Source organism: Temnothorax nylanderi, unplaced genomic scaffold (genome assembly GCF_030848795.1).
Source record: "Temnothorax nylanderi isolate EJ_2023f unplaced genomic scaffold, tnyl_v1.0 TNYL_tig0051_pilon, whole genome shotgun sequence".
Taxonomy (NCBI): Eukaryota; Metazoa; Arthropoda; class Insecta; order Hymenoptera; family Formicidae; genus Temnothorax; species Temnothorax nylanderi.
In genome coordinates, this window is record NW_027249113.1 from 1 (window position 1) to 1153433 (window position 1153433).

General features: G+C 38.6%; 61 protein-coding genes, 7 long non-coding RNA genes and 2 pseudogenes across 161 annotated transcripts; 33 read left to right on the forward strand and 37 right to left on the reverse strand.

Annotated features, from left to right (window-relative positions):
* The first annotated feature begins 6617 nt into the window (after positions 1 to 6617).
* LOC139772520 (uncharacterized) lies at positions 6618 to 67288 on the forward strand. Of its 2 annotated transcripts, XR_011718155.1 has the most exons (7): positions 6618 to 7283; positions 11731 to 11866; positions 23156 to 23289; positions 54106 to 54304; positions 55949 to 56077; positions 56151 to 57217; positions 64348 to 67288. XR_011718155.1 is itself a non-coding variant. In XM_071706248.1 (5 exons), the coding sequence occupies exons 1-5, from the start codon at positions 7041 to 7043 to the stop codon at positions 64434 to 64436; spliced, it is 801 nt and encodes a 266-aa protein (XP_071562349.1). In that variant the 5' UTR covers positions 6625 to 7040; the 3' UTR covers positions 64437 to 67288. The 2 variants fall into 2 exon arrangements, 1 of the variants encoding a protein (XP_071562349.1); XM_071706248.1 differs by lacking the exons at positions 55949 to 56077; positions 56151 to 57217 and having other exon boundaries at positions 6625 to 7283.
* A 27997-nt stretch (positions 67289 to 95285) lies between these two features.
* Positions 95286 to 98611, reverse strand: LOC139772531 (uncharacterized). Its single transcript, XR_011718157.1, has 2 exons — positions 98476 to 98611; positions 95286 to 98394 (listed from the first exon to the last, which is right to left on the reverse strand). It is a non-coding gene; the product is annotated as an uncharacterized lncRNA (long non-coding RNA).
* On the forward strand, positions 98330 to 102668 carry Cnb (centriole duplication and spindle assembly protein centrobin). The gene is made up of 8 exons (XM_071706255.1): positions 98330 to 100168; positions 100258 to 100366; positions 100432 to 101124; positions 101216 to 101442; positions 101532 to 101734; positions 101827 to 102104; positions 102175 to 102336; positions 102415 to 102668. The coding sequence occupies exons 1-8, from the start codon at positions 98676 to 98678 to the stop codon at positions 102502 to 102504; spliced, it is 3255 nt and encodes a 1084-aa protein (XP_071562356.1). The 5' UTR covers positions 98330 to 98675; the 3' UTR covers positions 102505 to 102668.
* A 4750-nt stretch (positions 102669 to 107418) lies between these two features.
* On the forward strand, positions 107419 to 112140 carry Karl (lipocalin/cytosolic fatty acid-binding protein Karl). Its single transcript, XM_071706271.1, has 4 exons — positions 107419 to 107855; positions 110601 to 110829; positions 111276 to 111447; positions 111862 to 112140. Exons 1-4 carry the CDS (start codon positions 107694 to 107696, stop codon positions 112016 to 112018), a joined length of 720 nt encoding a protein of 239 aa, XP_071562372.1. The 5' UTR covers positions 107419 to 107693; the 3' UTR covers positions 112019 to 112140.
* Cask (peripheral plasma membrane protein CASK) lies at positions 112041 to 294082 on the reverse strand. 13 transcript variants are annotated; one of them, XM_071706256.1, is made up of 23 exons: positions 293338 to 294082; positions 280268 to 280380; positions 277389 to 277494; positions 276319 to 276396; positions 274374 to 274549; positions 270039 to 270110; positions 268796 to 268882; positions 263591 to 263766; positions 263311 to 263433; positions 262125 to 262311; positions 261057 to 261178; positions 258740 to 258919; positions 138798 to 138986; positions 138073 to 138237; positions 137699 to 137773; positions 125592 to 125621; positions 122004 to 122241; positions 119871 to 119927; positions 117578 to 117697; positions 117226 to 117342; positions 116969 to 117076; positions 116552 to 116727; positions 112041 to 115331 (listed from the first exon to the last, which is right to left on the reverse strand). In XM_071706256.1, the coding sequence occupies exons 1-23, from the start codon at positions 293394 to 293396 to the stop codon at positions 115152 to 115154; spliced, it is 2934 nt and encodes a 977-aa protein (XP_071562357.1). In that variant the 5' UTR covers positions 293397 to 294082; the 3' UTR covers positions 112041 to 115151. The 13 variants fall into 13 exon arrangements, with proteins under 13 accessions (XP_071562357.1, XP_071562358.1, XP_071562359.1 ...); XM_071706257.1 differs by having other exon boundaries at positions 137705 to 137773; positions 293338 to 294081; XM_071706258.1 differs by having other exon boundaries at positions 262125 to 262299; positions 293338 to 294080.
* On the forward strand, positions 285611 to 288204 carry LOC139772596 (salivary protein Tsal2A-like). The gene is made up of 3 exons (XM_071706408.1): positions 285611 to 285962; positions 286055 to 286538; positions 286857 to 288204. Exons 1-3 carry the CDS (start codon positions 285860 to 285862, stop codon positions 287524 to 287526), a joined length of 1257 nt encoding a protein of 418 aa, XP_071562509.1. The 5' UTR covers positions 285611 to 285859; the 3' UTR covers positions 287527 to 288204.
* An 840-nt stretch (positions 294083 to 294922) lies between the features above and the next one.
* Positions 294923 to 297474, reverse strand: LOC139772529 (uncharacterized). The gene is made up of 4 exons (XM_071706274.1): positions 296336 to 297474; positions 295948 to 296116; positions 295657 to 295742; positions 294923 to 295481 (listed from the first exon to the last, which is right to left on the reverse strand). The coding sequence occupies exons 1-4, from the start codon at positions 296407 to 296409 to the stop codon at positions 295286 to 295288; spliced, it is 525 nt and encodes a 174-aa protein (XP_071562375.1). The 5' UTR covers positions 296410 to 297474; the 3' UTR covers positions 294923 to 295285.
* Positions 297475 to 298796, forward strand: LOC139772530 (uncharacterized). Its single transcript, XR_011718156.1, has 2 exons — positions 297475 to 298437; positions 298596 to 298796. It is a non-coding gene; the product is annotated as an uncharacterized lncRNA (long non-coding RNA).
* LOC139772522 (SUN domain-containing ossification factor) lies at positions 298523 to 337589 on the reverse strand. Of its 3 annotated transcripts, XM_071706251.1 has the most exons (6): positions 337250 to 337589; positions 336387 to 336582; positions 336003 to 336118; positions 306933 to 307549; positions 304864 to 306800; positions 298523 to 304615 (listed from the first exon to the last, which is right to left on the reverse strand). In XM_071706251.1, exons 1-6 carry the CDS (start codon positions 337306 to 337308, stop codon positions 303314 to 303316), a joined length of 4227 nt encoding a protein of 1408 aa, XP_071562352.1. In that variant the 5' UTR covers positions 337309 to 337589; the 3' UTR covers positions 298523 to 303313. The 3 variants fall into 3 exon arrangements, with proteins under 3 accessions (XP_071562352.1, XP_071562355.1, XP_071562354.1); XM_071706254.1 differs by lacking the exons at positions 336003 to 336118; positions 336387 to 336582; positions 337250 to 337589 and adding exons at positions 308485 to 308904; positions 328162 to 328584; XM_071706253.1 differs by lacking the exons at positions 336003 to 336118; positions 336387 to 336582; positions 337250 to 337589 and adding exons at positions 308485 to 308904; positions 327981 to 328584.
* LOC139772527 (uncharacterized) lies at positions 323390 to 325990 on the forward strand. The gene is made up of 3 exons (XM_071706273.1): positions 323390 to 323653; positions 324280 to 324453; positions 324789 to 325990. The coding sequence occupies exons 1-3, from the start codon at positions 323561 to 323563 to the stop codon at positions 324990 to 324992; spliced, it is 471 nt and encodes a 156-aa protein (XP_071562374.1). The 5' UTR covers positions 323390 to 323560; the 3' UTR covers positions 324993 to 325990.
* Positions 337590 to 337795: 206 nt separating the features above from the next.
* LOC139772521 (serine/threonine-protein kinase ATR) lies at positions 337796 to 351060 on the forward strand. 2 transcript variants are annotated; one of them, XM_071706249.1, is made up of 41 exons: positions 337796 to 338147; positions 338477 to 338607; positions 338928 to 339130; positions 339202 to 339372; positions 339484 to 339635; positions 339725 to 339874; positions 339968 to 340166; positions 340256 to 340395; positions 340468 to 341039; positions 341118 to 341288; positions 341355 to 341840; positions 341948 to 342125; positions 342219 to 342464; positions 342554 to 342670; positions 342823 to 342948; positions 343028 to 343275; positions 343348 to 343566; positions 343645 to 343816; positions 343892 to 344018; positions 344103 to 344227; positions 344316 to 344476; positions 344547 to 344707; positions 344787 to 344977; positions 345059 to 345143; positions 345247 to 345392; positions 345472 to 345588; positions 345672 to 345811; positions 345888 to 346112; positions 346194 to 346454; positions 346526 to 346751; positions 347070 to 347254; positions 347333 to 347523; positions 347612 to 347784; positions 347874 to 348017; positions 348134 to 348291; positions 348374 to 348605; positions 348681 to 348819; positions 348900 to 349014; positions 349109 to 349262; positions 349495 to 349731; positions 349807 to 351060. In XM_071706249.1, the coding sequence occupies exons 2-41, from the start codon at positions 338564 to 338566 to the stop codon at positions 349987 to 349989; spliced, it is 7470 nt and encodes a 2489-aa protein (XP_071562350.1). In that variant the 5' UTR covers positions 337796 to 338147; positions 338477 to 338563; the 3' UTR covers positions 349990 to 351060. The 2 variants fall into 2 exon arrangements, with proteins under 2 accessions (XP_071562350.1, XP_071562351.1); XM_071706250.1 differs by lacking the exon at positions 337796 to 338147 and adding an exon at positions 338214 to 338381.
* On the reverse strand, positions 350293 to 352674 carry LOC139772528 (odorant receptor 13a-like; annotated as a pseudogene).
* Positions 352675 to 352954: 280 nt separating this feature from the next.
* On the reverse strand, positions 352955 to 355410 carry Bap55 (Brahma associated protein 55kD). The gene is made up of 6 exons (XM_071706270.1): positions 355236 to 355410; positions 354721 to 355070; positions 354300 to 354629; positions 353971 to 354222; positions 353695 to 353892; positions 352955 to 353619 (listed from the first exon to the last, which is right to left on the reverse strand). Exons 2-6 carry the CDS (start codon positions 355045 to 355047, stop codon positions 353404 to 353406), a joined length of 1323 nt encoding a protein of 440 aa, XP_071562371.1. The 5' UTR covers positions 355048 to 355070; positions 355236 to 355410; the 3' UTR covers positions 352955 to 353403.
* A 1026-nt stretch (positions 355411 to 356436) lies between these two features.
* Positions 356437 to 359363, forward strand: LOC139772534 (uncharacterized). Its single transcript, XM_071706278.1, has 4 exons — positions 356437 to 356686; positions 357197 to 357354; positions 357443 to 357644; positions 357890 to 359363. Exons 1-4 carry the CDS (start codon positions 356609 to 356611, stop codon positions 357929 to 357931), a joined length of 480 nt encoding a protein of 159 aa, XP_071562379.1. The 5' UTR covers positions 356437 to 356608; the 3' UTR covers positions 357932 to 359363.
* A 72-nt stretch (positions 359364 to 359435) lies between these two features.
* LOC139772599 (cuticular protein 3) lies at positions 359436 to 366269 on the forward strand. The gene is made up of 3 exons (XM_071706411.1): positions 359436 to 361809; positions 362294 to 362713; positions 365255 to 366269. Exons 1-3 carry the CDS (start codon positions 361675 to 361677, stop codon positions 366164 to 366166), a joined length of 1467 nt encoding a protein of 488 aa, XP_071562512.1. The 5' UTR covers positions 359436 to 361674; the 3' UTR covers positions 366167 to 366269.
* A 7333-nt stretch (positions 366270 to 373602) lies between these two features.
* Positions 373603 to 375122, reverse strand: LOC139772532 (cuticular protein 2). Its single transcript, XM_071706275.1, has 2 exons — positions 374839 to 375122; positions 373603 to 374537 (listed from the first exon to the last, which is right to left on the reverse strand). The coding sequence occupies exons 1-2, from the start codon at positions 374848 to 374850 to the stop codon at positions 373710 to 373712; spliced, it is 840 nt and encodes a 279-aa protein (XP_071562376.1). The 5' UTR covers positions 374851 to 375122; the 3' UTR covers positions 373603 to 373709.
* Positions 375123 to 379802: 4680 nt separating this feature from the next.
* LOC139772533 (cuticular protein 1) lies at positions 379803 to 381473 on the forward strand. The gene is made up of 2 exons (XM_071706276.1): positions 379803 to 379944; positions 380505 to 381473. Exons 1-2 carry the CDS (start codon positions 379933 to 379935, stop codon positions 381123 to 381125), a joined length of 633 nt encoding a protein of 210 aa, XP_071562377.1. The 5' UTR covers positions 379803 to 379932; the 3' UTR covers positions 381126 to 381473.
* Positions 381474 to 382452: 979 nt separating this feature from the next.
* Positions 382453 to 388708, reverse strand: LOC139772597 (structural maintenance of chromosomes protein 6-like). The gene is made up of 19 exons (XM_071706409.1): positions 388523 to 388708; positions 387586 to 387781; positions 387358 to 387510; positions 387031 to 387275; positions 386848 to 386967; positions 386640 to 386779; positions 386279 to 386476; positions 385998 to 386194; positions 385762 to 385899; positions 385496 to 385680; positions 384902 to 385212; positions 384570 to 384789; positions 384322 to 384492; positions 384042 to 384229; positions 383738 to 383903; positions 383538 to 383651; positions 383273 to 383467; positions 383056 to 383189; positions 382453 to 382898 (listed from the first exon to the last, which is right to left on the reverse strand). Exons 1-19 carry the CDS (start codon positions 388676 to 388678, stop codon positions 382865 to 382867), a joined length of 3261 nt encoding a protein of 1086 aa, XP_071562510.1. The 5' UTR covers positions 388679 to 388708; the 3' UTR covers positions 382453 to 382864.
* A 1238-nt stretch (positions 388709 to 389946) lies between these two features.
* Positions 389947 to 396662, reverse strand: LOC139772535 (structural maintenance of chromosomes protein 6-like). Its single transcript, XM_071706279.1, has 19 exons — positions 396152 to 396662; positions 395159 to 395351; positions 394924 to 395076; positions 394596 to 394840; positions 394413 to 394532; positions 394214 to 394344; positions 393857 to 394057; positions 393582 to 393778; positions 393341 to 393487; positions 393075 to 393259; positions 392446 to 392753; positions 392121 to 392340; positions 391874 to 392044; positions 391592 to 391779; positions 391289 to 391454; positions 391087 to 391200; positions 390819 to 391013; positions 390602 to 390735; positions 389947 to 390428 (listed from the first exon to the last, which is right to left on the reverse strand). The coding sequence occupies exons 1-19, from the start codon at positions 396293 to 396295 to the stop codon at positions 390392 to 390394; spliced, it is 3249 nt and encodes a 1082-aa protein (XP_071562380.1). The 5' UTR covers positions 396296 to 396662; the 3' UTR covers positions 389947 to 390391.
* Positions 396663 to 398157: 1495 nt separating this feature from the next.
* LOC139772536 (uncharacterized) lies at positions 398158 to 403364 on the forward strand. 2 transcript variants are annotated; one of them, XM_071706280.1, is made up of 5 exons: positions 398158 to 398703; positions 398792 to 399154; positions 399281 to 399409; positions 399484 to 400463; positions 400653 to 403364. In XM_071706280.1, exons 2-5 carry the CDS (start codon positions 398818 to 398820, stop codon positions 402360 to 402362), a joined length of 3156 nt encoding a protein of 1051 aa, XP_071562381.1. In that variant the 5' UTR covers positions 398158 to 398703; positions 398792 to 398817; the 3' UTR covers positions 402363 to 403364. The 2 variants fall into 2 exon arrangements, with proteins under 2 accessions (XP_071562381.1, XP_071562382.1); XM_071706281.1 differs by having other exon boundaries at positions 398680 to 399154.
* Positions 403365 to 403689: 325 nt separating this feature from the next.
* Positions 403690 to 410202, reverse strand: LOC139772539 (serine protease inhibitor 3/4-like). 3 transcript variants are annotated; one of them, XM_071706304.1, is made up of 9 exons: positions 410087 to 410202; positions 409097 to 409218; positions 408437 to 408619; positions 407891 to 408101; positions 407393 to 407607; positions 407058 to 407252; positions 406845 to 406980; positions 405233 to 405334; positions 403690 to 404139 (listed from the first exon to the last, which is right to left on the reverse strand). In XM_071706304.1, exons 2-9 carry the CDS (start codon positions 409175 to 409177, stop codon positions 403952 to 403954), a joined length of 1311 nt encoding a protein of 436 aa, XP_071562405.1. In that variant the 5' UTR covers positions 409178 to 409218; positions 410087 to 410202; the 3' UTR covers positions 403690 to 403951. The 3 variants fall into 3 exon arrangements, with proteins under 3 accessions (XP_071562405.1, XP_071562406.1, XP_071562407.1); XM_071706305.1 differs by lacking the exon at positions 410087 to 410202 and adding an exon at positions 409877 to 410053; XM_071706306.1 differs by lacking the exon at positions 405233 to 405334 and having other exon boundaries at positions 410087 to 410201.
* Positions 410203 to 411750: 1548 nt separating this feature from the next.
* On the reverse strand, positions 411751 to 455559 carry LOC139772537 (serine protease inhibitor 3/4-like). Of its 22 annotated transcripts, none has more exons than XR_011718159.1 (10): positions 455177 to 455376; positions 451729 to 451872; positions 438901 to 439031; positions 438404 to 438586; positions 437858 to 438068; positions 437368 to 437582; positions 437036 to 437230; positions 436823 to 436958; positions 414652 to 414876; positions 414035 to 414223 (listed from the first exon to the last, which is right to left on the reverse strand). XR_011718159.1 is itself a non-coding variant. In XM_071706295.1 (10 exons), the coding sequence occupies exons 1-10, from the start codon at positions 455361 to 455363 to the stop codon at positions 427160 to 427162; spliced, it is 1545 nt and encodes a 514-aa protein (XP_071562396.1). In that variant the 5' UTR covers positions 455364 to 455376; the 3' UTR covers positions 426968 to 427159. The 22 variants fall into 22 exon arrangements, 20 of the variants coding, with proteins under 20 accessions (XP_071562389.1, XP_071562393.1, XP_071562388.1 ...); XR_011718158.1 differs by lacking the exons at positions 414035 to 414223; positions 414652 to 414876 and adding exons at positions 418923 to 419453; positions 419741 to 419972; XM_071706295.1 differs by lacking the exons at positions 414035 to 414223; positions 414652 to 414876 and adding exons at positions 426968 to 427165; positions 428397 to 428533.
* Positions 455560 to 455714: 155 nt separating this feature from the next.
* LOC139772540 (uncharacterized) lies at positions 455715 to 457920 on the forward strand. Its single transcript, XR_011718160.1, has 2 exons — positions 455715 to 455764; positions 456737 to 457920. It is a non-coding gene; the product is annotated as an uncharacterized lncRNA (long non-coding RNA).
* A 492-nt stretch (positions 457921 to 458412) lies between these two features.
* Positions 458413 to 459512, forward strand: LOC139772550 (EKC/KEOPS complex subunit TPRKB). Its single transcript, XM_071706335.1, has one exon. The coding sequence runs from the start codon at positions 458835 to 458837 to the stop codon at positions 459375 to 459377; it is 543 nt and encodes a 180-aa protein (XP_071562436.1). The 5' UTR covers positions 458413 to 458834; the 3' UTR covers positions 459378 to 459512.
* Positions 459431 to 475431, reverse strand: Npl4 (nuclear protein localization 4). The gene is made up of 13 exons (XM_071706320.1): positions 475290 to 475431; positions 474584 to 474664; positions 474294 to 474498; positions 473932 to 474076; positions 473730 to 473867; positions 473313 to 473616; positions 473065 to 473202; positions 472825 to 472972; positions 472410 to 472570; positions 461004 to 461155; positions 460791 to 460929; positions 460217 to 460536; positions 459431 to 459818 (listed from the first exon to the last, which is right to left on the reverse strand). The coding sequence occupies exons 1-13, from the start codon at positions 475299 to 475301 to the stop codon at positions 459770 to 459772; spliced, it is 1992 nt and encodes a 663-aa protein (XP_071562421.1). The 5' UTR covers positions 475302 to 475431; the 3' UTR covers positions 459431 to 459769.
* LOC139772545 (uncharacterized) lies at positions 461673 to 473064 on the forward strand. Of its 9 annotated transcripts, none has more exons than XM_071706323.1 (5): positions 462012 to 462701; positions 465953 to 466015; positions 466430 to 466747; positions 467733 to 467882; positions 467962 to 473064. In XM_071706323.1, exons 2-5 carry the CDS (start codon positions 466001 to 466003, stop codon positions 469312 to 469314), a joined length of 1836 nt encoding a protein of 611 aa, XP_071562424.1. In that variant the 5' UTR covers positions 462012 to 462701; positions 465953 to 466000; the 3' UTR covers positions 469315 to 473064. The 9 variants fall into 9 exon arrangements, with proteins under 9 accessions (XP_071562430.1, XP_071562427.1, XP_071562424.1 ...); XM_071706322.1 differs by having other exon boundaries at positions 462026 to 462049; XM_071706324.1 differs by lacking the exon at positions 462012 to 462701 and adding an exon at positions 462998 to 463153.
* A 469-nt stretch (positions 475432 to 475900) lies between the features above and the next one.
* On the forward strand, positions 475901 to 493111 carry LOC139772541 (uncharacterized). 12 transcript variants are annotated; one of them, XM_071706318.1, is made up of 13 exons: positions 475930 to 475972; positions 480819 to 480915; positions 484203 to 484294; positions 488061 to 488170; positions 489054 to 489085; positions 489147 to 489269; positions 489384 to 489536; positions 489609 to 489790; positions 490023 to 490331; positions 490536 to 490726; positions 490857 to 491057; positions 491737 to 491793; positions 492301 to 493111. In XM_071706318.1, the coding sequence occupies exons 3-13, from the start codon at positions 484222 to 484224 to the stop codon at positions 492532 to 492534; spliced, it is 1665 nt and encodes a 554-aa protein (XP_071562419.1). In that variant the 5' UTR covers positions 475930 to 475972; positions 480819 to 480915; positions 484203 to 484221; the 3' UTR covers positions 492535 to 493111. The 12 variants fall into 12 exon arrangements, with proteins under 12 accessions (XP_071562412.1, XP_071562419.1, XP_071562414.1 ...); XM_071706319.1 differs by lacking the exon at positions 475930 to 475972 and adding an exon at positions 478604 to 478850; XM_071706311.1 differs by lacking the exon at positions 489054 to 489085 and having other exon boundaries at positions 475901 to 475972.
* Positions 493112 to 493237: 126 nt separating this feature from the next.
* LOC139772546 (sodium-independent sulfate anion transporter) lies at positions 493238 to 497536 on the forward strand. 2 transcript variants are annotated; one of them, XM_071706330.1, is made up of 11 exons: positions 493238 to 493803; positions 494103 to 494298; positions 494439 to 494659; positions 494734 to 494908; positions 495177 to 495341; positions 495731 to 495892; positions 496214 to 496354; positions 496433 to 496578; positions 496843 to 497004; positions 497094 to 497250; positions 497349 to 497536. In XM_071706330.1, exons 1-11 carry the CDS (start codon positions 493600 to 493602, stop codon positions 497510 to 497512), a joined length of 1893 nt encoding a protein of 630 aa, XP_071562431.1. In that variant the 5' UTR covers positions 493238 to 493599; the 3' UTR covers positions 497513 to 497536. The 2 variants fall into 2 exon arrangements, with proteins under 2 accessions (XP_071562431.1, XP_071562432.1); XM_071706331.1 differs by having other exon boundaries at positions 493672 to 493803; positions 494091 to 494298.
* A 528-nt stretch (positions 497537 to 498064) lies between these two features.
* Positions 498065 to 500401, reverse strand: LOC139772549 (farnesyl pyrophosphate synthase-like). Its single transcript, XM_071706334.1, has 7 exons — positions 500330 to 500401; positions 500022 to 500177; positions 499497 to 499637; positions 499129 to 499332; positions 498867 to 499031; positions 498569 to 498781; positions 498065 to 498484 (listed from the first exon to the last, which is right to left on the reverse strand). The coding sequence occupies exons 2-7, from the start codon at positions 500142 to 500144 to the stop codon at positions 498284 to 498286; spliced, it is 1047 nt and encodes a 348-aa protein (XP_071562435.1). The 5' UTR covers positions 500145 to 500177; positions 500330 to 500401; the 3' UTR covers positions 498065 to 498283.
* Positions 500402 to 501095: 694 nt separating this feature from the next.
* On the forward strand, positions 501096 to 502894 carry LOC139772548 (uncharacterized). The gene is made up of 7 exons (XM_071706333.1): positions 501096 to 501255; positions 501374 to 501491; positions 501585 to 501752; positions 501819 to 502015; positions 502085 to 502347; positions 502433 to 502669; positions 502738 to 502894. Exons 2-7 carry the CDS (start codon positions 501384 to 501386, stop codon positions 502887 to 502889), a joined length of 1125 nt encoding a protein of 374 aa, XP_071562434.1. The 5' UTR covers positions 501096 to 501255; positions 501374 to 501383; the 3' UTR covers positions 502890 to 502894.
* Positions 502895 to 503661: 767 nt separating this feature from the next.
* LOC139772547 (farnesyl pyrophosphate synthase-like) lies at positions 503662 to 505971 on the reverse strand. Its single transcript, XM_071706332.1, has 7 exons — positions 505864 to 505971; positions 505510 to 505665; positions 504969 to 505109; positions 504591 to 504794; positions 504329 to 504493; positions 504031 to 504243; positions 503662 to 503945 (listed from the first exon to the last, which is right to left on the reverse strand). Exons 1-7 carry the CDS (start codon positions 505945 to 505947, stop codon positions 503745 to 503747), a joined length of 1164 nt encoding a protein of 387 aa, XP_071562433.1. The 5' UTR covers positions 505948 to 505971; the 3' UTR covers positions 503662 to 503744.
* A 1724-nt stretch (positions 505972 to 507695) lies between these two features.
* On the reverse strand, positions 507696 to 510074 carry LOC139772598 (farnesyl pyrophosphate synthase-like). The gene is made up of 7 exons (XM_071706410.1): positions 510021 to 510074; positions 509654 to 509809; positions 509127 to 509267; positions 508754 to 508957; positions 508492 to 508656; positions 508194 to 508406; positions 507696 to 508105 (listed from the first exon to the last, which is right to left on the reverse strand). Exons 2-7 carry the CDS (start codon positions 509798 to 509800, stop codon positions 507905 to 507907), a joined length of 1071 nt encoding a protein of 356 aa, XP_071562511.1. The 5' UTR covers positions 509801 to 509809; positions 510021 to 510074; the 3' UTR covers positions 507696 to 507904.
* A 1756-nt stretch (positions 510075 to 511830) lies between these two features.
* Positions 511831 to 514258, reverse strand: LOC139772551 (farnesyl pyrophosphate synthase-like). The gene is made up of 7 exons (XM_071706336.1): positions 514151 to 514258; positions 513796 to 513951; positions 513255 to 513395; positions 512867 to 513070; positions 512600 to 512764; positions 512303 to 512515; positions 511831 to 512223 (listed from the first exon to the last, which is right to left on the reverse strand). Exons 1-7 carry the CDS (start codon positions 514241 to 514243, stop codon positions 512023 to 512025), a joined length of 1173 nt encoding a protein of 390 aa, XP_071562437.1. The 5' UTR covers positions 514244 to 514258; the 3' UTR covers positions 511831 to 512022.
* A 1784-nt stretch (positions 514259 to 516042) lies between these two features.
* Positions 516043 to 519150, reverse strand: LOC139772553 (farnesyl pyrophosphate synthase-like). 2 transcript variants are annotated; one of them, XM_071706338.1, is made up of 7 exons: positions 518994 to 519150; positions 518286 to 518439; positions 517711 to 517851; positions 517332 to 517535; positions 517065 to 517229; positions 516767 to 516979; positions 516043 to 516677 (listed from the first exon to the last, which is right to left on the reverse strand). In XM_071706338.1, exons 2-7 carry the CDS (start codon positions 518418 to 518420, stop codon positions 516477 to 516479), a joined length of 1059 nt encoding a protein of 352 aa, XP_071562439.1. In that variant the 5' UTR covers positions 518421 to 518439; positions 518994 to 519150; the 3' UTR covers positions 516043 to 516476. The 2 variants fall into 2 exon arrangements, with proteins under 2 accessions (XP_071562439.1, XP_071562438.1); XM_071706337.1 differs by having other exon boundaries at positions 518989 to 519147.
* A 612-nt stretch (positions 519151 to 519762) lies between these two features.
* Positions 519763 to 523268, forward strand: LOC139772554 (farnesyl pyrophosphate synthase-like). Of its 4 annotated transcripts, none has more exons than XM_071706339.1 (7): positions 519763 to 519910; positions 520460 to 520616; positions 521143 to 521280; positions 521464 to 521667; positions 521767 to 521931; positions 522017 to 522229; positions 522314 to 523268. In XM_071706339.1, exons 1-7 carry the CDS (start codon positions 519882 to 519884, stop codon positions 522512 to 522514), a joined length of 1107 nt encoding a protein of 368 aa, XP_071562440.1. In that variant the 5' UTR covers positions 519763 to 519881; the 3' UTR covers positions 522515 to 523268. The 4 variants fall into 4 exon arrangements, with proteins under 4 accessions (XP_071562440.1, XP_071562441.1, XP_071562444.1 ...); XM_071706340.1 differs by having other exon boundaries at positions 519765 to 519905; XM_071706343.1 differs by lacking the exon at positions 519763 to 519910 and having other exon boundaries at positions 520464 to 520616; positions 521234 to 521267.
* Positions 523269 to 524577: 1309 nt separating this feature from the next.
* LOC139772588 (uncharacterized) lies at positions 524578 to 525378 on the reverse strand. Its single transcript, XR_011718167.1, has 2 exons — positions 525005 to 525378; positions 524578 to 524828 (listed from the first exon to the last, which is right to left on the reverse strand). It is a non-coding gene; the product is annotated as an uncharacterized lncRNA (long non-coding RNA).
* Positions 525379 to 526417: 1039 nt separating this feature from the next.
* LOC139772574 (farnesyl pyrophosphate synthase-like) lies at positions 526418 to 536488 on the reverse strand. The gene is made up of 7 exons (XM_071706387.1): positions 535750 to 536488; positions 528546 to 528714; positions 527938 to 528078; positions 527523 to 527726; positions 527247 to 527411; positions 526946 to 527158; positions 526418 to 526865 (listed from the first exon to the last, which is right to left on the reverse strand). The coding sequence occupies exons 1-7, from the start codon at positions 535872 to 535874 to the stop codon at positions 526665 to 526667; spliced, it is 1218 nt and encodes a 405-aa protein (XP_071562488.1). The 5' UTR covers positions 535875 to 536488; the 3' UTR covers positions 526418 to 526664.
* Positions 536489 to 536636: 148 nt separating this feature from the next.
* Ndufv3 (NADH:ubiquinone oxidoreductase subunit V3) lies at positions 536637 to 537526 on the reverse strand. The gene is made up of 3 exons (XM_071706401.1): positions 537366 to 537526; positions 537146 to 537266; positions 536637 to 537054 (listed from the first exon to the last, which is right to left on the reverse strand). Exons 1-3 carry the CDS (start codon positions 537393 to 537395, stop codon positions 536909 to 536911), a joined length of 297 nt encoding a protein of 98 aa, XP_071562502.1. The 5' UTR covers positions 537396 to 537526; the 3' UTR covers positions 536637 to 536908.
* Positions 537527 to 537911: 385 nt separating this feature from the next.
* Positions 537912 to 539754, forward strand: LOC139772582 (uncharacterized). Of its 3 annotated transcripts, none has more exons than XM_071706399.1 (4): positions 537912 to 538115; positions 538231 to 538393; positions 538981 to 539277; positions 539371 to 539754. In XM_071706399.1, the coding sequence occupies exons 3-4, from the start codon at positions 538989 to 538991 to the stop codon at positions 539589 to 539591; spliced, it is 510 nt and encodes a 169-aa protein (XP_071562500.1). In that variant the 5' UTR covers positions 537912 to 538115; positions 538231 to 538393; positions 538981 to 538988; the 3' UTR covers positions 539592 to 539754. The 3 variants fall into 3 exon arrangements, with proteins under 3 accessions (XP_071562500.1, XP_071562499.1, XP_071562498.1); XM_071706398.1 differs by having other exon boundaries at positions 538231 to 538277; XM_071706397.1 differs by lacking the exon at positions 538231 to 538393 and having other exon boundaries at positions 537914 to 538115.
* On the reverse strand, positions 539693 to 540553 carry Hspc300 (haematopoietic stem/progenitor cell protein 300). Its single transcript, XM_071706403.1, has 3 exons — positions 540198 to 540553; positions 540004 to 540086; positions 539693 to 539805 (listed from the first exon to the last, which is right to left on the reverse strand). Exons 1-3 carry the CDS (start codon positions 540316 to 540318, stop codon positions 539779 to 539781), a joined length of 231 nt encoding a protein of 76 aa, XP_071562504.1. The 5' UTR covers positions 540319 to 540553; the 3' UTR covers positions 539693 to 539778.
* A 108-nt stretch (positions 540554 to 540661) lies between these two features.
* On the forward strand, positions 540662 to 542111 carry Cnpyb (protein canopy b). The gene is made up of 5 exons (XM_071706389.1): positions 540662 to 540979; positions 541163 to 541289; positions 541361 to 541495; positions 541571 to 541735; positions 541909 to 542111. Exons 1-5 carry the CDS (start codon positions 540874 to 540876, stop codon positions 542078 to 542080), a joined length of 705 nt encoding a protein of 234 aa, XP_071562490.1. The 5' UTR covers positions 540662 to 540873; the 3' UTR covers positions 542081 to 542111.
* A 406-nt stretch (positions 542112 to 542517) lies between these two features.
* Positions 542518 to 543262, reverse strand: Mrps33 (mitochondrial ribosomal protein S33). The gene is made up of 2 exons (XM_071706400.1): positions 543111 to 543262; positions 542518 to 542987 (listed from the first exon to the last, which is right to left on the reverse strand). The coding sequence occupies exon 2, from the start codon at positions 542956 to 542958 to the stop codon at positions 542617 to 542619; it is 342 nt and encodes a 113-aa protein (XP_071562501.1). The 5' UTR covers positions 542959 to 542987; positions 543111 to 543262; the 3' UTR covers positions 542518 to 542616.
* Positions 543263 to 545581: 2319 nt separating this feature from the next.
* LOC139772579 (hemolymph lipopolysaccharide-binding protein-like) lies at positions 545582 to 547280 on the forward strand. Its single transcript, XM_071706392.1, has 3 exons — positions 545582 to 545742; positions 545976 to 546194; positions 546513 to 547280. Exons 1-3 carry the CDS (start codon positions 545643 to 545645, stop codon positions 546809 to 546811), a joined length of 618 nt encoding a protein of 205 aa, XP_071562493.1. The 5' UTR covers positions 545582 to 545642; the 3' UTR covers positions 546812 to 547280.
* A 355-nt stretch (positions 547281 to 547635) lies between these two features.
* Positions 547636 to 558136, forward strand: Ggamma30a (guanine nucleotide-binding protein subunit gamma-e). Its single transcript, XM_071706404.1, has 2 exons — positions 547636 to 547874; positions 553953 to 558136. The coding sequence occupies exons 1-2, from the start codon at positions 547762 to 547764 to the stop codon at positions 554056 to 554058; spliced, it is 219 nt and encodes a 72-aa protein (XP_071562505.1). The 5' UTR covers positions 547636 to 547761; the 3' UTR covers positions 554059 to 558136.
* Positions 558137 to 558901: 765 nt separating this feature from the next.
* Cht7 (chitinase 7) lies at positions 558902 to 585502 on the forward strand. Its single transcript, XM_071706370.1, has 16 exons — positions 558902 to 559192; positions 578748 to 578829; positions 579434 to 579597; positions 580111 to 580348; positions 580521 to 580700; positions 580939 to 581062; positions 581456 to 581765; positions 582005 to 582431; positions 582616 to 582833; positions 583014 to 583168; positions 583254 to 583394; positions 583548 to 583695; positions 583771 to 583956; positions 584156 to 584278; positions 584577 to 584778; positions 584952 to 585502. The coding sequence occupies exons 1-16, from the start codon at positions 559190 to 559192 to the stop codon at positions 585158 to 585160; spliced, it is 2910 nt and encodes a 969-aa protein (XP_071562471.1). The 5' UTR covers positions 558902 to 559189; the 3' UTR covers positions 585161 to 585502.
* Positions 585503 to 585612: 110 nt separating this feature from the next.
* On the reverse strand, positions 585613 to 592362 carry LOC139772562 (chaoptin). Its single transcript, XM_071706366.1, has 10 exons — positions 592157 to 592362; positions 591562 to 591745; positions 591049 to 591196; positions 590712 to 590822; positions 589633 to 590379; positions 588882 to 589030; positions 587921 to 588703; positions 587004 to 587758; positions 586392 to 586908; positions 585613 to 586050 (listed from the first exon to the last, which is right to left on the reverse strand). The coding sequence occupies exons 2-10, from the start codon at positions 591743 to 591745 to the stop codon at positions 585728 to 585730; spliced, it is 3717 nt and encodes a 1238-aa protein (XP_071562467.1). The 5' UTR covers positions 592157 to 592362; the 3' UTR covers positions 585613 to 585727.
* Positions 592363 to 593363: 1001 nt separating this feature from the next.
* Nox (NADPH oxidase) lies at positions 593364 to 605859 on the forward strand. 2 transcript variants are annotated; one of them, XM_071706344.1, is made up of 20 exons: positions 593364 to 593523; positions 594339 to 594615; positions 598576 to 598670; positions 598787 to 598898; positions 599503 to 599600; positions 599717 to 599837; positions 600088 to 600238; positions 600511 to 600721; positions 600923 to 601149; positions 601354 to 601542; positions 601742 to 601935; positions 602082 to 602403; positions 602505 to 602649; positions 603136 to 603290; positions 603434 to 603587; positions 603789 to 604006; positions 604242 to 604432; positions 604541 to 604750; positions 605135 to 605338; positions 605498 to 605859. In XM_071706344.1, exons 2-20 carry the CDS (start codon positions 594469 to 594471, stop codon positions 605693 to 605695), a joined length of 3342 nt encoding a protein of 1113 aa, XP_071562445.1. In that variant the 5' UTR covers positions 593364 to 593523; positions 594339 to 594468; the 3' UTR covers positions 605696 to 605859. The 2 variants fall into 2 exon arrangements, with proteins under 2 accessions (XP_071562445.1, XP_071562446.1); XM_071706345.1 differs by lacking the exon at positions 593364 to 593523 and having other exon boundaries at positions 594240 to 594615.
* Positions 605860 to 606356: 497 nt separating this feature from the next.
* Dgkepsilon (diacylglycerol kinase epsilon) lies at positions 606357 to 610131 on the reverse strand. 2 transcript variants are annotated; one of them, XM_071706346.1, is made up of 11 exons: positions 609978 to 610131; positions 609264 to 609479; positions 608761 to 608932; positions 608552 to 608682; positions 608120 to 608267; positions 607802 to 608019; positions 607582 to 607727; positions 607326 to 607494; positions 607067 to 607247; positions 606867 to 607003; positions 606357 to 606791 (listed from the first exon to the last, which is right to left on the reverse strand). In XM_071706346.1, the coding sequence occupies exons 2-11, from the start codon at positions 609426 to 609428 to the stop codon at positions 606672 to 606674; spliced, it is 1587 nt and encodes a 528-aa protein (XP_071562447.1). In that variant the 5' UTR covers positions 609429 to 609479; positions 609978 to 610131; the 3' UTR covers positions 606357 to 606671. The 2 variants fall into 2 exon arrangements, with proteins under 2 accessions (XP_071562447.1, XP_071562448.1); XM_071706347.1 differs by having other exon boundaries at positions 609264 to 609476; positions 609978 to 610116.
* An 11887-nt stretch (positions 610132 to 622018) lies between these two features.
* Positions 622019 to 646161, reverse strand: LOC139772557 (growth/differentiation factor 8). The gene is made up of 3 exons (XM_071706348.1): positions 644158 to 646161; positions 625758 to 626367; positions 622019 to 624808 (listed from the first exon to the last, which is right to left on the reverse strand). The coding sequence occupies exons 1-3, from the start codon at positions 644528 to 644530 to the stop codon at positions 624589 to 624591; spliced, it is 1203 nt and encodes a 400-aa protein (XP_071562449.1). The 5' UTR covers positions 644531 to 646161; the 3' UTR covers positions 622019 to 624588.
* A 7969-nt stretch (positions 646162 to 654130) lies between these two features.
* Positions 654131 to 659498, forward strand: LOC139772561 (probable glutamate receptor). Its single transcript, XM_071706364.1, has 7 exons — positions 654131 to 654829; positions 654941 to 655035; positions 655963 to 656100; positions 656743 to 656972; positions 657239 to 657459; positions 657967 to 658232; positions 658597 to 659498. Exons 1-7 carry the CDS (start codon positions 654608 to 654610, stop codon positions 659003 to 659005), a joined length of 1581 nt encoding a protein of 526 aa, XP_071562465.1. The 5' UTR covers positions 654131 to 654607; the 3' UTR covers positions 659006 to 659498.
* Positions 659396 to 672858, reverse strand: Nep3 (Neprilysin 3). 14 transcript variants are annotated; one of them, XM_071706355.1, is made up of 15 exons: positions 671063 to 671383; positions 669777 to 670222; positions 669249 to 669674; positions 667879 to 667998; positions 667396 to 667552; positions 666866 to 667075; positions 666497 to 666777; positions 665760 to 665858; positions 665496 to 665666; positions 664953 to 665101; positions 664360 to 664582; positions 663586 to 664045; positions 663082 to 663228; positions 662862 to 663001; positions 659396 to 662711 (listed from the first exon to the last, which is right to left on the reverse strand). In XM_071706355.1, exons 4-15 carry the CDS (start codon positions 667996 to 667998, stop codon positions 662535 to 662537), a joined length of 2334 nt encoding a protein of 777 aa, XP_071562456.1. In that variant the 5' UTR covers positions 669249 to 669674; positions 669777 to 670222; positions 671063 to 671383; the 3' UTR covers positions 659396 to 662534. The 14 variants fall into 14 exon arrangements, with proteins under 14 accessions (XP_071562456.1, XP_071562459.1, XP_071562458.1 ...); XM_071706358.1 differs by lacking the exon at positions 669777 to 670222 and having other exon boundaries at positions 669249 to 669323; XM_071706357.1 differs by lacking the exon at positions 669777 to 670222 and having other exon boundaries at positions 669249 to 669338.
* A 4755-nt stretch (positions 672859 to 677613) lies between these two features.
* On the reverse strand, positions 677614 to 683339 carry LOC139772595 (phosphatidylinositol 4-kinase alpha-like; annotated as a pseudogene).
* Positions 683340 to 685763: 2424 nt separating this feature from the next.
* On the reverse strand, positions 685764 to 690416 carry LOC139772572 (uncharacterized). The gene is made up of 5 exons (XM_071706385.1): positions 690207 to 690416; positions 689764 to 689816; positions 689528 to 689608; positions 689192 to 689412; positions 685764 to 689103 (listed from the first exon to the last, which is right to left on the reverse strand). The coding sequence occupies exons 1-5, from the start codon at positions 690267 to 690269 to the stop codon at positions 687920 to 687922; spliced, it is 1602 nt and encodes a 533-aa protein (XP_071562486.1). The 5' UTR covers positions 690270 to 690416; the 3' UTR covers positions 685764 to 687919.
* Positions 690417 to 690721: 305 nt separating this feature from the next.
* On the reverse strand, positions 690722 to 697059 carry Vps11 (vacuolar protein sorting 11). The gene is made up of 16 exons (XM_071706369.1): positions 696850 to 697059; positions 696680 to 696748; positions 696387 to 696560; positions 696090 to 696286; positions 695682 to 695940; positions 695452 to 695603; positions 695141 to 695374; positions 694757 to 695057; positions 694493 to 694681; positions 694274 to 694396; positions 694040 to 694167; positions 693747 to 693959; positions 693504 to 693676; positions 693121 to 693418; positions 692707 to 693026; positions 690722 to 692454 (listed from the first exon to the last, which is right to left on the reverse strand). Exons 1-16 carry the CDS (start codon positions 696862 to 696864, stop codon positions 692024 to 692026), a joined length of 3276 nt encoding a protein of 1091 aa, XP_071562470.1. The 5' UTR covers positions 696865 to 697059; the 3' UTR covers positions 690722 to 692023.
* Positions 697060 to 699340: 2281 nt separating this feature from the next.
* On the reverse strand, positions 699341 to 861857 carry LOC139772568 (zinc finger protein rotund). Of its 3 annotated transcripts, none has more exons than XM_071706377.1 (6): positions 859909 to 861857; positions 806631 to 806882; positions 780773 to 780841; positions 780639 to 780690; positions 765557 to 765732; positions 699341 to 709903 (listed from the first exon to the last, which is right to left on the reverse strand). In XM_071706377.1, exons 1-6 carry the CDS (start codon positions 860083 to 860085, stop codon positions 708752 to 708754), a joined length of 1878 nt encoding a protein of 625 aa, XP_071562478.1. In that variant the 5' UTR covers positions 860086 to 861857; the 3' UTR covers positions 699341 to 708751. The 3 variants fall into 3 exon arrangements, with proteins under 3 accessions (XP_071562478.1, XP_071562477.1, XP_071562476.1); XM_071706376.1 differs by lacking the exon at positions 859909 to 861857 and adding an exon at positions 810516 to 812806 and having other exon boundaries at positions 780639 to 780675; XM_071706375.1 differs by lacking the exon at positions 859909 to 861857 and adding an exon at positions 810516 to 812806.
* LOC139772589 (uncharacterized) lies at positions 729721 to 793820 on the forward strand. 2 transcript variants are annotated; one of them, XR_011718169.1, is made up of 4 exons: positions 729721 to 729992; positions 730066 to 730214; positions 792238 to 792348; positions 792753 to 793820. It is a non-coding gene; the product is annotated as an uncharacterized lncRNA (long non-coding RNA). The 2 variants fall into 2 exon arrangements; XR_011718168.1 differs by lacking the exons at positions 792238 to 792348; positions 792753 to 793820 and adding an exon at positions 740666 to 740870.
* A 19992-nt stretch (positions 861858 to 881849) lies between the features above and the next one.
* Positions 881850 to 934229, reverse strand: LOC139772563 (ubiquitin carboxyl-terminal hydrolase 48). 3 transcript variants are annotated; one of them, XM_071706367.1, is made up of 18 exons: positions 934088 to 934229; positions 933257 to 933392; positions 932934 to 933137; positions 932535 to 932861; positions 932119 to 932355; positions 931787 to 932037; positions 931124 to 931674; positions 930939 to 931040; positions 930450 to 930853; positions 930007 to 930361; positions 929729 to 929913; positions 916646 to 916753; positions 914346 to 914452; positions 906503 to 906633; positions 905521 to 905640; positions 902507 to 902632; positions 887685 to 887769; positions 881850 to 882409 (listed from the first exon to the last, which is right to left on the reverse strand). In XM_071706367.1, exons 2-18 carry the CDS (start codon positions 933388 to 933390, stop codon positions 882387 to 882389), a joined length of 3450 nt encoding a protein of 1149 aa, XP_071562468.1. In that variant the 5' UTR covers positions 933391 to 933392; positions 934088 to 934229; the 3' UTR covers positions 881850 to 882386. The 3 variants fall into 3 exon arrangements, 2 of the variants coding, with proteins under 2 accessions (XP_071562468.1, XP_071562469.1); XM_071706368.1 differs by lacking the exons at positions 932934 to 933137; positions 933257 to 933392; positions 934088 to 934229 and having other exon boundaries at positions 932459 to 932677; XR_011718165.1 differs by lacking the exons at positions 881850 to 882409; positions 887685 to 887769; positions 902507 to 902632; positions 905521 to 905640 and adding an exon at positions 908121 to 908315 and having other exon boundaries at positions 906518 to 906633.
* Positions 934154 to 936965, forward strand: LOC139772580 (gamma-glutamylcyclotransferase). Of its 3 annotated transcripts, none has more exons than XM_071706393.1 (5): positions 934154 to 934278; positions 934732 to 935002; positions 936030 to 936328; positions 936428 to 936532; positions 936718 to 936965. In XM_071706393.1, the coding sequence occupies exons 2-5, from the start codon at positions 934898 to 934900 to the stop codon at positions 936737 to 936739; spliced, it is 531 nt and encodes a 176-aa protein (XP_071562494.1). In that variant the 5' UTR covers positions 934154 to 934278; positions 934732 to 934897; the 3' UTR covers positions 936740 to 936965. The 3 variants fall into 3 exon arrangements, with proteins under 3 accessions (XP_071562494.1, XP_071562496.1, XP_071562495.1); XM_071706395.1 differs by having other exon boundaries at positions 934155 to 934278; positions 934878 to 935002; XM_071706394.1 differs by lacking the exon at positions 934154 to 934278 and having other exon boundaries at positions 934391 to 934747; positions 934878 to 935002.
* Leurs-m (Leucyl-tRNA synthetase, mitochondrial) lies at positions 936558 to 940235 on the reverse strand. The gene is made up of 8 exons (XM_071706371.1): positions 940010 to 940235; positions 939578 to 939782; positions 939077 to 939470; positions 938115 to 939001; positions 937675 to 938028; positions 937357 to 937597; positions 937035 to 937272; positions 936558 to 936875 (listed from the first exon to the last, which is right to left on the reverse strand). Exons 1-8 carry the CDS (start codon positions 940109 to 940111, stop codon positions 936669 to 936671), a joined length of 2628 nt encoding a protein of 875 aa, XP_071562472.1. The 5' UTR covers positions 940112 to 940235; the 3' UTR covers positions 936558 to 936668.
* Positions 940236 to 940324: 89 nt separating this feature from the next.
* Positions 940325 to 942006, forward strand: Rpl13 (ribosomal protein L13). 2 transcript variants are annotated; one of them, XM_071706390.1, is made up of 4 exons: positions 940325 to 940447; positions 940949 to 941107; positions 941270 to 941519; positions 941671 to 942006. In XM_071706390.1, the coding sequence occupies exons 2-4, from the start codon at positions 940965 to 940967 to the stop codon at positions 941935 to 941937; spliced, it is 660 nt and encodes a 219-aa protein (XP_071562491.1). In that variant the 5' UTR covers positions 940325 to 940447; positions 940949 to 940964; the 3' UTR covers positions 941938 to 942006. The 2 variants fall into 2 exon arrangements, with proteins under 2 accessions (XP_071562491.1, XP_071562492.1); XM_071706391.1 differs by having other exon boundaries at positions 940402 to 940482.
* A 417-nt stretch (positions 942007 to 942423) lies between these two features.
* Positions 942424 to 947239, forward strand: Rassf8 (uncharacterized). Of its 2 annotated transcripts, none has more exons than XM_071706381.1 (10): positions 942424 to 942831; positions 943190 to 943342; positions 943469 to 943774; positions 943986 to 944109; positions 944309 to 944544; positions 944625 to 944786; positions 944930 to 945046; positions 945128 to 945267; positions 945400 to 945707; positions 945796 to 947239. In XM_071706381.1, the coding sequence occupies exons 1-10, from the start codon at positions 942757 to 942759 to the stop codon at positions 945894 to 945896; spliced, it is 1722 nt and encodes a 573-aa protein (XP_071562482.1). In that variant the 5' UTR covers positions 942424 to 942756; the 3' UTR covers positions 945897 to 947239. The 2 variants fall into 2 exon arrangements, with proteins under 2 accessions (XP_071562482.1, XP_071562483.1); XM_071706382.1 differs by having other exon boundaries at positions 943190 to 943300.
* Positions 947240 to 947593: 354 nt separating this feature from the next.
* On the forward strand, positions 947594 to 949877 carry Rfc38 (replication factor C subunit RfC38). The gene is made up of 5 exons (XM_071706388.1): positions 947594 to 947751; positions 948131 to 948268; positions 948442 to 948604; positions 948725 to 949043; positions 949162 to 949877. Exons 1-5 carry the CDS (start codon positions 947665 to 947667, stop codon positions 949517 to 949519), a joined length of 1065 nt encoding a protein of 354 aa, XP_071562489.1. The 5' UTR covers positions 947594 to 947664; the 3' UTR covers positions 949520 to 949877.
* On the reverse strand, positions 949848 to 951428 carry LOC139772581 (succinate dehydrogenase cytochrome b560 subunit, mitochondrial). The gene is made up of 5 exons (XM_071706396.1): positions 951227 to 951428; positions 951094 to 951150; positions 950646 to 950842; positions 950397 to 950539; positions 949848 to 950064 (listed from the first exon to the last, which is right to left on the reverse strand). The coding sequence occupies exons 1-5, from the start codon at positions 951244 to 951246 to the stop codon at positions 949960 to 949962; spliced, it is 522 nt and encodes a 173-aa protein (XP_071562497.1). The 5' UTR covers positions 951247 to 951428; the 3' UTR covers positions 949848 to 949959.
* On the forward strand, positions 950846 to 951221 carry LOC139772591 (uncharacterized). The gene is made up of 2 exons (XR_011718171.1): positions 950846 to 950955; positions 951055 to 951221. It is a non-coding gene; the product is annotated as an uncharacterized lncRNA (long non-coding RNA).
* A 176-nt stretch (positions 951429 to 951604) lies between the features above and the next one.
* Positions 951605 to 959787, reverse strand: LOC139772567 (spermatogenesis-associated protein 20). 2 transcript variants are annotated; one of them, XM_071706374.1, is made up of 13 exons: positions 959582 to 959787; positions 957013 to 957198; positions 956499 to 956880; positions 956246 to 956371; positions 955983 to 956072; positions 955639 to 955902; positions 955392 to 955571; positions 955004 to 955213; positions 954732 to 954924; positions 954461 to 954632; positions 954188 to 954393; positions 953749 to 953945; positions 951605 to 953652 (listed from the first exon to the last, which is right to left on the reverse strand). In XM_071706374.1, exons 2-13 carry the CDS (start codon positions 957156 to 957158, stop codon positions 953380 to 953382), a joined length of 2439 nt encoding a protein of 812 aa, XP_071562475.1. In that variant the 5' UTR covers positions 957159 to 957198; positions 959582 to 959787; the 3' UTR covers positions 951605 to 953379. The 2 variants fall into 2 exon arrangements, with proteins under 2 accessions (XP_071562475.1, XP_071562473.1); XM_071706372.1 differs by lacking the exon at positions 959582 to 959787 and adding an exon at positions 958666 to 958822.
* Positions 959788 to 970203: 10416 nt separating this feature from the next.
* On the reverse strand, positions 970204 to 974273 carry LOC139772571 (uncharacterized). The gene is made up of 7 exons (XM_071706384.1): positions 974114 to 974273; positions 973536 to 973714; positions 972485 to 972599; positions 972334 to 972387; positions 972053 to 972206; positions 971237 to 971396; positions 970204 to 970993 (listed from the first exon to the last, which is right to left on the reverse strand). The coding sequence occupies exons 2-7, from the start codon at positions 973702 to 973704 to the stop codon at positions 970788 to 970790; spliced, it is 858 nt and encodes a 285-aa protein (XP_071562485.1). The 5' UTR covers positions 973705 to 973714; positions 974114 to 974273; the 3' UTR covers positions 970204 to 970787.
* Positions 974274 to 978535: 4262 nt separating this feature from the next.
* Positions 978536 to 984163, reverse strand: Dbo (Kelch-like protein diablo). 3 transcript variants are annotated; one of them, XM_071706378.1, is made up of 6 exons: positions 983795 to 984163; positions 982740 to 983116; positions 982303 to 982618; positions 981523 to 982220; positions 981078 to 981420; positions 978536 to 980900 (listed from the first exon to the last, which is right to left on the reverse strand). In XM_071706378.1, the coding sequence occupies exons 2-6, from the start codon at positions 983054 to 983056 to the stop codon at positions 980709 to 980711; spliced, it is 1866 nt and encodes a 621-aa protein (XP_071562479.1). In that variant the 5' UTR covers positions 983057 to 983116; positions 983795 to 984163; the 3' UTR covers positions 978536 to 980708. The 3 variants fall into 3 exon arrangements, with proteins under 3 accessions (XP_071562479.1, XP_071562481.1, XP_071562480.1); XM_071706380.1 differs by having other exon boundaries at positions 983778 to 984163; XM_071706379.1 differs by having other exon boundaries at positions 983268 to 984163.
* Positions 984164 to 985143: 980 nt separating this feature from the next.
* Positions 985144 to 987893, forward strand: LOC139772590 (uncharacterized). The gene is made up of 6 exons (XR_011718170.1): positions 985144 to 985197; positions 985636 to 985693; positions 986193 to 986292; positions 986747 to 986873; positions 987122 to 987196; positions 987797 to 987893. It is a non-coding gene; the product is annotated as an uncharacterized lncRNA (long non-coding RNA).
* Positions 987894 to 1038682: 50789 nt separating this feature from the next.
* LOC139772573 (uncharacterized) lies at positions 1038683 to 1071002 on the reverse strand. The gene is made up of 6 exons (XM_071706386.1): positions 1070229 to 1071002; positions 1062295 to 1062606; positions 1061725 to 1061946; positions 1060195 to 1060415; positions 1054753 to 1054903; positions 1038683 to 1043059 (listed from the first exon to the last, which is right to left on the reverse strand). The coding sequence occupies exons 1-6, from the start codon at positions 1070233 to 1070235 to the stop codon at positions 1042725 to 1042727; spliced, it is 1248 nt and encodes a 415-aa protein (XP_071562487.1). The 5' UTR covers positions 1070236 to 1071002; the 3' UTR covers positions 1038683 to 1042724.
* Positions 1071003 to 1144833: 73831 nt separating this feature from the next.
* LOC139772592 (eEF1A lysine and N-terminal methyltransferase homolog) lies at positions 1144834 to 1148837 on the forward strand. Its single transcript, XM_071706405.1, has 8 exons — positions 1144834 to 1145167; positions 1145239 to 1145361; positions 1145477 to 1145693; positions 1145775 to 1145993; positions 1147122 to 1147378; positions 1147470 to 1147834; positions 1147942 to 1148123; positions 1148234 to 1148837. Exons 1-8 carry the CDS (start codon positions 1145076 to 1145078, stop codon positions 1148780 to 1148782), a joined length of 2004 nt encoding a protein of 667 aa, XP_071562506.1. The 5' UTR covers positions 1144834 to 1145075; the 3' UTR covers positions 1148783 to 1148837.
* The last annotated feature ends 4596 nt before the right edge of the window (positions 1148838 to 1153433 follow it).

A 1153433-nucleotide genomic window follows, 5' to 3' on the forward strand; every position in this document is an offset into this window, starting at 1 on the left:
ACAGTCGTATCGTGTAGGGTGCATTTAGCTAATCAAAATTATACTTATATGTGCGTATACTTAGGACGTATACGTATGTATGGTAATTGGCTGTCGCAGGACTGCTTTAGATAATTACAAACTCTCGTAATTGAAGCGAAGCGACGCGTGCATTCATGAATAAAATGTCAACTTCCTCGGTTGGCGTATGTCGTTTAATATAACCCTCCTCCTATTTATGTCATTATATAAGTAACGATTAAGTTGGCGCGCATCTTTCATCATTACGTAGACATAGAGTCCCATTTCCATTCATCCGGTTTAATATCCTCTTATTTTTGTTTGCGCGGAAGTGCAATTTGTCCCACCCAGTAATAACTTCTCAGATTGCCGACAGTCCGCCCGGGTTTCCACCAATTTCCGCTTTTCTAGCGAGTGCAGTTCCCTATTCTCAAATTTCTTCGTGCTTCATTGCGATCTGCCGCCTGTCAGCGTTTTTAACAAACTGCCCCGCCCGTCGCCGAAAGTCACATTTGAATTATTCTTGAAAAACTGAAGGCATTCTGTATCATTATCGAGTAAGTGGCAACCTTTTCGCGCACAATGCTGCGACATTAATTGAACTTTTCGTTGACACATTTCTTGTAGATTTGATATTTATTTCAACGCTCGGGCGTGTTAAATAATATAATATAACAGATGAGAAATGTGAGATTGTAAACTCTGCATTAATAATCATAAATGTATGCAGATGAAAAAAATACACATATACATATAATGTATTCTTTTAATATTATATTGATACAACATATCACGTGATAGGTAAACGTAAAATTATGTAGATCGTATTTCTTAAAATTCGAAATAAAATTAACGCAGTCTTTCTCTCTTGTTTTTAAATGTATTTGGGGAATATTATTTCTGAAATCTGATTCTCGCTGATATCGCTATATCGAAGAATCGGTAAACGCTATCGCCCGCGGACGAGAGTTGGCTGGTCGGCACGAGTGCTGGCGAAAAATCATGAATTTTCCACGCTTGTTGCCCATCACTCCAATCGAGAATTGCCAAACTTCGCGTAATAACTCAGAAAAATTCGTTAACTTGCCGCGCGTAACGTATACGCTACACGAAAATACAAGGCCGATACGCCTTCGATGCTAAATTTGTTTGTTATTTTCGCTTGATTTACTGCGGTTTACCAAGCCACTCCGTTACTCCCCGAAGTCCAAACTTTCACCCCGCATCTCTTCGCTATGCAATAACAATAAACACAGTGATGTAGTCAGCATATTCGGTGACTTTCAATAATAAAGGGATCGCGTTTAGCAGAATATTCTCAACAGAATCTTTCGCACCAGGTAGAAACGTTTTGTTAATGTCTACAACAAATAAACATTGGATTTAGTTTATCTTACTTTTCTACAGCCCAATGCGAAATATCGTTTAAAAAACTATCTGTTTTTCTGTTTTTGGCTCTTCCAAAACAAAAGAGTTGAATTAACCGAAATCGTACAGTTAATATTGATATGAACAGAGCATAACTTGCCCTTTTTTTTTTAATCCATGGCACAGAATATTTGTTGTCAGTTTCTCACAAATTTATATGCGTGTTACTCTATTTACTACTTTGCTTGCTATAGGCAAGCTAGAGAGAGTTGCAGGTTGCAAGCAGCCTTGCTAGTTTTCTCGCTTGTTTTTATTGGCGCGTCGATTATCCGGAATAATTAGAGTAGTTCACGTTTGTCACGTGTAACATTCAACGTGCAACGAAACTTTGAATAACTTGTAGGGCACAAGTAAAGATGCATCGCAATTTGTAAGACCAGCGTATAGGGAAACCGGTAACAAAATACGCTCGCTGTACCGCATGCTTCAGCATTGTTCTAACTTTAAAGCAGGTGAAAGATAGGAAAGGGAAACGAGAGAAGCTATGCGGTCGTTCTCTTCTCTTACTGAACCCGACGTTTCTCGTTTATCTGCATTACTGTATAAAGAAACGGCCGATTGCACGTACTATGACTGAAATATGTTCGTTTGTATATCTGTGAGATTACCGGCATTCCAACGTTTCATCACGCACTCGCACAGCAATATACGAATGAAAAATACTCATACGTTTCGTTGAAAAACAGGTCCGAACTACTTCTTCATTTCTTATTCTACTTTGTAGTTTGTCGCATTTCTCTTTTAGTTGGTTAAAATTTTATTTCTGCTTTTCCTCATTGGGCGTCTATTTCATGATAAAAAACTGTGATAAACATCAATCAAATGTTTTTGATGAAATAGGCATCAGGGGCGCATATTTCAAATATTAAAATATAAACCATATTCAGTTTAAATCTAATTATAAAATAAATTGCGCAATTCGAATTGCGAATTTGCTGTTATAACGACTTTTATAATAGATCTCGTTACGGAATATGGTATATTGAACGAAATAATTCAAATTCATTTAATTAAGTGCTTTACTTAATTATGTTGAATAATTAATTAATTAAATTATACAAGTGTTATTATATTATATTTAATACTTTTTATATAAATATCGTAAAATTATTTTACGTAAAACGAGTTAAACCGTCTAAGTTTTCGATCACAGATAAAATGCTTTCTACTTTTTATCATTTAGGAAAAAGAAGTTGTTAAAAAAGATATAAATTCAAATCACAAAATTTTTATTTTCAATCAAGCTTATGTTACAGCCAAGTGATTTGAGAGACAGAGATGGAGATTCAAATGCGTATAATATATCAAAATATTAGGAGAGAATTATTTTCGTGTTTAAGAGAGAAATTCTCTACATTGTCTTGTATGTAATTTAAATCAAAGTTAATTTTTTTATAAGCACTAACATAGTACGAATGTGTTAAAAAGCATGCAATACCTTTATGATTGTCACTGTTTCATTAAACATAAATCGCAATTGGCTTAGCGGTTGCATCGGAAAAATGAACCGCGTACAATCTATTATGTCGCGAATGCCTCTTTGATTTCTGTACTACGCGTAATGTGTCGCGAAGTGCATTTCGTGACGAAGCGTCTCGCAGGTTTGGCCGCATACCAGGGCGAGGGAAAAGAGACACGAGAGAAAAGAGCGTACACGGGACTTTGCAATTCTGATCGTAGCTGTTCGCAGTTACGGGGTGGAACTTAATTTGTCCGGGGCGCGTTTGCGGGCGGTGCAGTGTACAGACGCGGCGCGACGCGACGGTCCGCCCGCGACAGTAACGCTGGGGGAATCGTGTTGGAATTATACCGGGATGGCCGAGCCGCGACGCACCCAGTCCGCATTGGGCTGTCTGTACCGCAAAACTCATTGCTGAAGCCGTCGAAAACGGCTTTTCGCAAATCGCGTCGATCGTATTTAACGAAAATGGTTTTACTCGCGTTGATTGCACCGTTTAATACCCCCGCGTGAAAAAATATCATAGGTGGGATTTTACTTTTAAACGATATTTCCAGGATAATCTTTCCGTTCGGTCAAATCGACTAATTTTATTGCAATCAAATCTGTTTGCAGCGGCCGGAAAAACCCAATGTTACTTTTTCAAATGTGAGATTAGCAATGGACGTGTAACTTCACCCAATATTTTGATCAACGCTCGTATAACCAGATTTTTTAAACCGACTAAAATATCAGTTTTTGATGGAACGCTGATTAATCATAATTGATACTTTTCGAACGATAGTATAACGAGTAATCTTTAATCGATATTAATGTGAACCGGTATTTCTCACGTAAATACATTAAACTGAATACATATAAAGTTATCGCAAGTGATTGTTTACCATATAACCGGGCGTTCATTTATGACTTGTTCGCTCATCGTATCATGTTATATTACTCTGTTGATATTTTCGACAAACACGAATTTGCAAACTCTTGAATCTGAAGTTGATTATATTAGCATTATTTGAATAACAATGTTAAATAGTAGATACAAGAGATATAAATGCATAATAATAATGTAAGTAGGTATAAATTTGTTCGAAACTCGACCAGTTTTTACAAAAATTAAATTGGCTGTTGAGAGATATGTTACAATAATAATAATAATATTTAAAAAACACTGATTAATCTATTCTGAATTTGTGATATTATTCAAATGATTTGATTTTATCATTATTTAGGCATTCTCAACTGCACAAATTATCGCTATTTACCCAGAATTTTGACGTTAAAGGCTAATTGTATTCAAATTCACATTTCTCTTCGTTACGCTGCTTCCGATGTTTTCGATGGATCCCTGACTTTCTTTACTCGCAACACAAGGAAGACGAGTTGTTAAAACTTTGTTATAAATTTCGAAGTTGGGGAAAGCGGGGAAGCGATGGGGTGATGGCGGCGAACGAAAAGAACAAACGCAACCACCTCTCATCGGAAAGTCTACTTGCTAATTATTGGAAGAAAATAAAAATTATTTTATGGATTTATTATTCATGTACTATGCAGGCTATCTCGTAACATATACAAAAGCTCTTCAGTTTCAAAATATAAATCTATTATGAATATGCTTGCGTACCTTGCCGTTTCATAAGAATGTTATTTACTCGCAATTTCGCATTTACCGTTGCTATAATTTAAGTATTTCTTTCATTCAGTCTGTTTATTAAAAGCTCATTTTAAGTTATTTTTTTCTCGTAATTTAAAAATTACAAATACTAAATGTTCTATACAGCTGACATAGAATGGAGGGGGGAGGGACTGACTTTATTTACTTCATAAAATATACTACCGTCATCGTATTGGCTTCTACCGCTCGCGGAAACGAGCGCCTTTATGAAAGTATAAAAATCCATCGTCCCAATTGACGTCGGCGAGCGAGGTAATTTCGTGTTGCGTAGCGCATTTCCTTCTTTCAAAGAAAATTGCTGAAACGTTAAGTGTTTCGTTAAATTAGCTTTCTTTACGAATAATTAGTTGTAAGAAGTGGCGCTACCGGGCATAGAAACTAGTTGGGGGTCCTGAGAGTTTAAATGTAGATACGTCGGGCAATACAGCACGAAACTAACCGCGCAAGGGAAACGCGAGGGACGCGAGTATTGCGTCCTTCAAAAGAAGTCTCCGGAAACTTGAGAACTGGCATCACGTCGGTCCACATTTTTCAGGATGCCTTTCAAACGAAAATTAAGCAGGAAAAAGCTTTCTCAACTTTCCGAGTCTCATTCGTAGTAAACGTGGAAATTCGCATCTTTTTGCCATCAAGGAACTTAACTGACACTTTTCAAGACTGTATGAAAAACGCTTTGTGACGCGACGTTGTAAAATTGTTTACAAGACGATTCGAAAGTTTTATTACAAGGTCTTTTATAAGTATTCGATTTACAAGATTCGCATTGCTTTGATATTCCAATCATTTATAATTACGTATAAGTTAGAATGACAATTTTTTATATTTGGAGAAATTTATTTATTAAAAATGAATTATTATGTAAGGTTTAATACATATACACAATATTAATATACATATATGTATATAAAATTTTCTAATTTATACTTTAATAATATATATCGTACGTTCGGCTTTGTGTTAATTTTTATCATTGCTGCATTATGTTATGTTAATATTTTTTCTATGTAAACATTCTTGCTTTTATTGTGTGGCACGATTCATGTGGTACCGTCTGTTTCTTTCTCATTTCTGAGGATTCGGTGTAACATGTGCACAATATTAAACGCGGTCAACTCTTCTTATTTAAGCAAACTCATTCCGCGTATAAGCCGCTCAAAAAAATGAGTTATTTAATTACTTAATCTACTTGCACAACATAATTGTGGGCGTTTTGTAAGTTGTATACGATATTAAATTTAGGCGACGGGACGAAAATAAGCATCAGTGTTCGAAAAAAGTTCAAAACATAACGTAACTTAAAAGTCTATTTTAACTTTTTACTCATATTATTATGATTTAATGAAGAGGAAATAAACAATAAAATTATATTTGCATAAAATTTATTACGTATATAAAAGATAAAAAATATTTATTTCAAATTTATTATAATATTACAATAAACTCACTAAAATAAATTACGATAATTATAATTTTATAATAATCATATGCAGTAAAATATCACATTTTAGATAATAAATCTTTGTCCAATTTGCGAAAAATAAATGCTGTAAAATATTGAAATATACCACGCAATTTGTGGTAGCATAAAATACGCAAAAATGAGATATAAATTTACTTTGAAGACGTACAAAAAATATTAAATTTTAATGCATCGAATGAAACTGCAATCATCAATCATGTTTGAAAGCATATTTTTCCACGTTTTCGTAACAGTTAGTATTTAATACACGAAACACACAAGTACAGTAGTATTTACGAACAGGTTATCAAAATGTTATAATAAATTGAATGGATGTGACGAAAGATTTACATGTCTCGTTGACGTGTAAACACACTTCCGTGCGGGCGTGAAAACGCGCATCGTCCGCAGTAGGTAAAGTGCCATATTTTCTCTAAAATATTACGTGGCATATGTTCCTGATGCTTCTGAGGAGGGAAGTAACCCCGCCGAGTTTTGTTCCCATTCGCGGCTTGTAGACCCATACCCATTTCCGTATAGCCCGGAGGTACTACGTAATAAGAGCTTCATTCTGCACCAAGGAGTCGCAGCCTCCCCTCCCTCTTCTCCCTCTCTCATTCTGGTTTAATACAAACGCCATCCAAAGCTCGGCTTCCTTGCGGCTTAATAGGTCGAATCGTCGATAATCCTCACATAACGGAGTTTCAGCAAAAAACACCGCGTTCGTTCGAGCGTGAGGGTTAGTTTGCAGAGCACCTCGTATGGGTTACGCGAAAATGGTTCGGATACGAGAGATGGGGTTGGGGTTTAATATATGTATATGTAGATATACGTGGCCGCGCGCGTGGACGTGAGAGCTCGCGCGTGCGTGTGTTTGCGGTTGCATGCATAGTTGCGAGGGCGGTTGCGCGAGGGGAGGACGAGGGGAAATTGTCATTCGGCGGAATTGCAATTTCTCGCTGACGCGTGCTGTGCAACCTCTCGCGCGACGACTAAAAGCGAACTAATGATGCGCACTAGACTTAATGCCTTGTGTTCCTGTTCTCATTTTCCTGAAAGGTGCGAGCTGTCTGCGGGAGGTCAGCCTAGAGATGGTTCCGGAAGTGGTGCAACGTGGCGACAAGGTGATTCTGCGGTGCCATTATGATTTGGAGAATGCGCCACTCTACTCCCTCAAGTGGTACCGGGGCAAGCACGAGTTCTACCGATTCTCGCCCACCGAGGAACCATCCACCAAAGTCTTCAACATTTCTGGGATTAATGTCGACGTAAGTGACTGAACGAGATCTTCGATAACGTTTTACATTTATTTAGAATGAATTCCCGTATTGCTGACGTATTTTTAAGGCTGTAATCAATAATAGAATATATAATAGTATATATTATACCTATTTTTTAAATACAATTTTATATTGAAAAATAACGTACAAAGAGAACAATTTAATTTGTCACACATGTATATTATTATTTTCTCGAGATAAATCTGAAGTATAAAATTGTATTACGTATAAACAAACGCATGAGTACTTTTAGATTAACATTTTAAGTATTTTTAAGTAACACATTTTTGTCAAAGCTTTTGCATAATAACATTGATTACAAAGAATTAATTTTCTTTACATAGTTTTCTAAAGTTTAAAATCTGTATTTTCTAAAATATATTTGTCTTTATTTATCTCTCTTAATATATTTCATAATTCTTACAAGAAAGAGCTACATTATTTATGAGTATAATTCTTGGTTAATAAAACTGCAATAAAATTTTTTCAATTGAGGATATGAATAGAATTCATTAACGTGAAAATTTTAATAACATGAACGATGTTATGAATTCCAAATGGCAAATATTTGGCGTTTAATAAACGTTATAATAAAATATAAAATGAGTCATTTCTGTACAGATAATATATTGGTATACAATTACCAAAATGTAAATTGAAAGTGGATCGATAAGCAGTAATTTCACATATATATAGAAAATGTGATAAAATAAAATAATGTAATCCAAATATATAGATATATATAATGTGCGGGAGAATATCTGGTATAAATATATCTATATGATATATTTGTGTAATGTCTATAATATAAATAATTAAATGTGCTTGAATATTTTTTACTTATTTGTTCTTTTTCATACCAAAGAAATATTTTCATATTTTTTTCTATTATCTTGTCAATTGGTTTTACTAATTAGACATATTAAATTACATCATACCTTTTGTTTAATGCTATTCCACATATAGCAAATATTCCATGATTGAGGGATGTCTTTTGTCGAGCGTATTTTCTTCTTGGCTTAAGATTAAGTCTACTATAAATCCATTGATAAGAAAATGCAAAAGGATTTAAGAAAAGCATAATCGTGTTCCAATATATTCAGTATCAGCCCCAGTCTTTGTGTCCACATTGATAAATCATATTAATCTTCTTCTCTTCTTTTTACCCCTTTTTTCTCAACATCTGCTATAATCCTATCCCTTTAAAACATCGTGAACATGCGCATCGTTAAAAAGAAGGATGCGCCCGAGATCTTAACGACCGGCCACGGATCACTAACTGGGGGAGAGGGGGGAGGGTGGGACATTTGTTAATTGGAACACTTTTACATGTGCCCCAACGGGTCTGCGAAACTGCGGCTATCTTTTTCAGGTCGAGCCACGCAAATCGGCGGGGGTTAGCGAACAACGAAATATGCGGTTTTATCGGATCACCGTAACGCAAACCGCAGGTTGCCGGGTGGCGCCTCGTTAACAGCACCCTTGACCGCTGTAATCGCCGTAAAACAGTCGGGTCTACGGGTGCTTTTATCATCGCTCGAACATTTCCGTAGGCTGTTACACGCGTTGGGTGCGATGGTTTGCGGGATGGCGCGCGGCGACCGCCAATCCGGGGCTATGCCGCCTGCACACGCGCTGCGCCAAAAACAAGCCCCCTCGGTACCGTTGTGTTCCGGTACAGCCGAATGAACGACCTGACAAACCGTGACAACGCGCCGCACGTTCCTGTTCCCGTTTACGTTTATCGTTTCGAAACAACGGTACACGCGCGGTCGGTTCTCCGGTGACGAACGGGAAGTATAATGGCACCGCGCCGTGAGGGGTATAAAAGCTTCGATTTCGAAAAATACGTCCGCCCCGTCCCCCCCCGCCCCCCGTTTGTTTTCCCCAGAGGGAAGACTGCGAAAAAAATTGTTTTATTACTTGGCTTGTTCGGACTGATATTTGATTTGCTATGTGCATATCCTGGTCGGATATCTATATCGGAAATACGTTTGGCAGTTTTTTGATGCGTTACCTTTACGTGGTTTGTTAATATCGCAATACTCTCGCTGTTACACCGGATATGTTTTATTTAATAGACCCTTTATATTGGGGAATGAATCGTTAGCACGCTCGCGGCGACACGTGTCCGGAGGGGGTTGGAAAAAATGATTTTCACTTCGTTGTTTTTCGCCGTGCTATTATTTCGCGTTTACGCGATTACGATAACGTGAATTATCGCGTTATTATATCGTGCGCTCCCTAACAGCATGCGGAAACTTTTTGTATAACACATGCGAGTAAAGAACACACATACACAGCTATTGTTGGGATTCTGCACGTACGCGGAAATTCTACGTTACGTATGTTGAAAGTGCTAAACATCGAGTTAACCAATTCGACTCAGCGTTTGTGGAGTCAAAGCGACGAAACATTTACGCGAGTCAACAAAGCGCCGCCGCTCAGGCAGGTGTTGCAACACAGGAATATTACGCGGTATGTTAAAAGCGCGCTCATGATGAAGTATAAAGCCCAGTACTACGCATATTAATATATTAACGTGCTTCGTCATGCGTTCCATTGCATCGGACTTCGTAAATTATTGGTATTATTGATTTTCTCCTATATTCACATTAAAAACAGCAAAATTGAGTTGACTATCTGAAATTTTGTCATAGACAACGAGCGAGTGGGCTAGCGAGCAAAAAGACCGACGTACGATCTGCGAGCGTTGACCTATTATTCCACAATGCCGTGGCCCGAAGTCGCGATAGTTCGTTCCCAATATCTATTTGCAATTCTCGACCAAACCAAGTACTGACGCTCGTTCGGGAGGTATAGATATCATGCTTTCAGCATATTGACACCGTCGTAACCATTCTAGTAGGAATTCAGACAAGTATCGGACAAGTAACGATCCATAAAAAAGGCAATCTATCGCAATCGGCATGTTACCGCATGATCGAATTCTTTAGATATAAAAGAAGCCGCAAATAATGACTTTGTGTCAAAGACGTGTTCTTTAAAATTACGAATGAGAGAGGAAAATAGAGATCGTTAAAATAGTGATCGCAAGTAAATTATTATTAGCTCCGGGAAATAACAGATTTAGTTTTATAACAATTGTACTTGTATATTTTGGAGAAACGCTTTTATATAATTTTACAAAGACAAAAGAAGATAGAAAGAAGAGATCTGCTGATAAATAATTACTTTCCATGATCCATCCAATTACTATCCATGATATTCCTCTTACATTCGATACATTCGATATCTTGATTGAATAATTTTGACGCTTCATTAATTTTTCATGCATATGACGGATTGCTGGCGCTTGTCCGACAGAATTGATGTTTCGCGCGAGGTTGTTATCCTGTACATTAGTAGTCTGCGAATGATCGATTCATATACGCCACAAATATTGAATATCTTGCGCGAGAGTATCAGTGTCATCGCCAGTCGGGAGGAGAACGACAAGACGCTACACGTCGGAGATTATTCCCTAGGTGGCGTCGAGTGAGAGTGCTATGCTTTCATATTTTTTCCTCCCGTGCGGGGTGCCGGGCTTTTGTCCTTGCTTCTGTAAAGTCAGCCGGGGACTCCGCGCCCTTGTCCACATAAATCAACGAGGAGAGAGAGAGAGAGAGCGCCGCTCACTTGCCTTTCACGCTATTTCCCGTTCGTCAAAGAACTTGCAATTCACCCTTTTTCTCGCCCCGGTCACCGGCGCATCTCCGCTCGCTCGTGCTTCTTCCTCTTTCATTATATAAGCACGGCTAATTATGCATGCTTCGTTTTGCTTATTCCGATTAAACCTTTCTTTACTTGGCTCCTATCGCCGTCGCGAAATCGCTTCATCTCTACTTCCGTTACCAGCTTGGCTTTCCGGAGCCACTTTAGTCGAGTGCCGGATAATTTCCTGATAAGGTGATTGTTCCCTCAAGTGGACCAGGCATCCTTCAACGCAATGAGAGCTATATAGGATATTCATGGAATATTTGCCGGAACAAAGAACACTGCATCTTTTTAAAAGTTTTAACTTTATGTTTATGAGAAATCTAAAAAAGTAATCATTACCAATGAACTTAAGTATTTTTTTATATATTTAATCTTTACATATTTGATATTAAGTTAAAAAAATTATCACAAAATATATAAAATATAATGTAATACAAAATGTTACGAACTAATAAAATCGCTAGCGTCAAGTCTATGTTTATTAATACGATTATAGTAATTATACACAGACATTGAATCACGAAACGCGAATATATCTAATCTCTCCAACACGTGTAATGTCTTTCAACAAATGAGATGAGATTATATCGAATTACGTTACTCGCATGTAAATGACATTACGACTTCGCCGCGGCATAATAACCTAGGCCGCCGCACTTGATACGCAGGTATACTTCCATTCGCTCTGTACATCTTAAGCGGACGTGTGTTTCAGTCCGACAACTCGAACGAGAGCCAAGTAACGCTTCGCAATGTCGACTTCGGCCTCTCGGGTACATTCATCTGCGAAGTTACGGCAGACGCGCCGACCTTCTCCACGGCCTCCGTCTCGAAGAATCTCACCGTAGTATGTAAGTACATGCCCTACGGTATTATCCGGTATCACGAAACTCCGTACATGTACAAGGCAGACTGCCACTCTTCCGTTATCTAGGACGGTGGCTTTACGCACGAGCGAATTAGGCGAGAGCTTCAAAAGTCTGAAGTTTTATTTTTGTTGTACTACGTCAGATAATTCAAGCGTACAAGAACTGGTGCTTAATTGTAACGGTTCCAACATTCTCGCGATATTTTTGAGTGAGTATGTATGCGGAGGTACAAAATTAAATTTTTAGTAGAAATGGACTAATTTGTTTTACAAAGTATTAAAATATGGCTTTGTGATGAACAATTAAAAATTACACAATTTTTCCGCAAATCTTGTAAAATTTTTTGAAACTTTTAAATTTAAGTTTATTTGTATACCTATATATGCTTTTGCACAAAACTGAGACAGCGGTAATATTTTTATCTCAATTGAGTAAGCTAAAAAGCAGTATAATGTTCCAGTTTCTATATGAATATGATAATTTTATAAAATTACGGGCTATACGTAATTAGAGTTGGCGTAAATGCTCTCATATATTTTCTTTCGCGTATTTTCATGTGAAAATTTTTTCTGAGAGCAGTTAACCCATAGAAATGCTTTGTTTATTCAGTTTTATTAACCCTTAAGTACGCCAGCTTTGCATATTATGCAAAGCAACTTTTCGATGATTCGTGCACTTTCCCTTATAAACTTCGAACTGAAAACGCGTGATTTTGCACATCTGTAAAGGGTCCTTGTAGGTGAGAAAGCCCAGAAGGTTTCCATCTATAAAGGATGCAAGTTAATAAAAAAGAATTTTTTAAATATTTTTTTAAGATTTCTTAAGCAGTCATTATTTATTTAAAAACTTCTCAGAATACTATAAAAAATTGCGCATTTAAGGGTTAAAAACGAAGTTTTGTCCCGTTTTTTTGTGTCGCTTTTTTCTCGAATGAAATGAAATAAATGAGAAAATAGTTATAGTATTTTTCATGATGATATAATTCTTAATTTTTAAATTTTAACAAATAATTACTATCGTTCATCTTTATCTCGTTTATCTTTATTATAAATTGAAATATGTTGAATTTTTAGAGAATTTTATCTCTCTTATTGTGAAGCATTCTATTGTTTGAGTCGGTATGTTTGATACATTTATATGTGTAAAAAAAGTATTGCAAAATCAATTTTTAAAATCTTAGTGTGCTATACGCTTTTATTTGTAGTTTTCTGATTTCAGTATAGTTTTATTTGAAAAACAGTAATACGATAAACATTTTTTTAAATTTTTTATAACGAAAAACAGTAATACGATACATGCTTCTTTAAATTGTACAATAACAATATTGTTAAATTGTCAATATTAAAGAAACAATTCAATTTAATATATACACAATATTATATCGAGCAGTGAAATCACGCAGCGACATTATTTGTGCTAATCCTTCTGTCACAATAATTTATATTCGACGTTGCAACGTCGTAAGTTGAAGTACTCAAAGAGATATGCATATATCCCTACAATACAGCTGGCAATGAAAGTTCCCTCGTCATCGTTATTAACTCTGTCGCGTTTGATCCGTCTATTCTATTGAATCTGATCCGTGTGTCGTCCTCTTTGTCGCTGAATTGATATCAGTTTAGTCGTTCAATGCAATATATATTTGGCCAAACAGTATCTCATTCTGATCTGCATATATTGTATGTATGGGAATTCGTGATTTTTCTGTATAATTATAAATAATGATATCTAAAGTATTTGTTAAGAAAATGATATTACAATATTTATTTATATATGGTTATAAATTTGTTATACATTTCAAAAATTCGAATTTAGGACAGTATGATGAACTATAGTTGGCGAAATTTCATTTCGGACAGTCATATATGATGCGCAGAATTAGAAGTTTTGTCGTTCATTAAGGAAATTAGTTTATCATTGCGTCATCAGCAGGGATGTAATTTATCGAAATTTAAAAGTTAAACTCGCGTAATTAAAAGTATGTCGCTTTGCATTCCATTGATAATCGTGTCGCAAACTCAATAAAGTGAATTCCAAATCATTCATTTAATAACTTATAAGTGACGGATTCCATAACGCATATTAATCAAGTTGTTTACCATACAGTGTGTAAATGTTGCAAAATATTGCATATTAAAATATGACGTTATAAAAATATAATTACACGTGTTAGCTATTTATAAAATCACTTATATTATATTAAAGTAAACGTGCGTTATTTTGGTCCGATAAACAACCGATATCGATAAAAAGGAAGCGGTAAGAACCTAAGAGTTAAGTGTATAATAAATTTGATACTCATTTAATCTAATTTATTTTTCATATATTTCAATTATTCAAATATTCAAATATTTGGTAATATTTTATTTATATTCACAAGTTGAACATCTCGAATGGTATGATATATGTATAACGATGGAGTTTTCTCAAGATTCATTACATGAAATACAAAATTATCTTAAAAATTTCTTAAGCGTCTCACACACATACATGTATATATTTTAGACAGCGAATTTTGAAAAAGCAATGTTTGCTTTTAAATACTTAATTTTTTTATTTTCTTTACTTTCAATGATTAATCTTATTTCGAGATTGTATTTTTCAATTTGTCTTATTAGTTGAGAGAATCCCAGTCACTAGAATAACACATGGAGAGAATTTTCTCTTAAAATTTACCCTGAAATCATGGTAGTTGTGGGACAACATGTACCACCAAGAATTTTATGCGAGCTATTCTGATTAATATCTACCATAATAAAAGATATTAATATCTATTACATTAAAATATAAAATATGTTTGATTAATTGTACTAAAATATATCTAGGAAATTTCAATAATTTTTCAAAATTTACCAATCTGCTTGGTAATTTTTATCACGTTGTTTGTAAAATGTCTTTTGTATATTTTAAAAATTCCTTGGTTGCCAAGTTGTCCCAAGTTTGTAGTGAATTTAAGGGTAAAATATAACAAAAAATTCTCTCCGTGCACCGATTAGATTTACGAACACCTGGGAATTCTCACTTTGGTGTTTGCGATATTGGATTTAAGGACTCGCGATTTATTCAAAGATGAGCGACCGCGAGATAGTAATTTCGCCATATATCTGTCCGCTGAGCTCTTTAAATCTTCCTGCTATAAGTTACCAGCATTGTCGGAACTACCAGATGCTTTCTACAAAATCCTCTCTTTCCTGTAAACTTGCAAAAATCGAAGATTTTCACGATGCGATGTAGCATTAGGGAACGCGCGAATTGTACGTCGCGGAGAGACACATTTTGCAAGGCAAAAATCGAGACTCTCGAAGCACAGTTGAAAAACTTTCACGCGTATGTTTGCACAGTTGCATCCTTTATACTACGCATAAAGCTCGCAATGCACGGAACGTATTCTCTTGTTAGACTTTTTGTACACTGCTGCGCGTGTTACACTATTTGCTGTGGCACTGCTCTGCGCTTGTTACAAATTGTTACATAACAGAACATTATCACAGAAATGGCAAAGTCGAAATATACAGAGATACAGATTTCTCAGAACTTTTAATTCGTTATTATAATTTAATTAGTGAACCATTTACAATATATTGTTAATTGAAAGTGTCCTGTGTTATATAATATTTATACTATCACCTCTATAGGGATCGGTCTTAAATGGACGTTCGTAAAATTATTTGCAAGTTAAATATTGTTACTTAAATTTGTTCCTTTTTCGAAGTATTCAATGTCAATGTTTTAATATAATAATTATCCTTTTTTTTTTAAATAAAAATATAAATGGTGAAAATCGTAAAAAGGATTTTCTATGATATACAAAGATTGTATGAACAATCAAAACGGCGATAATAATCATATGACTTACTTTTATGCAGCCTGAAATCATTAGATATATTTCTTGTATTGGTATCTTCTATTCTTATTAAATTATTTATTATGAAGTGAACCCTTGAACATAATTTCCTTTACTATATGCATAAAAGTTTAGTTGCAAATATTTGCAAGTCTTTCTTGTATAGCTTCATCTTTCCACATTTATTTTATCAAAATTAAAAATAGCTGTGTTCTTTTTGCGCCTGCATTCTGCTTCGGTTAGCGGAAAATGATTCAATATTTTTATTATATTCAAGAATTTTATTTCCCTACGCGCTGCATACTTTTTTATTTTCTCCAGCTAGCAGGTTTAATAAACGTGGCATACGCAATTTTAGCTTTTTCACCATGTAACGAGGCTATATGTTAATTAGAAAACAGTTATTGTTTGTAAAAGGGTTTTGTTTGGTTCAATATTGCAATATATTTTACGCGTGTATTATCATACTCTGCAGGTTGTATTACACATGAAATTTATTTGCTTTCCGAAAAACCATTTAAATATACAGATGTATGACTTTTTACATTTATGGGTAACAATTTCGCCAGTATTTTTCCGCGAATATTATGCGATGAATTCGAGCGATGAAATTGACGTATTTTTTTCTTATCGCGGCTGGGCATGCTAGGAATTCAGGCGAAAAGTTATTTGAATAGAATTTATATGTCAAAATTACGAAACTATTCTTGGTATATATGTACTATCATTTCCTGCTTCGGAAGGAGAAGAATTTATCTCGCAATTCTATATATCGAAAGGATTCAATGAACGGTCTGTAACGTCTTAAAGTGCGACGGTATACGATTCTACTGCGTAGGATGCTGGAAAAATGCTTAATATCAGAAATGCTATGCTTCCTCTCGTCTCTCTTGCCCATCCTTTCCCCATAATGGAAGCAGAATGCTGAGTTCGGCAGTATATTTCACGTTCTGTAATAATACATCAATTGCGCACAATGCGCGTTGAAATTAAGAATAATTTGCATTGCGTAACGTGCTCGATGAATGCAATCGTGTCATATGATTTAGTTATTTATGCGTATAATACTTGTGTAAATTTGAATTAGTACGAGTATATAACATTGTGGCACTGTCTCTTGATAGAGTGGTATATAGCAATAGCAAAGTCGCATAAACTCGTGAACGGTATTACTGAATTACCCAACTATACGCGAGCATTGTACCGTAAGTGTACACAACATAGTGAGTAATACGGTGCGCACTCCATCACTTCATTATTTTATGTCCGAGCTATGCTATTTCTAGAGAAAGCATTCCATCAGAAAGAAATTTCTCCGGAAACCTCGTTAGGAATGAAACGTTGGATCTTTTGAAATTACATAACGCTGTCAGGCGAAGCAATTCAGACATTTTTTTTGTAATCGCGTTACGTGATAAATGTATAGATTGTTTCGGACATCGTGTCTTTCGTCTGAGTAACTTTCTAATATTTATTTAATTTGTAACGGATTTCAAATCAATGTTTTTCTAACAGTTAAGAAAGCAATATTTCTCACATAATTTCTGAATTCTTAAGACTTAATATCTTGGCAATTAAGTTTGCAAGCTAAACTTTTGCTAACAGTAAAATTTACTTGAAATTAATCTCGGAACAAGAATATCTTTGCGCTCTTGTAAACTTAATTCTCTAAACATTTTTAATTGTCAATGCTAAACATTGTTTTACGAGTCAAATTGATACATCTTTATGAAATTATTGTAGTAAACTACAAAATTAGATGAATCTATGTCACATATATTTATGCTTATTCTAATTTATGTAAATTAATTTTGACATGTATACATTACTGAATGTATAATTATTGCGTAATTAACATTACTCATGTTGGGACACATGTTGTGTCATACAAAAGTTATGATTATTATTGATATTTACTCTCTAGTTGTGACTGTATGATAGTCGTTGGTGCGTTTATGCGCTTGTAACTTTCACGAGTATTTCAAAGCAGTAAATATTTGAGATTGCAATCAGTTTTAGGAGCTAAATTTCTGCTCGTTAAATTTGAACAATTAATCCTTCGACATCAGATGGTTTAAATATCAGCGTTGATGGAAATTAAAATTCGTAAGAAAATCAAATTTATGTAGAAATTAATCGATTTCAGATTTGTCACACAACGAATACACAATTAAAAAAGATGGCAGGAATATATAGTATAAAGAGTTTATTATTACAGTATAGATAAATTCGAAACTTTTGTTTTGTTTTACATGTATTATACATATAGAATGCTTTAAATGTAGGTAACAGACTAATTTTTATTGAGTTTCTCTTAGTCAATTTGGATTTTTTTACAATAAAAATATAATATGATTTATTATTTCTTAATCATTTATTTATGACGACAATATTTCTCAGTAATACGAAATGCTACGTAAGATGTACCGTAAAACGTAATATTCCACTTAACGCAAAATCGCAACGCTTTTGGAAAATCTTGCACAATTTCATTTTATACAAGGTGAGGTTGCTTATCAAGAAAATTGCGCATGTATGTTAATAACGAAATTTCTACGTATTCGCGCTCTTACGCTCTAATATTCTCATGAATGTAAAATAGAGTCAGACCTTAATATAACGCTCGAGAATAGTGAACACTATATCGAAATCGCTTGTAATTCTGCTTAAGCACGTTCCTCTCAATGCACCGACAAATGCATGATTGAATCGTCTCACACAAATTCTCACCTCTGAATTTTCATTCAGTTTTGTTCTCGCAAATTTCCAAGATATTTTTTCCACGTAGAAACACGCGTTAAAATACGTTATTGTTGAAAAATGTTTGACTGTACTTCGTGTATAGAAATTCTATAGCAGTTCTTTCATCATAACGTCGAATAAAATATCCATTAGGAATTTGCGTTGTTACAGCATTACGTTATCCAGCGCATAATACTTTTATTGGATACGCTTAATTAAATTTTCTCTCCTTCAATAACGGTTTTTGTAAAATGTTTTAAAACAAAAATAAATTTAAATATAAAATTTATTAATTTTTTACCTTACATAATGTGCAATATTAAGTAGATTAATTTGTTATATTTATAATTAGACAGCAAATAATATTTACTGCTGAAATTGTTTTAAATTTGGAAAATAAAAGATATAGAAATATTTCTCTAACACACAGAAACATCCGATAAAATGTTACATAGATCGAAGTTTTATAACATGATCTAATTTACACTGTGTTAATGTTCATCTTTCGTGCAATATTAATTAGTTATTACATGTAAAAGGTATTTTTAAATAATATCAAAGCAAGAGTTTTACGCCAATTAACTGTTCTACCGAGGTACTATCGTCATTTTAATTGAAGATATGCGTCACGTTTAATTGGCACAGTCTTTTCATTTACGGGAACATATGGGACGGTAGTCATCAAAAATTTCTATATGTGGTAGTATGTCATTCCAACTTTGAAATTGACTTCCGATAAGCGGAGAACAAGATTGATGATCGAATGATGCGCGATGGCTGTCGAAATTTCTGGCAACCGTTGGCCATTTCAATCTACAAAATTCAAGGATCAGTCATATCATCCAATATCCCAGCCATCAAACGCAGGCGAATGCATTTATATAAAATGTTTTGAAAATGTTTCGCAGTGATAGCAAATAAAAACTTTTGTAAATATATTAATTTCGAATAACACTTATTCACAATCATTTGTGAATGAAACAATTCAGTGCATCCTTTTGTGAAGGGACCGTTCTAAATTAGTCTACTTTGAAATTTAGACTATTTGCAGATAATCTGTTTTTATATTCCGAAGCAAGGATAGAGAGGTTCTTTTTTTTCGTCACCTTTATATCAAATATTTACGGCAACGCTTTATTGATTTACTGTAATTAATTGGTTAAAAACGAGACTACGTTATATGAATTTTATCCATTTATCGCTTTATATTTACTTTCTATATATATAAATGTCCTCTAGTGTTGGAAAAATCTCCTTTTATAACTATTGCCCAGCTATTCCTATCTTTTCTTTTTAGTAGGGTAAGATACTTTGGATTTTATTTTTGTTCCGTCTATTCCCGGTGCTTCTCTGTCAAATATTTAAAGGTTTCCTCTTTTTCATCGAGTTGCTGTAAATGTATCACATCTATTTTTCAGCAGACAGAGTCTTCATAAAAAACTTGCCTCCATTGTTTTATTTTTACTCTTTATTTTAATTGTGATACTGTCTAGACTCTAGCTACATTATTCCGATCAATATTTTCCTATATATTTTTTCATCTAAGATGATTACCGAATTTTCGTGCTAGACTGATAGACACTTGGAAAGAATATTCAACGCGATGGTAGTGATCCGCGAAGAATCCATTTCTACCTTACAATCTTCCATCGATCACGATGGTGTCCGCAATTCGTTACGATTGGCAGAGACATAATATCTGCGGATCACCTTCTTTATTAGTAGCATTCGAATCCAGGCAGAGAATCTCTGGCAAAGTAGAACTATCTGCAGCTCGGACAGCATATGCATTTCATATTTTACGATAGCATCGCAAGATGCTCATAGAGTAAACGAATCTTGTCCCGGTGCAGTTTTCACGTTCTTAAAGGAAAATTGTATTCGCACTTGAATTTTCCTGAACGTTATCTCCCTTCGTTGATATCGATTTTCTCGTGTCATAACGGCAGCGTAGCATAACGTGTTAGAATTTGTACCGCGGATGGAAGCGCAGTAATAAATCGATATTAAAAAACTTAATCGAAATTTACTTAAATAGGACAAGGAAAACTCAGCACAAAATAGATAGACTTCTTTTATGTCACAGTAAAAGTTTCATCACGTATAATTCTGCGATATCTGACAGTCGCGCATTATTTTTTTTTCTCTTACTCTTCATTCTGTTACTTTTTTAATGAAAGTTCAAGGAAAAGTACAAGTCATAATTATGAATTTTTTACAACAATAGACAGTAATAAAGCTTTCGTTAATAAGAAGAAAATAAAGTTGAAAATTTCTCGCGCACGGTAATGCTACGTCATGTAATTTTCGTTATATCATAATTCATCAGGAATACTTAATATTTATATTCGAATAACGATTTAATTTACTACGAAACAAAGGGAGTTCTGAGTTCTACATTGTATTTTTTCTAAATATCTCAGATTTTCTATTTAAGCGTTTTTTTTCCTCGTACAATAAGGTCCGATATTAAATACCATTCATGAATTCTCGTTCGCATTGCGCGAGGAGAATAGCGATTGCTTCGGTATCTTTATCATGCTTCTTTATCGATTTTTGCACCTTGCTCGATACTATTCATTGACGGGACGTGGCAACGTAACCGAGATTCGATTAATCGTTCTATCGTTTTACGAGTCGTCGGTTTATCGTCGCCTCGAGCTGATCTTAGGAGACTTCACGGTTATTCCTTTCACTTGACTTACCAGCAATAGCTTCCGGTTTCATCTCAAGTATGTTGGCTTCGTGTGTGCTTCGCTGTATAAAGTACACATATACGAAGCCCGTATAGTTAAGAATGTGAGAAAAATCCAAGTTGAGAGGATACTATAACGCGTTATCGAAGTGAATCGATTGAGAATCTCGAAACATCTTCTATATTTATCATAATATTGTTATTAGAATAAAGAGACGACGGCGCTGAAAATCATTAAGATATTGGAGCCAAGTATGGAACAACTTCTAACAAATTCTCGGATTCAGCATAATGAATGAATTGACGTCCCGTTTTTTTATAGCATTACGATTTTGTTAATACCGTCAAACTTAGTTTTCATTAAATAATTTTAACTCTATAAATATATGATACGCGAGAGATATTTGCAGATTTCAGGCATGCATGTTTAATTTTCTCGCTTTAATGAGTCCAGTCTATTTATTACAGGTATTATTGAGAAATTTCTATTAATAGAAAAACATGTAATACTGAAATCTGTTTGATTCGAATTTCTAAATTATTCAGAGAATTAAATTATGTATTGTAATACGGGCTCGATGAATGTCTGACTAAATTAAAATATGATACCCACATATCCACATTAAAATATGATAATAAGCTCTTTTAATTTGGGCACAAGTTAGCCTGAATGTATGAATTGCCGATCACTGATTAGCATATGGTGAAATGAACGGCGATGATTTTCCAGCAGCATTCCATGCTTGGAAATTAATCGAGATCGACATATTACATACTTCTCACTTCATCGGCATATTTTAATTAAATAAACGCAATTAAAATGATTTTTTAAATATAATCGCCGTATAATTCTTATTATAATTTTGCTGTCATTATGCATAATGAATGCATTCTATACATGTATAATGGGCAAGTGAAGATCTTTTCCGCGGTGTAAATACGTAAAAAAACATTTGTAGAAGGTTTTTTTTATTATTTTTTTTTTTTTTTTTTTTTGAGTGAAGCATGCAGCGAACATTTAATATCTTCAGACGCTCTGGACCTTTTGATAGCTTAGTGATAAAGTTGAAGTGCTTTGTAAATTGACGATCCGTTTCCACCGCATCCAATTTCTCCAAAAGTATTTGTACAACGAACGAAATTGAAATGTGTATGTAACACGCATATGGACATTTATACGTATAAACATCAAATCGGCAATAAATTCAAATAACCGCTGTTGCGTTATACATTATTTAAGAATGACATTTATACATGTAACATGTAATTAGGAAGTATAGTGAAGATTGCGTTTAAACAAAATTGATTTTAACAAATTTACATCAACAATTTTGATGATAATTATTTTTTTTATTATTGAATTTGTAAGAGATTCTCGTTTTACAGCCGAGATACACGTATATGTTTGGAATTTTTTTTTTTAAATTAAATTACTTCGGCGTGTTACGTTCGGCGTTTCCTGTTTCAAGTATCACGACGATTAGTGAATTTCCAATACAAAGTTTGCTTTATTACTTCACACAGGTCCGTTATCTGTGCGGCGGCAATAGCCGGTTCTATTCACGCGGACACTTCATTTTGCTGCAGAACAAACAAGCTTTTAATCACAGTTTCAGTTTGCAGCTATTGTCTTTGCAGTGCAATGCCCCGCGTTTACCCGATTCGCGCTACCACCGGCAAAATCAATATCCACGTACCGCGTTTAATATTTTTCCACGGCTACGCGTTCGTAACTGCCTTCTGAGGACGGCGTCGCTGGGATTACGCAATACACGTACCCCATTGTACTCCGCGGAAGCGCATAAAGCTGGCGACATAACGGGGTCTCCTCATTGGCGCTTGAATATTGGATAAGTTCGGCGGCGAGCACGGGGAAACGGAGCGATTACGGCGCCCGCACCCCCGCGTACCGCCGTGCCGCCCGCGCCGCCGTGCTCGAGTTTCGTCGACAATGACTATAAGAGAGACCCGCGAAATTATTATGTTTCAGTTCTGCCCCGTGAAGAGCCCGTTATCGTATCGGAACGCGATCGCTACGACCCGGGAGACATGTTGAGGGCAAATTGCAGCTTGCCACCCTCCAAGCCACCGGTTCACCTCTCATTCACGCTCAACAGCAGGCCGGTAAGTGATGCCTATCGACACGATTGTCGTATTATCGAATCACGGAGTGAGAGAATATGTGTTAGCGATTGGCTTCCGGCATTATACTCGCGGTTGTATGGTACAATAGAATCGAATTTGACCTTTTCGGAGAGGAAAGCTACTGGAATAAATAACGGGCGAAATTTAAACGCGCACCGAGTTTCTTGAGAGAAAAATCTGTTGTCTTGGTTTATTTATTATCGAACGATTTATTCTACGTAAACAATCAACTTGAAAGTGTGATAACTTTTAACGATCAGTTTTGCTGCCTTAAATATCTATTACGTGGACGTTAATTCCATTTGTTTGACTCGATGGGAAATCAGCCAAGTGTAAAAACATGCAAACGTTGAAATGTACACGTTATAAAAATATTTGGAGTCGTTGTGGATCTCTTTTTTTTTCTTTTTGTCAAACGGCCCATTTAACAGCTGCACCTCTTTTTTTTTTAGCTTCATACCACTCAATCGGAATCCGCTTTTCTCACATCTTTTCGCTTGAAATGGGTCCTTTTATAAAAATTGTTAAATCGAAGACTATTTGCTCTTACCACCCTATGAAACTCGTAAGCCTCATTGAAGGTGCACAGGATTTCGATATCGATTTTCAATTTACGGAATGTATGTGTCTACATAGCTGCTATTATCATCGTCGCCAATGTTTATTGTAGTAGGAAACTCCTCTAACCGTTCGGAAAGGAGATCATTTCCGCACGTTACTATTTTCCCTTTATCGCCGAAATCACGCGCTCGAAATGGGTTCCATTTATTACCGGCTTTTAACTGATGTGCACGGGAATTTGCATAGTCCTACTACGAGGGCACATTTTAGAGCTCAATTTAGTCAGGAAATAATTCCGGCGCAAGAACGTTGAGGAATCCTGGGCGTTCGAGCTCTACGGAGAGGCGCATTGACAGACATTAAAGAGATTAAGCAAACCCTTTGTCCCGCGAAAATGTACAGTAATATGCGTATCGTCTGTTTTGGCAATCCGAGTTCTTATACCGAGATTGAGGTCCTGTACGGAATTAGAGCGCGGATGATTAAGCCTTACCCCGAACGCCTCGCGTTGTCGTCTCCGAGGGTAAAAGGTTTCATCAAACGCGTCCGCGGGATAAGGGAATTTGAATAATGCGGATAATCCGTGCAAAAGCCGCCAGGAGCACCGAACGAAATATACTAATAATTGCGATACGAGGAAAAATGTTGTCGAGTAAACTTTTGCCGAGCGAAACGCAGCGGCACGGGCACGGGCCTCCGGGCGATGCATTACCCATAATCTCCGGGGATGACGTCGCGGGGATCTCATTAGCTGATACAGCTAAATGCAAAATGAAATCACGGTCCACGGCTTGATCGTCCACGGAAATCCGAAATTCGCCATCGACTTTGATCGAGCAGCATTTCGCTGCTGACGCGTCTTATAATTATCTCGCACTTTTAAACGATAGAAACATTTCTATTCTGCTAGCGCATTTCACCGTGATTGTCATTACGCTTAAGTAAATAGAAAAATAAAACTTTCGTCTTCTAACGTAATTGACTGACGGGCGATGTTGATTATTGAATATTTTGCAATATCTAAATTACATAAATTAAATTTCTTTTACTTAGGCAAATATTCAATAATTTGGAACAATCAATTCTTTGAAGATTGTTTTCTAACATTATTCCATAAAAGTTTCTGATGCTGTTTACGCGTCATAATTATACGTCTAGATATAGGTTTATCTAACGTATTTACTTTGGTCGCTTCAATCGAGATAATCGAGATGATAGCAAATCGTAAATTTCTTTGCAAAATTGTAACGATATTATCTTCCCGGATGCACGGCGTGATAGTAAAAAGCCCCGAAAATACGAATCGTGGAGAAATCAACCGTGGGTTTCATGGGATCTGGGAAATTAGTATCGCGTATATATATATATACATATAAGTGCGAGTAACGAAGGAACAGCGCCGACGAGGGCGGCGAGGGGGTAGTAACGAATTGCCCAGGTCAGGAACAACCGGGTCGGTCTGCTAGCTTCTTACGGCTAACGTCTTGTCGAGAAACTCGTCGAATTTGCAGGGAACGTTTCTGAGAGCGTGGAAGATATCTTGTCGCGGAAACAACGGTTTCTTACGGCCGGGGCGTTGCCAGTACAAGTTTACTCGCGCCGGAAAAAGTAGTTTGCCCCCAGGAAAAACTTTTAGGGTTGTTGATCTCTTGTTGAAAAGATTTATTTTCCGATTTATTCGTCGAAAATCTTTTTAATTGTTATTTCAATTATTATTACGATATAACTTCAATATTTGTTAATAAATACAATGTATTTACCATATTTATTACTAAATAAGTAATTGTGCAAATACGTAGCATCACATTCGGTTGTAATTACGGTTGTAGTACACGACAAATTATGTTCATCTTGCGCTTTAATGCTGCTAAATTTCTTGTTGAAAAAAGAACACTGCGAGTTTAATTCTACAGAGCTCTTTTTAGTTTTCTTTTCAATTTCGTGGATAATTATATCTTGGATACATTAAAAAGCTCATCGAATTTTAATATTACTTGACAGTAATTTTATGATTAAAGATTGAAGATATATCGCAGAACAAGAAAGTGGTAATCATATAAAATAATTTTTGCTAATACATATTTAGAGTCATCTATAATTTTTTGTTTTGTAATATTATGTTTTGTAATATGATAAATATATCAAAATGTTTATTAATTATTAATTATTATTATGATACATTATAATGATAGATAATACTTGCATATATATTTGCGACACATGATATGCGTATTTCCGATATCCAATGCGGACGTTGAAAATCACGTTATCAGTAAAATATCTCGGTATATGTAATAAAATGACAACAAGACTCTTCCTGCCGATAAGTGCATTTTAAATTTTAGATGAATGAAAATAGAAAAGCGACTATAGTTGATATGCTGTTATACTTATCAGTTTCCTGTTTTTCACGATGTGACGCAAATATAGATATAACATACGCCAGAATATCTTCGATAATACGGAAATTGATAAATTACGTTTTCAATGACATGACATATACCGCAAAAGAGACAAACGGTTTAACTCTGGCTTGTAATTACGAATATTTATCATTAAATATTTATTATTTTATCATTAAGTAAAACACCGTAACACACTCGTATATCGTGTATAATAAATCTCTTTTAACTGTACTAATATTAAGCATACCGAATGCGCTTGGAAACTTTTAATTGTAATAGTTCACGCAACGTACTCGTATTTTCTGGTAACTTCATCCCAATAATAGTTGGTGTTTACATCGTGTACATTTCGCGGCTTGATATTCCCAAGGTTAATCTGCGCACCGGCACGAATAAATTTTGCGCAACCGACGTGCGCTCTTACGCAGATACCAATATATGCAGTCGTTATCCTTTAATACCTTATAGCCCGACATCGGTGCTAGATCATGCGTGATATCGCTTATTCTATTGTACATTCGCAAAGTGCACGTATGAGGCAACGAGAATGGAGTGTTCGGACACTCTCGCATTCGGTATATAAACCGATATAACTCCTATAAGGGCCAGTTTCACCAACGTCGGTTAACTGTAACCTTCGGTTAAACTCACTCTTCGTCTCTTTCTAAGGGGGCAGTTAAAAAGAGATGAAGAGTGAGTTTAACCGAAGGTTACAGTTAACCGACGTTGGTGAAATTGGCTCTAAGAGACAAGAGATATAAAAAGCGCAAAAGAAGTACAAAGGGTACTCCTTGTCTATCTTACATTCACATTATACCGATCATGTTCTCACTATGTCATGTGATATGATACCATATATTTATAGATAATCATATCAGTATATTGATTTTGAAGTCGCCACATTTGAAAGGCGCACGTCAACCGCCTGTAATCATCAACATATTAATTTTTCATATTTTCCAGGAGCTTCACGAGATCAGATTTGGTTCTATTTCCCTTCTTTAGATTTTAATAATTATTTCGTTCAGATATTTCTACGATTATGAAAGAGTTCTCTCTCCACGCTTTATTTCCACCACATCTTTCTCTTTTTTTTTTACCCCTCGCATCATCCATACGAGATTTACACGGCCGTGAAGAATAACCTATCGGAATACCATGTATTACTCGATAATATGGGCGGGATTTGTTATTTGAGTGAGATTTATTGTGGTTTTATGCGTCGCTCGACACGTATAACCGCGCTATCAAGCCTGGCAATGGCAAATTACGACCTCTCTGAAATATCTGTTTGATGCTCCCCGCTTTTTGCTCCCGTGATTTCGTTTTTAATGAATTTGTTGGATATTTTGCCGCGGAAAGATTAATGTTCGGTCTTCCCGATTTTATTCTCCGTGCGGATCAGTGCTTCAGCTTTCAACTTAAATTCGGATCTTATTTGACGTGTTAATTTGCGCTTTTACGTTTACAACTGAAGTGAAACGGTAAACATCGATGTTAAAAACGAAATAGAAATGCGTTATGAAACGAGTTGGAAAGCCAAGTTTCAAGTAATATTTTGTTCTAAAATTGTATAGTTTGCAAATATTTAATTAGCACAGGAAAAAATTTGCAAATTGTTTAATAAATGCTTACGATTTTATACGTCTTTAAAACTAACTTCTTTACAATTTGAAAATGTTATTATTTCCGACGTCAGTTTAATCTTAATTTTTCGCATTATTTTATGTTTACACGATTAAAAATTTTTTAGTTAAATGGTAAAAGGAATCGGCATCTTTCCAGGCTGTTTCCTTTTTTTAATTTTTCGAAATTTATACTACTTTAATTTATTCGATTATCGTGGAGCAGATGTAGTTTGTTTGAGTACTGCGGCGTATAATACGAACAATGTTCTTTTTGTTATTCTTTGCACAACTCGGTTTTAGCCCCCTCCCCCCCCTCCCCCCAGTTAAGAGAAGTCGCGACTTGCTCGCGTCTTAACAGGAGCGTCGCTGAACTTCACCGCGATGAAACCGAGTTCGGGGTTACCTGTGCAAACAGAATCTTCGACATCACCTCCCGCTGCGCCCTTAATCAACTTATAAACCATGGTAACTTTTACCAATCAGAAACACATCCCGCGGGAAAGAAGATCGGGATCGCAGCTGTGCCGGGAGGAGGAAAGAGGGGGTGGGGGAAAGGACAAAAACTTTATTGGATCGTAAGTCGCCACCTGAAGATAAGCGAACGCCGGCCGTTGTCCGTGCACTTACGACTTCCCAGAATGACGGCGAGTATTTTCTTTCTCTTGCTCCGAAAGGACGGAAGCGCGATCGTGTTGTTTTTGTAATCTCGCGAGGTATCCTACAGATATTATAAAACAGGATGGGAAGAACCTTAAGGACACGTAGTAAAATAACCGCCGGTAGCGCCAATGAAAACATTATCTTAAACTGCTGGCCGCGCGCTCGTTCCCTTTTTCTCTTCAATCGCGACCGATACACTTAATGATATGCACAGAAGAATTGAAGGATTCTCGAGTTCTTGTCATCAAGCTTCCTTACGGTAAATAACAGCATAGTTGAATGTTTTCCAAGAACTCGTACAGGAACATATGCAGCAGACGATTGTTCGCGCGTTAGGCATGTCTCCGCCTTAACACCGCACATTTTGCTCTTTCGACTTGGTTGTTGGCCAAGGCGGCAGTACTTTTGCATACATTTGAATACAAGTCTGGCGCTGCGACGGGGAACGACGAAATTTTAAAAAGCAGCAATATCTCCTTGCTACTACAGCTTGATTCCTCCGCAAACTGTCGTCGACAATACTTGAGTATTTTAAACCAAACGTGAATTATGTATATTATACAATGGCATTTAGTCTGTACCTATATTTACCCCATTTGTATTTCTACAAATCTTTTTGTATATTAAAATTAATTGGACATACCTAAAGAACGAAAAATACACCTCGCCTATTTCTTTTAAAATTGATCGAAGGTATTCTACCGAATACCGTACTGGCCCGAATTTCGCGCGACACCATTGAATTTACTGCATCATAAACCATAACTCCATGTATCGCCTGCAATTGCTGCACGATGCATCAAAAGCTTCGTTCAAAGTCGGCACTTTGTTACCATTTACCATTGTAACATCTGCGTCCGCATGGAATTACTACAGAGCTCTATGTGCGAACTGTCAAAAATCCGTATATCTTTGCCGTACAGAGATATTAAATGCCGCATTTTCATGGTTTTTAAAGAGTATCGTGTCCTCTTATAAATTAACTATGTTTTATGATCAGTGCGTTAAATATTGTATCTCGGGCTGAAATGAAAGTCTTATGAGTACCATACACGAAATACAGTAAAAGAGATCGACGTCGATATTTCGAACACTACGTAATTACATATTTAATCCGGCACGACACGTCAAAATAGCGTAACGAACATTTTTTTGGAACTTTATATTGAAAGCAACACGGTGTTGTACGTGATATATTCAAACGGTACTTTTTCATTCTCCATGGCAAATAGACAGGTGTCTAAATGTGATAACGGGAAAGGATTTACCGTGACGAAAGTACGTCCTTTATTTCCACTATGGCTTCGCTGGCCGGCACTGTCCGCAAACACCGGCCCATTTTCCCGCATGGCTTCGGTGTAATGAAATGCAACGCTCTTTGAGGATATAATCCGATGCAGATTAAAACCCCGGCTCTGCCGTACCTTCGCCCCACTGCCGTGAAGCAAATTGCAGCACAATGCCGCGGGTAGAGGCAAGGGCGTCGAAGCTAATCCGACACGTGGCTCGTCACGGCTTTATATCGTGGAATAAACGAAGACGTCCTCGATGGGAACAGCCCTGAAACTCGTCGAAGCTGCATTTTTAACCCTTCGCGGGGTCGGACGTTGAGCACCCACTCGACACCGAGCCTTATTGCGAAGTCAGTTTTAAGAGGATTGATATTCGACACGATGGCGCCAATATATAACATTTCCTGTCTGCAACATGCAACTCGTACTTGTTATATATACATGATTTATTTATAGGCCTATTGAATTTTCGCGTACGCGAACATGAGACTTGGTAATTAAAATTGTTTTATACGACCGCATTATGTAATGGGGGCGAAATGCGAAAAATGGCAGCACATTATGCTCGAAGCGGAACGCTATGCGCGTCGTCTCATAATATCGTCGCGGATTTCACTCACAACGTACGATGGCCAGAAATGAGAAATTGAACGACAACCTTAGCCTTCTACTCGGCCATCAACTTCTTCCCCACGCTCTCGCGATATCGCACCACCTCTCGCACCCGCCGTTGCTCTTTCCCTCCATACACATATATACACAGATACAGGCACTGGCCCATTCATTAAGTCTCGAGAACGTCCTCGCAATTTCTATAGGGTCGTCAGTAGACGTGTACACGACGTGCCGTTTGTTCTCCTCTGAAACTCGAGATGTCCTCCTCGGATAACACGATGAGACCGTGATGGCTAGTGCACACTGGCACGATCACGACATAAAGTGATAAAGAGAGAGAGAGCAAGAGAGAAAGCCGCGCCCGAAAGATAATGAAAGCCTACATCCGCGACCTACGACTACGAATGAGACGGACAATTGCGGACAAAGTCAAGACTCGGCGCGACGGCCAAGGAACTTTTTTCCGCAGAAGACGTCGCGTCTCTTCTTATCTTCAGGTGGGAATGAAGAGCTGACGCAAAAGTCTGAAATGACGAAATTTGCGTCGTCTTATTTCGTCATCACACGATGATAAGTCATATTTATTTCTCTTATAAAAATCAAAATAATTGAAGAAATAAGAATAAGAATGAAGTAATCGCGAAACGAATGTAATAACTTTGGATCCTTTCTTTATATGCATAATATATATATATTTGTGTACAGACTATATATCTCAGTTTTATATTCATTGTGTTTATTTTTCTTTGATAAATATGTTATTAAGATAGAAAATTGTACAACATACATATATATACATAAATATATAATCAATTTAATTCGATTATTTTTTATTTGAATTATATGCCAAGCAAAAAGAATTTTAACGGAGATATTGTACATGCAAAAATACAATATACAGAGAGCATTTATTCAGTTGGCCGTTACCGCATATATATTTTTCTGTAATATGCAACAAACTAAGCAGAAGTAAACGCCACTACGTTTGAAATACGCGGAATAAAGTCACTAACCGGGTTAACTATATTTTTACGGAAATATCTGCTTTTACAGATAGTTAATGCCTCTTTTATGCATATATTTTCATAACATTTGCTTGCTTCTACTGACAATAACGAATATTTTAGCATAAGCATTATTCACAAAATTTTTATTCACGCTTTTCGAGGCATTTTTAGTGACAGATAAAAGTAAAAACATTTTCTACATTTCATTCACACAATCCATCAAGTTCGCAGACACGAAGTACTCTGAAATTGGATAAAATTATAGAAATATAATCTGTATATGTGTATATGTATGTATGCAAAAGACTTTTTAAGATAATTTTTCGAGAGTGCCCAGAGTACTAGTCGTAAAAGCCTCTAAAGTTCTGCACTAAAGTATATGCACGTGATCTGTGTGCGGAGTACTAAATTGTATCGGTTATTCCGAGATGGTTAAAGTTTCAAGAATTTATTACTAATAGATAAGAATGAAGATGAGATAATTCTGCCTTAATGTAATTCACTCGTATAATTATATCACATATAATTTCATCATTTCATCAAAGAGCAAAGTGCATTATCCCTCCATTTTAATACTGAATTATTAAACACGTTTTAACATTTGAGGATATTAAAGCAAATTACATATATTCTTTTGCAAATACTTTTTGAGATAACTTTTTAACTTAAAAAAACAGTTTTTAAATATATAATTTTGTTATTACACATTTTAATATTGCTCAAGCACAGTTAGATATTTTAGTAAATAACGCTGTAAATTTGATTACGCTGGTACAATTGTAATATTATAAGCAATGGAATAGAGTATACGTTAATGAAATGCATTCTGGATATCATTAGCATGAAATTTATGATTTGCCACCGATCAATTAATGTTTTGCAAATGGCTTTACGGCGACGGCTGCGTAACATAGATATCACGCGAAAGTTATTGCCACAGGCTACGAATATATAACGGAAATTAGATACGCAGCGAATACTGAATTGTGATCAGTATATATCGTAAATATTGATGGAATCGAGGGGAATATCGATCAGAAGTTTAGATTCCGTAAATGTTATCTTCATGCAAATGGACATTTTGTACATCTTTATAATTGCAATCGATATTGACACATGCACGTATCTCCATTTGCAGATATTATTAAAGAAATATGATAAATTAAAAAGAAATGAGTACAGAAAGAAGATTTATATAAATTGAACACAGTAAAATAATACAGTTGCATGTGATTAGTTTTAGTTAGCAATACGTAATATAAACTTCATAATGTGGAAAATTATAAAGTTTATTCGTTTATTCTGACTGAAAGATGAAATAAGAGCTGAATTTTCTCATCATAATTCTTATTATTAGAACAAGACGCAAAAGAGAGTATTTTTTTTATATAAGAGAAACTGTATTTATCCATCATGTTAAAAATTTTTATTACAATCGTTTTAGACTTGTGATTGACTTTTCATACTATATTTACGAAAAAAAAAATAACAGATTTTATTTGATTTAACGAAAATCACACTATAATAGATTGAAGTAAATTTACTTCAATTTATTGAAGAATTTTTATGGTCAAATTGTTTTACCATACATATAATAATTTGTTATAAAAATACGCATAGTGAATAAAAAAAGGAAATTTAATATATTTAATATTCAGACACGCAAATAACATTACGTGTGTATTAAATAAATTTATATCCACCGTAATTAAATATTTTGCATGCATTCTGAATCTTATATTGCTGAAATAATGCAAACAGTTGTTATTTTCTACAGTACGCGCACGTGTATATCAAATAAATTTATACCCAACGTAATTAAATTTTTTGATACATATATATATTCTGAATCTTATATTGCTGAAATAACGCAAACAATCGTTATTTTCCACAGTACGCACAAGTACAATAAAACTCTTTTTACATTTGTTAGATGCCAGTGAATATACGGAAAAGCAGTAGTCAAACAAAAGCATCAGGCAGAGATTGAGGGCAGAGAGGGATTAAAAAAGGTGATTGCGTATCGTAAACACACTGAGCTTCAAAGAGTTAATGTTTCCCATTTTCATATATGGAAAGTACAAGCAACACCGATTTAATATCTTTTGTTTTCATGTCCACAACGTTCCTATGTTTATATGTTTAAGTAAAGCAGCTGGTTTATGTGTTTAAGTAAAGCAGCTTCGCCTCTCTTTTACGTGCATATACATACGACCAGAATACATATTAATATTGACAGTATATACTGAAACTGCATAGTTCTCATGCACGCAACGACAGTCATTATATATGTAAGATATTGACCGTCTAGACTAGGTAATAGATATATGTATGTACACTTGAATTATACACTTGAATTATGTTCCACATCGGTGAAGCCGTTGTCAGTCGCGAAATTTGAGAGAACCCGCATCCTTTGTAACAGATAATTAAAGATAGAGTTTGGAATAAGCAGAAAATTAAAAATTAATAATCGTTTACTTCTTGTTTTTCGGCGCGATTGCATTAGTTTATATCATTAGTTCTATTTAGTTCTGTTTATAAACATGTGACAGACTTTGTAAATCCTTCGAATACGCGCGTATAATATGACGACTGATAAAAACGCAGAATTAAATTTCTTAGATATCTCCCATCACGCGCAATCGGAATGACCCAGATCTTTTTATGTAGGGAACGACAATTGAGCGCGGAAAAATGATTGAATCTCGATTTACGTGGCTCAAAGGGGATTCGCACATAAGTTATCGGGCGCCATCCTTTGTACATCGTTGCACGGCGTTCGGTTCATCGACTCCCTAGTCATGTTCCTCTCCGACGACAGGGCTTATTGACCGTGTAGATCGATAGATTCGCGATCTTGTATTCAACGTCCGCGATCTCACCGTACGTATGTTATATTCCGTGTCATCGCAGAGCATGCACACACACATATATATATAATATATATATATACACACACAGCTATCGCACGCGCATTAGCGCGTCGCCGACGGGTGCTGCCGGTGTCGGATAGCTATTACAATTTACACGCGGTTATATGCGCCGCCGAACGAAGCTCGGGGTCCTGCTAATTGTGGTTAAGTTTAATTCGCGCGGACGTGCGGCCTGGTGGGACACGGCCGCCGCCGTAGGATGGCGAGCGCTCAGTTCCCGTTTGACGTGCGCCGTTCCGCTGCCAGTGCCGTTCCGTTGCGGCGTTGCAGCCGGTGTATCCGACGTTATACCGCTCTATATCACTGTAGGGTGCACACTGTATACACGTATATGTCCGTATAATTCCACGTCCGTCGATACCAGCAGATTATCGGCCAATAACACCGAGGAAAACCATATCTAGCTTCATGCGGCCTACCCTCGAGGCTTCGGCCCTGTCGACTTCCATTAAACGATCGTGATGCGGTAGAGAGAGAGAGAGAGATCGAGAAAGCGAGAGAGCAGATGGAGACGAGGTTACCAGGGATGAGAAGCGGATAATAAGAGAGAGGCGGAGAGGACGGGGAGGATGCGAGAAAGAGGTGGAACAGCCACTTAACGAATCATCGATAAACAAGCGGGAAACTCTCGGCGTCATATCGTCAGGATCGTCATCGTCGTCGTAATGGGAACCGATAGATGCACGCGGCGGGGGCCCATTGTTTTCCATCCAGGAAGGTCCTTTCGAAGAGATGTCGACCCCTGGACGTTCTCTCGGCTTGTCCCGTCTAACGGCCTTCTCATCTAAAATCACCGATTCTCCGCCGTTCCGTTCTTCGCCGCTCCATCAATTCCCCGGCTCACCCCCTCGTCGTCCCTTATCCCCCCCGGATTCGATCCGGGCGGCCGCTTGTGTTCCGCGCGCACGTTTCACTCCCTTTCAATCTCCCTCGTTTCCATCCGCTCGGTACACGGCTCTTTCCCTCCGCCCGTGTTTCCGCATCCACTTCGTTCCTCGTCAACCCCGTGACCGAGCTTCAGACCTGCACGGTCTAATAAAGCGTCCCTTCGTAGAGAGCGGCACGGTGCACACGCGCGTATACTTGACACGTGCACATCAATGTTCATAGACACAGCGGACGCACATACACACATTCGCAAAACCGCCAGTTTCGTTCCTCCGATAGTATGGCGCGCACGCGAGCGCGCGAGATGCTTGTCCACCTTTGCTGAAAGGAACTGTGCGCTACAGCCGACGGTAAATTGAAGCTGATACCGTATACAGTCGATTCAAACGGCTGACGAGTTTATCGGAAAGCTTAGCTAGTCACTGGGTGCTCTGCCGAGTTTAACCGAAATGCACCGTATCTACTCTCGGGGTTAGTGACTGGCGGTTAATACCAGTTCGTCGTCCCGAGTGCCGAGCATAACATCCAGGAGGCTTAAGATGGCTGTAGCGAGGCAATCGACGTATGAAACTGCCTATATAAAATGAAATGTATCGATTCAAGCGACCTGGTTACGAACTAGTTGCCGAAAAACACTACGAATATTATGAAAACTATTAACGAAGATAGAAATTTACATGAACATTATTTATTCGACTGTAAACATAAAATCATACAGGATTGTATTCCGTTTAACGCGCAAAGTTCGTTCTTCGTTTGCGGGTGCAATCTGAAAAATTTATTCGTCTTCGTCGTGCAAACGGAGAATTATATGATGAAGTGCGTCTGTAGATTACGTATTACAGGAAGGTCACGATGACGGGGACAAAAATTCAGATTAATGTACACTCGGGAAATTTGCTCCGGTAATATATTTATACGGCCGGATTTTTAACTGCCGCATAAATCTTCGCTGCTTTCGCGTTAAAAAGTCCAAAGAAACTCGGTGAGAAGTCGTCAGAATTACATCGAACACCCCGAACTCTCGCTTGAAATAGCGCGGAATTTATCCACGAGCCAAAGACGAGGATCCGAATACGCGAATTGCGCCTGGCGGTGTATAACATTCTGACGTAAACCGTTCGCCGTTACGAAGAACGAAGAAGGCGCTCGGGCTACCGTGAATGTAGATTGTGCCGTTACCACCGACGTAGCGAGGGCGGGCACGGAACGTACGTGTGCCCTGAACGACGCTCGTTGGAAGGATAATATTTTGCGGAGTTAAATTTAGCGAAGATTTTCGACCGCCGTATAATTTTCCAAGACGGCGAAGGGGTCACCGTTTCGCAGATTTTCTCAAGCTCAGCAGAAACATGCTGAATTTACTGGGAAGTTGCGCGCACACACAGACAGCGAACTAATACCGTCGACTTTAGCGTCGTCGTCTTCGACGTAACATAATCCTTCCTCGTTTTCTTTCTCTTTCTCTTTCTCTTTCTCTCAGTCAGTTTTATCCTTTGCCCAAGAAAGCTTACAGCTGGCGTCCCGCGCTCTCAAAGCGCGCTGCAAGGCGGACTTCTTTAATTGTTCGTCTTGAATAATAAATTATTTCCTCACTAATGAGTCTTGCATGCGAGGTACATCGAAAATCGCGTAGTTACATCTTTGTAGTTACAAATTCCTTAACGAATATTTTACTTTGTCGCACGTGACTATTTCAACGATAATTATTAAAAATTGCTCGACTTCGTTACATTTTACGTTATAGGTGACAATAGTTGGTCCGATTCGTGAATATATATCAAGTCGACGTGACAGCCCGGTAACTGCGGATTGTCTCCGCCTGTTGCAGCACACTCTGGTCATTATACCACTGCATGTACTGCATGTAAATTATATCACGATCATCATGTTAGTGTAGTTATGAGACTCGATCAACTTCTCCGCAATCCAGTTTTGTGTGCGTCCTCCGTAACCTATCCTATATAAAAGCTTTCAAAAGTTCGCTGACACACGGTTTTCGTGCTTCTGTTAATTATTACATTATTGCTTCACCACGTGTATACTTCGCGCATTCAGATTTGTTGAAATCACTAACATAAGCACATTCTATAATACACTGTAATATTATCACAGAATTACCGCAATCAAGAGCGTGTTATTGGCATATGTATGAAGTGTATACGTTTCCAATTAAAGGGAATAATCGTAATGTTTCGATAAACCTCGCGCGAATCGACCGCAGTAAATAAACCGAAATAGTCTTCACACCTAAGCAGTAGTGATTGGTACAATAACTGACTCTGCCATCGCTCTACGTTCTGAGTTTTCGTGATGGGAAATAAATAAGTTGAAACTTTCGTGGGCTTCTCGGAGCCCCTTGTATGAAAGCACGACGGCGTGTAGAAATTGGGCTGCACCGCCGGCAAATCGGGTATCAAATAGGACACAATAATTCGCATACGGAAGCATTAATTACCTCCATAAATCTGTACGTTAATGCACGGGCGCGTGGCTAATTGCGCGAAAGACCGTGTTGGTGTAACACGCGCTTGCAGTCTCCCCCGGAGTGGCCCCGAGGAATCTGACATCCACTCGACATTCACGAGGACCGCCGCCGCCGCCGCCGCCGCGTATCTCGCTGTCGCGTCACGGTGCGCCACGCGTACATCCCATTCTGACTCATTCGTCATGTCTCAAAAGGAAAGCTTTCACGCATTGTTCTGCGCGGCTTACCTTTGAATCAGCCTTATTTACGCCCTCCGCAACGCAATATCCCTCTCGGGCGGCAATCAAACAGATACGAATGAGTATAGAGGATGAGAACGATGATGGGAAGAAGAACGGGAATGGATCGAAGGCGATGCAGGACGCGGAATAGCTAGGTAAGGAGCGGCTTTTGTCTCGCAGTGTCTACTGTAAACCGACGATCTTATTGCGAGGGAGAGACTGGGGGGAGGCTTTGAAGTCGCGAGACGAGAGACGAGGACACGGAAACTGGGCGCGCGATGGTAGGACGAAAGGCAGCGACGAAGAAAAGGAGAGAGGATAGCTCCAGCCACCCCTTGAGCGCAATGCGAGATAGCGCGCGGCAAAGCGGGAGACCGACGAGAGAGACAAGGGTCCCCTCGGGGGCTCAATCGCCGTAGAGTATAGAGCACCGGTGGCACACACCGACGAAAGATAGAACGTCGCTTAAGCGCCGTCCTGACCAATGGCCTGGAATGCCTTTTCCTGTATCGGGCCAACGACGCGTTACACGTTGCAACCGAGTTACACGTACTCGTAATTTTTCGAAGGCCACGGGAGGGAGGGAGAGGGAAAAACGCGGCCCCGGGAAGAAGGATGTCGAGGCGCAGGAAAAGAAGAAACGGGAAGACCGCCGCGCGTGGATGCTGTTGTTCCTTCTTCTGTCGACGCGACACGCTATATCAAATCGATCTCCGCTGTTCTTCCGCACATCAGAATGTCACAAACGTATATCGGCTACCGTAACATCTGCGACCGGTTCGTTCTAGGTCACACGCGAAATCGCGACGTGGTCACGTATAGGAATATCTTCGGCACCGAGTTCCGATGACGCGACGTGTCCTCCGTTTTTATTGTTTTAATATAAGTTTGGAACTCCGACTTGTTCCCCAATATAACGCGCGCGCCTTCTTACGTAATTCCAGAATGGCGCAGCATTCGGGCAACAAATCATTTTCAAATCGCTAGAAGATGTATCACATGGCGTATACTTTCACTTGAGTTTTGACAGATAATTAAATAGTCATCTCGAATAGCGATACATGATGCTTAATTATTATCGCTGCATTATTATCGTACATATATTTCTATATTATCAGCTTTATGTACGTGTCCCATCCTCCCATTGACTATTACTTCGATATCCGTCCGATCTCCAGATCTATCCTCCGCTTCCGTCGCCACTCTCGTCATTGGTTAATACTTTACGCCCGCTGCATTTGAGAAGGAAAGAATTCCGCCTGGAAAAGTGGGTTACACCGGATGGGTCGCGATGACAGCACCGTCGTATGATTCGCGGGCGACAGTTGGGCTATATTCCGGAGATGATGCACGGGAATATACGCCCGCACACTGTGACACGCGTATCCATATATCTACGATGGAGCGAATAATATCCACAGCGGGGAATGTGTCTGCCCAGAACGATGACGACATCCAGATCGATGGACATATACACGGAAGCCAGAGTGGATAACCGCCCGCATTCATGAATCAAGCCTCGCTAAGATCTTTAACGTATGTGCGAAAAAAGAGTTCGTTTAACGTTTCTGTCACAAAGATTATAAAGCTTTATTGCTAAAAGCAGCACGGTATTTTTTGTCGAAAATTAAAATCGCGGCGTTTGTCGCTTTCATTATCGTTAGAAATCTCGTTTGTACGTTTCCCATTTAACTTATTAACTTCGTCCGTTTAATCACAGCAAAGGTGGCACTTTTGTAGCATATAAATGCAAATTTAACTCTATCTATACGTCATGTACGGACATTTTACCAGATGTGCGAAATATCGACGTACGAAATATCGATCATATGTATATGCTCGTTTCTTACTCCATTCCGAATCCGTCCGTGCACCGATTCGCTGTCACTGTACGCGCGCGAACGAGGGTGCAAAACCATATTTCAGGAACGGAACCGGTATTAATAACGATCGGGGCTGACCCGCGCAGTGCCACATTCCGCAATCAGCTTCAGGTTTCCGCGTGTTCCGCCGATCGGCCAAAAGAGAGGGACGCCCTCCGGCACTGTCCGGGACCCATAAAGTTTAATCGCCGTTATTTCGCAGGGAATACGTATCGCGCCTCTGGGTGTTCGCGGTACGTATTCCGCGGCTTCGGTGCAAATAGCTCGTGAGCTAGACCCTTTTAAATATCCCCGTCCGTTCGACACAACGCGTCGGGTATATCGATTTTTCCGCGATCGCGATGGCCATAACCCGAGGCGAAGTTCGCGAAATCCGTGGGCCATAAATTTCACGGTGGCGCGTGACGGCGGCGGCGGCGGCGGCGAGCTCCCGGGCGCCATCGATACGAAAATTAATCGAACACCCGAGAATTGAAAGTAAACGACTCCTGGGGTGGAAGTGGATCATAAATAGAGCGGCGGAATGCATTAATATACCGCGGCCGCGCGCGTCCGCCTCGCGCATTTACGACAGGCCAATGGTAATAGCGACGATCGTTTGTCCGTCGGCGTGACGTCTCCGTTTTTATTTCCCCTTTATACTATTTCGCCGTATTACAGTTCGTAAGAACTCTTCCTGCAACGAGAACAAAAAGAATTGCATTCGATATTCGCTGGCAACTATCTGGTAACTGATTTATCGAAGAACGACGGATATGTTTGTTGTATCGATGTGTTTATTGCTGCACATAGAACAGTTTTCTTTCAATTGCGCCAACAATCCCAGCGGGGGTTGGAAATTTGCAAGCTATTCCGATAGTGTAAATAACATCGTGTATTGTAAACGCACAAGTATTCGTTGCACACATCGGCCTGATTTTACTCCTTCGAAGCTGAAACTCGTACAACTAGGCGTCTCAGACTTATTTATCGCTACTCCGCTGTGCCATAACCGTCTTCTTCATCTTATAAATGATGCCGTGTAACGCGAAAGCTCCGTGACGTATCAGGAGACATATTTACTGAGACGAGTCCCATTCGGGCTATTTACTCGACGACTCTCGACAGAAGCTACCGGCGGACTAAGGTTGTTCTTACAAATGTTTGAACGCGTTTCATGTAAGGAGATAAATCGCGTACACGCACTGCTTTTCTTAAATGTAACCACTTATAATGAATTCTTTTATATTAATATGAAGAAATTCGATCCTGTTGTAAATTTAAAGTTTATGCATCATTGCAAATCATGAGATATTGATAATGCGTTATATAGTCGTTTTTAATTGGTTTGAATTATATCTAATAAAAGTTTTAGTTTTATAATTGTAAAAATATTTGCTATTGAAAATTCTTTGGCTGCTACAAGCAATAATAGTTTCTCATTAAATTTGCGTTAAAGAAAATTCGACTCGCGAAGATCTCAGGAAACCGTCATTAAAATATGTACTTAAACTAACCGTTCCATCTCTTAACCGCAAATTCTTTGATGGGTTTTCAGTCAATCCACTCTTGGGGAAAATTTGATGGAAGACCGGCAATTTGTCAAATTTCAACATTAATTATCTTAGCAATTAAACTCTTAATTAAATTTCTACTTAAGTACAAAGTAAAGCTTGCTTTGAATGAAAATTGATTGAAAAACAAGATATTAATGTCTGTGAAACAGGAGTCGTGTAAACCTCTTATGATTTTTTGCTCATGAAGCGACGATTGATTTCACGATATTATAAAACAATCGCTATTGTATTCCTAATTTCCTGTGATATTTGTGATTGAAATATAACGCAAATTCGAAACGTTTTTTATTTTAATAATTATTTCTTTGACTAATTGAAATCTATCTTTAAAAAGATTATAAATTATTCCTATATATTAGAGAACTTTCCAGAAGAAAGACTATACGTATATAAATATTTTTATGGACATCATTTACGAGAATATTTACCACACGAATATAAAAAGTTCTTTTTCTTCACGATTAATAAAATAAAATAAATATCTAGAAAGTAAATTTTCCTAAGACTTTTATTTTTGACACTGCGTTAAAAAAGAAATTCTTCAATAATGTAAAGTGCAATAATTTAAAGTTTAATGATAGCTTAAAGCTTCGAAGAGTATAAATATCTCCAACAAATTGTTTCGTTTCGATTATAAGTAACGTCTTTTAGATTTTTTATTTTTTAACTTAAAGAGCAAAAAGCGATGAGGTAACGAAAGATCTCTTAGCCTTGCGCGTACAATGTGAGCGAGCAGCTGCTTGATCAAAGTGTGCTGAAGACATTACGCTGCAAACACCACTTCGGAACTACTTCGTTAAGTATTAACGCGACCGTAGATTAGTGTATGGTACACCCCGCATATCGCTGTAATCTCCGTGCCGTTGAGAAACTGATTTCCCGACCGGGATTTTCGTAGGTGCGTTCGCTCCTCGCGAATCCAAATTTCGAGTGCCCGAATACTCGTGCATGTCGAGCGGACCGCTTGTCGGAATGCACTTAAGGGTTTTTACGCGCTCCCGCCCGAATCCTGTCCGTCAGAAAATGCGAATTGCGAGCCTTACGGATCGGCGGAGCCATAACTCGACACTCGACGATCAAGCCGAAGAGTTCGTTTTCCGAACCTCCACCGCGAGAAAGAATCCCTCTTCGTCCCTCTTCCTACCTCGTCTATCGTACTTCTTCTTCGCACCTGAGATATATCTTCGCAGATTCAGGGCTCTCGCAATCACGCTGGAGTATCTTGATTCGTATAAATCTCTGGTAACCCGCGCGGGATTCGGCGGGACGCGCGCGCGAGAGAGAGAGAGAGAGAGAGAGGCTCTTCCCTCCGTGACAAGTACATGCGTAATAGGGGGAACAGCTTCACTTCGGCGGCTCTTCGAATACGTTGTGGGGATACGACTGAACGACGCCCATGAATTCAAAACAGGCTGGGAAGATCCCGGGGAAAGGCCCCGGCTGCCGCGCGGCTAACGTAATTATGCATGCCGACGTTCGCGAATTCTCTTTAGTGCCGCGCGATCTAAAGCGCGGCGCATTGCCGCGCGTACCAACCGATTATACCTTCACGTCCTCACGAAAATCGTGTTTTATTGGCCGACCATAAAGTATGCACAGCTCTGGGGCTGTAAAAAGAAGATTGACGGTTCATAATGGACGCTGCTCCAATATTGAAACGCAAATTTCGCGATGCGACAAGAGAGATTCGTTCGGATTGCAGCGAGGAAATTACAGCCGAGTTTACAAATGTTTCTCTTCGGCGATTATTTCGGAATCAATCGAAAGTGAATACATCGAATTTTTATGTATGCTCAAAGGGAATGACATGCGTGGGTTGTAAGACAATACCAATATTCTTAAAAGAATTTAAGATATCCAAAAAATTCTTTCGCGCTTTTAGATTTTATGTCAAGATCTAAAAGATTGCGCTTGTAATAACAAAACAACTATAAGCCGATTAAAGTATTTTGCATAAAATAAGAAAGAACAGACTCAAGCATCGATTACGTTGCGATTCAAGTTGAACTGAAACTTTAAAGTGGCGCGAAAGGAGCTTTGCAACGCCTTTATAAATTTCTTGGTTTATTAACTTCGAAAGGACGGCCGTTGGTTTTCTCATGGACATCGTGCAAGATATAAATCAAAGCACGTACGATTATTTAGGAAGAACAAAAGTTAGCAAGATAATCGTGAGAGGCGAGTGATACATGTTTTATTTTAATCGAAATCCACTAGTGTGAACTGTCGCCGGTTACATTGGTACGGAAGCAGCTGTTACTAAGTCTCGAAATCGTATACTGGGATCACCGCTAACCGTAAGCTAAATCCTTTGAGGGATCAAAAGGACCTTATCCTATCGGAGTTGCTGACCTTTGTGACACGATATGCCTCTCCTATTGGGTACGGTGTCAGTAACTTCGACGTCGCGTAAGTAATCAACAGCGACGCGCATAATGCCCTCTTGTTATGGATTAGTATGCCCGATAGCACTACGTATATGGCTCTCTCGAACGCAAGTGACCATTTGAACATAGTACTTGTCTCGGTTACCTAATGGGATGTAGGTACATAATACATAGATTGCGCGTTATCTTAATGCAGTATTATCACTAACTAATAAGAGAAAAGCGCTTTTCCTTCAATTTTTCGTAAATATTCATATACACCGTGTCTCTATGCGTGTTCGAAAATTAACTTATCAGTCAAATTAATTAAACATTTACTTTCTTGCTCGTTGCGTTGCGAAAACGTAATACCGAAGTTTCACAACGAAATTCACAAAAACCACGTGAGTAAAAATTATCGTTTAACAATCGATCTAACCGTGATTTCGTACCCAAAGAAAAAAAATGTACCCACGTAACGAAAGAGAAAAAGATTTGTGATTCTGTAATTCAGCTGGGTCGTGATCTCGATAAATTTTCCCGACGCAAATGACGGGGCGACGCGCATCGGTGAAGGAATGATCGCAAGGTGTTATAAATCGCTCCTTCGCGGATCGTAATGTTCGTCGAACGAGACGCGAGGATACAATGCCTTGCTTAAATTCCGTTAGTCTTCCGCACTTGTACGGTACTCTTACGCGGCGCAATTTTCGCGAGGAGGGCAGAGAGGAGAGCTCTCGAGTAACTCACAACTCGGAAACGAGGAGTGCCGGCGCTCCGACCGTCGATCCGAAAGCACATACTTTCCCTTCCTTTCGCCCGCTACACACCCGGCTCTTTACGGTTTGCTTTCTGTACGCTCGCATATATAATTCCTACTAGCTTTCATTACATAATCGCCGTTAGTATTCTCGCCTCGTGCGAGATCGAGAGCTCCCCTACGATTCGGCGGCACGTCACGTCGTTCCTTTACGTATCTGGTAAGCACTTAAGTAGTGTGCGTGCATTGCACCCACTCTGTTAACATATTACGTGTTACAGCAGATGTGCAAGATATCCCAGGCATTGTCTCTTCCTTGCATCTAAAGGGATTTAGTCGAATTAGCTCGCGAAAACGAAATAAGTTTTAGATTGGGATGCTATCTATTGTATTTCATTTTTTTTGTGAAATTATTGGCAGATTGTTGTTTATCGTAATTTTACTTCGAATGTATCTATTAAATTCCAATATCAAATTTTAATATAATAGAGCATTTATTCCATATTTTCACAAATAAAATATCTGATTTCACAAAATAAATATATTTTTGGAAAAATTAATTTTGATAATTAACAAATAATAAATATCCACGTTAATAACTTATTTCTTTTTCTTAAGACTTGAAAAAATTTCGCCGTGAATCTCTATTCTCCAATTTTGCATAATTCTGTCGCTACTAATTTCTCGAAATTGCCGGAACCGCTGTTTTCTTGTTTGATCTGTGGTATCTGTTGTTGAAGGACATCCGGCAGGTCTGGGATACTCTGTATACTCTGCTAAATTGCATGAACAAGCGGAGTCCGAAGGACGGATATTACCACGAATATACTGTGATACCATAGTATCACACTTGAAATCGTATAGTATCTCAGTAACGTGTCGCAGTTTCCATCGTGCCTATCTTTCCGTTCCGCACATTTTCCATTGTGTTAAGAAACGCCAAGTGAAATCTCACTGTACTATATTATTACTATTACTATTAATTACGTCTCCTCTTAGAAGATAACTTGGATTAAAGTTAAAACTAGAGATATCATGCTTAATCATAAGAGTAAGTGTTCTCTGGAAACTCAGTTAATTAGTCAGGAAAGTAAGTTTGTGTGTCAGTAAAATGAGGCAAAAGTAAGGAAGCACATATACAAGAGAATTTTGTGATTAAAATCCAGTTTTGTGATTATTCTACAGTTCACACTTGTCGCTATTGCACATATTTTTTTATATTAGCGCGATAAAGGGCGATCGCGTCGAAGGTTGTCGTTCCGCTTTCCGAGATGGAAACAACGTAAGATGTCGATCGTGCTCATCAGGTCGATTCTTCACCTCGCAATTGAAGCACACGACGTCGCATCTGTTAACAGCAAGCAGCGACTGTCATTGCAGAATCATCGATCAGCGTATACAAGAGAGACGCGACGCCCGAGAGAAACTGCAAACGTTTGCCCTGGACGTTCGGCCTGTTTCGAATGGCACCCCGTGCGCGATCCGAGCTCATATTCGCCATGATTTATCGTATTCGCGTGTGCAACCGCATGTAGGCGCGTCACTCCGCGCAGTCGGTGGATCAGACCTGTCTCATAGATCATCGGCCGAACGTATGCGCGCCGAATAACACGGAAGTGAAATAAAACAGAGAGGCTCACTAGCTCTCTGAATGACTAAAAAAAAAAAAAGAGAGAGAGAGAGAGAAGAGTGTTCGGATCGGAGGAAAACGGAGATTCATTCCGATCGGTCGACATGTATGGCTAAAAATGCGACGAACGCAACGCGTTGACGAAGTTAATGCGCCTTGCATGGAGGGTATCCCCGATTCTTTTGTCCTCCGGTTGCAATGTCTTTTCGCGAGTTTCGACTCTACGAGGCTGTTTCTCTTAATTGAACGTGGAGAGCGATGCCGGACGAAGTTTTATAACACTCAGCCTGATCGAGAACACATTAAGTTTGCAAAAGTTAGTACAAAGTGTTACTGAAGACGGGAACTTTCGCCGACCCGTATATATAAGATACAATCAAAGCATGAAGAACGCAACGGCTTTTTTCAATATTGAAATAGCAACATTTCTGTTTACTATATAGAAGTAGACATTATGTGAAAAGCTTTAACCAAATTAAATCTCAATGTTGCAAATGTAACACTGTCATGCAACGTATTTGTGATTTAATTTTTTAAATGGATTTTACATCAGTGAAATTTTGAGTTTGAGTTGTAAAAATTTGCTGCTGGAGCTAAAAAAAAATTGCCGATATTGTCGAAAAGGTGACTTTTAATTAAGTATTTTAAAACTTTCTGAAGGATTTGCATATTATAGTTGAGAAAAAGTGCGCGTTTTTCGAAAACTCGACATATCTGTGTGCAGCGTGAGTCCCGTAGAGTGTAAAAATATTACGCAAACTTTTAGGATTGGATAAAAAGCAAGATTGAATGCAAAATATGTCAAACATGAAACGAAAATATATGTACATGTAAACATGTACTACACAAACGCGCGAATTTATTTTACGTATTGGGTGGCAAACATCATCAGCTGTGTGCAGGTAGAATTTCGCCCTCATTATATGTACACGGACTAGATATGCGTGAACGACAATGTCAATTACGCTCTATTATTAATCATTGTTGCAAGCCTGCATTTATGTACTGTTTTAATTACGCCACTTTGATATCGATCAAATTATGTTATCAATTACCGAGGCTAGTTATACTGAAATAATAAACGTATCCGATAATGTGAACGTAACGCGCACTTTATCTTTCACCGTGCAGACTAAGAGTGCATCAAAGAGAACATAGAATCGATATAAAACATGTACCATTCGCGAAATTGTTGAATCACAAGAAAACCGATGTCGCAGCTTCCGTGGACAGTCGATTGATTCGCAAAGTTATGCTTGAATAAATTCCGCACGAAAAGAAGATTTCTCTCTCTCTCGAATCGATCGTCGATGTTCGAGTTGTGCCTTTTGATTTCTCCTATCTGCTGGAAAACTACGATCTCTTTTTTTTTTGCACTTGTCCCTGCCTGCCTGCTTGCGAAAACGGCTGCTTTCCTCTCTCGGTCGCCCAGCATCTTTTCTTCGGCGTCGCTTTCGATAGCAATAACGAGCGCGGAGACGGGAACAAGGTCGATAGCAGTATCTCTTTCCCGGTTTCTATCGTATCGTGTATACACGATGTCCTCCGCGATATCTGCATCTAATTCAATCGCATTTCCATGCCCGGAAAGGACGGATGCTCGCTAGAGGTCGTGAGGCAAATGCGGTATTTGCGGAGCCCGCTCGTTACGGACGGGACCACAGTCCGGACACGTCCGCCTATCCTGTGCCGCGGACAAGGAAGCTTGTAAAAGGATACCGAGGGAATCCTCTATAAGAGATCGATTCGGCTTTTCGAGGCATTGCCTTTTGGCTTCTTTCTCCCGCCACACGTTTCGCCACGAGCATCGTCCCACTTGAGTCGCGCCGAACGACCCTTTTCCTCCCGTCTCTCCCGTTTGAGTCACTCGATACCCGCCATCCTCCTGCTACCCTCGCTAGTTCCCTCGCCGGCGATAAACGCCGCTTAAATACCAGTCGAATCTCGGCGCAATGTAGAAGTCGCTCGAGGAACGCAAGAAAGCGGTCGAGGGCAACTGGAGAGAAATTGGACTGCTCATGGTATCCATGGCTACGTGCATATACACGAAATTACACATACACACGTACACATATATATATATTTGCATCTAAATCCGTGTGCAGCTATCCGCACTACCATCGCGGTCAGGATTTGCATGCATGCTGCGCCAAGATCTTTCCAGGGGAACTCGGCCCATCGCGTATCTAATGCCGTCTCTTACGAAAGGAAGAAGATAGTCGTGTACGAAAATTTGCTGAATACCGGGCAAGATCGGAGATCATTTTGAAATTCCTGCAAAAATTTCGCATTGCCACGCGTCGACTTGTATTCATAACGTCGGACAGACGCTCGTCGTTTACTTTTTCATATCTGGAAATCTGGCATTTAATCTTTATTATGCGGTTTTTTATTACAATTCAAAACAATTATCATAGCATACAATTATTACGATTCAAATAACAAGCAGTAATTAAATATTCTTATCATAATATTCAAACGTAAAAATTATTTTATATTTTCAAAATTTTTTATACCATGAATTCTAAGTTCTGATATTATTTTTAAAGTTATTGGAGAAAGACAATGGTTGAAATAATGATATTATTAATATTGTACAACGTATTCTCACTCACACGAAAAAATAATGTTTTATGCATTTGGAATTCAGATTCAATAAGAGATACGCTGGTTCGGCTTACAGCGCGGAATTACTTCGAAGGTATGCCATTCAGGGAATTGCCACTAATTAGAACGAATATGTACGAGATACAAAAGATAACGGACTATTGTTCCGAAAAAGAAAGGGGAAGTAGCGCGCAGCTGGTGCAGCGGGCGGGCAAGGGTCTCCCCCGTAATACCCCCATTTCGAGACGACGCGACGTTAAAGCCTCTGGCGTAAATGAGTCAACCTACGCGCGAGCGGTCGAGGGTTATATTTCATAAGCGAGCGGTTACACCGAAAACCGCGCGACACTTCAAAGGTGCCCGGGAGAGACTTGTGAGGTTCGCACAGAATAACCGAGGTCAAAAGTATCCCGTTCCAGTTCTCATTCCCGTTCCCACGTCACGCTGCGTCGCGCCGCGCCGCATCGCGCCCGACGTGCTCGGCCGCAATTCGAGGGACAACCCGTGTCTCGTCGCAGAGGTTTCGCATGGCTACGCCCTTAGGTGCGACGTACACCTCGAACTGCCTCGGATTTCGAGGCGCATTTAAGCACGCGCGAGACGCGGGTGCACTGTGTGCTGCTGGGCGTTGCGCAGGATAAGCCGCCTGCCACGCGACGCGCCGCGCCGCGCCACGCCGTCCGTAGGTGTATGACACCGGTGGTTACGATAAGTACACGTACACTCTTACGTCATCATGGTGCACACAGTAAAACTGTGTCCTCCATGCAACTGCATTGCCGTCGTCATCGTCGACATCGCCTGAAATGTTGTCATAATTTTCTCTAATTAAACTATTCTAATTAAACTAGGATTTAATCGATGTGCATAGTTCGTGGTTTAACACAAAGTTACGCAGAAAGTTACCTTTTCGCTATTTATATCTTACAAAGTATCTCACGATTGATTCGTGACTAAAATGCGAAGGAAACTATAAGAACAGGCTGTTCTCGTATAACGGATATAAATTTTTCTATTTATTTAGGAAAATTTTTTATAAAAATTTTATTTATCCTGTGCACATCGTAGATGTTTTTTTCGATTTTCGCGTTGCTTCGGTCCCCATAGAGATAGTCGTATTTCCTCCGATACCAATCGGATTCCACGTTTGTGATATCAATCGAATATATTGATTTTCAAATACATGCGCACATTGATTCAACAAGTACTACACGTGCAATTAAATATGCATTACTGCGAGATTTCATATCTCGCTCGCGTTCGCACTGTGCGGAGCTCTGTAATGGTCCGCTGCGCAGCGGGTTTCCTGCTGTATTTCTGGTAATCTGCGCCTTGAATAGCAAGGAAAGAAAGAATTCCATTTTCAGATGACGAATAATGAAATTAGAAAATGCAAGCTGTTCCGCAAAAAAAGCTTTGAATCAACGCGGCAACGGTCTAATAGTACTTTCTCTCTCTCTCTCTCTTTTTCTTCCTCTGATGAATGTGGAAATAATTTCTCTTCTGAGATTAAAAAGTGCGATCTAATTTAGAGATTAATATTAAAAATCAAAAGATTTTGATGTAAAATTAAGCTTCAAGAAAACAAATAAACAAGTAAATGTTCTTTAGTAAATTTTAAATAAATCTTGCTTGAACAGGTTGCAATCTTGCTGAAAATTTTTCTTTACCGTAATTCATTCATTTAAAAAGTAGTTTAAAATAACATTTTACATATTATATAGGATCTCAAAAAGAATACTACGATGAAGTTTAAAGTTTATTAGAAATATCTTGTTTATTAAATATCTTATTTTCAAAATAATTGAAAGAAAAATGCTTATTATATCATTTATTTCCCTTCAATTGTTTACGTAATAGTATAAAGTTTTCTTATTGAAAGTATTTTGGATACATTTACTTTAATTCTTACTCTAAATCTGAATTTCTCGCTTGATTACTTAACTTAGATTACACGTAGTGTTAGTTACATTTATCTTAACCTATGTAGGCTTTGCGAGAATGCGGTTAAGCATGCGAAGTAAGCATCGCTAGTGTTTCTATCTCCGCATTCTTGATACGTGAGATAACTTTTGTATATTTATGTTTTCTAAACCTACCTAGGTAACACTTTACAACATTTATTTGCTTCAAATATTGTTGTTTCTTAAATAAATTGTTACTTAAATTTATGAAAATTATTATTATATATAATTGAATGTGTCCATTAAATCTTAAGTTTGTAAGAAACTATACAAGAAAAAACCGAATTAACAAGTGTTAGACCGTCGTGAGACAGGTTAGTTTTACCCTACTGATGACCAGTCATTGCGATAGTAATCCTGCTCAGTACGAGAGGAACCGCAGGTTCGGACATTTGGTTCACGCACTCGGTCGAGCGGCCGGTGGTGCGAAGCTACCATCCGTGGGATTATGCCTGAACGCCTCTAAGGCCGTATCCTCTCTAGTCAAAGGTGGCAATGATATCTCTAGGAGTCGACCAAACTGGCAGTTTAATGTATATACATACGACGTTTCGACCATTGTTTTTAGTTCTTCAAGTACACTCTAAAAACAACGAGAGATACAAGATCAAAGTAAATTTTTTTTATTTTAGTAGAATTTTAATTTGAGGCTTAGCTATATAAAAAAAAATATGTAGTATTGGAAATTAGAAGTTTCTTTAAAAAATGGTAATAAAAATCTTGATCATTAAAGAATCAACTTCAAATTTGCCAAAGAATCTTGAAAAGGTACGTGGCTTAAAAAAGCACATCCATGAAACTTTTGACGAGAGTAGGCAATTAAAAGATCGAAAAGAAAGTTTTGCGGAGATCGTACAAACGAACCGTTCGTTTGTCGAATCATGCAGTTCGATTTAAGAACAAATTGAAACACCGTCCGTTTTACGGTTTTGCACTTTTATGCAAGATCAGTCGAATTTTCTTTCAAACTCGCGTGAGGATATTATTAGATATTACATTGGAAAGATGGCGTCGCATCAAAGCTTTGATTACACCACGCGACGGTAATATTAGAGTGGATCTTTTCTTCGATAAGACTGGCGCATTTAATCTCATAATAGAAAATTTCACGATCCGTTAGGTATACTCAAACGCGCGTTCTTTCTTATTTTTTTCAATTTTTCCATCGCACGCGGGACACGAAAGTGTGCCGGTGGGAAAAAGAGATATAGCCTTCCTTTGGACGCTCACAAAGAAAATCCGGGGCGCTTAAATATGACGTAGCGACCGCCTTCTCATAATCTGTATTCAACCGCTGTAATCACTTTCGCTCGCTTCCCTCCGAGATTGAATTTCACGGTAGCTGTTTAAAAAGCGGAATTTATATTCGGCTGGACGCACTCTTAGCGCGTCGGGGGATAAGTATCAATGCTACTCGGCCATTAATCATTGGCTGAGATTCTTTTTTGCGCGTTCCGCCATATATCACACTGGATCGCGCGAATTGCATAATTCCTCAGTTGAGAAAATGTGAAGTCAGCAAGTGCTCCTATAATATTTGCATGTTTTCGCCGATATTGTTTGCAGCAACCTAACATTAAACTTGATATATCAAGCATATACATATACGATGCAATATATACGCAGATATTCGCGTCAATTCTCATTAATTATTTATTTATTCAATTATTTGTATTAAGTTATTATTGTCTAACACGGACTATGATCAAAAATTATACACTCTATACATATTTAATTAAACAATGGACTTTATGACATAATGATGAAATAATGGGAAGTCTTTTCTTTTGTACTTACGATAGTTCGTCGTTGAAAAACTTCTCAACAAAGTTAAATCAATTTGAAGTTTAGAAGAAGATCATGGATTATTACATTTTTGTAATATTATTCGTACATTGGTAGTGACTTTATTACGAAATTCATTCGATTAGTTTTATTAAGACTTCGTTTGATTGGCCGCGATTAGAAGTCTTCTAATGATTGTCTTCTACGATCCAATTCCATTGTAATATTGATTGCAGTTTGAAGAGATTAACTGGAGAGACTCTGTTGTGCTTCTCTCGTAATTATGTCTTCGCACTTGTAAGCGTTCTTATTTTCTACTTAGAAGAATTAGAGTATATTAATAAGTCCGCCGCACAGAAAGATCCATTGTTTTATTTCTATTGTCCAAATAATTTCAGAATATAGCGTTTGAAATATTAATACGCATTCTACAATCTGTTGGTTTAATAATCTATATAATATGAGATGTTCTATGTAATTTACCGTCGGTTCGACGCGAATGCTGTTAAACTTCATAACAACTATCTTCTAGAAGCATGTTGGCATCAGGTGCGCACATAACGCTTTGAATCGGGAATTATGTTATTACTGAGATTATTATCACTTAAGAAACTATTAAGCGTAAGATTACTACGGGTTAACTGACATTTGAATAGAAAGTAAGTAAGATAAATTTTATAAGTAATTAAATAAGAGAGTAAATTAAGTTTATCAGAAATAATTGTTTCAGCTTTTATTGCTGAACTATTGTATTTTTTATGAATCATGACTAACGTGTCTCCAAAAGACTGCGTTTACTCTTTCTCTTTTTGCAATTAATACAATACAATACAATACAATACAAAATACAAAGAATCGTATTGTATTAATACAATACAAAATACAAAGAATTTGTAAACATTGCGTAAAATTATTGAATATATATGTCTACAGTTCTATCGATTTGTCGTCTACATCGACGAACGGAAAGTTTAGGCAAACTTTTTACGATTCACTTACAAATTACTCTACCGTATGATTCAGTCGAATAACTTACTTTCGACGCTATCACGACTTCCGGGACAATAATGATCCATTAAGAAAGCCGGAACTCGGCCATTCTGGCCAATACTTTCGACAGGCTCGCTCCTTGCCGCCGCGGCCTGACGAGAAGCGATTTCACGCAGGAAGAGAAAAAAAGGGGGTGGAGGGACATTAATCGAGAGAACACGGGGCGGCAGGGAACGTTAGCGGGTCTTCTAACTTTTCATCGAAGTGGAAACTCTCGTCTTTGGCGCGGGTACGCTCACGTTGAACGCGCGGGATGACGAAAAGGCGGGGGGTGGGAGAGGAACAGGGCAGAAATTCACCTCCTCCCGATTCCGGGTGAACGGATATCGTTGAAAGTAGATTTACATTTCCTCTGCTCTCTCTCTTTCTCTTTTTTCAATGCCCTTACCTTACCCGTCCCGCCCTGCTCTTCAGCATTCGCGAATCCCTTTTCTCGCGACGTTCACACGTTAACACGTACCTCGACGATGGGCTCACGCTTGATTTGTCGCAGGTGGAGACGACCGCGAGGCAACAGCGGACGAAGGACGACGAGGGGACGCAGTGGAGCGAGATCAGTCTTACTCTTCAGCCGTTCCATTACACGAACGGACGTTTGAACCTACGTTGCATCGCGCACATACCCGGCATATACACAAGGCAGAGCGAGCTCCATCTCCTTTCGGGTATGCGCGAGCCAGTGCCCGAAAGAGGTAACTATAAAAATCCTTTTTTTTTTATTTCTTTCATAGCGCCCTAAAAACTGTCAGTTTTAGACGTTCTATGAGTTGCTTTCTTACTTCGGGTTCAACTTTGCGACTCGATGATTTTCACAATAGCGTATATAATTATTCAGCTCAGTCAAATCGAATGGTACAACATAAATGTCATTATAAGATGAAAGAAATTTTTAAAATTTTGCATTTAACTTGTGCCTTCAATATTTCTCTGAGCTTATCTGAGTTTAACACTCAACACTTATTACGTTACTGTACTCAGTTTATCTATAGCTAACTTGAATGATAATTTGAATTAAACTTCGAACGTAGCGGATATTCAAGATTAGCGCACATTGGATCAAATCCGTTTAGTTCAAGTTAGATTATGTTCGGTTAGAATTAAATCAACGTCTCTTAGTATACAGTATATCGCTATACACAAGCTTGTCAACGGATTTCTACAATATCTTTTGTAACGTGCCGATAATTATACCAAATGTAGTGCAGCGAAAAAATTATCGGGTGGGAAAGTGATAATGGCAGGATGATTGCTTTCTCGTGCTTTTCGTGATTCGCGATCTCGATGATTCTGCGATCAACCAACACACTCGCTCCGCGAGTAATAATCGCACACGCTCGGGCTAACCGAGCTGGAATTAGTCGGTCGGTCGCACGGACTAATAAATTCTGAGAGCGGGGTCCACCCACTCGAAATCGGTAAGGAAGCCTCCGGTGCACGCTGCGCTCGCTTTCCTGCACGCGACGTCGACGAGATTTAATTGAGCGGCTACGGGTATAACCTACGCTCCCATTACCTTCCGGCCGGCTGACCCGTCCTTTCACCCTTTGCCCGGTATACCCGCCGGCGCGGCCGTTCTAACTTTCGTCGCCGCGTATATACGTGCCGAGTCGCTAGTGCGACTCCCAATGATTCCAACGTTTTCTCCGTGGATCCCGCGTGGATGCGAAATAATTCACGACGGTCTAGGTAAGTCGGAGAGACAGATTAGCAGAGTAGTGCTTTGAATTAAAAAAAGAAGAAGTCGCGTCTGTCGCATATTTTGGAAAATATTAACATTGCTTAAGAACTTCGTTTCTTAAGATTTTATTTGCATTATTAACAATGTATATATACGCGTGCCATATAAGATCCAGAAATTTTTATAGAAACTACTTTCTGTTGTGAAGATATTTTTTCTTATGACTTGACAGACTTGACGAGAAATCGTAACCGGATTATATGAATATTAATAGAATCCCCATCTTATTCTACGATCTGTCAATTATTCATTCATTTTTTACAAGAAGTATTTACTTCTTAACGATACAAGTAATTATAAATTTTGGTTCAAATAAAAATGCTCTCACGCGTAGTTTTACTATAATCAAATATATAATTTTGACAAATTCTGTTGTATTATTATTGTATTTTGCGATTCCCTGCATCACGAACTGAGAAGAGAACTAGTTTAAAACCTAGTTTTGAATCTGCAACAGTGTGTGTCAATAGATCGCATTGATGCGATGCACGTTACCAGTGTCTCCGTTGGCAATCCCAATTTTATGATCACATTCGTGCCCCGCGGAATCGAAAAGTATCGTCCGCCGATAATCTATATCCTGGTGTTTTGAATCTAGCTCTCCAATGGATTCTGCTCAAAATACGAGTGATTGGATACTTCCGTTCGTTCGACGGTCGTCGGGAAAATACCTAATGGATTTTTGCGTATTGTGCAGTTCGTCGTTGGGGAAAAACCGGACAAATACGTAAGCCCCCATTGTACCCCATTTTTTTGTCCATTGTATATCTTGCTTATGATACGATATTTTCTGTTTTCAGAAAAAACACACGGCGCCGCACGTGAATCCTATTGTTTAGCATTATGTACCGTATTGTGTGTTGTTTATTGGCTAATAAATGCCGGTATTCCTTTTTTTCCATTGCACGATCAGATGACAGTATTTAAATTATTATTGCTGTGATCTGGCACACAACGTCAGGCTCTTTTATTTTACGTTAAACGCTTTTTCTTTTTCTGACAATAAGTATTAATTTTTTAATTAAATATATCTGAAATTTTCGAATTTTTTTACCAAACATTTTATTCTATTTTATTTTAGTAGAATGTAATTATAGCTTTTATGGATTTCTATATTTTATGCGGCAATATAAAAATTAAGTTACGTAACATCTTAAAGAAAAATATTTGAAAAATGTCTTAAATCGACTTAAGAGATTGTCAATAGAAAACACAGCTGGCACTCAAAGTATTAAGATAAATTCAACACTAAAGTGATCAAAGAATTCGTATGTGAAACACAGCACGGAAGACTTGGGACGCTAGAAATCTTAAAGATCTCATTTCTACGTTGCGAATGCAGGCTTTCGTATGCGCAGAGATATATGGAATATTTGTGTAATATGAAAGAGGAATGTTGCCCATAGACTTTTTAGTGATTTCCTTCCGCTGAAGTGAACTGAAGTTTAATATGTGGAACGCGGGTGCAAAGTAGATGGATGACTTGAAGAAATGGTTGGCAGGTGTTGTCGTGGACTCTGGTGCGAAGAATGTTCATGAATTCGCCGGCATATAGCGGCGCCCCGGAGAACTTCTTATCATAACGTTGGATAATGCTGACGAACACGTGACACATAACGCGTGTGCCGCTTTAATGCATTGAACTGATAAACTCGCGTTATTTCGATATAGCCAATCAACTATGCAGCGGTAAACCAGAGTTATTCCGAGATAGGTAATCAACTATGCTGCGGTAAACCGGAATATCACACGTAATACGAAGCTGAAGTACACAATATTACAGCATCCATTGTTAACGGCATAATGTCCATCGGCCGCCGTAAATTATAATAATATTCTCCGTGGGATCCTCCCGAAAATATTTCACGTAAGTTTCGATTCCAGACGAGACGAGACGCGGATCCATTAGTCATCACGCGCTGATAAATTCCGTCGCCGACATCGATAAAACATTTTGACACACAATGTGGGGTAATCCCTTTCCCAGCTGTCGAAGTATACGTACGTACATTCGCAATTTGTGAAAATAAAGGAAAGCCATTTGTACGCGAAACGAAATTAACGCGCGCGCATTCAATTCCGTATACGGGGTTGACCAGTTGCCAGCAGCGTGAATTTAATAAATCGCAGAGGGGCGGGGGAAGGGAACGTGGATTGCGAAACATATAAAAATTTCGATTTTAGCACATAGCAGCATTTATCAAAGGTTGTAGCGCGCGTGTTAGATATGACGATATCGTAATCACTTCTGCTAGGCTGTGTATTAGCCCCTTGACATTTTTCGTTAAATGTTATTCGCATCTGTCGACCCCTCTGTATTGTTAAGCTACCGGGGAGAGTTTGGTTCACCTCATATTTGTTTATTTTGAAAAGGCCGGTGGTCTATATTCCGGCGCGGAAGCGGTACGTTCATTTTATTTTCAATGACGTTTGCCCGATAACATTTAATAAGCGCCGGTCGCATGCAGCATTCTATAAAAGACTGTGACATTTACAGAAAATAAAAGCGACCACAAAAATAGTATTTTCCGCTACGTTCGTTTTTTTTTTTTTATCTCAATAGCTCGCGTCGTTTATATGGATCGAGTATCCGATTTATATGTGCAACATCGATATAACCGACATGGTAGAATAGCATTAAGCCTGCACGATATCTGCTAATTTGATACGACGTTATTTCAGTGTAAATTATATTTTTTCAATTATTTTTTTTTATTCATTTTTATGATATAGTTAATAGAAAGCTAGCTGCTGTTAACAATGTAGGTTTAAATGTTTTTTTGCATAAATCTTGATGTACCCTTTACAGCTATACATTTTGCAAATAGCATTTACATCAATTACTATATGATGTCCAACTGACGCATTCAACATTTTATCATCTCTCGGTATTGTACTTGCCAGAGCGCGCGTGCAACATTAATAATATTTCGGACAGAGTATAAAAATAAATAAATAATATGTAAATTGATATTTGATATAAGATTTATTTTACCACATTTATATAGTGCTGCAAATTGAAATTTGTCAAATTGATAACGATGCTTTTATACTTGCCAGCATTTTATATCTCTCAATTGAGGGTAGATACATGTAGGCATATTAAAAACATAATTGGATCCGCAAATGCGCTCGAAATAAATTACGTGCAGAAACGACAAACAACGCACAGTAATAATTGATTCACGTCGAACATTCTGCATTAATGTTTATTGACATTTGTTTTGCATTTGCGAGTTCTGCATATACAAGAATAAAATCGCGTTTCGAAACAGAAAACGCGCTCACCCGGAGAGGATGATGTCACATAATGTTCTCACGCGCATTATGCGAGATTGTCTCTCGGAGAGTTCTCGTACTCGCATAGAAAAACTCACATCGTGTACGCGGAAGTTCAACGGCGGGCTGCTGCGAAAGTCCCGTGGATCTCGATATACTCCCCCGTCCGACTCCCCCGTTTCCGTTTCTCACCATGCGCCAATGGTACGAGGCACGAAAGATTCGGTACCTCATTGGAGAAACTTGCTCGGGACAAGACGTCGGTCCTCACGGCGAAACTTCGGCTCTTCTGTCCCGTTTCCTTCTCGCTTCGTCTTCGATATCGTGTTCTCTCGACGTCCCTTCTCTCTCTTTCTCCCTCTACCCTTCTCTATTTCCCATCTCTCTACTGGCTTCGCGAATTATCCGAGTCCCGGGACGCTAATCTCACATGTACGACGACGAACGAGGCAGGAAGAAAGGGGGATCTGAACATCTTCAGGTATGAGAGATGCCATCTCGTCTGCAGTCAAAGGTTACGCCGCCGGCGCATTGTATCCGTGTGTATTTTGCGTTTGAGTACACACAGAGAAATATATAGGGCGACTTGAGACAAGATGCAATTAAGAATAATTCCCCAACGCGTCTCCGCAAATTATTTTTACTGTATGATATTTAATTAATTCGCTCATGTAATTAAATTCTTATTAGCTTCTCGTGTGAATTGTCCATTTCATAATTCAACGCTGCTACGACTACATGAAATCTTTTTAACAATTGTATTTTGACGAACATTTTTTTAGCAACCTATAAAAATTTTTCATTCCTGAATATATCAAGATCCTTTAAGTTTCGATTACATTTCTCGACCTACTCGTGAAGCTATTCTTGCTATTTTAGCTTCTAGTGCTTGGTATTTAGGTCAAGTGCCCTGACTCCTGAGACACCCTCTATACATGTCGTATGTATAATTTCGCGCCACGATCCGAGCCCGGAAGCGCGGATCATGGTAACGCAGGAGCCTCCGCGCTTTAAGAGTAGGTGTTATCAAGGCTTTGCATACCCGATTATCCGGCCCTTCTTGTTCCCATGTAAACTATCAGCCGGGGGAAAAAACGCGCGACGCTCCCCGATCGACTAACATCCTGGAAGACGCTTATCGGCTTCCCGGCTTCGCGCACAGTAGTCACAGCCATCCTCTCGTCGGACAGATATAGGGAAATATCGCGCGCTGCATGCAGGAAGCACCTACGCGAAAGCCCAAGGTGATTGATCACTGATATTATTATCATTATTGAAAATGTCTTGTAGGTGATCGTTTCAAGACCGATCAGGATAAATCTTTTCACCTTAAGCAATCTTTTTTGCGATATTTTAATCCCAATAAATGCCCTTCGAGTGCCAACATTTTGAGAAAAAATTTACAGGAAAGAAAATAATGCCCAAAGCTATTTTCTTAAAGAGATCCGAGATGTTCGAGAGACGACTCGTTTATCCGAATTGTCACAATTTTGTAAACCTCCGCTCTCTCAAAGCAGTTGAGCTTCGACTAATGGGCGATACCGTTCAAAGAAAGCTTGCGGAACGGGTGCAACACCCAAACCAAAACAGTACAGGAAATTTCCTTAGCTACGTTAAATCGGGATTCTGTTCTCAAGTTGTGCACGAACCCATCTTCAGGTGTCTGAAATTTATTGGTTCACGTCGAACTTTACTGAGTTTCTGATTACTTGTGAATATCCGATTAGTTTCGAGCGCCGGAAAATAAATGGATTACCGTAAGACATGGAAAATGAGAGCTTTTCGATTAGCGCTCATTCTTTGCGAAAATAAGTTTATTTACATTCGAAACTTTGCGCGACATATACGTTGTAAGTAACAAAATGTTTTCCACGCAAATAATATAATAATTTTATTCTCTATAGTTATATATATATTGTACGTACATTATTTTATATTCGCTGTATCTCTCTGCACTATCTTTCTGTGCATTATTTTTTTTATATAAATTAATATAGGATTTAGAGTGGCGGCAGTGTGGTCTAGTGGTAGAGCGCCAGACTCGTAATCTGAGGAACCAGGTTCGAGTCCACTAGAACCATGTAACATGGAAAGTTTTTTCCGAAAAACTGCGCCCTCCGTGCAAGATAGGCTCTTGTGCGGAGCAAACTGGGCTCCGTCTTTCGGAAAGAGACGTTAAGCCGTTGGTCCAAAGGGTTAAGTGAGAGAAGAAAGGGTAGTATTGGATGAGAATGGAATAAAGGGTTGGGAACGTCCCTACAAAACGCCTTGCAACCCTGAGGGGAGTCAATAAACGTATTTATCTTTTTTTAATATAGGATTTAGATTTTGAATTTTACTCATCTTGGTTGAATAAATTGATAACATAAAATAATTTAATTTAAGTTACATCAAGTACATTATTCATTATCTTGGAAAAACGTATAACTCGACACATTTTAACATAAAAAATGCATTTAATTATTGGGTAAGCGTTTACGACGGTCGAACTCATAAATAGTGACGGGTAGAAAATTCGCTTGTTATTGTATGCATCTTACAAGAATAATTTTTGACAATTTTGCCGCTGCATCGCGCGGAGATTTTCATATTATACGAGTGACAAAGTATGCGTGCAACTTAAAACGCACCTCGGTTGTACTCTAAGTAAATCGTTTCCCCGAAACTTTTCTGAGGACTCGTGTCACGAACTTACGAGCACCGGCTCATAAAGTTGCCTGAAGAGTTTTTACATCAAGAACCCTCTGAATTTCGTCGCGGCCCAGACTCCTCGCGCACTTTTCAGGTCGTGGCGAACGAGCCTTTCAATCCCTCTCAAAAGGCTCTTACCGAAAATCCATGAATGATGCCTCATAAGCTGTTCTTACGCACACGTCGCGCAAATTTATACACGCACATGTGAAAAATCTGACTCCGCGTTTGCGAAGTTTGTAAAAGTTTCCCTCGCCATTCGGGCGGGTTACTTTGCACACGTACACTTTGTATAAATATTATATGTATCTGGAGCAATTCTGTATAAAGTCTATTCACCATTTATTTCATGCATATTCACGCGAAGTTAATACAAAGAGAAAGTGTGTATTGCGTCTTCACATCGGATTTTCTCGATTATAAATTCTTTAGCAAACTTGGAACGGAATGGAAAATCAACTTTAAAATGGTCAAACAGCCCGCAGTCGAGAGAAACGTTTTCAATGTCTGGACCACTGGATATTCCGGTACATCAGTATTTCGTAGGATATTTAAATATGCATAAAAAAGTATTGCGTACAGCATAGCGATATCAACCGTCAGAGATGATCAGATTATACGTCGGTTTTTTTTTATGTTTGCGAGCGGAATATTCCAAAAGTAATATCAACGATCGCTATCGAGTCCGCTATCTGGGATCCGAGCGTTCGCGATTTCGTCATCGTTGGCAAAACTCTCGTACATTTTGGGATAAATGTGATGGGAGCAGACTGGGGGGGAAGAACGTATACCATAAACCCCGACGATTGATAAGCGACCAAAGGATTTTGGCTCTTCTCAATTTTCAAACCTGTCGGGGCTATATTCCACTTTAGTTCCCTTTACCGCTCCCCCCCCTCCCCCCTCCGCGCACCGCCCCGTTGCCGCCGTTACAGAAATTCGTTCTCTTCTGCGCGCCCGTAGTAATTTCATTTCGTTCACACTCGGTTTTCCGCGGGCGGCTGGTCGCTTGATTCGTACGTATTACTCCCTGGGCCGTGGTCGACAGAATTGTTTTTAGGAAATTGACTTTTCTACCCGACAGAAGGAACAATGCCCCGCGGAGGAAAATCCACTGACGTTCCACTTAATGGCACCACCCCCTCTCCCTTCCCCCCTCCCTCGCGTCAGAGTTTCTATTCCAAAAGGGATTTCAACAGTTGACACGCCGCGCCCTGCCAGAGAGATTTAATCTTGAACAGGAAGAAAAATGTCGTTTTACGCGAAATCGCTCCCCAATAACTCCATACATATATATGTCATTTCAACTTATTTTAAATATAGTCCTTTATCTGGTTGTACCGAACTAAGGAAGGATTAGAGAAACGCGATTCTTTTCCAAATATATCTTATGACAGCGAAGTTTGCGCTAATAGAATAGTTTAAAATGAAAATTATATTTATTTGAATCCCTTACAGATTTATAGCACAGGATTTAATTTCTCTTGATTTGATGGTCTTGATTATTAAAATCCTAAAATATATAAAAGACTCTGGATATGTAGATTTGTTATTAAATTATTAAAGGAATGTTATAATTATTTCAAAAGCATTTTTTAATAATTTTCTTTTTCTAATCTATCTTTTTTCTAGTCTCTTTAGTGACATTTTAGAATTTTAGATCGTGGAATTTATTTATTATAACGTGGAATTTTTGAAATAATTCGGCCATCCTTTTCCGAGTTATATGTGGAAAGCACAGAAGTGGATAAAGTGTAGTATTATTACATTATCGTGTGCGAAATATACTGATGTGGATTACAATAATATTCGCACGTGGCACATCTGTCAACGTGTCAACATTAGAATCGTGTCGAGTGTCCATGCGCGCTTAGTTTTCACGCATGTTATATTCATGATACCGATAATGTACAAACCGAACTAAAATCAACTGATTATCGGCGACACATTTCTCGATGAATTTGATATCTATTCATCAGATTTTCTGCGCATTTCGTCCGACGGAGACACGTGTCATTATCGTCGCTGTTATTGATTATAGGCTTGTCGATTTTGAATGTCGCGCAGCATAATGATGACGTTTTAATGATATGATATGAAATGTAATGCAGAATGTGTTTACCAATCAATAATCCGGTCACGCCAGGCATCATCATTCGGCTCATCTATCTCATTTTTTGCAATATACTCCGTGCAAATTTCTGTGTAAATCATTTAACGCAAAAAAGCTCTTTGCAAAAAAAAAAAGAATTAAGTTTCAACGAGGACGACACGCCGATACGTGCCATCGTTCCGTGCAAATAGAGACCACGTAGCGCATATAAATTCTGCACTGCAAAGATACTAGAAATTTGAATGCAGCGTAGAGTTTGCGGCGAAATGTTCAACTTGGAAAAGCTTTCTCTTTTTTTATTGGATCTTTTTTATTTTATAATATGATGAATAATAAAAAGCATAATCCATTTTCAATGCATAGTTTTAATTTTAGATTGTTATAGGAGAATTTCGGGAGAGTATTAAAAAAGAGATAATCTATTATATTGGATTAACTTTTTAACTTTTTTTCAACTAGATACTATAATATTACAAGAAATTTTATTATTTTTTTAAATGCAATTACATTGCACAACTTATGGTTTTTTTTTAACATATGGCATTAATAAAGTAGAATTTTGTTTCTAATTTTCATATATAATATCTAAAAGAGCTAAATGTTATTTAAAAAAGTTAGAAAGATATTTTTAAAAATTTATGAATCCATTTACGTTGTACAGAGTGGCGCACATAAAACCCAAACACAAAATATAGTTTCAAACAACTGTTTTCTATTTGTATAAAACCGCTACGAATTAATTCTTATATTTGAGTGTAATATTATAAATATTTCGATTATACAATACTTCTACTTAGTATTACAAATTATCTGTTCCCCTCTAAAAATCACTGCATGATAATTAACATTCCAGAAATGCTCGCTGTTTGACGGAATGACGAGAAATGGTAACTTCTTTTTAACATGTGTTGCAGTAACCTCAGAGAACGGAAGCGGTGGCATGCACACAATGACGTTTGTGACAATACTCTGCCTGGGCACGCTCCATCTGCTTCTGAGATAGTCACGGCACGCCTGAGACCACGAAAAGGGAGCTCACGGGCGTCGCATGATAAATAGCACACTAGTCAGCGGGAGACGAGGCTGGAGGAAGAGACGATGGAGGCAGGGTTTAAGGACCGCGTATGGACGGCGCAGAAACAAATAATATTATTAAATCAATATATGATTATATTTAAGTGTTTTCTTTTCGTTCTCTGTAGTGGATTAAGTTATTGATTTTTTCTCTCTGAACGGGTCAGGATCGTGAATTCTGCATGTTCCCTGTTTGCAACCCCCCGTTGACAGCAGCGCGGTGTCAATTTTCGGCTGGTGAACCATTTTGTAAGCACTGCCAATGATAATCAGAATCAAAAGGACACGACGTGTTTAACATGTGATACGTTTGCCGACCGTGAGATCGTCGACTGTTACCGTTATATACTTTACGACCGTGTCTTTTGTATAACTCGTTATTTTGTAAGACGGTGCCGGTACGCACGGATTGTTTTTCGTTTGTCCTTTCGGGTGGTATATGGAGGAGCAAGAGAGAACAGCGATGCTCGCGTTGTCAGTCAAGGGTGTGTCCCTATAGATACACTCTGGATTGGATCGTGACCAGTGGAGAAACAGATAATCGGATGAAGGATTGTCGTAGCCAAATCCGCCGTTGGGAGATTCGCCGTGACGCAAAATTTATACGGCAGAATCGAGAAGCGTAGCCAATTAGTCGCGTCTGATTACCGCTACGACCGTTCAAGTTGACATTTGACGAGTAATGAACCATAAAGGATTTGCCCAAAAGTAGAGCGACAGCGAGACAAAAAGGGAAGGGATAGGACTTTGAAGTCGATTGCACGTATACGTGTATAGGTGCTTGTACAGCCCGCCTCTGAAAGATTTGCGATCCTTGCCGCGAGAGAAAAAGTTTGAGAGAGGGGGAGAGAGAATGTGTGTGTATGTGTCCGCGCGTGTGTATGAGTGAGCGAGAGAGTGAGAGACGTTCTCTTCCGCTACCACTGACGAGAGAAGAGAGCCAAGCCATAGAGATCGCACAAAGGAAGAGGCACGGATAAAGCGGTGCGAAAAGTTTTCGCATACCGAGGGGGAAAGAGAGCGCGAGCTCTCTCCCGTTCCGCGAAATCGTACCGCTCTCCCGTGTACTCCGGCAACAACGCACTCGATGCGCACTCGAATATCTCCCCGTTACACTCGCCAAGGATGGCGATTCGAGTCCATTCGTCCATTGTCCAAACGCTCCCGGGCTCGGCTGCATAGGCGAATCAATGTCGCGAATTTTCGAAGCGGAGGACTCTGGACGCGCACGCGGGATCAGACTGCTAGTTCTTCTTTTTTTTCTACCTTTTTTTTTTTGCTAAGTTCTCCCGTTTTCGCGTTCTATGTACAAAGCTACGAGAGAACAACGTAGTTGCTATTACTGCCGTTGCTGTTGCTACCGCCGCGGAAGAACTCGGCCGTAGACGAGCAGTTATATGTACTTACGCCAATTGTTAGTGTTCGACCGCTCTCTAACGAGTTTGTTGTTCGCTCTTTAATGACGCCGTGCCAAAGAGATACTTCGATCGGACTGTTTTATCTTTCGTATTTTTTTAAACGCGACAAGATACGTGTTCCGTTCTCGCTGCTTTAATACTCTCCCTTCTTGGACTTTGAAAACATACCGTTGTAAACTGGACGCGTTCGTTATCGATCTCCGACGACCGCAACGCTGAATCCGCGTGTTAAAACTAGCTGCAGGTGTACGACGTCGTCGGGCATATAATCGAGAGACAGGCTCCGTTTCGAGGTCGATTTATCGAAGGAGATAGAGGAAAGCGCGGAGATAGAGGCGCGTTGGAAAAGACGGCACGAACGTTGCGTTTTTCATTCTCCCACCGCCTGCCTCTTTATTAAACGGACGATAAACCTCGTGGACGATTCCGCGCGTCTATATAAGCCGGCTATATACGCGCAGCTTGTTCCTCCATCGAACACAGAAATCGTCCGTATTAACCCCTATCCCACCCTCGGGGTAGAACGTCTCCTCCTCTCTTCCTTCCAGCTTTCGCTCCCTTCCCGCGCGCACACCGCAGCATTTGGCACGTTCGCGACCGCTTACAAATCTTCGCGAAGTAATGCGTATCGGCGTGAAACTGCACGGAAGGCATCGCGCGGAGCTACAGCCCTTATTTCTCATGCAAGCGAATTCGCCGATGGCCCCTGCCTGCCTGGTACGCTAAATCGCGCCAAATCGTAGGGTCGGACGTGCTAATATTCCGCGCGAAAATCGACACTGCCCGGTATCTTCTTGGACGAAGTGCGTTTTTTGAAAGTTGTAGAGTTAATAATTTATGGCGATAATCGTGAACGTTAAGTTTTAATTTGAATGCGGAAGCAGAGTAGATACGGTTTTTACAAGTTGTGTTATTGACATCTTGTTTTTAGATGTTTTTTTTTGTAATTTATATAGTTAGAATACGAAGAAGTATAACTCTTTGTAAATGAATGTGTCAAATGCGCTAATGGGTAATTTTGTGGAAGCTTTATTCGCGGGTAAAATATAACGTAGACAAGACAATTTTTTGGAGAACAGTTAATCTTTGCGAGCGCAGTTCGTTTTTGTAAATGAATAGACGAGGTAAAAACCCGATTTACTATAAATAGTTTGCCGATATATACAAAGAAGTTACAACTTCTTAATATAAGCTAGAAATAAGATAAATAGAATGAAATATTTTTGTTAAGTCGGATTTTAAATTCTATTTAAGTGTCTTCAATTTTAAGATCTTTTATGTCATTACAATATTGTTTTTCAGCATTACAATTTAGTTCATGTAAATACTTATTTTTAACAAGCAAAATAAACTATTGCATGAACTACTGTCTTTCAGATTGAGAACAATACCTCACTTATACAGATATTTTTATTCCGTTGTGTGTTAACAATTTCTTAATACAAACATTTAATATTTTTTTCAATTTACAGGATTAAAACAGGCGCAGTCTTGCACATCGTGCAAGTGAAGGTAAATTGGCAAAAATTGTATTTACAAGTATGTACGGTTTACGATGTGAAATTTGACAAAGACGGAATAATTTCAAGACCAACATTTGCATTTTAATTTTTGTTTGCAAATAAGAAGGTAAGAAAATTTGATTGCATACAATTTATCGACATTGCTAAAAATTAAACGGTAATTTCTTCAAACAAAATTAATTTTATTTCCTTATTTAAATATAATATGCTTAATTAACTTAATATATAACTCGAGGACGGTGAATACGAGAAACATTTCATTCGCTCATTTTCGACCCTATCCTTCAGTCTCTTCAATTATAAAATCTTTAAACTTTTGCTTTTTCAAGTTTGTGCTCTATTTAATTACTTAGATATACTTGCTTCTATCAAGCGTAAAGTATACGCCGTTACTACGAACAACTGCGGTCTTATTTGCAGCGCGTTGAAAACAGTACCTCGCTAAATGCAGACGTTTTCATTCCCCTGGCAATTGCGCTCGCAATCAGATCGAAGAATTTCCACGAGCGCGCATAAATATATCCGCTTGTCGGTGCTCACCCCCGTCCGACCTCTCGCCTCCTCGGCGTCGCGGCGCGGCACGGCGAGGCGAGGCGAGGCGATATCGCGCGCGCGCGCCTCCTAAAATTCATTGCCCGAGCACCGAGTCTATAGACGAAGCCCACAATTAACCCGAATCGAGATCTCTACGGTTCTCTGCCGCTATACAGCCCGACTGCGAGGCGAAGTCTTAGAAGGAGGAGCACGAGCGCGCCCCCGTGCAAGAGCCCGAAGTTTGCGCGACGAATACCTCGCGCGGGCAAGCAAGATACATCCAACCACCCTCCGTGAGATAGCATATACCGCACCGAGAAGCCTCGGGAATTCGGTGTTTGTGTATCCCTCCCTCCTCCTTCCCCCAGGCCGTGTAGCGCCGGCCGCGCACGTGTGCGCGGCTGTTTGTATGTACGCTATACGTGGTGACGGTTACGCGTTACGTCCGCTGGTACGCGTGCACGTCCGTACACCTCATCGAGGACAAGTTCCTTCCTCACACAGACGCGACAAAGGAAACGACGTTTCAGCTAACTGAAACGTCGTCGCCGTAACAATCACCATCGTCGACTAGACCATCCTTCGCACACTTCTCCCCGATCCGCCGCTCGCTCCCTTCATTCCCGTCTCTCGTCTCTCGTTTCGCTTGCTTCTCTCTGTTTATCCCCTTTCCCCCAACCCACCTCCGGGTCGCGCAAGCTCCGCTTCTGTCTGTCTGTGTCCGTTGAGCCGATGTTGAGAGCCGGAGCTCTGCGGTAGGAGCGTCGAACGCTGCACCGCCGACGCTCCGCGCGGCTGCTGCGGTACTCGTGGCGTTATTCGCCGGCATAGTGCGACTCCGGGGTTGCCGTGGCTGATTCAAAATAAACTTTGTTTCGCCGCTTGCTGATATCCCACCTTGCCTCGCTGGCTGGTTAGCTTGTACGACTGCTGTATACGTGATCACGCTCATTGCTGACGAAAGCTATCTTCGCCCATCCCGCGCTTCGCGCACCTGCAGGCAGCAACGCAACCCATCGTAACTCGACACTCTCTCCCGCTCGTTATTAATGTCGTTATGATGCTCCGGCATTCCTCGTGTTTCCAAATTAGATATACGCGCGGCGAATGCCGTCCTGTGCCATACATCGATACATATTGTGGATAAAATGCTGGATAACGTTCGTTTAAGATTTCAAATGCTCGAGCTGGCATATTCATTATTTTCGGATCACCATTTTGCTGATATCCGGACAATGTCCCTAGTTTCCATTCACGTGAATCTTTAATTGTATTATAAGTCGGGAACCGTATTCAATTTTTTTGCCCGGTCATAATTAATAGCATTAAGATGAATTATCCATTAATTTGATGCATTACTCGATCGTATGGAACTTTATGCTAACTTTGTTAACGTATGATAATATATAAATACGAAGGAAATTGCGTGCTTTTAGCAGAGATAGGGACAAGAAAAGCAAAGAGCTGATCCTATGTTTCTCATGAATAATCTTTCGCTTTACAAAGCATCTTTCCTCATCGATGTGATAATAGGTATTCATAACGTAGCTACATAGAATGCATCTGTAGAATTATCATTTACGAGTCATGTATACGTAATATACTTATAATTTTCGCGCAACACGAAATAAGAAAGAATATATTTTGTTATATTAGAAAAGATTTATTCTCACAAACGATATATATTTATTTATTTTTATTTTACATGCGTAGTTTATAACTTCTTTTTATAAGAACAATTGCTTTGGCTTCGAATACAAGCAAACGCTCTAACAGTTTTATTTTTATATTTCATAGTATTTCGTTTGATAAATAAAAGTAAAAGTATTTACTTCACTTTATTTGTATAGATTCGTATTTGTTTTACAATGTCTATTCTTTAAACACTATCCTTTTTTACAGTATTGTCACAGTTTCATCAGAAAAACTGTAAAAAAACGCCTTTCAATATTAAAAAATTTGAATGTTATTGCAATTTTAGTTTCTCAATTTTTAAAATCGCGTTATACCATAGTAAAAATAAAGTATTAGGTAATTTCCGCGCACATTCACATATTTCAAATAATTCATTAGCACTTTTTATTAAATCAATCATTCACGTTAACGTATCGTAACATTGTAAAGTATTATCGAAGAAACAAAATAAATCAAGAAATTTTACGAATAAAAAAACTCCAGGAACTTGACAATAGGAAAAAGTATAATAATCCTTTGTTGCGTCTTGTTATTCACAGAGCAGAAAGAATCGATGGGAAAAGTGCATTTTCATCAATAACCGGATATGACGGCGCTATTAATACGTGTAATACGCTTGTTTAAGGCAACAAATAGCCTTCGTTTATCGAGAATCCATTTTTCAAAACTTTCCCCGATCGCCCGCAATAGCCAGGAAACAATTTATAAGCCGTTTTCGTGCCCTTTAGCGGGCATTTTCGCGTGGCCATGGTGACAATACGGGTGTCTATTCAACGGTGGGAGCGCGCATTATCTTTGATAAAATACGGTATTAGGTATAACAGGGGGAACGGCCGGAATTGGGTCGCGCGCGCGATCTTCGGCGTCGGTACCGATTTACTAAGGCAGAGTAATGGAGCTCCGGTGCTTTATGCCCTCTTTACGCCGCTCGATCCGCACCAGAACGACCCTGCAGATACTTCCTGCGTAACGATTCTCCCACCAACCGTGTCCCTACCGCGGAATTGATACTACGGAAAGCAAATGTTTGCCCATACCTAGGAGAAGAAGTCGACCTGAGAAGCCTTGCCGTGGGTTGAAACGCGGTACTTCATACGGGGTTTAACGAGAAACCTCATTCGCAGCTGCAGAGAGAGACACGTTGGCACGCTACGCGTCTCGCGCGATCTCGCGTTTTATCCAAGCAAATTTCGATCTGCAGATTTTAGAGTTCGCTCAAAACGTTTACTTCGAATAAGCGCACTGTGCAGATCGAATGCATTGCTACATAAAAAGAGAATGAAAAGAGAGAGAGAAATATAGAAGATGCGAATAGTGATTCTCATCGCGTATATCATTATATCGTACAGCTATGTAGTTTTGTTTATTTAATTCAATTACATGAAATTAATTGTTATAATTATTTTTATGTGTGTGTGTGTGGAATTGATTAACAAATAGTACCTTGAAATTTGATAATTATAACTTTACGTTCTTATTTATTGTGTTAATTGTGTATTTTAAATGAATATTACCTTGAGAACCGCTTATCATTAACGAGATGATATTTGGTAGTGTATTCGATGTTGAGAGCTGTTGGAGTTGGCAACGTATGACGTCTTATGTAGTTTGAATAGGACTTAATACCATGATATGCGAGAATGGCTCTTGGGTTGTTGTTACAATAGACCATACTTACTACGGACAGTACACGTGAAAGCTATTGTTGTTAGAAACTGCTTGCTTATGAAGTATTCCGTTTAAATACGTATATAAGATGGTCTGCCAAACTATGACGTATTATTCAATTTTGAATTCTTATAAATTATGAAAATGTTCAAATAACAGGAACCTTAGTTCTTATCGAAAGAACATGTACAACGATATAAATATTTTAATAGCTTAATTTAAATATTTATCTGATTTGCAAATATTTTAAGTAATTTACGTAAAAAAAAAATATTTTAAAAGTCCGCGTCAAAGATATTTATAATACCAGGCAGTTAGATATACATTTTCTATTATAAATTGTATTAAACTTCGATAATATTTTTCGTAACATTTTTAGTAATATTTGAAAAGTAGTACATATAAACCAATTGCTATGTGTCTTTCTTTGGCAAAGAAGAAACTTTAGGTAGCACATCTGACCAGGACACACTGTAGAAACTGACCTATATGTCGTTCTCCTTGTAACAGCGCTATTAACGTGTTCGCGTAAACCGACCCTTACGTCACCACTTGCAAGGTAATTGTCACGTTTACAGGTAGCGCGTAATTTTACCTAACTATACCACTATTGCAAAATGGATGGATACAATGGAGCTTGAATTCATTTTTCCCTGCATAATATTTTTGCCCTATTCAGGTATCGTCACGCACAAGTAAATCCATTTCAGCAACCAAATCCATTTTTGCAACCAAAAATATAACTACGTGTGAGGAATAAAATTTTACTGTACTCTTTTAAAAGCGTTTCTGCTACTTTTTAAGAGCTGCTATCGCAATTCCAGAAAGCCCTGTATTAAATTATCCAGGAACCAAACGTGCCAACGTTTACGCGGACAAAAACCCGGACTCGTGATGGAATCCCCGCACGATCTTCCGTTCTTTCTTGCCGTTAAATGTTACGAGCGTAAGTGGCGCTCAATGAAAATTGGCTCGTCCCGACATTATCGCTGATATCGTCAAATTGATTTCGAAATTATCCCCGAGCGCGTTGAAGCGCCGCGGTTTAAAGCGCCGATCTCGATGGTACTCGGATCCGCGCGGAAACGGCGCGGAACATTTTCCTGTTCTTTTCACGGTCGTAAATCGGGGCGCGCGTTTCAACATGATCGCGCACCGAGAAGCACGTAGCCACGTTCCGATAACGAAATAGCGAAGTCGAACAAGCTGGCAGCTGCAGGACGGCGACCCGACACGATCCGGCTAAGTACCTGCCTATGGAAATTTAACGCGGCACTTTGCCGGCGTGTTACATTTGTAATTCATCGGGTCGCCACGTGTTACAGACAGCTTCGACATACACGCTGTTTAATGGAATGAATTGATATTGATTGCAAAATAGACGAGCCTCGAGGCGGGGGATCCGGATCCTAATTCCTACCGCGTTCTGATATATGAACCATTACCGATCGTAGATGTTCCCTGCAGAATTATCATTGTTGCTTGTTCATTATGTTTAAAATGTCCCGGGAATTTTAATGACGACTACTAATTGAATTTGTAATGTTATAATTCTCGCACAATGCGTTTAATGATTGCCGTTCCCGGATTTTGATGAATTTCAACTTTATTAATATTACAGGACATAATAAAAAGGTCGTATTTTTAATGAGCATTTTCGTTTCTATATCGCATATATTATTAATTAAGTTAATACCACAGACCACAGTACGTTTCTACGTATTTCGAAACTTAATTTTTAAAGACGTTATTCAAGTATCATTTCGAGAGAATGTGCAACGCAGTTTATTTGGTTTTTGCATTTCATCAAGATGGATTATCAACAGGAATAAAATAGATGAAATATGTGGAAAAGTATTTCTCGTGATAAATACCCCTCTCTCTCTCTCTCGCGCGCGCTCCCTCTCGTTCGTTCATTGCCCTCTCGTGTATTCCAAGATATCACCATTCCTCATCGCATCACCTCTCGCGGCTGCTCTCATCTTTCCTTTCTCGTTTCTCGCACACCGCCTCGCTCTTCATTCGTAATTGTTCGGTGTACCGAATGTGTGCGTTCATCATGCACGCTCGCACACCCTCGCGTTCGCATTCTGCGCGCACGTTCCCCGCGCCCACGCTGCTGCGCGCGGAAGAGAGGAAAAACGTAATAGGTCTTCCTCCGGATCCCCTATGTAAATTTGCACATGCTCGTAGATACCTACCCGTCGACCGCGTCCATACGCTACCCGGGCGATTGTGCGCGTCCACTTTTCCACCGACAAATTCCGAAAGATCTCTCCTCAGTTCCGTGCCGCACCACCACCACCACCGACCGCAACGAACACGAACCGCACATTGCACGTACATGACATTCCGAAGCTTACCCCACGCTCGAAAAATCTCCGCTCCGGTGGCCCATTCAGGCTCTCCGCGCCAAGCCGGTCCCGGCGATTTTCGCGGCACGTACATACGGTGCGGGAACTCGTCGGCCAATCGGTATCTCCCAAAGGTATCGGATGGCCCTCGTCCGTAATTGAAACGAATATCCGCTAGTTAAACCGCTAGAAGCCGGCGTTCGTTGAGACGTCGAAAAAACCTGGGCCGCACTCAAATTTACGAGCGAACTTAACACTCTCCCGTCTGGCACCGTTCAGAGTGCTTATCGCTCGTTGTCCGGACGCTTCAGCGAAACTCGCCCATTTATACCGAGAACGACTTTAACTTGTAACTAACGTTGCTACTTTGCGGTTACTGTCATTTAATAAACATTGATGATCGGCACTCTTGCGTTCTATTATGGAGCTCTATCGTCAATTCCCCCTGCAATTCTGCAAATTATGATTGGAATCTAGCCACCTCCGTATCATTTACATGTCTTATAACATCTTGTGACTTAATTTTTTTATAATTATTTAAATAATATAAAAGTTGTGCTGTTAAAATATTTCGAATCAATTCAAAAAATACGTTTTTTTAATCAATACAGATTGTCCAAAATATTCTACATATTATTTGAATTCAAATTATTTAAATTATTCTGATTATTCGAATATCTGTACTATTTATATCAATTACGCAGAAAAAGTAATTTTATTTTAATAATGCGAGATATATATACATGGAGTTTCAGTTGAATCATTTATAAGTTTCGTCAAATTTGAAGTTTATTAAAAATGCATTCTACCGTTTTACTGAAATAAAAAATGCCGTAGCTTTAAGAGCGTGATGTAATATGCGATCAACCAGCTATATTTACGATTGCGGCACAATGGTTAAATTAATTACAATAGCATGTCTGTCATCTAGAGGCCGACATCTGCTACAAATCTGATCAAATAGAAAGATGCCTACTAAGCTTATCCCCCCATAAGAGGCTTCACGTTGATGCAATTAGCAACGGGAATCTCATTGTGATGTCATAATTAACGTTGATTCTCTTACATAATACAATTCTCCGGCTTAGATCCGAAACGCAACAGACATTATATTAATACGAATGCACACAGTCAGGTTGCGTTAAATAAGCGCTAGATGATCATTCTATTTCCCCGCTAATTAAACGGAACGTATCTGATGTGGTGGGGCTGATTACGCGATATTCAACACACAACACGTGTCCGCTAAATATTCCGTCGATATTAAGCTGGCATGAATGATCGGAACTAAGGAAAGAAGTAAGATTGATTCAAGTTTCATCATGACCAAACGCGATATCGAGCAATATAAATCACTCTCGACATTACGATATGTTGGTTTAATTGCATCAATTTTAACATAACATCGCCATACGGTTATTTACATTTGAAAAAGGTCGTGAAGCAATGAGATATGAGATCGATAAATTCGATGAAGTCATTTTCCCTGCTCTTTTTCAATCTGCCAAATTAATCTGTAAGATTAAATAATAATATTTAATGTAAGACAGATTAGTAACTAAAGGTAAAAGAATGATAAAACTTCGAGATTTTTTATTTGTTTGGTTACAACATTTATAATTCACATAATTAGATGAATTTGTTGCATTTTTTGTATAAATTTACAATACTAGCAATAAATCATTAATAAGGTAACAAGTTGCGCTGCGAAAAGAGACATAAAATTAAATATATGATGTTACGAAAATTGTACACTTATTGTTGAAATACAGAAGTAGAAATTACTCTTTTAAAGGAACATGGAGATTTTATAATGCATGTTATTATTTCTGCATTATTATCTTTACATTAAAAACGCATTTTCATCGGTTATATATATGCGTTATTTATAGTTCATAATATAGCACATTAAAATCTTTATTTAATATATAAAGCGACTATATGATGTATATGAAAATTTCAACACAGTCTGTCTGATAATTTCGTCCTAACGTGCTTTCGTATTAAAACCTAACGATTCAAAACTTCTGCAAGCGCGAAAGTCCTTTAAATTTTAGTGTGTATGCCTTCAAGCCAGGAGTAATAACTCAGTTTCGAATCTACCATGCGAATAAGATGAGAAGTAAGTTTGTAACTTTGGTTCAACATTGCCTGTAGGGGATTTTACGAGACACTAAACTTCGAATAAAATTAAATTGACAAACATATTGAACAAGAAGCCATATATACATATTCACGTTTTGTACAATCGCATAGCAATCCAATATTTAAAAAAAGAAAAGTTTCACAATTGTCACTCTGAATTCTGAGTCACAAATAATATTTGTACATATTTATCAAAATATGACGCTCGTTAAGTTTCATTAATTTTCAGTATGCTCCGATGAGCACCACCAATGCAATTAAATTATTTGAAAGATATACACGTATATACATATAACTTCACTTGAATGGCTGGATAAAGTTTGAGCCGTCAGTAGACTCGGGTATACCGAGTTGCGACTGGAAAATTAGAAAACCCCCGCGATTGAGAGAGATGAGCTTAAGACCCCTCTCAATCTTTGAAATTTCAGTTAGCCACGTTGCCTCGCGTAAGTGATAGCCGGCGAAATCGGTATACCGCACTGTATCCTAAATTGATTCCATTTCGACCTCCAGTATCTTATATCCGCAATCGATTTGGCGATAGTGAGATTCGCGAAATCACGTAATTCCGCAAGAAGAGCCTCCCCGAGTGTGCGACAGGCGATCCGATACTCCTGACTCGATGCAGGCGCTCCTGCACACATATTTGTTACACGTACGTACACACACAGCAGACGCGCGCGCGCGCACACAACAGTCACACGATCGACACATCCCGCAGTGGGCGGCGGCGAGAGGGGGAAAGGGGGGGTAGAACCGAAGTCGCTCTTCACCCTCGATTCGGGATCGTAACGATCGTATTTCGGCGACGGCAGGAGTCGGGGGAGCAGGGCGGCGGCGGCGGCGGCGGCGGCGGCATCGTGGTGGCGAGGATATATCGTCGCTACAACGAGCTTCGATCACCTCGAGAGCTTTCCTCAATGGCCTCCGACCGACGCCACGCTTCGCCGACGGAACACGGCATAAATCGCCGGCATCCCCCTTCCTCTTCTTCGCGATGCCTTGCCTCGGCATCTTAAGCCTTAGAGTGAAAGCGCGCGACCAAGTATCTCGTCTTGCCGCAGCGTTATCCCGCTACTGCCATCCAAGAGAAAGACCCTATTCGCAGTCGTACTCCGCTCGCGGCGGTTCTCCCCGCGTATCTTCTTCAGTTGGCTTTGATTTCTGCGCATCGAGAACGAAATGAAAGGAGAGAGAGAGAGAGAGAGAGAGAGAGAGAGAGAGAGAGAGAGGGGGGGTGGGGGGAGGGATAAGGACCTTAGAAGGCTTCGTCGTTACATGCCGAGCATGAGCTGAGCTTTAATTAACCATGGATCAAAGCGGCGCTTAATGGAAGCGGACGATATCTGCGTGTGGAGCAGACCCCGGAAAAAAGGGTCAAAAGCGGACTCGTCGAGAAGTCAGAGAGTCAGAGGGAATCGCGTCGTTTGAAAAACTCGTACGCGCGCCCGTACGACTTTTCGGCCGAGTGACTTTCGCTGCATCGTTGAGAAACTCGGCGTGTTCGCGCACAAGTTTGCGATTTCGCGAGCGGATGAGCGAACGCGCGAGGGGGCAAAAAAAAATGGAAAAACAGAACGCAAGAACGACGTGACGCGCGTATCGTGCTTGTGTGCAGATGAAGCGCAGCGGGGTTTTAAACGTTCGCGTGTGCCGACTGCCGACGCGTGATCTGATGCGATCAAACCAGCTCGCGCGGTTGCGCGAATCCGGTTGAGATTGTCCGCTCGTTGTGACAAAAATCGTAAATCGTCGAGGATTCTTCGTTGATACGTAACAGAACGCGTAATATACTCCCGGTGGCTCTGCGTTGGATTTTCAGTGATACCTATCTGTGCTTTAACGCCGTCCGCGCGCCCGCTGTTTTTCAACAAATGACCGGAAAATCTCCGTATCTTTCAAGATCAATCGGATGTAGCTTTAATAAAAATGTTATTGCATTGATGTTGTCTGAATCGTGACTTTGAATATTGCATTTTAATAATTACGTATCTACACGAGTCTGCGTTCAGTTATTACATTACGTAATGTCAGAATTTATCAATGATTATTAATTTACATGTCGCAACTGCAACTAAACAAAGATAAATAATTGAATCGCGGTTGAAGTTAACTAACGCTGACGAAATTGGTTCTTCCTCTTCATTTGTGTACTTTCCTCGTTTTAAGAATATTTGTTTTATATGCAGATTTAGCTAATCAAACGGCATTCTAATAATATTACAACAGCAAATATCGAAAAAAAATCTCATGAAAATAACATTCGCCCGCATATGTGCCCCGTGATTGGCCATAACGCGGAGAAACCGTCCATCGAATTCTCGCCGAGTACGTCCGTAGATCCACTCACATCCTCCATACTTTAAGAACCGGACGCCGGTTTTATACGGGGACGAATTGTTTTTCACTGGCCGTAAAATGGGACGAGGGTAGCACTACGTAAGAATCGTAAGACTCTTTCGTTTCCAAGGAGTCGTCCCTTCTCACAGATCGACCGTTTTCGCTGGCGCTTATTACTCGCGTACTTCTTTCGCGACTCAAATCGAACTTTATCACCGAATCAGCCCTCGATCAAAAGTAATGTTTGGCGAAATCCTTTCGACTCGGGAGAATCTCTCGCACGTAACTAGAAACGCGTGAAACAAGATTTAGGAACAGGAGCGGTGTTGTGGCGGATGTATAGTAATAGACCGGCTGGAGTCTGCTGGAGTTGCGCAGGGCGCGGGTAGGTGTATCGAGATATTCGTGCGCTCGTTTATCACCATCGAAAGCTATTTTATCTTTATGATACGTTAAGCGACTACCGATGCCACGTTACACTAGAAACTTTAGCTTCCCCTCCTTACCTTCTCTCTCTCTCTCTCTCTCTCTCTCTCTCTCTCTCTCTCTCTCTCTCTCTCTCTCTCTCTCTCTCTCTCTCTCCCTCTCTCTCTCTCGTCCGCGCCGCGCAATGATCGAAAAGGAATAGATTTATGCCGGATATAGCAAGAGCACCCGTTAACGCGAGGAAATACGATTCGATATATATACGCTCGTATATTTTCCGCGATATCCATTTCGCGTCTCAAATAGCGCAGTTATTTATGAAACGCGCGTCCCGCAGTGCTTATCGTTTTTTCTCCCCCCCTTCTCGTCTGAAGTGCATGCATATTTCGGGGCGCCTTTATCTTCGGACGCCGCGACTTCCGATGTGAAAAATTGACCGTGGTCGTCGTCAACATCCGTCTTCCTTAACGTCTCTCCCCACGCGGAAGAACGTTGAAAATCGCGCGAATGCGTCCTGTCCTGTACGCTGTCATTTCCCGCGCATTTCTCAGCATTAACCTGCGCGTTTACGTTGTCATAGTCATTCATCCGTACCACCATCCATTTCTTCATGAAGCTTTCGCCGGTCTTGTTGACGGTCCCCACCATTTCCATAACGCGACCGATTCGCCAAAGTAACTCTGGTATTTCGCGTCGGAAACTGGGTTATATACACGTTTCAACCGCAGGTCACGCGCGCAACTCGCTGTTCGTCGCCGCATTCCCCCGCATAGACCCGATTAAACGTGGAAGAAACGTGTCCTAAAAATTTCAACGAGCCATCTCGCCTACGGGGTCCGTCTCCCGTATTTTTCAGGATGCACTCGTCACCCTCCGCCTCACGTCTCTCTTCTTCATTACCGATCCGACATTCTTCTCGAAACGTTGCCCGTTTCTCTATTCTCCGATGACAAGCCACTGGCGGTAAGGTATTGAAAAAGTTTTATCATCCCCGATAATTTTACCGCCTGTCTTCTCCTTTCTTCTCTTCGGCCACAGTCTAAGCCTCTCACTTCGAGCAAATATCGAGCTACTGAGCCCGACCTCGCCAGCCCCAACCGGGTTTTGTTTGTTGATTGGTTAGTTGGCGCGTAAAACGCGAACTATCGCCAGTAGGTTGGAAATAATTGGGATAAAGTGACTTCCGGAATAATAGCAAAGTTGCGACTATACCTCTCGCCACTTTCCGTTCTTTTTCATCATCGTCATCCTCCGCCTCCGTAACAGATATACCGAAAGAGGACAGAGGGGGGGGGGAGGGGATACATCGGTACGTTACGGAATCACATTGTGTAGCATCCAGGTCAACAATATATACCCTTCCCTGGTCGTAGAGCATAATGGAACATCGAATAAGTAGGTGCACGCAGCATCGCGGGGTGACGCGGCGCGGCGTGGCGCGGCGAGGGCGTACATCACGACCGGGATTTTATTTTGCAACGTCATTCGTCATGGATTATACACCCGAGTCTCGTTTCGCCCGGCGCGGCGACTCTATTCCATCGGCCCCGCCACGCGCCGCCACCACCATCACCATCACCATTGCCGCCACGCTTCCTCGTCATCTATCCCGGCGCGGCGCGCCGGTTTCTGGATTAAGTGCTATATCCGCGAGGAGCCGCCCGGTTATTATTAATGCGGCAAATTACTCAGCGAATTCCCTCGCATATCTCGTCTCCCCTTGGGCTCCGTCTCCCGAGTTTTCGCGCGGCTCTCGCCTTCCTCTTGCTCGTTCGCCGAATGAATTTACAACGCTTCGAGAAAGGGAAAGAGAGAGGGAGAGAGAAACAAATAAAGAAAGAGAGAAAAGGAAGGAGCTGAGGAGACGATCGGCCCCGGGACGAAGACGCGTTCGTAGGAGGCATTTCCGCTTTACCGCCCGTCTCGCATAGCTCGGCGCTACTCTATAGACTACGAGCCGTCTCTCGCGCCGTTCCCCATCGCTCAAACGATGACAAGTGATGCTGACTGATGTTCATCGTATAAGCGCGTGCCCATCCACCGCTGCTACCACCACCGATCTCCATCGTCTACCATCCGCTCATCCTCCACGAGGGAGCGAGCGCGTCCGCGCGAAAACGCTTGTAATGGGGCGCGATGGAAAAAAGTGACGGCTACACCCAGCCGCCGCGCCGCCGCGGCCGCCGGGGTCGGTTGCGGCGCTGTTCCCGAAACGAAGAGACAGACCAAAGAGAACGTTATTAATTCCAGGATGGAGAAGTCTCGCGCGTCGCGAGACAAGTACGGATAACGACGGAGACTTAAGCGCGCTATGGGTGACACGTGAAAATAAGACCGACGAGCGACACTTTTAGCCGCGTACGCGATTGCCGCGGAGTCCGAGTAAACAAACTGATGTTTTATGCAGCGTCGCGGGTGTAGGTATTCTGTCGCGAAGTGTAACAGATCTGTCCCCCCGTACACGCGGATCTAACGATATAAAGAACTTCCGTCGTGTCTGAGTGAATGAAAAACCCAACGAAACGAATGTCGACTTCGTACGTTCACCGAACCATTTGAGCTTTATACAGAAAATATTACGTATCCTTCATTTTATCCTTATTTGAAAAGTGTAGCATTTCTTAGAAGAAGTCTTTCTCGCATAATCATCCGAGCGCTGCGAAAAAATCTCACGTGTAACATTTTCTTTTTATACAATATAAATCAGACCCTGGTGAGATATCTACGGTAATCTGCGGAGAATAATGGAGATAGTGGCAAACGAGCTCACGTATTTAGGCATTTACTTTTTACACGGCGCTCTCGCGAGAGAGACAAGATAAGGAAAATTTTCTTCTGATTTAAAACTTGGAAGCAATCTCGGAAAGTGCAATTTCTTCGGAAGGAATTGCAGCTATTAGAGGGGGAACTTGTACAAAAGTTCTGCCGTTTAGATTTAATTCCCGCTAGCAGTATATCGCATTTATCGGCGGTAACTGCGCAACTTTTAACTCGTCTCGCTCATACGAAATTGACGAAGAGCACTGGGGCTGGCTGCTGGATGCATGGTGCTAGTGACGTAAATCAGTGCGGCAGCAGTATTTTTTTCTGCGTGTAAGAATGTCGGTACACGGATGTAGCATAAAAATGCGTAAAATAAAAAAAAAAGGAAGAGAGAGAGAGAGAGAGAGAGAGGGGGAAGAGAGGAAGAGGGTAAAACTCAGAGCTGGTAAAACTCGCCAGTTGCGGGTCGCATTTTAAATATAACGAGGCCAGAGGCGGAGCGGGTTTGGTCAACGTTGAATCATTTTATCGCTGCAGCGTCGCGCAGCGCGGGTAATGTTAAGCGACCGTTGTATTATCCATCGCGAGCGCGCGTTATTTTACGAGACGCCGAACGCGATTACGCGAAGCATCGGATAACCGTAAAGTACCGTTAGCCGCCGCTCTTGTATAATGTTTCCGTTCGCTTTAAATTAGCTATTTATACGGCAGAATCCTATCCCTTTGCTCGATTATTTTTTTTTATGAGTGCCAGCTACTGGCTTTGCCGCGATATAGGCAAATTGTTTGTTCACCGATTATGTTTCAACGTACGGTCTCGTTTCGCCGGACATTAACCATTTCGGGCCGATTGCCGATACGGCAAAATTTTCATGCGCATCTTTAATGCGCAATTCGCGCTCCTCTGTTTTTCACCGACTTCATTTATTATACTCTCATAAAGTTTCAGTATTTTTCAATCTCATGAACTTAGCTGTTTACATTCGCATCTAGCGACTCGATTTTTTTTCACTGGAATTATACAATAGCTATTTTTTTTTCATGTTTGTTCGATTCCCTTCAAATGATTATTTTGTGGTGTTATTGGAGAAACGTTGTTCGATTCTACGTCGTTCTCGATAAATAAATGCACATATGAAAACAAATATAAAAGAAATGATTTAAAGTTTATTCTGATTTTTTAAAACAAAATTATTAGTAAGGTGATCGTTTTTAACAGAGAATTAGTAATCGAGACATTTCACAAACAATGGAGTTAGTTCTTCTTTACATGTATTGTGTCCTATAAATTCCATGAATTCTATGGGACTGTAATTTTTCATATATACCTAGCAATGAAATATTGTAATTAACTAAATATATTGCAGAACGATACATATTTCGTGATATTATTTTCAAAAAGTCCGAAAATGCTTTATTCATTTCAATTTTATACATACGGCAAACGGATTGAAACAAAATTCAATTTTGGTTTGCATTGCTGTCGTTATCAGGGAAAAACTTGTGTATAATTTGACAATGATACTAATAGATTTTCGGTAATAATTTGGAATTTTTTTAATTGCCACCGTTGTGGTGATGATAATGAAACAATACAAAATTGTTAGTAGAATCCCACGTTACTCGCAAATATGTTTAAAAAATCACCCAAACCCGTGGCATTCTATTTGCACGAACACAAACGCGCCACGTTTTTATTTAAAAAAAAAAAAAAAAAAGTCGAGCATACTTGTGACAAAACTTAATATAAAATAAAAATTTATTTTTGTAATATAACGTTCTACAAATATGAGCCGTTATTAAATAGACTATATAAATGGAACGTCGTTGACTTTCTACATAAACTAATATCTGTTATTTTCAGCTTTTTCTTTAATTACTCAAACTACGATATTATCTTGTTGGTCGCTTAATCAAAGATGCAAAAGAAATGGGAGCAATTAGGTCGCTGATATCACGGTCAGGGCAAAATATTAATTAATCGATGCATTCTGGGCGATCGCTACGTCAGGCTCAAAATGTGCAGCACGTGCGAATTGAACGCATCGATTTCGTTTGATTTGTGCGCGCCGGCTGTGTGTTCCGCAACATTCCCGCACGGCAAGCGATATCGAAATATTCCGGACGAAAAAAGTTGCTGAAGTAGCGTGAAGTGGCCAATGCAGCCAAACGGTAAAAATCGGACAACAGACCGTTTCCGCTGTACCGCTTTCGTCGCGATGAGGAAATTCCTTAGCCGCGTCCATCTTCGGGGTAGACGATATGTACGGTATGAGAAGGAGAGAGGAGGGAGGGGCACACATCCGGCTTCCCGAGAATCCCAAGCGATTTTCCCTGGCCATGCTGGCCAGTTTCCTCGTCGCGATATCGGAATTCAATTCTCTTTGCCGGAGCTACGTGTACGACGCGTGTAATTCGTTTCGCGGGTCATTCATCCACGGAGCGCATTCACGGCTGATCTATATTTCTGGCGCGATATGAATTAAATCTCAGAGACTCGTTTTATTAAGCCCGCGGCGCGCTCGCGCTCGCTCGCAATCAGCAACCGGTAATTGATAGCGCGGCGAAATTAACGGGTTAAAGTCAGGATTTCTCCGGGCCGTTATGGATACGAAAAGTGCTCGCACAAGCGGAATTCGCAATTAAGACGGAATTTATAATTTCGGGAACTCGAGTACGGAGAGCATGATCGCGGCTGAGTAGAGTAGTGTATATATTTCAGTTGTTAATCGTCAACATCAATAATTGTGCGGACCAGCGCTGTTTGATCGAGCGTGTCTGACGACGCAGCAATTTCGCGTTGGTCGAGCGGGTAAATAAATTTAACATGTAATGAACGTCCCCCACCTTCCTTCCGATGACCCTTCATGCGATACTTGAATATTGCCCCATTATCGAAGTTTATTCGGCCAGTTCGCAGTCTACTTCGCTTATCCGTAATTTTTTAATCTCTCACGCGTTAAACAGTATGGTAATTAAACCATCGCTGCAAAGATACGGTTCAGCAAAAATTGATGTGGCCATTTATTCTGGGGGGAAAAAAAATCTCTGCTATCAGCCGATGCATTCATTTTCTAGAGTGTTACGTAACTCTCTCGTTATAACTCGTCAGACTACTGTATGAATGTAAAAAATAGTATACGTATCTTTGGAGATTGAATCATTAGGTTTAATTATCAAACTATTTGATGTAGTGAATCTAAACCATCTAAAGCATAGAGTTAGTCCGGCATGGTTGGCCTCAACATTAGTGGCCGTGGAGGAATTTGATTCGCGCAACTGGCTGACTGGATCATGTCTACGGATTCAGACCTGATCCCCAAGCTAGCCTTAATTGAAGGATCTGGTTCGCGGATTTTGTTCCGGGCTCGAAATCATGCATATCAGGGTGAAGTTTCGCTGATGTACTTGACTATTCATAGGTAGCTTTGAATATTACGCCTTGTTTTCTTTTAATTTCCAGTTTGTGGGAAAATTAATCTTTTATTTTAGCACGTGAATTTCTTCGTCCATGCACCGTCTCGTGGCGCAATTTCGCTCGTTCAGAGTGTGTGTTTGTAACTCCTCCTTAAGTTCACCACGACGATAAAATTCCTCGCGTTTCGAAAACTCGCGGAAGCTTCGCGCTCGCTCCGGCCCCGTCATCTATGGGTATACATATATTTAGTTGGGATTTCTAGGCGCTTCCTAAGTCGATTACAGGGCGAAAGTATTACGTCGCAGCTACGAGACGCTATAATGGTCCCGTGCTCATAGCGTACCAGCGAGAAACGCGCTTTGGTATATCGCGCACCCCGGACCCCGTTATATGCATCCCCGTAAATCAGCTTTGTCAGAAAGCGCGGAAAATATATACCAGTTTAACACGGTCCATCAGCTTTAAGCTGCCCGGTGCGGCGCCGCGCCGCGCCGGAGTGTCATCGGGACGCTCTCGAGCCGATAGCTAGGCCAAGGCATTAATACGTCCGCGTGCACACGTAATTCTGCCTCCTCCGTCGCACGTCGGTCGCGTATCGTATGCGAAATTACATTTCCAATAATCCCAGCGACGGCGGGCAGCGCACCCCGATCGCAAAACACGTTCCTTCGCGCAAATCTCCCGTTGCACTCTCCCCAGTCTCCCGTTTTTCCGTCCGCATCTTCCGCCTGCTCTCCCCTGCACACACACACACACACACACACACACACACACACACGCGCGCTCTTCCTTTTTTCGCCTTTGACACGTTCTAACGCGCGCGTGTCCTCTTATACGCTCATCCGCGCCTCTATTTCTCGTGCATACCGCGGCCATGTGTCGCGATGTTAAATTCCAGGGAAAATTCGAGGCAAAAGTGTGCACCTGCCCGCACGGCGACATGATAGCGAGCTCTGCTCTCGAACCATACGTACGTAATATAGGTACCGCGAGTGTTGCATGTTACGTCGTTATGTTGACATACATACGAGTACTGTGTCTGGGTTGATAGTTTTTTCATTCTCAAAAAACTTCTATACACATTTCCACTTTTTGTCAAGTCAGTATCTTTTGCGTTATGGTTTCGCACGAAAAGCTCCTATATATTTTTCCAATTCTTCTCAAATTTAACTGGTATAATATGTTTTTCCGTTAAAATAATTATACAAGGAAAATTTCTTCCATGCCAGAGAATAAGTCATTTTGATTTAAATAAAATAAAGCGGAACGCAGTTGATGTTTGGACACAGCGTTTTGATTCGCAATGGTAACTTTTGGAACATGCGTGAAACATATGCGTTACTTAACGGATATAAACACATAAATAAAATGAAACAGAACGTACCGTTATTAACATACATGAATGGATGTTCGAGAGTGCTTCTATCGTTTATTAATATGAATAACAATTTATACATCTGTCCATATATTTGTACTTACAGATTTGGCAATCAGTACGCACGTAAAAATTTTGATTAGAAAGACTGAAGTAAAATATGAAATATATAGTTGTTTCCGAAGAATTCAGATCGATTGAGTTATTATTATAACTATAATAATAATTACTTATTATTATGTTTTTATAAGAAATCCCACGTTTTATGAGAAGGCCACATTCTGTTGACGCAAAAATACGTAACCATCAATGCATCGTTTGCGCCGTGTATGTTTCATTACGCCTCGCGGCACTTGCAAAAATCGCGGCATAAAAAAGCGACGGCCGTCATTGAAACATCGGGCTTTTCCGCTTTTGGCGATCGTTCGCTCGCCAACGATCGTTAAACGGATTATTTAGCGCACGCATAACCATGAATCTGCACCGCTTATGCGGCTGCGGTTGCCGAGGGTATAATAGCTACGCCCAACGTGGCCTGCCAATTACGGTAATCGATATTTAACGTTTACAGTCGAGACAAAAGCCAAACAACGTGCGGATTCCGCGCTGTGGCTCGATACGCTAACTATACGCTAAGATACGTGGACACGCATCCGCTTCCGCCTGAGATCTCGTCGTGAGAACGTTCATGCGTACAGCAGATTACGTATATTTAGACGAATAATCCTGTTCGAGCGTGTTACTACAGCAAGACGCGGTATTGCGCAAATTCGGGCTGAAAGAAGAATAATACACGAGGGGCAATACGGCAAACAATACAATGAATATAAACGTTTGACATTCGTCTTATATTTGTATCGCTTTTTTTAAACGACGCTCAGAACGAGACAACGAATATGTTGATCTTCGTAGAGAGTTATAATCTTTATATTTCGTCAACTATCATTTTAACATGCAGAATTATGTTGAAAAGTGGGCCAATCGATAATGCATTTTTATAAAACCGCTTTTTAGGGATTTTTTCCTCAACGGAGAAGCAAATTATCGCGAGGGTTTAATAATTAAATATATTCTTTTTGTTGCGAAAAATAAGTTTACACGAGGTTGATTAAATATTCGCGAATACAATACGCTTTCTCCCAAAATTTTAATTGTTCTATTAAATTTTAAAACTTTATAATGGCTTCGTTACGTATCTCGCACATGAAGTCGCGAAATATCCATTTAGCAGTAGTGCTGTTAATATTACTGATAATTAATATGTCACAATTCATTGATTATCGAAGCCGGTATGCAGTACAATTAACTACTTTGATCTCACATATACATATATATAATGGGCCACGAATATCAAAATCCCCCTGTCTCATTTAACTTTGATATCTCCGTATCCAGCCAGACGCGTCGAATAATTAATGCGCGAATCATTATATGTGTGGTAACATGACTAACCGCATAACATCTAAAATCCTTTTTAGATGTACACTAAATGACATTTGTGATAATCATTTTCACACCTATAAAGAAGAACAATTAAACTACATCACTTAAACAATTGAACTTTTCAAGCATTAATGTTTCAAGTACTGTATAATTGACTATACAAGTAATTGAAGTACATGACTTTTAAAAACATGTGTTGTTGTTTATTCAATATATCAATTTTCAGTTTTCAATAATGCTAACTTTTAGTTTACACGCTAAAATTTTAATTTTCTCAATTTTTTAAACATGCGTTGCGTATGGCAACACGCATAGAAATTGTTTTAAATTTATACTATTTTAGTATAAATTTATACTAGTTTGAAAGTGCGCATTGTTATGTAAAATTCATAGAAATAAAAATCGAAATTCTAATAGGAAGGACTCTATCCAACACACTATATTATAATATTCTATTACAAAATTAAAACAAATATAGTTTTATAAGCTGTTTATTTCTTAGATAAAAGTATGTAATATCAATTTTCTCGACGATATGACGATGCTCGATGTATGTTGTGAGATCTGCCAGACCCATTCTACATTTGCAATATGAAACATCAAACTTTCACGATTTGCGGAGATTTACGTGCAACAATTCCGCTCTCTAAAAAGCTGTGCAAATTTATCTTGGCCAGTTCACATCGGATATGAATGAATACTTTCGTGCGCGGATATACGGATTCTGAATGCGATATGTAGAGATCGAACGTGCTTACTACGTGGTTTGACAAAACTATTTCCAATTTATAGCCGGTAGAATGTGGCAACCGTCTATACAGCGTAGCTACTTGGCATATTACAATGGACGAAGTGATCGTAGACGTTTGCCAACGTTACGATCATAATGGTTTGATAACTTCTTCAAACCAGTAAACGTTTCGTTGTTGCAAAAAAAATTGAATTCATGAAAATATTTCTCATATTTTATCGTGCACTAAGATTATAGCCCCCTATAAATACTCTATTCAGAAATGCAAAAATATTTTTGGCGAACACATTTTGACGATCCGATATTTTTAGGATATTTAAGAATATTTGGATGTAACTGCGATGTATTATAGATCTAATTTCGCCGACTAATTACTTTGCTACAGATTTTTTAAAATTAGAGAAAATTGGCTCATTAAAAATATGGAAGCCGTCACTCGCAATAAGTATCCTGCTGATGAAATCACCTACTTTTGAAATAATCAACAAAATTTCTCGCATTCGGATTCCGATTAAAAAGTAATAGGGAGTGTGCTGAAAGATTAATTCTTCTGAACGCCGTGAAAAGTGCAGCAAACTATAAAGCAGCTAGCAGTATAGCGCTTTTAAACGCTAAACTGTCCATTAACAGGCTACATCAACAAGCTATCCACGATTAATCCAACCGTCCCAACTTCACAGCCGAATCAATCTAACGGTGGCGCTACACACACACACACACACATACACACACACACACACACACACACACACACACACACACAAAACGTTGTAAAAATCTATTGGGGAAAATCTACAATCCTCAAACGAGCAATAACGGACTATATCCTACGATTGAGATATCATAGAGAATAGCAATTAACAGTAATGGGACTGCAGTCAACAGTGATACAGATACGCCCCGCAATATCATGATGGTACCAGCATAATCCGTACAATTGCCGTCGATCGGAAATGCGACGTGAAATACGACGTCGCGTCGATTCCAAAGCCCGGTATATTGCGAAAAAGGGCGAAAAAGGGCGTTGCGCATTACGCGTTACGTTTGCCGCCACAAAAGGGCGAGCGATCGAGCGTAAAGGATGTGTGACATTATGCAAGTGTGCCAGCGCACAAAATCCGGCCAGGCGCCCGCGTCCGGGCGTGCTAGTTCGAAAAATCCCGACGTGGCGATTTCTCCCCACACACAGGCCCCGGCCGCCACGGTGCCAAACAAGACTGACGGCGACGGCGAGGGGCGGGGGCGCAAGAGCGATATACTGCAAATACCTCGGCTCGATGCATTTCGGGAGATACGGCCCCCGTTTGAATAGGAGACAAGCACGGATCGAGTGGGGGAGGGGGGGAGGGGGGAGGGGGATGGTCGGATGCCAGGGGGCGAAGTTGGGAATCGAGGCTCGATGCGCTACGGAGACAGCGTAGCCATCGGTCTTGCCGTGGTTTTCCAAGATCCTCGAGTTTATCTCCGGGAGTTTATCTTCGGGAACGCTCCCTCTATCTCTCTCCCTCTCTCTCTCTCTCGCTCTCGCTCTCTTCCTTTCGCGCGCGCGCGACGAGGAAGTGATCTAAGTTTCATCCGGAACCGGCGGGACGTCAGAACCCACGGATACCGTACTCCGTATGGGCTATCGGAGCTGGCGGTTATCTTTCAGTGGTGTCAAGAACTCTGGCCCGCACCGCACAGCCGATAACACCTTCCTTACGTATTTATATGCGATGTAGCTTGGCGCAAGCTGCTACATAAATATCTGTACCGCAAAACATGCTACCGCTATCCGTGGACGTCGTGTCGGAAAACCGCCTGCATTAAAAGACCTGCGCGCTTAATCGTGACAGGACGTACAGTGGCATACCCCGTCTGAAATATTTCCCCCGTTGCTATTGATAGCGAACGTGAAATTATTTCAGAAAGAAATACTATGTTTCGAGTGTCGCGTGTGACAGACGAATGCGCTCGATGCAATTTATGAATTTAAAAGTCTTAAACGCGATTAATTACACATTTATCTCGAAGAACCTAACTTTATCTAGAATATCTTTTTTTATAATTATAATATAATATACGTGTGTTTATAACGATGCATTTGGTCGCGAATATTTTAATAGATTCCCTCGCCTCTGATGTCACTTTACATTAACCATTATGCCAGCTTAAGCTTTCTCTTGGCGTTTTATTCTCGTTTTCATTATTAAAATATCGTAATTGTGAATGAACTTAAATGAACTTAAATTAATTAAATATATTTTACTTATTATAATGCTAAGACGCAAATAATATTTTAAAATGGATAAAGACAAGAAGCATATGTATATAGTTGTTTATATATATGATATAGACGAAGACGGGTGTGTGTGTGTGTGTGTGTGTGTGTGTGTGTGTGTGTGTGTGTGTGTGTGTGTATGTGTTGTATATTGTAAAAAATTAACTTAAGCATTTCAGATATTGTACCAATCCAATGCCGTCACACGTTTTTAATAATTTCATCTTTCTTTAAACAAAGCGCAGATAGAATTTGAGTATATATTCTGCACTCTTTATCGATAAAAATGAAATTTCGTATCGGGAGTCACGTATGACCCAGTTATCCTTGGTAAATATATTTTGAACGTTCAGAAAAGCATATCTGTCTCAGACTGATTTTTATAGTTCATGCATGTTTTTCGTCTTCACCCATGTTTTATTAAGCGCACGTATACGTAGATGTGATAGAGACACAATTTTAAAAATAGTAAACAGAAAAAAAATTGGAAACGCAACGAAGGAGAGGAATATGCTAGAGTCACTAAGTACATAAGCAAACAAAAGCTGAAATAGTGTAAAATATAAAAATATAATTTGACACGAGAAATACCTGTGCCATTTACAAAATGCAAAGACTGTCCTTTCTGTACTCCAAATGGTTATTCGCGATGTTCGGGTGCTATTTTTAAGGATGTCTAATTTAGAGAACACGCTTTATTTAACCATACCCAAAAGTAACTTCCTTCTCCCGAAAGTTACTCTAATTTATGACCCAAGTCGGCGCAAGCATTGCAGCAATTCCGTTACCATCGAGTTCTCGACAGTGCCGTATCGACAGCGCAGACATCGAAACGAAACTCGGAATGTCGAACGCAGCACGAGAGCTCCTTCGCGTAATACTTCCGGCTGACAGCGCGCAGCTCGCCATTTTTTTCCCACGCTCTCCGAGCCCTTTGTTTTCTGTACTTGACGGTGTTTTTGCTCGTTTTACACGGAAATGCCGTTGTCGATGTCGCTCTCCCTCTCCCCCCCCCTCTCTCTCTCTCTCTCTCTCTCTCTCTCTCTCTCTCTCTCTCTCTCTCTCTCTCTCTCTCTCGTCGCTTCAGATTATTGATCGTTCGTTCGGAAGATTCCTGCCAGCTAGCGGGGTCACTGCTGCTAGACTGCTAGACTGCTAGACGAGCAGTCTCGCAGGAAGTAGTGAGCGGGGTAGAGTTATTCCCGGGAAGAGAAGAGATCGGCCAGCGGACCTATCGATTGTACTTCGAAACTCTCGTTGTCCACTCGTGAGCTGTCCTGCCTGCTGACTGTTGCACACCGCAGCCGATCGGAAGATCTTTTCGCCGCGAGCTCCTCATCGAGAGTCGTGGGGTTCCCCCGTGTTTTTCTTTTTTTTTTTTTTTCGTTCTTTTCCTCCCCGAACCTTTTCGTCCATTCGTTTCCGGCCGGTCTTTTCGCATCCTTCACGCGCGCGACGCGCTGAAAAGTATTCCAACGTCGAGCTCACGACAAATATTTTTCTTTCATGTGTATATGATTCTAGAAATATGGAGTGTATTCATTGCGTTCCGCTAGAAAAATGCCGTTCAGAGAAATATAGATTGCCTTCGACAGATAGATGTTATATCGCCATAAAATACGCATTGTATGTATTAGTGACACTTCGACGTTTGTCGCAATTATATTTATAAAGATCACACACGATTGTAAGAAGAAGCAATACCGTTGAGAATAATATTTGCGTTTATACAATGCAACTGCTAATCAAAAAGATATAACATTACGCATTAATTAAGTAAATGCTTAAAAGTTTAGTGATAATTATAAAATGTTTGTAAGGAACGTTGAATTCAGTTTGTGCAATAAATTCGATACATATTTTATTGTAATTTATATATATATATATATATAATTAAAAAATATACAATGTATTCTATTGCTTGATTGTGATAATTCATATAGAATGTACGAAAGTTGAAATCTGTATGTTAGATATATTTCGCATCGCATTATTTTTCATTTTTCGGAAATTCTGTAAACGATGCGTACGAAATGCATAGTGACATTGTTATATCGCACTTTTTTGTTTATCTACATGCGTACTTTTGATCTAACCCCGTTCAGAACAGCTATGTCTTCCTTCATTTGACAATTATATCGCAATCTAGTAAAGTAATCCCATTAATAACTACTTGCTGTTTTTGCCGATTTAGGGTCGATTCAGACACAGCCGTGCCGTACCCGTACCGTATCCGTATCGTTAACATTAGACAAGGCTGGAGACACATTAGACAAGGATGGAGACAATAGGAATCCTTGTCTAATGTTTCTGTCCGTGATACGGTACGGGTACGGCACGGCTGTGTCTGAATCGACCTTTAGAAAGTACGAAAATTATAAAACACTCTCAAACATAAAAAATTGACGGTATAAAATAAACGAGACACATTGAAATAAACGATAGCAATTATGAATAAATTAAAAGTTATAAAAAAATATATGTACATGCTTTAGCAACTGCCAAGTATATGAACAATTTGCTCAGTGAAAAGTCGAAATTGACTGATCTCCAAAATGCCATTTTCGATTAAAGAATATTCGAATCATCGTCTTTAAAAGATACGAGAGTAGGGAACAACAGGAGAGAACAATCTTTCGAATCGATGTATTCTAATCTAGTTGTTTCGCTGTAACAGTCTCGGAATGTCAATTATTTTATTTTACGCGTCCTTTGCCAATTTGGAATATCGATACGTATGATACACGTAGCACCCGTAACACCAGAAAGTTTCGCAAACTCCAACGCGGCAATAAAGCCGATAGTCGATTGCCGCACATCTCGTTATCGTATACAGTAATTACGTAAAGTGTTGTACGTTAATATGTTATTACGGCCGTCAGGGAAGCGGTGGGGAATGCAGAATGTGATTTGTACTGTATAGATATACATATATATAAATATATTTATCGGTTTTAATACGAGTAAGATTATAAAATCGTATGTCCTAAGTAGTCATCGAGTGTCCGTATCTCGGTAGTCTTATGATTGTATAGCATACAGAAGACAAGGATCCGTCGCTATACTATATCCGCCGCCGTAAATAAATCGCGGTTTCGTGAAAGTTGCAACGATTTTTAACGGTATACGATCCAACAACGCATAAATTTGGTGGCAGTCATTGATGCGCAGAATGTCCTACTGTTACCGCAAATCTTGACAACAATTGTTGATTCGATGGACTTGGAGTTCATTTTTTTTGTTAACGAAAACTTAGATTTTTTTTCTCAGAACCAATCACACATTTATTTCAATTCAGTGATCATTTATCTTGGATTTTTACGGATAAGTTTCAAATAAAGTCCTAATAATCAAAATCTCTTTGAGATCTATTAAAATAAACTATAGTCGTTCTAAAATGAATCTAACCGTGCCTGAATCTTTTAATTTTTTATCTTAAATATGTCTAATAATAAATACATAATATTAAATCACTGCAAGTTTTCGCTAAGAGAAAAGTGACTTCAATTTCGTTAAAGAATCTGCCATCACCAGCATCGGCGAAACGTAATAATTAACGTAAATACAATAGTTTACGTAAAGTATCGCGCCGATAATCATCAATTTATTTTTCCATTGTTCCCTAATGACGCGCGTGCGACGGGCTACGTATTTCGTTACCATTTAACCTTATCATTAAGTAATAAAGTTAATCAGTGTTCGCGCGCGGGAGCGTGTCGTGTTGATTGTTGTAAATCGTATCGTGATGCCAAGCCTGAATATTTACCCTGCCGACGCGCGGTTTATATGCAGGAACTTCCGCATAAGCTTCGGATACACAGCGGTGCCTCGAATGCAAACTTCATGCGAAATGCTAACACGCGTTCGGGCGCCGCGTGTCATCGCGCGCACGCACGTACATGTATACACACGCATATGCCTATATCCCTTGCGTTGTTCAAACTTGCGTCGGCTGCATTTTTCGAGTGAATCGCGAGAGCTCTCTCTCTCCGTGCACATGCTTGGAGTGTGATTATTGCCGTTAACCCCTAAGTAGAGACTTATATATGTATGACACGGAGGCACAGACCACTTGTCTCGCGAATAGCTTTATCAAATTGCAGCATTATGTATTAGCATCTTCAGCTTCTTTTTTATTAGACTAGAGCATTCCCCTAACAATTGTAACGTATTCTATAAATATCTTATCTTTTATTGCATTCTATTATATTGTATCAATATAATAATCCCTTTTTGATATCGAACCCTTTTTGTGATATATTTTATTAATTTATAAGAAGTATAGCGAATTTTTAAGTGTGCAAGGATATGTCCTACTTTAAAATCTGAGCTCTTTTTAAAACCTGATATTTTAAGGAAATTTTCATAGAATGAACACAGATTTTCAAGCGTGGCACTAATTGGTGCGCTAATTAGGAGGCTTTGCAATATCAAATATTTAAACAGCTTTTATTATTTTGTTTATAATTATAAAACTTTTTACGGAAACAAAACAAGGAAAATAAATAAGGACCGATTATACAACACGGTTCAGAAAAAGTTATGATCATGAATTGAAACTCTGCGACGAGAAAGTAAAATTTCACCCTTCCTAATACATGAGTACTCTGGAATTGTACTTTAAGCTCTGGGGGATGTACTCCTTAGCTCAGTAAATGCAGAAAATTAAATTTTTCATCCATAATTTATTTATTAAATCAAATGTTGTCATAAAGAAAGATTCTTTATTTGCAATATGTAAGCCCGTATTTTATATACTGTGTCATATGAATTACAATAATCAATTAATGACAGAATAAGTTGCACCTTTTTCAACACAACATTACGGGTTAACGATGCTTACTTAAGGGTTAACGAAATAAAGTTGAAGAAACTGTAATTATTATTGGTAAGCATACGTGACATTTTCTTGTTAATTTACGCGAGCTCTTTAACAGGATAATAGCAGCTCCTGGTAGTTAGATGACGCACTAGAAGTTGCATTAGAAATTATTCGATCGTTCGTTACATTAAATTAATATCGTGAAAGCTGCCATTAATTATTCAGTTTGCATATATTAATTTTTATTGTATGCTTTCTGGATAAAACCGAAGGGGTGAAAATTTTAGGGATAATCTATCACAATTAAGACATTGTTTTTTCGATAGAAATTTATGACATAAATCAATTAAATTTTTCCACACGTGTGTTTGGCACAAAAATATATGTAGCACAAGCATATATAGGACAAGGCTGATCAGTAATTAATATTAGAACGAGTTATTTGGACTTTTAATTAATGCAGCAATTTATGCTCGAAATAAAATATCAATTTTCGAAAGCTTGTTATAAATTTAAGATGTCAATGTGTAAGCTGGATGATTTTTTAATTGATTATTGAAATGCGTCAAATAAACGATCGAGTACTTTTTACTGCATCCATCATATATTTCATGGTCGAAGATTGACGCTGTTATAGATACGTGGTATAGCCTAATGTGATATTCATAATACCATAAAAAAGCTTCTGCGTCTGTCTCTCTTTCTCTCTCTTTCTCTTTCGCCACACGCGTATATTTCGCAACACGATACGAGAGTGCACGCGACACAAGACGTTTCACAGTGTACCTTAAGCAGGTGTATAATATTACTTAAAAATGAAGTAAATATTGTAGTCGATTGAGAAAAAGCGCATTTGCATTATGAAAACTTAATAAAGCGATATGTTGAAGAATGCCTTTTATCTTTGTTCTTTTTATAATCGATGCTTATTCCCGAAATGCTATAATGAGTAAATCATGATGAGTAGTAAGCCTAACGCACAAAAAATAAGAGAAAGAAACTCATAACTTGATTACGTGTCGTAATCAAAGTTCTTTATATCAAATTCTATTAATGAAAGGCTAAGCAATCTTTCTTTATCCACCTATAATAAACAACAGATAAAGAATAAAATAAAGTTATTAAAAATTGCACGAATCGTAAAAATTATACGAACGTTCAATTCTCTTTTCCTTATCATCCTTAAAACAGTCCTCCATAATATGCTCGGCTTTATTTAAATTAGTAAAAATTGATAATAATATTTATTCTATACAAAGTAAAATTTCTTAAAAAAACTTAATTTAGATTTGAAAATGTGTCGAATTTTTCCTTTTCTCCTTTTACTTCATAAAAAATATTGCATTCTTATCTAAATATAGTTATTTATATTTTTATAGCATGGATATTCTGTAGGAATTTTCACCGTCTCTTCAATTTAACGTCGCGAATGCCGTGTGCCGATATATTGACATGACATTTTATGCGTCTCACTGTGACGCATCGATATACGACTGCACATTCAAGAGCTCTAATGTTAAAGTAACTTTGACGAATCAAGATGACGCCTAGATCCACATAATATGGGTATATGCACGCTATATACGATACGAACAATTAATGCTAAAAAAATAATAATAGATATACAGCTTATAAATAATCAAGAAATTGAAATTTTTTATTTTAAAAATAAATTATGTTTATAAAAGATTGGCATAAATATTTTATTAAAAATTGCGTTGGAAATATCAACTAATCGCAAAGTTTCTCGTGATACTAACGATCTCAATTCTGACAAAAAATTGGATTGCTGAAACTTATACATATGTAGGTATTATATGACATATTTTATTACGTTTCACTATTTTTATTGTTTTGGCATATCGATTCTACTGCATACTTTCTGGGATTCTCATTGTGAATTACAATATTTTTTAATCCATGATAAAGGTTATTTATAACTACTGATTTCTAAACTTTATAATTTATGTAATTAAATAAATATAAATATTAAATTAATTCAATTTAAATCCATAACTGCTTTTTTATTAAATACATAATTTAATTATTACTCATTCTTCAACTTTATCGATTTTCTGTGATCCTATCTAAAAAAAGGCATGTTAATGTTACATAAAAGAAAATTTTGCAAAGAGCAAAAAAATTTATGACAGCATAAAGACAAACCAAAATAAAAAAATTTTTTTAATACAAACAAAATATATTTAAGTAAATATAATAAAGCAAAAAATAATAAGTATAATCTGCAAATGGTTTTCTCATTTTTCATTAAAATACGCGTTTCCCAAAATATCGACAGTTGGTAAATTATCAGTGTGCAACGCTATTAGTAATTATCGATATCAAAGCTCACTAACATCGATGAAATTATACTCAAAATTGACATAATAATAATTCTTTGTGGTCCGAGTCACATTTTTGTTTTATTTCGCAGTCAGACCGTATCAATTTGGCAACTTCCAGTATCATATAACTTCCGTTCGTTTCAATATTTTAACGTTTTAATTCTTTTCAAATTATAAAACACGCATAGAAGGCTCCACAAAGAATATACAAATCTTAATACTATGGCTGGAACGAAACGCAATGTCGAGTCGACATAGGAGAACTCTCGATATAGAGCCACACAGAATTAAAAAATTATAATTAATAAAAAGATGAAGCTGATCGAAATAACATGATTCTTCTGCATAGCAGAAGAAATATTCTTACTTATAATCCAATAGAAGAATCAGCTTCATATTCAGTCGACTAGCATAGTCTGATTTTTCAGTTAAAACGTTATAGAAGGGATATGCCGCTATTACCACTAACTGCCGCTAACGAATATCAAGTTCACTGAACCGATGAGGGCGTTATTGTTGTCCTGTGTGGCGCGTGAGTGTCATTCAAGCTTGTTTACAAAATTTCGGAGCTGTGTATATCTTGGCGACGCAGCTCGTTGGCGGCAGACTGGAAATGATTAATCGCCATTTATAAACGCTACTCGGACACATAATATACGCTTAATACGCTTCGTATTGCCTACTCTACCTTCATACGTAGACACACGCTGCGGGGAAATTGGACCTAACCTAACTGGCTGCGGCACGTCCCGCGGGCTACTTCTCCGCTGTATACAAACATCAATGACAGAACGCTTTGCGAGCGCTCTGCAAATATCGACCGGCCCGTGGTAGCAATTCGTGGTTAACAATTCGCTACCGCTCGCAGGACGACTGTTTAGATGGATAATGAGCGAGTCCGATGACACGGATGTCCTGCTCCTGATCCCGCCCGATATATTCCACGTGCCGTCTTCCGATTCCGACACCTCGAGCAATCACGCGTCCCGAACGGATTGCAGCGGCGGTGTTATCTCGGAGCTGGTGGGACATATGCAATCGTTGGAGTCCCGAATCACCGCGATCGAGTCCAGGGACAATAGCCTGGACATTTCCGCACCCAACAGTTTGCTTAACGACTCTCAACCGGTCTACGGCAGCGCGTCCTACCCTGCTTATCAACGGCAGACCCTACCTAGAACTAGATTCTCCGTAAGTCAAGGCGCTAGCTTGCAAAGTACCCCCGTGAAGCCGCGTAAATCTCTGTCCGTTCCTTCCACCCCCAATGGCTACTCGTCGCAGAGCTGTACTAACTTCCCGAAGAAAGAAGTGAGGTCTGTGTTCCACCTTCCGACAGTTGCTACCTCTAATTCGACTAATACTAATAATCTCACTCGGACCAAGCATGACGCTCTAACTTCGTACTCCGATTCCTTTGCGGTGCCTCCTGCTTCCTGTGGTACTGGGCTCTCGCATGCCACTGTCATGTCTACGAAGGACTCCTACTTGTCTCTTCGAGCGAATGATCGTATGAGTAACTTGTCTTGCAAACCCCACGATTCCTCGCCATCAGCAATACCTGTGTCAAATTCATCTAATGCATCGATAGGTCAGCTGCTGCATACCCGTTCTAGAATAGTGCAGGAGATGGAACTGTCGGAGGTTGACGAGTTGCTCCAAGAGATGGAAGCTACCGAATTAGAATTATCGAAAAGAATAAATAACACTGGCGGATATCAATATCGCAATGAGCCACTTCATCCAATGTCATCGACGCAAACGGTTGATAACGCAAGTAGTCAAGAAAGAGAAGCGCAATATAAGCTTGGTGCGCGTCGAAAATCAGATTTTCAATGGGAGAACAAAGATGTCCAACTTACCGATGCTTTGTCAGCCTTTTCTCAAAAGAAAGCAAACGACGCATTCCCCGATATATCATTGCCATATGATGATTCATTCCAACCAAGTGAGACTGACAAAATCATTTCTGGATTTAAGACATGGGAACGGAACCTTCAGCAGCCTGTTATAAAATCAAATGGATATACGATGGGAAATGTAAAAAATATAGATCATTTATTTAATGTATCAGCCACAATTGACAGTGCTAAACCAAAAGAATCAGTGGCAGAACCAAACGTTCTAATGACAGATGAAGCAGATGCAAGCAGTGTATATATTCAACCAAAATCTTCCATTACAAATACAGGTCCTATATCACATATCAATGAATCAGCCAAGCTTTCTGGTATGATGCCGTCGAAAACTATACAATGTAGTAACACAGAACCTTTAAATCTTTGTAAAATATCGCAGTATAATGAAACTTTATATGATAAAGAAAAATCTGATTTTGGTAAAAGTACTGTGCACGTTGGAACAAATACAGATCTTAATTTAAGGTAATTTATATGCTTACAATATTTTTATCGCACATTAACTTTTTTTAACATATAGAAAATATTATGTTGTTACAAAATTTATTTTTTAGGAAATGTCAACGATTTTTATCACTTTCGGATTTCTGGGAATCTAATCCAGCTAGATCACAAGAAGAAACTCTTAGAATAAAAATAGAAGAGGAGAAATTCCGTAGAGAGGTATTATAAATATATAATATTATGTAAGTATATGGCATAAGAATTATTTTTTATTTTTATTTTAGCATTGCGAGCATCTGATTCAAGAACTTCAGAAACGTTTGCTGGAACAACAGGAAAAAGTCGCGGTAGCAGTTAGAGTCGACAATGAAAAAAATGTCTTGATATCTCAATTTCATACATCTTGGTCTAAATTAAAGCAACAAGTCGAAATATTAAAGGTTGAACATAAAAATTCTCAAACTAATTTGCAAAGCATCACGGAAAAACATCAATCTGAGATATCAGAATTTCAAACTCAAGTCAAACGGCTGGAAGGAGAATTATCGAAAGCTTTAGACTTGGCGGCTGGATATAAAGAGAAGAGTGACACTATGATCAAAGAGAAGATTGATCTACTAAAAATTCATGCAGATGAATTAGAAAATTACAAATCACTAGTGCAAGAAGCAGAAGATAGATGTGAACAGATGAAGACAGAATTCAACACGTTGTTGGAGAAGAATCAACAAAATGAAGCGGCATTAAAAACTGTTCAATCAGAATTGAATAAAGAACGCTTGAGGGGAGGTGAAGTGCGAAGTGAGATGGGTGTCATTCATAAAGCACTAGATGCTTGTGAAGCCGAGTTGATAGTGCTCAGGCAAGAAAAAGAAAATTTACAACTTAAACTCAAAGAAGAGATAAATAGAAATTCTATTTTAGAACAGAAGAATTCATCGTTGCTCGTATCTATTGACGACGCTAAGAGAGCAGAAGTAATATATTACATATGTTGATCTATTTCTTATAATTTATTAAAGTTTACTTTATTAGCCATATATTTTATTTTTGTCTTTATTGTTTCAGAAATTAGCTAAGGATGAAACCAAGTCTGTTGCAGAACAGAAGGAAAAGATCAGAGCAGAATTACAAGAGGTTTACCAGAAGCAAGTTGACGAGGTGGTGAGAGCAAAATTGCAAGAATTTCAAACGCAACTTGATAATGCCGAGTCAGAATTTTTAGAGGAATTGAAAACAAGGCAACAAGTTATAGCTGAGTGTGCTGCTAGGAAGATAAAGGATGTTATCGATAAGTTCGTTCACTATACACATTTTTATAGCAACTGGGTAAAATATATACAAATTAATCTTCTAAGTTATATACGTGTTGGATTTTTTTTAGACACCGTTTGGAAATAAACTTGCTGGAGGAAAAACATAAAGAGGAAAAACGATTATGCGAATTACAATTAGCTCAAGCTTTACAGAGATCGTCTATGCTAGAAACACACTTGAATTCTCAACGCTCAACGAAATCTCAACTTGCGGAGCAATTACATTCCGTTATGCAAAAGCAATGGCAACAGGCTCTGCATATTATATCAGGTTAATCCCAGAATGTGCTCGAATTTACATACAAAATTATTATGATTACAGTATTAATTTTGTGCGTGAATTTAAAAAAAATGTTATTACAGGCAGTAATATGGATAATATTTCCTCGATTCAAAAAATTTACACAAACAAATATTTTGATTCTAAATATCCTAAAAAATCTGAATCAATGCCAAATTGTTATACTAAACTTTCTCAAGAACCAATAAAACATACTATGCCGTTAGAAACACATAATTTGATCAGTGCACCACCTCTTGAAGATCAAAATGAAAGCGTGATAACTATTAATTCCATCGAAAATACTCCGTTAGTCAGTGGAAATGAATCGAAGGATGACCTTCGAAAATATGTGAAAATGGTAAGTAAAATTAAGATGCAGGCGATAATTTAAGGTATTCACAACACAAATATCAATAAATTTTTTACAGATTGCAGAAATGCAGCTACCAAAGGAAGATAGAGATCCAAAACCAAGAAGCAGCATTTCGAGTCCACCATTGGAATGCAGAGAAGTACCGCGGAAACATTACTTAAAAAAGGAATTGAGTATGATGAGTGAGGATAGCGTCACGTGGCAACCAAGTCCCGAGGTTTGTTTATCATAATAATTAATGATGACTCAACGCACATATATATATATATACGAATAATGTCACTTTTCTTACTAGAATATATACGATGTTAGTGGACATATGTCTCTTCCGCAAAGAATGCTTTCAAAAATAGATCAGCAGAAAAACAAGCCCCCTTGGAAATGATATATAACATATAATGATGACGATACTGAAGGCGTGGACGAGCTTGATTATGCTAGTTCAACTTGGCACAGTGTACTTAATTAGCAGTAATAAGTTTTATATGGAACAAATACCAATATCTATTTTTCAGCAAAAAGAAAATTTAATAAATAAGATCTTTTATATATTGCATTAAATTGCATTTCTACACTTCTCTATTCTTCCCTATTTTTCTATCACGGAAGGATAGCATTCAATATCATTTTGTGAGTTGAAAATGAAATGTCCAATGAAAATTTACTTTATTTGTTTTTAGGTGGGTAGATATAGATATATTTATTCATTTTCATGCCTTTTAGCTTAAAAGGTTTTACAAAATTATTTGAAACATATTATATATCGAGATCGTAATAACATAAACTTGACAAAAACATAACATTGCTGCTATATTAGTCTTGTGAATACTATTATTTATATTAATTTCCATAATTATCAAGTATATTTTGCTATTCTAAGATAATCCTCAATTTCCACCATGACATCATCAGACAGAAATATTTTTGTAAGTTATGATTGCTGAGTATGTAGAGGAAAAGGATGTGTGATAAAATAATAAACTGAGGAATTGATAAGTTTATCACGTAGAGGGAATTCAGTGTGCGTTTATTGCGGTTCTAAAATGACGAACTGTTTCATATGTCCGAGCAATTAAAAATATCTCTTTATATGTATATTTGAATGATATAAATCCCACAGAAAAATGCATACATATATTTATATTTACACATCAAGTATATCATTGTTATATCAGTGTAATCTATAGTTTCCTCCAATTTGGATTTTTCGATAACATAAATTTATTTAACGATGATTTATTTCTGGAAAAAACCATTCTCCTTCCTGTAAAGGATTCTAATAATATACTTCCTGTAAAGAATGTTGTAGCGTCTCTTTCACATAAAAGGCTTTACTTTACGAAAAATATATTTGGCGCGAGAGATTACCGCGTCTTTTAATAGATATCGTGGAAGTTATACATAATCATTTAATAAACAGATTACGCAGTCCAACAATTTGCGGTCAAAGTGCCAATAAAGTTATTTTGTTTGAACAACTCATCCTAACGATAAACTTCGTAGTATCATTTACAGGGAAACAACTAAACTCAAACTTAGATGACCTGAATAACCAGATGAAGTCATAAATCTTACATCATTTCTTTTTTGTCGGAGCGACACGAACGAAAAGTTTCAAGCTGCCTAAAATTAGGGGACAACTCAATTTTCAGTTGCAACAATATGTAAGCTTTAGTATAATAAGAACATTTTCAATTTTTCCCCCTTTTTTTTGAATCTCAAGCAATTATAACAAATATATGTATTTTTTCTTCAGTAAATTGAAGCAATGCAATTAAATGTAAAATGTATAGAAAAATAAATATCTAATTATTATGCATTGAAAAAGAAAAAGATAACATATATTATAATCTATAAGTTCTCGTATTAAATTTCTATAAATGTCCATAAATTTATAATTAAAATATAATTAACTATAACGAGATATAATTGAAAATTTGTCATATATGCACGAATAAAATTTTTTGTATCAATATCATACGTTAAACACCTTTGCTGTTAATGTTTTATATTATAAATAATATAGTACATTTCATTGCTGCATGATACTATTTTTCATTCATGTTTCATTACAAATTCAAATTCGTATTTATTAATAATCTTTGAGAAAAGGTTCTGTCACCTCAAAATTCTCATAAATCCATGATTAAAATAAAAATAATTAAAACTCACAGGTACGATATGCGCAGCAGCGGAGTTGTAGAATACGATGCTGATCTGTAAAATACAAATATATCCAAAAATTAAATCTAAATAATTAAAATTTAATTAAAATTGTAAAATAAAAATTATAGCGCGGAATGCTTTATATGAATTGTATTACGGAATAATGCAAAATACTGCATAGAATGAGATTGTCGTGCATGGGGATAAGCAAGTTCCACAGCTGATAAATAATAAATAATGAATTACTCACCCGTGGTTGCATGTGCATGCCCCGCCGGCGCCTGATGCTATCCCCGGGCCTCCGCTTTTCCTCTCAGATCTCCGCGCGTCGTTGCTCCATTAAGGTATTATACACTCATTAGTCATTATCACCCCACATCACTCGACTACTTCGCGCGATCGCGCGTTAACCATCAAATGACGAACGCGCGATACTTTACGCGGCAGGAGGCAGGATCCGCGATCCGCGACGTGTGTCTCGTCAATTAGCGCAACACCGCAGAACCTAAAATGGCGGAAAGGCAATTCGTAAATTGCGCGGCCAACTTCACGGCGACGGCGACGCGGCGACGCGACGCTACGCCCTCGCTGCGCTATATACACCTTCGCGTACTTTACGCGCTTGAGAAATAATTATGTTCTATACTTTCAGGAGAATCACTATCGCGTATATTATAACTCGAACGAATATTCCGGCTGAAATCGAAGATAAAACTCGCGGATTCCGCGTAACTCGAGATCGAGAATACGATCGTCACTCTGCGTTCGCGAATCGCGACGGTGGATTCCGCGGGCATAAATTATTTCTTCAATATTTAGTACAATTTTTCTGAATCGGATAAATGAGACCGTCAGTCACAGATCCGATGGTGACGATGGTCTTTGCGGAAATTAGATATATGGATGACATGGCACTCTCAAAGTGTTAAACAGCTCGGAGTCGATCCGCTAATAACTGAAAAGTTCAATTGTAACAGCATCATGATACCTATCGCACGATATGACGTGAGTCGGTTTAATAACCGAGTAAGGTGCGACGAATCGTCCAAAAATGCGCGACTCAACTGTCGACATATCCTCAATTTTCCGGCTTATTCGATCCGTCATCTCATGACATACATTATATATTCCGCAAAAGCGCAGTCGTCAAAGTACATTGATATCGGCGGAAAAAGCGTATCTCTGAAGAAGTGATCGCCGCCTGCAAACGCGTAGTAAAAGCGGTGATACATACTTAACAATTTCCATGCCTTGTTAGCTTCTGGCTTCCGTTCCGCGCGAATATATAAGAAGCATGAGATTTATTTCGACGAATATAACCGTCGTCTCGAAAGGCTTACAAGTCGCTTATGATAAGTCAAATCAATTTTGCCGACCGATATTCCTTAATTATTCGTAGAGAGTCGTGCCCACGTCTCGCCGCGACTGCGTAATGCGAGGATTGCCCACCAGCCCACCGGCTATTGAAAAACGTCGTGAAAAAAGTCGCACGCGCGACGTGTTTACGTTTATAATAGCGTGCCTACGTACGAAACAAATACGCTAGCCATTATACCAGTCGCTACATAATGGGAGCTTTTCCAGCAAGCGACACAAGTCGACACAAGTGTCGGTTTTGTCTTTGTTACTCATTGCCAAAAAAGAAAGATAGAACGACGTTTGTGTCGACTTATGTCGCTTGCTGGAAAGCTCCTAATATGTATCTAATCTAATTTAACGTACACAAATTTAAACAAGCCAAATATTTCACGTTTCAGTATATTATAAAATTGACTTTTGGAAATAGGCTATCGGTCACACATTTTGCACTTTATTTTGCGATATCTGTACATATGCATGGCATGTGTGTGTAAAATAGGCAAGGCTTATACGGGTCCCCACAAGACGTACATACATATAGTACATATATTATATCAATTAATTGATCATTATTCCTTCTTTTTATGGGAGAAGGAAAAAGATAAGATCGTAATTTTAATAAATCAAAAAATATTATTTTTGAATCGTCCGCGTCGAGAAAAAGCTTAATTTATATACATATACGAAAAGGATAATTATAAATTTGCTCGACACTGCGCTTTTTATACAGAGGAGGTGAAGCATCAAATGCCTCACGGTGAATTTTAATATTCATTACAATTTTATCTTTGATAGCGATGTACTCGATATCGGTGCGACAACGCCTCACGCATTAATTACGCTATTTCTTCATTTCAACAGCCTTGACTAATTCCATTATAATGACATACACATATATATTTGTATATGCCATTATTATATTATTCATATACTCAATGAATACATTGAATTGCGTTGGCACCAATGTATTTAAATCAGTCAGTGCCAAACGTGCCATTGTTTGAGAACTAATAAAGATATGTACCTATATGTATATGAAGATGTATATCTGTTTTACATTATTACCTATATACATAAAGAAAAATAAAATGTAATATGTTTAAAAATAATATGTAAAATGATATATTACATAATAATATATTTATTTGATCTTTGGCTTGCGGCTTCGGAGACGGACTTCCGTACAGTATATCACCTATTTACATAATTCTCAGTAAAATGATATATGTATAAAATACGTGTGTATTATTTTCTCACACATTACACAACTTATATAATTCACATTTAAGTTATAGAAATATTTCTTCGTATCGTTATATACCGGAGTGTATTATATTTACAGTGTGTGGGTTACAACTTTTATACATTTATTTATTCAATTTGCAAACCATGTCGGCGAACGAAAAATCAACTCCATGCAAGATAATCTCTATTATGCATGTATTATATTATCTTATGTATCAGTGAGACCACCACGCCGGTCATATCGGTATAAGTGCAATTCCACTCGCTTACGAGAGATGACACGATCGTAAACTTCGCAATCGTGAAAGGATCGCAAAAGTCTCGGAGATCGCGGTCCCGAGTCCCGAGTTCCGAGCTAAACAACGAACGCCGGAGAACGGGACAATCCGGAGAGAACAAGCAACTCGAGGATACAGAGAGCGTGTTTTTTAAAGCTATAAACGGCGATCACGCCTACGAGAGGCTTACGAGACCTCGAGCTCCAGCCGCTCCAGGCTCCAGCCGGCGCCAGTTATGAGGATTGTACGCGCGCGGAACAAGTTGCCGATTGAAAACGAAGGAACAGCAAGAATGCAAAGGGAGGAACGTGATAGTGGCCACCCCCTCTTCGTCCGCGTGTAATAGTCATGAGTCGCGCGTCCGTTCTTCGTGCGCTCGGCTATATGTACATACGTGCAGGCCTCTAGTCGCCGAGCAAGCCCCGAGGAGCCGAGAAGAGACGTCGCGTCGCGCGCGATTCCAGCCGGTCGCAGCCTCATACCGTTTATACTGCGAGCGGAATCTGAATCTGAATGCACGGTGAAGATGCATCCCGGAACGAGACGACGTTCGGGATTCTGCTGGTTGACGGTAACGCTGCTCGTCGTCGGACTTCTCGTCGGCGACGCCGGCAGCGTTTGGAAGAGACGGGAGGATAAGACCAAGTGCCCGAAAGTGAAGGGTATACGCAATTTCGACATATCCGAGGTACGAGGTCCTCTGCGATCTACAACGATCGCACAGTTTCCCGATTTGTGCATTTTAAATGACGATTGTTTATTCTTACGTTTCACATATAATAAGCGCAAAGACATTGTCTTATGTACATATAAAGCTAGATCAACGATTCGTGTTTCTTAGGAATCGTAAATTTCAATATAAAATTATGCAGTTTGCTTTCACGTGTGCATCAATATCATAATTTGATCTGCTTAATTTTTATACTTTTTTTCAAGAATATATATATATATATATTTAAAATAGACCAAATTTTTATATTCTGAAGTTCTCAAATATTTCATTTTCGTAGCCTGATACAGAATAGCTTCTCGAGAAAGTCTTTAAAAAATCAATTTTAGATTCATTGAAAGAAATGAGTTATTACAATTAATTTTCATTAATAAAATATTCTTTATAATTATAGCTACTTATAGCTTCCACAGTTCGAAGTTAACTCCTATGCTAATTGTAGTATTGTTATAAAGTTCAACACTTTCACCGGTGACCACCGATTTAATCGTACTTTTGCTATCTCATTTGATATCATTTATGTAGAGCGGATGCGTATTTGACGCATTTCATTCAACGCGCGATATTAGTGCGAAATAATATGACGTGTACTGATATATTATCCGTCGCTGATGTGTTTCAGAAATGGATAATGATCATTTACTGCAGCCAAATATGTCGATCGAATATTAATTACATGGAACGCAATTCAAGATTATTTATTAGGGTCAATGTGCGATAGCAATAGAAATGATTGTTTACCGTGCAATTAACGATAATACATGATTTGACATGAAAATACTAAACGCTGTCAAACGTTTGCATTTCACTGGTAAACCGCAAATAAATTCAACGCGCACTATATTACGCATTATTAATTTTTGAACAGATTTTGAATCAGATATATTACAAAATTAATAATTGTACGGAGAGAGTTGGGCAAAGATTTTAAATCGACAAAAAGCGAAATATACGTTTGATTTACGATCAGTTTTTAAACAAGCGGATAAGAAATGACAAATAACTTTTTAGAATGTAGAATACTTTTGCGGAATTTGCATTTAATTTCCATTGGAAACCCATTCTCGAAAATTAGTCACATCGTATGCCGATTAAATTTGCACTCTTCGTTTTCGGATTAAACAATCATATAGTTTTGTGTTTTGAAGATTAATAAAAATCGACTAAGGAAAATCCAATTCTCTAACAATATAAAGTTGTCTTTGCGATGAAAATTTGACAATCGTGTACCGTAAGTACGAAAAGTGTAATATCTGATGTTTAACAATATATATAATCAATTATCTAACAAATTTTAACAAGATAGAAAGAGAAAGGAAAATGAAAAGTGATTTTATACAAAGATAATTATTTGAATTTTTAAACGTATATCATTTGCGAATATGGAATATTAGAATTTAGCGGTACTTGCGCAGTCTTTCTTTCCAGAGCTACATTCAGCGGATTTATTTTTAGATTTGATACGTATTTATAGGGAGACTATTTTGGACATACATATTCGACTATTTCCATTGGTTTTCTTTTGTCATATATGGTGATATATGTTTTAAGTGAAGTGGATTGTGTCGCAGATGTGTTTTAATTCGTATATCAGTTTTGGAAAATTACAAAGCGAAATACAAATGTATCTACGTCTAAATATAGATATTTTGGCTTTCTTTATGACCACACAAGAGATAAATAGCTTAATTTCAATCTATTCCTATATTATTTTATTTTTATTGGCATAAATTCAAATCAAATTTTTGATGTTTAATACGAGTTTGAAAAAATAAAGTTTCGTACGTATTTGAATATATTACATTGCGTTTTAGACCGGATCGCGTGTGACTTCGATGGAGAGATAGGCTTTGAACCAGGATACATAAACATATATCTTGTGATAACCCGAAAAAACTTCGAAGTGTCTCACGCTTCCGTTATAAGTCCGACCAATTTGTTGCGTGTTTTCATGTTTTCGCGGATAAGATAAAACGTATCTTTTTATATTTCTTTATTTTTAATTTTTTAATGGTAGATAATAAGTGAGGATACTTATTCTATTGATATAATAATTGATGTAGAATCTAATACGAGAGGCATTAATAATAAAATATTATGTTTAACGTTTAGTAAGAATTGAAGACAAATTTATGCATTGTGTGATATTTGAAATGTTTTTCTAAGTTCAATTTAATGACGTGAATCTAGTATGTCAAAAAGAAGCTCAACGCGAATATTAAATTTAAAACTAATAGAATTCCTTTTCATATTTAGCCACAGATAATTATAAAAATAAATTTCATATGAAACCTCTTGAAATAAATCAAAATAAATGCTGCAGAAAAATTTAATTATATGTAAAATAAGAGTCTAATTTATACAAGTATCTTTAAACGATACACTTAAACATGCAATGCATTGTGGAAAATAAGAAAAAAATGTTAAACAAGTTTATAAGAAATACAAGTTCGAGAATAACAATGTATCACGCTTTCGAATGGAAACGAAGTGATAATCATCTGGAAAATTTCTTCAACGTATATTTCTAACGCCGTTTACCATTGAGCGCGATCGCTTGACCTGTTGGGTAACGCACACATTTATTAGCATACGTTAGCGTGAATAAAATCAGCCCGGCGTGGTAAACTGTTGCGCCTATTTCACGCGTGACTTCACGCCTACATGCACTCGCACGTAACGGACACCTTGCGCTTCTTGCAGTTTCTCGGATCGTGGTACATAGTACAGTACTATGCAAGCTCAGAGGAAGCTCTCGTGTACAGATGCATGAGAGCCGAGCTCTCGGTCTCGCCCGAGAACGCCGAAGTTACCATGAATTTCACTTACAGCTTTACTGACGATCCAATTAACGAACTGCTCGTTGGTAACATCACGTGGAAAATCCCCTCGCCGGACTTACCTGCTCATTGGATGCACGCTGAGTTACCATGTAAGCACATTATACATCTTCGTAACCATCTAAATTTTATTTCGATTTTTCTATACATTAAATATTAAATAATCAAAAAAGTTTCATATTTCATGTTCTGCTCTCTTTCATCTATTCTATTTTATTTTCAAATTTTATTAGTTAATTACTCTCAATTTATTCAATTTTTAAATTGATTTATTAATATTGGACCAGATCCAAGCAAACGAGAATAAATAACTTGGATTCGCTCTGCCTCTCGTATTTATTGAAACAAGTTGTTTATTTGTACTTGTTCGCGCTCGGGTTTGCCTCCGTTTGATCTGGAGCCAGCTTTAGATGTAAACTTTTTTTCAAGATTTACTCGGAAAATACATTTTCTCAATGAATCATCGTCATAATAATTTAATTTAGTGGAAATAATGATTTTTTGCAGAATAATTTTATGGTTTTTCGATATTTTCCAGACGAAGGAGTGTACAATACGTACGTATTAGATTCGGATTATAAATCCTGGGCGTTACTAATGCATTGTGCTGAAAAGAGCGAAAGCCCACGATATTTATCTAGCTTCATCATGAGCCGTGAAACGAGCCTTGGGGCAAACGTCATTTCTTATCTTCGAGAGAAACTGCCTAGGTAGTTTCATTTGTCTTGATATTATTTTGATTTAAATTATTTTAATTTAAAAAATTCTGAACAAAATCTTCAAAACTTATTAAAATCACACACATATACGTCTTTCGAAGAATAATCTTTAAGAAAATAAATAATTTTTAAAATGTAATTTCAATACAAGATGCGAATACAATTTAGATATCGTTAATTCCAAAAATTCTTTATTTTTGAGATTATTTTATTAATGGCACCTCTGGTGGAGACGTTCATTAAAAAATGAAATTTAATAATTTCTTCAAGATTAAATTTCTGTGCATGCTAAAGACACTTGTTTTTATAATAAGTAAATAAATACTTAAAAACTTAAATTAAAGCAGATATTATTTTGTCGTATTATTTTATGAGATCATTAAAAATGAAATTTTTAATACATAGGTATGACATTGACTTGGAGTACATGTTCTCTATGGACCAAAAGCAGTGCAATAAGACGGACAACCCGGAAGATATCCTTATACCGGCACTGACATCAGTTAAAAGAAGCCACATCATCAGAAGGCATCCGTTGAAACGAAAACATAGACGCCAATAAATTTCGCAACAAATCAAACATCTCTCCTTTACTTTGGGCTAATTTTATTAATTCAATTAACAACGTGTTATAATACTCTTCGTCTCTCTTCCTCTTATTTATAATTATATAATTGTAATGAACTTGTTATTGTTTTCTTTAGACCCGTCGTCTCTCTCAATATCTTAGCACAATTCATCCAAATTAACTGAGACACACGTGCGGCAGCACGTGCACGGTCATCACGATCACCGTCATCATTATCATCATTGTCATCATTATCATTAGCATAACAGTCGTCAGATTATCACTCAACGCACCTAGTACTTAATTACTGGATATGGCAGCTACAACTTATAAGAAATATTACAAAATCACTTATGACTCATGCTCCTCGCGCTTTTCGCAATGTTTTACGCATACGAACGCTATCACACCAACGGGCAATCCTTTTTTTTTTCTTCGCGCGAGCATCCTCATTACTCGGCAAATTCACATCTGGCTTCATGAAAATTCGGTTCTGTCCGATGTTAGAGTCACTGGTCCCCGCAAATGTGACATTGCGTGACGGCGTCGTGACCCTCCCCTTCGTTTATATGCGTTTCTGAAATATATAATAATCGGGCGCATTCTGCCACGACCGGTTCGTGTCGTCCTGTCGTGGGGTTGCGCGAAATAGGAAGAACGCATCGAGGGGAGCGATACACGAGCCTATAAATTCGCCTATATGTTTCGAGATCGTTGCGGCGACCGAGAGAGAGAGAGAACGAAAGACAGACCGATGAAGCCAAAGCTCAAATAGAGATTCGCGATAAACGCAACGTTATCAACGTTAAACTATCATATCACGCCCGCATGTATACACGCATTCATTCCTTCGTCCTAGGGGCATATGCATATCACCTATTAGTTTCCTAATATTTCTTTAATATTAATTAGTCATACATTTAATTCTTTTTTAATCATTTGTAAATTAATTACCTAATTGTTAAATCTGTATTGTAAACCTGCACTCGCACGCATGTGTGATTGCGTGCGTATGTATGTGCGTATGTGTGTGTGTGCGTGTTGTGTGCGTGTGTGTGTAAGTGGGCGGGTTGTGTGAGTAGATGTATGTGTGGGATGTGTCTTGGTGCACGTGTGTGTATCTCTACTGGAGAGACGTGTTGTCCTCATTATTATTTCATATAGCTGGTAAACTATCTATTTATCTGAGATTTACGTTTTATAAATATCCTATAGTAAATCCGCGTTTTTGTTACTTCGTCATTCGATTATGCGCTTTTGTACGAGGGTGTAAGTAATACGAACCGAGTGACATTGTAGTTTTGACGTGTGCCCATATGTGTATGTCTGTACATGTGTGCGTGCGTGCGTGCATGTGTGTCTATGTGTAAGTGTGTGAATGTGTGTGTATGCTTGTACGAACTTAATAAATCGCATACAAGCACTTCCGAATAAGCACTTGTATAATTCTCACTGTCGGATCGGTATCCGCCGTCCGTGCATTCGTCCGGGAGAGGTGCGGTACGGCTTCATGTGTTTGTGTACAAGAAATACAAGATCGTCGGCCGACGCGGTGCATCGGCGAATGTTTGATTCTACGATTCCGGGGGATGTCTCGTGAACAACGATCTGCGATGAATGGGATTGGGCGAGTGCACGGCCAAGCGAGCGAGCGAGCGAACCGTCTCGTCCCGACGGCGGTCTCGATTGTCAAAAGTAGAAAGGTGAGAGAAGCTCGGTGGGCGATTAGAGTGAGAGATAGAGAGAGAAAAAGAGATGAAAAGAGGAAAAAAGAAACGAGAATCGACCGGGGAAAGATACAAAAGGCGAAAGAAGCGCTCGCGCATACGCATAGATTCGTCGCGGTAGGGGTAGCCGCGACGAAGAGATGAACACTCGTTAGATATTAGCAGAAGTACTAGACGAAACCGGCGAAGTTCTCTACTGCTTAAAGTTACAGTTAAATGACGGACGGCCGGCAGCACACCAGTTCCTATTTCTTCTTCTTTTTCTCTTTTGGCTGAACGATCAGAGAAACATGGGTTTCGATTATTGCGACAGGACCTTTTCGCCTTTCGCTATACATATACACATATATATACATACATATGCATAAGTATATACATGTATATGTATACATATATGTATACTCATGGGCACTGCCGTGCCGCACGAACTCTAGCTTCTTTTCATTAAGTAATTACGATAAAGTACGATAGGAGGCAATTACAGTTTACGGAAAGTCGATAGATTCCGCAGGTAAAGGGTACGAAGATGCAGCCGCTCGGTTGATGTCCGTGCGAAGTATGAACGGCTATTGTTTCTCATTTGGTTCTCCACGACGGTTCTTTGATGCTTGTTATCGCGTTGCTGTATCACTGCACATAGTTCGCGTTCGTAAACGCGATTGCCTTTACGCGTGGAACCGTGAGAAATTCATGTGTGAATTCGCCGAAATCGTGCCAGGAATGTGTCGAGAGAAGCGATAGATTGCGCGGAGTAGGAGGAAAAGACACGACATTCGTTCAACAGTCTCGTTCAAGAGAGGTCCCAGCTGATCGGTGTTGCTTCTCGTCTTTAATCATTGAAATTCGAAGGAGGAAGACGGAGCAGAGGGAGAAATAGATGCAGGAGAGAGTTGGTGGTCCGCGAAAAAAGCGTCCGTTTCTAGACGCGCGTGACGACGTCATTACCGTCACTGATCTTCGTCGTGCTCAATGATGATGCGTTCCGTTTCCTGATGATCTGACGCCTCGGTGGCAGACGCGGTGGCAATACTCATCGTCAGGATGACTACGACATGTTGCTGGTCTCTCCTCGTGTCCCGCGCGACTGGCATAACAATTACACTGCGATGGTAAGAAATTTCATGAACACACGGCCATCGTATAGTCACGCACTTCGATCGTTTTCATCGTCGAGCCGATCGTCGGCGGGTATGTTTGCTGGTACGTTGGGTACGTCCTGCGTGCACGGCATAGTTGCCTACAGCGTATTCCTGTTGGACGCCGCTGGCTGTCGGCGTCAATTCGCGACGAGAAGGTCGACTATGGTACGATGATCGTCATGGCGCCAACGATCACTGCTTCATCCTCGATGAACCATTGCAGTCCGTGGTGACGATATGACGAATCGGCGAAGACCGCTGTCAGTAGACCCAAGAGACGGGCACCCATTGGGGTGTTGTGTGGACGCGCTCGATCGCGGCCTCCAGCTGGGCGATCGTCTCGTCGAGGTCGTTGTTCACGATGGTCAGGTCGAAGAAATGCCCGTACGCCTGCTTCAGCATGTCCGACTCCTTCGCCAGACGCTCCAAACTACCGTCGAACTAAAAGCACAAACGACATTGTTACAGAAATCGCAGTTGCATGCCTATCCATTTCTAAAAAAGGCATGTAAATAAAAAAATCGGTTGAAATTTTCAGAACAAAATTTCGCGGTGTAATTTTCCATGAATTTTCCACGCAAAAATATTATCCACCTTTTCACGTTTCTTTTTGGCTGAGCGTCCCGCATATTTTCGCGCCGGATAATTTGTACGCTTAAGTAATTCCATGTCTTTTTTTTATGAAAATGATGGGTATAATCCGATTACGCGATATTTACGTGTATGTGTATGTGTTTATAAGCTTATATATCATATTTATATCATCATTAGGATCCGGTGTCTAACGATTTCCTCTTAAAATGTATTAACGGACTGCAATCGGTCGATTAGTCATTCAGAACAAGTGAAGCAGTAATTGTTTGCCTGATTAATCCGCCAAATCCGTGATTCATTTGAAGATCACTGAACTGTTTGCCTAATTGCTTAATTGGCGTACAAGCATTCCTAACTCGCATCACATATCTAGAATCGAGATACGCTCAGTTGACATGATAGATAAAAAAATATTTACAAACATCGGAGTTTATTGTGCGTATTTTTCGATAAGCTCTTTGGCTCGAAACTTGCCGTTGTGTTATGTACGCTACTACGGAATCCTGTTGAACATTAATCTCATTTTACACAGAAAACGTTTTAAGGCTAGTACGTTTATGTTTTAGTTAGAAGACGTGTACTGCGGGAAGATAAATTAGCATACCCTTTCTAGATACACTGTTTTTAATTAATTGTACATTGTAGCTCAATGAGCAAAATAAATAACGTTTGCAATTTAAAAAATATACAACTGTTTTGTTTTTAAATACGGATTTGATCGTAAATGTAAATAATTAATGATTTAAAAAGTTTTACAAATATATGAATTAAATTAAAAACAATAACAATAATAATAATAAGAACATTATCAATTACGTATATGATTAACATACTTCATTTTCGTAATTATTGTAAAGTTACTGTTTAAAACGGGAGAAACTTTATTCAATTTTTAATATAAATTTATGATTGTTATATCTTTTATTACAATGCTTGGACACATAAAAAAATTTCATATTATAATACAATGGAGTCGGTAAATCATTATGCAATTTCTGGGAAAAATATCCAAAATATGCAATGTATAAGTTTAGCCTTCAATCTTGTGGAATTATTTTCATACTTACGTCCGTAACGTTTGCAAATGCTGGTGCAGCGATGAAGACTACGTAAGGTGCAAATTCAGCAGTCCGTAAAACTTTCAGTGCCTGCGGTTCAACATCCAATATGGCCATTCTACCTTCTTCGTGAATTTTGCGAATAGTTTCGAGCTTAGTTCCGTACATAGCATCTTCGTGCGTACCTGTTTATAAAATAAATATATCAGATTTAATAATTTTAATATTTAATACAACGTGCGCTTTTTCTCAGCTTCCAACATTGTGAGATTTATTGTTATCTATTTCTAAATGTTAACAATTAACAATCAATGTTTTATTATCAATTTTTACAATTAATAAATTATTAGTAAGTTAATTATCTCTGTTAATTTAAATAAATTTCAGTTATCAGTTCAAGAGAAAATTTGCGTGGGCATAATTTACCATATTCGAGATATTCATTAGCAGCTATATCTGCCATCATTTCATCGTGTGATACGAAATAGTAGTTACGACCATTTTCTTCGTCACTTCGTGGAGGCCTCGTTGTATCTATAAAAAGAATGTATTTGATAAGTCTTTCGATAAATATATAGCTTATATACAATTATTATAATATACCGATCTTTAATTCTTCACACTTTTCTGATTGTAAAAAAATAACATTTGATTAGAATGTTATAAAAACTTGAGACACTTACGCGGAATAGGATAGGCGTATTTATCGGGATGCTTGGAAATAATCGTATTTTTTATATGTCGTCGACCGACGCCATGTGCTCCCAATAATACTAAAGTTCTCCGTTGGAAGGCAGGATCTGTGTAAATAAAGAAAAGTAATATAATCTTTAAAATTAACAATTATGTCCTATAAATGTTGTAATATATATACAATTAAATTAATGTAACTCTGATTGTATTAAATCTACTTTGAGACATTCTAATAAAAGAGTCCCCGATAATGTTTAAAAAAAAAATAAGCATTATACATTTATGTTACATCAAATTAATGTTATATTAATTTGTGGATTATTTAGAACTGCTGAAACTTACAAGGAAGCTTCACGACCTCTTCGTAGGTCACCAGGTCCAGCTGGTCGAAAACAGCGTTGTGCTTTGCGAGATATTTATCCTTGTATTGCTTCTTTTTCCGGCCGAATATTGAGCAATTTACTGCAAGCAGAAAAAATCGTTAATATACATAAACGCCGGCGAAATCGGAGATGAAATCGATAACGTCTGCCCGGTGTAAACTTGCAAGTTACCGTACAAGTGTCATATTACGGAATCCATTATCCGTGCTAACTAACGAGTTCCGTGCCTTTATAGTGTCGATGAACGACCGCTAAACCGAACTTAAAGGGCGATCACAATACGTGGCCGCCGCATAACGGAACTGACTCACAAAATTCAATTGTATGTACGAATATGTATACATGTATCAGAAATGTCAGCCAATAAAACGATGATTACTTTTCACGATGCACGTTGTAGATATATTTATCAATAAAGTTCCCTGATTTGTGTCGCCAGAAATCGAATAACGAAGGTACGACAGATATTTTCCGTAGTTGCGCAAAAAGGGTCGTTCACGTCGCTAAAATATTTCCTGTCATTAGTTCTCCTAAACGCGTATCGCCTAACACGGTGTGTTATCCTATTGGAAACATAGTACGCATCGACGTGTGCACTTAATATTAGCAACCCTCTGGAGCGTCTCGAAAATTAATGCTAACACGAGGTGACGAGCTACTCTGCGAATATCGGCTTCTGGATTCAAGCAAAATCTTGCCTATTGATTATAAAAAGAATTCATTCAGTCAGCCAGTTTGTAGGAAGCCATGCCCAAAGGCACTTGGGAAGTCCTATTGAGAGGGGTGTTCCAGCAGGTCACAAGATGACAACCATGATTAACTGATGCGTGAGATCTTAAGTAGGTGTCATAATCAGGGAGTCATGGTGAATTGCCTTGCGAGTGTTTTTTACGACCACAGAACTACTGTACTATAAATATGCTAGAGAGATTCTCTCTCACGTATGACTACAATGTATATCGAAGCTGCGGATAATAACTCGCGTGATTGTGCAAACCACGATATCTTGCCAAAATATCTGGACAGTTGTAGATAGATGGATGAAAATACGTAGATGTATGCAAAAAAAAATCTTTACTTCAGAATCTAGAACGATATCATAGGAGGAAAATGTCGTTTTTCACACTTTTGGCAAGATATTTCCAAAATTGCTCGCTAACATTTAGAACAATCAATTAATTATCAATTATAAGCTCTAATTGATGATCGTGCTGCCGCGTACGCAAGTGAAATCGTGCGAAATAAGTAAGCATAAGTGCATGGAATGTTTTGCAGCGAACGCATGCATTTTAAGCACGCTGTGTAAAAGCATCTATTAATTTATAAATGCATAATATATACCATAGTACCCATATTAATAAATTATAATTAGTATGATGCTCTCTCATGATGTGTTTCGTAACATTACAAAATTTCTCATTTACACAAGCCTGGAAAATGAAAACTTTTAAAAGCTTTTTTATTACTGATGCTTTTAATTTCATATCATTCATGTATTAGCCACTGTGAAGAATTTACGTGACATTCATTTTCATGCATTGCGTGAGATACTTTCACAATTATGTAATTTAATAAAATAGCTTTACGATACGTGTTAGGTATGTAAAAATCGGTTATATTTTTTTAATTAATGCGTAAAAACTTATTTAAGAAAACAATTATTTAATTATAAAAGACAAAATTGTTGCGCAAATCTGTATTAAATTTCATTGTGACTGCGCGATTACAACTTGTAGAAAATAAATCGCCTAGTGCATGTATTGTACAAACATTCACTCTCTAATGAGCGTAATACATTTTTTATGTGGACCAATAATAACGCAAAACAGATAGCTTTCGGAACTTCTTATCCAGATAACTTTTTAATAATGTCAAACCATTTATTGCTAATTGCAAATTGAAAGCTTAAATATGTGATACAATTTCTTGCAAATGTTTAATTGATACGCAGGTGTTTTATCAAGACAGATATTTCGCGCATAATATAACGATACTAATTGCAAGTATCGTCCGCACATTTATATTATGAAATTGCGAGAAATGATAAATTTCACGTATGAAATGAACTTGAAAGCGAAAACCCCGGTGTGTCCTTTTCCGTAAATCGCCGAAAGAATATTCGGTCCCGCTTTCGATCTCCTCTCTGTACTGATGCGTGTGTCAGAAGCATAGGTCCAGTCTGTACTTCATGCGGTCTAAAAAAGTACGTCCTACGTGACTCTACACGTATCTACCTGAAGGCAGAGACGTACCTGTCGAGCCGTCGCAGCCTTCGGTGTGAGAAGAACATCCACCTTCTCCTTCAGCATCTAGCCCCGCATAACACATATAAACAACAGATATATCACTGCAGCTAATTATTCTTGTATGCGCTAGCTTCTCCATTTGCCTATTCCTAATCCGTCCCCTCGTGCCACCGCACTTACGCCACAGCAGGCGCATATACGTAGAGATATACGACGACCGAAACTTTCTTGCTACATGTTCTTAAAGCATTCAGCTCTTGATTTGCATACGACTTCAGCAGCCGCAATCCTCAATTAGACTCCTAATCTGACCTTTATTGTTCTTTCTATCTATCGTACTGTTTCTATCTCGTTTGCTGTTTTATCGTTACCAGCGTTCTTTTTAAAATTAACCGATCTCTAGTTGTTGATCGTACATCATGAAAATATGGAGTAAAGAAACTCTTGTGAGTGATAAACTATCTTGCGTATGGCTCGACACGCTTCTCCTAACATTTCGTTTGCTTTTCCCAGCTTACCATAGCAGCATCTCTTTTTCCAAAGTAAGAGATTTATGGTTAACACAAAGGCAATGGCATCTTAAAATTTCATGGATCAGTAACTATCCAAAGTAACGATTACGTTTGTGCTTTATTTCTAGCGTCTGGAGATGATAGATGCTTTTAGCCAAATGGAATGGCTTCAGGAACGTTCGTACACAGCTTCGAGATTCGAAATCGATACGGGTTTTATACGCCACGTGGGGTTTGAATTATAAAATCGGTTCAAGCTATAACGTTTAAGAGATAAAACTCGACCTCGGAATGTAAGTAATTAATTACACACTTTGGTAAAATATATAAACCTCCAATATCTATCTAAATACATTTTACCTAATCATAATTTATTTAAATTGTATTTGTAGCCATAGTCACATTCAGCATTAAATAGGTGGAATGCGGATTTAAAAAAAATTATATATATGTATATATTAAAGTTAGTCTCTATTATTATATATTGTTATTATACATATATCATGGGAAAGGTAATGGTTATACAATATATATCAAATATCATAATTAATTATTAATTGTGTTTAGATAGATATTGTTACAGTTCAAAAAGATAATTATTACGGTTTAGAGAGAATAATCAATGTGCGAGTTTTATATTCTTTTAAAAGCAATTCCAAATTTCTGTACAACACTTTCTATATCAGAAGTAAATGAAAATATCAAATATGAAGTAATATCACAGATGTTAAACATCGTTCTGTTTCTGTTTGAATTGCCTTGGGGACCAATGTCGTAAAACGGTAATTACCTAACTGAATCCGTCGATTTGAATGAATGGTACACTATCAATACGCATCTCATTTAACAGTATAATTGATTGATAACAACGATATCACATGCTCCATCGAAAACCTGTACACATCGAACAACACACAGACGACATCGTGTTTCATCAGCACATTCGTTTTTTTGGCAGCAATGACTTGGTGAAAATCAGTGGGAATTGAGTGGAATCATCAGATGTGATTGGATGATAGTGGATCGATTTGAGCGGCGGTGAAAGAATGTCGCGATAATAACGATCTTTCTCAATCGGCGAAATTCTGTGATTCTCCGTTCTGTACTCAAAAGAGATTCTGCGATCTGCTGGAACCAGTGATTACCGCACTCATTCTACTCGAATTTTTAACTAAAATTATCCTTATCCTAACCGCTTAACGTCATATTCAACGCCAGAGAAAGACAATTTTTCTTTCGACGAACGCTTAAATAGGATCACCATTGAAAATACTTTTACTACGAAATTGTCAGGAAATTTTATGCTTTTACGCTTAATTGTTCCATGAAGTAAAGGGGATCCACACTTTAGAACGATACTTTTCATAGCTGTTATATTGAATATATTTTCCTTCTCTTTAAAGAATTATCATCCATTTTGCGGAATAATAATTTAGCTGTTGGCAGGTAAAAACATGGTGAAAAATGATCGATATTCTCATTAAGCGATGAAAAGGAACGCCGTAAAGGCAACCGCGAAATATCGTCCTTCGTTTTTACACATCTAATATCGGGAACAGTATGCGTGTTTTACGGTCGAACAATTTTACACAAAAAAGACTAACACGGATGGCGAAGTTATGGTTACCTTGTTCTTGCTTGTTCTTCTCCATAGACATGCAAGCGATGCGCCATTCCTGAAGTTCGGGCGAAGGGATAAGACCCGCGGAACCAGCCGCGTTATCCTTCCGCGCTTGCCACCAATGATGATCATCCTTGCTGATGATCTGCAGAATGTCACCGGTTTTAAAAGAGATTCCAGCCTGCGCGCAGGGTATCAGTTCGTCCTCCAGCGGATCGTAGTCGAATTGCGCTCGAACGAAAATCTGTTGATACAGCAAAGATTATATTAGAATCCCTTAGGGGTTTAAACTTCGTTATTGCTATCGATCACTGTTAGATTTCGACGTCAAGGATTTCACTTCGCGTCGATACATTCAACGAGAGAAATTATATATACGAGAAACTACTACACAGTGAAAGATATAGCATGTGAGATAATCGATAAGATATAAATGTGCATCTTGCAGTGAAATCATTAACATCTAATATTGGATTAGTAAGAAGAGCTTTAATCAACAACAATAGGTCCTCGATCATGAGACGTGACTAAGATATCGTTCTACGGCTATAATCGATCGCTGATGGACCTACATAGCGCTGCGCTAGACATAGCGAACGAATCTAGATATTGCGAGGAAAGCGAAAGATGCGACGTAGTAAGCACTGGCAAAGTAGCTCTTGTAAAGAGTAACAGTACAATGTAGAGAATGTACAAAAAGTATCAATGGCAAATAGAGCGCTCGCAAGTTCGTCCGAATTTGATGTTACACGACGCATAATAAAGTACAAATTCATAATACGTTTATCTCGAGATAACCAGCGATCGACTCGTAGCTCGATTTCGCCACATCGCTTAAAAGTTAAGAGGAGGAAGGGACACGTGAGAAACGCGAATTTCCAAACGAAATATAGACTCGCTGGTCTCTGAAACGTCGCTGTATGACGTTTTACAGTCGGTACGCAGTTGGGTCATCGACTTTAGTTTAGGACCTGCACGGCTTTTACAGTTAATCGGTACACTCATCGGCAACGGGGCGGGATTCGTCAACTGGAGGGACACGGGAATTGTGCGAGCTTTTTGTTGTAATGCCACCAGCGACACGATTCGGTCATCTAGCGATGCGCAATACGTAGTACGTGTAAAGGCATACATATATATATATATATATATATATATATATATACATATATATATATATATATATACATATATATATATATATATATGTACGAATGAGTGATTCCATTTCACAAGAAGCTCAAGCACTAGTTGCTGCACATCGCGCAAGGACAGACGCACACGTATACGCACGCACGCACGCATACCGAAGATAGATATGCACGATGCAGATATGCGCGCGGCCACTACATAAATGTGTGAGTAAAGAACGGCGCATGAGAAGGTATAATGTATAGTAAGTATAATGAACGGTATGGTTGCACACACAGTGACGGAGAGTCGCTTCCGGTTAGCGCACGTATCATTCGCGAGACAGAGCTGCAGGGATTCTCGATAATGTATAGACGTGGGAGACGAAGAGGAGGGTCGTTGGGAGAGAGTAAAGGATGACTGTCCATTTCGATTCTGTACGAATATTATTTGTCCGGTGTATACCCGGCCAGAAATAATTAGTCAATTCGACGTTGTTGCGTCGATGAATGATCGAGTGCTGATTGATATTTTTGTCATTTTTGACCTCGTCATAATTGCTTTTATATTAATTGAGTAATTGGGAATATTTCTGTAAGATTTCTGCGTCTTTTGGCCAATTCTATATCGAATACATAATATATATGTATATATATATATATTACGCTTTCCGACTTTGCATTGATTCAATGATAGAGTTAGCCGAAAGACAATAGAAATATTCGCACTTGCTCAATTAATATTATGTATATTATGTAAAACAAAAAATTATGATGAGATCGAAGATTAGACAAAAATATTTTCCAACTAGTATTCGACATCGACTATTTATCAACGCACCGACGTCGATTCGACTAATCATCTCTGGCAGGGTAGATATTCGTAATTGTACCGGTTTTAATTACAATTAGGAATTTTCTGGATATACCCAAGTCAGAATATCGACAATTCTGAACTAATTAACGGGTGTGCACTAATTAGAACCGGTATACGTCACACAGACGAGTATTCACGACTACAGAGCACCAGCTGAATATATACTGCGGCTTTGTCCGGTGACCAATTTGAAATATTATTTGATTATCATCCCTTTGCGTTTAATAGCTCGACAATTAATACATGCACACGACGTGCCTTCACTTATAATATTAATAGGCTGATCGATTTAATATTCGTACAGGTGTTTCACGTCTGAATAATAATTTTTTATATCGATAAAACTTTGTGGTTACTTAGGGTTGCCGTCACTTCTGGTTAACGATGGATTCCGACAAATACACGGTTAAAATCTTATCGCTGGTCCATAACCGATAATACAAAAAAAAGTAAATATATGAAGATATGCTATATACGAAAAGAATTAAGAGTTTCATGCATATTGGTAAAAATTAAGTGTTTTGTAAGTCAATCAAATCATAGGACAAAACAAAAGTCAGCAACTTACGTTTATTCCTAATTCTCGGACCATAATGGTGATTGTAAAATTTTAGGTTCCGCAATTTCGGAAATCCCGGATGTATAAAAACCGATACTCTCTCGCGATATACTCGAGGTTAATCGTAACATCCTGCCAACGTGTGGCCCGTTATCAATACATTTTCGTACCGTACGTTTCCGGAATTAGCGTGTCTTTGTTTGGCATCATGTCAGCAAGTGTTCCCTTTGAAAATATCGAAACCCGTTCGAGCACGAGAAAGGGCCATACGTTTTCAAACCAGGACGACCACGTTTCCATGAATTACGTTAAGTGCTTTGAAAAGCGAAAGAACTTCTTTTGGCAAGAAATACATGGGCGCTCAGACGAGAGGAAAGACTATTAAATTTATCTATTGTCAATACAAAATATTTTCTTGCTCAATATTATAAATATTTGTTGCAATTTATTTCGCAAAATTTAATTCAGCAAACTTCATTTTATATTCCAACTTCTTATAGACTATTAATGACTCAAAATAAAAATAGCTTGAATAAAATTAAAACCTTTTTTTTCCAGCTTTGCTTCTATATGTACAATGGGAAGAACAATGATAATTCTTATATGATACAGTGACTGCGCTTCACAAGCTTTTTTTTATCTCTAAAGCATTCCTCTGAGCGTCCATGCGAACGGGAATTTTTTTTTATATGAAGGCATGTTTAAGCGAACATATCGATACGTATTACTCGCACTTGAGAACTCCTGTCGCGAGGTGAGAGGTGGAGAAGCATTGCGAAAAAAAGGGGGAAAAAAGTGGAAAAAACGCCGCGGGATTAAAAAGAAAAGTTGATAAACACGAAAATCCGAAGTAAAGTCCTACTTTTCAGCGATGGCGTGTATAGATAATATTTAGGAACAGAGACAGTACGAGGCATGTATATAATAATGTGTGTGTGTATATATATGATTATAATATATAAGTATGTGTACGCATAGCCTTCTAACTACAGCAGTCCAATCACACCAGATCAAGTGGCGGTACTTACTAACACTGGCAGAGGCTTAATCCTGAACAACTAGAGTGTTGAGGAAACAGAAAAAAAGGAAGATCAATTAATTAATCATGTTTCAAAGTCGCACCAAAGCGTAATACGGATTAATCGAGACCCTCCCCCCCGCGCGTATGTCGCGCGCGGGGGAAGAAGAAAAAGTGAATAAAAATGACACAATCAATGATAAAACAGCACCTACGGTTGAGTCGCACGCGTCAACGCTTCCGAGATGCACGGTGCGCATTGCTGTGTGGCACATGCAGGCTTTACTAGATCCCCTCGTATTAATCGAACAGATGCCTTTCGTACTCTCGACGTTCTACAAGCGTTGGGCTCCCAATCTACGCGTATTACGATATCCAAATTGGTGGTGTGAAACCGCGCTGTTGTTTGACAAGTTTTTCGATTCCCCGGAAGAAAAATCAAACTTACGCGAATTATCATATTTTCGTAATAAACATGGAAATCATTTGCGTGTGTCTGTAGCATCGAAATGTCGGGGTTCGACGAATATACCTACTTTTTAACCAAAGTTATCACCTGTAACGAAAGTTCTGTACTGAATCAGCGATATAATTAAATAAGTCGTCACTTTCAATTATTATGGAATACAAGTAACATTGATAGCTATATAGCGATAGAAAAAAAGTTTGTACTTCTATATTTCATCACTGAAGGATAGAAAAGCATTTAAAATAGTTACTCTTATGTACATTCTGCATTTCATTGTGTTTCGCGTTGCGCGAATATCGCTGATACAGTATGAAGAATACCGCTATTGATACGCAATCTAATTAAACAGATAATATTGGGTTGTCGGAAATTATTGCCCGTTTATTTAGATTTTGTACGAAAAGTGATATTACACGCATATCGTCATTCACCGGGGTGTGTGCCCAACACCTGCTGCCGAGTCGAATGTACGAAGTAATTTCGAGCTCGCAGTTCTGCGGCACGTGTGATGAGCGTGGCGCGGAAATGCGAGTTTCGAGCGTGAACTCTCGATGCTTCCTGTCGGGAGTCGGGAGGAATCAAAGCGGACTGGTACAATTAGGCAACATTCTAATGCTCGATAGTACGCCTCTCGCGTTTTACGTGATAGAGAAGTTCCCTCACACGCGTTGGAAATAAAACACTCTCTGCAAAAGCGGGAGCAAGCCGGTAGAAGTTCTCGTGGTTTATCTCCGATTGTGCGCAAAATTTTCAATTAAATCACCGTTTGCGTCAAGCAAAAAATGTGCACGATAAGCTCCAGTTCCGAGTCTTTTAAATCTCGCACCGGACGACCAGACAGAGCTTGTTTCTGACCGGAATTCTCATATTAACGAGAGACACGTTTCACAGAATCTCGAAGGTTTGTCGTATTCGCAATGACTTAATTGTCACATTGCAATTTTTAATAATCGCTTCTGTATCGAGTGAATAGTGGGATAATGATTTATAATATAAGTGGATGTGAAATAATGGTTAATATCATTTTAAAGTGAATAAAAAGTGAATTAAAAAGAATGTAAAAAAATAACAATAATATAACACACAAATATAATAAAGAAATTCTGCGAATTGGCTTCATAATATATTTGCCGGCTGATCAATATTTCAGCCTTATCTTTATTTCCTGGATTCGATATGAAATTTATAATGGAATGCCGGAGATAGAGTTTATCCACTAATGGTTTTAACCATCGGTGAATAACGTTAGTTAAATTGTATATGACGATGTCCTTCGTCAGTAAATTAACATTCGGGGACGTGAAATAATGCGGATGCAAATTGGATGGCGAAGTTAATTATCTGAACAAATTAGAATTTACTGCGTCACGAGCCAAACACATTTTTTGACAAATCGATATACTGCGCCCCGTTTACGTCGACTTCGATAAGATCCATAATGCTTGCAACACGGAAATTTCTGTCCTATCTGATTGCAAATTCCTCGCTTCGATTCGGACGAGAGGAATAATGACGCGCGAGTCCCTTTTATGAAACCGATTCCGCAGAGCTCCGGCAGAGACGCGCCTCCCCCGAACTTCAGGCCGCGCTGTTCGAATAAAGTCACCCGCGCGCGATTGTGCCCATCCCGTTTCCATAGTAACGTCGCAGAGGACAGTGCAATGGACATGGTGGTTCGGTATGTGGGTTGCCGACGTGCATTGGAAGCTGCGCTCTACTTCAAAGAAGAAACGAACGGGCGAACGATGGGGAAACGGGTTTGACGATGGTATGCCGCTGATGGGATTTTCAGGCGACACTGGGAAAGACAATTCTACTCAGTGATATAGCAGGTACTGCGCTATCGACAACTCGTCTGGTGGACTGACTGCTGCTGATGCTGCTGAATCCTCTTGTCGATTTCCATCAGGGCCGGACTATGCGCTTCCGAGCGCCAGACCAGAAGAACCAGGCTTCGGGCTTGCCTCTCGGAAGAGGGAGACAAAAAAAAGAGAGTCGTATCGCAGTGCGGAATAAACCCGACTGAAAATTTTGCAGCGCTTCTTCGCTCGCGGTAGCGATACCGGCCTTACTCGATTGAACTATCAACGTGCGCGATACCACCGGTGCAATACCACCGTACTTTCCGTCGTCGCTACCGATTTAAAATGCAACTGAAAAATCTAGACCTTTTAAATTATTTAAAAAACAGTTGTCAATATCTCGTGATAATGTGTGATGCTATTGCTTTTGGATTTTAATACAGTTTTAAAAAGTTCTATGCTCAACAAGCTAATTAGCATGATAATTCATACTCCTATATGCTTATACATGTTAAATATTTTTCAAATCAAATATAATTTAGCGCTGCACCGCGATACGTCTCTTGAAGAGTTGGTTGTGCTTTTGTGAAATGATCTTTCACTCATTACTGTAAGGGTCAAAATTCTATATGAATTATGTAGCTAATGTATTCGGAGTTTGTCAGGGTAAGGAGAACACAGACACATAAAGATTACCTATTTCATCCACGCATACTGCAATTATGTAACATGTGTGTGAGGTGGCACGATGTGGGTGAGGGGGTAACGAACGAAGAGGCAACATGTGGCGTAGGGATGACATGTGATTACGGTTACCGAAGATTTTTCTATCGTTTTCGCGGATTTACCCGAGAAACCAGCACATCGCTTCGGGTTTTACTCCGCGAGCGTCGCCTGACGACATGAAATTCTTATAGACGCCTCTCTCGCACGCGATCATACGTCGAGTCATATTTTCGTTTCCGATATCTCTCACGAAGCTAGGACGTCATAAATCGAAAGTACAAACCGTCGGCAGGCAGAAGATACGCGCGTGCTGAGAATGAAATCCGAGAACGTCGCGAGATCGAAGGATCAATTTTGACAAATACGATTTCGGTGCATCACGTGTTTAATCCGCGTTTTATACGATAAAAAATAATTGTGTGTGAAAAATGCCAGAAAATATCGATATCCCGATTAAAAAGCACGCGTTGCCAAACAATATTATTGCGATATATTTAATCTATGTATTAAATTTTTTATGAAATAATAAGTAATTTAAAAAATAATAAGATCCTTGCATTATTAGAAAAATATTCGCTGTATATTGGCCATAGCGTAATCTCGAATCTATCTAATACACGAGATCGCTTGTAACAAATGATAGAAATTCTCTTTTTCCGCGATATCCCGATTTTTCACGCGCTACCGAATCTCGATGAAAAAAAAGTGAACTAATTCTCTCGAGATGTCTAATGAGATCTACGGAAAGTCGATGGCATTCGCTCGAGATATTTTCGTGCAGGGTAATAAAGTGCCGACAACGATCAGGCGAAATCGTTGCAGGATGCAAGATGCGACAAAACGACGGGTATGTAACGGGAGGGAATTGATAATACGGAGGGAGGAAGCATGTCGAACACGTCGGTGTGCGTATGTATGTGTGTACATCGGAGAGACAGAGAGCTCTTGTGTGCGACGCTCGTCGATTCTATTTCTACGGCGGACACGGACAAAAGATCGCGTTTACAGGTGACGTGCGACGACTCGTGGTGTGTTCCAGCGGTTCATGCTTTATTATATCTTCGTACAATGCACTGTGGGGGGGGGGGGGGTAACAACGCCGCCGCCGCCGCGCCGTTGCGCTCGCCGATGCTGTTGCTGCCTCTCGCCTAAAGGTGCGATTGCGGAGGATGGGGGATCCCGAGAGTGATGGCTTCGGAAATGCAACGTGGTCGGGGGTGACGAGGGGGGGAGGGGGTGTGCTTATCGAGGGTGTCTCGCTTCCCGTGTAACGCACGAGACCACCCCCCGTGTCTCGGTTCTACGAGGCGCTCGTCGTCGCGAAACGCCTTGGGTTACATTGTCTTATTCGTATATCATACCACGTAAACGGGTTGCCGCACACTCCGCGACAGCGCGATGTGTGTGTTTGCGCAGTGATTATTAGCCGTAAATTAGCTCCTTTTTTAACGTGACGGATATAACACGGACGCACGAGACAGAGAACAGTTAACTTCGTTAAGCTCGTTTTTTCGTAGAAGGCGAACGGTGTTATCGATATTATAGGTATTATAGGACTTACTTTGCCGCCCCCCCGATTTATTGAACGTTTGCACAGTTATCAAAAATAGCGACTTTTCTCCGCAGGCGGAGTTAGCGGTATCTTAATCGCATCTGTTGTGTATACGCGAGACGTTTTCGCTGTGAGACCGTCATTCCTCGAGCTCGTAATATCTCTGTAATGTATATAGGTGACAGTTAACGTTTATCTGTCCCGTGTCCTTCTACCTTGCACTCCCGAAAGTTTAACGAAATTGTATATTTCGGAAAATATGATCTATATACTATGCAATCTCATATACAGATATTTGTCACACCAACAATTTGAAGTATACATGGATAAGATCTGCGTATATATATATCTTGTAACATTCATAAACTCCCAGCACATTTTACAACGCTTTACAAAATCTAAAGTCCAACCAAGCCGTCTGCACACACGTATATATATATATATGTATAGTATAGAGTGTGTGTGTGAGAGGAAATAGGCAATATATCACGTTCTTAACGTATCTCCACTTCCTCTTGCATTTCTACGTGATGCATAACGAGAAGAGCGAGAGGCCGGGCGGCTACGTTAAACACATGTATGAACATAAGCAGATATACAAATACAGAGTATTTACAAATGAATGCTACATCACACCAAGATATCGAAATTATATTTAAAACTGAACCGCACGCGATTAATGTTAAATAATATCGGCTGTGTAACTATATTTTACTCTCTCAGAAGTCTGTGAAGTATATACACACAATGACTATAGAAGCTACTAACGATTATATCATCATTGCTCAACAAGTCGTAAGATTTTCTAAAATGGATTCGCAATCTTTCGTCAGGTACAGAATACGTGGAAAAAAAACTGTCTGTTTATTCAGGTACGAAGAAAGAGGAAAGAGTGCCTTACTTTTGAAGCCGTCGTTATTAGTGCATGTTTTACTGACACACTTAGAGAAATACCCTAAAGAGATTGATCAGTAAAAGCGCCCCCGTCTGTTCAATCTTGCGAGTTCAAAATCAAAATCGCGAGACTTACATAATTACGATTCAGGTTTCACCCGAGCCGGGAATAGACGTTATTTACGATTTACCCTCAACTGCATGTACGGATATTTTTGCATGTGTCAGACATTTGTCGATAATAAACGTTGCAAGAGACTTTAAGAAGTGTGCATCCCTTTTCAAGAATGGAATTAGTTTGCCGCGTCGAATTATCCAGGAAGATGCACACTATTTCTTTTTTCTATTTAAATAGCACATAAGAAGTTCTTTTTAATATCCATTCTTAAATTTTTGTTTAGAAGATTTCAAATAGGTATTGGGCTCTGACATATGTCGCCATGACATCTGGTGGTCGAAAGCACTAAAATGTGACAGATCTCGTGGCATTGTACTGACTTTACGTTGTATTTTTAATAATGTGGATGTTGAATTTTTTTTCTCCGCGTTGTAAATCTACGAGCAGAATTAATCGTTCAGTTCGCGGTTGTGAAAGTAAGGCTCAAAAAACTTTAAATGTTCGATTTTATTGCTTTCCCGACTCCAATGAGTGCTTCATACATGTCAAACATTTATTTGGCAATTTAGAGAAAATTGATCGTTTCAAAGCCTGGAAAAGTGCATTAAAAATGAAGAAAGTGACCCTTTATATGAGAAAGTGTTACCTATTCTGCGCCATATTTGGTTAAGCCACGCCTACATGTCAGATCCCAATAGAATTCTCTCGTTTTTCCGGATAATCCAACAGTTGCGGAGCAATACAATTCGCCGATAAAATGAACGAAAAAAAAAAGAAAAGAAAAAAATATTAAATTACACTGCTACCAGGCTTGCGCGTTATCTACACAGTCGCAAGTGAGTCCGTGCAAGACATGATGATTAACGAACGGCCCAGAGAGTTTTGCAGTCTCGACTAAAAACCCATCGATCGACTTACACAGCCTTACGTGTATGCACTTATATGATGCAGAGGGCTACAATTGGCCAAAAAGAAAAGCGTCAGTTCGCAAAGATGTCCTTCATGCAGGTGAGGGTATAATGAGGGGTGTAACAAAAGCTTCCTTATGACAGAAACACAAACAACATTCCAACACATGTGGAAACGAAACTGTGCATTCCTTATATACTTCTTTCCCCCCGCAAAGTGAAACTATCGTACTATCAGTAATAAAGTGTTGTCTAACCCAACGTCGTAAGAAAAAAAATCAGAGGGGGGAAGGAGATAGAGAGAGACAGAGAGATAGAGAAAAATAGAGAGAAAGAGAAAGAAAGAGAAACAGAGAGGAAAAGTGAATGGAAAAACAAAATTACGAGAGAATGAGAGAAGAAGAGAACGGGAGAAAGATTGAGAGATAAATCGGAAAGAGAAAGAGCGAAAAAAAAACATGCACGCGCCGTGGACTCGAAAGCGCCGACCAAAGCGTTTTGTTACACCGCTCGTACCGACCTTGTCTTATAAAGATACGGATTATATAATATATATATGTATATATATACTTTTTTAAATATATATGTATGTATATATATATCTCTAATTTTTTATATCATACATTATTTTCTAACAACATCGTCCCGTTGCGTTTGTTTAATTAGGTCTCGCAACATGGGGGCGAGATGCGTCACACTGACCTGTAATTCGCAAAATTCACATTAACCGACGATATCACACTCGATTATGACAACCTTCACATTTGCAACATTAATCCGACTAATCTCAGTTGAACGAGCATCGTCTTCTTATGTTAATATTATCAGAGCAAATCACCAGTTATGCTTTATCTCATTACGGAATTAATGTCCGTGATATTAACGTGAACTTTGAACACGGGTCAGTGCAGGGACCATCTATTATACGGGACATATATATATGCAACGCTGCAAGATTGACGTCACAATCGACAGAATTCAAATTTCTTGCAGCTAAAAGTGAAAAGAATGTTATTCATATATAATAACAGTTAAATCAAGTACATAATTATGTGCTTCACGTACCACTCATACAATTTTAAATTTGTATGGCTTCTCGACGATGATTTTTCTTACCGATTGCATCGCCGATTTTGCAGCGTCCTTGTACGTGACACTTGCATACTGCAAGCGCAATGTATAATCCTCAAGAAGAGAGAGAACGTTATACGTCATGCGATTAGCATATTGTCCTATTGCCGTACAATTGCAACAATCGTAGGTGATCCGTTATCTACATAATACGGCTTGAGATAAGCAATTAAAGATGGCAAACATTCTTTATACAAGTGGACACGCAAAGAAGGGTGTATTGTACATCTAAAGAACTGTACATGTAACTGCATATTGTACGGGCCTTTGACAATTTCGTGAAATTTCAAGTATATACAACGTGCTAGAAAAGCACGCAGAATTCGCGACGCAGAATTGTGAGCTGTGAAAATATTACGGACGTAAAATCGTTTTTACTTCGTCAAGTGTTCCATCAATCCCACAGATTGATCGGGGAAGCAATCATTTCACGCGTATACTGATGTAAAATCAAATTTGCAAACAACATAAAAGCAGCTGTACCTAATGAAATCTTGATCCGGGGAAAAAACTCTGTTTCCTCAATTTGATTTTATGCGATTTGTCATTATGCTGAAAGAAATCTTTTTGTCTTGCACGACACTGCTTGAATACTGAGAAAGATGACATGATAAAGTGATAGAGGAAACAATATTTTCCTCGTTTTATAAACACAAGTGTAAATATAACGTCAGTTAGTTAGTAGGTCATATTTCTCGATATGCCAAGCAGCATCATATCTGAATTTTTTCTTTGTTGTACAGTAAAGAGTTAGTTGATTTAATAATTATTTTATATATTACTGTTATGTGCATGTGTATATACCTTATAATACGGATAACTGGTGAAAACCTCTGCAAATATCGACCACGTTTATATCTACTTGTATATTTAGGTACTAAACAGCCTGTCGCCTATTTATTTCGACGTATCGTGTAATATTTAGAAAGTAGGCAATAATTTATGCGCAGTGGAAACTATTTTGCGACTTTAGTTGAATCGAAGATAAAAAATTCGCGGCGAAGTTATCGATAAATACAATTTATAGTACGCGAAGATCTTTCTTCGCTTCAGAATTTATAGATAATAAAATGAGATCGCGCATTGCGACAATTCGGATTAACGTGATTAAAATTACGCTCTGATTTAACTTCGGAATTACTGCGCTCCGAGTATGATCTCGATTCTACTTCCGCTTTCGCCGATTACGCACACTGTGCACTATTGCTCAAGATCCTATCTTGCATCTTGGCTTAAACGATGGAACGTAATTTCGAATATAAGGTGAAGTATCCACGTAAACGTCTTTACCGATTCCAGCTTCGTAGAAGCAGAGCTAGAAATTTATGGGTTTGAACATTAAACTCGCTCATTAAAATATCTAAAAAGTATTTTATAGTTACTTCATGAACATATAATTTATAATTGCATATATAATATTTTCTATTAAATAAGTACATAAATTTGTTATCAAGAAGCATTATTACTTTAAAAATTAAAGACACTGCCGATTTTGCCAAGAATTATCGATTTTATTAAATCTCATTCTAAAGTATGTATCTTAAAGATAGGGTCTTAATCATTGATATAGAATTATCAAGTAAATAGATGAGAAATTTAATGTCTTGTTACATATTCTTTTTTACGTTAAAATATTTATCTTCGAATAATTTAGATAAATAATTAGGTATATATTTAGAAATATAAAAAATAATTGATTATCAAACAACGATTTATCATAAAGAATAACAAAAAATAATTAAAATAGAATCTTGTTATCTTACAATTAGTTTATTGTAAATCTAAAAACACGTTAATATTAATATTAATATTTCCTTTACTTATTCTTTATCTTATATGCATCGATATAAATAGAATTGTATATAAGAAACAATATTAAGATTGTTACTTTTCACAAAACTCAAATGTAATAACATGTATCAACCATTGGATATTGCTCGTTTTTACATTCCCGCAACTGTCAGTCGATAAACGATAACTTGTAGGAAAAATGCTGTTCACAACGGTTTTGCTTTAAACGAGTCCAATTTATAAAATTCTATCCAATTCCATTTGTTTGTTTTGGAGAATAAAAATAAAAAACTGCGCCGACAGATCTGTCAATTTATTGACATATAGTAGAAGTTAAATAAACTTGCGTCCAACATGCGGTGACTCGAAAAGAAGGAGAGATAAAAATTTATAAATTGTACTTGCGGACTCGTTGTATTTGCAATCAGTCTAAAACGCAAACGTTCATAAATCATGGACAGGAAAGTTCTTGTCGTTTGCTTCGAGAATTCTACGTTCTCTAAGAACTTGTTCCCTCGGATGGAACCTGCGCGCTAATTACTGAAACTTCAAATATGACCGGACATTGAACTATAGCAGATTTCGTCGCCGAATATATTCAACCATTCGAGAATATTGCGTTTAAGCTGGCATGTATAAACTGTCAGATATCAGTTTCCGTTCCCTTCGTCAATGCTAACGAAGATTAGTAGTGAAACTATGTTCCAAGTTACATTATCTCAGAAATCTGAGGCGTAAACATCCTCGTTTGTTCTAACAAGTTAAAAAGCAGACAAGCAGATTAAAAAAACTCTATACTAAAATAGTTCTGTTTTATGTCAAAATATAATGTAAGTTATAAAACAATTTTTTAATAAAACAAAAAAATTAATATTTAGCTATGTCGTCCAAGAAAGTATAACCCATTTGGAATACCACTATATTTTCGATGTTAACTAATCCACAAAATCCTTCTAATTATACTGATTAGAAAAAAAGACAAAATCTATATTAACTTTATCAAAAAATACATCCGTATTAATAAATCATAATTTCTCAGGCTCATCCCATGTATATATCCTATATAAGTATCAATTAGGCATAATGATTGTATATCAAGATAGAAATATTGCATCAAGAGGAATATTGTATATTGTTTTTCATAATGTTATTCCTAAACAAAGTTCGCATAAACTCTACCTAATTTCAAATAGATTTGGAATTTTAATAGATCTTTTAGAGTTTAATGAGATATATATTCGCAAAAAAAAATTCCGAATTTTCCGTATTAAAGGAACAAAGTGGACACTATTAACCGCGTCTCTTCCTACAAACTCCTTGTAAACTCCGCGGTCTACCTTGGATGAAATTACGCAGGAAACTATATACGAACTGCAAACTATTGAGAAACTAATCGCACATCCCTCTGTTCATTATCCAAAACTTTCCTAATCGCGAAACGGATAATAGGCAGAGACTTCTCGCACGTTGCGTGAGCTCTTTAGAAGTAGTACTCGTACAATGCGTTCCAACTTATGAAATATGAAATGTCATTTCTACGAAAGTGTGTCATGTTTGAATCATCTAATCGAATTAATTGTTTCTGAGTTTTCCTTCGTGTATGATTATTCGTAATAATCTTACGTATATAATATAATGCGAATTATTAGTTGCTTATCATTGTAAACTTCATTAGAAACGTCGAAGTATGACTTGTTAAGCTAGAAGATCGTAAGGGAAACTAAGGCAAACTATTTAATCAATTGATATATGACTTCGTGCTTCGAATTATGTCCTTAGGTTATAATCAATAATAATATCAAAAACATGATCCTGATGCGACTAGAAGATTAAGTTGAATAATCCAGAGAATATTTGAAGAAATTTACAAGATAAATAATTTACATTTATCAGTTCCATCGACAAAAATAAATAGTTTGTAAGAGTAAAATATTTTTAAAAATTGCTTGTAAATAATTTCTCAAAAACTGAATAAATAAATAAATAATTAATTAATTAATCAATTAATATGTTAAATATATATAAAATATTTAAATATATATTTTTCGTTAAATATATATATTACGATAACACACACTTATCATCTTAAAGATCTTTTATAACAGCATTGTAATTTTACAGAAATTTATCTCCGAGAAGTAATCATTACGCAATCAATATTAAAGCGTATTGGAAAAAAGTCTAACATGCATAATTACTATAACTGCAACAACTCTACCTATATGTACCATAATTACTAACTGTCGTAAGAACTACCTACTCTATAAGGCCTAGGTTTATAAGCAACTTCACTATCTCAATAATTCAATTAATTCAATAGTGTCGTTGGAAGAAGGCATTAAATTTCTGTCCCGAGGAAGATCTACCATTACATCTAGAAGCAGATGTGTCTCTGGCAATTCTGTGAATACACCACAATCTAACCGGGCGGGCTACTTGAAATTAGAGATCGATCGGAGAGTTTAAGACTTTCGTGATCGTAGAGCCGATAGCGGATTCAAGCGACGTCTAGGCGTGCTCTCGGTGGACGAGGAAGCGTTCTTAGACTTGGAAGCCTTCGAAGCCTTAGGCGCCTTCTCCTTGCTCGTGGTGGCCGCAGAGGTTTTCACCGGTTTCCCGGATTTGTTCGCACCGCCTCCAGAGCTCGCGCCCGAGGAGGCCGTGGAAGCTGTGGGCTTACTAGACGCGATAGTGTTTTGGGGAAGGGTTTGGGTGTTGGGTCTTACTTGTACCTCGCAGGGGGGCGGCGCGCTCCTGTACGACGGCACGATCTTGAAAGTCACCGATCCACGTGCCTCCCGCTGTAACAGTCGAAGAGGACCGACTCTTCACAAACTACGGCTACGAGTAAGGTGATGCGTCACTCGTATAAAAATTTCGTATATAATAACGAAGTACCTATACGAATCTATGATTTCCGATACTGAAGTCATATTCCGTTTCAAAAAGTTGACAATTTTTATCAATTTCGTAATAAAAACTTGTATAAAGTGATATATTTCAGTGAAGGAAATAACAATCTAATCACTTTGACGACCCAATTTAAAAGAAGTTCTGAAATTCCACTCGCAGTTACGAGAATAATCTTACGGACACTCACCAGAATCTTTTGCAAGGCATTAACGGATTGATTCTGAACTGGTATACCGTTGATCTCTCTGATCTCATCACCAACGTGAAGAGTGGCTTGTCTATGGATCATCCCACCGTGCATAATCCGAGCCACGAAGCACTGCCCGTCCTCATTCATTTTTAACGTGATTCCCTGAAAAACAGCCGGAAAATACGAAATTTATAATTAAGGATAATAAATGTAATGTTTCACCGGTAATAAAATGTTATTTTACGATAATGTGTTTCGAACACAGCGAATGTCGTGTTTATAATTTGTAGTCGCGTGCATGGTAAATAATAATGCAAATTTAAAATTAAAATTGTCACGACAATAAGATTGTTGTTACATCGTACGTAAAAATTTAATATTTATACTAATACTATTTACTCAAAATATAATGCTGCAGATAATATTTATTAGATTCTTTTTATTTATGCAATAATGTAAAGGAATATTCAAAATATAATTTTATAATTTTCATATGGCTCCATATCGATATATTTTATTCTTACGTTTTCCTTAAAAATTTCAAGTAAATCTTGCTTAAAAAATGTGTGTATGTACATATTTGCTCTCTCTCGTTTCATGTAGAAAGTATATTACAGATCATACAAAGTCTCCTGTAATGCCACACATTTTTAAATTAAAAATGCCGTCTCGCACCGTCTCGAAACGCCATTGCACATTTTCGCAATTGCCTTGCTACTCACCATCGGCTCATCCGTGTTCTTCTGGAATTGCACCAGTCTAACGCGAGTAATTTTCTCATCTAAATCGCCGTTTTGTCCTTCGAGATCGTCGCCGCCATTCAGATACGTGAGGAGAGGCGGTGGCGTTACTCTGGTGGCTTCCTCGCCGTAAACCTCGTGACCGGCAACATCGTGGGCTTGTAGAAGTGCCTGGAACAAATCACAAGGCAAAATTGCAAATTAAACTCTTAACGTTTTGCTATCTTTGTGCGTCACAAAATGACTAACTCGAGTAACTCGCTATCGCCAGAAAAAATCTCCTTTTCCCCTGTTTGTCGTAGGACATTTGTAGTCCCGGACTACGTTAAGTAACATAAAAATTTCTTAGTATAAATAGTAGCTGATGATAACTAATAAGTATGCACAGCTTCCGTCATATGCAGATACATTTTATTGTCAGATATTTTATCTGCGGTGAGAGAGCTTTGTGTATTCGTTAGTTATACAGTTTACTCTTGCGGTGTTGCCTCTCAAATGAAATGAAATCATTCAATGTATAAAAAGAAGGCATGCAATCAAATTTTGATTGCTGCGTCCCTCCCGCAGTACGTGATCTAAATCATGTATGAATGTTTAATCTCATTATCGGTGAACAACACAGATATTGTTTTAAAAAATTTTTAAATATTGCATAAACGTATAATATGCACAAGTACATCGCGAGAGAAATTGAAAATAATTGATATATTATATATTGAGTATATGCTCGACAGAAAATTATTTCGTGAAAATAATTTAATAAATATAAATTTGTAAAAATGTGCGATTATGTTATTAATTGTTGAGTAGTGTTATATGAAACTAAGTGTCTTAATATGCCGAGAGTGATATTTCTCGCGTGTAAGTAGCGATATGCATGTTTCGACCGAACTGGAAGAGCGTAAAATATGCATTTTAATTTACATTTAAATTATCAGCTTTCATTAAAATTCAAATGCAAATTCTGATTTTAATGGCGGGATAGCATACGCGATAAACAAATAAACGATCATGTTCTACTTTACAACGTATATATTAATAAATGCACTTATATCGCGTTGCCATAGAACGCATGTTTCAAATTTTCATCTCATTATTGACGAATATTTTAGTAACAAATATTTTACTGGCAGATATATTTAAATAGAATTATATATTTATTTCAATATGGCACAATTACAAGAAACGTTTCAAATAATCTATTTTATAAATATTTTGTTAAGAAAGTACGTGCAATATTTTATAATCTGACAGTTTTTTATTTAACTTATTAGGCAAAAGTATATTAGAAAATATATATGCCTGACATATATACAAAATAGACATATATACTAATAGATAAAAAAATAAAGTGTTCTACGAAACTTATGATGTTTACGTCGACTGCACGCTGAATTCGTAATGAATTTTCGTAGAATTGTGAAAAATAGCGGACAATGCTAGAAACTAATTATACTTGAAGACTAATATCGCCGTTTCAAACTCATCGAATATATGCAAAATATAATAATAAATATTTCTTTCTTGTATTTAATTCAAAAGATCTGTTTCTCTCTTTTTCTTAAAAAAGTAAAGTGACATTAAAATAACCATATTCATGTTACAATTAAAAATATATGTAAAATATGACTTTATGTCCGCATATTTTAATATCGCAGAACGTATACGCATTTTGAACTTTGCTTATCTTGTAAATCGGATTTACTCACGCTCTCGGTTCTGAGAGATTCGGCTATCGGGGGAATAGCCGAAATCCAAATATACTTCTTTATTTACTAAAACTTTAGTATAGCAGCTATCAACGCTGCATACTACGGCGGATTAGTTGAATAGACACTAGGCGAGATCGTAACTAAATTTGGTGGTTTAATAACAATATTCGGGTTCTAAGCTGTAGTTGTTCGGTCGATCAAGCTTAAACCTAATCTGTTACGACCTCAAAATTGTCTCAGATGAATCGCTTGTGCTACAAACTTGGTTTGATGATTGTATGTTGCTTTTATACGCTCTAATTACATGTTTGCATAATTCTCTATCAGTTAGTTTCACTTCTCTCAGAGCTTATATGTCTCCACAGAAATTTCTATTTTAATATCAATACATCTCTCGTCCTATTTTAGTAAAATATACGAACGTATCTTTCTGCATTAGTCACTAATTTTTTGTCTAAAGATAACGTTTATTGCTACACGAATATTTGCTTCGGATCATAAAAATGCTTTGTTCGCATAGATACGAAGGATCCTCAAAGAGACCACATACGACCACTTCGTCCAAGGACGAGTCTCGCTCACCTGAAACGCGGCCAAACTCGTCACCTGTTGACCCAGTTGATAGTAACGACAAGTCTCTATTTCTACTCTCTCGCGCATCTACTTTATATGCAAATCGCATGGTACATGGAAAAAACATATTTCAGATACATGGCAACTAGAACGGCCAAGAAATATGATAAACTTGAACGTAAATTGCTCTCTGTGATGTCTATTATTATGCGTGTAAGTAAGTATGAGAAAAACTAAATACATAAAAGATACATTTTTAGATTACGCTTGAGAAGTATTTTCAAGCTAAATTTTCAAGTACCACGATAGAAATTACAGATCTTGTAGCTATCATTTCATAATTAGTCGTAAGAAAAAGCAAGACAATTGTAGAGATGAAGAAGACAAGGCTGCGTCAGAAGATAAGCCATAAATAATGGATTAATTTTAATACGATAACGCATTTTTGTTCCTTTGTTGCACCATCTGTTCGGTGAAAGCACAGTCGCATAGCTAATTCGAGAAAAACGGGGACAGTCGTTGGGACTATTTCGGTGGTTTTCGTTCGCAATGCCGTTTAATCGAATGCCGTTAATTACATTAGTGCCATTGGATATTCATTAATTAAGAACAGCCAGGGCAGCGATGTCCATTAACGGGTTTTTTTCCCGGAAATCTATTAGAATTGTAAAAAATTATTGGATAATTTAATTCACAATTGCGCCGAACATCGGCGAATATCGTTCATCTTCATCGTAGAGTCCTTTTTCTCAAATATTGCCGACAACGTGCGTGTCAAAGAGACCATTATATATTCACATAACGTCGTCTCACGTTGAAATTGCGCACTTGGAATGTTTTCACTTGAAAAATGTCACATTACCATAATTTTAGAATGCAGTAATGCATAATATATGCATAAATGTTTCGTACAGTATCTGTTACATTAGCGACAGCTTCAGCAGACATTCGAAACTCGCAAAAGTACAATTTTGTTATGAGAAATGTGCCAATACGCGAAAATATTCAAAAGTGTTTGTCAAGTCTAAATATTTTGTTATTCGAATATTGCAAATAAAGCTTAAAGTTTGCTAGAAAAAGCTTAATTTATTATATATATAACAAGATTTGTTTCTCAATCGACTTGAGTGACAATGTATTTATTGCCTTTCTTATATCCATCTTTAACAGTTTTTTATATGCGTTAAAAAAATTCAACATAGCATCTTGAGGATGCCCCAAAAGATTTGAATTTCCGCTTGATAACAGCGGAGACTGTTACTGCAACTTTATCCTACATATTGATGCCCGCGCGCGCGCGAGCTTACGCAAGCCGGTCCTTGGATTCGAGGATAAAATAATATTGCTCCATGCAAATTGGAGCGCGATCCACGGCTGCGGCATCATTCGTAGTCCGGAAGCCAATTCATCGGTCTACAATTCCGGGAGGGTTGCACGCGGTAAACCGCGGCTGCGGGCTGCTTCAATTGCGGTACGTATAAGCTCCGTGTTAAAATATATAATCATTCGTCTTGCGCGAAGGCTGAACAAATGGTGCGGACGGATGCGGCTGGATCGCATTGACGTGATAAAATTCATTCGGGCCGATTCATCAGCCATTCACGCCATTGGCATCGGTCGCCGGCTGTAATATGCGCGAGGTGTCTTTCGGGTAAAATATTCCTATCTTCTTCAAAAAAAGATACGGGAGGATGGGGGAAAGCGTTAAATCGACGAGCGAAGCGACTTAATCGCGGGGATTCGGAAATCCGATTCAATTATCGTTTAGCGACTGAATATCCGCGGCTGTCTCTGCAAGGATAGTTCCCTCTCTGGGCAAATTAAAATTCAATTATACGCAAATCTGCTGCTTTCGTTCATCTGCCTGAAAAATCACTTTGGATCAGAGGATTATTAAAATCTATACAAAGACCAAGTCCCAAGATCAGTTCCAACACTATTCTCATTCAATTTTGCGCTTCTTCCTTGTACATACGTTTGGAATCCATTTTTTTACGTTTACTTTATTCGTCATTTTTATCCGTCGAAGAACTTGTAATTTCAAGTTATAAATTATTGAAAACATATATGATTACTAATTACTACAAATTAATTTCGAAAGATATCAAATCTCGCAAAAAAACAGATGCAATAAAAATAGTTGCACTTCATATAATTTCAAACTTTAACTGAATTGAAATTTAAAAGAATTTTAATTTGACATTAAGATATTCAATATTGACTAGTAACTTGTAAGAAGTTGCGTAAGAAAACGGTATTTAATCAAACTTTTGCTAAGAAAAAATCGATTCCAGATTGGTCAAGTATGAAAGAAATACATATTAATTTTAAAAAAACCATTATTATTTAACTTCAACGTTATAGTACATAGTAAGCTATTGATTTTAAATTCATGTTAATCAATGTGTATACGTATATTACATAAAGTTTTGCGGTTCTTGGATTTTCACTGCTTTATACATGTTTCTGTCCGATTATAGAGATTAATAAGAAAACAAACTAAAATAGTTATTTGAAACGTTTTACGTTAATTATTTTGTGTATCATAAAAAATAATCTTCCGTTCGGTTATTGACGTAGCACAACATCAATACTTTCAATTCCGCAGGTATATACATTGTGACGAGCGACCCGATATTTATCAGATTTATCTCATTGTTCGTCAAAAAACAATCGTGACTAAAAATAGCGATGCTGTTAAAGCACTCGTCGATATTTTTATTTCAGTATTTTGTTTATTATCCATTATACAAGTAGCCAGATAGGACGATACCGCAATCTGAATAAAATACAAGCTGATAAAATGTTGCGGAATACTCTTTTTCGATTTGCGTGTAAATGCATTTATGTTTGGAATTATCGGATCAATGCCGAATAATCGTGTTTCACGTAGGCGGTGAGAATACGGACTACTGTCGAATTAGCGTCTTGGTTGAGATGTCCCTATAGGAGTATCATTTTCAATCACGCGCCCACACACAGAAGAGAGTCATTGACTACTGGTACCTACCAATTAACACACAAATGGTCCCTGTTGTCATCAAGGATGTACTCGGTAATTGTCCATTGTTACAAACATTAGTCCCTTTGGCTATCACTGGTGACCATATGGATATATTCAATGGCCATTGGGCTATCCCGTCAGTCTCTTCACTGTACAATTACCAAAGGTAAGGCCTGGTAGCTAATATGAATGACTTTTGCCCTCTTCTTCTCAAAAAGCGCGTCTCTCTTGTTTACCAAGGAATGATTACACGAACGACAATATATATAACGTTTTTCGATATTTTTGGCATTTCTTCTTGGATCGTAAAGAAAGAATCCCGCGGAACGGGAAGAAACGCCCTAGCGACGGGGGCGGAGATCGACATATTCGCGAAAGTACCGGTGTCTGTCGACCGTGACGTATGAGCGCGATTCAGGTTGTCAGTACCCGTTGGTTTTCGGCGATTTATTCCCAGGAGATCGGCTCCGGCGAATCTCCCCGTCGTTAAATGTGCTCAGGACACGACGAATTATCGCCTCGCGCATAGACATGCACGGGCGCCTTCCTCAAGCTCGCACTTCGGCCGCTTCGACTGCTCGCGAGAGTCAGCGTGGATCGATATTGAAACATATTGGGAACGTATTTACCCCGCTTTGAAGCAAATGGAACATCGTAATAACAAATTCGCGGAAGAAAAACACTTAGAACGGGGAAACCTTGCGCGCACATTCAATTCACGTGAAACTTGATTAAACATTTTGATTAAAATACTACTATTATGCGATTTTATTGCGTTTACATAATAGATCCGTCGGCGCCATCATATAATACTTATTGTAGTATCGCTTATTGAATTTTTTTGAAATATGTAACACATCTCTGCGTATTTAAACAAGTCCCCTCCCTGTTTAACTCTCAAATTCTTTCATTACGTAGACATTTATGAGAGTTTGATTAAATTATGAAATGTATCAAAAATTCATACGTCTATTGACATTATTGTCTCGCGCTATAAACTGGCGAGTAATCCTATGGCGCGTATAACGTACCGTAAAATCTCCTCATTTGCGAAGCTGCGAGGACGATAAAATTCCCATTATACTTAATAATTGGGCTGTCAGCGCGTCGCACCGTCAACAACTGAATTTGTTTTTCACCGGGACGCGATACATGGGGGAGGGTATATGTATATAGCGTTGATTTGCAATTTAGTAACGCGCGCCGCTTTGTATTCGTCCGGCTGGGGTCTGCGTGGTCATTTATTAACTTTTTTTTTTATCTCCCACGCCCCCACTTAATTTCTCTGTCAGCGGCAGAATGAATAAAGGCGGTATACTATACGAGACAAGGGGAGGGGGCCAGACCTGACCCCAGCATTTTTAAGTACTTGCTAATGAACCGGCGTCGTTAAAAAATTTATTATTTCCCCCGTGGAAGCATTATTCGTTACGATCGATGCAGTTCGATAAACGAAGCGCGTTCCAGCGTTCTATTCGAGAAACATATTGACATTTGCCTTCCACGCACATAGGAATCGCCTCGGGAAAATGTCCAGTATATATTTTAGATAAAATGGAAATATAAAATCAAAGGTCCATATTTGTAACCTTCATGTAACAAAAAAAAACAACTCTTTTTAGGTATATATAACATCCATTTTTCCATTTTTGTTTCAATCAACTTTATATATACATGTCTCCATTAAATTCGTTTGTATTACTCAATAAATTCAAACACGCGGCATTTATATGACGGTCCTGACCGCACTATTATATGAAATTAAAACATTTCCACGTTGATATCTGACAAAACATTTGCATCAGCTTAGCAAATATTGATGATTGAGGTATTATTTAAAAACAAAATACTTGTCAATATAAATTAATTAGAAAGATTCTTATACTAAACGACTATATTTTACATATTGCAAATGTGGAAACGTATATATTATATAATTGCTATATTATATAATTAATTTTATAAAACAAGTTAACAATAGATATTAAAGAAATATAACATGTAAAAATGATGCTTGTCAATAACGTATCAAAGATTAATATCGCTGAGCAATTATGTTAGATGATAAAATCAGATCGATCGATGGTTTTAGATCAGCGTCACTTTTCAATGATGACGATAATAATAATAATAATAAAAGGGGATAAGGATTTATGGCTATTTTTTATTACTTTACGTTTAGTGTCCTTTGACATTTTAGAAATTCTTGATGATGAGTTTTTTAACTTTGTGCCGTAAAATATTCCTATTAAAATACTCGCTACGTAACACGTTCATTAATAGTATTAAATTACAATTGTGCTCGGCACATTTATGTATAGTAGAATATATTATATTATATATAGTAGGATTAAATTCTTCCTATATTCTTCTGTAAGTTGTAAAAAGAGATTACTAGAATTCTCTGTTTAAATAATATTTCCCTTCACAATTTTGCTCGATAGAAATATACGTTCTAAAAGAGCCATTGAAATAACGTGAAATAATTGATATACGGTGAAAAAATTACTCGTTATAAAAAGATTTGCATTGCTCTAACTGCTAACACATCTTCCATCGCGAATTTCATCGGTTACAAAGTATCGTTAAAGCGCTGAATTAAATTCTCCGCGCAGTCCATTCGACATAAATCCGGCCGCCAATTAGTACACGTCTTGAAATAACAGCATGTAAAATTTTTCATATAACTCGTTACGGGAAAATCTGAATATGACGGCGGACGGGGAAACTCGAGGAGTTATTAGAGCGTGCACAGGTATGCAAGTCAGAGAAGTCGTGGAATTAATTAAACGACACTATGAAGCTATCTTTGCAATCGTAGCCGAATAACCGGAATTCCTGGGATATTTCGGAAGCGGAGGATGTACGGCAGGATCGAATGATAGAGAGCGCGGAAATATTCTCGTAGCACGCAACGAGACGCAGGTGCATCGCGGACGGCATAATGCACTGCGTAGCTGACTTCCGTTTTGTTTTGTGCACTCACAGAAATATATCCTCCAGGTACATATATCAGTTATGTAATCCGGTTATGCATGTATGCGATAATACGATGAATATGAGGCATGAGGAAGTTCGCGAATATACACGCTATTCGAAACATGCCATTTTTTGACGTTTTGCCAACCATTCCTCACTGTGTTATATCATTCTAAAGTTTTGCAAGCTTGTCGTTCTTTAAATATATGAATAAAAATTGGCTAAAGTTGATGCGATGCTTCCTCGATCATTTTAATAGTATTTTTAAAACAAAAAAGTATAAACAACTTTAATACATCGTCTTCGTATATAAAATCAAAATGTTCCTGTATATGCCATTATTTAATGAATGACGAATTGTTATAAATTTGAAGTCGATTATTGCTCAGCAAAAATTTGTACAAAAGCGTTTTTTATTTTTTGCAATGTTACTTTTCGATATTAAATATTTTGGCTCAGAGTGGAAGCAAGAATTAGATATTTATAGAAAATATAGATTTGTCATTCATAAAACCACTGTAAAAGCAGTAATATAAAAAAGCGATTTAATAAAATCGTATTTCCCTCAAAAATCTGTATAAATTTTATTATCTTTCTTTCCTTTATGCGTGTTTAAGAAAACAAAATAATATTTATTCGTGAATACATGGCGAATATAATTTTCTGCGTGAAATTTAGTTACTTAAAATTTTGCCACTTAAAATGTAATTTTCTTTTTTTTTTTTTTTTCTAAAAAATTCGAGACTAGCGAATGAGAAAAACCGGAGATGTAATCCGCTCATGAACGATACTATGTTTCGCGCCACAAATTCCAAGCGGAGCGGAGAGCAGCTGCACATTATAAATATAGTCTGCGTGGTGAGAACTGATGGAAACCGTGACCTCTATTATGTATAACATGTCTTCCGTATGTCGAAAAAGTGTGCAAAACACAAGTGGTATGCGGGCGGTAAGGGATCTCGCGCGGTACACAAGGTGGGAGTAGATAGATGCGCGTATGGGGGCAGACGCGAGGCGTCCTCGCCGAGACGAGTATATACTACATTCGCCGTAGTGGATCAACTTCCGGCTTTCAATAAACTTGCATTGCGCGACCCATTCAAAGCAAACCATGTATGAGAGTACACCATTTCCTGTATCCTATTTTCGAGTTTACCAAGGCATACGGCAGTTGCAAGCTATCGCACTCTGCCGACCAGCGAGATATGTCGCCGGGAAAATTAAAAGCTGCAACTCGTGTGTACTTAAAAAGTACTTTAAAATAATGGCCACCTCGCGGCATGCACATAACTAAGCGGATTATTCAAGAGCCCCAGCCTACTTCTGGATATTGCGGGACTGTATTTTTAGCCTGAGAGAAGGGAATGAATTACTAGAGTTGGCGCAAACAAATATTAAATTAGCGAGATATATTACGCAGGTCAACATTGTATAAACGCAGGTATTTATCACTGATATAAAATAGTAAAAACTCTTCCAGCTGGTTCATGCGTATATATGATGAGATAACTGGCGGTAGTAAATAAATCTTTCGAATCGATAAAAAATTGTTATCATACAAAGTACGATGTTCAACAGATTAATAAGTACATGTCGTAAAAGATAGTGTAATAAACTTAAATTATTGCAGTTCATGGATTAAAATGCCGCTTATATTGGAGAAAATAAACAGTTGAAAGATGAAGAATTCAATAATGCCGACGACTTCTCTCTTTAAAATATTGCATATTTCACGGCAATACAGTGGTAATAGTACCAGTAGTAAATGCCTTCTTGTTTAAATGCCACGGCAGCTACTACTGCTGAACATAAAATGTTACGTCGTTGAATAAAGTTGCTGGAATTTATGTTGTTTGTAAATTTTTATAGCTGAAACCTAAAATGTGTAACAGTGGTATATATAGATATCATTCTCGGAGAGAATACTATATTAAAACAATGCGTTAAAGTAATTAAAAATACTATTGTCTCATAAAAAGACTTAATAAATCGGTGCTAACATTAATCTTCTCCGTCGACGCTGTTGTACATTTGTTAAGAAATATTAAAAAATGATTTAATCATCTTAAATACATCTCTATTTTAATTATTTTCGTCTATTATAATGACTAAACGGAAAATATATCTAGACTATTTTTTGCTTAAAAAACGCAATTGCTTGAAATAGTAAAATTACTAAAAAAAAAGAGCCTCAAAGAAAATTTCCAAAAAAATTAAAAATTAATATAAAATAATAAAGGAGGTATAAATAGATCTAACATTAAATATATAACAAAGGCAAATAATCTGACTTATTAAGGATTAATTAATTAAATTAATGTTTTCATAGTATTAGTTTACAGTTAATGCACTCAATATTGGCTGGTAGGTGTTGTTGCAAAGTAGTGTGCGTCAACGAATTTGAAACATATAAATATAGAAAGTTACGACGCCAGCGTAAATATAGAGTTATAGAGAAAAGGCCACTAGTGCGTCTATCTCGCGATGATTACTGAAACTGCAAACTGCATTGTAACTGGAAATTACAATCAATTCACTCTAATAATATCCCAGTGATACGCGTAATTAGAACCTGGAAATAATGTAAAATGCATTATCAATTCAATAAACGAACTTGTTACTACGTAGAACAGCGAATAACGTTTCTCTTTCGGACTACGTGGAGCTGGATTCATGTCCGATATTAATTAGTTCAGCAACGTAGATGCCGGATTGTGTATGAGAAAAAATTTTAATCGAACGAACCTGGAGACATAATTTTACAAGTCGCGAATTTATTTGTCCGATAATAATTAATGTTCACAGAGCATGTTTTCATTTGTCAACATTTTTAAAATTATATCAGAGAAATATGTGAAAGCGCTATTTTATTCCTCAGTAACTAGTATATTGCAATTTTTTAAGAACTATAATAGACAAAATAAGTCAATTGGCCGCATAATCTTAAACTGAGAATAGTAGTCACTGATATATTAACTTGTAAGATTAATTATGATACAATGCAATCAATATGTAATCGCAATTAAATGACAATCCGCTGCTCTGTATTCATGTGTCGTTAATTTCGTACTGCTGTAGGTATATGTTAAAATCGATACATTTCGAATTGTCACTCTGATAGAATTGCGTTCAATTTCATTTCTTTCATCGAGCGCTAGATATGTGGGCCCGTTCAAGTTTCGTCGCCATCGATTTTGTTCGTGACCTTAACGACTTAACCAATTAGATGAAACTTTGTCCATGTATTTACCGTGAAAACAGAACTTTTCTATTCTCGCCGACAGCGAGAAACTTCCTCGTGGGCACTGCTGGTTTTTTCGTCGCGGGAGTCACCGAAACAATCGTACGATGTACGAAATTGCAAGCGCGGACAAGTTGCTGTGCAAGTATTTAAGTTACGAAGCAACGGAATGGTATAGAAGAGGCTTGGCATTACCTGCAAATTTCGCTCTCAAACGACGTCTGTGTGTTTTAAAATCACGATAACTCTTTTTTCCGCAATTTTCACCGCGTATTAGGGAACTGCGGGAGATGTAAGAAACCGTCATTCTTAGATTATCTCCCTTGAAAGTTGGAAAGTTCGACCTGCACGATTCAATATTTGATCTATCTCCGTACACAATTATACGTTGATGTTGGCGGAAACACTGAATAGCGCCGTCACGCATTTCTGAATTCGAAAAGTAAAATATCTTTATAATTTGCACTACTGCTCAACGTTAACGCTAGATTTTATAATAGTAACTCAATATTATTCTTGCCAACTAGAGTCTTTCAAAGTAGAAATGCAAACTGAAATTGCATAAAATTTATTGATAACTTTTAACAAGGATGTAAAAAAACAAAGCATTCCTGTACTCCTGTAATATACGCCAAAGTCTCTCGCAAATAATTAATCTCTTAAGATAAACGTTTAACGTGATATTAATAGATATATTGTTGTACAAAATGGCAATATCAATTTTATATTAATTAATTTCTGCTGCTTATTGGATTCTTTACACTTCATTCGTTTATCCCCTTGTATGAAAATCCATGATTAACCTCGTTATATTATTTCACAATCCACGTATTTCCAGTTGCGTAATTTTATTCAAGGCACGTTTTACGCAGAATTTGTTGAACTATAGAATTGTAACGATATAATGGATTTTTATGAAACACCCTTTTTGTAACATGCAACCCTACAAAAATAAATACAATGCAAACGTGTATATTGCAGAGGTGAGTATTAAAATAAATACAGAACTCAATTATCTATGAATAATTGCAATTGAGTTGCTTACCTCTGTGTGATTATATATATATATATAGATATATAATACATACATATATGCACAAATATGTATACATATACGTATAATTATATAATATAAGTTTTATTTCACAAGAATTCAATTATTTATCTATATATAAATAAACTGTAGAATTTAATTTATCTATATAAATAAGCTGACATATTTACGCATACATATCTAGCCTTATATATAAAAATTCTTTTCTCACGTCACGGATTGCATTAAAATTCAATGCTATCATTCGACTGTTATCACGATATAAACGATAAAGGAGCGAAAAAATAAATCACCAGTCGCCGAATGCACGAGTAATCTCCGCAAAATTTATGCGTGGAATGGTGCAAACGACAAGACAATTCTTTAAATCATCTCACGCGCGTGCCCTCCGACGTTAACATACGGCCGGCATACATATCCCGCCATAAATCTGAAAACAATTCTCCATATCCCAGATTTTGTTTAATATTCAACGCCGTGCGAGGATCAGTCACTCAGCGACTTCGGTCGCGAGACGTATATACGCGATTGCGCGAAATAGACGCACTCGCGAAATTATGCAAATGATAACAGGGGGTAGGATGAATGGTGGAGGCGGCATGAAGAACGAGCGCGCAATGGGTACAACGCGGTTAGAAGATGCGAAAGTTATGAGAGTTCGTTCTCGTTGTCATTTAGATTCACGCGAGACTAATGGATACCCCCTTGGATTCGCTTAATGGCGAACAATTATAAAAGGAGCCGAAGTGAGAGAATGGGAAGCGAAAACGCGTGCACGAAGAAAGAGGACAACGAGGCGCGACGCAAAAAGCCGGATCGTAGGTGAATATACATTGTCTTAAATTCTTGCGCCATTCCGCTCGAAAACTATAGTAATGCAAGTTTCGTTGCCAAAGAAAATCGTCGAAGTATACTAGAACACTTCATCATGCGAGAGACTATTTTTCCGAGCGATCGTCAAGCGTACGGGCGCCCGCTGCAATTTTTCGCGAAACTTACGTTTATGGAAGATTTTTAATCGAGCCAAAGAGCTAAGATGCACGTTTACGATGCAGATGTCTTTTTTTTTGTCTTGGAAATCAATGAACCAAATTATTTTTTGAAAAGCGTAATCCGCTTTATCGGGGCTTATTGCAGAAAAAGACTCAGTCGTTAAAGGCCATTGCTTTAATCACGCTATTCCTGTTTCTAGCAATTGCAACTGTTTACTGGTATAGTAATAAAGTCTATGATAAAAGCCACGATATAAGCATGTAAGCTTTGTAGTAATAACAAAATAGCTAAAATCAAGATATTTTATCATCACTTTATGTGCAATAAAAAAATAATGATAAATAACATAATACCTGAATTTACCTTGTAATCAATATTTAGTAATTTATTAGACTTGTTTCAAAAATAATAAAATTAAAAATTAAATATATGTTTCGTTCCATATGTCATATTTGCAATATTAACAAAAGCGAGACATTTGGAATTAAAATCCCGCGTTAAGCTCAAGATTTAAAAATTTTAATATTTTCTATATTTTTGAAAACAAATCTCTATTCTTTTATTTGATCTAAATATTCTAAATGAAATGTTTCTTTCATCTAAATAAGTTATTTCGATAAAGTAACCACATACACACACCCAGGACTTTCACAAAAATATCTGTGTGCACTTTTTCCGACTTATCGTTAAAAAATAACATTTCAGTGATTCTCTTCATTCGTTGTAAAGTGCCGATCGTGGGCGTACAAGTATAAGAAATTACAAGATATTTGAGCATTTTTTAGAATTCGACAATAAAACTCTCATGACACTCGTTGATGCGTGTACGTGCGTCAATTCTAGGCATCCACTACATAGGTAAATTAACTGGCGAATGCAAAGACTGGGATTTAATAGCAATTTATTCCATAAATTGCTATTAATTCCAGTTTAATGATGTCGTTGCGCGAGATAGAGTCTGCTTAGTCCAGGACCGTCATGATTGTACATTATACCGATGTTGTGGTAATTCCACTTTAGCACGCGCTTTTACGTTAGAGCCAGCTCAGTTGTTGAAACTCTAGCTTGGAGTAAACCGCATTAACACAGAACGAAAGATCGCAGTTAGTATCAGTTATAGTTGAAAGCAAAGTCCACTTTAATGGTTTCTGAAACATCCAAATAAGCTTCTATGACCCGCACTGACGACAGTTTGAGTGATATTACAGCCAAAAACTGACAAATTTAATATTCAAGATTTTGTATAAAAATCATATTTTATGGGTATCTTATCGTTAGAACAGAAATGAAAGATTTTCAGTACCTATATAACTTCTTTCGCTTCAATGGATATAATTCCAAGTGTGTTGAATATAATTAAAAAAGCATTTAGAAAAATATTCGTGAAACGATTTTATGATTTATCAATATGAAAATGATATTCACGATATATCGACTCACTTTTGTACGGTTAATAGATGATATTTAGAAAGCCTTACTGATCCTTGAGATTAAATTTCGCGACAGTATATTCCGTAGTGAATAATTGAAGAGCTTTAAAGTTATTAGCTATAAAGGACTAACAGTGTACTCAGAAACCAATTCAAGAGAGCATAATGCTTTGAGAGCCTTTGCGAACATATTAATGAGAAATATAAACTTCTGTGTATATTAACAACGCGCGTTGTGAGCACATCAATGTAATCTTGTTTAATTAAATTGATTAGAACAAAATATCTTCTTTTGTTGACAGAATTATTATAAGCCATCGTAGACATAATAATATTAAACATTAACAACTAATATTAATAATTGTATATAATATCAAATCATTAAATGGATAATAGTTAACTAGAAATAATATGTACTGATTATTAGTAATCAATATCAAGTGTATTTATAATAATTGTAAAGAGCATTCTCTCTTTAAATACGTGTATTACTCGGTATATTGAAGCTTCAGTATTTAATATTTAAATAATATATATAACAAAAGAACTATTTATAGATATTCTATTCTAAATAAATTTTTTTATTTAATATACAGCTGTCTAAGAACTTCCTTGCAATTTAAAATAATATGAAAACTTCCATTAAAAAATCGAATTTAAAAAGAACTTTAATCTCATAATCGAATTCTGTACGCGAATTTGTTAGCTGTGGAATTATGTTTCAACGTGTAACTCTCTCTCTTTTATGTAACAAAATCAAGTTAACATTCGCGATAGATAAAAAAGTCCAATTTAACTTTCTCCCCTTCAGCGGTTCTATCAGAGATACGTCTTGCACATCCGCATGTTCGTGGAAAGCTTTCAAACATTAGGGGCGCGGCATTGATAGCCAACGGAGATATCCCTCGATAAGAATGCATTAAACTTGCCAGAAATCTCGCAATGCAGCCATAGTTGATTTCTCAGATTCTCTTATATAAAGGTATCTAAAGCTATGGTCGGATGGAACATTTAAGATTGGAGATTTAATTAAATGAACGTGAATACGCGTGCAACTAGCTAACTACGGAGGAACGGTAGCTCAAAACACGAAATTCTTCAATGCAAGCTATCAACAATTTTAATTTAGTAATTTAGTAAATCGAGTGCTTTCAGTTTAGACTTTTGAATAAAACAATCTTCACGTAGGAAGAATAAAATAAACAATTCTGATTAAAATAATTACAACACAAATTATAATGATGTTGAACTACGAAGTCTTCTTGTGTTCAATATGGATAATTCAATAAGAAGTAAAATGAAAGCAGAACGCTATTAGCATGCAACTTCGTTCCAATAACAAGAACTTAATATGTTCCATTTTTCAGTCGCAATAACTAAAAAAAATAATTCTTTCTAATTGCAATTCTTTCGTATTAAAGCCACGACAGTTGCTTTACAATAAACTGTATTACTATAACAAAAATGAAACAGGCTGAAAAAATGGTTATTTCAGAAATGTATACATAGAAAATAGAATCACGTACAAAATAGTAATGGCTGAATGGAAAAGCAATCGGTTTGTTGCGTTTAAAACACGTCTGATGCATTCAGAAATTATTTGGCAGCCAAAAAAAGGAAAAAATAAAAAGCCTCAATAGAAAAAGTAAATTGAAGGTTGCACAATGCAATTTTTGAAAGAATTTTGGCCGACACTGATTACCACCATAGCGCACGTGTTAATAACTGCTCGTGTGGCCGTTAGCGGAGATTGCCTGCATTGCGGAAAAATTGAAATGCGTTCGTTCGTATTATCTTACAGATTCATCGGGACGATTGAGCAAGCATATCTGGTCTGCGCGCAGGGAGCGAATTATTTTCAAGCCATTTGTTAAACGGCTGTTTGACAAAAACGATATCAGGGCGATATATATACGGGAAGTGCCCGGATACACCGCTATGATACTGCCATGTGTGCACGCGGAGTGCAAAGCGGAGAAAGAGGAAGAGAATTGTCGCAACGGTGAAAAGCGACTTCATAGCGCTATCATTGATATTTAACGATCTAAATTCAGGACCGGGTAAATGGCGAAGCTTTCGCGCGGTCAAACGAGCTTTCAATAACCTCTCACAGTACCATCAGCTTTTGCTTACACAAGCCGTCGTTTTATATTAATTTTTATTAAATGCAGTTTCTCTCTATATTAATGTCGCCAAAAATTTGTATGAAAATATATACATATAACACGTTAATTACATTGTTTTTGAATTAATTCATACAGTATATAAGCACAATAAAATATACAAATGTGATTTGAAGTTGTCGAGAACATGTTATTTTATACACAAAAATATATATTGTACAATAATAAAAATATATTCATATATGATATAAATATATTTCTATATATTTATAATAATAAGAATACATTTCTTATTTTCATTACGTAACGTAAGCGAGAAATCTTTTTGAGAAAAAAAAATAAAAGAAGATAAAAAAATCTTCTTTAAACTTATTCTACAGCTTTTATGAAAATTAGATTATGGATAATCTTTATAATACTTTCACGTAAAACTTTCTCAAGTCTGTACCGTTATGTGATAATGGTAAGACTGCTTTACAGAATTATATAACACAGGGAGTTTTAAACACCTATTTTTAAAAAGCACTAAAAATGAATATTGCAGTTGTCACTTTTTCTCGTTTTTATAATCAAACTTTACAGCAGACGCGCCTCCAAGGAGATATCATTAAATATGCGACAACGAGACCATTCTGTACGAAATAACTTGAGTAAATATATATATATATATATATGTATATACGTGTATAAGAGTACAATGCGCAACAAGATTAATATTCTCCTCAAAAATACATATCACAAGATACATGCACGATAAAAAATATTTCACGAAAAAATAATAGTTTAATAGCTTGTACCGTAAGTTCCTTACAATTTTATCTCCTTATCTTTAGCAGTTATTTATGATAATTTGTATATATAATTAAATATATAATTTAAATAATAATAATTACAAATTTAAATTATAATATAGTATCATTACGCGATTATACTTCTTGATTTGTCAAATCTTATAAATTCTTTTCTTATCATGCTCCGATTTCCGCGTAAAATGACGAAGTAAACACATCAAATCAGAATCCACTATTAATAAATCCACAATTAAACTCACGTAGCATAGCATCACGCTGGTCAGTTGAAATTTAAAAGTTTCTAGATGTAATGGACCAGAGAAATATTTTATCCACACACTCGGTCTATTCCCGTTTAAATTTCGAGATATTTCATCGGTTCTCTCCGATTTCTTGACAGACGTCGTATGCCGGAAGTCATTAGAACAATGCTAATTAAGCGAAATTGAAATTTATGCTTGTGTAACCGAACTGTCAGAGGAGCTTGGACATCGGCACGGCACCGAACGTGCAGACGGTTCGCCGAGTACTGACTGTGCCGCGCTCCGCCGAGCTGTTCGGCTTCCCGCCAATCCCCTGCCACTCGATGCGACTTCGCCCACCGCGAATGCATCCCTATCTTATGAGGAAAAAGGTAATTCACTGCAAAACGAGACACCGCATTATCACACGGAATGGTACCTCGGCATCCAATGAAGAAGAACGGTCGCATAATTCCGTCGTACATTCTGCTTTACGATGAATATAAAAATGTCACGTAGCATAAATGTGAATTCATATTTCATTGTCAATCTTTTCGATGCTGTCGAAAGAAATATGACGTTGATTACGTTATAATAATTATTAAAAAAAAAATAAGATCGGATAATTACACAGAAATTTAAATTTGGGTTATTTGAACTTAGTTTCTATCGTAATATGAATTCTTTTCCTTACAATTAGCTTCGGAGATAAGTTTTGTAATATTGATAAGTATTAAAAACATTCATAACTCTTGATTAATAAAATATTATAGCGAAATGGCATAAAGAAAATGTCACGATTATAATATACAGGTATTATAGCAGGTATATATTATATATTATAATAAAATGTTGTATTCTCTCTCTATTAAATATTGCCGAATTAAATATTGCATGCGCTTATCGTATAATAACAGTGTAATAATCTTTAAATTTTTATAAAATATGTATATTGAGACAAATAATAATCGCATAAAACGATTTTTACGGTTTTTACAAAATATATTCAAGCGTTTATTGCATGAGTTTTCACAAATAGGCAAATAAAAGCAGATATATTTTTAATATGAGTTTGATATTAAAATAACATCGAGCAGTAATTCTCTGAATAAAAGATGTTCTATACAAATTTCTGACATAATTCCGATACAGTAAAAAGCAAATTTTCCACAAAACGGTCTTCTACCTCCTTATATGAAATAAAAGTCTTTACTGTCTAAGCTCTAGGGTAAGCTTTATGCCGGCCGGTATTTTACCGTACTTAGCTGTGTCTCTCATCTTATACCAATTCTTTGCTCAAAATTGATTACTTTTATTCGATTATCTGCGCCTTGCATACCAGATGTCTTTGCGAGGCATTAAATTGCACAGCGTTAGTCGCCGCTTGTCGCATGCATTTTAAATGCTGACACAAGACTCTTTTCGCAAAACTCAAGTGTCGGCGGCTTTCGAAACTTACGATGTGTGGCACGTTAAATGGCAGAACGAAGTAATGAATCTTCTTAAGGCTTCTAAGTGCATTAGAAGAAGAAAGGACGACATTCGGGAGCGATGGATGATGACACGACAGAAAATTCTAAAGCGAGAAATTCGTTGAGAATCTGTTTTCCGAACAGGAAGCACGTATTATCATTGCGTAAAACGAAGCATCTAAATACGTATAAAATTTTAAAATTATGGATATATCTATAATTACGATTTTAAAGCTGAATCGGTAATAAATATTGCTCAGAATCAATTTCTGATAGCAAGAGTAATTTTTCCACAAATATAGATTATCTGCGACTTTTCTAAAATATTTGCATCTGTCATATCTAAACTATATTCTAAGATGCTTGTAAATAATTAATCACCGTTAAATCATCGCACATTAATTCCATCAAGATACAGTTGTACTAATTGAACGTCTTAGATGCGAAGTGTTGTATATTTACTTACGTAATCTAACATCGAATAAACTTTCCAAACGCATCCGATCGTGTATATCCAGAATATATGGTATCTTGACTTCCATCAACGATTACGGTTGAGTTAATGCAGTACTAGTATACATGGCATATACGAATTAGCTCAATCGGATGTTATAGATTTAATTCCGGTTCAGGAAACATGTAACGAACTGTGCTAAAATAAATTTGATTACCGTTTTCCTTTTCCATTGCTATCGCTTTGTATCTATTTTTAATCAAAATTCCAAACAAAAGTTGCATAAACTTTTACGTCTGTAATATTGATATAAAAATCTTTATATCTATCAATTCGTTTAAACTAAAAATTATATTAAACTATAAACAAGAAAATTGTTTCTTTATTATTTTAAATTGCGTTTAACAATTTTACTTCAGAAAAATATTATATGTTTAATTGCGATGTTTATCCATGATGAAAATTTTTAATGAACGAAATATGAACATAAACGTTATGACTTAAGATTGTAATTTAATTGTAATATATATAAGTGAGCGGCAAAAGTGTAATTATTATTCCATCTAAAAATTATTATAAAATAATTAAAAAAAAGAGCTGCATAAATATGCGAACAAAGTTGTTCATTACTGTTTATTAAATAGTCTTATATCTGCAATTTGCGCAGCTTCTTTTAATATATATTAAAAGAATTTGCGCAGCTTATATTAATATTTTTTATAATAATCTCACTAAAGATATTTTTAATTTTATGTAATTACTGTCTTTATTATAAACAATGTCATTTGTGCGTTTATGCATCTTCTTTAATTACTATTTTCGTAATTAATTTCTTATATAGACTACGGTTCTCCATATAATACCCGGTAATCTAAAAAGAGTGATTAAACATGGCGCGCATACCGGATTTATTAAAAATTTAATATACACCGCAACCCCTAGACGCTTACAGCTTTTTAACAGTCATGTAATTAAGGGACGAGTAACGAATTTCCATCGACTTGACGAAGCACTTTCGCTCGATACTTCATTTCTGCCTCGCTTTGCATTATAAGATTGCTCTTTAACCCGTGCACAAGCGTACGTTTCGTGCAATTAAGATGAGTTTCAGAAGGTGGGTAAGCGATATTCCTTCGGGCGATACTTGTAACCGGAGAGTTTCTGGCCCTTAGAGATTGACTGTTCTATCTTCGAACTTCGAACTTTCATACGTCAAGCGTAGGTAGATACCTATTTGCGAAATTAGTCAAAAGGAAATTCCATGTATGGCAATTCATGAACATCGTGAAATACGCGAAAATAATTGTGTATTAATATTTGCATTTAGCATATCTAAAATATTAAAGCAAAGAGGCTATGTATAAATGTAAATAACGAAAAAAATTATATAAAATTATATTATAAATAAACAATTTTAGAATTCAGATTGTATATATTATAATTAAATAATAAAGCTATAGCTGGCATTTTGATATTTTGTTCATTAAGAATTATTTTATAATTCAGGTAAATACTTATACTACACTATATAAAGTAACACACATCTTAATTTCTTACGTTAATTCCTTATTCACCTATTAAATCGTCTTATCCTGTATCTTTAAATTCTCACACAATTGTTTCTACTAAAAAAAAAACAGGGAGTTGTTATTGCAGTCGCGCACGATTTTAAAGTACGACGAACTGCGCAATATGTAACTGCAATTTTCCAAGTTTACATATGGTAAATTAAACGTTCCACAATTAATTAGATTCCTTGCGTAACCGCATATAATGTATGATATGGTATGCTGCGTGCTGCTTCGCGTTGTTGTTACAAGCCATAGCGGCAAGATTTTCGAGTAACAGCTTCAGTCAAGAGTTTCGCGCGATCCCCGAGGCACGAATCTGTTACGTGAGGCACCGATTGCTTCAAGGAATCTATAACAAGGATAACACTCTTCGCTGTTTCTTCGGGACGCGTGCATGTTATTCAAAAATCGCGATACGCGAAATATTCACGGGTCATGAGTCAAGCAGCAATTCGCCATCGACGAAACGATTCGGCGCGACTTGTGGTGCACTTTGTTTTCCGCATTGACAACCGTATCTTCCGTGATGTGCATACACACAGCGACTTTCTTTGTGACCGCGTGTATCAAGCAGTCGGTCGGTAGGTCGCGTGCATGGAAACGCGACCATCGCGAATTTCGTGTTTCGCAGAAACCGCGCAGAGCGGGCGCGGATTTGTTACTCCAACAGCAACCTCAATAGCACGCGGAACACACACATATCCTGCATCACACGTGAACATCCCGCATTGTCGCCGCGTGACATCCGATGTGTACACGCCCGCCTGCGTTCCGCTCTTGTTCGAAAAAGGTTATTCGCGATATGAGTGGCCGAGATGAAATATCCTCGACAGAGACGCACGTATATATTTGATTACTGCCAGATCGCCCTCACTACGCTTCGTTTAACTCCGTTAGTATCCCCAAGTTAATTGAACACATTACTTGAGAACGTATCCAGACGCAGCACTTTCCAATATCAGAGCGCAATTTTCTCTCACCTTATTAACTGGGTGAACTTAAATTTCTAATTATCTTTATTTCCCTCTCACGATTTTATTCTTTTGGAAAAAGAAGCTGGCGATTTTAAGTTATTGCAATCTCAAGGATGTCTTGGACAGAAAAACACAAGTTAAACAAAAAGAAATTTTCATTGCAAAGAAAGCATGATATTTTAGTCAAATGAGAAAACACTAAAGTCCATTGCAATATTTCCATAGTTGAATGTTTTATATTTTCTAAGATAAATTTAAAAAAAATAATAAAACAGCATACCGATAAAATGTGCGAATCTATTTTCACGCGGAGAAAATGATGCATGATTCAATTTATCGCGTGCTAAATGTATGCTAATAGTATCTATATCTGATATCGACAACAACAGATGTGTGACATGGATTTTCGGATAAAGTTTCGCAAGAAGTAAAAGTAAAATTTTTTAATCGTAGGAAAACGTCGCATCGTAATATTTTTGCTGCAATAGTGCGGTATCAAGTTACGTTTAAGTTGAGTCGATTGTATCGATTCTCCTCGCACATAAATGCAAAGCCCACAAGCTTTCGTGGACCTTTGCGCGTATAATGGTGCTTTAAAGCCAGGCGTTACCACTTGCGTCTGATAAAAGACGCTCATTATTACTTGCTGCTTCCATAATTCTGCTGTCAACTCTGCATAGAACTGTGCACATTAACCTATCGACCTCGAACCTTTTTTAACAACTTACCATTTAATAGAACAATACAAAAATTATATTAAATAATATATTAAATTAAATAACTATATATGTTTGACGTATGTATGAAATGATAGATATATATATATATATAGATAGATATTTCAGAAAGATATTGGTTATACTATTTTAAATCGCTTAGAGAATGGCGATAAATGGTTACAGTCGCCACAAACTTTGCAAGACACGAGTGTAATAAGAAGGTGGATAAGTTTACAACACTTTTCTTTTATATCAGTAATGGTGCTGTGCGCACCTGTGCCGCATGCTGTTCGACGCAAGGACGCGACCGTTAAGCGCGATGTGTCCCTTTTCTCTGAACATATTATACCACATATTGAGATTTTAACTTACATTAAGGAAACGATCTAAACAGAAACTCGAAGTACTGCTTAATATTCTACTTGTATTCAAGCAACATGCATATTACATGATAACCTGATGACGGCAGTAACAACAATAATTTGATAGTAATTTGTCAGCGATTTACATAATTGGCCAAATAGGAAGATGGAAATTAGTTCATTATAACTCACTGTGCATGTACGAAATTTTGAAATTGTTTCAAAAGGGAATTACTTTATATTGCATTTAATATCAAATTCTTTTGTTGTTATACTTAGTTTTTCGCAATATTTATTTTTAATCGGAAATCATACACAAAATGTGTATCAATTATTATTTGATTTTTTAATTACTTTAATTATTTAATTCTGAACAAGAGTGATTGTTACTAATAAAACAATACGCGATATAACATGATAATCAGCTATCAAATTAAATTCCTGCGAAAATCTGTTTGAAATTAATTAAAGGATAAAATTTCTCCGGTCTTGGACAATTCGTCAAAAGCTTTAAATTTCCAATCTCAAATAACTTCATAATTAAATTGTCGTTAACTCAGGGTTATTAGTCGGGATGAAAAATCATCTCGTGAATAATTCAAACTTCTTGCTACCGGATCTGCTTTAGTGCGTCCAACCTTTGTGTGTTCCCTAGTTATTCTGTGTCCGTAGCTATGGTCGCTTTGTTTTTGAATTCTCTTTCTTTGTATACTATCTTGCGTGACATAATAATATTATTATTTCAACACAAAAGTCGCAATATTCTAAAGTTACGAAAGACACTAAAGCTAAAAGAACAATAAGTTAAATGTAATTTAATAATAATTAGAAACATCTATATTTCATCATATACTCTATCAATATTCTTAATCTTGTTTAACAAACGGTATATGGCTCCTATTTATTATAATTGTTCATATTTGTTATTAATTAAACAATTTTACGAAGGCAATTATCTATTCAGCGATTTATACAGGCGATCTGACCTATTTCAAAATCGGGGTTACGAGGTTTTATACCATCTTTTACGTGACATTGTAATTACGACGGTGGCACTGATTAAGCACTTTATCTATATCGCCAACGACAAATATTCGGGATTGCGATTGCATGGACGATATTCAGACCGCGGGTGGTCGAGGAAGAAATAAAATTCATTCGTCGCTCCAGTTGCAATCTGAAATTGCTTGACCTAAGGAAGTATCGTTTGTGTATGCAGATAAAAGTATTATCAAATGTACGAGAATATAGTATAGCAGACCAAATTGAAATCGTAGTCTTTAAATGACATGGTTGAGAGATTATAAATGTTCATTTATCTGATATATCAGAAAATATATATAAATATTGCATGTATATAATTGTATATAAATATTGCATTTACAATAATTTAAGATCAAGCGTACGTTTAATAGAATTGGCAGCGTCGACGTCGTTCTGAGAAGAATCTTTTCTTTAACCACATTTTTAAATGCAGCCAAAATACAATTATGACAAAGCTAAGTTAAATTGCTAGATCTGTTCTTGTCTTCAATTAAAATTGTATATATCGAATTTATTTGTATGTTCTTAAAATTTGCATATAAATGTAAAAATCAATAAAGTTCAAAGCATAATTATAGATTTTCTTCTTACAGAAAAAAAGGCAAAGCAATTGTCAAACAAGACAATTAAAATGATATGATTCTCGTTAAATAATATTCGATATTCCTCTCTGCTTATCAGAATTAAATATTTTTATGTTAAATATTGTTCGTCGGGTAAGAAACGATCGCTAGTGCCGATAAATCTAAGCTGACGGAGACGTGCATCTACGAACGGTTGGGTCGGTAAATGCAAACCGACGTCGCTGAACCGGAGTCGCGAACTGGAGGCAAGTTTTCCCGAGGGCATTGATTGTTCCCTTGCATGGTAGCTTACAAGCTTCCATCGCCCGCCGTCTGATGGCGCACTGACGTAGCATATTTTTAATGGCGCGACTGTCGGGGGTTCCCCCGGGATAAAATTATATATTCGTCAAGGACACCGATCCTCCATCGATTCGTAACTTTCTCCCTTTCTGGGTTATCCGCGGGAGAGTTGTGTTTTGTATTTTCCCGGTTCTTAGGTAAACGTTAACCCGAGAAAGCCTTTAAATTATTCATTTCGTCCACAAGATTGTTAGGATTTGCGTAATTGACAGTTAGAATTGCAACATAGCTTATTTACAACTGTATCTCTAACAGGAATGCCAATTCTTCAGAAATGGTTTATATAGCGGATAAAAAATATAGATGCCAAAAAAAATGCCCACGATAGTCTCTTTTTTTTTAGAGAAACTAATTGACACAAGTAGCAATTTGTGAGATATAAAAAACGTATCACTCACATGTACACCTAATTAAAGTTTTTATATTATGATGATATTTAATGCGCCATAAAAAAACTTTTTAGCAAGAAAGTAGTACAAAATATCTATAAAATTATTAATGTATTTCACAATTCGTTAACTATCATAAATTATTGCAATTATATGTGTGAGTTTAATGTTTGCAAATATTATTTGCAAAAAAATAAAATATGTCAGTGTACGATAAAAGAAATAAAATTATATTAGATAAGAAACAGATGTCCAAAGTGCCGTAAAAATTTGCGTAGCGTAAAAAATTATAATAAAATTCCTTCTGATTAAAATATGTGAGAGTTATGCATCTTTAATCCTATTTTGTGAGATACGTTTGCAACTGATACGCTTGACATCGATCCGGAATGCAGCATTTAATGCGGAAGTCTCTCTCCGCAAACTCAGCTGCCTAGGTGATATTCGTTATAATTGAGCTGCGTCAAAATGCAATTTACATATTCCGCTGATTACCTAAGGGACAGAATAAAGTTTTTAGCAGATAATTCCAACGGGAGCAGCTATCCATCCACTAGGAAGGGAATCGCTGCAGCCTTGGCCGCGCACAGACTAATTAAATTAACCTTTCGAGGTGCATGCGCGCGTTATTCTGATATGCAATCTACAGAGGCCATGTTACCGTCGCATTGACTTCGAGTTTTCGCAGAACGTATATGGACTTGATAGATGGGCTACATCCGCGACAGTAATTGCTTGTAGCAAAACGCGTGGCGATACGGGGCGAACTGTTAAACGCGTCGCAATAACTAGAATACTTTCAACCGTGATTGACGATTATACAAAGCGCACACATATTTGCTAAATGTAGCCCACTTTTTTCATTATTGTGATAACACTGTACAATCTAAAAATTAATGTTTCGAAAAAATGAGCAAGCATGATTTTTGCGTACGTCTTCTCATTGCTCTATAAATACAGCAAATAAATTTTCAAACATATAAGACTTAAGCATTAAGTAGCATTAAGCCGATATATTTTATCAATCTTCTATAAATAATTATATACTGCGAGATGAATATTATGAAAATTCGGGTATCTGATGTTATTACGTCGATGCAATTAGCGAGTTCTCATTATCGATTTTCAACTCCATACAGAATAAAGATTTGGGTCGACCAGATCAAATTGCAAGAGATTGGCACATAGACATGGGAAAATATCGTTTCATTTCCAGTTCACGATTGTTTCACGAGCGAATGTGAAGCAGATCGCTATTATCTTTCTGTCCACATTTACTGCTCGTACACAGGTCGTTTTGATAGAAATGCGCGACCACAGTTATATAGCTAAGTGTCCCGTTGGTGCAATTCGTTACCTCCTATGTCAACGAACCACGTTTCTCTAATATGAGTCAATTATTTTTGTATAAAGCATTTCGTACAAACGTTCGGAACACATGGAGTTGATATGACAGACGTAATGCATCAACATTCTATGCTGTAAGATTCTTTATGCCGTCACTTTTTTGCAAATGTAATCGCATGCCGGTTAAATTTTGTGTAACAAAAATCTGTATAAAACAGTATAGTAATCATACGTTAATATATACTATATAATTTAAGTTATAAACCAGTTGTTAATTAGTGAATATTATAAAGTGATATTTATAATGCTCAATAGCATATTTTTTAAATCAAGTAAATACATTTTTTTTTAATCAATTAATAAGAGTAAATAACGGGAATGATTCTATCTTTTAACGTTACATTCTAATAGAAATCACTTTTATATAAATCAAATTCGTTCATATAAATATATTTTAGAAATTACTGGCGAGATATATCAATGGGTCATCTTCATTTGTGAGCTTCAATCTGAACAATGTTCAATCGAACTTGAAATGGACGGTGAATCATACGTCTTAGCCGTTCATTGGCAAACTGTCAATGGCAGCTGGCTGCAAGCGCCTCAATTGATCTCAATTAATAAAGTGGAATTAATTTGCTATTAATTTTATCAGAGAGATGGGAAGAGGGGGAGAGAGAAAGAGAGAGATAGCATGCATATTTATTTTGTAATTCGCGGTATACGAAAGAAACCTTCGTATTCGGATGTTGACGATTTGTCCCGATCTAAAATATTATCGAATTTATAAACTGATTAAGCACTTTATTTTAACTCTTCAAAAAAATTAAACTTTATATCTTATAATAGTTTACACGTACTTTTACATACAATGCGTCCACGCGTTTCTGTAGGGTGAAATTTACTGTGATGCGGTTAATTACTTGATAGTTTTTGCATCACACACTGCGCTCGGTAATTGTTCGTCGACGAAACAGCTGCTTTCGAAAAAAACTGCTAAAAAATATTCTCCCTCATAAATGCGTCGTATAATTTTCTTTCTTTTTTTTACTAGTATGCTATTCTCGCACGTCATAGTTACCGCTTGACAAGAGAAATAGGGAGGCGGAATAAAAACCCATAATTTGCTTACGTAAGTGCAAAACCGAAACTGGCAAAGTAACACTTTGCATGTTTTACAGCTTTTAACAAAAGACGATGTATACAGATTAAAAAATGATAAACTTATATACTTGCTTTAATAATTTTGCGAAGAATATTTTTTACGAAGAATTATAATTAAAGTTACGCGAGCTCTAATTATCGACGAGTTGTAAAAACGTTGATTGATGAGTAAAAGAACCATTTCATTTTAGCAAGAGGGATCCCAGTAAAGGATTATTAAAAAAATAGCTGTCGTTCAACAGCGAATCTAAACCGGAAATCTAAGTCGGCGATTGTCCGTCACGACTGTTGGACGTACGCCATTTCTAATGTAACTGAGATCAACTGCAGCCAGATAACGGACGCTGCTCTGACAAATGTGTCATCCGTTGGTTGTATAGCGTTAGCTTGACACTTCCGCGCAAATGTGTTGCTTCCTTTAAGATTATATCCCGAAATTAATCATGCGGCCGCCATTTTCCCACGTTCCCGTTTAATCCCCGACGCCGGCGAGCGTGTGAGCGACTTTCAGCGTAACCGGTATCACCCAGTTACACGACAGCACGAAGACAGAGTGCCTATTTCTTGTAACTTCGGTGATGCCGAGTTTCCAGCGAGCGCGGAACCTCTAACTCGACAAAGTTCTTAGACGGCCTGGCTTCTAACGTGTCGTCGGTTGCTCTTCCGTCGAGATATTCGATTGGCATTCATGAATTTTACAACGCGTCAACAGATGAATGATATATATGAAAAAGAGTAATGGTGAAACCTAGTTTATATTAGAATATTTAAATCATACGGCCATCTCGTCCATCTTGTCATCTAGATTTATTAAACTTGATTTAAAAAATATATTATTTTATCAATAAAAATTCTGATATATAATACTAAATACATATCTATATTAAGATACTGGTATTTTAAATAAAAAAGCGTATTAACTAATGTTTTAAATTATAAATATGTATAATTGATACATAAGTATGTTACTTAATTTCTCTTTTATTTTACCCTAATCAAATAAAATAAAAATCAAAACTTTTATTTCAATATTTGTTATTGTTAATTTTGATCGTCAATGTTAACGTTACAATAAAAATATAATTTAATTTCAGACATTTTATATAATAATTAAACTTTTTAATTAAAATTTTTGGAAAAAGCAGAACTATCATAAAAATTTTTTGATAAAAATATATCAATCAGGTGGTTGCAGCAATGAATGCAAATTTGTTTTTATAAATAATCGTTAAATGCGATCAAGTGATGTCGAGCAATCTAATCTGGATTTGATATAGATTCATCTCAAGCGTATCATAAAATATAGTTCAATGCCCGATAAACGAAATTGAATAAAAAAATGTAGACACATTATACGCTACAGCTATCGACGTAATACAATTTGACACTTATTGATTTTAAAAATTAAATCAGTTAAAATTTAATTAAAAAATTAATTAAAGAGTATATATTCTTTTAAGTCGGGGATAACAATCAGTATTATACATTTTTATAACTCGTATTAACGTTCAATTTAATATCTTATGTTCTTTTCACTTTGAGATTATTTAATTCATTAAATATATAATTTGTAGATTTAACAATCAGTAGTTTGCAGAAATTTGTAATAGCTAGGCATGTAATTCTGCGCGTGACTACCATTATACGTCAATAATTGCATTGCTGTACAAATTTCCTATATGAATGGTATGCTTATTAATTAAACAAGATGATCTAATATGTATACAAAGAATTATAATAATTTGCGAAATTTAACATAAAGACCATGTTATATTAGCGGAGCAGTGTCATTAAAATTCCGAATAATTGTAAATTTCTAATAATTACCAACACCTGTCGCTCGCTTATAATACATGCTTTTGATTCAGACAAAACTTATTCTTTTAATTGCAAGAAATACGATGAGAAACTGTTGGTACAGCTAGTTGGCTGTTTGAGCGTTTAACGCCGCGTTAAACTCTCGGTAAATCGTCAGCAGAATTCGATAAGTGAAAAAGTTTTCGTGAGTTACACGCGGACCCAACTTTCTGCGAAACCAGATTTATGTTGCTGAAAATATGATTTCGAACTCGCGACTACGTTGTAACAGTCCATTAGAGAGCCCACTGTTAGTCAAAGTTCGTAGTAAGCTTTTGAAATGGTTAGTCACTTGAGTTCACGTTTTTTCGTTTGCAACGTTTGTAACAGCTCAGGACTAAATAAAATGTAGACATACCAGTTTTCGTGTAGCAGAATGGAAGACAATTTTTCGTAACAAGCGAATTGAAACATTTTTTAGAACAATAGCTTTAACAATTGATATGACGTACGCAAATTAATTAATATACTGTTTGTCATAAACAGTACATCGCGATATATATAATTCAATGTATAATTCAATATATATAATTCAATATATAATTCAAATGTATAATTTAAGACAATGTTTACTTAACAACCGAAGGTTGGCAGCAGTCGGGAGAAAAATGATCGAAAACAACTATCGTTAATATCTTTTTATTAATAAAAACATGAAACCTAAATTGAAGACAGAGTGTTTTAAGGAAAATTGAAAGTTTTTTGCTCGCATGTTTGCTCAAATCAATTCTAGAAAGTAAATGACATGTTTTCTTTTCGCATTGACGTCCTAGGGAATATTCCGGAATTATATTTGTGCTCTTGCGATTTCTTTTGCTAAAAATGAAAAACGAAAATATTCAGAAAGCTGTGCAAGCAAAACTTCCTGCTCAGAGAAACTTTCCGCGACCCGCACGATATACTTAATTGGCCGATTTCGAAGACTCCAGACTCCAAACAGACATCAAGTAAATTCATATCGCATTGGAAACCGTATTGCAATGAAGTAGGTCAACCGGCTCGTGTTCAAAGGGGAACTTCTATAGTTCTCCTATAGAGATGTGATTTCTGCCGTTCTGGGACATAGCCCTCTCTAAATATTCACAAACGTACCTATCCAACGACCAACCGTCCTCCACCACGTGTACCGTCTCCTGTGCTGATACTTCTTTTTTCCAATACTCCGGAGAGATTGCCGATGCTGTTAAACGAGTTTAACATTGGCTCAGTGATGGTGATCAATGTTGCCTGAGTAGTAATCCATTACTGGCTTATAATCGGAATTACGATATTACACTTTAAAAATAAATTTATACTGAGCGGTAGTAATGCAGTTATGCCATGCTAATAGCGTCTATAATAATGATGCCGAGTTATTTGTAAAATTTTCGTGGATAATATCGCGGTCTTTTAATAATTAATGATAGTAATCCATGATATCAAACGTGTTAACAAGTATGCGTCACGAATGGATGACGGTCATCAAATAATTTTTTGTGCCCCGATTTAAAAACGCCCGGATTAATAAATACGACACGGATAAAGAGCACTTGATGAAATTTCTCGTTATTTCCGAGAACAATTTCAATCTCTCACCCCTTTTACATTTCTACGGGATTTTTGAGTGATTGCTATTCGTCGAGAGCGAGCGTTAAATGTTTAAATGTTTACAGAGGTATAGCCTTTCCAATTTATCCGTGCAGAAACTCGGAATTGCTATTTGGCATAGCTTTTGCGATCGGGGTCAAGTTTGCGAGTATCCGCATCTGTTATTTCAAAAATGCATATCTATCGATGATTAAGAGGCTGGTACACGTACGGCACATTTCTGCAATGCGGCATTAATTGTATCGTACGGCTGAAAGCCTGTGTTTGTTTATAGCAAACGTAGCACGCGAGCCATTTCTAGTTTATAACTAGCAAACAAGTTTGAAACTACTGTATCTATGAACCCGCGTGAAGGAGAGATGTATAACCCGAGCGAAATGAAAATTTTATATCCCGGAGTAACGAGATCTCAGTAAATCCATGTACAAAATAATTATCAATCTTTTTCCACTCATTATCGCCTTTTTACGACATATTTTTCAACTCAGCTAACGCAAAGTTAATGGAAATACACAAAATTGTCCGTCATAATAAAAATTTTGAAAAGATTCTTCTATACAATTTATATTCTATTTGCAAAATTGGTATTACCAATGAGAAACTATAATTGGAAACGCACGATCTGTGATTTCCATCCTACATATGCACGGAACATATTAAATTCTTGTTACTGAGTTGCACGTCAAATATTCACAGTATATGCTGCAATAATCGTTAGGAACGATCATTTTAAATTGACACAAGTGTAAAGTGTTTTCGTAGGTGAGATAGTTACATTTCAGTTTGTGCAACTGTTTTAATCTACATTGTTTATATTGTAACCAAATACTCATGTACCAAAGTTCTACCTCTGAAAAATTGAGATTATTGCAAACATTGCGAAATAAATTGATTATGATATCAATGTCGGGGATATTTAAATGGACTCAATTTGATAATTTGATTACCATTGGATAGGCACAAATATTTGAAAAATTGATTTTTGTGCCCATATTACGTCCTATACTTTGCATACACTGAGAAACAAATGTTGTTAACTTGACTAAATATTTTCAACTAATTATTATTTTTTTAATTAAAATATTTATGTATTTAAATTAAATTAAACGACATATTAAATCTAACATTACATAATTTGACTCAAATACTTAAATATTTCAATTTAAAAAAATAATAATCAGTTGAAAATATTTAGTCAAGTTAACAACTTTTTTTCTCAATGTATGTATATAGGTTTTTATGTAATTTATCACAATTTCTTATTAAATAAATCACTTTAAAAAGAAGTAATTGCCTGTCTGAATAATTAACAGTTTTCCTTTTACAAAACGTTCATCTATTTTTCTCTAATCATATTGTAGATTAAAGATTAAACGATTTAAATAGTATACGATATATAATTTTAAAATATAATCTAAATAAAACAATGTATTCCCATATTGAAAATGTACATGTTTATGATTTAGGACAAAGAAGGCACAAAGGTTAATCCGTTAAAAGCACCGATAGCGCATTTGCGATCTTGTAGTTGCGGTGAAGGCGGTCGGCTTGAAAATGCGGTGTCAGAAAATGCAAAGTGGCTCGTGTTCTCGAAAATTTCAGCAGGCTCACTGTCCCGATTTCGGCTGCGGTTTCTCCCCGCATATGTGCGCCGATTTATACCGCGATTTCGAATGGGATGCACTCCCACGACTTTCGCGCGATCCAACATTGTGGAAATTCGCGGTCGGCTTGATGTGTCTCTCTCGAAAATGTACTTGACCGCTACGATAATCTGCTTGAATTTAATGGCACTCGTATCACTGTCTAGCAGCTTGCCGACTTTTACAACGTTCGTACGTTTATACCACGGATGCATAACGGTTGACTATATTAGCTTCTCCGTAAGTGATCGATTTTGAAATCACTTCGTTTACCTTTACGTTCCGAGTCTATTATCAAGAATACAATATCGTGATACAAAATCGATAGATACTAATAAATACTAATCTGTTCACTTGTATTTCTTTAAATGCATACATTGGGAGCTTTCCGACACAAGTCGACACAAGTATCGTTTTATCTTTGTTACTCATTATAAAAAAAAAAGGTAGAACGATGTTTGTGTCGATTTGTGTCGCTTGCTGAAAAGCCCCCATTATTATTTTCATAACTGTAAAATGTCACATTATAAAAAACTATAAGATTAATCTTCGTTTTTTTTTTAAATATCGTATGACGTATACTGTTCAATTCTGTGCATGCGTGGAATGGTAAGGCCACCGAGGCGAGAGGCGGTTTATCCGTTCTCTTTAATTAGAGGTTCAGTTTTTCAGTTCCATAGAGAACGTGGCGTGTGTCCAATTTTCTTGAACAATTTGCGGGACTTTGTATCACATACGCCTTTCGGTATACATCTTTTTGAGGTACTTCTCCAGTTACGGATTCCATGAATTCGTTTTTTTCGCAAAAAATCGTCCAGTTGAATTTTTACAGTCAATAACTTGACTTATGACTTATATATACTGTATATAATAATAATTTTATCGAACTTAGAATAATCATTGGACATAGATGGACAAATTAATGCAGAACATTTCGAGACATTCGATCAAAAAGCTCTGATTTGTTAATTAATTTTTGCTGTAATGTATTATTTGCTATGGTTATCGAATTGATAAGCCATCTGTATACCAGCGGCTACGTCGAAGCAGTGCACTTTGCGCTTTTGCAATTGTACGCTACAATAATTCCAAAATCCGCATTTAACGAACGTTCAAAGCGAGGGGCGAATTCATAACTGTTGGAATTACATAATATCGAAAGTGAGATATTTGAAATCAAAATGCAGCAATGCCAGTTAGTATAATAATTTGTTACGATTGCGTAATTTATTTTGAAACTTTCACATTATCTTTTAATGGCAGAGTCTGGATATAGACTCAAAACGCAAATTTGTCAAATATTGTACTGAACAAATAAGGATGATAGTCTTCGTTTTATCTTGTATGTCTAGGAAATATCGATTCAGAATTATCTCCATGCTACCTAGGAAATAAGAGCAATCAGCTTTAATTACGTAAAGTCGATTGATCTTGAAAGATTGTTAAGAAAAAGCAGCAGGGAGAAATTCCCATAAGGAAAAATCTACTTTATTAAAATAAGTACCTATTTTCCGATAGCTTATAAAGACACTTGTTACTTCTTAAATAGATATAAAGCATTGAACATAATCGATTTATTATTTATACGATTTAATATTTATAGTTATAAAACAGATCATGTGTTTTGATGATTTAAGTTCTGATAAAATATTTTGTTAATATTCAGTAAAACGTCAAATTAATACCCTTTTTTTTCTTTCATGAACATTCCGCAAACTATCTCTGATAATTATTAGTGGCCTCAATATTATATTATTATATTATTGTAGTAGCCTCAATATATCCCAACAGATTACTACACTATAATCTTCGTGCTTGGTAAAAGAAAATTGTAAAACACGTAAAATAAACAGCTTGATAAATTGATACAAGTTTTATTCTTGATAGAATGTCGATCAGGATTATAACTTGGAAGCAAGTTTAAGAAAAATTGCACTTTACATTAAAAAAATTATATTTTTCGTATTATTATTCGAATTTACTAATTTTTGTATAATATTATACACTCGATTTGTTACTTATTAATTACTTCATTCTTGATCTCTTCTTATTTTTACTTCTTTTACAATCTTTTAGAATTACTTCTTACAAAATCTCTATTTAAAATTGATATTAAAGCGCATAACAAGCGGTAATTAAAATTTTTTATTAATCGAGTTTTTAATGTCAAGGAATCTGTCGCCGAACTCGTTTTGTCGACGCCAGGCGGTAAGAAGCATTTGGAGATCGATAGGCACGCAGATAGAATTCATTAAATGAGAAAGGGAAGATGGAAAGTTGTCGCTTCGCAGTCTAGAAAATTGATTTCTCACCGTTTGCAAGTGTCCGAGACTATAACTTTCTAAGGCTTTCACGGATACGGATGGTGCGGCATTAGTGAGAGAGAGGAGGCAAACTCAGATAAACTTGAAGAGTAATTGCTTTCGTTAGACGAATCGGCCGCAAATTGCGTGCTAATGACTGTAGTGAATCTACTTACGACCTTCCGTACGCAATTATACTAACGTGCCATAGTTTGAAAAGCTACTGTTAAGCTTTGCAGTAATCTCCCGTGGACGACCAAGTTACTCCAACTACATTTGCACGCAGGATTACACTTTATTTCACATACAATTTCAAGCAGTTAAAAATTGTTAATTACTTTTTGTTTCTTACAAAATGTTGAAATTAGCAAATATTTAAATTTCCTATGAAAAAGTAACGATTTACAATGTAATTGTAAATCTTCAAAATATGTCTTTACTTTTTATGTACGTAAAATTTAATTGATACTCTCTAAATCTGAATCAGTGAATAGTCACTGATATCAGTTATAAGTATACCACTGATTCATGAAAGTGGTATACTTATAACTGATATCAGTGAATAGTCACTGATTCAGATTTAGAGAGTAGAAAAATTATGTCCATTAATTTAGAATTATTTATCAAACAGAAAATTTGGTTACGCATCGATTAATTTCATGTAATTATAAAGTATGACAACGACTTTGCATAATTAGTTCTATTAATTCAACAGATAAAACGAGGATCACGTAAGACAAGTTTTAAAAATCAAAATATCAGCCAAGAGCTGCAAACTCGCGGTTATCGCAGAGTGCTGAATAATGGCTCTCGAGTTTTATCACGATAATAGTAAAGGCCGAGAAAAAGCGTGTGTAATTACATCATGATTATGAACTGATGCATTAACGTAAATAAAGTAACAATGTTTTTAAAAGCATACATGCATCAAAGTTTTTCACGATAAAAAGAAACGTTTCTCTCCATTAATCGATTTTCAAACGTTTTAAGATATTTCGTCCTTTTGAACAACAGAAGGCAGGCAAAATATAATTTCATCTTCAACTCTTTCAACGTCATAATGCGATAAATTAAGACGAAATGCGATTAAAATCAGGTTACATGACCAGACGTCAGGAAACGAAGTAATTCTAGAAAATCTAGGACGTTCAGCAACTTTGCCGGTGAAGTTTCAGCTGTAGGATTATAAGAACATTTAAGTCAAGGCTTATTGGGTACTTAAATCAATTTTATACATTATGCAAGTCGGCATTTCATTAAACGCTTTCGCTTAACTTTTTAGGCGGTATTATCTTAATTCCACTCATCTGTCCTTTCTGTTTCTGAGCAAGGGTAGAAGACAAAGACGAGTTGAAAAGAGAATCCCGCATGGAATGCTATAACAGTAAAATATCACTGCAAACGGAGGATGTAAATAAGAGAAAGAAAGTTTCAGCTGTATATTCTTGCGACAGTGCGCGCATGTGAGATTAAAGCGGCGACATTTTAGTCTACAAGCGAACAAAGTGAAAATTTAACAAGCGAAACTATTAAAACTGATTGTTCGTTAAAAAATATACTTAAAATATACACTTATATTTAACGTTTATCCTACTCAGAGTATGATATTACGAAATATTACGTAAAAAGATGAGATGCTTACATTTTAAAATTAAAAAATTGTTTATTTAAACTTACCAAAAATATTGTTATCAAGCAAAATAAATTAATTCTCTTTGCATTCATTAATTAGAAAAAAAAATAATTCAACTAATTTTTATCCTTGATATTATTTATATATTATTTTCATATATTTATATATATTTCTTAGTATATATTTCTGAGTAATCTCTAAGTTCTATATGTATTCTAATTAGCAAATTGTAACAGCAAATAGAGGCATCTTACACACCACAGTAAACAGTGAATTTAATTCGAACATTACTTGACCGTAATAGTGGGTGTGTTCATTCCGCAGATGCATGTTTGTAGTAAGTACTTGCGCATAAACGTGAGGGGTGAACGGACGCATCTATACATATGCAGACGCACGTACGCACTTTACTTGACGATGGTTTCGAGCACGTGCGCACGTCGTACACACCTGGATGCACGCGTAATCTACGTGAGCGGGCCAACAATGTGAGCGAAAGCACTTTCGCAGTCGAACTTTTCGATAGACGAAGGGTCCGCGCCGATTTGCTGCGAAGGATTTACAGATACGCGCGAGGGAGAGAAAGACCGCAATGCGCACGACTAAATCTATTTTCTGTTCTGTCACGCTCATTCATGAGTTGCAAATCGATGCTTCGTTACTCAAGAAATGGCGACGCCATTTCTGTATTTTCGACCGACTGCATTATACTACGTTCCACTACAAGCCGCCGCGTTGAAAGGGACTATTTCCGAGCGAATACTCCACTGAACTGATCAACCGTTGAAAATCCATGACGCAGGGTCACAATTCATCGTATTATTCAGTACCCGGCGCAGAAACTTGAGAGAACATTTCGCGAGTTTATTGACATGCGTGCAATAAATTGGTATTTACAAGCATCTGGTAGTTTCTCTATAGGGGATTATTGCAATCCAATGTAATTGGACGGATTAAATTCATGTCATTTATTACATAACCATTCACTCACAAAGAGTATAATTAATAGGATAATGAATATTAATCAAGCTCTCGATAAATATCGATAAATTATCGCAGAAGAATTGCCATTATTTCACTTAGTTTTCGATTAATTTTTTAACTAGTTACGTACATTTGCTACAAGAATATCATCGTATATCATCGTTAACTTTTAATCAAGTTCTTAATTTTAAAAACCAAACCATTTCGGAGTGATTAGATCTTAAAATATTTTGTTAAAATATTATATTAATATTCACTTGGAATATAAATAAAATTTTCATCTATTAGTAATCCTAAAATTTAATATCGATTAAAACTCATCAACTTTAGTCATTTATTACTAAAAAGAATTTATCAGAAAATTTGTAGAATTTTCGTAAATCAGAGATAGCCTTATATAAAATAGCGAATCAAAATATTTGAAATTCCACGCGTAAATAACGTGAAATAAATAAAAATGTTTCTGTCATTATAAATAATAAATAAGTAACACATAAATAAAACTGAATCATTCAACTCAATCCATTACATTCCTTGACTGACCAACGCGCACAAATTAATTACACAGAGAATTACAATCTGCCAGAGACCATTAAAATTTAATCGCCGCGAAGGCACGCAGAATTGTATGAATTCCGGGCAGTAAACAAATTTCGCCGACGACGCCGCAGAATGCTGCGGTTTTCGATCTACCTGCCGCGAAAGCTCCATAACGCGACCGGAAGTCTGTAATCCGGAAGTGTAATAGCCAAGGAACGTTCCGGATGAATTCCAGTGAGCGGTGCCAATCCTGTAAGTTTCGAGCTTATTTGCTATGAAAAAGCCACGACCCATTTCCCTCGTTCACTTCCGACCGCTGCGGTTTATCTCTTTTTCACTATTTATTTCCACGGACCGCGCCCAGCGCACGAACACTAAACGCAATATTTTCTATGAAATTATACGTATATAAATACCACCAATAAAAATTGTAACAATAAAATAAACAAATTTATAAATAAAATCGTTAAAATAAAATAGAAATGAATTTAGAGACAGATAAAATAGGTGATTTTATCGGGTTACAATTTATATTGAATTGTCAATGATCATTCATTCCTCACTTAAAATGTTAACAATGATAAAATACGTAGTATAACTTTTAGAAAATAAAAGATTTAAAAAATATATAATCTGCAATTGTTAGTAAAACAAGTTTGAAGTTTACGAGGCAAATTTGGAAGCAACAAGGGAAATATATAAGGAGCATTCAATACTTTATTTTATATACGTATTGTTCATTAGAGAAGATCTGTATCTAGCGTTATTCGACGATATATCTGGTGGTATTCGCCGAATACATCGAATGCGGACACAAAGGAGACTGAATATCGTTAAACAAGAACGGTGGAACTACCGGTAACAATTTCCGAGAAAGAGATTTATTTCCTCGCAAGGTGAATCAATAATAATATCAACGCGTGCTGAAATTTGCCTCTGCTAACCGGACCGTTCTTCCTTTGAAATATTACTTTATCCTGCTTTTATTGCAGTATATTCGCTTTCTGTGGCGCCCTTCTGCTCGCTCAACGTACTCTGGGAAACCTTTTAGCCGGAAATATTGCGGTGATTGTCGGCGAGGATGTATAGAAATTCGTCTGTTGTATACATGTTGCAGAGATAAGAATCGTTTGCGTTAAGTATCGTACGATCAAAGATGTTTGCGATCAATATACTCCAAAGGCAATCGCGTCTCACATAAACACATTCATGCAGCAAACTTGGAATATTTAAATAATCATCCATATGCGTTAAAAGAAAAACAGGATCTTTCAACAGAAAATGCAAACTTTAATTAAAAATCTCTATAAATATCTCTTAAAAGATCCCTTTTTTCTTAAACTTTCATAATATTTCTGGCTTATAAAGTATTCTAGCTATATAAAGTTTTTTAAATATATATATTATACATCTCAATTTCAATTTGTTAAATGCCTGCTTTTATATTTCAACTTTTTCTCAATTATTTATTGCAACGTCATTTATAAAAACGCATATACGTAAATTTATGTGTGTATCCACAATGTGTTAGCTTGGGTTCGCTAAACCTAAATAAGAGAGAGAGAGAGAAAGAAAGAGAGAGAGAGAGACTGCACGAACTATAGTCATCATTGCGGGAAAAATTATTTGCCTTGCATATTATTAGTCTTCTGATACACATAGATTAAGAGAATGTAGTTTTTAATAACAAATATTAAAAGCGTACATAACTGTTCATATAGACAAGATTAAAAAAAGAATCTTTTTTTTAAGAGGAGACAACATGTGACTTAAAACAAATAAAAAATAAGTGTACAAAGATCATTTCAATAATTATACAATCATATCAATAATTATATTAAGAAAAGAATGCAATTGTCAATCATCCTTCATCTAAGAATTCTTTAATACTACGTACGCGTAAATCATGGAAAATGCCAAAGCCGATAAAATGCTACGTTTTTCTTTTATAGTAAAAGATATTTTGATTTTTGATATATTGCGGTAAAGATTCTCTCTTATAGAAACGAGATGCGATGCACACGATTATAACTTTCATTCTATTTTTCGACGCTGTATGTGTATAGATTATCTTTGTACGTACGCGATCTTCTCGTAACTCAAGTCACGCTGTTATATTTTTAGCTTCTTCGCTACCATATGTAAAGTCGCATGCAACATTGTCTCTAATATCTTTAGATCGAAGGGTGATTGCACGCTTATAAGTATATGTATGTAATATAGTCCAGCCTTATTGTATATCTTTTTTGAAAATAAAATAACATTTATGTAAGAAAAACAACACTTTTCTGCAATTATTATCAGAATGTCCTATTAAACGCTGAGTTTAAGTATTAGACAGAAGAAAAATACTTAATATAATGTACAAATTAAAAAATAAATTTACATTACTTATATTTTTTGTAAAGATATTTATATCATAATATTAATAAACAATTTATATCATAAATTATTAACTTCTTTTTCTATATCTTTTTGTACATGAAACATTTTAATTTAGAAAACAAAACTAATTTTGGAATGTTTTGACGTCTAGATAAAATATTAATATTAAATCTTACAGGCTGCGGAATTAAACGAATGAGACTGTCAGACATTCGTACCGCTACAATAAGAATCGTGAGAGACGGGTTTCTTTACTTTCAGGATGAAGTTTTTCATCGCTTCTGCAGTCAGCGTATCTCGTAAATTTAAAACTAGTAGACAAGACTGAGAAAGATAAAAAGCAAGAAATCAGCGACTACGCAAAACACACCGTTTCTACTTTCATAGAGACACAGAGAACGTAACATGAAAATAAGAAATAACGATAAATCTACTTTCGTCCAATCGATTAATCTCTTTGTCGTATCTTGCTCTCTCTCATATGTTTCGCGCGATCTTATTGCGATTGTCACAAAGTCTCAGCGGGCATCAAATTAAAGAATAATAAACGAGAAAATAAATTATCCCTTTGAGAGAGAGATTGGCACAGTAATAGAACGTTGATAGAATTTTTTTTATAATAATATATCTCTCACAATTAAATACATTATAACGTTATTGTCGTATCAAATTTCGTAAGTATAATGTAAGTTTAAAACGAAAATCGTCATCGAGACTGACAAACGTTTCGTTCCGAATACAGGATCTCGCTGACCGTTTTTGAAATCGGATATCACGAGAATTTTCCGACAAATAACATAGTACCGTAACGAAAATAGCCGGCATAGGAACGTGATGGCTGACTTTTCATTGGGCGGTACCACTCTGTGATTGTTCTAGCGGCAGTAGTGCAGGGTCAGCGACGGACCGGGCTTAGGGTTGGACCAGTGAATTGAGTCACCTTTATCGGAGACGCGGAATCGGCTTACCGCGCGGTAGATTGGATCTTTCGCACGGTACGATTCTACGGGGACATGGATTTTCGCGAGAACATGCCTTCCCGTTCTTATTGTCAGTCACGTTTTCGTTATGCTAAGGATTGGTTCCCGTCCTGTCGACACAGCTGCATTTTGAATCATTTCGCCGGGAGAGAGATCATAGTTGTGGTTCCGGAATGTACCGGCGCGGGCAGACTGAAATACGAAATGGACAAGTTCTCCCGTAAATGATGCGTATAATCTTTGTGCATTAACGGTCGGATAGTCTCCGTTGATATTTCGCTGTCTCGAAACGTTTGGTAAAAATAAAAGAGATATAGATGGACGATATGATTATTATGAGCACAAAAATCCTTTCTAAAGTATATTTTTTTAAAAGAAATATGAACTCTCTCTCTCTATGTGTGAAATATATAATGCGGAATATTATATAACAACTATGTATTTTTAAATTATTGTTTATCCAAATTGAAACTGTAGAATATGTATAATCCTAATTTAACTTTATTCCGCATATTATTGATAATTTTAGTCTTATACTGCTATTGATTTTAATTTATATTGATAAATTTAATCCACCAACCAGATACCGATGTGATCCTTATGTAATATCTCTGTATATTAAAGTAGTTTTGGTGGTTTATTTCTCATATCTCTCTTATCATGCATGCCGTAATTATATTAAAAATTTTTAATAATCTTGCAATTGGAATTCAAAATTAGAAAATCAAGATATTTCCTTAACCGTTAAATGTCCGCTAAGCGGTCATGGTGCGCAAAAAGCGACCACACAGAAAGTGAAAAGTTCGATTTTCGTGGAGAATGGTAAGTGATAGATTACGCGTAAGTAGAGGCCAGGAAAGAAGCGAATTCTTCGCGAGGCGAAGGGGGGAAAACGCTTGAAAGTCACACAAGGGAATGAAGATGAACGACATTACATTGCACGGATCAATGAAATGGTGTGAAAAATCGAGTGACCGATAAGGTTGAATGGGGAGAATGTGCGGAAAGGTGAACGGTATCAACTTCAAAATCCTTCGCGCAAATCATGTCAAAATGATAAACGAAGTCGGCCTATATCAGCTGACAAACATATGCGCGAAGATTATAGTTGTATTGCAATAAATCACATTGTTGTTGCAAACAGTAAAATATTTAATTACGACGCTCCGTCCTAAATTCCATACCGTAGCATTTATTCTCGAATTTATAAACGATCTTTCATTAATATACGTTGACCTAGCGTCATATTAATAATTTCGTTATACAGTCGAGAAAACACGTAATTACGGCGCACTTTCCCTATTTTGCCGCGTAAATAATTGATCATCCGCAATCTATTATAATTTGTTTGCAATTTGAACCGGAAGGATGGGAACCGTTTGAATCATGAACAATCCATTTTGCTCACATGTAAGTGCACGTGCCGCGTTTGATGGTGAGGAGGAAGTACGAGACACGTGCTCCATCATACCTGTCTGAAGATGCAATATGGAGGAGGCAGGTGCGTTTCTCTTCGCTACAATACGAAGTACAAAAAAGTCGAGATTAAAGGGAAGGAATAGGCAAGGAAAATTTTGCAAAATGCACTTTCGCGAGCCATAAAATTTATCAGCTTTCTTGGATTTTCGTTCGAATGTACATTTAAAGCGAGCTTCGTCCCTGAGAAACAACGTAAGAGCGGATGTATATGTAAAAGACTTTTTCTCGGCGAGACGCGCTTAAAGCCGTCTGAACTGCTGCATTTTTCACTCACTATTTGCATTATTCGTGGGCATCGGCGCACTCAAGCGTACACGTGGTTCCTACCACGAAACGGAGATGCAACATCGGGTCGCGCGCGATCACGTAGGCCGTTCGTCCGTATAATAATGGCGCGACGCCAGTTGCAGTTGTAACATTTACCTAAAATGCTGAAACGACCGTACGTGGCAATAATTTCGAAGCAAATGGCTAATTCCAGGGAAATTTGGGGCACTCGTTAATCCGATTAGAATCATCTCGGTTGATTAGTTTGACAATAACTGGATAATTTTTGTCATACATATGTAAGTACCTATATCACATGGGTGATATTAATCGTGTACGTAAAGTCGCATAATGTGCCAGCATTCTCTTTCTTAACGTAAGTTTTCATAGAACGGCAATTGACGAAAGCTTCTTTAGTATTTTAATATTATTCCATCGTGTTTATATAAAAATGTTAAAAAATTCGAAGCTCATGTAACGTTTTCATAAAACACTCGGCATATTCAGAAAATTTATAACTCGCGTTTTTGCAATATTTTGTGCGTTATAAAAGCTACCCGAGTTCATTAATAGATATTTCGTTCACGATATATTTATCATATTGCAAAGCTGCGCTCACAAGGATTACAAAAAAATCTATCTAAAGATACATCTAGTTATGGAATAGAGATGTGACTGTATTAAAAAGTAAAAAATATTTCTGTAATACATATACTGATTCTCTATATAATACTGTAAATATTTAACATCTTTGCTGTGCAATAATTATTACAAAAATATAATTTAACATTTATGTCACAATGATTACTGAATTGATTTAATAATTTCATGAACAACGTATATACGATAATGATAATAAATCAAATTATGCCCAAATTGACCGTTATTAAAAAATTCTAATGATAAAGAGAAAATCTCTCTTATCTAAGTTAGCCGACACGTCAATCAAACTATTGGAGCAATTACCGGCGATGCCTATAGTAGACTCGGAGCTTATCGTTAACTTTAACCGGAGATTCTAGCTAAAACTAATCTTAAGTTTCTCTGTATTTAAAAACGTATTGTTTACACAAAGAGGTATATTAAATTTGTCTATTCAAAATTTCTACACACATAGTCGCTCATTATCGTTTCATTGTATTATTCGAACCAATGTTGGATTTTCAGCATTAAGAAATCGGACATCTGTGCTATTTGATAATGTTATAATATTACGCTTTAGAGATATCTGTATTTTTTTTTACATTTTATAACACAGAGAGAGAGAAACGTTGAATGTTAATAATAAGCGCGCAAAAATTTAATTATTATGTAATGAAATTAATTTTTTATAACGTTTATATTTCGGCCATTAATATTTCAACGTTTATATTTCGGCCATTAATATTATATATATATATATATATATATATATATATATATATATATATATAATAATTGTTATAATGCCAGCAAATATACAAAAGAATCATTTCATAAAATGCTCTTTCTTGTTAATCTGTTAATTTTTACTCAGATAATAACAAATCTGTTTTCTTAATGGTATAAGTTAATATTTTCTTTATACTTCTATTGGTACTAAGAACAACATACACGACGTTAACAGAAGTTACATAGCATGAAATTGTAGGAACCTTGGAGTGCTTGTATAGTGCATCGATGTGGTTACTTCCTGATGAAACAGCAAGACACGGAAAGCCACGGCTTTCACGAAAGTTCTAATAATCGTGAAGTCTCTATAATGTTTTGAGACAACTTCGTCCGAGCTTGCGAAAGTTCATACGACTGATACTTCCCTCACGTCACTCGTTACACTCGTACAGAGAGTTATTGCTGTAGTTTAAATATAATAGTATAAAAGTAAATTTTGTTTGTGAACATTAACAAGGAAACTTGATAAGTTGAATACTTCCGCACCTCTTATGAAAATATCATTTCTTGTACTCAATCATGCTTTTTACTTATATTAGCTTATATACTTCGCGTCGCATCTTAAAATATATCAAACTAAAATGCATACTAAACTAAAATACGCTAAAATATACTAAGCCAATATGTAACTTAAGAAAGTAATAAACGGACAATAATACTCATTTTTGATGAGATAAGAGAAATTCGTTCGTTATTGTTATGTCAAGTGCTTTGTCATAGCAGATTTTGCTGAGAAGAATCATGATGTAATTTATATTCTGAAGAAAAGGCAGAAGAGGGCTATGATTGTGCTTAGGTTTGTTATTACATGACTAATAGCTGGGACCAAGGACAAAAGGGAAGATACGTCAGCTCATAAAGAGAAACAATAGATAAAGCGCGTATGACAATCAATTGCAAAGTCTCTAGGATTCCAGAAAGTGTCCCTTTTTATCTTGTACCGACAGGATATCATTGAAATCGGATATTTGTTTCAGATGAGAAAAAATAATCCACCATTGAATGGGAACTGGATAATATTGGCTCGAAGTAGAGCAGATTCGATAATTGCAAACGAAGAGTCGAAAGAGAGAGAAAAAGAGTAAATTGACAGAGAAAATGAAAAAAAAAAACGATATTACGACAGTACCTACACTATAATAGTATATCGAAACGTAACGCCAATGTGTTATTGATTTCTCGATAGGAGTTTGTTTGCTAAATATAGTAGAAATCAAATTTTGAAAAATATAATTAATTTAAAGTACAAAAGGCAGATTACTGCAATTTAAATAATTTACGTATAAATAATAAAATTTCTCCTGCAATATAAACATTTATCTGGACTTTCAATCGAATACTAATTTTAGTTAGAAGAAATCGGAAAAAATACATAGACTTAATGCGAATCTCCAGTCTAATAATTTCAATAAAGCACGATAAAAATAAAGATAATAAGTATACCTACTTCGTGACTCGCATAGATAATCATTGAAATGCGTGTTTGCATATTTTCCGCGATATGATCAGAACTGAAGTTCTCAAGATCCTTCTCAAGAGTCTTTTTACCGATATCTTAAAATTTATTTGAAACAAAATGCGTATAAGCACTCGGTATAAGCAACTACAAGTTCAATTTTCATTCGTTGCAGGTTGCGACGTGCCGCGACGGCAACATCAGTACAACGGTGGCAACTAAGTAAGAGAATGTTTGTACTCAGACTTCTATAAATGCGCGAGGAATACAAGCAAGCTCCTTCGCTGAAAAGCGTACGAAACTCAAACATAAAATGCAATCTTGTTTGCGCCTAGACAAAGAAAAGCGAAGACCATCAGCGCTGGAGATACAATAGATAAGAAGCCGAGTATGAAGGGCCAAGGATAGGATGAGAAAGGAGAGACGCGCTTTAGCGAGTCGTGTTATGTGTATCAACATTCTGTAGTGGTATTACCCTCTTGATTTTTGAAATATACTTTGTGGCGAGTAAAGGATAAAGAAGTGAAAAAAGAGAGTAGCTTTAGCGACTAAATGACGTCAGTAGGCTAGCGATGGTTATCATTAAACCCTAACATTAGCCATTTTAATTTATCGCTTTAATTTCGAGAACGGAATAAACATATTCAATCTCATAATAATGAACTCGATGTATAATAGTCCCGTTAATAGGAAACTTGATATTTGCGAGTTTATCCGAAACAAAATACGCGCAATCGGATGTGAATAATGTAACAATATAAGGTAATAATTAAATAAATTTATGCTAAATAGAAACAGAGCAAATGTAGGCGAGGATCGCCAAAGAATCCGCAGTTGACGAGATCCAGAGACGCGATAAAATATCTAAATGCGAAGTACACCGACCTTCTTTTGAATCGAGTCTTTTCAAGTATCTTTTCGCGAGGAAAGTACGCGTCAAAAGATCGCTATAATGGAGTTCGGTTTGCGTTCGCTGGAAAATATGCTGGAGCACGCTATCCGCAGAAATGCCTTCTGCAGGGCGCAAAGTAATAAATAAAGTTGCCTATTTTCCCACTTCGGCCACAATCCAAACACACCGGTAAAGCTATCCCGCGTTCGTACTCGCCCCTCTCATTCCTTCGCTCTTTATCCCGGCCATGTCGCCAGCTTCCATTCGCCAGCGACCGGAGATATGCGGCTGCAGACGAGACGGGGGTTGGCCAACGTCCAAGCAACTTCGAACGATTGCTTCCCGCGGAGGACGTTGTGCCGTACGTTGCAGTATGTTTGAGCGCCTCTGGAATGTTTAGTTCTGCGCAGTCCGTAATCCCTTCCATTCAGAGTATAACCCGGTAGTTTTCCGTCCTTGTTTGCGATTAATTGCGTTTGTATATGCGCAAGATAGACGAGCGGGTCGGAAAGTGACTTGGAAGACTGCGCCGTCTCGATACAAATGATCGCTGTTATGCTCAAGGCGGCGAATTACGGCTACGAGTGGAGTTCAAAGTATCTCAGGGGGGTTGCCAATCCGCTCTTCGTCATTCTAGACCGGTTCTATCGGGCGATTCTACATCGTATCGAATATCGATAGGGTAACGCAATCGTCAACTGTTGTGGGCGTTCAGACAACCTATATAGCGGCCTAATATATTTCGAGGGTACGACGCTAAGAGTGGCGCTGGGCAAAATTGCTTTTAGCTACGGTGTCGTTGGTATGTCGCTTTAAAATGCGGTATCGCTGCCGTGTATCTTGGGCGTGTTGTTGTTATGCTTTGGACACAGGTGACTATATTGCAAACCATCGAGATTCTTTACTACGGCATACCCAAAATGTATTCTAGGTCTCTTTCGTGGTTCACGAGACTTTCAATTTAGCTCTCGAAAAACTTCAAGAGAGGAATGCATATAAGAAGAAATGTTCCCGACATGAGATTTATTACAACTTGAATTTACCAAGTCATTCGCATTCAAAGCAGTTTTTATGAACTTTAAGATTTTAATGTAAAGTGTGACTAAGAAATTAGAGTATCAAAGATTTTGCAATAGTAAAAATAAGATATATTTTATTATATACGAGAGCAATCGGCAAAAATTCATAAAATATGTCCAGATATATATGAAACATACAATTAAAATTAAGTTTTAGCTAACTAAAGCTAACTAAAGAGCCGTGTTAGAAAAGCACCATAAAATTCCCCTTACTAGGATAAGAATGTAATTTGTTGGGATTGAAAACGGAGGACGCGCGAAGGACGAAGGACCGAAGGTCATAGCTGGAGTGACGGTGAGGACGGTGATCTCGGGAGCTTTGAAAATTGAACCTTAAGTAGACCGAGGGCGAGCTGCGCTACTCGTGATATCTTTAGATGAGATTCTGGATAGTTTGGGAAAGCAGGGCGTCCTTGTCGACTTCGCTGAACGTTTGAAAAGTATATTAAAACTACAGTATTATGAAGAAAAAGTTCTAAGTTGCGATCGTGTCTATAACAAATCTTAGATTGTAAATTAATAGATAAATAATACATTTTTGTAGTGTGCAAAAATATATGAATCTTCACCAATTTGAGGTATATATTTATACGTATGTATTACAAAATTCATCAGACCAATCATTTCAAGCTTCTTTAAATTAATTAACTAATTAATTTTAATTAAATATATAAAGTTACAATAATTTATTGTTAATTAAAGTATAAATTAATTAGAAAACGTTGAGATTAAATTAATGATTGTAATGCATTCTATTCTAGCGCTTAGTCTAATATTCAGCCACAAGTCGGAAATTTTTACGATTTATTTTTAAATTATAGCACAACGCTTTTCTGTTTTGTCTTCTTTCAGCAAGAACTCATAAAGTTAGATCGCAATATGTTAAGAAACCATATAAACGTTCAACGGAACAATGCTGCAATGATATAAAAAAGTTTATTTCCTAGAATCATGCGATTTGTTCAATGCGTTTCCGTAAGCGCGTTTATGTCGTACATACGATACTGCGTGGAAGACGACGTAATGTCGGCATCTAAAGTCGTTATTCACACCGCGGGGCGCAAGAGGATTTTCGTGTTTCATGTGAACGCCAGCAGAGGTGGCGCAGACACGTTCATTCCAATTAATGCGACGCGATAAATCCTGCGAACCGGTCCGCCGACGCTTGTGGGCACCCGACACGTCCACGATCAGGAAATCGTTCGCTACCGACCGGATGACGGCCTCTCTTGTTCAACGACAAGAAGCGGCAGATCGTCAATCAAATGGATGGAGGAGATACGCTAAACTGCAAAGTGATTTCGTGCCGATACCATTTATCGCGAATCGTCCGAGGGAAGGAAAGACACATTCTGTGTACGTTTTTTGGAGACAAAATGACTTTTTCGTCAATAAAAGCTTTTTTCTCTCGCATTTAAATCTCGACAGTTTGCGAAAAAATGATTGGTCTAGAGATCGTGCTCTTGGAAGAAAAAAAATAACTGCTATTAACTAATCGCGTTATTATAAGATTTTGCTCCATTTCTTAATTTATGTAATTTGTATATTTATCTCAGACAAATAAAATCAGCAATATTTCGATCGTGTATGATTTTTAATTAAATAAAATGTATTGTAATATATTAAATATAAGAAGTGCAATGTATAAGATGTATAGAAGAAAGTTTAGAGTTTTCCGCTGTTGTCAGAAAAGTTTTGGAGGCGACCAGCCATTTGTAGCAGCGCGTCATATTTTCGGTGTGCTTGAGAATGCTTTTCAAAAGCAGAGAATTTACGGAAGTCGCTGAGATTACGGAAAAGGTCAAGAAGTAGTCTGTTGAAAGCGAAATTTATCGCTTCCAACTGCATACCCTTATTTTTTGAAAACCAAAAGCCGCCACGGTATCTGAATGCGGTGTCGCTCATATATTAATGTAGCTATATAGATAATAATCGTTGCAAGACTAATCTTTATAAAGAAATAACACTCAATCCCAGAAATTGTATTTTCGCGCGATGTATTATATCATAAGACACAATAAAATATGAAATAACGATAACGTAAAATATAAAAATGATAGAGACCGCTCAGAAAATCGCTTTCCACATTTCTGGAAAAAAAGTTAATGTCTTATCTTCCTCTCTCTATCGCCGATAAACGACAAATCAATATCATTTTCTTAACAGCAACCCATTATTATTTTCTAGCTGCACTAAGATGGCCTATATTTCACTATCGATCTTCTCATCCTACTTCGCGAAAGTAGACAAATAAAAGTAATGGAAGTGCCTACTCCATGCATCTCAACAAAAAATCTTTATCTTTCCTCGGGAAATACGATTGCTTTTGGTAAGGAAAAACTTAGGGTTATATTACTAAAGACTTAATTTAATTAAATGTAAAATAAAATTACGTCAAGCTTAGAAAAATCTATTCCTTTAGATTTAATACCATTTGCTATACTGCATCATATGATAAGATTAATTACGAAGCATATAGGTACGTATACGTGTATGAGGTTAAAATAATAAATTAAAACAGCTTTCTCTCTCTCTCTCTCCATTTATGTAGAATTGCAACACTTAATTAAAGTTAAATTAAAAAATTGGAAGAATTAAAAGTCAAAAGAAAATTTTAACTTTTAAATTAAAAAAAATTGTTGCATTTATACTTAAAAAAGTCAAATAACTTGATATTCCTAAAAGATTAAGAGGATCTAATCACATGATTAGTATCTCTTTTGTTTGTATAAATAAATGTAATTAATTTAGCATTTTATCAGACTAAACCAATTTTCTTATTCTTATATCAGTCGATTCCATTGAGAATCTGTGATCTTTTAATTAACCACGCTTAGACAAAAGAGGGTAAGGTGTTGGAAACTTGATTAAAGTTGAACATTGTTCTGGAAAATCTCAGAAAGCTTTGGCAGACTTTGAGCAATTTCACGACGACAACAAATGAGAAACTCCAGTAAGGCGAAAAATTGGAACAACGAGCCAAGCGCTCGTTGAAAATCTAAACAGGACTAAGCAAACTCAAGGTTATGTAACGGACTTATTGTCAGCCTCGCTAAAATTGCTTGCTATAATAAAGTAGCAAGTGAACAGATCGCGTAATGCCTCCTGCCAATGAGATACGCCGGTAATGAAGATACTTAATGAGGGTTTCGCCTTTCAGGAGTCCATTTCGATGCAAATTACAAGCATATGCAATTTTGTACATCCGTAATTGAACCTTTAGTTAATAAATCTTCTTTATTCTTGTCCACGAGAAATGAAAATAATGTGCTTACTACATTTAATTATATATAGCATTCTGTATCTTAAGTGATTTTTCTCTAAATCCTTTCCGACTATACAATTCCAATTATTATCACGTTCATTATTATTAACGTATAATAATGTACTTAAAAAAATCATAAAATATTTAAAATTTCTCTTTTGTAATTATTAAATTATTAAAAGTCAATACAATTTAATTATTGAAGGAAAATTGAAGGAAGTTGTTGTAACAGTATTTGATTTCGGATATGTTAATGGAAGTTACATAATTTAAATTAAAATCTTGTAAAGGATAATAAAACAATATTAATGATAAATATCTAATTAACTTTTCATTATTAGCGTATTTCATATTCTGAGATAAATACGTGATATACGCAATTATGAATTACAGATTCCATTAAAATTTTGTACGAGAAACTTTGTAAAGATTATGATTATATCTTATGTGCGAGCTTATATATCTTAGTAATAATACTACTTGTACGTTATTGTAAATATACTTAAATAAAGAAATTTAACAAAAATATATTTTTGTATGGTTATTTTGGAAAACAGTAAAATTGGAAATTTGTTTCTTGGAATTATCATTCCCAACTTCAATCTTCATTAATTAATTTCTGTATTGATATCAGATAAAATTCATCAGATTAATTTGCACCAAATGTTTGAAACAGCTAATTAATTGTATTTTGGACAATTTACTGCTGCAGTTATATGATTAGCGTAGATTGTTACAAATATATATCAAAATCTTTGAAAAGTCATTTAAATAATAGCGCACAAAAGCGGGATAAGCCGTATATACCCATTCAATTCTGACAATTAATTCATATACAGTCAAAGGAAAATAAAGACCAACGAATGTTTTATTTTGTTGCGATAATAAGCCGTTTGCCGAAATCCGTCGAAGTCAATACCCCAAATAGCCGCGATAAAATCTGCAGACAAGAGAAAACTGGCGCGAAAAGAATCTTCATAAATCTTTGAAGAGAAATCAAACTTGACAGGCGAGCTGGTCATTAAAGCCGCGATACAGACCGGGAGGATATTCATCAACATGGCAATCGACCGAGCGCGCTGGAAGCCTCGTGCAAATGGGGATTGCAACGGGTATGAGGCTTATCCCGGTGTTTTCACCAAAATGAATTCCGTAATCATAACGTGACGAGCTTGTATCAGATGATAGTCGAATTAAATCTGCCTAACGAAATGTAGGAGATGAACCTTTTCGGCTGAATAATAATTATAACACGTTTCTCGCATATTATGAGCAGATTTAATATTCATTTCTCCGCTTATTGATAAGATAATTAAAAAATTCAAGCAAAGAAAAACCATTATTATATAATATAGAATTTTTGTTATAATTTGGAAACGAATAAATTAATTGCTTCAAGTAAATATATGGAACGCGTATATCTTGTTTATAAATTTCCGTGCGCATGCATAAACATGACATATTTGTACAACGCTGCTGTATATCATAAATTGCGCAGGCCATTATTTTATAAAATTCAATTAGCCATTTGCATATAAAAAGACTGATTTTTATACGTGTCACGATAAACACAAAGTGATGAATTCAATAAATTGCATACAAGATACTATTACCTGATAAATGCTCGCACGAAGTAGATAACTTCTGTCATAAAATCATGACTTACCTGTAACAAAAAAAAACACAATTCGTTAGTGACATGAAATGTAAAGCTTTAATTTGATGAATATTTGACCAGCGAAATTACATTATGTTTATAGATATAAATTTATATCGTTATCACCACGTCCTTATAAAAATTCAAGAGTTATAAGCTAAAGCTGACTAATTCATAAAGTCATAGAACAATTGATTAATCATTTTATTTCGCTTTTCCAAGAGGAGATTCGTGTGCATCGCGCGTCATACGTAGAAGACGTGAAATTGCGCTACGGCACGAAACTTTCGACGTTTTGTATTTTAAAACTGCCTTATTTGGGAATTGACTGAACACCTCTACGACAGCCAAATAAAAGTTAACGCGATTCCGAAATAGTCTTGTAAGTTTTCAAAAGACTTTCCGTACTCCTTTCCGTACTCCTTTCCGTACTCCGCAACACACGTTCGAACGAGAAATTCCGCATTGCGGACTATCGGAGGGTGAATTCGCACGCGGTCTACGTACCGGGTGTTTCATCGTCCAAACTCCCCTCTTTACGCAATTAATTTTTCAAATTGCGCAGGGACGAAGGTCTGGTTACGCTCGTTCCACCTTTTGCATTATTTTCTGAATTACGGCGAAATGCCGTACGCGCACTGAATTAGCAAAATATATGAGATGCCAACTGCATTTGGACGGGTAGGAATAGCTACTGCCTGTTAAAATTAGTCTACGGTAGAGTAGGTTCTACTATGTGTTAGCAGTACTTCGCCGTCGTCCACGCAAAATGTAAAAAATATTAAGGCAGGAGGGAAGCGCTTACTTTTGTAAGCAGCAATGGAAAGTCAAATAACTCAGTCTTGGCGTGAATGAAATTAAAAGCAAACACAATCTGACGAGATAATAATTAATATTTACGAGATACAAATATTTTTGCATATTTGATATATTTCGGGTTTCTTTTATTCTACGATTTAAGCACACCCGTGAAACGTGAGCGGAATGCAATTCGAGATTACGGACTGAAATAACAGAATTTTGTGACGGAAAAAGGCATCTTTTCAGAGTATCGATCACATATCCGCGTCGCGATATGCCATAAATCTGGGAAACCAAGAGTCTGCGATGAAATCTTGATAAACAACAATATGTTGCGCGTATCGCATGTTCAAAGATATTGAGTTATTTTTCATAGACAATACCATACGGACAGAATTTCATTCACCGAAGAATACACGTTATCAAAATATATATCATGTCTACATTTATATTGCCGTTAATCTACCAGGAAAGCAGAATTTACGACAAAATCGTGTTGAAGAGCTCTGCACATTCGATCGATCAAAGATATCGCGAAATATTTTCTACATGTTATATCACACATATGTACGGAACGTAAGCCGCACAGATATTTCAAGTAAATGTTCTCCCTTTCTCTTTTTTCTCTTTTTCTTTCTGTCCCTCTTCTCTTAAAGAGCAATCCTGCATGTTAAATCTGAATTTTTTTCCCCATATTTTTAGTCGAACGGATTAAAAACATTCCACGAGGTAGACGCATTGAATTCGTTCATGCTCATACATATTCATAGATTTCACGTAAGTCAACAATGCGCTTACCACTGCGTGATGACACGTAGTCAATGCGGTTTGCTTACACGTTGGCGAGCCAACCATACAATTCTGGAACCTCGACAAATTTGCGCAGTAAAGCCCTTAACAGCCCGCATCGTTACGATCGTCTGTCGCTACTATCTCGTCTCGCGCCGTCTCGTAAAATAAGTAGATTAGATCCGCGCACTTATAATTCCCGACTATTTTCCGATTTACCCCGGGTAAAATGATCGTCCGTGCCGTTTCTCTTGCCTTCGATGCGATTGATGCGCGGCGAGGAAACAAGACGAGACCATTAAGAATATAATCGTAAAAGATGTTGTAGCCGGCCAATGGTCCCTCGAGAGAACAGAGAAGTTCCGTAGAGTTATATCAGCGATACTACTACTTATTACCTTTGCCCGACTCTTCATCCAATGTGTTTATCACGATCTTCTCTATAGCTAAGGAGCCATGGCGCCGGCCGCCGCGACGCAATGAACTACGGTCGCAGTGGAAATATTTAGTGTTAGCGAAAATCTACAGAATGATTGAAGAGAACGGAATCAAATACTTCTAGAATTTGCTCATATTATTAAAATAATGAAAAATTATTAAACATAATGCAATGTAATTTTGTAAATAAGATTCCTATTTATAAGTGTTTATTCTCCGGATTCTCTAAAAAATGTCTTCAAAATAAATGAGAGAAGAGTGCAGGATATAAAATTCTTAAAATGGCTACTGTCGGAAATTTAGGTAATTTTAGGTAATTTTAGGTAATTTTAGGTAATTCATCATCATGGTCGGAGCCCCTATCAGACTCCAATTTAAGCGGTAAATTTAGACTCCAATTCAGACTCCAATTCAGACTAAATTCAGACTCCAATTTAGCGGTAAAAAAAGAGATTTGAGAAACGTTATATACGACAGTTAAATGTGCAAACAGAAGATTCTAACGATTTAACGTATCTCTTTTTTTATATTCCCTTTTTAATCTTTTATTTCTCTCTTTGCTTATAATTTTCTTTTTCTGCGTCGCAGAAAATATCAGATATCTAGAAACAACGCGCTGTTAATTGCAATATATTGTTTCTTAACCTCACTGGTCGTTTTATATAAAGTCATTTTTGTGCGCGTTTGTATGTGTATATGTGTGTGGGTAGATAAATATAATATTATAATAAGAACAATTTTCTTTTTACGAAATAATATATTACACGATATATCCGATGACAATTAGTATAAATTTTGATTGACGTAAATATGTATAAATATACAAAATGTTGTACGCAAATAGCACATTAATAATTTGACAAATAAATTAATGGCATAATTTAATCAAATGAGTACCGTCTCGTATGTAATTCAATGCACTGAATTATGTTGTTTTATAATATTTGAAGAGAATCCGACAACGAACGTGTAAAGAGCGGACTTTTATACCGGTATTATTTCTATAGAGCTCATTATATATAAATGCAGGACAGCACGCTCCCGTTAATTCAATGCGCTTACGCTAATTCAACCCAATTAAATTCATAAAGCTAATTACGTAGAAATCATAAATACACAATAATTGCGTGATAGACCATGTGTAAAACGCGAAATGCGATCGTTCAATGGCTATTAATGAATCCATGAGATTCTTAAGAAAAGACAATATTTTAATTTAAACTATGGTGATCCAGTCGGGGAATCTTAAAATACTAATTGCAATTACATCGTGCCCGAAGATATTGAATCCTCGTAATCGACTTTGTGTAACTAATACAGTGTACCAGCTATCGTTAGAAAAGCGACTTCGTTACTAGAGAAATTCACGGCAAGACAGCTTCCACGATCCGCTACAAGGATTTAAGGATCAGAATCTCGCGCGTCCGTCGTCCGTTGACGCGGATCGCAAAGTTTGAGTGCTCAGGTGGCCGACTTTAATTCAATTTAACGGAAAGGCCATTCCGGTTGCCGGGAAAGTTATACGTTAAATTCGCGTACTTCTGCTTTTCCTGAGACCAGTTGGATTCCACGTCCGACAGATTAAAAAAAAAAACAGCGTGAAAGAACAGCCGCAATGCGCGAAGGCACGGGAAAATCGACGCCGCCAGATATTATATTCATGGCCGATTAATACTGCCAACGGAGAAGTTGCCGGTCACGATATATCATGACCGCGGAGTTATGAAACCGCTAGTATAATCCCCGCAGTCGCTGAGGAAAAAAAAACGAGATCGTCATCGCATATCGTGGAACTATTCAGGGTGAGATAAAACTTCGCGGCGCTTAAAAATGTCAAATCGCGAAGAATCTCTTTCTATTTTAATGCAACGTGTCATGATATCAGAAATCAGTAAAATCACGGCATTAAAGATATCAAATCTTACAGCCATTATCAAAATAAATATAAATAGCTAAAGAATTCAACGCACAATAAATGCAAATAAATAAAAGAACTAAATAGAATATAGAGAAATAATAAAATTTGAGAAAGAAACAATTGTTCTGTATATAGTCATGTTCATACTATCGAAACCGGTTATATGTATCAATTGTCAAGAAATATATATGTAATATAACTTTGATATTGTATACGACATCTTTAAAAAAGTAGCATCGAGACAACGAATAAAAGTTATAAATCGTTGGCGATAACATGACACTCAAATTTCTTGGCGCGTATTCGAGGACTGTATTTCATTTTTCCAGATCGTTGAAGTAACTCGATATATGAAACAGAAAGAGGGCGATATATTTCTGGCAGAGCAGGCAATGCAGAGAGCCCTTTAGATGAATTTGAAGCATGCAACGGAGAGATCCTCTCTCTTCAAAACTATAAATATAATATTTCTTAATGTTGTTCGCAATTTTATTTAATATTTCTTGAGATGTTCTATTCAAGAAGTGATACAAAATATCTTCTAATAATAAATTTAATGTACGACAAGTTAAAATAGACTTAAGAAGTAATTTAAAATAAGTCAAAACTCTAAAAAGAATAATAATAATCTTCATGCATTAAAACTCAATGCGCACCGAAATTTACAACAATAATTGATACATCTGCATGCTGCATTTTTCTTCCACTGTAAAAATTTTTGACGTCTGAATAAAAACAAGGAAATTTTTTTTATTTTACATCACTATTGCGTGTGAGATAACAATAAGTGTCTTTTTTCTCAAATTTCGGCATTAATAAATAAATAAAACCATTTTATTTATATGTACTGTCGAACAGTACTATCTTTTTTAATTTCACCGGGACAAGATTCGTTTCATAAATCACTGCAAGGGAATTAAACTGCATGGAAAAAAAGAGAGGGCATATTGATTAACTTTGGGCTAATCCGTCCAAAAGCCGCGTGCGCATTCCAGATGACACATAACTTTCTGTAAACCACACCCGGGAGAGACTTTCAGAATGTTACATTATTACTCTAATGCTCCAGGACTCGCACACCAACTCAATTTTCGAAGTGGAAACGAGATAAAAGTCGCGCGCCGAGATGCAACTACCGAATCAGCATGAAGCATCTGCGAGTTGCAGATTCCGCGAAAAGACCCAATGGATAGGTGAGGAAAGAGACGGAGGCAGAGAGAAAGACAAAAAAAGAATGTAAAAGAATTGGAGGTGGAAAAGAAACTGTAAATGAGGTACGTGAAAACACCTGGGACCGAAGGTAAGAAAAAAGTGAGACGCATAACAGTGAGACGCGAGGAGACGAGGAGACAGAATAAATGCGTGTTTTTTTTACGACCCTCCCTATCTGGGATGCAACCGCGGGTTATTTTGCTTCGAACCGGGATAACCCGGCAAATGCGCATCCGCATGCTACCCGTCGTCACCTCGCGCCGAATTTATCACACCTCTTTCTTTCAAGGTATTATGGGTCACCGCTATTCCGCCCTCTCGGTGTGTTCCTTTCGCCGAAGAAAATGCGCCAACATTCCGGCATTACAAATTCGTCCCTTGGCCGTAGGATATCTCACGAGATCCCCTTACGCGGCAAAGATTCACGGGGCAAGACATAAAACATTCCTCGCGTGCTTTTTACCATCCGTAATGTAAGTACTCGGCGAAGGAGGGTCTGGATAGTGAGTAGACAGACCTAGGTCCTTGATACATATTAATTGCGCCACCAGGCGAGACCTCATTGTCCTCTTCCTCAACCCCTTATAGCGCTTCATCAACTTCCTTCACGTGACAGGTTTTAATTACGTGGAATCATAGATAAGAAAGGGACGTGAGAAATTATCATGGTCTCCCATTGTGATTGTGATTTATATACAAATCGATAGACAGTTCGTGAAAATAGTGGTCATATGATTTTAAATGACTGCGTATTCGCGCAGCTTATTTCTGTCTGAAACGAAAATATGAAATGTAATAGATGTCACAACTTTTGTTATTATTTTAACATAGCGATTGTCGTTTAGTTAATTTAAGTTGAGTTAATTTATTTTACATAATAATTCATTTGTTAAGAATAAGTTCATTTACTAAGACTTTAAGTACCTGAATAGCAAGATTTAACGAAATATTTTAACTATGTAATAATATAATGAGTCTGTAATACGCTCCATGTTTCTCAGAGATAAGAAGAAATGAAATAATTACCATAGAAGTTATTAAAAGTAAGAAGAGAGAAATTCTCTATAATTTTAACGGCTGCATTAACGTTTAATGTACGCTGCACGTACCGTCAAATTGTTAATTACTTATACAGTGATACGCCAACTTTGAAAGAAATGCGCTTGATGCAAGTTTCATTAAGGTCAATTTACATGACGTTAACGTGCGGTGCGGCAGAAATTACAACGCATACTATTGCGATTAATTAAGTTATTGCACATTTACCCATGGATACACGGCAGATGAGCTGAACGTGTACTATAATCGATCACGTAGCCGTTTAACAGATTTCTGCAGTTAAATACTCGCGCAAAGCTTTCATATTACGCATGTAACGCAAAAAAAAATCATCGAATCTTAAACGTCTCCACTGAAAAAAGGTTTTAGTTATAATAACCAAGGCTTGGTGAAATAGCTTCAACTAAAGAGTTTAGTAATTATGACGAAATAATTTGGTTAATGTTAACAAATTTGGTTAACATACTCTACAATCACTAAACCCTTTAGTTGAAGCTATTTCACCAAGCCTTGGTTATTATAACCAAAACCTTTTTTCAGTGTCGTTTTCGGAACTACGAGTTTCGGCCCTCCTTATAAGACGCGATTCGGATTCGATTGGTCGGCAAGTTTCACTTCGGTGCGGTGTATTTAGAAGCGCAACGTAAATTAACTTTGGTCATTGAAGTATCGTCCGACGCTAACGCCTCGTTGGCCGAAGGTCAGTCCTCTACACTGATGGCTTTACTCAGTCGACCGTTGACGATTCGAACAATTCAATTTTCCATGGGATGGTATTAGGGAATGCGCTGACCGAATATCTAGCTGGTCGTCAGGGTCGAGAGAGCGGGTTAACTGTGGTCGCCCTAAACGCTGGTCATGCACGATCATCGAACACACCGACCACGTGTTACACAATAATTTCCGATCGGTAACAAATGATTACATTGATTAATGACAGAATGACACGACACGCATACACACACAATAATATTTTCAATATTTTCAATATTATTGTGCAGAAAAAATTTTGTCCATACCGCGAAATCTGTATAAGATGTGTCTTATATACTTGGCGTTGCAATTTTATAATCGAAAAAATAAAAAAATAAATTAAAGTAACACGTATGATAATTTTACAAGATGAAGCGTAAAAATATCAGACATATCGCTTTTTTTTAGATATAGGGGAGACCGGGGCTATCTGTCTACGGGGGCTATGTGTCCACAGTACTGCTATCTCTCGCAGACGCTATATACGTTAAAAGAAAAGCGAAAACAATTATTCATATTTTTCGACGGTTGAAAAATTTGCTGTGCGACAGTAGTTTAACTTAAATTAAAGTAAGCAATTCATAATATTATTAATTAATATATAGTTATCAGGTGTGAGAAGCGTCAAATCTTAGTTCCGCATTATCTAAAATTGGCAACATGTTAAAACTGAAAAACGTGGTCGGTCCTATTTTTAACTATCTGTCCTATTTTTGATGGGGCAATGTGTCCACACTTCAATGACGAATTGTTCTTTTATAAATAGATAATGGTGCGTAACTACAAAAGAAAGACTTTCCTTAAGACGGATAAGGTAGACATATCCAATAAAATTATATTTAGAGCGATTAAAAGAATAAAAATTGAGCGAGAATCTTTTCGTAAAAACAGCGTTAGACTTTGGAATAAATGTTCGGGCTCTCACTCGCTACTATAAAAAAGTAACCTACGAGCAACTACTTGATCCTGCAATTCAAAAATCGTCACCAAATTTTTATTTAAAAAATACACGTCAAGTTAAATATATGAGTTTGTCTTAAATTATTGAGTATTTTCTATTTCAAACGCTGCCGAGGATAAAGTAAAGGCCCCAAATAAAAAAAAAGATTAAAGAATTGAGGGGACAAAAGAAACTCATCACATTGATTTTGCAACGGACTCAAAATCAGTTTGATGCTACCGTATATAAAGAAAAGTCAGTCCTACGCAGGAAACTTGTCAAAAAATCTACACAAAGTGCCTACTACTTCTCTGACTCCAACAACTCAGTTTTTTCAATATTATATATTAATAATAAATAATATTATAAATAAGTATAAAAATTAATATAAATAATGTGTTTTTTATTATGTGGACAGATAGCTTCTTGAATGTAGACAGATAGCCCCGCATATGGGGCTATCTGTCTACGCTTGACTTGTCAACTTAAAAAATTCGCCTCTTTAAAATGTTAAAGTTAAAAGATCAACGATTCTAATTATGTTTTTTTTTTTTAATAGCAAGGTTGAAAGGTTATACCATTAAAATTTTAGCCAAATATCTTTATTAGTTTTTTAGTAAACTTGAAAAAAGCGTAAAGTGTGGACACATAGCCCCGGTCTCCCCTATATATAGTTTGTTATATATATATATATTTTTTTTTTATTAATATTTCTGAATTACTCTTTCATAAGTAATTTAATTAAACGGTACCAAACATAATTGTGCCTCAAAAAACCAGTTTTTAAGTTAGAACCTGACAACTTGAAATGTTTCATTTCTTTAATATTTGCGAAGCAACACACTCCAGAAAGGATACCACTTAATGAATTTTATTTGATAACTTATATCTAGAACATACTGCAAATAATTGATAAAATAAATTACAATTTTCTATAATTAATAAAATATCATATTTGAAACACAAGTTGCAAAACAAACAGCAATATATTCTATCGTTGTGAAAAAGATGCGGTAAAATTTTTCTCAATAATTAACATCTGCCGAATGCAATAGTGTTCCTCTATATACTACGTTTTTTTTTTTTATATTGATCATTAAAACGTAGGAGTAAAATTTACAATTTGGCAGAATTGTTCCATCGGGCAGAGTGAAGTAACTGCATTTTCCGAACCGTGTCGGAAAAAAACCCAGAGTGAATGTATTCAAATAAAACCACTACAGATATTACGGTTATATCCATGGCGTGTGACAGTGTACATTTCGCGTGGAAACACTAATGCATTATATGCATGTGTGTGTCACCGATCTGGGTTTTAAAAAAACGTGCGAAAAATGCATTGACAAGTTTTGCACAATGTGTGATGCAAACATCAAGCAAGTCGTGTGTTGCACAAAGTCAACAAGCTTTATCGATTTATCAATGAATGAAAAAACAGCTCGTACATGCACACTATGTTCGCGTGCATACATGTGTATGCATTATTATTACTGAGAAGTTCCGAAAACACGAGCATCATTTAAATCGCGCCCCTGCACATTGCGCGCTGTATGCGTACTTATTGTTAATGGTTGTATTCTGCAAAGCTGGCGTGCGGTAAATCGGGATGAAATATCGAGCAGTTTCAATGTGGAAATCGCTAATATCTGCGCGCATATTGTCAATATATGCAAAGATAAATAGTCAAAGATTATCGATATCGATATTTTTGGAAAAGGAATGTCATGAGAGATTCATCGCATTCAAAAATAACTCGTCGATATGTGCAGTCTATACCTGTTAAACGTTTCTAAGTTAAAGCGCATCGGTATTACATTTATACATAAATATAAATACCGCTCGCGCGTTTCGACTAATATTGTTTTTCGCAATTTGCTTCCCTATCCTCCAACTCTTATTTCTTACGAACCACTCTAGTCACATCCGGCTTATTCGTCAACGGTGGTACGTCGGCAGTTAGTCGGTATCGGAAAGATCGTCGACTAATCCTTCTCTGTCCTCACACGCCACGCCCAACAGACGGGAAAATATCCCGTTGCATTTTCCAATACCGAAGCGAGAAACATATATATATATATATATATATATATATATATATATATATATATCGTGCGTCTCTATCGAAAGCGCCACTCGCCATCGCGGGCCCCTTTCCGGATTGATAGATAGATCTAAGGCCACGAGAAGACGAAGAAAATCGAAACCCTCCAGACTCTGCGACCAAATCGCCCCGCAATCCGAGCAATTTCGTGGTTTACGTATCGCTGTGCCGCGTGTCGTTGCCACGACCGATATCGCACGGCAAAGTACTCGAGTACGTCCCTTTCACGTCCGTTCCAGACAACAGCGCGCAGCGTGGCGATATCCTTCTCCGCTTTCCTCTTTCTCTATAAGCCGAGAGATTATAAGGACTACATACATACTGGGGTATAGCTAGCACCAAAATCCCGCAATACCAACACACCATTCACCCTGCGACCTATCCCGCGTACCCCTCGTAGCCCTTTGCACCTTTCCTGCATTTCGCGTCAGTTGCATGCTTCTTCATAAAACAATAGCCCAATAATAATTTACTTAGTTATACGCGCAAATAAGTATCTAACTTCAATTATGGAAATAAATACGATAATTTTTCTTACCATTTTTTGGATAATCGTAGATCAGAAAAATCCAGAAATAACTCTGGGATACATTAAAAAATGCTTATTCATATACGTTTCAAAAGTTTCATTAACTTTAGTTTCTAAAATATAGTAATTTAAATAGTTTAAGAAAATACATAGTTTACGAAAACCGAAACCGCATATCATTTCCTGCTACCTATGTTGGAAACGCGTAAATCTCCGAAATCATTTCCCGTCTAGCTAAAATTAATAAAAAATAACAGTTCGTTATTCGTTTCATTTCCGTACTCTCAACATAATTCATTAACCTATATAAGTAATAGATAACTCCGTGATTATTAATAGCTTAATATTAAAACATTTATTATCTATTCTTTCTTTTTATTATGGGTTCTTCGGATATATGACTGTATAAGAATTCTCGATAACAGTTTCCCGATTTCTAACACGTACAAGTCGAGCCCTGCCTCACGTTTCGGGCAATTTTATCAATTTCCCACGTGTCAAAATGTCAAAACCATATCACGCGAAAATGGAAACGCAAGTAGTATCTTCTCTTATATACTCAGGAGATCGTTTTTGAAATTTTTGGCTGGGTGTCGCATACCGTTCAAGATGTAGTAATTTTGTAAAATCGTTAGTTAGTAGTAATTGTCCTAAAAGCGTGAATAAATTGAAGTGTAATAGTACTTTTTAAATTTTCAAAATCGCGGAATTTTTTAGCTAATATCTATCATAAACATTCAATAATTTTGAAGCCAGAAAAACGTTTTCTTTTTATGACGTCTTCTGATTTTATCGCAAAAAGCTGCAATAGTTTGCTGAGTTTTAATTATTTTTCACTCATTATAAGAAAAAAAAAATAACAATCATATAATAAGAGATCAAAAAATGGGATAACTTCTATATAATTATTTATCGCAATGCTATTACTTTATCTCACTTTTAACTGATATATTGATTTTCTAATATTCCTAATCTTCTCAAATTAAAGACAAAATATTACAGTATGTTGTATTTTTATATTACTGTGCACGCTAATATAAAAACAATCACTTATATTATATTTGTTCTCTCTCCAGCAGGATATCTGAACGCGACCTTCAAAACTGCAATGCGCATTGTAGATTCTCGATGCTTCATTGTGGAAATGGTTCCGTTATCACGGAGAGAAATCAGGTGTTCAACCATGCATGGAAATTCGGAATGAAAGTAAAGGGGAAGCTGCCCACGCAATTCCCGAACCGACGCGACCTCATAGATGCTGCAATACACGTAGGAGCCAGTCGCCATCAATCTGCACCGCACATTACTAAACCAAGCGTAGGAAGCACATGACACCTTCCACCGAAACCGCTCTAATCTCATTCCACTAATTAAACCATGTATTATACGAACTATTTTCGGTTATTAGTTTCCGAGAATACGGAAGATTTTATCACTACTAGGAAAAATACGTAGAAATCGTCGAACCCCTTACTACAAATAATTTAAGACCTTTTTATTAACATGAGAGTTGTGTAGGCAGTATTATGTTCTCAAGTATTTCTTGAACATTTCTTTTTTTATAAATAGACACAAATGTAACTAGTTACTGATTTTAATAAATATTAGATATTTTTGAAACGTGACATATATCAAATATTATTCGCAATGGTGAATCATTGTGATAGATTATAGAATTTTTATCATGCAAGTTGCTTGATAATACAGAATTATGTTATCATTATTTTAGATCTGTGTTAATAAATTCCTTTATGGTTTAAAAACAAAGTTTGATAAGGCCAAATAATAAATTTTGGAGAATGAGCACTTTTTTATGTGACGAGCACTGTACATAAAGCTCAAAGTGTGTTCAAACAACTGCGAGAGACTCTGATAGTTTTTCACATGCCCGTATAACTAAAATCTGTACAATTTTAACTTCGGAATTTGATACCCAGATACGCGAAATTTGTGCCCCTAAAGTTTCAGACGGATAAAATTTACCAGCGGCATAATTTCCGGGGCGATAGCACGAACGTCATCACCAGCGCTTTTAATTAGGGATCGCGCCCTTGAAACGGTTACACGATGTTCCTAGAGTCAAATTTATCCTGCGGAAGATATGTAAAAGGAATATATATATGCAAGCTTGTCTTCTGCGTGCTATATAATGTACAAAACGATGTGAGTGATAATTGAATAATCCTGCGAAATCGTACATCGATATAAAAAAGAATTTAAATTTCAACTTAATAAACCTTTTATTAGTTTCAAAATGCTGCGTTCTACGAAACTCAATTTTTAAAAATTACGATAGAATTTTCATGACATTTGTTGCAAAAAATTAAATGCCTTATGTATAACATCGTGTAATTTACACAATAAACGTATAAAATCGAATTGTATTTATTATTTTAGAATAACAAGTAACCTAATGATAATCTGCATCGAATTTTCGGCTTCATTATGCGCGCTGATGAGCGAATACGAAGCACCGTAATAATATATACGATCGCGATGTATACGATTTCACTAACCATTTACAGTCAACCTGCGTATCTTAACGCGCTCTCTGTCCATGAATACATATGCCAGCATGCAGTGCAGATAAGATGACGGTTGCATAAACCCTCCAATAATTGCGCAAATTTCCGAGACCGAGGATGGCTTTGTGCATAATTCGACAATGTTGCGCCTCGCGCCTATCTGTTAAGACGATCTCAGTAACATTAATGCTCCGTTAGAACGCACATTAATCGGTTTTCCATTAATGTTTCAGCTATATATTCTCTACATAATTCGCACTTGACGATTTATACAGCCTGCATAAGAATAACTTTTCATAAAAACGTGACAATTAGTTTAGAATCACATCATATCTTTGCATATCTTATATGTATTTTATCTAGAATATCTTAGAAACTATAAAGAATATAGCTATAGAAATACAAGATTTACCGGCACATATATATAACGATAAAAAAAGATCATATAAACGCAATACTGCCCTAGTTAGAAACTCATAAGCAGAAATATTTCATTTTATCATATCGTGTATCAGTTAATTTCGTAATTGAAAAGTAAAACATATCTACTAGCAATCATATAATTTCTTTCCAAAAGTTAATATTATCAAAAAATGTTTGTTACATTGTAGTCATTGTACACAAAAACAGAATAAAAATCTAATAGAGGACTGAATTTAAATCTTGAAGATATCATAATAAATCATAATCTATTAAAGAGCAACCATTTACTTCACATTGTTTTCTATAAAATCATCTTCACCCACAGAAAAGATTTCTAGATACAATACTATTAGGATCGAAACAGGGCCAATCATATTTAGTATTGAAAGAAGAATATTTTAATCTTAAATAGAGGAATTCTTAAATTAGACTTCTAGAAAGAAGAATATTTTAATCTTAAATAGAGGAATTCTTAAATCTAGAATAAAATAATCTTGATGCTATCCCTCTAATTTTCTCAGAATTATTCTAGATTTAAGAATTCCTCTATTTAAGATTAAAATATTCTTCTTTCAATACTAAATATGATTGGCCCTATTTCGATCCTAATAGTATTTTATCTAGAAATCTTTTCTGAGAGTGTTAGATGAGACTTTTGGTCGACGCAAAATTGTTAAAGTACATATAACTCTAAAAAATAAACAATTAATGCAAACGAAAGATTCGGTAACGGCAAAACAAGTTAAATAAACGAGGGCACTGACCGAAAATGTCAACATCGTGATTTGACTATGACGTTCTACCTTGTTCACGTGCGAAAATTAACAAAGGTAAATAAATGTGAAGTGAATACGAAGCGGATACAAATAAAATTGTTCATGAAAAAAAAAAGAGGTACGATTCGAAAGGTGAAGCGTTAGGGCTAAAGCACATAACACGGCGTAGCGATATACGACGGTCGTAGTCCCCGACCTGACAGATCAGGATACGCCAAAGCTTGTGCGTTACTTACGTCCACGACTACGACTGCAGTCATATGTGCTTTGGCCCTTAGACATTGTTTATGAGATATTTCAAGCAAATATTTTACATTGTGTAACGACAAATACAAGAAAATCTTTTGTTTTTAATTTAATGGTAAAAAATTTTGAAAAACTTTTCTCGTTTTCAATTTCTATTCAAGAGACATTTCTTCTTAGATAATTAACGCAAGGATGCGGCACTTCTAAAGATAGAAATTTTAGTGATAAATGTTTCTTAAACTTATCCAACACTGAAATGAGTAGTTAGAAGTTAGAATTATCTCATCTTGGAAATAAATTTAGTTTGTGTGCCAACTTTAGCAACTGGAAAATGGCTGCTTTAGAATTCGTCGAGTATACTATACATCGAATATCTACAAGTTTCTAATAGGAATAATCCCAAATTCTTTACTGTCTTGATTTTATTAATCTCGAGATTTCCTCAATAAGTTAAGTAAAACATTAATAATATATGACTGCATGACACAATTTCCTTCATTTCAATTAGCTTTATTTTTCACCGTAAAGATAAAGACCTGCAATCTATCTCTATCGCATCCTATTTCTGAATATTCCGGATCACAATCGTACATTGTTAGTTGAAAGATTAAATCAATCGCAATATGGTTGCGCTGTGTGTTGCTATAGTCTTATTCCAAGTATTCTACGTCAGACTGCTGACTGTTCCAAAATCTGGCATCACGCGCCGGTGAAATACAACACAGCTCGTCGTATCTGGGTTAATACCGAGCAACGAGCTCAATGTCGAACTTTATTAATTTCGAGGAACGCGAGGTTCATCATCGAGCGGCAATCCATTGCAAATGCGCCGTACGTACGTAGGTACGTACGTCGTTAACGATTTTCTGTCAATTTCGACGTCAACGGTCTGCGCGTCGATGCGCCGACTATGAAGGTAACCGGCTAGGTGGTATGAAATCTTCACCACGGCCCCATCGTTTTAGGCAATTAACCAGAATAACGTGCGTTGCTGTTATCGATCGATTTACATACTCGACGTTGGATTTCGACGGCGCGCGAATTATACACACGCCGCACGCACTTTGCCGTACCCGGGGAGGCAAACGTATACGTCGTCTCTGAAATATGCACACGATAGCACACCTGTGCTGCTCGTAGTTTAATTGCATTGCGCCTCGCCGGAGTATTGCACCTTCAAACCTAGCGCGACGAGCACCTTTGCAAGAACAATCATCGTACCCTGCGTGCAACTGATTATACACAAATAAGGAAATTCTAATGTATTCTCTGGCGCTTTGTTCAATTTTCCAGAATCCCATTTGTCCTGAATATTTTAATTAGAACGGAGAGCGACTCTGTACCACCGAATCGGTTAAAATTTCCACCGAATAATTTACCTTCGGCTGCGGTTTATCGGAGATGCAATATTTTAACCATACATAATGGCACGAGAAACGGGACTTATTCAAAATACAGTATGATAATCAAGCCGTTTGTCATACAAGTGACAACTCTTAACAGAAACACCAAAATCGACTTACTCTTATATTTCAGTAAAATTTGGAAACTATATTTATGTCAGATTTAAATTATTCGATTGTACATTCTTGTAATTTTATATTAAATATCCTAAAGATAATTTTGCACAAATTGCAAATTACAATTTTCCAATTACTTAACATTTAAAAAAATAATTGAAAACTGTAAATTTTTTAGAAGTATTAAAATAAATGGTTTTTACAAATCCGGTAGAGAGTTTAAAAATTCACATATCTGCAATGAGCATATGGAAACAGACGAACTAATATCTTCATTTAAGAATAAATATAACACTTAAGCTAAAATGTCGTCCTTTCAGTATTTAGATATACTGCAATAATAGTTTCTAGCTTTTTATTTTGTAAAATTAATAACAAAACTAAAAAAATAAATTGTCTCGTCTTCAAGATTAAACCTATTTAGCGGAAATTAATTCTGTGTAGAAAAAAATAGGCGAATACGACACTATTCTTAAAAAAAATATATGTCATTATCCTACCTATTTCCATCTCTCTTATCACTATCAGCAACTTTTCCTCAATTAACTTCTCCCATTCCACTAAGTAGTTTGCTCCAACGAGCACATTTTGCATCCCTTGGGCGTTCTGGATTTCCTAAAATCCATCCTGTACATACTTATACTGATTTTAAACAATTAAACAGCTACCATTTTATATTCATTCAGCAACTTAAAGACTTAAACAATTTTTGAAGTTCTTTTATGTTCTTTCATACATTCCGATTTTTCAAAAACTGTCGAACTGGGTCATATACGTACACTTTTTCTATGTACAGATCATATATCAGTTTAACCGTTTAATCAGAATGAACAATATACCTAACACACACGCATTTGTACGCATGCATGACCTTTTATGTACACGACACGTGGAAACCCGAACACGGTTTTGAAAGTACAAACAGAATTTTAGAGATAACTGTCTTTTATACTTTTCGAGAATCTGAATACACAAGGCAGTTTAACCGTATACGAAAATTAAATATCAATGAGAAATTGTTCGTTTTTAATTGTCATTATATATATGTGAAACAACTTGAACAAAGAATTTCATAAATTTGTTATCTGGGTAAATTTAAAATCGCAATCGCTTGATTATCGGACCTTTAAAAAACTCATTTGTTTCTAGATATATAAATGTTTTCTGAAATAATGTATATAAGACGTCACAGACATCGATGCAACGACGCATCAGCGACTAACCGAGTCATCCGCTTCCATCGATTAAGCCATATTCAATATCGGTTAACGTTCGTGGCACCATCCATATCGTTAATGACCCCTCAAGGGTAATAATGACTACCCCTGATATCGATTAATCATTTAGTGAAAGATTAAAGGATCCAATACTCGTACATAAAAACCTGAAGGTTGAATTGTCACGTACAATCTGTTCGACAGATAAAGTAAATCGGTCAATGAACACGAAAAGATAGGTCTTTTCGCACGAACATTCCATTATTAAAAGCAAAAAAAAACTAAATAAAAAATTCATTTAATATATAGTAAAAAAAGTGTAAATTCTAAGATAAAATAGCATTTTTAATTTTCTCTTATATAAGAGGCTTCGTCTTTTTCGTTTAACGCGAGTATTATGATGCAGAATTTAATATATTCTTAACCAGAAGAGAGGAAGATAAAATCTTCGGTATATATATGTACATATTTCTTCACGAGCAAATTATGTTACGTCGGTATTATTAAATAGAATCAAACGTAACATTTCATATAATATATTAAAGAGTGTTAATTTAATGTTTGACGTAGATCTTAATTGAAAGTAAAATCCTGGGTTCTTAGCGTATTCACTGCGATACTTCGCGCCACGTTAGTGTTGGGCGTTACAAGGGTAAGTATATCCAGACACCCTATTCAGTCTGATGTATAGAGTTAAATATTTACCGAAAAGTAATGAGGTACTCAAGTATCACAGCGGAAGTTGTGAAGTGGATGTGGTGGCCGATGATGAAAAGGTGGAAAGTTCCGCAACCTTTACGTCGCGAGCTTTTTATGGTGACGGTTTAAGGTAGACGTGTACCTATATGCGTACGTGATGAACGCGGTTGAAGGAACGGCTGAAAGAACGGAAAAGAGAAACGAAGAGAGATTGTAGGAAGCGCGACATTTACGTGGAGTGGAGCAGAGTGTTCCGAAGGGCGGGGATCCACTTTCGCTCTGTATGACGCTAATGTATTCTATTGAAGCCGACCATCAGACAGACTGGTAACCCAACAACAGCCTCCCGTGTTTTGAATAATGAACGAACTCTGCCATCGCCCTCATCGATTTGCTATCGTCCGCCGCGCCGCGGTCAAATTGTCCCCGGTCGCGCTATTTAAAATGCTAAAGACGCGGTCGGCTTTCTCGGACAAGCGGCGATTTCGCGATTTCGGGCGAGGGATTTATGCATCTGGTTCACGTCATAAATCTTCCGAGGGAAATGAAAAGCGCCGCGCCGCGCCGCGCCGCGCGCCGTGTCGCATCGCGTCGCCGCCGTGCCGAGATATCCGTCTGAGAATTGAAACGGTTACGGGCGTTGCCGGCGTCAGCCCTTCCAGTCTAAGCGCCATAACTATTATAGTCTACGACACTACGATACCGCACAAATCACTCTTATCGTGCTACCTTTCATTTATACCGACTGTAAAAGAAAGGGCTGAAAATTTGTATGGATATAAAATTGATATACACGATCAACGTGTTTACGTACGCTTGCGTTTTCCGCGAGATGATGCTTTTTTAACACGACGGTGATGGGACACTTTATCTGAATTTCCAAGATGCGTCAAGTCTTTGAATGGGACAACCGTCGCTTTGTACGGCCGCGATTAAGATGAACACGCTCATTATTGTAGCCACATATGTATGCGAGTTATCGGCATTATAAGGCCTATGGAATGCGTCATCGCGCAGTTTCACAATGTTACTGCGTTATAAACGCGAAGGCTGGCTTTTCCATTGTCGGGAATAGAAAACGCGCGTCGTAGTCGCTCGCGCACTGCACACGGCGATGTGCGAATGAAATATAAATTTCGCGCTTCCACCGCGCGTCGCAACGGTAATAATACTTTAACGCAGTGCGATCTATTTTTTTGATGATCTATATGGCGCGCGTAAATTTATTATTTCCGTGCGAGATGTCACATAAATCGACGAATATAGCGTGGGCCGTGACGCATCGACGGTTATGTCTATTCGATACTCCCTTCTGTATGTATTGAGCGCTTTGCAATACGATTGCAACAAGAGCTGCGCCAACAGATATTTATATTATCTACCCTACATGCCTAAGAGTTTTCAAGTTATTTGCAAATCACTCTGATACACGTATGCATATATGCACATAAATTTTAAGAAGATTTAATCTTTAATAAATCTTTCCCAACTTTAAAGTAAATAGACCAAAGTAAAAGTGAGACTGATGTAAAAACAAAAAGTTCCTCTACGACGAAGAAAATGGAAGTGAAAAGAGGAGTATAAGATGAAAGTTTCTATATAGGAACCGACATTTGCATCCCTAATGCTTTGACTTACGAAACTATCGATCATGACGTTCATATCTTTCACGAACGTCATTAAATTGATTTCCACGACAATAACAACGTAGTTTTTTCGTAATCGAGATAGAACGCGCGGCATAAGGGTCGCCATTTAAAATATATATCGCGATTATGGAAATACGAGTTTCGAATGCCTGACAAACGAGTTCGCGCCGGTGCGGCGAACGCATTAACCAAATTGTGCATTCTCGAGAGGCGATCTCGATGGCAGAGACAGAAGGAAATGCGCTAGCAACGAAGGAAATCACCATAATTGTGCGCTCGTTGTGCATCGCAACTTGCGCAACATCTTCGTAGAAATATAACGATACTTAACCCTCATCACGATTTGCAAAGACGATTCCGAAATTATTGCACATTATTGCACATTTTTATTTCTCTGAAAAATAGATTTCTCTCGTGAGAAGATCTTGTGTTTGAAATATAAGTCATTTACATCCACGCTGTAATGACAGCAAATAAGTTACAATAAAGCAGCCCTGAATCGCATAGTTTTCTCAGACTGAATTAAACATCGATTTCCTGTCCCGACCTTTACTTTTCCAATACATATCTTCGACCCAATTTTTTCTAACGTCGTCTATTATTTTTAAAAAATCGTACAACTTTAAAAAAATTTTACGAAAAAAAGCGCGCCATATGAATGCGAATAGAAGATTGTAAAAAATATAAATCTGTTAAAAATAGCTACAATACTTTTCGCAAAATAGCGGATATAGATTATCTGAAAACCAATCATTCATACGGTATACGGTAACAAATAGAGAAGAAAACGGCAGCTAAATTACCATTTAGAATTCCACCCGTGTGCCGCGGCATGAACAATCTTCCGGTAGAGGGACCTCGTTTACCTCCGAACTGTATTGAAGTTCGAAGGATATTCTATTGTTCGATGGAACCTCGTCCAGTGTGTACGGAAACAGTTAGTCCGTTTAGACAATAATTAGTCGTCAAGGGAAAACTACGATGGACGAAGGCAAGTGCTTAATTGCCGCCTTCGGTACCCTCGGCCGTGGAGATATAGATGCACCGTTTAGTGCCATAACGGGAAAGTGAGATAGAGGGAAAAGGTAGAATCTCATTGACCTTACACGTTTACCCATTCTGTCCCAATCCCTTCACGCCGCAGTGTACGTTTACATAATGAACGAGATTACAATCTAACACGAGTGGGCGGAACTCGTCCGAAAAGAGATTATCTAATGTACGTTAGTCAAGTAATTAGTTGAAATAAACTGGCGCGGAAGTAACTTTTCTCATTATGAAATTAGCAAGTTAAATACATTTGCGGTAGTAGATATAAATATTTGCAGTACAGCTACATATAACATATATAACATATGTGTATGTGAAACATGGTACTCAAAACACTGAGAAAAATATATAAAATTTTATAAATGAAAACGTTATGACAACTAAAGGTCTTCAATTTCCGCGATGATCTATTGTGTATACTTAAATGATACAGGAGTTTACAATTCGCTGCATAGTAGTATAACTATAGCAATAATAATATAACTATATATATATATATATATATATATATATATATATATAAGAGATTAAGCAACTACAAAGCAGAATCGTAGTTTCAGTGAGAGACCACCAGTTGCCACTATTGAATTCAGGATTTATTTCTGGGTTATGTAATAATCGTAATCCGACGACAAACGACGACGAGTATTAAAATTGTTATAAATATTATCATTTCTGTAATGTCAATCGTGTCGATAAAATGCCAGGGAATAAATTTTTATCAAGCAAGAGTAAAAACATTTCGATTAAGATCAAATAAGTATTAGATCTGATCTGTTAGAATAAATATTTCGTTATATATATATATATATATATATATATATATATATATATATATATGTTTAAAATACATACACAGGAATTAAATTTCTATACCACACACACACACACACATAAATAAGAAATTTACAAATTAAGATCTATAACTGTAGCACAAAAACATATTTCATATTTCTTATTCCGGCTGAAGAAATCTAGAGAGTGATGACTTTCGACAGCTGCGATACAGAAACTTGTTCAAGAACAGAACGAGCATACTTCAAATAGTCAAAATAAATTTTGCCCGCATTTCTACGCATAAAGTGTCAGAAGTTATGCAGTCATGTACGAAATGGAACAAATTGAATTTTCAACGAAAGGTTCACATGAGAGTCCTCTTTTGAAAGATTATGCACATTCCATGTAGCGTACATATATGTGTGTGTACGTATTATAATACACCTTCGAAATCATATTCAGATATATAATAAAAACGTTAACCGTATATTATATTTGACAAAGGGCCAATTTCACCAACCACGGTTAGCTTAACCGACGGTTAAAGTTAGCAGGATTGACCAATAGAAAGCAGGGTGGATTCATTTCTATTGGTCAATCCTGCTAACTTTAACCGTCGGTTAAGCTAACCGTGGTTGGTGAAATTGCCCCAAAGAGAGAAAAAGAGAAAAAGATTCTCTATATATCTAAGGGCCGGTTGTTCCAACCTGTTGGTAATCTAACTAATAGTTAAATCATATGTCTTTGTCTAATGTAAAGGATAAACAAAGACATATATATGATTTAACTATTAGTTAGTTTACCAAAAGGTTGGAACAACCGGCCCTAAATCTTCAAACTATAAATAGTGTAATTTTGCACAATAAAAAATATCAAGTTTCTTTTAAATGCAATACCTCTGCTAGAAGAAAGCTAGTGTGCTTTATATATCAGAAAATAATATTATATCACGACATTTACTTATGTGTGAACAAACAAGCACCTCGTCGTCCCATAGGTACGTACGAGAATACTGAAACGAGAGAACGTAAGATAAACATACTGCATATATACTGCAGGCACTTTATATGCGAATTTGAGTGCTATACAATTTTTTATGCCGGGTAACTCATACACACGGAAAATATATCTTAAATAATCATGCTAGACTTTTAAAATGCATAAAGCATCAAATTCCATTCTATAGTCAGCATCTCTCATTTTTCGTTATCGTCCCTCGTACAAATTTGTAAAACAACTCACGTACAAAAATTGTTTATACGTCGGTAATCGCGGTAAATACGGCTTTGCGACGTACGACAAATGAGATTTCCAAACACAAACTGTTCCGCGCTATACGTCCCGAGTCTTCGAAACGAACGTTCGGAGTTTCGACGCGTGAAAAGTTTTTGGCGCAGAATTGAATATACGAACGTAGCTCGCGCTTTCTTATCGTATGGGCGCGGCAAGAAGAGAAAAGTTTCGGAAACGGAGGGCGTTATCGAGGCTTCGGAGAGTAATGCCTGAAAGTTGATACTCCCAGCCATGTACGTGAAGACCGAAAATTCGCAGGTGCATGGAATCCGCGAAGAGGCTTTCGTTTCACGCTTTACCGGAATCGTCATCTTGCGCTCGCCAATGCAGGGAACTTTCTCGAGTGGAGCATACAATGCATATTTAAATTGATCCCGGGTGTATTCGGAGCGTAATGCGAGGACGGTTCAGCGCACAATACGTTCAAAGATTTCTTTATAATACAAAAAGTGTCCGAGAATGGCAACGGATGAAAGTCGACCATCAATCAGATGCATCATCTGAAAAAGTCGAGAAAAAGTATAGCCAACGGAGCGCACGGATAAATTATATCCACCGAATGAATACGAATATTTCATAAAAATGCTACATTTTTCGTTCATTAACGAATCCCGCCCGTTATTTAAGTGCAAAATATTTGTAATAAAATTATAAAATATTATTATTATTATTTATTAGTTATGTCTTCAGTCTTACAATATGTTTCATAAAAATAATGCATCAATGTTTTTTTTTTCTTCTTTTCCTGGAAGAATTACACATGCTAAAAGTGTGGAACAGTCATAAAGAAAACACACTGCGTGTAGAGTAAGATAAATGAAATAAATTGTTGCGAGGTGTAGCATTCTCGTAAATAAAGCAACAGTCCTCTAATGGATCGCCTTTAGCGACCTTTATATTCTTTTTTATTTCTCGTATCTCTCTTTCCTTCCCATCACCGAAATCTGGTTTGCACAGTTTGCCATAATCCAACCCTTTTCGCGACGATGATTTGATTATGAAATACGACCCGTCGTTTGAACATTGTAAAACGTTTTGTATATTTCAAAATCTCTACCCACTCAATTCGTCATTTTAAGATAATTATAGCAAATGAAAAAGATGTCCTCGTGTCATAGCGTGAAGCACGTACTGTCATAACTGGAAAACACGTGAAACACATAAATCATTTGCAGTATGAACCCAGCTTTATCCTAAATGCGCAAGTAAATCGGATTAGAAAACGCTGTTAAAACATAACAGACGCGTTTGAATAGAGAGAGAGAGGGAATCAAAGAGAGAAACAAGTGTCGGTACATGGTACTGGAGATTAAAAACTATTTTATGCAATGCGCTCTGCTTCTCTAACAACACGGTATACGGTAACGTTGCGCGCTAATCTAGACATAAAATGATAACATGCCAAATCGCACGTCGTATCAGCGAAATCGGAACGTGAAATGTTATCGCGTTTCGCTGCAGAGATCGGTGTCCTGTGATGTTATCCACGGATGTGAAAATCGCTCGCGTAATAATTCGACATATACACATGAGAGTTTCCTCACTACCGTGCTTAATATCCTGAAAGAAGGGATAAACGAAAAGAAACGCGGAGCGATAATAACGACCGTCATACCAGATGGAAAGAAGTAATGTCGACGTCTGGGATATCGCCGTTTTTGGTACGAGAGGCACGTAAACCACGCGACACTGTAAGAGTCCCAGACAGAGCGACGACAGTGTCTCCGTCGGGCCGGCCTGAGAAAGGGCGAAGAATGGCATAAAGAAAAAGGGCGAGACGCGGCGCAGAGCATGCTTGATGGTCGGAGGAAGGCTTGATAAATTGGGTTTCTCGCGATTACGGTTAGACGACGTTAGTGTCGCTCGTACAATCCGCGAGACTAAAGAATCCCCCGGCTCCCTCCGATCTTCACGTTGGAGCTTGAGAAATTTTCGCGCCATTCTATGTGCTGGGAATTCTTGACGTATCTCATTTGGTTAAAGCGTGGTGATGGAGAATTTGTCTAACGTTATGTCGCAATTTTCGCGCATAAAGGTAAAGCGTAACGTAGACAAAGCGTACGTTTCTGAATGGAATATTTAGTGCTAAGAATCCAGAATTATTTGTTTTAAGTAACAGAAATCGTGAATTGCAAGAATTTCAACAATAATGACAGTTTAATGTAAAAATCCTTATTGTAGGAGATAACACAATGGAAAACCGAAGTGAGTTTACCGCTTAACTGCGAGTAATGAAGAATTATTTTTCAATTAAATATATTCACGCCACACACACACGCAATTGCGGGAACAACGACTGATATAGAAATGACCGAAAAATTTACATTTTTAATCAACATATAATTAAAATCCTCGATTAATATTTCCAATTTCTTTTTCGAGATAATTATGTTAAAGTATAAACCGGTTTTCACGAAAAAAAAAGCTTATTGATTTTTGAGCATTCATAATTTAAAGATTATTAGCACTTTGACAATCTTATTGCAAAAAACTATACATCCCATAAACTGGTCAAGAAGAGAACATTTGCAGAGTATTTTAGAACAATGCTGTATATATAGGCATACAGCAATAAGTACAGCATTATATAACACTAATCAATATTAAACTTTACATATGATATTGCAGTAAAATTGAAGATATTTATAGTAACCACGTCAATGCGTTGACTTTATCGAATGTCCTCAAATACATACACGTGAGCACGGACTGATGACCATTGAAAGACACTTACACGTAGTATTTTGGACGGTCGTTTCTAACACTGCAACGGAGCGTAGTTCTAGAATCTATATCCTACGACCGGTCTAACTAACCATGTTGCGGTCGTATTCGCAGGTGCGATCTGCAGATGCGACTACCACAGCTACATAGTAATCTCATTTACAAATTCGTCAAAGGAATAGCTCAGAGATATGGTGCTACACCTATTATTATCTATCTTACACGTGTAACGCACAATGCAATCGATCCCGTATTACTATCCCACATAGATAATGACTTCCGGCTCATTCATTAAGCAAAGATATCACCCAATAAAATATAACAAATATCAAATTTATGATGTGGTACTCGCAAAAAAACGCAAGAAATTTTGCAAGTAGTGCACTTCTGCACTATCCGGTTTTACAAAAATAAACGGAAATAAAATCAAATAAACGAAAATAAAATAAAGCAAAAATAAGATAAAAAACGGAAGTTGAACACATATTTTTGGCTCTATTCGTTTTTCGTTGCAGTATTCCAGAACAATGAGACCAGCATTCTGTTTCTCTCTTATACGAGATTCTTCCAATTAGCTCGTAAATATCGGGAGGATAGGGCGAAGAATTTAATGCGCAACGGAGATTCGTTTATTTCGCACGATTTTCAAAAATATCCAGGCATCGTGCGTGGCATATATTGGCGACATTAATTCTCCCGTATCGAACGACCAGGCTTGCCAAATGAATGTAGTCGTATATATATTTTCCCACTATTTTTGCGTGCACGTGCGATACATTCCGAGCACAATCTCAATCTAGATGGGACCGCGGATCGCACTCTGTACGGCGTGCAGTCCAAACGAGAGCGATGCATTTTTCTTCACGGAATAAACGCTACGCGGAATAAACTTGTAGTACGCAAGTACGCTCTCACGTGAAATTTCAGTGAGAAAGCCAGCGCGATAATGCGGGAGAAAATTTCCGGTTGTCATGTATAATGGAATTAGGTTCACGCGCGATAGCCATTCCCCAGTATATTACGGCATCAGAATAAAATGTAGGACTCGATTCTCTCGCGTTCTCGTTATCGTTCGTATGCACAAACAGAAAAATTCAACGGTTGGCTGAGTTAACCGTTGAAAATTTGCAAAATTCGAGAACACGTTCAGCGCGCGCTTAATTCGAAGAAAATCTTTCACTTTGGAATTATATATCACTACAAAAGTGAACTATTTGATTTCTAGGAAAGTTATATACGGCTTAGGTTATTCGAGGAATTAGAATATCCGCTTTTCGTATTAAACGTACCTAAATCCCTGCATTAAGCTTTAACATGGAAGGACTAATGTTTACTAAAACACTTTATGGACTAAGTAAACAATGAACAGTAAGTAGATTTACCTGAAACTTTGTGACAAGATGGTAAATGGTTCTAAGATCGAATATGTTGTAGTTAAATGCAGTTTCGACAGAAAATATAAAAAGAAACATAGAACTGTTTAATTTATATATTTGTTGAATATAGTCTTAACAAATAATTATTCGCATAATTTAAAATTAAAAATTAAATTTTCAGCGATTCAAACTAACTCTTTAAATTTTCACTCTAAATACAATTTGAGAAATACGTAAAATTTCGAAATTATTTATTGATTATTATCTGTATGTTACAGAACATACAGATTTTTTAATTTAAATCTAATCAAACCTAGTTGTATATTAATGAGTTATGAAAGAAAATATATTCAATTTGACAAAAATTTATATCGTCCGATATCATTAAAATGAAAATACTGTCATTCTGTATTCTGTTGCAGAATAAATTTTCACTATTTCTCTGTTTTTATTTTCAAATTTCAAAATGGTCATTATAACAATTAAAATTATCATCTCATGTACAATAAATCATATGTAAACAATTAGTGTACAAAATTCAATAAATATTCAATGTATATTAATTTAAACTATATATTAATATTTACGCAACAGTTATCAGGCAGCAGTTAGAAAATTGTATAGAAAGCAACTTTTTGGATAGATTCCTGTTCTTCAAACATTGTTATTAGACCTATCATTCTTATTCATTATGAAACAGCACGTGGAGATCCTGCGGATAATTAACATCTACGTCTAACGTTCCGTTTATAAATATGCGGAATAAATCGCGGAATCCTCCTAGCGAGAAGAAACGAACAATAGTATCACCCTCATCTCAGCATCTCACTTGGACAATAGTCCGACATGTTGCGGATACGCGAGTGCGCTTTACCTGTGAATGCGAGTGATACTCGGTGCCGGCGCCGTTTGGAAACCTGAACCGGAAGGGGCTGTGCACGGGACAGTTGATGCGAAACGGGCTTTCCGCGGGCAGTCTGGGCGGTGGATGGGTATGCGGGCCAAAAATCACGCAATCCATCGGCATGGGCCGCCCGGGGGCGTGATCGAGGGATCTGCAGGAAGGATAGTTCATAGGCGTTCGTACGGCTGGATGCTCGACCGGCAGTCTGCCCGGATGCTGCGCTTCGTGCTGCTGTCGATGATCCAACAGACGCGGTACGTGCTCGGTCGATCGACAGCCGTGCTCGTGAGGCCTCCCGAAATGATGATGATCGTGAACGTGACTGGCGTGATCTTTCAACCGGCAGGGGTGCTCAATGGCGCGCATCACGCGGCCACGATCCATGCCGCCGCTCCCCATACTGCCCGGTGACATCGAGGACGGAGCAACGGGATGTTCGACAACCGATCGCGGTTGGTCCGTGCGAATTTGCTCCATCGACCGGCTCATACCCTCCATCGGTCGCATGGATTGATGATGTTCGACGGAGGCACGCATCGGATCAGACGGCGGCTGACGTATGATGGAGTCGACCGATCTCATCGACTCCATCGATCTCATCGCCTCGGTCGAGCGCATGCCGTGCTCGAACGGACGCATCGGCGAGGGATCGGTTGATCTGCACGGCCTCTCCCAGCATCGCGGCACCGTCGCCGCGCTGCTGCCTCCGCCGCCGTGACCTTGAGGTACCCAACCACCCGCGTACGGATGATCCATCGCCGCTGCGAGCCGCCGTTAGCGCGCCCGTACTCACGGATCTTGCAGTCGCATGGCCCTGTCCGGTGCCATGATCCGCTCTTATTCGCTGCCGCGTCGCGAACGTCGCGCACTAACACTCGCGAGAGTTGACGCACGCTGTCGTCGCTGGCGCGTCACGTCGCGCGCCTCGCGATGCACGCTCCAGATCGGCGAAACGAGAACGAAAACGAGCACAGAAGAAATAAACCGCGATCCACGGCGACGTACGGACGCGAAAGAGAGAGAGAGAGAGACACACGAACGGAATCGCGCGTAAGAGCACGCGGGGGTGACTGTCGAACGGGAGAGAGACACGAGTGAAGGACGAGAGACAGAGAGACAGAGCGCAAGGTTGCGAGAAAGACGGTAAACGAAAATCAAGGGGCGCGAAACAAAAGTGAAATATCGGCTATCCAACAGTTTCCTCGCGAATTAGGAAAAAGTTCGAACGACGGAGAAAGCCGTGCGCGAGTGCGGCAGCGACGGAAAACCGACGCATCGCGATGCCGCGCTCCCCAACACTGAACCTCGCAGCCTCGACTGCCGCGCAGTCCCTCCACGCAAACCAGCCGACCGACCCACTATCCTCGACAGCCACCCTCACCCCCCGCCACCTAGTCATCCCTCCCACACGTATACCCTTCCATACCCCGGTGTGTGTCTCATCCGCCAGCATCACCAACCCCTCAGCGGCAACGCGGCTCTCCTTCATCCCTCTGGACCGCTATGTTCGCCCACCGCCTACGGTTCCAACTCTCCTCCCTCATCCTCGCCCCTAATTTTCTTCCTCAAACTCAGCCGCAGTCTCCCCCTTTCTTCTCCTCTTCATGAGGTGCCGCTCCTTCTCCCGTAATCTTCTACTCTCGCTTTTCGTCCTCTTCCTCTCTTACTGTGTCTCTCCACCCTTGCCGCGAACAATCACCGAATTTGCCGATTGCCGTTTATTCTCCTTTCCTCGCTCGAAACTCCCCCGCTATTCTCTCACGCGCAATCCTATTCGTGTGTCTCTTTTTCACGTCTGAACGTCCATTTCCTCTGTTTCTCGTTCTCATTTTCATTCGCACTCTTCATCGCGATGCGTCCGTTCGCTACTTCTTTCAAAAATTAGAAATGATTGACTCTTTCTTGACTTCTTCTAACTCATCTAGATACCAATTCTTTTATTATTCAGAGAAGCTAGCTGAAGTGGGTCAGGGGAAGTATCGAAAGCTCGAGGCGTCGCGTCGCGTCGGTCCAAATAGGAAAGGAAAGTCCGATGTGCATGATTGGAGACCGAATATCAGGGACTAGTATATGCCCCATACGCCGAAGGCGCGTGAATGAAAAACGGCCGATCGATTCCTCCACGAGTAGGTGGCTCTCCTGACGCTACGTCTCATTCCCGTACATATTATCCCCAATTCTCGTGTCGTTCGAGCGTTAGACGGATGCTCTCTTAGAGCTATTAATTACACGTAAGCTTTCATGTCACAGTGTGCAATTCGTTCTCCCCCCCCCTCTATCCTCGACTTAAATTACTGACAAGCGTCATTGAGCATGTTGATATATAAAGTAAATTTATTTAAAAGCAAAACGCTTATTAAGGGGATCCTATAGTGGCAGTAGTTACCGACATTTTTTTATTTTAAGAAATCTTTGAATTGGCTTTACAGAATTGCAAAATCCTTTTACAGAATTAAAGTACGCACAAAAATCTAGTCCGCGACACACAATTTTATATCGGGAACGAAAAAAAATTAAAAATTTTACTAATTTAGGCACATACAGCTGTCATCTGACGACAATAACAAAAATACTGCAGTTTATATATATAAAATGACACCCAGGCGGACTAGGGACAACATGTAGAAACAATATTGTGTAAATAGAACTAAGATTCAACGCCTAGAAAAAAAGATTTTCTCTAATAAAGTTTTATTAAGCAAAAGCACATTCAGGTTGATAGGATAAGCAGTATTGCGTGTAGCGAGAGATGGCGCAGCAATCGAACAAGGACAGATGCCTCTCGTTAGACAAGGACAGATATAGATATATAACATAGAAAACAGGATTAGAAATGTTGACATTACCGACGTCGAGGAAGTTCGGCTTCCACTATAGGATCCCCTTAAGACTTAAAATATCTAGAGCTTAAAATTTTCAACAGCAATAACTGTACTAAATAACGAAATACGAATAATTTATAAAGGAAAGAATCAACTTATATAAAATTTAGTTTAAATTCAGGATCCGTAGTCGTTGTGAATAATATATATAAAAGTTGAGTGTCTTCTCTTCCTCGTCTCCCCGATTGAATGATATTTCCCGAAGCCAGTATGAACTGTACTAATAAATATTTTACAAATATACGGAATGGAGAAATGTGCGAGTGCGTAGTGATGTACAGTGAGCAATAAATAGGCAGGGTATCCCACTTCGTATTACTTTTTAACGACAGATTTATTGGTCAATTTAGAATTGGTTTTTTTTACGTAGCAAATATTAAAGAAAGTCATTATTTATAATGACATATTTCCAACTTGTATCATATATCTTTTTTGTTACTAACAATAAGTTTCACGCACGTGTACAAAAATTCAAATTTTTCACTAAAAACAAAATCGATTCCAAATTGATCAAAAGAGAACTGTCGTTAAAAATGATACAGTAAAAGTAGGAAATTTTATCATAACAACCATTTTGGAATTTAAAAACACAAAGAAAGAAATATTGAAAACTCTCTTACAGAGTAGCATTGACAAAATGATAGTATTCTCGTTTTAATTAATATCAGGCAATATGAATTTTAGTCAAATCGAACGATCTTTCTTTCCAACGTAATTAATACGCAGCAAAGCGCTTTTACTCTGCGCACTCGATACAAATCAGCGTGCCTCTTGTTAAACTTCTACGATCATTGAATAGCTATGCTTGTAAAAAAAAACGTTCAATTTACACATATTGATGAATCAACTACGCACGATCAAAAAAGTTCTATTTATGCGCACAATGTGATATTTAAATTATTAAACATACCGTTTGTGCTTATGGAAAATTCGAAAATTAATCATTTAAATAATATCAAAATTTATCGTATGGATATATATACAATTCGCAATTATAAAAAACTTTTTTGTACATAAAAAATTAATATACTGCGCTGAATTAAATCCTGACTTTCGTTATATTGATATTATATTACAATATGATATGATAAAATTATATTTGCCAGTTATTTCCAAATGTATCGTTATGTAACATTAAATTCAATTATTGAATATCTAAAGTATATATTAAAGTATTAAAAATAAAATACTTTAAAATATTTTCACTATAAGCAGATTGAACTCACTTAAGAATAATCCCTGTGCTTATCATATTTTATACATTATTCTGATTGGATAATATAATAAAGCTATTCGAGTCATCGTTTTTTAAATCGAAATAATGCAACTCGTGTACCTAGCTGCAAGCTAAACAGGCATTCGCCATTACATCATGCATCCTGAATAATTCATCGCTTAACGCCAGCAGTGTAACCCTTAAATGTATCCTGTTACCATTTAGCAACGATGCTAATTCCTCATACACACGCACTCTGCCTTCAAGATAATTGCTTTTTTGACACACTCTAAGTTTTTGCATTATTCGAAAAGTTATCATCTTCGATCATACGTAATTTTTCCAAATCAATTTAAAAGTAGTAGCATGGAAATATTCCGTAGTAAATAATATACTAGCTGATACTGTAATATCTTTTATCCGCCTTATTATTGAGAGACACTGAGCCCAAAGTTCACTGGAATTTTATAAACAGACTTGACAATAATTCTTGCATGGTCACGTTCACGTTCCCCAGGAAAAACATGACATGCTAACCTACATTCCAAGGCTGACCTCAATATGTGGATTTAAAAAAACCGTGATATCACGAGATCTTCCGCATTCCTACGCATGATTGTCGATACCATCGATAAATCTAAGTCTTAAAACATTATACGCCATAATCATATTGAATTTCAATTAGAGAATTATTTAAATTATTACTGTTTGTTCACAGCAAATAGTAATAGCAATTCATATAGCAAAGCAGAAATGAAATTTTTGATTTTTGAATAAAACAGGCATGTAAAGTACAATTAAAATATCTAATATCATCTATATAAAATGCTTTGCAAATGAGAAATTTTACATGAAAATTTTTATGACCATTTATTAACTGCAGTTCGCGGCATGAATAATAGAAAAGATTCGATAAGCCATAGTCGCACGTGCAACATATCGAATAGAAATCGCAGCATTTACTGAAAGCGCGTAGCATCAATAGTTATAGCATTTAAATGAATTGCATTAAACATACATAAATCTACAAAGCAAATTTGCAGAAGGCATCAGTCGCACTCTATTAATTTCTAAGAGAATTTATGAAATTTTACTATCCTCTGCTCAATCGGGCAGATCGTTCATCAATAACGTAATTCGTATTTGCATCGGAACACTGTGTGTTGGTAATTATCAATATATTGCGCGATTAATATTTTGTAAACTAATTCTGTCCCTCAGGACGAATCCTAATCTATCCTGATGATACGCTATTTTCTGGAAGATTCCGTTACTAATTGCGCTCAAGTATATATGGACACTTACTTAAAACGTCCTTGTCCTATTTACGAGACCTTTGCAATTTGCGAAATGGAGATATTTGCCAAAGTTTAGTTATTACTTACAAAATTTATGTTCTCTATGAGAAAAGTAAATTTAATGTTAAAACGTGCGCCATTAATCATTAATCCGCTCTTAAAGAATAATACAAAAAAATTCGTGAAAGAATAAAGTTTTTAAATTATTTCATGTTTTTCGTTCGATATTTCAAATATAGTTCTTTTCATGTTCGGTTTTATTAATTTTTTATGATATAGACAACAATTCAGAAGACCTGAGATAATTAAGCATTCTCATTCGAATAATCTCGTTATAGTACAATACAGATAATACAGAGTGAATAAAGCGCTCTAGGTCGGACCGCAACTCAGAGCGTGCAGTAGTAAAACCTTGTTGAGTCAGACCGCGCTTACGAAGTAAGTCAACTGCGTCACATGTAAAGCCGTAATTATATTCAATAATTACATTTAAAAAATAATCATTTTACTAATCAATTAATGTGTTTTCAGAAAGATTTACGTAAACTAGTTATGTGTGCTAAAAATAAATAATATATTTAAATTTTTTCAAGAGGCACAAATAAATTGTACATTTATAAGCTTTATTTCTTATAACGTACTTTTGTTTTGTATTTTCATTAATTAATTACTTGCTAAATTAACTCATGCTAATGTAATGTTTAATGATGAGGATGCAAGCTAATGAATTACAAATGCCATTAATATTCCTCACAACCGCGCAATCGATCCCTTAGTCATTGTTATTTAGATAGATAAAATCTATATGTATTATTCGTATTATTCTGCTTATCTTAATGTTAATGTTCGAACTTGAGCATCCAAACATATATATTTATGCGTTTGTTCCGATCCTATTACAGTAACTTCTTTATCTTTCAAAAAAAATATGTTATGCATTTTTATAATATAAATGATATTTTATCATAAGCAAAGGCATGAATGCGTTTTCCCGGCGTTTTAACTGAAGTAATATACGTCAACTAATACCCATGCCTATGCAGGCATAGAATCATGCAATATACTGAAATGAATGGCACGTATCCTACTCGATAATTCTCAATCCTCTTATCTAGGATTCGCTTTAAGCTCTTGCACGGTAAAGTTCGTAGTCATCTACAAAGAGATGTATCGAGAATGCAACTTTATGCTATAGTTTTTTAATGTAACGTGATGAAATATATTTATACCGTAACTAATATTATGGATAATATAAGTAATTATATAACATAAGTAATAATTGAACAAAATAATATATCTCATAAAATTAAATCCTTTTGTAATAAACGCACAGAAATTTTATAAATAAAAAAATAGCATTGTAATAAGATGAAAAATAATGCTGATCAATAAAATAATATTAATTAATTAATTAAATGATTATTCGTGAATATAATTATTGAAACGAGTTGTTTTACTTAGCAAGTAAATGCGGTCAGACTCCGAACACGGTTTTACTACTGAACACTCTTAGGTCACGGTCTGACCTAGCGTCCTTTATTCACTTTCTATTCTCTGCTGTACCGCAAGTACAGTGTACAGTACGATCCTTTCAACAGTAATGCATAATTATCTCAGATTTGGGATATTGTCTAGATTGCTTTGAGGTCATGAAAGAATCGGAGAAGAACTAATAAAAGCCTGAATGCACGGAATTAAGAAATCAACTTTAAATCAACTTACACATTATTCCGTAATATTCTATAGGGCGGACTAAAATACAGCAACTGAATTTTAAAAGACCATAGTTCGCTTTGTCAAAGCTAGTGTCTTCAAAGTTGCGCGCAACACTCGTAAATTAAATTAAGTAGCTTTTAATAATGTTAACATCTTCGTGATAGCTAGGCTTTCAACAGATTTTTCGCAAATAGTACCTTATTGCACGTTCCGTTTTCTATTCCGTGGAGAAGTTATATTACTCTCTTTCTTATTCACAGTACGTTTCCTGTGTTGGCATGATTTTACATGCTTCTTATACAAAAATAACGTTTCTTTTCCCTTGGTACACCTGCCTACCTACCTATACCTCCTGTAGTACCATAAAATGTTAATATGGTACCTTGTGTGGTTAGTAGACCCATACATCAAAATTTCCATAAACGAATATCTAACGTCGAAATCATTCCCGTCGCAAATACAAGCCATAGATCCTTATAACGCGTCCAATATTTATTCCCGGCTCGTATTTTCCGGCGAATGATCCCTCTATCAAAGTAATGCCACAAATTAGGTTAGCGGATGCACATACGTTCAGAGTTATCCCAGCATGACGCAAAGTATTGGGGAGCTGCCTTCTATAGAAGACAAACTCTGATGGCATGCATTCTTTAGAACTTTTCAGTCGATACTTATTTAAAAATTTTCACCGTAAACTTTAACACGAAAACACGAAGGACTGTAACCCGCATTTAATAACTCTGAGAACTTCCTGCTTTCTAAAATGTCTTAATTGGGTCTTTGGAAAAATTATCTTTATTTATGCAGATAGCATTCTACTGCTCCTTCTTATAATTGTCTCATTGTCAGTTGAAAAAAAAATTAAATAGACGATAAATAGGATAAAATTTAATTTCAATATTAGACACTAAATAACTACCAATTTTCTTTAGTATGAAAAAATGTGTATATTAATTGAAAAAATAAGGTTTCTTCGCTAGAAAATTGAATCAATAATTTGTAAAACACACCCAAACAATTACGGAACTTAAAGAAAGTAAAATATGCACGGCCAATTCATTATCTTCCGCGTTAAAACTTTCAGAACTACTGCAAAGAATATTTATTAAAAATCTTTTGTTTTTCTCGAATTAACTCTGACTGATACATTTTTATGAACACAACTCCTGGGCTCACCTATTTTTTATGTTAAATTGAAAGAACTTCTCACATTAAATAGTTTGAGAGAAACAAAGTTTTATTAATAAAATAATTATTATAAGCTTACAATATCACGCAAAACTGACAGTATAAAAAATCAAGGCAAATTTTAATTAACAATTTCACCTGAATAATTCTTCTGTCTTTCATCGTGTCACCTATCTCTGATGCACAACAGAATACATGCACAATCAAATACGCATTAAGTATCTAATAAAACAAACGATTTTCAGTTTAATTCTGTGACTCATACGGTATCGTAGCGTCAACCATATGAACGAAAGTAATAGTCATTATTCGGACTAAGAAACCCATCAGTATTTACCAGTAAAGTAACTCGAATTGTAGTTTGGTTTATACGTTCATGGCCGACCAAAATTGCATTTAATAACAATCTTTTGTTATAATATACAGTAACAGTCTCTGAAATTAATAATAGTACTCGTGCTTTTAAACGATTTCTCTTGTATATTAGTGCACATACAATTTATTCCAAATTGCTTTCCCGTCTAAATTTTAGTTAATAAATCGAGACTTTATTATAAAAATCGAAAAAATTAACAAGCACTTTTTAAATGAAAACTAAAAAATTAAATAATTATTATTTTATTTAAGTTTCACTCGCCAATTTTTACTAATACACCATAGTTCAAAAATTCAAGAATACATCTTGTAAATACGCAAATATGTATTAATTTTTATTCATTTTGTAAGTCAGAGATTTAAGACAAAAAGTTACAATAGTCACAAAGATTTTAACTTATTTTTCCAAGTATAAATTTGCTTTCCGTCTTTAAATACTCATTACTGTGCACAAAGTATTTATTTTTCCAGTCTAGTAACACCAATCAATCGTTTCAAGCTCTGTTAGACACGTGGAAAGTTATATTTGCAGAAACTTTAGGAAACTTTTAAAAAGTATACCCGACTTATGCAACCATTATTAAAGCTAAAACGTCAGTAAATAAAGCAAAATCTGTCCCAAATATCTATTTGTTCTATGAAAGTTTCGAAGTGGAATTCTTCGTAAAATGCATTATTTACGTACAAAACAATAATATTGTGGTCTAAAGATCCTCGCGCGTGTTTCTAGTTTAGGATCAAAACTTTTCAATGCCATATGCTGTATCTAGATCGTGCATGCCGATCATTCCTGGTTGAGCGGTTTAGAACACGGGTTTATGTAATCTCGATGTCAATGCCGGAGGAAGCTATTCAATATCAATAGCTATAGCAAGAAAATATACACGCCGCGCATTGATACCTGACCATACGCGTGCGAGAGAGAATTTCGAATTGATTCGAAGATTAACGACGCGGCACCGCATCGATCGCGTCTGTGCATCCTCGTCTCACTTTCAAAAAGAAGACATAAAAAGAGATGGATGCGAGCTCTCGCTATCTTGGTGTTTACGCACCAAGACGGAAAGAAAGACGACGGAAATGAGGAAAAGGAATAATCTCTCTCGCTCCGGAACTGGACGGATACTTATTGAAGCAATTAACAGTTTTAATTACGTACGATTATAAGTTTAATCGGACGTCGTTCGTAATTACCGCGAGCTCACGCGAGCGCATTACCGTTCGCGATATATCATTCTGTCACACTGGGCCTCTCTGCGTTATTCCGTTCCACCGTGTGGCCTCGATTTATCATATACTCCGCCCAAGGTTGTTAGACCACCAAATGAAGACTGCAAACGCGGATGTAAATAACTCTCAAGGGCGACTCACAATACAATGGTACCATTACGGCCGTGCATTGAAATCACGAATTTGAACGAGTATATCCCGTAACAGTAAAAAAAAAAAGGGAACAGTTAATCCCGCAAGCGGTATTCCGCCCGGGGATAGCTGAAAGAAAGGCTCTCTTTACAAGTCATAATTGTTAAAAATCAGAGAAGAAACTTCCGATGTACAATGATTTCCATTGTCTACAATAAAGAGAACATTAATCTTGTGGTAGAGTGAATCTTACGTGGAACTTTCAACGCGATACTCGTTGGATTCTTTATACGTAATTTCGCGAGATTAAGGTAAATGTACTAATGCCTGGACAGTCAGTGGACACGTACCTATGTCTGGACACCTTTATCATTTTAATCTTTAAATAAGTATAAATGTGAATTAACGTTTGGATACTATAACCAAAGTTCCAAAATACAAGAAAAATATTTTTATCTTCGATTTTAATTCGCGTTATAATTATTTAAGGACTAAAATGATAAAGGTGTCCAGGGTATTGGTACATTTACTTACATACTTACCCTCGCGAAACTGTGCTATGCGCAAAAAATTTCATGTATAACTCCTGACCATTCGCCTGAATTCTGTCGTTTCTCACGATCAGACATTAGTGACAAACAACGCGTTCTAGAAACCTTGCCAAGCTCAAGTAGTAACTGGCACCGCTAATTCGCGTAAATGGTAGTGTTTTACAGCTAAAATCCTGAGTAGTGAATTAACACGTTTTTACCAAGTTCATCCGTCGTACTAGTGACGTATTTGGCACAGATACCATTTAATTAGATATATTAAAAGACGAATTCGGGAGTATCGATCGTAATGTGATTCACATCAACATTATAAATAATTTTGCGTATCTTAAAAAATAAGATAGTGACGTGGCATTTTTAGGAATATCAATAATTAAATTTCTCACTTGCTTTCCGTTGTGAATACATACAATTCTATAAAAATACAACTGTACTATTTTACATATTAATTAAAACATGCACAAAAATGTAATGATTGTTCATTGTTACATTTTTAAAATGTAACACAAAAATTTGAGATATAAAAAGAAGTTCCCAAATAAAGTAAAATCAAGATAAATTATTAAAACTACCTTCCACAACATAAAAGCATGTTTCGCGAGATAAATAAAATACTCGCTAGTTATGTCATGCTGCCCACGTCATATTTGGTCGCGTTAACGTGCGTTTCGGAGATACCGCTGCTTTCGTTTTTGTTCTCATGCAAACATAACGTGTTTCGCTATATTCCGCTTTCATGCATTCCATATCACGGGAGGTTAAAGTGCATTTTTTTCATTCCTACTTTATCTCCGTCACATTTATTTTATCAAGAATTTCCAAACGAACGCGGCGAACGCGGAACATTCCCGGGGGTTCGTTTAAATGCGGCGGTGTCGCGCTCACGATTTACGGCGGGCTTTTTGCGGGACCTCGCGCGACGAACATAATTCAAAGGCCAATCAATAATTGATAACCCTAATAAATTGAATCTCTCATTGTGATTCAATTACTGTCTGCTTCCGCTTTTCATCATCGACACTTGGTGCGCGACGATTACCCACCCACCCACCCAGCGCGTTGATCGCCGCTACCAATGTGTAACGCACATATTGCCGATGCATAACACTCGAAATAATTAATAAGAGGGAATTAAGGCCCGTGGATTATTACGAGTGGGCGAAGAAAAATATGGAATAATCGGTGCGCGTGGGTAGTTAGAATTATCGCACGTACCGATGCGCGATGGCTTACATTACTGATCCTTATGCGACGACATCATGAGTTGTTCCGATTATTTTTACACGGAATGAAAACCTGATGAAACTCGCCGGATCACGTTAAAAACAAACAAATTGTTTCAGCGTACAAATTATACACGTTAAATATTTAACGTAACCAAGTGGCAACACCATCCAGTATTAATCCGCACGGAAAGAGAATTCCAGTTAATATTTCACTCAGAATTTTAGGTATGTCTATTCTCGTTAAACGCAGATTTTATCTGTGCATAATTATCGTACTTCTCAATCGACATATCAAAAATATCTTTAAATATCAGATGCTAATAAGTTTTTTATTAGCATCTGATATTTAGAAAAAAAATACGTATTTAAAATCATAGTATTTTTTTTTAACGTATGGCACAAAATATTGTATGTATTAAAAATCAAAGCAAAGGATAAAAAATACGCGGTTGGTTTAATTTTCGACAATTAAATTATTCGTATAAAACAGATGATCGATTAATCGCGGCCGTGAACGTACAGAGAGATTGAGCGTATTAATACGAAGATATATCTTTTGCAAATAACCTAAATTTTATCCTCACAAAATCGATTAATCAAACGCGCCATTCAGCATCGTCATGCTTTTAAAGTGTAGATCATCTTTTACCTAATCACGGGTAAATGTTTCGGTAGAAAGTATATCACGCCATCAGGACAGCACGAGATTATTGCAGGATTCCAATTACAGTTTATTAAAACAACTGAGCATGCAAATGTCAAATGTTATCGGAAAGCCATCGGTCACGGGAACCTCAATAAATTTTAAATTATTGTAGGGAGTTCGATAGTGTAACAATAATAAATTTAGCATAGATAATTTGTGGTCAGAACTTTAGATATTTCAGTTTTTATGTACGCGCCACATTTAATACGATAGAAATAACGGGAAACCGCATAATAATATAAATTCGTTAAATAAACAGAATAAAATAAAATCGCTGCAAGCCTCTATGTTACATTAAATGTTAGCAATGCTGCTGTTTTAAAGTTAGTTATACTATCAAGTACGTTAATTTGAAATTAATAAAGTTCATTCATAAAGTTGCTTCAACTTACAGCAACAGTATAGTATGTTAATATTATTCTTAAAAAATATAAACTATTTTATAAATATATGAAGAAAATGTTTGTCGCAGTTTAGATGACTTTACTTTATTTATTACTTTTTTATTAAAATAAAAAGAAAATGTGTCAGAATAATTTTCACAACTAAATAGAAAGTATATAGTTTAAGAAACATCATCGTATATATATCGTGACACAAAATTAAGTAGTACTCGAGATCAAAAGCTACGCTATCCTATCTAGTTTTCAAAAAGTTTTCAAAGAGAACATGTGTATATCACGCGGGTCTGATAACATATCTACAACTAATTTACATGCGGCATCCCGGATGGCCTAATTTTCACGTCCGAAGGGCAGGTGAGGTTCGATCTAATGAGAATTAATGTTCAAACAAACAGGTCGTATTTAGGTTGGCGACTAATGGATCAACAGTCAGATCTGTAACTACCGTTCAACGTCAATAATTGAAGCAACGAACAGTTTGTATGCTCCTTACACTGGAGAACTGAATTATGGCTTTCATAATCTTGTCAAACTATGCACTCGCAATGCTGTATTGCCACGTGCTATTAGTTTGACAATTGCGCGTAGCACGCGCGTACTATGAGTACAATACGTTCGAAGACGTATTATTACACATTGTTCGTTTACAGACAGCCATCTACAATTCTTCCTTATGTAGAACCTTAATAATGCATGCATTAGAAACGTGATTTTAATTTAGTGAATATGTCGATCAAAAGTATACATTTTATACAAACAAAGTTTGCAATTAACAGATCTAATTTTACTAAAAATTTTGCATATTAAGTAAAAAGAAATTATTGTGGTTTATAGATCGTTTGCAAAGCTGTACGAATGGAAGCGATATAAGCCGTATGGAGAGATCTATGAAAGCCATTATACTCCGATTAACATACAAATCCGTTGAAGCATTATGCCATCATTATAGCGCGCACCAAACGGTCGTTTTAACTTCAGCTAAGTGAAAGTCGTAAAATCGGCTTTCCCAAGCAAAGTTCGACACGGGGTGCGATCTATCAGTCCTAGAACGAATCCATCCCTTGCATAAACGAGACCATAAACTTAACGGTACCGCAACTACATCGAGTAAGATATACTCTCCGTGAAGCAAAGTGCATTCGAAGCCAAAAATGCTGATATGTGATGAGCTCTTCATATTTCTTCTAGGCGAAACATTTCGCCGCTCTATAAATTTTTAATTTATGAGTAACATAACAATCAGAATACTCTCACAAGACTGCGATACGGAACTTAGTTTGGAAATAACTTTTATATCATTTCCAGTACTGCTTAATTAGCTCTAGAATAAATGAGCTATGAATAAATATGTAAAGTAAGGAATATGTCCTAGATACTTAAAATGTGTATACTTGTGTATGTGTGCGTGTGTAATAATATTTGTATGCTCTAATATAATTATATAATTATTTCTAATTATATCTAATTATTGTTTCTGTTTATAAATATTCATTTATGATAATCCCTATTATAACACAATAAAATTCTGCTTTTACTTTATTTTTTCTTTTTTGCAGTAGATGCATTACAAGATAAATCATTCACAAAGAAAAATGCTCTTCAAACATAATTTTATATTTGTTATATTTCCATTCTAATAGTCTCTGTAAAAATGCCATTGACATTATATTTAAAAAAACACATTCTATGAGATTAACTCTTGCCATGCGCATCAATAAATATCACAAATTTTCTGGCGTATTGAAAAGAAATTAATGTCAATCCATGCACGTACTATGGCACATCATACAGCAATGTATCATAAAAATTAAATATCACTGTCAAAGTATGAAATTCATGGAAAAAACATGGTCCGTTAAATCACGCAAAAAAAACAAAAAACAAGAAAAGAAAATTTGTAAGATATATGTAGGTATGTAGGAAACAATCTATTTGTGGAAATAATTCGTAAAGTTAAAAATTGGTATATAACAATATTAGAACATTTGTATAATCTTATTTAAAAAATTTTTAAAGAGTACATTCTGTGTATGTGTGCGTATTTAAAAGTTTCATACAATTTTTATAAAACAGTATTATTGTAGTGCCGTTATTAGAATTATTCTTTGTAACTGTATTTTTCGCATTTCAGATGAAAGAAGTACGTGCTCGTCGTGAGGAAAGGGGAAGAGAAGTGGAAAACGTAAAATATAATACATGCGTAGAGAGTGTGAGCAAAAGGAACAGACTTATTGTTATGCGTGGCGACGATACAGCGCGGAATCATTTTTCTTCTTCGAACGTTATTTCAAGGCGCACTATATAAGTGTAATTGGTACCCTTTAATTTCATTTTTCGCGATCAGAGGATAGTAGAAATTCGTGGGCGGATTTGGATCGTTATCCTGAGCATACGTACGCGTCCAAAACGGAATAGAGGAGTAGAAGTAACAGGAATCCTATTCGTTACCCCGGCTTTAAGGGACGCTTGATATTCAACCAAAGTACCGTGTGCTATTTTGATATTCGTTGCACGAGGCGAGCTCACTCTTATTATTATACCGAAAGGTTTGCGTAAGCCGTACGAAACGTATTGCACATACGCGGTCTGGACGTTAGTAAAAATTGACTATTCATCTATGATTTTTTAAACGTCATTCCGTGTAATCTAATGCGCTTATATATCTCCTTTATTTTTCAATTCCTGCAAGCCGTTCCTGTGTAATATATGTAAATTATCGTACTTCTCTATACAAACGTAGTCTACCATTCCAGCCGAAAAATTCTTCGAATTCTATGCGCCGGCTGCATGCCTATTTGGTTTTCTTTTCCCCATTGCATTCGACGCACTCACCGAGATCGCAGATAGAGTAAACTCAACGAGTAAGAACATATCTCATTTTTACAGAGAAATTGTCAGCAGAATTTTTACATGTATTTCTCCTGTATTTACAAGATATATATACATATATACATATATATAATACAATAAGCACCTATATGTTATATCACTATTACCGAAATACACGACAATGCATCAATTATAACTTGCTTCTTATCACGTCTTGTCTAGCTTTTGCTTCAATATCATTCGACTCAAACTTAAGCTAAATGAAATATATTATGATAATTAGATTTTGATGAAATCAGTCGCTACTACTTTGCCGCGAGATATTAATAATTAATGCATTGATAATCAATATGCTTATCTACTATTGATATAGAGAGAAAAATTTCACACGTAATTGTTATACGTGTTTCAATGATACAATCAACAGAAATGCATTGTTTAAATTTCACATCCAGTTTGAATTCTCGTTTAGTTAAATACATATATGTATATGTTGAAATCCATCTAAAAAATTTAAAATCGTGAATAGTTGAAATCGTTAAATAGTTATATAAAATCGTAGCAGTTAAAAGGTTACATGTGTTCCAAAATTTTATATTAGTATTATTATATTGTAGCAGTGCTATCGTTTTTATGTTATTTAACTTTTAATTTTTATAATTTTATATTATTAAGTGTTAAATATAATAAATATCTATTTAGCTTTCAAAATGTCATATATATTTTTTTAAAGCAATAATCAACATGATCAAGTATTTATATTAAAAATAATAAAATAAAAATGTTCATGTTACGCAAAAAATGTTTATTTCCACATGATTTCAATGAGAAAAGTTCAGTCACTGTAGTTCTGGCGAATGAGATTTGCTCGAGCTTAATTTTTCACAACCAGGCAAAACTTCGTTAACGTTATATCTCTGTACATTACATTTTTTTAAATTATGTTTGTGCTTTATATCTCATTTTCCTCCGGAGATAAATGAAAAAGATATTAGATCTCATTGCAAAGATATAATACAAAAATTCAATAACGATTTAGTTACTAATGATATCATAATTATAACCAGGCAGCTTCATTATCGTCAATTTAATTTAAAATATTTAATATTAAAATATTAATAAATATTAAGTTTTTTGGAATTTATTATCACATTACATATTTCGATGATATGAGAAAGACTATCTGAAGGATATTAAATATTATTATTTAACACTATTAATAATATTTCAAAACTCGAAATCAATATTTAATCAAAACCGAAAATAAGCATGTTTTAAAAAATTGACTTTATCCATTAAGTAATATTAAAATATATTTCTCATAAATAACATTAAAACGTATTTTCTAAATTTACGTTAATTTATTACAAATAAAATCAATAGCAATATCTTCTCTCTCTGTAAAATAGTAAAGTGAATTCATTGATTCAATACAAGAACTTGATATCAATCACATTAATGTAATATATTATAGGTATACAATTGCAATATTTTGTTATTTTTGCATAATATGAATCTTCTATAGTAGACGTGAAGTAAATGTGTTAATATTTTTAAACGGAATTCTCGAAAACTTAACTTTATTGATTTGTTTGATTTCTCACGGGTAGCAGTCAATTCATCGTAAGAGATAATATTTACTGTAATAACAATACTCTGTATTTCCCTATTAAGATTCACTTTGCAGATTTTAAAAGCATATAACTTAGGCATATAATTTAAGAATAGGTATATAAATTTTATCTCTACAAAATTAATTTATTTTTGTCTATATATTTAAATTAGTAATATATATATAGATAGGTATATATATATATAGTACATTAAAATAAATATCTCTCCATATCTTTTGATTACATACGTGTGATACATGTGCACGCATACACACAAAGTCGCATAAACGATAAGAAGGAAACTGTTAATAATAAAAATATTTAATTTATAATATATATTTGTGTGTACTCATGTAATAATTCAGAGACAAAATGCATTTATTCTACTCAATTACACAAAAAAATTACGATAGTAAATTTACGAAATTAAACTTTGTATCAGAAATTATGTATCAGAAATATTACATTCAGAAATCAGTTATATAATTATACATAAATATATATAAAATCAAGGATAAATTTGCAGCATTCTGTTAAATGCTTTTGTTTGAAAATCAAAATAAATAACAATTAAGCTATTTTACTTTATGGGATATCTATGCACGTACTGTTTCAAGAAAACTTTTCCATGAAAAATTTAGAATAAATGATCGATAAAAATTTTTGCGTATCAATTTAAGTAGCACTAATTGAATAGCTAAAATATTTCACCGACTTGGTATTTGACGTAACTTCAAGTTTTATTTTGTCGTTTTGATATGTAGAATAAATATAGAATAGATAGTTGCAGTTCTTGTATATAATTTCAAACGTAAAATATAACTATGTTATTACAGTCACTTGCGTATATCTATTATACAGTCACACATGGTAAATACATATGTGTGTCAAACATGGTTTCTCCATATAGAACTGAATGTTACATAATATAATTTTACGGAAGATGAATGCATTCATTCTTTTATTTACGTCTGTAAACCCGATTCTGCGATTTACCTTACTTAAGTGGGTCAGCCATGTTTCATAATTTAGACACCTAATTTATCTCGTTATAATAACAACCCTGCCCTAATATTTAATAATTGAGGGCTTCCATGCAAGATGAATGTAAGTCGATTTACATCCCTATTTTTTTGTTGCAAAAGAAAGATAAACTTACAACCTTATAGGTTTGATGGATAACGAAAAGCGTATTCAAAAAGTCCGTCGCGACTAAATAAAAATTTAATACAAAAAACAAATTGCAATATAAATATTTAGGTAACATTTATATCGCAATTTGTTTTTTGTATTAAATTTTTATTTTAAAATGATATAAATAATATGTGTGCATTTTTTGTTTGTATTTACTGTTAAAAAGTCATATTTTTCTCAAAAAGAGTTTTTTGATCCACATTCCTCTTGCATGGAAACTCTCAATTAATCAAAATTTCGCTTCATCCGATAATTAGTCAAAGTACGTTAAATTCTTTGAATTGCTTAAGAACGGATCGCTTAAGAAAAATTCGAGATTCATTCTTTGATAATTAAATTTAACTCTTCATCGTCGTTTCGCAGAGTTCTAATAACAAATAGTGGAGCGTGATAAATGGAAAAGACGTTCGTAACGCTTCGAGTGCGAACTAAGTACTTTGTATTTTATAACGAAATATGCAGACGAAAAATGACGGTTCGTTTAAGCCCGGACTTTTCCTCTTTGAAGCGTGTTTGAGCCGCGCTCAGGTGCTATACTCACATACATTTCATGGTACTAGAAAACTCAAGGGTACTTGCTCGTGCGGCAAATATCGCGATAGCGACAACGGTATGATAATTTACGATCGACGCTCACGATGGCAAATATTATAACGAAAATGTAACTTTAATAGAAATACGTGTACACAAGGCGCACGTTACAGCAAAAGCAAAATTATGGAAAACTCACGCGTGCTGGATTACGAGCGCGAGCAACAATTTTCTCCGTAAATATCTCTGAACAAATTACCAGACGGAATTTTATTTCCATCGCCAAGCTTTGCTCTTACTCTTGCTACAGTATATTTTCCCTAAATTATCATTTATATTTCAAATAAAGTGGATTTATTATATGCAGCTGTATTATAATACATGTGTGTGCGCGCGTAAATGAGCTCGTAACTTGGATCATCGTAATTATGATTAGAGCACACTTATCCCCGTATCCTGAATTTCAATTAAGCTAAATATTATGCAAAAATTAATTGGATATGCTTTGTTCCAATTTTTGAGAGAGAGAGAGAGAGAGAGAGAGAGAGAGAGAGAGAGAGAGAGAACATCGTTATCCTAATCTTATTGCGCTTTTATTTTACCAGCAATTCTTTTAATGACAAAATTTATAGTTTACTTCGAGTTAAATGGTTAAAAATTGTTATATTAACGAAATCATAATACTAAAATTAAAATTCTTCAAATATGTTACATATTGCATAATGAACAGTACATTATAAATTACTTATTTAAAAAAAAAAGGAAAAACCTACTCAATGAAATCCTTTCTGTTTACTTTTCTGTGATGCAGACCGTTCTTCCATCTCGCTAAACGCAATTCTTGGATAGACTATCCTGATTGTATAGCGACGCGAAGTATCCTTGAACCGTAATTCCAGTTAGAATAGAGCATTCTATCCAAGATCTTTCTTTGAACTACTTTCTGCAGAGACTAGCAAGCAACGCAAACGCATTTTCTCATCTGAATCTTAAATCACGAAAACTCGTGCGCGGGACCGAGATAATGATGATTAATTAGCTGCTGCTTCTACGAGTTCTACGTATCCAATAATTAAATCTCGGATAGAAGATAATTATTTTAATATTCTGCCTCAGATGCTGAGGAAATGAAATAAACTAAAAATAAGGTCTAACGTCACTTAATGATGGCAATTATTGTCGTGTAGGTAAATATAACTGAATTTATACTTTGTTGCATAAATTACCGTAATTGTTTGGAGATTTAAAGATTTCTTAATAAAAAGTGGTATGCTAGAACAGAACTTTAAAATCAGTGAAACCGCATAACATGTGATTTCAATCCATTAAATAGCAAGCTAAAGTGATTATAAAACTCCAACTGTGGTAAAATTTCAACTATCTGCAGAGTGAAACGTACTAGAACTATTATGAAATTAAGAACAAATTTATGATCCTTCGGCAAATAAGCGAGATACGTGCACAATATTTAAAAAATAATTCGCTTTATCTCATATAGAGTACGTGATGTGACAAAGACATATTATTTCCATTCAATATTATAACATAAACTATATGATAAATACTCTGACATCTGTCAGAAAATTAAAGAGTATTAATGATTGCGTGGCTCGTAAATTGAGTTTGATTACTTCTACAAATTTTATAAACATTGCGAGAAAAAAATCAATAACACTACATACGTGATTTAGGATTACGCAGAAAAACATGGAATAGTGTACTATCCAATTAAACTGGCAACTTTTTGACTTTGTAACGAAATATCACGCAACACATATATACGAGAGGGAAACGTCCCCCCCCCCCCAATACTTATATGTATAAATAATAATTAAGCGGGAAATCCTCTCCCCTCTAGAGGTACATGCCATACCGACTATCCGGATTAATTAATCTTCCTCCACGTCAGCCGATTGTTGATCTCGCGAACGAGCGTTAATTACCTTGATATTTTGCCGGTGGTACTCCTTCGTGTGAGCGAGATAATATTTGTAGACGTGCGATGGTAAGGATCTCTTGGTCTCCTCGCCGATCCATCGGTGGGCCTGATCAAGACCGGGCGGTTTCGCGACGCGCGCTCCCGGAGAGCGTTGACCGAGTGATCCACCGGGCGAACCTAGGCGGACCACGCTCGCGGATCTATTCAAGGGATAACCGGTCGACGAGCTCGGTGGCGGATGAGTGTGGTAATAAGGATTCGAGGCCGGTCGACCGTCGGCGATGTCAACGTCCCGACGACGCGGCGACAGCGCCTCGAACGACCGCTGCCGCCGTGGGCGTTCGTACCGATGATACTCCTGAGAATACTCTTGATAATGCTCCTGACGGTAATCCTGATGGCGTTCTTGCTGGAAATCCGGGTGGCACTCGTGACGGCGCTCCGGCTCCCGGACGGACGGATACGAGTAGAGCGCCGGGCGTCGCAGCACGCAAGGCTGCAGGCTCAAGACCGGCCTCTGGCAGATCCTGCATGGCGGGCAGACCTGCGGGGTCCACGTGTGATAGCAGCATCCCGGCGACCTGGAGCCAAGCGGGTCCCGGGTCGCGGGGTGGTTCATGACGAACCTCACATCGCATTAAGCGCCGCAACCTCTTCCACTCCCAGGCCACCGGCCACGTTGTGCGTGGCACGTTGTCGCGTCGTCCCGCGGGCGGCTACATCATCGTCGTCGTCGTCGTCATCACCTCGGTCACGCGTGAAGAACGGGCGGCGACACGGCACGCGGACACAGCAACATAGCGATGTAGCCTCACGCGTGGTCCGTCATCGCCCGGCGCGCAGACCGCGTTCAACATAGTTCACATAGTGACAATCCGACTCGGACGCTCGATCGATCACACACACGTCGCTCGAGATGTCCGCGCGTTTCACTTGGGACTACTCTCATCCGCGTGAGAGGAACTGATATTTATTTTCCTCCCACGTAACGCTAAGAGAAACGAAGGAAGAAGATCGATATTGCTCCGGCAGCTGCGATAAATGCTGAGTGCCAACGAAATCAAATGTTTGAACAGTAAAAATTTTGTTTTATGATGCATTTCGTCGATCATAAGTTCGCTCCGCGTTAACCGTTGTCTACTGTTTAAGATTGAGATTATAGATAATTAGCTAATTAGCGTTAATTCGTAGTTGCGTATGTATGAGATTACGGAAGATAGAATAGTCAGAATTGGAGCGGTGCGCGTTAGCGACACTATCTCAGACCGGGGCTTGTCTCACTCTGAATATCATAACTCTTGGCTTAACGCTAACCAGTGCAGCATGAGCCCTGAACTGCATGCCGCTACATACAAACTTCTAATGTCTTCAGCGTGCATCTACGTAACGTACAACGGCTTTATGTAAACAGGAAGACCCCGAGAATCGCGCGAGGAGTAATAAAGACCTGCACACGACTGCAATTCACTGAAAGAACAGTGTGACACCAAGCGAGCGAGAGAGAGAGAGAGAGAGAGAGAGAGAGAGAGAGAGAAGCCCGTAAATTATTTCTGCGTGAATCCAACAGTAGAATACAATGACAATATCGAGGCGGCCATTTGAAATACGCTGAAATTTCGAAATCGCCCGAGGCTAATCCCTAATTGCTTCGCGTAATTTAAAAATGGATAGAGTGTATTTGTACGAATTTTAGAAATAGATTATAGGCATTGTATTTGTCAACCTAAATTAAATAAATTTTATACATTTAATATAAACGTGTAACGGCGTTATAATGTGTATGTGTATTGTAATCAAGAACAAGACCAGCTTGAAAGTTTATCCGATACGACAAGAACTATAATATGAAACATTGCGTTGTTATGTAGAATATAAGACAAAGTTTTAAAGACTTTTAATTGGCAGATCAGTCATATCTTATTGTTAGATTCGAGAATGCAAGTAAATCAAGAAGCTATGTATATACATATATATACTGCGCAAACTATTAAGAAAGTTAAAAACAGAGAAGATTAAGAAGCCGCGCAAACGACGTCAGAAAGAAGATAAGAATTGCGTATTCTGTGTTTCTGAGATATTTCATGCAAAGTTAAATGATAATCTGCATGTGAAATGGTAATATGAAAGGGGAATTTCGACGTATACGAAAGCTTATTAAAGAGAACTAATAATAATATGTTAATAATAATATGTAAATGTGCGCAGGCATGAATTATTGTTCATATGTGGATTATAGATCGTAATTATAGTGCGCTTAGTTAAATGCAAATAAATGTACTTCGTTGTTGTAATCTCGAGATTAGAATGAATACGTAACATTACAATACATTTAATCGTAGATCTAATTTATATATAATTCCTAATTTCCTACTGTTCCCTACGTAATTCTCACAACGAAATAAATGGTGTTTAATATTAAAGCAGGGAAAAGCACGTGCAATTTAATTATAACTTAGTAAAATTGAAAAATTTTGTAGTCCTTGAGTTTTAAAAAATAGCCGTTCTATAAGAAACTTTAATTATACTTTGTTTTTACAAGCGGAGTAACAAGATTTCGAGTAAAAAAAAAACAATATGAAGCAAAACATAGAGGAAACCAGTTTGGCTTTAAAAATCTCATAAGAATCTCGGGCTTATCGCCCAAATCGCTAGACATTTGCCAAGAAATTTTCTTGGATCTTGCCGACTGCTCATTGGCTCGGCTCTAATTTGAGGTGTAACGTGAAGTGAATTGCGATTGCGGAGTGAGAAACGAGTTAATTTTGAAAGAAATTTTACTTTGGAAGAAATCCAAGATGTGAAAGCATCGCTCTAAGGGGTGATCGAGGATCAATGTAGCGAGATCAGGATGGAAAAGAGACATGTATACGCGTTGAATACAAAATAGCGTGGCTATATTATGCGCTTACCAGCCATGATGCTCAAAACTTGTATCACGTATATGATGTTTGTGTAGCACAGAAATAGGATGCGCAACTTGCATATTAGAGAGGATCACAGTTAGTGCGAGTTAAAATGAAGCCGCGAGGCGTTATTTTACAGACGAATTGCTTACTTCTATTTCGAACAAACTAATATTGGCGAATAGAATTAGAGAATATAACCGCAATTTTGTATTAAGTTTTGTAAGGGCAATTTATATGTACTTTTTTCAAACGTGATTGGTTTCAAATGTTGTACGTATGTTGTCTTAATATTCGCGCTTATTTTATACTTTCCTCTAATGAAGGATTTATCTATAACGTAATGGAGATTATTTTCGACAGCAAATAAGTTCTGAATTTTTCATATTCTTCAAAGAAGAGAAGTATTATTACAGCCAACGTCCTGTAAAAAAAAAAAAATATGTATTCTAAACGTTGAAGTACTGCGATGCATTTATCCTTTCTCTTGCAACCCGCACGAAAGTTTCCACCGTCGTGCATTCTCGCGACCCTTTCCTTATGTACCAGCATGCACTTTTGTACTTCCATTTGCTTAAATTCTCATTCCACAACGTGGGTTCTCTCCTTTCGCTACGCTCTTTCGCTGTTTCCTTCGTGACGGTCAAGACTCAGTTTCCGAACCGAGCTTCTTAGAGGATTGGCAGTGTCTCAAAAGCGTTCGCCTTTTCTTTCCGAGTTTTTACTTTGTACACGCGAGATCTTATAAGGTCGTATATATTCGTATTACCATAGACAGTGTGAGAGAGAACTGGTTTTTTTCTTATGAAGTAAGAAGTTAGCTTCTGTACACGATGTAACATGACGTATAAGTTATGAAGCACGAATGGTATACTTTATGATAACAAGAAACACTGTTTATTGCCTCCTACAAGATGAAAATCGGTAAGCCTTCCTATGCAAAATATATTCTGAGATACGTAAGCACAACATAAAATTGAATTGCGCCGTAAGTTTCGTCTTAGCAAGCAGTAAATGGATATTCATTGCAACAAATATGGAATATAGAGAATGTATAATATAAATAATGCAAAATAGAGAATGTAAAGTATCGCCGATATTGAAGAGCGCGATTTTAGTACCGAGTGGTGCGACCAATTTTGATGTGCAATCAAAGACGACTTTAATCCAGGCTAAACGTAATCGGTGTAATAATCGTAACGAAACATAATATACCGTAAAAAAAAGTATTGCCTGCATACATGTTATTCGCTTGCAAAATATTCAGAATTGCGTTTTCGTTCTTTTCTTATTTTCGCATACAGAAGATATAATTATTGTCGGCTATACGCCTGTTCGGATAAAGTAATCAATATACCTAAAGTATCTACCTACATCTAAAACTGCAGTCGGGAAAAGCTGACTCCTGTTATAAAGCTGTCCTATTTAATTGCTCGATTCAATTCGTGGCTAAAGCCCGAAGAAATAGCGCCCCATTACGTATTCAGACCGGTAATTTCCTAGCTGAGCAACCTCATTCTTCTTACTTACAGATGCCCATCGGCTTGTTAATTGATTCGCGGTCAAGATATGCACCGAAAGAAAGACATGCACTTGCGCACGCGGACAACATTATTTAAACCTTTCTTCACGGCCGATTTATAAAGTTTCATTATTTCCGCCGCATTAGCCATTCGATCGCGAATAATGCTCTATTTTATATGTTTCTCCACCTTCTCTACCTGGAATCATCACCGTATTATCTCGAAAAATCGGAGCCCGCAATCCCTTTAGGCGTTGACTCGACTAATCGGCGAAAGTGGACGTGGGATGCGTGCGTCGTCGGGCGGGAAAGTATCGGATTACTCTGAAAAAAAAGGGACGTTGCCGGAAGCTACAGGATTTCCCGTGCATTTACATACGAATCCAATCTCGGCACAATATGCAATATCGTCCTCCGTCAACTGCCAGATCTTCGTTTCGCCACATATCCTTCCCGTCCCACTTCCGCGCGCATGACGTTAGTCATATTGATTCACGAATCGACACACGTATATCTAACTTACTCCCCAGGAAAAGAATCTCTTCTTCGAAACTCTCGTGTGCCGTCACACATACGTTATATTACATTCAATCTATTAGTATCATCCAATCCAAGATGTTATTGTTTTGCCAATTAAAAAAATCTTTTACGAGACATCATTTTCTATTCCACGTAATAGCGCAATGTTTTATATCACAATTCTTGTCGCATCGGTTGAACTTTCATACTAGTTCTGTTTCTGATTGAACGCGTTGGAACAATGCCGGCCAATCCTGTCGAGATGAATGCCAAGTTTCAATGATAAAGTTTCAAGTCGAGCGAGAAATTTTCTTTCTAGACATTGGATATCACACCTCGTGCTAGCATTACAACATATACATATATGTATATATATGTTAATATGTATATATATCATCTTTCAACGAAATGTCCAAAGCTCACGCCACTACCTCGGCGATTTAAGCGCTATCGATTTTAATTTCATATAATTGATTGAATAATCTGGCTATCGTTATTAAATTGATATAATTCATCACGGAATAATGCGACATCAATTATAGGTGGTATTAATTGCTATCAGAAACTCGTAATAATATTAAAGTAAGTAGTCAATCTACATAATCAATAATTACTCACGTCATACTCATAAGGTTACGTCTGTATTTTCAAATAAATATTAGGATAATTTATATATATACATATATATATATATATATATATATATATATATATATATATAAGCGTGAATTTGACGTCACTGACATAACTGGATATGAAAGCTTCCGGCCACAAATTCATTAGATCTACAATAATATACGCGTTCAATAGTGAAAATTGGAGAAACCGCAAAATATGACATTTTAACTGTAATTTCTATTCAGTAGATTAAATAAAAACAGCAACGTGGGTAGCAAGAATACCTTTCCAAGGTCGAACAAGAAGTTTCTTTTAGCCTTTACAAACGAGAACTTAAAATATCTTTTTTTATACCTTGGGGTGCGATAGAAAAATGTGCGTAAATTTGGTGGAATAAGTACAACGAGTCTGTAGAGAATACGGGAGTATCAAAGAACTAAGAGCGTTGAGAGAAGCGCGGGGGATGAGGTAGGTAAGTGCAAAATCGCCGAAGGGAAAGAGATAGAAAGCCGCTTAAGAAGAGGTTTGCTCTGTACGTGTGTACGAGTGTTGGTTTCCCACCGTCCTCCTACATCAACGACTCCATCAATTCACTACACACACACACACACACACACACACACACAAACCCACACATTCTCTGAATTTGCGCTTCCTTTCCATTCTCAAAAATCTGCCACTCGCCATGCATTCCGCCTTGCCGCCATTAGTCATCCGCCCGCACCCTCGCACCTCCCTGTACAAAATCCAATCAATGCACTACCGTACAGGAGCGCTGCGATTTTCCACAAGACAAAAGAGTCCGGCAAAGAAAATTATTTGATTACTTCATCATTCATTTTACATCGTGTTTTATTGTATTTTATTTATTTATTTCATTTTTTTACTATAGTTTTATTCATTTTGTTAGTATTTAGCGATTTGTATTAATTTTATTTATAACTTCATAAATCATACATGCAATACTGTTTTATTTGTCATCGATTATCCGAGATTTGTATTCAACAAAAAATTATTGGGAAGATTTGCAGAGTTTTTATCTAAAAATGGCATTTTTCTTATAAATATACATTTTAATTAAAAAAGTAATATATAGCAATAAAACAGGATGTTTGAACTTGCTACAAAGCAAAGCACGAAACAAGAATATTTATGAAAGAAATAAAACACGTCAGGCATGAAGTGGATTTTCTATCTAGGAAACGATACTATATGTTATTTCTCGTTAATAAAGATTTACTTTCGAAAATATATTGCCTATTACGCCTGAACGAGTTTTATCCCGCTTTCGGACACGCTTAGTTCACTATGCCAGAGAAATGATAGCAGAAAACAAAGAACAGTCTAATAACTGGATAATACGCAACTTTTAACTTTAATAAAAGTACAGAAATTCGGGTCGATGAGAGTTGGAAGCTTTCCTGCTCTATCAAGCGAACGCGACGATAGAGAACAGAACTCATTAGACTAAAGATGCTGCGCGTTATACAGTTGGCTAACCACACGGCGAACTTCGGCTGTAGGTAATTGGCATTTCCGGACAATTGCAAAGTTTTAGATATTACAATTTGCAGAGGTAAAAACAACCCTTTATTAAAAAGGCTCTATCGATAAGATGCATTTATGTGGAAAATGTAATTCAAGTTATTCATCTGTATTATCATAGTAATTAACAATATAATACAAGCTATTTATTTTCTCTGTCATTCCAATTCGTATAGATATTTGTAGCGGCTAATTGTAATAAATAATAGATACATTATAACGAGAAACAAATACAACTCACTAAAATAAAGTATACCCCAATTATAATACAAATTTTAAATTATTTAATATTAGAATTTAAAAATATACGTGACAAATTAATTTTCAATCAATATTGTTAAAGTACGTTTTTTAAAAAATTTATCTAAAATCTATATTTTAACAGAAATATAATTTAAAATTTAATTATATTGTGTTTTTTATTTGAAATCGACTTTAGTATAATCCTCTAATTATAAAAAATATAGTTAAAGGAATATCCTGTATATTATATTCTGTATTAATTTCAATGTCAAAAAAAGCATTTATTGATACTAGTACTTAAATATATTAGAGACATACATTTTGTTACTTTGATTTTAGATTCGATTTTTGATGGGCTATGTTAACAATAGCAACGACAATCTAGTTCGTCCGAAAGAGGATAAATTCGAAAACGACAATTCCGACATGCGTACGATATGTACATACGTGTATACATATATCGTTCTGTCCACTCGCGTGCAACTGTGCCAACTCGGGTTTTGTTAGAGCCAAACTGCAAAAATCTGTCGCTAGTGTCAGTGACCCGTATCAAGACCCGCTCGCATAAAATAGTAAGATAAGATCGAGCTGCTACTGCTTAATAAAATAAATCAATTATATAACAAAGGCGAGCACAGTTTGAGAGGTAACGATCGAAGGAAATCAATATAGTAGGACGGGTAACGAATACGATTAGGCTGTTCGAGCTGCAAAATTATTGGTTTTCGTTCAACGAAGACTTCTGCCGCGATCAAATTTATCAACGGCCGCGGCCAGCGGCAGCTAACGAAACGTCGGCAAGATTGCTTCCACCAGCGACACGAACTGATAACTTCATTTGTACACTGAAGCAGTTTGCCGACAACGGAAAAATGTATGTGTCGTACTTGTCCGTTTGCGCTAGTTGGGAAATGGCACGCACGTAGATTTTTATGAAGCTTTGCACGAATGTCACAATGATGGAATGTCAAACGGATTGATATTGTTTGGCATTTCATGAAACGGGCAAAATGGCAAAATGGGAGGAAGATGATGTGATATTTTGTATTGAACATAAATTATTTAAATTTATTATAATTTATTTTTGTTCTCGTTCGTGTGTGTGTGTGTGTGTAAATACGTTATGTATTCTTCCCACAAAAACGCACAAGACAAGAATGATTTCGGAGTTAAATAGAAAAAATATCTATTGCTGGAAATTATATAACCGTTTGTAGAAGATAAACATACATTAAAATAATGTAATATAATATAATTAAGTGTTAAATATATTGATATTAATCATACTCATTAGCAAATTAATTACTAAGCAAAGAGATACGTATCTAAATATATTCGGTTATTATTTTCATTCATTCATGTACGTGTGTTATAATCAATACTCCCTTTTACAGTGTATAAATAAAATAACTTTGTAACTTTGTTAAAAATAGAGCTATAATGAAATCAGTGTTCTAGAAAAGTTAATCTTTCAAGTTATGCCAAAGGTTATATATTATAGAAGATATAGTTTCTAATTAGATTATAAGAAAATAATTATTACACGCGAGTGATCTTAAAAAAAAAAGGGATAAGAAAACTCATTATAATTTTATATCATCATCTTTTCCCATTTGTACATATAATGCACGCCACGCGTGAGCGAGCTACGAAACGAACGTTACGCAAATCCCTCGAGATATGAATATGTATAAATATATATATATATATAGTTTCACTTAAATTCCGCTGGGCAAACAGATGATACATCAATACATACAAGACTCAAATCGAACACCAAGTCAAGCTAAATATGACGATAAAATCGCGGCTTTGCTAAACAACCATGTGACACCAGATGCGAGTCAACCGACTGGCGATCGAGCTACTCGATTAGCGAGCAACTGAAGCGATCTATAGGAGAGGGAGGTCCTAACGCGAGGTCAGCATCGTGGTCGTGAATGGGGAGGATTAGCAACCGCGAAAACTGAGACCAGCTTCAACCTACGAAACGGTGTATTTTCAGAGTCGTTCACCAAGATGGAGGAGTGACGTAACGCACATTGAGACGGAGTGATCTGGCACTCTCTCTCGCGCGGTACCGGAACCGAGCACCAAGGTGTATCACTAGAGTACGGTAACACACGTAAGCCGGCGCTGCGCAACGCCGCGAGTATAGTGGAGGCCGTAGAGGGTGCCGTTACGCTCGCGAGAGGTCGGGTCGGGGATATGGCTACACTACTGCTTGTTTACGGATCGCGCGCGGCCACGACGCGAGCACCTCCTCCGCGACTACCCTTCGGCACGCGCGATTTGCGACCTCGTCGGTGGCGGCAGCGGTGGCGGCGATCGCGCGGGCCGCGCCGAGCGAGACACGTCGTCGTCACACGTCCTCCGCGGTCGGTCGCGTCGAGCGTCAACGACGAGCGATCCTCCGCGAGCCACCTCCACGTGCTGCGCGAGCACGATCGGCTTGCGGCGAGTCCACGTTGACGTCGTCGTCGTCGTCGTCGTCGTCGTCAACGCAGAACCTGTATATGTGTGTGGAACAGAGGGGTGCGGAACGCGTCGCTCGCGATCTACGTTCTGCGGCATACTAGCTCTCCTGCCCTGACGCCCGCCACCCACCCCCCCGGCTCCAGTAAAACCCCTCCCGCGACCCTTTCGGGGACCACCCGCCCCGTACGTCAGATCCTTCCTTTCGCCCGCCACCCTCCTGCACAACGGCTCGCTAGCACGGAGCACGGAGCACCGAGCGCCATGCCACCCCCGCATCGGACCGACGTGCGCGACCGTTTCGCAGTACCGTCAGCCAGCGCCGGTAGCTGCCACCACCGGACGGGGTTGCGACGCGTTGCGTATGCCGCCGGACGACGGACGATACGGCGCCAATCAATCGTGATCCAGTTTCAAGCCCGGCGGATACTTTCTTCCGACTCTTCCGTACCCTCGTACCGCTCGTTCAACTGCCCAAGTGGGTCTTGCGACAAGTATTAGCACTCTGGGAACATCCCTCCCGCTTTTATAGACCTTTCTAGTGCTTGATATGAACTTCGGTACACATTGTGATAATGAAGTGAACTAGATCTAACGAATAGTTAAGATGGTTAATCAGCGTTAATCCCGCGAATAAAAGACGTCTAATTAAGAAAAGTTGTGCTTACTTCAGAATAAAAAAATTAAGGATAAGAAAAATATTATCGATTTAAATTATACCATAAAATACATCTCTTGCAGCCCCGTTAATTTTTGCGAAACCAATTAGCGTAAAACAAATTAGCGTAAAATGATTATTCTAATGTTATTACGTCGTTGTAGGGAAGTGCGAATATCGTGTAAAATCAATACGTATCCACGCAACGCCTTTCCTACAATGTTTGTAAACCTTTTTTCCTATCATACTCTCTGCTATTTAAAAATAATTAGCGTTTATTATAAACCTGCAAACTAGCCTCTTTCCTAAAAAATACTAATTATGTATATAATTTTACTAAAATACTAATAATGTATATAATTTTAAAGTCACTACGGAGACCACTTATCTAATAATATAAATATTTTTTAGTTTATTAATATTGCTTTGACTATTTTTACTTCTTTTTTTGTTGTATATCATGAATGAACTAATCACTTTTTGTAGCAATTAAAATAATAGCAAAGCTTAAAAGAGTTTTGAAATTGTAACATTCAATAATAAGTTATAAGTTTATGGACAAAAGATATTCAAAATTAATTAATTTAGTAATTTTATTAAAGTTTATGTATTATAATTTAAATAAATGTAACTACGCAAAATTTTTAATAAATATTTCAAGATTTTAAAAAGGGTCGGAAAATATCACTCTTTTTCGCTTTAAATGAGCATAAAGTACAATATTATCCTATATGCTTACATAGGAACAAGTATCGCACCAGTGTGCAATATTTTAATAATGTATTTTAGAAATTTATTAAAATCGCGAAAATCTTAATATGAAGATATTATAGTTACAATAATTTTTTCATACACTTTTAAGTCATAAGTGATCGAGGTTGGTCAATACTATTGTTATTACAAATATGTAAAATAATAAATATATATTTCGTTAAAAAAAGAACTTTTTACATATTATACATTATTTCAAAATTAATCAGTTACATGTCATATTAAAATACATGGTGTAAAAAATGTATGATGTATTATATTAAAACTAATTTTGATGACATATTGTCTATAATAGTATAATACGTATATGATAAATGAAAATATTCAATTATATTAGTTTTAATATAATATATTAGGGTTTTTTCAATATCGAGTGTTTTAACGCGATCGTGTTATATGACTCCGCTTCAAGTTATATAAAATTAAGTTATCAGTTATGGACAGATCATAAAAGATTTATAAATTTGGCACGTTATAAGAATAAATACAATTAATAATCCTTAGCGCGCTTTTTATTAAATAAATTTCTATGGATATACCAATGCCACTGTGAAACATTTCCTTTCTTTTATCTATGCTCATGACATATATATCAATAAGATCTTTGAATATTATTTTTTTACACCAATTTATACAATATTTAACTCTGGAAGAATATAAGAAAGCCAAAGCGCAAGCTCAATTTAGAAAAATATTTGTGAATAGAAGGAAAGGAAAATAAAGAAACATGGCTATAAATATTAATTTTTAATTTTTTCCTATCATATTTTACGAATATTAATTTACTTTTTTTTACATAAATATATACACGTAGAAAAAAGAGCTCAAACTATATAAACATCTTGTTCCAATCTTCATCGATCATGAAATACGACCGAAACAGATTTAGACAAAAGCTTATATTCTAAAAATATATTTTACCTATTATAAATTTATTTTACTTCTCTGTCTGTTTCGTTTCTATTATTGATTTATGTAATAAATTCGAAGATTCCATCAATTATAATGAATTTGGTATCATAAAAATTAATGTTCTCGTAGTGTTCTCAACTGTGTATTCTGAACCCTCGCTTATATGTAGATATATAAAGCGCTTGGTAAAAGGTATGAAGAATTACGATATGTTTACTAAATTTAAGAATAACTTTTTTACCAAAATTGCTTTGTCATAAATCGAGCTTATATACATTCCAGAATTAAATATTTATTAAGATATTAGTCTATATTAGTGTATCTATTCCAAGACAACGAATGTATGATATTATATTTATCTATAGATATATATTTTTATATTTTCATCTCACATTCTTAATTTTTTAATATTTAACAATAACCTAAGTCAAGAAAAAAGTTTTAATGTTTTCAATTATTTTTTAGTATCCCATGTTTCATATATCTTATTTGTACAAGATAGGATATAATTTTCATACATACAATGTCTCAAAATTATAATAAAAATGTAAAGTATTTACCGGTACGATGCGTAGCGGAGTTATAGTAAACGTTGATCTGTAAAATATAAATATATTCAAGTTATAATAAAATAATTATTTTAAAAAATAATTACTGCACGTAAATTTTATTCGTGCTTCAAATTACATAATGTAAATTTTTTAAATATAAATTTTTGTAAAATTTTTGATAACGATCTGTGTAATAAATAATAGATAAATAATAAACTACTAACCTTCGGGTTGCTCCGCTATTGCCCGATGCCTTCCCCGGCCTCCTCCTCCTCTCAGGTTTCTTTATTGCTTCTTCATGGCACTTACATAACACTCACTCGCGAAAACAAAGTTAATTAGATCTGCGCAATATTTTAAATTGTCGACGCGCGTTAATCGCTCGCGATACGTATTGTATTATAAATTATATTATAAAAATAAAGAAAGAACGCGAGGAAAGCAAGCAAAAAGTTTGCGCAAAACTACGATCTATTCAATATCCAAATTTCGTAATTCGTACCATTAACAAATACTAAAATACGGATTTAATTACGGATCGAATTAATTAATCGCGCGAGATGACGTTCTTGTTAATTGTCCGATAAAAATATCCGAAAGATAACGCGACGAAATACGGGGCACCACGCACCACTACCTGCTCGTTCGATTATATCGGCGTGCGAACGAGAGTGCAGCAACCTTAGGTTAGATCTGTTCTACAATATGTCGCTGTCGGATATCGGAACGCACTACGGAGCCGACGCGACGGTGAACAAATTCCTTCCAGTGAGAGAATTATTTTTCGGAAACGACTTCTCATTGGATCATCGGCAGCGTAGTGTTTTCCGATATCCGACAGCGATATACGACGTATTATAGAACAGGCCTTACGAAAACTCCTCGGCGCGCGCGTTTGTTAGAGCGGCGGCGGCGGCGGCGGCGGCCTTTATGTAAATGATTTGACGAACTGACAAGAAATTTAAAGCACGATAGCTATCACCTCGACACGCTTGCGAATCGTCAATCGAATTGATTAATCGCGCGAGATAACGATCTGTTAACTATCCGTAGGAAAAACCGAACATAACGCGGCGAAATACGGAGCAGCACGCACCACTACCTACTACCTGTTCGTTCGAGTGTCGGCGTACGAATGATAGCGCGGCGACCTTACGAAAACACCTCGGCGCGCGGCGGCGGTTTTTTGTAAACACGGCACGCAGTATGACGTGAGACAACAAAATGCCTTCAATCAAATTATCGTCACCTCGAAGTAATACTTTTAAAATTCTAAAATCTATTCGCGCCAAATATTCCTTTAAATTTCCAAGAATAGTTTATCGCGCATTTTATGTTTTATATTGTAGATTTTTTCGTATCGCTTAAGGCAATAATTAAGTTGCTTGTTTGGGAATTTTCATTAAAGAAAAATCAAATAATTTTTCTGTAACAAGCAAAAATCGCTGTTGATAATAATATTGTTAATATCAACCGATTGTTATAATGTATGTAGTAACTGTAAGTAAAATCCACTTCAAATAATAATTTGAATCAGATTCTGCTATTCTATTTATAATTTTATATATCGCGCATCGTAACGCATGTATGTATTTTAATGGTTTAAATGTTTTTCGTATTACACGATATTTAGAATTATAAATAGAATTTTATCTTGAATTCTGATGCAATTATAGATCATCTGAAGAGGTATTAAAAAACCAAAAAACAGAATTAATATTATTTAAATTGCGAAAATCAATAATAGATCGCCGCTAAGAAGCGCGATATTATTGAACAACTTCGATTGCTTCTAATTCAAAAAATATTGCAACCTCAACATTTTCATATATTAAGATTTTCCATTTAAATTAATTTCTAGATTATAATATTACATTTTAAGAAACGTTTTACATGGTCAATAAAAATTCATTGTATGGTTTCTCGATTAGAAAAAATATGTTTGTTAAAAAAAAGCATTGTTCAAATGCATAATTTATTACAATATTTTATATATATGTTGCGATATATGCAGACATGTAACATGTTACAAGGTGTAAACCTTGAATGTATTTCATCAATCTTTCCCGAAATATTAAATGTATTCTTTCCTTGAAAGCTTATCGTGTACCGGGTAAATAGATGGATCAAGAGCTCTCTGTCTTTTTCTATCATGCATTTTAATGTATAGCTGTGCATGGATCAATCCTGTTGCCACAATATTATTTCCTGTCCCAGCGAAGCAACAAGTTCTACTGTCCACTCTCGTGGATATCGATTAAATATATTTTTTTCTCGGTTTACACGACAGAGATTCAAAGATTCTAATTTTAATTTTGTATCAATTTTAGATTTAATTACAAAATTTTATATATATAATAAAAAATAACATATCTTTATTTATATTTTATCGTATGTAACGCTTACGTTTCATCGAAGTTTAATAAATAACGTCTTTAATAAACACCTTTATATTGAACGACAACCCAATGCATATTTCAAAACATAATACATTGATCGACGAACGTATCGCGCTATCTTTTCGATTCAAGATGGAACGATCGAAGTAAGTTAAATTCAAAGAATGAGGATTCTTCTAATGAACACTCCGTCGAGCATTTATAGGTAGCGATATCACTTCTTGCGGAAAAAATGAGAGAGCTGCAGCTCCATGCTCCATCAAACCATTCAACGTATGTAATTAAATGCATCTCGCGCCAGACGCTCTTTTTATTTTTGCCCGTTCCACTTGTGTCGCTAATCGAAGTAGGGCGCCACATCGATTTTGGCCGTATCCGGAGCGCAGTGCCAAATATCAAGTAAAAGGGCGCAACCGGGTTCTCCATTTCTCGAGACGCCGATCTAAAATAGGACCAGACAGAAACGCGGACGGAGGCGGAGGTGTGCAAATAAGTAATGAGCATCGCGTTATCCTCAAGGATAAAGATGAGATTAATAAGACGCCTAGTAACGAGGATAGTTATCAGAACGCTCCGCGGCCCGTTTAAATCCCGCGTTCTCGATCTATCTCACCGCTTTTCGCGCTCCTTTTCTCTACATTTATCTTACTAAAGCTATAACTCTTTCCTCCCTGCCTTTCCTACTCCGCTCCGCAACAGCTACGGGATTTTTAACCGAGAATTTTAACGATCGACCTACATTTCCGCGCCCCATTTACGGTATATCCTACGGTAATGTCAAACACCCGCGATAAATATGCTAGCGGGACCAACTGTGATCACCGCTGTAAGGACAAACAGCAATGCAACGGCACGGTTAGACGATTATCGGGATACCCACGTCGGAATAGTTTGCGGAAAATCGCCACACAAATCGTCCGACACCGATCGATCTTTTCGCGGATTTCACAGGCTTTTATATTTAAAAGCCACCGCTTTTATATTTAGAAACCACCGAATATATCTCGCTGCCACATAAATGCATGCAAGCGACACAAATACACATACTTGTGCATATGCGAAATTATTATCGCATACGTGTAAAATTTGATGGCACATATTGTGTCAATTAAAATAATATAATAATCGTCGTATATAATTAAATATTCTTATAATAATCATCATACACTTTAAAAATTCCGACAATACTTATCAGAATTAATTTACGAATTATTTTATGTATAGTATAGAATATCCCGTAATCATCAAGCAATATTTTGAAAGTATATCCTGAAGATTAATTAAAATCAAAATCATAATATAAAAGCATTATGTCAGAATGCTCTTAAGTTAAAACTAATTACAACCTCAACAGTTTCGTATCAGGACTTTCGATTCTAATTAACTCTCGGAATATATCGTTAAAATATTATATAATGATTACGAGATAAACGGTATAGCTTCTTCTATCAATTTATAGTTATTCTTAAGAAATCACTTTGTACAATTCAAGCTGTAATTAATCATCAATACTTCCTATTTTCTTATTAATTGGATTCATTCACGTGCACAATTGAAAAATCGTTATTGATACGTAATGATAGACGCGAATCAAGTCGCGCCTGATTTACGTTTACGCTTGGATAATTGCAAATGCGGCGCAGTCCATAGCTACCGATCGATTTAGCAATAACTGCTTGACGCAACAATGCAATCTCAAGCTGTTGTAATTCCCGACATTAAGCAAAAAAAATATTTCAAGCACAAATTATTCGTTAATAAATTGAATTTATATCAAGAATTGATTTAAAACGTATCGATTGCTTTTTTCACAAGTTTCGGCAATTTTCTTGATACCGGGGACGTACATGTAAAGTGATTGTGTGTAAATATAGATATAAAACTGATATAAAAATCTTTTTTTTTTTTATAGTATTGCGTCACTTAATATATTCAGAGAGTTAATTAGAATCAAAAGTCCTGATACGAATAATTTAAATCAAAAAGACTGGCTTGTAACAGAAGCAAGTCGTTTATTCCAGCGTTAATTGTCTGACTTTAAATCACAATGTACTCACCCTCATATGCGGCTGGACCAATAATTCGTGAAGTTCTCGAAGATCGGCTCTATCGATATTTCGCACCGCCGAATGCTCTGCTTCCCGAAGGATCTCTTCAACCTCACGAGCACGTTGGACCGCATCCGTCTGCGGTGCTCGATACGGTGCTGGTACACGACCTGAGATTCTATCATAAAGCTGAAAATTAAAAATATCTACATCAATAGGAGTTCCCCCGATTTCTCTTGTAATTATTATTTTTTGTTAGCATTTATGCAATCTCACATTTATCTAACAAAAAGAAATTATTGTCATACATTTTTCAAAATGTGACCGATATAAATTAAACAGTTGAAATATTCCATTTTATTTTTATTAAAATGCCAAAAAGTATAGCATTTTAATAAATAATTAACGAAAACCTTATTAAAGCTATCTAACAATTAGTATTCAAACTTTTCTGTGCCATTGTTTACCTCATTTTATTTCAAGAAATATTCTTATGAGAACGCAATATAAAAAATTACTTTAAATCATAAATAACACATAAATATAATACATAATATAATAAAAAATTGAGTTTATCGAGAGGGTTGGAAATCAAGATAATTATAATGTTATTAGACGGTATACCGAAGTTGAAAATAGTTCACAAGCGGTCCATGAGATGTCCTGATTATACAGCAGACGCGCTTAAATTTGCTTGAGCAACCGGTGTCACTTTTATTTCCATAAACTTCAAAACTTGCCGAACTTTTAACCACTGGCAATACGCGCACCCTTATATTTCTGCCGAATCGAACGAATTTACTCACCAGGAGACCCGCGATTTCGAGCAGGTCGCCGGCTAGCTCGGCGTCGCCGATGAACATCAACTGACAGAGGTGCATCTCTGCTGCATAAACAGTGCACGTAAGCCTGACCGCACTAGGACCACGTGTGCAGCATGGTCCCAGCACGCGGCTCGTTTCGGCCACGTGACACTTCAGGAACCACCGAGGAACAGGTTTACATTTGTACGCGCGTTGCCGCGACAGTGCGATCCTTCGATCGTGCGTGGCATGTTGTTTATCGGGATTCCGCGATTTCCACGGCGGCCATCTTGCCAGCCCGGAGCAGGCAGCGCTTGCGTGCTTTTCCTCGAAAGGAACGATAGTGGGCAGTTCCCGTTCCCGCGGGATATCCTGCAGGGGTTTACGTTATCCCTCGCGGTCGAGGGGAGGATCGCTGAGGGAAAGCCGAGGATAGGGTGGCTCCGCTCTCAGTGGAAAAGCTCAAGCTCTGCAGCGGACGGGACTCGACCGCGCGAAAAGGGATGCTGTCCAAGATGGCTGCCGATTCGGGCGGGATGAAAGATAAATTCAAACGTTGCGCAAGCAGCGCGCGGAAAGGGGTTGACGGTCGTTACCCACACTTGATAAGAAATATTCTGTTTTATCCTACGCGCCGCAAAGGCATTCTGTTTCTGTTACTTGCAATTGATTGCAGATTTTACTGTTTTGATAGGAATAAATGACGTAAAAATAATTTGAGACGTGAGAACGAAAGTACGATTATGAAATGCTCATCTGTGAGATAGTTACACGAAGAAAAAAACTGTTTGAATGAATAAAACTGACGATGCTCCTCGTTCAAAAGAAACGTCAATTAATGGAATAAAACTTTGCAATAAAGATGATATTGTATAAAATGATACTATTAACATATAAATATTATTATATTGTATTTGAAAAAAGAGAATAGATCCATTATACAGTAAACTTTTTCCGAATTTTCATTGAATTAGGAACAAGAATTTTGCTTTCTCCTTGGAAAAATTAAGCGGCCCGCTTATTTCAATTTTCATCTCGACATCACGATGGAATCATAAAGAAAATTGCTAAAAATTTTCCAAGGTAATTTTTGATATTTAAATAAATAAACTCCTTTACCCCCAACCTGCACAGAATCGAGGACTAACTTATTACCGGATGAGACCCGATCGTAATTACAGAAATTCATACAACAAAATAATAATTAAACAAAGATAAGATGTAGCAATCGATTGTCGCACAATCGGAAGATAATCGGATTGTTTAATTAAGGCCAACTTATGTTGAATATCTCAAGTTATTGAGGGACATACATATTACCATTTTCGCAATAAATACGTGATAATTTGCACATTTGCAATTAAATTAATATTACCTGTTTGACAAGCGAAAAGTTTGAATACTGAAATTTAGATTTTCTTAACTCATTACAATCTTTTAATCATCTTATTTTTTCACTCGCTGAACCAATTCAATATGTTCTTGTTATTTTTCATATAATTATGAGTTGTCGTAAAAAGTACCTCTAAAATGGCCCGAAGTCGAGGATCATCGATGGTGTTGATAACTTCCGACCGCAATAGTCTGTCACTGTCCTCGAGGATCTCAATGTCATCCAAACAATCCACAATTTCGGCCACAGCACCTATAACACGAGAATGTGTGAAATATTGATTTTATGAAACGTCGTTAATTCACTAACTCATATTCTAACTGCAATCTTTTATATAGTGATAAACTATGTTGATAAGAAAACAAAGTTCACTGTTAAGCCGGATGATAAAGCGAGCAAGCGCGAATACGCAGACAATTTATACTGGCAATGCCGTTTGCACTCATTAAAGCAAATTATTCATTCGTGCTTATTCGCGCTCATTTGCTTGGTCTGTATTCATTAACGCAATATTCGCGGAAATAATTCCAAATTACGCGATATCATCGATCTTTCATTGTTGAAATACTAAGCTCAGAGCGCATGAATGAAATATATATTATCATTGCTTTGATCGTTATAAAAATATCAGAAGCAATTAAGCGCACATGTAAAAAGCTTCTGAATTTTTGGCGAAGAAATTGACGAAGTTCAATGTTAGCAAAATCTCAATTTGACGGTATCCATTATTTATAATTTTCTTTTTTAACAATGCGCGGACACCGTGGGTCTTTTAAAGCATAGATTTTTCATTTATGATTTTCACGGAAATGGCTTCAGCACTCTTAAAATAAAATTGCAACAGCTTCGGCTTATGTAAGTAAAGAAATCACTTTTTGAAACCTTAAAGATGATACATAAATTTTTATAAATTTCTTTGTAACACAGAAACGCTTTCAAAAACCCTTTTTAGACCAAGTCTCAGGGTGTCCGGGTGCTCCAAAAACACGGGTGTCCGCGCAGTGTTAATTTCTAACATTGTACATCTCTGAGAGTCAAATAATAAAATGATAAATGACTTAAAATTCTATTAAGTAAAATTTATATTCGTCTTCCTTGTGGATTAAACCATGCGTCGAGAAAAACACTTTTATCTATATGGCATTTTACAGTATTTGTATCAGAAATGAAATTCCGAGCTCGCTCGCTTTCGATGTACCTGTAGTTATCTCGTCATCGCCGACGTCAGAGAAATTGTCGCCATTAGCTTCGGAATACGGAGCGTGCCATTTCGACGAGGAGACGGCTGCTTTTACGGCCTCCTTCAATTTTCGCCTCGCATTAAATTTCTTAAGCTCGTCTATAGTGTCACCTAAGTGTATACGGGCTGCACCCTTATCACGATCCTGCAAGTTAAGATCCGTTCATTCGCGATAAAACAAGCATTGTAAAATAAGAAATGACCATGCTGTCATCTACGAGAACGCACAATGAGATACACATGGCAAATTTAACAAATAAATAACTAATTGAGCGCTAATCAATCGCTTTAAAAATAAGTTAAAAAATTCGTTAATAAAAGTTCAGATGCGTGTAATAACGGCAACGTAAACATTGTGAAAAAAAAAATGCTGAACTAGCGGGCAGCCGAGTAATGTGCAATTATTTTCCCTCCCTGCAATCGGGGCGTATTATACACCGCCATAGAGAAGCGAGAGGAGTGAGTGAGAGAGAGAGAGAGAGAGAGATTATACTTGCTTCTCTCCACGAAGTCTACGGGGGTTCGACGAACGTACAGCCGCATAAAAAAGCCCTAAGCAGTGCACACCGAGAGCGCGCGAGGTGTACTTTACTATAGTTATTTTCATTAACCGCCGGAGGCTTCGCTCCCGCTATATAGCGATCGATAGCCCAGTTGCACGTGTGTTGCGTCGAACAAGTATGGGGGTGACTCCGCGAGAGTGTTCCTACCTTAGGTCACTGGCTAACTGTTGCACCACATAGGTATACCCCTCACACCACCATACGGCGCGCGCGCGTGCGCACGCACATTCATTGGAGATAATAAGCAGGAACGAGGCCACGTGTATTATATATATATATATATATATATAATAAATATATAATATATATAAAATATATATATATATATGCACGGCGCAATTATGAAAAAATAAAACCCGATGTACTATCACCGGCGATGAAACGGAAACCGCTACATCGATTATCCCCATCAGGAGTTGTGCGGCGTGACGTAGAATGCTGATCGTCACCCCGAACGCCCGCGCGAACGGATTATAATACGGATATCAAACCGCGAGATTTCTCCTACGTGCTCCCCCGCGATCAGATAGAAATACCGAATCGAATCGAATCGAAGCGCGAATCCGTACCACTTCACTTACTCTGAGCCACTTGTGGTTGAGGACCTCTTGGATGGTGATCCTATGATTTACGTCGGTCGTGAGCATTCTCTGTATAAGGTCCTTCGCCGGCTCGCTGATGGGATCCCAGTGTGGTGTCTCCATCTGCAAATTCAATTAAATCGGAATTATTCGTCGCGCACGGAGGAGGAATCGCGAACGGAGTTGCGCGAGCGTTATTAAAATTCCCCAAAAGCTCTTCGTCTCATCCGCGATTAGCGCGGCGCGGCGTAAGATCGCAAGATCTGGCGTATAAGATTACCTGCACCCGCCCTCGACAGATCGCTTCCCGCAGCCTGTCCCGAGACCCGACGAACGGAAGCGTACCAGTTAGCAGAACATGTAGCAGCACTCCGGCCGACCAGACGTCACCGGGCTTCCCGTATTGTCGCCGTTGAATCACTTCCGGCGCCATGAAGTGCGGACATCCGACACGACCTGCGCGACCAAGAGCATCGTCAGCGAAAAAGGGGGATGAAACACGGCTAATATGACCGATGCAGAATGGAAGCGAGGCATGGAGCGATTGCTCGGAAACTTCGCAGTCGATCGTTACGTAAAACGGAAACGTGTTTGCGACAAGTAGACACATCACGAATTTGTCAGCCGAATCACAAGCATCTGTATTTGATTTTCCCTCGATTTTACGACTGTACATATGTATAAGACAAATAATCGGCAGCTCTCTCGCGCACACTCACTTGCACACACACACACACGCACGCACACGCACACACAGACACTCTCTCTCTCACTATCAAATCGATCGCCCATGGCGAGAGAATCCAAATTACGCTTTTGTTTATCGTTATTATCGGGAACGTCGGATCGACTGGACGTATTAATAATTATAATTAATGGCAAGGAACGAACGTCAAATGCAAAAGGGCTACTGCATTCCTCGAAAACAAATACACCTGTCATAAAAGTAGCCGATTCACCGATATAGGCACAAACGTCGTTCACAGACGATAACCAACGTGCTAACTTACTTTCAACAATCTATATTTATTAAGAATCGGTAAATGACACAGAAAGCGGCACGAGAGGAAATGTAGGTCGCTGCACATTGAAAAGTGTATACATGGGAAAAGATGAGATGATTAAGGCTGTAAAGCAAAGACGACATAATTGCGTTCGCGAGTATATCGTTAAACATTAGAAAAATTTTCATTTAAATATCGTGTAATTTTACATATGCGAAAAATCTGACACGCGGCATATGATTATTATATCAATGAGGTTATCGTATAAAAAACCGTGGATTTAAAAGTATGTAAAAAAATGTATATACGATAAATAGATGTATATAATAAATATGTCCAATTTTTTGATATTTAATTTTTTCACACAAATATTTTACTAGAGACTATGTATGTAACATATACTTCTATATAAATCTATATACTTCTATAGCTATGCTATTCTATAGAATAGACTCTTAGTTGTATTTCATCTAAATGCTTTGTTTATGTAATAAAGAGATATTTCAGATATTGTTAGTATTGTGTAAATATGTATTAATTTCTACCCATATATATATATATGAATAGATCCTACCATTATATGAATAATAATATATTCTTGTGAAGTATTAAATGTGTTAAGTAAAATGTTAATATAAATAAATATTTATGTTCTCCGTCATTTTACAACAATGTAATGATCACATTTTTCCAATAACAATATAACATTGTAATCCTATAATACTATAAAATTGTGGAGTAATTAATAAAGAGCCTAAATTGATAAAAAAAACAACAATTTTTAATTAATTCATCTTTCTGTAATACATGTTTAATTAAATAAATAATTTAAAATATTGATAAACATATTTAATCTATAAAACATGTTTAATCTTATACATATAACGTAATATACTTGAATAGAAAAAAAGTAAATGGTGCCGGTGCAGAGGAAAACCAATTAGTTATTGCAGTGAACGTAATGAGTAAAAGTAAATGTAATATTTCAATAGAAACGCAAACAAATATATAATGTTTTATGGTGCCATAATCGGGTGCCAAAATACACAAACACACACATTTAAAAACAAATCTTCATGCGATTTCACATCAAGAGCATGCAGGGTTTATTTGATTTCAGAACGTAAATTTAATAATGAGAGACATGAGCGATAAATTTTTTAAAAAATTATCATGTTAATAAAAATATATAACTGTCGATAAAGACATTTTAAATTGGTGTTGTTTATCATTACGTTCGGCTTGGCTACCGCGCGCTTGTGTCGTTGCATGATTTTAATTACTCGCTTTTTAACAAAAGTAATTAGTTATATGAACGAAGCGACAAGTTAATAACATGCATTTTACGCAAGTGTAATTTAGAGATACAGGATGATACACGAGTGGTCTGGGAAATTTCCAGCACAATGTCTGGCAGGAATATTTATTTCGAGAAAAACATGTTACGTATGAGCATACGTGCAAAATAATGCACAATAATGAACGTTGTAGAAACGACTCTACACAGAAAACAAGGAAGTGACAAATCAACACTTATATATTTGTATATACACAAAAATATATAATCTTGAAATGAGATCATGTTGCATTGAACGAAGAAAACTTGTTTGAAGTCATTTATAGTTAAACGAAGTTTTATGTAGTTCAATCAAGAAAAAAAAGTTGAAATAAAAAGTTGAAATTCTTATAAGAAGATTATACGTATATTCTTGCGTATATACAAGTATATATCAGTATTAATTTGACACTTCTTTTTTTCTGTGTAGATTAATCGCGTCTAAAATCTGACTTTATAATGTTTTCTGAGATAATTTCATATATATAATCTCGATATTTTCCGTTCCATTCGTGAGTCAGTCCGTCTATCTTATATTTTATCATATTTAAGACTTAAAAATAATTAGAATATTATTTTATATTTATATTCAATATACTCTTCTTACCAGATAAAACTTAAAATCAAATCGTACTTATGACAAGTGCGCTGTAAAATGTCGTTGATCTAATATACTTATGCTGTGATATATTTAACGTTTGTCTTCAGTTTGAAAAACAAAGATTATACTTTTGCGCAATATTACGGATAAACTGTCGCGTTTCGTAGACACATTATAGATCGTAAAATGCGATAACATTGCACACTCTAAATAATCAAGTTTCATCATAAAAGAAAAAGTATTATTCATAACGTAAGCTCTTTATTAAGGGATGTGACATTTTCATAACAAATTGCTTGCCATGATGATGCAAGAAATGATTGCGTAAAATGTCAATTTGAGATTGTGCGTAGTTATATCATGACCGTATGATTTATTGTTGGGAAATATTATTTTTAGTAAACAAAGATATTATAGTGAAAATTCCAAACGTGTTTTAATTGGAATTCGTACATCTGAAACTGCTTCTGGTTTTATTAACGATATATTCGATCGAGAAAAACGCTACATTCTGTATTTCTATATTTTCTACCGCGTTTGCCTTTACCATCGTACAAATAACATTTCGCAAATACTCGCAAACAAAATAGTATTCTCTGACGCGGCGACTAGTTTCAATTTGTCATCGATAAGTGATGAAAGACAAACACAAAGCTGCATACAAATAGACAGACACACGCAGACACACAGGCTAGTCTACCGCTACGAACAATGACGACATAAACAGGCCCAAATAACGCGGGCAATTAGTGCACCAGACTCAGAAATAGGTAAACCGATTGAAGGGTTTGTTACTTTTAACTAAAATATAATTATTACATGTGCAAGAGAGAAAGAGAGAGAGAGAGAGAGAGAGAGAGAGAGAGAGAGAGAGAAAAAACAAATCTGTCGAAAATAAGATAAAAAATCTCCACTCGAAAACGATAATCCGTTCATCATTATCGACAGTACATACTACATTATACCAATAATACATAATATCAAATAAATTCACCGATTCAATGATTGCATTTACCGATTACAATAACAGTAAATGTGACATGTTGTGTAAATCCTAGCGCTGAATCCACATAGAACCGTGTAAATTATTTTAATTTAATGTCTCATATAAACAGATATAAAGTTGATCCATTTCTATATTTTGTTATCGATTATTTTCTGTAACAGAACGTTATTTTTTTCCTATAATTTTGTACTCTCCAAGTTGGATACACGCCTGTTAATAATAATGTATATGTTACTTACGGTAAACTAATTAGCCATCATCCAAAGTGTATATTCACGATTGCGTTATAGACACAGAAATTTAAGCAACTCAATTAGAAACTGATACGTGTTACGGGTGAACTCGAAAACCGCAGAGTAAATTCGGCCACTATCCAAATTCGTTATTGCAGATAACATGTCCGTATTTGATTTCTACAGTTTCAACATCCTCTTTTTTTTTTTTTTTTTAAAAAGGCTACGTTTACTCGAGAGATTACGCCTACGGATTGGATTGGCCAGAGATAACGATCGCCGATTCCCAGTAAACACAGAAAAACCGAAAATGTCAAAAGCGAGCGTTTAGCTCTATTTAAAAAGGCGGCATTTATATCATGTTGACGAAACGAAATAAATTTAATGACGAGTCGTAACGAACCCTTCAATTCTGTCAAGGACTTATCCCAATCCTACAACGATGAAGCAGAGCTTGTGCCATTCGCGCGTTACAAAATCAGGACACGCGGACGACAGGAGGGAACAGAAAAAAAGGGGAAGGAGTCGTTCTCTCGCTCGCTTCCCCTACGATGGGCACAAACAAATATCTGTTACTACGCGACCTCCACAAAATGATATCACAGGAATACTGGCTATCGCACGTGGGTCGAGTGTCTATACAGACACTACACGTTCTCAAACTAACATAACTATACCACACGGGGGGGTAGAACGTGCCGCTATGCCTCAAACGAGGGTAATCACGAAACTGAGCTGATCGATCGCGCGACAATTACGAAATGCTACGCATTCATGTGCGCGCTTCGCTCACGAAAATGAACTCGGAGCCATTTCCCGCTGAGATATTACTATATATCGTCATTTCGCCAGACTCGTGGACTCGCCACGTGAATTTCTTTCTTTCTCACATACAGGATGCTCCGCGGTGAATAAACCAATCGATATGTCAATAGCAGGGTAAGTTGGATAAAAACTGATCATTCGAAAGAAATGGATTCGTACGTATAACATCCCTTTGATTCTTAACGAAATGCTCTCATACATGTAATATCTCTTTCGTATCCTCGATATCTTTTAAAATGTATACGATTGGAGCAGATTATACGGAACATCCTGTACATGTCTGGCCTTGTCGTTGACGGAAACAATTCTTAATAATGTTTTACGATCGCAGTGGCGTTGTACAAGGAGCCGAGAGCTATGTTCAAGGACGCGGAAAGGAGCTATCCCTTTTTAAGCAGAGACGCGAATACTTTCTCGTTTCTACCCCCGATTGTGGTAAATCATCAGACGTTATGTAGATGTGGCAGGCAATATGGATACCGATATTGTCCTCCGTGTCGCTCACTAGCGAATCCTCGGCGTCGGTCAGGTCCTCAAAAGGGAAATTGCAGCTCGAAGAGATCAGGCCTATCGAAAGAACACAGAGAGAAAGGAGAAGGATTGTTATCGTCACGAGATAATATCGCGCTGTGCGCGACTTGCTGACGGTTTCACGGACGGATAAGATGCTTCTTTATCGTGTCAACGCCGCTATCCGTAGGAGGAAGACCGACCTATGGCTGTTGGGTGCCGTTGCTTTTATTTAAGGAATCAAACTCGCGCGGATCAAAGCGCTAGTTCGATCAGCCTGAGGAGTCGGCTTTACTCATCAATCAACAAAATTCTCTGGTGGTGTGTGTGTGCGTCTATTGGTATATAAAATGTCGAGCTTGGCATACATCTCCGCGACGTTTGTATAAGTTTACTTGTATTGTACGGTAAATATAGAGTAACCTATCGTATGATCCTGTTTAGTATAAAATCTGTATAAAGACCGTGTCGAATTAGCTTGCTTTAATTCGTTCGTTTCGTAATCTCACATAAAACGTTCGACAAATCTTTTCAACGATATCTCGATTTAATCACCTACACTTCCGCCGAAACGACATTTTGCGGTGATCATCCTAGAAAAACATGTGTTATCGGATAATTTTTGAATGATTGCGAAAAATGTATCACTTATAGATGAACAATTAGCATTTTTAATTTTTTTTTTTTTTCAATACAATTAAAATTTTCATTCTCATTCACGTTGTTAATTTCGCTTCAGATATACGTATTGCTGAAGAGTCAGTTAAGACAATATCAGCGAAGCTGTATCTAATAAAAAGTGTTATATACAATCCGAGAATGACATCCAGTAAATTCAACAAATTTGTAAACCAGATACATCCGAGAAAAATAATAAATGTGCATGTACATATTAATATATTAAGCAATATGTTATTTTTAATATATTAATGTGTAAAATATTAGCCAAGTCATATATATTAATGAGTTAGCCAAGTCAAAGTGAATATTCGAACTCGTAAAGCAAGCAAGCAAGCGGTGGCAGCTTCTAGAGTACAGTGACGTGATATAGTGACGGTGATAGTGATAGTGATAGAGGAGTACACGGAATGGGTGAGAATGTAGCATAATACAATATGTGTGTGGATAAGTGTGTATACGTGTAATATATATATGTGGCGTGATGAGACAAGGCTCCTGCGAAAGTAATGATTAAAGGTTAGATCAAGCTTACCCTCGCTGTCGGCCTTCAAGTAGAGCTGCCCCTTTGGGCTCAGACACTGCCGATACTCGGTCGTGTAACACGCTGTATTCATTCAAACCAAATTTCACGTTATCAGAATGTAATCAGGCAACGCGCCTGATTTTTTTTTTTCTTCGCTGCCTAATGCAATCCGTAATGAAAATGGGAAAAACGTGAAAACTCTAATTGGTACGGATTGGTACTCGCGCGTCTTTCTTTTTTCTCTCCCCCGTTACTCTCTGCATGACGATGTCGCGCGCGAATCCAAGCGGTACGCGCGCAAAGAGCCGCGGGAATGAAACATTTAGCTTCGCGAAAAATAAGCATGATGGAGCGTTAAGGGAGACGTCGCGCGGCAACGTTATGCGTATTTAATCACGCTGTCGGAAACTTTTTGTTTAAGGCGGACTCGTAATCCCAGCGGCGAGCGCTGTCTCTCGTTTGCGAAACTCGGTATATGAAAAAGTTGCGCGTCCCAGTTTACACGACGGTTTTCCAGTCAATCTCTGGCCTATGTATTTGGAACGCCGTCGGTCTACTCTCAGAATGCCAAATTAGTTTCGAACTGGGAAGAGCAGGGACGACAGCCGTGTGGGAGTTGGAGGAGATTAATATCTGGACTTGGTATAATATCGTATAACGTCTTAGCAGAACGAGGAGGCAATTAAACCCTATATAGCCGAACCAAAAGTTCTTATCGCTATTAAATTCTATTATCGATCGGCGGAAACCTTTCTACCCCGCGCCTCGTCGTATAAAAGTGTATACGGTGTTAAGTGTCACACTAGATTAGCGACAAACGTTATTATATATTGTTTTTATGACAATACTTCGGAATAGTTCTTTTAATATAAATGAAAATACTATTATTTTATTATTATTCACTCATCCATTGTGCTGTTCTGTTTTTTTTTTATAACGCATGCTATTATTAAACATTTCTATTTTCGATTAGATATTAATTTCGATTAAATATTAAGTATAAAGCACGTAGAACAAAAGTAAGAGATCAACGGATAACGTGTGTTCTATCAACAGCTCTTAACGGCGACGTAAAACACGATTGCTGTTATAATTTCGACAATGTGAAAAGTTTCGATAATTCCAATATCGACTATCGACGTTAACATAATGTAATTATGCGGGATAGCAAAAGATAATTTCCTTCATAATTGAAGACGCTTCTTTAATATCGCATGGCTACAGATGAAATAAATCGCTCGAAGACGTACACGATAACAATAATTGCGCTGATCACGCAAAGGAAATCTAAAATTAGTCCAAGACGGTAGCGGTACAATCTATAGATCTACGAGTGTGTCGCTAACAACAAGAGCATCTACAAATGGAACCATGCGATATCGAAGCAGCGAAAGATTGTAAAAAAAAAAAACTATGCATAGACACCAATCGGCTAATCAGAGAAGAGAGCATCACGGTTGTCAGTATAGGGGAGAAATCCGGTAAAAGCTGTTGCATTGTGCACATCGAACAACGAGAAATTTTTTTGAATATGATTTGCCAATCATCGACCAAGCCAGCCAATAATCGCAGAGTAGGGCATTCAAAAGAGAGACGATACAAAAACACCGATTGTCTTTGAAGTGACGCTTGATGAGAGCCAGGAACACATTATATCGGTACGAAAAAAAAAAAAAAGAAAAACGAATAGAAAAAAGATAAAAATTTAAATTACAAACTCTGAGATAGCAATATTCAATGCACTTTTTGTAGATTTTTTGCCGTTACTCGTTAATATATTACTCGTTAATATTATTATCGCACACTGAGTCGTGTAAGAGTTATTACAGCCATATCTTCATCGGAAATGATATCATAGATCGTAATAGATCATAAAAAAGATTTTTCTCAGAAGATAAACGGCATAATTTATTCAACGAGAACTTAATCACCTTGATCTAAAGATGCGTCGACATGCATCCACGGCAATAATTTCGCATCCCTGGAGACGCGCTCAGTTATCGCTGAATATTTAAAAATTCCTTTTCTTTATAATGCCATATGCGAAAAAGAGGCCGCACAGCTAAACGACATTCGTTTGAACTATAGTCATAATGAATCCAGCTGAATGTCAACAGGTCGGCGATTTAAAAATAGCTTTCTCAGACATTTAAACCTCTTAAATGATAAACGTACAAACACTTAATTAACAAAAGCGTAAATTACTTTAAATACTTTAAAAGATGTACCACGTTTCTCGTAATAAAATAAAATCGACAATATGCTGTATCAACAAATTTTTTGAACACGGCGCGGCGTCACCTAATATTGGATTTTCGGGCTAACGTTGTTTCCGTAGTAAGCCTTGATCTTTTATAGTCCATTAATCTTCCAAAAAAAATTAATGTGAGAGATCGCTACAACGCCACAAGAGAAATAGGTCAAATGCATATAAACGGTACGTTATAAAACACTAACTTAATCATTTGAAATATATGCCGTGCATAATGCAATTGCTTGAGTTAAAAATATTATTAAAAAATCATGTATATATGTATATTTAATTTGATACATAACAGTTTGTTCAACAAAGAAATTAATACCTCATAAAGATATTAAATAAAAATTTATTCTCTTTTATATAACTAAAGAAATTGTCTTTCTGATAAAATGAATCATCAAATATACGTGACGACATAATTTGTTAAACCGCTTAATAGTAAATAATCCCGAATGTGTCTTCATGTTTATAGCTGACGAATAATTTGGTACGCAAAATTCACTTTATATGTGCGTACGCATAAGCTTAACTTAATTAACGCTTTAAAAGAATTTAAATAATTAACGTAACTAATGACGTAATTCGCTTCGACTGTTTACCGATAAATAGCTTTGATATATACATATAGATATACGAGCATTGAATAGTGCCTCTCAGCTAGTTTGTAAATAGAATAAGCGTATAATTACGCGTAAATAGATTTTATATTAGCGCACATTTTGCTAAATATAAAAGTAATGTCGGAGCCAGGCCAGGGCCATGTCAGCGAAACTTTGGAAAAAAAACTTTTTCTTTCAGTCCACATTTTCTCATAAAATATCAGAATTCGTGTGACGTTTAATATACTTGCGTCATTTGTAAAGAGTTCCATTAAGTATAATATTTCGTTCCATTATGGACAGAAGCTCCCATCGGATTACTGCTATGAAAGTTATTAATCATGCGGCAATGATATCATAAATACTTCGAGATGTAATTTCCCTATTGCATCGTCTATATTAAATATCGCTGTGGCCCTATTTTCGCCTCTCGCCTAATGCCGACACCACTTAAAAATATTATGAAAAATTTAGTAATCTTAATGCTGTCGCGCTAAAAGCGGCACGACGTCAGCTCTCGTGAACTATGCCACGGAATAAAAGGGAAGTGGTCGGGGCATTTGCATAGTCTAGGTAAATTCTCCTTTTTTACGCTTCGACGATTTTATACTTCCGTTCGAGTGATGTTTTCGTTACCATGACTTGATCGATACGTCTCATTCAATATGTTGGAGTAACAAAGAATCTCGAATCGCTCATCGAACCGCTATTTTTTGAAGAGATATTTCAAGCAAACTAATTCAAAATATACACGTAAAATTTACTACAATTAATTTCACGAAAATGCGCAATTGATTTCCTTCAACTGTGACAGTAATAATATTATTATCTCTCATGTTATTCCGGCCAATAATAAGAAAATTTTATCACAACGTAAAATATGCTAAAACTTCTTAAGCATCTGGAGAATTCTACTCAATGTAAAAAATGTGATGTTTATACAGAAATGAGAGAGATTTTCAGATGAGATCAATGTTTTCAAGCATTTTAAATCCAATTAAATCCTGATACGTGGCAATTAATATTCTTGGAAAAAGATAAAGGTAAAAAACGAAAAAAAATTAATTCATAAAACTTAGAAGCTTAACAATTATTTTATCAAAGCTATGTTGTAACTATTTTTTCTTGCGTTCGATATCTTAAACGTTAAATTTAAATATTTTTAAAATTAATGTTTAATATTGAAATTCTATTCACGATAAATTTTCTTGGATTTTCCGAATTTTTAACTTTTAATAAGTGCATATATTTAATGGATACTGGCTTAGTGCCACTTTTCAAATTAATAAAGTTATTTTTATATGATAATGGTCGTATGCGTTACACATATAGAACTCTGTTGAAAGTTAGTGGAGTATCATTAATAATAGCGAAGTCGGGCGTCCCAGAGCTGAGGTCGCGCGGCTTTCGACGTGAATCTCTATGCCACGTAAAATAGATCGCGTAAAGAAAACATAAGTGAATTAGAAGAAGGTATGAACGTACCAACGCCATTAGACTGTGAGGTCGGAAGTTGCACGGCAACGCCGAAACCGCGCAGCTTCACCGGGGCGGAATTTTCCTTGCCAGCCAGGAGGGCGCACTGCGGCTTCAGGTCACGATGAATAATGTCATTCTCATGGCAGTAACGCAAGGCTTCGAGGATTTGTCGCATGTAGTGACTGTAAAAGAAAATGCAGTTTTCTTAGGTGCCGGCGCTTACACCACACCACCCCCCCCCCCCCACAGCCACACGTCACGAAAGTACACCCTCAGCCGAGAGAACAATAGCGAAGGCCGCACGGGACACAAGCATTTGCGCGCGACACACAGAAAGCGAAGCCCTTTCCGAGAATTGAAATAGAGCGATTAAGGCATGCCTCGTTACTCACGTAATGATTTTACGACACAAAGATTTAGCAAAATCCATCCAGATCGATAAAAAGCCAGGGTATAGTAAATAATATAAATCCAAATCCGAATTTTGTTTGTTATAAAAAAGTATAAAATATATAATAATAGACTATATTAATAATGTTATTTAACTGTTTATAAATTATTAAATGAAACGACATCGAGAGCAGAAGAACCATAGTCATATTACTTGAATTTAATTAATAAAATGCGTTTTGGAGTAATATTTTTCATGCACAGTCGTATGCAGTATATAAAACTCGTGCTAACTGACTCTTGACATTATATCATGTATTTTTTACAAAGTACGCAAAAAAGGAACTATGCGGTCTAAAATAAAAACGAGATATCGATGGCACAGGGTACTGCCAGAAGATGATGCAAAATATGGAATACCGCACAGAGCAAGAACGATGCAGTTATTTATTGTACTATGTTCATTGTACTTTCACCGTATCAATCACAAAAACTTTGGCACGATCTCTGCATGCACCGTCATATACGATACATGCAGGTAAATGCATAACGTTTGTGCATCTGATATGTGATATTAATATAAAGTGTCTTTGATGCTCAGGAATTGGAGTAACAAGAAAGCGTGTTTCCCATGACAGAAAGAAAGATTTGAAAAAGATTTATGTCTGATTCCCTGCAAGTGTACGCGTATTTTCTGAAGTATATTTACGTGTCGATCAAACGTTTGCAATGTATATTATATACTCTGAATGTCTTCTTTTTTTAACCAAACATTATTTTGTAATTTCTATATATATCATTAAAATTATATTAATCGTATCTTAACTTATCTCATCTAATAATTCTTCGTAGTGTCAAAGATATAAAACATATTTGTGACGAGTTTTAATAGGTTCTTTTCGAGGTGAAGACTACTGCTACTTCAGGCGTGATAAAAACGGGTATAGCGAATCTAATGAATCGCAGTCAAGGATTTATCGAGACAGGGATTTATTACGCTCCGGGGAGACTCTCTCTCGAGAGAGAGAATCCGTTTGCATTATATCGAGGTATAACATACAGAAGATAAACACGTTTCAGTACTCTGCGTTCCAAGCGACTCGATGAGAACAATTAATTTATCAAATTTCTCTCATCTTGATACGCATCGCTTTAACGAGATTTAATAAATAGATTACAGTAACTCTTTCACACACATACAAAATATAGACGCGAAAATTGTATTTTATCGGGAATAATTATCTGTAATTCTCTGATATGAATTCTGTACATATCTTAATTGTCTTAAGAAAATATGAGTTATCCACTTCTAATATAAGATAAATTTAATACGCCCGTTGTTAACTGGAGTTCTTAGAAAGTTTAACAGAGAATAATGTGGCGTAATGTTGTGTATTCACGCGGCATGAGGCATGATGCTGGCGCATCATGCTGCATTCGATATAAATGATGTCTTAGCATTCAGCAGATAAAGTTTAAATGGATGTACCGTCTGCGGTGGATTTGTGATATTCGCGCGGTGTGCTCATTGCGCGATGATAGATACAATGAATTTTCTTACCTAGCAACTGCTTCGCTGTATACGAATCCAGCAGTCGCTCGTCTTACGACCTCGAAGCATAAATCAGAGCCGTCCATACTGAAAACGAAACGGAATATTGAAACAGGAATATCCGGTGATGCGGTAAATGAATCTGTTTTAATTTGCATATTTCTCTTGTTCTGTAATTCCTATTTGTTTTAGCTGTCCATTACTAGTTTTTAAATTATCCATTGACAATATTTGAATTATTGACATTTATTTGCATGTATTATTTATCTGCATGTATCAATCAAATATGTGAACATAACATTCATAATACTCAGTTAATTCACAGAAAATTATTGATTAGAGGATATATAATTAATCCATAATGTTATCATTGGATAAGAATTTCTTATAGCAAACAAATAACAGCCCATTAAACTAAAGGAAATAACGACGTGTGGTTGAGTGTCATATTATTTAAATAGTCTCGTTAAAAACGCCTTGAGCACCGAGTCTATTAAAAACCATAGCTATCTTATCCGATAGCGTAGATTATTTCGAGAGCACCTCGGATGTGTGTATCCAATTATAGCAAACTATAGTAGAACGTTATAATAGATAGCAAACAACTAAATGGAAAACGTGCCTTTCCCGAGTAAAGATAGAGTCGTTAAGGAAATGTCATGTATTTATTTTGCCGAGTCTTTCATTTTCGACAAACGTGATAGTTTTCCATCTCATAGAGCAAAATGTTTCATTAGCCTGAACTAATAATTACGCCAGGAAGATAGGAGAAATAGACTTGGCATATAAAGGACGAGATTGACGCCTTTCGTTTCAAAAATCGCTTTTCTAAAAAAAGGCCGGTTAAAAGTTCACGATTGAAAGAATATAACTATAATAGTTTATGCTGCACTTTTCTACAGTATTAATCTTATGAAGCTAGAGACTACTGTGTCTAAACTTATCGCTAGAAATGGATGAACAAATGTTGAACATTGTACAGATAAATCATTGGGATGCGTTTATTTCTATCAATTATGTCTGTCAAATTACGTCGATACGGTAAATAATACGATATGTTTGTTTATATGCATACTTACTATTCGAATACCATGTATAACATGCCCTCGGAGCTGTAGGTTTCCAACAGTTCGACAATATGTGGATGTTTCAACATATGACATATTGTGGCTTCTCGTTTCAAATCTAAAACATGCAAAATGTAGATTTAACGCAGCAGACTGGCTTCTACGCATAAAATATTATACATAATGAGAATTAAAATCGCTGAATAATATACATTATTCCAATTGCTTTGAATAAATTTTACCTTACTAGATTTTTAATACAATTTTTGCACATTCACAAAAACATTAAAAATTTTAAAATTTACGGCAGGAAACAATGTCAAAAACTTTTCAAATAGTTAGTCAAAGAAAAGTATAAGAATAAAAAATATGAACGTGTAAAGTATAATAACTCGCGATGATACTGAACGCGTAAGGAAGCATATATTTTAAAAACCATTAAAACTTGTAAGATAATTATTTGCAAAATACATACATTTTGTGTTGTATAACTAACGTTTCAAATTTCAATATTGCCCAAAATTATTAATCTAGCAGGAAATTAATTATTGTGAGTATTATAAACACAGAAGTTATATAAATTTGTTATTGCAATGTAGTTATATAAAAATCTAAAATCAATATAAAAAACAATATATAAAAAAATAAATAGTTTGTATATTTGTAAAATCAGAATAGATAATTTTAAGCGTATTCCAGTTAAACGATACTATAGATATTATATCTGGATAGGATATAAGGACAAAAAACTTCGTTTCCCAGTTTTTACTAGAGTCAATTTAGATGCCGTATCTGCACTGAACTGCAATGGAATCTGCAGTCAAAGCTACGAAAAACAAAACTACGAAAATCGACTGTAATAACGGAATAGCTCATATTTTTCAGTTGTGTTAAAAAAAATTGCATCTGCACAGAGAAATACCAGGAACTAATTACAATAGTTTTAAACAAAGACATCAAAATATTTAACATTAATATTTACATCACTATTAATACGTAAGCTTATAAAATAATGTGTGATAATTTTTTAATAAATTACATTTTCTCCACAATTTTACACGTTTCTATAAAAGTAATTATTGATAAAATTTTGATATAGGACATATAGGTATGAAGAGTAGCGAAAGTTATCGCTGCATCTTTCATTAACAAATTCTTCGACTAATATAAGCTGCAATATTAACTTTCGCAACAAAACTTATCACAAATTAGGTATACATGCTATTTTACAACTTTATAATTAAATATCTTTGCAAAATTAATTGAGAGCAAAATTAAAATCTTGTTAATGTAAACTTTGCTTGAACTTTACAGGAATAAAATTTTGCTTTCCATTTGCAAATTAGTTCAGTAATACGATTAAATTTTTAATTTTAATTAAAAAATTTTAACGTATTATTGTTATTGTCAAATATATTTCAGTAAAATATAACGTTAAATAATTTTAATGTCTGCTTTGTCTACTTTTCTTTTTAAATAAAAAAACCGTGTTGAAAATTAAGAGACAGTAACTTGTGTGGTACAAATTCTTATAAATACGATTAGATCAAGGATCAAGTAACATGTATATTGGAAATGACAAGAAAGGAAATCATAAAGAAGAGAGAGGAAAAAAACCAAGGGTAAACAAGAAAACTAATATTTTACGACATCTAGCGAAATGAATATCTTTGCTGCATACATATAGTTATGTTTCGCGAATAGAAACGAGACATTATACTCTGTTCGCATATGTTTCCGGATATTTCCATGTGGGATTCCATATAATACCAAAGAGATTCCATATGGTACCACGAATGAACATCTGTTTCTCTACTATACACGTATTACGATACACTTATGGGAGATGTTCCTGGTATAGAAGCAATTTTCTCTTTTTTCTGACTTATGGCAGAAACCCTATGGAGAGTTTAGAGATTGTATGAAGAGTGTCGTTTCAAAATCAGTTTTTTCTATTCAGCTATCGCCTATTTTCTAATAAGCTCTCAGTATGTTCACAACTGATTCGCTAGTTCCATGCTATCGGCAAAAATTAAATATTACTCTCATTTCCGGAAGAAAGGCGCTTTATTAGAGAAAAACGGTTTTGAAACAATGCGCTCTCCTCCGTATATTTCATCTGGACCTGTCGGCTGGTACGTTCGGGTTAAATCCCCGAAAAATGTGCGCGGCGGCGACAATAGTCCGCCTTTCCATTCAATTGCACAACGGCCTTTCGCCGGTTCACAACTCGAACCCATGTTTAGTCAGTCGCGCAGCATTGGGGAAAGCGTACGTTGTCAGGTGGACGGATAGGGAAGCATAGGCCTTGTTTCGAACACACGGTGGAAATTAATGGGAAGGTATTTACAAGGAGACCAATAGGAATGGTCTCTCCCTTATTTCAATGAACTTGTGGATGTAAAACAGTCCAAAATATGAGACATATGTTTTATACTGTTTACGTAATAAAGTATTGAAACAGCCCGTCAAAATTAAATCAATATATTTGTTCCTGTCTGAATTTTATGAATTGTAAGATACATAAAAAAAATGTTTCAAAGCACAATATTAAAGAACTTTATTAGTAATCATAAATTATGAAGAACATACATCTCAACATGCCCTCTTAATATCACAAAAATATCTACTTGCTTCTCGAAAGCAGCATCTCATTCAATATTTTATAATTTCAGAGATATTCGATCAAATATATACAATCAACTTCAATTGATCACTCGATGTTTAAATGTACGTTATATAATATATAAAAAAAAATATCTGTGCCTTTTATTAAGCTGCTCAAACGTTAGGAACTCATCGAAATCGGAAAGATACAACTCCGGCTATTTCCTTATGTATCTTCTCAGTGTGTATCTATATATAATACATCATCTTTCGTATATACTCACCCGCAGTGCTAAGCCCAGGACTAGAAGTGAACTTCGCCACGTCGACGATTTTTACGGCAAAAATCTGCCCGGTATGACGGTGAATGCATTTTCGAACAACGCTGAACGGCCCTCTGCAACAATGCGAGTAAGACGTCAACAATAATAATTACGCTCGCAGTTACTCGAGTACGGATTACGCGCGTTGTCAATTGACTGGTAAATCAGGTAGAAAGTAGAAAGCTAATAAATGTAAGCAATTAAATATTACATAATATCTAACATTTGCAAAATGGGCTTGAAAAGAGTAACAAATTTTATTCGAAAAAGTTTTCTACGTCTTTTAATTTTTCATGATACTATACGTAGTTGAAGAAAACTTGGCTTTTTTTGAATAGTTTGTTTTAATTAAATTGTAATAAAAACTCTTTCGTTTACAAAGTACAATTGCAAAACCAATTAAAATTAACATATGAAATTTATATGTCGTTAATTTATTGAAGTTAATTAACAAATTTCAACGAATTGAAGTTTAAGAACATTGTAAAATGAAGTTCCGGTGTTAAAGGAAATAATATCTTGAGATTTCTTTGATATCACTTTATAGACCAAGGTTACGTCCTTCCGGTGACCTAACGCCATTTTTAAATGTCGCGTGCGCTGTGACTCTCCATTTTTCTTACGCATACCTACTATACTAATTTTGCATCCACACGATATATCTACATGTAAATTTTAATGTAAAGAGTTTTTACATTAAATATAAGAAAATCAAGAAAAGGAAAATGTCAATATAGGTAATCAATAAGGTCATAGTTCGTTGAAAACCTTGAAATCTTATCTATTTAGATCAGAAAAAAAGATAAAACGTTTTGGAAATAATTTTAACGTAAGCAAATAATTTTGATATAAAGATGATATTTCTATAGGAATTATAATAAAGATATATGCAAATTTTCTTTGCTAAATTCAAATATTTTATATTTTAAAATCCACTGTGCTTATTTACCTTATAAATAATCGATATTATTATTTCAAACAAAGTATAGTTATTTCTTAAAAGCGTGGGCAGCTACGTATACCATTAAAAAAATTAGCAGACAACCGCTATCTTTGCATTCGCCGATTTATTGCTTTTCATGGTTTCATGGACATTATACATAAATAAATAAATATCGAGATAGATGCCAATATCTTGGAATAAAAACATCCAATATCAATTCTTAGTTAGAAACAAAAAGAACGAAATACCTTATGTTTATATTTAAAATGTCTATATGCTTATTTTTAAATCATATACATACAGCAACACACACACACGCACATACATACGGATGGTTATTGATAGACTGAATTTCTATAAGATATTAATGTCGTATACCTAGATGGTATCGTATAAAGAAGGTAATTTGTGTGAGACGGGCGTCTAATGCATGTGCACATGAGTAGGTCATATGATCTGGCCTGTACTTAAGGGTTAAACACGATAGCGGTCTCGGTTATCCATCGAATGATATAACCACGCATGCATTCATGGAATTCGTGAAAACCCACAATGGAGAATGTCGTGCGTGTAGAGCGTTTCACGCAAGCATCTATCCTTGCGGTTTGCACAGTAATATAGTGGACAATCACATTTAACATATATACTCCAATAACGAATATAAATCACGCAGAATCTTGTTTGTATTTTATTTATACTCGCATAATGATGCATTTTCTTTATTACGAAACGCCGCGCTTTCAATTTCTTTTTTATTGTCAAACATTACCTTTTACTTTTTGTATTCTTGTTTCGAAGAACTACGCTATTCAAAAAACTACACTGTTTTTATATTACTCGATCAATATAAACAAGCGGTTATTTTCAATAATCTGCAATATTTTACAACTGGCGATTTACTCGTAAAATGTAATTATACCATTTTTTTAATTTCACAATTCTTTAAAATTAAAACAGCAAAATTTATCGTATTAAAAGATAATTTTCCATCTTGGAAAATTATTTCATTATTATTAAATTTATAATTAAATTATTAATATTAACTTTTCTATTAATATTATTGTGTAAATATTTTAAATATTTCTCTCTCTGGTATCTTATTCTTTCTGCATCTATTTCTCGCAATAACGAATTGTAACATATAATAACGAAGGCATTTAATAAAGATATCATAAATTAAATACCAATAATAATTTAACGGATAATTGTGATGTTATTTCAAACTTAAAATAAATTACCGTATCATTGAAATCATCTGTTCAATCAATAATATGAATGTGTTACCTATGTTGAAACACATTTGTGTTATCCTTTTAAGTATTTAATGTATACTCCGTTCAACGAGAGATTAAGAGTGGTTTTGCGCATAAACGGGCAAAGTCCTTAGAGTGTGGCGTATCGTACATGTAAATAGACGTTCTGTGGGCAGAGACCTGCGTGAGACGGACGAGTTTTCGTCCGATCTACTCTCAATCTCTCATTGAACGGAGTATAGCAATAATGTACATATAAGAGTGGAAACTAAAAGATTTATCAAATTTCCATATAAAATCATAAAAATTAAATAATTATATTCAGCTATTATCATATAACACTATTTTTAACGCTAGATAAAATATAAATTTGTCATATAAATATATTGCATTTTGAAATTGTCATGCAATTATATTGCATTTAAAAAGCATTTAAAAAGCATTTAATTTAGCGTATTTTTCGATACAGTCTGAACATAAATTGAAGAACGTAAAGCAATCTGTTAAAAGCGTGTCTGTGTAAATCCTCTGCCGTCACGTACACAGGCCGTCATCTCCGGTGTACTCGCGAACAAGTTACTAAATACATCATCCCTCGTTTTTCGTAGTTAAAAGCTCTCTTGCAAGACGGCCTCTTGAGTGCCTTAAGGCCTTCATAAAGCAATTCGCACGAAAGCGTAATCCGCCTTTTATGGAAAGCTATTGACTTCTCGCGTCAGTTTCCAGAAGAGGTCAAACATCACCGTGACCTATATTCAAAATCAATTTTCCGCTTGGAAAAGATTACACATGCAAGACTTCTTTTTTCTACTTCTTTATATGGAGAGGTAAAAGTGGTGTAAGTCAAATTTTTTTAAATATTGACTCGTGTGCATAGATGCACTCTATACAATATATATAAATTGCATCTATGCACACGAGTCGATATTTTAAAAAATTTGACTTACACCACTATGGTTTTTACCCCTCCATATATTTAGATGATTTATACCAGATGACTTTATATTCTCAAATCATTCTTTTGACAATTTGTATAATAAAGTAAATGACGGATTGACTTGTCCATTGCCAACATTTCATTAAGTATACCACCTTAATTCGATATCATGTACATGAATAAAACTTTATTTATAGAGATACAGATTATTAGTATACTAGAGTTCTCACCGTCGTCAAATACAGCTCCATTTAACCTCCTGGCCATTGTAAATTAGACTTCGAATCTGATGTAATTGAACTTTGGCCTTCTGTTGTTAACAAGTTACGGTTGAAGGGAGGACATTGCTAATACAAACGCTCAAGTTTCATGCAGAATTCTGCTTTCCAAAACGGTAATTACGACATCCGATCGCTGTATACGCTCAAGCTGTTTGAAATTTTAGTTAAATCCGCTAGGATAGCATGCTGTTCACGCCGAGGCCATAACTTAACTGAACATAACTTGTCATTGATTAGAACATGCTGCGTTCAAATTGCTGATTTATCATCCAACAGCTCATTAACGTGGAGAAAATTATTTGTTGCGCGATTAAAGATCCGTTTTTTGTAAAATAAAATATCGAAGATAATAATGATATGTCGCATCAATATTTTCCTTTACATTTTCAATATATATTTAATTTGTTTCTAAAAATAAATGTATATTAATAAGATTTTTGTATGGTATTTATAAAATAGCGTATGCGTCCATGCTTTTATATTTCATATATACATCAGATTGATAAGTTTGCCATTTGACTTTGTATAGATAATTCCACTATCTATTTTGTAATCATATGTAATGACCATTTTTGTATGGTATCTTTTATTTCAGATAAGTTGCGAGCATTGATATATAGATGTCCAAAGATTCGGTTGCGCGAATCAAAAGCTCTTCATTCGGGATGCTCTTCGGGGAATTTCAGATCTACCATAATTGGATGTCGGACACTTGTTTACGAATACAGAGACTGCATTCGATGCCAGACTACATCATCAAGATACGTCTGCCCCGACATTAACATTCCATCTCTATACCTCATTCGTTTCCGCGGTATTGGAGGCACGTAGACGTAATGGGTACGCCTGACTAGGGTAAAGGGAGGGATGGGGAATTGAAACCGCTAAATGGGATTGTTAGTGAAAGTCAGGAATAAATAACGTTTCCAGAGAACAGAGGCGTTCGCGATATTCAGAAAGGCTCGTTTAACCTGCTGAAATACTCCCTTTTACGTCGACAGCCCTGCTCATCAGACTATTTAGTCGCTTTTACACCGTAGTACACGCAATTTCTCTGTAGTTATACTCTTATCAACACGTACAGATCACATATGTTACGGCTAACCGAAACGCAGTATATAAATGCGCAAGTTACTCGTTTCCCTTGACGGCTCTGTTAAACTTAAGCCGCGCCGTCGCGCTGATATTACATCTCCTCTGTATATATATTACCATTATGAGTATGAGTCGCTTATTGCATGGAGATTTTGTAATAATAAGACTTATGCTCAACACTAGAGACTTGTCACTTGCAAGAATATAATGCTGAATACCGAACCTTTGAAAAAATAAATTTACAAAAGTTTATAAAAAATTAATTTTTGTTTCTTTTACATTAAAGCGATTTATATAGTAAGTTCCACAATTTATGTGTGTTTAGTCTAATCTAATCTAATCAGTATTCTTCGATTCTTTTTTTTCAATTTCCAGTCTAAAATTTATTACTTCTATAAGTTTAAATGTTCTAACTACATTGCACATATATCGTATCCCTCATTTCTTTTCTACACAATAAGAACTACGGTAGTCAATTCCCATACTTTCCATATTATTATATTCTAATTTTGAAAAGCACATTTTAGCAAAACACTTAACTAGTAATTATTACTTTAAATTTCAATTGTTCAAAAATGTTGTTTGTTTAATAATATAAATGCTGATATTACCAACAATTACAAAAACACTAATGGTCAGGTAGTAGATTGCTTTTTGATTTAAATTTTTCTTTCTTTGTCTCTCACAACTTCTGTAATTTAAATATCTCAAGAAACCAGATATGAAAAGAAGAAGACAGTATCATTGCACAAACGCGCGCATTGTTTCATTACGTAAATAAATTCTACTTAAATTAACACGAATTCCACGCTTCTTTTTATCCGTGTGCAACTGATTTGAATCTGAAAAATTACGCGCCAGATTTATCTGGCGTCCACATCTCAGAAGTGTCTTCGTTGAACTGAAGCGATCGACGAGATTTGTAAGTGACATTATCTTACAGGCTACTGATAGTCAAATCAAAATTTTGTTATCTCTCACGGATGTATATCATGGGAATTTACGTCAATCAACGAGTATAAAATAAGGAAGAACAAGCGCGCTATGTTGTTGATCACGTGCAAACGTTCCAGCTTAATCATGTTGGTGGTTATTCCGTTTCTTGCGTGTTACATCACTTGGACAATTGCAAACCCGATTAATCCCGGTAAACCATCTGTTTATCTCACAATGGTATTATCTGTTAAACGTTCGCGAAAATCGCTTTACAGTTATGCTATCACGAATAACGATTCTCAGATGCTGGCTGTACGATCTCCACACAGTACAAAGTCGGCGATCTTAAGGAACCTCAACCGTTGCTCTTGAAACGGGATGGCAAGCGTGCGACCATCTGGTACCCGGATAACGATAATGGGACACTGAGAATATTCGCCGGTGGCTCCATTTATCTGGCCTGCCCAGGCAAAGATAACTACCTCAAAAACCGAACTTGGGGCAACGAGGTCGAGGCAGTTTGCATAGGAGGTAAGGTGTTTGACGTGAACGGCGTTCGCCAGTATTTCTCGTCTCTAGTTTGCAAATCTCACCCCGAGCATCATGCTAAGTACACGGGCTCGCCACCTTGTCTCGGCAGACACAGCCCCATCGAGATCGGCTTCAACGTGAGCGGCACCTTCATCCGCACTATTGAATTATGCCGCGACGAGAAGACATATACAACGTACTACACGAAGTTCAAGATGACGAAAATGATCGGAAGCTATCAAAGGAGCTATCCCAGGTGAGATCTGTTAATAATTGATAGATTCCTCATTTCATCATAATCTTTTCTTTTCTGTTAGATTTTTGGATGAAATAATTGTTCAATATTAAACTCTTTGAGAAGTTTTAACAAATTAAGTATAATTTTATTTAATATATCAATAACTATATTTATCAATATATTAATCTTTTGATAATTAAATAAATCGTCCATTTATTATTAGAATAGTTGATAACAATATACCTTTTTAATGTAATCTTTAAAAATAGCTTTTAAATACTATCGCCAATAAAACGCCAGGGCGCATCGTTTACGGCTGTCGATTGCATGTTTTAGACCGGGCAAGTTCCTAGCGGGAAAATTTTATTCCGGGATAGACGTAGACTATCTGTACAGATTCGAAACCCAGTTAGATACGCTCGCGAGAATCCTGAATTCGACCAAGTTGGCTGAGGAACGATTGAAGAAGTCGGTGCAGTTTCTCTCCCGCGGACATATGGCGGCCAAAGCGGACTTCGTCTACGGCGCCCAGCACAGGTCGACCTTTTGGTACTTGAACACCGCGCCTCAGTGGCAAACCTTTAACGGCGGTAATTGGAATTCTCTGGAGCTCAGCGTCAGACGCTTCGCCGCCAGCCGTCGTTTGGACCTCGACGTTTACACGGGGGTGCACGGCCAGATGACCATGGAGGACATTCGCGGCAAACAGCGACCCGTATATCTGCACACCGACGGCGCGGTCATGTCCGCGCCCAAGTTCTATTGGAAAGTCATCTACGATCCATTGAGCAAGCGGGGTACAGCGTTTGTGGGTCTCAACGATCCGTTTATCAGATTGCCCGCAGACGACGTGTACCTCTGCACCGATATCAGCGAGAAGATCAAGTGGCTAAACTGGAGACCGCGCAATATTAGACTTGGTATCTCTTACGCCTGCAGCGTCGCTGATCTGCGTAAGGCGGTGCCTGTTGTGCCGCCACTCGATGTGATCGGCATTCTAATGTGACACGGGTGAATCACTTAGTTCCGTCCTTGTATGTATCGCACGTTGCGAAAAAAATATTGATAATCGCGATAAATCCACTTTTATATTTCTAGATTTTTATACATTTATATTTTGAATTACTTTTAATTATATATGGATCCGTCAAAAAAATAATATAAATAAAAAATATATATATATAAACTGCCAATATAGAAACGGACATATTGCAATATTGTATTATATATATACGGTATAGATAAAATGATATCTCTGGTACAAGTGTCTAATCGGCACATCTCTATAAGTCAAAGTGTGACGATACTTCACTAAACATACTAAGCAGATACTTTATCTTCGATACAAGCGAGGTGTCGATAACAGGAAGTCCATGCGTTCGTAATAGTGAATAGATGTTAAGAAATAGATGTTAACAACTTATTGAATAATATACTTTCAAATGCACTTATATTTGCATAAAATATATTAATCGTGTATCTATCGAATTTTATTTATTCGTTATTGCAATATTTTTTTTATAATCGTGAAATAGCAATATTTATCAAAAAATATTAAGCAATATTGAGATGTACTTAATATTATATGGCTAAAGATGTACTAACATTTAATATTAATTTAGTTTAATAGGAAAGCTGACAAAGTTTGTACAAAATAAACTATACTTGAACGCGGTGACCCACATATTAGTTGACTGAATTTTAAAATACACCAGAATAATAGTTTGAAAACAAATAAGTTATTACGGAGTCACATGGACGAAAATTAGCGACACAAGAGTAACTTTTTATCGATATAAATAGCTCTAAAAAATTATTATCATGCTTTAAAGCAAGAATTAGAGTCGTGTGTCGACATGTCACACCATATCAGGTGTTAAGAAATTATGTGTAAATTCCAGACAAGCTAGCTTTATCTTCAAGACATAAAATAGAATTTACTTCGAAAGGATAAAAATTTGAAGCGATTATCTACGACACGATTTTGCACGGAGACTTTTCCCTCGCAGAAAAAAATATTGCATGTGTTTGCAGACAAAGAAACGCGAATAGTATGTACGTTTGAATAATAAGAGAAAAAGCTTCCCCGTAAATATTTATCGCCAAATATTAAAATATTACGTTATTTCCGAAATATATGTTGAATATACAATCGAAAATATTTGTAGAAAATCGTTTCACATATGTTTCATATATATTTATTTCTATTTTTATTTCTATTTCATAATTTTTATTTTATACTTCATGGATTTATATATCTATATATGGGTATATGTGTACATTACTAAAACTACTAATTTATTAATAATCACAGCAAATTGCTCTAATCTCATAATGTCTTTACGGTATCTCAATAAATAATGTCAATAAATAATGTATTAAATAAAAAATCGTCTTTGATTATTAAATTTCAAAATTAAATCTCGAAGCAGAGTTACGATAATGAAAATGTTAAACTCTAATTTAAATATCCAATATTTTTACAACAGAAAAAGAAATGCAATGTACTTTTCAAAATAAAAAAATTATTAAATTTGGAGTGCGTCGCACGACCCGTTTGTATCCCGATAAATTCTATTATGCACATTAAAGTAGAACACAATATTTCAACGCTGAATAAAGGTAAACATTTTTAAATATAAAATATGAAAGTAAAGTACCGAATGTGCAGCAAATGAATTAATATAAATTCTCGTTTATTTTAAATCTCTACAAAAGATTTCCGTATTCATCCAATATATTTTTTAAAACATATACCGCATAAGACTGATCTCATCGCAGATAGAACATCTATTGCCACTTTCATCAACCGCGAGATTAAGGTTTGCCGTTTATGTAATTTAAATTTCCATATAGAGCATTTGATCCGTTAGCCAAAAAAAGGAATGCCATAAAAACTCGATTCGCGTAATTAAGTTCAAGAACAAATTTCAGGGGTAAAAGTTTATATCCTGTCTTTTAAAAAAATGCGAACACGTATATAGGGTCTTCCGTGTGGGAGTTTGCGAGACAAAAAGTAGGGCGTGAATCGTAAAAGCAGAACACGCCGCCTCGTATCTCGCCTTGTACGTGTCCGTATCGAGATTTAAAATCGTCGAAGCATACTAGGGATTTCTCGGTGATGCTTTCGCTCTCCAGCGATAGAGCACCGAGGTAAAAGCGTCGAGAGCTCCTGTTCAATATAACTCCGTTTCCATTTCCACAATAGCTTCCGATACAAAACTGATCCTGATTTATTAACTGATAGCATCCACAAACAAATGTGCACAATGTTAGTAATAATTTTATCTTCATTTTTTCTCTGTCTTAATAATGCATCATTCTCATGATTCGTATATACTTTAGAAACTGAATTGCAAAGCTTAATAGCGGCTGCAACATGAAGGATAATTAAATGTTGTAATACACAGTCGTTTACGGAGCCGTCTAGCGAAAAAATTAAAGCACACTAAATAATTATTTAGCTGATTGAAAACTCAATTACAAAAGAGTTACAAAGTTGAGAACTGTTAGAGGAAATTCGACGGCTACGAAATAAAATATAATATATATAGTAAGTAAAAAGCGCCGTTGTGTCGTTACGTTCGTGTTACTTCGTAATATCTTAAATACGGAACAAAACCCTTAGCAGTCGATTGAAAGGAACGACTTTAAAAGAACCGTTTGTGCGAACTGTAGCGTACGGCATTTAAGTTCAATTGACGCAGAGAAAAGAGCGCCGGCTGTGCGAATTCAATTAACCGTAACGAACGAAGAATGTGCCACTTCTTGATATACCTCATGCTGAATTTAATTGACGGGATCCACATGTAGGCATATATACAATATGTATGCAGGATGATCTCTTCAAACTGTCCCCATTGAAATATTTCTGCACCAATTGTTACGCGACAAAGCGTTTCTACTTAATTACACAATTGAAAATAGCAAGAAATTGATGTTATATGTATATGTAGTTGAATAATTTCCTACTTGTTCGACATAACATAAATTAACTAATGTTCGCGAACCTTAATAACGTCAAAAAATAGATATTTTCCTAGGCGATATTAAAAAATTATTATACTTTATTGTATTTTCTATTGATCGATCGATTTGTAAACATAGTTTAATCAGCGAGCTTGGCATCCTCAATGCGCATAATGAAGACAGAATGTGATATTGATGTAAATTCATCAGGATTTCGAGTTTGGATCAATTAATATTATTTGACGATATTGGGTGATTGAGCGTATTTTAATAAATAGCTTTTAGCAACAATATTACGAACAGTGCGTGCCGAATCACACAAATCTATAAATAACACGTTATTTCTCAGTTCACGAGAAAATCTATCAGGTTTTATACTAGGATAGAATTTAAAGTGGTATATATTGTTAACACTTAAAAGATAATACATTAAATTTATCATACAAATTCGACATAATACATTCTACATTGCATTATCTATCTTACTGATAAGAGTACTAAAATCTATGGCAAAAATACTTAAATTCTGACAAAATATATAAGTATAATATGTACGTTTAAACGACGTACATATAATTCTTTCCTCTTTAAATGTATTAAATTGCGGCACATATAAATATTCTTCTTTCAAAAGAAGGTGCGATATATTTCACGTCATCTTTCAAATGTTGAATAATTTCTGAAAACCATGCATAATTTCAAGGCGTGTCAACGGTTAATTCGTATAATTGTATTTATTTATATACGTATTTATAATATATCCGATTAATGTTCTTAAAACCTGTCGATTTTGAAGAATTATGAAATAAATATATGAAAAAGAAAGGAATCTGACGTGTGAATAAAAAAATATGCGAGCTAATAAATTGTAGCGTATCGTTTATAGCATGATAATTGCAAGTCCAAGCTATAAATAGTTTGGACAGGGAGAGAATAAATCTGAGTCATAAGTCGATGATCGTCGAATAGCCTACGCCTTTGTGACAGGTATTTTAGTCGCAGCTGGTGACGTATATTATTTTGGCATGAAGGTTAGCCAATTGAATGATAAATCAAGTATTGGCTTCCGATACAAACGAAATTGCGTTTCCGTGACAGCAATCTCTGCTTTTCAAGCTATAGTTTTTCAGCAGATTAAATAAACCGTTTTGGCGAAGTCGATCGTTGCTAACATAGCAATACGAAAACCAAGCGTTAGAAGATTCGGCTTTAATTAAATTTTCGTCCATCAATAAGAAATACATTTTTTCGCGATTCAGTTGTTTCGTATGTTAATATAGTCATTTTGTATTTTTATTTTTAAAAAAGTTTCATTTTTGTTCAATATCGATATAAATCGGTTAAAATAATAAATAATTTATTTATATTTGATTCATTAAATGTTCAGGAAAATGTTCATAAATGAATAAAAATTCTTCTAAAATTATGGTATATACTTTTCCTATTACATTTTCTTTATATTAATCCAGATTATAACTTCTTCATGAATTTCTTTTTAAGATTTTAAGACAGATTCTTAAACAGGAACAATACAACATTTATAACTATGCAATAACTATCATAATTAATTTGATAAAAACCAAGATTTACTCAAGACCTTTTCGTTCAAATTCTAAATAGGTTTTTATTTGGTTTCTTAATTGTTTTATTTCTCGATTATTTACCTTTCCTGTTACATTTTTATGAAAAGGCATGTTTTAACACTTCTGCATATTTTTTCGGAGTTAGGCAATAATCTTGCCTTCCGAACAAATTGAAAAAGTCTAGCTTGAACATGTAAAAGTCCAGATAAATGATTTATCGACAGATAAATCTGATAGACAAATGGGCTGTTGCCAATATGCCAAGTAAACCATTTATTTTGAGAGAGACATCGCACGAACCGTCGAAACCTTATTGAAACAAACATCTATATTACATCAATTTAGAAAAAAAACATTTGATTCTTATCTCTCTAGAATTTAGGAATTCATTCCACAAACGGCTCGATTCAAATAAGGTTTTACGTCACGATAAGGAGCATAAATTGCTCACACGAATATTGTTATTTAACGAAATATCATTCTCAAGCAAGTGTATCGACTCGCAAGAAATTATAAGCGAAGTAAGTATATGAATTAATTTGCACCGTGATATGGGAATGAGCAGGAAAATGATACAATTTTATTCGCTCCGTAAGCATGCGTGGCGGGTCGAGTTACTGGACGGAATTCGATGAGAAGGTGGAAACTGGAAGCAATCGGGAACTTGCACACACGCGGACGCCTTCCTCATTCAACTCGCATCTCTTTCTCCTACTCACTCTCGTCCCGTGCTCCCGTGTCACACCGATGTACATACAATGCCGGGACACTTAAGACCTATATGCCTGGACACCTTTATCATTTTAGTTTTCAAATAAGTATAACGCGAATTAAAATCGAACATAAAAATATAATACAAGAAAAATATTTTTATCTTTGATTCTTTGATTTTAATTCGCGTTATAACTTGCTTAAGGATTAAAATGATAAAAATGTCCAGGACATAGGTACGTGTCCAGGCATTGGTACATTTACCTTGCGAGCTCGCGGTGCGCGTACACACACGCACACACGCACGGGCTGCGGGCATTATTTTCCCTGCTCAGCGGGTTCACACACGCATACGCGCAGACGCGCGAGTGCAACGCATGCACACGTAAACCAACACGCTCAAAGTACCTCCGCCCACCGCCGTTCATCCAATCGCATCACGCTTTCTCTCTCTCGCGCGCGCGGTACCTCCTTATACACCCTTTAACGGCTTTAACTCGCAGATTCTTCCTCACTCTCTCGCCCACCCCGGGTCCGGGATTCTCGTTACTCACTTGCCGATAATCTCGCAGAGCTCGTAAACATCGTCGAAGAGAACCTCGTCGTCCGCCATAGTGACGACGAGGAAGAGGAGGAGGTCGAAGGAGACTAGTCGACCGAGCTAGGAGCCCGCACGCGTCAGGAGACTCAGCAGACACGTCGCGGTTATGTGAATGTCGCGGTTGCGTGACAATTCGGAGCGCGTGCAAGTGCGCGCCTTTTTCTGTCGCTCCGCTCGCAATTCCCCGACCAACGTCGTCGTGATCGTCGACGTCGTCGTCGTCGTCGTTGCCGCCGCCGTCGCCGCCGTCGTCGTCGTCGTCGTCGTCGTCGTCTCGGTCTTCGTCTTCGTCTTGGTCTTCGTCTTGGTCCTCGTCTTCGTCCTCGTCCTCGTCGTTGTCGTTGTCGTCGTCGTCGTCGTCGTCGTTGTTGTCGTTGTATATTAGTGTGTCGTGTGGATTACACGCGGCGTGAACGCAGCCACGTATCGAGGATTCACGGCCGCATCGCCGTCGCTGTCGCCCGTCGCGCCCGTCCCTCTCCCTCGCACTCGCACTACGCGCTCACCGCGCGCCGCGCCGCCGGCCCACCGTCGTCGTCGTCGCTCTCGCTCTCCTTTCCTCTCGCCTTTACGCACACGTCACGCACATATGCACGCACGCACGCACATACACAGTCGTGGGATAACGCAGCCGTGTGTCGGCGGCACACCACCCGACACCGACACCGACCGCTCTCGCACTGACACTCTATCGGCGGACACGAGCCTACACTGTACCACTGCAGGGCGCGATCGTGACTGCTCCGTACGTACGTGGTGTGGTGTGGCGCGGCGCGGCGCGGCTCTGCGCGGAGCGATACAATATATCGGGAGCGACACCGCCGACACCGCCTTGTCACAGTACTCACAGTCTTGTCACCTTTCGAGCTCGCCCGCGCCGGCAAAGTCAACGCGCACGGGAAAAAAAAAACAGACGGCCCGCGGTCAGTGATGTTATACACGAGTACGCGAGAGCCAGGCTCGTAGGTAGGTAGGCAGGCCCCGTCGTGACCTGCCTCAAAAGCAGCGCGAGGAAAAACCCCGGAATCGTGGAGTCGTGGAGTCAGGGGTGCGTGTCGCGGGGGTGACGGGTGTCCCCTCCGCCGCGGGAGAGCCGCGGGCACGCGGGCCGAGAGGGACGACCGACGGCGCGGACGAAATAACGATGGCACTGGCACACACGTTACCCCGTGCTCTCTGTCAAAGGCCGGGGCAGTGGATTCGCTCGCTCCGAAGCAAGACTGGTTGCATAAAACGCGGCGGGCGGCTGCGCCGACTGCCAGTCGTTCTCCTCCGACTCCGACGCCCCCAAGCCCCCTCTGCGGCCGAACTGTGCATGGAGGGGCGGGCGTGGCGCCTGCCTCTCTTTCGCTCTCTTTAACTTGACGGACCTTTTGCGCTTTAACGTGTCCTTTGCTTCCTTCGTCGCTCGCTGAGTATGCCAGAGTATGCGTAACACGTTTCTAGGCCGGTAAAGGATACCCACCGATCCGCACGATTGAGATATTACCATCTTTTCATGAGCGCAAAATCGCTACATTTTTTACCGGCCGTTTATATCCGTAGAAATAATCTCCCCTTTGTAAAATAAATAAGATTATATAATTTCTGTGACTTGAATTGTTTCTGTAAACATGACACTTTTATATATTTCTCTCTATATCTTTTTTCTTTATCAAATATCAGCTACCGATGTAGAAGAGATTAAGAATGAACGCGATATATTTGATATAACAATTAATTAATATTAAAAGTGTAATATCTTTATATGTAAAGATATATTAATAGCATGTTTAATTCTACTTAACTATATATAAATACGTTTTTGGCGCACAACATCTGGCAAGTTGAAAGAAAGTATAAATAAAAAAAGCTTGAAATTGATTATTTAAGAACTGTTAAGAAAAACCGTTTACTTACCGCTATCGTAAACGCGGCAGTCCGTCGAAGATATCCTCGATTTCTTCCCTTCGTCCGAACACCGATAATACCAGCATTATACGATTGTGATACCATCGGTGATAAATGGCATGTTTACCGAGGGCTGTAAACTTCGCCTCATTCTCGAGATATTTTAAATGCTTATGATCGAATCCTCGTAAAACTATTATATCTTCCCTACAAGCATAATTTAACTGATTTAACACATTATATTCGCCTCTATGCTATATGTATAAGTACGTGTGTATAAAAATCATACGTCTTAAATTTGAAACTATGTAAAAAAAATTCACGTAAAATATTTACTAAACGATGAAATTAAACACAAAAACAGAAACTCGGTACTCATTACCCAGATTTCTGCCATTGAGCAACATAAGGATTCTTTGCCCGATCGGCTACTAATTCGTTGTAAAGTGCAAGTATACTACGTGCTATCTACAAACAAATAATAAAATGCATATTAAAGCTCGAATAACTGCATTATTATTTTAAATTATTCAGCATTTTATTTTAAAACACACACGTATATGTATCTCTATATATATATAAATATATATATGTCCAATAAATACTTGAACTTATTATATTCATATTTAATACTAATGGGCTAAAATATTTTAATAATTATTTTAATTCTTACCACACTTGCTGCTATTCCTAATTCCATAGCAATATCAGTATTGAGTATTGAATAAAAGACATATTCGTCGAGTCCGACATGTCCTCTAACTTCTCTTCTAACAATTCTATATTTTCTGTTTCTCTTATTATATATAATTGTCCATTTACTATTTAATTCCAATATTTTTCTAAAATTAATCATCTTATTTAATAAAAATATATTGTTGATAATGCACTCCCCTATTGTTTGCAGTTGGATCGCATTTTGTATCACATCGTATAGGTACACGTAATTTCGAGATAATTTTTTATAACATGGATTTATATACATATTATTATATATTTTTTAAGAAGTTATAATATAAATAATACATATATTTACAAAGTGTAATTTTATATCAAATTACCTATTTAGTGCTTTGTCCGAAGTACTGAATTTATTATTGCAACATCTTTTGCCATCCTTATTCTGATTTTTCATTATGCAAACTGCGTAAACTTCTTTACGTCTTATAATGCAAATAAATTGATTATATATTTCTCTTTAAAGTTATTTATATAAACAATTTTTGATACATACGTATAATTATATTCTAATCATATTAGTAAACATCTCTCTTTTTTATTTGTATATTATTGTATAAATTATTTTAATGCGTGCATTTTGTACAATTTTGAGGTCTAACCTAATCTAATCTTATTAATCTAACTAGCAAATTATCATTGCAACGACATTATATCGCGTACTTTAAATACTTTTTTAATTGCATCTACAAACCTTCGTTACAAATACAGCATAGATAAATCAATTTTTAATATACCCAGGAGGGATGTGAGGGGAGGACGCTTCTTCATCAATTGTAGTGAACTTTATCGTCTATTTGCAGATTACGCACAACACATGTTAAATCACACAGAAATTTAGAGAAGAGATTTGCATCTTTTGCTCAGCCGTGTTTATTATACTGACATTTTCTAATATTATTATTAACATTAGATAATAAAAATTACAGTTGCCTTCAGATGATACGCAAATGTATGTACCTCTCGCAGCTAATTTAACAAAATGATTAAAAGGTGGGCACAATATGGTATTATGAATAAATGAAATCTAATATTTCGACACGAGTACCTGGTTTTAGTTTTTTTGTTTCCTGAAAAATGCAGAAAGGTAAAAATAATCATTTTTATTAATCGTACATATTGGTTATGAAAACTAATTAAGTTATAAATATATTTTTTCATCTCGTAGATGTAAGCTATGGTTAAGAAACAACTTTCATGACACGACCGAACAGAAAATTGTTTAACAGAAACTGAAATTTTTGTCGAGAAATCTAGCTTTACACAGACAAACTTATATGTATACCACATCTACATCAATATTAAAATTAATAATAAATCGTCCTTTACCATTTTTTCACAATTTTGCAGAATATTTTTAAAAATTGTAACCAAGTTTGCCCGCACTCCACCATGTGACATAACAAATACGCGTGTGGCAATTTGTCTCCCCTCCCGCCATGAATTTTCTCATCTCTGATTGGCTAAATTATTGCGACATTACTATTTACTATCTGTTACGATTCATGAATGAAAATTACGAGCCAGCATGTTGTGATTACAACAATTACAACTAACGATTACGATACTCATTATAGACTGGCTCTTACCGTCGAGTTAACTTGATAAATGAAGAAATGGCGCGGTGTGTGTCGACTGAAAAATTCGTCTGAGATAAAGATGGATAAAGAACAACGTGCGGAGATGCGTTTCCTAACCTGTCCTAACCGCTGAAGGTACGATTGACATTCATAGCAGGCTTTTCTCTGTTTATAGTAGGATAAGTAGGATGGTTGCTGTGTATGGTGAAGATTGTGTGTTGCGGAAAACAATCCGCAAATGGTAGGTGCAGTTCCAAGAACGTCGTGAAAGCTTGGGCGGACAATGCACGACCCGGTCAAGCAAACATCGTCATCAGTGTCATTTCTCCCGAACTCGTTGAACAGGTGGATCTAGTGGATAAACTTGTGAAAGCAAATCGTCGTGCTACCATTCAGTCTATGGAGCTTGCACTCAATGTCATCCACGGAACCTGCACGATTGTGCATGAAAAATTGGGATACAGAAAATTGTGCGGTCAATGGGTGCCAAAGATATACTGCGTAAAGCAATCAAGAATAAACGTTCAGGATTGTTAAATTCTAGACTTGTGTTGTTGCATGATAACGAATGCCCGTCCACACGTGTCCAATGAAACAAATTTCACTGGAAAGTATTAGAACATCTACCGTATAGCTTAGATCTATCACCTTGTGATTATCATTTGCTTGGCTTATGCAAAAAAACGACTGAAGGGTCAACGATTTGCATTAGATTGCATTAGACGCTGAGATCAAGAACAATATGACGTACTGGTTGTTCTCACAGCCCAAGGTCTTCTTTGAGAAGGACATACAACGACTTCCGAGACAGTGGGATCGCTGTCGACGCTGCCTCCAGGTTCACGGTAATTACTTCTAACTGGAACGTATGCGTTGTCATCAGGGACGCTTGTCAAAAGCATTCTTTTCATTTGACCAAATCTATGTATATATATGACGAATCTTTTGGCAACTTTATTCCTTCATTAATTATATGCAACGTGCATTACTTTCGTATTTACAGAGATACGACTTAATTACAAGCAATTGGAATTCAGGCGCACGAGTACCAATTATTGCAATAATTGACTAAACATTCAACAATAGGCGCAAACAATCTTATATATGTATTCTCCTTCACCGCACATATATACCTTTTCTACTTCTTCACACATACTATTATAATAATGTATAATACAATAAATCATTCAAATATTCATGTCAATATACTATAAATTTATATCAAAGTACAGGAACATATCTACAGCAAATAAATAATTACAAGTGTATAAATAAAAAAAAATTATCATTCTATATTACACACTGACATGTATAGAAGATGCATTTACAGCATATGATTGAATGATTCATATGAATCTCTAACGTAAAGTTCATTTACATTTTTTCACATATCCATTGTGCTTAATAAATTAATATGGAAAATGTTGGTCCAGCTAAAGAAATATTCATTGTTTACTATCAGGATTTTCATATGACTGCTCCCATAAATAATCATCAGAGTCAACTAAGATTTAAAGCATCCTCTGTTTTCAAAGACAGAATTTAGACAATTAACTTTGTTTAAAACTTATATATATAATATATATATATATATAATATATATTTATTATAAATAAACATATATTTTACTTGTTATATACATATATTTACATATAAATAAATATACTATATATAATTCATGTATGAAATTTATAAATGGGAACAGTCTGTACACAGAAGTTTTATATATATATATATATAAAACTTGGTAAATAGAAACAATCCATAGAAAGTAATATAACTACCCGTATCGCGATATTATCATTTTACTTGCTCTACAATATATTTACATAATTTCTTGTACACGCCCATTTAAAAATCCGTCCAAACATCCTTATTCAAATGTGGCATTAAATTTCTAATCATTCATACATTGATAAAAATTAAAACTTCGTGTTACGAATTTCCTCCTTTAAGAAAATTAATATTTTGTGATGTAAGTGATAGACGTCTCGCAGTTATAGACTAGTATAAGATATAATCACGCGAAAATAATAGCTGACTCTCGTAATCCTAAAATGTTACTAATAAATGATTAGTAACATAATAGAATTAAAAAAATTTCATTCGCATTATACTTAACGACAAAAAACATAGGTATAAATAATCCGTTATAAACAATCCTTGTTATAAATTAAAAAATGACACGAACAAAGGATGTATTATTATATAATTCTACTAACTGTAAATAAACGATATGTAATGTTCTCTTACGTCGTGACGCTTAAATATTACATTTAATTATTCTATGCTTTTTCGACGAAATAATATACTAATTCGATTAAATATTTTTTAAATATTCTTGCAAAAATGCATAAAGAAATATGTAAAAAAAAAACTCGGAAGTTGCTTTTAGATCAATATACTCTACAATTCAAAGCACGCGTCTCTTACATTAAATTTTACTAGTTATCGAACTAAACTTTCTCATAATGCCTACGCAGATTTTAAGTAACATACACGATTTGCATTTTGTTATAAATAATTGCGGGTTATAAGACAAAATCATATGATAATAACATATGTTATGATATATAGGTACATAATAATTATAATCGCAGGTCATTTTTTTCGTTGTTTGCGCAAATTGCCTGCTATCTATCGATGACGCGTACTCTTTTACATTAAATTAGAAAGAATAATACATATCACATTAATAAAAGTAACGTGTGTTCTGGAAACGAGCTCTGTACTTTCGTTTGTGATCTCTCTCGTTCCATAAAAATCATATACACAAATTCTCTATGACAGTGATGATCTCATTCAGTAGGAAAGTACAATATAAAATTACTAAAGTATTTCGTCTCTCGTGTCGCACATAAATAATCACCGGATTGACGATACATGCGAATAACAATAAAACTTACACCTAGAAAATAAATTCCTTAAAAGCTCGCGCGAAAAAAAGTCTCGACCACTGTCCACATACACCACATACGTTTCACAAAATTATTTGTAGTCTTTAAATGCACGTTAAGTAATAGGACACATTTTCGATTGAAGTTTAAGTCATTCTGAATATTCACTTACTCCTCCTTGCCACACTTTCCTACTTTTTACTCCTTCTCTCTTTTCCCTTTCTTTTCTCTTCGCATTTAATTTCTAATCGTTGCATTTCGCAATCTCAGGAGGATTTTATCACAGCACATTTCTTTATCAGATACAAAATATGCTGGCACAATCGTTGTTAATCTCCGGAGTACCTTCACAACGTATGTAAAATTAATATGTCGACAAAGAAACGTTTGCATGTACAGTTTACATTTAGCGCTAAACACAGCCGGTTATTTATTATTTAATTAAATAACAGTCGTGCTATATATGCTGTCATATATTGAAAATTCTACAGCTGCATTTAGCATTAAATTCGCAATGTAAATGGAAATCTAAGTCTCGGAAGAAGAAAAAAGACGATTAAGAATGATGTTGAAATCATTACGTATATCTACAGAAAATTTCGTGTTTCTACAGAATAAACGTTACTTAACAATAACATATTATTGTTGGAAGACGAGAACGGCAGGTTATCGGAGAAAGCAAATCGAATAACATTTCGAGAAAGATAGAACAAATAGAAAACATCTAAAAGCTTCGACATATTATGCTTTCCAAATTTCCCATTCGTAAATAAAATTTTCAACACAATAACAAAAGTTTGGATGCAAGAAAGTCTATTATATACAATTTTTACTTACAGAAAAAGAAGAGAAACAGGAAATAACAAAAGCTAAAATAGTTTAATATTTTACCGAGTATTGATGAAGAAATAAATAATGAAAACCGCCACAATTTTTCTGTTGCAGTTATCTTTCTTGTAATTACAGTACCTTTTAATTATTGTAAGAACTATTGTTAACAGACATGAAATGACCAGTATGAAATATGACTTTTTCTTGTATAGCTAAACTTAGACAAGTCCATACATCAATTAATATTTCAATAGAGAAGTAGAAAATTTATTTGTTGGAAAAGCGGAGCTTATCTAATGCAGTCAAATAAATTTTTCTTTGAAACTTTACATTCATTTAAAGTTCGAAGAGCCAATCGAAAGGGTATTGAATATTTACAAAACCGAAAGTAGTGGAAAAATATGTATATACAGTATTAAGTATACATTTATAAAGTACCATGCCAACTTCGCGAATTTGAAACCGAAGTAAAAGCAATTTCATCTTCAAAACAATTCTTGTATACAAGAAGATTGGATTATTCATTCTCCATATGAAGTTTTCTGATCAATTCCTTCGGTACATAATTCATAGCAACAAAATGAAATTGAGTTATCTCAACTGTATGTTTCTTTTGTCCTTAGGCGTGTTCGTTCTCGCTGCACTTCTGAACTAGTGCAATAAGTTAGAATGAAAGAAAATATATTTGTTTCATTCTAACTTATTGGACTATGTTGCACTAGTTCAGAAGTGCAGCGAAAACGAACAGACCTCTTATATCACGATTATATCATGATATCAACTTTATATTACATTTTACATTGATGAAAAAAACAGTGAACTGTTGATCACCAGTGGAATTGAGAGATTTTATTTTTTCTCACGTGTGATACCACTTCATATATCCATACATACCATTGACAGTGAAAATTAATTCTTTTTGATTATACGATAATAAATGTTAGCTACAACACAGCTACTGCTAATGTTCTACGATTTTGCTCGCTCATTCACTCTTACTCACTCACTCTCCTCTCTCTCTCTCTCTCTCTCTTTCTTTTTCTCTTTGGCCATGATTCATAGATAAAAATTAAATAATCCAATCTAAAATAAAAACGTAGAAGTGTTCTCTAAACCGTTGTAGTCACTGCCGTTGCATCGATTAAGATCAATCATAAGTATGTATCCTACGTAAGCTAATCTATCTTGATAAGTCATTTTATTCATCTTTTCCTAGTTTCCATAACGGTGGGATCACATTTAATCTCTCGTTGGCGTACGCTTTATGATAAATTTTTACGTATTTCGCCATTAACATGTACGCCTCATTACGTATGATATCGCTAGTAAGTAAAGCGTAGCTCTGATAACGGGCCGCGCATAGAGCTAAGCATTGTTACAAGGTGGAAGAAGTTTTTCAAATTTAGGCGATCATGCGAAAGATTTTTCTCGATTTCGATCTATTTCAAAATGTTATGTTAATTATCTCAAGTCTCCCTCTCTAAGGTATAATGTGTCCTTCAAATTATATGCAGTCTTTAATAAATTAAACTTTAATCAGTTTGAATAATTAACATACACCGTTTACTCTAATCCATAAACAGACTAGTAACTGTGAAATAAAGATCATGCTCAGACGAAAGTATTTGTATATCGTAACTATGACAAGTGTTCTCTAGCTCCATTCGACCACTTTTCATTCTCTATCAAATACACGCGTATATCCGTACACCTGGTTAAATTCGTGAGATTTTTCGGCAATCGAGTCTCACATTTTCATATTCCTTGTTGAAATCAATTACTTCAATTCATCGTGCGATAACAAATAAAGCCTGTGTTTTTAGAATAATTGAATTAATCAATTTAAATGTGGAAAATGAGTAATATAGGACGAAAGCGTGAAACAAGGTTGAACCAAAAACTCTCACGAATATGCAATATTTATATGGCGATCGATTCAACGCAAAAATTAATACTCCAGTTCAGCTTAGTATCTACGGCGGGTCTATTTCAATCAGAAAATCTTTCTCACCATTTTCTTCAAAGTGCTTCTCTTTCCTTTCTTGGTCGACATGAGGGTAGCGCTACTCGATTCGTCGCTCTCCTCGATCAAGCCATTTGCGCTACCATTGGCACGATCACTGACAATCTGCGACAGCGTCTTGAAGTCCGTGGGGCTGGACTGCGAGGACCTGTCGTTCGAATGCTCCGAATCTTGGCTCCACTCCCATTTTTCGATGGAATTTGTGGAGAGTTTCCTTTTGCTTCTCGTACCCAGGGCAGTTTTCATAAAGCCCGGCGAGCTCAATCTCGCGCCCTTGAGAATACTGCTGGCCCTGAACGAGCCGTTCTTTGATGGCTCGATCTTCCGTTCAGCTGTATTCAAATACGAACTTGATCTTTTGAAGAGCCTGTCTACAGTTACCGACGACGTATTAGGCTCACCGAGTTCGTCGATTTGACGGCCGAGTTCGGAACTTGCTCTGGATTCCGTTGTGTAGGCTTTATCTTCCGATGCAGGCTGCACGATTCGTTCTATTCTTTCTATTTGATCGTCGAACCAACTGACAGCGGCCTCGGGCGCGGATTCCGGCCTCTTGCCGGCCACATCCTGTGACTCTTTGAAGTGTGGAGGATCTATGGACGATGCTCTTCTCGACGGCAACGTTGTACCACCAGGAATCACGTTCAAGACACTCTTGTAACGAACCGCCTCTTGTCTCGCATCAGGATTAACTATTGCTCTAGTACCAGATGCAATTGTTTCTTTCTTACGTTTCTTCTTTCGCTCCTTTTTTGTCTCATAGGGTCGATCGTCGATCATCAGCTCGTCATATGTACCACTAATATGAGACGCGATCTCGCTGGGTCGCCGCTTCTTCGTTTTCTTCGCTGCGGCATGAGAACTGAAGTTCTCTGCGCTCTTTCGACGCATGGTGTCCTTCCTCATGTCCGTTTCGAGTTTTTCCTCTTCAAAATCTTCTCTTCGACGACAGTAAGAAAGAATCAAGATAATGACGACAATTTCCAGACAAATCAACAAGGCATGCTGGACGATCGCAGATATTCGACTGCGCCAACTGTCCCGATCGTAAAGGAGAGTTTCGACCGATTTGGAAAGTATGACGATTTCTTCCCTCAAAGCGGCGATCTCTTCCGTTCTTTTCGCATCGCGTTCCTCGCCCTTTCGAGATTCCTCGCCCATAGCAGCCACCGCGCGCTCCAATGAGCGCTGCATTTCTTCGACTTGTTTTTTGTAGCGGCGGCTTAACTCTTCCAAATATTGCCCGCTGAGTGACATGTTTCGTTCTAAAATCTGAAAAAATAATATTAATTGCATTAATAATATTGCATTGATAATATTTAATTGCTACAACTACATGACCTAATAATAAATAAATGATTTGCATATACATGTTATATTAATTAATATATGGCAGGGATGACATCCAACACCACTTTCATCTCTTATTTACTTTCTCACAAATTTTCCAACATTTTTTAAAATAATTTTATTGATAAAGTATTTTTTTTTAAATCCCAACGAAGACTATTCTTTCTTACCTTGATCCTGTTGGACAATCGAAGAAAAACAGACTCTTTCTGAGGGACGATATTTGCTGTGGGCTGAGTCGTCGGCGAAGAGCTAGGCGCTCCATTCTGTATATTAGCCGTGTCGACCTCCAAATCTTTTAAATCGGACAGTAATGAATCCAACGAGAGGTGATCTTGAGACGACAATCGAGCCTCTTGCTCGCTCAGCTCTTTCGCCTGTCTTCCGTCTTGTTCACCATTTTCCGACTTGTCCGTTTTAACTTGCGCAACAGTCTCGGCACTTTCTGTATTAGGCACAAGAGTCTCGCTACTTTCTTGACTGTCAACGTTTACTAGCGGAATGCTGCTTATTGGTAATGTCTCGGTAGGAGTCCCTAAAACCGGCAACCCTTCAGCGATTTTCAACGTCGGTGTCGGATTAGATGGCGGTGGAATGGTCGTCAACACTTGCGATTGCAATGTCTCCTCTGTGAATTCCTTACTGGGTTCTAAAATTGGTGCGGACGAGTCTTTCTTCAAGTCCTCTTTGCTGAGTGTCTTCGTAGGCTTGATTTGCGACGCCAAGCTCTCCGGAAAACTGGCAGAAGTCTCTATAGTCGCGATGCTGATGTTCTCGCTCTCTTTGCTGACATCCTGAGCCAATGGATGCTGTCGGACCTCCTTGAAGGACGCGGCAGACTTGCAAGCGGAAGAACTCGAGTCGAGAATACATGGATCCACAGTGGAGGATGTTTGACGATGAAAAGTGACCTCGACGTTATTATTGATATCCTTAGTGGATAGAATGTCTTCACTGGCAGCATCCTTAGATTTATTTACGGAAATTTCATAACTCGTATTCATTACCACCTTGCGTTCCTTCGTTGCCAAAACATTGCACAACGCCACGATATATTCAGGTTTGAAGAATGATGTTAAAAAAGTTGCCTGAAAATCCTCCGCCAAATTGAAGTGCGTCGTGTAATCGTGCTTCGTTTTGTCCTCCTCTCGTCCCCGCCAAAATGACTCAATCTCCACGCCATGAAGATCGCACAGCTTTCCTCGTCTCAAAGTTCTGTTCACCAGATCGATCTTGAGCAAATCATCCAACTGTCGATTCTTGCAACTGACCAGTTGGAAAACACTGGCGAACTTCTGATCGGTGCAGTTGCCGCAGAGGATCGTGTATCTCGGCGTCGTGCAGCTCGCGTACGAATTATCCAATATGTTACCGTGATCGATGCTTTGCTGGATCTGCGTGATGTTGTTTCCGGTGAGACCGCTGGACTTGACCAAAATCGCCGCAGCTTTCTTTACTACATTTAGCACGGCGTCGCGTGCACTACCGAAAAGATTACTCGGTGAATCACCGCTGTCGCTATCTAACAGCTCCTCCTCATCGCTATCTTCATCATCGTCTTCGTCGGTATTCTTCTCTTCTGAAGTCTCATTTTCCGTCTCGGTTTCTAGCACTTCGAACTCGCTGGTGCCGTAAGCACGAAACAACGAGACAGGACAAAAGTGTTCCGAACCATAGTGCGATAGGAGTTCGACTTTGATAAACTTGCCGAAGAAGTGAGGATGTAGAGCAAAACTCTGAACGTCTTTCACGTCCTTGGCGGTGAACTGACCGACTGGGCTCCAATCCTTGGTAGGAAAGCGATCGCTCACGTAGACGGAAAAGTCTTTTGGCGACGAGCTGAAGAGCTCAAAATTCGCCAGCTCGATCTTTTTTGCTTGTATCGCTTCGCACAGCTCGACGACGAACCAGACGCGCGACGTGCAGGCGTTCAGCATGTATTCGTCTCGCGTGGACACCAAGACGTTCTTGGCGCTACTCGCTTCGGGGTTGGCTGCCACAATCTTGGCGCCACAGTCGGGAGAAGCGTAATTCTTATTACGAATTTTCATGCCGCTTACACCTCGTCCTGGACCACCCGGGGTCTGCACGGAAGCGTTCGGATGAGCTGCAAAGTAAAGCAACGAAATAGCTTATAAATAAGATTTCCTGAATAATAGCATTATTGAATTTAGTAGGTTCTACGTTTTATTTTCGTTACAAAAAAAATCAATTAATTAGAATTAGCGATAACACTCACTTTTTTTCTTTTCAGCCTCCTCCAAACGCTTCTGTGCCCATTCGCTAAAGGACGGTATGTCCTCGTGCGGCTCGGTAGGACCTGAAGTGACGAGTCCATTCAGGATCACTGCTGCAGTCTCGTCCCTGGTATCGCCGACCAATCGTGCTCTAGCCGCCGTGTCGTTCAATTCTGGTGCCGTGGTGAACGTGTCATCGATCTTCGACGACAATTCCTCGGGTACCTGAGCCTGACCAGTCTCCTCCTCCTCGACTCTTAGCTCCAATTCGTCCGTGTTGATTTTCTGCTCCGCTCTGACGATCACTACAACTTCCGGCGGCTCCTCAGCAGTAATCTTCTTCAGCAGAGGCACCTCCTCGCCATCCCCGAGGACATCGGTGTCATTCGGCCGCTCCGTCGTCTCGTCAACGATCGGCGGCGGCGGGATCTGCGTCGTCGGCACAGTCTCCTTCAGGTGGTCGGATTGTCTGGCCTGATTGCCGCCCAGCAACGAAGAATTCTTGATGGATGATCGCGACGGGAGCTCGTGATCGATCTTCGGCTCGGCTAAATTCTGCAATCCAGCCGCTGCGGTGTCCACCAGAGTCAACACCACCGCCTGGCCGGTCTCGGAAATCCTGCGAACACAGACAAGCGTACATAATATTATAATATAATGAATAATTTATAATATATACCTTATACCGCATATTTCATCTTGTTTCATTTACTATGAAACCTTTCAAAATGGATTATTCTTTATCTTTTGACAGATGTCTATGTTAATTAGACAGTAATTAAATTTCAAAGACATATATGTTACGTAGCGACAATAAATATTATAAAACTCATATCAAAGAATGTCGGGGACGACGATAAAGTATTATACGTTTATGATACGCACAATAGCGAATAACAGATGTGGCACTTCAGAATATCAAAACGAAGCAAACGCTGTCATTTTCAGATGCATAGAATTTTTTATTGAAAATATGACGCATGATGATGAGAATTGAATAAACATTGAAACAATATAGTTGTAGCATGTAACTGAGGAACATAGTGTGCATAACCCGTAAATGTAAAAACTGTGCAACCGCAATAATCAATTTTATACTAACAAGAGCAGTTTTTAGAATGTATCGTACACATACCTATGAACACGTTTCGTAAATCTTTAGAAGGGACCTCACCCGGAAATACATAAAACATGTGAGTTTAAAAAAAATTAATAAAGTGGTCCCTGCACTAAAAAGAGATTTATCATATACTTATATATATAAATCATTGTACATAATTTTTCTGCTAATCTTCCAGAACTAAAAAATACTTTAATTTAGCTTCTAATAATTTTTTTAAGTCCATAAATACCACCGTCCAAGCCCATAAATTCTCATTCAATCGAATACGAATAGCAGATTTGTAAAAATTTTAATCCCACGACGGCCTTCTAACAAATGTAAAAGAATTTATCCTCGTTCGCGAAGCGAGCGAAGAAACATATGTGTCAGGGTCATAAAAGATGCTCGTTTTGGTTTCTCGTTAATGTCCTTGCTCGGTAACGCTTTCTCACCGATGATAGATGCATGCGGGAATGCACCAAAAGACCGCTAATACAGCCAGATAGAAGGCGGCCGCCTGAAGAAGATGTCTGTGTTGCCCGGCGGGATTAACAGTCCAATGCAGAGTACATCCGCCGTTGCTGTTCTTGACGGTGCTCTTGACCATGATTTTAAACTGAGGTGCACACACACTTTACCAATCACTATTTCACCGTTTCTTCGGTCTGTCTAATCGTCGCGATTCCTTTCTCCGACTTATTTATCATATTTCACACTTTGGCGTGAGTTTATGACGCAAAAAGCGCGATTATTTTATCGATAGTTCTATGATGGGGACATGTCACACGTCAAACGTGTTACATCACAAATTTGTTTGTTGTTTTCTATCGCTGAAGAGATCGCGGAACTATCGGAGAGTAGCTGGGTTATATCTTTTAGAAAATCAAAATAAACCTTAGAATCGTGACAAATGCGCCTATTTATCGTTCCTCAATTATCGGCATGCAAATTCTTATCATGGGATAATTTTTTCCGCGTTCTAAATACCGAAGTCTAAAAAACATCAATAGAAATAAAACCGCACAATTGCACAAATGCAATTACTACGTGCCAAGCGAAAAGAGAACCTACTCCATAATTCGAATAAATTCTCTATCGCGATAATTTCGGAGTAAATAATGATACGAACAAAGCCAGTCAATCATTTGCGATCTCTCTAGTAACAGCAGTAATAATATGCGGCAGACAGAAGTGATAATACAACCGAGTAGTTAGATGAAATGGCATTTGATTGACACCATACTCTCGTTTCTATCAAGAATATTGCTTTATGCGTTAATCATGTCATTTATCCCGGGGTTCAATTAAGAGTTACGAGGCACGTGACGTTTATTATTGATGCCTGTATGCTTAGAATGTGCTATTAGGGCTGCTATGCATATTCAATATTCGGAATTAGTTCGAGGGCACCATACGCATGAACCAAACGCATCTCTCTGCTATACCATGTCGCGCGGAATTCGATCGCTATCAGAGTCGAGTAGGTACTGTGATTCCAAGTCTTTATCCTTGTTTAATCTAATATAATCTTTGGAAAACTACCTTTCATAATATAACGTTAGCTTCGTCCGAAGATTCATCATTTATACTGGACGTTGAAAGATTTATCGCTCACGAAACGGAGTTTGCTAACAAATTTTTCTTTTATATATCGCAATAATATAAATCTTCTTATGAAGTATTGGCATCTTGGCCGCAATTACTGGTGTCACACTTGGGAGTCGAACTTGACGTGTAAAACCGCGAGAAGTGTTAACGAGTTGCCGTTACCGGCTCAGCTAATGATTCTCCTATAACTACATAAATAGAAAGTACTAACGCACGTCGTGTGCCGGAAAATCTAGTACAAATCTCCTTAATCTAATATAAATTGAGCTTGACCAATTACGATTAAGATAGTTGTTGTTAAAGATTCACAAAACTAGTGTATTTAAAAATTAATAGTGTATTTAAACTAGTGTATGAAAAAAATTAATAAATATTTCTGTAATTAGAAAATTAATTTAGTATTCATATATCTTGATATATATATATTCTAACCGACTGGAATATAATCTCACAGATAGATATATTATTTATTTCTTCATTTCTTTTTTCATTTGCCTAAAAACGTAAAATCGCTCTACTAAAAACGAAATATCGAAATAATTCCGCTAACAATTATATATCGGTATCGTGCATACATCTTATATATTGTTATAAAACCGCAATGCTAAAAAACTTTTAAAATACCAATATTTTATATTTGATATATATGATTACGAGTATCAAATATTAGTGCGTTTTTGTTCCGTGCCAAAATTTTCATAATACCAATATTATGTCACGATAAATGAAAGATTGAGAAGTCAAAATTCGGCATTTAAACTCGTACACACGAGCAACACAGATATTTGCAGAGAGTGCATTATGCTTACGCACCGTGCGATGGGAAAATCGAATTCCACTCGCTGCTTCCGTTAAAAAAAAGATGATTATATCTCGATTACGACAATTGGCTTCGAACGACCGGCTTATCGCGTGTGCATTTAATCGGAACGAATGGCGCATTGTGAACGGACCCTCAGACGAAGACCGAAGACCGATGTCACCGCGAATGGTAAAAGCTCCGTCGAGATCGTTTCACGGTCTGGCGAACGTCGATCAATGAACGAGTCGGTTTGCGCGAGAACGATTGCCGTTGAGAAACCGCAATCCTGCCGACTGCTGTCCGTTCGCAAGACTGCAGCTTGCGAACACCGATCTCGAATGCAATCGAGAGAATCCGGCTAAACTAATACGACGGCGATCGGTTTCGATGAAATAGAGTCATCTGAATCCCCGAATGGACCTAAAATCGATGAACAACATGACTAACTGGCCAGCAGTAAAAAATGAAAAGTATGCATGCACAAGAAAGACAAAAATATATATCACACTGACCCAGTCTTGAAACATCGGCCCTATTTCTTGTCAAGAACTAAAATAATCGCTCGTTTGCAGAGAAATAACAACAAATTATTTATCGACCATTCGCTATATAGGCCGATGTTGCTATAGATGATTAAAAAACTACGATACAACCGAGTTTCATATTAATTTAACGAAAAAAATAATTATCCCTTTCTTATTCTGGATACGACGATAATTGTCTAGTGCAGTCTAGTGAGTCTAGCAACGCAGTCTAGTGAGTCTAGTGCACTAGCATGTTACTGTCAACGCCCATAACGTAGTATTTTTCGCATCGATGCACGCGATACGTTCGTAAGCCGCTGGCATTCGCACGCAGGTTTCATTCATAGGCTACAATCATTTAACGTAGGCAGGCGAAATGCGTTGACGACGCATTTCCCGTTTCTTCAATGGGCTATTAATAACGCTTCGTGATTTAGAAGTCATTCACCATTCGCATTGTTACGCAATAACTCGATTATGCGCGCACATGATACAGCACTATTATGATGCGAAACACACGGATAAAGGTATTAAAGTGTGTGAGATGAAAGCGCTTAACGCGCACAAAGAATTGAAAATAGAAATTCCAATAACAATATAAGCATTATGTTCATTCGATCGTTAATCCATTTGATTCAATCGTAAAAGATGACGTGGAAAAATATGGAAAATAGGAAAAACCAAAATAGGAACGTAAATAAATTGTAATGTTTAAGGTTATTATTCTTACAAATATGTATGTAATGTATTCCTCGACTTCTCACGCGGTAATAAACGCAAAAGCAGCTAATAAACGCAATAAGACAAAAAAGTATGCTATTAACACTTTATGTCTGTCACTCGTGGGAAGAATCGGTAGATTTACCGGCAAACCGATAGATAGCAGTCAATGGTGAAAACGCGATAATTAACCAGAGAAATTTATTCGTTAGAAAACGAAGGCGGTACGTATAAATCTGGATTCCCATAAACCTGTCAATCGTAGAAAACTAGAACGACTCTTGAAACAAAATCCGGGCCAGTTTTTCCTCTCCAGATGTCTCTTGCTCGTTATAAACAAGTTATCATTAAATATAACATTATTATGAACTGTGTACACGTTACCTTCAGAATAATACCATCAATTATGCGAGGGAAACGTCAAGTGCGACAGTCAATTACACGGAGCTTACGCATTAAGAGCTTCAATTGTCATCTAACGTAATTAACGCGAATTATAAATGCTGGAGATATAAGCGTGGAAAAATTAAGTCATTAAAGTCAAAGATTCGACTTGATAAACAGGAAAATACGGAACGAGCAAGATATTAAGAGGTAAGATATAAGAAGTAAGATTAAATACTTGAAGAGCGAAAGAGAAAACAAATTGAAAATGAATTGTTCATGCAATTAGACAGTTATAAACTGCGCTGTAAGTTGTATATCTCGTCATATCCCTCGAATTATTTATATTTATATCAAATTATTGGATAAACAGTTTAGATTTTTACAAAAAATTACATTAGAATGAATTAAAGATAAAGAGATTATTTACAGTAGTTACGTCATCACAAATCGTTAAACAGAAACACAAATTGCACATTGGTCATTAGACTTTTAATAAGTAATCACTTTACGCGTGAGCAGCGCAATACAATTTAATGCCAATAATTAAGTAAGCGATGCACGTTCGATCGAAAAGTCATTAGCTCCTCTCTTTCCTCACATTTCGTCGTAAAAGTCGATCGCGAAAGCAATAAAGAGACATTTTATCTTTCCACGCAAAATCCAACATTATCTTAAAATTCGACAATGTTATATACTCTATAAATTTAAAATATATTATTTATACAATATAGAAAATTTAAGAGAGAGACTTTAATTACTTAACAAAGATACAAATTTAAATCACAAGGAAACGTATGATTAGGATGATAATCGAGTATTTCAACAATCATCAAGTTTCCCAAAGACAGAGTCTCTCTCCGAAAAATGGCATACATCACGCTGTAAACCGACGCGAGATTTATGTATCCCATATACATACGTGTAATCGGACAATTGGATTGTGCGTAATTGAACGCAGTCGGAGAGCTCTCGAGGAGCGCGCTTTCTCAATCGGATATCGATGGCTCTTTGTGGTGGCACTAAATAATGTTCCTGTTCATATTAGCGCGCACATCCTCCATTGCGTGTACTTAGGCGATCGATAAATCTCGAGTGACAGCGAAATCACGAAGTGACTACGCACGAAAGTAGCTTGGAAATTCTATCGACTTAACGGCTTTCTAAGTAGCCTTTTCTCGTAAGTCGCGTAAAAATGTAAAGAGTGCTCTTGGCCATGGATCCTTTCTAACGTTACACCCTCGTTCCGCGGTCGTTGCAATAAGGAGCGCATAATCGGATAAAAGTCATTTGCGCCTTTCCATCTATCATTCTTTGAGGAGGCATTTTATTCTTCTACAGTTTAGCCTCGAACATCAATCATTTGCTGCATGCGCAATAAAAACATGTTTATGACATATTAAAACAATAGCCACGTTCAGCAGAACATTTATTTTGCAACTGTTGGAAGTTTTCTGAGCTCAGATTGGACTATTCCTCTACACGGAAAAAAAAGATTAGCTACTATAGCTAAAATAAGTCGTAATATATGGATAACTAACATTTTTTGCAGCGAGAACAAAAGGTTTTGCTACTATTGCTAAACTTTAGCTCTCGCTGCAAAAAATATAGCTCTTGCTGCAAAAAAATTAGTTATCCCTATTTTACGACTAAATTTAGCTAAATTTTTTTCCGTGTAGATCTAAAAGAATAATCCAATCTGAGCTCAGAAAACTTCCAACAGTTGGAAAATAAACGTTCTGCTGAACGCAGCCATTGATTGTCCTTCTTGTTTTATTAATTTAATTTTGAGAGATTAACATCCAAAGATCTCTTTCTCTCTTATCCCTTCTCTTATCCCGTCAATAAAGTAATGATGTTTGATACATCGTATTTCCTACATAATCAATCGATTCTGCTCTGGCAACATATAATAAAATAACGATATGGTTTTAGAATAAACTCTAGCCAGCAGAATTAATTAGTATTCGTTAATATTTCGATTAGAATTAGGAATGAAGGGTTGCGATATCGATATTATTGTCTAATCATTATCTTAACATGTACCTATGTTAAGATTACTATACATCGAAAAAGAGTACTCGCGTTCACTAATTCACCAAACCTGTAAGAACCTCACAGGTAAATTTGATTAAAAGTTCTTTATGTACTAGTTAAACCCAGCTAACAACCGAGAAATCATTAATAGCTATTATTCATCAATGAAAGTCGTATGATCGATGATTATAATGAATAAGGCGGACGCCGGAGAGAAGGATGAGAACTGATTGTGGCCCTATCTCAGCCCGTCGAGAATTAAGCGGTGATAAATATCTTGTCTGCTCAAAGAAATCGTTCCACGTTTATATGCGCTTGCCAGACCGCACAAATTGACGTTCAATGACGGAAATTAATGCGACAAATTGGTAGCTGTAGGACGTTAGTACTTTTCTTTTCGCTCTAGTACAAAAGCGCGCGATTTCTCCTCGACCGACTGATATCGCAATAACGGAACGCGTACTCGAAATCGATTGTGTATCGACCGTTTTGCCGAGCTGAAATGTGTCTTGGACTTTTCAACCGCCAGTGAAAACTGGTACGGAAATTCATATAGCCCACACGCAACATAATGCGTTATAGAAATCGGAGCGCATCATAATCTCGAAACTTTCTGGTACGGGAGGTATGTAAATAGAAGGAGGGATTTATCTATGATTATCGACATTAGATTTTCTATCCTATTATTATGTCCAGTACGGCGAATACTTTCCAAAGGAATATCCCGCACGCGATAACGAGATCGGATCGCGGATAAATCCAAATTGATAGCTTCAGGTACAGTCGTTGACGTGAAAAGTGTCGACGTAAAGGGACGAATTTTCGCTGCGGCGTTTCGTTCCGCGTGCTCGCAACCGCGCCTACGTCGCAACAACCGCCTACGTTTGTGGCACATTATTTAAAAATAAAAAAATGAAAGAAACATTCTAATAGATACGCGATACGGCTCTAAACCCGTGCCGTCGTCGGCGCGGTTTCAGTTGGGGGACGATTACTTTTATGTTATAGAATAGATTTATAGATCGCGCACGCGACAGACGTGCCTGTCGTAAACCTATTCTGATTAGTGCTGGATCTCGCTCTTAGGCGGAGAGGAAAAAGAAACACGGGTCTCTCACGCGACCAGCACGGCCTTTTCTCTTCCTGTTCTCTTATTCGGCCGCAGCCCACGCGAAAACTCGACAATCGTCGCCGCGGAATTCTTCACGGTTTAAGAGTCTAAACTTTAGGCACGTTTCCAAGGCGTGTCCGGCTATCGAATTATGTGGGTATCGGCTTCCACGTGCCTTTGTCACCTCCGTAAGATCGATCGATCTGTCCTGCGCGATTAGACGGCGCGTTCGCCGCGACGAAGTCGTTGAAATGCATGTGCAGCATGTGCAAGCACGCGACGAATGCTCGGAACGGAAACGTGACTTGTTGCGAAACCGATATGTTTACACGTAATCGCTATTCCGTCTCGTGCGATGCATTATTGAGGATTGTTAAATCGTACGACACGCGTAAACTAATTGGCGAACCTTTGAAAGTGTTTACCACGAGAAGACACGTCACATCACGTTAAGCGATAATATAATTAACACTGACGTATTACGCGAGTATGTCTTCATTGCTAGATTAACGGAGTAAAGCGAAGAAATATCGTCCAATAACAATTCTCGGCAGCGATTCGACAGCAGGAGCCATAAAACATCACGCAAAGAAAATGTAGCCACGTGCCGTGTAATTTATTGTATAAGGACGCATCGACAGCACATCTGGCGCTAAGCGGTTTTCCTTCGAATGATAAACGTCGGCACCGTAGATCATAAGCTTCGACGGGTTGCAACGGATACGACTAGACGTCGCGGTTAATACTGTATATCTCGATCGATATGTCTGAAAACATCCTTCTTAACGGCACGAATGGCTTCATCCGATCTTCAATAAAACTAATACAGCCCTGTGGGGTTTCATTAAATAACACAAGCACTTAGCAGTAGTATTAGAGGAAAACCTGTTATACGCAAGTGCAAATAAGCATACTATGCAGGATGCTTCAGAAGTATGCACAGTCATATGATCGTTCCGATTAACATCTGTGAACCAACAAGCGGTGATGGACTTGAGACATTTGAAATCATTTCATATATCGACGAAAATCTCGATTTGTTACAAATATTATTAACCAAAAAATTGTTGAGTCTTGAATAGTTTCAAAATATTTTTTTCCCCTGTTAGGCTGCATTATTATTTCAATCCAATCTTCATTTTCTGTACAGATAATATTATATTAAAAAATTTTTGATGTACAGGTATTTAACAAATTTCTGAAAGAAAAAATCTCTTGGGGTGTTCAACACTTTCAAAAGTCTCAAGATATTCGAAATGTTTTTAACTAGTTTTTCGCTCGTTCATGATGTTTGCCGTTAGTAGAAAATGTGCTATTATTTCTGAGGTAATTCGTGAGAAAAGTAAAACAATCAACGTATTTTTTGTCCCGTCTTCAAGCGACCGTCTACGTGCTTTAAATGCTTGCAGAAATTCTTCCTCATCGAGACACGACGCTTGACCTCGGGGCGAAATTGGGCCACGACACATCGCGAGATGTTACAAATCCTGGTGGCGTTATTGCACATTCCGCGGATCGTTATTATTTCGCGCCACGTTATTAAATAATGTCGTGATATGTTCGCGCGAGTATATCACAACATTCTGACGCGAAATTTAATAAGAAAGTGAACGTTATATTTACAAAAAAAAAGACATTCGATAAGCTAAAAAAAATCGTCATAATTTCAGAATTACTAACAAACTCTTGTCAAAATCGATGTTCCAAGGTATGTGCGTATAAAAAGTGATCACTCTATATCCAAGAAAATTAATAAAACGAATAATAAACGAATTTTCAAACAAAAATACCCTCTGTACTTATTCTCGTAATATATTTTAATATAAATGAGAATAAATCGTGATTTTTTGATAACGACTGCTGTTTCCAGGCTGCAGAGAATCAGGCCGTTCATCACATTTTACTTATCAAATACCTGATTGGCTATATTCATATTCCCACATTGGACCGGATGTTATTTTTTCATTTCATAAAGAAAACCAATATATATTTTGGCGATTCAAAAATAATTTAGTTAAAATTGAAATTACTTTAACGCATCTTCGTAATATATGTAGCACACTGACTAATCAACATTAGCATTACAACAGTTTAACCAATTCAATTGTAGCAATTGACTGCAGTTACGGTATGTGTTGAATATACGTTAACATATTAACTTCATATTAGTTTAATATAACTTAATATAAATATTAATTTATAAATATTAATATCAATATCAATATAAATATTAATTTCATTAGCTTAACATAATATATTAATTTTATAAGCTGTCAACTAAATTTTGTCCAATACTCAACTTGTTTAATCAAGAGTTATCCAATTTACGCTACGTTCAACATTAATGATTAATCATGCCGGGCAAATGATATCTCATGGCAATGAAATCTTAACATTGTCAGAATAATCAACTCTATTATTATGCAAACCGTTCTCGTTTGCTCGATGACCCACTTGAATCGGAATCCGCGAGTGGAAGGACGCTAACTACCAGCAAGTGCAGCTTGATGCAAACATGACCGATCACGTCACGCCGCGACGGAAAATAAATATGGGTATTTGCGCCTAGTAGATTTAACTGATCAACCGACACTTACTCGATCATATATAATTTCAATGGTCCGTGATTGCAAAATGAAAGCTCATACTGCAAGAACATCTCACACATAACTGAAACGCTTTTCAAAAAGTACGTGCTACATTTATTATACATTTCTTTGGTTAAAAACATCTTCCTATTATTAAAATTGGGTCAAATAATAAACTATATATAATAATATAAAAATTTAATACTATAAATGATAAGAAACATATACGTCGCTTCCACGATATCTAACATTATGTTTTTATGTTACTTTTATATCTTTACGACACTGAGAGTACATATTGTGTGAAATATACCAGACGGCGAATACAATACTTGAGAAAGTCTTCAAAATAATATCGACATACTCGTTGACGCGCATTCTCTTTTTGAAATTCCACATTCGTGACTTGTTTCTTTGATTCGACAACATATGTACATGCGCATTTACCCATCGGGGCCATCTCCGCGTCTCGTTGTCGTCGGAAAGTTTCGATGTGATATATACGTACATATAACTTTGTCCACGCGCATCTCAAAAATCGGATGCACCTCTGGATGCGTTGTAGATGCGGTTTTGCCACGGGCCATTCTCAACATGAAAGTCAGAGTTTTGCCGGGATTTGAACGGCGACAGAAATTTGCACGACGATGTAATCGAGAACGTTGCGTATTATGGAAACAATTCTGAGTATCGCTCCTATCAGATGGAATCAAATCGTTTAACGGCTATTAACTGGTTAACGAAGAACAGGCATTTCAATCGCGTTGAAAATTCGTACGCGATAATAAATAAAGTGGCACAATATTGCGCGAGAAATTATGAAATGAAATATAACGGAAAACAAACTTGTAACAATGTCCAAAATGTGAATATTAATTGTGTTACGTTTAACTGCAGATGTAATTAGAGCGTTAATTAACCCCGCGTAAAGCGACGCGGCTTATTCTCGTCGCGGAATTCAGTTGGACTTTTGTTACTCGTGCGCTGGTTATGCATTTATTGTATAATGCATTAAATCGTATGTTAATTTTGGTTTTCGATAATCTCTACACACGTCGCATCGTCATTCTATTAAACGACTCAGTTTATATAGCGCCAATCGCGCGATTTAATCCTGATGGATGTCGGCACATTACACGTTCCTGCGGCGTGGTCAGCAAGGTCGATAGAGTGAAAACTTGTGTCGACATTGGATAATGAAATCAGGGACCCACGCACACCCATGGAATCTAGAAGATTAAGGCATGTTCTTCCCTGGGTTACACGGGCATCGTAAACTTGCACGTGAAACGCTCTTCGCGAGACATTTTGCCGTCGAGAAACGCGCGATTAAGATTTAAGTCGTTGCTCTGTCGAGACAGAATGCGCGACTGCATCTGCATCCACCACGCACGCTGTATCTGCAGTTCAGATCAATCGATAACTGATATCTGGTAAAGAGAGAGTGAGAAAGAATGAGAGAGAAGAGAAGAGCGTAAGAATATAAATTTTCCTACATAGCAAAAAAAGAAGAAAATATACATGTTTCTTTTATCTATAATATATCGTTTTGATTATTTTATAGATTGATAATTATAGATTGATAACTATTCATTATTATTTATAGATATGCATTTATAATCATTCTTCAAGAATTTAATCTCTTTTATAAGTTTGTGCTATCACGTATTCAAATGAAAAATGCTGAACCTCTTTCGCAAATATAATACAAGTGAAATATCAATTTCGTAATTAAGCATCTAGCATATGCAACAGAAATATTTAATTTTCCCTAAAATCTTTGATATTTCGCTACTATTAAAAAATACATTAGTTAATTTTATATGAATTAACTTGTTATCAGAGTTACAGATTTCTTTATGAAACTCGCATAAATTTTGAAAAGTAGTATTACTATCCACTACTAAAACAAAGTCCATCGGTGAAACACACGCCGTCATTCAATAAATAAACATATATGCTTCTACGAAACGAACACGGTTCTACTACAGTGTGTATAATATAAACCTTTGATATTAGAGTATCATTACGATAACAAATTATTAATAAGTACGATAAGTGGGACGATTATAAACTTTTGAAATATTATTATAGTTTCTCCGGAGAAAATTATATGTTACGGCGCTAATCTCCGACATCGAAATACGGATTGATTATCGCGTCCATTATCTCCTCTACCGTAATGGTGGTATATGTGTACATATACGTACGCAAGAGTAAAAGTAAACACTTTATTCTATTGACATTATCCTATTGGAGATGAAGGGTAATTGTGCGTAGCACAGTGTATCGCGAAAATACAAATCGCCATCACCGACAGTGAAACGGGAACGTCAGCCAGCCGGTTTTATCAACGTGGTGGACGACAAAGGCAAATATCATTGACAGTCCATTCTATAAATCACACTCGTAATCGCACATTATGTTAACGCGAGCGTAATGACAACGATCTAGATCGCCGCGCAAATAGAATCGCGCTCGATCGGAATGAAAGCGAAGATAACACGAATGGATAAGGATATCGGATGCGTTCGCCGATGCATCCGATTTTAAATCGGTCGTACAAAACGAAAATATGAGCAGGAGCAGTAGACGCCATTGAGCGAAACCGGCTCTTCTTAGAAATCGGAGCTGACATGGATAATTAGCCGGATGACAAGAATGATATTCGTCTTTCAAATGTTGTACAAGTTAATTGCCGCGGACTTTTCTAATCTCTTTATGCTCCCTTTACATCTCGCGACAAGCGCAAGGTAGTCGCTATGCCACAGATGTCAAACCAGCGCAACCGGTTTTTTGTTATGCCATATAAGCACGAAGGATATAAATTATATTTGTCGCATTATGGTTTGTCTCTTCGTTGAATCTCATCCGCGAGAGATTCAGTTTAAATTTTATTTCCATTGTATCTACTCTCGTATAAAATGCTAAAGTCAAAATTACTTTACCGTGTGTGTTCTTCATTCAAAAAAACATTCATTCATTCACTCTCTCCTTCTAGAGTTAATGCAGATTAAGATTGACAACGAGTGTATGTATCTATTATCCGCTTTTGACCTCTTCCTCTCTATCCGCTATTGAAAATATACATATAATGAAACATCCAAGTTTTTTTCAACGTACGTGCTTTTCACATGAGTGAAACTGACATTTTGAAACGCTTGACAATGTGGGATGTCTTTAGAATACTAGCTGCGACGGAGAAGTCGTGCTTATTTTCCTTATAAGTAAATACGCAGCATATTCCGGGCGCAATGCGGCTCTACACATCGCGGGAATATATTTTCGAGCATCCCGATTCTTACCCCGATTACGTTTGAGGTCACGCTCGCACTGCATTGAATTCCGCGTCACGTGTGACTTATCGACCTGCTCCGAAGGAACGAGAGATTTGACAGAGAAAATTGCGGCCGCTCATCGATTCTGCCGCGGAAATATATAGGTTGACCGGCCGTAAGTGGAGTGAAAGCTCTAATTAGCGGGCGGGGAGATTTCACCCGCTTTTCAGAGATCGGCTTTACCGTATATAGCGCGTCGCTGGCAATACGATTCGCGCTCGTTTAATGGGCACTGTCGACGATTGTCAAATTCGCCGACGTTATCACCGTTATCATTATTAAACTACAAAACGCGGACATGCATTGCACGACAATAAAGCTTACATGGATGTTTAATTAAAGCAGTTTATGAAGGGAAGGTAACACATTGCGGCGACAAGTTCGATTTTTATTGACGTGAATTGCAGTAGCGCTCTTGACGCACAAGTGCCTTTGTAAAAATTACATGTAACAAAGCCACGCGATAAAAATTCAAATTGTATAGAGAATTTAATAGAGATTTACAGAAAAAGGTCGTCTTTTTTAATTCTTTATCTCAATTCTACAAAAATATAAATTTAATTAATTATTAAAAACATCAAAGGTTTTTGATACTAAACTTTTTTTTATCCATAATAATTTTAGGTCAGACTTATTTTCTATTACCGAAAACAATTTAAAATTAATTATTTAGTATCAGTGAGTTGTTTCATTCTTGCTTACAATCCGATATATTTCCGATGTTTATCGCAATCAAAATAAAGAAAAAATTCTTAGTGAAAAAATTCCCCATTGCGAAGCGATTTCGATAAAAATTCGCTCGACGTATTGGATTTTCTGCGGAGTGATGTCTCTTGACAGCGCCGACCTAATGAAACTCGCGAGACATGTCGAAAATGAAGCCGAAGAGCGGGGAAAGAGAGAGAGATGGCGAGCGATGGAAGCAAGTAAGGAATTCGTTAACGGTGGGAAAGAAGGAGAAAAGTGACGAGGGGAAGGACAAGAGGGCGAGGCAGCGGCGAGAGAGTCAACTCGGAGGGAGTTATGATGAATTAAGCGAGCGGCCGAGCGTAGCAATGGAATGAACGTGGGCGGATAGCGCAAGTACTGCCGGGTGTATTTTCGTGCGTGGTTCCCATCCGGGAAGAGATACGGATAATATGCTTTTACAATTGTAAGAATGCATTTTCCATGGTTCTAGAACGAGTGCCGACTTTTCTCTGTTAGAATCAATCGACGTTTACAGACCCGTGACCCGTATACTTTTCCATAAAGTTAATTGGAAGCCCTGAGATAATTTAATTATTTTTTTCTCTGTTGTTGCAGAAAATCATGTCGTTTTCTCGCAAGGATGGCAAATGAATAACCGTAAAATAAAGAAATAGGAAATTCCTGTGTGTGCAATCTCGATTGAAAATAATTTCGATCAAATAAGACAATACACGTCAACAACTTGAATTTTTAAATTCCAGAGAGAATGATAGTCTAAATAAAATTTCAAGAGGAAAGCTTGGAATTGACAATAAATAAACAGTTTTCTTTCTTCTTCCATCAGCATTTCTCGTCGAATTCAAGCACTATGATCTCAAAGAGCGATTCAATATCTCTATAGCACTCAATATTTAACGAGGAGTCGCCTGCAACAATTTGAGCGCGATGCAATGAGATGCAAAATTATTCGCCGCATTTCTCCATTCGCCACTCTGGCCAATAATTACCCTTTATCTTTTGCACCACCGCACCGCCGTGAAACTCGGTGTCGCGCAGAACGTCGCGCGACAAAGTTTGCTCCTCCAACCGAATTTCCAACGGCAGGTACTTCTACAAAGATCGTAATTCTCGGTCGGATTAGGCTATCTTCAGATTTATCGCTCTCCTTTACATCCCTAATGCCATATCGTAGTAAAATTTCACGAGAATCCTTGTTCGAGCTCACCAGAATAGATTGTAATATAACAATTGCTAAATATTTGATTGGCGCGCGAATAAAAATAACTCGCTACGTAACATAAGTTTATTATATATTCGTTAAATTAATAAACTGTTATCCACGTACTTAGTATTAATTAAAACCGTTATTGAGCGTAGGGAATTGGGAAGATCGTTTTTAACGTGAGACTCGTGTCCGCGGTTAAGGACCATCTTCAGAGATATGGAGTACAAATCTTCTCAGATCCACCGCCAAGGTTGAGTACCAAGAACCATATTGCCATGACGCATTAAATGCATTTAGCGAGGAAGTGGGGACTTATATAGTCGGTTTAATGTTAGTCAGTGTCACACTAGCCACTGACAGGTCAATAGCTGGGTGGAGCGTTTCTCAGCGTAGTTGGAAACAAACGTCGTCACACTTCGAATGTCTCGGCGAATATTTTTCTCACCGTGATTATAAACTTGCGCGTCTAAATTGAGAGAGTGTGCGAAGTGTAATTTGAAAATGGCTGAGGAGACCAGCTCTGCACCCAGTCTATTCACGAGACTGAAGGGATATCTTAAGGAAGCGCCGTTCTTTTGCAAAATTATCGAACTGGTAAAACTGCTCGTTGTTATAATCTCAATTATCAGTGTCTCACTTAAAAATTTATTAGATAGTAATACATTAGATACGCAAATTGAATATTTTTTTCATTTTTTCAACATAATTCTCAGAGAATTACAATTACCGTTGTATCTTTAAGGTAAATGTACCAATGCCTGGACATTTTTATCATTTCAGTCCTTAAATAAGTTGTAACGCGAATTAAAATCAAAGAATCAAAGATAAAAATATTTTTCTTGTATTATATTTTTATCTTCGATTTTAATTCGCGTTATATTTAATTAAAAACTAAAATGATAAAGATAATGTCCAGATATAGGTCTTAAGAGTAGTTAAGAGTCCCGGCATTGGTACATTTACCTACAAAATAAATAGTTGACTTTCAATAATTATTACGTTTGATTTAATAATAAATAATTCTCATATTTCAAAATATTGTTTGAACGGTCCAACACTTTTGAGATCAACGGAACAAAGTCTTTTTTTACGTTGCGGTACAACCTAATAGCTAATAGCGTGTTTAGAGATTTTTTTTCTTTGAATTTCTTCATTCTTTGCTTTGAATTTTTCTGTGAAGCTCTTATTTTATAAAAAGAAATAACAGTTAAACGTTACAGGTTCTCTGCGTCATTGCAGCGGGATTAGTCGCGGGCCCATTTCAACAGAATCAGATGCGGCCGACTGACATACACCACATAGCGATATTTCATGTGGCAGTATGCGGTTATATTCTTATAAACGCGATTCTTATTATGAGTCACTTCTTGGGCGAAAGATTGCCTAAAAAAACGGTGAGTTAAAACACGAAACATTATACCCTGTCGCAAATAAAAGTAATTAATTAGCGCGAAGCACAAAAAATGCGTTCTATAATTGCTAATATAAAAACGATCGTGTTATAAAAGAAAAACGAGAAAACTTGAAAAGAATTCTCTTTGATTTTTGTCAATTGTGTTTCACGGAGAGTTTAAAAAACCGACCAAAAATCGGACAAGGGTTACGTGCGTTATTATTTTGCTATATATTTTTCGCGTTTCTTAAAAAAAAAAAAGCAATTCCACTAAAAATTTAATTACATAAATTAAAAATTTCCGTCTTTCTATTTTTCATTTCCTTCTTTTTGCAGGCTCTCATTTTTTCGACAATGGGAGCGATTCTGTGTTGCACCGCCGGCCTGATTCTGATTCGCGACTGGGACAATTTCTCGAGTAACCTGATTCACGCGTATCTGCAGGAATACAGCGATCAAACGGTAGCGGCCGGTTCTTTCGCGATCTTGGCAGCTCTGGTATTCGCCGTAGATACGTACTTCACCAACAAGAACGATTGATCGCCCATCGATCAATCGTCATCGTGAAGAGCGAGGCGGAATCAACCGGTTCATTTATATCGTCCCGCCTCGTTAACTAAAAGTTAAAAGCTATTATTTCACAGATTTCACTAATTGTTTTTTCTTCCAAATGTTCTATTATATTCCACGATTTTTGTAAGAAATGTTCTTGCTTCTTGAACGTCTCCGCTATAGTATTATCTTTGTTACCGTATCGTGAAAGTCATCATGAGATCATTTTAGAGTAAAAATGTAAGATTTATTCTCAACAAACTGCATTTGTGATTGCTTCTTATTAGCAAGCACGTCATTTTGTTAAACATATATTTTACGGAATATACGCAATGCTTACAATGAATAATTGTCATGGCACCTATTTTCGTTACACTATCCTCGCGTACTTGTAGCTTAAGGGTACCGAAATATTTACGTCTGCCTAGCTAGTTTCTCCTTACCTCCGCACATAGTAATGTACATTAGCGTTAAATTTTCGTTATACGGGAAGATGTTCTAGGCAAACGTAAAATACTTGTACGCAATAGGAATTTCTAATATGATCTCGAATAGGAAAATTGGGAATCATATGCAATACTGGATGAAAAGGTTCTATATCCATGTTCTACAAATTGTTCATGTCACAAATTCAAGCCGTGGTTGGAAATCGGAAAAAAGTACGTTCTGTGTCGTAAAATGATCCAAAAAAAGCTCTGCGATAACAAAGATATCGCTGCCAGACTTTTTATGAAAGATAAAAACTTGTTCATCATAAACAAGGAAGACAGCGTGGATTTTGAGAATCAAAATAATTTTTTTTCGCAAGCTGTCTGCAGAAAAGAGAATATAATTTTATAAGATAAGATTTATGACTTAAAAATCAAGTTTTATGTATCACGTACAAGATTACCTGTTAAGTTATGTATCATTTATATTCATTATTATACTTATGCGAATCGAAATATAAAAAATTCTCATAACGATATAAAAATATGATAACTGAATACTTATATTCATTTGCATGCGCAATCACTCTTAAAACTTGCAAATAATGCATTCAAAAATTTGCAACAACAATGCACTCTTAAAACTCAATGCACTTTATTCCCTGCGCAAAGATAACAGAGAAAATTCCATTCTCTAAACATCTTAAAACGTGGCGAGCAAAGCAAAATTGACCAAGTTCCTGAGGAGCTTTTTCCGGAGATGAAGGCACTTGCCGAGTTCTTATAAAAGCTAAATCTCGAAGAAAAATCTACATGGTCGCGCTTTTTACTTTCTGGCAGCGAGTCGCAGTGAAAAGTTTCATTTGCCTTATTGCCATACAAGAAAGTCATGGATTTGGTTGGCGGTCCCTATCTATTTGTCGAAACCCGAAAGATGATTCCGAGAAGAATGCAGTTTCTCTCTTCCGAGCGCCGTCGTGGCTTTCACGTAGTTCCTTCGCGCGCAAGAGCGTATAACAAATTCGACAAATTCCGCACCGAGTGCTCCGAGAAGGAGCGTAAGGGAAACGTGAAAGTTATCCGCCAACCTACCCTGCTAGGAAAAGTCCGATGAAAGAAATTCCGTTTTATAATACAAGGTGGAGAGGAAAGTTTAACAATGCACGCACCAATCACTTTTTTTTTATCATCTCATATATAACAACGATGAAAAGACCTTTTTTCAACAGATACTGTACACCTTGAAATTGATGCTGTATATGTATTTTTAAAAGCTTTTCCAGATTTATTCATGCTATCTCTATATGTTCAAAAAAATATTTTATTACATTCAGTTCACATTTGTATGTCTTCATTTGTTATGTCGGATAATATTTTTTATACACTGAGAAAAACAATTTTCTGCATTTTAGTAAATATTAGTTTGCATACAACTCCATTTACTAAAATGAAGAAAATTTTCTTTTTTATTAGTATATGTGTATTCACTGAGAAAAAAATATATTAATAAAAAGGAAAATTTTCTTCATTTTAATAAGTGAAGTCACAGTTGTATGCAAACTAATATTTACTAAAATGCAAATAACTTTTTTCTTAGTGTATCTTCGATCAAGAGCGGAGGGTATAACGTCGAAATATCGTCATCGTAATAAGAATTCTCCTTTTCAGCACGTGAATGGTACAAGCATTTTCTTGATCGTTAGAAACCTTAAAAACGTGTCGCAATAAATTTACCGTGATCTCATTTTCTCCGGCGCCGGAAGATTTAAAAAAATACCTCGCATTTTTTTCACCTCCCAATGCAGACGCTAATTTCGTATTTTAGACTTTTAGAAAATTCGATCGATAGCAATATTAGACAGACTTTCAGCAGGAATTGTAAATGGATTGTTGTGACCGTGGGATAGATACCGTGGGAATTTTTGGAGCCCGATATCTCTGGAACGGTAAATAGGTACACTCTGAGACTGACATATCTGTAATCAGATTGACGAGACCTTTCGTTTGGTACCTACTTTATGACCAAAATCGAATGTGAAAAAAATGGGTCCAATCTTGTTCTCTTTTAAAATAAAATAAAATAACGTGGTGCTTTGTAAAACAAAAAAAGTTTAAAAGCGTGTTTCGCGGGTGAGTCATAAAGATTCTTAAATTCAGTTCAATAAATAGGAAATTAACGATCATGCGACGTACAGACTGTACTGAGCTGGACGGACTCGCGCGGAACACGTGAACGAATTTCTGTGATTCCTTGACATAGCCAGAATAAATCGTGATAAGATCTCTGTAGGCGATGCACGTTTCTAGATATTTCCTTACCAAGACGTATCCCAATCATGTCTAACGGTAGACGAATATAAATGCTAGCAGATTAATCATTACAACTATTATAAACTATTACTTAAGAAATCTTCAAATGAGCAATGTTTATTGGACCTCGACGTTGACGAATGTATTACTGAACATATGACGACAAATAATCATCCAATAAACCAAAAAATCATCAGTACGAAAAATAACGATGCATATATTTAAGAAACTAACATACTTTTCAAATGTTGAATGAAAAAATGTCGCTGATAAATATTGACGTGATAAATATTAACAATGTGCCGTAGATCTATCGTGTATCAACGACAATTTCACTAATCAATCTCTTCGCAGGACCCCCGGTCACGTTCAAAACTACCACGAACTAAATACAGAATTGTAAAAAATTGTACTGGTACCGGTTTCCTCTCGATATATACGTGCATCAAAAGATCGTCGCCGTGCGAATTTCACATCGACAATAAATATTGATCGAATATCGAGAATATCCTTTCGAGCCAATCATCCGAGTCTTTAACGACACGCATGCACCAGTGACCAACCCACTGGGTCAATTCTTCGCGTAGTTTCACGCATATAGGTACGCACGCACTTTCTCTCTTTCGGTCACCTAACGATCGCGCGTCTTAGACGCGTCTTAGTCGCGGTTTAGTCAAGTTTTCGGTCGCAAAACCGCGACGAGGGTTGAGAAGAAACGCGGTGCCCGATCAACTGGTCCGTTCACGCGCCCATACCGGCGGCCGCTCGAACGTGGACTGACACAATCGCAATCCGCCCTCTCGTGCAGCGTCGCGTCGCAGCGCGCGACCCTTCCACGCCACCACCCCCTCACGACCGCACTGTCAGCCTACTTGACTGCTTCCACCAGCACCCTTCTCTCTTACCTCCTTCCCCCCTCGTGTCGCGGTGCCCGAGTCGGTGCGCGACTTTCCCTCCGTCGAGGCTTTCTCGTCCTTTCTAATCTGCCCTTTTTCTCCAGGAATCCCCTCTTGGTCCGCCTGACCGCCCGAACGCCCATCCCCCTGACTCCGCAGAACGGAGTTCTAACAATTTGCAGCCAACCACGGTTGCTGCGATGCTTTTTATGCCCTATAAAGTATTCACGTGTAAAAGTGAGACGAGCAAGAGTGGCGCGTGCTCCGCCCGGAAGGTATTTCGTTTGTAAATTTTTAACGTTCTGCATCTTCCAGATTGTGTTACGTATGGCGGAATTCTTGTGATAAATGTTTTCTTTTCAGAACTTTTCTTCGAAAAGGTCCTGTTATATTTCTATTTTGAGATTTTATTTCAAAAGTATCTAATATGAAAAGCTAAGAAGCTTCGAATAAAGTGGCGTCTGTTTAATTAAAATTAAAAAATACACAAAAATACTCTCTGTGTAAAAATATCTCGGTAAATATTAAAACAATATTGGGAAAATACATTGAATGCGACAGCGACCAAAGTGGCGAAATAGGAAATTATCAACATAGTTTTTCGAAATGTCAGTTATCCACTGACATTGATCATTCTTTCGTTAATTTTTTTACTGGATATTATACAGAGACACCAAATATAGATAATATAATTTTGCAATATCGTCTGTACGTGCGTCCAAAGATGCATGTTCACGATCGAAGTGTCAAAATTTGTCCGACTAAAGAAAATGCCACACACAAGGCGACCCTAAATAAATCTCGATGCTCCATATGTGGAATTAAAGACCGTTCGCCGATCGTCGGAGCTGGAAAGCGCGGTGATTTATCGATCTACACGTCTTTTCAACGGAGACGAAAAGAAGACGGAAAAGCTTCTCGCGTACTTTCAATAATATAATTTTTCAAGTCTGCGTCTCTCGTCGTACAAATGCCTGCGCCTCTCTACGTCACAGAAGAAACATTACGTTTTATTACGCTACGGTGATAAAAAGAACGCGTTAATCCGATATCGACTTCACGTATGCCGCGCGTCCAAATATATACTGAGTTATCAGTTTAGTCTTTTTTTTATATAGAACATTTTTTCATCGAAATTGAATCTCTCCGCGTTAGAAATAGATTGATTATACACTCCGAAAAAAGCTGTGATCGATACACCGCAAGATTTAACACGTAGATGCAGTTCTTCGAGACAATAATGAACTTTTATTTCGAAATCAATAACGAAACGTTTAAACAGATTAGACAAAATGTAAAAATTTTAATAAAAAGTTCTATTGCCAGAAGCCGCAAATAGGTAAAATACAAAATAAAATAAAAAACTCTTTTATCTTGAACTTAACAATATAAAGAAACTGCAGCAGATGATGATCCCCAGAATTTTCCCCGAGGAAGCAGCGATCCTAAATTCATCAAAGAATCCGACATGAGAAATGAGGTCGGACGTTCTGCAACATCCCGCGCATCAGAAAAATGTTGGCATCGCGAATGATGCGGCTTGTACCGCGTTTTTATCGACGTGAAACGTAATTCGTGAGGGAGGGATACAAGCATGATCCCCGCTGTAGATACCTCGAAAAGGAGGACACAGCTGCAATTGCAGCATGCTGTACGAAAGCATATACACAGGGCGATTCCCGGTTCCGGCCCGGCGCAGGTCGCGCTTCCGACAAACGGTATTTCCGTGGCTCTATAGTGACACGCGAGCAATGAATGTGCGAGCTCTTCTCGAACGAGGAAGTGCGAGGAAGTGAGGGTTTTGCATAAAACTCCGGCCTGATCTCGGGATCGGTTACACGGCCGAGTTGGACGCTCGCCAGAAGCATCCCCCGTACAACGTCATCCCCCGCGTACTAGCGCGCAATAGGTTCTCGCGATAGAAAACGAAATATAAACGCAATCCAACGACTCGTTTTTCATCTCGATATCCGTAAAGTAGACACGCTTTTAATCTGCGCTGCTGCGCGAAGACAAATGTGCCTAGAGTATTCAACGCAATTGCTTAAAATGACATGTATTCGTGTTAAGAAAACGCGATGCCAGATGTTAGTAATAATTAGTATTAATACAATAATAATTAATGGCCATTATTAATAATTATGCAAGTAATTATTTGTTTTTAAATTTAATTAAAGCATTGTTTCTATTATATTTTTGCTGCGAGAGCTAATTAATTTTGCAATAATAGTAAAACCTGTTTCTGCAATAGCAAAGTTCAGCAAAACTTTTTGCTATTGCAACAGAAGGTTTTGCTATTATTGCAAAATTAATTAGCTCTCGCAGCAAAAAATGTTAGTTGTCCCATATTTAACAAATAAATTTGCTGTTGCAGCAAAACCTTTTTTTTCCGTGATATAATACGTTTGTAAATTCTTACTTTCTTCAAATTCATCGATCGCTATATCAGTTCTTGAAGTGTATCGAGAGTTCTAAAACTTTTTGAGGAAGAGAGTCAGAATTTTATAGAATTATATTAAAATTCTAAAAATGGAGCGCTAATTTCGCAGATATGTATATATATGTTCATTAAACGCGAAGCTATTATATATTATATATACAAGCTATTTCAAGACCGATAGATATCTTTTAGCCTTAGATTCTTATATGTTTCTAAAGATAGTCATTCTTATAAATAATATCACGAACATTGGTTATACAATAGAATCGTATCGACCTATATATTGTCCCTTCATATTAATTGCTGCAGATAGATGCGGAGTGCATTGCTATAGTTGTCTTGATATTATACCAAGAAAAAACAGATTGTTTGCGTCAAGGATGAAAAGCGCTGGTTAGATTTCATAGGCCGACATCAATTTTGATCCTGAAATCTCAATAGTCGTTTCCGAAGAATTTTGGCGTGCTGAAATCGAATCCGTTACCCGAATTGCTCTATCACGTCAGGTTTCGGAGATATATGTACCTAAAAGCGCCGAAAAGGTCATTTTTCGGTTTTTTTTAGTTTGAAATAATTATAAAATGATATTGTTACGTGTTAGACCCATTTTCTCGACGGATTCGAATTCTGCAGGAAAAAATATAGAAACCATACGTCAAACTTTCATTACTACTTCGCAGATGTAATCATCAATCAATACAATTTAATGACAAATTTTTCAATTAAAAAAAATTGATTTAATAATAATTAAATAATTAAATTAAACGCACAGTTACTTCATGTATTATTCTGAACACAAATTATATAGATCTTACAAGTTATCGATAAATTAATTGAAATAATGTACGTCAAACACGATATGCAGAGAGAGAAGAGATAGATTATGAACGGAATGCATAAGCTGTTGTATTAACCTTCTGTTAATCTATATCTAATCATTTGTCAATCGCATTAATAGCAGATGCTTTGTTAATTGGTCTTTTAACTTGCTGACGTCATTAAGGAATTCCAGGCTGAATTACGGAATAATTGCGAAATTAAAATACACACTCATCATTGCATAATTATATTGCCCTTATCGTCGGCACGTGTACGAAATATGAGCATGTAATAAATGTATAACGCAAGTGTAAAGCGATATAACATTTCGAGATATCGGTGTTGGAAGAAATCGCTGTTCTATCATTAAGCGCGAGATACATGTGCGCCGCACACGTTGGCATTGAATGGGATTAATTTGCTTTAACAATAAGCGCCCCAAATACGCGCCTAATTCCTCTTGTTAGATACACGGCGATATAACGACGTCGATTCGAGTAGCACACTCAGGCGATCGAGACTTGATCCTGGCGGCTTAACGTTGGAATCTATAAGGAGCGAAAGGAGCATGGGGACGGATCGTTAGAATCTATCTCGATATTAATGAGCCGAAGAGATACAGCTCATATACACACAAACACATACGTACACGCATAGCGATAGAGATTAATTTTCCCTGCTAAGTTCTATCGGTTACCAATAAGAGAACTCGACGGTCGAGAAACGCCCAAGCAATTCAATGTCGCGGTATACGGCTTATAGGATAAATATTTGATTAGCAAGAATGTCAACGTACAACTTGTCAAACGATCTAATATCTATCAACTGAAATCTATTATTTCTTTCATAGATTCTGCATTTATTCTGCGATGTTTTAAAAAAAAGTGATAATGACCGATATTAATTTTAGCCTCCACGACAAATTATGAAGATTTTAAATATCCTTATCATTAAATTTTTGAAAATTAATGTATCTAAATTTGTACAGATGATAAAACCTTCGTGTTACTGGAACGAAAGTTTTATTTGCAGGAATATTACTATTTTCAATCGCTCACAGAGTTATTAATGTTTTAATCTAAAAAAATATATGTATTAAAAATGGCTTTAAAAAAATTCATATTGCGACTGCAACATCTTCTATATACAAATTATATTTTTTATATCAATAAATAAAAACAGAGATAAAACTGAAAAAAAACAGATATTTCTATTAAAAAAACAACGAAATTGCATGATAAATATGCCGATGCAGAATTACGTAACAGTTTACAGTAGCTAAAACGCACTTGTATCTGTTAAATTATTTTATTTACAAACGAATAATCTATTTACAAACAAATAATATTTATTTAACGATGAACAGTATAAATTCGTATTGATTTCATCAAGGAAGAGAAGCAAAAATATTTTCGGTTGTTTGCGAAGAAAAATACACACACGCTCTTTGTATAGATTTTCAAAACGTAATTCTTCGATAAAAACGTTGAAAGTTTAACATTGCAATATTCTGTTTAACAATGCGAGTTAAAACGAACAAAATCCTCGATCAAATTTTCAATAAAATTTAACTCGCGAGAGTTCACCGAATAATGAAATAAATTATGGTAAGCTTTCATAAAAATTAAAAATTTATAACAAAAGAATACGATTTCTTGCAAACATTTTTATAATTATTTGTATGAAGTTGTTAATCTTTAAAATTGTTGTGTCATTAGTTGTAACTAATTAATTTCTGTTGGTCACAGCAAGACCTGCGCTACAAATAATTACAGAAATTTAGCGAGTACAACGAAGAGATTGGTCAGCGCTTTGCGCTAAGTGCATTTTACATTATTCATAGCTCTTCGACAATTTTGTATTCGTGAAGTGTTATTACCGTTATTGTAAACCTTACTCTACGCTACAACGCAAAAGTCCACGAAGTGATAATGATAAAATTCATTTATTTCCTGTGAGGCCACCACACGCATACATAATAATAGACGTGTCATTGTACACGTTACGACGTTATTATATTAATAAATTATAAATGCTCCTATTTACTGAGGAAAAATCAATTATTGCATATTGCGCTCGCAACAGGGAAAACAACACTAGAACATCATTAATTTCTGCACTTCCTATAAATTTCCGATATGGAGATGCTTCTCTTTGAAGGTAGTGATTCTTAGATTCTTTGCGATATTACTGACATAATCAATATATCTTTTCTCTCTTTTTCTTTCGGGGGATATAAAGAAAATATTAAAGCCAAACGAATGCAATTTACGCGACAAAAGTATACCGGTAATGAAGATAATGACGCCATCGTCTGGTGCGGCTAACGAGTAAAAGAATCACTCTTTTAACGACGTGTACATTAGAATTAACAACCGTTATGGTAAATCGATCGTTTAATGTAAATACATATGATAGTGCGTGTGAAATGTGATAATGCATGTGAAATAATTTGTCAACAGACAAATTATTATGCAACGAGTCAGACAGTACCTCGATATCATGAAGACAAATATGAGCGAATGCTGACGAAAAACTCGTGATAATACAAGTTCTCGAAAAATCTGCTCCAATCACAAAAAAATAAAAGAAACCGACGAATAAGACACATGCAATAAAATTGATTTGCACTTTATGCAGAAAAGCCTGGGAAATATTCCCGGCACTTATATCGCCTGGCATTTCCACTCTACATTTTCATGCATCATAATTTGCAAGTACATATATAGACTGTCGCGAAATATGCATATGATGTTGCATATGCATCATGTATATTTTGCAGAACGTAGCGCAGACAACAGCACAGGAGAACAACAAAACTTTTTTTTTGTATTCAAGACAATTTCTTTTTATTTAAAGATACTAATCATATATTTTATTCACGTTTCGCAAAAAAGTAATTTTTCAACGTATAATGTGGAATATTGCAGAATAAAATAAAAAAAAGTAAATATTATTCAGTCACTGAGGATAAAATCAAAAGCATAAAAGAATATTCTACAATTTTAAGATACAGGTCGACTGATAGTCTCTTTAATGCCAGCATAAATATTAAATAGTATATTTGACTTACAAAGATCTGCTACAAAAAAAAGAGAAGAGGAAACTCTTAATAATGTAAACATTCACAGTTTTATTTTCTTTATATAAAAATATTCTCATATAAAAAGCTAAACTTGTTTAAAATTGAAATGTTATTATCATCCTGCATTATTATATCATTTTATTTTAACATCCAAAAATCGAAATTTAAGAAAGAACTTTGCCAAGATCTTGATCTCTTAACTTTCGTTGTGATCTCAAACGGATAAAACTCTTTATAGCAAATTTATGTTAACGATTGCGAAAGAAGTAACTTCTACAACTTTGATATCTTAATTATCTTAATATTTTTAAAAATATATAAAACATTTATACTGTATTTATGCGCGATAATGAATTTATTGTCAAGCGCAAATAGTTTAAAATAATAAAGAGAAATATTTTACATATCAAATAATAAAATAATTTATATGTAACATAAATTACTGCATCTACAGTTTATATCCCTACAAGTTTATATCGATTATAAATAAGAATAATAATAACAGCCTTATTTTTTTTCACACAGTATTGGTCAGTTTATATCTCTTCGTTGTACTCGCTAAATTTCTGTAATTATTCGTAGCGCAGGTCTTGCTGTGACCAACAGAAATTAATTAGTTACAACTAATGACACAACAATTTTAAAGATTAACAACTTCATACAAATAATTATAAAAATATCTGCAAGAAATATATATGTATTCTTTTGTTATAAATTTTTAATTGTTATGAAAGCTTCCGTAATTTATTTCATTATTCGGTAAACTCTCGCGAGTTAAATTTTATCGAGGATTTGGTTCGTTTTAACTCGTATTGTTAAACAGAATATTGCAATGTTAAACTTTCAACGTTTTTATCGAAGAATTCCGTTTTGAAAATCTATACAAAGAGCGTGTGTGTATTTTTCTTCGCAAACAACCGAAAATATTTTTGCTTCTCTTCCTTGATGAAATCAATACGAATCTGCTATTTGAAAGTGCTGGTTTATTAAAAAATAAAGTGACTATGTGCACAAACTCACCCTTGAGAAAGATTAGGCTGTTGCGAGAGACTTTCGGCTAAAATATCCATATTCTTTTTCTCCTCTGCATCATCATTAGTAATTGTCTCGAAACTAGCAGAAACTGTAGCTTCTTGCTGTAATATAACGAAAAAAACATATAAAACAAACCATATACGCAAGTAGAAAATGTAGAAAAGATTTATTTAAACATTCTTACATGTATATATACCATTATAATACATATAATAATGCATTATTACATATATTATAATAATGATATACATATTATGTATTATTATATTCTCACAATATGAGAAAAATACACTTTTAACATTATATATTCATATAGTAAATATCCTTCTTATATTTTTTACAAGCTGAAAAATTGTGTAATGGTTCTACCTGGCCATGTAGATTCTGATTAGTCTTCAATGCTCCAGTTTCAGCATCCAGTATAGACGAAGACTCAAAACTTTCATGACCTTCGTAATTGAGCGTAACATTACTGTAAGCCCCGTAAGTCTCATTCTTCTCAGAATCGAAAAAAGAATCTTTGGTTTGCGCGTTCTCCGAAGCTACTATTAAAAACAGAAGTCCGCTGCAACAAAAAGAAATTGCCTTATTGTCCAGTGTTAAGTAACATCGCGTCAGTGTTGCATAAGCAAGAGTATAAGCAATTATCTCTTACAAAAGTTTCATAAAAAGATTAGTTACAGTTCTTCGCACATTGACAAACAATCCTGTCAAGTTTTGCAAGATTTTCTGAAGAACCTCACTGTCTACTAAAATTCAATTTAACAATTGTAACAGAAATTTAATTCGACATTCAATGTTCAAGTTGCTGTTTTAACATTCACTTAAAAAATCGCATCCGGTGACGAATAAGATTTAAATACAACGTTGTCAGAATAATCAAAAAGATAAAAAAAAAACATTCTACATAAATTATACTTAATTCTGTCTCACCGCGTTAATCTTTTCGAAAATCTACTCCAAAAATATTCCCAGACAAGTGGGTCGCGCGATATCCACGAATACTCCAGCGGTTCGCAAAAGCTTTGAACTTGCTCCATTCAGAGATGTAAACTGGAGAAGGAAGCTTGCGCAAGACATCGCTTTCGCATTCCCGAATACGACCGTGAACGAGATCGCTCGTCGTGACTTGTATACTCGATCGAATCGTTACGTTCGAATGGATCGGCGCGGCGCGGCGCAGCGCGGCGCGGCACGGCACGGCGCGATGCCTTATCGGTCTCAGGCCTTACCTGGACACCGTCGATATCAGGAGCAGCGCCCAGTACACGCAGAGCACGCGGGGCCTCATCCTCTCCTTTTACGGGGCGCCGGCGTTATTGTCCGCCGCATTAGGAACGGCTTTTTATCTCGCACTCGTCGTCGCGATGCCCCTCTTGAACGCGCGGGCACGGGCGTACGGGTATATCGCAACGACGACGAACGGCGACGAGCGACGTCGACGACAGCGGCACCACCACCATCACCGCGATCACGTCTGCCACACCACCACCACCACCACCACTACCGTCACCAACCGTCGCCGCGAAAATCTGACATGGTGTATTATCGAAAAGCTTCCGGCGCCGACGGGCGCCGAGAGCGGGATCGCCAGTCGCCTATCCGGGGTAGGGGGGACGGGGAACGGGGCGCTCGAGAGGAATTTCAATGGGCCGGGAACGCGACGCGGGACGCGCGGGACCGTCGCGAGTCGTTATCGGCGCGCGTGCAAGCCCTCGCGCGAGAAAAACATTACGAACGGCACACACACACACACGCACGCACGCACGTACGCACGCCCGCGCGAGAAACACCCCACGTCGTGACTAGACGGAAACAGCTGATCGCGCCTGCGCGTGCGCGCCGCGCGCGCCATTGCCGAGGGTGCTGCTCCCTCCCGCACCTTCGGCACTTCGAAACGATACGACTATTGGCGGCGGTAGCCAAACCTATTTCCGCATGAGTTTCGGGACGCGCGGCGAAAAACTCTCTCGTTGACAAACAAGTAAAAAGTACGAAACAATTGAAATACCGTTCGCGCCATTCGCGGTACTCGTGGTAGTCAGCTGTAGTTCGGAGTTAAAAAAAAAAAAACTTTGGGATATTTAACGTGCCGTCAACCATTGGACCACGCAGTTCGGAGTCTGCACGGTGAGTGGTTATTTGTTGAAGCTGCGTGTTAAATGTTTAAAAAGATAATACGTATAAATTTCGTCTTCCATCAGTGCGTCTATTCGTTTAAATTTTTCTGCAAAATTAAATTCCATCATTACGTGAAATACGTTTTATATTTCCACGGTGCGCAGTGCGTAACACGACTTGACGAGATTTTAAATAAACGCGGAAGGTTTCGTCACAAATTAATTTGTTTACTTGACAACTTGTGTGCGTAAAAGAATATTTTTTAATCAAGAAGAATAAAGAATTTACAGTTGATATGAAGTTCCGTGGAAAAATTTATGGATTTTTTGTCTCGACAGAACCAAAAGTGGAAACGAGAGAAAGGAGAAATCCTTTGATCTAAGGCTACACGTTACATTCCGTTTATTTACCATTTGTACGCAACAATGGAAACGAATGAAGATTCGGCAACTCCTCAAGATAATAAAACGTAAGTATAAGTTTCTGCTACAAATATATCAATATACCGTTCCAATTAAGGACAAAACTGCATCTGTCAGGCAATCAACTATACGTACCTGCTATACGATTGAAACATAAAGCATAACAGTATCTGGAAAATAATAATTTTATGTGTAATGATTTATAATATTCTTGTAACTTTGTCATTATAAAATATCTCACAAAAAATGTATGTGTGCCAAACTAACTTACCAATTTCAAAGGTTAACAAATTATTTTGTACATTCTTGTCGCAAGATGATGTGATAGACACTAGTGTATTTTAACAACAGATATTTCCCGTTGTAGGATATCTGTAGCACACTCAGTATGGAAGTACATCAACAATCCAATAATAGCGATATTCTCCGATTTGGAGAATCCTTCGACGGAACAGATGCTCTGCTCCCTTCTGGAATCTTTATTGAAGAGATCCTCTACTTTAACTACTGTATTAGTTCCATCGTTTACTAATGGTTCGGCGGATGTCACTTTACAGCAACAATATACAGGTAGCGTATTTATTGGTGCAATATTGTTGAAACTTGCACTTGATAACATATCGTCACCTGTGTGTTTTCAGGATTTACAACCTGGTTATTTGGCACGCTGTTCTATTTGGTCTGTAAACCATCGAGCGATGTGGTGCTTTCAAATAGCATTGAAGTACAAGCTTGTATGCTCAGAATATTATCAAGGCATCACATGCCAATGTTTCAGACCATTACTTCAGAGTACCTGAGTATACTTGATGGTACGTAATAATAGATTAACAATGGATCAAACATAATAGTAAATATAATAAGGTAAAAACATGATTAAATATATTTTTTACTGACAACAAGCCATTACATTTTCTTTATAGAAATGTCCGAGTTTTATGGAGGTGCCACAGAAGAGATGACTCTATCAAAGTTTCATACAGAAAAGGATGTTATAGAAAATTTGGACTTGACACCATTTCCTGCAAAAATTAAATTGTCAAATGTACCATTGATTCAAACATCTCTGTTAAAGGTTTTTGTTTTTCTAATTCACAGATTTTCTAATTAAAAGTTTCTAACGACACTCATTGATTTCAATAACGATGATATTTGTATTGGCAGATAATTGCAAAAACTAGCGTTTCAGTTTGGGATGAAGTAGAGTTATGGGATAGAATTATGACAATCCTGGTCAATTCTCCTCCAAATTTGAAAATTGAAGCGTTACAACTATTCACAGAAATAATAGAGAACTTTACTGTTAATGATAATGTAAGTATTGAAATTTAGTAATATAAGTGATTGAAGTTTAAATAAAGTTTGTATTAATATATCTTAAGATATATTCTATTTGAATCTTTTTAGAAATGTACGAGCATAATTACGTATAGCATAGAAATAGTGAAGAGTCTTCCAGCTTGGATTAATGCGGGTCAATTACCCATACACATGTTGTCTCAATTTGCAGAGACATTGAAACGATTGATACAAGCATCACATGTTTCTTCTAATGTAACAGATTTGTGTTTCCAAGTGATTGATTTTATAGCTTCCGAATTTGTTAGTGAGTATTTTTTTATTTTATTTTAATTTATACACATATTCTTCTTAAATACATTTGTATAAATTGTATAAATCATATTCTCTTTCCAGCATACGATGTAAAAATTGAACCGATAAAGAAACTAGAAGAAACGGCGTGTTGTAAAATTAAACAATATTTAATTGTAGAACCACGGTCCTGTACCCCTTCAGAAAGTAAAAAACTGTTGACTTACTTCGTACATTGCCCAGTATGTAATATCTTGTTTTTTATTTAAAAATTACCTATTATTTATATATTTAATAATTTGTATTTATTTTAGACTGTTATCGAGATTCTTGTCCAATTTGTTTTTATCGATATTCGACGGGCTATTGAACCAGATAAAATTATTCTCGCAACAGAAATCAGCGAGCCATGGAAATTATTAACAAACGAATTAATGAATCTTATAGAAGTTGAAAAATTCACAGAAGTGTTACATATTATTAAGGCCCAATCCTCACTGCAGTTGTGGCTAGAGAAAGAGAAGATTCAAGTTAAACTATATGAAAACGAATTAAATACTGTATTAAGGATTCTCATACAAAACCTAAATTCTGATAAATGTCAGAATGAGCAGATTATCTTTCAAATTTTAATGTATTTAATGGCTCACAATGAATCGAATAAAGTTCTACTGCAATCAATATTGGCATTGCCATTTACACAAGATTTCAAAGGATCTATGGACATCAGCCAAAAAATGGTGCAAAGAGCAAAATCTCTTGATGTTAAAACAATGTCGGAGTGCCTTGAAATCTTATGCATACATGGCAAAGGAAAGGAAAGATTAAAATTACTACGCACATGTATATTGAATGCTGAAATGCAAATAGCTGTTGCAGCAGTGTCGTAAGTGTTCTTATATTTTGTCCTGCGTTTTTAAATGGCATGTACTTATATTAATCGTAAAATTATATTGAAATATAGACACAGTGTGCTATTATTGAATGATGCAAACATAAAATTAGAAGATGTTTGCCAATATATTTTAAACACTGCCTTATCTTCGACGAAAGTGGAAATACACGAAGCTCTTGCAAACGTCTTGGGTCAAGTAGCCTGTGTCTCGTCAGGAAAAGGAAGAATTATTTTATTAAGGTATTTTTTTAGTATATATGTTTATATTCATGAAATTATGGAATAACTAATAACACATATCTTTAGTAAATCGTTGGATAACAAAAAGTGGAGGATACATTGTGAATGCTGTACAGATAATAAGACAAAAGACGTCAAATCCAACATGCATCTGCCAAGAGCTTACGCTCATATTTTTAATACATACTTCGAACTACTCTCTTCAACTAACGTTTCCATACGTTTGCATATCTCGAAAAGTATTCTTTCTTTTTCAAATCATATAAAATCATTTAACTCGAATGAGGTAACGAAGAAATGGCTTTCTTACATACATGATGAGAATATTGAGATTCGATTGAATATTGCGTCAATAATTGGGCAATTATTAAGTAATAAGATCGCTATGTTCGAAAGTAACGATGAACGTTTATCGGATACTATACCAGATGATTTAGACGAGTATGTTGAGCTAGTAATTAACGTTATAGCCAATACGCTTATGACTGCATTGAACACCTCCAATCATTCCTTACATGATACGTTACTTGAGACTGCAAAAAATTTCGTATGGTAAGATATGGAGAATTTAGTAGCACAGCTATTTATTTAATTTACGAAAATATTGAGTTTTTTATTAATTAACTGACTAATTAATGTAACAATTGTAACAATTTTAGTGTTCCATTACATATAACAGAAAGAAGGATGTTGGATGTATTTTTAATTACAATAACACATCCAAATTCGTCACACGCAGCTGTGGCAGTTGCCACAGCTGCATATCGGGATGTTGCTGACTTTCTAAATGTTTCTCCAAAAGCTTTATACATTCGATATCGAAAGGACACCTTGAAAGTAATTATTGTATATAATTATATGTATATACACATATATAGATTGTTGTGTACAAATTATGATATCTCTTTGCGTTATCAATTTATTTTGCAGCTTCTAATGAAACGTGCTGTTAGCAATTATATAAGTGTCTCATATAATATGGCAACTACAGTACATCGCGTTGCTAAATGTATAGGCTATGAAGGATCACGTCAATTACTGTACAAAGATGGTCATTATGCGGTCTGCTTTCTGATCGCCATTATCATTGAAGTGCCAGATGCAAATGCACTCTTAGACGATTTAGCCAAATTGATACACATGGACATAAAGCAAATGCTTCAAGAATATTTTCCAGTATGTGAAATTATGTGTTTAATGATTTAACTGTGTTGATATAATATAATTTGGACTGTATACTGTATATTTCTCTTTCTTCTTTTTAGTACATTTGCAGTTATGCGTTCTTAGAAACGCGTCTCCAAATAACTACAGGGTGTTTGAACCTTGTGACAAGAATAACAGAAACTAGTCTTGCAGTTCTTACAAAACAGTCCTTTATGGTAAGAAATTTCAGTTTTTGTTAAATTTTCTTTACTTGTTTTATAACGTGAGAAATATGATGAAATGTGTTAGAAACACACACATACATATATTGTGTATATATATATATATATATATATGTATGTATAAAATTTTTTTTATAATTTTGCAGGAAATTTTTGAAGAACTTATGTTAAATTTTTATGAATCGCCTGAAAAAATAATAGGCTTATTAGAAATCATCTCAGAATATGATACTAATCAGGAGAGAGGAAAGTTTCGTACGCAAGAACAAGTTGTAAGTGCCTTAATAATTATATTATAATTGATCAGTGCACAATGTTGCAATGTTGTATGCATTATATATATGCACACAGGTGTCCTATTTGAATCAACGATTACATGGTATATTGGTGAATTTTGATATAAAACTCGGCCCCAAATCAGATGAATTTACACAGCAATCTGCACTTGCTTCACTGACCGTTTTAATTCGTTACATGGGCGCTACTTACTTAACTCCGCTTAGATATAAAATTTTAGCCACGTTACGAACCTCGCTTGGATTTAAAAGACCAGGCTTCTCGCGCTTGGCTTGTGATGCGTGGGATGCATTTATTAACAAGTATGTCAAAGAAATATCAAGCAAAATGCTAATTATATTCTGAAGTGATGATTCTCAAAAATTTGTTTTCAGCATAGCTATTGAAGAATTAGGATCGCTGTTTCCAACAATATGCGTATCGTTAATACCACTGCAAAAAATGTTTCCAGAAAAAGTCAATGATATGTTAGAGTTTCTCATTGTTCAAAATAGTGGACATAATAGCCACATTTCAGAATTATTTTTTATAGATGACATGAAAGCTCCCACTCACATATCTGATATAGTTAAAGCATATATTTTACAAGCAAGGTAAACCTATATTTAATGTACACTTAACTTGTGTATTTTACAATTTTTTGTGTATTTTATAAAAATCTTCAATTTTAGACCTGAGGGATTTAATGCTAATTTAAAATTGTGGTTGAAACGCATTACTCACGAAACTGATGAAGTGCGAATTAGAGCTCTGAAATATTTGCAAACGTTTTTGGAGGAGCACCGTAGTGAGCTTAACAAAATGATATTAAGCGACACCGATGTCCATCCATTAATCGTTGAAGTACGTTTATAATTATTACATATACAAATGCATTACGCATGTATATTATATATTTACTGTATCCATATGTTTTAGCTATTAGATACTCTGCTGATTGGATGTCAAGATAAAGATGAATCTATCCGTTTATGTTATGGGGAATGTCTCGGAGAATTAGGAGCTATCGAACCGAGTCTTCTTCCGCGAAGAATTATTTCTAGAGGTATTAGGTTTTATATTTTTATCATAATAAATATGATGATTCTTATCTCTTTCTAAATTCGTTAAAACAATTTTTATGTTATAGAGGATAGTAAATTTATATCAGACATGAATGAAGAGTTTGCGTGTGCACTACTTTCCGAACATGTGCGGGCTTTTCAACTGCAAAAAAACAGCCAAAGTATGGATTGTTTTTCACTTGCTATACAGGTGTGAAATCCCACATACATATTATACACATGCATTTGCAATAAAAAAAATATATAATTCTGTTTATCAATATGATATTATTTTCTAGGAAATATTGAAAGCATATGATATTTCTCCGCAAGGTCGAAATAGTGAATTATGGAATAATTTACCACCCAACACGCAACAGATTATTATCCCCTTTCTGACATCACATTACAAGATAGCGACTGTTAGTGACGATGATGAATTCCCGCATCCTATTTACGGGTAACCTTTATATGAAATTTCAAACTACTATTACATTACATTGATCGAAAACTGATACAAAAATTTATAGTTCTGAAGCAGGTTCTTCAGTTGAAAACTGGGCTTATAACTGGCTGTGCAGTATGTCTAATGCTGTGCATGATACAATGCTCAATAATGTATTACAGGCATGCAAATTGGCATTTAAACGAGATATAAAAACATTAATATTTTGTCTACCGTACATTGTGTGTAAGTTGAAGCGTTCGATATGTCTATTAAATCTATTTAAACCATTTTAATATATACATGTATATGTTGCATCCATTAGCACACATAATCACAAATAACGGAGAAGAACATGTTAAGATTAGAGAAGAAATGTTAGCCGTGATCAATGTTAGACAGAAATCGGTATTAGATCCTGAACTTCTGCGTCATCGACCACTTAGATATGGACAGACTGTAAAGACTGATGAGAAGAGAATCTCGGAAGAAACTAGACGTACACGCTGTTCACAAGTTAGCACAAGTTTTTTTAATAATTTTATTTGACGTTAAGTTTTAATATTAGTGTTAACTGTTTTTATATGATTGGAACAGGTAATCTTCTGTGTATTGGATCATTTGCAAAGGTGGCTCAAAGAACGAAGATTGTTTCAAGATGATAGATACGAAGCGATAAAAAGTTTGTAATAAAATGTGTCTATTTTATCATGTACATACTATTAATTTATATGATTTGTATAGATCAGATATGATATGATTAATTGTTTTGTTAATATTTCCAGAATTCTGCGCTAGACTAGACAGTCTGGTAATAGCAGAAGGTTGTTACCAATCACGGGAATACCACCGTGCATTGATATATTTAGAGCAACATATGGCATCCAGTAATAAGGGTTTATCAGAGTTAACAGAAGGAGGTTTACTTGCCGTATGTAACGATTCATGCTTTAACATGGTGTATATGACACATTTCTTCTTGTTTCACAATGTAGATCTATCTATTGCAGAAAATTTATGCACAACTCGATGAGCCTGACGGAGTATCTGGTATTTTGGCGACTCAAGATCAATCCCCTACCTTGCAACAGTTGGTTTTAGCTCACGAAGTCAATGGACAGCTTCAGGTACTGTTAAACAAATTAGACAATTTTAATTAAAGCTGTAATTTTACTTAGTCAAATTACATCTTGAATACGAATTCGATTAGGACGCGGCTACGTGTTACGAGAGACTCATGCAGACAAAAGACTCAAAGCATACGTATTTGCAAGGTATGATTCAATGCTACCTTGGCTTAGATCAACCGTTCACTGCCAAACACATTACGGAGGGTCTGTTGAGTAACAGGTAATATTTTACAGTACGAATAAATGTACATATAGTTAAGTTATTTGTAAACTGGAACATTTTTTCGATATGACAGGCCAGAATTAGAGCCTCTCATAACGGAACGTGAGCTTTTTTGGAGACTTTCTCACTTCTCTCGATTTGAAGAGTCCTCGCAAAAAAATATAAAACACGTATTACTAGATGATCTCATAAAGGGAATAAAACCAGATTTGCTCTCGTTAAAGAAGAATTTAGTATCATTATTAGAAGACGCTTCTCGACCCGGAGCTTATCAACAGAGTTACTCGTACATTATGAAGTAAGTATTAATAATTTATATTCTCTTTAAATTGAAATGTATTTGTTAGATGTAGCATGTAAAATGAGATGTCATTTTCAGATTACATATATTGAATGAATTTGATAAAGCAACTTCAATGATGTTGAACAATGCAGAAGGACTTCCAACGATGCTGGGAGAATGGGAAAAACGTGGACAATTATTGAGAGCATCTCGCGGTGTAGAATTTGTCCTGAGTATGCGCAGAGCTACTTTAGATCTAGCTGTACAATTACAGCGAAAAACTCAAGATACAGAAAATGTAATGCTCAAGCAAGAAATTGGCAAAATCTGGTTGAAGAGCGCCAAAATTGCTAGAAAGTACGTACGATATACGATATACTCCTTTCATATTTCTGGTAATTTCTGTGTTAAATGAGTTGTTCCATTAGGACTGGCTTGCACCAACAAGCGTATATGCATATTTTATCGGCCAGTGATACGTGTCCACCACAACCATTATACATAGAACAAGCTCAATTGTATTGGCAGAAGGGTTGCCAGGAAGATGCTTTTACCACTTTAAATCGTTGTTTTTCAAATTGTTTTCAACCAGCGCAATATTACAAACAATTATCCTTAGGAAATTGTAACGAAGAAAGAAGACACTTTGCAAAGGTTTGTTTGGAGTACAGGTCGTTGATGTGGTGTGTCCCCAAAAATACCACTCGCGTCTCTGCGAGTATGTGGCCAATTCAACTCTTGGTTAGATCGGCCGACGAGAGCAATGAGTATTTTTGCCAAATTTGTTTATACCTATATTTAGTCGACGCAGCTAGGCGTTCACGAGAAAGCGCGTTTGCCCGTGCACGGCTAATTATTGTGGTGGCGGGCTGCCGTCTTGGTAGGGGCACACCACAGTCTGTAATGCTAAAAGATAAAATTCATTGACTGTCAGAAAGTAACATCGTTATTTCATATCTACACTTCTTTCAGGCAAAGCTCCTTTTTGCAAAATACAACGATGAAACTCTTAACGTCGATACAGATGGTTGTATCTTTAACTATAAAGAAGCGATCGATGTATGGAGAGGTTGGGAAAAAAGTTGGGTGTCGTGTGCTCAGTATTATGATACTGTTGTTGAGAGAATGTCTGAAGATGACAAAGATAGAAATAGACGGTAGGTTTGTGTTTCTATACAATTTTGTTCACGATATGATTGAAGTTATAACAAAATTTACGTGTTTATACAATCAAGAGACATGCAAATACACATGATGAATTTTTATGGTAAATCGCTTCAATATGGCTGCAAGTATATTCATCATTCGATGCCTAAGATGTTGACCATCTGGTTGGATACAGCTTCTCGTGCTACAATCACTTCCGATCCGCCAGATATTATTAAACTTCGCCAAGATCGGCTGTCAAAGATGACTCAAATCATGGGTATCTATTTGAACCAAATCAAAGAAAAAGATTTATGACTAAATTTATTTATACTATTAAAGAATACGAATTGTTTTCCACATTTCAGAGGTCTACCATCATAGATTACCGACGTTTATGTGGCTGACAGCATTCAGCCAACTTATATCGAGGATTTGTCATCCATCTCCGCAAGTCCAAAGTACTCTTCGCGCGATTTTAGTGAAATTGATTTCAGCGTACCCACAACATTGCTTATGGATGATGGCATCAGTTTTTAATGTATATTTTATTAATAATATATACAATATTTGTTATATCATTTATATTATTGATAGAAATATAATAAAACACTTTTTACTTTGTTGTAGTCTTCGTATCCGGCGCGTCAAAAACGATCTCAAGAGATCTTAAATCACCCACAGTTGAAAACCTCGGACATGTCTAAACTTATTAAAGATTTCCACAGACTTTGGGAAAGACTGATTGAATTGTCTAATAAATCGATACCAGAAGTAAGTTATTCAATTGTTCAAATATCAGCAAAACTAATTATAATGGAAGAATACGTGTAATGTACCAAGAATTGAAGAATAATACATGTAATAACATTTTTCTCATTTTGTAATAGGGAACGCTAAATACCACTGTGAGTTATTTGTCAAAAAATTTGCCAAGGTTGCTTGCAACTAAAGATTTCAGCTCGATCATGATGCCAACAACGAAATTCAGACAACTACATCTTCCACCTAAGAACGCTTCAGTTGAGAATCATAATCCATTCTTATGGTACATATTATATTTATTATTAAAACATTATTCTTTTTTCTCGTAACAGCACGATATATTTTATATTATACTTGTAATATAGGAGATGGGTACATATAACAAAGATAGAAGAAAACGTGGTAGTAATGCCGTCGCTTCAACGGCCGCGACGAATAGCGCTGAGGGGATCAGATGGCAAAGAATATCTCTTCATGTGTAAGCCGAAAGACGATTTACGCAAAGATTTCAGATTGATGGAATTTAATGATATCGTGAATAAGTATCTTCAAAATGATCCAGAATCACGACAAAGGAGGCTTTATATACGCACATACGTAAGTAAGGCTTGCCAGCGATACATTTTGTTCAGATTTGATTTCAATAAGTTATCAACTATCCTTGATTTGCAGAGCGTGGTGCCTTTAAACGAAGAATGCGGTTTAATAGAGTGGGTACCAAATCTGGTTGGTCTTCGACCTACTCTTATGAATCTATATAGAGAGAGAAGAATTGCACCTACAAATAAGGAATATAAAACGATGCTATGTGGTAAGCTATAATATGATTATTGAGAATGTTCAAAACATGTAAAAAAGAATTATTTTACCTCATTTCTATCTTCTCATTAGCATTAAGAGATCCATTAGAAAAGAAGAGGCAATTATTTGTGGAGAAGCTATTACCACGACATCCCCCTATATTCAGCGATTGGTTTCGCATCATGTTTCCTGATTCATATGGATGGTATGTGCCAATAAAATATACCTCATATATATTTTTTGGTAATTTTGTGTATGTACAGATATCAATTATCTAACTATTCTAACTTTTGAAAAAGGTATGAAGCTCGCACGGCATATATTAGGACTACTGCTGTCATGTCCATGGTGGGATACATACTTGGGCTTGGTGATCGCCATGGAGAAAATATATTGTTTGATTCTACATGCGGAGATTGCGTACATGTTGATTTCAACTGCTTGTTTAACAGGGTAAGTCTCATACTTAGCAGTTAGGTATTAGAAATTCGAAAAACGAATTTCAACTTAAAATTATAAAACATATATTTTACATGCACATATATCTAATATGCGCGCGCGCGCGCGCGCACACACACGCACACACACACACACACACACACACACACACACATCATGTAATTCTTGTTTCTTATTTTATTTATAACTTAACTATTTATCCTAATTAATGTACTGTAATTCTTAGGGCGAACTTTTTGATTGGCCTGAACGTGTACCATTTCGCTTGACACATAATATGGTAGATGCTATGGGTCCTTTAAAGATTGAAGGACCATTCAGACGCGCCTGCCAAATTACTATGCGAGTACTTCGGCAAGAATCGAGTACATTGATGAGCGTACTCACACCTTTTGTCTACGATCCACTTGTTAGTTGGAACAAAAATCAACCTGGTGACGCAGCTGAAAAAACAAATGAAAAGGTATAAGAAATATGTTCTTTCATATTAAATTATGGAAGAAAAGATATGAGAATAATCCATTTATTTTTGCTTTAGGCCGTAGAACATATAAAAAACATTGAGCAACGATTGAAAGGTTTGATGCGATATCCCGGAAGAAAGGCAGAAAATATTGCTTTACATCTTAGCGTCGAAGGGCAAACTAATCATTTAATTTTAGACGCGACAAATATAGATAATATGTGCCAAATGTATTTTGGTTGGGGGGCATATTTGTAACGAGTATTGCTGAAACAAAAGTATCCTGCATATATACTTCGTCCAATGAGAGATTGAGAATTGAGAGTGGTTCTGCGCATAGGTGGGCAAAGTGTGGAGAGCGTAGCGCGCTCGTATACGGCACGGCAGTGTGGAGGAGGGCTTTTTCTAGACCTTCCGTAGGGGGAGACCTGCGCGAGACGGACGAGTTTTCGTCCGATCTACTCTCAATCTCTCGTTGGACAGAGTATATGTATATTAATGGACAGTGATATACGAACCATACTGTTGCCGAAGCTTCTACACACAGTTTTCATGTTGTATTTTTTTTTCTTTTTAGTATTATATTACTTAATTACACATTTAATATTTTGTTCAGTTATAATTTAACAGTAGTTTAATCTGCGCCAAAACTGCGGAGCAACATGAAGTATGAAGCAGCTGTGCTCAACACCTAAAAATATTAGAATTAAAATATCTTTTCTATACATATATACTAGGAATTAGGAATTCCATAATTTTGATACACATTTTTTAATGCAAGAAGTAATAATTTCTTACTCCAGTAAAATTCTCCAGGTGCATTACATAGAATTTTCCAGCGGTTATTTTACTAGGTTTTTGACTACGCAATATGAGCAAATGTATCTCGGTTTTTAATAAAATTGGCAATTTATACCAAGCAATTGCGTACACAGTTTTGTAGATCATGGAACTCTATGATACAACATATAATACACGTATATGTATGTATATATGCCTGTCTGTATATGTCTTTTTTAAATGGAATACTACTTTTATTGTTACCTCATATATTAAAGCATCACCGGGCATACAAAAGAGCAGCAATTGAAAAAGTGCCATGATTAAATATGAGAGGTACTTAAACGACTTGGAGATTGTATTTGCAGTTATACCTGCACTCGCAACTTGGAAACCTACCAGACATATTATGAGACTACTAGCTAATGTTTGCAGAAATAACATTGGGCTGAAAACTGTTTCCATATAATCACAAAACCTAGGTGCAAAATCGTAACATTTTACTTCATATATTATCATATACGTTACAATAAACATGTACGTTTAATTGTTTAAAATTATTACCAGAGAATCGTATAATGATATTTAATAATGTCTATCACATGCAATTTAATTTTTTGCATATTTTCTGCAATGCATGCATGTTGTACCTAAACAAAAAACTTGATATGTTTACATAATTGTCAAATATATTAATTTATAATAATATGACAATATATAAAAGGGTTCTGAAGTAAATACTAACGTTAATTTCAGTATCAATATTTTTTATCTTCCTTTGAAGTACTTTGAAATGGCCACATGTGTGAAACAATGCTGTTGCAATTAAAGTATCAGTTCCCAGGATAACAAGGCCACACAAGCTTGTCGCTACCACTTGTGAGAGAAAAATAATCTACGTAAACGGGAATACATACAAATATTATCACACCAACAATTTCAACAAGCCCCTAAAAATAAGACCTTTACCTCGTACATCGGAAAATTATAATAAGATTCTGGATATAAAGCTAAAAACGGAAAATGTCTTGTACTATTATCGTTAGGGCCTTTGATCGAAGCAACAAATATCTCAATCATAGGTAGACTGAAGAAGAACATTAAAGAATTACAAATCAAAAATAAATATCCTTTAGTATATGAATGTCCTTTCTTCACATATCTGCAAGTAAATAACATGATGTAATATATATGTATCTGTAGACGCACTTGTGTATTTGTAGTTTGGAAAATTATTTACGCCGTATATACATCCGCGTGTTTATTCGAAATACACGTTGTCATTATATCCCAGTAATCCGTTAACATGTATCGTATAAAAGGATCCATTTTTCTTCTATTGCTTATCCAAACTAGCGATTTTAATAAGGCAAGTAAAATAGTGAGCAATACTGAACTATAAAAACAAATAAAATAGAATTATCTATAAATCTTTCTTAAAGCGAGCAGTCAAATTGTAATACAACATTTATAGTCCGCTATGTCATCAGTAATGGGCAATTGTGAATACATACCTCGTTTCCAATACGGTAGACAGATCTTCCCAATTCTCATAAATTTGAATTCCTTGCGGTATAACAATAGTAATCATACACATACAACACACAATATATCTCACGATACTCGTTGGATAAAGGCCAACAAACTTCAAAACCTTTTTATTAATAAATACGTAATAATTGATATCCATATTACTTTCATCGGAAAGGATATACAAAGTTTTGGAAGATATGAACGCGCGGACACGAACTTTATATATCGGATCTGTTAGTTAATATTGATAGGAACCATATTAGAGAGATCTACGAACAAATATTATTAATTTTTCGATGTTGGAAGCCGTATTATCGTTCTTGCGCAGTTAGTATTCTATATATTTTTAATTAAGTTTTCTAGTTTATTTTACACAAGCAATTAGCAGACGTTACTGATCACTACTGAGTCCCAATTAGTGAATTCTACTGTATTTAAGATCTATCTAAAGACAAAATTTGAAATGTAGACTTTATAACTACCCTTCCGTAGCTCATTAATGTTTCATTCTTAATGATAGCTAATTTGCTACGGCCAACGTCTTTCATTATTGGAGACACAAAGACAAACTATTTAAGACCTTTTCTTCAGTTTGTGTCTTTACTTATGCAGCTTGCTACTTTCCCGGTTATCCACTAATAAGGCATTTGAAGAGACAGGTGGTTTTCTTTGTACTCTACCTTATACTTATTTATTTCCATACAAAATACATGTATGTGTCACAAAGGATAATTATACACCCTTCACCCTTCCGGGGGGTGAACGTATATATACTCCGTTTCGCTTTCAACGACATTTACTGTAAGTGGGGTCGGACACTCACGATTCCAACGTGACGCATGTAACACTACTTGGCAGTGAAACGAGACCGAGGACATTGTGCAAATGCGAGGATGTGCGAAGTCGAAGAGACAACAAACAACAAATTTATTTCCATGACATCTGCTATGGCATGTGAGTTCTTTTATAAAAAAATCTTATTACAATTTACAAAATTTTTCGTCGTTTATGCGCGCAACACATATCGGTAATAAATAAAGATCAATTTTCCTATGTCATCTGCTTATAATATAACTTGAAACAATGTAGTATAAATGTCATTTACAGGCAGAATACGCTTATACATATATACTAGCAGATGTTCAATTCAATAACGTCACGAGTATATTATCATGATACAACATTATAAAAAGATTTTATTTTAAAAAGTGCTCTATGCATCATAATTTGCATTTAAATGATACATAATATCGCAGATGTAGAGTTTCACGTTTCAAAAAACTTGTACTCACTCTCTGTGCGATGTTTATACAAACACTGACACTAATACGATGGAACCATACGAAGTGCTATCGCGTTTTAAGGACATTTTCTTTCTACTTGACTTTTTCCACTCTCTTCGTATTCCTGACTGGAGATCCACATTTGTTGGAAAGTGCCAATCGACGCCAGTATCGAGCCGCCGATCCATGCTCCAAATCTTCTTTCCGCGCATCCGTTCGCGCTAATCAGTTTAAGACGCATGCTGGAGGGTATTCTCATAGACAAATCTCTATTCAAACGTTCCGGAAATCCCTGCGAAAATGTATAGTACTCTGTCAGTATAAGAGATGGTTCGTTTAGCTAATTTTCTATCTGTTAAAATTCTACCTGAATAAACGAGTTGCCACCAGTTACTACGACGCTTCCATACAACGCCGGTCGTACATCAACGTCGCACATGCCAACACTGGTTGTGACGATATGCCCTACTCCTAACATAGTATTGCCGACCATACCTCCACGCATTTGTACTATACTGGGATCAAATAACGCCTCCGGTATTCGAAATCTTTCACTTCCAAAGTCCTTGAAATAATTTTCTTGCGATTATCTTGTTCCCAGAGATTTGTACGGCATCATAGAACCATTGTATAAAATGTATACCTGATGATATCCAGTCGGGAATTCGTATTGAACTGCAGGAATTGTAGAGACGATCTTCTCGTCAAACGGCGTTTCCGATATCTGAAGAACTGTGGCTTGGAAATCTTGGATCACCTTTTTCACCATGTAATTATGCCAGGACTTGGTAACCTCGGGTAAACCTTTCTTCTTAATCCACCGTGGCTTATCGTGATCTTTAACTACCTCTTTGCTGCCCACCATATATGGAGGTGACAAGTCAATGTCGTTATCCTGCATTTGTTTAAAATAGATAAGACAGGATAAGTTTGAAAAATATACGCTGATGAACATGCGTAATACTTGCATACCTGCAAGAACTGTCTGCACTGCATACTTATGTAATCTCCGCCAAGGGGCGATTTACCAATGGCCTGTGTCAATACAAATCCGTCTTGTACAGGCACCGCGGATGTATGCGTGGCGCCGCTATCAACGACGATACCGGTTGCTCTGCCATTGGCGAACGCGGCCAAAACTGCGTTCTTCACGAGAAAATAAGCTGGTACGTTGTACTTTTCGAACATCAGCTCGGTTAACTTTTCTCTCTTGCTGCGCACGTTCCACGGCGATTCGGAAAATAGTACAGGGTGATATTCGGCGTCGGACTGAATTATTTTCGAATACGTGTAATCTAAGACCTAGCAAACAAATGTATGGCCAAGATTTCAATATGAAGAATCAGATACATACGTACGAGTCTTAAAATTGCATAAAATACCGTTCATTCACCTTCTCGAAATGATCCCAATCTTCAATCATGCCGTCTTTCATATAACTCGCAACCTCCATATTCTTCCTTGGAACATGGAGAATTGTGGTGTCGATGTAATACTTGGTCCCATTTTGCGTGATATTGCTGTCGGGCTTCTTATCATCGATGTCCATGGGTTCGACCTTGTTGGCCGTGCCATTGGCGTCCTCTCCTATCCCGACAACAGCCGGGATTTCTGCCTTCGGGGTATCCTCCTGAGCATAGCCCACTCTCAAAGAATGGTGACCCAAGTCAAAGACTAATGCTCCTATCTCGTCTCCGCCGTACAGCATACCGCCAGACATGTTGGAGAAATTGTGTTGGGTTCCTTTAAGAATAATACTTACAAATATAAGCGACGTATCATATGCAATATGTTCGTAACAATCATCTCGAACAGCTCATGATGCCCAATAACAGCATGCAAATGTTGCGTGGCAATGTAGTGATAATATACCGTTAAATATGTTATCGTGTCTCCGTGAGCACTCACCTAATCTTTGTGACTTCCTTACCAAAAAAAACTCAATAAAACGGCAAGAATATTTTGTCTACTTGACAGCTACATGAACATTCAGTTTTGTGACCTTGCAGCTTACGTATAATCATAACCTCAACTGGGCAAGACGCTTCCGAAACCGCCGTCCGGCGCCGACCATAGACATATAAATATAAATAGACCGGGTATGTGATATATCGATTGTTCGCGACATCACTGCGCAAACGCGAATGAGGGAAAAGAAGTCGATAGTTATTTCTCTCTCTCTCTCTCTCTCTCTCTCTCTCTCTCTCTCTCTCTCTCTCTCTCTCTCTCTCTCTCTCTCTCTCTCTCTCTCTCTCTCTCTCTCTCTCTCTCTCTCTCTCTCTCTCTCTCTCTCTCTCTCTCTCTCTCTCTCTCTCTCTCTCTCTTTTTCTCTCTCTTTTTTATTTATTTTAGGCTTTTTGACCATTGGCGACGCAAAGATTGATTACGCCCTAATTGGTATTTATTTATATTTAATATTTTATATAAATTTGTTACCGACAAAAATTTTTATTCTCCAAAATCGACAAAGTTATCAAGATAACGTAATCAGCTAAGAGATGGCACTATCTGCAATTTCAATCTTTAAAACTTCAAGCCTATAATTTTAAACCGTTTTTAAAAATCAACAAACTATGAAATATGATACAGAAACCTTCGCGCCGCACTGCACCGCAATATTTAATTTCTTATTATTTTAACACATCAAATAATCATTTGTATATAATCATTAACGATCATAAAATGACTCGGATATCAAGTTTTCACTCGCAAGTTTTCGTAAGTTGCTTTTGTCGGGACAACGAGGCGAGTAAACATTAACGTTGACGTGTATAAAATATGATTCCAATATTTCACAATTATAAATTGAAAATAAAAAGAACCACATGTGTTTACAAAGATATCTCGTTTATTTTAACATTCTCTTTAAACATACGACATATTATTCCTGTCGCTCATCAATCGTCATTATGGCTGGATTCGGGGAGCGCGCTATTAGCGCTATTTGCTTAGTCTATCCTTGGGTCCGTTTTACACCTGATGAGCGATAAAGATAGAACGATGCAATAGCGCTAATAGCGCGCTCCCCGAACGCAGCCTATGTCATTATGATGATTAATAAGGAAAACCGTGACAATAATGCCTATCGGATTTCCCATGTGCCTGTGCCTCGCGACGCGACGCGCATCCGATAGCCGGATAGCGGGTGGCGATAACGACGGGGATAACCCGATAACGGCCGCGACCGAATTGCGCCGCTGCTCCGCGCTCATTTGTGAGATGTCCGTCGTCAGGCCGTCCGCGGTTTCTTCTTCTGACGCGGCGAGGAAGCGTAGGCGAGAATGTGGAGGCTGGACACCTACGAGCTCACGCACCCCGAGTCGCTGTCAGAGCACCAGCTCCGCGAGATCTTGAAGAGCGTAAGTCGTCGCGGAGGTTAGGCGCGTGTTTACAAACTCCTCTCGGCTCGTCCGTCGGCTTTACTTCGCTTTCCTATCACGTCCGCTTTTATTACGGAATAATTCACGTGTATGTAGCAGTCATTATTTATCTGAATTTTTTGGGGCATCGAGATGTTCGTGCGAACGACGCAAGTTTAGGTTAAACGTCATCCAAGATATACAGGGTGGCGCACGTAAAACCGGCCGCAAACGCAAAATACAATTACAAAGAAGTATTTGAGATAGCCACTCTGTACTTTGTGTATAATTTTATGAATTATATTTCACATATAAATTTATAAACCAAGATGACATGCTCTAAATTATCAGCGAAACGAAAGAAACAGTAGTCGTATGTGCTAAGCGTTATTAATTAGTGATTATTTGTTACAAGTCATAATTTAAGAAATTTCCCATTGTACGTTTGTATTGTTTTAGGCACACTCGGCATATTCTTGATTACATCTCTATGTCTTTTTTTCTTTACAGAGTTGCATCGAGATCTTCAAGTTTGAGAAACTATGTAGAAGCGAGCTGTTGGAAATGTATAAACGAGTTGCAATGCCTTTACCTCAGCGGCAGCGTGAAAATGCCAAGAGCTCGAGTACAGGTGATATGATACAAGAAATGTCTGTTATAGCTGAAAGGTAAGTTATTTATTAATTAATATAATACTTTGTTATTAACGGAATACATATTTTTACTGTAATAACATCAAATTTGTTTTTCTTCCAGTGATGACGATACGTACAGCTTAGCTGCAGGCTTGAACAGTGGAAACAAGAGGATATCTCAAACGTCTCATCCTCAGACAGATAAACTGAAACCCCTTAACGATCAGAAACCAATGAATAAGAAGATTCGATTATGTTCTATGCCGAAAGTGGAAGCTGGATACAATGGAATTTGCAAACGCAGCTGCGAGGAACAGAGCGAGGTATACATATCGTAATTTTCTGTAATTTAGATAAGTCTAGATAAGGTAAGACTAGATAAGAGCCAAGGTTTTTTATTCTACAGATAAGATTCTAAAATGAGATTTTCTATTCTATGAATAAATCTGTAGAATGAAATATTTACCAACAAACTGTTTATTTCTATCGAGAAGTGATATTTTGTAAGATTTGTACAATTGTAATTTGTAAGTGAATAACAGCGGATATATATATTTGAATCTTTCAGGAATCATTAATGAAAAAACGTCAGAAGATCACGTGGCCATAAACAACAAGAGGAAAATATGCTCCGTTTTTTTTTTTATTTGTTACTAGGAATTTAATTTTAAATAGTAGTATGCTAATGCAATTCTATATCATATGGTTGAACTTGCAATGTTTGGCCAGTATGAAAATCATATGTGAAGATTGCTTGCCAATCTTGTTAATAAGATATTCTTGTGAATCTATTTAACGCGTTGGATTATGCCGATTTAAACAGATTGATAGAGATATTAATGCTTCTAATAACTCTATCATGTTTTTTAATTATTTTAATATTCGAGTAATATAAAATAATAATGTGATGATTCTGTGGGTAGGTCTGAATATTTTATGTATATTTTGTATACACTGCACAAAGAAAACGCAGATTATTATTATTAGATACGACTACTAAATTTGGCAGCTGACAATATACAGAGTGTCATTAAATTCGCGCCCACTATTTACACAGCGATGTTCCCTATCAAAAATTGAAAAGTCCTGAGCCATTTTTTTCTATAATGCTTAGTAAAATACTGATTATTGAGTAAAGTCCATCCAACCAGCACTTTCTTTTAGCTGGCCGTACGTCAGTGAGCAGCGCGCCTGGTAGCATGAGTGAGCGCACACTACCAGGCGCGCGGCTCACTGACGTATCGGTCGGCTAAAGAACGGCGCTGAGTGGATTGACTTTACTCAATAATTACTATTTTACTAAGCATTTATAGAAAAAAATGACTCTGGACTTTTCGACTTAATTTTTGATAAGAAATATCGCTGTGTAAATAGTGGGCGCGAATTTGATGACACCCTGTATACAAAAAATCTTACGTATATTATATTTAATGTATGTATCGTTGCATCGATTTATGATTTTTTAAAATTGATAATCAAACCGACAATTGTACATACATGACATAAATTCCGAGTTAGACATTCAATCAACAGTATTTGAAGATAAACGAATCGACAGAGGCGTGCGTTAATTAAGATGATTTTATTTTCTTGCGAAAATGTAGAAATATAAACAGTATTAGAGAACGATGAATTTACTTAAAACGATTATCTGTTTGTAATACGTAATATCGAACGCTTGTTATTCACGTCGTATGCAGTGCTCACATTATCGCGAAATGAAGATATCGATGGCATTTGTAAATTCAGAATTTACATGCACGTATTATGTTATGTCTGCTCTTCGTAGCTGTATTTTATACTTTCTGCACTGAAAATGAAATAGGTGTTTAATTAAACGTTGAAGAGAAAGGAGAAAGAATTCAGCTATAAAGAACAAACTTATTGCACCGATTGTGCGACGAGATGTGTGCTGCTTGAGATCTACGTGTACACGACGTTTTTATGTGTGCGAAGTTTATCGATAAGATGTAGATTACTCATTCATATCTAAATAAATGATCTTAATTGTTTTAACATTGAATAAAGTATCAGTGCGGACATATCAAAATCATTTATTTATGTACGAGAGAGAGAGAGAGAGAGAGAGAGAGAGAGAGAGAGAGAGAGAGAGAGAGAGAGTAGCATAATATTGAAACTTTTATATTTACAAGAAATAGTCTCTTTATATTCTCTTTTAAAGTCTTCATTTGTGGAAGAATGCGCATATAATTTCCGACTATTGGGAATTGATATTTCTTTTTTTTTTCTAAATATATTGTTATAAAGGACTTCACACGATTCTTATAAGAAATGTTCGGTTAATTTGCTTGAATATATGATATGTGATATGTGTTGTAGTTCTTATGAAGAAGATTTTCAAATGTCTATCTATTTCAGAAGCTAATCATAGAAAGTTGATGAAATTTAAGACTTTTCATCAGAAACACAAGAACTACAACATATCACAAATTCTAGCAAATTGACCGAAAACGTTTTTCTCACAAGAATCAAGCGGGGTCCTTTAAAATAATGCATGGTGCATGGTGGTTTCCGAACACATTGTATTACATCACATATGTTTGACGTAATTCCATATAGTACATACAACACACACCATTAATTACATAAATTCGCGCGGATCTTTCTTTTTCCGAGATGCGGCAGAGGAAGAACGAGGAATGAAGAAGCATCACAGTGATATCACGTTACATAAGCATAAAGCGAGAGCGGTTTGCAAACTCGTTTCACGGTCATGATCGGCGCTCGTCCTCTAATTATACACACTGAATGACTCATTTTTGTTTATTAAGGAAGAAGAGATGAGACGAAGATGATTCACTCGCCTAACGAGGCTGTAATCTGTCTCCTCCGGCGGCGATCGGTACATTGGTCTTTCTTTATGACGCAAACGGAGGGGACGCAACGTCTTGGGAACTCCGGGCATCTTAAGATAAAAAAGCTCCGCAAGTACCTTATCGAATTCTTATTTGGACAATTGATTTAAAAAAAATATATATATATATAATATTAATTAATTAATAATAAATTAATTACACAAAAAAAGAAGATTCTTGAAAATTTCTTTAGCTTCAACCGTGAAATTTTAAAATGAGATTATATTAAACGAAGAAAATTTGTTTGAATGAAGTTATTTATATAATTCAACCAAGACGAAAAGTTGAAATAAAAAGTTGAAATTTTTATAAGAAGATTATAAATTGTTGCGTATATACGAAACAATGACGCGTTAATTAGTTTTGATTTGACACTTCTTTTTTTATACGTGAAAAAGGAAAACGCGGCGTGCTTTGTAGCAAACTTCGATATAAATTTGATCAAGCTTGCTGAATCACGCGGCATGATCTTTACCAAAAAAAAATTATTAAGATCAAAATTACAAGAAGGACAATTTTGAAGATCTCATTTTTTTTCATTTTACTATTAATTACAACAACGCGTATGCGATGCAGTTTGATGCTTTATTAGACGTGCTATTTCTTCCTGCTGGAATACTGGAATCTATAATTTCTGCGTTATCGCGGAAGCTCTCTAATGCAGAAACGGGCGCAACAATTTGTATTGCGCGTCCTCGTAACCGAAGGCGAAATACGAGACTCTCCCGAAAATGAATCACCCTGCTCACATTTGATATTCCCGATCCGTCACCTCCCGACGTGTGGCGGAAGCGTTACACTTATAGCCGGTACCAAAAAGCGCCGGAATTACGCAAGGGTGAAAGCAAAACCGCCGGCCGCTGTTGCATAGGAGAATTATTGGCCGCGTTCATCTCGTTTCCTCACGCCTCGTGCCGTGTAATCTTCGCAATCTCGTAAAAAAAAAAGAACGCCCGGCGTTAAATCACACGTCGTTCTTTATCTTCAAGCCCGCTTTCGGCAATCTCCCGCTGAAATTGCGGCGCGGCTCAGGTATCGCTTATACACCCCCCGTTGAAATCCACAATGTTTCGAAACTGGTTTCGCATCATTTTTACCGCGATATAGCGCGCGGTGAACGCGGCGCCTCGCGTGCGTCGTTATAATTTTCACGGGAAGAAAAGGATAATTCGAACGATTTCGTGTACGAAAAAGAAAAAAAAACAAACAAACGAGCGCGATATATTCACTTGCTCGTAGCGTTTACGCGATAAAATTAATATTCCGTGCATTCGAGCGTTCCCGAGACCATTCCGTGAACGGCGAGCGCGATTAAGCGAGATGCCGTGAGAAATTTAATAAACCGGCCAATTCGGCGCGCCCCGACTTTCTTCCTCGTCCGGCGCGCACATTATGTATATCGGCGAGTCATAAATCGAGAGCGAAACTTCTGCCATCGCGTCACGTACTTCGTAGGCTGCTTACGATGCGATGAGGGATGCGACCGGCGGCCGCCGACCACCCCGACGCTCCTATAAAAACGTTTGTCATCGCTCGTCCGGACGTCAGTCTTGTTTGCGACACGTTTGCGACCGATCCACAGGACCATATTGAGAGGAAAATGGTTATCAAGGTACGCCGAAGAATCGCGCACAAATTTTGCGCGTCGAAATTCGCTTGATTGACGAGCTTGGAAAATTTCTCGAGCAATCTTTGTCGTGAGTCGTGGGGAACGCATAATTTCAGCCTGCTTATAGTTCCTTATAAGTTTTATACAATGTAATTGACTAAGAAATGTAACATATATAACATCCTTAAAATGATCACAAATGCAAAATGCGATGAGTGCAGAAAAATGTACAACAAGAAATTATTGAAAGAAAAAATAAGTACTATGTATAAGAAAAAAATACACATAAATATAAATAACATTTATAAATTTTTATATATTATATATAATTATTTATTACTATTATTTATATATGTATATATTAAACTAGATGTAACAAAAATGATGATAGAGAAGTTTTCTTATATTTTCATAAAGTTTCTTAGACCCTATATTCTTCTGTTACCTGAAAAATACCAATAAATTATATTAATATATTATATTACAGTTAATAATCCTGGCTGCAGCGGTGCTGGCGGTATGCAGATGCAGAGGCGTGCCCGTCCCAGCCATCCCAGCTGTTCCAACTGGTCCAGGCATACCGGCTATTCCGGGCCCCCTGGCCGCGCAGCCTCTTCCAATCGCCGCATTTGACGCCACGAATTACGATCCTCATCCCCAGTACACTTACGCCTACGACGTTCAAGATACGCTGACCGGCGACGCGAAGAGCCAGCACGAGAGCAGGGACGGCGACGTCGTCAGCGGCAGCTACAGCCTCATCGAGGCCGACGGTACCAGGCGAATCGTCGAGTACACGGCCGACCCCGTGAACGGATTCAACGCCGTGGTTCGTCGGGAACCTCTGGCGGTGGTGAAACCCATCGTCGAGGTCGCGGCGCCCGCGCCGCCACTCATTTATCAGCCCTGAAGGATGTGATACTGATTATGCATGATGGACAAGAACTAGTCACACTATATAATATATAATGTATGGATGTTGCTGCATTGTTAATATATTGATTTTTATTAAAGACTTTTTTACAAACTGTGTGCGGATTAATTTTATCCTGACATAAAACTTTGCTGTAAGATTACGTGCCGATCTTTTTATCCTTTGCACCTTTGGACCCGTTATCGCGCCGAGCGATAATATGTTTTCATATAAATTTATCGTGAGTTTATACGAAACGAGTTCGCTTACAATGGGCGAATTAATGTTATGTGGATAAAGACGTTGAGTTATGTAATGGTACGTAAACCTTGCGAATGAGATTTCGGGCCATAAACTCTGGCTCTCCTTTGTGAATATAATTGTGAAAGTTTACAGATCATCAGATACGCACACATGTACACATATGCACATCGACGCGATACTTACGAAAATTTTATGATAATTTTATATGGAATGTACTGCGATATTTATATTTCATATATTACATAGAAATCTCTAAGAAATACATATTTTTGTAATATTAGTTTCGAAATTTAAGGAAATTTAATTTCTCGAAGTTAATCCGGTCTATTTAATTTTGAGTAGATATCGAAATTGATGTATAAATATATAATATCGAAATGAGAGATGCATAAAAGAATCTTTGCAATAAAAAATTCGTAATAACATTTTGATATCCTTTATAATCATAAGATTCTTTAAAAATTTTATTTTCCAAAAAGAAACTCGTTACTTTCTAAATTAATATGTATCTATGGACCTTAAGCTTGAATGAGACTAGATTTCATGACGTTGTCGAATTCGTCTTGACAGCAATCTAAAATATATAACGTTCTATTAAACAAAAAATTGATAAGAGCGATCTCTTTTGCACCTAACTTTTTTAGTATTAAAAATTTAAGTTCTTTTAGATTATATTATTAAATAGGATCAATAATTTCGAAATTGATTATTTGAACCGATTTCACGTTTTAATTGATTTTCGAATCAAATACACACAATCTTAATATCTAAGAAAATGTTGGATTTCCAAAAAAGTTTATTTACGAATTTAAAATTGAAATATATTTGATGCATTCAGGATGTGTGAGATCATAAAGTGTGTACATCTATTGCCATGAGGTATGCAGTGAGAATTGTAGAGTAACAGCGGTTAACGATTACGTGAATGGTAATTAACGCAATAGTACGCGATTCGTGTTAGCCGATTCGTGTTAGCAAAGTTCATCGTCGCTCCTACTGAATATACAATAGAGTTCAGCCCGATTGCGGGATATTTGGCTACCTTCGAGCTTTCGTCGAACGGCCTTGATAGACGACCGCCCGTATTCGACATATTGGCACACGACACGCGTGCATACGTGCATTGCGTACGTTACGCGTATTTCGGTTATCAATTGCTCGCTCGCGTCGGGTTTAATAAGTGCGTTAGGCAACGTGTTTGTCTATCCTTTTCCAAACATCGAGGCAATTTAAAAAAACACTTTTTTCCCTCACAGAAATACTGGTAAAAGCTCAATTTAAAATATTATAATAAAAAAAGAACATTGCCATACATGTCGAAAATGCAATGGAATAAAATCTGTTACATTGATGAAATATGTAAATTAATATTATCATAATGTTATGCAGAAGCTTTTTGTCGTCGCTTTCAAATTACAGCTTTTTCTCTCGTTGAGATGTCATCTGATTTACTGTCGGCAATCTTTTTCTTTCAATTCGAGTAAATATACGTTATATCCTGCTTCTAAGACTCCGTATGTATTGTTTCTCCTATGGTACGCGTATCTATTCTATCGACAGCTAAGAAAGGCGAGGGGAAAGAGGATGCTCAGGTCTTGCAGCGTGGTGGTACGCGGTTCCCCGATTTCGTCGAACGGCCTCGAGCTCTCGAGTCTTCGGCATATTGACATCCAAGTCGCGTGTACGGGCGGACACTCGGACAGCGGTGATATGAAGAAATATAAACGCGCGTACATTGGTACAACCGCAGGTCGGACTCCCTGTACATTGCAATGATCACCGTGCGGAGGTCGCCGCACGGCGCGGCGTCCCCGAGAGGAAGACATAGAAAGACAGAGAGAACGAGACAGAAGCAGTGATTAGGTGGGGCGTAGGTGGCTGCAGGGAGCATCATCGTCGTCCGATGACACAAAAGCGACGACGTATAAAAGTACGGACGATCTTACCCCGAGGCATCAGTCCTCTTCTGGTGGTCCTCTCGCGCGCAAACATGGCCGGCACGGTAAGGGAGAGAAGCTGGAAGGGAAGCTCGAGCATTAGAATCTTCTTTGCAAAGGACTGTATTTCGAAATTGGTTTCTACTTATCTAAATATTTATTTAAACTTATTATCTCTTATTATCTATACTTATCTAAATACTAATTATCGCTGAATATCAATATGTAGATTATTTAGACCCAGTGATGATAGGACGTAGCTAAAATACGAAGTGTTAAAATGCTAGATAAGTTAATTAGAATGTCGCTGACGAGATTACACATTAATTTTCAGCTCTTCTTCTTTCTGGGACTGGCGGTGCTCGCCCGAGGGGCGGTGGTGCCCGCCGTGCCGGTGGCGGCGGCGGCGGCGGCCGTGCCCCTGGCGAAGCTGGAAGAATTCGACCCGGCGCCGCAGTACAGCTTCGCGTACGACGTGCAGGACGCGGTGACCGGCGACTCCAAGGCCCAGTACGAGACCCGCAACGGCGACATCGTGCGCGGCAGCTACAGCCTGATCGAGGCCGACGGGACGCGTCGCATCGTCGAGTACACCGCCGATCCGATCAACGGCTTCAACGCGATCGTCAGCAGGGAACCGGTGATCGCCGCCGCCGTCGCGGCGCCCGTGTTACCGCTCAGACCGGCCGGGTTGACGCCGGTCGCGATCCCGGCCGCGCCCGCTGCCGTCCCGGCGCCGTCGATCCCCGCCGTCGGCCCCGATTCCGACGTCGAGGTGCTCGACGCCCGGTCGGGCCCCCTGAAAGCGAAACCAACGGCGCGCGAGCGGGAGCTCCAGCGTCAGCAGTTGCAACAGCTGCAGCAGCTGCAGGAGCAACAGCACCAGCAACAGGAGCAGCAGCTGCGACAGCTGCAGCAGCTGCAGGAGCAGCAGAGACGGTCGTCGAGATTGCAGATCCAGCAGCATCCACAGCAGGAGCAGCAGCAGCAGCAGCAGCAGCAGCGGCGGCAGGAGCAGCAGACCGCGCAGCAATCCGCGCGGTTCATCGGACAGACGACCGGACAAGCCGAGCGACAACAACAGATCGCGAGTCCCCGATTGATCGGTCTCCCCGCTGCCGCCAGGGCGATAGCCACGTACCCCGCTTACCCTTACGCCGCGTACAGCGCCGCGTACTCCTCGCCGCTCGCCTACGCCGCACCCCTTAACGGCCTGGCTTACACCCCCGCCGCCGCGTTAGCATAAACTATCGCCCATTCGTATCTACCTCGAATCGCTACCATTCCGTTATTTGTTAGGATTATTATCGACAGAAACTAAATAAATTGTTTGCCATTAGTTACACATACGTACGCATTCAACGTTTCTTTTTAATTGTTCTGCGACTGCAACGCCTTTACTCTCACCGAAAAGCGCGAGGTAACGACAAAGTGCAACTGGTCGAAATGATTAGAAGCCGCTGGTCACAATCGATCCTATTTTATTACATTTAGGTAGCAGGATGACTTCTTATGTCCATTTCTACAAATGCGGATTGACTTTAATCTCGGTTTAACTTACCTTTTCATCTTTTTCTAATTCTTACAGCTAGAAAAGGATAAAAAGTAAGTTAAATCGAGATTAAAGTTAATCCACATTGGTAGAAATGGACATTAATGACATATTGATGCTGGAGATGTCATCAAGACGTTATTAATACGTCACTCTGCTATCTAGGGTCATAGGTCGCACGAGTGCCACTCTGGATACGTTACAGAATGGCACGCAACAAGTAAAAGCGACGAGCTCTGGATGCGCGTCGATCAATGTCATCGACGTCGCGAATCGATCGCGAGTCTATCGGTCGGCTGTCATGTCGAGGGGGGGCCCAATCCATCACGCGTTCGCCGTTACGTAAGCCCCGGGCCCGTTGTTACGCGTAACGGGCCCCCGGACTCCTGTCATCGTGTTTACGCAAGAAACACATACGCCGCGCACATACTTAACTCGCGTACACGTAACGCGACCTTCGGCTACGCGCGACGCATTTAATTTTGAACGGTATGAAAAAGAAGCTTATCATTACAACTATTAGTCCGTAATAATAAAAACATGATCGGGATGTCTTCATCGACGCGTTTGATTGGCACCTTGCAATAAAGAGATCCCTTATCTTTTTATAATACGTCATTACCGCTGCCGACTTTCCTCGAAATAAGTAGTTTTATACGTAACTGTAACGTACCGAAATTATATCGATTATCGTGAAACGTGGGAGAATTATATTCTGCGTAATACTTTAGTCTTTTCAGTGAAAATAAAAGATTTTTGATATTATATAAAAAAGATCCACTCTGTATCACATTTTTTATTATTGACACAATTTATATATTGATGTATATTATAGAGTCCTTGAAATAACGTAAAAGAAGTTTCGCGTTTACGTGCTTCGAATGTTCACTTTTTACAGAGTAAGTAGTAAAGGTCGACGCGAGTCAGACAAAGTAGACGCGGCCGCCTTGCGCCAGACGTCTACCCAGTGAGCGATATCTACTACTGTAATAGCTTCTCTGTGAAAACTATATAATAAAATAAAGGAACGCCATTTTTTGTGTAAAATTATTAAATAACGTTATATCTACTTGATTACTAATCTATTTATAACCATTTAGTACACTAGCAAAAATAACAAAGCAGAATAAAAATAGTAAAAATTCGAAACAGGAATTTGAAGAATCCTTTCGTATATCACATGCTTATAGGAAATAATTTTATAAATCGTAACAAAAAATAACACAAATATTTCACTAAAAAGAAATGATAATTATCGATCTCGAACTGCATTAAGATAATTAACATAAAATAATTAACTGTTATTAAGATAAGAACCTAGAAGAATTATTTTTCAAGTAATAAAACATATACATAGACACTTTTCTGTGCCTTTCTATTTTACACTCATATACGAACGAAAGCACGTCACAATTAATAAAAAATAAATTTTGCTAGCTAATTAATAATTAATTGAAATTCAAGCGTTGTTTATTGCGAGAGACTATAGAAGCTGTTATATGTGGAGATACATCGCCGAAGAACCATATTCGGTCATTCCTCGAATAAAACAAAGTTTTCAAGAAAGAGTAACGTGTAATCCAGATTACAAGTTCTCTCTCTCTCTCTTTCTCTCTCTTTCTCTGTCTATCCCTCTGAGTCGTGCAAGACGGAATGCAGCGGAACGAAGAAGGAACGAGAAGGAGAGTATGGTTTGCGCACTGGATCGACTTTCACCGAACAGTGTTTCGCGGCTGCAGCCGCGGCCGTCAAAGAACCGCGCCCAATGTCACTATGCGGCACCTCGTAATCGCGCCCCGTATTACGTGCGCATGAAAGACCGGTTCACTTTTGACAGAGAGAGACCGGTCCGGAATCCGAGCGAACAGGCGAATCGCCGCGGGCGAGAACCGAGCGCGATTTTTGCGTTTCTTGTCGATCCGATTACAATAGGAGACGACACGACCGTCTGGCCTTTGACAGTTGACCGCTTCTCTATCGGGGATTTCTGCGGAAAATCGACGGGGGATAAAATGTCGGATTTCATTGAATATTTATTACTTGATTTCTTTAATTAATCTTTAAATAAATTGTATTATTTGATTTCTTTAATTTTTTAAATCAATTAAATTAAAATATTTGTGAGAATTATAAAATAAAACATATTTTTCTGCGGCGAGATAAAGCCGTAGAAAAAATCGCGCCGTGCCCACGTCTCTCGATTATGTCAATTTAACTAATTACGACGTTACTAATTACGCAGGATCGTTTAATGCGATGCGCGAAATTGTGTTGCTATTAACGACGTTGACACTCGATTTGCAAAACATGCACGTAGCACTTGCGGTAACTGCATCCACGTCGTGTCTGGAGTGCAATTAATTTGATGAGTCAAATGAACGGTACATTGCGCGTCTATTCAGTTTAGTTTCAAATTATCTTTGTTTTAGTCTATCTCAAATTACATTTTGTTACGTTAAAAGAGAATATGGCTATAGATTAAAATAATTACTGAGATAAATTACTAACGAATTTTTAATATAATTTGTTTTTAATTTAAAAGAACATCATTGTTTGAAAGAGATCATCGATTCTCTCTTTCTCTCTGTAAATGGAGGGAAGTTGTGCTGCTTTGAAATATTATTTCAATAAGAATATTAAATTAAATTTATTTTACATTGACACTTTATTAAGTGTGTAATTTATTAAGGGCGCAATTAAGTAAAAATTAACGTCTAAAGTGATTTAGCTGCAATGAATCACGAAATCGAATCACGAAGTGAACGGATGCGGTGCGTACCGTCGGCTTTAAACGGATGTATTCGACAAAACAAATGAAAGATCCTGCATGTTCGACCCTCGACGGAATATAATCGAGCTCACCGATTAAGGTTACGCGTTTTTTTATCATTTATTAACCACGCTCATATGCGAATCAAGGCCAGCAACAAAAGCTAAAAAGGGTATCGAGTAATGTTCTGCGCACACTTATATAATGGACACCGAATGTTTCCCCAAAACTCGTTGAATATAATTATCGCCATCAATCGCTCTTCTCACTTTCTATAAATCAATCGCTCGATCCGGCCACAATCTCACACTCGCGAGTAAAATTTAAATCAAAGATCTTTCTTTGATTCCATCATTTCTCATCGACGCATCGCGGATCCGACGGATTTAAAAGCGCATAAGCGAAGCAAATGTTCCGCTTGTCAAGGCGGTCCATTTCGTTATTAATGCCGGCCGTCATGCGCGTCAGAAATAAATTGTCGACAAAAAGGGATAAAAAGAAAATAAGGGAGGCGAAATAAAGAAGATATGTCATGTGCATGTGAGAGGCGATGTCACGGATTAAACATAGTATATTTATGTATTTTATGTCAAAATGTAATTTCATGCCGCGTCATTCGTCGCGTGGGCAGTAATTCCTACCAACTCCAAAAATATCAGAAATGCAAGATCTCTCATGTTATTAAGGACGCCTACGACGACTCTCGATTTAACGATTTTGCAACTTTGTTCTCCCGTTTTCATTGAAAACGCGACGTCCTGTTTTCTTCACCTGGTAAAAGTCGCTTTATCTCTCTCACACATGCGCGCTTTCAGCATGTAGACTTGTAAGTGGCTTATCCTTACAAGATAAGGAGTCGCGCTAACGAGAAATCGCGAAGATCACGTGAGATATGAGGTGAGAGCAAAGATCGAGCGAATAAATATTAATTGAGGACCATGTGTCTCGCGGAGGAAGGTTACGCGATATACGTGGGCCCGATCGCGCCCTCAAATTTGCATCTCTAATGACCAGTTTCACCAACCTCGGTTACACTTAATTATGGTTTAACCGACTTGTATCTCACGCTCTTTCAGCTCTGTATAGAATTAATAAGAAGGTACCTATCAGGTCTTCTCCCAGAATTCAGGAGTAATCACGTTTCTATATACTATTCTATAATATACTTCAATTGTATATCCGGATATTTGTCGCGATAAATTGGTGACCGAAGATAAGAAGCTAGATCCGGTTGAAAACCGAAAAAGTGAGAGCCCGCTCGAGAACCTGAACCTTGAGAAATTATTGTAAGACCCTACGCTTGATGTGTGTGGAATAAAACGGCCCTGGTATTATTAATGTATCTAGTATACGAATATATAGTAGTAGTTTAAAATTGTGTGAGAGCGATAACCTTAGTATCCAAGGCCGTTATCGCGGACGGCATTCGATTTCGACACGCGGCTCGCTATGTCGATCATTTCCGTGGATTCGCGCGGTCGAGAAACAACGCGCGTGCACGCGCTTCCCGAAAAGCGCGAACGGTCCGCCCTATTACGTAATGCACAATTTAAATCGAGGCCTGGAATTTGGACGCCTTTCTCCCATGGCAAATGGATTCGGCGCCGCCTGCGAACGGGCGAGCGAGCTCGAATTCGGTGGCAGCGGCGCACACGTAATTCTTCTTCCTACGTTCCTCCGCTTCCATACGTGCCGCTCATTTTTCGCGCGAGGCTTATTACGAGACGCGGTCTTCGGGACCCGAGCTTTAAACGCAGTTTGCAGTGAATGTCATTTCGATGAGATCTTAATCAGCTGCCTAATTCCATAGGAAATTATATATTAATTATATTAGTGACAAAATACACTTTAATTTTAATTTTTTTAAGAATGACTATGCATGATTTGGATTGGATAAAATTGCACTTTAAATTATGTAAACTATCTAAAATAAAATTGAATAGCATTGCGAGGCTAATTAGGCGAATGTAGTGCGGTAGAATTATTCGGCAGAACGTTCGGGACAATTATTATATCAGAATGAGTCGAATTAACGCGACTCATGCCGCGCGCCGAGCGCGAGTCATCGCCGGCCGGCAGAACGCAACACGGGCGACATTGCGTTCGCAAAAATCGGTGTCTTTCCATTGTCATGCGATTCTTAGGCGATGCAACGGCACTTTTGCAATCGGTCGATCGAGACCGGCGAACAAAAGTGGCTGTGCGCCGCGATCCTCGCGCGGCCGCGCGCGCGGCGCGGCGTCTCGGGGAGATGCTCGAGAAAGAACGAGCGAAAAGCGGAGAAAGTGGGTCAATTCTGGCGAACGCCAGAAATAACGTGACACCGATCGCCGCGGTATTACGCGCGAAAGTTTACCCCCATGTATCAAGGGCACGTGCGACCCGCTCGGGGGACTCGAGAAATTTTACGCTGCCCGTTTCGGGGCGACATTGCGAGCCGCGACAAAAGTCGTGGATTGTACCGAGGAACGGATCGTTTAAAACGCCAAGACAATTTCGAAGGCCATTTCTTTCTATTTCGTGAGATTAGGATCATTGCGATTTAATTGTCTGAATTTTCCTGTGTCTTATTTCTCCTTATATTTTCTTATTATACACTGTTAAATTCATGTCGAATTATACTCAATTTGAGTCATTTTTAACCATTCTTATACGTCGTCACATAGCTCTTACTTAATTTAACCAAATTAATGGAGTTAAAATAATACTGTTTTGTGTTAAAATAATAAATTTTGACACACATGATAGTTAAAAATATTAAAATCTTGTTTAACTCAAGGTATTGGTTTAAAAATTTCATCCCTTAATATTTCACAGTGTATACTGTCATGTCCCTTCTTAACTTACATTGTCCAGCGCTTTAAATATTTCTGAATTTCATAAATATTTGCCAATACAATTATCCAGTGAGAACATGAATAATAATTTACAAAGTAAAGGAACATAATTTTGTATTAAGATTAAGCGAGTTATATAATTGGAAATTAGAACGAGTGACAAAGTGGCGAGTTCTGCGAGGCGTATTTCTGCTCTCTCTCCCTCCCTCGCTCTTGCTCTCTCTCTCTTTCTCTCTCCAGTTAAAACTTGTCCACGTTCCATAATCCGTAATGTTTAATGTTTAATGTCACACATCGTAAACATGCTACAGCTCTCCATAATTCCGAATCGCGCGCGCGCGAGAGTGTCAGCGCTCGAAACGACGCGAAATAGATTCGGCACAACAGCGAGGAGTTTCGACACCGCGTCGTGAATTTATATTAGCATGACGACACAGAACAATACGAATTGCAATCGCGAGCTAGAATGTCGCATATGACGCACACGATTAGCACATCACGTGTGGTAATCGCTCGAATATCTAGATTTTGATTGCTTTAATCGTTTCGCCATTCTTTTCTCAGAAATTCCAGAACAGCAACAGTGCTGCTCAAATAAAGATTGATACGTGGACTTTTTTTGATTGATACGATGTCCTCGGTAGATAGAAAATAATGGATGCCTCGAAAGAAATACAAAAGTATTGTTAGAGTTTTGTAATATTTTAATTTGTAGAATATTAAACCCAAGTATTTTCGTAAAATATTGTTTCTCCGTAATATTTTTGCTGTCCTGAAAAACTTTAAGTTTGAGAAAAACTTTGAGAATAGAAGTAAGACATTTGAATGCAACAAATTATAATGTAATTATAATTAGGATAAATGTGTGGTCCTTCGAAAAAAAAAACCGGTATCATGTGAGAGATATAACGATCGAGTGATCATTATGTAAATGCTATAAAATTGATCAATGTGATAGAGACAATTAAGCTTTCTTAAAATGGAAATCAATATCAGATCAAGGTGATCTCCCTCGTTACTTTTCATCAGTTATGCAAATTATTTATATTTGTCCTCTTAATCACACAATGTTCTTTATCTTTTGACATTAATATATACAGTTTAATTGAAATCTCGCAAAAAGTTTGTCAAAGTGGATCCATTAATATAACTCCTGTCTGTTTTCTTACTATGTTTTCAATTTTTCTGTCTTTCTTTACTTTAAACTGATTACGATAATACTCGTTGCATTAACGTTCCTTATCGTGTTCGACGTCTCTTTTTATCATATTGAGAATGGAGGATTCAGATTCTTTCTGCTCATACTTTAATTTTCTACAAATCGTTTATTTAATAATTTTCGCAATATCTAATATATTGTATACACACGATATACACGCTATATCCATATACAACATTACGCACATTTTATTTAAAAGTTAAATATGGCTAATGCACTGTACATATGTACACTTATTAGCATATTGATACAGTGACAGCGAGAAATAGTTTAGCGAGGTCTAGCGCAAACGAATAATCCCAAGTATGTGTGTAATTTCTTTAATCAGTCACATAGAAAGAACATATACATGATATAAAAATAAATAAGTTCGGCCTGAGTCGACAATGAGGGTTGGCGCGGTCAACACAATTAGTGGATGTAGGCAGCGGGGGCGGCATAGGAGATGGGGGAGGCGATCTTAGCGATGGGGGCTGCGTGCGCGGCGTACGCGAGAGGGGCGGAGTGCGCGGCGTAGGCAAGGGGGGCGGCGTGCGCGGCATAGCCGGTATAGCCGGCATAGGCAAGGGGTGCAGCGTGTCCGTAGTGGGCTACAGCGGGGGCAGCGATCTTAGCAATGCCGGCGGAGTAAGAGAGGGGGGCGGAGTAAGAGAGGGGGGCGGAGTAAGAGAGAGGAGCGGAGTAAGAGAGAGGAGCGGAATAAGAGAGAGGAGCGGAGTAAGACAGGGAGCTAGCGATCGGGGAGGCCAGCTTGGCGACTGGAGAAGCGTAGGCGAGGGGGGCGGCATGGGCCACAGGGGCGGCGATCTTGGCGACCGGGGCAGCGTAAGCGAGGGGTGCGTGCGCGATGGGGGCGGCGACCGGGGCGACGGCCTTGACGGCGACGGCGGCGGGTTCCTTGCGGACTACGGCGTTGAATCCGTTGACCGGGTCAGCGGTGTAGTCGACGATGCGCCTGGTGCCGTCGGCCTCCAAGAGGGAGTAGCTACCCTGAACGAGGTCGCCGTCGCGGGTCTCCTGTTGGCTCTTGGCGTCGCCGGTCAGGCTGTCGTGCACATCGTAGGCGTAGCTGTACTGCGGATGCGGGTCGTAATCGGCGTCGACGGCCTTAGCTACCACGGCCTTTGCCACGGGGGCGGCGTAGGCCAGGGGGGCGGGGGCAGCGGCGTAAGCCAAGGGGGCACCGGGCGCGAGAACACCGGCGTTGGCGACGGCCACGAGGGCGGCGAAAGCGACAAACTGCAAAAGAATATTATTATTATTATTATATAAAGTTCTGTCCCTCGTCTGGTTTATCTAATAATTATAAAAGAACTTTTGTCGAACTGATCTTAGATTTCAATGTACACTTGGAATTTACGTGAGGATCGGACTTTTCAGATCCGATTAACGTTCACTCGCGAATTTTGCTACCCGAGAGCGAATCCCAGGAGATAAACCTCTCTCTTTGAGCACTTTGAGCGTACAACCGAGTCCAGGAGACTCCAAGCACAGTCTAACGGACTCGAGAGGTCCTCCTCGTTTGCGATCCTCTACCCACCTTGAACGCCATTCTTGAGTAGATTTGGTTGGTTTGGATCGACCAAAGCGAGACTGATGATGTGCGGTGTTGATCGCGGCCGCTTTATATAGTGGTTCGGTCTACCACCATATGGATCCCCACCGTCGATCTCGGTGCCGGACTTTGAAAGTTCGCCGGCGTTGACGGCCGACCGCACTTGAACTTGGCCGGCACTCGCGATCGCGCACCCTCGCCCCCCGATAGTCCATGGACACTTGGCAGGATCTGATCCTCATTCTATTACTCGTGTCCGAGCGTGGTGACTTTTCTTCATATACATGTGTTGCGCACGTAGATTATACACATTGTATATGGCAGGATCTATCGCGACGAATTTTTTGGCCGAAAGTAGCTCAAAATGACTTAACTTCAACATAGTCTCTATAACATCGGCTTTTCTCATTTCAAGATATGCGAATAAAGCAAAGAGAGTCACATCATTTTTAAATCTTATCAACTAAAAGAAATTGTATAAGTTTTGTATAAAATTAATTAACGAATAATCCGTATAATAATAACAAGTAATTTTGAGCAGAGATGGGACACATATAAATTACAGAAATAATATTTAATTTTTCTCTTCTCCACGTTTAGAAATTCTTTATTAAAGAATTTTGATTTTATTATTGCATTATTAGATAATGATAAAAATTTGTTGGTAAGCAGCAAAATAAAAGAATAAAGAGTACCACGGCTATCTTGTCTGTCCAGTAGCGAACTTGTCCTTCCACATTTATAAAACGAATGAAGAAAGCACTTGGAAAAATGAAAAGTGAAGGGCCAGTTGCAAACGCGTATTTATTTACAAGAATCGCTTCGCGTATATCTTTTGTGGCATACCGCAAATCAATTTGTTCGTATTTTTTCCCCCCATTTATCGGCGTAATTGTCTCGTGTCATTGTGCAACACGCGTTTGGCTCTGTTACATTACTGACCATGCCAAACCCCGCTTTTCGTAAGCGATCCTTGAGTGACACGACGATTTCTCGCGTGTCACTTAATCGAGAATGGATTAGAAAATTATAATTTAGATTTCTAACGTTATATTAGACGAGAGAAGCGCTTGCATCATTAGGCCCGGCAAAAAATAAACTTTAAGAATCTCAGGCAATCGAGATAAGAGTTGAAATTCGTATAAATCTCTCATCGTCAAGTTGAGTGTCATGTCAATCTGTAACAACTGATTTTTAGTTAGAATGTGATTTGTGTTCCTAAAATAACAGTAGGCGCAATAGAGATTGTTAAGGATATTTTAAGAAATATTGTCTGCTCGATTCTTGAACACTTTCTATTTACATAAGTAAATCTTTTGAATATATGACAAATTATAAAATCTATTACTGTGGGAGATATTAAAGACGCATTTTTATCAAAATTAATATTAAGAAAAGTTTCTCCACGCTTTGTTCACACATTTTTACTTAATAAAAGTACCATACGTTTATATGTATCTATATATTTCTTTTTTACATACATTATATTAATATTATAGTCTTTCTTTTCCTGAAGAAAGTTTCCATAGAGGAATATTAATTTCTTCATCATAAATGTGATCAGTTGTCCCGAGATATTCTGTATCCTCCCACGCACGAGAGACAGTGTCGAGAAACCGAAAATCACGAGCATTGTTCGTCACCGTCGCGAAACTTTCGAGCCATTCCGATTTACGTGCCTCTGCCAAATGTGTCGCGGCAGACCGAGATCGCGTCGTTGCGTCACATCATCTAACGTCGTCGGGGCCCGTGCCCGAGAGAAAGAGAGAAGTGGAGCACTTTCATAAAGAAGAAATAGGTGGGTCGCCCGAATATCGCGCGCGGCCGGGGGGCCCAGCGCCGATCGATCGCAGAGCCCGCGGGCATTTATCGGGCAGCCTCGTGCCGATCGGGGCTCGAGATTTCGCTCGTCGCTCGGTTTTTGTCGCCCGCCCCGCTGCCTGGGTCCACTACCCACGACACCCGCGTGAAATCGCCGTTTCGGACCGACACGTCTCACATCAAACGCGAAGAAAATTGCCGATCCCGATCGCGGGATCGGGATCTGGAAGCTTGAAACGGTTGCACAAAGACGTCGGAAATTTCGGGTGTACACGCGATCTCATTGTCAGTCACGCGATCATCGAGGAAGAGACTTTCGGAAGTTTCGAACATGTTCTGCAATAAGCAAATCGCCTTTGCATCTTTTGAATGTGCGTTTTTAGAGATTCTAATTTGTGCTACAAGTAAGACATACCTACACGTACATATGAGTCAGATTTCATCTATATAAATTATTCATTCTTTGTCGCTTGAATTTGTAATTTCAAAAAATGCCCATTGAAGGATTCAATTAATCCTTTTGACATGCAATTGCATCATCGATAGCAATAAGTGGCTACTTATTGATGGTCGAATCAAAGCCGACAGGTCTTTTTTCCTTCTCTTTTTTTTCATGCCGAACAAATTTATGTTCGTACCTCGTAAACTGTCTCCTATATGGGAAAACGTCGAGCGCACTTTTTTCAGTGTTTCGTGAAAATGCGCTCGACGTTTTCCCATATAGGGGACAGTTTACGAGGTACGAACATAAATTTGTTCGACATGAAAAAAAAAGAAAAGGAAAAAGACCTGTCGGCTTTGATTCGACCGATTATGGGAACGATCGGCCGAATCAAACGAAGGTCGCGACAGGAAGTATGTGCATGACAGTGAATCCGACAGTAAATTACGTGCCGGATGACCAGGACGTCGAAGCCGAGCCTCGCCTTTCTTGGGCGAGGGAAAACGTTATGATCCGGATCCCTGTGGCGCGTGTCAATTATCGGAACAAGTCGCCTGCTGTAATTTTTAAGTCGCGACCACGTTATCGCGACAGAATGCATGTCTTATTTGTGTGTATTAAAATTAACCTTGGTTTTTCTTAACATGGAAAGATACGCGTATTTTTCACTCGTATCAGCATCGAAAAATGCAACAAGTGCCGCGCTACATACGCACAATTAATATATAATATTGCAAAATAGAAAAATATATATATATATGTGTATCAAAATCCCTCCTCATTATTTTATTTGATACGTACTATGTTTTTTCGATAAATATTAAAATCGGTAACCTTACACCTATATATACAGCATGAATTATAACTTGCAACTTGTGAGTTGCAGGTATTCGCGAGGCGAATTAAATTAAAGTTAATTGCACATGAAATTAAGTCGTATAAAGTGTTTCACGTTCCGATTTCTATGTTATTGAGAATTATTCACTTCCGAGCCGGAATATTCGCTCTCGTTACGTACATGCTGACGTGCGTTTCGCAATCCAAAAGATTATAATCCATCAGACTTCAAAATTACACGAGACAAACATTTCGAAACGGTTTCGCATAATTATCTGGATTGGTGATACCCGGGCAGCCGGCTTACGTGTCCATTAACTTCTGGCTTGAATATCGATCGACACGCTCGTCGTTGTTCACGCAAGTTGATGCAAGAGAAACAGTCGTGTCAGTCTTTATTGCACAGTACTATGCAATTTGTCGCATTTGACTAAATTGCGTTCCATGTTACGAGGGAATGTCTGGTAATTAAGATAATATTATTGGATAGAAATGTTAATATTAATCTCATTTGCTAACAATAACGCGACATAATTTATTAAAAATCCCTAATTCAGATATAATTTAACGTTTAGTTAAATAACTTGAACTATAACATATGCTTTATTATATAATCTCAAAAGATTATCATGCTGTATTTTCAATGGTAACCGTTGTTTCGATTGTCAAAACCGCTAATCACGGATTCTATTCATCAATTAAAGAAATTATCGAACAAAGGTATTGCGTGTATCCTGACGTAATTTCTAAGCGAATGTGACAATAGCAAAAAGTAACTTCGCGATACCTATAGGAACTTCAATGCAAAACAGAATGCCCAAACTGAGCGAGTAGTGGAGGATTAAGAAACGCGCGGCATTAAACGTCACCGATCAAAGACGAGCTAAGAAAAATCTGTAAAGAGAATAGAATGACAAATGAGCTCTGAGGAAGACTAAAGATGAGCAGATCTTGATAGATCCAAGAGAGTCTTCATGAAGAGGAGAAAAGAAAGTTATGCTATTTATTATGGGCTCTCTAGACCAGGACTGCAAATACAAGCACGATATAAAGAACTCGTGAGAAGTATTTTCGTTCGTTTACGTACAATTACGTAATTAAAAATGAAAATCGTGCTTAAAAGCCTAAAATATTCTTATCAAGTCTGCAAATTGACAACCACACTTTTGCATGGCACCTGAAAGAATATCGTTTTATATGTATTAAGGACGCAATGCTTTAAAAAAAAAACTTTAAAAATATGGTGCTTACGATCTTTCCTTTGAAACATAAGAAATATAAGTATTACAAGGTCCCAACGACCGTGGACGGATAAATCGATATCAGTGCGCAAGATCATTTTCGTATATAATTATTTCTTCATTATTACATTAATCTACGTCAACTCTTTGCTATATTAAGAATTTACGAATCGGCAACTTCTACCGAAACAAAGTTCAACAAGTTCGCAAAGGTCTATCATACGTGGGAAAAGAAAAGGAAGAAGAAAGAAGTTTGGATAAAGAGTGAAAGAATAAATACTCTGTAATAACCCTCGATGGAACAAGCGGGTGGAGAGCGATGGAGGATCAGGTAACTCGTGGCAAGGACGTGGCCTAGTCCCCGGCGACGACGACCGGTGTGTTTAAGATTGGTCCTTCAAGATGCGAGAGCAGGCGCCCGATCCGATCTCGGCTCGTCGCTCTCATTGGGCGTGGTCCGATTTCTTGCTCAATTTTGCGCTCCTCGCGACCGCGAATCGGGTGGCCGTCGAAGGTACCGTCACCCAGTTACATTAGTGAGCGGGTACGACCTGGACATGTGTGTGAGTGCGCGGCGGCGGTGGCGGTGGCGGTGGCGGTGGCGGTGATGTGGCGCGGTGCGATGTGGACCTCCCGAGCCTCGGGCAGAGCGGTATAAAAGCCGAAAACCATCCATCCATTGGTATCATTCGCATCAGACTCGCAAGATCGAGCGAAGTACCGATCACCCGAGCAACAATGGCCTTCAAGGTATTACGTCCTTTCGAGTTCTTCTTGACGTAAGCTCGTTTTTCCTCGATAATCCTCGTCGGTGAAGTTCCTCGCGACGTACAGTTTGTCAGTCCGATTGGGTTCTGCATAATTACGGATTGCGAGAATAATAACCGGACGGTGCGCTCGTAGTATCGTTTTTCTTGCGGTATTACTCCATACAACGAAATAAAAAAACCGGGCTAATTAACGATATTTGCGGGACCAGTCGAAAGTGGCGTTTAACGTGATAAATTCTACAAAAGCGAATCTCCTTTCGTATTTCTAGATCGAGCTAATTATCGTTTGCATTTTGAACTAAAATTTTATCACAAACAGATTAATAAAATGTTAGTGCAAAATGCAAACAACCTTTATTTTATCAAAATTTTGATTGAGTTTTTTCTAATTTACATCAATTTACATTTCTTTTTCACGTTGTGTGTACTATTGTATTACTTATTCTATATTTCTATTTACTTCTATACATCTATTATATAATTCCAGTACACAATTCTTCTATAATTTTATTCAATTTACTTACTCTCTTTCTTCTTCAGTTTGTCGCTTTCGCCGTCCTGATCGCCGCGGCCAACGCCGGTGTTATCGCACCAGCGGGCCCCTTGGCCTACGCCGCTGCCCCAGCCGCCCACCTGGCCTACGCTGCTGCCCCCGCCCCCCTGGCCTACGCCGCTGCCCCTGCCCCCCTGGCCTACGCCGCCCCCGTGGCCAAGGCCGTGGTAGCTAAGGCCGTCGATGCCGATTTCGACCCGCATCCCCAGTACAGCTACGCCTACGACGTGCACGACAGTCTGACCGGCGACGCCAAGAGCCAACAGGAGACTCGCGACGGCGATCTCGTTCAGGGTAGCTACTCCCTCTTGGAGGCCGACGGCACTAGGCGGATCGTCGACTACATCGCTGACCCGGTCAACGGATTCAACGCCGTAGTCCGCAAAGAACCCGCCGCCGTCGCCGTCAAGGCCGTTGCCCCGGTCGCACACGCACCCCTCGCCTACGCTGCCCCGGTCGCCAAGATCGCCGCTCCTGTGGCCCATGCCGCCCCTCTGGCCTACGCCGCTCCGATCGCCAAGTTCGCCGCCCCCGTAGCTCATGCTCCTATCGCCTACGCCGCTTCGGCCCCCGTCTCCTACGCCGCCCCCGGTGCCTACCTCCACTGAACTGTGACCTGACCAGCATTTAGGAATGATACTCAACGAATAAATGTCAGTTTTTTGTAGCAAGTATAACATAAGTCGTACGAAATTATCTTCGCCTATCTTCAATGTATCTTCGTTTAGTAATTAAGTTGGACTTTGAGAAAAATCTGGTGTTTGAATTGCAGGATTAGCAGCTGCGTCTCTTAGAAAGAATACTTTTTAATATATAATTATAATTCATTTTCTCATGCTGGTGGAAGAGATATCTTCACCTACCTTTCTCTCGATAAGAGTGTACATTTTTTCAACCATTTAGAATAAGACTTGGAATATCTGTGTTTTGAATGTTTGAATAATCATGATTTTCTCACGAAATCATTTGTTATTCGTAGTTATTACTTCTTCCTAATCGTCGTCGTCATTTACCCACGAGCTAAGATCTCAGTACCCAAAGTTATTACTTAAGGTGGTGCAACATTTGTCTTCCTTATATTGAAGTGAATAACACGAGCATCTATCAAACTCAACAAAAACTGCATTATTCAACGATAATGTCAAATTAAAATCGATACTGTTTTCACGAACGACGAATAAAATTACATAATTCGAGGGACATGTGCGCTCGAATTTTCAAACACGTGTAATCGCCGTAACGTAACGTAATACGTTATCCAACTTGCTAAAAAAAGAAAAAGAGGTAAAAAGCCGCGCGGTTCGAAAGTCGTAGAGGAAACGAATTCGACCGGGCGCAATTAGCGAAATTAGGTCAGGTACTACCTGCCGCGGGCCCACCGGTGTTATCCCGCCTTTCCGTGACATTACCGATTCACGAGCGCTCGCCGAGCACTTTCTCCGATGAAGTGCCAGCATGCGGATTGCATAACGCCGGTTACCACGCCTCGTCCAGCTGGCCGACACACGCACCGGCCGCCGCGCCGGGCGGCCAGTCAGCTCACGCGCATCGCATGTAATACGCGCGTAATGCGTAAAGGCGTGTTGCGTTATAGCCGGGAACCCCGGCTGGACCAGATTCGCGCAATGCCGCGCGAACCTTGATCCACTTACCGGTCTGGCGTGGTCCGCAACGAACAATGTTTCGTACGTACCTTGTTCCTCTTGCCCGTCTCTCTGGCTACTCTGGATATACCGCCTGTTTTGGCAACGAATCAAACCTGAAGAGAAGTCTCTCGCGAATCCTCCAGTGAGTTTATCCGAATATGAAATAATTACGTCATACTTAGATGAGACTGGAGATATGGGAGTCTGGAAAGTAATTAAACTTGAAATTTAAATGAATTGTCGAAATATGCTGCAACATTTGAGAAAACTTCATTATTAAAAGAGAATATCTGTGTAAATCGCATTTATTACTGCGATACAATAGAAGGCACTTTTATCATTCTAAACTACTTATTTAGAGCATTGTAACTTAAATAAACCGCGAATAATCTAAACTATCCATAGAATACCTATGTATCATGCGTACAAAAACATATATTCTGAACAAAGTCTTCTGTTCATTTCATAAAACACGCAAAATAAATTTGTGTTTTGGCGCTCTATTTTTACGCCTTTACTTTTCTCTTTCAATAATACGAAACAATAAATTATTTTCGCTTATCGCTAAAAAACAAACAAGTTTCATACATAACACATATTTCAATGCGCTTAAACTCAATATCACTATTGTATCTCACAAACGTGAAAACATATTATTGAATCAGTAAAAATAAAAAAATAAAAAAAACTTTGAATGTTCACTAATTCAAAGTTCTTCTCTCCGGTGGTTGTAATCTAAAAAAGAAAAAAACATGTGTATTCAAAACATTGTAATGTTTCTGAAATTGTTAAGTTTGTTTCACAATATTACGAATTTTGATATTAAAAAATTTATTTATTATATAAAATAGATAAAATTAATTATATTTTTTCGATAAAAACTTCAACTTACTGATGAATTGTTACACAATCCTCGGCAAGAATGTGCGATGTGTCTAAAGACGTGAAGAAAGCGAACTGACTCTGTGGATGCAATTTAGCGTAATCCAAAAGAATATCCATTATAACTCGCCTGTTTATTTTGTCCTACAAATAAGCACGCAAGGCGTTATTTCTTTATGCAAGACAAATTCAAGAAATATAGACCAAGAACTATAATAACGGCTTACCATGAATACTTCGAATTCATCGAGAAAGTAGAAGGGCAGCCGAGTGCAATCCCAGAGAGCCAAGATGAATGCGACTATCGAGTAAGATCGTTCGCCTCCCGAAAGCGATTTGGTGTCGTTGCCCGACTCTTTATCATCCCGTACACTCACATGTAATTCGAGCAGTTTGTTTGTATGATCGATCGCCACAGTGCCCTGGTAAAAAAAAACATTTGTGAATAATAATTAATAAAATATGATTTTAAAAAGTATTTTTTGTTGTTACCTTATATTGTCTTAAAGAAAGCACATCGGTGAAAGCTTTCTGCACACAGACACTATACAAGTCTCTTAGTTGGAGGAACATATTCTGCCGATGCTCCACTCGTTCGATGTGTTTCTACACAGCATATGAATGTATTGTAAAATATTCCCTCGAGTAAAATAACGAATAGTCCATGAAAATTATATAGATAATTTACTAACTTCGCAACTTTGTTTCAATTGAGCTGCAAATTCAATGTTTACTCCGTACTTTTCTTCCTTTTTTTTCAGTTGTCGCCGTAATTTATCCAAACAGCCAAACTGGTTTTCTATCTCGCGAATCTTATCTCCTAACTCAATTAGTAAAGTTTTGATTTGGTTTGCCAATCTGTAAAAGACGAGATATTGAAGCAACGTAAGATATACAAATAAAACATAAATAAAAATTAAGAGTTTAGACGTGTTTGAAATAAAAAAATGAATAATTTTGGTTATACATCATGTTACATCATTTTATAATGCTAACCTGGTAGTGTTTATCCTGGGACATTTTTCAGTGGCGTTGGAAACCGCTTTATTTACCGCTGTCTCTTGTATTTCGAATTCCCCCTTTGCGCACTGTATGGCTTGGCGAATTTCCCGTAACTTTCGAGTAGCATGCTGACACTCGTGCCGATGCCTTTCCTTCTCCCGTGTCAATTCTCTTATTTGGTCCTGCGCAAAGTATACATAAAATATTATTTATCATTCTTATGAATATTAATTATTAAAAAAGATTAAGCATTCAACTGACAATATAAACATACTTTAAGAGAATCAATCACTGTGTGTAAATTGTGCCTCAAATCCCTGCATCGCTTAACTTCCGCGTCGAGAGATTCAACGGTTTTCTGAAGCTGCTGCACGTTTTCATCTAAAGCCTTTTCCAAGCCACTTTCCTGCGCTATTTTCTTTTCCAACTCCGCGGCTTCGTTACGCTATAAATAATAAATTAAATAATGTAGCTATTTTGTTCTAGAGAATAATACTTCAAAAGACAATCCTGATTACTCACGAAAACATCAATACAACTGGCATCATGCAAATCAATTTCATCTTTCAGTTTATTAATCAAATTAGTACATTCACTTTGTGTAGATCTTAGCTTGTGGACCGTCTTGGTTACGTTATTCAATTCGGAAGTAGTGCGAATTATTTTTTCAAATATAGCGTTATATGCTGCGTCGACTTCCTGCTTTTTGTTTTCAGTTATTTGAAGATATTCTTTCAGCGTTCTACATGAGAAATTAATATAAATTATTTGCATTATATTTTCTTTTACATATACAGGATAAAATTGTTGAGTAGAGTTTACTACTCTAAAGTGAATTACGTTGTTGCACTTACTGCATTATTTCCATGGTAGAAACATGAAGATATTTAGCACGTGTATAACACCTTCCCATATAAGACCTGTAATTTGGATTGGGGTAGAATGTGTCTCCACGTAAAGTAAACGCTCTTTTGCAATTTCTTGGCACTTTCGTCATGTCCGACATTATCACGCAGGCCTCTTCACTTGTTGGTATAAGAAGTATACACTCAATTTCACGTTGGTCTATCAAGCAATTAGCTATGACAGGATCTTCTATAACCATTGCATCCAAGAGATTAGAATACTGTGGCGACTGTGTACAGTGGTGTCTAACATCACGCACCTGAAATTATTTTTAAAAGACTTTAATTACACATATTGTTGAAGTTAAAACTAGCATTCTTAATTGTCACACTTGCTTGTTAGTCTTACTGAGAAGTTTAATGTAAATATTAAATATAAATATATATATATATACATACATATACATATATATATACATATATATATATAAATTATTTATATACTTTTTTTGTATATTGCATTTATATTAATTTCTATTTATTCTCAATAAATATTTCAATTTCAAAATATTAAAATAATATAAAAAGATTACGTTCTCTTACCTGGTAAAGGAATTTGCTTGATATCATTTGGGGAGTGTTCTCGTTGTCAAAAATTTCCTTCATAATACTGTTCAACAACTTGGCATCCTGATCATTATCCACGCAGAATGAGCTAAGGAAGCGATAACCGAAGAAACTTTCTACTGCCGGTGCCCAAGCTGCATCCTTCAGTTTTATGAAAGCACCTACATAATCTCATAATTTAATAAAGTAAAACTGAGGATAATTTCACAGAAGTTCATCCATTCCGAAATAACTTTACATACCAATAGGGCCGCGTGGTTTTTCCTTGAATCGCTTTTTCTTACATTCCTCTTCGATTCTCTTCAATAGGCGTGGTAAATTTGGCCCAAATACACTCAATGCATGTTGCTCGACTGCGCCCAAATCTCTTTTGATCTTATCTTGAATTTCATAAAATAAAATTGTATGTTTTTAGATTACGTGAGTTATTGATTACATGAGTACATTATTACTAATTTGTCATTAATGCATGACTTACTTATTTGTCTGTTAAAATTCTCAGCTTCGTTTTTGGCCGATTGTACTTCCTGCATAAGTCGCATCTTATCAGCCTCCAAATGCATTAATTCCGTTTGCTTAGTACGTGACAAGGCATCGAGTTTATTCAGTCTTTCCTCCAACTTTGATAGCTGCTCTGTCATTACTTTTCTTTCGTTGTGTTCTTCATCGTTGCAGCTAAAAAAATATATGCAAAATATATTTATATTATAAACTAAAAAAAAAACAACAAACAAAAATGTTATAGAAATATGCTTTTACCATTTTAACTTTAGAATTTTCTTCTCCAGCAACTTGACATCTTCAAATCGTTTTGTTTTGCTTGATAAAGAATGCCACTCGCGTTGCTCATTAGAGAGCGCCTCATTCGCAGCCAAATGTTCTTGTTTCGCGCTGTTATAAGCTTCACTGCTATCTGTTACTTCCAGTTCTGTTTGCTGAATTTTTTGCTTTATGTCTCTATCAAATCATCAGTAAAAAAAACATGAGATAAGTAAAAACATGATTTGTAGCTTTTACAATATTGTTACGTGTTGCAAATGTTAAAAAAGTTATTAATTAGTAACGATAACTTTAGGAAGAAAACTCTATTAGTTTGATTTTATTGCAAATTAATTCTTACTGGATTTTTGTATCAATTTCGACAATTTCTTCGTCCTCTGTTCCAATAGATAATTCCACATTCTGAAGCTCTTCCAAATTATTTTCATACGTCTTTAAGTTCTCTTGTATTTTGCGAAGTTCGTTTTTATCCGTAATCGCCTAAATAATGAAACTATTATTCTAAAAATTTATTTGGCAATTTTTATTTTTTTGAAACTGGAACTTACCGTAGCCCACTGAAGTTCCATTTCAAGATTACTTAATTCTGCTCGTGATTCATCCATTACCTCTAATCTATGTATACTTTCCTTCAATTTTTGTATCTCTCCCTTTACTTGCGACGAGGCCTGAAACAACTGAAGATGAAAATGACTGTCTACAATCAAATAAAATAAGTATAGTGTACATACCGCAGAATATGTCCTTAATTTATTGTATTCTTCTTCGCATATATAGAGAGCCTCCTTATAATTATTTTCAATAGCATCCAAGAGAGTGGCTTTCATGAATAAATTGTACTTTTCATCAGGCTTAGAGGTAACTAAAAATGTTCTTGAAACGTCCTGATTCAAAACAGATATTGGATTATCTATCTGTATATTCATCGTCGTTATAATACTGTCCAATTCATCTCGTTTTGTAGAAACAATTTCTCCTGCAAATGACAAATTTCTGTAAGTACAGATGCATAAGTACAGATCACTTAGATCATTAAAAATAAAATTTATTCCAAGTACCTCTCCAATTTTTAATCTTATACGACGAGGTATTTCCAATAGTACGTATAACTGTAATTGTGTCGCCATAAATGTCAGGCTTGTATGCAGTGTCTCCTTTATTAACTAATGTTATCTCAACAGTAGCAGAGTTCCTGCCCTTCTTTATAAACTCTAAAACATCACAACCGACAATTATTGAATTGTTTCACAATGCGATATGAAAAAATACATATAATATAATAATACTTTCGACAGAAGTTTCCCCGCTCGTAACATTTGCTCTCGTACCGAGCCCTACAGTCAATGCAGTCAATATAGCGCTTTTGCCACTGCCATTGAGTCCCACAATAAAGTTAACATTCTCATTTAACGTTAATTCTAAGGCATCATGACACATGAAGTTAAGAAGGCGAATCTTTTTCACCTTTCCAGCTCTATAATACTGAAACAAACAACATGATTGTGGATGTATTCTGTTTCACGCACGATGTGCATAATGTATTATTTATATATCACCTTATTGTTCACCGAATGTTAAACAAGGATAAATAATATATCATGCACATCGTGGGTAAAACGAAATGCACTTTATAAAATATAGGACCAGTATAAGCCTAGGTTATACCAAGCCTAGCCCTTAATAGCCTTACAATAGGCCTGTTTGTTTTCGATGCACTTCTGAACTAGTGCAATATATTTGTTTCATTCTAAACTTATTGCACTAGTTCAGAAATGCAACGAAAACAAACAGGCCTAATAATCCTCCTAAGGATTGAAGTAAAATTTGATATTTCAAAGCTTAATATTTAATCAATTTTACGCAATATCAAATATATTAAAAAAGATTACAATAATCTTAAACAAAATTGATTGATCCATTTACACAAAAATTATAAAATGCAAGGCTAATATGAACCTAGGTTAATACTAAGCCTTTGTAGATTTTCCAATAATCTTTACAAGAATATAGATAAAATTTGTTTCTAAATAAAATTGATTGACCCATTATACAAAAATTATAAATTGCAAGGCCAGGGTGAATCTAGGTTACACCAAGCCCTTGTAGCCTTCCAATAATCCTCCCAAGGATTTAGGTAAAATTTGATGTTTCAAAGTTTAATGTTCAATTGATTTTATGTTTGTTTGACTAGCTGGGACAATTGTTATTGATGTGCCAAGATACCTCTCCGTTCTGCACCACTTCCTCGCCATCCTCGGTACGCTTGGAACGTTTTGCCTGGTGTCCGTCGACCATCACCGCCGCTCTTCTCTGGCGTTGAGCCCCCGTATCGCTTTCCACGGTTTCCATGCTTTTCGCGGCGTTGATCGACAGCTCCATTTAAACGAAGAGCGATGACACACGCAATCCTGCCGTTTCAAATCCTGTCGTCGTGACGCCGTTGTCAAGAACCGCTGTTCCTGCGAGATTCCACCGTTGACTTCCTCGTGGATCCGCGGTGAGAGGAGCACTCCTCAAGCGATCCGTCCGCCGAGCATCAGCTTAGCGATCTCTCCGACAACGGATATAGAAACAATCGAAAATCATGCAGACGGGTGCGTTCCACTTAATATCGTTTCGTCCTTGTTTAACATTTGATAAACAACAAGGATGATTCCAACGTTCTCATCTCCAGAAGGTTCCTGTCCGTTCCCGCACTTCCCGCCAGACCGTTGACGACAAATGACGATATAAAACGTCGTTCATTCAACAGTGCTCAACCAGCTCAACAAAAACGAATCGCCACAACCATCACCGATGCCGGAAACTGCGATCACTTCTTTACTTCTTTACTTCCGCCACCGAAACCCGGAATGATCCCGCCGAAATTAGATCTAGTTCCGCCGAAGCTTTGTCGCGTTCCTTGCACGATCCCGAATTCGAACGTGCAGTTAGTCAATCAGAATCCTATTCAGACTAGACCCGGCGTCGTGTCACCGATCACCGTCAGTCCAGGAGATAGGAAGCTCGGCATGATATATTCGAAATTGGGCCCGATGTCCAGGTCGCCGTTCATGAAAGCTCAGCAACGGCTTGGTCTTCAGCCTGCCTTCAACAATGACATACGCACGAAATCGTCAGCGTAAAGACGCATCGCTTGGAGGTGGGCGGACTGCATATGGACATGCGAGGCTTAATGTGCAAAGCTGTTGGAGGCAAAACGCGAACTCGAGGAGAGGATAGAAAACGCTCGGCTGGAACTAAACATAGGTCAGACATTGGCCTAGTTTACACCGTGCGACCTGATCAGGAAGCTGTTCACACAGCGAGAACCCACCCCTATCATGATAACCGCGGCTTTCTTGACACCGAATGTCGCGTCTACGATCAAGATCCGCCTTATCACGGCACCTGGAATTCGCGGAAGTAGATACTCAAGTACGTGCGGCGAGATAATCTCCTGGCCGGACAGGGTGAGAGCTACGAACGTATGCGCCAGTTGAACTCGGCAATACGATACAATTACCCTGGTTGCGAGCCATGCCCGTTCCAGTTAGTTTATCCGAATATGAAATAATTACGTCATACTTAGATGAGACTGGAGATATGTGGGAGTCTGGAAAGGAATTAACTTGTTTAAACGAATTGTCGAAATATGCTACAACATATAATTTGATAGAACTTTATTATTAAAAGAGAATATCTGTGTAAATCGCATTTACTACTCCAATACAATAGAAGGCACTTTTAACATTCTAAAGCACTTATTCAGAGCATTGTAACTTAAATAAACCGCGAGTAATCCGAATTATCTAAAGAATACCTATATATCGTGCGTACAAAAACATATATTTTGAATAAAGTCTTCTGTTCACTTTGACATAAAGCACGCAAAATAAATTTGTGTTTCGGCGCTCAGTTTTTAAGCATCTACTCTTCTCTTCCAACAATATGAAACAAAATAAATTACTTTCGCTTATTGCTAGAAAACAGTTTCATACATAACACATATTTCAATGCGCTTAAACTCAATATCACTTTTCTATCTCACAAACATGAAAACATATTATTGAATCAATAAAAATAAAAAATAAAAAAAAAAACTTTAAATGTTCACTGATTCAAAGTTCTTCTCTCTGGTGGTTGTAACCTAAAAAAGGAAAAATTACATGTATTTACGCACCCAAAGCATTATGTTTCTAAAATTGTTAAATTTGTTTTACAATATTACGAATTTTGATATTAAAAAATCTCTTCATATATGTTTATATAAAATAAACAACATGCTTAATTATATTTTTTTCGATAAAAACTTCAACTTACTGATGAATTGTAACGTAATCCTCCGCAAGTATGTGTGATGTGTCTAGAGGCGTGAGGAAAGCAAATTGACTCTGTGGATGCAATTTAGTGTGATCCAAAAGAATGTCCATTATAACTCGCCTGTTTACTTTATCCTACAAATAAGCACGCAAGGCGTTATTTCTTTATGCAAGACAAATTCAAGAAATATAGACCAAGAACTATAATAACGGCTTACCATGAACACATCGAATTCATCGAGAATGTAGAAGGGTAGCTGAATGCAATCCCAGAGAGCCAAGATGAACGCGACGGTCGAGTAAGAGCGTTCGCCTCCCGAAAGCGATCTGGTGTCGTTGCCCGACTTTTTATCATTCCGTGCACTCACATGTAATTCGAGCAGTTTGTTTGTATGATCGATCACCACAGTGCCCTGGTAAAAAGAAAAAGCTTTTGTGAATAATAATTAATAAAATATGATTTAAAAAAGTATTTTTTGTCGTTACCTTATATTGTCTTAAAGAAAGCACATCGGTGAAAGCTTTCTGCACACAGACACTGTACAAGTCCCTTAGTTGGAGGAACATATTCTGCCGATGCTTCACTCGGTCGATGTGTTTCTACAAAGTATATGAATGTATTGTAAAATGTGTTCCCTCGAGTAAAATAACGAATAGTCCATAAAAATTATATAGATAATTTACTTACTTCGCAACTTTGTTTCAGTTGAGCTGCAAATTCAATGTTTACTCCATACTTTTCTTCCTTTTCTTTCAGTTGTCGCCGTAATTCATCCAAACAGCCAAACTGGTTTTCTATCTCGCGAATCTTATCTCGTAACTCAGTTAGTAAAGTTTTGATTTGGTTTGCCGATCTGTAAAAGGAGATATCGAAGAAACGTAATATATATAAATAAAACATAAATAAAAATTAAGAATTTAGATGTGTTTGAAATAATAAAAAAGAATAATTTTGGTTATACATCATGTTACATCATTTTATAATGCTAACCTGGTAGTGTTTATCCTGGGACATTTTTCAGTGGCGTTGGAAACCGCTTTATTTACCGCTCTCTCTTGTATTTCGAATTCCCCCGTTGCGCACTGTATGGCTTGACGAATTTCTTGTAACTTTCGAGTAGCGCGCTGACACTCGTGCCGATGCCTTTCCTTATCCCGTGTCAATTCTCTTATTTGGTCCTGCGCAAAGTATACATAAAATATTATTTATTATTCTTATAAATTTTAATTATTATTAATAATGATTTAAGCATTCAACTGACAATATACATACTTTAAGAGGATCAATCACTGTGTGTAAATTGTGCCTCAAATCCCTGCATCGTTTAACTTCCGCGTCGAGAGACTCAACGGTCTTCTGAAGCTCCTGCACATTTTCAGCCAAAGCCTTTTCCAAGCTACTTTCCTGCGCTATTTTCTTTCCCAACTCTGCAGCTTCGTTACGCTATAAATAATAAATTGAACAATGTAGCTATTTTGTTCTAGAAAATAAGAATAATACATCAATCCCGATTACTCACGAAAACATCAACAGAAGTGGCTTCATGCGAACCAATTTTATCTTTCAGTTCACTAATCAAATTAGTACATTTACTTTGTGCAGATCTTAGCATCTGGGCCGTCTTGGTTACATTACTCAATTCGGAATTAGTGCGAGTTACTTTGTCCCGTATAGCGTTATGTGCTGCATCGGCTTCCTGCTTTTTGTTTTCAGCTATTTGAAGTTCCTCTTTCAGCGTTCTACATGAGAAGTTAATATGAATTATTTGTATTAAATTTTCTTTTACGAATAAAATTGTCGAGTAGAGTTTACTATTCTAAAGTAAATTAAGTTGTTGCACTTACTGCATCATTTCCATGACAGAAACTTGAAGATATTTAGCGCGTGTACACTTTCCGCCATAAGTTCTGTAATTTGGATCGGGGTAGAATGTGTCTCCACGTAAAGTAAACGCTCTTTTGCAATTTCTTGGCACTATCGTCATGTCCGACATTATCTTGCAGGCCTCTTCACTTGTTGGTATAAGAAGTATACACTCAATTTCACGTTGATCTATCAAGCAATTAGCTATGACAGGATCTTCTATAACCATTGCATCCAAGAGATTAGAATACTGTGGCGACTGTGTACAGTGGCGTCTAACATCATGCACCTGAAATTATTTTAAAAGACTTAATTACACATATTGTTGAAACTATTGTTAAAACGAGCATTCTTAATTGTCACACTTGCTTGTTAGTCTTACTGGGAAATCTAATGTATGAATGCTATATTATTTATATAAATATATTATTCTATAATATAAATAAACATAAATATATAAATATACAATATAAATATATATATATATATATTATTTACATAACATATTAATGTTATTTTTATATTGTATTTATATTAATTTCTATTTATTCTCAATAAATATTTCAATTTCAAAATATTAAAATACTAAAAAAAGATTACGTTCTCTTACCTGGTAAAAGAATTTGCTAGATATTAATTGGAGAGGGTTCTCGTTGTAGAAAATTTCCTTCATAATACTGTTCAACAACTTGGCATCCTGACCATTATCCACGCAGAATGAGCTAAGGAAGCGATAACCGAAGAAACTTTCTACTGCCGGTACCCAATCTGCATCCTTCAGTTTTATGAAAGCACCTACATAATCTCATAATTTAATAAAGTAAAACTGAGAATAATTTCACAGAAGTTCATCCATTCCGAAATAACTTTACATACCAATAGGGCCACGCGGTTTTTCCTTGAATCGCTTTTTCTTACATTCCTCTTCGATTCTCTTCAATAGGCGTGGTATGTTTGGCCCAAATACACTCAATGCATTATCCGATTGTTGCTCGACTGCGCTCAAATCTCTTTTGATCTTATCTTGAATTTCATAAAATAAAATTGTATGTTTTTAGATTACGTGAGTTACTGATTACATGAGTACATTATTACTAATTTGTCATTGATGACTTACTTATTTGTCTGTCAAAATTGTCAGCTTCGTTTTTGGCAGATTGTACTTCCTGCATAAGTCGCATCTTATCAGCCTCTAAATGCATTAATTCCGTTTGCTTAGTACGTAACGAGGCATCGAATTCATCCAGTTTTTCTTCCAACTTTGACAACTGCTCTTTCATATCTTTTCTTTTGTTGTGTTCTTCATCGTTGCAGCTGTAAAAGATATATGTAAAATATATTAATATTAAAAACAAAAAAAATGGTAAAAACAATGTAATAGAAATATTTTACCCTTCTAATTTTACAATTTCCGTCTTCAGCAAGTTAACATCATCTTCAAATCGTTTTATTGTGATTGATATAGTACGCCACTCACGTTGCTTATTAGAGAGGGCGTCATTCGCAGTCTTAAGTTTTTGTTTCGCGCTGTTATAAGCTTCACTGCTATCTGTTACTTCCTGTTCTGTTTGCAGAATTTTTTGCTTTATCTCTCTATCAAGCAAAAAAACACAAGATAAGTAAAAACATGACTTGTAGCTTTCACAATATTGTTACATGTTATAAATGTTAAAAAAGTTATTACTTAACAACGATCACTTTAGGAAGTAAATTTTAGTTTGATTTTATTTATTTCAAATTAATTCTTACTGTATTTTTGTATCAATTTCTTCGTCCTTTGTTCCAATAGATGATTCCGCATTCTGAAGCTCTTGCAAATTATTTTCATACGTTTTTAAGTTCTCTTGTATTTTGAGAAGTTTTTTTTCCTCCGTAATCGCCTAAATGATGAAACTATTATTCTAAAAATTTCTTTGGCAATTTATATATTTTTGAAATTTGAACTTACCGTAGCCCACTGAAGTTCCATTTCAAGATTACTTAATTCTGTTCGTGATTCATCCATTTCCTCTAATCTATGTATACTTTCCTTCAATTTTTGTATCTCTCCCTTTACTTGTGACAAGGCCTGAAACAACTGACGATGAAAATGTCTGTCTACAATCAAATAAAATAAGTATAGTGTACACACCGCAGAATATGTCCTCAATTTATTGTATTCTTCTTCGCATATATAGAGAGCCTCCTTATAATTATTTTCAATAGCATCCAAGAGAGTGGCTTTCATGAATAAATTGTACTTTTCATCAGGCTTAGAGGTAACTAAAAATGTTCTTGAAACGTCCTGATTCAAAACAGATATTGGATTATCTATCTGTATATTCATCGTCGTTATAATACTGTCCAATTCATCTCGTTTTGTAGAAACAATTTCTCCTGCAAATGACAAATTTCTGTAAGTACAGATGCATAAGTACAGATCACTTAGATCATTAAAAATAAAATTTATATCCAAGTACCTCTCCAATTTTTAATCTTATACGACGAGGTATTTCCAATGGTACGTATAACTGTAATTGTGTCGCCATAAATGTCAGGCTTGTATGCAGTGTCTCCTTTATTAACTAATGTTATTTCAACAGTAGCAGAGTTCCTGCCCTTCTTTATAAACTCTAAAACATTATAGCTGACAATTATTAAATTGTACCACAATACGATACAAAAAAAGAGAGAACACACATAATATAATAATACCTTTAACAGAAGTTCCCCTGCTCGTAACATTCGCTCTCGCACCGAGCCCAACAGTCAATGCAGTCAATATAGCGCTCTTGCCACTGCCATTGCGTCCCACAATAAAGTTAACATTCTCATTTAACGTTATCTCCAAGGCATCATGACACATGAAGTTAACAAGGCGAATCTTTTTCACCTTTCCAGCTGTATACTGTAACAAACAACATGATTATGGGTGCATTCTGTTTCACCATGATGTACACAATGCATCATTTATCCTTGTTGTTTACCGAATGTTAAACAAGGATAAATATATCATGCACATCATGCGTAAAACAAAATGCACTTTATATAATACAAGGTTAGTATAAACCTAGGTTATATCAAGTCTAGCCCTTAATGGCCTTACAATAAGCCCGTTTGTTTTCACAGCACTTCTGAACTAGTGCAATAAGTTAGAATAAAAGAAAATATATTTGTTTCATTCTAACTTATCGCACTAGTTTAGAAGTACAGCGAAAACGAACAGGCCTAATAATCCTCCAAGGATTGAAGTAAAATTTGATGTTTTAAAGCTTATCATTCAATTGATTTTATGCTATATCAAATATATTCAGAAAAATTTCAATAATCCTAAATAAAACTAACCCATTTACACAAAAATTATAAAATGCAAGGCTAATATGAACCTAGGTCAATACCAAGCCCTTGTAGTTTTCTAACAGTTCTCCCAAGGATTTAGGTCAAATTTAACGTTTTAGAGCTACACGTTCAATTGATTTTATGCTATATCAAACATATTCAGAAAGATTACGATAATCCTAAATAAAATTGATTGATCTATTTATACAAAAATTACAAAATGCAAGGTCAGGGTGAATCTAGGTTATACCAAGCCCTTGTAGCCTTCCAACAATCCTCCCAAGGATTTAGGTAAAATTTGACGTCTTAAAGTTGAATTAATTTTATGTTTGTTCGACTAGCTGGAACAATTGTTATGTGCCAAGGTACCTCTCCGTTCTGCACCACTTCCTCGCCATCCTCGGTGCGCTTGGAACGTTTGGCCTGGTGTTCATCGACCGTCTCCGGCGCTCTTCTTCGTCGAGCCTTCGTCGTGTCAATCGCGTCGCTTTCCACGCTTTCCATGCTTTCCATGCCTTCCGCGACGTTGGTCGACAGCTCATTTAAATGAAGAGCGACCGCACGAGCAATCCCGCCGTTTCAAATCCTATCGCCACGACGCCGTCGCCGAGAACCGTTGTCCCTGCGAGATTCCACCGGTTCGACCTCCTCGTGGAGGTCCCGCTTCACCGTTGAGAAGAGCACACCTCAAGCGATCCGTTCGCCGAGCACCCGCTCAGCGATCTCCGACGCCGGATAACGAGACGTAGACGATCGAAAACCATGCACACGACCGATGTAACGTTCTCATCCACTCCAGAAGGTTCCTGTCCGTTCCCGGTTCCCGCCAGACCGTTGACGATAAGACGATTGTCCCTTCTTTTTCGAAGCGCGACGTTTTTTGAACGTGCTGCGCTCCTAAACGCATCACGCGGAGGCCCGCGCTCTGATTGGCCGACTCCGCTTTGTGCGTGGCGTCGCGCGTGCGTAATTCGTCGTAAAAATGACGATAAGAAAAGAACGATGAAAAAGACGCACAATTGTTTTCTTTTTCAACGTATACATACATACACGTCGGACTATACAATTTGAATCGGAATTTTAACCTGAGTGACTCTTGTCAAATATTCTCGTCAAATAATCTTTAATTATTTTACTCCGATATTTTCAGATCAGACGAGACAAAGGGATCTTGTCACTGTTGAATTATTGTCATATTTTTGAATCTATTCCGCTCGCGAGAGAAGAGAATTAAGCGATCAGTAATGAGTTAATAATAACATATTCATGATCTATTAATTTTTTTAGCGTGCACCTGTTTTCCAGCTACATTTTGACGTTACAATCATTATCACTTCAAATGGAGGAAATTCAGGGAAATAAAGATTAACAGCAATTTCGGCCAAACTTCGATAATTCAACTAAATTGTTTAAATTAAAGCAGAATTTGCAGCTATTATTTGTCGTTCCAGATCTAATATTTTTGCACATACGTACGTTAAACAAAAAATCAATTATTCTATTTCTTTAATAAAAATTAATAATTCTATGATATTTAATTTATGTTTTAAAATTTGTCAAATTTTTGTCAGAATATTGAACATACTGACTTAAGAACTGATTTTCACATTGGAATAATAAAATGCACCAGTGTTGCACTATAGTCTTCTCGGTAGAAAACGCTAATAGTAAATCAATCGAAGTTTGATCGAAGTAACCAAATTTCAATTTTACCAAATTTAAAATACAGAAATTGAATAACTTAATTTACATATATATTTTATACGTGTCACCATTAATCGGATTTAGTAACATCTACATATAGTTATTATAACTTCTTAAAACTCATGCTTGTTTATACCAGTTTATACATAATATAAGAGATGTTATTTTATCTCCATTCAAAGAAATCTTAAAATCTTCATTTTGTCAAAGAATTAATACATCAGATATACTTTTAATAATTTCAGAGCAACTCGCTTAACGTTTACACGGTTCTTTAAAACATCATCGGATTTATAATTATAAATCATCTCTTCGTCAACGAGTGTAGATGAGTATAATAACAAACTGGTACGCGTTATAAAACCGGATTTATACGACATTTTACGCGCGTCAGTAGTTAACTACTGTTATTAAACCGGACTATTGAAGAAGGGACCCCCTATTCGCCCCCTTGGTCGCTCCCGTTGGGGTCGGATCCGTGGTGCGTGTAACGTAGTAGCACCTGTCGCACCACCTGTTACACGCGTCATTAAAGCCACGTTCCAGCGTCCCAGTCAAGCGCGAAGAAAGCGATGGGCACGCATGCGCGCCGCTCGCCCAAAAGGATTCACTTCGGCTCGCTCGCTTTCACTCACTCTCACTTCGCGTTCATGAACGCCACTTGGCATCCCAAAAGGATCTCACGTGTGCAGTGACGGATTTATCTTCGTCGCGACCCCGAACTGTAACGAGATCTCCTCTCTCCCTCGCTCCGCGTTTAGATATTTTAATATTTATCCCGATATTTTGTTTTATCTCTAATTAATAATTTATAAATACGTTTCTCTAAGATTGCGCCAGATGACTTTTACAATTAGCGTTTTCAATCTCGCTTGACCGGCTTGACTCCGGGCGCCGTCGCGTCCGCGACTCCACGCGGGTATACCCGCCCCTGCGGCGCTGCATCTCCTCCCACCACACGCAGCCCCCGCGCGTACTGGTCACGGTCCCTTTAAAATTTGAATCACTGTCGGTTACCGTCGTTACCGAGAGACTCCGTCTCCGTCGCGACGATACTCCGCGCGGGCGGCGCAAGTGCGCATCCGTCTGGTCTGGTTGGGCAATCGCGCCCAATTGAGGGCGAATCCGCGAATCCGGGATCGCGAGTATCGCGATTACGAGCTACGACGATCGGCGGGCGACCTGTTGATCTCCACGAGGATCGTCGTGCGCGTGAAGTGAGTCCTTGGGATAACGCAACACCGCCGATAACGGTGGGAAAGGAGACTGGAGGTCTTCTCGTGACTCTGACTGATCTCGTTGCAGCGCGGACGAACGTCCGGCCGTAAGCGATGTCGGAGACGAGCGGGGACAACGCCAAGTACAAGTGGACGCCCGAGAGCACCGCGCTGCTGGTCTCGGTGTGGTCCGACCGGCAGGTGCAGAAGCAGCTCGAGTACGCTGCCCGGCCGCAGGTGATCTGGGAGAGCGTGGCCCGCTACATGAAGAAGAAGGGCTACAACGTCACCGGTAAGCAATGCCGGTCGCGCATGAAGCAGGTCCTGGTGTGCTATCGCGAGGCCAAGCGGGTGGGCACCCGCGCCGGCGTGGAACAGTACTACGAGACCATCGACCGGGTGCTGAAGAGCAAGCGTCTGGATCACGTCAATGTCGGCGTGGACACCGTTGGTGAGTACGGAGACTGCTGGTCGTAGGGCAACTCAATCCGAAGCTTTAAAATATTAAAAATATCTAAAAGACATCATATAATGTGCAAAGGGAGTATTGTTGATATTATATCTCGACTGTTATTAGATGCAACTGTGAAGTCACCGCCGAAGGACGTAAAGACCAACAAGAATCTGCAGATGAGGCTGAAAGTTCAGGAACCCATGCAGTCTCTTTTACGAACGGAGGCCCTATCTCCCACGTGGACGATGGGATGTAAGGCATTTTATTTCCCTATCGAGAATCTTGTCTGTCCAATACCAGGTTTCATGATCTTTTCTTCTTTACAGATGAGAATGAATATCCAGATTCACCCGAATCGAACGAGACCATAATACCCAAGCCATACAACAGAGTTTTTTCCCCTACGAGAGACGTTGCCATAAACACTGGCGAGCGTTTTACCCAGATTGGCAATCGAGCGGTACAGATAAATCCGATCGAGAAGCCGATGCGGGAAGAATATCGGCAGAATTTACTGACTTCTATGCCGTACGCAGATATTCCTTATCAGAACGCGGTGCAGAACGTACAGAATCAGATCATTCAGGAGAATATGCAGCAATACCAGAATAGCCAGCAACAAAATTATACCGGGTGGAATCAGCTGCCGCAGCAGAGGGTGCCGACGAACAATCGGCTTGGCTTTCAGCAGAACGTGCGCAATTTTAACCAGCAATACTTAACCAGCAATAACGGAACGATGCAGAACAACGTGATGCAGAATCCTAACGCGGAGAATATCGTGCGTCAGCAAAATCAGCTGCACCGAGGTGCGCAGTACACGGACAATCAAGCGATGCCGCAGGAGCCGCGTAGGGTCACTTACGCGCAAAACCTGGCGACTATGTATAGGCAGTATCAGGACGCGCCTCGTCTAGCTTGCATGGCGAACGTCATGCCGAATGCCGGATCGCTGTCGCCGGACGTATCGCCGGACGTATCGCAGAATTTAAACGACGCTTTTTGCCTGTCGAAGAGCGACGACAAGACGCATAATTTAAACGAGACGTACAACCGACCCGTTAATGCGGACATGCCGGCAGACGCGACTGTCGTGACGAACAATGCGACCTGTAACGACGAGACTCTGCTGCTGGAATTTTTGTTGGACTCGCCCACTCCATCGGAGAACGGAGAACGCAAATCGCGGGACAGCGCCGTGAATACGGATGAAGTGCCGAGCGCACCGTTCAGGAAGAAGAAGGCGCAGAAATTGGAGCAGCTTGTGCTCAGTGCGATTAATTCTCAGAATGACGTCGTTAATAAGGTAAAATATTGTACTCTTATAATATTCTTTTTTATCTTCATAAACTTCATTATACTTGTAATGTGATTTTTTTATATTACATTGATATATTTTCTTTTCTTTTCTTCTCATCCTCTCTATTTTTTTTTATTGCTTATTGTAATATATACGTTTTATATTTGTTTATAATTTTACGTTACTATTTTTCAGATCTTGATTGCACAGAATGACATGGTAACGCGATTCCTCGACGTGGACAGAGATCGACAGAACAGGCTCGAGAACAGATTGGATCATTTACTGAACGTCGTTCATTCAACAGTGCTCAACAAGAACGAATCGCCACCACCACCACCGATGCCGGAAACTGCGATCACTTCTTTACTTCCGCCACCGAAGCCCGGAATGATCCCGCCGAAATTAGATCTAGTTCCGCCGAAGCCTTGTCGCGTTCCTTGCACGATCCCGAATTCGAACGTGCAGTTAGTCAATCAGAATCCTATTCAGACTAGACCCGGCGTCGTGTCACCGATCACCGTCAGTCCAGGAGGTAGGAAACTCGGCACGATATGGTCGAAATTGGGCCCGGTGTCCACGTCGCCGTTCGTGAAGGCTCAGCAACGGCTTGGTTTTCAGCCTGCCTTCAACAATGACGTACGCACGAAATCGTCGGCGGAAAGACGCATTGCTATGGAGGTGGGCATACTGCGTATGGACATGCGAGGCTTGATGTACGAGACAGCGAAGCTGTTGGAGGTAGAACGCGAACTCGAGGAGAGGATAGAAAACGCTCGGCTGGAACTGAACATGGGTCAGGCATTGACGGCGCGCAGGAAGCTGTTCACGCAGCGAGAACCCACTCCTATCATGATACTAACAGCGGCTTTCTTGGACACCGAGTGTCGCGTCTACGATCAAGATCCGCCTTATCACGGCACCTGGAATTCGCGGAAGGAGATACTCAAGTACGTGCGGCGAGATAATCTCCTGGCCGGACAGGGTGAGAGCTACGAACGTATGCGCCAGTTGAACTCGGCAATACGATACAATTACCCTGGTTGCGAGCCGTGCGACTCATCGACCCCGGCGAAATTGCCGCTCAACATCGCCGAGAACGCCAATAACGAGGCCGAGGCGCCGAAGCAGACCATTCAGCAACTCGCGCGACTCGTGATGAACAGCGCGAGATGGCGACATTCCGCTCCGCCGCAGCAGAATTTAGCTCGTTCTACAGTTCAACCGGTAAATCCAAACGCCCAGGACGTCGAGTACAACGTGACTTACACCGCCCCGAAGGCGAACGCGCCTCTGCCTCCGGGTGAACCGCAAAGATTCGTTAAGGGTTACGATGTGGCGCAACAGAAACAAGGCAGCAATAACGAGGCAGCTTCTAACGGTAGACCGTTGGAAAATGATTTGCGTGGTCAATCCAAGTTCCCGATGGGCTTCACCACTACTATGTTAAATGCCAATGACCAAAAATACGCGACTCTACCGAGGCAGACGAACGACGGAGCATCTAGAGCGTTGGGATTCAGCGAGAATCCGTTGACCGATCGCAAGAACAATGTTCGCTTTATGGACGAGGCATTGGCCGAGCTACAGCGAATGTGTATTGAGCGTCAGAATACCGAGATGTCTGAAGCACTATTGCCTTTTGTGGTAAGTAACGGCAATAGTGCGATAAGCGCGCAGAATCGCAACCTGATAGAGCGTTATGTGAACGATCTGCTAGCGAAGAAGTTGACCAGGGACAAGGACACGGACTCGGATAACGATGACGAGTATCTCGACACTACCACCAGTATGCCTTGCGTGGTGCGCAGAGGCTCATTGACATCGAACGGCACGGCGTCGACGGAAACTGCTCATTCGGTAAAACTCGGCAAAGCGGCAGCTAATCATTGTAGAATAAGTTAAGCGCAGGGAAAAAGAGAGAAAGACATAAACATATTTTTTATATATTTTTTACTTGCGCGATCAATCTTCCCGATAATTGCTCAATTGTGTGCGCCAGGTTCCTCATCACTTGTTACTTCATGACACGTATTGTTTTTCGATCAACGTTATATTTTGGTAATCGTAAAACAAGTAATCGTTTTATGTTACGTAGTTTATCGCAAAGATCAAAAGCTTGAATTAGCGTCACGATTTAAATGTTTAACCCTGTTTAATCCTTAAATACCAGCGAGTAGAAAGCTATAGATAAATATTAGGAAAATTATAAGTAAATACTACTGTCGTCATTTCTAAGCAGACTTAAAATCCTTAGAAATCAAATATTTCGATAATACACTCAGGCAAATCAATATTGTTCAGTTTCCTTTATAAGGAGAAAAATTACTTGTTGAATCTAATTGATTCAACGCGAGTACTTAAGGATTAATGTAGATCTTATTAATAGTTTATCTCTACATTATACTAATTTAGTATATAAATAATGATACAATTTAGTGATTACGTTATTACCTTATAGATTTTTGAGGAATAACACATTCCGTAGAAATATGTTACGCATACTAATGAGTTGAATCGAGCATACAGTGCAATGGTATCTGTTGAGACTTCTTTTATCGATTGTTTTCTTTGTTTAGATCTTATACAATGTTTATCACTCTTGTGTTATATAGTTTATGCGCTATGCATATAGTATGCATAATTATGAGCAAATTCATCGATCGAGCAATTCCACAAGTATCGCGCAAGATTCAAGAAAGGGAACTTATTACTTATATCTTTAGGTGGATAGAATTCTTATGGGAGCAATCTCGTATTTTTATACCATGACCTGAATTTATATGTACGATTTCATTATTTTGCGATATATACACGTTCATCGCCTTTGTGCCAAACTAGCGGATGTGCAAATTGAATTTCATTTATAAACAAGTGCCTTATCATCAATAAAGAATATCATCTATACTTACCATCTTATATTTCTTATACACGTCATGTAAGAATTATCAAGAAATGGTCATCAAAGACAAAAAAACAGTAAAAAATCGTATATCTAACACACGAAATAATTATTCTTGACAGAAAAATGACAATCTTAAATTTCTTTTAAGTTCTAAAGATAAAAATTTGTGCAATAATAATTTTTTTTATTAAATAAATTTTATTTTTATTAAAATATCACAGATACGCGCTATTTAGCTTTAATATTATACAGTTACTATTACACTATTAACCCCTTAAATCCTTTATATATATATATATATATATATATGTATATATTAAATTAAAATTTATATATGTATGCTTCCTTTATTAGACAAATAATAAAACATTACAAATTACACAATACAAATAATTCAGTATTACGAATATACATAAATGTCGAAATGTTTGAGATTTTAAAATCATATTTTTATAAAAATAAAAATAAAAATAATTTTCCTATTTTTATAATTAGATCGAACAAGAACTAAAAGAACAAGAATCAATAGTAAACACAACATCGACAGTAAAATTTTTAGGTTGACAGTATTTTTCGTACAGTACATCTACTACATTTCTGGCACGCTTACACGACCTTCGAACAAAGATACAAACGGTCCTACGTTTTGGCGAATATAATAATAACCGTGTCTCTTGTCAAACGTTCCTACGTTGTGGCGAATATAATAATAAAACGGTCGATTTGCGTCAAATACCTTCCGAATTGGTACCGAGTATCCCCCACCAGTCAGTAGTGCTGTGAACAGAATATTTAAAACATCTTTATAAAGGATAAGTATTTTCCACTTGACGCTCGCAACGCTCTTAGAATTATTTCATGCCTGCACTTTGTCAAATGCTAAACAAGGACAAATAATGCTCTCGAGTGTTGTGAGCACCAAACTGGAACGCACCTGAATACTCTTGTTTATTTAAAACTTTTATGCACATGATGCATTGATGCACATCACGAAAATATGCCCTGCCGAAATATATTAACTTTTATTCGAATGATGATACTGCCAAATAATTCTCGTAATTATCTAAACTCGATAAAAGAAAGAGAAGCAAATAAATACATATGCAGATGCAGATATTCTGATTCGGCCATTTTATACGGAGTACAATCATATTTCTGGTACATTAAACGCATTGAATTTTTAGATTAAAAATTGTTTACGTGACATATTGTTGCACGTTCACGCGATCACACGACCCTCGAACAAAGATACGAACAATCTTTCGTCATAACGTTCGTTATATTGTATATAATAATAAAACGGTCGGTTTATTTCGAATGTCGGCGTATATGGACCTATACTAAGTAGCACGACTTGAACTCCTGCGAACAAAACACCAATAATCAGACATCGTATAACGAAGTACTTGATAACATCGTTCCTTTTTCGTCAACGCAATCCTTGCACGAATGTATGCTTTGCATGCCTCGCTACGAATCTGAGATTCGGCCCTCATTAAGAAAATATCTTTCACCTTCGACGTTCTTTTTCGCATTCTACTACCAATTATTGCTACCGATACCACTTGCGCTGAATTCATTCAAACTTTTATGTTCGTAAAAATCCTATAATTGAATTATTGGCCCCCGAATCAAATAATATCATCGTAAAAAAAAAACTGCGAGATAATCTTGCAAAATGTGGAAAAATTACGGCGAGTAATAATTGCGAGTGATAAATATTATTGTATAAAAAAAGAGAGAAAGAAAAAGGGATAAGCAGATTAATATAGACAAATCTTACAGATCGTTTAGCTGCTACTGTATTTTTTAATGATGTTCACATGCGATACATCTCGTTAACTTCTTAATTTCAAATCATGTACGTCGCCTCGGAATAGTTCGAAATCGTTTGACCATCGCACTACGAACGAAAAAGGCCTGTTCGCTTCGAAGTTCTCGAAATCAGGTAGAAATCTTCGACTGCTGATGCCTACCAGAGAAATGTCAATTTCCACCATATAATCTTTTACGGTGAGATTTAAAGAAGCGACCAAGAAAAGCATCGAAATGCTTTTAGATGTATTCGTAATGGCTTAGATTTGAAAAGATTATGCAAATTTTCCTTTATGTTCTCATTCTTAAAGAAACTTATATATATTTCTCACGTAATATTTAGAATATATTGCGTATATTATATATAATTGAATATATTATAATAAAGTAATATGAAAACGGTATATAGATATTATTATTATTGTGACATTAAATTAATATTGCTTCCTCATAGAGGAAGCTTTGTTTTTTAGAAATATTATATCTTTTTTACATGAGACGTTAATATGAATAATATCAATAATATTTAATATGTTAATATGTTTAAAGATTTCTAAATTTTGAATAATGTGTTAAAAAATTTCATGTGCTAAAATATGCTGAAAAATTCCAATCGTTTCTTCAAAATGAGGCTGGGGGCTGGGTGATATGAACACAAGCTATGCGATCACCATAATGCTTTCATTGCATGAAAGATTTAAATCAAATATTGAGCTGTCATCAAGTGTCAATAGTCGCGACACTGAAACGCTCTATTTATCATAAAATTTTAATTACAAGATTTTTCGACTGTAATATCGAAGTTCAAAAAACATAAATATCAATACGTATTATTGCATATGATTGTCGTTGTCTGACGGAGGTAATAATATAATAGGTGCAACGTGAGTAACAGGTGCACAACCAAATAAACTGCGGTGCGGTGTGTGATAAAGCGTGTATTAACAATGCAACAGTATGTTCGCAAAAGATATAAAGGAAGGCAAAAAAAAGCACAGAGAAGATAAAAAGACATAAAAGGTATACTGTGTAGAGCAGCAAATCTATTCGATGTAAGAAGCACGTGAGCAACATTTAACTATCACACTCAGCTTACGGCAAATTACGGCAGCGTACAAATTCACATACACCCGTGCCGCGGAAACTCCGAGAGCGAGAAATTTTGAACTTTGCAACCCAATTAATATAATAACGTTAAAATAACGTTACATGCACAGGCGTAATCAAATCGTCTACGAAATAATTTCTCAGAGTTTCTCAGAAGCGAAAAAGTATCTCGATGTATCCCAAATAAAATTAGGTGAAATATCATCTTGCTCTTGATATGAAATTAATTATGAAATTGATATAAAATTAAATTATTGCTTATCGTACTTATTATTACTTTTCTCTCTTGTACTATATCGATTATGAATTATGAATTACGTCATTGAGTATTACGTGTTATAATTTTCTTCCAAAGACATAAATAATAAATTCTACACAAATTTAAAGTAACAAAAGATAAAATAGATAATAAAAAGCGAAGTAGAAATATAGAGTATCCAAAGGAAATTATTTGACTTGGACATTGTATTTGAAAATTATTCATATTCGGAACCCCAAGATAATATTTCATCTGTCTTTGGTTACAAACAAATGCAACGAACGAAGCAAGGTGTACTTACTAAGGACGGCGGTCGCCTTGCTACCCTCCTCATTAACTTCGATGAAAGCTTTTTGGACGACTTTGTCGATCTTCAACGGTACATCCGAAATGCCACCAAATTCAGCGTTGTCGCTGAACGGTTTATCGAGACCCATCTATAACAAGTAGGATATGAGTAAGATACGATGTCGCATTTATTTTGCTTGATTATCGACGAAACATTGCGGCGTACCTTCTGAGACAACGTATCTCCAAGATTCAATTTGGACTCGGTCTTGAACTTGGGCAGGAACAATCGGACCTCGGGTCCGTGCGTTTGGGCGAGGCGGGTGTTACATTTCGCGATAACTTTCTCGAGTTTGTCGGTCAGCGCAGCTAGACCGTCAATTTTATTGGGTAGGATGATCACCATGCTGACCTCTTTATTCTGTGACAATAAAGATTAAATCCATAAAGAGAGACGATTCGTAAAGGCCCGAAATACACACTTGTGATGAAAAGCGGCAAAATATCTCAAACGTTTGATTAGATTTTTTTTTTTTTCGAAAATTTGAGAAAGCAACATACCGCATACGGCAGCTCGATGCATTTAGCGTCGTATTCCGGCAATTCGGCGTACTTGTAGTTGTGCTTTCTGTACATAGTAGGAACTTCTCTTACGGTGTTGGCGTCAATGTGGAATGGACGGTTCGTGGTATCCTTAGGATCAAACTCGTCGGCCCATTTGCCCTTGAAGTACACCGCGTTTGCGAGTATCAGTACAGTAAGAGAATTCACGTCGTCTACAATAAATAATAAAAGTTAGCATGAACATTATTTTTAATTCGGTTCAGTAAATCAATAAATTTTTATATAACTATAATATGAATATATATATATATATGAATATATTATCCACAGAAAGTGAAGGTATCTAGGCGTTTTATTACTTTGTTCTTCGTATTTAATTGTTTTACGTTAACTGTGCAATTTATTTGTGCAAAATAAAAAATCACATTTTTAGTCGGCATATAATTACACAGTGAACGCGTATGTATATATGAATATACGTGGATCGTTCTTTACCGGGACTAATAATGCTGTCGATGCGATTGTTGGTTTTCTCCTTGCACCAGGTATTAACAATGTTCGCGACTTCGTCGCCTTTAGCGAAGTCTACCGACTGAATGTCGGAACGATAGTATGTCTCGAGATCCTGTTTATACTCAGGTTTCACTGGGAAAATTTTGCCGATAAATATCTTGTTAGCGAGCTTCAAAGTGACATTCTCAACATTCTGAAAGGATAACATTTCATCTTCGATTAGTACTATCCTACGAGTGTCATAAAATATACCACAAAATATAACTAAAACTAATACAGCAGATAATTATTTTATAATGTAATTTAATAATTATATACGGAATATTTGTATTCTCTCCATAAATATATATTCTATCATATTTTATAAATAATACTTTATAATTCTCTGTAAATTTGATAGTCCAAAAAGTAATATTTACATTCTATAAATATTATTCTACATTTTATCAAGTTTTGAACATTTACATTCTGCAAATGGCTTATTGTGCAAATATTACGTTTCACAATATATTGCAGTTTGATAATTACATTCAAATTATCGATGAGATTCTGGTAACCTTCCAGAGTCTGTGGTTTCGTAGCTGGAAGCTTGAGAACATCTTTAAACTGTGCCTTGGTAGCTCCGACAGCGCCGTCAGCAGCCATGCTCAGAGCGATGTTGGCGCTCAGGGAAGAGCATATCAAATTGCCTGGTGCTTCTTTTGCAAAATTCTGAAAAAAGGACATTTTCAAATTAACTATACGAAAGCTTCATTCATTACCAGTATATCAGAAAATAATCAAATTGATTTGAGAATTAGGTGTTTCTTTTTTATTATTTTATTGCCGGCGTCAAGTCACTGACATGGTACTATAAGGCTCTCTACACCGGACCGTTTGATACGCGTACCAAGTACTATATCCGTATCAAATCCGTATCAAATCTCGGGTTATCCCGGTGTAAGCCGAAATTTGATACGAATTTGATACGGATACAGTACTTGGTACGCGTATCAAACGGTCGGTGTAAACTAGGCCTATGTATAATAGTACCTATATCAAAACTAGTCGTATAGATTATTTTGCTAAAGCTGTTTTCTCATAATTGTTGATATATGATATTACATTAATAAATAATACGAGTATACAATTGTATACAATATCAGAGTCTAATAGAACTTCAAGAATATTTAAATTCAATTAACATACCTTGACAAGGTTGGCAGAGAACAAATGAGCACCCTGAGAAACAGCCTGAATGGCCAAATTATTTTCAGTTGATGTGGCCATGGTTGATGCAAATAGGCAAAATGCCAAGAAAGTTCTTTGTACTGTAATAACGAAAAGATTCAATAGTATATATTCATGATTCATCGCAAAATTCAGTACAGCCATCAATAATAGTCAAGACGCATAATAAAAAAACAAAAGTTACAAAATTATTTCTACTGGATTAATAATTCTATAATATTAACAATGACATAAAGTTTTAAATACTTTTACGTTTATACGATCATCCTTAAAATAAAATAAACAATGTCTCTTTACTAATCCGATATTTTAATACAGTAATAATACCGTGTTGTTAAAATATAATGCCGCGGAAAGAATCATCGCTTTGAGCATTATAGGATTACTGACGAAAATTGATGAACGCCTGGGCTCGAAGGTCGCATATAAATCAAAATGAGGTGTCGGACATGTCGTCCAAGGTAAACACGTTCGTTAAAAATCTTATACATTCACATATTTACAAATTGTGCACTTGCACAATATTTGAGCCCTTCAAAAAGCGATATAAAGATTAAAACGATCCGAAGGCCAATAACAGTGTTACGTTTTCATACAATTCGTTACTTAAGTAACGAAACGACGTTTTATGATCAACGGTTTATCGACAGATAAATTTACTCGAGAATATGAAAATAAACATGAAAATCGGATCTTTAAAGAATTGTACTTAGGTATTTAGCGGCACAAGGCACGTACAATGATACTGTAGGATGCGGGCACGTGCCCTCCACGTGCGTCTCACGGGAAGATTGCTTCGCAAGAACGTGGTCGAGAAAACTGCTTTTCCTCTCACTTTATTTATTGAAAAAGCCGCAGTTAGCCGATTCCGCTGATACAGTCAAAGAAACGCGTACTTAACAGATTTGTATAACGCACGAAAATATATCGGACTCGCCGTGTTGTTACCTTGTTACGCCTTGGGCGGTGGGCCTTGAGTCTCGCAGCGCAGAACTATCTGAAAGGGCGAGTGCGCGCGGAGGGGAAGGGAACAAGATCGGACCGGCACGCAGCGCGCGCGAATGCCGCGAATAGGCGATTGATACCGAGCGCGCCCGAACATCCGCGAGCCGAGCGTCACGGAAAAATGCACCGGAATAATACGTTACTCGTTCAACGTCGGTACGAGACGCAGCGAGACGTTGTCTCGCGTCATACTCGTGTAATTCCTTTCTCGTAAACGAAAAGAAATCCGGTTACGGAGTGTTGCAAAGTGAACGTACGCCGAATATTCTGTTCCTTCTTGTGTCGACTAAAACGAGTGGGATGCTGTCGCTGGACGAAATAAACGCCGACCGCCGCCGTGCTGGACGACGACACGCCGCCGCGCCGTACGTATCGCCAACCCGGCTGTGATTTGGCGGGTCTCCTACAGTGCTCCGCGTGATCGGTGAATGAATTTTACATGAGAGATAAATGTTTCTCGAAGCGCGATACATCCGAATATTAATAGAATCGGTGTCCCGCGTGTCGCAATGAGACGTTAACCTCGAAATTCGCGTACGTGTCTCTTGCCCCCGTTTCGATTTCTACTTCGAATAAGTGAATCGGGTGGGACAGACGCTTTAATGAATAGGTTGAACCTCTCGTTAAACTCATTAAATTAATAATTAATTGAGTGATTGAAGAGAACGATCGCGTTTGGCGTTCTCTTTTTCGTTAAAAAAAAACAGGCACGCAATTCGCTCGTTCACGTAATTTGTTGTAAATATTTCAAATTTATTTGTACGCGCGTACTTCTTTATTCCTCATAACCTCTATTTTTAATTATATTTGTATTAATTAAACGTACAGTGTGTATAGTTTGCTATGAAATATAATGTAACTTTATTAAATAACTTTAAGAAAATTAACGCTAAATTGTATCGTTCGTAAAAATTAATTTCTCGCGATCGTTCTCGCAGCTCGGTGATCGTACCATACTTACCATAAAAAACGATGAACCGCCGCCGCCGCCGCAAGATACTTAAAAATTATAAAACATTCTCTGTTGCTTGTTCCCCAAATATTATTCGTTTTGCTTACAAAATGTTTCCATAACGAGCCTGTTGCTTCGTATTTCGTGCTCTTATCTTGCAGATTTAAGTAATTAACAAGAAAAAGAACTTGTCAATTCGATCGCGGCGCTTTAAAATGGCAATTATTGCCGCGAAATTTTTTTTCTGATCTAATACACTCGACAGTACGTTACAAACTCATAGCTGATAGAATTTAACATTAACTAATAGACACTACAAAGCGCGTGCCATTTAATCTCGACTATTATATATTTTTAACAACATATATCAAATTTAATCCTTACATTTATTTGACATCAAGATAACTTGAATAAAATATCAGTCATAATAACTTGTCATTTATGAGTTTTGTCAAAACGTGATTCTCGCGCCGACAGTTACTCTCGCAGTATGAATTGTGCCAAGCGAGAGAACCAATCAGCATCGCGGAAAAGCAATAACAATTCAATCTCTTAATAACGACAATATTAATGGATAATTGAAATTTTACCAAACGAGCCAAAAATCATTGCAATGAGAGGATTGGGGTTTCAATAATGACCGGTACAACAAAACTAGTGATTATTCATGCCATACTTATTTTAATATCTTTCATTACATTTCTGTTTTGCTTACATATGTAACGCACAGAAACAATCACGAACAATATACGTGATAAATGTTATAAATGCATAAAAATATGCGCATAAAAAGTTATCAAGCTGCGCAATTACATTAATTATATAAATACGTATCTCTTTTCTTGTTCTCCGTTAAATTTGCTTTAGTGAGGTAGTTGAAATTTCAGCAGCATCCCTTGACAGACTCAGTATTCAGGATTGATAACATTTCCAAAGAAAAGCGGTGTCACTTCGCGAACGCCCTTTTCTCCCTTCGAGGAAGTCTTTACTATGGTATACACAAATGGATGGTCTATTTCGAGTTCCTCCACCTCGTAAAAAGCGAAAGCCTGTACCACAACACCTGTAACATAATTATTATAAAACATCGGATAAAACGTATCATCAAATCCATCTATCTGCGAGACTCCATGCGGAGATTGACGGACTCGATATATCTCTTCTACCAGTATTTAGCATTTCAATTTTATCGTATATTAGACATTATTTCTCATATATTACAGATAATGTCTAATATATTTACTATTGATGTCTTCTTGTGCAATATTAACAATCTTAAAAGAACACATTCAATAGTAATATTTTAATACTTCACACGTGACAAGCATAACACATTAAAGCGTAGTGCGTTAACTACAACTCAAATGAAACACAGTACAAGTTACAAAAAAAGCCGTTTATGCTTTGGCCAATACGAAAAGTGCATGCCAAAGGTGATCGTATTGATAAGTGGATTGATCTTCGATCTCGTAACATTTGAAGGTTTATCTCTCTTTTTTCCTTTATACAAAATCTTCACGTATCAGAATCGTAATTCTGTCATTTGCAACATCTCAAATCTTACACCGCTATTTACAGTATAGGAAATTGCTTTTTATAATCATATAACATCCGTATAAAATTAATTATCTTTCTGAGACGATTATTGCGGTTGCATTCTTAAACATTAAATGAATGTTTAAGGGAATATATCTGAAGTAACAGAAATGAACATAATGATGATATTATGTGAGAGATCGCGAAAAAGTGCATTGAAATATTATAAATTATAATTATTCGTATAATTATCATGCAATCCTTTATATTCTTTAAAAGATGTGATCCAAGATTACATCATTTATATTTTACACAAAACTCCGCTACGTGATTATTGCGTGCTTGGGTGGTTTTAAAGCATTAAGAAACGCGAATTTTAATGAGCTTTTATTAATTCTCTGATAAAATATTGAAATACAAATTCGAAAAGTCCAAAAGTGGAACGATCACGACGCTTATTACGAATTTCAACGTAACTCTTTTCGCGTCAGGATGCAAGAAACGTTAAACGAGACATTGCATCGCCAACTACCGCAATCATTCATAAATTTATCGATTATTTCAGGCCGTTGATTCGATCTCCAAATTATCGGACTAATTCAATTTGGTGACGAATCCGATGAACAGCGTTACATAAGATTCTTCTTGCGGTTTCGAGTTAATGACACCATAGACGAATGGACGATCGATATGAAACTCCTCGGGATCCTGGGTGACAACAATTGAATAATTCACCATCTCGACTTCTGAAACAAATTATCGATTCCCGTAAGACTTTATTTCCACTTTATTTTTCCGACATGTTTTGCTCCGAGCCTCGTGTTTTAAGCATGCTTCTGCCTCCTGCTGTATGTGATAGAACGCGCGAAGTAAATTGCTGTCTCATGCTGCATGCTCTATTTTATTTGTATAAAGTTAGTTACTTTATAAAGAGAGTTAAACAGACGGAGGGACTCTTTGTAGAAAATTAAAGAATTATATGGAGGACACATTACAGGATCATGCTGAAACGTGTGCGAAAATCAGGACAATTAATTGCTTTAATATTATTTAATTTTGTTCGGTACCGCTTGAGTTTTTATTTCCGTCTCATATTATTTTGTCTTTTATTACAGTGTCATTGCTTAAACTATAGTCGTCGAACAAATCGCATGTTTTTTTATTCATAAATATTTGACAATTTTGTAAACGCGCTTCCTCCATCTAGAAGGAGTAATTACTCAGAAATATACTATATTCAAAAATTAAATTGTATATCACATGTGGTTGAATAATTGGAGGAGAATAACATAGCTCGAGTCAGGCATTACTGTTATTTATTATCACTCACAATACATATTAAAAGTGCTTTTTTAATTATTAGATTTGTACCGCGAGCTTCGTATTTTTCAAATAAACACCACTTTAAACTGCACCTGCTATTTATTATTAAACAGTAGGTTCGATAACATGTCCAATGAACAGATTTACAACATTATTTTCGGTTTCAGGGTTTGACTTGACGATGCTGTAGAGGAACGGACGATCAACTTTAAATTCCAGTGGAAGTGCGGGAATGGCAATAGATGATGTCATTATTCCGACTACGACTACTGAAACAATCATTCATTTATGCTGTAAAATCTTCCGTCATCGATTTGGCTCCAGCACGTAATGTATTCACTAAGTCTTGCTGCTTCACATGCAACATTGCTACATGTATGGAACTATGTCATGCGTCGCTTATGTCTAATAATGACAACGAGATGTCGAGATGGACCTGTGTTATACCAGCGTGAAATGCGATTACTTTTGTAATTAACTCGATGAAGTTAATTTACTTTCGGTAGAAGACTCTTGAACATATTCGGACATAAAAATGACGGCACACAAATTGTTAGTCGACTCATTTTAAACTCCCTTTAAACAACAGTTTCACGCGAAATTATACTGGAATGTAATAATATTGCACATCATCGTTCGTATATATTAATAATAAAAATAAACGACGCAATGTACATGAACTGTTAATAGTGTTTACAGTGGACTGCATTTGCTACGAAGCAAATAGCGAGGCCGCTTCCCCTTGCTGATTTCTCGCCTCTTCAAATTTCAGGTTGAACGCATTGTCCAAAGAAAAGTGGGACTATATCAAAGGAATTTGTTGCTGTGTTTGCGACATGTTTGACGATGCTATACGCGAATGGACGATCTATCAAAAAGTTATCGCCGGTCCATATCCGTGCGGATCGCTGATAGGTGATAACTGAAACAAATCGTTGGACAACGCGATGTAATACTTGCTGGCTTGATCGTTGATGCATTCGTCTTATTGTTAGCCATAACACGATTTTAGTCACAAAGCGATTTGTTTCACAAACACTCGTTTACATGCAGCATTAATAAATTTCAACCTTACAATACTAGCAGTTCGTAAGTAATATAAATGTTTTTTAGATCTTTTTTTACTTCTCTTAGTGCAATGTTTTATTTCCATTACATATCTTCTCTTCGACTCCTTTAATTAAATATTCATACCAATGCTTGATGTTGTTGATTGATTTTAAACTCAATCGTTCTTGTTTATTTCTTTTTTAAAATTTAATTAAAGTTATGAAGCTAAATAAAAGATAGACACACTTAAATGTGCAGCAGTCAAGTTCAAACATTTTGGAGAACTTTGTTATTAAAATCATCAGAAAATTATTGGAACAAAGCACTCGCAGAATATTCGAGTTGACCATTTAATAATGCTAATATTAAAGTCAGGAAATACTCGGAAGATATGGATGTCATTACATATTATTGCGGATTGAGGACATATCCGTAAAAGAGCGATAAGAAACTAGGCGCTTCCTCAGAACCGACTAACTTGACGATATTATAGAAAAATGGACGATCGATCATGAGGTCTTGAGTTTCCTGAATTATTTTGAAGACCAACTTCATTCCTGGAACATATTAGGATAAATGTAGCATTTATACACGATAAAAATAGATTCTCATCGACTTTCGTTTATTGCATATGCAAAAATAAAATATAGAATTAAAAAAAGTACGTACTTGTCAAATATAAAATAATAAAACCCGAGACAAAAGACACATGTTCCAGTGCAAAATAAACTTGAGGAAAGAGAGATCTTGAAAAAATATAGAACTGTGTGCGAAAGAAGATACAAAAATTATGATGGAATAAAAATTCATACAAAACATACAAAAAATTGCTTGGAAATACATGTCAAAGGAAGAGATTCATAGCGAGTTTATTTGGAATTAAGCCTAAAGTAAAGTTAAATCTTTCCCGAATTGTTTCATTACTTGATCTTAATTATGCGCAAAGAGATATTAGCGAATATCAGATATTTGTTACAATTATACATAATCAGCGAGTAATGTTTTTGTTACTCTTACTACTTGCTATTTGAATATCTTCTACTTGCAATGTGAAACGCGAGTGTGAGAATTGAAAAAAATGTTTTCCTTTTTGTTCAATCTTTACAAAGATGTAAAATAAATAGCGATAAAATTCTATTTTTCTCACGCGATACATGAGATTTTGTAATTTATTCGATATAAGAGAGAATGTCCATCACATTTTTTTGATTAATAACTACATCTCCAACTTTATTTCTCACGTACATATAATTATACCTTAAATATTTGCATATTTTACATATGTGTAACTTTACGTATAGTTGTTTAGTTTATATTTGCTTCGTTATTGAACATTTTATTTTTAATTTTAATGGTTAGTTCCTACATTTCTATACGTTATTGAGTAATTAATTGAGTTCATTTGGATGATTCAGGCGTAAAAATCCGCCCAGTGAATAAAGTTAATGGATCGGTTTCAATGCCACGCTGTGTTGCGATAGCGTATAAAAATGGGCGATCAACCGAAAACTCTTCAGATCTTCGAGGTGAGACTTTCAATACGAATCCTGAAACTCATATTATATTTATTTATATTTTTATTTATTATACATAATATTATGCATGCAATAGATATTTTATAATTCTTAACTCTTTGTTCAAACTCATTTATTTATACTGTAATATCATATATGCTAAACGTATACCTATATTGTAAAGAGAATAATAAAACAAATTAAGTAGAAGTTGTACGCGCGTAAGAAACTGAATGTGTAGATCAATGTCGAGCACGGAGAATAAGTACATAGTATAATAAAAAGAGAGACTATATTAATCTATTTAAAAGAAGATATTCGAGTTAGTCGCGTGTATAAAAGCGTTTTACAGCGTGTTTTGTATTTATATTGTACGAAGATTAAAATGTGGACAGTATTAATATAACAGGAATGTGCACATCATTTTGAGTGCGTGTAAGGCACATATGAATCATTACGTATAATAATGTACATATGGCGACTGGCCAGTGAATGTTATAATTTTAATCCTGGGATCAGTCGACACAATACATGATTAATTTCGTAACCCGTTATATTTCAGGCTTAGCAACGATTCCGGAAAACAGTGTTATGGTGCGACGACTTCCAGATTCTTGGGTTTGATCAACTTTCACGATCGAGTAATGGAACGGATGATCGATATAGATTTCTTCCTCCCATACCAAAGACAAGGTTTCTATGCCTATCCCTGAAAGAAAAGTGTCGCTGATGGAGGCAGGAATCCTTTTTGCGTTGTTAAACATAGATATCATCAACCAAATCGTTCGTCATCACAAATCATTCTCATGACTGACAATTTTATATTATCTTTTATAAAGTAATAAAAAGCAAAGAGAGACAAACATCATGTGTCGAAATGATATGAACGAAGATAATGAATGCATTTTAGTCGAAAGCCTTTAGATATTTTACACTTCGATACAGAAAGATCCGCTATAACATTCAATTAACGGATGGTGGGGAGAAAACGAATGCGATTAAAAACAAATTTCAACTATATGCACATACATATATTCAAGATTCTGGATATTACACACATGCAAAATATTGACGACATGCAATACACATACCGCGTACTGTATATATAAACCGTATACGTATTATTTTTATTTTATACTACATTAACGTTAATAACGTTAATGTAGCAAAATAGAAAATGCAACATGTATATATGGAGGGGTAAAAGCTATAGTGGTGTAAGTCAAATTTTTTTTAAATATTGACTTACATCACTGTGGCTTTTACCCCTCCATATATATATTGCAGTATACATTCGGACAAAGCAAATAAGCGCGAACAAACGCGAACGAACGCGAACGAACCACTTCAATGAGCGTGAATGGCGAGTTCGCGAGTAGCAGCTACTAGTATATAAATATTTAATACATATATCGATATTAAAACTAAGAGTAAAAAGACGAGTGAAAATAAACGATCATACACCGATTACATTATGGATTATGAATGAATCCGTTAAACAATGTGACGATGTCTATGGGCTTTCCGTCTGTCTTGACGATACGATACACGAATGGATGATCGATCGAGAATTTTTCCAGCGGCGTGATCGAGATTGCCGAGATTTTGTCCACGACGATCGCTGCTGAAACACACGATTGATTATGACATGCGACCAACTCCCCTCGTCCGCACATATCGCGAAATTGTGGAGCAGAAATATAACATGCAAACACAATGCTACGTAAATACATCACCGCGCTACTGCAAGAGGAAAATGTAAAGTCTGGACGCAGAGTAGCCAGTAAGAAAATTAGAAAAGAATAAAACAGAAACGTTACGACGCACAGAGATATCAGGACAAAGAGACAAGATGCAACAAAGGCTTAACACGTTCTCAGTTTTTTATTGCAAACCTCGTGTCGACTATGGGGATCGTCGCCTTTTGGGAGGACTTCGAAGATGCGTAAGATGGATAATCAACTTTTCAGTCGGCTGCTAAATAGCTTCTTTTGTATAGAATCAATTAATATCTACTAAATTTCAAGAGAGAACGCAATAAAGTGGAATTGTACAAAGAAACAAGGCTACATATGAGTAATTCAATTTTATTATAAACATGTCACTTTACTCGCCGATTCCTAATCTAACAAAACGTTCTCAGCGAGAAAGAAATTAGAAGATGTTTATAAATCGGTAATATGCCCGGCACACACAAGCAATTGCACCATGTTGATTTCGATCACGTTGCACTGTACTGATGACATTATAGAAAAATGAATGGTCGATTTATATAAATTAGATTTATTGTTCGACTTGGCGAACGACTCGATGTGATAGCTCGTAAGGCGATCATATTTTATGTATTTTGATTGGAAACGTTTATTCGTGATTAATAGATAAGGATTGATTAAAAGTGGATCAATTGTCATATTATTTCCGTATATTTCAATGCCAAGCTTTTAATATATTAATATTTCTTATTTATCGCAATAGTACACAGACTAGATTCGACCAAATTATGTAAAACGTAAATAGAGATTAAATAATTTTCATTCCTTTGGTTCTTGCACAGGTACACGTATAATACATTATTCTTTTATATCAATGTAAAAATAGTGGATAAAAAAAAGATTTGAACACTCCATCTCTTTTGGAACAATTTTACACGAGAAAGAAGAATATTACAGTAACACTTTCGCATAAAATTATCCTGAATGACGGAGTGTTTAAATATAATTTTATTATCCACTGTTTTATACATCCGTCAATTAAGTTATCCGAAAAGTCGTCGATACTTTCCCACGAATAGAAAAATAATATGCATATTTGTCACGTGACATATTTGAATAAAAACAAGATAAACACTTAAACTATAAACGCATACATACGTACAGGTGGTTGATAAATTATTATAAATTTCTTTCAAAGGTATTGAAAAAAAATATGTATAGACCTGAAAAAGGAAAATTATATATCTAATATAATATTCAAACATAACGTATCTATATAACGACATTAAAAAGTGATCAGTGATCACAAACGAGAGAATATGAAGATTATTTATATCAATATTAATAAAAATAATTTTACATTCTTTTACAAAAATTCTCTCATATTATTTATAATTAAAATTCAAAGATTGAAAAAGGTACGACACAAATATGCCAAGAATAATTGACAAAAAACAAATATATAATTTTAAGAAAAAATACCGAAATGATTCGTGACGTAAAATCTTACTTTTTGTCAAGATGCAGATCACAAACCAAGCATGTATCGATATGCATGACGTTTTATTTATTGTGCCTTTATTTATTGTAAGTCGGTACGGTAACTGTTCCGGTAAACAACTGCACGGTGTCATCGTTTCCATTCTCCTGATGCTGAAGAACCTTGACAATACTATAAAGGAACGGACGATCAATATTCACATTAATCGTTATCGTCAGACAGCGCATTTCGATGTCCACTCCTGGAAACAGATTATCGGATTGTTCGTGGGAATCGCGGCGAAATAAGGGTCGCGATTAGTCCTTATTCGCTTCCGTGGCACGATAAAAGGCATTAATATGCGTCCTGTTAAACTACAATGAGACGAAAGATGCGATGCCTAGCTTACATCTAGTGTGCATTACCGTGAGCATCGTGATAGTTTCGCGACAATTATCTACTTCTCTTATATCTCTTTCGGTGTTTTCTCTCGAGTTTCGAAAAACAACTACGTTGTGCCAATTTCGTGTAAAGATTTACGAGATGCTTCAAGCCACACAATTCTCTTTCAATTCAGATATCAAAGATAATGTTGAAATAAACGTGCTTGTTGTGATAAATTTTCAGTGATTAACAGTAATTAATTATTCGATATTGAGAATTAAAGTTCTTTAGCAAATTAAATCTAAAAAAATTTTTTTAACGGAACCTTGTTTTTAGTCTATTTTAATAAAAATTTATATTATATATATATATATAATTTTCTATATATTTCTCTATATTAAAAATTAAATGTTAAGAAAAAATTTATTTTTAGAGTTTATGACTAAAAAGACATTTCTAATACACCCAATGTATTTTACAGAGAAATCGAATATAATGATTCTATTAAAGAATCTTTGCAATATAAAAAAAAATTAATGAATAAAAAGACTATCTGTAATAAAAGCACCGTACGTAACGCACACTTGCCAAAAGCGGGCGTTTAAACTATCATACAGATGATATGATAGGAGACATTTAAAATGAGACTGAAAAATGCGAGATCTGAAATGCTTAATATTTTATTAATAACTTCTTAAAAAATGCAAAATTCAACAATATAATAAAGAAACACGCAGTAAGAAAAAATTCAAACAAATCAATGGTTAACCTGGTGCAAGCGAATGTTAAATGAAGTTAACAGTTAAGTGAAGTTAAACAAATTATTATTCACTCCCAGTGTTCTCTAACGTTGTTATCTATTACTTTCTGTGAAGCCAGTTATAAATTTCGCATGATATTTCATTCTCTCGATTTCCAGGGTGACTGTCGATTTGTTTGAATGGAATTTTTTTTTCTCTTCTCGATATGGCGCGATCTAAGAGACCTGCATTCATTTATGTATTAAGCTATACTGTATTAAGTATCATATCGGATTATATTGTGTCGTAACATCAATCTCGAGAAATATTAAGGGCTCGCTGAAGGTTCAACGACGAATCCGACGAAGAGCGGAACTACGTTGTGTTTAATGGTGTAGTAGAAGGGTCTGTCCGCGTTGAAGATTAGCGGCTCGAATAGAGGAGCTGGTCTTCCAGGTAAGAATATTACATCTATAAAAAAATCACAGGACCAAATCATACGGACGTGTTGACCCACATACGTTTCCGCGTAGTCTCGATCGAAGCGATTTTGTTAGAGCACGATCGACGCCAAATTCTTCCGTTTCCATGGGACTTTCGAGCAACAGAAAGTTGAAAGATGCGACCAAAACTGTTTTCGTCACGTTGCACGTTGAAAATATCGCGAGAGAGAAACTTTATCGATCCAGAAGTACAGAGTACTAGAAAATTAGAAGCGACAGCTATTTTTGTTCATTTCATATTAATATATCGATAGCGCGCATGTGTGATGTGCATGTATAAAATTATGTAATTTTGATAAAGTGAAATTAAGTTGTTACGCTTTTTTATATCTTACGGTAACGCAGAGTAACGCAAATGTAGTATAATATACATATAGAACGCAATGCATATTTAGCATAAGCGAGACAAAGATGAGCGTACGCACGGAGTGGGAGCGGACGGCCCAGTCAGTGATTTAATAATGTAGTAAATGATTTATATTATTTAAAAAAATTTATAAGGCAAAAATGTATTTTGTTTGCCATGTTTCGAAGTTGTGGAGAACCATGCGGAAGATTGCCGCAAAACACAATAGGCATATGCATAGAATTAACTTTGCATATTTGGTCTCTTATGTAATTTTATTTGCTCTTTTATTTTATTAAATTACACCAATTTTAATCATTACAGTTATAAGCATTTTTAGACAAAGAATGATTTTTGTTACGGTAAAAACAGTAATGCGCGTGCCACTTCGCAAATCGACGCGTTATTTATTCTTCGAAACGCTATTGCGATAAACGAGAGCCCGTATACTGTATATTTCAAAAATTCCTACGGTAAAATATGTACGTATAACGAAAAATTCTCTCCGTGTAGAACATCTTGTAACGAGTTGTATTGCAGAGATAAGAAGCAATACGGGAATAGTACAATTACTGACGAAGGGAGAAGCGAGAAATGAGAAGGGATCGGAGAAAGGAGAAAGTTGGAAAATAAAAAAAAAATACTAAAATAAGGGAAGACAATAGCAAAGAAGACTAAAGAATCTCTTAGAATTGAAATAATAACAATAGGGTAACAGTAAGAAATGAGCGTAGTAATATAGAAAATATAAGAAACATCTATCTATCTATAATTATTTTCAAATTGATGAGAAAGTGCGAGATACTACGCGAATCGCGGTAATAAAAAGCTGGTAATGTATCTATTATTTTATTATCGACCATTATGTTCGATAAAATCTGCGATTTCAAAATATATTGCGCGTGCGGTGCCAAATTTCGATTATGTGTTTCCGCGCGGCGCGCGGTCCATCGTGCCGTAACATTCGACGCATCGACGCCGACTTGACTCGCGTTGTACCGGGCGGGGGTAAAGTTGCCGACGCTGTGACCTGTGACTTCAGGGCTCAGTGTGTGCGTCGGAAGGGGGCGGGTATGGAACACGGATCGACCGCGAGTCGAGAGGTGTCGCGACGCGTTTAATTAGCGAGCGGGGCCACGATTAACCCGGTATCTCGGTACCTTTGGCATCCTCGCGTAATCTCGGCGTTCGTGCGTCGACGGACACGTCGAGACGCGCGCATCCCGCGAGATTTATTCGATCGAAGCGTGTCGCGCGATCCGGTCGACGCGGACGGAGCGGTGATCGTGGTTTCCGACGCCGCGCCGTACTCCACCGAGTTTGAAAGTGTTCGTTCGCTCGTGTTGCGGTGTGAGACAGCGATCGTCGCGAAAGAACAAAGAACGCGAAGGAAACGCGTGTCGCTCGTCGTTCGAATTACGGGGACGCGCGAGAGCGCGGCTCGAGCGCAAGCGTCGCGGCGTCGGCGTCGGCGTCGTCGCGATGGATGGCGCGCGAAGTTAGCCGCGCGACATTCGAATTCCCTTCCTCGCCCGAAAGAGAAAGGCTTTCTCCTCGCATCGACTTGTGGAGCGTCGCGGGTATCCCGTGGCCTTGTACAACATACGACCTTGAATTTCTCATTCCGTCGCGATGCGGCACGCGGATTGTACGACTAACATCGGGAGTGACGTGCAAAATACCGCGCGATCGTAATTAGCCTCGTTGTCGGGGGGGGGGGGGTGAGCGTTGTGTAGGTGCAATGAAGGAATCCGAGGGGAGGAAGAGACCTAGGAGGCATCGGGCGACGGCGGAGCAACCCTGGGGTGAGTGTAATTTATTACTTATGCATTTTTATGTATTTTTATTTCGCGGAATTGATCGTTTATCTCTATGATGATTGCACGGCATATTCCACGCACCATTTTGTATCATTGTACAATATAACGCGTATAAAATATTTTCAATTTTTGCTACTTCAGACATTCAAGATGTTTATATTTGGAACATATTTTTTCAATACGTCTGAGATTTATGATTACTTAAATTATTTAAAAAATATATGTATTAGCTTTTATTTGTTAAATTTCATAAAAAATTGCACCTCAGAAAAATAAGCTAAACGTCAAGAATAAAAAAAATCTTTTAGAAATTACATAAATTATCTTATTAAATACCTGAAACCAGATAAGAAATCTAATCGCTCGCAATAATTATTTCTTGAAGTATGAATTTTTTGGAATCTTGTTATAATTTGAATATATTTCTGTTTTACAGTTCAACGAACTTTGCAACTCCGCTGCTGCGCATCGTGTCGGTGAGTTAAATTAACCCTTATTTTAATTTGAGATTTTGAATTTGTGAAAATTGAAAAATGCATGTTAGACATGCATAGAAAATGTGCATGTATCAAAGAAAAGAATAGAAAAAAATCTTGAATAAATATCTCATTCAAAATATGGATGTATTGTTTCAAAATGAACGGGCTAGGATAGATGTTAAATCGGTATATTCAATCATGTACATCTAATTATAAAAATATATATCAATTTATTGTATGCATACGAGAATGCGCACGGAAAAATAATCCAACAAGCTAATTTCATTCCAATCTTTAGCCCATCCATTAATAATCGATTTTTTGTATTATTTATAATAAAATATACCAGATGTCATGATAGAGTGAAATCAGATGACGTGGACAATAGACAATAGCTTTAATTAAGCTTAAATAGTATAATATTTAAGAATATATATATTCTGGACTTTATGTTAATAATTCGATTTTATAAAAAAAAGTACACATCGGATGTGTGAATTGTATATTTTTAAGTATTAATATTTGAATGATTAAAAATGTCGCATCCGATTAAACCGATCGTTCGACGTTATGATAAAAGAAGTCTTTTTTTTTTGTATGAAACTGATTGCAGAAAAGACAGATCGTTTTTGTTATAGAAAACATCTCTGTCAATAATGATAACGATTTCCTTTATTGCAAGCATCATACATGTATACGAGTGTAAAAGTATAAAACTCGCGTTTAGCGATTAGCGTACGCATTCAGACCAAAAACATAAGAAAAAGACGTAACCTTAAGACACATTAACTGTGACTGCCAATTCTGCTCAATTTTCAAACGCATCTAAACTTTCGGTTCGATCACATGGCCTTGGAATAAAGCTACATTTGGCGATTTGTATTTAATGTAATAGTAGAACGGCAGGTTTACGTCAAATTCTGGTTCCGGTGGAGGAAATGAGGAAGCGAGCACGAATTCGACAACTGCAAACAAAATGCAAATTAACCATGTCATATCACCGTCTGAGAAACTTCCGTCGAATCCTTTTCGCTTGTGTGAAACACGAATGTATGTTTTTTCCGCGTCGTTTCTTGCCCATTAATAATTATTACGCTTACTGCAACGATTTACGGTGAAACAGATGTTAGGAAAGCGGGATATTCAGCGAAAAAAAATTAGGACTCATACTATATGCATTGCTAATATAATTTTTTATATTTATTGTAAAATATAATAATCATAATTTGAAACGGTTTCGAGTAAGAAATTAATCAACTCTTTAATGTCGAATTATTTTCGTATCGCGAATTTGCCACACGCTGAGAAATTTATATGATAATCTTTTCCACATGTTGATAGTTTAATTAATCTATTTCCGGCGCGTTCACGCGACCATCGAATAAAGATATATTCAATGGCCGATGCTGGATTTGATAAAAAAATGGTCGATTTATATACACTGGTATACTGGTCGAAGCACTGCCAGGGAGAACCAGAACTGTGAACAGAATACGAAAAACTGTTTTTTATGCGCGTTTGATTGTTCAAGAATTTCAAGATTTTTTTCATTCATGTTCTGTCGCCATTGCTTCGAATTTAATATATGTATGCCTCCTTTTATCGATTGTTCTACAGAAAAGTTCTTATAACCATTTAGCGATATGTAATTTAGGAATTCTAAATAAATATTACAATTTAAAAAGCAAAGATACATGCATGTTATTTGCAGATAAACGATGTATGTTAATCGATGATGAATGTTATTTGAGAATAAGATGAGATTATAGAAGTGTCGAAAAATAAACAGAGATTTTTTTATTATATTGTTATAAAAGAGTGACCAGATGCTAAGAATGTCTAGCAAAAACAATAGTCGCAATAAAAATAGATAGCTTACCGGTCGGGAACTTTTTAATTTGAATTTACTAATAAATATTTTAATTAGAATATTAAATTTTTAGATAAGAGATTCTTCACCTAATTGTAAAATTTGTTACATTTTCGATACGTTTCGATACATGACCGTCGAATAAAGATATGAAAGATACAAACGATGTTTTGTTGTTCAGCTCTGAATACAATAGAACGATCGGCTCATATATATATATATATATATATATATATATATATGTATTATCAACTGCAGAAACCTACGCATTGTCAAACTTAATTTTTAACTTAATATATATTCAGATTTCTTATTAATTATTTTGACATAAGTGTCGTAATTATTTAATTATAAAAAAGAACATACGTGAATACGTATATTACTTGGCGCTAAAGGATGCTACCTATTATTAAAATAGTAAAATATTTGCAGATTATACAAATAATGAAGTATTATGAATATACAAATATCGAAATGTTTTTGAGACTCTAGAATCTCGTTGTCATAATTAGATCGAATAAGAATTAAAACCGTTCAATTAAGACAATATTGACAATTAAATTTTTAGTTTGACAATATTTTTCGTAAAGTAGTACAAACGATGTTCCCTCGTTATGGCGGATATAATGATAAAATGGTCGACTTATATCGAATTCTAATGGTTCCCTAATTTCAAATAGGCGACCCAGTTTTCTGATAGCTGTAAACAGAATATTAAAAAATCTTTATAAATTCTCTTGTTCATTTAAAACTTTTCATGCACGTCATGAACGTATGCTCTGTCAAAGTGTTTCAACTTTTTATTCGAATGATTATATTGCCAAATACGTAAATACGTATAGGTATTACTCGCCGCTAAATGATCAAATGATTATACTGCCAAATAGGTACGTGAATACGTATATTATTCGCCGCTAAATAATGTTTCCACTATCAGTAAAATATAATGCTTCCTCAAATAATAAAATATTACAGATACAATACAAATAATTATGTATTACAAATATATGTAAATATCGAGGTGTTTTTGTGATTTTAAAATCGCGTTGTTATAATTAGATCGAACTATAGAACTAAAAGAACAAGAATTAACAATGTTCAATTAATACAACATCGACAGTTAAAAAAAATTTTTAGGTTGACAGCATTTTTCGTACAATACATCTACTACATTTCCGGCATGCTTATACGACCTTCGAACAAAGATACAAACGGTCCTTCGTTGTGGCGAATATAATAATAAAACGGTCGATTTACGTCAAATAATTCCACAATTTTTACTTTGCGGGAAGAATAGCCCACGTATCTCACAGCTGTGAACAGAATATTTAAAACATCTTTATAAAGGATATGTCACACTTGACGCTCGCAAAGCTCTTAGAATTATTTCATGCCTGCACTTTGTCAAATGCTAAACAAGGACAAATAATAACAAAACAAGTAACTTCCTTCGCTAGTAAATAAAATTCAAAACAACAGTCGTTTTTGTTCGACCCAACTGGCCAAATTAATATATTAAATCTCACATTAATGGAGTTTTAATAAATCTCCATTAATGTGAGATTTAATATATTAATTTGGCCAGTTGGGTCAAACAAAAACGACTGTTGTTTTGAAGGACAAATAATGCTCTCGAGTGTTATGAACACCAAGCTGGAACGCACCTAAATGCTCTTGTTTATTTAAAACTTTTATGCACATGATGCATTGATGCACATCACGAACATATGCCCTGCCGAAATATATTAACTTTTATTCGAATGATGATACTGCCAAATAATTCTCGTAATCATCTAAACTCGATAAAAGAAAGAGAAGTAAATAAACACATATGCAGATGCAGATGCAGATATTCTGATTCGGCAATTTTATACGAAGTACAATCATATTTCTGGTAGTTCTGGTACGTTCACAATTCACATGATCCTCGAACAAAGATACGAACGATATTTTCTCATTATGGCGAGTAATAGTAAAACGATTGATTTATATCGAATATGATTTTTAAGCTGCCTAATAAATATATTTCATAATTATGAACAGAATTAAGAGATTGCTCGCGCGTTATATATTCATTTGATTATTTAAAACTTCTTCAGTTCTTGTCACGAATATATGCTTTATTAAATCTGTCGTTTCAAACGAAATATTTAATTTTATGATCGATTATTCTATCAAATAATCATTTTAATGCCTACTGCATAGTTATGCAGAGAATAAATTGAGATACAAGCACATAAACATGCATGTACATATATTCACTGATATACGTATTACTTCACAAACAAACGTAAAGCATTATAGTAATTACGATTACACAAATATCTGTGATTTTCTCTAGCTCGTATATATAATTTCTGAAAAATTCGAGACTTTAGAATTACGTTATTATAATTTCTAGCGCTAAAAACATCCTGCTAGTACAAGAACTGTAAAACGAAAATGATCAGCTGATCAATATCGTAAATTTTTCGTTAATCTGCTTGTAATTTTCGATCAATGATGTATTGATGATTAATGATATTTTCACGGAGTAATATTTACGCTTTCCGGTGCTTTCACGTAACCCTCGAATAAAGATACGAGCGATACCCCTTCGTTATAACGAATATAGTAATAGAACGGTCGGTTTACGTCGAACACTTCGACTACTGTCACACTGTCAATCCTAATTTCCACAACTGTAAACAGAATATAAGAAACCATTTTTATGCGCGCTTGATTGTTCAAGATTTTTTATTTATGTTTTTTCGCGATTGATTTGAGGGTCTGTTTAGGGTCTGTTTTCTATTGCTGAACTAGTGAAGCCAGTCCAGCAATAAAAAACAGATCCTTAATGTATACCTTACTACTTATATCATTATATGTATACCTTTTTTATCGATTATTCTACAGAAAAATTTTCATGACCATTTAGAGATATATAATTTAGAAATTCTAAATAAGTAATTTAAGAAGCAAAGACACATGCATGTTATTTGTCGATAAACGATGTATGTTAATCGCCGAGGCCGATGAATGTTATTTGAGAATAAGATGAGATTATAGAAGTGTCAAAAAATAAACAGATTTTTTAATTATATTGTTATAAAAAGAGTGACCAGATGTTAAGAATGTCTAGCAAAAACAATAGTCGCAATAAAAATAGATAGCTTACTGGACGGAAACGTTTTAATTTGAATTTACTAATAAATATTTTAATTCGAATATATTAAATTTTTAGATAAGAGATTCTTCACCTAATTGTAAGATTCGTTACATTTTCGATACGTTTCGATACGTGACCGCCGAATAAAGATATGAAAGATACAGAACGATGTTTTGTTGTTCAGAATACAACAGAACGATCGGCTTATATATACATATATTATTAACTGCAGAAATGTTCAGATCTCTTATTAATTATTTTGACATAAGTATCGTAATTATTTAATTATAAAAGAGAACATACGTGAATACGTAGATTAGTTGCACCGCTAAACAATGCTTCCTATTATCCAAATAGTAAAATATTTGCAGATTATACAAATAATTAAGTATTACGAATACATAAATATCGAAATATTTTTGAGATTTTAGAATCTCGTTGTCATAATTAGATTGAACAAGAATTAAAACCGTTCAATTAAGACAGTATCGACAATTAAATTTTTAGATTTATAATATTTTTCGTAAAGTATATCTATTACATTTCTGACATGTTTACACGACCTTCGAACAAAGATACAAACAATGTTCCCTCGCGGATATAATGATAAAACGGTCGACTTACGTCGAATTCTAATGGTTCCTTAATTTCAAATAGGCAACCAAGTTTTGTGATAGCTGTAAACAGAATATTAAAAAATCTTTATAAATTCTCTTGTTCATTTAAAACTTTTCATGCACGTCATGAACGTATGCTCTGCCAAAGTGTTTCAACTTTTTACATTTGAATGATTATACTGCCAAATACGTAAATACGTATATTACTCGCCGCTAAATAATCGAATGATTATACTGCTAAATACGTGAATACGTATATTATTCGCCGCTAAATAATGCTTCCTCTATTAATCAAATAATAAAACATTACAAATTATACCATACAAATAATTAAGTTTTACGAATATACGTAAATATCGAAATGTTTTTGAGATTTTAAAATCATATTGTTATAATTAGATCGAACAAGAACTAAAAGAACAAGAATTAACAGTAAACACAAGATCGACAGTAAAATTTTTAGGTTGACAGTATTTTTCGTACAATACATCTACTACATTTCTGGCACGCTTATATGACCTTCGAACAAAGATACAAACGTTCCTTTGTTGTGGCGAATGTAATAATAAAACGGTCGATTTACGTCAAATAATTCCACAACTGTTACCATGGCACCCCCATACCCCATTGCTATTACTGTGAACAGAATATTTAAAACATCTTTATAAAGGATATGTCCCACTTGACGCTCGCAAAGCTCTTAGAATTATTTTATGCCTGTTGTTTGTCAAATGTTAACAAGAACGAATAATGCATACGAGTGTTGTGAGCACCAAATGATACGCATCCAAATGCTTTTGTTTATTTAAAACTTTTTATGCACATCACGAACGTATGCTCTGCCGAAGTATATCAACTTTTTATTCGAATGATTATACTGCCAAATAATTCTCGTAATCATCTAACTACGTAAAAGATAATTCGAAACATAAATACACAGATATATATGGTATTAAACCAATAATGCGGTAAAGTCGATAAAAGAAAGAGAAGCAAATACATATGCAGATGCAGATGCAGATGTTCTGTTTCGGCAATTTTGCACAATCACATTCTGGTACATTCACAATTCACATGCATGATTCTCTGACAAAGATACAAACGATATGCTCTCATTATGGCCATTATAGTAATAAAATGGTTGATTTATATCGAATCTAATTTTTAAGCTGCCATGCATGTATATATTTCATAATTATGAACAGAATTAAGAGATTGCTCGCGCGTTATATATATTCGTTTGATTATTTAAAACTTCTTCAGTTCGTATCACGAATATATGCTTTATTAAATCTGCCGTTTCAAACGAAATATCTAATTTTCTGATCGATTATTCTATCAAAAATCATTTTAATGCCTACTGTATAGTTCATCATCATTATGCAGAGAATAAATTGAGATACAAGCAGGCACCATAAACATGCATGTATATTCGCTGATATACATATAACTTCATAAACAAACGTAAAGCATTATATGTATTACGATGACACAGAATATTGTAATATCTGTGATTTTCTGAAAAATTTGAGACTTTAGAATTACGTTATTATAATTTCTAGCGTTAAAAACATTCCGCTAAAGCAAGAACTGTAACGAAAATAAACAGCTGAGCGATATCGTAAATTTTTCATTAATCTACTTATAATTTTGGAGCAATGATATATTTCACGGAATAATATTTATGCTTTTTCCGGTGCTTTCACGTAACCCTCGAATAAAGATACGAATGATACCCCTTCGTTATAACGAATATAGTAATAGAATGGTCGGTCTACGTCGAACACTAAGGGCACTTCGACTACTATCAGAAGACTTTCAGCTACAATTACCACAACTGTGAACAGAGTATTAAAAAATTGTTCGTTATGTATTCGTTTGATTATTTGAGACTTCCTCACTCCGTGTCACAAATATATGCTTTATTAAACGTGCCGCTTCGAACGAGATATCTTACATTTCTCATTGACTGATCAAATAATAATCTTAATGCCCACTGTATAGTTATGCAGAGAAAGAATTGAATTACAAGCACCTAAACATGCATGTGTATTCGCCGTTTGTTACTTGACAAACAAACGTATAGATGCATTATATTACGATTGCACAAATATCGTAACCTGTGATTTTTTAAAATACGTATTATTTCTGAAAAGACATCTTGAGACTTAAAAATCACGTTGTTATAATTTCTTATAGTGCTAAAACATTTTGGTAGTACAGGAACTGTAACGAAAATAACAGCTGATCGATATCATAGATTTTTCGTTAATCTTTACTTGTGATTTTGAATCGATAATGTGCTTGGTGGAGTAATATTTATGCTTTCGCATGGCCTTGGAATAAAGATATGAATGATGTCTCCCTATTATAACGAATATGATAATAGAACGGTCGGTCTACGTCGAACACTAAGAGTTCCGTGAAATCTGTCCTCAAGCTGTGGACTGAGATTCCGACTGCTGTGAACAGAATATAATAGATCGTTCGTTACATATCTATACTTGAGCATTCAAGTCTTCTTTCACGTTACGAATGTATATTTTGTCAACGCTACTTCGAAATTACACGCAATTTCTTGTTAATTATTTGGTATATAGAATAATTACTCTACCAAATAATTCTTTCAGCTATCTATATAGAGGTGGTTTAGAAAGTACAGACATATTAATCGCCATCAATAAACAATGCATTTTATTTGAAAATAGGAATAAGATATCATACAAATGTCAACAGTTTGACATTTTCAAATCAATCGTTATAATGAGATCGAAGTATTGAGAATGTTCAGCTAAAACAATAAACGTAACAAGCTTGCCAACTAGAATACCTTATAATTTGAGTTTGCTAATAAATATTAAACGCATTGAATTTTTAGATTAAAAATTGTTTGCGTGACATATTGTGGCACGTTCACGCGATCACACGACCCTCGAACAAAGATACGAACAATCTTTCGTCATAACGTTCGTTATATTGTATATAATAATAAAACGGTCGGTTTATTTCGAATGTCGGCGTATATGGACCTATACTAAGTAGCACGACTTGAACTCCTGCGAACAAAACACCAATAATCAGACATCGTATAACGAAGTACTTGATAACATCGTTCCTTTTTCGTCAACGCAATCCTTGCACGAATGTATGCTTTGCATGCCTCGCTACGAATCTGAGATTCGGTCCCCATTAAGAAAATATCTTTCACCTTCGACATTTTTTTTTCACATTCTACTACCAATTATTGCTACCGATACCACTTGCGCTGAATTCATTCAAACTTTTATGTTCGTAAAAATCCTATAATTGAATTATTGGCCCCCGAATCAAATAATATCATCGTAAAAAAAAACTGCGAGATAATCTTGCAAAATGTGGAAAAATTACGGCGAGTAATAATTACGAGTGATAAATATTGTATGAAAAAAGAGAGAAAGAAAAAGGGATAAGCAGATTAATATAGACAAATCTTACAGATCGTTTAGCTGCTACTGTATTTTTTAATGATGTTCACATGCGATACATCTCGTTAACTTCTTAATCTCGAATCACGTACGTCGCCTCGGAATAGTTCGAAATCGTTTGACCATCGCACTACGAACGAAAAAGGCCTGTTCGCTTCGAAGTTCTCGAAATCAGGTAGAAATCTTCGACTGCTGATGCCTACCAGAGAAATGTCAATTTCCACCATATGTCTTTTACGGTAAGATTTAAAGAAGCGACCAAGAAAAGCATCGAAATGCTTTTAGATGGATTCGTAATGGCTTAGATTTGAAAAGATTACGCAAATTTTCCTTTATGTTCTCATTCTTAAAGAAACTTAATATTTCTCACGTAATATTTAGAATATATTGCGTATATGCGTATATTATATATAATTGAATATATTATAATAAAGTAATATAAAAACGGTATATAGATATTATTATTATTATTGTGACATTACATTAATATTGTTTCCTCACAGAGGAAGCTTTGTTTTTTAGAAATATTATATTTTTTTTTACACGAGACGTTAATATCAATAATATCAATAATATGAATAATATCAATAATATCAATAATCTTATCAATCTTATTAATAATATCATTAATATCAATAATATCAATAATCTTATAATTATAGTTTATTATATTTTTTTAATACAAGAAGAAGAAAATAAATATCATATCGTAAAAACGAAAATTATTAAAGAATAGTGCCTTCGAACCGATTTAAATGCACTTCGAATTCCCCTAATTTATTTGCGTTACGTTGTACGCAAAAATTAGCAGATAAAAAAGATGTAACATAGGTAAAAATATTGATTAAGAAAATTCTTACGTAAAAATATAATAAAGCTATAAAGATAAAAAAGCAAAAATAACCACTAAAATGGTCAACAATTACTATTATATATATATAGTATTATATGTATAGTATTATTATGTCTCTTATTCTCGTAGAATTATCAGAGATTCTATTAATGTTTTATGATTTTGTATTACGGAATAATTAAATCTATTGAAGTAATTCGTTACATATCACATAATATGTGCAATAAATTAAAAGGAAAACGGTGCCTTTTTCAATAATAATCGCGCGCCTACTTAAATATGTCATTCAAACTGCATATTTTAGGACTTAGATATGCACAATTAGATCTAATTTGAGCGGTAATAAATTTACGAAATTTAGTTTCTATTATTACACAGATATTACTTTACAAATTATTATAGTTCTCACGACATATACTATCAGGTAAATCATTTTCTACGAAAGATGTATATACTTTATTAATCATAAATCAAGTCTTTAAGTATCGATAGTACGTTATAAAAATACATTTAAAAAGTATCATTGTACATTCGCGTTTCTGCCACACACGTAATAACATACAAAAGACATTAATTATTATTTTCTATCATTACGTAAAAGGATATAAATATTCATTATTACTACCACAGGAGCTTCATTAGGAATAACGTGACGCTGTTGTGTTTAATGATCGCCAGGAAAGGATGATCGACGCGAAGTAAAATAGGCTCCACCGGATGCCAAGAACCCGAAAGAGGTCTGACAGAGATACCTGTCAGAAGATTATTCCTTGTATCAATTATCCGTTTTCATAGTCGGGGTGCGCTCTTGGATTCCCAGAGCACGCGTTCAAATAAAATGTTCAGATGTGAGATGTTACTGATTGAATATTAGTCATGCTAGGACTCTCTTGATCAGAGCGTGGAAACTAGTTCAGAGTGCAGGAAAAAGAAGGAAGAATTTAGCGTGATGATGTATCATCGTAGAATCGGCGAGTTATGAGTCAAGCAATGAAAATCTTTCGTTTCGTATATACGTTTTGTATTTGTTCTTTTAGAAGATACTTGTTCAAAATTTTTTATTCCGTCCAATATGCATAGATCCATTAGGTACGCACATCTTTTTTTGCCAATTTTCTTATATATAATCAAATAAAATAATTCTATATTTCATCAGATGTATCTATGCTTCGTTGTCGGATGTGTATTGAATCGTAGAAACGCGCAATCCAATCTTGTCGTTGCAATGTAACAAAACTGTTCATGTCAAAGATTGGTAGTCCGATTGATGGATAGTATTATAATAAAAATATCATTTTTTATTACGCGCTTCTCTCTCATGATAAAATAGTTACGAAAAGCTCGAGAGATTTTTTCCTGATTTTGTTATTTTTTCCTCTCTCTTTTTCCTTAATAGCTTTCACTAGGCTAAGTTGCTATTACGATTAGCGTACTCCAATGAGATGATTAGACTATTTGCTATTCACTGCATCCTAATTTTGTTTTGTATTTGCGTAGTATCAGATGCTGTGTAGAATGCAGCTGTTATCGCGATTATACCCTTATCGTCGTGAACCGTGAACTGCATAAATCCCCGGTGATATCGCGATAGACGTGTATTCTAAGTTTGTTAAAGATGATTTAACGTTGGAGAATGAATATGACAATCCACTTCAGCTTTACATCCATAAATTTTGAGCTTCTGTTACTTCACCAATCACATCCAATCACTCGTGCAAATTTCTTTTTTAGAGATGAACTGCAGAGATGCAATTTAAGTTCAATTTAAGAAATCTTTAATATGTTTAAAGATTTCTAAATTTTGAACGATGTGTTGAAAAATTCCATGTGCTAAAATATGCTGAAAAATTCCAATCGTTTCTTCGAGGCTGGTGATATGAACACAAGCTATGCGATCACCATAATGCTTTCATTGCATGAAAGATTTAAATCAAATATTGAGCTGTTATCAAGTGTCAATAGTCGCGACACTGAAACGCTCTATTTATCATAAAATTTTAATTACAAGATTTTTCGATTGTAATATCGAAGTTCAAAAAACATATAAATATCAATACGTATTATTGCATATGATTGTCGTTGTCTGACGGAGGTAATAACATAATAAGTGCAACGTGAGTAACAGGTGCACAACCAAATAAACTGCGGTGCGGTGTGTGATAAAGCGTGTATTAACAATGCAACAGTATGTTCGCAAAAGATGTAAAGGAAGGCAAAAAAAAACAGAGAAGATAAAAAGATATAAAAGGTATATTGTGCAGAGCAACAAATCTGTTCGATGTAAGAAGCACGTGAGCAACATTTAACTATCACACTCAGCTTACGACAAATTACGGCAGCGTACAAATTCACATACATTCGTGCCGCGGAAACTCCGAGAGCGAGAAATTTGGAACTTTGCAACCCAATTAATATAATAACGTTAAAATAACGTTACATGCACAGGCGTAATCAAATCGTCTACGAAATAATTTCTCAGAGTTTCTCAGAAGCGAAAAAGAATCTCAATGTATCCCAAATAAAATTAGGTGAAATATCATCTTGCTCTTGATATGAAATTAATTATGAAATTGATATAAAATTAAATTATTGCTTATCGTACTTATCATTACTTTTCTCTCTTGTACTATCTCGATTATGAATTACGTCATTGAGTATTATGTGTTATAATTTTCTCCCAAAGACATAAATAATAAATTCTACACAAATTTAAAGTAACAAAAGATAAAATAGATAATAAAAAGCGAAGTAGAAATATAGAGTATCCAAAAGAAATTATTTGACTTGCACATTGTATTTGAAAATTATTCATATTCGGAACTCCAAGATAATATTTCATCTGTCTTTGGTTACAAACAAATGCAACGAACGAAGCAAGGTGTACTTACCAGTGACGGCGGCCGCCTCGCTACCCTCCTCATTAACTTCGATGAAAGCTTTTTGGACGACTTTGCTGATCTTCAACGGTATATCCGAAATGCCACCGAATTCAGCGCTGTTGCTGAACGGTTTATCGAGACCCATCTGTAACAAGTAGAATACGAGTAAGATACGATGTCGTATTTATTTTACTTGATTATCGACGAAACATTGCGGCGTACCTTCTGAGACAACGTATCTCCAAGATTCAATTTGGACTCGGTCTTGAACTTGGGCAGGAACACTCGGACCTCGCGTTCGTACGTTTGGGCGAGGCGGGTGCTACATTCCGCGCTAACTTCCTCGAGTTTGTCGGTCAGCGCAGTTAGACCGTCAATTTTATTGGGTAGGATGATCACCATGCTGACCTCTTTATTCTGCGACAATAAAGATTAAATCCATAAAGAGAGACGATTCGTAAAGGCCCGAAATACACACTTGTGATGAAAAGCGGCAAAATATCTCAAACGTTTGATTATATTTTTTTTTTCGAAAATTTGAGAAACCAACATACCGCGTACGGCAGCTCGATGCATTTAGCGTCGTATTCCGGCAATTCGGCGTACTTGTAGTTGCCCTTTCTGTACATAGTAGGAACTTCTTTTACAGTGTTGGCGTCAATGTGGAATGGACGGTCACTGGTAGCCTTAGGATCAAACTCGTGGGCCCATTTGCCCTTGAAGTACACCGCGTTTGCGAGTATCAATGCAGTATAAGGATCCACGTCGGCTACAATAAATAATAAAAGTTAGCATGAACATTATTTTTAATTCGGTTCAGTAAATCAGTAAATTTTTATCTAACTATAATATAAATATATATATACGAATACATTATCCACAGAAAGCGAAGGTATCTAGGCGTTTTATTATTTTGTTCTTCGTATTTAATTGTTTTACATTATCTGTGCAATTTATTTGTGCAAAATAAAAAATCACATTTTTAGTCGGCATAGAATTGCATAGTGAACGCGTATGTATGAATATACGTGGATCGTTCTTTACCGGGACTAATAATGCTGTCGATGCGATTGTTGGTTTTCTCCTTGCACCAGGTATTAACAATGTTCGCGGCTTCGTCGCCTTTAGCGAAGTCTACCGACTGAATGTCGGAACGATAGTATGTCTCGAGATCCTGTTTATACTCAGGTTTCACTGGGAAACTTTTGCCGATAAATATCTTGTTAGCGAGCTTCAAAGTGACATTCTCAACATTCTGAAAGGATAACATTTCATCTTCGATTAGTACTATCCTACGAGTGTCATAAAATATACTACAAAATATAACTAAAACTAATACAGCAGATAATTATTTTATAATGTAATTTAATAATTATATACGGAATATTTGTATTCTCTCCACAAATATATATTATATCATATTTTATAAATAATACTTTATAATTCTCTGTAAGGTTGATAGTCCAAAAAGTAATATTTACATTCTATAAATATTATTCTACATTTTATCAAGTTTTGAAGATTTACATTCTGTAAATGGCTTAGTGTGCAAATATTACGTTTCACAATATATTGCAGTTTGATAATTACATTCAATTTATCGATGAGATTCTGGTAACCTTCCAGAGTCTGTGATTTCGTAGCTGGAAGCTTGAGAACATCTTTAAACTGTGCCTCGGTAGCTCCGACAGCGCCGTTAGCAGCCATGCTCAGAGCGATGTTGGCGCTCAGGGGAGAGCATATCAAATTGTCTGATGTTTCTTTTGCAACATTCTGAAAAAAGGACATTTTCAAATTAACTATACGAAAGCTTCATTCATTATCAGTATATCAGAAAATAATCAAATTGATTTGAGAATTAGGTGTTTATTTTTTATTATTTTATTGCCGGCGTTAAGTCACTGACATGGTACTATGTATAATAGTACCTATATTAAGATTAATCGTATAGATTTTGCTAAAGCTGTTTTCTCATAAAAAATTGTTGATATATGATATTACATTAATAAATAATACGAGAGTATACAATTGTATACAATATCAGAGTCTAATAGAACTTCAAGAATATTTAAATTCAATTAACATACCTTGACAAAGTTGGTAGAGAACAAATGAGCACCCTGAGAAACAGTCCGAATGGCCAAATTATTTGCTGTCAAATCAGTTGGTGTGGCCATGGTTGATGCAAACAGGCAAAATGCCAAGAAAGTTCTTTGTACTGTAATAACAAAAAGATTCAATAGTATATATTCATGATTCATCGCAAAATTCAGTACAACCATCAATAATAGTCAAGACGCATAATAAAAAAACAAAAGTTACAAAATTATTTCTACTGGATTAATAATTCTAATATTAACAATGACATAAAGTTTTAAATACTTTTACGTTTATACGATCATCCTTAAAATAAAATAAACAATGTCTCTTTACCAATCCGATATTTTAATACAGTAATAATACCGTCTTGTTAAAATATAACGCCGCGGAAAGAATCATCGCTTTGAGCATTATGGATTACTGACGAAAATTGATGAACACCTGCGCTCGAAGGTCGCATATAAATCAAAATGAGGTGTCGGACATGTCGTCCAAGGTAAACACGTTCGTTAAAAATCTTATACATTCACATATTTACAAATTGTGCACTTGCACAATATTTGAGCCTTTCAAAAAGCGATATAAAGATTAAAACGATTCGAAGGCCAATAACAGTGTTACGTTTTCATACAAGTAACGAAACGACGTTTTATGATCAACGGTTTATCGACAGATAAATTTACTCGAGGATATGAAAATAAACATGAAAATCGGATCTTTAAAGAATTGTACTTAGGTATTTAGCGGCACAAGGCACCTACAATGATACAAATATTTAAAAATTATTTTGGACGTTGAATAAAAAATATTCATTTATTACTTTTCGCCCGCGTCGGATGAAAAATTTAATGAAGTTGATTGTCCAATTAAATATTTTGCATATCTTCCAATCGCAAATATATTTTTTGCACTCATTTTGTTACTTTTAATTACCTTGTTTTTTTAATCGTTATAATTGTCGCGATGAATCATATGTGCATGTCGTAAGATGGGATAACTATTAGTAATCATTCGTATTTGCGATTGGAAGGCCGTTACGTAACGGTATTCAAGAATAATAATATAATCATATCATAATTTTTCACACGGATATTAAACATTCTAACGTAATATCGATTTACTGACGCGTTCCCCTACCTACATTACACGTGCATTAAATACAATGGTTTTCGCAGATCGTTTGATTTTAATAACTAACGAATTACTTTGTGCTATATTACGTGTATAATTATGAATATCGTAAATATTTGCAAACGATTACTTTAATGCAATTTAATTGAATAAAAAGAAAAATAATATAGGTATAAAATTAAATTCTTTCTGGAATTAACAAAGTAGGAGTACAATTAAAACTTCGCGAAGGAAATTTCTATATGACTAAGCAATGTAATGAATAATTACATAAATGATTGCTCAGTTCACGAGCGTGTGTAAATTCAAGGCGAATGATTCAAGCCAAACATATATATCACTTTTCATCGTCTTCTTTAATCGCACGACATAAACCTGTTTTCGACAGACCGTATGCTCTTGAAGCTAAGACGTCATTCTCTCTTTTTTCATCTAGATCGTCTGTTTCATTTAAATTCCAACGCGGAATAATTGCCCCTACACACAAGCCGCTAGGTGAATCGGAAGTCGATTACGCCCCGAGTTTCTCAGAGAGCTACGAGGAACGTGACAAACAAGGATATGGGCAAGCGATACCGTAGCGATAATGGAAAATATTACTTCAGCAGATAGACGCGACCCCGGTTCTGTCGAGAGGGCAAAAGTTTGACAATTTATATAACTGGCGATAAACACGACCGCGCTGGCGGGATGTCAGCATGGCATGCGGGTTATTTAACCGTCTTTCCTTCCAAACACTCGTCCCAATCTTCTCCTTCAAATTTTATTTGAGGATTAATTTTTTGAATGCTTGAATTATAACATTCCTGTCAAGCTAAAGTTTCCTTCGAAACACGAATAGAAAGCAATCTCGACGAGTTGAATTTCTTATGATACGCGTACACATCTCTTCATGTGTCTATATTGAATTTTTTAAGTTAATTAAATGTTATAACGTTTTGTAATCTGTTTTTTAAGCTTATTAAATCAGAATCCGTTAGTTTTCCCAGTTGTTTTCATTCAGCAATTGATTGGACACGGAGAGAACAGTCGTTCGATCTTTGGCCTTCAGTGCTTGCCATTGAAGGGAGGATAATGAACCTGGGACACTCTGCACATATGGATAATTACTTTGTTGCGTAACAAAAACGATCACGAAAAGAATATAAAGTACATATTATTTGCGGACCGTTATATGTGCCGACATGCGCAAAGAATGTGTCAATATTATGTCTATTTAATTATATCTATCGATATCATTAAATCTTTTTCTATAATCGATATCTCTAATTATTGAAAAATCTTGTTCTTGCAACAACAATTGTGCTAATCGAAAATAAATCGCGTCAAGTTATATCGCTATCGCTATGCTAATAAATATATGTAACATTTTTTCAAAACTGATAAAAATAAGACGTCAGAAGATTGTAAACATGAAAATAAAAATAAAAGTAAAAATCAATATCCTAAAAATAGTTTTTGTTAGAAGTAACATTATTTTATAGAAAAATCATTACTTTTGATTTTTTTCTTAATGTTGTCACAAAACTTAATATTGTTATAAAACTTAAATGATTTTTCTTAACGTTGTTGCAAAATTTAATGTTGTTATAAAATTTGCAGATTTTTGCAACGTTGTTACACTGAGAAACAAAATTTGTTAATCCCAAAAAATATTTAGTCCGATACGTTCAACTAAACATTTTAGTTAGTTAACTAAACATTAGTTGAATTAATTAATTCTTGATTAAAGTAACTAAATAAATTGTTGAAACAACTAATGTTTAGTTAACTAACTAAAATGTTTAGTTGTACGTATCGGACTAAATATTTTTTGGGATTGACAATTTTTTTTCTCAGTGTAACTTTGGTTTTAAGAAATTAAATTTTCCAAGAATATGACGCTTGCACATTTTTTTATGTCAAGTAATTTAAATGTCATTAAATATATATTGCAAAATGTTCATCGCATTGCAAAATATTACGCAAAATATGACGCTCGTATAATTCCCAGAATTATTTAAAATAAAAGTTAGTCAATATCAAAATATATGACAAGATATCACTGCATTTAACGCGATAAAACAGAAATAACAAACGAGAATATCGCAGGACCATTAAACTGATGATGTTTCCTGGAGCCTCGTCGGGGAAAACCCATTAAGATTGCTAATGTAACAGTCACATTATGTGCATACGACTAATCATGTTATGACAACTAGATACATATATACGATGGATATAGGCGGACAAAGATACGACAGTAATCTTGTTTAGTCCAATGGTTTCTTTCTTGATAGCAGTAATGACTTCCACATGTTTAGAGAAGAAATGAATGGAAAATTTACTTTAAAAGAGACGAATGTTTTTCTGATAGAAACACTGCCGGAATAATTTAATTGAAATTTAATCGATCAATCGACATGCCGTTGTAAGCTGTCTATATATAGTATAATTATATTTAATTCAGGAATTTCCCCCGAAATTACGAGTTTCTTCTTCGTTCATCTTCATTTTTTTCTTTTCCTGATATTGATGATGCACGACTTTATCTTATGATCGTATAAGATTTTATAGAATTTTTGCAAAGAATTAAAAGAGTACTTTTGATTATTTTCTTTTGCATTTTATTTTATGTTAAAAGCATGAAATGCCTTTAATGTAAACTAAAAATAAGTGATAAGTCGCATAATTATATTCGTGTATTGCAAATTTATGGGGAGATAAATAGTTTTTTATAAATCGTAATGTATGTATCTTAAATTATCGCTCATGTAAGGTAAAATTGATATGAACGATAAAGTTTTACTGGGTTTGTTGTGTTTTGTGTCTAGAATAACATTAAGCGCAAGATAAATATTATCACATCGGAATTGCGACATGATGGAAAAGAATTCCATGCATCGTGAATCAAACGCGTTATCTCGAGTTATCTCATTTTTGAATTTATTTACTTATTTTTACACGTCTACGCTAGAAGAAGAGTGATACGTTGAACATTAATGCACATCGATGAGCAATAAAATCGATGTAAAAATAGTACGTAACTCTTACGATGATTAATTATTCGCAAGAAGACTGTATCGCCGAGAAAAATACACAACTCAAAAAATTTCGATTTAAGAACATAAAAAGTATGCCTAAGGTGTTTCCTAACATGCTATAATAGTGTTACAAGTCCTATATGCAAAATTCGCCGCACGGAAGCAGAAGTATGTCATTATTCTTTTAACCCGATTAAGTTGCGGTCGCTGGATGAATAGTGCCATAAGTGAATTGGCACGTCTTCAAGCAGATGTCTTCAAAAAACAGTATAAGTTTCATTATAACAAAATGTCATAATTGCAACTGCATGCATTAATTATCTCACAATTTTAAAAAATTTGAATTTTGAATTAAATTTGTTTTTCCTCTCTCCTGAAAATTGTGAATTTTTGAATTGTAACAGTATTCTTCTCGGTGTGTGTGCGATATAGTTCTTTTATATTCATTCTAAATTTTTATAAAACATAACAAGCCGTACGTTTACGTAAATTTCAAACTAACGCATACCGTTCCTTCAAAATCTTTCTTTTTTTTCCTTTTATTTTTTTGTCTGATAAAGAACTCAAGCACGATGCGTAACACGGAAGCAGTATAATCGCGTCGAGATATCCAGCGTAAATCTATACGCAGCTAATCAGCTGCATCGTGTATTATAAACGCAAAGCAAATCTGGTTAATTCTGATGTGACGGTATTAATCAACCGATAATGAAAGAAAAGTTCACGCTGCGCGCAACTCTGGAAATGAATCACACCGAGCGAGAATGGTATCCGGCACGGATCACCTTGGAGTCTCAGAATTATGACTCGCCGGAGAGCATTATCGCCGATACGTCAATTCGGTGCGTATCGATAACACGTCGTCGTATCAGAAGGGATTCGGCCAGACTTGTGTGTCCAATAACGGCACGTTCTTGTGCAGAGAGAGAGAGAGAGAGCGTTTGGGGTTATCGCGGTTGCAAAGGCAATCGATGGTCTATTTGATCTTGTTGACGCGAAAGGAATTAAGAAGCTAAGAAGAATCTAATTAAAAAAATCTAATTTCGGGTTTATTCTCTTTCACCATATTAGCTCTCGAATGCCCTTTCGCGGTTTCGTCTGGCACGAAAGTCCTTTCTTTTTATATATTCAATCTTTTGCAATATCTTCTTAAATTCTCGACAAATAAACGCACAATTTTTTAGCAAATGTATATCAAAGTTGGATTTAACTTTAAAAATTTGAGAAAGTCTCTTCGTGAATTTGGAAATGTTTGTATGCAAGCGCGCGTATGTTTGAATAAATCCTCTATCGTTAAAATTATGTTTGGATTTAGAATATATTTTCCCAGTATATAATAGAAATAAGTTGAATAAAATAAATAATAAATCTGTAGTCCTTCAAAGTCCTTCGAAGAAATTTCCATACTGTGACTTCTCAAAATTATGTGAAGGGATATCACGTAAGCAAGGACAATAATAAAAGCGGTGACTTTCAAGTTAAAATAAACTAATCGGAACGGAATCAAATAGGAATCGAATGATTTGCTTACGTGCTATGTTGAATTTAATGGTATTCGAAAACACTATATTCTATAAACTACGACTTTATAACGTGCCGATCAATTAATTCCATAAATACATGTAAATCTAAGAGACAACATGTGAGATTATACACAAAATTATACACATATAATATAATAATAAGAATTTCTCCAATTTCTAAAGCGCAAAGATATTTTTTACAGACGTAAAATAGATCTAGAAGTTTAAATATGTTTACAATTATTATTCGGTTAAATCTTTTAGACGCAGAGAATTATACCGATTATTTTTTGTACAAAAAGAACTTGGGAATTATTTCTTTCAATCTTCGCAAGATTATATCGGGTTCAATCTTTACGGTTAAGAGACGTCACAATCATCACAAATAAGCATGTCACTTCCTCATAACCTCGGGAAATCTTAAGTCATCGAAATTACAACAGTTTTAGTCCCTACTTCGCGTATTTCGCGGATCTATAAAGGAGGGATTTTTAGTTTGCTCGCGCCCGATGTCAATCGTGAACGAAGAAATAAATAAACTTGAACTACATTGAAATCCGATCAGCTCGCTTCCTTACTGATTTAGTTGAATTTACTTACGTGTACGCATCTTGCTCAACAAACTTGTCTCCTTCGAGCACCGAATGCTTACTGCGGAGGACGATCCGGCGAGCGGACATAAAATAGCCCGTATCTCCTCAGGAAAATCCCAGCCCCCGCCAAGAGAAACAAGTCCGTCGACGTATACGATCGTAGTGGCACGACCAATCGTGAGGAAGCGCGCGTCCGTGCGACTCGAATCGGTGTCGGTGCTCCTTAATCGATCCGCGATCGCGACCCTGAGGTACACGCGTCATACCCGGCGTGGAATACAAACACGCCGGCTACCAGGGAGATCCGAAAATGCAATCGCGCAACGATCATCGCCTCCTTCCTCGCTTCTCCTGCGCGAAAAGCTGACTGCCGATTTTTCGCGCCAATTGTCGACTTGGATCGCGATCGAGCGCGGCTCGATTCAAGGACGGAGAGCGCAATGGAGACTTCCCCTAACCGCGGAGATTGAACCCGCGGGTATAATATCGTTTCCCGAGGCTCGAGAGGCACGTGAAGATAATTGACAGAAAATAATCCTTTTCTTCGCCAGTAATAAGTAACGAAAATGATCGTTTAGTTCGACCCAACTGGCCATATTTATTAAATCGTAATTTTCACAACGACCATTGGTCCGTTTCAAGTGTAATCTGTAAGTAAAAATAAAAATAAAAATGTTGCATAATAAAAAAATTTGCTATAACTTTCTAGACAAAACTTTATAATTAGTATGTAAGGATATTTTGTAGAAGGCCACATTTTTACTTTTATGACTTACGATTAGATTATATTTGAAAAGGACCAAAACCAATGGTCGAAACGTGAAGATTACGATTTAATAAATATGGTCAGTGGAGTCAAGCTAAACAATCATTTTTGTGAAAATAATTCCTCTAGATTCTTTTTACGACACCTGACACTTGACTAAGAATTATCTTCACGAAATTACAGCATCGGGAGATTGGACTCGTCGAAGTCGAACGGTTTCAATTTAATTCTCTGTTTTACCCCAGTCATCTCACCGATTTTGTCGCTGTATTTTTCACATTATTCTGTGCATCGGTTTATTTTGTTTCTTTCCATTTGCTAATTATAACAATCTTGAAGTTACATGTTAAGTTATGGAAAATTATATTTAGACCTTTTGGTATCTTTTTGAACGATCATTGGAAAGATCCTACTGAGCGAAGAATTTATTTTTACGTGGTACGAAACCAGTTCTAGGGAACCAGTTGCCCAGTGCAAGGTTAAATTTATAAACGTACTAACACTTTCCCTCGACTTTGATCGCCATAAGTAATCGTGCAAACATTTGTGCAGGTGCGCTTCATCTGCATTTTTTACATACTCTTGTCTTAACGGCCTCTTATAGCGCGGAAAAGACATGAGAAACATCAAATAGAGAAGTGGACAGAAGAAAACGAAGCTTAGGAAAATGATGAAAAAGGGAAAAGAAAGAAAAGTTTAACATCTCTATCTTTCGAATTAATATAATATTTATATATTTCGTTCGTTAATTATAAGTTAGTTGAGTGTTACATAAGCATTACATTCGGCCTGTTAATTACAAGAAAAGCATATTAATCTGTTTTTAGTGAGTATTAATTTTCGTTTTTTTTTTTTATAATATTATCTAATGGAATAATATATTTGGATTTTTCAATCGGATTACGTGTATCATGAGGAGAAATTCAATTAATCTTATTCATTCGTAAATTAATGAATATTTTTACGCTGCTATTTTAGACCAGACTATAGTGTGAGAATATTTATGTTTATCTCGCTGTGACTTTTATTATCTTACAATACGGCCAAGTTTATATCCATCGCCGTAAAAAAAATACGCTTCCTACGGAGACGAACAGGGAAAAGTCGCGTGGAGAGATATATTACGCGGTAAAACCGGTTATTCTACGGGATTATCCTATAGTTTGAGACGTTACAACTTGTTTATATCGTAGTCTCGCGACAAAGACGACGGTATAAGAACGAATTAAACGAAATCGAGCATTTCGAGAATAAATAAGATATCGAAAATCTAGATAGGCGGTTTCTTAATTTTCTTAGGATTGCACGTACTATTTCAGACATCCCCAAGAGTTAAAAATTATTTTAAATAAATATATTTAATTTACTTCAATTAATGAAAACTAACCAAAGCGGAGCTTGGTGCAAAAGCAACCATAGTTTGCTCATAGTTCAGGGGAACTATGAAATTTTATATGATTTTTGCCAATTAATTTAGGAGCGTAAGTAATTTTCTTTTTTTCTTACAAGTTCAACGAACGTAACTATATAACGTAAGAAAATAAATGTAGAAATCCGAGTGCTTTTCTCGTTACACAATAGCGTCAGCCTAGCTGCGTCACCAAATTACGCGGAACGGTCAGCTATTTTAACTTTTGCTACCTGCTTCAATCACCGTTAGCTTTTAAGAACCCGACGGTAAAAGATCTCCCCAGATAAACCGGCTTTCCCCCGAAATTCCATGAACTGATCAGGGTAAGTATTATGGAACCTTTCGGAATATGGATTCCGAACGGAATTATTCTATATTTCCTAGAAAACACAATAGATATCTAGGAAATAACTAAACAATTCCATAATACGTACCCTGAGTAAATAGAAAGTATGGGAGAAAGGGAAATGAGAGAAGCAAAAGAAATGGAAGAAGCGACTAACACGCAAAGATTTTTAATTAGCTTTACAATGAGATGAAGACGGCAAGTAAATGATTTAATGATTTAAAAGAAACAGTAGATTTTTTATTTCAAAAATTAACTCTATTGTTTAATTATTGTAAAATCTAAAGTTATATATTCATGAATATTTGTGTTATTTCTCTATAACTACATAAATACAAGAATCCCTACTTTCTTTCATTATTATTCAGATATTTTATACGTATAAATAGATTTCTTGCTCGTGAAAAATTTGATTTTCATCGAACGTACTTACTTCTTCTAACTAAATAAAGACAATTATATTTAAAATATTATTACACTTATACTATTATATTCAACATGTTTGCGTTTATTTATATATATGCTTATAGTATACGTTTATAGTATACGTCGTGTATTTCTGTGTTGTTTCAAGGTCTTTGATATTTAAACGTAACCGACTTTCCGTAAAAGTATCATTACGACCTTGAATACGAGGCTGTTTGGAAAATCCGAAAGATACTTTTATTTATTTCAAAATTTATACTTTTATGCAACGAGAGTAAATACGTTGTAGAATGCAAAGAAAAGTTTTTTTTTAAGTCTCTTTGACTTCACTTTGAGCACGCAAATAAATCAATAATCGAATCTGACGTATTGTGAATAACTGTCTTTATATTACTTCAAGCCAAAAATTATAACATTTTAGAAACTTATAGTATTCAAGAAAGTAAGAAATTTCTTTAAAATCTCAAAGCTTTTTCAAAAGAAGTTTTCTATGTTAAATACACACTATATTTTAAATTACTATATTAAATTAAAAGGAATGAAAGAGGAGTTACAAATATCATGTTATATTATTATAATATTTAGTCATGTATCAAGATATATCATCAATCTATACTGACGATTTAATTTTAATTTAAATAAAAGATAAATTATTTTCTACTTTAATGTAAGAAACGGAATCAAAATTTTCTAAGAGCTACTTCGATAATCGTTATAAATCATATCGATAGATCATATCGTATTATAAATCATATCGATTGACATATAATTACATACATCGATCATGCAATTACAAAATTATTTGCAGTTATAATTATTTAATTGTAATTATTTTGTTTTTACGGCCCCTAAAGAGTGGAATCTTCAATTGCGCAGCTAACTCACGTCTACACATTGACGTCATCCGAACTGTCATGCCCGTTCTAGACTGGAGGATGATCCTACTCGCGGCTCATCCTACACTGAGAGAAATGTTGAAGAAAGTTTTGTTGAAACAACCAAAATTTTGTTACTGTAACAAAATTTGGTTGTTTCAACAAAACATTTCTCTCAGTGTAGTGAGTATACACTGAAAAAAGGTTTTAGTTATAATAACCAAGGCTTGGTGAAATAGCTTCAACTAAAGGGTTTAGTGATTATGACGAAATAATTTGGTTAATGTTAACAAATTTGGTTAACATTAACCAAATATTTTGTCATAATCACTAAACCCTTTAGTTGGAAGCTATTTCACCAAGCCTTGGTTATTATAACCAAAACCTTTTTTCACTGTAGTGTAGACGGGTAAAAATCATGGATAATCGATGATTTTTATCCGTCTACACTACTCACACTAGGATGAGCCGCAAGTAGGATCATCCTCCAGTCTAGAACGGGCATAAGGTATTTCCTCGCGATAGTGTGATTCATACGAGCCACGAAACGAGAGTAACGAGACCGACGTGCGTCGCTCTGTCGCAGGACAATCATTACAATAAATCTGCGAATTAATTTACCAATCGGCGATTGACAGGAAAAGCAGCAAACACGAGCTATCGACACTTGGTGGTTTCCGAGATTTTATAAGTATACGCAGTTGCGCGAATCGTTCCGTAAATCCCTGTTGCGTTTCGCACTCGTCCACCATCAACCATGTCAGGCTGCGTTCGGAAACGTCACCCGAGTGCACACGAATATACTCCCTTCTCTTTCTATCTCAGCGAGTTAGAAGGAGAAGGGAGTATACCCGTGTGTACCCGGGTGACGTTTCCGAACGCAGCCTCAATCGTCATCAAGTTATGATCGATCCCAATTAAGTCACTCGTGCGATACCTCGTCAGGTCGAGGTATCGCGGTTAGGAATCGATACCGCGACTTGGTCGACAAAAAGCACGGAAGGCATGCCTGTGCCTGTGAGCGTATCAACAGGTATCGTGTCGAGTTGGCGTCGTTGGCGACAGTTGGCGAACAGCTCGACATAAGGGCCGCTATCACAGTCTCCGATTAACGTGATCCTCCGATTAAACTCACTCTTCGTCTCTTTCTAGGGGGACAGTTAGAAAGAGATGCAGAGTGAGTTTAATCGGAGGATCACGTTAATCGGAGACTGTGATATCGGCCCTAACTGACTGACTCATCAAACGAGACATAATTATAAAAATTATCTATGTGACATTGGGAGCTTTCCAGCAAGCGACACAAGTCGACACGAGCATCGTTCTATCTTTCTTTTTTGGTAATGAGTAACAAAGATAAAACGATACTTGTGTCGACTTGTGTCGCTTGCTGGAAAGCTCCCATTGTAGGCTAATCGCGCACGCCTACGGTCCGTTTCGATCGGAAACGATCGGACGAAAATTTACGGAAAGTTAAGATAAAAAAAGTTAAAGTACAAATTTAAAAAATGCGAGAATTGTCATGAGCTTTCTCCTTACAATTAGTTTGGCTGATGCTTGTGGATTACATTTTTATGGAGAATTTTATTATATGTATTATCGAAATATTTTGCACAACAAGAAATATAATATATTAATAATAATGATTGATTGCTGTTATTAATGGTTAGGTTAGGCTCTTCAATACAACGAGGACTTGTCGGAATAGAAATAAATAGTATCGATACAGAGTGTGTGAAGCGTAAATATTAGCATTGATATCCATTTGATATTTAGTGTGATGTTTGATGTTTAGTTTGATGTTTGATGTTTAGTGCGCGAGAAGTCTTTCTTTCTTGTTTCCATTAATGTTTATTTCTATCAATGTATAAGATTAACTTTAATCTCGGTTTAACTTACTTTTCATCTTTTTCTAGTTCTTAAAATTAGAAAAGGATAAAAAGTAAGTTAAACCGAGATTAAAGTTAATCGGCATTGGTAGAAATGGATATAAATCGGAAATTGTTTCGAAATTAATTCGGGAAAAACATCAGCTCCAATTCGTTAAGGAATTTACCATTCTAAAACGTTGTTTGTGTGCCGTGTTTATCGCCGCAGTAATTAAATATGGATTTAACTGCCTGAATTCGCGGAATGATAAGAAACACGAAATTCTGCTAAACTAATTACGTAACTGTAAAGATATATTGTATATCACTCCGGTTTTAATACGATAATCGCTAATTAGCGATTTACGTAATTAAATAGAAAGAACTCCATCAGACCGTTGTAAAAAAAAAAAAAAACATTGGCTAACGACAAAAGTCTTCTCGACAGTTTCTCGTTTCTCGTATATAATTGATGCCGATCGCCTTCGCGAAATCGAAAGCTCAGCAATACAAATAAACTTTACTGTAATAAACGAAAGTTTTTGCCGAAGGTATCGCTGTGCTGTTAAAAGAACCGACATGTCGATAATGTGCCGATAATACTGAAAAATAGTAAAAATACCGATGCAAGAACGACTGAAAGCAATCTTAAATATGTGTAGTTTGTCGTGACATTAATGGTGTCTTTTTGTTAGATTTATCTTACGGTAGATTAGTTTCCCATTTCCCATCAGATATATCGTTCCATTGTACGGAAAGTGCGACATAAAATGGGCGATCGCAGGAATGCATGGCGTGTACGCGATAAAGAAACGTATAATTCCCAATTCGAGGCACATTTTTGTCGACTTACGTTTAAAGCAACGGAATCTTCGATGCTTCGGCTGGAACGAACGTGTCTTGGAGACAACTGGGTCGCGCCAGGCGCTAGTCGAACACCGCCGATAACTCTGATAACTCTGGTGTGCTGGAGTAGGTAGGTATACGTGTGTTCTGACTAGAAGTGAACGAAACACCTAAATTTAATCTTCCCCCTGAATAACCGATGTGTATACTGCGCGCGCAGTTTATTATTATAATCAATTCCGGATAATACTGCGTGGCAAACAGAAACCCAGGTAGCAAGACTCGTCATTTTGACGTCAATTGACGTCAAAAGTCTGTCATTTTGACGTCTTTTGACGTCATTTGACGTCAAAATGACGAGTGCTTGCTACCTGGGAACATACAAGATATTTCCATTTAAAATTTGTGATCATTTCAAATGTTTATTAAATATAGGCTCTTCTACTTCTTGGAACGTAAAATGTAAAATACATATCTCCGATGAAGGAAATATTTAGTATATTTATTTTAAGCAATCTATATCAAAGTACACTTTAAACGATCTATTATCATTTGTGTCGAAATTCAAGATATAATTCGACATATTATTTAATATAATACGAAAAATATTTGTGAAGAATAAGAATACATATCATACATTAAACATGTATTTAAATGCATATAAATATATACTTTACAGACATATAAAATACGGATATATAAAAATGCACAACGTATAGTTATAAACAAAATTTTGATTATAGATTATCTAAAGTGGGCGTCAATACTCAATAATTTATTTTCTGAAAATATGATTTTAATGTATGAAATGTTAGATTTACTATTGAAACAATTGTAATAAATATCTATATTAGAATTTAGATGATAAAAGAATTAAATTACGATTACATGTGCAAGAGATTTTATATATTTAATCAGATTAAAATTCCAATGAGATATATTTTGCTTTATTACGCTAAGATAATTTTGAAGGCTATTCACTATTAATTATTCAATCATTATATTACTGAAATTATTTCTTTCGTCGATATAGGGTAACTCCAGTATATACGCCGCACCTAAGGAAATCTTAATTTATGGAGTACTATTTACTATATTTAAGACAAATGAATTATAGCAATAAAAACTTTATACTGTCTACTACTATAAAAAAATTAGAAGTATGAAATATTTATTCTTTGTATTTAGCAAAAAAAAACTTTTAGAAACCCTTGCATTTTTGCCATATATCCCATAGAGGTAAGATATTTGATCATTTATGGGTGGGATATACCCCTTGTGAAAAATTACAAATATTGTTTATAAATAAGGCAATAACATGTCATAATAAGTTATAAAATGTGTAAAAAGTTTATTAAGGTATAAGAATAATCAACAAATTATAAAATTAAAAGATTTTTTTTTAATAGACGAACGATTCAAGATTATTAATGCATCTATACGATAAAAAAAATTATACGAGTTATACAAAAAAGAAGGAAAAAGAACACATAGGAGATTTCGTTCCTTTCTTAAAAAAAAAAAAAAATAAAAATAAAACATGAAATCTTTACATTTATTAATACCTATGTTAATAAACTTTGTTTACACTAATATCTTTATAGTAACACAGAGTAGCTGAATTTTTAACTGTAATTAAACTTATTTGAGAATATTTTACTTTTCAACTTTTATACTTTTTAACTTTTCTTTCTCGAGTTTTTTTGCTCTTTTTCCCTTTTTTGAAAGTTTTCTTTATTTAATGTCCTCTTTTTATTGCTTCCTCATAAAAGCTTTGTTTTTTTAAATTTTTTTTTATCTTTATCTTCTTTTGCTCTTTTTAGTTCCATTCTTTTACATAAGTTACATATATTATAGTATAAGGTACATGTTTTATGCAACCATTTATTGCATTTAATGCACTGAATCCAATTTACTTTGGGCAATGTATTGTTATACGATTCGTAACATTCAACGCATTCGCATTCATTTTCTTCACTTGAATCAATTTTAACGACTTCATTTTCTTGACTTGTATCTGAAAAGACACGTTGCTGACATAAGTTACTCGGTCCAGGCTGCGCCATACTTTCATCTGTCATTATGCACATCTGAGTGCTTAATAAATTTGTTACAGGAGTGCTTAATGAATTTGTTAATATCTCTTTATCACTTTCTGAAGAAGAGGATTCCTCATGTTGAACTGCATTTTCCAGATATGCATGTTCTGGTATTGCTGATGGACAGAAAGGGTGTATTCCTGTCTCTCTAAAGCCTGATATTCCCGTCTGGACGGTAGCTGCTCGTAACCAAGCTTTTGTTAATAAGAGACCAAAATGATTTCTTCCAATCTTTTTGTTTGGATTTGCATTACCCCATTCACAGCAAGCATCTCGAAAATATGTTTTTAAAGGTTCAAAAAATGCTCTATCAAGTGGTTGAAGATAGTGTGTAGTATGGCTGGGTAAGCAAAGTATATGGATATTATTGTCTGTTGCCATTTGTAGTATATCAGGAGAGTTTATATAGGATCTATGACCATCCAAAATCAATAAACATTGTTCTTTAATCTTTCTTGGAATAAAATGATTTTTCAGCCAATCCATAAAGAGCTGTTCATTGATGTAAGCGGATTCCTGTAATCCAAAATATAAATTGTTATTTTATTGTTTTCTTTATTAATTTCATAGATGAGAATTTATACATATATTTATTTGTCAATTTAATTTATAATATATAAATTATTTGTAAAATTATTTTTTTATTTCTTTATTTTTTATTCCTTATTATTTTATTTATTTATTTATTTATTAAATTATACATTTATATTTATAATATATTAAACATTATGCATAATATCTATATATTTTGATATAGAATAAATTATACCTTTCTTATTTGAATAACAGATCCAGGTGGCATGTTTTCTTCCCATTTCTTTTGTTTTCTAACACCTTTAAATATACAGTACGGTGGTAAGAATGAACCTTCAGCATTACAACAAGCTACTACTGTAATAGTTTCTCCCCTTTCGGTACACTGACGAACTTGAACATTTTTACTGTCTTCAGCAGCCACTATAAAATCAGGCTCATTATTTAGTTGCAGATCAGTCTCATCCATGTTGTAAATACGACTTGGTTTATTCATCAAGTTATTATCATTGAGACATTGTTTCAATAAATGAAAGTAATTATCAATGTCTTGTTTATTCATTGCATTCGCACTTGCATTTGACGTTTTTCTGGGTTTCCTAATAATTAGTGTAGGATTTCTTCTCATAAATGACTTGTACCAATCTGATCCAGCAATTTTTTTCTCGGTATTAAAAACTTGTTTCAATCCCATTTTTTCTGATAAATTAAAAGCTATTTTTCTTATTTCTTTTTTTGAAGGTGCAAATCCTACTGATTGAAGTTTTTTAATGTGTTCTACTAGCTGTTTTTCAACTTCTTCGCCAAGATAACATTTCTTACCTAACCTTCCTTTGATAAAATTATTTTGTTTTAATCGAGTCCTGAGGGTCTTTTCAGGAATATTATTATTTAAAGCAACTTCTCTTATTGAAACGTTTCCCTTTTGTAAATCTTTCAGAGCTTTATCAAGATTCTCTTGTGTCCAAGCACCTCGGTTTGTTTTTCGTTGACCGTAAAACGTCGGCATTTTGAGACAATATCTAGACAATATTGTTATTAATATTATTACTGTTGTTATTATTATTATGTTAACTTATTATCCACACAACACACCTTATCCGAGGGACACGTGGATATCTACAACAACGTACACGATGGATATTGTGACGTTTGTGCAAAATACCTCATACAAAGTGTGCTGCATATATAGGTTATAGGTATTAATAATTTATTAGTAGAGTAAGAGTGCACGTGCACTTTGTGTACTCTGCGCAGGCGCACGATGCTGCCTTCTGACCACTTCTGACTACAGAATTAATATTGAACTGTTCCCTATTCCCTGTTCCCTGTTCCCTATTCCCTATTCCCTATTCCTTTCATTGTGCGCAGTCCCTAAAAATGCCGTATGGCGTATATCCCAATAAACAGGTGAGATATACAAGATATCAAGCTAAACAAAGAATACAAGAGAGCTATGCACTTGTATTTTGCTGTATTCCATCCTTTGCTACCCTATCCCTCTACCTTACGTATAAACCTTTTACATTCCCTACAGTAATCATTTTACGTAAATCGCATGAATATATGATCGCGCTACAATTACTACATTGATACTACATTTACGCAAGCGTTAATTCTGTAGTAACTTACGATAATTCACTCGTTTACGCGGAGTAAATTATCGTAAGTTACTACAAAATCCCGTTTACGCAAAGGAAAATCCCGTTTACGCGAAGGAATTATCGTAAGTTATTACAGAAGTAACGCTCGCGTAAACGTAGTACGTGACACGTAGAAAAAACAGAATTTGAGGAAAGTATTATTCGTATATAAATCACACACACTGAAACATAAACAAAATTTTATTAGTACTTTTATAGATAGGAAGTAATTTAATTACCACTTATCGTTTTAACCATTTATAGACATCTTAATAATAATTTATGACAAAAATGCCTATCAGTTATTTATATTACTACTAGAACTTTGGGGCCACAGAGATTACCAAATCGTCTGAATTGGAAAACAAATCACAAAGAAATGTCGATTCATGCAAAAGCGATAAAAATAATTGCCATAAATAATTAAGAGAGATCAATATGTAGGAGAGAGAGACAGAGAGAGAGAGAGAGAGAGAGAGAAAGCGTATGTCAAGGGAGCATATATTTAAGTATACAGAGCATACTAGAAAATCTGATTATTCGGTGATTGTAATTAATTGCTATTAGCTTCTTTTTATTTTAACACACTTTTACTGCTTGTGCCTTCTTGTAGATAACCTTGAGCTAATTAAATCTTACAAATTTCTATGCTTTCTCGAAATATTTGAAATCACTGCAGGCTGCACTGCGAAAAGCCGTGATCGGATCACAGCACTTGCTGTCAACCCTCTTTTTGCAGAGATCACAGCCACAGGTTGGTTCTCGCGGTCGCCGACGATAGCATTTAGGGGGACATGGGGGTGGTTGCGGCTTCGTTTCGCAACAGCACGGGGCATAAGGATCCTGTAAATTATTGCAACTGAAGGGTTCAATGGAAGAATAATATAAGTCAAGGGCGCAAAAATTGTTTACAAGAGAGGATTGCAAAAGTTCTTAATTAATTTTAAATTTAATCACATCGAGATAATTATCTATAATTATAAGAATAATAATTTATTTTATACATGTGTATCTTTCTCACTCTGTTTGCGCTTAAAAAGTTGCATTGAATAATCCTCCAATTTCTCGCGCCCTTTTTATTAATTTCCTGAGCTATAGTTAATTTTACTTTACAAGATATATTTATCATACAAAAAGGGTGGTTTGGATTTCCTCATTCGATTGGCGATTCAAAATATATAATAATAAAATGCAGAGAATTATTCAATAATGGAAAAAGTTCATGTTTTCCTGATAATCAGTTTAGGAAGCATGATAATTGATAATATTAGCAATTTGATTTTTGTTTTGTACCTGCATTTTTATATAACAACAAGAGACCGTTTTGGGACAGATTTGACTAGGAAGTATGTACGACCGTTGCTCCGTACAAGGTGGACCTATGTCGGTGTCTTCTTCTTCAGCCTGTTTCGATTTACATCTCTTTCTCGGTTTTCCCTTTTTGGAAGGGCACGCTGATTTAAGTTTCTCCGAACCCCATTCCACCCCTAATTGTACTGTGCAAGTAATTCAAAATAATTTTTCTCTTAATTTTTACAAACGATGCTGACTAGGATTTTATTAAATGTGCATGTTGTAAAATAGAACAACGATATGTAACGTTTGATTGATAAGAGATACCGTAGTCGAATAATCGTTCTAAAATATTCTCGGGCGATGTATCATCCGTCATAATGGGCGATGAGAGAAATTAATTTTTTCCAATCTTGCAATTGTATAAAAAATACGGCAATCATGATCATCCACAATTTTTATGCATCGAGAACGTAATATGCAATGTTATCAGTCATTTGACAGATGAGATGTCACACATTCTCGTAGAGAAGTTGCAAACTTCAAGACGTTTAATATTTCTAATATCTTTTTATCTAATTTAATTAATTAATTTAATCAATTAATTTAAATAAATTATGATTAATGATATATTCGCAGATGACATTCTTTCGCACATATCTCTATATATCCAAGTGTACTTTATCTATATTTGATTTCCGTTTTAACATATATTTTTCAATACATTATATAATAATAACTTAGCCATATATTTTATTATTGCAAATAATGAACAAAAAAATTTAAAAATAATACATCTGAATAACTTAAAAATATTACATGAACGTTTACCTATACAAAAATATATTTAAAAGTATGAAAAATAATTTTAGGCAAATAATATTAATAGTATTACAATTTTTTATTGTTTAAATTTATTTTTCCTGAAGAAAGTAACCACATATGACAAAGTTATTATATAATTCTTTCGTTACCATAAAAATAGTACAATATTATTTATTTATTTATTTTTAATATTTTCGTTATTGCGTGCCGAGTGTGTAAAATCGGTTGTTTTAACATCAATGTAATTTTAACAGTTATTTAACTCTTAATATTTTTTATTCTCGTAAATTTGTATTACAATTTATAATTATTTTATTCTGTTTAGCACACATACGTGCGATAAATTTTCTTCTTTCCCGCGTCTCTCATTCCTTTACCATTCGCGATTCCTTTTCCAGCTGTAATGTTTAGAGATGGCGTTAGCGCACGGCAAAGCATTCTTCATTATCTTCAACGTACATATGTATATACGCTCCCGTAAAACCAAACCGGCGATATGTTTTGTATTATTTATTAGTCGTGCTGCGTTTCGCTCAGAATAGTCAGAATTACACGAGTCTTCCGAGCATCTGTCAGTCATCACTGAAACGCGACGTGCGATCGTACGACCGTCGCAGCATTTTCTTAACAGAAGACCGAACGCGAGATTAATCATCCGGGCGATCAGAGTCGACTGACACACTAATTTACAATCATCGATAATTGCCGTAACAGCTGACATGGATGATTACAGCGTCGAGCTGGATCAGGAGACCGGCTTCTGCTGCACGTTGCACCTGTTCGCCGATGTCGCGAATACCTCGGAGATACGCGAGAAGCTCGTCGCCGGGAAGCTTCGCTGTTGCGTGGCAAAAGTCGCGCTTATAACCGATGCTTTTCAGGCGGTGGTGGCTGCCAATAAAGCCGCCCTCAGCGCTAAGCGAAATCGACTGATCACCAGGACCGTGTACACGGAGGTTTTGTTCTACCTGTCCATGTCGAAGAACATATCTCGTTCCTTGATCGAGTTCGGTATCGGTGACGGCGATAGGAACATCCTGGTGATACTGATACACAAGCCTGGCGAGGAGCAAGCCATGCTGGAGGAGATCTTAGAAAGCGTCAAGGGAGAGAGGATACCCATTTCGAGGCTGCAACAGTTTACGGATGTGAATCTGGTAAAAAAGACTTACAAGATCGACGAGGATGAACTGCACATCACCAGTCTAGCCGATGCTGTTGTCTCGAGAATTTGTTGCAAGGAGTTTATGTTGCCGAAGTGAGGATCGAAGAGACTAGAGGACGGCGGAGGAAGCAAGCTGTTCTTACATGTCAATTATTATTAACGATGAGAGAAACTTTATTTGGATTATGATATTTAAGTAAACAGCGGATATATATAACGTTTGAAGAGCCTACATGTTTCTAGTTCCCTTTTATCAGTCAATTATATACCCTTACATTTCATTTGCGATAACTATTTCTTTGCAAGTTATCTCGCAAGATATTACGTATGTCTGATACTAAGGAATAATAGTTGAATATTATTCATGAAAAAATATATATATGATGTACATAAGATCTATAAATTGTTTAATGCCGAATATTGATGCAAATTTATAACATTTGTAGCATCGTTAGGCTCGACTGAACTCCTGAACTCATGATTCTGTTATCAAAACAATTCCCTCATCATTTCTTCGTCATATTCCTCAACATCTCCTCTGTAAACATATAAAAAATTCATAGTAAATATTTCTGATCTGTTAAAATCATTTTGTAAGTCACAACTTCACAAGACATTCTGCTAGGATTAATATTTAGGCCGTCGAACCGTCGCAAACTGGTTACGGATTTAAAAAAAATATATGTTACGGGGAGAAGCCTGATAGGTGAGGGAAATACGTCAGTCGGAAAATACTTTTGTGGTGTTTCTTTTCTTCCTTTTTTTTTTTATTCACTCATAAATAAGGCCAAAGATGCGTAGAAAACAATCGTTACATCCGCGAGGACGCGTTACACGTCAGATCCTGCGGAAGCGAAGTAGTAGATTCAAAGACAGCACCCCTTAAACGCACACTGAATTTCGCCGTTAGCGCTTTTGACGGTTTATTACGAGTACCTTGGCAGATTGCACATCTCGCAAACTGCTAAGTCCGCGGCATTGAGAAAAGTGCAGTGGGAACAGGTCCAGAGAGCTTGGTCGGGCGGCGGATTCGCGATCGGCTCGGTACCGACGCCTATCCCGCCACTGGCCTCCGCGGCCGCGGCAGGCAACGTCCTCGAGCTGTTACCGAAGGACGAGGTTTGCGGCGGACGCGACGACGTGGAGGTCACAGATATGAGCTGCTCCACCGTCGCCCAATGCTCCGACTGAGCCCACTCCATTGCTTTCTGCTTGTCCTTGTTGCGAATAGCTTCGAGCAGCGGCAACATGTGGTCCTGTAAGACAGAATATTTGTCAATAATCATTGGAATATTGGAGAGCTTGGTGATAAAGCCTCTTAGTTGCCTCTTAGATGAAAGACCCGAATTCAATGTTTCCACACACGATACAAGAAAATCTTGAATGGAAAGTATTATTCCATTGTGACACAAATGACAACAAGTGTACAAACGTAAACAAATATCCCGGGTAATTGAGTAATAAATCATAATATTGCCACTCTATAGGTCAGAAATGTAAGAAGCTGCACCTTCATTGGATACATATCCATGGTAGCGATGAAGAGGAGCAAGTGAAAGTCAGAAGTCGCCTCCAGAAATTGATCGCTGTTAAATTGCTGCATGTAGGTGCACAATGAATTGAATTCCTGGACCTGTCCATCGATTTGCCTGAAACATAGATTTACATATGAATAACTCTAATAACTATATTCATGTATACATATATGTATTTATCTGCATACCTGTTTTCAACTGGAAATGGAGTGATGTTGTCTTCCGTGAAGAAAGTAAATTGTGGGGTAAGCGGAGTGGACGCAGGTACATCTACCAATAAGTATTCTACTGGCAGAGGTCTTGCTAGTCTCGTCACCTCGTTTCCATACGTATCTTTCTCCTGAAGAAAAAATGTACACGTTTATATTGTAAAACCGTACTTATTATTTCAGTGGACAAAAAAATTTTACATACTTATTTCTACCATTTTTTCAAGTACATATTTCGTTTTATTAGAAACGCAACTATACGCTATCTGTATTCCTCTTTTTTCGTGTTCTTTATTAAATACCTTCGCATTTGTATATTCGAATTTGACGCTTTGAATTATCTACGTTTCTAATGATGGGATTTTTAAATCAGGTCATTTATTAAGAAAATTGTGAATCATCGCGCGCTACGATCTTTTTCCTCTACTATATTTACGCGAGCGTTACTTCCGTAGTAACTCACTATAATTCGCTTGTTTACGCGGAGTGAATTATCGCAAGTTACTCCAGAAGCAACGTATCGCGTAAACATAGTATACCCGTAAATTCTTTTCACGGCTTGTGTTCCCGCCATAAAGACCAGTTCACAGTCCGCCATGACGCGGCGCGAGGGGCGCGCGCACGTGATTGGCGACGCCCTGATCGCGCGCCGCACGTGATTGGCGACGTAGTTGTCGCGTGGCCATTTGCCACGCACGCGACGAGACTGACGAGAGCTGGGACGAAGCGGAGTAGCGCCGCGGAGCGGAATTGCGGAGTAGCGGAGTTGCGGCGACGACGACGCAATCACGGCGACGACGGCGGCGGCGAAGGGAGGTTAGTTAGCGACAGAGACGTATGGGACATACGCATGCGGAACAGGGGAGGGAGAGGTACGGACAGGGGCGAAACGAGACGAGGAGAGCCGAATCGAGCGCGGCGACGGGGGGAGAGAAGGGAGCGGGGAGAGGCAGCGAGAGAAGCGCGTAAGCGACGGAGCGCGCGACGCGGTGTGTGTCGGTCGGTCGGTCGCCGCCATGCTAGTGGTTAGTTTAGTGAACCAAACATCATGATGTGGCAGAACGTTCGTATGAGCCGAGGCCCGTAGCCGCGCGCCCGCGTTAACCGGCATGCCGTCGTTATGTTATCCACAGTAACACTCACGACGTTCGATAAACACGTATAAAACACGTAACGCGAAAAGTACAAAAAAAGTATACATACACACACGGCACACGTATAGATAGAGAGGGAGAGATAGAGAGGGAATATACGTAGACGTATTACGGTAAAGAGAGAAATAAAGTAGGGAAACCCGCATAAGCGATTCAACGAAAAAAGATCCGCGCGACGACGACGACGACGACGACGACGACAGCGGCGGCGGAGGCGGCAGTGGCGACGAGGACGACGACAACGAAAACGAGAACGGCAACGACAGCGGCGGCGGCGGCGGTAGTGGTGGTGGTGGTGGTGGTTGTTCCTTGTAGTGGTAGTGGTTGTTGTTCCGCGGTGCGAGCGGAACAGCGCGCGGCGCGACGTCAGGCCCGATGTAAATCAAAGTTGCCGAATCGCACGGCCCCCGGAGCGTACGTCGCGCAGTGAGCATCGCCGCGGCACGCGCCGCGAGTGACGGAGTGCCAACGGTCAGCCTCTCCATAGCCGCGGCAGGGAGACGTTCCGCGAGACGTATACACGGTACGGAAGCATTTGCAATGAATCCTGCTGTGCGGACAGACCGAGAGAGGAAGAGGGAGAGAAAGAGAGAGAGAGAGCGGGAGAGAATCGGAGCGTCTGGACGTGTGCGTGCGTGTGTGCGTGTTCGGAACGGCTGTGCGTGTGTCGAGAGAGAAAGAGAAAGCATACGTGTATGTGTGTGTGTGTATATATATATATATCTATATATATATAGATGCATGTATCTCGCGTAAAATGCGCGCGCGCACAACCATGAGGAAGAGGGGGGAAGAGGGACGGGGGAAGGAGCGAGACGGAGCGCGCGCACATTCCCGCGCGCGGAATCCGTCTGACACGCAGTACTCAGTAGTCTCTACGACACTCTACGAACGGTTTTTCGATCCGCGTGGGTTTGTGGACTTGCCGCGCGCGAGTCGCGATCGGCGGTTGGCTCGGGAGCTCTCGGCGTATAGGTAAACCCCCCTCGGCGAGCGAGAACATCCGGTCGAGTTTTTCACCGGGTCGAGATAACCGCGCGCGACGCCGCGCCGTCGCCGCCGTGTCGGTCCGTCTCGTCTCGTCGACGACGGACGGTTGCGACGCGACGCGCGGCGCGCGACGTCGCGAGGAAGTGCCTCGCCGAGCAGCACTCGATACGTTTCCTCCGCCTCCACCCCGTCCGCCCGTCCTCCGGCGCCTCCGATCCGAGGACTCGTCGCCCCCTCCTCCCCCCCCCCCCCCCCGTCCCGGTCGGCCCCCTGCCTTCCTTCGCGCCCCTCCCCCCTCCTGCGTTTCGCGCGCGCGAGAGAGGCACGACGTCGCGCTCAAAGAATGGCGAACCCCGTGCTCCGCGACGATCTCGCCGCGACGGTTTTGGCGGGATTTCCGGCGCATGCGCGCGGACCGTCGCGAGGTGCCGTTCTCTCGCTCTCTCTCCGTCGCGCGCTCTCTCGCACGTGCGCGCGTGCCCGCGCGCGCGAGCGGACGACCGAGCTTACCGAGACGGCTCCTCTCGAGGCCTCTCGTTGCATAATGGCTTATCTATCGCGCTGATACCGCGCCGGATACCGAAAGTCGTCCACCTAACCCTCTTTCGCCCAAGTCTTCGCTTCGGGATAGCGCTTCCGCGGGCCATGACGAGCGCGGGAGCATCGTCGTCGTCATCGTCGGCGGTATCGTCAGGGTTCGCCGTAAATAAGAAATCCCTCCGACCGTCGAGGAACGCAATTCGCCGCGGAGAGCGCAGATCGTTGCTCCTCGACGAATAGGTCCTCTTATTTACACGTCCTACGCATCCGCGCGCGTGTGTTTGCACAACGCGCTTCTCGAAGCGAGACTCGTGTCGCTCCGAAAACTTTTGTGGGAGACAGCGGCGCGACTGAACGGTATTACCCTACGTAAATCTCTTTCAAGATATTTAAACGGGAAGAAAATCGGAGTATAAGGTCGATCGAACGATCGGTTGGAGAGATAGCGACTCGATCCGATGCATCGAGGTGGTTCCGTCCAAAGGTTAACACTCGCGGGTTAAAGCGTTTCGCCGGAAGTGATATTTAATTAGCGTTTATTATCGACGCCGAGTTTTTCAACGTGAGCCGTACCTCGCTGTCGCGAATGCGCGTTTTAAACATCAGTGGAATCTGCCGAGACCTGTTTGATTACGCTCCCTTAGCAAAATTGAATGATAATTAAGCAGAGAACGGGATAGCCACACTGAGAAAAAATGTTTCTGCATTTTAGTAAATATTAGTTTGCATATAACTGTGACTTTATTAAAATGAAGAAAATTTTCCTTTTTATTAGTATATTTGTTCTCAGTGAATACACATGTACCAATAAAAAGGAAGTAAATGGAGTCACAGTTGTACGTAAACTGATATTGAAAAAAATGCAGAAAAATTTTTTTCTCAGTACAAATTTGACTTTAAATTCGATGTTTCTAAATTCGACGATTGCACTGTTATACGATCCCTTTTTCTTTTAGATTCTTGTCTATAAAATGAAGCGAACGTCGACGGTTACGTAAATTAAGATGTCTCGTTTACGTAAAGATCCAGCCTGGACGTCGAAAAATAAAGTGTCGCAGCCATCGGTTATCCTCTAGGATACGCAACGGCTCTTCGAGAAGCGATCCCGTAATCGTTTTTCAGGGTGTTATCACGTGTTGCGTATCGTAATTTACAGTACACGGCACTTATCGAAAATACTCCCCCCAGGGCGGCACGGTCAAGGTGATCAAGGCGGCGGACGGGTGCACGGGGAAGGGTTAAGGGCGAGCGGCACCGCGGGCGAGCTCAAGTTGTCGGGTCCGCGCTTTCCCGCCTTTCGAAGTATCCCGGACGCGAATCGAATTCGCGCGGCACGAGTTGTGTTTACCCGTTGTCACGTGTGCGACGACGACGCGGCGGCGGCCGCGGCGTATCGATTCCTCCGAATCGCGCATTCAAGCCTCAAGGCGAGAGGAAAAAGCGGACGAGTGGACCAGTCGTCGACATAAGGACGTAAACAATACCGCGAGAGACGACGACGTCGCCGTTCGTGCCCTGCGCGCATACAAAGAGAGAGAGAGAGAGAGAGAGAGAGAGAGAGAGCGCGCGCGAGAGGAAGACGCACGTTCGCTAAACGGGGAAAACGTCGATGACTCGATGACGCACGAGGTGCGATATGGGTCAAGGAATATAGGCCGACACGACGACGACGACGGCGGCGGCCGCGGCGGTTTCGCGCCGCGCTGCGTGTTCTTGAAACCGGGAAAGTCCACGGCGACGGGACGGCAGACGAGTCTACGGTCGAGTCGGCGCGTGGAGACCATGTAGTGATCGTAGTAACGTTTAGAGAGGGACTCCGCGCGAGAAAAGCGACGATGTGAGAGATAGGGAATACAGAACGGAGCACGTAGAGCGGTGAGAGAGAGGGAGAACGGTGCGCAGCGAGGGAAGTGCGTACACCGAGTGTTTTGTTTACATACGCGGTTGACGGCGTGACCTTTTACGAGTCTCTTTCCTTCGCGCGAGGTACCCGAGGCTCCTCTCTTCCGCGTGAATCGCGGCAGTGCCTGCGTGACACGCGGTCCCGAAGCTCGTTGAGTTCCGCCGAGAGGCAGCTTCCCTACCTCGCGTCCGTAAAACGTGCGCGACTCTTCGCGTTTCTGTCTCTCGAGTCGTTTCGAGAACCGCGCGAATATCTGCGAAAAAGTTTCCCCCCGATACTTACTCCGTTCTGGAGGCGGAAGCCGCATCGGCGCGATTAAACGTCATCGCGATCTGTTTCAGGGGCACGTAACCGACAGGGGTAGCTACGCTTCCGTAATTCGCGGCGTGATGTTGCTCAAACAGGTAAATCTCTCCTCCTCTGCCGGAGTAAACTTGAGCGGGATGTGAATGGGAGGAAACGGTGGATACACCGCTGGGAGCGAGTAGCAGAACTTGAAGGAAATTTCGTATACGATGACGACGAGTTACGGCACGAGGCGTTTCTTATCACGATCTTTCGAACCTACGTTGGATATCGATCAACGACTGGATTCCGCGATCTAGCAGTGGAAGTTTTATTCTAACGTTCCCTCGCGCGATATAGGCGGAGAGAGAGAGAGAGAGAGATAAAAAAGAGAGGGTTTACATGTGTCTGTGTGTGTGTATGTGCACTGTGTTTTCGCGTCTCGCGCGCGCCTGTACGTTTTGCGACGAAATTTGCGAGGCACGAAGGTGGGATACGCACGCACGATGTGTACGTGTGTATTGCGCTTCCAGATGCTGGATCCGAGTGTGCTAACGGACCTGGAGGAGCTGACGCTTTGCGGTTGCTGCAAGCAGAAGTACAATGACGTGGAGCAGTGTCCCAAGTATCTCAGCTGCAAGCACTACTTCTGCCTACGGTGCATCGAGAACAATTTGCTGAAGGGACGCGACCTGTTCTGCGCGCACTGCTGGAAAAAGACGGACCTGGGTGACCAAGGCCCGGACGCTCTACCCACACACTCCGCTCTACTTGCCCTGGCCAACAATCTGTCGTGTTTCAAGATCACGCCGAACAACACGTCCAACAAACTCGTTGACAAGGAGAGAAAGGTAATTGCTCCCTAATCCGACGCTTCGCGAGCGAGATTCTTTTCCCTGAATTTCACGGGCCCGATATATTTTCCGCGTTGCTCGAAACATTCGACGATAATATGCTGAAAAGTCGGAGATCAAAATGTATAAAGTTTGTTTCAAATATAACGATCTAGGTAGGATGATCATCGTAGGAGAGTAGCGTGACCTGTTGCGATCTTTATCTACCCGGAAACGATCCGGGAAGTACTTGTATTTGATTTTGAGAAAATGAAACAAATTGCGACGCCAGAGTAATGCAGCAAAATGAAACGACATTGGAGTAGATTATTTCTGCGACGCAAAATTACGCGATGGTCGATTCGTTTGAATTCAATCGTGCTATCGAGATATCTCTGCTGAATAACATTGCGTCACGTGGGATTTTTGGAGGACGAGAGATCATTCGGCCGCTGCGAAACCGTCGCGTACGGTAAACGGCGAGCTTTTGCCGAGAGGGACGGGGTAACCGGGGTAACCGCGAGACACAGGACGCGCGTGCGAAGCCATATCGAGAAGGAACGGTTCCGGCAATAATAGGATGATGTTGTAAGAGCGTCATCACTCTCGTTTTATCCCCAAGTGCGGACGACTACTCTCGAGTCTGCGATATAATTTCGATTTTCCCCTTAAAAAGATCCCTACGAGAAATGCATTTCGTCTTCTACTTGCGGCACTTCCTGCTGGCAGGTCGTGAACCTTCGTTTATCATGTAAACACGTGGACGCAGTATAACCAGATCGGGGACCGAGAGTCACAGAGAGTCGAGCGGTGGGGGATACGCGCATAAAGAGAAAGCACGTACGTGTGTGCTCGGAACTTTGGTTAGCGAGGCACGTACGTGCTTTCTCCTCGTGTGCGTATCCCCATCGTTCGGCTCTCTTGTGAGTCTCGGTTCCCGATCTGCTTACACTGCGTGGACGGTTTCTCCTCGCGGATCGATAACGCTTAAATATTTTCGCAGAGCGAGAACTGTCACACACACGGAATGCCACTGGCACTGTGGTGTGCGACGTGTTGCACGGCGCTTTGTAGAGCATGCGCGAGCCCGCAGGATCACCCGGGTCATCAGATCAAATCACAAACCGATGCCAAAGAACAGCTCATATCCGATGTAAGTTTTTACTATTTTGCCGATCGGGCCGATCTTACGATAAACGAGAAAGCTAACGACGAGAAAAAAACGTTTGCAGGTTCAACAGGAGTTAGTCACCGTGGGTAAACTGACGGCGGATATTCAAAGACTGGCCGGGCAGCAACGCGACTTTCTGTTAAAGGTGCTGGAGGCGTGCATGACATTGAAAACGCATGTAGAAACGGATCTGCAGAACGGCTGGGGTCATTTTCCCGAGATAACGGAGGCGCGCGAGACCCTAGGTAAGACGAAGATTGGCCTGCAGATGAGCGAAACCCCGGGCGACGTGTACGGTCTACATTCGCAGCTAGTTCTCGAAAAACAAAGATTGCAGTCCAAGTGTCAGGAGATGATGCTGCAGTGTCAGCTGGATGATCTCATCGGCAATTCTGGAGTGGTATTTGATTTCGGCTTGTTGAAGCAAGCATTGGCGGGCATTCACACGACGGATCCAATCATTTCTCAGGGCAATGGTAGTCGTATGTCAAATCATCTCGCAGCCACGCATAACCCACTCTTGTTCCTTGTGAATTATTGCATGTCGCAATTGTACACGCGTCACATCGTCAGCAAGCAGCAGCACATGCCGAACGGCTCGATGGAATACCACCATTCAAGTATGATGCCACCGCCACCGCAACAGGCGCCATCCGTTCACGTTCATCAGGGTCCACCGCCGCCACCGGGACCCAACCAAGCTCCCCAGCAGCTCCTCATTCCACCCGGTTCACCGTCCATCAAACCAGTACCGCCTGCACCGCCCAATGCCATAATGCATCCACAGCAACAGTCGACGTTCATGCCTGACGCGATCGGTACCGGCGTCGGCGGCGGTAGTCTAGTGACCGTCCACTCGTCCCCGCAACCGCCGTCCAACGCGATGACGGCGACGTTGACGCGAGGTCCCGCGAATCCGTATCCCCTGTACTACTTCAACATCGAGGTGAACGGCTCGCCGCACGGGCGCATCGTAATCGAGGTGCGACCGGATGCGGCGCCGAAGATGGCGAAGAATTTCAGCGTGCTGTCGACGGGGGAGGCCGGAATCGGTTACAAGGGGTGCACGATATTCCAGTGCTGGGAGGGCGAGTCCGTGATTACCGGCGACTTCGAGCTTAACAACGGCCGCGGTGGACGCAGCATATTCGAGGAAGGTTATTTTATGCCGGACGATACCAAGTTCCCAGCGGTTAGGGGCGCGGTGGGCATGAGGCGGACGCAAAAGCGGCACGACAACCTCGGCATGGTCGGCTCGCAATTTCGCATAATACTGCAGGAGATGCGCGGCTTTACTGGCATCTTCGGCCACGTAGTCGAGGGATTGGAGCTGGTGGAGAAGATATCTACGTTCGGCGACCAGACCGGCAAGCCTACCAAGAATATTCAAATCACGAAATGCGGTAAATTGTAACGTTTATGCTATCGCTGTCGCGCGGTTTGTTGCAACGCCGGGTAAATCTCCGAGAAATGACTATGTACTCCGTATATATGATATAACGCCGTATACAACACGTTTTCCTGCTCTAGATAACCGAAGGAAAGTCGCCACGGTATCCCCGACTCGCGCGCGTTTCGCGGGAGAAACTTGTACGTAAGAAGAAACGTGCAAAAAGAAATCGCGTTACACGTAATTGTCCGACGACGGGTGACGATTATTGTTATTATTATATCCGCCGCGCGTATGTCCGCTCGGGGAGATCGTTGCGACACGTTTATTAGCTCCGCGAAATCCTCGAACGCTCTGTACGAGTCATGCAACTTAATTAACTATTAACAATAGCGTCTAAAGATGTCGAATCTATTTTTAAAACATGGGCGTGTGCGAGAAGATGAAAAAGAGATAAAAATCCATATTTTGCTATTGACTGGGAATCGATACGAGATTCTGCTAACAATAACGACGATGATCGATTTACACACGAGACACACACACACACATACATACGTACCTCAGAGATCGACCGTGATATCGATACGACTTCTCTAGCTGATATACGACATTTGTTTTTTTTAGGGAGAGAGAGGTCTGACGTTTATTTTGGCTATTATCGGCATTAACTCTTCTACGACGTTGTAGTTCATAGAACGCGTTTGTCGCGCGTTTGAACGTGATATAACGGAGAAAATAATACCGCGCGGATCGCGGCAGACGGTTCTCCGGCCGGCTGCGAGCGCAGCTAATGTTTTAGGTCGTAGATAGCGAATAAAAGGGAAAAAAAAGCACGCGTAGAATAATCTGGGAATTTAAGTGTAGCGAACTGTGTCGGAGGCAACCGAATCGTGTGTCATGTACGCGAGACACATTTGCGAAGGAAACGAAAGAGATGAAATCTGCGCACGAGCGCAAACACATTCGACTCTTTCGATTCTCTTGTCCTTTTATTTTATTTTTTTTTTCTTAGCGACCTTCGCGACTTGCTGCTAAAAGTCGTGAATCGCGTGATTCCATGTACGCAGGTCTCGTTTAGATATCTTAGCCGAGAGAGGTGGAAGAGATATCGGCATAGTTAATCACGTAGGAGGGCAGGTTTATGGTTCGTCGGACACGGCGATCGCGTATCGTATCGTATCGTTCCGTTCCGTTCCAGGGGTGCGAGGAAAAAGAGCTAAAAGGGAAGAGAAAATAAAAAAAAAGAGATATTCATCGCGCGCGCGCGTTTTGCGAAGAAGAATCTTGCGATCACCGCCGCTCGGATACTTGCGGCCCGAGCCCGTTTCCCTTTTCGTTCTTTGCGAACTAGCGAACCGTCGTGGGTTATATCTGTATTTAAGATTAGATCTCAAAATACGTCGCATATGTATGCAAGGCCTAAATACTACTACTGTAGACCGTAAGCCTCGTGTCGTCTAATCGGAAAACGGAAGAATAAAAAAAGAAATGTGCGGATATATATATATTAAACGAATCATTCCTCGATGCTATATATCGAAAAAATACTACGATATAATGTAACTGCGTTATAATTACTCGTCTGAATCCTCGTAATGAAGTCTCATGCGTTATTATCGTTACATACAATGTCACACACGCGCGCGCGTACGCGGGGAGCGGCTGCGTATCTTTCCCTCTCTCGCGAACACACGTGCGTGCGAATATATCTCCACGCGCGTACAAGGCAAGGCACACTCACGCGTAATAAGCAGAAATTGCACGCCCTCGCGTCGTCGCGGATATGCCTTCTCGAAGAAAAGCCTCATTCGATGTTGAACTTGAAAGTTTTAACACTTGTTGATTAGCTGATTAAAAAAAAAAAAGGAAAAAGAAGAACGCGTCTCTCGCGATCGACGTCGCGATGATTGACGCGATGCGAAAAACGCGTCACGTCGCGTGTCGTCTTTAGGGATAAATAACTCGCTCCTGTACGATCAAGAGCGGAAATGCTGTCCGTGTCGAGTGTAGCGAAGCCGAGAACTGCGTTTATATATCGAGCTTCTCTCTCTCTCTCTCAGTAAGTTGGCTGGCTGGCTAGCTAAGATCTAGAGAAAGTCTAGCGAGACTCGTAGATAGAGAAGCTGGTTCGATCTAAAGCAGTTCGCAATCTCTTCACGCCGGAAGGCATTTTTGCTGTCGATTGCACATGTACAATATTGTATACACGACGACCGTAAGGGGGTTGGGGGGGGGGGGATTGGATGATTGTGTGTTCGAACGGATGGATGAATGAACAAATTCTCTCGTTTCGCTGCTAAACGGGGAAGACTCCGACAAATTGTAACTCTTAGTACGTAATCGTGAGGAAAAGAAGAACATATTGTATCGAAGCGAGTGAAGATTAGGCCCAACTGTACACGTACATATACACAAAAAATACACACACACACACACACACACACAGATACAGATACCTATGCGCGCGCGTATGCATATATATATATACAAATATATAAACTACGTATATTTTTATGAACGTGATGAGGTTACAACGCATAGCTTGTAATATCGATTCTAATGACCGACCGATTTACCTGGCCCCTCGCGTGCGATTAAACGATTGAGCGGCTGTAAGCACTTGGACAAGTTCTTTCCTCGCCTTTCTACCTCGCCATTATTTCCCTCGGTATCTCCGTATCTCTCCTTTTTCTTACTTCCGCTCTATCTCTTTCTCTCTCTTATTCCCCCGCTCTCGAGTTGCGGTGATCATTGAAAACGCAAAGATCGTGATTTTTTTTCGGGTTCGCGGTAATCACACCGTAAGAACCATCGTTTAAACGAATTTTATTATTTCATTATACATGTACGAAGTGAACGTTTATTGCCCCAACTTAAATGTACTTTTAATCGATCGATTTTGAGTTATTCTTTCATGTATTATAATTTGTTCGTATCCTATATCTATATCTTAAGTTGTGCGACAAAATTGCGTAAATTCCAATAAATATTAAGCTGCGATAGACATATGTGAAAAAAATTCGAAGGCACTCGTTCGATATACATGTATTGTTAGATCGAAGTGATTCAAGAAAGCGTAATCGAATAGAAAATAAAATCGATATGTTTGAACTTACCTTATAGAAGACATCCGGAACGTATTGTTTGTCGGTGGACTCGATCACGTAGCCCAATTCCGGTGCGTCTTTTGTAGGAACCAAACAACCGTCTCGTACCAACGCCATGCATTGATTGGACACCTGATAGCCCTCCATGTGCACTTGATTTTTATCATCGCCTGTAATATTCCGGAGAAAAATATATATGATGAATGTATCCAATAACTAGTTTTGCATGGCGTTTGTAGCAGAGATTTCGTAATATTCGAAGGAAATGTTATTGTATTATTAGGTTGATTAAAAAATTCGTTCTTCTTTTTCTATATGGCCGGTGCCCTAATATGACACAAGAAACAAGCTTTTTAATCAACCTAATATCTTCGAAACAAAAAGGATACATATGTTATAAAGTAAGATTGTAAGATTGACTTACCTGTGACGCAAACAGTTACAAATTTTGAGCCGAAATAACCGTTAGGCGAGAAGCGGCAGGGGTTTGGGTACCGATTTTGAAAGTACCCAGTCATAATGCATTCTTGAGCGGATAGGAAATGGCTTTCTATATTGCGGACGTGTTTGACCTGGTCAAATAAAACTGACGAAGTTAATCGCCGCACGTACGAGTTCGGTATTAAGAATGAATTATATGAGGAATAAAAGTGTATCAAATTACCGTTCCCTTCTTGATATCGTCGGCTATGAGGTCAGTGAAAATCCATCCGACTCTCCTCAGATTAAGTGTCCGGCCTAATTCCTCGACTAATGCTTCCTTCTCGTCCGGCAGAAGTCTTATCGTGTCTTTTGTACTTTCCTGACCAAGAAAAAAAACCAGAACAACGCGAACGTTACTCTCGATACTTGTTAACCAAAAGTGTATGTTTATAGATTTGTTGTCGAAGATTGTGTACGAGCGCTATGTACCTGCGGTGGTTCGTATATGGCCGCAACGACTGCTCTAATTCCTAGCGGAACATCCGAATGTACTTCGTATTTTCCGTACAGATAGCCGATACGTTGGTGCCCAGTGCTGCGCCAGTAATTAAGAAAACGTTCTACTAAACTAGCATTTTCGAACATGACGTTGTCCACGTGCCGATAAGTCTGGCGGTTCAGAGTGATTGAGTTCGGTTGGCACTTGCTGCAGATTCCTCGCGGCCACGGCGGATGGTCCTTGCAGCCAGTCTTTATACGGCAGCTTATGTCGTCTAATTGTATAAACTTGCCCCTGCGACAAATATATATATGATATATATATACATATATATATATATATGCGAGATACAGTCGAATATTTTGTCATGACGTTTACAATTATTTCACGACGTATTTCACACGTACCTATCAACTCCGGCAGTGAGCTTCCTGAGATATGAATGAAAGGACAGATGCTTGATATTTTGTTCCTTCAGGTAAATTTCGTCAAAAGGTTCCAGAGGCGAACAGTGAACGCAGCATCCTCTCGCTCCATGCCGACAACTGTAAAAACAAATTTCTCTTTCTCACTTGGGGACACTATCTCCGAGTCATTTAGATTACTTACAGTTTTTCATCGCGTTTACGCTGGATCTTGCCGTCCAGCTTCCATAATTGCTCATCGATATCATTTTCGACTACATTTGACAGAGATCGCGGCATACCAGATGAACGATTTGTAATTCCGTTAGCAGCGTCCACTGGGCCTGATTCTGTATCACACAAAGTAATATAAAAGCCTGACATTTGACGAACAAGATGACGTATATCTCATAAAAATTTTATTCCTCTTTTAGTCCTAAAGAGTGCATTTGATGATTTTATATTTTAATATTGGATAATAGCATGCTTTATTTTAATTCTATGTATCATTTCAAGTATGTTCTATGTGTTGTAGTTCTACCGCGTGTGCGAATGAATCGTCAGTACCTGTAGAAGTGTTATTGGAGGCACTACTGGTCGACGGAGCACTCCACAGTTGGGTGCCATTGGCTGGCACAAGGTAAAGTATATCTCCATGAGAAAGACCGAGTCCTGACACCGTTCTACTTCGAGTAGACGTAAGTGGCTCCTTCTGACTTCGTTGCTTGCAGAGATTAAATCCAAAACTATTTAAATCGAAGGCTTCATAGACCTAAGGCAAGAGACAATCAGAGATAAATCCCACTGACAATTGTTCCACAATTATATATTTACAAAGGCTATCTTGCGATCTATACCTTCTCGTAAAGTCGAGAAATTGTATCAGAAGGTAGCACTTCTATGCGTTTTGTACCCTCTGGAGACTGCACACGTAGGATCTGGAAGTAAATAAACGCAGTGTATAATAGACAAACTCATATTTATTCGACAAAGGCAATTTCTGAGCATTGTACAGGATAAAATTCTTCGTATCAAGACTACACGCTCCTAACTTTGTGCACTATTCGTTTCACTCGCATGTAAATGAAATCTATTCGAAAACCAAGTGACGGAAAAGAATATTCTAGTCACTTTTGTACAAATTTCCACGTCGGACGGTTCACAATAACAATCAAGACTGGCATGAGGGAGAGCCCCTAGCTTAATTTCTCTCTGTAAAAGTTACATAATTACATTCGAGCAACTGTCAAGTCACGAGTCAACTGTCAAAAATAGAGAGATCGGACGTCGCGAGCTTCGTCCGTCCGCTTATGTTCGTCGAAATTATTCTCAGGAAAGATGAACGCGAAGGGGACCCAAGGACCAGGTAGACACGAGGGGGGTCTCGGGAACGGGGCCCCGATCGCATCGCTCGCGTCTGGGAATTTTTCACTCGCGGCCACGTTGCGACGGCGAAGCGAGCGGCGGGGAAAAGGGGAGAGGCAGCTTCCGCTCGCGTCGTACGGGGGCCCGGGGGCCCGGGGCCCCCAGGGGGGGGGTGGGGGGGCCGCCGCGTGCACTTACGATATTTGACATCTCGCCGGTGTCGGTGGTGCATCAGCTGTTCAGCCCGCTGTGTCGTACGGGCCGCGCGAGTGTGCGTCGGCGCCAAAGTCCCTAGAGCGTCGCGGCGACGAAGAAAACTGTCGAGTCAACGTCGGTGGGGCTGACCTAACCTCCACGCTCGCTCCTTCTCCGTCCACCTCGCGCGCTGTCTCTCTCTCTCTCTCTTTCTCGCGGTCGACGCGAGCCCCTATACGAGTCCTACGACGGCAGCGACGATCACCGAGCACCGAATGTCGCCGAAGACGCGACCACCGCACACGCGCCCCTCTAGTCCGCGCACCGTAAACCCGTCCGCTACGCGTAAACCGTAAAACCGTGAACGACAGGAGTCAGCTGAGCTGAGCCTGAGCGCGCGCGACCGACAGAGAACACCCAACGGGACGCGACGATTCCGCCGTCGTCACGCTCGGCGCGGTACAACGAAAGTGAACGAACTCCCGCGAGAGATCTCGACGAGCTCCAGGCGAGCGGCGAGCGTCCCTGCCACTGGTCGACCGGAGGCGAGAGCGCGAGCTGCGCGAGTCGAATCGAGTCGAGTCGAGTCGAGTCGAGTCGCTGTCACTGTCGCTGTCACTGTCGCTGGTGCACGCGAGGAGTCTCCGGGGGAGCCTTTGCTCGACGGCCGACGCTCTCGACGCTGGGTAAGTCTCTCTCTCTCTCTCTCGCTTGGCGCGCGCCGTTCTCTTCGGCGACTCCGAAATTCTCGTGACTTTGCTTCTCTCTTTTTTTCCTTTTTCTCTCTCTCTCTCTCTCTCTCTCTCTCTCTCTCTCTCCCTCTCTCTCTCTTTCGCTCTCTTCGACCGTAATCGGCGTAATCGCGCGAGCGACAGACGACAAGGACGACAAGGACGACGAGGACGACGCCTCTCCTCTCTCGCGGCGGTCTCCGCGCACTATGCAACCTGCCCTACGACGGGGTAGAAGCGGACGCCGACCCCTGGCGCACTTTCGAAAGAGCGTAGCGCCGTCGATATAGCATATCCGGCGCGGACGCGGCGCGGCGCTCGTGAAATCGGTTGCGCGCGTTTCCGACGCTGCGCGCGCCGCGCTCGGTCTTGTCGGCGCGCGCGCGCGGGGGACTTCCGCTTTCCGGGAACGACCTCCTCTCCGCCGCCCGCGACTCCTGTCACCTGCGAGACGCGTCTAGGGCGGCGGGGAACGACGCGGTTAGGGGTGAAGTCGTGATTAGGGCTGACTTCGGCGAAGCTCTGTGATCAACTTGATCGGCAATTGATTCAACGCTGCAGAAGTTGAATTCCGCTTGAAGTAAGGTTTCGCCTGAAGTAGAATTTCTAGCCAGAGTTATTTCTGGTTTATTGTTATTTTAATGTTAAAGTTAAACAATATTAGACCCAGTTTCACCAACGTCGATTAACTGTAACCTTCGATTAAACTCACTCTTCGTCTCTTTCTAAGTTAGAAAGAGAAGTTAATCGACATTAGTGAAACTGGGTCTTAATCGTTGATTAAATTAATTCTTTGATCGAAGTTGCCGCCTCCGTAGTTCGAAAATAATATGTAGAATATAAATGGCTATCATTGATAACTTTCATAAAAATCTCTAATATATGTATGTTTATCGGTTTCCCTTGAGGTTACATATACAATTTCCTGTTACACAAAACACCTTGAAACTCAAAATCTCTAATAAAAAACTCTAGTAAATTCTCTAATAAAAACTCTAATAAAAAAAAGTTTGAAATTTCTCTTAAATGTATATAAGTTTTTGGAGTCTGCGCTCATATTTCTCATCGTTTTTGCTCTATTTTGTAATTTCTTAAATATTCCTTGCTGTATTTGAAGGAATTTTATTCCCGGAGCAAGATGTAACATACACCACCCGTAAGAATTTTATATATTAGTATAGATATATATCTTTATTTAGTTGCTCCATTTGCTATCCGTAAAGCTACGGAACATCCTAACGCGAATTCGCGTCGTTGCGGGGAACAAAAGACGCGTTGAACCGATCGCGAATTGTTATCTGGTCATGGCCACGGTACCAATCGCCACTTTACCAGGTGATCGTACTCGGATATAAATAAACTGGACGCTGGCGCATCTTTCGACGGCGAACGATGAATTTTCGCGTAATTAGAGCCGCGGTCCACTTGACACTGCAAATGCTTCGGAGCATTTCTCTTCTCTTTTCTTTCAGCGAAGAAAGAAGGAGAAGAAAAACGCTTCCAAGCGTTCGTAGCATTAAATGGACTGCAGCCCTGGGTCTACCAAGCTCGAACCTTACGAGTCTTACGAATTTCCCGGATATTCGCGAAACTCTCATTGACGAACACTTGCAACTGCGGCTCTGCGATGTTTCTCGTTAGCTCTCCGACGTTACCCAAATTCCAAGAAGGCCCGTTCATTGCAGCTGCTAAAAATCGCGTCTCACGATATAACTGAGTTTTCAAGTTTAGAAATATTCTCTCTGACGTTTGGAGAGATTCTCTCTCGATTCGCGTCGCATTCTCTATCCGGAACGGAGAATCACGTGTATTTTTGACGCGCATATCGCGCGTATTCGAAAACGCGCCTGCCAGGGTCTCTCGCCAACGTCCATTATGTTTCGGAATAACTGTGAAATCACAAGGTGATATATAAGACTGTATATCGAAAAAACACACCTACGGAGATAGAGATACAGATAGAGATAGACTTTAATATAGCATCGCGCGTACGAGAGTCGAGACTCGACCGAGTCGTCCACGTCGTTCGACGCAGAGCGACGTGACTCAGCGACAATAGCATTCGTCTTTTAACGCGCGCTGACGCGTTTTAACGAGTCGACGTGTTCCTCCTCCGGAGGAACGCGATAATCGTGACGTGTAATCATGATAAATCCTGACGATGCAGATCGCGGGACGGATTGGCGAATGGCGACCGACGGCCCACTCATTGTTAAACATTAAGGGATGAAATTTAAACCAATACCTTGAGTTAAATAACATTCTGTTACTTTTAACTATCACGTGTGTGTCGAATTTTATTATTTTAAAACAAAACAGTATTACTTTGACTCCATTGGTTTAATTAAACTAACATTGTTTCAGTTAAACCAACGACATATTGAGTAGGAGCACTGGCGACCTATAGGAATGATGAAAAAAATAGCTCAAATTGAGTATAATTTGACCCCGCGAGTTTAACAGTAACTCGCTTATGACCCTCTTTACCATTTCTTCCTGCCAAGAACGACTACCGCGCCGTGAGGGACCCCGCGGCCCGCGGAGGCCGCGTACTCCGGTGAGGATTTCGGCGCGATCAGTTTGCATTTGCTAGCCGGTAGCCATCTAGCGCGAGAGGCGCACCCCGGGACTCTCGAGAGAGAGACCTATACGCGCGCGTCCAAGTTCTATCGTCGTCGTCGTCGTCGTCCAGCACCGGAGCCGCGTCGGCTCCTCGTCCACGGTCGATTCGCCCAGGAGTCCGCCCGCCGCTTCCGTCCGCTTCCCCTCCTTCCCGCGGAAGGCCGTACCCGACAATCGATCCACCTGTTAAGCCGTCAATGAGAGCAGGAAGGTAGGCCTCGTACGAAAACTCCTCTTCTTGTTCCTCGCGAGACGACGTCTCCCCTGGTTTCATTTCAATGTACTTTCTTCAGTTCGAATACTTTATTATTAATTAATCTACAGCTTTCAGTTTGATTCTAATAACATATTTGCGCGGGCAATTCGTGTATTTTAATGTTAAAACGAAGGGATATTCCGTCAGGGAGAGAAGCGTTTTTGGTAAGATGGATTTATTTTGTGACAAAGAGAGAAGGTAAATAAAAAGTCATCCTGGTTACATAATAAGATAAAGAAAAATCTCGAGATTCGGTCATACACTCACGAAGCTTTGATTTAAGACGCTGTTGTCTTATCACTGCAAGATTTTGACAGATTCCCTCGTTTGTTTAGAGATACGTTTGATTTATGAAATTGGTAGGAATATGCGCTTCGAGGAGTAAATTATTAAGGAACTCCAATAAAATGAGAAGTAATATTTTAATTAGTCTCGTTAGCTACTTTTTTAAATAATAACTTGGCAAAATTTGCCTTGGACGCGTATAAAACTTGGATATATCTCTAGAGATTCCGCAATATCTCTTTAAATTATTTAGATCGCGTCAAACGATTCATGCATGAAGACTAAGCTATATAGCCATAGTTCCACGTAACGCTGTACGCGTCTAAATCGCTGACTCACTTTGTCGCGGTGAAACTCCTTCGGTCTCGTCATACTAGACTAACCAAACGATTCTCTATGCGAAACTGAACGAGCGAGAATATCGAAGAAGCGTTTGCCATAATCGGGAATAAAGGAACAGTGTTAAAATCGTAGGGTCAATTTATACTCAATTTGAGCCTTTTTTTAACCATTCCTATAGGTCGCTTCTCACTGCTTCTCTCAATATGTCAGTAATTTAATTGAACCAATAAAGTTAAAATAATACTGCTTGATTTTAAAATAATAAATTTCGACGTACATTATAGTAGTTAAAAATAACAAAGTGTTATTTAACTTAAGGTATTGTTTCAAATTTCATCTTTTAATATTTAACAGTGTTAAATTTGTTACACTGTTAAATTCGTGTGTCAAATTATACTCAATTTGAGTTATTTTTAACCATTCCTATTGGTCGCTACTGCTCCTACTTAATATGTCGTTAATTTAACTAAAACAATGTTAATCTAACTAAACAAATGGGGAGTTAAAATAATGTTGTTTTGTATTTAAATAATAAATTTCATACACATAATGGTTGAAAATAACAAAATGTTACCTAACTCAAGGTAATGGTTTAAATTTCATCTTTTAACACACATTTCACATTTAACAGTGAAGGCTTGTGAGTTCCCGCACTTTCCTAATTATCCTCTCGTTGCTGGAGATCACTCTAGATGCGAAGAGCTTTGAATACCGTTTGTCGGATTGTTCATAGCGAGCATAACGACATCAGATATTTTTCCCTACATTTATATAAATGGAGATTTATTATCTGGCGGAGGTGGTCGAGGCCCGAAATCCGAAATATTTTTGGATACACGCAAACCTTTTCCTCGCACGTCGTGTGGTCGATTAGGATTGCGCGCGCGGATGATATATCGAAAGTCGCCTCGTAGCCGGCGTTCCCGCCTCGTCGTTTTCCCGTCGAGACGTCTTTGAGAGACGCTTCGGGTCATATAGTGTGGGAGCACGGCTCTCCGAGACGAGAACGGTATATTTGCGTCCCAGTCGTTACGTACGGCAGAGCCCGAAGTCGTAAGGTACATCGGAACGGTGTATAACATCGGAATATTCCGGACACCGTTGCGACCACGAGGATATAAGACCCGTGAATTTCACGCGTAAAAATCGAAAGGATCGTACGGGAATATTTTACATACCCGGGAAATGCATGCGGATCGTGTGTGAAAATTTCGGCGATTATATTATTTGAATTTTACTTTAAGTTTGTAGTAATTACTGTAATTTATAAGGGACGTTACTTGCTTTCTTTTTCAGGGCAAGATGGAGGAGGAAGATATGAGTACAACAGTGGAGCTGTACATTTATGACCTTACCAAGGGAATGGCCGCGATAATGTCGCCGTTTCTTATCGGTAAGCATGAGAAACCGATGACATGAATGACAGTATTAACATTTAGGTATGACATATCGCTCGTATTTATCTTTTTAACTTGATATTTTTCTAGGAATATTTTATTAGAACGAAAGTAAGCGTTCAATCGCCGTGTTTCATAAATAAAAAGATAGTAATTTATAAATCTTTTAAAGCAGAGATCATTAGGTTTTATTATGCGCGAATTTGTGAAATTAATTAAATAGCACGAGATCCCGAAAATGTATTCTGCGTTATACACATATCAGTCGATGTTTACTTATTAAAATGTAATTAAATGATGTTCGCGAGGGGCAAAGAGCTCTGTCTCCTAAAAATGTGTCATTGACCCAAAGAATCGAACTCTGCGTCACACGGCACCTGCGTGTATCGATGACTCGCAATATTTATTGAAGCGGAATGCTGTTTTCGTCGTTGTTTTCATCGGGCGCAATTTTAAGCTCTCTTACCTTGAGCCGGCGGGGTGTTATTTAAAGATATAACGTGACGGAAAACGTCTTTCTTTGTTATGCTTCGTGGAAACAGCGACTGCAGTTTTTCCGCCTTCGTTGTTGCAAATGGTAAACAAAGAACTGACATATAACTTTGATATACATATATTAATAAAAACGAGATCTTTACATTTTCGAAGATCGAGACGATTACGTTTCTAATTAAGACCTCTGGATGTTGAGGATCGTCTTGGTCACTCCTCATTTTAAATATACGTTTGTGATATCGCTGCATTTCGCGACGGCTGCAATTCAAGTTTACAAAAGAAAAAGCTGACGCGGTCAATTGGTTTCGTGATTCATTTCCTTCGATTCTGCCAGTCATGCACGCTCGCGATCCGCGGGTTATCGCTATTGCTTGTCGTTGCTCCTCTCGGCGTTGCGACTCCTGCCAGATCGTACGGACGATTTCGGATTAAACGCGATTCAAATATAAACAGCCGTCGACAATCGGTCGACACTTTGGGCGACGATGACTCAGAGAAGTGACGTTGTTGTCGTATCGGCCAGCTTCGTGACGGATTAATCGTCGATGCACTCCACTGGGATGCAACGAGAAACACGCCGAAGTGACAGGGGTCGTGTCGTTTTCTTGGAACGTACACAGTTAAATATTAAAGGGTGAAATTTAAAGCAATACCTTGAGTTAAATAACATTTTGTCATTTTTAACTACTAGGTGTGTCGAAATTTATTATTTTAGCACAAAATATTATTTTGACTCCATTAGGTTAGTTAAATTAACATTGTTTTAATTAAATTAATGACATATTGAGTAGCAGTAGCGACCTATAGGAATGGTTAAAAATGATTCAAATTGAGTATAATTTGACACTACACGGAAAGAACGGTTTTGCTGAAGTATCTAAAAATTTAGCTAGATATATACAGATCTGAAAGTAATTTTGTTGCTCCATCAAAATAATTGTAGTAGGTTGCTCAAGTATAATAATGCTGTAAAAAATTTGGACATTTTAGCAATCAGTTTGAGTGTTCTACATAATTATTTTGATGGTGCAACAAAATTATTTTCAGATCTGTATCTAGCTAAATTAGCTAGATACTTCAGCAAAACTGTTCTTTCCGTGTACGAATTTAACATTTAGTGTAGAAATGAAATTGAAAAGGAGTATATAAATAGCACATTTATTCGCGCGTGCAGGTGCTAGGTAACTAATTCTTAGGGATTTAGAAATGAATGACTCTCGAAAGGCGGAGTCGTAAAGAGAAGCGCGTAAACGCGCGCGGTATGCGCGGCAATAATTTATAGAATCGCGCGTGCAACCAACGCGGAAGCGGCCGGAAGGGGTGCCCCGTAAAACCATGCGAAATTCCGTGCGGATGGCGTAAAGCGCGAGGCAACACGCGGACCGTGCGCGCCACGTGTTCACAAGCTATACGTTCCCGCACTCTCGGGCGTCGTCTATTTTCGAGTGCAGCGTCGAGAGTGCAGCGATCGTTCCAACGCTCTGAGAAAATTTCGATCTGAATAAATTGGCAGTTGCTCCAGACCGAACGAGTGTCAAGTGAAACCTTGGGATTCTTGCGGATAAATTGTTTTGACAACGATACAGTTATAGAGAGATTACGAGTCCTCCCGAGAAATATCTCTCAGACTACCACTTACAAGAATTCGTGACGTCCAATCGAATTAATGTTATATGTCGCTGTCAATTAATTATTCAATAATTATTTCTGGTCCAATTTGAAAAAGACTTAATTTTATATATCATATATAAATAAAGGTGCGATTATTTCCTTGTCAAGGTATTAAATCGAAAATTTGCATTACGTAAAGTTACGTTCTATAAATACGTCCCGTTGCATCTACGGCATCAAAAGCCCGAGTCGTCGCCTGCCGTCTTCGAATTCGTCGTAAACGTCGGCGTCTCGCACCGCTCTCTGGAAGTAATTATAACGGCCAGGTTATTTCTTGCGAGGTCGACATCACCGGGAGGCCCGAGAGGCGCAATGAGAAAGCCACGAGGCGACGCGCGTGTACGCGGATGTACTTAGCTATTTCCGCGGTGCAGAACTGGGTCGAAGGAGGCAACATACGGGTCCGCAAGCTCGAGCTTCATCCGGGCCCGCGAGATCTTCGCGTTCCGATCTAACCGGCGAATTTACGCGAGAACAAATCGCGACAATTATTATCGTCCCCGTCGGTCCTTGGACCAAGTATCGCGAGCCTGAATTTAAGCCTGTCTCGAGGCTGCTTCGTTGGATCACACCGGAGCCGGAGATACAAATAGAATCGGTCTTTATGTAATTCCGAATTCTTTCTGAATCCGAAAACTTGGAACCAGCTAGGTTTCCACGATAATTTTGAGAAGAGTTTTTTAATTTTTATCTTCCAAAGGATATATCAAGAGACGTCTTACGTTGCTAAACTTTACCAAATTACAATTATTTGCACTGGTGGATATTTATTATTATTTCTATTAGTATGATCAAATCCTAATACGATTGCCAGTTATTATTAAGTAATTGTCTTTTATTTAATATAAAAAAGTCCTAATTTTGTATCGAGAAATAAAAGTGTTGGAATTATCCCAGTCGACACAGAGCATCAGTTACATTCATCTACGTTACAATTTCGCACTCAACAATGTAAATATAATTAACACATGCTGCTATGTAATGTAACTCTGATGTCAAGGAAAATATACATAAACGCCTGATAATATTACGCACAGATATCTCGTTAAATACTATTTTATACTATACAGCATTTTGTTGAAAACAGTGATCGTTAATCTTTGACTTTTGCTCGTAGGTCGCCAGTTGGACGGAGTATGGCACACGGGGATAGTCGTGTACGGAAGGGAGTACTTCTTCGGTCCCGCCGGCATCCAGAGTGTCCGACCCGTGAGTATCCTCCGCCACTGGCGGATCCGATTATCTCGATCGGGATGCGATCGGGAGCGTTCAGTAGCGCTGCCCGCATCACGCTCGCGACGCCGGGCGAAACGCTAAAATACAACGCCGGGTTTTCGTTCAGTCACGCAGGTGGTTCCCGTCGTGCCGTACTCGATACTCCGCCCGAGCGCTTTCTTTCCTCCTCGTGAGTATCCCCCGCGCGTTAGGAACATCGACTAGCGGTTGAACTCCCGGCCAGTATCAACAGCGCATTATTTAGTAAGCACCGCGTCCTGCCGCCAAGCTCACGGGGGCGAGATTTCTTACTTTGCTGAATAAACACCTGATTCATTCTTCCAGTGCTTGAGCTCCACTCCCACGTGGCAACGTTTTTTTTCCCCCTTTTCGTTTACACGTTGCTGCAGGAATATTAACAATCTCAGGTCGGGCATCGCCGCCACCCAAAGGGGGTCATCGCGCGACAAGCGCAATATAAATAACCTGGGGGCCGCGCTATCAACGAGCCGAGGGAATTAATGGTCCCGCCGCTTCCCGTCGCGCTTGGTGCACCTATCAGGGGCCTATCGGCCTCGTCGAAGTCGCGGCCGATGATCGGAAGGCCTAGTAGAGCGGCGGAGTCGCTCGGCGGGCCATACGATACGCTAGACACGAGCGGGAACCTAAATTTGGTGCGGTTCAATCCGAAAATAATTCCCGCTGCACGCACACGTACACGTCTGTCCGCACACACGCGTGCACGCGTGCACGTACACATCCGCTTCCTCTCTCTCTCTCTCTTTATCTCACGCGGCCGCTCTCCTTCCTGCCCTACGCTCCACGCGCTCAGACTCGACGTAAGGCAAAGGTAAGGTGAGTCCGTCCGTGCTTACATCCCGCATGCGACAATTTTCCCCGATGATTTCCGTGTGATTGCTTCCTAATCGCCGCAGCTGGTCCACCCTCCGCTGGGCCAGATAGTGAAATTACCCTAGAATAATAGTTCTCCCCGCGTTACTGGAGTTCGGATGAAGTATCTTCACGGTCTTTTCATGCGTTCAAAGGTACAGAGTGAGACCAGCGACAAAAGTCACTCGAGATTAAGATCCCTCTTGAGTAAATTCAGTTGAAATCCTCTTGATAGTGGAAGGGTTGATTCTGGGAGTAGCAAGTTCACAAGACTTGAGATGCGACGCTTCTCAGACCTTGCGTGTCACTAATTACCTTTTTGCCGTAATGTGTATTAAATGTATAAATAGGTCCCCAAGTTTTCTGGTACAAGAATTATTCTTAAATTATTTTTTAATAGAATGCGAAAGTATTTAGTACTCCGCGCAATTTTTTATTTTTTTTTTAGTGGACCTGGAAGAGCCTGGTATTCCTAGAGTCATATTAAAGTTAAATTGATGTTGTGCTAAAATTATACCGCAAAATTATGAAATCTCCCTCTGGCCGGTGTGATTCCTCCGTGCGGAGTTGGAGCGACCGCAACCGGCGATGTCGCGGAAGTAATAATCGCGACAACCGACGCGCGTCCAAAAGCAACGCGATGATTTCATTACGGCTGCATTACTTTATTCACGCTGACGAAAATACGCGCGGACACGCGCGTGACTAACGACGCGCGTAATTGTAATGCGCGTCGCTTTATGACGCCGCGTGAAACCGATGTAACCGGCACACTCATTTCTGCCTACGGTACCCGCTGTGAAACTTGACGACCAGCTATGCGCACCGAATATGTTAAAGATATTTTTTCAACGTGTATTTTCAAGCCACCCACATGACCTTATCATCAATTCTACAATTGCACTGTTAAATTCGTAGTGCCAAATTATACTCAATTTGAGTCAATTTTAATCGTTCCTGTAGATCGCCACTGCTCCTACTCAATATGTCATTAATTTAACTTACCAATGGAGTTAAAATAATACTGTTTTGTGTTGAAATAATAAATTTCGACACATATATATTAATTGAAAATGACACAATATGTTATTTAACTCAAGGTATTGGTTTAAATTTCATTCTTTAATATTTAACAGTGTGGTTTTGGCTAATCAATTATTTGCGAACCGAGCCGTTTCTAATTTATTGCCCATCTAATTACAGTTCAAGCAACAAACATGATTATCTTTGCATCATGTCCGTATCTCCTGCTGCTTCCTTTTGCGTATCACACCAATTTTCCTCGGCAAAGCTTGACAGGCGTTACGATCTGCATAACGATTATCTTTCTCTTGCGACAGAAGAAGATATCTCCTCCTTTCGTCATCCGCACGATGCATATCGCTTGCCTTGTGACATAGTCTAACTCTCTTCGGGTTCCATCAGCATCACCATCACGACCGGTCACATTTATCGGCATTTATGCGACCAACACCTTGTCCGATAAGCTTCCGCGGCGCTTGAACAAGCACCCCTGTTCTTTTCCTAGCAAGTATCTCTTTTTTCCGAACGGCACCTTCGGCCAGCGGTTTCAGAAGCACGAATCGCAATTTCGGAAGTGCGCGCGCGCGCCACGCACTCATCCTTCAACGTCGGCGTCTCCGTCTCGTTCGCCGTAGCGTCTTCGAGCATCGGCAGTCCGCGTGCGAGCCGTTTCCCGCTCTCGGGAGCGCTCTCGAAGAGAGCGAGGAAGGACGGTCCCGCTCTTTTTCACCCGTTCGATCGCCTCCCGCGATCCCGCGAGGTCTTTCCGATTCGTAAGTGCTCGCACGAACACGGGCGCGTTTCCGGTTTCGTCGCGTATAGCCGGCGGAAGTGGAGGTCTCGCGGATATCGAGTGACGCTGGAAGAGAGAGGAGAAGCGAGTGCAGTTTTAGAGCGCGGATCTGTGAGACAATAGTTGTACAGTTTCGTGAATGATTCTTATTCAATTAGAAAAGGATGCATTGCTAAAACATCAGTAATATATCCGTGACACTTTCAAATACATAGGTTTGAGCTTCTCGAGGTGGTTTGGCTGGAGAATTTAGCGATCGGCTGATTTATGTCCATTTCAACCAACATATATTAACTTTAATCTCGGTTTAACTTACTTTTTATTATAATTTTTTTAATTCTTAGAACTAGAGAAAGATGGAAAGTAAGTTAAACCGTGATTAAAGTTAATCTACATTGGTAGAAATGGACATTAGTGCGCTAATTAGATAACGCGTATTCGACTCCTGAACAGCGGAGTTTCTAAGTTGATCCCTTCATTCTCATCGAGGACGGCATTCCGGTGTGATTTGACGCGAACTAAATTAAATTTTCCTATTTCTTGGACGTAATCTCGTTTTCTGGTTTCTGTTAAACGTATCGCGTTAATTCCACTATTTTTTAGTGTAAAAACTTGCACGTTCGAGACACGTCTTTACGTTCCCTCGGGAGGTCCAGCCCTCGGCGCGCATAATAGACGCTTTCTTCCCGTCTCTTCTCTCCTCGCTCTTCACTTCCGCCGTACCGCGTCTTTCTTTTGCGTTCTAGAAGAGGTCGCGGCTCCAACGCGTGCCGCGGGCGTCTATTTTCGGCGATTTCTCGCGGCGAAGAGCGAGATTTGTCGTAGTTCTAAAATTACGCGGCCACTAATGCCAGGAGGAGGCGGGTGTTCGCTACCTTTCTCGTTCTCTCTCTCTTGCTCCCGCGCTCTTTCTCTTTTCTCTCCTGTCTCTCCGGCGAACGAAACCGGCCGCCCGGATCGGCGCAGCTGCCGCGAAATTGACATTGACGGCGCGGCGCGGTTTTCCCGGACGCGATTTTAACGGCAACCGCCCGCCGGCATTTCGTGTTTCAGGGCGGCACGGAGTTACGGGATCCGCAGAGAGTCGAGAAGCTCGGCGAGACCTACCTGCCCTACTCGGTCTTCCTGGAGTACATAAACGGCCTGGGGACCTCCACGTTCGCGTAAGTATTCCCGGCTGATGCGTGCGTGCCGAGACGCGTATGTGTCTGTGTATGCGTGGAAAGCTGCCTCGTCTGCAACTAGCATATCTTCTGTATCTTCATCTTGTAATTGAAACTGTGGCAAGACGAATTATGTGACGAATTATGCGCAACTGTGTTGCTTTAAACTGTATTACTTTTTGTTTACTTTACTCTACTTACCTTCGTTTTACTTTACTCTTTACTTTTCAAAGCGCGACCGCTTTGAACTTGAGTCCCGTCTCTTCCTCTCTGTAAATTTATTCGTTAATTTGTTGAAGGAATGTTGCTTCTACGATCTTCTTCCGTGGAAAATTTAAATTTTGTTGTGTATAAGAATTGTTCGAATTTACTATCTGCAAATTATTCGATTTTTTTTTTTTTTTTAAATTACACGTTCGGTATTTTGTTGTTTAATTTTATTTTCTTATTGTCAGGCTTTGTTATCTAATACCTAATTTTACTTTTATATCTTAATTAATTGTCTTTTTTTATGATAATAAATACTAGCGGATCCTAGGGGGGTTCTTCCAAATAAAACAAAATTAGTTTTGCTGGATCTGTTTCAAAAATTTCAGGGAAAAATGCATTAAACGTTAAAGCAAGATAAGAAGTTTTACCATGTTATCGTCGTTGATCCTGGAGTAAAAGCTGAGCGTGATACTATGATAATAAGAAAAATATCAAACCAAATAATTTTGTCGAAGCACCCTCCATTATCGACGTCAGAATCCGCTAGTGATAATAAATGAGTCACGCTCGCGTTATATATAAAAACAATACAGGAAAGATGAGACTGAGAATACGAGCAATAAAAAGGATGTTATCTTAAATTGATCTATAATTTATTGTCCAATGGGAGAAGAAACATTGTGGATCTTTCGACTATATACTAATGTAAGTCTTCTTTAGCACAATAATTTTCTTTTTTTTTTAACAAACAACTTTGTTCCTTCAGATCGGGCACGTATAATCTCTTCAAACACAACTGTAATTCTTTCACCGAGGAGGTCAGCAACTTCCTGGTGGGCAAGGGCATTCCCAAGTATATCCTTGATCTACCGGAAGAAATATTACAAACGTACGTCTTATTTACTATCACGATTTGATATTAAATAACTATTATATTTATTGCGTAAAAATACCTGTTTATTTCAAAGCGATGTTTTTTAATGTGAATTACATTTATTTTCAGACCTATCGGACAAGCTTTAGGCCCGTTGATAGAAACATTAAGCAGTAACGCGAGTGCTGGATTCACAGTCGGCCAGAGATTCGTCGAGGCGAGGATCCAGAGGGAAGCTTCTCCGGAGTATCAACTTCTAAACACAGCCATCGAAGAAGCAAGGTACAGTTTCGCGTGTGATTATCGGTTAAGTTTTTTATGAATACTTGACAAAAATTTCATACACGCTCGCAGGTTGAATTCGATCGCGTTAGAGGAACGAAGGAACGTCATTAACGAGAAGCTAGCGAAGAAAGACCGGAAGAAGAAAAAAAAGAAAAAGGAGAAGAAAGAAAAGTGCAGTAGGGAAGCCACCGGCAGCGACAGCAACAGCACCGGACCGAGCAATTGCTGCGCAGATATGGCGGAGAACGAGAGTACGCAGAGTTTTAATTATATCGACGATTATCCTCATCTTATATTGCGGATAGTCTCTTCTTTATTTATATTTTGCGATTTAAGGATGATAAAAGTGTTGTGATTCTACGTCTTTAAATTGCAAAAATTGAACGAAAAAGAAAGTTGAATTAATGATTTTGAAGAACAGTATCCTCAAACTTAAGAAATTTTGAAAATATTTGAAAAATTTTTATATTTATTGTTCATCAGATGCAGTCGGCGAAGCGCAGCAGCAGGCAGCTAATGGGGAAAACGCGCCCACGGAGATGCTTCCGTCTGAGCGGGTGCTACAGATGGAGGAGGACGAGAAGCGGGAGCAAGAAGAGAAGAAACGCCGTCGAGACCCACCGATAGTGTTCAAGGACCTGGTGGATGTGCGAACGGAGTATGAAGGCTTGGTAAGCGCCCTCAAGGGGAAGTTAAACGAAGAGGAACAAAGGTGCCTGGATGAACTGCGGCAATATGTCTTGGAAGACGAAGGTTCCTGGGCTTTAGGCGACAATTTCCTGAACTTCGTTGGTGAGTCATTGAAATAATACGTAGCTGTCGAGTTTCTCAAATTTGAAAATATATCTAATTTATTCGATTAAATTTTGAACTTTAATAAAATACTCAAGTTGAATAGTATGAAAAATGGAGATGCTGGTTTTTTATATTTGCTCTTAAAAGTACGACATATATATTGTGATATGTTATGTTAAAATTCGGTTGAATTGAATTCAGGTCGAGTTCTCTATGACAAATCGTTAGACAGCGACGTGCGAGTAAAACTGTTGAACGTGCTGTCCGTCGCCGCATTGAAGGACGATGTGATTTTGTTGTTGCATCAAGACAGACGAGAGCATATCATCATGACATACGCCTTCGATATCGATCGGCACCCGCCAGAGGAGCAACTTCCACTCGCACAGTTTGTAAGCACAAACGAAATTATTAGATTAACAATTATTATAATATCTTATTACAATTTTACATTGATTCATATTATAATTTCCTAGCTGTCACTTATATCTGTCTTTAACGTCAGCGCTTTAATTCGAACAGTTGGCAAATATGTTCGAGAATCTCAGCAGTTCGGAATGGCTGCTCTACATATCGGAGTGGCAGCATCAGGATCAGAACGTCAGCACTAACATCAGCAACATAAGGGTGACGACTAAGGTTGCGGTGCACTCGCTGCTTTCGAACTCGGAAGATCTGCAGATCCGTGGCGCCGCCATCATCCACAATCTTGCCTGCAAGGAGGTAAAAACTGTGGTCTGTATCCTTCCCGTCCAATTAACATTCTCGCTCATCTTTCGCCGATTTTCGCTTTCACTTTCGTAACTTATCGCTGCAAGCGCTTCGCGTATCGAAGGCATCTTATTGAAGATCACAATTCTACAATATAATTATTCAATTTTAAGAATTTTCCTCTGCATTGTATAGTAATTTTTCGCGTTGTAGATTTTATTTATTTTACGAAGAAGGAATATGAATCGGAATTGTTTAACATTAAAGCGAATCCTTCGATGCGCGATTTCATTTGTAATGTCGCTTTCGGAATGCGTGCTTGCCGATGTCGAAAGAGAACAAGCTCGCACTGTGTCCTGAGAAAGAAGTGCTGCCTTTATTTATATATATATATATATATATATATATAAATAAGTATTAGTATAGCTCTGTAAATCGCTGTCATCGCTAAACTCGACCGTCGACGTAGACGTCTCTCGCCTGGTAACCCGATTCCACGAACCAGCAACGAAAAGAAAATGAAAGGGAACACACACATATTTGCCATTAATAAAAAAGAGAACGGTTCAAAGGATACATGACTCACTCGATGCTCGTTTGCATGCGCACACTGAAGCTCTCTAATCGCGCGGCAGCGGAAAGCGCTGCGTGTGACGGATACCTTTCCAGAAATCGGATACTGTTTTTTCAGAAAATGAACAAAAGCAAAAATCTGCGGCGACTTTTACCGAAAGGCAGCATTTCTAAGGTACCTATCCATGTTAAATCGAACCGTGCGCTGCGGTAAGTCGTCAACTGTTAATCGGTGTCCGGCGTGCCATCAAATACACGCGCGTAATATACATATACATATAACGTGATGTGCGCGACGACCGCAATTAATTTCTGAACACGTGAGTGTTCGATAATATTTCGTATGTTAACATTTACTGAAACTGCGGAGAACTCACATAACGGCGATGCTTCCAAGCTTAGTTCTAAATCTAATATGTAACATTACACATTCCGCGGAAAGAAGAATTAAGAACTGTGTGTAATTGTTTTCCTGTGATTACTAGGAAAAAAAGATTAACTCAAGTAAATTAACTTTGAGATAGACATGGAGCTTTCAAGCTTTTCGCGATTGCAGTTTATATTGCAACTAGATAATCGTTAGCTTGACACCGCGCGTCGTACAATCATATCTTCATTCACATGTTTGTTTCTCGTGCGAGTAAGATGTATGATCTTAAATATCCTAATGTGTGAACTGTAGGTGTTCGACGACGTCGCAGTGGAGCTGACGATGGCGTTGCTGCAATACTTCAACGGCAGTCCCGCGGAGGAACAGCTGTACACGTGTATGAAGTCGCTGGCGCGTTTCACGCAGATCAGCGGCCAAGAGGTGCCACAGCTCATACAGATGATCGGACCCGAGCCGAACAAATTCAGGGGTACCTCCCAGAGGATCGACGAGCAGATTGAACAAGTTAACAAGAAGCTACGCTAAATCGTCGACCGTCTGCGAAAATGTCGTGTTTTACAAACGCGAGATAAAACTGGACACGTTTCCGCTATGGAATGAATTTTTACTTAGAGATTCTATCGAGTCAGTCACATATTATTATTATTATTATTATTATTATTATTATTATTATTATTACTATTATTTATGAAGATTAATTATATATTGTTGTCATTTTAATATTATTATATGTATATTACTATTATTAGATTACGCGAGTCGTCGCAGCGTTTCTTCAATTTCACTTTTCACTTTTTTATTCGACATCTTTTCTTTTTGTAGATAATTAAAGGCTAGCGATGCTTCACCGTTCTACGCAGAGCGGTGAAAGATAGAAATGAAACGCGCGTGGCGCGATGACGTGCCCGCCATGTGCGCGACTATCTCCCGATTAAAAAATTTCTGGCCAGTTAGAGGATTTCGGAGCGACGAAATCTCCAAATTAGCTGTATCGAGTAACAGCGTGTTGTGAACGCTTACGTACTTCACGCTCCATCAATTATGTGTCTGTTCTTCGCACGATAAAAAGCGTGCGAAGACGTAATAAAATTTTGGCAACGAAGGCGACTTTTTTTGTAACATCTACTATTTTTCCCGTCGTTTTCAAGAGATGTTTAAAAAAAAAAGGAGGAACCTCAGGGATCATGCGTCGGGGATCAGCCTGCCACGTATCTTGCGTCGTATCGCGAGAGAATCAAATATGAAACATAGCAAGCAATTAGCTGCAAAGTTAGCTGTTGTTAATCCCGCGTCAAGGTTCCTGACAACCGTTTGCGCGGGTCTTTATCAAATTGTCAACAGCGCGCATAATACAAAACCGACGGGAATTAGTATTGCGCAATTAATGAGATTTTGACGCGGAAATTTTTACAGCGAGCTTTTAGGGACAGACGCACGCGGCAATGATAAGATGCGCAAAGTGCCGAGACGCGGGAGAGTGCCGAGAGCTCGGGCGTTGAAACACGCTTGCGGTTGCGAAGCCACGAGAGCGAAGTAGTTCGCGGTGGATTCATTAGTTTCTCGCTCTCGTGTCTCGTCGATACAAGGAGGATGTCCGACGAGGAGTACCCGGCGATTCCGATTTCGGAACGGAAGCCACGCTTCACGGTGGCGAAATACATACCGGTGCTCGGCTGGCTACCGCGATATACCCGGTTGAAGGCCGTGTCGGACCTTATAGCGGGCATCACTCTAGGCCTGACTATGATCCCTCAGAGTATGGCCTATGCGGTATTGGCTGAACGGATTCCGCAGGTATCATAGTTTCTTCGCCGTAACGTAATTTAGACTATGAAGATAAGCGGGTATCTATTTAATGACTATAAACGTGGAAACGTGGATATATACATACATATATATATTCCTTTAAATTTCAATCTGAGATCATTTCGCTTCAAAGAATGCACTTTTGAATCTTGTTTTCTTAAATAGATTGTTAGATTGTTCTAAGATCTTTTTAGTAGGTACTATACTACTGTATAATCTGTATATTATTGATACTACGATGTATTTCTGTGTTCTTAAAAATACCATATGACAAGTGATGCTTGCAGTATGGTCTGTACTCTTGTTTTGTGGGCGGTTTCGTGTACATTATTTTCGGAACCACTAAGGAGGTCTCGATTGGTCCATCGTCTTTGATGTCCCTTCTAACGCTGCAGTACACGCGAGACATGCCGCAGGATTTCGTAATACTCCTCTGTTTTCTAGTTGGATGCGTAGAATTTTTAATGGGCGTATTAAATCTAGGTTTGTATTACGAAAATTATCTAATCAACTAACTTTCCATTGTCTTCTGCGCTCACATTTTGCCATTATCATCTGTTCTATTGCATTGTTTATGACTAAGTACGTCGGTGTAATATCAATCGACGTGATTCTTCTTGTAGGATTCCTGGTGGATTTCATATCAGTCCCGGTCACGTCGGGTTTCATGTCGGCGGGTGCTCTCATTATAATAATCGCTCAGTTACAGGGCCTTCTAGGATTAAAATATAAGTCGGAAAATATCGTAGACAATTTGTACAAACTGTTTAAGAATATTAATAACATTCGGCTGGCCGATTTCGCACTCGGGATTTTCAGCATCGTGTTTCTTCTGGTCTTCAGGGTGAGTGCCCGAATTATAAGCGGACAATTTATAATAATTGCACAGTATAATATGTATGGTATCTCTATCCTTAGAAATTGAAAGACATCGACTGCGCGAAAAACAAGAGAGATGCTCCTAGAAATGCAACGATAAAAAAGATACTTTGGTACTTCTCCATTGGTAGAAACGCTCTCGTTGTACTTATTACAGCCACGATAGCGTATCAATTCGAAAAGAATACGGGATCCGTTCCGTTTAGGCTCTCAGGTACGGACTTGTAATTATTATTTGTTATTGACGATCGATTCGTTAAATAAACAATTTTTGAAAGTGATGCCTATCATAAAGTTGGAACACAAAACGATCTATATTAAATTTAGTAGTTGTTGTGAAATTATTAAAATCGGATGATTTATGCTTTTAGCCATTATTTTCTTATTAATTAATTACAATTATATTAAACGGTTCTATTTAAAAATGTACGCTATGTGTACATATTGTTTGTATTTTCGTGAAACGCAATTTAATCTTGCAGGAAAAATAGAAGCCGGCTTTCCTAAAGTATCGTTACCGCCCTTCTCATCGCAAGTGGGAAATCAGACATACACGTTCTTCGACATGTGTACTCATTACGGAATAGGATTAGGGATACTTCCTGTTATATCCGTCTTAGCGAACGTAGCAATAGCCAAAGTGTTTGGTAACAATTTTCATAATTCTTTTAATAATTCTAGTCTCCAATCGGACAGCGGATTGCCTATAATCACAATAAAACAAAATTAGATGTAATAAAATCATTTTATTATATTTAACAAAATCTAATTTCATTAGATTTTATAAAAAATATCTAACGCATATCTTCAGCTTTGGGGATTCACATTCTTACAATATTTCAGGCAAAGTGAAGAAGAGCAAGTGAAGAAAATTGTTCTGATAAAATACTAATTAAGTATGTGTGTCTCCGATATTTTATTTCATATTTTCTTTCCCTCGCGATCTCTTCTATGGATAGAATCCTTCGGATTGGATATTTTGCTAAGTGAATAAGTGAGACCTCGTGATCTCAAAATGATCTTGGGCTTCTTGCAGCGATGGGAGCCTCCATTAACGCGACGCAGGAGATGCTGGCTCTCGGACTCAGCAACATATTCGGCAGCTTCGTGTCGTCTCTGCCAACCGCCGGTGCCTTTACTCGAAGCGCGGTCGGCAGTGCCAGCGGAGTGCAAACGCCTATGGCCGGTTTATATTCCGGTAGTAGAGAATCTAATAACATTATTTTTTAAATTTGCAATTGTCTTCATTCCCTTCGTACACGAGGAACATGGGAAGCGATGTAGAAAACAGGAAATCTGCATGCCTATTACTACAAATTTTATCATAATTTATTATTATTACGCAACACTCATCTTAATATCTCATCCATAATTAAAGAAATTTACGATTCTAATCCTGGCGCGACAGCGTGTCATATGCAGCATCACAGCTAGGCATTGTATGATGATACGAGAGTCGCATAACCGTACGAGAAAATGATATGTGACAAAAAGTAACGGATGACATTGCGTTTCGCAGGTACTATGGCATTGCTGGCGTTGAGCTTTTTAACGCCGTATTTTTATTACATCCCACGTGCGACGCTATCGGCGGTGTTGATAATCGCCGTGTTTTTCATGATCGACCTGAAGATCATAAAATTACTCTGGAAAGGAAGCAGTTAGTATTGCACGTGTGTGCACAGATTAGACGAGAGAGATGGAGCGCGACAGGCTTACGTAATTTCTTCTCTTGCAGAGTTGGATGCGATCGCGGCGATAGGGACCTTTGTGATCTCCGTTCTTATCGGCATCGAAATCGGACTTCTTCTGGGCGTCCTCTTCAACTTGATCCTTTTCATCCGACTGTCCTCGAGAGTAACGCTTCAAACAACCAATTGCAAAGTAAAATTATATAAATATTATACTACTTACAAATTATTTTAATAGATATGAAGATATGAATTTTTCAATGGTATTATATAAAGAGAAAATATATATATATCTTTTATATACTCAACAACTATGTTATACAAGTGTTTCTAAACTAAAGATAAATACTTTAATAACAAATTCTTGGTAACATTTTAAGACAAAAATTCTAATACGAAAATATCCAGGCTATAATACTTGAAAAAGAAACTATTAAGATTATTTATTCCTTTCCAGACTCATTTAGGAAATAGATACATAATGCTAAAACCCGACGCCTGTCTCCATTATCCCGCGGTAGGTTCCTTCTGCAATAAAATCATGAGTTTGGCTGGAAACGATGTCCCGTTGATCGTGAACTGCAAAACATTTACCAGTCTCGATTATACTTCAATTAAGGTAACGGATAACATTTTCCAATCGAATAATTTCTTTTTATCAATCTGTAAACGGCATTGCCTCATTCGAAATGCGTGTGATGTTCACAGGGTATTGAGATACTATCGAAAAGATTGAATCACGAAAGAAATCAATTCTGGCTGTTGCATCTTAATTCCGACATCGTGAGAAGTTTCGACATTCTTGCCAACAACGAATACATTCGTCTGATCGAGAAAGAAGAGAGTATCGTGGATATTCTTTATGGTATGTTTGATAATTATTACGAAAATTAAGAGCTAGTAATTTTCATGAAATAATAATGAGGATGTGATCTAATAAATGTTTGTTCGTTTTTTTTTCAGACAATGCTTTATCCAATAAAGATCCTGAAAATTCAATCAATGTCACTGTGAAAAAAGCAACGGAAATGGAAAGACTGAGTTGCGGAGACGTCTCGAATTCGCGACGAAAGGATTCCGAATCCAACGCCGAAGAATTAACCCTTATGTCTCCATCTGAATGTTAAATACAACAATAATAATTAAAGCGACTCTGCCTTCATTTAATTTATATAGCCTGTTGATTATGGGTCTATTTTCTGTTACTGAACTGGGTGCTCTAGTTCAGAGTTTATCTTTTTTACTCCACATTGTAAGGAAAAAGATAAACTTTGAACTAGTGCAGCCAGTTCAGCAATAGAAAACGGACTCAATAAATATGAATGATTTACGAAACTATATCCAGACTGAAGTAAAGTTCTCAAAGAAAAGGCGTTTTAGGTCACGAACGGCTGTCTATAATCTAAAAATAAAATTTTTTTACATTGTGTATGGCAAATTATATCTAATATACACATATTTACATGCTAATATTATTTCTAAAAGACCTTTTTTATGTAATTTTTAATATTTCTAATTTTCTTCTTACAATCTCCATATAAGTATCTTGTAAGGGACTTATGAAAATACATTGCAATATGTTCCCATAATTAATATTTTCCTTACAAAATATTAACTTTTTCCGTTAAACGTAAAAATTATTCATTATAAGGAAACTGTTAAGAAATAATTATATTAAATGCTTTATAGAAACTCTTTATTGATTTTTTGAATCGAAATAGAAGTCATTTTTGTATACAAATAAATAAGGTCTTGATATTTTCCGCTTTAAAAACATAAAACTAACATCTCGTAATACACCAGGAACCAGGAATACAATTTATTCCAACTTTTGAATCCCTAATGACTTAAGGTATAAATAATACATTAGAGAGAGGAGAGAGAGTCTGACAATGCTTTCATGACATCCTGCGATAAATCTGCCCTAATAAATCCAAAAAGAGATTGTGCGGAAGTCCGCACGATATTTGCTGTATGTGTACATTTATTAGTTTATATGTTTCTTCTTCGAATGTGGAATAAGCGTCCAGCAGGTTTAAGTCAGTGAAGAGCTGTCTCACTCGTCTTATTTTTTCCGGATCCGAAACTCCGTAACACTCCTGCGGGATAAAAGAATAAAGAAGAGAAAGGACTACAATGTAACAGCGTTTGGTGAACCAACACATCTAGCAAACAATACTTGCTTCTAATATTTTACGTTGCTCCGGAGTGGCGCGTTGAAGAGCTACGACAATGAACCATGTGCATTTCCCCTCCTGGATATCAGTATCATCTTTACCACATATTTCGGGATTCCCAAAACAACTCAAATAATCATCTTGGATTTGGAAAAAGCGTCCTATCTCTAACAAGACGGGTGTTGCTTGCTTCAACATCTCTGGATCTTTTATTCCAGCCTACATCGAGTAACATCTCGTAACGTATTATTATCATGAAAGTAAAACAGTCTTTTCGTATATGACGAAATTGAGGTACGCTTACGAAATGCATAGCTGCGGTTACTGGCAAAACATACGTACAATACGCTGTTTTACACTCGATAATAGATTTGTATCGATCCATCGTAAATGGATCCAGATCAGGCTTCTTGCCGAAATTGGTCGATAACATATCTAAGCACTGACCCGCTGTTGTCTTGAATATAATCTGCCAAAATACATTTATAAATAATTACTCAATTGAGAAAGAAAAGATACGCTGACAAGATAGGCTTTTTAGGATTGAAAGAAGTATCTTTACTAACTTCCTGGAATACTTCTAGTAAATTGACATAGCATTCTTTGCAACTGAAGTGTTTTCGAATTATGTAATATATTGCATTCTCTACGAAAAAGCCATCATTAGCGGCTGCTTCACCTATATCATTATATCGATACCAACATGGTCTGCCTCGGCGAACTAGCGATCGGTCCATGATATCGTCTAATATGATGCCAAAGGTTAGCATCTGTATAGCAATAATGTCTTAATATCATATAATGGTAGAAATTATGCTGCTTCTAATTTAAAAAGATGTTATAAATTAAAACGTTACGCTTTGCGTTTGATTAATTCTACTTGACTTATGAAAGATGTGAGTATCTTGAAAGAAAGAAGAACGGAATTACACACCAGTTCCACACACCATGCTAAGATCCGTACTAAACGAATGTTATCTTCCGTAATTTGATCATTACGTATCATTATTTTATAGGCATAAATTAATGCCAAACCACGAGTTTTCTTGCCTCCTGGGACATTATATTGCAATACCTGCGTTACAAAGATGCATCAATCAGCACTTATTCAAATTTATGTTTTGTTGCTTTTTATTTTATTCTTTCACTATAAGTTTCTAATGTTGATCTCATTATTTTTATTTATTTATGTGTTTTCCTCTTAAGTTTCTTAAAATTTTTGCCATAACTTAGAAGTTTATACTTTGTCGTTTTCAATAAAATCTCACTTTAAATTGTTATATAAATTGCTCGTAGTTTATTGCGAAGTTTTATATTGTATTAGTTTGCATTAAGTCTAATTATATTCTAAAGGAATTTATTTCAAGATAAATCACCGAATCTATCGAACGAATTTTAATTTCTTTTTCACGCCGCCTATTGAATACTGTATAATATTTTAATCAATATAATGACTTACTCTTTCCATCCATTTAGCAACATCTGGAATATTTAAATCTTTAATCGCATCTATAATATCACGAACAACGTCCGGCCATATTGCCATCATCTCCCGACTTTCCTTCTCGATCATTACCCGCATTGCTTGAGTTATGGATTGAGTTATTCTCACGTTCTAAAATTTAAACAAATGTTAATTGTTGTTTATCACTCGTCGAACTTTTTAACAACAATGACGAGATTCTGTCATTTCAAAAATAAGAACGATATCGCGATATAGTGATCACAAGCCGCACCATTGCAGTTTAACAATTTAATGTATCTTACACTGAATTTGGTCGGATCTTCTTCCGGGGAAAGGAAGACGAAAGCTTAGAATGAGAACTGAAGGTCTCGATTCTTAGCTTCATTACATATACTCAGTATATTGACAACAATACATATGGATGTTCTTTTTATGATCAACGAAACGACTGTACATTACTATTTATGTGATTGTCTCATAAATAATACAATAATGTTTTTTACAATGTATCAGCAATATCCTCGCTGTTATTTTTCGTATAAATCGGAGTCGAAGCCAGCTTTCCTAAAGTATCGTTACCGCCTTTCTCATCGCAAGGGAAATCAGAATTACATGTTCTTCGACATATGCGCTCATTACGGATTAAATGTCTCTCCTGAATGCCAAATACAACAATAACTAAAGCGACTAACCCTGGGTTCCGTAACGCGCATATGCGCGCATTTATCTATAGCATACGTAACGTTTACTATAGGAAATGCGCGCATATGCGCGTTACGGAACGTGGCCTTTGTCTTCACTTAATTTAGTTTGTTGATTATAAATGTGAATGATACAGAAACTATCCAGACCTTAGGTAAAGCTCTCAAAGTAAAGGCATTTTAGGTCCCGAAGGGCTATCTATAATTTAAAAATAAAATTTTTTTACATTATTTACGGCAAATTTTATTTGATGTACACGTATTTTAAAATCCAACATGTGTGCGTACGCACGCACGTTAGTTCAAATTTGGCGCGGTTTCGTACTACTTGTCGCCCTTGTCGCTATCTTCACGTGACATATGTACATACACAGAAACGCCGAAATCGCGTCCCCTCGTGTAATGTGCATGCTGTTTGTATCAGTTTGTCATTGGAATGTTAATTTTTTTATGTAGAGCAAGGATTTTTTAACTATTATTTTCATATTCTACTAACGAAAACACATAATACTAGGACTTGTTTATCTGTAAGTTGTGTCTGTATTCCACGTAATTAGCAACTTTTCGATGGCAATTAAGGTTATGGGACATTTTTGATGATTCAATTTCCTCTTGTTAATATTTCTTTTTTCTTTATTACAATAGCCATTAAAAAATGAGTACAATTACTGAATCAGAGAAGAAACGCTTGCGTTCTTTGAAGGAGAAGAAACGGGCGTTTAAAGCAAAGGGACAACTTATACAGCAAGCATTAAGAAACTTGGTAAGTTTACTCGCATTGTAATTACATTACATCTTTTTATGATAATTTATATATACGAAATATATCTCACTCATACGATTATTATTTTCTCAGGATACTACTACAAACAATAAGAAAATTATATTTTATGACAATGAAGGGCAACAACTAGAACCAAAGGAAAAGACAAAGAGAGATTTGTTTGACAGTGACGATGACAATAACAATGAAAAGGATTCTCTATGGAATGAGGACGAATTTAAAGTCAAGAAAAGTAAAAAGGTAAGCATATAATATTTTACGTTTTATTTTTTCTTAGATGCTAATACAGTTTATTTATTTATATAGACCACTCTTGGCAACGATGCGCGTTTTACTCTAGATAATCGATTCACTGAAGACGATCGTCAGACTGAGGAAAGTAAAGTTGTTGATGGCACCGATGAGTGTAATTTGCAAAAAGAGAAAGAAAGACAGCTGGATATCTTAGAAAGCATTTTAGGAATGCCGCTTACTGTAAAAAAACAGGAAACACAACCTACTAAGTAAGAATACCTAGATGAACAAGAACTTGCAATTGTTGCTTTGGATGTTTAATGACAAAGCATTTACAGGAAGGGATTGATGATACGATATGACCCAACTGAAAATGGTCATTGTGAATATGAAGTGAAACCTGAACAACCGAAAACTAAGGAGGAGCAGAGTAAAAAAAAGAAACGTGAAAAGTTAGTTCCAGAGATTGAGAAACCTGCACCAGAGCCAGAAGTGTCAAAGGATATTTATTATGCTGTATCTGATATCTTGACAGAAAGCTTGAAACAGAAAGGAGAATTTAGTTTGTTGAAAGCATATGGGAAGGAAAAAGATGACACAGGTGTTTATTAAAAGATAACATTACATATTTATATCTGTATTATGTTATTTCAGTACATAGTTTCTTAATTTATTTATATTTTCAGAAAATACTAAGGATAACGATACATCCACTGTGAAAAATAACAAAGCCCAAAAATTTAAGTTTAATTTTAATGCAAATAATGCATTTAAATACGATTCATCTGATGATGAAAATACACATGAAGCACCAGACATAGATAATCAAATGGTTGATGATATTAAAGAAGATACTCAACAAAATAGCCTATTTGGCTATAAAGATACTCTGTTTTTTGATAACAATGACGTACGGTTTAATGGTATGTATATGAAAAAATCGTAGAATTAGAGTATTATTTATGCAGATATTATAAAGATCTTTTTTCAGAGGCTATAAAGTTCTTCAGTAAAAAAGCTGCTTCAAATTATGAATTTAATAATTTAAGACGCGAATTGAAAACAATTGTACGTATGAAAATTCGTAATAATGTGAGGAGACATCAGCCGTATGGTAAGAAGAGAAAAATAAAAAAATCTTAAATATTTGTCTTGTCTTTGAATATCTATATTTGTAAAAATGATGAATATAAATTTATGTAACATTATTTTAAACGGATATGTGTAAAAATATTTATTTATGCGTAAATAGTACAAGTAGATTTTTAATAGACTTGTCGCTCACGTGATTTTTTGCATAGAATTTTTTCTTATAAAAATTGCCACAATACAACATATGACAATTATATTTTATGATAATTTAAGATTTTTCCAAATAGGTAATTATTTTTCAAAATTCTTATAAAATGTAAAATTTTCTATTTAAAAAAGACCTTACTGCAGAAATACAGTAACAGCTTTAAGAATTTTTTATTGACGATTCAATTGCAATTATTTTTGCGATTTGCTTTGCTATACATTTATACTCGGTATATTAAATAACAATACATATGTATGTCGAATCCTTTTTATGATCAAAAATCTAAAATTTACATACTAATATTATTTCTAAAAGAACTTATGTTTTATGCAATTTTTAATATTTGTAATTTTCTCCTTACAACCTCCATAAGTATCTTGTAAGGGACTTATGAAAATACATTGCAATATGTTCCCATAATTAATATTTTCCTTACAAAATATTAACTTTTTCCGTTAAACGTAAAAATGATTCATTATAAGGAAACTGTTAAGAAATGATTATATTAAATGCTTTATAGAAACTCTTGCTTTTTTAATCGAAATGGAAGTCATTTTTGTATACAAATAAATAAGGTCTTGATATTTTCCGCCTTAAAAACATAAAACTAACATCTCGTAATACACCATCAGGAATACAATTTATTCCAACTTTTAAATCTCTAATGACAAGGTATAATATGTTGTCTGACAATGCTTTCATGACGTCCTGCGATAAATCTTCTCTAATAAACCCAAAAAGAGATTGTGCAGAAGTCCGCATGATATTTGCTGTATATGTACATTTATTAGGTTATATGTTTCTTCTTCGAATGTGGAATAAGCATCCAACAGGTTTAAGTCAGTGAAGAGCTGTCTCACTCGTCTTATTTTTTCCGGATCCGAAACTCCGTAACACTCCTGCGGGATAAAAGAACAAAAAGGAGAAAGGACTTATGTAACAGCGTTGTTTGGTGAAACAACGCATCTAACAAACAATACTTGCTTCTAATATTTTACGTTGCTCCGGAGTGGCGCGTTGAAGAGCTACGACAATGAACCATGTGCATTTCCCTTCCTGGATATCAGTATCATCTTTACCACATATTTCGGGATTCCCAAAACAACTCAAATAATCATCTTGGATTTGGAAAAAGCGTCCTATCTCTAACAAGACGGGTGTTGCTTGCTTGAACATCTCTGGATCTTTTATTTCAGCCTACATCGAGTAACATCTCATAGCACATTATTATCATTAAAGTAAAACAGTCTTTTCGTATATAACGAAATTTAGATACGCTTACTAAATACATAGCCGCAGTTACTGGCAAAATGCACGTATAATACGCTGTTTTACACTCGATAATAGATTTGTATCGATCCATCGTAAATAGATCCAGATCGGGCTTCTTGCCGAAATTGGTCGAGCACAGTTCCAAACACTGACCCACTAATGTTTTAAATGTAATCTGCCAAAATACATTTATAAATACTTGCTTAATTGAAAAAGAAAAGATACGCTGACAAGATAGGCTTTTTAGGTTTGAAAGAAACATCTTTACTCACGTCCTGGAATACTTCTAGTAAATCGGCATAGCATTCTCTCCCACTGAAGTGTCTTCGAATGATAAAATATACTGCACTCTCTAAGAATACGCCATCGTTAGCGGCTGCTTCACCTATATCATTATATCGATACCAACATGGTTTGCCTCGGCGAACTAGCGATCGGTCTATGATATCGTCTAATATGAGGCCAAAGGCTTGCATCTGTATAGCAATAATTTCTCAGTGTTATATAATGATGGGAGTTATACTACTTCTGATTTAAAAAAAAAAGATGTTATAAATTAAAATATTACACCTTGTGTTTGATTAATTCGACTTATTATAGCTTATAGAAGATGTGAATATCTTGAAAGGAAGAAGAACGGAATTACACACCAGTTCCACACACCATGCTAAAATCCGTACTAGACGAATGTTATCTTCCGTAATTTGATCATTACGTATCATTATTTTATAGGCATAAATTAATGCCAAACCACGAATTTTCTTGCCTCCTGGGACATTATATTGCAATACCTGCGTTACAAAGATGCATCAGTCTGCATATTTATTATAATTTATGATTTATTGTTTTTTATTTTATTGTATCACTCTGTTTTATGTTACTTCCATGTTACTGAAACACTCAACGTTTCTCTTTATTCATTTATATGCTTTTCTTTTAAGCTTCTTAAAATTTTTGCCACTTAATTTAAATGTTTATATTTTATTGTTTTCAATAAAATTTTACTTTAAATTGTTATATAAATTGTTAATAGTTTATTGAAAAATTTTACATTATATTACTTTGTGTTATGTCTAATTATCCTGAAGGAATATATTATAAGATAAATCGCTAAATCTATTGAATGAATTTTAAGCAATTTTTACGTCCCACATTGGCTATTGTATAGTATTTTAATTAATAATAACTTACTTTTTCTATCCACTTAGCGACATCTGGAATATTTAAATCCTTAATCGCATCTATGATATCACGAACAATGTCCGGCAATATTTTCATCATCTCCCGACTTTCCTCCTGGCTCATTACTCGCATTGCTTGAGTTATGGATTGAGTCATTCTCACGTTCTAAAATTTAAACAAAAGTTAAACAGTGCGACGAGTGATAAACAACAATAACGATTCTGTCATTTCATAAATAAGAACGATATTGCGAGTGATCACAAACTACCAGTTTAACAATTTAACAAGAAGCGATGAAGAAAAATGTCGAATGTATATTTTTGATATGTTTTGCTCTAGACGCTTCAACGTTTTGTATCTTACTGAATTTAGTCGGATCTTCTTCGGAGGAAAAGAAGACGAAAGCTCAGAAAGAGAAGAACTGAAGATCACTATTCTTTGCTTCATTATATATACTCGTACGTACAGTATATTGACAACAATACAAATGTACGTTCTTTTTATGATCAAAACGAAACGACTATACATTAATATTAATTTGGGTGTCACATAAATATAATTACATAATATTTTTTACACAGTATCAGCAATATACTGGCTATTATTTTCCGTATAAATAGAAGCCGGTTTTTTTTAAGTGTCGTTACCGCTGTTTTCATCGCAAGTGGGAAATCAGATTTACAAGTTTTTCAACATATGCCCTCATTACGGATTAGGATTAAGAACACTTTCTGTTATATATCCGACTTCTTAGCGAACGTAGCATTAGCCAAAGTGTTTGCTAACAATTTTCATAATTCTTTCAATAATTCTAGTCTTCAGTTGGACAGCAGATTGCCTATATAATCACAATAAAACAAAATTAGATAAAATAATTTCATTATATTTTATAAAAAATATTTAACGCATGTCTTCAGTTTCGAGGATTCACATCGTTACAATATTTCAGGTAAAGTGAAGAAGAGCAAGTGAAGAAAATTGTTCTGATAAAATACTAATTAAGTATATGTGTCTCGGATATTTTCTTTCCCTTATCTCTTTTCTGGATTAGAATCCTTCGGATTGGATATTTTGCTAGGTGAATAGGTGAGACTCTCGAATGATCTTCTTGAGCTTCTTGCAGCAATGGGCGCCTTCGTTAACGCGACGCAGGAGATTCCTGCTCTCGATCTCAGAACATATTCGGCAGCTTCGTGTCGTCCCTCCCAACCGCCGGTGCCTTTAACCGAAGAACGATCAGCAGTGTCAGCGGAGTGTAAACGCCTATTAAACGGCCGGTTTATATTCCGATAGTAGAGAATTTAATATAAATTTAATTTAAATTTGCAATTGTCTTCATTCCCTTCGTACATGAGGAAATATGGGAAGCGACGTTGAACAGAAAATTTGGCTATTATTACATTTTATCATAAATTATTATTACTAAGCAACACTCTTAATATCTCATGCATAATTGAAGAAATTTACGATTCTTATCCTAGCGCCACAGCGTGTCATATGCAGCATCACAGCGAGGCATTGTATGATGATATGAGAGTCGCATAAGCGCACGAGAAAAATATATGACAAAAAGTAATTGCGTTATTTTAAACGGATATGTGTAAAAATATTTATTTATAAGTACGTAAATAGTACAAGTAGTTTTTCAATATAGACTTGTCGCTCACGTGATTTTTTGCATACAGAATTTTTTCTTATAAAAATTGCCACAATACAACATATGACAATTATATTTTATGATAATTTAAGATTTTTCCAAATAGGTAATTATTTTTCAAAATTCTTATAAAATGTAAAATTTTATATTTAAAAAAGACCTTACTGCAGAAATACAGTAATAGCTTGAAGAATTTTTTATTGACGATTCAATTGTAATTATTTTTGCGATTTGCTTTGCTATACATTTATACTCGGTATATTAAATAACAAAACATATATATATCGAATTCTTTTTATGATCAAAAATCTAAAATTTACATGCTAATATTATTTCTAAAAGAACTTATGTTTTATGCAATTTTTAGTATTTGTAATTTTCTCCTTACAACCTCCATAAGTATCTTGTAAGGGACTTATGAAAATACATTGCAATATGTTTCCATATTTTCCTTACAAAATATTAACTTTTTCCGTTAAACGTAAAAATTATTCATTATAAGGAAACTGTTAAGAAATAATTATATTAAATGCTTTATAGAAACTCTTTATTGATTTTTTTAATCGAAATAGAAGTCATTTTTGTATACAAATAAATAAGGTCTTGATATTTTCCGCTTTAAAAACATAAAACTAACATCTCGTAATACACCAGGAACCAGGAATACAATTTATTCCAACTTTTGAATCCCTAATGACAAGGTATAAATAATACATTAGAGAGAGGAGAGAGAGTCTGACAATGCTTTCATGACGTTCTGCGATAAATCTGCCCTAATAAATCCAAAAAGAGATTGTGCGGAAGTCCGCACGATATTTGCTGTATGTGTACATTTATTAGTTTATATGTTTCTTCTTCGAATGTGGAATAAGCGTCCAGCAGGTTTAAGTCAGTGAAGAGCTGACTCACTCGTTTTACTTTTTCCGGATCCGAAACTCCGTAACACTCCTGCGGGATAAAAGAACAAAGATGAGGAAGGATTAATGTAACATCTGGTGAACCAGGTGAACCAACACATTTAGCAAATAATACTTGCTTCTAATATTTTACGTTGCTCCGGAGTGGCGCGTTGAAGAGCTACAACAATGAACCATGTACATTTCCCTTCCTGGATATCAGTATCATCTTTACCACGTACTTCGGGATTCCCAAAACAACTCAAATGATCATCTTGGATTTGGAAAAAGCGTCCTATCTCTAACAAGATGGGTGTTGCTTGCTTGAACATCTCTGGATCTTTTATTTCAGCCTACATCGAGTAACATCTCATAGCGCATTATTATCATTAAAGTAAAACAGTCTTTTCGTATATAACGAAATTATGATACGCTTACTAAATACATAGCCGCAGTTACTGGCAAAATGCACGTATAATACGCTGTTTTACACTCGATAATAGATTTGTATCGATCCATCGTAAATAGATCCAGATCGGGCTTCTTGCCGAAATTGGTCGAGCACAATTCCAAACACTGACCCACTATTGTTTTAAATGTAATCTGCCAAAATACATTTATAAATACTTGCTCAATTGAAAAAGAAAAGATACGCTGACAAGATAGGCTTTTTAGGTTTGAAAGAAACATCTTTACTCACGTCCTGGAATACTTCTAGTAAATCGGCATAGCATTCTCTCCCACTGAAGTGTCTTCGAATGATAAAATATACTGCACTCTCTAAGAATACGCCATCGTTAGCGGCTGCTTCACCTATATCATTATATCGATACCAACATGGTTTGCCTCGGCGAACTAGCGATCGGTCCATGATATCGTCTATTATGAGGCCAAAGGCTTGCAACTGTACAGCAATAATGTCTTAATGTTATAATATATAATGGTAGGAGTTATGTTGTCTCTGATTTAAAAAAAAATTATAAATTAAAATATTACACTTTGTGTTTAACTAATTTTATTTGGCTCATGAAAGATGTGAGTATCTTAAAAGAAAGAAGAACGGAATTACACACCAGTTCCACACACCATGCTAAGATCCGTACTAAACGAATGTTATCTTCTGTAAGTTGATCATTTCGTATCAGCATTTTATAGGCATAAATTAATGTCACACTACGAATTTTCTTGCCTCTCAGGACATTATATTTTAACACCTGCATTAGAAAAATGCATCAATCAGCATTCTTATTCAAATTTATGTGTTTTGTTGCTTTTTATTTTATTCTTTCACTATAAGTTTCTAATGTTGATCTCATTATTTTTATTTATTTATGTGTTTCCCTTTTAAGTTTCTTAAAATTTTTGCTATAACTTAGAAGTTTATACTTTGTCGTTTTCAATAAAATCTCACTTTAAATTGTTATATAAATTGCTCGTAGTTTATTGCGAAGTTTTATATTGTATTAGTTTGCATTAAGTCTAATTATTCTAAAGGAATTTATTTCAAGATAAATCACCGAATCTATCGAAGAAATTTTAATTTCTTTTTCACGCCGCCTATTGAATACTGTATAATATTTTAATCAATATAATGATTTACTGTTTCCATCCATTTAGCAACATCTGGAATATTTAAATCTTTAATCGCATCTATGATATCACGAACAATGTCCGGCCATATTGCCATCATCTCCCGACTTTCCTCCTCGATCATTACTTGCATTGATTGAGTTATAGATTGAGTCATTATCACGTTCTAAAATTCAAACAAATATTAAAGAGTACGACGAGTGATAAACAACAATGACGATTCTGTCATATATTTCATGTAGAATAACAGCAATATTGCGATATAGTGATCACAAGCCACCAGTTTAACAGTTTAACAAAAGAAGCGATGAAAGAAAAATGTCGAATTTATATTTTTGATATGTTTTGCTCTAGACGCTTTAACGTTTGTATCTTACTGAATTTAGTCGGATCTTCTTCGGAGGAAAAGAAGACGAAAGCTCAGAAAGAGAAGAACTGAAGATCACTATTCTTTGCTTCATTATATATACTCGTACGTACAGTATATTGACAACAATACAAATGTACGTTCTTTTTATGATCAAAACGAAACGACTATACATTAATATTAATTTGGGTGTCACATAAATATAATTACATAATATTTTTTACACAGTATCAGCAATATACTGGCTATTATTTTCCGTATAAATAGAAGCCGGTTTTTTTTAAGTATCGTTTCCGCTGTTTTCATGGCAAGTGAAAAATCAGATTTACAAGTTTTTCAACATATGCCCTCATTACGTATTAGGATTATGAACACTTTCTGTTATATATCCGACTTCTTAGCGAACGTAGCATTAGCCAAAGTGTTTGCTAACAATTTTCAAAATTCTTTCAATAATTCTAGTCTTCAGTTGGACAGCAGATTGCCTATATAATCACAATAAAACAAAATTAGATAAAATAATTTCATTATATTTTATAAAAAATATTTAACGCAAGTCTTCAGTTTCGAGGATTCACATCGTTACAATATTTCAGGTAAAGTGAAGAAGAGCAAGTGAAGAAAATTGTTCTGATAAAATACTAATTAAGTATGTGTGTCTCGGATATTTTCTTTCCCTTATCTCTTTTCTGGATTAGAATCCTTCGGATTGGATATTTTGCTAAGTGAATAGGTGAGACTCTCGTATGATCTTGGGCTTCTTGCAGCAATGGGCGCCTTCGTTAACGCGACGCAGGAGATTCCTGCTCTCGATCTCAGCAGCTTCGTGTCGTCCCTCCCAACCGCCGGTGCCTTTAACCGAAGAACGATCAGCAGTGTCAGCGGAGTGCAAACGCCTATTAAACGGCCGGTTTATATTCCGATAGTAGAGAATTTAATATCATTAATTTAAATTTGCAATTGTCTTCATTCCCTTCGTACATGAGGAAATATGGGAAGCGACGTTGAACAGAAAATTTGGCTATTATTACATTTTATCATAAATTATTATTATTATTACGCAACACTCTTAATATCTCATGCATAATTGAAGAAATTTACGATTCTTATCCTAGCGCCACAGCGTGTCATATGCAGCATCACAGCGAGGCATTGTATGATGATATGAGAGTCGCATAAGCGCACGAGAAAAATATATGACAAAAAGTAATTGCGTTATTTTAAACGGATATGTGTAAAAATATTTATTTATGCGTAAATAGTGCAAGTAGTTTTTCAATAGACTTGTCGCTCACGTGATTTTTTGCATAGAATTTTTTCTTATAAAAATTGCCACAATACAACATGTGACAATTATATTTTATGATAATTTAAGATTTTTCCAAATAGGTAATTATTTTTCAAAATTCTTATAAAATGTAAAATTTTCTATTTAAAAAAGACCTTACTGCAGAAATACAGTAATAGCTTGAAGAATTTTTTATTGACGATTTAATTGCAATTATTTTTGCGATTTGCTTTGCTATACATTTATACTCGGTATATTAAATAACAATACATATGTATGTCGAATCCTTTTTATGATCAAAGATTTAAAATTTACATGCTAATATTATTTTTAAAAAAACTTATGTTTTATGCAATTTTTAATATTTGTAATTTTTTCTTTACAACCTCCATAAATATCTTGTAAGGGAGTTATGAAAATACATTGCAATATGTTCCTATAATTAATATTTTCCTTACAAAATATTAACTTTTTCCGTTAAACGTAAAAATTATTCATTATAAGGAAACTGTTAAGAAATGATTATATTAAATGCTTTATAGAAACTCTTTATTGCTTTTTTAATCGAAATGGAAGTCATTTTTGTATACAAATAAATAAGGTCTTGATATTTTCCGCCTTAAAAACATAAAATTAACATCTCGTAATACACCATCAGGAATACAATTTATTCCAACTTTTAAATCTCTAATGACAAGGTATAATATGTTGTCTGACAATGCTTTCATGACGTCCTGCGATAAATCTGCTCTAATAAACCCAAAAAGAGATTGTGCAGAAGTCCGCATGATATTTGCTGTATATGTACATTTATTAGGTTATATGTTTCTTCTTCGAATGTGGAATAAGCATCCAACAGGTTTAAGTCAGTGAAGAGCTGTCTCACTCGTTTTACTTTTTCCGGATCCGAAACTCCGTAACACTCCTGCGGGATAAAAGAACAAAGATGAGGAAGGATTAATGTAACATCTGGTGAAGCAACACATTTAGCAAACAATACTTGCTTCTAATATTTTACGTTGCTCCGGAGTGGCGCGTTGAAGAGCTACGACAATGAACCATGTGCATTTCCCTTCCTGGATATCAGTATCATCTTTACCACATATTTCGGGATTCCCAAAACAACTCAAATAATCATCTTGGATTTGATAAAAGCGTCCTATCTCTAACAAGACGGGTGTTGCTTGCTTGAACATCTCTGGATCTTTTATTCCAGCCTACATCGAGTAACATCTCATAACGCATTATTACCATTAAAGTAAAACAGTTTTTTCGTATATAACAAATTGAGATACACTTACTAAATACATAGCCGCAGTTACTGGCAAAATGCATGTATAATACGACGCTTTGCACTCGACAATGGAATTGTACCGATCCATCGTAAACAGATCCAGTTTGGGCTTCTTGCCGAAATTGGTCGATAACATATCTAAGCACTGGCCCTTTAGTGTCTTAAATATGACCTGTAGAAATTCTTTCATAAATAATATTGCTCGATTAAAATAAAAGGAAAGATAAACTCTTGACATTTGCATAATGTTTATTTATGGTATCTTTTTACTTACATCATGGAATGTTTCTAGTATATTAATATAGTAGTCTTTCCCTTTGAAATATTTTCGAATTATGTAAAACGTAGCATTCTCTATAAGTGTACCATCGTTGATGGCGGCTGCACCTATATTATTGTACCGATACCAACATGGTTTGCCTCGGCGAACTAGCGATCGGTCCATAATATCGTCTATTGTGAGAAGATAGGCCTGCATCTATATAGCAATAATTTCTCAATGTTATAAAATGGTGGAAGGTGAGAGTTATACTACTTCTGATTTAAATAGATGTTATAACTATATAATTATTAAAACATTACACCTTGTGTTTGATTAATTCGACTTATTAGCTTATAGAAGATGTGAATATCTTAAAAGGAAGAAGAACGGAATTACACACCAGTTCCACACACCATGCTAAAATCCGTACTAGACGAATGTTATCTTCCGTAATTTGATCATTACGTATCATTATTTTATAGGCATAAATTAATGCCAAACCACGAGTTTTCTTGCCTCCTGGGACATTATATTGCAATACCTGCGTTACAAAGATGCATCAGTCTGCATATTTATTCTAATTTATAATTGATTGTTTTTTATTTTATTGTATCACTCTGTTTTATGTTATTTCCATGTTACTGAAACACTCAACGTTTCTCTTTATTCATTTATATGCTTTTCTTTTAAGCTTCTTAAAATTTTTGCCACTTAACTTAGATGTTTATATTTTATTGTTTTCAATAAAATTTTACTTTAAATTGTTATATAAATTGTTAATAGTTTATTGAAAAATTTTACATTATATTACTTTGCGTTATGTCTAATTATCCTGAAGGAATTTATTATAAGATAAATCGCTAAATCTATTGAATGAATTTTAAGCAATTTTTACGTCCGACATTGGCTATTGTATAGTATTTTAATTAATAATAACTTACTTTTTCTATCCACTTAGCGACATCTGGAATATTTAAATCCTCAATCGCATCTATGATATCACGAACAATGTCCGGCCATATTGTCATCATCTCCTGACTTTCCTCCTGGCTCATTATTTGCATTGGTTGAGTTATGGATTGAGTCATTCTCACGTTCTAAAATTTAAACAAAAGTTAAACAATACGGCGAGTGATAAACAACAATGACGATTCTGTCATTTCATGAATAAGAACGATATTGCGAGTGATCACAAACTACCAGTTTAACAATTTAACAAGAAGCGATGATAGAAAATTGTCGAATTTATATTTTTGATATGTTTTGCGTTAGTCGCTTTAACGTTTTGTATCTTACTGAATTTGGTCGGATCTTCTTCAAGGGAAAAGAGGACGACGGCTCAGAAAGATAACTAAAGGTAACTATTTTTGCTTCGCTATATATACTCATAACAATACATATGTATATTGATAACAATACATATGTATGTTCTTTTTATGATCAACGAAACGACTGTACATTACTATTTATGTAATTTTTACATACATTGTTATATAATATTTTTTTGACAATATTAGCAATGTACTGTTATTTTTTTATGCGATATATAATCACAAAAATTGCATATCGAAGGAAATATTAAGCAGGTGCTATCATAATTTTAATATGAAATTTTGATAAAAAGTCATTTTTACATTGCTCGCCTCAAATTACCTCCGGTTGATGATCACCTTGACTTCTGAAGAAATCAAAGGTCGTGGACCTTTTCCGTCGCTCAGTTAGTAACAAAAAGTTATGAAGGAGTAAACATACTGAAGAAAATTGTATTTGTTGTACCCTGGCCTATAATGGGTTTTAAAAACTGCCAGTTTAAACATCGTAAGCCCCCCACATTTAATTTCTTTAACGTATCCACGCCGTTAATAAAATCTTAATTTTTAAATGTTTTTTTTTCTTTTTTTACTTATTTGGTTGAGGAAGACTCTGTGTGGAGCTCGATAAGTCTCTTTTAAACACTATTATGTATATAGATATCAAACCAATATTAATTTATGATATTAAACTAATAATATATTCACGATATCTTTGTTTGCTCGTTTTTGGTCTTGTAGTATTTATTATTATTTGAAGAAAATCAAAATTTCATCAAGGCCAAGACCGGAGAACATTTGTGGCGGGCTGTGTATAGGTAATTTTTTACTGAAATTTGGTATTAAATTACGAATCTATTCTAAAATAAAATGTTTTACCCTCCTTTGCTCTCGTTCAGTAAACGAACGTTAGTGTCTCTTATGAGCGTCTGTAATCTGTATGTGAATCGCTGTATTATTGCGGCTTTGATTTTTCAGATCAACACAATCTTAATCAATCAAATTTTAAAGAATTATATATGAAATAGGGGTAGAAAAGACCAAAGAAAAAAATGTTTTTTTAGTTTTTGATGCCAATGTGTTCAGAATGTTCTAAAACGTCAGAAAATCGTAATTTTATAAAATATCCGTATGTGTGTATGTGTGTGTGTGTGTGTGTGTGTGTGCCAAATTTACCGAATTTCTATAACTCAAGAACTGATTAACCAAATCTTAAAGGATTGTAAATGAAATAGGGGTAGAAAAAACTGAAGAATATAATAGAATTAGAAAAATTGCTAATAATAAAGGGGTTACCGATTTCTATCTAAAAAAATCTACATGATTACTCTAATTTGCTTTTCTACCCTTATTTCATATATAATTCTTTAAGATTTGGGTTGATTAGACCCAACTTCATACGCGATCAAAGGTCCACATGCGAAGTCCATATATGGACCATGTAGCCTGAACTCCCAAAGTCAACATCGATTTGACATTGCGTCAATTGTAAAACCCCACTTGTGCTACTAAGCTGACCTTTCTTCAATTCATAAAAAGTTTAAATGAAAAAAGTGTGCAAATTAGAAACTTGCACATTGCTTCCTCCTCATTACAGATCGCTATTATTGCTTTTATTTTATTTCGCTCATAAAGCTTCCTTTATGAGGAAGCCAAACTAATAAATACTAATAATTATGCATCGAATAAAATACAAGCTTCCTCATAAGAGGAGCTTTGTGAGCGAAATAAAATAGGAGCAATGGTAGCGATCTGTAATGAGGAGGAAGCAATGTGCAAGTTTCTAATTTGCACACTTTTTTTTACAAAATATTAACTTCTTTGTTAAACATATAACCTATGCATTACAAAAAACCGTTATGAAATGACGATATCAAATATTTTAGAATTTTTTTATTGATTTTTAAATCGAAATAGGAATCTTCTGCATCCAAAATTTATATAAGACTATAATATTTTCTTTGAAAATATAAAAGTAACACTTTATAGTGCCAGGACATTAGTAGAACATATCATATTTTATTCTAACTTGAAAATCTTTAATAAAGGTATATATCTATATATGGAGGGGTTAAAGCCATAGTGGGGTAAGTCAATTTTTTTGACAACTTTTTTTTTCTTCTTTTTTCAACATATCTGCATGTGTAGACTGCATCTATGAACTTAACTCGATAGGTTTAAAAAAGTGACTTACACCACTATGGCTTTAACCCCTCCATATGTATGGTCAAAGCCCGAAACGCGGGCATTTCTAGCATTGACTGATCAATTCTTAACCATATAATAATATATACATTAGTTTGACGATGCTTTCATGACGACCTCCGATAAATCTTCTGTAATAAATCCAAGAACAGTTTTTGCGGAAGTCCGGAAGATATCTGGTGTACGTGTTCATTTATTAGATTATAAGTTTTTTTTTCGTATTTGGAATAAACTTCGAGCAGGTTCAAGTCAATGAAGAGCTGTTTCACGCGTCTTATTTTTTCCAGATCCAAAACTCCGTAACATTCCTGTGTGATAAAAAAAAAAGAAGAAAGAGAGAGGATTAATACAACAGTATTTGATAATTAACAACGCATCTATATAGACAAACACTCGCCTCTAATATTTTACGTTGCTCCAGAGTGGCGCGCTGAAGAGCTACGACAACAAACCATGTGCATTTCCCTTCCTGGATATCAGTGCCATCTTTACCACAAACCTCAGGATCCCCAAAACAACCCAAATAGTCATCTTGGACTTGCAATAAATGTCCTATCTCTAATAAGATGGTTTTTGCTTGCCTGAACATCTCCGGTTCTTTTATTCCAGCCTGCATCGAATAATATCTCATAGCGCATTATTATCATTAAAGTAAAACAGTCTTTTCGTATATAACGAAATTGAGATACGCTTACTAAATGCATTGCTGCGGTTATTGGCAAAAGACATGAGTAATGCGCTGTTTTTATCTCGGCAATGTAATTGTACCGATCCATCGTAAATAGATCCAGTTTGGGCTTCTTGCCGAAATTGGTCGATAACATATCTAAGCACTGACCCATTAGTGTCTTAAATATGACCTGTAGAAATTCATTCATAAATAATATTGCTCGATTAGAAAAGAAAGGAAAGATAAACTCTTGACATTTGCATAACGTATATTTGTGGTATCTTTTACTTACATCGTGAAATGTTTCTAGTATATTAACATAGTTGTCTTTCCCTTTAAAATATTTTCGAATTATGTAATACGTAGCATTCTCTATAAGTGTACCATCGTTGATGGCGGCTGCACCTATATTATTGTACCGATACCAACATGGTTTGCCTCGGCGAACTAGCGATCGGTCCATAATATCGTCTATTGTGAGAAGATAGGCCTGCATCTATATAGCAATAATTTCTCAATGTTATAAAATGGTGGAAGGCGAGAGTTATACTACTTCTGATTTAAATAGATGTTATAAATTAAAACATTACACCTTGTGTTTGATTAATTTGACTTTATTAGCTTATGGAAGATGTGAATATCTTAAAAGGAAAAAGAACGGAATTACACACCAGTTCCACACACCATGCTAAGATCCGTACTAGATGAATGTTATCCTCTGTAAGTTGATCATTAGGTATCAGCATATTATAGGCATAAATTAATGTTAAACCACGAATTTTCTTGCCTCCTAGGACATTATACTGTAACATCTGTATAATAAATATGCATCAGTATATTGTATATTCATTCAAATCCAACTTATTGTTTCATATTTCTCTTTATCGTTATAGGTTTTTTTATGGTAGTCAAATATTCGATATGGTTTTCATTTTTTACTAAATCTTACTAATTTTTATTTATTTCTTGTATTTTTTGGATATTAATTTTTGAATTTCAATTTTAATTTACTTTTACAAATTTAAACATCGTTGTCATGAAATTGTATTTAAAATTTTGTATATTTATATATACAGTATATATGTATATATATGTATATATACAGAATTTTGCATTAGATTTATATCTAAACATTTTGAGGAAATTTATTTTAGAAATTTATTTAGGTCGATCAATCCGTGAATTTTAATGTCATCCTTCACGTGTATATGATCATTGTGTGATATTTTAGTCAATAATTACTTACTTTTTGTATCCATTTAGCAACATCTTTGATGTTTAAATTCTCAACCGCTTCCGTAATATCGCGAACAACGTCCGGCCACACTGCCATCATCTCCTCCTCGCTTGTTACCCATATCGTTTTAACGGAATGAGCCATCACGTTATAATCCAATATTCTAAAATTTTTAACGAATAACAAAACGGCAATAAGAATGAAGTTTTAGTTACGTCATGAATAAAATTGCGACAAACGCCAATAATCACAAGCGAACAATTTAATAACAAGATGCGCTAAAACAAAAGCTTTCCCTGGTGGAAAAATGTCAGAATTTTTCTTATTATTATTCAGAAATTCTATGGAAATTTAGAGACTTTCGCAGAATTTTAAGATTTTCTTATACAAATTGGAACATTTTTTCGGAAAGACTCATTGTCCAGACAAAATAATAATGAAATATTTTAGATATTTTTCATCAATGCGCCTTTGTAGAAATCTGAATAAATATTAAAACTTCCGCGCAATTTATCAGAAAAACATTTCCATACATACAGATATTAAAATATTCCAAAAATCTTTATGTAATTATTTCTGAAAGTAGGTGAGAAGTTTGACATATTTTTTCACAATTTTTTATAAATCTTAAATATGAGAAATTCTTAAAAAATTTCTGAGAAGATATATATGGGAAATTTTTTCCAGAATTTCCTGTCAAATTTATACTCACTGTACCTTTTGTATTAAACGCTTTAACATTTAGTATGGGACTATATTTTGTCAGCTTTTTCAGAGGAAATGATAGAAGTGTCATTTCCTCTAAAAGAAGCTGACGAAATTTAGTCTCATACAAAACGTTAAGGCGTTTAGTACACAATAGGGAAGACACGAAGAGAAAACTGAAGATAGATCTAGTTCTTGTTTGTTATATATACTCGGTTCGATGAATAGCGATACATATACATATGTATGTTTGTTTTATGATCAACGAAGTGGTCTGCATATTGCTAACTCACGTGATCGTTATGTAAATGTCGAAAGATTTTTAATTTACACGATACATTATTTTTTACGATATTTTTTATCCAGAGAAATCGCGTATAAACAAAACTCGAGTAATATTGTTGCACAATTTTAATATTAGACGTGACGTCAAAATGCAAATCCATTTATCTAGAGATGAAAGAAAAGGTATACATAAATAATAGATAAATGGATTTGCATTTTGACGTCACATCTAATATTAGAATTGTGCAGTAGTATTACTCGAGCTTTGTTTATACGCGATTTCTCTGGATAAGAAACACCGTAAAAAAATAATTTATCGTCTGAATTAAAAATCTTTCGACATTCACATAACGATCACGTGAGTTAGCAATATGCAGACCGCTTCGTTGATCTTAAAACAAACATACATATGTATATGTATTCGCTATTCATCGAACCGAGTATATATAACAAACAAAAACTAGATCTATCTTCAATTTTCTCTTCGTGTCTTCCCTATTGTGTACTGAACGCTTTAACGTCTATTATGAGACTAAATTTCGTCAGCTTTTTCAGAGGAAATGACAGAAGTGTCATTTCCTCTAAAAGAGCTGACGAAATATAGTCCCATACTAAATGTTAAAGCGTTTAGTACAAAAGGTACAGTGAGTATAAATTTGACAGAAAATTCTGGTGGAAAAATTTCTCATATTTTCTCAGAAATTTTCACAGAATTTCTCATATTTTACATTTATGAAAAATTCTAAAAAAAATATGTCAAATTTCTCAGATACTTTCAGAAAAATATGGATGAGGATTTTTGGAATATTTTAATATCTGTATGTATGGAAATGTTTTTCTCATCAATTGCGCGGATTTTTTAAATATTTTTTCAGATTTCTATAAAAGCGCATTGGCGGAAAATATCTGAAATATTTTATTATTATATTGTCTAACTCTTTTTGAAAAATGTTCCAATTTATATAAAAAATTTAAGAAAATCTTAAAATCTTAAAATTCTGCGAAAGCCTCTAAATTTCCATAGAATTTCTAAATAATAATAAAAAAAATTCTGACATTTTTCCACCAGGGGAAGCTTTTGTTTTATCGCTTCTTGTTATCAAATTGTTCACTTGTAATTGTCGGCGTTTGTCGCAATTTTATTCATGAGGAATTTTCATTCTTGACGTTTTGTTATTCGTTAAAAATTTTAGAACTCCGGATTATAACGTGATGGCTCATTCGGATACTAAAACGATATGGGTAACAAGCGAGGAGGAGATGATGGCAGTGTGGCCGGACGTTGTTCGCGATATTACGGAAGCGGTTGAGAATTTAAACATCAAAGATGTTGCTAAATGGATACAAAAAGTAAGTAATTATTGACTAAAATATCACACAATGATCATATACACGTGAAGGATGACATTAAAATTCACGGATTGATCGACCTAAGTATTCTAGGATAAATTTTCTCAGAATGTTCAGGTATTATAAATCTAATGGAAAATCCGCACCATTGCACGTACCGCGCCTGACTCGTATCGCCGTTTATTAATTTGTTGACATTTTCACGAGTCTAATGACATATTTGAAATAAGTATAAACATTAATATAAATAATGTGTTTTTTATTATGTGGGCAGATAGCTCCGCATATGGGGCCATCTATCTACGCTTGACTTGCCTACTTAAAAAATTCATCTCTTTAAAATGGTAAAAGATTAACGATTCTAATTATTGTTATTTTTTTAATAACAAAGTTGAAAGGTTACACCATTAAAATGTTTAGCCAAATATCTTTATTAGTTTTTTAGTAAACTTGAAAAAAGCGTAAAGTGTAGACAAATAGCCCCGGTCTCTCCTACTGATGCATATTTATTATCTATTATGCACAGATGTTACAGTATAATGTCCCAGGAGGCAAAAAAATCCGTGGCTTAGCATTAATTTATGCCTATAAAATGCTGACACCTAATGAACTTACAGAGGACAACATTCGTCTAGTACGGATCTTAGCATGGTGTGTGGAACTGGTGTGTAATATTCCTTCTTTCTTCTTCCTTTTAACATACTCACATCTTGAGCTAAGTAGAATTAATCAAACACAGGGTGTAACATTTTAATTTATCTTTTTAATTTACTTTATAACATCTTTTTAAATCAGAAGTAGTATAACTCCCATCGTTATATAACACTGAGAAATTATTGCTATACAGATGCAGGCCTATTTTTTCATAATAGACGATATCATAGATCGATCACTAGTTCGCCGAGGAAAACCATGTTGGTATCGATATAGTGATATAGGTGAAGCAGCCGCTAACGATGGTGTATTCTTAGAGAGTGCAATATATTATATAATTCGAAAGCACTTTAACGGAAGAGAATGCTATGTCGATTTACTAGATGTATTCCAGGATGTGAGTAAAGATATTTCTTTCAATCCTGAAAAAGCATATCTTGTCAACGTATCTTTTCCTTTCAATTGAATGTAATTATTTATAAATATATTTTGGCAGATTATATTTAAGACAACAATGGGTGAGTGTTTAGAATTGTGCTCGACCAATTTCGGCAAGAAGCCCGATCTGGATCTGTTTACGATGGATCGGTACAATTCCATTGTCGAGTGCAAAGCGTCGTATTATACGTGCATTTTGCCAGTAACTGCGGCTATGTATTTAGTAAGCGTATCTCAATTTTGTTATATACGAAAAAACTGTTTTACTTTAATGGTAATAATGCGTTATGAGATGTTACTCGATGTAGGCTGGAATAAAAGATCCAGAGATGTTCAAGCAAGCAACACCCGTCTTGTTAGAGATAGGACGCTTTTACCAAATCCAAGATGATTATTTGAGTTGTTTTGGGAATCCCGAAATATGTGGTAAAGATGATACTGATATCCAGGAGGGGAAATGCACATGGTTCATTGTCGTAGCTCTTCAACGCGCCACTCCGGAGCAACGTAAAATATTAGAAGCAAGTATTGTTTGCTAGATGTGTTGGTTCACCAAACGCTGTTACATTATAGTCCTTTCTCTTCTTTATTCTTTTATCCCGCAGGAATGTTACGGAGTTTCGGATCCGGAAAAAATAAGACGAGTGAGACAGCTCTTCACTGACTTAAACCTGCTGGACGCTTATTCCACATTCGAAGAAAAAACATATAACTTAATAAATGTACACATACAGCAAATATCAAACGGACTTCCGCACGATCTCTTTTTGCGTTTATTAGAGCAGATTTATCGCAGGACGTCATGAAAGCATAGTCAGACTAATGTATTTATACCTCACGTAAAAATTATTTATTATAAGAAAACTGTCAAGGAATGATGATATCGCAAATGCTTTAGAAACTCTTTATTGATTTTTAATCGAAGTGGAAGTCATTCCTTCATATATATGTAAGATCTTGATATTTTCCACTTAATTTGAAAATATAAAACTACTTACATTTCATAATACGCCAGGACATTAACAGAATATATTTTATTCCAACTTTTAAATCTCTAATTTATCATTAGAGATCTAATTATCATTAGCGATTTAAAAGTTGTAATAAAACGTATTCTGTTAATGTCCTGGCGTATTATGAAATGTTACTAGTTTTATATTTTCAAAGCGAGAAATATAAAAACCTTATATATTTGTATGCAGACATAACTTCCATTTCGATAAAAAGTCAGTAAAGAGTTTCTGAAGCATGTGATATCATCATTCCTTATAACAGTTTCCTTATAATAAATAATTACCACGTTTAATAAAAAAAAATTAATATTTTGTAAAGAAAATATTAATTATGGGAAAAGTCTCTTATAAGATACTTGTAGGGAGAAAATCAGAAATATCATAAAACATAAGCTTTTTTAGAAATAATATTAGGATGTGAATTTTAGATATTCGATCATATAAGGGACATACGTACGTACTGTTATTTAATATATCGAGTATTAACGTATTGCAAATCGCAAAAAATAATTGCAATTAAATCGTCAATAAAAAATTCTTCAAACTCTTACTGTATTTTTATTGTAAGTTCTTTTTAAATAGAAAATTTTACATTTTATAAAAATTTTGAAAAATAATTACCTGTTTGGAAATATCTCTAATTGTCATAAAATATAATTATCATATGTTGTATTGTGACAATTTTTATAAGAACAAATTCTGTGCAAAATAATCACGTGTGCAACAAGTTTATTAAAATTATTGAAAAACTACTTGTACTATTTATGCATAAATAAATATTTTTACACATAAGATATCCATTTAAATTAATGTTACATAATTTTATATTCATCATTTTTACAAATATAGATATTCAAAGACAATAGAAAAATATTTATTAAGATTCTTTTAAATAATAAGAGAAAACAAGACCGTTATGATACACAATCGAATAAGATACAAGCCGTTTTCGGTCTAAGCTTAGATCTTAGGCAGCTCAATATTAATTTCCGTGTATATATATGTATTATTATAATACATATACAATATATACTCCAACTTATTACTGCGCGTCGATCACAGTCGGACTTGAGAAACACAGCTATCGTTGGAACAATAAAAAACCCTTCCCTCCCCGGAATTAAATCGACGCGATTTAATTATCTAAAAACTGTAAAGAATTTATTGCGATAAATAATCGCGTTTTTTAATGTTCCAACGATAGCTGTGTTTCAAGTCCGACTGTGATCGGCGCGCAGTAATAAGTTGGAATATATATATGTATGAGAAAGGACTAATGTAACAGCGTTTGATGAACCAACCCATCTAGCAAACAATACTTGCTTCTAATATTTTACGTTGCTCTGGAGTGGCACGTTGAAGAGCTACGTACGACAACAAACCACGTGCATTTTCCTTCCAGGATGTCGGTATCATTTTTACCACATATTACGAGATGCCCAAAACAACTCAAATAATCATCTTGAATTTGGTAAAAGCGTCCTATCTCTAACAAGACGGGTGTTGCTTGCTTGAACATCTCTGGATCTTTTATTCCAGCCTACATCGAGTAACATCTCGTAACGTATTATTATCATTAAAGTAAAACAGTTTTTTCGTATATAACGAAATTGGGGTACGCTTACTAAATACATAGCTGCGGTTACTGCCAAAACATACGTACAATACGCTGTTTTACACTCGATAATAAATTTGTATCGATCCATCGTAAACAGATCCAGATCGGGCTTCTTGCCGAAATTGGTCGATAACATATATCTAAGCACTGACCAATTAAGTAGTGTCTTATATATGACCTGTAGAAATTCTTTCGTAAATAATATTGCTCGATTAGAAAAGAAAGGAAAGATAAACTCTTGACATTAGCATAACGTATATTTATATGATATCTTTTACTTACATCGTGGAATGTTTCTAGTATATTAACATAGTAGTCTTTCACTTTGAAATATTTTCGAATTATGTAATACATAGCATTCACCATAATAAGTATACCATCGCTGAGGGCGGCTACACCTATATTATTGTACCGATACCAACATGGTTTGCCTCGGCGAACTAGCGATCGGTCCATAATATCGTCTATTGTGAGAAGATAGGCCTGCATCTGTATAGCAATAATTTCTCAACATTATAAAATGGTGGGAAGTGGGAGTTATACTACTTCTGATTTAAATAGATGTTATATAAATTAAAACATTACACCTTGTGTTTGATTAATTCGACTTATTAGCTTATGGAAGATGGGAATATCTTAAAAGGGAGAAGAACGGAATTACACACCAGTTCCACACACCATTCTAAGATCCGTACTAGACGAATGTTATCCTCTGTAAGTTGATCATTAGGTATCAGCATTTTATAGGCATAAATTAATGTTAAACCACGAATTTTCTTGCCTCCTGGGACATTATACTGTAACATCTGCATAATAAATATGCATCAGTACACTGTATATTCATTCAAATCCAACTTATTGTTTCATATTTCTCTTTATCGTAATAGGTTTTTTTATGGTAGTCAAATACTCGATACTGTTTTCATTTTTTACTAAATTTTACTAATTTTTATTGATTTCTTGTATTTTTTTAGATATTTATTTTTAAATTTTAATTTTAACTCACTTTTACAAATTTAAACATTGTCATCATAAGTAAAAATTTTATTTTAAATTTTGTATATTTATAAGTATATTATGGAATTTTGCATTAGATTTATAATATCTGAACATTTTGAGGAAATTTATTTTAGAAATTTATTTAGGTCGGTCAATCCGTGAATTTTAATGTCAGCCTTTATGTGTATCTTTGATCATTGTGTAATATTTTAAGCAATAATTACTTACTTTTTGTATCCATTTAGCAACATCTTTAATGTTTAAATTCTCAACCGCTTCCGTGATATCACGAATAACGTTTGGCCACACTGTCATCATCTCTTCGCTCATTACCGATATCGTTTTAGTAGCGGAATGAGCCATCACGTTATAATCTAATGTTCTAAAAGTTTTAACGAATGACAAAACGGCAAAAATGACGTTTCGACAGTTACGTCACGAATAAAATTGCAACAAACGCCAACAATCACAAGCGAATTTAATAAAGCGATAAAACAAAAGCTTCCCCTGATGGAAAAATGTCTCAGTATTTTTCTTATTATTAATCAGAATTTTTATGAAAATTTGGAGACTTTCGCAGAATTGATTTTATATAAAATGGAACATTTTTCAGAAAGACTCATACAATATAACAATGAAATATTTTAGATATTTCCCGCCAATGCGCCTTTGTAGAAAACTGAATAAATATTAAAAAATCCGTGTAATTTATCAGAAATTTCCATACATACAGATATTAAAATATTCCAAAAATCCTCATACAATTATTTCTGAAAATATCTGAGAACTAACATATTTTTTCTGAATTTTTCATAAATCTAAAATATGAGAAATTCTTAGATAATTTCTGAAAAAATATGGGAAATTTTTTCACCAGAATTTCCTGTCTTTATACTTACTGTACCTTTTGTATTAAACGCTTTAACATTTAGTATGGGACTATATTTCGTCAGTTTTTTTCAAAGAAAATGACATAAAAATAGCCTACACGTTATAATTTATTTATATGTATAATTGAAATTAATATTTTTCTTCATAAAGTATAAACGCATTACAATGACAAATAATTTAAAGACTAATTATCAAGTGTTTAAGAAAATTTTTATTGATTTTTTCAGAGTGAAATTTTTTCCTGTACATAAAACTTTATAAAAGATCTTTTGATATATTTTTCACTCTGAAGTAACATTTCGCAATACTCTCGGACATTAGCACACTTCTCATTTTATCTTATCCTGTGTTCTAAATTTAATGCAAAAGTATATTTAACGTTTAACACATAAAGTTTAATACATTTTGTCTCTTTTTTTAATGTACACAACTGTTTTATGACGCTCTGTGATAGAGTTTCCCTAATAAATTCAAGAAAAGACTATGTGGAAGCCCGCGTGATATCTGCTGTATATGTACATTTAATAGATTATATGTCTCTTCTTCGTATATAGAATAAGTGTTCGGCAAACCCAGATCAGTGAAGAGCTGTTTCACACGGTTTACTTTCTCCGGATCGGAAAATCCGTAACATTCCTGCGTAATAAGAAAAAAAGAGAAAGTATTAATACAACTGCGTTTGACGAAGTGCAATGCATCTAACCAACGAGACTCGCCTCTAAAATTTTACGCTGCTCCGGAGTGGCGCGTTGAAGAGCTACGACAACCAGCCACGTACATTTGCCTTCCTCTATATCAGTATTATCTTTGCCACAAACCTCGGCATCCCCAAAGCAAGCCAAATAGTCATCTTGAACTTGGTATAAATGTCCCATCTCTAACAAGATGGTTTTTGCTTGCCTGAAGATCTCTGGGTCTTTTATTCCAGCCTGCATCAAGTAACAAGTAACAGTGCATTGTCATCATCGAAGCGAATCAGTCTTTCCGTGTTATACAAGAAAACTGAGGCGTACTTACTAACTGCATTGCCGCGGTTATTGGCAAAAGGAATGAGTAATGCGCTGTTTTATACTCGACAATAGAATTGTACCGATTCATCGTAAACAGATCCAGATTTGGCTTCTTGCCGAAGTTGGTAGAGAGCATATCTAAACTTTGGCCCATTATTGTCTTGAACGTGATCTGTTGACGTGAAAAAAATACTTTTCTATATAATTGTTCGATTCAATGGAAAAAGGAAAGGTAAGCCAGCATTCACATAATGTATGATCGGTAGGAAATATCTTCACTCACATCCTGGAATGTTTCTAGTAGATTGACATAGCAGTCTTTCCCTTTGAAGTGCTTTCGAATTAGATAAAACATAGCGCTCTCTAACATTAAACCATCGTTGACTGCCGCTAGACCTATGTCATTGTAACGATACCAACAGGGTTGGCCTCGGCGAAGCAACGATCGGTCCTGTATATCGTCGATTATGATGAAATAGGCTTGCATCTGTAACAGTAAATATCTCAATATTACAATTCGTAATCGCGACACTTTATATTTTTAATAAAAATCGCTCATAATACAGTATACTTTGATTTAATGGTGCTACAAATTAATATGTTACAGTCTGTGTCTTGATTAACTGAAGAGTAATCGATTGTGGTTTATAAAAGAAATATCAGTGTCACAAAGGAAAGGAGAACAGAGAATTACGTACCAGTTCCACACACCATGCTAAAATTCGAACTAGACGAATGTTTTCTTCGGTAAGTTGGTCACTTGGTGCCAACACCTTATAAGCATAAACTAACGCTAAAGCGCGAGTTTTCTTTCCTCCCGGGACATTGTACTGTAATACCTGTGTAACAGAGAGATCCATCAGTCTGCATATTCGTTTAAATTTATGACTTACTGCTTCAGACTTTGTTTTATCGTTACAGATTTTTCTATATATTAGTAAACATAATTTTTTTATTTTCTATTGAATCGTACTAATTTTTATTTGTTGATATGCCTTTCTCTTAAATGTCTACCTTTGAATTTTAATTTTGATTCACTTTTACTTTGTACATCGTCATTATGAGTAAAAGTTGACTGTAAATTTGCAAATTTGCAACTGTATTACGAAATCTTATTCAAACGTTTATAATATCTGATCATATGGAAGAAATTTATTCCAGAATTAATCAATCAATCCATCACATGAATTTTAATCTCATATGTGTACTTATGATCGCTAATTATTGGCATTTAAATTCAATTATGGTATTTTAATTAATAAGTCAAATTAATTCAATGGTATTAATCAATAACGATTCGACTTACTTTTGCCATCCATTTGGTAACATCAGGAATATTGAAGCGCTTCGCCGCATCCGTGAGATCGCGAACAACGTCCGGCCACACCGCCATCAAATCCCGACTTTCGTCCTTGCTTGTTACCCATGTCGGTTGTGTTACGGAATGAACCATTCGCGCATTACAGTCTAATGTTCTAAAAATTTAACGAACGTTAAGAATTACGACGAGTATCAGGTGACAATGACGATGCTCTGACGATCACTTCTACATTATACATGCAAATAAAATCGCGACGTTGCGGTAAATCATGAAAAGAACAAAATAATTAAAAAACGGTGAAATTAATGTCTCTTATTGAATATTTATATTTCGATTTTTTTGCTATTTTGGTGAAATATATTCAACATTTTTCACTTTGCCTAACTCTTTGTTTAACAAGGAACTTCTTTAAGGGGCAGTCAGATTTGTCGAAAATAAAAGCTTTTTTTGGGAATTTATTACAAAGAAATGAATTGAAACTGAGACTTGTCCTTTAACACAATGTTTATTAGTATCATAAACTATAACAAAAAATTCTTTTTAGTTGAAAATATGCATTAAAAACTTTAAACGCGTTTTTCTCCGTTTCTTATTTTCTTTTCGTTTTGCAGCGATAACTCAAATACAGAGGCTCAAATTAATTGACTTAAGAAAAATTGAACATGTTTACAATATATAGAATATAATTTCGAACTAAACCTCTAAAAAGTCTATGCAAACTCTGGTTTTTGACAAAAAAATCAAACCGCTCTTTTCGTTTTTTGTTTGTAAAAAGAGCTGTTTGACTTTTTTTCTCGAATACTAGAGTTTGTACAGACTTTTTGGAGGTTTAGTCCGAAATTATACAGATTGTGATTTGAGTTATCACCGCAAAACAAAAAAACTTTTTTAAAAATCCTCTTCGATCAGCCATCTGCAGCGCCATTTTTCAATGCATATTTTCAACTAAAAAAATTTGTTTGTTATAGTTTATAATTTTAATAAACGTTGTGTCAAGGGGCAAGTCTCGGTTTCAATTCATTTCTTTATAATAAATTCCCAAAAAAGAAGCTTAATTTATTTTCGACAAATCTGACTGCCTAGTTCCCTTAAGAAGAAAAGAAAAAAACTCAGACAGAAAACGGAAAATTTTCATATCCTTTGCTTGTATTAAAATAACAATGTACAGAGCTATGCAGATATCTATACACTTGTGAGAAAGAGATTTGTACATTCATACGATTGTCATGTAAATGTTAAAATAGTTAACCCACGGTGTAACCTGTTTCTTCCTATATGTGATATATTGTTGTCATCCATAAATTCGCGCACAAGTATATAGAAAGATTTAGTATTAAGACATGTACTACGTATAATTCAAAAATCAAGTTTGACAAGTTTAGAATCGTCAATCGAGTATAGATCGAATTGGTGTCGCAACGAATTAAATCAGAAAGTTGATGTAAATTTCTATTAATGTAAGACAAGTCCGAGTTCAAATATTTTCATGTCCATCCACAGATATAACGTATTAAGCTCGATTCAACACATTTATTCGGAGAAAGAACGATTGGAAATAACAACTTTAATTCAAGTTGTTGAGTGGAGAATATAGGCTGAAATAAAATAAAGTTTAATTCGCACGTAGAGTCAAGTCAAGTTCAACATTCATATCTGAATTAATTTTATATTTTCTTGGTATGTCGGCTTGTTGTTTACATAGAACAGCGATGCGTGTAGCTCTAAACGCGTGATGTAGCGAATCCGGCGAGTTTTCCGCGGAGATGCAGCACCCAGCAATTGAAAATAAGTGTTCGCTGAAATAAGCACGAAGGTCGCGATTAATCGCAGCACGCAACGTGGATAAATATCGCGTTTCTGTGTGTGTGTGTGTGTGTGTGTGTGTGTGTGTGTGAACGGAGTCGCGTTTCTGTGTGTGTGTGTGTGTGTGTGTGTGTGTGTGTGTGAACGGAGTCAAAATAAATTTTTTAAAATCACCATAAAGAAGATAAAGTATGACGAGGATTCAGCGTCGACTATGGAGATTTGATCGAAACCTGTTTTTCGAAGATCCACTCTCGTCGGCATGGATCCTGCCTTGGATCTATTTGTATCTGATAACGTGATTATTCCGCACACAGAAAAAAACGAAGTGTCAAATCAAAACTTATATTACTCGTATATACGCAACAATTTATAATCTTTTTATACGAATTTAAACTTTTCATTTCAACTTTTTTTCTCAGTTACTATAAATTATAAAAATAATTTCATTCAAACAAGTTTTCTTCGCTTAACGTAATATAATTTTATTTCAAGATTATAGATTGTTGTGTATATACGAGTATATCTGTCTTGATTCGACACTTTTTTTTTCTGTGCACAAATCTCGATAAGATTTCGTTAACAAAGCGACTTGTTCTGAATGTGCACTAGTAGAAAAAAATATTACTGACGTATGTCTGTTTAAATAATATGCAAAACTCTGAAATAAATCTATAATAAGCCTAAAGAATAAACAGCGTGATTTGCATAAGGTTCTGCGCTTTGTCAGTTATCAAACGCGTGTTTACTTGCATGCATAAATAGTTATCGGGTTCATTTGCATCGATCTCTATCTGATCTATGTGCATTCCAACTTCGACGTCAGAGTATTATCACGGTGCGTCTCGCTCCGTGCGTACTTGGCGCGAGACACTACCGTGTCTCTTGACAAGTCATTATAAAGACGGCGCCGCAATCATTAGGAGATACGCAGTATATTTCGAATAATAATATCGTATAGCATGTAAATATAACGATGACGTAAAATGCAATGTATAATACATAATAATATCAATTTAGAAACTGATAACTGACAATTTACATTATGCATTTACCGACTGCAAAATCGATTAACAAGGTAACTCTCTCGTTCTGAATTAATAAAAAAAATCTATTACTAACGTTCTGAATTAATAGAGAAAAATTATTACTGACGTATGTCCATCTCAGAATTTTGGATTATTCAGTTGCGCTCAAATCGTAAAAAACTTGAGGAGTATCAACGCTTTCGCTAAAATATAATTTTCGTTTTTAACTAAAATATAATTTCGACGTGCTGTAAAAATTATTTTCTCAGATTCCTGTTTTCTCACTACTGCCGCATTACGTCAGAATTGTATTATGTCAGAATTACGAATCTCTACGATAAAAAAAAATCGTTCTTTTGTTCCGCGCACGTTTGAAGTAGTAACATACGAAAAAAGAAACTGATCATTCGTATTGCAAGATTGACAATCGTTCGCGCGATTTTTTCCATCATAATCATGTTTGGTACATATTTTATAACAAGAAGAAAAAATGGTGGTTTTAAAATTAAGTGTCATGCGGAAACTTTCAGGATGTCTCTAAGTATGTCGAGGCTCTCACGAATAAGAAACATATTATTCTTTTAAACATTACGGAAATGCGAAAGTCCGTGGCTGGAGCGATAAAATCGACAGTCAATAGAGCTTTTATTTGCTAGCCGATACGACAAAGAAGCGCTAATAAAAGCGAAACAACGCGCGGAAAGGTAAACCTGAAATTGACTTATCTATCCGGCACCGACGTTCCACGTTCCACGTGATAACCACGACATGACGGAGCGCACGTTTACGGATCACGCACGTCATTTCTCGTAGGATATGCGAGCGCGGAATAGCGCCGAGTAAACAACTTTATCAATGATCTAACAAGATGCGTTCCGAGGTGCGAGAATGTTCAGCGTGGAAGCCTCGCGAGGAAATGTATACGTAATATAAAAATAGCTTTTATTTTGCGACGTGTTAACGTTAACACGTGCCGCAATCGTTATCATCGCCGTGAGTCACGAAGCAACGAGTCGCTTTATCAGACAGGTACGTGCAATATCGGGCGTAATACCGATCGAAATTAACGGACGATTAAAACGAATCTAATTACGGCTTCCTTCGAGATATATACACTCGCCTTGTGCGCGAGCGAATCGGATCGAACAGAGGAAGCGAACAAAGACTCAAAACAAGTTGAAATTACATTCGAATTTTTGCTTCGTCAAATTCGAATTGTGTTTATTGATTTTTAAAAGTAATTAATTTATTAAAGTTCGTTCTTGATTTAATAAGTGAAACACGACCGATATGCAATCAATTAGAATTAGGGAAAAACGATATAATATTATTCGTGTGAATTATTTTATGTACATTTAATAATATCATTAGGCTACCTGGACATGAAGTCCAGTCCTGACCGTAAAATGGCGTTTTTTCCTGATTGATTATTATTCTTGATTCGCTCGAATTTTACATTTTGACGAACATGTTTTCGTAGATACGTATATATAAAGATAAGTTTTATCAATTCTGCTCTACGATTTCGCGGTGGTTATTCTAAAATATGCAGCACATTATTACGTATAACTGTATACCTTAGAGGTAAATAATCTCTATTATTATGTATTTATAGAAAACAAGGTTTAAAGTTTTAAGTATGGAAGTGGTGTATTTTTTAGATATAAAATAAAAGTAGCAACTTGATTTATTGAGTTTTTAATGCAGTAATTTATAACTGGCAATGTTTAATAGTACAACTGCGAATAACACGTTGTATATCTGACCAAAATTAAGGCATTACGAAAATTTTCAAGGCTTTTTCTAAACATTGTATCTTAGGAATTAGTAATAATAGACATAAGATAATTTACCATGATACAATTCAAGCTCCTGATATATTTGGAAAATTAATTCCATTTTGACCAAAACTGAACATACGATTTTTTTTACCTCTAAGGTATATATACATATTTGCATTTGCATGATGATTTGTATTATTTGCCGCGCGCTGAGACACTCGAAATATATAAATATTTAGACAATCGCGCACTTTATCAGAACAAAGAGCCCTTGTTTGAAATCAGCTGTTTTAACAGAGGCAATTAATTTCGATTGAACCGTGCCTCGTAAACAAACGAAGAGAAGTTTAAGTTTTAGCCGGTTGTAAGGGGAAAATATTTTAACCGATCGCTCGAAGCATCGATGAACGATATACGAGCTGTGAATTCCACGGGATTTGAAAACCTAAATTCTCTCGCGGCGGAGAATCGTTTCGCCAATCGATTTTTACGATCTCCCGGTCGCCTCGTTCTCGTATATGTACGTATATGTCCGTGACGATCGCGTTCGTGACTCGAGTGCCGTGAAAAGTCAACAAGGGATTAACGCGCAGGTGTTCGTTAAACGCTCGCAAAACGACTTTTATGTCTAGTACGTGCTTTCTCACAAGTGTATCCGATAAAGATCGAGATACAAATAGAAATAGAGAGATAGAGAAGAGAAAAGGCATTGATTATACACGAGCCTCTTTGTCGTCAGCGATTTGCATGACAACTGTGAACTGCGCATCGAGGAATGCTAATGACCGATCATTCCTTTTTTATTTCCTTACTAGACATCACAGACGCGCGCTTCGCGCTATTTAGCTTTAACATTGGCCTAGTTTACACCGTGCGACCTGATCGCGACCTGACCTATGCCCTGACCTAAAATAGGCTTCTAAACAAAACGTTTACACCATGTAGACCTATGATACTTTTGGTCGAATATAGATAAAAATCCAGTATCCAGTATTTATTGGTACACTCTCTGCACTTTAGGCGATCTTTAGGTCACCTGCGTTTACACGCGTTACGTCCTACTTTAGGTCTACGCCTAATTTAGGTCAGGGCACGCGAAAAAGAGACCTGACCCAAGCGAGGTCGCAACTGTTTACATCGTCGCGACCTATCGTGTTTGGGTTGAATATAAGGTATAGGTCGCGGCCTAAACGCACGGTGTAAACTAGGCCATTATCCTATTACTATTAGGCCCGGTCTACAATGGATGTTGTAGGTCGTAAGTCGTAAGAATTGGCCAATCACAGTTAATTATTCTTCGACCGCAAGAAGAATAATAGACTGTGATTGGTCAATTCTTACGACTCACGACTTACAACATCCATTGTAGACCGGGCCTTTACACTATTAACTCCTTGATACAAACAATTGTCAAAATATACGATGACAGCTGCAAATGAAGTAAGCGCAGCGAAAGAACCAATCGCGGAAAAGAGGCAAAAATAACCGCGATATATTCGTGTATCGACTTTGCACGCCTTTTTTAGAGAAGGACGAGTATCGATAACATGCCCTTTTTAGAAGAGGATTATATATATATATATATATATATATATATATATATATATACACAGAAGAAAAAAGAAGTGTTAAATCAAAACTTATTACTCAAATTAACGCGTCGTTTCGTGTATACGCAACAATCTATATTCTTATACGAATTTCAACTTTTTCTCCTTGGTTGAACTATATAAACGACTTCATTCAAGCAAGTTTTTTCTTCGTTTTCTTCGCAATATAATCTCATTTCAAAATTTTTAAACTCGAGATATTTTCAAATCAAGAATATTCTGCTTTCTGTGTACAGAAGCTGAAATCGTACCCGTTCGCGAGAGATTCTTCTGGTAAAATCGAAGACGGTTCCAAAGTAAAGATTAACCCGTTAATTGGAGAGGAATGTGAAACCGAACCGTGAAGATTGACCGGGCAATTTCTTAATATCTTGTCGACTATTTACGGGTAGGATCTACCTGTTTTGCGTCCACGCAATTTTTCTTCTCAATTAGTTCAAAGAAGCAACACTAAAGAATTGTTGCAAGAAAAAGGGAACCTTTAAGGGTGGCGCGAGTCACAAAAAATTATGCGACGTCCGAAGTTTAATCAGACTCGCAGTTGGCAGAGTAACATAAAAATATTTCGAATCAGAAGACGCAAAGGACAATTCTTCCTAAATCATAGCTAAAGAAGAGAGAATTTATTGAACCTGTGTATCGACTGTCTTTCTCATTCTTATCTATTCTTAAAATGAAAAAAAAGTTCTTTTCCTGCATTTCGCGGATTCTTCGGTCTTCCTAAAACTCATCGAGGGATTTTTTCTTTCTATTTTTATCTTTCTACGTTTTCTCCGTAGAATCTGTAGATCATCGGGATATGATAGGGCATTTTTTCAACTCTCTTCGCTCGATTCATCGTTCCCCAATACATTAAACTAAACATATCTTTAAACTCTATCCTATTAGCGGGGAGGGGGGGGGGTGTTCTCGCGAACGAGCGATCGCATCACAGACAGGGGTTGTTTTCACCACTCTCTCATCTCACCTCCAGCACGCTGCATTCCCGCGGCGCACGCCCATGCGCGCGACGTGCGCGTGGTCGCCGGCGCCGGCGAGGCGCCGCGCGACGCTGAGCGCCGACAGGAACCGGTTCCGCGCGACGGCCGACATCGCTCTCCGGATCCGCGCACTCCGCGTGTCCCGCGCGAGGGAAGTATACGTAGAAGAGAGAACCTGACCAAGCCGAAACCGCGCGGGCTGGACTCACATCGGCATCGGCGAGGAGCTCTCGCTGTCGCGAACGTGTGTGGTAACCTGGGCCACTCCGAGTCGAGCACTCCACTCGCGGAGCCCCCGAGTCCGGCGACTCGGGATCTCGCGGACGGGTTCGGGAGGAAAAAGGGGAAGGGGGAGGGGGGGAAAGAACGCAAAGGAAAAGAAACGGAAGGGATAGCGATAACGGGCGCCGCGACGACGACGTCCAGTCGCGGTCAGCCGTGCCGGCTGGAGGCGGAGCGGACCCTCGTCGTCGAAACCTCGGACCTCGGGGGGGGTGTCGCGCGGCCGCGTCACCGTCGCACTCATACGCGATGGGCACCGGCTCGTCCGGCTCGACCGACTTTACGCGGCCTCCTGGGCGACTATGGTGTGGCGTGACACGCCGGCACCGTCATACACATATATAGCTACCACGGACCAAGAATCGTATGGTTGGCACGTTTCTAGTTTCTACGTGGAGGCCAGTCAGCTGTGTGATTACTGATTAGGGACAAGGGGCGAAGAGGGGAAGCGATCGGCAGCTCGGTCGAGTCCGGACCATTCCGACCGCGCGCTTCGGACGCGTTCGTGCGATCCACGTATAAATAAAACTGCTCCAAACAGTGGCTCTCAACCGGGACGGGATTCACGGGATTCGCCCTGAGGATCCAACGATTGCTGGAAAATTTTATGTTGTTTATTTTCATGTTTTACGAGCGACAGAACTAGATATGCTTAACAAAATGTATTTTTTGTTCTCAGAGATAAAATGGCGAAAACGATCGGGGGGGATTACGTAGACAAATAATATATTAAACGTATTTTTCTTAAGTAATAATAGCGCAGTTTTGAACACTCTGGCTTGTCGTCATCTCTCTCGTACATTTTCCCCAAACTTGTTGAATTCGCTATCTCATTTATTCCTACTATATTCTTCGTTCTATCGTTTATTTGTTGAACGGTCTCTTATTGGACGGCGGCGGCAGTCTGTACTTTGCCAATTCTAACTCAGCCTCCCCGAACGAGTCCACGTGGTAGCAAAAGTACTCGGGATTCTTGTACTCCTTGTCCTTGGAAGCGTTGGGCCCTACAGCTAAAAACAATATCTCAAGTTCAGGCCTGGAGATCTGCCTTTGGCGAATGATCTCCGCGGAGAGCGATACTGTTTGATCTTTAAATCTTACGTGCGTTCGGTACTTTGACAACATTCTGGCTGAGGCCCGGCACGTCGGCGTTCACCGTGGATCGACCGGCGGCGCTCGAAGCCTGTGCGCTCAACGTCCGTGAAGCGGCGGTCGTTATATTCTGAAAACGCAACAACAATTGGAAAGCTTGCAAAGGCAGACAGGTTAAAGGCTTTGCAAAAACAGTTTTAAACGCAATACTCTGTTCCGCCATACGTACCTGTACTCGTCTCGCAGCGACGCGCAACATTTCGCGACGATTATAAACAACGATCGAATTATAATTTTGTCAAACGATTATAATTCGGAGTTATGAGTGTCCTTTTGACAATGAGCTCCGTCGCTCCGTCGCTCCGTCCCTTCAACGTTCCACCACGTGGAGAAATTTCAGTCTTGCCATTGGCGAGCATGCGAAAGGCAGAAATTGTAAGGACGTTTGATTGGTCCCTGGGAAGAAGAAGAAGAAATCTGATTGGCCTGGCTCATTGGGGAGGAACGATTGGTCGGCGTTACGTAATACGAGCGCAATGCGCGACACGAGTTAGCAACATTTATTTATCAAATATTCATCAAATATTGTTAATTAATAATAATATTATTATTATCTTGTACTCCTTGCATCTTGAAAGTATCTTTTACGCGAATAGGAAGAACTCGTCTCTTTTACCACGAGCCCATCTCGTCCCCCCATCCTCGCCCCTTTCGTCAGCTGATTCCCAATTGAGGAGAAAAAAAAGCAAAACACATCGTTGGTAATTTTCAATGCTACCAACCTCTTCACCGGCAGCAGCAGCCAGGGAGCCAGATCCAAGAGCCAAGTCTACTTTCGAGAATTCGAGCACGCACATCAACACGATACGTTTGCGTTCGAAGTATCCGCTGGTTACGGTGTGACATTAGCCTGGCCGACGTGCCACTGCCTGCCTTTTTATGGCGAATTGAGTCGGCGAGGCTTGACTTACGACTCGCGGTGCGTACACGTACACACACGTACAATACATATATAGCCACCGACGTTATGTCATATCTTCGGTCAAAATATCTCCGTTTCGGAGTTTAACGCTCTTCTTCCTCCCTTCGCACAGGAGCGGAGTATGCCGTTGTTGATTCACGACAGAGAGACGCCGTAGACGTATGTAGTTCGCGTGAGAGATGCGATGGTCCCTCGAGGCCCAAACAACCTTGATTGTTACCTAAAACTGTTTTCGTAAACACGATCTTACGGCAGTCAGAGTTGAACCACGCAAGGTCTGTTTTTTTTTTATTGTTGAACTGGTTACGCTAGTTCAGAGTTTATCAATAGGCCTGGTCTTTTTTTCACGTCTCACCAACGTGAAAAGAAAAAGACGAAAGATGAACCGTGCAAGAAGCTCGACTGAAAAGAATAGGCCTTTTACTCCACATCGGAAGGAAAAAAGAGGCCTGTTCGTTTTAGCTGAACTTCTTGCGCGGTTCATCCTTTCTTCTTTTCTCTCCGAACGTGAAAAGAAAAGGAGAAAACATGAACTGTGCAAGAAGTTCAGCTAAAACTGGCCTACAATAAACTCTGAACTAGCGTGGCCAGTTCAGCAATGGAAAACAGACCCGTAACTAGGTCGAGTCCCGCGTGTAGACACTTTATTTTCGACATTTGTATACATTGCAGTTATCACACTATATCTCTCACTAATTGACATCAAAATCAATTAGTCAGTTGATCGCGAATAATGGAAATCCAGCATTCTTTACTGGATACTGAAAAACGCAATAGTACAGACTGTGCACAGTCAGTAAGAAACTCTTTGCCGTGTACGGTCTGGCTCATGGCAATCTCTCTCTCTCTCTCTCTGTTTCAGCCTCAACCATGCTGATAACTTATTTCTGGGAGAATTGGAGGTACAGCAATGCCCCGGAGGGCCAGAGTCCGTTTGAAAAGATCGTCGGACTGACGAAATATGGGTTCGTCGGTAGTGCCGGAGTGGGCATATACGATTCCATACTCTTATCTCAGACAGCGGGCTTCTGGCAAACGGTGAATTGCCTGTCTTACTGGATGATACCGGTCACTGCCATGTGCGCCACGTTCGCCTCCGTGGCGTACACGACGACGAGAATTAGGGGGAAAGACGGCTATCTCAGCTACATTCTGGCCTGTGCGTAACGTATGGACACATACGTGTATCGGCGAGTGTTCGCCGGTCGACATGTCAACAGCTATCGAATTTCTCGTTGTTTACTCGTTGCAGCGTTAGCCACAGGCGGGATCTGCTACTGTTGGCAGAAGAACGGTCCGTACGCTCATCACTTTACGGTTATATTGATGGGGTGCGCCACGATCAAGAAGTACGGCGACTTGAACGATTGGAAACCCTTGCCGTTGGACGCGGAAATACGACAGCAATATACTAGTATCCCGTTCGACTTCACCCTCACCAAGGATCCCAGAGGACGTAGGTCGTGGGAGTAATATGATATTTCGTGTACAGAAAGGAAGTAATTTAGTGCTGACGTAAGTCAGGTGGGGAAATATTGTATAATTGATGATAATACAAGGAGGTACCAAATGCGTATCTTTCGTCATGTATTTATTCAAGTTCTAGTACAGGAAATAAAAAGGATTGTAAAAAGGACGTCGTAGTCGACGCGTGGAAGTATTACGTTAGCGTTTCACCCTTTGTGACCTGTCGAACAAACGACCGTTATGAAACAACCGGTATAAATGATGGAAAATAAACGACAGAAAAATTACATATTCGGTATACCAATGCCGTAAGAGCAATGTTACGTTATATGTGTGTGCAATCAAGAAACAGATTGCCTTTTTATAAATCAATAATATAATGCAATTTTTCAATGTAGATAGAAAACAAATTACTTACGCATGCCTCGAGATACTCGATTCTCCGTTCGAGGGTCGTGAGCTTCTCGTTGAGGACCGCTATCCTCGATCTACAAGACATATCTAAGAAAGAAAAAAAAGAAGGTTATTGCAAAAGATATACAAGACTAAAAATATGCATGTTAATTTAATAGCAGTTTCGTGAGCGAAATACGAATTCGATGGGCGAATTACCGAAGGAATTGAGAAAATCCGTAATCTTCTTAATGCTGCCAGTGATAACTTCTATGTATTCGCGGTTAGCCCAGTCCTGTTGAATCTGTTTCTGTATCGCTTCCCGATGTATGGCTGCCATTCTCCTCGTCGCCGCGGTGTATTCTCTCCCTCGCCGAGTCTCCTTTTTGGCTAAATTGCCGATGTAACGATGAGCGAAGAGTGTCCCTCCAGACAGTTCTATCGCATATTATTTGGAATGTGTCAGGTCGGAGTGGGTCGGAGGTCGTCGGAGATCAACAGGAGCGACGGGATAACTCGAAACACCGAATCGATTTAATTTTAGGGACCTCGTGCGGCAAAGCAGAAAGAGAGAGACTCTTTGATATCGGATAGAGATAGAAGAATGCTTCCGACTTGCTTTGGAAAGTTCTCTAAATTCCCTATTCGTCAGCCAATCGACTGACTCCACACCGTGCTCCGCACACGCTATCATATATGCTGTATGATAATAATAGTCGGTGTAATTCAGCATAAGCGGCTAAAGTTTATTAATTTTATTTTGATGTTGTAATTGTGGACGTGGATAGGTCGCCGGTTACCACGTCGTGTTGCACGACGCTGCATATTCGTGACATTCCAGTGATTTCCATGATTTACCGGCTGACATCCCTCTTTTATTTGATATAAGCCCACGATGCTGCTAGTGAATCGTGCAATTTTATTAAATTTATTACTCGTGAATTTTGCTTTCGGTGACCCCGAGGAGGAGCAAGGGGTTATTTACGCCAATAAATGCGAAGGTGGTTAAATCTAGGGCAATATATATTTCTTAGAGAGAAACGTAGTAAATTTAGAGCGTTAGAATATATATAATTTTCCGTTAACTTAACGTACTGGAAGATTAGGAAATTTTTTCTGTGTGCAATAACTTCAAATCCTTAATAAAAATTACTTTTGAAATTAATAATAAATCTCTGTTACAGTGTGTAAAGTTTTAGCTACCGAGCTTGAGGCTAGGCTCGACGAAACAGGAAAAACACATGATGTGTTAGAGATTGGATATTCAGTAGACGATGTTGCGCCAAAGAAGAAAAAGGAATATAAGAAGTCGTAAGTATCGGACTGAGACGGACTGTATGAGATTATTCTGATGAGATTGATATAATTTTCGTTTTTCCCAGAGAATTGCGGTTGGTAGAATCCTTGGAGGATGTTTGTGAGCGTATACTGGAATACAATATACACAAAGAACGTACGGACAGTACGAGATTTGCGAAAGGAATGAGTCAAACGTTCAAAACGTTGCACGGCCTTGTGTAAGATATATCGTTAGCGCAATAGAGTACCGTATAGAGTATTCTGAAAATTAATCGATATATGTATGATTACAGGGACAAGGGAGTTAAAGTAGAATTGGGTATTCCGTACGAGTTGTGGGACAAGCCTTCCGTAGAGATAACTACTTTAAAAGCGCAATGTGAAAGTTTGCTAGAAAATCATGAAGCTGACATTGAAGACTGGTATCACAACCATCAGGGAGAGATTCCTTTAATTAGGTAGCAACCTAGAATATACCTATCTCACATGTCCATTTTTCTATCAATGCAGATTAACTTTAAGTAAGTTAAATCGAGATTAAAGTTAATCTGCATTGAGAAATGGACATTAATCGTTTATATCATTTATGAAATCGGCATCTATTTTTTTTAAAATATTATTCACTGTTTAGATATTTATGTTCCGAGCGTGCATTGAAAGGACAAAATGATTCTTGTCTGTATGAGGACATCGGAAAAGACGTCAAGAAACAAAAGAAAAAGAAAAAAGAGATATCTAAGGAAGAGACAAGTAGTAAAGAAAATATGAAGGCTAATTCTCAGAATACGAAGCAAGAATTGTAAACCTACGAGAATAAACGAACAAATTCGTATAGATACCTTTTATTAATGGATTAAGTAGAATTGTGATCCTACAGCCAATAGAGGTACAATATATGTAACACACTTCCAATTCTGTATATAAACGTAATCTGTAAATATTAGCATTGTCTATATACTTGGATATACGTATATATGTGTGCCCTATTGTACTGTTGGAAATTTTATAATAAACTTCTTTTATATATTTTCTACAAGACTCACTTGTAAATGTACATATAGAACAATATAAACATCAATTCAAATGTTACATCGATGTACGTACTAAAACATGTCAAAAAGTTTGTAGTTTTATTTAATACCAGTTAAAATATGTTAACTAAGTTTTATTTAATATGCCGGAAAGGTAGAGGCATAATTCTTATGAATATGAATCGTTTCATGAAAAAAATAATATTAAATTGTATTAAATAGACAGCATGTGGTTTATTATTTACAGATGAGATACGCGCTCTTCGCAGCAAAATTTGTTACGTTCAAGTACAGATTGTATAAATATCTTAAGATGGTTTGGGTTTATTTCTGAAGGGAGGCGGTATCCACTTGGTTTTACCGCGAAGCTCCCTCAGACGCTCGAATTCCTCCTTGAAGTCCTTATGCTCGTCCCTGAAGAGACCGTAATCGCGCAGATGTGTCATCAACAGCTCCGTCTCTTTGAATCTCGGATAATATTCCACGATCTCCGGTCGCTTGTTCACCGGTCTCTCGCTGAGGAGCTTCACGACCTTCATCGACTTCTGATTAGTCGGCCTGGTCACCTCGCCGAAGATTCGGTTACTCAAGCGATTCATACGCATGGCATAATTAGTGCCCACGTTCGCCAGATTCACATATTTACTCATCTTGATTGTCAGATTGCCTCTTGTCAAGCCTACAAAAGAAAGAAGGAAAGTAAGGTTAAAACCGACTTTACGAAGATCAGAATGAAACTTTTTAGGTTCGAGACAAACGACAGAAGACAATTTTAGGAGAAATCCATTTGTCTACTCGTTACCTGTTTTTACGCGTAAAATTGTAGATCAAATTGTTAGTTTAAGCTTCGAACGAAGGCGAAGGCAGAGAAAAACATCGTCCACACGCCATAGCTCCACACGTCTACATTTCTAATTTCTACAATCTCATTATTGTGCACAGCTGATTGCATGCACTATACATGAACATAACCAATAATCAGCAGATTGGCGGCAAATTCGAAAATTGCAATTATAAATCGTGTAAAGCGGATTTTATCTTTTATAGCGTTTTTCATTGGCAGAACTAGTGCGCACTCAGTGCACATTAAAGCCGTTGTACACTGATTTAATCTTTAATATTTAAAGTAAAATGCAAATATTTTGATTGATAAAATACCCAATACATATTTTACCAAATAGTACAATAAAGTATAGAGGCTTTCGTGACTTAACCCGTTTATATTAAACATACACTTTACGTTGATTTGTGTACGACGGCTTTAATGTGCACTGAGTGCGCACCAGTTCTGCCAAAGAAAAACGCTATTAATATTATAGCAGGAGTTTAGTTTATTTAATTTGGTTATTCGGTTATTAGCAATCCCAGACAGCACAGGATATTCTGAGGGACACTTGTGCATCTGCTGGATATCCACCGGATATCGGATATCCACCGGATGTCCTACGGTTATTGAGATATCTCAAATGTCTGTAGGACTTCCCTCAGATAAAGTGTGCTGTGTGGGATGTAACTAAAAAGACGTACAATATTTAATAAGTGCATTATTATAGAGTTAATTTTAAAATCTTGTCTTTAATCTAACATTTGTGCTTTTTTGTCCCTAAAAGTGAAATTATTATGCACAATTATATTAAATAAATTATTAATTTTAATAAATAAAACATTTTTTTGCCATTTTGTTACAAGAAAACCGCATTATAAAGAGTTAAGGAAAAATAAATGAATATATTTGAAACGGGCATATAGCTGTGATTTTTTACGAACGACTTTTTCTATTAAGAAAATTTTTAATTTAACGATTGCATTTTAATTCTATATAAAAATAAAAGTCAGACATCGGAGATATATGCATTCTCGCTGAATTATAAGTTCAACGCGTTTGTCAGCGTGCGCATTATAAGTGCATGTTGACGACGATTGAAGATATCGGCGATGAAATTATTATTAAATTAGATTGTCCGGATTTTCCGAGGCTTCCGTAAGCGAATCGCGAAGCCCGCTAAAAGTCGCATCGCCGCAGAATTCCATCGCTCTTCGTCTAGGTAAGTACTACCTACTTGAACTTTCACGATTTACGTATCTCTCATAAATTAATTCTAACTTATTAAAACTAATAACGGCGATTGCAAACCGATTTGAGCGTGAAATAATAATTTTAGTATTATATTATTTAACGGAAAACTTTTAGTGAATTAGATCGTATAAATTATGATGTATTAATTGAAGCTTCAAAAATATCGATCTTGACTAATTTATTGATGCATCGTAAAACTGCAAACGACGAGCGATTAATTGTAAATGTAATTAAATATCAGTGTGCGAAAATTAATTGCAAATTTTCTGTGCCTTCGCAAGAATCAATGAAGGCGATATAGAAATCGTACAATCGTCTTACTATGAAATGCGAAACTTTTATTGTTACTTTATATGCGCAATAAATCACACGTTACAGTGGCATTTGAACTTTTAGCCTGGAATGCAATTGCGTTGCATTTCCTCTCAAGAATAATCCTGTGTGCGCTTAAGTTAAATCCACGCGTTGCATTAGTATATTTTGCGAAAGATCCGTTTGAGGCGTTTACTTGACTGCAATTGTAACATCCGCCAATACGGGCCGAAACTGAAATTTTTCAATAAACGATTGGAAATCTGCATTTACGAGTTGCTTTATAAACTTTTTAATTTTAACGAATTAAATATGTTATAAAGCATAAAAATAATTAAGAGATATTATCTAGATGTTAAAAAAAAAAACCGTATTGGATACAATCAAATATAATTATTTACATGATATTTTATTTAGTAATTTATGAGTAATTTATGCGACATTTTAGTCATAGTTTTTCATATATGATTGCTCCAACTAATGATGTCATAATAATATGGTCATGCGATGTTGATAATGTTAGGAATCCCAGTGAGTAATATCCTGTTGCGATAACTTAAACACATTTAAATAATTCGAATTGATAAATAGTACTATTTACTTCTCATGTATTAAATCTCACACATACACACACATATACATAGGGAGGAGACACATTTATACAATTTAGAAGAATTTAGAAGAAATGATTAAAACGCAACTCAAAGTATTTTAGAAAATTTTAAGGAAACACTCGGCATTGTTTTATTTACTTTTTATACATCTATTTTTGTTGAATATTATAATATTAGTGTGACATTAATAAAGCTTATCAGTCTTACTTCCCTACTCACATGGTGGGTGTGTGACAGCAGTTTCTTATCGTATAATATAAATACGCGTGTCCGCCGTCATTTGTCATTTGTTCTCGAAAATTTATATTGTCGACGTAATAGCATAATAATCATGCTGCGATACATGTTAGTACTTTTATACGTGATAACGTATTGTACGGCAACTACGGAAAGTATAATTGGAACTGATACAGCAATCAATGGATTGACAGGTAAATTAATAAGAAAATAATTGCAATATCACTTTAGGATTAGCAAATACACTTTAATTTACTTGAAACTTTAAAGAGAGAGGAGAAGAGTAATATTTTGTGTCATAACTGTATGTTATGTTTTGAATGTTAAATTGAATATTTTTTATTAATTTATATATTTTACATCATATATATATTTCATCGTGATCGATGTAGGGAAAAATATCTCAATTTACAAGACTTTCCTACAGCTGCAAGCAAGTTATTACCAAACGCAAATGGAAATTTGTCTCCGGCACAGCAGATTATTTACATTTACGGGCCGCGTCAATGGAAAATGCAAGACGGTATCAATCTGATAGAAAAAGCAGGAAGCGATTACCTTATTACGCCTGGCATGGGTGCTCATAAACTTCACGTCCGCAAGTTGCCATGGAACAAAGCTCGTAGAATTTGCCTTCAAGAAGGGGGTGAGTTCCTATTGTGAGTTTTTTATGACGGTTCATCGAAATGCTCCGCCACGTTTCCACCATTTTCCGCGAGCAATAACATTTCATCGTGAATCGCCCTTTGCTGAACTGTCTTTTATACATAAGAATACATAAGAATACGGCGTCCAATGAGACTATATATAGAAATGCGTGCAAAAGTTAACGAGTAAATCTTGTTCGCGCTTTCGTGTCGCTGACAGATGCTTTCCGAATTTCATTGTCAGTCACAAACGAGTTAAATAACAGCAAAAGTCACGTAAATTTATCGGATTAATGCGAGTCTGCCTGTCGGCGTAGGTCATTTGGCTGTCATTAACTCCAATTCGGAGGAAAAGCTGCTGTTGCACATTTTGGAGGAGAACAAGCTAGGTCAGGCATGGCTCGGTGTACACGATCTCTACGAGGAGGGCGATTGGAACACGATCATGGATGAACCTCTGGAAGCCACGGGCTACTCAAAATGGACTTTGAAAATTGCCAACGAACCCGACAACTATAACGGGAAGCAGCATTGCGGAGCCCTCCTAAAGGACGGCGGGATGGACGATCTCGAGTGCACCGCTGCAGTTGCCTTCTTCTGCGAAATTACCGTCTGAATCAGCGAATCCTCATAAATCGTGCGAACGCGAGATCATAATCGGACGTTGTAACGATACGCGATTTATCAAAGGTTATAATTAAACAGTCATCCTGAGATGTGCTATTAAGATCGAATTAACAACGTCGTGTGATAATACATGCGCATTTTCACGATTAATGAAAGCGATTATAGGTCATAAGCTCTATTTTTATACCTAACGATTATCTTTAAGGATGTTGAATGGAACATGTGCTGTGGAACATGCGTAAAACATACTAAGAAATGATGAAAGGAGACTATTATCTTCTTACAAAATATACTTAAGAATGTCGATTCTTTAGAAGCAATATAATTGATGTAGAACATAAAGAGGACGATTGAAAAATAATAGAATATAAACAAAAAATGGGAAAGATTTGTTTTCTCTAGATTATAATTGTAATAGTTAAAATTAACGGAAGACATAAAGTGAATTTTAACTAGAACCACTTTAAACATCTTGCCTCCGTTATTGAGAACACCGCAGTCGGGAGGATAGGAGAGACTCGTCGCAACTTAAAGGTCAAAGGGCACTCGTATTCCCTGCTTCTCCCAACTACTGGATCGGTAAAACGCGTATATACAAAGGGCAATACTGTTCACAAAGCTTTAATCATCGCGACCCCATCTGACGTTTACATATCGGTTTGCATTCGCTGTGTTTCGCGAATGAATCCAAACGCCGGCGATCGGGGCAGATTACGGTGATGAGATCTCGGTTGATCTCTCCCGTCGCGGCGGGGGGGGGGGGGGCGGGCGGGGGGCCGAGTTTTCCCTCTCGTCGTCCCCGACGAGGCCGTCGTTCGCGTTTACGGGCACAGCGCCCCGATAGCTGTACACTCTCAAGCCGTCCTTATTGATTTTCCTGTGTAGGCGCACGCGCCATCCCGTTCCCGATTTTGCGACAAGGGGGGTGCGGCTGTAACCATGGATCCCAGTGTACTCGCCACCATGGACAAGGACGCACTGAAGAAGCAGATCGAGAACATGAAGTACCAGGCGTCCATGGAACGGTGGCCCCTGTCGAAGAGCATCGCGGCGTAAGTGCATCGTCGGCGCCGCGCCGGTCGAATCCGTCATCTTCATCGTCGTCGTGGACGTCGTCGCCGTCGTCTAGCTTGCACTGCTAGTTGTCTATCCGTTCTTCCGCCCTGCTTGCGTATCATTTGCACACGTCTATGGATACCCGAGAAGACCCGTCACCCTCGCACGCAGGTGTATCCCAGAAATCCTGCAATTTCTGCCGATTGTGGATTCATCGGCGAATTTCTGAAGCGGAGTTTTCTCCCGAGATTGAAAATTGAATTGGAATTTATTACTTTTTGTTGTGATTTCCCTCTTATTATCATCAGATACCGGTGCATCTGAATCTTAAATTAATTTTCTAAATTCTTATCGAAATTTATTTGAAATCGAATTGCTTGTACGTGTGTTCGTTTACACATAAATTTAACTTAACGTTACCTTTTTACATTAATGTTCAATGTCATCATAACTGTTGACGCATAGGTATCGAACAGCCGCCATTTTTCATTAAAAGTTGCATGATCTGTGCTTAAATGCGATTTCTGGGATATTTATTTAATATTTTCTTTTATTTGATATTAGAATTTGATACTAATCCGGAAAACTATAGTTCTGTTTTTTTTTTAATCTTTGCCTCATTCGAACGAAATGAATAGCTCATCTTGCACTCATTTGCTACTGGACAAGTGACTGATATAGAAAATAAGTACTTACCTTTATTCTTCATTTATTATAATTTTGTATTGTTATTAATGTTAGCCAATAGGACATGTATATGTATGTATTCGTTATATATATTCGTAATATTCGACTTGTAGATCACTGTAACATTATACGCATAAGGCACATCTTTTCTTCAATTGTTAACACATTTTTTTTGGGTCTATTCTGGTCTCTGAGTAATCGTTAAGTATTTTTATATAATTTAAGTACACTCAATAAACAAGCAGTACCATTAGGTTCGTGGATCTCGAGCTAGCGCATTTAGTTTTTGCAGCACGGGCGTTGTCTATTCGTTACAAGCGTTTTTTAACACTTCAGGTATTCTCTATGTACAAGGCATATTGCGCGAAGGCTGTTTAACGGTAACAGCTGTAGTTCCTAGTTCCTGAATAACCGACGATGTATAATTTTCGCCGGTGCGTAATCATAGAATGCCTTTCCAGATGAATTGGTTCGCGCATAAACCTACGTAATACCGTAATCACGCAGGTTGTTGTCGTTCAAGGTTCAACTGCGTCTATTTCAGCTTCAGCTGAAGGATAACGTTATTAAAAATTGAATAAAAATTTATTTTTTTAATTTGTAATTACGTATATTAACCACAGTTACGAATGCACAAGCAGCTTTTCTCAGTTGCTTGAAAAAGTATATAGCAAAAAAAGGAAAAATATACGATAAACGCGATCCTATCTAATATGGAAGTAAAAAATATTTTATTATAATTGTATGATATACATATATTAAAGAGAACACGAGAGCCAAAATTGGCAAAATGTTTTAGAAGTCAAGGGTATAATTTTTTTATGTGTCTTAAAATTTACTGATTAAAGTCTTAATCGGTATTACATTTTGGAAGGGGATCACCAATCATTATTTCAAAGATAACATTGATCGGTGTAACTTAGAAAATTTGTTATCCATTATGCGCGAAATGTGGAATTGAATTTTTGCCACGAGTTAAAACTGCAATTGTCCACGGAGAAAATTTTTTGTTATATTTTACCCTCAAATTCACTACAAACTTGGGACAACTTGGCAACCAAGGAATTTTTAAAATATACAAAAGACATTTTACAAACAACGTGATAAAAATTACCAAGCAGTTGGTAAATTTTGAAAAATTATTGAAATTTCCTAGATATATTTTAGTAAAATTAATCAAACATATTTTATATTTTAATGTAATAGATATTAATATTTTTTATTATGGTAGATATTAATCAGAATAGCTCGCATGAAATTCTTGGTGGTACATGTTGTCCCACAACTACCATGATTTCAGGGCAAATTTTAAGAGAAAATTCTCTCCGTGTGCAAACTACGAAATGTGCATGCTCCTGATCGCGGCGTAGGTGTTCCGGTGTTCCCGATATCGCGTTTTTCTCGCCTCGTAGCGCTGCCTGCGCCTTTTCCCAGATAAGTCATCTCGCGCGCGCCCATAAGTGCAGCCGCGCGGATTGCCGCCGCGGCACAGTCAAGGCTGTGAATTGTATGCTCGGCGTCCCCGTGTTACGTGGAGGGACAGGATCTCCTTGGAACTCGGCGGTGCGTGTATTCGCGTTAATCGCGTTTTCGCGCGGCACACGATCACTTTAAGGGGAACGCGCGCGCATTTGTAATACGCGCAAATAGGAGCGCCGAACCTGACGACGCGCCGGTCGGCGATTATGATGACTCAATGACCGGCGATGATCGGCGGTGATCTAATTGGACCGCCGCGCGCCGCGCCAGCTGGTCCCCGATCGCGGGCGATCGTTCCTCAACTTCTTACGGTTTCGTCACGCGCAAACGAAAGGGATCGTACGGAAAGAGATCGCGCGAGGATTATCCCTCGCGGTCCATTCGGCTCCAGCTAATTATATCCCTCGCCGTGTCGCGCTCTCGCTAATGATCGAGCGCGGCCGAGTTATTGCGAGACTATAAGCTCGCAAAACGCGATCGGCTCTGCGAATTTAACTCACGTTCCGACTGATTTAATGACGGCGTTAACGACCTTTTGTAGTAACGAGCCTATACGGAGAAAATATTGTATTATAAATTACATAAAACGCAACAGTACTCGAGTTAAATACTTCTCTTTTACCTCGGTGGACAATTTGATTATATTTTTAATTATATATTATTGTAATATTCAATTACAATAATTCGTTTTAAAACGAGACATATTACGAACGTGCTACGCTCTTGTTTCAAAAGAAACTTTTATTTCTGGTTTTGCTTTTATTAATATACTATTTCAGATATCCTTTCTCTTAATCGATTATCACTGGTAGGACCAACACTTAAAAATATCGAACCTGTTGAATACGAGCGAAAGCATCCCCGGTCACGTGCACCGCGGCGTTTCGCAAGATATTGCATCAATATCTCGCGCGAGACGAAAGAGAGCGGAAGGATCCAGGAAGCGGGCGTGGAAACGTATATCGTCGTATTATCGGGGCGCGAGATTAGGTCGATCGACAAGGGGATAAAAAGAAAGGAAAGAGGAGAAGAAAAAAAAACCGGGGGTGACGCGCGGAGCGAAGGGAGAGGGAGAGGAAGGCGGGTGCTCCGCCGCCTTTCACCGCTCGAGAAGTCTCGCGAGACCGCGGAAATTTTTTGCTTTCGCGCGCGATACTTACTCGCCTCGAAAACCGAAGAAAACAACCGTCCGGTCGTCGTTTGGCCTAAACGCGCGCGCGCGCGGTTCCGCGTCGTTCCGCAAGCGGGATCACGCGCCGGAACAAGAAGATCGGGGCGCCTACTTACTTCCCGCATGTGCCCGCTCGATCGTATCGTCCATTAGCGATGCGCCCATGCGCCACGGCCGGTTTCTCGCTAACAATCTAATTCCGGTTTAATTGAGAGAGCTGGTCGTACACAGAGACACAGATCGAAATTATCGCGCGTGAAATATCGATATATGCTAACCGGCACGACGGTAGCGGCGGCCGCGGCGGCGTGACGCGCGTCTCGGTTCCTGAATTTAGGATGACCTCCTTTAAACTCGGCTGAACCCGAACGCCTGTTGCATTCATTGGCACGCAATGTGGGTCGTTCTCTTCCGACGCTCTTCTTTTCGTGGAAGTCCTACTATTCGCCATCAACAGCGTTTACGAGTATTAATAAACTATCAAATAGAATTTATAATTTATAACATAAATTATAATCGAAATTATTCTTTACAAGGGAGAAAGAAGGGGAAAGGGGTACTGTAAATTTTATTTCTTTATCTCACATTTGAAATAAAAATTTGAACCTTCTTTCTCTTTTTTACTAATTAGGTTCAAGAAATCTGAAGTTAACGTGCCTCTCTTTAAAAATTTTGTGACGTAAATATAATGTCGGCGGCGCGCGAATGTTTAGCGAAACTGGAAATACTGGAATACTTGTCGCCAGCATTTTTGTCAATCAGATAGTTTCACTCGATCATCGTGGATTAAATTGCGGCTTCCATTCGTCCGCCAGGCCGTAAAGATAGACACGAAAGTGAGACAAACCGCGAATTCGAGCGTGAAGTGAACAGAATCGCCATTCATTTCATTTCTACCGACCGATCCGCTCGACGAGGCTCTCCATTTGGCATCGCGACTCGCGGGGATTCGCGGAATCGCTCCGATTTCGATGTGATTGCCGGCTCATTATATAAACGACGGTCGCTAAATAATAGACCTCGCAGAAATCGCGAATCGGTAACATTACGACACGGGTGTCGGGGGAAGGTCGTTCACCCGCACTTAAAAATTGCGCGACGGACGCTGATAAGTGAAAGTCCGCGATCCCCGCACGAACTCTGATAAATCAATACCGATCAAGCACGAAATGCGATTATTGCTAGTCAAATAAAATTTACGTGCAATCGTGAGACGTAAGAACTCAAGAATACGATATGAGAGAAATATTCTTTCGCTCGTTATAAAAAGCCACGTGTTTTATCGCTCATATTGTGGAAATTAAAAAAAAACATTTCGCGCGACGATTAGGATGATTATAGTTCAACTCTTCATTGCGTAAATTTCTTTACTCAGAACATTTATTTATCCTAATTTCATTATTTATTTGGATTAACACGAAAAAAAAATGATTTTCTCTACGGGCATTTGTTGAAAGAAGACATGTAGCTACAAAGTGATTCGTAATGCGTCGACCTCGTCATTCATGCGCGTAAACGCGCTGCAGCTGTCACTCAAAATAAATCGCGTATTTGCTCAAGCACATGTTCCGACGCTGAAGGCTTGCACGACAATGTTGAACATAGTTTACAGCCGTCGTTTATGTGCGCAATAAAAAAAAGGCAGTGAAGGGTTAAACGCGCGCGTGCGGCGTTAAACCGACCGGCGCGGCGCGGCGCTCTTGTATCCCGCGGGAAGGAATGTCCACGGACATTTTGCGCTTGGCGAGCGTCTAGGCGGCAACAAAATTCGAAAGCTTCGTGCCGTTTTGTCGTCGTGCTGCTTGCGCGGCAACTCTCCTTGAACGCAAAATCGGCCGCGCGAGCGAGAACCGAGAGAACCGAGTCCCTTTCACCGACTTCCTCGCGAAACGCGAACGATCGGATCGGCCGCTCTACATGCGGAGGCGCGAACTTATCGGCGATCTACTAAATCGGAGGTAGCGTATCCACGCGTGCACGAGTCTCGCGTCTCGCGCGGGACCATTCTCCAGGAGATCCTGGAAAAACGCCGGATCCGCGCCTCCGGCGAGTTTTGAGCGCGAGCAATGCACCGAAACGCGCGATACACTGCTAAATATTAAAATATGTAACGTTTTGTTACTTTTAACCACCAGGTGTGTGTTGAAATTTATTATTTTAGCTTCATTAGGTTTAACTTCATTAGTTAAATTAACAGCATATTGAGTAGGAGCAATGATGATATAGGAATGATTAAAAATGACTAAAATTGAGTATTATTTGACACATACGAATTTTCAACAATGTATCTCGAGAATAAAATATTCGTTATCAAGAGAAATGCACGCGTATAATATTAATAATTTGACATATCTTCTTGTCTTCAAATAAAAAAAATACTTTTATTGGAGAAGCCAAAGATAATATGTTACAATTTGCGATTAACGAATAAAAAGATATCTACGGTAATATTCTGAAGTTTCTGAACGAATATTTTATACTTAAAATAAATTTACCTGATCGTCCTTTCTCGTGCATGTTTTAAATAAGTAAAAAACGCGACTTTACGAAGAGATAAAGGGTCGCGCAATGAGGAATTAATTCCACTAGAACGAATCACAATCGCACGTTTATTGCGCCATAGTCTTAGGTAAGCTGCATGGCAAGCCGGAGTAGTAACGCATGTTGCTAGGTTGCAATTTCAGCATTACGCGAGACTGACGTACCGGCTTGACCCTCTTATTCTTCTTCTCGGCAGGATGCGGGAGTACGTGGAAGAGAACGAGAAGAATGATCCGCTGATACACGCGCCCGACAAGAAGAACAATCCCTGGGCCGAGAAAGGCAAGTGTATAATCATGTAATCGGGGCCAGAGCGGTGGAAGGGCAACAGAAGAAGAAGGAAGCGTGCATACAAAACCGTGGGGGGAGGGGGAGGAGTCCGGTTGTTCATCCGCGGCAAAGGGAATCTCAGCCAGAGATCACGAAGCGGGGAGGGAGGAGGAGTAGCAAGAGGAGCAGGAGGAGCAGGAGGAGAAAACGCAAGGAGGAAGAGGAAGAGATGCCCGGTGGACGTCCGCTGCGATTCGATCGCGGTTCGCGGATCTACCCGATCGTCGAAGCGATCGTCGACCGGCAACCCTGCCGAAATAGAAACGTGGGCTACGATCGATCCCGCATCAGTCGATCTGCCGATCGAAGATCGGACTGAAGCCAAATCCGTTTGCCGGACCGTTCCGTTCCTCCGGGACCACGATCGCGCGGCGTGCGGCTTTCCTGGCCAATTTCCCGACCCGTGTCGTCTCCATCAGATCCATCATATCGTTATCCTTCGCTAATTGTTATTCGTAAAGATATTCCGAGATAACTCGAAGCCTGTGCATCGATCGGCCCGTTGACACAGACAAAAGGATACGAAAACAAGATAAAAGATAAAAAAAAAATAGAAAAAATAACGAAAATGACGATCGTATAAATCTTATGAAGCAACCGCGCCGTTAATTTGCGTCAAATTCAAAACGTCTTGCGTTCGCGAAGTACCAACGGGGGCGCAGAGGCGAGAAGCGAGAAGAAAAAGGAGGAAAACCTGGAAGATTTGTGAAAACGGATGAACCACTTCCTGGCTCGATCAACGTCGAATTAATCGCCGCATGCCACGCGACGCACCGCCCTGTACATCTCATTCGCCGATGCATTCACTTGCCGTGTTAAAACTCTCTCCATTCACCGATCAACCCATGAACGCAATTTATTCTTAACGTTACGTGTATACATAAATCTATATAGATATATATATTCGTATTGTACAAGCGTACAGTTAATTACTGTAACGGATAATTTTAATTAATCTTGTATGTACCTCTGCGCGAATTTCTTACGAAAATATATAACACGACCAGCGACTGAAAATCCAAAATCCTGTTTTCTGCATTCGTTACTCGTCTCTCAGGGAAACGCGTGCACGGCAGAATCGTCACATACTTATAAGTTCTTAAATTGAAAATCGCGAGTCTTCAATTTAACGAAAAATCATCTAAAGTGCGACCGGAATCGCTCTACCGCGGCATGACATTCGATTCTCTCTTTCGCTTTTTCTCTTTCTTCCTCGTTGCGTCGTCTGACTAGTTGCTAGCCGTTTCTACTGACAATCACGATGTACGCCCGCGAGATTCTGGAATCGCTACACTCTCTATTTATCGAGATACGAGATATTCGATGATGCACGCATGAGATTCCGCAATTGCTAAAAATTCTCCGCTTTTTTAATTTCCTATTAATGTACATATGTAACTTATTAATCAAACGCGCGACGAGGTGTTCTATCGTATTGCTATTTTTATATTCGAATCAGCGGAATGTAAACTGCGTGAATATGTTTTGTTTAATGATTAATTATTGTTACGAAAAGGCGTCGATACTTCAATTTGCCAAAAGTGTTACAAACAATTGTGAGACAACTTGTATAGAGAACGCATGTATTATTATTTGTAGGAAACTTGGAATTTTTATCGAGACAATTCTCATGTATATGAAAGATAAAATGTGATGATACAATATGGCGAAAATAAAGTTGACTGGAACGCAAATATAGATCAATAAACGCATGGAGTTTGATTTAGTAAATTCTGTACGCTTTCTAAGAGAAGTTATTGTTTCGTTTCTTCTCTGCTAGTGTTTATTTGAGTTAGAATTGCACATAATTCTTGTTTAATTATAAATAACAGATATATACGTGTAAATGTTTGGAAACTTTTTTTTTTACAAATTTTTAATCCAGTATCCCTGTATAAGTGGGTTCTGTAGGGTTCGATATTTTCTCAGATTCGCGGAACAGCGTGTTTTGCCGTCGCGTCGGTTCCAATTTCGTAATACGATATCCAGGGTAATTTTAAACAAACCGTATTATAACCGCTTTTGTTTCACACAACACAAAACCTGCAGCGTGAGTGAGAGCTATCGCGAAACCACGAACAAAACCACGTTCCGAGAGTTATGCGCTTTAGAGGCGGAACTTGATACGTTCGCGCGCGCGGTTTTGCCCGGCTGCGTTCGGCCGTCCTGAGAGTCTCTCTATCGAAAATTACCTTATATAAAATCTCACTTAAACGACAGAAGAAGCCTCCAATTTGTTGCGCGCCGTAATCGGCGTCAGGTACTTGAAATCAGGGGTTTCCAGTCACGAGCGTATTGGGTAATCCCCCATTGACATGCGGAAAGGAAGTACATAACGTATAACAAATAAAACTCCCCCCCCCACCCTCTGCGGAGAAGTAATTTTCGAAACTCGTTTATACTATAACCGCGAGTGCGCGGCGAGGTTCGTGGAAAAAGGGTTAACGACCGTTTCCGATAAATTGCAGTACGCGCGCGCGAGCGTTGTCCGAGCAATTTATATTTCTCTATAACGTTAATTATGCAGATACTTACGGATCGTTAGGATCCGCCTGACGACGAAGAGAAAGGAGCGACGAAGGAAGGTATTTTTCATACGGGCGAGGTATTAACATTTTTACACGTATAAACAGCGAGGAGAGACGATGTGAAAAAAAAAAGAAAAGAAAATGAAAAGCGGGCAAGACCCGCAGGGGAAGAATCGCGAGAGTCACTTTCGCCTCTTAAACGAGCGAGAAGGTTTGAGAATCGACAGACGGCGTGTGCCTCCGTGACAGTTAGCGACGCGAATTTAGAATCTCTCTTCCTGGGGAGTCATTATGTGCGATTAATTCGCGAAATAATTTAACGTACCTAGTAAGTCAGCGTTCGTTACAGTTGTGAACATTGTAGCGAGCGGGTACAATTAAATTCTGCAGTTTACTTTCGAGGTGCCGGGACATAAATGATTATTATGTGCGTCGGAGCTTGAAAGAGAATCTGTACGCACAAGCATTAGTTATTACAATTTGCAATATGTAGATTGGAACGTTTAAAATGAATCATTGTTCACTTGCAAAGTCTGCAGAGCATCTTCGAAAGATGGCACTCGGAAGAAATGTGCTCTGGAAGTAATTTGTCTCCTTTTCTCAGCGAAAGTCTAAAACTTCAGTCTTAATTACACTGGCCTTTTGGAATAGATAATTAGAGCGACGCGATCAAAGCAGATCAGTAATCTGTACACTTCACGGAAGCTCATTAAGCATAGGTTTCTTCCTTATATGATTCATTTGCTTATGTATTATAATTTAAAAAAAAAAGAAAACTTGAATATTTGATTATAAACTAGATAATTTATTAGTAACGTTTCTAATTTGAAAAATAAGACGTACAGAAAAGAAACGTACTATAAGTAATCGGACAATATTTAAAATTAATCGAGATTTTTCTTATATATTTAAAATGAGAGAGAGAGAGAGAGAGAGAGAGAGAGAGAGAGAGAGAGAGAGAGAGAGAGAGAGAGAGAGAGAGAGAGAGAGAGAGAGAGAGAGAGAGAGAGAGAGAGAGAGAGAGAGAGAGAGAGAGAGAGAGAGAGAGAGATTTGACGTTTCGAATCCATCTCTGGAAATTTCTTCATTGCCACAAGCATCAATCTAAACTGATTTTAGATTATTTACGCTGGTAAATGCTGCACCAAATGGATTGTCTATCGCATCGTGTGCGCAACTGTTATATAGAATAATCGCACGATCGCCGTCGACAATTTGCTGGAACATTTCCCCAATTATACTGCAAGTGTTGCAACATTTAACCGATCAATTACGTGTGTACCAGTCGTATTATGCAGCCGTTATGCTTTAAAGTGCATTTGTGTCATGCAGTTGACGAAGTTCATCGACTTCTTGTCGTATTATCCATTTATTTTTCGTTCCGCTTCCTCACCGATTAATATCGCGCTCCAGATATAATCGCGGAAATGTCACGCGTTTTTCTAAGTATTAGAATTTTATAATGTAATTAATTTTAATATATATTTACGTAATAAAAAAGGTAGAAATTTTTATAGAGAGATACTGATGTATACTTGTTATATATACTTGTTTGAACCAACAATTATGCGATTACGTTTTATAAGCTTATTTATACGATTTAAGCTTTTCTTTCATGAGGATTTTATTATCCGACGTGATTTGCAAAATTATGCTAATTATTATTCTCATCATGTGAAACAATTGCATAAGTTGCTGAATTATTATTCATCGTGTTATGTATCTCTCGTAATAATGGTGATAAAATTTCTTCGCGTATTACGCGCTCAAATTATTAATTTTGTTGGCATTAGGAGTGTGAGACACACACACACACACACACACATACACTCACACACACACATTAAACATACTGTTTTAAAACGGTTTTGTCAGCGCCGAGCTTTCGCGCGACCGATTTTCAGCTACAACGTGCGCTATCGCTTTTATTATACGCAAAATGAAAGGCGCGGCTTTAATTACCATCGTTGTCACACCAAAAGCATTAATATACGTCAACGTTTTCGTCGTAGATATTATCATCGCTTTTGCCGTAGCTGTGATATCTTTGCCACCGTGTAGAAGTGTGCTGCAAAATTCTACGGAGTGTGCAAGGAAGAGAGAGTGTACTCTCCGTTCAAGGAAGAAGAGGGAGGTTGGCAAAGAGAGAGAGAGAGAGGGGGGGAGGGAGAAAGAGAAAGAGAGAGAGGCCGAGAGAGCAATACGGCTAGAGAGTGGGAAAATGAAAGAGAGCAATTGAACGAGAGTGAGAGAGAGAGAGAGAAAGAATGACAGTAGGCTCGTTCGCCACACCAGTCAGTGTTTCCCGAACTGCTGTCAGTGACAGTTCCTCGATCATGCGGCGGCGGATCCTCGATCATTGATCCGTATCAATAATCGAGATTCCTCTTTTTTTTCTCTCTCTCCGATCTGCCGGTAATTTTTTATTCGCGTTGTTGAGTTTTCTCTCCGTTTGTACTGTTTTCCCATTGAGACGCTGCCAGGAGGATCCTTCGTTGGTTCTCTGCTCTCGCGCGGTGCTACGAATCACGGAGCGTTGTTGTTGTTGTTGTTGTTTTGAGTAATTGGAGCAATCATGGTGAGTACAATTTTATTACATTTGCCGTTAATCGAGCGCTGTATAGAAATATATTTTCATCGGCACTTTTACGTAATGTAATCCGAAAACGAAACGACTTGAGAAGTATTAAATTGTTCTGTATTTTTGTTCATAATTCGCACATTATGAGCAGAAAATTGCCGTTCGTAATCGACAAAAGAATCTATTAAATTTAACAATTTAATTATAATACAATTATTTAATCACGTAATTAGACCGATTATGTTAAATTTTTATTTTTTTTTCTTAGTTGATTAGAGACAGCAATTATCTAAATCCTATTTACGCTCTCTGATTTGCGCGTATTAGGTAAGAGACAATTCCTTTGGCTGGCAATCTATCTCGATCGCCCAGATCTGTCGGAGATCCTCGACGGAGAAAGAAAGAGAGATCGCCCGAAACACGATTTGCTCCAATTTCGCGATTACCGCGTTCAGCAGAGAGAGACCATCGAAATCGTTCTCTCGCGCGGCGAAGAGATATTCCGCGGTCGGATATATCCCGCGTGTCTGACGTGTTTTTCTTTTCCACGCAGCTCCGTTTCCAAGCCGTCTGATCTTCTCGCACGACGGAGAGCTATTACATCACGCGTGTGAATTTATGCGAGACCACCGTGGAACCGGTCCAGAAAAAAGTTCGTTACGAGTGTAAAATTAAGACGGCCGCGAGAGAGATCGCGATCGTTGGCCAGTATCATTTACCGCCGGGCGCCGATTTTGGTGGATCAATTGCGCGTTCGTCACGGGATACATTGAAATCACCGACGATATACTTTTGCCGACAAATCTAAATGAATCTAAACGACGAATTTGAAATCGGTAAATGTTTGCGTCGTTGAATACGTTGCGCACTATTAATCTGTCAAATTCGCTACGGATATCCGAGTGGTAATTATTATAATCATCATTGATTGGAAACAGCCGACTCTTATCAAGCATATCACGCGGCGATAAACATCGAGTATCTACTTAAACTTTCAAGCGCGTTGCGACATTCGCGTAAAAATCCGCTTGAGCTATAGTAATGATATAATATTAGATACAGTAATGATTCTGCGACAGGTATCTGCGCGTCCGCATTACGCACATATACACACACACAGTCAGGACTTTCGGTAGAGACCCGAGAACTTGTTCTGTCCTTCCGGGTTATACCTGTGAGCCCTCTCACTTTCGTCGTGCGACGACCTCGACTTATTATTATTTTTTTTTTTGGTGTAACAATATAAATCCTTGCCGGACAGCGGCATCGAAATCACCGAGTGATCGCGCGACGTCTTCGTCGCGTGTGGGCGGACCTCTTCGCTATGGGATATATGGGAACGAGCGAGTAAAAAGTGGATGTATCTCGTCGCAACCTTCGTTCGCTTTACGTGTCGTTACGTCGTGCAGAATGCACCTGTTCGCGCGTCGCAAAAACGCAAATCTGCGAGGATCGTAATTGAGTCGCTCGGGGAACTTTTTCACTTTTCACTTTTCATCGCTCTCGATCTCAAGTCATTGTGCAATTAAATCCCTTTCATTGCTTCGAGTTAAATGACTTACGTGATTACGGCATAAATATTGAGATACACGTAACAACTTTAAAAAAGAAAAAATTCTTCTTTAAATGCTTTGTACTCAAATAAGCTATGTTGCAATAATGCAATGTCAATATTAAATTCTTTAAATGTCAAGCCAACTGTTCCAATTAAGACTCTAAATCATCGCTTCGCGATCATTACAGATCTATCGTACACATTGCAACTTTCTATCTCATCCTGCCACGCCCCGAAGTATTGAATTAAACATCCTATACATAGCATATGACGCTGACGATAATTGAAACTGCTGCAGCAGCTTCAAGCATTCTTCCCCCCCCCCTCCCCCAGAAAGCTATTAACGTTTTATTTACAAGGTTGTGACAGAATATCTGTCAAGGCCCGATCGTTTTTTAAATATTTATTTTTAATACAAGAGGGACACGCATCTTCTACATCATATGATTCGAAACTCGTTCGTACCTTCATCGCGATCACGATAGACGCAATGGATTGCGCTGAATTATTAATGAGCGTCGCTAATCGTGACCAACCGGTATAACGGTGTAAGGAAAGAAAAAGGAACAGACCCGCCTTTTTTTTCTGTTACATCCACCGGTGAAACTTCCGAGAATCGGGTTTTACAACATTTCGCCGTCGCAACACTTTGACATTCACTCCTCCGTTATTACGGCGACGCGACGTCCCGCTTATTCCGAAATCGTTTCGGACATTTTCATGTATGCGAGGTACGGGTATTACATTACATTTCTTGCAGATAGGAAGAATTTATAAGGCTATTTTATTAGAACAGTATCGACCTTATTGCAAGATTAAACGCTCACGTTTTCTATTTGTCTCGAGCATCTATCTACGATATGCCAAGTAACACTTACGTATACTTGTGTTTATCGAACGTTGAACTGACTTTTAAACGACGACGAAATAATGCTGCCCACCTCGCAGCAAATACATTTTCAAATACCAGGCATTTCGCGCGCACACGATATCTATAGATATGCAGATTCGATAGATTGATAGATAGATAGGAGATTCGGCGAAATCCTTCCAGAAAATTATCCCGCCGTGTAAGAGCGGCGGGAATGCGAGAAACAGGTGTGCCGCAAAATCGTTGACAGTATAAAATATAATATTTAATCGCGCGCGCCAAAGAACCGGGCGGACATGCGTTTCGCACCGTCAGCGACTCGACAAGTGAACGTAAGTACGCGCAGCTACCGGACCTCGGGCTCGAGGTGGGCTTTGATTATAGAAATTCGACCGGATTCCATCGGCTTTCTATCGCGATTCTTTTCCGCGGGGTTACGGCGCGCCGCATCGTGCACCATTTATCTCGAATTACCGAAGCCGGATTGTGCGACCTAAACGAGTAACTCGGGACATCGAGAGGAAAGTAACAACGGCGACAATCGACGACACGTAATTACGTGTGCAAGCTAGTAGATTTTTCTATTTACACGTGTTTTAGAAGAAAATCCCGAAAGTACATTAGTAATATATTAGTATGCGATTGACAAAGTTCTAAATATTCTCATAACGTCTCATAAATTCTTTATTCTTTTATTAAAAGAAAAAAATTTTCTAGACCTCTATTTAGTATTGATACTTAAATTTAAGAATCTCGTTATTGTTAGGCGTTATTGAAATAAGAGTCAGTATTGCGAAAATATGTGACGGCCAGTCCTTTTATCTTCTTACAATTAGTTTCTTTTTTTTTAATAGATAAAGTTTGTGCTGCAAACGCGCGTGCACGTTTGAGATCTTTTCCGCCGGAAGTGAGGTGAGAGGACGGGCATAGGGATTGTCTCTAGAATATAAAATTGCATTGGAGGAGGAATGTTGGCGCGAGGACGTGAAAAAAGGAAGCGTATCCAGGCCACCCACGTAGCATAAGACTTGTCGTGTTTTTCGCATGGGAAACCGTTGAAAATTTCATAAGCGCGAACGCGCATATAACATAAAATCCGAATGGAAGTGAAAGGACAATGCGTGGAACTGAATAATAGATATTGGAAGAGCGAAGAACAAAATTCTAGAAAGGATTGTGAAAGATAAGAACGAGAAAACGTAAAAAGAAAAGAAAGTAACATTAAAAAAATATATTATTTAAAGAAATATTTATGTGTAGATGCAAAAAAACATTTTCTCTTAAATTATCAAAATAGAAATTAACAATTTTATTAATTAATTTAAATTTATAGCTGAGAATGATTTGTCGTTAAATAGAAAATATGAGAAACACTGACTTTAATGCTGAATAAAAGATTCAATGTCCATTCGCTTCTCTGAAATTATGAAAATAAGTGGCCTCCGTGATAATAACGGAATTGCAATGACAAGTAGAACAATATCTACCTACGATGAGAGAAAAGGTATATAAAACAGCGTGGAAACGGCGGTTCAATTACGCAGTCCGCAACGTTCAAGTCTGCTGCTTTCCAACGTAACCTACATACGCTTATATCTCTGGCTAAAGAAAATGAAACCCTTTTTAATCTTCTTATTAACGTGCGTGCATAAAGCGCTCAAAAAGAAAATCGATGCAAACCGATTAATTAAAAATCTTTTCTTAAGATCGTGCGATCTGCTTCACCAATATTAAACGAAACGTTTAAAAATACAATTAAACGGCAAAATATACAGCGATTATTTTATATCTAAGTAGATCAGACATATTAGAAAAATAACGGAATGAGTTCAGGAATTATTGAATTACAAGTTAACCATTAAAGAACCATTATAAAACAGTTACATGCGTACACTGAGAAAAAAAAGTTGTTAACTTTACTAAATGTGTTCAACTGATTACCATTTTTTAAATTGAAATATTTACGTATTTAAGTCAAATTTAATCGTATTTAATGTAAGTCGTATTTAAATACTTAAATATTTTAATAAAAAAAAATAGTAATCAGTTGAACGCATTTAGTCAAGTTAACAGATTTTTTTCTCAGTGATATAATTACATGTAGCCGTGAAAATGAATTTCGTCAATAGCAAGTCATCGCAATTCTCGCGATAGATTGACGTCGAGTGGGAAAAGAGGTAGGAAGTCGATAAGCTGTCTTCTACAAATCAGCAATATGTCCCGTAGCAGGAAACCAGTGGAAGTTTCATAAGCGCCGCGCGACACAGCCGTGCGCGGACCACCGAAAGCCCCTCCGGCGGAAGTCAGGTGAAAACGGTTTGCGAACGTGCGTAGCCTGAAAACGAATCGATATACGCACGCATCGAGATGTATTTATAGTGACAGGGGCCATCCCCGGTCCCCCGACCCCCGACGTCGGCTCGCGATTTTAAAACAAATTCGATTCCGCTCGCAAGCTACTGTATAGCTAATTAGTATAATAAAGAGTACACAGGAAAAAGGAATATTCTTTATTTGGAAATATCTTTAGTTTCAACGTGGAAATCTTGAAATGAGATTATATTGCGTTAAACGAAGAATGCTCGCTTGAATGAAGTCCTTATATAGTTCGCAACCAAGAAAAAAATGAAATAAAAAGTTGAAATTCTTACAAGAAGATATAGATTGCTTCGTATATAAGCAAGATCACTATATAATCTTCTTATAAGAACTTTTTATTTCAAAATTTTTTTCTTGGTTGAGCTATATATAACTTCATTCAAGCAAGTTTTCTTCGTTTAACGCAATATAATCTCATTTCAAGATTTCCACGTTGAAACTAAAGATATATTTTCAAATCAAGAATATTCTTTTTTTTTCTGTGTAAAAGCAAAGTAGTTCCATAAGTCGGAAGATACTTGGCTCTCTTTATATTCGGTCTACAATTTATGGCCTCTAATTTACGTCGCCTTATAACTAGCCGAATTAGCTACCGCATAAACCGATTAGGACGAACGCATGATAATCACGGCGAAGATATTGTATATTCGCATGAATGTAATTTTTATGAGATTCTTTCACCCGGAGCCTCGGTATATCGGCGAAAGTTTCGATCCCATCGCTACGTAGATACACACGCGGCGTGGCCATCGAGTTCGCTCCGACAAGAGCGGACTTTTTTGCTCGGTACCGGGCTGTTTCCAGGTTAAAACGCGTCCGGGCGCGACGTGTTAAACAGGTTGCCTTTATGTAATGCCCAGCGTAGCAAGTATTGTGTAGATCACCGCCGCCATCGCGATTCTAAAGCCGGGATCTTTGGCAAAGCCGTTTAGATCTCAATGTCCAAGGATGGCGAAGGGAATTGGCGGTGGAGAGTGTTGTGAAACGTGCGAGACAGAGATCTTTTTAAAATGTATAACAACTGTGTGTGCCCGAAGGATAGCAACTGATAGCGATCCTGTTTTGGCATTGAAAGTATATTATATAGCCAATCTCGCTAAACGGTATGCGAAACAGGAAATCCGTCAGAATATTCGCCGACACGATACGTGAATTTCTTATCCGTGTAAAGATTGGCTTTAAATCGATAAAAACACGAAGAAGAAATCGCCGGAGGAATATTTAATTCGCATCGTAGATGTTTTCTAATTTGGTCGGATGGAAAAAGAAGAAATTGTGTGCATATTCGAATGAATTTTCTTACGAAAGTAACCATACGTAGATTGATATCTCATACGTCATTCAAGGTTAATTAACTTGGAAAGTGAAATTCGTCGCTACGTGCTGTTTTTTTTAGGTTGCTCAATGTACATACCGCGCCTTTCCAGGCGTTGTTTTCTTCATTATTCTCACAGCATCGCGCGGTAAACCTCGCGCGCATGGAATAACGAACGTATATATATTTCTATTTTGTGATATCCGTCACGTTAACATAAAGAAATGAAGAGATACCCCGCTGGACACGTACAGAATTACACGCGACGTTTACAAAGATCTACTTAAAGCAAAAATGTTTGCTATTAGAAAACGCAGCTGGAAAGTCCTTAATATTAAGTTTAGATATTTGATATTTTTTACAATGTTTTTTTTTGTAATTTTAGAAAAAAATCTAAATCTCTTATAAACATAACTATGCAAAAGTTACATTATGTGTCATACGAAATAATTGGAGTAAAATTGATATGTTCTTAGTTTTTGTTAATTGATACCAACATTTCACCATTTATTGCAAAGCAATTTATATTTAGTAATCTAGAAATGAATATATGTTACAAAAATATCTCAGTTGTGAAACTTGTGAAATTTATTCCAAATATTTGTCTTGTTACAAGATATGACATCTCGTAGGATATGAGATCTCTCCTAAAGACCCTTTATATAAATGTTACACGAGCACACGTATGTCGGAACAAAGCGTACGCTTTGTTCGTGGGAAAAATGAGAATTGCCCGCTGTTTCGAGTCGCAAGAGATAGGATTGCAATCATACTGTGTGGGCAAATATCGTGAGATGAGAAAGGAAGATCGATCTTGAACTGATAAGCGAGAATAATTACATTAATGCGTTGAAGCAATGCATTTTTATTCTAATAAGATGTAATAATGGGCCACGAGCGAGCAATTAGAGAAGTTCCGCGAACGGAATGAAAAAAAAAAAACGGCGAAATCGTATGCGAAATGTTATAGAGGCAAGCACTTACATTGCAATGTGTGATTGCGACGAATATGAAAGACAATAAAAGCAAAAGGCTGATATGTTGTCAGCAATTTATTTTACATTTCTGTTCGTAATCTGACTAATTGTTTTAATTATTCCTTTAATCATTACTTCACTTTAATTCAATAAGATCAATAAAATAAAAGTATAATCACTTAATTTGAGATGTAAATATTAATGAATAATTTCTTAATGCGGTATTATTAATTTATATTGTTGTATATAAGCTTTCATTACATATTAGCTTATTATTAATTATTTAAATAAATTGTATAAAAACTTGTTTAAGTACAACTGTGTTTACAATGTTATATTCTTTTTATACATGCAAGTTAGAGATAATTTAGAATTAATAATTTGTGGGATTTACTGTAAAAAGAGAAGATAATTTTATTCTGATGATGAGTGTTTCTCTGAAATATTTCAAATTTGTCGACAAATATATACTTTTGATATAATTAACGAATTTTATGACTGCTGCACACTTCACATATGAAAAATACGTCTTTATAAATTATAAACGCTCATACGCTTTGAAATTTTAGCACGTCAGCGAAATGCCATTTAATTGGAAAGTTTCTGGAAGGAAAAACGGGGAACAAATTGTTGAACCGTGAGAAACGTTAAGAATATAGATTGTACTTTGGGAAAGTTCGGCGTAACCATTGAACGTACGAACTAACGGAAATGATTAGACGAATAATAGATAGTTTCTTTTTTTTTTTCACCGCCAGCACTTTCACCCGAACCCCGGGTTAAACGTTAATTGGCTGTTAATGAGCGGCGATTCCCTTCTTTTATGAGTGTAAAAAGTTTAACGCGTGCGCGTAATTGATATTGCTGCATCGGATATGACAGATATGGCATTATCGGCTGCGTTACGCCGATGCGATTTGCACGATGATCCTCTCGGCGTTCTAATTACACGATAGGGTGAGCGGTAAACCGGGGAACGAGGAAACCGTGTGGAAAAACGGACGATCGTGCATCGATGCGGATGTAATAAAAACTTAGAACGCCGCGTATTTACATGTCGCAGCTGCGAAAGACGCGAGCCGATATCTTGCATAATGCAAAATGTTTATAGCATCACTATAATTTGATAATAGCTCCATTCCGTTTGGTCGTATCGTTTTAGCATAAATTATTTAGCTTGATATATCACGTACACATTCGTTATTTCTAACAACGTGCAATTCCTGCAAATTGTTTACAGCAATGTAACAATTTAGCAGATTTTAATGATAAAAAATACTGTAAATTATTCATTGCTAACGGCTGGATAAAAACGGCTGGCTGATCAAAAAAATTTACTTACGATAATGAACGTGATTTGTAAACTATAAATATGCAATGTAATTGCACGATAGAATCGGTGAGTCGATGGTGACTCTTAACGAAGTTAAGATAAAAATAATAGTTTTATTTTTTCACATTTTAAGCTTTCACTCGTTTTTAGGTCAAGCGCTAATTATTTATAGCTAATAAATTTAAAAAAAAAATTGTGCTGTACACAAAATTTAAATTTAGGTGAAAGTAGGAATCGACAGGCGATGTGAGATTATCGCTTAATTAAGTGAACTGGTTTGTAGTCAAAGTCTCAAATGTGCCAACTAGCTATAGCTGTGACCTCGTTGGAGTCTACTTAATTAAGTTACGAATAAATAATTATTTTATCGCGAGAAATGCTTTCACGCATGAGAAATATTATATTCAGCTCGTTTGAAAATAATAACAAATTCAGTTATGTCGAATGGAATTTACAAAGGCATGGCAGTATAACGAAGAATGATTAAAATTGCTAAAATAAAAAAAAATTATGTCTAGCTTCGATGATCTTAATACTTTTCTAAGTTTCTAAGTTTCTAAGTTTATATAAGTAGAATAATAAGAGAAATGGATTTATTCAAAAACATAGGTATATGTACAATTTAATGCAAAAATGCAAACAACTCATCTGTATTATTAACATAAATTGTTTTTATCTCTGAATTAGAATATTGCCCATATTTCTTACCCATATTAATCAGCCTTTTTCTATTCAATTTGATGAATATGATCAGTCCCTTTTTTTAATACTTTGTATACTATACCTACACATATTATATTTACAGTTTTTACAAAAAAAAAAAATACGATCTATATCCAGTGCAATTTTAATCAGCAACGACTCTAACAAGATATAAAATTATAAAATATATGAGATACACATCAGTTGCCAATTTCAGTGTGACTTTACAAGCACGCATAAATTAACGCTGATACATGAAGAAAGATAATAATTAGTCGCGTCGAGTGTCATAAACCGCATGTCATTGCACGCCGAAATGAAGATTGAAGGTGAGCGTTCTAAGGTCGCGGCGAGCAAGAAGAAGAGGAGTCATATCATTAGAGCACGCTTCTCGTGTACGGCACTTCTAGTAATTATTACATCAGCGTGCAGCGCGCAAATTATACCGTTAACGCGTCGGATATATATGTATGCGCCGCCGTAGCGGCGCGGCGGGAGAGCCTCGCCTTTCAAGTTTTCATAATCGGCCTGACGCGACGATAATTATTGCTCGGCGCGATTGTAAAACACCATGAACGGCTCGCTGTTCTCTGTCATCCTGACAAATCAGGCGGCAATTTACATTTAATTGTCGCGGACCTTCGCAGAGACGTTCTCTTCGCGCTCAGACCCTGATATTATTGCCGCCGACAAGATTTATTTTTTATTACCCGTCACGTTTTCGCGGATGCAAAACAATCCGTTGTTATCGATATAAACAAATATTATGTGCGTATGCATGAGGACGTTGGTAAATCTGCATAAAAATTCCATGATTTGCATGTTTACACGGATCGTAAAATGCAGAGCGATGACAGAGAATCCTTTGTAAAGAAGAATACATAATGCAGTAGCATAATTGTATTTTTCCTCTTAGACAGAAAAGCTTGAAGAACTTGAAAAGATTAGAGAAAAATAATCTCTTATCCGTAGAATGCCTTTTTAAACGCCAAGAAAAACACGGATTACTTTAATAATAAGATAATTATAATATTATTGAATATTATTGTTAAAAAGGTTCCACCAAATTAAATAAGCAACGAACTTATAAATTTTTTTCAAGTAATTTGATCAAGAAGACTTTCTGTTTCGTTCTCGTTAAAATTAAATATTGAACCTTTTCTTAAAATATTTAATTAAAAATTAATTATAAATAGCATAGCCTGTTGCAGTGTTCTTCTAAGAAAAAATTAGCTTTAAAAATTGGCATGTAAAAACGTCAATATTTGAATAATATATATGATGATTATGGGACGGCGCGTGTACGCGCGAGGAATAATTTTGCATGACTTTGATTTTCACTAAATTGGATATGCGGTCGCTGCCTAGAAAGTCTAGCTAGCTAAATCTCGGCAACAAAAAATTCATTTACAACCGGTAAGAAGAAACGCGCCAGTTGAAAATCGTGTTTTAGCTTTATACACATCGAGCGCATATAAGCTTTCGCTCGATTCCTGCCACTATACAGTAGTAACTGTGTCATCTCTGCAGACCTACATTCTACAGGATAAACAGATTAAAATACAACGCGTTTATTTGAAGATATTTTAATACGGGTTATTGACAGCCTATTTATTTATTTAAGTGCGACAATAAATAGCGACAATAAATAGTCTCCGATATATCGCCTTTACGAAAAAATTATTTTAACTTTATAATATAATATATACAAAAAGCCTTTGTAAATTATTTAAATTATTCAGAGTTTTACGTGTAATCATCCTATAAATCGCGAAGAGATACACGTTACTGACTGAGCTTATCCGATTCTTCCGGAAAAGATACATAAATGGCGATTCTACTGGACGGAACACATTTCTCGATGAGAATTTAGTATTAAATCGATGAGAGGGAAAAGCGAAAACGGAAGAGACGAAAGAAAAAGAGACATGAAATTACCTTTGTCGATAAAAGTACATAATGACAAGGCTGTCATCTCTTCCGTTTCGCCTTCTTCAACGCATCTTCTGTATCTCAATGACTTCTAAATCTTAATTCTAATTTTAATCTTCGGCCAATTGCAAAAAACCACAATAATGGAGAGTCGTATAACGAGGCTGGAAAACATGCCGAGGACGGGCACGGTGGAAAAGAATGATGGAGAGCGCGAAGAGGAAAAAGGAGCGCAAGGCTCTCGAGAGTCGTATAAAGGAGGTAAAAGCGCGGTGGAACGCGTGAAGAAGGGAAGCCGCGAAGCACATTGACGGAAACCCACAACACAGTCTCGACAAGAGTAATTCGAGTGCGGAATGCACTTTGGGACGTAGGAATTCGATGGCAAGCGGGAACGCTTGAAAGTAGAAAATGATGAAGAAATGCGAAGGATATATGTGGAAGGATATCGTCTATAAGATCATATAAGCATGAAAGTTTATAATTCTCAATTTTTGCGTTTATGACCTATAAAGAAGTATATCTTCGTGAGAGGAAAAATAGTTGTTGCGAAGAATGTAGGCTTCATTAAAATGCAATCAAATGCAAAAGAGCGCGTGCGTTTATGGTAAAACGCACATTATAATTTGCTCGTAAATATAAATACGTAACGAAATTTTATTTGAAATAAGACTTTATGAGATGTACATTTCGTAAAAATATTATATAAAATTATGTATAAATGAGATATAATAAATTACCTATATTATGCTTCATATATTTACGACGTGATTTACCTTCGTTTTTGCTTTGCGATACATAAAGGAAATTGTAGTTAAAAGGCATAGATCAAATAACTTGAATTTACAGTCGCTGATGAAGCGGTCGTATTAATAACTGTATCGTACTTATGACGGTATGACGGAAACGTTTCTATTCAGTGCAAGAGGTCGACGACGGTAATTCAATAAGGAATGTACACGGAACGTTCCGGAATTCGAGCAGAAATAAGAAAGCTTGACGCCACGGAAAACAATATTAAGATATAACTGAAAGCCGCTATTACGAGAGAAATTTGCTATTAACATTATATAAAATGTGCAATATTAGGGAATATTTAAGTCAGAACGTAGAAATTGATGTAAGAAAATGACATTGACTCTAGAAACAAAAGAATATATAAATTAATGTAAATTAAGATTACATTTATTAAAATTGCAAATCAATTTTTTTTAAATTAATTTAAAAAATTTAAATTAGATCGCATTCATTATGCGAAGGTGATATTTAACATTTCTGTACTATTTCTGTCTTTCCAATTATTTTTATTATTACATAAATAATTTAAATACATAGATTAAACAGTTACAAATATACAATACGTTAAATAATTTTATCAGAGATTTTTTTTAAATTATGACTAAAGCTATACAGAAAGGATATTCAAGATGTCAAGTAGATCGCATGAAATTTTCAGTGCGATCGCTATTATAAGAGCAGGGAATTTAAGCGTGTGCGAAGCTAGCTAAACGAGAGCGCTCGACTGTAAACCAGGTAAATGTAACGAGGTGGCACGGTCGAAAAGAAAGCCTAGCGCAGTACAAACCGGTAGGAATATAGATTAGTTGCATCTCAACGGTACTCTGCTTCCACCGTCGCGCGCAAGATCGCATGACTCGTGCGTCGAATTCTAGATCATCTAAATTTAATTGGTAATTTATTACTCTGACCAGACAAATTTTGACTCTCGTGTTGAATGTACGATACGTAACGGGACATAACATATGTTTAATAATTAACTGTAATCGAATTGTGTAATCGAAGTGCCGATTTTAGACCGCAAACTACCACTATCGCATTATTAATCATATGAAAATATATTCTTTATCACTTATTGTTCAGTCAATTACACTACGGCGTGCCGTTGTAATGAAATTTACAGACGACATACTCAGACAGCAAAATCGCGACAACAATACGCGCGGGTTTGCGCCGTTCGCGAGACAAGCAAAAGGGAAAACGCGCATTGTGACTGGCCGCGGTGCATAATCGTCAGCATAATTGCATTTCCCTCTTAATAGGCGACGCTGAGAATCGATTTCTCTCGTTGGCGGTGAATCAACAATTAGACGGGTGTCATAGCTTTACGCGGCGGATAACTTTCGAAAATCCCGAACTGCTTACGCGTATATATGTGTACTTTACATGCGTGCGTAGAGTCCGCGTGTGGTAGCGAAGGAACGTCAAGTGAAATTTCCACGGATGGACGGCCCAGCTGATCTAGAATCTGCCGCAAAATCGACCAACAAAACTCGCGCCTGCATCCTGCATATACATAATTAGCGCATCAAATGAAACGAGATAGAATGAGGGCGATTGGCGACGTAATGCGAGCCTCGCCGGTTTTCACAATTTCAGATGCTAATCGGCGGAATAACGGGGGATTGAATCCGGTGTTAATTTCCGACAGTGTAATTTAACCTTCTGTAGACACGAAAGTATGCCTTACGCCGATCTCGTCGTTTGTTTTACGATCGCAAATCATTATCCAAGATCATTTTCGCGTATTTACAGTATAGAAACTTAATGTGAACACGAAATTGTATACCAATTTCACTTTGTAATAAAAGATTTTTGTCAGCATCTATAAAGTATGTTATAAACAAGAAGCGGATTTAAATTAAGCTATAAAGTCAGTTATAAAAACAGAGACGTAATAAACATTAAAATATATAGCTATAAAAAACACGATTCTCTATATTACGTACTCTTCTTTTTTTTTTTTTAAATTAAATTCTTAGCACATGGAAAAGTACCAACTCGTTTATTTTGCATAACTTCTTGATTCTAAAACTTGACTAGTTTTTTGGAATTGTAAATACATATATATCGAGCACAAATGGATTTAGCATACATTTGCGTTCTGTTTGACACTTTTACTATCGCCGAACACCTAGTATGAGACAGAACAGGTGGTAATTCTCCAATTACCTGTTCTGTTTTTTATCTTTTATCTTTTATCAGATTGATAGAAAGATTAAGGGACCTGATCATGCGTGACGAAATGACAATAAAGCCTGGTCTCTCAAATCGGGTTTGTTATTAGCTTGTATCTTATTAACTTGTACCTTGTAACTTATTAACTGCTGGTTAGTTCATATCTTATAACTATAATTGAGATAAGTAATTAATACTGCGAGAATCGGGAAATCAATTATAAAAAGCGAAGAATTCTAAAATATCTATGCAAGTTTGAACATTGCTATTTTTGATAGTAAATCGATCAAATAATCAACGAAATATCATTAATTTTATTTAACAACAGGCTATAAAGTTGCGCTTTTACGTTCGCTGTTACGTTAAAAGAAAATAAAAACTCTTCATGTCAAAAGAAATGTCAGAGTGATTAATTTTTAAATAGATGTGCAAAATGTGAGCATTTTACCAAAAAATATGTTATTTGCATATATTTGTAATGTCGTCTAAAATTACTTCTTATTTTATTAAGATTAATTACGTAATCTATAAGTCATCAATTATATCACGATGCGATTAAATATTAAAAAGTTACATTTTGCATTATAACCTAATACTTAAAAATGTATAATTTATATTAATTAATCATAAAATATTTTCTAGCAGTAATAATAATGTTATAACATTACGCTAAAATTGCTATGTTTAAATCTATCTGTATAAGAAAGTAAATAATAAATTTGCAATGTCATGCAACGTTATTGAATTAAACAGGATCAAAGATACATTAAAGATTTAAATCTGCTTGTATAGTCGACCCACACGCGGCTAACAATCAGCAATAAGAAAGTGGTATCGGATAAGGACTTATCATATCGTTGAGATACTTATGAAAATGATTTTAGATACAATACAAAGATAAGAAAAAAACAGGAGCTTTAATCTTGTCGAGAATAGAAAGATATTAGACTTATAAGAAGAAAAGAAAGATCAAGCAAAAGTTCGCATTAACTGCTACTTTCGAAGCTAATAATGACGTTATACATGATAATCGAAAAGTAGATATCTTCGTAATTTATTATGCTAATTACCAGCGATATTAGCAAAAATATCTGATGCCGCGCTTTCACTCTGTATGATCATACATTTTAAATTAATATGAAATATTACTCCATCTGCCACAAAGATAGATTTATTTAAATTTCTCTACACAAAAATGTCTAAAACGTATTTAATCGTGAAAGAAGAGGCTGATTGGACAAGCACTTGGAAACATATTTCTGTTCGCAGCGAATATAACAAGAATTTCGTGAGCTTCGTGCTGTTCTTCTCCTAAGAAGACATCGAAGAAACCCGATATACCCGCGATTTAAACATCTCGGGCATATTCCCTTAAGATTTACGTCGGATTGCCTCGCATCCGCCGGAGCGGCGCGGCGTACGGCGAGTGCGCGCACGCGGATAGAGTAAGGGGAACGTTGGAAATTATCATCCTGCCAAGTCACGGATACTTGACTGGCTATATAACACGAGGGAGTCGTGCACCGTGGCAATAGGAGCCGCTCGTTCTAAAAGTCCGGCATAGAAATCTCTCGCTCTCTCCACGCGAACGGACGTGCATAGCCGGCCAGCCAGGCAGGCAGCCAGCCAGCCACCAACGACGACACGACGACGCAACGCCAGCGACGAGACGATGCAACGAGAGAGTTGCGACTGGCGATGGCCTCAAGATACTTGAAATCACGTCGAAAACCTTGAATCGTTTTGTATATTATTTGAAAATTTTTGTAAGTCTTGAAGATCTGTTTTAAAAATATATTTTCTTCTTTTACAACACTTACTTACATTAGCGTTTTAATACACCCACCATTTTGCAAATATAAATAACAATATTTTACTTTTAAGAATTTGAAACGTGTTTTAATCGAATTTTTCTTGAACTGTTAGAAATTTTTCAAAAAAGGAATCTATTAGTGTTGTACGTTTCAATTCTTTTTTAAGATGTTAATTATATAAAAATTTAAATTTCTTTTGAAACCGAATATTATTTAAAACCGGAAATTCTTGAAAGTCTTAAAAATCTCGAATCTCTTCTTAAAAGAATCTTTTTTAAAACTGTTTAAATATCTAAACATTCAAAATTCTTAAAAAGAAAATTGTTATTTGTTTAAAAAAAGAAAAGTGTATTAAAATAATGATATCAATTATGAAATAAATATGTACACATTTAAAAAAATCCAAGACTTGCAAGATTTTTGCAGATTTTTTGAAAAATTGAGACAATTCAAAATTTTCATCATATATTCAAAGTGACTCGAGCCCATCACTATTCATCGCTAGTTGCAACAACGGCTGCAGCTAAAGTGCACGAACTACATGAGCTACACTTGTATGCAAATTGTGTTAGATGCGCGAGGATGCGAGGAACGCCTTTTCCTGAGACTAGACACGCGACGTTAATCTTCGTCGTTTACACGGTTAATTAATAACCGAGCTAACGATTGTCAGTCCAAAAGTATAACGTGGAGTCGCTCCCACGTTAAAAGCGAGCGAGAGCGCATTTTGTGACGCACGGCGATAATACGCGTTCCGACAATGGGCAATGAAGCGAGAAAAAAATGAGAAAGGGGGCGGGCACGGGTAATTTTTCGTTCGATGATGCCATTGTGTAGCGTGCGGGGAAGTACGAGTGAATGAAGCGAATGTGGATCGCAGGTTCTCCTCGTCGTTCGCTCGCGTCTGCAATGACATTCATGAAAGATAAATGATGCCAAGAAACACGTATGAAATGTACATGGTGCCTTAAAATAAAATTCTCACTCCAATCATAATTGTAACGATAATTAATAAAAATTAATAATTTAATAAGACAGACCTTTTACTCAATTTGACATTTTAATCATTTCGAAGCTATAAATTATTGTAGATAAAACGTTCCTAAACTTTCACCAATTAAATAAAAACATTTCCTTATTTGCTCTGCTTGAAAAATTATTATTAATAAGAAGGATATTTTAATCAATAATTTTATGCAAAATCCTATATTAATAAATTTAATCTATAGGTATATTATTTTTAGTCTTATAACAAATTTATAAAGCGCCTGTAACAATACGGAGATAATCCAGTTCTGTTCGTGCAACGCAAACCTTTATGCAAAGTGAAATCGGAACAGAAGAAAGATTAAAGGCATAATTGCATTTTCTCTTCAACGCCGACGTCGCGAGGTGCGAATTAAAAACTTGTAAATGTCTCTCGAAGAGATGACAATCTCTCGCGTACCGTAATCGTCGGGAATATTTTGCCTAGGTTCCAGACTTATAATCGCGAGTCGCAGCTTAAAATCTAGGGTAATCTAGGCCTTCCGGGCGAATGGAAATTCCAAAAGACACACGCGAGCGATTTATAAGCGGGACAAAAAACCATCGCCGTGTTGACGCTCCCCCGTTCGTCCCCGATGAAATCACTCTCGATAAACCGCATCGCGCGGAACGGCCACTTTGCGGAAAGAGAAGTTTCACTTCGTCCCTCGGTATATACATATATTTGAAACGACTGCGGCGGCTCGATCCGCGATATAAAAGCGGAGGATCGCGCTTCGCGCTGAATATCATTAAGCCGCGTGTATATCGCGTAATGATATTCAACGACAATCTCCGCGGTCCCCTTTGACGGGGGGGTGGGAGGGTTCACGAGGTTGAGAACTTTCCAGACTCGTGGCTGGAATACAGAGTCGTACGGATGTTAAAAAAAAATCCGCTCGTCGCTGAGTCCCCGGTCGGCCATGGCCTCGAAAAAAGGATCGGCTCGGTCCGCGCCGCGGCTTTTTTTTTCTTTTTCTTGCCGTTTGCAATAATAATTAATACGAGCGAGGACGACGGCATTTTATCCCGGTGCGGATCTATCCTGGCGAAAAAACGCGATGAAGCGTGACTTCCATTCTGATCTCACGCGAGCCTACCAGGGAGTGAAAACGCGATTGGCGTGCTAACGAGAACCATTGCATTGTTTCATGCATTAGAGAGATAATTATTCCAATGCGTCTTTAAACTCTTCGTATTTTATCTTGAATGCAAGATAAGTAAACTGTACAACGTTGAATATTAACGTAGATATCCTTTTAATATCATTTAACGACATGGTAGCTTTACTAGCTTTCGTTCACGGTGAAAATTATACAAGTTATTCCGAGTCGTAAACGCGGTTCATTCTGATATTCTTTACAAGATATATCCAGTAAGTATAAAAATGATAATCTTCTCTCGGTGAGTTTCAGGTAGAAATAATTTTAGATAGAATATGTATACACACAATTATTTTCTTGAATATTTCCTCGCCGCTCATTATACTCACTTATCCATTTTTCACTCAGCCAAGTATTCCATGAGTGTACATACACAACTACTCGCTTAGCAATAGATTATTTAAACCGCAAACTACTTTCGCATTTCTCGGATGCCAATGAGAACAGCTTCGTGTTGAATCATTTCTTGATGTGTATAATGTCACTGGGACTAAAGTCTCGTCGTTATATTAGCATTATTACCATCGCCTTGGACATAATTTTCCACACGCTTCGAGAATGCAACGCTCACGTTGCATTATCTATCGTGCTGTGAAATATCGGCGAAAAAAATCCGCTTGTAAATCGAGCGGTCGGTCAAGCGTTCTAATCCGTGCTAATGGAACAAATCACGATTGCATTAGAAAAACCTGGGTGTGAAATTGAAAAATACGATTGAAAAATACACAATTGTGTTGCGAGGAGAAAAGGGCGAAAGTCGTCGCAGCCAAGCTTTCAATCCTGTCGTAATCTCGATTTATCCGCGAGAGAAGTAAAATTTGAGGTCAGTTCATTAGACTCCTAACGCCATTTGATTATCAATACATTGTTCTTCAATGGGGAGGCGATTCTTACTGTCGCTTATCGTAGAACAATCCACGATTTCTTAGTAATTGATTGTCAGAATCGTGAACGACTTTCCCACCGTTGCCTTTATCAGGCATCGCAGATATACTAACGAGCGAGTACGATCTATTCTACATTTCTCTCCCCCTCCAATCACGTCGTTGTGAATAATACTACGCAAACTATAATCCTGAAGAGCTATATCTCGGGTCTTTGGACCTTATCGTGCACGAATAGTTACTGCACCAGGGAGAAAAAAATGTGAAGTTATGCAAACGCTTCTCAAGTGGATTTAACAGCTGATCTAACCTAATCTAACAGGAATAAAAATTAAGTGAACTAAAGAATTGTCCGTTTAGCAAGGCTAAATTTTTTATCAACGTTTTCCAGTAAAAAAAATCAAGCTAATCATTTCGTAACTTTATCTCCATAATAGATAATATAGACAGTATTTCTATTGCAGAAGCCATAATTATAGGTTAACTATCATAAAACTGATGTAATCGATTTTATGTAAAAATTTTCAGCGAGACTCTTGGTTAAAAAATGATTCAAACTCATTAAACTCTCGTTGTACTTACTTATTTCTGCCCTCTACTATCTGCGTCTTCGTTTTCCTTTCAGGTATCGACCAGCAGAACTACCTGGAGGCTGCTGCTCGTCTGCTTCGCGGTGCTGCTTCTGGGCCTCCTTCAGCACGCCGAAGGTACTCCACTATTCCTGCCATTCATCAATTCCCATCGTTTATACTTTCGTAATAATCGGTTTGGAAATTATAACAGTTAACACTTTTGGAGCAATCGGGACTGTCGATGAGAGTCTATCAATTATTGACCATCAATAACGTAACGCGTTCTTTCGTACAAATTTAGTCTTCAACGGCATGGCGGTTAATTTCTCTACCGGCATTTTGATTACATAAATTTTTTTTATTAGCGATCTGTCGACAAGCTCGCAGATAGCGATCGATCCATCAAGAGCACTTGGTCGCGCGAGAAAATGTGTGTGTAACCTTCCGGTTACGCAAGCTCATATTATACAATACCCTAAAAAAAAAAGCGCAAAAGGGCTCCCTCGTCGTTGATATTGCGTCATATATGCAAAACGATTTCGGAGTAATCGATTCTAACGGGTGAAAGGCACCTGCCTTTCGAAGTTTCGTGTCGTATATATACGTGTAAAGCGCGAAATCTTACGCAACGCTGAAACGCATAATATTCGTGCATTCGTACGTTGCGCAATCGCTGTAGGAAGAATCGGAGCGAATTTACGTAATTATCCGGCGATTGTGTGTGTGTATGTATCGCCAGGCGCGAGAAAGAGATTCCGCAGGCCGACGACTTCCGCCCCGTCGATCTCGAGCGATCAGGAGGTCTCAGCCAGTGTCAACAGGTTCAAGGTCACGCGAAATCGTGTCAGCAATAAGAACACGAAGAACGAGCTTCAGCCCGGCAAGACGAATAATGACTACAAGGTAGGTGTCACGGCATTTATCGAGCTCACGCTGATAATAAACGTTATCAGAGCGTAAAATCCAAGTTGCTGTCTTTGTACCAATCGGTTAATTAACGCTTTTTCTTAAATTAACGAAATCACGGAGCTTTGGGGTTGTTCAATCTAAACCAACGCTCTATAAAAATAATCAGTTATTATCGTAAAGTTGGACCGTGAGACTTCTTTGAGATGCGTATCTCGAGATGATTTGTTTAATAGGTCGAGTGGAGTTACTACTTGGAGTTAACGAGATCTTGCTCCTTTAACTCTTTACGGTACAAAAGAATTTTGAATAATACATTCTACTGTTTTGATATTATTCATATTGTGTGGCAAACATTGCAAAGTTTTATGTAAAGAATGAAAAATATAGTAGTACTATTATATATTTTGTAAATCCAATTATAATTTTGATAATCTATTATGTATATCATAAGATAAAAAATAATGTTAGCTATACCTATTCTGTGCTAATTTTCCATCCTCTCCGCAGCTCGTGTGCTATTACACAAATTGGTCCCAGTACCGCACGAAGATCGGCAAGTTCCAGCCGGAGGACATTCAACCTGACCTCTGCACCCACGTTATCTTCGCCTTCGGATGGCTGAAGAAGAACAAACTAACCAGTTTCGAATCGAATGACGAAACGAAGGACGGCAAGATCGGTTTGTACGAGAAGGTGGTGAATCTTAAGAAAGCCAACCCGTCCCTGAAAGTCCTGCTTGCAATCGGTAAGATTGTTTAGTACTCTGTGTCATATTACCTGCTCGAAAATCAAAACTAAATTATTAACGTAATTAATTACGCGATCGGCGTTAATTTCTTTTGTAATAATCTATCACTTTAAAGTTTACGCAAGTTTTAACTAAAACTATGGCATTATATTATTTTCTGTATGACCAGGCGGCTGGTCCTTCGGCACGCAGAAGTTCAAGGATGTATCCTCGACGAGATACGCCCGGCAGACCTTCATCTACAGCGCTATACCATATTTGCGGGATAGGAACTTCGACGGCCTTGACATCGACTGGGAATATCCGAAGGGCGGGGACGATAAGAAGAACTATGTTCTCCTGCTGAAGGGTAAAGACTCGCTTTTTAGAAAGAGCAGCAACAATGTGAAATCTCCCCGAGACTGGAAATGTCAGACGCACGTTAATCTTGATAAGGCGGTTATTGCCTATTGTTTTATCTCGCACGGGATTACACGAGTTCAACGTGCGACGTGCCACTTGACATTTCCACTCTTCGTGCGCGCCGTACGTCGCGCGTATGTCCGTCACGTTGCAGCTTGAATTTACTTTTCATCATTTTCCCGCAGAGCTGCGAGAGGCTTTCGAGGCGGAGGCGCAAGAGAAAAAGAAACCGCGTCTTCTTCTAACCGCCGCGGTACCAGTTGGACCTGACAACGTTAAGAGTGGATATGACGTCCCGGCAGTTGCCAGGTATAATAGTATAATAACGAAAAATTTTTAGATAAGGATATAAAATATGTATCTAAAAATGGTAATCATTTGCATTAAGACGACTACGAGACAACTACAGTTATTAAATTGATATAAAACTAAATATAAATTAAATCACATACCACAATTATTTCGATCTTTAATTTTTCATACGATATTATGTGCAGTAAATAATATTTTATTATTATTTTATAGTAAATTAACAAATTTAGACGAAAATAATTTGTATTATTTAGTTTTATTTTTCTCGGCACGCGATTCAGATACAATTCAAATGTAAAGTGCGACGCGTTTACTTTATTTGCATTTATCATATCTCAATCGTGATACGCAGAAATGCATTCGACTGACAATGTACTTTCATCCACTTAGTTACCTGGACTTCATCAATCTCATGGCCTACGACTTCCACGGGAAATGGGAGAGGGAAACCGGTCACAATGCCCCGTTGTACTCCTCGTCATTGGATTCGGAATGGCAGAAACAATTGAGCGTCGACAACGCGGCCACCATGTGGGTCAAGCTGGGCGCACCGAAAGAAAAATTAATCATAGGCATGCCTACCTACGGCCGGTCCTTCACCCTTTCGAATTCCGCCAACTTCCGCGTACACTCTCCAGCTAACGGTGGCGGAAAGGCGGGCGAATACACCAAGGAGTCTGGTTTTCTCGCATATTACGAGGTACCGTGGGGATGAGGAGTTCGAATTTGTTTCAAGTATTCAAACTAATAATTTGGACATTATTTTATTCTCCGCTTTATCAGCGCAGCTAAAGTTGCAGTCTTTTATTTAATTTTTTATATACAAATTGCAATTTTTAATCATTGTATCACAACTCGATTAGGAAATAGCACAAATTTGCACAAAATAATAAACTTGTAAAATTAAACAATAAAAGTAAAATCGTTTTTTAATGTCAGATCTGCGAGATGCTGCATAACGGTGCCGCTTACGGTTGGGACGACGAGATGAAGGTACCCTATCTGGTGTACAACGATCAGTGGGTTGGTTTCGACGATGAAAAATCGATCAGGAATAAAATGCACTGGCTGAAGAGCAAGGGTTACGGAGGTGCGATGGTGTGGACGATCGACATGGACGATTTCAACGGCACCGTTTGCGGTGGGAATGTTCGGTATCCTCTGATTGGCGCGATGAGAGAGGAACTTAGGGGTATTTCGCGAGGTTCCAACACCAAGGACGTTGACTGGTCGGCAGTTGCTACCACCATCACAGAGACGATAGTGAAGAAACCGGAGCCTTACAAGATTGCCGCTTCGGAAGTGCTCAACAAAGCGAAAAAGTCTATTCAGAAGACTACGCTTGTCATTAACACTCCGACCCAGGGTAATCTTTCCAAGTCGGATCGCTAAAATTATAAAATTATACTCCTATAATTGTATCTTACATAAAATATTCTTTGATGAGCACGTATGTTTTAAGATTATCGAGAAAGATTATTTCTATTGAGATAATGTTTATAATTAGAGTTTAACCGCGTCATGGTAAAAGTGTTTTTATAAATTGGCAGAAAGAGAGGCGCAGACCATTTGTTACCTGACAAATTGGTCGCACAAGAGGCCAGGAATGGGACGATTTAGTCCGGAGGACATCGACCCGACTCTCTGCACTCACGTGGTATACGCGTTCGCTACTTTGAAGGATAACTTACTTACCGAAGGAAGTGACAAAGACGCTGAAATGTATAAGAGGCTGATCGCACTTCGTGACAAGAATCCAGACATTAAGGTATTTATCACCTAATCGTTTTGTTGAAAAATTCAACGAATTTTCATCGTATCATCGCGCATTAAAGTAATGAGAGAATTCCTATTGAAAACATTAAAGAATTTTTGTAAATTCTCATCTCGAAGAAAATCGAATCTTGTGAGAGTTAACTGAACTAGAGGTTCCAAATAATGTTTTCAGATTCTACTTGCGATCGGAGGATGGGCATTCGGCTCGACGCCCTTCAAAGAACTCACCAGCAACACATTCCGGATGAACCAATTCGTCTACGAGGCTATCGATTTCTTGCGAGAATATAAATTCGACGGATTGGATGTTGACTGGGAATACCCAAGGTATTTCCTTTGCTTCAAATGTATCTCGTATTTCGTTCGATATGTAACGTATATACATATAATCTTTTGAAATATTTTTTTGCAGAGGAGCCGACGATCGAACGGCCTACGTTAATCTTTTGAAGGAACTCAGGCTGGCTTTCGAAGGTGAAGCAAAGAGCTCTGGCCAACCGAAGTTAATCTTGTCGGCCGCGGTGCCTGCGAGTTTCGAAGCCATCGCTGCAGGGTAGATATCACAAATATGTTACGATTAACAATGACAAAAATTTATGTAAACGCAGTACAGAAAAGAGTGACACAATATTTTGTATCTTTTATTTTATAGTTTTATAATGTAAGAATGTTTAGCATGTTAGATGATTACAGCTCTATTTTTTAGATACGATGTCCCTGAAATATCTAAGTATCTGGACTTTATTAACGTGATGGCATACGATTTCCACGGCCAGTGGGAGAGACAAGTTGGCCACAACAGCCCATTATATCCTTTAGAAAGTGCTACTAGCTATCAGAAAAAGCTGACAGTGGTAAATAAAAATATTCGCATGCTAAAGCCTTAATCTTTTTGAGCTGTTATGAAATTTTTCGTATTTGATTTTTAGGATTACAGCGCGCGAGAGTGGGTGAAGCAAGGAGCGCCAAAGGAAAAGCTTATGATCGGAATGCCAACGTACGGTAGATCCTTCACCCTGGTCGACAAGGATAAATTCGACATTGGTGCACCAGCGTCTGGTGGTGGAGTGGCCGGAAACTTCACCAACGAATCCGGATTTCTGTCTTACTATGAGGTACGCAATATTGTTGTTTTTTTTTGTAATACTCAAGTGCGCTGATTTTCTATCTATTTAAATAGAATAATTAAGACATTTTGTATATTATATTTTACGAACCTTTCGATAAAAGAATACACAATAAATTTTATAAGCAATATAATCTTTATATTGTTTATGTTGCCCAACGAAATCTAAATGAACATTTTGTAAATAGGTTTGCAGCTTCTTAAACGAAGACAATACGACTCTCGTATGGGATAGCGAGCAGCAAGTACCATTTGCATACAGAGAAGATCAGTGGGTTGGATTCGACGACGAAAGAAGTCTTATTAACAAGGTAATAATAATTAAAAATTTATTAAGGTATATAACTTTAGGGTATTTGAATTAGATATAAAAATTAATAATTAAAAAATAAGAAAAAATTAGTATAAGTAATAATTCTATCAAAAACTTATTGTAAATAAATATTTTAACATTTATCGTATATTTTTTAACTTTATAATAATGTATTCTTAATGCATTCGAAGACTATTACTCAAGAATATTTAATATTATTTTTTGCGCATTAATTGTTACACATATCTTGTGTTTACGCAAGCATCCCTTACAAAGCTTGAGTTATATTCCTTTAGATGAATTGGCTTAAAGAAGAAGGCTTTGGAGGCGTAATGATCTGGTCAGTTGACATGGACGACTTCAGAGGATCTTGCGGAGCGGGAAAGTATCCGCTGATCAAAGCAATGAAGAAGGAGCTGCAAGACTATAAGGTCAAGCTGGAATATGACGGTCCTTACGAAAGTAACTTAAAAAATGGAAAATACACTACTAAGGATCGTAAGTAAATCGATATACATATAACGTCGTAAATTTTACGATAAGAATGACAATTTTATTATGCAAAATATTGTACGTGAAAATAATATTTCAAAAAGAATACCAGACCCTCTAAAATTAATGAAATTGGAAAAAGACAGGTAAGGAATTGATCGTGAAAATAAATTTTGCAGCGAACGAAGTGTCGTGCGACGAAGAGGACAATCACATATCTTATCACGCGGACAAGAATGATTGCACGATGTACTACATGTGCGAGGGCGAGCGCAAGCATCACATGCCCTGTCCCGTGAACCTGGTCTTTAATCCTAATGAGAACGTCTGCGACTGGCCGGAGAATGTCGAGGGCTGTTTACAGCATACGCAAGCGCCGCCCGTGTAAAAGCGAAGAGCAGTAACGAAAGTAATTTTCCGCGGTGCGCGAAACTGTGTAAAATAAGGAAAAGCGTTGAGGAAGTCTAGGAAAAGTAATTTTATTGAAAGCGTTCATCAATTTGCAAACAATAAGTATATTATCATCGCGCGTCAACGTGTTCTATCCTGTTTACGAATTTTCTCTCCCATCTATGCATTCTTCCACAAGTATCTTATTGTCTACATCTGTATTCCTATTTTTTAAGAATTTTTTTTTCCATTCTCGTGTATTTCTACCCTCGCCATCTGTATAAAGCACAAGTGAAATCATGACAATTACATTTGTAAATAAAGATAAATTCTTGGAATAGCCATTATTTTTATATTACAATTATATTTTCTCTGTTCTCGTCCTCCTCTTTTATGAAAAAAAAAAAAACATCCTTCTCTTAGTATTAATCATGGAAATAATAAGAAGCGTTTCTCGTAATTATTTAACTACTTTTATTGGTAAATCTTACATTAAAAAAGATCACATCGTGAACTTGAAAAAGACTAGGCCCATCGCGAGAGGTTGCGATATAAACTCGAACAGTTAATTGGCGATGAAAACGAGGATGAAGAATTTGACGAAGGCCAACCAGGCTGTCGCCAGCCGCTCGTAATTACCCGAGCTGAGGGCGGACGCTTGGCAGGCGGTGTGCGGCGTGCCCAAAGTCAGCAGGACCTTGTCGGAGGAGTAAGACGGCGTTGTTTCCGTGCATACGGCTCGGCCGGCTATGGTCCTGAGCTGTCTCGCGTCGGATTGCGACGCCGTGTGAATCTGCCGGGACTCTCTGAGCCACCGGCGCAGCCACAGGCTCAGCCACGCGATCTCGCAGTCGCATTCGAGCGGATTGCCGGATACCTGCAGTCCACCTGAAGAAAGATCACCGTTCGCGCTAGCACGTGTCCTCTAATGACATTTTTAGGCACATTAATTACTGTGACTTTAGAATTTTTGTTTTAAAGAACAGATGCTGGACCACATTATAAAAATTACCAATTATTTTATTAAAACCTTATTATAATTTTAGTTTTTAATTATAGTGCACTGAAGATGACTTTATTGCAGATCGAAACGTATGTCACATTATTTATTTAAATTTGTAATACATTCTTAGCACGTACACCCGACTTAATTCGTTGGCCCCTTTTATCTCCTTTGTCTTTTATTAAAACACTTATATTTATATTTCTGTTACATATTCCAAACTTACCAGCCACCATGTTGGTCCCCACAGTCTCCCAGGAAAGATTCCCGTAAATTATTGACGGACTTAATTCGTTGATATGATTGTTCCTTAGGTCCAAAGTGAGCTGCGACAATCTCTTCGTCAACGATAGAAAAATATCCGACTGCAGTCGTTGTACGTGCGTGTCTTTGATTCTCAATATCAGCTCTCCGCCTTCGATAGTGGAGAACGCTTCGGAGGAGATCAACTCGAGATCGTTTCCGGTGATCGTCAGCTCTCTCAATTGCTTCGTGAAGACATTTTGTATCTGATGCTTGAGCAGGTGCTCCGTCACTTGAATCTCGACCGTTCGAAGCGGCAAGCCGGACAGCAAGTGACGCAGATGAAACCCGTCGGCCTGCGGCCACGTTTGAATTCGCAGGTGTTTTAAATATTTCAAAGGTTGCAGACAGTCCCTGTCCACTGATTTGGTTCGATTTAAATTTCTCAAGTTTAATTTCTCTAATCTCGGGTAGCCCGAGAAGCTCTCCTTCGTCAGTTCCTGTAAAAACATTAGACTCATTATTGACGTTCTTAATTTTTTCTCCTTAAAAAAAAAAAAAAACACTTTTCTTGATTATTTTAATTTTAACTAACCTCGATAGGATTGCCAGAAACATCAAGCTCCCTCAAGAGGCCCAATCTAACACCGGGCATTAACGTCAACGAGTTATTTACCAGTAAAAGAATCTTCAAACCTTCCAAATATTGAAACTGCTTGTCGGTAGTCTCGTCGACACTGTTAAAAGATAAATCCAAGATATTTAAATTCGTCAATGGTAGTAGCGGTGTGCTTCTGAGACCGCAACTGGCCAGATAGAGATGTCTGAGATCTGGCAAATAATGAAACAGCTCCTTAAAGTTCGCCTGGAGAACGTTCTGAGATACGTTCAAGCTCAGTAATTTTCCTAAGGAAACGAACGAATTATCCGGCAGAATGGTCAGACGATTTTGCGCCAGATTCAGGGATACCAGCTGAGAAGTCGGGAAAGCGGTCGAGTCAAGGTGATCCAGGAAGTTCTCAGCCATGTTGAGATCCCTCAGCGTATAGCCGACTTCCAGGAACGATGACGAGGGCACGACGGTGAATTTGTTGTGACTGAGGTCGAGAATCTCTAATCTGGTGCCCTCGAAAACGTCCTTCGGCAACGAACGAATTTTGTTGCTCGAAAGAATCAGGATCCTCAGACTTTTCAGATTCCTGAACTGCTCCGTCGACAGCTGCGTTATCTCGTTCCCGCCGAGGTTCAGCCACTGAAGGGACTCCAAACCGTGGAAGGACTGCTTGCGCAACGTGTCTATCTTGTTGTTGCTCAGGTCCAGAGTTTCCAAGTGAGGGAACGCAAATGTTCCTGAAACGATATACATCACAGTCACTTAACAATTTTATTATTTGTGAATCGAAGTGAATACTTTGCTAAATATATTGCGTCTTCGATAAAAAGAGTTCAAACTGCTGAGAATCGGTTTCCGCGATTAAAAAGAAGAAAGAGAACGATTTTGTATTTTCTCACCAGGATCGATCGTGGCGAGAAAGTTGTTCTGCAGATATAAGTTCTTCAAATCGGGCGTTCCGTAAAACGTGTCCGCCGACAAATGGCTGATATTATTAAATCCGAGATCCAATCTCGTAAGATTGTTCATCATGGATCCCGAGTCGACGGACGCGATTGCGTTGTAGGAAACGTTCAGGGCGAAATCGGAGCCACCGATCTCCGCGATAGCGCCCAAGTCCAGCACGGTCAGCTTATTGAATTCCAAATGGAGGAAACGCAAGCTGGACAGGCCGTACAACGCGTTCCTCTCCATCTTCTGTATCCGGTTGTAAGCCAACGATATGGTCACCAGTTTTGGACAGTCCACGATGGAGCCGGGCGCCAAGACTTTTATTCGATTGCCGGTCAGGTCGAGAGACAGCAGCTCGGTCAGATTGTGGAAACTCGACTCCGGTATCGCCTCCAGGAAGTTGTATCCCAGCTTGACGTCTCTTAACTCCGGGTGCACGCTCGAGAGAAAGATCCTTTCGGGCAAGTAATGCAGCCTGTTCGATTCCATATTAACGTAGCGCAGCTGCTGAAAGGAGTAGAAGGCTGTCGCCTCGATTGTCTGGAAATTGTTGTTGTCCAAAACCAGCCAGCGGAGATTCGAGAGTGGCCTGAGCGCGCGCTGCGGAAAAACGTCCGTGGCGAAGGCGAAGCTCAGCTCGAGAATGTCCAGGCTCTCCTCGAGACCGACGAAGCAGTCGTCGTCGAGTTCCGTCAAGTGATTGAAGGACAGGCTGAGCTCTTTTAGTTTACCTAAGAGAAAGTTCGATTAAAGACAAAATCGCATGCTTATAACATTTGCATGAAAAGTTGCGCTTTGATAGCGTGTGAGAGCAATGTGATTTGATCCGTATCATTGACTTCTTCGTGACGTATAGCGATTACTTATTTCGGACAATATATTTTGCAATCAAAATTACAGGCGACGCACCGGCTCCCTTGAAAGTCTCGGCTTTCAGTTTCGTCAGGATATTGTTCCTGAGCAATAAGATCTCAAGGTCCTCGGCCCACTCGAAATCACCCGGCTCGACGTGGGAGATCTTGTTGTAACCGAGATTCAGGTGCAATAGCCTCTGGCATCTGTTTCGAAAACCGATCGTCAGATACCTTGCATCAAACTTTCTTTCCGCGCTTTAGGATCTCATAATTATTGATTCGTACCTCCGTACTATGTGATTTATTTTGACCTTTTTACGATCTATCTATACGATACGAAACTCCGCACTCCAATTATAATACAGGTAGCTATTCGTTTTTTACTTTTTATACTTTTATACAAATTATATACAATGAATGTATTTCTTCGATAATAATAAAAATGGATCGACTTTTTATCTGTATTCTATATAGTTCTGTCTTTTTATCGTATAATTTACATTTTAGAAATTAATTAATTTTATCGAAATATTAAATCAAAACATTTCTCTAAAAAATTTATTAAAACTTTTATAAAAATAACCAAATTATTTACATCTTTTATTTCTGAAACTTATTATTTATAAATAACGAAGACTCCTCTTGTGTAGAAATATAAATTTATTATGAACAAAATGATTTAAAATTTTATTTCAAAAATTTTGTTTTATTGCATCTAGGAAATTAATTGTTATGAAAATTTTTGTCTCGAGATTATCAAAGTATGAAAGTAAAGGACAGATCTGATGCAATGACGTTAAAATTACCTGGACAAAGCAGCCACAGGCACTGCATCCAAACTGTTGGTCGCGAGAGAAAGGGCTTTCAGATGCTCCGCGAATTCTTGAAAGGCCTCCCCAGAAATATTCCTAATCTCATTGTTAGCCAAATAGAGATACGACAACATCCTCAACTGGCTGACGGCGCTCGGTACTGTCGGCAAGTCATTATTCTCCAGGTTTAAATATTCGAGAGTATCCTCGAGGCCGTGAAACGCTTCCCTATCAACATTTCTGATACTGTTCGACGACAGGTGAATTCTTCTGGTCTCGAGGCGATCGAACATTCTGCCTGGCAACGAGATCAGTTTGTTTCCGGCTAGATTAAAGTCCCTGACTTTTACGGTGTGATTGCTCAAAGTGGGTGTCTTCATCCATTCGATGGAATTCTCGCTGACGTCGATGAGCTCCAAATTGGAACTGCGGAAATCCGGCAGCTCCAGATACCGGAGATCATTTCCTCTCATATAAAGCCAAGTTAGTTCTTTCAGACCACCCAAGGATTGTGGGAATTCTTTCAAGAGATTATTATTGATGCTCAAGGTGTGCATGTTTGGTGGTAGACAATCTTTCGAGAGCTCCTCGATGTTGTTGCTGTCGAGATTCAACCATACCAGGGTGGCGAAACTCGAAAAGACCCTGGGCACTTCGGTGATCGAGTTATCGCCGAAGAATGCGTTTGTTAGAGTCTCCTTGGTGCGGCCCCAGTCGCCATCCAACGACGTTAAATGATTGCTAATAATCAATAAGTTTTATAATTAAAATATTTCTTTTTCCAACAGGTTCTTGTATATAAAATGTCATTCTCGATATGTATATTTTTTCTTAGAATGGTAAGAAAAATAGAAGAAATAATGTAATAAATGTAAGAGTATATAGTCAAAATAAAAAAATGTTTAATTATTACTATAATAGGAATAATATCTTATTTGTAAATAAAAACTAGAAGAACACCATTTAAAATAGACGATTTTCTGATAAACTGGATAAGATATATAAAATGTAACGGAGCTTCTCAGAATAAGTAATAATTATTTAATTAATAAACTAAAAAATACGTCACATACCTGTGCATGTTGAGCCAATTCAATTTCCTTAGATCGCGAAAAACCTTGAAAGGCACATCTTCAAGGGAATTGTAGCTTAGATCCAGAGAACGTAGGCTGTCCGTAACACCTCTTACAAAAAAGACATCAAAGATATAACATCTCAATCATCGTTCTCCAGAGTTTTGCTCCAAGATAATTGCATTGATACATTAAATTTGGATATGTTTAAATTCATTATTTATTGAAAGATTCGAATCATAAATTAATCTGAGCAAAAAACCATTGTCCCACAGTCAATTTACTACGTAAGATATATAAGCTTTTATTATGCATGAAAAAAAAAAAGTAAACTTACAGCAGAGACTTGTCACCTATGCTGGATAATCGATTGCTCATTAGCCCCAGTGCCTCGACACCTGCGGAACTCGCAAGTGCGTCATTGTCCAAAACTTGTATCCCGGATCCAGCAATATCTAGCTGCGCCACGTAGCTCACCGATACGTCTGAAATGTTTTTGATAAATTCTGTTTTATTTGCTTAATTATATTTCGAAATTTTTGCATGCGTACACTGTACATATAATCATTACTAATGAGAAAGAAATATATATCGACTCGTTTATAAAATAACACTAAGCATAAGTGATAAAGTATGCAAATAATGACAAGTATACACGGAGAAAAAAATGATGTTGTATCAACAACATTAGTCTAATTGGAAATAATCTTGTTAATTCAATACATCATGCTTTTGTTTTAATAAAATAAGTATTTCTTTTAATCAAATAAGTATTGTTTCACTAATACTGTTATTGAATTAACAAGATTTTTTCGAATTAAATAGTGACATTAAGTCTTCTTTCGCATACCAGGGAATCGTGCGAATGGAACTCCCATACAACTGATATCCATCTTCGTGAAATCATCATCGTCATCCTGAACCCAACACATGCACATGGTGTTGAATGTGCAAGGAACGTTGTAACATCTTATTTGGTTGCTCCAAAGGAGGAAGAATAATATATTCGTGAATCGAATCACGTCAAATGTCATCTATAAATATGCAAGAGACAAGTTAAATTTTTATTCCATAATATAATATATGTTTTTTAACACACGATGTAATTTGCATTAATTTTCAGGCTGTTCGAGATTAAAAAAATTTTTAATATCAATCTTCATGTATTATAAATTTAAAAAGAGAAGATGTTTCTTAAGATACATGGTTATAAAAATTTTAAAAAAATTTTGTAATAATAATTTTCAAAACTTTATGATATTTAATAATCTTTATTAAATATTGTTCACTTTTATAATTCTAGATTTATATTTTCGTAATAACATTTTTATATCATGTCAATATTACGATATAAGATTCATTATACGTTCGAAATTCTAAAGCGAGTATTATATCACCTTAAAAAATTATTACACATCGTCAATAAAAAATTACTTCGACCAGACCTTGTGCCAGGACTAAACTCAGGCTATTTCATGGAGTTCCTCTGCCAGAGACTAATGTATGTTCAATCGGCTCGAAAGACGCGAGGCTCATCTCGAGAAGAGCGTCAGTTTTCAGGACACATTCATGGCTCGTTGTTGATCCTACCCCGAGAGACTAGGGGCAAACAAAACGCGTCGAAGACTCGGTTCGTGCACGACTTCCAAAGCGCAGGTGCTCCGGGAAGCGCAAGCGCATCTCTAGACGACCTTTATGGATCGAACGTGGTTGAAGTTGCGATAATTCTAACGAAAACTGTAATATCCGAGCGGTATTTGGTATTGTGCATGCATTGTCGTTGCAGTAACCGTTAATTATTACAATTATTACAATTATTTAATTAGCGGTAAATATAACTCGCATTCTCCATTTACTATGTAAAGTACCAGGCATCGACGTTTTACAAATTATTGTTACTAATAAAAATGTTTGCGTATTTATGCGCGCGTCGCAACTGCGAACGATAGAAACTTATTGACAAACATTTGTAAAACTCTGGCTGTTCGTCGAATCGATTTCGTAACTTTCTCTCACATTCCAAATGAAGAAGAAGAATTTTTAAAATAAATTGGTATTCCCAAAAAGCCGACTATATATATCTCTCAAAAACAACTCGATAATTTATCTTTGACGCATATACCAACGAAATAAATCTTGTTCTTTATTTTATTATTATGCGCTGTTAATATATTATGCATGTGAAAGAGAAGAATGACGATTCCCAAAAGTCATCATCATATTTATGTAATATAGACACCTTTATTCAAGATAATATTCACCCAAAGGATTATTCCTAATGTTAAACAAGAATAAATTTTTTCCAACCGGCGGACTTATTTGTCATCTAATTCCAGCATTGGCAATCGGAAATTATTTGCAACTAGCCTTCAGATCTTGACACATCTATACACTTTAAACACACACAAGAAATAGAAGGACGAGGAGAGCTACGACAGGGGGCGGGGGGGAGGAACCCAGAACTTGTCAAAAAGTGAAAGGTTGTCCGTGTCTCTCCTCTATCCCCACACGATCTGAATCGCCAGCAAAACCCGCGATCGCCGTCTCCTTTCCTCTCTCTGTCCTCCTCTCTTGTTCCCTCACCTGTGTCGCCCTGCGATCCAATACGAGCGTTTACCGGCACCAACGCGTTTCCAGCCAGCCGGCGACATCCGCGCGTCTCGTTGATGCCCCGAGGATGATTTTCATTCAAGAACTTCTGTCAGTAACGTCGAGGCGCGTTAACAAGGCGATCTCGCTTGTTGATATCGCGGCGATAAAGTGAATTTTCGTACGTACGTTGAACCGAGCTCTCATTCTTAAGTACCGAGAGGTAGGACTGTTTACACGCCAATTAATTACCGGCCATTGTCGAACCCTTGTTCGCGATAAGAAAAAAAAACGTGACAAAGAAAAAAAAATTTTTAATTTTTTTCTTTCTTTAACTGATACACATTATACGCAGATTATATATTTCTTTTGGCGAGGAAAATTTACGAAAAAACAGCCGCAATAATTTATATTTTATAGTCGCAAGGGGTAGAAAACTAGAGCGTATTCATATTACTTGTATTCATGTATATTTATGTTATCTGTGTTTCCGAGTTTCATGCGCGAAAGTAAGGTAAATAAAATAGAAATTGTGCCGAAATTGTGCCATTCAAATAAAGGAGAATGTGTTTGCCTGAAGTTTTTATATTTTTCTAACATAAAAGTTAAATATCTAACATACTAAAAATGTTTGTATTCTTTTAAGTGAAATCAAGCGCTAAGGCGAAAATAAGATTAAAAAAGAGACAAAAAAAATTGATGTCATTTTTATGAGAATTATTAGAAATGTAATATCTCCTGAATATAATAATCTCATTGTATTTTCTTATTTGAATTGCTTTTATTAAATAATTAGAAAAAGTTGCGTTAAAACATTGATTTCTCGATCGTCCTCTCTTTGCTAAACTGTATATATAAACGGGGAAAAAAATTAAATTTCTAAATGTCTTGTTTGTGATATTATAATTGTAACTTAATAATATACAATATAAGTGTAGACTTTATTTCCATCGAACTAACACAACAGTGAAAATTTATAAATATAACCTTTCAAACATCACACGACTGATCTGTTGAATTACTCATGTTCCAAACAAGAAAGCGAGCGACAAGAAATGCGAGGAATCTTGTTGATCCCGTGATGAATTGCCAAAGTGGTTGTGATCTCGTTTCTTCGGTGACACCCTCGTTTCTCGCGTAGCGCTTGTCGTGAAAAATATTCAATAACATGGAAGAGAATATCATCTGCATGGAGGAGGAATGTCTGATCGAGAAGAGGAGGACGACCATCCTGAAGGAGTGCAAGGAGATAGTGCAGGAAGAAAGATCCGGGCGCTACAGCAAAGAGGCCTTTAGAAAACTCTTTCGTGATCAGGTACCGCAATAGATTGCAATAGAAACTAGATAGGAGTAGAGAAATTAACAAATATTATGAAGTATAGTAATCCGATTAAATTATAACGGGCGACGTTTTGATCTATGTCTTCTGTTTTTACCTAGACAACCCTTTTCGTTAGACATTATTGTAAATAATACTCTTGACAGCAAAAGAGAAAAATAAACAAATAATAATTTTTTAAAAACTTGAAGTTGTGTAGAAGAAACAATATTAATGAAACTTAAGTATTAACACGATTCTGAGTTCCCGCAAATATAAACAAATTCCGTAAACATAAATATAAAGTAAAATATTTATAAACTCGTTCGGAATACATAAAAGCATCGGAATTGTCACGACTTTTTTTAAATTAAATAAAGATCGCGGCTTTTATTCATAAAATACGAGAAGTATATCCAGAGTTTTACGATACGGATTAATTTTACGATGGTTTTTTCGAGGGTTTCGAAACAGCTTGATATGCATTTCATGTAAAGTAAGTAACACGTCATATCTCGGAAAGGAATCGTGAAACCCGGTAAAAGTGTCGTATTTCATGTGAGAGCAATTATTATTAAATGCAAAAATTATAAAATCGACAAGCTAAAGACTCAGGACAGAGATATAAAAATGGTGGTCCACCAATTTAACCCTTTCACGTCCAGTAGAATATATATCTATATTACTTTCCACGTGAACTTTCAAAACTTTTTTTTATAAAGCGAAAAGTAGCTACGTCAACAAAATACTTTATTTCTTTTTGCCACAAAGATAATATATCATGAATATAAACTTCGGTTTGCAAAACCACATGGCGCTAAAGTTTCTAAACTACTAACCCTCTAGTAAATTAGTACAGATTTATAACGAGAGGGTAGGAACGTCCTCGTGATCGTAACCCGGCACTTTCTTAAAGCGGCCATGAAGACTTGCAATTATTGTAATTATTGCCTTGCTGCCTCACTTTCTTTCGTGAAGAAAAAGAAGGTTTGCGTGGCACTAAACATGAAACGTCGCGGCGTCGACGTTACATCACCCGAGAATATTGGTTTGTCGAGCAATTATGGTTCTTTTAAAAAGCATTTACAGGTTTTTTTCAATCGTCTTTTTTCATCGTGATTTATCTGTATTTAGATAGTAATATTTATTTAAGACAAATATAACTATGAAGCAAAATCATAAGCAAATATGATATGAAAATCTTGTAGATTTTAATAAATAAAAAAGTAGTGACAAAAAATAGATAGACTTTTATTACAAAATTAAATTCTTGTGCTTATATAAAGCAAGGTAAATTATTGCCACCGAATACTCATCGAATAAGCTTATTTTTATGATCTGCAGATTTTAAGAAATAAAAATATGTTTGTTCAAAAATAAGAGAATACATGATATCTACATATTCTATATATAATTTTTATCAATTTTTAAATATAATATACATTGTTAAATAGATTAAATTCTATTTGTCTAACAAACTTCTCTTACACAATTAAATTTTCCAATAATCAATTTTTCTTCACAAAATCAAAACTTTTATAACAAAATTGATGCAATTCTCTTAGATTTTTTACGCAATACTCTTTTCTTATTCGGTACCAAAAGAAGCTTATCAGAACGTGGAGAAATAGTTTTTGCATTTATATTCTGAATTGAACTGTCTTTTAAACTGTCACTTACAACATACATGAAAAAAAAATAGATCAAGACACATACATCGACACTATGAGATTACAATCGATCACCCAGTCAATCATTTCACACTCCGACGGAAAGCGCTGTCATTATACCGTTTAAGACTGCGCAACGCTTTTTTTTGACAAGTGTGACATATACTTACCGTGTATGTACATCAAGGCGTAAAATTTCAATTTCGTTTAAGACAGCCAATAAAAACTCACTTGATGCCTTGATTTGAAAAGATTTATTCATCATAAGAGTGAGACAGTCTCGCTTCTTCAGATTTAAAGATTATCTTTCTACAAGCGAACTAAGCATCTTTTGCTCCAGAATAAGAAGACTAAGCCCATTCATGCGCGGCATCTCTCTTCCAATTATGAGAAGATACTTCGCCGAATAAGGAGAGCTGCGACGAGATTTCCTTATCGGAACTGAAATGCTTTTGACTGAGATTTGCGATCTCGTACCGTGTGTACCCATTTATCGGACAATCGTCTCCTTTGTAGAGGATCGCGCGATCGGCGGAGCAATGAGTTCACTCTTGAGAATCCGCGTAGGAAAAGGAGACCCGAGGCGGTGACGATATGATCGAAGCAAACGAGGGGGCTCTATCGAGGGCCTCTGCTTTTCGATCAAGGTGGCCGATCGCCCCGGGCGGCAGGCCTTGATGCCCCGAGCGCCTCCCGGTCGCTTGGGACCGATCGACCGATCGTGGAGACCAATCGTAGAGCAGAGCACAGCGTCGACCGGGACCGATACCTCGTTTACTAACTATCCATTAACCCTTTAACCGCTGTCGGCGCAAATCGCCGAAGCGTTATCGATTAAGCATCGTTAAATGCCGATTTACATTATTAAAACGTCAAGGTTCTTATTAAAATCCAATTAAATAAGGAATTACAATTATAAATTCGGGACTTAGTCAAATTATGTTAAATTAAAATTAACTTGGTTTAATTAAATTTAAATTAACCTAAGAAACAAGTAATATCTATTTTTATTGTACGCGATATAGTTTAACATAAGTTTATTCTAATGTTAAGTAGTAACATGAATCTTTCAATCGAATATTTTTGTTTAAAATTATATCACAAAAATGTTAAGCTGTCACATCAAGCCTATATATTTGCTGTAATTGATTATTATCTTCCTTCTTATTTTTGCCCTGTATGCAAGAGGTGGAAATTATAAGAATGATTGATTAGAGACATCAATACTTTTCTCTCGCATGGCTTATTTTCAAAGCCGGACACATATTAATCGTAGCATTGTAAATGCAATGTAAAATTCCAGTCTTTATCTGCATGGTATTATAAATCAGACATATTAAAATTCTTATTTGGATATTTCATTCAATTTGTTTTATTAATTTTTTTTATTACTCGCACAATGTGTTAAAAAATCTTATTAAATCATCGAAATTTTATGTATATATACGTATACACAAACATAATAAACTTGATTAATTCTCAACTCATTTTCTTCCTTTTAGTAACAAACTTTTCTTTGTAAATTTTTTTAAATGTTTTTAAATGTAAATCATTTTTTCATTTTTGTAATTAATTCTTTCCCGTCTTTTATTTAAGATAATATGAAATATAATTCGAGTTGTTCTGTAATTAACATTGTAATTAACATTTAAGTTAAATCCTTTTTAAAAGGAAGTTTAAGTGTGATTTTAAGTGAATTATTGTAAAATGTTTTGTCATTGAAACATGTGTCTGTTGTGAAAAATGGTTCGGACATTACCTGGGCGTATATATATCATATTCGCTAACCATATCTCACGAGATTGGGACACGTTTCTGGACCTCGTATGTGACGAGGGAACACGCAGTGTAATCTCTCACGACACTGACCTATTTCTTAACGATCGAGAGTGAAATATATACGTGTATACAGCCGTCGAGATCCACGCCGATGGTGATCGATACGCGTCATATCGATGTTAACGTTGACGTCGTCATACGCACCTGAGGCTAGAATTTTAATAAATACGCTTCCATTATCACATATTAACTTTGCCCCAGATTACGCGTACGTGTAATAAGAGACACATTTTAGGCGATTTACATATCAAATGTACAATCTGTCGAACAGCCTGCGATATTAATTTTTTCAACAAAATACCATTGTGTTAGTTTTTCTTAAATAAAATTGACTTAATAGAAGTTTTAAATTGTTCTAAGAATTTGCAATATTTATCTTTTTCTCGCTGTACAGCTTTCAATAGAAAATCAACGTTTGTTATTTATGATTTATCGATGTTTTCCACAGGTGCTTCTTGGGAAATTATTTATACTGTTCGATCAAGATTGCGATGGGTTGCTGAAACAGGATGAATGGCTCGAATTCCTCAAGGGAAGGCTGACGTAAGAATAAGTTTCTATTATATTAATATCCATGCAATGCCATGCATGCATCGTAATCGTTTAATTTTAAGTGTACTTATGTTCGTCTCATTCAATGTTTTTATTTTTTTTATTAGAAACGAGAAGCAAAATGATTTTATCGATCAGATCGAAAGCGTCGCATACGTGCTATGTGGAGAGAATCCAGTAAATCTCGCCAATTTTCAACAGATCTTTTATACTAAAGGAGTAAGTTGCGCTATCCATTCATGTAAATAAGTAAATAAATAAGTGAAAAAACTTAATAGTTATCTATATAACTAAATGTCAAAGTGAAACAGGATAATAAATAAAATAATAAATTTCCATCTAAAATGCTTCATTTAAATTTATAAAGTGTTTACACTGGAACAAGTTTGCAAATTTCTTATCCATCTCCATTTTAAAAATAAAAGTCCTCAGTGTGCGTAAATTTGATTCGAGAACAACATTTTATATAATGTGTTTTTTATTTTAATTTGTCGCGAATATCTCATTAATTCGAATACTCTGCATTTTATGCAATTTTTTGTGTTGCGATATTGTAGATAGTAAATAAAACTATTTTTTCGCGTTCTCTAAAAATCTAAAACAAACATAATTATTTACACGGATCGCTGAAAAAATACAATTAGATGTTAGATGAATTGATGAATACGAATCGAGCGTAACAGATGACCGAGAGAGTTTCAATTTATCACTGTCGCGAAAGAATGCGTGGAAAATAAGATACGAGCAGCGCGGCAGCGAGAAACAACATTTAAAAATGTTTATTCTTCGATACGTAGAAAATCATGTGCATTACATGTCGTAGATAGTTGAGAAATTGTTCCGGTTAATTGATCAAGAGAACTCGGGATATGTAACGTCCACCCAAATCATGGAGATGATATTTGGCGTGACCAATACCAGGTAACATGCTTATTACAGAACTAATTTATCATTATCGCTTTCGTTCTTATTAAATTTCTTAGTTTTATCAGCTCTTTCAAGCTTTTATGTATTACCTGACTAAAATCTTGTGTCAGACCACGCGCTGGCTTCGATAAAGGAAATCTCGAGTGGCTGGAAAAGATATTTAAGCAAACTGTCGGAAACGAGGGAGAGATACGCCGTGAGGAATTCAAAACGATCGTTACTTCGAAGAACGTAGGCTGGAGGCATAAGTATTCTTCATCTCTCAAACGCGAAATACTAATTTCTCGTTTCTCTAAAAGTCGTAATTTTAACTTTCCTAATTAATATTATTTTTATTTCTCGCCTATGCTTATCTCTTCCAATTTTATACAAGCAGAATACATGCGTCGGGTGCATAAAATTTTGTATCGAAAGACGAATACATCAGTTTTATTCGCCAAGGAATAAATCAGGGCGCAATATTTATCTTATTACCTTTTAGCCGTTCTTTACTGAGAGAGTCTTTCAAATATTCGACAAAGACAACTCCGGCACGATATCGCTTCAAGAATTTCTGGACGCCATGCACCAATTTGCTGGGAAATCCCCGAACGATAAAATTAGGTTTCTCTTCAAAGTCTATGATATCGATGGTAATGTCTAGTCTTATTCACTCACGTGAAATATTTATGAAAAAGAAATTGAACTTATTTTCTCTAAAATAAAAAATAAATAAAATAACAAGTAATAGTAAATTATATAAATAAAGATTTAAGTACAATTTGCCAAAAGTATGTATATTCAAAGGACTTTTAAAAGACTAAAGTGTATTTGCGAAAAATTAAAATGTCTTTCAAACGTTTTGATATTTTTGTCTAAATATAAACCATCTTTATTTCATATTGATTTCTTTAAATGATAAAAGGTGATGGATTAATACAACTTCGCGAGCTAGAACATGTTATGAGAGCTTGCATGGAGGAAAATGGAATGAAGTTCAGCGACGAGCAAATCGAAGATCTGACAATTGCGCTCTTTGAGGATGCTGATCAAGGAAATAGAGGAGCGATCACTCTTGAAGCTCTAAAAAAGCAATTGGAGAAGCACGAGGGTTTGCTGGAAAATCTCTCGATCAGGTTAGAGATAAAGAATTATACAAAATGTAAAAAAAATTCACAAGTATAGAGTTGTGGAATTCTAAGAATTGAAAAAGCAAATTCGCTCATTGTCAGTTAATTTTTATAATTAAGTCCTCGATGCACCTTCAATTATCACGTTAAATTCTAAATTCTTAAAGCAAATACTAAACGTAAGGAATAAAAATATAATAATCGCAGCATAGATCGATGGTTGGTGCCACCGCAGCCGAAATCAAAGCCAAAATCCATTTTGCGGACGATTTCCTCCCTTCGTCCATATCAACTAACAAAGCCGTACCTGAAGAATAATTACGTCTTTATCGCCTTCATTTCGTTGTTCATGTTTATCAACGTGGCCCTCTTCGTCTCTCGCCTCTACGAGTATCGGAATCACAATGGCTATATAATGTTCGCGCGTGCGTGCGGTAAGGAAAGTATAACAATACGATATTTAAGTCTTTTTTAACTATCAACATTTAAATTTATTATATAAAACAAGTCTCGTAAAAATTTCACTCTAGTTAAAAAATTTTTCACACTGTTGATTATTAAAGCTTAGGTTAAATTTCTGTTAAATTAATGTCTAAGAGAAATGTGAGAATTAAATTTATTTCGAAAATGCATTTTAGGGCAATGTTTGAACTTTGACTGCACGTTCATCCTGGTCTTGATGCTGCGCCAGTGCATTACGTTTTTGCGAACGCACAGCTTTAATTCCGTAGTGCCCCTAGATCATCACATATATCTTCATAAAATGACGGGAATATTGATCGGAATCTTCAGCATTGTACACACTCTGATGCATCTTATTTACTGCGGTATATTTAATAACTTTTCGATTTTATTATAAAGTTACGTTATTTCAGCATAACACTTAAAGTGTTAAAAATCTTTTGCTAAAATTCTAATGAAGGCTATGTTAAATAATTTTTATTATCTTAATTTAATTTAATATTTTTATCGTATATCGAATTAAATTAAAATTGTAATTAACGATATCTAATTATATACTTGTAGGTACGGTAATAATAAAAGACGAGGAAATGAATAGCGGAAACTACACCATGTCCGAATGGTTGTTAACGAGTCGACCCGGATATTTCGGTCTGGTGGCAGGCAGTGCATATCCGACTGGGGTAGTTCTACTTATTATTCTCGTCATTATGAGCGTTTGTTCGTTGCCGTTTGTACGACGTGGAGGTTGTTTCGAGGTATAAATATTTTTTTACCCTATATTACTTCCATTAGTTCCATTTATTTTCCAATTTAAGGATTACAATCTTTATGATTCTCAAGATGTCTGAGAGCAATATTTTTATTGCAAGTCCCTTTAATTGGAATAATTCTTTGTCGCAAGATATTTTATTGGTCCCATCTGCTGTACATACCGTTCTGGATTCTGATGATCTTTCATGGCCCTAACTTCTGGAAGTGGTTCGTCGGCCCGGGCATCATATACCTAGTGGAAAAGATTCGTCGATTGCTGTGGTTACGGGCTCAGGGTGGAAAAACGTACATAAGTTCCGGCCTCCTTTTGCCGTCGAAAGTGACTCACTTGGTCATCAAGAGACCACCACATTTCCACTTTCATCCCGGCGATTATATATTCGTTAAAATCCCAGTAATAGCGAGATACGAATGGCATCCTTTCACTATTAGCAGTGCTCCCGAACAAGAAGGTAAGGCTGTTAAATTTTTGTCTTTTGATTGATGTCATCTTTTATTACTGCATTTATATATTTATGTATATTTCCAAAATTAATATATTATTTTTGTACAGATTATATGTGGCTGCACATTCGTGCGGTCGGTGAGTGGACCAATAGTTTGTACTCGTACTTTGAGAAAGAACAAATAAAACTTCACTGTGCCGATATTTTGCCTACCGAGAACTGCGATGCTGTCTGTGCTCCCCGAAAGAAATCGTAAGCTCATCGTGATTCAATTAAATATTTATATAAAGACACAAAAAGTAATTCTGTAATGTTCATAAAAATTCCAAGTATATATAATTTCTGACATTAAGAGCCGGTTGTTCCAACCTATTGGTAAGCTAACCAATAGTTAAATCAATGCCTATTTTTGTCTAATGTAAAGGATAAACAAAGACATATATATGATCTAACTATTAGTTAGCTTACCAACAGGTTGGAACAACCGGCCCTAAGTTATGACACTTTTAACCGGAGGTTAATTATCATACACGGAAAAAAAGATGTTGTATTAGCCTAAACTCTAATTGGAAATAATCTTGTTAATTCAATACGTCATGCTTTTGTTTTAATAAAATAAGTATTGTTTCACTAATACTGTTATTGAATTAACAAGATTATTTCCAATTAGACTAATGCTATTGATACATTATTTTTTCTTTGTGTATATTAATATTTCTCTGTGTATAATTTTCTCAGTGGCAAAAAGACACCTCTTATCGTGACACAGAAAACCTCAATGGAATCCGTGCCTCACAGCCTGGACAACCCTTCGTTCGTATCTGATTTATCGAATAGCGTGCCACCTTCGCATGCGTCTAATAATCAGTCTGCATATTTAAAAACTACAGAACGTAAGATTAAATGAAATATATTATTATACAAAAAATATCTAATCCTTGTGAAAAATCAAAAGAATAATAGATCGAAGCTCGTATTAATCGCAAAATCTCACGTTATTATTTATGATAAATTTTTATACAAACTCGTCTAATAGATACGCCAGAGTTAAATAAGGAATGGGCAGATGTGGCTGCGAGAAGAGACGGGAGACTCCATCAATTCTTTCTTGGTAGCAAAATGCCACTTGAAAAATCACGCTCGATGCCCGATATGCATATCAAAAGCAAGAAGAAAGAACGACTCAGGGCGTGAGTAAATTAATATTACATAATGACACGTATTTGCTTTCAAAAAATTAGTCTCCATTCTTTCTTTTCGCGTTTTATCTTATAATTAAGTCTCTAAACATTTTATTAACGATATAATATCGATATAATAATTATAATAATCTTTGTAATAAAATATTTTATGTGTGCGTACGTAATGTGTGTGATGTTCTCATTTCGTAGACTTCGAGATTACATGAGATCTGAATCGGAGAGGAGTTTCGACGAGTGTCAGATGAAATGCGCGCGATTCAAATCGTTGGGCTTAGCTTACTTGAGTCCGCAGAACAAATCATTAGCTCAAAGCTTCCGGTACATGCGGATGAAGCCAACCATCATCGCTTTCAAAACACCCAGTTTCGAAACGGGCGATTACGAGATCGGCGCGTCGTCCAACGTTGGTAAGTTATTACAGAATGAAAGATAACATTTATTTGGAAATATATCTTATAAAGAGAAAGAGAAAATCTTTTTATAAGATAGTACGATAATATTACAGCGACATTGTAATATAATTATATTTGTAAAACATCGTTTAAAGTAACTGATTACATTTATAAATTATAGAAAATAATTACATGAAAAAATATAAAGTTATATTTTGCATGAAGCTTTTATTTGTCATACTGTTTGCAGTGTCAAACGCAAATGCGGAGGGAAATGAAGTGACGCCGATTACACCGATAACAATGCAAATTGCGGCGGAGGAAGGAAGATTGAGGCAAGGGTTTAGCGAAGCGGGTGTAGATAGCTCAGATAATTTAGATTTGAAATCCAATAGTTCTTCTCAACCGCCTATAAATTATCCTGTAGGAAAACCATTGGAGGTAAATCTTCCAACAGACTCTTTATTACAACGTTTTCACGACGTTCTCAAGATCCTTTCAGTTATCACTCAATTGTTGCGAGTGAATAACCGTGTGTCGTCATTGTAGATCTTTTTAGACGGTCCTTATGGAGCACCGTCGAGTCACATTTTCCGAGCGCAGCACGCTGTTCTGATCGCCACTGGTATCGGAGTTACACCCTTCGCCTCTATACTGCAATCGATTATGCATCGATATTGGAAAGCGAGACACACCTGTCCAAAATGTTCGTTCTCCTGGTCCAGCGAAATTCCGCCTACCGTAATGAATTTACGAAAGGTAAATAGATTCGTGTGAGTTACTGCTACTCGATAATGTTCGTATCAATATTAAAAGTTTCAAGCTTGTACCAGAGAAGAATATTAATTCGTAGTGTAATTTTGTATCAATGGCCGGTATTCATAGTTTGTTCTTATATAAGATCGTCTGAAGTACAATCTTAAGATGTTGTAAACCAATCACAGAGCCATATTAGCATTTTAAGACATTAAGACGGTCTTAAAATAAGAACCGTGAATACGGGCCGATATGTATGTAAAACAAGTTTCAATTTACAATAGATAAGTTTCGTAATTTAAAGTACAAAATACATTATAGAAGATATTTGCTGTGTGCTATATTCATTATATTTAATTTTTAAATTTAACGAAGAATATTTTATAGGTGGACTTCTTTTGGATTAACCGCAATCAACGTTCGTTTGAGTGGTTCGTAAACTTACTGTCTCAACTTGAAATAGAACAGGCTGAGCTAGGTACCACCATGGAACACTTTCTGGAGATGCATATGTACATCACAAGTGCATTGCAAAAGAGCGACATGAAGGCAGTTGGCTTGCAATTAGCGCTGGATCTTCTGCACGAAAAGGTCAGAGATATCTTTATAGTCGCATATAATTATTTAAATATTTTCAATTGCGCGATGAGTTTTTCAAGTCTACGCTAGTAGAATTTAAATAAACGATAAAAAATTTGGCACATTAATATTTATAATTAATTTTTGTTGTCGTCACTTTTCGTCGATTAGGAAAAACGAGATCTCATCACGGGTTTGAAAACCAGAACGAATGCGGGCCGTCCCAATTGGGACAAGGTATTCAAGCAGCTCCAGGATAAGAAGAAAGGAAAAATTACAGTCTTTTATTGCGGGCCGCCACAACTCGCCAGGATCCTTCGATACAAATGCGATCAATTTGGATTCTGCTTTAGAAAGGAAGCCTTCTGAATATATTTTATAGAAAAACGGATTTAATAATTATTATGTTAAAAGATATTAACATACTAGTTTGCAATTTATCATTTACAAGTACATACATTTCTGTATTATTTCCACAAATTATAAATTGTGTGTGTATAATAATTGTTCTTTAATAAATTATTTTTCGTGATTTTAATATGTATAATACTCACGAATAGTCTTTCTGTCTTTTTTTGGATATAAAGTTTTAATACAGATTATTTTATGCAATCAAAGAATGATGTTTTCACCATAATTTATTTGATTTTTTTAATTTTTAATATATCTTAATCAATATCCTTCATCGCTCTAGCCATCTCGTGCAAAACCCAAACGGTCGTCAAGATCAATAAGAAATACATTTGGCGTTCTGTCATGATTTAATAAAATTAATTTTCTGTTATCTTCTTTCATCATTAAAAAGGAATGCTGGAATCTTCTGTTCACATTATTCTTTTTTATTATTTCAAAATCATGTAACTGTAATTACAATTTCGACTGAAATTTTGCAACAAATGAATTTCTAAATTATCTGAAGTTAGTTGCTAATGTATTGCGCATAATTGATAGAAATTTAAAAGCCATTGATTAAAGAGAAAGGACAGAAATAAACACAAAATATTATTTTAAATAAATCGTCAAAGGAAGATTTTCGTAAACATTAAAATATCTTTATTTATATATATAATTTTATTTTGTTTGTATATATTTTTATTATAAATAAGCATCAACAAATATAGAATTACGAAACAGCTATAATCCATAAAAGATATATAACATACATTTTCTTGTGTGGAATAACATTGACTAGAGTTCTTCATTTCTTCTTCTTACACACGCCAATATTTTAATCGCCGTTGTCGAGGAGCTAAGTTGTTAACAGATTTGACAAATATTAGCTGGTACTCGCACAGTAACGTCTGAATAAATGCATTTGTGCAAATGCCTATGAGGCAGCATATATTTAAAAGTCGCTACTCATCAACATCGAAGCCTGATTACAGTATGTTATGCTGAATTCGCATGGATGTTGATACCAGGGCTCACCATCAACTTGCATAGCGCACGACCGCGATAATTTTATCTAAACAATAACGATATTTATCGTGTACAATTGTAATAGACGCAAAAGAGTCTTTAGAATCGTTGAAACAAATACCTTTACGGTATTAGCTTGGCCAATCCGATGTGGTTTCGAGAGGCCTATTTGAAGCTGAGCCATATGGAATGAAGAATAAAGCGCTATCACTTCCAATTTGCCATCGTTAATACTTTGCACTTCCGAACCTTCGTCGTCTGTCAAACAACGGGGGGTAATCAGTATTACTGAATTTAAATATCATTATTAAGAATATTAACCTTCCATTCCCATTTTCCATAGATCGACACCGGCGGCCCAAGATGGAATGTTAAGTATCACTACGCTCTCGATAGAAGGCAGTTCTATCTTCTTGTCGTCTAAATAGACTTCTAAACATTTATCGAGATCCTTGCACTCCCTTTCCACAACTTGCTGCGTGCCAAAGCACAGGTACAACAGCTAACCAAACGCATACAAAACGTACAAATTTTACAACTTGCATAAGTTTGTTTACGCGTTTACTTGACAAAGACATACCTTGTTAAATATTCTATGACTGAACAGATAAAATCGACTCTCCCTTGTGCGATGAAAATCCAAAGTCACTTGTGCGTCCACGCCCACGCTTATGTAATTGTACATGAATAAGGTACGATACGATCCTCTGAATCCTAATCCGCCGTGTGGTTTTACCGTCACCGACCACCTACGTGAATCTCACAAGCTGTATGTAGATTTGATTCGATTGATAATATTAAAGATACACCAATTTTTAATTTTTCATCATGTATACCTGTCGAGCTTGACTTTTTCCGCTGCTTGAACTTTCCGCAACAATTCCATGGGATCCAAATCCGAGTCGTGTTCCTTTCCCCATCCTAATACTCTGGACAAATCGTTGCCTGTCCCCAAAGGAATTATTGCCACAGATGGAACAGGCTGTGCCGCGTAAAAATATTTGTTTGTATTCGTGCTTATGCGCATCTAAAGGTTCCGTATTAAAAAGGATTCACCTCCAACTCGAGTTTGTTGATGGTGTTTAATAACCAAGCGACGGTCCCATCGCCGCCGGCTACGAGTATGGTCGACGGGGTTTTCCCCAGCAAACGGCACCATTCGAGGGCAGCGACTGGATCACGGTCTGCTAGATCCACGACTTGCGCAGGATTCAACAATCTTCTGAATAGTGACAAAATTTGGCCTCCATCATTGTTTCCCGATTTCGTATTTCCTGCGAAAAGGAGAGAATTATTAGAAAAAAGACATATTCATCCAGGTATCATTTCTTTTGTTTTCCGAGCAATATTTATTACTGTTTCCTATTCTCTTACCTACAACAATGATCGGATTCCAATTGGGCCAGTTTGGCGATGTAACAGAACGAAGATGTAATCTACGTCTCACTGTGCTGCGTCGATTTATTATTTCTAAGCTTCCTGGTGGAATGATCATTAATTTGAACTTTCCAAAATCACATATCTGAAAAAGAAATATGCACAATTTGTTTCACTTTCTCGGGATGACGGAACGAAGTAAAAAGAACCGTACAATGCAACCGAACACTTGCTTTACTGCACTTTAAGAAATGCTACTCTTCTTGACTATGAAGAGTTATAATGCATAATTTTAAGAAATTACTAAATTTATTATTAAATGACGAGGCACATGATTATTTATATATTCAGCGAAAATTTTCAGCGAGTCAATATGAATAGCAAGAATAATTATAAAAATTATATATAAAAAATATCATTAATTATTACTTCAGAGAGAGAAGCTTTACATGTTTCATGAACACATCTCTGACACCAACAACACCACCAATCTGTGAGGCCGGGCTCTACGTCGCACTCTTCTTCACAGATGTAACACATGGCGACAAGTGGCAAGTTACCTTTAAGCATAACAAAAGTTGTTTAAAGAGTGGCACATTGAAGGCAGTGCACATAGTAATTACAGACTGGTAATATACCTTTGATCCAATGATGCTTCATCAACTGATCATTATTGAGAGTTATAGCCTTGCATTTTAGCTGCTTATTGGCAAGCTTTATGCAACCTCGATCCGCGCACACGCCACAGGAGTCACAGAAAAGGGCATCAAGGTTCAATAGTAGAGCTTCACAAATATTACAGTAATACGCCTGTATATAAAGAAGAATTTTGTATATTTGATTAATTTAATTTATTTTTTTCGTAAACTGAAATAGATTGTTATTTTTATTGCTATTATTTTTTCTTATATTCGATGCTCTGATAAATTCAATCTACATGATACGGAATCGTGCATTGATATAAGCAACTTTCAGTATTTTATCAGTGTCTTTTTACAATTATTTCACGCAAATTTAAAAAGGTAGGAAGAGAATACATATTTTAAAAGAGAATACTTACTCAGAAAATACCGGAGCTTTTATTTTATAAAGAAAGTAAAAGATGGTCTATTAGAATAGTCTTGTAAATTCTTAAAAGTACCTTGGTTGTTCCGCTAATTGCCTTCCAATTATGTTCCTTCGTAACATCTCTAATCTGAATATGAGGATTACCTACGAGGTGTCGGAAGAAATTTATCGTGAATATAAAGAAAATCATGGTAGATAATGTGGATAGAATAATGGTAGTCAGGTCTTCGTTCCACATAACGTCACACACACAAATAATTTGTTCTGCAGGATTCCAAAAATGTATCTTCTGAAATTAATGTAATATATTAAGCATAGTATATATCCCCTTCTTTTTATAAAGGAATATCGTTATGCTGCTAAAAGTACAAAGAGATACTTAAAATTCATATCGCACTTAAAATATGTCATCCCATTTTAATAGCTAGAAATAATACTACAAATTGAAATAAATAATGGCTTACACATTAACACAAAATATTCCACGAAAATTATTCCAAGAAAATTATGTCGTGTGGTTATTTATAAAACAAAAATAAATCAGTTTTATTACATACAAAAATAATACAAGTTAATTGATGTAATTTTTAAATTTATTCGTGTCGAGAGTGTGATTTGCACATACAACGCATAAAAAGCGAGAAGCACATCATGCGAGAGTAATTTAAATTTGTAAACATTTTTACAATTTATAATTTTCGAAATAACTGACTCTATTGTGTTAAAATAAGATGTGATAATAAATTAACAGACTTAAAATAAATTTAACGCTTCCATTGACACTTACATCATGTGACGGACGCGACGACCACTATTTACTTTTCAAGTCGTTTATATTTTGGATATTGCGCGTGTATGTTATACATGTGTGTTTTCTGATATCATCTAACCTTTACAACTGGTTCTGCTGACAAGATTGCTCGTCATCAGGAATAAGCAGGATTCGATTTCCCTCGACTAATCGACTAACCCGACATTCGAATCTTTTCTGAACTAAAGATCGATTTTCCTTCCGACATTTTTGAAATTCGAGCAATCGACTTCGATCTAATCGATATCACCGACGAGGTACTATTGTTCTTATCGATGTCGGTTTCTCTATTTGAAATTCGATACTACTCGATACTATTAAGGGGATCCTGGAGTGACAGCGACAAGGCATAATCGGTCTAAGCAATATCTTTGAATTGGCTGAACAGAATGGAAAATCCTTTTACACGATTAAAGTACGCACAAAAATGTAGAGGGCTGTACATGATTTTTTCTGATAAACTAAAAAAAAATTTTATTTTTATAAATATTGTCTTCACTTGACGACAATATTTGCTTTATACAAAAATTCTGCAGTTTTTCTATAGAAAATAGTGATGCAGCCCTCTACAAAAAACTGTCAGGAATAATATCGTGCAATTAGAAGTAAGATTTGAAGCCTAAAAAAAAAGATATTACTTAGACCAGTGGAAGATGCAAGGTTAGGTGCTATCCTTGTCTATATCCTTGTCTATACAAGGACAGATATAGTCGGTGAGCACTTCTTTATCGACGCTGATCGAGTTCGCCTGCGGCTCCAGCATCCCCTTAAACTGGATTAGACTTTAGTAGAAATATATCACAATTAACAAATATTTGTTATTTAAAGAAAATAGAAATTTATAAATATATTTCTGTTTTTGTTTAATATTGTAGTCTTCTAGACATGGCAAATCATATTTGCTACTTTTTTCTTTTCAAAGACTTGACGACTTACTTCTTTTGTTCGTTAAACGATCGTTTCAATATAATTAGATTGCATAATCACATATAACAAGCTCTTGTTGTACCTCTGTTAATTAACTATAAAAAACTATTAAATAGAAAATTCTTGAGCTCAAGATATACGACGATTTAACTCTAATCATACTCTGTTAGAAGTTATTGTATATTATAATTTTATAATAAAATAATTATTCGTCTGATTAAATAATTTTTGCAGAAAAAAAACTCATTTTATATATAATAACTGCAGTAAAAAATAAAAAAATTAATTGACTATATTCGATGTTTCCAAAATATAAACAAAATAATTTTTGTTTTTCATATAATAGATTATTTGATTGACAATGAGTCAGGCAGAATTTCGTATAGCTTGAGAAATGCTCTGTTTGCTAACGCCCTCTTGATAAGCATTGCAGCTAGATTAAAAGGCAATAAGATGAATGAAAGAAATATGCTTAGATTAATTAACAAATAAATTATTTTGTTACTTTTAATTGCATTAGAAACATTGTGTCACTCACAAATATTTTAAATTGTTACCACTTAATTCAAGTACAATACGCATTGTTTTGAGAAATAAATAATAATTATATTATTATTATCTTTTATAATCATTATTAAAGATATATATTTCTCTTAATTTTTAAATTACAACAAAAGAATAATCACAGTATTTACAGATCCAATCTTTGCAATCGGAGAATTAATTAAACAATTTGTATCACTATTGGTTTAGGATTTCTTCACCATGATCCGGAAGCAATTCCATTATCGCGAAGCCATTATCATATAACTAAAATAATATTAATTATTTTTCTTTATTGAATCAGTTCTTTTAGAACGAGTTTTATTTAAAATGTTGAATAAAAATAGATTTACATTATATGTACAATATATCGTTATTTTATTTTATTAGACACACACACACACACACACACACACACACACACACACACACATACATACAATAGTATGCAGAAAAAATTAACTGTATTAAAGCAGTTATTGATACAAAGAAGAACAATCAAATATGATAAGAAAATGAAATATCTTTATACACTTAATGCAATCGAATGTTTTTTAAAAAATATATAATTTAGTTTTAAAATAGATAAATTTTGGAACAAATTTTTTCTAAAAATAATTGAATTATTTACGTTACAAGAAAATATAATTCCCTCATCACATATCGAATCTCGAATCCCTTTCGACGGCATCCTTTGTCATGGCGAGATGGCGCCGTAACAATCGCCAGAAAATCCAACCGATGAGCCCGAGTCATCGTCATCAGGACCACTTCCTGTGTTCGCGGCTAACGTCTGCCTCTCGTTACCGTTGACCTGCCGACCGATCCGGGGCTACTGACTTGGCTTGGAAGGAAGACACGCGCTTACCACCGCCGAAGAAACGACGGCTGCCGTTTGTAAATTGGTCACGGTCGTGTACCGCGGCCGTCGGTGACTCTTTCCTAAAGTCGTCAGCCAGCCCGACGTCGGCAAACACGATCGTGAGGTCGCGAAGCGGGTGAACGGGTTGACGTGACGCGCATCCGAGCGTGCGAGACTCGCAAGATTGATCTATCATTGTCTTGTCTGGCCGCCGTCTGGACGGTTGATTGCCATCGGACCAAATATTATTATCTTCCCAGAATTCCCGCGGCCGATTACCGATTTCGCGTTGTCTCGGGCTACACCGGGGCGCTGTTTTGTAAGAGATAGGAAAATCTAAGGAAGCCCATTGAATCTCACTTCGTATGGGAAGTTACACACGAGTTATCATATATATTATGAGATTTAATTTTTGACAAATCCAAATTAATTTTTAAATCTTTCGTTTCTCTTATAAAACTGGTTTTAGAAATGCTGAAAGCTTTTATATTTTATTTTGTTTTTTTTACAAACGTAATAGCAAACAAAAATAAAAAAAAATAAAGAAAGACGTCTTTGAGCTGCATTAAAATGAGTATTTAATGGTTGTTAATAAACTCATAATTTTTAAAATAAATCCATATCAATTTAACAATTTTGTGTTATAAATTTCTCGCAGCTTTTAACAGGGTGAGAAAACCAGCGATTATCGAATTTGCCTTTATCATCTCATTGCAATACATTAACGAAGATAAATAATTGTAACTTATTTATTCTGACAATTCGTAAGCGTCAAAATGATGCGCCAATTAATCACTATTCCTCAGTTAAAGGAAATTATTAAAAGAGGAATCGATCTCTTTTCAAATGAAGAGCAAAGATTTAAAGCGCGTTTCGGCGAAGAAAAATAAGATAGAGAGTCGAAAAATTCGAACTCGTCCGCGCGCACACGAGGGGGGGGGGGAGATTAAAAGCGCTGGCGAAGGGTGCGAGGAAGGGTGAGAGGCAGCGAAATGAAGAAAGAGGAGGAGAGCGAAGTTCGCGGAGTGCGCGCGGCTTGATCGAATGCGGATGTGCGTGCAGCCGGTGGCCGGTGGTCGACAGCCCACGAATCGGGGGAAAATTATGGGTAGGTCCTCTTTCGTACATGTCGGTGGTGTTCGATGCTATCTGCCTTCACCTTCCGGGAATTTCGCGTTATAAATAGGAGGGCCGAGACGGTAGGTGTATATACGCGCGTACGTACGCACGCGCGCGCGCGCGCGTGTGTGTGTGCGTGTGTATTTACACGCGTGTGTTACGTGTGTCTCGGTTCGACTGCACCGAGGAGTTGCAGCGAGCTCTCTCTCCTCGTCCGCGCCGATAAAGAGTAACCGGGGATATCCGAATATTCGAATTTCGGTACCCGCGCGATTTATGCACCCCGCTTTCTGGCGCCGCCGCTGCCTGCGCCCCGTCCCGTCCCGTCCCGTCCCGCAGGGCGGTGCAGGGCTGCGAAAGGGAATTCCAGTCGGTGCACGAAAGCGATTGCTACCTTCGTCCGAAAAGGGCCCGGTCGTCGCCGCCCGCGGCCGCTGTTTTTAATTGCCGGCAGCGCGGTGATTCGTACGCCTCGTGCAGAACCTCCGCTCGTTTGCTCACCCCATTCAGCCCCTGTCCTTGTCCCCTTCTCTCTCTCTCTCTTTCTCTCTTTCTGCGTCTCGATTATGCGATCTTTAGACCCTCCGCTGAAATTACGGGATAATTATGTGGCGTCGTTATCCGATCGTAGTTTATTCTAGACCCGGAATCTTTTACGCGATAATAAATCCCGATGTGGCGAATATGCATACGAGCATTTGAATGCCCGTTCGACAGCACACGGCCTCTGAAATTATCAGTGCATAAGCAACGTAGTATTATGACTTTCTGTCCAAATAAAAACATTTTATCGAAAAGATAAATGCATAAGTGTCGCACGAGGCGGACTTTTAAAAGATCGTCTGTCTATACGAACGTCTGTGTTTCTACTAACGCGACTATAAGTGGAAATGTGAAACGACTCGACGCATAGAATAGATTTGTAATGATTTCAAATTAATATGAAATTTATATTCGTAATTTTTTTGGACTTAAGATAATCCTTTGGTGCATATAAATAAAAGAGTTTTAAAATTCTATTTTCCTTTTCTTCTATGATGTATATTAAGAAATTAATGTTTTTCACTAAATTTGTTACTTGCTCTTTGCCAAACTATCTAATATTATTCTCTTTAAACAAGTTATACAAAATAAAGCAGTATAACTTTAAGATTCTTTATAACAAATAATATTTAACTGCAAATTTCTTTAGGAACTATATCTCTCGCCGAGTGTCGTTGATCGCGTTTCTCTTCGCTCATATTTATCGCGAATTGGACTCGATGTCACGTTTCCGATATATGTATGCGTGAAAGTAATCGAATTCCTCGATAGCGAAGAAAGCGAAAAGCCATTCATCTCCATATCGGCGGCGCTTGATAAATTGGTACACAAACGTGGGATCTCGCCGTCCCTTTCGCCAACCCTTTAATCCCGATGTATACACCGTGTGGTGGAGAAAAGAGGAGGCGCAGCGCGGTTGGCTACTTTATACTCCGTAGGCTCTATCTGCCTGCCTTACCTTGCCTTGCTTGCCTGCCCTCCTGCCTGCGTGAAAGGGGAGGCATTACGGGGTTACTAAAGTATTGTATGGCCTCCCCAAGCCCCATAAGGATAGCCCTCAGGCACGCACCCCCGTTATCGTATGCGTATGCATTTTTTTCGCTGGTGCGTGCGGGGGGGCTGGTGGCTCGCAGCCCTTATATGTGCAGTGAAGGTGAAGGGGGCATCGGGTAACACGGGCAGGCAGGCAGCCACCCAAACGACCGAAACCTGAATGCTCACCCGAGGACACGGCTTGTTCACGTAAGCGTGTCTTCTTCGCTTTCCTCATTCGCGTGCATTCCTCTCGTGCCACCCCCTTTCTTCTCTCTGTCTCTTTTCGATCTTCCTATATTTTTGTCCCTCTCCTTCTCTCTCTCTATTCTACTTGATCTTCCAAGAACACACCTGTATTTACGATCGATAAGGGCCAACGCTCGGAAACAGGTGATTCCGATATCGCGTAAATAAGGCGCCGCGCCGCGGTCCCCTTACACCGGTGGAGACGCTTCCCTTATCTTCCGCGGTTATCGCCCGTAAGCTCTCGAGATCCAATTGCGATATCGCGCGGATATATTCCGCACTCTCACTGACTCGACTGACCTGGCGATTTAATTTGCAAATGTGAATGTTATTTGTCACCCCTCTACAAAAATCGATAAGTTGCACGAACTATTGAATATCAGTCAACGAGTTGTTCGATGGAATCGATCGACGAGGAAAATATGCTTCGCCGTCTTTGGAAATGCAATAGCGCGATGGATCCACGAAGAGAGAGGAGAGACTCTCGCGCAGTCTTCTGCCAGCGCATATAACATACCGTGAGTGTTCCGGAGCTAAACCTAGAGTGCTAGAAATACACTCCAAGTTAATTCAAGTGCATCGCCTTCGCTGTCGCTATGTACATTCCTTTCCCCCGTTTTTGTTCCCGTAATTTTTTCTTTCTTTCTTTTTTTTTTAACACGAAGACGTCATTTCAAGACGTCTGACTGAAAAACTCGTCCGTCATCCGTCCACCACTGTAACAACAAATTGTAATCGCGAGTCTCGTAATTATGAATCTAAACGTAAACGATATACGCGTTGAAAAAATATTGACTCTAGATCTTATATAGGGGATTGCGCCCCCCTTCTCTGCGAGTCACCCGCGCCCCTGTATTTTTCGAATAAAAGTAGATTTTCCGAGCGTGATGTACGTGAGGAGTTAGCCGGATGCACCGTTCGCATACGCTCCACTTGATGCTCGAGAGGAAGTAGCATTCACCCTCGCGATTCGAGAACGCAACTTCCTCTTTGGACTTCTTCATCGTTTCGAACCCTCCGTGAAAGCTAGCAGGTTCCGCGTCCCCTAAGTGAGAAGGGGATGCCACTTTATCCGCGCCCTCGAAGTCGCTACGTACACTGGCAGGTATACCGCAGTGTACCTTTATTCCGATCGTCATCACTTTCCTTATCCGTGCCAATCATTTCGAGTCACGAGCGTGCATTGAGCCGGCAAAACGCAGCGAGAAGATAATTCATTTCAGCACAGCGCAGCGCCGCGACCTCCTTCGATCCGTCAATAAATTTAAAAAGACAATAACTTTATCTCGATAAACTGTTACACCTAGTGAAAAGAATGTAAAAATAAATTTTGTGGCGAACGCGACTGCAAGTAGGGATAAAAGTTTCTACACATTTCTAAAAATCCTTCGTGAAACACCGCAGCGAGAAGTCGCGGAAGCGTGAAAATAAGTGCGCTTTACGGGGCGGTCAGTGAGACACGGTGTTAATTAATGTTACGGTTGGGCCAGCGCCCGACCAATGGGGCGGTTGACGAAGAAATTATACTATCGGAAAGAATATGAATGCATAAGCAGCGCGTACCGTACACATGCGCCGCGCTCGCGTCTCTCCGTCCGATTCTCTTCACTTCTGACTTCCTGTCTCGCTCTTTCTCCGATCTATCTCGTAGTTCACCTTTGCCCGTTCACTCGTAAAATGCAAATCCGAGTAACGGCTGTACTCGGGGGTTTAAGCCGGATCGTTGAATGGGATCGTAAAACGCAGCTAAAGACTGGCAACGGCACCACGCCATGACGCAATTATGTCAAAGAAAGCATGCTTCGAATAATATTATTGTTTCCTATTCGTTTCCCCATCGCACCCCCGAGGTGATTCTCGTTTAACGGCCGTGTGTAAGAAAGGCGCCCTTAACGTCGGCCTACATATCCGCTTTTCACTCCTCCGAATGGGCGAAAGCTCGCTCGCGCCAGAGGGGCCACCGTTTCTGCGAGCGGATTCTTCGCCGATTATTAAAGCCGTTACAACCATATTGCGTAGCGACTCACTGAGCTTTGGAGTAAACCCGAAGTTATATTTGACGTGATTGCATGCTGTATAAGAATTGATAAGAAATTATCGTCGAAAGTTAAGAGTTCGTAATTTCTAAATATACATATATTTGTCGTAATGTTCGTCAGATATTGCTTAAATAAATTTGCGATAATTCCTCGGTCTCACGTGTCCGGAAGATGCTTCATGTTGTCACAATAATTATATGAGAAAAAAATATCGCTTAAATCTTTTTCATATTATTATTTCGTAATAACTTTTTGTATTATTGTTTTATAATAATTACATAATTATTATATTGTAATAAATAATTAATTATTTCATTACTTGAAGCTTATTCATAGCGATTGGCGCGATTGCTCTCTTACTCTGATTATTTCTTCCAGTCAATTATTGATCTGCGTGTATGTTGAATATAAGCTAACACATCTTCAATACGTGAGAGATTTTATTTTGCCATTTTTTTTAAATACAAATTTTCGTATCGACAGATCGCATTGATCTGTCGCGAGCGGTTTCTTGCGTTTTTTAAGTGGAAGGAGGAAAGTTAGGCGTTTCACAAACTACCAATTTAAATGCCGATCCGATGAGCCGGCCAATACGCCTCGCAGAGTGCAAGGTTATTAAGGCATAGTCTGGTCGGCGAGTTTAGGTAGATTGGCCCACGGGGGCCAGTGCATTCGAGAGCCTCGTTGCCCATCGACGGCAGGCGAGGCTTGACCTCGGATTACTCAATGATTTTTTTCTTTCTCGTAACGAATACACGACCTGCTTTCGTTGCAGAAATGACTTTGCACCTTAATTGTGGCGAACAAACTTCGTAGCTTACCTGTTTGTACAGAAAGAAAGAAAGAAAAGGATATCGTGTGTATAATGAAGATGTAACACGTTTCTCGGGTACAAATCTTTACAGAGAAATCAAGAAAATCTTCTCTTGATATGATAAAAGACATCGTATCAGATTTCAATGTAGCGAAAAATGTATGTGACACAATATATATATATATCCCTTACAGAAATTTAAGTATTAAATAGGTTAAATAAGTATTAAAAGCATTATAAAGACAATGCTTTTAATACTCAAAATAAGTAATTAATTATTAGCCAAATAATCACTTACAATATTAAATTTCTGTAAGGGATGAAGATGAAGATGAGGATGTTATAAATATATAATCCAGTATAAGATAATTTTTGTATTATTACTTTATTGTAACTAATATTGCTAATTATTTGTATCATTTAATTATTATATTACTACATTATTAATTATCTTATACATACACATATTCTTCAATACATAATTTTTGGCACATTTATATATATATATATATATATATATACTTTCGCGTATTGTATTCGAAATTTCACTAATAACTAACGTAACAAGATTTTTGACGATTATCTTCTTCTCTTGAAGAAAATCTTGGCCCAGTATCATTCACATGCATACAAAAAAAATGTATTAAGCTACGTCGAAGAAAATCTTCGTCTTGTCTAATCGTCACTTTTAATTTCGGCAAAAGTCACTTTCGTGCCTTTCATTTGATTCTGTCTTGAGCATTCTTGGCATGCGACGCCCGACTATTTCTGTTCCAATAAATTCTCCGCGATGTTTTCGGGTTAATGTCGAGATTTTCGCATTTCTCTCTGTTTCGGCGAAAGGGGAGCACTAACCCGACCGTCGGCAAGGACGAGTGCTCGGGGGCGCCGTCGAAGAAAAACAATAAAACGAGAATTGGCACGTCTGGCGAAACAGTTGACTCTCTCCGCCGTCAATTCAACTGGCCGACTTGCCAGGACGTGCATCTGACTATCGCATTATATGCGCGAATTATATTGTCGCACGTCTCCGAACTCGGGCACCGGTCTCGGGCCATGTCACTGACATACCGTGCCGCCGAAAAAGTAAGTGATAAGAGTAATTTTTTTTAAATATGATACCTTTAAAAATTTGAAAATTTTATTTTATTATTTCGTAAAATTATCTCGTGTGGCTTATTGATGCTTATTTCCAAAAGAATCTATTTTAAATATCTAAATCATAAATCTAAAAATTTTTTAATTACGCTTGATTATCAAATTGATACGAATTTCTTTGGCCAACAACGCAGATGTAAGAATTTTTCTCAAAGACGGTCGAATATGAGACAACTTTCGGAAATAAATGAGCTTAGGTCGCGCTCACGCGTATTCATTGCGGAAGCGACGTTTCATAAAGGAGCTTTATGGTGAATTTATTGTTTGATTGTCGCTCGCGCATCCTCGATAAAACGCACCCTGCTATTGATGCCAGCGGCGCCATTCGCTCGAATAAACTTTTCCTTGGCACCCTTTCGACCCGGCTGGCGACAAATAAGATAACCCTTCCTTATTCAGTTACAATTGTTTCAGTTATCGCGACTGACATAAAAGCCATGACACAGTTATAATGACCCATACAAGAACGAATTGCATAAAAAAGAATTCTATGTAGAAAACAAATTTTATTCGTTTTGGCACGATTGCATGCGGCGTCGATAAATAAATCCGTAAATATATGTTTCGGTAAACATGTTTTTAAAATGCGCACATTATTTTATTGCGACAACACGCGTATAGAGTATAACGTTGCGCGCGCAACATTTTATGAAAAGCAGCACAACAAATAAACAAGCACGAATTAGCGGTCTACGTTTCACAAAAATAAAATCTAACTATAAAATAAACGGCACATTTGCGATCGAAAAAGTTCGCCCGCCGGCCTGATTGATCTTATATCGTGTTGTTGCACGTAATAGAGAATTAAAAGAGTGCGTAATTTGCAACTTGTATCAATTATGATATCAACATTAGCAACAATGGCTGCGTTCGGAAACGTCACCCTAGTGCACACGAGTATACTCCTTTCTCTTTCTATCTCAGCGAGTTAGAAGGAGAAGGGAGTGTACCCGTGTGTACCCGAGTGACGTTTCCGAACGCAGCCAATGTCGAACAGATCTATAAATGCCCTGGCTATATATACATTTTTATCTGGTACGAACGATAAGAATGTACATTTATGACAAATTCTGCAGTTGTTACTTGCAGTTAATGTATTTATCGATCATTAATCATTGGCGATAAGTGAAACGATAATTATATTTACGGATTCGTTCTGGTTCCATAACAACGATGGCGTGAAGCAGATGGCGTGAAGCATTTACTCAAAATTTTTGGCATTATCAATTGCATGAACGTCATGCTATGTCTGCATGAACTTTAGATATATCTTCTGCATATTCAAATAAAAAAGAAACATAGATTAGTAATAATTGTACTTACCATTTTTCAAGTATTATTTACAAAAACGTGTTGCCACGTCTTATAAGAAGCTGTATACGTTTTCTTCATCTTTCCCGTCATCTACAGCGTGATAGTATATTTTAAAATGCACAATAAAAAAATTCCTCGATCACGTAAAGTTTGCTAGTCAAAAGAAATGTGCTATAATAATAAAAAAATCAATGTCACTTTTAACGAATAATGTAACGAGTAATGATATGTTTCAATATTGTTCTTTGATATTTCTTTTCACGATTGCCTTTCGATATTTTTTGCAAGAATGTATTTATTGCAAAATCGCACGCAAATTGTTCTGAAATAACATCAGTGAAAGACATATAATTTTATAAATAAAGAAAAAAAATGTATTGTAAATAAAATTTGATAAGAACTTTGCTAAGACATATCATGTAAATTTTGCCTTCAAGATCTATTTTTAGATCTATCTACTTATTTATAGAAAAAATATCTAAATTTTTTAAGTCACTTCTAAATGATTATATAACACTCAGGAACTTTCAGGATAAGTATTTAGAATTAACATCTGAAGTAGATATTCCAGATTTTCCAGATAAAGATTTTCCAGATGTGCTAAATGATTTGAATTATCCAGAATATATTTAGACCATATCTTCTAGTCAATACCCATTAATAAAGATAAGGAAGGAGCATTTATAATTTGTCTCGGCAAGATTGTTTGGAGGTATGGAACTTTGCACCGATGATTTGGAAAAGTAAAATGATACGATGATTAATAGCGCCGGTTATTATATTAATAGCGCGTATTGCGAAAAATATTTTTCTTTACCCCCGGGGTTTACCAGAAATCGGCGAAAACATGGCCGGTTTTTAATTGGCGGACGAAAAGAAATCTCAGAACAATAATCGTTTTCTGCCCCGAAAGTTTATCTCGTCGCTTGTCATTACGGACCTCTCTCTTGTATTGATTAAAAAGAAATAAACACACGTTGTCAAACATGATTTAATAAAATTCGGATTGATTACCGCAAAAGAGTACACGATATTGCCAAATTTATCGTACTTTAAAAATAAATTTGACGCACGGCGTGTAAAAGTAATAAGTACGCACTTTCTTTTTTACATACGTATCGTATATTTGAATAAACAAAATCAAATAACGATTAAAGTAATTAAAGTAATCGAAATAAATTTACAAATTACGGCAAAGTAGCCTGATTTGATAGACTTTTTATCACAGACATTAAACGCTTTGCCGTTAATAGACAGATAAACTTGACTTATTCTGTTTTTCAACAAAATATATAACTGTAAATATAAACTAATAAAAATATATAACTACAAAATATATAACTGTAAATATTAAATATTAACTAATTGAATAAATTATTTGATAGTGGTAGAGGAGGAAAAATGAAATGCTATTCCGTGCTCATCGAAAAACCATTTATTTCATGGAATAAATATTTTTCTATCTATGCTGTGTGCCTACCTAGGAAGTACACATTATACATATAAGTATGCATTTTTCTGCCGTCCTCGTTCGCTATCTGGGGAGCGGGGGGGGGGGGGAAGATAAGCAAATCCCTTATCTTTTTAATTATTGATACACTGAGACAAACAAACTGAAAATGGAAAATGTAATAGATACGAAGGAGAGAAAAGGAACGGCCGGAAGGAGGGAGTGACAAGGACAGCTTGACAGGAGGGGAGGAAGGGGGAATTACAAAAGAATCGATTTTTTCAAGGAGCTTTCTCTTACGTTCTAAATGATCGCTTTATAAAAATCGCAAAGTTTTCTTTATAAACTCGTATGTGTGCATGTGTATGTGTATGTATGTACGTATGTGTGTGTGTGCGCGTGTGTTTTGTGTGTTGTGTTGCGTGTGACTTTTTTCCTTTACAATCACATGAAGTTTAGGGACGGTGCGCGCAAGTCCATCGTACATCGTATACTATTTTACAAAATGTAGCTACAGTGCACTTGACTCGAAGCCGAGGGGGAAAAACGTGGAGTTAAGTGTTAGCTCTGATAGCATGAGAAGTTTCAAGTATGTTCCCGGATTTTGAAGATCGCTATACAACGCGAGGGATTGAAACCGGTAGAATCTCGACGTTACCCGGAGGTTTCAGAGAAATGGTACACACCCTATTTATTAAACGGTCGTTTTCCGCGTCGATCGACCGCGGCGATCTGAATTGATCGAAATTATATTGGTTTCAATCGCTACATTTAACTTGGAATTGTTCAAGCGTCGGGGGACACGTCTATACACAATTGCGGCACTGATCCTCTCTGTCACCGTGGTAATTAATTAGCGTATATGCCCGAGGATCAGGGACGGATCCTAATGAGTCTATAAAAACTAATAAGAGCGCTTGTCGAGAATATATACCCCTAGAATAATTTTGTCTAAAAAAAAAAAAAAAAAAGAAGAACGCTTGTCCAATCTGTTTCTTTTCTTTCCTTTTCAAGATTGTACAACGCGTGGAATAGGAAGGGACGCGCGTTCCAATAAAAAGTCGCCGTCCCTTCTTTGACGAAGCGCGTCACCCGACGCGCTGAAATGCATCAGCTATTAATACCGTAAGTTACGAAGAAAGCTACGAAAATCAGGCGCGCGCGTCGCGCATCTCGTTCGCGCGAATAATGTTTATTTATCTAGAAATAAACGCTCGACACTCGTTCTGCGTGACGAATGACGAGGGGTGGGGGGAGGGCGTGAATATGAACTTTCCAATTGCCGCGATATATAAAAAGTTCCGAGCGCGATTAGCCGGATATTGGCGCCATTATAATTACAAATTACAATTTATTACTTTAGTTAGAGCCGTACTCGCGTTAGAAAAAAAAAAAAAAAACTAGGAGGGCTGAGGGATTTCTCCGCCAGTACACGAGTAACATCCTCGTCGGATTCTCCCAGGACGTGGGAGTGTCAGCGAAGCGACACCACATTCTTGCCTGCTTACGACTTATTTACATAATTCGACACGCTCTCTCGCACATGCACTCACAATTCGCTAAAAAAAAAAAACGATCATAATGAAACGTTTCAATATATAATATAATTGTAGAAAGACGAGGGGGAGAGGGAAAAAAACCATTAGAAAAAAAACAACGATTTTTACTGTACACCGAGATCTGTTGGCCAACACGTTTCCACTGATTATCGACGACCTTTGTTTCGACAACAACGCATTTTGTATTTCGCATATGACGTAAAGAAATGGGAGAGATAAAAATTACGCGTCTCGCGAGCGCAATTAGGCGACGCGAAACGGCCACGTTGTATCCTTCCTAATCTACGTAGTCTCGCCGCGGCGCAATAATGAAAATGTTCAACAAAGTTTTGCGCTGCTTGTTGGCAAAACCATGGTTAGAGTTCCGTGAACGTAACGCTTGCGCAATAACTACACAGGCGTTATAAATATCCTTATTCTACCCACCTTTCTTGACTTAGAGGAATAAGAAATTCGCGATTTTTTTTTTTTTTTTTTTTTTTTTGAAGGAGGGAATCGTAATTCCGAGGCCGTAATCAGGATTTTTTGTGGATCAAGTGCAAACGTATCGGCGTCTTAAAAATAATACCGTGACTCTAGGAACTATCCGCCTTGCCATGGACCATGGACCACCCCGTTGAGGTGCCTCTGACACGGCGCGAGTCCCACTTTGGACTTCCCTTGGCATCCAGCACAGTCTTCGTGGGGGGGGACTCTCTCGCGAATCACCATCACACCGTCTACCCCGCGCACACTTTTGTGTTTCCTTCACCGCGCGCTCCAAAGAGATCCGCATATCACGCAATCACTCTCCGAACAAGGCACTTTCAGTCTATCGGATGAGGAATCGCCGTGAACACGACGACGACAATCGACGACGATTGACGAGGACAATGACGATGATCGTCGAGATTGATCAGAGGGAGAGCATCGCGGCATCCGTGCGGAACTCTCGGCGTCGCCCACGTCGCTTTCGTTTAGGCCAGAAGCGAAGGTGGACTATGAGCACCCGCATTTCTCGACGACCATGCCCGGCAACCGCGAGAACACGATCTGGTACTCGTTGTCGAAATACAACATCGTAATTTCGGACAGCTTCCTAGGTGCGCAACACGGCCCGGTGTTGTTCGGCGGTTCCGCCAGGCTGACGATATGCGTGTTCGGATAGGCCGGGAGAAAGGCCATCGGACAGTCACCCGAACAGTAATTGGCATCGTATCTGCGCACACAAAGATCCAGGGAACCGATCGTTAATTCCACTGTCAATTAATACTGACCCGCAAAATTAAATTCATCTCATCAATGTTAATTTCCCGAGTTTTAATATTAATTTTAAAAGAAAACAGCTAAGATTGTCTGTCCGTGAAATTCAAAGTAATCAACGTTGATGAAATCCATCTCTCCATCCATTTAAAAAAACAGAAATATCGATGATAATAGGTATAAATAAAAATTTAACGTTTAAAATTTTTTGCTCTATTTTCGTTGAAGTGTACTCCAAATCAGTCAGTGTACACTTTTCTCATATGTTCGGCGAAGCGTGCTTGCGTATTTTGAATCTCGTATAAAGATCATGAGAATAAGCGTAATTAATTTCACATTTGTATTCTTCAATAAACTTCACGGTTAAATATCGTCGTGGCAAATTAACTCGAAATGTACATCGGTATTACATAATAAAAGGTATTTTTAGACCAAACGTGCGCAAGTAACAGTTTAGTGCTGTTGATGTAGAACTGTTCTACGTGCCAGCAAGAAAGTCCGCAGTTCCTTTATTGAAACCCAGTTTGGCTCAAAATATTTTCCTTCACCGGAGAAATCTTTATGGGTACGTGCTTGACTGACGGTGCATTAATCATTTCGCGAGTCGCAATATGTTCTCGCAAAAGTACACACGTTTGAAGTATTCTATTAAACAGGCATAAAATATATCGCGCCAATATGACTCACCCGAGAAGGATTCCTACCATCATCATTTTCGCTAATCGTATTTGATTTTTTCGAGATTTTCAGAGATTCATGCTCTTCGCAATAACAAATAAGTAGAAATAGAACTTAAAACGATGTGACTTTCAATTGGTCTATACGTAAATCGCTTTTCCACGATCAAAAATCCTCCAATTAACGAGGAAAAAAAAAGGGAAGAAATGGAAGAATCGTGCACTCACTTCTTAGGTGCGATTATCCAATCCCAGCCGAATTTCTCAAAGTCCACCGTGAGCTTGTACCGGCAACACCTGGTCTCCTGGCTGGCCTCGTCGCAATTGAGTCCCACGTTCCTCTTGATCCTGGAGCCCCTTCGCGAATCGAGCTCCTGCATCTGCACCTCGAGATACGGGGCGTACTCCGCGCCGGGATTGGTCTCGACCAGCCGGGCCGAGTTCCTGCGATGATTGCTGCCGGGCCCGGTGATCTTCAGGGCGACCCCGAGATTATCCCTCGGATGCTTGAACCACTCCGCCACCATTCGTCTGAGCTCGATCGTGATCCAGCCGCCCCGCCGTCCGTACGGTCGAGGGTGTTTCGTGGTCAGTGGTGGACCCAGCAGGGGCCCGCCCGTCTCGGTCGCGCCCCGAAGGATCCTCTGCAACGTGATCGTCACCGGACCGGCGTCCTGGCCGCCCAGATCCATCGGCTCGCCGAGCTCCGTAACTTCCTGATTCACGCCCCATATCCACAGAGACAGCTCCGCCCTGGTGACGCGATGCTGGACGACCTTATCGGAGAACTTGAAGTACAGCACGTCCAGGCTGCCCTTCGAGTGCCTTAGCCTCTGATCTGAAAAACATGAAGTTTACGCATACGTCAGTACGTGGGGAATATAATCTTAGCGAGTTATTTAACACGGAGACAAGCTCAATAGAGAAACGTTCTTAAAAGTAATGTCGATTGCATAACGTGATCGGAATTTGATCGTTATTTTTAATAACGTTATTCTGAAACAGCTGCAAGCACGATTATTTAACGCTGCGTAGCAATAAATGCATTGGTGTATGATAATTGTGTAGGAAAATTCCAATTAGCAGATATATAGTCTCGTCGGCGCGTTAAAAGCACCAAAACAGCGATAATGTGTCGTTTCTTCCTTAACAGTATACGCACGTAAACGCGGATTTTTCGTTCTTTTTTTCGAAAAGTATATAGCGTTCGCTTATTGCATCATTTATTATCCATGAATGAAAATATTCTCGCTGGCCGATACTAAGTACATGCACGATGCACGATGTTGCATACAGCTCGATAAAGTATCGTCGCACTGCTTAATGACTCCCTGGCTACTTGGCGATATCTAACGTATAAATATTGGATAGCATGAATGAATAAAAACATAAAATTAAACAAATATCTGCTTACTGCAACGCAAACACGTAATATTTGTGACGAATTCGGCTTAATTTTTTAATATAGACACAATTTTGCTTACGTGCACGCGATTATAAAACGAGATATTTAAATCTCGCCCGTTTAAAATCCCAGACTGGTTGCGAGATACGTCTACGTCACTAAACACTTCGTGTGCATAAAATACTACCATATAGTTTGAAATCGAAATTTTTGCATTATGTTATAGCGCGAGTACACGCGGCCTTTTTAAGCTTTAAAAAAGTGCGTCTGCGTCCGCAAAAAGTATTAAGTATCATTGATCCCAGAGATGCTGAAGCAATATATGCTACAACATCCTCATCAGGCTTCATTCGGTGCGGGGTTATCGGAATAGAATATATGAGCGCGATAATAATTTACGTATAATATCGCGGATCTATTTGGAGCAAAGTGGATACCAAGTTGACTATTTGAAAACATTGCGTTATTATTTCATTAATCGAGCGATTAACGCAATTACGGGCAATTCCATCGATCGGATCGAGCGTTACGTTATCGAGAACATGCTGCGTCGGTGTTGTATATGCGAGCGATCGCAAGTGCGTGGACGATGCGTGCATGTCCGCGTTACGGCGAATAATTATTTCTAATTGACCGATAGCTCAACCGTGTAAGCGTCGGCGATAAGGCGCGAGCGTATTAGAAGAAAGTGTGCTACGAATTGCGGATATAAGTCCTAATCGGTATACGCGATACTGTCTTACGATCGGCCGTATAACGGCACGACACGCGTAACGTTCGTTATCTTCCGCGTGATTTGGCCTTTTTGTGAATGAAAGAGCCCATGAATTATACGCGTAATAATCTCGTACCGGCGTGCATTGCACCATTGCACGTGCGATCGCGCGCGGGCCGTGCGACAGGCGGCTGCTTAAAATAAGTTTATCGGCGAGCAGTAGCTCTTTTGCGATACTTCCTCCGCCGGCCACTCTCCCGACCGATCGAACGAGAAACCCGCGTCTCTCTCGTGTACGCCTCTTTTTCTGCCGGCTCACCGGCAGCAATTTAATGCGCGCGCGTTGTAAAGCGCGTTTCCTTGAAAATTGTAATTTTATTAACGATATGAAATTTCCGATGTTACGTTATCGGCGTAAGCACATCGACAGGGAAGGCAAATCGACGAATGATTATCCCGTGCCCCGTTCTTTTTGCTTAAACGACGACGCGGACGGCATCGCGGACACACGTCTCTCCGGTAGAAACGCCTCGATTCGCAGCAGCTAACATTCGCGATCGAGTCGACGCATGATTGTTGACACGAGGGAGTCAAGGCGAAGTCTTTCGGGTCGCTTTCTCCGATTGCAAGCGTGTGTAGATAAAACAGACACGAGTAAATTGTGAAAATGGAATTTGACAATAGAATTTTCACAATTTAAGAATTTGATTTATATGCCGCGAGTCTTCTGCGTTATACGATTATCAGTAAAAAAATTTGCATCTTGTAGCTTTCTCTGGCTTGTTTATTCGTGCTTAATTCACACGAAAAACAATCAGGAAGAAAGAGACGGGAAGCTGGATGAGCTAATCAGCTAATCTATCTCACTCCGCGAACGGAGTTGCGAAACCTTTGCTTCTCGGTATATTAATTATTATTATCAATATCGCGTTTCACTCGTGTCGCTCATTACGGCCGGCTTCTACGAGATCGCGACGAGCTGGTACCGCGACTCATGCGCGTATCATCGGGATCGCGCAGAACAACCGGCAAAACCTTAAAGACGCGCGAACGTGGTCGGTTTTCAAAATAAGAAGATCCACCGACTTAGAAAATCTTCCTCGCTGGACGGCAAGTTGCTATACGCCCGCAAAAACGCTTCACAAACGCCCGCGCAGGGGCTTGTACTTATTGCTCGCGGCTGTTCTCGCGATCGGAGGGGAGAGGAGGGGGGGGGGGCGATCGGCAATAAATCAGGAAGAGAGCTCGGCGGAGAGTCGTGCTCGGATTTCTTGCCGATCGAATGCAGCGGCGCTCGCTCGATCGGCGGCGCTCACGCACGCACGTGCGTCCGACATTTACCCTGATGACCGACGTTAAACTCGACCCCGGATCCCGTGCGCTCGCGAAGAGCGAGCGACCGGCCGCGGACGGACGGACGGGTCGATCGATCGATCGATCAGCGACACGCGGGACACGGATAATACGCGAGAGAAAGAAGAAGAAAAAACGGAGAAAAGAAAGAGGAGCGGCAGGAGAGGCAGATTTATATACACGGCAAGGGGCCAGGAGACTCTATCCAGGCCATCGCTCGGCGAGACCGCTTCCACGAAGGGTAAAGCCACCTCAAATCGTACCGTTATACCGCGAGCAACGTTTTTCATCCGATCGATTCCCCGATCAATCAGCGACTCTCGCCGCGTATCGATACCGACGCCGCGATCGACTTTGTGCGTATCTTCTAAGCCGGCCTGGTATTCGACTGGTTCCTCGCGCAGGTTGCAGCGTAAGAAGTTTTCCATGAAGCTTATGAATCTCGGACGGCGTTTTCCTGCCTGGCTGACAACGCTTTAAGATGACACGGAGGATTATTTTAGATGACCATACCGAGAAAACTTGAGATCATTTTGGAAGAAATCAATTTTTTCATTAATGCTTAATTCATTAACAATTAATTAACCATTCTTCTGATCGTCACGCATTAAATGAATCGCTTAACCATCTTAACGCTGAAATTAAATCAGTCATCGTTATTATAATACAGTTACAAAAATTTTAGTGTCATCTATTTGCTACAAATTTTCCAATCACCGATAGCTTCATATATTTCTTCACATAATATCAATTGTCGTTTGTAATTTTCTAATTAATAATATGAAACAATAAATGCAATATAACATACGTGTTATATTATATACAATCGTACCGTATTGATATTATTAATATTATTGATACTATTAATTAGAATATACAATCGTACCGTTATCTATACGGTACGATTTGAATGAAGAATTATAATATAGATGTAATGTAACAGATGCTCGGTGTTTATTGAGATAAAGTGTCATCTGTTTGCTAAAAATTTGCCAATCATCGATAGCTTCACATATTTCTTCACATTATATTCATTGTCGTTTGTAATTTTCTAACCAATAATATCAAACAATTGTGGCTGAAGTACGCTGATGTGAAAAAGAGTAGAACGAGACACAAACGTGGAATATTCTTCGCGGAATGTTTATTTGCTTATGCTGCAGAGCAGCAAAGTCCCCCCAGCTCTGCACTCTGGTTGGAACGTCGCGGTCGCCGGCGTCTCTCATTATACGCCACGCACGGAGGAGATGCGGAGGAAAGGTCTACGCGCAGCTACGACTTTCCTCAATTTTGCATGGAAATTCGGCGAGATTTGCGTGACGCCACGCGAGACGTGTGGCGGTTTATTTTCGTTAACGTTTTATGAGAGAGCACCGCGCGACGGACGCGCCGCGATTAACCTTGCTCGAGCGGCGCGCAGGCTCTCCGTTTTCGAGCACTCGAATAATTCGATTACCATCCCCCCACCCGCTCCCCCCCCCCGCCCCCCGCCCCCCTGTGCCGCGTTCTACCCTCGGCCTCGCGTTTATTCACCGTCACTGTCACTGTCACCCGTCAGCTGTCCCGTTCTCCGCCAACGATCGTCTGACGCGCGCGCGCGTGGACTCTCGCATCTACCCATGTACCCATAGACATCTACCCGTTGATGCTACCGTCTACCCGTCACGCCGTCTACTCCCCCTACGGGGGAGTAATTATTATTAATCACGTCAACTTTACGATTACGGACGTGCCCGCGTCCCGCCCGCGCCGCGCCACCAAAAACGCGCCCTTCGAGCGTTTTAAAACGGCTGAAAAGTTTCGGCGAGAGAAAGTTTGACAGTTCGAAACCTCTCACGCGCCGACTGGGTAGACGGTCTACTAACGGGAATCGTCCCGTGTATTATACCCTGGGGGGGGACGCGAATATAATTTGACGAATCGTTTTATCGGGTTGAAAAGTAAGAGCTGATGCGCGAACGATGATTTACATAATGGGTATTTCCAAAGAATGTGCAATCGCATCTCATTCAGGAAAGTGTCAAACAATTCGGTGCCGCTTGCACTTGGATTGTGCTATCGCAAATTTTATCGTGAGCTCTTTCGCTCTCCTCGATTCTACCGTTTCTCGAGAATTTGAAAAATATCTCGCACGGAATTTGCAAATAATTTGCACAGAGCCCGCAAAAATTCCCAATAATGAGTCTTACATCGGAAAAAAAGAAGTGTCAAATCAAAACTTCATCAAATCTTCTTATAAGAATTTCAACTTTTTATTTCAACTTTTTTTTCTTGGTTGAACTATATAAGTGACTTCATCCAAGCAAGTTTTCTTCATTTAACGCAATAAAGTCTTTATAAGTCTTGATTTGACATTTCTCTTTTTTTACCGTGTAGTGTAAAGTTTCAAATATTTCACAGTCATGTTTCTAACGAAATCGAATTATTTTACGTTATTATTGTAATTTATTAAAAAATTTCTACACATTCTGCGCCCAAGAAAATGTGCGAATGATATACTCAAACGAGCAGCGGGACAAATTATTAAGCATATAGGGCTGTTTCGGTGAAACAGGCTGAACATCTAAAGTGCACGGCAGCACACGCGGCCGTGTCGTGACGATGGACGATTTGCCATGCGATATTTTTAAACGTCGTCGCCGCCCTCACGTACGGCTGTAGCTCGGAGAGCGAGAAAGAGAGAGAGAGAGAGAGAGAGAGAGAGAACGAAAGAATCGGCCGATAGCGGCGAAAAGTGCATCAGGGATGCGTATCCCGGGTAGACGAGGAGGGGGACCACCGTGGCGGTCGGCGGAGAGATCGTTCCGTATCACAATTATTTCTTCGCTTTATTTATAGGCAGGGCCACGACACCGCGGTATCATCGTTGTTTTCCATGATTTCCACCCGTTTGAACGGGCACTCCTGTCTTATTTTCCCGCTTATTCCGACGCGCTTCTACGACGCGACCGACCAGCCTTCCGTCGACAAAGCGCGATCGCGGTTCCGCATTTAGCGACCATTACGTAGAAAGAGAGACAGGGAACGAGGGAGAGATATCTCTGGACTGATAGACGAGCGATCGTACTCACACAATTAATGAAAATTCAATTAGACTTCGTCTTTTCGCAACAAGCTTTTCGAACGAGATTTAATAAAGCAGAGACGGAAATAAATATTATAAAGGGCACACAGGGGATAATTAACGCTCAAATGATTGATAGAGATATGATGTACTAATATTTTTTTCAAATCAAATCAGTCTAATTTTGTCTGAAATATTTTTTGTAATTTTATTCCGCTTTACGTTACATATTGTTCTCGCTAGCGGACTACGATTCCGCGAGTCGCTGTCGAGCGACGAGAAACAAGCGCGTTGATTTTATTCATCCCTCGAATTTCGAAGTGTATCTCGCGCGCAGCGCGCAGGCGAGAAAGTCTTTCTACGTTTGTTCTGCGGTGTGCGCAATGCGAGTGACCTCCGTTCGCTAAAATCTATATTTATCTCAAGCGCTGTGTAGCACGATGTACTTAATGCTTTGGCTTTATTGTCTTCACCCCGCGCGCTTCCTTCTTTTTGTCGTTTACCTTTCCCACCCCTGTGTCTACTGCCCGCGCCGCCAACTGTCACATTTACGGCGCGCATTTATTTGTGTCTGCGCGCGAGAGAACACCGGCTTGTGGAAATCCGCGTCGCGTTTCGTCTCACGTGCGTTTCGTATGCGTGCGCCTGGGAAAAAGTGACGATTAACCAAATTCGCTAGACACCGCGGGAGACTGTCAAACGTAGACGTGCCATGAAAAGCAGAAGAAATTGTTTTTAAGAAGTTACGGTTATTAGCGAGACGAAGAGTGTCTGTGTATGACCAATTAATTAATCCTTTTTCCTAATAAATAAAACGATTATTCCATTGGAAAGATCTTTGATTCCCGAAACGTGAATTCAATCTCGCTCTAGTTTTTTTTTCTGGATACACATCAGACGCTAAGCTTCAGCCACTTTCTGCATCAAAGGCTCGAGAATAAAGGAAAAATCCTTCCGCGTCAACGGGAGCGCCAAAAAATTATATGACATTACGGGCGAAGACGCGCGTCATCTTCGCGCGGCTCGTGATTTTTTGGCGGGGAGCGTTTTTTCTTTTCTGCCGCTCGCGGACTTTAAATATAGTCCGAAATCTCTCGCGCCAGACGGTCTGTAGCCTCGTCTGGACGAAAATAAGCCCACCATCTTTCCCGCCCTAACGGTCTTTCTTTCCGTTTTTTCCGGCCCGATGTCGACGTGGTGGCTCGTTACGGTGCCTGGTGCCTCCCCCTTGTCCGACCTTCAAGCACGAAGACGAGCAACAGGAAGGAACGAAGAGGGATCGGTGGAAAGCGCGGTGTGTCGCGTGAGGATGCAAAAGTGGCGGCGTAGACTCCGTCTCCGGCCTTGAGACAGAACCAAAAAATGCGATCCCTCAAGAGCAGATCCGAGAATTCTCACCGAAAATCGAGTTCTGAATTAACCATCTCGATCGCAGATACATAAATCTGCATCCAAGATGGATATATCCACGTGGCGGATGCTATTTTTGCTATGAAAAATATTAGAGAAAATGCACGTATCAAGCGTAAGAATTATAACAGCGCTAAATCTGACTAATTCATCAGCGCGACTCAGCGGCATTTCTGCCCTTCAGTTGATTTAATCTCGCGACGGGATCGTTCGCGCTCGAAGCGCCGAAAGGAACGGGTTTTCGCAAACGAGAGACGTCGGCCTACACACATCCGAACCCGACTAAACAACCGGGGGCAGCGTTGAGAGAGAGAGAGAGAGAGAGAGAGGGTGGAGAGGGCTTTGCGTGTGTCTCTACACGAAAACGTCTGTGTACGCACACTCATCCGCCCGCCAGGAGCGTTGAACCCCCGAAATTAATGTTGTAACGCAATGTCGTATCTACGTCCCGTCGCATCCCACCCTCCCGCCCTCCTCTGTGCCGTCTCGTTGCGCCTAAAGCCGCTCGATAACGTGCCCTCTAACTTCGACTTGGGAATACCTAATTGCACTAATGAGCCCTCCTGCGAGCCCCGTAGGGCGCGGGGGTGAACGACCCTTCGCGGATTTTGTCGCGTGGAGAACGCATACGCGTTCGATAGAGACGCAACGTGTAAACTCTCCGTGTAGTCTCCCACAATGTACCGCGGCTCTGCTTGACAGAGACTTAATTACTGGCACGTTGGAAGTCTCGAAATCTGATCTACGAAAGCTGATACCCGCGCTATATCTGTATTTCGTGTATTCTCCTGAAAAAGATAGCCACATTCGTAAAGAGTAGAAAACGCTTCGATTCTTTTTTACTTTATATGTTTAAATCAAAAGATATCAAGAAAGATTCTTTTCATTCATTTTAATGTTGTATCTCGAGTGCGAACAGCCTAATATCGATCAAGAAATTCCGGGACGTTATTCAGATCTAATAAGCACGAAAAAGAATTCGCAAGAATCGCTTTAAATGAGACAACTCTCCCTTAAAGTGATTACCGAGAATCGCGAATCGATAATAATTCTAATTCCTCGCGCATACGTGGGGCGTATTCGCCACCGGGGGGGGGGGGGGGGGGGGGGGGGGGGGGGGGGGAGTCGGTGCCGCGATGCCTACCTATCTACAAAGCACTTATCGTTTTTTTCCGGTGGTGCGCTCGCTCGCTCGCAACACACCCCGTAAAACACGCTTCACCGTGGGATCACCTTCCGGGGGGCCCACCGGCCGCGGCCGGGGCGAGACCGGACGTAAAAACTGCCGTCTCCGAGTAATCTGCATCGCGTGACGCAGGCGGCCCGCAATTGCGACTGCACTTCGACAGTATAACAGCGTAACTCGATAAAATTCACATTTGGGTCACGCGTACTCGTTCCCCCTCTCTCCCCTTCGCCCCGTCACCCGTTCTCTCCTTTCGCCCCCTTGTCCGATTCCCGCTACTTCTTTCGCTTTTATTTTTTCCCTCGAAAGGGCCTGCCTTATGCGCCTTGCGGCATCGCGTGCGTTTATGCGCCCGCGCCCCTTCTCACGAAGGGGCAAGGGGGCGGGGGCGGGGGACGGAGGGCTACTAGCGCGCCAGGGGGGGAAAAAAGAAAAGAATTAGAAACGCCTCTTCTTCTTGTACCCTGATTGTCTTCTTGCTCGAGGTAAATCTGTCTGATCTGAATAATGGACAGGAGAAGTTCTCAGAGAAAATCGTACGTGAGAATTTCAATTGTTGCCGAAAATCAGAATGAGGCATTTTACTGCACACAAATGCTTTTTTTTATTCAAAGTAAAAAAAACGTTTTCAATATAAATTAATCGCGATATGAAAAATAATGAATAATAAATGAATAATTAAAGCAACCTTCGATGTTATCAATAATATGATGTTTAAATCAATCCGTATCAGTCGGTATTATAACCACTGCAGATTTGCATCGCGATGCATTTAAAGATTAAAATAAAGATTTAAATTAAAGATTTAAACACACATCGCTCTATAATTTTTGGTACTCACTTTTCAAATACTCAATGTATCGATATATACATAAGTGAAGATCAGCTAAGTGAAGATTCGACTCACATATCCCAATTGTTTTTTACAAAACTGATGTAAAGTGATTTAGTCACATTTTAGATCGCAGGCTCGATGACCGCGTTGCACATTATCCACTAACACTAACATAAATCCTAACAACAATATTTCTGATACGGTTCCTGGTAATTAAATCCAATCTGACATTATATACGAGCGTTCATGCGCGACATATATACTTTATGTAACAGCAGTAGCCCTTAAAATGCATTCACCGTGCGACGGTGATATTTGTACTTTTAATACTCGCTTGCATAGAGTCAGGAGCACGACTGGTTTTCTCTGCAAGAATTACTCATAGAATTGCTCGGATCGTTCCTAATAGCGCTTCTCATCGACGTTGATTTATCGGCTTTGACAAATCCATTAAATTCTCGTCAAAATCGTTAAATTGATCACAAATTTTTGAAAAGTGACGGCAGAAACGTCGCAGAACAGGATTATTTTATTCAAACGAATTATATAGAAAACAAAAGACCAGCATAATTTCTCTAAATAGAAATTTTTGTGAATACAATTTTGTAAATTCAATTTTGCTGTAGATTAAAAAATACACTTTGCTCTAATCGTCGAAACAGCATAAAAATCGTCTTCGTGCTTCGTTCGTAAACGTCAAAATCCAAAACCATCAAAAAATTATATACCAGTCCTAAAAACTAACGTCGAGTAATTCTATTTCCGAGAAATCGGGATCCGTGCGAGATCGGTATCGATGTTCCGAGCGAAAGAGACCGGCGCGGCGAGGCGCGAAGCGAATGAGAACCGTCGAAGACACGGCGCCTGTCTGCGAGTATGCTGACCGCAGTGGCACTATCTGGGCTATCATTATTCATCGCGGATATATATCTGTTGCAGATTTGCTAATTTTGTCCGAACAGGTTGATCTAAGCGCAACGTATAGAACGGCAGCTGAAGGGGAACAGCGGGAGGTTGATACTCACGATTTGCGAGGTGAAGAGGAGGGAATGACAAGGAGTAATCACGAAACACCAAAGATATCACGTAAAAGTTACCTAAACTATTAATGGACGAGATTTGACTATAAAATAATAAATACAATCCTCTGCCTATCGTAAGATTCCCTTGGATTCGGTTCCGTTTCTAAGGATGTGCATTTAATTAAAGACACACAAGGTCCTATAATTTCATGATTAAGTACTTTCATTTCCGTTACCTATATGTCAAATATATTTGTTACACGTGATTCACAGAAATCACAAACAAGTTATCACAGTATTTTTTTTATTCTGATATATTAAAGAAACATATATATGCGAATTTAACGGATTGGGTTAATCAAGAAGATTGTAATTTATCGAAAGATATCGAATATATCATATTAAGTGAGTCATCGTACATATACAGTTTGCAATAAAAAGATACAAAATAAAATATTGCGCGCCGAAAAAGAGAGAGATGATTACATTGCGTCGATGTAACGCAGTAGTCAGTACAATTCGCGGGAACGTTCCGCGATAGCGCGCATGTCACGTAAAAGCATGCGAGGAAGAAAAATGTAAAAAAAAAAACGTTTTAATTATCGCCTGCAACGATGTATTTAGTAGTTCTTAATTACGGCGAGGGGTCACGCTCCCGATTAATTATCGAATTGCGAGTTGCTATACTCAAACATAAGTAACAATAAGAATAGAAAACACAATAACATCAATAAACCCGACGTACTAATATAAGCATTCTATCACATATATATGTATATCGCTATTATCTATGCGATAATTACGATAAGAAGCTACAAGTTTGACTTTGAGTCCACGTGAAAAATTGATGGAGAATTCCAACGTATAAATATAATAAATTAGATACGTACTATCTTTTTCATAATTATGCAATACACGCGTGATGGAATTGCTTTTTATAAACGAATTACAAAATTTACTACTCATCAAAATTAACAACGGAAGAAGGATCTACAACTGATATTATATATTTTACTGAAATTAATAATCTTATCCTTCTGCGACGATTATTTTTTTTGGGAAGCAATACATCGACAATATGTATTAAGCGTTAGAAATCGTTAATTTGTTTATATAAAATATGGAGAAAAAATTCATCGCGCGACTCAATCGTACAAAATATATATGTATTGACCAACTCGATTACAATTCGTGTAAAAACGTTTCAATAAAATTTAATTCTATAATCTTCCTTTATAGCGATTGTCTCTCCCCCTCTGTGAATTTCGAGTTGGCCTAGAGTAAATTGCCGGTCCTAGAGTAGCTCCGGGCGCTAAGTCATGGACTAGACTCCCAACAGAATATGGTCCTAACTGCCACCAGTCACCTACAGACAGCTTTAACGCGATGGGGCCTGACCTAGGCTTGTGCACCGGCCGTGACCTTTGTTGCGGCGATCGAGGCCGGTTCGTCGTTCGCACACGTATGCATTTACGAGTCTTGGTGATCTCTCGCGTCTAGGTATTCGACAGGCCTATACTTAATGTCCGTACTTAATTCTACGGAGCACTAGACGGAGATGATTGATGGGTCTTCATCTCGAATTTGCGAATTGATCTGCGTTTCTTCTTCTCTCTTCTCGAGAATATATTGTTAATTGGAAATATTGGAAGAAACTGTTTTCTATTAAAATATTGAAAAATAATTCGGACTCTTTATAATTAATCATTATTACACATTTGGGAAAGATCAAATTTGACCTTTCATGTTTTGCCCTTAATATATTGACTCATTCGCGCTTTTTACGGTTAAACTGCGACAATGCTAATACATCTAGTGCGATTTGAAAGTTTCCTCATCTCCCCGCACCTAGATGCGCGAAATGTAATACATCTCAATTTGGAGTTATGCGACAATCCTTTTTTTTTCCCCCTCTAAAAGTGGCTCCGTTGTTGCTAATTATGACATTGAAGTTTATCAACTTTATCTGCACGGGGCGATGTACTTGTCGTTGAATTTTTATGCACTTGATTGGTTCCGTATCTTTAATTGGTATCGCATATATTGTTTAAACATGCGCCAGCGATACATTGCGGGAAAAACATTTAAACGGCAGTTAATCAATCGCGTCTGCAGCGACTATCGGACCGACGCTGCGCGCTATATTTCCTGCAGGGATAATTTTAGTCAGTGAGCGATGCGGCGGTGACTCCAAAGAGACGCACCAAGTCTTTATCATAATGAACTTTTAAAAACTATGTGATCTGTGTCGTATGGAGTTTTCATATCGAAAGTTGTTAATAGATTCTGAAAAACTTGCATATTGTAGGATTTAAAAGGACTTTGGATATTTTTTCTGTCACAGACTTTTTTTAAATTTAGGTTTTGAATTTACGGTTTTTTTATTAGTCAAAGTTTTTCGTATTTCATGACTTTTTGTATAATAATTTATTTAAATGATTATGATGGGCTTTAAATTAAAATTCAAGTTAAGTTTCGATCAAAATTGCAAAACAGGGAATAAAAAATGTTGTAAATTAAAAATAATTGTCTCTACAATTAATGATAATTTTTCTCAGAAGAGATCTTAGAAGAAGCTTCTCAAACTATTACGAACCAACTCCTTAAACTGCCTTAAAGCGCTGATTCGCGTTGGTCATCGGTGAGCGATGACTTATCACGCTTCACGTACTACATTTATGACATATATATGTATGTACATACATATGTCCGCGTATGCCCGTGTACTTACAAGCTGCTCATGCAACAAGAGGCAATCGAGAGATCGGCCGATCTCTCGAGGACATCGGGCAAGAAACCACTGGTCGTTTCGCCAAAGAAGACATATATCAAGATACAGAGAGAACGACACATGAAAAATCATAGAAAAATTGCGATAGACATGTAAGAAAGAAGAATGCGATTGAGAATGATCCAGGAATGAAGGAAGAATTGGAGAGGACATTAATAGAAAATGATAATGTAAAAGAAACCTCTTTCTTTCGGCTGTTTATGCGTTCTCGAGAACAAAATAAGAAAAAGAATCACGTTGCAACGATAAGAAAAATAAATAACATAGTGAAAAAAATGCGTTGCGGATAAGGAGCGGTCGAAAAGTAGTAAAGATAAGAGAAGGAAAAGATTAAGTGAAAAGAAAATTCAATAAAACAAATGATTAGCAAGTGCAACGGATGCAATGCATATAGGTATGTATATAGGTATATAGGTATGTATATACCTATATAGGTATATAGGTATGTACCTATATAGGCATATAGGTACATACCTATATGCCTATATAGATATGTATATAGGCATATAGGTATGTATATGCATTGCAGAGATTTCATATAATTTGTTTTTTTTTGTTTTGCAAAGTTCCTAGAGAAGCCAATCCATAAAAACCGGGATATTGCGGAATGAATAAAAATTACATAATCTGACTAGTGATTTTGCAAAATCCTAGGTCCTATCAGTGAAACTGTGAGTTAAAATTTTTATTGATTTATATTTATAAACATATTATAAATTATATTTATATTTATATTAATAATTTTTATTCATTTCACAATATCCCGGTTTTTTTGTGAATTCCCTAGGAATTTTGCAAGAAAATGAATTATACGAAATCCCTGCGACATATATATTAACTAATATGCAAGCGCATTATAACAATAGTCGAGGATTAGAATACTATAAATGAAATTACACACATGTAAGTGAATTGCAAATAAAAAAAATTGATGAAGTAAGATGTAGATAGCGATTTGATCCAGCAGAAATCCTATCTAGTTATCGAAAGCAAAACAATCGGAATAAAATGCTTCTTAATCTTCTCCAAATTACTGTCATATATTTGATTATTTTGATATCGCGCGTATAATTAATATCAATCAAGCACGTTATTTGACGTTCTTACATAAATTAAAGGATATAATAAAACTTTAATTTATTTCAAAAATAAAGAGAAGAGATAAAAGTAGATCTAAATAAAAGAAGAAATAAGAAAAAGTGAAAAGGGAATAAGAAATGGAGGAGATAAATAAAGGAAGATATAAAAATAGATTTTACACATGCATCAACGTCATCGTCCCAAAACCGGACGAAGATTTTTCGCTAAGTAACGGAGATGAATGTAAGAAAGGCAAGAGCGGAAATACACGCGGGAGAAAAATCGTAACGGATTTTCAAAAAATTGTTCCCCGCAACGGGGGACCAAGATGATCGGGCGGAGAGACAAGAGGTCGTTCCCGATAACCCGTGTCGCGAATGCGATACCAGTTAGCCATTCTTTCTTTCGGCACACTTTCGACGCTATTTTCTATTTCAAATTCTATTCCAAGTGCTTCTGACGACAGCGGCAGCTTGGTAGCGACTGATACCAAGACCTAGCGCTTTCGAGTGCAGGTCGCGCGTGTTACGCATGGTATACTCACGCACCGTACGTTAAGAGCGCCGCATTATTATCGCAAGAAATATACGTACGCGTATTTCTTTTTTTTTATTTTTTTCACTAAATTGTTGTTCCGGCTATTAATCTCACCGATATTGCTGGACAGTGGGCGTATATAACTTTTCAACTCTCGTTCGCGCTTCGCCGTTTTGTTATCTGCGCAATGCTAAATATACTGCACACTTATTTTCGACTGTTGCAAGACTGCGGGAAGATCAGTTTAGGAAGCAAATCGCGCGACGTCGACCGCCGTGCTTCAACATGTACAATGGAAGATGCGGTGACTTGTAATAAAGGAACGTGTAGAAGCTAGTTATAAGTGAGTGCGATCTATGAATAGTATACAGCGGCCACATTTTTTTCGAGACGAACAAATTAAATCAAATATCTTGCAAACCTCTTCTTTCTCCATTTTCTTTCTTTTTTAAGGGGGCATTTATTCTTTGATAAAGAATTCTACTTCAATCATAAAAATATATTTCAAGAAAAATTTTTTGCAACCTATCTTTATAAGTTTTTTTTATTCAATTTCAAGTGCAAAATGCTGTGGATATTTTCACGCCTTATAATGCAATTATCTATGTGTAATAAAAACAAAGAAAGAATAACAAATTTATTCGCTTCTCCTTATCTTTCGCGCAGAAAATGAGCGAGCGATGCCTCATCGTCGTTACGAGCGAGCCTTCGGGCATTCGTAATTAGTTATCTGTCCGATGCGGACAGCGATATTACGCGAGTCCGCTGCAGGTCGATCTCGAATCTCACGTATCCCGGTTGCAGCGCAATGGAAAATAAAGCTATAATTGACGCGATATAGATAATAATAAGTCGACGCTTTATCGGAATGCCAGTGTCCATAATCGCGCGATAATCGCCCACAATGCGGCCGGTGCGGTGTCGCGTCGGTGAACTCGCCCGTCGTGTGCTCGGGGCATATTACGCTTATAAAAATTCAGATTCGCCCAAGAAAGAAAGCACGCCAGTCTCGCGGTTAGCGAGACCACGATCGGTCTCCCTCGCCGATCCGAGTTCCTAAGCAGGTCGTTGATCTTATTTTGTTTCTTCCCCTTTCTCTCTCTTTTTTTTTCTTTTTTCGTTTCTCTCTCTCTCTCTCTCTCTTTCTTTTTCTCTTTCTCTCTCCTCCCCCCCTCTCTCTCTCTCTCTTTTCGCGAACACGGGGGCCTTAATAACAGGTTGCGGTTCTACCGCCACTATTACGTGCTTAGCGGCAAGTGGCTCGAAGACAGTTTCGCCCGAGGGACTCGTGCGGCGGCGGACCGTTTGGAGCTCCTTCTGCTCCTTAACAAGTGTATATTATGCATACGGAACGCATACAGGGTGTCCCCGAAAACAGAACGCGATATCCTTGACGACCTCCTTGATCTTCGGTCGTCGTCTTTGGTTTTTAATTTCTAGTGCACCTTAGAAGCAATCGATAATAAATCACGTCAGTTACTGTCAATTTTATTGTTATACTGTGTACCTTGCGTTATCGGACAACCGCGCTCTCTTATTCCTCTCATTCTGGCAATGATTGGCGACTGCAGGCATATAGTTTTGCAACTTATGCGGACACAGTGCCAGGATTAATTGTTGGAATATTTATCGTCGCGTGTTATTTTTTAAGTTTAAGCAACGGTAGTCTCGCCCAATTCAATTCCCGCAACGAGCAATTGCCCAGCAGAGGCTGGGAAAAAAGAAATCTCAAGATCCAGAATCTATGAGTTCTAAACATCTTTAGTATGTGTGTAAGATAAAGAGTATTTCAGAAATGAGGATGGCTAAAGTTGAACTCCACTTGTCGTAAGAATAAAGAAGGTCGAACATTTTCTTTGGAGTTCTATATTATTTCGCTCATTTATCACACAGATTTATACTATTTTCTCCGATGTACGTATTATATATATATATATTTTTTTTAATTTAAAAAAACATAAATAAAGGGATATGCATACAGCTGGCGATGCAGTTATACGGTACTCATCGGATAAATCGTCGAGTTAACAGCCACGGATGTAGGATGTGAGAGCCAGTTATATAATTGTTACTTCGACGCTACTTAAGTTACCTAAGATCCTCATCAACGGCGATGATACGATGCAATTCAGTGTATGCACAATGTAAGAGCGTGTATATGCACGAGAGTCATGCCGGACGGATCGCCGAGTCGCTGAGGTTAATTTATTTTGACGTTACCAAGGAAAACATGATCGATGTCATGTATGAAATATTACCACTCGCGGTAATTAATTCTGTGCGAACCGTGGCGCCTGACTGTGTGGCATGATCTTTGGGATAACGCTACCTTTTATTAAGATATGCACAACGAGTTTTTGCAGTCGTGCATCAGACTAAACATCTCGCAAAAAAAAAGAGGAAACGCGACACAGCACGTTGCCATGCGTTTGATAATTGATTGCGAAAGATTTTCAATACCATGCGCTTTGCATTGCGAGAGAATAATTAATTAAATATCGTGCATAATGATATCTACTTTCCACGAATTTCAAAACTTAAGTGTTTCGACATTTAATTTCGAAGCTTATTTTTTAAAGTTATATGTCATAAAAGTTCAAAAGATGTATAATTAAATTAGTATTTTTTATTCTTTAATATTAATAGACTGATGGAAATATCTAAAATTTCTAATAAAACATAGACTATTTAAAATATTAAAGTAAAGTCGTTTTCAACAAGTTTAGGTCTTTAAACTTTTATTAAACTCGGTAGAAAAATCACAACTATAGAGAATCAAATCCGTGCTAATATTTTTCTCATAGAAATAAATAAGAATAAATTTCTAATAAGCATATAAAATAATAAACTAAGTATAGGCTCTCCTGAATAAATCAAATAGGGAATAGTGAGAGAGGCAATCGGAGCCACGCGCGGTTATTATTGCGCAATCAATATATAGTCAATAAGATAAAATATATTAGTCAGCATATAAAACATATAAAACATACAAAAAAGTGCACAGAATCTCTAAAAAAAATTATCAAATTTAACGATACAGAGCGTCCTCACGGAACTGAGACAAGCTACATCTCGGAAATGATAACAAAAATGTTACAAGAAATGTTACAAGAAATGTTACAAAATAAAGTGATACACGAGTTCTATCTGTCCCAGTTCCTCCCTCTCTCCCCCCGTGAGGCGGCACCTTGTATGCAGAAAAAAGAAACCGGAAGGAAGACGAAACTTACGAGGCTGCGCCAAGGCAAAGACACTCTCCGTCTTCGCGGCGTACTCGTCGATCTCCTCGTGGTGCGTGATACCGGGCTCGAGAGGCTGCGGCTGGTCGGCCTGCATCCCGTACATGTCCATCAGCTTCGAGATCGGCGGGATCCTCGGCAGCGCCCGGCCGGTCATGTTCGGCGCCTGCTTCAGGCCGAGCTTGTTCAGGATCTGCTCCTTGATCGCTTCTAAACTGAGCGCGCGAATCTCCTCGTGCATCCTGCAGGCGTTGCAGGCGTTACCGGCCATCGCCAAGTGCCGGACGTGGGCTCTCTCGATGCCGGGCGCGTCGAAGGCACCGAGGAGGACCAGCGAGAGTAGTAGCAGCGCCCTCGTGACCATCTTGTTCAAGGTCGCCCTTGGTCGGATCCGAGCTCTACGATCGGCCTTCGTCGCGGAAAGGAAACGATCAGATGATCAATGGCATCGTCGTTCCCGCCAACCTCTTGTCTTCCCTCCAGACAAGATTTTAGAATTTTTCTTAATTTCCCTTAATAGACTTCGTTGATATACCTAATAATTTCTACACTAGTATCTTCCCTTTCCGTCCCTATTACTTCTCCCCTTTCGTTGGATAGTCTCCCTGAGGATTGTAGAAAACCTTTTCTTTCTTCTTCAGTGTTCTTCTCTCAGTGCTTTCTCTTCTTCTACTTCTTTTCGCGTAGCTCCGGTCTCATCCGCGAGGAAAGTCTCTTTCTTCGTCGTTTATCTCGCAACGCCAGCTTCTTCCTGAACTTACGCAACCATACGTTCTCCACCTCCAGTAGCCGCTCGGTCCCCTTATCGTGCCCTGAAGTCGGTATTCCGCCGGAACTGGGCGACCGGCCTCGATCACGATCGCGATCCGCACGATCCAGTTTCGCTTTCTTCCTTCCTATACGTCACGAATTTATTAACTCCGAGTGGAAAACTCGAGTCTCCTCGATTACGCGGAAGATGCGATTAGGCCGAAAAAGAGAGAGAGAAAGAAAGAGAAAGAGAGAGGGGGAGGGAGGGGGAGAAAGAGAGGATCGTCAGTGTGTTTTCCGAGCAGTCCGCTCCACTTTATGGGGTTCACCAAAACCGTTCTCACGCACACCAATCACCGCGAGAGAGAGAGAATCACAAGGCACTCGGCGAGACTTCGTTCGAAGTGTCCCGGGCAATCATGCGGCCGGCTGCATTCTCGTGACCTTCAGCCTTTAGCGCCAATCTGCACTTGCTCCGAGACGCGTGTACTGCTCAGTGACAGAGCCTGTTCTCTATCAGACGCGCTCCGGACGTCATAGCGCCAAATCCGAACTGGTTACCTCGACCTTCGTCGGCAGGATCAACCCGGTCCTGTCTTCCCTCGCTCGTACTCGCGTGATTTTCTCGTTCTCTTTCTTCCTGTCCACTTCCGGTATTCTGAGTTGGCTGACACCACCGGGTTATTACTACTGCGGGTACCAGTCTCTCGCGCTTTTCACCCTCGTTCAAGGACGCCGATCATCGAAATTCGACGAGATCCCGTGGAGAACAATTGTGGTGGACGATCGTCATGCGTGATGGTGTGGGCAGCGGCTCGGATGACGGATTGGTAGAACCCCGTGATGGATCTTAAGAGCTTGCCGGCCTGTCAAGCACTGAGACAGGAGGCGCGAATTCTCACCGCATATATGTCCGAGGTGGAGGCCTCCTCCTCTCTTCTTCTTCTTTCTTCTTCCCTCTCCCTCTTTCTCTCTTTCTCTCTCTCCCTCTATCCTCTCCGCTACCACGCTGTCTCCCTCCTTCGCGCGTTTATGCCGCGACGTCTTTCTCAGTCTCGGTGTTCTCTCCCGTAGTATCTTACGCACTCGCGTCGTAGGGGCCGAACGTATACCTACACCCGCCGCCAACGAATGCCCCCCTGCGCGTTCCTCCTCCCTCGATATTCCCCGCTCCCAACCCTTTCTGCCACTGCCGTCGCCGTCGCCGTCGCCGTCGCCGTCGCTGCTGCCGCCACCACCGCCGCCGCCGCCGTCAACCGCGAGTGCCGTTCCCCTCTGCCGCCCTTTCACGAACCCGCACTCCCGACCGTCGCACCCGGCGCGACTCGCCATACCCCACCGTTCCTCGTGTACGAACTCTTCCTCTCCCCCTGGTCGCGCGCTCGCCTCCGCGATTCCCTCGCGTGGAGAGCGACGCTTTAGCTTCGCTTCTCCTCTACGCGCCGATTTGCAAATCGCCGGCCGGCGCGGCGAGTTCGTCAAAGTACCGGCTTTACAACAGTCGAAAGGGTCCGGGCACCAGGCAGCCGGCCGGCTACCGTCGATCACTTCTGCGTCGATGTGTGACGACGACGGCGGCGGCGACGCACGGCGGCGGCGGTGCTGGTATCAACGGGTTAAATCGTCACGATGAGAAATATCGCGATCACGTTTGTTTAACATTCCCTGATTAACACAAGGCTGAACAAGGTCGCGGTACCCTTTAAAAGAGAGGAACACTGAAAAAAGGTTTTGGTTATAATAACCAAGGCTTGATGAAATAGCTTCAACTAAAGGGTTTAGTGATTATGACAAAATATTTGGTTAATGTTAACCAAATTTGTTAACCAAATTATTTCGTCATAATCACTAAACCCTTTAGTTGAAGCTATTTCACCAAGCCTTGGTTATTATAACTAAAACCTTTTTTCAGTGAATATTTCGAAACTCATTGATATCTCCTCCGATTGGTCCTCAAGAGGAAGGAACGTCATAAATGGAATCCGCAAATTAATACTTGGTTCATCTCTGTGACATTTAAGATATATTAATATTGTTTACGAGATTCCCGGTTTTCTGCGGACCTTCGACTTCAACGCAAACACTTAAAATTTTTATTTATCAGCTGGATCGGAGCGGATTAGGGGAGAGAAGACTCGAATAGATTTCCCGGCGATAACTTTATTAACTCGTTTTATTCTTACTTAATATCTTGTCTCGGACTGACTCGATTCGAAATCGACTCACGACTCACTTTTCTCGGTCGGGGTCAGGAAACGCTGAGAGAGGGGGCTTTGACACCTGTAAGACGTGTTTATTTGAATATTCGCAATGCTCCGCGGATTGTCTTTAGATTCCAAAACACCCCTTTCCGCCAATCGCTAACGAGAATCGAAGAAATGTCCAAATATTGGCAGAAGTCAGATAACGGCGAAGAAATCTTCGAAAATGATATTGAAATTATCGGAGCTTTCTACCTCACGTTAAGGAAAACGTGAATATCTATTGTATTATTATTATTCAATTGCCATTATTATAATACAATTGCTACAATCATTCTCTCGCCAATGTCTGAGGTCCTCGTGAGGCGTCAAATCAGAATAACAAGGAGCATGAAAGTGAAAAAAAATGCGAAAGTGCGTTCCCTGTCGGTCGCTAGCCGCACAGAAATGTTTTATGTATTGTTCGTGTCACGCCGCTAAATGAGAAACGATCGCGCTCTGTGCGAGACGCAATGTAATATTTTAAAGTGTTGAGACGGTAGAACACTGTCTTCTTGTTCAAGCCTTATTCAAGCGACGATACAAGCAAGATTACAGTATTGGGCTTACAATACAGTCGAAGATGCATTCGTCACGAATACTGATTGTGAGTTCAAAACGGATCTTCGCTTATGTAATTAGAAGGCCGGGTCTTTCTTAAAATAACCATAATCAAATAGCGGGACGCATCTTAATATCAAAAATTAAGATTCGTTCGATTTTGAAACAGAAAATTGAAATTTTTAGAAAAGGAAATAAGAATTAAATAATAAAAAATGAACAGCGTAATAAAAAATCTAATATACTAAAAATCTAAAATTAGTCATTATATTTGTTAGTGAACCTTCTCGAAAAAGAGTCTCGAAAATATTAGTAATCCTACTCTGGGAAAAATATAACTCACTTTGGGGCCCCCGATTACGCGTAACTAAAAATCGTAATTAGCTATTCTATGTATTTCAAAGATTTTTAAGTTACACACTAGTCATATCTCAATTAGTTCTGTCGATACGCAAAGATAATTTTCTCTTAAGGGGCACTAAGCAAAATGTTAATTAGGGTTACGATATCCAAATAATTTGCTTACTTATAATCGTGAACCCCAAAATGAGTTATAACCGTCTTTATTTTCCCCAGAGTAAAATTCTACGATAGCACTTGTGCAACACGTAACAGATCCGGCTACGAAATTTTTTTTGTTCCGTTTTTAAGCCACGCGCACGATCGAACGGCAAAAGATATCGCTCGGTATGCATCGCTCTTATCTTTTTTTCTCTCCCTCTATCTCTCTCTCTCTTTCTCCCCCTCTCGTGCTATATAAAACTTTTAAATTCGGCCGTCGGTTGCACACGTCGCGCCGATATGTGCAATTTGTGCACGGATCTTGACCGTGCGGATCAATCGAATCTTTTTCATGGCTATCCCGAAATCGAGGGCACACGTCGCGGGAGCACGCCGATCGATTCGAGGGGCCCACACGTCGTCGATGCACGATAGCGCCAATATGACGGCGCGGCGGGAGGGGAAGCAGGGGGCAATCGGGGGAAGATCGGGCCCGGTGAATGCGAGATAGCCGCGCGACCGGGGCCCGGTGGTCCACCGGGCATTTGAAATCCAAATGGGATCTCAAAAGGATTCAAATCTCAAATGCGCGCAAATCGAAGATGCACCGTGGTCCTGTATTCTAAACGCTCTCGATCTTTTCGCATTCCGTATACAAATCTCCGCCGCGCCGCGAGCGAAAACCGGTGGAGATTTCGGATAGACGCGGCGCCCGCCGCCGATTGCATCGGGGGCACGGAGCAGCGAATCGTCTCGTATCGTCCGAACCGCGCTTATTGAGTAAGATAGATTTTTACATTGCAAAGGCGGGGGGGGGGCGAGACATATTTTGAGCATCGTGACGATACAAAATAAACCTCCTTCCCTCCAGGAAGAACTCCCTGAAAGGCCTTTTCGTGCTTTTGAAGAGATAGGAGCAGTTAATGTAAAACACGTCGGAGGATGTAAGTTCGTTGTCAACGATAATCGTTGTCTGACCAATCGAACAATTGGGGAGAGAGGATACAAAGGGAGCTCAGGGTGCGCATTTAACGGTAAAATGATTGATCTCGGTTAAAACCGTGAGATCTGTGCGCGCGTACGGCGACCGCCGGAAGGTGAATAGCGAACAACACTCGGCTCATCGAAATCTCCGCGATATCTGTGCCTGTGTCCGGTAACGCATTTGATCGCCAGTGGAAGTAATGAGTACCTTGATCGGCGACGGACTCTTTCATCATATCCGGTTAAAGTTGAACGACGGATCACTCCCCTGCATTGTAACTGCACTACTGGAGAGGTGCATTATGTCGTTCAATAAAATTTTATAGGCGCCTGATCACACACTCCAATCTCCATATCTCGCCTACTTCTTTTCCCATCGCTTCTTCTCTGGAATCAATTACAATAATTTGCATCCTCGCGGAGAGAGAGATCGGGAACGGAATTGCTTATACCTTCGGCGAAGATATCTCGCTTTGATCTTTGCGATCGCGTGATTCTCCTTTTTTGACGAGAGACTCCATCAGATCGCCGTTATCGATACCATCCGTATGTCTTCCCCCTCTTTAGCTTCTTAATCTTTTGAAGGAACATGATAAACTAATACACGTTCTCTTTCTATGAAAGCTAAACGTATGTAAGACGTAGAGGGAAAGATATTGAAAAATAATAGAATTGCATTCTGCAGTTAAAAATATTTTACTGTAACATAAATAAAATAATACAATTTGTACGTAATAGAAAAGATAACCTTGATAATATTAAGACCAGGCAATTTTAATATAAAAATAATATTCTGATATCGACAAATTAATAAACGGCAATACGAGTCAGGCGCGGTACGTGGTGCGCAAGTAAAGAAATTAATAGTTACAGAAGTATGCCTCAGTAGTCGAATTGGTACGACGCCCTTCACGGAGTGAGGGAGGTTCCAGGTTCGAGTCCTGGCTGAGGTAATATTTTTCGCAATAAATTCTTTGCAGTTTTTTAAAATAATTAAATCGCGTCGATTTAATTCCGGGGAGGGAAGGGTATTAATGTTCCAACGATAGCTGTGTTTCAAGTCCGACCAATAATCGGCGCGCAGTTTATTAAGTTGGAATATATGTATATTATATACATTGTAATTCGTTACTTCTGTAACTATTAATTTCTTTACTTGCGCACCACGTACCGCGCCTGACTCGTATCGCCGTTTATTAATTTGTTGACATTCTGATATCGATTAATCAGAATTGAAACTTTGGCCATGCATGTTTGATTAGCTGGTAATTTCTAGATATATTACAATATTGACGAGAGGGAGAGTTAAAAACAAGTTAATAACGTACATTACATGAATTACATTAATAATCTTCAGATCTGCTACAAATACACATGAACAAGTACGCAAAGTGAGAATTTTATGCGATAAGTTACTCGATTATAAAAATGTCGTCTTATTGACTCGTGCAAAATAACTTTTTCTTTCTCGCATATAAAATTACAAATTAAACCGCATGAGATCTTAATTATTGTGCAAACAAGACTATTTATAAGTAGCGTGATTCAACACGCTCAGTAGTTGAGTTACGTAACAAATTTTTGCTTCTCAATAGTTCGTGTTAAGAAGTAAAAATACAGTAATATAATTAATTAAAGTTTAATTGTAACGACATTTTTTATAAGAATTAAAAATTTATGACAAATAATGGTCTTTTATAAGATATTCGACAAGGAAAAATTAGCTTTCTATTTATCAGCAAATCGAAATTAAAAGTACATTTACTAGATTTAAAATATCTAATAATAGGCAACAATAAAAATATGAAAAAAACAAAAATATTATTCGTATTATTTGAAGAAACTTATTATTTAAGGTAAAAGTACCAATGACGGGCCACTGCCCATTACCTGGCCATTGATGGGAGATTTATTTTTTATTAAGCTTTTTAAATAAAATTGGAAACGTATTTTTACTGATTAATATAATTTGACTATTTAGTTTCTTATATTAAAAATTGTGCTATTTAAAACTTTAAGATATTTAAAAAAATACTTTAAAAATACTGAATACTGATACTTAAGTGTATCGTGAGTTTCAATAGATTTCTTACGGAATGGCTAAGAGAAGTAAGCCTATAATTATCGAAATAATAAGTTTTTCTGTACGAAAAAAGACGTTATAGAATCTTAAACATATTTATAATAAATAAAAAGCAAAAAATTGCACATGTAAATTATTTTTTGTATAAATATTTACGTGGCTATCTATTGGTACGTGGAAATCTTGTTTGCCCAATAACTAACCGACTGGCTAGTTATCGGTCGAATCGCCGCGATATGTGCTCACTCCTGTGCTGTAGTACCTGGCCGTAACATCTGTTCAAGTTTAAATGATCTGTGTGCACACTTTTCGTACGAAAATCGTAAGTAAACTTATTTTTAACATTAGTTCTAGCAATATTATATTACATTATACATATTTTTCAAGTTTTTTTGTTTATTTTTCTACATTTTGTATGTATAACCTCCAAAATTTGTTTACTTTCTCTATTACAGAAAACGTAAGATGGGCAAGGAGAAAAAGAAAAGAAGTCGATCAAAAACAGTGTATGAAAAGAAATACACACAAGAAGATGTACGTAATGCGTTAAAAGAAGTAGAAAAGGGCATGTCGACACGAATGGCTGCTGCTACATTCAAAGTACCAAGAAGTATTGGCTGGATACAAAGCGTCTTTCTGGTGCAACTATAGACAATTAAATTAAATATTTAATTTAACATTGTAATAACCTACTAATATTTTATTTAGGAGAGAATATGACAGTAAGTAGTGTGTCTACGAATGAGGACTCCGGTCAGGACACAAATGATGTACTGGTTGATTTAGACTCGGTAGCTGACATATCTCAAATATTAGAATCTAGTAATCTAGAAATATATCTAGAAAGTTATAGTACCTGAAGAAGATGGAAGTGATTTCATATTAGACGCAAAATGTACAGAATCTATTGATGCTAATAATCTATTGTCTAAAGGTTTGTAAACTATTTAACTATTATTATGTAAAATAAGTTACCAAACTTAATTTTTTATTATTTTATTTGTTACAGATGATGAGAATAAAAATGAAAAAGCAATGGAGAGTAATAATGTTACAGGTAAGAAAACTGAAGAAGCTCTAAAGCTTTGTAATCTTAAGGAATCTATTGAACAGCCTTTTGATACTCTTGATAGTCTTGATCAATCCTTGCAAGGTTTGTACAATAGTATTAAATACAATATATTGAAAGTTGAAATCTAAATTAACACAAGTAACTTAATTATTTTTATATTTGTTATAGATCAGAATTAGAATGTAAGTGAAAGCGGTGTGATAACTGAAATGACTGAAAATGTCACGAAAAGTCATAGCGTTATGCCTGAAAAAAAGAAAGGCCGAAGAAAAGCAAATCAAAAAGGCTGCACTTGAAGAGAAAAAGAAGCTGGATCAAGAGATTAACCTTTAGAGGCCGGGGGTGTCGAAATATCGACCACCCAAAAAACACAAGCTATTTGATGTTTTCAGGCAAAATTTGTGTGTTGAATAAGGGAAAAATAGTAAAAAAAAAAAAAACTCTTCAAGTCCTTTTCCCGGCCTCTAAAGGTTAAAAGATTGATGGCGCAAAAAAAAAATATTAGAATCAAACAAGAAAAAATTGATTAAACATTACACATTTTTTTAAAGTACTTTGAATGTTTTGCCAAAGATTCTGTGCAACATCTGTTTTTATAAAGTTTTAAATTCATTGAATAAGTTAAAATAATAAATTAAAATAATAAGATAAAATAAAAAATTATAATAATATATTATACTGTTCTTAGATTTAAAACTAAAAAAACGTTTACTTATAACTACGAAATTATAAAACTATTTACTTATAATTTACTAAATTTATAGAAAATTGAATTATTTGTTCGAAATTATAATACATAAAAAATTGTTTATCAGACAAAATAAACATTTCTGGTGTTTATTTTATTACCTCTTAAGTGTTTGCGTTCGACAAGATAAAACTTTATTTATTAAAATTATTTTTAATACACTATAAAAGTTATGGTCAGTTACTAGGACCTCAAAAATTGGACACTGGGACACCCATTTTCGACCGGCCATGTATTGGGACATCGGGTCTATTATTATTTCTGTTTATAATTAATTTACTATCGCACAAAATATTGTTTTTTTGTACTTGTTTGATAGAAAACAGTATAATATTTCGATATGCAGAAATTTTCTTATTATAAAATTGATTTTGTGCATTACATTTTAAAAAGAATTTCTTGGTATGCTTAAATGGCCAGATATTGGTACTTTTACTTACAGCGTTCGCCAAGCATTGAAGTCTTCCTCAGTCGCGGCGTTAGTTTATAATCTCTCTCTTTTCTTGATGATGAAAAGTGACGTATAATATTTACATAATAAATATAAATTCGAACATTTATTGTCATGCTCATAAATTATTGGATTTATTTTTTCGATTGAGTAAAATTGATGTATATTATCTGACATCTCCTATTTATCGTATAATTGCACTTAATAATTGCTTAATCTTTCTTCATCGAAATAAAGTTATTGGGATTACGTTCCTTTCCAGTTACGCGTGCGTAATTTGCCAGAAATAACTCGAAGATCTGACAATCTTTTGTGACAATCCATCGCAAGGATCACAATATCAAAGGATTAGCCTCGAATAACAGCATATTATAGTAAATGCAATTATAATAAACCTAAAAAAAGGCATAATTCCTGGTCTGTATGCACAGGAAAAAAAGTTTTAAATTAAAACTTATATAATCTTTTTATAAGAATGTCAATGTTTTATTTCAACTTTTTGTTCTTGGTTGAACTGTATAAAAAAATGACTTCATTCAAGCAAGTTTTCTTCGTTTAACGCAATATATATCTCCTTTCAAGATTATAGATTCCTGCGTATATAAGAGTATGTAAGTCTTAATTTGACACTTCTTTTTCGTCTGTATACAAGCCATGTAATTCCACATGCGTATACATGGCACATTGATTTTTCTTCATGCTTACGGTATCGATAATTGACATAGCACAGTCACAACAAAAGCTTCTCGCCTCTCACGTCAAACTTGTCAATTATTATTCTACATTCACACGACAAAAGGCGAGCTCACGTGAACAATTTCCATCTCATTCGCGCAGTAGAACTGGAAGCGTTCGCCAGAAATACTTGGAGCGAAGTACTGGAGTCGCCATGATGAAATATCTCTTGCTATCGGTGTAGTGAATGGATATCTCGTTCTCTTTCCCGCTATTTTAATTTCAACAATTTATTTTTAAATTACTATTTCACGGGTGTCATCATTCGATCTTGTCATCCGTTCCAATCGTGACGATCGCATAACGACCGTTGCAGATGATACTTTCATGCGTCGCAGCGGAGATGTGTATCAAACTTCTACGGAACAAAGCGGAATACCGGATATTACAGGAAAGACCGGGGCACGTTTCGCTTTGGAACGCGATCACGGGGGAATTCGAGCAGCTCGAGGCGCTAAAATCGAACAACACCGCTTTCTGCAGCGTTAACGCAATAAACGATTTGCGCGGCAAGACCCTCGTCGTCGCCACGGATTTCGTGAGTACTGATTTCTTTTAACGCGATTTCTTATAAGATCGAACTAATTACTTTGATTGTCGAGCGCGATAAATTATCGACAATGCAATGTTATCCACAAGATCCTTCTAGCTCTATCCATTTATCATCGTAAACCTACACAAGAAAGAGGTCACAGGAATCGTAGGAGACATTTGGACGATCTTAGAAGAAACTTTAAAGTTCAAGTTAGTATTTCCTGCGTGCCAAAATGCATCGACAAGGAAAGTACCATTGTTCCAAGTATTTAGAATTATTTCCCTCAAAGGATCGAATGGTATATAATATATTTTTAAGAGAAACGCCGTTAAACAGTCAGAACTGGGTCTTGGTTGTCTAAATAATGTTATTAGTGATGTGAATTTGTGTACAATTCACTGTCGTATTCCACTTAATTATTGTTGATATTATTTTTCATGATTCTAGTTTTATTTTAAATATTTTTCCGATTTAACGCGCGTTGACGGCAGGGAGAAGTAGACTTTCCCGCTTCGCTGATTCAGAGTGCAGGGTGATTTACGGTCGATGCAAGTAACCTTGGCAGCGGATTTGCAAAGTATTTCGGCGGGGTTCCCGTATATAAATATAGATTCCTGATAGTCATTGTGTGTGAGAGTCAGATACCTACGTTTCTCGATGCGGGACTCCGCGCGCAAAATTAACTCTAAACGCCAGAGCGAACTACTTCCTCCCTTCTCGCCAGCCGTGCCACGGCCGTGTCGAGCGGCGGCCGTAATACCGTTCTGACTGGCTATTTACACGAACAATTTTCATGGCGACGCTTCTTCAAAGGGGTATATGTGTGACGAAGCCGTACGTAGAACCTGCCCAATTTTCCGCGTACCACCCACACCCACGCCGCCGCGCCGGTGTGGGTCAAAATACTCGCATGATTCATTCGTCTAGACAGGTATAAGTATAGTATCAGGATGGGTAGATGGGCAATGGGGATGGGGTAGGGAGAGGGACAAGGGATACGTAGCCTCTGTGGCGGCGGCGGCGACGGCGGCGGCAGTGGCGGCCGGTGTAGACGGCGAGCGAGGGGGGCCGGGGGTGTGTTGGACGTGCGAGTTGCGCGGCACCGTAATAAAGGCGTCTTTTCGACGAAAATGCAGGACGATTTACCGAAGAGCGGGACGGTCGATCAACGCGACGCTGATGAATGGAGATACTCACGCACTGCTGATCCCCACGGCGATGTATATGTACGCCACGACCCATTACGCCTACAGCGTGCCGTTCACGACCAACTCGTAAGTCGAACTCCTGTCATTTGCATATTAACCCCCTTCCGTCCCTCCCCTTTTTTTGTAACGCGGCGCGCACTTCTCCAGGAGCGCGCGTGAGGCGACGCGACGTGTAGCTCCTTATCGCGGGCTTTCGCCCGCCCGCCCGCCCGCGCGCGCGCGCTCGATGAAAGCTTTTTCTTTCAGCTGGTGTGGTTTTAACGCCGGTCATTAACCCGTTCCGGTTAGGCACCGGCCTATCGGGATATATACATTCCCGCGATTGTATCTCGGCTAATAACTTTCCGATTTCGCTTTCGCAATTTCTCTCCACCGGCGGTGCCGGTTGTTCCGCGGGGGAGGAAAGAAGCGGAAGGGGAGCACGAAGATAAGTCTTCCGGATCGATCGTTATCGGGAGGAAACTTCTTTATCGCGCACGCGGCAAGCGTACGCGATGGGTATATACAATTGCGATTGAAACACGCAATATCGCGAGGTAGAATCCAACGCGGTCTCGTTACATTTAAAAAAGAGAACAAGTTCCATTCGCATCTATCTTCGGTAAATTTTCGAGAACTATGACTTTTCAAATTTCTAATTGGATACGGTGATGATTGTTCAAGTCGTTTTTATTTATTGCTGTTGCAAATTATATTTCCCATCTTTAGATACGCTCTATTTGTTCGATCGGAAGGTGCGATTGACACAAAGTGGTGGTACATCAATACCTTCAGCCGCGACTTATGGCTGGCATTTTCTATATCCATCGTATGTATCGCATGTAGCATCGTGGGAGTATATCGTGTAAAAAAGCTCGTACATGTTCACTACGAGGAATGCGATGACGAGCTTTCCTCACTGTCTTTCAATCTTCTTCATGTTTTGGGTTTTGGTCAAGGTAACGCATGAAATGCGAAATAATTGGATAAGATAAGAAACAACGAGATAAAAGATAAGACACCTCATAATGTGATACAAATATTGCAATATAAAAAATAACGTATAAGATACACAATATTTTTTTTTTTTTTGCGAGATTGGTTTTTGTGATACTCTTGCAGCTCTTTGTCTTTACGCGGATAATTTTACTTCGCATTGTATACGAAGACAGAGTCCTCGGCGTAGAAGAAAGTTTGAAAGATATTAATGATTTGTTATTCACAGGGTTTCAGAAAATACCGAAAAGCTTGTCGCTCCGATTAATAATCTTGTCTTCCCTGGTGATGGGAATGTTGATGACATGCGGATTCAGCAGCAATCTCGCTTCTTGCCTGGCAAATAAAGGAAACTTCGTTTCCCTGACTAATCTCGAAGACGTGGCGAAGAAAAGGACACACTCGCTTTGTATTAGGAACGACAGCACCGCATATGTCCACTTTACCGTGGTAAAAATAGAAACAAAGAAAATGTATAAATACAGCGCAAACTGCTGCGGTTTCAGTTAGGAAATATGCTCTCTTAAAATCCTGGAAAATACGCTTTCTCATATTCAAACTGAGACAAAAGAAACAATATTTTTCGATTTATGTCATTAATCTATTTTAATATACGAGATGTCTAATACAAGAAGATGTGCCGAATGATAGCCTCGGGATGAAGTTTAGAAAATCCAAAATGATCAGAAGGATCAGCGGACGAAAGTAGTTGAAGATAATTCGAATATATAATACTGTGTATGAACATCCGACTCGCATCCGACTTATCTTTCTTTTTTATCTCTTTCTTTCAAATCGCTCTTGCTTTAGGTTCGAAGATTGCTCGTAGTACGATATGCGATCGTTGTACCAACCGCGACGTCACGGTTCGATATTCGATTGAACTTGAGTAAAATAAGAGAAATATCACGCGTAGAGGGAATTAAATAAAATAATAATTAAAACGATATAAAACAGGATGGATTGCCGGAAAGCGACCTTCAGGCCAAGTGGAAAGAATTATTGAATCGTCACTGTCCCGACATGAGTGACAGCGAGGCTCTCGCGTCGAAATTGTGCCGTCGCGGTTTCGCCTACTTGGAGGCACCGGCCATATTTTTACCGATTTATCGCAAAGTTCAGCACGAGTGTGACATCGTACAACTGCCTGACGATTACTGGAGTCTGAGACTGACGTTTCTGCACGCCAGAGCGGCGCGACACCGTAAACTCATTGATAGTTAGTAAGTATTACTTTTGTCGACTTCAGTCGCGATGCACGTGCTCGATTATAGCTTGACTTGTTTACTTGACTACATTAAAATAAAAACTCCATTTGTCAAAATGATGTCAAGTGATAATATTTCAGAAAAAAAATTAATTTATTCATTCAAATTAAGGACTTATTGGCCATTTATGTTAAAATTGTTTAATTAATACTTACCATTAATTTATTATTCATATAACAAGAGCTTGTGTTATAGTCGGAACATAAAAATATGCAAAATATGCTCGGAATAAAATCCCCAAGTTCCAATCTATTAATCATACGATTCTCCTCTGTTTTATTCTTAATTTAATTGAGAAATATTTGCAATTTTTGTACAGCTTAATGCGTATGCGTTCGGTTGGGATAATGAATTATCTTGAGAAGAAGTGGATCTCACAACGAATTTATAGTGAATCCAATTATCGTCAATCGAACAGTTTCCAACCGGTGGAATACATGCACGTTCGTTTAACTACCATGTTCTTCTTCACGACGATGATTATCAGCGTACTCATCTGCATTTTGGAAAACATCTGGTATAAACTACAACACACGCGGAAATTCAAGAAGAACATTTCTAATTCGATATTACTGGGAACAGGTGATAACAATTTGAACATAACGAAGAGTTATAAAATAAGATCGCAACGCAAATGGCATCGGAAATTCAACTCGATATTGTTATCGGAAAGTATAAAAAATCCAAAATTTCTTCGGAACGTCACAGTACGAATTAACCGATGGTGAATATAATTAACATTTGCAGCTATAAATGTATAAGATATCCAAGAATGTCGAAATTCATATTATCAAATGAACGCCTCTATATAGAATAAATTCAACAAACAAGATAAATCATGAGATCGATGTCCTTTAGCATTTTAAAAATTATATACACACTTGATAAAAATATTATGTCATACAGTATTATTTACCTTGTTAATTATTCTTTTACATATGCTTTTCCAATAAATAAATTCAATTTGGGAGAAAATTTGTATTGAGACTATCTCTTAGAAATCTTCGTTAAAAGAATAAATATCTTCTTGAAACATTATATTACACGAATTTCAATGAAAAAAAAAAATAATGCAAATAATATAATTAGAATATAATGCCAGCAGTGAGCGTGAAGGCTCCGTTTCTTTAATTTTGATTTAATAATAATAATAATATGTATATAAGCATAGTACATAATATACAGAAAAATAATCGTGGCGAACATCGTCATTGACCGACAGTACACTTTTTCTGCGTTACACAAAACCACGATGCGAATTGCATTTTCACAAATACAACGCGCAACAATATCTTATAATCGCAGAAATCGATGCTCCTCTCATTACAAGACATTATTCACAATTATAAACAACAGACATTTACAAATGCATTATGCATCGGCGTCATATATTTAAGGCCTATATGGATCTTACATTACAATTAAAGAAACTTTGGCTTTTTTTTTTTTAAATGTATTTCGCCACCTATGACCCTCCAAGAGGGAGATGTGGAAGCGAGAGAAGGAGAATGGAGCAATTCCTAACAAGGATTCGTAGATTTTCGAATGCATCACGGTACTTCTCAGAGTTTTCCCGCGTTATCGTCGATTTCTCAAATCTGACGAGTTTAACACTAATACCCTAGATTTAATCCTCGATATCCGAGGGACCTTAGCAGCTTTCTATCTTGTGAGATATCACACTCTCTCGAGCATAAAAATGTATTAATGCATTTGATTATTTTCTGTCTTAAGATACTTCTTAGAGAATCCGATCAACTGAATCCCTTATCTCTTTGCTCAGTAGGAAAAATAAAATGAGAAATGTATTTGTGGCAATTGTGATTTCAGTACGTAATTTTATGGAAATGTATAGGATTCGTATAGGGCTCTTCTAGGATTAACGTTACGACATTCCGACGAGAATAACATTTCCGCAATATTTAACGGCGCAACTTAAAACGAAGTTAAGCGTAATCGTGTTTAATTAGTGTTGTTAATATCCTCTTTTCGCCCTGTCGCAGCTTATACGAATGTCTCGGTAATTATTGGGATCGTAAGACCTTAAATAAATTGGTTATACGTGCATGGATAATAAGTGTATCTTATTTAATGTACAATGAAAGATTTGGCTACCTATAACACTCTCTTTCCTCGTGCGAAACGACGCTGCACGGATTCGTATTTATTTTCACTCCACACAATAAAAAAAGATCGGATTTTGATTGGCATCTCTTTCGAATCGTGCAAAACTCACCCGAGGGCTGCAATATTCGTTACATTCACAGCATAATCGGAGCCTTTCGCAATAACTGGGAAAATACAATAACGGGAATAAAATTTATATACAGAAACACGTTAGGTTACATAGAAAAAACAGTAATCATTAACAAAATATCGTATTTCCCTTAATAATTTTTAAATTTCTTATAATTTATTGTTTTTGGAAAAATGATACGAAGGATAAGCTAAGAATATCAAATTACTTTCTTTCATTATTTAGCAACTAGACAATTTATAATTATGCCATTAGTTTTAATACAATATTCCTGAAAAAATGAAGATATTAAGAGAAATTGGAGAGAAATTCATTTCTGCAAAACTGGATAAAATTTGGATAATTTATAACTTTGCAGAACGTATCCTCACCGATTTTTGGATACGCAATTTTTGCAGTGAGTATTTTTTTACACCTCGCAAATTCTCATTCTTGTCTATAGTTTTCAAGACTGCTTTGCATTAAAAGATACAAAATTCTTTATCTCGGCGATCATCCCTTTTATTATATGAAGAAATAAAATTATTAATAGTCCTTATATTATCTACACTGCTAAAATATGTTCGCTATCGACTTCACCCTCGTCTAGCAACGAAAGATTTGCAACGAAACTTTAGCACTTTGAGTTGACTCCATCGCAGCTGGCCATCGCGCTGAGATTTTCATTTCCTATTAATTACAATGGTAAAATTAATGCTAACAAGCAAAGGTCTACGCCCTTCTTGTGATAGATGCATAAGCTTTTCGATCTAGAAATCACATTATTTACAAACATGCCACTCAATCTTTGTCAATAAAGCGTCGTAAACTTCTGCACGTACAATTATACGCAATATTTTAAGACTATAATACAATGCAACTCAAAACGAAGAAAAAGTACATGTAGAATTACACTTTGACAATCCTGCGTTAGGCATGAGATCACACACCGTCTCGCAAACATATTTATGCAAGTATACTGCCGGTAGTACCGTAATCTCATAAAAATTATATAATATTCAAATTAAATTAAAAGCCATTAATTTCTGCAAAATAAAATATCCAATCTATGATGTCGGAAATCACATGTGAGATCTTTTTTTACAGCCTCTTCTCAACGCCAGAGGAAATTCTAAAGACAACTTCTGATTTGAATGATTAAGTATCCATAGCTTCGCGAAATAGAATCTTTCCAAGTCTATACTGCTTTTTTCTTCAGCTAATTGCAAGTCATTTTTTCCGGATACGTTTTTCCATCAGACGGGAAAAGTCTCCGATTCGCTTGAATGCCAAGTGTGTGCTAGGTGGCACGGGAGAAAAATATTCAGCACAATTAAGCACATTTAAAAATATTTATTCTTGACACCAGCGGTAGCGTATTATGCCGCGCGTGTCGCGTTACCGCTATCTCGACGACCGAATTCCGTCTAGCTAAAAAAGTAAGTAGTTTTTATAAAATAAACTTTTTACTAGCGTAAGACGCTAATGGCTTCTACGGAACTTATGACATTAAAAATGCGTATGGTGATACTTTGCACGATCTAAGTAACTCGTATAAGTCTTGACTTGCTGACAGAGAATTCAGTGTGAATTGTTAATTCCAAGATTTAGATATTTAGAAAAAAAAAATAATAATAATAGAGAAGCTTGAAGAATAATCATCGCTTTGAGAAAGCCGATTAAAAATTGGTCAATAAATTTCCTCAGCTGAAAGAAGGTGCCAACGTTTCCTGATAATTGTTTTCGAGATCGCACGTTTGAGAGTTGTGGCAAAACCATACGCTGACAAGAGAGACGTGTGTGAAATTTAAAACGGCTATCCTCACGGTAAATATTGATATGTAAAGGAATTAAAAAATGCACAGTCCGATGCCCGGAGCAAGTTCCATATGTTCCACGTGTCTCTCGTTACGCGACCGGCGTAACGTGGAAGCCTCGTCGACGGTCTCCCCGAAGTGACGCCGAAAATCACGTTCAACCGAACTGTCCTCGATGAATCAGTCGGGTTTACACAGGAGGCGTTACCACACTTCGCACTTATGTACGGGATTCATCTTCGAGTTCTTAGGGCAGTTGAACTCCGTCGAGAATTCTGGCATATTCGAAAGTGGTCCTATCACCCGGTACTTCGGCGGACTGTGAGTATCCTTCTCGATCTGAAGAGTTACCGTCTCGGACGTTATGGAGGAGCACCAAATCTGTGAACAATTCTCCCGTGATTAAAGCGACCATCGATGCTTCGCATCTTCATGAAAATTATTAAATTATAAAAGTAAAAGAGAGAGTAAAAATTTCTCTGTTGATTTAATATCAGTCAATATATGTATAACATCGTTATCGATAATAACCTGAGCAAAATTTAGGAAAAATAGTTGACGATGCGTCAGATTGAGACCGGGTAGCGGCAGTTGATCCTTGTAGCTCTTAGACATCGAGAGATAAGCGTGATACGCTGCCCTAAGGCCCCCGTTGTCGGCGATATTCTCTCCTGTGTATCACAATCGATCAGTCTAAATTCTGATACTTCCGTCATCGATATAAGCAATTATTTGTAATCAATAAAATTACCCAGCGTCTGTCGGCCATTTATATTTCGACCTTGTACTTGATATTGGTTATATTGTTCCACGAAGCATTCGGTTCTATTTTTAAATCGCTCCACCGTAGCGTCGTTCCACCAGTGGTGCAGATTTCCATGCAAGTCGTACTCTCGACCTGTCCGATATTAATCAAATACGTAACTAGCGTAAAGGTAAAATTGTTTTTAAATAAACGAATGGGTAGAATAAATACGAAGTATGAAGAAAATTATTGGAAAATTATTAAGATACATTTTTATCAATATACGAGCGTGAAAATCTTTATATAATACATAAATATAAAATATTCCAAGATATTTTCAATACTCATTTTTAAATATAGATTTGAATATAAATTTACTTCGATTTGAAGTAAATTCTTTCCTTATAATAATTATATAATTGACTTTATTACATATCAAATGAATAATATATCTTGTTCTCTACTATAAGATTATAAGAATTTAACTAACTTTATCTTTAAAAATCATACCTTGGTCATCGAAGGCGTGCGTTAATTCGTGCCCCATAACTACGCCTACGCCGCCGAAGTTCAAGCTATTGGGATTCTTCATATCGTAGAACGGGCTCTGGAGAATACCGGCGGGGAAGACCATTTGATTTTTGGTAGGCGTGTAATAGGCGTTCACGGCCGGCGGTGTCATTATCCAAGTGGTCTTATTCACCACCTGATCGAGCTTCTCGAGATTTTTACGGAAACTGTACTTGTTCACGCGCAATGTGTTCTGGAAATATTCGTATTGTTTAATCGACAAGTCCCTATAACGCTCGTCGAGTTCGCTGGCCTGCAGAATGAAGTCCGGGAAGCCGATCATGTCGGTGATCGCGTTTGCTTTCTCCTCGGCGGCGTTTCTCGTCTCTGCGTCCATCCAGTTTAGATTCTTAAAGTTTTTCGTGAACGCCTTGCGAATATGATTGATCATTTCCTCCGCCTGGAAACAACAATTGAAACAAATTGAAATATTATTCTGCAAATTAGAAAACGTATTTCGAGTCATAAATTATAATATTAAATTGTCTTAGCGTCTCTAAAATAAGAAATAATAATTCGTCGTTTTAGACGAATCTAAATATATATTACATAATATTAAATATATAATAATTTAATATATATATTTAATATACATTATCTTGACATCTCTGAAATAAAATAATTTAATATTATAATTTATAAGATACGTTTTCTAAAAATAAGTAATTATTAAAAATACAATTTTCTTAAATCGGGACACAAATACAAACTAACCATAGGTTTACTCTTGCCGTGAAAAACCTCTCTGACGAACATCGCGCCAATGGCGAAACCCATGGCGTTATTAACATCATTGACGCAATAACGCCACTGCTCTTCGTGGCCTTCCATACCGAGCAAAGCTTTCCGCAAGCCCTTGTAAGCTTCGCGAAACGGCTTCGAGAGGAACGCCGTCAAGGACCTCACGGTCTGCCAAACCAGATAGTTATTCAATATTCTGCGGAAAGAAAAAGAGATGGAGAAAAAGATTGATACACTTCTTTTCGATGGAATGATTTTATGAATACACACAACGTGATTCAGAAATTGCGCACGAAATTGTCAAAACGCCGTTTCTTGATAAACTTCGTGTTCGACATTTCATCGATAGAAATTATAAACAAGTTTACTTGTAATTAGTTTTTTGTTAAACATATCTCAATTTTAAGAATCTCCCAGCGATGAAACATAAAGGTAAAAACTCGTTGAGATAAAATTATATTTTAATCAATTAAATGAAAAAATTATTATATAAATCAATTTGGTTTTCAACATCCGCGCTTCGAAGCAAGTGCGCCATATCCGATGCACCTCGCAAATATACGTACATCTTTCCGGAAGTTGTCCTGTTATATTCCTGCACGACTTTCGTCAAATTTCCGAAATACTCCGGTGCAAAATTTACGATCATAGCTTTACTATTGATCTTCTTGTTTACGAGACGCGTGGCGTTTTGGAAGAATTCCACCCACGACATCTAAACACATAGAGAAATTCCGTTTATCATATTTTGTCGATATTCTTTACTCGTAAAAGAGTAATCGCCCGTATTTGGAAAAGCATCCACAAATTCATATTTTTAAAAGGATGTGATAAAATATAACATGGTAATATGATAGAATGGTAGAAAATGGGCTGATAACATATAGGATATGCTAGTAGGATGTGGTGGAATATCATAATAGGATATGATGGAGGATATACAGGAAATCATATTAGAACGTGGTCACGATATCAGGATGCAAGATAACGTATCAAATCATTGAAGGACGTGTTGCAACAACGAAAAATTACAGAGGTTGTATCCGCGCAATAATTGCAATATCACCAGTAATCGAAATATATGATAGAATTAAAGACGGCAAACGTACGAAAGGTGCTTTTTTTTGCAAGTCATTCAACGACATTAGATTGTACATCTTCTCCTCGTCCCTGCGTTCCTCGGGCGGTATAGTGATCTCCGCGAGCCTAGTCTCGAAGGCGATTACATCCTGCATCTGTTTCTTCGTTGTATTCTCTTCGCCGCCTAAGAGCACGCCGATCTGAAAACGTGCACGAGTACCTGTACTCGATATTCGCCCTCGAGGAAATGCGACGCGAATAAATGTTCGCGAGTACTTATTATACTTTTGTACCTTCGTCATGTAGTCCAAATAGGCGGTTAGGACCTTGCCGTGCTCGGATACGTTGAGGTAATTGTCCGCAGTTGGTAGTGTTAAACCCCCTTGATCAATCTTGAAAAAATAAGAGATGTAATATATATGTTGTACATATATGTATAATATATAATGAAAAACATATATGTAAATATATGTTAACTGGCATTACAATAATACCAAAAAATTGTATACTTTATTAACGCAAAGAAATTTTTCTGCTATTATGTAATCCTACCTTTCTTAGATAAAGTAAATCAATTAATTTTTATCATATAAAAAATTAATATTATTTTATTACTAAGTGAATTTAATTATATTAAATTATTGAAATTTATTATTAAATTAATATTAGAATAATTAATATAAGAAAACTACGACTTTTATAAAAATTCCGTTACATATTTACTCGTCAAGAAGATATAACGTATTTCTCTTGACATGAGACATGAGTTTCACATTAACTCAATTCACTGCTCTGCTCTAATTACCTACGCGCTACTACTACAACGATAATAGTAGGAACAAAAATTCTAATTATCACAATTATTATAATTAAAGCAAGGTTTGCACATAGAGAAAATGACAATAATCAACTTATTTATTGTCTAATACCTAGAATTTATGAGAGAGAATTGTGCATTCCAATATTTCTCTTTCTCACAAACACACACACACATACATTCTTAGTCTAATCTACTGTAATCCGCTTATACCTGGATTATGTATCTAGTGCTGTTTCTGTCGTCCTCGCTCACTCCCCAAGAGAATAAACCGCCCATGTTATAAACGTTTTGCAGAACATGCATGCTGTTTTGCAGGGACCACGCGCTGATGTTGAATTTGCCAGAGATGTTCCAGCCGCCGATATTCTCCAACAGTTCCAACATCGGCTTCGCCCCGAGCGTCTCGATCGTCTCATTCGCGTCCATGCAGGACAGATAATAATACTTGGCCTTCTTCTCGGCTTTTGATTTCATCTCGCTAAGCGGTTTCTCTGCGCGGAAAAATGAAACGACAACTTAATAGATATTTACATAAACGTTTGTTAGGCTCGTCAATTATGCTCATTTACGAATCATTACCGAGAACATTCTTGACGACTAGTTGATTATCCTGCTCCAGCTTGCCGAACGTGCCCCAAACGTTTCTCCCATCCGGAATGGGATTTTTCTGTTTCCAGCCGCCGCATGCGTATTCGTAGAAATCGTCGCATGGATCGACGGAATTATCTATACTATTAATTAAAGAAGCGGCCACTGTTACGCATTGTTCCGTGAGACAATGCGTGCCATCTGCAACAATTCGTGAGCAGGAACTGAATGCACTAATGTTGACGTTAATTAGAATTAAATGTTGTTCATAGTTGTGATAAGTGTTCTTTGATTACGCTATAAATAAAAGTACGATCAGGGTAAAACAAATATCCAGAATTAAAAAAAAAACCGCTGATTGCGTATAACGGATTGCATTAATATGCACATGATTTACAAAGAAAGGAAATTTGCGTCAAATAAATCGCGAAACCAATACCAAAATATATAATATATAATAATTTAAATTGCCGCAAACCGAGATCTTAGTTATCTGAAATAATCATGATCACTTTTTTTACCTTCTCCGTGAGAGGTGACGTGAAGAATCTGGGCCTCGTCCCAACCATTTTTGCTGCTGATTACAATGGCGAGTACCACGATCGTTAGCAGCAAAACGGCACAAATTATAAGAAGGCATCTCTCCAAAATACTTCTCGCCTTCCACATCGTTGTACCCTACGACAACAAAATCATACCGATCAGTACTTCAAAGTGTTCAAAGCCGTCGCATCTCATTATTGATTTAGAACTATAATACCGAAGCGATAATTTTCCTAAAATATTTTTTTCAAGGAATATAAAAATGTAAGAATGTTTGTATAACAAATAAAACTAATTGTACTTCTTTTGGGCAGCGTATTTATGTTGTTATTGCCGAATAACATAAATACATTCTTGACTGAATGCGTGAGCTAGATAAAAATTAAACTTAATTTCACTTTCAAGACTACCTTTGCAATTTAAATTATTTGGAAACGTTACATTAATATTGGGAAACGTACGCTCACCGTATGGTATCTTATATGCGTGGCGGATGTACTGATGCCTTCGCTATTTAGGGCGACGGAGCCGATGCTGCTGCTGTCTTCATCCTCGAATTCGGCCTGTTTGTACCTCGTCATCTGAACAACAATTACCTACGTTAGAAATAAATTTCGCGCGCAGAAAATTTTTGACGTCAGATTAAGCCAATTGAAGCAATATTTAAACTGAATGTAACGAGCTGCCGATACGCGCGGCTCGTACGCTGCATCGCGTAGATTTATAAATAACAAATAAAACGTTTGCACACGACTTGCGCGTCGAAAAATCGGGCACGGTTTTATTGGGATTACACGAAAAAGTAAACATTGACGACGCGAATCGCGATGGATTTCGAAAAAGTTCAATATTTTCTTTGCCACTGTGATTTTCGCAAACAAAGATAAAGTGAGATTTGCCACTCGCGTATGTTTAAGATAAGGCAATTAGTTAGCTATGTCGCATGCGACCGTGTGTAACGTCGCTTCTCTCGTTAGTTGATTAAATAACGACGACGTTGATACGGTTTAAGAGCTTTTTATCATAAGGCTTGATAATATAGATACTGTCATCACTTCATATAACAAAAATATGGATTTATTTATTTCTTCCGTATTCATATAAAAAAAACAGATATTACAAATTTATTAATGATCAAAAGAAACGAAAGAAGTCATGTTCATAATAATTATATTCATGTCGTCTCATAGGTACTATTTCATCGCTAACATTATACTTAAATTGCTTTTTCGATAAGATATGTGTCATCTCACACCTTCAAAATTATTGATAATATTTGCATAAAATTCATTAGCATATCATTATAACGCAACTCTCTCTTATGCAATGTAAAATAATAGCTGTGAAACATTAACATATTAGAAATTCCAGAAACTCTGACATTAATTTTGATAGATTTTTTAAGCAAATTTATAAGCATTTTTTTCCTGCGCCACATTTCGTGTGGAAGGCCGTTTGTTATAAAATCTCTTAGTATGTAAATTTTAAATTCAGATTTTTGAAAAAAAATCTAATTTGATTAAAGCAAAAAGCAATAAAAATTAATTTCAACAATTACTTTTCGGTTCTGATGTAATTACATATATACATGTATCAGAAAGATAAAGAAAGAGTTAAAATGTTAAAATGTTTGGTAATTATCTGCATCTTTTATTTAAAAAATAGAAATTCAAATAGAGCAAAGAATCTGTTTATGATTAGAAATATGCGATGTTTTACGCCACGATTTTGAAATTCACAAATCTTGAGTCAAGCATTTCGGAATATATGTCTTATCCTTCTTTTTCTTAACGAAATAATCTGAGAATGTGTGTCGATCAGTAGGACTCACCGCGAAAAATTTTCATGGAAGACACGGCTTCCGCGGAAGAGACACGCTTTATGTTCGTATTTCGCTGATCCCCATCTGCATAGCAGATGTCTGTTTTTGTGGCACAGTTTGTCGAGTGGAAGTACAATATAGGCGCAATAGGTCTCAATTTAAACACGTTGAAACACAGTATCAACATTCACATGCAAAATGATACTCGTGGGGCTACACTACATCGCGGTGGAAATGAAATCCACGGAACGTGTCAGTTGCAAATACCCTGGAGTAGTAGCGGGTCACCGTTCTCTAATCAATTCAATTTCATTTAATCCTGAATTATTCGACCGCAACGTAATACCGATTATCGTCAAGTTTCAACGCGAGGATTTTCCCGTTCATTTCCATCCTTTACTTCGTAGTTAACTTGAAATCGGGCTTTTCAGGAAGCTGAAAAAATTAGCTCGAAAATCGCAATCAGTGCTCACGGGTTCGGTAATATAAAACAATCACTCTTTGATGATCCTCAACGGGCGAACACTGTATACGTACGATCTCCGCGGTGGCTTCGCCGAGGATGCAAAATTCACTCGCAAACTTCGCAGCAACGCTACGATTTTAGACCGTACTAAAAATACGATTTGTCCTCGACTCTACAAGCTAGAACGCGTCGAACGTTCCAAAGGCGCGCTCGAATGATATCGGGGCAGGCTTTATTTTATTTGACAGGCTCGTTGTCGTTTATCGTATAAACGCCGAGAGAGCTCTCGCGTCGTTATAGGTACTTATCGATTGTAATTCGACACGAATTCAAAATTACTCGGCATTCAGCGGGTGAACGCGGAGAATCTGTACCGGCCGTTGTGAGACACATGGCCTGGCACGAATATATCGCGCACTGCGCTTGAACGAGAAACGCGTGAATACGAGCCTCGGTCCTCGTCCGTCCAAGTACGCGTATAATATTGACCCGCAGCCTCCGTTCAAGATGAGATTCGCTGATATAGCATTTACGTCATCGTATGCGAAAACAGATGACAGATTGACAAACACGTTGCATGTGCTACGAACGCATCACGCCGGCTATCTCTCTTTTTCGCTCTCTACGAAAGAGGAAACGTCTCCGGCAAACCTCCGACATTTTGCGCGCAAACATTTCCGATTTGAAATATGCCAACTAAATTTACAAAAGAGACGGTGGGAAAACATGTTTTCCACGGAAATTTTGAATATAACAAGCGCTCGATTTATGAGATTTGTTGTCAGTACGTAAGTCACACATTTTAAGTGAATTTCGTAAATCACGAACTTTTTGTACTTGGATTTCTTTAATTTTATATTTTGGAAAAGTGTTGAAAAATGAATGGTAATATTTTGCACGGTTTTTAAATCCATTTATAAAACACGTGACGTTTTAAAATATATCTGGCAATTAATTATGGTACTATTCGTAAGTCTGCAGACGCGATTCATTATACTATATACTGACATTATCAATCTTGTGGTTCATACAAAATTCATTGCCTCTTTTTTACCTATAAATCCATAAAATAATTTTGAGAGAGAGAGAGAAAAAAAGAGAGAGAATTGATTTATTAATATAAATACGATAACAGTAATTATTTTTGAGTTGGAAGCGATTAAAAAGTACTGAATAAATTTCAACTAAGTAGCTTTCAAAAAAAAAAGTAAAAATCCGACTACATTGAACTTATAATCTCTGTATTAGTTGAACATTCAAAGTTGGAAATTGGAAAAAGCGAAAAGTTATAATCAGATTTTCACAAAAGATCCTCATCTTCATCGACAGTGTTATAGCTGGAGAACTTCCGACGTACCATACGCACACAACGCACAAGACTAGTTGCAAATTACATCACATCGTTTCAACACGGGTTTGACGGGTTCCTTTTACCGTAATTAATTTACTTTTCAGAAAAACAATTAAAAAATGTCAAAGGAGGAGTCTCAGGTCGCGCATCGCTCACAAAGACTTCGTGACGAAGGACGAGTGTACTTTCACGAGCACTCTCTCGCAATTTGCGTTTACTCCGATTCGCTTTTACGGAGCTCCGCGCGCGGAAAGGGCGGAGCGAGCGATGCGTGCCGGCGCCGGTGGTTACGCGCTGACTACGACACAACTCGCCTGCACTCATGCACTCGCGTATGCGTGCGCGAGTGCGTGCCGAAAAGCGCGCGCGTCCCGAGCACGCACGCGCCCGCCGCCGCGCGCACTACGCGCGCGTGTCTGCGCGCGCGAGCACCCTCGGCCTCGGCTTCATATCTTCGCCTTCGACGAAAGGCTTCGCTCCGGGACAGGGACAGGAAACGGACACTTGTGTGACGCCGTTATTGCCATTAAAATATTTCGCGGCTTAACGCGGCGGTCGACTCCGCGCGGACATTATACCATAATAAGATCAACAAATCGCAGCCGGCCTTTAACACGAGCACAATGCACAACGTCGTCGTAAAACACTACAGCGGACTGCGCAGGGCTACTGAACACGTCGTCGCGTACACGTGAAAACAAAAGGAAAGGAAGACGATGTTCTGATAAACTCAAGTTTCATACAAAGAGAAATCAATAGTGTTTTAAAGAACGTCAATCGGCGGACAAGAGCGCAATTCTGTCGAAAAATAAAATGATAATTTCGTCATAAAAGATTTGCCTCGGGATGTACATAGATATTTTATATTAATTATGAAAATTTTTGTTTCCAGTCGCGCGGATCTCATTTCGGAATTTTGGAGCACGGGAACACGGGAAGAATTTAAATTATCGCGGTGCATTCGCAACGCGATAATCACGTCTGCTTACACGTCTGCGTGTATTTAGGCGCGAAGCAGCGGAGGAAAATACATTATATCACGTCGCATTATCACGCGAGTAATCGCCCTCGACTAATCGTATTTACGCATTACTAAGAACGCACTAGGTCAAGATAAATGCCACGCTTAAATCCACGTCGCATGCATGCGTGATAAAGCCATGACCTACGATCATTAATGCTCATTGGCGATAAAATGAAGAAGACGATACGAGCTTCGTTAAGCTTTGCTCCCTCTTTCTCTCTCTCCTTCTCCCTCTATCGCTACATGCCATAAAATATCAATATTCGAAATCTCTCGTACGCGTTACATAATAGTAGCACTCCCAGCGGAACGCGGGGAGACGCGTTTCGCCAGCGGCCTCGGCTCCAGCTGAAGCTACTTCGCCGGACCGGTCAACCGGGAGTCCCCACGTCAGGGAACCGGAACCGCCATATACGCTCGCATCGCATTCATCGGATGCACGTACGAGGACTCACCTTCACCGACATCTTGACCCGGCACACGATCGCGCACCCACTGCACTGTCACCTTAATTATTGATTCACCATTGAGGGTGGAATACGTTGCGCCCACACGCGAGACAGGGGGCAGCGATCGCCGGACGAAAAAGGGCAGAGAGAAACGAGGGTGTGGAGGCCGTACGGAGAGAGAGAGAGAGAGAGATAGAGAGGAGGCGGGAGGCGGAGGGAGAGAAGGCAAGATCGTCTTCACTGGGTGTTTCCGGCTGCCAGCGGGACTACGGCATTTTCCACCGTTTTCGCCAGCGTAGCCGGTAAAATGCGCTGCAATCGGCTTTCGGCGGCTGCAATGCCCTCTCTCAACGGGGAAGGGATGCCTTTGCTACCCTCCGTCGCGCCAACCCCCGTCCAACCCGCACCACACGTCCCACGACCCCGCGAATCCCGTTTATATTGATTTCTCGCCCGTCCGGTTCTACCCGCCATCTCTTATCGTCGCCCCACAGCGACTATCGCCTTATCATCGCGATACTGATACACCTTGTCTTGTCACGTTAGCCATGGTCGATGTGGCGAGGTATTTAAAAATCGCGCAGGAAAACGGACGGCTGAAAGACTCGGAAAACTAAGCGACTGAACAAGACCGTCGTCCATTTGTTGCACCAGCACATTTAGTTTACGCGACTCTTTTGAGGGAAAAAGTAAATTGCAAAGATAGAAAAATTCAATGACATTTATTCCCTTGGGAACGAATTTCTCGAATTCCTCGAATAATTTTATATAATTTCTGAACAATTGTCGCACATAAACCTGTAAAAGGGAAAGTAACTTCTAAGTACACTAACAAATTTCGCAGTTTCTTCGCAGTAGAATAAAAGAGAAGATTACTTACTTTCCCCAGACTTCTTCTATATGTAAAGTACAAATTGTATGTACTTTCCTGCGACAAGTACAACACGTTTCAAAAGGTTCAGGGATGGCACTACGAGGAACAGAGACGTCTTATAAACTATATATAACTCGATAACAATAAGATTGTGTCAGAGATTTTTGTAATAAGAGGATCATTGCCAGTCTGGAAAGTATTCGGCTTCTTCTTCGGCTTCTTCTTCGCCTTTTTTTTGGACTGAGTTTCCGCGCCTTCAGACAGCGAAGATATCTGAGGAGATACAAAGCCGAAGACATAAATACATGAGACGAGAAAGACGGTTATTGCGTGCAAATGGGGACATTTATCTTCTACAGCTTGGGGCGGCAGTGTGGTCTAGTGGTAGAGCGCCAGACTCGTAATCTGAGGAACCAGGTTCGAGTCCACTAGAGCCATGGAAAGTTTTTTCCGCAAAACTGCGCCCTCCGTGCAAGATAGGTCTCTTGTGCGGGGCAAACTGGGCTCCTTTCCAATTTTCGATTTTTCCAAATTCTTAAAACTGCGTTTGCCGCTGCATTTGCTTCTTCCTTACGTTTCTTTTCTTCTTTCTCATTTAATTTTTTTATAATTTCTTCCAAAAAGTTCGGCCAAAAATCGTTGTCGAAATAGGGTAAGTTCGAGACGGACGTAAGCCCGTCTTCATTGGCTCGTTCGAAGATGTTCTGTAACAAAAGTTTTATTTGTATTTCTGTTTCAAATAAATAATTTTCTTGAATAAAGTAATATTTTTTTGGATCAAAAAAAAATATTTTTATCCAAAAAAATATTACTTTATTCAAGAAAATTATTTATTTGGTGGGTATCAATGACATATTTACTTGGATTAAAATATTTTTTTTCTTAGTGCAAATATTCGAATTAGAATAGGCAATAAGAGCCGAACTTGATGTGCAATCGATAAAATTTATTATACATTAGTCAAAAAATATACGTCGCGTACGTTTCGACCCTTTTTGGGGTCATCCTCAGCGCATTGTCTACATTTAAAATTCGTCCGAAAATCTAACTCGCGTTTTACACATTTAAGAGCTTATAACTATAACGAGACCTTCAGTATTCCGCAAAATCTTGTCAGATGTTACTTCCATGAAGGCAGATGTATGTACACTCCGAAGCCTCCCCAGGTATCTCCGTGTGTAATTTCTTGGTTTGACCGCCAGGAAATTAAATTATGGAATCTCGTCATTATGGATCGGTAGATAGATACCTGTATCAATGTTCGGAATAACAACTATGCCCTGTGATTGCATATCGGATAATCTAAGAGATGTAATGCTACTTACAATTAAAGATGTTAATAGTTGGCCGAAATCATTAGCCACGAAATTGCACAAATGTCTAATGAAAAGAATGTGTCTCGTCAACGACGAACAGTGACACATCAATAATACGATTGTTACTGTATTGTACCAACCAGGCTAACCAACAAGTGTCTTACACTTTCGAAAGTCCTTCGATAATGTTTATGTATAGGTCTGGTAAATTTTTGGTATCCGTTTGCAAGTTTATACCGTTTCTTTGTCTTTTGATATAGATCATTTCCGATAATAGCCTCTTGTTTAAAAACATTTCTTTGTCTAAAATCTTTACGTCATTCCAGCCGAAATCATGATTGCATTCCACTCTATGCTCCGTCACTACGGAATTACCACCCCCACATCTCCTTATCTGAGATTCGTGTTCTTTTACTCTCGTTTGCAGCTGTCTGCCCGTCTGGCCAACGTATATATAAGACGCATCACAATCCTTACAATTAATTTTGTAGACAATATTCCTCATCGAAGAATTGGGAAGAGGATCTTTATGTACCCTAATGAATTTATTTAGTTTATTCATACTAAAGTATGATAATTTTACGTTAAGATCTTTCGTAATGTTCTTATATTTCTCCGTTAATGTGGGAACGTATGGTATAGTAAAAAATATATCTTTGTCTACACATTTCTCCCTTTCTGCTTCATAGAGGGTTTCAAAAAGATACTTGAGCCGCACATGCATAATTTTAAAGATGAACTCTAGAGGATAGCAATTTTTTATTAAAATCCGGACTATCAACTCTATGTTTTTTTGTTGAAATTGTGGATGTGACAATCTAAACACTCTGTCAATCAAGCTAATGACCGTGCCTCTTTTTTGGCAAAGAGGATGTTGTGAGAAAAAGTTCAAGTATCTTTCAGAATACGTAGGCTTGTGGAACCAATCAAATAACAGGTGGTTTTTAGAACGATTACGAAAGATCTTAACGTAAAATTATCATACTTTAGTATGTGAATAAACTAAATAAATTCATTAGGGTACATAAAGATCCTCTTCCCAATTCTTCGATGAGGAATATTGTGTCTTCGCGGCGAGGAATCAGAACAACTGATTGCTAGAATGTCAAAAAAACTTTTTACAACATTGTTCACCATGCTTAAACGTCTTACATAATTATTTTGATGGTCCAACAAAATTATTTTCAGATTTGTATCTAGCTACATTTTTAGGTACTTTAGCAAAACCGTTCTTTCCGTGTACCTACATACACGTTTTCTTACTTATAATTCAAACATTAATATCAATTTTACACCATACATGTCGAGAATGCCATCAACTTTTTTCGCCCTCTTTTTCTTCTCGTGTTCTTTCAGATTTTCTTTCATAAAGCGCAGAACTTTTTGTTGCCAGTCGACTTTCGTTCAAGGCACGTATCGATTCCTTTGTACAATACTTTCAAAGACATTTACGCAGCATTTTTTATTTTATGACATCCGCAGAGCAGACATCGGGTCGCGACTGGTACAAAGCATTTTCTCTCATTCCATAGCGCGTTATCGGAATTTAATAAAACTCTCACTTGGCATACGTACGCGTTCAAGAGACAGAAATGCAGAGGCCTAAACGTATTCGAACGCGCATACAAGCCAAAAGTTCGAAATTGAAAGTTTTATTGGAATTTAATCGGTCAATAGATCCATCAATTCTGCAAAGGAGTGATTACTCTTTTCGTGCTATCTTACAAACTAATTAATAAAATAATTTTTTGATAAAAATTGTAAAATAATAAAATTCTTTACTATTTTATATTATGAGCAATCGTGAAACATATTACAAATCACGGGTATATCATATGGAAAAATTGTAGTCGATTTATCGATGATAAGGATAAGTATATAGAAGTTTTCCACAGAGTAATATACTTCCAAGAGACTTTCCTCTAAACGTTAAGTTGATAATAAATAATTATATGTAAGTTCCTTCGATTGCTTTCAGATAGCTACTTAAATTGTGGTCCATTTAACACTACGAGTGCTTCGGAGCATTCTTCTTCTCCTTTCTTTCAATGAAGAAAGAAGTAGAACGCTTCAAAGCATTTGTAGTATCAAATGGATTACAACCGATAATGCACGTCCGAAATTTCATTGTTCTTTATATTCTCTGCAGAGAAAAATTGTGCAAGGCCTCAGGTACGCAGATAAACAGGCAAAGCGTATTCAACCTCCGCCGGACATACCGGGAGGCCCGTATCACAAAACTTCGCAAATTTACTACTACCTCCGAGATGCGAGACGAGAAGTTCAGCAACCGATGTTGATTGCTGGTTCGAAGCAAATTGGTACAGAGTGAGTGGTAAATGTCACCAAGTTTTTTACATTTAAAAGGATTAAAATCAATACCTGTACATATGGAGTATTTTTTGGTCACGTTTATCAGAATAATTGAAAAAACTGATTCGTATATGGAAATTCTTTCATTAAATGAGCAAGTTAGTGAGCTATTGCTATTAGCGATATGTTAACTTTTAGGAAGGAGCCTCTTACCGACCAGAAATACATTACCCCGGGGAAAACTTATAATTTCTAAGTTCTTAACTTCTCAGAGTCAAGTCTAGCTGTTGGTTGCCTCGTGCTGCAAACACATTGATTAATATTGTTCAATGACAAGTTTGCTTAGCTATTGTACATACATAGAGAATAAATTAAACTGTTTTTTTCGTTCATTCAATTGTTAATTACACTCTCGAAATAAAATTGCACGTAAAATTATAAAGACCTCGGGAAACGGTAAGTTGAAATAAAAAAATGTATACATATTCTTTCTGATGTCTTACGAAATATCTATCGATATAATTAAATGCTATTGTGGTTGAGAATTAAAATACACCGCGAGATAAGGGATTTCACCGTCGTATGGTTAAAGTAATTTAATTTTTACTCATTAACAGCACATAAATTAATAACGGACAGGAATGTATTCGTATACAGATGTGCTGCATACAGCAGACATGTACATGCATATACTTATATAAGCGATCTCTCATAGATAATTATGATACATTATTACATACATACAAGGCTAAACGCTTTCGTAAAATACACAGTGGGACTAAAATAATATTGACACCAATACATTTGTACAGTTTCACAGTCAGTAGGTTTAAGGCGCACCAGGCCGCAGATCTCCTTGATGATGACTTCGTGATTCTTTAACCGCACCGGCAAGAATATGGCCAGAACAGGACTGATCTCCCACGCGAGCCGCGTATATTCTCGCCAGCGATCGTTCATCCCCTTGGCACGCCAGTCCGCGATACTTCCTTCTCCTTGCAACGCGAGTTCCGGTCTTCCGCTGGGATTACGCCAGACGTTGACAAGAAACGAGATTTTGACATTTAGAAGCCGATTCTCGTTATTGCGACAAATCATAGTTTTCTGTATATATTTGTGACTCATCAACAACTCACCAGTAACATTTCGATTTCAACCGCTAACAACTCGAGAATCAAATTTCTCTTTTTGATGTAATCTTTCACGAGAACATTGGCGTTTACAATTCGTTTGCTGCGATTGCTGCGTTTGCTCAATGTATTGGTGCTGGTCGACATAGGCATGGTGTTCATCCATACGTTGCTGGACGATCTCGAGAAGTCGTTCGGCGTAGGAGCTAGCGTGGCAGCTAACGAACCAATTGTCTCGCTTGGAATCATCGCGGTTGTATAAGTTTGAGATGTCACGATCTCAAATTCGTTATCGGCCCCTGTCATCATTAAGTACTTTTTGTCGCTATGCATTACCTATGGAAATATATAAAATAGAGTAGTACTAGATCGCGAATAAATTCCGATATTTTAATGAAAAACAAAAAGAATAATTTTATATAATTTCTATAAATGGAATCAGTATCTTAATTCTTAATTTTTAACGCGCTTTGGCTTACCTGCCAAAAGCGTATCAGCGTAACTATGTCTTCGCTAAGCTGGTCGATCTCTTGGGTCGGCAATTGACGTTCTCGGCAGAAGTAATCCAGACAATTGGAATAGATACGTTCTCGCAGGACATTCTTACTTAATGTTCTGCAAAAATAGATTTAATTATTTATTTTCTGTCATAGTCGTGGCAACGTCAATTCACGCGATAATGAAGGATATATTACCTTGGTAAAACGTCACCTTGCAGCAGTACCAAACCGCATGAGAGAAGTTTAAAACGCACGCCAACCGCGGCGACGTGTCGAGTGATACCGACTTCCTCGTCGGATGCACCGACAGTCATGGGTAACGAGCGATGCAGGAGTAGGGCGATCATATCGACCGTCTCCTGGCAACAGTACTTGGCTGTCTCGACGAGCTCCACTATGAAGGTCACCCAGATATCGTGCGGTTTCACCTGTGGCGGATTAGGTCCGAGTTTGCAGCCCTTGTAGACCGCGAGCGGACTGACCTCCTCCTCGTTCGGTGCGAACAAGCCCATCCTCTTGTCAACGGTATATTGCCACGCGAGTAACATCTCTTGCAAAAATCGCAATTTCAAATCTGGCCGTACAGTTAGAATCCACTGCCAGCATTCGACCGCTGTGGTCATGGCTGCGGTCGTGAACAGTTCTATCTGCGAGCACGCGACCGAGTGTAACAATCGTCTATGTATACCTATAAGTGTGAAATCTAATCAGCGCAAAAATTGAAGAGAAGCTTGCCAATAAATTGCCTTACAAATTAATCGAAGATCTAAGATTACAAAATTGACTAGTTCAAATTTACCAGGCATGGATATCAAAAGAGCGGTAGCGCGCCAAAGAGCTCCGCGATGGATAGTATCATCGCGATCCTGACAGGCGCGATGGACAGCCTCGATCAATCTCTCGACGACTTTGTCCCTACATTCTTCCAGAGTCACCTCCACGGTTGGCGATTCAGTGCGTGCAAGGGCAAGCATACCCGCTACCTCGCCGGCGTGCCACGATCTCGTAGACATCATCGACAGCAGCCACGAACTCGCGCCCTTTACGGCACGTGGCCTCTTATCCAACGAATTTGTCTGTTAAATATATCGCTTCGTCAATATAATTAATAGCGAGTACAGTTATCACTTACAATGCGTTAAATAGAAGAATAGTTAAGATAAAATCTAAAATCTAAAATAAAACGTTGTATAATACGCTTAAACATTGCTACGTACATTTGCTGGAACTACTGTGGGAATCGCGGTGTCCACGAATTCGAGAACCGAGTCAATGGCCAACGACAAACCAGAATGATGTCGCATGCCAGCAGACGGTATTTGATTGATGTACTCTTGTAAATGCGACCTGGTAGCTTGCGGCGCCCACTTCATGGCTTCCTGCACAATGCCCTTGCATCTCGCGGTAAAATCCTTCACGATAATCTGTAATTCGCGCGATGTCACGGCAACAGTTTTATTTTAACAAATAAAGCGTCAATAACATCATACCTCTCTTGCTTCAATAGTGTTCATCAACTCGATGCTATATGGCGTGCCAGGTATTCTTAAGCTAGGCGTTTCTTCATTTGGGTCGAGTTGTAACGAATACGACAAAATCTGCAATAGTCATGTAACAAAGAAGTCAAAGTATAGAATATACTAAAACAATAACTGTAAGAGCCGGTTGTTCCAACCTATTGGTAAACTAACTAATAGTTAAATCATATATGTGTCTTTGTTTTTCCTTTAAATAAAACAAGGATAGACATATGATTTAACTATTAATTAGTTTATCAATAAATTGGAAAACAACCCTAAGTATAATAAAATAAATAAATACCTGTAATATATCCAACATACTCCAAAGGACTTTACAGTTCCACAATAGATTCGGGAAAGCGTCCACTAAAGCACTGAGGTATTTGTCTGCCACCCGCCTGATTTGCTTGTGCACGTGATTGAAGTGCACCAGCAGAAATTGCGCGTGATTCTCGAGCTCCTTCTCACGTTGCTCGTCCTTAGGTTTGCGCTGCATCACATCCTTGAATTTCGTAAATACGGAGTTCGCTACGCAGCATATGCACTGCCACATGCCGCTCTTGTCTTTCTGCAAATCGGTATCGCCCAGGTACTGCATTATCGGTTGCAGACTCGGTTCAGGACTGTTAGCCACCCGTAAGGTCTCTGACCAATAAACGGAGAGCAAGTATGTGCACTGCGCGAACTGTAGCTTGGTCACGTATGCCGATATGTCGTTTGTACTGAAAAAAAAAAAAAAAAAAAAAAAAAATCACAGAAATTGTGTAGTAGATTCGAAAAATTCAGAAAAACATATGGATATTTCGATAATAAAATTTACTTATAATTAGAAACAGATGTCACGCATTAAAATATAAAGTATTTTTCAGACAATTAATTAGATGATTGATTAGAAATCGGGAGACGTGGCGATTTAAAGTGAATCGTACCGGGTGCTTATCTTCAATATTTGACTCCGCAGCTCTTGTAGCTCATTCAACGAGACACTGTCGTTGCGCACCGCCGATGTATACTGCAATTCTCGCATCTCGAGACGCACGCTGGTCTGAGAGATAAGGTAGGGTGATTTGACAGCGATCTCCTTGACGCCCTCGTACCATTCAGGCGGCCACAATCTCGAAGGATGATCCGCGGCGAAGCCTATTATAACGCAGTACAACCAAAAGTCCTTGAACAGCTTCAGCAGTCGTTTCTGCGGATGTCTGATCGGTGGTAGACGTCGCACCAATATCGCGATCACGGGGATGAGTACTCCTAGATTTCCAGCGCTACTAGCTGCTTTCTGTGCAACACAATATAAAATAATGCTTTTCATCCAATTACTGCTGAAGTTTTGCCAAGGTTATTGGTTTAAGCGATCTTACCGTCGCAGCGATACTATTCGGCATCTTGTCGCTGGCGCGTTTACCCTCGAGGCCCAACTGCACGAACAGTTCCAGAAGATGCAGCAGCAAGTCGTCCAACTCCGATTCGCCCTGTTTGCCGCTATGTTCGCCAGGGCGTTTGTAACCGCCTTGGAAACATGGCAGTACTGTTTGCGATCGTCGTTCGCGGCGTACGTTGCTGTACTCGACCCCAACGACATGGAGAACATCTGTGCATTATCCCTTCATAAATCTGCGTAAGAATTCACAATGATAATATAATCATCCGAAGAATGTTACAAATGATTCTTAAGGCTCCTGGGTAGTCACCGCGGCCATATTGAATTTCTCGCTATCGAGGCGAGAAATTACCCTATTTTAGGTTGCGGTAAATACTAAAACAATACGTAATGTCAGAATTAAAAGTTCTTACTTTCATTGGACAACATGCTTTAAAAAAGAACAGCCTGATGACATTTATAAAAATTTACTAATTGATCTATCACTTACTTTTCGCTTGCAATCCCCTATTGCTATTTTGATCCTTGTATCCGCGTATCAGATTGGTCAGAACGGCGAGTGGCGAGTATCTCAACCTGGGTCGAGATGATTTCTTCTCGCGCCGGTTCGCACCTGGCCGCCACATCGCTCAGCAGGGTGTTCGGGCAGAAGCTGAAGCGTTCCGCGACCGGAACCCGTTCGGCGGTTCGGCGAGCGAACCTTTCACCTCGTCGCGCCACACCGCCTTTGGAAGACCGCGCAATAATCTCAATAGATACGGCAAAATTTTATCCCGGTGCTGCAGGCCGGATTCCAAAAAATATATTCCCAATACGATGGTCGCATCCTGACCTCTCTGATCCAAGCGGAATACATCCAGAGCGGAATCTTGTGGACATAACTTGTACAGCTTGGCTACCTGCGATTAGACATAAAAAATATTATTTTTAGATCCCGATAAAAGTTGCATTAATCTAATTTCTCTAGTCATGAAAAGTCAAACAGGATAAGATCTTTTAAAAGAGAAATAATCTTATAAAAAATATTTTAAATTATTGTATTATATTTAAGTAACAATTTATATTCTAATTAATATTAATATTACGTATACATTTTAATAAAATAAAATAAAATAAAATAAAAAAATATATATATATAAAATTTCATATTTTTTATCATTATTTTATAAAGATTCATAATCTTATAAAGTATCGATTTCTTCCTACTACAATATTTTACAAATGTACATTTATCATATAATCCTGATAAGTTATACTACGTAATTTTTTGAGTCAGTATCTTTACACCGCCGCAAAAAATACATTGTTATTGTATTTTCTAAGATTTTTTTCACAGTCATTGTGCAAGCTGCAATCGTAATTTTTTCACAAGAAGGCAGCAGCATTAATTATCATGCATCGCAAGTGACTATAACAGTCCTCAGAGTGACGTGATATCCTTCGGATTATGTCATAACATGGAAATGTCAGGATGTCAGCTGACACTTCCTGTAATTTAATCCCGATAAAAACGACGGAGAAAGCAGTGTGCGATAGCTGTCCCGTGGTCGAAGAATTGACGTTCGATCGGAGGATTCTCTCGGGGAGTGGATTCAACTTACTTTTTCCCATGGCGTGGGCTTGATAGCGACCAAACATCTCGCAAATTGTTGGACGGCGTTCGAGAAAAACAACCTTTCGTCCGCCACCATTTTGCCGAGCGATTTCGCCACTCGCCACTGATAGACTGGAGTAATTCAGAGACAAACGTCACAAACGTCAGTAACGTCGTCTGCTATAGTGCGTTCGTAAATTGCAGAAGCTCGCAGTTTTCAACAAATTGATAGACGGCGATACGAGTCAGGCGCGGTACGTGGTGCGCAAGTAAAGAAATTAATAGTTACAGAAGTAACGAATTACAATGTATATATATATATATATATATATATGCATATATACATATATTTCAACTTAATAAACTGCGCACCGATTATTTGTCGGACTTGAAACACAGCTAATGTTGGAAAATTAATACCCTTCCCTCCCCGGAATTAAATCTACACGATTTAATTATTTAAATTTGTTGACATTTTCACGAGTCTAATGATATATTTGAATAGTATTTTTTTGTTAATAAAAAAATTATTCTAATGTTAAACATATCTTTTAGCATTTATTATATATATATAATATAGAAATTGTTATCTTATTGTCGACATAATATAATTAACAAAATAACATATCGTAGTAACGCATCGTACGGAACTAACTCATTAAAAGCGCGATCGAAACCGCGCTCTTCATCACAGTCTGCCTCGATGTTGTCTTCAGTTTTTTCGTCTGCCATTTAGCACATAGCTTCGTTAACAGTTTAATAATTATTACCAATAATTTTTAATCATGAAGCTTATCATTTTTTTTTTCACAAAAGTTAACGCCGCTTTGTTGCAGTCTGCCGGCGCTTTCTCTTCCACGAAATCATCTGCCAATAATTTTCCGCGTTTCGTAGCAACAAATACTTAACATTCCTATAATTTTTATCCCTGAGCTTTATCATTTTTTTCCTTGTAAAATTTGTCATTTTTTACCGTCCGCCCCCGCCTTAATCTTCCTAAGCGCGCAGGCAGACTGGTCACTCAGTGTCCGGGAGTGCTAATAGAACCTCTCTAGCTATAAATATTTCATGTACCTTATACCTTGCATTTTTATGTAGCCAGCTCTTAGACTATGAGTGTCATTGACTCTAAATTATAGAGTCCCTATATAAGATGCGACAGACGCCATTTTGTTACAAAATAGCCTCAGTGGCCAGACTCTTATATAGGGACTCTACTCGGAGCGTGCGGCGCGCCTATATATATATTATATATACTGGACATGACAGTCCTGAGATTACGAATTTCGATAAAGGTGATACCGACTCGTCGCGTCCGTCACGAAATATTTTTAGAAAAAAATATTTATATTTTTTATTTCTTTTAAAATATCACTAAACTTTTTTGTAAATTTTGAAATTTTTGAATCACCAAATCAAAGATTATTTTATTATAAACTCAGCTATATGTAAAAAATAAAGTTATGTTTCGAAAAATCATTTTCGAGAATTAATTAGAAAACCTCTCTATCCACACGCTATCCATGCCCGTCCATGCGTTCGATTCTTCAACACGTTCTGTTCGCATTTTCCAGGAATAGAAAATGACGATGATAAATACGTTTGGAGAACATTTTATATATAATCATGGAAGTTTTTATCGCGCACCGAACGATCGACGTTTATAGAACAGTCGAATATGCAGTAAGGTCATAGTATCAAGATATAAAAGTAAAATATGAATGATCCAAAGTCGCAGGCGCGAAATGACGCACGAGGGGCGAAATCAATTGTGCATATTTTTAATGCGATGCCACTAGTTGAATTATATAAGACTTATGGAATACATGCTACAGTAGTTTTCAATTGTGCAACATGGATATATCATGCGCAAATTGTGGTATGCTTCACGGGGCAAAGGTGTTTCATTATTTGCATATAATAATAAAAAAAGCAAATCTAAATGTTATTAATGCAAATAATAAAGTACCTTTGCCCGATGAAGCATACCATAATTTGCGCATGACACATCCATATTGCACAATTAAACTATATTAAGCGTGTTCGCGTTGCTTGAAATCCCCAAACATTTTTGCACTTGAAATGAGATAAATATATATTCGGCCGTTGGAGAGAGAGAAAGCAAAGATGCTGAGTGCAAAAAGTGCAAGCAACGCGAACAGACCCATTGTAACACGTATTTCATAGATCTACATAATTCAAGTAGTGGCATCGCATTAAAAATATGCGTAATTAATTTCGCCTTTCGTGCGTCATTTCGCGCCTGCACTTTGGTTCATTCATATTTGACTTTTATATAAATACGTTGTTCTACCTGTGCGCGAGAAAAACTTCCATGATTATATATATAAAAACCATTCAATTTTTAATTTAAAGAATTATTTTTTTTTAATAGTTTCGTCGATATTCATCCCTAAAGAGAAACCGTAACTTTTTTTCAAAGGAATGTTTTATTTCCTAAACATGCAATATAGGCAAGTGTAAAAAAAAATGTGTCCCTTATTTTGATTTAGAATACAACAGCTTATTAAAAGTTCATAAAAATCGGAAGGAGTTCATAAAAATCACTTCCGTGGATTTCCTTGTAAGACAGATTATCTTGGTTGTACGATAAATATTTGGTGTCTTTATTTCAGATAGACATTCTTTCACATTAGATTCGCGGTATCTTACAGTGTCACTGATACCGCGCGGATACATGATTGCACATTACGGTGAGAAGATCGTTCAGAGACTAGAGCTTATTAAAGCTTATACGATATAACGCGCAGCCTACGCACGCACACAAAATATAGTGACTTCTGACTAAAAATTATTGTAGACTCATGGCGGTATATATATATACGATATACAATATATATATATATATATATATATATATGATACAAGCTTATTAGGTATATAATCACGCGGACTCTCGTTAAACAGCCCATTTATCAGTTAGAATCGATTACAAAAAATAAGTGTGTACATATATATCTCTTTTTATTTTGCTTTGCATTTTAAGGTAAGACCTCCTTGGCTGCGAGATTCATCGTCTCGCTTATCCAAATTACTCGCTTATCTAACGGATTTGTCGCTATTGGCACGTATGCATATTTTCTTGGACCGCTGTTATGCAAGAACTTAAGTCAAAGGACCTGGCGACGTGGTGTGCCGCGACCTTAGTTAAAACTCATTACACATTGTATGTGTATTGCATACAAAAAATAATAGCGAGAAGAAGTACATAATGCGTATATAAATCGAATTGCTTTCTTTTGATGCAATTTATCTAAAAGATATGATACGAGAGGGTTGCAATTAATGTTCCCACGACGTTGATAAGAGTGTAGTAAATCAAGTATCATTCATGTCACAGCACGAGGACGCAGTCTTTCTCCTTACACGATATATAGGTAGAAAGATATTTTGAAGTAAAAATATTAAATCTATATTACGCGTGGAAATTAATATGTTACGTTTATTGCTTACAATCAAGTTTACTTGAATTATATTCATCGTATGTATTCCCTCACGTTCGTATTTTTCAACTGAACGACCTCCGCTTTAACTTCTTGCTCTTTCGCGCGACTGCACTTTTATTATAAAAGTATTGCTGCTTCAATCGTAGACTCGTATTTTTTTCATAATAAACTAGAATTGTTTTTCATCATTGTCAATATAATGTCAAGTATGTGCGCAACGCGTAGTAACTTATGCATTCTTTAATATAGAGATAATATTAATGTGCACATACATATATAATAGAGCTTAAATATATAGAGAAGACTAGCTTGACAGAAATATACTGCACGAAGGACGACACCATTTCGGGCATTGTCGAATTCAATATATCAACATTATTGTTAGAAAAAAATACGTCAAAATTGATTTATGATCTTTAAAATGATTCTTATTTATTGTAAATTTTCTTGAAGACCCTAGCCACTTTCTTGGTCTTTCGTAAGTAATTTATAAGTACGTTTCCCCATTTGAGAATTAAAAAAAATGTGCGACATTCATTCACCATTATCATATAAAGTAACGATTGATATCTTTCTTTGTGCGTAGGTGGATTAAATTGGGCCGCGCTTTTGAAACATCATTTTCACTGTGTGTGTGTGTGTTTCGATCTTAATCTTAAATTACATTAAGTATAGTGCGGAAATAAAAAAAATAGCATCTGATATACGACGTTCAGAAAGATCTTTTTATGGCAGTATGTGTATCGTAGGTATCAGAAATAAGACGTTTCGCTGACGCATGTAAATGGAACTATCGCCTATCACACTTAGAGATAATATTCAGCATTTCAATAGGTAATCAAAATAGTTTAGCTTTGGAATTGCAATATTGTTTGCAAAAAATATTGCGGAAGTGCGATTTAAGTCTAACGTCTAATATTAGGTTCGCTAATGGTACGTGAGATAATAATGAAGGATATATTATACACATCTTTCACGAGATCCAATCGTCAAATTCGACGATTAAGAAGATGCTGATATGCAAAACAAATATTATGGAATCCGGTAAATACGAAATACTCACTGCTGCGTGAAATATACCGTACGTACGTGTTAATAAAAATAATGTCGCATTATTTCTGATAAAATAGAATCGTTATTTCATCGCGGCGGTCGGAAATTCCGTTAAAGATTACTCTTCGATAACGAACGATTAAGTTTGTATTGCTATACAAGTTATGCGCGAATAAATAGAGACATACAAGAATAAACATCGCGTAATACGCGCAATGATAAGAATTTCGATTTTACGTTCAGTCTAGCGACTTTGATCTATCTAATTTGTGTTTACTTTCGAGATCAAAGTTTGCACTCCGATTCATCGCACAAAGACCGCGGGCCTCGTCGGCATTTTCACTCGGAGGCGATTGCACATTTTCAAAAATAAAGGATTCTAATATCACATTATTGGATGGATTTGATTGAGAAGAATTCGCGTCGCGCTCCAGAGAATTCGCGACCGCGGACGCTGCTGTCTGAGCGGAATTGAAAGTGCCCCGTTGGGAAGCGCCTGACGAATCTCTGGGGAGAACTTTTTGGAAGCTGCTGCCTTGGTAAATGACATCTCCGGCGTGTCTGCGCGGTAATCGCAGGGAACCGCCATAATTCGTACGTTCTCTCGGGAAGTTTCTCTGCGGCGCAGGAACCACGTTGAACGTACGTTTCGACTCGTTCTCGCTTCCCTCCGACTTAGGCGAGAGAGCACGCGTGTCTGTGGTCGTCGCGCATCTTCGATTTTCATCCTGCGTGATGATCTTACCGTGGACTCGCAACGCAGACTGATCGTTTCCATGCCAAGGACTACGTTCTCCGTAGCTGCCGGTCGCGACGTCGATATTGAGCATTGCGCGTTCCTCCGTACCCGGAATCTCATAGCCACGAGCCACGTTTTCCGCGTCCGACGCGTCGGACGATCTGTCCGTTGGATATCCCGGCAATCGATGCGGGCTAGTCTGGTAGCTGCAGCTGAAATTACTTCCCCCGGACACGACCGGTTCCTCTGGATACTCTAAAGGGACGCACACGTTTTGACCAACCGCACCGTTCGTGGTGCAATATTGGGAGAAATGCGCGAAGGGAACGCTCTCATGACCGTCGAGCTGTTGGGCGTTCGCGCTATCGCTTGGACATTGACTCGAATTACCGTCCACCAATCTCGCCGGAGAATTGCAGCTGTAGAAAAAGCACTGCGGCACACTCGGATTCGGTATCACGTTCGCCGTCTGCAGATTGAGCCGCGCGGCCGAGGACTCCGGCGACGCCGGATTTGAGAGCTTGCCGCGCGTTTGCGCTATCACCGTCTCGTAGCTAGGCGGAGGGCCGTATAATTGATAATAAGGGCAATTGGCATCGTTTAATAGGACGTTCATATTCTGATAGTGTGTCGATGTGGTCGCGTTACCGTTATACGCTGGCGCTGCTGTACTTCTCTGAGGACCTGTTTTAAAAAATTTTACACAAATAAAGTTTCCGCACTGCAGTTTCTCACGCATGTTAAAGTAAATCTATTAGAAAAGGATACGAACCTTTCCACATCCGATGCAGTAGGACGGTATTTCTCGCTGAATTGTAGGTAATACGAGCCTGCTGCGCTTGGCAAGGCGCGTTACGAAGAGAATTTTGCGATCTAGCGTTAGAAGACCGAGTCGGAATTGCCGAAGCTGCGGCTCTGTATCTGCCCTGCAACCAGTATCGGTACCACCAACCACCACCAGAACAGACCAAGAACATGATTATAACCAGGATCCTAAAAATCGTACGACATTTTTATTGTTACGCCGCTTAACGAAAGAGCTGCAAATTATATAAAACATTGCAGTTGTAATTATTATCGAAAGAGATCGTTGTTAAAAACTACTTACCAATAGTACCACAAGTGATGGAAGTGAAATCCAGGTGACACGCAACAACCGAAAGCGCAACAATACTCCGTTCTTGAACATCTGCAAGCGTTACAATTTAATGTAAAATTAATTTTTCATACACGATATAATAAACAATTCATTTCCTTAAACACAAGTGTATTTTATAATCGATTGATCGAATAAAATCATCGAATAAAACTAATTAATTAATATAGTTAGAAGAAGTAACATACTCGTAGTATTTTATTTCTCCAGGCATGTCAGAGGCACAGTACTTTGCTTCTGCCTGAAAAACAAAAGAATAGCAGCGTAACAAATGATTTACAAAAACAAACTATCGTGTAACTAAATTAACAAAATCTAACAATATTTAATCGATATCTAACATCTAATAATAATCTCACAAAATCCCGTAATAACTTTTTATACTTGGAGCATTATGATGCTCCATTGTTTGATTCTATCGATGAGGTGAAATCGAACGTAATTGAGCGAAGCTGTAAGAAGTGTAAGAATTCTTTTGAATTCTCTTAAACAAATCGTTTCCAAAATGTAAAACCGAAACGTAAAAAAATCCTGGAGTCCGCGGGTGTGTGCGATTTTTCGAGTCGCGAAGGAGAAACCGAGGAGCAACGAGCGCGTCGTCGTCGTGCGCGTGAAGGACGAGGCAACTCACGTAAACGAGACACTTCGATGTACCCACGAATATCGCGAGTTTCTTCTTGCTGCTGCGAGCCATCTCGCCAATTGGATACCCGCGTAGTCGATTCCGAGTCAAGCGCGACGGGGCCTAGCGCGGCGTTTTGACATAATCGCCATTTCCCACCGTCCGTGATGTACACACAACATTGCACATTGCACTTATTGATTTCAATTTCGGGACTCAACAATGACGTCAGCTCGGCGAGCAGGGCTACCACCGCGACGCGACCACCGGAGACGAGAGAGGTGGGCGCGATGACGCATTCGGCGCGCTAACGAGTGCGCCATCCAATGCCGCAACCGCTTAAGAAACCCTCGAGCGTTGATTGACTCTTACCTCTGGATCCAACAGCAATAGACATATCTGCATACTTAATTTATTTTATTTATTTTAAAATCTTAATTTATTTTATTTACTTCAAAATCTCAATTTATTGATTATAAATAGATGATACAAAATCAGAGAATTAATAGATACACATTTACATGTATATAGACTCATGCTTTTTTTATTTATTTCCCTACCTCTAATATATTATAATTGTACAATTTTATAATTCGTACCTTCTTCTCGATACTTTTACACGTGCTGTTCTATTCCAGCAAACAGATGCAGCACACAAAGTAATATAAGCGTAATTATTATAATAATGTTCATTTTGCTCGAATTTGACTCGCTCCCTTTTTAAAGTTTACAATCGTGCGGTCACGAAAGCGGCGTGAAGATGCAGAGCGGCTTGAAATGATCAATTTTGAATCGGCCACAATCTGCAATTAATTTTATCTTCCAAAATTTCACTTGATTCCTTTTTCAGATCACAGTCTCATTACAAAGGCGCATTGATATATCTTTTTCTCATTGATCGATTGCTTTTTATTTTGCGATTTTTCGATTCCCTTTGCCTAAAATATCAGCACTTAAAGATCGAAATTTAAATACCGTGTCTCATCCACACAAAAAGCGTGGCACTTCGGATAATGCTATGCTCCTTAGCATAGATAAATATTAAGCTATATCTAAAGCCTTGTGTCCACGATGCTTTCGACAAATCAGTCTGCGAGATCTGAATTCAAGTTCTTGAATAGAAGTAGTCGTACTTTGATGACCCTAAATAGCGTTATAGTTGAAAAATGTTGGGTCGAGAGCTGAGTATGAACCCGGACCCGTGGAATATATATATATATATATATATATATATATATATATATATATATATAATCCTCTTTTCTCTATTTATTAAAAATTTATGAAAATTATATACATTTCCGTTGTCCAACGTCTTATTGACTAGCTATTTATAAAGTAATCATTTTGGCAAAAAAGAATTGAATCGATATGAACCTAGTAACTAGTATGAAAAAATGGGACAGGATGCATCTTTTCTATACGAGATTTCTATTCGAGATATTCATCTCCGAGTTGTCATGTGCCATGATTCGAGTTTTAATAACTTTTTCTCGGATCGAGGACTCGGACCAATTTCTAGCATTGTAGACAAGGCTTAAGATCTGCGAAGCGCAAAGTTTTCAATTTGTGGAAGGGAAGCATGACATATTAACGCTCCAAATCAAATTTTTTACAACATATAAACTTGAAATAGGTACTATACAAGTTTACACAAGTTTTTACATAGTACGTTAGATTCGGAAATTCGTTACGTAATGCTTACTGAAGCATGCACATTCGACAACATCTTCTCTCTTACGTATCGCAAAGTATTTATCCGTATACATATACATTTATATGTATCTTGTCTCGACTCGAATCCCACGGGAAATGTTATTCGCGGCTTACCTACCAAATGGATTTAGATTTCTGTTGTAATCGTCGTCATTGTTACCGGCCCGATCATTATCGTTATCATCGTCATCTTTAAAAGGATTATTCGCATCGTCGTCGTCGTCGTCGGCGAAGGGATTTTTGGATTCGTCATAGTCAGTCTCAAAGGGATTCGATGGCACAGTGGGGGTTTTCGTTGAAACAAAGGACTTTTCGATCGGCGATGACTTTGGTGTAGTGCTGTTCAAGATACGGGCTTCTCTGATCGGCACCGGCGAGGCTTTGGCGGAATTACCGCGTGGCGTCGACACACCGCTTCCCGTTCCCGATATATTCGCCTCCAACGATGAGGAATACACTTCTGGCTTGACAAAATTTCGGAAACGCTCTTCCGTTATTAACGTTGGAACGTCGTATCCGGCTCGTCGAGGCTCCGCTTTTCCTATCGGGAGAACGCGAGAAGGTATTGATTAATCATTACGCGTTAATATGAAAGATTGATGACGCAAAGCTCCGTATGAGAGCGACCGACTGTAATATCGGGTTTAATTCCGACCCTCATCCCACGTGTCTCCGTGTAGTTATAAGAGATTAATAAAGAGTTGAAGGTTACAAGTAAAAGGAGTATGAAGTAAATTATAACTTGTCTCGACAAAATAAACTAATACAATATCGGCATGGCATTAAAACGTACCTGAGATAGAACTCTTCCCTTCGTTTAACCTGAGTCTCGCTTCTGCACCTGGGCCGTAATTTAACTTCGGTTCCTCCGATCTAGTCGGTGTGGGTAACGATTTGTCTGTATCAGTAATTACTGTTAATTTCTTAAAAACACCTCTACCAAAATAATCTGCCACTAAGGAAAATGGATCCTCCGCTCGATCCAGAAGACTGTGGAAAGTCTCGTGCAGGTCCCTCGATTGCTCTTGCGCTCTTATAATATCCAGTAATTTCTTGTTGTTTGGCAAGCAGGCCGGGCATTCATTTTCATTTTCCGAAAAGCTTTGAAAGCAACTACCAAGAAAAACGTATAAAAATAAAATAAGTGCGATAGTTGAGTTCAGTTCATGTACTGTAATAAAAATAATAATATTTAAAAAAAGCTCACTGTTGATGATACGAATGTTGACACATGAAATGCACGGATGGCAATTCCAACTGATGATGGCACGCGCTACATCGTGATCCTTGAAAGATTATCGTATTATTTTTTATTGCTTCTATTTGTTCCCGTAATTTAAGAGTATCGGCTCTATATTTCTCTGTTAATTCCGTGTCAGCTTGAGTTTGCTCGTTCTCCGTTCGTAATACACTGCACAAATAACTTCTAACGTCTCCCAACGTGCAGGTCAATGATGTGGAAATTGCGTCAACGACCATCAAAGGAGATAACAGTCTTTCTTGAGCTACAACGATATTTTTACGCGCAACAAAATAATGTTTTCCAATGCATTTGATTGAACATAATTGATATTCCGCGAATATATTTACCGATATAAGCTAATATATCGGCGAGAAGTTTCGTTGGTGCATCCTTGTTTTTAGCTACGCTCCACAAAGCTTGTACCCACAGATTAGGGTCCTGGTGACCGAATCTTTTGCAAGTGGCGAGAACTTGTTCGCTATCTCCCTCGCATAAGTGAAATCTCAATATTTCTTGATATCTAAGATAATAAAATTTATATTTAAGTGTATTTCTATGTCGTTACAAACATTCATACGACAACGACTTACAGTTTGCTCTCTTCGTAAAGAAATAGTAATCCTTTTCTGAAATTATGTTGATGACAAAGTATTAATATCTGGTCTTTATCATAACGGGCCTCAGAATTCTGCAGAAGTCGTACAATTTTCTGTTCATATTGTAGTTTAGCTACATCGTTATCTAATGCCGACCAAACATGTAAATAATGTTCCACTAATGTATTATAAATAAGTGTACTCCATCTACAAGAAATATAAAAAAATGAAAAGTTAATTTCATGATAAAAAGTACTTGTAGCTTTTATTTCATGAGAGAAACTAACTTTGTATCTGATTTAACTAAATGCTCCAAAAACTCTACGAGTCGTTCAGAATTATTTAGAAATAAATGAATAAAATCTTCTGGACTAGCTTTATCGACACGCTGTTCTGTATAGCCATTTAAAGCTTCCTGCAAAGGTAAAATAATCCATAATTTTCCATCTTTTAATTTTTCCTCAAACAATAATTTGGTTAAAACAAATAGAAGAATGTAAGATTCAGACATGTATACATACCTGATCTATAAGAGGTTTGTTGGAAGGTTTATAGTTCGTGCACAAGGCTTTCAAAAATTGTGTAGATTCATTTGGCACATTTTCTATTAAGATATTTCCATATTTTTTCATATTGGCTTCTGCCTAAAATATATTTAAACCATTTTTTAATATGGCTATTTTACTATTTCTTTGTAGAAATTGTATAGAATTTATGTACATGATATATATATGTAATACCTCTTCGAATTCTAACGTTGCCATGTATTCCAAAGCCTTTTTATATTCCTGCTTATCTTCGATTTGGATGCGAAGATACCATTCGTGTTTACCGTGTTTCTGTGCGAGTAATAGGGCATCCTCCGGCGATGCTTGGCGGCAAACTTTTATCGCTATTTCCACGTCAAAATCAACCTCACGATCTTTTGTCTAAATTATATACAAAGTAATATAATAAAGGTATACAATACACATAAATATTTATAGTTTCCATGTCCAACTTACCATAATAAACTCTTTTAACTTATCGGTATGGTTAAGCTTGGTGTAACAATTTAATAACAAAGTAGTATGATCCTCTGTTGCCTGTCCATTTTTATGCAACGCTTGCAAATACGTCGTCAAATTATCAATATGTTGGGAATCCAGGAATTTTCTTATCACATAAGACGGTTCTAATTTGCCTATAGTCTTTATATATTGCTCTATAGCGCCATTATGATCCCCCTTAGAATACAAATGATCTCCGTATTGACGGAAAATGTCTATGAGACCTTCTGCATCATATTGCTGATTTTTAGCTATTCTGTGGTAGCGTAAAAAGTTATATTATTAAACATTAGTCTTAATGCTGATTTAATTGCAATTAAATCGATATATCCAACATACCTTATAGAAACATCGTACAAATTCTTTTTGAAAAGTAATGCTAATTTTGACTGTAAGTCCTTCTCATCTAAATGATACAATTTGTTATCTCCACTAAGTATAAAAAATCCACCCCACTCGGATAAGACTGCTTGGACAGACACCATTGGTGCGGAGAACACGATAAACTTGTTTTGAATATCGAGCACAGTAATGATGTGCTTATCCACGCCAGGAGGTATCGGCTCTATTGTGCTACGGAGATTTAATATGCATTACAACATAAATATAAAAGAATTACAAAAGAAAATGCATACGTGTGTATATATTACTTGGGTTTGGCGGATATAGTTGTTGTTCTTGGAACATTCGCCGCTTCTTTTGCTACTATCACCAAATATGTCCTGAACCATTCTAGCATTATCTTCTGACCCTCTACCGCGTAGCATGGGCCTCTACCGTCTGGCGTGTAACAATAAATAGCCTGAAAATTTTTGGCTTTTTAAAAACGGATGTAAAACGTAATGCAAGATGCAAGCACGAAGCAATATGCGTGACGTACGTCATTACGTCCGATCATAAAGTGACTGTCCTGCATAGACTCGGCGAGCACGCTACATCTTCGCGCGCAACCCATAGTATCCAAAGTAGACTTGAACTCCTTATCCTTAACGGTAATATTATACAGGAACACACAATTCTGCGTGGCGACGAACAGATAGGTCTGTTTACCGGTCGCTCGTATCGCGAGGCCGGTAACAGACAGATTGGAATCCTTCAAAACTTTTATCTTATTCTTTCGCTCTCGAGTCAGGTCACCCCTGAAAAAAATTTAATTGCAGATTACTGATTAATATAATATCGTATCATGATATAAAACATTGGATAAGAAAATAGCATCCACCTTCTAATATCCAATGACGGAGAATAAAAGATAAAGAGTAGAGATAAAAAAAGAATATAAGCTTACCTATACAACATGATAGATCCATCCCCGAATCCAATAGCCATCAATGTAAGACTAGTATGTACACATAGAGCTGTCGCTGGGACCGCCCTATAGCTAGGTATGGCTCTGCTTATTCGAACGCATGTCGGATTACCTTGTTTATCAGGCTTGGCCAAGTTCCAAACCTTTATAGTAGGATTGCATCCAGGCTCGTCCTCCTGTTAACAATAAATTCAAACAATTAAATCAAATCTATCATATGTACTCGGTCTAATTAAGAACATGCATGGCAACGAGAGATCATAACAGCACTCTTACACCGATGGTGAACAAGAAGGTGGAATGTTCGACTTGCTGCGCCAACACCAGAGTGATCTCGTAAGCCCGAAAGGTGGTGATTTCGTATAACCGGTTTATCAAATGTACGCTGCCCGCATTGTCCCCGAACACGAGATTGCCATTGCCACTGGTAGCTGCAGCGACTTGCGCATCCTATAGGATGTATAACCAGGAGCTTTCATAAGTAATGATAACCAGGAGCTTTCATCCTGTCCATGACAGTGGCGCATGACGGTCAATCAACATTGTCATCACTCAAGGTAACAACTTACCCCGAACGCTTTAGCGATCTTCCCTGCGTCGACTTCCTTTTTCAAGTCGAAGAAATTAAAGCGCCTCCACTAAAACGATAATAAGCTCAGTATTGACATTCTAGGTTATGTCGGGCGAGAGAAACAACGAGATCGAGACGAGTCGCGAGGAAATAACGAAAATGACTGACCTCCAGGAACGCCATGATACGTGAAACGAGGCGACGAGGCTTATTTGTACATGTACTCGGAGGGAATTGTAGGCCCAGCGGTTTGCGTGCGGATTTTTGACAGCGACGCGTATGATCGATCCGTTGGATCCGTCAACACGCCCGCCGTCTCGCCGGAGTCGCCGCTTCCTATCAGCTGTTCGCGACTGCCCCGATCCCCGATTGCCCGTCGAGTTGCGCGCGTGCGCGCGGATCTGCCGTACCGCCGCGTGAAGTTAGCCGCCGCTTGAGGGTTCCTAGTTCCTACGCTAGATGAAGACACTGACACCGCCGCGCCGCGCGCGCCGGAGGGGCCGGCAGAAAAGTTTCGCTCGCGTCCTCGTCTCGTCCGCGAATTGGATCAAGCGCGCGCGTTAAAACTTTGTGTCGTATCTCATTTACGTGGTAAAGTAACGAGAGCAGTAATTAAAAATGTTTAGCGGAGCGTTTGCCGCCCGGAAATGGAGAATCGCGTCCTTGGAAAAGGGAGGATACGGAGAGTCGCACAGGTATCGTTGCTCTCTCGCTTTTTTTTTTTTTTTTTTATCAATTCGCAATCGGAAATTTCTTGCGTGGATTTTAATGGCGGCCGTTGCGCTCTTGCAATTAAATTTGGAGCCTATAGACGTGATCGAGGTTTGCTCTGGATGATCGATAATTCGTATATTAGAAACTTATCTCCATTTGTATAATTTTATGCGCCGCGAAAAACGTTTGAAGAATTCAACATATGCACACGCAAATATAGATTATATCTTAAAATACGTAATTGTGGAATATAGAACATATATTATTGGAAATGTAAAAGATATATTAAAATACACATCACTGTATCGTGAAATTTTAATTATTTTTATATAACTAAAACGAATAAGAGCATTATTAAATAAATATCAATTCAATATCATAAAAAAAATGATTTTATATCGAATTATTTTATTTATAATCTTTCAAGCTATGTGCGAATTGGTGCGTGAAAATCTGAGGGATCGTGGATCGTCAAAAATAGTCTGAACGATTGAAACACAATGCATGAATTCGACGTACTATGTATTAATAAAATTGTCGAGTCAATTTAGCGTTATTATATTCCTCGATAAGGGGATTTGCAATTCCGTTGCAGTCTGCAATTTTTCGTTTAAAAGAAAAATTCTTCGCAATCTCCTTTTCCTCTATATAAGTTGATAGAACTCTTTCTTCCCCCTCGAAAGTTTACGAGATCTCGAATTATTCGCGCATCTCGGTGCCCTCGATCCACAGATGATCATATAAGATTACGACGAAATCAAATGTCACGGCTGCGACGATACACAGGAAAAAGAAAGAAGAAATCAACATTTATATACTCGTGTATACGCAACAATCCATAATCTTTTTATAAGAATTTCAATTTTTTATTTTAACTTTTTTCCCTTGGTTGAACTACTTACAATAACTTTATTCGAAGGAATGATACATAATTACGAATTGTATCCATAAAGAATTTATTACATACAGTATAAATAAAATAAGTTACTTATGGATACAATTCGTAATTATGTATTATTCCTTCGAATAAAGTTATTGTAAGAAGACTGGGCGTGCAAATACTTTTTTTGATCCACTGTATATAAATTCATTCAAGCAAATTTTCTTCGTTTAACGCAATATATCTGTACCTTAGAGATAAAGAATCGTATCTCTAGTTTTTGTCAGAATAGAATTAATAATAATAATAGAGTATTTTTTGCTCGATTTTTGTTTAATGGTAAAGGATCTTACGTCCATTATTACTAGTTCCTAAGATGCAATGTTTAGAAAAAGTCGTATTAGAAATTTTCATAGAAATAATAAACCTTAAATTCTATTTCTCTTTTCTCCATATAAGTTTCTCTAAATAATGGAGATACGATTCTCTTTACCTCTAATAACGTTTTCTACTGGGGAAACTAGTGCACACTGATTGTGAGTGCATTTTTATTGTTCCACTGTGAAAAATTAGTTCACATATTTTCAATGTTTAACATTCTACTGATAAAAAGTTGTCAAATTTGATAAATTTTTATCAGTAGAACGTTAAACACTGAAAATATACGAACTGCTTTTCACAGCGGAACAATAAAAATCCATTCACAATCAGTGTGCACCAGTGTTGCATTAGTTTTCCTAGAAAAAAAAAACGCTATTAGGTAAAGATATATTTCATTTCAAGACAATAAATTTTTGCATACATACAAGCATATAACTCTTGATTTCTTTTTTTTTTCCTGTGTCCTCGTTTATGTCGACGATTCGATCAGATCGGACGGGCGAAAGGGTTATAGAAAAGGGTTACAGAAAAGACCGCGACGAAGCGGCACGCCAGTGCAACGCCGGGACATGACAATTCTCAAGACGAGGAGACGAATCGCGGCTACTCGCCCTCGCCTCGTCCCGAGCGCAACGCGGCATCCGCTGCACTGACATCCCGCCTCGTACGCTCTCGCGTCGAGAGTAAGACGTAAGTTCTGTTATATTTGTTAAAAAGGACGAACAATTAGTGTGTTTCGATGTCGTGGGGGCGGGCGTGTCCGTGTGTCCGTGTCCGTATGCGTATGTACGTGTGTTATGTATGTAATTTGTCGCTTTACAGAGCTGTGCGCGGGACGTAGACTGTCGAGAAGACTGGTCGTAAAATCCTTGAAAATCGGATCGTCGTTTCCGACGACGAATTACACCTAGACATTCCGGACAAATTCCGCGAGGGACGAGGGGGTTGCCTCTCTCGCTCTTTCTCTCACTTTCTCTCACTTTCTCTCTCGCTCTTTAATATTACAAAGTAACAGGTAGATCTCCCGCACGCGTAACACAATCGTCGACGCAAAGATCGGATCGGCAACGACGATTTACAAAACGGAGCAAAGACGTTTTTTCTCGTTGGTCGGGTGTGCTCCTCGATTTCGTATTTCGGCCGCACTTATATACCTATAACAAATTATCACTTAATTGCGACGTGTCGATTTTGGAGCCTCTATTTACAGATCGATCGTGACGCGACACGTCGCTTCGAAACTTAAGAGTTAGAGATCGCGTTTGCGGCGTCAAATGTGCATGCGACGAAAATCCATCTCTTTCTTTCTCTCTTTCTCTCTTTCCCTCTCTCGCTTTCTCGCGCGCGGAATCGCGAAGCATTCCTCAGGATCTCCTTCACGCGGACTTTGCGAGAATTCCTCCGATTTTCAAGTTCCTCGTTCGACGGAATAGCGCGAAAATTGTACGTCGCGATACGCATCCTTCGGATCCTCTCTCCGCGTCCGTGCAAGTCGGAATCGCTAAATACCCGCCATCGATCCTTCGCACAATTAATTTAATTATTTCTCGGAATTGGAACGCTGTTCGACGTTGTTGTCATAGCTTGAAAATAGATACGAGAGACTGAAATGTATTTTAGAGACGTAAGACATCGCGAGAAGCTTTTTGGCATATCACGCAGCGCCAAATTTGTTGCATTCCGAAAACAATATAGCCAATCGTTACACCACCAATAATATACATATATATATGTATGTATAAAATTTATAAATTCTTTGAATTTTAATGTTTTAAATTCATTCTGTACATCAATGCTTCAAACCTATATTTTAGATCCGAGCATTTTTTTTTTTTTTTTCAAAAGGAGAAACTGATCTATTTTCCATAATCTCACAGCGTGTGATCTAGTTTCGAGAATCAGCCGCGAGATTCGAAAAAGAATCGGATCCACGCGAGATGCGAACGACGTACGAGTTCCGCGCTGCAATGAGCAACGAGCTCCATCATGTCATATCACACGTTTGTACATTACGTATCGTGCTCGCGCTAGGAAAGATTCTATAAATGCGGAGCCTACGTAAGTCAGGAAGGGGCGAGGAAGAAAAAGAATACCCGCGGGACATTCCGTTCATGTCCTCCTGAGAGATCTCGATCACTGAAATTTACGGCAACACGATCGGATCGCTTAACTCTCTGTCGGAGCGGTAGATTCTTGAATAATACGTATCGCTCGTACTCGAGTGACGACCGACGTTCGAATCGGTCGTTTTGACCCCGGGATGAGTGATCGCGAAGAGTTAAACGATGTTCGTGGACTCGCGCGTGTGCAGTATGTTGTGTTATTTTAATAGCTGAGACGCGAAATACGAAAAATCATCCCTTATGCCTATTTCTTTTCAATTACGTCGTGCACAGGGTGTTGCAAAGTCCCCCGGCAATATTCCTTGAAAATGTCGGAACTATTCTTCGGTCAGTCTATTCCTTTTTTAGTTGTACTTTTTCTCTCCTTCTCTTCCTCCCTCTTGAAAAACACAGATGGTACTATTCTTGTTTCATTTTAAATACAGAAAAAAATGCAACTAGAAAGACCGGAGTTTGCTTCGTAGCGACGGAAGGTATACAGTGAAAACCGATAGTCACATCTCCCCCTTTTGCCCGTTTTGCGATCTGGAAATTGCGGGTTTATCGAAAATATTTTCATCAGTGTTCCATTACACTTGTGCGTCCACCAGTGGAATAAAAGCCCGTATTCTAGAGGCACATTTAGCGTCGCAAACGTGGCCGTCCGCTTCTCGTCCCTCTTTCTGTCTTTCTCACACCACGCACGCAGGCACGCATGCACACGCACAGAATTGCGTTATAAATGTTATATCCATCCTGAGCAGATTGGACAAACGTGATGCGACAATCGGACGGCCGCGTTTACGCCTAAATTTGCGACGAAATTACGAGGCGAATCCAAATTGACAAAGAAATGATCATGTCGCCAATAAAAAGATTTTCCATTTCTCTCTTTTGCAAAGTAAGAGATTCAGGCAACCGCGACGTACATACATTGTTCCGCTCGTTCTTCCTCCGCATAAGTATCGTGCAAAACTTTGTATTTCGCAAAGTCGCCGTGCTCGTGCCCTCACATCTCACGGAATGCCTCTCATCGTCGTTATTTTCGCACAACTTACCGCAAATCGAAATTAAGCGCAAATGAGCGAGAGGGAGGGAAGGAAAGTCCGAATCCATACGAAACCGATTGAAGGGAGATGTCGAGAAATGCGGGACAGGACGCGGGATGATTAGTTAATTCATCGCTCGGCGGTTTGTAGTTTTACAGACACAAAATGCGCTTACGCTAATTATTACTCTCTTTTTCCGCGATCATTCAGTACATCGTCGCTGTCGTTGTCGTCGTCGTCGCAGTGTAGTCGCCCGGCTCCGTGCATATGTCTTTTACGAAACATTTAGTTTATACATGTATGTATGTATATATATATATTTTTATACATATATCTTTACAAACAGGAAACGATCAGACGATGGGACCCGCGGGTCTCGCGCGGCCCGAGAACACCGAGCATTACCTCACATAAAGTCGCGAAAGAACGACTGGACAGAGCTTTGCCTCTCACTTGTCTCTCTTATCGAACAATAAAATGTCTCTTTCGTACGCCTTACGCGCTACTCACGCAACCGAAAAGTCAAGGATACCTTATTTTTTTATCTTTAAGGAGACACCAGGTGTATGTACAGTTCCCGCACAATTGCATTTAATTGCGTTTAAGGATGCACTTTTTTGTAAAATACAGTAATATTCATCTTTGCTCGCTCTCTCTCTCACACTTTCTCGCTTTCTCTCTCTCTCTCTCTCTCTTTCTTTCTCTCTTTCTCTCACTCTCTCTTTCTCATCACGTAATAGTATTATACTCCTTAGAGATTTCTCTTCATATTTCTCTCTCATCTCTTTCGCAGAATTATACAATAAAATATCACAGTTCTGTTCGTACCACGCAATAATTAATATATTGTTTTTCCTTATGTCGCTTATACGCGTCCTCTCTCGCTCTTTCTTTCTTACTTTCTCTCACGCAACATACGCTCTTACGTACACGCACATGCGTTCTTCTTATCAGTTGCCTTCCTCGTCACACGCATTTTTTCTCCTAGGAGTGCGTTGTAACACAGAGAGTAGTGCACGCACACATGCATACATACATAAATACATATACATGTACATATATATATATATATATATATGTATATATATTTATTTATTTACTTATTTATTTCCTCGCTTTTCCTCTCGACGACTAATGGTTACGCAAGGTATGCTGGTTGTAGAAACATTCATTTACAACTTGTATACTTGAAGTATATAGTAATAATAATAATAACTATATTTACCGAAAGAGAACGATATATAAAGAGTGAGGTTGCGAAGCCTTTTCCCTCGAAGATGGTATTAATCTGATGGATCTCGTTGCTATGAATGTCCGCGTACAGACGCGATTTAATTAAAAGAATATACAATATACGTACAGTTTCTCGATCCCGCTACGAGATCGTGTAGTATACAGTCTCTATCTTATATACGCTCTTATTAAATCATTCTAATAATGCAAATGTGTGTCCTCGCTACGCAATTTGTCCCGAAGAGAGAGAATGTCGATATTTCTCCGTTTTAACATCTAGACACGCGGCGGATTGACGCGGACTGTAAATTATTGCTTGGAATGCGAAATTTATTTGCGTTACAAACGATCGACATCCGCTCGTCGACATCATCCGTTAACCCTATCGTTTCCCGTGTCGATAGACTTCGTGTGTGTGTATATGTCCCCCTCCCTCTCCCGTGCTTTCTTAAGTATTGCTAAAAGAGTGTATTATCTTTCCTTCCTTTTTTTTTTTTTTTCGCAATCTCCCGAAAGATCGTTGTCATTCGAAGGAACTGATCGCGCGCGCGAGTAGCAAAGTACAACTTCGTCAATCGGTATGTCCCGGTAATTATCTTCGGTTTTACGAACATCGCTTTTTTTTTCCTTTTTTGTTTCTTTGTTATTTCTATCATCCCCCGAGTCTTTCGAAGCACTCTCTTTTTCGTATCGCAGAAGGATAGATGAGAAATTCCCTTTGACCTTAGTATGTCGTAACGCACAATCCCCCCCCCCCCTTGCCCTTGTATGTATACACGACGAAAGAATAATTGGACGGCATCTGTGTCCGCGAAGTGTGTTCGCGCGGCGCGCTGGAACCGAGTGCGCTCGAGTGTCTCGCGAAAATTTATCGTGATCGAACGTAAGAAACGAGAGACAGAGGATTGCGACAGAGAATCAGCGAAGGATGAAATGATTCGAGCGGCGTGCAACGGAAACGAAACGGCGCGCGACCGAGGGGAGAGTCGCGGCAATGATTAGCGACTCGGGGGGGAAAAAAAACGATTTTCTCTAATCCTTGCGATCAGCACAGAAGCGACGAGTTACGTACGGAAAAAATGCATTACACGTGCCGTTTCCATTTTCGTTAAATTAAAAAAAATCTATGTTCCATTTTATTAATGTACCACCTTTTGACGAAACAAATAGGTTATTCTAGTTAATAAGGAGAAAGTTTACGCCCATTCCGCGAAAAGAAAACGCGCTGAAAGCGCGCTAAGAGTAAAATCCATTTTCTGAAGACTCGGTTTATCCTTTCATCCTTAACTTGTGCTTCATAATCCGTAAGTACGCGCAAGTGTATACGCGAGTAAGTATGTGAGAGAAGAAAACAATAATCCCATTTTTTTAAATAATGTATTTTAACAATAGTTTTTTAAGAGAGAGGCATCAATAAACAATTCTTGCACTGTCTCAGTTTAAATGTATTATCCTTCGAATAAAAAAATAATTTATAGCAATCGAAGAGATCAGTTAACGAAGAGATCATGTACCTATGTGTACTTACGGATTAATGCAGATTAAATTTAGAGCCGCGGAAAAACACCTCGTCCTAACGTGCATTTCAACATTAAATATTTCTAAAACATTAATGCACAATGGACGAGGTATATATATCTTCTTGTTTCGCATCGTTCAATGTTCTTCGCGAATTGTCAGTCTATAAAGTCCGATAGATAAATGTCGCCTTTCAAAAATTAACAATCACTGGTGCAAAGTACGTAGAGGTACGTCCTAAAATCAATGGACGAAAGGAGGGATTCGCTGTATGATAAGAGAGAAGGGAAAGGCCAAAACAAAATTTATATCCTTTTGTCAGAAAGCAGAGAAACAAAATAATTCAGCATCACACATATCGAGAAACTCTCCTTTGCCTTTATTTTAACACGTGACAGTTTATTAAACGAAATAATAATAATAATATTATTAATAAAATAATAATAATAATAATAATAATATAATCAATGAAACTAAGGATAGGCAGAAGAAATCACAATTAAAGCGCGGGGTCGGAGTTCCTTATCTTGCATCTGTCCCTTGTTCTCATCGCGAAACTATTCTTATTTCATTTCATACGTATCCAAACGTAATCAACGTGATGGGTAATCTGTCTATCCTTTTCTCTGCATTTCAATCGATTATATATATTTTCTTTATTTCATTGTCAACTCTTTTTGTCAGGATGTATGCGCACTCGAGGTGATTTCTTGGTAATCGCGCGCGTACGCGCGTAATTATATAATACGTTTGCCTATTCTTTCTGTTCTTTTTCATTTTTTTCGCGTTGACTTAGTTTTTTTTTTCTGAAACATCCAGAGATAGCGGGTTTGCATGCCGTATTGCAAAGGAGTCTGCTACACGCAGCAAGAAAGTGGATCTACTTCGAACGTTTTTTTTTTTCTATATGCTTTACCCCTCGCCCCTACTCTCGTTCATTGTCCTATCATTTTCTTAATAACAACGTAATAGTTTTAAACAACTTGAGCATAGGTAAAGCGCGAACGTGACCTCCACACGGGGTTCCCTCTCGCCGACCTAAAGTCGCGATTACTCTCGACGCGAGTAAAAGAAACCGGAAATAAATTGGCACCGTAGACACCGTCTCGCCGTAAAAATTCTACGCCGACAGTGATGGAAATAAGAGTGAAATTTGTATATACGATTAAAAATGCAAAAACTCAATGATCAAGCTCTTTCGTATCCTTCTGCGAACAATAACGTAACTTCGATTGAAAACGATCGGTCATGCGGGAACCCCGTAGGAGAGCGCGTCCAACGCCATAACAACAAATTATCTACAATGGTCGCATATACATGTTCATCTTTCTCCCTTTCTTTCCCTACCTCCTTCTTCCTCTTTCTCTTCCTCACGCGCACACGCATACGCACGCAACAGATTATACATAAGATTACTTAGATATTAGGAAAGGTACTTAGAATATCTTCATTATTAGAGTCTGTTTTTTCTTTTACCTTACACACCTACTAAATATCGATCAAAATATTAATCAATTTATAATAATAATAATAATATTAATAATAATAATAGCAATAGTAATAATAATGCAAATAAAAATAATATAATATAATAATAATGGCCGAGATGACAATAATGATGCTGATAAAGACGATGACGCTGGTGATGATAATAATTATTTTCTTTACTTATGTATTTGTATATATACGTATATGCATATATTAATCCGTTAAATTAATATATGAATATACTTTTTTTTTGTTTATTTATATAGCACCTATTTACAAAGAGGTCTCCGTGCGGCTCTCTTACAGTGTGCGTGTGATGCTTTTATATATTATATATCTATATATACATATATATACTCTTCATAAAATATATATACATATATATACATATATATTGTGTCCGTATATATTTCTAAACGAGATTCTCGTGTATCTTTATTTATATGCCAGTCTTCGCGGTTTTTTTAAATAACGTTCTTCTCTTCATTATACCTTCGTTACTACTGGCGCTTTCGTATAATTCTGCAAAAATGTTTTCTCGACAGTGCGAAATACTTTTCGCTCATTTTTTTTTCGTATATCTGCCTATCCGTTTTCTTCCGCATATACGTCAAGATATAAATGTTCGCATGTACCTTGTCATATCGTACCTAATCCCTTATCTTATCAGTCCGCATATTCCGTATATTTCCTTTAAATATACTTGTCTCCGTAACAACGATTTGCTTTGTAAATTGCGACGAAATCTTAAATTAATTAAAACTTAGCGGTCACAACGCGCGTTACAAGAGATTTTTATTTTTAACAAAACTGCAATTTTAACTAAACTGTAAATTTTTACATTTTTTATATAATCGTATATAATGTTTTTTTTAAATATAATCCAGCGCTCTTGGAATATACGTAGAAAAAAATAAGGAATGTAAAGTGAAGGGAAAGAAGTAAATGAAACGAAAAGAATAAAAGAACTAAAAAAAAGTAGAATAAAATAATTATGTAATTAATCTTGGAACTTAGAACATCAATTGATGATAAAGTCAGAATATTTCTCGTGAGAATAACGTAAAAAAATAATTCCAGTTGAAATTCTGATCGTCCAAAACGATTGGATAAGGTAAAGTGATAAGAAATACAGAGCAGGGAATGCGTCAAAAATTACCGGGGGTCAAAGAACTTACAATTTGGAGCAAATTTATTAAAAACTTTTTTACTCTCTCTTTCTCTCCATATAGCTCTTCTAAAAATATAAATATCATTGGTCATTTATAAACGGAAGATATGAGAATCCGATCTTTGTTCACAACTAAAATCTTTTCTGATAAACTGAGGAGGAAACCAGTTCGCAGTTCATCGTCAACACGTCATATACTTTCTAGCATTATGAAAGTGTATCGTCCACCATTCGAATACAAGTTAATCCATGATCGTGCTCCACTTTATCATTCAAATGTCAAGCTTTAAACGACCGGCGTCAGATTGTCTGGATTATATCGCAACGAATGCGTATTGATGGAACTTTCTAGCACGTAATTGGCACGCATAATTATTGGCGGGGATTAGCGCACGCTGAAAAGCGTGGAGAATCGGCGAACAGTCGAGTTAAATCGATTGTATCCTCGACCGACACAGAGATTAAGATTTTTTTAGTTGCGGGAAAACAACGAAACGGTTTCTTGACGATCATCGATCGGCGATCAATATCGATCATCAATAATTAGACCAGTATGCAAAGACGTAGTCTCTTTGAGGAAACTACGTCACGTCAGTCTTATTATATCAAAGGAATGTAAACCAAGGTTTCCAACGTGTTCTGCGGTTGCACTGCGAAATAACGAAGTGTATATAATTCCGAACTTTGGTTAAATATCGGAAACGATAAAAATTAAACATACTAAATGTGCCTTCAATTTCGATAACGATCGAAATATTTGAATCCAATCTATAAAAAAAGTTAGAAAAGAAATAGTTGTTGGAATCGTCAATCCTGCAGTTTCCAACTTCGGTTTATCAATTACAATTACCAATTCGAATATTTATCGGCGATCAAACCAATGGAATAGTTTTAATTGAAATGAACATGTCCTTTCATGCATGTAACAATGGATTCTTGAGATTGACCAATATATATAATATAATATAATATAATAATATATATTATATATCACATATGTAATATATGATAACATAAGACATGCAAGCGCATCCTAATTGAGTTATGCATATACGGAATGAAAAGGATCAGAGATAAGATAAGATAAAAAGGAAAGAAGAGATTTAAAAAGGGGGGATAAGGGAGAGCGTGATAATCTTTTATAAGTTGTCGAAAATAATCGATCTTCGAGCATACATCGACTTTCATCTCGTATTTCTTATCCGTTTCCCGGCGATAATTTCCACACTATACGCATTAATCTACAAGATCACGACAAGACCCTGTCCTTCTTACATACATACCTGTTTACGCGTATAAGACCAAAGCAAGGTAGGAGCTTTACTCACGAGGGGATTTACATACACCAATGTGGTGAATAAATTAGACGGGTAAAGAGATCACGGAGAAGAAAACGACCGAGTTGCGATGAAGAGCCAGCGTCACGACGTGCCACGCAGAAAAGCAGAAGAAAAAGGATAGATGCGGAGCGAGACGGAGAGAGCTTCGCACAAACGCGCTTTCCGAGCAGTTAATCTCCAAAGAACAGGCAGAATTACTGCTTCTCCTTGAGACCGCCTAACAGCGAGTGGCTCTCCATCGTGGCACTAAGATTGCTGAGATTGCTCAGATTCCCCAAATTCCCCAGGTTGCCCAGGTTGCCGAGATTCGGCTGGTGAGCGTAGTTCCTAATCTGGTGAAGACTGATCAGCTGATTCGGGAAGGACGTGGCGTTCTGATTGCTGGTAGTGCCGGGCGTCACCCCGGACGACGAGGACGTCGGCGAGGACTTCTGCGTTGGGTTGAACGCCTCGTAGAGGTACGGCCGGGACGCCGGGTGATGGCTACCGGGGTAGTGCAGGTGATTCAGCGGATTCAACGGGTGCTGCATCGAGGAGATCGAGTTGATCGAGATCGACGATATCGGCGTGAAGGCCGAACTGCTGTTGGGATGATGATTCGCGCCCGGTTGCGGCGTCTGTTGCCTCGAGTCGTTCTCTATGGACTCACCGGCGCGATGCCCGTGTCCCGGCAGCAACATCTCCGGGTTCTGATTCTGATGGTATTCGGTGTGATGGTGCGGCAGCCTCTCGTGCAGGTCGCCGATCACCGTGTCCGGGCTGACCTTGGGCCAGTAGTGGTCCTGATGGTGGGCGGTCATCGCGTGTATCGACGGCCTGAGGCCGGTGCCGATGATCGGCGGTCTCTTGTCCGTTCTCTCCGCGTGCTTCTGCATATGCTTCGCCAGATAGGTCTCCTGGGTGTAACTCTTACCGCAGTACTGGCAGATGTGCGTTTTCAGGTGCTTCGACTCCTTGTGCTTCGGTATGTGCTCGAGTAGACTCGGCTCGTCGGAGAAGCACTTGTAACAGGAGTTACACTTGTACGGCTTGTCGGTCTGGTGGCATCGGGAATGGCTCTGTAGGTTGCTCAATTGGCTGAACGCCTTCGTGCAGCCAGGATGCCGGCACTTGTACGGCTTGTCGCCGGTGTGCGTGCGGATGTGCTGCTGTAGATGGCTCAGCTGGGTGAACTTCCGTTGGCAAATCTCGCAACGGTACGGCTTAATGCCCAGGTGGATCCTCGTATGCTGGGAGAGGTACGAGGAATTGGCGAACGCCTTGGAGCACTGCGTGCACTTGTACGGCTTCGCCTCGCGCATGTGAATCTGCGTGTGAAGCTGCAGATCCGCCTTGCTACCGAATATCTGCAAAAAGAAAACAATACTTTGATGTCAAAGAGAGAGAGAGAGAGAGAGAGAGAGAGAGAGAGAGAGAGAGAGATACATACAGAGAGAAAAAGAGTTAAAAAAAAACAGTGTATACACGAGTGTGAACGAGAGACGAAGAGATGACTCGTAATCGATCTCAGAAACTCGCGCCGGTCGCTATTGAAAGGAGACTTCATGCTTCCTTATCTAAAATGCAAATTAATAACTTCCTGCGCGCACGTGACACACAACGCACGGGACGGGAGCGCACTTCGGACTGGCGAACGTTCGTTTCTGCATATATTGCAACAATATATAGCAGAATAATACGAGAGACTAGAGAGAGAGAGAGAGAGAGGTGGGAAAAGGATCTCGGTTGGGGAACGATCCTCTATTGCCGCGCCGACGACGTACACTTCCCTCTTCGTTTCCACGCCGCGCTAACCGGACACGTCGCGCCGGTATATTTATAAATAAATAAATAAACGTAAAAAAGAAGAGCACTGCCACAGTAGCTCGAGCGTATATACGCGTGAGGCGGGGAGAGGCTGACCTTGTCTATCACGGCCTAGCCTCGGGGCATATCCGACCGACTGGCTTCGGGTACCGCATAGAGAGAGAGCCCCCCCTCTCCTCCACCACTTCGTACTCTAGTATCCTCGCTCTCTCCTTCCTTCGCCTTGCCGCCTCGCTTTGTTTCCTCCTTTATCCCCCTTTCGGCCCCCATCTCATTCGCCGGTTCCTCGCATGCTAGTTTCTAGTTCCTCTGATCTCATCTGACTTCTTTTTTTTTCTCTCTCCTTTTTCGTACCTCTCTCCGCGACAGCGCGTAGAACAGGACAAGCCGACGATCGACGATTATTAGCACCTATAGCCTTACTCGCTATCCTTCTCGGTCGCGCAAGACGTTTGTCGCACGTTCGTCGTTATCACTGCATCTCGTAATACAATTCAAATGAATATTTATTTCGACGTATATCAATCGCGCGGTTGAGACTTGTGATTGTCGCGCCATTACCGTACTTTCACAATTTTTTAACGCCGCGCCATTTCGTAATCGGACATCCGCTTTAATTCTAATTGCGCTGCAATCTTATTAGAGCGATATTTTCCAATATTTTCCGACTTTATCACAAGCGCGATTAATTGCTCAAACGTGACGCAGCAGCACTCGTCGATGTTACACGAGTCCCCGCGTCCGCCCGGGATAATCGCGCGGTGCAACCCTCGCCGCTATTTTCGACCTCGAGAAGTTCCTACTTTCTTTCGAAATTTCCGTCCCGTCCACGGTGTGGGTCACTAATGCCGCTAAAACGTCTCATTCATCCGTAATGACGTGCGCGCGCATCATTACCGGAATAATAACGCCGGTCACGAGATGATCCGTGATGCTCCGAGGTAACGATCGTGCGCGGGGTATATTTCGGCTTCGTGGAAAGGGCAGTGGAATTGTCTTCCGACGCCGCGGCGGACGAGAAGGTATCGCACCGGAATGACGTGTCGGAGTCGAAGAAACGATCCTGAACACGCGAGGAGCGACGGCGCGGCGTGGCGGAGCGAAGAAGCCAGTTTCCTGGCTTCGTTCGCCTCCGTTCGACCGAGGTTATTACGTAAAACGGCGGGTTCCCTTTCTGAAACCGTCGCTCGGCTGTATTCGCCACGCCCGGGGATCTAGGGCGAGGGATCCGGGGTCCTTCGCGTGGCCAGGGGCCCCCGAGCCCTCGGAAAGGATGACCGACTCCTCGTTACCGCCGCTCTCGATGAGGGCTCGTTATTTCCAGCTGGAAAACTTCGGGATCTCACGGTTCGCGTAAACAATAACTCACTTCGGAACGATTTACGCAACCTCTCTCTCGATTAGTCTGTATAAAGGACGGTGAAGCGAACAATTCACGTTTCCATTGTGAATTAAGTTGCATTGAAAGATGTTTAATTACAGATTTCTTGAATTTCAAAGTTGCTGTAAACATTTTAAATCCTTTTAACACATAATGCAGTAGACACAAAGGACACGTAGACTCGCATGGATTTTTATAATTTTTACATCTTCGCGCGCTATTTAACAGAAGCAGGAAGAGAGCGATAATCCAAGCACGCTAACGGCAAGTCGGTTAACGATCGCTTTACGGTTGTCGTGGATCGTGATTTATTCGGTAATCGATCGACGGTCTCGCTCGAGGCTTCAACGGCTGACTTGGCGCGTCCTTTAACGGGTTGGAGCTGCTATTTTTTTTATTTCCTCCTTTCGAAACACGTCCTTGCCGGTGTCAAGTTCGTGCATAGTCCACGTAACGCGATAGTCGCTGTGTTGCGCGTCATTCTCTTCTTTTCTTTTTCCTTTTCGCTCCTTTAGCGCGGCAAGCAAACGGCGAGTCTGAGAACGGCGCGAGAACAATTAGAGGAGGCGAGAGGAGAAGCACTATTTATATTATCGACATATAAATTATTAAATCGTAATTATAGTGTCTGCTTATATTTAAAATAGATTATTTGTGGTGTTTCCTCTCTCTTTGCAAAACCACTGTGCAAAGATTTCAGGATTCTATTTACGATATTTTTATACGATAATTAATTCTTAATCGTCGTTAATTAAAATAAGGAATAATGAAGGAAATAAAATCAAATAGAGCCGTTCTTCAGATCGGGACATCAAAGCGATAATTTCATCCTTCTCCGTCCGTTGAATATGCAGTATTCGCGCAAACTTGAAAACAATATAAGGTCGACAAACTTATAAGTAAATTCTGGCTTCGTGCGCGCGATCTTCGCCACGCATCATTATACATGTGTTAGAATGAGGGATTAGCTTAGTCAAGGTTTCTCCTGTCGCGGAATAAATCATCCATGTTGTGGAATACAAATCACGCCAGTTCGTATCAATGGATCGACAAATCAATGCTTCTAATTGATAGACGTTAGACCCTGAGATAAATGCTCTGCAAACTGTGCGAAATTTATTTAAAATAAACGAGACGAAGTACGCCATAAATCCTAATAAAAATACTAACGAATCCCAAAAGTGGGCGATTATAAGCTTCTCGCGGTCTTCAAATTAAATTTTATCTCTTCTATTCGTTGATTTAATTGCGAAATGTTTGAAAGAATCGGAGGAAAGGCCGCTGATTGGCAGACTAAATATTCGCGTATGGATTCTTCTCTGCGAGAACTTGGAGAAGAGATCTCTCGCCGTTCAATGGACTTGATTCAATTAAAGAATTTCTCGATGCAAATCAACGGCGGCGCCAAATAAAAATTGGCGGTTATAATTGACAGAAAGCTTGGTCCGATCCGCGGAGATGCGAGCGCGACTTATTCGAGCAGAATTTGAAGGAAATTCCGTTGAAAGAATCTCCGGATTATACGATTAAACGTGAATTAATCTGTAACGCGAGCGCGACGCGACGCGCGAAACGAGCGGCGCTGTGCGCGACGCGCGACGGCTCGAAGTAGTCCTGCTGAATTAAATCGGACAGCCGGAATCTCATGCCTTCCGTCCCTTCCCACCCCCCCCCTCGTCCTCCTCTCTCCCGCGAGAGATGCGCCTTCAAGAAAAATAATAGCGATAAATCCAGAAATTACGTCGGCCAGACACTGCGCGCGCAGGTATGCGAAATTAGCGCCTCTAATTACGAAACCGGCGAGGAACTATGCCCGCCGGGCAACCGGCTAGTCCTCCTGTCATTTCTGATTAATCGACGTCGATTTACTTAGGCAATACTTAAGAAGCCGAGACGAAGTACATTTGCCGCGGCGGCGCGGCGACGCAGCCGGGTGTATAAGTCGTATATATACACCGGGATCATCAGCGGGATTTTAGAAGCGCGCGCGCGCGCCGTGTTAAATTCTCGAATTGGAATCGAGCCTTCTTAAACGGTTCTCTTAAACAAAAATCGGTCGATGAGGTCATCTCAGCCGCGATGCACACGTAAGTCGTAAGTTTCACGTTTCTCTCGATGAAATCGACGATTAATTATCACGTATTCGCATCGCATTCGTGCCAACGGCACAATCGACATGTATTTATCTCGCCGTATCCGAGAGTTCAGGACGGTATGCGATCGTATGCGTACGAGAGAATTTCGTCATTCGACACGCGGCTCATAGAGCTCCGTAGCGTTATACTCCGTGATGGATGACGGTCCTTCGCATCTAGTCTATGTATATTTGCCGTTCCGTTTCCTCCTCGTCTGGTTCTTGAACCTCCGCGAAGTAGTCTACGAAGTAGCCTCGGGGCCAGATCTCGTAAATTCAATTTAAATATTTCGACCTTAATGATCGTCGGACGACGACGACGAGGAGAGGAAGGCAAAGCCGACAGTCAAGGTCGGCGTCCGATAAAAGTACTATTTAATTGAGCAATTGGCAATCTCCTACTTATTGGGGATATATCTCTCTGCAATTTTTATCCTTTTCCTCTATTTTTAATAAGTTCGTTTCGAGGACATCGAGAGAAGTATCCGAGCGGACTAACGAGATGTGCCCAAGTTTAGAAAAAAAAAAAATCTTTTAAATTTCCAAGTCCAAGGTGTCTGAAAACTCCAACATTCGTGATCCTGTCGAGCTCACGTGTGGTCAATTCATTTAACATTTCGATTACCCAAACACAATGAATATGTTAAATAACGTGTTAATACATAATTCCGAAATTCGTTTCAAAATACAATATATATTGAATATAATATATGCACACGTGATTGAATATATTTATTGAATATATGCGCGATTTCCTTCACGAGGAACGAGATGTTTCAGTACCGTATAATCTTCTAAATTTCAAATAATGTGATTTATGGATTTATACATTCTATCATGCGCGTTGAAATTGATTTGCGTCATCGTGCTCGTAAGATAAAGACACATATGTGTGTCTTTCACAGCTTTCCCTAGTAACGTTACTCACAGCATGCCGGAATTTATAAAATACTCGATAAGCCGAAGTCAAAATAAAACTGCCGAGATAATTAATTTTATCGAAATAAAAGGCTTTCTAAATGCGATTGAGTTCGTTACGATTATCGACATTTCGCTCTCTTGCATTTAGCTCGTAAAGCCAATTCATTAAGGCGATAAAGACGTGTAGCGATCTTTTTTGCAAACAAAAGCTTCAAGCTTTGAAAGCGGCTTATTAATCACGTAAAAACGCCATGGTGATTAAGTGGGGATGTAAAAGTCATTCAAGACTTCAATACTTTCGTATATAATGAAACAATGGAACTTATTAAAAAATCGCGAAAACATCCAATAATTGGAAGCTGAAGCTCTTGTCAACTTCACTTTAATCGACTTATCTTAACTTTGGACACATTTGCTCGTGCCTGGCGAATTTCGATTCGTCGCAAGTCTCTTATATCGTGCAGCACATTATAATATTTATAATAAAATTTATTGCTAAAGCAGTATTGTTATAGAGCGAACACTGAAATTAGAATTTCTCGGATTCTTTAATAAATCGTGTATCAATTCATATATAATATTCATATGAACTATTACCGTTTTTAATACTATCGCATTTGATATTAGCTAACGTTAACTGCGAATCATACCTATTAATAGGCCGTTTTTATAACCGCACTAATTTACTTAATAGTAATAATTGCCGCTTCGCGATCGATGAAGCGTACGGAATGTACGATGACGCTTTATTCACGTGTATTTCGACGTGAGCCGATTTTACGAGAAACGGTTAGGACACAGGCCGGGAATTTTTCCGGGAAAGGTATCTGCGTAAATACCGAGCTGGAAATACACGAGTTAATGAACAACGCAATGCACGTGTAACAGCGTCGTCGTGCTCCGGTTCTCCGCTCGCCCGGAACTGCTGCAGCAGCGCGGTCCGGAGAAGTCGGTGACAACCTGTTGATGGGAATTTTCGTAGCCGGGTTGACGCGCCGCCGGGTCAAAATCAACCCGGCAACCCGCGATAAACTATAAGCTCCGCTCAGCCGCGATACTCCGGATAATTGCGGCGACGCGCGCATATACGCGAGATAATTTCGAAACGTTTCGGAATGCTCTCCAGCACGCTGCCGAGGCGAAGCGGAAATAATTTCGCGAAAAGCACTCGCGAAACGGCGTCTAAAGATCTTCAGATTCATCGAAGAGACGGACAGAAGCCGCGGTTACGTAACTGTCGATACCGTTGAGGTATGTATGAAGCGATTCGGAACCAACGACCGAAACTGAGAACCGGAATTAAGGAACTAACGATTTAAAAAAAAGAAAGTGAAAGTATCGATATACTAGCGGCAACTAGAGTCACGTTCGAAGATTTATCCGGTCGATAAGTAGAGTCTATTGACTCCTTATGCCTAAATAATTAAAATTCCTGACGATTCGAAGTTATCTATAAATTAGAAGAGTAAAAGTAGATCCCTTAGAATCTCGGAGTGAATACATTTAAAAAGTATTCATCGACCCGTATGACTGATTCCTTCTGTATGTTTTTCTTTCTCTATCTCCCCCTCTCTCATCTGTCTCTTGATCTTCAGCGAAGATGCTGAAAAATCCTTGAACTCGTGCATAAAATTATAATAAATTTGTAAGAATCGCAGCTGGCGAATTGTAGCCTCGTTAAAAGATTTAAATCAGTTGCAAATCTCGGTGTACACGTGTCATGTAAGACAATCCGGCGTCTGACAGCGGCACGATTATGGTTATCGGGCGACACCGCGCTCGCACGGTTCAAATCGTCTAATGCCAGTGATAAGGTCGCTCTCGGTGAGCAGTGACCTTTATCCAGCAGCAAGTTCGTCCACCGAGCCAGGCGCGTTCGCGCGGCTCGGGAAAGGCGGCGATATATATATATCTATTGTTTCGAAGAAGTATTTATATTCTAATAAACGGAAACTGACTCGGCGGATTCCTGGCCGGCTCGATCCAGAAGTGCGATTTGCGCAACGCGCCACGTCTCGGTTGACAGGTTTTCAAGCCATCGATTCCCGCTATCGTTTCGCCCGGCACCAGCCGACATTCTCGAGCCACACGGCGTTTTGTCTAATGACACGCGGCGATTGTACACGCGAAAGCGCGACGGTCAGACAAGTTTCCGCCGCGGCGAAAATCCACCAGATGTGCCGCGGTATATATCGCGACACGTGACACACGGCTGCCCGCACAACTTCGTTATTATTTAGCCGCGATAAAGCTGGCTGTAACTGTAACATTCGTCGGGAGTTACTTCCTGAGGTTATCGTCGCTTGATAATACCGTATCCCGAAGAGGGGATCCAAACACAATTAGGGGAGAGCGCGCAACTAAGGTTTACGTTCGTATTACACGAATTATATGTTGATCATTAAAGTCTTCATAAAGTTGCGATGACGATACAGATAAGAACAAAGTTCCGCGGTTAGCATGCGCTAATCGGTGAAGCAAAAAAACAAAAATGATTACAATAATAGTCGGACAAGTTGATAGAAGGTCGAGGACGTTGCCAGCAAAGGCAGCGATGACGAAATTGATGAAGCTTTGCGAAGTTGGCCATGAGAGAGACAGAATCCTCGTGCCACTTTGATCGATTCGATTGGCGACAAACCGCTTTTCTGAGAAAAGCATCGATAAATAATTCGACGGTAGACACAGAGGGAACGAAGTGTCCGAATATTCGAATGATAATGACGGAAAGGATCATTTTTACGGCGTCAGGAGGAACGCGCGCGCGACGGAGGCGCAACGATCGAAACGGCGGCGACCGGTTTCCGACCTCCTCTCTCTCTCTCGGGGACTCGCCTCGTCCTCGTCTACGACACGGCAGCTGGCAGGTGCCTGGGAGAATATCCGCCCGATTCTTTATCTACCCAATTATACAATCCCTTGTCTAATTGGCTAACCTCTGGACCACCCTAACGAAAAACAAGAACAATTGCCTGCGGATTCCTCTTCACGCCGTCCGGCGACTTCCGTGCGCCGTATTATGCTCTTCACGCTCGATGTCGCCGTTTCCTCCACGTCGTATTACGCAATTGGGCAGCGTTGCGCAAAAAAAAAAAAGATTTAACCCACTAACGTCGGTTTTACATAGATTAAGCTTAAAACGCGGGATTTCATGACTGGCGTGTTCGCGTTTGTTTAAATTTTGTCCTTTTTTAAATTCACAGTCAGGTAACAAACGTAAAAGTTTCTCTTATTCGACACGATAATTTTAATTGCCGACGAATTTTTTCTATAACGACCGATCTCCCTCTTTGTTACTTGGCGTCGCACTTTCAACACGCAGTTTTTAGCATTTTATTGCAAATGCCGAGAGATAATGATAAATGGCACTGCCCCGACGCGAGGGATTTAAAACGCACGATCGTGTTTGAAACAATATACAGTAATTATGGACCGGGTTTAAGCTGGTAGTTGATTGGCCGCGAAGCCCCGCCATTCATTAAACCCAAGCGCGGCCGCGCGCTTGTTGAGATCACCGAGCACAAACTCTAAACTGGTCGTACTAAACTGGTCATTTATACGCGAGCCTCATAATCGGACATCACATTAGAGTTCCGAGTTCACAATTCGGCAAAATAGTTGTGTAATCAGTACCGATCGACATTTGGTGGCTTACGCGATCCATCGCCGGCCGATAATTAGTGTTTTGCAACTAATTACACGTTACATTGGAATTCATTGAGCGATACCTGACCGGAAACCATGTAAAAATATTCGATTACGTTTCTGCCGGGACGTTTTCGCCAATCCAGATTTCTGCGGTGGTTAATCAGTCATCGAGAAACGAATTATTCCGGTATAATTGGCGAAAACAGAAACTTTATTTCCTGTTTCATCCTACACGGAATTTTAATTGAGCTTTAGGCCTGATTAATCGGAACTGCCTGACTAATCGAAAGAAATATAGCAACAAATTTTCGTCAACACATTTTGTTCTAGGAAGACAGAATCGAATGTCATATTACTATCTCTTTTAATACGCGTTATACAAGCGGGTTATCTTTTTACAGAAACTTTTTTTACGTATATTAACGATGTTTGCTTATTAGGATGGTTGTGGCAATCGCACGTTACAGCAGTAACTCCAAATTCGGCGGAATCAATGCCCGCGCCTATGAAAGAATAACGCACGATCCAATTTCTGTTGGAAGCAATTCGAAACAGACGCGGGCGCGGCGGTTCATTCTCTCCATTCCTGCCATTCATTAACGTAGAGACCGTGGTTTACTAGGAACGGTTTCAGAATCGCTTTAGCCTCGAGACGCGAACAAAAACCGAGCCGGTAGCGCTCGCGCGCCACGGGAGAAAGGGTAATTAGTAAGAGAAGAGGAGAGAGATCAATGTGTGGAGGACGTTGCCTTATCCCTAGAACTGCACGGTGTTTCGCGCTCGGATACGGCGTTCTATAAAATAAAACATTTTATAAAGCACAAAGCGCTTCTCTTTGCGCGAGATAATATTTTATTAAACAGCAAGCCGGGCGCGAGTAGATTCTATCGTCGTAAATTCTGCGCGTTTCATTGAACGCTGCAGAACACTTGAATGAAAATACATCTTTTTTTTTTTTCGACGAAATTTCTGCATTCTGCGCGGGTCACTTTCGATCGTGATAACATTTATCACGCCAGGGGGAATGCGTAAATGTAATACCGTCGGTAAAACACCGTTCGCGCATGTCTGAGTGACGAAATGGCTAGCGGTACGCAAATGCGAAAAGTATTGCAAGTCGTAAGCAATTACGCACAGGAAGGACAAACAAAAAGAAAGAGAGAGAGAGAGAGAATGCGTCGAGCGAAGTGATTCTAGAATCTAGACGGAATGTAACGTCGTTGTTTATGGACGTGAGGTGTGCTCGCGCGCGGTCTTCGGGCTAGAACGAGAGCCAGGGACGCGTCAGCAGCGCGGCGAAATAAAAACTGCCCAAAGGCATCCGGGCGTGAGCGGGAACGAGCGATGGCCACGGCGATGAGATGAAGTGGTAAGGAAAAAGCAGGGAAAATTGATACGCGATGAATGGAACGCGCGGAAGAAGCACGAGCAAAAGGAGAGTCGCAGGATCATTTTTCCCGCTTCGATGTTTCCGCGCTCTCTCGCAAGCGCGGAGAAACGCGTTCGCCCGCAACAATTGCCCGTCGTAAACGGACGGCCTCTCTCCCGAGTTCGCGTTCGCCGAGCAGTGATTGAAATACGAAAGAAGCGCATTTCCCTCGCTGATTATAAGCTTCACAGCGATCCTGCCCCTTTTCGGGGCGATATAATTTCAGAGAACTTCATCAGTCTGCTTTATCTGTGTTTTTTCCGTTCTCCGCAACAGTATACCGTCGCGTCGCGAATTGATTAATAAAAAATAAAACGACTCAGAGATCATGTGTAACATGTTAATATAAATACACGTATATTGCAAATAAACTGCAGACAAATAGAAAATATTGTCTCGCTGTAGAGGGTACGGGTTTTTTTCGATAAATATTTCACCCTATACTTCACCCATAGCGCGGGATCCACCCTCTCGTAGTACGCGTGTCATCAGAGATAGAGGGGTTTGCGGCGTAAAATCGGGAGATGGTATATCCCTTGGCTATGATAACTGCGGAACCGGAATGCGGCTCCTAGGGAAGGATTTTTTTTTTCCTATTAGCAATAGCTGGCGCATACGCGTGCACGCACACCCTAAAAGGCGAGATCTGCGGCGGCCATCTGCGCCCCTCGTAAAAAGGTGCATACGAACGCATGCAGCCTTGTTCGAAGAGGTTGGTTTTAGAAATCAACATTGCGCCGGTGTTTCGCTACGACGCCGACGTGCCGATCTTCGATAATTAAAATCACCAACGGAAACGAGACGGAGACGAAAAAATAAGATACCTCGGAACACAGGGATTAAAGTTAGAGTCTCTTAATGTGGCCAGAAACTGTACGGGAAGTAAGTGAATAATAAAAATTTCGAATTGCCTTCCTTCTCTTCGACATCTTAATGCACGAAAATTCCCAACGCGGCCGGAGCACCGTTCGATTTTCCATTCGAAACGAGAAAAAGCGACAGAGAGGGACAGGGAAAATTATAAAAGGGGAAAGGAGCGAGAAACGACGGCGAACAGCACGAAGATAAAACGAAAAAGCGGAGCGCCGATATTCGTTCGGAAGAGGAGGAGAGGAGGAGAAAAAAAGGGGGAAAAAAGATGGAGGCGAGAGGCGAGGCAGGAGGAGCGGACCACGGAGGCGAGGAGGAGGAGGATGCCGACGAGAGCGACGGCGCTAACGATTCCTTAATGAAAGCTGAAGCGGCGCGGCAGAAGGCTAGCCTCGTGTTTCGGAGCGCCCGGGTTCTTTTACGCCACCGGTCCCACCCTTTGTGCGTATATACGTGTATACGGGGTGTCTCTGACCAACCGTATTCTCCGCCGACGATAGACGCCATGCGAGTTAGCGACGGCGGGAAATTATCGTGGATTGTTGAGCGAGAAAATCGTCTCCGTATCGTGACGAAATATTCGAAGACAATCGAGTTTTATCGAATTTTATGCGTGTCACATAACATTTCGAATTTGTATATTGTATAATTATTATCGGTAGTTCTCTGTTTTTATTACTCGTAATTAAAAACATACCGTGTATTAAATCTATTATCACTAAAATGTTACGTCGAATGAAATTAAATCTAATTTATAGGAAATGCCATGTATCTATTCGTCGGTCAGGTTGCAATTAGATAAGTAAATACAGTGTAATTATGCACACGCACAAATCCTGTAAATACAATGTATGTGTACGTGCGTGTGTGCCTGGTTATTATGTGTATACATGGCATAAGTTTCATGTTTATGTACGTAGACGTGAAGCACGAATACCTCCGTAAACGGAATATTTGGCCAGATGTATCACAAGTTTATTCGCGCATGATTTTCGTCCGGACTTCATTCTAATTATAATGTTACGCAGTTTGCTCGTAGCAATAAGCTTCAGCAGCACGCGAAACATACATGCGCGGGACTCATATTTATCTAATCTTAATACGACATTAAACTGTTTCATAAGTTGCATACTCCATTTTTCTAATAGTGGCTATAAAATATACAACGAAGTCGTCCGCGTTACAAAAGAGAATATAAATATAGTTTATATTAATACCCAAGTGTAATCTGTGGATCGAATGTATGCCAAAGTTTAATTTAGCACATTTAGCGCGTTTTCTGTGTATCACTCTTATAATATCCAGAGATGGATGATTCGCCGAAAACCAATGTAAGTCTGGAAACTAAATCTAAACGGATTTTCCAAACGACGAGCATTTCGTTGCAGGTTTTAAGTAGCTGCGTACCGTGGCGGAATAAGAAAAAGAAACTTCTAATGTAATTTATCATAATTTTCATTATCATAAACATTTCTTTTCATCACGGTCGGAAGATAAAAGAAGAAATTATGCCCCCCTCCCTTCTTTTTCACTCTCTCCGTCTGTTACGTTTTTTTTTTTTCGTAAGTACTAGAAATAGAAACGCGTGTGAGTTCTACTATCTCAACTTCAGTCGAACACGACGCTTTTTTATAACTTCCGTAGGAGAAATATGGTATCCTGTGTCCTCTCAGAGAAGAAAAGGGTCTCGCGCTTAATATATGCCACAAATCTTTATTTTCTATTTAAGACCGCGACGGGCAAAAGTGAGATCCGCTTTCTGGTCGAATCTACTCAAAGTTATCAAAACATGTCGCTTCGGAACAAGAAACAAACGCATCGCGCGATACATGACACAATTTGTAATTTGTATTGCGCAATTCAGTGAAGATATTTCGTTAGAGTCGAAGATAATTAAATAAACTAATTAATTGACGTAATACTAAATAGATATATTAATATCCAAGTAATATTCAAGGAATAGCGTAGATATATTGCGATGAGATAAATATTAGAGAAGTATGTTTCGATCATGATCGAAGAAATAAACAAAGCACTTGTCGTACATATAATAATACGAAGTCCAAAAAAGCGTCCGGGCATGACACAGTGATTTCGTAAACACAATTTGAACGAGAAGAACAAAGGCAGAGTCGTCTCCGAACGGCGCAACTTGATTGGTTGTGTCAAATTGTCACTAATCGTTTTATTTCGCTTTTCTCTCTGATATACATTTTATTAGTTTTCTATAATATATCTTACCCTGAATACCACATAAAACTATTGTAATTTAATTATTAGTGTAAAATCATACGTTACATCCCTCTTACATAATACTAAATAGAGATATTAATATCCTAGAAAATAATATTCAAACGATACTAGAATGAAAAATTGGTCAATTATCATCATTGAGAAAGAAGCGAATATATATATATATATATATAAAGCTCCCCCCCCCCCGAGTTTTATTCGTGTGATATAAACAATTTTCAGTTCTAACTATACAAGTTTTCGAACATGAGAAAGCGATCGCGAAGTAATTTGCATAAAACTCCCCAAAAAATCCCTCTCCCTAGACGCTCGTTACCGGAATTAATTCTGCTGTCGATTTGCGCCGGTTTCGTTATTTTTCCCCATTGTGCAAAGCATTGCATTGCGCTTCGTTCTCCGTTTCTCCCGAGTTTCTCTGCAATTTTCTACGAAGCGGACGACGTGCATTCGGAACAAAAGGACTTTTTCCAGTGCATCGAGTTACGCGATCTCGTTGACGTACAAACGAAACGAGACTACCCCTGGTGACGAAAGAGTTATTAAAACGCAGTACCGAAGCGAATTAACGATATTCTTTTTCGCGGCCTCTTCCTCCCTTTTTATCGCAACTTTAGCTGAAAGCTTGTAAAAAAGCGTAGGCCGCGTTTCCGTTTAATAACAAAATATCGTCTACATTAGCAATTTCGCACGAGTACGCGAAGGAGATACCACTCGAGCTGAAAGTAACAGTTTCTCCCGACGCGCTCTCGAAAGCTGCTTTTTAAACAAACGCGTAACGCCGCGCTCTTAAATCCAGCGGTGTTAAGGTAAAAGTACCAATACCCGGACATGTACCTATATCTAGACACCTTTATTACTTATAAGTATAACGCGAATTAAAATCAAAGATAAAAATATTTTGTCTTGTAGTTTGAAACTATAGCTATAGTATCCAAACGTTTATTTCCATAAATTTATATATTTTTTAAAGGTGTCCAGACATAGATACGTGTCCAGGTATTGGTACATTTACTTACTCTTAAGTGTCCGGGTATTGGTACTTTTACCTTACACGACGATCGAATCTGCCATAATATTTCGACACAATTTTCCGAATCGACGAGTATCAGGGAGCCCGAGGATCCTCGCTTTCTCACAAGACGGCGACGAACAAGAGCCCGCTGGTAAAAGACTTTTTAACAGGTCAAGTTTCAGAATCTCAGTGACGCACAAATGGAATTACTCGTCGAATGCGAAGAAAAGTATAGAGCTCTCCTGCGCTCCCCTATCCCTCCCTCCAATTCCCACTTCCCGCTTCCCTGCCATCCCTTTTCAATCCACGGTACCTACGCTCCTTCCTCACCGGCCATTCAAGATTCGCCCCCACCATCGGGTGAAAGATGAGGAGCAAGGAGGAAAGTGAGAAAAAGAGACGGAAAGAAAGAAAGAGAGAGAGAGAGAGAAGGAAGAAAGAAGATGCCTCGATACACGGGGAGTCGATCGTATCGTTTATTTCTGTACCCCGAGCAGATTATCTTTTTCGTTTTCCAGCGGGCCGCGCGCCTCGCAGAAGCCCTTATTGTGACAGCGTTATTGTCGTACGGTTCTGGAAAATTGCGCACTGTGAAAGCATTCTTAAGACAGGCGGCTGCCTCACAGAAATCCTCCTCGTTGCTTCCTACGGATATCTGGAACATGCCCCGCGTTCCTACGTAAGGCGCAACAAGGAGAACCGATCGGAATCGATCAATGTTGATTTTCTTACGACTTACATTCGCGTTTTATTTCACTTATTTCCTTTCATATAGAGCGTATTCCCCGCCTTGTATTTCACATCCTGACACCGCCTTTCATCCGCGGATGGATTCTTGAATTCCCAACTCGAGATGGACTCGTTCTCAGCGAACCCGTTAAGAAAATCTACGATTTCTCAGCGAATTTCATTCCAAGGAAAGATGATAAATTATTTGTTTAGAAATTTAATTTTACATTACATTACCACCGTTCTTCCGCAATTTTGAATGACCCGCATGCGTGATGGCTTTTTTTATTTATTTCCGTGGCAATTAATAGTAATAGATGAGAAAATTCGCAAGGCGGTGTATCATCCCTGTGCGGTCGGCTTTATTTCCCGACGCAATGAACTCCTTGTCTCGCGAGTCCGCCAGAAAAATTCCGAAGAACTAACAGAGAGATCGTATTACACCGATTTACATTTATTCATGACTTGGAGCGTGATAATCTCTCTCTCTTTTTCTCTCGGGCCTGCGATGCTCCTTGGCGCGGCCGCCCGCGCGCATTTTAGGAGCAAGGATGTCTAATTCGATCCCCGTAATCCTCTCACGAGAGACAACGCTCGCGCGACGCGACGGGGTGCTACGAAACTTACTGCAGGAAAGCAGTTAAGAGTGGATTGATTTTTTATGGGCTCTCGAGGACTAAGCCCGCTTCAAGGCGACCTTTTATCGTGACAGTTTCTTTTTATTGAGCGTAAATAATAATTGTCCGCGTGCAGTTATGCAATGCAGTTATGTTACGCGGTCAGGTCAGACGATTTGGAGGATACGAAGCTTTTCGGCGTCGCTTCATTTCGACGACGTATACGTTTTCGCGTGGCCTATTGCACTTAGAACAATCTCCGTGAGTTTTAATTGAAAGAACCGAGTAGCAGCGAATGCAAAATAAAGCATCTTGTAGATATCGATGAAATATTTTCTCCTGCTTGTTAAAAATTTATAGCCTATAAAATCATTTTGGCCTATGCCATGAATATTTATGCGAATCACTTAGTCAAATCATATGCGACGGCAATGTTAATCGACCGTGCTTATATTCCACAGTATTTCGATGCATTCGATGTATTGTAACCATTTCGTATAGCAATTCCCCATTCATATTTTAGTATGAATGTTAAGAATGTCAAGAAATGAAAATTAAACCGTGAAGAGAGGTTGCCAGTTCAATAAGTTTTTCCAAATTTATGATTCTTGTTGTATCCTTGTCCCAAATGTCTTATTTACTATAGGTACATATATGTCTCGGGCGACATTTATTTCGTAAGGTTTTCATTTAGTACTTCTTGTATTGTATAGCTCAAGAAATAAAAGAAAGAAACAAGAGAAATAATCACTTTAAGGTAAATCTTCAGAATCAAAGTCATGATTCAAGTCATGATTCTTTTACGAATGCCATTTTAGCCACAATCATGATTAGCTTTGAATATAGCACTTTGTTTGAACTATATCATTTCAAATATCGTTAATTCGTAATTTTTCACGTATTGAGAAAAAATTCAGATAGATTACAATTGTAAATACAATTTAAATATTAATTTAAATACTAATTAAAAGAAGGCAGTGCGCGGTTAGAATTTTTTTAACGCAATTATTATTAGAAAAACTAATACATTTTGTTAATCTAATTTGGATTTTCTTGTTTAGTTTATTTGAATAAAATAAACCTTTCTTCGTAAGCGTGTGAATTACTCGTCTGCGCCCTCTTCAGAAATCTCGTGATCCGATAAAATTTGTGAGTTTCCGAAACGCGAGATCGAATAACGTGCGTCACGTTGAATTCGTGGTTGACGCTGATTTCATTCGGGCGCTTTATGGGCCTGTTTCGCGCTTATTGTCGCGAGGAATTGACGAACATCCATCCTCTCACCGTCGTTCCATTTTTCATAGTCATCAGCGCGCAAATGGTACCCCGCGATGTGACTCAGACGTCATCGCTCTTATGTTCCTTCATTTACATTCATAATTTTGCGCATAACTTGGCAATCTACGATTTTGCATATTGTATGATTTCATTTAATTGGCCTTGCTCCGCCGGTGTGCTTTGTTCTCAAGTTAGAGCAGCTTATCGAGGAATCTCTCAAAATTGCATTCTTAGCCGTTTTAAATACTAATGTGAATTGTGTGTTAATTATTATCAAAAGGTCAAAGAGTTGTACAATATATTTATGATACAACTTAAGTTATTTAGAAAAGCTCAAAAACGTGAAACAGTTTTTCATAATGTCGTTCTGTAATTAGTTAAAGGTATTTGAAAAAAGTTACGCAAGCTCTCCTCACATTTATGTTTTTATATGTCAAACTTTTTATCAATTTCCCAGATTTAGCACCAATATATTAGTACCATTAACGCGTATTTATAGCCTGAGACCTATTTTAACGCAATTACAAGAATGTTGATTGACGAAATGAGTTTCGTGTGATATAATAAATAACTAATTGTCAGTATTGCATGGAATTTGCAGTAATATTTATACGTTGTTATTTTATTTAGATTCGAGTATCGTGCCGCTGAGGGTCCACTATGTGCACGATCGCCACAACATGGAAAGTAAAGAGATAAGTGAGTAAACGTGAATCCGACAAAACATATGCGAGCCCGTACTCCACTTTCCTCCCAAAGATATTTCCTTTCGCTTATTTTCGCGCAATCTTAATCATACCGAGCGCTCGCTCGCGCAAGCATAAAGTAATCTCGCTCGTAATTCCGCGCGCGACAGCTTCAGTTCTCAATGCTGAATAAAGGGACAAGTGGCCGTAGATAAATCGAGGACTTCGGCGCGCGCAACAGCGGTTTAACCCGCTCTTTTAAGAAACACGAGAGAATTAATCTCCAAGTTGAGGAAATTACATTTGCATCAATCTCCTCGAATTCTTAGGGAAAAAAGGGAAATAAACGGTCAGAAGGGATTATTATTGTACAGAACTCTGCTCGGTCACGAGCAATCAACCCTTTTTTTTTTAAGTGTCTCAACCTTTTCGCGCCACTTCTTTCCGGCCAAGATCTCTCGGATCGCGGTCGCGGCGCGAATCGAATGAAATCGCGACGGGTCTCGCGGATCCGAGATCAATCGGGAGAATACGCTCGATACGCTCTGTCTCGCGCGTCCTTTACCTTCTCGTCCTCGTGCGGCGTGGGCGGCGTGGGCGGCGTGTACATACGCGGCGCGTAGTCGCCGATCGAGGAAGCGCCGCCGGTGGAGGAGCCCTGGCTCCTCGGCGGGCTGAGGTCCGGGATAGCGGCGTGATAGTCCTGGTGGAGTCCGGTGGGCATCACCCCCGCGGGCAACACGGGACGGTACTCCATCGCGCGCACCTCCATGCCGATCGTGGCCGGTCCCTCGGCCGCGGCTGCTCTCCCGCGGCACCGCTACCACGGGGGGTCTCCGATCCCGCGTCTTCGGCCTCCTCGTCGTGATCCTCGCGATCCACCACCTCCTCCGCCACCACCTCGTCGTCGACGTCGTCGTCGTCGTTGTTGTGGCTGTCGTCGTTGCCGTCGCCGTGGTCGTCCGGCGGCGCAGGACACGCGCGGAGGAACGCGCGGGGCTGACCTTGACGTGTCCCGCACTTTGAAAGTCTCAGCTGCTGCGACGACCTTGCACGACGTCGCGGCTTCGCGCGATCACGCGGCTCATGGTGCCGATCTTTCGGCGGAACGACCGGTACGAGACGTCGCGATCGCGTCTCTCGCCTCGACGGGCCTCTTCCGACGCAGCGATCGGCGCGAGAACGGCCGATTCATCGATCTCCTGTCCGATCCGCGACGGCGGTCCCGCTCATCTCCCTCGATCGCGCGCACACCTCGCCGGGTGGCACGCGCGACGTCGAACGCAGAGCGGCGATCGAGAAAATGTATTTAAAGAGAGAGAGAGAGAGAGAGAGAGAGGGAGAAAGAGAGGGTTGGAGAGACGACACGCTGAGAACGAGAACCGCGCACTCGCGAACGGAATTCACCACTCGTCGCCGGTCGTGAAGCGTGCGGACAATTTTACGCACCGGTTAAGGGGAAAAATAAATAAATAAATAGAAACAAGTCAGGAATCGTAGATGCCAAGACGATGTCGTCCTCCGCTTGTTCTTCCGGACGTGTCGAGCAGTACACCAAACAACCTGTCAGGTGAGACAGAAAATCTAAGCGCCGGCGGCTCGCGGCTTGCGCGCGACTGCGATATTACTCCGTTTTCTCCGCTCCGGCCGTGCGTGTGCTCCGTTAGGTTACTACCTCAGGGTGATGCTCACCCCTTGGCTACTTTTTGCCGACTGAATGTTTTGCGCCGCCGTCGCGGCCCTCGGAACGGCCGGAGCGTGCAGTATCCCCACCAGCGGCTTCTCTCTCACCAAGCCGCCGGCTAAGCCGAGCGCGCTACGACGGCGCGCCGTCTCGCTCGCTCCTGTGGCCGTCGCGCGTACAGCCGATCCCCCCACCATCCTCGCGAGAGAGGCCGCCGTTTCTCTCCCTACGACGACGACGACGGACGGAGGCGACGACGACGACGACGACGACGACGACGATGGTGGAGCGACCGAGAGGCGAGCGTGGAGGCTAGGCGCATACGTGAGAGAGGCACGGAGGGATAATTAAGCGGGTACATCGCGCGTCCTCCGTACCACCGTCTCTCTGGTTCACGCGCATTCTCTCTCTCCCTCTATCTCGCTCCTTTCCTCTCCTCGTCTCTCTATCTCCCGCCGCTCTTTCGAACCACCGCGAGATCACTCCATCCTCGTCGTTCGCTCCTCGTGTCTCCATCCTCCCTGCGTCCCCCCGCCCTTCCTTCTTCAGCTCCTCCTCTGCTTCTCTCACACGCTTCTAGACCGGCGTCTATTTTACGGGTGCGAGGTTACTCCGTTACTCTATCCTCGGATAGAGCCCGATGAGGATCGTCAGTAATCGTTTTTTTTCTGCATCGAACAAAAAAAAACAAGTCATCGCGCGCTGACGACCGTCTCGTCGTAAACGTTTCTGGAACGTCGCATCGGTAGGTCGGTCGGTCGGTCGGTCGGTCGGCCGATCGATCGAGATCGCGGAATGTCAAAGAGCACGTGTAATTATCGTGAAATCAGTAGAGAGTTCGCGAACCGTCCACGGGCATTCATAAATCAGAATAATAGTACGCGATCGCTCGATACCCGTCATTATCCGTTGTTTACCCGTCTCCGCTGGGTATATCGCTTCCTCCGCTCGCGGAAACGTTTTCTTTTCAAGAAACTCAGTCCGACGGTATATTACATTTTTCATATAAATGTACGATTTCAACGTTTTTCCTCGTAAATAAATCGCCGCCTTTCGATAGATGCTCCCGGGGATTGGGAGAAGAGAGAGAGAGACAGCTAGGTTGCAGCCGGACAGCGAAAAAACTTACTTGACTTCGTCTAATAGTTCAAGTAGCAAGGGGGAACGAGAGAAACTAGCTCTAAAATTGCGCCGATACCTCTTCTCGTCGTAAGTATATATCGCTCGTTATAAATCGGGATACACATTCGATGGTTGAAGCGACAGTAAGGGGATGCTGGAGTGACGGCCGAACTTCCTCGATGTCGACAATGTCAACATTTCTAATTTTGTTTTCCCTATATCCGGCTTTGTCTAACGAAATGACATCTGTCCTTGTTCGATTGCTGCGCCATCTCTCGCTACATGCAATACTACTCATCATATCAACCTGCATGTGCTTTTGCATATATATAAAAGTTGGACACATATAACTTTTTTTCTACACTTTTATCTTAGTTCTAATTGCACGATATTGTTCTTAAATGTTTTCCCTAAGGGTGCTGTAATTTTGTACATATAAACTGCAGTATTTTTGTATTGTCGTCAGTGACAGCTCTATGTGCCGAAATTTTTAATTTTTTTTTCGTTTTTGATGTAAAATCGACTGCAGCACCCTCCGTTTTTGTGCGTACTTTAATTCTGTAAAAAAGTTTTTTCAATTCCGTAAAGCCAATTCAAAGTTTTGCGTGTTCAAAAAAATGTCGGTAATTACTGCCACTACAGCATCCCCTTAAGCAACGATATCTGCACCCTTCCACCCTATTTCACCCTGAGACATCCTCCCTGCCTCGCTGTCCTGCGCGCAGTACCGCTCGATCGAATTCGAACGGGGGCGATTTATAAACCGCCGAAGAAGCGTATCGTCGTATCAACCGGAGATATAAAGCTCGACGAAAAGTTTCACGTTGTCGCGCGTAAGAAAGGCGGAGAAAATAATCTCTCTCTCGTTCGCGTTTAATCGCTTATTTGCGTTCGCGTCTGCAAGTAGCGGCGCATAAATTTCGCGCGAGGGAGTGGAAGGGAAAAAAAAAGAAACGGGCGTCGCGCAACGGTCGTTATGACGCGATGTTAATCGATTTGTCTGGAGAAGAGAATACGCTTTTTTTTTTGTCGGTTTTTCGACCGGGCCGGACAACTCGCGAGGTTTTGAAACCTGTTCCCCGCGTGATCGATCGCTTATGGAATGTGAACTTTACCTCGTCTAGCCGAACTTTCTCGCGTGCGCTCGCGCGCGCGCGTGCAACACGTAATGGATGCGCATCCGCCGGTTGACACCGGCGATAATTATAGCGATAATTAATTTATCACGAGAGTCGCACGCGCGCCATTGTACGCGTGCGCACGCGCGTGCATCTATAATGCGATTTTATCTCGCGATTTTATCCCGTTTCCATCCGCCAGTGAACTCACGCATGTTCCTTTTTTTTTTTTTTTTTTTTCGGAATACGCCAAAAAAGAGAGTTGTATGTTCTTACAAAGCTACCCTCTCGCCTCTACGTTTGTCCTGCATTTTCTATCGTTCTTTCTAATAGATTTACAAAATCTCAATATCCTTCACGTCTTTTCATTTCTGAGATATTGGTCCAGAAACCTTTGCCGTCGCGCTAAACGTGACATTAAATGAGGTGCAATTTTTCTACGTTCTTCTAAAATGACTTACAAATATAAATGAAAGCTTCTTGTTAGATCATGACAATACGATGTTGATATCTGTATTAGAGGTAAGAATCGTATGTCCGTATGAGTTTTGGTCAAAATGGAGTTAAGGACGTTCTCCGGTCCTTATACTAGAGAAAATCGATTTTCTTTAGATTTTCTTGAAACTGTGAATATACGTTAATTTAGGTGTGCTTTATGCGTGGTATAAATTTCAGTACCTCTTCCGGTATAAAAAATAAAGATACTGAGCCTCAAAGTTTCAAAAAAAAATTTTAAATTTAATTTTTTTTTAGTTTTGGCATTTTTTCTTTATAGAACTCGACGAGAGGAGCAACTTTGGTCCTCTTGGCCAACCTCGTATCTCTTACCGTTTGGCCTGGAAAATCTTTTCATTAGTAAAAGTTGAAACTTTGAGGCTCAGTATCTTTATTTTTTATACCGGAAGAGGTACTGAAATTTATACCACGCATAAAGGACACCTAAATTAACGTATATTCACAGTTTCAAGAAAATCTAAAGAAAATCGATTTTCTCTAGTATAAGGACCGGAGAACGTCCTTAATACATTTTCCAATATACCAGGAGAATTGTATAATGGTAAAGAGTCTTATGTTTATTATTACTAGTTCCTAAGATACAATATTTAGAAAAAGTATTGAAAATTTTCATACTGCCTTAATTTTGATTAGTTATAGCGTGTTATTAGCTGTTACTATTAAACATGTCAGTTAAATTACTATATTAAAAACTCATTAAATCTATTTGCTACTTTTATTTTATATCTAAAAAAATACCATTTCCCTATTTAAAACTTTACACCTTGTTCTCTCTAAATTCATAATAATAGAGATACGATTCTTTACCTTTAAGAATGTTCAGGCAGTGCAGGCAGTACAGGTATATTTTCCCTGCCAACCTAAAAGTTAGGTTGCTTATATGTACCATCAGTTTCAAAAGTTAAAGCACTTTTTGAATTTGGCAACATTGCATGGCATTCGATAGTGTGCGTGCCACTCATAGTCTCCTCATCTGTAATTGAGGGTATGTAAGCGAGTCGAGATAATGGCATCAAAAATTTTTACTGATAATGGAAATGGAAACAAAACATTTTTATGGAAACGACAAAAAACTGAGTCTCTTAATAAAGTTAAAAATTGGTATAGATAATTATGTCGTCTTACTCGTTCTGCTTGCAAAATTTCGTATCTTTTTCATCATTTTTCACTAAGATATAATACTTTTTCCCCCATTTTCCATAAGACACACTACGTGTAATTTTAATATTTAACTTTCTCAATTAAAAGTTTCCTAAACAGCCTCAAACTTTGACAGAATTTTTTTTGTAGTGAAATCTACAGAATCTATTTAGATTCAAAGAATTTTCATTATTTTAGTCGTAATGCCTGAACATCCTTAAGGTACAGATATATAATTTCATAACAATATTATATAATTGCCGTAATGATTGCTGCGGATTGATATCACGACTGCGAGCTCCCCGCTTTCAACGAAAAGATAAAAGTTTTTCCACATAAATTTTTAAGTACAACTTAAAAATTTGCATAAACTCTCTTGTCCGAAACTTTTCCCGAGTTTCCCCGCTTGTTATTCGAGAAACGGCGCGTCCTTGGGCGCAGCCTTCGCGTCCGTATTCTTCAGCGTCGGTCCGTAATTACTCGAATTTTCTCACTCGATTTAAACAGTCGACTCTCGTTCGCTCCCATCCGGAGAATGGATCGCTCGCGTCGAGGAAAAACGCATCGTCATACGTGGTTGCCTTCTGTTGCTCGAACGCTCCTTATACCCTCGGCCCGAAAAATCCACCCGGGTACAAGATGACGCATCGTTTTCCTTACAGAGAGACTCCTGCGTGTTCCTCGCCATATAATCTCTCTTCCGCTCGTTCCGTAAACTCGGTTCGGGGATAATCTTTTCGCGTTGTAACGGAACACGCGGGTCCGCCTCTGCTCGATGAGATAGTCGAAATTTGTCAAACGCACCGTGTTACGTCTCCATAAACGCAGCTCCAAATCTCACCTACCTTCCCTTTGTCGGCGGAAAAGAGACAGCTATTATTTCGTATCTCTCGACTATATACCAGGTCACGACACATGCGCTCCCGATACTCGAATCCCCGAATCGGCAAACCTCCGACTAGGAACAGAAGACACCGCTCCCACGTTTGCGAGCGGCGGCAAATAGGATGGGGGAATGAATCGGATTAAAGATTTTGCCAGCTCTCTGAGAAACGATGCTGCTGATCAGACGTTAAGACTGATCTGCCTTTTGACGACGAGTAAATTGACGCGAGTTGTGCCACGGTGTCAACGACTTTTGAATTTAAAATCCGATTCACCTTCCTTGATACAAGCTTTTGATCTTGATTAAAGTCTTGATTAAAGATATCTTGATTTTGAAGATCAAAAAAGTTTAGCTTATAAGCACCATCGAGAAAAAGAAATGTGTCGCGCGATCGTTTTTTGCTTTACGAGGCGTTGCAATGACTCAATTAGTTTTTTTTCCTTTCATCCCCGAATTCTCATTTTTTCGCCTTCCTCCACCCCCCCTCCCGCCCCGGTCTATCTCTATCTCTCTCGGTGCTGAGCCGATCTGTCTGCGGTTGACCGACTTTTTTGCGACACATTTTAACCACCCGTTGTTGATGTCACCTGCCCCTTTTTTTCGAGACCAAACTGTACTTCTCAAGCCTCTTTTTCCACCCTCTGCCGCGTTAACTTCTACTTTTTTTTCCCGCGTGCCGACACTTACGAACAGTCGGATGTATTGACACGAATGGCTCTAAAAAAAGAACGTGGAGTGGAGCGGCGGATTCTAATAAGGGGAGACGAAAATGGGAATATGTCGGGAGCAGAGGGTGCGGGCTATACATAAGCCACCCTGCTTGTCGGTGGATATTTAAAAGTGGCGGATCAATCACAACTGATTTTGGTTTTGGTTTTCTTTTCCTTTAGCAGTCGTCAATTCGTTTCACACAAACAACAAAATCGTAATGCAATTATGTACAAATAATAAGTATGTTTCAGATAACAGTATAGAAAATTATGATTAGTTACGTTCTTTTAATCTGTTAATTAAAAATATAGTTAGCTTCTTGTTCCAATAAATCGGAAAAATTCAAATGTTTCTTCGACATTCCCATCTTTCAGGGAAAGAAATTTGTTCTAAAAATACAATTATATTTTTAGAACAAATTTTTTTACGATACGCTGTGGCATCTCTTTCGCAAAATTGTTGCTACATACAAGTACTCGATGCGAGACGATATCGCGATTAATAAATTAATTAATTAAGACATCATTAGACATTCGAACACAAGGACTTCGCGATTGCTTTGTTAAAGCAAGAGATTAAAGCGCCTTTTCAATTAAATGGATAACCCAGTTTGCGTGCGCAACGTTGTGAAATGTTCATGGAATTGCCGTAGAACTGATCGCAGCGCAACCGTGAAATCTCAATTTAAGCGAAGACTTTTGCGCAACTTTTGCCACAACAAAGCAAACCGTGACAGAAAACGACGGACTTTCCCGACCCGCGATGACAATTATCTGGTTATTCGCGCGAATGGATGACGCATGTAGGGCACAAACAGGAGGAGGGGGACCAAATTCGAAGGGCAGAGAGAGAAAAATAGGTTTAAAAAAGGCCAATTTTTCGGAAGCGGGCCCCTGCGCATGCGAGTCAAGCGGAAAGAAACCGTACGCTTCGGCTCACGGCTGCCATATGTCTGCGTTTCTGAAGCATTTTCGCGCTAGGACACCTCTCGCTCTTTGAGGACGCCGTGCGTCCTTCGATCAAAGTGAACAGCGCGCGAAGAGACTCATTATTCAGACTTATCGTTGCGTAATATCTTTAATTCCTTTCTGTACAAACATAGAAAATATTGTGCCTTGTATACGTAGAATCTAACCGCGTATACGAATTTTTAGCATGCAATTTCTCGCAAACACTTAGCCGCTCTTGTGTAATTTCTGACAGGTCCATAAATATCCGTGATCACTTTCATTTTTTAAAACATTAAATAGAAACTTCATCAAATTTTAATTGAGAGAAATTTCAAACAGAATAGTTGAAGTACCTCAAAAAAAGATATTTAAATATTTATTTCTCAGAAAAATGTTTAAAAAATATTAAATAATAATGTATTAAATAATCTTTTCTAATTGTCGTTAGGCATATAAGTTGTGATCATTCTTATACTATTTGATTATCAATGAACTACGCAGAAATAACTGCCAAAATTTTTGCAATTCGTGCACCTGGTGTGCATTATAGAAAAGCGAGCAAAAATCTCGAAGCTGCGCAATATGTAGTCAAAGATAGAACTAGAAGATTGCCCACCGTTCCATCGCTTTGAGCGACTTAAACTCCTAAAATCACTTGTACCGAGGTATCACGGTGTGATATCTTGTCGCGGGATGAGCCGCAAGCGGCAAGAAAGGATCCGAAGAAAAAAGAAACGTGGAAAAGAAGGCGAAACACGGGCGGTGCCGACAGGACTGCGCGCAGATAGAAATCGCTTTTAAGGTGTCCGCGTAAGTAGGCGCCTTGGCACGTTTCATTATGATTAGGAGCGACCAAGCGTGGCGCGAAACGGCACGGCGCAGACCATTCCGTTGCCTGGCCTCACTTCCAATATACCGAAAAGCAGCGGAGCGTGGATCGCGGCCGTTTTGCGTCTTCGGGGGAACTGTAACCGATCGGATCGGCGCGCGGATTGTCCCCGGCCGCCGATCCTGAACGTATCGCGGAAACCGTGCAACCTCGGCACGGGTCCCACGTCCCCGCGGTCGCCTGCAATAACGATAATAATAATAACAACGATCTACAAGATACAAACGAGAAAGAGAGAGAGATGGACACGTTGAGTCTGGTCCAGCTCCGTGGTATTGTACTTGTTTTTTCCTGCCGTCTGTTTTTTTTTCTCTTTCGCCAAGTGCAGCGCTCGTGCGTGAGAAATTGCCAATACGATCAGACGTGATATATCGATGTAACGCTTAAAACGACAGAGGCTCGCTCGACGGTCTCCGTCCTCCATCCCTCTCGCTCTCCCGTTTCTCCGCCTCTCATTGCGACACATGTCGCGAGGAAATCACCGCCCGCGCGCGCGCGGATCAATCCGAGGTCCTCGGACACGCTCGAAATTGCGTGCGAAAATCTCCGCCTGGCACGAATAATAACGAGATATCGCGTTTATATACCGCGGGATGTCGATGTGAGATTATCAAGTCGCCGCGATCGATCGAGCTTAATGACGGCGATCGGTCACCGCGCGTCACCCTTATTAAAGGGGGCGCCCGTTTTTTCCGTTTCGGAAACGGCGTTTCGTTGACGAAACCGGGGGTCGGTCAGCCCGCGTTCGGATCACGGGTCCGGCAAAAAAACCGGTCCGGAATGATTCCCGCACGCACGTTACGCGTAGCATCTGTGCGCCTCGGATCTGCATATGGTCCGGGAGTCTTACTGGCGCGACATTCATCCTCCTCTCTCTCTCTCTCTCCCTCCCTCTTTTTCTCTCTCCCCCCTCCCTCCCCCCGCTGCGTTTTTTCCCTTCCTTTTTCACTCGTCTCGTATCGGTGCCTCCCCGCCTTGTTTAAGTACGGTGGACACACCGGTAGCTGTGCGACCGCTCGCCTCGTCACGGGGGTTGCGAGAGACTTGCGAGAGAAGGGAGGCGCGCGAAGACCTCGAGGAGGGGCCTCACCAGGCCGCCCTAATTTTAAACCGTGCTTACAAATCGTTTGAATGACAATGATCGACGTAGACCTTCGCGCAGAACTGCGAGACGATTTTCAACTCTTCTTACGGCCTCGCGCCGATCTTCCGTTCCATCACCCTCCGCTGATCTTCCGTCCCGTTCTATTCCAAAGGGGATGCTCGATCAGGCCGGCTCTCGACCTGACGGCGCGACGTAACCCGATATGCAAATATTTTTCCCACTTAAACGCGGAGATTAATGATGGTCGCGGAAAATTGGCGACTGACTTCCTTATGCCGAATTCATCGCGACTTCGCTACGCTGTACGTATCCGGGGGATTTAATTTTCGATTTTTCTAACCGGATGGCGGAAGGGATCCCGTGGGATCCCTCGACGCAACGGCGCGTTGGAACGATCTTTCTCGGATGTTAAACGTATACCGTGTGCAAAGTATTTTGATTCACGCGTGATGTTAATTGTCGAATATCCGCTTTAGTAGAATGAACAATTAAACGCAAGCAGCTGCAATTTGGATTAGATTCCCCTCGAATGCGAATATAAAATCGCGTATAAAACCGTTAATCACCCAACTTTCCTATCAACAATTGCAAAAAGTAAAATGAAGTAGCTGTTAAAACGGGCCAATTAAAATTACTATGTCGAATATTATCGCGTTAAGAATAAATGCTATATATATTGTATATATTATCACGTGTATTAGTTGGAGAAATCGAACACCGGCATTGGAGCAAGGTCGAGTGACTCAAATTGAGTTTCGTACGTTTCGAAAAGAGAGAAATTGAAAAGAGTCTGTCTCTCGTGTTTCTTGTAACACGAAGAATTTTCGGCCGTTTCGTGTATATAACGCGGTCACGGCTTGATGTTTCTGTCACATATAACAGGCGACAACAACGCCAGCCGTGTACTCGGTTGGACCAACTTGGTATATTTTTTCCTCACGACCCACCTCGGCCCCCGCATAGATTCTGTACCCGGACGAATTAGAGACGGGTGTCAAAGCGGACCGTGCTCTTTCTGAATATTTCTGACAACCGGTAGTCCTTTTATGATGAATGGAGAAAGGCACAACGTGCAGGTCCGAATCGATGGCGAGTGGTATCGATATCGCCGTCGATCGATCGCACCCTCGATTCTGTCAGTCTTAAAAAGTAAAATACGCATAATCAGAGAAAGGGCCAAAAAGCACATATGACAGTCGTAGTCGTGGACGTAAGTAACGCACAAGCTTTGGCGTAGCCTGATTTGTCAGGTCGAGGGCTACGACCATCGTATATCGCTACGCCATGTTATGTGCTTTGGCTCAAAGAGATATATGCTGACGTAACAAAAAAAGAATAAGATATTTAACGCATTATTCGTTCAACAAGGTTCAAATCCCGCGTCACGTTACATCGGTCAGACTTGAATCGAATAATATGAATAAGTTACTTGGACAACAGACAGGAATGAATAACTTATTCTTTTTCAGAAGAAACTTGCAGAGGTTTGAAGGCATGCACTGTTAAACTAGTGTCAAAATTAAACTCATTTTTAACCATATCTATAGGTCTCTCTCGCCATTGCTCCTACTTTATATATGTGTTAAAATAATAAATTTTGACGCACATGGTAGTTAAATAACAAAATGTTATTTAACAAAATGTTATTTAACTCAAGGTATTGGTTTAAATTTCATCCTTTAATATTTAACAGTGTGGATATGTATTTTAAAGAAAGATGAAATAATTATGAACATATAGATTGTTCATATAAAATTATTTTTTTTTATAATGCAATGCGTACTAATATTACACGTCATTGTGTTGTTCTTAAATATAACTGTAAGTTTTAATTGTATTTGTATAACTTTTTAATTGTATTTGTTTTCTCTCGTCATTTAAATTACATAGCTTTGTTGCATATGCTATAACTAATACAAGGTTATGTTTGCTTGATTTTAAATATCTTATATGAATACGTCGAAACTGGCCATTTTCTTCTTGGAGTATACTCAGGTATAAAGTTTAGATTTTCCAAACTGTTCAATTCAAACTGTGAGCTTAGTTTTTATGCATTAGGTCTAAAATGGCAAAAAATAATTTTATTAGCCTATTAACATAAACCTTCGATTTCCGCGTATTGTTAAACGCGACAGAGAGTTAGCACGAAGCATTCATTCCGATTCCATTTCTCTTTTTTTTGGAGGGATGACAAATTGTAAATGTAATTGCAAAGTAGGGGAAAAAAATAGTCGGAAGTGTTTTGTGTGAGCTGCTTTTTGCCAGTACGAAAAAAATTATATGCAAAAAATATCAGACGCCGAAAGAGAAAATCAGGTTGGTGGAAAATCACAAGCGGTTGGAATGGCTCAAACAGACGAAGAAGGGATCAAGTCCCGTAAGGAAAGGCTTAGTTCTCGCGCATTAGTCTTCGTGATGTTTCAAGAATTTCACTCTATTATAACTACTAGACCTTATCTCTGTTCCGTATTTTTTTCACCCAATCCTGTCATAAACGACAAAAAATGCTCTTTCGTGACTTAACATCTATTGAAAATAAATAGGAGTTGGCTGTCATAAGTCTTCTTGATTCAATTCAGCGTTTTGAATTTTGTCCTCGTACATTTTGTGCTATAAATCACGATGTGCACCGTAATAAATCATAACTGAACTCGAAATACTAAATTATACAAAATAAACAGGGCTCATGCACAATGAGAGGAATAAGGAACACGGAATTAAACACAGAGAGAATTCCTTGTTCCTTATTCCTGTCATTGTGCATGAGCCCTAACTGTTTTATTTTTGTCTTCGTAGAAGACTAGAAATATTTTGTACATTAAGGCTCCTGCTGACTCGATCGCGTACATATAACGTCACATTTGACAAAATTGTAAACTACAAGGCATAAAAAATAATATTAAAAAGCTAAATTAATCTTGCAACTCTTGCAGCATTTTTCGTTCCAGTGTTTTTATATTTAAAATAAATGTAAAATAAATGTAGTGTTAAAATATACCGAAGACTTCCATTTTGTTATAATTTAATACGTGAAAATAAATATTTATTTCAATTTGACAGTTGTCAAATAACTTGTCTTTGTTCTTGATTAGGCACTATTTAATTCGATATAGGTATGTGAGTTATTTATTGATTACTCCCCAAAAAGGAGAGTTTTCGGTATATTTTACAAATTTATTCTATCGATTACAAATGCTATTTTATTAAACGTTTTTATTTTAAGGTATACGTTGCAAGAATTTTCATGATATATTTTCTCGCTTCTGACATCATCAATCCAAGATGGCCGCAGTGAATGAACATCAGGAGCCTTGAACAAAGCAATTTCAATAACGCTGTTCAAACTACAAATCAAAGCACTTGCATTGAAAAGGTAAAGATAATCAATGTGATTCAACGGTCGATCAAATAAAATGACAAGAAAACTAGCCGCGTGTATATCTGTCAAAAAAATATCACATCCATTTAAGTCAAATCAAGATCATTTTGCGGCTTTTGAAATCTGGCCGAAGGTATCGACGAACAGCGACGGACACGTTATTTTCCCAAGACGCTCCGTCATCGGAAGAAGAGAAAATTATACAGCGGAGGGCAAAGGGAGAGGGGAATGAAGAGCATTGTTTACCTATCAAGGTGCAGCACACTGGGGAGTTGTTATAAGTGGCCATCTTGTTACGAGCTCAAAGCCCGGTGGTGGTCTCGCGACTGGACAGGACGAGTTGAGGGACCGAAGTTTTTGGGAAAATTTCTTCAAAAATGCAGGAAGTCGCGGGAACGGCCACGAAACATATGCGTGACCTCTGACCGAGGTCAGAGTCGCGTAGTGCACTCTCCTCCCTCTTTCGATCTTCGGGGTCGGCCGAGGTCATGGGAACTCATGGGGGTCCAGCGGGTACGCGCGGGCCCTCCGAGATCTGCCTCCACCACTAGGCGACGGGGTGTTTTTCTGTCGCGTCATCGACGGCCAGGTGAGCGGGTGACCGCATGACCGGGAAACACGGCCTAAAAATTGCCGATAGCAATACTCGGAATTTCAGGTATTCTTTGCCGAGGGTAACGGAGTCTAAGTGTTTGCAGGTGCGTTAACCAGAAGAAACAAACGCGTTTTTATTTCTGAAACTGTAATAGGATTTTCTATACATTCAAATTTTCTTTTTTGTCGCCTAAAAATATGAACTATTTATCTTTCTGATAAAAAAGAAATTTTTCAGAAGAATTTATTTCAGAATAGCATAAAACTTTTGCTTTATATATAATTATGTGTTCATAAATTATCATCCAGCATAACATAACAATTTATGTTTACGGTACATTTCTTCGGAAAACTTCTATATTTATTTATATCATGTAAACCTCCAAAAGTACCTCTAAAGTTACGGAAAATCCTACAGAAGGAATCTAATATAAATTACACACTGATAAAGGTCCCTACACGGAGAAAAAAATTCTCTGCATTTAATAAAATTTTCTGCATAAATGCAGAAAATTTTATACTGTATATAATCGGTAAGGAAATAAATACAAAGAGTACAGATATTTAGGAACAATAATTACGAACAATAAATTAATCAAGAGGGAACAAACGATGAAGAAATCAACAATAGAGTAACAGGAGAAAAGGGTTATGTGTGACTGGAATCTTATGGAGTAAAAGCATCACAAAAGAAGAAAGTACAATATATATGAAATATGTACGATGGTCAAAAGTGTATTAGAATATGGATCTGAGACGTGGGCACGTATTATGAAACTTTTCGGAATGGATTCCGATCGGAATCCATTCCGAAAAGTTCCATAATACAGTGCCGTAAAGGATTATCGAAAAAAAGGCGACCAAAATAAACGTGATGAGACGAGTAATGAAGGTATTACGGATGGAGAAGCCCAGAAATGAAGAGATTAAACAAAGGATGAGTACAGAGTACACAATAATGGATGATATAATGCGAAAACAACTAATATGGTAGTATGGTCATGTTCGAAGAATGAAGGATAGACTACCTAAGCAAGTAATGGAGTGGGCACCGTTAGGAAAACGAAAGAGAGGAAGACCGAGGAAAACATGGATAGAGGAAGTAAAAAAAGGCGAGTGAAAAGAATATGACGAAAGGACAATGGAACAACCGAAAAGAATGCGGAGACTAGGCGCCGGACAGCGTCGCGAAGACGTTGTAAACCGAAGATATGCAAATTTATTTGCATGTATAAATCAATTGAACGTAACAGCTCAATGCTGAAATAATACTTTCTTTCAGCAAGAACGAATTTTAAGGCGCATTAACGTCAAGTTCGGCGTGGCGTGATCGTAAACCGAGTTATTAAGAACGCATTATTGAGCCTTTCAATCAGGCAACCGGAAGAGTTACCCGCGAAGAGAGGGGTACAGCGGGAGAGAAAAAGTTACGCAAATCGATCGATAAACATAGCGTACCGATCAATGGGCCTGCTAAACGGGCCGCGTTTCGAACCCTTCCCCGGGATCAAAAGAGAGAAAAGAGAGCGCCGCGGCAGCCCAGCGCACCTGTCGATAATCCCTCGGCCCTCGATAAATTTTCGCAAGACATATTACTCTCGATGCGTACATTGTTTCGCGCTCGACATATTAGCCATGCAACGTGTCCAGATACAATTTTTCTTAATCACATCAAGTTGCGTATGCTGATGTATATCAAGCTATAAATACACCGTCGTTTGCATGGTACGTATGGTCACGTTGCAAAATCAAAGTTTCAACTTATTTTCTCGCGTACTATCCGAGCATGAAATATACACGGATTAAATAAGAGAAATTGATAGTAAAAAAATATTCGAGAATCGATCTCTCTTTTCAGTGAAGATTTTATCTGAATTATATATATCATTTATAACGTTTTAGCGTTATATTTGTATATCGTGTTGACAATTAAATCTCGAACAAAATTCCAAGGTGAAATTAGATGCTACGTGAAGTTGTCTAATAAGTAAGATTAATGCCGCCTTTGAAACTGATTACATTGAATGAGGACTTCGGGACCCTATAAATACTCGTCGCCGCCTATTATGCACCGCGAGAAAATCACGCGATGTGAATCGATCGGCAAAGTAGCGAGGGACGATCAATGGGGAAATCCGTCGGCATCGAACCCCTTTTTTTCCGACGTGGAGAAACACGACGGCACACAATGTGAGGTCGTCTACAAAAACCTGGTGCACCTGTAAGTGGCGAACGCGCCACTACCCTTAATATTTTGATGGCTCAATACCGCCGACAATGCTATCGAGGTAGATTTATATGTACGAACGCGAACGGAGAATTGTAAAAGAGGGAGGAGAAAGGGGTAGGAGGTCGAAGAGGCGCACAGTCTCTCGAACCCCTTTCTCGATCGCAGTTCAATACCCAAATTGGCTCGGGCAACAAAGCGATGGGGGCCCGCCGCACGGAACCATACGGCCGCGTCAAGCCGCAAAGCGGAAACCCCCTTTCTTCGAGTGGCACACGCCTCGAACAAGGAGACGAAAGGTGTTACAGATTAGGAAATATCAAAAGCCCGCTCTTTTTGTACCGCGGGGACGCGTGCGGGCGGCAAACCAGCTCGTGAGATGGTATGCCGTTTTTGTCTGTGTGCTAAAAAAATGAGAGATGATCAAAGGAATTACTTTCGGTAATTTCTGCATTATTTAAATGTGCTTTACTTTCAAATCGAGAAGAAAGATGAGAAAAAAGTACGATATATTTTTATATTTTATCAGAATAAAATCGATTCCTAATTTTTTCTAATAGTATGACTATTAAATAATTATGCGATTTACTCTTAACCCTTCTGTTCTTTACAAGTACTCGAGAAAATCAAAGTTCAGTGTTAAAACCTCAATGTTTCATGTCGATCGTAATTTGATATCAATTGGCTCAGTCGTAAAGGCAAATCTGAAATATGTTTGGGGAAACCCCTTTCTCACAATAGGCAAACACGCACCGCGAACGAACCGGGCGAAAAGTGTAATGGGTCGAAAAAATCATACAAAAAAAACACCGGAAAATTATAGATAAGGGGGAGACAGCAAACACGATGGATCCGTTTCGTGCATCGATCGCGCTACTTTTTCGGCGGGGCGCCTCTTTTTTGCGTTTTCTTTTTTTGCTGCGCGATCAAAAAAAGCTTCTCTCTCGTTGTATCGTTGGATTACGAAGACGGAAATGCTGCTGCTTGTGATATGTGAAGCCTTTTTTCATACGTTACCGCTTAAGAACAGGTGAAACGGGAAAGAAACAGCAGCGAACAAGTGTAACGGGGGGATAAACCCTTTTTTTGTCGCCTTTGCCATTCGGTTGAGCCCGATGGAATTTATCGAGGATTTGAAACACAGTATATAATACACAATCATAATGCATATTATGCAAAGGTATAGCAATCCGCAGAATTTAAAAAAAAAACGTACGATAAAAATTCCTCTCTGGAACATAATGTTTCTGTATTAACATAAACTTTTTTTTAATTTAACTCAAATGGCTCGATATGTTAATTAATTTTGCATAATACTATTCACGTGCAAATTCTTTGTATATATGTATTTTTTTTATTTTATCGCCCAATCCTGAAGTAATTCTCGTGAACCTATTGTATCATACATTTTAAAATATCTCGTAGATTAAGTTCAGTCCGCCGAGCGACAAGTTTGCGTATACAAACACGTAGTTCCGTGCCAGAAATTGTTTTAAAGAGGAACTGCTGATTTGCCGGGATCCGGACCGCAAGACGGGCGAGAGCCCGAGAGAGCATCGCCCGGGAGCGCGGCCAAGTCCCAGAAGGCTCTCCTGGCGTGTGTCCGAGGTATCGAACAAACGAGCAAACAAAACAAGACGTGTGCGGGTGAGCAAAGGAAGGCACGATAGCGCCGGAATCGTTTGCCGTTGCTTTGATTTTCGACGGTCCGCCGGTCACAAATAGGTCCCCGACAACTTCGTAACAAGTGCAGGCAGGCACCGGACCCTTAATCACGCATTCGCGTCCACTAAACCCTCCCCGTAATTCTCCTCCCCTCCTTCCTCTTTTTACCTCTTTTTTTTACCACCGATAACCGACGAGATCGCCGCCGCAGCATCTAAATGGGTTATTCATGCTACTCCATGGATATACATATTTATGTTTACATAAGCCATCTCAAAGAAGCTCATATATATATATATTAATAATAGATGATCCTTTTGCTGCGACTTACAGACGTCGTTTTTAATTCAAACGCAGATATGTGTGTGTGGTGGGTATTTTTTTTCGTTTTCCTTTTTCGCGGAATACTTGTCACAATTGCATAAAGCAGAGGGTCACCGATCTTTGCAAAAAAGTATCGCAATTATCATTACGTAAGAGTGCGTATACCGTGCGTGGCACTGATTTTCGTTCCGTTCCCTTGTGTGTGCGCGCGCGAGATCCCGCAACAAATCCAGAGGGAGGACCGAGACGTGTCATAAAAAGAAGCAGATGGGGAGAGAGATGAGGAACGGCGTTAGAGATCACGGATTATTCATACTCAACGAAAATATTCCGAATGTGTCGCGACGTAGACGGACTATCGTTCTTGACAAGCGCGAAGACAGGCAGATGGGGTGAGAGCGAGGAGAGCGCGGTTGAAGGAAGAGGAGAAAGGGAAGGATGAAAGGGGCGCCCACGGTCGGATAGAGAGTAGGAGGAGTGGCGCGGAATTTTCGACTCTTCTGAATGCGAATCGAGGAATCGCCTCGGAGACGACTTTCGGGGCCCGCGCTATTGTGCCGCTCGGGCCTGAAAACATCTGTAATCCGTTTAGCCGTGCAAATTTCCCATTGAGCCCGATTCTCTCCTGTCAAAAATCGACGTTGATTCCCTTGCTCTCACCCTCGCCAACCGGGGCCACGTCCCCGGAAAAACATCGATCGACGTGCCCCGAGAGCGCGATAATGCCGCGTGCGTGCGACGTGCTCACGTAATTCTACTCTACGCGGGCGCGTAGCAGGAGGCGCAAAGCGGATTTCCCTTCGAAGGGAAGGCTCGGCGTTACGCTTCCTGGCGATTTTTGTAAGCGTTCACAGTCGAAACTTCGGTCGTCGTCGCGTGAATCGTCTGTCTTGAAAGCGACGCGAGTTTTATTGAAGGAAATAAGATTTACAGATCTGTAATAATACATTTCGAAACGCGACTTGTGCCCTTTTTCAAGATAGATGTCTCATTGGTTGAAAACAAGCTATATTTATTTCCTTGATAAAAGAGATAAAATTACGACCGTAAGACCCGCCTTCAAAGAAGTATATCTTCTGATATTTGCTCTTCGGGGGTTAATTTTAAATTAAACACGTATAATTTTCATGAGTTCGATGAAAACTCAATTTTCTAATAAAGTCGAAATAGATTTACAAAAGTACCCAATCTTATATCCTTTCTTGGATGCAAGAAATATAGATTGAACTACTTACTTTATGTGAGCTATAATTTTTATAAATTTGATAAATATATTTTTAACGGACGAATCACGCTCCCCTCATATTTTCTGGAAACAAGTCAGAAATTATATTTAGAGATAATTTAAGCATTCTGTCTAGTGGCAAGGCACAGATACGACACAAGATTAATATATCAAGGTCATTTTCTAATTCACTTTACGTAAGTTTATCGCGAGGCGAGCGAGAGATTCATCTCTTAGATTGAAAGTCACGCAACAAGAATGCCGACACCGCTTTTCAACCGCAGTTTTTCGTCCACGGCGAAAAGAAACAATATAAAGTGTATTTTTAAGCATCACCGAGAACTATACTATATTTGCATATTATTTTATTAGATTATGTTATATATCGCCTTGGTAATTTTAAATTCTAGAAAATATTAAATATTTATTCTTATTCCTAATGTGTGCTGTATTGTGCGCAGAGCCTAAGATATAAGTCCATGCACATTTATTAAATAATAATATAAAGGTGACGTTTCACGGTTATTCAATAGAAACATACAACATATTGTGTTCTTATAAGTAAGGAATGGGAGGAGGTTCAGATTGCCGAGCAAATTATTGAACGCGGACTTAAATGGGAGGGTCTATTTAATGTTGACGGTTCGGTAACGAGACATCGACTGTGTCTTTCCCGGCGCGGGTCGCCAAAATAAACTTCGCTTAAGACACAGTCGTCATAATATAATACACTCGTCAATAACAAATTCGTTAACTTTCAAATCTAGAGACCACAACATAAATCTATGAACACGCGCGAACTATTTATATTTATCCATCAGGAATACTTCGATTTTATCGTCGCGCATACATTCCTATTCCAGTAAATTTCCATTTACGCTTCTGCAAATACGGTAGATCGAAAAAGCCGCGAGAAGAATACGATGATGCCCGATGGAGACGTCAACGTATATCCGCGGTCCTGCTCGTTCGAACTGACCCGCGGGGCAAGAAGGAAACCCATTATGGGCAACACCGGGCCCAGTTTCGGTTGTACCGTTAAGCAAATTTTCAATGAAATTTTTTTTCTCTCCGCATTGTGATGGCTCGACCGCCAACCGATGCACGCACGAACAGGAAGGGAAAGAGAGGAAGCGGGCGGGAGGAGGAGTAGCGGAGGAAGGGCGAACGGACGCGCGTGCAAGTACGTAACGTATAAACGTATGTATAAAAAAAGGGGGGAAAAAAAACGAGAATTCGTTACCCTGATCGGTCTTGCCGGACGTTGGACGCGCGACCCATCCGTGGACAAGGGGGGTCCGAATCTCCAAGATTCGGGAATCGGGGAAAAACGAGAGGGAGAGATAGGGGAGCGCGCCGCGAATGGAAAAAACGCAACGAGCCATGTGGCGCGTGGAAGGGAAGCTGCGAGAGAATTTTTTTTCCTCCTTACACAAAAAGGGGGCCTCGTGCGGTGCAACGGTAGGAAGAAGAATCGATCGGGGAGGGGCGGGGTTTGGGCGGCGACGCGGGGGGAGGAAGAGGAAGGACGCGCGCGAGTTATTCCGGGATTTTGATATTGTCCGGAAGAGCTTACCTTCGTAAATTTATATCCGGAAAAAAAGGCGCGATGCGCGCGAGCACGCGTGCTCGCATCCAGCCAGCCTGCAGCCGGTTTTGTCGCTGGCCGTCGGTTTCTCGATCGCGCGAAAACATTCGTACGGAAGGGTAGGGCGAAAAGGGGGCACGCGTGCGGCCGGTACAAAGGGAACAAGTGTTGTTAAAGACGAGTGTAGAAAACGAGCGACGCGAAGCAACGCGACGTCGTCGTCCCGCCTTTGACGGAACGCGTCGTTTCACTCGGGAGGACTCGATTAGTTAGTTATTTGATAATCGATCGTCTATCGGATGAGATGCCGTAAGCTTGCCGTTCCCACAGCGAGAACCCCGGGAGTGCTCATATTTGATAAGGGGCCGCTGAACTTTTTTGTGAAACAAAATCTGACCAGATGTCGGCGGGGCCCTCGGAAATCCAGGTAAAAAATACCTTCGGGTGTACGGGCGGTGGCGAAGCGTATATAGATGGATCGTGTGGGAGGCTCGGTTCGTCATTAGGTCGCTAAATCAATCCGGGGGAGAGTCCCTCTGGATCGTTTTCACGGGAGGAGTCGCGGAGGGCAACGAATCGGGTATCCGGTTCTCACAGAGAGGAGCCAGAGATATCTAGGGAAACGATTTCTTCCAGGTTGAGGAATGAAATAGCAATAACGGAAAGATTTCGAATGCTCCCCATCTCGGGAGGAGGACGATGACACAACAGTAGATTTATTTTAATACTGTCCTCAAAATTAATTTCGGGGATTCGAACATAGAACGAATTAAAGATGTCAATTGGGATTAAGGGTATACTTTCAAGCGTGTCATTTAGTTGATATCGAGTTTATGTTAATGTCAATTATGTTTGAAACTCTAATTTAATTTCACTCATTCTACAATTCTCTGTTTCTCACAGTTATGACGTCTTAGTAGTTTTAATCAATATGAAATTTAATAATTTTCTTTTCTCTTGCCGGACCATTTACGTAGTTTTCCTAAAGTATCTTCTCAATACATACAGATATCAATATGATTTTATACAACGTTATTTTACGCGTGCGCGAGTATGAGACTTGGAATATATATCTTTTGAATGTTCGTTTCTCGGATTGCCGTCAATTATGATAAGTAAATCGATATTATCGCGAGCACTCGCCGGAAGGATATTTCTTTAAATAGCTAAAGTAAAATGACATCGAATAACGTGACATCAAAATTCGATTAGCCCGCCTAAAAGTACTCCCGGGACATATGGACGAGGAGGCCGAATATAACGTCGTTCTCGACGTCGTAAATTGCTGCGGGATAACATGTCGCGAGAGAGTTCCTTAAATTAAATGTAAAATGAATAAAGGCAGCGAAAGGTCTTCACGATGGCGTGTGGCGTTAATCGGATCCATGCAGACTATAAAATAATACACGTCGCCGGCTTCTCATCGTTTTTACTCGAGTCACGCTATTGATTTTGCCATTATTATCATGGCTCAGTTATTTGCGTAATCACCGAAAATTAGATCGCGACCAATAGCCGCTGAACTCGGTAAATTATCGCGCGTTCATTTTTCCAACTGACTAAAATCGTCTCCTGAGGGCAATTAACAAAAATATAACGGGCGTGTATAATACACGATTCTACATAATTAAAAGTAAAAAGACACGATAAGAGACAAGGACAACGTAAAGAGAAAAATACGGGGGAGGAGAAAAAAAAATGTAAGGAGTCGTACGAGAGAAGGAACGGATAATCACGATGCGTGTTCTACAAGTAGGAAGACGTCGTCCCTTCTTCGGGGTCCAGACGCAGGGACAGGTGGCAGACTGGGGCCCGTTGGCCGGAGTGAGAGGCCGTGGGCCCTTCGAAAAGCGACAAGGACGGAGAGACAGAGAGCATGGGAACCTGACTTTCGGTCGGGGGCAGCATCCCTAGGAAACGCGCACCAAAAGAGCTCTCTCTCTCTCTCTCTCTCTCTCTTTCTCTTTCCTTCTTTCATCAAGCAGACGTATCCACGTATGGACGAGCGCTCTCATTGGGCTATCCCCCGTGGGGAGAGAAAATGAGGAATAGAGAGATAGAGAGAGGGCAGGGTGCCGCGGCGCGCACCTAACGCACATCGCTGGCTCGATGTGCTGAGACGGACGTCGTCGAGTTTCCTGTCACGCTCAGGATCGAAGGAGAGAGGCTCATCGAACCGCGTGATACGATCTTAACAACGGCCGAGAGAAGAGCGACTACTACTACGACGCGACGCTTCCGTCGGTTCGTTACGGATCTGCCACCGCTCCGATACGCTACTTTGCTCTCCCCGCGCGATACATTGACTTATGATTTATACTTTTGCACGGTAATGCGTAGAAAATTAAGGACGACGTTCTAAATACGTGATATAAAGTAGCCGTTTAATATAGATGACTCCATAGTATAGACGGCTTCAGGAAGCTCGGCTTATGGCAATTTTAGAGATTGTAAATCATAAATTGCGCGTTGGAAGTTTAATCGAAATTAAAGACCGGAAACTTTTGCCCGGAGAATGAGACGGTTTTCCACTCGAGGTATCACTTAATGATCGGAGCTGGAATCAATAATTGATAACGGCGTACATATTTGAATACACCAGAGATTAGTGTCTGAGAATGGTGATAACTTTGTGAGAAGTAGATATTAACTTTCCCCGCGATAAGATCGCTGAATTAGCACACACTGTACGAACGGCTTAGATATACGTGGAATAAAAACACATCCGTAGAAAGTAGTCGGATTACGCAGAAACTGGCAGCGACCGCGGTAGAATGCCGCGTGCCCGCGCACGACATATCGATCTCGAATCGACGAATTGCGCGCACGTTTTGAGGAACCGTCCATCGGGAAGATTTACGCGAATGCCCGCGCGCGCAATTTCTGCCGTCGTCTCCTCTCGTCCTCCGCCCCATTGTAACCGATATTTTGTATTCGAGAGAGAGAGACTAATTACTACTAGTTCCCGGTAATAATTAACGTAAGCTCGCGGTCGTAAACTTAAATGGGGCAGAGAGCTGCTCTCTAATTAATTCCGTAATATCGTCCGGGCCTGCGGAAAGGGGCTTCATTAAGGACTGTTAAATTTCAGCGCTGATACGACTTTAAAATCAAACAGCGAGAAGAAAACGCGCTCGCGTTATACCTAACATATAGGTAGTTGGCATGTCGACCTGATTACAATTGCGTCATTACTGTGAAGGTATTAATTGCCAGAGGGGCAAGCATCTCAAAAACTTTGTGCCAGAAAGATGATAATATTTAGAATAGGACACATCGAAGTAGAATTATTATTGTTTATATCAAGCGAACACTATCTACTAATTGTTTAGAATTATTATATTATTAATTATATTAATGATACGACAATTACGTGTTACGAAAAAATATACGTTAAAAATATTTTTTTCTCAACGATACCAACCAATGAAAATCGCGCGTGAATTGGTAATAATAACGACGTTTTATTTTACGCGACGATTATTCCAAGGAAATTCGCGGTAAATCCAAGTTAGATAAAACCACCACTTTCCTTAGCGCGGATATTAGCAGCATCACTGTTCTAAATGAACTTCCATTTTCATCTTTTCGCTCGTTATTTGAGAAAGTGGATCGTGCTCCGCCTTTCCGATCTACCGTCACTTTTCCAAGTCGAATCGTTTCCCGGACTGCGGGCTCGGGAACGGCCGCGCGATCACGATATCCTCGCGCCCGATATCCTCATTTCGGTCCTTAAGGCTATCCAGTTCGTCAGAAACTCGTCCCGGCGCGGCGCCGCGGGAACAGGAAGCGGGAGAAAAAGGAAGGAGAGGACCGCGCGCTCACGTCGACGCGCAACCCCGGGCCCCAGAACGGCGCGGAGCGATAAAGTACGGCGGATAATTAATTTTATAGCTACTCAATTTCCGAGGGAATCGGCTACCGGAGGCCGCGGGGCCCATTTTCGTTAGTCGCGCCAACAAAAAAGACGGATAAGGAGAGGCGCGGGACGCGCGGAGCGAGCTCGGAAGGAAGAGAGAGAGAGAAAGAGAGGAAAAAAAAGAAATCCGGCGGAGATAGGGAGTCAGCGAGAGAGGATACGCTCGGCTCTCCCGCGCGGAAGGGAAAGAGCGAGGAACGGATGGCGGCAAACAGGAAGAGGAGGCATCGACAGGGAAGAGAGGTGGACAAGAGGCGAGAAAGCATATCGTCCGGGTGGAGAGAGAGAATATTCAGTCGATGATGAGGCCCGGCCACAGATTTACGACCGCGGCAGCCTCCGCGCGCGAGCACTACTTCGTTTCATCTTGTTTACTCTCTTTTCTTGCTGCCTCTTTCTTTATATATCCCTCCATCTATTTCTCCTGCCCTTCCTATCCCGCCTCGTCGCTCTCGTCTCGTCTCGTCTCCCGCTGCCGTAGGCAGCGCGCCCCGCGCCCTTTCCCCTTTTCCACACAACGATTACTACCGAACCTAAGGTCGCTGCTTTCTACCCATTCACTCGGTACATCACACTTAACCGGCGGATGAGAGCTGTTTGCGTGAAAAACTGCCACGCGACTGATGCTTCCCACGAGACAATGACCTGCATTCTCATCGCGCATCTAACAGGAATCTATATCTCATTTTGACAAGAGAACACTCGCATTTTAGATTATAACATACGAGAATGTATAATCTTACGAATACTTATCGCTATCACATGAGATATCTCTAATATGATACATAAATTACGCAATGCGACGATTAAAAGAATCATAATGATATTAAATTATTAAGGAAATGCCGCGTGATTAATTAGAGTCACGCAGCACGAGATGGAAACGAACACGTGTATGCATTTAGCAATCTACCTCATTTTTAAAACAGTAATTTTTTCTTTACTCTATTATTGAATCGTATAAATGTAAATATCGTCGTCGGGAAAATTTCATAATACTCACATAATTTTTTAAAAGTCAAGGGTAGGGACTTTGAGATTTTTATTAAACATGGCGGAACCTGTTTAATAGGCGAAAAAAAATAGATTAAAAAACGAACCGGCGACTTTTATACAAGTTTCTCCGTTTCATAATGCAGTGTCGATCGCGCGGAGAGACAAAGCGAGTAAGAGAGTGTGGAAAGGAGTACGGCCGACAAAAAATAATTTACCAGAGAACCGTGCTGAGTGGTTCACACTTTCGTCACAGATCTCGCCAAGACGAAGCAACGAATAAAGGAACCACGAAAGGAGATAAAAAAAGAGATGGTGAATCGAGTCAAATAGTTACGGTCCCCTTGGTTATACGCAGGTCAGGGGAAAGAGCGAGAGAGAGAGAGAGTGAGAGAGAGAGAGAGAGAGAAAGAGAGAAAAGGAGATTGAGAGCGCGAGAGTAGAGATCGTGAGGGCCCAGAGAGTCGGAAGGGAAGGGGAACGACCCGGGGGCCCCAAGAGGCTGAAAAAAAGGGGGAGAACCGATATGGAGGCACTTTAATCGCCTTTCCAACGGTCACGTGATCACTCGGCTATAGGTAATTGCAAGTAAATTCGAATTGTCACGCATTATCACGGTGGCCCGCGTGATATCTCGACACGGTGCCGCCGCGCCGCGCCGTGACTCTCAATCTGGACTCTCTTAATGCGATCCCGCCGAATAAATCGGTACTATTCCTACTACCTCCAATCTCCCCCGTGTCCAATGGGGAACGCGCGGAGAGTTGCAAAATGTATAGGCTGTCTACCGGCTTCTGCGGCTCGCGCACGCAAACATCATTGCCGCCGACATGTTACATTGATTCATTCTATATTTAGAAGCGTATTTGCATAAGGTTGTTTTCATAATACGTGAATAGATGATTAATAGACCCGTCGATGCCGTCGAATACAATTTTATCAGTCGTAGTACCGCCATTACCAATGCAAACGCCTTGCGCGCTTAAAGACACACGATTCTACCTAGTTCCTGTGAAAAGCGCAACTTACGAATTATAATACAATCGTTTATCCATTAACGTTTGGAAAGATAAATAGAGCGCGATGCGAACGGGGCTCTCTAGATCACGAGACCGTTGTGTTAGGCAAAATCACAAGTACGCCTTCAATGCGCGGCACCGCATGAAGATGGACCCCTACCGTGATAAGGCTTCGCGTCGTATGATTTTGTGACCTTGGAATCACGCGAATGGAAAACGATCATCCTCCCATCTCGAATCAAAGAATCTATCGCGCTTCTTAATCCCAGCCTCATTCAGGGAAGAAAGAGCACGTCTGTCAAGACACGTCGACGGACGTATGGACGATGGACGTACGGACGAACGGACGGACGGACGGTTACATAACTCCGACAGAGACGAAGGGTCGAGGACCAGAGAGAGAGTATTGTGCTACGCGCTGTACATAAGGGACCACGCTTAGGCGGAGGAGGAGGGGAGGAGAGGAAAGGAGGAGCTGGATTTGGAAATTTAGTACATAGACAGTAAATGGGGTATCATGTTCAGTCTAAGGCTTAAGGACTTTTGTTTGGCGTGGGAGGCTGCAGCGCGCTGCCCGATGTGTCTCCCCCTCTTCAATCGCTCTCCTCGCTTCTTCCCCTCTTCGCCACCCCTCTTCGCAATCCGGCCGAACTCTAGGCACCAACCTGCCCCATTCATTCGGCGGTTCTCGTTTTCATTGGAAACGGTTTGTTTCCACCGCGCGATATTCTTCGCAAACGCGCGCGAAACGCTACTTCTCGTTATTATCTCGTTATCTGAAAAAATGCGCCGCCTCGCGAAAAGTCGCGGTGAAACATTCGCGATAGGTACGTTGCCCGCGAGTCGTTACAAAAGTCACAGAGGAACGCTTCCTTCGAGATCCGTAGAGATATCTGAGAAAGCTGAGCCGACAAGAAAGATTACAGATACCCGACCATCGAGGCTTCGATAATTGCACGGCAGCGCGCGTAATGCAATCTTATTTTTCAATTAACTTTAAATGAGCTTTGCTATGCGATGATAATTTTATTCGTTTCCTTTCACTCCGGTCCGAGATGCGTGATAACGAAATTCGACGAGTCGTCGACGGATTCACGAGATAACGATTCCCTCCGCCGATCTTTCATTGAGAAGAGATTCGCCTCCCGATCTGTCGCGAGAAAATAAAGAATCCAGTAGCCGCGCGATTCGCGCCGACACCGTGTATAGCGATATGCATCTTATCATATCGCATTATAATGAATAAGACGTCACGGTCGCCGATGCCTTCGCGCGCGCGCGCGCGCGCGAACTACGGTCTCCTCAATTAAATCCGATTACTGGGCGAATAGATACGCAGGATAAGAGCGCAATAATCGCGGCACACAACTCGATCCGGTTACTTCATTACGCGCTCGCAGCCGAACGCGACCTTGAGAAGAACTCACGAATTTCGATCGGCGTTAGATCTAAGCCGATGTTTTTGAGACGGACGGAGCCGGGAGCTCCGTTTCTTCGTCTTCTTCCGATTCCTACCCCGTCCCCCCACCTCCTACAGTTTCTGATCCATCCTGCTGTACTCTAGCCGTGGAAGGGGACGCTGCCCACAAAGAGGCATAAAAAAATTGAGTGGAAAAAATGACGGGCCTCTCGCTACCGTGGTGCGTGATCAGGTGAGGCCCCCTTTACCGATGTGCACGCACACTGGCGCCGTTCTCTCAATAATGTCCGCGCGCGAGCGCGTTCGTACACCTTCCCGATCCCGTGCGTGTGCCTTGAAAAGAGAGAGAGAGAGAAAGAGCGAGAGAAAGAGCGAGAGAAAGACGGAGGGGAAGAAAGACAGAGAGAAAAGACGATAGAGCTCGCGGCTACCGCGAGAACGAAGAATGGACCTTGCCCGACTCTACGTACGCCTTGCGAAATCATCTCTCGGATGAGATGTGCCTCGTGCATCGCGCGATATCACGTCTGCAACGTTACTTTTTGAGGAAAGTTCGAGGGAGGATTGATATTTCCCCTCTCCTCTGTAAACGGCGTATGTATTCCATATAAGAAACAAGAAACATTTAATTAAAAGTCTTTTTAAATTTCTCCAACTTAACATAATTGTTTGATACCTGCACGTCCAGACTTCAGTTTCATAAGTCTATATCTATTATTATATAGTTCACTCAGTTTTTTTAGTAAACTCATGAATAACTCGGAGTGTTTTGTTTCTTCCCCTTTCAACCACTGCCACATATATCTGGATGACCTGCTCGTATTCCACCTAAGTCTATATTAAGTTCCTGTCTTTCATCATACAGTCTGCACTGGAATACTAAATAGTTAAATATATGTATCAGGTGTGTGTGTGTGTGTGTGTGTGTGTGTGTTTGTGTGTGTGTTATTAATGTGTACGCACTCTCGACTGTTATATAATATAGGAATTTATAGGACTGTTATTTAACTTATCGCCTTTAAGTGCGTTCGAAGATAAAAGTGGGAATACTAATTCAAGCAAATTAGCCAGACATCAATTTATATCTTTCGAGCCATATTTCATCCGCGAATTTTGAATGCTGAATGTACGAACGAAAGCCCCAAGTGAAGCAATGGTACGGGTACTGCGCAGCGACCAAGTTCCAAGATCGTCGAATCGATTCCTAGATCCACGGGTGATATTATTCCGCGAATAATTTCCGTAGCGCGGTTAACTAGATCCGTGTTGCGGTTTTCCGGCGTTCAAGATAGCGGACGGGGGATGAGGAGGGAGGGAGACGGCGTCACGAAGCTCGCCCGCAGATATCGATCGAATGGCCGAAGTGGACGATGATGATGCCCGGCAGGAACCGAAGAGTACAAGGCAAATTGGAGGAAATATTGTGGACAAGGAGAGAGAGGAACTAGGATGAGGAGAACCTGTACAGAAGTTGCGTGAACGCGACCTGACCAACGCAGGCAGCGACGAAGAGAATGAACGAGGGGCGGGGAGAGGGGGGGACGGCAGAACGGGGAAGCGGAGGAAGGGAGCGGGAAGAGGGAAGAGGAAAGAAGGAGAAGGAAGATCGAGGAAGATCACGAGGACGGGTGTATCGGGGGAGACGCGGGAGGTGAGGAAAGAGAGCTACGTGTCGAGGCTGAGGCTCGAACCGCTGAGGTGAAACGAAATGATAATGGAAGGAAGAGCGGTGGGCATCGATGGATGAAGAAGCAGAAAGACATTGACGATGGAGGATGAAGCACGACGGAACAGTCATTCGTCGTGAGCGCGCGAATCGCCGCGCGCCACGACGCGAAGTTGTAACGTGTGAAAGGAAAAAGGAAAGACGGGAAAGACGAACGAAAACCGCTAATTTCGCCACCGTGATGGTTGTGAAATTGCTGACGGGAAGTCGATAAGCGGGAGATATACCTTAGAGAAGCTAACTGACAAGTCAAACGAGAAGTCGACCGAGAGCGGCCGATAAGGGTGGCGAGCGTATACGTTGCGCAACGTCGGGGGAAAAAAAATGCGGAATTAAGAAGGCAACGAAAGATGAAACGGCCAAGATGAGACGCGAGTAATCCGATTCGACTAGTGAGAGAGGAAGCGGAGCACACCGGCGGCACGCACCTAGAGCGAAGAAAGATAGCGCCAGCCGGTGAGGCGGCTTAATGAAAGAAAGGAGGCAGACCGAGAGAAACATGATGATAAAGGAAGAAGCTGCGGAGGACATTAGTGGCGGAGGAAGAGGGTTGCCGGAGAAGAACCGTCGTCGCCGCGGCAAGTCAACATCGGACGAAGAAGGACGAAGCGTGCGCGCGCGAACGCGGCCGAGATGGTGGAAAGAGGAGCAAAGCAAGGGGGTTACGAGGCGAGATGAGGAGGAGGAGGAGGATTGAGGCAGGATGCTGTGCCGTCACGGTACACTAGCCTCCGGACTTGAATCCCGAGCCCTCCGGCCACGGAGGTGCATAGCTTCATTCAGGAGGCGGTCATCTTTTTCGTTTTCCTTCTCTCTCCCTCTCTCTCGTTCACTATATCGTTCTCTCTTCCTCTCTACCGTCCTCATTTTCCTCTTATTTCCTCCCGTAGCCGCGTGTCAGTACGCCGCGAGATCGTGTATTCCCCCGGTGGTGGAATGTTCGATAAGGAGAAACGGTAGCGGCGTCCTGGCGGTGGCCAGGATCGACGTGAAGCGTCGCGGAGGTAGACGCGTTGGATTAAAGGACAGGGATCGGCGAAGCGCGACAGGCGATCGCGATATCGCGTGAGCTTTGGTCCGTGACTCCGATTTCGAGTCGCAGAAACGAGAATAAGACTAAATCGTTAGAATTAAATCGCCTCAAAAAGCGATTCTCTATCCCTGAATCGCGAGATCTCCGAAAACAAAATGCGCCCCGAGGAATGTCGAAAGTTTGATCCGATAGGAAATCCGGCGAGGAGACCCTAACATCGCGCGGAACGACAACGAACTCGATTAATCGTAGAAGACATTAGTGAAACGAGCGTGACAGCACCGTTGCGCGAGATGAAGCATAATTCTACTTCCTGCCTTATTGGGGGCGTGGTGATTACGGCAATTTATGAATTCCTGAATTTTTAACCTCCCACCCCAAACTGGTTACAAGTCTCGTACTCCGATGCTCCTCTCGTCGAACTTCCTTCCCGCCTTTCGTCCTCGCGTCGCATTCAATCAGTGTTACAACTAATCAAGAATAAATTTACTGCCAACGCCTCCTCGCGTAGCGTGAACAATCGTGTGAAAAAAAAACTCCTGCTACGTGTGTCCATGGAGGTAGTAATTTACGAAATACCTACACTATAAATAAATTGATTTATGATGTAATTATTGATGTAAAAATTTTACAAATCGTTCAACCATGTTTTATTAATTTTCGCTCTATCTTTACGAGTTCCTATCTTCCGGTTCATAATCCAAATTACATTTATGAGAACTATCCATAATGAAAACTGGAGATGTTGCTATTCAAATTACATAGCGCCATACAATTTTTTCTTTTGTATCTTTTGTATACTTCAGATTCCTCAATAATAATAATATTTTTTATTTTGTCATTATGTAATATCGTTTTCATATTACTCTGATCTTACTTCGACGAATGTATCGTAAACGACATAAATAAAATATAATCGCGGTGCATGTCTCCAACAACTTCATCATAAAAATCTTTCTTATCGTTTCTAAAATACCTCAATTTTTGCACTTGCCTGCACCGCTCTTCTTATCCTCCTATCTTACTCTCTTTTCGACGGTCCTACTCCTCGAAAGGATGTCCGATAAAGAGAAACGATTATAACGAGAAACTACCACTTTGTAACGTGCCGCGGAGGCCGATTAATCGCGGAGAATCTGCCGGTACCGTTGCACGAAATCTGTGTAATTTGTAAACTTTTTTACTGTCCGCAAATGTATAATTTGATTCGGTTTAATCTCCGTCTGGAACGCGACGCGGCCGGGACCGTCAGCGAGTACTTATTACTGTGTAGGGGAAAGTGGAAATAAAACGTAACAATCTTTAGATCCGATCAGTTTTTGCTAAGCCAGGAATAAGGATCATTTCTTGCAAAATCGTGCAAATAAAGATCAATAATTAAAAAAATATCTATGTATCTGGGATTACTTTATGCAGGAAACTCGACTAAAGATTAGTGAAATATTTATCGAAGCAGTACTCGTTAAAAAAATTTATTAGTTGCAGAGTATGATAATTGTATCAGAAAGACAAATATAATAAATAATTTTAGAAATCACATTACGTAAAAATAAATATAAATGCTTTTGATAATATTTGAAAGTATTTTAAGAAAGTCATTTCATATATTAGCAATAACAAACAAAAGATAATATTAACGCCTTATATAAAATACTATTTTCTGCGGGGTATTAATTTTCGTTTAATTAAATAATCATTCGGGCTATTTTTCGTTACATTTAACTGTAGATGACGACGACAGTAATAGAAATCATTTCGCGCGGCAACGAAAGATGATGTAATTACATACCGCATTATAATTACCCCCGTTTTAATATTGAACAGAACACAGTAACGGCCGAAAGAGACGAACGAGTTATCATTTTCTTAACCGTCGTCGTCGTCCAGCGATAAGACTGTCGGGCAATTAAGAGCCCGGTCTCGATTAGTTATTAAAACGACAGTGGAAACGGCTTTAACGAAGCAGCAATTTCTGCGTAGGGTTTATATTTGTTCGTTTACTAATTTCGTGCTAATGAGCGGCGTGCCGCGCTGATCGGTCCGCACCTTAACGATTATCCCTCTGTCGTTCCTTCCGTTCCTTCTGGGAACGCCTAACGGAATAAATCACGCATGTACATACGTACACACGTACGGTCGGTCTAAAAGAAAAAAAAAAAAGATGTTCCTCATTGAGATATTTCACGTAACGGACAGGCGGAGATTGCGGGATTTTCTTGACGAGCGATGTCTCTCGATCCGCGACAAATTAACCCCCCCCCCCCGTGTGTCACATTGTACCTAACGTGGCAGATATACGTGCAATAACTGGTTTTAATCGCCGGGTTTCGTGTTTTGCCCCCGTTTTTTTTCTCTCTTCCCCGCGAAACGGGAGACGGAGAAGCGCCGATGCGCTGCGCCGGCCTCCGGTGTATGATAATCTGCCCTATTCTACACAGGCATTCGGTGAATATCGTTAAGTTTTAACGATCCGCCTTATGGAATGTCACGCGCCGCGTCCTTCGAGCCGCCGAGCTCTTACTCTCTGTCTTTCTGTCATTCTCTCTCGGTCATCTCGCGCCGCGCCGTCTTTTTTCCTTCGCAACGCGCCGCGCCGCGCCGCGCCGCCGTTCGCCGGTAATTATCGTGGAAAGCGCGGAAAGCTGTAAACTTTAACGATTGTCTCTAAACGGCTCGTAAAACGGCGCGTTAACGAATTTGCGAAACTGAAATCCATCATCGGAGACATAAATCGTCAACCTGCGAACGCGTACGGCCGGACGGGCTACGGAAAATGTCACGACTTGGCGGCAAGAAATTTTCTCGGAGGTCAGGTCACTCCGTCCTCGCGTAAACCCTTACGGTGCGCAATCCGAAATCTCAAAGCCGCAAAAGGATGCTGCATCTTTGATAAGAGTTTCAAGATCTTTCTCAAGCCTTCCCTCGAACAGACATTAATAATAAGATGATGTGTCCCCCCGCATGTTGTAAGATAGAAGCATCTTTGCGTTGGAGAAATCCCGATCGATAATGGAGGCTAGGAAAATCTATGGGTATTGCAAATGTGATATCAATTTATTACAATCTCTAATTATTTCAGTGTATTCTTTGATATCTTGGCTCCGAAATACTCTTCCGCTCTAAGTCTTACAAGAAGATGCTGCCGTATTATTAACTGTATTACATTTGTACTGAGTTCGTTGTGAATATTGCTTATCAGATTTTATGATATTCCAAGAATATTCTTCGTTGATAACTCAATGTGCAGCCATGTCCGAATTGTCAATAATAAATTAATAATTTTTTATACTTTTTAAGTTTGTAAAGTATTTATCGATAATCAAGATTAACGTATACTTTGTTATATCAAGGTATACATAAAACAATACGATATATGAAAAAATATTGCATTCTGCAGGCAAACGACCATCTTATAGGTTTTATTTTATCATTTTGTCGAAATAATAAAAAGATAATACCGTATTTTCTATTGTGTACTGCAGGATACAGTCTCTTAGTAACCGTAATTTTGTTGGGTACGCTAAAGAAAGAGTAATGCCCAGAAAATTCCCTTTTTGAGCAGAAATAAAAAATATGAACCAAATCAGATTAAAGCCAATTTTTTATGTTATCACGAACCGTTTTGGATGAATAAAATAGTAAAAGTTGATTATATTTCATAACTAAAATCCAGTAAAGCAAATTTCGAACTTTGGATGCGCCGAACGTAGTGTTCGAAAATCGAATTCAATTTCTCTCGCATTGCAGTGCAATGCGCAAACGTTCTCTTTAAGCAAAAACATTTCTATTTTTATTTCTTTTTATTTCTCGAGTAATTCTGTATTCTTTTGTGCTGTAAATCAAATTCCAGTTTTTGGCTGCAACTGCAACAGATATTGCGTCATAATCATTTTATGATTTCCTGCAATGCTCGATTTTACTCAAAGAAACACGTTTACTATTGACAAATTAGGCATTTAATTCGAACTTTGATTCATGATATCTCGAAAACTAGACATCGTAACGTAATAATTTATTTAATGATCTACATGTGAAAACCTTTCCAATGGTACCTTACTCAATTCAAATTTTTTTTGCTTAAAAATGGGATTTTTAAGGATTATTTTGGGCACTCTTTCAACATTCTCTAATGGAAATTGTCTGAAGAAAAGAGTTAAAATTCTAAAGGTCATTGAAATCGCTCGTAAATTTACTGAAAAATGACAAATTTTCCAACCACTTCTCTCTTTTAAGGCTCCTGCTGACTCAATTGCCAAGTCCACGTTGACAGTACACACAGCATCACTCTTGGCAAAATCGTGAACTAATAAGGGTTCTCTCATTCATACAAAATGGCATAGCTGTATGTGCATAGCATAAAAGCGACTGGACCAATGGGCATCTAACTAAAAGTTTTGACCACACCTTGTGCTAGATGCTTATTAGTCCAGGCGGTCTCATGCTATGCAGCTATGCTGACATTTTTGCGTGAAAGGGTCCAAAAGCGTGAAAAATGACATTAAAAAGATAAGTTATTCTTGCAACGTACGACGTCATTTTTCGTTTTATTGTAGTTAGCAGTGTTTTTATATTTAAAATAATTGTCGTAGTGTTAAAATATATTGAAGACTCTCATTTTGTTATACATATAAGTTCGGGGAAACGTGTACATACGAGGTAAAACGATCCCCACCGATTTTAATAATAATGCCTTCTCGCGGAAATATTAAGAGACTTCTTCGCAGGAATCACTATGTCATTCGAATGTAATGATGGATCGCGTCGATGCGCCCGCGCCGTCAAGTTTTTTTTTTTTAATATAAATTTCGCTGATCTGATGTAAGGTAAGAGTAATTTTGATTACCGGGCAAAGTACATTCATGCATGATTACCATACTCTATTATTACCACTGTACTTCAGTACTAACTAAATTTGTTTTCGTAATGGTTTGATTGCCGGCTTTTAATTGTAGGTTGAATTTTAATATCAAAATGATAAAATGTCATTTCGGACAAAATAATCCCTCACCTATTTATTATTTTATAATTTTATACTTCTACAATTTTTTTATTTTTATTTTATTTATTTCATTCTTTTTATAATTTTATAATTTTTATTTACTCGACATTTATAGTTTTATCTAATGTTCAAAATTTAATTTAATTTTATGTCCAAATTTTAATTACGTTAATTATAATAATATATTTTTTATGATAATAAAAAATGTATTGACGTATTTTTGTATTCTTTATTCCATCCTTAATACATTAGAGGTAAAATAATCCCCAGGGATCGTTTTGTCCATACCTTAGGGATCATTTTGTACACCTCTGGTACCAAATGATCTCTTTACAGAATTTTGGTGAAAAAACAAAATATATATCTAGCATTAATTCAAAATTCTGTTCAATTAATTTTAGTTAAATAACCACTAAACCAAAAATCATTAAAGATTTAAATAGAAATACATTATTTCATACCATTCATTGATTTCTCCATTAAAGAGATTACTTTGTACACGTTTTCCCTAATATGTGAAAGCAAATATTTATTTCAATTCGGCAGTTGTCAAACAGAGCTTGTTTACGTCTTTGATTAGGGAACAATTCAATTGGATACATATATGGGTTATTTATTCATCACCCAAACAAAAGGGAAGTTTTCGGTATATTTTAAAAGTTTATTCTATCGATTACAAACTCTATTTCATTAAATTTTTTTTTATTTTAGTGTACGTTACAAGAATTTTTATGATATATTTTTATGATATATCTTCTGGCTGCAGTAAATGAACAGGAGCCTTAACCTTTCGTTGTTAACCGCAAATATTTGTTTCCGCGACGAAAGAAGTAAAAAATAATATATCATATAATAATATAACAAAATTATATAACAAAAATAAGCATGCGTTAAAATTTAAAATATTATTTTTATATAATCGTAAATCGTAAAATTTTAACGTTGTTAATTATATCACAAAAGCATTATCTCAACATTAAATCGGCATAAATTTCTAATATCCATAAAATGCATTTATATTAGATCTTGAAGATGCAGGTCAAGTATTGTAAATGACTATAAAATAAACCATGAAAATCTAGACAGAAGGAACGTGACAGGAAAAAAGAAAGGAAATGAACATACCGTTAATAACCCTTTAAAAATTCTTCAGAGGCATAGGCAGGGACTCCGTGTTTAGGGTAAACTCGGGTAAAATGGTCATACAGGAAAGATGGCCAACCCATGTTCATTCAATGTTTCATGGCGAGCTAGATTGAAAGAACATAGGTTGGCTATCTTTCCTGTATGGCCATCTTACCCGAGTTTACCCTATTTAGCTAAAACGCCCACGCAACAAAGAATTCACAAAAAGACAATCAAACCTTTCTTCTTTTCTTTAAATAGAAAAAACCCTAAATAGTGAGAGCCCTAATGCCACCGATCTTTAGGGCTATCGATAACGGTATCACCTTTTAGAAGAAGAAGAGTATTTTATAAAGACGTCACACGCAACAAAGTGTCTTATAAAGACGTTGAATAAATCTTCCCGGTTTTGAAACATGTCTAAACGCCACTTACCTATGCTAAATAACAAATGCCATTTATTTCCGGATTAACGCGGAAATGCGAAAAGGTGTGGTAACGTGTTAATATTAACGCCATAAATCAGTTTGCTGTTTATCTGGGGACCCTTTAGAAAAGACTGAAAAGACCAAGGAAAATAAACGGAGTCAACCTTAAAAGAGAAAGACTCAGACGGCGCCACTTTTTACAATAGACTTACAGAAATATCGACAAAGAACACGGTACACGTGCCTTTCGTTGTACTGCGTGTAGATATGTAACGCTAATTACGTCAGACGTGTCGAAGAATTAGTAGACAAATTACAAACGTTGTGGTTCCATAAACCACGCGTATTAACACGGTATAGCAAGTAGAGATAGCACGCGAGATAGCAGATAGAGATTTATAGAATAGCACCTAAAGGCGTGCATACGCGCGCGAACTGGTCGAAACTTACCTGCGGACACATCTTGCATTGGTACTTCCTCGGCGGGTGCGAATGAGGTCCACCAAGATGGGAATTCAGATGCGACGGATGGGAAGGTTTTACGGTGAGTGGCTGAGGAACCACCAAAAGACTGGCTGGCGGGCTTCCGCTGCTCGAGCCGCCGGCGCCCCGATACTGCTCATCGCCTGCAATCATTCACAGATTCGAGACTAGATCGGGATCGCCTTGGAACGACGATTGTCATCGAGGACAGAGGACATGGCGCGATATCGTAAACACCGGCCGCGTATACGTTTTAATTACTCTCGATTATTTCCTGTGACCTACTTCGATTATAAAGCGCGCACGCTCTCCGGCTGGAAAGTGACACAGTAACCATAGGCAATCATCAGTATTTCCCAAGCACTTAATTGAACGCTGATTATAGATCAAGCGCGCGATATATGTGTTATTGATGCGTCTTACGAGCAAGACTGTCTGATGAGATAGTTTTTTTTTTTACGTCACGCAATTTGCCCCGAGTTTAAAATACGGCGCAAGGTGTCGATACGTCATTGTCCGTCACCCGTTAACATCTAGTTAGTATTAGAATATATAATCGAGAGGACAACACGTATAGTACGTCGAGTCCAATGAGCACCGTTTAGAGTCCTGCGCGCGCGACGAGAAGACTTTATCTATCACGCAGAGCCATTTCGACGAGTTATTGTGACTCGCGATTTATCAGCAAATCCTGTAAGGCTCCGGGCATTTCTCACTTACGTCTCTCTTGCTTACGCTTGTCGCGATAAATGTTACGCACCGAGATCTACGCACGCATACAATTATCTACGTACACACAGGCGCGCGCGCGCGCGTGCGCGCGATACCGAGAAAGAGGCACACGGACGGTCGAGCGGTCGACCGACTGACGCAACGCTCGGCGGCGCGCAAGGGGCAAGGATCCTGCGGGTTGCAAGGACGAGCGATCCTGCGTTACGAGTGTTGCCTGTCATTAAGACGAGTTCTCAATATCGATCGGCGCGCATAAACGCGGAGTGGCGCTCGGCCCTCAGCCAGCAGGTTCGAGCTGGCTATATCATCACGCGCGCCGCGCGGCTGTGTGTGCCCGTTCGCGGTATTCCGCTACTACTTTACGCTCTTACGCATCGACACTTAAACACATCACGCTCCTTATGCATGCAAGCGCCTGCAAAAATATACCGTCATCCTTTCGGCGCGAGAACATTCGCGATTACTTCTCTCGCTGTCTCTCGCGCGTTTGGATCTACTCGGGAGAGATAACTCGCCCGATAGAGAGAGAGAGACGAGCGATAAACATCTTAGACACGCGGGGCGATTTATTTGCTCTTCTCGAAATGCCGCTTCTGGAAGGAGTTGTCAATTGCAGAAACGCCGGCAAGAAGAAAAAGAAACTATCTACCGCATTTTATTCTATATTAATACACTTCCCGAGACACTTTTGCAATTACTTCTGCACTGTCGGACTTTTCGAAAACAAAAATGCGCGTTAATTGTTCAAAAGTTAAAATTCCTGCTTGGAAGTTTGTCGTTGTATTTTAGACTAACAAAGCCTATACTTTAGATGTTCTATATAATTCACGGCAGACTTCTGATTCTGTTTATGATTTTAAGCAATACATTTGAATGATATTGGAGATACGATTACTGACTCACTTCAACAATCAATATTGAATTACAAGATTAATACCGATACGAAATTCTTTCTTTTTACGAGAGTAATACTTTCCCGCCTTCAAGAAAGTCGACGTACCAGCGACAAAAACAAGAGGAAGTTATAATAAATTACGTACTTGATCCGTTTCCTGCCAATAATAGAAAAGTTATCGCTCGACCTTGTACAACGAGCAAATGCCTCAAACGCCTCAAACGCGGAGTATCCCGCTCGCTCGGGCACTCGTTGTAAGTTTTACGGCTCGACTGTGCAACAAGAGACTCAAGAGAGACGTCCGTGTTATAATTTTTAAATTCCCGTCTCATGTCGCAATTGGGATAAAATATCATTTCTGTCTCACTTTTGCGAAGCGTTGCAAAATTCTACAAAAAAAAGGGGAAAGAAAGAAAGAAAAAGAAAAGAAAAAGAAGGAAACTAATGACCGCGCCGCCCTCCCATCCCCCTATTAATGACTTCATGATTTATTAATAGCTCCTTTACCTAGCCGCTCCGCGCGATTGCCGCTTGCGCGCATCCTCCGCTCGTTAAGTTTAGTTCAGAAAAGCGAGGACCCTTCTCACGCAAGGACGGGAGCATCCCGTGACTTTTACGACAATGCACGTCGAGTGCGTTCGGGTAAAGTGTGCGCGTAGGCGGTGGAAGATGCGCCTCTCTGAAGCCGACGGCCCACGCGCGTAACCGTCGATTTCGCTTAGAATTGACGTTAAACATGCAAAGGATACTCGCGAGAGAGTTCATGCATGCCGGACATTACGTGCGAGAGTGTTGATCCGCGCGTAATCCAAGTAGGCAAAGCGACAAATAGACGTCTCGTCGTTGCCGCATTAATCCGTTTATTTAAGTTACATGGATATGAAGATGCGCGTATAATTTAAACTCGCGAGACAGCGAGTATTTGAGCGTTCGATATTGATATTAATTAATGATAACTGCTAAATCGATGGCTATATTTGCAATTTAGGGCGAATCTCTTCGGGACAGGTGTTTATTTTAGACTGTCAGATTGAATAGCATTGATCTATACAAAATAAACGTGATGTATTATGTAACGTTAGACGTAGCGCGTCTAATACAATATTAAATTTAATAAAATGCTATGTTTTATATATACATATATGTACATATATAAAATCTGCATTGTATTTGAATCTTCTTAATTGGTTATAATACTTCTTCAGATCGGAGCGATTAAATGAATCAACAATTGCGCGGAATCGAAGGTAATCACTATGTGATGATGTTTGCGGGATAATGAGAAAATCGCGCGAGTATAACAAGTATAATATCGAGCGCAGCATCAAAGTTCAAGGCGCGCACATATTTAATTGCGATGCAATTCCCAATAACTTTACCGCTGAAAACCGCGCCGCGCTTACGTAACATTTAAAACTTTATATATATCGCATTAAAATATATTGCGACACGCTTTATTGCCTGTTTTTAGTATCTGTCGTGCGAATCTATACCGACGACGTTACGCGGCCTTCTTTCTCGCCTAATTGCCCGGCGCATGGCGTTACGCAATCGATAAGCGCGCATAATACTACAAATCGAAATCATAATCAGGCAGGAGTTGAGACAGGTGTAAACGGTAGCTATTTCCGAAGCGAGTTAGATAAGCCTCGTATACACGACGCTATTATTATGAATTTATTTATTTATTTCACACCGTGTAGCGTTTGCATGCTGGCCAGCATGCACACACAACTCGCGATCGCTCTCATTTCTCTCTCTCTCTAACAGACCGAATGCGCCGCGCTCGGAAGAATTTTTCTCTCCCCTCCCCACCCTCCGTCGCGACAATCCCACGAGTCATAAACTTTATCTAGCTCAGTTTCCGATCTCCTCCTGTGTACGGCGACGTTATTTAAATTTACAAATGTTAATTATATGCGCGTTATTTTAATTTTAAAGCGGCAACAGGGCGTTTCGTCACGGAGGGACGGAGGCACGTGGATTATATTTATCAACTTCGCGCCGCTGGTGGCTGAATATTTGCACAATATCCTTGCAATCCTTGTTGCGTTCATTTCACGCGGGCACGCGATAAACTTGAAACTTTGAGACGGACGCGGAGTCCGATTCGCCGTCGGATAATCGGCAATCGGCTCCGAACGCTGCGCGATTCGCTTCCAAGAACAGACGTCTTGCAAATCATCGTCCTCTCGATTCCCGCAACGCGATTCATTCGCGCCGCCGCGCTCTTTTCCCCTAATCGACCAATCTCGGAGCGCGCGCGCGTTCGCGCGCGAGATATACGTAACGTTCTCCTCGCGGCATAACTAATTGATCTTTCCAGCGCGCTTGAACTCGATAATTATTATTTACATGCGTGATCTCGTGCGCGCGATCTCGCGCGCGGTACTCTTTGGCCGTAGCACCGACGACGGCGAGGAGAGGCCACCGCCTCTCCTTCGCCGATGCTACACGCGGCACACATCGCCGGAGGAAAAAAAAATACGAGAGACACACGCGTACGCCTCGGAATAAGATGCGCTACACCTGTTTGCAGAAGTCAGAACAAGCGTATGAAAATAAGGATAAAAGTGATAACGTAAATGGAACTGGACACGAACGAAGGGAGAAGGGAGGAGACTGGCGAGTTTACGGCGCTCGTTCGTGGAAATCTACCTCTCTTCGTATATAATCCACGTAATCTCTACACGATTTTTTACATATATAACGTTTTGATCTCGTACCATCCTTAAACATTCCGCATTTTTTTTCGACTCACGTTTTTGGTGCCTCGTTTTGTGATATCGTGTCACGTGTGAAATTTTGAGATACACCTAAGTTGCAATTTCCAAAAAAAGATAAAGAACAAAATATATTATACAATTAAAATATCAACAAATTTTTATACAATCTTTGTATTAAAAGATAGCTACGTCATTCAGACAATATAGTTACTGCAAATAAATGGGAAACATCTCGCGATAGAAACATTGCATCAACACGATCTCCTCCTCGCATACCTGAAATAGACCCATCTTATTCCTCAAGTCTCGGCCTTTGCCACGGTAAAAATGACAGGGACGGACATGTCAAAATATTTCTTTCTCCCGGCCAGCGTCGGACGATAATTATATATTTTTCGTGGGACCCGATCGCGTTGAATTTCATACGAGCGTAGTTTCGCGCACGTGGTCCGACCACGCTGCTGGCTGGTAAAATACAGCGGCGCTTAAAAATCATCTCCCATTTCCCATCCACGGACACGCGTATGCAGGCACGCGTGCATGCACGCACGCACTCATGCACGCGTTCGCGTCCGAGAGCGTTAATGACGTATGACGCCACGCACCTCCCGGCGTTATTTGCGGTGCGTAATTTTAATGGAATTATCGCGTCTCTTTCGGCACCTACGCCGAATAAAAACTGTTTTCCTCGCGTGTTTGACCGTTTTTGAATTAACTTGACTAACGCAGTCGTAGCAGTCTGTCTCTCGCTTCGCCCTTTTACAGAATTATTTATTTCTTTTGCGAATTGACATATAAATCAGTTTCTACAAATTTCATTAACATACATTATAAACTGCATAATGCGCATGTATAAATAAATTTCTGCCAATTTCATTATTATATATTATCAATCACATATAATGGCGATATATAAATAAATTTCCATATAAATTTCGTTGTTATATATTGTATGTACGAGTGAATTTATGCACACAGAAATTTATGCAAGAAAATAAGCATGTATAAACATTTCAGCCAATAAGACACTCAGCATAAGATGAGTAATACGATAGTTTTCTTAATGCATATATCCATGCCTTCATATCTGTAAATTTATACGGGACAATCTAAATTAATTTGTGATTATTCATTGGAACTTTGTATTATATTTTTTAAATTGTTTTTTTCTTCGTTAAAAAAGTTGTTTTATACACATTTTTTGTGTTGCCGTTGATTAAGCGAAAATGAATCACTAACGAGGAATCCTTTATTTAAATGCCTTAATGAAGAAGTTTAGATGCAAAAAGCACAAATTATTCAAATCTTGTGATGACAATCGCGATTACGGCAAAGTTACAAGAGAGATTATAGAAAAAAGAAATTGGAAGTGCGTATTTCCAAAATATAGTATTACGAAGAGGAATATTTCGGTCGACTGATCGGTCCTCTTCTCTAGTCCGACTCGCGGGAAGCGCGAGTTAATAATAATCGTGGGAACGTGGCAATTATATCCATTGCAACACATTTAATTATTTGCCAGCTGCGTCATACCTCGTGTGACGCAGGAAGCCTCGACAAATCGGCGTGCCGATAGTCCAGTAAAGGAAAACGAGATCGTAATATATGTCGATATCTGGATATGATAATACAATCGCGAAAATTAATTCATTATTTTTTTTTATTTAATTTAAGGCCTATGAGATAAAGTGTATGATAACAGAGAGTGAGTGCTCACAAGGAATGATGTGTGGCCATAAAACATACCTAAATTGACTTGAGTTACCCATTTGGTTTTTATATTTATAAAATTTTATAAAATAATTGATTTTCCATTAGTGAACTATTTAACGCAATAAAACAATAATATAATAAGACACGATAAAAAATATTTTTCCGCTGTCCAACGAATGATTTATCATATACCATTATTTTTGCGTTGCAAAATTTTCCAAGAGGCATAAAGATGAAAGTTACGCACAAAAGAGATTTTGAGTGCTGCATGAAGAATGCTAATTTGAATGGATTAAATCCACGTGCTATTGTCGCTCGATTCATTCGGATTTCACGGCGAGTCGTAAGTGCAATCCGTCGCCGTGTCGTGGCCTGCACTTGTCTCCTTTATGAATATTCACCGTTCGCGCGATCGTCGCGGATCGATCCTGACGTCATGCCTAGAGTTGATAGGATCAAGGATCCTGCCTCCGCTCTCTGCATCAATATTACACCACGAGGCGATCCATGCGCCGTGATGCATCTCCTCTCCTCGTTCTTTCAGTTTACTTCGCGGTCTCCTCTCCCGGAATTTCGACTATCGTGAGTTAGCAATATGTCAAGCCTCAGGGTCGCATTAGTATTAACAGGATAGAGATTTATAAAGAAAAAAAAACGCGCGCGCGCGCGCGCAATATACCAGGAATTGTTAACGAGCGTGTACGAGTCGTAGATATGTACCGAAAAATATGCACGCGTCCATTATACATTTACATGCACCGCCCATTATTTATATTTACATGTATCGATACGTTATTTGTGTACGCGACTTCATACAAGGTGGAAGCTAATGTTGAGGTCGATAGTAAATTATGCAAATAACTCTGCTGGGGAAATGTCAGTGGTTGCGGACGACGGTCGATCCATCGACTTGTAATCGGGGTCCGTTCGGCCGCTCGTCCAACTACGAGCGGCGGGCCACGAACGGAACAGAGAGAGAGAGAGAGAGAGAAAGAGCGTGTAGAAAAAGAGAGCGGGACGGAAGGGCGGGGAAAAGGAAACGACAGATGAGATTATAAGAAGAAGGAAAAGAGATGTGAGACACGGCGCGTTGGATGTGACTAATGCGAAGCGGAGTGGCGATATAGGCGGACGGATGTAAATGGAAAACGCGCGCGAGAGCGCTATAATCACGGGAGAATGATACGTTTTCCGATAAAAACAAATTCGCGTCTTATGGGGGGACGTAAGTGCATTACTTCGCATTACGTTCATTTGTTTCATGTAAATTACCGGTCCCGGGCAAATAGGCGTTACACAGTATGTTCAGTAACACCGCAAATTTGTAAGGGGGGAAAAAAAAGCTTTATAAGCAACGGAGAACTATGTACGCTAATCTCTTTAGGACCGCCATTATCGACTCATATCGACGGATAAGTAGCGTAGAAAAAAAGAATTAACAATTTAACAAGCGTTTAGAAAGCTCACAGAACATAATTCACTTCTTCCCAAACGGGGAAACAAATTCGATGATCGAAGGAATCTTTTTGCATTCAAACAAACACGCTCATTCCGCCAACCTGGTTAACTGCATCCGGGATTATTGAATCTCTTGTTTGCGCAGTGCGGTTTACTTTTGCTTCTTTGTAAACTCCAATCGGCACTGTGAAATAGATATCATCGATAGCACGTAGAGCGGAACGATAATGACACGTTTGATTTACACGTGTGTTTGATTCAACGTACATATACGTATACTTCAATCCTTATGTGTCCGACGGGAAATATATGTCCCACTTGCAATTTTTCTTCGTAAGTCCGTTGAGATCTGTTCCATCTTCTCTGCCAAAAAGGAAATTGCCGAAAAAGGAAAAATGTAGAAAAAAAAACCCCCCATTTAATTTGATCGCGAGAGAATCGATGCTGGAAGAAAGGTCCCCGATAGCGTATAATCGCGTTCGGTCAACTTTAAACGGACTCTAATCCAATTTGAATTCAAAGATTCTATCTATATTTAATGTTAGCACGCAATAAACTAATTATCACTTGTCACTTTATGACACGCGACAGCATAATCTCGTCTAAATCGATCTAATTTCAATTTATCAGCGCGATTTATAGGAAAAAAGAACACAACACATAATCGACATGTAAAAAGATCGGCTGATAAATATTAATACGTAAGAAATATAATATTTCGTCGTGTTTCTTCCTCCTGGCATACGTCGACGGACGTCAACGAGGAATGATTGCGCATAAATGTGTCAACGTTTTCGCGCGAACGTACGAACGAATCGACGACGTGCATTTTCGTCGATGAGTCGTCGCGCGCATATACGGAGCTATTATTTTGACTTAAAAGATTCGGAGACGGAGTGACGGCCAGAATAGAAGTCGGATGCAGTTCTGGAGAGAGAGAGAGCCGCGAGGTCACCGCGACGCTTCGTAACCATAAGTCCGCCCGCCAGCATTAAACTGCCATTGTGGTACGGTATATTTGTATACGTCAAACCGGTCTCGGGAACGATTTTTAAAGTCTACGGGAACAGATCGATCGACCCGCGTCTGGACGTTACACATATATATATATATATATATATATATATTTCGAGAAGATATTTTCGAGTAATTTCGTCATGCGTTAAACCGGTTGGAAAGAAGGAAAAAGACGACGGCAGAATGCAAGTTCTCATCAGACGCAATTATTAAAACCTGTCCTATTATATGCGTCGTCCACAGGCAGACAAGACAATTCGAAAGTTCGATCTGTAATTGCTTGTTTTCGAACTAAATTTTTCTGTCTGCAGCGAATGAGATGCGTGTTGACGTCAATCTTAAGACGATTAATTAGTACTATATCTTGTTGCACATAACAGTCATTATATTGCACAAATTAGCAAGCGGGAAGTTTAATATTATCCAGGATCAGACACAACAATAATATTTAGTATCTCGTAATTTAATCCGCACGATCGAAAGATCCGGTCTTGGATGTAGATTTATTCACCCAATGAATTTCAAGCGAGCCATAAAAGTTCATTTCAAGCTTCGCGAGAATATTAATGTTAAATCGGCGAGAAAATGTTTCCGTAAAAGAATGATTCTTAGTTTGTGCACAAATCGAGGAACATTCCTATGTAACGCATTTTCATACTGTACAGTCGTTACTTTGAAGATTAACGCGCATTGCATATCGGAGAAGACATCAGAATAAATCGTTTCCTGTCGCTTTTTGTCTTTTTTCTTTCTTTTTTACTCTTTATCTGCGTTACATAGACACGACGATTTCATTGACGTCGAACAGACTGTTCTAAACGGCCGGATAATAAAAAATAAATCACCGGCGGAATTATTGACGAGCGTGACGATATCGATTATCCGGTGCGAAAGGACACGGAACGATTTCGGTGGGCGCGAAGGTTAAAAGCGCGATATATGAATTACGCGTGACGTTGATAATAATTCGCGACAATAATGGGGTGGCCGATGATTGGCGGGATTAATTTTCGGTTGCGACGTAAAATCCATTTGCTAATCGCGCGGATACGAGCCGTCGTTATTTCCCCGTTCCCGTAGAACGTCCGCGCGTCCGTCCGTCCGTCTCGCGCGTCGCAAAACCCTCAATTCGCGCAATTTATTTAAATTTACAGCTCCCTTTTTTTCACCGTCGTAAAGTTTATTTATTGCCGCGTGTATATCGCCGACGTGTGACGGCCGATTATTGACAGAAAATGAGCGCCATTAGCCTGTCCGTTTTGTACGTATTAAACGAATCAATTTGGCATTACGACCGCGCGCGCGTTGCGTAACACCTGATAATATTACGATCGACGCCTCGCACGCCGGTGAGCGGAGAGCAAGATCCGTTTTCGCGAGGGCGGTTTTCTAAAAGCGCGATTCGCCTCGTTTCCGATCGATGTAGAACGCCGCGGCGCGGCGCGTCGCGATATAAAATCGCGAAACGACGTCGTAAAATGCGAGCACGAAGGGAGACCTTTACTCATAGTAAAATCTCTAGGAAAACCACGTCAAACCGACGTGGAGAAGGGCAGACGAGGAAAGCGAGAGTGGAGAAGTCGTAAAAACACCTCAAGTACTGATCGCGGAAACTAGACGATCGCCAGACGGCGGCTATGACGCTCCAGATGACGTCGTTGCCGTCGATTTTTTGAAAACCATGCAGGATATCCCGGAACGGAGAAAACCAGATACATGATGTTGCCCCTCGTCGTCTTTAAAATCGATTTCGTGCAGCGGTCTTTCTTAGCGAAATGTCATCAAGTCGGTAAGTTTTTGAACTATAAAGGTCGAAGGCTTTTGGTGAAATAAGTTTTGGAAACCCATGCAGATAAGCGCATATGCCACTCGTTATTTAATCCAAATTTCGCGGTAAATAGTACTAGCTGACTTCCACCAATTCTAGAAATTCCGTCAATTCTTTGACAGACTGAACAAATTGCTTGCAAGATCGCACTGACATGTTTGACAATTGACGTTTAGCATTCAAAACATCGGACAAAAGACGTTGCGAAGTAAAAGTCGGCTAACAGTGGCTTATAGACCACTGTAATTGGTAAACTTTTTGTTTTTGATGAAAAAAATGTGATATATGGTAGCCAGACGAGATGACCCCTCGCTAGGAATTCCCGTTGCACCCTTGCCCTCGCGCGTCTACTCCCTTTCTTCTGCTTCGCGCTGCACGGACATGGAAGACTCCAACTTTTAATTGACCCCGAACTCTTCGACACGTCGTAACCTATGTCGAGAGCACGATGTAAGCGGAGTTCCACCCCGCGCGTTCCAACACGTTTCTCGTCCTGCATTTGCACAACGTGCTTTGATTCCGCGCCGAGAATAAATGACTCTAATTGAATCTGCGCCTATTCATGAATGCTGAAGTGTACCCATCGTGTAATATGCATAGGGCCGTTCCAAAATTACTTTCTCGGACAACAATTGTTATAATTCTGACTAAAAGCGTGAATGTGTTTCGACTCTCTATTATTTTTAATTCTCCTTTTAATTCAACCTCAATTTAGCAAGAACAACCGACCTTTTTCTACATTAATAATATAATCGCGAGCTATTAATGCATCACTATTATTGCGGAGTACAAAGTGCAGGTGTCGCTTTAAGGCGGCTTAAGGAATAAGATGTCATGCAATCACATTACATACACAGTAAAAAATTTTGTGTCAATGGAAGTCCACTCTCAATTTTGTGTTAAAATAACTCATTCATCGTGTTATTTTTGACATTTAGAAATGTTATATCGACATTTATAACATTTCTAAATGTCAAAAATAACACGATGAATGAGTTATTTTAACACAAAATTGAGAGTGGACTTCCATTGACACAAAATTTTTTACTGTGTATGCATATATTTGATATAGAACGTGGTGGGAGCTGATTTTCGTTGCATATCTGTTTACGTCGGAACAGTCGGATTTTTATCGACCTGTTTACGAGCCGATTCTATCCCTTCGAATACGAAGTGCAATCCGTTTCCTCGTATGTGCGCTCGTACAGAAAGAAATAAGATCTCGAGAGAGGAAAGCAGGTAGCGTTCGTTATAAAAAAAAAAGAATAACGCTTTTTTCCCGCGTCCTCTTTACTCACGGGATATTTCATTTGTACATTATGAAGTAACACGAGATGGGGGGACACGATCCTCCTGCCGCGACGTAGGAAGTTGTCGGTAAAATTATTACGAAGGTACCTTCGCTGATGTATTTCCCCCCAAAAAACCTCCATTAACCCGTCAGGAGGCGGAAGTGCGAGTAATTTTTTATTAACTCGATTAAAATTAGTGTAATCCGATTCTCCGTTTTAACGATTCGGATGAAAATATCTCCTAATAATTAGGGGGGAGGGAAAGAGGGTATAAATCATAAGATAAGTGAAAGCCGCGCGGGTCTCTTCCATCGTTACATCAAGCGAGATGTTCGGGACCGAGAATGTGAAGGAAGTACCGTCTCGGATTTAGTTACGTACGAGGTACCTACTCAATGATCATTAAAGTCATTCACTGGTGGCGTTAAGATTTCGAGAGGCAGAGGAAAGAGACGCGTCTCGGCGCGCAATCTTATCTTCTCTTAACGCTTCAATAATAATTCGCGATATTTTATGTTTAAAAAATTTACACGTGCGCCTGTATAGCTACGTTCGAAAGTCGCAGTTCCAATAAATTATCGGTTATAAATGATCGACCTTTCCATTTTTTTTTTGATGAATAATGCGAAACTAAATAAAAACTAATAATTTTTAATAAATTGAGAGAATTATTAATTAATACAGGAAATCAAAATGCAGATTTTTATGTAAAAAATATTGCATGGAAATCTCAGAGAGGTGAATGAATTCGCGAAGTTTGCATTAAGGGTCAATAAAATTTCAGAGAAATATTCTCCCGACAAGATCGTCATACGAGAGGAGCGTCAGCCACTTTTACGGTCTCTCGAAAATTCGACTCTCGTCAAAATACATACTCGCCGGTCAAATAAATCATATACGTGCACGTTGCGACACGTCCCGTCTGCGTTTGCTGCGAGGCTGGTGTATCGCGACAGATCTCCCGGAGGCTGCCGGGCGAGGAATTTCCAAACGAGCGACTCGCATTTACTTGACGAGCGAATACGATAATGAGACGGGTCGCGAGAGGGGGCCTTGAGGCACCGTCGTCCCACACACATATCCTTCGCCTCCTCCGCTGTTGCGCGGGGCCCCGAAATTTCGGCGTCATGCGATCCGTACATTAACGAATAGTCGAGGGTCTTTGCGCAATTGCCAGGCCGGCGGCTAATTTCAGGGCCCCGTCTAACGTCGGAGCCCGATGGGCACGGAGCGCGAAAAATGTTCCGCCGATGAAAGAGAAATTTGGATTTTGAGACACGCGATGTAATAATGATCGTGCACGCGGGTAACGTTGAATCGACGTGAATTCGACCTCGCGGCTAAACGGTGAATTAATAGGCGATAAGAATAGGAAAAACGCGCGCGCGAAATTAGAGATGGGACAAACATCAGAGAGAAATAAATGATCATTTAAAATCATCAGAAAATAGTAGCAATAGAGATAGAGGCCAAATATATCTTCCATTCTAGAAATTCTGTCAAATAGTGAGTGATAAAATCAAATAAGACTGATAAATAAAGTAATAAGGACTGATAAAAAAAGGAAAAAATATCGCGGTAATAAATTTTGCTTTAATCGCTCAATAAGAACAGTTTCCGCGCTAACCGGATAATGACATAACAGTGGATGACGACGACGTCGGATATCGTTGCAATAATATTTGTCGCGGAGGCAAACGCGTCAAATTACAGGGCAATATCGAGGGAAATGTTGCAGGTGGTCGTGCAACTTTTTTCCCTCTCCCCCTGACAGGTTTGCGTTTTTCTATGGCATGAATCACTGACGAGAAGTCCGTCGATCCTGACGAGAATGGAAGGGTGGCGGGCTGGCTTATCTCGTAAATGACCAATCTAGGCCGGTCAGGCGCGCGTGCCATTGGCAGTGAAAAACATGTATTGAAACATGCCTCTCCTTTTACGAACAAAACTACCGATTTAATCCTTTCCGGCGATAAGGAGGAGGCAAGGAAGAAACAACGACGAATCAGATTTACCTGGGTCGGATTATTATCAAAAAACCTACCTGATAAAAAAAACATTCATCTCATAAGTTTGATGTTACAATTCCTCCCACTAACAGTGGGAACAGTGTCGTGTATACGGTCCATCTCGAGTTTGATATCCTTCGAAAATGGTTAAATGAGAATAGAATAGAATCTAAAATTTTACGAAAAACACGACTTGTACAATTTAAGACAGTCTGTTTACTCCGCCAATTTCTCCTTTGATCGATTTTCAGTTCCAAAAAATATATAAATTGAGGTAAACTGGATACATGAGATTATTTATCATCTTTGTAGTCTTTGTACTGAACATCAATATAAGTTTCTAACATTTTATATAACTTTTATATAAAATAAGTTGTATATTACATAAATATGGCACCCATGTATGTTATAAAAAGAATCTGTTTGTTTGTTCGTTTATACAAACCACGCCTCTCGTAGGTATAAACATATTCAATAAATTCAAAAATCGTATAAAAAATAAAAAATAAATAATCGAGAAACTAAATTAAATAACGTCAACAAGCGAAAAATAAGGTTCTACATGTAAAAAAAAGGATGTTCACGGGTGCAGTTATATATACATATCCAGAGTACGGTCCGCCGATAAATTCAGGTTCGCGCGTATTTTTTGCTCGGTGCAGTGTCCCCACTCTTTTTCTCCGACTTTTTCTTTCGCTCCTAATCGGCGATCTTACGTCACGCATGCAGTCACAACCGGTTCCCGGCCCCGACGACGGTTAGGTCTTAGGAAGTGTTTGCATCTGATGCGAGGTCGCGACGCCAACATACACCGAGACGAAGCGAGACGGCGAAGTCTCGACTGAGGCATCGCGTGATTTAACTGCCCACGATGATCCCAATTTTTCAGATAAACAACTCCTCGATCTCCGTCGCGATTCACGATGATGATATACGAAGTGTCCCGGATGTTAGTCATTTACATATGTATGTCCGATTGCCATTTTTGACAAATTTGCAGTCGTTTTTTTCTTCAACAGATTTTTTTATTAAACGCTATCCCTGCCATAGTTTTGTCGTTTTCAACATTAAATATTTTAATAGTTTAATATCTATATAATTGCAAGAGTCTATCAAAATTAAACTCCCGAAATTACATGAACAATTATTGATGTTAGGAGCTTTATAAACCTTTTCACTTAAATAAAATATTGTCTTTTATCGTAACCTGCGTTAATATCACATTGTCGCATTTCTATGCCAGTAATCATACATATATGTAGTATAGCCTTGACAGACTAATGATTTAAATAATAAAGAACGGAAACGTCAATCCGCGGAAACTGCGTGAAAGTATACATGGGGAGGTAACGAGACATACACAAGCATTAGAGACTCACCTTTCTGCAGCTGACCATGGTCCGCGTTCATTTTCGCCTGCAACAGAAAGTGCTGCGCTTCACCAAGTAGAATTAGCACGACGGCCGTGTATATGAAATAGACCACTAAAATATTTCGAAGTGGGTTGTCTCACCTCGTAACCTTGTTTCGCGCCCCTGCCGCCACCCCAGTAGTCGCTTTCCTTGTCGTGCGGGGCGCATTGCTGCAACACAGAAGAAAGTGTTGCTAATTAGTTTCAGCAAGTGTCTCCATCAACTTCCAACTGACTAACTTTAATCCTTCATTAATTTAGGAAGATGAAATTTACGAAATGCATATACAGAAATAGGAATGGAGGAAGAGAGATTGTAACGATATTTTTTAATATTTTCACTTTTTAAAATAAATTTCATTAAATGCAATATATTATTTGCAATATATTTAAAAACTGCCTTTTTCTTGACGTCCAATTTACTTTCGATTCTTCCGTTAAGCACGGCGTGTACTTAACACGATATCAGATAGCGGGAAATACGCATTCTTGGGATCTCTAATGTTATACATATGCGCCCTCATTTCATTCGCCATAAATTATTCGACGTTTCGCTAATTACCAGAAGCGTGCTTCCGCGAGATTAATTGTCCGCGCCACCTTGCGATGCGATGGTCCAATAGTGGCACGCATATAGGGCGACCACAAGAGCCGTCGAAAGATGACCCCGTTTCCCTTCCCACGACCCTTCAAGCCACATCCATCCCCCCCGGCATGACCTTCCGCATTTCGACGAAACCCGCGTCAGGTCGCGTACTACGCCTCCCCGAGAATTCGGAACCGACTGAGCCTCGTAAACCTCGAAAGTTCGAACTACTTTCCTTCCGAGTTTCTAAAATATATAAGACACGCTGTGTACCTTTCTCAGAGTTATAATAGAAATATCTTCCCGTACAAAATATCAATTCTCAATTATATAAAAGCATCCACTGTTTTGTGTGATATAAAAGCAGCTCTCCCGTGCATCGCGAAAAACATGTTGTTCGTATCCGGAGGATCAATAAATGAATAAGAAAATATATTTAAAGCGTCGAAAACGCCGCTGTGTAAGTATATTCTGTGTCATTCGCTAACGCATATAACGAAAAAAATACATGATGGCGAACCAATGATAGATTGTTGAATGTATCTCGTATGATTCATGACGTAATTTACATACTTTCTACTTTCTACTTTCTGCTCTTATTACATTTAAATTTAAAATATATCTGACGATAATAATAAAGATACTCGCGCTATGAAGATCGAGAAGAAGTATTTCATATCAACGAAAAATCTTGTATTCATGACGCGCGATATCGAAAGGGATATTTATGCCAAACCGTTTTTACGGCGGCATCGTAAATATAGCCTTAAATATATACAGGTCAAAGAAGTCGTACTGGATACGGACGACGATATGGACCGAATCGTGGCCCCGAAAAGGGGACAAAGATCGGTGTGTGCCCGTCCTGAAGAAGGGTCGGTGGTGGCCCTTCGCGCTACAGGTGGCTCATCAAACGATCCCGATTCCGCCGGAACCCGCGTAAGCTCGCCGGGATAGGGCGAAGATACGCGTCCATAGATCAAGAGTGGACCGTCGATGATGACCCGAAGATCCTCGCGATTCTCCACGAAGATCGTGCAGTGTAGGACGGACGACGAGGAAGGTGCTTACAAACACACGGAGACTTTCGATCTACGGCGGAAGTCTATGGGACGATATTCGTGTCTATTTTAAAGACGGGAAACCAGAGAAGAGAGGTGGATGGAAAGCGCATACGTTCGAAAGCAATCGACTTTGGGGGAATAAGGGGAAGACGGTAGGGGTTGAGGTGCAAGGAGATCTCGTTCCTTAAACCCAACCATGTGTTACCGGATCGCCTGGAGACGGCCATTCTAAAATCAGGATCTCCACCGGATGATGTCAGGTCTTTATCTAACGCGTTTATCTAATGCGTAAAACGAAAGGAATTGTCGATATCTAACGAGTTTATTTTGCGACTTAGCGACGCTGTTTATCTCAATGATTTATTTCAACTCTGGAAATCGATTGGATCGTTAGAATTATTTTTCATAATTACTTGTTGGTAATTATGAATAACGATTCCAACGATCTAATCGAAATAAACTATATTGGTTGTTCCTAATATAGTTTATATAATGTATATAACGAGAAGCCGGACCTTTATTAAATCTTTCTTCGCAATTGTTCTTTCGCACGTAAATGGACTATATTAATTTAAAGTAATTCCTAAGTAAAAGAGAGATAAAGAAAAATAGATTATAATCATATATTAGATATTGCTACATATTAACCATATCTGTAAGACAAATATCAAGATGTGTATTTTTCCAGGAAAATATTCCAATACACACGAGAATATATAAAAATCAGATTTTCCTTTAGAAGTAATTTAGAAAATGTCTTGTCGTGCGAAAATGTGATTGTTCCTGCAGGTACTGGAAATATCAAGAGCGGTGGATATACACCGTGATCAATCCAAATTGAATCCGGCACAGTTTCCCGTGTGTGGGTGCGCGCAACGCGGTTAAAATTCAGCTGGATAATTTCCATATCGGTATCAACGATACGTATTAAAGTGCTGTGTCCGGCAGCAGAACCAGCTCGCCGAGCCCTTACGTCCAGCGCCCTACGTGCCCGACAGAGAGAAGAACGTGCCGGAGGCAGCTCTGGATTGGTAATCCAACCTACCACGGCTCGCTCGAAGGGAAGATATAGAGAAAGAAGAAAAAAAAAGACAAAAAAATACATTTTAGCTCGCATCCAGGCACTGCAGCCAGTTTCACCCCCCCCCCTCCCATCCCGTTCTACGCCACCCACTCTCACCCTCCCGCTTCTCGCGCACCCCTCGGTCCTCCTTTTCCTCCCACATCCACAAGCTCCCTCTTTACGCCCTTCTTTATCTCTCCGTCTCTCCCTCTCGCGCGCAGGCTGCGAGCGTACGTGTGTACGGCGAGTACGTGGTCGAGCCGATGGTCGAGAAGAGCGTCCCGATAGAAAAAGGACGCCGACGCGCGGCGTCGGTAGGTGGTCGGGTAGCTGTGAAAAAAAAATCAAAAAGATAGGAGCCGCAGGGGTGGAAGAGGGGCAGAAGAGAGAGAAAGACAGAGGCGAGGGGAGGGAGGGGGTGAAAGGCAGGGAAAAATGAAAGAGAGGTGGACGAATGAGAGGAGGAAAAGGGCGGAGGATAGACGGGACGAGAGGGAGAGAGAGACCATGTGCGTATGTGACGGCACGAGAGAGAGGGAGACGGAGCGGATGCTCGAGGCGATATTCCGATGGCGGGGAAGAGCGGCGCATGGGCAGCCGTCGGAGGAGGGGGAGGGGGAGAAAAAAGGTGTAAAAAATGTCGGAGCCGAGGAAACGGGAGGAAAAAATCGGGCCGTCTCTACGGAGGCGGCGGGGGGGGAGGATATGTAGAGAGGGACGAAAGGGAGGAAGATAGAACGCGGCGCGGGGGGAAGGGGGGGGGGTAAAAGAAAGGAGTCGGTGGTAGTAGACGAACGAAAGAAGGACAGTAGACAGGCATAAGGGAGAGGAAAAATCGGAGGGGACGGTGAAAAAAAGTGGGGGAGAAAAATCGAGAGCGCGAAAGACGAAGAGATAACAAGAGAAAAGGAACGCGCGGCGGCGGGCGAGAGAAGGACAGACGAAGACGGAGAGTCGGGAAAGACGAGCGTAACGGCGCGGTGAGAGGGAGGGAGGGAAGAAAAAGGGAACGTGGTCGAGAGAGAGACGAGGAAAGGGACAGTCGGATAAAAGAGAGGGATGGGTGAGCGGCGAAGGAGTGCGGAGGTGGGTGGCAAAGCAGTACCGAAACGGAAAAGGGGGAAAGAAAGAGAAAGAGAGCGGCCCACACCGTGCACATGCGTGACCGTCCGTCCGCGTACGAGGCGGCGGGTATTGATCAGCCAAAGAGCGCCACGACGCCGGGCGTCCTTTTGCGAGCCTTGCTTTTTTCGGCGCGGCGCGGTGCGGAGAGACGGGCGAGAGGGTGCACGGGAGTCGCGCGCCGTTCGTAGGAGGAGGACGGGTAGAGAAGTCGATGGTTGAGGCGGCAGGAGAACGAGAAGGCGGCGGAGGAGGAGGTGGAGGAGGAGGCAGAGAAGGTGGCGGTGGAGAAGGCGGGATGCAAGGAGTGCCACGACCTAGCCCAACAGACTAGCCCGGCGTGACGTCACTCTTTTTCTTTGCTCGGCGTCGCGACGCGGCGTCGCGCGGGACGACCGAGAGAGCAGAGGATCGTAAAAAATCTCAGAGTAGAGCCCTTATCCCGCGGTCGTCCCGCGGAATCCTCTGTTTTTGCCCCGGAGTCGCTCGGCTTTCGGACGCGCGAAGCATCGGAGGATGCATCGCGCAGTTTGTTTACCACGGTCGCGAATAGTGGATGCACGTGGCACGTGAGGCGGGTCGTGGCGCGACAACGAGAGAGAAAGAGAGAGAGAGAGAGAGAGAGAGAGAGAGAGAGAGAGAGAGAGAGAGAGAGAGAGAGAGAGAGAGAGAGAGAGAGAGAGAGAGAGAGAGAGAGAGAGAGAGAGAGAGAGAGAGAGAGAGAGAGAGAGAGAGAGAGAGAGAGAGAGAGAGAGAGAGAGAGAGAGAGAGAGAGAGAGAGAGAGAGAACGGTTCGGGATTACAATTCTTCGCCGTTCACGAATCATGCCCGTTTGTCCAGTCGTTCGTAGAAGAGATAATAAGAGAGGGAAAGTAGGACAATATATCTCCGTTCGTACTTCGCAAACGATTCGATTAAGACGAACGATTTATCATCGATTTCGTGATAGCGACAGCAATCGGTAGCCACAATTCTCGCCTATTATGCAAATAAGATAGCCTCGTTTACTTCATAATGTGTTAATGCAAATTGTAGTACGTTGTTACGTTCACCGGGAACTACGATGTAGCCGCGACTTCTTGCTATGTAGCGGGTAGAGCGGATGGAAATGCTTACTATCGATTTAATACAACCTTCCGCTTCGAACAAAATGTAGTAATCATCTAAATTACATAGCCCGTTTATCGGCCTAAAATGTCAAATGTTTAAACGACTGAGAATAGATTTTGCAGTCTAAATATAATAATGTCGCGAAGTAGGAGAGAAACTTAATAGATTATTATTTCTACTCGCGCTATACTTCTCTTATTTCTGGTCGTCTCCTCGTCGCTGCAATAATCTCTAGGCAGATTAAAAATTGGTATGATACCTTCTCGGCTGGAAGAACAAAATTCGCATATGCGGGAACGCGCATGAATGGCGCACGACCTATAAAAAGTTGGATCCCAAGTTTCTCGTAAGCTACGTACGAGTGAGTACCTACCTACATTTATCGCGCGCCGTTTCTACGAACGATTATTGTGCAAGTTGCGCCATCGCGGTTTATAAGCTGAACCCCACGTTTAATTAACTGCAAATAGATGCAACAAACAACAATATTTGAGAATATTTTTGCATACGTTGCATTGGTAACGATATCACGCGGACAAATTCAACTTGGATGTTAAAGGCTGGCGGTCCAAGCCAAGTCCGGGGACCTGTCGTCCACAGAGTTCGATGACAGGGATGTCTTGGGGGGGCTTACGACCCCGTGAGTCCCAACGGGACATCGAGAATCCAATGAGATACGCCGCGCCCGGGGGGTGAAGGAACGAACGTCCGTCGTTCCGCGGTAACCCAACCAGAAGCTCGGATTTCCACTCTGATAGAGCGGGACTGGAGATCGTCTCGTCGATGAACGGTCGACGGTTACTCGGTCCGATAGGACGCTGACAGCTGGTAAAACTCGGCCGTTCAAGGGTTACGCGGCACACGTGGCACACGTGGCCCTAAAGGAGGGAAAGAGAAACGACTATCTCGTACGTCAATAGCGCGGGCAATCCTCGAAATTACGAGATACAAACGAAAGGAGTGACCAGCTTAGCCCTCTCAAAGAAGGCGAGTGTTAATCGCGATGAGTATTTGAATACATAACATACAGCAATATCAGATGAGTTGAAAATCGATACTCCGAGAAGAAATTTGAACGAACAAAGTTTGAGCGATACATGTTCAAAAGAAAAATTAGAGGAATTGTGCAAGATGTATCATCGCAATGTATGCACCTTAAAATAAACACTCTTAAGAATATTTTTTGTATGTAAACGTCGTAAGAAGATCAGAATTGAAATCTATCATCTAATAAATGCGAAGTCATATATACTAAAGCGAAAATATAATAGATGGCTTAACGAGTTATTCAATATCAGAAATTAGGATGTTGAAGTTACTTATATAAGAGAATGAATCGATGATACGTTCCATATGGACTTTCCTTAATAAGTATAAAGTACAATGGATATCCAATTTTGTCAAATTATCTAATTAATCAGCTATTTAATTGTAAGTTATCTAATTGCTTAAAATAACAAAAATTATAATTCTAAATGCTGCTTAACCGTTTTCAAAATTGCAAAAATAATTTACATATAATCCCTAAAAATCATTTAATTCTTGTAAAAATATTATACATCTCTTTTTCTCTCACAGAAGGTGGGAAAGTTATTATAGGGGAATTTTCTCAGCTATACTGAAAATATTCCTCCGTCCTAAGTAAAGTATCTTCCTCCGCGCGACTATCTCCGGTTAAAGACCCTCCGACGCCGCTATTCATTTAAGAATATGCAAGACACACGTGTCTTCCCACAGAGTGTCAGTGGGACCATATCGCTTTCGTGGCTTTTTTTGTCCTTTAGGCCCAGAGCGGAGGAGCGCAAGGGTGGCCAATGAGGCACATGTGGTCCATGACTCTCGTTTCCCTTCTGCCCTCCCCTCGCACCTCATCTCCTGGCTTGGACATGCGGGTGCCGAGAGAGAAAGGGGGGGAAGGGACACCGAGAGTGATAAAATTCAACAGTTGGCCCCAGATTGTTGGCGTTTCTCGCTCTCCTCGCTCTTTACGCGCTCGCTTTTCTCCCCCGTCGCTCAGCGAGCTACCGGGATACGCTGATTTTGATAACCCCCGAACGTCTGGAATTTTCGTGACTTCATTTGCCAGCCGTCCTTTAACTCTTCTTTCAAATTCGTGAAAATAAAACCGATCATCTGACAGATATCAAAGATTTCTTTTCTAAGGTAATAATTACGAAAAAGTTAAGAGTTAATATTGTTAAAATAATTATTTCTATAAAAGTAATATTTTCAACGAGTAATCTTCATTGCCTCATGCATAAATATAAGCAACGATAATAATTATAATAATAATTGTAACTAATATTACTTTCAAATTTTGTTCACGTGTTTTATCGTCGATCCAAAAATATGTTTCCACTCCACATGTCTCGGTGGCATCGGAATGTTAACACAACCGAGTGGCGCTTAAATAGACTGAAAGAGGATACGATATACAACACATCCTTAGTATCTTCAGAGTCCATAAAGTTTCAGAACGAGCCGAAATCCTCCGAAACGGAGGACGAGGCCAGCCGCGATGTCATCGTCGGCTGATAAGATCACTGACCCAAATGGTGCGCGCGAGGACGCGGAGACGGGGGAAGGGGGAAGAGGGAGGGGGACAGAACAGAGGCGGAGAGAAGAGATCTGACCCAGACGAGTTTTTCCGCCGGTTTCCCGGGGGTTTCCTATTTTTCCCGGTCGTAACGTCGAGCGGCGGGTCGGGCCTGCAGACAATTCGCAGTAAAATTTTTACAACCACCCCCGTCGATTCCGCCGCGACAGGGGTTGCGAGGAGCCGATAGGGGTGGGCAGACGAAGGGAATAGTGGGGAAAGTAGCCGTGCTCCAGACGCGCGGAATGGCCGCGGCCTGGTCGCGGAAACCCATAAACCTATACGTCTGCCTGTCTACCTACCTAGAATCTCCAATCTCCTACACCCCCAACCACCACCTGCATCTACCTACCGTACCACCTCCATCCAGCTCAACCCCTTTCAACTTCTGCCACCGAATGCTGCCGCAGCGGAAAATATATATCTCTCGTCGCTTCGACGTTTATTCCGTCATTTACCGTTACTTTTATCTCTCCGTCTTATTACCCCCGTCCCCCGCGTATATTTTTCAGATTTCATCGCTTCAATCGTTTGAAAGTCATACGTTTTTAATGAAAGAAGTGGAAACCAATAGGTACAATAAAACTAACAAAGAGGTATATAAACTTGACATTAAGCAGCGAAAATCTTCATCTCGTATAATATAATATCTCACCCTTAGAAGAATACTGCTACAAAAAATTTCGATTTCGAGCTAAAGCTCATAAAAAAGTATGTGCCTAAAATGTTACCTACGTGCTGTAATAATGTCACAAGTCTATATACGAAATCCGCTGCACGAAACAGAAGTGTAACTATTCTTTTAAAGAAGTGTAGTTATTCTTAAACTGATTATGTTGCAGTCGTTGAATAGTGTCAGTGAATAAGTAAACTGACAAGTGAATCACACCAGTCCTCCTCAAGAAACAGTATAAGTTTCATTATAACAAAATATCGTAATTGTAATTGCGTTAATTATCTCACAAGTCAAAAAAATTAAATTAAAGTCTCTTTCATTTCTCCTAAAAATTGTGAGTTTTTTAGTTGTGACAGTATTCTTCTAGAGGTGCGATATATGTAAAAGAAATTTTTTGCAGAAAAGAGTAAATTTTTGTGTGCTGTAGAACTTTGGAACACATACATATGTGTAATTACGTACTGTTAAAAATATTTAAGACCAATAAACAATCAGTGATTTTCGTCCATAATCACAGATTATATTGTTTCTAATAGTAACTTACAAATATTCGTATCGAAAGTTTCCAATTTTATCATAAGAAAATGATTTTTCTTTCTCCGTGAGACTTAGGTATGATAGGGTAATTGCATACCCCGCGAACGACTTTAAACTCGCAGCCCTTAATCCTACTGACTTTTTTCCCTCTATAATGTTCATCATTACGTGTCTCTCCTTTCGACTTGGTGCAATCTGAAGGCAACACGTGGCGACCGGCTTCGCCAGAACGTTATGTGCGTGCCTGAGAGAACACGGCGTTAAAATTTACACGCTCTCTCGTTTTACATACACACGGGCTTACACGCAAGAGAAGGATAGAATTACGTTACAGACGCGCAGTACGACTCTGTCGTAGCGTTAATTATCATTAATGCTAACAGTGATAGCTCTTTCCTCTGTTAAAAATATTGTCGATTTTTCCTTATACTTCTTGTATCAATATTCCGATTGCTAACACACGTTTACAAACTGACAGAAGGGTCCGCATGTATAGATGCGATGTAAATGTTGGAACAATCTCTTCGTATTCCGTTTCTAAGCCACAAAATAACACATTGTTTCCAGCACGAAGACATCGATCGCGATAAAAAATTAATGCGAAGACTACACAGCACTAAATAAACGGTGGGAAAAAAAGTATTTGCATAAGCGAATGATGACAACGAATGACGAAGCGAAAACCCACGTGTAGTCAATTTGGCTAAAAGAAAAAAAAAGAATAGAATTAAGAGTTAATGGAACTAAGACAATTTTTTATGTAGATAAAAATTTTATCCGGAAAAAAGATCAAAATTATCTCGTATTTTTATTAATATTATGTATATAGTTCGAAATTTGCAGACATGGCAAAAATTACGAATCGATTCGTGACTGCTCGATTAAAAGGATCGTCGTCCTGAATTAGTTCTCGAAAATATCAAAAACACCGAAAGAAATTACCGCGTTCCCTACAAAAAGCTTCCGCGCGATGTAAAAAGCTCGTTTCGCGGAGAAGGGTCGACGAGTGCGCGAAGAGAATTATTTGAAAGAGCCTCGCGGCGTTCTCCTTTTTTCGGCGCTAACCACCGGGTCGTATTCTGAGGACGGGGAGAGGCCAGCGGAAGCACTTCCGGATGCGGTGCAGAAGCGCGCGCGCGCGCGCGCGAGGAAATTTAAGGGTACGAGCCGCGCGTTGCACTTTTCCGCGCTTGTAAAAACGATGCGAGTAGGGCGAGAGCTCCTCGCCAAGGGATATTTCCTCGCTGGCAGAGTCGTTTCGGCGCGATACAGCGATCGATGCGTTTCCCGCGAGCGGCCTGCAGCGGCGAAAAACTGCCATTTTTCCAACGTCGTTGAAAAAACGTCTGCCTACTTGATTAACAGTTCGCGACAATGCTCAATGGCGATTTTAACGGCTCTTTCACCTTATGCAACTTTATTCGACGCTCTACGTCAATTGCAAACGTATAGATTATTCGCGAAACTTGTACGAATGAATTATCATTAACGAATTTATGAAAATGGCTGGCTGCGCGCGTTTTACGCGCAAGACTTTTTTAACGTTTTAAGGAAAGTTTCTCTCGCTTGCACTAACAACGCAATTTCCGTTTGTGGGGAAATCAGAAAAAAAATTGCAATTAACGCTAAAAGGTCCCAGGATACTTGAACGCTCTCGGAAATTCTGCGAACCGTGGAAACACTCGGCGGTTTTCAAAAGGGCCACGTGACTCCCTTTAGGTCTAACTTTACGTTTGACCGAGTTTTCCGGTTTGCATAAAGGGAACGTTCGCGCATGTCGACATTACATCCCTTAAGCGCAATTTCAAAAACTTGATTTCAAAAAAGCGCCCGTGGCCATTTATTTATCAACGCTAATCTGGTTAATCTCTGAAAAGGCGGTTAACCCGTCCAGAGAACATAAGTGATTCGTATTTACTATAATTTGCAATAAAAGATAAGCTACCTTTAATGATATATACGATATATTAGTAATTATGCTATTATTATTATTCGTTATTCGTAAAATATACGCTTAATCGAATTTTATTATAGAGAGACGTCGATAACTGAATAAGAACGTATATTTATCGCCGAGAGAGAACTCATCGACGAAAATATGTCCCGCGGAATTTGTTGCGCTAACCAAAATACCCCAGTTTCGATTGCGATAGCGATAAAAAATGCATTCGTGAGAGAATTCCAGGATAGAATGAAATTCCACTTCTCGGCGAAATATAGTCGATCGCTTTTCGACCGATCGTTCTTGACTGCGGCCGCGGGGGTCTGATAGCATCTTGAATGAAAATACGTTGAGAAACGAGTCGCGTAGGTGAGGACGCGTCGAAATGAAATTCCTGAAGGGTCGATCTCTCTTTCTCTCTCACTCACTCTCTCTCTTCCTTTCTTTACAGCCACCCCTATTCACGGTAACCCTTTGCCCCAGTTTCCTCATCTATTCACGCGGATTAAAGTCGCGAAAGGGGATGAGAGACGGTAATGGATGAAATGCAACAATACGAGAGACACAAGAAGACAAAATTTGGTTTCTTATTTTTTTTTTCAGGATATATTGCAAAAATCAATTTTGATACATACACGTCTCAATATTTGTAAATACTATTAAGTATATATTTCTAGCTATTCAGTAGTACGCGCAGACAATTCACTACATTTTATGTAATTTACTATTTATTGTATTCTATTAGATTAATAGCAATGGAGAACATGTAAAACCATATCTCAAAACATTTTCGAGATGTTTAGTTACAATTGGAATGCATATACTTTTGGTTTGAAGACGAATTCAATGGAAATTCTCTTTTCGATAAAGATACATCACCGTCGAAACGAAGTGTCTGGGGATGAAACAGTCAATCGGCATTACGACCCTCTTCTATTGGCACAGTAGGGCAAGGCAACCCTTCGTTTCTCGAAATCAATGGTGCGTAAGTTACGAAATCCTTGCGGTTTCATTGAGAAGCATTCTCAATGGAACGAGAATCGTTTACAAGATTAAATCGATATCAAATTTTTGTTACGGAAGATTAATTAAAAAAAGAAAAGTAAATACATTAAATTAAGTAATTTTAAATAAATTTGATATTTTTATATTGGCTTTAGACATTCAACTGTTATTTATTATTATAATTAAAATTTATAATTTTTAATAATATAATTCTTAATGAAATAGATTATAATAAACGCGTATAATATTCATAAATAATTATTACATAATCAAAAATGAGCTTCGCTTGCAATTCGTAAAGTTACGAATTTATGTCGGAACTTTGGTCTCTCAAACAATCAATCAATGAGATTGTCAGATGTTGCGAATGGTTTCTTTAGACTCGGGAGATTGAAAGAAAAGGCACCGCGAGCAACCCTATAAGGTTAGAAGTCTCTTTTACGAGAACCGGAGAACAACCCTTTGGCCTACTTCTCAAGGTCCATGGTACATGAGTTAAGGGACCGGCTGGTGTCTCTCGAGCTCTACGGGGCGAGAGCGACAAGGATCGACGAGAGAGCGACTGGGAAGGCGGCGAAGGAGGTAAAGGAGGCGAAAGCGGAGCGGGACGGGCCGGTCGGGGGTGAGTAGGTCAAACTTTACGGTCCTGGCGTCTAGACGTCGTTGCGCCCCGTGCGCGGCAGTAAAATCGTTTTAAGGGGCTGTTTTACCAGCGCACTCAGCGCGCGACCTGCTCGATGGGGGGGGGGGGGAGGAATAGCGGAGACGCTAAACCACCCCTTCGTCTGTCCCTCTCCCCTCGACCCCTCTCGCCACGCGAGTTGCCTTTATCCGTCTACGCGTCTCTCCGCTTCTCGTATCCCTTCTTCCCGTCCCTGCCCGCCCGCTCGCCCGCGCTCGTCGGTGCATTCCCTGCAAACCAGACGGGGGGAGAGGATGTGCAGCCAGCGGAGGGTAACGGAGAGGAAGTAAAATTGCGCGAGGGATCGTCTATGGAAATCTCGCTCTCACATGGGGGCGGACGGGATGGAAAAAGTTGATTCTCGAATTTCTTGGCGTAATGTCGCGCTACGTAGCAACGCATACGTGACCGCATCGCGACCACATGCCGCCAAAAATCATGCACTGATACTTCGACGATGAAATTCTATAAAATATAATTATCGTGCAAAAGATCTACTGGCAGTACCTATAAACGACTTGGCTATTTGGACTTATTTTTAGAAGAGGATATCAGTAATAAAAAAAATATATTTAGCTCATATATCAATAATAATAAAATGCAACTGATATACATATGTGCGAATATATTTAAAAAGTTTGTAATCTTTTCAGCCAATTTTGCACTTACATAAAATATATCTATAATCTTTTCTTTCCATCACTTCGAATATTTTGAAATTTACTGTAAATTTAAGTCAGAAATATATGGATCGTATATTAGTATATTTAACAGAGATTTAATTTATGCGTTCAAAAAATAAGGATGTACACGATATTCTTTGCGATAGGAAAATCCGACCAACATAACGATCGTACGAAGCAACTAACTCCTTTTTAAGTGACTAACTCGGATGACTGTGTCTGTTGTCAAAAATGTACGGTATGCTTTGCTTGGCGGTCCTAAGACGCGCGAGGATGTCTCGAGAGGATCCTTCCTGTCCAGGAGGAAGCACTTGGCACTAGGCGACGCGGCGCTGCGCCTTGTTCACGAGACGAAGAGTAAGCGCGCGTAACAAAAACGACCTCGAACGAAGGAGGGAGAAGAAGAAAAAGAGAAAGAGAAGGAAGACGAGGAAAAGGAGGAAGACTAGGAAGAGGAGGAAGAGAAACAGCATCGGAGCACAAACGGGCGTTTGTTTCGTGAATTTCTCACGGAGAAGAGCGGCGGCGTGGGCCGGCCGAACCGAGATACCCTTGAACGGACCCTCCAGGAGAACGGTGGCGGCTGGCGGAGCCCGTCGCGAACGAGATCGAAGACTTCTAATGGCCGCGATGACGTCCACACGTTACTCTACTCTATTCTCGACGACTACGGCACAAGTGGCATACTCGATTCCGGCGTCGAGGGTGTCCTCGAAACGCTAAATATTTCTCGTACCGATTGCGAGACTTCGAAACGACGCGTTTAACGCGAGCCGCGTTCGACGAACGTGTCCATAAGCGCGTGTCGCTTTTCCTGATACATAAGAGCGCGTGTTTTGTGTGTAAATGCGAAATATACGATTTACAAGAGAAAAACTAGAATGAAGAACGCTTTTCGCTTTACTTACGCTTCAAGATTTTTAGCCTCAATGTGAAACCCCTTGAATTTTTCGTGCATCAAGAACACAGTAATGCGGGAATATATCTCCTTTCTAGGGATAGAATTCATTTAACGATCCCTACGCAGCTACGGTCTTTTTCGTATCGCTATACAAATTCCATCAGTATCCGCCGTACACCGCGAGCAACGAACGAGCCCCGTTATTATATTTACAATTTTTTATTCATTCTCCCTTCGCCGCCGTTACGAGAATTAATTGTAGGCCGAACGAGACGCGCGCTCATCAAAGTATACATACGCGCACCGCCGCCGACCTAACGAGAAATTATTTTCAGCATCGCGAAATTCAATAGGGGAATATGCTTCATTTCATTTATCAATGCGAAGATACCATAAGATCAAAAACTCTCCGAGAGTAATTCCGATACTTGTGTAGTGGAGATTTTTCGCTCGTCGGGCCACAAACGATGCGCAATTATTTTATATTTTATACGCTACGCTACACGTAACGCCGCGCCGCGCCGCGCCGCCACCGCTGTGTCTATTAATTGTTTCGATCTATTCTTCTACAAATTCTACATGCCGTTTCTTCGCTTGGATAACGGGAGTCGGAATAAACGCGAGACCGTCGCTTCCGTAACTGAGACTCGAATCACCTATAATGACGGTATACGGTAGCCAGACCGAATCCCGAGCTGCAAAAGACCGTACGTCGATTGATTCGCGCTTTTTTTTTATTTTCGCGCGACGGCAGAAGACGGCCGATCTTATTCGCCGATCTTCGCTGCAGGCAGGTGTCGGCTCCGCGGAGACGAGGAGAATGTGCAGGCACCTGCTGCCACAAAGTGCGGCGTAAAATGATACGCGCGAACTCGCAGACGGGCTGTCGGATTTAGCAGATTCGCTCGGCGCTGATAATCGAACGGTCCGATCGTCGAAACGGGACGCGAGTGCTTTAATACGCTGCTGATTTATGCTAAGGCAACACCACCAGTAGTCCGTATAACCGCGTCGGTTTAATCCACGATTCATGCAAAATCTCATTAGTTTTTGATACGATAACGTGATCATCGAGTGGCCTGTCCTCGGTGCTCGAAGCCTGAATTAACTCTGAAACGTTATCGAGGACGTTGATGCAGTTTTAATCGCCATTCAACGCGGCAAAGCTTCGTTTTCGGAATTATTTTAATGTAATTTATATTAAGGAAATGATGCGTCCTACTTTATCTATTTCTGCAAATCTTTATTTAAGTATATAATAAAATATCGAGATACTAAATAACAAGATAATAAAATGACAATAGCAATATATGTATAAATCTTTAATTCTTTAGTACTATTGTTGACTATATTTCAATATTAGATAATCTGAATTAATAAATAATAACAATCTGATTTTTAATCTTCAATAAATGATCTTAATTTCTTAAGAAAACTTCATATATATTATAAACTCTTGTGAAATAATTCATTAAATAGAATATAACATTGTAACATAAAATAACTTTTATGCTAAATTATTACTAGATCCTCGATTTAATGAATTACTTTGCAAATTTACGATATAATTGTATCTTATTAACGTCTCTTCAGAATATATTTACAATACAGTGTCATCTTATCGATAGCATTTGCATGAACGTTTATATTTTATAATATACATTACGATAGCGTCAACACGGCCATCAAATGGTTCATCGATCTTGTAGGCATGGAAAAAGATGGCTTCGCAAATCGTCACCCGATTTTCACGGCAGAAAAACGGTCCTCGCCTCGTTACTCGCGCTGATTGATCGATGATCATTGAATCTGTATTAGAAACATCCGAGACGTCAGACGAAAGGATTATCTCGGAAGTCAGGTAGCCGGGATATTTCTTATCCGTGTCATCGGCCCAACTTAAAAACTTTTCATCCGTGTCATCGGGACAACTTTTCGTATTACGAATTGAATTATAGAAGTTTGCTACACAAAAGGGTATGTAGCATATATATATATATATGTATACATATATATATATATATATTAGGAATTTCTCTCTCCGGCGTGAAATACTTCTATAATCGACTGTATTAGTTTGACGCCATCATATATTAACACCGTATTCATCGAAAGATAGCGATCAATCACAAGTTTCCGAAATGTTACCCTCCCATTCCTCCCTATCGCTCTTCGGAACTATCGAGAGATCTATTTCCCTGTTTTTTCATTGTTCGAGAGCCACGGAAATGACCGTAATAGTTCGCGCAGTGCCATAAACTTTTAACGGAGGATAAGAGGAGCGCAGTCCTGTTTGTTATTATTCGGAGGAGACGTTTTTACGACTTACGCGAATGTCTTTCTGTAAATATTAGGAGGAAGCGTTTCGCTATTGTACGTTTCTTCAAAGTGCAGCCCCGGGTTCTGTGATGTGCGGCGCTTCCTTTTTCTCACTTTTCTTCCTGACCCCCCTCCCCTCCCCCTTTCCCTCCCTCCACTCCGGTGCCGCTACCCCTTCGGTGGAGCGCCCCCTGGTCGCCTCCCCCCCTGCCCGCCTCCCCTTTCCCCATTCTGCCGCTGCTCCTTTTTCCGGGTCGAATATCGATCCTGATATTTCTCCTTGGTTTTTTTCTTCCTTCGTACGCTCGTCATTTCCAGGCGTTCGTTCTTCCCTTTTCACCATGTAGCCAGAAGAAGTTATATTCCACGATCTTTGGAATAAAATATTATCTTTTGTTCGAGTTGGCTCGCTCTCTCGCGCAATTTTTTTCCACCTTTACAATATTAATACGGCAAATGTTAAATAGAGCTTAAAAAATCGTTCATTAATAAACTAACGATCTATTAACTTTTATTTCACTCTTACATCATTTTATTCCCATAACGTTTCCAATGTTTCTATTTTAAACATATAAATAAAATATTATTTCACTATTTCCGCGTTGCGATCATCGTTATTGTGGTTTCATAACGTACACGCCGTATTATAAGATTTATCAATGTTACAATATTATTTTTGCTTCTTACATTGTTGCTGTTTTCCTTAGCAAACTAAAAATTGCTCCTTTTAGCCTAATTTTATTCATATCCTCCGATATCCTCTGTACAGACTGATGCAACGTTTTAAAAAATTTTATTTTTTAATGAATCTTTTTCAGACGTGGATTAAAAACACGAGATAGTGCGGTCGATTTTCATAGCCGTGCTCTAAAATGCATATAAATACATATTGTGGAAGAAGATCCGAAATACGCGCGACGATTCTCCACGTGTAACTCAACGCGACGCGAAGAAAGATATTTAAGATTTCTTGCGACGCGAAAATTATACGGATCAAATGATTCGCGTATACGGTGACGCGTTAGCCGATATAGCGTAATAATTTTGCAGCGATATTGCATATTCGATCTTACGCGGAATCGGCTAATGCTTAATATTGATATAATCCGCGAAAATAATGGATTCATCCGTCTAGACGAACGGCGAATATCTCCATAATATTTTCCAGGCAAGTATTGAAAATCTCATTTTATCGTCAGCATACTGTCGTTCCTCAAAGCCCCCGGCTCGCCTTCCTCGATTTTCTTCCTTTTTCCACCTTCGTTCTTTCCCGCCCTTCTTTTTTCCGCAGTTCAATATCGATCCCGGACTGTTTTTCCTTTTTTTTTCTATTTCTACGAGTGCCGCCCTTTTTCCCACCCTTTCCCGCTTTCATCGGACGAAGAACGAACCCGCGACTTCCTCCGCTCTCTCTGTGTGCGGTCGGTACTTTATAAAAATATTCTCGATTGCTCTGCAGTATCGGGAGGAATCGCTCGCCGCGCTCACCGGTCCTCCGCAGGATAAAATGACGTTATTGAAGGCGATGATCTTAGGGCTAAGAGCCCGCACTTGAAGCTTGTATTCTCGAGGACAACACTCGACGGCAGAAATCCCGGATGCACAACTGAGAACCATTGCCTTTAATTCTGCCAGCCTCCGAGAGCTTTGACGCCAATAGAAACTTTGAAGAATAAACAGCTTCCGTGGGGAGATGCAACTTTACACGTCATAATGCGTATACATAACTTGATACAGAAATAATTTTCTCTCTGTCGCGCACGCTCCCCCTCCTCCTGTTTCTTGTTCTCTCTCTCTACATTTTACATATAATATATTTAGTTAATCTTATAAATATATATTTCGTTCTTTTTTACGCTTATCAAAGATGCGAAAATAAAATCTGGTGACCCTAGTTGACCTGTTTACTACAGGAGCAAGCCAAATCGCATTGATTCTGTTAAATGCAGATTGAGGATAAATTTGATGAAATATTTATTTTAATCTTTTTTTAACGGCACTATCTATACGAATCGGTATTTTCGTATTCATTTAAAAGACTAATAATGTTTCGTATGCACTTGCAATTAGATATGAAATTGACTTGATTGCAACGTTCAATGAAACTGTTGATTTTATAGCTTGAATAGATAAAGAATGACAATGATCAATATTTTACAAGTAACTCTTTCAACTAGATGTAATATTCATCTCATAAAAAATACTGCGATTTTTCATTCTCTCGTCTCTTTTTCCCACGGCTTAGATCTTTCGTCGGTGCAACAACTTCTTTTAAAATCCGTCAAATATAAAAAAAAGATGGCGATAACATAGATGGCTGCAGCTCCTGAAGCTCGATATTTCTTCAAAATTTTTTCTTTCTTTGCTCTCTATCTTTCCTTTCTGTTACTCCGTTCTGCCGGGTCAAATATCGATTCCGATATTTCCACTCGATCTTTTATCCTCCACTGCCAAATCTCTGGACGACGACTTTTGCAACATTTTCCGCGCTCCTTTCTCTTCGCTAACCCTTTCGGGACGAACGTGGTGTATAAACTACGTGAAACCATGCGGTTTTATATCCGTCCTTAAAGGATTAACAGACAATCCATAAAGAATGAGAAGTGTAAAAACTCGAGTAACGTTCGATCCGCGAAGCGAACGTAGGCGATATTCGCAAAACTCATCCTTTGTGGTCGAACTTTCTCAACACATCCGACACCTGATCGAAACTTTTTCAGAATCTCTCGCGGTAGCTGAAAGATTTCTTTTTTCTCGCAAAATTTAATCGCGATAAGAAGAAAGTGCTTGAAAGTTTAATTGAGCAACTTCGAATTGCTTGCTTTTGATTATAATTTCTCTCAATATACATATATTCGCTCACGCAATGGTAATTAATTAGCATAAACATTTTCTCGGCATTTATTCGATTAAGCTTTTATCAAATTAAATAATGCTTTTATTTCAGATTTATACATAATCTTCCATAACTGTGAATATGTAATACGTATGGAATGTGCTATAAGATCATCGCGTTATCTTTCAATGATAAATGGTATTTTGTATGGTGCAAATCAAATCGATTTTTCATTAGCAAACATTTGACAACTCACTTAAATATTATATTTAACGTTTGAAATTATGACGTTCGTGTCTCTTTCTTTTCTCTCTGACATATTAAACGTCAAAAATGCAAGTAGATAATAACATCATCTTTTTTTATTAATATCAGATTAAACTTTTATCTTGAACTTTTAACTTGAACTTTTTAACACATATTTAATTCAGAGTTTAATTGCCGAGATACTTTATATTGATGATTAAGCCAACCCGACAGGACATTAAATATTTTCTAAGAAAAGTTTGCCTTAATTCTATCAAAAGTTATAAATCCAATTTTATACACGGAAAAAATTCAACCTGGAGTTCGACTTGACAATTGAAAATTGTCGCGTAAACGATTTCCCGAGATGTAAATTTTTTCTCAATCATCACGATCGATATCACGTAAAACGCGACGTAAAACGCGATGGTGTCTGCTAGTCGTCATTAAAAAACACGTGGTCCTTCGAAAACACTGGCCCCTCTGTTTCTTCGCGGCGCCCTTTGCTCCGCGCGTTACTTTTGAAGAGACGACGATGCGCGACGTATTAATTGCCTCCTTTTAGTATCCCATGCTATCCATGTACGTATGGGCCATTCATCTCAGACGCGCAATACGGGATAAACCGATTTCTTAATCGCGCAAGGCGGATAATTCGTCACTTGTTGGCAACGTCAATCGTATAGGCGACTATTAATAGCACATGAAATCCTCGAAAAAAACTCAATAATTCTTGCTGCGAATAGATCGCGGTTAGCTTACCGAGTAAATAAATTCAATCCTGGAGATAATAAATATTTGATGAGTAAGTTAATTTTCATTGAAAACTAAAAATGTTACGTACAAAAATATATTAGACTTTATATTATATATATATATATAAATGACAAAATTAAAGTTGAGTTATAAAATTAAATTATTTAATTGGATATATCATGTCATACGAAACGAGTGAGAGACACTTCTGTTTATATTACAATATAAATAAGTTTCAATACTTTCTAAATTTTCTTTCTAGAAAATAGTCTAGAAAATAGTCTAGAAAATAACTATTTTAAATTATTAATTTTAACTCTTCTTTCATACATATATATATGTATAGAATAATTTAAAACAAAAAAATATATATATGTGGGTGAGTTTTTATACTAAAAACCAAGTGTAAAGACTAAAGGAAATAAAGAAAATAAAAAATTTACTAGACGAGAGAGATTTAAACAGAAGCAACGCTTCAATTATTTCGTATGTGATCTATTCGATTAATTAAATTCGATTTTATAGTTCAACTTCAATGCAATTTTTAAGTTACTTTTAATCTGTAAAACGAAAATACGCGAACATGTTAAAATAAACGACGGATATCGCGTCTGCCGAACGCTTCGGCCCGGTGTGGTTCGTTTCGTGCCCGAAAGATGCAAGGAAAATCTCGAAAATCCTCACCTGTCGCTGCGACGCCGATCAACGAGGTACGAAAGCGGATAATTATGATCGATGACGAGGACGAGGATCTCCCTTAAGCGCGGCTCCCAGGGCCACGGTCACGTACGCGACTTACGACGGTGCTCTCTCAGTACGTACGTCCGCTTCTCGTACCTGATGATCTCTCTCCCCACCCCACCCCTCAAGAACGTCCCGCGCGCGGTTCCCATATCACCGATGCAGAAATTCAAATTCGCTGTCATTAATAAAAATTAAAGAGACATCAAGAGCTGGTCTACTAGACCGGGTCACCCGAACGTCTCCTCGACCGTCTCCTGTACGTGTCGGTGCGTGTATATGTGCGTTTTTCGGGGTGCAGCCGCGCGTTGTTGTAGGGATCGACGGGGCCCACGGGCCGGCCACTTTTATCTTACCTGCCACGGCACAATAGCGTGAGACTATGGGCCCTTTGTTACACGGCATTCACGATGATCTGCATACGCGCCTCTACGGTACAGCCTAGGGCGGCCACCCCGTGCTCCGCGTCGAAAAACTATATGTGGTTTTTTCATCCGGATCGGTTCCGGCAGAGCGCGGGCACCCGACGCCGATGCTCGCGTCTTCTTCGCCGGAAGCTGCACCCGACGCTGTTTTTTCTCCTGCCCTGATAGAACGGGTGCTAATTTTTTTTCCTTAACCCTTTAACGGTGCACCCTCGCGGAAAACGGTACATTCTCGCGATGGATTCTTAGTCACGTCTCTCGGGGCACGGTCCTCTAAAAAAAAAAAGTCGCCACCGCGACTTTCGTGCTGCCGGTCTTTTGCTGTTGGTTCAAGACGTAATCGTAACGTGTTGGAAATATCTCAACGAAAAGTTAATAAACGTTTTTACTTCTCGCCACTTTCTGATTACATTAACTCTTTCAGAAATATATGAGTCATAATATACTTCTACAATGATTGTTATAGACAACAATAATTATAATAATTATTTGTTGCAACGAACAAGAGATTTATGAATGTATATATACATATATGAAATATTAAAAAGGTAAAAAAAGATGCGCAAAGTATGTGATATACGTTAGAGTGAGATTTCTACAAATATAATTTTATAATAAAACAGTCATACGGACAATGCAAACTCATTGCGGGCTCCGACATAAAGCGCGATGAAGGGCTAAGAATCGCAGAAAACTGTTTCCACGTGGATGAGCAAGGATATAAACGGCGAACGGGAACGAGGAGAGGATCGGTACGCCGAAAACTACGGGAAAAGGACGGCCATAATTCTATCCTGGGCCCAAATGTTGTGACACCGCCGCCAAAAAGGACTCGGCGTTAGGCTGATACGTGACTACCGCTATCTTCGTTTCTATTATATAACCGAATGCAATATCCTCTGTGTCGTAAAGGGGTGGTTTTCAAGGAACTAGCGTTTGCCATCGATGACGCGGCAAATGCAAACTTAACTGACAGTAAGAAGTTTTCTGTGAGAACACAAACTTTTGTGACACATGACACACTTGTTTTTAGACATATACCATTCAGAACCGTTATGTGTGTAACACATTGTTTTTCGATCATTTTCACATAATAAGAGAATTACGAATAAAATAAAACTAAAAACGCAAAACTTTAATCATGAATAACTAAATACGAGTTTTTTTTAGTTAATAAATCAAATATTGATAATAATATCAGATTACGATAATTCTCGATGATAAAAATAATAATGCTATTTAACAAAAAATTGCACAAGAATTATTTGAAGAAATATCTTCTTCTCTACACGCATAAAATCTATTGTACGCATATTCTACGTGAAAGGGTTGCTAAAATACAGATATAAAAAATTGCAACGGAATATCGTTATACGATGACGCGATATAAATTGCCTCATAGTGAAACTTTTACCGTTTTATTGCGTTCAATGCGAGGTGAACGTTAGTCCCGTCGCGTTCTTTTTTTTTCTCGTCGCGGCACGTTGCCCCAGAAATTCATTAGCCAATCGGCGACACGGCTTCGTCATCCGGAGGCATTCTGCGCGCGCGGAGATAGAAAAAAAAATCTTATTTCGACACCGGCCCCTTAACGAACGGTGGTCCCGGTATATCGAGACAATAAACCGTGCCTTACTTCTCCCCGCTCTTTTTTTTGTCTCTCGCCGAACGGAGACAAAAATCCCGTTGCGCGCACGATTTGCATGCCGGCTGTCGTTGCCGCGCCGAAGGTGCACATGCAGAAAAAGCTGATCGAAGAAGTAAAAAAATGCCGGCAGGGGTTGCGGGAACCATTATTTTAATTTTCGTACTGCTACCGTGTCGAGGGGACGAAAATGACGAGAGAGAGGAAGAGAGAAGGAGCGAGGGAGACGGAGAAAGAGGACGACCGGGGGACTTTCGTCGGGCGGGGAGAGGGGGGGCAGGCAAAGGTGAAGGATAGTTACGAAGGAGGGAAAAGAAAGGGACGGATGAGTCCTTCTTTGCATAATCTTCGTCAGGGGTGGTGTTCCGCGCGCGAGGCCGAGGACTCTCTCGCGCAAAGAACGATTCCAGTTGCTGTTCTCCGAAGGCGGGCGAGAGGGGTACCGTGAGCGCGCGGCCAAAGGTGTTTTGCATTTCGTCGAATAAAACGATGCGGGACCCGCCGGATGAGACGACGCGCCCCTTCTTCGCCGTGAAGAAATTACCCTAAAGAACGCCTCTAAGCGTTTTAAGGGATTATGGTCGGGCAGGCGTAAAAAAGCCCGGAAAAAGGGTTGACCACCCGCTGGGCAAAACCGACGACAGATTACAACCTCCGAAAACGTGTTACCGATTTCGCACACGACACGCAGGCATCGCGCTAACATATTGCGCTAGCGTTTTCTTCTCACTCTTTTCACCCTCGGCCGACGGTTGTCGGTGGCGTGGACACTTCTTCAAGGGGCTAGGATCTTTTTGCAATGATTTCAATAACTATTAGCTCAGTTCTATTATGAAGATTGAGAATTCTCGACATTTTCATTAGGATCTAACGGTTAGACTACGACCGATCCATCCGTTGATGGTCACGAGTCGTTCACCGAGATAACGCGATCATCCCCTCGTGGAACGCCAAAGGGTTTGCGGCTCTTCCTCGCCCGTATGCATCGTATGCAGATTGGCCGATTGTCTTGTACGCTCATTCTTTTTCTTCTCTCCCAAACTATCGCCCCCTCCCCTTCCGAGAACTTTCACGAGAACGGCGTTCCGTGAGAATGCCAGAGACATTAGCATGCCGCGGATTATTTAAATCGTCCCCCCGTTGTCGTAGTTCCTTGTTTTTTCCCGGGGCCTCCGCGATAGGCCCACGGCGTGGGTCTCTCGGTGGGCACCCATAACCATAGACAAAAACCGGGTGGGCTCTCAATGGAAGGAGAGACAGAGAGAGAAGGAGGGACAAAGAAAGAGAGAGGATAAACGAGGCCTCGGGATAACTCTTCCGCGTGCTGCAGGTTCTACGACCGATAAAGAGCGTCCTCGAGATGTCTGCCGCTTCTATTCACATTCAAATCCGGTCCTTTTCGCACCGTACGAAGATAGAAGGCGCACCCTAATTTCTTGTCTTAGAAAAACAAACGAGTCCTCTGTGATCGAGGCTTCTCTATGATCTCGCTTCGGTAATGGGAGCGCAATTATAATAATGCTGCGAATGCAGACTGTGCAGAGTGACATAATTGCAGACGACGATCTCACCGAATGATCAAAGCGGAAAAAATGGAGTACAACATTTTAGAGATTATGTGTAAGCTTGAAAGATATTAAAATTTAAAAATCTCTCTTTTTCTTTTTTACTATTTAAAAATCATACTCTGATATTCGACTCGTTAATCCTCCCTCATAAATCGCGCCATAAATGAACTGCCACCTGATTAACGCAAGAAAAACGCCGCGTAACCACCACTATCGATTCAAATGAGCAACTACTTTTTTCCGTTATTCGTTCTCCTCTCTCTCATTCATTCCCTTTCGCGCGAATGCGCATACACGCTTTTTTTCCCTCTTCCCCGAAAGTCTTTTTTCGCGCTTCCGTCTATTTGTTTTCTTTCTTTTCTCTCTCTCTCTCTCTTTTTTTTATCTCGAGATGGAACCCGACGAAAGAACACCGCTATGTAAAGCGATCTTCAACCCTTTTTGGCGCCCTTTTTCGCCGTCGTTTTTCGAGTCGTTTGTATCCCATCCTGCACTTCTCACCCCCGTCGTTTCCATTTCGATTTTACTACTTCATCCCTTCCCGACTCTTTCACACTCATTGTCTCTTCCTCTCTTGACGGTCTCCTCTAATCCAGTCTCGTCTAAATTATGCAGGATTCTCGTCTGGAGATAGCACGCGGAAGGGTGAGGGAAAAAAAACAAAATCAAAACAGGGGTAGCGTATTCTATCCCGCTGACACCGCGCATTTAAAAAAAGAAAAAAAAACGAAATGTCGTACGGGGAATTTTTTTCTACTATTTCCGAAGCTTTGGTGCCGTTGCACCGCTGCGCATTTAACGGTGTCTTTCTTCCAACCATATTTAATTCAAGCAACGTTCCTTCTACTCTTCCTTATTTCCTTTTAGGTCTCTGTAACCGTCTCTTTCTATTGAATTTTTTTTCATGTCGATCTTTTTTGTCACGACTGCAGCTTTCGTCCAATCCGCGAGAAATACAGAGGTTACAGAAAAATAAATTCAAAACTTTGTAGTACTTGTCAGATGTTACTATGATTTTTTAAGAGAAAGTCAATTGGAAAAATTTTTCTCCCTTTTCCTCACTATAGCTCTATCCCTATTATTAGTCAATTATATTTATAATTATATATTTATGATTATATTTATAATTATATTTATGAATGCGATCTTTTTGCGGTACATTTCCTAACATAGAAAAAATGTGCTATATATTTACAATTGATCAACATTGTTCGCAATAAATAAAAATGTTTGCTTTTATATTTTACTGAAACTACTATTTTTGTAAGAATTACTGAGATTGTTCTATTCGATTATCAGCCGAGCAACGTCATCATAAATGGAAATGCCTCTTATCATTGATAATGATTTAAAAAATATCTAATATTAAATGGAATATAAGTTTGAAATCGTTAGTGGCATTCCGACGTGGTTTCCAGCATGACAAATCTAGTGGGTGCAACAAGAGCGTACTCACGTCACTGGAAAGGCCATTGTTCCACGGGTAAGGCGGTTGAGGTGGGGATTGTTGTTGATGGTGAACACTGACGCCAGTGGCTGAGTGCGGATTGTGAATGTGCTCCGCCATAACACTGACCCAATGGGCCAGTCCACCGCCACCGGTGGTCGCAGGACCCGTACCACCTGTTCCGGTCCCACCCGTTCCTCCGCCACCTCCACCGCCGCCGCCGCCTTCTTCGCCACCCTCCGACCATGCAAATGAGTTTTTCTGTAAAAAAAAATAAAAACAGAAACATTAATTGGTGAAACGTTTACATGAATTCGACATTATTCGAATAGCGCGATTAATTTGGGTTCTCTTGTTCTTTTGTAACAATGATATTTATCAAAAGATCAAGTCTATTTCTCACAAAATGTGAGCCAGTAAACTGAACGTATCTAAAACGTATCAATTTTTTTATTTTGACGTTTTTCTACGTCTCGAATTATTTATATCAATAAATGACATTTCTGTGCTACACACATGAATATTCGAAATTGTAAAAATAATTAACTTTGAAAGGAAATTATGCGTGTCACATTTCCAGAAATGTGAAACTGCTCCAAGTATAATTAATTAGACAAGTCGGCTGCTTCGATTTGATAGAAGATCCTAGACCGCGGAGAAATCTTCCATGCATATTATATATCCACAGTGATGATTAAACTCGTTCATTCTTGTCTGTGACCGGCGAGGCAATATTAGGTATTCATGATTGAGTGCGCGAGAAGAGTCAGCCCATTAATAAATTGATCGATGAATCGGCTAGCATTAAGTCGGAAAATATACTTGACGTCAAAATATCTAAACTCTCTCTCTCTCTCTTTATATGGAAACACATTTCTAACTTAAATTATAATTTCCACGATACTAAATTAAGCGCCGCCAAGTACGCGATTATAAATACAAAAATTTATGTATATTATTGAATTCAACTGTCTACTTCGTTGTAATTAGGTCTTTATTATATACATACGTATTTTCTTCCTTCATCTATTAATTCTTTAATATCAAGCTAATATTTGTCAAGAGAATTGGGAGAAATGTTCATAATTTAGAATTTAAGCTCTTACGAACACACCGTGAGGAGATTTAACAGGACACACAGCGTATATAGATTATTCTACACGTGTATAGCAGCCAACAGGCACACATTTGTAAATTCGAGGGTAATTATACCGATCTCTTGCGGCGCTATCGACCGCAAGAGACGTCGTAAGAAATTCATAGCCCCAGACAAAGAAGAGAAAACATACGTCAGGCGATAGCCAATCGATACGTCGTCGAATGCAGGAGCGATGAGCAGCACGGCGGTTATAAAAGTAGATGCAACTGGAATCATCTTTTGCTACTGCTCTCGCGATTCTACTCCGCGTTATCGGCTCCGAATTATCCGTTTCCGTTCGAACGGAAAATTTCGTATCATCGAATAAAATTGTGTTGAAATCCAGTAATATTCATTAGCACCCGTTTTCCCATATTAAATATGTGTAATCTCTCTTACAAGAGTACGAATGCCGTCCCGCTTGTCCTCGACAGATTAAAAGCGAGAATTTCTTTTAAAATATTTTTAAAATTCAATTACAATCGATTTTAAAGCAGCATTCGACTTTTCGAGTAAGCAAAATACCCTCGGATATAAGCATACCTTCAGTCTGTTTTAATATTTATTACGACGTTCTACATTACATCTCCGTGTTCTGCTTACCGTTCTCCGTCTCTTTCCCTCCTTTTAAATCTCCAATAAAATATACATATTCATACTTTTTAAATGACCTCGGAATAATCGGGTTTTAATCCTACCGTCTCTCTTTTCTCGCGAAGTTAAATCTCGGCTCTCCGTGGCATGGCAAACTAATCGGGGTAAATCATTAATTAAGGGGGACTTTGGATTGAAGTCGTTAATTGTTCGCGCAGCGGGTGCATCGTGAGAAAAACGTGTTACGAATCGCAAGCGTGATTATTAGTTTCTTGAATAGCCATCCCCCCCAGGGGGGTTACCAGGGGTGTTATTTCTTAAGGGAGTCTCAAAAGGGGATGATGCGTTTCATTATTGTGACTAACTTAATTACACGTTTTCGGGCACGCAATACGAGGCCCGTGAAATTTTTCTCTCTAGGGCGAATATAAGCCCTCCAAATATCGTAAAATTCAGTTTGAGAGCTAGTTAATTTATGATTGGTTGACTGACAAAAAGTTTAGTGATATATCGATAGTATAAACGCGATAAAAACGATAATAAATGCGTTCGTTATCATTTTATCGTTGTGCCGTAAACCGAAAAAGTTTGGCTTTAGTTCACTTTTCCATACTGTTACAACAGTCAATTAAATCAACGCAATTTCTTTTCGTAATAATAAAAAGAATTTATACATTATGAGATTAGCCATCACAATAAAAAGCTACAATCCATAATGGAAATTCGTTGTCGTAAATAAATTGATCGATTAAATAAAGAATTGCTTCTCATGAAGGGTATTGCGAAACCGATAAACTCTGTACAATTGAAACGAAACAAGCACGCAGGTGCATGTTTATGGATTTAGGTCAGGAATCGCCGTAGCTTCGATTCTAAAGCGAGCCAAAACCATAATCGTGCCAAGAAAAGTTCCTCCACGGTTGCAACTCGGGCAAAAGCAAAAGGAAGCAACAGGAAATAGCCGATGGCGCGCTACTATTGCAGCAAATTAATAAATTATAACATAAATTATAACAGAAAGAAGTTCAAGTATTAATCAAGATACACCTTTAAAAAAATAATTAAATTTATATCTTTAAAGTAACAAAGATATAAACAACCATTCGCAAATTATGTATTAGCCCTTAAACGCGAAGAAACAGTATAATAAATAGCAATTACTGTTAATGATATTAAATGCTTAGTTAGTCGTTAAATAAAAAATTCACTTAACTAAGTCGCTTTAATCTCACATAGCCATTCTAACTTATTTCACTGGATCGCCAAAAATTAAACGCTTTAATTAAACGTTTTTCTCTCTTGCGCACCGATCTCTTCTCCAGTCTTATCGCGTAAACAATCCAAACAAAATTAGCGATTATAAAACCATCGTAATCGGAAATCAAGGTAAACAATTCAGATGGAACACATCATCAAACCAATCGAGGCAAAACATATCGGGGGAACTATCAAGAACACGGGGCATTATATGAACACACGAAATCTCGACTCGGCCTCGTGTTTTATGACCTCGTTACGCGAAAACTCGCCGCCGCTAACTATGCTCTAACTTTTTAACTGACAACTTATACCGGCGACAAGCGCCAGCCACGTTAGAACGCACTTATCTCGCAAACAGTTTCGCCGACCTGTCAACCGGCCTTTAACTCTTCACAAACTATCCTCACGATCCTTAGCGACATAGCGTCTATACGTCCTCTCACTTGATACTTGGCGCTCCTCCACTTCCGCTTATATGCTCCTAATATACCGTGAGTACTATGCCCACGTGACGTTCGTTAAACTGCGCGTTGCAGTAACCTTTCAAGGAAAGTTCCAACGCTATTTTCCGTTCTAACAAATGACATTTTATTACTCAAAGCATATTTAGAAATAAAAGCAAGCACAAATATATCAACAAAGAATTATTGAATTATATCTGAATTCATCACTTCGCTTTACCCTCCCCCACTTGATATAACGTCTTAATTTTTTACTTTTTATCAGTACTGATAAATCTAAATATGTATAAAATTGGGAAACTAATAATTTACATAGCACAACGCCAGCTGTCGTAAAAAGAAAAAAAAACTTTATGCTGCCAATGCAGCAGTAACAGAAATTTAACAACAGACAATACAACAACAATATAAAAAGATATTTTTCAGCGAATCGAGTCTAACCTCATCGTGATCTTCCCGATGAAGCGCTAAGTTTCTCGGAAAGGCGGGTACGCTGCTGACGGTCAAGCCCTTCAAGTCCTTTAACTCCTTCAGTGCACCGAGCGCGTTTAAGTTGTCTTTCAGGGATGCTAGATTGAAGTTAATCCCCTGCTCTTTGAAATTGAGATGCCTATTGAGCACGGTTTTGCCTAGCGCGCTCGCCAGCAGGCTGCTGTACAGCTCGTTGCGTAGGATAAACTTTCTTTCAGCACTGCTATCGTCCTTGATCGACACGTCGTTAGAGGAATCCGAGTCCACCTCGACGGAAGAGTTCGAGACGACACTCATCGTGGACATTTTAGCCGTTCTCGTTACACTGTGTTTCGACGCAGTGAAAAATATCTTTCTGGCCTCTCGAGAAATGCACGAAAAGTAGCCCTTTTCCTTTGGTCTCCTGCGAATCTCGCTTTTCGCCTCCCTTTATTTCAACGAAGGTAAGTTTCAAAATCGTAAGGACCTAGTAAAATACCTGTACATGTGTTCCTTGTATATGTATATAGGAATATATAATTAAATAGGTTCTTAAATTGTGTATATATATATATATATATATATTTATTTATTTGTTTGTTTGTTTATATATATATATTCCGTAATCCTTCTATTAATTTTATTTAGTTACTTCGTACTCGATTAAGAGGATAAAAACACCGCGCGGCGCGCGCGGTCTGTGAAATTGCTTCAAGAGCCCACGTGGCACATTAATGTACGGTTAAAAACTGCTTAAAGAGCTGCAAGGTCGGCTTCCGAAGTCGAGCGTGTCCATCCGCAGGTTCCATGCTGTCTCCAAAAAAAAAGAAGGATAGATTTCCTTCCGCGCACCGTGGCTCTGTGCGCGCGGGGCAGGATACAGGGGTAAACGTGTCTCGTCTTCGTACGCGCCTCGAGCCTCCTGTTTTTTTTCTTTTTTATTGCCTGTTGGCGTAATCGGACGCCATAAGACACAAGTACGTTGCTTATTTATTCCACCTTCTCCCTCTCTCGTCTTGGCAGAGAAGGCGCTCTTCGCTGTTGTACAATTAACCCCTAGCGGTTATTTATTATACTATCACTATGATTGTTAGCGAACTAGTATCGAGGACTAAAGCGCGCTCCTTATCCTCCACCTGCTCTCTCCACCCGTCTTCGATCACACTCTCGTAATCTCGTACGCCGGTCGTAATCAATACGGCCGAGGAGGAGGTTTTCGTTTCCTTAGTGTATCTAAATTTATATTATTAGTGCGCGCCGCGTGCTTCATGACCGGCGCGAATTCGAAGGAAAAAGGACCGCGTTGCATTTAGGAACTTTTGCGCGCGCAGCTCATTACGCATGGCCGCGAGCTTTCTAATTGGCTGGTTAATTAGCGCGGGAGGCTCCATTCTCGTCTCAGACACGAGGTTTCGACGTGCGTCATCTCGGTGTCTTCTCTCTTCCACTCTCTCTTTTTTTCCTTCTCTCCCTCTTTCCGGCCTCCCTTACTCCCCTCTATAAATTCTCGCTCCCTTAATTTTCTAATCTTTGGGCTAAAACACGTGAAAAATAGGAACTTTGGTTGATCGTCTGGGATCTCTCCCGTTTTCGTGACATTAACATCGATGCTGCTTCCTCTTCGTTAAGACTTGTCCCTCAATGAGAACATGCAGCACCCTCCCCGAACTCGCCTTCCTCCACCTGGTCGGATCTCTCCGTCGCCAGGAAGAAGAGGAGGAAGAGGAAGCACTGAAAGGAGCAGAAACATCTTCCTCGGTGGCGCGAAGTAGCATCGAGTAACATCCCCTTAAGCCTCCGTTATTTCCGGCGGCGTCATCCTCGTGGCGGCGTATTCGTGGAACTCGTTCAGGAGGCCGCGCGGCCCCCCTCTCTTCATCATTGGCGTGAATGACGCGACTGTGTCGTCGAGCCGAGTGTGGCCGGTGGGCGCCGACGGGCCCTCGGTGCCCTCGCTCGGGCTCGGGCCCGATTCGACGGGCCCTACGGGGCCCCTCGTGAATCGCGAACGACGTTCAACTCGCTCGCGTCGCTCGCTAGCGCGGTGGTGGGGGTAAACGCTCGGTCAGTCGTGCTCGAGCCTCGATAGAGCGCGGATAATTTCTTCCTCCACGTTGCACGTACGTGTTTTCTTGTTACTTTGTTAGACGTATACACGACGAGTGGCCTCGCGACGGCGGCCGCGCGACGTACACTCGCCGGTATAACCGTTCGCTTCCTTCCGCTTTCGCGGAACCGCGCGCTGCCTCGAGAAGGGGGTCGGCCTCTCGAATCCCAGTTTCTTATGTGAGCGCGACCGCGCGACTGGTTGATGCAGTCCGCGGCGGAGCATAAGGAAGCGGAAGCTCGGCGCTCTCTTTCTCCGTCCTTCTCTCCCTTTCTATCCTTCCTACTCCTACCGCCGTCTCCTTCCTCCTCGGTCTCTCTTTCTTGCACTTGAAGCCAAGGAAAGGCGCGCACGCTTCGCCGTAGCCGCCGGCGTCGTCGTCGTCGACGTCGTCGTCGTCGTCGTCGTCATCGTCGTCGTCGTCGTCGTCGTCGTAGTAGCCTCCGTCTTTTACTTCCTTTTCCTCCCTCTACCCCTCTGCCCCTCTGCCTTCACACTCCCACTTGCCCTCTCCGTCTGTCTTATCCTCTTCTGTCCTCTCGCACTCCGTCGGTCTCGCGGACGCGCGGCGCCGCGGCGCGGTAAGAAGTGGTAGATGAACGTAAGAAGGAGAAAGAAACAGAAGGAATAAGAAAAAGAAAGAAAGTACGCGAGACAGAGAGAATCTCCAAGGTGGAGGCGGAGAGTGGAGTCGCGGAGAGGAGGGAGCACGGGGGTAGGAGTGAGAAGGGGGTAGGGAGACGTAGCCCGCGAAGAAACAGATAAATATAGATATTTTTCCTTCGGCCGGCCACCTGAGGAGGGGGTGCAAGTAAGAGGGTGATGGAGACGGCCCGAAGGGTGGGAGTGAAGGTAGTAAGGAAGTAGAAGGGGGCGGGGGAGTGTGTTGCACGCTCGCTCCCCGCCCCCCAACCGAATTGGAAAAATGGAAATAATAAGAGTCGCCTCCTAGGGGGTTGCATGGCGCGCTGCACGAGAGTTTGGGGTCGGAGGCGAGGGGGGGCGTCTGGGTGGCGAGGGAGGCACGGCGGTGGAAGTGGGTGGATGGGGTGGTAGGAATTGTGCGCAGTGCAGCATGCGCTCTGACGGCCAGAAAGCACACATCCAGGAATCGATGTGTGCGAGTGTCACGTGTGCTCGAAGCGGGGGGGACAGAAGTAGGGGCGGTTTGGAAGATCGCGGCAATCCTGTGTGTACACGCGCCCCGTATATCCGTGTGCGTATATTCGGCGAGGAATATTTTGACGACTGTGTCAAAAGCAACATGGCTACCATTAAGTGCAAACTTTCTGACGTTCCAATGCATACAAATTAAACATCCTCGAGGGATGTAGAAGTAATAAACAGCACTTAATTGTACTGTCTCTAAGTGACTAACTCGTACAGTCACTTTTTATAGAGATTATTTACCTCTGGAAGAAACGCGACAAAACTATCTAAAAAGAATCTTTGCAACAATATAATCCTTACTAATTTCCACAATAACGATTCGTATAACTACTTTCTCTCGTTCGAAACGCGATCATGGGGCATTTCATGTACTATTTATACGATTTGGAAGAAGAGGGGAAAAAGAACGATAATTCAATTCGATTAATAACCTCAAGCGTATTGGAAAGAGGTCTGCCAGAAAGAGATGTCGTAACGAAGAAAAGTTCAGTGAAACATCAGATAATAGTTTGATCACTTTCAGTGGGTCTCTCGAGTTATACACGCTCGTTACGATCGATCGACGTAAAAGATTCAAACCAGCCAGCCCAGAGCACGGAATAATCGGCGCCGCAAATATACCTTAGCCCCGTTTTACGAGAACGCTCGCAAAATAACCGACGACGGGTGGGCCACAGGCGCAGGTAGTAGCGCGATGCGCTTCTTCACAAGTGGCATGAGCTTTTCGGGTTAGCTTAGTACACACGCGGAAGAACGGAAGAGTTCGGAAGAGAGCGAGAGAGAACGTGACTCCCCGGCGCTCTCGGAGATTCATTCTCTTCTTTAACAGAGAATATAATCGGGAGGACGAAAGCACCAGCAGCAAGAGCAGGCGGAAAAGAGAGCTCGGCGTACTTCCTAATGCCTCTAACGGTGCATCCCTAATTACCATTATACCATTGGTATGCAGATAGCCTCGCACTATTGGAGAACCCTTTCTTCCTTCCGCCCTAAATAGCCCGATGAGGGCGCCGAGCGCCACCCTTTCCCCATTGCGGTGTGCCATTCCGCGTACAATATTATTTGTGTTTTGGTTTTTCGGGGCGGAGCGGACCGAGAGAGAGAAGAAGATTTCACCGGTGCTGCACAATCGCCCGTGCAGCTCGGAAAGCTCGCCTCTGTCTTCGATTTCTCATGCTTCCTTGGCACCTTATCCTTCCGGAAAACGGTCGTTCTTCCTATTCAGAGTGGAGAGTATTATTCGTTATTACGCTCGTCACGCATGCGAATGTATGTTTGCCATTCGCGTGAGAAGTCACCCTTTGAAGCGTTCGAAGTGGCGCAACCCCTGCTTTCTCTATATCTTCCTGTCCCGATTCTATTATTGCTCACGAGACAAAGTATGCTATTACTTCAATATCATCGCAGTTGAAGTAGAATTTCAGAAGAACTTTGTCGACTTACTTATCGAAATACATCATGACTGAATGACAAGCCAGCGATATAAGTCGGATTTATAGCGCTGAAAAGATTCAGTACATTCCTAAAAAGAAATATACACGCAAATGCAGCACGTTTTTTGTTACAAAATACGCGTATAATTGAGAGTTCGACGAAAAGAAAGGATATATTAAATCCGTAGCGGTGTTACCGCATTCACTTTGCTCGGAGGACAACGTGCTTCGCGATAGACGCGAGGGAACGGAGTTACGAGAAGACCCGCGAAGAAGGGGGTAACGAAAATTAAAGAAGCGCTAAGCCGGGCGCTAAACCGAAGAACCACTTGTTGAGCAGCTTGCGGTGGCAGCACGCCGGTTAGAGGAAGATCGGAGCGACTCGGAAGCGAGAGTAGAGAAGGGAAAGGGGCCGTAGATGCGACGGGGTCGGCGGGGGGATAGGGTGTACGGATATGCAGATGAGGGGCGGCCGCCCCCGTGTAACTAACTTCTAACTTTCGCGTAACGGCCGGCGGCGGTGGCGGCCTTCCGCCAGTTTTACACCGACAGCTCTCGCGCAGCGACGAGTTTTCTCGCGCGTCCCTCCTTCCCGCGCTTCCCTCGCCCTTATAAAATTAGATCCCCCGAGCAACGAGCGCTGCCCACCAATCTGAATCTCTCAACCCTTGACTCCTCAGCGGCGTGACTGACGCTTCGTTTCGATTTTGAAAACTTTCAAAAGGGCATCGGACGAATATTTAATTATTAGAAAACGTTATTCATTTTCTACAAACGATTTTTACCTCGCAGATATAAAAATATGAATAAACATATAGAAGCGGGAAGTAATAACTTCACTTGTTATTTCTATGTTACTTAATAGAATACTTAATTTGTGACGTACATGATAATCTACAATCTACCTGATAAATTGAAATAACAAGTTTTAATACGGTAGTATTTTTTTAGATTAGTAATGATAAAAAAACTGTATTTTAATTCCAATTAAGATAATACTTGATGAATAAAGCAAAAGTGCAGAAAAAACGTTAATTCGTATTATTCAATAAATAAAGGAATATCGTAAATGTAGATATTAATAAAAGGTTTTAAAAAGCAAGACAATATATACTTTTAACTATAAGATCAGTAAATACTCTTATCTATACAATATTTTAGTTAAATTAATAAATTAACATACAGATCTGGTTATAGTTTTTTCTCTTCTGCTATTTATAGGTATGTGAAAGAAGATAGTGGTGTGGGAGAAATTACAGAAACAATATTTAAAAAGTTATCAATTAACGTTACTTTACGATGTAACGCAGCCGAAATACGCCTTCCTCATTCCCGGCTATAGAGCGAAGAAAACTGCAGGACAACGGAGCGCCGCAGTACTTTTCCATTTCTGGACGTTTTTCCATTCGCCGGCCCGTCGAAAAAAGTCAAAGAGAAGGATGCCTGGCGCCGGGACGCCGGCGACGACGAGTCTCGACCCAGATATCGCGTCGTCGTCGTCGTTGCCGTTGCCGTCGTCGTCGTCGTCCACGAGGGTGGAAAGACGACGTCGTCTCCTCCGCGGCTCCCGCTTTCTTTTCTTATTTTTCTCTTTTACTCTCCCATCGCGAACGAACCCTCCCTCCAGCACATCCCGGTTGAGGTAGGTTTTTCCACCCTTCCCGTCTAACGTTGCCCTCCGAGCATCGGTTTCGCGCACACATCGAACACCGCTTCTCTATCCGGCGCGCGACGTCTATGCTTGGAACCATCCTCCTCGTAAGGATCTCCGCGCGACTCCCGTGACGAACGAGTACGCTCATTTTATGAGTCACTCGTGAATCGTTCTTATTTTTAAGTTAGCGCGAACGAAAAGCGATATGAGTGCAATCGAGAATTTTATTCATTGTTTATGTTTCGATATTATACGTTTGCACACCAATTTTTATTATAACTTCTTCGGATGTAGAAAAACGTCTCTTAGCAATTTCGCTTATTGTTTTAATACTTTTTACTAGAAAACATGATTATCACAATCTTTATCTAACATAATTTTTTAATAAGGTTAAATTATAAGATTATATTGATTGTTCTGGTCTTATAAGCTGATAACTTAGAATACTATACATCAGCATCCTAATAAAAATTTACTTAGTCGACACAGAGTTATATATTTTCCAAAGAATGCTCGCTATTTTTTGCAATGTATTTAGAATGTCTGGCGATTAATACAATCACATACCGAAATAATGCGTTGCTATTCATTATGAACGTTGCCTTAAGACGCTACTTTTGCACACTCTTTATCATTATTGCTGGTGTATGCTGCACACGCATAAAATAATAAATTAAGTCGACTGATATAATCGGGGAGCAGCGCGATTGGTCACTGCTGCCGGGACCCTCCTTTATTTTTTTTTATCGCACCACAGGAATCTCCGTGTGGCCGGCCATAGGAGCTCCTACGGTACGGCCATTTTGAATTATTAATGACTATATACGATGTTATGCATCGTACTGTAAGTAAAAGTCAAGTTGGCAGTCAAGTAGATATCATTCAAAAATAATCGCATCTGCTTTCGTTATTAATCCTAGTAACATTTCAAATCCGTATTGATCACATGTTTAACGCCGTTACGTGTGAAAATTGCATAACTGCAATCTTGCAGTCAAGTCTCAATAACGTGACAATTATTAACGATATAATTTCCCGTAATATTAAAAATGAATGTTATTACGAGATTGTGTGAAGAAAAATTGCTTATTAATACAACCATGCGATAAAAAAAATCGTTTATGCAACGCAAGGCATATCACATAAGTAAAATCCGAATAAAGATTGAACGATCGTATTTGGTTTTGAATAAACACTCAATGAAAATTAATACAAATTTCATGATTCTGAAAATATGCGGGCATATTAACGAATAAGACACAACCGAAAAAAAATTCTCGAAACTCGGGAAAGGATTCAAGTCGGGTCAAATGGAAAAGAAAAGCATTTAATGACAGATCGCAAGTTGTACTTGCTGAAACTGTATCGCTCCGACATACATACCTCTAAGAGCGTTTGGTGATACCGCGCCGGCACGCGACTACGCGAAGAAATCCGCGAAGAACTATCGACATCCGAGTCGTTATAAGTCGATATAAGCCGAGACAGAGTGCTTGATCCCCGAGATTTGGGACGCTGAGACAGGATCCTGAGTAAACGCCGAGGATTGGGATGCGTATCAGTTTATGTGGGCTAAATTGTTTAAGGGTCGGTGTGTCCTTAAGCTAAGGCAAAAGGTTGTCTGGGGCGGCGTCTAGCCGTGTCTATCGATTATCCCCCGTCCTTGTCTGTCCCTTTCCGATCTTACCGTCCCTCTTCCGCCGCCCCACCTTGTCAACCGTCTATAGCTATATACATTTTTATCCTTTCTCCTCTGCTTCTCCAACATGTCTCTCTCTCTTTTTCCCTCTCCATATCTCTCTCTCTTTCTCTCGCTCGCGCGCACTCTCTCTGTCTTTCTGGTTCCCTACTTCGTCGCATCACCATCCACGAGTTCTCCTCGATGCTCCTGACCTGTCGCAAACCACCTACGCGCTTACGCACGGCACTTGGACCCTTCTTATGACGGTAACACACTCGATCAGAAGTCTCAGCTGTGAAGGGTGACCCGAAACTGTCAGAGAATTATCGTTTCTGTAGTTGCTAATCAACTCTTCATCAAAAAGATACGAGCTCGCTATGTAATCGCGATATATCGTCAGCTTCTACCGCTAGATTTATGTTATTAGATTTATTATTTCTATATAGATACAGAATAAAAAGGGGATATCAAAATTTATAAGACAGAATATTTTATCGATTAGTTTTCAAAATATATCGATATAAGGGCTTCCTTCTTTTAAAATTTATGATGCCTTCATTTTACGCTGATTTATGAGATATAGTAAATCTCCAGCAATAATATGACAGTATATCGTAATTGCGGTATAATAAATATAAAAATATATAATATTATATATATCTCGCGAGACGTACACACATTTCAAGAGTTAAGCATTATATAGTCTGAGAATATTGACAGATTGTCAATATGGAGAATATTGATGAGGCCCGTCAGCCCGCTGGCCACGCTACATATCGCGATCTCAATAAATAAGGCTAGATTTCGATTCGGATACCAATGTTAGAGAGTCGTCAAGTCTCAGAAAGTTGTCAGCCCGTGAGAATAAAACCGCGTTAAATGTACGTTCGCGTCCAACTGTCACGCTAACGCAAAAAGTGAATATTATATAGAAAAATTATGGTAAGATAAAGAGCTATTTGTAGCGCGTAATAAAAATGCATCACGCATCCAAATGTTGGTGTATCTTGAAAACGGTTAAAGCAACGCTTCGCTGCTGACTACTTGGGATTTTATTCATCGCATAATGTGTCACGAGTCGTTTGCAATGTATCGTAAAGGGCATCGTGAAACGCAAAACGCAGCGTAAGAATGAGATGGCACGCAGGACATAAAGCGGAGCATATTTCATATGTCGCTATGTAAGAAGTACAAAGGAGTAGCGAATCTTTTTAACGAAACTTGAAGCACGATTGAAAATCGTGAAAGTCGCGAAAACATGGCGCAATATTTCTCTTCCTTCATTTTTTATATCGCATCGTCTATCCTATAACACGTCATGTTATTCTAATCGGATCTAATGTCATTAAAGATTACGGTGTTACATCCTTGCGACGACAATAGAAACAACGTATACTCAATAAGCGTGATAAACAAAAAAAATGGAAAAAAACTTGCATTATTATTGCAACCATATGTCATATCAAAAGTTTTACATAAACGTTATTGTGAATATATGCTTTCAATATTTTTCCAAAAATTGAATAAATTATATGATAGCGTAAGTGTATGAAACGAAATATTTTAGAACTCCTTCTCCCCTCTCCCCCAAAAATTCTGTCAAGCTATTACCACCTAATTAAATTATCGAAATCAAACGATCGATAACATAAACGTATGAGACCTATTGTTCCAACTGTTATATCAAAAATTAATCGGACCTCCCAAGCAGATCTATTACCATATTATGCCGTAATAAAATTTCTACTTGAGTACAAAATTGCGTGACTAAAACAGAAACAAGAGAGAGATCAGCCGTAATAATTCTTAGGGGCAAACGTGCGTATTAGGGACGTATCAGTGGGTGTTCCAAGTGGCAATTGGCGATACACGCGCGCGCGTGTGACGGACAGGTCGTGACCTAGGCCGTCTTGAAGGGCAGACATTTTTTAATCGATAACCAGCCCCTCTCCTCCTCCCCTTCCCCGCGACGACCGACACCCCCGAAGGCAGCGAAGGGTGATGAGGTCGCTGACTAAAGGGGAGGCTGAAGGGGGTGAAGAGGAAAGAGAGAGAGAGAGAGAGAGAGAGAGAGACCGCGACGATCGTGGAGGCGTACAGACGCCGCCGCGCTGTACTTCGGTGCTCTCATACCACCAGCCTAAATAAAGGCCCATCCCTTAAAGCGGATCGGCTCGAAAACATTGTTAAAGGGGATGGCGCGCCGAAAATGTGGTCTCGGTCGGGGTGAAACGGGCGAGATTGGCAAAATACGCCGGTCGCGTCGATTAGTCACGATAATGGGGCACCGTTAATAATAGCGCCGAGACGGAGAAAGTTGTTCGCGATTCGCGGAGACACAGTTTTAGCGGAGTTAAACACGGCGAAATCGCGAAAATACGCAAATGGGTTGCATCAAGTATTCAGTATCGCGATTAATCTTTCGCGAATTGCGGTGGAAAATAAGAATTTCTGTACGTAATACCTACTTTCACGTGAGAAAGCATTAAGAAATTAAATATCGATGCAATAGGGCGATAAGTTATACGTACAATAATAATATCGCAGCTGTCCAAAGTTGCGGAAAGTAGTTCTAAAAAATTCAAGTTAAGACAATTAAGATCTTGCGACGCTAAGTCGCTGGCAATTTAATAAAACTTCGTCCTGCCTTGAAAATTTCGCGCTAAGAGTTTTCCAACGTTTCAATATGCGCGGCGCAAATGATCACATTTCATTCTAACGATACTTGAAGCTCATCGAGGCTTCCTTCCGAAGAAATCATCGGCATTGATTTTCCCACATAATTCCGCCCTTCGACGCGTCTCGAATTTCGTTCAGTTACGTCGAACTACGTGATAACAAAATGAAAGGGAAAAAAAGAGGAAAAATAAAAAAAGCAATAAAGGAGCGGAGCGCGGAGAACTCGGGACGAAACGGCAAAATATTGTTTTTCCATTCTTCTCGCGGGCGACGATGGCGAGACGAGGTGCGAGCAGTGTTTTCAGAAAAAATACACCACCCCCCCGGTCGTCACCCCCGCCCGCGGCATGTCGATCTGTATTTTTTCCACCCCTGTACTCCGCCCCCGCCCTTCCTCCCCGCCCACCGTCATATCTTGCACCCTATGGCAAACGCAGGGCTTGCAAATTTCGAAACGAAAACATTCGGCCGAAAGTAAAACCAAACTTGTTTTGCGCCTTTTTGCAATCGCAAAAAACAAGGCAGGTGTAAAACTACAATAAAAACTCTAGTGTGGGGATGGAAAATAACGTTTCATCAATCACATCGCTATTTTTCTGTTTGTTATATTGCATCCTGAAAATTGATCACTGAGAATCCGAACCGAAATCAATGCTGATTATTTGCCGCGCTACTAAATGTTCCATCCTCATTCAAAACAATTACAATTGTTTTTAATTAAAATTTCACGATTTATACCATTAAAGTTGAAATACCATTAATATAGTTACTACGTATTAATAAAATATATCATGCATACTTTTTCAGAGGCATCAAAATATAATTAAATTTTTCAGAATTTTTAGAATCACTTTTCAGAAAAATAATTTTCTAAAGAGAAGTTTTTGTAATAAACTTTTTTGATGTGGAAAATTTCGGATCACTACACTTTACGCGAAACAATTTGCAAATAATTCTCGTGAAACGTACGGACAAGTACGTTTTAATCGATAACGTCTTTCTCTGGCATTCGCCTTCACTATGTCGAAGCGAACTAGGGGAGAATAGTCGGTAAATTCCGCGAATGGATTTCGAATGCATTGATCGTCTTCAGAATACGTTCTTTCAACTAGCGGGCGATATAAACGCGTTTTAGGAAAAGAAGCGGAACACATTGCAACGATTAATGACTGTAATTTCACTGTTTCTGACCCGGCGACGGTAACGCCGCGTTGCGTTGCGACATTGTCGATTTACAGCCTCGATACTAATTGCATCTCCCTCAGTAATTAATACCTCCTTAATGACGAACCATGAAAGGAGCGAGCGGACGAGCGGGCGCGATGCGTACACGGCCAATTCACCTGCGGTGCTTTATTTTACGATCGTCGGGATAATTCCTGAAACTTTACGCGGAGCATCCTGTGCGCCGCACGTTGGCTCGAAAGGACAATTGGCAGCCGGCAGATCGAAGTCGCTTGAAAAGCGCGCCGCCGCCGCCGCTAATTACGATGGAACGGCGGGGAGCGTCAACGTCTCGTTAGCGCAGATTTTGTTAATAGCGGCGTGCACGGCGCGAGCTTCACCTGTTGCGTAAACATGGTAACACTAGGTGTCCCGCAATTCGAAACGAGTAACCTCAGGGGCGTCCGACATAACGCGTCATCGAACGCATTTCTTCCTCCCGTTTTGATCGCTGCAGCGAGAATTTTAAACTAACGGACGAATAAGCGGACAGTAAATGTAACCGACGCTCACAGTAATAAATTGTGTTGAAATAATGTGAAACGGGGAAAAGAAAAGGGTTAATATCTCGAGAAGCCTGCGTGCTGCGTTTATGGGTGTGAATTTTGCAAAATAATCAATATCGTAACGCGTCGGCCGAAATCGTCGACCGAGAATCAGACTTGCAATTCGAGGCACGCACCCGCGCATTAATCCCGATAACGCGAACGGCCGCGCTTTGGCAACGCCAGTGGAGACGCAACAACCTTTAAAACACGATCATATATCACACCTGGATATTATTTTTATTTTCGGGCGGAAAAAAAATTATCTCTGTCATCCTTTGCAACCTGTTGCAGCGCAAACGCTACAAGGGGGAAAACAAGCGTTCGGATTGTCAAATAAAAGTAATTGAGAGAGTGCGTCGAAACGGTCCGCGGATCGCGCAGCCAGTCGTTGTTTTTCTGGATAAAAAAAGTGGAGGGGCGAAAAAAAACGAGAGAGAGAATATTAAACGGTTACCTGTTGCGATCTGTTGACTGTACGAGCGAACGATCGGGTTTTAATCATGAAAAAAGGTAAACAATCGCTTTTTTACGTTACATTACAATCGCGAGCAACCGATCGCAGCCGTTCGGGTTGCGATAAAATTGAGATTTTCTCGGAGGAATCGCGCTGCGAAACCGCTTCAACATATGGTGTTCAACCATTTCGTGCTAAATCTTTCTTGTAGCGTTCCTAAAATTTATAAAACCTTCAATCCCTTCCCCCTCATCGTGTTTTTCAACCAAAATCGTTTCTTGTCAATCTCTCTTTTTGTCTCTTTCACATCCATTAAATCAGTTTATTTATTGCACCTGTGTTTGATCATCGTTGAATATATTCGAATGTACGTTGATATACATTTGATAAACTCTATAAAACAAAAAGCAGAGAAAATTGAAGTTCCGAATTAATCATACGCTCTGACTAATATTAAAAAATTTATAGAAAATGGAGTCGATCAATTTTGGCTTCTGAGAAACTCATACGTTACGGATTGATTGTTCGCGCGTTTCTCGAGCCACAGGGATGACAGAAAAATTCAGCGCGAACGCGTCGAGAGATCCGTAAGATTTCGGCAAACCCTCTCAATAGTAAAACAGGTCTCGCCCGCTTTCGGCCGCGCGCGTTTTCCATGATAATCGAGCGTCCTAACCGACGCGGTAACGCGTTCCCTCGGATGGTTCGGCCGAGTTCGGGGTCGCGCACCCCTTCGCGTTAGGGGTTGGTAATTCCAGGCCGGGGTAATTCCCTCCTTCGTACGCGCGCCAGGACCTCCCGAAGTTCCCTGTTTTATCCACCGCGGATAAGGGTTGGTTAACCGCCCAAAATCTCGGGGGTAAACTGGAACCTTCCGCATCGCGCGGCGGTAAAATTCGCTTCAAGGATCGACACGAGGGAAGGACACCGGGCGGCATAACATTTCCGATTGCTTCACCGATAACCATGAACAATAACCTTTTACAAACTTTTGCATTCTAATTATTGTAAAAATTTCATCGATTTATAAAACGAATGCGCTTTATTCTTAAAACCTTCGATCTCAATATACACTAAAAGAAATGAGTACAATATGCATTTTTATATTCAATAAAAATCTGTCAATATATGTAAATATTTTCACGCGTAGGTATTCTTTACGAATCAGGTCTAATGGAAATTTCAAGATATATTATATTATCACCATTCTTTGAAAAGGTTGAGTGAATTGATAAAATAATCGAATTTTGCAATCAGTCGTAAATTAAGAGCTTTTTTAATTATTTACATATTGTATTATTCACGTTGCAGGGCTTAAAAACTAATCACGATATTAAATACCGAGCGCAAATCATTGTAATAAATTATCAAGCTAGACGTTCTTTTTTCCAAAACTTACGTTTATGCAGCAACTTTTTCTAAGATTTTTTCTGAAAAATACACCAGCCACATTTTAGAAGAATATTTTATTTGAAGCAGAGCTCACATGAAAGGTGAAGGCGACCGCAAAAATATTTTACAAATAGTAATTTAAATAATGTTAAATATTTATAATGCTACACATGCAATGTGTTACATCTGCATAAATATTAAGTAACATTTGCATCTGTATTATATCGTTGAAACACATCTTAGTACTTTCATTAAGAAAATTAATTGGGATTATTAGTAATCATTACAAAATTACCATCACCTCTCTTTCATCGAAAGTTTATCCTCGAGATGGTATGCTAAAATTCCAGGATGCACAAAGTCATGTAAAATTTAATTAGCGTTTACCATAGAAAAACCGTGCTTATTAGAGCGATCAATTTTTTCACATAAGCGTATACCGAGCGAAAAATCGGCAAAGCCTAAAACGTCTCCAAACAACAATGTCCGGCTACAAGCCAGAAAATTGTATCGCCGATATTATATAAATTTAAAAAGAATCAAAAAGAAGAATGGGATGTTTAGTATGCCGACGTTCTTTTTGCAACGTACACTTTATAGCGCGACACATCCCTGAATTGCAAAGCATTTTGTATAATAAAACGATTACGACAGGTATATTTCGAAGAAATGCTCGGAAAAAATTTGCTCAATTTTAATAGAGCCTGTTGATATCAATTCGCAAATTCCTGATATCATCCTTGAAACTTAAATGGACAGACATATGTTTCTTTTTGTTCAAAAAATCGTAAAAAATCTGATTTATGGTATTAAAAATCTTTCTTTTTTCGCGACAATCTTAAATGATGAGATTAGTCTTATCATTTCATAGTAACATAAAACTACATAATTAATTTCCCCTGGTGGATTAAAGTTTGCGATCAGTGTTACGTAAAACTTTGATTACTATTTACTGCAAAAGACGTTCGCATTTGATAATTTTGCGTGTAAATAGAGGCTGCGTTAATTAATTGTCGTTATGCAATTATACCGAATCATGCAGAAAGTTACGTAGGTATGCTCTAACTACTATACGTGTAAGAAATATGCACGATTAGTAACCGGCTGTTCTCTATGCGGCAGATAAAGATTTGAATTGCAAGAATATGGAGAATAAAAAGAAGCAAAAAAGAAATTTCTTAATAAAAAATCTTGTCGCGCTTGCCATGGTCAGGCCAGAGGGCACAGTTACAAATCGAATTAACATCTAAGTAAAGATAAATTATCATGCCTCGCGTCTATCATAACACCGCGCTTTTTTTCGCGAGTTCCGTAACCAAGAAAATCAATGAAAAATAGTTACAAGTAATCATAAAAACACGAAGACTTAGTGGGAGAAATCGCCATCGCGTTTGCAATCATAAGATCGCGTCGGTAGTTACGCTAACCGATAATTATCACTTCATTAAAAAAAACACAAAAAGATATGTATGAAGATCAAAGATTATCGATCAACCATTGATTGGCGGTTATTTATCTTTTCGTTCTTTGCATATATGTCAAAAATGACTATAACACCACGAAAAGTGATGTCGATGAAAGAACGAAAGGAAATTCCCCTATTGTTCCGAAATACATCGCCAATATATCGTATAAGTATGTATATCATTATATTTGAAAATGCACGCATTCACAGATAAGCATCTCTTGCACGAGATTAAATCGCGCCCAGTCGAACTTATTCTTACAAGAAATCTCGGCCTACGCACGATTCAGTACATGCACGCGTCTTTAAGTCGCGCCGACTTCCGGCTTCCGGTTTCCGGAAGAAGTGTTCTCCATTCGCTTCTCTCCCTCTTTCCCTCCCTTTCTCTCACTCTCTCTCTCTCTGTCTCTCCCTCGTTTCTATCCAAGAATCTTTCCGGATGGAGACGCGCTCGCTGTCTCTCGGAGGCACGCGGTGGGAGATTTAGGGGAGAATCGTACGATTAATGGCATCCCCCGCGGCATAAACGACTGTGGCGCGGCCTTTCCCGCTAAATTCAGAATCGAAGATCGAACGATTGATAGGATCTATCGCGTCGTTGCCACTTGGACCCTCCCGAGGGAGGACTTTCCGACTTTTCTGGACGAACACGAGTAAGCAACGGTAGCAAGCTTCATCGACTGACAATTGCGTGTACGTCGTAACGTAAACACTGTGTGGAATTTTCCTCGAAGTGGCTATCAGGAAAATATACGACAAGTGTCCAATGTAAAGTTTTACTCTTTTAAAGTGCTGTATTCGCTTTAAAAAAAAGTGCGTCGATGTAACAAAGATTTAAATAAGAATCGCGGTACGTGTAAAACCGAGATAACATGCCTCGCACCGCGTCGATTTTATAATTCGTTTCATCTCGTTATAAGCTGCGAAGAGAATTGAAGCTCTCGTTATACCTCGTTATATCATGCAGCTTGCATGAGACTGGACATCGCGAGACTCAAGAGCGTCAAAGTGACAGAGACTCGTGGCAACCCCCCGTAGTAGGGCAAAAATATTTTTCGGTTTTTACAAGAGATCGTCAGACTCTCCGCGCCGATCTGGTCTCGGGGTCCCCTCCGCCCCGCGCGCGAGAGAATCGCCCCGTTAAAAGGAGACCGAACGAGCCGACGAGAGCTCAAAATTCCGCGGCGGTGCCTTTTGTCCCCGCGATGTGCTTCACCTTCTCTCTTTTTGCCAGCGGTCGTCCTTTCTTCTTCGTCCTTTCTCCTCTCTTCTCCCTTTCCCTCCATTCCTTCATCCTCTCACTACCAGGATTGTCGACGAGAGGACGGAGGAAAACGCATAATTCCGATTCTCCTTCCCTCGTCCCTCTTTCTCTCTCTCACTCTGTCTCTCCCACTTCGTCTTTCACGCTCATCTCGATCTACGTCGGAGCCAGCGATCCGGAGTCTCGTCTCTCTCTCTCTCTCCTCTCTCTCTCTCTCTCCTCTCTCTCTCTCTCTCTCTCTCTCTCTCTCTCTCTCTCTCGTCTTCTCGCGAGATAACGGATCGTTGTTCTTCGTCGGTAGCTCGCGCTGATTCGTCTCACAGAGCGAGCCGCTGCGAGCATCAATCTCTCGTCAAAGCTCGGCAGCTAGTCGTAGACATACCGATGCGAGAAGGAGGAAGGAGCCCACAATGCGTCTGCTCGTCCAACCGCGACGAGAAACCTCCTTCCGTCGCGTCGCGTCACGTCACGGTCGCATCGCCTAGCATATAACGTCACACTATTCTCTTCTCTCCCTTCATGACTGCTCGCGGCAATCGGAAACTGCAAGACTGACAGCGACCGCTGGTCTTTCCGGTTAAACTAAATCGATGACTGTAGATAAGCATTATCAGTACAATCCCGTAATCGCATAATTATACATCGAAGAAAATAAGAGAGTGAAATGTATTTCTCGCAGATATGTAAGACCAAAGAAAGATACATAGATCATAAAATTAAAATAATATCAAAGTCCTGAATATTAATTTTGTATAAAATATTCGAAAATACACGATTTCAAAATATTTCTAATTTTAAATGAAAGTATGAGATATCATAACAAGTAAAAACGTGGAAAAAAGTTACGCACAAATGCAAGGTAATAATATTCTATATTTTCTCACGAAGGTGTACGCTGCATCTAAAACTTTCGCCATGATGGCCATGATACATAAATAAAGCTAAAGAATTTATTCTTTTTATCATATTTTTAAGTAATTCGTATATATTCATACATTCGTATATTCATTCATTCCACTCTTTTAGCTTTATAGTCATGTTTACCTATTGAAATAAACGATTACAGAACAATTACATCCTTGTGATGTTTAATTTTAGCTGCAATATCGAAACGTTAAAGTTGAAATTTTCAACGAAAAAATAAGTAACGTCGGTCGAATACGATATCGGAGATAATTCAATAATTTATCTCACGAGTGATGCAACAACGGAACGTTGAGCTCCAAAGTGCAAAAGTAATATCCGTGCTTGAGAGACGCCTCGAGACGGATGCTAAATGTAGTTTAATTCTGTACTTTGAAACTCGTTCCGATATGCTGCAATCGCACAGGTACGATGACATATCGCGGAGCATTGCCACATTCTGTGCCAATAACGCAAATAGACTTCTGATTTCCGACAAAGTTGCAAGATCCGTAATAAATTACAAATTACTGTTCATGCGAGACTGAATTACTGACTGTCCTTCATTTCCGCCTCAAGAAAACATTCTAAAATAAGAATCGACTTGAATAATTGCAACAATTTTAGAGTACAATTTTATAGACCCATGTAAAAATAATATCAATCTATTTCTCTGGTGTGACGAAAAGTCGATAGCATAAAGATATTTTTTTTTCCGAAGACCAAATTAAATGAAATTAAACAGCCCGAGGCTCCGATTTAAAATAATTTAGGTAATCTTTAAAAAAAAAAGGGATTTTTTCGGCATACCTCCTGGCGGATTACTCTGTATGAAAATCCTGATCGTGATTCCGAGAGCAGAGGCCTCGTGCCCATTGTCACGGATGCACACGCACAAGTGTGTACGTGCGCGCGAGCATTACGAGCGCTTCGTGTGCGTAAGGTCCGTCGTGTAACTCGGCGGGCTAATGATGATGACACTCTTATTTCTCCAGGAGGACGCGGGTCATTTTTCAAAGGGCAGCGAGGGGGAAAGAGCGACCCGGGAGAGCTCCTGAACGAGAAGGGAGACGAAACGAGAAGCTGGAGAATGAAGGGAAGGAAGAGCTGCAGAAGAAGAAGAGGAAGAGAAGAAGACGATGACGACGACGACGACGACGACGAGGTTCCCTCCGCGCGCTAGCGCAGAAGCTAATGTCCGGAACGACTCCTAAACCATTAGACGAGGAGAAAGGAAAGAAAGAGAGAGAGAAAGAGAAAAAGATGATGCTGACCGGTGTGCGGATGAAGCGTCTCTCTCTCTCTCCGCTCTACTCTCCCTCTCCTCTTTCCTCCACTTCATCCGGCCGAGCCACTTTTCTCCAGCAGCTTTCGCTCTCGGAGGGAGACAGAAAGCGGACAAAGAGACGGCTTAATCGCGGAGAAGATAACGATATCGTTACGCCTCTGGCGTGTCAAAGCCTTGTGAATTATTGGGGTAACAAAATTTCGGAGGTCAACGATGGCGCGGCTACATTTTTACTTCTTCGACGTTTTCTAACTTGCCTGATCGTTCAGATTCCGGCCGACAAGCTGAAGCTACCATAAATTTTAGTGTTTCACAGATATGGAATGTTCGCGTTTCATTATACGAATAAAAATAAAGATAAAAATATCTAGAGAGAAAGAGTTTGCCATGTAACAATAATGTTTGTAAATGGCCCAATATGCTACACAATTTATAGAAGAGCAAATTGTGAAGCAAATGAGAAGCAAATTAGCGAGAAGCACGAAAATTTTTATTCTTCTACGAAATTACTCGTAATTAAAATATTAGGTAATTTTATGTAACGTTTCGAAATAATAAGTATTTATATTTTCAAAAAAATACCTTAATCATAAAGTGCAAAGATTTATTCTATACATTCTTCGACGTAAATTCTATTCTATTTCATATGCATGTTTTGATTGAACGATAAAGGCAAAGAGAATATGTAGCACGTATCGGAAAAGACTTGTAATTCAACGATCAATAGCATCGTTGATAACGGGAAGGGACCTCTTTTCACCGTCGAGAGTTTAAGTAAGCGTCCACCGATTAATTATTCACCATACGTCCGCGTTTAATTCGATTCCCCTTTACGAAGAGGGCCGGATCACGAGCGGTTCGTAAACATTGTCAATTATTTAAATAACTACCGTACTACCTCTTTCCGCCTAATTCGTCACGTCTCTCCGCGCGCCTTACGTTAGCAATGTAACTTCACAATGGAACGAGAGATCATCGAATAAACAACGGAATTTATCAGAATCGAATCAACCTCACGCGATACACGTAAGCTAGTCCGTTGCGTTTAACGTCGAATTGTATAAATAATAAAAATATTGTTTCAGCGGGAAATGAATATAATCGTAACAAAACGCGGCAATAAACGCGTTCCATGTCGAGTGATGGACACTTTATCTCGGCGAGACATAAAAAAAGGAATATCGAAGTACCTCGCGATAAGTATCGCAGCACCTGTCCCATTGTAGGCCAATTCCACACGAGAGACAATGTGCCGCAACGGTTACGCGAGCAACTATGCGACGGACGCTGCTCCTAAGCGGCGCGAAAGTCGCGTCGCGTCACCGCTGCAGCTGCAGCATCGGTCTGCTACGCTTATAGGTGCAATAAATCTCCATTAGCCGCCGAAATTCGCCGTACATACATTTTGCCCAATTACTATGCCCGTCCAGTGCCCTTTTTCTGTAAACTGGACACGGTTTCACCGGCGGACGACCCGATAAATTGAATCGTCCGGCGTGCAAGAGCGAGGGGCGAACCGCGAGGTCCGAGTTAATTCATTCAGCGCGTCCCAGTTTCTCCGACAATTAACAGAAAAATGTGCCAGAAGAGATTTGGGATACTGAGATTTTCTTTACGTAGAATGTTCTGATACTGCTCACTCGTTCTACTTACGAATTTGAAATTACAGCTGCCCTATCTTATATTTTCTCAACAGCTTAGTTATTAATTTTTATTCAGTGTTAATAATTCGAGAATTTGGTATACATCACTTTAAAAAGTTAAGTGGTCAAAAATGGGATTATTAAGCAATCAAAATTTTTATATCAAACAAATTAAAAGGTACGACAATGTATTTTGTCAAATAATTGCAAACAGATTCCTATTTCTTTTAAAGATGTAATAATGATAGCCTATCGCATACTTCTGTATATTTCTGTGTAAAGCGCAACTCACCTTTAATTTCTAAATTTTTTTCTAACGAAACAATAAGCCAAAGAAGATGATGCCCCCTTCGCTTCGCCCGCTTCGCTCTAAGACGGAAGCGCGCGATTGAAACGCAGAGACAAGATAGATGTGCGTCACTTCCGGCCGCGACAGAGGGTGGCGTCTGCACGACGGTCGCCTCTGACAGCCACCCTTTTGCGGCTACCATTGGAGGGGTCGCGTCGCTTTTGCAGAATATAATTACTGCCTATGTCGGTGGTATATCTTTGGTCGCGTAGGCACGCACAAATGCGCGGCTCGACGCGAAATTTACTGCGAGTGCTGATAAACTGCACCGCGAGGAATGATATCAAAGAAAAGTGATTAGCGAAAGCGAATAAGGCTTGTCTCGTAATTTTTCTTCGTAATTGTAGCCACAGATGCTTTCGCCAGACAATCGCTACCTAATTATTAGTAACGACATTATTATAAAAAAAATTGTATTAACAGTAACTTAATGGCTGAATCAAAAACTTTCTGCTGTTGAACAGCATAGCTCGCTAAATGTAAAAATTTCTTAAAATATGGTTAAGTAATTGTATTCTTTTTGCAGCCTACATATTAACAAAGATTTTTTATTCTCTATCTGGCTACTATTATTGTTTAAGGTTCTCTTTTAATCTGCTGTAAAATATGAGTAAATGTAATAACGTGTCGGTGCTATCGTTATTCCGACGATTAGAATTCGTCGTTGCTTTTTTTGTCACGTTGAGTACGCATAAAAATGCATGTATGATAACGCACGGGAGAGTTTCGCACGAGATTTGCATATGACCCCTCGGCTTATAAAGTCGGGTTTAAGCCTGCCCGAGACGTTGATACATTAAATCGAGGTAACAACTGACGATCTAACCGGCGGGGGTGTGGTTCTCGTAATTGCGCTCCGTATTCCTAATTAAACCGCAAAAAAAGGACGAGGGCGTGGTACACGTGGGCGTAGCCCCGCATTATTCGACGGGGTAAAGTCTGTCGTGCCGCCGCGAGAGGTAATGGCCACCAAGAACAGGCTCGATCGAGATCGCGATCGCGATTTCGATCGGGATCTGCGTTTCACATAAGTCATTCACCTGCCAGCGACATGACTAAAAGCGCCTTTTATACACGGATAATTTGTTGAAGGTGTTATTTCGAAAGATAACAGAGAGCCCCGATAAAGCACATATCGAAATAATTAATAAAAAAAAAATAATAATGTAATTCACGGCGCGTAAAAATACTACGAAATAAGAAGATATTTATCAAAGGAGAGAGAGAGAGAGGAAACGCTATGCAGACTATATTTAACAAGATTTATCGTGTCTCAATTTTTACAGTTTATTCTGCGTTCTTTATAAATTCTTCATTATACTTTTCTTTTTTTGCCTCTTGTTACTTGATTTCTCTTGTGGTTGTCAACATTGCTGATGCCTCGCCTTTTGCACGTATCTCTTTCTTATGCCTGGGTAAATAAAATATCAAACTTGTACGTTGATAATAAAGCGATTATTATCCATTCCAATTCCCAGGTCCGAGGCGAATCAAGCGGACGCGATATCGCGAGTCAACGTCGCTGCAGGGTCGCGGCTACTCCGATTATCCGGAGCGGATTACGCTGCTCCACTGGCACCGCGGCGAAAGATTTTCTCGGTAACGGCAGAGTCCGCGGGCCTCGTGGCGATCGCCGTGGGGTTGGGAACCCGCCCAGAGCGTGCACGCGATATCCACTACCGGTCGTTTCAGCGACGCTCGTCGCCAGGATGCCGCCACGGGGGATTCTGGACGAACGGTGAAAGTATTAAGCGTCCTTTGTGCGAGGAATGACATGGTCGGTGTCACGGTGCGTAGCGCGCCGCGGTGCAATTGCGGGAGCAATTTGTACCCGGTTTGTAGGAGCGTTTTTCTCTTTCATCTACACATTTTTAAGAACGAGCCGACGAATACCGAAGGTGATTCAGTTATATAATAATAATAATAATAATAATAATAGATGCTACGTGTATAATGAGCTTTGTTTCATATAATCCCACGCATTCAGATAGAGATTCAAAGTGCAGTTGGAAGTTGAACGTCGGATTCATCTCTGTACGCATTAAAATCATATTGATAAAGTGGGGAGATAAATTATCGTGCTTGCCCATGAATTCTCGATAGTCGTCCACGATTCATCGCGGGAGAACGCGCGCGCGGTTTATCCTTCGGAGATGCACCGTCACCTGTTGCACACGCGATGTACACGTCTTATACGTCTTTTTAAAGCGTGATCGATAGTGAAACGTACGCGTTTTAACATAAATTAATTATGCATCGCGACCAATGCTGCGCCTAATTGCACGGTGCAAGTCTCGGCGTGCGTCGCTCGGTAAACACGATCACGAATTCGTATATTATCGGAATGATATATACGCATTCAGTGTTCACTCGTTGCATAATACGGCCGATCTTTAAATAGCGCATATGTTACAAATCTGAATCTCGTTAAGCTGGATGAAACACAAGTAACACGCTGCTGAGCTCGGTAAATCAACTTAATCGTCGCGCTCCTATCCGTGCAAACATCGCGAGCGTGACTCGGCCGAAGGTGGCAAAGTCGTGATTCCCCTGATTTGCATAATCACATAGCGCAGGTGTTACATGCACATGATATTACGTGCCGAGACAATTTTCTAAATCCTCGCCGATATACGCACTTACATTGTGAAATAAAGACAAGAAATTCATCTAAACTTGAACAAATTAACCGCCCGTGCAAAAATTCTAATTTTCTTCATCAAAATTGTGGTTTTTTTCACAATATTTGGATTTTCAAATTTTTATATATTTTTACTGACCATCTAACAACTTCCTTTCTTCCTAATGTTTCTTTGTTTATTGGTCAACTTTTTATTGCTATTAAAAAGTACTATTCTGAGCAATTAAATGCGATTATAGTGCTCGATTATAGTAGTAAAAAGATAAGAGAAAGAAGAAGACGATTAGCTTCCATGTCGAATCGGTGAAACGGCAAAATACTTCCATTCAAAATTAATCGCGCTTTCGTTGCCTGCAGCTAAGAAATTAAGAAAGGCAATAAAGATCCTGACACGCTAGTAACATTAAAAGCGCTATCGAGATTATACCTTCGGAAGAATTAACGTTCGTCCCTTTGACTTCTTTACACCATTTTTCTAACTCATGCCACGTATAGACAAAACAAAGATGCAAATCAAATGTAGCGTGTAATTCGATCGCATTGCATTTAGTTTTAATATCAGGTGCATGTCTTTGTTAATTTTATATATTAATCTACTTAATATATTGCGGACTAACAAGATCTTGTGCTTCATGTACTGTGTAATGAACCTTTTCTCAGCAGTACATAATCGAATCCATAATTAGCAGCTTATGCGTGTATGTGTGTCTGTGTAATGTTAAAAATATTAAATTGGTACAAAAGACTTATCATCTTTTGAGCAAGCTATTGAATAAAGTTAAAAAAATTATTTAAAAAAGGAATTGAAAAATTTCTTTCACAATTAAAAAAAAAGAGTAGATTAAACATCATCGTGGCGACAATTTTGCTTCAATTTTTCTAATATTTGAGTTTCAATTTTATTTTAAAAATATAACAAATTTTCAATTTTATCAATTTAATGCGACGTTTTCTCCTTCTCGATTGTACTTCTACTTCATAAACCGGAAGCAGACAATGAAACTGATTGATTATATTATCAATGGACCTAGAATCGGATGCAAATTTTCGGAAGGCGCTTAATGATCCTCGCTGAAACGAGGCTTTGATTACAATTTCCAGTTTTAACGGCGCATTACTTTTCGGAGAACGGAGGTGTTTCTCCTTGGCTTTCTTTTTTGCGCGTTGCATGAAATGCATTTTACTGCTTTACCGTTGCACAAAAAGGAGAGTCCGAAGGGGGGTCGGTAGATGATGGAGATGATGAAGAAGCGAACGAAGAAGACGTACTGGCGATGTCCGAGTAAGACATAAACGGTCTTCGTTCCTCGTCCGTTTTAAACGAACGCGCCTTCTGGACACAGGAATTAGAATACGCATGTAAAAGAATACAAAAAATCCGACCTAGTTGTGTAATACTTTTCGAGTTTTCTCGTATTTTTGGGAGTTTTGTTCCGTAAACATACTTCAATTTAATTAAAATTGCAAAAAAATAGTATATTATTCCGTAAAAAAATTTAGATAAAATATAATTTGATAACTAGTAAGTCTTTTTTCAAAAATAGCCGAAAACTAATGTTTAGACTTAAAGGGGGTCTTACTTTTACATAACTATTCTTCAGATCTCATATCCTAAATCGATTTCGCAAGATAAATACATAGTAACTTCCTTGAAAAAAATGTTTACAACATAATTTCGAATATTACAAAAGAGAGAATGTTTGACATTTAAAATGATAAGCTCTATTGCAAGTTTTGATCTCGTGTTACACCTCAGCATTTTTTCAAGAAGCGGATGTTATAACGCCACCGATACTATAAGATAAATCGTCACGATAATTTTCTTCAAGGGCTGGCTGCTGAGGTTAAAGCCCAAAGGTTACCAGCGATAACGTCTCTCATACCGTGTTGCGTGTATGTGTGCGTACGAAAAGGTCATTTTAAGAATATCACGTAGCTCATGCTCATGGTTCAAACAAACTCCCTTTCCATGTAACATACAACATAATACGTTCAACATACAGAGCTGAACATAGAAAACACGTCGTTTCTCCTCTTATTATTACTGCAATTATCTATTATTACAATTTTCTTTAAAAGATATAAATTTAATAAAATATGACGGAGGTACTTAATCTTAACTCCTTAGGCCATAGATCCGACAGATCTCAGTGTACGATAAAGTTAATTTATTCCTCAAGTTAATTTGTTAAATAACGAAAAAGGAGTAAGCGCGGTAAGCGCGGTAAGCGGCTGATGAAACATATAGTCATATGTACAAGACTCGAGTGTCTCCTCTTACATCGAGTTGTATTTGTTTATCGTTTTTATGATCCGGTTACGCAAACGATTACGACGACCTCTCCGCGTAGATATGTATAGCGCTTATCTCGACAGATAGCCATGCGTGTAACCGTGGCCTTCTTTTACAAGCGTGCCAAAGACCATTTTTTTCCATCCAGGAGCAAAGGTCACAAACTACTTAATTTCCTGCAATAAAAATTGTTCCGCTGTTACCACAACCATCGATTAGCGTCTCTTTCGCAACTCGTCTAAAAAGATGTTTTTACAGAGATTTATATTTCCGATAGGTGCTGCCGTTCGTTTACCCGTTCATTCTTTGTTATGTCAGATATCAGGCTTTCTACTTGCGCCAAAAACAATAAAAAAGATCATTTTGGATAATATCTTGAGTATTAAACTGTGTCAAGTGGTCACCAAGAATTCAAATGCAACTACATGCGCCACTTTGCGAGTTTGTCGTTATGAAAGAAAACTCGGATGATTTATCCGAAAAAATTCTCAAACTCGAAAGTGTCGCCGACCGACGTTTCTGTTGACGACATATATATTTTCCTTAAAAATAGATAAGTAGGTTGTACTACACTTTTAGTATTTAGAAGTTACTACTTTACCAGTTTAGCCGATCGGAAAGCGAGCAAGAAGTGTAATAACGCGACGACAACGTTGACAAAGTCATCGGACCAAATCAGGGCGAGCAACGAGAAAGAAAGCCTGGGAGGAGAAATGCCTGGGCAAAGGAGGTGCGAGAGGAAAGGGGTCTCAGATCGTTGCACGCGCCTGTGGCGAACGTGATGATTGGCTCCCGAAAACAGAACAGGTAGACATTAGGCTGCGGCCTCCAGGTGTGCGGAACGCGCCAGATAAAGCTCGGGTCTCGATTAACCTTTCGCGCGAGAAGAAAAATGCGACTGCCAAAATTGCACCTCCTGCGCCGGATGCAAAAAAGAAAAAACGTCGATACACAGATTATTGCCGCCGTACCGTGACAATATTAGGGAGGAAAGATTAAACCGTCACGTGTGAATATTCGCTGGCTCGAAAGCATACAGGACGTTTGCGAATCCGATAATTATTTTGATTTGTCCATTTTCTCTTAACGACATATAATATTTATCACAGCTTCTAGGTTGCGAACAACTAGAAAGAGAGTTTGTCAAGTTAATCTTCAGAGTTGCAAATATAACGTTTCGAAATCTATGGATCATCGGTTAAAAAAACACTTCCAAAAAAGATAAATTATACATACACGTGACATAGTCGTGCATACGTTCAATCGTAAGACATTACTTTCGAGCAGTGCCTCTTTTAGCTCTCTCTCTCTCCGAGGCGTGTCTCGTGAAAAGATTCTTTAAAAAAGGGAGCAGGTGATCGAAGTAAAAGAATAAGAAAGGGAGCAGTATCGAGAAGCGTCAAGCAACGAGAATTTCAAGCAGCGGCGCGAACCTTCGGCACGGGGAGAACGGGAAGGATCCATTCACCGTGGGTAATGAGGTCCTCGCCACCAGGAGGCATGAATGAACTCTGGGAAGAGGCAACCGCGAAGAAGAGCCGGGAGCATGGATAGACGGATAGATAGATGAAAAGGGAAAGAGAGAGAGAGAGAGAGAGAGAGAGAGAGAGAGAGAGAACGCGGTGGAAAATGAGAGGGAAGAGAGTGAAAGGAAGAACAGGAGAGCGGTGAGAGCGGAATGAGGAAAGAAGACAAGAAGACGAATCTCACTCCCCTGCAGGATATTGGAAATACTTGAGAGCTGTTAAACACGGGGCCATTTAAGGGCCACGCCGCTATTATAACCGCCTCTGACCAGAAGCGTTTCAAATAAGAGCATTAACCGGAGCTTAGGTAGCCGATGCGCTTCTCCGAGGATGGCAGGTCGTTGTTGTTTACTGTTCGATGCGCTACATTTTTGCGACCGGCAAGCAACGGCAGCGTTGATGGCCGCGTTGTAATTAAAACTTCTCTCTGCACCGCGCGTACGCGGCAATACATATTTCTCATAAACATATAACCATGCATATTTTTACGACGACCCACATGTCATTATTGCATATGAAATTACCGATTCCGCTCGAAATATTCTTAAGCGATATAATCGGTAATAAGCGGTATAACCCAAAGTATTTTCGCGATTAGCGGTTACACTAGACACTCGCGACAAAGGAGAAGTATAACTCCCTCGGTGCCAGATAGTCTGGCCGTTATTTTTTTGCGTCATTTCTCGACGTCATCGGCAGATCCGCCCTAGCAAACCGTGGCCAGAACTCGTGTCTCTCTCGCAGCTTGCCAGCTCCGGTTGCGCTTCCTTCTTCGTTCTGTCATTCTTCTTCCTCGAACCACGGAGAGCTGCCACCCCTCGACACCCACCTTCCGCGAGTCGCGGAGAAGAATCACGCTCTGACAGTCTCTGATTAATACAATCCTTAATGTCATCGTCCTGTCCCGCGAGGGAAAAGGAACGACTTCGGAGTGGGAAAAGACTGCGAGAGAGTTCACGGCAAAGTTTCTCAGAGCAAATCAAAATACGTTTCAAACGCGAATGTTAATTTAATACCTTATATATTTCAATTTATATTCCAAACCTCGCCTTCTTAATCGCCTTCTGCCCGTCAATAAACTTTATTCGATGCTTATATTCACGATGTAACTCGATTTCGTCGTTAAACTTTACTTTCATATTATTGTTGATTGCTTGTAACATTTTTTGCATCATAAAGAGACTCGTATTACATGTATTGCCAGTGTTTTCCTGCAAATATCCTCGATTCATTATCCAACGTAGCGAATTTATTTCAACGTACGCTTTTTCATTTATGCATTGAGGACATCGAGGACGTCAATGCGCGAGAAGAAAGGATCTTGGCCCTACACTTCCTACCTCAGTTGAAATACTTGGGGTCAGCGACTGGATCAACGACTCGAGACAGTCCGTCGTGTTATCGCATTCGTTTTGACCTTCATATTGATAATTGTCTGGCCTCCTCGAGACGAATGGTTCACGCATGACTCTCTACACGCATTTTATTATGATCGACGGTTTTTTTCTTAACGGTAGGATCTTTCTCGGAAAAGATCTTGAAAACAATCGCGTCTGCAAGTATCGTATCTACTAAGAATGCAGCCTCATTAACGAAACGTATTTAAGGAAAAGCATATATATAAAATTTACAAATTACAATGTTGTTGGCGCCGTCAATCGAGAATGCGTAAATAAAGTTAATCAAAGAATACAGTGTTTCATAAATACTCAAAGTTGTATATCAATTACTTTTCTACTGGGAAACAATGATTCGGTACATTTCCAAGTAATAAATATAGATATTATATTTATATATACACAACAATTTTAGAAAATAAAATTTAAATTTTACATAAAGCCAAATTTTTATATGTGCACCAAACGAAATTGTTGAACTGTCAAGTCAGCTGTCAAGTATGACATCTTATGATTTAGGATAATTCGGTCTAAGTGATTTCACGCCATCGTGGACACAACGTTGAAGATTGGGAAGCTTTCATCGCACGAAGAAATCGCCGTCGGCATCGCTGGCGAACGGCCGGCGAAGTCGGGGGGCCCTATCGCATTATGAGGACAGGAGAGAGAAAGAAAGGGGTGGTTAGTCGAGGGGGTCCATGGCATTAGTATAGCACGCCGGAATAATTGGGTACAGTCTGGCCGGCTACCGTACGTAACGTCGGCTCCTTTCAAGCGAGAGAGCGCCTCCGCCTCATCCTCATCCTCGCTCATCCTCGTCCTCGTTCCCCGTCCTTCCATTCTCCCCATTCTCGAGCAGCCCCGGACTTGCCTCCGCGCCGGCAAAAAGACCAGCTCGACGCGAGAAAAAAGAGACCAGAAGAAGGCGACTACCGGGCGAAGTGTACGAGGACGCGGGAAGGACGGGTGCGGGAGAGGGGGAGAGGAGGAGAAGGAGGAGGAAAGGCAGGAAGAGGAGGAGGCAGAAAGGGACGGAGAGAAGCGGGGCGAGAGAGGGCGAGGGAGACATGGATCCTGGAAGAAAAGAGGAGCACGCGCACACTGTAGAAACAGGGGCAGGAGATCAGGGGCGATGTTGGTATCAAAGCCCGCTGTCGGTGACCGAGGAGGAAGAAGGAAGAAACCGTGGAAGAAGAACGCCGAAGAACGATCTCGCGGTGGAAGAGGGGCGACGGGCAACACTGAACAAGAACAACGCGACGGGCAACACGGAACAAAAGCAACGAGAGAGCCGCGCAAAACAACCGGCGCGGGGTCCGAGAAGGGGCGAGGAGTCATAACTGTCTCGGTGCCCAGTGGCGCGGATGTCCTGTAAATAGGAGGCGAACCAACCACTCCGCCCCCGCCTCATCCTGCCCCCCCCCCTCTCTCTCTCTTTTCGTCTCTTTCCCATCTCTTCGCCACTCTTCTCGCTTCATTCTCGCGACGGGGCTACTCGTCGGGCAAAAGTATTTTAGTAATGGCCATCTAGCCCTTTCCTCATCAATCTAAGAGAAACGTGCTTTTCCTCATTGTCATTTCTCTACGTCTTCCACGTAACTCGAGCTCTGACATTCTGATATTTTCTTATACGACGGTATTGATATTCATTACGTCCCGACATCTAAAGGTCGAGATCTGATACTCTTCGACCGCTCTACTGCTAATTTCATTTCCATGCTGAGAGGCAACGAGTTCTCCTCGATCTTTTAATCAACGCTATAATAAAGCTAACTTTCTTTTTTTTTTCTTCTTTTCGAACGTAAAAGATTCTTCTCTCGACATGTGCACGTGTGGGTCGTCGTGGAAAGGTCGGGCTAGAGTTAACGTCATCGACAACGGCGCCGCTTACCATCACACGTTGCATTCCCGTGACTTCGCACTGACACCCGACGTCTACTATTTTCCACGATCGTAAACGTCGAATAAACATTAAGTAACAAACAAGCATTTAACCGAATAATCAAAAGAGATCGGAGAAAAGTCTGTGAAAGGTCGCGCGGAGTGCTACTAATTATTTACAGAGCGTCAGACCGCAATTCCGGCTGCTGCCAACGATTAACTATACGTGGTAACTTATAAACTAAAGAAGCCTAGTGACTATCATCATGCTAACAGCCAACTCAAAATCAATCATTTAAAATTAATTTTTTGTATCAAGTAAAATAGTTCATATAAAATTAAACTATATCATTTCCTTTTATCAAGAGACACGGTAGTGTCTCGCGCCAATATAATAATTACATTAAATAAACAAAGAGATGTCATAATTAAATATGTGATATTACATAACTGACTTCAAATTATTGATATTTATATATAGGCAAATCGATTCATTTGGAAACAAAGATTGTAATTTTTTATGGTCAATTTTTAGATATAACGAAGCCAATCACGATAATGGAATATGACGTAGTGGTCTCTGAGTTGTCTCTAGAGCTCGTGTTCCATCAGCATCTCTTCCCCGCCGAAGCTCGTTCGCGGGCCGCATTGCATTCCTACGCCCGTGCATTTTAAACAGCTTGTTTTATGCGGCCCGAAATGAACTCGAAAAAATCGGCGGACCCCCTCCCCCCTTTCTTAATGGAGTCGTAACTTCTGGAGATGTGCCCTCCTCTCTCCCCGGCTACGCTAGAGAGGCACCATCGCCCAGACGTAACCACCGCATCGTGCAGCCCGATGCAAGACGTCTCGTCGTCCCGCGTTTCTTCAGTGACGTGCGTCCCGAAGAAAGAGCCCTACTCTCCGACCGTCACACCGCCCGGCCCGGAACAATGCCGCTCACTGTCTCGTGCGCGGACCGGCCCGCATCCTCTTCATCGTGGCTGGACCCGATCCGCCAAAAATTCATTTACACAGCAACCGCGCGACGATCACTTCGCGCGGCTGCTCTCAAAGCCACGGACTATTGGTTTAACGTTTAACTTATAATTGTAAATTACGAAATATATAGATAAGAAAGAAATAGATAAGAAATAAGTATAGATAGATAAGAAATTACTTTATACTTATTCAGTACTATAAAAGAGCTAATTAATACAGCGTTTAAAGAAATCAGTTGTGTCAAATGGGCTCTTAAATATTCTTTTTTCAATTCTATGTCGAGTCGTCACTATTCAAGATATAAAATATATTAATACAATGCTGATCAATAGTAGCAGTAATTATTTCTATATAGCAGTGTAAATATTTCTCCGATTTTTAGCGAAATATGATAATTCGAGTTAACAATTATTCCCTGATATTATTAGGCTGAATTTGGGGAGCGCGCTATTAGCGCTATTGCATCATTCTATCTTTATCGCTCATTAGGTGTAAAATAAGGATAGAATAAGCAAATAGCGCTAATAGCACGCTCCCCGAATGCAGCCTTAACGTATAAATTATTACATAGATTAATGATAAAAAATAAGTGCGAGAATATAAGAGATTCGAGAATGCTAAACGTCAGAAAATGAGCTGGTTCATTTCGTTATTGCTATATGTAAGAAAAATTCGGCACATCACGGATGCGAAAACGACGCCCAAAAATAGAGATTACTGCATCCGAAAAATCTCCTGCATCATTAAGCACGCATTGGGAGTCCGTGCCTCGAACAGACAATCCAAACTGGTTTCCTGGAAACTTGACCTTTAACCATCCGCGCCTCTCTCTCCAAGAATCCCCCCGCGATTACTAATTGAATCCTTCGTTATTTTGTCTATCAATCGTCGCGACAACGGTGCATCGAACAAAGTGCGCGATCTCTGTCAAAACATCTGTTCTTATAACGTTTGTTATATTTCCGTCAAGCGAAGTGACGAAGCTAAAAGTTAACCAAATCATCTTCACCTATCTCTTGAAATAAGAGAGCATCAGAAGTTTTGCGTCAAAAAACTGGAGCAACCAGTTGGAGACGCGGCGATAGGCCAAGCCTCCCATTAAATGGGATATATTAAAAAGAAAAATATATATATTTCTTAAAGAAATACAAAATTGTTCGTTTTTATATACGCTTGAAAAAAGACGTCGACCCGAACAGCATAAAACTTACATTCATTTAAATAATAGATATATAAAAAGCTTAAAACTATCAATGTTTCAAAAAATGAATATTTTTTATGTTTTACTTAAATATATGATATCACATCGCGATAATTTTATGGCAAATTTATGTAACATTTTACGGCAAAAGTCGTGAGATTCCAGATCTGCCAAGTTTACAATACCAGGTTGCATCTACCTTTAACACGACATAATTGACAATTACAAAAAATAAAAGATTTGTCTAAGCTTTTAATTTTTCCGAGACCAGGTAGAGATTAAATAATCTCGCCGTGCACGTCGAAATGCCCGTCGCCATTAACGGCTTTAATAAAAAAAAAAAAAAGAAGAAGGAAGAACGTGTGCACGTTGTAACGCGCGCGCGGCTCTCGCTTATGCGGCTCTAAAATTATAACATCGCGCAGCAGCGGCAGCGCGAGCTATCGGCGATCGATTTTCCGCATAGTTGCATCGACACGGTAAGAAAAAAAGAGAATTTAAAATAAGGGCTGGGTAATACAAAACAAAAGGCGGGGGACAAAGTGTGCCAAGAAGTGTCTCCGGTGCGCGCGTGCAACGACACTAATCCGACCTTTGGCGCGAGGAAGGACGAGCAGTCGCATGTAAAAAATGCAACCGAGGCGACCTATTCCAGCGTGAAACTAATGCAACCTCGACGAGGCAGAAACGCCTCGCGTTCTAGCTGGAAAAAGTCAGCGTGACGAGCGTCGTCGCTGTGGTGTGTATCAATTTTCAGATTACAACGAAACAACCTTCCGCTCGTGCTTTTTTTCCCCTCTCTCTCTCGCTCTTCCTCACTCGCTTTCTTCCCGGAAAAAACTCGCGTATCGATCGTGATACTTTTTAATGCATTTTTTTTATGCATTTATTTCTCTTGGGTCCCTCGTTTTGCACTTTTTACGCGCCCACACCTGTTTTTCCCGCATTTTACTCGCCGTTCCAAGCGAGCAAGAGAAGATTCGAGCTACCCCCCCGCGAGTCTCCAACGTGAATTACGGTACATGCTTCACTTTCGCTAGGAGCCGTTATTGTTTGTATGCATGTTAAAACGATGGGCAATAACTATCTTCTTCCGGATAGCTAAACGCTCATTTCGTATAGCATAACATTCTAAAAAAATGCTGAATGATATATCAAACGCTGGTCGCTGTGGGAAACGTGAAAAACGTGCGAAAAAGGATTGTCCCGAATCGATCATCGAACCGATCCATACTTCTTCAACTCAATAGCTTCGTACGTGAACGCGCGGCTTTGCACGTGTTCTCCGATCCGAGGTCGCAGCACGCTATAGACACGCTTTTGTATTGGCATGCCTACTAGCGCCACGCTACGACGGAACTCAGAACCGTTTTGACGTTTTCCCAAGCACAGAGAAGCTTGGATGGTACAGACAATCTTCCGCGATGCAAAAGGCACTTGGCCGTCCCGTGAAATCCACGCGGAATTCAATGAAACACGCGTATTTCAAGCTGCACGGGGCAGAGAATATTTTCATTAAAAATTCCGTTACTAGTTTGATGAAGAAAGTCTTATAAGATAATGCCAAACTAAACAGAGAACCGTCAAAGCACATAGGACCTCGTCCGACCACCGCATGCTTTTTCTACTTCAGCGAAAAATGAAAGAAAAAATTGCAAGAGCGTAAATAATATAGCAAATGAAAATTTTGACATATTTAGTCTTTAATGAATTCAAGTTTAATTGATTATAAAAAATTATAGCATCCATAAAAATAATATCTAACTGTACAAGAAATCAAAGCACCATTACCAAGAATCTTGTCCGACCACTGCGTGCTTTTTCTACTTCGTCGAAAAGTTCGGTAAAAAGTTGCAAGCACGTAAATAATATTATATAGCGAATATAAATACCGTGACATATTTATTCTCGTAATGAGTCGAACTTTAATTTGGATGAATTGAATGAAAAGCTATAGTATCCTCTCCCATTCATTTATATAGTAGAATATACAGGCTGCTGAAAAACTATCTAGATAAACTCAGGGGGAGAGAGAGAAGGTCCAGAGGAGCAAGATGAACAACTTTTTCTCGGGGGACGGTCAGAAATGTCTCCTTCAGATTCTAAGGGTAGGATAGGATGATGAGTTTAGACACGTAATTTAAAAAACGTGTTTTATTGGTGATTGCAGTATGATAGCGCGTATGATAGGGAGTGCCATTATGGCAACTCACAGCAATTGTTGTTATACAAGCTTCTATCCTTTCCGTTCCAGAAACACTGTGAACTCTGCTATGAGGTCGGCAATCGAAACTTCGAACAATTGCTGTGAGTTGTCATAATGGCACTCCCTATCACTCGCTATCATATTGCAATCACCAATAAAACTCTTCACTTTTGCACATCCTTCACCATCCCTTAGAATCTGAAGGAGGCATTTCGCTCTTTCGCGGGAAAAAGTTGTTCATCTTGTTCCACTGGACCGAGTTTGTCTACATATAGTTTTCTACTAGGAAAACTAGTGCAATACTTGTGTACACTTAGTGCAATTTTATTGTTCCAATGTGAAAATCAGGTCACATATTTTCAGTATTTAATGTTCTACTGACAAAAATTTATCAAATTAAACACAGTGCAACATTAAACGCTGAAAATATGTGAACTGATTTTTACATTGAAACAATAAAATTTTACTTAGTGTGCACCAGTGTTGCACTAGTTTTCCCAGTAGAAAACGCTAATAGTTTCTCAGGACACTGTATATGCGCTTCAATCAGACATCTTTGAATGCCTTGTTCGATCAAATTTCGAGCGGTTGAAGCTCGAAGCGCTCGTCCGGAATTATATGCTTTTATAATTTACAAATACGAAATGATAATGAAGCAATAGCGATAATGGAATAATTTCCAAATGTTTTCAACGATTTTCTATCCAAACTTAACATACCCCGCGTCTCTTTCTCTCTCTCGATCCTTATTACTTCTGTTTCCGTCGCGCATGTGGCAACCATTAACGCTAATCAGCCGCGTAGAATGTTGTGAACTTTTTGGCGCGAGTTACGGCGATTACGAGCCAAGAAAGTTACGATCGAAATGCAGTCACGATCACGAAGAATTATATACGTCCGTCCGTGCTCTGTAATTATATCCCGAACGAGATTCCACCAGCCCTGAATAAGCCGGTTGACTCGCGCACGTGGAACTCGGAAACGCGAGAAAGAAACGTGATTAGTATAATATCTCCGAAGAAAATTCACGGTATACGCAAATACACCGAAAAAACTGCTACATAAATAAGAGAAAAAAAATTCAGCAATGTTTCAATTATTACTTGCACTTATATGTTTTAATTTCTAGTTTACACGAGACATTTCCAAAGAAAATAGTTTTCGCACTGTTATTTTACGTTATGCTATTATTTTACGTTACGCTATTATTTTGTCATACGTTCAGCAAAAGATTGATGCAAAACTAAATTATTTTTAAAATCAATTATATCAACAAATGAATAGATATAAATACTTCTGCATGTTAGCCAAATATTCAAAAGCGTTCGAGATGACATAAATCTATATACATTTATATAATTCATTATTGCAGTAAATTTCTTATCAAGACAAATATTCCGACGACAAGCTTAGGCTAGTTAAAGCCGGAAGGAAAATCTTCTATCTACCAAGAAAGAAACCAGGAAGTCGAATATCATTTTGTCGCGTCGCGCGGCATCGAAGCGGCGAACGAAGCGGACGACGGAATCTGCCGCTTTTACAAGCGGTGTATGCCATGGTTATCAAGCGATATCGGATATCTCACTAAATCTCACATACTTATCTATGATCTCAACAACCGCACGGGGGTCTCCGGTCCGCGTTTCAGTACATGTGGCCGTCGGTCGGCTTCTGGACCGTACACGGCGAAGTGTGTATGTAGATAAGGCAGATGCCACGGCAAAGATTATGCCCGGCAGACACCGCTGACACTTAACAGGGTCCAATTAAAGCCATTACACGATTAATTGTCTGATTAATTTATACCTAGCCGCGCTCGGAAGTACCCTCGCCGAATCGATCCGAATCGGCCGGTGGAGCTTGTTACTTTCTATCGCGCGTCCGAGCAAACGGAACGTAAAAGCGAATACTTGGAGGCGTCGTTCTTTCTCGCAGATCTCATTTATCATAAAAATTCAAATTCAAAATATTTTTAGAAAAATATCAAGGAAACAGCGAATTCTCATGGTTGCCGCACACGAAATGATCGTCATTTGTTACGATCCTGGGGTTTGGTATCTAATTTCAATGTTTTATACCGGAATTCACTTTCCTCACATTAGCACAGTACTTTGAAAAGTTACTAGACAAACCGTGCGAAAAGTTTTACCGCTCAATAGTAATTCGCGACAGTCCGTAATCGCATTTCACGGTGGATTTCGCGATGAGAGATGGCACGTACGATCGTTATACAAACATTCTGATCTTTATTCATGAGGATTCCCGTGGCCGCTATTCGCCATTGTTTAAACGTTCGCGGATCGCACGATATGTCCGCCGTGTAACGCGCCGCGTACGTGTGCGTACGTGTCTTTTCGTTTCTTGCGAAACGAACGGCCGTGAGAGAGACCGGGATCACGGAAATCGCTCGCTATTACACGCCGTCGGCGTAGCGTCGGATAGAGGCCGCAATTATCAAACCATCCGTGGACGCGCGATGGATACTGATAATTCGAAAATTACACCTTCCGGAGCGGCCTGAAATTAAAACACTAACCGCGATCTTCGCACGGGCGCGCATCTTACACCATCTCGACTTTTCGCACGTGATTAGTATCGAGAAGGCATAACGCACTATTAATTTAATTATTTAAGGCAAAAATTATCGCGATAGTTAAAAGAGCCTCGTGATGTGCAATTAAAATTCGCACACGGGTCCACTGTTGACGACGACTCTTGAAGCACTCCTAATTTATGTCCGCATTCAAATTAAATGCTTTTATAAACTGCATCTTTCAATATTCACTAAACTGTCGATCTTCCTTGATTACATAAACTATAGAAATTAAACTGTTAAAAGGAGAGCCAAGCATAAAAAATATTTTTATTTTATATATGATGGCTTATATCGAATATAATTATATAGTATAGAGCGATATAAAAAATGTTAAGCGTACTTTGCGTATGTCAAACATGTTCAATCATTTGCAATCGGTGGTCAAATAATTGGTTCCGATATTATGGTTTCGCAGCCACAGCAAAATTCTTTTCCTCCGTGTATCTTTATCTCTAAGCTGATATATCGAGGGATTCGCAATAAATGAGCAATCGTCTCCAACTAGCCAATGCTAATCTCTATCTACTCGCGCGATGCACGATCTTCACGTTCGTTTTGATGTACACTTTATCGCTTTTATCTCAATGCTTTCCTTCGTGTTGCTAAAACATTCACATTCGATTCGCCCTCTCCCCTTACATTCCCTTCCCCTGTTTCTTCCATTTATTTCCTGAATCTAAATTATACCAACCTGTCAAAAATTGTCCTAATGGATGGCTACGTTATTATTCGTGAAGATTTATGTGCTAACTAAAAGCCTCGAAAGCATCGTAGCCGGTATTACACTCATTTGGCTCGCATGAACAGATAGATGTTAACTTTGTGCGTTTTATGCAACAAGATGAATAAATAAAGATCCAAGGTCATTAGTTTGTATCTATCATAATTTTAAATTATATAGTATAATGATTCCATATAAACATGGAATATCAGATTACACTTATATCTTATATAAATGTATACATGAAACATATGCGAGAGTTATATAAAACGTTCATAGACTTTGTACTCCCACTTATGCATCGTTTGCATATTTGCGTATATCTCTAATTTTGACGTAACGTTTATTACGATATTTGAGGCGGATATCATTACGGAAAATTAAATTTTAAGACATGCAATTAAACCACCTTACAATTGGCATTGTGCAACACCTTCCTGCTTAACATTCACAAAAGTAACGAACTTTCTTCTCGATTACCTTTAAAATAAATGGTACGCAATATTTTTCGGCTTTCTTCCATTTCGGCGCCAACAATCGCCAAAAAATTAAATTAAAGATGGATTGCCTTTCTTTTTTTTATACGCATCTATTAATTTTTTCTGGACTTTTCTTACTTCAAGAAATAATGTTCTTTAAAATAATTATCTTTAAAACAATTTAAATCTCATTACGATACTAAAAATTATCCTTAACTAATTATAGTTATAACGAGTTTTCTCTTGGCATTAATTCTAATTGGAATAAGAAAACAAATGGTCAGTACTGTTGTGTTTAAATGTAATAAACATAAAATAGTATTAATGATTTAATCATTAATAATAAAAATGTATTCAAAAATTAAAACAGAAAACATTTTAAATCTACAATTCATACAATTAACGCTATAATAAGAAGTATATATTAGGTACCAATATGAAAAAACTCTTAAACTTAGCAAAATTTAAGAATTGAATTTGACAAATTAAAAGATTTAACAAGATAATAAAAAGATCGAAATTTTTCTTCATAAAAATCTGATTACCATAGAAAAATTATTCCTTTTTAAATATATCTTAAACATCTCAACAGTATAGCCGAACTTTATCATAAGTTCTCTCGAAAATTCTACCAAAATGTAGAAACTGGTATATTGACGAATTACCCTGTTAAATCATAATCGGGGGAAGAGTATAAAACTTTCATTCGAATTTGATCCTCTTGGCCGAGAAGTCAAGGGGGTGCGAGAGCATCCCCTCGCCGATACTTGGTAGCATGGCGGCGACGCGGGTTTCGCAGGGTATACAGGTACAGGTATAACATAGGTGCACGTAGCGCGCGCATACATGCATGTGTGTACGTGTTCGCGTGCAAGAGGCAGTAACCCTCAAGGTAAGGCGAAATGCCACCTGGCAGGTTTTTGTAGCGTTGCGCGCGAGATGCGATATTGTTTTTGCCCCCTCGGCCTGAGCCCGAGCGGAGGAGCTGCCTTTAGCTTCTGCCCCCCCTTTCGTTTCTACCCTCTTTCCTCCAGCGTCGCCCCACTTCCGGTGTGGGTAGGACCCGGTAGCCAATAGGAGGTGGGTACCACGCCTCCCCCACCCACGCGCACCTGCGTTCACGCCCGCCAATCGGAGGACGAACTACCTGGAGAACCAAGTCAGCGCGATAGAAAGAGAAAGAGAGAGAGAGAGAGAGAGAGAGCGAGAAAGGGAGAGAGGGTCAGAGAGGGACAGAATGGCGGACGTGCGAGCGAGAAGAAGGCAAGGACGGAGAAAGGAGAGAGAGGAAGATGCATCGCGAACGTCCTCCGCAGTACTTGGACGCGCACGCTCCGATCGCACCTCTCTTCCTCTCTTCTTTTCTTCCTTCCCTCCCTCCCTCCAGCCCGCCCGTCCGTCCGTCCGTCGGCCGGCCGCTATTGCTCGACGCATTCTCCTTCTTGTTGTTCTTCTTCGCCTTCCGCAGCCGCCCTCCGTCACTCCTCGTTTCCCTTCTTTCGCCTCTTTGTGCCGAGGGCCGGAGACTTCTTCTCCTCGATAGGCCACGTAGGTGCGCGCGCGTTTCATTTCTTCCCTTTTGCCGTTAATTTTCTTTGCGCGCGACCGCGTTTTTGCCCGGCCGCTCCATTACCACTGAATTCTTCTTTCGGCGATATTTCGAGCTGTTTATCGGCCGTAATGGCCGCGACCTCGAGTGCTTCTCTCTTTCGGCGCAACCGAACCCTTTCATCCTCCACCACGGTCGCGAGCTTTCCCGTCGCGCTCTTTATCGTCGCTTCGATTCGGGCCTTTAACCGTAACAAATCGGCACCAAATATGCCGAAGGGTACATTCCGCCTGATTTGACGTTTGATCGAGCTGACGAATTCGTTCCGACTAAAGAAACGACTCTCCGAAGTATCGGAGAAGTGTTCAGAATTCGTTTGCTGAAGCATTATCTCTCGGCGAATGCACGTGACAGATTTGTTAAGCTATCGATTTCAGCACTGTTATCCGCATTGTCGCATCGCGCGCGTATGTCAACTTAATATCTCATTCCGAATCGTTCGAGCAAGTGTCATTTGCCTTGAACTTAGACGGGGGCTACCGTGGTAGGGAGAAGCGCGAGTCATGCATTGCCCGAGCCATTTTTGCAACGAATCGCGCAAAAGGGTCCTTGGGCCCGCCAAATTTGGAAAGCCGCCCGGATCCAGGAGCAACCTTTTACGGGTGCCTAGCCCTGACGGCCGATGGCCGCCTTCAACTTGAAAATCTTGCGCGAACGAGTCTACCGCTAGATCCGCGAACACCTGCTTCGTCGCACCAATCATTTTAATGCTGACAACTAATTTTGTTATATTAAGCGAAGTCTACAGTAAGAATTTAAGCTTTAAACCTTAAGCCGTAAGAAATTGACCAATCACAGTCAAATATTCTTCTCACATTCGATTGTGATTGGTCAATTTCTTACGGCTTAAGGCTTAAAACTTAAATTTTACGCCTTAAATTCTCATTGTAGACTCTCATTGTAGCTTAAGATTGGTGTAAAAAGTCTATCATATCTGTCAAATAAAGTTGTGAGTAATTACAGCCAAAATGACGAAAAATTGCAGCCGTGGACTTCAATACATGATCTTTTTACTTAAAAAAGAGTTTTAAGTCATTAAAAAAAAAAATCTTTAGCTAATAACGTACAGATGAAGAATGAAAATGAGAAAAAGAGAATGAGATATCTTCAGAGATAAGTTTCAGAATACTTTTACGAAACGGACGCGCAAATTGTTAACAATGCCAGTAAACTTGACGATCAAAGCATCTATAAAAAAAAAGATGTTTCATGAAATATTCGAGAATATCATAGTCAACAAGAGCACACATCAATAATGATCAGCTAAATTTATACCGCGATACTTTTTTCTACGTAGAATTAATAGTCATCATAGAATCGCTAACAAATAATAATAAATTATAGCTATAATCTATTTGATAAATAATAACTGCTAATTTTTTCGTTGGATCGCTCATGGCTATCTCAGTGTCTGTCACGATCATCTCGTTCGATATCACGGCGGTGTCAGGAAAATCTACCAGCGACATCTGCGATATTTCCGTCTATCTTTATAAATTCGCGTAAAACAAATTTTTACAACCCGCACGCAAGAGAGCTCCTTGCGTGTGTTTTCGACTCACCAGGAGCACAATGTTTTTCTTAGCTGAACGAGCCGCCCCCTCGTAACGGTCGTTAGGTTTCCCAAGCGGAAAAATCAACACGGCCAGTTAATTTCATTCCGAATTATGAGAATCGAGTCAGCGATCCTGATTATTTCCTTTCGCGGCATGCATCGCCGCACGAGCTTCGCGAGACTTTTGGAAAGAGAGACACTCTTACGAGATGCGGTAGAAAAGTCTCGTAATCACAGATAGTAGAGCAAGTAGTAATAATAGTCTAGTTTCAAAATACAAACTTGAAGGTGGAAGAAAACGTGGATAGTTTTTTTTAGATTTCATCAAAGCAGAATATCGAACTATATTTGTCGACATGTGACAAATCGACAACCGAGGGATATTATAACAAAAGATTAATTAGCTCCACAAATAAATTAATATTTCCAAATACACTATAAATTGAATAATATTATAAATAATAATTGACACGAGATTAATCTAATTCTAATCCAGAATTCCTTTAGGTATATGAAATACTTAAAGATTGAAGAACCAAATAAATAAAATAAATAATAATTGATACGAGATTAATATAATTCAAAAGTATTTAACTTATTGTTAGAATTCCAATCTAGAATGTTTCCCTTCAGGTGTATGATATATTTAGAAGAACCAAATAAGTAAAATAAAACGGACGTTAATAACACCGGCGACTTGGCATATTTAAGCGCGTACGATTACGCGCGAAACAGCATCATCGTTCCACTCGATCTGCAAAGAACGGACCGCGGTACTTATGGTCGCTACGTGGAAAAGTGGTGAGACAGGACGAAGGGGAAATCGGTTGCACGTTACACTTTCAGAGCGTTTTTGCCAATGGTCGAGAGGAGCCAATGAAGTTCTCTTTCGTTCGGTCTTTATGGAACCATCTCCGTTTCCACGTTCAAGCGGACAAGAAGTATAAACCGCCGTCGCCGCTGCTACTCACGCCGAACACACCGAGCGACAATTTTTTTTTCTATCCTATCCCGTTTATACCTAGCGAATTCATAAGACAATCCCGTTAAACAGCCAATTGAGGCACGTAACGTTACAACGCAGTTTTCGAACAAAATCTTGTATATTGAAAGAAGCGCCGTAAAAAGTCCAAAATAATCGCATCATTCCCCTAATGGTCGACGGGACCATAAAACAATAGAGAAAGACTCGTGAAATATAATATAATGAAAAGAGAAATTTTAGAGGTATAGTATTATTATTTATTAACGACTAAGTAAAACTTTAATTAATCATATTTTAGTCTTTTTAATGTCCAGAAACAATTTCTAAATAGAAAAATCTAACGTACGCAGCTTTCTACACTTACACTTGGCGTAATACTTGACGTCGTTTTGTTTCTTTATATAGTATCACAGAATATTTTTTATTATATTATTATACAATTTATATATGAAAAATCTTTCTCTTGTACGGGAAATTCTTTAATGTTAATATAGTAATATAAGCTAGCATGAGACACAGTAGGGAAGACAGATTAATTTGGCTCCATCACGGGGGCGTAGGACACGTAAATCCACGTCACCGACATGCAAAGTATAAGGATTGCCGGGTTTCTTGCCCCGCATTTCCCAACAGGGAAAAAAAGAGTCATGTTGAAGCCAAGGTGAAAGGGCCAAGCTACCATAGCATTTCTAGAAAGAAGAGAGAAAGAGAGAGAGAGAGGGGGGGGGACGATATGCGCATCGATGCATTCCCAAAAAGGGAACGCTTAGATATCGATGGAGAGTATTATCATTATCATAAACACGTGAGAAACCCGAATTGACTTCCAGATCGCGGCGGTGATTTCCCCCGACGGGGAGGCAATTAGTCACGGCCCCGTGGGCTCCCGCATATACGCCGCAATTATTTTTATAATCAGCTGTCGTCGCGCTTTCCCGGTAATCTATTCGAATGCGCATCATTCGCGGCTCGCACGCGCTCGGGAATAATTATTGCGGGAAAACGTAAAGGGGCGCGGTAACAGAGTCGCGAAGAGGCCTCGGTCTCGCGTACAGGACATATAATATACATAATTAAACGGGTTGATTGCCGGGGCAATTATATGTTGCGCGCGCGCGCGATATTAATTTCTCGCCCCGGTCGGTCATTAATTTACTGACCGACATCGCGCAGGAAAATCTATTCCGCGCACGGCGAACGAAAGTCGTCGGATTGGATGGTGACCCGGCGGCGAGTGGTAATCGACCCGCGGCAAAAAACCGCTCGATGGCCCGATAATTATTGGTAACAACGTACGATGTGGTTCGTTAAATCGCGGAACGGACTCCCGAGAGTTTCCTTCTGATTATGGCGAATCACGTGGGCACGCTATAAATTATCTATACCGGCGTTTTGTACACCTGCATCAGTATGGATCGAGTTTTACCCGTCGCGTAAGGATTTAATAAGATAGTGATTAAACAATTTATGTAAATCCAAATTAGTAGCAAATCCACTATTAAAACCTTGTAGTATTATTTTTTGCTGAACGAGCGAGGCGATTTAGCAAATGCGAATTTATTATAAACTATTCTTGAAAGAATTACTTCATTTTTAAATAACAGAGTCTCATACGATTAATAAATCATCTAACGACAAAGGGGCTTAGAGCCGTAACAGGGTATTCTTGTTGATAATAATATTTCTGTAAATTTATATATATATACTTATTGTTAATAATATTTCTGTGAATTTTTACATATACTTATACGAACTTAGTAAACTGCGCGCCGATTAATATTTGTCGGTTTTGAAACACAGCTTTAATTTTGTTGGGACAGTAGTTCCATATACTTCAATCGATAATCGATAATCGATTTAACTTTTTAATGCATTCCGATCACTAATCAGCATCCTTATAATTATTTAATTTTTATTATCTGTTTAAGTAAGATTCAGGGAGGGATTCTCATCATAATCAAGAATATGTTTCTATCGCGCGCACAATCTTTACCCTCTCATATCATTTAATCGTATCGATTATCCCACAACACGCAATATATATATATATATAAAATATATATATATATATTAGCAAAGGATGAGACGTACAGAAAACTACACTGATAAATAATAAAGACAACAGAGAATAGTATGAGAAAAAATCACAGTTGCAAAAGTTGCTATTTATACATACATCGGACGACTAATTACTAGAAATTATAATCGAACCTAGATCTTAATCACCCGTTAATGGACGCCGAGTCGTCAACACTCTACTTAATTGCCGTCGTTAATAATTAACGGCCACGTTAGGTAGCTATTAAACGATTATCATTGCACGTATAATAATTTAAAAAAAACTGTACATTACAGAGTCATACAGGGTGATTATATCAAATTAACTCGCCGTGCTTTCGCTGAGAAAGATTTCGGGAGAGTTCTCTCGGTTAATTGCATAAAATTATATGTATTAAAAATATTAAAATTACACGAGGGTGACAATCGTGAATACGTAATTGCGAATCGTAAGTACTTTATTCCGCGATTTCACGGCTCACGGCGTGGTGCAATTGAGAAGAACGATAAAATCATATATAGCACATAATGATATCGCTCGCGGCGCCAAAGGTAATTCGCTATCAACCAGTCAAGCTGTGTGTTGTCAAAAACGAGCTTCACACATGTTTGTGCATCACATCCCACCTCCATTAATGTTATTACACGTTCAGATCCGAGAAAAATGCGTTTACACTATCGCCATCAGAAAAATTCGCGTTTGTACTTATCATAGTGTCTAAAATACGAATTATTCTGCCAATTTTGAAGATAAATTCTGAATACTGATGTTTTTTTTCCAACATGTCTCGATATTGCAGAATGATACTTGATTATCGTCATCGCGATAATTGCTAATTATTAACTTCGCGTAGGGAAACCTTCGAAATGGAAAATTTGAAAGTTATCGTCGACATTAACGGCGCTTTGTTATTGTCCTTAGATCACTTGACCAGTACAAGCCCGGCGTTTTTTACGCGCAAATCATTTTCACAGGTTGACACGCCGGATCGCCTTCTTGTCGATTTAGTCGCGGCACGGGTTCCTCGGTGCTTCTTACGCGCTACCTACGGATGTTCGCAAGAAAATACACGAAGCAAATCGAAAGATTAACGCGATAATTCATTATGGTTGTAACTCGCTAGCTGGATCCCGAGGGGAAGGTAACAGCGGAGGAAAACGAGGTAAATCAGTGTGTAAAACAAAGTAAATGGGTTGGAGGGATGAATCAGATGTTAGATCAGAATTTTCACTTATTTCGAAAAACCTTCGGAAACTACTACCTTCAGGAAGTTACCCAGTAGTTACTCGCATCCTGTATCATTAAACTTTCTTTGATATAAGACTGATCATCATTAAATGCCGATCCCTCGCCCGCCGTCGGTATGCTACGAAACTCGCGCATTAAATCCAAACGTTGCGCTTTTAATTTATCGAAGCAGTATGATATGTATGTGTTTTGCATGTGTGCGCGTCTTATTGTAATTATAAAAAAATATTAATTTCAATAAGTAAATAATTGAAATAAGTAATTAATTACAATAAGTAAAAAATATCTGGATATTAGCCGAAACGTGATTATTCAATATAAGTTTTCAAAACGAGAAGAAAATATTAAAAAATTATAGTTTTAGGATATCGTGTGCTCATATACGAGGGTAGTCTGAAAAGTTTTGAGCCTTAACATCGACTTAAAAGGAGACTATGTTGAAAAATTTGACCGAATTTGACCGAAAAAATAATGTTTGAGGCTCAAAACTTTTCAGACTACCCACGTATATGCAAATGTACGTTCCAAGCGAATGATACGCGGAAATGTAACTAATGCAACGCGGCTGCGAGAATTCTCTTTTGAAATATCAAGTTCATTGCCACCGTGCGATTATCCAGGTATTAATCTTCATCTACGAGTATCTTACGACGTTATTGTACCGGCTATGAGTATAATCAACGCCCGGCAAAAAAGGAAAGGAGGTGCTCCAAGTTTTTATGTTCCACGACAACAGTATCAAAGACAGGATTTATCATATCGGATAATTGACCATTCGGCTAATATATTTATCTCGTTCTAAAACGGATACGCAAAATATCGCGCGATTAACAACAAATTATCTCTTCAAATTGCAAATTGTTATTAACGTCAAACTACTAAAACGTGAAATCGTATCATCAGAATGCTAATTTGTCATGCAAACGTCAATTAGCATTAATTTCATAAGTGATGCCATAGCTACATCCTTTCTTACGTATACTAGGCAATGGTTTTTTTTTCCTTTTTTTCTTATCCTTTTTCCAACAATTTAATAGGAGATGAAGTATTAGCGTGCAAACGTCGTTTACTTTGTCACGAACATAAATCACGTGAGATGAATAATGACATAATAAACAACTGGTCGCAAACGAGACAATCAGTATCACTCGCATTAACTGTTATTGTAAAAACGATTATTTTAAAATTACTATCTTTTCAAGTATTATCATATCTATATACTTATTAAAATTTATGCGAGTCTCATTAAATGTAAATTCATAGAAGTTTTGCACGCAACGTGCGTTTTCAAAAAAACTATCTCTTTAAAGTCTCAAAATAATACTTTTCGAAATAATTTCCTATTCGTTGCGGAAAAATCGCGCAGTTATACGCGAACTATTTATCATGACTATTATACATTCGTTCTAATACAAGTTTGTGGCGGAAATTAATGTGTTAATGCAACACGCGCGATTTAGCTTTTTTTTTTCTTTATGCAACGCGAGATTTCAGAAACTCAATCTGATTTACCGTGAAAGTTGACGTACACACACACAACCCGTTTATGTATAAATTCTCCAAATATGATTGAAGCAATTTTCGTTTACATTCCGAAAATTCTCGGCAAGACGCGATAACATCCGTCGTCGTATAAATATCACAAAGGAGAAATACCGCATCGTACGATCAGCAACAAACCAATCGGGAAGCGGGATCGCAGAAGCAGCGGCAACAATAATCGGAATGAACTATTTGTCGTTGCGACGCGTCGATTATTTCGTAAAAGAAATTATACTGACGCCACAGATGTTCCGACAGCTTTATCGCTCTGGCCGCCAAATAATTGTACGATTTTGACGTACAATACAACGAATACAATATTTGACAACAAATTAGCTGCAAGTTTACAATTTTTAACGCTGGACACGTCTCGAGTAAAATTTTTATCGCGAAATCGAATACATTTGTCGTTTTAAGAAAATTATTAATTTGTTTTACACTTGCAGTGCCAAGTCTGCAAGAATTTGTTTATCATTGCAATAAAAAATATATCGTCGTAATTAAGTTCGTTTCTAAATTAAGAAGAGATGGACATTAATTTCACCGAAAAATTTATCACAAAACGTGAAACTCTTCAATTTTTCAATATTACAATTCCAATCCGCAAATCTTATAACTCCAAAACGACGAGTCCTCGAGTGGAAATCATCCACGCGATACATCTCCGATTTTGCGGTTTCTGATTTCGAATTAGTATCGCTTATATTAAACAATCAAGATCTCCGCGTTTTCGGCGTGCATGTGTCATTGAGCGCATAAAATTCTCTCGTTGAAATTGTACGACCTTCATATTTGGCGGACGGAATTTATTAGGCCCGTTTTATAATACATCGAATGTCGGAACGCAGCCAATAATAAACCCGTTCGTCTTCACTGCACTTCTGAACCAGTGCAATAAGTTAGAATGAAAGAAAATATATTTGTTTCATTCTAACGTATTGCACTAGTTCAGAAGTGCGGCGAAAACGAACAGGCCTAATGGTCCAAAGAGAATTTCTTTTTCGCGAACGAGTTCTTCTCATTGGAGCATCGGCTGCGTTCCAACATCCGACGTATATCATAGAACAGGCCTAAACGCGCGTTATAAACTTTAGGCCTAAAAAACAAATCGGACGCCTCGCTCGGACTCTCGCGAAAGAGAGACCGAGGGAGATTCGAGCGTGGCAAAACGTGCGGAAGACAGGAGCTAAATCGCCAAATCATCACTCACCTTACTCTGGACGTAGTCGAGGGCGAGCATGCAGTCGGAATATCCGCTCTCAGTCTTAATGGTGGTGCCACCCTGGCCGGGCCCGGTCGAGCAGAATCCGGAACCCACGACGCCGACCGGTCCCCCGAGGCCAGCTGCCGCCGCAGCCGCGACGCTGTCACGGTACCAGGGATACATCGAGCGTCCCGTCGAGAATCACCGTGTTCCTTCCCGAATCTTCTCTCTTCCGAACCTCGCTCGTCGGCAGCTTCGCGAGTTCCAAGCGAATGTATTCACTTCCCGGTCACACGTCACGTTTCTCGTACACCCCTTGCCTTGTCGCTCTCTCTCTCTCTCTCTCTCTCTCGGCTTCGTTTTTTCTCTCCTCCGTTTTACTCTCCCGCGGTAATACGGACACGACACGCGGCGCGCTACATACACCTCCTCACCGCCGATGGTATCACTGCACCGCGGATAGCGCGATATCGTCGCGGTATACACGCCGCGCTCGCGCACAACGCGCTCGCGACAACAACTTTCCGTCGATCGGAGCGTCGAGGAACGATCACTGGCATTCGCGTACGTGTACGAGCGTCCCGGGACCGCGCGCTCCCGGTAGACCCGCTCGCTCCGCGAGCGGAAGTCGCGTGCCGCACGTACCTCCTCGGTGCCGAGACAGCCGAGAGCGTCCGATCCGTCCTCGGATCCCCGGCACGGTCATCGACGTTAACTCGCCACGCTGCCCGCCCGAGCGTGAACGCTTCTGACTTCTGACACCGGCCGCGCGTCGCCGTCGCTAGCCGTGCTAGCTGTCTTCGCGAGCGTCTTCGATTTCGATATCGAGACGTAAACACTACGCCGAGCCGAGCCGGGGCGACCTTGCGCCGAGATTGAAACTCGTCGAGCCTCGAGCCCGGCACCGCGTGTCCGTCTCTCTCTTTCTCTTTCTCTCTCTCTCTCTCTCGGTCGACTAACTGTTTACCTTTTTTCGACGATTCCGCGTAGAGCGCCTTTCCGAGATCGCCGCGCGCGAGGGCGCGCGAGGGAAGAGTTTAAAGCGCACTGTCCGACGTGAAACTCCGGCGGGATTCCGATCGCGGCGAACTTCGCGTCGAACTCGCTCGCGACACGGAGGGCACACGCGAGGGCCCGCGCGCACGCGGGCGCGCGTCGCGCACCCGCTCGGCGACGCTCGTTCGTCGCGAGCTGTTGAAGAAACCGAGCGCACCCGGCGTCTCCTCGGACTCCTCCTTCCTCCGCGTTACGCGGCCAACTTCACTTCTTCGACTCTTCTTCCTCGGCGAGGAGCTCACGCGCTGCCGATCGACGACGGCGGCGGCGCGATTAAGCGACGTAACGCCATTCGTGCGTCATTCTTCTGCTCTCGCCTTGCCTCCTCTCCTCTCGTCTCTTCGTCCCGTTTTCTTCCGCGACGCGCAGAGCGATCCAACTATCGCCCGGCGATCGTTCCGTCGTCACCGATCGCCACCTCCGGAAGGCAGCAACGCGTCGCCGGCGGCTCGCCGCCAAGGCGCATAATAACTCGCGCGAATAACTCACTCGAGCGGAACGCCGCCTACCTAATGCCGGCGAGCGCGGCCGCGATCCGAGACCCGCCGCGCGACTCGCGCGCTCGCGGACCGCGCCATTGTCGCGCCCGTTGACGCCGTTGACGAGCGGCGCCGAAAAGGAAGCTCTCGATCGCCGCGAAAAATGACCTCCTTTATCACCCGGTCTTCCCTCGCGCTCTATTTCTCCCCTCCTCGCTCTCCGTCTCTCTCTCTCTCTCTCTGCCACGCCGTTGACGAGCTCCGAACACTGCCGTCGCACCTCCGCGACTTCTTCCGGCGATCTCGCCGTGAACGCGCCAACCCCCCGTTTCCCTTTTTTTCTCTCTCGCGTGCCGCTGCCCGGCCCGGGGACGTGCAAAAAAGTGCAACCGCGGCAAAGCCCGGATATCGTGAACCGTGAACCGCGGACGCGGTTTCAGCACTGACGCGGGAGCCGCGATTCGAACGACCGTTCGGCCGTGCTCGGCCGCCTTCGGCGGCCCTCGGCTCTCCCCCCTCACGCCGTCCGCCGTCGCTCGCTCTCGTGCCGCCGCGCCGCGCCGCGCCGCGCGCGCTCACTAGCGGGGGAAGACGCGGCCCGCCGCGCCGCGCGGAAGGGTGAAAGAGCGGGGGCGGGGTACGCGGGAAACACGATCTCTCTTCCTCTCTCTCTCCTTCTCGCTCTTTCGGCAGTCTCGCCGTCCCGCTCTCTCTCCCTTGCGCCGCGTTGGGCACCGTCGTCAAAGAGGGAACAGCTTTTCTTGATCTAACGACGTCGGCTCGTCCCGCCGTTCTCGGATAGAATTCTCCCGTTTTCCGCGATTTTCGAGAAAAGACTATGCCTAGGTCGAAGGAATTTTGGTGGTGACATGGTGCGAGAGAACGCGACGATGGGGTACCCATCGTGCCCTCGGCAGTTTAATTTTAAACAAGCTCGTTTATATTTATTTATTCGTTTGTTAAATAGATGGGGATTCTAGTGATCAATATTTTGCAACGAAATATAAATGCGATTCTTATTAATATTATAACTTGCGTTACGAAATTATTAAAACTCGATTGAATAATTGACGATTCGCCGAACGCGTCTTGTAATCCATTATTAGCGAGAATCATTTAAAAAACATTTATATGCGAAATATATATCTATTAGATGTCGTAACTCGTTACGCGCGAAGCCGCAAGCCGCAACGTCGCGATTATACGAATGGTTTTTCTTCGTACCCACACGTAGGTGCAACCCACCAATTTTCGCGAGGAGAAAAAACAACGACGCGGTCGAAACGCGGCCGTCCCGTGCCGACGAACCTCTCGAATTCGCAAATACGCAAAAACCTAGCTGAATCACCGCGCGCCGGCCTTGACGCGTAAAAATCCCGAACCGTGGACACGGAAGGATGAGATCCTGACCTCCTGCGACCTAATTCCAACGGGTACCGTCCTCGGCGTGGAGAAGCTTGGGAAAGGTCGCGCACGCTGTGAAACATCATGCAAAAACCCGCCCCTGAAATGGTTCACGAATTCCTGGGGAATTTCTTCGGCGGACGCGGAAGGGGGGTAAAAAAAAACAGTCCTAGGACAAAAAGTCACCCGCCGCGAAGGGGTCGGCGAACCCACGCAGATATATTTTAACAAGCTGATGTCCTCTCCACTTGCCTTCGCTTAGAGCGGCAGTAAATTTATAGATTTTACACGCGAATCGCGAGCATTCACTCGAAACAAACGTTAAAAGGAAAACGTGTCAACGTTAAGATTTTATTACATTCTGTTCAGATTAGATTCGGTTAACCCGGAAATGAGCATCTGGAGTGATTTTTACACCCGTGTCGAAAAAATTAAGCTCACGTCATCACAATAATTTTAATAATTCGTTTTTTTTTTATATTTTTAGGTTTCTCTTTTTTTTTTTCAGGAAATGTTGAATAATTTTGTGTATCCTCAAATACTAATAAATTATAGAACAATGAAAAATATGCAATATGTAATTAATAAGAATGACTTTTAATTAGGGTGTAAAAATCAAGTGACCATTTATGCAAAGAAAAAATATTAGGCGCCTATTTTCGGGTTAATTGTAAATATGATAAAAATAAATCGCGTATCGCGACCGAACTGGTTTACGTTAACGTCTCGCGGACTCAATGGGTTGTGTGTAACGATCAAATTATCTAAATTAACGACTTATTTAAGTAAGGTTTAGCTTTCCCTGAGCCTACGTCTTCTATTACGTTTTACCATCGACCTTGAACCGCACATCCACTCCGCCAACTTAGGATAAAAAGAGAAAGAGAGATGTATGATGTCGCCAACCCCCGTGGCGTAGACCAGAAAGGAGCTATAACCACAAATCTTATCGCCGGAGACGGAGGAAGACTAGAATGGGGTTGATGGTCATGGTTAGAGGGTCATGGAACTCTCGGTGTTCTACTTTCTTTAAATGCGCGATTACTCTCCCAGTAATATTATATTTTCATAGGTCAGTGGAACGGAAAGCAAATCTGAGAAACGACATCCACGAATCGTCGATCTTGCAACATTGGCGATATATGCCCGATAGATTTGGTATCTAATTTAAGCGGAGTCTACGATGAAAATTTAAGGCGTAAAATTTAAACTTTAAGCCTTAGGCTGATATTTCATGTGTCATACGACAAGCTTTGTCGGGCGTACCGATTGGCTATAAAATAGAGGATTTCTTATAGAAACTCGAGAACTTCTCTATTCTGCGGCCAATTAACATAATAATGCTTAAAAAATTTGTCGACACATGAAATATCAGCCTAAAACCGTAAAAAATTGACCAACCACAGTCGGATGTGAGAAGGATATTCGACTGTGATTGGTCAATTTCTTACGGTTTAAGGCTTCAATTTTGCGCCTTAAAATCTTACTGTAGATTCCGCCCTAGTATGTGATACCGCTGACTATAAAACAGATCGTATAAATGTCAAATCAATCAAGTAGCATTATAGATATTGTACAATCAAAATTGTAAAAAAAAACGATCAATTTTGCCAATAAGAACCATATTGCATCCTGCACGTGCAAGCCAAGGCAAATCTGTTTGGTGGAACTCGTCTAAAGAATCTCGCTGATTTAAATGGCGATGGAGAATTAATAGCGCCCCGATACGTAACAAAATATCTCGATCTTCTCGACGGTCAGCATACGTCCCGGTGAAAAATCCAGCTACTCCGTGGGTTCATTCACTGGCCATTAATAGATCCTCCGTCCTTCCTTTTCCTCGAGAAAAGGAACCGCGATGCGGCGATGTTGTCGACCCCCGCGGAGTGCTCCAAAAACAAGCTATAACCACAAATCTTATCGCCCGAAGGGAAGGGAAGGACGAAGAAGAAGACCTCAAGGGGGGTTGCTGGTTAGGTTAAAGGGGGAGTTCGTTCCACCTTCCCGAGCTACCTAACAAGTAGCTTGTAAGAAGAGCCGTTTCGCCCGGTGATTCGTGCTCGTAGAGCTGCCGCCGCTGTCCCGGGGAAAAACTGCGACACGGTTTTTCGGCCAATGGGGTTCTCCCTCGAAGTTCAAGGCCATTCTCAAAGATAGCTATGGCACGAGGGACCGGTCGAGGGGGAGGGGGGGATAGGAGAGGAGGCGGGCTTTTTTGTTTTCCAGTGCTCTTCTGGCACTGCTATGAGGACGACCGACAGACCGACAGACCCCGGGCTGCTGCCCGGCTGTACGTCTCTCGTTCCTCTCTGGCGCCAGACCGTTTTTTGGTTGGCCCGTTCTCCTCGACGGTGACATCGACGCACCTTTAGCATTTTTTCAGACCCCTGATTGGGGGCAAGTTCAGATGAGAGGGATTCCCTACCTCCCGAATCAAAAAGCGGGGTCGTTTAAATGATTTACCGCGCGATTCATGAATATATTCGGCTAATTCGAACGTCGGGGACACGCGAAATGCATGATTCAAAAAAATAATAAAAGTATGTTGCTAACGACTGCACAGAACAATAAATTATCACATCTAAAGGAGCATTCAATTAGATGTTGTTTTACAGATTATTAGATACCAAATACTATTAATATATAACATGTTTTTCTATTGTATTATGTATACTAAATTATTAAATTTCAAAATTATTTTTAAATTAAAAACTTAGAAACTTAGTTATTTAACAAATAATTTTAAATTTCCACATATTAATGATAATAAAAATAAACATTCTTCTCGTCGAATAAAATCTGATATTTTTCTCTTAAAAATATATCTCACGTTTTAATTAAATTACATATATTACTTCTAATAATTTAATAATCTTTATACAATTACATTTTTGTTTCTTCACCTTCCATAAATATCAAAAGATATCATAAATAATTATTTTTCGAGCTGTATACGTCTCCGTCGCGACAAAATATATCACATAAAGTATTTTTGATATTTATTCGTGAGGCTTAATCGAAAAGTGAACCGTGAAAAGTCTTGAAAAATCCTCAAACGACTTACTCAATGGCGCCCGGTTGATCGGCCATGTTGTCTTAAACGAGCAAAGCGAAAAGGGACACGAGGGACGGACCGAAGCAATGTAGCAAGAAATCATGAAACGGAGTAAAAGGATGGGGACAGAGATTAATGAGAAACGAATCTAGCAGAGGAAAGAACGATGGAAGAAGGTCGACTTGAATCGAAGACCACGGCAGCGTGGATAAACAGTCTCCTAGCAGATATACATTCGTTGAACGAGACATGAGAGAGAGAGAGAAAGAGAGAGAGAGAGAGAGAGAGAGAGAGAGAGAGAGAGAGAGAGAGAGAGAAAGAGAGAGAGAAGAGGGACAGCTGTTGTAAATTATATGAAGAGTCAGAATTCAATATTCTGCTAGAAGTCACTTCGGACAATCTCCAATGTTCGCCATAAAATCACTGTGGATTCTTTTATCGTTTTTACATGAAAATATGACAGCTAACAATGAATTCATCGTATCTTCACGAGTTTTCGTAAATAACTCCATATCGGTATTTAAAATACGTATCTCGCGCATTATAACATTTGATAAGCGTTTTGCTAAATTCGAAATTTTGTCAAATAAGGTAAGGTGGACCGGTTATGTTCAACTATAAGCGAACGGCGGTTTATTCGCAATTTTCAAAAGTGATTTTTACACGTGTACCCCCGAAATGTAATATAGTCGTAAAAAGACAATGGCGAGCCACTGGCAATCACCGGCAGACGCCGGTCGGCAATTCGACCATTTTCACACGGGTTAACGATAACGCCGGCCCGTGTTTCGGGGTTGCGGCGGACCTCATGCATAATTAATTAAATGGATATGCGCTTTCGATTGCAGTCGAGCAGGCATGCGAGCGTGTACACGAAACGGAAGGCCAAGCCTTCCACTCCTCCCAGGGGGTTGGCTCGCTTCATTTAGAAAATGAAATTGCGGACCCGCGAGGAGGGGGCGTGCTCCCTCCTCGAAGCGCGCGTACATGCGCACCTCGCTCACCTCTCATCCCTCACCTAGGTGAAGCGGAGGACCGGGGTTTCGATCCTCCGCCGTTCTCTCGCCAGGACTCCTCGGTGGCCTGCGATTCCTCGTATTACGGAGGGAAAATGGTGGCGCTTTTTGCGCCATATCGCATCGACTCGCCCGTTCGCGCTTTAAAGCGGACGTATTTTGCTTATTGCCGTTAATCGCGTTCATACGTGTGTCTTTTTTTTTTCGCCACCGGATTCGACGCGGAGCGATAAGTACGGCATGTCGACGTCCTCTTTCTTAGAAATGTCACGGCTTGTGTCATTTTTTCGCGTCGAGAAAGACGCCGAGAAAGATCGCTCACCGCGATCGTAGCGCTGATTCGCCGCGATTCATGCACAAGAAGACATCGTACATTCAAATATTCGTCCATTTTGTCTCTAAATCGTATCTGAGTGAAAATAAAGAATTAGTTTCAAGATATTCGCATTATTCTTCTGCTCGCGACGTTATTTCGAGATGACGTACGCCATCATTTCAAATGTCTTACGTGACGAATGTCGAATTTATATCAGAGAAGCGTCACGACTCTCGTAAATGGCGCGACGTACGCGATAAGTCTAAGTAGATAAAATTTAAAAGTTGGATTCGGTCGATCGGCGCGATAAGGGTGGCGAGATGGTTGCGTCCTCTAATTCCGTGGGAAGGGGTGGATAATCCGGCAGCAGAGCGGCGCTCCAGGAGGTGCCGCGGAGGATAACGGAAAGCAGCCATGCGCGTCCGACTGCCATCGCGGTATCCTGCCCCTTCCTAACTCCCGTGACGTTGGAGGATAGGTCAGAGGTCGATCTCGCGGAAGAAGGCACTGACCACACCTGTCCCCGAGATAACGCGAATCCATAAATCTAAAGCATCGTATCTACGAGGCGAAAGATGGCTCGAATTGAGACGCGTTCGTCGAGACTAAGTAAAGATGTGGAAACAAAAATTAATGAAAAAAGAACCCTAATCGCGAGATAACATCACATTCGCCAAGTTCGTCGTTTCGGTACCAGCGCCGCAATTTCGCAAAAGCCCTCAAAAGCAGAACGCATTCGGGAGGGAAAAGAAATAAAACGAGATATCAGAAACCGTGTCTCGGTCGTGCGGCGAACGAGTGCCGCTTCTCGCGGAGGGACAAGGACATTGGCGCGAGAGAGCAACCCCGAGCGAGGGGACCAAATACGTATAGGTCGTTTGCGAGAAGGACAATCGGTCGTGCATCCCGCGGATGCACGCGGAGGAGATATCTCCGGACGGGGGACGGGAAACGCGCGGACTAAGGAGGAGGATACCTAAGTCCGAGCGGCTGTAACGAGATGGGCAAACGGAGAGAGAAAGATAGAAGAAGATGGAGAACCGTCCGGAGAGCTCGGAGAGAAATTAATGAAAAATATCAAGATACGGAGGAGGAAAGAAGCGCGCGAGAGTTGAAACATAGACGCGGCTCGCGGAGAGAGGAGGACAGCCAAGTGGCTGAACGGTGAGGGAGAACGGCGAGGAAGTGCGAGCGAGCGGTGAGGGAACGCGAGGGAGAGAGAGGGTACGACTCCGATGAGTAGTCGATGAGGAAGGCCGCCACTGTCGGAGCACTCCGGGAGAGGCGTTACCGCGGTCGCGCTTCTCATTGGTCGGGCGCAGACCGGTCTGGGTGCCACCCATCGCAGGCGCAACCAGAAAAAATGCGGTCCCCTCCAGAAGGAGGAAAGCGCGCGAGCAAGGAGCCAAGAGGTGGCCGATAGAGACGATCTCGTAGACGCGGAACGGGCGAGAGCGGGATAGAGGTGATAGTGAAGGCGGTGGAGGTGAACGAGGAGAAGGAGGTGGAGAAGGAGGTGGAAGAGAAGAGAACGAAGAAGCCGGACAGGAGCTGGTTCCGAGCATACAGGATGGCGAGTCCTGTATGCATTTGGCAACCCCGCCCGGAGGGTTGACTCCCGGGGTACCGCCGGCTCTCTTGGATGCCGCCATCACGGCATCCAAGAGAAACCCCCTTTCACCCCCTCCTACCTCAGCCGGCACCTCCCGCTCCTCCCCGCGACCCTCCCGATGGCCACCGAGAGGACTCGCGAGACGTGCGAGACCCTGGATCTTATCCCTCGTATTTTTTGAGACAGGTCCCTCGGGAAGAGAGAAGGAAACCTTTTCCGAAAATATATAATTTAATATACATAGATTCTTATCGGACTTGATTGGATGTGATATTCTTTTTCGTGGCAGCAGTGAACGAACGTATTGTACATTGAACGCAAAAATAATAATTCTCTCGCGCAAAAATAGTAAATTAGCAAAAGCCGATAATATTGTTGCGACAGAGTCCATTCTGCGGAGAGAAAATACTATTTTGACAGTACGCGACGTATGAAAAACGACTTACAGATAATCAAAAGCAGAATATTTTAATATTCATTGGATTCCCGTTTGGGTCACTTTTTGAAACATTATATATATTTCAATATTTTGTCTTTTACTGTGTTTAATAGGCACTTTTATTAGAAAAGTAATTAAGCCACAAAACAGTGGAGATGGAATATCCTCGTGTCGTCCAAAAATCATGCAGAATCTTTAATCTATATTATGTATAAATAAATGTCCCGACTGACTCATCAACGCCCATCCCAAACCCCTAAACCTAGAAACATGAAATTTGGCAAGTATATTCCTTCCATGACGTAAGCACCCACTAAGAAGGGATTTTTAGAAATTCGATCCCTAACGGGGTAAAAAGGGGTAAAATGTGTTTTCACGGATTCTTCGACGGGTAACGCCGTCAAGCTTAAGCTAGTCAGATATAAATCTTTAAATTTATTATGAATAAATGTAATATAATGTTTGCGGCAATACTCGAAGCAATACGTCGTGCTGTCACTTTTACAAAAATTAAAAGGCCGAACTGTTTTGATTGCTCGTGATAACACGTATTTAAGGTAAGAGATTTAGAATCTTAATTGTAATTCAGTCACAAGAAAAAACGTAGGAATGTGTTTACCGAAAGTCAGCGTCTATCTAAGCCTAAGGACGAACTCGAGGAATTCTAAATTTATTTATAGACATTTCATGGAAGTATGCGCGCTCAAACGTGAGCTATTGACTCGTGAGCTATCGACTATGCAAAACACAATTTTTTGCGCTGATAATTCAGAGAAACTGGGAAACATCACGTTATTGTTATGTTGCGACTAATTACTGTGAGTTTATTGTCACAATCTGAAATGCAACTCCCAAATATAGTTTTAAAATTGAAAGTAAAAGTGTATGTATATACTAGCCGATTAAATTAAACCGTTCAACATAATTGTGAATGCACTATGCAACGTATTTGATTCGTTATATTTAATCATAAATAATAGATGACTAAATCGGAAAACGTACACAGAAAAAAAGAATAGTCTTGATTTGAAAATATCTTTAGTTTCAACGTGGAAATCTGGAAATGAGATTATATACATTGAGTTAAACGAAGAAAACTTGCTTGAATGAAAAGTCATTTATATATAATTCAACCGAGAAAAAAATTTGAAATAAAAAGTTGAATTTCTTAATAAGAAGATTATAGATTGTTGCGCATGTACGAGTATATGCCTTAATTTGACACTTCTTTTTTTTTATGTAGAGAGACCTATTAATGCGCAGAAAATAATACCTAATAAAAAAGCGCCCAAAAATAACAATACATTCTTCGATTTGCGTGGGGCAAAGTTATTTAAATTTGAATCAGGAACGCGAATTGCTAAAGAGCGTGCACGATCTCCTTTAAATCTTTGTCAAGATAAATGTACCAATTCCTGGACACGTACCTATGCCTGGACATATTTATCATTTTTAGTCCTTAAATAAGTTATAACGCGAATTAAAATCAAAGTATCAAAGATAAAAATATTTTTCTTGTATTATATTTTTATCCTTGATTTTAATTCGCGTTATACTTATTTAAAAACTAAAGTGGTAAAAAGGTGTCCCAGACATAGGTCTTAAGTGTCCCGGCATTGGTACATTTACCTTACATTCGTTATTCACCGCGACCGTGTTATCCGTTCACGCAACGACTCCGCGTCTCTCCCACGTACACGGCGCGTCGTTACGGCGCGTAATTACGGCACACATCGCGATCGCAACCTCGCCTTTTCCTTAAAGGAATAACGAGCGTGGAATTTTCTTCAAAGCCGCGCGGCCGCGGCGCGGCTTTCCCGCAGTACGGAAAGGGCGTTGACAATGTCAATGACACGGCCGGGGCGAGAGCGTAGGAAATAGCGGTCGCGCACAGCCGCGCAACATCGATGTCCCGCGATGACGATGACGGCGAGTATCGCGCGCCCGGATGAATCGAAACAGCACCGACGAATCGAGAGGTCGTCGTATTTTTTTATCAGTCTATCTAAGACCCGTAAGGTCTTCGTCGTGATCTGTCCGATCCGCGCGATCGCTGTGCCGCCGTGACGGTAACGCTTTCTATCGATTATCAGCGCGCGCCAACGTCTTTTCCAACGGTCCACCGTCGTTATTCTTATCCAACAAATGGTCCGATTTCATGCACTGTTTCGTAAACAAGTTGGGTCTCGAGATGCAGATTAGTGCCTTCCACGTATCTGGTCGCTCCTCAGACCAGATACCGCATTTATGACGTAAATAAGAAAATAAGATTGATTAATTTTATAATCGACATTGGCAGAATCGGCTGCAAATTATATTTTATTACCAGATTATTCCCTGATTAATATCATCTGCGATGTATCAAGTGAGAAAGCTATCACGACGTAGAATATCTACTTTAATATAGAAATATATAATCGATCGATACAAAAATGCTGGCAGCAGTAGACCAAGTTGCATTCATTATATAAAACATTTCAAATGGTATCTCTTTTTTTTTCGCTCTGACTAGCGGAATCGAAATCCAACGCACGAGTTACAAGTTATAGATTTAAAGTTGGTCGCCAGTTTCTTGCCGCGTCGCCTTTCCAAAAGAAGACGCAGGACGATTTCCTCCTATCTCGCTATATTGCTCTTTTTTTAATCGGCGTTCTCAAAGCCCGTGACGAAAAGGCGGCCGCTGATGTTACGAATCCAATTTTCACGCCGAAGTCATATAGTTGATCGTCGGGCGATTCGAGATCTAGGTAAACCGTTTCAAGACTCCGATCGGATAGATTAACTGTCACCCATCACGCTCGGACTCGATTAGTAATGTGAGGTGAGTCGCAAGGGAATTAATTTAAAATGAGAACTTGCGAGAAAGGAGTTCTCACATTCGACGTTTCGGCAATTTCCATCTGAGAGATCGATAGAGAAATTGGGGCATATTCGAAAAATTCACCTCCATGACTTTTATTCCATTCGATAGGCGCATAATTCAACGGCAAGCAGGCTAATTCAAGCGTAATGCGAGCGCAGGGACCGCCATCAGGGGGAGAATTAAGCATAGTCATATTCGCAATTAGAACGCGGTCTAAGTTCTCTCGTTTGCGGATTTTGCCACGTAATCTCTCGCGCTCGGTCCCTCCCGGCTCGGCTGTCCTTTCTCCCTCGTACGGTGGAATCCCTTTTTCCCCGTGACTCGGGATTTTTCTCATTCTCGAGATGATCGTTAAACGAGCGATCCGCCTTATCATACATCTCGATGAAACCGCATAAACGCTCGATAGACGTTTCTCTTAATTATCATCAGATTTATACCGTTACTGTTACACATTCCATTTTGAATTTGTTTTATCGTGTATGTAATTTTTTAAATATCGCTGAATCACTTAAATTTACAAAAATTATGAAAGAAGATGTTTGATAATGTCATTATGTTCCCCCTTTAATTTGCGGGGCAATCAAGCGTTCCGTGAATAATATTAATGAAGGCCGTGGATTAATTTCGTTCTTGTTAGCGGATTATTCGAATCTTTTAAAAAGAGAATCGGGAATCAAGTGGGGACACAGCAAGAACCTCTCGTCCTTTTCTCTAATCCCGGGGATAAAATTCGCAAATTACTCACGACGTGAGGGCGAGAGCTACATGCGCGTGATTATCAAACATCCTTTATTACCTTTCATCGCGCACGTGGAGAATGAGAGAATAATAATTCAAGAGAGGAAGTAATAATAATAAAGAAGAAGGATAAATTACAAGGGTTAGCCGAGGAAAAAGACGTAATGTTAAGGCAATTTCTCGAAAATACGTCAGCAAGCGAATAATGTTGTCCAACCGATTTAAAATTCCGGTAGCGTAAAAACCGTAGAGAAAAGGGAAAAAAAGAAGAAATAGGAGAAGGAAGAAACAAAATCGTTTTGTAGCGACGAACAGTAGCAGTATCCTTTCGACCGGAGGATCCGCCCTCCGCCCTCCGCCCTCCGTCGTCCGCTCTGGCTGCCCCCGCCGCGCCGGGAGAGCCTTTTTTTTTCAGCACGCTCGGTGTGTGCCTCGTTTCTTTTCGTCGCTCCTTAAATTCATCCTTGCCTCGGCCGCGCGGCAGTAAAAGCGCGCGCACGGGTGCTTTACGAGTGTGAATAGACGGTCGTCCAATTATGCGGCTTAATTTAAATGGGATAATTGCGTCCAGGACGCATTCGAGCGGCCGGCGTCCTGCGTTATGCCCGCGCGGATGTGTATTCGCGCATGCGGTATATGCGTGAGCGTGTGTTTTGCGCGCCAGTATGCGCGCGTACGTGTAATTGGATCGCTTAGAAATATTCCTTCGGAGCCTGCCAGCTTCCGTACGCCACGACAACCGCGCGGCGATGAGGCACCGCACCGGCTCTCGGTTTTATCGCGTACGCAACCTCGAGATAATGAGGCGGCTCTCCGCGCGATATACCTCGTTCATTCGGAACCTTGAATAAACTGTCCCAAATCGGAATTAAAGTAAGGTAAATGTACCAATGCCTGGACACGCACCTATGTCTGGACATTTTTATTATTTTAGTCCTTAAATAAGTTATAACGGGAATTAAAATCAAAGAATCAAAGAATCAAAGGTAAAAATATTTTTCTTGTATTATATTTTTATCTTTGATTTTCATTCACGTTGTATTTAAAAACTAAAATGATAAAGGTGTCCAGACATAAGTCTTAAGTATCCCAGGATTGGTATATTTACGTTAAATCACGCATTGGAACAAGCCAGCGCGAATAAATCAAGTGAAAAATACAGTGAAATTTGTAAACATCTAAGGTATCTTAGAATACCCCTAAATAAAATCTGTCATCGCGCAGTTTCATTATGCCAGCTGCTCCGTATCGAAGAAAAAAAAATTGTATTTCAAAGTACAGGGATTCCTTCCCGATTTTCGGTAGGATCGCATCGTGGAATGTCAAGATCGCCACGATCGCCGTTGGTCCGCCGATGGTATGTCTGGACAGTCCGTCGTCCGAAGAAGCCTCGTGCATTTTTCAGGATCCAGAAGGGCCCCGAGTAGGGCGTACCTTTCGGCACGATCTGGCAAAGGGCTTCCTGGAAAGTCCACGACGGAGGACACCCGCGCGCGTTCCACGGAAGATGAACTTTATTATCGCGAAAGGCAGCGCGCGAGACGATCGCGATACGAGCTAGGAATTCGCTAATTATGTAATTATGAGAAACAGATACCGAGACCCGACGTATATCATCGAGAGCATCTCTTTCAGATTGGGATAATTGTGCCCTTTGGATCAAGGAATCGCCGACTTGGGTAAAATTGTTAGCGTTTAACAGACGTAAAATAATTTATCATTATTTCTATCGTACATTTTGCACTCATGTGTATGTAAGGTAGTTTACAATTACATATTATGTCTAATTTATAATATATATAAGAGTTTCGATATACAATTGTAAATATACATTCAACGTTCCTCTTCTTAAAACGTGCCAATAAATAATCGTGTTAGTTTTCGGATGTATCGTCCGGCATCGTCTACATTGTTCGGCGATGATTCCACGTGTAGGACCAATTGCCAATTGCAGCGGCTTAATGCAATCAGTAAATTGACGCCAATGTCGCGGTCGACTGCTTTCCCACAAAGTTTCAAGCGGAAGATCGACCCAATTACGCGTTAAAGCGATAATTGCTAAATTTATCGCCGTCGCCACGCCGGTCAAGCGATCTCCTCCATTGGCCTGAGACGAGCTATTAATTGTCTAATTATCGTTAATGCTGACCCTCCGACAAATCACCCTCTTCCATCTCTCATCTCAGACGCGATTCCTCCACGGGGCATTCGGCTTGTACCACAGCTCGAATGTCACTTTATATTAAGACTTTTATTAATTAATTAAGTATAGCAAGTATGGAGTAAATGCTTTTACGACACAACAACCGTGAAGAATGCTCCAAAAAATCTAATTAAAAGTAATTTTAAAGATACCGAATCCATTTTTAATAACGTTAAAAGAAGAATGTGATTAGATTTGAATAATGCACGCAACAAGCGAATCAAGCTGGATTCTGTCCTAACGATATTTCACGTTGAAAGTAGCGCAGAGTGGTCGCTAATTGGTTAATGAACGTACGGATGACTGCTTTGAATGAGTCACGGGTAATCGATCTCGGGTTGTAAAATTACCGGAGTATCCCCTCGTATTCCCCATCACGGACAGGATGCCACTTGGCGTCGCTACCGACAATCGGACTGCCCATCGCGTTATAAATTCCAGATAGGCGAATTAGAAATGCTAATTTCGCCGTCCGGAGGTAAGATGATTAGTTTTTGCACTCTCTCCGCGTCCGGCTCTCCGGGAACTGTGCCTCGCGCTCGTTCCAAATTAGTCGTACGGTCGCAGTATGAAAGTCCGCGAACGAAAGTGGACTCGATAGAGAAAAAGAGAGAAAGGGGCGTAAGAGAGAGAACAGCGAAGCACAGGGGGCGAGAAAGCGAAAGGGAGAAGGATCGTAAGGAAGAGGACGGGGAGAAGAGGAAGCTCCTCCGCGGCCGCCTCTTGCGAACATCACAAAGCACCCGACCGCAACTCGGACTACCCTTTTACTTTATTTCATTTCGTTTTTAATTCCTCCCAATTCCGCCACTGTCAAGTCTCACCGGCGCGGCGCGGCGCGGCGCGGTGTGGCGCGGCGTGGAGCACGGAGCACGAAAAACGCGGAGACGCGTCACAGGATCCTCCCAACTCCTCCTTCCGCGCCTGTTAATCGCTAATTCGACTCAAAGCTGGGTTTACACTTGGCACTTATCGCATGACATTTCTATCCAACGTTGCTATCATTGTCATTGTAACATAACGTCTAATAAAAATTGTTTAACATTTACATTACGCCCGTAACGCTAAATATACGAAATGCAATGTCTGGTGAGTGTGCAAACTTAATGTAACAATTCTAAGAAGATCTACTTCGAGATAAAACTTTTCGAATTTTTTTTTGTTTTGTTAACTAGTCGGCTGCTTTTTCCCGACCTGCGCAAATTAAAGTTTTAATATGATCTTGTTTTAAGAAGAATGGTGACGTGGGCGGAAGAGAAAAACAAGTAGAATAAGAACACAACGAACAAGAAAATTTATCTATAAATTGCAACGCTTAATGATTAACATCAAAGCATGCAAATGTTGGAAGTTAACGAATTATCTTACAATTAGTTCAATGTATGCGCCAACAAATATCAACTTCTCACGATTTTTCTGTAACTTCTCGACCGTTTCTAATTTCTTTCTAGACTTGTAGTAATCCGGTTACCCGGAAGAAAATCGCCTAATAGAAAGTAACTATAATGAAAAGTATAAATCTTTATTAATCGTTCGAAGCGAATTTTATGAACTGATCTGTTAAATGTGGCCCTATATATGGAAGCCGTCAATCAACCGAGCAATTACTCCAACGTATTGAAATTTCCTTTTACGGTTCCCCGTCCAGAAGCCATCGATATCGACTTTCAAGCTGCTTTGCGTAACTCTTTTTACGGTATATCGAGTTGAATATCCCTTAGCGTAACATTGAAGAAATAGAACGAACTATACTGAGGACGAAAACGAGAAGTCGCTAACTATGAGGATTCCCACTCTTTCCACTCGCCGTAGACGTAGTGCTAATGTCATTATAATGGCCCGTCAAGTCGGCCAGTCATCTGTCTCGAAATTACCAAAAATAAAGGATTCGCTCGTATACGCGAGAGCGGATGGACTTCTATCGGCTCTGGAATTCCACGCTTCTCGCCGTGCCTGAATCCACGGAGAAATTACCGGAGACACGTGACAAACAAAAAATTCCGCGTGATAAGATAGCGATATATATTTCGGATGTCGAGGGCATTAACACCCGAAACACCACAAGTGGGGAACAAGTTTTCAAGGAGTCAACAACGTGGGAAGGGTCATAAGCCATTAATGAGTTTTTAATGGATGTCCTTTCTCCGCGCTTTTCTAACTCCCCGTCGGTGTATTATTTTTAAGAAGTGTCTTCTTCGGGTGTAGGAGCGTCATAATCGAACATGTCGATAATGGGTTCGCGTGTCTGATGGAGGAGGACGGCGGACGGAGAGGGTCGCGGCGGATTTTCGGCGACAAACAAGACTGCATTTACATTTCGTATACATTACGGGTCGGTCCTGTTCGACAGCTGTTATCGATGCGCGACGCAATGATCGACTAAGCCCGCGGGCAAACTTGCCCGCTCCTCCCGTTTCGGCCCCGAAATGTCCGATCGCTTATTGGGCCACCTTCCGCGGGCCAAAAAGTTCATCGGTGGACATATCTCTCTCCCTGCCCTTTCTCCACATGTCCCTCGGCCGTTCGCCGTTCGTGGAACGACGTTTCCAATTCGCGTCGCGGCGATTTTTTGTAATTAATCTTGAGACCGCGCAAAGGAGGAACGCGAAGTCGAAGAGGGAAAAGGAGAAGGGAACGGGGGAGATCCAGGGAGACACGATGCCTGGAATAAACGAACGGGTAAATAAAAGTAAGGAAGGAAGAGAAAGAGAGAGATTGAGAGAAAGAGAGGGAAGGAGGGAGGTGGCAGGGCAGAGAGCGAGAGGACAGACGAAGAGGGAAAAGGGAGAGATCGGAGAGCGAGGGTGAGAGGGCAGGACGAAGACGGGAGCACGGAGACCAGTCTGCCGCGGTGTATCCGCTTTTTGCGGGCGTCAGATGACAGTCGCTTATTTACCGGAGCCCGCGGCCATCTTGCTGCGATCCGAGTTAAGGAGGAGGCCCAACGCGCGTAGGAAAAAATAAAAAAGGAAATAAAGAAAAAAAAGAGGAAAGAGAGAGAGAGAGGTTTAAAGCGAGGCGATGAATATGGACTCGGTTAGGGAATTAATCGATCCCGTGCATCGATGCCCGCGAGAATCCCGAACAAGGAGTAACGACGAGGAGAACGGCGGCCGGTGGGAGGAAGGAAATTGCACGTTGACTGTAGGTGCACGCGTGCTGTGACCGCGAGGAGTGTCCCGGGAACGAATACGTTCCTCCGTCTTGAAGCGAGAAGCGAGTGAAACGTAAAGGAGGTACTTCGACAGCGGGGAGAAAATAGGAATGGCATCGCGGCAAGAAAGAAAAAAATGTTTCGATCTTACGTAACGTCGATGTTTAAGCCAGTCCTAGCTAGCCACATTTATTTTCGAGTCCTTAATTCGCCACACTCCGGTCCGTGAGACCGCTCGACTTTGTCGCATTGTCATTTTTATTCTAATTAATATTTTTAAGCTTGTACTGTGTAGAAATTGGAAATGCAGACTCTGAATAAGATGTTTATTCAGATGATAATATCAGGTCAAGAAAATGATTTGAATTTAAACTAAACTTATTATAAGAAAACTAGAAAATTATGTGAAAACTAGAAAACCGAAAAACGTTCAGCGGTCCACTGGGCCGGAGTGTGGCGAGCTAGGGTTAAGAACAAACAAGAACGGAATAAGTCCGCGATTTGTGAGAACTTACACAGAAAAAGAAAAAGTGTCAAATCAACACTTATACACTCGTATATACAACAATCTATAATCTTAAAGTGAGATTATATTCCGTTAAACGAAGAAAACTTGCTTGAACGGTCATTTATTTAGGTAAACGCAGTTTTATGTAGTTCAATCAAGAAAAAAAGTTGAAAAATAAGTTTTGACTTGACAGTTCTTTTTTTTTCTATGTACGGTATTTCTAGCTGAGTCTTAAGAATTTGAGACTTTCTCGCTCTCAAATCCTTCGTTCGGCGTTGATTTTCGTTCTGCAGGAACCGGGGTACGTGATACGCTAGAGGGCACGGATTTCCGGGGTTCCGGGCGCCTCGCGATCCGCTTAATGAGATACCCGTGGCTACCGCGGCTCCGCGCTCATTAACCATCCGGAGCAAGGGCCCAAGGTTATTCAATTAACGAACCGCAAACGCGAATAAATTAATTATGCCGGCGCGTCTCGGGATAGATTAGAACGCGCGATGTGTCTATGAAAAGGCAGGTATCGCGTATACTCGTGGAAGGAGGGAGAGAAGGAATAGCGACGATGCCGCTGAGGGCCCCGGCTTAATTACGGCCTCTCGCTAACACGTTTCTATTTCTCGCAGTCAGTACCGTTTGCCACTTCAAAAGGCTCGCGTACGTTTAAAGGAGCCTCATTATTGTTCTCGTACTTTTTTCTATCGCGTTAGTTCCGCGGACTCCACCTCGCTCCAAGGTAATTTCTTGAAGCGAAGGCGCACGATAGGAGGATAAGGAGGCGAGTAGTTTTCCATTACCATATACAGCCGTTTTTAGTATTTATGTAATCGTATAATACCGGCTCATAACAACGATACAACGATGAGCTGTCGAGATACGTGTGCATAAATATATCAGTTTTTTTTTTAATTACATGTAACTCTCTTCTTGAGAATCAACTTCTTTGATAATACAATAAAATTATCTAAATTATTTTCTATTGCCGTTTTACGTGCAAATTGCTATCTGTGAAGCTTAAAACGCGTAAAATCTATTAACTAATTCATTAAAAATCACATTTTTACTACGAGATTCAGTATCATAAATCCAGCAAACTAGAAATAAATAATTGTTAAATATATACGCCTATTGAGAACAATATTTATCGTTAAAATGCTGCGACTGAACTGCCGCGTTAATCAGATCCGAGAGAAATACACGAAGTCGAAGAGAAGCGAAGAAAATAGGACACCCCGGCAGCGGTGTATTTAGGATACATCCTGTCATTTGTCATTTCAAGGGTTTGCGCTTGACTCGTCAGCGATTCCCCCCATTGTCTACGCCACGGAGATAGTTTTGTCCTCGAGAAAGAGATTAGTGACACTCGTGTGTATCGTTGCAAGTTTCGCGCAGACTCCGAAATCGTGTGGCGGTCAGGCCGCACTGCCGCTGTGAATTCGGGCGACCCTCAGCTTCGCAGAAAGAAGCTCGCCGAGGTCGAGAGTGAATGGCAGCTCTATATAGTGCCTCTCCGCGACGACCGATCTGATTCTCTCTTAGAGCTAGAAAGTCGATCGAGAACCCCGGAAAGATACGCGACAGCGAGAAAAAATAATTTCAGAATCTACGTAATTTATACAGATATATAGGTATATCGTGCGCTTCGTTTGCCGCGCGCTTTAACGGGATTAACGAACAACATGACGGCTGCACCGTATCGCGCTTGTTAATAATACGGCAATGTTTAACAAGCATTCCCTAAACAAAACCGCGATCCGTTCTGTCAAGATTAACGCTCGCATGCGGGTCGGTTCGCAGTACGAATTAGGGAAAAAAACTTGATGACCCTGACATTTGTAAGGATTAGAAAGAAAATCAGTAAAAACGGCAGCTTAACCCTCGACGTTGAAAATCTGGTCGTACGGTGAAAATCTGGTCGTACCCTAATAATCCGGAGCGATTTCTCAAAAGACAATCTCGCGCGTCCTTTTTGCATTTCGCATCAATTTTGCCTCGTTGCAGAAATAACGCTATTCACGTTTCGTTCCTTTTCAGTCTACCGACACGTTTACCACAAAATATAAATATATTTGCAAAATGATCTTCTTTATCGTAGAATATTTCAATTTCATTATTTTTTTATCATTAGTTTATTTTCATTATTAAGTTTATTTTTCAAATTTTATTACAATAGCAGTTGATTGTGTTTCAACGTTCAGAAATTATTGTCCTGAATATATGTTACATTTTTTTTCTAGAAAACATAAAGTGTAAAGTAATGTACGATAAATTAAATTCACGCTTTGAAATCGTAGACCATTCGTTAATTATCCCATATCAAATACCAAAATTCGACTAGCCACGTAAACCCCGTTGCCTTTCGACCGGTTTACAACGAAGTTTAATTACGCGGTGCCAAGTTTGATATAGTTAGGCCCATTGAACTGCCGGCAAGATTGTTTTACGAAGTAAATGAGGCAATGATGACTCGAGGCTTCGGGACCACCTAGCAGCCTGACGAAGTCCTTCCAGGCTTGCCTTTAAACTCCTTGCAAACTAATTAACGCGCGACCAACGCACGTATACGCACACACACAGACATACGTACCCTGTATCTTCTCTTCTTCTTGCTTGCACGCCGTAGCTATCGCAGACTTTTAGAAAAATTCCTTGAGAATTCTGAAAGCCCGCTTAATCTAGGCTGCTATTATTGCCTGCTGCATTATTAGAAGTGTGTGCATTAGACTTTTCATATACGTTATTTTTTCTATAAATTCTCATTTATTTTATTTACGTGTAAATTCATATGCTCCGAACTTCAGTATTTGATCAATTACTGAAAAATTATACACTTCGATTTTTTTATATAAAATTCTACTGCGCACGTTAAACGAAATCGTAGAACATGTATAAAATAAAAAGATCTTGTTTTTCTTTATTAACTATAATATGTAAATAGATTGATTATGTAATACGGTTTCTCGCCTGCCTTCACGCAGCAAAGTCCTTATTTAATGAAATACGTATCGTGCTGTGGATGTGCTTAAATAAAATAAAATAAATACATATAGACAATGTGCAAAAACCATGGAATTCGAACACAGTAGCAATAAACATTTCAATCGTATTATCAAGCCATATATTTATACAAACGAATTAAATACATGATCTATATAAAACTATCATTAAAATTTTCGCGTTAATGTACATTCGGGATGGATATATGGACAGTTTCGATCATAAACAAACATATAAATCGAGGAAAGAGGAAGCATGTCCATGTTTCTACTTTATTTCTTCAATCGCACAGAAATTTAATGAATTACAAAGTTATTGTACTAATGTATAAATCAACAAGCCTTTTACGATCTTTGTCTCACTACCTTCAGTATCTTTCCCTTACAAATGTGATCGTCACTACTTTTCTTAACAAATAGATCATACAGCAGTAAGTTGTAAAGACACAACAGCATAGAATACTCTTTTCCACAACTTGTCGGTAACGGATGCGTGTATATAAGGATCAAATATTTATATAATTAATATGTATGTATGAGATATATGTATATACATTAATGTATAGATTGTGTATAAAAATATCTTGCATTAAATCGGCTATTATTAAACGTTAAAGGAAATTTGCTACATTATGTTCATACAGATCAGCTCGGCACCAGTTCCGTTCCTGAAACAAAAATCACATAGAAACCTTAAGAGGCGAATAACGACCGATACGCGCGTGAATACACGACACAGAATAATAAATAGGATAGTTTTCGGTCGTCAGACATCTGAATGCTAGCCTAATATCAACGTGTGGGTTCTAAACACTACAGCGACACGTCGACCCGCGCGTTGCTTCCTACTCGATCTTGCCAAGGCTGAAATGCTATCTCTCACATGCTGAAATTGCTATTAATAGCTCATCTAATCTGTTTCTTGCTATTAAGCATCTTAAGAATTCCTCATTATTAGCAACACATTAATAGATATTACAAAAAACATCTTTCAACACCTCTTTCTTCTGAAAATTAGTACAGTTAATGTAAGCGTTAACAAACAAGCAGTATTTCCATTTACATTCCCATTACAAAGTGGTCGTACATATCAAGAAATTAAAAGATTCTCACTGAAACATGTAGGAATAATAACGTTAAGCATTAATATAGCATGCACAAAATAAACATTAAGCTCGATATCTCCGACATACATCCTCGTTCTCTATAAAATTTTCGCCTCTATTAACTTCATATATTAAACGTCACATTTTTTCCGTACAGGAGACCAAATTGCTTGTCGCTTTTTGCGTTCACCCGTCTCCTCTATCTTTCCTCTTTCTTTATTTCTATTCCCCCCGCGCAAACTTTCTTCTAGTCCGAAGGGAATTTTCTTTATAGAAAATAAGCCAAGCGAGTCGATCAAAGCTCGCTCCGTTGTTTCATAGAGGGTGGATCCCATCAAGATTTGTATATAAACGATCGTATGTATGGCTTGTAGACGTGTTCGTCTCTCGTCTATACACGTCGGACTGACGAACTGTGTAGGACGAAACGCCTTACGCATGACTGACTCTCGTGAAACATTTTTCCGCACGCTATGCGGAGAATGGAGTCTACCCTTTCGTCCGTTCTTCTTTCTTATCTATCCACAGAATGATTTCCTAGAATAATACGGAAACGTAAGGCCGTTTCAGTTGACGTGTACGGATTATGGGCTCGTAGCGAAGTGCTTACCAGCAGAAATTATATATTTCCGATTCCTTTGCGTTAATTTAGAATACAGAAGCAAAAATATAATGAAATAATGGGAGATTATTAACTAAATACTCTCAATATTAAAAGTAACGAGTGAAAAGGAAAAGCAGGCTATGAGAGTTAAACGTTATTTGTGCGTGAGTTTACGTTATGTAATAATTAATTATGTAATCAATTAATAATTTAATACAAATTATAAATCGTACTAGTTTCGGCTATATTTTGAGCAATCTTCAGTGATCCGGTGATAAATAAATTAAATCATCTCAAGCTCTCCGTAAAGTATGAGTATTTAACAATTGAATGTACAAAGACAGTGCATGTAAATTTCAAGAGAAACAACCAGAAAAATTCTGCTGATATTCATAGTCCGCAAAATATTCAGATTAGAAACGACAACAAGAGAAATAATAAGATCTTTTCTCGTGAAGAAAGGTGTCAATAAAGTCAAATAAAAGAAAGTATACACAAAGTATACTTCAAACGTAATAACAGAATAACACTTGTATAAAAAAGCCATAAGATTAAATGTTGGCGTAAATAGTCGCTGAAAGATGGAATTAACGTTTTTAACTGTTTCACAATTGCCTTATTCACGTTTTTCCGTAGAGATAAAGCACGCGACGCTAGAAGGACGGACACAAGTGAAAGAAACAATTCGCAAGTAGCCACAGATATCCTCTAACTCTAGTCGATGGTGTTGCTCGTGGCGCTGCTTAAAATCACATTAAGGATGAGAACGGCGCCGAAAATGATGGGGCGGAGGGGGCAAATGTGCTGCAGGAGAAGAGATTAAAGCTGCATGAAATCGAGGAATATCACGAAAGCTATATGCTCAAGCACATTTAAGTAATACAAAAATTAAATCGACAATCAACAGCAAATTATATTGCATGACCATGTACTCGAAATTAAATGGTTTGCTTCGAAGAACGTGTTATAAATTATATAGATTAATAAAAATATATTTCTAATACATCTATACATTTATAAGATGTATATCATTTAAATTAAAAAAGAAATGTAAATCGATATCTATTTATTATAATTTAACGAATTTTCAACACACTCAGCGAATTCATTCATAAGATATCTCAATTAAGAGAGTTCAATTAATCAATGATGTCTCTTTCTCGATACGTAAAAAGAATATATTTGAAAACAAAGAAGAGGAAAAAAAACGTAGAGATGTAGAAGGAGAGAATTAATTGTACTGCGATCAATGAGACTCTTTCCTATCGCGCTGAAGAACCGAGAGAGAAAGTCTCCCCTTCGTCCTCCCCTTGCCTCGTCACATCTTCTTCTGTCTGTCTCTCGTCGTAGCTGACTGTGACAAATAATTACCGAGGCTTAACATAAGCCAGAGGCGGTATACTTAGCTAATAGCAAAAAAGAGCGGCGATGGCCTCCAAGTCGCTCTACGCGCGAGCGGTCGACGCGTTTATGCCGGGTCCACGGGCGAGATGGATTTCCACGGGCGATTCTGAGCTCTCTGTCAGCTATCGTGACGCATTCACGTGTGTATACCAATAAAACCGAAAATCAAGACAATGAAGACCCTTGCACAACATGACGGATCTATTGCCCGTGTCACTGTTTATTCTGCATTTATACACGATTTATGATTTCTATTCCCTGTTCCTATTGCCTGTTGCCTGGCATTGTGCAAGGGCCTTAAAGCGCATACGAATGTCTGTGCTATTCGATATCACGAGGGCAAATCTTCGAAAAATTATCGCGCTGCGAGCGTAAACAAATCCGACTCTTGTACCGGTAAAAATATTATTGCTCTCTCTTTTCAAATGGCACGGTGGATATGCTCAGGGCTCATCTTAAATGATATAAATTAGCAGGTACTGAAAATGCTGTCTTTCTCTCTTTCTCTCTCTCTCCCGTTCTATGACTTTCTTTTTCTCTTTCTCGCTCGTTCGCCGGTCTCCTTCGTTCTCGCGGGACTCCGGTTTCTGGCTAACTTATACTTATTATTGCATTACCTCGTGTTCTAGCATAATTCCAGCCTGTGCCGGAGGTAGCGGGGAGATGATGAGAGAGCCGGAGAAAAAAGTCGAGGAAGGCGATGCCTTCTTCTTTTTTTTACACAATTCGGCGCATATAATCCGCGCCTCGAGGTCGAGTGCGCGTAATTGAGCGCATTGGTGACAGGTGCGTCGCCCTTTTCTTCTGCCTTGCGTTAGCGCGAGCAACGGACGCGTTAATGTCTTCATTACGACTTCATTCATCAAACTATCGCGCCGTTTTTCCCTCAATATCCGTTTACATGCCGGCGATTCTGCGTATCTCCTTCGTCGCGGCGGAATAACAGTTTCCGTTCGTCGCAAAAGAGATTTTATTATTTAATAATTAAGCTTTGCTTGTTATTAAATCTAACCGAATATCATAATAATTAAAACATTGCCGTAATGTGAAGTAAAATGTAAAATACTCTTATTACTTAGAATATTAATCTTTAAATAAACGTTAATATTAAGGAAGGTATAAAACATCAGTCACGTTCAATAACGTTATACATATGTAATATATTCATACAATTGTTTTTCGTTTTTTAAGATGTGAAAGATGACAATATGAAAGTTTTGCGAAGCAAAAATATATGTCGTAACGCGCGTTTGATATTATATTGACCGCAAAAAATGGCAGCGGTAAGAATATTCGAAAAACGAAAGAAAAGGGCGTGAGGATAATATATACTACTAATTTACACGAGCATCCCGTTCGACACTTCGCACGTACCCGACATCCACCCCTCATCCCGTGAGAACTGGAAGGGGTGGCGCTCTCATGAATGCGCCGCCGTCGAGTTTCGTGAGCTCCTTAATGAACCTAGTTCGCGAAAACCATTAATAACGAAAGGACTCGGCGAGGAGCGCGCGCGCGCGCGGGCAGGAAAAGAGGAAGCCGATATTCGGCGAGGGCCCGAAACCGCAGATCTTTCGTGAGAAACTCTCCGGAATGGCGGCTGCTTTATACCTCCATTATTTTTTTGAAGATCGACTGCATCGTTCGTCTTGTTCGAACACGATCGGAAAATCATGAGGCCGAGAGAGTAAGAGAGAGAGAAAGAATTAGCGAAAATAAGATTTTTTTGTTACGGAAACAGGTCGGATCGAGGATGGCCTGTTTGCAGAGCGAATGAAGCCTCTGACGAAGGCTCTTTTCCCTCGGAAGAGGAATACAGGAAACGGAGAGATAGTCAGTCGGCATGGCGAAGGGTGTCGGCTAGCCCTAATGCGACGTATCAATATACGTGGATGGTGGTGATGGGCCAATATCGCATAAGTGGCTCGATTCGCAGTCATTTGTTACATTTTGTTCGGTCTAAGTAATTTAAGAGTCACCGTTTGCCCTCCCCCGCTCTCTCTCTCTTCTCTCTCTCTCTCTCTCTCTCTCTCTCTCTCTCTCTCTCTCTCTCTCTCTCTTTCTGTCTCTCGAGAGGAGGGCCGAGCGACGACGAGGGATCGAGAAGAGAAGACGGAAATCTAAGAGAGAACGGGAGAATAAGAAAGGGGAAAGGGTGAAGGGTGGGTTAGGATGCTTGGACCCTGGTGGAAGTTACTACGACAGGAGGGGGGCGGGAACGGGGCGAGGGTGGTGCACTTCGCCTCCATTCTTCGGCAAATCGCGGCATATTTGTCAGATTTTTGTTCGAGAACAAAACCTTACCGACCACCCCTGGCGCGAGTAAAAGGGAGAGAGGGAGGGGGAATGACGGAGGGATGCGGCGCCTTAAGTGGATTGGCTTCGTTCGTATATATATATACGGTGTATGTGTTTCTACGACGAATGCCTTAATTTCAGCCTCCCGCTAGAGGATCCTCGTCGCCTCCGATCTTCGGCTACGCGAGAGAAATCTCCTTTTCGCTCTTTCGCGAAATTATAGTATAGTATTATAAATGATACGCGCGCTTGCATATCGTTAACGTAACTATCCCACGCTCCCGAGTCGCATAATTGCGCGCACATCGAGTCTCAAGCGTGAGGCAACGAGTGATTGCGTAATCGTAATTGCAAACTAATATAATGCAACGTAACATATCTGATCTTGAAACCTGATTCACACATTTTACGATATACCACACATATATGTGCACACATTGTATAACATACATGCATATGTTCTATATCTCTAAAACACCTATCGAGAGGAAGAAGAAGAGAAAAGTAGATTCCAAATTTGTTCTCACTCACCCTTGAAGCCCTTCTCTGGCGATAAAGAATCGAAATTATGCGCATCGGACTCGACGTCGGTCTCATTTTCTAACGGCGCGTCAATCTGAAATCATAGATGTTCACGATACGTTATTAACAACAGTCGTAAGAACAAAAGCTCTTATTTTTATTACAAACTATTGGTTGCTAATCAGCTTTAAAATGCAGAAGCGATGTATGTACGTTCTTAGGTATAATGTAATAAATGTTTGTACATAATACACGTACTCATAACTCGTGATGAATAATAATTCGACTCTTTTAACCAAAGCAATATAATATAACAAAAATATTTTATATTATTTTATTTGGAGCATTGGCTTTGGAGGAAGCAGAATGATCCGTATTAAATTTGAGCATCGGCTACACGTGTGAACAGCTGCCAACGGCTATAACAGCGTCTTCCCACGCGTCTTCTCGAAGCACATGTGATCCACCAATCTACGCGCCCCTCTATATATAATTACACGACTACATTTCGTGTAAACGTGTAAACTATTACGATACATACGGTTGATATTACTGCACTATAACATAAAATAATGTTAACATTACTGAAAAACTATACGTATAACAAAGTGTAAAAAGACGCGGGAGTAAAATAAACCGTACGTCGCTCATCTAACCTTTAAGCGTGTTAAAAAATAAATTAACAAATAAATTTTCATAAATTAGGTATGTGGATATACACATCGATATAATAGTGTATAAGATCAACGCAAGATACAAGATCAATAATTAATTAGATCAACTTCATTTGACATAACTTAAATTAGTTAGTTAGCTTAAATTTGATATCCTTATTTGACGAGACGAATTCTCATAATAAAAACCACCGTTTGTTAAAAAAAAAAAGCGATACAGTGCGCGCGATTACATCACATTAAGGGAGAAAAAAGAATTTCTAATCGTTTAAAAAGTCGGCATGAGAATGCGAGTGAGCGGCACCCGCGTAGGTGTGATTACACGCCTCCGAAACCCTTTTTCCCATAGAACTAAATATAGCGGGTGTCATCTCTCTCTCCGATGACTTGGACACACGTGTCTCGCGCGACGTCGGTATAGCGGACTCACATCTGGTCGATGTTTCCTGCCGGCCGCAGCATCCTCTGTGCAATGTGATTTATTTTCAAGTATATGATCCCAGAGATTCGCCACGACGAGAGATTATCGCGGCGGCCAGAGCGGATAGTCAAAGGCAACGTGAAATATACAACGCGGTTACGAAAATAAAGCAAGGCCGATTAGGGGTAAGTACAATCGTGGCGTAAAATTGTAGGATATATGTAAAACTTTTCTGTATACATATTCGCCTAGTCTATCGATACCTGAAAACTACTTGAAGTGAATCGAGTCTTAACGCTAAATCAAACTAATAGATAAAAAAATAAATACGCGTGCGTGAATCTAATAATGAAAATTATATTATTAAAATATCAAATTATATGGCAAATATTAGTTCCAATAAAAAATTCTAAAATCTCTCTCAATACCTATCCGAAAAATTGACTTTCTCAATTAACGGGACTGCGCATCGAAAACCTCTTCGCCAATAATTTTCGATCGTAGCAATCGCGCGGCGTTGTAAAGCTATACGTCTACTCCAACGTCATCGTCGACGCTTCCAATCGAGGCCGCTGGCAACGGGAGTGCATAGTCTCCGTGGTACGGATTCTCCGAAGTTCCTTTCTTTCATCGCCAAACGTTATTCTTGGGCCTTCTATTCCCTGGCGCGCGTTTCCCCCCTTCGTCCCTCGTCTTCGGCCACGCTGGAGAACGCGTAAAGAGGAGGACGAAGGAAGGGAGAAACCAGGTAAAGAGCGTTCTCTCTACACGGGTATAAGGCACTATAAGGCCAGTTTTGAAATGCTCGGCAATATAGTGAGTTCGTTATGAGGCCTCGCTCCGACGTGGTATGGCTCATAATTGTAGACTCGGGGCTCGAACCGTGCACCTCCGGGCACTACGTTCTCCCCGACTGACACCTATTGTCCGCAGAAAATGCCGCGGATCCGTACGAAAATCGTCGCGATCGCTCGTCGACGAGCGCAGGAGGATCGTCTAATCGTCGCCCGGTGCCGGCGACGATCTTCGCGGCCCGCCGCGGCACGGTTCGCGCGCCCGCGGCTGTCTGCCGGCCGCGAATCGCGGGGAAGAAAGGCAGAGCGGACGCGGACAAAACATTTCATGGCCGGGCATGAAAATTATTAGCCCGAGAATGTCTTAATCCCCGGCAGCGAGCCCGGTCCCGCGGTCTTCGGCTTTAACATAAAACTTTTTTTTCCACCGGCCGGGACTCACCGAGAGAAATGCCCCTGACGCGAGCTGCTGACGGTGCGCTCGCGAGGAGATGCGGCTAAAATGCTGGAACGCGGCGCAGTTCGGCGCGCATAATGTATGTGCTACGTCGAACGGCACCCCGTTTATTTCCAGGTTAATGCACGGTTTAAGGTACGGCGCTGCAATGCGCGCTTTTTCCTTCGCGAAGATCGAGATACCGGGGCTATCGCATGCTTTACGTGTTTCTAGCGTCGCTTTGGAGAGCGAATGCACGCGGGTTTTTTGTACGGGATGTTTGCGATCGAAAAGAAAAGATCCGGGATGGTATAGACATGGAAATTATGCAAATACACGTATCTTGATAATAAAAAAAAAAGCATAAAGCTATCTTATAATCATGCTAAATGATTAACAGTTATGATAAGAACAAACGCATCTTGTTTCATTGAAAGGATAATTCGTCAATTAACATTATAGGTAATTTACGAGATTTGTATTTCTAATTAACGTATATAGTTTGGTTCGTTTCAGAAAAATATCACACATTTTCTTTTTCTCTTTTTCAAATTATTATACCTATAATTTTGTGAAGATGTATATGATTAAACACATACGCTTTAAATATCAAGGAACACACATGGAATATCAAGCGTTCTCACCACGAGAGAGTATCTTTTGGATTTACTCAAATATCATTAGAGTAGAAGTCTTAAGTTATTCCCAGGCTGTCCTGAGTTATTTATCTGTCTGCACGGTGAGGGTGAATCTTACCTCCTCTTTCTCCTCCGCCTGCTCAACCACGTCTTAATAGTACGAGCCACAGAGTTAATAAACCGACATAACGGCAATTCTCTCAGCGCATCTAGCTTCCTTCAATTTTTAACCGAGAAAAGTTAATTTATCTCGCATTTTCATTAAAATCGAATTTTTTCTCAATGTAGACAGTACGGAGAAAACGCGTTACATGTACATTTCTAAACTTCTACAATCAAGACAGAAAAAAAAATAAAAACTCTGGGATTCGTGTTAAAATACGTACAAAGATCGAGATACGTTTATTTGCAAAATCCAGATGTATATTTGCGACCGAGCAATAGGGAGATCAAGAAAACCTTTTGCGACCAACATCTCAGCTCGTTCGTTTTCGAAAAAAAACTTTCATGTCATAGAAGGTTTTCGTGGAAAAACGGGAAAAAGCTACAGGAAGAGACTTAATACAAGCTAGGTCGGTGGAAAACCGCGGAGTGCATAAATTCAAAGTAGATTAATATTGTCTCCGTGGCTGTCGCGGCGCCAAACTTATGGCGCTAATTCGGCAGAGGAATTATTACCGGGGGCTTGCCTCGAGTCATCCCCACTGGCACTCGCGTGTTTTGCGAAAAGGGGGTATCTTGTCTTTAATAGAAACCGTACGTGCTTCATGGGATTCCAAGCAACGCGTCTGTTAATATTTGAACCTCGGGACGTCCCGCTAAGAATTGTCCCAATATGACGAGAGATATCGTTAATACTTATAAATTATCCGAATATATCTGCAACAAAGTCTAAACAACTGTTTTTTTAATTTATTATGGTGTAATTACGCGAGTTATAAAACTTGTTTTCGTTCATCTGTTTATGAAATATACATGGAAATTTGACTGCAATGTAAAATCAAAATTACTTCATATTTAGTACAATTATGAAAACGAAGGGAACCTAAGCTGAACGTTATCAACGAGGCGCGGCAAAAAAAAAACAGCTTTCTGAAGGTCTTTTAAGTAAATTAAGGGCACTTCGCATTGTCTTTCGTTCCGAGAAAGGACCGAGGAAGACGGCAGATTACAGCTGTTTAGCATCCTCGATGAAAAACTTGCTGGTAATTATTCAAATTATTTTCAAGGGTCACGCTTTTCGGTAGACCGGATCCGTTACGTGGTGAATGTCTTTATACCGTCTCTTTCTACGTTTACTGGCAACGGAAAAGATGCAGCGGTCCTGCCGACAGTCACAAAATACAAACAAAACATTCAACATAACTGCAAGATGTCTTTCAGGTGTTTCACTTTCAGGTCTTCCACGCTCCCGGACAATATCATCCTTAATGGATGATATAATATAATCCTGAATTATATCTTAAATGAATGTTAAATCTAACGTATAAGAAATTTCTTTTTTAAAATTTTTTATTACCTTTTTTACCGTTGCACGAGATATCGACGATCCCCGTAAAACAACGCGAATGTAATTCCGGATATCTATCATCGCGTGATAGCGCGAACGTGACGCCGATATAAACGTGAAGAATAAAAGGGAAAAAAGACGTGGAGAAAGGAGGACTGTAGACGATAGAAAAGGAAGTGGAGATTAGGCGGGGAGGGACGCGCTTTTTAGACGGTCACTGACATTGCGGAGGTGTTGTGTGAGAAGTGACTGATGAGTTTTCCGCTCGATTGGATAACGGGCTAGGCCAACACTCGCCCGTTTCTGGATTTTTTCCAACCTCTTCCCTGCAACACACGATGACGTTTGACCTGAATCCCGACTAGACCTGATACAGCAGTGCTACGCGATCTCGAAACGTTGAATGTGAAGACTTTTATTTCAATTTCATTTTTTTTATGCACGCTTATGATAACGTAAATAATTTTACGAATTTTATCCATTTGATATGTATAGATCTTATAGATTTTACATGTACAGATATAAAAGCGAGTGTCGACGATGATGGAGATAAGAATCCAACATGACCAATTTGTAGCTTGATAGAAACGGTACGTGATACGGATTACCGTCTAAATTGGAGAACACTGGAGGAGATATGCTGCCGATCGGGCGAATGAACCGTCGCGGACGCGGCACTTTAGGCCACGTCGTCCATAAAGAACGGACCATGCTTCCGCCAAGGACAAAGACTGCCTTCATCACCGGGCACCGTCCTCTTTGCCGTCGTGTTCGTCGTCGCTGCGCTTCCCGACTCGTTGAAATCGAGCGACGCGCCGATCGCGCGCGTTGCGCGAAGACTTCTGCCGAGTAAATGTCAGACATGCGCGCGCTGAGAAACAAAAGTCGTGCAGCAACGAAATATTTGTAAGTCCTCCATATTTCGAGGTATTTGTCACGAATTGTGATTTCAGATTGCGATCGAAAGATGCGAAATTATATACATTCCTTGATCGAGTTTATTCACAGGCAAACATTCTAAGAAAATAAACCATTAAAACTAAACATGAAATATATTTTGGCAAGCAAAAGAAATTATTCGATAATTCTTCCACAATTTACTTGTTAATAATTATGGCATATCTCGATCTATTATTCGCAGCGGATTAGCGTACATCATTTTTGTTCTCCATAGTGAAATTGATTAACAATCGGTTTTTTAACAGGTGAATTTAAATATGTAACGGAACAAGCAAGTAAAATCAATCAAATAGAAAATAATTAGTTCGTTTATAGACAAAATATAGATATTTAATTCAAGACCAATAATTATTGCGATATTTGTTATTTCTCGGTTGCGCATCGATCCTACGGCAGCGGCAGGCTCGCTATACCCCGCGATACGGTATCCTCTGCTCAAAGTAACGTAGAAGGGGAGGAGAACTGGCAAATTGCAGAGCGTTAGAGATCGCGAGCGCGATTTAGTTCCGCGACTGCGAGAAAGAGAAAGAGAGATGGATGAAGGCGGCGAGGCAGAGTAGAACGGCGGAATCACCCCTCGAGGAAACGCTCGGATAGTCCAGGGTGGTCTTAGCGTGTCGCTTAGCACCCTATCTGCAGGGATCTTCTCTCGGGCCAACCCCTACGGAGCTCGCATCTCTCTCTCTCTCTTTCTGTCTCGCTTATGTCAGCCTCTCTTCCTCCCTTGCCGCGCTAGACCTCATGGGGGCTGCGTTTGTCGTGAGCATTACTCACTTTCTAGACGCCTACTTGCAAACCCCATCGAGTCGTCCCCGAGGCTCAGTGACTACATTAGGGAACAAATCTTCCTTCTCTCGAGGCAGCGACTCCCGCGACTCGAAAGGCGACACACACGCTGATAGAATGGATTGTCCGGTCGGAGGCCCCGCATTGACCGGCCACTCTCCACGTTGTCTACGATAGCGAAACGCCTTAGCGTATGATTTGTTTGTCTGTTAATTCGATCATGCTGCTGTAGATTAAATTTAAAGTTGTGCTCCCTGGGTGTTTTCGATATTTCTTAATCTATCGTCGCCATACGTCGTCACAAGTGTTCTAGAAAATTTAATATAATCAGAGAATTGTTTCTTCAAACAGTCAATTTTTTTCTAACAAACATCTACTATTTAAAAAATTTTCCTTTTAGTATTCCAACAGTTTTTCATCAAACAAATACGTTTGCGTAGATATAGTATACTTTCGTTTCCTTAATTGTTATTTAAGTATATCATACAGAATCATATCATCAAAAAGAATGATTTTTAAAAATTGTTTTTAACAATAAAGTAATTTTATGTTAATATAGAGCAGACTATGTCAACAATTTGACAAACTTCTAAAATATCGTCGAAAAGTCGTCGTCGTGCTGCGGAGGACCTCCCGGCCCGTATCGCAAGGGTTTTGAAGTATTCCGCGGCCGGGATTAACGAGATCCACGTGTCCGGTATTATCGGCACGCACCCAAGACCACTTGTTCGAAGGAGCAACCTGTAGAGGCTGGCATACCAAGTGCGTGCGCCATAAGGAGGGAGCGACGAAATTCAGGGTTAGCCGCCGCGGCCAAACATAGAACCGAGGCGTATGTGGGAACACGTGTACGCGTTTCCATAAATATCTCCCCGTAACTTCACGCATTCCGAATGCGGGATGAAAGAAGGCATCCACGGAAGCCCGTGTAACCGGGTCTTGTCCCTCCGCCACTTCGAGCTGCCTCGATTAGCCTCGCGAGTGACAATAATCCCACAATTGGCGAGTATTCGAGTTTTCTTCGTCTTAAGACATTTTTAGCATAATAAAGTTAAAACGCAAAAAGTTACAAATAAGGAATATTTTTTGAGAGATATTTTAGACGTTAAATGTCTCTCTTGAAAACATTGCCGAGCCCGAAGCACTTACGAAGCGTCGCGTCTACGCCATCGAAATTCGATTAATCGAACCACTGAGAAGTACACGGAATTCATAGGACGTCGAGAGGCGAAATGCCTGGAGACCGACGTAATAAAGTGTGCTCTCTTTCTGGCGGCAGGAGGCCCTCATTCAGGAGCCGCCACATGTCCCTCTGCGAAAAGAGTAGCTCTTCCTCACGTCATCTGCCGAGACGAAACGGGACGGGGACGGGGACGGGGACGGGATGGGGACGAAACGAGATGAGACGAGACGAGAAAAGACGAGACGAGACGAGATGAGACGAGACGAGAGACGGGCAAGAAGAAAGGGGACGGGCATCGAGAAGGACGGCTGACGAAGAGAAGCAGAGAGGCCACCGAGAAGCCGAAAGCTAAACCCGCCGACGCGACGGTGGCGGTGGGTTGGCCGGCCGTAGCGAGCCGTCAGTATCAACAAACAGAAGCTTAGTTGTTACCGCTGCGAGAGGGCGAAAGGTTGAAGTGGACAGGATTACACGACACACGCTACACGGAAATCGGCCTTGGGTTTTAAATCGACGCTCCGTCGCTCCCTATTTTGATGTAACCCAGTTGACATAATTATCGTTTCTCGCTATTATACCTCAGTTCTATCAAATATGGAAATATCCTCGATAACGTGCAGGTTCTCCTCATCGAATATCTTTCATTCGAAGCACATAGTTCCGCTACGTACCCATTCGCAACACGATGCAAAATAAGAATGCAGCATCCGCCCTCTCGCTGCAATCATAACTTATTCAGCGTTTAAGGGAACTCGATATACGATATACGAGAGACGTCGAAGGCGGAGTGGGGGAGGGGGGAGGGGAGGAATCAGGCTCATAAATCACGGCATTTTCAGATTTCCTTTTATCAGCGGCTCTCTCTAACCGCACTGGCGGTGGCTACGGTTCGCGACCGCCGTTGACCCAGCGCCATAAATATCCCTATTAATATTAACTTAGGCTGGCCTAGGAGAGGCGAGAATCGCGAGTGACCGAAACCGAGCGGACAGGAGAAAAAAGGAGGATCGCGGCCTGAGGGGAGAACGGGACGGGAGAGAAAAAAAATCTCGTATGCCCGGGGGCGAATCTCATATAGGACGCAGCTGGGAATTGGGCAGCGTCCCGAAAAATTCATGGAGGAGCCCAAGTTCCAGGGAGACGCGTCCGTGCGCGAGCGGAGATCGCTGCTGCACCTCGTTTCTTCCCCCGCTCCTCGCCGGGGAAGCATGAATTGATTACCGCTCGACGGATCCTCGAATGCAGGCCGCCTCCGTTTTCACTTGGTGTCACGTGTTTTACGGCGTACATTCTACGTTCGCGGTTCGAGCCGAGGATGACGACGGCCGCGGCAAAAAGCCAGTGTCGCGAAAATTCCGATATTGTTTTCGTTTACCTCCTATATTCAAAAAGATCGGTACGGCGTATCGGTAATAACTAATGGTAATATATATATAAATGGCTTTTACGCGGTATCTAGCGCTGGGGAAGGCCGATAATGAAGAAGCCAATATTGAACTTCTTGCGCCATTTCATTCTTCAACGTCTATTAAGCCACACTTTCTTGCCGGCGTATCACGGCATGCATCACCTGTCGTCGAACGGTCCACGCTCTCGGCGTCTCGCGCCCGTTAGCGGGATCGGTGATCGACGCGAGAAAAACATAACGTTATCAAAGTACAGCTTGTACGCGCGATATGTAAACGATTGTAAATTATAGATGCTGAGTTCACGAGTGATTACAGGGAGTTTTTATCAGATAACGTCACGAAGTCTCAAGTAATAATCAAGTATCGAAGCGAAGCGGCGTGAAATAGCGCGCGCGCGAATAAGGCGATTCGCTATAATTATCGTAGCTAATGTCTCAAACGCGACGATCAAAACGAGACGACCGACCGTTCTCCGCGTTAAGCTCTCTCGCCGACGAAATACGTACGTCGTCCGGAGAATTTCCGCAGTCTACCTCGATTATTTTCAACGCATTCAGGAGCGAAATCGATGACGATGACGATGCCTTTTGAGCCTGCATCGGCTTAATTGATTTATTTCTGAGAGGGTCCACCGAGACGCCGCGGTTACCCTATTGGCCAACGCGAAAAAGGGGCAGCGTAGCCCCAGCCGAGTCCTTTCGAAGGACTCTTTCACTCTCCGCACAGCCCTTTCTTCGATCTTATCTTCCGAGGCATCGATAATTAGGGACGATAATTACGGTGTGCCGGCTACTGACCTCTGGCTACCGGTCTTTCGGTGATGAAAAAAAAAGAGGTGCCGCGACGATAATCGTCGCTAATGTAACGTTGTAATATCTCGATGTCCTTGCCGATGTCATTGTAACCGGCCGCGGACGACCATTCCGATCTGATCGCAAACGTCGAGTTCTTTTTTCTCAACGTCGCCGCGCGCGTCTATAGTGTGTGTCCTTAAAAGACTCATAAATTTTTTTTCAAATCGATAGATGTAAATGCAATGACACAACCTTCCGATAAATCGACGCAAAGAGAACAAAAGTTACGAATTTTTACGAATCCAAGGCAAGTAATTAAAAGCCCATTAGATCCGCCACTTAGTTATTAGCGCGGTACATGCCGCGCGGAAAGGTCAAGTGTCAATAGCACGCGATTAAAATTTTTCACAACGCTCGTTTCTCAGTTATTTTGCTTTAACATTCTTCGTATAGAAACATATTTACATTAATTTTATATAAAACGGCATAAACTTAAAGCCTTGTCGTGGCGAGAACTTCGTCAGTGCCACGTATGTCACGTATGTCACGTATGATTTCTTATTAATCATCCGACTTTTTCTTTTTATTCCTTGATGTATTTCGAAATACTTATTTTCTCAAAAATTTAACGGGGAGAAGAATAATCATAAAAGAGTACGAAGGCACCGAACGCATCTAGTGCTATTACATGAGTATGGTCATTTTGCGGTTTATACAGGAAGACTCAATAAGGATTTATGGATCTTGAAGACCGAAGAGCACACTGAATCAGAAAGGTAACTTTTCGGCCGGTCAGGCCTGGTTGTTATGATTCGATTTTAATGCCGAGTTCACCGACGCGGATAATTGTCGCCATTACCTGCACGAGAGGGCACATTTACTGTCGTTCATTGGAGAGAACTCGGGACTCGGTCTTGCTCTCAACCTCTCGTGTAAACGGGATTCTCGTTTGTCGGTAGGATACAGCGGACAGAAAGGAGCGGAGAGGAAAAAGTAAGGATAAACACGTGTCCATTTTCCAGCAGGAGGACAAACGTAAAGGAGGAATCGGCGGGTAAGTCGATGGAACGAGCGACATTTAATAGGGTAACATTGTATTCGACATTGTTAAACCAGTCGTAAAATTTACACTGATTATGATTAATTATTACTTACTAGCAAGTATACTCGCTACGTTTCAGCTCCAAATCGCGCGTCACAGAAATTCATCTTTGCTCGTTACTGCCACGAATCGTATTTTTATTTTTAATCCTCCGTATAATGAGGATTTAAGGGGCGGGAATTTAATCGAGAAAGTAATTAATTTCTAAAATCGACGAAATGTGAGTTAAAGCGAAACGTCCGGCTGGAGATACGAGATTGCGAAAATCTATAGGTCTGCGAAGCGCGCATAGTGGCCCGACCGCGTGACTGTTCCGCGTGGACCCACGACGGATCGGCATATTTTGCGGGCCGGTTCCGACGCGGCGCGGCGGCACGTACCTTTTTATCGTGGGCCGCGGTAGCGGGGCCCTATCGGATGTTTCCAATTTTCTGTTGGCGCTCCTGAAGGGAGAGACTCCATCCGAGTCCGTCATACGGGATTCTCTCTTGTACGAGAGAAGCGGGATGAACCGCGCGATGGAAGGATCGCAGAATGGACGAGGGCGGGAGGGAGAGCGCGAGAACGAAACACGGGTGTACGAAAGAAAGAGGAGCATAGAAAACGGGAGGGGGGGAGGGGAAGCGGGGACGGGAGGGCGGGAGGAAGAGGAGAGGGAGGAGGAAGGCGAGCGCGTCCAACGCGGACATTCGTCACACGACATCAAACGCGGGTGCCGCCCGTTGGAGACTCGACCGACCGACTCTAAAGACCCCGGTCGATCAGCCATGAAGAGCAGCCTCTGACGAGGAATTGCAAAAAAATCGGGAAAAATTAAGGGTGGATCAAAAACAGTCTAGCCAACTCCGACATTGTGCGCAACTCTGTTGCTATTCTTTATCCCCTTTATCGTCCTTGTCCTCGATTACGACGTTTCATTTCATCAGAGCGAAAACGCGAATGTACGTGTCTTCATTAATATCTCGTCGCGGCGTGCGTTAATTATAGCTCGACGCATGCCGTTGCTTAATATCTTTATCTCTAACGCGTGTCGCTCTCGCGACGACTACGGTTCACTTTTTGTCGGTACTAGAGGTACGCGCGAATTGCGCGATCGAACAAAAATGCGATCCGCCTTGTCAAGCTGCGTCAAGAATTTCGAACGCAATATACAATTGAGCTTCGAAAGCTGCAACACTCACGGCGCGCGTAAACTAAGACCGAATACAATGACTACTTGGAAGAGAGATCCATTTGCGACGAAGAAAGATCGATTAATCATGACGTGTAACGCGCTCATAAAAGCGCGCAAACAAACCGGATGGTGGAAAGGGAACGGTAGGGAGAGCGAAAGTGACATGAAAGAAAAGAGAGAGACGATCGACCTCGCGCGACGTAATGTCGTTGATCTCCTTCGGTCGACCGGATCGACCGAAAAAAAAGGTAGTGATATAATGTAGATACGTGGCAAGATATATTAACTTTGTACTTCGACGACCTTGAATTATTGCACGGACGATGACGGAGCGGAGCGGTAGCTGATATCTTCGCGAGACACTCGATCACCGATCTACGCCGCAAGTCATCCTGATCATTGTGCGTGCCACGGTGCCGGACCGGTAGCAAAATCAAGGACTAACCTTGCCTGAAACGCTTTAATCCGGTCTATCCGCCGCAGATAGAGTATCCTGACAATTCCGACATATCGTTTGATATCGCGAGGCAGGGTCTAAACAGGAGCGGAAGAGTTTTTAATCTCATCATCACGTCGCTCTGAATCCATTGTGTTCTTGCAGTTTCTTTAGAAATTAGACTAAATAAGAAATTAAAATTTTTCCTGGGGCTTCGAGAACAGTTTTACGTGTACGTACATGTATCCCGAAATTAAGTAACTTCGACAATCGCAAGAATTTCAGGCTAAACAGAACGTAGCGATTGCCCAAGAAAGATTGCAGTCTCTCCTAAGCGATATGGTTTAAGTTACGGGAACAGCCGATCGGAACGGCCTAACTCCGGTTTATGCGATTATACATTATGCTTTTGAGTCGCATTAAGTTCGTCGTCCGGCGAACGAGCGGATTTTACGACGGAAGATTTCGCGAAACAATCTCGTTCTCGAGGGAGAGCTTCTTGCACATCGGGAGTCGGGGCCCCACGGTTATTCGCATAACCGCAAATAATTACCCGCCCGTTATGTACTTTTCAGTCACGTTATGGTTAACGATAGTTAAAAGCAGCTAGACGTGCCTCGGGATTTATCACCGTCGTTATATTCCCGACCACGGGAATCGACAGTTCCTCGCCGCCGTTTCGTCGAGCGTACATATAGAATTCCGGAGCAATTACACGAACCGCGAGAGATCCGTGTGAGAACAAAACGCGGAGCGAAAGTCAGGACATTTTTATTACGACCAATTCGATCGGGACTTGATGTATTGCTCGAAAAGAGGAAAAAAAAAACGGAATGATAAGCCATTTGTCGTGTAACTTTGTCACGTCGGCGGTAATCAGCGCGATGGGACGCGGGAAGAAATTTTTCTGAAAACCGCAAAACCCATCGAAGCGTTTCAATCGGTAGAAACGTCGGCAGGTTGACTAAACTGGATTCTCCGGAGGCAAGACAGCAATTAGAATTCGCAGCTAGTGCAAACCGCAACCGGTGAACCAGTCCAGTCCAGCGAGGAGGCCGCGTCTCCTTTGCTTCCTCTCTCTCTCTCTCTCTCTCTCTCTCTCTCTCTCTCTCTCTCTCTCTCTCTCTCTCTCTCTCTCTCTCTCTCTCTCTCTCTCTCTCTCTCTCTCTCTCTCTCTCTCTCTCTCTCTCTCTCTCTCTCTCTCTCTCTCTCTCTCTCTCTCTCTTTCTCCCTTTTTCCCCCTGCCCTCTTTGTTCTTTCCGAACGTAGGATAGCGCGACTTGGGTTAACGGTTTTTGAGACTCTGTCGCTGATGCTGCGCGCACGCTGAGCTTAGCTCGCCGGTTGCTTTCATAAAGTCAGTCGACTGTGAACCGAGAGGAATGTATCGGAATCCTGGAATTATTCCGCCGAACGAGAGAGAGCACCGAGAATTTTTCCTCCGCGACGCCGCCGTTTTCGCAGAGACGGCTGGCTCTCGACAAAAACCCGCGAGGGTTGGACGAGAGCGTTCCGCACGAGAAGTGCGAAAACAACGTGGCATGGATAAACGTGTAGACGCGATATCATTGTCGCACGTTTCTCGCGTATAAATCAAGTCGGATACCCGGGGCCTGATTGGCGATAAAGTTGCAAGTTAACAACGATAACTAGCAAAACTATAAGTGTAAAACTTTCTTGCGATTCATCGGCAAAGAATATGGAACGAGTTTGAAATTTATTTGCGCTTACAGGCGGAATTAGTAGCGACCGGTAGATTCGCCGAGGAGTGTAAGCTTCTCCTCGGGTAAGCTGCAATTTCTAACGACTTCGCCCTCCCGAGGCTAGGAGGGCACAGTTAACACTTCTAATCTCAAATAAGGCATTTTCGGCTAATCCCGGCGCGCGAAAACGCTGGTCTTGGCGTCGTTATCTAGGGGAGGCCATTGCCGGTCCCGGTTACTTATCCATTGTCTCGAACTTAAGGGAAACAGTGGCTAGATCTTAAATCTAAATTGCATCTGTTTGTCACTGTCCGGCTAGTCAGGCGGAACAAACGTATCGTTGTAACGACAATCGAGACGTCGTTGCGGGCCATCGAGGCGCCGCGCCGCGCCGCGCCGCGCCGGGATGAATCGTAAAACATTAAATGATAAAGTGTAGAAAATCCTGAGTACTTCTACTCTCCATAACGTGGAGATCTGCACCCATCAATGCATGCCACTGCGTGTGAAAGCAGATTTATAACAACGTGAACTTAACGAGTGTACGCTTCATTGATCTCGAGAAGGACATTCGCACGCTGTGTGTCCCTGAATTCTTATAATTATACAAATAATTTTGCAAAAAAGACTTCTAGCGGTAAGATTTTCGAAAATACGCAAATTAGTTTCTTTCATTTCGCATATCTTTTATTTCTCCTGATTTAATCTTTGTTTAATTTGCTATTAATATCTGGATATAGAAAAAGATAAATGAGAGATAAAAGAAAAAAAGGTAAAAGAAAAATATAGCCTGACTTGAATCGAAACTTACCTTTAAAGTAAGTAAAGCTCCTGGAAATATTCCGAGTGCCGCCAAGCTCAGATTATCGTCGATGAGTTCGTGTTCTCCTAACATTATATGCTGGTCGTACGGTCCAGCTCCACAAATCTGCATCGTCTGAAAGAAAGCAGAATTTTCCCATCTTATTTACCGGTGCAATTAAACCGAGTTATAATTTAACAAAAGAAAACGATTTCATCGGTTTCTTCAAATGTATATCGATCGATCGTGATAATTAGTCTTTTCAGAAAGGTAAACGTGATTACTTCCGTTAAGAAATCGATGTATACTTTTGTTTCCCGTCAGGATTAGCTACGCCCGAAGACATCTGAAATGTATTTCAATACACGAACGCGAAGGTACTCGTATAAGAGCGAAGTTTGCGGCCGTGCGGAAAAACGAAAGGAGAGGGGGGGGGGGGGGGGGCTATTTGAGATTCTAGAAGTGGAAGAGTGCGCGAGACGAGCGTGAGCCTCGGTAATTGCTTAATTTGTGGAACCCGCGTAATGTTGCGTGGAGGGATACAGCTTGCGCCGCTGGCTTGTCCACGGCGTCGGTGCGAGAACGTGTAGCTCGGTTTCTGTTTTACGATCGTCGAGTCGAACTGAAGCCGAGAGCCGAGCCAAGAAGCCCGGGAGGAGGAACGCGAGAGAAGAGGCATCGCGAGGGCGCCGGAAAGCGACTAAAGGGACGGGCGTCGTGTACAAAAAGACGATTACGAGCACACGCACGATTGCGCTCGCGTTGCGCGCGTTTGGGCGTACAAAACAATCATTTTTCGTCAAATTATTCCCCGCTGAAGTAACGTAAACGGAGCCGTAGGTCGTCGCAGATGTTATTTGTCGCTGGATCGACAGTGTACGTTACGTCAGAACGTATCCTCACGTGTCGTAAATGTCTTGCCGGACTTCGTACAACTGAAGAGAGAACGATGAGAACGAGGGGAACAAGAAGAGGCGATCAGGGTCAAGGAACCTCGGAGGCTTCCTCGTTAAAGGAAGGCGCCCAACGAGCGCGATAAATAGAGGTGGGTTTAACAAGGTTGCGAAGCGGCGGCGGGAGGCCAAATTGCCCCCGGAGGTTGAGGAACTTCTGATATTTACGGATCCTGACAGCCGCGTCGCGCCTGCTGCGTACGTGTCGCTCGTCCGGGAGCCGGAACCGCGACGGATTACCTCACGGGATGTAATCTCACAGACAGCTGCAATTGATAACGCGAGCTTTCCAGGACCTCTCTCTCTCTCTCTCTCCCTCTTCAACGACTTCTACGATTTGCTTTCCAATCTATCCGTGAAAAATCCGCGACGCGGACTGTTCGGCCGCGTTTTTTGCTCGGCCGTAATTTTCCCGTGAACGAGCTATCCGCGTGGACGAACGTTTTTTCGTCCCGATGGCCATTGCGTCCGTGCCGCGGCGCAATGAGAGTAAGAAAGGCGATCGAGCGGTACCGAGCGGCGCGGGGAGAGAAAAAAAATGGAACTGGTGACACGGAATGTGCTGGAAAGTAATATTTACAGGCAGGCCACTTCATAGGCGTTACACCGGCGATTACGTAAAGCTTGCCCGCGCGCCCGGCGAAGATCAGCGGCTCTAGCCGCTATTGTCCCGATATTCGCTTGCCCGCTAGCTCCGCGACATAACTGCATTCGACCATGAAACTGAAATATTTTTATTGGCGGTGCTTTTTGCACGACGGTAAAAAAAAAGGCAACAAGCGCGCGGCGTGACTCGCCTGCATTTTTGTCAGACGCGAGAACCAATCCGCGAACAGTGACACCCTTGAATCGTGACGCCGCCGCCGCCGCCGCGGCGGGATTTTCCAATGAAACAAAAACGTCATTTGCGCGCTTTCAAAGTGTATCATTTTTTTTCCCTCTCCTAACATTACTGATAAGACTTAGCTCTCACGAGTTATAAGTATCTGAAGCCCGATCGAATGATTTATTTGGATTATTGACTTTCGTCAAACGAGAGACGAAATCAAGTCGAAAGACACAGAGCTATAAAAAAGGGGAGCGACAGTGAATGAGAAGAAGAGACGGGGCCTCGTATTTCCATTGACGCCGACAGCCGCTCTCGCGGGCGGGTATTAAAAGGGGACGTGTGTTCCACGGGGTGAAAGAGGCACGAACAAAAATTCGAGCTCTCCTCCGAGCTCGTGGTGAATAGATAGAGAGGAGTATCGCACGCGCGTGTGTGAGACGGAGAGAGAGACACGCGAGATGAAGAGAGAGAGACCGAGTCGGGAGAAAGAGTCAAATGGAAGGTTGAGTGGAGCGAAGTGGAGTGAAGTGGAGTGGAGAAGTTGGAGACCTGTTATTAGCGCGAGGTTTATGCTCTTTCGAGTTTTTGCCAGTGGCTCCGTCAGGAAGGAAGGGCGGGGAAGAGGAGGAGGAGGAGGAGGAGGAGGATGAGGAGATGGCTACGGCCTCGCAATATAAATACGCTTAATAGTTTAAGCACACTGCCGGAGCCCGAGCATATGCTAACCAGCCATAACTACGCTTTACTACTCTTTCGTCCACCACGAGTCTCGGAGAACCGGGCAACCGGACCGGAGATAGCCAGGCCGAAGGGTAGCGGCCGGCTTCGGGCAAACGCGTCTCTTCCCATTTCGGTTCGAACAATAAGCGCCGTAAAATACTTGCGCCGCAAATTGATTGATTATCCCGGGATAGCCCGCTTTCGGCAGGTGGCGAGCGCAAACAGATCAAGATATCGGATGGATTTTTTCCGATTTCTCTCTCGCAGCTATCTCGCTCTCTGTCACGTGAACGATTGTCACCGCTGCCACTAATGATTTCTCTTAATGATTTTTAGAGCCTTTTAGATCTATATCGGATGCAACTTTTCTATAGGACGAAAGAAGTCTGAAATTTATCCGAAATTTGAGATACATCGCCGTGATAAAAACAAACATATTTTTCGATTGTATTTTATCTCATGGGGTATAGTTACAAGATTGAAATTGGTGTTGTAGCTAAATATATTAACAAGACACTTACCATTACTTTGAGTTCTTTCAAAGTAATCTCAGAAGATACTTTGAGTTCGTGAGATCCTTTTAATTTTCTCCTACTTCGTGATGGACGTGCCTTCCCCATCTTCGGCCTTTTTACCGCTACCTGTGACAAATGTTCGAAAAATCCGATAAATCAAAAGGCGCGCCTATCTAAATAATTTTCTCTATAACGAAATTTTTGCAGAAATAAAAACTCTTTGTTTGTAAAACTTTAACGATGCTTTTCCTATTTTAGTACCTCTTCAACATAAATGTTACAAAATATGTGTAAATGTAATGACACACAATATAAAATGCACTTTTTCGTAATATAAAAAGTAATCGTCAATATAAAATGTCCATTCTATTTCTTTATTCGTCGGATACTTACGCATATAAAAAAATATTAAATACAAAAAAAAGAATGTAGTTTATAGTTAGTCACGTATATAAGCGCGGTTCTCCACAATTATTTCTAAATCAGCGTGAATCAAAAGCGAGCTACGTAAAAGGAAGCAGATAACTCTTAAGGTCACTTTGAGCAGAGACGTAATAATACTTATTACATCGTGAAATGCGTGAGATGGCATCAACTCGCCGTTATCGGTTAGAATTAATCTGGAAAGACGGCCGCTTCCAGGACACTTGATGACTCGGCACGTCGCGTCGGCCCATTAACAAAATTCGTCTGAACGAGCCGATATAACTCGTTCATGCATATATACACGATATAAGATTTTCAATTTCTAACTATATTGCACGTGAAAAAACGTAATAATAACGGATTGCGTTATAAATCATATTAATTATCTCATAAAAAATTGTACGTAATTGTATGTTATGAAATTGATGCCGAAGTGACGATTATCCGGCAATGTATGCCGCATTTTTTAATTGTCTTCTTGATCGTATGATCAATTTATGTCAATAATTTTCATTCGTATCACAATTTATTAAATAATTAATTTAAGGTATTTTTGCCTTACCTCGTAATCGTTGTCCGTCTTAGATTCTTCGTTTTCGTCGATACATTTGACGTAGATTGTCGCTCTTTCGTATTTCAAGCTTTCTAGGCGTTCCTGTTCGATCTTCGCTAACATGCAGGCTGCGCACGGGCCTGAAACAATAGAAGACTTTTCTGACGCTCGATGCGTTTCAAGCAGATCAATGTTACGTTTAAAAATATCTATTATTTTTTAAAAGCATTAAATATTTTCTAGAAATTCATTTATCACGATATAAATCTTGATTTAGTTCCTTCTTCTCTTTTTAATATTTTAACAACTCTTACGTATAAGATTTATATCATAATGCATCAACGCAAGAAAGTATTACCGCGATCTTCGCGACAATACAGAAACTTAAACCTGACGCGGCTCGACGCGACGCCGCTATTAACACCCCCGGGGGTCAGATTTCGTTGGCCTCATCGAGCCCTCGTCGAGAGAGAGAGAGGACCGGGACGCGGGACGGCGCGGCGGCAGTTAGAAAGTCAAGTTAGAGGGTGCGCGCTCCGGGCGGGTTGGGTGGCGCTGTCGGTGGTGGCTCTTATCCCATGTATAATAGATTGCTTACGGCCGGTGAGATTAATACAGTAATTAATAATATACGGTGACCAGGGTGGTGTAAGAAGCGGCCATTGTTGCTGGCCGGACAGCACAAAAAGCGCTTCGGCCGCCGGTCCGGAGCCAAAGCTCGTATCCGAGCGTTACTCTCAGAGCGTTACGTCATGTTCAGACAGTTTTCCGGCGGTGGGAAACGCGCGGGAGGAGGAGGAGGAATCGTGACCCCGGCTGAATGCGAATTCGCGTCCACCCCCGCGTTACCGCTAATTACCGGTTCGTAGGAGCCAATAAGAGAACGCTGTAAGAAGCTATTTGCCCATTAACGAGTCAAGGAGATTAACGCGGAGCGTCGTCGTTCGATATACTTTCTTCTCGCGGCGAGAGAGAAGATTTCGCAAACGAGAGGAATAAATGTTGATCGTTTGCCCTGTCGCCGCGACCGGCGGGAGGGGGAGGAGACGGCGGATTGAAAACGACGAAACGTTCCGTTCACGCAGCGGCTAATTTCCCCGCAACGGTAACGAAGGATAGGACGGAAGGACCCGCACGCCAAATGAATTCGAAGGTCCTCCCGTCGAATTCCTAATTACCCGCCGCCGGCGCGGCGCGGGGATGTCCGTGCGATAGGATCGTTTGCTATCGGGTTTAATCGGAAATACGGGAAGCTTAAGCTAATGAGAGATTCGTAGGGTCGCGAATGCAAATCTCTTCCGACGTACTACAAACAGAGTGCCTACCTATCGAGAATGCTGGCCGCACTTTTCCAGCCGACCGGGAACGGGCAGTCTCTCACGCGAAAACCGTAGGTACGATCATCAATTACATTCCGTTCACATAAACTCGGCTTTTCATCATAAGAATACTGTGCAGAAGTAACGAAACGGCTCTCGTACGAGCGTTTCGAAAGATGAGCAAGTCGGCAGAGAGATGATTTTATGGCAAATAATACACAAAAGTCCGACGGTTTGTATAAGACTAAAGGGCGATGCAGAGGAGATCTAGTGTATTTCCCTAAAGTGCCATCGAAGAGCAATCAAACCATAAAGAGCGTCGAAACGGAGCAGAAACTTGCGCGATGTCGACGGAGAAGAAGTTTCGGGAGTTCCGACGAAGAGTCAGATGCCTTCGGATTTTATTTAGACCCGGTTAAACAGCCAGGCGCTCTTGGAAGAACTCCTTGGAACTGCGATGTAAAACTTTTGGCAAACGATCGTCAAACGCCGCAATCGCATCCCTAAAATATAAATACATAAACGATAAGTGCAATTTTCATCGTTATAAAATATCAAATATCGTAAGCAGAAGTTGTATTAATATCAATGTCAATAAAATTAATATCAATGAAGTTTTATTAATATCAATGTTATTTTAATACAGATATCTCTCTGCGTTTTAAGAAATTTGAATAGACACAAGATTATATTTCACATTTTAATTCTTCTTTTTATAAAGTTTGGTAACTTCATAAATTAAATTAAGGTAAATTAAAACTTCAAGTTCGTAACATTTTTCATACACAGTGAAAAAAGAGAAACTAACTTTGGCTAATGCTAATCAAAATAATGTATCACATAAGTAGCTAGAGAGAGATTTTATCCAATTAGATACATTTAATTAAGATGTCCAGGCAGGTCTTTTCTTCGGCATTGACGAGTCGAACAAAGTGCTCATCTAATCGTGGTGCTAATCACACTCCGGCCGATTGACGATCATCGATCAAGGAAAGCAATTACACTGTGATTACAGATACGTTGAGATAAGTAGGCGAATCGGTAGGACGAGGTCATTTGGTGCGAACAGTTAGCGGACGGGCGGAGAAGAATCGTGAAACGAAATAGGGGCGCTAACATTCGGACGTTAAATTGAAACGAGATACTACGGATCGCCATCAAGGGATTTGAATTCCCTTCGGAATTTCCGTACAACTAGATTATTTATATATCCGTTTAATTCGAATTGATTCCTAAAATCAAATGAAAGAATAAAATCTTTTGCGATAAAGGTGTAAACATATTGATCTTGAATTATCTCGAAGCCAAGTCGGAAGACGCACACGAGTCGCTCCAGCGAACTCTTCGATCAAAATCGAAAGCGCGTTAAGCGAAAAGACACCGGGTTCGCTATTATATTAAAAGGGCTGAACCGACTTTCATTCATAACTCCCGAGTCACCCCGTGAATGAAAGATTGATGTTCCCCCCAACCGTCGTGACTCGGCGACGAGAACCGTTCACCCTTCCCGAAATATGTTTCGAATTCTTCGGAGTTTCCGGGAGAGAGAAAAGAAGAACTGTTCAACCCCAGTGAGTAAATAATGACTTTGTGCTTTGTAAACTGTATTATTAAATTAATTGAATTTAGCAGCAACTAACAATGAAGATACTGTGCTTAATATAATAATGCTAATAAGCTAGTTATAGCTGTATCTTTATACAGTACAATTAAACGATACAACCGTTATATGTTATACAAAAATGACAAGAAGTAGATCTTTTGATTTTAGCCAGATGCTCGTAATTTTTTGGACCAATTCGCCCGTTAGCGAGCACCAGTAATTGGCAGCTAAAATCAAGTCGAATCTCTCAAACGTAACTCGGTGCAGGCGCCACCAACAGCGCAGCATCGACGTCGCGGGTAGCCGAGGAAGATCGACGTGGTAATAATGATTTCGCTAACGAACGTCTTCGAGAGCCACAACAAAGTCGAGGATCTAATCCTCTTACGGGATGACACCGAGCCAGCAGCAGCGAGGGCATTCGACGGCATTACGCGCGTCTCTCCCGAAATCCGCAAAATGCGATTGTCACCCTGCGACGTGGAGATAGAAAGAGAAAGAGAGAGAGAGAGACGCTGCCTCTTGCGACGCGACGTTCGCAAATGAAGTGCTCCGCGAATGATCAACGAATTCGTTAATTAAACGTCAAATGTTTCGCCTCTACTTTGCAAATCGCTGGATTCGGAGCGACGAACACGCAACGAGGTGTGTCAGCCGTAACTAACGAGCTCCGGTTTTCCTCGGTGGCGTATATGTTTAAAACTCGTTTCTCGAATTACCTACTCGCGAAAGAACGCAAAGATGATAATTTTTATCTGGAGAATTTGTCACGCAGTGACGAGACAAATTAGCAGTGTTAATGGTTTTTGCTGCACCGAGCCGTTTCGTTTTATCTCCCTTTTACGTACGGTGGGATAAACAACGATTGAAATACGCACGAAGGTACGCACATTTGAAAACTTTCTGCAACGCGAAGGGGACAAACTTGGACGGCGGACAAACGCGGCGGTTTAAATCAAGCGATATGGACGATTAGACACCTCCAGATTATCGAGGGTCTCCTTCTGACGGGATCGGAAGATGCGGTCCTAGGACGTCGTTGGAAGAGGGGATCTGAGAGCGAGCCTTATCCTTGTTTTATCTTGTTTTCCACCCAATCCCCCCCGCCCCCGTTCTCCACCCTCGCATCACGGCTCCGCACACTCCACCGCTGCCGGAGGAGGACGAGCATCGGTCATCTAGGCGCTCCATTTAATCCTGGAGGAAAAGGACCCCCCGTAGGTCTACGGACAAGTGGGGATCTCCTTCGGGATAACAGAAGCAGCGAGGGGGAGCGTTCCGAGAGAGAGAGAGACTCAGCGGCAGGATGCGCTAATTCGTCCCTGCGAAATTTGTCCTGCCCGACTTTGCTCGTTTCCTGCGCGATTACGCGAAAACGCTGCTTTTTCCGTTTCCCCGCACGCTAATGTTTTCGCTAAGCCTCCCTTTTCTTATCTTATACATTGGTCGTCGTAAAAAAAAAAAGAAAGTATGCAATCGTCGCGTTGACCAAAAATGAGTTTACGATTCTCGCTCAGAGTGATGCAAATGAAATAAGTAGTACGAGCAAAGAATTAGTTAGTCCGACGTCGTTAGTTAGTTAAACAGTGATAGAGCGCTTGAAGTTAATTGTAAAGTTGTTGTCTCTTTTAATACGTAAGATAGTTGAGGTTGAAGTTGAAGATTGCTTCATTCAGTATTATTAATATTAATATAACGCGTGATTTATTACGATTGCGTTCCATTTCCGTTCAGTGAAAGCGCGATTATCGGGCGAACGAAGTCCGTCGAAATAAACTCTTAATCAAATGGCAGCGTCCTGAGGGCTGTAAGTTTTCGAGCGAAAAAATTCCGAACAGAAGTCAGTATCCACTGTACGGTGCAGCGACTTTGACCGCACGGCAGCGCGGCTCATAAGGGCATGTTCATTGGTCAGCGGATGTATATATTAAGACGTGTCCGGCGCACTTGTCGCAGGGTGGGGACAGGGGGCTAACAAATGTCTCTCCTGAATCGTTTGACCCCTTGGTAAGTTCAACCCCCTCAGGAAACTAAATCTCGAATCCAGGCCCGTCCCCAGGCCCCCGCCCTAGCCGCACGTTTATGGAAGGACGGACGGTCCGCTGCAACGTAGGCGACCGCATTTCTCGGGGAGGGAACTAATCAGCAAATTCGTGTTCTAAATCTAAATCGCCGTCCGAATATTAATTCGAGGCCGGTCTCTCTCCTACCCGCCACCGCCACCGCCACCGCCGTCGCCGCCACCACCACCGCCGCCGCGCCGCGCCGCGCCGGTTTCTGCCCCCGTCTGTCTGCCCCGCGTGCACGGTTTTCTTGGTCTTGCTCACTCGTTCCTCATCGGTTTTGCGATACAACCAGTGCCGTATACCTTCGCCATGAACACGTCTGATTTGTGGTGCCGCCTGGCGCCTAAGCGATATTTACGAGCGACGTTTCGAAGAAACGAAACGGCGAGCGGCAACACGCCGCTCGCGTTTCTAGAATCAACTTCGATCTGGCGTATAAGGCGGCCTTCCGGAAGATCGACGCGCGAGACGCGATTTACATAATTATCGACGCGCGATTCAAAAAGAAATCTCTTTCTTTGAAATTTCATACTTTCTTCCAAATTGTTGAAGAGTATTTTTATATACATATCTATATATAATAATTGTGTGTATGTATGTGTATTATCGAAAAGTAAAAATAAAAATCTATTTTACAGATTGAATTAAAAAAGATACGCGGTATAATAAATTCGAGTTTCAATTGAAAAGTCCAAAACAAAAACGGAGATTCATAAGATTCGGTTCATCAGGTTTAAAGCGGACTTTATGAATCACGGAATTAATTCTATCGTACATTAATTAATGCACTGTTTGATTTGTTTAAACATCTTGCAGATTATTAGCTTTGATTACGTAGAATTCTTGGGGTCCAACCAACGATTAAGACGTCTCACATTAAGATGTGGCCCGAGGCATTAACAAACGAGCTATGAGGCAACATTTCTTTCCCTCCGCTTAGGTTTTCCAGCATCGCCGTCGTCATCGAGCTGGTCGGAGGAGCAACGAGGCGTAGAGGGTGGTATTCAATCGCGTCACCTCCGGTTCTGTCAACTGGCGAGCGGGTGGTCTGGCGACGGGGGTATCGGGGGTAACCGGGTGATTGATACGAGGTTGGACGGTGCCTAATGTGCTTCCACGATCGAGGGAGACAGTGGACAGAAGGGGGAGAAAGAGAGCGAGAAAAGGGGAGATCCTTGGAGGCTTTAAGAGTAGCACAACCGGCTAGGACTCGTTAGTCAGGGCCGTATCAGTCACCAAAAGCAACCCCCCATTTTTTGCGCTTGGCAATCCGTCCCTCTCCCTTCCGCGCCCACCCCGAGGCCCTTCCTGTCCGCAAAGCGCGTCCTCAAAATAAGCTAAGTCGCCCGTTTGTCCGTAATTCCTCCTCGCTTCGCGTTCTCGAATATCATCGACATCGAGCAGTGAAGATAATTCGGTAAGAACGCTAGGGGTAATAAATGTAAAATGTATAAGATATATATTCAAAAATTTTTCGAAACTTTTTTTTTAAGCGTTTGATTTTTCTTCTACGTTACTGATGTTCAAGTCATTGTTAGTGTTAAATGCGCAACGAGAATACATATTAGCTCGATTATCTCGACATTTGTACACCCACAAAAATCGTCGTTTTAACTCTAAACATCTCCATTTAGTCGGCGGACTTGTCGGTGTCCCGACCGTGATACCGGGGCCATTCGATTCGCCGTCAACGAGAGGCGAGGTCTTTGCAATTCAGATGTTGCCGTCGGCGGCAACGACGGCGACGGCAGCGGCGGCCGCGTATAGCTTCCCGTCGCTCTAAAGGAACCCGAGGAGCGTCTTGACAAATGCCCCGGAAAAAAAAGGTGGCGCACTCGCGACCGAAAGACGGACAAGACAATGGGATGTTTAGAGATCCCCGGTTCCTCGCGCACACGATAAACGCCGGCGCGGGCTTCGGCGGCTAGCACGAGGCAGGACGTTGAGCGTCGTACTCCTTCTCGCATCACCGGTCCCCCGGGTGTTACCGTCGGAACCCAATTTGCCTGCCAGACGGCCGACAAGGATCGCTCTCGTCCAAGGAAGCGCCGCGACACGTGCCCGAAGAACTTGAATGAATCTCGATCGCCCATCAGAACGTACGCGCGTACGCGCTCCATTCTTCATTCCGACCATCCGTATCGAGTTTGCGTGAATAATTGTACTTTCTACAGATTGTGGGATTCCTAGAATTTATGAAATTTGTAGAATCAATTAAAAGAAAAGCAGATCGCGCACGATCGACGAAACAAAGACGTCGAAGAAGTAAACATTCCGAGGACGGCACGTCGCGTGAAACGGGGGTGGGGAGGGTGAGAAACTTTTGAGAGGGCCATTTGCGGTCGTCTCACCCGCCGTATCCCCGGCGCGGCGCGGCGCTGCTTTTTCTGCCAGTTAATTTTCAGGATACTTCTTAATTATAATGAGACACTTTGGGGCCTGGAGGAGAGAAGCCAACTGAGAAGACGGGAACGCGGAGGGGAGGGGGTTTTATGTAAATCGGCGGCTAATGTCTTCTGGCATTATTCCTTGGGTTAGGTTGGGAAAGAGGCGGAGTAGGAAGCTCATGGTAGCGACACACACGTACGGTTCTCCGCTTATCTGTATAAGATATATCGCTGAAACGCGATCCGAACCGAGCGCAACTTTTATATCATGGTTATTATCGGCGAATATCTCCGACGCACGTGCGTTGGAGTCATCGTTCAACAATAAAATGCCATGAAGTAAAAAAAAAAGTAAATCTATGTAGCGGTAAATCGTGATATTTAAAAGTATCGCGGCTGAAACCAACTTACGGTCTACATCGCAAACAATCCATCGCAATATTTTATTTCTTGTACTACAAAACGACTTGTACTCACCGGGATTCGTCTGATAGTCATCCGCAATCTTCTTTATGATAATAGGATAGTCGGCCTCGTAGAATTGCATAAGCTTCGACCATTCTTCCGCAGTTACTATACTGTATCTGTAACAATTAAATAATGTTTCGCTATAATTCTAATCAAGAGGCAAACTTGCACAGCGAAGTTTTCGATATTTATAACGAAATATTCGTAGAAACACACCGCGAGGGAAGAAAGAGAGAGGAAGAGATATATACAGTGGAACAAAATAGTATTTGCACATCCAGTTTTCTTACAATAATTTCATTCAAAGAAATAATACATAAGTACGAAGAACATACAGTATATGCAATAAGTTACTTATGGGCACAATTCGTAATAATGAAACTGGGTGTGCAAATATTTTTTTGATCCACTGTGATCCACATATATATATATACACACACACATATACATAGAGAGAGAAAGAGAGAAAGAGAGAGAGAGGCGCGGGAGGCAGAAAGAGAGAGAAAGCACGATTGGACGAGAGACGTATTTGCAAGATGGAATTTGCGATTTTCCGACAACGCCGTAGAATCCGTAATGCTTTTTGCATCGTCTCCCTTAATTATACCGCAAATTAGAAATTTCTTGCTGTGCCACGGCTCCAGCTTTTTGCCCTTGCAATTGTTCGCTCGATCCTGGCATGGTTCCTGAACCTCGTATCGCGAGAGAATCTCGCGTTAGTACGCAATCAATAATATTTCGCGAACTGCTGCGCTATTAATATCCATAATTTCGAAACTGTCTATCCTTGGAGCAGTGCCGAGATTATACGATATCGCAAGAGTTATTATTAATTAATCTGGTAAAATTTATATAATCGTAAACATTAATCACGAATAAACTGCGCAACGATGTAAAAAAGCACTTTAGCGGTTCTAGACTTATTCGCTATTACTCTTCGCAATTTACATCTCTCACAGTGATCGATAAAAAATATACCATGCGAGATATGTATCAATGATCGATCAATCAAGCGCGATTAAGACGGCCGGAGCCGCGCGATATAGACGGTAATTTGGCCGGATCGTTTGTCCCTCGGCAGGACGATGGACAATTATACAGCGACGCGACTCGCAATACGAAAACGAAAGAGAAGCCCCGAACGGCACGAAACGATGATGACTCGACCGATAATTAGTTGCGCGACATTAATTTCGATTCAGCGCAATATGCCGCGCGGTCTCATTTGAATTTTCACGGGGGCAAAAACGCGCGGACGAGCTTGTCGTCTCTCCTGTGTATTTGCCTAACGCCCGAATAATGGTGGATGCATCGAGGAGAGACGATGAAAGGAGGAGAAGAGAGGGGAGAAATCGAAGTAGAAAAAATATATACTACGCCAGACTACGCAGCGTTTCACGAATTTCCCCTCTCTCTGGCACGCGTTTTTACCGCATCGTCTTCAACCTGAATAATCCGTCGACGTAATCTTATATTCTCGATACATAAAAATGATATAGACATGGCTAAGTATTACTAAGTGTTAAAAACATAAGAACTAAATGTAGGATAAACTAGTAGCGATTAAAATAATAAATCAATAATCAAAATACTACGTTTATGTAAATTTGTCTTCTAGAAATCAAGAGATGTACTGCGAAAAATTTTGAGTAATCTACTCTTTGTCACTTCGACGGAACACGGTACGTCATATTTAGGTCAATCGCATTTTCAAGCATAACGTAACTGTAACGTGATAAACTGATAATTCACGGAAGAAATCAGTGAATATTCGCGACAGATACTCCCGACAGATACGAGAATCGCCATCGCGGGAAGAAGGGAAGAAAAGGGACAAGATGGCAAAAATGATTTTTTAACGGTCTCGCCGAGACGGTGGAAAAGCGGACGACTTAAGCCGCCGGCTATCTTAGGCAGATAGTGGACAATGGTTTAGCATAATGGTCGGGGGATGTTGGATGGCGCGTTGGCCCCGGGGGCGTGCGAGTGACATTTTCGCGTATCCATCACGTCACAGGCACAGGGGCCGAGGAACGAGAACGGAGAGGCACGGAGAAGGAGAGAAAGGCGTGCCAGGAGGTCACGCACTTTCGCTTTATAATATAGTGTCCTTCGAGAAATTCCCGCCAAGGAAAAATGCTCCCGAAACCACGGAGAGCCACTCTCCGTGTCCCTCAAGCGATTGACTTTATTTCCCTCCCGAAATACGATTCCCCTCCGCAGACTTCGCGCGCGCGCGTGTGTAACGAGGCGTGCAACATGTATTTCAAACAAATGTTTTCTGGAAGGTATACACAGCAAGTACTTACAGTTCGTTGTTAATTCTGGGCGTATGCAGGAATCCTTTATGCGCCTCGCAGAGGAGCGACGCGTTCTGGATGCTTGCCGGTGGCGTTCTCGAATAGATCTCTGCGTATCTGGAATCAAGAAATATACACGAGAACGTTAAGTAACTATTAAATCAGAAATGACATCGTCAACATCGCGAATAATTTAGGCGCATTATGTGAATAAAATAATGTATAAGCTCTTCAAGATCTATTTTATAAATCTGTAACAATTTTTCGAACTAATATTATTTTTATAATTGTTAAACGATTATAATCCACATCGTTAATCTTATTTAACTAATATAGATTACAATTTATTTGCAATACTATATCTAGTGTAATTATTATGGATAAAATTTTCGTGCTTCTGGGTTCTGTTATTCGTATGACGGGATCCACTTGGAAAATTTCAAAGTCTCTGTAGCTACGTAGTTGCGAGCGAGTTAAATGTTCTCGATAATGCGAGCCCGTCCGTGACACGATCTCACGGATTACGAACCAGAAAGACGACAACGAGAACGACGACGGCGAACGTTTCCTTCGGGACTTTCCGGAGGTGATGTTTAGGGGACGGGGTTGTGCATCATTTTTCACATACCACAAGGGGGCGGATGGTTTTTGCCATCCCCCTAGCCGACGACCATCCAGATAATGCTCTTAAAGACGGATATCTCTCGCGAAGCGAGCGCCAGGTACGCTGTCATGCGACTCTACCACGGGGAATAGACGGAAATCTTTTTGAATTTGCGTGTCGCGACACGTGATGCGAGAAAAAAAATCTAGGGATAAATCAAACGTGATTCGATTAAAAAATTGCGAGCTAATTTTATTACTCCACGAATCCGGTCTTAAAGATCAGATCAATTGAAGAATAATTATGAAACATTTAATTCAGATACCGCAAATAGTTTAATCTAAAGAAGAAAGTATATATTTGATCAAAACTACAGATTAAAAATCCTATTAATAATTATAGAATATTTACAAAAATATATCTTTATAAGAATCTCTTGTTTCCGTATATTTCAGGATAAATCTAAATCCAAGCAACGAATTTACCGTCAAAAATCCAGAGAACGGTATCCTGGATTCGCGATACGCTCCACAAAAGGAAACCTTAAAACGAGATGAAAAATATCAGAGATACATCGGAGCAGCCCAACGGAGAACTCGCGGAGGTATCGACGCGCTTTGCGGAAAGGCGACTATCCGAAGCCGTAGTTTAAAAATGTCCCTTTCCCCGCGTACCCCGGGCACCCCCCGAGCGCCGCGTTTTCCAGAAGCGAATGCGCGTATTAATTATGAGCCTTGTTCAAACAGTAGAACAGAGGAACGCCGCGCGGCAGGAGCGAATGGAGCCGCGGAGGGAGGTGGTCACCCTTATTACGGTCGTAGCCGGGACACCCCCCGGTTTCTACTATGTCCCTCTGTTTCTCCGTCTCTCTCTTCCCTGTTCTCTCTCGCCCGCGTCCCCGCTTTTTTATTTCTGCTTCGAGGCTTTGTTTAACTTCTGTCGTGAAATTTTTCCGCCCCGCAACGATTATTGCTCCCCGGAGATCGCGGAGATGGAGGAGGAAAACAGGATTCGGTTGCCGGACTTTCCTGCCTTTGGACGACGCGACGTAGGGATGCAATCGGACACACGTAACACGTGCAAACGAAAACGTTCGGGAAAAAAATCGCATCTTTGGCAATGGATCAAGGTGACGTATTTCTATAAGAAGCTTGAATCATATATCTTCACTTATATACAAGAAAAAAAAAACTCGAGAACAGAGAACTACGAACAAAAACGTGCGAGCTCGGCGAGCCCAGGAATGTCAGTTATACTTCAGCAATTATAACTGCTCCTGACATACAGAGAACAGTCATGGTGAATTGTTAGTCGAGACTTCGGTAGCGAAAGAATTAACGAAGGCGTTCATACAGCGGCGGCAAGGTCCGAACGAACGAGTTACGGATCGTTCGACAGGGGAAAAACAGTCGAGCCGAGTCATTGTGGTCGGCAACTTATTGTTCGATACCGGTGCATAATATCCTGTTCTATGCACGAACGAACCTAGTGACAGCATCATTGTGGATGGCCTTAATCAACCGAGACGACCGAATCTCGCGCCGGTACTGGGCCAGTCCTTGCAAAAGAAAATGAATCATTACACGGATACAATCTGAGAACCGGATTATAATAATGCAAGGAGAAAATGTGCTGAAATGTTGATGAAACTGAGAAGCATCGACACGATTCATTAATGTAATTAAATATCGACAGCGATTCTTCTTCCTATACTTTATAATATTGTATTTACTCTAATTCTATTAAAAACATAATGCAAAATATGTATTGCACATAATATTACAACAAATATTATACGACCGGGCTTAGAATCAAGAAAAAAAAAGTATTTAAAAAAATCAATTACATATAAATGTCGATTCTTTTGCGAGTTATATTTATTCTTACATTTTATACGATTTATATTTACTTATACATTCTGTTTCATTCTTTTCTCTGTCCCTCGCATTGCAATATTGGGCCAAACTCGATGACAGGCGTTGTCATTCGTTCATGGATGCGTACGTAGCTTTATCTTGCCCGGATTCTACTCTCGTCTTTCTATTCGCGCACGTACGTATACGGGCCAAGAAAAATTCGTTCCGATATAATCCGTCTTTCTCTCGTCTGGCCTTCCTTTCGCTCCTCGCGCACTCACGCTCGTTCGACGAAACGAACCGCCTTTATCCCGCTCCTTCTCGCGCGCGCATTCCTCTTCAGCAGAAATAAATCTTATGTTTTCGCGTATAAGCGGCCTTTTAATATCACCACCCTTGATTTACCGCCGCAGACCGTGCATCTCCACGCATAAGAGAGGCCGAGAGAGCCGAGCTCCCCGCACGTTCCGCTGACATTTGTCTTCCGGGCAACCCCGAGACCCAAAACGAGTGTCCCTAGGTTTTCCCTGATTTAGCGCTCCTCCCGTCAGTATTTGACTAGATGATTCTCGATCTCTCCCGGAGAGATTACCGCTCTTGTCAACGAATTATTGGCCGCGTTCGCGGGAGAGGCGAACTAATGGATCGGGACAAACGCTTATGAATTTTCACATACATCAGTCGAAGAAAGGAACAGATATTACCACTATCAAACATCAATTGTCACATTTCGCGAGAAAATATTGAGATGGATAAAATCGTAACTTATAACCGTAGAGAAATAATCGAAATTGTAAAATCAAGATTACATACAATTTACATTTCGATGCGATCATTACATCGACGTAATTTTACACGTATAGTTTTAGATTCGTTTATTTGTTATATTCATTTTTAACGAAAAACACGACAAATATATTTCCAATCTTTATGCTAGCAATGAAGAAACCGAGAATGAAATGTCAACGAGATTCAGCGAACGATAGATGGATATACGCTTCTGCAAGATGCATCCTACGCGTCCGCTCTGCAGCATCCGGTTATGCAGCTCCGGACGCCGAGTGCATTGGAGCGTTGCGGTCATTACAAGAGGGCCCCTACGTGTCCGTGGTAAAAGGTCCTCGGTGTGTCCGAGTATTAAAAAAGGAATCCCAAAAGCCAGTCGTCAGATAGATGGCGAAAGAGCAGGAGAAGCGAGGAGGGTGAGAGGGGAAGAAGGGCAGAAGCAAGAGAAAAACAATGTTGCTGCCCGGTTACCGCGGGACACACTCGGGGAAAATAAGAGAACAACGTTGTGCGAGCCCGCGTATGTCCACGCTGATCATGAGAAACGAACCGACACGACGAGACAAACCGTTGATGTACATCAACGGACTTTCCCGTCGCCGAATATCCTCCGTCAGATGCGAGGCAGACTTAAATTTCCGGCGGTCGCGCACACGTAAATATCGATTCCAAGGAAAATAATAATTCGCACGAATAAAAGCGAGAGAAGCAAAAGGCAAAAATATATATATTAAAAAAAGAGCATGAAAATTTGTACCCTATATACATATCCTGTATATAAATAATGTTCGAATTTTCTACCTAGAAGACCCTAAGTAGGCTAACTGTTATTAATAACTTTCTTTTCACAGTGTCGATTTACGATCGGAGATATAACCGAGCGATACTTAATGCATGAAAAAACGAACGTGTATCGTAGGCACGTTCGTATTTCGCTCGCGATTGATCGACGATGACGCCTAACTGTATACGGGGCTTCGTTTCTAAAACATAAACGCGACAAAAAGAACCAGCGGCTCGCGAGTTATTGCAAAAGCTAGCACGACTTCGACGTATGTCCAGGAGGTCGTAGCGATTTAATGCAGGGCATTCCGACCAAGTTCGTGACGCGCCCGCGACATGAAGAACCGCGATCTTCGCCTCTCCTCCATCGCTAAAGTATTTACAAATTTCGCTTTGTAACGAGGCTTCGTTACAACGGTACGGGAATTGTACAGTCAATTCGCATTCCGTGAGCTATCGGCTTGGAAAGTAGGGAAGAAGAACAGCATTTTTGGAAGTCATGGTTTCAAAGTCGAAAGTAACGATGATACTCCCGACCTAGTAAGGGAACATTATTTTCTCAATTATTTAGAAAACGGTGAATTTAAATAAGATGGCAGTTTTCCAATGCGGAAATATCAGTGTCAGATTAAAAACATTTAAAAAAAAGAATCATCCAGATCCTACCGTCTTACATGCTTCTTCCTCTCTCGCGATTCCCGGAAAGAGAAAAGCGCATCATCATCATCACGACTCCAGGCTGTCCGATCACCGGAGGAAATGCTTGAGCCTTCGTTAAGTGATCCGGAGTCAGTGCCGCGCGACCGCTGAAATCGCCCGAGACCGAAAGAGGCGAGCGGCGCGGCGGCATAATACCGCGAAGAGCGAGAATGCGAAAGGTGAGAGAGAAAGAGGAAGAGGGAGAGAGAAAGAGGGACAATGGCCGGGCAAAGGAGGAAGATCGCGGCGAGCATAATGCGAGCAAGGAGTCTTCGATCGTTGTCAGCGGGCGGAAGCCGGCCGGCCGCGCGCTCAGCTCAGCTCGGCTCGGTTCGGCACGGCACGGCCGCGGCGCGGCGCAGCGCAGCATAGCGCGGCGCGGCGCGGCGGTGCGCGCTAGAATAACGAAAGCTAATTATGCGCTCGGCTCGAAAAAGGGGAATCACGGCAAAAACCGTCGATAATCGACATCCTGCCCGCAGTCCGTCGGTCAACAGGACTACCGCCGGTATAACTTCAGACCGTCCTCCTCCTCCTCCCCCTCCTCCTCCACCTCCTGCTTCTTCTTCTCCACGCTGTTTCCCTTCCCTCCCCCCTGCCCCGCGCGAGGACTATCCCGCGCGACCGAAGATCCTCTCCCCCTCTGAGCAAACAAGAAGACCGACCGGAGGCTTTCGCCGATGTAATAAAAAGGGGGTCCGTGGAGGATGCTCCGCTTCTGGTTGTCCACGGCCAGGCCTCGCTACGCGGGGTACATTATTATCGAGAGGCGAAAAGATATGCAACGTGTTTAATTGGTGGAAAGTAAAGAGCGAGCAAAAAGTCAGCCCGTGGTAATCGATCATCAAAAATCGCTATCGCTGAAGTAGCTGTAAATAATAATAATTCATCGCTTTAACCGACTGAGGGGTGAAGATTCGACGATTTTAAGGATTGTGGAATGTTAGAGCGAAAGATAACTGAACAAAGACTCGAGCTTAATTCGCAACAATCAGAAGTAGGAATCTATCGATCGTGCGGAGTGCATCGTGCTTAACTTGTTTCACGAAGATAAGCAGATGAATTATAATAGGTAGGAGAGTATAAAAGAAATTTTTGCAATTCAATTCCTACGTCGTTCCTACAAACGTGAATTTTCTCTAACAAAGTCCGGGTAGGAAGTCCGACGATAAGGCGAAGTCAACAGCGAAGGAAACCCGTCGTTGATAACTCTATACACAGTAAAAAATTTTGTGTCAATGGAAGTCCACTCTCAATTTTGTGTTAAAATAACTCATTTATCGTGTTATTTTTGACATTTAGAAATGTTATAAATGTCGATATAACATTTCTAAATGTCAAAAATAACACGATAAATGAGTTATTTTAACACAAAATTGAGAGTGGACTTCCATTGACACAAAATTTTTTACTGTGTAGGCCAGTTATAACGTAATGCGTCTGCTTTACGATACGTTACAATACGCTATAACGCGCGTCCGCTGGCCGTTTCCTGAACACATTACACTTGCGCGGGGCACTGCTGCTTGGTTGCAAGGCGGCTAAGCTCGTTTTTTTGCCGGATCTCTCAATACCGATCAAGCGTTCCCGATCGGAGAACAACACGCGTAGGTTGCTAGCCAGGCGTGACCACTGGGCTACCGCGATACACCACGAAAAACGCAGCCACCCGCCATGCTTGGTCGCTCCCGTCTATTTACATTGGCACCGTTGCGGAGAGAGCACAATCGGCAGTATGAACGTGCTCCCTGATATTCCCCTCTTCCCTTCCCGAATAAAGTCACGATCGTTCTAAAAATTGACGATTCGGAGTCTGTGTAGCAGGTAGGCAGTCGATAATTAAAGATACGCGAGGCAACATGCAGATGAGGCCGTCGAGACGCTAATGAAGAAAAAGAAAAGCGACAAAATTATGAATAGAAAATGTATGGAACGTCGTTAAAACAGTTCTTGTAGTTAGAAGTAATTATAAAAGATATTCAAAGCAATTACTCTGCCAAAGGTTCAAGACAGCAACGGTTTGTATAAAATAATCCTATATTTCAATAATGTTGTAGTGATTAAAAGACACTTTGAGCTTTTAACATCCTTGTGATCTGCGATTTTCAACAGAAAGGATAACAACATTGTTTTACTTCCTATTGTTGATAAATTTTTCAAACTAGTGATACCGAGTCATAGAATATACATCTCAAACTTTAGACAAATACCATGAGATTCCGTACCAATAAAAGCGTAACTTAGAAACACGAAAGTGCATCAAGTTGCATAAAATTTCTGTATGAACCTACTGTTAACCATATTTGTATAGAAAACTGCGGAGGAAACGTACGTAGAATAGCGACACGCAGACCTTAGATGAAGAGAATATGACGAGGAAAGAAGAAGGAAGGGAAAGGGAAAGGAAACGAGAAAGAGAGAGAGGCGGGCGAAACGTTCAGCTCGCTTTACCGAGCACTGATGATAGTTTTTGCTCGGTAAGATTTTTTGCTTCTACCCCCGCGGCCACCCCCAAGGGTGGATGATATATGACCGCCCCCGAGACACTGGCCACCCCCGGGAGAATGAGGAATAGAGGTGGAGAAAGAGAGAGGGAGGACACATCCTGATTCCGAAAGAATTCCTTCCATGCGCCGAGCGTGGCGTTTGCGAATGTACGAATCCAATTATCGACGAAAATAATACAGATCGATTAAAACATCATTTACCGTTACATCCGTGTCGTGTGAAAAAATTTGCATAAATATAAGCAGAGAATATTCGGCGCGCGACACGCCGATTTCAACATATGTTGGAAGACTCGTCGAAGAAATCGAACGTAATGTGGCGATCGCGCAATTTCCCAACCAGGATCAATTTCCAAGAGTCCTACCGCGACGACGGTGGACTTCATTTCTCGAAAATTAGCGAAATATCAAAAGGACGAGGGAGGGAAGAAAGGCTCAGGACAGGCTCGAGTTTATGGTGGTAACGCGGCGCGCGGAGGTCTCTCGCAATGAATCAATTTATTTAAGGGTAGTTGGATTTCGCGAGTCGATGCACGACGACTACGAGCCACCCTTACTCCAATACCAAGACTCACCCCTCTTTTTCTAACGTGGCTCGTTTCGTCGAATGATTTATAGTTTTCCTTCCGCGAACACCCGTCCATCCCCCCTGCCCGTCGTGCGCTGCGCTCCTCTCTTTCCGCTGCGTTCGCCTCGGAGAAGCAGCGGCACCCTCCTGCCAAATGTACGCAAAATAGTCGGAATTTCTTCGGCATTTCACCCCTCGCTGGAGAGGAAAGGGAAACCCATGCGTCGGGCCGCGTCGAGTTATCGAAATAACGGCAAACGCGACGCGTGCTTTTCCGTGAGAGCGAATCAGCCGATTGTCGTCGACCGATGAACGAGAGCGCAAAAAAATAACAAAAAACAAAAAACACGTCGCGTACTCTTCTCGGGGAGAAAATTGAGTCTTTGAGTGGATTTGTGCGCGCGGAAGATTTGCGTTCGAGCGCCAGACAGCCTAGCCGGCGTAAATGGCCACCGATGGCGAGCTGGACGAAGGACGGCGAGAATAATTAGTCATTTATGAGACCGTAAGTGGGGCCGCAAATCGGTCCTTCGCGGAGGGACGACGGCGATGTTAGGGACTCTGCGGGGACGACGGCGTTATCTTGAAATTATTAATCATATCGTAACGCGCGCGTCGCGCGAGAGACAAGCCGAAGTAGGGAGCGCGAGAAGGACGAGGAGAGACGAGAGACACAAGCTACCGGCTCCATGGACTTATCTGGCACCTTAATCAATTCCCAGTTATTAATTATGGCCTCTGCCCTTCCCCGACCACCTTTCTCCTCCACCTCCACCTCCTCCTTTCTGCGTCAGCCTCGCGGCGCACGCTTTCGAGACCCATCGACGACGACGGCACTATTGTCCGCGGTGTTACAATGCGGTGTCAACAAGATCGCGGTCACATTTTCCCCGAGCATGATCATTAATAATTATTTACCGAAGTGCGAAAGTCAGGTTGGGGACGCGTGGCGGCCCGATGGGCGCCGACATCACGAGAAAGCTTGCATTCAGGTGCAATAAGCATCGTACTCGTGCGTCTTGTCAGAAGAACGGAAAATTAATCGATCTTTCACGAATAAAATTATACATATATATAGAATAACTTATCATAAATATCTGATACATTTGAAAAATGAATGATTTTAATACTCAAACCATAATTTGAATTTAAAATGGTTGTATTATGTCATTAAAAATGCAGCAAATTCATAGCAGGCTTTATATAATATAAACTTCGTGGATGTAGAATTAAATATCTCGCTATACTACTGTGTCTATTTATTGTTTCGTAATTAATTATATCTTTATGCCCGATATATCGAAGAGAGTATAGAAAGTGCATTTCTCGAATGAAAAATTAATAATATTATAATCAACAGTTCCAATCTCACGGCTCATTTACGAAGTGTAGGTTTTTAAATCGCCAATGTCGCGGGGAATATCCACGCGCCAAAAGAAAGAATGAGTGGCGTCAAGTGGAAGTTGAATGATCGTTTATGCAAATCCTAATCCTTTCGAAGATCCATCCGAGCGACGTTGACGGATTGGCGGGGGACTTTGTTTGAAGCTAGTTAAACGGATTGCAATTCTCGCCACCATTTGTTCTCCTAAGGACGCGGAAGTTTCCAACGCGCCCGATTAGCGAGTCTTACCTAATTATCGATAAAAGGGGTAGTAGAGGAGGCAAACGATTGCTTATCGTGAGAGATGAAATGAGATAATGTCTATGCCTTCCGAAAGTAGACAGAAATCGATTAAAAGTAAGAAAACAATCGATTTACACGTCGTACATATGGTAGTCATGGTACAATTCGAGTAAACTTTCAAAATAAAATTATATAAACTTAGTTAGATACTAATAATGTTAATTTTTATATCTTTGAGCGAAAGATTACCTACTTGTCGAAAAATTGCTTCTCTATGCTCTTAAATAAACAAAACGATTATTTGAAATTACTCAAACTGATAATGCGCGATGAAAGAAATAAAAATGCATGCTTTCATGTGCATGTAACTCTAGAATACCTAGTATAAATATAGAAAACAAGATATATATGTATATGATGAGTAATTTTATATTTCAGGTATTGCAAAAAGTATACTATGCACTATATAATATAACTATGTGTAATGGAAGCAACGAACTATGGAGTTTTGTTCGAAAAATACAAAGAACGATTATACTGGCAGTGGTGGCGCAAAAAAGGGGCGGCATGCCCGACCTGCTGAAAAATTAATCACCGACGTCACAAAGGAGTCGGTCGAAGACAATGCCAGCGGTCCGGAAAAATATTTTTCACATTTTCTCTCCCTCGGTTAATAGCAAATTCTCGATAATGGATCATGGACACTCGCAAATCTCAAGGAATGGGGACGAAGTAGCGAATTTTAAGTTTTTCTGTACGTGCAGTCTCTCCAAATCAAAATTGGATAGAACGGACTTTTTAATTCCATGAACGCCAGATTGAATTATTTTCCAAGACACTGTTGAAAATTTATCACGTAGAAACGTAATTAATCTGTATTCATCTACATCGCACGAAGAGAGAAGAACGTTACAGTATATATCCTCCTTCTTACTCGTGTAACTGCTTGTTTAATACGGGAACCCGACCACTTATTTCGTGGTTTTCATACCCCTTCGCGTATACCGTGTATACCGAAATCGCGCGTGACACGACAAACGTGTAATCCGCGAGAAGGGTTGATCCCGGTTTAGCTTGCACACCGTTGAATCCACGAGATTTAAGCCCCGGCGAATTTGAATCTGTCAATCCGAAGTGTCCAGCCCAACGTGTCGCGCCGCGCGAGAGAATGTATAATAAGGGAGGGCACACGGATAATACCTGTTCTGGATGTTAAAAGACTTTTTTTCACTGTCGGAAGGATCCCGTATTTACGAGATCATATTCGGGCAGAGTCGCGCCGCAAAATCTACTAATACTCCTCTAAAATATTTAGAGAAAAAAATCTCTTTTGTTTGAAAAAGGACGCGTCCGATAAAAGCGAGAATGTTCCTCTAATTCTCGTTTCGCGATAAAAAAAAAAGACGAAGAGCCACAGCAAAAAAATCTGACATCTGGTTATAACCGGAAGACAGAGTGATGTCCAAAATGGTACTTAAAAATCGCCTTTTTGAGAAAAAAATTTTGAACTGAACAAGATACCATTGGAAAGGTAAAATTTTTAAAGTAGATCATTATTTGCAAATAAACTATTACATTACGACATCAAGTTTTCAAAATATTGTAGATTAAAGTTCCAGTTACATTCCAGTCGCCTATTATAATTTGTCAATAGTGATTGCTGCTGTTGCTGATGATAAGCTGAAGGAAGAATTGTTGCAGAAAATGATAAGACGCAATATCTGTTACAAAGGTTAATGCAGTTGCAACCAAAAATTGGAATTTGATTATATAAAAAATCGCAGAATTGTTCGAGAAATATAGAAATAGAAACTTTTTGGCCTAAAAAAGAACGTTGCACTGCAATGCGAGAGAGAGTGTGTGCAGCGCTAAATCGAATTCGATTTTCGAATACTACGTTGGGCGCAGCCAAAGTTCGAAATTGACTTCAATAAATCTTAATTCTGAAATAATTAACATTTATTATTTTATTGATCCAAAACGGATCATAACAACGTTATAAAAGTATACATATTTGTAATCAGTAAAAAATTACCTTTAACCTGATGATATTTTTTTAATATTTTTCTATTTCTGCTCAAAAAGGGGATTTTCTGGGCATTACTTTTTTAACTTCTTTGCGTTCAGATATTTAATTAATAATAAATTGTGTGGTCTGTAAAGCATCGTGCATCCATCTGGAGTATTTAGCGGTTTGATATTTTAAATTCGCAGATATTTTTGATCAACGGACAGAATAAGAACGAAAATAGCTCAGATTCATTCCCGGTGGGAGCGTACTTGAGAGGTGCGTGGGACGTTTTCCCCAAGTGAAGTGTAGATTAGGAAGAGACGGATATCAGAAAGGTAGAAACTCGAAGAAGATCGAGCGAGAGTCCAAATTGCATTTACGGTCTTGACCGTGGAAGAAGGCGAAACGATATTAAGACACCGGTGGCCCTTCGTCGGGGTCGATGTATCATTTGCCGGCGGGTCGTTAAGCGGTTTCAATTAGTTTTCTCCCATGCTGGCCCTCCCCCGCAGCCACACGAGCGAGGGACGAGAGAGCGAAAGAGAAAGAGAGAGAGAGAGAGAGAGAAAGGAGCCCGCCACCGCCGCCCAGCTTAATCGCGCGGTTCAGTTTTTTCTCATAATTAGGAAAAGCTCGTTAATACATCCCGGATATATCTACCCTTCCCGTTCACCCTCCCTTTCCAACGTTTACGACAACCGGTTTCGACCACGGTCGACGAGCGCTCGATCTCGCGCTCGTCACTGCGTTTCTCGCAAAAATTTCGCGATCATAGGAGGAAAGTCGAGACAAAAATTCGCGTTCGAATGTAGAACGTTTGAGAAAGAACGCGAGCAAATAATTGTACAGGGCAGTTTAAATTGTAACTCAATAAAACATTAGATATTCTCCAAACGCATCAACATGTTAAAATTGAAAAATACTAAATTCATCTTAGAATTTTAGAAAATCTAAGATTAAAAAATACTCCATCTCTTCGTTAATTTTACCTGGCACAAATTTGGTACTATCTTTGCATCCGAATATTTGAGAAGAAGCATAAGTAGATAATTATATAGACAAGTTAAATTACAATTTGATGAAATATTTTTACTCGATACGATTTTATCTCAATGGCAATTTCTATTTACGACACATGCTTTCTCTCAGGCATCCCATTTTATTAAATAACTATTTTATTAAATATCTTCTCGTATATTATTTACTGATATTAGAAAAAATATGTCGAAAAAATATTATAGTGGCGAGCGATTGAAAAATTGTGTCGACGCACGCAATTTTCAAGACAACTAGCGTCATCGTAATTGCTACGTACGAACGTAGAAAAAACACTCGCAGTTAGTTACCAACAGCCAAGATTATAATGTAACGTCTGCAAATGTAAGATATCGACAGCATATATTGTAACCATAAAATGGTAACTTATCTCGGGAGATTTACTTTGTGTATTAATTTCTTTTTTCGAAAATAAAATTGTCAAAATCCGGAATTATATTAAAATTAATTCATAAACGTGAAACTTAATTTTTACAAAATAATATATTGTCTAAATGGAGAGATTATTACGATGCACATTCATTCAAATATGCAATTATAATGCTTTTCGTCGATGCCACCGATTTGACATGAATAACGTAAAATTTAAGCTCACCGAATGAAGGAACGCCAGCCGTCCAGGAAGCTCTTCTCAACGATGTAGAAGGATTTCTCGGGATCGTCGCACTTGGAGATTTCATTCCTATTCTTTCCGTAGTACAAGTCGGTGAGCTCGTCTTTCTGCTGCTTCGCCTTTATCTTGTCGTCTTTCTTCGCTCTTTGAGCATTTTCCATCCTCTCCTGAGAATCAACAATACACAGATGTAATTGAAAGATACTAAAAAAGTATTTCAATAACTTATTCGCACATATGAGAAAGAGAGATTTATCTACCTCGCAGATTGAACAGGATGGCGACCCAACGGGATATTCCTTCGAGTCTGGAAAATATTTTTTGAGAATCGTCCATGCCTCTTGAGGTATCACTTTTCTACTGGAGTCTGCCGTTTTGAGAGACTTGTGTTCGCACAGCAAGTCTTCATTGAAGTTTATAATAGCCTCATTCTCCTTGTTCTCCTCGACTTCCTTCGGGCCATCGCTGCCGTCTTTGTCCATACTCTTGCTCTCCTCCTGCAGAGTATCCTGACAATCGTCTACCTTTTGTTCTACATCCTCTTGGAACGTTTCCATAGCTAATCTTCGCCACGATCGCAGTGAATCGGTACCGATTATATAGCTCGTCTCGGCACTAAAACGACAGAAATATCGTCACACGGTTATTATCATTGATGCTATTTTTTTTATTATAGCAAACGTAAAAATTACGAGAAGCTTACGATTCTTTAAACGTGCGAATTAACTCCCCGACTTCTTTGTGATCTCGTTCGAGCGCTAGCTTGAAACGCAGTAATTTGCAACGTCGTTTCACGCAAATTTCGCACAAAAATGTCTGATCTAATCGTGGACCTCCTTGATATTTGTCGTAAAGCATTTGGGCTGCTGCTTCCGGCACGCATTTCGTACGGCTAACTTTCAGTGGATCGAGTCGATAGTGCGAGCACATTAAATTGGAATTGTCGATCGGACGAACGTCGACTGAAGAGGAATGTCCGTTCAACCATTTCGACAGCCAATCGGTTGGTATCCAATAATAATTATCCCAAGATACTGTTGACTGAATTATATTATATACATCTATTATGAGCTGTCGTTTGGAATTCTGATCCTCAATTTCTTTTTGCTGAAAAAAGAGGAAGTAATGTAGCATAAAAAATATATAATAATTCTAGAATTGTTTCTACGTAATACAATCGATATTTGCTTACTTTTTCTTGTTGTGCGGCTAACAAGCTCAATTCATGTTTAACATTCTCTTGTCTGACAAGTTCACGCATCGTGCTACTTACTTGCCAATTCTCAAATTCCATCTGTAGAGAGAAAAATACGTTTAATCAAATGTTAAACAAAATCTAGGTAATATCTAAAAAGAATTTATATCTAAAAAACTTACCTCTTCGTAAAAATCACGTTCTCCGCAACTCATAGCTCTGTGCGCATCGCCATTCAGTCGTTTGTAATCAAGTTTAACAACTTTCACCACTGGCTGTTTCAGACAGTGAACTTTATTCTGTAATTGTTCCAAGGTAGAATCGTTTGTGTCTTTACATCCATTTGTGCTAGCGACAGTCTTTTCAGTTTCACTCTTATCCGTGGTAGGTATATCAGTCTTTTTGGATATCGCAGCTTCATCTGTTTCTATTATATTCTCCGAATCCGATTTTGGTATCGTTTCAGGATTTTCTTCTTGAATTGATGGTGCGTCTTCAGTATCATGTTTCTGTTTCGTTTCATCCGAAGTTTCATCCGATTTTTCTTCAACTATAAGCTTCTCGGAAGAAACGGTATCACTGGGAACATTCACCTCTGTATCAAATTTCTTCAATTTCACTTTCTTCGTACCATTTGTTCGCCAATCTGCAGTTAACTTTTTATAAACCAACATATAAGCCGTGTTGGATGACAGGAATCCTTTTGGAACACGTCCACGTTTCATTGATTTATCTATATACAAAAATAAAGAAAAAAACTGACTTTCTGTCTTCTCGCATGTGAGAAGCCACACATTTCCTTCATTTTTTTTCTATTAAATACAGAGTGATGAAAAATTAATTACCATTTACACCATCCTCGATTCGTTTATTCTGCATTTTTTCAACTTTATCGTCGCTAAATTGATACCACTCCCCGCTTGAATTACATATATTCGCGATATAATGCCCAGAATGTGCAGATGGACCTTTGTGGCTCAATACAGCGACCAGACTGTACAGATGAGTTTGAGGCTGACACCTAACATATTCCGACATATCGAGGTCTTCGGGAAACTGAATATACGAATTCAATTTTTTCTTCTGCCCGGAATCTCTGTTGTAAATAACTGCGCCATTATTTCGGACAGATCAAGCTTGCAGTTTATCGTAAAATTCATAAAAGCCCAAGACTCACCTGTGGAATACAAAGCGCATTAACTGAATATTCAAAGTCTCCGGGAGGGACTCCAGTCGTATGAATCGCCTGGCGTCCTTCTTATCGTTACAAGTAACACAGTGGTATTGGTTCGCCCCCGTCAACTGTTCCTCTGACAAATAAGTGTCGATCGCCTCTTTCAGAGTCGCCGCCAGCTGCAGATCCAACTCGTAGAATGTGGTGGACGTCGGATACTCGGTGCTGCACGTGGAGCAACTGCGTCACAAACACAAAATTCTAATTATCCACTAAAAAGTCATCTCTCTCTCCGTCGGATCAGTTGGTCGCGCCAGTCATCGTAGCGAGCAACGTGTCCTACCATGTTATCATCGTCAAGATCATCAGCACCATCATCGCTTAGGAAAATTCTCATTGTTCCACTTCAGAAAACCCACCGATTGATATAGCTGTATTTTCCCTGAGTCAGCTTCTGCAGCATCTGCTTCAGCTCTGAGTTTTGCTGGAGCTTTCCTTCGATATGGCACAATAGCAGCTTGGAGAATTCCTGAGCGTCTTGTTGCGTTCTGGTATCCAGGGATAACGCGATAGCGAGATTGATTGGGTCGAGGAGGCTCCGATTGCCGAAGTGCATCATTGCGAAAATGTACTGCAATTGGCCGACCGCGGTTACCGGATGGTAGGGTAGTCCCGCTTTCTTAGACTGGTACAACGCCTCCTTCTCCTCCGGATCTTCCGTAATATCCCATTTGTATATTATTCGCCTGTTGGCATTACATTTATCAAGATAACACGCGACGCGTACGCGAAAGATTCAAGTTTTAATCAATACATACCTCATGTCTTCATTGTGAAACCACATTTGGATTAAGCTATTGACGTAGCAAGTAGCACCTAGATTCTTTAAGCCAACATACTGTGTCGGATCGCGTAACTCGGATAAGGAACTTTCTAACGACACCACCTCGGCCGGCTGGGACTTCATAAACTTATCTTCCCCTAAACCTGTCAGACATTGGGGATTATAGGTGCAATTACGTCTGAAACAGCAAGATGACGCGTCTTAATTAAAATATATATTTACGGTAAACGTTATACAGTATTATAATACATTCACACAAATTCTCTTTCGTCCTGTGGAATATAATTTCCAACCTACTTGCAGTTCTTGCAGCTCTTTAATCCAATCCTATATGCAGATTCTAAATGTGTTTTCTCAATCTCGTCTGGACCGACGGATTCTACCCATGCCCATGCTAACTTATCCAGGTCCCCCTTCTTCGTCGGCGGCATATCTGTGACATAAAAACGTTATTCAACGAAAAAGCTAAACATACAGTCGTACGATCTGTATGCGCAGTACAATGACAACATGACGATCAATGTACATCAAGAAAATCATAAAATAATTCATCCTTTCGTCAGCAATGAATTCAACAAACGCGTTAAAACAAATTACTTTTATACAAAATTGTACAATTTCACACAAGATGGATATAGTCAAGTTCTAGAAATCTAGTCCAGGTCTAATAATATCCACCCACGACTGAATAAATTAAATAAATTAAGATATTATTTATATTCTCAAATTATCATGTTTTATCACGTTATCACGCAGTCCGTGCTTCCCTCGAAACGTTCGTTCTAACGGTCGAAAAAGAATTGAAGATCGGGGGGGAACACACGTGCTCGTCCCTTAGGAACTCCGTGTTTTTTTCGCGCCATAATAAAAAAAAAAAGAAAGAACTTGTCATTCGGGGGAGGCAGTGTAAAGGGACAAAGAGACTTGTCAGGGGGGGGGGGGGGGGCGATCGACAGCTCCGGGGAACGCGGGCGTTATCGGAGCGCCCGAGGGAAGACCAGACGCGGGGGGGGGGGGGCACACGCGACAAACCGGGGGTACGGCGACGCGGCGTCCGCGTAAACGTGCCTCTGGCGTGTGTGGCATCGAGGGGGGAGCGGGGGGGCGGGGGAGGGGGGGCTGCCTTACCTCCGCACGATTTACGACTCTAGGTTATGGAGAAACACCGCCGCGCTACTCCCGCGGCATTGTCCCGCGAAACGTCCCGTGTGCCGCGCGGCGGGGCCCCGTCCCGTCACGCCGTCGAGTATCTCGAGAGTGCCTCTCCGCGAAGTGCGCCGAGTGCAGCCGCGCGGGTGTCAGCGATGATCGCCACGGTGGTGCGCGATTGGGAAAAGAGAGAGAGAGAGAGAGAGAGAGAGAGAGAGAGAGAGAGAGAGAGAGAGAGAGAGAGAGAGAGAGAGAGAGAGAGAGAGAGAGAGTCAGAGAGTGGAAAAAAGAGAAACGACCGAACACCGAACGCTCCAGTCGTCGGATGCGGTCGTACGGTCGGTCGGTCGGCTCGGAGCGCGCGTCAAATCAATCGGCCGGGATTTACCGACGCGGCCGGGGTATCCTTCGAACGGGAATAACCGCGGAGTTGTCAAACCGGAGTTGGATAGATAATAGTCGGTGCCACCGGCGGAGACTGCAGAGAGTGCAGAGACCGAAACGGCGCTCGCGGGAAGCGGGGAGCGCGCCTCGCGCTCGGAACGCTCCCTCCTCCCCGCGGGATTATTGTTAACAACCTGTCAGTTTACATACGAGATACCTTAATACCTTATCTTTCGTAGATACACACGGTATTATGTACGTGTATATATGTATAATATGCTCACGAGTCACGCGTCTCGTTTTAAACAACCGCAGTAGTGCCGGTTGAAGTAACGAAACGCTTTGCTGTTCATGTATTTAAACTCTGCTATTTTGTGAAAAAAAGTTTGCGGGACGATTTGAAAAATGTCCAACACGTTTCTGTATTTCGCTTACGGGAGCAATTTGTTCACCAAGAGGATACGTCTATCTAATCCGACTGCAGTAATGAAAAACATCGGTTACATAAAGGTAATTGGGAAGAGAAAATAAATATATACGTGATTTTTTTTAGTTATCAAAGTTTGTATGTCGATTGATAAAATATTGGTTGATTCGATGTGGATTATTGCAAACTTTATGTATGTACATATATGGATATGTATATGTCAGTCACATATCTGTACTTTAAAGGTAAAGAATCGTACCTCCAGTTTTTGTCAAATTTGTAGTTCTTTTTTTAATATACCAAGAGTTAAATTGTATAATGGTAAAGGATCTTATGTCTATTGTTACTAGTACCTAAGATATAATTGTTTAGAAAAAGTTTTATAAAAAATTTTCATAGAGATAAATAAGCTTTAAATTTTGCAGTTTTCTTTAAATTTCTAATAATAATAGAGATATGAGTCTTTACTGATAAGATACAGATATATGGAGAAGTATTTTTTAAATAATATAATTTTTACTCAATAATATAATTATAATGCTTTAAAAATGGTAATAGGACGAGACAAACGCATATATTCCATGTATAATACTAAACCTTGAAGATAAAGTAAGAATACAAAGAACAAAGATAAGATTATGCCTCATTTTCAAAGTTCTAGGAAGATTTTTGAATATATACATTCATAAAATATGTAAGAATCTTAAAACTATATATACAGATATTTAACAGTAATGCAAAATGTATTTTTGGATTTGCAAATGTAAACTAGAAAATCCTAAATGTAATATTAATTATTTGTACAGTTATTATATTTATTTACAGGGTGGATGCGAAATCGTAGTATGTACAAATGAGAACAAGGTGATTTCTCTTTTTTTTTTCGATTAACGGATTTTACTATAAACTGCAATTTCTGTTTGTAGACATCGGCAATGGTTTCCTATCAGTTGTATTTATCTTGCTTAGCTCTCAGAAAAGAATTATTTTACAATTTCGACTTACTTTGGGACGAGAAATTACCTTTTTCTCGTTTGTACTACGATTTTGCCCACACCCTGTATAACATATATATTTTTTATATTTGTACATTATATATTTTTATTATAGAATTTCAGATTGGATTTTCATCGATATTCTAAACGATGGCAAGGAGCATCCGCAACAATTGTAGAAACAGAAAATTCAGTCGTGTGGGGTGTAGTCTGGGAATTGAATAAATGCAATTTAGCTACGCTAGACAATCAAGAAGGTGTTCAGGATGATATATATCATCCGATGGCAGTGAATGTTGAAACTCCTGATGGTACAACTTTAACCTGTAGAGTGTACCAGCAGTGTAATAATCCAAAGGAATATATAAAGCCAGAAAATTATCCAATGGATAGGAGGCCCTCGCCATTATATCTGTACGTAATATAAAAGAAATAACAATAATTTGAACATGATTATAATTAGTTGTATCTTCAACTTTTATCTAAAAAATTTGTCTTGATTATTTTGTGCAGAAATATGATATTAAGAGGAGCCGAAGAAAATAATCTTCCCACCGACTACATGAAATTCTTGAAAACTATCCCACATAATGGATACAAAGGAGAATATGACGTTAGGTAAGTAACAAATTGAACCATCATAGATTCTTAGAACATAAAACTTTCTTTGTATAATAAATAATTCTGTATAAGTATAATATAATTTCTATTAATATCTTATGTATACAAAATGCCATGTGTGCTTATCTGTTATCTAATCTTCTTTCTGTTTTTCCATGGTTATGTACAACGATGCATCACAGCCTTTCCCTGATTGAAAGTTGACCGTTACAACATTTTTATTGTACGAATACTTTTGATAATACGGATCGAGAATCACGTATTCCAACGCTGTATCTGCCGTCATTTCTTCCAACTTACATCGTAGAATCTTCATTTTAAGAAATTCTCTTTTGTTTACCTAGATATGTATGGTGTAAACATAACAAATTAAAATTTAAAAAATAAAAACAGCAATATAAAAGTATTAAAAACCCCACATATAAAATTTTACAGTTGTATTTTTCATATTTTTATATTTTAATGATATTGGAATACATGTCATTGGATATATACTTACATAAACGTTCATTACGAGATTGTAACCCATGTCAATATCTGGCCATTTCTGTCCGAACAGATCTTTGTTGAAGTCAACTTCTGTATTATCCATAAGATGATGCTTCGCAGAACGAAAAATAGCCCATAATTCGGAAGCAAAATGCGGAGCGAATGGAGCGAGCATTATAATTTGAACAGCTAACGCTCGTTCGAATTCGCGACTTTTTCTCAGACACTCTACGCTAACTTTTCGTAAGCTATAATTACAGATTCAGATTTATATATTCAGTGTATATTCGAATATTATAATCAGAGTTACCAAACGTAATATAATTATTTACCTATTTGTAAGACCTTGCATTCGAGATATTGCTACACTAAGTTGCTGCGATTCTACTATATTAAATGTCACGTTTTTAAGAAAATAATTTCGGCTGTCAAACATGTACGCATCTTCTTTGACGTATTCAGGATCGGTAGGTTTGCTTTCGAGTTCCTCTGGAGATATTTTGTCGCGTTCAGTTTTAAATTTTTTAACAAGGGTCCAAAGACGGTTCTGCCATTTGTTTATACCGGTAATAGCTGCAATGTTATGTGAATAAGTTATGTTATCTTTCAATAATATCACCACTTAAACAGTTGACTTTTAAGAAACTTACTGTTTTCTGACCAATTTCTGGTGGACGTTGGTGCAACATCGGCCAGTATTAATAATCTTGTCGTATCTATTCCATATTTATCCAGCAAATTAAGAGGATCAACTCCATTATGCTTCGATTTTGACATTTTTTCCCAGCGCATAGAGACAAGTTCTCCAGACTTCGTCTTGTATTGATCCCCTTTCATATTCACCTCATTTTCTGGCACGTATTTGCCAGTACTTATAACTTGATACGTTTTACCCATTACTACCCCTTGCACAAGAAGCTGTCTAAATGGTTCTCTGCATGGTAAAAGACCTTCCGAGTGCAGAAAATGACTCATAAACCGGGCGAAGTATAAATGAAGCACGGCTAAAAGATGCAAAATTTATAAAGAATATTTTAATTCGAGATATAAATGTCGAAATACAGTAATTAAGAAAATGTTGCTATTATACCATGTTCTTTTCCACCTATGTAGAGATCCACGGGAAAAGTTTCCTTAACTTTTTCCACTGAGAACATCTCTTTTGTATTTTTGGGATCAATAAATCTTAAAAAGTACCAGCTGCTATCTACAAATGTGTCCATCGTGTCGGCTTCCCTAGTCGCCTTTCCTCCGCACTTGGGACATTTCGTCTGCAACCAATCCTTCATATCGTGGATCGAGAATCTTTTATTCGAGCCAGAGTGCGTCATTTTTGGCAATGTCACGGGAAGTTGATCGCGAGGTACAGGTTGTGCGCCACAATTTGTACAATGAATAACAGGTATGGGTGTACCCCAATACCTCTGCCTAGAGATTAACCAATCCTGCAGTCTCGAGCTCACTGGATATCCGCCTATTCCCCATTCTCTAGCTTTTTGGAATACTTCAGATATCTTTTGCTGTTGCTGTTCGTAGCTACGTATCGAATGCCGGGAAAATGGTATTCCAACTAACTCCGAGAATTTCAAATCGTCCATCGATGCAGAAGGTATACCCAAACGAATGTCTCTCCACGGTGGGTAAACGACTTTGTCAGTGATAAAAATCGGCAATTCTTCGCCGGAAAATGGATTTATTATTTTTGCGTTTAAACATTTTATTCCGACGTCTATTTCATACGTGTGTTCTTTACGATGTAAAATACTTTGAGGGGATATAGCGACATACTTTGCGTACTCCACAAATTCTGGCATATCGATCCATATGTTTAATGTCCCTGGGAACTCTGGAATTTTGGATACTAATTTAAAATCAATATTAATGCCATTGCAATCACCACCTATCCAGTGTTTTTGCATTTTTATAATATCTTTCCATTCCTTCAAAGTTGGATCGTCTAAACCCTCCAACAATGATCTATGACATAATTAATTTATTAATTAAAAATATTAATTCTTCAGAACTTTATATATATGAAACTTTCGAACTTACTTTGCAAAAGCGGTTGTTCTAATAAACCACTGCTTCAACAATTTTTTTCCCACGACCGCACCGGACCTCCAAGATCGCTGATTTGCATCTATCTGTTCCTCCGCTAGGACAGTCTGATCGACAGGATCCCAGTTAACGTAGGCTTCCTTTTGATAGGCCAAACCTTTATTGTACAACTTGAGAAACAGTTCTTGGGTCCACTTGTAATAATCCGCGTCGCAGGTTGCGAATTCTCTATCCCAATCAAAAGAATAATTTAGCATCTTTAATTGGTTACGCATTGTCTCTATATTTTCACTTGTCCATACGGCAGGATCGATTTCTCTCTCAATAGCAGCATTTTCCGCTGGCAATCCAAAGGCGTCCCAACCCATCGGGTGAATTACATTCTTACCTAAATTTATTATAAGATTCATTATGTCTCATGGTAATCTCGTGCCAGATTTAATAAATAAATAAATAAATGAAATCATAGATATTGTAACTTCTTGTGAGGCCTACCTTTCAGTCTATAAAATCGAGCTACAGCGTCGCTTATTGTATAAACTCGCACATGACCCATGTGCAAGGCACCCGATGGATAAGGGAACATAGAAAGAATATAAAATTTATCTTTGGCGTTATTAACACTGGGTTTGTGAAGATTAATTTTATCACTCCAGCATTTCTCTATCGCCTTTTTCATCTCTGGCGAACATATTGAAGTCTGAAAAAGACAATATTTCAATAAATAACGTGACACTTTGAAAGCGAGATACAACAGTTTGAAACTTCACTAATAAAGTTTACTATAAGGTGACTACAAAATAACGTTAAAAACTTCTACTATATTCGCGAATATATGAATAAAATAAAACCAATCTAAACAGGTATATTTAACGTTTAAATATCCTGCAGAAAATCAATGAAATAAACAATATTAAACAAAAATACCAGCGACGTTGACAGTGAAAACGACTGGTGAAGGAAGTGATTTAAAAATCTTCGTATCTTCCATCGCGACATCACTCTGACGGAGCAAGGTAAGCCTTGCATTATCGTGAAAATCAGATTCTTCCCGTGTAAACAAAAAGTGAGACGTGAGACACACGTCTTGTATCGCGTCCAGGCGCACACATAACCTTTGCGCCACGTGCGCTGCCATTTTTCTGTACGACTGCAGATAAATTACTGTTTGTGGATTAAGAACGATTGTTTATTTTGCCGTTCCAAAACGTTAAATATCTTCGGATATTAACGTTGCAATTATTATTCCTGAAAAACTCGGCCGAAGATTTCATTTCTGCGCAATAAAGATATTTCTGTCCCGAAAAGCGCCACTTCCGCCGGGTCTCGCGCTCCTTTTCCGGTTCGTCTCGCGTCCGTGAGTTGGTGAGTGAGTGGTGTAGGATTTTAATCTGCGCGAGGTATCAGCATCGTATATTATATGTAATGTGTAACAACGGGAACGCGTAATTTTCTGTATTTCCAATTGCTTACGCCTCATATATGTAATCCTTGTAACGAAATAGTTAATTTCCATTTGTGTTCAGTTTACACCGCGAAAGAGAGGTTAGGATCCGAGGTCCAATGCTGTTGAACATTTGTTTCCTTTGGTGACACTCCGTTACAGTTTTCTCTTCAATCTCAACAATTTAATGCTTTCGGTATTCCATAATTTTGCGACAAATATGGATTGTTTATACACATGTCTACTTACACTGCTTATGTGAACTGTTACAGATGCTAACCTCTCGTTTTTGAAATTGGAGTTACAATGAAATTAGACGAATTCAGAATTAAATTAGTTATCGCATGATTACTTACGAAAATATTTAATATTCAGTTGCGCGTGGTGTACATTCAAGTACCAAATTTTTGATTCTGTTGCAGATATTAGGCGTCAACCATGGGTAAGGGGAATAATATGATTCCAAATGGCCATTTCCATAAGGATTGGCAGCGATACGTCAAGACCTGGTTTAACCAACCAGCGAGGAAGATCCGTCGCAAGCAAAAACGTGCCAAGAAGGCACGAGCTCTCGCCCCTAGGTACATACATCCATGAAACATTTGTATCCTAGCGATAATTGATTTTTCCAGATCCAACCTCAGTTTATCGAATGTATATTTAATGCTTCCATAAGCGCGCGATGAAATTTACCTCTTGTTTGCATCTTGCTTCGGTAAATATCGTTGATTATCTTCTTTTAGGCCTGTAAACCTTTTGAGACCCATCGTGCATTGCCCGACATTCCGCTACCATACCAAGGTTCGCGCTGGTAAAGGTTTCACGCTCGCCGAACTGAAAGCTAGCGGCCTGAACAGGAGATTCGCTAAGACGATCGGAATTGCGGTCGATCCACGTCGTCGCAACAAGTCCATCGAGTCTCTGCAAACAAATGCTCAGCGCTTGAAGGAGTACAAGGCTAAACTGATCCTGTTCCCCGTAAATGAGAAGAAGGTATGAAATTCAAATTGCTTTATTGATTTACAGAACGTTTCCGTTTTTCGTATTACATTATTTTGAGGTTTGAAAATATTTTATTATGAAAAAAAAATACACTTTTATGTCACGTATTCGTTTTATTTTACTTTATTTTCTTAAATTTTAGCCTAAGAAGGGCGATGCAACCGAAGAGGAGAGAAAACTTGCGGTTCAGATCAAGGGAGAGCCCATGCCAATCCGACATCAAGCACCCGCCAAGGCGAAGGCGCGTCCCATCACCGAAGAGGAGACCAAATTCTCGGCATACGTAACCCTTCGCAAGGCACGAGCTGACGCGCGATTAGTCGGTATCCGTGCGAAGCGCGTTAAGGATGCGTCCGAGAATCCCGACGAGGTGACTAAAGTCGCAAAGGATAAGAAAACGAAGAAGTAGTTCTTTATAATGACATCTTTTTTTCCTTATGTATATACAAAAATAAAATTTTCCTTTGATGGAAAATAATTTTCTCCTTTTTCTGGAATTACCTTGCAATCATTTTTTTTTTTAAATTTATATCAACAGAAACGGATGACAGAATGTTTTATCAAAATTTGTTCGGTATTTACAGCAAGTACGAATTACGTTAACAATTACTAATTATATCAAGCGTGTGTTTCTCCATAATTTTTTGATGTTTTTTTCTATGTAAATGCAAAAGTCAGAAAGGGAAGATTCCTGCATTGCCGAGTCCACATTGCACATTATTATAATTATGCAATTTATACATGTCATGATCAACAGTTATAAAATTATTTTTAATATTTGATTTAAAAAAAACATATTTTTTTTTTAAGAGAAAAAGAAAGAGAGATTGTACATACATACACGACTTTGTCAATCATTTATCCGTCGTGCACATGTGCTTGTTTAATGCAAATCGCCGTCTGCGTGTTGTGTCGCCATTGTAGCGCATCTGTCACCTCCGGTAATTATACATCGGAAGTTAGAAGAGAAATTAAACGCCCGTCGGCGAACGTTAGATTCGTCGCGGCCGTTCGAGCCTCGAACGGTAGCCGAACGATCGTGTCGCGAGAGAAACCGAGATTGGCTTTGTCCGGAGTGAAGACGCTCGTGTCGAGACGTACGCGGTTGGCCGCGAGGTTATGACAGCGGCCGTACGGGAGAGATGAGGTACGACCGATGTTTCTTGACGCGAGCTGATTGCGTGTCGGCGATGTGAGGAATTAAGCTCGGGGACTCGGTATCGCTAATATGATGGAGCTGAAGGTGTGGGTGGAGGGAATTCAACGCATTGTATGCGGCGTTACCGAGACCACCACCTGTCAAGTATGTATCGTCAGGAAGTTGACATCATTCTATTATGTATACTTCGAACATGTGTGTGTACGTATACATATACATGCACACAGCTGTTATTTTGTAACGGCTAAAATGAAATTAATTACACCATATTGTAGAGAAAGCCTGTCACTTTTCATTAGCACATAATGCTATAAGGAATAGCGTGCATGAATTTACAAAAATAAATAAATACCTAGTAATTTAGTTGGTTGCACAGTTCAGTGATTGTATTTCACAACAGCGTACTTGCTATCATCGAGAATCATGTTTCCAATACTTTATATCTATATAAACGCTTGTGCCTGTTTTTAAAAGCCAATCGCTGATGACAGTTTGTTTGCAGGATGTGGTGTACGCGCTTGCTCACGCCACAGCTCAGACAGGTAGATTCACTTTGGTGGAGCGCTGGCGAACCAACGAGCGTCTGCTGGCTCCTTATGAGAATCCTCTTAAGGTCAGGCATATCCTCTATACAATCTACTCTCAGATATCACAAGTTTGTAATTTATTTCATGGTATTAATTAATTTTGATTTACTTCAATAAACCAAAATGCTTATATCAGTGTAATCGCACGTATGAGAAGTGACAAAAATTGACGACGTACGATTTATGCGGATTAGATTTTGATGAAGTGGGGCGAATACTCTTCGGAAGTTCAACTGATTCTGAGACGTTCCACGCCGGAAAATAGCAAAACAAACGCCTTATCGTCACGAACTTATGCAACGCGACCAAATGGACTACCAATATCGTTGCCAGAGCATGGAACAGGTACTGCTGGCATGCAGGACGATAGCAAAAATGTGACAACCATGCAAAGTTCAGATTTTGATGATACGCCAGGAGGATTGGAAAGGAATAGAGACACTAGAAAATCTCTCACATTTAGCGGGTTTCACGGAGGTATCACAGAAGGTAGCACAGAGGTAAGTTTACATTCTTAATTAAAAGAAAAAGAAAAAAAAGAAAAAGACATATTACACGCATTAGCGTACAGATAATTGTTATTAATGATAAATATTTCAATACAAATTATTTTGGATAAATGCTTATAAGTTTACTCATGTCTCTGTCTACATTGTGAGTTTTCCATAATTAATTTTTACATCTACGTATATAAAAAAAATGTTATTTTAGATTCAAATGGAAAATAATGTAGCTGTAGTTCAGCCCACGCCGCAGTTGAAGAATAAAGATTTAAATGTTCGAAAAAATGTACAAAAACCACCACAGTCACCTACACGAGGAACTAATACCGAAAGTGAGTCGTTCTATTCAATTCATTATTTATATTAAATATTATCATATTAGCATATGAGCATATTAGCATATGAGAGAGAGTTAGTTTGAAATACGATCACGCTGATATAATCGTATTTCAAACTAACTCTCTCTCATATGCTGCAACGATTCTCATGATGTTACTTGTTTCGTTATTAATTCGTCGTTTTTTCCCTCAGTCGCGACGCACCTGTCGCAAAAGAAAGTGCGCGAGGTTCCACCTTACAGAGAGCCTCCAGGCCCAGCTTCACCACCTGGCTTACGCACTTTGCCACCTTACCGGGATCCACCGCCGCCGAATTTAAACAGTCCTGGAAGATCGCAGTTTGTGCACGGCAGTGGAAGTCCTCATGTCCACAAGGACGATCAACCATCTTCTAGTAATTCCATGAAGCTGAAAAGAAATCTCATCCAGGTTTTGTTGCTATATTTACACTTGATGTAATAACTTATGATTATTTATTTGTGTGCACATTTACAATATATCCTTTATAGGAGTTTCAAGATACAAAAGTGCCTACGCAATCTGTTAATCCGCTTTCTGTCACGGCACAAAATATGGCAACTGTTGCTTATACTCAACGATACGTTGAACTTATAAGACTAGTCAATAAGCAGCGGGACACTATTAACGCTCAACAAGCTGATCTAACAAAAGTAATACATGTTCTATGATAATTTAATTAATATAATTTAAAAAATACCTATTTTTTCTAAGTAATTATTTATCTGCTTAAGATTATATTTGATTAATTTATCTACAAAAATATGCAGTAAACTATAGTAATTACTTATTTTAGTTTGATGCAGAAATATTGTACTGGGAAACAAAAAATAGGGAACAAATGCATCAAATGGATTATATTTCTCAAGAAATGAATCGCATTGAGTCTACTGGTCGTATCATTGAGGAACAGGTAACGTTTATTAATTTTTTTCTTGTCTACCATATATTACGATGTTAATGTCAATTATAATTATTAATTATTGTTAATCAGCTCAAAGAATTGGCGCATGTGGAAGAAGAAAGCGAAATTGTTAGACAGCAGGAAAAAACACTGAAGTCAGAAATAACATTGCTCAGATCAAAGCTTGCCAATTGTGAAACAGAACTCCTTCAATGTAAAAATAAAATTAGGTAAGTGCGCAAGCAATGTCTTTCATAGAATCGTAAGAATTGTTATCTCTTAAGTACTCTTTAATACAATACATTATATTATAAAAGATTACATTGCGTTAAAATTGAAATATGAAAATTATATAATTACAGGTTAGTTATGGAAGAACTTGCAATGGAACAACACAATATAAGCCGCGAATCAGATGAACGGCAAATTATGGAAAGAAAAATAATCAGTGAAGTGGAGCATTTGCAAAATGAGGTGGAACAAGCTAAACGCGCGACTGAATTAGCTTCGCAACATGCCGAATCTTTAAAATTAGAAGTAGTTAATCTAGAATCGGCGATTGTTGAGAAGAAATTACAAGTAGAGAGATTGGTAGCCGACATGAAGGAGGCAAATCTACAAAGTTTAGCTGTTGCATGCTCAGATGAACAAGTCAAATCTTTATTAGAAGGTTTTTATTTTTATATATCACATGTTTGTACTGTCAAGTTTGTTTTGCATATGTAACTGTTTGACAAATGAGATTTCTTAATTATTAGGTGCCCATAAACCTGGCAGTACACGTAAGATGATAGGATCACCAAGGCAATTGGAAACTGCAGTACCCACAAGTAAGAATCCACATGGTGTGTGGGTATAAATAGAGAAACCAATATACCTGATAATATTGTCTTATATGTGAGAAAGCATATCAAAGAATATACGTTAAAATATTTGTATGTTTATATTGTTTAGTAAAGTACATAAAAGTACTTAATTTATCTTCATATCTTTTATGCATTTATCTCTCAGTAATATTAATATTATTATTATTATTATATGTGTCATTAATAAGTTCTTATCTTTATGCATCTTAATCTATTATTCCATTTATTCACAAAATATTTGTGAAATTATTAATCAAATTTGCAGCAAAGTATTACATAAATTATTATATATTAAATATTCTCATATTTTTGAGAATACTTAATATATTTTACATTCATTCGTACATGATTATAAAAAAAGAAAACTATTATGCTTTTAAGTATTATATGTACTTGTTAGAGCAAATTTCTTCTCTATGATCAAGTATAGCTTTTCAGATATATAGGTAATTCAGTTTATGTAGGAAGTAATCTAAAAATCAAAATTACTAGTACACCTTGTTAATTTTGTACTTATTATATTTATATTTTACAAACAGTTATTTTGTATTCTTTACACTAAGAAATATTTTGCCATAATAGATTTAATTATAGTTTTGTACTTTTTCTTAAATCAATCACAAACGTTAATAGGAGTTAGTATTAATGATTCATTTAATTATATAATATTTTTAATATTTTCATATATGCCGTGTTAACCGTAAAACTGTAAAGTTGTTTGAGAAATCTGCATTTGAAATTTATTAACCAGAAAAGTCATGTTTGAAATTGCGAAAGGATTTGTTTATCTGAAAAATCTTTAAAATTCAAGGTTTATAAATTCGTAACTTTAATATGACGCGGGGCACGATGTATAATTTCATGTTTTAAAAATGTATAATAAAAAATGTTTTTATGCAACTCGATAATCTTGCAATTTTGCGGTTTTGGCATAGCATCAACAATATTTGTCGCAAGTATATAATTTTTTATACATAAATGTCAAATATTTTTATGACATATTGATATTTTTATTAAGGACACATTTATTTTGTATACCTGTAGTTATGCCATTTAGAGAGAATTGAAAAATATATATATCTTATAGTATTGAACAATGTTATAATTAATAATGTTATAATTAATGTTATAATGTTATAATTAATGTCTGCAATACATTTGAACAGCATAACTGTGCAATAATTGATTATATGATCTTTGTCTGAAAAATAACAAAATGTATTTTGTGCATTTATACGGAATTTATGCGTTCTATAATAGTATTGTCCTAGAAGAACCAGTTTAATTACTGTGTAATTAAATTTTTCTGGCGAAAATAAATATATGTTGCACAATTTATGAATTGTTAGAATTAATTTCTCCCTTATTGTTAATTTTTGAGATTCATGATTTTTGCGATTTAATATACCGAATTCTCGGAATTGCAATTCTTGAACCTTCGAAATATTCTGAAAATTTTAGGAGTGTTACCTTCTTGCCAATTATATTCTCCTGATACTTCATCGACTTTCGGGATTTAAAATCCTGAATTCTCGGCTCGCAATTTGTAGAATTGTAAATATCACTTTCTCGTTAATTCTATTCCTCTGATATTTTTGAAAGTTTAAATTTTCGTGATTTTATGACTGCCGGTAATTATCGCTGGTAAAGTCACTGATATCTTTACCGACTGTGACAATTATTAGTTTTGTTTGTGAAATACGATAATTTTTGGATAGAGTAACGTTCGACAATTGTGATAGGTTTGCAAAAACTGATAAAATGAGTTTGTGGGTTGACAAATATCGTCCAACGACACTTGCGAAATTGGATTACCATCTCGAACAAGCGGAGGACTTGAAAAATATGGTAAGATATTAAGTCGAAGTAATATTGGAACATTGTGTGGAGAATGAGAGGTTAGCCGGCTTTAAAAGCGCGCCTTCCAAAGAAAGACAATAACAAATGTTTTTCAAAATAGAATAATACAATAGTCGATGAATATGATTTTTTGGATTATATGTATTTCACGAGTTATGAAATAAAAAAATTACATCAGCTTTAAAATTTATTTTAATAAAAATATACAATAATATAGATTACACTATAACAGATTCAAATTATATCTTTAAAATTATTTTTAATGTAGAAATAAAAATTTTGCTGGAATGCATTACAGAATTATATCTAGTTAGCTGGAAAAATCTGAATTATTTTTACTTTATTTCTATTTTTTTAAATAAACCAGGTGCAGAAACGAGACTTTCCACATTTATTAGTACATGGACCCTCTGGCGCAGGAAAGAAAACTCGAATATTATGTATTTTAAAGGAACTTTACGGGGCTGCGGCTGAGAGATTAAAAATAGAAAACATGCAGTTTGAGGTAATTAATTTTTGTCTTGTCTCAATTACGTTAAACTATCATTTAAAAAATCTACTTTTACTGTATTACAACAGTTGGTTTTTGCACATTTATGGTCATCAGTTTTCTGCAGATTAGATAGAACAAAGATTATATGTTTGATAATTTGCTATCCTTATATATGACGCTTTCAGACACCGTCTAAAAAGAAATTAGAAATACTGACGATAAGCAGTAATTATCACACAGAAGTAAATCCAAGTGATGCAGGGATATACGACAGAATTGTTGTCATGGAATTAATAAAGTCGACTGCGCAAACCCATCATATAGATATAGGCCAGAAGGAGTTTAAAGGTATTTAAGACAACGGCATTAGAAGAACATTTTCCATTCTTATGCGTTACAAATGTTTTGTGTGACAAAAATAAAAATTATTATATAAAAACTGAAATTACAATTTTATTACGCAAATAGTGGTGCTGCTGTCAAACGTGGATCAACTTACGAGGGATGCGCAGCACGCGCTTCGCAGGACAATGGAGAAATACATCAGTACGTGCCGACTGATTCTTTGCGCGAATTCAACGTCGCGAGTTTTGCCCGCGATTCGATCGCGATGCGTGCGAATCCGAGTCCCCGCACCAACTGCCTCCGAGATCAAAAGCATTTTACACTCGATTTGCAAACGCGAAGGACTCACTCTACCCGATGAGTTAGCCAATCGGCTGATTGAGGCTAGCAATAGAAATCTTCGACGAGCAATACTGATGCTCGAGGCTTGCAAAGTCGAGCAGTAAGTAACACGAAATAAATACATAGAGAGAGATATATGTGAAAAATTTCACTGATTTTTAAATCGTCAAGCTTTTAATTTTCTTCATAGCTTTAAAGAGTCTTGTTTTGCTTTTCAGATATCCATTTACTGCTGATCAAAAGGTAGCAGAACCGGATTGGCAAGTGTACATACGAAATACAGCCAGTATGATGGTCTCTGAACAGTCCCCCAAAGTGCTTCTGGATGTACGCAACAGATTTTACGATCTGTTAACGCGTGCTATACCGAGCGATCTAATCTTCAGAGGATTGTTGCAAGAATGCGTAAAAAATTGTGACGATCAGTTGAAACGAGAAATTATCGATGTCGCGTCGGAGTATCAGCATAGAATGATACGTGGTTCAAAACCAATATTTCATTTGGAAGCTTTTGCCGCGCGGTTTATGGCGATTTACAAGAAATACATCGAATCATCCTTGGACGGTTTTATATAAAACTGTCTGTACTTCTAAGATCTATTTGTAAAATAAATATTTTTTATATCTTTGATAAAACGGTCACGATACAGTAAACTCTTTATCTAAGTATTCCTTACTAATCATTTAAAAAGCGTAAATTCAGCCATATAGTTTTTTTGTAATCATTTCTGTATAATTTCACATACAGGTTTACATCTCGCTTTCTGTATTTTGTGATTGTGCTAAAAAATTCCTATTTTTTAATCTCTTATTTAGTATTATTCCTTCGTTTGTGCCTTAAGACAGTAAATTATGTTAAACACTTATTCGATTCTAAATCAGAGTATGAAAAATCAAACACATATAAGCTCTAATAAATTATTTTATTCTGTAATTGAGGCATTAATTCAATGTAGTTATAATATAATATGATACAACTAATTTTAAAGAATTGTTTCCTGAAGAATGTACGTCACTTACATCGCCGCAAGTGCAAGTGCGGAGATTGCTGCCAGGGCAGATACCACATATCCAGTGCTATACACTTTCTTAATCGATAGAAACATTCCCAAATCCCAAGCCTGCAAATTCACAAGAACACATATGACAATTTATTGATATAGCGTTAAAATGTAAAATGCTAATGAGATTATCGTGCCAACTCCTGAACAATAATGGAATGTAAGTTAAATATAATAATTGTCTATTTACATTGCCATTTTCAAATTAATATAATAAGAATTAGACAACCATACAGACAATTGTTTTCAACTTTGGCATGGACGACAGATTCCCATAGACAAATATCCTCTATAAATTTGAACTAATTCTCATCATATTGATTTGAGCAACCATCCTCCTTAAATAAGATCACATTTATCATATATAATTATATAATATTGCAGTCACATACCAAATGACGCATTCCATTGAACAAGTGATAAGTAGCAGGCAGAGCAAGTAACATTTTGCCAGCGAACAGTACAGGCAAAGGCAAGCACAAATTATCCACTGTTTCTATGAAGCAGGGGATACCGCCAGGTATAAACAACGTGCCTGAAACACAAGATTTACAGATTCAACAATATCCAACTTGGGCATACTCGCATTACATACATTAGATAAACTAAACTGAATATATAAATTAGATTATATATCTTACCTAAACCAAGGAACATTGCATAACTGGCGAGCATAATACCAGTAGTGCGATGCGTTACTGAGAGCAAGCTTGTTAACTGAATTTGATAGATGGTCATGTGCGGCGATAACGGTCTCTTCAGACGCATGTTCTTCTCATCGTGGGATTCGCATGTCGCGCTCGAAAGTAACGGTTTCGAAACCGTGGAGCTGAGAGGGCTGAAACAAGCATACGCTTTGTCAACATCTTATTGCGACTTGCGAGACACAATCAATAGAAAATAAAGTGACAAGATTCGTATGATAAACATGAGTATTCAAACTAAAGCTACGTGAGTAAATAGCGTTGCGTTTAATGCACGCATGATAATCTTGTGACTACTTTCGTAAAAAGTAAATAGAAATTATAAATATTCTTTATACTCTGACAGTTATGTAAATAAGAGGTTATGCATTATGTAAGGACTTACCTGCATGTGTATATGCTTCGGAAATGTCGAAAATCGACATTACGCCGGCAGAGAAGTCTAAAAGAAGACATCGTTTTCGTTTCAATCAAACAAGCAACATGTTTCAAAATAAAAAGCAAATTTTACGACATACCTAGCGTAGACCAGCGCCATATTTTTGTTGACGTTTGCAAATATACGCTGCACTTTCGGCGGTTGATAAGCAAGTGCAATGTGTTAAATCGCGGATACGATCTTTATAAATTATTGCAACGAGATTGATGCACAGGAACTTTAACGCAGCAATAACGCAATGTCTCTTTAAACGTCATAAATAATTTCAGATGACGCAAACAGACTTGACAGCGGAAAATTGTCAATCAAGTTCAAGCCTTGTTTGACGTCGAAAAGGAGATAATACTGATAATTAAGCAAATCGGCACGATCTTATACTCGGACTAGATTTCTTGATTTAAATTTTAATTATTTACTTACAAAAATCTTTGTATCACATATATCTTAAAAAAAAATATTTTTAAATTTTTATATGTATTTATTTATTAGCGATCGACACATTACATGTTCTCTACATTTACAAAATATTTTTTGTACATATGTATATGAAAGACTATTGTTTTGTGTAGATGTCTCGAAAGCGCATGTGTGATTTAACAAGTTTTATAAAATTCAACAATTCAATTTTACCATTAATTTTACCATCAATTAATTTAGTTTTACTGTCTGGAACAATACAGTCGCCGCATTGCTATCAATACTTCGCTCTATTATTATTTGTCTACTTGCGACAGATACCTATCACTAAACGACTGAAATTTTGATTGAAATCGAGATTGAATATGAATCTTTGGAAAATATAGAGTAAAGTTACTTCATCGTTTAGAATTGTAAAGTCATCTTTGATTATTTCATATAACTAATTAGTAATTCATAATATATACGTTCGATTTAAGTATAACGATAGACACCCCTGTGAAAGACAAGAAATAAAATCTGAGATAGAGACACTTAGCTCATGAGAAATGGCTTTTAAAATTGTTAAATTTGCTTAACGTGAAAACAACGTGACAATTCCTGTAATTTAGAGAGAGATATATAATTTATAATTCCTAAACTGTACACGCGTATGCATATGTATGCTGAAATTAGGGTTTTAGTAACAGAAAATTTATCAGAGTAGTACAACTGGTTTATCATGACCATTGCTACATCAATAGAATACTAGAATATTAATAGAATTCACGCTTTAAAATCGCATTTTCACATTGAAGTACATAAATACTACGCGATCTCCATCCGTTTTGGATTGGAACCTATCTTTTAATTCGGTTTTCCCCAGGGACCAACTAAAACTTTTCTCGTTCTTTCTCAACGAATATCTATACATCTGTCTATCAGTTGCAGCATGCTGCCGATTTACTTGTGCTTACGAATGATGTACTCACAAATAAAGAAGGCTCCCAAGTGTAAATCACATAATGTCAAAGCTATACAGATTTGTTGTTGGATAAGGGGATGACGCGTGGCTCTGTGAGTTCGCGCGAATGATTATAGTAACCGAAAGGTCTATGATTCGATCTTGGCCGCGTATTCCTCGATTAAGAGGAGGATTAAGGGGAGGAGAGTTTAAGAGGAAGGTTCCTCGTTTAAGGGGAGAGGAAAAAGTTCAAGAGAAAAAGAATAAATAGAGTAACAGAAGTTTTGTGTCAAATAACTGGAACTTCACAGTCTGGTATCGGTTGGAGACACAGCGATAAGAGTAGTCTTATTCCAAACCTTAAGAACCCCCCGTTATTTAAATAATCAAAAAGTGAAACAAATTTGCTATGTTACATAAGATTTGATTAAATTCTTACGGTTATATTTTTTCAAATTTGGTATCAGATCAAGTTCTTTTAAAGAACTTCTAAGCCCTTTGCTTTATAAGCACAAATATCAAATATATCAGAATTTTACAGATCGTTGGCTGTGTATTATTTTGATCTGATACCAAATTTGAAAAAATTAAAACCGTAAGAATTTAATCAAATCTTATGTATCTTCATTTCCGACCAAGTACATGCAAATCAGATCTTTATAGGTTTGGCATATGCCATTTATACTTGGAAACCTTCCCTTGTCAGTCGTGCTAGCAACCGAGTACATTAATCTACGTGCTAAGACTGTACTATTTAACATTATATTATGTAATTTTTGGCGGCGGCGTCTTCCCTACTTCGTTGTTCCGTCGTTTTCGACGTTTCGTGGGACGCGCGTCGCAACGTAAATAGTAACGCGTGATCTAGCCACTTATAAATCGGTAAACACCTTTTTATCCAACTCAGAAATGAGGAGGCTGGTGTTTGAGATGGGTAGAGAGCATGAATAATCACGGCATATGAAGGCCGTCGCCCGGTTTTTCTGCGGCTTCATTCTTTTAACGATCATGTTTCTACGGAACAGTATGTTGTCCGATTGCTCAGCATCGGCTAATATGAGCACTCTACCAGGCATCAGACGCTCGCGGATTATGTCCAACATCTCAATCGTCTCCTTGGCATCCGTTTTCCCCGTTACATAAATCTGAAAAGAAAGACCCATTGCAGACACGTGTCGAGAGCTTACAATCTCATCACGAAAGCGCTATTGTTAGCGGCTTTTAAAAGCAGAGGCACGCACCTGCGTCGGGTGATGATATTCGATTAGCGACAACATCATTTGTGGACATGCAGCCGGACAGCTCACAAGTTTGTTGCCGAACGCGCACAGAAGTTTCTCAGCTTTATTCCTGAGATCGTCGCGATCCAGGTAAATCGCTAGGCGCAACATATTGGAACACGCGATTGAATTACTAGACGGCTGCGCGCCATCGTCAGCTGCAACAAAAGACGTTAATAAAATTTATAAAACTGACGATTTATATATGAATTCTAGGACTTAAGAATGTAGTGAAATATTTAATAGATAATGTTGTAAAGATTTGGATGCGATAATCTTTACGGCAGAATTAGATTTCGCTTGACTTTGTTTACTTGATGTAATGGTCACTGCGTCACGTGCGTTAAATCTTGCCATCTAATGACCAAACTAAAATTATTAGAAAAGCAGCCAAACGTACAGTCTTTCGTTCGTGTAAGTATTGGAGACTCCTCGGCCATAGCGAAGTAACCGCCATCCTGCGAGTCCCAGAACAATCGATCCTGAGTATCCTGCAGCTCTTCGGCAAATTCGATCCAATGCGGGTCGAAGGTGGCCTCGTACAAGTCGAGCAATCCCTTCACGAGGAACGCGTAATCCTCATGGAAGCCAGGTATCGGGGCGCTCCTATAAATCGTATCATTATACATTTTGCATGCGTGACATGAATGCAGATGTATAACAGTATTTATACCTCTGTATAATTTTGTCGTCCGTCCTCCTGCGATAACAACTACGAAGCAGTATGCGTTTCTTTTTATCAAATAGATATCGCTCCACGAATGTGGCAGCTTCTGTCGCTGCTTCAACATACTTCTTGTTTTTCACAGCTATTCCAGCACGCGCAAGGCCACTTATCATAAGACCTGTAAATATATTTAAAAAATCGTAATTAGACATTACGGAAATGAGTGTCACGAAATCTGTCACGGCGACGATGACACAAACTTATCATAATTCATTACCGTTCCATGCTGTTACGATCTTGTCGTCCAGGCTGGGCCACGGTCTATTTGTTCTGTCGAAAAACAATATAGTACAGGCCTCGTCTATATACTTTTGTGTGTCCTCTACACTAAGCTTAAAATGGTTAGCGGTATCCTCTATTCCCGACTGCATCCAAAATACGTTCTTGCCTGTAAGCTCGCCATGAGGATCCTGTATTGCAGAACAATATCGCATTCACAAATTTTGCTTTATAAATATCTTGTTTTACGATTTCGATTGCAAAACATACTTGTGGGCTTTCTACATTTCCCTCCTTCCGCACTGAGAATTGTCGGCAGATAAGGTCAAAATATCTAACATTGTCCTTACCAGGTACTTTCTTTTTTAAAAGAGTCTTAAGACTGTCATAGGCCCAAACATAAAATGCGCCTTCCCGCTTCGCTGGCGCATCTGACTTGGGTAGCGAGTCCGCGTCCTCCGCGCTGAAGAAACCACCTTCCTGAATAATGTACATGTTGTAATTATTTTATATCCTTACATGTTTGTCGCTCTGTACAACTTTAATTTCAAAAAGTCTAAGTGAGGAAAAATATTTCTTGTAAGTTAGAATGAGCATTGTATCTAGGAAATACATTCAAAATACTGTTAGACGAACGAATGAAAAAGCAATATAATACCATGTGTTGCAGCATACGTAGGACGTACACCGCGATATCGTCCACGATATCGGAAAAGAAGGAATCTTTCGTAATGATGTACGCGTCGGCGTAGCATTGTATTAACAGAGCTTGATCGTAAAGCATTTTCTCGAAATGAGGAACTCTCCATCGAGCGTCCACGGTGTACCGGTGAAATCCCTGAAAGACGAACAATTTAAAACTATTCGATTCGCGTGTTGTAATAGCGAAAACGAAGGAGCCTTACTTTCCCTATGTGATCGTGAATTCCACCGTAAGCCATTTTCCTCAAGGTATTCAGGGATGCATCTAAAGACATCTCAACCAACATGGTAGAAGTAGTTAGAACGTGCATACTGAGAAGAAAATTTAAATTGCACGGTTCGGGAAATTTCGGCGAGTTCGGGTTCGTGGCGGATGAGCTGCCAAATCCGCCGTATTCCTTATCGTATATGTTCAATAGAACGTGAGCGCACAAGAAAGCGCAATCAATCGCAGGAACTCCATCGTCCTGTGTCACAAAGATCAATGAATAAGATACGATGTTAAAATAGTTTTAAAGTCTCGAAATCTTTAGTAGCATTCGCTCACTTTCACGTCATGTCTGCTCGAGGCCAATTCCTTCAAACGTTCTGCTATAGTAGTGGCGGACTTGACCATTTTGTTTTTCTCCTCCGTCCACTAGAACAAAAGAAAATATCATTTATGTATATCTATAATTTTATCCTGTGGGAAAATAACATTTAAATCGCACAATTATATATGACAAATTAAATGCAAATTCGTAACGTAAATCAAGCAAAAATGTTCGTGTCAGATGAAAGTATCATGCATAAGAAAGTATGTGCATATACCTCCTTCGCAATTCGTGTCAAGTACAACGTAAACATTGCAGAGCTGAAGTATGTTCCGCCCGTTAACGGCATCAAATCCGGCGTCAGGAAAACACTCAATGGCCAACCGCCATGGCCTCTCAATCTCTGTAAAATGTAGATACCTCTTCGTCAGTATATTCAACAGAGTTAATATATAATTATAAGTAGCATATACATTTTGCTGTTTATTCTCGGCCCTCACATAGTGCATAGCAATAAATTTGACACCTGCCTGAATAAACATCATGCACATCATGTCGATATCGGGCCTCTCTTCTCTATCCACTTTGATATTAACGTAGTTCTCGTTCATAATTTTCGCGACTTCTTCGTTCTTAAACGATTCCTTCTCCATCACGTGGCACCAGTGACACGTAGAGTAGCCGATCGACACAAAAATTAGCTTATTTTCCTTCTTCGCCTTTTCCAGGGCCTCGTCGCCCCAGGGATACCAGTCCACAGGATTGGTCGCATGTTCCAATAGATACGGCGACTTTTCCAGCCTCAAGCGATTCTTTTTCACTTCAGGCTGATCGGTTTCTTTCTCGCTATCCTGTCGGGATGTCGACGCCGTTCTGGCGGATGTCGACAGAATAGGCACTGACTGGCACAACCTGGTTTTTTTTAAACGTGATTGGTTAATAATCATCTTCAAACTTTAGTTTTTACCAAACAATAAGCAATACAATATAAATATAATAAATAAAATATATATAATCGTGTGCATGTGTACGTAATATAATTACTTCTTCATATCGCACTCAACGGAGGGTAGAGCACTTTTGGTGAGATACTTTTTGCGATACCCTTGCGTTCCCGCACTCCACTGTTTCTTAGATAACTCAGATATGCAGCGAGCTATTGATGATGAGTTACATCTTCCCGAAATCATAACACGCTTGGCATGGAGAATACACGCAGCGAAGATGATCCTGGACACACAATATATACAGCGCCGGTTAATTATTAAATAATAATTAAATCAAATTAATTATAATTATTAATTATGAAATAAGCAGTATTATAATAGCGTTGCTCATTTAATGGGCGCATAATAACAGGGAAAAATAAGCAGTTTCTTTCAATAAAAATAGAGGAATTATAGAAGTAAAAATCGAAATTTCTGAATTATTTCAATAAATATTGGAGTAAGAAGTTTTACGTTTTATTTCTATGAAATTAATTGCCAAACGTGCAATTTTCCATTTAAAATATATTAATTAAAAATCGAATACCACAGAGACAATACATATATTTTTTCCGCCTCTCAAAAAGTAATTATTAAGCAGGGTGTATATTACTGTATATGATTATATCGAATGCAAGTACGAAAAATACAAGAATCAAGCTCAAGCGGATCATTTTCCTTTTCTTTTATCATTTTCATGATTTTTAATATCTCCTTAAATCATCATAATCTATCGCAACTTAACAATTAACTTCAGCAAAGCAAACACTCCGCTTACTTGTTATTATATATTATAGAAAAACACAAAAATTCGTCATTTTTGCGTCTACAGCATTCGAAAGTCGAACTATCTAAAATTACAATGCGTAAGCACGGTAAAAGTATGTAAAATTGAAATATATGAATATACAAATTGTTTAAGTATGTCTATAATAAATAGCTATACTTCAATAATGCATTTTAGAGCATACAGGGTGGCCCACTTAATCCGATATTCAATTCAGAAAGTGTATTGAATTTAAATAGAAAATTAAATGTATCAGTATAAGCACAGAAATACAGGATTCAAATCTCCGGGGTATTCAGGGGAAAAGCTGGAAGTAAAGAAGGATTTTGTGGGAGGAATGCCGTAACAGAACGGTGAGGGATTCGGGGGAAAAAAAGGGATGCTACTCCATCCGTAAAAATGGTGGAGGGAGAGCGAGGGGGGAGGGACACTCAAATATTTTGTGGAAACGGGAGATAAGAAAAGAGGTCCCCTGCTGCATTTCAGGGGCATGTGAGAGGGAGTGTTTTCACGTCACCCGTTGCATGACGTTATGCCTGGCGACAGCAAGAATGTCGGGTCGACATCCTTGAGCCTCGCTTGAATTTTATATTTCTATGCTGAAATACTTGTATTTTTAAAAGTGCATTGAAGTAAAATATTCGTCGAAAACGGCGAGTACTTTGCGAGATGTAGCTCGCGCATTTAGAAACGCGCTCTCGCGAAGCCATTGTCAAAATTCGCGGGTCACCCGGTACAGGGCGACAGTAGAAAATGGCGGATCCACATTCTATCGAGCGATTATCGCGCGACAGCGCGATGTCCAGCGGTCTCGAAAAATCGCCTGGCGAGTCGCGAATCCGTGAGCGTCAAGCTTCCCGCAGCAGAATCAGATAAGAATAGATAAGCACGCGTCCGCTGATAACGGCGATACGTATTACGTACGGGGAGGTGTTCGGTCCAGCGTAGATTCGGCGTAACCTCGAATTCTCCTCGTCGATTCGCGCTGCCAGATAGCGCGCCGATAGCGGGATAATTGCTGCGCACTTCGCGGCAGTTCGCGGCATATGCATGCGTCGAGAGCTCGACCGAGCTTGCGCGATGCGCAACGTGGTCACGACGTCACGTGACCAAGCGCGCCGTGCGCGAACCGATTATGAAAGATGTTTTCCCGCTCCATATAATAATAGCAATAATAAAGAGAAATTATATTGATGACCCGATGGAAATGCCCATTATGTCTATTTCTATCTAATGTTGATCGACTTTAATCTAGATTTAACTTAGTTTTTATCTTTTTCTAGTTCTGAGATTGACCTGCATTGATAGAACTATATATTGTTTATATATTAGAGCGACTCTGACCAACGACAGCTCTGATTGAGTTGACCGACGATTAATTCAATCCGTCTAAATTGCCTAAGGCAAAATTCTTAATTATATAACTTGTTCCTTGATTTAATCTCTTATCCATGTTAACAAAATAACATATTACGTGATAAGTTAATCGTCGCGATTGACGGATTTTGACGTACAAAAATGATTTTTTATTTTTGGCGGCCTTACGATAACAGCTTACGATAACGTACGCTTCTGCTATGAAAATATTATTGAATGGCGGGACTATTAATATATAACGTCAATAGTCTAAGACGCAATAAACGTGCAAACGCAGCGCCAATTGAGGAGACTTGAATCTTGAATCGCAAATTGGTAGAATAAGAGGAGGGGGAGTATCATATATATATTCCCTAAGTTCCATACTTAAATTCTCGATATATATTCCCGATACATGTCTCGAATATTATCTCAAGCATGAGATGCAAGAAGGTGAAGCTAAATCAACGGAAGCTTCTCTTACCTGACATGATAACGACGTTTCAATCGGTAGTATCCACATCTTGGAATGACGGCTACGTCTCGCGATAAACAGGTCAATAAGCACCGACGATCTAAAAAGGCCTATATACCACGTGCTCCAGCAGCTGTCATGCACTATTTACGTTTCTGGAGGATTCCGCAAACGGGAACCACTCGTTGTCGTGAGTTCTGCCGCCCGATGGCCGATCGATAATCGGGCAGATAAAATACAAACGCGGAGTTCCGCGCGTTCCGAAAACTATTTTCCTTCGCCGTGCAGGCAGATTTCCAGAAATTTTTAACTATTTTAATCTTTTTTGTGACCCAAAATACACAAAATTTGAAAATTTTAAAGAAATCAGGAAGGGGGTCGTTATACTCAATATTTAAAAATATTTCAAAAATAATGCACCGGCATACATTCGGCGGTAAAGTATCAAAGAGAATATGATCAAATAATTAAGAAATATAATCAAGGAGTTTCGGGAATCATTGAATTCTATTATAAGAATTCTTAAAATTCCAAATCCAAGGGTTCACAAATTTCGAGAATTGCCGAATTCCAAACGGTCGATCATGTTGAAAAGAGTGAGTATTACAAAAGTGAGGAAATTCACTAGAGTATCTGCGATTTCATTGGTCGAAATCACGTCGAAATCTAGTAAGGCGGTTCACTTTTGTAATTTTTACCTTCTTTCGAAAGATACATGATCGACCCCTTGAATTCCTAAAGTTCTTATTTTTCTTCTTTTTTAAAGGAATCAATTTAAAACGTTGAAAGTTTTAATATAAAAACATATTAGTTGCATTTGCATATTTGTGAACGCAATCGATAGAATAGAGAATTTACCTCTCGACATTGATAGCCGTGGATTGATTTCTCGCTTTCCGACGGTCAAATGTAAAAACTACAATTTGATTATATTTTATTGAATTTAAAAATAACTTAAATTATAACTTAAATTACATTTTATGCATAAATCTTTATTTTATATTTGACACAACTTTTTACGCTATATTTATAGAAAAAATAGTTTTGAATAAAATGTGCTTAAAATTAAAAAAAATATGTTTTTTCAATGAATTCGTACATGCGGCGTCTTTTCTTTAAATCATTTTCTCAATCGTTTATCTTCTTTTTAAATCTTAAATTTATATCTATAAGCGAAATTAAAGACTCAAACGAATTTGTAATATTTTTTTTATTGTTCCTTTTCTTATAATTTTAATTCTATGATTAGATTATTTTATATATCACACATTATTACATTAACACATTATACTTATTTCTACTTGCGATTTACAGTTTACACTTGATAAGGATGTCTCTTGACATAGTCAGCCAAGACATTCTCCAGATACTAAACTCCAGATAGACACATGTTTTTCCTTGATCTGTGCAAAGAAGTCGCAATTGTGATGCATCACATGAATTGCTCTCAATTTAGGATGCTGCTCAACAATTGCGGAACTAGCTAACTGTCGCAAGTATAGTTCTTTTACATCTTTGCACAGTGTCAGCTCGTTGAAATCATCATTGTGATCTACCAAACTGATTTCTTCCAAGCGTTGACAGGAAGAAAACAATCTATGGAACAAATGTCTGTCGAGTGTGCCATCGTTCCTGTAACAAAAACCATACTATTACTACAGGTTCAATCGCAAAGAAAAAAAAACAACAACCGTTCATGATGTTTGCAAGAGATGTAAATTTCGAAAACATACAAATTTCAATAAAGAATTAAAGAATATGATAATATGCATTAAAAAAAATATAGCACAAACTTACATCCATAAAATACACAGTTTTCGTAAATTTTTGCATTCACAGAGGTCATCAATATTTCGCGACGAAATAATACCTCCCGATATATCTAAAATTTCCAAGTCTGGACACGAATTTCTCGCCTGCATCGTAATTGCGTCTGCATCTAGATCTTCTGTCACGCCGGGCAAAAGTAAGACACGCATTCGTGGAGTTTTTTGCAGTATTTTGCAAACAGATTTTGATGTTATAAACGTCATTCTAAGGTCCAAATGTTCTAGACCTTTTAGATTTTTGACGTACGAGAGGCCTCTGTCTGTTAATACACCTCGACATGCAGCGAGATCCAATACTAAAAATAATATATACACATATATATATATATATATATATATTGATTATATCCAATTTACCTGTAATCTTAACAATTCACATTTATTTAATTACCTCTCAAATTTTTACACATCCTCGAAATTTTAAATAAAATATGTTCATTGACAGAATCGCAGTCTCTTAACCGCAGGTGAGTTAAAAACCTGCCAAATTTTTTCATTAATCTTAATAAATGATCAGTAGAAATCCCACTTGATGTCAAATCCAATTGTTTTACAGATTTACATGTGGATGCGAAAAAAGATATAATGTTGTGGACGTGAGTAGAATTTTTATATTGTATATTACGTAAATTTAAACATTTAAATTTAAAGAGACTATGATCCCGTGTTATTCTTCTGAGGCGTTTATCTACTGCGTAGATATGGCTCAACGACCTCATATCTAGGTTTTTTAAAATTTTTAAAATTATTTCGTCCTGCAAAAATAAAAAATAAGATTTCAATACATGAGATTACATGTGGTGGCCGCGTGTGCTCCTATCAAAGATGGCACCACACTAATCAACCGCGTTTTCTCGCGAGCGCTCGACCGCGACGACTTAAAGATATAAACAAATTCGACAACAATATTCATTGCCCCGATCGACGCTCTTACCGACGATCTCGTCGGACGACAAGAGCTGTCGGCGGGGCATGTATCATGAGTCATACCATCGCGATCCGCAGAGAGTCGTATGGTATTGGGGACTCATGTTCCAACCATACATTACTACAATAAGGTACTTACGGGAAGCACAGATAAATAATTCGTGCAATGTTGTTCCTTGATTGCCTTGATTGCCTCTGTAGAATGTTCTGCATTCAAATGCTTTTTCAATAAATGGTGATTCGTACAATGCTTTTTCAATAAATGGTGATTTGTACAATGCCTTTTCAATAAATGGTGATTCGTACAATGCTTTTTCAATAAATGGTGATTCGTACAATGCTTTTTCAATAAATGGTGATTCGTACAATGCTTTTTCAATAAATGGTGATTTGTACAATGCTTTTTCAATAAATGGTGATTCGTACAATGCTTTTTCAATAAATGGTGATTCGTACAATGCTTTTTCAATAAATGGTGATTTGTACAATGCTTTTTCAATAAATGGTGATTCGTACAATGCTTTTTCAATAAATGGTGATTTGTACAATGCTTTTTCAATAAATGGTGATTCGTACAATGCTTTTTCAATAAATGGTGATTTGTACAATGCTTTTTCAATAAATGGTGATTCGTACAATGCTTTTTCAATAAATGGTGATTCGTACAATGCTTTTTCAATAAATGGTGATTTGTACAATGCTTTTTCAATAAATGGTGATTTGTACAATGCTTTTTCAATAAATGGTGATTCGTACAATGCTTTTTCAATAAATGGTGATTTGTACAATGCTTTTTCAATAAGTGGTGATTTGTACAATGCTTTTTCAATAAATGGTGATTCGTACAATGCTTTATAGATGTATTGCTGCGGACAATAATGGTACAAATTAGTTTTCATTATTGAGAGGAGGGGGTATTCTTGTCTATGCTGAAATTTTTCATATTAATTGCACAGCATCTAGCTGTGTGGAATACTTTAAAGAGCTGGACATAAATTTTAATCTTATCGTCTTGGTTTTAAAGTTACCAAACTGTAACGGTTTTAACGTTACGTCGTTGTGAGAGTTGGTACCAGAACTGAGTAAAAAAAATTTTTTTTTGCCGAATCTGGTACCAATCTTCACAACACTTATACAGATTAAGAATATGTTTGGTTTTTTTCTTTTCAAATACACACAACGTCCGCAACACTGGTCGCCAATCAGAGGCGCATCATTGTGCCCGAGCGTACAAAACCATAAGTTAAATTTCTTTATTTTTTCCAACAAAATTTAAACATGTTTTTAAAGCAACAATAAATATGTGTGAAAATTTTCAGAAAGAAAACTCGAACAGTTTTAAATTTATTCTATTCTAAAAATCACTTCTAAAAACAGCATTCTAGACAAGAATACCCCCTTAAGAAAATAAAAAAAGATTGAATATTACTTATAATTAATGATTATAATACCTTTTACAAATAATGCAATATTCAAGAAATTTCTTTTGAAGATCGAGTATATCCATGTGTGCATTTCATAATCAGTTATCATCGGTGTTAAATTATGAATATCCTGATGACAAGGATACTTGCAGTTGATGCGTTTTAATAGATCAGTCAAACTCTGTTCAGGTTCTTTTGGACAGATTAATTTTGACGTCCCTATCAATTGCACGGCATCTAGCCGTGATGAATATTTTAAAACGCTGGACATAAATTTTAGCCTTATTGTTTTGGTTTTAAAGTTGCACGGATGCGATAAGGATGGGGAAAATAATCTCGATGTCGGGGGTACATTCTGAGAAGGCCCATTCCACAATTGAAACCACTTATTATTAGAATCTTGAGCCGAAATTTGAATTACGCTTCCAGGATTATATACTTCATATATATACACTCTGATTGGATATACAGCTTCGTGAAACTCGAGATCTTCAAAACAGAAAATTTAATTATAATCCTTTCTGAACACAAACGTATCTTTTTGAACAATATCTTATTTATCAATTCAAATTATGTATACATACAAATATAATTATAACGGCTGTTCCTATGATTTTGTGGTACATAATTATCCTGCCATGGCGATCCTGAGATATCGAAACCATAAGTTCTCTGTGCAAGAAAGTTGTGCATAAGTTAGATTACGATTACATTCTACTAAACAATAACACACGTAATAATATCATCAGAAAACACGTACCATGACTAATGTTTCCGAAAAATCTCCATAATTCGGAAAGTTGGTAGGTGCTCCAATTACGTTTCTAGATGTTTCGGCTAAACTTCTATTATTATCATTATATCCTGCATAGGCATATTCACAAATTGAAAGATGAAATCAACGCGATTCATTATATGCTAAAAAAAATAACTACATTTAACAGTAATTAACAACGATTCTTAAGATTAGTAATAAATAAATTTTATGTTTTCATATTTATTATTAAGGAATAAAGATGACTTTGTATTATACCTTGACGGAAGTATTTTACTGAAAATACTTCCGGTCGGTACAAAAGTAATGCCTTCAAATTTTTTTCTCAGAAAATTTTATTCCTGCAGGAACTTTAATATCTTACAACATTATGGTGCACATTTATTATTTTTTTACATAATCATCTCTTTTTTAATACACTTTTTACACTTAGTTGCTCGCATGATTATAGTATTAAAATAATTCTCAGACATTGTACTTAAAAGGATATCACGATTCAAATTTAGTGCTAGCTGCATAGCGTTGAAATTAATTAATTAACTCATGGAGCGCGCGCGCAGCGCTCTAAAGTTCGTTACAGAATCGTCAAAGAATTAGGTGCTCGCGTGATTATGATCCCAAAATAATCGTGAGACATTGTACTTTAAGAAGATATCACGATTCGAATTTAGTGCTAGCTGTATAGTGTTGAAATTAATTAATTTATCCGTGGAGCGCGGCGCGCTTCGAATCGTAATATTTTCTTAAAGTACAATGTCTCAGGATTATTTCGGGTTGCTGCAGGATTACTGCAGGTGATAGCTCATTGTCAGATATAATAAGAGGAATAAGGAACAAGGAATTAAACATTGTAATCGCATCTTTCTTCAAGACACAGCTTCTCTCTTTTTCCAAAACGCAGAATTCTAGCTCTTTATATGTTCTCCTTTTCTTTTCATGTTGGAGAGAAAAAGAGAAAAGATGAATCATGCAAGAAGTTCAGCTGAAAAAAACAGGCTTTCTAACTTTGTTCCTTAATTCTTTATTGTGTCTGACCCTTTATACTGCAGTGATACAACTCTGCATACATTTTTCTATTAGGCCACTATTTCAACCTTTGTTAACTTCTAACCGACCGTTAACTTTTCAGAATAGCCAATAGAAGTTGGCTATTTTGAAAGTTAACGAACAATTAAATCTAATTCAATATAAATATAAAAATATATATCTTTGACCGGAAATGTGAATGACATGCATTTTGTCTGGAATTTACTAGGGGTGAGTACCGTTTTTGACGCATGATGCGCATAATGCATTACTTATCCTTTTTTAACATTTGGTATAAAGGCATGCCGACAATAAGGATAAGTGATGCATTATGCATATTATGCGTGAAACGGAACGCACCCCTAGTAAATTCCAAAAAAATGCATGTTATTCACATTTCCGGTCAGAGATATATATTTTTATATTTATATTAAATTAGATTTAATTGTTCGTTAACTTTCAAAATAGCCAACTTCTAGATCACGTGCGAATCTTTACGAAAGATCGTATCGTGTGCTGTTATCTTAGAATTATTTTAAGTAAAATATGTCTTATAATTATTTTATTGGTAGATTAAAATCTTGAAATTACCCAAAATCCGATTAACATCTACTGTTTCAATTCTCTAATTGTTATATTACACAATGCGAAAATATAGTGCGATTTATAACGAATGCTGCTAGGCATATTTAAATCTAAATGATAAAATTTCACATGCCCATTCAATATATGACACTTTCTTGTAGTGTAGCTTAATTAACAAATAAATATATACGATAATAATCATGCAGCTTGACAGTGAGCAAAAAAAGCACGAATATGTGTGCAATGCTGGGCCCAAAACAGGATATCTTAGAGTCGTAGGCAATATTAAGGGCGCCGATGCGGGCGTTTACCTCAGCAATTCGTGGGCTGGTTCCGCGCTCTTCCAGGACGACGATCAAATCGGATGTAGTTGCGGCTTCAGCGCCCCGTGGTGAATCGTCGACTCGCGCACCGAGCGGGTCTATTCTACGTAGATGAAATGGAGATTACGGGCGTCGCCGAAGCACAGGAAGAAGAAGCACACAAAAGCACCACAGACTATGCAGCTTGATAGCTAGCAAAAGAGTGCGCTCGTGGGAAATTCGCAATTAAGGTAAAGGGCCTAGGTAGGAAAAAGTGGAATGGGAAAGTTATAGTGGGAGAGTAGCTCATCATCAAATAGGGTCTGTTTTCTATTGCTGAATTGGCTGCACTAGTTCAGAGTTTATCTTTTTCCTTTCAATGTGAAGTACTGAAGTAAAAAGATAAACCTTTACACAATCTTTAACTATATATGACTCATATATTTCTGTAATTTGACGCACAATGTTCTACCATTGTTAAATTAACTTGATAAGGATCCAAAGTAAGGGTTGAAACGTCGGTATATTAATAAATTACTGCCAGTCAGACCGATTTACACGTCTTGGTTTTATTATTTCATACTGACGAATTATAATTGTATTGAAAAAAGATAAACTCTGAATTAGTGCAGCCTGTTCAGCAATAGAAAACAGACTCATAATCTATTCCAATTTTAAATTTAATCGCGGGTTTCTCATGCATCCGAAAAGACGGAAATATGTATAAAAATATCAAAAGTTGTTTTTTATTAATTATAGTTTGTAGAAATAATTTATAGTGGAAAAAATAAAATATGTTCATTGACAGAATCGCAGTCTCTTAACCGCAGGTGAGTTAAAAACCTGCCAAATTTTTTCATTAATCTTAATAAATGATCAGTAGAAATCCCACTTGATGTCAAATCCAATTGTTTTACAGATTACATGTGGATACGAAAAAAGATATAATGTTATGGACGTGAGTAGAATTTTTATATTGTATATTACGTAAATTTAAACATTTGAATTTAAAGAGACTATGATCCCGTGCTATTCTTCTAAGGCGTTTATCTACTGCGTAGATATGGCTCTACGACCTCATATCTAGGTTTTTAAAAATTTTTAAAATTATTTCGTCCTGCAAAAATAAAAAATAAGATTTCAATACATGAGATTACATGTGGTGGCCGCGTGTGCTCCTACCAAAGATGGCACCACACTAATCAACCGCGTTTTCTCGCGAGCGCTCGACCGCGACGACTTAAAGATATAAACAAATTCGACAACAATATTCATTGCCCCGATCGACGCTCTTACCGACGATCTCGTCGGACGACAAGAGCTGTCGGCGGGGCATGTATCATGAGTCATACCATCGCGATCCGCAGAGAGTCGTATGGTATTGGGGACTCATGTTCCAACCATACATTACTACAATAAGGTACTTACGGGAAGCACAGATAATAATTCGTGCAATGTTGTTCCTTGATTGCCTTGATTGCCTCTGTAGAATGTTCTGCATTCAAATGCTTTTTCAATAAATGGTGATTCGTACAATGCTTTTTCAATAATGGTGATTTGTACAATGCTTTTTCAATAAATGGTGATTTGTACAATGCTTTTTCAATAAATGGTGATTCGTACAATGCTTTTTCAATAAATGGTGATTCGTACAATGCTTTTTCAATAAATGGTGATTTGTACAATGCTTTTTCAATAAATGGTGATTCGTACAAATGCTTTTTCAATAAATGGTGATTTGTACAATGCTTTTTCAATAAATGGTGAGTCGTACAATGCTTTTTCAATAACTGGTGATCTACAATGCTTTTTCAATAAATGGTGATTTGTACAATGCTTTTTCAATAAATGGTGATTCGTACTAATGCTTTTTCAATAAATGGTGATTCGTACAATGCTTTTTCAATAAATGGTGATTTGTACAATGCTTTTTCAATAAATGGTGATTCGTACAATGCTTTTTCAATAAATGGTGATTTGTACAATGCTTTTTCAATAAATGGTGATTCGTACAATGCTTTATAGATGTATTGCTGCGGACAATAATGGTACAAATTAGTTTGCATTATTGAGAGGAGGGGGTTATTCTTGTCTATGCGAAATTTTTCATATTAATTGCACAGCATCTAGCTGTGTGGAATACTTTAAAGAGCTGGACATAAATTTTAATCTTATCGTCTTGGTTTTAAAGTTACCAAACTGTAACGGTTTTAACGTTACGTCGTGTGAGAGTTGGGTACCAGAACTGGGTAAAAAAAATTTTTTTTTCTGCTTTTTATGACTCGCTGAAGAGAAAAAAACATAGGAAAAATCGACAATCAACATTTAATATGGCGTCACTTTGTAAAAAAATTTTTTTTGCCGAATCTCTCTGGTACCAATCTTCACAACACTTACAGATTAAGAATATGTTTGGTTTTTTTCTCTTCAAATACACACAACTTTATTAAGGAATAAAGATGACTTTGTATTATACCTTGACGGAAGTATTTTACTGAAAATACTTCCGGTCGGTACAAAAGTAATGCCTTCAAATTTTTTTCTCAGAAAATTTTATTCCTGCAGGAACTTTAATATCTTACAACTTTATGGTACACATTAATTATTTTTTTACATAATCATCTTTTTTTATACACTTTTACCGTATATGAATAAGACGCTGTATACCCGTGCGGTAAAAATCTTTGCTTTTATTCTTAAGGGCTCGATTAGCACTTTTCTTTAGGTCATTGTTATCTGAAAAATGGTGTTCACAAAGTGTATCTTTCAATAAGCCAAAAAGATGATAATCCTCAGGGGACGCCAGATCCGGGCTATGAAAGAATGAGGAAGGACAGTCCATTACAGTTTGGCAATTGTCTCCTTCATCCGCAGACAGGTGTTGGGTCATGCGTTGTAATGAAGAAGAAAAACCTCATTCAGATTTTTGTCAGGTTAAATATTCTACAGATGAAGGATGATGAGCTAAAGAAAAGTGCCTTTAATCGAGCCCTTAAGAATAAAAGCAAAGACTTTTACCGCACGGATATACAGTGTCCCAGGTGGCACATACACGTTTCAGAAATTTTTTGTAAGCATTTTTCCGAAAACGTTTTATAACCGATTTCTAGAAACGTTTCTCACGAGTAAAAATGTCCTTTCGAAAAACGTTTGATAGAACATTTCTTTTCCGATAAAATAACGTTTAAGAAAGTATATTATAGAAACGTTTTTTTAATGATAAAGAAATTTTAAATTTCTATTTTCACGTCTTTTGAACATGTTTATGACGTCTTTGAGACATGCGTGAGAGTGTTCTAGAAGCTTTATGCATATACCATCTATTCTTTTTCAAAGAAATTCCTGAACTGGTGCACATTCGTGCAATAAGTTAGAGTGAAATAAAATATACTTATCTCACTCTAAGGGGAGACCGGGGCTCGTTGTAACAAGGGGCAAATTTTGTTTATGTATTTATGACGAAAGAAACAATGGAAAATTTATCACAAAATATCTCTCTTATGACATAGATACTTTTTCAAAGTTTTATTTAAATCAAACGAGTATTATAATAAAAAAAAGAGAAAACTCTGATTCAAGAGGTGGCATCAATTCAGGAAGTTTTTTAAAACAGAACAAACATATATATAAACGTTCTTTCAATGGTCACATTCAGCAGAACATTTATTTTGCAACTGTTGGAAGTTTTCTAAGCTCAGATTTGTCCGATGACAAATAGATTAAGACCGATAAGACAATATTAATTTAAGTAAATAAGTGGATATACGTGCATAAATAAAATAATTTATTTTGTGCAATAATTAGTATACAATATAAATTTAACTCTTAAAGTGTATACGTTTTTTTCGGTACATTCTAAGCGTATACGTGGGACTGTCACATTCAACGCTATTTTTCCTTATCGTAAAGTATTTTAAAAAATCTAAAAAAAATTTATGAAATATCTGTCTACATTGTAGTTGACGACTGTATAGTTATTTTGAGATAAACATCGTTATATTTAATATCTTCTAATAGGCTTGCAAGTTTTACAGTTACGAGCAGATATATCACTTTGGCTCGGACGCCGTAGACCCACGTATACACGTTAAGGGTTAAATGTTTCAACAAAGGCTGTGAAAGCTATTATTTATATAGATAAAGCAAATTATAATTTTAAAAGGAAAAATTTAACAATAGTATATTGTGCACCAAGGTGCACACGATATTTTTCACAACATTTTTACGGAAATGTTCGACGGAATTTGGCAAGATTGCAAAATTTCGATGACGAGAATGCTTGGAGACTGATACCCTCTAAAGACGCGTTAGTCATGGTTGACTTTTGATATCATAATGTTATTAATACTAATTATAAACTAATTCGTTCTCGCTATTTGAGGCATTATCATCAGTTTCATCGCTACCATCACGGCTGTTCCCGCTATTATTTTCAACTTGCAGCACATCTTGTCGATTTTGGAATCGTTGCTTTGAAGACCTCAACGCTTCAGTGATAGCCTTCTTGAATACGGCTTGCGTCAATGTGAAATTTTGATTTGCCGCCATTGCTTCTGTACGGACATAAATAATATAAATCAATACAAAAATGTAAATTCGTCTGCTGCAAATCTTCGCAGGTTTCTATAGGGAATATTCGAATTTTCTATAAGTGATGTTTATATATATGAATGTTCTCATGATAAATTGGGATATAAACCTGTAGAGATTTGCAGCAGAAATATATATAGTACAATAGTATATCAATTGTTGGAATAAAAAGCTAATATAAAATATTAGCTTTTGAAGAAAAATACCTTCACAAGCTTTTGCAAAACGTAAATCTTTAAAAACATTCTTTCCTTTGTGACCCGTAAAAGTGAAGTTATGAAAGACCTCGTCATTTGCGGCTTCCTTTAACATAGCATTGGCACAGCTACGTGCTGTGCATCCACCAACGTGGCTAAGATACTTTACCTGCAATAATCAAACAGAATAACTTTATTATAATACTTATGCAATGATTTTTATAACTGAGGTACCGTTCCACAACTCGGATTAACCGAAGTTTAACTCGCTAAACTCGGTTTAGGGCGAGGGAAGCAATCTAAATGTCCAAAATGCAAATTTATAATCCATAAATTGAACTGCCGGATGCAATAACATCTATTTTACTTCAGGAGCCATTAAAAAGTTGTGTTTTTTTAAGTAGTTTCATTTAGTTTTCCTTACAGAATAGTATCATTCAAAGGAAAATAATCAATTCAATATTTGTGAAGCAAAGTTACATGAATTTTGGTGTTCACAAAGGCTTTTTGAATAAATGTTGCTCACGAGGGCACAAAACCTTATAGATTCTTAAAGTAAAAAGATCTATATATATCTTATTCAAATTGACGTTAGCAGTTTTTTAAACATTTTGTTTTTATAGTGCATAAAAACATTTAAAAATAATAATTAAGTTTTATACACTATATGTTTATAAATATTATACATTATTCAATTTTAAAATTTGAGTCTCATTCTATACTGAACAGCATATTCCATAAGAGCAAAGAATGAAAAAAGTAATAGCCTAAGTTATTATTACATCATCAGATATATATATAATTGCATAAATGTTTTTGACTCACAACATTGTCATACTCTTCGTTTGGCAGTCTGTCGAATTTTTTTATGTCTTCTGCAGTCTTAAAAGGAAGGCATATTGGCTTGCACGGGACCTTGACATTTTGTGCAAGAGCAGCAGCCTTGTTCACCCTTCGTACTTCATCCTTAATTATGGATCTTAAAAATATACATGGTGTTTCATAAATAATATATATATATATATATATAATTATACAATATATATATATAATATATACATATATTGTATATATGTATATAATTATCGACTGTTATACAAACTTACCCGAGTTGATCAGTAATCCTTTTCGGCATATCTTGTAATTGCCGTATAATGTCCCTACAATAACATAATAACATTAACAAGTTTAAAAAAAAGTATCTTTACATAATGTAGTACACAATGCAATATTCAATAAACAACATAATATTCTTACTGGATATTCCTTCGAATTACAAACAGATCGTCATCGTTTGGCGACTTTTTTGACGGAGTTGTCAATTGTAACGGTGGAATATTATTCGTAGTTTTGTGGATACGAGTTTTTGAATCTGAAAATTTAAATTGAGGTGTCCAGTGATTATAGTTCAATAATTATACTTTACTTAAAATTTTACTTAAAAATTTTTGATATTAGATATAAATAATAGGATAATTATTATTTCGAAACTTGTGATCATGAAGAAAGAATTTGTTACGATAAATAAATTCAGATGATAAATACGATAAATGTTTCTTACTCTTTAAAAATGAGTCAGAGGAAGCATCATTGGATTGAGGTAAAAAAGTCGATGTGTGATTACGGTGAGACTCTGATTCGTTCATACGTTCCGTTTGGAAAAATGAAAAAATGGAACGGTTGCTACAGTAGGAGGAAGTTTGGCGTTTATTCTGAAGTTGAGGAAATGACATTGAGGCACGGTTAATATGAGAACCTACATGGGCAATGCGGTCAGGTGATGAATGTGGAGTCAGAGAACGGTTCCTGTGAGAATCTACATGGGCAGTACGGTCAAGTAGTAAATGTGGAGTCTGAAAACGACTCCTGTGAGAATCTACATGAGCAGTGCGGTCAAGTGGTGAATGTGAAGTCTGAGAACGATTCCTGTGAGAATCTACATGGGCAATGCGGTCAGGTGATGAATGTGGAGTCAGAGAACGGTTCCTGTGAGAATCTACATGGGCAGTACGGTCAAGTAGTAAATGTGGAGTCTGAAAACGACTCCTGTGAGAATCTACATGGGCAGTGCGGTCAAGTGGTGAATGTGAAGTCTGAGAACGATTCCTGTGAGAATCTACATGAGCAGTGCGGTCAAGTGGTGAATGTGGAGTCTGAGAACGGTTGCTATGTGAAACTAACTTGGTCAAAGGAAATTTACAATGAGAGGAAGAATTAACGTTTAGTAAAGGTTGTGACAATGACTGTTTTGACGTAAGGGTGTTTTGAATATGTTCATTCTGTTTCGGTCGTTTTAAGAAAGAACGACCAGCCAATGATTCGAGTTGTTGAATATCATCCTCAATAGGTCCTGAGTCGTCCAATAAACGCCTTCGGCTAATAGGTGGCTCGTTCTCAGATAAAATAAACTCATCATATGGGATCATATCTGCAAAACGCGCTGGCGGCTTTGTATTCCTGGTTGCTCGTCGTTTCATTCTGTCCAATCTGAGAAAATATAATATGATCACATAGCCATACATATTCACAATAATGCAAATAGAACTATCTTTCTACATGCAACAATCCCAGGTAGCACATATTAGTTTCATATACGTTTTTTGAACGTATACATAGTTTCATAACCGTAAGAACCGTTAAGAAACGTTTGAATAAAATGTTTTTGAAACCATGATTTAAGAAACGTATTTTTTACGTTTCTACAGTTAACAAAATACCTAATATTTGTTAAATTTTTCCTTACAAAATTATAATTTGCTTTATCTATATATATAATAGCTTTAATAGCCTTTTTTGAAACATTTAAATTTATATTGCACTAATTATTGCACAAAATAAATCATTTTATCCATGCACATATATCCACTTAAATTAATTTTGTCCTACCGGTCTTAATCTATTTGTCATCGGACAAATCTGAGCTTAGAAAACTTCCGACAGTTGCAAAATAAACGTTCTGCTGAACGTGGCCATTGAAAGAACATTTATACGTGTGTTCCGTTTTGAAGAACTTCCTGAACTGGTGCACATCAGTAATGCAATTAAGTTAAAGTGAGATAAATATATTTTGTTTCACTTTAACTTATTGCAGAATGTGCACGAATGTGCACTAATGTGCACGAATTGCACGCATGATGTCTCAAAGACGTCATAAACACGTTCAAAAGACGTACAAAGTAGGAATTTTAAATGTCTTTATCTAAATGTCCTTATCATTAAAACAAACGTTTCTATAATAGTTTTTTAAACGTTATTTTATCGGAAAAGAAACGTTCCATCAAACGTTTTTCGAATGGACATTTTTACTCATGAGAAACGTTTCTAGAAATCGGTTATAAAACGTTTCGGAAAAACGCTTATAAAACATTTCTGAAACGTGTATGTGCTATCTGGGTAAGTTTTTTTTCGTAAGTTTTACGTATTTTTCATGTTTTTGTTGTTATATATATAATTTTTTTCATTATTCTATAATTTTGTGTGTATATTTGGCTTTGTAATTCTGTAAGCAACTTTTTTCAATTGTGTGTGTGTGCATTATTTTACCGTATTTTTTGGAGATTATCGTAAAAAATGTTATATGGTTTACAATGAACCATTTTGTTTTTTACTACAGTTATCTGTGTTATAAGTCTTATTAAACTGACTAGTTGCTACAATAAATAATAATGTAAGTGAAAAAAAGTGTGATTAAAAATAATAATTTTGATTGTAAGTTTTAAATAATAAAACATAACATATATAATGTATATGTTGATTAAATATAGAGTTTTTCTTGATAACATATATAATTAAGTTAGCTTTAATTTAAAGTCATACTATCCTATATAACCTTATTTATCATGTCTTATAATTATCTCTTCCCTAAATAAACATTATAAACATATAGTAAGACTAAAATAACACTAACAATTCACTGTATAAAACATGTGGTTTATTGTTAAGAAAGGCTAGGTTCATTGTGTACGCACCCCTGTACACAATAAATTATTTGACATTGTTTTAAAAAAATCGAAATTGTGGCTAAACTTAAAAATGACTTATAAGTCATCTTATACAGTATATATGTAGCCAACTAAATTCGTGAACTGTATGCAAAAACACAGATCTCCAACTCAATAATTGAAAGAGATATTAAGCGTCTGAAATTTACATGGTTCATTGTTGGACTACCCTATATAGTTAGGACCTCTATTAAGCTGGACCCCCCACCAGCGCAAATCAAGTTCGCACTAGGTCAGAAATTTAGTGCTATTTAGGTGCTAATTAAGTGCCCTAGTCCGAATTTTGGTGCTCGAATCGTTTAGCAGAAAATCGCGTAAAAAATGGAGGGGGGGGGGTCCAGCTTGCCATTAAGCTGGTCGACCCCCCCATATCAGAAAATGGTCCTATATAGAAAACAAGTACACTATAATTTAGTGCTAATTAAATGCTCTAAGATAATGATAAAATATTGACAGATTATAACATTTATTTAAATATACCACTATATATTGAGCACAGTACCGTCGTGGTCGACACAAACACTTAAAAAATTTGCTGCATTAATATATTCGTTATTAAAATGATTGAAAACATATATTATCAAAATATTCCCAAATTTCAGTTTATTGCTAACAGTAAAACAATTATGATAATTAACTTAGACCAGCCGTTGGCGCTAAGCACTAAGTTCCGTCACCTGATCGTCTACGAATTAGTTGCTGATTATAGTATTAAAATAATTCTCAGACATTGTACTTTAAAAGGATATCACGATTCAAATTTAGTGCTACCTGCATAGCGTTGAAATTAATTAATTAATCAATGGAGCGCGCGCACAGCGCTCTGTAATTCGTTACAGAATCATCAAAGAATTAGGTGCTCGCGTGATTATGGTGCCGAAATAATCCTGAAACATTGTACTTTAACAAAATATCACGATTCGAAGCGCGCCGCGCTCCATGGATAAATTAATTAATTTCAACCCTATGCAGCTAGCACTAAATTCAAATCGTGGTATTTTCTTAAAGTACAATGTCTCACGATTATTTTGGGATCATAATCACGCGAGCACCTAATTCTTTGACGATTCTGTAACGAATTATAGAGCGCTGCGCGCGCGCTCCATGAGTTAATTAATTAATTTCAACGCTATGCAGCTAGCATTAAATTCGAATCGTGATATCTTCTTAAAGTACATTGTCTCACGATTATTCTGGGACCATAATCACGCGAGCACCTAATTCTTTGACGATTCTGTAACGAACTTTAGAGCGCGGCGCGCGCGCTTCGCGGATAAACTAATTAATTTTAACTCATGGAGCGCGCGCGCAGCGCTCTAAAGTTCGTTACAGAATCGTCAAAAAATTAGGTGCTTGCGTTATTATGGTCCCAAAATAATCCTGAGGCATTGTACTTTAAGAAAATATCACGATTCGAATTTAGTGCTAGCTGCATAGCGTTGAAATTAATTAATTAACTCATGGAGCGCGCGCACAGCGCTCTGTAATTCGTTACAGAATCGTCAAAGAATTAGGTGCTCGCGTGATTATGGTCCCAAAATAATCGTGAGACATTGTACTTTAAGAAAATATCACGATTCGAATTTAGTGCTAGCTGTATAATGTTGAAATTAATTAATTTATCCATGGAGCGCGGCGCGCTTCGAATCATGATATTTTCTTAAAGTATAATACAATGTCTCAGGATTATTTCGGGTTACTGCAGGATTACTGCAGGTGAGAGCTCATTGTCAGATATAATAAGAGGAATAAGTAACAAGGAATTTAACATTGTAATCGCATCTTTTTTCAAGACACAGCTTCTCTCTTTTTCCAAAACACAGAATTCTAGCTCTTTATATGTTCTCCTTTTCTTTTCATGTTGGAGAGAAAAAGAGAAAAGATGAATCATGCAAGAAGTTCAGCTGAAAAAAACAGGCTTTCTAACTTTTGTTCCTTAATTCTTTTATTGTGTCTGACCCTTTATACTGCAGTGATACAACTCTGCATACATTTTTCTATTAGGCCACTATTTCCAACCTTTGTTAACTTCTAACCGACCGTTAACTTTTCAGAATAGCCAATAGAAGTTGGCTATTTTGAAAGCTAACGAACAATTAAATCTAATTCAATATAAATATAAAAATATATATCTCTGACCGGAAATGTGAATGACATGCATTTTTTCTGGAATTTACTAGGGGTGCGTACCGTTTGACGCATTTATGCGTGAAACGGAACGCACCCCTAGTAAATTCCAGAAAAAATGCATGTCATTCACATTTCCGGTCAGAGATATATATTTTTATATTTATATTAAATTAGATTTAATTGTTCGTTAACTTTCAAAATAGCCAACTTCTAGATCACGTGCGAATCTTTACGAAAGATCGTATCGTGTGCTGTTACCTTAGAATTATTTTAAGTAAAATATGTCTTATAATTATTTTATTGGTAGATTAAAATCTTGAAATTACCCAAAATCCGATTAACGTCTACTGTTTCAATTTTCTAATTGTTTATATTACACAATGCGAAAATATAGTGCGATTTATAACGAATGCTGCTAGGCATATTTAAATCTAAATGATAAAATTCCACATGCCCATTCAATATATGACACTTTCTTGTAGTGTAGCTTAATTAAAAAATAAATATATACGATAATAATCATGCAGCTTGACAGTGAGCAAAAAAAAAAGTACGAATATGTGTGCAATGCTGGGCCCAAAAGGTCGTAGGCAATATTAAGGGCGCCGATGCGGGCGTTTACCTCAGCAATTCGTGGGCTGGTTCCGCGCTCTTCCAGGACGACGATCAAATCGAATGTAGTTGCGGCTTCAGCGCCGTGGTGAATCGTCGACTCGCGCACCGAGCGGGTCTGTTCTACGAAGATGAGATGGAGATTACGGGCGTCGCCGAAGCACAGGAAGAAGAAGCACACAAAAGCACCACAGACTATGCAGCTTGATAGCTAGCAAAAGAGTGCGCTCGTGGGAAATTCGCAATTAAGGTAAAGGGTCTAGGTAGGAAAAAGTGGAATGGGAAAGTCTTATAGTGGGAGAGTAGCTCATCATCAAATAGGGTCTGTTTTCTATTGCTGAACTGGCTGCACTAGTTCAGAGTTTATCTTTTTCCTTTTAATGATATAAAGTAAAAAAGATAAACTCTGAATTAGAGCAGCCTGTTCAGCAATGGAAAACAGACTCATAAATATTTTTAACCAAAAATCACGTTCTTTCCTTAAAAAATATATATGTCGGAAAAGAATTAATTCTGGGATACCCTATTTATAGCAGATGTAGGAATTAAACAATAACGCTACGCGTAATGGTTCGCGCAATTTCTAATGCGCACTTTCTTTAATTTATTGATAAAGAACAGGAAAGAAATCCTATATATGACTCTTCCTTTGTACTGAACAGTTATACAGAACAAGTTTTTGATCTCGTTTAGTAAGATGAGAAAACAATATATTTGCATTATAACGCTTCGTGATTGCTTTACTCAGGATTAAGTACTACGCGCGCTAATCGATAACATAATCACTTTTAATATTTCTTGTTTACGGGAAACGTCTAGTTAAAATTCGGTATAAGACAAGATTCGGTCTCTTACGTATTTTTGACACAAGTTAAAAGTAATTTGCTAATACTATGCATATAAAATATTGTGGAAATAATATTACATTCTCCTGGTATATATAGCTGCAACTTTGTCAGAATTAATTAAACAATATTGGGTACTGAACACTTATATTTGAACTTCATTTTACGACAATTTGTACCATTGTAACGTTTAATTTGGTTAACTGAACAGCAACTTCTCCTCTATCATGGTATCATGAGTTTAGAACTTAAATATGAATGGACTATGCAGAATAGTCCAGCAGTTAATTGAGAAATGCGTTAATGAGCCATCGTAGAACTCGAGAGAATTGGAACAATCATCTTCGGAGCAATCGATTGCTTAGAAAGAATTACATTACATCATCAATATGTCCTTACGCTAGACATGCATTTTGCTGCCTTTCAACAATCTCATACATGTAACAGCGACAGTTTGTAAGCGCTTTTGCCGTTTATCATCCCAGTAATTCTTACATTATCATTTGATTTTCACCAAAATAAATCACAAGCAATTATCATTGTTAATATAATATTGGTCGCCCTTAGCCAATTCTGCTAATTCTTATAATTACAACGAATGTTACATTATGAGATTATTGATCAATGATCCCTATCACCATTTTGTACGAAAAGGTTACTCCTCTGTAGAGATTTACAAACGTATGTAACAGATGATGTTGGTTAAATGGCGCCTTCTTGTAGCAACGCGAAGAAACGATTTCGAGAAAGCCGTGTTTAAATAATTTATAATCTCAAGTATTCATATTGCTTTTTCTCGAGCGTGCATCTTGGCATTTGTCACAAATCGTCAGTAACATAATAAATGCATCAAATACATTGGATGTACGAATTATTCACAAAGTTTAATAGAAAATGTGATGTAACTTGATATTTCTTTACAAGAGAATGTAAACTGTACTTATCACGGTTCTCAATATCTCAATATTCTCTGGTTGAAATTCAGTCTTATAAACAAAAGGAGTTATCTACATACTTAAAGCAGAGTATCTTTACAGAGAAAGAGAGAGAGAAATCATTATGTCTTATATTACATTCTTGAATTATTGGGTACAGAAACGACCCTTTGCAATTAAATTAAAACTCTACTGAAAACTTAAGCTTTTATTTCGATTATTTACCGAAGATTGGAAGATGTAAATGTCTTTTTAAAACACATATGTTTCTGGCGAATGTTAGGGAAGAGATTTTGCCTTTCTTTTTTTTCATATAATAAAATGTTTGAAACTTTGTGTGTATACAATAGTTGCAATGCATTTTTTAAATAATACTTTAGACATTTAAATCTAAAACAGCTGGAATTTATTATTGCAAAATACAATAAAATATAAATACATGAACAAAGAATCTTATAAAATAATGTGATGTAATAAAAATGTAAAACATTTTTTAAATAATACTTTAGACATTTAAATCTAAAACAGCTGGAATTTATTATTGCAAAATACAATAAAATATAAATACATGAACAAAGAATCTTATAAAATAATGTGATGTAATAAAAATGTAAAACAACGGCAGTAAATCGATAGAATATTTGCATTTTTTTCCATAACGTGATCTGTGCGCTGAATTGAGCGAAGAGCTATCTCGAAATTAATAATAAATTAAATAAATTAAATATAGAAGATCGATGCAAGATGATCTCGTGGAATTTCAGAGAAAGGCAAAGTCTTTTTACAAAAATGCATACATTACTTATATAATGCTCATCGATCGGCGGTAGCGTTTTCTAGTACTAGTTATAACAGGAACCGATACAGGAGCCGGAGGTGTTACAGGCGTAACTGGCGTTATCGGTGTAAGAGGAGTTAAAGGAGTTTCAGCCATTTGGGCTGAAGAGGGGGGCCTGAGCTACCAAATGTAATTTTCGGTTTGTGGAGCTCGCATTACTCCCACGCCTCCGCCAAGCCTCCTGTAATTCATACAACCACATAGTTTCCATTGATTCTGTTCCGGATCGTATACTTCAATTGTTTTCAGATACGCAGTTCCGTCGAATCCGCCTACCGCATACAATTGACCGTTTACTACCGCTAGACCCACCTGAAATACACGATGACGATTGTTAAAATCTGATTTATCATTTTATAATTGCGGTTAAATTTTGAAATAATTCAAATATTGATGTTGTCTATTACACGGACAAATCATCTAACTGCTCTTTCATATATTTTCATGTTTTAAGATATCTATAATCCTTATAAACAAAAAAAAACTTACTCCACTTCTCCTAGATGTCATCGCTACTATAGGACTCCAGGAATTCGTATGCGGATTATAACGTTCCGCGCTGGAAAGCTCCATACAATCGTCTCGTCCTCCCACAGCATAAATTACATTATTAAATACAGCACAGCCTAGATGTTTACGTCTCGTAGACATCGGGGACACTTGGGACCATTTGTTCTGTCTTGGATCGTATCTTTCGACCGTATTAAGAGGTGACTGTCCATCAGACCCGCCGATGGCATATAAATAACCTCCGAGCACGGCAACCGCCACTCCCAACCTTCTGGTAGTCATTGGCGACACTTTAGACCATTTGTTTTCTTTAGGATCGTATCTGCGAAGTTAAATATATCGTTACAAAGTGCTAATACACTATTTTACATATTTGTATATGTATTTGAACATTTGTCAGAAAATAATTAACATAGATACTTACCTTTCCACGTGATTAAGGCATTGCACTCCATCCTGGCCGCCAACTGCGTACAGAAATCCATCCAATACAGCAACACCCACGCTGGTCCTGCAGGAAGTTGTAGGAGCGACGTCGCAAGACCACTGATTCGTTTGTGGGTCGTATCGCTCGATGCTATTTAAGTAGCTTTGTCCGTCATGCCCGCCGACCGCGTATAACAAGTCATTTAACACCGCTACGCCCACTCCGCATCTCCGTTTGCTCATCGGTGCGACCATTTTCCAATCGGCAGTATTAGGATCAAATCTCTCAACGCTGGCAATAGCGTCACCTGAACACCATCCACCAACAGCGAACAACACCTCCCCCCGTCTTGTAGGTTTCCTGGGTCTCGTCCTAGGTCCCTGCATCAATGGTCTTTCTTGCGGCAAAAGTAGGTAATTCTTCGCTTCATCCACGAGATCTCTGCAAGCATCATCAGAACGAACCAATAGATCCGATCCGACGGTGCCGACTAAAAATTTTGGGCTGAGTAGTGGCAGTCGCACGTGCTGTAAGACTTGTGCCAGATGTTGCCTTCTCTCCGTGACATTGTATTTCACCCAATTCATCACGGCGCTAAAAACCTGCTCCTCCGTACGTACGTTTAATTCATCCGATGAAATAATGTCTACCAACTGTCCGACAGGTAGCAACAAAAATTCTTCGCTCTCCATTACCTACAAAGTATATAATAAAAGCAATAAATATCTCTAAATCGGAAAGTAACAACTAACGCCATATTTCTTGAACGTGTCATACCTCTTGGAAATTATGTTGAGTAAATTTATCGGCAATACGCAGAAGTTCGCGGCACGAGTGGGTATCCGCGAACGCCCGAATACCCAAGCAATTTGATGGATCTAATTGGCGTTTGAGAAATTCGCAACATATATCTTGAATTTCTGCTAATTGAAGAAGGCACGCTGCTGGAAGGAGAGTTTGAACATTAGCTTCTTCGACGATAATGTGAGAAGTGTAACAGAAGTCTATGAGTAACTCCATAGCCATTTCGTCTATGTCGCGTATCGTTACTTCAGTCTGTCTAGATTCCGCCAGCTCCCCAGTAAACATGGCCCTGAAAGAATAGAGAAAGAGAGACATAGAATTTGTCATAAGATTACGCAATTCGCTGCATACGTTTAAATACAAAGAAAAAAAATATCAAACGCGCGTTTGCGCCATTATATTATTATTACCTGAAGTATGGGCTACATGCTGAAAGGATGACGCGATGGGCGAATATCTTTCTGGAGCCGACATTGAGAACAACGTCGCACAGCTCCCGATGACGACGTAGAACATTAAGCTCGGTTAGCGTCGCGCGAGGATGCTTCTCAGAGGTATGACTGAGGCGTGCTGGGGAGGGAGCGCGTTCCACGACTATTTCACCCATCCTCTGCGAGGATGGGGCGCCCGCAGCCACTCTCCCCGAGGCACCCCTAGTCCCCCCGGCTAGCTGGAGGCGCAGCGGGGGTGACGCCCAGCCCCACACGGAATCTATCTGCAACACCATTCACCAACCACCGCAGGTCTCAAATGTGCCTGCAGCAAGTCCCCTAATGTTGTGGTTTCCCTAGAGCGACAAGATGTAACTTTAATGTCATGTGTAAATACATATTCCTAAGTAAATAAGATATTTGTTAATTATTGCTTGTGTAGATTAAAGTAATTTGAAGTAAGATACTGATAAAAATTAGGAAAGAGGGTTAAAAAAAAATACATACATAAAACATATTCTAACTTCTACGAGAGGTACCAAGGCTTTATATAACCATGTGAATCATTCAGAGCAGTGATAAGTGCGATCCTTCTTTGAAATAGCGTGTGTGTAGACGGTGTCTCATCTGACATCGCTTTATGTTTCTTTCTAGCAAATATATCTCCAGGCATACCAGATTACATTTTTGTGATTTGAAAGCCTTCACACATTGTTAGTTAAAGCTTCTGAAAGCTCGCATGCACTCCACATTCAAAATCCAAACAAACATAAAGAGAAATGTGTGTATAGACGGCAGCTTCCCACTGAAATTTCCAGGGAATGGACAATGCAAAGTGCGAGAGACCGAGACGAATGTTTACGTCGCGGCCACGATCGAAAACAGGCTGCGAATGTAACGTCTCGCGATATCTCTGGAGCACCCTCGCACCTCATCATAAAAGAGGTTCGTGAGGGACGCAGGTGCAAGAAGCATGTCGCTCGCGAGGAATGTGTGTGCAGCGGAGATCAGGATTACCGCAGGTGTGTACGCACTTTCGTTCGCTTTCCTCGGACCGCCAGGCGATATCAATGAGAGAGGGAGGGAGAGAGAGAGAGAGAGAAAGAGAGAGAAATAGAGCTGTCAAAGCTCTGTGTGCTCGCGGTCTTCGGTTTCGGTGCTCGCCGACGTTTTTGTGTCAGCGTGGCTGCCCGTCGCGTAACATCGGACGATTCGGACGTCGCCGACGGCGCCGTTGGCGTTTGCGATCGTAGTCAAAAACACACTGCCGCACTGCGAACTATCACGAGGATGCTCTCATTTTGACGTTTTCCCGTGACGATGCATCACGGTGCGCGTCTCTCGTACCCCAACCGCTGTCGTGAACTCGCCTCGACTCGACCCAACTTCCATAAGATAGAGGGTTGGAGAAGGAGGCACACTCTCGCACTCGATATCGCAATTATGCCGAGTCTCGATATTTCGATAATCGAATACTTCGATAGAATGTGAATCGATCCAGACAGCACAAAATATTTATGATAAATATATTTATAAATATTTTAATAATTTATTTTCCAAAAATATGTAGTAAATATTTCATAAAGATTTTGGAATAATACAAACATTATTACTAACAATATGTAAAATATATTTTAGAAATATATTGAAAAATATTTCTTGTATATAAATTGAAATGTTTTTTGATATTCTTTAGCAATATAATATAAATATTTATTATAAACATTTCAATCCATGTTAGATATATCTCTGTGACAAATATTGAAATATTATTTTTGGAAATATTCCATTTGACTTGCATAGTATCACACGTGATACAAGATCAAAGTTTCATATTCAAATATCTCGTCATTATTATAGTAGAACGTGATGAATACGAAACAAATTGATTTCGGGACGACTGGCATCGCAATTTATTTAATTAGTAAGTAAAACCTATATCAACCCTGTGTATTTATTCCTTATAATACATTTAACATTTAACCATCGCGTAGATTCGGCATTCGCACATTGACGATCTATTAGAACGCATATTTCGCAAGACTTATTCGGCCGAAGATGTTTTGCGTGAATATTCAATAAAGTGATTATACGATATATAGGTATTGCAAATATTGCAGATATCAACTTTCAAAAATTTACAATATCAACTTGTATATTTAACTAATATCTAATATCAGGATCATAAAGCAAAAAAATGACTGCTATATGAAGCAAGCGTATAGCATTTATTGTTGAAATGAGAAAACGCGAAAGTAAAAACGGGACGCGTAGTGACGCCGCGCGCGCGGCGAGGGCGCTTTTTTGACGCGTGAAGTTGCCCGCGCGGAAACGAAGCCGCCGCCATATTGATTACGTTCTCCTTCCATTTCCAGAAGGCGGCCGACACGGAACGAATCGGCTCCCGAACGAGTGGCGTCGCGGCTCATTTTAATCGGTAAGTATAACACATATTAACCTTGTATGCATTATATTCACTGCGGTATCTATCGCGCAGTATAGATTTATAGCTCGGGTGTTGATATTTCCTGAAAATACGTACATACGTATTCCGCGGTACTTGTTCGGCCGAAAGCGCGCATCGCGTCGCGCGAGCAATCGCGAAATTGACGATCGCATTTTCGAGTGTCGCGAATATCGCGGATATTTGCCAAAAATATTAATACGCTATTCGCTAGAAAATATGTAAAATAACAATCGCAATAATAGGCGAGCTTGTAATATTTGATTTTCAAGTTTGGAAAATTCCTGATCGCGAAGTTGAGAGTGGGATGTGTAGCGACGCCGCGCGCCGCGGCGCCTATCGGCGTGAGAAGTTGACCGCGCGCGAGAAACGAAGCGCCACCGCCATATTAATTACGTTCTCCTTTTCCAGAACGCGACGAATACGAGACGGATCGGTTCTGGAACGAGTGGCATGACTTATTTAATTGGTAAGTATGTAACATGCATTAACTTTGCATTTCACATTTATTGCAATATCTATCGCGAAGTATAGATTCGGCGCTCGGATATTAATATCCCAGCGAGAAATGACCCATCGAATCGACGTCGATTCGATGGGTCATTTCTCGCTGGGATATATGATAATCCGTTCGAATGCGTATTTCGAAAGCCTTGTTCGACCTATTGTAAGATCTATCGCGCGAATCAATCTAGTGACGCCGCGTCGCTTTTAGCACCCGAAAAACCTTTTACGTCATCTTACATTTCGTTGCACTTTTATTTGAAATATCGTTGATATATATCGAATGTGCCATAATTTCTTCTACATTTATTTCTCCGCTGTCGCAATATAATTAAGTACGCGTCGCGTGTGATTAATATATGTCGAGAGTATCATACAAAGTATATGGCAAAGCCGCGCGATGATTGTATTTTAGTGATTACTTTAATCGCGTTCAATTGCAATAAATATTTTATTTGTTTCAGGAAACAGATGTGAGTGCCGAAGAAATAACAGTGCGGAAAGAAGGGATAAGAGCCGGAGCCGAGAGGAAGCGAGGACCAGATGTAACAATTAAATAGCGAGGTGAGCATTTCATAATCTATAATCTTCTATTAATTGTTATAACTGATAGAAATAAATATTTATTTGCGCAGTATTGTTTTCAGATCACTGTGTAATATAATAATGTATTGCATGTTTAATACATTGTTTAATAAATAAAATATCTTGGATCATATTTTGAGATTTTTGTAATATTTAATAAATTATTTATGGACATAATTAATATTAATAAATATGTATAAATTATTAATTGTTAATATATATAAAATATTTTTAAATAATTAAAATTTATAATAGTTTAAATTATATCTAAAAAAACATAGTTGATATCTAAAAAAAACATTTTTATTAAGACCTTATTCTTTTATTAAATATTTATTTAAATTACGAATAAAGTAATACTTGAGTATAAAGTTGTTCTTCCATATATTTATTTTAGACATTATTTTTATTTGAATTTTTTTGTATGTCACAGATCAGTCATCTTGTATATGTATAACTCGTCTATTGTGTAATGCAAATAAAAAAGAGGGTCTGGATGATAGAACTCGAGAGGAGGTCTATGATGAGAACTATCGATGTGCCGGCGGAGTAACCTTGCGGTAAGCATTATTGTTTACTTGTGTAACATTAGTTGTTTTATTATAATAATTTAAAGATAATAATTAGAGAAAAAAATAATCTGAAACTAAATTTATTCCTATACAGATCCTTTTGAAAAATTTATAATTATTTTGATAGATATTTAATTAAAAAGCCGTAACAAAATTCTATGCATGTAACAATTATCTTTTGAATTATTGATTATTTTTGAGCGCCGTTTTAATTGAATCTTATATTTGTATTACAGAATTATCGTAGCTATGGCTGACAACTCCACTGTCGATCGGTGAGTGACAAACAACGAAACAACATTATTAATAAGGTAATGAATCTACGAAAATTGTATAAGATTATATTTACATATAATTATAATTGTACTAAAAATAAATACAGAACTACATGGATCCGTTATCTTAAAATAAATGGGCTATAAATGTTTATGACAGATATTTTATCTCGGACTTGTTTTGTATTACTTATTAATTTGGTGTGCTAAAATGTGCTTGAGGCTGCACTCGCACAGGTACACAGAAAGAATAAATAGAGAGTAATGATTATATTTAACTATTTATAAAAATAGAATTAAAATGAGGATCAAATACGTTTAAAAGTTATTAAACTATACTTGTTTCAAATACATTAAAAATAATATATCGAATTTGTTGACTTAAAAGAATGTAGAAGTAAAATTTTTCTTTCCTAGACAATAAAACTCAGACAACAGAAATCAGAAAAAGATACTTATATCTAGAGTTGTATCTTACAATTCATAAAAATAAATAGTTAAAGAGCTTATTTTTCTAAAGATCTTTTTCGGAAAACGTATAATTATTGAAATAAAAATATCTACTTGAATAATAAATAAGAAGTTTGATGCGCGTAAGAATTATTTAATATCAAATCATTTATTTATATGCTTCAGAAGAAAACGATGCGGGAAGTGTCGCATCGAGGGAGCTGACAACCCGAGAGGACAGTCTGAGAGGAAGAGGAGGCCTGGGAGAGGCGTCAGGTGCCAGCGGAACAACTTTGTGGTAAATATTATTTTTTATTTTGTATAAAAGTATTTTTTTGTTTATCCTTTTTGTTTCACCATAATTTAGAAATAATAGTTAGAAAAAGAGGAGTAATTTAATAGTTTATAAAAATTGATTCTTGTAAAGATTATTTTCAAAAAATGTATAATTATTTAAATAAATATCTAATTAAATAATGAATAAAAAGTTTGTTGCCATAGAAATTATGTTTTAAAATATTGGGTTTTTTTAAACACCGTTTTAATATGAATTTTATATTTGTATGTTACAGAATCAACGTAGCTACGTGGCAGATATAATTCCGCGGTTGCGCATCGGGGTCGGTGAGTGATAAATTAACATATTTATTGAAATAACAGATGTGTGGCAATTAAATTGTTAAATATACGTATCATATGTATCCAGAAATGTATGCAATTTGATAACAAAGTATTGCTTCTTAAGATGAAAATTATGGGCATAGCACGGACATACACAAAGACTTTATTGGCAGTGCCAGAAAATGTATATGCCAAGTAGTTCCAATGTTGAAAATAGGTGCGAGTGGCATATCAAGCAGTCCAGTAAAACGGTAAGAGCCTAAGTAGAATGGCTGATTCATAATTTTAAGACAATTAATGTTTTATGTTTTAAATCTTTGTTTTTATAATAGTAACACACAATACTTGTCTTGTGTGACACAAGGGATATTGTGCGTTACTAAAAACAAAGATTTAAAGCATAAAATATTGTCTTAAAATTATAAGTCAGCCATTCTGCTTAGGCCCTAACAAGCAAAACGCCGCGGCGCTGGCGTAGCCGCTCTCAGGTTTCTCTCTGGTTCCAATATTCACTGTCGTTAACTAAAAATGTTTAGTGTACGCGACGTAACTATAGATTTTATTGAGAGTGCATATTGGAACGCAGCCCAGAGAGAAGCCTTTTCTCTGACGAGGGGCCGATTTTACTATCTTCGGTTAACTCGGCCAATTAATTTTAAGAATTGTCGCTGTATATAAAGCTTAAAACTGATCATCTCTATCCTAATTTCTTGGCTGTCAAAAACCTATATTGCTATTGCCACGTAGAAGCATTGCAAATGTTTGAAAAGCATGTGAGCTTGTAGTTTTCTTCTGCTGTTTTGTTGCGAGACAGTTTTTGAAGTTTACTGTTGATAATTCTGGGGATTTAATCGGGGCCACTATTTCCAACGTCTGTTAACTTCTAACCGACCGTTAACTTTTAAGAATATGAAAATTTAAGTTGGATATTTCGAAAGTTGACGGTCGGTTAGAAGGTGAAAATACTGGCCTTCGGCCGATTACGTTAACTGGAGGTAAATAATGAGAGAGCGTTAACATTATCGATTGTCGATACAAACTTTTCGACCGTCAACATATATAAATATCTGAACACCTAAATTTATAATATTGCAATAGTAAATTTATGATTTTTTATTATATAAATACTTCATAAATAAGCTTTTATATTGACAATTTAATTGTTATATTATTATTTATATTGTCTCGCAAAACTACATTTTTTCTACTTATCACTGTCATAGATATTTAAATTTGAACGATAAATAATATACACATAATATATATAATTTCAAATAAAAGATTAATTTATTAAATTTAAATTTTTTGCAATATACATTTATAATTATATTTTAAAATTTTTTACATAAAATATAATTTTGTTAACAAATTTTCATTATTGCTAACATCTGTTTCCTCCTGCACTTTTCTATAAGTAAATTTTGTAACATATATAATATATATATATTAGAAATGGCACAAATTAATTAATTAATTTTGATTTTGATTGAAATATACAACGATACCGATTCGTTATTCATTGTTGCGGCACTTCTGATATCTGATGTAAAGTGCAATATTACCATTTATTTAACTTTTTGTCACACTTTTTCGTCTTTATACTTTCACCACCATGTTAGTCGAATCTACTTGGAGACCAGTCGTTCTTGCGACAGACGTGACGCGATTTGTAAACGTACATAGCATCTCTCAACGGTGAAAGCGTCAATCATTCGCATATTATTGGCCATCACAATCATCCTTTCGAGATTTCAGAATTTATATATGGGTATGCACAACACGGGGAAATAACATTAATTTATACAAACATACATATATATACAAAATGCATATTTCGTCGATTATTTATCATATACATATGTACATTCGTTATATACATTTATTACACATGTGTATAAAAAACGTTGATTACATATAACGTACATATTTCCCGTTTCATGTGTAACTACCGCGGGAGAAATGAAGGAACAAGAAAGAGGGTGCGCATGTGTGTTCCAGGAATTATATTACAAGACAGAGAACATTGACTTTTGTTAATATGATACAGATGTATCATGTTATTAATATTTCTGAAGTATAATAATGTATCATCTAATAATACACTGAGAAAAAAAAGCTGTTGCTTCAATTAAAGTGCTATCACGGGGTGCCAAAAACATAAATAGTTTATTCAATTGTATTATTTATTAGACCCAATATCTGGATTATTAAATCAATAATTAAATTATTGGTTTAATAATCCAGATATTGGGTCTAATAATAATACAATTGAATAAACTACTTATGTTTTTGGCACCCCGTGATAGCATTTTAATTGAAGCAACAGCTTTTTTTCCCTCAGTGTATCATCTGCTTTATTTCAACACGTAGACAGAAAAGAGTTTATTAAATATTTCTTTCTCTTTTGTAATCCTTATTCCATCAAGAAGTTGAGCACTGTTAAATTCATAGTGTTAAATAACATGCAATTTGAATCATTTTTAATCATTCCTATAGGTCACTACTGCTCTTACTCGCAATATCTCGTCAATTTAACTAAAACGACGTTAATTTAACTAAATCAATGGAGTTAAAATAATACTGTTTTGTGTTAAAATAATAAATTTCGACAAACATATAGTAGTTAATAATAACAAAATGTTATTTAACTCAAGATATTGATTTAAATAACTTTCATCCTTTAATATTGAACAGTGAGGGAGTTGAGGGAGACATTATTGCGCAAATTTTCTTAACGAACACAACAAATGGACAATGCGATCGGAAAAGTCTATCTACTCGAGAAAGCAGATAAAGAAAGAAAAAGAAAAAAAATAGCATTACAACTTTTTATCGTTCATTATCGAGCACGGCCGATATCTGCGGCGGTCGGTGCACGATATAATTTTCATTTCTCCATATGACAGAGAACACGAACGCGTTTGAAACGCGAAACATAACAATGCGCGTCGTCGTTTCATTGCTTGTATATCGAAATAACTCGGTCGTATAGTCCTCCCTGGGACACGTGTGCATACCGCGAGCACCGTTCGTTAGTACGTAGTCGAGCGATAAAACGACGCCGCCGTACGTCGTCATCGTACCTGCAAAGCGTTTGTGAAACATTAAAAGCCGCAATATGCGACGTTGTCGCCTAATGACGCCCCTCGAGACGCCCGCGCCGCCGCCACGATAATTATTAGCGCGACGGCTTTATTGACGGTACACCGGAGAATACGCTCTCCTCGTCTTTCTCTCTCTCTCCCTCACTGTGGTGGTACGTTATAATTCTGCGCGATGCGACGACGTCACTTTTGTTAATGTCGCACGGGGAATACGGCGATAAGGCGCGCCGACACCGCGCGGTTCAACAGAACCGCTGCTCGTTTGCGCCGCATTAATCTAGAATTCAGATACATTCGATATATCTTGTTTAATGTCTCGTTTGCTTCTTCTTTTCTCTTTCCAATTCTTCGTATTTCGACGCTGGAGAAAGTACGCTGCTTGCGTAAAATTATAACGAAACTTCTACGTGCGATATTAAATTTGGAATTAATGTTGGGTACAATGCTATTAATCTCTCAGGAATATTAAAATATTTTCTATAATTACAATTACTATATATACACATATATAACTTGGAGTGTAAATTAATAAGAAAGGAACAGATAAAGAGAGCCTTTAGCTACTCTAATATAATATCATTGTTTTAAGTAAAAAATGAATAAATCCTTAGGTTATATGTTAGTTCCTTTAATTTCATAATTTTCTAACGATTGTCGTATCAAAGATCGGCAATCGTTAAACTCATCAGCATGCAACTTTCAGAGGATTCGTGAGAAATACGTTTGAATAATTTACAACTAAGCAGAATAAACAGGAATGATGGTGCAAATTGATAAGATCGCGGCCATTGTAAAGTAATCGCGTTATTGAGGCGTTTTTATTAAAACCGCCCCTGTATCGATCAGTCCTTACGTTTTTCTTAACTCATTTGTATCATATTGTCCTCATTTGGGAAGGTCTAATATTATTAAGCGCCTGTATATTTATATAGTTCGAACGACACGATTATCTTTGCATCACGTTCTTTAAATTCCTCAAACACAATCAAGACTTGAAGAAATGAAAATACTGAAGAATTTGAAATACTTTCAAAGAAATGATAAATCATGCGAGGAATGAACATAACGCAAATGCAACAAAATTCTTAAATGCTTAAGTAATTAATGCAAAAAGTACGCGCATGAACGTTGGTTTGCTGAACAATTTACAATTAATTAGGCTTCGTGGGTTCTATCATTCGAGGTTCTATCACCGCGGGTATCAGAAACCGCTACACAGGTGTTGCCATTGATTCCCGCTGGGAAATTAACACTAACGCGAGCACTTTACATCACGAAGTCAGACGGTCAGGTGCGCATTGACGTCTCGGCGCTGCGACTCAATGTTGCTCCGACTCAAATAACGCTTTACATTGGATCCGGCATCTCGAAAAGAGTGCTTAATATAAGTGCGCGCGCAGATGAAATGTACTTATGTTATTACAAATGTATAGGCACACTATAAGTTTCACGAAAATTTCACGATAATTGCAGCGAAAGTGTTATACCACGTAGACTGCAGGCGAGTCCGTATACGCATTCATTTTGTGAGGCAGAAATTTGCGCTGTTTAAATGCGCACGAAGTCTATCATTATTTCCGTTGCGAGGTTCGAGGATGCGAATTCAATATAATATTGCGTGTTGCGTAAATCACGTTTCGAAATTTCAATCGCGTGACGTGGCTGTGATCCTTTATTTGATCTGCAACATGCACGTTTCTCCGCTGCCTCACCAAATTTTTACTCAAGCGCGATATTTATAGAATACAGAAATTCTATACGCAATTGACAGACTACCTACGGCTGTTTATATAGTTTTTCCATCTCTCTAGAATATCAATCAATACTTACACAATGTCATACGATTTTAATTGCTCGGTCGACGACGCGCGTCTTATATGCGATGCGTTGTGGTAAGTCGCGACCACGACTGTGACTTTTCTTTACTGACGTGGAAAATGCTTTTTCTCTATACCGCAACTTACTACCGTTATTAGATAATATTCGCTGAAAAAGTAATGAAGAATGACTTCAAGGAAATTGTCAACAGCTAGATAATATAGTATGGTTTGCCATCGCGCAATAGCGGTAAATGTTCGGACGTTTAACTTTGTACAGGTAAACATATCACTCTACGTGTGCGTATAAATATACCTACATACGTATCAATTTTTAATCCTTAAGATATACCGCGAACATTTAAAAACTTGCATTATATTGTGTTATTATAATTTTTTAAACGTAAATAAATAATTCATTTATAACAACTTTGTTACGTATATACATATAGCAAGGCTATAATCAGTGGATTATTTGTTACGTTTAAAAAATTATATTGATATTGCAATTTATTTGTTATAAATACAACTGCTCTCATATCGCAAGATTTCTTTCTCATTTTAGTTGAGCTTGGCTTTTTTAATTCATATTTTAAGATATCCCCGAATAATTACAATAATACTTTCGTACATAAAACTTGTTTAATGTGACTTTTACTAGAATATTTTCTTGTATACGACTCTTTATCTTTCGTGGACGCATTTACTCGGCGAGCGCATGCATTTCGAGATCTCCCTTGATTTCGACTTCAGGGGGAAATCAGGTGCGAACGGCACGGGACGCGAAATCGGCCGAAACGGGAGCGTGCACCGTAAACGTGTAATTGACGCGAAAGCGTAATCGATAGTGCACTCAGCGAACATCCGTGTGGTACGTGTGTACATACACAATGTACGTACGCGCGTGCGGATGCGTCGCGAAACGGTACGGAAGCGAGAGGAGCAGCAGGTGAGAGATAGAGAAATGCGTGAGGGCCGTGCGCTCTCGTGCAGAAAATACGATGCACGCACGCACGCACGCACGCACGCACACACACACACTCACACACACACACATACGTGAGGCGTACGTCACATTCGCGTGCCGGAGACACGTTCTTAATTCCGGGGTCCTTGGAGGACTTAATAATGATAACGACACCGATGTGCCAGAAAAGCTCGATGTAAATCGCGGGGCGTAATCGCGGCCGCTCTCTGTGTAGGTCGCCGCTCGAGTTTATGAAACTGCGAACGCGTGTACAGACTACAGACATGTGTATCGTGCGTCACGTTACCCCGATCACACGCAATGACATCGAAATTCTTAAATGCATGCGAACTTCACCGCGGAAATCCAGTATATTAATATTTGACAGCTAATTAATGGTTCTCTCTTGATGAAGTTCCTGGAAGTCGTAAAGCACAAATATATTTCCAAATACTTTTTTCTTAATATCGCCTGATACTATGATAATATTTTCTAATTATAGTAGCTATATATTTAATTGTTATACCTATAGCAAAAAGCAAGTACGTAAAATGCAAGGCTATAGATTTAAATATTGGAAATTATTTCAAAGATTATATTTGTATACAAAAAATTAAGATGGAACATTTTCTAGTCTCATTTTCGCATAATATATAAGTTCTAAAGATTTTGTTAAAATAATTGTTGTCAACAACAACTCAACTATCTACCTACAGGAAAGAAAAAATTCTGGATTTTTAATAAAACCGTGCTATTATTGCATATTCTATGTGAAAGTTTTTAAATTTGATGTTATAACTAATTCTTATGATTGCGTAAAAATTGCCGAAATACGAGTTACACATATATGAAAATAAATCAATAGTATGATATTTCAGAAATGTGAAAGGGGTCGAAATAGATATGTTTTTACTATAGATGAATAAAAAGTAAATAAAAAATAGCAAGTATGATATTCGATACACATTATACAATATTCAAATCCAATATTTCAGATATAGTTGGTGAACGAGTTAATTCACCTGGGGATTTCTTCAATCTTCTTTCAATGTTCTTTTGAGAATGCGCTTGATTCAACGTCTCGAGACGCAGGTACCAAGACGAACCGTGTAATTTTACGAGGCTTAAACGCGGTTACCGGGTTTCCGCGGCGAATCTGTCCGAGGACAGGCATCATTTGCATTTTTCGTGCGTATCATTATCCGCCTGGAAGTCGCTGTCGAGATTGAAGCCACGAGGGGAAGAAAGAGAGAGAAAGAGCAATGAAGAGAAAAAGAGGATATGTGCGCTCGAGAATGTCGACATCGAACTCTCGACATAGGTGCCGACATTGCGCGAACGTCCATAATTACTGTGAGGTTCGCTGATCGCACCGGTAAATCGTTCAGACTTACGAGTACCTATCGAACACATTGAGAGCTCCGCCGTTGAGACGACTGAGGCAACTAATTTATGTTCTCCTGAAAGAACCCTCGGATCGGGTAATTAATGGAATGTTGCGATTAACGCGAGATTTTCGTGCACCCGAATGTAATATGCTTCTCGTCGTTTACGTCGCAGAATCGTGCAGCTGTTCAACAATGCAACAGTGCCCGAAATTAGTGTGTATTATATAGATCGTCTCTAAAGTAGGCTTCTAAATAATCGATAAATCGACTTTTTATTAAAAACAAACTTATTCAAACGATTCGAGAAGGCGATACAAAGCTGCATATTCCAACAAGCTCGATTAACTTCATATTAGCGTATGATAGACGCCTTGTCACGGATATAGCCGCGATTAATTCAGTTCCACTTTGGGCGTGAGCTTGATAAAGGCTTGCACATTTCTGCGCATGTCTTATTTTTGCCAGTTACGCAAACGTAACACGCACACGTTATTTATGTGCATTATAATCGCATAATAATCGCGTCATACGTTCGTATTATTCACATGCGTGTATTAATTTCACGCGATACAACTTTATTGCGAGGCGCGTGCACCTGTATATCGCACACACGGCTCATCGGCGCGAAAGCGATCGCAGCAACCGGCCTCGATTGAAATTTTCCTTGGAAATCGCTGAAAGAGGCCGAGAGAGAGAGAGAGATAGAGAAAGAAGGGGGAACAGAGAAAGAGAGAAAGAGACAAAGAGGGTAAGAGGAATCCGGCAAAGCCTGCCGCACGTCGCGTCGTGCATAACGATAATGGAGATTACAAACGCCAGTCCGTCAGTTTCTCATTCTGGGAGCGACGTGTGCTTGCGCAATATGATTAAAAGAAGCAGATTATCGTCGACGAGGGGGCACGGGTTGGCGGCCGGCGCGCGGCGCGGCGCGGCGCGGCGGGACAGCGAGGGGCGCCGAGGGGCGAGCTCGCATCGAGCGGAGTATAGACACGAGAACGATCACTTATCGGGCTTTATTAATTTCCTTGATGGGGCCTACGTGTGACGGATTGTATGTCGGAATAAAGCGGCATAATGCCGTCGGTCGATCGTTTGTGTAGCGTCGCGGATAACGAGTCGATCGCGAGGCGGAATAACGGCGCGTGTCTCTCGTCTAGGTACTTATACGTCCAGACTGCAACTCGAGCGAGGACCTGAGATCTCTCTTAAAAAAAAAAAAGAACACGAATTGAATACAATATTAGTATAAAGTAACATATTTCGCGAGACAAATGCGATAACTTTCGAATGTCCTTATACGATAAGACCGGGATGCATAATTTATATTTGCATGTCTCGAGCGATTAATGCTTTTATTATAACAGATGGGGAGGAGGAAGAGAGAGAGAGAGAAAAAGAGGAAAGGACATACTTTATTTTTATCTTCGATCATTCGCGTGATATAAGGCGAATGTGATCGTTCGGTACAGGTGCAGAAATGATTCCTATAAGATACGTAACTAATTCCGAATAATAACGGTGTGTCTTTTGTTCCGTTATACGAATTTATGAATAATGTAACATATATCAGCTACTTCTTCATGTACATATGTGTATATTATCATATTATTCTCTCTCACTTTTTTCATCTATACTTACAACAAGTAATTTACGTTTAGATATGATATCCAGTCGCGAAGAACGTTTAGAGTACAAGCGACTGCGTACTGTCATGCAACGAGAGATAAACAGAATATAATATGTTGTCTAACAATTAATTATGCAACAAAAATTTAATAAAGATCTCCTGCGTTGTTAATATACGTCTCGCTTTAGCTGAGTTTAAATCATAGATAACATATCAGGTTTTCTGGTCATAAGACAAACATTTAATAAAGAACAATTAATAACTAAAATAAATAAATATCACAAAATAACTAAAATAAATATATATCACATAAATATGTATTAATCGACAATAGTAACGTGAAGATTCAAATTTGTTTACACCAAATCTAATTAATCTACTCGAAATAAGATTGAGACCAAACATCTTTAGCAATTAACTAAATGTGATTAAAATTTAATTTTTAAATATATTACGTAAGAGCATTTTTGTATGCGTGCACTCTTGCAGCGTGATTGACAGCTCTACTTTCAATATCGTAATGCGGCCTATTCTAAGGAATTTCTAATTGCGAGCATAAGAAAGCGATAGCTGGTTCCGTGTTATAATAACGATTACATTCTTTTTTGAAAAGAGTATATATATGTATATATATGTATATACTCTTATCTGTAAATTATCGACATGATTGTTAGCTGGTCCAACCATGCATCATGTGTACATTATCTACCGCGCACATTATTTTACAAGAATCAAATTGTTTCTAAATATCAAATCACAAGAGTTTCATATTTATCATTAAATTATTATTTTATTTAGATATTGTATATTTCATTTTTTTTACTGTCTCAGTTATTTAATATTATCAGCTAATCAAATAAAATAATATTCATCAGTGCAGTGTATTGAGATAAACGACAATGGCTGCTATTAAATATTATTAGTGCAAGAGTTCTAGATAAAGTTATTTTCCCGTGCCTATTTTGTAGTGCGTATTTTACGATTACGAGGAACAATTGGGGAAAATTATATCGACGACTATAGGTTGGATCGAGGTTCAATTTTAATAAAAGGGCCGGCACACGTTAATGTCAGGATATCGCGTCGCAGTCCCACGAGTCTCTTTGTAACAGGTCAAATAATTGATGTGTACATAGCGCACTGTGGAAACAGTACGTCACCTTGTCACAAAGAAATCGAGAGTCGAGGGTGATGTGGGTGGCAAATGTGGCGCGATCGTCGATTGGAGCTTCTCTACTGGGATGGATAGCATGAAACGTTGAGGGTCGTTTCTACGTAAATAATTATCTAACTATGATTAGATCTATATTTTGAGGAATCATAACTTCTTTATTTAAGAAGACCACAAATGAAATAATAGTTTTATAATGTCTATACTATTTTTTGTACAAAAGAATTTTATGTAAAAATATATATAATAATTTGAAAACTTTAGAGATTAAATAGCATTATGTATAAAAAGATTATATATGTTAGCATTACGAATAAAAAATGTGACATTATTGAACCGCGAAAGTTAAGAGACAAATCTTTAAATGCAATGTACAAAAAATTCTCTTTGTGTAGAAAATAAGTTGCACCTTCTTTTTCACTTGCATGCATTAAAAAATTGTTTTAAAATCCATAATTTTAAATCGTACGAGATCGACAACGTTCTAATCAAACAAGAGGTATAATAAATTCTGATATATGTATTCTTTTGGTTTGTTCGGGTGTTCGATTGCGAAAGAAAATGTAGCAAAATACGCGAGAAACACGGAATTGACAGGATTATAAATATCTCAATCTTCGAACGTGGAATCACTGATACAGTACTATACTTAATAATCATAAATTTATGCACAAAGTAAAATACAATAATTCGATTGTACTTTATTGGATATTGCAGCATGCTGTGAAAGATTTAGATTTTATATTGTACATCCAAACTGTAAAAATTAATAACAGACGACAGATCGGCACGCAATTACCGTGCTCCGAATGCACGAGCCAACGTTAAGCGATGTTATTCACGACAGTAATCGCAGCATTGTGCTTTTCGCCCGCAATCGTTTCGTGCGCAAATATCGCAAACCACGCTCGCGATGCTCTTGATTCCTAATCAAATGCATTCATACGGCGAGGAATCGTCGCACCGGTGTTTGCTCAGCTTTACACGCGGCTTGCGTGATATATTGCAAAAAAAAAATTATAAAGCGCGGGAGAGTAAAGCAGTAACGAGTGCTTATTTAACGGTAGCGGTATAACAGGACCTAGACCGTTATCTAGTATCCAGGCGCGTTATTTCCCGTCGATGGCAGATTTCACGGCGCGAATAATCTCTTTGAGAGATAATCCTCCGTGAAAGTTTAATAGACTATTGAACGGTCCGAAGTTGAGTTTATCATTATAAGAGAAGATTCTTTAAAGTATTAAACAACAAAAGCTTGTGTTTCCATTAATCTTGGTCAATCGAGTGGTCAATTTTACGCGTAAAAAGATATAATAAATTTTCAGAAACGACATTTACTTTCTAGAATAGGAACCAATGTGTTTTATTACATTCTGATGATTCTGTACTTTTACACATTCTTTTACACATTCTTGTCTCCGACAAGAAGTTGTAAGGCGAACTGATTGTGAGTTCAGTCTGTCGCAATCACTCATAGATCGAACTATAGTTTCCCTAAATTTTCCGCAGAAATCTCATTCGAAATCTCGTATCGAAAAAATAAAGATTACGTCACAGTAATTTTGATATGCTTCTTTCGTTTTTTAAAAATATTTTTTCGGTTTCTCCTTACCTTTTTCAGAAAATTTTGATTAAATCTATATACATATTATCCTCATACTATAAATAAATTACAGAATAATAATATATAATTAATAACAATGACTTTTAATTGGGGTGTAAAAATCACCCTAGACAACCATTTACGAAAAAAAAAAAGGAAAATCAGGCGCTCGTTCCTGAAGTTAATTTGACCGTACGTCACGGTGCGTCAACAACGGCGGGTAACATTGTCGTTTGGTTGCGTCCGCTGAGTTGTGTCTCCTGATTCCTAATCGAACCACGAAGAGCGGCCGGCTCTGTTTGCTCTGCGGCATATCGGCACTTTCGCGTGTGTCTAACCGCGCGCGGCGCGGCGGCAGTATACACGCGGGTGTATTATATCTGCCCGGTACCACGAACGATTATTTGCCGTGTCATACAGTACGTGGCCGTATGCGCACATTATGCGGGATACACGTCGCCGTTGGCGGCGATGTGTGCTTGCGATCGGTATCGGGGTTCGGGCCGGCGGCGACGTACGGCGACGGGTTGTATCCTTCTTCCTCTCTGTTCCATACTTCCATGGCGCGATCGCGCTCCTGTGGCAGCGCGGCGGTCAGGATAATGAAAATAAAGTGGTGAATAAAGAAGCGTGGACGAGCGCGATCGATAGGAGCGGGTCTTACGCGAGAGAACCTACCCTTCGGCGACTCTGGGTAGCCGCGAAAGATCGAAAGGGCTCGCGCGGCGAAAGGATAACAGGTGCGTTTTGCGGGAAGAGTACGCCGCACTAACGTTGTTTGACGAAATCGAACAGAGGAAATTATTTGTTACGAGGATAAAGGATTGAAAATTCAGGAATGAAATACTTGTTGAAATAAAAGAAAATATTTTTCTCCAAAAATAAGGAAAGGAACGTACAGCGTGTCGCGCATCATATATGCCTATAATTTTTTTCCTTGCGAGGAAAAGATACTATAATCTATAATCAATGTTGTTCCTTCCCTGATCGCGAACAAAATTTATCTGTCGCGTTTGTACGTGGATATTACGTCAGGAGGCTGTTAAAATAATTCGTACGGAGATGCGCAGTTTTTATTTTAGTCATGCAGAATTTTTAAAAGTAAAAACTTACGAGGTCAGACGTGCCAGCTGATCTTGAACGATGAAATCGTGAACGCAAGACTGTGTAACAGGTGTTTGCTCGCTGATACACGTAATATTCCGTTGGCTGTTAGACAGACGGACAGTTATAAATTATGAAAGTTTCAGGCGGTGGACTTATTAAAAGAACCTTTGCATTTGCATTAGTTGCCTCAATCAACGGAGTGTCTAAATAAAAGCTTCAAAATAATGGGATATCGTGGCCACAGAGGTATTCTCAATTCTCATCGAATTTTGTTACATTATTAATTCACGTAATTTATATCATAATAACGAGCGACGCAAGCTGAAACAATTTGCTAGATTAATAAAGTTTTGTAAGTATATAATCTTTCACGCGGATGGTCAGTTTCTCGGATGCTAAGTCGAAACGTTAATTTTTACGTGACAAGATGCGACGCGACATTCGTGCGACTTCCTCGTGCTTCGATTTCGTGGAGACAGGAATTACGCGATCTGTCGCGTCCGAAACGGCCAGGCGAGAGCTTCCGCCAGGCGAGATTGTTCGCACGAGCGCATCGCACGCGTGCATTGTCGGCTCTATGGTTGCGTCAGCAGGTGCAGCCCAGGAGTGCGATGCGGCGGGGGTTTAGTGTCGATCTGTAGCACGCGAATCGTTGGCTCGGCGTAACAAATCGAGGGTATTCCCTCGGCTTTTTTTTTACTTCTTTTTTTTGTGACCGGCGGATGACTTTTATGTCCATCTGCTGTTCCGCGCGCGCGCCGATATGATTTACGGATCGGCTATTTCCTTGGATGGTAATCCTGATATACCCGACGCGACAGGACGGGATAACGGAATTAACGTTGAGAAGGGCACACGGAAAGATACCGTACTCTTTTTTACGAGGATTATTACTGGTGGTTCTCGTTCGTCGTCTGTGCTTAATGAATTTATTATATCTTATTTCTTCAACTATAATTGTCTGAAGATGAAAGGTCGCGGATAAACGTCACAGAAAAATCTCTTAATAGCGTGGGAGGATATTACATCATACATATCAAGTTGCTAAGTATCTAGAAGATTATGCGAGGAAGGAGAGAGAGATACGTTGAACTGTTCTAAATATTTACGAGAAGGGTGGCTAATTGCCTCAGTACCTATTCATACAATCATTAAGCAATCTCGTAAATTGTTCCTTTCGCATTTGCCATTACGATCGATCAACCTCGTGCGCTCGCAATCTTGCGAAAATTCCCGCATCGCCGACATTTTTATTTGTCGCCGGTGCATCACTTATTACCGTTATTTAGCGAATCTGTGTTTTTTTTTTAATTATCGCGGAAATGAGGAACGGAGCAAATCCGATGGGCGGGATCGGCCGCCAACGAGAGAGCGAAGTTAATAAAGTCGTGAGAGAGTTGCGTCGGGTGGGGAGAGCGAAATTACTTTAATCGCGGGCACACGACGTTGTTAAGGGGATTAATAAAAGGGCACCGTAACATTTTACGTGTGTGTCCTCGTCGCAGCGGTCTGCTTTTTTTTCCTCGCCGGAATCGTCGCTTCTCCCGGCCCATTTTTTTTTCGTTTATGAGAAAAAAGGTGGACTCGAGTAAGCGATATTAAGTCATTAGGGAATGTAGTCGACAAGTACGGGCTACGGTCTCAGAGTCGCAATTGTATATATCCGACGTTAAGGAGCTCTCGCGCAATGTGTCTTAATGCGCGCATAAATCGCTTCCGTATCAAGACACATTCGGGCGATCGTACTGCAGTCGCTCACTTTCGCGCTCTTGATTTTTCACGGACTAAATATCGAAAGGTTCTTGTTGATCATCATTCATTCTTGACCTTTTTTGATATCGCGAAATCGGACAAGTTTTACGTAGAAATCTAATCATTTCGCATGGAAAGGGAATTTCGGAATTAATTATTGAAACGCCCAAATCGCGAAGAGCATGCGGAATTCTAAGTTTTGATTGAATAATCACAAACAGGTTTGCCACGATACACGCTGTGCGAATGGACCACACGAACGGTGTGAATGATTGAGTATTTTCAAGATGGCATACGAGACGTTGACCGATGCAATCTGACGATACGCGTAAGTGCATCGCTGCTGCAGTCGACGTGGCATACTCATCGAATTCGCAACGGTGGTGTGTACGTCTGAAGGTATAATTAAGCTGTCGATGGATCATCGATTTAGTCTTCGACTAATCGAGGCACCCATGCTGCAATTAGCATGCCGGCGGTAGAATTCCTCTCTGCGAACTGCGAAGTCATCTTTGCATTAAATCTCTTGAAGCGTGCACAATACGTATTAAAAGAAATGAACAAAGCGGAAGAATTTGCGAAATGACGATAATTCTGATTGCATATTTTCTGCGACTTTTTGCGGAAAAAAAGAGACAATTGTTTTTGCAAAAAGATGGAGAACACATAAAGAAGAAGATATAAAGAATACCCAATTTTTAATATGTTGCTTTTTTATTATAAAAAAGCTCAATAAACAAAAAACTTACATAAGAAATTAGTTGAATTAATTTTTTGTGTTATAATTAATTAACTAATAATGCAAAATATTTATTTAATTATTGATTAAAACATATATTAAAAAATTTTAAGAATTTTATTTGCTGGTAGTGATTAATTGTTATAAATAAAGAAGTTGTGAAATTTTATCAAAATGTCATTACATACCAAGAAAAATCAGCTCTATGCGTCTTGCACATCAATTGTCTGAAAATTATTTAAAAATGACTGATACGGTTGAGAGAGTAATTTGCAAATATATTAATTATTTAAATGAAAAATTTAATAATAAAAAAATAAACAAAATAAAAGTAATTCAAAATTAGCCTAACTTTGAAATTATTACTAACTAATGTTCTCGCGGCACTCTGTTACATCGATAAACTGCGAAAGAAATCGCATAGGTATTTATTTATAATACGTCCTTTTGTTGCCGTTCGTGCGAATACTTGGCGATACAAAAGAAACCAAGGAACATGTAACGCAAAATCGCCCGGAAAAGGCGGGCCAAATGACGGGACAATTTGCCTTGAGAAAATCACTGCTAAGAACGCATCGGTGTCATGCCCGCATGAAATGTGGGCCCTAAGGGCCTTTAGCGAAGGGTTCCTTGACCGCGGTAGGAAGCTCGTGAGAGATCTGTATCTCCACGGCTAAAAATATGGCGGGCGCAGGAGGGAACGCGAGGAACGCGCAAAGGAAGAAACAAAAAAAAAGGGCCAGGGTTCGAAGTTAGAAGGAAGAGCGGGATATCTGGGCGCGTGTGTGTCTTTAACCCCGAGTGCATCGAACGTAGAGCATTTTTGCGTGTTATATATTTTGCCGGCGATTATTTCGTCGCCGATTATAACGGGTGTTTTTTTTTTGCTCTTTTGCGCGGCCGCACGATAGTCGAAGTTGTCAGCTGTGACGCCCGGCCAACAGATGTATTTCGTTAACTTCGCTCTCTTACGGGGTATTTAACGATACTATCGATTGCCATGATCTTGATTTACTAATTGCTTATTAAAGCATATCGTAATTAATGCGAATGCGAACGACGCGTGTCTCATCGGAAGGTTCACCGACCGGCATCATTTTTGCTTCCTTTTGATTATCTGACGTTTTGCTTCTTAACATCAGTGGACCTCGTTGGATGCTTGGTTAAAAGGACAAAAAAATGTTATTTCGAAGATACTGACAATTTTTATTGAATCAATCTTTATCATTTTATTAGTCTGCATATTTTATTTTAAGATATTTTAAATTAAATGCAGAAAATAAGATCTTATACGCATATTTTAGCTTAGCGTTCATGAAGATTCGTAAACTTCTAATTTGCGATTTTTATTAAGGACAAATAGCAATCTAATGTTGAGAAGGAGTATGTAGGAGTGCATAGTTGTGACATCCTGTACGTAAAAAAGAAACCGTATGGACGTATCCACACAAGTTAATATAGAAAGAGCCAGCTGTTTAAAATAAATTCCGATACATAACGTGCATATACAAGACGTGCGAGAACCATCAAGTCGAACGAATACTACGTTCCTCGCCATCCGCGAGTCTCGTAAAAATCAGCGCAATTAGTCGTCCTACGGACGTCCCTTTCAACCCGTTGCGGCCCAGAGTTCGCCGACCGGCGGCGAGTCGGGCCCCTTTTTCTCCCCCCTCTCCGTCTCTATCTCTCTTTCCTTCTTCCCCGGCGTTCTCTCTCGCTCCACTTCGTGCCATGCTGTGCTTTGCGGAAGATCGGATTTGTCAGATACCCGAGCGAGGATGGTGGAGGCAGAAGGGGAGTGAGTCTTAAGTGGAGGGCATCCGGCTGCCAAAGGGCCCCGAGGGCTCCGGTCGGCCAGAGCAGCTGTTTTCGGGTGCGATGACACTTGCCGCCCCGCGCTCTCAGCATGCCCGCAGCAACGGCAACGGCAACGGCAATGTAACGCAACGCAACGCCCGACGCGCGACGCGACCCGTAGGGCCCCGCAAAAACCGCAGAAGGGCGAACCCTCAATGGGGCACGTGCCCTTACGAGTCAATTCACTCGCGAGGTTTATTCTTGGCGCTTCTCTTGCGCGCTCCCACTTTCTCCTTCTCTTTCTCTTCCTTTCTTCTTCTTTCATATACAGATAATTGATATCCAAACTTGTTTTCTATTCTTGGATCTTCTACACCGTTAAATTTATAGTGTCAAATTATACTCACCTTAAGTCATTTTTAACTATTCCTATAGGTTGTCACTGCTCCTACTCAATATGTCATTAATTTAATATGTCATTAATTTAATTTATGTCATAAATCAATGGAGTTAAAATAATACTCTTTTGTGTTAAAATAATAATTTTCGACACACATGGTACTAAAAAATAATAAAATGTTATCTAACTCAAGGTATTGGTTTAAATTTTGTCTTTTAATATTTAACAGTGAATGCTTTGTAAACAATTTTGAGCAATAATGATCTCGATAAAATCGTATCTTTGTTGAGGAGCCATTTACATCGATATATCCGCGTGAAACTGAAGCGCATAATACCCGCGGTACAGTTTTCGTAACGATCGACATAGCTTCCCGACGTGGTAGCTCGGCTCGAATGAATTATTCCAAGAATTTTCCCGCACGCGAGAGAGAGAATGCCACCGCCCTCGACCCCTCGTTTGCGGGAGGGTCGTCTCACCGCGGTTTTTATACAGTTCCCAGTGTCTTCGTGTCGTATCGTATCAGCGATACGACCGACGTTTTTATTTGCACTGGTCGTGTTACGCGCGGGTCGTGCCCGCCGCGCGCGCGAAAAGCGCTACTTATCTTTACAGCTTCGTATTGTATATACGATCGCACGTACGATCGCTTTTACCCTCGTGACATGGCTGGCGATCATTATCATTAGCGAGCGACGCGAGTTACTCTTCCTCTCGGCCTAATCAGCGATGACCCACTTCATTAAACCCTGTTAAATAATTTCCATATCGAGTGCGAGTCATCTGCCTACCTCTCCGCTCCCTTTCTTTACCTTTCGCAAAGAGAGAGCCGATTCTCCCTTTTTTTTTCGTCTTCGTCGAATGGTCACACGTGTATTGATATAACCTTTGATCTTTGCTTTTTAAGCGGATTGACAGTTTTCTTTGTCGACGGAAAATGATGTCTCGTATTTGCATTCTCGGGACAGCAAATCGTCAAGTTTTAATCATTTATAATTAGAGAATTATTCATAGATTTCGGTCATTTCGTGGAATTCCTGATTAATCGCGAAAGAATTAACAAGGGGGGGGGGAAGAGGGTCTTGTAGTTTTATCACACAACCTATAGCGATATGTTTCTCATGTCCGCGGATTTATGCGATCAGCACGCAAGCTTGCAAATGAAACGTGAAATTTATGTACCGATTGCGAGTAGCACATTTCGCGAATATAAAGGGGAAAGTTTCGTATTGGATACCATCCGTTTTCGTTCTTTGCCAACGATGAGCCTCCGATTATCTTTGCAAAGAGAAGGTATTCAACACGAAACTTTCCCTTTACATTCAAAATGATTCCAGCTTTTAATGTGAAATAAAATCGTTTTGCCTTCTTTCACAATTCGCCCAAATGACGGTTGCAATTCGCTTTTCATTCAAGGTGCGAGAAACACGAGAATGTGCACATTTAGTATAATAGTGAAAAAGTTATAGAAATATTTACGATTCGCGTTTATATTGTCAGACGTTGCGCCAACTGAGTTTATGCATGTTTTAAAATTTAATTCTTCTATCATACGTATACTTAATAGATTAATAAAATACTTAATGCAGAAAAACTTGTTATTGAGCATAAAAAATTATGTTTATGACATTTAATTCTTCTCTATTATTATATTATACTTATTAAAATAACAAAACATTTCACCCAAAAAACTTGGCGTTGTTAAATAAATACGCATGCAAATGTTTCAGGTAGAGAAAGAAGGCTGTCTCTCTTATGTATCAAATAAACTATCAGGCCCTGCGCACATATTAAGAATTCTTATTCTTATTTATTTTTATAAATATTAATATTTATTCTTATAAATATTAATATTTATTCTTATAAATATTAAATATTAGGGTATATAAATATAGGAATATTCTTGTATAATATAAATCTTAAACCTAGGGATATGTAAATATTCCTATATTTATATCTTATATTTTATTCTTTTCCATTGTGTGCGTTACGTTCAATTATTTCTAATTCTCATTCCTAATATTTAACATTAATTTTTATTCCTAATATGTGTTCTATCGTGCGCAGAGCCTAAATTTACTTCGCTGCGTAATATTTTTCTGATTCTGAAGACAATCACTCATGAACTGACCACCGATTGATCTTGGATTAGACAGGATTGCGAGGGTAAGGATTAGACGTACTCTTCGCGTATGGACGCGCGCGGGTGCAGGGTCCCAAGCAGGACTCGAGTAACCCAAACCTCGGCAGGTTTTTCAGATGCAGGTGGTTTGCCAGCATGCGAACGTATGAATAGAAGACGAACGGGTGTATCCACTCATTGTGAACACGCAGAAGAGTGTGCCGTATACGTTTGCGCGAGCAACGCGGGGGGAGAAGACGGTTTCTCGTTTCGTTTTCTTCATATTGTCCGCAAGGATATATGTATACGGGTAGGTGTTAGCGATAATGACACCAAACCTTACGAAACAGAACGTATATTTCTCTCCTTATTCTGTCCAATTAGTAGCGCGCGCAATTCAATGACCGCGAAAGAAAAGAGAGAAAAAATATTTATCTTGCCAATAAATCCCGAGTTAACAGTAAAATTGAGGGCGAGAATTTTATTTTGCCTCGTATTCGTCGAAATAACGTACGACAGGCAATATACATCGGTAGATAAAAGGAGAAAAATTATAATAAAAGGAGAAAGAGGAGAAAGATACGGTGAAACGCGTTCGGAGAAAGCACCGCACGACGCGACGCGTCTCGGGCGCCGGACTATATAATTATACTTACTCGATATCCATCGCGGATCGTCGCGGTAATCCCGTCGATTATTAACACATGCCTAGGATCAATATCTTACGCATCCTTCCTCCCCGCGCCCGTGTGCACCGCGCCTTATGTCAGGGGGCCTCGACATCGAAAGGGCCCGCGGGCCAACTGCTGCACTTGACTGCGAGGCTGCACTTTCGATAGCGCGCGGGACGACTCGGCCGGACTCGGCGGGAGCCACGCGCCGGGCCTTATGGGCCTCACGGGGTAATTAATACCCCAGACGGGGTTATGCGTGTATACGAGCGTGTGTGTGTGTAACCGATATCGTACGCCCCCGCCGTCCGCATCTTCTCTCCTTCTCCCCCGTTCTCCCATCCCGTCGACTCGCCTCCTCTTTCTTTTTTTTTTGTTTGAGATATTAGAGGCCTCTTCTCCACGGAGGCCGTATGGGCCCCGTAATAATTGGCACGTGCAAAAAGGGGACGGGTCGCCCTGCTAGCACGCTGTGCGCTGCCCTTAAAAATTCGACATTGGGTCAGTGATGCGCAAAATTGATCCGGTAGATCGACACGTTAGATTAATTCGCCTATCCAGCCGGGAGCAAAGGGGGAGGGGGAGCAGCAGGTTATATTCGCTTTGAAAAAACACACAAGGTGCACGGCGATCGCGCGATGGCCAAGATTTGTTTAACAGTAATTAACTGCCGCTCGTGGCGCGTGTCAAGTAAAATATATGACGTAGGAATGTATAAACAAGAAATTCTCACTACAGTTAATGCCCAATCAAAAAGATTTATATCCAAACAAGTCTAAATATCTTAATTAATATATGTTTAACATATGTACTATATATATGCCAAATATAAAAACTGTTATCTTAATACGTTCATATATTGAAACAAAATTATAATAATAACAAAAATTTATGTTATCACAAATACCATAAATGTGAATATATTAATATAACAAAATTTGCTTATATTAAGTGTTTTTTTTAATTATTAATAAGAAATTTCTTATAAATTTAAATATATAATATAGATCGTCACGATACATACTTTCTGAAGAATGGAAATAAATACACAGACTTGATGTTTTTAGTTAAAACGATATTGTTAGAAAACTCAATGATGTCTTTAAATAAAAGTGATACAATTGTTTCTATTCAAGAATATTTCTGTAAAAAGGTACATTGAGAACCGCTGCAGCCACGAGGATGGGGAGGATTGAAGGCGCTCGAGAGACGCTGAGGGGATTATTAAACGGTGGTAATGGCGGTAATAAACACAATTACAATAATCTCGATGCTCGCGAGGCAGTGGCTGACCTCAGCAAGCAGAGGTATAAAGTGATTTAGGTATGATGTATCTCTTGACAAACGATGTCTTCATCACGCCAAGCTGCGAGCATCGCTCTCGAAAATCGTAAGAGACAAAGCTCGCACTAATCACGCAATTAATTGTTCGCAATTTATATTTACGTAGCGATATTTACACGGCTACAAAGATAAAGTACCGGACACAACCGTTATACGTATAAAGAACGCATTAAATCGGTAATCGAGCGATTGTACGTGAGCAACTGCAATTGCGATTTTATTCCGCCCGTATAGGTGATCGAAAGCGCGATTCGAAAGCCGCGAGAGAGATTAATCGAGCCGATTAAACCGAGTGCGATTAAAAAAAGAGGCGGAGATAAGGTGCCAATCGATAAGGCCGAATGCAGGCGGGCCTCGGCGATCCGGAAATAAACGTGAGTGCATTAAACGGTGCCCCGATTGTTGCCACTGGCTAGCCCCCTCCCAACATAGTTGCTAACTTATCTGGCGAAATAACGGCGCCAGTTACTGTACTTATTTATACTTTATAATATGTAGTAGCGCGCCGAAATCTTCTGCGTGTTATTTATCGTCGAGAACTGCATTGCAGTATATTTATTGAGAAGACAACTCGCAATTCCTGATTAATAAGAAAGCGACACCCGTTCGAGTGTTGCGTGTAGTCGAAATCGTCTTCGTCGCTACGTTAATGAGCCAAGAATTAACAATGTTGATACATCTCTCAGCACATTGTCGCATATAATGATATAATTAAGCACTGATTAATATATCTCGAGTTACTTGGATATCACATAAGTGTTTTTGATCAGGAACATTAATCGAACTTTTACATATTAACGATGCTCGCGTATGGACGATCAGGTAAATTAATTAATCTTTTTTTTGTCTTCTTTTCTACACGTTTTATTTTTGTGGCAAAAAAGTTTGTACGAACAAAATTCGAATAACGTTCGTTTCCATCTCGCACGATGAATTCTCTTTGGTATTTTCAACCATGATAAGATAATTTCAAACGTACATCTATGCTGCTTTCACGTAGTTTCTGCTCACGACACCGCGACGCAAGAATTTCCAACCGATGCGACACGACGGACAATACGCATTTGCACCGGCGGCGATGGCCAATCAAGTATTATAATTCGTCGCTCGCCCCGGAGCGGCGCATAATTTAATGCAAACAAGACCCTTAAGGATCGGCCCAGCAGCCGCTTTAAAAGTCACTGTTCACGCCTGTCACAATATTTTACGTACGAATGAACACTGGGACCTGCGGGGGTTGCCCTTTGTGTCGCCACCACGTCGCCCGTAATTTATGCCCTTTTAAATGAGGTGGACCCACAATCGAGGGGGGAGGAGGCTGGCTAACCACCAAAAAAATCCACGGAAAAATCGTTGAATACGTTCGCCTTCTCCTTCTCACCCTCCCCCCCCCGACTCTCCGGCCCTCCGGCTCTCTGCCTCCCGAAACTTGTCGCGGGTGTAAATCACACGTGACATTGCTTTCGTTCATCTCGAGGGGTGAAGCGAGCTCGACCGAGTGAAAATTAGGACGAGAATTATGCAGTATTTCGCGCCTTGTCGGTGAGCGTCCTCGGGATCCTCGGGAACTTGCATTCAACCTTTCTCTCGAACAGGTTCTCTCGATTTTACGGGGGATACAAGGGATACATGTCGCAGCTTGACGGGGGTTGGATTACGCCGGGAAACACGCCCGGAGGTTTCGTCGTGACTTGGGGAACATTCGGGGGGAGAACTCTTGGTTAAAAATACTCGGAATTATGATGCATTCAAGTAAACTTTTGATATCGTGGGATAGTTCGTTGCTTGGAATTTAACAAGCATGATTCTGTGAATGATTTCATCAGTCATTTATACCACGACTGACGAAAATGATGAAATCTGGAATAATTATATTCAGAATAATAAACCATTACTTAATAAAAATGCGTTAGCATTTGAGGAATTATTTATTTAAGTCACAAACAAATGTCTTTAAATTTCTTAAATTTTTTATTTAAGCTGCAAAGGATTGAATCAAGAAAAGTGATACTTCATTATTCCGTTCTTATAAACATCTGGGTGTAACTGCGATTTCTCTCGACGTGGTTGGCTCCGAGTTTCTTTGCGTTGAAAGGCTACGTTCTCTGTCGTGTCGCAATTGACGTAACGTAAACGGAGGCTGCGGCAATAGCAGCCCGGGTGTTATACGGGTAAAAGGGCAGGTGGATCTGAATAGGCGGTGGTTTAGTGGCAATAAACGTCCGATGTTGCGTTAACACGTAAAACATGATAGGCGAGAAATACGTCGTCCCCTGCTAGTTGTTGACCGCAACTTTTTCAGATTTTACCTTTGAGATATACCTTCTATGAATGAAAAGAATTTATCTCTTTCGAGAGCGCACTTGACCCTCCGTACGACCTTAAGATTGTCGGAGCTCACTCTTGGGTATAAATCTAAGAGCTTTAAGGCGACGACACGCTGAGACCCGAGATTGAATAGGCAATCAACTGTTAAAAAAGTTATAAATCGGTAAAGAGATTTGCCGTACCACATTCTGTTTCCGAGTTTATTCTATAATGTATATTATATCAAATAATATCAAAGCTTTTACTCAAACATAATCCGAAGACATGATTCTTCATGTATAAGATAAATTAATTAACTATGTATATCAGTGTCAGTTAATTTAAAATCAAATTTGAAACAATTCGGTTAAAAAAATAAAAGATTTTAATTAACATGACTATTGTTTTGAAAAATGCAAGAAGAATGTTGCTTCTTAAGCTAATTTTTTAATTATAATTTCTAATATAATAGTAAATGATAAAAATCACACATGTATACTATATAAACTTTCAAAAAATTGAATCATTCTCCCAATACATTCGGCCAAAAAATCGCCCTCAAAATATGGCAAGTTCGCCGCGGACGAAAGCCTGCAGGCTTTCGTCCGCGGCAGCCTTGCCATATTTTGACGGCGAGTTTTTGACCGAATGTATTGGAAAAATGATTAATATTCATTCATTCATTCATTCATTCATATAATGGCGCAACAGTCCTAGTCGGATCTGGGCCTCCCCTAAAGTCATGTGCTTGTGGTGCGCACGCAGGTTGTACACAAGCACACGGAACCTACAGTTTTAACGCCGAATCCGAACGGCAAGTAGAGGGGGTTTCGAGGCAAGGGATACTCCTGAGACGGGCTGCCATTCCGTCGAGGAGGAGAGACAAGCGATACAATTTTATTTGTTTTGGTTCTACCAGGACTGGATTCGAACCTGAGATCTTTGGTTTAGCAGACCAGTGCGCTGTCTGCTACGCCACGCTCGCTCTCACGTGATTAATATTAAAACATTTACAAAATACATTGCGTGTACTTGGCGCCTTTTTTTACCTTTTTTGAAAAAGGTAATTTTGTACTGATATCACGCATTTTGTAGTGTTAAGCAGGGATCGGCAAAAGAATTTTTATTTTTTATTATTTAATTATTCACAAAATTAGAAAATTAAATTTTTATTGAATTAGCAAATTAATAATATTCTGGAAACGATACAAGTGTCTTAAAATACTTTTTACTTTTTTATAAACCGCTTAAAGTATCGATACAATAAATAATAGTATAAAAGCTACATTTGGATGGAACGGTAATGATTTACACATCCTACCTCTATAATTATGTTAAAATCATAATAGCGTAATAAATAAAAACGATTCATAGGAATAAATGTGATAGTATTTATGAAATAAAGTTAAGTATGAAATATACATTTAAGAAATGTTACTTTAATGATTATATTATCTTACGCGTTATTAACATTCTATACAGGCGAAGCAAATAGATGCTATGATATACAGGATACCTTTAAACAATTGTTTCATTTTCTAACATTTTTCAAATATACTGTAATATAATCGTCATATTTTTTTACACAGGAATATACATTTATTACATTTTAATGTTAAACATAACGTACCATATTTGCTTTGAATAAAGCATCAGTTAAACAAGAAACTCGTAATCCAGCAATTTAATTGTACATCCCCAAGGAGACCTTGCCAACTTAATAAATTCCGCAATAATTTGACAGCCATCGCAAATTGTCTTTAAAAGAATTGATGTCTCGTATCTCAAACTCTGAAATGTTAACTTGTGTGTTAAAAACAGCGAAAAAATAACACAACTATATATCAACTTAATTATATACTGACTGTTTTAGGAAAATAGGTATGAAAACATCATTTTCAATAACAGTCTTAATTTTATCTAAAATAGCGTTGAATAAAGTTTCCAATTGTTTGCTGGTGTCATTTAAATTAGGATATTCCTTAATCAATCGATTTATAGTTCCTATACGAGACGTAATGTCTGGGACGTTGACATTGGTTTCCATATTTTTTCGATAATAGCTAAAAAATATCAATGTTAAATATATATAGTATTATTTATTATTCAACGTATTATATGCGCGAGAAAGTGAGAGAGTGGCAGAGAGGAAGATGAAGCATATATAATTCGTTATCGAACGCGTATTGATTATGAAATCTGTCATTTCCAGCGGCGAAAGGCACGCGATATTCTCGAATATAAATTTAAATCGTATATTTATTTATAAGAGCACGCAATTATCTTTTAAACTGTAAAAAAAAAGAAAGGATTATTTTTAATGAAAGCTGGAAGGTGAGCATAAAGTGTGTAAAGATAGAGGAAAATATTTCTTGAACGCAAACATTTATTGTGGGAAGGAGAGAGAGAGATGGAGGGAAAAAAATATATCGCAGCTGTGAACTTTTTAGATTCAATTCAATTGTCACCAAATTGGTTAACTGATTCGTTTAATTAAACGCCGATACGAGCCGCGCAATCGAGTTACGGCGAACATTACGGCTAAGGCTCGCGCGAAATAATTTCCGCGCCGCTGATGTAATGCACGCGTGTGTCGGCGGTGTATGTCCGGTAACGAGGGTCGGAGAACACCCGAAATAAATTGTAATTACTATTGCCCCGGCTGCAGGCGCGTGCCGCGGCATGTTAGCCCTTCGTTCTTAAAGGTGCAATTAACCCTTCCGAAGTGAACGCGGCTCGTGTAACGCTCGGCATTGTAAGACGCCACTTTTTTCGGATAAATATTCAAAAGCTGATGACGCTGTCCTCTTATCCTTCCTTATCGCTAAATTGATATAGCAACTTGATTGGGTCTCCTATCTTCTAATTAAAGGAGAATAATGTGCACCTTTTCCTTTGCTCTGCGAATGTTCTTGACGTCGCGTTATAAATATTAATTAACTTTGCTTCAAGAAAATATGCAGAACGGGATTATGCCAGGAAAAAGTGCGATCTTATAATATAGAGAAGGAACAATTACATGTGTGTATGATTTTATTAATTAAAAAATAATGTAAAACTTTTTATTTCTACATATAGTTATCATAAAGTGAGTAAAAGAGGGTCGTATTATTAATCAGTTGACATATCCTACTCGTGTCTTTTGGGTCTGGAATTAATTTGACTCTATAATTCAGCGTCACGTTTGTCATTTAAAATAGAAACGTCATGACTGGATAAACAACTTAACTTTATTCAAATTGGTAATAAAAGCGCATTCAGAACCATATAAGACGCGAGACAACGTCTGCATAAAACTTATTACTGGAGATAGGCAGAAAAGCAAGCCGTTTATATTTTCCGCTGCGTTTTAAAAATGGAGTTTAGGGGAATAAGCCGGGGTAAGTGTTCATAAAATTTTACTTGCGTCGATGAATTTGGCTTTTTGCACTTCATTACGACGGCAGCGTGCGTGAAAGATAGAAAGAGAAAGAAAGAGATGCCATGCCGGCGCGACGCGCTGCATCGGATCGACTTGCAAATTGCTGGTTACCCCTTCTTTTTATTTGAATGTATCTGAAATATTTTCGGGCGCTCGCGTACGTGACATTCGCGCAACAGGTAACCCGTGGACCGTTATTAGGAATCACGCAATCGAAATTACACTCGTTGAAAGATAGTGGAGTGACGTGGAATTGGTTCCCACCGCGGGAGAGTCGCCGCTACAAGGAGACCTTCGATCAATTCGTAGAAGAGAATCGCGAATATACATTTATTACATTTATTGTGATTATACATTTTATTGTTATTTATTATTATGATACATTTATTATCATCGGTAATAAGAAAATATGCATAAAATACACGTGCTACTTTTACAATTATACGTACATTATAATTTTTAGATGAAGTAAAATTCAATGAAGCTTTAGTCAGATTCAAAGGCCAAGGATTAGCATGTATATTTAGGGTGTTAATTGATTTATTTAAAAACAAGACTAATCAAACATTGTACATATTCGAACTTTTTAACTTTACTCACAATTAGTCTTCCGCGGCGGTGAATTACTTGAATATATAATATTTAAATAAATTAAGTGACCTATCGAGGATTGATGTGTGGGCGGATTGATGATTTATAATAAAATAATCAAACATAATAAAAGTAAAAGAGTGTCAAAATGTGTTTGTTTTTAAAATTTTAAATTCAATGATTTTAATGATCGATCTGTCAAGTAATACAGAAAACTCCATTCTGTATTAACGCGGCTAAACTTTATAGAGAAATTAAATCTCTCATCCATTTCATACACACGGTTTTCCGATAAAATAATGTTGCAGGATATCGATATAACGGTACAAATTATTTCGAACGTAAAAGCATCGTCATCAAGGTGCGCCGACAAAGATTTTTAATAAGCTTGTCTCGCTACATCCATAATATTCTTGCGACGATAACGGAAGAGTGTCGCTATAAATTTTAGTCGAACCATCGTGATTCTGAGAAATCGTGATCGTTTATCACACGTTGCAACGGAAGTCATATAATCGCGAATTATTATTAAAAAAAAGAATAAGCACGCGTGTCCTTTCCCCTGCAAACGAATAATATCTACTCCGATAATAATTATGGAGAATTTGTTCAAATAAATTATAGAATTAAAGCACTTTAATTTGTACTATATATTCACTTGTACACTGCAAATTCAAGTGTGTTATTTTTATACGCATGAACGTCCAAAAATGACACATTAGACTGAAAATCTTTTTACATGTTTCTTCATGTGTTAAATTACGTCATTTAACACGTTTAATCGTATTATTATGTCATTTAGACGCATGCATAATTGTTACGGCAAATGAAACGTTGGTTAACGGTCGAACTTCTACTAACATAAGAAAAACAAACATCGATCGTCAATAAACAGCAATTAATTTAGCTGAAATGTTATATGGTAAACTTGATATATTGGTGGTGATCATAGCGCAGAAAGATGTGCGCTGCTCTAATGAGCCGAAGATCCGAGTTCAAATCCGACCAAATATCGTCGGTTCTTATTTGATCGCCACCTCTCGGAAGGATTAATGGCAATCCACCGAGAGTGTATCTCTAAGAAACCAGAAGGGTGGCCTCGGATTTGATAAAGGCCGAACTTCAAGAGGCCATGGCTCAATCTTGAGCTGTAGAGCCATGGAAGAAAAAGAGAAATTTAATTAATTTCTCGAAAAGGGAAAAAGGTACTTCTTTAATATGATGCTTATTTGTCCATTCTCTATCTGACAAACCATTTAACCGGAAAAGTGATTGACAAAACTAAACTGATAAGAAGAGTCATGCACAATTTCTCAAAATTCGCAATAGTTGAGTAATTAACTATAATACGTCTGAGCGAATGAGCGCACACTGCAAATCCAAGTGTGTTATTTTTGCACGCATAAACGTCTAAAAATGACAGATTTGACTGAATCTCTTCTCCTCATGTAAAAAGAGCTTAGAAAGCTCTTTTTACATGTTTCTTTTTACATGGCGCAATTTAAAACGGCAAGAAATGTGTAAGAAGCTTCAACTAAAATAACACATTTGGATTTGCAGTGTATGTGCATCACTGGTAATAATAATATTAATGGTATAATATCTATAGCGTATAAATAATAGCAAACAGATAAATAAGTAGCACGTAGAGAGACTGCAAGTGTTTCGTGCGAATATAAATTTCGATGGAAAGCAAGTAGGAAAGGAAATTTAATAACGGTACACCCCGAGGAAGATTCCTTTGAGCGCGATACGTCGCCACGGCTTATTTTTTTTTTATTATAACGACGCGAGATTAATGCGGCGGAAGAATCGGAGCGAGACAGCGGCGCGGTGGATGCCGCGGTAGGTAATGAAGGTAATAAATGAGGGAAGCCAGAGCGAGGAAAGGGCAGGTGCGAGCGCGTGCCCCGTGATAAGGCGGATCCTTAAAGAGCTCTACATGCATACATATATGCCAGCAAGAAAGGAGCGTCATACAGAGGATGGCGTGTGCCTCTTACACGCGTTGTGCTGGCGCGCTCTTTGTTTTACAGTTTTTACACCACTGTCGCGACTCTCATTGTACGCGCTTGTCAAAAGCTTTCCTTTTGCGAAGCAGCTTCGTCACGACGAGAGTGCCTTTTCAATTTCGATGATCACCGACTGATCTCTTTATCGCAAATTGAAACTGATCAGTACTTCCGATCAAGTTACAGGAGCCTTAATAAAGCTAAAGCGATTACGGAATTTCGCACGCTACGTCGGTATCGATATTTTTGGATTAATTACAGACAAATTCCTTATTTCTCGTGTATCTTAATTTTATTTAAAAATGTTGGAAAGATAGAGGTTTGTGGATTTCAACTTACTTGTAGACCCCAAATCCTTTTTATTTTTTATATATTGTTAATTAATTATTAGTTATTTTTATGTTAATTAAAAATATAAAATAAAAATTTGAGTAAAATAGAATAAAATAGAATAAAAATTTAAAAGTTAATAGATTAAGTTTCTTGATTTAATTTATGGTGCGAAGAAGGAATCGAAGCTTATTGTTAGGATGAAGAGACGAAGCTTCCGTCTTCTTAGCTCTGTTCATCTGGAGCGAAAGAAAATTAATGACTGAAGGCCTCCTATCCTGTTGAGAGATAATGAGGCACATAGGTATTCCTCGAAAATTTCCTCGTAAAGTGACCAGCTTCTCAGTGCGGCAGGTATTTTAAGCGTTTCTCACGTTAACGTGATTGCTACCTGTATTCGAATGTGCTAATAAGACATTCCTCGGATGAAACTAAACGCCTATTCTCGGTGTTTGAAAAATCCGTGAGAAAAATGTGCTTAGAGAAATGCAGTCCCGACCAAAAGTGTGAGACAGCCTTTAGTTGTGGTAGGTCAAATTAGTCGACGGTCGCAAAGTGAAAAACAGTAAATGAATTCAATTATGTGACGTGCTTTAATGTAATAACGGAATATATTATAGTAAATCATGATTTGAATAATTTATTTGCAAAATTATTATATGACTTCGTATTCTTCGTTCTCTTTGTAGTCTTTGTAACGGTTCTTTTATTAAGATGCATCTTATTATATTTTTGGAAAAAAATAATTTATTTTTATGTCATACTTGTCACTTCTCATCCGCATAAAAAAATTCTATCTTTACAAGAAGAAAGCAAAATACGCGCATCGTGCGTTGCGAATGAAGCCCGTTCGAGGACCGACAAGTGCGCGCGCGATTTATTAAATTATAAAGATCGAATGCGATGCCCGCGCGAGATAACGCGGTTGTATGCCGTTCTGCTGTTTCTCGTTTTTTCTCACTCTCCTTTATTTCGGGGCGCGTTCTCTTTCTGGCGAACTTTAAATGATGCAGGCCGTACGAATCCTTCTTTCGAAATTTTTTAAACATTTCGATCATGTAAATACTCTCGAATTGCTTCAGATAATATTCCACGAACCTTTGTTCCTAATTCGAAATATTCTTGATATTCGTGAAAGTTTTACATGGCTCTTGAAACTCTTGAAAATCCTGAACGTTTGAAAATTCAACCAACTGAATTTAATTTCAGTCACATTAAATGCAGCTTTGACTGTAGTGGACTTTTAAGACTTTTAAACATTTTAGGCTCTCAAAATTTCATTTAAAACTTTAAAAATATATTCCAGGCTTTTTAATAACCTTATGATTTCAAATTATATTCGAAATAATACGAAATTTTTTCAAATCTCGCAAGGTCAACTTTTCCAGATAGCTCCGTTTCTCCATCAATGACATGACCATTTATCTGAATGTGATCGACAAAAGAATAGTTCCGCTTTGCGATTTCACATTTTGTTTTCACGAAACAGACAGCGGAAGTGGCGTTAATTATCATCTGGCTTTTAAATCGAATTGTTCCCCGAACGGTTGCTCATATACACGCGAATTTTGTTTTATATTTTCAGACATAAATGTGTAGTAAAAAATTAATATCTAACATTCTTAATTTTATTTTAAAATAACATTTTTCTTAAGTTTATTAAAATAATTATTCAAATAAAGAAGGAAAAATGTATATTTAGATATAAATTATTCAAAATCTACAGGTGCAAAAGTGGTCTTTTCTTCTTCATTATTAAATCTTAGACAGTAAAAAATAATAAGTTACATTTATACCTCAACATTTAGTCATTTCTCGAGAGATGAGAATACTTCCGACCATAAAAGATCGAGCGGTCGAGTAAAATTAATATTCAGGAGGGAGGGAGATACACGTTAAACGCAAAACATTTTCGACTGTTTGCGATCAGATCGGTTGTCCAAAACTTTGCGGATGCATTTACAGAAGGCACGACCGGGATTGAAATTCAACGCCTCTCCCCCGCGCGCAACCCTCCCGCGGTTCTATTACACACCCCGGACCCCCGTAGCCGCCCGCGTCGTGTAGGCAATTCACGGAATCCGGTAATCCTTATAATCGTCACGGCGCGGCAGGCTTACGGCGAAATTCGCGGTTTTCACCGAGGCGCGGCATGCCCATACTAGGTGCACTAGCGCACTTGCTCGGCGGCAATAACCGAGGTTTATGCACTTCTCGGCAAAGCCGCCTTGCGGCCCTCAAACGCCGGTGTAGATTGACGGCCGGTAATGGACAATGCGTACCCCTAATCACGCCCTTGCCCGTCACGTTCCGCGAATATCGAAGAAATTAGCCGTGGGTGATTATAGATGCCGGGCTTCCCGCCGCGAGGTACGCTCCGTATACTTTAGCGGCCGTATTTATTGTTTTCCGTAATTCGCGCGGCGCAAAGTAACGATGCAGGCAAGATTTTATAGCGATCGAGCGCGGTTATAGAAAGCTTACCAGAAACAAGCTACCGTAGTTCTTTGTGATCGAGCAGCAACGTCGAAAAGTTAACGATTTAATTGGATCCGATGATTTGCAACGTTAACAATTATCCTGTATGAGTTAAGCAAAGTAAAATTAATATGAAACGCTATTTTCTCCATTTTCAGAGCTGTAAATTTGCAAAAAACTGAAGATTTTTATGTAACACAAAAATACTCAATTAAGAAACTCTATGTGTCAGTTAAATTTATATATTTAATAAAAAGAGATAGGATGCGAGAAAATCTATAGTACACATTGCAAAATTATTTGCAATGTTAATTTATTGCGTGCGGATTTGATTTGCCAAACGTAATCAACGGTACATGAAAGTCACAGCCGCTTTTAATACTTATAATTTATCTTATATAATTTCATTCTCTTATATGTACCAAAATATATGTATTAATAAACATGTGTATATAACAATAAGATTTAAAGTACAAAATTTGTTTAGATCTGTTAGTATAAAAAAATTGACAACAAATACACTAAAAATTAAAAGGGATATCCATATAATTATAAATTGTTTATCGAAATATACGTTAAATGAATGAGCATTAATTAAAATTATGATTTATTCAAATTTATATTTACAAAAAAAGCAGGAACATATGTACACCTGATCTTTTCTTTAATTAAATTATTATTGTACGTAAAATCGTTATTTTATTATATACTGTTGTATATTATTATACAAAAATAGTATAATTTGCGAACGCGTCAATTAAAATAAATAAAATTATTGTGTGCGAGTTTGATTTGTCAAACGTAACCAACCGTTTAGGCGGTACACAGCGGTTTGTAATATTTGACACTCTGATAAACAAACTGATATGTTGTTAAACACGGGAAGATAGAATAGTTGGACATAAGGTAGTAGGAGAGGGGTAATATGGAAGGAGAGCGAGCAATACTGTACTCTTGATGAGATCATTTGGTGGTACAAAGATCTATTGTCGATACTTATTTGGAAAGGTTCACACAAAGTTTTACAATGGCTTTTTCGTTTGAACTGCCTCATTCTTATGCAAGACCAGGTATTTTAATTACTTAATTAGTTACAAAAGTATAACATTAAACATTTAATATTTATTTTCGTTATGTTTTCTCAAGCAAATAAAATACAGATATCGACTAATTATAACTTTATCAGCATGTTTGAAGGGCGAAAATGTCGCGCGTATATCCAGGTCTTTTATAATTCACTTAAATAATCCAATTTTTTAAATTATGTCATTATTTCATCATAGCACTCTACGCGTTTCCTTAAATGCAAAAGAATTATATGTCAAACATTTCGTAATACTCTTGTAATTTTTCTATTCTAATAAAAACTTACCTACACAGATCTATTTCAATATTATATTTTAAACTGCAATCTATCATTTCTCGTAACGTACTTATAATTATTATTCGTATATAGCATCGTTAAATATTTGAATGTATCTTAATTTTTATAAATTTATATTTATTAGATATTACTGCTGTAATTTATACTCACTTAGAGTTATCCGTGGACTTTAATCATAAAGTTCTTAGGGGGAATGCAATATTGAAACTAGAAAAGAAATCCAAAATCCTGTCTAATGAAGTAGTTAGTAAACATTTTCTTTTAATTTGAGTATATTTCAGTTTATCATTAATATGTAATATCAAACAATTAGGTTTTAGATAACAATGGCCTTAAAATATTTAGCGTCACAGAGTTTTTTACTGGGGTAAGTCTGGAATATAACATTACAGATTGTAATAAGTTTGGCAGTAAATTTTCCATTTACTTACCGCAACTTCCATCAGTATATGCTGGACGATCAGATGAGTAAGTATAGAATATTTTTGGAAAGTACATAGATTTTCGAAATTATTGATTCAAATATTTGATATACATATGACGATATCGTATTTTCAGATTTTTTATTAAGATTGAATATGAAACAAGTCCAAATTCTCCCGCATTGTATTGGCTGACACCTGATCAAACTTCCGACGGTACACATCCCCTCTTAATATCTAACAGTAAGGTAAATTACAAATGCATAATATATATCTTCTGTACTAATGTGCATTGTATTTATAATTCAACGTTTTCAGCTTACATATGCCAGAGCTATATTTCCCTGCCAGGATACACCATCACAAAAATCTATATTCCATGCTGAAGTAAGAATTTAAACAAATTGCAATTATAATTTCAAACTTTTTATATTTACTGCTTTAACTAATTATAAAATGGTTTTCCTATTTAATTTTTATTGATGCTCGCTTTACATTATTTAGATTTCTGTGCCAATGGGTTTTAACGCTATGATGGCTGGACATAGCAAAATAATGCATTATGATGGACACCAACTAATATATCAATTTATTTCCGATACAAGAATACCTTCGTATGCGGTGTTTATTATAATAGGTTCACTAGAACAGGTGACAATAAGCATGGATTGTGGTACATGCACCTTGTTGGCTGAAAGAAAATATATTCAGCAAAGTATAATGGCGTTTGATAGAAATATAATTAATTACGTGCTGTTCATCGTCAACAATATCGTCAACGAATATCCCTTACGTAATATATGAACCCAATTTATTGTTTCAATTTATATATTTTATAACGAAATTTCTTTGATAAGAAATTGTAAAGATTGTTCTTTTATTACTATTTTATTATTAATATATTCATAAAATAATATTTGTATATAGGTATACTTAATGTATGTGTGCTTCCACCAAATATACCGGAATTCGATATGCAATGTCCTTTCGTGACATTCATGTCGGCAACTTTACTTGGTGGAAATTATTCTTTGAAAAATACAATTGTTCAAAACATCGTTGAGAGCTGGATAGGAGGACTAGTTACGATTGCAAATTTTGAACATTTGTGGTTGATTAAAAGTTTTAGTGCATTCATTTATAGGAAGATTATAAATAATATGGTGGATATAGAAATGCAAGAACTTCTAGACGTGAAAGGCATTAACGACTTGATAAATGTGGTAAATTATTAATTTTGCCTGGATAAAATTGTAAAAAGAAATATCTTGAATACATTGATTGATAATATTATTTTTTACTTCATATCTGCGCAAATATACTCATATGCATTTTTACAAACTTACTTTACTATTTTCTGAAACTGCATTATTATTACAGATAAATTTACACGGTCACGTCGCTTTAGTACCCGATTTGACGGATGTTTTGCCTAATAATATCATCAAGTACGTACCGTACGAAAAAGGACGTTTGCTTTTGAATTATTTAGAACTTTTCTTATGTGGACCCGATGCTTTCCAAAAATTTCTTCTATCTTATTTACAATATTGCAATAAGACATCTTCATATCTCAGTATAAGGACAGATGACTTTAAGGAATATCTGTATGATTGCTTTTGTTATAGAGGCCAGGTAAAATGTTCTTTGTGCAAATAAATCAGAGCTTTAGCAATTTTAATTTATTAAGTAACGAATAACAACTTTTATCTTGTTGCTAGGTGTTCAACTCTGTAGATTGGGATGGGTGGTTTTATAGACTAGGATTACCACCTACCCATTTGGGCCCCGTAAGAAGAACTGCTTGTCACCTTAAAGCGGAACTGTGGATCACAGAACAAAGAATAGAAGAGGTGTTTTCTACGGTTAGACAATTAAGCGTTACCAATGATCTTAATAAAATAGAATTTTTAGCCTACTTGCATGCATCGCCTATGGTTCTGCCGAGGTACAAGTTACATATACTACGATATGCGGTTCTGCATGACCAGCATATCTGTGAAATACGGTAAATATGCTTATCTATATTCAGATTGTTTCGTTATTGAGCAACATAACACGCACGTATCTTGCAGGTTCCTTTGGCTACGTTTGTGCATCAAATGTAAATGGTTAGAAATGGCTAGACACGCTTTAGAGTTTGCCTGCGAATATTGCATGCCAAAGTATGCCTGCCCAATATTCCGCGATTTGTACGAATGGACAGTAACGCGTTACTTGGCGATCTCATGGTTTAAGGCAAAATATTTAAAAATGGTTCCTGAAACCATAAAAGAATTGGAATTCATTCTTGGAGTTAAATTGGATGATACAAACTGATCACAACTAATGTCCTATATACATATTTATATATAATAATTAGTAGATGATACGTGAAAGAAGCAATACATAATAAGTTTGTCACCTGATTCATACAAAGTAATTACGTTAGTGAAGTAACAATTTATATTATATATACTCTCTCGTATACATTTAGTTTAATTTTAATAACTGCTATCCGAAAATTTACTACAAACAAATATTTAAGAGGAAAAGTAAAGAAATAAATGTACTAAAAGAATATTTTAATGTTATCAGTATTTTAGAACTATAAAATTTTTTTAATGTAATTCTGTTTCTTTAGCTATTTTGTGCATATAAAGATATCAAAATAAGACTATAACAAAAATTATTTACGAGATATCTCCTACTTTAGTTTAGTGTATTTTATTATTCGAGTTTACAAAGGTAATAGAAGATATTTAAATGTATCTATAATATTAAATTAAAATAAACAAATATTTAATGCAAAAAAAACTTGGTGCTGCTAGATCTCGGAATATAGTAAGATAATAAATGTTTTTAATATAAATCTGAACATGACACACACACCCACACACGTATCGTAACGCTCATCATATTTATTCATTTATTTCGGCCTTTACTTTTGGTCTAATGCCCGTTCTAGACTGGAGGATGATCCTACTCTCGGCTCTAGTGTAGACGGGTAAAAATCTATAGTTTATGTCACGTACACTATAGAAAGGATGATGAGCCGAGAGTAGGATCATCCTCCAGTCTAGAACGGGCATAACAGCGCCAAGTTCTTTACATTAAATATTTTTCACAACACCTCCACGGAAAGTTCGACTTTTTATGCCTAGAGAGGAGCGAAAGTGGCCAATTTCACGTCAGGGTGAAAAATATCGTGTGCACCTCGGGTCGAAAGCTTTTTCAGACTCGTGTGATTTGCCGCCCGAGCCGAAGGCGAGGGCGGCAAACTTCACACTCGTCTGAAAAACGCAACTTTCTCCCCTTGGTGCACAATATACTATTTTATTTCAATTAAATATTATATACATCTAAATATCTTCTATTATCTTGGTGGGTTTAAAAATGTAAGTATAATTTCTTAAAACTTTTATCATATTTCTTCTTTTCATTTGGCGCAATTTTTTAATTTTAACACTTAAAGAAATATATTTTTAACATTTTTAAAATTATGAAATGTTCAACACTTATTATTCACCTAAACATTTTTCTTATGGAAACCAACACTATATGTTGCGATGCATAATTATTTTTTATTTTTGATTGGATATATTAAAACAATTTTGTACAACAGTTTTTCAATATATAATAGCTTTTTATACTGGCGTATGCATTTGGCGACTTTTTTATCTCTTTTTTAAAAGAGATAATTTTCTATTTATTTTACTTTAATTATTGAAATATGTCTATATTCACTTCTTTTTCGCGATTAGCAAACAAAGTTAATCTGAGATTTCTGCGGAATTGCATTGAATCGCGAACGACGGCAAGAAATCACGCGTCGGCTCGATGTCGAGTCCACGCGCCTCGTTATCCCGCGAATATATCCCAGGAAGTCGACAGGTATTACCATAAAGGAGGGGATGACACGACGTATCAATTTATGCCAACGATCGGGAAGAGTGGCAAGTGCATAAATAAGCGCGGGCTCGCTCCGTGCATACCCGAACGTACATAAGCAAACCGAAAACCGCCGAGGCGATACCTGTCCGAGCGTCCCTTCCCTCCTACTCGATCAGGCCCTGCAACGGCGCACGGTCCTCTACAGGTGTTCCCTATCGGAGTATCACTGTATACATATTTAATGCCGCGTGGATTTTGCAACACGCCTTGGATTGAAGCGCGTAATTTATTCGATGCTGCGTGCCCGCCGTTGAAAACTGCCTCGGAAGGTTCTTGCCCTTGTAGAGGAGGATGCGACTTATCGCGAGCAGCTCTAACGCGAACAATAATCACCATGAAATTATTTTGAAAAATATAAATTTTTATTAGGTGTATGTATACGTATGTGTGAATACAATTAAAAAATTATTATTTAGAAAATTATTCTGCTTTTTATAAAATTTTATTCCGTAAAACATTATTTTTACTTTTTATAGAAGAATTCTGATTTATAATCGAAGAATTAATTCCCCGAATTTTTTAAAGAGCTCTCGTATTTATTATTTATATTATGTTAAACATATTTGCAGTTTGTGAAATCGGTATCAGAAATCTCGCATGTGTTATTACAATTTAATGATAAGATGTTACAACAAGAAGTCGATGGGGTCAAGGAAATCGGTGCATGGCCACTACTTTCGAATGACGGATTGGTGAAATGTAATGCTTGACAGCCGAGAGTAAGAAAGAGAAAGAAAAAGAAAGAGAAGGAAAGAGAAATCGGTTAAATTATCGGGCATACGCCTTTTCAGTGTACAACAAATTAACGAAAATAGAGTGCTTTCGAGTGAAGAGAAGGAAACTGGCGACACTCGCGAAGTGAATTACGATGTGACGTTTAAAACAATATTTATCCGAGGGCCGTCGAAGTGCGTATTAAATGGAAATGAAATAGCGAAAGCGACCGGAACGAAACAAAATTAAAGAATTAATTGTTAATCAACAACAACAAGGCTGATTGTGTATCGTATTTTAACAAGGTGATGACGCAACAACACTTCGCTTCTATACAAGAAGAAATTCCGTTATAATTTAACAGATTTGCATTACTTAAGATATAAGCATTGGAGCGCAAAGATAATTTGAAAGAGATTGCAAGGCAAATGGAAATTTAAAGTATTATTAATATTAAATGCTACAGTAAACTGCAAAGTTATTGCAAAATGCTCGTGATCGTAAATAACGACATAAGATTGTGCTACAATAATCACGTTTGTGAATAAATAATATGAGAATATAGAGAATGTTATATTATAAGCTTTTTAAATGTTTAAGAAAGCTTAATAATCCGCTAAGGTTTGATCTGTCAATTAATGCAGTTTTTGATTAAAGATACTATCGGTACTTTCGATCTTGAGCATCGTCCTGAGAAGCGGATCCTGCATCGAGTTGCAAGGATACATATCGCGATAAAAAATATTCCGCTTTATTTCAAGATACATTCGGCGAGCTACTTACCGCCATGAAAACGCCATTGTCTCACGAGGGTGTTCATTCTCTATCGTTCTTCTCTCCATGCCGGCGCGAAGGTGAGACGACGCGACGACTCAATTTACTCGCGCTCGTAAAAATTCTGCAGATGTCACGGGAGCATAAAGCCATGTTAATTGCACGCGGAATTAAACGACTCTGTCAAAGGCGCGCTCTAGGATCCATTAATGGCGCTCGTAATTATGTCATCTTATGTCCTTCGTTTAGCGAAATTTAAGGGAGTAAAAAAACAATGACATGGAAGAAGGAAAATGACAGAGACCGAGGTGGAGAGCAAGAAGAAACGGGGAAAGAGAACGAAGTGGGAAGAACGAAAGGTAGAGAGGGGTTGCGATGCTCGACGAGGACCACTGGCGAGGCGGCGCGGCCGCCGCGCGGCCGGAATAATTACCTACATAAGTATACACGCGTCAGTTTAATTATCACCGGGAAGCATCCCGCTTAATTACTGTGTCGTGCTCTCTTTAAATTACAGACGGCAGGTGCCCTTCGCGGCGGCGGTGGCGGTGGCGAGTGCGCTTTACGATGACCGTTTCCTCAAGATTTAGAAATCACCGTGATGAGAGAGCGGGTTCATTAAAGTTTATGCGGCCGGTAAAACGCGGGCGATAAATTACCTCGCCTTCGTTTTCCTCGGTCGCGGATCGTCGCGGATCGTCGGGGGTTGGAAGCTGGAATATTGAAATTGCACGCCCCGATGCGATTTATTAACGTATATTATGTACCTCGCACGCGAGCAAGCTGACTTCTTGTTGTTTCGTGAGAGCGAAATTAATTAGTGCGACGTTACATCAACACACCGCGTTTTATTTCGCGTGAATGACGTGTGAATTGTCTGATAGTCGGGATGAGAAGGTAATTGTCGACACAGCATGTAACAAATATCTCGGTATTCCCGCTTTTAAATAAAGTTGACAAAAATATTCGGTAATTAAAGATATAACAAACGCAACGAATTAAATACATGATGGCTTTTATTATGTAAACCATGTTATACACATTAACAAAGTGATACACATTTTCTATAGTGTCACTTCAAAATGTAAATTGTTTTGCCTGTATGCAGAAGCAGTGGGTGCGTTCCACTTAACGCTCACAACGCTCGCGAGCATCATTTCGTCTTTGTTTAACATTTGATAAACAATAAGGATGAAATGATTCCACGAGCGTTGCGAGCGTTAAGTGGAACGCACCCAGTGTGTTTGAAAAATAAATATATACAAAATAAAAGAAAGAAGAAGCGAGACGCAGGTAGTTCCGGCTCGATTTGCTCGAAATGATTTATTATCATCACAAAAACTAATCGAGTCATTGGATTTATATTCCATGCTATCTGAATAGCAATGACGACCCTTTATCAGTTTCATTAGATGACGGTGGATCTAATCTTCGTCAACATCAGACCTTTTCGCCCGACATCTTCCAAATCTGCATAAGAAGCGTTGTTTCGGAAAACACTTTTTATTATGTTAAGCAGAAGGCTGGACATAATATGCATTTAATCTTGAAAAGATGGTTATACATTATGAATACAGTATATCTTTCAAAAGATAATATACTGCTGATCGTATCTCTGACTTAAACTATATAAAAAATTTTTTAAAAATAATTTATTAAATTCTTGTATTTTTCTTACGAATAATATGTCGACAAATAATTCTCAAATTAGCCTACGCTGACGGTTTATACCTTAAAACTGTTTAAACTATAATTATCAGGTGCATATGTTTAAGTAATTTTATTTTTCTATTCGTAAGCAATCAGTATATATAATTTTATTTATTTATATATATTTCTTTAAAAATTCTGTAGTTTTTCTATCTATATCTTCAACAAGTTAATTTTTGCTTTGCCCAGGAGAACACCTGAAAATCTGCATTAAGCAAATACTCAAGATTCGATGTATTCTCTTCTATGATTATCAGTCCTTTATGATGCTAACCATAACTTGACGCATTCGAATCGAGTGACGGTCCACAATGAACCTCGTTAAGCATGAAAATTTCTTGCCCACAACGTCATCCTTCTCGCGGACAGTATTAGTAATAACAAAACATCCCGATTGTGTGGGCCTGTCGTACATCGTGCTTAGCAGTGAATGCAGTTATCTAATGTTGGACCAGTGAAACGCAGTTTGTGTTTATGGTTCTCCCAGTTCCCTTGGAAATGTCATCGGCCGATATTCTGCGTCGTCTGTCCGAGAGAACAAGCCGGTGTGTCAATTTGAGATCGAGCAAAGGAGTTGTACCGGCGCGGGCGTTGCGCGTGACACGAAGGGAGAAGAAAGTGGAATTCCATCAGTTCTCTTCCCAGAGTCGATACGTATCAATAAATAATTGTGTTGCATGCGTGCGCGTGTTATGAATAATTTCTAATAATGACAGATACGTGGTTTACGGAAAGTAACGTCCCCCGGGGATACTGATGTCATACGAAATTCCATATTTCCTGTAATAACAGAACGGAGCTCGACATTTCTTTTCTCTCTCTCTCTCTCTCTCTCTCTCTGGCTTTCTCGCGGGGGGATGGAATTAATCGTTCGCGTAAACCGCACACACGTATAACCGCGGCGTTGCGTTTTATATTATACTTTATAAAACCCCCGACGGGACGTTCATGCTCGTGGGATGCGTTTATCGTTGGAACATATCTCGACCGCTTGCGCTGCGACACGTCCGCGTCGCAATGTTTATCAAGCTGCCATCCCTTGCAAAATTCCTAGTACCTCACTCCTTTTCCACCGAATGATGTTAAAGTATGCAGGAATTAATTAATTGGATATATACGATGTTCGATAACCGTTCGAAAAATGCTCGCACAAAAGCGGTAATTTTCATTATATTGTAAGCTCGGGGAACAGCGAATAAACCTGATATTAAACATGATTCTTTGAACAAAAAAGATCAATAATGTAAAATGCAGAATTTCTGATTAATAATATATAGACATTGCAATAAAAATTAATAGAATATATAACAAAAGAGCTGATATTTTTAATTTAAAATGTACAAATAATCTAAAATTCAGGGTTTATATTGAAAAGTGCGGATACTCAATAAACAAAATATAGACAAATAATCCTGTCGTACACGGAAAGAACGGTTTTGCTGAAGTATCTAAAAATTCAACTAGATACGGATCTAAAAATAATTTTGTTGCACCATCAAAATAATTATAGTAAGTCGCTGAAGTATATGTTGATAATGCTGTAAAAAATTTTGACATTTTAGCAATCAGTTTGAGTGTTCTACATAATTATTTTGATGGTGCAACAAAATTATTTTCAGATCTGTATCTAGCTAAATTTTTAGATACTTCAGCAAAACCGTTCTTTCCGGTGTACATGATAATGGAATAACAATAGCCTTCGCGATCGCGTTCGCTTGATCAGCTTTTAAAAGATTGGATATTCAGTATACATTTGGGTTGTGATCTACGTGTATGTGTTCGTCATATATTAAGTGAGTCACGGCCGTTGTGATAACAATCAAGTAAATAGAAAATGTGCCAATATACGGTCAGGCTGGATTTTTCGTGTCTAATAATATTTTCCGCGTAAATTAATATATGTATTCGATTGACGGCTTTGCCACTTGAAATCGATCGGAGCAACTTGGATGGGACACGCGAGACATCCGCCGCGGAATCATGGAATTAATGCCACTGAAATATTTACGTCCTGGTGCTTCGTGATCGTGCCACACGGATTGGGGTTCGACCCTTCGAAACCGCCGTCTTGTACGCACGTCCCGATTTTCCACTCGCTCGAACGCACGTAGGTCTAGAAGGCCTCCTCGGCCTCATAAAGCTAAGTAGTAATTATCGTCCGCCGACGTACGCAAATATAATTACGCGCGTTTGTTGCTAATCGCTATCGCAACCTTCGCGTTACGACGTTTGTTTCGCTATATCCTGCTTCGCTCTCGTCAGGCGCGAAAACAATACAGATTGATTTATATCAAATTGTCATATAAAGCAAAAAGTTAAATGTTGTTTTCGGTTTAATTAATTGGAAAGGTAACAAACTTGATTAAAACGTATTTCCTTTTGCAGATTTTTTCTGCTGATTGACATCAAATTGTCAAGAATAAATATTTTTTTGATTATACATTCAATGACAGTTTGTATTAAATTGTTTTAAACTACTAAAAGAATTAACGGATATTCAATTAGCGAAAGCGATGTGCGAAAATCATTGCTCTTGAAATTCGTAGAGCTGCAGCTACGTTGCTGACGAGCACTTCACGCTTGCACATGTTGAATGTGCAGGCCCGTGACGTAATCGTCGGCAATAAATCAAGCTTCAGAAATAATAATCGCGTCGGTGCGTGGTCGCTATTTTGCCATAGATAATTGCGTTAATGAGAGCGTGTCAGTAGGGTTGGTAGCGGCCGGTGGCGAGAAAGATATTTTCCACGGCACATAAGATACTTACGCTTAACATTACGATACATGACAGTAGAAAATTTTTGAAATTTTAGATGGCACAATCTCTTTTTATTATACTTATTATGTTTTTCTGATACGTTGTTGATTTTTGTTCTAAAATCTTTAAATTTGAAATTTTAAAAATTAGAGAAGATTCTTAAAATCTTCGTTAGTTTAGTAAATGGAAGAATAGAAGAAATATTTACAAGATATATAATATATGATTTCAAATCAATAAATGTGTGTTTCAAATTATAAATGCACGTTTTATTATATTTTCAAAACTTATGTATAATTAAAGAAAGATATCACGATATTTGTAGTCAGTAAATCATGTTTAAAAAAAAAGATTGTTCCGGATCGCAGGAATGTCGAAAAGTTATGAATCGTGAATAATGAACGATTCGCGCAAATTTGAATGATTTTGTGAGTTCCTCGTGCTCGCGCTTTCGCGACTTTCAGCAACTTTACATGATGCGGTTTTTAAGTGTACATTTTATTACCATCGTAAACGTGGTGTTATCGTCGCAGTTATTAGCGTGAATTTCTCTATTACCATACATATAGATTTAGAAATCAGCACTCTCGCGCAATCTCAAAGCGTGACATGAACAGTATCGCAACCGAAAGAAGCTACTCTCATTTCTTACCATTAAATATTAGTTTCACGTTAAGTGTGATATTATCTTATAGCGTACTCAAGTATTTATACATATATCGACGTCCTATAAATTTAGTGGAAATCGGTTAACAATTTTTTAAAATAAAAGCGGAAGAAAATTTAATTCTTTATCAAATGTATTCTTTATTATATATAATCCTTAATTTTTTTATAAATATAATTAATACTGATATATTATAAATTATAATTTAAATCGGACGAAAAAGTAGAAACGAAATAAAAATAAATCTCCAAACAGGAGCGATAAGTTTATAAATCCATTGGTTAAATACGCATTAACAAGTGCGCTATTAATTACCAGTCAATAATCTTGTTTTACAAGGGATGGTTGTTCGCAGAGACTTGTCCGTTATGCATCAAGAAGTGACCTAATCGGACTACGTAAAAAAAAAACTATGTGCGAATGACTCGAGCGGAAAGCGCGCTCGAGCGACGATGCGAGGGAAAAGTTGGGTTTTCGAACGTCTGCGTTATAGGGCGAGTTTACTGCCCATCCATAATTAGCGGTAATAAACTCAGAGATGTGGAAACCAGAGCAGGGAATCGGTCGATGATACCGAAATACCGGAGCATAGTAAAAAAAAAAGAGGACGCGTTTATAAGCCGGACAGGATTCTGTAACGATAGGTTTGACTTGATTGAGAGAGAGAGAATGTTCTCACGTACAATATTCAAAATTCTACGTAATGGAAAGAATAACAGAACTTGTATTAAAATGTTGCGTAGAGAAGCTAAAGAAAATGGAGAACAGGGAGATCGCAATATTATTTCGTGAAAGATATCGATATAATGATCTGACAGCTATATAACTTTTTTATGTTCTTTCATATATGAAGCCAGAAGTGATCTCAATAATTTACAAACTGATGTAAGTACGATGTTGAACTACCGTGCGGAATACCAGTAGAAGAGAAGCAAGACAAGCCTCCGCTCGATTTTGATTAATTTACAATCGTGTTCGATTCTCGCGTGAAGAATTTCAATTTTAGCTCGCAAACGTGTCATCGACTAATGACTCGATTGCCGATGATTACAACTTGTGGAGCTCATAAAGAGCGCCACAAAGTTGCGGCCGATTATAAGCGATTACAACAAATTCATTTGCGGTTGATCCGCGGCTCCATTGAGTGCGAGGGGAAAAAGTTAATTGAGGACTAATGGTGGTTAATACGAACCCAGGCGTACGATGCACCGTACGTTTGCACGAGGATGAAGCGAGAAACGAAGAAAGTCGGAGATAATAGGTCTACAAAGTTAAGACAGTTACCCGTTAAAAATTGAGCTTTTATTAGACTGTTGTTAGGCGAGAATGAAATGCCGTTCGCTTATGTACATTTAGATACTTGTTGATATTACAAAAGAAAAAATATTTGAAATTAATTTCTTCAAAATAAAGATGTCTCTCGTATGTCTTCTTCACATTTAGGCACTTACAATTAGTGTTTAACACTCACACTTTAACATATTCTAATTAATTAAACTAACTTTTCATTTTCAAATAAATCCATAAATAAATTCTGATCACGGAAATCAACTGTGTAAAGTCATAATTTAAAAAAGAAAGATATATAGAGGATGGAGGAAGATTCAACTAGTTATCGTTTGACTATATCGAACTTAGGAACTGTATCTCACAGATATTGTGACTGATGGAGCATCAATTGTAAATTCTAGTATAATATTCAGGAAAATATATATTCTTAATACAATGGTGGGCAGCATGTCATTATATCGTGACATTGAAATAAAGAATATGCGAATACACGCTAAGATGAGAGCTAACTTCAGAAGAAATCATCAGCCCGTGCAGGTGAAAAAAAGGACGAAGGGCGGGCGATCGGGCGCCGTCCCACCACCCGGTAATAGATTATCGGCGATCGTTCCTCGCCGCAGGAAGAAACCGTCGAAGAAAGGAGGCGGCTTTGTGAGGTAGATGAGGTAGATGGCGGAAACAAAAAATAAATTGATTATCCGTATCCAGCAGGATAATTTGTTTTCGCCTTTTCGCTCAAGATAGGGCTATCTCTGATCAATATTATCTGAAAACATCGCTATACAAACAGCGACTAAAAAACAGATAAACGTTCTTAAGTCGTTAATTCATTAGTTTTTTTTCTACCGTCCATACGATCGGCATGACGAAGCACAGCGACGTGTTAAAATATGGACAAGTATCGTTTCATGGCTTTAAGAAATATCTGGTGCTTTTTCTTATTGGTAAAATACAAAAAACTTGTAATTGTTCTACTTCCAAGATAATAAAAACACGGTGCGCTGGGATTATACTTGTAAGATGATAATTTACTTCGAGAAGATTCATTCGGTTAAGGGTACGTTCAAACCGGTTGGTGCCCCCTGCTTTCATTCTCGAATTCCCGTTTATACGTGTGAGGTCACTCGGATGTAGCAAGGCCGCGTCGTTTATTTTGGCCCGTAAATCTGTTGACTTTACGGTTTCTTAAATTACTGAAGATGTCTTCAACGTTCAGCAGTATAAGATAAATAAGATGAGAATTTAAAGGGCTGTGCATTGAAGGGTAGTACCTGTAATAATAATGAAAGAACCATTTCAGTTAACCACTTATTACATACCACACACTAATAAAACACCATAATATTAAGACATCAAGATACTAATTAATTAATACTAAAACCATGCTAATAATAATATGAATTACTTATATGAGAATCGTTTGCGTAAGCAATGGTCTAAAAAAATTGATAGATATATAATCATTGACAGTACATATTATGTTACTCCCTTCTAATTTTAATTATTACTGTTCTAATCTTTATGATATACACGTTCTACAACAACAATGATAATAATATTGCAGAAAAAATTTGATTCTTTAAAGACTCAAATCAAAATCTTGTTTAAAAACTTAAACCCAGATCTATTAAAGATTTCTCAAAGGCCTGGAGATGATAATTAAGGATGCAACAGAGGTTGCACGTTAACTGAAAAATTTCCTGACATGCAAATGCAACACGCGCCTCACGTAGCACGCGCGCGAGCACCGCTCGAGACCGCGCATCGTCGACTCACGCAGGTGAATCGAGGAAGCGAACGGAGTTCGCTCTTTCCCGGCGAGGATGGCGGCTTATCGTGCCGATCGTATAAATTGCCGCATTCCGATAGAAATCGGGCAGTGTGGCCCGATTATCTCGCGCTCGCCCTCTCTCTTTCTCTCTCCCTTCCTCCATTATCTCTCGCGAATCGCGGCTCGCCTTCGCCCCGGATCGCGAAATGCAAATTGGCCAATTACGGACGCAACGTGCGCACCGTCGACACCGTGCACGGCGGTTTATCTCACTTTTTGGATTTCTCAATTTACTGACCGAGACGCACGCCTGAAGTCTCGAAGAGTTATGCAGAGGAGTAACGGATAATTTGGTATTTTATACGCTACGTCACGAGATAAATAGTGTAACATTTTATTTTTATTCACATATATTATTACTGCCAAGAATATATTTCTTTATGCATATTTTTTTTATAAGATTAACATGCCTTTTTTAGAAATGGATATGTATTGTAAGAAGATTTTTATACATGTTTATATAAAGAAATTTAATGTTTACTTTTTTAATTCTTTTTATATAACATTACAAATTTTCCTTAAAATATTTGTTTTATTTATAATAGAAAAAATTATTAAAAATATTTATTCATTCAATTTTTTAAATTTTAACAGACAAATACGTTAATATTTTAAGAACTGCATTACTTGAATAATACACGAATTTGCGAATCGTATATCGCTTGTTACACCTGACGCTTTATCGTAATTTGGACCCTTACCTTGTAATTACGCCGATTGTTCATAATTGCACGATACAATGAGCAATTGCGCGGCAACATGCAGGAAGGTCATAAGCAAAGTGGCACAATTTCCGGCTTTACTGTGGCACATTTATCATTAATCCGGCGAGAAATACACTTTAGGGATTGCATTACACGTTTGGTGGAATCATAAATACTGATTGCTTGCACAGTTCACTGTAATTACGATACATATGAGCCGATCCTCTTTCGAGGAAACGTAATTACATCGCGCACATGCTGCATCGACACGTAAGCTCTCTTGCTTAACGCTTTTTTTTTGTTTCCCCGCGATGAAATCAATGCGATAATACGATAACATTGTGCGATCGATTCATCAATATACAACACATCCTGTTATGCATTAATCAGATTGTATCGACTAACCCTAGTTGTATCAAGTCAACAAGTTTCATATCACGTGTCATTAATTATTTAGTACAGAAGATCTCTCAATATTCAATTTGGCACGTAATAATATTATATTATATTTATTATTTGTTAATAAATGCAATAGTTTTATCTGATACGTTATTAAAGAATTAGTAATAAATATATTTTGAAAATGGAGGAACTTAAGAAAGATTATTGGATCTGCTTTTATTTTAGATGAATAAAAGTGTCTATGTGCTCATGAGGATATAAATCAATTTAAAATTATTTAAAAATTAAAAAATATATAACATGCCATCATTAGTTCTGGGTTATACTTAAAACGAATTGATTGCAATTGATAAATACATCAAATTGCTGGAATAAGTACACGGTAATTGCAAAGTCCACACAATTATACGAAACGCTAAATGTTGTGCGCGGAAATTCTTACACATTCCAATCGGGTATTATGATAGATTATGATTAATTTTTTTTGCGCACGAAACTAACGTATTTGCTCCTAGATGGGTGTCGTTAGAATCCTCCGTAAACGATTATGCCGTTAATTGCTCGAACACACGTAACAAAATTATCTTATCGCGGCAATGGCCGACCTTCGGCACCCAAGGAAAAATGCATACCAAATTGCGGAGAATTAGCAAGAGACAGATGACATATAGGAAAATTTTGCATTAGTCAGAACACAACGATTTTACGTTCAAAAAAATACAAATTGGCCACGTATATATCGCGTATAATACGGACATTTCATATTTACGGGACAACTGAAAGAGTAAAATATTGTCTAAAGCGTGTACTTTTAAAGAAGAGGAGAAAAGATTTTGGAGAAATTGAACAATAAAATATTCTATTTCATTATTTATCAATTGTATTACAAATTTCTAAGCGCAAGCTTTTACGTAAGAGATATTGGTTATTCGACAATTCAACTTGTAATTGCAGATGATTATAATTTATAGATAATTTGCGGAGTAACATGTGTGTTTAAATAATGATAAATAATGTTTAAAATGGGCGTTTAAGAAAATAATAAGACATTTAGATTGAGAAAATTAAAGTGGTAATTATATTGAGCCTTGAAATATTAAAAACGTATAGGAACTTGGAAATGATTAAAAAGCGTTTATTAAATTATGCAGTATGCAATATGCATTAAAAACACGGATATGATACAGTAATGTGAAAGATAAATGTATAATGGAAAAATCGTTGTAAAAATGTCACAAAAGGCGTTTATAAGAAAAACAATTTATTCGATCAATATCTTCTTTAGCAATAATAAACATATTTTTGGTTTTACCGATTAACATGAATCGCTCGCTCATGTTCGCAAAATCTTTTATCACTATTGTGCTCTCTCTCTCATACACACTCTCACTTTCAGACATATATACGCGCGTTTTTTTCTTCTCACACTCGATGGATACATACACGAATATCTTGAAAGGTATCTATACTTACCGATCTATCGATCGCGATCCTTCTCACATAAGTTTATATAATCATAATATATATAGCACAAAATTTCTTAACGCACGAGCCTCGTGTCGGACGTGTCGCGCTATGGTATTCGCTAATTAATTAATTTACCCGTCTTAATTGGTTAATTAAAACGGGAGAACGGGGTACCTCCGCGCGCGATCCGATTCGTCGATCGTGATCTTCGGTCGCGGGCCTTTCATCGCCAGCGAATTAACAAAACGTCGTTGTCGAACAATTAATCTAATTAATTATTATACATAATTATTCAACTAACTAATCCTAATGGTATGTTACAATCTGTACGTAGGTAGGACCGGGATCTCTGGTAAGCCTCGAGTTTTCGCGAGTTATCTCGTCGTCTTCGTGTGCGATAAATCGTTTCGCGTTTATATTTTATTTAAATTCCGGAGAAAACCCGATTGCGCTACCAACCGATCAGGTCCAGCTTATGCTATCTTTGGTCCTCTAGCCGCTATGATTCGTTGCCGGATATGCAAATTTCGCTTGCGTCGTCGCTTCTCGCGATCCTTTTCGCTTACGTTCACGCGGGGACGGATTGATCCTTCGGAGATTTTGAAAAATTCGGATATTCCTATACGGTGGAGAAATCCTTATATTTACATAAAGCTTTCGCGCGTGCTTTAAAAGCCATATTTCAGAAATTTCATAGCGATCGCGAGCCTGCGATTCGTGTATATTATAACATCGATGTTTCTTTTTTTTCTGTGCAGGTAAAGTACAACGTGCTTATCACTTAAGCTATACACATTTCGCTTTTCTCTCTGCATCGATACAAAAATAATCGCTTCCATTCACGCTTTTCTTTCACAGCAATATAACCTCCCGCGGGAAGTATATCTTAATTAACGACGTATAAAAAATACGTCCGTCGATAATATTTGTACCGATAATTACAGAAGTATGCTAAAGAGTGCGCAAATAAAACGTAAGAATTAAAATCGCAAATAACAAATAAAAGAATTTGAAAATATTGATCAGGAAATATCTCGTTAAGTCGATGATATTATAAAAAAAAAAGAAACAGATGACTTTGGCTTCGATGGACTATGATACGTGATAGAAAATAATATTCGCAATCAGCTCAGAGCTCTTGATACATCCTGTGTACATTTTTATTTTGTTACATTTGTTACTATCAGATATCAATTGTAAAAATAGAAATAACACAAAAAAATAGCTTTTCAATAATTCCAATCAACAGACAAATTAATTTTTTTTGTCAGTTATATTATATGACTTTATTGATTATGTGAAGTTTATGTTATATATAATAGTTTAATGGCCAAGATGCTCACTTGAAATTCACAGGAAATGTCGTATTAAACGCGGTTATGTCATATTAAAATTATATAATAATAATATATAATTAAAGAAACGTGTTAAAAATAATTTTGATATCTGCATCTAGGCATTATGAGGCTTAAGTGTACACCAAACACACATATTATTTATGTATTTAAAGGTGAAGAAGCACTTTAATACAGTAAGAGTGCAGTAATATTTCATAAATATAAATCGGATATACGACGACACCGAAGAAGGCACGTTCAGGCACTTAGTTTCACTAGCAACCTCAGGTCAATCTAGTTAAATTGTCTAAATTTATTGCGAGGAAAATTAATAGCCCGAATTAAAATATAGAAATTTTTTCGATTTCGATTTAGTTCTCACTTGTTTACCGTAAGCACCAAAATATCGAAAATAATAATTGTAAAAGCAGAACTTTACGAATACAATATCCTGCATACGTGCCTCAAGAAATATAATACATATGTATATGTAATATATATACAGTGTTCTTGTTCACTATTAAATTTTGCAAGTGTCATTATAAATTATCGTTTCTAACAACAAATTGGAGATTTAATCATTAATATAATGCGGTTTTAATATACTCTAACTCGAGTAATATATTAATAAAAGCGAGTCTTGAGAAACATTTTGAAAATTGAAAGATGAAGATTTTTTAAAATCTTCTTAATTATCAGTACATCTTACAATCAAAATAATTGTATTAAATGTCGTAGAAAATCGTATTTGCGTGAAACTTTGAATTCTTTTCAGATTCATTCATCTGTTATGCTTAATTATTTTTGATCGGCCAACGCGATATCAATTAGAAAAACAAGAAAGAAGTAAACTGAAGAAGACGTCAAAAATAATACTCGTCTCAAAGCTTATATAATAATAATAATTCTAACTACGTCAGAAGTACAGAAATACCAAGGCATTGGGCAGATTTTAATTAAACACACGGTCGTCCGACTGATTTATGTAAATACTTCGCGTTCGATTACGTGCTTCACGCTCCATAATTACAGAGCTCCGAAGAACAGATATTGCGATGTGGTGATTTCAACGGAAAATATTTACAATTCCGCTTCTCACCTGAGCGTAAGCGAGAACGGCTCGCGGGGAGACAGCGAACGTTCAGCGCCTCGAATCTGTATCGTGCAATCACGCGTGCAATCGCGGCTGTGTGTACTTATCGTTATTTGAGATAAGACCGACCTATGTCACTTTCGTGACGCGTCGGTCTCTTTCGGTTCCGTTCGAGATGTGCACGTATCCTACTTCGATGACTCGCGGTACACTTTCGCGGATATTCCGAGACGTCGACATCGTCGATACATCACTAGAGCTATTAAAGTATAGCTCGCAATTAAATCAGGCCGACGAAACGAAAGGAGTGATTTAATGCGAAAATAACATCGCGTCTAATGTAATTTATATTCGCGTTCCGACACGGATATACGATATATATCGATGCTATTTCGACGTCGCGCGTCGAGATGTATCGCGCGTTGCTCAAGAAGCCAATATTAGCATGTTGCATATATAAATGTATATCACGCCATAGAAAGAAAGTAGGCGTGATCATTGATATGACAAACGCGAGGCGCTACCTTTCAAAGCGACTGTCTTTGATACACGCGCATGCATCGTTACACGTCATTCATTCATTAATAAAATTAATTGAGAAGGCACACGTGTCCTCACGTTCAAGCGCCACACTCGCTGATGCGGACCCGTAAGAGCCGTTTCCGATAATCCGCATTAATTCATATGCGTCATCTAGATACCGATATACCGAACCGGATAGCCACGAAAGTTGAAGATAAAAGCGCCGGTATTTTTAATCTGAGGGTATCTCACAATCAGACTTCTGATTTTATGTACAATTTTAACGAGAGACTTTAATTACCTCCGTTTGCATATAGAACGCAGAGCACTGAGATCTTTCTCCGACTCCGATTCGAGAAGTTGTATTCGGGATTCGATCTTACCTTACCGTATTCAATCTCGCACAGTAATTAAATTAGTCGCGAAGAGACGCCGAATTCCTACGGGTATCGCTATCGCACAGCAATACGTCCACTGATGCAAACACACACACACACACACACACACGCACGCATACATATCATATACGCGCGTGATGCGTTGCTCCATTCAGCCAACTCCATCGAAGTTAAAGTTATCTACGAAATCTCGCTTCCGGCTGCCGATCTCGCAGTACTCGCGGTATTGCCCTTCCCCAACCGGTCGCGGCAATGCCCGCGATCCAACGATACGTACCGCTCTCGGTTCGAGGGCCTGATGCGCGTTCACGGACGAAGCGTCTGTCAGATGAACGAGTCTCAGCTACTGCCGGGCACAGATATCACGTGGTAACCCGCAGAGGATGTTGAGCGCGGTGATATCGGCGAGTGCCGATTGCCATTTGGCTGCTGTTGCTGCAGCTGCTGTTGCTGTTGCTGCTGTGGCGGTACCTGCAGAGAGCGATAATCGAGCGCCGGCGCCGCCGGGTGCTGACCTTCCCGGTGTCTACGTAAGTCGACCTTCCTTTGGAACGCCTTGTCGCAGAGGCCGCACTGAAACGGTTTGTAGCCGGTGTGCTTACGCATGTGCGTGATCAGGTTGCTGCTCTGGGAGAACGCCTTGCCGCACACGACGCACTTGTGCGGTTTCTCACCTGTAACACAGAATCGAGAACGGTGCCTGGATCAGTATGCTGTTGCACTTTCGTTCGACTATAATTACGATATGATCCTATACAAGATTATTTGCTACATCTGAATTTGATAGAGCTCCATTTATAATTGTGTACATGTATATTTTGCGATTCCTCAGATGTTTTATATATTGGATACTGATGCGAGTTGAATTATTTGAAAAAAATGATTCAAGAAGACAATAGACGGACTTCTGAAAACTTTCTGAATTTTGCAACGTAATTACCACCTGTCTAATTAGAAAATAATAAGAAATGTTGCGTTTCTGATATAAAGTCATTCAATTAAATACAGCGTTAATGAACTCGTGAGTACGGTAGGCACGATAGATTTTGATCGACGATTAGCTACGACGATTAGTCGTCGGATGGGAGGCGTGAATTGCGAATGCATACGCACTGCAAATTCGATTATCGCGCGAGGAAGAGAACCGACGAGTGGTCTGGAATAATGAACCAAGGTTAACCAAACGCAACTGAATCAACCAATAAATCGTGGCGTCAGCCGATAATAGAGCACTTGCGCGTCTGACGACGATGACTAAAGTCTTTCGCTCGGTTCTTCCGAGGACAGCCGATCGTTACCACCTTAACTTGGCTCGTTCAGGCACAAAGTGCAATTAAGCGCAATTATTTTACATGTAAAATAAGCAATCGAAGTGTGTCGTCACGTCCGCGATACTGATATAATACTGACGGCTGACAAATAATCGATACGCTTGACGCCGTCTTTGAGAGAAATTAGTAGGGAAATTAAAGGAGACACCGATGATCGCGAGACGTTGTGAGTGAAAGAAGGTAATCGATTACTTGCTACACACCCTATATTAAACCTAGGGTATTAAAAAAAGATTACAAGACTACGGACTCTTGTATAGCGCTCATTAAAAGAAGTGTAAAAATATCTAAGCAATATAGGTCAAGAAATTATAATTTCCATACGATTTTTTTCCCCAAGTTGATTCCTTTAGTTATTTTGCATATAAAAGTATTAAGGCAAGATTGTCGACAAGTGGAGATTATCAGAGATACTTTATCCCGATAATATTCTGGAATATAAATGAATCGGTTGAAAAAAAAAACAAACAGAAAAAACATATGACTTCATGCAGAAATGCAAGTAAATCACCTGTGTTAACAAACCGAAAATCGCTTCTACCTTTGACAAGGTTAATTTTTCGACCAGATGACTAAATATTGTTTGCTCGCCTTAGTGAATACGCATAAAAAATCTTTTATCCTTTTTAACTCTACTTTAACACCTTTTTTCACGTGAATTTTCGGCAAGGAAATGTTACAGTAATAAAAAAAACCGCTATATTTCATCGTAATTCCCCGGCAAATGCGGTTTCATCGAAGGCAGAAAGTGTCACGAGCGGCATCATTTATTAGCGTCAGCCGCATAATCTCGCACGCATCTCGCAATTGCTCTCGCGATATCGTTACACGAGAGAAAAAAAATCAACAACTTCTGCGTTAATCGCTCCCGCGAATCTTGACGCGCTCAAGTACGATCGTCCCGCACGCAGATCGCGGCCTCGTGGTAGATAGCAATAATAATAAAAGAGAAGAAATAAAAAAAAAGAAAAACGAGAGTGACCGTACTTGCAAACTCCTGTCACGGCCTTCTAAAAGTCCGCCGTCGCTCGTCTAACGACGATCGACCGACGGTGATAGTACCGAGCAAACACCTGTGCCCGCGGAGAGAGAGAGAGAGAGCGAGAGAGACGAAGCTCCCCCCATCCTCACTTCGCTCGAAATTCCGAGCAAACAGTTTTATGATTGTAAAGCGACGATAAAAGCGAACGGACGCCTCCGAATGTTGTAACGCGACGGAAGGCGCCGTCGTTAAGATTCTATCGAAAAGAAATTAATTCCGCGAGCGGACGGGACGTTGCGCAAGCGGTATCTTCCTCTCTTTCTCTCTCTTTCGAACGAGCGTGCATAAACGGTGGAAGAGAGAATTCACGAGTGTCCTGCGGGATAAAAAAGAAACGAGCGGCTCTCTTCGCGGAAAAAGTAGGAACTTTATGTCATCGTGCGAAGCGCGAGTAATCGCGGGATACTTAATGCTCGCATCGCGGAAGATAGGATCGGTGACGAAAACATTTCGATTTACATCTAATTGACGTTTAATTTGCAATGCCACGGCGAAATGTGGACGCTGTAAGTGTTTACGAATTATATTCCAACACTCGATACGTAACGAAAGGACTAAAGATCGATCGATTTCCCGTATCTCACGTGCGCACGGAATAAAGAAACTTTCTTTCCTTCTGAGTCATTCGGCGCGCGTTGACGCAGACGGACGTTCTTTTCTTTAAATTAAAATTTACTGACGTTTCATTTCGATATATTATTGTCGGAATTATCGGCCGCAACAACACGGGCGCGTACAATAGCGCGGTGGATGACAGTGTCGGCTTTGTCCGCGGCAGGCACGCCGTTTCTTACCATCCTTTCGCGACTGTACGAAGGAAAATACAATTATCGTAATTGTACCACCTACGATTCAATTTTTATATCGTATTGCTTGACGCGGGAAAAAGCCCCATTCGTATGCTGTTAATATCTCAAGACAATTTATGGGCTTAGAGCAAACACATCGATTTTTACTTCGTAATATTTTGCGATATATTTCCCGCACATGTGTATCAACAATGGATAAGATAATTGTGAAAGAACAAATTGTGAATAATCTAGTTAAACTAACATTATTTAGGAGAAGCGGTATCACGATAATTGAAGCGTCATATGAAGTATTAAATTCATATCGCGAATTATACGTCTCAATATTTACCTCCTGCGGTTTAAAGACAGACGCAATGCTAAAAAAAAATCTCGCTAAGCACACTAAAGTCCATTTCTACCAATGTAGATTAATTTTAATCTCGGTTTAACTTATTTTTCGTCTTTTTCTAATTCTTAGAACTAAAAAAAGATAAAAAGTAAGTTAAATTGAGATTAAAATTAATCTACGTTGGTGAAAATGGGCATAAGAACTGAAGATCTGATTGTAGTTGCGTTACAAATTACAAACGATGATTTTAAAATAAAATAACTGAAGCAGGCAATGCGAGGGCTCGGCAAAGAACTCAGCGCGAATGTGCTGCTGAAGTCGACACAGTGAAAATCGCGCGTCGCTAACGCAATTTGCCTGCGACTTTGGTAATTTTATGTGCGCAAACATACAATGTCCGTTGAATGTATCGCACTGATACATACCATTTATTACATATTTATTACCGAGTTCGTTACGCGTACAACTAATGGGATGGTAATAAAAAGTTGCGCATGCAAACTTGCAAATGCCGCGTGCTTAATTACAGCATTCGCCTCGAGCGAGCAAATGCGACCGATTGTTATTCCGCCTACACGTTTTCCACGACTATGTCGCGACTCGTGTTTGACGGCATGTGCGTCACCCTGTTGAAGCTACGAACATCTTTTTACCGTGTTTTATTTCGCGACGAAATGTATTTCCTCGCGTTAAATAACGAGCAGAATAAAATGTCGCGAAAAATACGATCACACTTTCAGGAACGATACGGTATTATATCTTACAAAGTTAGAAGTGAGAGAGCGCGCGAACGTCGTTTCCACGCGTAAAGCTTTATCGGGAAATTTATTAGGAATTCGCGCTCATGATTCAGAGCTTTCATAGCCCGGCAGCCTTGGAGGCACGACGGTGAACAACTTTGCTTTGGAATTGGAGCTAATAAAACTCGACGAGGAAAACGATAGAACGACATTAAAAACAACGCGCGAAGTATTCCGCACTTGAAACACAAGACAATCGCAAATGCCAGCTAGTATTTATTTAATTAGCCTGAGGAAAAGGGAGGTCGAGTGGCGATTAAATCACATTTGCCGCGTCTATTTGCCTTTCAAGACCAACGTAACGAGGCGCGTTTTGTAGGGAGGGCGAACGGCTCTCGCGGGGGTCAGGGGAGAAAGAGGAGAAAAGAGTATGACAGCGCGATGTTTGCCCTAGACTTTTTAATTTCTCCGGGACGAGGGTGGTATCGCCGTCATCTCTCGCGCGCGCGGACGCGCACGAACGAAGAAACTTGGATAGGTACGATTCCGCGCGGGCTGCCGGATAATATTTATCGAGAGTGTCAGCGACCCATACGAACGTGCGTATACACCTCGTCCTACGTACTCCGCCTATCGATCCATCTCGACTCTCATTACCGGCCCCTTACCGGCCGACTTAAATATTTACCGGCTGAAACGTTTGCTTCGCGGCCGATTATAATGATAGGAGCGAATAGCGCGCTTCTTTGTGTGTGTGTGTGTGTGTGCGCGCACATCCGTGCGAGACGCACACGGCGGAGCGAGTCCTCTTAATTATGCAGGTCCGTCTCTTTTAACGAACGTGATGTAATGGCGGCGATATCGACTGCGATGACGGAGAGAAGGGGAAGGGCGAGAGAGAGAGAGAGAGAGGGGGGATCGATTTCGTGCGGATTTTTCGCGCTAGAGAAATGAAGCTCGTTAAAAGATTTCCGACGTCACGCGATAGCCCAGCGATTTTGGGAAAGACGTCGAACCCCCGTCGTCCGAACTTAAATTACAACAATCAAGATTTTTCCGAGAACTTCTCGGAAGTGACGCTTATTGTTCAGATTAGGACTGTTACTTTTCGACAGCTTCGAACCTTCGAAGTTCGAAGTTGACTTGGAAGCTTTAAAGCTTCGAAAAAAATATATATGCGATATATAACTGCAAAATTAGAAATTTTATTCGAATTTTGTCATAGAATTTTATAAATGTGTGTCTATTGCGATACTATTATTATTATATTAAATTAATAATTGTATAATTTTGATTCTTCGAAGACTTTAACGTCAAAGCTTTGAAGTTTGAATATCGAAGCCTTCGAAGAAAATCATCAGCTTCAGATCCGCGGTGATCGAAGTGTTCTACGAATTTCACTGCTGCACCAAGTAAATGTACGTTGATAAAATAATACGAGCGATGACAACAAACTGTGCGTTTCGTGAAAGCCCACCCCGAACGCCCCATTCTTTGTTTTCCCGCCCCCTTCGGGGTTCAATGACGCGCCGGGAAATCATAGCGTTTGCCGGCACAATTTGCGGCGGCAACGTAACATTTCGCTTGATACCCGCGCATTCGCCTCGATTACTCTTTCAGAGCGCACTTGCGGACGGTTGTTTCAGCGAACGACGAGGTAGATACGCGACCTGAGAGCGCGCATTATCTCGCGCGGATGCCTGCATAGGCAAAAGTTCACAGTCGCGGAAACACGCAGCCGGCGGACGACCGTATTTTTTCTTCCCGCCAATTGCTGCTTGGCATGCGGAAAAAAGTTGTCCGCCATCGGCGCCGATCGCCGGAAGCGATCATCCCTTACGACTTACTCCCGCGCGTACGCGGCTCTCCTCTCTTTTCTTTCCCCCTTTCCGACCGGCAGCGCGGCGAAAGGGGTGAACGGGGGATCCTATCGATCCGCTCGGAAAAGTCCGGCGGACGGATCAAAATTGTCGGAGTAAAAGAGTGCCTTCGATAATGATAAAAGTGCGCGCGAGAGAGGCAGCGGACATTTTTTTCGTCAATGACCGTCATCGCGGACGACGGGGGTGCATTCCGTCGCGCGATATGCGACACGAGAGATGTATTACGCAAAAATTTGATCGGAGATGTACGTTCGTACCCGAAGTGAATCATTGACGACATCGCTTTACATTTGGTCTGAGCTCGACCGTCGTCGCGCGATGATACTTAACATCGATCGACAGCAACCTTTCGTCGCACAAATCACCGTTATTACTTGAACTTTTTTTTTGCAGTTACAAGAATACATTCAGAGAATATCGAACGTTGTAAGTAACAGATAATACTCGTGGAGAAAAGAGGATAATTACTGATCCATAGTTCTGTAATCAAGATATCAATTTTTATTTCCGCGACTCGAGCGCCCGAATGCTTCCAATATATTTCTCTCCTATTCAATTTCAAGGAAAAGTCGTAGGAGAGACTCGAACCTTCAATCAAACAGTAAGATTACGGTGAATGATAATTTCAAAGCGAGGGAAAGTAAAGATTTCAAACATTTACCAAGCCGCGGGAGTTGAAAATCGTCGGTATTAGAAGGACTTCAGCTAACGATAAGTTTATACATTTTCGATGCGACGGAGAAACGTACATACGTTCGACACACGATTCGTGTTTTCCTCCACGTTATTATATGTATAAGGCATATCCGTGCGTTTGAGACGCGATGGAGTCGGTGATACGCGATCGTCAATTATGCAGGAAATCAAATTGCAGCGGCGACATCGCTACCCTAACAAAAAGACACCGCGGCCGCGCGCGACGGTGACAATGAGAGACCTGGCGCGTATCCCCACGTCCGGGAATTATTTATGCTTTCGTTGCGGGAGAAGGAAAAACTTCGACGGAACATTTTTTGAATCTTTACTTTCCTCGAACGAAAAATATTATTACCGTAAAGAATAAGAGATCGTTAAAGCATTACACTTCGAAAATAGGCTGGAAAACCGAGACCGTACGGCGAATTTCCCATAAGAACATTTATATCGCGTGAGACTTCGCGTGAAAATACCTCTGAATCTTTACTTCTTGGAAGAACCCCATTATGACGCGTACCAGGGGAAACTTTCGAAGCGTTGTTCTTCGCAAAATGATTGGAAGTTATAGAACGCTTTTTCTCTTAAAAAAAAGAAGCTTTAATGGCCGGATAATGTTCTTTTATGAGAAAAACGGTGAAAATTTTCACATTTTACAATTATCTGCGTTATTCTTCTTACATTTATTTTCGTATTTTTCACCGTGGCTTGGAATAAAAATGTTTGCGCCGTTAGTATTATTATGGTATCAAATGTATTTTCGACTGACAATAAGTCACTTTAAGATACGCTTAAGATACGCCATAATTTCAAACCATAAATTGCGTTTATAATAAATACTTTAAAGTCCGTTATCATCTGCAATTACATTTCAAGGAGTTTGATAACGTAGGAGCGAGGAGCTATCACAAGTTTTTCTGAAAATTACCGTAAACGTCGGTGATTCGTATATTACAAGTATTTAAATGATAAAAATATACTTATTTTCCATATATTCTACGTTATCTTCTTTCGTTACGTATAATGCGAAAACATTTGTGGTCGCTGATTACTTGCACTTTAATTTTAAGGTATTGCTTTAAAATATATATAATACTCGCGATACACAAAATTGTGAGCAAGCGAAAAATATCATTGCTGTTATGAAATAAATTCTGGTAAATTATTAAAGTCAACCGAGGAATATATTAAATTCTCTAAAAATGTGTACACACAAAATCGGTTAATTCAAGAAAACAAATTTAAATGAATATATTTTGTCTTATAAGTTTGTCGCGAATTTATTTAATTGAATTTAAATTATCTATAAGCGAGATCTTATTCAGAAAAGAAACGTTCGCTCGCTTAACTGGATGTGGCTAACTTAACTAATCAAATTCTTTCACGTTGTCGTCCTTTGAAGGTATAATTAAGACATAAATCCCGAGTATTGCAACTGACCGTCGCGGTGCTACGTTACGAAAGAAAGAGAGAGAACGAAATTGGTAGCGGAAAGTCGCTGCGAGAGGGGTCGATTAAATTCGCATTACGCTCGCCCCTCGCGGAGAAACGTAGAGAGTACAAAGTGGCTGGAGCGAGTTCCTCGAGCATTCGAGGGTGCTGTCGCTCCCTTTCTCGGTAGCTCCCTAACCCACGACGACGAGCGGCTTGTTCTCTTAGCCGCTAATTAGCGCGGGACACGCACGCCCCACGACGAACCCGTGTCGGGCACGTGGCGTGCCGGAAACTCGCTTAGCGCGCGACAAACAGACCGTTTCCCATCGTGCATGCGCTCCTTCCGGCTGGGTTTCCACGAGAAAACGTGGCCGAAGCAGCTGATTAAATCGCCATTAAAACGTGTCCCTATCGCTACCGATCGCCGCTTTCTTTCATGTCCCGCTTTTGCGACCGCGGGACGGTCGCTTGTCGCTTAAGAAAAACGGTCGGACCCGCAATTTACACCGGAGGGAGGGGATCGGATCACACGTTATTCGATACACGCTGGGATTCAATTTACGGACTTAATGTGTAGACCGGTCGCCGAAATGTTTTCGGTTAATTACTTTTTCATCGAGATGACTGTTTCAGTGGGACATTTAATCGTGCTTGCAACAACACGAGCGTGTGGCATCATACAAATAGATTAATTACATTTTTTCTTGTCATGTATCTTCTTACAGAAGGAGAAATCTTTTAAGAAAGCTCTTAAATTATCATTTTATTGACTAAAATATTCTGTTACATCTATGCGATTTCAAAATGTACACTAGAATATTATTTCTTACTTTCCTCTAGTAAGTTAGCAGACATGAAATCAAACGCATAGAACGCGAAACAGAATACGCTGCATTTCATGAATATTTCAAAGCGCTAGGTAATCATTTTAACAACAAATCCACGTTTCTCCGTAAAAAAGTTATTGTTAGAATGCGAGTAGTTATTTTCCTTTCTCAAGAAATTACCGATAATAAGCCACAGTGAGTTGTGGAAAAATCATGCTGCGATTGTGGCCGTTTGTCAGGTACACTCGGTATCGAAGTATGGCGCGGGTATATCCAATACAATCATTTTTTATGTACGCTATACAAATATCTTTCTCGTCTGAAAATTATCTCTCAATATGACAACAAATCGCTGCTCGAAAATCACTCTTAATATCGCGAACAATACGTCAAATATTAATCATTTTGGAGATTTATATCGCGTTCGAAAAACAATTAAAGATCAAATTCCACTAAATATCTAGTTTTACGTAATTATGTTAATTTCTTTTTGCTTTACTGATTTACTTTATATATGTCATGAAATTATATATGATATAATATTTAATACACCTATATATTTTACCTATCAAAATCTTTTAGAGCCCATTAAAGCAAAAGATAGATCATATTATTATTAAATTATTATGATGATTAATTGTTAAGTTTTACTTTATAAATAATAATAAAAATGTATATGTAAGAAAACTATTTAGAGATTTTAAAATACTTTTACAAAATACAACAACGATTTTGCGATAATCGTGATGACTCCTAATAAATTTCACTATTCGTTACACGGCGGGCTAATTTTGTGCTTCAGGCGATTCTACATGACGAAAGAAAGAAAAATAACCGTCCGCGTGTGCGTGACGAGACACGATTTCCATACGAAACAGCCTGATGATCTGCCGATATATTTATTGCTGGCAATATGCGCGTGTTCACGTGTGGGTCTGCCGCGACACACAAACCTCGAATGAATCAAATCCCGAAGCTAATCTGATTGCATGCCAATCCATTTTTTTCCCCCGGCTTCTATTGTAAAAGAGGATAATTGTCCTATCCGCCGCTGAGCGAACGAAATGGCGAAGAGCGCGGTTTTGATGACAGCGCATTTTGCGTATAAGCTAGATTTTAGCAAGTGATTTGCCCCTTATCATTTGTCTGCGGAGCAGCGTTTTGTACGTCGCGAATTAAATGGCAATGTTGAAGTTTAACGGCGCGCTAATGGTCTAACTTCGTGCGGGGGCAGGGGGGCTAGGGGTGAGGTACAAACATTGTAAGAACACATCGATTTATCTTCGGGACATATTGTCATCCTTTTTATTCGCTTATTGCAAGGAACATTGCTGGGGAAGATCTTTGAAGATTCCGTTTGAGATCTCTCATTGAATACGAGAATAAGGGGATATTTATATCGAAAGTTAGATTTATACGCTGTCTCTCCTCTATTTCCCCTTTCTATCTAAAGTATACGCGATGGTGACGCGATATCGATTCCCGGTGCGGTGTCGCGTATATGCTCTCTGCGTGATTCTTTCATATGCGAAAAGGGTCAGTCGCGTAGAGACGTGGGTGCGACATTCGCGGGGACACCCCTATTGAGGATGCGTCGTGGGTCGCACACATTTTTAAACGCGTGTGCGTCCGTTATTATAGGCGCGGTCGCGCGAGTCCGTTGTCCCCCTTCGTTTTTCGTCGTCGCGCTTGATCGAACGGATGCGCGTTGCAACGCAATCTCATTTGCGCGATAACGCGCATCAAGCAAATGCGACTTTTTGCAAGTGCTCTCTCTGCAAATAGCGTACGAGGTGTATTACGCTTAATGGATTGAATTGCAGCAACGACGTCTTAAGATCTTAATTAATTTGTTTTAATTTGCGCGCGACGGAACCGTTTAATTCACAGGCGTTTTAATTCGTTAAAATATTTATAAGATATTCCTTGTAATATAATAACCGCAATATACGTATCGTTTATTTATAAAAAAAATTGTCACATCTTGTAAATATACGAACGAATTCAACTCTATCAGAGTTCAGACAACTTTTTTATACTTCATGAAATTATGACGTTATAATTACTTTTCTCGCGTTGTTTTTTGATAAATGCGCTTTGCGTATAAAATAAGGATGTGTTCACTTTTTCAATAAACCTCACTTGTTATTTCTCAGAAATTAGAGAATAGATTCTTTTTTAATTCTCGTTCCATGACCTGCGCGACTTATATGTTCGAACATTTCGCCGATCACAAGACACCAATGTTCTGAATAATGTACAAAGTGGTCTACGGTGGCAACAAGGCAGTCCTCATAAATAATTCGGAAACCACCCGCCGAGGACTCGATCGCACGTCTTTTGTTCCAAGTAACGCGCGGAATATTATGCATTTCGAGATGCGCGATAAAATATGAAAGAATAATGGATATTTTTCTGCAATTCAAGATAAAAATGACAACTAGATTTCAAGGATCGAGTACAGCTAATACACAATATTCAAATTGATATACACTTCGTTTATACACTTTGTTTTAAGTATTTGCTTGAGAGATTAATATGTTATCATGAAGCATCTAAAGAATATAATATTAGCTATTAATTATTTTAGTAGTTTAGTAGTAGAGAGAGAGAGAGAAAAAAAAAGAAATTAAGCTGTCACGGTGTTCTGCTATTGAAACTATTTTTAACTGCTCGCTTTGCGTCTTCCGTTTGGATGTAGAGACTATAAGGACAGAAGCTCGTTAATGCCAGCAATTGTAGCTATCGATCGGCGATACGTAGCAGCAACATTTGATCGAAGACCGCGGAGAAAGAAGAAGTTTAAGGGAGAACACGCGACAAGCTGTAATTCCGAGGACAAAAGTTGGGCTATACGAGTATAGTCCGCAGCGCAAAAATTAGATATACAAAGTAGAGGCTTGTTACTGACAATCGCAATTATCGATGCTCACGCAATGCCCCCTCGTATGCCCCGAAACTTTGTCATATGGTTCCCCCGTATTGTCTGGTTAACGCATTATAATATCTCTTTAGAAAAGTCTGTAGGTGACGAGACAAAGAGATCAATGCAGCATATTGTATTTCCGAGAATCTTTATATTATCAAGCTAGGACATTAGTGAAAGCTATATGAAAATAACTTCTTTTATGAATCTCCGTTTTACTTTGTGATTGAAATTATTTGCATATAATGTTCTAATTTTTTCCGTAACTCATCGTGATCGAGAATTATAGTTACGCAATCTCGTTAACATGTTAGAAATTGAAACGCGGTAAATTGGATTGCTGACACTCACCGGTGTGGATGTAGGTGTGCTTCTTCATGTCCGACTTCTGGTGAAACCTCTTGCCACAATATTGACAGGGATAAGGCCTCGTGTCGGAGTGGATCAGCAGGTGAGTGCTGAGCGTGCTTGACCGTTTGAAGGCCTTACCGCATTGCTTACACTATTGTAACAAACAAAGAAATTGGTTTACCTTAGTGCTACGTCTGTTTAGCGAAGCTATCTAATTATCCTTGCAAATATTGTACATACAAATACAATACATTCCTTGAAACTCGGTTATTTTTTATTGTGCCTTTAATCAAACGAGAAAGAGTTTATTTCTTGGTCCTATATAATAACGGCTATAATAATAATTAATAATATTCTGACATACGCGTCAGAAATTTGAAAATATAATTTTACTGATTTCAATAATGCGAAATCATTCTGCCGTTAATAGGAATTTCCTTTGCTGAGACAAATCACCATCGTCCAACTGTTAAACCGTTAAGTAGCTAATTTATCAATTTCTCCTGGACAGTTCGTGTTTCCGCACGCGATATTGATTGCATCCCTCTCAAGAAAATTCTTTCCGCGATTCTATACGCTTCCCAATCTCGTGGAAATCTGTCCCGTGTTATACATCATATTATATACATCATATCACATATTAATAATGTTCATTCAGAATCTATTAATGAGATCACTTCGAGTAACTCCACGAATTTACAACGATCTATCCATTTATCAATTGCAATAAAAATATCTGAAAATGTCTGCGTTGCATTATAATAACGATATAATAATAAATGAACTCGCCGGAGCTTACTTGTTTTTTCGAATTCTCGTTCGAGAAACTTATCTCTTCCTACTTACGACAATTATTATAATTTCCGTAAAACGTACCGCATTTTTCCCGGCGCCGATTTGCCAACGCCGTAAAGTCTCTCTTGCTTTCCAACCGCGGACGCGGTTAGGAAAGGGAATAAAAGCGAACAACGCGGAGGGAGATAGAAGACGGCACCGCTCCTGGGCGCCGGGACGCCAGGCACACCTGTGTTCACGAAGCGTCGCGTTACTTCTTTCCTTTTCTCACTTTCTCTATCACTCCTCTAGCTCATTGTCACACGGGCGCCAGTCGTCACAATGCCCCGACGACGCGCGACAGTGCGGCTCGATGCGTGTCCAGGCTGACAATTTATACGGGGTATGAATATGCCAACCGCGGAATATTATTGCGCGCGCGAGTACGCATGATTCACGTCGCGTCGCGATCAATAAATACGGAAGAGCGACCTGTCTTCACGCGACATTCAACTTCTTCGCGATGATATCGCGCGCCGCGCGCGAATCTTAATCCTCGCCGTTCAGAATTGACAGAGTCGAAGGTACCGGTAGTGATCGGTAGATAAATGATTGCTGGCTGAGATCGTGATTACTAAAATATTGTGGTTGCTCTTCTGAGAGATAGTGACAACTTACGAAACGTAACCAAATTTAAAAGTTATTTGAACATATTACTTGCGTGTGAAGAGTGAAGGTACTCAAGAAAGGATCATTTTCCATGCTAAATTCTGCTCAAAATTGCAGATTGTGTTGCATATTTGCATACGACGAAATCTATATTTACATCTTATACATTCAAGATTTTAAACAACATATAACGAGATCTTGTCCGTTTTTTATCTCTCAAGACGAGGAAGCTATTCCGGTCAATGTACTACGTATGTACATGAAACGTTAAATGTCAGGGTAAAGAAGGACAGAGCAACGTATTCAGAACTCTGCCACTTAACTGTAATTAAAGCAAGATGGTCACGTCGCCGGTGTACCGATCGCGACAATGGAGACTCCCACGCACAACAATTGTCACCCTTAATTGCTCCTGTCGTCCACCTGTGGCAAAATGGGGAGCTCTCGGAGCGGTCAACGGTGAGACACCGTCATCCCGTTCGCGGATACGAGGGAAAGGAAAGGAAAGCGACGCGCGCGGCGCCTTGGTGGGAGGGTTTTCGTTAATAAGCACCGCCGGAACGCCTGTGTGTCGAGAGATCGCGAAGGAAACGACGGATTGTGGGAAGGAAGGAAGGATGGATGAGGCGAGGCAGCCTCGCCATTGTCGCCGCACGAAAGCGTCTGCTTCCGGTACGGTTCGGAAACAAAGCCGAGAAAGAGATAGAGGGGAGAGAAAAAGAGAGAAAGAGAGAGTGTCCGTGCCTACGTTCTTGCTCTCTGGCCGCCTTCCATCAGTTTCTGCGCTCCTCGCGATTCGCGGCTCTTCGAAATCGTGTAATTACCGTTAATCTCTTGCGACGCTCTTTGTACGCGGCCCGAAACATCTGTCGTTCGTCGGCGAAGGCGCGAATTAAATATAAAGAAGACTGCGGCTTTCCCACGGATAGCTTACCTAAATGTCGCCCGTGAATCATCGCGGTATCGCGAATGCCGATTATCGCGACAGGTAAGTTACGCGTTGCTTAAGCCATTTTCTCAAGTTTAAGCTTTAAGCTTCATGAAACCTAGAAGAATCCAGGAGAACCGGTTAGGAAGATCGTAATCTGTCATTTGGTTAGGAAATCCCGGACGCGTTTAGAAACTCGTGATTCTAATTTATTAAAAATCATAGAATTTTGATACTTTATCAAAAAATGAGATATTGCATTTGTGACTAAAATGAAAGAACGTTATGTCCATCAAAAGAGAAGCGAAATCCCTTTAGCTTCGCCTGAAAGCGGATATTAATACAGATCACGACGTTGACCTACTAAATAGTCTTTACACTTATATTATGTTATAAAGAGATTTAAGTACGTTGGGAAAGACTTCGCTGATATTAAAAGCAAAAGCGTAATAAAAATCTAAAATGTGAAGCATGAATCAGTAATAGAACAATTTATCGTAAATTGTTTCTACTAATAGCTATATAGCATCGATATAATTACAGTAGGTATACATTTATGGAGTAAGAAAAATATAATTCTAAAACATTTGGGAATTCAATTATCTTAATACTTCAGGGCTAATAGTCTGTTCTAAATCTAGGCTAAAATAATGCCTGAACAGACTAAAAGGCTGAGCAATATCAAGAATTTAATATCAATTTCACATCATGACGTATATACATACGTATACATGTGTGCGGCCCACATATTCTAATATGTCGAGTTACGTGTCGTGGACGTAAAACCACGGCGAGGCGAGTTTCTCTACTTCCACTCAATCACACGTAATTGAGGCGGCGCGGTCTTTTGTCGAGGTCCATGTACTCGTCAAAAACGTTTGACCCGTTTCCTCGCCCCGACGCGACGCACTTAAGGGTATTTGCGACCCCGCAAGAAATTCATATCGCGTGACTCCTCGAACGCCGAAGCCCGATTTTTTTCTTTCTCCGAACGGAACGGAGATCGACCGGTTTTACGCTCTCGGTATGTAGGCACGCGTAAAACCCCGGTCGTACTCTCTGTGCGTACCAAAAGGAAACATTCGCGCCGCGATAAAGTCGAAGATGGACCGAGCGCGACGCGTTCGACAACTCGTCCGTCCGGATTGCTTCGTTATGTTAATTAAACCGTGCCTATGTTGTAACAGATGCGTGATGGCTCCGATGATGATGTCTTATTTAAACTTAAGCATTTGACGGCGTTTCTTTTAAAACAGCTAGAAAGTGGTGTGGAGTCATTATGACCTCTCTTATAACGATCCATTGGAATTTATTTAATTTCTTTAGTTGCCTGCATGGTGGAATACGCATCGTTTATATTTGCTTCATGAAATATTACTGTAATTACTACTGTATAGCATTGGTTAAATCGGTTATCGAACGAAACTGCTAATCGAACGTAATTGCTAATTACTGAATTAGCTAACTATTGAATTAGCTATAAAAATTAAAAATGTTGTTGAAAATCGTACATAACTGTTACTTAGAAAATAAGTAAGTTGCGTAAGTTTGTCTAGATTGATATTTGCCTGAGCAAACCGTTTCTTCCTTTGTGATAAAAAACTTTCGTGGTAAATATGCATGACTGGAAGAGAGAAAAATATCGATTTTCAAGGAAATCAACGTGACCTGACCATCAGATTGGCGAGGAGCACTTTCCCGTGGCTCGTAAAAAAAAAACGGACACCAGCAAGCTCCACATATCGATCATCGGCGACCTTTTTCAAAAGCTGTCGCGTTCTGAGAAGCTGAGCTTCACGTAAACTATTAATCAGGCCGAGAATAATAATTTTGTCTTTGTTTATAGAAAAATTGCGTTAAGTTAGTTCATTTACGAAGCATTAATTGAAAGTACAATGATTAAAAAAAAATAGCCAATTCCGCTTAATTCCGTCTTAAATGTTTCTATTTAATCTTCTAATTAATTTTACACTCGCGTTATATTTTTTAAATACTCATTGACGATATTTTTTTTATTATAATCATTAATTATTAAAGAAAATTAACCACAGTTTCTCATTTTACATTGAACTCATAACATTTTCTTACAATTAGTACTCTATACATTACGTACATAAGATAAAAATTATGTTTAGAACGTAATCAAACTCATTACTAGCGAGAGACAGAAATAGAATTAATCCAAACAATCAACGGATATCTTATTCTCCTGTCAAGTAAGCTATTAATATCAATGGGTTGATTATAGCTGTCAGTTAGAACGACTGTGCGGTTAGATTCTCGGAAATAGATAGGTCGCATCAAAGCTCTAAAACGGAGGGAAGAAACGGGAAAAGAGCAGAGGGGAAGGTCGCTAAGATGGGACCAATTACCGCCGGCGATACGTTCTTTAGGGGTGCCGCGATCGGCCGGTTCGATCGATACCAAAGCCGCGCGCGTGGAAATCGAAGCTTCTTTACGAGCGCGAGACGCGATCGCCAATAAAAGTTCGAGTCGAATGTTTGCCGACCTCGTAAAATCGGCAATCGTACGGGACACGCGCGCGCAACCACGCGGTCCACTTGCCACGATGCGATGGGTCGAATATCGTGGGCGCCGTGGAGTCGAGATTTCCAGGACCGATATCAGTCGTCTTCCTCGAAAGCTTATCGGCCGCCTTCCGCGGCAGCGGATTCGCAATGATTTACCCGCGCGATTTACGCGGAGAACCGCGTCGTGAAAATCTTTCTTTACGACACGGCAGTACCACCGGTGTTTTCGACATCGCTCACGATTTTTAAATCAAGAAACTCCGATACTGTCTTTTCTATTTCTCCGAATCGATTGAGACGACGAAGTGACGCGAAATAAATTCTTCTCAAAACGCACTTTTTTTTTTCAAGAGAGAATTATGTTGTATTGTTACAGATTATCATTAAAAATCATGATTGAGTACGCTCTTCGGAGTATTACTTCACCGAAATAACGAGTCATGCGCTTACGGAGAAAACAGCTTCAGCGGTTGATATCTGGCGAAGCAGGATAAAGTGCGCGCGAGTAAGAATAAGGAGGTATAATACAGGAACACTCACTTGAAAAGTCCTTTCCGTCGAGGAGGGCGGTGTAAGCGGTGAATGATGAATTTGCCGCGTAATTATAGGGGTCGAGGACGGACTCCTGGAGGACGGTGCTCTCGTTTCTCTGGCCTCCCTCTCGCACACCGAGCCCGGCGACCAGATTTCACTTTTTCTGCTGCCGATACTCGACGAGACGTCGCTCGGCTTCGTGCTGAGGTTCAACGGCACCTCCTCCTCTGAAACGAGAAGTCACCCGTCTATTTTGTCACTCGAGCGCTCGCCAAATCGCTGCTAATCTCTTATTTTGAAAATTTTACGGCTATTTAATTGAACCGTATATATAGAAATACGTCATAATACAAAATACAATACTTTACTTGTTTTACATTAAAATAAACAAATCTTTTATTCATGTAATATAATACGAAATGATAAAATTTTTCAAAGTGTAAATCCATATAAAATATATAAAGAATAATTTACACATACATTTAAAAATGGAAATTAAAAATCAATATATTAAGCATTTACCAAGAAATATTTCATCATAAATTTAATTGAACGTATTTATAACACGGAGAGCACAAAGAAACAAGAAACTTCATATCGTCGGCGTCGCATCAAGATATCGAAAAAAAGTGATAATTTATGATCGATCATGTAACATCATCACTAAAGGCGGGGAAATTTTATAGTTTTTGCACACCATATATACATGTATGCGCAGATAGCAATTAATTGATCGTAATTAGTATCCGTGCAGCAAAGTCAAGCGGCGGCGATAAATGATGCCTCGTGTGACAACGTTGGTCGATCGATAGCACCCACTTACTGATAATTGCTCATTAACCGGTCTACTGTTTTAAAAGAAGCATGTTTCGAACGCTCTGAAAAAGGTTTATCCCGGGAAGCTGGCTGAAGACAACTTCACTAGACTTACTCTTCTAAATCGTGATCTTTATCAATTTCGAAAATGCTCAATTATTTCACTAAAGTATTCGCGTTTTCGTCTCTACACTTATTAAACTTGTAGACACATAATTTAATCCAAAATACGATGCTTATAAATATATAAAGATTAAGCGACTGGACATTTTTTTATAATGCAATATAAAATAATGACTAGATATTGGATTTTTTATGCAGATTGTTGGAAAAGAGCAATTAATAACTAAGATTTAGGTTGTTTATAATATTCAACATATTTATACTGTAACATATGTTGGATATTATAAATAACTTAAATTTTTAGTTATTAATTGCTCTTTTCCAACAATCTGTATATAAAAAATCCGATGACTAATAATGACAGGATTCATAATCAATGTTTTCAAAATAAATATCGACTAAATTATTATGCAAATTATTATTCAGGATGCTAATTAAAAGTAACTTAACTAATATGCCCCGATAAATTTTGCATGATTTGGTGCTTTCTAAGTAACAATGTCGTTTCCTGGTAAGAGTTTCTTCTCTCACAATCTCTCGGTCGTAACATGATAAACATTTGCAGATTGGTTTAAGAGAGATTCAAGCAAATCTCACCGAACTTGGCCTTCTCCGGTGTGCATCTCCGGGGTGATCCGGGACGTGCCGGACTGAGAGGTTCCGAATGAATGGGCGAGCAATTCGTGACCGGTGTCGTCTGTTGGGACGGGATTCTCGTAGGCGGGAGCAAAGAATGTGGCAGCAGCAGGCCCATGTGACGGGCCCACCAGGCACCCCCAGACGCCCCATAGCCGCCGTACATAAGACCGCAACGCATGTCTGAGACAACAAAGGTAACCAGGCTGAGTTCAAAGTGTGGAATTTGGAAGGGTGATGATCTTCTTCAAGTAACAGAGAATTTACAAAATGCTTATGGAGATTACACGTCGCTGAGCGAATATTCTCATACATGTAAAGGAATAATTAACATACATAAGAACACAAGAAACATTTAATAATATATAAGACTAATTAACTTAAGAAATATTATAATCAAATATTTCTATTTGAAATATATCGCGCGGTTCAATTGACAATTATAGATTAATAAATACATTTAAGTTAGACGACATCAAAACTTTCTCCCTCATCCACATCATCCACGTCATCCACTCTTTCACGACTTACCTCGCGCGGCAACGCTAGCGCTGAGTGGTAGACTTTGCAGTCTCAGATCGGGATTGTAATTCGACACGAGGGTAAAGGCGCTGAAACGATCGGGGACGGGTTGACAAAGGCCCGAAGGTGCATTGGTGGTGGAGGCGATGGTGCTCGAACTGCTTCCCGGTACACCTGGGCTCCAAGGCGAGGATGGTAGCGTGATTATGCTGGGGCTGCCGGGTGGCGAGAGGGTGGCCGGGGGTGACAAGGCGCCCGCCGGAACTCCCACGGGATTGCAATGAAGTTCCGGTTTCATGTGCCAAGTTCGAGGTACCGCTTCTATTACGAGAGAGAGCAAATACTTGGCTTATTATTTCGCACTGCACCACGCACGAACGCAAAATGTGTATATAGCATATAAATTTCGAAATTGCGATGATTACACCGTGTTATTATCGGTGAGCTCTTTTCGAAGTACGTACTTAAAACGCAATAAACATATGTCTGTGTGTGTGTGTGTGTGTGTAGCTAAAACTCCATGTCAGATAAATTGACTCTTATCAATTACGCACGTGCTAAAGTTGCAAAATACTATTTTCTAAAGGTTATTAAAACTAATGGCATTTAATTAAGGCAATTGAAAAACTTTTATGTAATAACAAAAATGGCTTGCAGAATTTTTACTTAATGAATATCATTCGTTTCTCCCACCAATAAATGATATTTCTTGGTAACTTTTGTGAATCTTCAGTCAGTGAATATCATGAATATATATAAATATTATGTAAATACTTGGACTAGAACTACATGGATAAAGACGAAAACAATTAAAACAGAGGACGTTGAAGTGAAATAGGTACTCTTTATCTGTTTTGAAGAATCTTTTACAGATTATATCTAACATGATTTTAATTTCTAAAATGTTTCTAAGAAATTTGATAGGTATCTTAGACGTTTAGTATTATTTTAACATTTTTTAATAAATATTCCTAACTGTTTAGGTATATTATCTTTCTTCATATTGTCTACTTTCAATTCATTCTCTATTTCTACGTGGTTTAATATCTCGAATATGATAATAAAACCTCTATGGAATAAAGGAACTACGGAAATTCACGTTAAGTGTGAGTTATATATGTATTTCGCGTAAAAACATGCGTAGAGGCTGCATTCCACAAACGCGTTCATTACGTACACGAAACATATACGTTAACAGAGAAATGAATAATACATGGAGCCTTGAAGCGGATTCTTTCGTGATGCATAAAATCTGGTGATGCTGATCGCGATCGAAATCTTTTCGATCGCGCAAGCGAAGAATGATTGCGGTCCAAAATCACGGCTTAATCGAACGTGTTAATCGGAAAAATTATAAAGTGAAAGTGTTGCCCCGCGTAACACGCGTATCTTCCAAATTTGTTTTGCAAACACATGGTAAAATGTAAGCCGTAAACGCAGATTATGCTTTTATTTACATTATTTGTAATAAAATATTTTATGCGCATCAATCGCTGAAGTATTTATAGAATTATTCTGTAAACTGGGATACCAATTTATCATTTTCTATAAAGTAGCATTATAAATAAATATTAAGAATCTCAAATAAGAAATTATCACAATTCTCTAATTACATGTTTTTTTCATATATAGTTACACGCAACTTAAAGATTTTTATTCATGTCGATTTGAAAATTAATCGTGCAATTTAAACATTACCGGAGTAATTAATCGCGATGTACGTCCGCCATATCAGGATCCGAAACAAATCATATTTATCGCAGGAAGTATAACTAATCGGAGATTGTATGTAGGTACTACGATACAAAACGTCGAGTTTCCCCCTGAATTATATGCTCGTTGCACTCCACAATCTCGTCCGTTCGATAATAGAGAATTAGGAATGCCGGTGATTATGAGCTCCATATTCATAACAATCGTCCGGCCCCGCTAAGAGAGTTATTTAAAAACCGTTGCGCTGGCTTCCATATCGCACGATCTCGCGCGCCGATGAATACGGAATAATTATGCTCGCCGCGTTTAACGCGAGCATGTCGGCGTTTAATGCATTGTCGGCGACGATCTCGCCGTCGTTTTAACGCGTATCAGATTCGTCGGCGGAATAAAGGAGGAAAAAAAAAAGAATTTGCGCGCGAAAGGGCGAACGCGCGAGCGCGGGAAAGAAATCACGAACGCGCGGCCGGCGAGATGAATTATAAATCGTGCGTGCGCGACTCGCGGCCGAGTATCGAGTATCGGACGGACGTATCGAGACGACGAGATCCTAATCGCGCGAGGTCGGACAGATGTGATTGCTCGACGCAGATCTCTGCGACGAGTCGCGCGATAAAGTGTCCCGGCCGCGCCGTCCGACGCAAACTTGACGGGGCAGGCTCTCAAAAGCGAGCGCGCCGACTGCCGCGATCAGCTTTCGCGTATAGCGGATAATCAGTGGCAATGAAATAAATATATTTGCGCGCACAGGTTGTTCTCCGTCACGCAATACGTGTCCTGTACTGATTTCTCAAGCTGTCGTGAAATTCTATCGATCGGCGCAGTCAAGGAGAAAACTTTAATCGGCCACGGCATCGATCATTTTCGTGTGTGCCACGCATTCTTTAGAAAAATTACGTAATACAATTATCTAATTTTCATACATGTAATAGTGCGTTTCGAGATTATGGTCAACAATCTGTAATTTTTTGAATTTTTATAAAACGCACGTGGATTTCCTTAATATATTTCAAACAAACATACATTGTGTAATTTTGTAGTGTATAAAATCTTGTCAAGAAATTAAAAAATTGTTCTAATTAAAATGTGTTCTAATTCACGTAAGTTGATGGGAAGAGATATTTTTTAACGAGCTGCAAACAAACGAATAATTAACAAGCATCGAGCACGATGCGAGTGCAGTTTTTCGCTGGCGCGGCGGCGCGCGGGGGTAATTTGTAAGCACACGCGAGTGTTGCGAGTGGAAATAGAAATAGCCATTTTGCGTGAAACGACGATGTGTCGGGAAGCCAGGTGATAACCCACGAAGTAAATCACTGGCTCGAAGGTCCCACCGTGTGCGATAAGGATCGCGTCTGGACATAAACTACGACTAATAACCGCTACTCGTTGTTTGAATAAATCTGTAATGCATTCGTACGAGCTGCATTCCTACATAATTCATGCGCGGACGCGCATCGGTAGCGAGAATTTGTTACTCGTTTCCATAGATAACGGTGCACGATGTAGTGTATACGCTGCCAATCGCCTGCTTATTCCGAATTTCAGTTATACTGTTCCTCGGTTTTAGACGAGCGAATTGAAAAGGGAAACGAGCGCATTACAATTCGTCCGACATAGTTGCAAAAAAAAAGAAGAACAAAAGCGTACCGCTGATAAGAGGCACGTAATTTTCCGTGCCAGATAACTTAAATAATAATTCAGCAGAAAAATGAAGAAACGGAAGAGAGATGGATCGAATGTATCGATCTTCGTCTCGAGTCTAATGAGTTGTGATGAAAATGGCTGCATTCCGATATTCACTGTCAGTACTGAAAATCTAAATTTTTCTATGTTTTACGTCACGTATACTACAGATTTTCAGTACTGACAGTGAATATCGGAATGCAGCCTACGTATGAGATTAGGGCGCGAGAAATGGTTTGGTTTCCAAGATAAAATATGCATGAAAATATGTTACAGAAATTTCGCTCGTTAAACCAGAGACGGAAAAAGAAAGCAGCAAAGAGAGCCACGATTTTGACGCGGGACATTCTCGTGTTGAAATTCGAGGTCTCGATATTAGATGGACACGTATTTAGACAGGTGAGGCCAATTCAACGATGTATCACGCTGCACTTCTGCGTTGTTATCATCCATGCATCATGTCACCCACAGAATAAAAAACCGCGTACTGTTTGTATGAGAATAAATCATGAGCGTCGCAAACCTGATTTCCTGCTATCTTTTCAATTTTGCGCGACGACAAGGAATAAGCTACGAATAATACCAAACAGAAATGTCGAAAGCATTATGTGTTCGCGAGAAATACAATATGTAAATAACATTATAATGTACATTATACACTGTTAAATGTTAGAGGATGAAATTTAAACCAATACCATGAGTTAGATTTATTTTGTTATTTTTAACTACCATGTGTGTCAAAATTTATTAGTTTGAAACAAAATAAGATTATTTTAACTCCATTGGTTTAGTCAAATTAACATTGTTTTAGTTAAATTAACTACATATTGAGTAGGAGCAGTGGCGACCTATGGAATAGTTAAAAATTACTCAAAATTGAGTATAATTTAACCCTATGAATTTAACAGTGTATAATAAAATATACTGACATAATGTATATTTTAGCAAAGTTAAAAATGTATTTACATAGAATTTACTGCGTTCACTATTGCGCTTAATTATTATCGATCGGATAGAACAAATAAAGAAACAAAGCATAGGTGAATTCATAGAAAATATATTCTATCGCAGATTGTTTCGAGTGTGTTAGCGTTGAATCATCGTCAAACTCGCGAATACAATTTACGTCTTTAATAGCGATTGTTAATCCATGCATGTTTTAGCAATCTTCAGTACGTAACAAATTTAAGACAGACGGTAACAAACTGCAGAGAGACGTGTGCGATAATCGGTGCAATGAAAAAAAATCTTCGATTAATGATAAAGATTGATTGATTCAGCGCGTGGCCACCTGTGGAAATACATATCTGTCATTTTAACAGATTCGAGGTACGTTAACTGCGTCATTTCTTAATTTTACACTTGAGGCTTGACACGTTTCACAGCCACACGAAATGAATTCCGAGTCAGTGAGTCGTTCGTGTTCTCATCGTCGAAATTAATAGCGCGGCCAGATGGAACTCTTTTAATTACCGATTAATCACTCGTGACTCACGGTGTTCCCGTGAACGGCAAACGTTTCCAATTCATACGAATTTCGGAATTGGACAAAATTTCCCTTTATGGACAATGTGATTACGTTACATTGGCGAAAATTTCCGATCGTGTTTTTGGTAAATTTCTATTTAACGGCAGCGTGCACATATCGCTCTATATGAAATCCAAATGACATAACAGACAATGAGAAGACATCTGCCAATTAACGAATCGATTAATTGATGATAAACGGGGCTCTAGGCCTCGTAAACGGCTAATCGTTTGCTCGTTAATTACGAAAGTAACTCCCACCGCAACGACTCATCGTCAAATCTCAAAAAACAATCATGAATATTTACGCGATGCCTTGATTAAGCTGTGTGAACAAGTGTCAGATGTTCTTCTCGCCTGAGTATCTTTAAGACGGATTTTTGGACTTACAAGCTGTCATTTTCGAACGGAGATTAAAATAAGCATTTAATTTTTTATTTCAGAGATAAATGTTATAGTCTTTTTATACAGGACAGTGATATGTATTATATAAAATAATGCAATATTTAATATACATTTTTAACGGATTTAATAAATGCATTAAAAATAAAATTGTTTAAAATAATTTACTCATTATAAAATGATCCAAAACTAACGATTTCTCGAAAATTTCATTATGATGAATTATCTTATTATATGCGAACAATTATCATAAATACTTAAAATAAAAATTGCACTTAATAGAAAAGACTAAAAAACGAGAATGTAGAATACGACACATCTATTAAAGAATAAAGTTTACTTGTGATATTTTATTGAAGAAAGCTATTTATTATATTTCGTGCAAGAGCATAATAATTAGGGTAGGTAGTCCAACAATGCACCATGTAAATTTCAGAGGCTTATATCTCTTTCAATTATTGAGTTGGAGATCTGTGTTTTTGCATACAGTTCATGAATTTAGTTGGCTACATACTGTATAAGATAAGTCATAAGTTATTTTTAAAGTTTAGCCACAATTTCGATTTTTTTAAAACAATGTCAAATGGTTCATTGTGTACAGGGGCGTGTACACAATGAACCTAGCCATTTTTAACAATAAATCATGTTTTATATTGTGAATTGTTAGTGTTATTTTAGTTTTACTATGTTCTAAAATGTTTATTTAGGGAAGAGATTGCATTATATTTTTCAACGCAGTAGAGAGTTGCATGCCAGTCATCGTACTTTATGCAAGCGAGCAAATTGCGACGATGTTTTGGAAATTTACACGTGTTCCTAACATTATATTTGCATTCATGATGTGTTTAAAATACTAGCAATTCTAATGCCTCGTGCTTCGGTTATCATCGGCTTATCCGCAGTACTTTTTCGCTTTTGCGATTACAATAATATACGCGCGGTGCTAAAATCTCTCATTTGTTTAAGAAGCCGTGCGCTTTACAAAGGTGTACCTTCATATTAAATCCGAGATTAATATCTAATCGTTTGTAGAGGTAGAAAGACGTGGAATAAATACGTTTATTTTTAGATATGCAAAATATCGACTTAACAAAATAGTCAGTCAATTGAGGTAAATGAATGATATGCTTTAAAATAAGTTCAAAATTCAAGAATGTAGAGTTTTCGCGTTATGAATAAAAAGAAGACAAATTTGAATAAATTTCCATTAAGACATAGATAAATGACAAAATTTTAATTTTAAAAAGAACAATGTATTTTATATGTCTTTACGATCGTAGAATGAATCAGCTGAAATTTACATCTAAAATTATGAAATTGTGAACGAAGAAACAGAAATGGGAAGTTCATTTTGCTTATTAGAGTAGATTGCGCAAACATTCTGTGCGTTTTTTTTTTACAGAAGAATCTCGGAATTTTATCAAGATTGAAAAAGCTGTACGTTTCGGGATAAAACTGCAAATGTGTAATTTGGCGGCGGAAGTTTGTTAAAAAAATGTGACGAGATCTTGGCGCTTTTTGAATATTTAAATCACTCATAAAACACACAGATAAATAGCATAATCGATAAGCTATAATCCCGACGTTCGAAAATGTTTCAAGTAATCGGTTGTAATTTTGTTTATATGTGAATTAAAACAACCCCGAGCGGATTTCAAATGTACTCTTATTAACGATTGTTATTAACAAGTTAATCATTATTAACAATTAACCATTACTACCATTACGACAAGTGAATTATAACAAATACTCTTGTGTCACGAAAAAAATGCGATAAACTCGCAAATGTACCTGTTTAAAATACACGTGCTTTGCGTTTTAAAATGTTAGATGCCAAAATAATCGCGGAATACGTTCAAGGGGTCGACGAGGACAAAAGCGATCTACACGAAGACTTACTTTGTAACGTTTAATTGTAAGACACGATGATAAAGATCAGGTGCGGATCGGCGGAAAAAAACACAAGTGACTACTCTTGATAAGAGTTGCGATTGACGTCGTGGAAAGTTACGAGGGAGGTCAAAACTTTAAATCAGCTTTAAATCGTGTCATCGTCATGTTAAAAATCAGTTCATGTCACTTCGATCGACAGGATCGTCGATGATTAATAGCGTGCATATGGCACATTCCCATACAACTCATTTATTACTCATGTTCGCTTATGTTTCCTATAACTAATATATTCAAGATTCAATATACTAGTTTCTGATGCACAATGCAATCTTTTTCTTAAAAAGTTATGTGTGCTTACATAAATTTTCCATAAAATTATAAAACGCACAAACAAATCAAATTTTGATATTTTATAGCAAGTTTTATTCTTTTATCAATAATTATCAATAATTTAATTCTTCCTTTTTTTGTGTATAACAATTGAGAGCTTGTATCACAAATTTTAAAAATTTCTCTCACCAATCGATCCCATGTTGTTCTATGTAACGTACAAGCTTGACGCGTAGAATTAAATACATATAACTCTCGGCAAGTGCGTGATATACGTGTAAACTTGTTGCGATCGGCAAAGTTTACCGGAGAGTTAAGAGTCGGGTGTCACGTGTTGTCGCGGTGATTATATTAACGTGTATCCAAAGACATTAACTGGACCTTGTACTCACCACACATCACGTTCAGATGTTGCAGGCGATGCTAGAACGATGTGTTAAAATTGTATGCCGCTCATGGAGCCGCGCACTATCCCGACCGCGGTCTCCGCGCGCACTGTGCCTGCCAGATTCAGAGTTCGGCGCGCGCGAATCACACAGAATTTCTTTGGCAAACGTCAAACCACCGGGCACACGTTGCCGCCTTCTCGCACAGATACTTTCGCGGAAACACGCGATCTTGGTCGCTCGTTCAAACGCGCGAGTTCAAAAGTGTTCCCTCGAACGACCTTGCAACTGGTTCCGTTCACCGTTCATCGACCGGTCGGTCGAAGTCTCTTTCCGGAAGTCACGATTCATCAAGGTCGATCGCGACGAGGACGCGAATCATCGTTTAAACCAATCCTCCTCTTCAATACTTAGAGTCGCTTCAGTCTTGGATCTCGAAGAGCCATGAACCGCGAGATATTTTAAATCCCTTGACAAAACCTTGACATCAGCCGCTGACTTCCTCCTACTCCGTTTTCTGTTTCCTTGACAATTAGCGCACTGCTACGGTGTGTGTCGCCGAGAGCAGCCAGTGGTAGTAGTACTACAGGTAACTTGTTGTCCGAACGTCAGTTCAGTCCGTGCGAAGAAGAAGAAGAAATAGAAGAAGAAGAAATTCTCACTCTTCCCTCTCGGAGTGTCCTGACTCAGAGCAGGACCCCGACTGACCCCGCGGTGTGGCCGAGGAGGGCACGCACGGTCTCTCGCGTATGAGGACGAGCGTGTGTCGGCCAGCCCGTGGCTTCCCCTTACCTGGTCTGCCTCACCGCGCTCAGGTTTCGCTCTTCTCTCACCTGCGCGTCGGTCTCGTGTGCCTACCTGGAAGCCCCGCCTACCATCGCTCGCTCGTGGTGCGGAGTACGCCGGCGTTCGACGTGGTGGGAAACGAGGAGAGACGAGTAAGCGCGCGTCCTCCTTCCCTTCCCCCTTCATCCCCTTGTCTGTCCCCGCGGAAATCGCTGGTAGCACGATAGAAACGTGTGGTCTTCACGACATCGAACCCCACCACTGCCCTTATAGACGGAGAGTACGCGGGAGATGCGTTCTATTGTAAGCGTATCGCACCAACGGGTGGGCGGTTTCCACCTCGCTGTAGCCGCAGCAGGAAAAGGAATCGCGAGGTGCAGGTGTTCGATGCCGTATCAGTGTTCCGTTCCGAGACGAAATTCTCGATAGCGGATTAATTGCCGCGCGGAGGGCGACTAGAATTAACGCATCTGCGTGGACGTGGCGCGTTGTCCCCCCGGTTGAAACGACGCGGCCCGGCCGTCGTTTCGCACGACACGCGCCGTGGATCGTTGATCGGTTAATTAACGGTTCCGCGACTCCCCGCGCATGAGAAACGACCGAGCGGCGTTGAGTGTTCTTAAATTCAAGTTGCACTTGCCCTGTTTTGCAATTAAAATTTTTGGTTCGCGTGTCCGCTTGGCGCTTACGGCGGCGATAGCACGTGACAGATTCTCGGGCGCAGCATCTTACAATTAGCTCCGCATAAGAGATTAACTTTGTACAATATCTTTATCGCGCATCCCGATCGCGATGATCTGATCAATCGCGATTAGAATCCCATGAAATACAGAGATCATTCGGAAATGTTTTAAGGGAACGGGCTTGGAAAAATTAGCGGGGAAAGAAGACCCTGTTGAGCTTGACTCTAGTCTGGCAGTTAAAACATTTCGAAATGATTATTATGAAATAATAGTTATTGAGATATTTATAACTTTCATAATTCTCATTATTAAGCGATAAATGAGCAAATAAACTTAATAGATTTATCAAACAAATCCAGCCAGATTAAACTTATCATTCCGTGATCTCTCCTTCATATGTCAAACAACAAAAAATTAATAATTCTATCGACATTAACAAAATAGTACAGGTATTACTTGATAAGTTAATCACTGATTAAGTTAATCGAAGTTTGACCAGTGGTAAAAACAGGGGAGTCTGAGATTTTGTTGGTGTTCTCTAATAGCATCAGAAACGCGTGGTCCATGATCTAGGGTACCATCGCGCAACGTCCATCTTAACTCGGCGCCCGGGTGCAGACGCCAATAGGCACTCTCCCGAGCGGCCGTGCGCGCGCACGAGATATCCGTCGTTAGATTTGATTCGGCGGACCATCTCACGAGAGTAGGAGAGAGCCCGAGTGCGTCGGCGCCGCTGTCGGAATCGCTCTCTATTGGCTGCTCTCTCCTAGGAGAGAGGCGAGGTATCGTATCGTCTCGCTCGCGTGAACCCGCCGTATCCTAGACGAGAGCGCTGAGAGAGGCCAGGCGCCGCGCCGTCTTCGCGACGACCTTGGGTTTAAACCGCGATGCTGAGTCTCTAGGTCATCGAAAAGGCAGACGACGACGTCGCTGAACGAAAAAACGTTAAGAAAATTAAACGTAATGATCGGGAACGAAACTCGCGCGCGTACCCACAAAGTACTTTAATTACTCTACCTCGGTGACGAGGTAGCAAAAAGACCTGTAATTGCCGCGCCACTATATCTTGGACATATTCTTGCGCGACGGAAAAATGGCTTTGAAAAGTAGGCTAATTATTTTTGCAATGCTAGACAGCTCATTCGATTATTTCACGCATCGCGATATTCGACGCTCAAATTTTTTTTCTCGCTAATATCAAATCAAATTCAAGATTAGATCTTAAGTCTCGTCGTTTTGAAAATAGCTTTCAATAAAACTTGACGTCTTAAAAGAGACAGGACGATTTTCCATGAGAATTTCATATCTTTAGTTTTTTTTGCCAATGTGAGTTTAAAGCTTTCAGTCTTTCAAGGCGCCTTACGTTTGCGTTTCGCAACGACATTTTCGCGTGATGCGCAGTATATTTGTTCGGCGTATCGTCTGAGCGAGACGATTAACGTGTTGCACACCTTGCGGAGATAACGTTTGTGATTAGCTCATGGCGGTTAGTCCGTTTCCGAATGAGCGCGGTTAATCACGATCAGCCGGCCGAGTCATCAACTGCGCAAGGGCTTTCATTAGCCGCCGTTATCGTCACCTCCGCCTCGTTATATACCGGATAGATAATCCTCGGTAATTTGTGACGCAACAACGTGCATATAAAATTGAAAACGGGGAGGTCCGAAAGTAGATTGCAGCAGCTCGTGTTAATCGCGCGCCAGTCTTAACAAGCGTAAACATGGCGGTTTATTGCGATAAAAACGCTCTTTTAAGAAGTATTACTTTTAACACGAGGGAATTGTAGCAACAGTACAAACAGCTGTTAGTTTTGACAATTTTAAAGATTCGAAGCTTCGAAGTTTAAAGCTTCGAAAAAAATATTTGCGACATAAGCGACATAACTGCAACATTAGAAATTTTGTTCGGATTGTGTCATATAATTTTATAAATGTATACCTATTGCGGTATTATTGCTATTATATTAAATAAAATAATTGTATAATTTTGATTCTCTTCAAAGCTTCGGAGGTTGAAGTATCGAAGCTTCGAAAGTTCGAATATCGAAGCCTTCGAAGCAAATCACCAGCTCTATCTGCAAAAAAATGGTTGTTTTAAAAATTTTCGTAAAGAGAGCGTACAAATCTTGGTGGAGCCGCTGTTAATCTTGAAAAGTGGCTAATATTCAATTCGAACGTTTCGATTCGAATCAATTGAATTATTCATTGCGATCGTGTTTTCGTGACAGAAACGCGAGGCTAGCTCGCTCACGGTGACGTGAATCGCCGCATAGATCACGATCGAGGCATTCTTCTTTTTCTTCTTCGCTTCTCTCCCCCCCCCCCCCCCCGCGCCTCCCGACCCACCGCGGCGCGCGATGAATGTATGCGCGTATATCGTCGCACAATGCAGACGAAATTAGCATCGCAATGCGCCGCTGCACGCTGCTGCTGCTGGAAAACTGGGTAAACAGCTGTGCGAACAATGCGAGCGCGCTGCGACTTCCTTCACCTCTGCCTCGCCACCACGTCGCTCTTCCCTCTTCATTTTTCTTCACTTCGTTTCTCCGCCCCTCTCAGTCACCTGCCTGCACTATGAGGCCTGCATGACGACGATTGCATCGAGGTTATTCATTCTGTATTCATCCACAGACCAAGAACTCGGGTTTCCCGCAAAGGATGATTGTGGGTTTCTCGAGAGTAGCCGACAAGTAATTATCGATAGTTCGACAAGTAATTTTCGATTTGTACCAATATGGTGATTAACAGAAACAGTAAATTATAAAGACATCACGAGAGATTTGCATTACAATGCCAATGGGTAAATGAACAACTTAAGGGGTTACATACCTTTGTCTCGCGTGCAAGAAATGGCCTATCTTCAGGAATTTTTTTTTCAGTAAATAACATAGTAATCAATGCATTTTCTTATTTTATTCGTTATATATTTAAGTGTATGTATATTAAAAATTAATTAAGTTTTATAAAAAAAAATATAACGTTTATAGCAAGTTGCATATACTCCAATGCATGATTAAAAAATATATCAAATAAAATAAAAAAAATCCTGCATTGATTACTATATTATTTACTGACAATGAGAAAAAATTCTTAAAGATAACCATTTTTGGCCGCGACAAATTATGTAACCTTTTAATAAAGATATAATAAAAAGATATTTATTATATCTTTTTAAAATATTATATCTTTTAAAGATATTATATCATAATAATATAATATAATATCGATACAATACTCAGTAAATAAGTAATTAATTTTTCAATTATAGATATTCTGCAAAAATTATAATCTACGTATGCACGTATATTTTACTTGCTGTAGTGTAGATGCTCACTTCTGTGTAGATTACATTCATAAATTATTGTATCTATGAAATGTGCTATATATATATCGACGTATTGAAAGAATTAGATTAGACGATCGGGCAATTAGAAATACAAAACAAGTGTTGCAATCTTTTTAGCACACGTTCCATGCTTTGTTGTAACAACTCCGAGCTCTGTTACGGAAAGGTAAAAATATCGCATAGTACAATTGATAAAATACCAGTCGCCAGTTGCGATATGGTGCAATTTGTAACGAAACGGCGCACAATTACGGATAGAAATAATGATATGCGAGAACAGAAACTTGCAATTAGACCGCAAATGGAGCTAAAGTGATACTTATCACATAAGTGAAAAAACCCTGTAAAGCGCATTTTTCCTTAAAAGCCTCAAATTGAAACTTTTTTTTAAATAATAGTCAAAATTATATATATATTGTTATAATTATATATAATTATAATAGATAAAGCTTGAAAAATAATATTTAATGTATATATCATTGATAAGAAAGAGTTTTAGAATATTATATTTGAAGCATTATCTATAAGTTTGAGTATTATTAGAAAATTATTTTTTTCTTTTAATGTATGCAGCCTTTTCGTCAAGTGTCGGTTTATTGGTTGACTGTTGTATGTACATTCAATTGGCTTTCACATCTTTATTAAGTTGTAACTCTCAAGACCCATTTACATTCAATCTACCTCTACTAACAAATGTAAAAATTTTGTTGATTAAGGTAAACATTGGAGCAACCCGATCCTCTCTATCGCAATTTGCAGTAAATTAGCTAAAATGTGAAATACCATAAATTAATGAAGGTGCTAACCAAACAATTTTGTTGCGGAAGTTATTTTAACATTAATAACAGTCGTTCGAGAAACGCGCGTGAAATAAGTTTCTTCATTACTAGCGAATAAAAAAAAAACATGTGTGGTTTATTATTAATGTAGTCGACGTTATAACAATTACAACATAGTTAAGGATTGTAAGTGAGTGTCTTTAAGGACACGCTTAATTATCACTGCGCTTATAGAAAATCGCGATTGCTTTCGATATCGCATACGCAAGGACTTTCTCGCTTCGGTGCGCTAATTACAATCCGCAATTAACATCGCGTCCTTTGTCGACTGTGTCCAGATACGACTTAATTTGGCGTGCACAATTCACGATCCCGGGAATTGAAGTAATAACAATAAATTTGCAGGAGTTAATATTGTACCAAGTACGCTGCGTTAACCGTCACGTTTCGAGGGATAAGCGCAACCGCAGAGTAACATTATTGTAATTGCAGCTGGAATCGCAATTGTTTTATATCACCTGCGGCAGAAGAGGTTTGCCGTTTTCAGACTTTCTAATATTTACACATATGGGAGGTATGAATATATATTGGGGATATGCGGGTATAGTTTTGAAAATGGACAATGTTAATTTAGCCATGAGGCGATTAAAATGAAAAGGCGAAATTATAAAAAAATAATCTTATAAAAGAATTTTTGCACGCAAGATTGCACGAAACCTGCACGAATTTCAATAGCAATATGAACGCGGGAAAGAGGAAAAGAATATCTCCAGTTAGCACGTAAAAATATGTTATAAAATAAAGCGAAGCTATTGCAAGTTTAATTACAACTGGTTAATTGGTACATTGCCAGTTTTATGCCAGACAATGAAACGTTGATATTTTGTTGTATGAATCGAAAGAAGAGGAGAGACACGTTGAAATAGCAAATATCACGCATGCTGACATTAAGCAGACGGATAACGGTCGTTCGCGAAAGTTTTCTTCGCACGGTCATCCCGTTATCGCGACATTCACACTTCGTACAATGTGCAATCGTTCGCCATTCATATCCGCAAAGTGACAACTACCGTTCGAAACGACGTACGGAAGGAAGAAGGCGTTTCCTCGATATGGAAAGTATCGGCGAAGTGACGGGAAAGTGATGTCAAGTCGGGCCGCGGGAAATTTCGGGAGACGCCCACTCGCCTTTAAGAAGACACAATCGTTGCAACATTCTCTCTTCCTCTCGAAAAAAAAGGGAAAATAAAAATAACACGTCCGCGTCACGTTAACCGGTGTCACTGCGGCGGTCCGTTCTTTGTACGACGCGGAAGCATGAATGAAGAAGGTTCACGCCGCAGACTTTCCCGCCATATCGGTCGACGAGGATGCGCGAAATCTCTCTCTTCGGACCAAACCTCGACCAAAATCGAGACGAAAGAGGGCAAAATTGCACGCGATCCCGTTGCGAGTACAGTGAATTGAAAAAGTGAGGATCATCGTGGCAAATGAGTGCGCTGCGATTGAATTCAATCTCATCTCGATATTGTCAGATTATTATGTAATAAATGAGCGTTAAGCAAAGTTATTTTTATTACATGCTTTCGACGATGAGAATTAATTATTTTTCATAAAAACCTGAAATGCAGCGGGAGGAGTAAACCGAGATATAAAATTGCTTATTCATCAAATATATTAATACATTTATAAATGATTGATAGTGATTTTTAAGCATTGATGCTTACGATGTCGCTATTATTTGTTTTTCTGTAGATGAGATGGTTTCTGCTACAAGACCAATTATCCTAACAGATATTTACATTAACTGTCTTTCAATATGTTGCTCTGTGATAATCTATTTTCGCTTTTAATTCTCTCGAACGATCATCTACTTGCTGGAGATACGAAGTACTTCCAGAGATACTTACCGGACCTTCTTAGGTCGGAGTGTACGCGCGATCTGTCCCTTTTAACCGAAGACGAGGACGTCCTTTGTTGCGCGTAAGTGCCAGTACTTGCGGCTTGATGCGTGATGCGTGATATCTTCTCCGCTGCAACGGCAACGGCGACGCATCCACGTTCCAGCGCGAGTTCCGTTGCGAATCCACGCCGCTTTCGCAACTCAAACGGGAAGTTTCGCAATTTCTGCCATTGCCCGGGCGGCCCAGAACGATTCGTGCTACGCCCATCGTGCCAATTCCGGACGCCCTCGTTTCCCAGAGCCGTGTGTGACCGGAAATCTCAAGGGGAGCGCCTCCTCTCCACTCTCTCGAGATGAGATGTATCTCGGACGGGGGAGAGATCACACTCGCGATTGTCCATCTCGCACGTCGCGATCGATTTTACGCGTCTCTGCGGTTTCGTTCTCTGAAACAAGTCAAGTGAAACGTTGCCTGAATTGGGTTATTCGGTCAAAATTCACTATCTACCTTTTTTTTATATCAAACTGCAGATTATTAGCCCTAGCTCGCCACATTCTGGTCCAATGAATCGCTGAATTTTTTGGTTTTCTAGCTTTTTGACATAATAATATAATTTTCTAGTTTCCTTATAATAAGTTGAATTTAAACTCAAATAATTTTCCTGATCCGTTATTATCATAAACATCTTATTCAGACTCTGTATTTCCAATTCCTACGTGACAAGCTTAAAAATATTAATTAGAATGAAAATGACAATGCAACAAAGTCGAGCGGTCTCATGGACCGGAGTGTGACGAATTAAGGACTCGAAAATAAATGTGACTAGCTAGGGTTAAATATACTTCCAAATACTTTATATTATTAGATTTAATTTATATAAAAATATATTTGAGATACATAATGCGATTCAATGTTCAATCTCTCATGCTATAGATATGTTGTCCTTTTTCATATTGATTAACACTGAGAATTTTTGAGAACATATAATCGTGCCGTTAGCAGAGAAATCGAGTTGTACATACATATACATATACACATATATTTCTCAGGTATGAGGCAAGTTAATCAGCTTATTAGCGGAGATTTATTAATTTCCATCGAAAGCCGTAACATTCGGGCCGGGAAGCAGTACAACGTACGGAGCGAGCAGCGATTCCAATGATAATTGCCGCTCGTTAACGCAACGGCATCCCGTAATAAAACTTCGCGGCCCGGCGCGCGAGATCGAGATTTGTCTCGGGTTGTAGCCCTTAATCTCTCGCCGCGATCCGCCGAATCGCTTCTGGGACCGAAAACTACCGTTGCAGGTGCAAAGCGGGAACGGAATAACAAGCTTGACGGGCGGTAGCGCGGGGAGGGAAAAACGTCAAGCAGTATATAGTGAGGGGAATAATTAACAAGTGCGGCATAATTATCGATCGCACGCGGGGCGCGCGTGTGTTCGTAACGTCCAGTTTCAATTTCTCAATTAATTTAATCTGATGGATTATATCGCGCGTAATTGCAATTCGACGAATTCCCGTCCCTTCGAGGACAATGCCCAATGCCTCCCGTTTTTGAATATTCTAATACGACGAGCGATGAATTATGTAATTGTAATAAATCCACGGGAAAATCCAAACCGATCATAGAGCTAGCAAACAGAAAAAGCTCACAACGTAAATATGACTTGTCTCTAATAGTTCTCGAGTAATTTGTTTTTTCTTGTTTCTTAATTTGTTTTTTTTTCATCAATAATAAAATAATATAAACAGTAGCAAAAATAAAAGTAAGAATTACTAAATGAGAAAAGTGTATGAATGATAAAAATATTTTGCAACAAAATCTTCCTGCTTTCTGGATAAAATTATTCCAAACGAGGCAGAAGGTGCCTATTTTTTTTTATTCATCGTACATTTCTGGTATATTCCACGACGTACGCTAAATTGGTTTATACACGATACATATTTATGCAACTTTGTAATTTGGATATCCTTAAAAATGCGATAACGATTAAAGAACCATCGAAAGTACGCACAATCTTCAGATTGCCGAGTGGTATAATTGCAGCGCTAAAATCACGAATAAATTTATCATTACGTCTTACGGCGTAACAACCGTTAATTCTCGAACCAGATAATATAACCGTCGGTAATGACCGGTTTCCCGTTCAGCCGTACGAGAAGAGATGCCGCTATCGAAAAAACTTCAATTCCTATCTTTGTCATGCGAAGAGTCTCGAAGTCGCACCGTACAAATTACATTCCTGCTTTATCTCGGCGTTACATGTTTACCATAAACGCGAAGGGACGGCATTTTCATAGCAGGTGTATGTTAAATCGTCGCGCATACGACCAGTAGGAGATTTAAAGGAAGAGCGGCGGGAGGGCAGGGGGGAGGGTGGCAGCGCGAGGATGGGATGAGGCAGCAATTAACCAGATACGAGTAATTACGAGGATGCGCGAAACAGGGATGCTGGAGCTACGGGAGGGACGGGGGGGGGGGGGATAGGGGAAGGCAGAATACCGACGTGTCGAGAAGGTAATGGATAACACGCTGCAGTCCGGTGTGCCGTCTCCTCTCGTCGCGTCGGTTCCCGTTAGCTTCCAGGACCCGCCCGAGTCAGGCCGGACTCGTCGCACCGCTTGTCGCGTGTCTACCCGTGTACGCGCGCAAGCTTGCGAGCGGTTGCGGATTTCACGTGTTCCTCTGACAAGCTTCTCCTGACAAAGCTGCTTCGCATACGATGCGAAAGATACGGGCGCACGAAGAGCAGGTTTCACTGTCCCCCCCTCTTCATTCACGATGATTTTTGGCATCATACTTTGTATCTCTCTCTCTCTCTCTCTTTCTTCTAAATTATGTATATAGGAACTTACGCGTTTGATTGGACGCCGATTACTTTGAGATACGAAAGTCGCGTGTTATCTTTTGAATCACGAATATTAGATCGGTTCAACGTCGAGAAATCGATAGTTACTGCACAGAAATTTGCACGCAAATTAGCTTAATTAAAGGTGCACGTACTGCACATTTCGGCGAAATTAAATGCTTGAATGACAAGACATGTCAATTAAGATACAGCGCGCTCGCGCGCTATATTATAAAATCTGTCAATCATAAGTCGGATGTAAAATGTTACAGCATTTCCAATTGCCCGATAAAAGATTAGCGATCTCATTTATAAACACAGATCGAATAGCGCTATGAAATAACAACTTCGGCGCATTGCGCATTGTGTGTCTTGAATTCGCACGTAACGTTTCACGGGGAAATAAGCCAATCGTAGGATTCGTTGCGCAAAATGCCTCCCTCTCTCATTTGAATTTGTAATCTTTTATTCGTGCATGCGAAGCCAGCGGGGGCTGGCCACCTGCGCTCATCATTCGCCGCCAAGATTAAGTAAGCGGTTTCGTTACGTTTGAAGAATTGCGCAACGCGCAATACTGTCGGAAAGCACGTTTCTCAAAATTAATATCAATCTAATGTCTGCTTTACTTCATATTGTGGCACTTATGTATTTCTTAATGAGGCAATTTCTTTTATTGAACAAAAGGAAAGTAGTAGCATATACGTGATTTCCATATGTGTGTAAACTATGCAAGTTAAATATGTGTGGCATTATTTAAATTTCTTTTTCTCTGTTTTGGTATATTCTATTTATGTTAATTAATAAATTATTAATATCTACATTTATTGCACGCGTACGCGTGTAAATCCTCGATTAATCTCTTCTATCCTGTTAGAAAATGTACAGTCAATAATTTAGATGAAATCTTTCAAAGAGGAAAGTTTATTTAAAAATAAAGTTTTCCTGAAATGTTTGTTTGGTCAACTCTATATTATATAGAATGCGAATTAATGAAAGAAGCTTTTTATTTATTAATTACCGAGTTCGTATGTGAATGCGTGTAGGATCCGATTTGATCGATCGCCTCTTAAATCCACTGGAAAAATGGATGTTTCGGGCTGTTCCTAAAATCGGTCAGAGACGCGTGCACGAAGGATGCACCTAAGGATGCACCAACCGGAACGAGCACCCGACACACGTTCGCGCGCGAACACAACCGACTTCCCTTCCCCTGGGCAAAAAAGGTAAGCAGATCCGTCATTGGCGTACGGTTAATATTTTCTAGACAACAACACGTCAATATAAATAATCAAGGATCAAGAATTGTTGATGAATAATTTTGTTCAAGAAATTTTATTATCTCTTCAAAGCCGTCTATCTAACGCACTTTTTTTTGAAAATTGTTTATAATATTTGCAACCTTCCTTATGATAGATATTTCTGATACACACGACAAGTTCATTTGTAGTTATAGATGAGTTTACATTTAAAAAAGATTACATTACAAAGGATATTACAATGTTGCGAAAGAACATTTGTGAAAATATTTGGCATAATTTTATTATAGATATGAAGAAGTAAATTGTTTCCTCCTCCTCTAAAAGAATAGTAGTGATTTCCATTGTTTATTGCAACCAAAAGGGCTTGTTATGACTTAACAATCGTTTTGGTAAACAATCTTACCTGCGTATCGGATTAAAGGATGATTACGCCAATGTTTGGTGAGCACGTGAGTCGGGCACACGCCGGCACGCGCCACGTTTCTCACGGAGAGCACGCGCCTCTCGCTTACTTCGCATCTCGCTCCCTCCCTCGATTTCTTACTCCCGCACTTTGTTTCTTAACTGCTTCTCCCTCTTTTTCTCTCTTTGTCTCTCACACAATTTCTTTCTTTCTTTCAAGTTTAAATACACTATGCTCTCATTCGCTCCTATTTCGGATCTTCTGTTCTCTCTTTATTCGTCGCGATATCTTTTTTCAGGTTGCAATCTTAAGCTCACTTTGGACGATCTATTATTTGCAGCAAATTTCAGAATAGAATTCTGTTTATTTTATATGCCGCATATTATATGGTATATATATCCTGATCCTTTAAATGTTTTTGCATTATATAAAATTATTTTAATTTTATGATAGGAATTATAGATTGTCTAAATTTTATCTTCTCTTGTAGTAATCCAACTCACTTTTGTTATACCCGTTATAGTTTTCGTAATTATTTAAGTTTTTTCTTGGTTTTTTCGCTTCTTTCTGTCTCGCTCAACACACTCTTTGTTTTCTCCCATTCACCGTTTCTTCCCTTATTACTTCGCACGGGATCTTCACATGTTGGCACGTGCCTTCACGCGCGGCCTATCCCTGGTGAAGTATTTCTCGCCGATTTGAATTTATTACTCGAATTTGGGATCGAATGCGATTTGTCTAAAGATTGTTTTAGAGTTATTTCAAAAGAAAAAAATTGCTTGTGCTTTTACCATGGTGCTTTTATATAACCATGTGTAGAAAAGAATCACGTGCACATTTACATAATACGTACGTATTATAAATTAATATATCTTTAAATCTAATCTATGCGTGACAAATATTATAGAAGATAATGATCATCTTGAATTATTTATTTGATTCTATTTACTTTTCTAAGTCGTATATTGTTTTATTTTGTACTTTATTTATCACGTGTCTTATTTTATTTGCGATAGAAAATTTGGAATTATCTTCTCTCATTAAAGATCATTAATAAATTGGACATTGATTTTTGATGTATAGTATAATTGTGATTAATGACAGTTTGCAAAGAGATGATAAATAAAGCATTTGAAAAAGCAATGCTTGAGATAAAAATTTAAAACCCGGAAAGAGCAAACAATAAGTCGCGTTATAAATGGACACAAAAACTGACCAAACGTGAAAGTGCGCTGCAAGTTCTAACGAACGCTTGTCGGATTCGATACAGGAGTGTCATTGTCGTATGAAAATCCTCGCTTTGCAGTGCGACATGCATTATTCAATAAGCGGATTCGTGAGAAACGCGTGACATTATACCACGATACATGTTCTCCATACCACTTACGTATGAAGGTACCTGCCGCGTGCAGAATTTTCAAGAGAGACATTCAATCCGTTTTTTTACGGGATTAATGGATTGATATAATATGGTACGTTAACGCTCGTTCAATTTCTAGACGGACGATTCTGGAAACTATACATATTTTCCTATCTGTTAATATAATAAAAATGAGCTGAATTAGTTGATGATTACAATTTCTAATCAAATTTAATATACAGCAGTAACTACTACTTGTGCAAACAAATCTGTTTTCTTTGGGTATTAAAGAATTGTTCTAATCTGAGTTAATAATTATCTAAAAACTACTTTGTCATGTATATTAATTATATTTCATATGTATGTGTGATAAAAAAAACACATGCTTAAAGAAATTTTACGCAACTATGTTTTGTAAACTTTGCGTAGTAAATTGTTATTCGGGAATACAAAAATGAAGGACTTAACGCAACAGCTAACTGAGGTAAAAAACCGATTTTTGATGAGCCTCTATATAGGGAGGTATATATCGCTTTGACGTCACGCGCGACGACGACGCGTACACGCACTCGCGTGCGTGTGCGAAGCGAAGGAGCAGCTGCACGCCAACGGTCGTATACGCCCGCACACGCTTTGCGGAGAATGGCGATTAAATAAAACGAGAAAGAGCCGCGTACGTGTGAAGGCGGGTTAATGTCTCACCGGTAGCCCGGAAGCTTCAACGATATACTACAACAAAACACTTCACTTACAATTAGACTTGTACAATGGAGTACCGATACTTTGTTTTCGAGTTACATTTAGCACTTTACCTTTGCTATATAAATATCAATATATTGCGGTACATTTGTATAAGTCACTTTAATTGTTCGAATACATCAAGATGTTTTATGTGAAATCTCTTTCGATTTTTAAAACATTATTTTGAACATTATAATGCATTTTTGTTCTGAAAATAAAACTTTTATGGTCACTCTTGAGCGATTAACAATGCTTTTAAGAATCTTTTACGTAAAAACATGAGAGAAACTATTTTCTGGATGTATAATGTATTTTTCGGTGCTATAAATTGAGAAACGTGTGTCCGCGGCATATGTCATGCAATCGCGACGACAACCACCGGATTCAAACGGACCTAAAGTCTGTCCAGTTAAACCACTTACACCACGACGAGAGCCGGTTAAAAGTCGGCGCATCGTGGATGGGAACATCTGGTTCAGGCACTGCCATAGGTGGAGACCAGCGAGCGCGTGTATGGTGGCCGTTCATCCCCTGCAGGGTGATTAAATGAAGCATCACGATTCATGAAGGAGACCAACCGTGAAACGCTGCTGCGCCCCTATATCGTCCGAAAACTTTAGACAAAGGGCAGGTCGTTCTGTTAGGTCGAGGAGTCACTCGTCCAAGTTTAACTTACAACGTCACATTCTTTATCGCTCAAAAAATACACCACTATTCGATTGAAAGAGATGTCCGTTTGCTTCCATCTAATATCAACGAGAAGGAGAGTTTAGTTTATATCGAGAAAATTTAAAAGCGAAGTTGTAAGCTGAAAACGAACTTGAAGCACTATGTATAAATGGAATTCAAATCATTAACGCGCATAATCGCATAGCGCGCGACGTTGTTGAGCAACGGGTAAAACTTGATGGTATCAAAGTGACGAGTTTTTAACACATCAGCATTAACCTTAATAATTGTTAGCCTGAATAGTGTGAGACCCACGCGAGGGCTATAAAGGAATAATTATCGCGATCCCGGGCATCACTTTTACCTACTTGGCGGAGCGTTTCTTCGTACACGTGTCATCACTTTATGGCCGGTCTCGCTAAAATACGATATTATCTTTACATTTATCCACTCATGACCCAAGTGGCTTTATTGCCACTAGAAATGCCAGCCTCGAGGAACAATATAATGTGTATACACATCGGATGATTTGTACCTAGTCGTAAACCGTGTGTCTACTCTTAACATTTACACCTGCATGGCACCGCGGCATCTACATCCTACATCTACATACATTCGTTAACGTTCGTTAAATCAAGCGCGCGTATCGCGCATTTAAAATTGATTGGCGCAATGTAATGGTTTTCACTATTATTAGCAGTGAAACTGATAATTTCAAGATCGAAATTATGGACACATGTAACTATAACTATATTAAAATGTAATTCTCTTTTAATTCTCTCACACACTGTAGAGTTTAATTATTACAAAATTATTAAAAAGAGATAGATAAAAAGTCGATATGTTGTCTCATTTACTTAGAAATCTCAATTAGGGTTTAATTCTTTGTAAAATGCCGCATGTGAGACGGAATTGGACAAGCTAATATCTCTTTTGCGAGTGATTCGCGATTAATTTATTTCTTTAAGTAGCGGCACTATATTAACACGTCTTTATAAATGAATTTACAGTCTCCTGTTAATTTTTTGGTTGCCCCAAAATAATCTTAATCGCCTCCTCTCGAAATCGCGCAAAGTTTCGCTCGTTTTTCGCGGGATAGCCCAGATTCCAAGCCGTTGGCCCACAATAACCACACATATGCCGGTGCGCGACGGTAAGAAAAATGATTCGTCCGACGTGGATTAATTTAATCCGGCGGTCGGATAAGAGTGAGAAAGGTCTGTCCTCGCTCTCTCTCGCGCTGTCGATACATGAAGAAGCGTAATTGTAGCGTTTAATAAAGAAATGACACACTAGAAGGAATATCCGGGCCGTCTTGGCCCCGAATTTACGAGCGCGTGCTACCGCAGATCTAGAGGGGAAAATTGGTCGCGGTGTTCACCCGTCGGGCGTAACGGGTAATTAATGTCCACCTTCGCTTTTTGCACGATCTTCGCTCTCGCTCCACGTGTCTCCACCTCGTTATAATTTATTATTTCAATGGCACGGCGTCGCACACGTGGTTAGTGATTGGCGTCGACATATACGACATAAATTAATGTTTTAATGTCAGATCTAAGGAAATCTGAAGAACTGTGGCGTATCTTCTAATTAATAATTTAATTAGTCTCTTTTGTGATATTATTAGTTTTGAAGATCTGTGCGAATTGTTTCATTTCGAATGCGTTATTACTTTTATTTCAGTGCATTCATATAACAGAATAATTACTGAGTTAAAAAGAAAGAGATAAATTTCATTTAAAAAATATCCCATTTATGCAAGGTAATGAAAACGAAGGGCACGCGCGTGGATTTCATCGTCTGCTAGATAATAACGGCTAGAGAGTAATCGAGAAAATCCCGGAAGGAATCCTGGAATGCCCATCAGAGGCACGCGACTGGCACACGACGCTCGGCAAGGGGGTGCGCATAAGGTGCCCCCTTTTTTTCGGACCGCCCTTCGTGTACGCGCGAGCCCGTGTGCGGCGTGTGTGTTTGGACGCGCTCGGGAAACCGTGGTGGATCCGGAGAGTGGTTACCCCGGTGTCATCTGGCAAGCAGAGAAACCGGCGAACCCCGAAAGCACATGGACGTTTCGCGTCGTCGTGTGCGTTTCTACTTATATAGCGCGATGCCCGTGCGTGTCGACATAACGGTCGGATCAGTCGATTCGAACCGATACAGCCGGTGTACAGCGCGGCAGAGAGAATTCGTTACGAGATTCCGTTTCGCGCTGCATTTAAATGTAACTGGACTTTAACTTGCGTTAATTACAAGTCCACTCGGTGCATTGCCTTACCGACAAGCTTTGACAGATGAATTTAAAATTGCGTCGTAAACTTCGTATCGCTGAGATTAAGGTCGAGAGCTCCGAGAAACCCAGTATTTCATTTGATGCTATCTACGTCAATTTTTACAGAAGTAATTTAGCACTTTATTGCTGTTGTAAATAATTAGAATTGTGAGATGATTGAAGAAAAATGTATAAGAATTTCTAATTGTGTCATAATTTACTATTGCGGCCGTAATTTTCGATTTTTAAAATTATACACGCACACATTTCTTATAAATTTTCTTTTCTACTGTTACTTTTTACAAATGTCATTTGTGATTGTCGGAGTGACACACTGTACATTCGCGCGATCCGCTTCGTTGATCTGGAGCGGTTAATCAGTTAACCGCGCACACACGTATGCGGTACATCGACGCGGTGCGCCCGATGGTTTTTAATGCCCTAATTGAAAGAAGCTGATGAGCCATGGCATTCTCGACCAGGGAATTGGGATAATCGTATAACCTGCCCGGACCGACGAAAAAGGTACAAATGAGGAAACGGAATGGCCGATGGTACATGGAACCTCATTTCATTTGGCTGCATTCGATTTAACTTTTTTAATTAACATCGCCATATGTCGTACTCTGATTCGGACGTGATGTCCGCTGCGATTTTGTAGCATGTGCCCAAGGGATCCCAAAATTATGCAGTATGCCAAATTTAAATAATTTATATTATTAAGATTTTTATATATATTAATTTAGTATATACATTTTGTTTTTTAATTATATATGTATATTTTTATATATAATCTAAAAAATATCATTTTTTAGATCGACTTTCCATTTTTTATATTCTATTTTTCTTAGATGAATAATAAAGATAATAATAAAGATACATGAATGATAAGTTTTATTATTATATTTACAATTGTGATATTGATGTGTATTCAAAATGTATATGTAAAATCTAGTATTTTAATCAACTTTCCCTCCAGATACACAGAGACACGTTCACATGTTTAAAATAACAAATTACATATTATTATATATTTTTTAAATATTATTCTCAATATATTAGTATTTAAGGAAAAAAAAATCACGAAAAGTGATCATAAAAGAAGAATAAATATAACTTTTTTTTTTAAATAAAATTTCATTTTTTAAGATTCTGACGGGTTAACTACGAAATAAGATAAAAACAAACATACGCGCTCTAAAGGGAGCAGAAAGAAATAAAGATATGCATTTCGTTGGTTGGGAAGAAGAAAATTGAGAAGACATACATATGTCGGTATAAATACAGAGGTCTGACTCTGCCACTCAAGAAACGATATTAACGATTCGATTATGCTTTCTCTCTATCTCTTTTTTCTTCTCGCTCTCTCTCGCCAATCCGCCGCACCGTGGGTGGCAGTCATTCTGCAGCTTCCACACGATGCGTACGAGTAATATACCATGTAGGTACGTATGTATGCACGCGGCGAGCAATACGTTTACATGTACATGTACGTTCCAGATTTACCGGATAGTCTTTCAGCCACGTATTCTTTGACCATTTTCAAGGCGACTTCATCTTAAGGAGAATTTGATAGGGATTGACTTTTTCATTTCTGACACTAATTATCCTAGTAATTTAGCATTAAATTGAATATTTACTTGAGGAAAATACCTATTATATACAAAATAACTGAGAAATCTGCGATATATCTGCGTTGTGACTTGGCGGAATTTTTAATATGAATTAATTACATAATTATGTTTCAAAAATTCTAAGACGATGGTCAACAAAAGTGAAATTTTTTAAATCAATTTTTGATTATTATTTTCTGCAATAGAATTATGCTTGCTGCACATTGCGCAAATTGATGGATCGTAAAGGTCGCTTTAAACTGATGTTCGCCATGTATGACAATGCTTATACAATGTTGAGGACCAGTTTTTTTTATCAACGTGACTTTCGCGATGTCGAATGCAACTCGTATTTTCCACAAAAAAATTTTCGTACATACCTTAATTGGACACTATCGTTTCTCGGCGATCTTAAAGTGGTTAATGAACACGTGTGTTAAGGGAAATACGTTACGTTTCAAATGCAATATTTCAGTCGGTAAGATCGGATCATCTCCGAACGTCTGTCTCGATGAAGTCTCACAATTAGTGACACTGTTGGAAGTAAAGATAAAGATGCGAGAAATAGTTTATGATTTTTTCTAATCTCGATGTTTACCCTGACGATTTTCTGTGCACAAATATTTATTAATAATTATAATTATACATATATGAAATATCTCTCATAATACCCCCAATACATAATACTATAATATTCTAAAGATTAATTGATCTAAAAATCAAATTTTGAGTTGAAAATTCTGATATAAAAATGTCACGTGATAATGTTTGAGTTAAGTTGTAGTTAATAATGGTTGTGGACGCTATAGAGTTGTCAGTCACAGACAGTAACTCCACGTCTATGACCAGTTACCGGAAGCCGTTCATTTCATTTGACAACAGAACTGAACCTGACAATGAGTGGGTGTGAAGCATATTTGCCATTGATTATTCTGCACTTGAAATATATAGGTACATGAGAGGACGATATATCTACGATGCGAAAAAATAGATAGCATATGCGAACAGTCTGCATCCTGAGTGTTACGTAATCCGAAGATAATTAGTTTATAGTCTCTTTACAAGTGTTTCGTATTTTTAGAGCGATTTTCCAAGGCTTTGGCTACTGGCACTGTCACACGATGAAAGTTATTCCTTTGCAAATTAACAGTCTTCTTCAATGTCAGGTAATGATCTTCAAGGCTGGAAGATGTTGACTAGTACTTGCTTTGACTCGCGTTTACGACTTATCTGTTATATCATATTTTATAGGCCCATTAACAACTGATTTTAAACTGGATCAAAACATTTCAATAATATTTACTAATAAATTAAAATAATATTAATAATAAAATATTAAACTCTATAAGTTCTAGCTTTAAATAAAAGTTCTTGCGTTTGAATGTTCGATCCAAAAACGCTTTCTTTGTGCAACCCTAAGATAAGAAAGTGACATTATATAATCGCTAGGTATTTTAATTCTGTTTTGAAATATAGGCCTTTTCTCTTGAATAGAATATTCTTCTCAGTAACGTAAATTTAACAAAACTTTTTGAGCCCGAAACGACTGCGACACTCCGTGGCCTTAATTATCGGAATAATTGATTTATTTCCGATTGGCACGAAGGCGCACGGTAGTAATAACATTTACGTGTATATAAGATCGCGTCGTTTATCACTTTTCTGCAACACCTGCTACACAGCATTTTTTACATACAGCGTAATAATCAGTCGTTGTAATATCGCCTGGCATGACGACGATACGTTCGCTTTATTTGGACGTAAATCAGCGAGAGGAGTGAAAGGACAGCGATCAGGAGAACGGTTTTGCGATGCAAATCGCGTTTGCGTCGCCGCTTTTAACTTGACATCTGCGCAAAATTAAATGGAGACATCTCCATAACAACGTCATCTCGTTTCCATATGCTTGAGCGGTTGCGGATCCGAGAGAAAGGTGCTTACACCTAAAATTGCGTAAAAATAACATTTTCCGTGTTTTTCGTGTTTTTATACGTTACATAAATTAATATAATTTTGTACACATCGGCGTGCGACGATAAACACAATTATCTGCTTTTTATTAAATAAGCCTGGCATAACATTTAGTTTTGTTTGCCTTTTCCCACACCATAATCTCACTTAAATAAAGCGTAAATACAGAAACGGGATTTATTTAATCGAAATTAATACCCAGGTCCTCAGTGATATATCTTCAGGTTCTTTATCAGTTTTCGTCGTTCGTTCCGCTTGCCCACATTTCGCGGTGTTCGGGTGGCATCCGACGTATGTAAGCAGCGAAATTATTATATCTGGCCGGCTTTCGCGATTGCGTATACATGTATTATACACACACACATGCGTCCGGTCTCCGGTCTCGAACGTGCAAGTGCGCAAACACACAGGTTGAAATTATATGGAAATTGGCCGGCGTGCCGCGCCGGCCACATCGGAGTGTTATGACGGTGTTCCCAGCACCGGTGGCGCGACGGGACCGACGGGACGGACGCGGGGCCCCGGCCCCCGCCGTCGGAGAGGGAGCGCACTCCCGGGGACCACACCGGGTATCATTTGCCATTCCGCGCCATTATGCCGGGCCAAAAACGCGGAACCGCGTTTCACAGACGTCTACTTAAGTGATTTCACCGGCGATTAAAGCCGCGTCCCTTCGGCTGATCGCCCGGTACCGGTGCCGCTGCACCGTCGTGCTCGCCAGAAACGAAATTAGGTCTCGGATTCGCCCTTTGGGAAACGTTACTCGACGTGAGAAGGGAAGTAAAAGAAATACGGTTGTTTCTCGTTGAGATCCGTATCGATGTTTGAATGCCGACGTCGGTATTGGATTTGCACGCGATCGCATAATACGTTATTCATTGAAATACATTGGTTTTCGGCAAATTATTAATATTATTTAAAAGCAGAAAAGTACAGTTGAATTTTTATAGAAATAGGAGCACAATTAAGACGACAAGAATTTATATAAGTTAAGAAATATATTCATTTTCAGCCAAAATTGTTTCAATTTTGTAATTTACTCGAATCTTGCGTGATTCGTGTTCTTGAAATGTTGGACATAACTGGACATAACTTGAACTATAAATAGTTGATTAATTAATCAATTATTTATATATCTATTTGTCGTAGATACTAATTAATTTTATTTACAAGTCACATTGACTGCTCACTGCGAGATATCGAAATCCCCGAATTTTTCTTCAAGAAGAAAAATAAAAAAAAGCTCGATCAATAAGATCATCTTAAAGAATAAAGGGAAAGCATAAGGAGGGAGCGAAAGAGAAGCGTAACGCTGCCAGCTGCACGTGCTTCGTGGTTGCACCTGACCATTGAGCTTCTTTTCCAAGCACGAGCGGACACTCCATCCATGCCGTTCCGATAGAGGGTTCGTTAATAAGACGCTCTTCGGCTCGAGTTTGCCCCTAATAAGGGGTTTTCCTTTTCCGTTGGGGTTGCCAGCAGATTGTGATCTATTGTACGTACGCACGGGGCCACGAATGAGAAAACATGCGTCTACATTGTAGACGCGAAACTTGACTCTGAAAGGCATCACAGTTTCATGTTCTCGACAAGGTTACAGGTGGTACAGTTGACATGGAAGGCTTTCGCTATCGAAGTAAGTAAATTCGAGTAAGATGGACTCGATGCATATTTTTGAAAAACGCGTGCTTACCAAATTTACCTTCCAAAAGAAGCAAGAATACAATGTTTATGATATACTATACAGTTGCTTCAGTTCTTGAATTTTTTCTTTCGTGTGTGACATTTCTCAGTTATTAATTTTAGAACATCGGGTAGATGTTTGATTGAAAACCAACTGCATTTTTCTGAGTTTAACAATAAGTAACAGGTTTAAGCAATAATTAAAAACTCGAGAATTTCCGACGAAAGCAATGTTGCAAGCAAACGAGGAACTTGACGTCATAATTTAATATAACTACAGCGATAAAGGTTTAATATTAAAAACGCATCGATCAAATGGCAACGTTTATCAATGGCGTCGAGCTAACCACCGTTGTAAATTTCATTTAGCCATAAACCACGCCGTTCCGAGAGTAAAGTAATTTATTCTCTCGTTAGACCGGCTCTTAATTAAAGCCTTATGCGACGTATATCGTCATTCGCTTCCCCTTGCCGCCGCTATCACTCCCGCCCGCTTGCCGATAAAGTTAAAACGTGATTTACAAGCTGCTTGCATCATGCAGCTTTCAGCTTTCTGTCATTTGCTCTATGCGGGTTATTAATTGCGTTTGAAAATCGGAATCACACCGAGTGGCCGCTGGCTTTTATTACCATAGCGCATATGTATGAGTGTCGTTTAACTTCGTCCGTTTATCGTATTCGCTGCTTATTCGTTCTCTCTCACACATTTATTTTCTTTAAACGATTCACTATTTATTGAAGAAAATGCTGGTACTCAATTGATCTATCTTTCAATTTCTCCACAGTTTAGAGACGATATTTTCAGATGCGTCATCTTTGTTTTAGAAACTAGTTAAAAGAGGTTTTTTAATAAACATTTGATGAATAAGAGTAAGATATCTAACGACAAGTGTTTTGACATGTTGCATTTAAGTTGTGCTAAGAAATTACTTTGAATTAATTAATTTTAAGTATCTTTGTGAGCATAATTCGTCAATAATGAGCTTGTTATAACACGCGCGGTGAATAACGTCGTCAAGACAGTTTAAGAGTTAACCTGCTGTTTTCTTTTTTTCTATTAAATGAGGTTGTTTTCCACTAACGCAATTAAGAAGCTAATAAAAGGGATAGTTCACGATGACGGCGGCGAGTGAAATTACAGACCGGTTTTCTCCGAAGAGGGATAATTGAAAGGGCGAGAAGTAACCCGTTGCCTCGGGGTTGAATGAAGAGGGTAAAAGGAAACGGCTCATGCTTCCGTTTATGGTACCTTAAGGTACTATAGGATATGAATGAGCACGTAGAAGACCCTTCCCTTGCATTTCACCGATGAATGAAGTCGCAAAACTTTTCGACCCCCGACACGGAGATGTTCTTCGTCAATGAGTGACGAAAAGTGGTTGTCGCCCTTTCAGGCCGGCCAGCACGAACATTTTTAATTCGGTCGATCGTGTCGCGCTGCGAGAAGCAACGAAAAAAAAAAAGAATTACAACGACTCTAAACAAGCGTCGCGGTAATAAATCTCTACGGGAAGCCATTTTGCGGTCAAGAACGATAATAACAAACGGCGCTTTTATTAATGGAGGAATGCGGGGAACGAGGGCCATTAATTCCTCGTCCCTCCCCTTACCCGGATCAGATCAGCTGTTCTTCGGGGTCTCTTTCCTGATGGTTGCGCGCAGGGCAAACACGCCCCTTTAAATCTCGGTGGAGGACCGTAAAAGCTGAGGCGGCCACAAGATACGACGATGGACCACACGCCCGTTAATCCACGTTGCGTTCTCGAAAATAAAACATTGTAATCGTAGGTAACATTTTCACCTCTCGAGCATTAAAACGTGACTGCACATTGAATCGTACAAAGATTCTAAGTGTTTACGTATTATTTAAAACCGATGAGAATTCTCTGAAGAGTTCAAAGAATCTCCAAATATCTCGAAACTTTCAAAAATTTTTCCGTAAAAGTGCTTGAATATCTAAATGTTTGAAACTTTTAAAAATAAAATGGAGATACTTTACGATATGTGATAATTTCGATTAAATCTTCTAAATATAATTAAATATAAAAATATATTCGACGAACAAACTATTTATCAATAACTGCAAAGAAATTAAATTCTTTGTCATTTCAAAGATTACGTAATGTATGCAAAATATTTTAAAGCATTAACCAAGGAGAAATAACGGCAATCGAATCAAATCGCCGTAAAATCTAACCAAGTAACGATATCCGCGATCGTTCCGCGAGGAGATGGGGTGAAGCTGCTCTCGATCTTCCCGTCTGATCTTCTTGATCACCGCGCGATACAGCGCGATATCTTTTACGGCCGAAACGATACCGAAAGCGGGAAGGTGCGCAAGGTAACAAAACAGAATTTAGGTTGGGCCCGCGGTTAAAAGCATGGTTACGATCGCGAAGAGCCCCGACGCGTAATTGAATGCGCCGAGCGAGGCGTATGATTTTGCCGATTTATCCCCGGGGCGCGAGTAAGCCGCGCTTAATTTAAACTAAATGCCAGCGGTAAACGTCGCGCGCGCGGGCGCGCGCTGATAAGCTCCCTTGATTTAAACCGGCCGCGCATACGCTCGCCGGTCCCCTCTGTACTTTGGTGTCGTTAAGGGAAGTAATTAAATTGCCGTACGGGGCCCACCATCGTCGACCGGGACTTTTTCAAATTCCCGAGACGCGAGTGAAAGACGTGTGCGCCTCCACGACTGATTATAATTATTAATGCGCGCATTCATCCGACGCGTTCGTTTATGCCTCGCAGATAATTATTCGCTGCAAAAATATTATCTAATATTGTTAGATTAGAAGGTAAAATATATACTTCCAAAGCTTAAATTAATTACATATTTGTGAAGAATTATACTGAATTTAAATTATAAGAAATAAATTACGGTTTAAAAGGTTCAGATTTAGTAGAAAGTGAATAATTAAATTTCCTCCCGCGTTGCTATTCATCTATTTTTATAAGGTTTTTTAAATTATTGTGGCCATTTATTCTTAAAAATATTCTTGTTTTCTTTAGTAGGACTTTGTAATTTTAACGCAAAACCATGAAATATTTATTCCATTCTAAAGAGATTAAGAAGAAAGTAATATTATATTCTGTTAAAAAGGAACAACATTAAAAAGGGCGGGATTTTTGTACGAAATTAATGGCACGCCTGAATTGTATACATGGGAATCATATTACGTAGCATCACCGAAATTTTAGGGAGTGAAGCCAATTTTCTGACATCTTGCAACGTATCTACCCTCGGAAGTGGTATAAGATGATAAAGGGCGTGCACTCTCTCATCTTAAGAGGAGCATAAAATCACTAAGCATATAACGGGGCATTCAGATGCGAGGCTAAATTGCGATCGTGTTACGAGCATGTGAGAAAAACAGCTGCCGACTCGCTCGATTCCTCCTTCATGGTAGCTTAATTGTCACTTGATCGCCTTAACCACGGACTCGACAAGCCGATGTGTGTCGCCAGTATTTCATTTAACATCGGTAGTAAAATGTAAAGACACACGGCGAGTTTTTCTTACTACTGTCATCTGCTTAGCAAGGCGCCAAGTTTAAGCGAAATCGTAAAAATCAGCACGTGACGATTGCAAGAGTGAAAAAAGCGTCGAGTTATACATTATATACAGTGAAGTGTTTTGGCAAGAATATTAAATGACATTTACTACAAATTAATGCAAACGATATGTGAAAATTTCGATCGTAAAAAATGTAAAAACTGAAGTCGAAATATTTAGTAAAGCTATGTATTATGTAATTGTAATTTACCTGCATTAAGTGTGAATTATATTAATTAATTTTAATAATTTATCCTTATCTTAAAATATGTCATATTATCAAATTTTACATTGATTACAGGTCGATAATTTCTTTATTTCACGAAAAGAAAATATCTTAATTAAGACATGAGTATAATTATAGAGAAAGTTTGTCAATTTTTTTACCTTTTTATATAATGTCTCTTTATGTCTGTAATTTATTGTTTTACCTCTGCAAAATTACACTCGTGTGTATTACATGATATTGAATTTGTATGTAATTAACGAGTTGTCAATGCATCTTACCGTAAAAGGTGGCCATATAGAATCTCTCGTGGATCATCGGTTACGAGAGTTTCCAGCCTTAATTGTATTTCATTATTCGACACGATTACACGAAACAGAGAGGGAGAGAGGGAGAGGGAGAGAGAAAGAACCAATAACATCAATAAGAATTCTGGTGCGCAAATATATCATCTCTCATATCCACTTTATCGCATAAAGATCTTCAATTTACACATCAAATGTTAATTTTCTTTAGTATATATTTCTCATTAACACGCATTAACGATAGAATACGTCATAGCTTAGAATTAAACGAGGCGACCTCGGCAAAGTCTCTCGATGTTCAGAAACACAAAATTATTAACGCAACTGCTTTGCAAGAAAGTGTCGCGTCCTAATTCGACGATATTGAGAAGTCCTATTTCAGCTTTCTTTATGTGTTATCGTACGTGCAACTAGGTCGAACATTTATAAATGCTATTATACACGGCTACAAGGCAGTACAAGGTGACGCGTGTTCGCAAGAAACGTAACACTGTACAGCAATTTAATGGTACCGGGCGTGCGAGCCTCCTGCTTTCACAGAACAAGGTGTTGCAAACGTTGAAGGTCAACGTGCAGACCTCTCCATTCAATTATCGATTACGCAAATACTTTTCCGCAAAACGCGTAACGCTCTTTCTTCCGCATTTATCTGCAATTTTATCTCGCATGATTTGTTCGTGTCTATATGCTGCTTTATTTGCTATAGTTTTGTAAAACACTTTTGAAGAATGTTAGCTATTGTATATATTTTTAACAATTACTATAACTTTGAAAGAAATATTCTAAATATGCATATATAGTAATTAAATAATGATCCTCAAAAAATACATTTATAGTTTATTTTATCCATAATATAAAACGTATTCGATTATTGATTAAAATTTAAAAAAAATATCCAGTTTTGGTCAATGACCAGAAATAAGTTTGTCATTCTTAATTATCAATAATACAAAAGATAATGGCATATATTGTTACTATGTAACTTCAGCTTGTAATTGAAATCATGCAGATATGTCATGTCAAAGAAAATCTACGAGTTTTGTTAATTTCTGACGTTTCCTTTATTAACTTTTCTTATATATCATATTCGTAATCTTTTTGCAGTGGACGCAAGAGATAAAGAATTTACGTTTGCGTACTTGCATCTGCAACTTATGCTTGACCGCATTTTCGACTGAACCGCGCACGAAGTTACATTTGCACGCACATACACATACCCACGTATAAATGTATATAAATATCTACAATTTATTATTCACAATATATGAGGCACAAGCGTTCGTGTCTCAAGACGCGCCGAATAATTGACGAATAACGAATAACGAGATAATTTCTTTCAGAAATAAACTCCAGGCTTTCATTAGATTGAATAAAATTCGATTGCATGTGCGTTTGGTCTCAAACACAAGTGAATAAAAAAGTAATACACCTTATAAAGATGTAATTAATTTTTAAATTATAAACGGCATTTCTTTTTGACACGTGGTATATAAATGTTTTATCGCGGTTTTAATCCTGACACATCGCCACCCCTGCCGCCAACCGACCTCATTTTTAATTTAACATTAATCTCTGAACCGGTACTGTTTATGATAATTAATATTCGGAAGCCCGATTGTCCGATTGTTCCCGATGCTCCGTGGATAATCCTCTTACGGGTTACGCTACGATTTCTCTCGCATAAAGTAAATGTTCGTAATTGTTAACAGGATACAATTTCATGGGGCAAGTATAATTATATCATGGACGGTAAAGCACAGCATTACGTTAATCGTCGTGAATGTCCGACGTGTATAATTTTCCCCAGAACGTCTCTTCGGGAGAAACGTATCATATATACGTTCGCGATACGTTGGACACTGCAAATCGCAAGTAATCAGAAGTAATTGCCGAGTTAATAATTACGTAATCAACCTTTGTCGTGCGCTCACGTATAGTAGCTCGGTAATGCGAATAATAATGATGATTATATGCTTGTTTCGTGCGCTCTGCTGCGAATTGTCGCATGCTGATAAAAAAAGCTGTCTGAGACATATGCTGTCTCGGTGAAACATAATTATAACTTACGATTGTTTACAAGTAAGTGAGGAATGATGCATTTGATATATCTTGAAAGGCAGATTAAGTTGTAATTTCTCTTTCTCTCTCTTTTTCTCGACTTTTTTCTCGATTATTTGTTATAAACTTTTTCCGAATTTTCAATAGAAGACACCTTAGTGACTAAATTATATGCGTGTATTTTATTACATGAATAAAACTAGTTTTAAATTGTGTTAAGAAAATATTCATTGGAGAAATAAATTTTTGTAACTTGCATATCCTTGAATATTAAATCGGAATTAAGACTTTTCAATATCGCGTATGATTCAACTTAATCATCATTTCCCTTAGTCAAGTTTTTAATTGCCGTAATTCAGCGTCCAGAAGCGTGCCTCATATCTGATACGATTTATAACACCGGGGAGTAATAAATCATTACGACGGGGATCTATTTTTAGACTATTATTCTTTATCGTTCGGACATTGGGCAGGAACGAGAAACGACGGTGACAAAAGAGGATTACACAAATCCCGAAACCTAGTAATCCCGCCTGCGAAAGAAAAGAGATAAAAAAGAATAAATTGGTCAGTTAATCCTGCAGCGCGTTCTCTGGTGAACGACTGTTCGCTCGGCTTCTCCTTCTCTTCCTGCTTACACACGTGCGCAGGAGCGCATTGTGGGGCCCCGATGTGCCAGATGATAACACCGAGAGTAAGACAAGTATCGTTGAGGATATCGCGTAACGCCGCGAAGTTAATAGGCTGAATAAAACCCCGAAAATTTACATAGCGCGACACTCGAGTAAAAGACCCCAATTTCTGCAATTAGCTATAACTGTAGTAAGTAATAATAACTAATAATAACTGACAGTAAAGTAATAGCAAATAATAATAGTAAATAATAGTAAGTAATAAAGAATTGTATTCTCTTTTTGTTGCGTTACGCAAAATTGCATCTAAATTGCATACTGAATCACTGTTTTCACCTACACTCACACTCACACACATACAAAGAGCTTTAAAAAAGTCATTTACGAGTATTTACTCAAATATTTCTTGATTTTTTTTAGAGAGGAAAAGATTTACGGACGCAAAAGAATTATGTACGTCGCAACTAACGAACGGAGCCATTCGCCGAATGACCGATCGCGCTGCGTGTCCTCATTTAAATTCAAACATCGACGAGGTTGAATTATCTCGCTTTTTAATGCTTAGACGGGACCGAAACAAAACGGAGTCGATTGTGTTGAAGGCACTCTACACCTGGAAGTGACTGCCGGTTAGGATCACCCCGAAGGTCCATCCGAGAGTTTGCTACCTTCGTGGCGGGATGTACCAGGTTGAGTTACGAGATAGCACAGAAGAAGAGGGGGGGGGGGCACCTGTGCGGCAGGTGACCGCTCTACCACGTAGAACACGACGAAACTCCGATACGTGTGTGCCTGTTCACGACGCACACGCGTGTAATCGGGTCAAATGTCTGTATATGAGATTCATATCGCCTACATTTATCGAGGTCTCATCTAAACTGTCGACGGGCAGATCAGAAACATTATGTTCCCGCCATGAAAGAATCATTTAGTATTTTCGTAGCCCGTTTCGTTAAAGTTATCACGAGATTTATTGTCGTTTTGCCAAAAATAACAATAATTGAAATAATAAAATATAAAGGAAAATAATTGTCTTCGCGTGCATACATGCCTTATTCTCAAAAAGAATTTTCGAGATTTTTAAACATATAGAAGTAAATATTGTAACATAATATAATCTCCCCTTTTTTAAAGAATGAGATGAAATGGCTTCTGTATAAGTTTTTAATTCTTTTATTCTGTGTTTCAATTAATATACATAATTTATTAGATTTATTCAATTTAAATTATAATAATTGGATAAATAACAAGGGACTCTTTATTTAGATTGCATTTATATTATTTAATTTCTGTGCGCGCGCGTGCAATTCACAATGAAAATTGATATGAAAAACACTTTTAAATAATGATTATAGCATAATGATCAATTAGCGGGAACATCTACGGAAACAATTAGTAGATTTTACGGATTTGCCACAGTATCCATAAAAAGCACTATCGACCTTACCACAAATCGACCGCTTTCTTTTCGCTGGACCAGCGTATCGTGCAAAAAACGGTGGTTTCAATTATGAACGAACTTACGGCCACTTAAACTCCTCAAGCTTTATAACTGGCTCATAAAACTGACTATTCTAGCGATATTCGTTATACCTCCTATAATAGCAAAACTGATGTGTCATAATCGATCGTCGAGTTTCCATTTCGAGTCTTCCATTTTACAAGCCTTTATGCCATTATTGCCGCGAAAAATATGAAACAAACAAGCATGGTCTACTAGAATTAATCAAAATAATTGTGGTATGACATTTTCCTGTAATTATAATCGGCATAATAAAGAGATTTAGTGATCTGTGCGATCGGAAAATTCGCGACGCTCCGCAGTTCAACGGAAGCAACCGTGACGACGAGGTGCCGTGTGTATTCTGACCAAATATCAATTACGGCACGCCGAGAGGGCAATAAACGGGCGCATTCGTACTAATTAGAAGGCGCGGCAATTGCCGCTTATATTTCGATCCGTACGAATCCGCGCGTAATTTAGCGGCGCGGCACGGTAGTGCAATTAAAAAAAGGGCGATCGACCGGTCGGGAAAGGACGGACCCGCGCAGACACGCAAAAGGGCTTTCTCCGACCGCGTTCGTTAAGGGCGCCGTGATTGGCTTCTCGTGACGGGACAGGTGCATATCGTGAAACGAAGGGAGTCTCTTCGCCGTCTCTGTCGATATTGCGGACCTTTTGTTACGCAAAGTCCTCTGAATCTTTTATACATTTGTGCAATTTCTTTTGCGCTCCAAGTTGCGCTCAGAAAATTTCGGAATAAAATTGCCAATAAAATTAATCTAGGATGACATAAATACTGTTTTTCTCAAAACTGAAATAATTGGTGCATCAATCAGAAAATTCGTGAAGAAAGTTAATTGATCTTCTTGTTTTCTGAGAGATCTTTTTGCATTGTTAATCCATTCGCTGCGCGTCACTATGTCAGTAATCAAAGTTTTTATAGTTTGGCATGTAAAATTTAAAAGAAAGAAAAAAAAACGATTGGAAAAAACACTTAAAACACTTAATTAAACGTAAACTAAGAAATAACAAGTAAAAGTCATTTTAATAGTATATGTGCTGGGTAAGCTGGGTTCAAAGCGAGAATATACTCGGCGAAATTTCAGCCGCATCAGTTCCTCGCCTATCAGTAGGACTCGCACTAAAAGGATTAACATTATTTATTTATAAATTATTTTGACTCGTAATTTTAACTCTATGAAAATTGGTATAAATATTTTTTTCAAATATCAATGTGTGTGTAGGAGGATGTATAAAAATGATAAATATCATTCGTTTTTTATATATATATGTATCGTAAGCAATATATTAAATCCCAAAGTACAAGCGATCGAGATTATTAGTAAAGGGACACACAGCATAAAATAAATGAAGGGAAAAAAGTGAAACGGAACGGTGCGTTTTTCCAACATGCAAATGCACACCGAATTATATAGATACAATACGTGATTAAATTTTTGAATATCAATCTCGATGCCTGTGCATCGCCATGAATATTGAAATGAGATTCTTATGCTGGTGCTAGTTACACGCATAAGAATTAAGCATAAGGTCTTTATCTAAAATATTCATTCATCAACAGAGGTTATATCTGGAATTATAACGATAATTAAACCTTCAATCTGCAGAGTATTAATCTGTAGAGTCTTAAAATATGTATACTTTTTTAAAGTTTTCTAAATGTTAAAACTTAAATTAATAAATGTATTTATTATAACACATTTAATCAATTTTTAATGTAATCGCTATTGCAGCTATTAAAATTTAAAGTTTTTAACAAATAATGAAGTTTTTAAATTATATTTCGCTATATAATTTTGTTTTCATATTAAGACGCTGAAAAAATGTTTAAAGTGTGAATAATAATTCTACCTTATGAAATTTTTGTCCAGCTTTAAAAATAGCTTTAGACATTTATATACATTTGCAATTAAAGAAGAATGTGAATATTGAAACACTTGATACATTATTCCTGCCATGCATTGCTTTTTCAGGAAGACATCTGTGTTATTTGCATATACCATTCCAATCAAGTCTATACGTGTGGTTAGCGCATTTGCATGTCAGTAGAAAATTCTTGACAAATAGTGCCATCATCGCGGTCTAATCGTCGGATAAACGAGCGGAGGACAAGCAAGGCGACGACGTTTCATCGCAAATTGTATGCGCGAGAAGGAGGAATTGTCGCCTATAAAATAAAGAAGAATGCTGGCTCGTATTCGGCGTTAACAAGCGCGTGACAAGTTAACGCACAATTTCACGACGCGTATATCCTCATACCGGCCAGCCTGAACTGCCTCAATCTTTGCTCGGCAATTGCGAGCGACCGTGTATCGTGATATACGAGCATATAAACAGGACGTCTTTTAAACGTCGCATGATCACGACAAATAATACTCTTTCTTTCGTTATTAGCCAAAAATTGGAACTCCGGATCTTCGACTTAATCTAAATTATGTGTGCATACCCCGAGATTTATCGCAATAAATACGACATCCGGTCGGAATATTAATAACGTAGAAACGCGTGCTTTCTTGCGTAATTGAATATTAAGAATCGAACAGACGAAGAGGTCTATAATCGACGAGGTCTGCTAATCATAGCGACGAGAACGGCGCGCGACGTCCGAGATTACAAATTGGCTAATTAAAAGAAGAGGAGAAGGCGACGCCGGATATCTGATTGGAAGGGACACAAGCCGGAATTAGGAATAACTTAAAGAGGAGGGACACGGGAGAAAAGAGGCAGCGTGACCACGAAACCGGGCACGCATGTTTGACCGATGTTACAAAAATGTTACGATGTGGTGAGTCTCGTGTGTTTAATTGCGGATCAAGAAACATCATCTAATCGCGTTCGATCTATGCGCAAAATTGATTGCCCATGCGGACGTAATTAGTGTTTGACGGCACGCGGAATTAGCGCCATGTTCCGCAGGCTCGTTATTTGCATAGCTAATGCGCGATATAATTAAAGATAATACACGAGGTTACGCAAAGAATGCAAATTAAAGTCCGCGCATCTTACTGTAAAATAAAACTAAATAATATTAAAAGATGTAACATTTTAATAACATAGTAAAAAATAAAAAATAACGTTTAATGGTACGTGAAGCGATCAGCGCAAAACAAGATAGGAAAGATAAAGATACGCAGATTGCTTTGAAAAAAACCTTTAAATTCTGAAGAAATACAAAATTCTTTCGACAATAAATAAAAATGAAGAAAATGCATGGAAGTTTAATATCGCATTGTTCATGTCGCTTTAAAATATTGTGACTTCCTCTCGATTTACGACTGTTGAAGGTTTATGAATGCGATATAGTTTTACGAATCGTCTTCCAGAGACGACTTTCTGCGCACCCGGTGTGTGCAGACATCATCTGCGGACAAACATGTGGATCGAAAATCTCGTGTGTCGAAAGCCGGATGGTACGGGAGCCTTGACTTCGTCTCTTCCCTCTCTTTATTTTCGTTTTTTTCGCTTTTGCGCGCTTCGCGGTCGATATCCGGTGCCCGAACCGAAGTCTGCCATCCTTCGGGGTCTTCATTCGCGCAGAAGCGCTTTCGGAACATTAACCGCGCAACTGCTGTTTAAACTCGCTCATCGGACCCGATGCGATCGAATCTCGCTCGCTCGCTCGCGCCCCTCCTACCCTCCTTTCCCCCCCGTGCTCGATTAATCATCCAATTTACGAGCCTTGATAGAAAGCAGTGTCGATCCATCGGCGGCTCGCGCACCGACGATGAACACGTATCCCCCGATGATCGGGACGTGCATAGAGCGATCTGGGCGCCGATCGTTTCCGATAGCGGAATGCGCGCCGACACGCACGTCGGGATGTATACGAACTCTCACGTCTCGATAGCTCGCAATTTTCGAGATAAGCTCCCGTGCCGAAAGATTCAAAGCGCGCCCCAGCGCGCGATTTTTGTTTCCTTATTTATTCGAACGCACGCCACACACGTTATGTCGTGTACGAATTTACATTTAAATGTTAACAAGACAGATTGTAAGATTACAGATGACTGTAAAAGGAAAAGATTCCTGTAAGCTTTGAAATTAAGGGACAGTTGGACATCTTTTCTGCATCGCTGCCTGACCGAGACGAATGGGACGTAATTCGTCCCTATATCTTACAACAATCGTCCTTTTTTTTTACGACGCATCCAGATCTAAGATATTGCATCTATCTATATGCGCCGGACATCGACATCGATGATTACACCGCCGTGGATGAATCGGCCAGGCACATGAAAGGGGTGTGTAACTAATCCGGTGTCGACGACATCATTACCAGCCTGACGCGGTGCGCACCTCGAGCGTGTAATTAATATACACAGGTCGCCCGTAACTCAATCAACAAGAACCCTCTCTCTCTCTCTCTCTCTCTCTCTCTCTCTCTCCTTCTTTTCCCCATGTATCCCGTGTCTCACTTTCTCCCTCACTCGCTCTCACTCTCTCTCTTTTTCTCTCTTCCTCGCGCGCTGCATTTTCTGCCTTCTATGGCTGCATCGGCTACGAGAAGATATCGCCTCTCAATATTCCTCTCGCCGACGCGATACCGAATGCGATATAAAGCGCAACCGAACACCGCCGGAGCGGAGCCGCTCTGGGCCTGGCACGCGCCGAAAGCCGAGTCGCCCGTTTCCACGGCCGGTTGCCCGGCAATTTGCCGGCTCGCTACCCCTCGCAAAAAAATTACACTCGAGGGCCCCACTTTGTACCTCCGGCTTTACTTTACTTTCTTCGCAACGGCGGTTTTTACGCGCCGCGCCGCGCCGAGCGAACGCACGCTCCCGATATAGACCGCCCGCGACAGACGCGGGAAATGCACCGGGAATCGGAATTCCTATCCGATCATCATGCAGAAAGTGTTTACGTTGTAATATCGATGTCACAGGGATTGTATAGGAAATACTTTCAAGAGTGTATCTATTATTTTATTAAAATATTAGGCTCGTTTTATGCCTATGAGCAATATGAGGGAAATGGACCAATAATACGAGTTAAATTCAAGATATTATATTAAAAATAAATTTTATTTATAACTTTACGTATTAGTCTTCTTCAGTACTATAAAGGCCGGTATTCATAGTCGGGTCTTAAATTTAAGACCGTCTTAAGTACGATCTTAAGATGTAATGAACCAATCACAGAGCCGTATGAGCATCTTAAGACATTACTTAAGACGGTCTTGAAATAAGATCCAACTATGAATACCGGCCTATATTAGAATTTACAAGAATAAGAATAATAATTGATCATGACGGGATTAGTTCACCATAATGCGAATACGTCGAAATAATAAATAACACATTGTTTAGAATAAAATAAAACATAAAAAATAATAAAAAACATTACATGAAATGTAAGAGGCTGAAAACAATGACATAAAACATGGTCCTTTTATAATGTTAGAATTATTCAAATAATTAAATCAAAATTCGAGCCGTTGGGTTGTGTAGTCGTTAGTTAAAATAAATGTATCTATTACATTTTTGAGCCTAATACTTTTCATAGATTTGTTGGATGGAGTTACCTTGTGCGTGTCTCAAAGAATCATGCAACTGTAATTTAAAACAAAGCACTAATGTATAGCACCAATTTCACACTTTCTCCGAGAGATCGGTGTAGTCCTTTTTATTGTATGAAGGTGCCCGACAAGCTTTTTAGACGGCTTGATTAATTCCTTTATAAACATTACAAATGCATTCGCCATGCGGCGCATTTAAGCGAACGTTGCGCAGCGATGCGCGACCTCGCCGAAAAGTAATGCACGAACGTATTACGGAAGTAATTCGATACGCGAGTATTTTTAAACGAAGGGAAAAGGGGGTCTTTTAAACGCGAGTATCTCGACCGTCGCCGTCGCCGCCACGCCGGAATAATTAATCGGTCGCGATACTGATAATAATCAAGGGAGCGAATACGAGAGACGCGCAGCGTTAAGTGCGCGCGAATCCTACTTTTCGCCTGCCACGCACGCAGAGAGAATTGATTCGAGATACGAACCGGGTACCGTTATGTACGCGCAGATAAATAACCGTCCTCGCAAAGTACGCGCGACGTTCTATAAATCAATGCAACTTTAATAAATGAGAGTGCAGTGTCGCATTTATCGATCATTTCCGGTCGATTGAACGTTTCGCAGAAGATGCACATACACGCATACTAATCCGTTATTAATGATCAAAATATGCATATATGTGATAATTTCGATCGTGTGACATTTTAATCTTCCGCGAATCTTTTCACGAGTTTGACTCGAGAGAAAATAAATTTATTATTTGTTGATTAAATTAATTATTTTCGGTGTTCAGATTACAATAATTGTTCTACAACAACGAGAATTACTATGCAAATAATTACTACATAATTACTTTTTAATTTATATTTAGAATAATTTTATTACAGATTTGAGCGCGCAGATTTCGCGAGTATTTTAACAACATATTAATAATTGCTTTCTATGTATATGTTGAAAGTGACTGATAAAGCGATAAATAATATATCGTGGCCAATTTCGGAAATTTCATCGACAAATTGATATCAAATCGGTGTCAGGTGGCTTCGCGATACTGGCGAAAATTTCCGAGAAACTCGCTGGCTGAATTGAATTATGAGGCCAATTACAGAGTAACTTTCGCGTGGTCTTGAAGATTAACTTTGTACGACGCCTTTGGTGGCAGTAATATACGTACGGCGTTAATGATACATGCACTACTTCCTTGATCGATCTGATCAAGTTTAGCTTCGAGGCCCATACTTCGGTACTTGAATAGATTATAAATAAAATTCGGAAAAATATATATTTACAATTTATATAGATGTTTACACATACTGATTTAATTTATAATTAATTTTGTCATTCTGAAAATGATTTATTTGAGAAATCAGGCACGGAAAATTACACATAAGAATTGAAATATATAAATAACAATTTTATTTTTCCGTCTTTTTTTTAAATTACAGATACAGAAATCGATGAAACAAGATGCACAATATTAAGAAACGCTCCTCCATAAATTTCCTTCGAATAACTTTCGTTCAAGATTTACGCTTTTTACGATTTAACTTAGTACAAGTTATTGACCAATTAATTAAATCTAATAAATATTTCATGAAGGACCGAACTTTCCATGCTTTTTGCGGTATTGGTACGAACGCTGCGACACGAAATCGTGAAATCGCACACACGAGAAATAACAGGATACGAGGATTGAATGCTTTAGCGTAATGCAATTTAAGGAGCGACTCCTTTTTCTGTTATTGACCAACGACACATAACACGACATACCAAATTAGCGATATAAGAAAGAACTGATTCAGTGCAGATTCTACAACACTGACCTATTTAGATAAGCATGAAATTCAAATCCGACACAACTGTCCTTCGAAAGAATTCCTTGTTGGAGTTTCTTCCATCAGCACAAAATACTTTTATCTAATTAACGATTACTCGATACATTACAGATAATTTTTAATTTAAGATATATTTATGGAAAGCAAAGCTCAATTAATATTTAAATTAATTTCGCTTAACTCACTCTTTATAGATTAATTTCTTAATAACAAAGTTAATGACAGATTATACTTGAGGAAGTATTTTTAATTCTCTTCTTCTTGTATTTCATTAAAAGCAAATTGTTTGACTACTTTCGATTCCTTGAGGCATGTAGCATGATAAGAAGCGCCATTCATGATGTCATTATCGGAGGCTGAATAATTGAATATGTGATTGCTAGGCGGAGCGGTACGCCCGGCGATTCCAAAGCGACACATGTAGCCTTCAGGTGGCATACGGGTCCCCATTCTCCTAAGCCGGACCATCCCGCACGACTTTACAGCTTATTCAAAGCAGCGGTCAAATTTTACGCTCTATTAATCTCCGTGTTGAATTTTTAAGGAATCGCTGGAGCCGGCCATATGACGTGCAACCTGATAATCTTCCAAAGTATAGAACTCGTCATAACTCCAAACATAACTTCAGCATTTCGAGACCTAGTTAGAGCACATGGTAAAAATAAACCGAATGATAAAGATAAATTATATCCCGTGTATTTAATAAAACATTAAGATTGAAACGAAACTAATCATTAAAACTAAATTTCCATTAATTCGTTTAACGTTCTAGAGATGCTTTCTAATTTTTAAGTGAATTTTCAACAGATTGCATTATAAAATCCCCGTAATATTACTAATCTTTTTGAAGATACAAGGAAAGTGCTATGAACTGTTAGGTTTGATAGGACGCATAGCAGATGAAGTATAGATGTATATGAATCTTAAGCAAAGCACAAAGAATTACACGCCACAATAATCAATCCAATCATGCGGCACCTGCCACGAGACATGACTGATTTTTATTATTACGATTCATCCACTTCTTCCTTCCTGCGTAATTGCATCCATAAAAATACACACAGTGGCACTTGGCACTTCCTAAGTAAGACGTGGCAATTAAAGTCGGTCGGTTAACGTTGTCCGCGAGAGTTAATAAAATGTTAAAGTGATGAATATATATGGAATAATTGTAAAAGCGAATTATTACTTTGTTTTACGACTGTTTGTTACGCGAATCGGCAACAATAATATATATATTATAATTCATATACACGTATATACGCAGTCAACACAAAGTAACGAACACGTATCTTTACATATTTATAAAATGCTTAATCCATTTAATTCGTTATTTCATTCAACTTTACCTTTTTAAATAAGCACGTTGCATGTATAAATCGAAATATCGAAATTGCAATTATCAGAAATTTTATGAGTGTGTCAAAAATCATTTTTGTCTGCTCGAAAAGATAACCAGTAGTGCGAGGTACTGGGCAGGAGGAAGAAAGGAGGACTGCGGCAGAAGATATTGTAGAATTGATTGACTCATTTTCTTGCAGATGAAAGCACAGGCCAAATTACGTAACTTAATTTGCGAAGCTCCGCGAGTGTCAGAATTATTGCGCACAAATTAATCCAATGTCGTCATTATTCCTGATCAAACGATGCCGTCGTGCATCAACAATATAATTTTTATTGGCTCATATTAACCCGCGTTCTTTTTTTTTCACTTTTAGCTAAATTTTTCAACGCGATAAAGATGTTGCTGCAGGAAGGGTTTCTCTTAATGTTACACAAAATAGAGAGAATAATCTTCTACGTCAGAACTCGAAGGAGTTCCGAGTTGTTTACCAATTTCTTCGCCGAATCAATACGATGCGTGTCAAGCGCAAAAAAACGATGATTTCGCTCCGCGCATCGTTGCGACGATGTAGGTTAATAAAAGAGACGTGACGAGAAAAAGCGCCAGTAAATTTTCGAAAATCGAGCATAAGACGTTAATGCGCTCTCACTATGATTAACACGTAATGGTATCAGCATGCCGTATGCGGATCCCAGCGGATCCCGGCGAGGAATAATAAAAAGTGCGAATCGCGCAAGGTACAGTTTTAAGTGCTCGTTACCGATGTGAGTGTCGGAGGTGGGCCCTCCTTACTTTTCGTTCAGATAAGTGAAGCCCCGCGGAAGCCGAACGGTGGCGGTTCGCTAATTACGTGACGGAGTTGAAATTGCTAATTATGGTTGGAGCGGACCGATTCGGTTCACCGGAGATTTTCGCGAGCGAGGAGAGAACTAAGGACGTGAGAAGGTTGCACAATCGCGAGTAAACACGTTGCCGATTCGATTTAACAGTTTGCTGATTTAATGTTTCATACTCTCTCGCCGTCGGAAACCTCATGCATGTCAATGTACTTAAATGATGCTGCTCATAACGTTTTTCAATTCAAACGTAGTTAAAGAATTCAGTGTATAAATTTTAATTATATATTGCTCTAATAATATTTTGTTAGAAATATTTCCGATTAATGAAAAGAAGATATGTGTAACATTAGCATTACAACAGTTATACCTTGTAACAATATCGGAACTGCTTCATGGAAGGTAATTAATTACGCTGTCGGATAACGTCGTTGCACAGCACGCGGAGCATTAATTCAGAAATTCGGATCGGATTATCCGAGGCGACAAGGTACTCATATGGGAGTCCTCATGGCAGGAAGCGCAGATTATGGTCTCATCTAATTCTGAACAGGATGCTTGTATTTGCATCCGATTACTTTTTAAGCCCGACAAGCGAATTCATGATCAAATGAATGCAACGACGGCAAAAAATAGTAGGTCATAACAGAAAAAATCAAAAGCGTTTAATGCTTGTTAAAAGATAACCGAAAAAATAATATTTTTATTTAAAAATATTTCATACGTTTTGTATTTTACAAAAATATTATTGTAATTCTGATACTTTAATGCACAATTTAAAATGTTAAAATTTAAAATATCAAAAAGTTGATTCTAAATTTTTAGTAATAAATGATGTAATACTTATATTACAAACTTTATAACAGAATGTTTTTTTTTTGTACGAAAGAATACATTCTTATGATTTATGCCATAAATCGTAAAAATATTTTCACCGCAGGAATTTAAATATCTCCCTTATCTCCGCGAAAAAAGGAACGAGAGCTACTTCGTTCGTAGAAATCACGACATCCACAACATCCACATCTCTCTCTCCCTCGTCTTTCCCCGGCCTCCGTTATGCTACCCGTCATAATTTTCGCCGGAGTATAAAAACGCCGAGCATCTCTCTGCGGCATCCAGACGCGGGACGCGCGGATGCGCGTCGCCGATATAAAACGCAAGTTTCGGAAGAGACTAACGCGGGAAGGCGGGGAACGGCGACGCGAGATGAAAGAGGCGCGGCAGTAATTATCCTGCGAGTTATTCTCATCGCGGTGGCATTACAAGAATCGCTGCCAGAACAGCAGCTGCTTGGTTGCATTCCCGGCTCCAGGCTCCAGTTCCTGCTCGCGTGTGGCAGCGCGCTCACGCTCGTCCTCTAGCACGTGAAGGAGATGAGAGCGGAAAGAAAAGAGAGAAGAGAGAGAGAGAGAGAGAGAGAGAGAGAGAGAGAGAGAGAGAGAGAGAGAGAGAAGACAGAGAGAAGGAGAGAAAGAGAGAACGCACAAGTGGACGTAAGAAGAAAAGTCTGATGCGCAGCAACATCAATCACTGCGTCACCGCTTACGCATGTATCAACGCATGTGCGTTCTCCACAACGTACGTACAACGTACATACAATCACGCAGCAACTGGATTCGCGGCACAACATGGATGCGCGCGCGCGCGCGTAATTTGTCGAGCATCGCGTCTCGCGTTTTGAGTTTTTTCTTTACGAGTAGCCCGATATATATTTTCCTCTCGAAGCAAAGCGGCGTCGACGTAATAACTCTTCCCGAACGAAACGACGAGATAATTTATCGTTAAGTCCTCCAATCTCTCTTCTAATTATCACGTCGTGTGCGTAGTTCATTTCGGAGGAGACCCTGATGGCAAAGGGGAGATATTTTTTAATGGACTTTTGCTCATTACAATTGCAATGTCATTTGCGCACGATCAATCTTTACGTTAATTATTTTTTTAAATATATTTTTAATTTACGGTAAATAAAAAAGAAGTTGCGGTCGCTCAAATTGTTGTTAAGAAAATATTTACTTCAAATTTTCTTCACAAAGAATTTGTAAAGGAAAAAAATGAAATATATAATATCTCGTGTGGTCAGTTTTAATATTACTTGGTTATTTGGTTTTTATGTATGGTAAATATGGTATTTAATTCATTAATTTCAATATTGAGCGATATGTTTATCACCGCCGAAAAATTTCTGATTTATTTAATTCTTATTCAATCCGCGTTTAACGTAACCGATGGAAATTGGCGAAAGAAATTCGGCCTTCGTGAGGCGGTCTCTCGTCATTCGTGGTCTTTCCGTTATATTGGTTTTGAGTGAAACCAAAAAATTAATGGTTTACAGTTTTCGGACGGGTCCACCGCCGAAAAACAGTCGCCGGGACGTGGCGAACGCCGCAAGTCGCGCTTGCGACGCGCCGCGGCGCAGCGTGACGCAATCTCAACGAAATCTTCCTTCGTCCATTCATCACTGTCGCTGGTCGTGGTTACCGTCCTCGATCGTGCATGAATTTCACAGGTATGGACAGCTTCTCCCGGACGGCAAAACACGCTCTCGTTGGACCGGCCAGCGGAGGCGATATACGTTAATCGTGAATGACGACTAAATGCAAACGCAGCCGCGGGCTGCGAAACGTACGTCTTCATCTTGACGAGCTACTTGAGAAAATGTGCGATAACGCGTGTTAAAGTATCATTCGCAGGAATCTCGGTACCGTTGCACTGGATTGTTGTAAACAGAGGAATAATTAAATGAACCTCTTTTATCGCCGTTTACCTCTTCTCGATAATTTTAATAATTAATAATTAACACTATAAAAATTTTCAATACGACTTTTCCCAAATATTATATCTTATAGGAACTAGTAATAATAGACATGTAAGACGCTTTATACAAATTAAGCTCCCATTATACAATTTAGGCTCCTGTTATATTGAAAAGTATATTAACTCCATTTTGACAAAAACTGGAGATACGATCCTTTACCTCTAAAATACAAATATATTTCAAAAATACATATATATATATATATATATATCTCGATCATTCTTTAATTTTTTCTATTTTATATTCAAATCTCTACAGTGCATTATTAATCTTATATATACAAGTATCGCCTGATAAATATTCTGCAAGACACGTCGACAGTTTGTATGTTACAGACGTAACTCCGGCAGAAGCCGATGGCACACATAAAATGTATCACAATCGCGCTGAAATGTTGAATGCTGCCAAGCCCTTGCTAGGGGCGATCGAGATTCGCGGCATGCTCGCCGAATTTTTCACGAGATGCACGCGCCGCGGCATCTCCGACGCACGCGATGCATCCCCGTTAGCGATCGGTAATCGGCGACTTTATGAATTCGATAGAAAGTGAAAATCACCCAGCAGCAACCGAGTCGCGACGGCGGTGGCGGCAAACGGCCGACAATCGGGAACCGTGGGTGGAGAACAGTCCACAGAAACGACGATTACCGGGTTAATTCCCTCCATTAGCCGGGAGATTGACCTATATCCCCGGGGCTCACGTTTTCGGAGAGGACGACGGCTTGAGCTGAGACCAGTTGGATGGAGCTCCGCGATTTTAAACTGCATCCTAAACTACGCTTCTCGATTCGGGAATACCTCGTGATGCATCGAAACGCGCGTCCTCGATTGCTGATCAATCCGATCAGTCGACGTGCCGTTCGGGATATTAGCTGTAAAAAAAAACCATGCGTATAGCTTCGCATGCTCAACCGTCAATCAATTAACATAATGTGACGTATACGCTATACTAGGCTATCTCGAACTTGTATCTTACTTTTACACGCTTTATTATTCATTCTCCTTAACTCGTTTTAACGTCTTCTCGTTACCGTCCCGGATAATACAACGAAAACTCGTTATTAGCTCTCTCAAGAAATATCCTACGCGTGTGTGTGTCGGGCGAAAAATTTGTAGCTTCTTTCCTTATATTTTAATCATCCGCAAGTGTACAAAATTACTATACTTTACGTTATACGTGCATGCACTTTGCATCGCGTCACGTAAAGCAGTGCGAATGAACGCACAATCCAGCAACCGCTCCCGTTAATGACATTCCCACCCTATTATAATATAAATATGTGGAAGGGGTAGAGAGAGAGAGAGAAAGAGAGTGTGTGTGTGTGTGTGTGTGTGTGTGTATTACGCAGATTAAAGCGCCATCAGCATCGGACACCCGAGAGCACCTCTTTGTCGATTACCGCGCACTTATCGTGGAGATGTGACCGGCGGATATAAAGACATTGCCGTTAATTGCGCATTAAATATATCGGGCCGCGAACATACGCTATAAAGGAAACGTTATAGGGGTCCGGTTTGCCGGGTTTGCGAAACCGGCCAACGAGATCGCACGTTCTTTCCCGCGGCGGTCAATATGCCGTGCAGAAATTTCACTGTAACGTGCGCGGAAAGAGCGAGGTGGGCCGCCGCCGATTATCGGAGCTAACGAACCCACCGGCTTTAACGAACTCGCACGCACGGTCCAGAATCGATAAAATTTCGTGTATATATGTATATATGCGCAATCTTACGCGAATAATATTCCCGCGTAACCTGAATAATTGGCCCGAGGCAAGGTGCTATATTTATGGGCAGTGACGAGCATGCTTACTAATTGACACGTAAAAGTCGGACGCTATCGTAATAAAACTGAGCGACGAAATCGGAAAAACAACAGATCGCATCTGAAAGCGTGGGACTCGTAAAAATTTCGTGCGTATCCAGCCCCGAACAGCCGCGATCGTGCGAAGGTGTACAACGCAAACGGGATCGGCGATCAGTCGCAAATATTTGCGCCTGCAAATAAATGCATAAAGCCGCGTAATGCTGAAGAATCTATTATCGAACAAAATGCAATTTTGTCGAAAATGATAGAAACTATTTACGAACAAAAGTTAGTTGCAGCTGTATTTCAATTATTAACCTGTAAAAGCTGTATTTCAGTTAATAAAAATAGATTTTTTTCTTAAAGAATTATGTAAAGAGATTTGCCAAAATCTATTTCAAGATCTCATTTTATAAACTAAAACGCGGCAAACTTATTTGGGCCACATGTCCCATGGCTATCCGGTTATCGTGTAGCTTCACGACACGTAAAAACATGCGTGTATCCTTATGCTTTTACGTAATCGAATAATCGGCAGCCGGGTGCGAAGCTAGCACGCGCGACACGGGCCCGGCCCGGCCGGTGCGTCGCGCGTTTTGTCGCATCGTATCTCGTATCGTGCCGTATCGCATCGCGACAGGCGCCTTAAACGGGCGTTAATGAATTCCATCCACACCCCCGGAGGAGCAGCAACAGCAACGTGCACACGCGTCGCTTCTTGCACCGGCACGATTCCCGATTTCTCCTCTCTCGCGTGGTGTCGCGAAAAACGTCCGACACTTTCACGGTGCGCGATGCGTGTGCGTGCAGCTGTCGCGGCAGCGAAAGAGATAGGTACTCGTTACACGGTTACACCCGATTCACCGTACTGCGCGACGGAAGGGGGATTCGACTCGCGTGCTGCTGCTGCTGCTGCAGGCAACGGGAAACGCGGGCCCTGCGGGGCCCCGCTCGGGGCCGGATATCGATCCTCGATCCGAGCGTTTTGCGCGCGCACGATCCGTTGGACATAAATCATATTAACGATAATGCGTGCGTCGTGTACTCATATATGCGTGATTTTCTTCGAGAGTCGCCGGGACGTCGTCCACGATTTAACGGAACGTCGGCCCCCACAGTTCCCCGACTCCTCGTAATCGCTCGTTCGCGCGAACCGCTCACGTCAATTAAGGCGTCGATAATTTTATTAACGCTTAATTTACGAGCGCGGCCCCGGCACGTAAAGATTATACGAGCGATCGCAATATCAATAAACGTGCAAATTTAATGCTCGAATGGCGCGTTTTCGACGCATCGATCCGACGATTTCTCGCTCTCGCATCACCGCGCATGAATTTCACGACGTTAATATGCCTTCCACCAGTACTACACAGAGAGGCGGCTTCACTTCCGGCAACTATTTTACGACTCTTACGCGATCTGTTCGAAAGTACGTCCGCGTACGTGATATGTGTCGGACATAAATTCTCGGGGAGATGGTAAATTTGATCGTAGTTTTGCGCTCGCATTTACGGACTTCCTACCGCCTTTCACCTTGTTTTGATAGATATAGAAGAGCTTTACGCGGAAAAGTACCTATACGGGCTTTACGGTATATTTGCGATTATTGCTATTTATATGCTACGTATATTCCCCTTTCTAAATTTATGTATACAAGCATGTGATGTTTGACGTCTAAGTAGTATAAGCATAAAATATAAATTCTACAATCCTATAATCTGTATCTTCTTTCATCTTATTCGTAAAGTTTGTACCTTTCGTATAATTTTCACTTTCGCTTTATTCCAATATATTTCTTATGTAATTTATACTCGATTATGGTATTCTCTTCGTGTACACAGAAAGAAAGGATATACTTAGTTTGAAAATATCTTTAGTTTCAACGTGGAAATCTTGAATGAGATTATATTGCGTTAAATAAAGAAAACTTGCTTGAATATAGTTTAATCAAGAAAAAAAAGTTGAAATTCTATAAGAAGATTATATGTATATAGATTCAACCTGAAAGAATAAACAATTTATTAACGGGCCATGAAGCCTAAAATATATATTAGGCTTCATGGCCCTTAACATAAGTTTTTATTCTTTGAGTTTGATTCTTTGTGAGTCTCTTTACACTAGCTAATTATTATTTTTTAGATAGATTATTTTACGTATTTACGAATATATAACTTTTGATTTGATATTTTCTTGTTCTCTGTATATTTTGCACAAAATTACGCATTCTCGCCATTTAATGCAACATGTTACACGATTATTTCAAAGATGTGGATTCTACAATTTGTTGTATTTCGCAAAACTAGGCCATAGCTATTTGCCACTTTATTCTCCGCCTGTTGGCACTACAATTTTTTAAATGATTTCTAATCTCTCTTATTTCTCGTTTTTCCCTTAAGTGCGAATTAGCATTTCGCCATTAGAGGAAAGAAAAAAGGCTTTTTTTTTAACTCTGCTGATGTTATTATCATTCTTATCGCCGATTCTCGATCTTTTCCACGATGGTGCAGCAATCAAGCGCGATGCACCGTTTCCGAGACACGATATCATCGGCACTTTGCAACGTACTTCACCATTCTTACATGTTTCTCGTATTACGCGTTTCACGCGGCACGCGCGAGTCCGGGCACGTAAATGGCATTAGCCTAATTGCGGAGTGGCGTCGATGCGCGGCGAAGAAGGCGATAAATCGTTGCGACGCGCGAATATAAGTAAAGGCGGCTATACCTGATGGATAATAATGAAATTATCACAATTATCGGCCGCGCATCGGTATTATTACGAGGGGTCCCGGCGTCGCCTGGACACGCCGACGGCGCGCGATGACTCCGTTCGAAAAAACGGTTTTCTTTTCCCCCTTTCTTTTTTTCTTTTCTACCCTTCATCGGGGGGGGGGATCCTTTAAAAGAGAAAACAAGCCCGCAGCTACAAGAACAACGTATGCAACCGTGTTTCGAGACGCTCTTTTGAGACGCGTTCGGGCCGCCCGACAATACGTGCAAATAATATTGCAAACTTGAGATCGGGAATGGGGAGGGCACGGTGAATTGCACGGAGGTGCGAGCGGAGAGCAGCCCAGGAGAAAATCTGCTCGGAGCTATGGAATCGCGTGCGGAGAGCGAGTGGCGTTCGCCGAATCGCCGCATGTGCTACGCGCCGCGCCCGCCGTGGCCGCGTGGCCGCGTGGCCGCGGCGCGAAGCGGCGCGGCGTGCCACAGCAGCATCTGCGAGCGCGAGCCGCGCGAGGTGGGACACACACGTGGCCAGAAAATATTATTCGACGAAATTGCGCAACCTGTATCCGCGATAGCATCGAATACCGGTGTATCTCAAGGCGGCTAAGCGATTGTGAAACGGCATTGAACTCGTGTATCTGGATTATGTGTCGTATATAGGAGCATTGAAATCTCTCTGCTCTCCGACGTGCTATCGATAGATCTGTAAAGCGCACCACATGTTGAAATTTATATTACATTTATACGATGCATCAAACTTTCTTTCTCTTTTTCTCTTTCTCTGGTACAGATGTATTTATTTATTTAATTTATTCCATAGAGACATGTGTCTGTTGTCGAATGATAAAAAGATTTGGAATAATAACTTTTGCAAACTCCGATTGTAACTGTGCAGATAATGTTACTTTTATTTTTTCCATTACAACCCAAAATAATATTATGGAAGCGTCAAGTTAATCGTTTAAATATTATAACGGCGTATTCCATGTACAAATGTTCGGTAACACAGAAGCTTGCACTTTTTTCACGAGACGAATGAAAAGTTAAAGCGAAGTATTACACCGCGAGATCTCTCTCACCCCTTATAAGCTTTATTTATATACGAATCACTCGAAAGTCGAGAGCAGGTACGATTGAATCGGGAGAAAAAGAAAGGCAGATGAGCAGAAGCGAAGAATAAAATAGGCTGAGAAAAACGGAGCAAATTCCCAGCGCGTACGCGATGCGCATACGAGTGCGCTCGCGCGAACGTACGATAGATATATTATTGCTTCATTTAAAAAACAGCGTGCCCGCGTCCGTGTATCGAAAGAGAAATTCGAACGGCTGCTGCGCGTGGCGCGTGCAACAAGTGGCGCACGCGGTAACACACCCGTGCCGTTGCGCACGATAGTAATCTCGTCTACCTTAATGGTCTCGAGAAGAAGGATACTTACGAGAAGGAGATTCGGGAGACCCGTAAAGATAGATTCGCGTGATTGACGGCTGAATAACGCCTGTTCGTCTGGTACACTTTATCAGAGAGATTTTTGTGAGAAACCGCACTAACATGTCTGCGTGATTATGTATTTATGTCCTCGAAAATGCGAGTATACGAATACACATAATTAACATTATTTACGATCTTATAGGAAGATATTGTATACGTTTGTACGTTAAGTATGTAATTAATATCATTATTAATCAACTATATTAACTTAAAAGAAACTTACACTTATAAACTGCAAAGAATACACATATGAGATATCTAAGACCGCGCAATAAAATTTTGAAGGTATTACAATACAGAATATTTTGTTTTTTAAAAACATCAATTAATTATTATACTATTATTTATATATAATGTAATACACAAAGTATAATATTACAGAAGGAAATTTAATAATAAATATACATTGTTAAATATATTAAATAATAATGATAAATTTAAACCAATACTTTGAGTCAAATAACATTTTGTTATTTTTAATTACTATGTATGTCGAAAATTATTTTAACACAAAGCAGTATTATTTTAACATCATTGGTTCATTATAGTTTTTAAATTAAATTAACATTGTTTATAGTTAAATTAACGACATATTGAGTAGGAGCAATGACGATCTATAAGAATGATTAAAAGTGATTCAAATTGAGTATAACAGTGTATATAAATATATATGCAATATACATTCTTTTTACATAACAATGATAAATTTCTTCTCAATTTAAAATCTTTTATCTAAAGATTTAATTGCTGAAACGACCGTTATTCTTAATCTGCGAATCTTTTTCACTGCGGCGATCGCGCGGCGAAGACAATTTAGAATGTTGTTAACATCACCACTCGTCAGTCGGATGGGTAAACGGATCCGCGTGGCGCGGGTCGGTACCGGTACGGCACGTGTTTCTCGAACGTCTTCGGAAACCGGGCGAGCGAGGGAACAAGACGAATCGAAGTGGGCGGCACTCGTGCCTCCGCGACGGCAGCTGTCTCTCGGTTCGCGCGCGACCAGCCTTCTCCTTATTAATTAAACCGGTATACACGCGAGTACACACGCGAGCGTGGTGCGGCCGGTATATCTCTTCGCGCGGTTAACGCGCTGCCGCTCCCTGGCTTACGTTCAGAGCGCAGCGCCGTGTCTAATTAAGAGTCGTCCTCGCGGAAGTCGAAGGCCGCAGCTGACTTACGCTTTGTCGTAAAAGAGACATGATCGAATATCGGCCGCTTCTCGGCTTCTTCGTGCCTCGCGATCGCGCCCGATTGTCCCCGCGCGTCCCGGATTAACCGCTCCGCGCGAACTGCTGCTGCCCGGGGACGCTTCCGGTTGCGTGCAGCGCGCGTCGCGCTTTAATTCGGTTGGCGTAACGGTAGTGAAAACGTTACGGACTTTTTTTATTCGTCTCGCACTCGCGTAATCCGCTCGTAAATTACCGCGCGCAGCCCGTATGCGAATCTCGTTTGTCGGGATGCCGCGAAAGGCGGCGTTGTCGTTAACCAAATGAAAGCTATAAGAACAAAGATATAGAGAAACGATGATGTAATGCCAAAGACGTAAAGAGACAAAGGCAAATGTATAGAAATTATGCATTTGTTGGTGCCCAATCGATACATTTTTAATTTCCGCCGAAAAATTATACGTTGTTGGGCTAATCACGCTTTACAAGTTACAAAAGTATTGAGTTTTGGAGACAATCATATGATATGAAGATATTCCGATCTCTCATTGCTAGACTTGACAATCGCTCGTGTAAGGAGTCAAGATGAAAATTTCGCAAAGAATCAGCGGCCGTAATTCTCGACGGCCGATGTGTTTTTTTTTTTTTTTTTTTTTTTTTTTTAACGAACATTACACGAACGGGTATAATCTTCGCGGCACATACAGGGTCGGACACAATGCAAAAAGGCCGGCTTGTTTATACGTCGTTAACATAAAGAAGTAAGGGAGGGAAGGAGGTATAAACCGGCCGAATAATCGGCGTTGTTCGTCAAAAGTGGACACGACGTTGTCGTACCTTGTAAAAAAACGTACCACGTGCTGCAGCGGAGGAGCCGTAAATGGCGTTACAGCTGCAAGTGCGTGCCTCGCCGAATGCATGAGAGGAAAGGGGGAGAAAAAGAAGAAGAAGAAGAAGAAGCCGCGAAGGTTCAAGCCGCAAATCAGATATTTCGGTTGCTCGATTGGCTCGATTCGGCTTTCGAGTCGCTTTTGGACATACTTTAGCGCCGACCCGATCGGAATCGCGAGTCTTTTACGTCGCCGGTTCCCGGAATACCTCGGCGCAATTAAATGTTTCGTCAGTGTCCGTTAAACGAATATTAATCGCACGGCGAACAGTTCTAAACGGTGCTCCGATATACATATTTTTGTAAATAGTTCAACGACACACAGCACACAGCGTAACAATCGAATTTGTGGAACGCGGCATTCGTAACCCGCGGCGTTTCGACGTCAAAAATGCGGCCGATTTGACGAGAATCGCGTGCCTCTCTCCCTTGAAATAATTATCTGCAGAAAGTTCCGAGACGTTTACTTCATTATCTTTCGAAAAACGCGCAAACGCGCCTGACGCGTTTCAGACGAGTAAGTCGGGAGCAATGCGATATAATGCGAGCGCAAAATGCTCGTTACACGCGAAATTATCCGCGGTATCTCTGCGATCGACACCTTGCGCAAATTGTAATTCGAGGGTATTAGCGCAATTAGGATTTCCTCAAATTTCTCTCTCGTCCTTGAATGCGGGAATTATGTACACCCGACCGGCCGGCGGCGTAACTACCCTCGTGTCGTAGCGATTATTACCGGATGCCATTGGTGGGCCGGGGCTCGCTCGTATGACGATCACACGAGGTATTTGGTTCGAAAGAAAGTAAGTCGGAAAGGCGCGAGGGGGATGGAGAAGCAGGGAGAGGACCGCCAGAAAAGATCGCCGGGAGCAATCGGAATCAGAGGAATCGGCGAACGTGGAGGCATTATTTAGCCCAGGTCCGCATAAAGCTGTTATTACACGCAAGCTGTAACCGCGCGCGATTCGGTTGCTTTCGATTTTCGGGTGAGAAAGTGTCCACCCAAGAGGTGGTTAATAATAATTTTTCCCCTTCGTGACACGCTGCGCCACGCCGCGCGACGGCACGCAGACCATGCCAATTGCGACCGTAACAAATCGCTGGAACGACGAGCGAAACTCGCCCGATAACGGATGTCGTTGATTTTGCTCCGGTTAAATTATTATTGTTGAACCACGGCGTTCGATCGGAACGGTAGAAATTATACCATCAATTTCTACGTTTCAATTATGCTGTAGCGATGGAGGATAATTTTTTACCACGTTCGACGAGGACAAATATCGATCTGCGTTTGATCAAAATGCGAGGAATATTAATATTGTATGGTAATAAAACGTACGGAAGTAGATCGCAAATATAACGAAATATTCATAACATTTTTTGCTTTAGTTTTATTTAAATATTAGAAGATTTCTTTTATTTAGAAAGCATTTTAGTCATCCTTGCACCGTTTAAATAGACGAGCACTTGCTGAATATTTTGTTTTATTTATTTTTATTCTAAACCGATAAAAAGTACTATAAAAGATAACATCAAAAATGCAAAAGAGGCACGATCTGTATCTCCGCTTGCATAATGATCCACCGCGCGATTGTAAAGTTCCCACTTTGGAACCTGGAGAGCTTTCTCGAATTCATTTCTTCTTTGAAAACGCATTTTGCAAGTCCGATCGGTTGCATTGTACTATATCACGAGAATGACAGTTTCGAATTAAGGGAGCATTATTGAAGATGTTATCAACGCGTCTTCACTGACCGGGAAACGTTATTTCGCCGATCGAAGAGTCAGACCTGAGTATAGTCGTAAGTTTTATCGGTTCGCGCGGTCCGTGCCTCCGAGCGAAATGGAGCGCAGGAGAGTGAGTAATTGTAACTGAGCGAGCTCGATATGAATGCTCTCGCGAGAGAGCGATTTCGGGAGCACCTGTTGATATCTCGTCGTCCCAGTTAGAGACCGGACATGATACATGAAACGCTCTCAATGGCCTCATCATATCATTTTAGCAATGCTACCCTTACATTGTGATGCAAGCGCGATTATGCACTTGTGTTATTTCGTTTGATGTATTAGTGTATTCAATGATGGAAATCGAATCCAATGTAATTCCATTGCATTCCGATTTTAACAATATAATATGTCGTTTATTCTTTTGCTGTATCTTTATATGTATATCTAATTATCTAATCATTCACTTAAGCAAAGATATACATATAAAGAATTATACGAGGAAGGGAGAAAAAAGCAAGCGAGTTAAATCTTTAATACATATGAATACAAATCTTTCTTATAAACATCCAGTTAAAACTGAGTCTCTGTCTCTCTTTAGTTCTGTTTTTATAAAGAACCGGAGATCCGATTCTAATAATATGATGTACATAATATATTCATCCACTTAAGCAATATACATCAAAAGAATAAACGACATATCATATTGTTAGAATCGAATTTCCGGTTCTTTATGGAGACAGAGATTAGTTTTAACTAATGTTTATAAGAAATATTTGCATTCACATGTATTAAAGATTTATAAACTCGCTTACTTTTTCTCTCTCTTCCGCGTATAATTAGGTACAGATATAAATACTTGGAAGATTATAACTTCCTCGACTCTCAGCGTGCAGCGCTCCGATATCCCGCCGTGCGTGCTCCCTCTTTTTATTGTCGGCGCATGTTTTCGGATGCTCGAAATTTTAATTTGTCTTCCGTAATTTCGCTTTAATTTATCCCACCGCGATACAGCAAACAGAAAGATAATGACACCTCATTGCTCGCACATGTTCATTTCGCTCGCGAATGATACGGGCAAGAGCCAACGGTGAATCGCCGAATAATAAATGATTCCTACTGTGCGCCGCCATGTCGAGAAATAGGATGGCAATAATCCAACAATTAAGAAGGCAGCCAGCTGCGACTCATCAATTTCTATCAAAAGGAGGCGCACCAGGAACACTTGATTTCTAACTCGTATTTTATTTTATTTTAGTGTGCATCGCGCGCTTAGGACAGTCTTGTCGCAAGAAGGTCAATCCTTCATTTCGCTTCAGTAAATACTTATGGTATTCACATTCGGAGAATACTACCTCGATTTTTGTCATAATATAGTGTATATATGCAAAATATACGATTACGATTGTTTTACGATCAATAAACCCTCACGCGGAGTGCATTATCAGTTGATGATTGTGGCAGTAAAATTTGTGATAGCATATATAAATTAATCGTACAGCCGCTTCCCCCATGTTACGCTTTGACTCATCAGTCAACTGCCTACAGGGACAGAGAGTACGTAATTTAAAAGTTCTACGATCGTGGCTGAGATATGCCCCGGGAATCGATGAAAACGATTGATACGTCGTTAAGTGCTCGTTAGGACTCTTGTGCGGGCCGATGATCCTTGAAACCGGAAACTCCTAGACGCTCTCACGTCTACTCGCCAAGTCCAAGTCGCAGGTGCTTGGCTAGCTTGCCTATAAGCCGGCTAGGGGTGATGACTTCTTTCCAAAGCACGTGCGCGATGAGAATTTCCTGCCCAAGTATTCGTCTTATTTCCCTAACGCGCCTAAGACGTTGCTCGCGAAGGTATGAAGGGGATGAACCTGTAACACCTGTAACACGAACGGATGCGGGAAGAAGAATCGTAACGTACTTTCCGTGCGACACTACTTGTAAGCCTCAGGTGACACGTTTGCGTGGACAGTTTGGTGTACTTGATGATTAATACTCGGGCGGTTAACTCCTCGTTGCGCGGAAAGAAAACAGCACGTGCTTGAAACGACAACACAACGGTGTATTTGTGCTCAATGTAAATCGCTCTGTGAAAGATGCTGAGAGTTTACAATTCTATATTTTCTGACTAAAACGCACAAAGGCTAGTGCTATCGTGCGCTAGGGCTATCATGTTTGCAATATTAATAAAGGAACTTTTTTTTAATTAAGGAAATCTCCGTTATAAACAATCAGAATACGATGATCTTGCCTAATTATATTATTCGCGAATTTATGTACAATTTATCGCCTTATTTTTTTTATTTCAGAAGTGTGATCGGACCAATCTACGTCGCAACGTTCGGACTTTTATTTTTCATACGTCACAAACAATATAAGTAATGGCTTAATTCCAAGGCTGTTTCGACAAACGCCACGACGGACGAGAGAATAAATTATTGAAACCGGGAGGAAGGAAGGAAAACGGCGTTTGAGAACAGGAAACGACGCCGACTACTATCGGCGCCATCGTCCGCCCCATTGGACAGTCTGCATACGTACCGGAGTACGCTGGTACTCCGCACAAGTGACGTAGTACAAAGCGGCGAGTATCGGAGAGTATTCAACGACAACGATCTATTTAATTACATGTGAGGCTCCGCAGGTGTACCCTTCGTGGGGCTACTCCCCCTTTTCTCTCGCTGCCTCCTTGTTTTTTTTTCCTCATTTTAATTCGCCGCCTTACGTATATCACATTCGTATACGGTCGATCGTGCGTGAGAACCATTCCTGGAAACGATATCGAGGCGGAAAAGAAATGTCGTCGGACTGCCCGCATTAAGGACTGCCGCTAATTCACTACGGGAACAATAATCAAGCGTAACACGCTCAAAGTTCTCGACGAGAGACTAGAGAGAGAGACGCGCGCCTTCGATCGTGTGAAATTTTCATCGTCTAGATTCTCTTTGTGATGTCACGATAAGTCTTTCCGTGAGACCGAATCAACATTGCTCGATCGATCAATGTACGAGGTACTGATCTGTAGCGAACAGCTATTAGAAAATAAAATATCTTTATTAACATTAACCCTAGCTAGCCATACTTATTTTCGAGTTCTTAATTCGCCACACTTCGGTCCGCTCGACTTTATCGCATTATCATTTTCATTCTAATTAATATTTTAATATTTTAAGCTTGTAATGTAGAGGAATTGGAAATATATAGAGTCTGAATAAGATGTTTATGATAATATTAGGTCAAGAAAGTGATTTGAGTTCAAACTGAACTTATTATAAGAAAAAGATTGTGAGGAAATGGAGAAAAAGAGTGTTTTCGAAAACAAATTCTCAAATAGTTTCGCAAATGTAAGAAAAAGTAATGTTTGTTCGTTGTAGCGAATACCTTTATTTATATTTAAAAAAATATTTAAGTATTTATAAAATATTTAAAAAAATAGTATGCCATGATTCGTTCCAAAAAGTATATAATTTAGTCATTTAAATTGAAGCAATTTTCGCAAAGAAATAACCAGGTTAACTACAGATAGTACAAAGTAATAAGATACATGAGTACAGGTTTTGTAAAATACAAACTTTTAGTATGATTTCACATCAAGCATAGATTGTTATAAGTATTTGGATTTGTTAAAGAATGATTTTAAAAACTTAGAATTTCTTTAAACACAAATAATGTAAAAAAACTAGAAAACCGAAAAACGTTCAGCGGTCCACTGGACCGGAATGTGGCGAGCTGGAGTTAATAACGAAATATTACTCGTATATACAAAATAATACGACTTTAAAAAATTCCATTCACTAAAAATTGAAAGAAGATCTTTGGATCGACGGAACATTTTGGCGAGTTCCTTTTCACGTGACGAGTTACGTAATTTCAAACCTTAAACATTGTCATCGCGACCACTTGAGATACGATTAACTCGCGACTAATCCATTCAATGGTCGAGCAAATTTTCGTACGGAGCATATGTCGCGCGTGCTTGAGCAACAACCGGCGCGACCGGCGCGGCGGCTCGAACAGGCGTTGATATGGAAAGATATATTAGAGGAACCCAGTTATCCGAACTACGGACAGCGGCAGGAAAGAGAACTGATACAATACCGCGTGAAAGGAACCGACCGATCGACGAGAAACCGCATTGGGCGCGACAGGTGGTCTTACATTGTAATACGTCGAATTGCAACAATGTATGATAATTATTGCCTCGCATGCAATAGGAAGGCGTAGAAAGGTAACGAACAGGAAGGGTTATTATCCGCCAATATTGTCCGCGAAATTGGAAGGTGGGGTAAGAGAGTCCTCTCGTCACGGAAGAGGGTTGCTTGTTGCTCAATCACACATGCCCTGCCTGTTCGAAAGGAAGTTCGATTTTTTTTTCGAGCACTTTTACCAGTGAATTGCAGAAAGTTCAATTGAAAAACAAATGTAAGATCGATAAAATGGAACTTGGATTTGATAAGTTATTCAACAATATGATATTTCACCATGTCTACTGCTCTTGGAAAAAAAGAAGTTTAATTGTAGCATCATCAATGTCTCTATTACATTCAATATATTCTTTATTTATTTCGCTATTTATTTTCTGTTATTCGGATATTGTTATCAGTTTTTAATCAATTAAATAAGGCTAGAAATTGTTTAGACAGTTAGAGTTAAATTATTAAAACACTTTAGAAATGTTAAGTGTGCGCGCAAAGTTACAGCGGATGACAAACATCATCGATACGTGAGCCGCAAGCTCGCTGGCAGATGGTCTCGGTTTCCTCGAAAAAGCGTACGAAAGCTAATCATTCGGAAACGATGAAAGGCATCAGATAAAGAAATACGCGACGATACGGGGGGGGGGGGGGAATAGAAAGGACAGAGAAACGATGTTTCTTGCAAAATCTTGCTGCACGCACGACCGCAAACCGGCACACGCGGTAAAGTGATGCGCGCGGCACGAGGTACCGCGACGGTTGCCCGCATTTTTATTTCTTCTTCGCCTTACCACCCTTCCTCCTCTTTCTTCTCCCTCCTCTCACCGCTACTTACGTGCCGCGTGGACTCGACCGTTTTAGAGACGGTGCAAATAAAGCAGGTAAAAAAGACGAGAGAAGGGCGAAGGAGGAGCGCGAAGGAGGACGAGAGGAAGAGAGACAGGGAGAATGAAGAGAGGAGGACGGAGGTGCGACGGTGGAGGGAAATGGCGGGGTACAGCACGAGCCATTCGCCCCCTGCACCATCTGTTGCACCGTTGCATCGAAGACGTTGCGCCCAGGCTTCGCGCAGGGACACCATATGCTTACTGTAATACCGCGCCGATATTACAGGAGACCACGGCGCTTTTATTGTTTTAAATATCGTACCTGTCGAGCGTAGTGATTAAGGTTCGCAGCGATCTCCAATGTATCTCCATTGCGCGTCTGCGACAGATAGAATATATATTATACTAAACTCCAGTTTACGTTTGCAGTTGCCACCATAAACCGTCGTCGGTTATTAGAGATTTAACTTTTGTCCGTCATGAAAATCTACTTACATTCAAAAGATCAAGTTGTTTAGAATACTACAAAATGCCCGGTGAATCGTGTTATGAGAATATAAAAAGCCTGTGACCTCATTTTCGAAAAATCAGCTGTTCAGGCTTTTATCCTCGCCCGACACGACACCGCGGCAATCATGCACGTTAACGGCAGAACGTAATGAATATTTATAAATGAAAAGATCGGTATCGTATCGTTCCACATAGAAACCATCGCTTCTTCGGAGGGGAAATCGGCTGCCAATTACGCGCGTATGTAAGTTGTACTCCTTGACAGAATAAGATCCAATTGACACTCTTATCTCTCTCTTAGCTCTCTTGTTAATTAGAAATTAGATAAATACAAGTAACAGAATTCTTATAACGAAATTTCAATCAAAAGTTGCATCTTTTGTTTAATTTTCATTTTTATATTATTTTATTATTCCTTGTATTACTTGAAAATAATTATATATATTTTTACGGTGGCTTGGTCGAAAAGTAATCAAAGCAGATAAATAAAAATCTGTAACGCAGATGTATTAGGTAATTACAGCTGGATGAAACGTCTGCCCGTTCTCTTAGAGATACTTAAAGTACATATATTGGAAGCGGATCATCGTAGGTAATCTCACGAAATGAGTTCGTGAGATCGCATTCCTATTCGCGTCATGGAACGACGCGCGTCGAACATCAAAGGCGTCGCTGCTCGTTCCGTGGAACGGAACGGAGGACGTTGATAAACACGTATACGTGCACACGCACGAGTCTACGCACGAGCGAGTCCGAGGATAGCTTTTAGCTTCCCTTCTTCCATTTCTTACCCTCTCTTTTTTTCCTTCTTTTTTTTTACCTGAGCCACGTGGCGACGCGTGCTGACTCCAGGGGACAGTTGCGAGGGCTCATCGGCCGCCGCCTCGCTCGTCGTGTGTGATTCAGGGGCCAGGGAGCTACCTTTTTTGGGTGGAGGAGGTAGAGAGAAAGGGGGATGAGGAACATCGGCGCGTTGGAAGGAGGAAGAGCTACTTGTCAGCGAAAAGGTCCCGCGAGTTTCCGGCAGAACGAGATCGTCTCCTCCTTATCCCGTGAAGGTAGCTGGACATTCGGATCGCGGCCGTTGATCCACGTTGATCTTCGGGGAACACGATTCAGCCATATGGGCTTATCTTGTTAATCTTCTTTTCCTGCATCTTATTAACGCGCCGTCTCGAGTCTTTTTCTTTACGACGAATGTTGGATAATTAAGAACTCTCTTTTTTCTTTCTTGGTAAAAATATGTTCTAAAGTGACTAGGATATGTAAGAATTTAAATTCCACAATTATAAATAACGCAGTGATTTTAAGCGGAACGTGTTCGACGCAAGCCGGCTGAAACGAAAGGGGAAAGATATAAAATTGATGTTCCACGACACCGAGCATCTGTCCCGTATATATCGGTTTTAAAATCGTACATCTAACCCCGTATAACCGGTCACGTGTTTCCTCCGATGTTTTATAATACCATTCGGTATATTTGCTGTGGGTCGCGTACATGGGAACTCATAACAACGAAGATACTCACACTCTTTTTATGTCAATCATGAAATACGATCTGTGTCCCCGATCATTCCTAAGTGCCAAACGTATCCCCTTTCTCTCCCGGGTCTTCCATGATTATAATACATCATATATATTAATTAATTATTTACTAATTCATTTGGAGAAGAGCCTGTTCAAGCAGCAGCATTTTTCATTATTATACTATTACATTTTTACTTTTCTTTTTGTCTTTATTGATTGCGTCCAAATGACTTTCAATAAGACTGACGTCACGAGATAGACAGTTCGAAAACCGTTCAATGACCGTTAGATGGAGAATCGTCGTACCGGAAACGTTTAACTTTATGTGGTTCTCCCCAATTAATCCCCGGAAAATCGAGTCTAGCCCCTCGAGGTGTGAAATTCCGTTAGCCACATGGCACGCGTGATGTGTATTTTACGTAAGCTATTCGAGAGACAAACACTCCGTGCTAATTTATTGCTATGCGATCTTTTCCTAAAAAATTTTTTGGAATAATTCTAGTAGCTATCAAACTAATCATATAAATATATCTATAAAAATACGATTTTTTAAAGAAAATTCTATCTTGCACGCGCGCGTTGTAGAATGTTTTTCCGTTATTTTTCCGTTATTTAAACATGAGTCACTCTCGGGAGCATCTCGGATTCGAAAAATCGCAGGGAACAACAGACGCTGGCGATCGACACCGCTCCCGTAGGGGTGGATTTAGTGATTAGCAATTAACTTTGACCCTCCTGCTGGCCGCTGATGTCCGAGCGAGTGCTTCTTCTTTTCGACTATTTTTTTCTACCCTCGATCCACCGGCCGCCGATTTCCGTTCGTCGGAAACGTCATGTGGCACATTAATTGGATCCGCGTGGAGAATAAAAGGAGGCTCCTACACAGCGAACTTAGAAACGGACCGTTCTCCATTGAGATATAAATAGCGGCGGCATGACAGTGATTGACGCCAATAAACGGCATTTCAAAAGTTATAGCGAATATATATTTTAACTTATTTATATTGTAATTAAAATATGGAAATATTGCGTGAGTGATGTGTATATGTGTGTTTGCGACGCTATAGAATTACCTATAATGTAATTGTATATTACTAATATACAATTAATAAATCAATAAATTAATTAATAGAATACAATAAATATAGATAGAATCAATAGAATTTTATGCCTAGCGCAACACGTTAATTAACATAAAATTATGCAATACAAGTCATCTATTTAACATTCAGCTTAAGCTCTATCAAATCCACTTTCTCTCAATGAATAATCATTAGTGATATTTTCAGCAGATGCAACAAAATTATGTGCCGCCGTTTTGATACCATCCTTGACTGTGTGCGTGTGTTTGTGTGTGTGTGTGTGTGTAAAAAAAAACTAGGTACTAAATAATATTTTACAAGTAAGCGTAAATTTTACAAATATTTAAGAAAAATATTAAATTTTTAAATTACTTCGCTACGTTTTTCAAATTTATTTTTTAATTGTCCTACATTTTTTATTCTTATATAAAAAAATAGAGTTTATTTCCTTAGTTGTTCTAAATTTAAAATTAAATGTAACTACCAATTTTTTGTTAACAAACGTTTGAAAATACCATATATGTGTTAAAATAAAATTAGTTGTAATCAGAATCACATTCTAATCAGAACTTTCTCATGTCAATCGTTATCGTTAATTTTTCAACGGTATACCGAACGATTGAAACCTTGGAAAGACATAACGGAAAGATGTAGTGCCACCGTGTTGAGGAAAAAGACAGAGAAAGTCGTCCGGTACCCCTTCACCTTCTCCGACGATGGCAGCGTGGTGACAAATTAAAATGGCTTAAGAGAAGCAGGTGATGCCAACTCGGTAGCTCATTTATCTTGTACGTTAGTCGGTTTTTAAATATGGTTGTGCGAGACCTCAACGCGTTGAGCATGAGCAAAACCGATTTTTTATTTTTATTTGATGGAATTCTTGCGATATTGTAATAAATGTAATGCATATGTAATGAGACGTATATCACATCATTACGAAAGCGCCGTCTCTATCTCAACTTTTACCTCTCGTTTGTGGCATATCTTTAATAATTTATTTACTTGACATTTGACACTTAAATATTTTCTAGATAATAAAAGTATGTAATATAAAATGATAAATTAGAAGCAAAGAATAAATAATAAATTGTCTTTAAATCACAACGCTTCGTATTTTCGCTTTTGATTACACGTTCACATTACAATTTGAATTTATAACTAAAAAATAATTAAAATCAGTAGATCAGAAAGATTTGTGCTTCTTTCTCTCTTGATAAAATATGATTGTTTCATCTATGTCTACACAAAAATAAGCATAGATTTAATAACTCTCTAATTCACCTATCTTAATTAAATAACACATATGAAATGAAATAATAAATGGCAATATAATAAAAATATATACATACGTAATATCGATACTTGTAAGTAAGACACCAATAAATTTTTCAATAGAAATATCAGGGAAATCGTTATTATCGCGTCAATGCAAGTACGGATTATTCTGGGAACCGAAGCAATCATCGACAGCATTGCCACAATAACAGCCATCCAGATCGTCCGAAGATTCACCCGTGTTCGCGTTAGCAGAGGGTGAATCACCCCAGGGATTTGGGCGGTGTTTAGCACGCTCCAGCGAATCGAAGCGTCGCGCGTCGCCGTGGTTGGAACGAGAGGTCCGAGCGGCAATACCACGTAAGTGGAAGAGGAACGGGGCCAGAGGTGGAGGACCAACGGTGCGTGACCCCCTCTAGAAGGGTCAAGTACCGGAAGTAGGCACCGAACGCAATGCCCCCCGAAAGCAGTGGGTCACGTGGATGAACAACAAATTAACCGGCGTCGAAGCATCGCGGCCCGTTCGCCCCACCAGCGGCCGAAAACCTATCTACCCCTCTGATAGGCATCCCTGAACATCCCTCGGTTTGGCGTATTCTGCCGCCGCCATATGCTGCGCAGGTGAAGAGAGACTGTCCAGGCTGACACCGACGGAACGACTCCGCTGTATTATCGTAGTTCTTAGATACAGCTTCGAAATGACGATACATGCGTGATACGGTGATTCCAAATAATACTGACAAATTTCATATATGAGTTGCTTGCTGAATTTGTGATAAGTTTCTTCCTAGAGAAAAGATTTGATTAAATATTGTCTTTTTTATTTTTATAGTTTTCTATATTAAATATCTGGATGCAATTAATTAAAATTGAAATTGTGCTGCACAGTCCATACAAGGTCGAAGAAAAGCAAGATAGGAAGATTATAGTCTTTAATTTAATATTTAAATCAAGGCAACATTTTTAATTTCAAATATATTTCATATTATGCGTGGTTGGTGACTTTTTTTTAATAAATAAACGAAGCCTTAATTTTTTTTATTATATACATTAAGGTGTTTGACTAGGAAAAATAATCACATGGAACAACGAAGGTTAAAGTGATATGAAAGAGAATTTACATAATCGCCGATCAGAGTGATCCATACACCTCGTTTACGTTACATATCTTTATTTACCAATCCCAATAGAACATTAATTCAGCCCTGTCGTATCCCTGTCCCGTCCCGATAATACTAAATGCCCGCTTCTGTATGCACGGATCTGTCTGTGCTTCCCTATCACATCTACAAGGGAACTGCTCGAAGATAAATTTCTATATATACATTAGCATTAGGAGGCGTGTGGATTGTGCGGCATCGCGGGAAGTTTAATTTGAACGGCTTTGTTCCAGCAGTTGATACAGCTGCGGAGAACGAGCTCCGTGCGATTAGATCGAGGATTACGTCTGAAAGGAGATGAAAATTTCTGTTCGGTTGCGGCCGGAATGTACATGCGATCGGTTGGCGCGACGACTCTCTCGTTTACGTGCTCTTTGACAAATCGCATCAAATCCTTACAAGGGAGTAAACGCGAGACACCGCGACGACAATCGAAACGCGGAAACCTATTTGTAATCCAGGTCCATTCGACCGACGACGACGTGTTCCGGTTCTTATGCAAATAATGAACCCACATCCACGTCGTCGCTATGGGCTTCGTGTACATACGTGTGATGAGGCCACGGCACGATAATATTGAGTGAAAAAGAAATACATGGCGCTTCATTAAGGCAGGTGCATATTAACTGATATTTAAATACCTTTAAAACGTCAGAGATTTTCAAGAAATGTGGAATTCGACCAACTCGATTAATTCTTATCATACGTATACATTCAACGAGAGCATCGTATGCACAATGTACGAATGCATATAGAAAACGGCAACAGAATATTAATAATGTCGAAGTGTTGGTGGTCTTTTAATTAGCATATCTTTTGCGTTAATGAATTCATCGGAATTCATGATTTTATAAGTGCGGAGGAAAGACGTGAGATATCGTATGATACTTTAATTTACAAAAATCATACTTGATAGTTATTTAAAGAGAAATGCCAATACGAATTAATATCGTTTTTATGCAAGGGAACGTTTGGAACTGTTCCTCATCGATTTTGATAAGTTTTGGATATGTTGTAGAGTAGTGAAAAATAACAAACTTTTGAATGACATTAATGTATCATTAGTATTTTTAAGTACTAACCATAATTTTTAAAATGTAATTCTGGTCCTTTAGTTATTCTGTGCATATAAAGGTATTAAAATAAGATTATGACGAAAATTATTTCACGAGATATATTTCCTACTTTAGTTTAGCGTATTTTATTATTCGAGCCTATCAGTAGGATAATAGAAGATATTTAAGTATATATAATATTTAATTGAAATAAAAAATGCTTTATGCAATAAACTTGGCGCTGCTAGATCTCGGAATATAATAAGATAATAAAAACGCATATTTTTAATTTGGATCTGAACATGACACACACACGTATCGTGCACCCTAATCATATTTATTCATTTATTTCGGCCGTATACTTGATCTAGAAGCGCCAATGTTTTTAAATTAATTATTTTGTAGTTTTAATGAAATATTATGTACATTTAAATATCTTTTATTATCTTGGTGGGTTTAAAAAAGTATTTTTTTTTTTAATGTTTATCATATTTCCTCTTTTTACTTGAAACCATGGTGGAAGGAAAACAGATGTGCTCTTGCTGCGCATCCCTATAACGAGTACACTTTGTTTCCTTCCATCATGCTTGAACTATTTTCTGATTTCAATACTTTTTTAAAAAATAGTTTTAACATTTTTAAATTATGAAATGTTACTTGTTGAAACAACACTTATTATTCACTCTATCATATTCTTCTTACGGAAAAAATGCTGAAATAGGACCAAAATTTGCCTGTAAGGGAAATGTATGAAATTGATTCATCTTTATATTTTTGAACCTGCTAAATTCGAATATAAAGTTTGAAATTCTTCGAATTTTAGGGAAAGTGAAAATGCAGTTTTTCTGCAGAAAATTCGTTTTACAGCAAATATTTTCTAATAAACAAATGGTAATTGTAAACAATAGAAGTCTTTTTTTATTGATGTTTTTGAGAGGGAGGAGAAGCTTGATAGAGAGATAGAGAGAGAGGGAGGAGCTCATTTTCACCGAAATTCTACATTTTTATATTTCTATGCTTTGCAGGCTCACGCTGCGTGTCTTACTTTTTTCATTATTCGCTGTAGCATCTCGCATATGCATTTTTTCCCTCTTACTTTGGGGATATAGTAAGGCGATAGAGTAAATGAGAGTACAGTAATATACGCAGTCTTACGCTATAGCTGCGCTCTGAGTAAGAATAACCGAAACGAAAGCGTACAACTGTTAAACAAAAAGAACTGTTTCTAACCGACAAACTAATACTGCTATGTGACCGCGACTATCTGAGCGCGCCTCGCTCGGAGCGAGTACCGTTTCGTTTCGATTATTCTTACTCATTGTCAGAGCGCAGCTAGCTAAGAGCCAGCGCACGAACATTGCCGTAGCGTTTTACGCCTTATGTGAGAATCTTGCGTTACGCGATACGCAAGCCAATCTTATGGCAACGCACAAAGAAGAACGTAACGTAACGTACGTAACATAAGACTAATTAGACGTAAGGCGTAAGACGCTACGGCAATGTTCGTGCGCTGGCCCTAAGACTGCGTATATCAGTGTATCATCATTGCCCGTACAGTATTATATTTATTAAATATAGGTACTTATATTCGTATACACTCTACCGTCTTACCATGTTTCCTTAGTAAAAGAAGAAAAATGTGCAAGCGAGATGTTATAGCGAACATTGAAAAAGGTAGGAAACGTAGCGTAAACTTACAAGGTAAAATGCTATAGAACTGGTGAAGGTGGCCTTGCCTGAAATAGAATTATAAGAATGTGGAATTTTGATAAAAATAAATACAGATAAAGTTTGGAGCGTTTATAAAAAAAAAATTTTTTTTTAAATTGCCTTAATTTAAAAAAAGTTAAAAATATATATATATTTATTTATATAAAAAACTATAAAATTATAACAGAAAACCAATGTAAAAGCAATAAACAAATAACAAAAGATAAAAAAGAGAGCAGAATAAAATCTTCACAAAAACACTGATTCCTGTGATTTGTGGTAATTAAAATATACAAGTGTGAAAACAATCTCGAATATTCTTGACTGTAAGAATAAAATAGTTTGTTAATAGTCGAGGCCCAAGAGTGCTCGGTTAAGCTCCTCACTCCGAAGTATCCGTGCATATATGTAATGACGACTTGTATATGTAAATAAAAAATTCCTAACGACTGTTCCTGAGTTTTGTGCCAAAAAATGTACAAGTGCGCGCGCAGACATTCTCCAAGATTTATTACGTTAAAAGAACAGTATTTTAATTTTATTGTTTTACATATAAGTATATATATTTCTTTCTATAATTTCTTTTAATTAAAGCAAATTTTTTATTTTTCCTTCCAGAACGTTCTAAACTTCAACTACATCTTTTACCAGTGACTCTGTCACTTTTGAGAGTAGATTGATAAACGGTAATGGCTTTAAACGATCGGGGTCTTCCGATCTTTGATCCAGGTGGTCCCGCAAGCAAGACTCACCGTAAGTTCCGTTTTGAAAGAACGGTGCCGAAAAAGTGTCTCGGACTCGATCCGGGATAATTGAGAACCTCGCTTTCCTCTCTGTAATAATCGGCGCATTTAGTAGTGACGTAAGCAAAGGCAGATGGCCCGTGCTTGTGTCATCGCAGGGCACCCGATGAAGGAAATTAGTCTGCTTTTCACCGAGTGTGCCAGATTACCAACGCGCGTCACTCATATCACGTTTCTGCAGCAGACCGCATACATTTTGCTATACGTTTCTTCATACGCAACGATGCGTACGTTACAAAATATCACGTAAAACTTGCACGAAGTGTACCATGAGCTTTCAATCGTATGATTTCATAGAAATATTTAATTATACCCTACAATATTTCGTTAATTGATGGACAGTAATAATTCTCAATGAACCAAACGGACTTACGTGTCCTATTTAAATGTAAGATAATCTGTCTTGTTTGACTTTCGTGAGAGTGACGTTATACTCGCAGAAGGCAGCCATCGAATGTTACAACTATAAAATACGAATTGTTGCCGATGAGACTCATAGTGTTCGTTTAAAGGCACTTTCTGCGGGACCGCAACGGAAAAATATGTACGAATACGTACTGTACAGGTGGTACTGCAAAAGAACCACCTGCATCTATCGCGGCTATGTACCGTGCGAATGCATACGTTCCTTCGTAATAATACAATAATCAATATTACAAGTTTAATTGATTTGCATCTAATTTAATATTACGTAACATAGAGCAGTTGTTCACTTGACAAAAAAGCTGTTATTGTTTGGTTCGAATAAAAAAATTATCTATTTTTCGTTCAACATAATTTTATATTTGCAAAATGCATTATTATTATCATTTTCAACGTAATAACGCTTGTAATTTAATCGCCTGATAATTATTGTAAAATTCATTTTAATATTATTGAAGTTTGGTAGTACACATGTCAAGAAGCCAATTAATCTCGTTAAAATAAGAATATTATTTAATGGAATTGTTGCTGTGGTTACGGAAGTATCCGAGTGTCGAGAAATCTTTCGGCTGCCAAGAAGAGAAGTTCGGAAATCATAATAACATACTCTCGAACCTTTATGCACTTTACGATCGGAGAAGGCGGCGCGGCGGCAGCAATCTCCTTTAATATATAATCTTCGGCATTACCGTTTCGTCGAGCCCGAAAAATGGACCGACGCGATGCGCTTAAGGATCCCCATATGGAAACTTGAACGAAATTCGCACGCATTGATACCCAAAGTGCGTGCTTGATCTAAATAAAATTCGCTTCCAACGCGATAAACTTACTGCTGCCAATAGTATATCAAGTTATCATAACTCGACAACGCACATTAAATTCTTTACCATAAACTCTAATATATTTTGACGTATACTAATATAATAAATACAATAGATTGTTATCGTTATACGTACAAAGATAATGATCTCTTCTCAAATATGCAAATAATATCAATCCTGAATTAACGCCTGTATGATAATTATAATATTATTTCTAAAATGTAGACTATTGAAGACATCAATTTTTGTCGTGTGTTAAGTCGACGCGAGACAATTCTAAATTTGAAATACATTTGTATGACACAGTCTAGGTTCGCCAATCGTTTTTGCTAAAATTTAACGAGCCTTCTGAGAAATTAAATTGAAAGAGTTTCATATGAAATACATGATCGCGCGATTGTTATTGGATGAATCTAACCGTCGCGCTGCCTTTTTACACCCGCAGCCGGATCGGCGCGTAAAATTACCGCGAGTATAAAAAGACTTTGGCTCGGTTAATATCCGTCGGCTAATTAAGCGGGAAAAGATTTATTCGGTATTAAACGCAATGAGCAAGTGGCGGGAAGAGGAAAAAAACTTTAAAATGTGGGTATTGAATTCACGAGCAATGTGGATAATCTTCATATACAAACGCGCACATGTATATATAGAGCTGAGATATAGGCAATTATTCGATTTATAAGACACTTTTTTTTTCACTAAAATAATTCCTCAAAAATTCACATAAAAATTTACACACAACTTTCTTCCGGCCAAATTAAACTCGTATTGCAAGTGTAAAGTATAATTAATATTATATAAAAAGTACAGGTCCGAAAATGAGCCCAATAATTTAATGTGGCGATCATTTTGATTCGATAATTGATATTTTACACTTCGATAACGCGTAAAATAATTTACGAGATATTTATAATTATATTTGTAATTAATTTTCTCAGTAAATGATTTCTGAAGTGCTTTGAGCAATGAAGAAAACATTGAAACAAGTGCATGTCGAGTCGCGAAGGGATTATTTCGAAGAAGATTAGTCCATAATTATAGTAAGTTTATTAATGTAAGAATCTGGATTAAAGTTTGCACATTTCTTGAACAGATTTCTTTATTCGTAAGAAATACGAATATAACGTCGCATAATAACTACGTCGTATTATTCCCTTAACTGCAACCCATTTTCTATTTACTTCTTGCATTAGTTTCATCTTAAGTTAAATGTTTCTTCTCTACGTATATTACAACTAGCGGGACGACCTAAAGGGATAAAAATCTCATTGAAATTCTGAGCTTCGCAAAGTTAAGATCTTGTAAAATTTCGATAAATTTCTGAGCCCAGTCGCTCTGCAAATGATTATTAAAACCGATTCTTGAGCGCCATTAAACCGGTTTCATTTCAAAGGCACTCGCGTTACCCCAATGACTCCGCGAGACCCAGTTTCGTGAAGCTCGTGCCGCGCGAGCTCGCGTCACCCACTTCCGCCGGCTGATCAGATATACGCAGAGGCGAGGAAAACCGGCGGTGCCCTTCGTCCGCGCAGGTTGCATCCGCGATGGACGGTACGCGTGTACCTGTTACGCACATACATGACGTGTGCGTACGTGCGTGCACACCGCGATGAGAGATCGTCGTCGTCTGGAAATTGCGGAGGCAACCCTCGACGTGCGCGCCTAAAAAACTGGGCCAAGTGTATGATAATAAATAATCCGCGCTTACCCGACCCGGTTTAAACGTACAGTATTCTTCGTCTACGACCCGCAAACGACGCGTATGTCGTTGTATCTATACATCTATAACGTTTTCAAAATTGCGGTAAATCCATCAATCTGCAGCTTCCCTAGCTGGATCTACAATTAAAACTCTAAGCGCTACAAAAATCTTAACAAACCAGATAAATACATATGATTGAGAGACATTCATGAGTTGATTTGTGAAGACAACCTTGGAATATTATGTAAATATGCTAAAAAAAATTTATTAAAAATATTTTAATAATCGCTTAACAATTTATAGAAGCTCGCAATGTGCTTATTTGCACATATATAAATCTATGTGCGCGCAATGTGCACGTATGATTCGATATGCGCGCATGATGCACGAATATCTTCAGCTGTCTCCCTATTTAACCGCGTCTCAGGAGAAAGGGAGACCTTCGGTGGAGAGAAAGAAAAAGGGTAACGTTAGTAAGACTCCGTTCTCTGCACGACACTTATTTTTATGCCCACTCATTTGCACCCGCTTATGGCCGGGCACGTGCTACCCGGATCGATAAAGAATAGTCTGCATTGCGTTGTACTCATGCACCCCATAAATACGTTTTGTGCACATCGGACAATTCCTCCATTATTATCTCGTGTCTTTAATTAGAAATAAGTCTATATTTTATCGCAATGTAATTAAAACGTTTCTATTGTGCCGAGCTTCAAAATATAGAGGAAGCATTTTTTACGATGTAAATACAGTTCACATTGTTCAAAGCAAGTATATTGAAAGTAATATAAAAATATCATATTGGTATTTTTCAACTTTATATAACAATAATAAAATTCAATCAAAGGAAGATGGAGCGTGGAGCCGTAACAAGGTGTTGGTGTTCATATATTCTATACTTACGTAAAGAAATAACGAATTGTAATGTACATACTGTACATATACATATATTCCAATTTAATAAACTGCGCGCCGCAAATTTGTCGGACTTGAAACACAGCTATCTTGGAACATTAATACCCTTCTCTACCCCGGAATTAAATCTATACAATTTAATTGTTTAAAAAACGTAAAGAATTTATTGCGAAAAATATTACCTCAGCCAGGATGTATATGTACAGTATGTACATTACAATTCGTTATTTCTTTACGTAAGTATAGAATATATGAACACCAACACCTTGTTACGGCTCCACGCTCCATCTTCCTTTGATTGATTTCTAATCCTGTGAGCCTTTACTATTATATTTATAATAAAGTTATTTTTGTTTTTAATTTTTGATGTAAGCTGTTTTCTTGATAATTTCTCAAAAAGTTTTCATTAAATTTAGGCATCTCAATATTTTTCATATAAAAATTATAACGAAAATAATTGAAACAAACAACCTAAAAATCGATAATTAAAAATTAAAGATTTATACAAGAAGATAAAGCATACGAGATCGATTTAAAAGAAGGAACAGGTACAATGTGTGTGGAGGGTACGCTCCCTGATGATCGCGTGGCGGCCTTCTTTCACTTCATACTTCATACCGTGGATTATAAGCCGCCGGAGGGTACCGCGTTTAGCCACGAAAACTGCAATAATGTAAGCTTAAGAGACTCAAACCCATGTAGCGGTACGACGCATCGCAAATTTAAAATTACGCTGACAACTCACTCCGATAAGCATCATTGGAATGAAGCAATAAATTGGCCATCGGCAAAAAACCGATCGATAAACCGCATAAACCATAAATTAATGATCTTCAGGGAAAAACGACGGTGGTAAATTATAATTTTATTCCTGAAAAATATGTCCTGGGTAAATATTGCCGAAGACACGACTGGCCACATCGTCTGTTTGAGATACTGAATACTGATTTGCAGAATGCAGATAAAGTTTAGAGCGTTCATAAAAAAAAAAACATTAAAAAATTGCCTTAATTAAAAAAATATATAAAAAAATATATATATTTTTTTAAATGTTATATATATATATATATATATATATATATATATATATATTTATTTATATAAAACACTATAAAATTATAACAAACAAAATTATAAAGAACAAAAGTAATAAATAAATACCAAAGATAAAAAAGGGAGCAGGATAAAATTTTCACAAAAACGTTGATTCCTGTGATTTGTAATAAAACGACTGTTCCTGCGTTTGTGCCAAAATGTACATATGCGAGGCCGAGGACATTATCCAAGATTTATTACGTTAATAGAAACAAAGCTTCTTATTATATTAATTATTATGTCTTTATGTACATATGTTTCTTTGTATAATTCTTTTTGATTAGGACAAAGTTCCTCGAGATATTTACGATCATGCTCGTGTTGGAAGAAGGGCAGTTGGATAATAGCTAGATAATGCGTTACACCTAATGATTCTTCGGCGTACTGTAAGTCATTTTTGCATAACGTTTTATTCGCATTTCTGGAGAACGGTATACGCTATGTATGATAGGGATGCGCTGTATCTTTAATCAAATAAGAGACAAAGAAGAGAGAAACAGCAAAGTCTGATGACTCGGGCTTTTCCAGGCTAAAAGAACGTCGAACAGCTGGCGCAAGGTGCCCCCTTTCTGCGTTCCTGCCGAAAGTCCGCTCAAGTCCGCTTGCTGGACGTAACCTTGCGGTATTTCCTCACAGGCACGTGCCAATTGAACCCCTCTGAATTCACCGAGCGTAAAAACTTCGAAATTCGTCACCTAAATAGTTGACGAGTAAGGCTGCGTTCGGAAACGTCACCCGAGTGCACACGAGTATACTCCCTTCTCTTTCTATCTCAGCGAGTTAGAAGGAGAAGGGAGTATACCCGTGGGTACCCGGGTGACGTTTCCGAACGCAGCCTAAGCGTTATGATGTCTCGGTAAGCTGACGCCGGTTCCTTGATATCTATCTTTCTCAAAGTCGAATAGACGTTTTATTCCTACTTCATCTACCTCGACGAAATATACGTTTCCTTTTTCGTGTTGTATATAACACGATTGTGAATCAATAATATATTTGTAATAATATGAAAATTATATGTAATTATTTGTAATAATATGTGAATAATATGTGAATTAATAACGAAGCTCAGTACAGCTTTTAATGATTATTATTTCGTATCAGATTTCAAAGTAGAGGATTCTAGGCAGAAAATCTATGTATGTATGTATCATAATTAGAATTTCAAGTTGGATGAATTTGATGCAAAAATTTAAAATACCAGATAAACAAAATAAGTTAAAAGAAGAATTGCACTATGTAAAATTCCAGTAATTTTCGCAATTTCCAAGAATTACAATTTAAAAAATTCGGGATTTTGAGTCACGAAAATCAATCTCGAAAATTAATAATTAAGGCTACAGTCCACTTAACGCTACAAATGCTTTGAAGTATTCCTTCTTCTGCTTCTTTCTTCAGTTTCTTCATTGAAAGAAAAGATCGAGAAGAGGAATGCTTCGAAGCATTTGTAGCGTCAAGTGGACCGCAGCCTAAAGTATTAAAGAGAATATAATTGGCAAGAAAGTTACATTATATAAAATTCTACGAATTTTCCAAGATTTCCAAGAATTGCGGTTCCAAGAATTCGAGATTTTAAATCACGAAAATAAAGAATCTTAAAAATCGACAGGAAAATATAGGTAATTGGAAGGAGCTAGGTCGCACTGTTTAAAATTCAACGAATTTCAAGAAACACGATTTCGAATCCTAAATTAACATTCCTAGAATTTTAAGTTTGGATCGCAAAAATACAAATTCTTGAAAATTATCGATGTATAATTAACGGTACACGGAGAGAATTTTTTGTTATATTTTACCCTAAAATTCACTACAAACTTGGGACAACTTGGCAACCAAGGAATTTTTAAAATATACAAAAGACATTTTACAAACAACGTGATAAAAATTACCAAGCAGATTGGTAAATTTTGAAAAATTATTAAAATTTCCTAGATATATTTTAGTAAAATTAATCAAACATATATATTTTATATTTTAATGTAATAGATATTAATATTTTTTATCATGGTAGATATTAATCAGAATAGCTCGTATAAAATTCTTGGTGGTGCATATTGTCCCACAACTACCATGATTTCAGGGTAAATTTTAAGAGAAAATTCTTTCCGTGTACGTATATATACATAAAATTAGGTACAAGATAAAGCAAACTATAACTTCAAGTGTTTTAATTCCGAAAATCAGAAATTCATTATTTCTTTTTTTTATAAACAAGACTATATGATTATTATAATAAATTATGTAAATATTACAATTAACATATCGATTTGTCAAGTACTTTCAGCTCATGTTCTTCTTAATTCTTGTTAACACGTTTTCGAAAAGCTTTAATTGTATCATATTGTAATAATTAATAATACAAAATATTTTTTTATTGAAGAAAAAACGGCATTGGCAGAGCCATCTGACCAGCTTTGTTAGTACAAACTTGTTTACAGACTCGCCGAAAAACAATGGTAACGCTATGCTTCCTATAAAGAATTAATTTTTGGTACAAAAGGGCCTCTACTAAATTAATAGTCTAAATTAATAAATTAATACAAAATATATTTTAGAAAATACTAGCAAAAATAAAAATACTACGATATCATGCGAGCAATTCGTGAACAAAAATGTTTATTACTTAGTTGGTAATTTACTTTCAGCAGAAAACATAAATTGCTGTATTATCCGACGAGGCTGTGGTAATACGTAGTTCCAGCAATTCTGTTGCATACCTGCATACCTCGTGCTCGCAAATGTCGCTCTTCATGATTGAAAAGTTGTATACATACACGTGTGTACTGTTCTTTCTCCAAAAAGCCGAAAACTTTACGGAAAAAATACATGATATGATATTAAATTTGTGTAGCAGAGTTTACAAGTTTATTTTACGGTTTATTCCGTAGCGAGTTTTCTTTCACAGGCAACATTAAAATCGAGTCTATTAGAAAATAACCAACTAGCCTGTCCTGTGTGTTTGTTTCACGAATATTAATAAAATATGAATCTCCTTCCGAAAACACACGAGGAATTCAGTCACGCGGAATACTGGAACACGTTCTTTAAAAAGCGTGGCAAGAAAGCGTTCGAATGGTAAAAATTCTACAGTTATGTTGACATTTTTTTTTTTGTAACTTGCTATTTACTATTCTGTCTGACTTCAGGTACGGTGAATATCCAGAATTATGCGAAATACTTGTGAAATATATCAAAATGAAGGATGACATTCTGATCGTTGGTTGTGGAAATTCTACGTTAAGCATGTCTTTGTACGACGTTGGCTACAGGTATAACTTGTATATATCTTTCATAACGAGCTATCATGATAGATAGCTTGCTAAGTTTCTAACGTACAGTCGGCATTCTTATGGAAAAATAAATCTCAAGGTTGTGATCTTACAGAAATATCATTAATATCGATATATCACATATTGTCATAAAACAAATGCGCGATATAAATAATGGTACGAGACCGGATCTGGTATATGAACATATGGATGCCACGCAAATGACATATCCTGATGAGAAATTTAGCGTGGTTCTCGACAAAGGTACGCTGGATGCTCTAATGCCAGATACCAAAGAGACGACGATATCTATAATTGATAGATATTTCAAGGTGAGTTTCTGATTACTAGAAAAGTCACTATAAAAGTTTCCTTTTCATCAATAAACTAGAATTGGCTACAATTTATTTTAGGAAATCACACGAGTGTTACGGAATGGAGGCAGGTACATTTGCATATCATTGCTACAAGAGCACATTCTGCGTAAGCTTTTGTCGTACTTTCCTGCTTCGGGTTTCATGTTCCGCATAGTACGATGCCACGAGGCCGAGTCGAAAGCACGTGTGGAGGAAGGCAGTTCAGTCCCAGTCTTCGTGATTGTTGCTACAAAATTCACCAAGTTATCCCAGATTGTACGTTGCAGCAAAAGATGACTAGAATTCTTACGTTGTAATCTTAAAGCCTGAACACAATACAAAGATACAGGCAATGGGAACAGGGAATAAAACAGGCAACAGAAATAATCTCATTTCAACTTACCAAAAACTGTGTATTAATGCAATGGAATATGAAATAAGCAATAGGAACAGAATTTTCGACACGTTGAATTTCTATTCTCTGTTGCCTGTATCTGAACAATCAGTAATTCAGTTTTATTATAAATTGAAATGTGGTTATTCTGACGAACAATTGTCAGTTTTTATTCGATTACCACCTCTCGGAAGGTGATGGCAACCTACTGAAAATATATTGCCACGTGAATTACTCTGTTTTTAAAGAGGAAATGGGCAAAAAGTCAGGCAGTCAATTTTATTCTTTAATACAGTTTTAAAATTTTTCGTCAATCTTGGATTTCTTCCATACTGTTGCTAGGCTTCGAACAAGCCCAATTTTTTATAAGTCTCGAACTTCTGGAAAAATTAAAGGACAATATTGGAGAATAAAATTTACAGTCTGACTTTTTTGCCCAACTCCCACAGCAGCCCCACTGTCCAACTCCCAACCTGAGGTTGGAGACCAGTTTCCTCTTTAAATACAGAGAGGTTTATGTGACAATATACTCTAGGTGCCATCACCTTCCGAGAGGTGGTGATCGAATAAAAACCGACAATTTTTGGTCGGATTTGAACTTGAATCTCTGGCTCATTCAGATTCATTAGATCATTGTACATTTCTCTGCCACAATCGCCACAACAGATTATACGTATATACTTTCGCTTAGTACGTTTCTCTGTTAAGCCTATAATAACCACATTTCAACTTATAATAAAACTGAATTACTGTGATTGTTCAGATACAAGCAACAGAGAATAGAAATCCAACGCGTCGGAAAATTTTGTTTCTATTGCCTATTTCATATTCTATTGCACAGTTTGATACACAGTTTTCGGGTTAATACACAATTAAGTTAAAATGGGGTTCTACTGCCTGTCTTATTTCCTGTTCCTATTATCTGTGCCTTCGTATTGTGTTCAGGCCTTTAGACTTAGCCGGGTAAGCAAGTTTGTCGAAACTTATTTTTTAGATTGTAATCCCGATAGGTTCTCGAGATAGCTCTGGTCGATGGTCCACCTGAGCGAGTGTCTACAACGGATGACATTGTATCCGTAATATTGTCTGTACAACAATCGGCATTAGTGTGCAATAGTCTTTATAAGAGAAGCGTCGCCGATGTGGGAGAAGTATCGTTGGATTTACATCGTCCGGGTGATAAGCATCCACGATACACCGTCTACGTTCTCGATCAACCGCGCACACGGACAAAGACATACGCGGCTTTCATTGTCCCGCAAGGAAAGTACGTTCGATTTCTATAGTTAAATAGAAACTTGCTACCAAGTTGCTACAAATGACAAGACTATATGCTTCATTCTTTTTCGATTTAACAGAGAAACGGATTGGTTGTTCAGTACAAAAGAAGGACGACAGCAGGTTCTGAAGAGCGCACAGCGAGATAGACTCGCCATTGTCACCTTACGCAGAGAACACAAATTTGAAAGTTGGGATACTGTGAAAGCAGAGTTAGAAGATTGCGTTCGGAATTTAGCACCGGCTGGCTTGTGCGGCAAGAATGATATTCCCTTCTTGTCTTTGGGTTCTGATGTTGGCGTTCGAAACGTTTGTTACGAAGGAAAGAGCGATATCAGCGGGCCGTTTGTTATCGAAGAAGTGGAGAAGGATGGCCACGAGTTCAGGCGACTCTTGTTCTTGAACAATCCATATGTCATTCAGAGTGAAGCCAGACTGAAGGAAGGTACTAACTCGTAATAAATTTGGAAATTCTATGATAATGACACAATGATCGCACGCGATTGTGATTGATAAATATCTATATATAATTGTGATGACAATTATTTTTAGCAAAATCTAGACGTGGCAAAACGAAGAAAATTGCCGATCCCGGATTCTTAGCTTGTGAACATCATATACATATGAGCGCTGGCGTAAATGCGGTAATTGATACGAAGGAACAGGAAGAAATTATGATTGTAGGACTTGGAGGTGGTGGTCTTTGCATGTTCTTACATCAATGTTTTCCCAAAGTATGTATCTTCAGATAACATTCATTATTACTGTGTCGTCGAACATTACATACCTAAATCTTTTTTCTAATATAAATCGAAATTTTTATTTATTTATTTTTTTTTTTCAGTTAAAAATTACTGCAGTCGAAATTGACAGTGCAATGCTAAAGGTAGCTACCGAATACTTCAATCTCGTTCTTGATGAGCGAATGAAAGTGGAGATCGCGGATGGAATTCGATATATTAAAAACGTTGCAGCATCCGAGACGAAGTATAAGGCGATACTTTTTGATATTGATAGCAAAGACACTACTATTGGAATGAGTTGTCCGCCGAAACAATTTCTCGAAATGTCAGTACTGAAAGCAGTCGCGGCGTGTTTAACGAAGAACGGTCTTTTTATCTTGAATTTAGTCAGTAGAGATAAAAATTTGAAAGAGAAAGCCAAGGATGATCTGAAATCGGTATTCCAGTCGGTCACTTGCCATGCTATTCAAGATGAAATAAACGAAATCGTTATGTGTTCTGTCGAAAAACACAACCCGAAAGAATTGAAAAACAGACTTAGACTCGCCGTCGTTGACTTGAACAAGCAAGCGGCTGCAAGAAAATTATCCTCTTTCAAGGAATCATTTGATGTCTCTACATTTTTAGAAAGTTTATCGGTGGAATCCTAATCGCTTTGTACAAATGTATATATCGTGACAAATAAAAGTAAAAATTAATTTGTAATGGTATAACATATTTATATATCTTTCAAAACATCTCATTAATGTGTATTGTGCATTTATCAATGGAAATATTTTTTATCCTTTCTAAAAAAAGGCATGTTAAGTCGATACTCGCATATCTCGAAGTTTATTGTTGCCGCTTTTCCGCGATGCCGCTTGGTTCTCTCGCTGTGCTTACCTTTGACTATATAACATGGACTGCTAGCAGCAACTTCAGACTGGATGTCAAGATGTATCGCGCCGACATCGACTAGTTGAGAAATGCGTGAACTAAAACCGACGTCATGTCGATAACGTATTGGTCACGTCGGTCATGTCGGTCATATCAATCATGTACTACATGTGCACGTGTTTCTGCGAGTGTTTTGCTATCAGAAATAAATTAAATAAAAAAATTAGTATAATATACAACAATATGGTCGCTTATTGTTTTGTTGAAGGATGCACATCAAGTAAATACAAAAGGAGGACTGAAAGACATAAGTCTATCGTGCCTATGTATGGGTAAGTCAAAGTTAACCTTAAATAAATATGTATGTATATATATATATATATATATATATATATATATATATATATATTGTTACGCGCGCACTCGCGAACGCGTACGCGTGCTTCCGGGATCGCAGAAATAACCACTCTCGTTATTACAAAAGAACTCGGGTTTATTAAAGCTCAGAACGGAATACAATAAAGAGATCTGGGAAAACCGGTCCGAACGAAACGAGTCACCAGATCGATCTGACAGGCGGTAATTAAATCAATAATTGTCCCGTTGTCAAAGGACCGCTTCGCGACTTCTGCGGAATGACCGCTCGCTTCAGCTCGGAGTTAAGGGCCGTTTCAGCGCGGGCGTAACACTGCCCTCCCTCTCCAAGATTGTCGTCCCGACAATCCGGAAGGGCAGTTTCCTGACTAGGCAATCTGTCGTGCGATTCCAGGGTACCGGGACGACTCCTGCCCTACCCTGGGCTGCTGCCACAGGTTACCGGGCGTCGTCCTCTTCTCGGTCCCAACCGCACTTTGGAAGTCCAGGACTCAGTCCTCTTCCTTGTGGGCTCCAGGGCAGGCTCCCAATCAGCTTTCCCAGGAAGGAAGCTTCCGGGACCCAGAACGGCTTCCTGCCCCTACCTGAGCTGTTGCTGCAGGTTTTCTCGGGCACCGTCCCACGGGGCCCCAAGCTCTCCCCAGCCGACTCCAGGGCAACCCCCCAACCCTCTCCCTCGCAGGAATCCGCCGTTGAAAAAGATCCCTCCTCCTCCGTCCGCTGAAATCGTCTTCCTCTTCCTCAGTTCGCAACTCCTCTCGAAAATCTTCGGACAAGGGGGGGGAAACTTCCCGTGGACCCTGCGCCCCGCAGGGCTCCCCAGGTCCCCGCCCGGCATTTGCCCTACGGCCCACGGAAAAACCACGGGTCAAAAACCGTGGGCAGGCGGTCTTCTTTATGAAGTCTTCGGCTATCGTTGTTGGTGACGACACCGTAGAAGCTCTGCTTAGTGTTTCTCTCTCTCAAAAATCATAGAAAACTTCTTTCTGCGAAAGAACAAACATTATACGCAGAAACTCGAACACACAAAAAAAAGTTTTTTTTTACACAACTTTATTCCCTTCTATTCCTCCTCCTCTTTCCTTTCTCCATTATTCCCCACGCTCCTATCCTTCCCCTCCTCAAATTGCTTTTCAAAATCCCTCCTTTCCTCAAAATTTCCTCCTAGTAAAATTTTAACGGCCTTCGCCCTCTCTATGGCCAACTTCAGTGAGGTAATCCCTTCTAGCTGAAGAGTTCTTTTAACAAATCCGTCCGAAAGGGAAGAAACAAATTGAGCGCACGCGATCTTGTCTCGAACCACGTAGGGGCACTCAGGATAAGCTAATCGAGAAAGCCTTTCGAGCTCTGCTCCGAAAGAAGCCAGATCCTCACCATATCTCTGTCTACGGCTCGTAAACTGAGTATAAAAATTTTGTGATAAACCTCCCTCACCAAAACGAAGCTCTAATTTAGATTTTAATTCCCCGAAATCAAGGCTCTCTAAATTTTCCACTGACTCTAATACTGCCCGCGCCTTTCCCCTCAGATTTGTGGCCAACGCAACGGACTTCGACGTGTCATCCCAACCGTTCGCGCGCGCGATCAAAAGGAATTGCGAGAGAAATTCTCGCAGCGGGGTCGTTCCGTCAAAAGTGTCGGGCTTTAGCTTATAGCCCAGCTCCGAACGCGCGTCGTTCGCTCCCGGAAATGCGGTACAAGCCGCCGGATACGCTTGCGCGCCGCTCACTCCCGGTAACACGTCATAAGCCGTCGGATACGCTCGCGCGCCGCTCACTCCCGGTAACACGCCATAAGCCGACGGACCCGCGCGCCCATCACCCGCCCCGGGAAACGCAGAACGCACCCCCGAACTTCGTATTTCCTCGGTCGCTCTATTAATAGAAGGACTTAGCTGTACAGAGCTTCGGAGACGTTGTAGCTCCTCATCGCGGCGCCGCAGCTCCTCCGTATGCTGCGCCTCCCTCTGTGCCCGCTCTTCTCGCAGCAGCCGCACTTCCTCAATTACGCCCTGTAGAGTCGCCGCTAACGACGTCACTTCCGGGGCGTCCGGCTGCGGTGTCCTCGCTCGTGCCCGCTTCCTCAAGGAAGGCGCCGATGAGGCCATTCCGTCTGTCTGAATCACTGTCACTCTCCCGTTCCGCGGTCGCTCGTCTGATCCCGGACGAGCCCCCAAAATGTTACGCGCGCACTCGCGAACGCGTACGCGTGCTTCCGGGATCGCAGAAATAACCACTCTCGTTATTACAAAAGAACTCGGGTTTATTAAAGCTCAGAACGGAATACAATAAAGAGATCTGGGAAAACCGGTCCGAACGAAACGAGTCACCAGATCGATCTGACAGGCGGTAATTAAATCAATAATTGTCCCGTTGTCAAAGGACCGCTTCGCGACTTCTGCGGAATGACCGCTCGCTTCAGCTCGGAGTTAAGGGCCGTTTCAGCGCGGGCGTAACAATATATATATATATATATATATGGTTATAGCAAATAATCTTTCATATTTTAAGAATATAATTCTATTATATTTTCAGATTCCCCACTGATAAGAAACTGAAAGAAAAATGGATAAATGCATTACTTGTTTTAAACAAACAAAGTAATGCTTGTAATCCCTTAAAATACAGTAGAATCTGCATCAAACACTTTTCGGAAGACCAAATTGAACAATTTGGATTGCAAAGTGTTCGTTTGAAAAAGAATGCTGTCCCAAGTGTATTTCCCAATGCAGAACAAAGGTAAAATATAATAAAAACTATTTATAATAAAACATTCAGTTTTTTATTCCTTTCTGCTTATTAATAAAAAAATGTTTTAATTTTAACGCAATATGCTTTAAGATACTTTTTATAATTTGAATATATAAATAAAATATGTATTAAATATATATTATTCTCTCTTTTTTCTTTAATTAATCAAATTGTTTATTAATTGAATATTTTTACAGTAAGACAATATCTGAAAATGAAGATAATTTAAATCCTAACGAAATCGAAGAAATTGATCAATTTCAAATAAACCAGCTAATTATTCAAGATAAAAATTCAGTTAAATATAATGAAGCTAGTGAAATTAATTTAAATGAGCTACAAGAAAATATTGAAAAAGAAACACCCATAAGTAGTCATCATTGTAGCGAAGAAACTGATGTATTCTCTTCCAATATGCAAGTTGAGGAATGCATTGAGGATAAAAGTGTTGCAACGTTTACCAAGAAGATTAGATATCCTGGAGAGATAACGGATGCCCTAATAGAAAATATGTCTCGAGATGAAATGATAAATGTCATTAAAATGTTAAGAGAAACGACAAGAAAGAAAAATATCACTATAAAACGTTTGCGAACTCAACTTTCACGTAAAGAAAAGAAAACAAACAGCTTAAGCACATTATTAGAAGATTTAAAGCAAAAATATAGTCTTTCTTCTGATTGTTGTGGGACATTACAGGTAAATAAAAATTAAATTTATACTTATTTTTTTGTATATATAATGTATATATATTGTGTATTGTATTTATATTTTTATATGTTGTACTAAGTTTTAATTGTACTCAATGATCAAAAATTATTACTAGACTTATATATACTAGATTATACTAGATTACTAGATTATATTAAAGTTAATTTACATTAACATTTACTCGTTTACGCGGAGTAAATTATCGTAAGTTACTACAAAATCCCGTTTACGCGAAGGAATTATCGTAAGTTTCTAAAGAAGTAACGCTCGCGTAAACGTAGTAATTATCGCATTATATACATATAATATAACATCGAGACATTTAATCTGCAATCGAGTCTGCAATAACATTAATTAATGATATATATTACTGTTCATACCTTTGTAGAGATATGTATAACACAATCATGTTGAAAAAATAATCAGAAAACGCCCAACGCCATTCGAAGGAGAATCGTTTGTACTCGTTTGTACCTCCGTTTAAATCGTTTGTTCCTAAAGGTTTAAGGAATTAGAGGGGGTAAAAAAACGCCAGCCCCAAACTTTAAGATATCAGAAAACGCCCAAAGCCATTCGAAGGAGAATCGTT

Coding starts and splice junctions, on each gene's coding strand:
- LOC139772520 (XM_071706248.1), top strand. CDS start 7,041: ATGCCTTGTGTTCCTGTTCTCATTTTCCTGAAAGGTGCGAGCTGTCTG. Junction 11,867..23,155: donor GAAGAATCTCACCGTAGTAT/GTAAGTACATGC, acceptor ATTATGTTTCAG/TTCTGCCCCGTGAAGAGCCC. Junction 23,290..54,105: donor TCACGCTCAACAGCAGGCCG/GTAAGTGATGCC, acceptor GATTTGTCGCAG/GTGGAGACGACCGCGAGGCA.
- Cnb (XM_071706255.1), top strand. CDS start 98,676: ATGAGCGAGTCCGATGACACGGATGTCCTGCTCCTGATCCCGCCCGAT. Junction 100,169..100,257: donor AATACAGATCTTAATTTAAG/GTAATTTATATG, acceptor TTTATTTTTTAG/GAAATGTCAACGATTTTTAT. Junction 101,125..101,215: donor ACGACGCTAAGAGAGCAGAA/GTAATATATTAC, acceptor TTATTGTTTCAG/AAATTAGCTAAGGATGAAAC.
- Karl (XM_071706271.1), top strand. CDS start 107,694: ATGCATCCCGGAACGAGACGACGTTCGGGATTCTGCTGGTTGACGGTA. Junction 107,856..110,600: donor GCAATTTCGACATATCCGAG/GTACGAGGTCCT, acceptor CGCTTCTTGCAG/TTTCTCGGATCGTGGTACAT. Junction 110,830..111,275: donor GATGCACGCTGAGTTACCAT/GTAAGCACATTA, acceptor GATATTTTCCAG/ACGAAGGAGTGTACAATACG.
- LOC139772596 (XM_071706408.1), top strand. CDS start 285,860: ATGTTGTTGATCACGTGCAAACGTTCCAGCTTAATCATGTTGGTGGTT. Junction 285,963..286,054: donor TGCAAACCCGATTAATCCCG/GTAAACCATCTG, acceptor AACGATTCTCAG/ATGCTGGCTGTACGATCTCC. Junction 286,539..286,856: donor TATCAAAGGAGCTATCCCAG/GTGAGATCTGTT, acceptor TGCATGTTTTAG/ACCGGGCAAGTTCCTAGCGG.
- Cask (XM_071706256.1), bottom strand. CDS start 293,396: ATGGCGGACGACGAGGTTCTCTTCGACGATGTTTACGAGCTCTGCGAG. Junction 270,111..274,373: donor CTCACAGTCTAATGGCGTTG/GTACGTTCATAC, acceptor GAATGAATACAG/CGTGTTACACGACCGAGTAT. Junction 258,920..261,056: donor GACTTCGGGCCATTTTAGAG/GTACTTTTTACG, acceptor TTTAATTTTCAG/CTTTATGATAGAATCTCAGG.
- LOC139772529 (XM_071706274.1), bottom strand. CDS start 296,409: ATGAAAAATCAGAATAAGGATGGCAAAAGATGTTGCAATAATAAATTC. Junction 296,117..296,335: donor TCGGACAAAGCACTAAATAG/GTAATTTGATAT, acceptor GATTAATTTTAG/AAAAATATTGGAATTAAATA. Junction 295,743..295,947: donor TAGGAATAGCAGCAAGTGTG/GTAAGAATTAAA, acceptor ATTTGTTTGTAG/ATAGCACGTAGTATACTTGC.
- LOC139772527 (XM_071706273.1), top strand. CDS start 323,561: ATGGCTGAGGAGACCAGCTCTGCACCCAGTCTATTCACGAGACTGAAG. Junction 323,654..324,279: donor TTTGCAAAATTATCGAACTG/GTAAAACTGCTC, acceptor TAAACGTTACAG/GTTCTCTGCGTCATTGCAGC. Junction 324,454..324,788: donor AAAGATTGCCTAAAAAAACG/GTGAGTTAAAAC, acceptor TTCTTTTTGCAG/GCTCTCATTTTTTCGACAAT.
- LOC139772522 (XM_071706251.1), bottom strand. CDS start 337,308: ATGAGGCCCCGCGTGCTCTGCGTGTACTGGGCGCTGCTCCTGATATCG. Junction 306,801..306,932: donor GGAGGCTGAAAAGAAAAAAA/GTGAGTGTTATC, acceptor TTTACTTTGCAG/CTCATCCGAACGCTTCCGTG. Junction 304,616..304,863: donor GATTGTCCAACAGGATCAAG/GTAAGAAAGAAT, acceptor TTATTTTTTCAG/ATTTTAGAACGAAACATGTC.
- LOC139772521 (XM_071706249.1), top strand. CDS start 338,564: ATGGAAACGAATGAAGATTCGGCAACTCCTCAAGATAATAAAAC. Junction 341,289..341,354: donor GGAAGAATTATTTTATTAAG/GTATTTTTTTAG, acceptor ACATATCTTTAG/TAAATCGTTGGATAACAAAA. Junction 344,477..344,546: donor TTCCCGCATCCTATTTACGG/GTAACCTTTATA, acceptor AAAAATTTATAG/TTCTGAAGCAGGTTCTTCAG.
- Bap55 (XM_071706270.1), bottom strand. CDS start 355,047: ATGTCTGGCGGTATGCTGTACGGCGGAGACGAGATAGGAGCATTAGTC. Junction 353,893..353,970: donor TCCCGACTGGATATCATCAG/GTATACATTTTA, acceptor AATTATTTCAAG/GACTTTGGAAGTGAAAGATT. Junction 353,620..353,694: donor GTGGCAACTCGTTTATTCAG/GTAGAATTTTAA, acceptor ACATTTTCGCAG/GGATTTCCGGAACGTTTGAA.
- LOC139772534 (XM_071706278.1), top strand. CDS start 356,609: ATGTGGAGGCTGGACACCTACGAGCTCACGCACCCCGAGTCGCTGTCA. Junction 356,687..357,196: donor TCCGCGAGATCTTGAAGAGC/GTAAGTCGTCGC, acceptor TTTTCTTTACAG/AGTTGCATCGAGATCTTCAA. Junction 357,355..357,442: donor ATGTCTGTTATAGCTGAAAG/GTAAGTTATTTA, acceptor TTTTTCTTCCAG/TGATGACGATACGTACAGCT.
- LOC139772599 (XM_071706411.1), top strand. CDS start 361,675: ATGCGACCGGCGGCCGCCGACCACCCCGACGCTCCTATAAAAACGTTT. Junction 361,810..362,293: donor AGAGGAAAATGGTTATCAAG/GTACGCCGAAGA, acceptor ATTATATTACAG/TTAATAATCCTGGCTGCAGC. Junction 362,714..365,254: donor CGCCACTCATTTATCAGCCC/TGAAGGATGTGA, acceptor ATTAATTTTCAG/CTCTTCTTCTTTCTGGGACT.
- LOC139772597 (XM_071706409.1), bottom strand. CDS start 388,678: ATGGAGCTGTCGATCAACGCCGCGAAAAGCATGGAAACCGTGGAAAGC. Junction 386,477..386,639: donor GAAATTGATACAAAAATCCA/GTAAGAATTAAT, acceptor ATGATTTGATAG/AGACATAAAGCAAAAAATTC. Junction 385,213..385,495: donor CAAGCAAATTCCTTTACCAG/GTAAGAGAACGT, acceptor AAATAATTTCAG/GTGCGTGATGTTAGACACCA.
- LOC139772535 (XM_071706279.1), bottom strand. CDS start 396,295: ATGGAAAGCATGGAAAGCGTGGAAAGCGACGCGATTGACACGACGAAG. Junction 395,352..396,151: donor AAGTGGTGCAGAACGGAGAG/GTACCTTGGCAC, acceptor TGTTTGTTACAG/TATACAGCTGGAAAGGTGAA. Junction 394,841..394,923: donor TAAGATTAAAAATTGGAGAG/GTACTTGGATAT, acceptor TGTCATTTGCAG/GAGAAATTGTTTCTACAAAA.
- LOC139772536 (XM_071706280.1), top strand. CDS start 398,818: ATGTCGGAGACGAGCGGGGACAACGCCAAGTACAAGTGGACGCCCGAG. Junction 399,155..399,280: donor TGTCGGCGTGGACACCGTTG/GTGAGTACGGAG, acceptor GACTGTTATTAG/ATGCAACTGTGAAGTCACCG. Junction 399,410..399,483: donor TCCCACGTGGACGATGGGAT/GTAAGGCATTTT, acceptor TCTTCTTTACAG/ATGAGAATGAATATCCAGAT.
- LOC139772539 (XM_071706304.1), bottom strand. CDS start 409,177: ATGGCCACATCAACTGAAAATAATTTGGCCATTCAGGCTGTTTCTCAG. Junction 408,620..409,096: donor TCTCTGCCAACCTTGTCAAG/GTATGTTAATTG, acceptor TCCTTTTTTCAG/AATTTTGCAAAAGAAGCACC. Junction 406,981..407,057: donor GAGATACGTTGTCTCAGAAG/GTACGCCGCAAT, acceptor TACTTGTTATAG/ATGGGTCTCGATAAACCGTT.
- LOC139772537 (XM_071706282.1), bottom strand. CDS start 455,363: ATGCCGACGTTTTACGGTCAACGAAAAACAAACCGAGGTGCTTGGACA. Junction 454,337..454,589: donor CTGTTATTCAAATAAGAAAG/GTATAATTTATT, acceptor TTTGGATTACAG/GAATCCGCTTACATCAATGA.
- LOC139772550 (XM_071706335.1), top strand. CDS start 458,835: ATGGATGATTACAGCGTCGAGCTGGATCAGGAGACCGGCTTCTGCTGC.
- LOC139772545 (XM_071706321.1), top strand. Junction 466,748..467,732: donor TCGTTGACAAGGAGAGAAAG/GTAATTGCTCCC, acceptor ATATTTTCGCAG/AGCGAGAACTGTCACACACA. Junction 467,883..467,961: donor AAGAACAGCTCATATCCGAT/GTAAGTTTTTAC, acceptor AAACGTTTGCAG/GTTCAACAGGAGTTAGTCAC.
- Npl4 (XM_071706320.1), bottom strand. Junction 474,499..474,583: donor TTTCTCGACTTTACGAGAAG/GTATAGATCGCA, acceptor CTCTTGCCTTAG/GTCTATGAAGCCTTCGATTT. Junction 459,819..460,216: donor GAGATGTGCAATCTGCCAAG/GTACTCGTAATA, acceptor ATATGTTTACAG/AGGAGATGTTGAGGAATATG.
- LOC139772541 (XM_071706307.1), top strand. CDS start 484,822: ATGGTCCCGCCGCTTCCCGTCGCGCTTGGTGCACCTATCAGGGGCCTA. Junction 484,975..486,719: donor CGAGCGGGAACCTAAATTTG/GTGCGGTTCAAT, acceptor TTCTTTTCCTAG/CAAGTATCTCTTTTTTCCGA. Junction 490,332..490,535: donor CAATTTCCTGAACTTCGTTG/GTGAGTCATTGA, acceptor AATTGAATTCAG/GTCGAGTTCTCTATGACAAA.
- LOC139772546 (XM_071706330.1), top strand. CDS start 493,600: ATGTCCGACGAGGAGTACCCGGCGATTCCGATTTCGGAACGGAAGCCA. Junction 494,909..495,176: donor CGTTCCGTTTAGGCTCTCAG/GTACGGACTTGT, acceptor TTAATCTTGCAG/GAAAAATAGAAGCCGGCTTT. Junction 495,342..495,730: donor AGCAATAGCCAAAGTGTTTG/GTAACAATTTTC, acceptor GGCTTCTTGCAG/CGATGGGAGCCTCCATTAAC.
- LOC139772549 (XM_071706334.1), bottom strand. CDS start 500,144: ATGCGGGTAATGATCGAGAAGGAAAGTCGGGAGATGATGGCAATATGG. Junction 499,638..500,021: donor TTGCTAAATGGATGGAAAGA/GTAAGTCATTAT, acceptor TTTGTAACGCAG/GTATTGCAATATAATGTCCC. Junction 498,485..498,568: donor AGCAACGTAAAATATTAGAA/GCAAGTATTGTT, acceptor TTTATCCCGCAG/GAGTGTTACGGAGTTTCGGA.
- LOC139772548 (XM_071706333.1), top strand. CDS start 501,384: ATGAGTACAATTACTGAATCAGAGAAGAAACGCTTGCGTTCTTTGAAG. Junction 501,753..501,818: donor AAGTCAAGAAAAGTAAAAAG/GTAAGCATATAA, acceptor TTATTTATATAG/ACCACTCTTGGCAACGATGC. Junction 502,670..502,737: donor CAATGACGTACGGTTTAATG/GTATGTATATGA, acceptor ATCTTTTTTCAG/AGGCTATAAAGTTCTTCAGT.
- LOC139772547 (XM_071706332.1), bottom strand. CDS start 505,947: ATGAAGCAAAGAATAGTGATCTTCAGTTCTTCTCTTTCTGAGCTTTCG. Junction 505,110..505,509: donor TCGCTAAGTGGATAGAAAAA/GTAAGTTATTAT, acceptor TTTGTAACGCAG/GTATTGCAATATAATGTCCC. Junction 504,244..504,328: donor TAACTGCGGCTATGTATTTA/GTAAGCGTATCT, acceptor TACTCGATGTAG/GCTGAAATAAAAGATCCAGA.
- LOC139772598 (XM_071706410.1), bottom strand. CDS start 509,800: ATGACTCAATCTATAACTCAATCAATGCAAGTAATGATCGAGGAGGAA. Junction 509,268..509,653: donor TTGCTAAATGGATGGAAACA/GTAAATCATTAT, acceptor TTTCTAATGCAG/GTGTTAAAATATAATGTCCT. Junction 508,106..508,193: donor AGCAACGTAAAATATTAGAA/GCAAGTATTATT, acceptor TTTATCCCGCAG/GAGTGTTACGGAGTTTCGGA.
- LOC139772551 (XM_071706336.1), bottom strand. CDS start 514,243: ATGAGTATATATAGCGAAGCAAAAATAGTTACCTTTAGTTATCTTTCT. Junction 513,952..514,150: donor AGAAGATCCGACCAAATTCA/GTAAGATACAAA, acceptor TTTAAATTTTAG/AACGTGAGAATGACTCAATC. Junction 512,765..512,866: donor TACTAGAAACATTCCATGAT/GTAAGTAAAAAG, acceptor GAATTTCTACAG/GTCATATTTAAGACACTAAA.
- LOC139772553 (XM_071706337.1), bottom strand. CDS start 519,017: ATGTTAAAGCGTTTAATACAAAAGGTACA. Junction 517,852..518,285: donor TTGCTAAATGGATACAAAAA/GTAAGTAATTAT, acceptor TTTATTATACAG/ATGTTACAGTATAATGTCCT. Junction 516,678..516,766: donor AGCAACGTAAAATATTAGAG/GCGAGTGTTTGT, acceptor TTTATCACACAG/GAATGTTACGGAGTTTTGGA.
- LOC139772554 (XM_071706339.1), top strand. CDS start 519,882: ATGTTAAAGCGTTTAGTACAAAAGGTACA. Junction 519,911..520,459: donor CGTTTAGTACAAAAGGTACA/GTGAGTATAAAT, acceptor TAAAAATTTTAG/AACTCCGGATTATAACGTGA. Junction 521,668..521,766: donor TACTAGATGTATTCCAGGAT/GTGAGTAAAGAT, acceptor ATATTTTGGCAG/ATTATATTTAAGACAACAAT.
- LOC139772574 (XM_071706387.1), bottom strand. CDS start 535,874: ATGTCGGCCGTCGCGCGGAACCGGTTCCTGTCGGCGCTCAGCGTCGCG. Junction 527,412..527,522: donor TACTAGAAACATTCCAGGAT/GTGAGTGAAGAT, acceptor TCACGTCAACAG/ATCACGTTCAAGACAATAAT. Junction 526,866..526,945: donor AGCAGCGTAAAATTTTAGAG/GCGAGTCTCGTT, acceptor CTTATTACGCAG/GAATGTTACGGATTTTCCGA.
- Ndufv3 (XM_071706401.1), bottom strand. CDS start 537,395: ATGTTGCGCGTCGCTGCGAGACGAGTACAG. Junction 537,267..537,365: donor TCGCTGCGAGACGAGTACAG/GTACGTATGGCG, acceptor TTGCGTTTTCAG/AATATAACGACCGCCGCTTC. Junction 537,055..537,145: donor TGTCAAAGTACCGAACGCAC/GTAAGATTTAAA, acceptor TATTGTTTTTAG/CTGTAGGGCCCAACGCTTCC.
- LOC139772582 (XM_071706399.1), top strand. CDS start 538,989: ATGCTGATAACTTATTTCTGGGAGAATTGGAGGTACAGCAATGCCCCG. Junction 539,278..539,370: donor TCTCAGCTACATTCTGGCCT/GTGCGTAACGTA, acceptor TACTCGTTGCAG/CGTTAGCCACAGGCGGGATC.
- Hspc300 (XM_071706403.1), bottom strand. CDS start 540,318: ATGGCAGCCATACATCGGGAAGCGATACAGAAACAGATTCAACAGGAC. Junction 540,087..540,197: donor GGATTTTCTCAATTCCTTCG/GTAATTCGCCCA, acceptor TTTCTTTCTTAG/ATATGTCTTGTAGATCGAGG. Junction 539,806..540,003: donor TCGAGTATCTCGAGGCATGC/GTAAGTAATTTG, acceptor TTTGTTCGACAG/GTCACAAAGGGTGAAACGCT.
- Cnpyb (XM_071706389.1), top strand. CDS start 540,874: ATGCTGCTAGTGAATCGTGCAATTTTATTAAATTTATTACTCGTGAAT. Junction 540,980..541,162: donor TTACGCCAATAAATGCGAAG/GTGGTTAAATCT, acceptor TCTCTGTTACAG/TGTGTAAAGTTTTAGCTACC. Junction 541,736..541,908: donor GGAGAGATTCCTTTAATTAG/GTAGCAACCTAG, acceptor TTCACTGTTTAG/ATATTTATGTTCCGAGCGTG.
- Mrps33 (XM_071706400.1), bottom strand. CDS start 542,958: ATGAGTAAATATGTGAATCTGGCGAACGTGGGCACTAATTATGCCATG.
- LOC139772579 (XM_071706392.1), top strand. CDS start 545,643: ATGCTGCGATACATGTTAGTACTTTTATACGTGATAACGTATTGTACG. Junction 545,743..545,975: donor AGCAATCAATGGATTGACAG/GTAAATTAATAA, acceptor ACTTTCCTACAG/CTGCAAGCAAGTTATTACCA. Junction 546,195..546,512: donor AATTTGCCTTCAAGAAGGGG/GTGAGTTCCTAT, acceptor CTGTCGGCGTAG/GTCATTTGGCTGTCATTAAC.
- Ggamma30a (XM_071706404.1), top strand. CDS start 547,762: ATGGATCCCAGTGTACTCGCCACCATGGACAAGGACGCACTGAAGAAG. Junction 547,875..553,952: donor CTGTCGAAGAGCATCGCGGC/GTAAGTGCATCG, acceptor TCTTCTCGGCAG/GATGCGGGAGTACGTGGAAG.
- Cht7 (XM_071706370.1), top strand. Junction 581,063..581,455: donor GACGTCCCGGCAGTTGCCAG/GTATAATAGTAT, acceptor TCATCCACTTAG/TTACCTGGACTTCATCAATC. Junction 584,279..584,576: donor AAAGAAGTCTTATTAACAAG/GTAATAATAATT, acceptor ATATTCCTTTAG/ATGAATTGGCTTAAAGAAGA.
- LOC139772562 (XM_071706366.1), bottom strand. CDS start 591,745: ATGACATTTGACGTGATTCGATTCACGAATATATTATTCTTCCTCCTT. Junction 586,909..587,003: donor TTTCTGGCAATCCTATCGAG/GTTAGTTAAAAT, acceptor ATGTTTTTACAG/GAACTGACGAAGGAGAGCTT. Junction 586,051..586,391: donor GGGGACCAACATGGTGGCTG/GTAAGTTTGGAA, acceptor ATCTTTCTTCAG/GTGGACTGCAGGTATCCGGC.
- Nox (XM_071706344.1), top strand. CDS start 594,469: ATGGAAGAGAATATCATCTGCATGGAGGAGGAATGTCTGATCGAGAAG. Junction 603,291..603,433: donor ATATTTAAAAACTACAGAAC/GTAAGATTAAAT, acceptor CTCGTCTAATAG/ATACGCCAGAGTTAAATAAG. Junction 605,339..605,497: donor TGGATCTTCTGCACGAAAAG/GTCAGAGATATC, acceptor TTCGTCGATTAG/GAAAAACGAGATCTCATCAC.
- Dgkepsilon (XM_071706346.1), bottom strand. CDS start 609,428: ATGTGGAACGAAGACCTGACTACCATTATTCTATCCACATTATCTACC. Junction 607,728..607,801: donor TCAACAAACTCGAGTTGGAG/GTGAATCCTTTT, acceptor TACGCGGCACAG/CCTGTTCCATCTGTGGCAAT. Junction 607,248..607,325: donor GTCATAGAATATTTAACAAG/GTATGTCTTTGT, acceptor GCGTTTGGTTAG/CTGTTGTACCTGTGCTTTGG.
- LOC139772557 (XM_071706348.1), bottom strand. CDS start 644,530: ATGGTCACGAGGGCGCTGCTACTACTCTCGCTGGTCCTCCTCGGTGCC. Junction 626,368..644,157: donor CTTTGCCTTGGCGCAGCCTC/GTAAGTTTCGTC, acceptor CATGTTTTTCAG/ATCAGAGGCTAAGGCACTCG. Junction 624,809..625,757: donor TGGATAATCGCACCTAAGAA/GTGAGTGCACGA, acceptor TTGTGTGCGCAG/ATACGATGCCAATTACTGTT.
- LOC139772561 (XM_071706364.1), top strand. CDS start 654,608: ATGATACTTTCATGCGTCGCAGCGGAGATGTGTATCAAACTTCTACGG. Junction 655,036..655,962: donor GAAGAAACTTTAAAGTTCAA/GTTAGTATTTCC, acceptor ACGAAAATGCAG/GACGATTTACCGAAGAGCGG. Junction 658,233..658,596: donor CGTAAACTCATTGATAGTTA/GTAAGTATTACT, acceptor ATTTTTGTACAG/CTTAATGCGTATGCGTTCGG.
- Nep3 (XM_071706349.1), bottom strand. Junction 665,667..665,759: donor ATTTGGACTACATGACGAAG/GTACAAAAGTAT, acceptor GCACGTTTTCAG/ATCGGCGTGCTCTTAGGCGG. Junction 663,002..663,081: donor AAATGGCCGACAGACGCTGG/GTAATTTTATTG, acceptor TGTGATACACAG/GAGAGAATATCGCCGACAAC.
- LOC139772572 (XM_071706385.1), bottom strand. CDS start 690,269: ATGGCTCGCAGCAGCAAGAAGAAACTCGCGATATTCGTGGGTACATCG. Junction 689,817..690,206: donor CATCGAAGTGTCTCGTTTAC/GTGAGTTGCCTC, acceptor TTTGTTTTTCAG/GCAGAAGCAAAGTACTGTGC. Junction 689,104..689,191: donor ACTGCATCGGATGTGGAAAG/GTTCGTATCCTT, acceptor TTTTTAAAACAG/GTCCTCAGAGAAGTACAGCA.
- Vps11 (XM_071706369.1), bottom strand. Junction 696,561..696,679: donor AGATCGCTAAAGCGTTCGGG/GTAAGTTGTTAC, acceptor TACATCCTATAG/GATGCGCAAGTCGCTGCAGC. Junction 693,027..693,120: donor CAACATTCGTATCATCAACA/GTGAGCTTTTTT, acceptor TTTTCTTGGTAG/TTGCTTTCAAAGCTTTTCGG.
- LOC139772568 (XM_071706375.1), bottom strand. CDS start 810,851: ATGTCCACGATGAGTGTCGTCTCGAACTCTTCCGTCGAGGTGGACTCG. Junction 780,842..806,630: donor ACAATGGCCTTTCCAGTGAC/GTGAGTACGCTC, acceptor TCTGTGTTGCAG/CAATGCGCCCCGCACGACAA. Junction 780,691..780,772: donor GCGCGAAACAAGGTTACGAG/GTGAGACAACCC, acceptor GGTGAAGCGCAG/CACTTTCTGTTGCAGGCGAA.
- LOC139772563 (XM_071706367.1), bottom strand. CDS start 933,390: ATGCCGCCGACGAAGAAGGGGGACCTGGATAAGTTAGCATGGGCATGG. Junction 931,675..931,786: donor AATCGAGGATGGTGTAAATG/GTAATTAATTTT, acceptor TTTTGTATATAG/ATAAATCAATGAAACGTGGA. Junction 905,641..906,502: donor AGACGGACAACGATTACGAG/GTAAGGCAAAAA, acceptor CATTTGTCACAG/GTAGCGGTAAAAAGGCCGAA.
- LOC139772580 (XM_071706393.1), top strand. CDS start 934,898: ATGTCCAACACGTTTCTGTATTTCGCTTACGGGAGCAATTTGTTCACC. Junction 935,003..936,029: donor AAAACATCGGTTACATAAAG/GTAATTGGGAAG, acceptor TTTTTATTATAG/AATTTCAGATTGGATTTTCA. Junction 936,533..936,717: donor AAAGGAGAATATGACGTTAG/GTAAGTAACAAA, acceptor GATGCATCACAG/CCTTTCCCTGATTGAAAGTT.
- Leurs-m (XM_071706371.1), bottom strand. CDS start 940,111: ATGCAAGGCTTACCTTGCTCCGTCAGAGTGATGTCGCGATGGAAGATA. Junction 937,598..937,674: donor CAGAAATTGGTCAGAAAACA/GTAAGTTTCTTA, acceptor ATAACATTGCAG/CTATTACCGGTATAAACAAA. Junction 937,273..937,356: donor ATGCAAGGTCTTACAAATAG/GTAAATAATTAT, acceptor CTGTAATTATAG/CTTACGAAAAGTTAGCGTAG.
- Rpl13 (XM_071706390.1), top strand. CDS start 940,965: ATGGGTAAGGGGAATAATATGATTCCAAATGGCCATTTCCATAAGGAT. Junction 941,108..941,269: donor GCACGAGCTCTCGCCCCTAG/GTACATACATCC, acceptor ATCTTCTTTTAG/GCCTGTAAACCTTTTGAGAC. Junction 941,520..941,670: donor TCCCCGTAAATGAGAAGAAG/GTATGAAATTCA, acceptor CTTAAATTTTAG/CCTAAGAAGGGCGATGCAAC.
- Rassf8 (XM_071706381.1), top strand. CDS start 942,757: ATGATGGAGCTGAAGGTGTGGGTGGAGGGAATTCAACGCATTGTATGC. Junction 943,343..943,468: donor TCTACTCTCAGATATCACAA/GTTTGTAATTTA, acceptor TATGCGGATTAG/ATTTTGATGAAGTGGGGCGA. Junction 943,775..943,985: donor TCACAGAAGGTAGCACAGAG/GTAAGTTTACAT, acceptor ATGTTATTTTAG/ATTCAAATGGAAAATAATGT.
- Rfc38 (XM_071706388.1), top strand. CDS start 947,665: ATGAGTTTGTGGGTTGACAAATATCGTCCAACGACACTTGCGAAATTG. Junction 948,605..948,724: donor AGGCCAGAAGGAGTTTAAAG/GTATTTAAGACA, acceptor TTACGCAAATAG/TGGTGCTGCTGTCAAACGTG. Junction 949,044..949,161: donor GAGGCTTGCAAAGTCGAGCA/GTAAGTAACACG, acceptor TTTGCTTTTCAG/ATATCCATTTACTGCTGATC.
- LOC139772581 (XM_071706396.1), bottom strand. CDS start 951,246: ATGGCGCTGGTCTACGCTAG. Junction 951,151..951,226: donor ATGGCGCTGGTCTACGCTAG/GTATGTCGTAAA, acceptor GTCTTCTTTTAG/ACTTCTCTGCCGGCGTAATG. Junction 950,843..951,093: donor CGAAGCATATACACATGCAG/GTAAGTCCTTAC, acceptor TGCTTGTTTCAG/CCCTCTCAGCTCCACGGTTT.
- LOC139772567 (XM_071706372.1), bottom strand. CDS start 958,793: ATGCATATGCCGCGAACTGCCGCGAAGTGCGCAGCAATTATCCCGCTA. Junction 956,073..956,245: donor TGACACGAATTGCGAAGGAG/GTATATGCACAT, acceptor CTTTTGTTCTAG/TGGACGGAGGAGAAAAACAA. Junction 955,572..955,638: donor TTCACGATCACATAGGGAAA/GTAAGGCTCCTT, acceptor TTCGTCTTTCAG/GGATTTCACCGGTACACCGT.
- LOC139772571 (XM_071706384.1), bottom strand. CDS start 973,704: ATGAAACGACGAGCAACCAGGAATACAAAGCCGCCAGCGCGTTTTGCA. Junction 972,207..972,333: donor AGGATTACTGATCAACTCGG/GTAAGTTTGTAT, acceptor TATATTTTTAAG/ATCCATAATTAAGGATGAAG. Junction 971,397..972,052: donor ACGAAGAGTATGACAATGTT/GTGAGTCAAAAA, acceptor TGATTATTGCAG/GTAAAGTATCTTAGCCACGT.
- Dbo (XM_071706378.1), bottom strand. CDS start 983,056: ATGGTGTTGCAGATAGATTCCGTGTGGGGCTGGGCGTCACCCCCGCTG. Junction 982,619..982,739: donor GCATGTAGCCCATACTTCAG/GTAATAATAATA, acceptor CTATTCTTTCAG/GGCCATGTTTACTGGGGAGC. Junction 980,901..981,077: donor TGACATCTAGGAGAAGTGGA/GTAAGTTTTTTT, acceptor CGTGTATTTCAG/GTGGGTCTAGCGGTAGTAAA.
- LOC139772573 (XM_071706386.1), bottom strand. Junction 1,061,947..1,062,294: donor CGCTAGCGTTGCCGCGCGAG/GTAAGTCGTGAA, acceptor TTGTTGTCTCAG/ACATGCGTTGCGGTCTTATG. Junction 1,060,416..1,061,724: donor ACCGGAGAAGGCCAAGTTCG/GTGAGATTTGCT, acceptor TTCTCGTTTCAG/AGGAGGAGGTGCCGTTGAAC.
- LOC139772592 (XM_071706405.1), top strand. CDS start 1,145,076: ATGAATCTCCTTCCGAAAACACACGAGGAATTCAGTCACGCGGAATAC. Junction 1,145,994..1,147,121: donor TCACCAAGTTATCCCAGATT/GTACGTTGCAGC, acceptor TAATCCCGATAG/GTTCTCGAGATAGCTCTGGT. Junction 1,148,124..1,148,233: donor TACATCAATGTTTTCCCAAA/GTATGTATCTTC, acceptor TTTTTTTTTCAG/TTAAAAATTACTGCAGTCGA.